Source organism: Scyliorhinus torazame, chromosome 1 (assembly GCF_047496885.1).
Source record: "Scyliorhinus torazame isolate Kashiwa2021f chromosome 1, sScyTor2.1, whole genome shotgun sequence".
NCBI classification, from domain to species: Eukaryota; Metazoa; Chordata; class Chondrichthyes; order Carcharhiniformes; family Scyliorhinidae; genus Scyliorhinus; species Scyliorhinus torazame.
Window position 1 is genome coordinate 273,446,434 of NC_092707.1, and position 942,890 is coordinate 274,389,323.

At 48.8% G+C, this 942,890-nt stretch overlaps 2 protein-coding genes and 1 pseudogene across 10 annotated transcripts; all 3 read left to right on the forward strand.

Moving 5' to 3' along the window:
* Nucleotides 1-77,026: 77,026 nt before the first annotated feature.
* Nucleotides 77,027-78,165, forward strand: LOC140421438 (ornithine decarboxylase antizyme 2 pseudogene; annotated as a pseudogene).
* A 149,450-nt stretch (nucleotides 78,166-227,615) lies between these two features.
* Nucleotides 227,616-905,199, forward strand: LOC140421442 (1-phosphatidylinositol 4,5-bisphosphate phosphodiesterase beta-4-like). Of its 9 annotated transcripts, XM_072506171.1 has the most exons (42): nucleotides 228,232-228,370; nucleotides 234,411-234,465; nucleotides 328,521-328,676; nucleotides 439,153-439,219; nucleotides 594,034-594,131; nucleotides 612,966-613,046; nucleotides 619,399-619,458; nucleotides 622,448-622,591; nucleotides 638,325-638,404; nucleotides 640,112-640,165; nucleotides 645,872-645,953; nucleotides 654,116-654,216; nucleotides 660,345-660,402; nucleotides 663,551-663,659; nucleotides 674,207-674,417; nucleotides 681,113-681,206; nucleotides 685,682-685,761; nucleotides 685,871-685,955; nucleotides 686,470-686,560; nucleotides 688,564-688,659; nucleotides 688,775-688,795; nucleotides 691,986-692,089; nucleotides 695,388-695,423; nucleotides 719,059-719,200; nucleotides 722,635-722,719; nucleotides 730,688-730,812; nucleotides 732,535-732,586; nucleotides 744,620-744,722; nucleotides 746,753-746,917; nucleotides 753,058-753,262; nucleotides 755,551-755,639; nucleotides 760,740-760,890; nucleotides 769,462-769,511; nucleotides 772,614-772,679; nucleotides 815,684-815,799; nucleotides 823,884-823,959; nucleotides 827,660-827,835; nucleotides 849,965-850,066; nucleotides 851,293-851,350; nucleotides 861,816-861,902; nucleotides 868,555-868,591; nucleotides 902,492-905,199. In XM_072506171.1, exons 5-42 carry the CDS (start codon nucleotides 594,048-594,050, stop codon nucleotides 902,578-902,580), a joined length of 3,645 nt encoding a protein of 1,214 aa, XP_072362272.1. In that variant the 5' UTR covers nucleotides 228,232-228,370; nucleotides 234,411-234,465; nucleotides 328,521-328,676; nucleotides 439,153-439,219; nucleotides 594,034-594,047; the 3' UTR covers nucleotides 902,581-905,199. The 9 variants fall into 9 exon arrangements, with proteins under 9 accessions (XP_072362271.1, XP_072362272.1, XP_072362265.1 ...); XM_072506170.1 differs by lacking the exons at nucleotides 228,232-228,370; nucleotides 328,521-328,676 and adding an exon at nucleotides 227,616-228,161; XM_072506164.1 differs by lacking the exon at nucleotides 328,521-328,676.
* Nucleotides 905,200-939,032: 33,833 nt separating this feature from the next.
* On the forward strand, nucleotides 939,033-942,100 carry LOC140421480 (uncharacterized). Its single transcript, XM_072506221.1, has one exon. The coding sequence runs from the start codon at nucleotides 939,082-939,084 to the stop codon at nucleotides 941,044-941,046; it is 1,965 nt and encodes a 654-aa protein (XP_072362322.1). The 5' UTR covers nucleotides 939,033-939,081; the 3' UTR covers nucleotides 941,047-942,100.
* Nucleotides 942,101-942,890: the final 790 nt, after the last annotated feature.

Consider the following 942,890-nt stretch of genomic DNA (forward strand, 5'->3'; position numbering starts at 1 on the left):
GCTGGAGGAGGAGGAGGAACGCCAGGCTTCGTCCGGCGAAGAGGATGCAGGAGAGGGTGAGAAGGAGCAGGACATGGGGGCCAGGCAGGCACGGGAGGCTGCACGACGTGAGCGCCATGGCTAATGCGCATGTGACGCTCTGATCGCCTCCAGGGTCACCAATTGGTGGGGGGGGAACCGGCCAGGAGTACGGATGCCGCATCCACCCCACGCCCTTTCCCTGCACCCCCCTCCTCCCTGCCCGCAACTCCCTCAGTGATACATACCTGTTACACTACGGGGTGTGGGCCCTGGGTTGGCAGTAACAGCGGGTCTGATCCATGGGATGCAGGGTGATGACAGCCCGCTCTCCGATGAGCTCTGGTGCTCGCTGTCATCTGACAAGGTCTGACTTTTGTCCACGGTAGCACTTTTCCCCCGTCCACCTGGGTGATCCCTGCATGCAAGCTGGCCATTCCATCGCACAGTGCCAATGAATCCCTGGGGTGGCGGTGGTGGGGGATAGTGGGAAGCCCAGACCACCCACAACATCTGCCCATTCCCCTCCCCCTCTCTGGCCAGTTCAGACCAGCCCACCCCCCCCCCCCACACACACATAAATGACAGAGTGCTGAGACAGGTTGAAACAGTGGGCAAAATTCTCCGTAATCGGCGCGATGTCCGCCGACCAGCGCCAAAAACGGCGCAAATCAATCCGGCATTGCGCCGCCCCTTAGGTGCGGAATCCTCCGCATCTTGAGAGGCTGAGCCCGAACCTTGAGTGTCTAGGCCCGCGCCAGACTGATTTCCGCCCCGCCAGCTGGCAGGAAATGCCTTTGGTGCCCCGCCAGCTGGCACGGAAATGACATTGCCGGGCGGCGCATGCGCGGGAGCGTCAGCGGCCGCTCACGGCATCCCCGTGCATGCGCAGTGGAGGGGGTCTCTTCCGCCTCCGCCATGGTGGAGACGGTGGGCCCTGATCGCGGACCAGGCCACCGTGGGAGCACCTCCCGGGGCCAGATCGCCCCGCGCCCCCCCCCCCCCCCCCCCCCAGGACCCCGGAGCCCGCCCGCGCCACCTTGTCCCGCCGGTAAGAGAGGTGGTTTAATCCACGCCGGCGGGACAGGCATTCCAGCAGCGGGACTTTGGCCCATCCAGGCTGGAGAGTCGCCGAGGGGGGCCCGCCAACCGGCGCGGCGCGATTCCCACCCCCGCCGAATCTCCGGTGCCGGAGAATTCGGCAACCGGCTGGGGCGTGATTCACGCCAGCCCCCGGCGATTCTCCGACCCGGCGGGGGGTCGGAGAATCCCGCCCAGTGTGTTTGATGTGAACAGATATTTACAGATTTGAGCCCTAGCCCCTATAACTAAACCTAAGTGCACAACTTAAGTAGTGTCGGGACTTCCGGGTGCGGCGATGACCAGCTGAGTCGCACGTTTCGGCAGCTCCCTGTGAAACGGACTTTTGGGCTCTTGATAGGAGCCCCAACGGCAATTTTGACGGCTAAAAACACTGTGCGGTAAACCAGAAGGGAATCCCCCCTGGATACGGATGGAAAAAGGAGGAGAGAGTGGCCAGATTGCAGTGGATCCTTTAGAACAGCGGCAAGGAAGGCAAGCAAAAACCAAGATGGCGTCGGAAGGTGGCAGTTTAACATGGGGCCCTGAACAACAAGAGTTCTTGAAATGCTGTGTGGAAGAGATCAAAAAGGAAATGAAGAAAGAGCTGTTGGCCCCGATACTACAGGCGATCGAAGGGCTAAAGGAGGAACAAAAGACCCAGGAGCGGGAGCTTCGGGTCGTGAAGGCAAAGGCAGCCGAGAATGAGGACGATATACAGGGCCTGGTGGTGAAGACGGAGACGCAGGAGGCACATCAGAAACGATGTGTGGAAAGGTTGGAGGCACTGGAAAACAACGCAAGGAGGAACAACCTGAGGATTCTTGGTCTTCCTGAAGGTGTGGAGGGAGCGGACGTCGGGGCATATGTGAGCAAGATGCTGCACTCGTTAATGGGAGCGGAGTCCCCGGCGGGTCCGTTGGAGGTGGAGGGAGCATACCTAGTGATGGCGCGAGGACCGAGAGCAGGAGAAATTCCCAGAGCCATAGTGGTGAGATTCCTCCGTTTTAAGCATAGAGAAATGGTCCTTAGATGGGCGAAGAAAACTCGGAGCAGTAAATGGGAGAACGCGGTGATCCGCGTTTATCAAGACTGGAGTGCGGAGGTGGCGAGAAGGAGGGCGAGCTTTAATCGGGCCAAGGCGGTGCTTCATAAAAAGAAGATAAAATTTGGAATGCTGCAACCGGCAAGACTGTGGGTCACATATCGAGGGAGGCACCACTACTTTGAGACGGCGGATGAAGCGTGGACTTTTATTGTGGAAGAAAAACTGGAATGAGCGGGTTATTAAAAAGAACGTTCGAACAAAGTGGTGGGGCGAATGTGGGGGGCAAAGAGGGGTTTTATGTACTAATCCTGCGATGTGGTAACTTTTCTCACTCCCACAGGTGGTGATGGGGGGAGGAGGGGAGGTGGAGGAGATGGGGCGTTAGCCATTGGGGGCGGGGCCAAGGGAGAAGCGCGGGCTTGGTTCCCGCGCTATGATAATCATGGCGGGAATAGAGAAGCAGGAAGGAGGGGGCGTCGCACGGTGCGAGCCGAGGTCACGGGGGGAAGCCGAGGTCAGCCAGAGTTTGCTGACTTCTGGGAGCAACATGGGGGGAGTAATTACGCTAGCGGGGGATCTAGCGGGGGGGTGGGAGGGGGAATTACTGGGTTGCTGCTGCTGGGGAGAGGGGGGAGCTGGTATGGGAGAGGATGGGCGGGGGGGCACCGCCTGGGGGAGATACAGCTGCGTGGGAACCGGGTGAGGAGCTGGAAAAAGGGGATGGCTAATCGACAGGGGGGGGGGGGGGTAGGAAGCCCCCCAACTCGGCTGATCACGTGAGAGGGCTGAACGGGCCGATAAAGGGGGCACGGGTACTCGCACACCTTAAGAAACTTAAGGCAGATGTGGTTATGTTACAGGAAACGCACCTGAAACTGATAGACCAGGTTAGGCTACGCAAAGGATGGGTGGGGCAGGTGTTCCATTCGGGGCTAGATGCGAAAAACAGGGGGGTGGCTATATTAGTGGGGAAGCGGATAATGTTCGAGGCAAAGACTATAGTGGCGGATAACGGGGGCAGATACGTGATGGTGAGTGGCAAACTACAGGGGGAGACGGTGGTTTTGGTAAACGTATATGCCCCGAACTGGGATGATGCCAATTTTATGAGGCGGATGCTAGGATGCATTCCGGACCTAGAGATGGGAAAGCTGATAATGGGGGGAGATTTTAATACGGTGTTGGAACCAGGGCTGGATAGGTCGAAGTCCAGGACTGGAAGGAGGCCGGCAGCAGCCAAGGTACTTAAAGATTTTATGGAGCAGATGGGAGGTGTAGACCCGTGGAGATTTAGCAGACCTAGGAGTAAGGAGTTCTCGTTTTTCTCCTATGTCCATAAAGTCTACTCGCGAATAGACTTTTTTGTGCTGGGTAGGGCATTGATCCCGAAGGTGAGGGGAACGGAGTATACGGCTATAGCCATTTCGGATCACGCTCCACACTGGGTGGACTTGGAGATAGGGGAGGAAACAGGAGGGCGCCCACCCTGGAGAATGGACATGGGACTAATGGCAGATGAGGGGGGGTGTCTAAGGGTGAGGGGGTGCATTGAAAAGTACTTGGAACTCAATGATAATGGGGAGGTCCAGGTGGGAGTGGTCTGGGAGGCGTTGAAGGCGGTGGTTAGAGGGGAGCTGATATCAATAAGGGCACATAAAGGGAAGCAGGAGAGTAAGGAACGGGAGCGGTTGCTGCAAGAACTTTTGAGGGTGGACAGACAATATGCGGAAGCACCGGAGGAGGGACTGTACAGGGAAAGGCAAAGGCTACATGTAGAATTTGACTTGCTGACTACAGGCACTGCAGAGGCACAATGGAGGAAGGCACAGGGTGTACAGTACGAATATGGGGAGAAGGCGAGCAGGTTGCTGGCACACCAACTGAGGAAAAGGGGAGCAGCGAGGGAAATAGGGGGAGTGAGGGATGAGGAAGGAGAGATGGAGTGGGGAGCGGAGAGAGTGAATGGAGTGTTCAAGACATTTTATAAAAAATTATATGAAGCTCAACCCCCGGATGGGAGGGAGAGAATGATGGGCTTCTTGGATCGGCTGGAATTTTCCAAGGTGGAAGAGCAGGAAAGGGTGGGACTGGGAGCACAGATCGAGGTAGAAGAAGTGGTGAAAGGAATTAGGAGCATGCAGGCGGGAAAGGCCCCGGGACCGGATGGATTCCCAGTCGAATTCTATAGAAAATATGTGGACTTGCTCGCCCCGGTACTGACGAGGACCTTTGATGAGGCAAAGGAAAGGGGACAACTGCCCCCGACTATGTCTGAAGCAACGATATCGCTTCTCTTAAAGAAGGAAAAGGACCCGCTACAATGCGGGTCCTATAGACCTATTTCCCTCCTAAATGTAGATGCCAAGGTCCTGGCCAAGGTAATGGCAATGAGAATAGAGGAATGTGTCCCGGGGGTGGTCCACGAGGACCAAACTGGGTTTGTGAAGGGGAGACAGCTGAACACGAATATACGGAGGTTGTTAGGGGTAATGATGATGGCCCCACCAGAGGGAGAAACGGAGATAGTAATGGCGATGGATGCCGAGAAAGCATTTGATAGAGTGGAGTGGGATTATTTGTGGGAGGTGTTGAGGAGATTTGGTTTTGGAGAGGGGTATGTTAGATGGGTGCAGCTGTTGTATAGGGCCCCAGTGGCGAGCGTGGTCACGAATGGACGGGGATCTGCATATTTTCGGCTCCATAGAGGGACAAGGCAGGGATGCCCTCTGTCCCCATTATTGTTTGCACTGGCGATTGAGCCCCTGGCGATAGCGTTGAGGGGTTCCAAGAAGTGGAGGGGAGTACTTAGGGGAGGAGAAGAGCACCGGGTATCTTTGTATGCGGACGATTTGCTACTATACGTGGCGGACCCGGCGGAGGGGATGCCAGAAATAATGCGGATACTTGGGGAGTTTGGGGATTTTTCAGGGTATAAATTGAACATGGGGAAAAGTGAGTTGTTTGTGGTGCATCCAGGGGAGAAGAGTAGAGAAATAGAGGACCTACCGTTGAGGAAGGTAACAAGGGACTTTCGTTACCTGGGGATCCAGATAGCTAAGAATTGGGGCACATTGCATAGGTTAAATTTAATGCGGTTGGTGGAACAGATGGAGGAGGATTTCAAGAGATGGGATATGGTATCCCTGTCAATGGCAGGGAGGGTGCAGGCGGTTAAGATGGTGGTCCTCCCGAGATTCCTCTTTGTGTTTCAGTGCCTCCCGGTGGTGATCACGAAGGCTTTTTTTAAAAGGATTGAAAAGAGCATCATGGGTTTTGTGTGGGCCGGGAAGACCCCGAGAGTGAGGAAGGGATTCTTACAGCGTAGCAGGGATAGGGGGGGGCTGGCACTACCGAGCCTAAGTGAGTATTATTGGGCCGCTAATATTTCAATGGTGAGTAAGTGGATGGGAGAGGAGGAGGGAGCGGCGTGGAAGAGATTAGAGAGGGCGTCCTGTAGGGGGACTAGCCTACAGGCTATGGTGACAGCCCCATTGCCGTTCTCACCGAGGAACTACACCACAAGCCCGGTGGTGGTGGCTACACTGAAGATTTGGGGACAGTGGAGACGGCATAGGGGAAAGACTGGAGCCTTGGGGGGGTCCCCGATAAGAAACAACCATAGGTTTGCCCCGGGGGGAATGGATGGGGGATATGGAATGTGGCAAAGAGCAGGAATAACGCAACTGAAAGATCTGTTTGTGGATGGGAAGTTCGCGAGTCTGGGAGCGCTGACCGAGAAATATGGGTTGCCCCAAGGGAATGCATTCAGGTATATGCAACTGAGGGCTTTTGCGAGGCAACAGGTGAGGGAATTCCCGCAGCTCCCGACACAAGAGGTGCAGGACAGAGTGATCTCAAAGACATGGGTGGGGGATGGTAAGGTGTCAGATATATATAGGGAAATGAGGGACGAAGGGGAGACTATGGTAGATGAACTAAAAGGGAAATGGGAAGAAGAGCTGGGGGAGGAGATCGAGGAGGGGCTGTGGGCAGATGCCCTAAGCAGGGTAAACTCATCGTCCTCGTGTGCCAGGCTAAGCCTGATTCAGTTTAAGGTATTACACAGGGCACATATGACTGGAGCACGGCTCAGTAAATTTTTTGGGGTGGAGGATAGGTGTGCGAGGTGCTCGAGAAGCCCAGCGAATCATACCCATATGTTTTGGTCATGCCCGGCACTACAGGGGTTTTGGATGGGGGTGGCAAAGGCGCTTTCAAAAGTAGTAGGAGTCCGGGTCGAACCAAGCTGGGGGTTGGCTATATTTGGGGTTGCACAAGAGCCGGGAGTGCAGGAGGCGAGAGAGGCCGATGTTTTGGCCTTTGCGTCCCTAGTAGCCCGGCGCAGGATATTGCTAATGTGGAAAGAAGCCAAGCCCCCGGGGGTGGAGACCTGGATAAATGACATGGCGGGGTTTATAAAGCTAGAGCGGATTAAGTTCGTCCTAAGGGGGTCGGCTCAAGGGTTCACCAGGCGGTGGCAACCGTTCGTCGAATACCTCGCAGAAAGATAGACGGAATGGGAAAAAGAAGGCAGCAGCAGCAGCCCAGGATCGGGGGGGGGGGGGGGGGGGTGGGGGGGGGGAGGAGGAACCAGAAGGACTCTCAGGGTTGTTAATATATACTGTATAGTATGTATAGGTCGTTGCTACAGATAATTATATATTGGACTGTTAAATTATATTTTTGGAGAGTATTACTTGTGACAAGGCAGTTGCCAATTAGGGCTAGTTTTCATTTTTGTTATTTATTATTTATTCATTTTTTGTTTATAAAATAGGTCATTGTTATTTGTGTTGTTATAATATTGTGTAAAGGATGCACAATGTACTGTGTTGGTTGACCAAAAATTTTCAATAAAATATTTAATTAAAAAAAAACTTAAGTAGTGTCTAACTTTCTGGCCTTACAGGCCCTAATGCTACATCGGGGTGTTCCCCAGATGGTACAGCAAGAGTGGAGGTGGCCTAATGTGATTCCTGCTCTGCGACCTGGGTCCCAATTGGCAGGCATCTTCTGGGACGACCATGCCTGGACACGCCCAGTTCCTATTCGGGTGTCCCAGGTGGCGTGGTGCTGCGCTGTTCAGCCCAATGCCCACCAGATGCACCAGGGAGAGGAGGGAGGTGGGATCCGAGGTGCTGCAGTGTTTCGGACCACCGATGTGGGAGTCACCGGCACGGGCCCATTCACCTCCTCCTCCCTCAGTGCGCCCAATGGCCCCTGGGCTACTCCATGGGATGGGCTTGCGAGCAAAGGTAACCCCTGAAGCTCACCCTGCCACCTGGCGCTGCCAGTCCTGGAGGCCGGCTCTGGTCTCGACCAGGGCCCGCACACTCGCGGCCATGGAGCACAGGGATTGGACCATCTCTGTCTGGGACTGCGCCACATCACCCATTGACTGTGCCACCACCTTCTGGGTTTGTGTCACAGTAGCCAGCGATTGCGTCATCACCTTCTGGGACTGGGCCACCTCCCTCTGTGTCTGCGCCACGTCAGCCAGTGCCTGGGCAATGCCGCCAAATTTCCCAGCCATGGCCTGCTGTGACTGGGCGACACTCAGGAGCGCTGTTGTGTGGCCCATGTGACCCTGTCCCATGGTTGCCTGTGAGTCGGCAACCCTTCCCTGGGCCTCGGTCAGCACATGGACAAAATGCCCCAGGCCTCGGATATGCTGCTCCATATCCGAAACTGTCGCCCCCAATGCCTCCACCGTGGATGCCACCCGTGAGGTGTTGGCCTGTGTGCCAAGCATTGTTGGCACCCCTCCTGCCCCTGCTTGCATTTGGACTCCTCCAACGGCACCTGCAGGTGCTGGATGCTTGTCGAGAACCTGCATGGGCTTCCTCCGGGTGCCGACATTCTGATTTCTCCCTCTGTGTACCCAAACAGTCGCCTGAATGTGGCGACGAGGGGCTTTTTACAGTAACTTCATTGCAGTGTTAATGTAAGCTTACTTGTGACACTAATAAAGATTATTATTATCATAGAATCACAGAATTTACAGTGCAGAAGGAGGCCATTCGGCCCATCGAGTCTGCACCGGCTCTTGGAAAGAGCACCCTACCCAAGGTCCACACCTCCACCCTATCCCCATAACCCAGTAACCCCACCCAACACTAAGGGCAATTTTGGACACTATGGGCAATTTAGCATGGCCAATCCACTTAACCCGCACATCTTTGGACTGTGGGAGGAAACCGGAGCACCCGGAGGAAACCCACGCACACAGGGGGAGGACGTGCAGACTCCGCACAGACAGTGACCCAAGCCGGATTCGAATCTGGGACCCTGGAGCTGTGAAGCATTTGTGCTATCCACAATGCTACCGTGCTGCCCTCAAGTAGTCCCTGGCTCTACGATGGCATTTCCACTATAGATGGGACTGTCCGTTCCGAAGTCCAAAACCCGCCTGGACAGCAGCTAGTCCCTGGGGCCATCCTACCCTCCAATCATCCGCGCCCTCGGGAGTTCCGACCTTCACCTGCTGTACCAGGTCAGCTGTGTGGAGAGCACCAGAGAGTGTCCCAGGAACCTCTTCACTAAAGTACCCAACTGAAGTGAATGTCTCTGGGATGGTGGAGGGTGTTGGAGACAGCTGTGACGGGAAATCCGTGTCATCCTCCGACTCGAGCTCTGGGGTCTCCTGAGCCTCGGGCGAAGGGCTGGTGTCCGAGCTGCTCTCCTCGCTGCTTGGCTCATGAGAAGGCTCCAGCTGTGGCACTGGCTGGGGGCGAGGCATGCCAGATGGACCAGCCCCATCTCCAGCAAGTCCTGCAAGGCATGAGACAAGATGCATGATTAGACCGCGTGCCAGGGGTGAGTGGGAGTGAACGTGGCTGGGGGTGATTTAGGGCGAGGGTGATGTGGGGGTGGTGTTGGGATGGTGTGGGGCTGCAGGTAGTGTGGGGGTGCAGGTCATGTGGGGGTGGTGTGAGGTGAGGGTGGTGTGGGGGCGAGGGTGGGGTTGAAGGTGGTTGATACACGCAGCATGGGGAAACGCAACTAAGCGGGGTCTCACTACCTCGTCTGCGGCCGAATTCCACCTCGGTGACCTCCCTTTCCTCTGGGGCTACTGGCCACATTCAGGGCCCTCTGCTCTGCCATAGTGAGGGACCGCAGGGGGACCGCAGGACCAGCGGTCCCCATACTGCCTCCTGCCGCTCCCGGCAGTTTTGCATGACCTTCGCCTGGTGGCCGGTATGAGTGCCGGCCTGTGGTACGGGGGTGGGGTTGGGGGGGGGGCTAGGGATAGGGTTACGGGTGTGTGGAACGGGGATTAGTGCCAGGGGCACAGTGCTGCCTACTCACCCTGGCCGCCCTGAGAAGGTCGTGTAGTTTTGTACGGCACTGGTACGGTTCCCCACGGCGCTGACAGCCTCTGCCACCTGCGCCCAGGCATGATAAACATTGGCGGCTGGCAACCTCCTTCCCGGGCCAGGGTACAGGGTCAACCGCCTCTCCATCACCACATTCAGGTCTCAAGCTTTGCGTCCGCGAAACGTGGGGCCGCAGGTCTTGCTGCCATCTTGTTGGCTGGGATGGTGTGTGTAGGGAATGAAGTGTGTCTATGTAGCTGTAACTTGTCAGCCTCCAGAGTGTCAATCGCGAAACCAGCGAATACGGCACCATTACTCATTAGAATCGATTGTGTTTCACGTGACGCCAGTGCCGCCCCCTTAACAGTAGCAGAATTGGTCCAGGTGTGGGCGCCAGTTTTGCTGTCATGAAAGTCCACAAATTCTGCGTTGGCATCAACACGCAGTCTCAGAATTGGAGAATCCTACCCAGGGTACTTGTGCTGTTCGTTACCAGACAACTTTCTGCGGCACGTTTGCCAGATAACCAATGCACAAATGCAGCAACTTCATCAAAATCTCTGGGAGGTTTTTTGTGAGGCTGGTGGCAGGGCATAAATAACTCAGCAATTTATGCATTAATAAAGGTGTGTATGATCCAGATGCTATTACTTTTCAGCAAAATTTCAGTCATTGTTGCCATGTTAGAAAATTTGGAAGGGTCGTTGAATAGGCAACATTATAATACATCAGAAATGCGCAGCAGGTCTCGCAACATAAGTGGAGACAGAAACAGAGTTAACATTTCAGGCCAATGACGTTTGGACAAAACTGAAAAAGTTCAAGATAGAACAGATTTTAAGCAAGTACAGAAGCCGCAGGGTCTCTGTCAAATGCTTAAAGTGTGAGCAAATTGCACAGGCATGTCACGCATTAGTTGTTCATCAGTGAGAAAGGAAATGGAAGTGTGGGCCATGTTAATCCATGTGTTAGTTAGCTATTTGATATATGCAGCAGTGCTAGCCCAGAATAAACCAGATACAAATAGGTTGAGGGTGGTGGTGACTGGGAGGAGCTTACTACCAATCATTCAGAATGGGACACCTTGTCCAGCAAACTGCATTGTGCTCTGAATCACCACATCTTAAAGGTGAGGCAGGCACGCAGCCGGGAAGGAAAGAAAAAGAAGATCATCTTGCACTCTGGATCTCATTCCATCATGGGACATCCCACCCAAAGTGCCCAAAGATCTGTGGGTCGATGCTTACTCGGGAATCTAGAACCAAGGGTCACTATGTAAAAATAAGGGGCCACTCATTTAAGGTGGAGAGGAAGAGAATTGTTTTCCCCTAGAGGGTTGTGAGTCTCTGGAACTCTCGTCCTCAAAAAGGCAGTGGAAGCAGAATCTTTGAATATTTTTAAGGCAGAGCTAGATAGATTCTTGATTAACAAGCGGGTGAAAGGGTATCAGGGGTGGGCAGGAATATGCAGTTGAGGGTACAATCAGGTCTTATTAAATGGCGGAGCAGGCTCGAAGGGCTGAGTGGCCTATGCCTGCTCCGAATGCGTATGTTCATATGTTCGAGAATCAGCCTGGCCAGTCACATGAAGAACCATGACAGAAACATGTGACCCTCAGTTGATGCCATCCTTGAATCAAGAGTTAGCCAGGGTCAGGGGTTAACGACACTGCGACAGGAAGTGGCTGCAGGTTGGCTGCAGGTAGCCTTACTGCAGATGGCAAGCTCTGCAATTAGCCTCTACCTGACCCAAAAGCTGTGGAGACAGTTGTTCTCAGCAATTGGGAAGTAGATATGGCAACAGTACGTTGATGGCATTAGGCTATGAATGGTCAAATGTAGCTCAGGTGTCTACTAATGCCTCTAATTATGTCTTATTTCATCATGAGCCACTTTAAGCATGGATTAATGTCTTTGGGAATTTTAACCCAGCCTTAACTTAATTGGAAACCACCAGCAAACTCTATTGTCTTCCTTTTGAATATCTTGTCACTTCTTTTCTTCAGCAAATATTTACGTTACAAGAATTTTTTCTCATGTCCTTTCTTCCCGCCCTGGAGAAATCTTTTAAATATTTGTCGTTCACTTCGTGGCAATTTTTCCAGACAATATTTTTGGTTCCAACCAACATACCCTCCACCTTTCCCCGTACCAAATTTAAAATAGAAAGCAGAGAGAAATATAGAAAAAAAAACCTGGCTGTGTAACTCAGAAAAAGTAATTAGATTTTTTTTTTAAATCTATCGCCCTTTGAGACTTTTGGGAAAGGAGCTTTCCGTCGCACCCACTCCTGATGACTGAGCAAATGCACAGCATGATCCCTTCAGAGAAGGAATTACGCTGGCCTATATTTGCACATTTGGAAGTCAGGTTCTTTTTGCGAGGGGACTCTTGTTCCTGTTGTATTTTCAGCTGCCTGAGAGATTAGCTGGGAGATTATATATGCACGAAACTCAATGCCTTCCAGCAAATCGGACATTTTGGCTGAATTCCTGGTACCCGTTCTCACGCCCTGCACTGGTGGGTGTAAATTTATACTTGTCAACAGTGCACGCAATAGTTTACGAATGAGCTGAACAATAGGTTCTTATTTTTTCTAGTTCGGATGACAGAGCACATCAACCTAACAACCTGAAAAATTAAATGACGCTGCCTAACCTGCTGAGCACTTCCAGCTATTGCTGTATTTATTTCAGATTTCCCGCAACCGCATTATTTTTCTTTGAGCCTATTACTGGGATCTGGAGCTTCTTTGTGTCACTAATGTAAGCTTAGAAATGATTGCTGGTGATTTAAGCAGAGAAACTCATAACAGACTCATAATGAAACTTCCTCATCCATTATGTCAGTCCAAGCATTAAGTGGGTTACTTGCACTAATGTCATGCATTGAACAGTCACTCAGTATAATCGCCAACAGTCATTTCCAATCTCTAATCATCTAAGAGCAATCTCAGCCTCATCATTGCAATGGTTCACTCGTAAAATATCACCTTCCATCCATCAGGAATTGTGGTCAGAATTATACCCTCCCCCACAGCAGGTTCTGAGGCATGGGGGAGTATGAAATTGAAAGGATGGGACTCCCTCCGGGCCCAATTAATGGCCACTTAAGGGTCATTTCCCACCCGCCCTCAATTCTCAGGCTGCAGGTGGATGCCAGCTGGGGGGGGGGGCCGGGAATTGAAGAAAGGTCAATATTGGGCAGGAAGTGAGGATGGGTTGGCACCTCCATCAGAAGCCCCTTTCTGATAGGGGGCACCCTCATCATAAGGTCCAATGACCTCCAGACCTCCCCTCCATACCATCCACACACCCCCTCCCGAACCCTCCACCCTCCCACTCCCGGACTATACCACAGACCCTGATTGCCCCTCTCAGGACCTCCCAGGCCTACCCTACCCTCCATGCCCTGGGACCCCTGACACTTACCTGGGCCTCAGGTTCCCTGAGGCTGAGGCAGCTCCATGCAGTACCTCTTCTGACCACTGCAGTGCTGCTGCTAGAGGGACTGGAGAGCAGCCAGCCAATCTCATTGACCAGCAGATCTTCAAAGCGTGATTGCCTCCCAGCCCAGGGGCAGGGTCCCCCTGCAGTTGGCAGCGATGTGTTCCTCAAAAATGTGAGTGCATTGTCTAATGACATGCTAACATTAAGATCCTGACCTTTTTATATTCAGTTGAGAAGGTCACTTCACTGTGAATAGATTTTCTGGAAAAAAGTATTCCTATGAATGGGACACATTGTTCTTAAGGCTATTTTAGAACATAGAACATAGAACATTACAGCGCAGTACAGGCCCTTCAGTCCTCGATGTTGCGCCGACCTGTGAAACCACTCTAAAGCCCATCTACACTAGTCCCTTATCGGCCATGTGTCTATCCAATGACCATTTGAATGCCCTTAGTGTTAGCGAGTCCACCACTGTTGCAGGCAGGGCATTCAACACCCTTACTACTCTCTGAGTAAAGAACCTACCTCTGACATCTGTCCATATCTATCTCCCCTCAATTTAAAGCTATGTCCCCTCGTGCTAGACATCACCATCCGAGGAAAAAGGCTCTCACTGTCCACCCTATCTAATCCTCTGATCATCTTGTATGCCTCAATTAAGTCACCTCTTAACCTTCTTCTCTCTAACGAAAACAGCCTCAAGTCCCTCAGCCTTCCCTCATAAGATCTTCCCTCCATACCAGATTCTGGTAAATCTCCTCTGCACCCTTTCCAATGCTTCCATATCCTTCCTATAATGCGGCGACCAGAATTGCACGCAATACGCCAAATGCAGCCGCACCAGAGTTTTGTACAGCTGCAACATTACCTCATGGCTCCGAAACTCAATCCCTCTACCAATAAAAGCTAACACACCGTACGCCTTCTTAACAACCCTCTCAACCTGGGTGGCAACTTTCAGGGATCTATGTACATGGACACCGAGATCTCTCTGCTCATCCACACTACCAAGAATCTTACCATTAGCCCAGTACTCTGTCTTCCTGTTATTCCTTCCAAAATGAATCACCTCACACTTTTCTGCATTAAACTCCATTTGCCACCTCTCAGCCCAGCACTGCAGCTTATCTATGTCCCTCTGTAACTTGTAACATCCTTCCACACTGTCCACAACTCCAGCGACTTTAGTGTCATCTGCAAATTTACTCACCCATCCTTCTACGCCCTCCTCCAGATCATTTATAAAAATGACAAACAGCAGTGGCCCCAAAACAGATCCTTCTGGTACACCACTAGTAACTGGACTCCAGTCTGAACATTTCCCATCAACCACCGCCCTTTGTCTTCTTCCAGCTAGCCAGCATCTGTGGAAAGAGAACCAAGAGTCAACGTTCCAGGTCAGTGGCCTTTCCTCAAAACTGCTATTCTAATGAAAAGGTCACTCATCTGAAGCATTCACTCTGTTTCTCTCTCTTTTGTAGATTTCCAGCATCAGTCATAGATTATAGTAATCTGTTAGCTTGTCGCTCACTGCGTTGAAAAGCTGTTGTCAGTGAAGGGATACAGAGGGCATGAAGAGTGTTTGAAAAGGAAGTCCACAAAGACAGTCAGGTTTAGGAAATGGAGTATCTGCAAATGCTGAAAGGAGAATCAGAAAAATGTTATATTGGGGTGTGGCGCACAAAGACTCCGTGAGACAAACAGAGTGAAGTCGATGAGGCTTTATTAAGCGTGTCTGTTCCCCAGCAGCCCGATAGTAAACTGGCATGCGGGGGAAGGCACCGGCTTCTTATACTTCGCCTTCAGGGCGGAGTATGAGGTCAACGGCCAACCAGGACCCGGGATCTGTCAGCCAATGACATTAGGGCTTCCAGTCCCACATGACCCCCAATACATACTACCACATTCACCCCTTGTCAAAAATGAACCCGGCGGGGTGATGCTTCGTATGGTGGTAAGGGTTTACAGTACTGGTCCTGGGAGGAGAGAACAGTTACATGGTAGGACCGTATTGGACAGTATCGTCCTGTTACAACTATTTACAGAGGATATAGGAAAACAAAATGTTCATTGGACAGTCCATCTTTGTTTTACATCGACGCCACGAGTCGGTCGGGCGGTCTGGTCGTCCGTGTCGATCGCCTCGGCCCCGGCGGTGGTGGTAGTGCTTGTACCAGCGTTGTCGCCTCCGGGAACCGCACGGTTTTAGCTGTCGGTGCAAAGGGGAGGGGGACTGATCCTCCAGGGAAGGGGCGGTCGCGGGGTGCGGCGGTGGCAGGAAGGGGGGCGGTTGGGTTGATGGTGCCGGGGGGGTGTGCGTGGTGCCGGCGGGCGCCAGATCCCGCAGGGAGACCGTGTCCTGTCGGCCGTCGGGGTACTCCACGTAGGCGTACTGGGGGTTTGCGTGGAGGAGGTGAACCATTTCGACCAACGGGTCCGCCTTATGTGCCCGCACGTGCTTTCGGAGCAGGATGGGTCCTGGGGCCGCCAGCCAGGTCGGCAGCGACGTTCCAGAGGAGGACCTCCTAGGGAAGACAAGGAGACGCTCGTGAGGCGTTTGATTAGTGCTTGTACATAATAACGACCGGATGGAATGGAGAGCGTCCGGGAGGACCTCCTGCCACCGTGAAACTGGGAGGTCCCTGGACCGTAGGGCCAGTAGGACGGCCTTCAAGAACGTGCCGTTCTCCCTTTCTACTTGCCCGTTCCCCCGGGGGTTGTAGCTGGTCGTCCTGCTTGAAGCTATACCCTTGCTGAGCAGGAACTGGCGCAGCTCGTCACTCATGAAAGAGGACCCCCTGTCGCTGTGGACGTATGCGGGGTAACCGAACAGTGTGAATATGCTGTTCAGGGCTTTAATGACTGTGGCCGCGGTCATGTCGGAGCAGGGAATGGCAAAAGGGAAGCGGGAGTATTCGTCCACTACATTAAGGAAATACGCGTTGCGGTCGGTGGAGGGGAGGGGCCCTTTGAAATCGAGACTGAGGCGTTCAAAGGGACGGGAAGCCTTAATCAGGTGCGCTCCATCTGGCCTGAAAAAATGCGGTTTGCATTCTGCGCAGATGTGGCAGTCTCTTGTGACTGTACGGACCTCCTCTAAGGAGTAGGGGAGATTGCGGGACTTGATGAAGTGGTAAAACCGAGTGACCCCCGGGTGGCAGAGGTCCTCGTGGAGGGCTTGGAGGCGGTCAATTTGTGCGTTGGCACATGTCCCGCGGGATAGGGCATCAGACGGCTCGTTCAGCTTTCCGGGCCGGTACAAGATCTCATAGTTGAAGGTGGAGAGTTCGATCCTCCACCGCAAGATCTTGTCGTTCTTGATCTTGCCCCGCTGTGCATTATCGAACATGAAGGCAACCGACCGTTGGTCAGTGAGGAGAGTGAATCTCCTGCCGGCCAGGTAATGCCTCCAATGTCGCACAGCCTCCACTATGGCTTGGGCTTCCTTTTCCACTGAGGAGTGGCGGATTTCTGAGGCGTGGAGGGTTCGGGAGAAAAAGGCCACGGGTCTGCCCGCTTGGTTAAGGGTAGCCGCGAGAGCTACGTCAGAGGCGTCGCTCTCGACCTGGAAGGGGAGGGACTCGTCGATGGCGCGCATCGTGGCCTTTGCGATGTCCGCTTTGATGCGGCTGAAAGCCTGGCAAGCCTCTGTCGACAGCGGGAAAGCCGTGGTCTGTATTAGGGGGCGGGCCTTGTCTGCGTACTGGGGGACCCACTGGGCGTAGTATGAAAAGAACCCCAGGCAGCGTTTCAGGGCTTTTGGGCAGTGCGGGAGGGGAAATTCCATGAGTGCGCGCATACGTTCGGGGTCGGGGCCTATTATCCCATTGCGCACTATGTAGCCCAGAATGGCTAGCCGATCGGTGCTAAAAACGCACTTGTCCTCATTGTACGTGAGGTTCAAGGCTTTGGCAGTCTGGAGGAATTTTTGGAGGTTGGCGTCGTGGTCCTGCTGATCGTGGCCGCAGATGGTTACATTGTCGAGGTACGGGAACGTGGCCCGTAACCCATGTTGATCAACCATTCGGTCCATTTCCCGTTGGAAGACTGAGACGCCGTTTGTGACGCCAAAAGGGACCCTTAGGAAGTGGTATAATCGCCCGTCTGCCTCGAAGGCTGTGTACTTGCGGTCACTTGGGCGGATGGGGAGCTGATGGTAGGCGGACTTGAGGTCCACGGTGGAGAAGACTTTATACTGGGCAATCCGATTGACCATGTCGGATATGCGGGGGAGAGGGTACGCGTCTAGTTGTGTGTACCTGTTGATGGTCTGGCTATAGTCAATGACCATCCTTTGTTTCTCCCCTGTCTTCACTACTACCACCTGCGCTCTCCAGGGACTATTGCTGGCCTGGATTATGCCCTCCTTTAGTAGCCGCTGGACTTCGGAGCGAATGAAGGTCCGGTCCTGGGCGCTGTACCGTCTGCTCCTAGTGGCGACGGGTTTGCAATCCGGGGTGAGGTTCGCAAACAAGGACGGGGGTTGCACCTTGAGGGTGGCGAGGCCGCAGATAGTGAGTGGGGGTATGGGGCCGCCGAATTTAAACGTAAGGCTCTGTAGGTTACATTGAAAATCTAAGCCCAGCAAGGTGGGGGCACAGAGTTGGGGAAGGACGTTAAGTTTGTAGTTTTTGAATTCCCTCCCCTGTACCGTTAGGGTAACTATGCAGAATCCCTGGATCTGTACGGAGTGGGATCCTGCGGCTAGGCAAATCTTTTGTGCGCTGGGGTAGGTAGTTAAGGAACAGCGTCTTACCGTGTCGGGATGTATAAAACTTTCCGTGCTCCCGGAGTCGACTAGGCATGGCGTCTCGTGGCCGTTAATTAGGACCGTTGTCGTCGTCGTCTGGAGAGTCCGGGGCCGAGCCTGATCGAGCGTAACCGAAGCGAGCCGTGGTTGTAGTAGTGGGGTGGGGTCCGTTGTTGCCGTCCAAGAGGACGTCGGGGATGGATAAAATGGCCGCCCCCATACCTCGCCCGTAGATGAGGGGTCACAAGATGGCGTCGGGGGTGGACAAAATGGCCGCCCCATGCGTCGTACAGGTCGGGGGCGGTCCAAGATGGCGGGGCCCCTCCTCCCCTCGTGGTGGTCGGGACCCAAAATGGCGGCGTCTGCGGGTCGCACATTGAGTGCTGGGGGGTCTGGGGGGCGCTAGGACCGCGCGGAGTTCCCGGGCCGCGGGCGCTAGGACCGCGCGGAGTTCCTTTGGTGCGAGCGCCAGGGCCGCGGGCGCTAGGACCGCGCGGAGCTCCCTCGCTGGGGACCGGCAGGTCAGTAGTGCGAGCGCTGGGACAGTGAGGAGGTCCCTCGCCGGGGACGGAGGTCGGGGTCCAGGTGAGTTGTATTGCCGGCGGGTCAGGCGTGGGGCGCGGGACGGGGGTGAGGGACCAGGTTGGCGGCGTTGGCGGGTCAGGCGTGGGGCGCGGGACGGGGGCGAGGGCCCAGGTCGGCGGCTCCGGCGGGTCAGGCGTGGGGCGCGGGACGGGGGCGAGGGCCCAGGTCGGCGGCTCCGGCGGGTCAGGCGTGGGGCGCGGGACGGGGGCGAGGGCCCAGGTCGGCGGGTCAGGCGTGGGGCGCGGGACGGGGGCGAGGGCCCAGGTCGGCGGCTCCGGCGGGTCAGGCGTGGGGCGCGGGACGGGGGCGAGGGCCCAGGTCGGCGGCGCTGGCGGGTCAGGCGTGGGGCGCGGGACGGGGGTGAGGGCCCAGGTCGGCGGCTCCGGCGGGTCAGTCGTGGGGCCGCGAGCGCTGGCACCGCGCGGAGCTCCCTCGCCGGGGACAGCGGTGGTCGGGGTCAAGGTAGGTGGCGCCGGCGGGTCAGGCGTGGGGCGCGGGACGGGGGTGAGGGTGGCGTTCGGGATACGGAAAACCCCTTCCTCTCCGTGGAGAGTGTTGGCTGGCACCCAAATCGGGAGCGCCGGCGGCGGGTCATACATGGGCTGCGGGGAGGGGGGTTGGGGGGCGTAGGCGGCGTGCAGGGCTCCCAGTTCTCCCGGGGCCGCGGTGGTCGGGACCCAAAATGGCGGCGCCTGGGGGTCGCACATGGCGTGCTGGGGGGGTTGGGAGGCATAGACTGCCTGTAGGGCTCCCTGTTCTCCCGGGACGGCGGCGACCACGCGGGACCGGCACACCACCGCATAGTGGCCCTTTTTCCCGCAGCTTTTGCAGATGGCTGCGCGGGCCGGACAGCGTTGTCGGGGGTGCTTCGCCTGGCCGCAGAAATAACAGCGGGCGCCCCCGGTGCGACTCGGCGTTTGGACTGCGCAAGCCTGTGGGGTGTCCGGGGGGGGGGTAGGGGGTTTGCCGCGGCGGGTACGTACGGGGCCCAATGGCCTGCCGCGCGGTCGGGGCCGTAGGCGCGGGTATTACGCGCGGCTACGTCCAGCGAGGCTGCCAGGGCCCGTGCCTCTGAGAGTCCTAGTGACTCTTTTTCTAGAAGTCTTTGGCGGATTTGGGAGGATTGTATACCTGCAACAAAAGCATCGCGCATTAACATGTCCGTGTGTTCGTTTGCATTCACCGACGGGCAGCTGCAGGCTCTTCCCAAAATCAGCAGCGCGGCGTAGAACTCGTCCATCGATTCTCCGGGAGCTTGCCGTCTCGTCGCGAGCTGGTAGCGAGCGTAGATTTGGTTAACTGGGCGAACGTAGAGACTTCTCAGTGCTGCGAACGCCGTCTGGAAATCGCGGGTGTCTTCAATGAGGGTGAAAATCTCCGTGCTCACCCTCGAGTGCAGGACCTGCAGTTTTTGTTCATCTGAGACTCGGCCTGTGGTCGATGTGATGTAGGCCTCAAAGCAAGTCTGCCAGTGTTTGAAGGCTGCTGCTGCATTCACTGCGTGGGGGCTGATCCTCAGGCATTCTGCAATGATCCTGAGCTCCATAGTCCTTTTTAGGCACGCTTAATAAATTGTGGCGCACAAAGACTCCGTGAGACAAACAGAGTGAAGTCGATGAGGCTTTATTAAGCGAGTCTGTTCCCCAGCAGCCCGATAGTAAACTGGCATGCGGGGGAAGGCACCGGCTTCTTATACTTCGCCTTCAGGGCGGAGTATGAGGTCAACGGCCAACCAGGACCCGGGATCTGTCAGCCAATGACATTAGGGCTTCCAGTCCCACATGACCCCCAATACATACTACCACATGGGGAAAAAAGCAAGAGACTGTGGGGGAGAAGCTGCGGAATATTGTTCTTGGCCAGAATGCAAATGAATTATTACATTTAAGTTAAATAAGGGACTCATGTACTGGTAGGGACTGGAATAAAAAGGATTAATGTGGGACTGAGTGCAGTACTACGCACAGGTGGTGTAAGAAGACACATGACCTGGAGACAGGGTCAGTCTGGAGATGGACACAGTTGGGTTAAGACCTAGATCGGGGTCAGACCCATACCTGTATCCTTTACTGTAAATGTGTACATAGTGTTATGGGGTTTACAGGACCCCAAATTGTTTCATGGAGGTCAACCAACCCACAACTTTTAATAGATTGTGGTGTGGGAAGCACACGACGTACTCTCCAGGTGTGATACAGCCGAAATGGACAAGTCGTCTTTAAAACAAAACAATGTTTATTCTATGAACTCAAGTTAACCTTTTTAAAACAAACATTGAATATCTTAACACCCATTACCTCAAAGATAACCCCAAAAGACTACAGCACTAAATACTCCTTCAAACTGTTCCTTTAAACATCAAAAATACTTCAAACCTTCAAAAATAGGAGCACATTAGGTTACATTCAATATATTTATAGTCTTTGGATTGCAGAAATCAACAGACCAGCTCTGTGTTTCTTCCTGCAGCTCACAGCAAAACACACAGACACTCCCAACTGTGTTCTCAAACTGAAACTCAAAAAGCAGAAATGAGCTCAGCTCCGCCCACCCTCTGACATCACTTCAGTAATATGATCAGCTCCATTTCTTAAAGGTACATTGCTTAAACACCCATTTCTTAAAGGTACTCTCACATGACAATAGTTATGAGTTAATAAAGACTTGCTGTTAATATACTCCAAACTGGGGGCCTACTTAGTGGCATCCCCCATCCTCACCAGACTGCTGAGAAACTAAAAGGACTCCATTAATGGATTCCGCACTGAGCCCTACTCCCAACTGGGAAAATTCACCAGAAGGAAAAAACTCCAGAGACACAGGAGCCTGGAAATAGAAGACTCCGTTCCATTCCCCGCGGAAGTTCAGCTTCAAGCAAGAAGCGCTTGCAGCCTGCAAGGAGGAGATAGTGTTTCACAGCAGCGCGCCATTTGCTGACGGTGGGATTCTCTACTCCTGCCGCTTGTCAATGGAATTTCCTATTGAAGCCTCCCCTCGTCAACGGGAAACCCATGGGCGGGGATGCACTGCCGGTAAGAAAGAAAAGCCCCAATGGTCGGAGACTTCCGGCCAATATTTTTAATTTCCAGGGGAGCCAGTCCTGAGAAACCTCTTCTAAGTCATTCAGTCAGAAGGGCTATTTGAAAGCAACTCGTTGCTAAACCTGATTCCAGACTCCCAGTCTCGACGTGTGGCTCCAGAGTCAGGCAAGAAAAAACAAATCATTGTTAGCAATTAATTTTGTCCGCTCAGGGTACTTTGTGGCTGTCTGGATTCGGAAACAGCAAACCTGCGGTTCTTTTCCAAGCGACCCGACGTGTAATATGATACTGCCAAATTAATTGAGTCATCAGGCAGCCGACCTCCTCCACCATTGTGGTCCCTCCTTCTTCAGGCAAAAACACGCCACCGGCCATTTGAAAAGCCCGCCGAAGGATGGCAAGTCTGGGGAGATCCTTCGTTCAGCAGCCATCAGCGATGCCATCTTGGAAGTCTTCCATTTCTTAAAGCTGTACGCACAATCTTCAAAAATAGTTTGCCGTCCCACACTTACAGCTCCAATCGGATTCACCCATGACTTAGGCACAGAATTGGAGTCTTTGAAGTAGGAGGTTTTTAAGATACCACATTGCTGCTGGTCTCAATAAAAATTCCGAGACAAGCTTCCGGTGACGACAAGTAGGTGGAGGTCGCACGAGGGTGGCGCCGACCAGTGTCCTAATTTTTCGGGTATTTTCACCCAGTTTTGGGGGGAACTTTTACGTGAACTGTCTTCAACAAAGTCGTGGATATTGCAGGATGTCAAAAACCTAACGAAAGAATACAGCACGAAAAGGAACGTCCGGCAGCGGGCTTGAGGATAGATAGTAGGAGCAAGCTAGCCAGGTGGGGCTGCACGCATTATGGTGGACACGCTGGCTGAGGTGATGGCGGTGGAGTTTGAACCCTGTTTGCTAAGCATTTTGAGCGGAAGATGGGAAGGGGATGATGGGAACGCTCAAACAGTCGGTGGAAGATAAAGGAGGCTCTTGGAAAGACGTTGGAGCGGTGCGAGTACACGGTGAGGTGTTGAAGGGGGTGGAGGAAGCATTGTCACGGCACATCAACCAGGTCGCCTCGATGGGAGAGGACCAGCTGAAGGTGGAGGAGAGTAATAAAGGGCTGAGAGCCAAAGTGGAGGACCTGGACAACAGGTCACGGCGGTAGAATCTTCGGGTTGTGGAGCTGCATGAGGGGCTGGAGGGCCCAAGGCCGACGGAGTACTTTTCGGGGATGTTTGGCAGATTGTTGGGCGAGCAGAAGAACACCTCTTTGAGCTGGATCGGGCTCATCAGTCGCTTCAACCGAAGCCAAAGGCAAATGATCCACCAAGAGCTGTGATAGTCTGTTTTCACAGGTATCGGATGGCGGAGAAGGTCTTGAGATGGGCCAAGCAGATCGGGAGGTGAGGTGGGAAGGCAGTGGTATTCATATAAACCAGGACGTCACGGTAGAGCTGGCAGAAAGGCAGGCGACCTTTAACAGGGCGAAGGGAGCGCTTTACAAGAGTGCTGTGTGGTTCGGGGTGGTCTACCGGTGAAGCTGAGAGGTTTGTACAACTCCAAGGACCATTTCTTTGAGATGGTGGAGGTGGCGGAGGTGTTCGTCAGGGCTGAAGGATTGGGACTGAACTGAGTTTGGAATTTTATTTCTCATGTTATGGTTGGGAAGGGTTGGTTTGGGGACAGTGGGGTAATGTGTTGGGGCTCTTTCACCGTTGTTTTGTGTTTAACATGTTTGATTGTTCAGAAAGGCTGGGTGTGGCAGGGGGCACGTTTCAGTTGTCTTTTGTACTAGGCATGTGGGGGGAAGGGCCTCTGTCAGGGGCCACCACACTAGCAAACATAAATTGGCTAGTGAACGGGAGCGAGGTGGAGTGGAGAGACTGTGGCCGGCCAAGCCAGTGTGGACAGGTTTCAACTGGCCTAGGAGGTGTGAATGGTGGGCGGATGGGGAGCTTGCAGAGAGCACGGTTTTGAGAGGAAGTCGTTGGGGGGTTTCTGGGATGGGGAGGGTTAAGGAGTAGTTGGTTGACAGTGACTAGGGGCAGGGCTTTATCCCATTCGTGGGGCAGGGCTGGGGTCATTTTGGGTGGACCGTGGGTCCAAGAGGTTGGTGGGGGGGGGGGGGGGGGGGGGGGGTAGATATTGCTGTTAGAAGGGGGGGTGAGAGATCCCAGTCCAAATGGTAACATGGAACAAGTGGGGGGTAGGATGGACCAGTAGAGCGGGCGATAGTCTTTTCGTATTTTTGTATTTGAAGAGCTTGAGAGCTGATGTGATGCTGCTGCAGGGTGAAGGACCAGGTTAGGCTTCGGAAGGGGTGGGTTAATCACGTGTTCCACTCGGGCTTTGATCCAGGGGATAGAGAGTATTCCTTTTTTCGCCAGCACATAATGTACACTTGAGGATTGATTTCTTTATTATGGGGAGGTCATTGTTGTCTGGGTGAGGAAAGCGGAATACTTGCCGTTTGTTACTTCAGATCACAGTCCGCACCTGGTGGATGTGGTTTTGCAGATGGGGCATAAAGGGCATATCCCCTATCGCCGTCCCAACCTCCTCAATCCTTACTGGCTCCTCCAAGCCTGCCTATCCTCCTCTTCCACTGTGGGACACTCCAGCCCCTCCAAAAACTCCCTCATACCCGACTCATCCCCCAGGGGCTTCGACCTACACAACCTCTTGTAAAACTCCTGCCGTGGAGGATGGATGTGGGGTTGGTTGTGTGAGGCTGCTTTTGTGTGAGGATTGCAAAGGTGATTGATGATTATGTGGGGTTCAGTAAAAATGGGGAGGTCTCGCTGTCAGTGGTATGGGAGGCGCTGAAGGTGGTGGTAAAGGGCGAGATCACCTCGTATAAGACACGGGTGGATAGAGAGACAGGAGAGGAGCGGCAGCGGCTGGTAGATGACATTTTGGAAGTTGATGGGTAGTATGTGGAAGACCCCACTCCGGAACTTTTGGCCTGTAGAAAGGAACTGCAGTCGCAGTTTGACCTTTTGTCTTCAGGGAAAGCGGTACGCCAGTTGAGGCGGACAAAGGGTGTGGTGTACGAGTACGGGGAGAAAGCCAGTCGCTTGCTGGCAGGACAGGTCTACCGGCAGGCAGCCTCCTGGGAGATTGTTAAGGTCCGGGACAGGGCGAAGGAGCTGTTGACTGCGCCGGGGCAGGTGAATAGGGCATTTGAGGAGTTTTACAAGAGGATGTATAGGTCGGAGCCCCCGGGGAATGAGTCGGGTATGAGGGAGTTTTGGGAGGGGCTGGAGGGTCCCACAATGGAAGAGGAGGATAGGACAGGGTTGGAGGAGCCAGTAGGGATTGAGGAGGTTGGGACAGCGATAGGGAAAATGCAAACGGGCAAAGCACTGAGGCTGGATGGGTTCCCGGTGGAATTTTATGAGATGTTTTTGGACAGGCTGCGCTGTTGTTGGTGGAGATGTGTGAGGACATGATAGCTAGTCGGGCGCTTACGGAGATGCCGGGCAGGCATCTATTTTGCTATTGTTAAAAGATAATAAGGATCCAGTGGAGTGTGGGTCGTATCAACCAATATCCCATAATATCCAATAATAATAATAATCTTTATTGTCACAAGTAGGCTTACATTGCAATGAAGTTACTGTGAAAAGTCCCTAGTCGCCACATTCCGGCACCTGTTCAGGTACACAGAGGGAGAATTCAGAATGTCCAAATTACCTAATAGAACGTCTTTCGGGACTAGTGGGAGCACCCGGAGGAAACTCACGCAGACACGGGAAGATGGTGCAGCATCCGCACAGACATTGACCCAGCCGGGAATCGAACCTGGGACCCTGGCTGTGAAGCCACAGTGCTAACCACTGTGCTACTGTGCTGCCCCATTTGGATGCCAAAACTCTTGCCAAAGTCTTGGCGCTTCAGTTGGAGGAGTGCCTCCCACAGGTGCCTGGAGAGGATCAGATAGGGTTTGTAAAGGGTAGGCAGTTGTCCTCAAATTTGAGGGACTTGCTAAATGTGGTGCCCTCCCCACCAGAAATGGGGTAGGGGAGCTGGAGGTGGAGGTGGCGCTGGATGTGGAGAATCCATTTGATCGAGTAGAGTTTGTGGTGTTGGAACGGTTTGGGATTGGGCCTAAGTTTGTGACGTGGGTCAAATTGTTAAGGAAGAACCAAAGGCAAGTACTTATTTACTGGACTGGATGCAGCTAGCAGAAAGCATAGTTCTATGACAAGTTATTGGTGAATCTTCTATACAAATGAGGTGAACTCAGGATATTTTCAGCTGCATAGGGAAACGAGACAGGGGTGTCCCACGTCCCCCCCTTTTGTTTGTGCTGACGATAGAGCCCTGGGCCATTGCTCTGAGACGCTCGACTAAGTGGAGGGGGATAGTGAGGCGGGGGTTGGTGGAGCATAGGGTGTACCTATATGCGGATGACCTTTTGTTCTTTATTTTCAACCAAACTTCAATGGTGGGGGATATAATGGGGTCGCTCAAATGATTTGGAAATTTTTCGGGATACAAAATAAGTTTGGAGAGCAGCGAGTGCTTTTTGGTCTCCCCACCAGGGACCGGAGTTGGCTTGGAGGGTTTGTCGTTTCATGTCGGACGGCTCAGTTCAGGTATCTGGGGATGCCGGTGGCTCGAGATTTGATCTGGCTCCTAAAATTGAATTTTCCTCACCTGAGAAAGGAGCTGTGCTCCGAAAGCCAGTGATTTGAAACAAACCTGTTGGACTTTAACCTGGTGTTGCAAGACTTCTTACTGTGCTCACCCTAGTCCAACGCCGGCATCTCCACATCATGAATTTTAGAAGCCTGATGGGCAGGTCAAGGTGGATCCGTTGAGGTGGGGCAGCCTGCGCCTATCATTGGCAGGCCGGGTACAGTCAGTGAAGATGAACGTTTTGCCACGGTTTTTATTTTTATTCCAGTGTTAACCAATCTTCTTGCCGAAAGCATTTCTATGGGGGTGAAAAGGTTGATTTTTGTCGTTTGTCTGGGCAGGTTAAGGTGGCGAGGATTCGGAAAATGGTACTTCAGAAAGGGCGACAGGGGGTTTGGCCCTGCCAAATCTGATGTATTATTATTGGGTGACAAGTGCCGAGGAGGTTTGGGGCTGGGGTAGTAACGTGAGTGAGAATGGAGGCAGACTCTTATAAGGAGTCGGGGTTGCGGGCACTGGCAACAGCGCCGCTCCCGTTTACCGGGACAATTTTGGCAGCATTTCAAGTCAGGGGCGCGAAGGTCGAAGGTGATGCCTATCCTTGAGAACCATTTGTTTGAGCCAGTGAGGCTGGATGCTAGGTTTCGGGGTTGGGAGGAGAGTGAGGTTGGAAGGTGGTTAGGGACAGGTATGGTTATTTTTTGAGTCACATATTTAGTGGTTGGTAGAGTGGAGGGGGGGGTTCTTCTATTATTCTTTTGCTTTGTGTGGTTTTGTTTTATGTATAAAATGTTAAAATGGTAAAAAGTGAATCAAAATATTTTCCAAAACAAAATCTGAGGCGGAGCAGGTGAGTACACTTCTTTACTGGTCTGGACAAATAGCAGACAGCATAATTGCATGACAAGTTATTGGTGAATCGTAGGTCAAATCTGAGGATATTTTTGAAATCTTTCAATGCCTATTTCAACTTGAGATCCAATAAAACACTGCAGAGAACTAAGGTCAATAAGAGAGTCCAGCTCCCTGGGGAACCTGTTGATTCCTTCATTCATGTTCTCCACAGAAAGGCAGAGGGATGTGAATATGATGATTTGAAGTTGGAGCTCATCTGTGACAGAATCGTGGTGGGTGTTGTAGACGATTCACTTTCTAACCTCCTGCAAGCTAAGGACGATATTACTCTCGACAAGGCTACCCAAATAGTGAGACTGTCTGGGCTATGCAAGTGACTCAGAACCATCCTAAATGAAGAGAATAAACCCAGGGCAGAAGCTAATGCTGAGCCCACCATATCAGGTCACAAAAACACAGGGACCACCCAAGTCAGGGAAAACCAACCCCTGAATTACCCAGCAGAGTGGCCTTGCCAGCGTCCTGTGAGCACTGCCCAATGCTTCCGCTGATACAGACTGTGATAAACTATGCAAGTCAAAACTCCAGCACCGCACAAACATCCCAAAGGTAATCCATGGGGTCAAAGACTCAGAAGATGAGCATCCAGCCTTCTCGGGGAAACATCAGAGAACGTCATTCTTCATTTTGGAATGCTAATTCCAAATCCCGGCCGTCTATGGCAAGGTCTGCAAGACATAACGGGCTACAAGATGAAGGCATGTAAAATCATCGGCTCCAACCCCTCCCTGATGAGCTCAACGCATTCTATGCCCACTTCGAGCAAGAGGTCAGCGAGAGCGGGCCCTCCACCCCAGAAGCCGCGGATGAACTTGTATCTGAGATCACCACTGCAGACGTCAGAGCAGCCTTCTCGAAGGTCAACCCACGGAAAGCCACTGGCCCGGATGGGGTACCCGAACGAGCACTCAGGTCTTGCGCGGATCAGCTGGCGGGGGTATTCGCAGACATCTTCAACCTCTCTTTACAACAATCTGAGGTCCCTATCTGCTTCAAGAAGACGACCATCATCCCTGTACCAAAAAAAAGTCAAGCAGCGTGCCTTAATGACTATCGTCTAGTGGCTCTGACATCCATCATCATGAAGTGCTTCAAAAGGTTAGTCATGGCACGAATCAACTCCAGCCTCCCGGATTGCCTTGATCCACTACAGTTCGCCTACCGCTGCAACAGGTCCACAGCAGACACCATCTCCATGGCCCTGCACTCTACCCTGGAACACCTAGATAACAAAGACACCTATGTCAGACTCCTATTTATCGACTACAGCTCAGCCTTCAACACCATCATTCCTACGAAACTCACCTCCAAACTGAACTTTCTAACCCACAGGTCACAATCAGTAAAGACAGGCAACAACACCTCCAGACGATCATCCTCAACACCGGTGCCCCACAAGGCTGTGTCCTCAGCCCACTACTATACTACTCATACACCTATGACTGTGTGGTCAAATTCCCCTCCAACTCGATTTTCAAATTTGCTGATGACACCACCGTAGTGAGTCGGATTTCGAACTATGACGAGACAGAGTACAGGAATGAGATAGAGAATCTGGTGAACTGGTGCGACGACAATAATCTCTCCCTCAATGTCAACAAAACGAAGGAGATTGTCATCGACTTCAGGAAGCGTAGTGGAGAACATGCCCCTGTCTACATCAATGGGAACAAAGTAGAAAGGGTCGAGAGCTTCAAGTTTTTAGGTGTACAACTTCTACAGATGCACCATAGAAAGCACTCTTTCTGGTTGTATCACAGCTTGGTATGGAGCCTGCTCTGCCCAAGACCGCAGTCAGTAGGCAAACAAAAGGTTGTGATGTAGCCCAGTCCATCACGCATACCAACCTCCCATCCATTGACTCTATCTATAATTCCCGCTGCCTCGGAAAGGCATCCAGCATAATTAAGGACCCCACGCACCCCGGACACACTCTCTTCCACCTTCTTCCTTCAGGAAAAAGATACCAAAGTTTGAGGTCACGTACCAACCGACTCAAGAACAGCTTCTTCCCTGCTGCCATCAGACTTTTGAATGGACCTACCGCGTATTAAGTTGATCTTTTCTCTACACCTTGCTATAACTGTAACATTATATTCTGCAGTCTCTCCTTCCTTCCCTATGTACGATATGCATTGTTTGTACAGCATGCAAGAAACAATACTTTTCAATGTATACTAATACATGTGACAATAATAAATCAAATCAAATCTAATATCCTGGTAAAAGGTTGCCTAACCAATTTTAAACTAGGTTCAGGTGCCAATGGAACAATCCTGTCAAAGGAGAAACCATGGCCTCAAGCCACTGGATCCCAATGACAGACATTCCACTGAATGGAGTCTGACTCCCATTCCTCGACATGATCCTTGGACCACTGAGACACGATGACAAACAATACTTTGAGCTGATGTATGCCATCACAATCAGCCCTTCTCTCTACTGAGCAGAGCTTCCTGCGTAGCCCACGATCTTATCCAGCTGGCAGAAGATGTCAAGACTATCATTGTTGTTAGCCGGCCAAAATAGCACAGTCATGAGTCCCCTAACACTAAAAAGTATTCAGAACTTGATTTAATCTGTGATCCATCTTCTCTTTTTGCGGACCATGTTTTTCCACCATCATTCCAGGTCCAATGGTCAGAACAACATACCGCACACAAGATTACCATTGCAACACCATTGGAAGTGGTACCAGAGACACATCAACCTCTACCTCCAACTATAGTGATATGACAGTCAGTAAGCAAACCAACCACTGTGTACATACGGCAACTTTTAGCCAGCGTGCAAAACCACAAGGAATGCTGGAACCTGGTAGCAGTTGAGCGCCATCCACAGCAAAAACCAGAAGTGAGCATGTTACTCAATCTGCTTCTTACCACCAGAATGCTCTTCCTCAGCTTCAGTCAGCTTCCAGGCAGCCAAAATGGAGAAGGAAAAAAAATAAAAGGCACTGCCAAGTGGATAAAATATAATTTTCATCCACCGCGCAAGAAATAGTTATAATAATAATAGCTTATTGTCACAAGTAGGCTTCAATGAAGTTACTGTGAAAAGCCCCTAGTCGTCACATTCCGGCACCTGTTCGGGGAGGCCGGTACGGGAATTGAACCCGCACTGCTGGCCTTGTTCTGCATTACATGCCAGCTGTTTAGTCCACTGTGCTAAACCAGCCCCTGTTGAGAGTAACAATAGCCATACACCACCAAACCAGCCAGATTAACCAGGTGTGGTTTGACATCAGGTATTGGAAGAAACGGATGAAACCATACCCAGACACCAGTCCAACCTCCAAGCCAAAAACAAGAACAAGAGCCTACCTCTCATCTGACAGGGTTTAAACCCTCCAGGCCTCCTGAACCTCTAACTTCAAGGACTTGGAGGGGGGTTAGTGAGAATGTTGTTTATGCTGTTAATACTGTAATAGCAATAATGGTAGAATAACATCAAGGTTGTACTGATAAGGTACAAATATGTACTACAAGACTAATAACAATGGAGGACTTGGGAGTAAACTAGTGTAACCCTATATCCACAGGATAAAGACTTGCGGGGAGGTGTAATAGGGTCTGGTACATACAGGTTTTTTTTTTTTGTAAATGTTTTTTATTGGGTTTTTGAACAAAGTATATTTACCGTTCTGTACACAGGGTACATACAGGGTTAATGTGCAGTACTGCGCACACAGTGATGTAAGAAGACACATTACTCAGCGCCAGGGTCAGTCTGGAGTTGGACAGTTGAGTTAAGACCTAGAATAGTATCAGCTCCATGTCTGGATCTGCTAAGCTAAATATGTACATATGAGTTATTAATAGAGACTTGCTGTTAACATATTCCCAACTGGAAGCCTACTTCATGTGTCGAGAGCAGGATTCTTCAACTCACTGATGCGGGGAAGCATAGTAGAATCATAGAATCCCTACAGTGCAGAAAGAGGCCATTCGGACCATTCAGTCTGCACCGACCCTCCGAAAGAGCACCCTATCTAGGCCCACGCCTCTACCCTATCCCAGACCCACCTAACCTTTTTTTGGTCACTAAGGGGCAATTTAGCGTGGCAAATCCACATAACCTGCATATCTTTGGATGGTGGGAAGAAACCAGAGCACCCGGAGGAAACCCACGCAGACACGGGGAGAATGTACAAATGCCACAGAGACAGTCACTCAAGGCTGGAATTGAACCCGGGTCCCTGGCTCTGTGAGGCAACAGTGCTAACCACTGTGGCATCGTGTATGCTAATTATTTTTCATTATTGCATGAAGATAAGTCATATTGATTGGAATAAATGATTAGATTATCACCTGACATGAAACAAAGCAGCTTTCCAATACCTATCAAGCCACACCACACCATACTGATGTTCAATTCACCATTGAGACATTAAAGAAAAGCATGTGTGAGAGGCACAAAGATATGGTTCAGGTCAGAAATGTGTAAAACTTACACCCTGCCCCCAACGCCAGTAATACTAACCCCCTGCCGCACCCCCCCCCCCTTTTTTTTGCTGGGCTGCATGCCCAGCAAGGTGGGTCACCTCCAATAAACCATGAACCAGGAAGTTGTGGAAGAAACTGTCCCTTCAGAATGTTGTCTTACAACACCAGGTTAAAGTCCAACAGGTTTGTTTCGATGTCACTAGCTTTCGGAGCGCTGCTCCTTCCTCACCTGAGGAAGGAGCAGCGCTCCGAAAGCTAGTGACATCGAAACAAACCTGTTGGACTTTAACCTGGTGTTGTAAGACTTTGTACTGTGCTCACCCCAGTCCAACGCCGGCATCTCCACTTCAGAATGTTGTAAGGGGAAGATGTATTGGGTGGGGACATTACACTGGGAGTGCTATAAATGGTGGGTGATGATCTGTTGGATACTGAGGTTGGTGGGGCTGAAGGGGTGGGCAAGGGGAATCCTATCATGGGTCTGGGTTGGAGGGGAAAAGATGAGATGAAAAGTGCAAGAGATGGGAGACAGCCACAGTCCGAGAATCATAGGATCTTTACAGCACAGAAGAAGGCCATTTGGTCCATTAGATCTTTGCTGGCTGGCCGAGAGAGCAATTAATTTACTGCTACTACCCCAACCTCACCCCACAGCCCTGCACATTCCAGATACTTAGAAAGTGTAGAAAAAGTTACAGCACAGAAACAGACCACCCATGTCTGTGCCTGCCAGAAAATGAGCCACGCAGCCTAATTCCATTTTCTAGCACTAGGTTCGTAGCCCTGCAGCTTATAGCTCTTGCTTGAGGTTCATATCCAGAGGGTTTTTGCATCTACTACCCTTTCAGGCAGTGAGTTACAGACTACCACAACCCTCTGGGTGACAAACATTTTCCTAATTTCCCCACTAATATTTCACTTTAAATCTAGTCGCTGACAGTTCTGCTAAAGGAAATAGGTCCTTCCAATTCACTCTATCCAGCTCCCTTACAACATTACACATTTCAAACAAATCTCCCCCTCAGCCTCCTCTGTTCCAAGGAGAACAACCTTCGTCGATCCAATCTTTCCTCATGATTGCAATCTTCCAATCCTGGGTGGCAGCATCCTTGTAAATCTCTTCTGTACCCTCTCCAGTGTAATTTCATCCTTTCTGTAATAGAACATAGAAAATACAGCACAGAACAGGCCCTTCGGCCCACGATGTTGTGCCGATCTTTTGTCCTGGATTAAGAACAAATTCATCTACACTCCGTCATTCTACCGTAATCCATGTACCTATCCAATAGCCGCTTGAAGGTCCCTAATGTTTCCGACTCAACTACTTCCACAGGCAGTGCATTCCATGCCCCCACTACTCTCTGGGTAAAGAACCTACCTCTGACATCCCCCCTATATCTTCCACCATTCACCTTAAATTTATGTCCCCTTGTAATGGTTTGTTCTACCCGGGGAAAAAACTCTGACTGTCTACTCTATCTATTCCCCTGATCATCTTTGAGGTGACCTGAGCTGCACATAGTAAACAAGATGAACCAAACTCGTTTTTATTACTCTAGGGGTTATATACACAAAGGTCCTCTATCGACCACGATGAGGAGAAATCCTCGGTTGAGGAAAAAGGAAGATATATGAAAAGTGTGGATATGGAAGATGCTGCATGATCTGTTGAGTATTTCCAGCATTTTCTATTGCTATTGCTGAAGGAGCCGATTGGCACTCAAAATAAAATCTGCATTGGACCCAAATGGGCTACAGCACTCAATAGGAATAAGCATTCTGTTAGTGAACAAACTTTTTTTTAAACAGGGCAGAGACATGATTTGCAAACCACAGACATCAAGCTGTTTAAAGTGTAGAACACAATCCTCTTTCATCTCAAAGCAACAAAGCAATTATAAGATGCAATAGTGTCTCAAGCTAAGCTCATTTCTTTAATTAAAGAAGAATACTTTGAAGGAAACTAATTGCAAAAGAACGCCCTCAGTAGCAGAGTAAAAGATATTGCTTTAATTATCTTCAACCTGGGAAACGATATTTCTGTTTTACATGTCAAACACAATGGAGTAATAGAGTCATTATGGCACAAAAAGAGGCAATTGAGTCCAGCGTCCATTCCATCTTCCTGTACAACAATCCAGTCCATCACATTCCCTCATTCTAAATCCATGGTCCTGCAAGTTTAATTCCTTCCAGCGTCCATCCGATTTCCTTTTGAAGTGATTGATTATCTGCTGTCACTCTCATAGGCAGCATGTTCCAGATACTGACACTATCCAAGTGTATTCTGAGCAGCCGCCTACATCTCAGATTGTAAACTCTGTCCCACCAGCCATTTTGATTTTGTTTGCATGTTTTGGGTTATTTTCTCATATTTTCACTTTCAGACAGTTGCACAACTCCTTCTGGCACATTTTTTTACTTGTTTTATTTTTTGCCCCATCACCATTCCCTTTGGCCCTGGAAGACATTCCGTCATTTCATCTCTCCTGTCTCTTTTTTTTAAATTTAAGTTGCCCAATCCATTTTTTTCCAATTAAGGGGCAATTTAGCGTGGCCAATCTACTTACCCTGCACATCTTTGGGTTTTGGGGGTGAAACCCCTGCAAACTCGGGGAGATTGTGCAAACTCCACTTACACAGTGACCCAGAGCTGGGATCGAACCTGGGACCTCAGCGCCATGAGGCAGCAATGCTAACCACTGCGCCACCATGCTGCCCTATCTCTCCTATCTTACACCTGTTCACGGATTTTCCATTTGTCCTTGTCATATTCGGCCTTTGTTGAAAACTTTCCCCAATTCTGATGAAAGGTCTTTGACCTTACTCTGTTTCTCTCTCCACAGATTCTGCCAAACCTGTTGAGTATTTCCAGCATTTTCTGTTTTGTCTTTCACTTGGATATTACTTTACTGAAACTGAAACTATATATGGACTGGTTCATGATTGAGGCAGACGTTGCACCGTGCCTTTCTTCTTAGGCAATCCCTCGGAGTGGAGGATGACTTGCTTCCACAATAAAAATGAGTTCTCAGGTGACTGAGGAGTTTAAGTGTGACCTACAGTCTCTGTCACAGGTGGGGCAGACGGTGGTTGGAGGAGCGGGTGGGTGGGGTGCTCAGGTTGCCATGCACTCCTTTCGCTGCTTGGCTTCAGCTTGCTCTCGGCGATGAAACTTGAGGTGTTCAGCTCCTTCACGATGCTTTTCCTCCACTTTAGTCAGTCTTGGGCCAGGGATTCCCAGGTGTTGATGGGGATGTTGCACTTTTACAAAGAGACTTTGAGGGTGTCCTTACTCTGCCCTCCTGGGGCTCATTTGCCATGTCGAAGCTCCGAGTAGAGCACTTGTTTCAGGAGTCTCATGTCAGGCACGGGGGTGAGGTGTCCACCCAACAGAACTGATCTCGTGTGGTCAATCTTCAACGCTAGGGATGTTGGATGAGTACACACATCCTGCCAATAAGTTTGGAGGATCTTGCGGAAGAATCTCTGGGTGGTACTTCGCCAGAGCTTCGAGGTGTCTGTTGTACATGGTCCACGTCTCTGATCCATTTTGGAGGATAGTTATCACTACTGCTCTATAGACCATGAGCTTGATGCCGGGACTGAGTTCTTTGTCTTCAAGCACTCCCTTCCTCAGGTGACTGAAGGCTGTGCTGGCACACTGAAGGTGGTGTTGAATCTTAAGGTCGATGTCTGCCCTTGTTAACAATAGGCACCCAAGGTATGGAAAGTGGTCCACATTGTCCATGGCCTCATTGTGGATTTTCATAATGGAGTCAGTGCTACATGGCAGGGGCAGATTTGTAAGAGGATCTTTGTCTTGTGAATATTTAGGGTAAGGCCCATGCTCCCGTATACCTCAGTAAAGATGTTGACCATGACTTGGATCTCAGGCTCCGAGTGCGCACAGACACAAGCACCTTCTCCACGTAGTTCAATGACAGAGGAAAAGACCACCTTAGATCTGGCCTGCAGGTGACGGAGGTTGAACAGATTCTCATTTGTTCTGTAATTTAGAACCATTCCAGCGGGGAGTTTGCGGAGGGTGAGATGGAGCATTGCAGAAAGGAAGGAAATCGAAAAGAGCAACGGTGTAATGACACAGCTTTGCTTGACCATAGTCCGAACGTGAATTGGGTCTGTAGTGGATCCATTGGTCAGGATTGCAGCTTGCATGTCATTGTGGAGAAGGCAAAGGACGGTGACAAGGTTTTGGGCAGCTGAAGCGGAAAACGACGCTCCATAATCCCTCACAGTTGACTGTGTTGAAGGCATTTGTGAGGTCAAACAATGTCTCCATTGTGCTCCTTAATGAGCAGAATGTGCATTGCGACGCTCGGAGGAGCTCTTCAGCCAGAGGGAGAAGGTGATGAAGGAGTACTCATGAGGACTTCCTGACAGCAGGGAAATTCATCCATAGAAGAGGGAAAACGTATTCTGCCATGGTGGTCCATCTACAATGGTATGGACAAGACTGGCTGGGTTAGCTGGCCTTTTCATACCTGTCAATTTGGACTGTTTGCATGTGCCACTTGTTTCTTGTTCCCTTACATGGCTAAATTTCATTTTATGGTAGCTCTTGACTCCTCACCAAACTCTGCCCTCCTTTGTGCCTTTTGTTAAATGCTGCACTTTTGGGGCCAAATAGGTGACTTTTGCTCTCAATGGTTAAACAGTACAAATTAGCAGGAAATGTGATCATATGCACTCCATTATTGTGCGACCACCCATATGTGTGGAAAGGGCTATTGCAATACTGAAAAACCAGCACCTGGAACCGGAGCAGAATAAAGCAGGAAGGAAGGAGAGTGATTCCCCTGAGGACAGTTTGCCCTATGCCAATCCTCAGCCTCCAGAGAAATAGGCGGGTTTATTTTAAGCTCATGAAAAGGCTAATTTCAAAAGACTTTCGGCGCGATTCTCCACTCCCACGCCGAAGTGGCCGTTCCGTCGTGAACGCCGTCGAGGTTCACGACGGCGTGAAATGGCCCCGGTCCCGACTGATTCAGGCCCTGACAATGGGCTAGGATCGGGACCGCGTCATCTACACGCGCCAGGCCTTGTCGCCCGCGTAAAAGCGGCGCCGCATAGATGACACGGCCGGCGCCGTATAACGGGCGTCATCCGCGCATGCATGGGTTGGCCGGCGCCAACCAGCGCATGCGTGGTTGCCGTCCTGTCTACGTCCGCCCCGCAAGAAGATGTCTGACGGATCTTGCGGGGCCGCGGAAGGAAGGAGGTCCTACTTCAGAGAGGACGGCCCGACGATCGGTGGTCACCGATCGCGGGCCACACCCCATTTGAGGTACCCTCGGTGCAGGATCCCCCCTCGCCCCCCCCCCGCAGGCCGCCCCCCCAGCGTTCACGCACCGCTCACGACGGCAACGACCAGGTGTGGACGGCGCCGGGGGGAACCCGCCGTTTTGGCCTGGCCGCTCAGCCCATCCGGGCCTGAGAATAGCGGGGGTGCCGGAGAATCGCCATCTTGGGTGTCTCCGGCGATTCTCCAGCCTGCGGCCCGCGAAACTCGACCGGGCCGTTCCCGCCGCTTGGGAGAATCGCGGGAGGGGCGTCGGACCGGCGTCCCGGGAAATTTTGGCGGCCCAGGCGATTCTCCCAACCGGCGTGGGAGTGGAGAATCGCGCCCTAGATATTTCACTCTCAAAACTATAAAGTTATTTGAAGTCAAGAGTACAATAGTTTGATGTATCTCATTTTCTGTTTCCTCGTTGTTTCGTGGTCGGTTTCCGACCCTGGCCTTTCATTTGATTTTGATTGTGACCTTTTCCTCCTTTCGTGCCTATTTGATGCATTTTCTTTCGCATCGCTGCCTCCTGCTGTTCATCTTCACAAAGTTGCCTGGTGAGGTCCAGTTTTTAAGACAGTCTTTAAGAAAGTAACACCTTCCAAAGGTCTTCTGGGCAAATACTCAGCACTTAGCATCGGAACATGCCATTGCCAACAAGGATTGCTGATTACAGATTAGGCTTTACATCAAACTGAGAGATTGTCTCACGCTGGCAACTAATCTGTCTCCAAAAACAAAGGAAGCAGAGGGAGCAGATGGACCCAAGACCCATCAACAAAATAGCAGGCACGTGCATCACTTGACCAGTGATTACATTTACCGCTGTTAGTTACCTTCATGAAGGACTATGGAGCTGTTGAAAAAATGATATTCTGAAGTTATAAATGATGTTTAATATAATTCTGGCATCAACACAAACATGTGTCAAGCAGGAAGGACTGTGTTTATCAACGGTTGCAATGACATTGTGAATTTTCAAAGGTCAGTTTTTCTCACCCCATCCAGAAAAACATTTTTTGATTTTGATTCTGACAACATTAATAAAGAAAGACCAAAACCTATTAATGGAGTCTCGTTACTTAAAATACTTGTCAGTGGATGTTAATTTTTTTGTGCAAAATCATGGAACAGGAATCTTAGGACAATTGGTGACTATCTATTTTGTCACAAACAATTCTTCTGCGTTGTTTGACAATCTGAAATAGCCTGTTCAATGGGGGCAAATTTTGAGACACTTGACTGGTGTGGTGGTATTGTCACTAGACTAGTAATCCCGAGACAGGGGTTAATGTTCTGCGGGACCAGAATTCGAGTCCTGCCTGGACAGATGGTGGAATTTGAATTCAATAAAAAATCTCGAATTAAAAGTCTTATTTTTACAAATTTAGAGTACCCAATTATTTTTTCCAATTAAGCAGCAATTTAGCATGGCCAATCCACCTACCCTGCACGTCTATTTGGGTTATGGGCGAGAGACCCACACAGACGGGTCTTTGCGGAAGGAAATCTGCCATCCTTGCCAGGTCTGGCCTACATGTGACTCCAGATCCACAGCAATGTGGTTGACTCTTAAAATGCTCTCAGCAATGGGCAATAAATGCTGGCTCAGCCAGCGACACACATCCCATAAACGATATAGTTGCTTATATATGACCACATGTTTCATTTCTCAAAATAACAAACTCTAAGTACAATCAACTGTTGGCAACTTGATTGACCACTGTTGGGAATCAATGACAGCAAATGCAGCAATGCAATATGCATTCAGCATGTTATTGTCTAGCACACTGGCTTTTTACAGGCCAGGCCGTGGATATTTTGGTGGGGGTGGGATTGCATGAGTTGGGTCCATTTTGTAGATTCTGAAACGCAAACCTGCCTCCGACCTCACATTGTGCCATAATTTTGTCTCTGAGAGATGTGGGTGGGGAGGGCTCGAGTTTTGTGAGCCACGGTGCACTGTGGGATGAATGGGGTGCCCGATGTAGGCTGGTTAGAAGGCATGCCTTGGTTCTCAGGGAGAGCAGCCCAGGTCCCAACATTGTTCTTATGCCCCTCTAAACCTCACCCCTCATTTTTACCCACCCCCACAAAGCCCAGTCCATATCCCCTCTAATTCTCCTGCCCCTTCTTTGCCCCCTCACATTTCCCATCTCCCCTCATACTTCCATGTCCCCTCTGCATCCCCTTACACTCTGCATGCTCCCTCCATGTCCTTTTCGCAGCCAAAAACGAATCACCGTTTCAGGTTTCCCACATGATCCCCGCCTCCACTGGTAATTGAAAATCCGGTCTGCGCTTTCAGGTATCACTCAGTGTGCAGCAGTTCTGCCTCTGAGATGGATGGTTGCAAGTCCCACTCCAGAGACCAAGAGCACAAAATCTAAACTGATTATCCAGTGCAGGAGGGTGGGAAGTATTCCACTGTCAAAGAGTCATCTTTCCAATCAGGCGATAAACAAAGGCCCCCCTCTACCATGTCAAGTTGGCATAAACTATTCCACTACAAAAGTTTGAAGACGAGCAGGGGGAGTCCAGGCTGACAGTCAACCATCATCACTACAACAGATTATCCGGTCATTATCACATTACTGTTTTGTGTTTCCTACGTTACAACAGTGACTACAATTCAAAAGCACTTAATTGGCAGTAAAGCACATTGGAACTTCCTGAGGTTATGAAAGACACTGTATAAATGCTAGTTCTTCTTCATTTATGGACTTGGATCATGGCTAAATGAATCTGGACCTAGCTCATCGTGTTCATAAGCCCATTATGACCCCTAAATGTTATTTTAATCAGAAAGACTGGCAGAATCAATGAAATGAAAATAGCTTATTGTCACAAGTAGGCTTCAAATTAAGTTACTGTGAAAAGCCCCTAGTCACCACATTCCGGCACCTGTTTGGGGAGGCTGTTACGGGAATCGAACCGTGCTGCTGGCCTGCCTCAGTCTGCTTTCAAAGCCAGTGATTTAGCCCTGTGCTAAACAGCAAGTAGCACTCTAAGATATTCAATAACTCACCTTCTGATATTGGGTCCAAGCCTGGTTACCGTGAAAGACTTGGGGGGTTTGTTCATTATTGAGTCCTTCAATCGGCGTAAGATGGTGGACATGAAGCAAATCAAAGCAAAGGGGGATTATAGTGTTTCATTTGGTACATCTTTGCTGATGGCTGAATAGACCCGTCCATAAGAGGCATGTTCTGCCGGGAGTGCCACATCTGAAGTAGTTATCAGGTGTCGATATCAGCTGTTGTTTTTGGTGTTGGCACCAGTTCCCTCTGGCCACTAATTGGCATGGCAACACCCACAGGTGATGCCACCATTTTCCTCTTCTGTCGGCTAATACCTCCGTGTGTAAGAATGAGTGTCTAGGGCCTTCATGCCAGGCTTGCAAGCACCTTTGTTTTAGGAACCCCACTGATGTTAATGTGAGGATATGCCAAAACCCAGAAAGATAACATGGAACACCGTTTCTTAGTGGTTATATATATTTAATTTGGTATACTGTGAGAAAAGATATGCAAACTAGGCAGGATCATTCCAGTCTTGTAATCAATGAATAAAGAATGTTTATTAACCTAAAAGAAACACACAAGAAAATGCACTACAACGGTACACTTAAGTATTGTGAGCAGTTTTGGGCCCCATATCTAAGGAAGGATGTGCTGGCCTTGGAAAGGGTCCAGAGGAGGCTCACAAGAATGATCCCTGGAATGAAGAACTTGTCGTATTAGGAACGTTTGAGGACTCTGGGTCTGTACTCGTTTGAGTTTAGAAGGATGAGAGGAGATCTTAGTGAAACTTACAGGATACTGCGAGGCCTGGATAGAGTGGATATGGAGAGGATGTTTCCACTTGTAGGAAAAACTCGAACCAGAGGACACAATCTCAGACTAAAGGGACGATCCTTTAAAACAGAGATGAGGAGGAATTTCTTCAGCTAAAGGGTGGTGAATCTGTGGAACTCTTTACCGCAGAAGGCTGTGGAGGCCAAATCACGGAGTGTCTTTAAGACAGAGATAGATAGGTTCAAGATTTAAAAGGGGATCAGTGGTTATGGGGAGAAGGCAGGAGAATGGGAATGAGAAAATGTCAGCCATGATTGAATGGCAGAGCAGACTCGATGGACCGAGTGGCCTAATTCTGCTCCAATGTCTTATGGTCTTAACCACAATAATGACGATACACACAGTTGTTACCTCTTGTTCCCAACTACCTATGTTTCCAGAACTCTAAGAAATACCCTTTTTCCCAAACAACATCCAATATTCTCTAACTCAATGAGCTAAATCCATCATATAGTTACAACAATAAATTATCTTGCAGGAAAGAGAAAACATTTCTTCAGTTCAGTGTAGTGATTCTTCTCATTTTGAGTTTTTAAAACAGCAGCTTTTAAAAACAACTTTTTTTCATAAGAGCCTGCTGTCTCCAGCTGGGTGTGGTGATGGTGGTAGCTTCCCCTTTCGCTCCTGCGTTTAGTTGTCCTGCTGTAGATGTCATAATATACACACAAGTATATGATGGTGCAGAGACAGACATTGACTGACACACTGAAAGACCAATCAACACACAGAACACAGCAGCCAATCACCAGACAGGACACGGCCACTATATAGCCAAAGGGCACTAGCTTTCCCGTTCATTCGGGATGCAGCCTCTGAGACTGCCAGAGCCCGTGATTAGTAACACAAACATCTACCATGTCCTTGCAGTATAGTCTGGTCAGGTTAGCCTCAGGTCTCCAGTCAACCTAACATCGTGTCAACCCACAGTGCAAGAATGTTTAACAGCTCATAGCTAAATAAAATAGAGTTGTACTTGTACAAGTGTTGGTAGCCGCTCTCTCTCTCTCTGCTCTGGTAAATGCAGTCCTCGCAGACACAGCATACCCAACACATCATGGTACCAGTACGTGATGTCAGGGTTTGATGGACCTATCCTGAAATAATCTGCCTTCGACCAGCGATCAGCCAACCGGTAATATGGACAGTGTCCGCCCTCCCCCGCTGCTCCCCATCACCGACAACCTCGGTGCGAACTGGAAGATTTTTAAACAAAAGTTTCAACTGAACCTTGAAGCTACCGACCTGGAAGCTGCCTCAGACGCCAGAAAGATTGCTGTCTTTCTCTCCACGGCCGGGCACCACGCCATCCATATTTTCAACTCCCTCACATTCGCTGAAGGTGAGGACAAGTCCAAGTTCAAGACAGTCCTGCTCAAATTCGACAGCCACTGTGACATTGAAGTCAACGAAAGTTTTGAACGCTTCGTCTTTCAACAGCGTCTGCAGGGTAAGGATGAACCTTTTCAATCTTTCTTCACCCATCTTCGCATCCTCGCGCAATCCTGCAATTACGGCTCCACCTCCGATTCAATGATCCGCGACCAGATCATTTTCAGTGTGCACTCGGACCCCCTACGCCAGCAGCTCCTCAAAGTTAAACAGCTCACCCTCGCTATAGCCATCGAAATCTGTGTTCTGCATGAGCAGGCCACTAACCGATACTCGCACATTCAAGCGGCAGAGGCAGCGCAGCAAGGCCCCCACGAAGCAGAGCAGGTGCAGGCTGTAAAACAGCTCCAGGGCCTAAGCCTGGATGAGGGCGGCCACTTTGCGCGCTTTTCCCGGGCTCCCGCGCATTGACCGAGGGGACGGCGAGGCCGAAGAACGAACTGCGCAGGAGCGCACTCCGTACGACCGCACCGTGCATGCGTGGTGGTGCACTGAGCATTCTGACGTCACAACGTGCGACAACTGTGGCTCCTCCCACTTAAAGCGGCAATGCCCCGCGAAATCTTGACGCTGTCTCCAGTGTGGCAAGCTTGGCCACTACGCAGCCCGGTGCAGATCTGCTCAAGCACCTGCCTCCCGTCGCTCCCACCAGCAGCGCAGGGACGTCCGAACCGTACAACAACTGGCCACCGATTCCGACTCCGACATGATTCCAGACTCTGACACCGAGGATCTCAAATCCCCATTCCGGGTGGGCATCATCACCAAGCACACGGTGCTTCAAAAGAAAAAGGCCAAGCCCTTCCCAGTGATGAGCATTGATCCGGACGATGAGTGGTGTGCCACCCTCACGGTCAACAAATCTCGCATCCGATTCAGGCTGGACACCGGCGCTTCAACCAACCTCATTGCGCGGTCTGACCTGGACAGCCTCCACGTTAAGCCGACCATCCTTCCATCAGCCTGCCAGCTTCTCGACTACAATGGCAATGCCATTGCTGCCAGCGGCTCATGCCAGCTTGTGGTGTTGCACCGTTCCTTAAAAGCCACCCTGCCCTTCGAGATTGGAGGGGCCACTAAAGCTTCCCTGCTCGGTGCTCAGGCGTGCAAGATCCTAAACCTCGTCCAAAGGGTTCACTCCATGTCACCCGCTGAGGCTTCAGCATCACCGGATGCCGACTTTCAAACACAACTGAAGAACATCATCACTCGATACCACAGCGTTTTCGAGGGCATGGGCACACTCCCATACACGTACAAAATTCTTTTAAAACCAAATGCCACGCCTGTGGTTCATGCACCTCGCCGGGTACTGATGCCCCTCAAGGACTGCCTCAAGCAGCAGCTGCAGGACCCCCAGGACCAGGGCGTCATATCTAAAGTAACAGAACCAACCGACTGGGTCAGCTCCATGGTGTGTGTTAAGAAACCATCCGGAGAACTACGCATCTGCATCGACCCCAAAGATCTGAACTGTAACATCATGAGGGAACACTACCCTATCCCAAAGCGCGAAGATCTCACCTGCGAGATGGCTCGCGCCAAATTTTTCACACAGCTGGACGTATCCAAGAGGTTCTGGCAGATACAACTCGATGCATCCAGTCGGAAGCTCTGCACCTTTAACACCCCATTTGGCCGGTTTTGTTACAATCGGATGCCGTTTGGCATCATCTCAGCCTCGGAGGTGTTCCACCGCATAATGGAGCAGATGGAGGGCATCGAAGGGGTGCGGGTATATGTAGACGACATCATCGTCTGGTCTACCACCCCGCAGGAACACATTGATCGCCTCCAATGCGTCTTCCGGAGAATCCACGAGCATGGCCTCTGCCTCAACAGAGCCAAATGCTCCTTTGGTCAAACAGAACTAAAATTCCTCAGCGACCACATATCACAGTTTGGTGTGCAGCCGGATGCAGACAAGGTGTCGGCAATCAATGCCATGAAGACACCGGAGGACAAGAAGGCGGTCCTCCGCTTCCTGGGCATGGTCAACTTGCTGGGGAAGTTCATCCCCAACCTCGCATCCCACACCACGGCTCTCCGCAATCTGGTAAAGAAGACAACCGAATTCCAATGGCTCCCCACTCACGAGCAAGAGTGGCGTGAACTCAGGACGAAACTTACCAAGGCCCCGTATTGGCAGTCTACGACCCTGCCAAGGAGACGAAGATCTCCACTGATGCAAGCCAGTCTGGCGTTGGAGCAGTGCTTCTCCAACGCGACAACGCCTCCTCATGGGCTCCAGTCGCATACGCATCGCGTGCAATGATGCCCACTGAGCAATGCTATGCGCAAATCGAAAAAGAGTGCCTGGGCCTCCTCCCGGGAATTGTCAAATTCCACGACTACGTCTATGGAATCCCCAAATTTACAGTCGAAACGGACCACAGGCCACTGGTCAACATTATACAGAAGGACCTTAACGATATGACGCCGTGCCTGCAATGTATCCTCCTTAAACTCAGGCGGTATGACTTCGAACTGGTCTACACCCCGGGTAAGATGCTCATCGTCGCCGGTGCACTCTCCCGTTCTGTCACTACGCCCTGCGAGCCGTCGGGCTTCGTGTGCCAAATTGATGCTGACGTTGAGTTCTGCGCATCTAACTTGCCCGCCACGGACGAACGACTCATCCAGATTTGTCGTGAAACAGCCAATGATCCTTTGCTCCAACGCGTCATGCGCCACCTGATAGATAGGTGGCTCAAGGGCCAATGCCCACAATTCTACAACATCAAAAATGACCTGGCAGTGGCAGATGGAATTCTGCTAAAGTTGGACAGGATCGTCATTCCGCACAGTATGTGGGAGCTCGTCCTTGAGCAGCTCCATGAGGTCACCTGGGGGTGGAGAAGTGCCGACGGCAGGCCCGTGAGGCAGTATACTGGCCTGGCATCAACCATGACATCGCCAACGCCGTTCTCAATTGCCCGACATGCCAACGGTTCCAGGAAGCTCAGCCAAAAGAAACCTTGCAGCCAAATGAACTGGTGTCGTCCCCCTGGACCAAGGTTAGCATTGATCTTTTCCATGCACTAGGCCGGGACTATGTCCTCATAGTGGACTACCTCTCTAACTACCCAGAGGTAGTTAGGCTGCATGACCTCACGTCGACAGCGGTCATCCATGCGTGCAAGGAGACTTTTGCTCGCCATGGCATCCCACTCACGGTCATGCCCGATAATGGCCCGTGTTTTGCTAGTCAGGAGTGGTCCAACTTTGCCCGGCGGTATAATTTCACACACGTCACCTCAAGTCCCCACTACCCCCAGTCGAATGGCAAAGCCGAGAAGGGGGTACACGTTGTCAAACGACTCCTGTGCAAAGCGGCCGATGCGGGATCCGACTTTTACCTCGCACTACTTGCCTATAGCTCAACTCCATTGTCCACTGGCCTGTCACCAGCTCAATTGTTAATGAACCGCACATTACGAACGACGGTGCCTGCAATACACGCCCCAGACTTGGACAACTTTCCGGTCCTGCGTCGAATGCAACTGTCTCGGGCCCAACACAAGTCGGCGTACGACACCCGCGCCACACATCTCCCTGCTCTCGTTCCTGATGACCAGGTTCGTGTACAACCTCCTGAAGGTGGCTGGTCTGCCGCTGCGGTGGTAATCAAGCAAGTGGTCCCCAGGTCGTTCCTGGTTCGTATGCAGGATGGCTCTCTTCCTCGCCGAAATAGGCGGGTACTGTGGCTCCTTCCACGCTCGCCGCCAGATCGTGATGCCCTGCCTCGCCCTCAGGGCAGGCCCGTCCAAGAGCTCGCAGATCTGCCTCTTCTGTTGCCACCCTCTGCAACTGACACAATCCCGCCCGTTCCAGAGCAGGCGGCCCCTGACCCACCCTTGCGGCGGTCAACCGGAATTCGTCGCCCACCACAGAGACTGAATTTATGAACTGCCTCAACTTATGAATTCTCTAAACTCATGGACTGATTGTTTCGTTACCCTAGTTATTTGTTGGCTAGTTTACGGGCAGTTATGGGCAGCACGGTAGCATTGTGGATGGCACAATTGCTTCACAGCTCCAGGGTCCCAGGTTCGATTCCGGCTTGGGCCACTGTCTGTGTGGAGTCTGCACATCCTCCCCGTGTGTGCGTGGGTTTCCTCCGGGTGCTCCGGTTTCCTCCCACAGTCCAAAGATGTGCAGGTTAGGTGGATTGGCCATGATAAATTGCCCTAAGTGTCCAAAATTGCCTTTTGTGTTGGGTGGGGTTACTGGGTATGGGGATAGGGTGGGGGTGTTGACCTTGGGTAGGGTGCTCTTTCCAAGAGCCGGATGCAGACACAATGGCCTCCTTCTGCACTGTAAATTCTATGATCTATGATAAACAAGTTTGTACATACTGTTATTCATATCCCGTGTTTTGTTACATACAGTCTATCTGCAATAGACACCTTCCCGTGTAAATATGTTAGAATTTTTGTATATAGTCCTGTAAATATGCTCACATATTCTCCACATTGTCAGAAACATTCACATACACACTACTTATTGCCACGTACACGTATTTTTTTTTCAAAAAGGGGTCGATGTCATAATATACACACAAGTATATGATGCTGCAGAGACAGACACTGACTGACACACTGAAAGACCAATCAACACACAGAACACAGCAGCCAATCACCAGACAGGACAGGGCCACTATATAGCCAGAGGGCACTAGTTTTCCCGCTCACTCGGGATGCAGCCTCTGAGACAGCCAGAGCCCATGATCAGTAACACAAACATCTACCATGTGCTAGCAGTATAGTCTGGTCAGGTTAGCCTCAGGTCTCCAGTCAACCTAACATAGTGTCAACCCACAGTGCAAGTATCTTTAACAGCTCATCGCTAAATAAAATAGAGTTGTGCTTCTACAAGTGTTGGTCGCCTGTCTCTCTCACTGCTCTGGTAAGCAGAGGCCTCGCAGACCCAGCATACCCAACACATCAGTAGATACATGGTTTTCCTGCTCTGATGGTACCCTATCTAGACAACCCTGTGGACCAGGCTTTTAGCATATAGGTGCAAATTATTCTTATCTCTCCACTCTGAACTCACCTCTTCTCCATTTCTAACAACTATTTCTCTGAACCATTGTTCAAGTTCTATTCACTTAGGTAATCATTTGTTTTTCCACTGAAAGGCTGATTCCCCTTCCGACAGCTAGACTTATCAGTTCCCCTTTTATGCAATTCTTTTCTTTATTTGATCCCAATTTTATTTTCAATCTTGATTTTACTCAATTCTTGAATCTTCCTATTACCCCAGTATCTTAACACGTGAAGCAGAGCTTTGTGTGTCTGACTGGTCACCTGGCCATACAGAGACATCCTTGAGTTTACGTCTGTGTTCCATCCTGCGAACATGGCCAAACCAGCGATGGTGCTGCCACTTGATGAGCGTCAACGTACTTGGACGATTTACCTTTGAGAGGACCGCCGCATTGGTAATTTTGTCCTTCCAGGGATTGTCCAGAATGTGGTGCAAGCCAGGAAAATGTATGCCATGCTTTATGGCACAGCATTGTATCTGATGCTGACTGGGAGTTTCCTCCAGGATTGCACCAAGGCAGCTATTGTTACTTTGGCAGGAGATCCGTGGGAATCTGAGATCAACCGCAAAAAAAACAAGCTTTCCCTCGGAAAGGCCACCAACATTGCGGTACATGAAGTTGAGAATGTCCGAGGAAGATCACAGCATTAGAGCCTAGAGTGTGAAATATTCCATTCCCAAGCTGCAACATCCTTACCTCACTGACCATAAAATTGACTATCGCCAGAACGTCCATGTTGATTATGAAGTCAGTGTGAACTTGTGATAATATTTTGAAGACCTGGACACAAGACACATTTGTTTAATTATAAATGTGTCCCGGTTGCCTAATTTTAAAAAAGAATGATTGATTTATTGAAAAAAATGTTGAACCAGTCACACAGCTTCATTGAATGGAACATTTCGCAGTCTTTTCACACATCTGTTATTTTTAAATCAAAGCACATGTTGAGGGCTGATAAGTTGTCTTTGTGGGATTTACTGGTCTTATAAATGTACTTTTACACAGATAAGTAGCAAATAATTGGATTAGATTGTGAGCTGAAAATAATTTTCATTTATTTGGGGGCAAATTTCAAAACCGCTGTTGTTTCTGTTTGGCAGCCGAAAATGTGCATTTTGAACTGGAAAGTATGTTTGTGTTTCTGCTGTCCAGTACTTATGTCACAGTTCATCTTTCTCACCAGGAAACTCAGCATACATTCAGTTGTTCATTCCAGTTTAGCCATGGCTGATAATCCATTCCTCAACACTGTTTTTGAAAAAGACCCCAAGTAAGGAATTGTTTAGCAAAAACAGAAAATAGTGGACAATCGCAGCAGGTCTGACAGCCTCTGTGGAGAGAGAAGGGAGATAATATTTTGAGTTTTGATGACTCTGTCAAAGGAATTGTTTAAACCGATCGGCAATTAACCGAAAGAAAAATTTAAATTCACGCAACCTCTTTTCTGATGCCAGGGTGTCTCATGGCACTTGATGAATAATGAAGAGCTTCTGGAAAGCAATCACAGCTGTAATGTAGGAAACAGGGCTGCTAATCTGCGCACAGCAAGCTCCCACAAACAGCATTGTGATGAGGGCCAAATAATATGGTTCAGCAATGTTGATTGAGGGATAGGTACTGTCCAGGACAGTGAGGAAAACTCCTCTGCCCTTCTCCGAAACGGTGTGAGGGGATCTTTTACATCAATTGGATAGGACCGATGGGGCCTGAGTTGAAAGTCTCGGCTGAAAAGCAACACTTCCGGCAGTGCTGTTCTCCCTCAGTACAGCACTGCAAGAATCAGCCTAGAATTCAGTTTTCAACAATTGTGAACCTTAAGACAGCTCTCAGTGCTCCAGTGAAAATGTGGCCCTTTCCATTTGGTGTCAGCTTCCAGCATCTGCAGTAATTTGCCTTTATCCATTTATACATCCTTGCAGGAGATAGTTTCTGCTAAACGCTTTGGGGCAACGTTTTAACCAGGCAAAGGGTCATTGGATAGGCATATGGATGATAAGGGAATAGTGTAGATGGGCTTTAGAGTGGTTTCACATGTCGGCGCAACATCGAGGGCCAAAGGGCCTGTACTGCGCTGTAATGTTCTATGTTCTATGTTCTAATGCGAGATGGCTGGGGGTGGTAACAGGGAAATTTGGCCAATTTTAACGGTCTTGCCTCATTGGAGGGTGCCCCCACTTTAAACACCTTGGAAGGGAACGGCATGATGCTGGGGAGTTCCGAGGAACAAAGGTGTGTTTGTTCATAGATCTCTGAAGCCAGGTTAATAAAGTGGTGTCAAAGGCATATGGGACACTTGCCTTTTTCAATCAAGGCATAAATTACAAAATCTATGGAGGTTATGTTGGCGATGTATAGACCTTTTGTGAGGCCACAGCTGGAGTGCTGGTCTCCACATTATAGGAAGGATGTGATTACACTGGAGGGCGTGCAGAGGAGAGTCACCAGGATGTTGCTTGGGATGGGACATTTAAGTTACATTTAAGAGGTTAGATAGGCTTGGGTTGTTTTTGTTGGAGCAGAGAAGACTGAGGGGGTGACCTAAGAGCCGCGGGGTTATGCTGCAACTATACATGACCCTGGTGAGACCACATTTGGAGTATTGTGTGCAGTTCTGGTCACCTCATTATAGGAAGGATGTGGAAGCATTGGAAAGGGTGCAAAGGAGATTTACCAGGATGCTGCCAGGTTTGCAGGATAGGCCTTATGAGGAAAGGTTGAGGGAGCTAGGGCTTTTCTCTTTGGAGCGGAGGAGGTTGAGAGGCGACTTAATAGAGGTTTATAAGATAATGAGGAGGATAGATAGAGTGGACATTCAGAGACTATTTCCTCGGGTGGATGTAGCTGTTACAAGGGGGCATAACTATAAGATTCAGGGTGGGAGATATAGGAGGGATGTCCGAGGTAGGTTCTTTACTCAGAGAGTGGTTAGGGTGTGGAATGGACTGCCTGCTGTGATAGTGGAGTCGGACACTTGAGGAACTTTCAAGCGATTATTGGATAGGCACATGGAGCACACCAGAATGACAGGGAGTGGGATAGCTCGATCTTGGTTTCGGACAATGCTCGGCACATCGAGGGCCGAAAGTCCTGTTCTGTGCTTTACTGTTCTATGTTCTATGATCGAGGTGTACAGGATTATGAGGAGCATGGACAGGGTGGATAAGGAACAGCTGTTCAATTAGTTGAAGGGTCAGTTACGAGAGGGCACAAGTTCAAGGTGAGGGGCAAGAGACATGGTGGGATTTGAGGAAAAGCCTTTTTACCCAGAGGATGGTGACGGTCTGCAATGCACTGCCTGGAGGTGGTAACAGGGAGGGTGGTAGAGGCAGGTTGACTCACATTCTTTCAAAATTACCTGGATAAGCACTTGGCACATCATAACATTCAAGACCATGCGCCAAGTGCTGGAGAATGGAATTAGGTAGATAGGTCAGATGTTTTTCATATGTCGGTGCAGACTTGATGGGCAGAAGGGCCTCTTCTGCACTGTGTATTTCTGTGATTTCTGTGAAGTGGGTGGGAGTGGACCATCAATATTAATTTCTTCCTGCATTCCAGGATAACTGGAATGGGAGAGCTCCCCTGGATCATGACTCTGTCTTGGAATGGGTGGGAGAAGTCTGTTCCATGTGGGACTCTGAGGACCTCACTCCTCTTTCCCCGCAACGATACGAAAAAAAAAAATTCCAAACTTGAACAAATGCTAAAATATTGTAGATGTCAGAAATTTGAGATAGAATCAAAAGAAATGCTGGAAATAGTCAGCCGGTCAGGCAGCATCCGTGGAGAGGAACTCAGTTAAACGGGCTTGGATTTCCACCATCATGTCGGGTAGCTGGAGTCAGGAAATTTCTCAGCTTGGAGCACTGGCCGCAGGGAAAAGTGCCCAGAATAGCACAATCTTCAATCTGTGGGGGCCAGTGCGGGATGGGGTCAGGCCTTTCACCCCCGGGTGCGGATCGGAGGCCAGCATAGGGGTTGCTGAGTGCCAAGGCGGGTTGTTTAAAAATCCAACCTCAGATCTCTGAGACTTCATCCCAGTCATTTTATTAAATATTAGGCCCTCTAGTCCTCACCCCTTTCACCCCCTCATCCAAGCTCCATCCATGCCAACTCATGCCTCGCACACACCCCTAATGCCCTCATGCCAATTCATAGCACATCTTTTTTTTTTCTTTTTTTTTTTAATTTAGAGTACCCAAGTCATTTTTCGCAATTAAGGGGCAATTTAGTGTGGCCAATCCATCTACCCTGCACATCTTTTGGGTTGTGGGGACGGAACCCACGCAAACATGGAGAGAATGTGCAAACTCCACACGGACAGTGACCCAGAGCCGAGATCGAACCTGAGACCTCGGCGCCATGAGGCAGCAGCACTAACCACTGCGCCACCGTGCTGCCCTAATTCATAGCACATCTAAGCACATTCACCCAATACACACTCTGTACAGAAGCAATGAAGCCCATAGTAACCATGGATTGTGTGGAAAAGCTAAAGAATTGCTGCCATTTCAATCCCGTAAAAGTGTCAGTCGAACTGACTTTAAAGTATTAATAGCAGAAGCTATAAACTCTTGCCACCTCTTTATCTTGTGTAAATAACCATTGAATCAATGACAAAATAGATCGCAGAAAAAAAAAGTTATCAATCAAGCAATGTTTTGCCTTCTGTGTACCTGTTTCAACAAATAAATCTGTGATGAATGTCGGAGATTGCTACATTCTGTATTTTATATTTGTTGCAGTAATGTTATTAAAAACCCTGGTGGAAGAAACATACACGCAGTACATCTGCTAAAACTGTGATTAAGGTGTCATAAAAGGGAGTTAATAATTGATTTTAACCATTTACTTGTTTATAGATAGATGAAACATTGTTTTGATTTTGGAGGATCCCGGAGGTGTATATAATTTATGAGAGATTGTGCTTAGTCCTGGATAAACAGGCCATGGGACATTTTAGTGGGAGGAGATCGAAGAATGCCTTAATTTCTGATTAAGGGGTGGAGCCAGGTTTGTCTGTAGTTTGCAATTTGCCATAGGATTTTAGTCGGACAAGACAGGGCTTCAGCTGACTCCTGAAAGATTCTCTCCAAGGTACTTGAACAGAGAAAATCAAGTGAACCTGATTGTTAACTTTATTTATAAATGGTCTTTGAGCTATATTGGTTTGCTTAATTGGAATATATATAGTTGCAGGTATAGGAAGTAAGTAAAGGTTTTTCCTTTTATTGAAGAACTGTTTTGACTGTTCTCTGTAAAGCTGTTACTTTGTTGCTGATGTGATTGATTCTGTGCATAAATTAAAGTTTGTGTTAACTTAAAAGATTCTTATTGGTCAGTGCTTTCACTCCTATGGCATAGTATCCTTTCCTTACAATTTTACAAATTGCAAATTGTAGGGTTCTCGTCAGGGAACCTAACAAATCTTTCATGAAATGTTGGGCCCTCAGCCCAGTCTCATTATGTGTGCATTATTTCAAATTATAAATAGACTTCTGCTGGGCATCTTCTGGCCAGTGTAGATCAAGCTTCAGGTTAAAAAGGCAGATGAGGCCCAGATTTCAATATCAAAGCCCCATTTCCAAATTGAAACAGTGTCACCCAATTGAGAGGAGTGTTTGCCTCAGAGCCAGAAATTTACATCTGGAGTTGACAAATTTGGTGGGGCAGGGAGCAGGAAAGATGTGGTATGTCTTCTGTTCCACATCAATAGTCCTCCACCTGCCTCATCATTGCCAAATTTTGGTGGGGGAGGGTTGCATGGAAGTCAAAACTGACCAGTGATTTCTGTTGCTGATATCTGGCACCTCAGCCAGCTAACTCAAACATCTTTATTTGAGCTAAATTCTTGGAAATTACATTCTAAATTACAATTGATACACTTTTGCTGTGGAGAACTGCAAAGCTAATTTGCTTTCAATTTCCAATTCAACTAAAGCATTAAAAGTAATTATGTACCTATGAATATTAATTGTATGTGACGCAACTAGATGTGTAGTTGTAAGCACGAGGTAATTTTATTTGAAAACTCGAATGTCTGTCCTATTTTGAAGGCTCTGGTAAACATGATTAGATGTGACCTGACATACGAATGCAGTATTACAAGTAAAATAAGAATTGTAAACTAGAATTATCATGCTGATTTTGCACGGTAGACCTTCCCTCAGGGCGAACAGGTCAGAACTCTACACAGACTTGCAGATTGCAGATTGACGCTGCAAAACATCATCATGCAATTATAAGTTGTGCATTTATATAGCACCTTTTGCAACTGTCAGACTTCTCAAAGTGCTGTACAGCCAATCAAGTACTTTGAAGTGGAGTCATTGTTGTAATGTCGGAAATGCGGTAGCCATTTTGTGCATCATCCAAATAGAAATGTGATAAAATCAGATGATCTGTATTTGTAACGTTGTTTGATGGGTAACTACTGGCCAGGACACCAGAGATAACTCCCCTGTTCTTCAAAATAACGTCATGGGATTCTTTACATTCAACCGGCATTGTGGTTTTCGGGGAGTCGAGGAGCAACAGCCAGCAGGGCGACTCGATCAGAGCCAGAGGCCAAGCAAGGCTGAGGGTGAGAAGGCTGGGCAGAAACCAACTTCTTCTTGTTTTTCCATCTTGAACTTTACTGCCTTTTTGGACTCAATAATCTCTCTCTGATCGATGCCGGTGTCTTTTTATATGAAACCCTTGACCATCAGCACCACAGCTTTCCCAAAAATTATTGCAGTTACTCTCGTAGGATTTTGGCAGTAAACTCTGGCTCATCCTCACAACAATTCTTTTTCACAATTTTCGAAGACTACCAACTCTCTCATCAGCTTTGTTTACTTTGTCGCTGCTTTTGAGCAGCTTCGACAGTCGACTGCTTTTGCTTATGGAGGCTTCACTCGACATTTTCTATGTTTCTGTAGTTCTATAATGCCAGAAACCCAGCTGCTTTGCAGCTTTACTCAATGAAAGTTCACAAACATCACACCAATTCAGGAGATCCGAGATTGAACTGCTCTAAGTCTCCACAACCTATCTCCGTCTGGCAAACTGTTTTCCTACTCTAAAGGGTAGTCCATCAATCAGAGCCCAAGAAATTCGTATGAGGCAATCAGCTAATTCAAAGCTATCCGGCTATGATTGGTGTTCCCATGGTGTTCCCACATAAGAGTCACCTCTCAATATGGGCCCCCCTATTGGCCGGGGTCCGCGCGGCAGCCTCTGCCCAGAGGAAAGTGCATGCGTAGGGCAGCGTGAGCTGCCACTTCTCTGTGGCATCAGTGCACAGTCAGTGGGCTAATGTTACAAATATCCCAAGAGACAGGCTAAAATGACCCCGTAACAAAGAAATGAGGAGCCACCATTACCCATTTTAGACTGTAACAGAAGGTCAAAATGTACCCCCGTCCATCTCAGAAATAGAAATGATCCTTCATTGGCAATAATCATCTTTATGCAGACAATACATTCATGTTGTTGTGGGCAAGAGGGCTTTATTTGTTGCAGCAACTGGTAATTGGATTTTAACTCCAGAAGCCAGATACTCTTATATGGATTCAACAATTAAAATGCATTCATGTTGATAAGTATGAATGCAAAAGTATAAACTACAGTAATTTCCAGTTTTTTTCAAATTTGTAATACAATGATGGAAATTTTCATTTCGTCATGTTGTTGAAATGTGGTGGAATGGATTACCAGCTCAATTATCATTCTATTCAATTCAGTAGACTAAAAAACAGATGAGTCTATAATGGGAAGAAAATCAAATTACAACCATATAGGTGTAGACTATGGTTGACTCCAATATGAGTGAGATGTGAGCGACACTGAGTAGTAGTGAACCGATGCTTTAGTAGACTAAAAGTGTGCCAACCTGTAGCTCCTCCCGCACTGCAAGACTGCCCCAGATCGACGGGCTTTATACCTCCACAGAGGGGCGAGCCACAGGCGGAGTCAAGTTTGACATTCAGTGGCATCTATGTTTTGAAACCAGAGAAATGATCCTAAGGATAAACCGACAGTCTTTAAAACAGCCCATGAGCTTGGACTTATAAATCCTGAAGTGTCCCAAAGCTGGATAGTTATAATCCTCGGGTCATGTTCAACCTTCTAAGAAAGTTAATCTATTATTTTCTGACATGTTCTGCCAATGCATAATGCTTTGGTGGAGGATTGTGGAGTAAACGTAATCAAATGGAGTTAAGGCACAAATCGGCCATGGTCTAAATAAATTGAGAGGCTGAATGGCCCATTCTTGTTGCTGGGCATCCACTTTCGTATGGTAACCACCTGTGGCTACAAGAATGATGCAAAGTATTAATTTCCAGCGCTATGATCGCAAGTAATGTGCTTATGCTATATTGCCATCCAGCTAGATACACTATTCATCGCCTTGAGATAAAGTACAGGTGTTGCTGATGGACATCAATTCAGTCGCGACGCTGAGTAGTAGATAACCGATGCTTTAGTAGACTAAAAGTGTGCCAACCTGTAGCTCCTCCGGCACTGCAAGACTGCCCCAGATCGTCGGGCTTTATACCTCCTCAGAGGGGCGAGCCACAGGCGGAGTCAACACAGCACCAATAACAACATTCCAACAGTACAACAGCAACAACCAATAATAGAATAGCAATAACAGTAAGTATATACAACAGTGGGGATAATGATAGTACTAGAACTGTAGAACAATAGTGAACATATATACAACAGCCTTACGTAGCCATACGTGGCTCACCACAGTTGCATATATTGCTTTCCAGGCATATCCATGCAGTTATTCCTCAGACAGAAGATAGATTGCTGCAGTTCAGGGCCAGGGGGTTCTCTGCTGCCTTCCAGCTTCCTGCTTTGTGCAGACGTTTATTACTGAAAGCAAGTAGTGCCGATGTGCTGGAGTATCAAATCCAAGCAACATGTCGTTACCTCACCACAGAGCTGCCCCACTCCCAGGGCGGAACAGTGGTACAGTGTTTAGCACTGCTGCCTGACAGCATCAGGGACCTGGGTTTGATTCCGGCCTTGAGTGACTGCCTGTGTGGAGTTTGCACGTTCTCCCCATGTCTGTGTGGGTTTCCTCCTGGTGCTCTGGTTTCCTCCCAGAATCCAAAGATGTGCAGGTTAGGTGCATTGGCTATGCATTGGCTATGCTACATTGCCCCTTAGTGTCCAAAGTTGTGCAGGTTAGGTGGGGTTATGGGGATACATGGATAGGGTGGGGGAGTTGGACTAGGTAGGGTGCTCTTTCAAAGGGTTGGTGCAGACTCTATGGGCCAAATGGCCTCTGTTTTGTTATGCTTTTGACGTAGTAAAAGCTGCTTCCTTGATGTGCACTCTGACAAAGAAAGGTTCAGACTTAGAGATAGCTTTAACACATTTATTACTGTTAACAATTGTCCTACTTGGATTCGTCTCTACTATTAATCCTTCTATAGCTACTCAGACTGATGAACCAGTCTGCTACAATTCACGTGGTGGGAGTGATGTGTTTCAATCAACCCTGTGTCTGTACTCACTGAGTGTCTCCACTGGAAAGAGACTGAGCATGTGTGATGTGTCCTTTTATATGGGTTGGTGTAATGCCCTCCTGTGTGTATCGTGACTGCCCATTGGTCCTATCTTACTGACCTATTGGTTGACTGCCTGTGTGTCAATGTCTCTGGTGTTCCCTCTAGTGTCTAGCTAGGTGTAGTGTATGCACATTAACCCTTTGTGTACTTACAGTGATATATATCACCACAGCCTCTTTCTGCATCATAGGGATTCTATGATTCTCTCTGGAGTAAAGTCAAGAACTGATCCTGATTAATCCAATTCTGGTTTTCTGATTCTGCCTTTTCATTTGTGTCTGCTTTTCACAATATTGTATTTCCCACACATTTACTTTTTAAAAAAATATTTTTATTAAGGCAATTGTATAAACAGTAAATACAAATACAAACAATCACAAGAGCAAGAACAAACAGGAATATCATAATAAATAAATGACAAACTCCTGCTATTTCCCTCCTCCTGTCCTGCCTTCCCCACTTTAGCCCCTTTATCCCCCCCCCCCACCCCACCCCCCCCTCCCCCACCCCCAGACCTGTAAGTATCTTAACCCAGCCCCACTGGGCAGCTCATATTCCTTCTCCAAGTCCTCTAAACTTGCAAAGCTGCCTCCCATGAACAGGTCCACAAACTGCTCGATTCCTGCCTGTCGCTACCCCTGAAACCTCGTGTCCAACCTCACTCCCCCTCCCCACCCTCCCTCCCCCCCGGTGCAAACCTGTGATTGTCGCAAATCAGTGCCCACACTGAGGCACCTTCCAAGCTCAGATTTCCCACACATTTACAATGTCCAGTGCTCAGCGGCAGCTAATTGTCAGTGCATTTGCAAATAAGTCCTACAGCAAAGACCGAATGCATGTGTCATTGTTCCTCGCAGCTTTACTACATTCAGAAAACTGAGATGCTTCCTGTCCTTCGAGTGGAGCTGACAGTGGTAGCATGCCCCATTAAGGTGCAAGTTCGCGGAGGGTCATGTGAATACTGCAGTTTAGTCCTCAGCCCTGGACTTTTAACGTGGTTACTTTGAGACTTAACACATATTTTGATTCATCTTAGACTTTTATGATGTGTCATAATATACACCAGTATATCATGGTTCAGACACACACACTGATGGACATGCAGTAGGACCAATCAGCATTCACAACACCGCAGCCAATCACCAGTGAGAGCACACGCACTATAAAGTCAGGGGACAGGAGAGTTCCGCTCATTCTAGTAGCAGCCAGCTCGGAGCACAGAGCTCACAGCCTGCAACAGACATTCACCATGTGCTGAGTGCATCACCTGGTTAGGACTAGGCAAGAGTCAACAGTTAAAGCTGGTATTGCATTTACCCACAGTTCAAGTATGTTAATAGAGTTAACCTTATAATAAAATAGAGTTGCACCACTTCCAGTGTTGGTGAGCTGTTTGTGATCCAGAACACCCAACACATCATGATGGTTAAGGCCAGTGTTAAACTGTGGAACTGAGGCATAAGATGGTGTCTTGCTTGCTGAGCTGCCGTTCCTCAAAAGCCTTAAGTGCAATTTGTCATTTATATTCAACGATGTGCTCAGATTTGACATTCAAGAGACAGCAGAACAAAACAGTTTCTGAAGCATTTGTGAAGCTGCAAAACATAAATTTGACTACAAGAGCATCATTTCATGGTTTTTTGCAAGATTAAGATAACCCAGGATATTTAGAGGCCCTGGAACAAGATCGTTTTTCAATTGCACTGCGTGCAAAGTAGCCCCATAATAGCCAACAGCTATTTTGAAATAAGATTCTCTGGCAACGACAGTAAGGTAAAATAATGCAACTAAACCTTTACCTATGCTGAACAGTACAGGACTTGACTCCCAAATTCAATTGCAGAAACATCTCACAAATCAAGTTGAGAAATGTTTTCCAATTCAAACAGGGTTTGCAAAAACCTCCCTCTGCCAATCTCTCCCTTTCAGTGCTGGCTAATGCTGGGATATGTTTCCTTGTGATGTTAGTAACTTTCTGACACTTTGTTCCATCTGACTATGTGAGACCCAGGTAGTGAGCATCAGCAGAAGAGTCAGTTAAAGATAACAGCACAGCCAAGGTATATTCTGCCCTGCCCCTGTTGGAAAGTGGTAGAAGTCACTGTAGGGTGGCATGGTGACACTGCTGCCTCACAGTGCGAGGGATCCAGGTTCAATTCCAGCCTTGGGTGACTGTCTGTGTGGAGTTTGCACGGTCTCCCCGTGTCTGCATGGGTTTGCTCCAGGTGCTCTTGTTTCGTCCCACAGTCCAAAGATGAGCATATTAGGAAGATTGGCCATGCTAAATTTCCCCTTAGTGTCCAGGGATGTGTAGGTTAGGTGGGGTTACTGGGATAGGGCGGGGAATGGGCTTAGGTAGAGTACTCTTTCGGAGGATTGGTGCAGACACAACAGCTGAATGGCCTCTTTCTACACTGTAGAGATTCAATGATTCTAGATCAGTCCGGTTATGTCTGCGACTGATCTTCATTTTACTCACTAGCCGATAAATCCATTAAATGAATATGACTGTGTTTTAAAAATAGCTCCAGTGGATAGTAGAAAGTGGCAGTGGCAATGGTAGTGTAATGGTGGCAATGTAACTGGACTAGCAATCCAAAGTCCCAAACTGATGCTCTAGGGACATGGGTTAAAATCCCACCATTGCAGCTGGCGGCATTTAAATTAAATTAATCTGGAATATAAAGTCAGTCAATCAGTGATTGTGATGAAGACAACAACCATTATGGATTGTTGTAAGTTTTTACTGGGGTTCGGAGAAAACCAGGGGGCAGTGCCAGTCTCGTCTCGGCGGCCTTATTGAAAGTCCAACTCAACCAGTTCAATGTTCCATACAGTATGGGATTAGAGGGAGTTAATTACATTGCGAATAACAAGTATGCTTTTATTCGGTACAAAATGAAATTAAGCACCAGAGCACAAATACCCCTGCATTGAGATGTTGACTTAATGGATGAACTGTGGTTGAACATATTACACTGCACATTTAATGACAGATGCAACCAAGAAATCCCACAGATTTCTCAGCAACACAACCAGATGTGTGTGACCACCCCGAGTCACAAAATTTCATTAGAACCCCATCTTGCTCACAAGAGATTTCAACTCTTTGCTTTTGAAGATCTATTGTCTCTGAATTCCCTCAAAAGCCACTCTAGTTTGAACTGCCTCAACAACTGCTCACCTCCCGTTGGTGCAAACTCTTCTCCTGAGACTGCATTCCACAGGATTCAAACAGCAGCACTCCTACCTCCAATTGCCGACACATTTCCAACTCTTTTTCAGACAGCTAGTTTCAGTAAGCTGACACTGCCCCTGGGTTATCCTTGAACCCCAGTGTTCCAGCTTCACTGAGTTATAAATGGCTCCCAAGGTTTCCTCTGAGCCCTAAACGTTTCCAGCATGGAGCCAGTGACCTTCAACCACCTTCTCAGCTCCCTCGGACTTATCTGAGCCTTAAATGTGGAGCCTGCTAACAGCTCCCAGGGCTCTTCTGTAAGCTGCAGACCACACCACCTGCAAACTGCAACCACCCCCTCTCTGAGCCAAACACAGATAAATTGAAACCAGGGCACCTTTTTTAAGCTCCACCATGACAACGTAACTGTTCAGGGTTCACTGAGTGCATATAAATTAAATGAACTCTAACTCCCAACATAAAACATTCCCCTGGACTTCATTTCTTTGTAAGCAGTGCAGACATCACATCTGCAGCTCTCCAGCCACAAAGCCTACCAGATATGTTATGATGTTAGCTTTCTAGCTGTAAGCCACTTAAGTAAATGCAGCCCTGACTTTTATAAGTGTAATAGACTGCAGGTTGCTTTAGTTGCATTTATCCAGACTTCCGATGGTGGCCATGGAGTTTGTGGTCACACATCTGGCAGCTTCCGCTGGTGGCTTTCTTGGACCTTTTCCCCACTTGTAGGGTGGATGTTTTGGTGAAAAAAGACGCCTTTAGAAAGCTAAACTCCACTGGTGTGGCTGGTGGATGGATCCACAGACCAGAAGTAGGGCGAAAAGAAGGGAACAATTGGAGCACACAAAAATAAAAGCAGCAATCAACCACGTGCAACAGAGGCTGGAGTCCCAGGGCCAGGCTATTTGTGAAGTGGAGGAGACGGTGGGGGAGCATGAGGAGCAGCTGGCCTTTTAGCACAGTGGGCTAAAAAGTTGGCTTGCAATGCAGAAAAAGGCCAGCAGCACAGGTTCAATTCCCTACCGGCCTCCCCGAACAGGCGCCGGAATGTGGCGACTAAGGGGTTTTCACAGTAACTTCATTGAAGCCTACTTGTGACAATAAGCGATTATTATTATTAAATAGTTGTGATGCGGGAGACTCAGAAGCAGTTAAAGGAGAAGGTGGAGGACCTGGAGAATCATTCCAGATGACACAATTTATGAATCGTGGGGATGCCTGATGGCATCGAGGAAGCAGACCCCAGCACATATGTGCTGGAGAGGTTGATGGGGGGAGGGGGCCTTTGACCAGCCCCTGGAGGATGACCGAGCACACAGAGCTGCAGGAGAACGAGCTGCCGAGAGCGATGGTGGTACATCTTTTACCAGTTCCTGCACAAGGAGAAGATATTGAGATGGGTGAGGCAGATGAGGAGATGCCCCTGGGAAAGGAACAAGCTTCAGGTGTACCAGACCTGGGCGCAGACCTGGCGAAGAGGAAAGCTGGGTTCAATCAGGTAAAGGCTGCCCTCTTTAAGAAGGGGATGAACTTTGGGATGTTGTATCCGGCCTGCCCCTTGGTGACTTTGAACAGCTGAGAACACTATTTCAGAACACAGAGGAGGCGGTGGAATTTTTAAGAGACAATGGACTGGCAGGAGAAGGAGGACACTGAACTTTGGAGGAGTTGTGAGGAGATGTTTGCTTTTTCTGTCTTTTCGGTGATGGTTGTTGGAATGGAGGGTGGTCAGGTGGTTAGCGTAGATGAGCGACATTGGGCTGTTGTTTCATTTGGGGACGGGTGGCAGAGGGGGAGGGGTTGCTGCTAACAAAGGTGTGGCTGCTGTGGCGCAGCGAGAAAAGGAATGTGACGGTGGCCATCCAAGGGTGGGCCTGGGGATCACGTGACACAGGCCAGTGGCTGGCCCAAAAAGGATATGGTTCATCGGCAGGAAAGGGGGGGGGTGCAGGGTGACCCTGACCAGACTGGTCACGTGGTATGTGTGAGGGCTGAATGGGCCAGTCAAACAGTTGTGTATGTTCGCGCACTTGAGGAGCTTGGAGGCGGTGGTGGCTTTTTTTACAACAAACACATCTGAAGATCGGGAATCAGACAAGGTTAAGGAAAGGGTGGGTAGAGCAGGTCTTTCACTCGGGCTTGGACATGAAGATGAGCGGGTAGCGGTGCTGGTAAAGAAGAAGGTGGTGTTCGAGGTTGGGAACATTGTGGGAGATCAGGGGGGGAGGTTTGTGATGGTGAGTGGGAAACTGGAGGGGATACCGGTGATTTTGGATAATGTTTATGCTCCAACTGGGTCGATGTGGAATTTATGAGGCGGGTGTTGGGGAAGTTCCTGGACTCGCACCGGTTGATCATGGGGGGTACTTTAACTCGGTCATTGAATCAGGTATGGACTGGTCGAGTCCGAGGTTGGGGAGCGTGTCGGCTGTGCCGAAGAAGCTGAAGGGGTTCATGGAGCACATGGGGGTGGTGGATCCTTAGAGCTTTGGGAGGCCTAGGGCAAAGCAGTTCTCGTACTGCTACCATGTGCACCGGGTGTATTCCCGGTTGATTTTTTTCGTGGAGGATAAGACGCTGCTGGTGGGGGTCATCGACTCGGGGTACTAGGCGTTCATGGTTTCTAACCGCGCACCACACTGGGTAGATTTGTGAATGAACCCGGTGGGGTGGGGGACGAGGGGGGCACAGCGCCCACAGTGGAGGTTGGATGTGGGGTTACTGGTGGATGAGGAGGTGTACGAGTGGGTGAGGGCAGCCACCCGGGGGTATGTGGAACTGAACGATACTGGGGAAGTCTCAGCCGCCACCTATGGGAGGTGCTGAAGGCAGTGGTTAGGGGGGAGTTAATTTTGATGTGGGCACAGAGGGAAAATGAGAATGATCAGAGTTGGCAAGGCTGATGGACGTGATTCTGCAGGAGAATAAGAGGTATTCGGAGGCGGGATTGTTGAAGGAGAGGTAGAAGTTCCAGATGGAGTTCGGGTTGGTGTCCACGGGGAAGGCAGTGGGGCAGTTGCGGAGGGGCAGAGGGGCAGCGGATGAGTACGGGGAGGATGCTGGCCCAAAAACTTAGGGAGCAGGAGGCAACGAGGGACTTAGAAGGATGAAGGATGGAAGGTGAAGAGTGGATCCGGTGGGGATGAATGGGGTATTTGAGGAATTTTATAGGATGCTTTATGAATTGGAGCCCCTGGTTGGGGAGGGTGTGTGGCGGTTCCTGGATGGGTTGAAGTTCGCCAAGGTAGAGGAGGACCTGGTGAAGGGGCTGAGGGCACCTACTGGACTGGTAGAGGTGATGGAGAGTATGGGGGCAATGCAGGCAGGGAGGGCCCCAGGCCTGGATGAGTTCCCTGTGGAATTTTATTAGAAGTTTGGTGGGGACCTGGGGCCTCTGTTGGTGAGGGCATATAATGAGGCTAGGGATAAGGGGGAGCCCCAGTGTAGCCCTCTGGGATGGCCACGATCCGATTGCAAAATGGACACTTGCAAAGCATGCAGGGAAAATTGGACAATACCAAAAAAGCAAGCAGGTGCAAGGTCTGTCTGTCGATTACAGCTGTGGCTCTCAGACAGGACCGGTACTGCAGAACCATCTACATACTAATGAGCCATCCCCGGAAACAAAAGGCAAAATTTAGGTAAACAATGCTAAGACAGACACCCCGGCGCCAGAGGAGACTAAAACAAAGCAAACCAACGGCCACCTAGGACACGCCCAGCAAACAGGGAACCCACCCCTCTATTGGAGGAAAATCGATAAGGACAATTGGGAAACGGCCCAAATAATTGGGGCCAAGTTCAAGGCCCGCCCAAAAGCGCACAAAGCCATTTTGGGGTATAAAAAGGACTCCCCAAGAGAGGATTTCTCTCTTGGCTTTGGCTCTCAGTGAGGAGAGACCCGCCAAAGCTGCTCCAGACCAAGTAAGTTCCAAGTCAACGCACGCTACAAGATAGACGCTCCTCGTTACTACCCTGTAAACATCTCAACCCAGCAGCCTCAGAACCGAGCAACGGCCATTGTTCCTCTGACTGAGTGGGCACCCGAAGCTAAGTATAGGCTTTTAGTAATAGTGATAGTTTAGGTTGTAGAGTTTTATGCGTGCGTAGATTTAACTGTGTGTAAATAAATGTGCATTGCTTTTGAACTTACTAACTGATGTGTCGAGTCTTTGATCAGTATTCTGTTTTGAACCTTGTGGCAGTGTCGAAAGATACCTGGCGACACTTGAGCAAACGTAATTAAACAGAGCCAAATTAAGAGACAACAGCAAGTTAGCAACATTTACTGGTGACTCCGCCAGGACTCGACTTAGAAGTGGCCTAACCACTTCGAGAGAACCCAAATTTGAATTAAGAATCCAATTGGAAACAGAAAAACCACAAGCGTAAGAACAGTACTGATCAAGCCTCCGAGATTCGGAAGTGTGTTAATGCATGCATACTAACAGGGATATAAGGTAAACCTGAGAGATTTTGTGTGTAAAACTGTCGGGAGTTTTGTAGGCCAGAAATTAGTGTAAGCCGTATCCGTGTTTACATCACCACTTTATCACCCTCTGTTCCAAATTCAGTAGAGAACCCAGATTGAGAAAATGGCAATGAAGGCAATGGAACGCCTTATGAACCCCCAGGAATTCGAGGTTGCAGCGACCAGTAGAGTAGGACAGTGTCCCGTTTGGGAAGATGAGATCAGGAAATATCTCAAAGGGAAAGGATGGCCCCTTTGGAATGAATACAGCGCCAATGATGAAACAGGTCCCAGGAGTATAGGACATACTTGGTGGGACAACCTGTCAGAGATACTCAAGAAGAGCTTGGGGAAAGCTCGAAAGCCGATGGCAATCATGTCCTGTTTGGTACAATTGTGAGGCACAGAGGAGGTCGTTAGGACGCTCCGCAGAGAAATAGAGGAGAGAGACAGAAGTAGTGAGGTAGACATGAGCGAAGTAGAGAAGGAGAATAGAGATTTAAAAGAGCAGTTAGCAGCAAGGGACAAAGAGGTGGATGATGCCAAGGGGGCACACCAGTCTTGTCTCGCGCATTTGAGTAGTTTCCAAACGCAATATGATAAGGCCTACCAGGACAAATACGGCAAAATTCGGGAACCTTGGATAACGAGAGATATTGTAGGCCTCGTCAAAAAGAAAAAGGAGGCATTTGTCAGGGCTAAAAGGCTGGGAACAGACGAAGCCTGCGTGGAATATAAGGAAAGTAGGAAGGAACTTAAACAAGGAGTCAGGAGGGCTAGAAGGGGTCACGAAAAGTCATTGGCGAATAGGGTTAAGGAAAATCCCAAGGCTTTTTACACGTACATAAAAAGCAAGAGGGTAGCCAGGGAAAGGGTTGGCCCACTGAAGGATAGGCAAGGGAATCTATGTGTGGAGCCAGAGGAAATGGGCGAGGTACTAAATGAATACTTTGCATCAGTATTCACCAAAGAGAAGAAATTGGTAGATGTTGAGTCTGGAGAAGGGTGTGTAGATAGCCTGGGTCACATTGAGATCCAAAAAGACGAGGTGTTGGGTGTCTTAAAAAATATTAAGGTAGATAAGTCCCCAGGGCCTGATGGGATCTACCCCAGAATACTGAAGGAGGCTGGAGAGGAAATTGCTGAGGCCTTGACAGAAATCTTTGGATCCTCACTGTCTTCAGGGGATGTCCCGGAGGACTGGAGAATAGCCAATGTTGTTCCTCTGTTTAAGAAGGGTAGCAAGGATAATCCAGGGAACTACAGGCCGGTGAGCCTTACTTCAGTGGTAGGGAAATTGCTGGAGAGAATTCTTCGAGACAGGATCTACTCACATTTGGAAGCAAATGGACATATTAGTGAGAGGCAGCAAGGTTTTGTGAAGGGGAGGTCGTGTCTCACTAACTTGATAGAGTTTTTTGAGGAGGTCACTAAGATGATTGATGCAGGTCGGGCAGTGGATGTTGTCTATATGGACTTCAGTAAGGCCTTTGACAAGGTCCCTCATGGTAGACTAGTACAAAAGGTGAAGTCACACGGGATCAGGGGTGAGCTGGCAAGGTGGATACAGAACTGGCTAGGTCATAGAAGGCAGAGAGTAGCAATGGAAGGATGCTTTTCTAATTGGAGGGCTGTGACCAGTGGTGTTCCACAGGGATCAGTGCTGGGACCTTTGCTCTTTGTAGTATATATAAATGATTTGGAGGAAACTGTAACTGGTCTGATTAGTAAGTTTGCAGACGACACAAAGGTTGGTGGAATTGCGGATAGCGATGAGGACTGTCAGAGGATACAGCAGGATTTAGATTGTTTGGAGACTTGGGCGGAGAGATGGCAGATGGAGTTTAATCCGGACAAATGTGAGGTAATGCATTTTGGAAGGTCTAATGCAGGTAGGGAATATACAGTGAATGGTAGAACCCTCAAGAGTATTGAAAGTCAAAGAGATCTAGGAGTACAGGTCCACAGGTCATTGAAAGGGGCAACACAGGTGGAGAAGGTAGTCAAGAAGGCATACGGCATGTTTGCCTTCATTGGCCGGGGCATTGAGTATAAGAATTGGCAAGTCATGTTGCAGCTGTATAGAACCTTAGTTAGGCCACACTTGGAGTATAGTGTTCAATTCTGGTCGCCAAACTACCAGAAGGATGTGGAGGCTTTAGAGAGGGTGCAGAAGAGATTTACCAGAATGCTGCCTGGTATGGAGGGCATTAGCTATGAGGAGCGGTTGAATAAACTTGGTTTGTTCTCACTGCAACGAAGGAGGTTGAGGGGAGACCTGATAGAGGTCTACAAAATTATGAGGGGCATAGACAGAGTGGATAGTCAGAGGCTTTTCCCCAGGGTAGAGGGGTCAATTACTAGGGGGGATAGGTTTAAGGTAAGAGGGGCAAGGTTTAGAGTAGATGTACGAGGCAAGTTTTTTACGCAGAGGGTAGTGGGTGCCTGGAACTCGCTACCGGAGGAGGTGGTGGAAGCAGGGGCGATAGTGACATTTAAGGGGCATCTTGACATATACATGAATAGGATGGGAATAGAGGGATACGGACCCAGGAAGTGTAGAAGATTGTAGTTTAGTCGGGCAGCATGGTCGGCACGGGCTTGGAGGGCCGAAGTGCCTGTTCCTGTGCTGTACATTTCTTTGTTCTTTGTTCTTTGACACGCAACGTGCGGTCTTGGTAAGACAAGAGACCAAGCAACAAGTTGAGAAATTGCAGAAACAGTGCAATGATGTGAAAGCAGCCCTACGAGCACTCCATACTTCCACGACGGAACAAAGGCAGAGCTTCGTAGACCACGCAAAGTGCCGAAAACAAATTGCAGAATTGCAATCTCTGCTTTCCGTTCAAAATGGGTTTCAAAACACATTCGGACCCCAGTTAGATCAGGAAAACGGCCCCGATTGGCAGGAATTGAATGAGACTGCCCATAGATACGTACATGGGACATGTACGCAGGAAAAAGCCCAGAAAAGGAAAGCGCCCCAACCCTCAACTGAACAGGCAGAACACACCCCCATGAACCCTGTAACCACACACCGCAGGGCCGCAGCAGAAGGAGAAGCTGCTTTCCGTTACACAACACCGTTAACCGTGAGCCAATTACGGGACGCGTGTGGAAAAATTACACCGTTCCTTCCCACATCAGACCCCCACCAGTTTTTCGCTAGAGTTAAACAGCAGGCTACCATGTACGGCCTGGACGAAAAGGAGCAAGTGAAGTTCACAGTTTTAAGCCTCGACCCTTCAGTTGTGGCAGCCCTTCCGACCCACAGAATGTAGGAGGAGGCACACTCCAAGAGATGCACACAGCGATCCTTGATGCGATCGGCTACAACAGAGACCCCGTAGAAGGCCTAAATAAGTGTAGGCAAAAGAAGACAGAGCACCCCACAGCGTTTGCTGGACACTTGTGGATACATTTCACAGCAGTTTTCGGCGAGTTAGCCCGCGTCCATTTGTCCCCAGATAATATGGCCAAATGGACTTGAATCCTAATCTCTCATGCGACAGATGCAGGACAGAAAGCTTGCGCAAATTATGACCCCTCAGATGAGGCCCACAATGAAGAGATTGTCCCGCGCTTGGGAGCAATCACTCCAAGGCAAAACCGCATTTATGAAACCCAATGAAGAGCAGGCAGATATGAATCCAGTTAAAGTGCACCAGAACCCCGCATGGGTAAATGAGGGCAGGATCAGCCCACCCCAGCCCAAAGCTCAAGAATGTTACAATTGTGGACAGTTAGGACACTTTGCACGAGAGTGCAACGCGCCCCAAAAGCACCAGAGAAACCAACAGACAGGCACCCTAAACAGGAATAAGGCAAAGCCGATCCATAGCGTTTGCGCCTGTTCAGAGAATGCAGACATGAATGGCACCGACTGACGGTGTTCAGGCTCCCCAACTTGGGTCTGCGACACCCTTTGGGACAAGTCCGGGAGACCGGTAGTAGCAGGCAAAGTTCGGGGACACCCCGTAGAATTTCTTTGGGACACAGCAGGGTCCCGCACCACACTCAATTCCTCCACAATTTTTCAGCGAGACACGTGGCCCACAACCAACAACTTTACAGGTCATTTACAACAAGGGCACATCACAGCCCCTGTAGCGATACAAATAGGGAACATCACAACCAAGCACCCCGTAGTTTTGGTTGATCTACCCCAGACAGCAGAACATGTCCTTGGGATCGATTTCATAAGCTCCCATAACCTTCCTTTTGATTAAGTTAACAAGTGTGTTTGGAAAATGGCAAAGGCAGCACGAGCCCACGCCATGCTCACAGTAGGAGAGTATGTAAACAGGATTAGCTCAGTCGGAGACTTCTGGTTCGACCCTCGAACCATTAGTGCAGACAAACAGGTTAGGGCAGTCCTGCAGGAACACAAAGCGGCATTTGCACAGCACAAGCACGACTGTGGCAAATTGTCTGGCTTTGTGAACATTACAGGTCCCGACCCTAAACCCCAAAAGCAGTACGGTTTTTCCCAGGAAGCAGAGGGAGAAATTTTCAAAGTAATAGAGTTTGTTGGATCAAGGCGTACTCAGATCAGTAGCCTCCACAAACAACACATCAATTTGGCCCGTCAGGAAACCGGATGGATCATGGCGACTGACCATTGATTACCGGGAACTGAACAAAGTAACCCCAGCAGCAGCCCCCACTGAAGCCACGAGTCCCGATACCATGCTCAAACAGGTACTCCAGTCAAATAAAATTTCGGTTTTGGACATTAGTAACGGCTTTTGGTCCATTCCATTGGCTAAAGCGTGCCATTACAAATTCGCCTACACATTCCAGGGGCAACAATATTCGTGGACGTGCCTTCCACAAGGCTTCCACAACTCCCCCTCCATTTTCCACCGACAGCTGGCAAATGGATTAGCAAAATGTTCCCGCCCAGATTGTCTGGTCCGGTATGTAGACGACTTGCTACTACAGACAGACACAAAGGGAGAGCACATTCCGCTTCTCGCCGAACTCCTAGGACTCCGAAAAGAAATTGGTTGTAAAGTCAACCCCAAGAAGGCCCAGATTTTGAAAGAGAAAGTGATTTACTTGGGAACAGTGATCACACATGGTAAACGCGAGATCGAGCAAAAGAGAATTGGCTCGATCGTCAAATTGCCCCTTCCCCACAATGTCTCAGGCCTCCGGTCATTTTTAGGACTGGTTGGTTACTGCCGAAACCATATTGACGGTTTCGCCACTAAAGCAACGCCTCTTTCCGAACTTCTCAAGAAGCAGGCACCTTGGGAATGGCTTCAACAGCATACAGATGCCGTGGACGCTTTAAAAGGAGCACTCAGCACAGCCCCCGCATTACAGGTCCCAGATCCACTTTCCCCGTACGCTATCGAAGTAGCAAGCACCGACCGAACCCTTTCGGCCGTGCTCCTCCAGGAACGCCATGACCAATTTTGCCCCGTAGCATACGCCACACGCGTGTTAGACCCCGTAGAGCAAGGATTTTCTGCCTGTGAAAGGCACCTGCTCGCAGTTTTTTGGGCAGTACAGTACTTCGCCTACATTGGAGGACTCAACCCCATCACCATCCTCACAGAACACACCCCAACACAGCTCTTGTCAGGTGGCCGACTTAAGGATGGCACAGTCAGCCAAATCCGGGCAGCCCGTTGGACCCTTCTTTTACAGGGACGGGACATTACGGTAAAGAGAACCAAGACCCACACCTTCCTTGCCGAGAATTTGCAGTATACAGGCACCCCTCATGAGTGTGAGATCATCATCACAAAACAGAACACAGACCCATTTATTCCGAAAACACCTCCCAGGAAAGCAGGTAATACACCCCAGAGACCCCAGCCCACAGACACGTGCGCATCGCTGAAGATTTATGTGGATGGTTCCTCCCCAGTATTAAATGGAAAGAGAATCACCGGTTGCGGTATTTACGTAGAGGACATGCAGGGACGCGCCCTGGATGAGATTTCACTAATGTTGCCAACAGTTAGGCTCGCAGGCAGCAGAATTGACAGCGATCACTTATATTGTAGACCACCCCGACTCGTTCCCGACCCCAGCAGACATCTATTCGGACAGCTTGTATGTCTGCAATAGTTTGACAGAATTCCTACCCCTGTGGGAAACGAGAAGATTGGTTTCCGCGGATGGTAAACCCCTACCCTCAGCCCCATTACTCCGCCATATCTTAGAGACAGCGAAGGATAGAAAATATGGAATAATTAAGGTTCGCAGTCATCACCGTTCTTCCCCTCCTGGTAACGTTAAAGCAGACGCCCTAGCGAAGGCAGGCTCCAGGCATGGTTATGTTTGGAACCTCCCCCCGAAAGCATCCCAGTACACGCAGTTCAGGTCTCACAGACCAATATTCAGTATCTAGTGAAGGCACAGAAAGAGGACGAGAAACACAGGGAAGTTTTAAAGGGTACCTTCCCAGCCCGTATGATAAATACAAGAATGCAATAACCACACATGACGGTGTGGTTTTAAAGGATGGCATTTATGTAGTTCCCAGCCAGGACAGGAACCAGATCATTTGTCAGTTCCATGACAATCATGGACACTAAGGTATTGAACCCATCCTAGCTCAGCTCAGACTGCTCTGCTGGTGACCTGATTTAAAAGCCGATGTGACGCACTACATAGAGAATTGCTTGATCTGTGCCCAGAACAATCCGGACAGATATGCGAAAAATGCTCAACTTAGTCACACCCGCCCCGTTAATGGACCCTGGACAAATCTCCAGATAGACTATATAGCAACCCGACCCCCTTGCAGAAGTGGTTATAAGTATGTGTTGGTGGTCATAGACACCTTCACAAAATGGGTGGAAGCTTTTCCATCATGAACTAATATGGCCAAGACAACGGCTAAAATATTACCACACCGCATCTTTACCAGATAGGGACTCCCCTGCAGTATAGAATCCAATCAAGGCTCCCATTTCACAGGACGTGTAATGAAATACGTCCTCACGATTTTCGGCATTCGGCAAAAGTTTTACATTGCACACCACCCCCAGTCAAGTGGTATTGTAGAGAGGATGAATAGGACATTAAAAGCCACCCTCAGAAAAATGGTTCAGCAGAATAACAGCACCTGGGATTCAGTTCTCCCATTTACTTTCATGTTCATAAGAAATACGGTATCCACGTCCACAGGATACACCCCCCACACCCTCATGACCGGACGCCCCATGAAAGGCACAGAGTATTTATTAGGACTGGATTTGGCCAGCCCCGCAGTCACATCCCTCATGCATGAAAATGCGGTTCAATAATTGATACAGAACATAAAGGCGGCCCAACTCGCAGCAGCTGTGAGACTTGGAACCAGGAAGAAACAGAGCAAGGCTTGTTTCGACAAAACAGTACACGCCACTGAGTTTGCAGTAGGGCAGCAAGTGATGCTTTCCCTATACAACCCCAGTTCATTCCTTTTCCCTAAATTCTCCGGACCGTACTCCATTTTGGACAAAGTCAGCCCCTCGGTATACAAAATTACATATCCCAATGGTAAGTCTGCGTGGTTTCACATAAACCAGCTCAAGGCTTACAGCTCGCAGCAAAGCCACACACACCACATCCTCCTCGCAGCAGACGAGCACGCACCGCCCACAGATGACGTTTTCCTACCCTCCCCCAACCAGTCCAGCCCATCCTCAGACACGACTTCAACTCCACCTCCAGAGGCACAACTCCGCCTCTCCCTTCCTTCAACCAGCAGTGACATATATCAAAGCCCCTGACCCAGACCCACCGCCCGACGGTTACGGATTGAAACCTAGTAGCTCCAACCTCAACACATGATTCTGGCACCGAGACAATTCGTTCAGGCTCATCCGGAATGATGAGATGGACCCCAATTCGCCCCAAGCAGCTTTAGCACGGTTACTACAGTCAAGAGTTTGGCAGCTGGGAGAAGATGATGACATAGAGTCTGACTCCCACCAAATGAATCCGCTATTGAGCAGTGAGGTGTCCAGATGATGGAGAAAAATAGAACCGATGGAGAGATACGGTGTCCTTTCTGATGGAACCTGCACCATGTTTGTTGTATGTTTGTTCATTAGTGTTAATGTTAAGTGTTGTTTGTAAACCTGAAAGTTTTTCACGGCCCCACGTCACCACTCCTTTAACGCCCCCTGGCGGTTAATGGAACAAGTTTGTCCCCAGACAACAGTTCAGAGGAACTAGTTTGTCGATAGAAACCAGTTTAGAGGTACAAGTTTGTCAGCAGACAACACGGCAACCCCCACGCTGACCACATTCTTACCCGTTCTTGCCGGTTGCTCAGGCAATGGAGAAACGGCACTGGTCCCCGCCCTGCCTGAGGACCCCCCTTGGGTCAGCTACGCTCGGGTAGAGCACATATGGCATTGATCACCGTCCTACCCGGGGAGTCCACCCATTTCTTACCCGCCGCGGCCCATACGCATCCCATTTTAGCACTTTCAGTTCGAAATTCTTTTGTTTGGTTTTGGCAACCCTTAGGTTGCTTCCGTATGCTATTTACATCCTCAAACACTGGGATGGTAGATCGCACAGGCTGCGAGACGGCTCACACTATGTCAGGATGTCTTGTCCCAAATAGTTGGTTTAAAAAAAAAATGAGGGAGTCACAGATGGTGACCAATTATAAAGGGAAATTGGCAACAAAGGACAGATAGACAGGCATACGAGATCTTAAGCAAGATAATAACAGCTATTATGCTTGTGTTCACAGAACTCCGGAACCTCAGGAACCTCAGAGGAAGACAAAGAAGACAGAAAGACGGAAAGGTGAAGACGACCTCCATCTTTTTCACCTGGATCTTAGCGGGATCCCTTCAGTTGCACGCAGACGCTACCCCCCTGACCCCTACCACACAAGCCATGAATGATTCCCACCCCTGCAATACACAGAACCCCGAGATAGCTAGCCCCGCGACAGCTAACAATACCCCGACCTGGTGTGATACGTTTATCACCTGGTACTCACTATCGTATGTAGTAGAAGCCCTCTTAGTAATGGCGATACTTTGCAGTGTCGTGCAGACACTTAGAATCAGAAAATGACAAAGGAGAGCCTACCGCTCTAGCGCCCCGGTATACAGGATTAGGTCCCCTATTTTCGGCTTCCACCAAACCCCCGAACCCCTTGACATGAATTAAAGTGCATCCGTTTTCTCTTTACGTGTATGCCGTTAAATAAAGAGATGTAAACCTCTGTGTCTGACTGCCAGGCCAGAGAAATTTGTGTGCTGCTATTTTGTACATTTAAAATGTTGTAGATTTTTGGGATTGTTTGAGTGAGGATAGTTTATTGAGGATAGTTAGAGGTTCCAGTTTTTTTATTTTTCTGTAATGCATGCATTAATGTCATAGCACCCCGTAGAGTTTTATAATAATGTATGTATTTCAAATTATTTAAGTAAAATTGTGTTTCATAGGATAGGGCAGAGTAGAGCTTGATTATGAGTGCCCAGTTTGGTCAGAGGACGAAGACGACGCAGTAATGTGATCCTTCATGCTTCGCGTTGAGGATCACAAGGAGGGCGCGTAGCCATCTGGGATGGCCACATCCCGATTACAAAATGGACACTTGCAAAGAATGCAGGGAAAATTGGACAATACTGAAAAAGCAAGCAGGTGCAAGGTCTGTCTGTTGATTAGAGCTGTGGCTCTCAGACAGGACCGGTACTGCAGAACCATCTACATATTAATGAGCCTTCCCCGGGAACAAAAGGCAACATTTAGGTAAACAATAAGCCAGACATCCCGGCGCCAGAGGAGACTAAAACAAAGCGGACCAACGGCCACCTAGGACACGCCCAGCAACCAGGGAACCCACCTCTCTATTGGCATTGCTTTTGAACTTACTAACTGGTGTATCGAGTCTTTGATCAGTATTCTGTTTTGAACCTTGTAGCGGTGTCGAAAGATACCTGGCAACTCTTGAGCAAATGTAATTGAACACAACCAAATTAAGAGACAACAGCAAGTTAGCAACACCTCCCCACATTATCGCAGGCGTCCATCTCCCTAATACTGAAGCAAGATAAAGATCCGGAGCAATGTGGGTCCTATCGCCCTAAATGTGGCGCTAAGTTGCTGCCGAAGATCTTGGCCTCGTGTATTGAGGACTGCATGCCAGGGGTGATAGGGGAAGACCAGGTGGAGTTTGTAAAGGAGAGGCAATTGTCTGTGAATGTTAGGAGATTACTAAATGTGGTAATGATGCCCCCAGAGGGACAGGACGTAGAAGTGGCAGTGGCAATCAACGTAGAGAAGGTTTTCGATCGGGTGGAGTGGGAATACCTGTGGGAAGTGTTAGGAGGATTTGGATTCGGGCAGGGATTTGTGGACTGGGTCCGGCCGCTGTAGAAGATGCCGGTAGCGAGTGTGCAGGCGAGTCAGATTAGCTCAGGGTATTTCAGGTTACATCGTGAGACAAGGCAGGGGTGCCCACTCACGCCATTGCTTTGGCCTTGGCAATGGAACGACTGGCAATGGGGCTCAGAGTGTCGAGGAGTTGGAGAGGGATGGTGCGGGGGGAGGGGGTGTTGAGCACAGGGTCTCACTGTATGCAGATCACCTGTTGCTTTATATCTCGGACCCATTGGGGGGCACTGGGGGAATCATGAGTATCCTGGAGGAGTTTGGCCGGTTTTCTGGCTACAAGCTGAATGTGGGGACGAGCGAGGTGTTCCTGATCGAGGCCAGATGGCAAGAGAGGAGGTTGGGAGAGCTGCTGTTCAAGGTGGTTGGGGCGAGCTTCAGATATTTGGGCACCCAGGTAGCGTGGGGATGGGCGCAGTTGTATAAGATGAACCTGGCTCGGCTGGTGGAACAGATGAAGGGGGATTGTAAGAGGTGGGATGTGTTGCCGCTGGTGGGGCGGGTGCAGACAGTGAAAATGACGGTGCTGCCAAGGCTCTTGTTTGTTTTTCAGAACCTCCCAATCATCATCCCAAAATAATTTTTGAAGAAGGTTAATGCTTTGATTTTGAGGTTTGTGCGGATGGAGAAATTCCCGCGGGTTTGGCAGCTCAGTGGCTCAGTGGGTTAGCCCTGCTGCTTCACGGCGCCGAGGTCCCGGGTTCGATCCCGGCTCTGGGTCACTGTCCATGTGGAGTTTGCACATTATCCCCGTGTTTGTGTGGGTTGCGCCCCACAACACAAAGATGTGCAGTCTACGTGGAGTGTCCACTGTAAATTGCCCCTTAATTGGGAAAAATGAATTGGGTACTCTTAATTTATTTTGTTTTTAAATCCCCGCGGGTTAAGAAGCTGTTGTTGGACGAGGGGAGGTGGGGTCTTACCAAACATGATGAATTGGTATTGGGGAGATAATACAGCTGTGGTTAGGGAGTGGGTCGTGGGGGAGAGTCGCGTGGGAGTGGATGGAGGTGGCCTCTTGTAGGGGAATGAGTTTAGGAGCATTGTTTTTTTTTTAAATATGTTTATTCAAAATTTTTCCAATACATTTTTACAAAACACTCCAGAAAAGAAAGAAAATATACAAAAGAGAAATAAAAAGGGCATTACGCCAACACACAAAGCAACTTAATCCTCTAACCATTAAACTATCTAACAAACTAAGAACAAAAATGGGGCAAACGCCCCTTACATAAACCAAAACAAGAAAAAGAACCTTACACATCCTCGCCCCTGTCATATGCGCCCTGTGCATCACTTTAAACTGGATTAGGCTGAGCCTGGCACAAGACGAGGAGGAATTAACCCTGCCCAGGGCGTCAACCCACAGGCCCTCATCCAGCTCCTCACCCAACTCCTCCTCCCACTTGCCCTTCAGCTCCTCCACCGAGGCTTCCTCCGCCTCCTGCAGCTCCTGGTAAATCGCCGAGACCTTGCCCTCTCCGACCCACAGGCCCGAAATCACCCTGTCCTGTATCCTCCGGGCAGGCAGCAGTGGAAATTCCCCTACCTGCCTCCTCACAAACACCCTGACCTGCATATACCTGAAGGCATTTCCTGGGGGTAACCCAAATTTCTCCTCCAGCGCCCTCAGACTGGCAAAGTCCCGTCAATGAATAGGTCCCCCATCCTTTTAATTTCCGCCCGACTGCGCTCCAAGAACAGTCTCTTACCCTCGGGGTCTTACTTGCCCATACAAACCCCATAATGCTCTTGCTCACTCGCTTGAAAAAGGCCTTAGGGATGAGAATAAGCAGGCACTGGAACACGAACAAGAACCTAGGGAAGACCGTCATCTTAACGGACTGCACCCTGCCCGCCAGGGAGAGTGGCAACACGTCCCATCTCCTAAAGTCCTCCTCCATCTGGTCTACCAACCGCGCCAAAACTCCTGGCCACCTGGATACCCAAATACCGGAAACTCCTCTCCACCCTCTTGAGCGTCAGCTCCTCCAGCCTCCTCTCCTGACCCCTCACATGCACCACAAAGAGCTTGTTCTTCCCAACATTGAGCTTGTATCCTGAGAAGTCTCCAAACTCCCTCAGGGTCTGCATGACCTCTGCCATCCCCTCCACTGGATCTGCAATATACAAAAGCAGGTCATCTGCATATAACAAGACCCGATGCTCCTCCCCTCCCTGGACTAACACCCTCCAGTTTCAAGACACCCTTAGTGCCATAGCCAGCGGCTCAATTGCCAGGTCAAACAGCAGGGGGGACAGGGGGCACCCCTGTCTCGTCCCACGGTACAGTCTGAAGTACTCTGACCTCAGCCAATTCGTCGGTACGCTCGCCACCGGGGCCTGGTATAACAATTTGACCCACCCTATCAACCCCTCCCCGAACCCAAACCTGCCAGCATTTCCCACAGGTACTCCCACTCCACCCGATCAAAGGCCTTCTCCGCGTCCATTGCCGCCACCACTTCCGCCTCCCCCCCCCCTCCGAGGGCATCATGATCACATTCAGGGAAGGTTCTGGAAGGCGGAGCGGCTGGAAGTGCAACTGGCAGCATAACCCACCCAGCAAGTGGGCTCCGTCTGCGTCCGGATGGTGAGAAGCTCCGTCGAACGGATACTCAACAGCCACTACTTCGGAAAAGAAAGAGACAAGAGCCCAGCTTCCGCCATGATAAATGCCCAGGAGAGTAGTATTCCTCCTTTGAGTGGTACATCTCAGCAACCGTACTGCAGGCACCTCAGTCCAGGGCCTCTGTGGTGCTCCTGATGCCCCTCACCCATCAGTGAAGATCCCAGGTGGGCGAGGGAATGGAAGGGATCACACTCTTACAGCTCTCTTACACACAGATGAGCAGCTAACTGTAACGCAAGAGCCACCGGCAAATGGAAAGCAACATATTGTCCATTTTCAATACAAGTTAACAGACTCCAAGGTCTCCAAATGAGATGCAGTTTTCTCCAATAAGAATCTCTTTGTGGAAATTCCTGATGGCGTTTTGGCAGAAGGAAGCAAAGAAGGGTTAACTGCGCTGTTAGAATTTGCTGAGGAGAAGATGCAGGTGGAATATGTATTTGTCTGCTTCTACAACAGAGAGGATCGAGCCTTGCTTCTGAGGACATTCAGCCTCATGGGCTTTGAGATTGTGAGACCAGGCCATCCCTCGGTTCCAGCTCAGCCTGATCTCCTGTTCATGGCGTACTCCATTGATCAGTCGTTGTCTGAGGAGGAGTAGTCAGCCGCATCAAGGAACATTTTACTGTTTCCAACTTTTTATCGTAGTGCTATTGGGAGAGGGTAGTACTTAATATAAATGCTGTGTAATGCCATAGCTATGGCCTGTAAAAGGTGCAGATTTTCGTTGTATTTTGCGTAAGCAAATTTTAATCATCTTGCCTAGATGTTCTTTCGGCAATCTGGGCTGAATTCAGCTTGGATTGATACTGAGCAGGAATAGTTTTGTCTCGAATTACAAAATTGTCAAGATTTTCTTTTGTCATTTGTTTTTTGAACTGTGTGACTATTTGTCATTGCCATTTACAGAAAATGTTTGAAAGCCTGTGAATTCCTTTCACATACTGTGGTTTTTATGTACCTTCTAGAAAGCTGTTTAAAAAATAAAATAAAATAAAAGTATTTCAAATTTAAAAAAATAAATGATCACACTCAGGAGCCTCCACACTGCCTGCCCTATCACTCCTGGGACACAATCCTCAATCCTAGTGGCCAGGACCTTCGCCAACAACTTGGTATCCACATTAAGGAACAAAATCAGCCTATACGAGCCACACTGCAGTGGGTCCATGTCCCGCTTGAGGATAAGCGAGATCAGCGCCCGAGACATCGTCGGGGGAAAAATCCCTTCCTCCTTCGCCTCATTGAAGGTTCTCACCAACAACGGACCCAACAGTTCCACAAACTTCCCATAGAATTCGACCGGGAACCCATCCGGCCCCGGGGCCTTGCCCGCCTGCATGCTCCCCAACCCCTTAACCAGCTCCTCCATCCCGATCGGGGCCCCCAAACCTTCAACCTGTCCCTCCTCCACCCTCGGGAACCTCAATTGGTCCAGGAACCGCCGCATCCCCTCCACCCCGTCCGGGGGTTCTGACTTGTACAGGTTCCCATAGAAATCTCTGAAGACCTCATTTATTTTGGCCGGACTCCGCACCGTGTTCCCCCCTCTATCCCTGATTCCTCCAATTTCCCTCGCTGCCTCCCTCCTATGTTGCTGATGCGCTAGCATCCGGCTCGCCTTCTCCCCATACTCGTACGCTGTCCCCTGCACCTTCCTCCACTGGGCTTCGGCTTTCGCCACAGTCAGCAAATCAAACTCCGTTTGGAGGCACCGGCGCTCCTTCAGCAGCCCCTCTTCAGGGGAATACGCATATCTCCTATCCACCCTCAGTATCTCCCCCACCAATCTCTCCCTCTCCATTCTCTCCCTCTTCTCCCTGTGAGCCCTGATTGAGATTAGCTCTCCCCTGACCACCGCCTTCAGCGCCACCCAAACCACACTACCCGGTACCTCCCCATTATCATTGGCCTCTATGTACCTTTGAATGCACCCCCGGACCTGCCCACAGGCCTCCTCATCCGCCAGCAGTCCCACATCCATGCGCCACAGCAGGCGCTAGCCCCTCTCCTCCCCCAACTCCAGCTCCACCCAGTGCGGGGCATGGTCCGAAATCGCTATGGCTGAGTACTCCGTCCCCTCCACTCTTGAGATCAACGCCCTACTCACCACGAAGAAGTCCATCTGCGAGTAGGCCTTGTGCACATGGGAAGAGAAGGAGAACTCTCTAGTCACTGGCCTGGCAAACCTCCACGGATCCACTCCCCCCATCTGATCCATAAACCCCCTCAGAACCTTGGCCGCAGCTGGCCTCTTGCCCGACCTCGACCTAGATCAATCCAGTGCCGGGTCCAGTACCGTATTGAAGTCTCCCCCCATTATCAGATTCCCCGCCTCTAGATCCGGGATCCGGCTCAGCATCGTCCCAGTTCGGGGCATATACATTCACCAGCACCACCTGGAACCGTGCAGTCTACCACTCACCATCACATATCGGCCCCCATTATCTGCCACAATACTCATCGCCTCGAACGTCACCTGCTTGCTCACCAGGATTGCAACCCCCTATTCTTCGCATCCAGCCCAGAGTGAAAGACCTGCCCCACTCATCCCTTCCTCAGCCTGACCTGATCCACCACCTTCAGGTGCATCTCCTGCAACATAGCGATGTCTGCCTTCAGTCCCTTTAAGTGCGCCAACACCCGGGCCCTCTTGACCGGCCCATTCAGGCCTCTCACGTTCCACGTGATCAGCCGGATCACCCCCCCCCCCCCCCCCCCCCCCCCCCCCCCCGCCGACCAGTCAGTACAGCAGCAACCCAGTTCCCCCCTCCCCCCAACCCCCCTCCTCCGGCCAGGTAGTTGCCTAGCCCCCTTGCTTCCCCCATTGCACTCCCGTAAGTCAGCTGACTCCTGCTGACCCCGGCCACTCCCGCCTCTGCCGACGATCCCCCGATTGAATTCCCCCTCGAAGTCCACCCCCCCCCCCCCCCCCCCCCCCCCCCCCCCCCTGTCGCTGTCCCCTATGAGCCAGTGCGGGCTCCCATCCGGTACCGCTCCCAACGACGGGCACCCCCCCCGCCCCCTTTTTGCGTGGGAAAAAGCCGGCGATTTCTGCCTGTGCCAGCCCCGCCCCCTGTGGCACAGCTCCTATCTTCTGCAGCCTCACCCCAATTCCCAACGGCCCAGGGCCTCCGACCCACCCCCTTCAAGCACAGGGAGCAGCCCCTCCAAACCGATACGCATGCCCAGAAAATACACACATCAAATCAAATCGCCCCTTCCCACTCCCCAGCATCCCCACAACCTGCAGCAAACCATTAATTCGACTCAGCTTTTCATTTTGGATGAAGGTCCTCGCCTCGTCCGGCGTATCAAAATAATGATGTCGGTCCTGAAAAGTGACCCACAGCCGCACCAACTGCAGCAGCCCAGATTTCACCCCCTTCCGATGGAGAACCGCCTTGGCCCGGTTGAATCCTGCCCTCTTCTTGGCCAGCTCTGCACTCCAGTCCTGGTAGATGCGGATTTCAGTGTTCTCCCACCTGCTGCTCCGCTCCTTCCTCGCCCACCTCAGGACACACTCTCTGTCAGTAAAACGGTGAAACCTCACCACCACAGCCCGCGACGGCTCATTCGCCCTCGGCCTCCTGGCCAGGACTCTGTGAGCCCCATCCAGCTCCAGGGGCCTCGGGAAGGCTCCCGCGCCCATTAGCGTGCCCAGCATTGTGGCTACAAACGCCCCGACATCTGACCCCTCCGCGCCTTCAGGGAGATCCAGAATCCGCAGATTCTTCCTCCCCGACCTGTTCTCCAGGTCCTCGAACTTCTGCTGCCACTTTTTGTGCAGCGCCTCGTGCACCTCCACTTTCACCACCAGGCCCAGGATCTCATCCTCATTATCAGAAGCTTTCTGCTGCACCTCTTTAATCACCGTTCCCTGCACCCTCTGGGTCTCCACCAGCCTCTCGATCGACGCCTTCATAGGGGCCAACATCTCCGCCTTCAACTCTGCAAAGCAGCTTTTCAAAAATTCCTGCTGCTCCCGAGACCACTTAGCCCACGCTGCCTGGTCTACACCCGCCGCCATCTTGCTTTTCCAAACTCGCTCTCCTCTCTTTTCCAGTGCCGCATTTTTGACAGCTCCGCTCCTGGTCCACTCCATACAGTGCTGGGGGAACCTCAGTGCTGTCTTCCCACACCGGGAATCGCCGTCCAAGTGCCGCTGGGGCTCCTTAAAAGGGCCCAAAAGTCCGTTCACGGCGGGAGCTGCCGAACGTGCGACCTACCCAGGCATAGCCGCAACCGGAAGTCTCAGTTTAGGGGCATTGTTGACGGCGCCTGTGCCATTCCTGCCGGCCAGATATTCCACGAGTCCAGTGGTGGTGGTGGCCCTGAGGGCATGCGGCAGCATATGAGTTTGAAGGGTGCTTCGGTGTGGAGGGGTTTGACGGGGAGGGTTGCTGGACGCAAGGTTTCAGGGATGGCGACAGGCAGGGATTGAGCAGTTTGGGAACCTGTTCGTGGGGGGCAGTTTTGCGGGTTTCGAGGACCTGGAGGAGGAAGATGAGTTGCCCAGTGGGAACAGGTTCAGATACTTATTTGTGAGGAATCAAATGCCGTCCTTTCCCGGTTTGCCGCCCTTGGGATTACAGGACAAGGTGCTATCGAAGGAGGGAGTGGGTGAGGGTAAGGTGCCTGAGATTTATAAGGATCTCATGGACTAGGAGGGAGCCGATAGGGGAAGTCAAACGGAAATGGGAGGAGGAACTGGGGGGAAATGGAAGTCGGGTTGTGGGAGGAGGCCCTGAGCAGAGTAAATGCGTCCTCGTCGTGTGCGAGTTTCAGCCTTATCCAGTTCAAGGTCATGCATAGGGCACACATGACTGTGACCAAGATAAGCAGGTTTTTTGAGGGAGTAGAGGACAGGTGTGGACGGTGTGGGAGGAGGCCCGCGAACCATGTTCACATGTTTTGGGCATGTCCAAAACTGAAATGGTTCTGGCAGGGGTTTGCGGATGTAATGTCTGAGGTTCTGGGGGTGAAGGTGGTCACGAGTCCAGAGGTAGCGATATTTGGAGTGTTGGAAGACCCGGGAGTCCAGGAGACGAGAGAGGCTGATGTCCTGGCCTTTGCCTCCCTGATAGCCCGGAGACGGATTTTGCTTGGGTGGAGGGACCCAGAGCCACCGAAATCAGGGGTGTGGGTGAGCGACCTGGCAGAGTTCCTGAGGTTGGACAAAATCAAATTCGTCTTCAGAGGGTCAGTCGATACGTTTACCCAGAGATGGAAGCCGTTCATCGACTTCTTCAAGGAGTATTGAGGTGTTAGCACGGGGAAGGGGGTAATAAAGGGGTTAAAATGGGGAAGGAAGGATGGGAGGAGGGGAGGAATAGGGGATTAGGGTGTTGATTAGCTAGTTATTTATTATGATGTTCCTGTTCGTTCTTGCTCTTGTTTATGTATTTACTGTTTATATAAAGGCCTTAATAAAAAAATGTTTTTAAATTAGTTGCATTAATCCCATTTTCTGCAGTTAAACTTGTATCTGTCCAGAAGTAAATATCGGCAGTAAAATATTAACATGAACATAGAGTGCAGAAGGAGGCCATTCAGCCCATCGAGTTTGCACCGACCCACTTAAGCTCTCACTTCCACCCTATCCCCATAACCCAATAACCCCTCCTAACCTTTTTGGTCACTAAGGGCAATTTATCATGGCCAATCCACCTAACCTGCACGTCTTTGGACTGTGGGAGGAAACCGGAGCACCCGGAGGAAAACCATGCAGACACGGGGAGGATGTGCAGACTCCGCACAGACAGTGACCCAGCGGGGAATCGAAACTGGGGCCCTGGCGCTGTGAAGCCACAGTGCTATCCACTTGTGCTACCGTGCTGCCCTTGAACTATAAATTGATGGCACAAAACTGTGAGTGAGAAGTTACTAGCTAGGTGGAGGAAACGGGTGGGGGGAGGTGGTGGGGGCAGATGGTGTTATCCTCTGACCAACGTGATTAAACGTTCAAACGATCCAGTTGGGGGCAGGGCCAGACACCTATCAGCCAACTCACCGGCAGCACTGGATAACTAATTAGTTTCAATTAAGGGGCCATTTGGGGGAGAACTGGGCTAGCACGAGGATTTAAATGGTCCCAACCCTCGTTTAAAAACCAAAGTGATAAAATTCCGCATTAGAGCTTCACCCTATGGTGCTTTTATAGCAACTTCACTTGTGACAAATGAATGTGATGTGTGCATTAAGTACATCCTGAATAAATTTGCCCATTTCCTATTAATTGGTGCTTAAATTAATTAGGCAGTAAGCAGTTAAAAACTTTCAATGCCAGATCATTGCGTTAATGTGTTTAGTCCCAGAGCAATTTAGAACTTGAGAAAAAGTTAGTGCTCATTCTGTTAATGCTGACAAATAAAGATATTACCATTAACAACAAACAAACTTCTAGTATAATCTGTTTAAGCAAATTAAATTGCGGAGGTTTATGGAATAAACTAACAACTTGCAATTGAAGCAACGTAATAGGAAATTTTTGATTTAACATGTACTGAAACATTTTAAGTTTGACACCAAAGCAGCTGAGAGATGGAAAAGTGATATGCAAATTCTGAAAAATGATCTTAAATGACTGATGCAGCAATCTTTTGTCACTCATGGATCCACACATTATTTTATTCTATATTTTGAATCATAAGCGAACATGTGTGCAGAGACTCACATTAACAAATCACAACACCTCAGTCCTGATGTGTTTTTAAATGTCTCGTTTATCGTCAAAACCTGTTTAACCATCAAATTGTCCTGAATTAGCCAGTTATTTACCATCCCATTCACTGTGAACAATCTTCCAGGGCTGACAGCTATTGCGGTTGCATTGTCAACTGAAAGTGCTGACTTTAAATGCTGCTTAAATAAATGCAGCGATCTGAATGTTGCAGACAGGAGGGGATTCATTTAAACATTCTCTCGGGCTTTGACCGGCTCTTGGAAAGAGCACCCTACCCAAGGTCAAAACCTCCACCCTATCCCCATAACCCAGTAACCCCACCCACCACTAAGGGCAATTTTTGGACACTAAGGGCAATTTATCATGGCCAATCCACCTAAACTGCACATCTTTGGACTGTGGGAGGAAACCGGAGCACCCGGAGGAAACCCACGCACACACGGGGAGGATGTGCAGACTCCGCACAGACAGTGACCCAAGCCGGAATCGAACCTGGGACCCTGGAGCTGTGAAGCAATTGTGCTATCCACAATGCTACCGCGCTGGCCCCGACCGTGGGCCAGGCCACCGTGCGGGCCCCCCCCCCCCGGGGCCAGATCGTCCTGCATACATTCAAATGGCATCAAGTTTCACATACACGATTCCCATAGGTCATCCTATACCCCTCCTGACCTGGCCATACATCCTAATTGGCTCACTTCTCATTCCTTAACCTGTTACCAATCATCTTTTTCCCCTCCTCTACCAGACACCCCTCCCCCCTTCCTTGCCATGTTTTCTGAAATCCTTTGTGCTTTGTCTTTTGTGAACTCACTAGAATTAAACTGGCCTACATTTACATTACTGTAACTAATATTTAAACTAACTATTTTATATCACATTCGTCATTTAGAGCATCAAGGAGTTGGCAGGGCATAGTGCGAATGATTTATTGCTTTACATGTTGAACCCATTGGAAGGTATTGGGGGGATCATGGATATTTTGGAGAAATTCAGCCAGTTCTCTGGGTATAAGTTAAACATGGGGACGAGTGAGGTCTTTCCGATCCAGGCAAGGGGGCAGGAGAGGAGGTTGGGCGAGCTTCCGGTTCAGGTAGTGGGGGCGAGTTTCAAGTATCTGGACATCCAGGCGGCGCGGGGATGGGAGCAGCTCCATAAATTGAATTTAACACGGCTGGTGGAGCAAATGAAGGAGGATTTTAAGAGGTGGGACGTGCACCCGCTGTCTTGAAGGTGACGGTTCTCCCCAGGTTTTTATTTGTGTTTCAGAACCCTCCGATTTCTATTCCAAAGGCTTTCTTTAGGAAGATTAATGCTTTGATCTCGGGGTTTGTGTGGGGTGGAAAGTTCCACGGGTGAAGAAGGTGCTGCTGGAGCGGGGGACGCGGGGAGGTGTTCGGGGGGGGTTGCTGCGGTTGGCCTAGCCAAATTTAATGAACTACCACAGGGCGGCAAATATACCCATGGTCAGGAAGTGGGTAGTGGGGGAGGGGTCAGTGTGGGAGTGGAAACTAACTTACAGGCACTGTTGATGGCGCCTCTCCGTTCTCGCCCACCAGGTACTCCACAGGTCCGGTGGTGGCGGCCCTGAGGGTGTGGGCACAGTGGCAACAGCACCTGAGACTGGAGGATGCCTCGGTTTGGGCACCGATTTGCGGGAATCACAAGTTTGCACCGGGGTGGGGGGCTGGATGCGAGGCTCCGGGGATAGCGGTGGGCGGGGATTGGGCGGTTTGGAGACCTATTCATGGGGGGACAGCTTTTCAAGCTTGGAGGGATGAAAGAGGAGTATGATCTGCCCAATGGGCATGGGTTCCAGTATTTACAGGTGCAGGACTATGTGAGGATTCAGGTGCCGTCCTTTCCCGACCTGCCGCCCCCAGGGCTGCAGGACAAGGAGTTGTCGAAACCAGGGGTTGGCAAGGGTAGGGTGTCGGAGATCTACAAGGAATTGTTGGACAGGGGAGGGTGCCCCGATAGGAGACGTTAAGCGGAAGTCGGAGGAAGAGCTGGGGAGGGAGTTGGAGGCTGGGCTGTGGGAGGAGGCTCTGTAGAGGGTGAATGCGTCCTCTTCATGTGCTAGGCTTAGCCTTATTTAATTCAAGGTAGCCCACAGGGCACATATGGCGGTGGCCAGGATGAGCAGGTTTTTTGAGCGGGTGGAGGAGGATAGGTTGTGGGCGGTGCACGGGGGGGGGGGGGGGGGGGGGGGGGGCCGCGAATCATGTCCACATGATTTGGGCCTGTCCAAAACTGGAGGGATTCTGGCCCCGCGGGGTTTGCTGACTTTATGCCTGAGGTGTTGAGGGTGAAGGTTGTCCTGAGTCCAGAAGTGGCGATTTTTGGAGCGTTGGAAGACCTGGGAGTCCAGGGGATGAGGGAGGCCAACGTTTGGAGTCGGATCCTGTTGGAATGGAGGAACCCGGAGCCGCCGAGCCTGGGGTGTGGGTGAGCAATCTCGCGGAATTCCTCAGGTTGGGAAATATCACATTCACCTTGTGAGGGATTGTGGAGGGGTTTGCTCGGAGATGGAAACCATTTTCAAGGATACCTTTCAAGTCTGGATGACTCTTTGACAAAAATAAACGGGGTCGGTTTGTTTCACACACACACACAACACGGGAAAAGGGTTTCACAACATCCACCCCTTTTTGCATTCGAACAATAAAAGAGGGCTGAGGGAAAGAAAAGGGTACAGGGCCAAACCACAATAATGATGTAAGTTATGATTTTACGTGAGTCTAAAATCCAACAAGGAGGGGTTTCTTCAGAGGGTGGATAGGTTGACTGTCTCAGGGTTATCTGTCTTTCCATAAGTGAGACTTCCACGAGGGGAGAAGGCATGTCGGCTTTAATTAGGCTTATTAATTCTTAATTTGTATTACGACCAAAACGTTGCCGCCGCCCCCGCACCGATGAAATGAAAATCGTTTATTGCCACAAGTAGGCTTCCAATGAAGTTACTGTGAAAAGCCCCTGATGCTCCGCCCAGTGGTGGGCAAGCAGCCGTGCCATGTAAAATAACTGGCTTTACCTGCAGATACGGACGGAGAATTGCTGGGTCTGTGCACGGCAGCGACCTGCAGCGGTTGCACGGTACAACATGGCGCCGGCCGCTCGTGGACCCAGCCTGTCAGATAGTGTCCCCCCTGTAACCTACCTCGCCATCCCCGGACCACCCCCCACCAGTCCCCCCAGCCCCCGCCAAAGCCACTCTGGCCAGTAGAGCAGCTCCCCACCCCCCACCCCCCCCAACTGTGGCGGCGCTGGACACAGACCACAGCCGCCACGCGAGGTTGACGAAACCTCAGACCACAAATGATCCACGCCGTCGGGAAGTCGGCCCATCGGGGGCGGAGCATCAGGGGAGGGCCTTCAGATGACGTCCTGAGGCAGTCCCAATGGCATGCGGTGCACTCACCGATGACGCTGTTTTGGAGGGGGCGGGGCATCCGGAGCACCGCCCCCTATTTCGGCGTCAAAAGGGATTCTCCGGCCAATTGACAAATGCGATTTTTGCGCTGGCAATGGCAGAGTCCCACGTTAAGTGTTGATGCCAACGCAGAATTCATGGACTTTCCCAACAGCAAAACTGGCGCCACACCTGATCAGATTCTGCTACTGTTAAGGGGCTAGCACCGGCGCCACATTGAACACAATTGATTCTAATGAGAAATGGTGCAGGATTCGCTGGTGGTTCCGCGATTGACACTCAGGAGGCTGACAAGCTGCAGCCACATATACACACTGCACTCCCCACACACACAGCCAACAAGACAGCAGCAAGGAGAACATCTCCACGCTTCACCTACGCTGAGCTGGAGACCCTCCTGGACACCGTGGAGGAGAGGCGATTGACTCTGTACTCTGGCCCTGGAAGGAGGCTGCCAGCCGCCGCTGTTCATCGTGCCTGGACGCAGGTGGCAAAGGCATTCAGCACTGTGGGCAACATAGCCCAGACCGACCAGCAGTGCGACAAAAAATTGGATGACATCCTCAGGGCGGCCAGGGTGATTAAGCAGCACTGTGCCTCTGACACCAACCTTCGTCCTACACACCCATAACCCTACAGCCCCCCCACCAGGAGAAGGCGGCCCACAACCGCTGGAAGGGGGAGAAGACAGGAGGGGTACCGCCGGACCTGTGGCCCCTCACCATGGTCGAGCTGAGGGCCTTGGGCATGGTCGGTGGCCCGGAGGAAAGGGAGTTCACTGAGGTGGAGCTCGACCGCTGACATGAGACCCCTCTTAGTTGCCGTTCCCCATGACACATGTGTCATCCTGCGCCCCCCAACACCATCCTCACCCAACATCACCCTCACCCCACATCACTCGCACCCCCACAACACTCTCACCCTCACACTACCCTCACACCCCCACCCATACGCCCACACTCACTCACCTCTGGCCCGCGATCTAATCTAGTGTCTTGTCTTGTGTCTTGCAGGACTTGCTGATGATGGAGCGAGTCCATCTGCTGCTCCCCACCCCCCGGCCGGTGCCCCAGCTGGAGTTCCCCCATGAGCCGAGCAGCAAAGAGAGGAGCGGCTCAGACATCAGCCCTCCGCCCGAGGCTCAGGAGATCCCAGAGCTCGGGTCAGAGGATGACACGGATTTTCCGTCACAACACCCTCCACCATCTCAGAGACACTCACCTCGGTTGGGCACTTTAGTGAAGAGGCTCCTTAGACACTATCTGGTGCTCACCACACAGTTGATCCGGTACAGTAGGTGGAGGTAGAAACACCAGAGGGGGCGGGCGATCGGAGGGCTGGCCAACCCCAGGACCTAGCTGCCATCCAGAGGGTTCTCGGGATTCTGGAACAGACAGTCCCATCAATCGTAGGGATGCAGTCACAGAGCCAGGGACTACACGAGGGGTTGTCGGCGAACATCAGCACTACAGGTGCAGTTGGAGGAGTCTAATCACGTGCAGCAGCAGGAGGTGGTGCCAACCATGCGTGCCACCCAGGCCACCACTGCACTGGTGGCGACCGAGGTGGACTCATTGGGGGCGAGGGCTTTTGCTATGGATCAGCATGTCCAAGGCCTGGGGCATTCTGTGCAGGCGCTGGCCAAGGCCCAGGTCAGAGCTGCCGTCTCACAGGCAGCTATGTTCCAGAGCCAGCTGGATATCTCAGCGGCACACCTGAGCATGGCCTAGTCACAGCACAGCAGGCCTGGCATTGCCCAGGCGCTTGCCGATGTGTCGCAGACACAGAAGGAGGTGGCCCAATCCCAGAGGGAGATGGCACAGTCACTGCCTGATGTGATACAGGCCCAGAAGCTGGAGGCACAGTCGCAGCGTGATGTGGCGCAGTCCCAGGCGAAGATGGGCCACTTCCTGTGCTCCATGGCTGCGAGCATGCGGACCCAGGTTTATACTAGAGCAGGCCTCCAAGACTGACAGCGCCAGGTCGGAGGGCAGAAATCACAAGAGGCCGCCTCCACTTCTGCTGTACCATCTGGAGAACCACCTAGGCATAGCATTAGGGCCTGTAAGGCCAGGAAGTTAGGCGCTAGTTAAGTTAGCAAGGGTGCTGGGCACAGTTTAGTTATAGGGGCTAGGGCACAAATCTTTATATATTCGTTCACATTAAACATCTGTTACCACTGTTATAACCTGCCTCAGTGCTCTGTCTGATGGGTGTGAGGGACATGCTTGTCTGGGCTGGCTGGGAGGAGGGTAATGGGCAGACGTTGGTGAGGGGGGGGGGGGGGGGAATGGGCAGACTGGGCCACTTCTTTCTGTGTCTGAGCTGACGGCTCCTCCCCCTCCAGCACATCGCCCTCTCTGCTGCGTAATGTTGTGGAGGCCACTCGGCTGTTTTACCCCCGTCCCTCCCCCAACCCCCCGGCATTGGCACTGGCACGGCCCCACCCCACCCCAGCTAGACTGGCCAGTGTCTGGCCCGGCAGCCCACAGTCGCTCCTCGCTCTCCCTCATCAGCCACAACGCCGGTTTCACGATTTTTAAAAGCACTAGTGAAGCGCGCCATCGAGAACTCGGCCCATCGGAGGGGAGAATCGTGGGGGCCCCGGAGAATACTGGGTCGGTCCCGATAATGATGTGCAAACAGTGTTTACTGTATGTGCGTTCTGGTACGCATTACGCCGCTGTCGAGGCGGCGGAGAATCGCGATTTGGTGTCAAATTGGCGGCCGCCATAATTTTGCTGTCTGAACCTATTCTCCACCCAATCGCATTTTGTGATTTCGGGGTCAGCATATGGAGAATCCCACCCACTATTACTCGGGAATATCCTCTTTAGAAATGCAAAGAAGCTTTGTGCAGCTTCAGGAAGAGGCATTAATGTATTTTTTTTAAACGATAACGAGATTCTGCTGGTGTGCCTGAAGGTTAGATATTCCTCTATGAGTCATGGCTAGTCAAAGTAAAGTCATGCCCTTTCTTAAAGATATAAATGAGAATTTTGCGGAATAAATATGTATTTATATCTGGCTTCGTGTCTCAACCAGGACATTGATCACAGGAAATGAAAAGCTATAAAGGAAAGGTTTACTGAAATCAGGGGCGAAATACTCCCAAAACGGCGCGATGTCTGCCGACTGGCGCCCAAAACGGCGCCGACCAGATGGGCATCGCGCCGCCCCAAAGGTGCGGAATGCTCCGCATCTTTGGGGGCTGAGCCCCAACATTGAGGGGCTAGGCCGACGCCGGAGGAATTTCCGCCCCGCCAGCTGGCGGAAACAGCCTTTGTTGCCCCGCCAGCTGGCGCGGAAATGACATCTCGGGGCGGCTCATGCGCGGGAGCGTCAGCGGCCGCTGACAGTTTCCCACGCATGCGCAGTGGAGGGAGTCTCTTCCGTCTCCGCCATGGTGGAGACCGTGGCGGAGGCAGAAGGGAAAGAGTGCCCCCACGGCACAGGCCCGCCCGCGGATCGGTGGGCCCCGATCGCGGGCCAGGCCACCGTGGGGGCACCCCCCGGGGCCAGATCGCCCCACGCCCCCCCCAGACCCCGGAGTCCACCCACGCCGCCTTGTCCCGCCGTTCAAAAGGTGGTTTAATCCACGCCGGCGGGACAGGCAATTTATCGGCGGGACTTCGGCCCATCCAGGCCGGAGAATCGAGTGGGGGGGGCCCGCCAACCGGCGCAGCGCGATTCCCGCCCCCGCCGAATCTCCGGTGCCGGAGACTTCAGCAACCAGCGGGAGCGGGATTCACGCCAGCCCCCGGCGATTCTCCGACCCAGCGGGGGGGTCGGAGAATGACGCCCCAGACTTCTAAGACAATGATAAGCAAATTCCTGTGGATGCTGGATTCTTCACCAAAAACAGAAAATACTGGATAATCTCAGCAGGTCTGACAGCATCTGTGGAGAGATAAGGGAGCTAATGTTTCAAGTCTGGGTGGCTTTTGTCAAAAAAATGGGCGGAATTCTCCCTAGCCTGACGCCGAATTCAGGATCGGCGATCTGGTGGAGAATGGCTTCCGACGTTGGATCCGGGCAGATGCCAGTTTGGCGCCGGTTCACGAAGCTCCGCCCCCTGCAAATCAGCATCATCGGGACGTGCGCCATGCGCAGTCGCAAGGCCGTTGGCGTGTCTTCAGCTGGCCCACCCGCGATGCTCCATTCCCAATAGGCCGAGTTCCTGATGGCGCAGTCCACATTATCATAGATTATCATAGAATTTACAGTGCACAAGGAGGCCATCGAGTCTGCAGACAGAGACAGCTCAGCATGGGCAGTTTACCTCAGCTTCACTGGTCATACCTCTTGACTGTATTATATCTAGTTAAGCTCTGGAAACAGAACGAACTCACTGAATAAAGTATTTGTGTTAACTGGAAGTCTACAATCTTTATTCAGACTTAGAGAGTAACATATGTGGCACCGCTGGGCACTGTCCGCAGACAGCACGGCGGGTTCCCGACCACTGGGACCACATGTACAGCACGGTAGCATTGAGGATAGCACAATTGCTTCACAGCTCCAGGGCCCCAGGTTCAATTCCGGCTTGGGTCACTGTCTGTGCGGAGTCTGCACATCCTCCCCGTGTGTGCGTGGGTTTCCTCCGGGTGCTCCGGTTTCCTCCCACAGTCCAAAGATGTGCAGGTTAGGTGGATTGGCCATGATAAATTGCCCTTAGTGTCCAAAATTGCCCTTAGTGTTGGGTGGGGTTACTGGGTTATGGGGATAGAGTGGAGGTGTTGACCTTGGGTAGGGTGCTCTTCCCAAGAGCCGGTGCAGACTCGATGGGCCGAATGGCCTCCTTCTGCACTGTAAATTCTATGATAATTATTTTGGACTTTGCTTATTTTGTTCATCGAGAGGATTTTGAAAGGAAATCTTGCGGGTACAATAGTTCTGTTCAGCACATTGTCTTTTGATATGTTTCATCCCAAAGCACACAACTCCGAATCTCTGTCCAAGTTTCTGGGGAATTGACCTTCAAGACCACAGAAAAGATGGAGAACAGAAAACAGCCATTTAAAAAGTTATATCAAGGACACGGTATCCTAAACAAAGTTCCTTTCATGAGGCAAAAGTCTCTGTTGTCGAAGAAAATTTAGCATGGGCACCATCTGTGGCAGTCCAGCGTTTTCCCTTTGTTGTGGAAAGCCACATGACTGAACATTTCCCAGTCTTGTTTAAGGATTCTAAAACTGCTGCAAGGGAGGAAAAAAAAAGAAAAGGCTTGATTGTAAGTGCCATTTGCAGATGCAAATGCAAAAATCCTCACTGGGAAAGAGGAAATTACAATACTTCATAATTGAAGCTCATGAAAGAAATGATCAGACCCACACAGCCAGTCAGACAGAATTGCGGACAGAATAAATTAAGTTGAAGCAAGGCAATAAGTGGGGTGGAATGGAACAAACATAAAAAGAGATGAAAAGGGGACCCAATCTGGATTATTTTGGGTGGAAAGCAGGCCAGCAGTTAGAAGTATTTGGACATGAAATGGGTTGAGTCCAGTCTCAGAATTTTCGAGGAAGGACCATAGAGTTTGCATCAGTTACCCAAGAACTTAAAAAATAGCACTGCTGCCTCACGGCGCCGAGGTCCCAGGTTTTATCCGAGCCCCGGGTCACTGTCTATGTGAAGTTTGCACATTCTCCCCATTACTTTGTAGGTCTCACCCCCACAATCCAAAAATGTGCAGGCTAGGTGGATTGGACATGCTAAATTGCCCCTTAATTGGAAAAAGTGAATTGGATACTCTAAATTTATTTTTAAAAATAAAAATAAATTGCCGCTTAATAGGAACAAAAAGAATTGGGTACTCTAAATTTATTTTTAAAAAGAGAAATAGAAACTGGAAGAGGGAGGCCCGAGGCCAGGGCACCATGTAGGGAGGGTGCTCCACGTCGGATGGCTCCCACCTAGGAGGAAGAAAGAAAGCTGAAGCCTGGTCCCAGAAGAGCTCTGGGTGAAAGAAAGAAGGTTTAAGGAAGTGTGGTAAAAGTTTTTTTTTCTCTCCCCCTTTTTTTTTCAAAAAAAGAATAAGTCAGATTGATGAAGGACAGGAGGGTGAAGGGGGAGAGAGGAGAAAAGAAAGAAGATAAAAAAGACAATAAGCCACTAAAGGATGCGAAGAGCAGCGTTGAAGAAAGGAGGAAACGCGGGTTCGCCGCTGAAGGCGAAGACGAGCAAAAGTGTTGACAGGATGGCGGAAGCTGAACTGCAAGGCGGGGCCGCACTACTTACAGTGGAGAAGATGACCGAGGTGATGGCGGTGGAGCTGGAAAAACAGTTTGTGAGGCACATGGAGGCGTTGAGGAAAGAGACGGGGGTCGTGTTGAGGTCATTGGTGGAGGAGGCAATCGGCCCGATGAGGGTGGAGGTGGCAAAGGCATCGGCCGAGGTGAGAGAGCAGGGTGAGAAGATGAACGAGGTGGAGGAGGCCATGACACGACACAGCGACCAGGTCACCTCGATGGGGGACGAGCTGCGGAGGGTGGTGGAGGTTAACAGAGGACTCCGAGCAAAGCTGGAAGACTTGGAAAACCGCTCAAGGTGGCACAATTTGAGAATTGTGGGCTTGCCCGAAGGGACAGAGGGCCCAAGGCCAACGCAATACTTCGCTGAGAAGTTAGCGGAGCTGATGGGGGAGGGTGAGAGCCCAACCCTGTACGGGTGACCGAGCTCGTCGGTCATTAAGGCCGAAGCCCAAAGTGAACGAGCCGCCAAGGGCAGTAATTATCTGCTTCCATAAGTTTTACATGAAGGAGAAGGTATTAAGCTGGGCGAAGCTGTGGGATGGTACTGCGGTTCGCATCTACCAGGACTTGACGGTGGAGTTGGCAAAAAGACGAGCAGCGTTTGGGCGAGTGAAGGCGGCTTTGTACAAGAAGGGGGTGCGATTTGGTGTGGTGTACCCGGCGAAGTTGAGAGTAACATATAACGCCAAAGACTTTTATTTTGAGACAGCGGAGGCGGCTGAGGCGTTCGTGAGGGCAGAAGGCTTGGGACAGACGTGAAGAGTGGAACTGGAAGAGAGACTGTGGACTGTGTTTGAGTGGCTGGAGAATGTATAAATGTTACAACTTTCTTTTCACTGATTTGTATTGAAATTTACTTCTCTTTGCATTGTTACAGAGTTCAAGTTAATGGCGTTCTGTGTTGCGACGGTTAAATGTTATGTTAGTGAATTATAGGGGTTGGATTGTTGGGTTTGTTTTGGTGTTTCTTTCTCTGGGACTGGGTGGAAGGGGGAGAGAGGTCTTGGCGGGGGGAGCCACCCGCGCTAGCTAACTAGAGTCAGTTAGGGAACGGGGGTGAGGTGAGAGGAGGACTGCGGACGTTGGAGCCTGGATAGCAGGCTTCAATGGGCCTACGAGGCGAGCAAGAGGGGGGGAAGGGATGGATGTTGGGGGATGTTTTTGTTGGGGGGGTTCTTGCGAGGGTGGGGAAGGGGTTCGATGTTAACAATGGACAGGGGCGGGTCAGGCTTATGGGGCAGGGCCCGGTGGTATGGTGATGGTGGATAAGAAAGGTGGGGGAGGGTGAGAGACCCCCAGTAAGGATAGTCACGTGGAACGTGAGAGGGCTAGGAGGTCCAGTCAAGAGATCAAGGGTGCTTGCACATCTTAAAAGTTTGAAAGCCGATGTAGTAATGCTGCAGGAGACTCACTTAAGGGTGAAGGACCAGGTGAGACTTAAAAAGGGCTGGGTTAGCCAAGTGTTTCACTCAGGATTTGATGGAAGGGCTCGAGGGGTAGTGATGTTGGTCAGCAAAAGGGTACGCTTCCAGATAGAAAAGGTGGTGGCAGATCAGAGGGGTAGATATGTGATTGTGGCAGGGGCGCTGGAGGGGAGATTAGTGGCGCTGTTAAGTGTATACGGTCCCAGTTGGGACGATGTGGGATTCGCGAGGAAGGTGTTTGGGGCTATTCCCGACTTGGACACGCATGAGCTGATTGTTGGGGGGGGGGGACTGGAACTTGGTGCAGGAGCCAAGGTTGGACAGATCACGGCCGCGCTCGCTGGTCCCATCAGGGGGGGCGAAGGCGCTGGCTGGGCTAATGGTGGAAATGGGAGGGGTGGAGCCTTGGAGGTTCCTGCACCCAAGGGAACGGGAGTACTCGTTTTTCTCAGCGGTCCATAAGGTATACTCGCGGATCGACTTTTTTGTGGTGGGGAAGACTTTGCTGGCTGGAGTCAAGGGGTCGGAATACTCTGCAATTGCAGTGTCAGATCACGCTCCACATTGGGTGGATATGGTGCTGGAGAAGGGGGTAGCGCAGAGACCGGGGTGGAAACTGGATGTGGGGCTTTTGGGGAACCAAGTGTTCTGTGAGAAAATTGAAAAGGTAATTAAGGAATATGTAGGTTTCAATTGTACGGGTGAGGTGTCGAAGGCAGTCGTCTGGGAGGCTCTAAAGGCGGTGGTGAGGGGTGAGGTAATTTTGTTTAAGGCCAGGGTGGACAAAGAGGAGAGGTTGGAGCGGCAGAGGGTAATAGATGAGATGTTGGAGGCAGATAGGAGGTATGCAGAGGATGGGGACCCGGCGAAGCTGGAAAAGAGGAACTACAGGTGAGCTTCGACCGACTGTCCACCAGGAAGGCGGTGCGCCAACTGAGACGAGCAAGGGGTGCAGTTTATGAACATGGAGATAAGGCGGGACGTATGTTAGCAGGTCAGCTCCGGAGGGGGGCAGCGGCAAGGGAAATTCTTCAGGTAAGGGATAGGGCAGGGAAGTTGGTGGTGGCTCCAATGCTAATTCACAAGGTTTTTGAGGAGTTTTATGAGAGGTTGTACAAGTCAGAGCCACCCGGGGGAGACCGTGAGATGCAGGAATTTCTAGATGGATTGGAGTACCCAAGGCTAGGGGAGGGGGACAGGGCTACATTAGAAGGAGCGATAGTGGAGCAGGAGATAAAGGATGCGATTGGGAGGATGCAGTCGGGGAAGGTGGCAGGGCCGGATGGGTTTCCGGTGGAATATTATAAACAATTCAAGGATAGGTTGACACCCCTGATGGTGGGGATGTTTGAGGAGGCGATAAGGAACGGGCTGTTGCTGCAAACCTTGGGGCAGGCATCGATTTCACTGTTGCTAAAAAAAGATAAGGATCCGACGGAGTGTGGGTCGTATCGGCCCATATCACTTCTGAATGTGGACGCAAAAGTGTTGCCGAAGGTACTGGAGGGTAGGCTGGAGGAGTGCCTCCCGAAGGTGATAGGTGAGGATCAGACGGGGTTTGTGAGAGGGAGGCAGCTGTTTTCGAACATTAGGAGGGTTTTGAACGTCGTTATGGCACCGGTGGAGGGGAAGGAAACAGAGGTGGTTGTGGCATTGGAGGCCGAGAAGGCGTTTGATCGGGTAGAATGGGGGTACCTGATGGCAGTGCTGGAGCGGTTTGGGATTGGACCAAGGTTTGTGAACTGGGTAAAGCTATTATATAAGGAGCCGAAGGCGAATGTCCGCACAAATAATATCAGTTCGAGATACCTTTCTCTCCACCGTGGGACGAGACAGGGATGTCCTATGTCCCCCCTGCTGTTTGCACTTGCGATTGAGCCGTTGGCCATCGCATTGAGAATTTCGGGAGCATCGAAAGGAATAGTGCGGGGAGGGGGCGATAGAGCATAGGGTGTCCTTATATGCCGATGACTTGCTGCTGTATGTGTCGGAACCAAGTGCGTTGATAGGAGGAATATTGGAGCTACTGCGGGTATTTGGGTCTTTCTCGGGGTACAAGCTGAACCTGGACAAGAGTGAGTATTTTGTGGTGTCTCGGACGGGGGTGGGGGCAGGGGTGGGGGGGGCTGCCATTCCGTAGGGCAGGGACTCATTTTAGGTATCTGGGGGTGCAGGTTGCCCGGGAGTGGGCGAGGCTTCGCAGGTACAACATCATTAGTTTGGTGGGGAGAGTGAAAGCCGATCTGGCAAGGTGGGATGGCCTTCCTCTGTCACTGGTAGGTCGGGTACAGGCGGTTAAAATGAATGTGTTGCCGCGAATCCTGGTTTATTTTTCAATGCCGACCGATTTTCCTGCCAAAGTCTTTTTTCTGGGAGATTGAGGGAAGGATTACCTCATTCATATGGGGAGGGAAGGTGGCCAGAGTGAGAAAGGTGCTGCTACAGAGGGGAAGGCAGGGGGTTTGGGTCTCCCGAACTTGTTGTACTACTACTGGGTGGCAAATGTGGAGAAAGTGCGGAGCTGGATCAGAGGGGTTGATTCTCAGTGGGTCAAAATGGAGGAGAGTTTGTGCAGGGAGTCGGGGCTGAAGGCACCAGCAACAGCGCCGCTCCCAATAGCTCCGGGGAAATATTCAGGGAGTCCGGTAATAATAGCTTCATTGAAAATCTGGAGGCAGTTTTGCCAACACTTCAGGTTGGGGGTAGGGTCAAGGGAAATGCCGATTCGGGGGAACCACAGATTTGAGCCAGGGAGGTGGGATGGAAGTTTTCGGAAATGGGAAGAGAGGGGGATTAAGACGCTAAAAGATTTGTTTCTTCGGGGTCGGTTTGCAGGATTGAGAGAGATGGAAGCGAAGTACGGGCTCGAGCAGGGAGAAGTGTTTAGGTACATGCAGGTTCGGGATTTTGCCAGGAAGGAGATACAGAGCTTCCCAGAGGAACCGGCCTCCACATTGCTGGAGGAGGTGTTGACGACAAGGGGACTGGTGAAGGGGGCAGTGTCAGCGGTGTACGGAGCTATTTTGGAAGAGGATAAGGAACCACTGGAAGGGATCAAAGCAAAGTGGAAGGAAGAGTTGGGAGAGGTTATAGAGGAGGGGGTCTGGTGTGAGGTGCTCCGGAGAGTGAATGCCTCCACCTCATGTGCGAGGTTGGGGCTGATACAGCTGAAGGTGGTATATAGAGCGCACCTCACAAGGGCGAGGATGAGCCGATGTTTTGAAGGAGTAGAGGCTGTGTGTGAGCGTTGGGGGGGGGGGGGGGGGGGGGGGGGGGGGGGGGGGGGGGGGGGGGGCTAATCACGTTCATATGTTTTGGTCCTGTCCAAAGCTAAAGGATTACTGGAAGGAGGTTTTTACGGTAATTTCCAAGGTGGTGCATGTGAAACTGGACCCGGGTCCCCAGGAGGCCATATTCGGGGTGTCGGACCAGCCAGGGTTGGAAACGGGAGCAGAGGCAGATGTCATAGCCTTTGCCCTGTTGATCGCCCGAAGGCGGATCCTGCTGGGATGGAGAGCAGCCTCTCCACCCAGTGCACTGGCATGGCGGGGGGGACCTGTTGGAATACTTGCCCCTTGAGAAGGTTAAGTTCGAACTGAGGGGAAGCTCGGAGGGGTTCTACAAGTCATGGGCACTATTTATTATGCACTTTCAAGAACTGGATAATATCGAACATTAGTTGGGGGTGGGGCTGTGTATATGAAGGGTGACTTTGGGTAATCCCTGATTCCTTTTTGTCATTTGTTTATGTAAACATGCGGGCTGATGTTTGGGGGTTGGTGGGCGGATGGGATCGTTGTTATTGTTATGGGGATTGACATATCTTGCTGATTATTGTTCATTGTTGATGGGTGTAAATGCAGGAGAAAATGTGAAAAAGGAGGAGAATAAAAATAGATTTTTTTTTAAAGAAACTGGAAGATGTTATTTGGCCCATTTAACAAGGTCATTATTGATCCTCTACTTCAACTATTCCTGTAACATTCTCATATCCCTTAATCCTCGAGTATCCAAAGTCTATCGTGCTCTGCCTTGAGTATACTCAATGGCTGAGCATCTACTGCTCTCCAGGGTAGACAGTTCCAAAGAGTCACAGCATTTTGAGTAAAGAAATTTGTCTCCATCTCAGTCCTGAATGACCAGCCCCTTATTCTAAGACAGAGAACCCCCCATGTTCTCGAAGCTCCCAAGGGAAATATTTTCACAGCAACTATCCTGGCAACCCTTGAAGAATTTTGGCCAGGATTCTCCGTATCAGAGACTAATTGATGCCGGGACTAAATTGGTAGTGTTCTATGACCACAGAAGCGGCACCGGTCCCGGGACAATTCAGGACCCGTTAATGGGCTAGCACCGGCACCACGTGGAATGAGAGCAATTTCAATGAAAGCCGGTGTCCGATTCGCCAGAGCCAGGATTGGCACTCGAGAGGCTGACAAGCTTCAGCCACATATAAACACTCCACTCCCCACACACAGTTATCCCAGCCAACAAGATGGCAACCCGGAGAACGGCACCCCAGTTTTGCAGATGCAAAGCTCGAGATCCTGCTGGACACTGTGAAGGAGAGGTGGGGCATCCTGTTCCCCGGGGTGGGAGGGAGCTTGCCACCTGCTGCCGTACACCAGGCCAGGGCCCCACCGGCAGGAGCAGTGCCGGTAAAAGCTGCACAACCTCCTCAGGTCGGCCAGGGTAAGTAGCCAGCCCCACGCCTCTGACACCAATCTCTATCGCACACGCCTGAACCCAAAGGCCCCCCACCCCACCTGGAGGTCATCCAAACCCCACACTCTGGCAGTCTGCTCACACCGCAACCTGCACCACATGCCAGCAACCATACCGTCCGCCATAGCCGGGTGCCCTGTTCACAAAGGCCACCAGCTGCCCACATCCTGTGCTGCCCGTGTCTGACTGCCTAACACTCGGCATTTACTGTCCCCATTCTGCCCCTCTGCCCCCCAGGAGAAAGAGGCGCCCAGCCACAGGGAGAGAAAGAAGACAAGAGGGGACCCGCCGGATCGGCATGCCCCTCACCATCCAGGAGCGGCGGACACCGGGCCTGGTCACTGGGCCCAGAGAGAGGGCAGTCACTGAGGTGCAGGTTGGCATCGGGGAACCAAGTGACCCCCGCTGAGTTGCGGTGCCCCTATGGCACTCGTGGCACAACCCCCACACCGCAACCCACACACCACCCACCCCACCAGCACACCACCGCCACACCACCCCCACACCACCGCCACACCACCCCCACCCCACTCCCACCCCACCACCACACCACCCCCACCCCACCCCCACCCCACTCTACCACACCACCCCCACCCCACCACCCCCACCCCACCCACCACCACCCCCACCCCACACCACCACACCACCACCATACCACCCCCACACCACCCCCACAATACCCCACCACCCCCACACCACCCCACCCCCACCAAACCACCCCACCATCTCCACAGCACTCCACCATCACCAACCCACCCCCACAGGCTACAACATGCATGTAAAAGTGTGTGTCACTACAGCAACTCAGACTCCCCAAGTGTACTGTAAGACAGCACCAGGTGACCCTAGGCACAGTCGCAATTGGCACTGTCAATGATATTTGTCCCCCATCATCCTGTTTTGTACCATTCAACAAGATTGGACATGACACCCTCATCCAAAGCCTCTCACGTGTTGTCCAGCTGTATGGAACTGCCTTTGCACTGTTCTATTCCTGCCCAATTGAGAATATCCAGCACGTTTCCAGGAATGGTTTCCTCCTTTGTAGTGTCCACCTTGGATTTCTCGATGGATAAATCCTCAGCCTGTCGCCTCCTTCATCTCTTCAAAGGGTGGTGAACGAGGTGAAATTATCCAATTATTTTAGTGCATTAGCCGTGTGCAAATGGTGCTGAAAATCTATTCAGGCAGGAAAGCTAAGCGAAAGCCATTTTCCTCCAATTTCTGTCATTAAAACCATGCATCACTTAATTCTGAGATTTATGCGGTGCAGCAGTTTTCAGCATCAGCTGATGTAGGCAGTTGGGAGTTTCTGAAACTCTGACAGTTTCTGACAGTTTGGACAGCGATTTTTACAACAGGAAAACTATTTTTATTCACCATTTTGTTGGCTCATTCCAAAGCAATCTTACATAAGGGGGCTGTGTAGATGGACCCCTAGATGAAGCTTTATTCATTACTTCAGTTGACAGGGAGACCATTTTATCGTAGGAACCTAATTTCTTTGTCAACGGGTGAGTGACGACAGTATTTATTTCTACTGCCCTATTAGAGGCAATTGCATTGTTAGTTGGAGAAATGTTTACTAGGTCAGGTATATTTGTGATTTCTATCTGATAGGAGGTCTCTAAACTCGTCAGGCAATCAGAGTTATGGATCTTACTACCTCTGACAAATGGCAACATTTGCAAATACCAGACACAAACTTCCATGAACCTGCTCCATCACAGAAACTAGGTGGTGGGGTGGGGAGCGGGGGGGTGGGGTGGGGTAGGGGGGTGGCAGGGTGGGAATGTGGGGGTAGTGGGGTGGGGAGGTGGGGTGGTGGAGTGGGAGTGGGGGTGGTGGGGTGGGAGTGGGGGTGGTGGGGTGGGAGTGGAGGTTGGTGGGGTGGGAGTGGGGGGCTGGCAGTGTGGGATTGGGGGGTGTTTTTGAAAATGCACCACTATTCTTAGGAGTCCCCCTATACCAAAAAGGGCCGACATTCTAAATGGTGATCAGGGATTCTCACTCCCTGACTCCGATGCAAGCTTCAGTGCGTGATATTCAGGTCAAACTATGTTTTCAAGTTATCCCCCGGTATAACCCATACCTTCACCAAAGATTTCATCTACTTACCACTTAGTAGCATCGATCCTGGGTCCCGCATTGCTAAGTAAGTAAAGTAGACTTTGGAATAACCATTATTTCAGGTTAAATTAAGTTATTTTATTATTATATTTTTTCTTTTAAAAGCTGCAATTACTTTCTTTACAGAAAGGAAAAAGATCTTGCTTCTGGATCCCTCTGGTTGGTTGAAGGGACCTTCAGGCCCACCTTGACAATCAATCTTTTTTTTAAAATCTGGGGCGAAATTCTCCCCCAACGGCGGGATGTCCGCCGACTGGCGCCAAAGCCGGCGCCAATCAGACGGGCATCGCGCCGGCCCAAAGGTGCGGAAGGCTCCCTCAATGTTGGGGCTAGGCCGACGCCGGAGGGATTTCCGCCCCGCCAGCTGGCGGAAATGGCGTTTGTTTCCCCGCCAGCTGGCGCGGAAATGCGGCGCATGCGCGGGAGCGTCAGCGGCCGCTGTCAGTTTCCCAGCGCATGCGCGGGAGCGTCAGCGGCCGCTGTCAGTTTCCCGCGCATGCGCAGTGGGGAGAGTCTCTTCCACCTCCGCCATGGTGGAGGCCGTAGCGGAGGCGGCAGGGAAAGAGTGCCCCCACAGCACAGGCCCGCCCGCGGATCGGTGGGCCCCGATCGCGGGCCAGGCCACCGTGGGGGCACCCCCCGGGGTCAGATCGCCCCGCGCCCCCCCCCCCCCCCAGGACCCCGGAGCCCGCCCACGCCGCCTGGTCCCGCCGGTAAATACCAGGTTTGATTTACGTCGGCGGGACAGGCAATTCCTGGGCGGGACTTCGGCCCATCCGGGCCGGAGAATCCAGCGGGGGGTCCCGCCAACCGGCGCGGCCGGATTCCCGCCCCCGCCCAATCTCCGGGAGTGGAGACTTCGGTGGGTCGCGGGGGCGGGATTCACGGCGGCCAACGGCCATTCTCCGACCCAGCGGGGGGTCGGAGAATGACGCCCCTGGTCTTCTTTAGGTGTATTCGCTGGTTAGCTCGGTTGCTGTGTCCTATCTTTTCCATGTACCAGCTGTGAGAGCTGGTTCTGCTGGCTGTCTCTGAGCTGACTCTGAGCTGACTCTGGCTCCTCTTTAAATTCTAGTCTTCCTTAGATGTATTAGCTGTTTTAGCTCAGCTGCTTCGCCCTGTCCCTTTCCCATGGCCGAGCTGACTGTAATCTGACTCTGAGTTGCTTGTTCCTTCTCTGCTTCTCCCCTCTCTCTCTCTCTGAGTTCTGGTTCCGGTAGTTCCTGCTCTGGTCTCTTGGTTTTTATTCTCTTTCTAACAGTTATTACGTTTTTAGGACTTTATTGTAAAGTAACTCTTGATTTTCTTTGATTGTAAAAAGTACCTTTGATCTAAACATTCTAATACAACATAAATCTGATTACATTGTGTCCTTTGTGATGTTCAAAAATGCTTTGGTTTCAATAGAGGTGTGAATTTTGGTTTGGTTCCTGTCATTTCTATTGTTTTATTTTCCAATTGTGGCCTCAGCTCATAATTTTGACTTTGATTTTGGCTTTGAATTATGTTTCTCATCGACTGATAGTCTCCAGTTTTCTTTAATTGACATGGTATTAGCAAAATTTCACACCTAGAATTGTCCCAAATTCAACTGAACCTTATCCTTTCCTTTCCAGCTGCCTACTAAGATAGTTAATTCCAATGAAGGTGTGAACCATTGTTTTTAGCTTCATTCAAAATCCTGTGTGTTTGCTAAGCCTGCTTGACCAAGGATATCTGCATTTTACAATCCTTTCCTGGCAGCTGCTGTTAACCCTTTGTGGGATCTTTCCCTGTATCCTCTCATGTTTCTCTCAGACCAGATATTGCCAGACTTCCATGTTTCAAATTACACATATTTCCATATTTTCAATAACAGGGGTGGCAGGGTGGGAGTGGGGGGGGGGGGTGGCAGGGTGTGAGTGGGGGGTGGAAGGGTGTGAGTGGGGGGGGTGGCAAGGTGGGGAATGGGGGGTGGTGGGCTAGGGAGTGGGGGGTGGTGGGGTGGGAGTGGGGGGTGATGGGTGGGAGTGGAGGGGTGGCGGGGTGGGAGTGGAGGTTGGTGGGGTGGGGGTGGTCGGGCGGGGAATGGGGAATGGTGTGGTGGGGAGGGGGGCTGGTGGGGTGGGAGTTGGGGGGTGGCGGAGTGGGGGATGGTGGGGTGGGGTGGGGGAGGTGGCAGGGTGGGGGGTGGTGTTGTGGGAGTGGGGGGGTGGGGAGGGGGCTGGCGGAGTGGGAGTGGGGGTGGTGGGGTGGGAGTGGAGGTTGGTGGGGTAAGAGTGGGGAGGGTGACAGGTGGGAGTGGGGGGGTGGCATGGTGGGAGTGGGGGGGTGGGGCGGGAGGGGGGGTGGTGTTGTGGGAGTGGGGGGGGTGGGGCGGGAGGGGTGGTGGTGTTGTGGGAGTGGGGGGGTGGCGGGGTGAGGGGTGGGGGGGGAGGGGAGTGGGGCTTCTACGCAGTTGGCTGCTATGCCTCAGACCCAACAGAATTCTTGACGTCAGGGAATTTGAACAAGGTCAACACAAACACCAGACACTTGGGGCCTCCCAATTTAGCTGAGGACATAATTGTGTTAGCCAGCCGTTGGATTCAATTATAGTGGCAGCAGCTCCGGTCAAAGACCTTTTCCGATTAAATCAATTTTCCAAAAAGCTGTTTTCCTGAAGAAAACCGATCACCTCACAACTCCTTGCTGTGAAATGATAGGCCTTCCTAAATTTGATGGGCTATATATCTGTCGCCTGGTGGCTCTGTGCACCTGCTCCATGCTTCAATGATCACATCATCCCACCCGCTGTGTCTTTGATAAACATGCTGCAACCCCAGGAAACACTTATTTGTTAAAAACAGAACAAGGAGCTGGCATTAATGGATCCTGCCCTGATTTCCAGTCCAAATAGGCATGGGCCTGAATTTGGACCAATTTTTAAACCGGGGGGGGGGGGGGGTGAGCATGAAATTGAAGGAACGGATTTCTCTTTGGTTACCTGCCCCCCCACCCCAACAACCCCCCACCAACCTCACAGGATTTTACGCTGGAGCATCCGCCTTTGCCTAGTGAAGACCTTTAGGCCACTTAAGGACATTTTCGCACCTTGCCTCAATTTGTAAGCTGGCAGAAGGATTTCCGAGACAATGATCAGGCTTGGACCTCGGGCAGGAAAGGCTGGGTCCACACGACTCCTTCAGGAACCATCTTCTAACTTTGGAATCCCTCCCCTTATGGTCCAGTGGCCGCTGGACCTCTGTCTCCCCGCCGTCCACCTCCTGCACCACCAATCCCTTCCGCAACACCCTAAACACCCACTTTCCACACCCTCCCCCTCTCATCTCTCCACATCAGGATTTCCCGACCCTACCCTTTCTGGGACCTTGACAATCTACCCTTCCGCCCAGTCTCGGGTCTTACACTCTGTCATCATCATAAACCACTAATTCTGTCCACTACAATTCCTGTTGCTATAGGGACAGGAGAGATCCTGGCCAATCTGATTGGCCGACAGCTCTCTAAGGCAGGATTCTCTCCCAAGTTGCTCTCTAACGCAGGACTCCCTCCTGAGCTGCTCGTTAAAGCACGACTCCCTCCCAAGATGCTCTCTAATCCAGGTCTCCCTTCCAAATTACTCTCCAAGGCAGGGCTTCCTCCTGAGTTGCTCTCTAAGGCAGGACTCCCTCTTAAGATGCTCTCTAAGGCAGGACTCCCTCCCAAGTTGCTCTCTAAGGCAGGACTCCCTCCCGAGCCTCTCTCTAAGGCAGGACTCGCTCCCAAGATGCTCTCTAAGGCAGAGCTCCCTCCCAAGTTGCTCTCTAAGGCAGGACACCCTCCCGAGCTGTTCTCTCAGGCAGGGCTCGATCCCAAGATGCTCTCTGAGGCAGGACTCCCTCCCAAGATACTCTCTAAGGCAGGGCTCCCTCCCAAGTTGCTCTCTAAGGCAGGACTCCCTCCCAAAATGCTCTCTAAGGCAGGACTCCCTCCCACGTTGCTCTCTAATGCGGGACTCCCTCCCGAGCTGCTCTCTAAGGCAGAGCTCCCTCCCGAGCTGTTATCTAAGACAGGACTCCCTCCTGAGGTGCTCTCCAAGGGGGGCTCCCGCCTGAGTTGCTCTCTGAGGCAAGACTCCCTCCTGAGCTGCTTTCTAAGCCAGGACTCCCTCCTGAGCTGCTCTCTAAGGCAGGGCTCCCTGTCAAGATGCCCTCTAAGGCAGGACTCCCTCCCAAGATGCTCTCTAAGGCAGGACTCCCTCCCAAGATGTTCTCTCAGGCAGGGCTCCCTCCCAAGTTGCTCTCGAAGCCAGGACTCCCTCACGAGCTGCTCTCTAAGGCAGGGCTCCCTCCCAAGATGCTCTCTAAGGCGGGACTCCCTCCCAAGATGTTCTCTGAGGCAGGGTTCCCTCCCAAGATGTTCTCTGAGGCAGGGTTCCCTCCCAAGATGTTCTCTAAGGCAGGGCTCCCTCCCGAGCTGCTCTCTAAGGCAGGACTCCCTCCCGAGCTGCTCTCTAAGGCAGGGCTCCCTCCCAAGATGCTCTCTAAGGCAGGGCTCCCTCCCAAGATGCTCTCCAAGGCAGGGTTTCCTCCTGAGTTGCTCTCTAAGGCAGGGCTCCCTCCTGAGGTCCTCTCTAAGACAAGACTCCCTCCCAAGATGCTCTCTAAGGCCGGACTCCCTCCTGACTTCCTCTCTAAGGCAGGACTCACTCCCAAGGTGCTCTCAAAGGCTGAACTCCCTCCTGAGCTGCTTTCTAAGGCAGGGCTTCCTCCTGAGCTGCTTTCTAAAGCAGGACTCCCTCCTGAGCTGTTCTCTAAGACAGGACTCCCTGCTGAGGTGCTTTCTAAGGCAGGGCTCTCTCCCGAGCTGCTTTCTAAGGCAGGACTCCCGCCCGAGCTGCTCTCTGAGGCTGAACTCCCTCCTGAGCTGCTCTCTAAGGCAGGGCTCCCATCAGAGCTGCTCTCTAAGGCAGGGCTCCCTCCCAAGTTGCTCTCCAAGGCAGGACTCCCTCCCAAGTTGCTCTCTAAGGCAGGGCTCCCTCCCAAGATGCTCTCCAAGGCACGGTTTCCTCTTGAGTTGCTCTCTAAGGCTAAACTCCCTCCTGAGCTGCTTTCTAAGGTAGGGCACCCTCCCGAGCTGCTATCTAAGACAGGACTCCCTCCTGAGTTGCTCTCTGAGGCAAGACTCCCTCCTGAGCTGCTTTCTAAGCCAGGACTCCCTCCTGAGCTGCTCTCTATGGCAGGACTCCCTCCCAAGTTGCTCTCCAAGGCAGGACTCCCTCCCAAGTTACTCTCCAAGGCAGAACTCCCTCCCAAGTTGCACTCCAAGGCAGGGCTCCCTCCTGAGCTGCTCTCTTAGGCAAAACTCCCTCCTGAGCTGCTTTCTAAGAAAGGATTCCCTCCTGAGGTGCTCTCAAAGGCGGGCTCCTTCCTGAGTTGCTCTCTAAGGCAAGGCTCCCTCATGAGCTGCTTTCTAAGGCAGGACTCCTCCCGAGCTGCTCTCTAAGGCGGGACTCCCTCCCACGTTGCTCTCTAATGCGGGACTCCCACGAGCTGCTCTCTAATGCGGGACTCCCTCCCGAGCTGCTCTCTAAGGCATAGCTCCCACCCGAGCTGTTATCTAACACAGGACTCCCTCCTGAGGTGCTCTCCAAGGGGGGCTCCCGCCTGAGTTGCTCTCTGAGGCAAGACTCCCTCCTGAGCTGCTTTCTAAGCCAGGACTCCCTCCTGAGCTGCTCTCTAAGGCAGGGATCCCATCAGAGCTGCTCTCTAAGGCAGGGCTCCCTCCCAAGTTGCTCTCTAAGGCAGGACTCCCTCCCAAGTTGCTCTCTAAGGCAGGGCTCCCTCCTAAGATGCTCTCTGAAGCAGGACTCCCTCCCAGGATGCTCTCTAAGGCAGAGCTCCCTCCCAAGATGCTCTCTAAGGCAGGGCTCTATCCCAACTTGCTCTCTAAAGCAGGACTCCCTCCCAAGATGCTCTCTAAGGCAGTACTCACACCCAAGTTGCTCTCCCAGCCAGGGCTTCCTCCTGAGATGCTCTCTAAGGCAGAACTCCCTCCCAAGTTGCTCTCTAAGGCAGGGCTCCCTCCCAAGATGCTCTCTGAAGCAGGACTCCCTCCCAGGATGCTCTCTAAGGCAGAACTCCCTCCCAAGATGCTCACTAAGGCAGGGCTCCCTCCCAACATGCTCTCTAAAGCAGGACTCCCTCCCAAGATGCTCTCTAAGGCAGGACTCCCTCCCAAGTTGCTCTCCCAGCCAGGGCTTCCTCCTGAGATGCTCTCTAAGACAAGATTCCCTCCCAAGATGCTCTCTAAGGCCGGACTCCCTCCTGACTTCTTCTCTAAGGCAGGACTCACTCCCAAGATGCTCTCAAAGGCTGAACTCCCTCCTGAGCTGCTCTCTAAGGCAGGGCTCCCATCAGAGCTGCTCTCTAAGGCAGGGCTCCCTCCCAAGTTGCTCTCTAAGGCAGGACTCCCTCCCAAGTTGCTCTCTAAGGCAGGGCTCCCTCCCAAGATGCTCTCTGAAGCAGGACTCCCTCCCAGGATGCTCTCTAAGGCAGAACTCCCTCCCAAGATGCTCTCTAAGGCAGGGCTCTATCCCAACTTGCTCTCTAAACCAGGACTCCCTCCCAAGATGCTCTCTAAGGCAGGACTCCCTCCCAAGTTGCTCTCCCAGCCAGGGCTTCCTCCTGAGATGCTCTCTAAGGCAGAACTCCCTCCCAAGATGCTCTCTAAGGCAGGGCTCCCTCCCAACTTGCTCTCTAAAGCAGGACTCCCTCCCAAGATGCTCTCTAAGGCAGGACTCCCTCCCAAGTTGCTCTCCCAGCCAGGGCTTCCTCCTGAGATGCTCTCTAAGGCAGGACTCCCTCCCAAGTTGCTCTCCATGCCAGGGCTTCCTCCTGAGATGCTCTCTAAGGCAGGGCTCCCTCCTGAGTTGCTCTCTTAAGCAAGACTCCCTCCTGAGCTGCTCTCTAAGGCAGGACTCCCTCCCAAGATGCTCTCCAAGGCACGGTTTCCTCTTGAGTTGCTCTCGAAGGCTGAACTCCCTCCTGAGCTGCTTTCTAAGGTAGGGCACCCTCCCGAGCTGCTATCTAAGACAGGACTCCCTCCTGAGGTGCTCTTCAAGGTGGCCTCCCTCCTGAGTTGCTCCCTGAGGCAAGACTCCCTCCTGAGCTGCTTTCTAAGCCAGGACTCCCTCCTGAGCTGCTCTCTATGGCAGGACTCCCTCCCAAGTTGCTCTCCAAGGCAAGACTCCCTCCCAAGTTGCTCTCCAAGGCAGGACTCCCTCCCAAGTTGCTCTCCAAGGCAGGGCTCCCTCCTGAGCTGCTCTCTTAGGCAAAACTCCCTCCTGAGCTGCTTTCTAAGAAAGGATTCCCTCCTGAGGTGCTCTCAAAGGCGGGCTCCTTCCTGTGTTGCTCTCTAAGGCAGGGCTCCCTCATGAGCTACTTTCTAAGGCAGGACTCCTCCCGAGCTGCTCTCTAAGGCAGGGCTCCCTCCCAAGTTGCTCTCTAAGGCGGGACTCACTCCCAAGATGCTCTCTAAGGCACGGCTTCCTCTTGAGTTGCTCTCTAAGGCAGGGCTCCCTCCTGAGTTGCTCTCTAATGCGTAACTCCCTCCTGAGCTGCTCTCTAAGGCAGGACTCCCTCCTGAGTTGCTCTCTAAGGCTGAACTCCATCCTGAGCTGCTTTCTAAGGCAGGGCTCCCGCCCGAGCAGCTTTCTAAAGCAGGACTTCCTCCTGATCTGCTCTCTAAGGCAGAACTCCCACCTGAGATGCTCTCTAAGGTAGGGTTCCCTCCCAAGATGCTCTCCAAGGCACGGCTTCCTCTTGAGTTGGTCTCCAATGCAGGGCTCCCTCCTGAGTTGCTCTCTAAGGCTGAACTCCTTCCTGAGTTGCTCTCTAAGGCTGAACTCCTTCCTGAGTTGCTCTCAAAGGCTGAACTCCCTCCTGAGCTGCTTTCTAAGGCAGGGCTCCCTCCTGAGCTGCTCTCTAAGGCAGGGCTCCCTCCTGAGCTGCTCTCTAAGGCAGGGCTCCCTCCTGAGCTGCTCTCTAAGGCAGGGCTCCCTCCTGAGCTGCTCTCTAAGGCAGGGCTCCCTCCCGAGCTGCTTTCTAAGGCAGGGCTCCCTCCTGAGCTGCTCTCTAAGGCAGGGCTCCCTCCTGAGCTGCTCTCTAAGGCAGGGCTCCCTCCTGAGCTGCTTTCTAAGGCAGGGCTCCCTCCCGAGCTGCTTTCTAAGGCAGGGCTCCCTCCTGAGCTGCTTTCTAAGGCAGGGCTCCCTCCCGAGCTGCTTTTTAAGGCAGTGCTCTCTCCTGAGCTGCTCTCTAAGGCAGGGCTCCCTCCCGAGCTGCTTTCTAAGGCAGGGCTCCCTCCTGAGCTGCTCTCTAAGGCAGGGCTCCCTCCTGAGCTGCTTTCTAAGGCAGGGCTCCCTCCTGAGCTGCTTTCTAAGGCAGGGCTCCCTCCTGAGCTGCTCTCTAAGGCAGGGCTCCCTCCTGAGCTGCTTTCTAAGGCAGGGCTCCCTCCTGAGCTGCTTTCTAAGGCAGGGTTCCCTCCCAAGATGCTCTCCAAGGCTCGGCTTCCTCTTGAGTTGGTCTCCAATGCAGGGCTCCCTCCTGAGTTGCTCTCTAAGGCTGAACTCCCTCCTGAGCTGCTTTCTAAGGCAGGGCTCCCTCCCGAGCTGCTATCTAAGACAGGACTCCCTCCCAAGCTGCTTTCTAAGGCAGGGCTTCCACCTGAGCTGCTCTCTAAGGCAGGGATCGCTACTGAGTTGCTCTCTAAGGCAGGGCTCCCTCCTAAGATGCTCGCTAAGGCAGGGCTCCCACCCGAGTGAGGGGTGGAAGGAAGCTCCGTCATCTGAAATATCCTGGACATACAACCTTGCCTCAAATAGGCTTTATTTACAACCAATAATATAAACAGAACTGTCCCTTCAAATTATTAATTCTTCTCCAGACAGGGCTACATATATTTGTCCCAAGAATCCTACAAAAACACCAGACAATAACTCTGCAGCATGTTGCCCACAGGTACCCAGTTTGCAGCAATTGCAACTTATAGATAATGAAAAAATAAAGGAGAGAAATTTAATAATAAAGTGCAAAATGGACCATATCTCTATCGAATAAGCTGGTGCTTGGTCTGGGAGCTGTTGACACCTTTAAAGCCAAAAAGAGTCTTTCTCCTTATGGGGGCTGCAATCCTGGTTTGGACAGGAATGCACACATAGGGTGCGTTCTTCCCAACAGCGAGTGCATTTTGCCCTGTGTTTCCTTGCTCCCACAGTGCTGCGAAATACATGGCTATTCGGCATGACTTGCGTTGAATAAGGGGCCTGAATGGGGAATGCACGGCTGAGGCCACACATAGCCCCGTTTTTTACATTGGAGAGCTCCTCTCGCCAGAACTCCCCATTGTAGTGAGAGATTGGGATGCCATTTTTAAATGGCGTCCCAGTCTCCGAGGCCCACGAAGGAATCCCTGACCTCACTGGAAGGGAACATTCCTACCTGGTGATTGTCGTGTGATGTCCGTTCATTTGTTGTCACAGCGTCTGCATGGTTTCGCCAATGTACCACGCTTCGGGACATCCTTTCCTGCAGCGTATGAGGTAGACAACGTTGGCCGAGTCGCACGAGTATGTACCGCGTACCTGGTGGGTGGTGTTCTCACGTGTAATAGTGGTATCCATGTCGATGATCTGGCACGTCTTGCAGAGATTGCCATGGCAGGGTTGTGTGGTGTCGTGGTCACTGTTCTGAAGGCTGGGTAGTTTGCTGCAAACAATGGTTTGTTTGAGGTTGTGCGGTTGTTTGAAGGCAAGTAGTGTGGGCGTGGGGATGACCTTGGCAAGATGTTCATCTTCATCATCATACGCTGCAGGAAAGGATGTCCCGAAGCGTGGTACATTGGCGAGACCATGCAGATGCTGCGACAACGAATGAACGGACATCGCGCGACAATCACCAGGTAGGAATGTTCCCTTCCAGTCGAGGAACACTTCAGCAGTCAAGGGCATTCAGCCTCTGATCTCCGGGTAAGCGTTCTCCAAGGCGGCCTTCAGGACGCGCGACACCGCAGAATCGCCGAGTAGAAGCTTATAGCCAAGATCTGCACACATGAGTGCGGCCTCAACCGGGACCTGGGATTCATGTCACATTACATTCATCCCCCACCATCTGGCCTGCGAAATCCTACCAACTGTCCTGGCTTGATACAATTCACACCTCTTTAACCTGGGGCTACCCCATCTCTGGATCTGTAAAGACTTAATTACCTGCTAATGCTCGCATTCTAAGCATTGTCTTGCATCTTTGAATCTGTCTATATATATGTTTCTGGAACATACCTCTTCATTCACCTGAGGAAGGAGCAGCGCTCCGAAAGCTAGTGTTTGAAACAAACCTGTTGGACTTTAACCTGGTGTTGTAAGACTTCTTACAGTAGAAAGGTTATAAGCTCTATATTAGCCTTGTGGACTCTGCCACAGTTAAGACATTGGGCTGGATTCTCCAAAAATGGGGCTATGTCCCCACGCCGGTGTAAAAACGCTGGCGTTTAACTCCAGACTTTCCAGAAAAAAAGTATAGGGCTGTTCACTTACCTTGAAGGGGCTGGCAGGGACCCAAAGTAATTCACGCAGCTTTGGCGGCAGATACAGGTCCCCGCACTTCCGGTTCTGAGTCTGGGCATGTGCATGGCAGCGGCCTCCAGCAGCCGCGCCAAGCGCCACGGTGGACTCGGACCGCGGACCAGGACGAAGAAACCAGGCCCTACCAATCTGCCCCACGCCGCTTCATCTGACCCGCCCGATCGCTACCCCGGCCACCCGTAAGGCTCCCCCCCCCCCCCCCCGCGGTGCTTGAGACCCCCGCCTCCCACCAGGGCGGTCGTGGACTAAGTCCGCAGTTGCTGCGCATGTGTCACGACCGGCCATATGTGGTTCGAACTATGCCGTCGGGAACTCAGCCTGCTGGGAGCGGAGTATCAGTGGGAGGGCCTCTGCCAATGGCCCCCCAGCCGCACGTTGTGATTCGCGGACGAGCGACCGAGATTGGCGGAAGCGACGGTGGGCCCGATTCGCGCATAAAAGTCAATTTTCCTCCCCGTGCCAAATGCAATTTCGGCGCGGGGCTGTGGAGAATCCAGCACATTGCTTTTTGGTCAGGAGCACGGTGGCCAATTGTTGGATTGACCAGTTGTATCTCTTTCCCATCTCTCTCACTATTCTCTCGCAACAGTTGCTCTTGTTGATCGGAAGGTCTTCACATAATTTTTGACAATGGATCGCCGTTTTGGTCACTTTTAGGCACCTCCTTCCCACGTGTTGATGCTAATAGGGCAAACATTCGCGGAGGCTTTGGAGATTGCCTTTGAAGCATTTTTTTGGCTCCTCTGCAAACAGGCTCCCTCGTCTGCAGCTAGCTTAATGTCCCAAGTAATGCATTTAGAGTTAAGTAGCTGCTGAGCCACATCAGAATTGTGAAAATGTCATTATCGAATGTAATTTCAAATTGGCCAGATTTCCAGCGTTAACAGTAATACCAAAGTGAGAAAAGATTGGCCCCTGCGGCAGAAATGTGTGAAGCTTCTTATGTTAATAAACCAGAAGAATTGGGACATTAACACTCAAGAACTAAAAGCAGAAAGCATCCAGAAGCAACTGTCTTCTTTTGCAATTTCCATAATGGTTTTTACATCACTGTTGAAATGTTTTTCAAGATTATGAACTGGAAAAAGGCTCCTCTTCTTGAAAACTCTTTATTGATGTAAATCTTCTTCGTGACCTTATATTGTTTATTAACGTAAACCTTCTTCATGATCTTATATTGTTTATTAACGTAAACCTTCTTTGTGACCTTATATTGTTGTAGAACCGAGAGGGATCAATTCTAGAAAGCATGTATTGGAGTAAAGTGTTAGTATTGTTCAGGACATCAAAACCTAGCAGAAAGTGCATTGTGCTTATCTGACCAAGAGGTTATATGATCCTCAAAGTCAGTGTGAATAAAGATATCAAAGAAACCATTGGACCACCTTACTACTGACCGAGTTCAGGTAACGGATGCATCAAGTCCAGTTTATATAAATTTAGCACTTCCATTAATTACATTTCTGCCCCTTGCAGTTTCCAATATTATATTCATGACAGTTTTGTTTGGATGCCACATTATTCATCCTTAACGAGCAGACTGTTTCACCCTACAGGTATTATTTGCCTCACAGTACAACTTCTGAGGAAATCTGTCATAACATATGGCATCCAGGTGATTACATCTATAAACAGTGGCATCTTTAGCAGCAACCCAAAGGACTGTTCCGTAAGTGGATTATTTTCTTAGGCAGTCGCAGGATTATTAAGTAAATTATTAATTGTTTATTACCACCAACAAAAAGTTTGTGTGTAAAGTACACTAGTACCGGGTTTTTGCGGGCAGAACAGGAAACTTTGTACCAGCTCTCCAAATGTTCCTGGCCCGCCTGCGACAGCGTCCCCCTGTGACGGGGCCAAAGAATCCTGCCCTAAGATTTCTGTTTCTTTAGTCATGACATGGTTAAAAAGAAAGAAAAACTTGCATTTATGTATCACCTATCATGGCCACCTCTCTCAAAGTACTTTGCAGCCAATAGGGTACTTCTGACATGGGAGCATTTCTAATGTATGGAATTCAGCAGCCAAATTGCATGGAGCAAATTCCCACAAACAACAACGTGATAATGACAGATAATCTGGGCACGATATGCCGGCCGCTTTGCGCCCAAAAGGCGGCATAGCGCGGCTGGTAGATGCCGGGTGATCCTTCTTCCGGGATCTATCCAATTCATCACGCTTCGCTAATGTCGCGAGACATCACGATCTGAATCCCGTTCATTGTGGATGGGATCAGTATTTTGCAAATCTGCATAACAGAGTGAGACAGCTAGTCTCACTCCAATATGTTCTCCCCCGACCTACCCGAGATGTTGGGATCTAACCCTTTCACCTTGGAGAGCTCAGGCGAACGCCCTTCAGTGCTGGTCTCCACAAACAGGGACCAGATACAACGGCACTCGTGGGGGTCTCCTGAGAGGGGAATTGGAGGTCCCCAGGTGCTTGCCCTCTGGGCAGGGTGCCAGGCTGGCACTGCCAAGGTGCTGAGCTGGCAGTTTTCCTACAATGGGGATTGGGCCCGCAGGTGCCCTCCGCGTGTTAGTCGGGGTGCGGGGGGGACCTGAGGACCCCCTTTATAGGTGTTGTTTGGGGATCATGTTGAGGGGTTGAGAGGTCGGGCACTATTTTAAAATGGCATAACGATCTCTTCCTGCACTGAGGTGTTCCACAGTGCAGGAAACAGGAATAAGTGCAGCCTCATCAGGGCATTCTCCGCTGAGGCCTGTTGTGCGTTTTCTCTTTACTATGCTCTGTACGCTGGCTCTGTTCCAATTAGGGCAATCACTGAATTTGCCTTCTTTCTATATTGTCTATGTCCGGATGCTTAGAATCGCCAGGTATCGAATGATACCACCACAAGTTTCAACCGGCTATTGATCAAAGAGCCAAACACCAGGGAGTTAGTTCAAGGTCAAGGGTAATTTATTTACATACAATCAATCATGCAACATAAACACCACTAGTTAACTACACCTATTACTAAGATAACCTGTACTTAACTTCGGGCACCCGGTTTAGGTCAGGAAACAGTGGCTGCTGTTCAGGATCTCTTGGGTTCGAAGTGGTAACTGCGGCCCAGCTGGCTCATCCTTCTGGTAGTGGGTGTTGAACTCGAACTTGCTTCTGATGTTGCTGCAGTTGGCAATGGCCCTGACTTGAGTACCAAGGCCAAAAGAGAGCGAGCATATGGCGAACATTTCCTTTATACTTGGGGGCTTTTGCGCTCTTTTGGGCAGTCCTTCGATTTGGGCCTTACTAATTGGGTGATCCCTGATCACTCCGTTCGATTCCTTAGCCAATAAGTGGGCGGGGATCTGGATGACTGGGCGTGTCTCAAGGGGTCATTGACCCTGTTGTTTGTGTTTCCCTTGGACAGGGAGTGGCGCCGAAATGTCTGGGACTGTCCCGGTAGCTGGAGTTCCAGTCCTTTGTGTTGGGGGAGATGGGCCATCACCTGCTAATCGGCCTGATTAACATGCTAATGGGACGGGGTTTCGATACCGTCTGGACTTTGCTGACGAATATGCATTTCAGGCTCAGAACCTGCCTGACTCTTGGCTTGTCCATTTTACCCATCAGTCTTTACGAGTTGCTCTGTGCTTAGTTGGAAGTGGCCTTGTCAGGTGGCTACAAGCCCCTTCCTGAACCAGAGTCCAGATAGATAGCGTGGTGTTTCCCGGCGCTGCGAGCACCGGGAAACACCCGGCTGAACGCCCTTATCAGGGGACTCTGTTCCAATTCGCTTAGATCATTCCCAGAGTTGGCTTTGTAATGTTGACAGGGAAGTAAATATTGCCCAAAACACTGAGGAGAACTACCCTGCTCTTCATCAAAGTAGGCTGCAAAATGTTTTAAGTCCATCAGATAGAGCAGACAAGGCTTCTGTCTAATATTTTGTCCAAAAACAGTACCTCTGACAGTGCAGTGTTCTCTCATGTAATAAACTCACCACAGCCAGTCTTCCAATACCGTAACTTTTTATTAAAGCAACGAAAAAGGCCACTGCCGCGGCTCACAACACATACGCCAAAGAACATAAGAACATAAGAACTAGGAGCAGGAGTAGGCCATCTGGCCCCTCGAGCCTGCTCCACCATTTAATGAGATCATGGCTGATCTTTGTGGACTCAGCTCCACTCTCCGGCCCGTACACCATATCCCCGAATCCCTTTATTCTTTAGAAAGGTGTCTATCTTTTTCTTAAAAACGTTTAAAGAAGGAGCCTCAACTGCTTCACTGGGCAAGGAATTCCAGAGATTCACAACCCTAACCCTAACCCTAAGCCACAATTCTAAAGCTTTGACAAAGTGTCATCTGGACTCGAAACATTAGCTCTTTTCTCTCCCTACAGATGCTGCCAGACCTGCTGAGATATTCCAGCATTCTCTCAGTGAAAACAATGATTTGATTTCAGAATTCCCAGTTGACAGTAATAGTGATGTAGCTGTCAGAATTACTCTTCCACTAAATTCGCACACCTTTATTCACAATCGGTTGTTCACATATGTTTTCACATGTATCAGTACAATTGTCAACATCTTCATTCAATAACTTCTCTGTCAATATGTGCCACTGGCACTCATATTTGCATTTCTGTATTTGTAATTTGTCTCTTCTATCGTTTTTTTGACTGTCCTTGTGGCTCCATCATATTGTTGGCGTCTGCTCTTTTGCTGCCTTGCCAATTTTTCATGTCACACATTGGTCTACATCATTGACTAGATTAGATACTAACTGAATATTTTAATTTCTATGAACATTGATGATCGGTTCTCTCGCCATCTACAAGTAAGACCTTCTCTGAATATTTTGCATTAGATCCATTCTTATCTCCTTTGTCACCATTTGTTATTAATCCAATATTCTGTCTCTGTTATTTGTAATCACCTGTACAGTTACAGGTTCAACGGGAGATGGTATCTTTGCTATATTAGTTCTTTCACAATCAGCGTTCATAAGGAAGTAATTGTTTACTTCACCGGACCATAAGACCATAGGATATAGGAGCAGAATTAGAATCGAGCCTGCTCTGCCATTCAATTATGGCTGATATGTTTCTCATCCCCATTCTCCTGCCTTCTCCCCATAACCTCTGATCCCCTTATTAATCAATAACCTTTCTATCTCTGTCGTAAAGTCACTCAGTGATTTGGCCTTCACAGCCTTCTACGGCAATGGGTTCCACAGATTCACCACCCTCTGACTGAAGAAATTCCTCCTCATCTCTGTTTTAAATGATCCCTTCAGTCTGAGGCTGTGCCCTCGGTTTCCAGTTTTTCCTATCAGTGGAAATATCCTCCCCCACATCCACTCTATCTAGGCCTCTCAGTATTCTGTAAGTTTCAATGAAATCCCCCTCATCCTTCTAAACTCCATCGAGTATAGAACCAGAGTCCTCAACCGATCCTCATATGACAATCCTTCATTCCAGGGATCATTCTTGTAAACCTCCTCTGGAACTTCTCCAAGGCCAGCACATCCTTTCTTAGATATAGGGTCCAAACCTGCTCACAATATTCCAAATAGGGTCTGACCAGAGCCTTACACAGCCTCAACAGTACAACCCTGCTCTTGTATTCTAGCCCTCTCGACATGAATGATAACATTGCATTTGCCTTCCTAACTGAACCTGCATGTTAACCTTAAGAGAATCCTGAACCAGAAATCCTAAGTCCTTTAGTGCTTCTGATTTCCAAAGTCTTTCCCCATTTAGCAAATAGTCTATGCCTCTATTCTTCCTGCCAAAGTGCATTACCTCACACTTTTCTACATTGTATTCCATTTGCCATTTCTTTGTTCACTCTCCTAGCCTGTCCAGATCCTTTTGCAGCCGCTCTGCTTCCTCAGCACAACCTGACAGTACATCCAATGCCTGATAAGGTACAGGTGAAGTACCTCAAATCCTGTTACTGCAAACGTTATCCGAAACCCAAACATTTTTATAATCTTCCACGGATCAATTTTAAGTGAGTGAATAGTGGCATAGATTACAAAAGCAAGGAAGTTATGTTGGAGTTATATAGAACATTGGTGAGGCCACAAGCTGGAGTACTGTGTGCAGTTCTGGTGCCACATTATAGGAAGGATGTAATTGCACTGGAGGGGGTGCAGAGGCATTTCACCAGGATGTTGCCTGGGATGGAACATTTAAGTTATGAGGAGAGGTTGGATAGGCTTGGATTGTTTTCGCTGGAGCAGAGAAGACTGAGGGGCGACCTGATCGAGGTGTACAAGATTATGAGGGGCATGGACAGGGTGGATAGGGAACAGCTATTCACCTTAGTTAAAGGGTAGGTTACGAGGGGACACAAGTTCAAGGTGAGGTGTGGGAGGTTCAGGGAGGATTTGAGGAAAAGCCTTTATACCCAGAGGGCGATGACAGACTGGAATGCTCTGCCTGGTAAGATGGTAGAGGTGGGTTGCCTCACATCCTTTAAAAAGTACCTGGATGAGCACTTGGCAGGTCTTAACATTCGAGGCTATGGGCCAATTGCTGGCAAATGGGATTAGGATTGGCAGATTAGGTGCCTTTCATGCGGCGGTGCAGATACAATGGGCCGAAGGGCCTTTTCTGCACTGTATTTTTCTGTGATTCTGTGACAGACAATGAGCTCCCTAACAAGGGAGAATCTAGCCATATGTGGCCTAACGGCCACCTAAAATTGCATCATGCAAAGGACGCTGGAAGAATTGGCCACGTTCAAGGACAAGCAGGCTGCAGTTTAAATAAAAACTGAGCAGCAAACTGCAGCCTTGACTTGACAATACACAGGAAAAAGGCCATCTCCAGAGCATCCCAGGAACAATAGAAATACACTGTCAATCACACTTGTTTACCAGACTGATGTGCCATCAATAACGACAGAGGACGAGTTGAGAGTGAAACTGTGGCTTTAATTAGCTTAAAGATACCTGCTGGCAGCTGGCCCCAGACTGAAGGCAGGGCCGGAGATTGGCCACCTTTATACCCGAGCCCAAGGGAAGGAGCCACAGGCGGAACCAGCAGGGGCAAGCCCAGGCATGTTAAATACAGCAGGTATAATACAATACAGTGGTTTACCACATTCACCCCCTGTTTTAAAAAAGGAGTCCGGCGGGGGTGAAGTGGACAGGTTGAATTATATATCGAGTCTGTCGGGGGCTTTGACTTTCCGCTGTGACCGCCGCAGATCCGGCTGTGGTGTGGATACCAGTGTCGGATGAAGTGTTGAGGCCTGCGTGTCTAGGGGCGTGTCATCTTCTGCGTCACCAAGTAGATGAGTGCCTGGCGATGGACCCTGAGGCTCTGGTGTGCCATGCACTGGGACTAGAGGAGTATGCCGTGGCCCTGGTGCACCATGGGTAGCAATGGAGGGAGAAGGTGTAAGGTCAGGGGTAGTGGTGATGGTCGCTGGGGAACCTGCGGGTGCCAAATCCCGAAGGGAGACTGTGTCCTCCCGCCCATCATGGTGTGCCACATAGGCATATTGGGGGTTAGCATGGAGGAGACGGACCGTTTCGACCAGGGGATCAGACTTATGACTCCTCGCATGCTTCTGGAGGAGGACGGGCCCTGGGACCATCAGCCAGGACGGGAGTGAGACCCCTGAGGTGGACATCCTGGGGAAGACAAACATTCTCTCATGAGGGGTCACATTGGTGGCAGTACACAGGAGCGACCGGATGGAGTGGAGCGCATCGCGAAGGACGTCCTGCCAGCGGGAGACAGGGAGACCTCTAGACCATAGAGCAAGAAGGACGGCCTTCCAGACCGTCGCGTTCTCCCTCTCCACCTGTCCATTCCCCGGGGGTTGTAGCTGGTAGTCCTGTTTGAGGCGATGCCCTTGGTAAGCAGGAACTGACGCAGCTCATCACACATGAAGGAGGAACCCCGATCACTATGGATGGAGTTGGGGAAACCGAATAAGGTGTAGAGGCCATGCAGGGCCTTGATGATGGTGGCTGAGGTCATATCATGGCATGGGATGGCGAAAGGGAAACGTGAGTACTCATCAATGATGTTGACGAAGTACACGTTACAGTCAGTGGAGGGGAGGGGCCCTTTGAAATCGATGCTGAGGCACTCAAAGGGGCAGGAGGCCTTTACCAGGTGTGCTCTGTCTGGCCGATAGAAGTGCGGTTTGCCCTCCGCGCAGACCTGGCAGTCCCTGGTCATGGTCCTGACCTCCTCGATGGCGTAAGGCAGGTTGCGGGCCTTGATAAAGTGGAAAAAACGCGTGACCCCCGGGTGACAGAGGTCATTGTGGAGGGCCCGAAGTTGGTCTACTTTTGCGCTGGCACAGGTTCCCGCGGGATAGGGCATCTGGGGGCTCATTGAGCTTCCCAGGTCGATACAAGATATCATAATTATAAGTGGAGAGTTCGATCCTCCATCTTAGGATCTTGTCATTCTTGATCTTGCCCCGCTGTGTGTTATTGAACATGAAGGCAACCGACCGTTGGTCAGTGAGGAGAGTGAATCGTCTGCTGGCCAGGTAATGCCTCCAATGTCGCACAGCTTTCACAGTGGCCTGGGCTTCCTTTTCGACAGAGGAGTGTCGAATTTTGGAGCTCTGGAGGGTACGGGAGAAGAAAGCCACGCGCCTGCCCGCCTGGTTGAGGTTAGCGGCCAGGGCAAAGTCGGACGCTTCGCTCTCCACCTGGAACGGGATGGACTCGTCTACTGCGTGCATTGCGGCCTTGGCAATATCTGCCTTGTTGTGGTTGAAGCCCAGGCGGGCCTCAGCCGTCAGGGGAAAAATGGTGGATTTAATGAGTGGGCGGGCCTTGTCCGCATAATTGGGGACCCACTGGGCATAGTAGGAAAAGAACCCCAGGCATCTCTTCAGGGCCTTCAGGTAGTGGAGAAGGGGAAGTTCCAGAAAGGGGCGGATGCGGCCGGGGTCAGGTCCTAGGATTGCGTTTTCCACAACGTAGTCAAGGATGGCTAGGCGGGTTGTGCGGAAGACTCATTTCTCCTTATTGTACGTGAGGTTAAGGAGCTTGGCGGTGTGGAGGAATTTTTGGAGGTTAGCGTCATATGGTCCTGCTGGTCATGGCCGCAGATGGTGACATTATCCAGATACGGGAACATGGCCCGCAGCTCGTTCTGGTCAACCATTCGGTCCATCTCCCGTTGGAAGACCGAGACTCCATTGGTGACGCCGAAGGGGACCCTGAGGAAGTGATAGAGGCGGCCATCTGCCTCGAAGGCAGTGTATTGGCAGTCCTCCGGGCGGATAGGGAACTGGTGGTTACCGGACTTCAGATCAATGGTGGAGAAGACTCGGTACTGCGCAATCTGATTGACCATGTCAGATATGCGGGGGAGAGGGTACGCATCGAGCTGCGTGTACCGGTTGATAGTCTGACTGTAGTCGATGACCAACCGGTGCTTCTCCCCAGTCTTGACAACCACCACTTGGGGCTAGTACTGGTCTCTAGGATCCCTTCCAGCAGGAGTCGCTGGACCTCCGACCTGATAAAGGCCTTGTCCCGAGCACTGTATCGTCTGCTCCTATTGGGCTAACAGTCCGGGGTGAGGTTAGCGAAGAGCGGGGGTGGGGTGACCTTAAGGGTCAATAGGCTACAGACGGTGAGGGGGGGCAGGGGTCCATTGAAGTCCAAGGTAACACTTTTGGGATGGCACTGGAAATCGAGCCCTAGTAGCATGGCAGCGCAGAGTTGTGGGAGGACGTAGAGTTTGAACTTTTTGTACTCAACGCCCTGCACTGTAAGGGTTCCAACACAGTACCCACGGACTTCCATGGTATGCGATTCGGAAGCCAGGGAGATTTTTTGGGTCGCGGGCCAGATTGGGAGGGAGCAGCGCCGTACCGTATCTGGATGATCGAAACTCTCTGTGCTCCCAGAGTCGAAAAGGCAGGTCGTCTCATGGCCGTTGATCCGGACGACCATCATGGAGTTGGTGAGCTGATGCGGTCGAGACTGGTCGAGGGTGAAAGAGGCAAGCTGTGGGAGGTGGGCGGGCTGACCGAGGGTAGCAGAGGCCAGCTTACGATCGGGTGAGCAGGGGTTCTGGGAGGCGGTGGGGTGATTCAAAGATGGCGGCCCCCAGGGGTCGCACGTGGCGAGTGGCGGTGAAGATGGCGGCCTCCAGGGGCTACACGCAGCACTGCTGGGTTTAAAAACAGGCCGGGCTTGGCAGACTTTCGCAAAATGGCCCTTCTTTCCGCACCCGTTGCAGGTCGCGCTCCTCGCTGGGCAGCGTTGTCTGGGGTTCTTACCCTGGCCACAGAAGTAGCACTTTGGGGCTCCGGAATTGTCGGGTTGCTGCGTGGCACAGGCTTGTGGCGCCCCCGGGTCGGGTGATGGTGGAGCCCACGACAACCACGAGGGTGCTGCGTGGTCGGAGGTGTAGGCATCCATGTTGTGGAAGGCCACTTCTAACGAGTCTGAAAGCTGTACTGTCTCTTGTAGGTCGAGTGTACCCCTTTCTAGTAGGCACTGGCGGGTGTAATTTGATGTTATGCCTACGACATAGGAGTCCCGGATCAACAACTCTGTGTGCTCGACAGCCGATACCGCCTTACAATTGCAGTTTTGGCCGAGTACCCGCAATGCTCGCAGAAATTCAGCTTGCGATTCTCTGGGGCGCTGTCACCTCGTGGCAAGGAGATGCCTAGCGTACACCGCGTTGACATTCCTGACATACTGTCCTTTCAACAGCGTTATCGCATCCGCGTACGAGGCAGCACCCCTGATAATAAGGTATACTTGCGGGCTCACCCGGGAGTTGAGAATTCGCAGCTTGTGGGTCTCGGCAACGGCGATGGCGGAGGATTCAATGTAGGATTCGAAGCAGCTTAGCCAGTGTTTGAACGTGGTAGTGGCATCGGCTGCTTGGGGGTCCAGCTCCAGGCGATCAGGTTTGAGTGATTGGTCCATGTTAAAACTTTAAGCTAATTAAATTGATGTACCATCAATAATGACAGAGGATGAGTTGAGAGTGAAACTGTGGCTTTAATTAGCTTAAAGATACCTGCTGGCAGCCGGCCCCAGACTGAAGGCAGGGCCAGAGGTTGGCCACCATTATACCCGAGCCTGAGGGGAGGAGCCACAGGCGGAGCCAGCAGGGGCAAGCCCAGGCATGTTACATACAGCAGGTATAATACAATACAGTGGTTTACCACACAGGCACAGCAGCATCTAAACTACATAGTTGGAAAGCCTACATGCCCCCAACACTTGCAGGCCTAGCCACTGAGTGCCCATCCCGAAATAGATGTGGCAGCCCCTGATTGGATTTGATCGATCAGGGTGTTCGAGCCCTGATCACTTGATTGGCAATGACCCAGAGACCGCCCAAAAGGGGCTTGAAATCTAAGCAGGGTAATAGGTGCTGCACCCCCTTAGAATCTCTCTCTGCGCATCAGCAGCGAACCTATGGTGATCTTCACCGACCACCACGAAGCGGACCATCTTGCCACCAAACAGAAGGAAGACCAGAGCCAAAGCATCAGACCAGACCAAGGACTGAACATCGAAGACCTGAGGAGTCAGCACACTGATAAAGGACAATACCTGTCTGGGTACTTTCTAGTCACTCTAAAGTTAAGTTAAGGTCCAGTATGAACTTTAATATTCTGCACAATAACTTGGGTTGGATGGTGTGATTGATTAACTGTAACATTGTGTGAGTGTGAATAAACGCCATTTGATTAAACAAAGCTGGATCGTAGTCATTTGTACACCGCGTATGGGTTAAAGACACACTGTGGTAGCAACACACATCCCCTTGACATTCAGTGGTATCACTATCATTGAATGCCCCACCAGAAATATTCTGGGATCAATGTTGACCAAATCGTAACTGGACTAGCCACTAAAGTATCAGGTCAGAGATTGGGAATTCTGCAGTGAATGACTCACTACCTGATCCCACAAAGGCTACCCATAAATCAGGAGTATACTCTACTTTCTTGCAAGAAAAGAGTTCCAACAACAGTCAAAATACTTTTCACCATCCAGGACAAAGCAGCCCACTTGACTGGCACCCTCTCCACCACTACTCCCTCCACCACCAGAGCACAGTACCTTTAGGTTGTACCATCTACAAGGTGCAGCACAGAAACTCACCAAGAATTCTTCGAAAGTACTTTCCAAACCCACGACTTCTGCCATCTAGAAGGACAAGGACAGTAGATTGATGGGGACTGCATCAGCTGTAATTTCCCCATCAAGTCACGCACACCAGCCTGACTTGAAAAAATATTGCAGTTCCTTCATTGATGCTGGGCCAAAATTCTGGGATGACCTAGACGAGGGCATATATTTGGTGGGGTGGGGGAAGGGGGAGGGGGCTCGCCACAGACTTTAGAGTTTCAAGAAGGTGGTTCACCATCACATTCTCAAGGGCATTCAGGGATGGGCAATAAATGGTGGCCTCGCCAGCGATATCCATACCCCGTGAATGAATAAAACAAGTCACTGGCACTGCTTCTTCTCAGAGATCTGTAACACAAACTATCAACAGAACAACCATCATTGAAGCAAAGACAGGCACAAATCGGCATTTTTAATTACACAGAAATGCTGCCATAAAACAATCAAACACAGAAAATGCAGTAGAGCGAGTCTAGAGCTCCTGTGAATCAGTTGGATTGAAATAGACATGTGGGTCATTTCAACAATTAAAATATAAATGACACATTTGGCAGAAACCAGATCTTAACTGCGTATTATTTGGCTTTGGTCTCCTAGGTTGAAACATGAGTTCCTGTAGAAACATCAGTATTAATCATATACATACTAAAGCTGAACTTAAATGTACCTTTTTGTCAAAGTAGCGAGGCCAGTGGTTTTACAAAAACCTGAGATTGCTGAATGAGTCATTGACCTTCTTGTACTCGTCTAGACTTCGGAAAGCAATAGAAGCACTTGCAGGCCATCTATAGTAATAATAATCTTTATTGTCACAAGTAGGTTTACATTAACACTGCAATGAATTTACTGTGAATAGTCCCTAGTCGCCACATTCCTGCACCTATTCAGGTACACAGAGGAAGAATTTAGAATGTCCAAATTACCTAACAGCAAGTCTTTCGGGACTTGTGGGAGGAAACCGGAGCACCCGGAGGGAACACACGCAGACTTGTGGAGAACGTTCAGACTCCGCACAGACAGTGACCCAAGCCGGGAATCGAACCTGAGACCCTGGCGCTGTGAAGCCATAGTGGTAACCACTATGCTACCGTGCTGCCCACATGTAATAATAATAATAGATAACCAAGACCAAGATATAACTTATCAGACTACAATAATTTAAAGAGTGTATCTACTTCTCTTCAAATACAGAAATGCAAAGTTATTTCAATCACACTGTCGTATTCCCATTGGACAGGCATGGTTGATATTTAGGTTCTAAGGCTTTTGCTGAAACTGTTATTAAATTGTTGAGGGTAAAGCAGTTTTATACAACTCAGGATTTGTAACAATTACCAATAGAAAAAACATTCCCTGTTACTCAGGCATCTCCATGGCATTTTTATTCACTTTAGAATATTAATCTTCATTCCAAGCTTTGATGCAATATGCTCCAACAGGAAACAAGGATTATGCATTAGTAATAGATACAATTTAGCTGAAGATTACAGATGAGTGGCTAGTTAATTTGCTTTGATATAATTGGATGAGTTACAACTGTTGGACAAGACACTGAGAAAGCCCCCTGCGCCCCTTTGAAATATGTCACAGGAGTGCTATGTCCAGCAGCAACCATTGTAATGGGCAGAAAGGTTCTTAGTTTACTTCTTCTCCAATGGGCAGCAGCACCTCTGCCAGTGCAACACCCCTTCAGCAAGTCATTCGAGTGTCAGCGTGAAGAGGAGATAATACTCTCAAAATGAGCCCTGAACGCAGAAAACGTTAACCCAGAGCTGACTCTGCTGCCACCTCACCCAAGCTGGAATACAGAAAATAAATGGGCCGGGATTCTCCGAAATCCCGGCCAAGTGTTGACACCGCCGTCAAAACCGGCACAAGCGACGCCGGCATCAACGGGCCTCCAGGCCCAGTAATTCTCCCCGTCCTCGGGAGCGAGAACGGCGCAGGAATGCTGTGCGCTGCTCCGGCGGCGAAAACCGACATGCCACAGCCGGCGCGGGTCCGCGCATGTGCGCCACGGCCATCTCAGCGCCGGCCGGTGAGCAACATGGCGGAGCCCTATAGGGGCCAGGCGAGGAGGAACATAGGCCCCTCCCTGGAATTAGCGCGCCCGCCGATCGGTTGTCCCCAATCGTGGGCCTGGCCACCGTGGAGGACCCCCCCGGAGTCGGCTCCCCCACGACCCCCCACCAGGACGGCCCCCGCAGCCAGAACGCCGAGGTTCCGCCGGGTAGGCCCATACGCAAACGAAGTAGGCGGGACTCGGCGGGCACTCGGGCCCATCGGGCTTGCAGAATCGCCGTGGGGGGCGCTGTCAACAGCCCCTGACTGGCGCCGCGGCAACTGCAGCGGTGCAATTGCCGCCGATTCTCCGATTGCCGGAGAATCAGCGGCCTGGCATCGGAGTGGCGTGTCGGGATTCGCGCGACCCCCACCCGGCGATTCTCCGACCCGGCGCGGGCTCAGAGAATCCCAGCCATGTTCTCCAAACCCGCGCCGGGTCGGGAGAATCGCTGGGGGGGGGGTCGCGCGAATCCTGCCACGCCGCTCCGATGTTGGGCCGCCGATTCTCTGCTCTGATCGTGCATAGGCGGTCGCCGCAGCGCCGGTCGGGAGTGGTTGTCAGCAGCCCCCCCCCCCCCCCCCCCCCCCCCGGCGATTCTGCGCACTTGACGGGCCAAGCGCCTGCCAAGTTCTGCTGAGTCCCGCTGGCATCGTTTGCATATGGTCCTACCCGTCCGGAGGGACCTCGTTGTTCTGGCTGCGGGTGCCGTCCTGGTGGGGGGTTGTGGCCAGGCCCGCGATCAGGGGCAACCGATTGGTGGCCGCACTAATTCCGGGGGGGGACATATGTTCTTCCGCGCCGGGCCCCTGTGGACTTCGCCATGTTGCCCGCAGGCCGGCGTGGAGACGGCCATGGTGCGCATGCGTGGCCTCTTGCCGGCCATGACAGGCCGGCTTTCGGTGCCGGAGTGCTGTGCGCTGCTCCGGCGCCATTCTAGCCCTCGAGGACGGGAAAATAACTGGGCCTGGAGGCCTGTTGACGCCACCGTTGCTCGCGCTGCTTTTGACGCTGGCATCAACACTTGGACGGGATTTTGGAGAATCCCGGCCATGATGTGTACGATAAGAATATTTGATGTGTGCTTGCTTGAACCATTGTAAATCCAAATAGTATCTATTCCCTTCCTCATTTTTAAGAATGCAGTCACAGCACTGACAACAATTCCTAGAGCTTATCTTGAGAACAAGACTAAGTAGCATTCTGCTAGGCTTCTTTTGAACAGCTTACAGAACTTCATAACCCCCCGTCATAGACATAGAACACACAGTGCAGAAGGAGGCCATTCGGCCCATCGAGTCTGCACCAACTTAAGCCCTCACCTCCACCCTATCCCCGTAACCCAATTACCCTTCCTAACCTTTTTGGTCACGAAGGGCAATTTATCATGGCCAATCCACCTAACCTGCACGTCTTTGGACTGTGGGAGAAAACCGGAGCACCCAGAGGAAACCCACGCAGACACGGGGGGAACGTGCCGACTCCGCATAGACAATGACCCAACGGGGAATCGAACCTGGGACCCTGGCGCTGTGAAGCCACAGTGCTATCCACTTATGCTACCGTGCTGTCATGTCAAGAGAACAAAATTGGATGCAATGTTCTCATGTACAAGGCAATTATACTTCACACCGATGAACCCAGAAGCGCATGAAATTGTGCAAGAAAGAGTCAGGCATACATCCTGACGTCATCGAACACTCGTGCAATATTTCAGTCAGCGGGTGGGTGCACGATAGAGTCCTGGATCCAGGGCGGGATGAACTGTCCGGGCTGAAATAAAATTAACAAATGTGCCTGGGAACTGAGGTCTGTATGATTGTGCTGCCTGAACACTTGTTAATATCGATATTCATTTTTCATGGGTCAGCAGCTCCCTGAGACCGTTCCACAGAGGCTGACCCCCTGAGGAAGCACATTCGAAACGCCAGCCCACACTCCCCGTGTTCTTGGCGCGTGTCGTCTTCCCACCCTCCCCGGCAGCACTCATCCGTATCAGCCTCCCCGAACAGGCGCCGGAATGTGGCGACTAGGGGCTTTTCACAGTAACTTCATTTGAAGCCTACTTGTGACAATAAGTGATTTTCATTTCATTTCCTTTCATAGAGCATGTTTCACATTGGATGGCCTTTAATTGGACAGCCAGGATGTAATTGCACTCCGGGCTGACAGTGGCTGGGAATGCGTATCATGTCTGGGTCTGGGTCCAACGAACGCGCGTATCCGATGGATGGAAAATTCAGGCCCTAGTTTTATTTTTGTCCTGAAATGCATCCAAGAGGCCTATTCAATTTCCCTGTAGCTTTACAACATTTGAAATGGACCTTCATGAATTGTCATTTCCAAATTCCTCCTATTGTATATGTGGGCCTGGAATAAGCACATGACATTTATCCGCCTTGTAGGATATCAGTCACACTGGGCTAATTTCCTCGGTGTTTCTAGATCAGCCTGTAATTTTATTCATTTAAGTTTACTATTTAACTTGCATGCAGGGATAGAAGATACTATAGCCAAATTTGCAAATGACACTAAAATAGGTCTGATAGTAAATTGCAATAAGGGAGCAAGAAATTTGCAGATGGATATACATAAGTTAGGCAAGTGGGCCAATATTTGACAAATGGAGCTAAACGTGGATAAGTGTGAGTTTATCTATTTTGGTCGGAAAAGTAGAAAGGCAACTTATTAACTAAATGGAGAGAAACTTCAGGGTGCTTCAGTGCAGAGGGATCTGGATGTCCTCATGCATGAATCACAGAAAACTAGCATGCAGGCACAGCAGGTAATAAGGAAGACAAATGGAATTTTGGTATTTATGGCTAAAGAAATAAGTATAAAAGTAGGGAAGTGTTGCTGCAACTGTACAAGGCATTGGTGAGGCTGCTACTGGAGTACAGTTTTGTACAGTTTGTACAGTTTTGGCCCCCTTACTTGAGGAGAGATGTAGTTGCATTGGAGGCAGTTCAGAGAAAGTTCACTGAATTGATTCCAGAGATGAGGGATTTGTCTTATGAAGAGAGATTGAGCAGTTTAGGTGTATACTCTTTCGCGTTTAGTCGAATGAGAGGAGATCTAATTGAGGTATATAAGATGCTAAAGGGGTTTGACAATGTAGACTTAGAGCGGATGTTTCCTCTTGTGGGGAAATCTAGAACAAGAGGCCATGGTTTTAGGATTAGGGATCGCAGATTTAAAACAGAGCTGAGGAAAGATTACTTTTCTCAAAGGGCCGTGAATCTGTGAATTCACGACCCCAGAGTATGGTGGATGCTGGGACATTGGATAAATTTAAGGAGGGGATAAGCAGATTTTTAAATTAGTAATGGGTGGAAGGTTTATGGAGAATGGGCAGGAAAATGGAGTTGAGGCCAAGATCGTATTGAATGGCAGAGCAGGTTCGAGGGCTGAATTGCCTATTCCTCCTCCTAGTTCTTGTGTTCTTATATTAAAGGCCGAACTCCCACACACAACTTTGTTTCATCATCAAATTTAAAATTGTTCCCTCAATGCCTTCAAGAATCATGATGTGGAGATGCCGGCGTGGGACTGGGGTGAGCACAGTAAGAAGTTTTATAACACCAGGTTAAAGTCCAACAGGTTTGTTTCGATGTCACTAGCTTTCGGAGCGCTGCTCCTTCCTCAGGTGAATGAAGAGGTCTGTTCCAGAAACATATATATATATATATATATAGACAGATTCAAAGATGCCAAACAATGCTAGGAATGCGAGCATTAGCAGGTGATACGGAGCGGAGAAACTACGACATCTTCTTCACGGCCTTCAACACGTCATCGATGAAGATGGACATCTTGCCAAAGTCATCCCCACACCCCCACTACTTGCCTTCAAACAACCGCGCAACCTCAAACAAACCATTGTTTGCAGCAAACTACCCAGCCTTCAGAACAGTGACCACGACACCACACAACCCTGCCATGGAAATCTCTGCAAGACGTGCCAGATCATCGACATGGATACCACCATTACACGTGAGAACACCACCCACCAGGTACGCGGTACATACTCGTGCGACTCGGCCAACGTTGTCTACCTCATACGCTGCAAGAAAGGATGTCCCGAAGCGTGGTACATTGGCGAGACCATGCAGACGCTGCGACAACGAATGAACGGACATCGCGCGACAATCACCAGGCAGGAATGTTCCCTTCCAGTCGGGGAACACTTCAGCAGTCAAGGGCATTCAGTCTCTGATCTCCAGGTAAGCGTTCTCCAAGGCAGCCTTCAGGACGCGCGACAACGCAGAATCGCCGAGCAGAAGCTTATAGCCAAGTTCCGCACACATGAGTGCGGCCTCAACCGGGACCTGGCATTCATGTCGCATTACATTCATCCCCCACCATCTGGCCTGCAAAATCCTACCAACTGTCCTGGCTTGACACAATTCACACCTCTTTAACCTGGGGTTACCCCATCTCTGGATCTGTAATGATTTAATCACCTGCTAATGCTCGCATTCCAAGCATTGTCTGGCATCTTTGAATCTCTCTATATATATGTTTCTGGAATATACCTCTTCATTCACCTGAGGAAGGAGCAGCGCTCCGAAAGCTAGTGACATCGAAACAAACCTGTTGGACTTTAACCTGGTGTTGTAAAACTTCTTACTGTGTTCAAGAATCATAGTGAAGAGCAACATTCCGAACCTGGATCCTTGCAGGATTTGACGAGTTACTGGACCCTATGCATGGTTTCAACTGTTCCTAATTACCCCCTGCCGAAGCAAATGCAACCAATTCAGTATTCATCTTAAAATTTGTCTGCCAAATCCATGGGAAGTGGCACTTCATTGGATGATTTTTCAAAAAGAAGCCACAGAATATCTTTTTGACTATCATCATCCTCCAACTTCCAATTTACTAATAACTCTGCTCTTTCAAAGTGATGGTGCAGCCTACTTCTAATAATTGCTTCCAGCAAGATACCGATAACTAAAGTCAAACTAACTAGCCTCTTATTCTCAGCTTCTGATTTACTATCTTTCTTAATTATTTCAACCATATGGGCCTCTCTCCAGTCTTTGGGAACAATCCCAGACCCCACTGAGCTAACAGCTTTCATATCACAGCCCCATTTTTCTGTACCCTGGGGTGAGCACCATCAGGGCGAACAGTACAAATCTGTGAAACGTGCCCAATATTCTCCACTTGCCTGGATGAGTGCAGCACCGACAATACTGAAGAAACTCAACATACATCATCCAAGACAAAGCAGCCCGCTTGATCGGCATCTCAACCACTACCTTGAACATTCACTCGCTCCTAGTTTAGCACACTGGGCTAAATAGCTGGCTTTGAAAGCAGACCAAGGCAAACCAGCAGCACGGTTCAATTCCCGTACCAGCCTCCCCAAACTGGCGCCGGAATGTGGCGACTAGGGGCTTTTCACAGTAACTTCATTTGAAGCCTACTTGTGACAATAAGCCATTTTCATCTGCACACATTGGCAGCAGTGTGTACCATCTTGGTGAATGCTTTGCAGCAACTCACCGAGGTTTCTTTTGGCAGCCCATCCAAATCCATCACTTTCACTACCTAGAACGACAGCAGAAGGGACATCACCACCTACAAGTTTGCCTCCAAGGGCCACTCCATCCCAACTTGAAACTATATTGCTGTTTCCTCAATGTCACTGGGGCAAAATCCTGGAACTCCCTGTGGGAGTAACTGCACCACATGACCTGCAGCTGTTCAAGAGGGCGGTTCAACACCACCTTCGCAAGGGCATCTAGAGTTGGGCAATAAATCCTGATCATGTCGGCAACACTCATATCCCAAGAGCGAGTGAGAAAAAAAGCCTGCTTACAACTATTTCTACAACAATGCACATGGGTCAATTTTATCATTATCTGTCATAACTAGCAACTTAGCACCATCGATAGTAGCAAGAATATATGGAAAGCATCCATTGGATTTCTCTTTTTTAGAAAATATTTTATTGAAGCATTTGTAATTTTCACAGTTTAACACATTAACATTTCTTAAACAACCGCGCGGGCCGACGCACGCAAAAAACCTAAAAAACACAATGTCCCCAACTGCCCGCGCCCTATTTCCTAACTACCCGTACACTGAGTTCCCTGTCCTTATCTAACACTGCCATGCCTCCTATTTTCTTTCCCCCCCCCCCTTCCCGCACCCCCCTTACTGCTGACGTTCAGTTTTTTTTGAAGAAGTCGATGAATGGCTGCCATCTCCAGGCGAACCCCTGAGTTGATCCTCTCAAGGAGAACTTGATTTTCTCTAGCCTAAGAAACCCTGCCATGTCGCTGACCCACACACCCGCCTTCGGGGGCACCGAGTCCCTCCATCCCAGCAAAATCCGTCTCCGGGCCACCAGGGAGGAGAAGGCCAGGACAACGGCCTACCTCCCCCCCCTTGCCCCCCGGATCCTCCGATACTCCAAATATTGCCAGTTCTGGACTCGGGGTTACCCTACCTTCCAGGACTTCTGACATAACTGTCATTTTTTTTTTAAAAAATTATTCTCCTCCTTTATCACATTTTCTCCCACATTTACATCCATCAACAATAAGCAATAATCAGCAAGATATGTCAGTCCCCATAATAACAACGATCCCATCTACCCACCAACCCCCACACCTCAACCCGCATGTTTACATAAACAAATGACAAAAAGGAATCAGGGATTACCCGTAGTCACCCTTAATCTTACACAGCTCCCGTATACACGTATACCAGCTCCAGCCCACTGCACCACCCGCCTCTGCTTGGCCCAGCTCAGGACCTTCTCCTTCACACTGTACCTATGGAAGCACAGAGTCACTGCCCTTGGCGGCTCACTCGCCTTTGGTACAGGCCTCCACGACCGATGAGCCCGATCCAGTTCATATCGGGAGGGATCCTCCCCCTCCCCCAATAGTTTTGCCAACATCGCGGCAAAATATTCAGTCGGCTTTGGTCCTTCAACTCCTTCGGGCAGCCCCACAATCCTCAAATTCTGTCGCCTGGATCTGTTTTCCAGGTCTTCCATTTTTCCTCGCAGATCCTTGTTAGTATCCATCACCTTCCGCATCTCTTTCCCCATCGAGGCAAGTTGATCACCGTGCTGCAATAACGTCTCCTCCACTTCCTTCAGCGCCTCCCCTTGCCCTCGCACCTCCGCCACTGCGCTCGCCACCTCCGTCCTCACCGGGGAAACCGCCTCCTCCACCAGCACACTCAAAACCTCCCTCATCTCCTTCCTCACCGTCTCCATGCATTTCGCAATCTGCGTCAACTGCTTTTCAAATTCCGCAGCCATCACCTTAGTTATTTCTTCAGCTGTAAGCAGTGCGGCCTTCCCTGCTGCTCCAGACTCCATTTTCCTTGGTGACCCCGCGGTGACCTTTCCACTCCCCAACGGACCTTCAGCTGTTTTTTTTCCGGCAATTTTCTTGCTCACCCTCGACATTTTTCTTTGTTTTTTTTTGTGTCTCCTCCGTGCCTTCTCCCTGCTTCTGCCACCTCCTTGGACCCTGGGACCGGGCTTAAAGCCCCGAAAATGCCGTTGCCGAACATTTACAGGATTGGCAAAAGCTGCTGCTGGAAAAGGTGGAGGACCTGGAGAATCGTTCCCGCAGGCAGAACGTTTGGATCGTCGGTCTCCCGGAGGGAAAGGAAGGATCAAATGCTAGTGCGTATGTTGTGAAGATGTTCGAGAAAATGATGGGGGCAGAGGCGTTCGACAGGCCGTTGGAGGTGGACCGGGCTTACAGGGCAATTATGCGCAAGCCCCAGGGTTGTGAGCCCCCGAGGGCGTTGGTGGTGAGGCTACACCGATTCCAGGACAAGGAACGCATCATGAGATGGGCTAGGGCAACAAAACGGTTCGTATGGGAAGAAGCCGAGATCCGGGTTCACCAAGACTTGGGAGCAGAGCTTGCTAAGAGGAGGGCAAGTTTTAATAAAGTTAAAGTGGCCCTATGTGCGAAGGGAATAAAATTTGGACTGCTCTACCCGGCCCGTCTTTGGGTAACCTACGACGAACGGGAACTATATTTTGGCTCGCCGGAAGAAGTGGCGGGCTTTATGAAAGACAACAACCTGGGGGACCCATAAGGACTTTAAAAAAGAGAAAACTGGTCGGTAGCGATTTAAATCAAAAAGTTCTGTGGTGCACTGTAACTTGAGTTGCGATGACCGGGAAGAGAAGGTTTTTTTTTGAGTTATCTAACGTTCACCTTTCAGTGTATGTACTGAGGTACAGTTTCTTCCTTTTTGTGTGTGTTTGTAAAAAAGGGGGAAAAAAGGGAAAATTAAAAAAAAGAATGGAGGGGGGTGAAGAATAGCGTTCAGATTAAGATGGTCCAGCAGGGAGATTTTACATGCATAATTTTTTCTGCCTCTCCATTTATCCTGTTTGTTTACACTTCCATTGTCTGGGGCTATGTTTGAAGGTGATGGGATTGATAAAATGTTGTAAGGGGGATGGGGTGGGCTGTTGAGCTTGGACCTTAAGTGGATGGTGTGATTGCTTTTTGCGCTTGGTGCTATTGTTTTGAAAACTTATGTTAAGAGCTGGGGTGTAAAGATCCAGCAGCCGGTCGACTTTTAGGCATCAGGGGTGGAGCTGCCGTCTTCTCCTTTCACTTTTATCCACTTACGTTAGAAAAAAATTTCTGCGAAAATCCAGCTTAAAATCCGTCAATAATTTCCACGAAAATCCAGCTTAAAAGCCGTCAAAAAACCACCAAGAGCAGAAGCTGCTAAATGTGCGACTGTTCGCAGCATGGTCGCCACCGGAAGTCTCCATTGGATTTCTCAGCCATGTCTGTGGACACCACCAAAATATGCCCTGCTCAAAGGCTTCAAGCAGCTCTTAATCACTAGCAAAGACATTGGGTGGCATATTCTGGTTGTTCACATGGGCGGGATCTTGGGTTACAGGAAGCAAAGACGGGATGGTCAAATAGGCAGAGAAGTGGCAGATAGAATTTAACCCTGGAAAGTGTGAGGTGGATGGCCTGACATTGGGAAGTTCCGAGGAACAAAGGGACCTTGGCGTGTTTGTCCATAGATCTCGGAAGGCAGAAGGGCAGGTTAATGGGGTGGTGAAAGAAGTATATGGGACACTTGCCTTTTCAATCAAAGCTTAGGTTACAAAATCTATGGAGGTAATGTTGCAGTTGTGTAGAACTTTAGTGAGGCCGCAGCTGGAGTACTGTGTGCAATTCTGGTTGCCACATTATAGCAAAGATGTGATTGCACTGGAGGAGGTGCAGAGGCATTTCACCAGGATGTTGCCTGGGATGGTAAATTTAAGTTATGAAGAGAGGTTGGATAGGCTTGGGTTATTTTCGCTGGAGCAGAGAAGACTGACGGGCGACCTGATCGAGGTGTACAAGATTATGAGGGGCATGGACAGGGTGGATAGGGTGCAGCTGTATCCCTTAGTTGAAGGATCAGTTACGAGAGGACAAGTTCAAGGTGAGGGGCAGGAGGTTTAGGGGGATTTGAGGAAAAACGTTTTTTATCCAGAGGGTTCTGATGGTCTGGAATGCACTGCCTGGGTAGAGACGGGATGCCTCACATCCTTAAAAAGTATTTTAGCATTTGGCACATCATAACATTCAAGGCTGTGGGTCAAGTGCTGACAAATGGGATTAGGTAGGCAGGCCAGGTGTCTTTCATCCATTGGTGCAGACTCGATAGGCCGAAGGGCCTCTTCTGCACTGTGTATTTTTGTGATTTCTGTGATTCTGTGATCCTTCGGTCTTGCTAATGGTGCATCCCCCCCGTGGGATTCCTGGCGACATGTGATTGATTCAAGGGAAAATCCCGTTGACAGCGGCGGGTCCAGAGGATCCCCCCAATGGCCAACGGAGGGCCGTCTCCTGCTGCCAAGAAACACACCTCGGCGTGGTCAGAGGGTCTCGCCCATGATTATCACTAACCCATTTAATAATAATAATCTTTATTATCACATGTAGTCTTACATTAACACATGTAGGCTTACATTAACACTGCAATTAAGTTACTGTCAAAATCTCCTAGTTGCCACATTCAGGTACACAGACGGAGAATTCAGAATGTCCAATTCACCTAACAGCACGTATTTTGGGACTTGTGGGAGGAAAAGGGAGCACCCAGTGGAAACCCACGCAGACACGGGGAGAACATGCAGACTCCGCACAGACTGTGACACAAGCCGGGAATCGAACCTGGGACCCTGGCAATGTGAAGCAACATTGCTAACCACAGTGCTACCATTACTCATTTGGCATTCTATTATATTTTCTCATAACCTCAACCAAATCTGATACCTTTCCCTATTCTCTTTAGAACTATTTTCCTTGCATCTGGTGGCTTATGTTTTGTGGGTTAACCTGTCTACAGATGTTGTCATTAAACCATTTGGGTTTCATTTTACCTCATAGCCAGCTTTTAATCCAGAGGAGATAGTTTTCATCTAATGTAAGCCTACTTGTGACAATAATAAAGATTATTATTATAGTACAGCTTTAAAAGCACTCCGCTTTTGATCTGCACTAACAGTCATCCCTTTCTAGTAACATCACCCTAGTTGGTAAGTCAGATGTGCTGGTAACGTTTTCTGTAACCTTTTGGTGTTTGCAAGCTATCTCTGTAATAAAACAGTACAGGACTGTATGTGTACCTGAGGTGAGTGGTATTTAATTATTTATTGTTGATTCAGGGATCATTTAATGTGCCCTTTCAGAATTATGTAAGTGTTTCTAAGAGTTACAAATTTTAATTCCTGGATTTAAGTATTGAAACTTCTGTAAAAAATGTAACTGCTGTTTAATTAAACTCTCCGTGGAAATATTCTAACTGGTAATGCCTTCACAGCTTTCCATGAAAGTAATTAAGCTCAAGCCCAGTCAGAATACGTTTTGTTCCTTAGCTCTGTGTTCCACCATTATGCACTCCGTACTAGCACATTTGTTAGAAAAGGTGGCATGCCATGCAATACACTTCCATTAATTACCTTGAAACAGAAGTTGAAAAAATTCTGTGAGCAGTAGACGAGTTTTGTCACCCTCAAGTTGATTATTCTGTCGGATTTAAATGTGAATCGGCACGCAAGTGCCCCTGTCTGAAGCCAGTGATCATTTAAAACATTCAATATGCCAATCAGTGCGTATCACATTGTAATGATGGAAGAGATCTTTTCTAGGCTGCCTGCTTCTTATGTTAATGTACAATCATAGGCTGCTTTGAGATAAATGCTGTGTGTGAACTACACAAAGTCCAAGTATGCTTTCCCTTCATAACATTCTTTGTGAACTCTACAGCATTACAAATTCTTAACTTGGATTTTGTGGAATGATGGAGTACTCTGGTATCTCCTGCAATTTGTAAGAATATCCCAATATAATAGGGGCAGTACGATGCAGTGGTTAGCATTGCTGTCTCACAGCACCAGGGACCCAGATTCAATTCCGTCACCGGGGTGACTGTGTGGAGTCTGCAAGTTCTTCCAGTGTTTGCGTGGGTGCTCCGGTTTCCTCCCAAGGTCCAACGATGTGCAGGTTAGGTCGACTGGCCACACTAAAGTGCCCCTTTGAGTCAAAACATGCGTAGGTTAGGTGGATTGGCCATGTTAAATTGCCCCCAATGTCCAGGGATGTGCAGGATAGGGTGAGGTGGATGGGGGAGAGGGTAGGGTGCTCTTTCAGACCAAATGGTCCCCTTCTGCACTGTAGCAATTCTAGGATTCTATGAATATGAAGCATAATTGGAAGCATCAATGGTGGAAACATTTGCATGGGGGTGAAAGAAATGTACTGAACATGTTCTTTACAACAAAATAGTTGAAAGAAGAGATTGCAGTGCAGAAATAATACATCTGAGGAAGATGAGTGGGAGAAGGTTCATGGGGATCATCAGTAGCATAAATCAGTAAAATCAAATGTCCTGGTTTTATGATGTAGACTCTACATAACTGTAGCACCGTCAATATGACGCGAGGCAGGTTGAGGTAATGTCAATTGAAGGCTTTATTAAGCAGAACTTTATCCCCAGCAGCGTGGTTACAGAATGCAACTGCTGAGGGAAATGGAGGGATAAACTGGGTTCTTATACCGGCATTTCTGGGTGGAGTCCAGTAGGTGGCAGATCCTATCAGGACCTGGCATCCCTCCACCAATAGCCTGTCGACACGTGGTGTACCGTATTACCCCTAATACATACTACCACATTCACCCCTTGTTGAAAAAAACCCGGCGGGATGGTGGTTCGCATGGTGGTAGGGGTTTACAGAGTCGGTACTGTGCCGTAACTTTGAACAAAACACAAAATTATCGCTTCAACTGGGCCAACGGGCCAAACAGGGTCGGCATGATGCCATAACTATAACAAGACACAATAACTGGAAACTGGGCCAACAGGCCAAACAGGGTCGGCATGATGCCATAACTATAACAAGACACAATAACTGAAAACGTTGAGAGTTAAAGTGATTCGATGAGCCAGATGGGCGCCCTGGTCGTCCTTTCCGATCGTCTCGGGCGTGGTGGTGATGGCGCTGGCTCGAGTCCCGTCGACTCTGGGAGCGTAGCGCTGTCCCCTGTGTCCTTACTCCTGGGCGGGTCTGGGAGGAGAACCGAACCCCCCGGGAAGGGGGTGGCTGCGGGATGAACCGGCGGGAGTGAGGAGGTGGTGGTTGGGGGTGTGGGGTAGCTCCGGTGGGCGCCAGATCTCGCAGGAAGACCGTGTCCTGTCGCCCATCGGGGTACTCCACATAGGCGTATTGCGGGTTGGCGTGAAGGAGATGCACCCGTTCCACCAACGGATCTGACTTGTGCGCCCATACATGTTTCCGGAGCAGAATGGGTCCCGGAGCTGCTAGCCAGGCCGGAAGTGGCGTTCCAGAGGCGGACTTCCTAGGAAAGAGCAGGAGGCGCTCGTGAGGCGTTTGATTCGTGGTGGTGCACAGCAGGGACCGGATAGAGTAAAGGGCATCCGGGAGGACTTCCTGCCAGCGGGAAATTGGGAGACTCCTAGACCGGAGGGCCAGCAGGACGGCCTTCCAGACCGTTCCATTCTCCCTTTCTACCTGCCCGTTCCCCCGGGGGTTGTAACTGGTCGTCCTGCTCGAGGCTATGCCCCTGCTGAGCAGGAATTGACGCAGTTCGTCACTCATAAAGGAGGACCCCCTGTCGCTATGGATATAGTCGGGGAAACCGAACAGTGTAAAAATGGTACCGAGGGCTTTAATGACCGTGGACGCTGTCATGTCGGGGCAGGGGATGGCGAAAGGGAAACGGGAGTATTCGTCAACGACGTTCAGGAAGTACGCGTTGCAATCGGTGGAGGGGAGGGGGCCTTTGAAATACAAACTGAGGCGTTCAAAGGGTCGAGAGGCCTTAACCAGGTGCGCTCTATCTGGCCTGAAAAAGTGCGGTTTGCACTCAGCGCAGATCTGGCAGTTTCTGGTGACTGTTCGGACGTCCTCGACGGAGTAAGGGAGGTTGCGGGCCTTAAGGAAGTGGTAGAAACGAGTGACCCCCAGGTGGCAGAGGTCCTCGTGGAGGGCTTGTAGACGGTCCACTTGTACATTGGCACATGTGACGCGAGATAGGGCATCGGATGGCTCGTTCAGCTTTCCGGGACGATACAAGATCTCATAATTGAAGGTGGAGAGTTCGATCCTCCACCGCAAGATCTTGTCGTTCTTGATCTTGCCCCGCTGTGCATTATCGAACATGAAGGCAACCGACCGTTGGTCAGTGAGGAGAGTGAATCTCCTACCGGCCAGGTAATGCCTCCAGTGTCGCACAGCTTCCACTATTGCTTGTGCCTCCTTTTCCACTGAGGAGTGGCGGATTCCTGAAGCGTGGAGGGTTCGGGAGAAGAAGGCCACGGGTCTGCCTGCTTGGTTGAGGGTGGCCGCCAGAGCTACATCCGATATGTCGCTCTCGACCTGGAAGGGGAGGGACTCGTCGATGGCGCGCATCGTGGCCTTTGCGATATCCGTTTTGATGCGGCTAAAGGCCTGGCATGCCTCTGTCGTCAGGGGGAAAAGTAGTGGACTGGATTAGTGCACGGGCCTTGTCTGCGTACTGGGGGACCCACTGGGCGTAATAAGAAAAGAAGCCCAGGCAACGTTTCAGGGCTTTGGCACAGTGGGGGAGAGGGAACTCCATGAGGGGGCGCATGCGTTCAGGGTCGGGGCCTATCACTCCATTATGCACTACGTAGCCCAGGATGGCTAGACGATCGGTGCGGAACACGCATTTTTCTTTGTTGTAAGTGAGGTTCAGTACGAGAGCGGTCTGGAGGAATTTTTGGAAGTTGGTGTCGTGGTCCTGCTGGTCGTGGCCGCAGATGGTGACGTTGTCGAGATACGGGAACGTGGCCCGTAAACCGTGCTGGTCAACCATTCGGTCCATCTCTCATTGGAAGACCGAGACTCCGTTCGTGACGCCGAATGGAACCCTTAAAAAGTGGTATAACCGCCCGTCTGCTTCGAAGGCAGTATAGTTGCGGTCACCGGGACGGATGGGGAGCTGGTGGTAGGCGGACTGGAGGTCCACGGTGGAAAAGACCGTGTACTGTGCAATCCGATTGACCATGTCGGAGAGCGGGGAGAGGGTACGCATCTAGCTGAGTGTACCTGTTGATGGTCTGACTATAGTCGATGACCATCCTCTGTTTCTCCCCGGTCTTAACAACTACCACCTGGGCTCTCCAGGGACTGTTGCTAGCCTGGATGATGCCTTCGTTCAGCAGCCCCTGGACTTCGGACCGGATAAATGCTCGGTCCTGGGCACTGTACCGTCTGCTCCTTGTGGCGACGGGTTTGCAATCCGGGATGAGGTTCGCAAACAAGGAAGGCGGTTCAACCTTGAGGTTCGCGAGGCCGCAGACAGTCAGTAGGGGTATAGGGCTGCCAAATTTAAATGTTAAACTCTGGAGGTTGCATTGGAAGTCCAACCCTAGGAGTGTGGGCGCACAGAGATGGGGGAGGACATACAGCCGGTAATTTCGGAACTCCCTCCCCTGCACCGTTAGGTTAGCGATGCAGAACCCCGTGATCTGAACGGAGTGGGATCCCGCCGCCAGGAATATTTTCTGGGTGCTTGGCCGAATTACGAGGGAACAGCGCCTTACCGTGTCTGGATGAATGAAGCTCTCCGTGCTCCCAGAGTCGACAAGACACGGCGTCTCGTAGCCATTCACTAGGACTGTAGTGGTTGCAATCTGGAGCGTCCGGGGTCGCGACTGGTCGAGGGTCGTCGAAGCCAGACGTGGTTGTTGAAGTTGAGCATCGTAATCAGGCAGTCTGTGGCCGTCTGTGTCGGGGTCCTTCAGCCAAGATGGCGGCGTCCACGGATCGAGCGCGGTCGGGGGTGGACAAAATGGCGGCGTCCGTTGGTCACACGTGGATCGCTGGGGGGGGCTGGGTCTGTGGTCCCGTTTCTTCCCCAGAGATAGCGGTGACCCCGCGGGACTTGCACACCGTCGCATAGTGGCCTTTCTTCCCGCAGCTTTTGCAGGAATCCGCGTGGGCCGGGCATCGCTGCCGAGGGTGTTTCGGCTGGCCGCAAAAATAGCAGCGGGGCCCCCCCGGTTGGTCTGGTGTTTTGGCCGCGCAGGTTTGCGGGGGTGGGAGGAGTGTCGGAGAGTCGACCGCAGCGGGGGTCCACGGGGCCCAAGGGGCTGTAGTGCGGTCGGGGGCATAGGCGCGGGCGTTACGCGAGGCCACATCGAGGGATGCCGCCAGGGCCCGAGCTTCTGTAAGCCCCAGAGATTCTTTCTCCAGAAGCCTCTGGCGGATCTGGGAAGAGGCCAAACCTGCCACATACGCATCGCGGACCAGGAGCTCTGTGTGTTCGCTGTTACCGCCGGGCAGTTGCAGTTTCGACCCAGGATCTGCAGGGCGTTATAAAACTCGTCCAGCGATTCCCCCGGAAATTGCCGTCGTGTGGCGAGCTGGTAGCGAGCAAAAACCTGGTTGGCGGGCCGGATGTAGATATCCTTCAGCGCAGCGATGGCACCGGTGAAACCGTCCTCGTCCTCGATAAGGGAGTAGACGTCAGGACTCACCCTGGAATAGAGGACCTGCATCTTTTGTTCGTCAGTCGGTGTGCCGGGGGCCGTTCGGAGGTAGCCCTCAAAGCATGCCAGCCAGTGCTTGAAGATAGAGGCCGAGTTAGCTGCTTGGGGTGCGATGCGCAGGCACTCTGGGGTGATTCGGAGCTCCATGTTCCCACGTCGTTTTCTTCATTTTAAATTCTGCTTAATAAATTGTAGCACCGTCAATATGAGGCGCGGCAGGTTGAGGTAATGCCAATTGAAGGCTTTATTAAGCAGAACTTTATCCCCAGCAGCGTGGTTACAGAATGCAACTGCTGAGGGAAATGGAGGGAAAAACTGGGTTCTTATACCGGCATTTCTGGGTGGAGTCCAGTAGGTGGCAGATCCTATCAGGACCTGGCATCCCTCCACCAATAGCCTGTCGACACGTGGTGTACCGTATTACCCCTAATACATACCACCACATTAACGCTATGTAATTTCATAACAAACTCATTTACAAGGCAGTAGTTAGATGGTCCAACATCCCAAAGGATATGAATTCTATGTTTTGCCTCATTATGAGTCACACAGTGAAATATCACAGAGAGTCTCTTGACTATTTTCCTCCCTGGGTAAGTTTTATGGTACATAAATTTTAATATAAAAAGATGTAAGTAAGCAACAGATTGCTGGGTTTATCTCTGTAATTATACACCCAATGAAGAAATTGGGGGAATGCAGAGGTAATTTTTAACCTAATTTACCCAGTGGGTGACCAGATCAGTTTTCCACCCAGCGACTTCGCTTAAAATGACCCCACATGATTTCTGAGTTTTGTCAGGGGGTGATTAATGGAGTTGAAACACAGACATTTTCCACGAAAACAGCAATTTAATTCCCCGCTTACTAACATCTTCCATAAGCAATGACAATATACAGAATGTAGTTTCCCACTGTTCCTTTAATGTTGTTTTTAACACACAGCCTTGGACTCGAACACAACCCTCAAAATTATTGAAGCTGCTGCAATGCAGCTCCCTCTATTGGGTAATGGCAGCACCAGTGTACTATTAAGTCAAGAAGATGACAATGCCTCCACAGTCACCGCCTGACTATTGTATTTTGAATCGTCTTTAGTCATGGAACCATTGAAGGGAGAGAGGGTTAAAATACCATTCAAGTTCGTGATCAGTCGAAATGTTTGTGGTCTGTATAAAAACAGGCTACAGTGAAACGTTATTTAAAAAAATATTGATAGGAGTAGCAAAGAATCAAATCCCTTCAGTTCAGAAGCAGGTCACTCAGCCCATCGAGGCTGCACCAACCCTCTGAAATAGCATCCAACCCAGGCCCACTCCCCTGCCCTATCCCGTAACTCCACCTAACCTGCACATCTTTGGACACTGAGGGGCAGTTTTAGCATGGCCATTTGACCTAACCTGCATATAGAACATAGAACATAGAAAATACAGCACAGAGCAGGCCCTTCGGCCCACAATGTTGTGCCGAACCTTTGTCCTAGATTAATCATAGATTATCATAGAATTTACAGTGCAGGAAGCCATTCGGCCCATCGTGTCTGCACCGGCTCTTGGAAAGAGCACCCTACCCAAGGTTAACACCACCCTATCCCCATAACCCAGTAGCCCCACCCAACACTAAGGGCAATTTTGGACACTAAGGGCAATTTATCATGGCCAATCCACCTAACCTGCACATCTTTGGACTGTGGGAGGAAACCGGAGCACCCGGAGGAAACCCACGCACACACGGGGAGGATGTGCAGACTCCGCACAGACAGTGACCCAAGCCGGAATCGAACCTGGGACCCTGGAGCTGTGAAGCAATTGTGCTATCCACAATGCTACCGTGCTGCCCATCTTTAGACTGTGGCAGGAAACCTGAGCATCCGGAGGAAATCCACACAGACATGGGGAGAAAGTGCAAACTCCACACACAGACAGTCACCCAGGGCCAGAATGGAAACAGAGGGCGGGATTCTCCAACCCCCCGCCGGGCCGGAGAATTGCCGCGTGAATCCCGCCCCCGCCGGCTGCCAAATTCTCCGGCGCCAGGGTTTTGGCGGGGGCGGGAATCGCGCCACACCGGTTGGCGGCCGCTAGCAGCGGTCCCCCCGGCGATTCTCCGGCCCGCGATGGGCCGAGCAGCCGCCCGTTTTAGGCTGGTCCCGCCGGCGTAAATTAGACCTGGTACTTACCGGCGGGACCTGGCTCTGCGGGAGGCCTCCGTGGTCCTCGGGGGGGGGGGATCTGGCCCCAGGGGGTGCCCCCATGGTGGCCTGGCCCATGATCGGGGCCCACCGATCCGCGGGCGGGCATGTGCCGTTGGGGCACTCTTTCACTCCGCACTGGCTGCTGTGGATCTCCGCCATGGCCGGTGCGGAGACGAACCCCCCCTGCGCATGCGCTGGGATGACGGCAGCACACACTGGCGCTCCCGCACATGTACCAACTCGCTCCGGCCGGCGGAGGCCCTTCGGCACAGGTTGGCGTGGCGCCGAGCCCCTTCCGCGCCGGTTGGCGCGGCAACAACCCCACTGGCGCCGGCCTAGCCCCTGAAGGTGAGGAGGATTCTGCACCTTCCGGGCGGCCCAACGCCGGAGTGGTTCACGCCACTCCTCAGCGCCGGGACCGTCCGCCCCGCCGGGTAGGGGAGAATCTCGCCCAGAGTCCTTGATGCTGTGACTAACAGTGCTAACCACAGTGTCACCGTGCCGTCCAATATGACAGAAAAAAACAGTGTAAGCCAATTATAAAAAGAGCTTGCATATATTTATTATCCTTCCTTCCTTCGGCAGTCCCTTCGGATCAACGTGACAGGCTACCATCTTGGTTTGATGGGTTCTGGGATGCCTAATAACTTAATTGTGTCTTTTGAACTAATTAACCCACCCAAACTACTGAAAAGATCTTTGGACCCCATCACGCGTGTTGGAGAGGGCCTATACCTCACAGTATCCTGTGTAGATTTTAGAAGACAGCATTCAATTGAGGAGTTGTTTTTGATGAGGCTAAAATGGTGAAAACACAGGAACCATACCAAAGAGTGAGAGGTATCTTGAACAACCTCATACCACAAATGTTTCAACAGTGAGTGAAAAAGTTCAGAGGCTGACAATAAATACCAGGCTTGTATCTCCTTGAGTAGAGAAGATTAAGAGGCAATCAAATTAAGGTGGTTAACTAATTCTTTAAAAAAAATTTTTTAGAGTATCCAATTATTTTATCCCCAATTAAGGGGCAATTTAGCATGGTCAATCCACCTAACTTGCACATCTTTCTGAGTTGTGGGGGTGAGACCCACGCAGACAAGGGTAGAATGTACAAACTCCACACGGACAGCGACCCAGGGCCGGGATCGAACCTGGAACCTCGGCGCAGTGAGGCAGCAGTGCTAACCACTGTGCCACCGTGAATCCCCATGTTTAACTAATTCAATGATTTGATAGGGAAGATAGAGAGAAAGTATTTCCTCTAGTGCAACAGTCCAGAACAATTGGGCGGCATGGTGGCACAGTCGTTAGCACTGCTGTCTCACAGCTCCAGGGACCCGGGTTCAATTCCAGCCTCGCATGACTGAGTGGAGTTTGCACGTTCTCCCAGTGTCTGCGTGGGTTTCCTCCGGGTGCTCCGGTTTCCTCCCACAGTCCAAAGATGTGCAAGTTAGGTGGATGGGCCATGCTAAGTTGCCCCTTAATGTCAAAAAAGTTAGGTGGGGTTACTGGGTTGCGGGGATAGGGTGGAGGTGTGGGCTTAAGTAGAATGCTCTTTCCAAGAGCTGGTGCAGACTTGATGGACCGAATAGCCTCCTTCTGCAGTGTAGGGATTCTATAACCTTGAAATCAGAACTCGGCTGTTTGGGGAGCATCTCTTCACACAGAGTAGTGGAAATCTGGAACTCTGTCCCCTCCAAAGAAACTGTTGAGGCTGGAGTTTAAGTTCAAAGGTATTCAGCATTATGGAGCTAAGGCAAATGATGAAGCGAAGATATAGATCAGACATAATCTGGTAAAATGGCAGAACAAGCTCGAGGGACTGAATGGCCTCCTCCTGTTCCAATGTTCCTAAATTTCCATTGCACAACCGAATGCTGAGAAATTCCCCACGAGTGGTTTGAGTTGTAATTCCTGCCAATTCGTCCATCAAAGACACCTTGAAGATAAATGTCTGTCAATAGGGAAAATCAGAAGTACCCCCAGACAGAATAAAACGCCACTTTGAAAAAAATTATTCATTCATGAGATGCCAACATCACTGGCTAGACCAGCATTTATTGCCCATCCCTAATTGCCCTTGAGAAAATGGTGGTGAGTTGCCTTCTAGAACCGCAGCAGTCCATGTGGTGTAGGTACACCTATAGTGCAGTTAGGGAGGGAGTTCCAAAATCTTGACCCAGCGACAGTGAAGGAACAGTGATATCGTTCCAAGTCAAGACAGTGTGTGACTTGGAGGGTAACTTGAAGGTGGTGGTGCTCCCATTATTCTGTTTCCCTTGTCCTTCTTGGTGGTCCATGTCCTGGGTTTGGAAGGTGATGTTGAAGGAGCTGTCATGGGTTTTGTACTGCAAATTGTGCACACAGCTGCTATTCTGTGTTGGTGGTGGAGGGAATGAATGTTGACGTAGTGGATGTGGTGCCAATCAAGAAGGCTGTTTTCTTCTGGAAATATTAGAAATCTGAAATGAGAAACACAACCCTGAGAATGTAGGACAGGTGTATCAGGACATTGGGGCGTACCTGGCCAAAAGAAGGGCTGAGTTCAACAAGGTGAAATCAGCACTGCACAAAAGCAAGGTGAAATTTGGGATGTTATTCCCGGCCAAACTCTGGGTAACATTTCAGGGGAAAGAGCTGTATCTTAACACCCCAGCGGCGGCTGATGAGTTTGTCAGAGCAAACAAACTGGGGGAGGAGCAGACGCAACTGCGATGAAAGACATGGGGACGGAAAAGGAAGGGATGTGTTAAGTGAGTTGGTTCAACGTTGACTGCAACTGGATGCAGTGAAACTAGAAACAGGCTTCCGACACAGGAGATGGTCCAACACTGTTTTATTGAACATGCTGATTGCTGTACATTGTCTGCTGTGGGTTGACACTCTATTAATCTAACTGATAACCTACCACTGGCTTGACCAGACTAGCTCTCTACCTCATGGAGATGGTGCTCACTGGCTTGTGCACTCTAACTATCTCAGTAGCTGTGTCCTGAGAGAGAGAGAGAGAGTCTTAATGCCCTGTGGGCTTTATAGTGGTGGTGTCCTGTCTGGTGATTGGTTGTTCTGTGTCGTGTGTGTTCATTGGTTATCCTATGTGTCAATCACTGCCTGTCTGCATCTCATTATATACATGAGTGGATATTATGACAAACCGGAACAAAGAGCGGAGGACAGACCGCAAACAAGAACGATGGGATTATGAACTGTGCACATGTGTTTTATGTCTTGCGCGGGACTGTGCTGCCTCGTTTCAGGGCCTGTCTCCTTTCTCAGTGCAATGGGTGGAAGTGGAGCGAAGGAAATGAGGCTGAGAAAAGCAGACAGGACAGCGAGACAAGGGCCAGTAGGAGGAAGGCTAAACAGGGCCAGAATGGGGCGAATACTGGGAGGAGGGCCACCGTACTAGCGAGGAGGGCCAGCACAGGAGGGCAGGAAGGAAGAAGGGCCGCGGCGCACCTCTCAGGGGAGAGGGAGCACCTGGCACAAGGAAGGGAGAGAGGGTAGAAGGGGGGGGAGAACACCGGGGGGAGGGGACAGAGAGACGGGGGCTAGAGGGGTAGAGGAGTCGAGAGGAGAGCGCAGAACAAAGGGAAGCAAAGAGAAAGGTGAGATAGCAAAGCAGTACAGACATAGGCCTCGGCAGGCATGGAGCAAGGCGAGGAACCAAGAGGGCGCCGCAAACAGCCATCAGGGCGAAGAGAGACCCCGGAGTGCAGGAGCGCACCCACGTGGCGTACACAGAGCTGGCAGCCACTTTGGGTTCCCCTTGGACAAAGGGAAACCCCGGAGCACTGGGGTCTGACCTCATGGTGAGAGCGGCGGCCCTGGCTATTCTGGACAGCCCCCTAGCAAAGAGAAACCCCGCAGTGCAGGGTCACGTCCACCAGGTAAGTATGGGAGACACCGCAGGACCAGGGGGTCAGAAACCCCCCACCAGGATTGTTACCTGGAATGTAAGGGGACTCAACGGCCCGGTGAAAAGATCCAGAGTGTTCGCCCACCTAAGAAACCTAAAAGCCGACATAACCTACCTACAAGAGACGCACCTGAGAGAGAAGGACCAACTGCTGGTGAGGAAGGGCTGGGTGGGACAGATGTACCATTCATGCTACGGGAAGAGGGCTAGGGGGGTCGCAATATTAATTAAGCAAAAGGACAAGATTTACGGAAACCAAGACAGTTACGGACCCAGGGGGACGGTACGTCATGGTCAGCGGTGTCCTGGAAGGGGCACCGGTCGTGCTGGTAAATGTGTACGCTCCCAACTGGGACAACACAGAATTCATAAAGAAGACCATGACGGAAATCCCCGGCCTTGACACACACTGACTGATCATGGGGGGCGACTTCAACTGCGTGCTGGACCCACTGACCGACCGATCAAACCCCAGAACAGGGAAAAAGTCTGGCATGGCTCGGGAACTAGGAGCCTTCATGGAACAGATGGGGGCGGTGGACCCATGGAGGTTCCTGCACCCGGGAGAAAAGGAGTTCTCGTTCTTCTCGCAGGTGCACAAGGTAGACACCCGTATCGACTTCTTTGCAGTGGGGAAATTGGTGCTTCCAGGGCCCACGGGAACGGACTACACCGCAATCGTTATCTCCGACCACGCTCCCCACTACATGGATGTGAGGTTGGGGACAGGCCGGGCCCAGCGCCCTACGTGGAGGCTGGACACGGACCTCCTGGCCGACAAGGCCTTCTGCCAAAAATATTGCGGGCCAGAGGCGACTACATTAGTAACAACCAAAATGGGGAGGTCTCTCCCTCCATGTTTTGGGATGCACTGAAGGCCGTGATCAGAGAAGAGATCATAGCTTAAAAGGCAAGCAGAGATAGGGAAGAGAGGGTGGCCAGGCAACAACTGGTGGACTCCATCCTGGAAGTCAACAGAAAATACTCCGAGGCCCCGACCGAAGAGCTGCTGGCGGAGAGGAAAAGCTGCAATGGACTTTAACCTGCTATCCACCAGGAAGGCAGTGTACCAACGCCGCCAGACATGGGGGATCTTCTACGAACACGGAGACAAGGCTGGCCGCCTATTGGCTCACCAGCTGAGAAGGCAGGCAGCCACGAGGGAAATAGCTCCGGTTAAGGATAGCAGAGGCAGACAGGTAACAGCCAAAGGAGGTCAATCGGGAATTTGAGACCTTCTATTGGGGACTGTACACCTCCGAGCCCCCCAACGGGGACGCGGGAATGAAACAGTTCCTAGACAGACTGGAACTACCAGTGGTGGGGAGGACAGAAGGGGGGAGACGGAAGCACCAATAGACCTGGGAGAAATCATGGAGGGCACCAGCTCCATGCAGGCAGGGAAGGCACCGGGACCCGACGGGTTCCCAGCGGACTTCTACAAAGCATTTGCACCAGTCCTGGCCCCACACCTAAGGGACATGTTCGCGGACTCACTGGTAGAGGACACCCTACTGTGGTGAACCACTGTATTAGGGGATGTAAGGTAGAATCTGCACTACAGGTTCGCCGGTAGCCCCTGCCGGCTGGCTCCGCCCAGGGAGAACTGTGTAAATATGCATGACCTCCAGTGCCCTGCCATTTTGCCAGCTGCAGCAGGAGGCCACGCATCTGACTGCAATAAAGCCACAGTTGTATCCAATCTGCATCTTTGTGCAATTGATTGCGCATCACCTACCACGCCCCCCCCCCCCCGCCCATACTAGCGCAGGCCACAATCTCATTGATACCCAAAAAAGATAAAGACCTGACGGAATGCGGATCATACAGACCCATTTCACTGCTGAACGTGGACGTGAAAATACTCGCTAAGGTCCTGGCCAAAAGGCTGGAAGGCTGCATACCAGAGGTGGCCACGGAGGACCAAACGGGCTTTGTCATGGGTAGGCAGCTCACAGCGAACCTCAGGCAGCTGCTGAACGTGATAATGACCCCCCCGGGGAGAGAACACCAGAGGTGAATGTCTCCCTCAACGCAGAAAAGTCCTTTGACAGAGTCGAATGGAACTACCTCCACGAGGTACTGGAACGGTTTGGGCTAGAAGCAGGATTCACCGCCTGGGTGAGGCTCCTGTACAACGCTCCCAAGTGTCTGAACTAACCACCAGCTCTGAATACTTCCAGCTACAGAGAGGGACAAGACAGGGCTGCCCCTTGTCCCCACTCTTATTCGCGCCAGCGATCGAACCCCTGACGATAGCCCTGCGGGACGCAAAAAGCTGGAAGGGAATCCGGAGAGGAGACAGAGAGTACAGATTCTCACTCTATGCAGATGACCTGCTCCTCTTATCTCAAAGCCACAGGAGGGACTGAAGGCAATATTGCAACTACTGAAAGAATGTGGAACCTTCTCGGGCTACAAACTTAACCCGGGCAAAAGCGAGACATTCCCACTGAACCCAAAAGGGGGAGGGACAGAGCTGGAGGGGCTCCCGTTCAAAACAGCCCAGAGCAGATTCCGTTACCTGGGGATCCAAATAGGCAGAGACTGGACACAGATCCACAAGTGGAATCTGCCCAGCCTGGAGGAGGAAGTAAGAAAAGACCTTCAACGGTGGGGCTCACTCCCACTCTCCCTGGCGGGGAGAGTGTAGACGATCAAGATGAGCATACTGCCAAGGTTCTTCTTCCTGTTTAGATCCGTAATGATCTTCATCCCCAAAGCATTTTTCCAAAACATAGACAGTCTAATCATGGCATGTGTGCGTGTGGGGGGTGGGGGGTGGGATCATGGCATGTGTGTGTGTGTGGGGGGGGGGGGGGGGGGGGGGGAGAACCCGAGAATTCCCAAACCGACACTGCAAAGAGGAAAGGTCAAAGGGGGCTTGGCCTTACCAAGCCTACAATACTACCACTGGGCAGCAACGGCAGAAAGAGTGAAGGGATGGGTACAAGAACCCGAACCAGATTGGGTACAAATGGAGGAGGCATCCTGTAAAGGAACAACCCTCCGGGCCCTGGCTACAGCAGCACTCCCATCCCCCTCAACAAGGTACACAACGAGCCCAGTGGTAGTGGCCATGCTGAGAACGTGGGCCCAGTTGAGACAGCACTTTGGGCTAAAATGTCTCCCATGGCCCCCACCTGCGGCAATCACAGATTCCCCCCAGCCATGCTAGATACCACCTTCAGAAGGTGGATACGGGACGGGTGCACATTGACGGTCGGGGACTTCTACGCAGGGCACAGACGGGCGACACTGGACGAACTGACAAGGAAGTGGAAACTAGCAGAAGGACAGGAACTGAGACACCTCCAAATAAAACACTTCCTGCGCAAAGAAACAGTAGGGTACCCCGGGGCCCAGAAAACACAGTACTAGAGGACCTGATAGGCACAAGCAGCAAGACGGGGGGGCTATGTGGGAAAATATACGGACAGCTACTGGACAGAGTTCGAACACCACTGGACGAGACCAGACAAAAATGGGAGGACGAACTGGGGACAGAGATGGGATGGGGACTCTGGAGCGAAGCACTGAGCAGGGCGAACTCCACCTCCTCCTGCACAAGCCTAAGCCTAATGCAGCTCAAAGTGATGCACAGAGTGTACCTGACCAGAACCCGAATGAGCAGGTTCTTCCTGGAGGTTGAGGATAAATGTGAGCGGTGCCAGAGGGGCCCGGCCAACCACACCCACATGTTTTGGGCTTGTCCCAAACTTGCTGGGTTCTGGACAGCCTTCTCCGTGGCAATGTCCAAGGTTGTGGGGGTGAGGGTGAAGCCATGCCCAATAGTGGCAATCTTCGGGGTATCGGAGCAGCCAGAGCTACACATGGGGAAGGGGCCAACGCCCTTGCTTTCGCTTCCCTAATCGCACGCCGGAGAATCCTGCTCGGCTGGCGATCGGCAGCACCACCCACAGCTGCAGACTGGCTCGCTGACCTCTCGGAATTTCTCCACCTGGAGAAGATGAAGTACGCCATCCGAGAGTCAGAGGGAGGCTTCCTGGATACTTGGGGGACAGTTTGTCGGTCTGTTCCAAAACCTGTTCGAGGCCAGCAACGAGGAGTAAGCTAAGGGGGAAAAAAAGAGAGTTGGGGAACCAAAGGACTGCGCAACCCTGGGGGGTGGTGGGAGGGAGGAAGGTGGGAAACCACAAGAGAAGAGGAAGGGTTGGATTGGATTGGATTGGATTTGTTTATTGGCACGTGTACCAAGGTACAGTGAAAAGTATTTTTCTGCGAGCAGCTCAACAGATCATTAAGTACATGGGAAGAAAAGAGAATAAAAGAAAATACATAATAGGGCCACACAAGGTGCACAATGTAACTACGTAAGCACTGGCAACGGATGAAGCATACAGGGTGTAGAGTTAATGAGGTCAGTCCATAAAAGGGTCATTTAGGAGTCTGGTAACAGCGGGGAAGAAGCTGTTTTTGAGTCTGTTTGTGCGTGTTCTCAGACTTCTGTATCTCCTACCCGATGGAACAAATTGGAAGAGTGAGTAAGCCGGGTGGGAGGGGTCTTTGATTATGCTGCCCGCTTTCCCAAGGCAGCGGGAGGTGTAGATGGAGTCAATGGATGGGAGGAAGGTTCATGTGATGGGCGGTGTTCAGGACTCTCTGAAGTTTCTTGCGGTCCTGGGCCGAGCAGTTGCCATAACAGGCTGTGATGCAGCCCGATAGGATGCTTTCTAATGTGCATCTGTAAAAGTTGGTAAGAGTCAATGTGGACATGCCGAATTTCCTTAGTTTCCTGAGGAAGTATAGGCGCTGTTGTGCTTTCTTGATGGCAGCATCGACGTGGGTGGACCAGGACAGATTTTTGGAGATGTGCACTGTGTAGAGGTATTATGGTACCTGGTATGCTGGACCACCATTGGTAGGTAATGTATGTTTCCCATTGGTTAAGCTGTATGGTAGCTCCGCCCTGCAAGGCGGGGTATAAAAGCCCGTGCAGCCCCAGCAGCTTTCATTCTGTACCTGAGCTGCTGGGGTAACATCTAGCTTATTAAAGCCTTCAGTTGGACTACAACCTCGCTTTAGTGGTCATTGATCGTGCATCAATTTAATAAGATAGATTTAAAAGGATGGAGCTCCGAATCAAGCCGGAGTGTCTGCAACTCAGCCCCTACGCGGCGAACTCAGCGGCGACTTTCAAGCACTGGCTGGCGTGTTTTAAAGGATATCTCGGAACGGCCAAAAACACACCCACGGGAGAACAGAAAATGCAAGTCCTGCACTCAAGGTTGAGCCTGGAAATTTACACCCTCATCGAGGATGCGGAAGACATCGATGCAGCAATAGAGCTGCTAAAAGGACATTATATTCCCCCGGTAAATCAGGTCTACGCCCGACATCTGCTAGCAACGAGGCGACAAATCCCTGGGGAATCGCTGGAAGAATTCTACCGTGCGCTCCTGGTGTTGGGGAGAAACTGCAGCTGCCCGCAAGTTTCAGCAAGCGACCACACAGAACTCTTGACCCGGGACGCTTTCGTGGCAGGTATGCTGTCCTCCCAAATCCGCCAGTGATTGCTGGAAAAAGACACCCTAGGCATCAAGGAGGCACGGGCCCTTGCAGGCTCCCTGGATGTGGCCTCCAGAAACGCTCGCGTTTACGTTCCCGACCGCGCGGCAGCCCCCTGGGCAGCGTGGAACCCCTCCGCAGCCGACACTGAGACATCCCCCATCCCCCCACAAGCTTGTGCTGAAAGGCGGCCTCGCAACCCCGGGGGGCCCCGCTGCTACTTTTGCGGGCAGGCCAAGCACCCCTGGCAGCGCTGCCGGCCCGCGCATCCACCTGCAAGGGATGTGGTAAAAAGGGCCACTTCGTGGTGGTATGCCAGGCCCATGCAGCCGCCGCGGCAAATGTGGACCGCCACCACAAACCTCTCCACGGTCCCCGTGCGGCCAGCGGGCGCCGCCACCTTCCTACTCCAGGGCCACGTGCGGCCCCCGGGCGCCGCCATCTTGTCCCGCGGACGCCACGTTCGAAGGATGGGCGCCGCCATTTTGTGCACCCCCAGCCGTGTGCGACCAATGGGAGCGGCCATCTTGGATGGACTCCCAGGACCCCAGCTCGTCTGACCGCACACCGCCCAAAGAGAACACTCAACTGCTGAGATTAGCCTCGGTGACGCTGGATCAGTCCCGGCCTGGAACACGGTCAACTGCTACAACAACAGTACTAATCAACGGGCACGAGATGTCCTGCTTAATCGACTCTGGGAGCACGGAGAGCTTCATACACCCCGACACGGTAAGGCGCTGTTCTCTCCTCGTCCACCCCGTTAATCAAAAAATCCGGTTCCAACTCAGTAGAGATAAAGGGGTTTTGTGTAGCAAACCTCACAGTCCAGGGAAGGGAGTTTAAAAATTACCGGCTCTACGTCCTTCCCCATCTCTGCACGGCCACACTCCTAGGTTTAGATTTTCAGTGTAATCTCCAAAGTCTAACTTTCAAATTTGGCGGCCCTATACCCCCCCTCACTGTCTGCGGCCTCGTGACCCTCAAGGTCAATCCGCCTTCCCTGTTTGCGAACCTCACCCCGGACTGCAAACCTGTCGCCACCAGGAGCAGACGGTACAGTGCCCAGGACCGGATCTTTATTAGGTCAGAGGTCCAAAGGCTACTGAGGGAAGGAGTCATTGAAGCGAGCAACAGTCCCTGGAGAGCTCAAGTAGTGGTGGTAAAGACCGGGGAGAAGCATTGGATGGTCATCGACTACAGTCAGACCATCAACAGGTTTACGCAGCTGGACGCGTACCCTCTCCCCCGCATATCCGACCTCGGAAACAGGATCGCGCATTACAAGGTCTTCTCCACGGTGGATCTTAAGTCCGCCTACCACCAGCTCCCCATCCGCACTAGTGACCACATATACACTGCCTTTGAGGCTGATGGGCAGCTCTATCACTCCTTAAGGGTTCCCTTCGGTGTCACCAACGGGGTCTCGAACTTCCACCGTGAGATGGGCCGAATGGCTGACCAGTATGGTTTACGGGCAACATTCCCGTATCTCGATAATGTCACCATCTGCGGCCACGACCAGCAGGACCACGACACCAACCTCCGAAAATTCCTCCAGACCGCAAAGATCCTTAACCTTACATATAACAAGGATAAATGCGAGTTTCGCACCGACCGCCTAGCCTTCCTCGGCTACGTAGTGCGAAATGGAGTTATAGGCCCCGACCCTGAACGCATGCGCCCCCTTATGGAGTTCCCCCTCCCTCACTGCTCCAAGGCTCTGAAGCGCTGCCCAGGGTTTTTCTCTAACTATGCCCAGTGGGTCCCCAACTATGCAGACAAGGTCCGTCCCCTGATCCAATCCACAGCTTTTCCCCTGTCGATAGAGGCCCGCCAGGCCTTCAGCCGCATCAAAGCAGACATTGCAAAGGCCACGATGCATGCCATCGACGAGTCCCTCCCCTTCCAGGTCGAGAGCGACGCGTCTGACGTAGCTCTGGTGGCCACCCTCAACCAAACGGGCAGACCCGTGGCCTTCTTCTCACGTACCCTCCATGCTTCCGAAATCCGCCATTCCTCAGTCGAAAAGGAGGCCATAGTAGAAGCTGTGCGACATTGGAGGCATTACGTGGCCGGCAGGAGATTCACTCTCCTCACTGACCAACGGTCGGTTGCTTTCATGTTCGATAATGCATAGTGGGGCAAGATAAAAAACGATATGATCTTGCGATGGAGGATCGAACTCTCCACCTACAACTACGAGATCTTGTATCGTCCTGGGAAGCTAAACGAGCCTCCTGATGCCCTGTCCCGCGGCACATGTGCCAACGCACAAGTGGACCGCCTCCGAGCCCTCCACGAGGACCTCTACCACCCGCGGGTCACTCGCTTTTTCCACTTTATCAAGACCCGCAACCTGCCCTACTCCATCGAGGAGTTCAGGACAGCCACCAGGGACTGCCAGATCTGCGCAGAGTGCAAACTGCACTTCTACCGGCCAGAGAAAGCGCACCTGATAAAGGCTTCCCATCCCTTTGAACGCCTCAGCATGGACTTCAAAGACCCCCCTCCGCTCCACCGACCTCAACACGTACTTCCTGAACGTGATTGACGAGTACTCCCGGTTCCCATTCGCTGTCCCCTGCCCCGACATGACCGCAACCACCGTCATCAAGGTCCTCCATAGCATCTTTACACTGTTCGGGTTCCACGCTTACATACATAGTGATAGGGGGTCCTCCTTTATGAGCGACGAACTGCGTCAATTCCTGCTCAGCAAGGGCATCGCCTCGTGCAGGACGACCAGTTACAACCCCCGGGGTAACGGACAGGTAGAGAGGGAGAACGGACTGGCCCTACGGTCCAGGAATCTCCCAGTCTCCCACTGGCAGGAAGTCCTCCCGGATGCCCTGCACTCCATCCGGTCACTGCTTTGTACCACAACCTACCAAACACCTCACAAACGTCTCCTTGTCTTCCCCAGGGAGTCCTCCTCTGGGACCTCGCTCCCAGCCTGGCTGGCATCTCCCGGATCCAACCTGCTCCGAAAACACGTGCGGGCGCACAAGTCGGACCCGTTGGTCGAGAGGGTCCATCTTCTCCACGCTAACCCCTAGAACGCCTATGTGGCGTACCCCAACGGCCAACAAGATACGGTCTCCCGACGAGACCTGGCGCCCGCCGGAGCTCGCCGCACACCCCAGCCACCAGTCCTACCCTCCCTCCCACCAGTGCACCTTACAGGAGGATCGGTCCTACCGCCGGCCCCGTCTGGGCCCCCCAACCCACCGACGCACCCCGCAGACGCTCCCTTCCCAGGTCAACCGTTTTCCCCACCAGCGCCGTCTAGGGGTGCCGAAGCTGCCACAGAGATCGAGGCCACGCCCCCGGAGCCACAGACGCCCGAGCCTCCACCGGAGTCACCACCGAAGCTTCGACGATCACAGAGGACGACCAGGGCCCCCAATCGACTGATTGCTTCATTTTAAAGTGTATAGTTAATTATGAATCAAAAATTGTAAATAGTAAATAGAATTGTAAATAGTTACAAAACGCTGTACGGAGGTATTACGGTACCTCCATAACTATAATTTCTACCACGTTACCATGTTGTAATATCAGGCCACCACCCCCGCCGAACTCTTTTTTAACAGGGGGTGAATGTGGTAGTCTGTGTAGAAGTATTACGGTACCTGGTAATGCTGGAACACCATTGGTAGATATTGTATGTTTCCTATTGGTCAAGCTGTATGGTAGCTCTGCCCTGCAAGGCGGGGTATAAGAGGCCGTGCCGCCCCAGCAGCCTTCATTCTGTACCTGAGCTGCTGGGTGAAACATCCAGCTTATTAAAGCCTTCAGTTGAACTACAACCTCGCTTTAGTGGTCATTGATTGTGCATCATGCACCCCTCGGAATTTGAAACTGCTAAACATCTCCACCTCAGCCCCATTGATGCTGACAGGGGTGTGTACAGTACATTGCTTCCTGAAGTCAATGACCAGCTCTTTAGTTTTGCTGGCATTGAGGGAGAGATTGTTGTCGCTGCACCACTCCACTAGGTTCTCTATCTGCCTCCTGTATTCTGACTCGTCGTTATTCGAGATCCGGCCCATTATGGTCGTATCGTCAGCAAACCTATAGATGGAGTTGGAACCACATTTTGCCACGCAGTCATGGGAGTAGAGTAGGGGCTAAGTGCGCAGCCTTGCGGGTCCTGGTATTGAGGACTATTGTGGAGGAGGAGGTGTTGTTGGTCATTCTTACTGATTGTGGTCTGTTGGTCAGAAAATCGACGATCCAGTTACAGAGTGGGGGGTTTTTGGAGCTTTGATATGAGCTTGGCTGTGATTATGGTGTTGAAGGCGGAGCTGTAGTCAATAAATAGGAGTCTGATGTAAGAGTCCTTGTCGAGATGCTCTGTGGATGAGTGTAGTGCCAGGGAAATGGCGTCCGCTGTGGACCGGTTGCGACGGTATGCAAATTGCAGTGGATCAAGGTGTTCTGGGAGTATGGAGGTGATGCACTTCATGATCAACCTCTCGAAGCACTTCATTATGACTGAAGTCAGGGCCACCGGACGGTAGTCATTGAGACACGTTGCCTGGTTCTTCTTTGGCACCGGTATAATGGTGGTCTTCTTAATCATAGAATTTACAGTGCAGAAGAAGGCCATTCAGCCCTTCGAGTCTGCACTGGCTTTTGGAAAGACCACCTTACCCAAGCACACACCTCCACCCTATTCCCATAACCCAATTACCCCACCCAACACTAAGGGAAATTTTGGACACTAAGGGCAATTTAGCATGGCCAATTCACCTAACCTGCACATCTTTGGACTGTGGGAGGAAACCCACACACACACACGGGGAGAACGTGCAGACTCCGCACAGACAGTGAACCAAGCCAGGAATCGAACCTGGGACCCTGGAGCTGTGAAGCAATTGTGCTAACCACCATGCTACCATGCTGCTCAGGTGGGGACCTCAGGGTCCTCGGAGTGGAGTAGGGACAGGTTAAAGATGTCCGCGAATACCTCTGCCAGCTGGTCCGCGCAGGCTCTGAGTGCACGACCAGGATCCCGTCCGAGCCCGTCGCCTTCCAAGGGTTCACTTTCAGGAAGGCCAATCTGACTTCGGAAGCTGTGATGGTGGGTATGGGTGAGTTTTGGGCTGCTGGGGCACTTGACAGCGGATTGTTGGTTACCTGCTCGAACCGAGCATAGAATGCATTGAGTTCATCGGGGAGGGGTGCGCAGCTGCCGGAGATACTGCTCGGCTTCGCTTTGTAGCACGTTATGTTGTTTAGGCCTTGCCACAATCGCCGAGAGTCTGTCTGTGACTCTAACTTGGTTTGATATTCTTACTTGGCATCTCGGATGGCTTTGCAGATGTCGTACCTGGATTTCTTGTATAGGTCAGGGTCGTCTGACTTGAACGCCTCAGATCTGTCCTTCAGTAGGGAGTCAATCACGTGATTGAGCCATGGTTTCCGGTTGGGGAACGTACGTACTGCTTTCTTTGGTACGCAGTTTGCTGATGAAGTCTGTGACGGTGGTGGCATACTCATTTAAGTTGGTCACTGAGTTCTTAAATATGGACCAGTCCACTGTCACTTTTTTTAAAAAGTATTTTTATTAAGGTTTTGCAGAATCTTTCATAATAAAACAGTCGTAACAATAATAACAAAACAAACTAGAGTGAACATTAACATAGTGCAAAAAGAGAATATACAATAACAATTGAATAGACATTACCCCACGCGACTCAGTCTTCCCACCCCATCCCAATGAATCACTCACCCCCCCCCCCACCCCCCCCCCCCCCCCCCCACCCCCCCGCACCCGCCACGGATTGCTGCTGCTGACATTTTAATTTTCCCCGAGAAAGTCGACGAACGGCTGCCACCTCCGAGAGAACCCCAGCGTAGACCCTCTTTTTAAAAAAATATTTTTCTTAAGAATTTTTCAATAACAATAGAACTCGCGTGGCAAGACATGAACATGGCAAGTCAATAAAATACAGAACTTTGTACATTGGATTCTTCCCGTACATGTCAGTTTCCGGATCATTCATGTGCTTTCTTGCTCACATGCCCCCCCAAAGGAACCCCCCTTCCCCCCCCCCCCTCCCTCCCCTCCCCCCCTCCCCCCCACCCCCCCGGGTTGCTGCTGCTGCTGACCGACCTTCATCTAACGCTCCGCGAGATGGTCTAGGAACGGTTGCCACCGCCTGTAGAACCCCTGCAGACCCTCTCAAGGCAAGCTTTATCCTTTCCAACTTGATAAACCCTGCCATATCATTTATCCAGGCCTCCACGCTTGGGGGCTTCGCCTCCTTCCACATTAGCAAGATCCTTGGGACGCAAAGGCCAGAATGCCAGCCTCTTTCGCCTCCTGCACTCCCGGCTCGTCCACTACTCCAAATAGTGCTAGCCCCCAGCTTGGCTTCACCCGAACTTTCACCACCTTAGATACTGTTCCCGCCACTCCTCTCCAGAACCCCTCCAGTGCCGGGCATGACGAAAACATATGGACATGGTTCGCCAGACTTCCTGAGCACCTCCCACATCTGTCCTCCACCCCAAAGAACCTACTCAGCCTCGCCCCCGTCATATGCGCTCTATGAACCACCTTAAATTGTAGCAGGCTAAACCTAGCACACGAGGAAGAGGAATTAACCCTACTTAGGGAGTCAGCCCATAGCCCCTCCTCAATCTCCTCCCCCAACTCCTCCTCCCATTTACCCTTCAGCTCCTCTACCAAAGCCTCCCCCTCTTCTTTCATCTCCTGGTATATCGCCGACACCTTGCCCTCCCACACCCATACGCCCAAAATCACCCTGTCTTGAATCCCCTGTGCCGGGAGTCGCGGAGATTCCCTCACCTGCCGCCTCACAAATGCCCTCACTTGCATGTACCTGAAAGCGTTTCCCGGGGGTAGCCCAAACTTCTCCTCCAGCGCCCCTAAGCTCGCAAACGTCCCGTCAATGAACAGGTCCCCCATTCTTCTAATCCCTACCCGATGCCAGCTCTGAATTCCCCCGTCCATCCTTGCTGGGACAAACCGATGGTTGTCTCTGATCAGGGACCACACCGAGGCTCCCGTCGCACCCCTGTGCCGTCTCCACTGCCCCCAGATCTTTAGCGTTGCCGCCAACACCGGGCCCGTGGTATACCTTGTCAGCGAGAGCGGCAGCGGTGCCGTCACCAGCGCCCCCAGGCTCGTTCCTTTGCAGGACGCCATCTCCAACCTCTTCCACGCCGCCCCCTCTCCCTCCATCACCCACTTACGGATCATTGCCACATTGGCTGCTCAATAATAACCACCCAGATTTGGCAATGCCAACCCTCCTCTATCTCTGCTACGCTCCAAGAACCCCCTCCTTACCCGCGGGGTTTTGCTCGCCCACACAAATCCCGTAATGCTCCTGCTTACCCTCTTAAAAATGGCCTTAGTGATCACAATTGGGAGGCATTGGAATACAAAAAGAAATCTAGGGAGGACCACCATTTTAACCGACTGTACCCTACCCGCCAGCGAGAGTGGCAACATGTCCCATCTTTTAAAATCCTCCTCCATCTGTTTCACCAATCGCGTCAAATTGAGTTTATGCAGTGCCCCCCAACTCCTAGCTACCTGAATCCCCAAATATCGAAAGCTCCTTTCCGCCCTCCTCCACGGTAGGCCGTCTATCCCTCTTCCCTGGTCCCCCGGATGGATCACAAAGAGCTCACTCTTTCCCACATTGAGCTTATAGCCCGAAAAGTCTCCAAACTCCCGTAGGATCTGCATTACCTCAACCATCCCCTCCACTGGATCCGTCACATACAGCAACAGGTCGTCTGCATACAGCGACACTCGATGTTCCTCTCCCCCTCGAACCACCCCCTTCCATTTCCCCGACTCCCGTAACGCCATGGCCAAAGGTTCAATTGCTAATGCAAACAGCAGAGGGGACAGGGGGCACCCCTGCCTCGTCCCTCGATACAGCCGGAAATACTCCGACCTCTGCCGGTTCATGACCACACTCTCCACCGGGGCTTTATACAGGAGCTTAACCCAACTAATAAACCCTCCCCCGAACCCAAACCTCCTCAACACTTCCCAGAGATACTCCCACTCTACCCGATCAAAGGCTTTCTCCGCGTCCATGGCTGTCACTATCTCCGCTTCTCCCTCCACCGATGGCATCACTATCACATTTAAGAGCCTTTGCACATTAGTGTTTAACTGTCTACCCTTTATGAATCCCGTCTGGTCCTCGTGAATCACCCCCGGAACACAGTCCTCAATCCTCATGGCCAACATTTTTGCCAGCAACTTAGCATCTACATTAAGGAGCGAGATCGGTCTATATGACCCACATTGCAGTGGGTCCTTATCCCGCTTTAAGATCAAAGAGATCGGCGCCTCCGACATTGTCATGGGCAGGGTCCCCCCCTCCCTTGATTCATTGAAGGTCCTTACCAGCAACGGGGCTAACAGGTCTACATACTTCTTGTAGAACTCCACCGGGAAGCCATCCGGCCCCGGGGCCTTCCCTGCCTGCATGCTCCCCAGTCCTTTAACCAGCTCCTCCACCCCAATTGGCGCCCCCAGACCCGCCACCTCCTGCACCTCCACCCTTGGAAACCTCAACTGATCTAAGAATTGCCGCATCCCCTCTTTTCCCCCTAGGGGCTGGGACCTATACAGTTCCTCGTAAAAGGCCTTAAAAGCCAGCACTCCGCACCGTAGTCCCCCTGCCTTCATTGACTCCACCTATTTCCCTCGCTGCCATCCTCTTATGGAGTTGGTGTGCCAGCATCCGGCTCGCCTTCTCCCCATATTCATATATCGCCCCCTGTGCCTTCCTCCACTGTGCCTCTGCTTTCCCTGTGGTCAACAGGTCGAACTCCGTCTGGAGACTTTGTCTCTTCCTGAGTAGTCCCTCATCCGGAGCCTCTGCATAGCTCCTGTCCACCCTTAAAATCTCCCCCACTAACCTCTCCCTTTCCCTGCCCTCTCTCTTCACCCTGTGAGCCCTGATGGAGATTAACTCTCCCCTGACCACCGCCTTCAGTGCCTCCCATACTACTCCCACCTGCACCTCCCTGTTGTCGTTAGCCTCCAGATATCTTTCAATACACCCCCGCACCCTCCCACACTTCCTCGTCTGCCAGCAGTCCCACATCCAACCTCCACAACGGGCGTTGGTCCCTCTCCTCCCCCAACTCCAGCTCCACCCAGTGCGGGGCATGGTCTTAAATGGCTATGGCCGAATACTCCGTTCCCTCCACTTTCGGGATCAGTGCCCTGCCCAACACAGAAAAATCTATCCGGGAGTAGGCCTTATGTACGTGGGAGAAAAAAGAAAATTCTCTGGCCAAAGGTCTGGCAAATCTCCACGGATCTACTCCCCCCATCTGATCCATAAACCCTCAAAGCACCTTGGCCGCAGCCGGCCTCCTCCCCATCCTAGATCTGGAACGATCTAATGCTGGGTCCAGCACCGTGTTAAAATCCCCACCCATTATCAAACTCCCTACCTCCAGGTCCGGAATACGCCCCAACATCCGTTTCATGAATCCAGCATCGTCCCAGTTCGGGGCGTATACATTTACTAATACCACCTCCGTCCCCTGCAACCTACCACTCACCATCACGTATCGGCCTCCCTTGTCCGCTACTATGTTCATGGGCTCAAACGACACCCGCTTTCCCACCAGTATTGCCACCCCTCTATTCTTTGCATCCAGCCCTGAATGGAACACCGATCCCATCCATCCCTCCCTTAACCTGACCTGATCTGCCACCTTCAGATGTGTCTCCTGAAGCATGGCCACGTCAGCCTTCAGTCCCTTTAGGTGCGCGAACACTCGGGCCCTCTTAACCGGCCCATTTAGGCCTCTCAAATTCCACGTGATCAGCCGGATTGGGGGGTTACCCCCCCCCGGCCGACTAGCCATCTCCTATCTTAGGCCAGTCCCGTGCTCGCGCCTCCCACACCCTCCAGTCCCCCAGGTGGGGAACCCCCACCCCGACCACCTCTTCCATTTTCAGTTCCCCCTCGGACAGTGCAGCAGCAACCCTAGAATCCCCCCCACCCCCCCCGATAGATCCACATCTAGCACTTTTGTTCTCCCATATTACTTCCGTGAGTCAGCTGACCTCTGTTGACCCCGGCTTCCCCCGCCTTCCCGTTGATCTCCCCGTGTGGGAGTCTTTCCTCCTCCTTACCTTCCTCCATCCCCCCCCACCCCCACCCCCGCCTTTTGGCGCGGGAAAAAAGCCCGCGCTTTCCTAAACCAGCCCCGCCCCCTGTGGCGCAGCTCCTGTTGCGGCCATCATCCCAGTTCCCTCATCCCCGAGTCTCACCTCCCTCCAGGACCGACGCTCCCCACATTCCCCATCATCATCATTTTGTCTACAGAAAGGAAAAAAAGGACATTTTAGGAATTTTAACCAGAACTCTACCCACATCCGCATCCATCATCCCACCCACAAAATAGTCTTTACCCATATTTACAACCCCATATACAACCACATCCCCTCAGTTCGAGTCCAGTTTTTCCATCTGTATAAAGGTCCAAGCCTCTTCTGACATTTCAAAATAATGGTGTCGGTCCTGATAAGTGGCCCACAGTCGCGCAGGCTGCAGCATGCCGAACCTGACTCTTTTTTTATGCAGCACCGCCTTGGCCCGGTTGAAGCCAGCTCTCCTCTTTGCCACCTCCGCGCTCCAATCCTGGTATACTCGGATCACCGCGTTCTCCCATCAGCTGCTCCGCACCTTCTTGCCCCATCTCAGCACACTTTCTTTGTCCGCGAAGCGGTGAAACCTTGCCACTATCGCCCTTGGCGGCTCATCTGCCTTGGGTCTCCTCGCCAGGACCCGGTGAGCCCCTTCCAGCTCCAGGGGGGTCGGAGAGACCTCCGCACCCATCAGCGAATGGAGCATCGTGCTCACGTACGCCCCAGCATCAGCTCCCTCCACTCCTTCAGGAAGACCCAGAATCCGGAGGTTCTTCCTCCTCGACCTGTTCTCCAGGACCTCAATTCTCTCGGCCCACCTCATGTGCACCGCCTCGTGCGCCTCCATTTTTACCACCAGGCCCTGGATATCGTCCTCGTTGGTGTTCACCTTATCGGTCACCTCACGAAGCTCCACCACCTGGGTCGTCTGGGTCTCCTTCAGCCCCTCGATCGCCAACAGCATCGGCGCCAGCACCTCCTTTTTCAGCACCTCCACACATCTCATGAAGAACTCCTGCTGGTCTGGCCCCCACGCTGCTTGCACACCGCCCTCCGCCATCTTGCCTTCTTCCCCTCGTTTTGTTCTCTGCTCCATGGCCTCTTTCCTTGTTGCTCCACCGCTGCTCCCTGCCAAATATTGTGGGGGGGGACCTCACTGCTCCTTCCCACACGGGATCAATCAAAAAAAAGCTCCGTTGGGGCTCCTTTCGAGAGTCCGAAAGTCCGTTTTTGCGGGAGCTGCCGAAACACGCGGCTTAGCTCCGCATCGCCGCAACCGGAAGTCCTCTAGCATAGACCCTCTTAAGACAAACTTTATTTTCTTGAGGCTGAGAAACCCAAACATGTCGTTAACCCAAGTCTCTACACTCGGGGGCTTCGAGTCCCTCCACATTAATAAAATCCTTCTCCGGGCTACTAGGGAGGCAAAGGAGAAGACTTTGGCGGCCTCTTTCGTCCCCTGATCACCCGGGTCTTCTGACACTCCAAAGATCGCTATCTCTGGACTCGGCACCACCCGTGTGTTAAGCACCTTGGACATTGCCCTCGCGAACCCTTGCCAGAACTCTCTAAGCTCCGGGCATACCCAAAACATGTGGATATGGTTTGCAGGGCTGCCCTTGCACCTCATACAACTGTCTTCTACCCCCAAAAACTTGCTCATTCTCACTGCCGTCATGTGTGCCCGGTGGACCACCTTAAATTGAATTAGACTGAGCCTGGCACATGATGAGGAGGAATTAACCCAGCCCAGGACTCTTCCCACAGACCCGCTTCCAACTCCTCACCTAGCTCCTCCTCCCACTTGCCCTTGAGCTCCTCCACCGGGGATTCCTCTGCCTCCTGTAGTTTCTGGTAGATATCCAACACCTTCCCCTCCCCCACCCAGGTGCCGGGGACCACCCTGTCCTGTATCTTCAGTGGCGGCAGCGTTGGAAAGGCCACTACCTGTTTTTTCAGGAAGGCTTGTACTTGCAGATATTTAAAGGCGTTTCCTGGCAGCAGATTAAATTTGTCCTCTAGCGCCTTCAAACTGGGAAAGCTTCCGTCTATGAAGAGATCTGCCATCCTTCTGATGCCTGCCCTCTGCCAACTCTGGAACCCACCATCCATCCTACCCGGGACAAACCTGTGGTTGTTACATATCGGGGTCCAGACCTTCGCTCCCTTCACCTTTTTGTACCTCCTCCACTGTCCCCAGATCCGCAGTGTCGCCACCACCACCGGACTTGTGGAGTAACGGGTCGGCGAGAACGGCAAAGGATCCGTTATCAAAGCTCCCAGACTAGTACCTTTACATGATGCCGCCTCCAGCTGTTCCCACGTCACCCCCCCCCCCCCCCCCAAATTCCTAATCATAGCTATATTGGCCGCCCAGTAGTAGTTGCGAAAGTTTGGCAGAGACAACCCACCCCACCCCCTCCCCGACTGCGCTCCAACAGCGATCTCCTTACTTGCGGGGTCAGTCCACTGTCTCTAAGCAGCCACGTAAGAGCTCTTCTGTTTCCTCAGACCAGCACTGCACAACCTTCTTAGCTGGATTGTCCGGCTTGAGTTTCTGCTTGTATGCCGGGAGAAGGAGCACCGTCTTGTGGTCTGATTTCCAAAAGTGCGGTCGGGGGATGGAATGGTAGGCGCCCTTAATTTTTGAGTAGCAGTGGTCAAGAGTGTTGTCGCCCCTGGTGGACAGGAGATGTGCTGGTGGAATTTTGGCAGTACACTTTTGAGGTTGGCCTTGTTGAAGTCTCTGGGTGCTGAAGCCAATGGGGGTGGGGGGAGGGGAGAAAGGGGGGGAATCATAGACCGATCCAGAGGGCAACAAAATGTACACAGAGTTAATTAAATGAAGGACAAAACAAACCTCTGTAAAATGAAGTAAATTAGCACGGGCAAGAAAAATGTAATGTATATACACAGCAACTGTTTATAAATATGAGAAAAGCCAATTAAAAGAGTTTAAAACAAAAGAGAATGTGGGACAAATCAGGCAATATTTTCAAAGATATAAACCAAGTTGCATTTCATGTGGTGCCATTTTAGTCTCTGAGGTAAGACTGCACCTAAACTGTTAATTGACAGAAACTGTCTATTGTGCTGTGTATATTCAGAAAGTATTTTCTTCCTATCAGAATCACAGGTGCCCCCAGAACTGTGTTGCTCCACAAAACAGTGAACTAGACCAACATACAGCATTATCACTGCAACAAGAGCCCTTTGACCACTTACAGTGAATATGCTTTTAGCATAATTTAGGTGGATTATCAGGGGAACATTATCAAAAGATATTAAAATATAATAAGGTGGGGGGACAAGGTCATGACTGGTACCAATCCTTAAGGTTCTAGTGATACAAGTGAAATTTCTACTGCTGTAACTAGACCGTGCATAAGTGCAGTAAATGAGTGCTTCATCGTCTTTGCTGCCATTTTAGGAATCTGAAACAAAATAAAATGAGATAGCACTGGGAATATAGGAGAGATCAGTCAGTGTTAGTAAAAACAGGTTAACATTTTGCAGGCATCACCATCTCAGACTAATCGCAGATTCCATTCACAAGGTAAACTTCTTTTGTTTTCTGTTTACATTGGTTAATGCACTGTGATCTATGAGTAAAGAGTAGACATTGGGACACAATGGAACACCTGGCCCACTATGTGACTGAGGAAGAACCTGATTATTCACAAACGCATTATGCATGTTTATCGCAGGAGTTTTAAAGTTGGCAGTGCGCAAGCGCAGAGAGGTGAAATGTCATTAGGTGCACACATGTTGCTATTTTCTAGGCCCACTGCACAATTCGCACATTTGGGTTAGTTTCACGAATACTTACACATTCGGAAGGGGGCTCCGCCCACCTGGGAGTCGTATATAAGGGGCTGCCTTCCGGGCAGCACCCAGTTAGCACCCGTCTCGGCACCAGGCTAGTTCTTAGCTTATTAAAGCCTTCTTTACCGTTTACTCTCGAAGCGTCGTTATTGAGGGTACAACAACCTCATTCTATGGTTGCTCATAGTTTCACAAAAGTGTGCCCAAGTGACCACAATCCTGTAGCTGCCCTGGAGCAGCAGCTTTAACCCAGCTGGTCACCTACGTGCTTGACTCTCTGGAGTTCATAGGGTCAAGTCATCGGCATAAAAGGGATGTGCCCACATTGCCACATCTTGGATGCCTATTCGTTGAGGTAAGGCACACCTATGGATGTTGGCAGGATTTTGGAGGGGTAACAAAATGTCGCAGTTGACAGATATGTTTTGTAAAAATAAGAGGAGCAACATGAAAATGGCACTGCAGCCGCTTTGAACGAAATGTCTTCTTCGGAGTCTTTTAAGGAGGATGGAATACAAAGGGGTGCATGTTGTGTTACAGTTACACAAAGCTTTGGTTCAACTCCTTTTAGAATACAGCATTCCGGTTCAATTCCCGTACCAGCCTCCCCAAACTTGCGCGCTGGAATGTGGCGACTAGGGGCTTTCAACCTCATTTGAAGCCTACTTGTGACAATAAGCGATTTTCATTTCATTTCATTTCAGTTCTGAGCACCACATCTCGTGAAGGATATATTGGCCATGGAGGAGATGCAATGCAATTTCAACAGAATGATGCCAGGGCAAAATGGGGTAAATTAAGAGGACAGGTTGCATTGGCCCTGTTTGTATTCCTTTTAATATGGAAAATTAAGGGGGCATCTAACTGAGCTGTTTAATATATAGTTAAATGGCAGCTAAAATACGCATTGGCAATATGAAAAAGAAGGATTACACCTACACACAAAATAACATCGAAAGCCGAAAGTAATAAAACAAGTCGAATCATTTTCTGGGTAGTCTGATAACTTCTGATGGGAAAAGTGACCAAGGCATCAGGAGAAACATAACACTTGCAAAACAAACCTTCACAGAAATGTCAGACCTCTTTAGAAATTGGAACCTCTCTTGGAAGGCAGTATGAGGTATCTAAATTGCAGGTCTGGCCAATATTACTATGTGGATGAGGAAGTTTGAATATATTGTCAGGGAACTACAGTTAGTTTAAAGTAATTTATATTTGTCTGTGGGTGTTGGGAATAAACTATATATTTGAGTTTAATTTATTTTTTTATATATGTTTTAAGAAAGGTGAAAGCTGGGTTTTGACATCAGTTTAGAGTTTCCATGAGATTGAGGTGGGAAGTATCCAGGCCCTGTTTATATATCTGCATTTTACAGCTCTTGATTTGATTTGATTTATTATTGTCACATGTATTAGTATACATTGAAAAGTATTGTTCCTTGCATGCTGTACAAACAATGCATACCGTACATAGGGAAGGAAGGAGACACTGCAGAATATAATGTTACAGTTATAGCAAGGTGTAGAGAAAAGATCAATTTAATACGCGGTAGGTCCATTCAAAAGTCTGATGGCAGTAGGGAAGAAGCTGTTCTTGAGTCGGTTGGTACGTGACCTCAAACTTTGGTATCTTTTTCCTGATGGAAGAAGGTGGAAGAGTATGACTGGGGTGCGTGGGGTCCTTAATTATGCTGGCTGCCTTTCTGAGGCAGCGGGAATTGTAGATAGAGTCAATGGATGGGAGGCTGGTTTACGTGATGGACTGGGCTACATTCACAACCTATTGTAGTTTCCTGCGGTCTTGGGCAGAGTAGGCTCCATACCAAGCTGTGATACAACCAGAAAGAATGCTTTCTATGGTGCATCTGTAGAAGTTGGTGAGGGTCGTAGCTGACATGCCAAATTGCAGGACGATCTGGGCTGGGATTCTCCCCTACCCGGCAGGAAGGGGGAATCCGGAGTAATGGAGTGGCGGGAACCACTCCGGCGTCGGGCCGCCCCAATGGTGTGGAAGTCTCCGCACATTTAGGGGCCAAGCCCTCACCTTGAGGGGCTAGGCCCGCGCCGGAGTGATTTCCGCCCCACCGGCCGGCGGGAAAGGCCTGTGGCGCCACGCCAGCCGGCGCCGAAAGAACTTTGCCGGGCGACGCTTGCGCAGGTGCGTCAGTGGATGCTCACGGCATCCCTGCGCATGCGCAGTGTAGGGGGTCTCCTCCACCTCTGCCATAGTGGAGACCGTGGCGAAGGCAGAAGAAAAAGAGTGCCCCCACGGCACAGGCCCGCCCGCCGATCGGTGGGCCCCGATCGTGGGCCAGGCCACCGTGGGGGCGCCCCCCCCCCCCCCAGGACCCTGGAGCCTGCCCGCACCGCCTTGTCCTGCCGGTAAGGTAGGTGGTTTAATCCTGGCGAGGGTTGACAGCAGCGGGACGTCGGCCCATCGCGGGCCGGAGAATCGCCGGGGGTGGGCACGCCGACCGGCGCGATTCCCGCCGACCGGCACGCGCGATTCCCGCCCCCGCTGAATCTCTGGTGGCGGAGAATTCGGGACACGGCGGGTGCGGGATTCACGCCAGCCCCCGGCGATTCTCCGACCCGGTGGGGGGTCGGAGAATCGCGTCCCTGGTTTATCAGGGGTGGGGTAGCTTTGAGAAGTTAACAAAAATATGCTAAGTAGAAGACGGTGCTGTTGCTTAGCAACTGGGGCTCAGAGAGAGACCCACAGAGATATCAGGCGTCCCAGAAGAAAATGCCATTCTGCAGGAAGTGCCAGAAGAGGCATGAAGGGAGCAGATTTCCCAAAACAAAGAAGAAAATCCTTAAAACCAGGAAGTAGAATAGAAGAAGATCCGAGGAAGCCAGTTCAGTCATGAAACGAGAACAGGAAGCGGAAACAGGTCCTGTTCAGTGGAATTGAAAGCAAGGGGCAGATGGAAAGGTAATTGGAAGATTAAAGACAATTGGAAGATAAATGACAGGTGATTAGAGATGGAGGGCTGAGCTTTACAGGGCCTGAGCTGGGGGTAGCATATTGCTGGCACCCACCCAACCCCCCAGGAAGAAAAGTAAGTCGCACACCAACAAACTTTTTAAAAAGCAGGCCCAAAGCGATATTACAGTATGGGTAGCCTTAACAAGCTGAGGGTTGGACTTTTCCACCCCTCAATAGAAGAAAGTCCAGCCTTCCAGAGGCCCTGGCCAATTGGATTGCCTGGCCAGATCTTGCAGTATCTGCAGCACAAAAGAGTAGTGAGGATTGCTGGGACTGCAACCAGTCACTAGAAAGAAGACAAGATGGATTCTAGAAACATCATGGGCGGGATTCTCCGATGGCTGATGCTAAAATCGCGAAACGTGATAAGGCAGAGAATAGGTTCCGACGGCGAAAACATAGCCGACGCCGATTTGACGCTAAATTGCAATTCTCTATCATCTTGACAGCGGTGTCAATGCATACATGCACGTATAGTAAACACTGTTTGCGAATCATTAGCGGGCCCAACCCAATATTCTCCGGGGCCTCCATGATTCTCCCCTCCGATGGGCCGAGTTCCCAATGGCGAGGTTCACTTGTGCTTTTAAAAATCGTGAAACCGGCATTGTGGCTGATGAAGGAGAGAGAGGAGGTAAGACACAGAGAGGAGCCAGACACTGGCCGGGCTGGGGTGGGGTGGGGGAGGCCCTGTCAGGGCAGGCGGGTGGTGGGGGGCATGACGGGGGAATGGGCTCAGTGGCTGGGGTGACCCCCCCACGGGACTGGGGCGGTGTCCAGGCACGGACCGCCATTGCCGCAGCCTGCAAGGCAGCCATCTTGCTCCGCACACCATTGACCACCCACCTTGGCTCCTGTTTCTGCAGAGGGACTGCAGCCGTACGGGCGCCCCCACCCCATCACCCCCGGAACTTCACCCTCCGCCAGACCCAGCAGGAGTGGAGGCAGCCTGCCGTGATTCCCGCCCTGCGACCTGGATCCCTGTTGGCGGGCGTCTTCTGGGGCGTCCGGGCCTGGATGGGCCCGGCTGCTGTTCAGGTGACCCCAGTGACATTGTGCTGCCCCGTTCTACCCGCTGACAACCAGATGCACCAGGGATAGGAAGAGTGGGGGGGGGGAGTCTGAAGTGCTGCAGTGTTCTGGCTCCTCTCCTACGGGAGTCACCGGGAGGGGCCCCATTACCTCCTCCTCATTCAGGGTGCCCGATAGCCCCCGGGTTACTCCATGGGATGGGGGTATGCATGGAGCTATCCCCTGAGGCTCTCCCACCACCTGGCACTGTCAGTCCTGGAGGCCCGCTCTGGTCTCTGCCATGGCCCACATGCTCATGGCCATGGAGCACAGGGAGTGAACCATCTCCTTCTGGGACTGCACCACGTCCCTCATTGACTGTGCCATCACTTTCTGGGTTTGTGTCACATCAGTGAGTGACTGCGCCATCTCCTGCTGGGACTGGGCCACCTCCCTCTGTGTCTGCGCCAGGTCAGCCAGCGCCTGGGCAATACCGCCGATGTTCCCAGCCATGGCCCCCTGTGACTGAGCCACGCTCAGATGCGCCGCTGCGATGTCCAGGTAGCTCTGGCACATGGTTGCCTGCGAGAGAGCAACCCGGTCCTGGGCCTTGGTCAGCGCCCGCACAGAATGCCCCATGCCTTGGACATGCTGATCCATAGCCAAAACCGACATCCCAAAGGCCTCCACCGCAGTGTGCGGTGTTGGCCTGGGTGGCACGCATGGTCAGCACCACCTCCTGCTGCTGCACGCGGTTTGACTCCTCCAACTGCACCTGCAGGTCCTGGATGCTCACCGATGCTCTGGGCGATCCTCATGTAGTCCCTGGCTCTGCGACTGTATTTCCACGTTTGATGGGCTGTCGGTGTGTAGGACAGGGTTTGGTGCCAGTGGCACAGTGCTGCCTACTCACCATGGCCGTCCTGAGTAGGTTGTGCAGTTTCTTAAGGCACTGCTGGCCAGTCCAGGCAACGTTGTCCACGGCCTCTGCCACATATGCCCAGGCATGGCGAATGGCGGCGGCTGGCAGCCTCCTTTCTGGGCCGGGGTACAGGGTCATCTTCCTCTTCCCCACAGCGTCCAGGAGGGTCACAAGCTCTGCGTCTGTGAAACGTGGGGCTGCCCGTCTTACTGTCACCCAGTTGGCTGGGCTGATGTGTGTGGGAGTGAAGTGTGTATATGCGACTGCAGCTTGTCAGCCTCCTAAGTCTCAATCGTGAATTCGGCGAATCCGGCACGGTTTCTCATTGGAATCGATTGTGTTCCACGTGGTACCGGTGCTAGCCCCTTAACAGTCACTGAATTGGTCCAGGTGCAGCGACAATTTTGCTGTTGTGAAAGTCCATGAATTCTGCATTGGCGTCCACACTTAGTCTCAGAAACAGAGGGCGGGATTCTCCACTCCTGCGCCGAAGTGCCCACGCCGTCGTGAACGCCATCGAGGTTCACGACGGCGTGAAACGGCCCCTATCCCGACCGATTCAGGGCCCGATAATGGGCTAAGAGCGGGGCCACGTCATCTACACGCGCCAGGCCTTGTCGCCGCATAAAGGCGGCGCCGCATACATGACGCGGCCGGCGCGCATAACTGCCGTCACCCGCGCATGCGCGGGTTGGCCGGCGCCAACCCGCACATGCGTGGTTGCCGTCCTCTCCGAGTCCGCCCCGCAAGAAGATGGCGGACGGATCTTGCGGGGCTGCGGAACGAAGGAGGTCCTCCTTCAGAGAGGACGGCCCGACGATCGGTGGGCACTGATCGCGGGCCACCCCACATTTGAGGTACCCCCCAGTGCAGGATCCCCCCCCCCCCCCCCCGCAGGCCGCCCCCCCCCCCCCCCCCCCCCCCCCCCCCCCAGCGTTCCCGTGCTGTTCCCGACGGCAGTGACCAGGTGTGGACGGTGCCGGGGGGAACCCGCCATTTTGAGATGGCCGCTCGGCCCATCCGGGCCTGAGAATAGCGGGGGTGCCGGAGAATCGCCATTTTGGGTGTCTTGGGTGATTCTCCAGCCTGCGGCCCGCGGAACTCGACGGGGCCGTTCCCGCCGCTTCGGAGAATCGAGGGAGGGCGTCGCGGGAAATTTTGGCGGCCCAGGCGATTCTCCCAACCGGCGCGGGAGTGGAGAATCGCGCCCAGAGAATCCCTTGGCTAGAGAGTGATCAGGCACCCTTGGTAGGTTGGAGAGAGGGGAGAGGGACTGGTTTTGAAGGCTTGGTGGGAAGGTACAAAGGTTTGGTATGATCTTAGGGGAGTGCTCCCCCAATGGGCATCAACATTGGTGAAAGTGCAGGAAGGTTACCTCCTTTTGGAGATGCCCCCAATGGGCACAGGAAAGCCCCCAAAGGGGGTATCGCCCCATCCCCCCTGACCATTCACTAACTTGAGTGTAGAAACAGGATGGCCACTCTCATCCACCTTCCACCGTCCAGCATAATATACCGAAGGATCTGGAATTAAGCCCTTCATTGGGCAGTTAAGGGCCTCAATAGGCCTAAGGGTGGGTGCGCTAGCTTCTCCGCTCACCATATTATGGGGGATAACTCGGGGGTGGGTAGGAAGGCGGTGGGCTTGCCACTCTTACTATTTTACATGTTCCCCCCACCTCAAACATGCCCGCCAGAGCCGAGGGCGGGTGTACAATTCCCGCTATGGTTTCTGAGACTATGATGAGGATTAGTTTGACTACATAACGAATGAGGGCATTTTGAGGAAAGCAGCTTCAAAGACCTTTTACAAAAGATCTCCAAGATACAACTGCAATTCTTTGGTTCATACTTAGGAGGGGGAAACTAGAACATCTGACACAATTCAGGGTAACACAGCAAGAGAGAGACAAAAGAGGAAAGACATTGACAGTTTAAGATGCACAACAGGTATAAGGTTTGAGAACAACACTAAGATGTTGGCCATCACCAAAGACTGTGAAGGTTGGAGAGCTGTACCGATGGTGGAAAACATGTACCTGAAGAAGAAAAAAAAGAAATAGATTAATGGAGTTACAAAGAACAAAGAAATGTACAGCACAGGAACAGGCCCTTTGGCTCTCCAAGCCCGTGCCGACCATGCTGCCCGACTAAACTACAATCTTCTACACTTCCTGGGTCCGTATCCCTCTATTCCCATCCTATTCATGTATTTGTCAAGATGCCCCTTAAATGTCACTATCGTCCCTGCTTCCACCACCTCCTCCGGCAGCGAGTTCCAGGCACCCACTACCCTCTGTGTAAAAAACTTGCCTCTTACATCTACTCTAAACCTTGCACCTTAAACCTATGTAGAGGGGTCAATTACTAGGGGGCATAGGTTTAAGGTGAGAGGGGCAAGGTTTAGAGTAGATGTACGAGGCAAGTTTTTTACGCAGAGGGTAGTGGGTGCCTGGAACTCGCTACCGGAGGAGGTAGTGGAAGCAGGGACGATAGGGACATTTAAGGGGCATCTTGACAAATATATGAATAGGATGGGAATAGAAGGATACGGACCCAGGAAGTGTAGAAGATTGTAGTTTAGTCGGGCAGTATGGTCGGCGCGGGCTTGGAGGGCCGAAGGGCCTGTTCCTGTGCTGTACATTTCTTTGTTCTTTGTTCTTTGTTCTATGCCCCCTAGTAATTGACCCCTCTACCCTAGGGAAAAGTCTCTGACTATCCACTCTGTCTATGCCCCTCATAATTTTGTAGACCTCTATCAGGTCGCCCCTCAACCTCCGTCGTTCCAGTGAGAACAAACCGAGTTTATTCAACCGCTCCTCATAGCTAATGCCCTCCATACCAGGCAACATTCCGGTAAATCTCTTCTGCACCCTCTCTAAAGCCTCCACATCCTTCTGGTAGTGTGGCGACCAGAATTGAACACTACACTCCAAGTGTGGCCTAACTAAGGTTCTATACAGCTGCAACATGACTTGCCAATTCTTATACTCAATGCCCTGGCCAATGAAGGCAAGCATTCCGTATGCCTTCTTGACTACCTTCTCCACCTGTGTTGTCCCTTTCAGTGACCTGTGGACCTGTACATCTAGATCTCTCTGACTTTCAATACTCTTGAGGGTTCTACCATTCACTGTATATTCCCTACCTGCATTAGACCTTCCAAAATGCATTACCTCACATTTGTCCGGATTAAACTCCATCTGCCATCTCTCCGCCCAAGTCTCCAAACAATCTAAATCCTCCTGTATGCTCTGACAGTCCTCATCGCTATCTGCAATTCCACCAACCTTTGTGTCGTCTGCAAACTTACTTATGAGACCAGTTACATTTTCCTCCAAATCATTTATATATACTACAAACAGCAAAGGTCCCAGCACTGATCCCTGCGGAACACCACTAGTCACAGCCCTCCAATTAGAAAAGCATCCTTCCATTGCTACTCTCTGCCTTCTATGACTTAGCCTGTTCTGTATCCACCTTGCCAGCACACCCCTGATCCCGTGTGACTTCACCTTCTGTACTAGTCTACCATGAGGGGCCTTGTCAAAGGCCTTACTGAAGTCCATATAGACAACATCCACTGCCCTACCTGCATCAATCATCTTTGTGACCTCTTCGTAAAACTCTTATCAAGTTAGTGAGACACGACCTCCCCTTCACAAAACCATGCAGCCTCTCACTAATACTTCCATTTGCTTCCAAATGGGAGTAGATCCTGTCTCGAAGAATTCTCTCCAGTAATTTCCCTACCACTGACGTAAGGCTCACCGGCCTGTAGTTCCCTGGATTATCCTTGCTACCCTTCTTAAACATGGGAACAACATTGGCTATTCTCCAGTCCTCCGGGACATCACCTGAAGACAGTGAAGATCCAAAGATTTCTGTCAAGGCCTCAGCAATTTCCTCTCTAGCCTCCTTCAGTATTCTGTGGTAGATCCCATCAGGCCATGGGGGCTTATCTACCTTAATATTTTTCAAGACGCCCAACACCTGGGGCGTCATTCTCCGACCCCCCGCCGGGTCGGAGAATGGCCGTTGGCCGCCGTGAATCCCGCCCCCGCCAAAGTCTCCGGTACCGGAGATTGGGCGGGGGCAGGAATCGGGCCGCGCCGGTTGGCGGGACCCCCCGTTCAATTCTCCGGCCCGGATGGGCCGAAGTCCCGTCCAGAAATTGCCTGTCCCGCCGGCGTAAATCAAACCTGGTATTTACCGGCGGGACCAGGCGGCGTGGGCGGGCTCCGGGGTCCTGGAGGGGGGCGCGGGGCGATCTAACCCCGGGGGGTGCCCCCACGGTGGCCTGGCCCGCGATCGGGGCCCACCGATCCGCGGGCGGGCCTGTGCCGTGGGGGCACTCTTTCCCTTCCGCCTCCGCTACGGCCTCCACCATGGCGGAGGCGGAAGAGACTCTCCCCATTGCGCATGCGCGGGAAACTTTCAGTGGCCGCTGACGCTCCCGCGCATGCGCCGAGAAACTGTCAGCGGCCGCTGACGCTCCTGCGCATGCGCCGCATTTCCGCGCCAGCTGGCGGGGAAACAAACGCCATTTCCGCCAGCTGGCGGGGCGGAAATCCCTCCGGCGTCGGCCTAGCCCCTCAATGTTGGGGCTAGGCCGCCAAAGATACGGAGCATTCCGCACCTTTGGGCCGGCGCGATGCCCATCTGATTGGCGCCGTCTTTGGCGCCAGTCGGTGGACATCGCGCCGTTGGGGGAGAATTTCGCCCCTCATCTTTTTGGATCTCAATGTGACCTAGGCTATCTACACACCCTTCTCCAGGCTCAACATCTACCAATTCCTTCTCTTTGGTGAATACTGATGCAAAGTATTCATTTAGTACCTCGCCCATTTCCTCTGGCTCCACACATAGATTCCCTTGCCTATCCTTCAGTGGGCCATCCCTTTCCCTGGCTACCCTCTTGCTCTTTATGTACGTGTAAAAAACCTTGGGATTTTCATTAACGCTATTTGCCAATGACATTTTGTGACCCCTTCTAGCCCTCCTGACTCCTTGCTTAAGTTCCTTCCTACTTTCCTTATATTCCACGCAGGCTTCGTCTGTTCCCAGCCTTTTAGCCCTGACAAATGCCTCCTTTTTCTTTTTGACGAGGCCTACAATATCTCTCGTTATCCAAGGTTCCTGAAAATTGCCGTATTTATCCTTCTTCCTCACAGGAACATGCCGGTCCTGAATTCCTTTCAACTGACACTTGAAAGCCTCCCACATGTCAGATGTTGATTTACCCTGAAACATCCACCCCCAATCAAGGTTCTTCAGTTCCAGCCTAATATTGTTATAATTAGCCTTCCCCCAATTTAGCACATTCACCCTAGGACCACTCTTATCCTTGTCCACCAGCACTTTAAAACTTACTGAATTGTGGTCACTGTTCCCGAAATGCTCCCCTACTTAAACTTCTACCACCTGGCCGGGCTCATTCCCCAATACCAGGTCCAGTACAGCCCCTTCCCTAGTTGGACTGTCTACATATTGTTTTAAGAAGCCCTCCTGGATGCTCCTTACAAACTCTGCCCCGTTTAAGCCCCTGGCACTAAGTGAGTCCCAGTCAATATTGGGGAAGTTGAAGTCTCCCATCACCACAACCCTGTTGTTACTCTTTTCCAAAATCTGTCTACCTATCTGCTCCTCTATCTCCGGCTGGCTGTTGGGAGGCCTGTAGTAAACCCCAAACATTGTGACTGCACCCTTCTTATTCCTGATCTCTACCCATATAGCCTCACTGCCCTCTGAGGTGTCCTCCCGTAGTACAGCTGTGATATTCTCCCTAACCAGTAGCGCAACTCCGCCACCCCTTTTACATCCCCCTCTATCCCGCCAATCCTGCCCTTCCCTCAACCAGGTCTCTGTAATGGCAACAACATCATAGTTCCAAGTACTAATCCAAGCTCTAAGTTCATCTGCCTTACCCGTAATACTTCTTGCATTAAAACATATGCACTTCAGGCCACCAGACCCACTGTGTTCAGCAACTTCTCCCTGTCTGCTCTGCCTCAGAGCCATACTGGCCCTATTCCCTAGTTCTCCCTCAATGCTCTCACTTTCTGACCTATCGCTCCCGTGCCCACCCCCCTGCCATACTAGTTTAAACCCTCCCGTGTGACACTAGCAAACCTCACGGCCAGGATATTTATGCCTCTCCAGTTTAGGTGCAACCCGTCCTTTTTATATAGGTCACACCTGCCCCGGAAGAGCTCCCAGTGGTCCAGATAACGGAAACCCTCCCTCCTACACCAGCTGTTTAGCCACGTGTTTAGCTGCTCTATCATCCTATTTCTAGCCTCACTGGCACGTGGCACAGGGAGTAATCCCGAGATTACAACCCTAGAGGTCCTGTCTTTTAACTTTCTGCCTAGCTCCCTGAACTCCTGCTGCAGGACCTCATGCCCCTTCCTGTCTATGTCGTTAGTACCAATATGTACAACGACCTCTGCCTGTTTGCCCTCCCCCTTCAGGATGCCCTCTACCCTTTCGGAGACATCCTGGACCCTGGCACCAGGGAAGCAACATACTATCCTTGAGTCTCTTTCACATCCACAGATGCGCCTATCTGTGCCCCTGACTATAGAGTCCCCTGTGACTATTGCTCTTCTGCGCTTTGACCCTCCCTTCTGAACATCAGAGCCAGCCATGGTGCCACTGCTCTGGCTCTAACACAATAATATAAGAAAAAGGAGCAACAGTAAGGCCCTTGAGCTTTTTCCACCATTTAATAAAATCTTCGACTTCATTCAACCACCTGATCCCACACCTCTAGATTGACAGAGTCGATAGAAACTATATCTCCAGCTGGAGAGTCCAACGTAAGGAAGCAGAAGCTTCAAATTTGAGTAGGCCATTCAGGGACTAAGGTCGGGAATCATTCCTTCACACAAAAGGGTGTGGAATCTGGAACCCTCTCTCCCAAAACACAGGGAGTAGGTCGCTTCACAATTTTGAAATTGAGATTGACAGACTTTTGTTAGGCAAGAGTATAAAGGGTTATGTAACCAAGGCGGGTAACTCAAGTTTGGATGCAGGTCAACCATGGTCCAATGGCAGAACAGGCTCATGGGGCTACAACTGATCCTCTGTTCCCAAATAATATAGTTCCTCAGAAAGTTTTGGATGTTTCCCCAATCCTTGTGTGGCAAACCAACTGCCTCCCAGGATGTTCATTCTGTGTGTGAATTCCTTAGGAGAGTCAGTGAAAGAAGCTAAGAAATCTGAGAGTGTTAATAACAACCCTGAGAAGTTATCATCAACTGCACCTGATATTACTCCCAGTTTACCCATTGTAAAGTTACTCAAAGGTTTCCACAAGAATCAAGGAAACCTCATAATTGTTTGGACTTGTCATTATTTATGGGTGTTGCGGTTTCTATTTCTTTTTTGTATTCATTCTTGGGATGTGGGCATTGCTGGCAACGTCAACATTTATTGTCCAACATTAATTGCCTTTGAGGAGGTGGTGGTGAGCTGCCTTCTTGAGCCACTGCAGTTCATCAGGTGGTGGTGGTGTCCTTCTGGATTGTTAGAAGTTACAGGTTTGGAAAGTGCCTTGCCCCGTGTCTGCGTGGGTTTCGCCCCCACAACCCAAAGATGTGCAGATTAGGTGGATTGGCCATGCTAAATAGCCCCTTAATTGGAAAGAAATAATTGGGTACTCTAAATTTTTAAAAAACGTTTGGAAAGTGCTGTCGATGGAGCCTTGGTGAGTTTCTGTAATGCCTCTTGTAGATGGTACACACTGCTGCCATGTTGAGTTGGCAGTACAGCAGTGCTCTATAGTTGTGCAGTTCTGTATTGGAGGTTTATTTTTAGAAATATTGTTCGCCAATCTGTGTTGATAGGTATACTATCATCTGTATATAATATGAGTAGATTATCATCATCTGTATGTGTATTATAAGTTAGATGTTTGCCATGCAGCCTCACGGCGCCGAGGCCCCAGGTTCGATCCCGGCTCTGGGTCACTGTCCGTGTGGAGTGTGCACGTTCTCCTCGTGTTTGCGTGGGTTTCGCCCCCACAACACAAAGATGGGCAGGCTAGGTGGATTGGCCATGCTAAATTGCCCCTTAATTGGGAAAAAAAAAATGAATTGGGTACTCTAAATTTTTAAAAAAAGAAAGAGGGAAAAAAAAAAGTTAGATGTTTTACTGTTGTAGTTCTAGCATCCGACCAGCAGGTGGGGCGAATATGCAGGCACGGGACCCGGACGCATCATTTGTTCCAGGACAAGGGGCGGGATTCTCCCCTACCCGGCGGGGCGGGGGTCCTGGCGCTGAGGAGTGGCGTGAACCACTCCGGCGTCGGGCCGCCCTAAAGATGCGGAATCCTCCGCACCTTCGGGGATTAGACCAGTCCCGGAATGGTTTGCGCCCCGCCGGCCGGCGGGGAAGGGGCTTGGCGCCACGCCAACTGGTGCCGAAGGGACTCCGCCGGCCAGCGCGAGTTGGCGCATGCGCGGGAGCGCCAGCGTGTGCTGGTGTCATCCCGGCGCATGCGCAGAGTGCTTTGTCTCCGCATCGGCCATGGCGGATGACCACAGTGGCCGATGCGGAGGAATAGAGTGCCCCCACGGCACAGGCCCGCCCGCGGATCGGTGGGCCCCGATCGCGGGCCAGGCCACCGTGGGGGCACCTCCTGGGGCCAGATCCCCCTGAGAACCCCGGAGGCTGCACGCGCCGCCAGGTCCCGCCAGTAAGGACCTACTCTAATTTACGCTGGCAGGACTGGCAAAAAATGGGCGGCCACTCGGCGCATCGTGGGCCGGAACATCGTCGGGGGGGCCGCTGCTAGCGGCCACCAACTGGCCCGGCGCGATTCCTGCCCCCGCCAAAACTCCGCCGTCAGAGAATTCGGCAGCTGGCAGGGGCGGGATTCACTCCGCCCTCCGGCGATTCTCCGACCCGGCGGGGGGTTGGAAAATCCCGCCCAAGGTCTTAGTAAGGAGTTGATAGCGGTTCATATTAGAGTAGTTCTGTAGTACGTTAGTGTGAGACCATTATTTCCAACTGTATTAATCTTAAACATTATAGTAATCGTTTAGAGTAGTGTGAGTAATAAATCGTTTTGTTGTAAAACAAAGTCTCATGTTCTTTGTTAACACTGCTACATCAAGATTCAACATCAGCATAATCAAAGAACATTACACATTCTGCTTTTGTACATCAAGTAGGGCTGGTTATCCATCACTTGAGGTGATCTACTTCATTTAGTTTGCAGTCCTGGTTGCTTATGTTCCTAGTGAACTGAAAAGTTGTTTTTCCCCCGTCAATCCTCCAGAAGATTCTGCCCAACAATAACAAAGTGATACATGAGAGACCTTGGAATGTAATTGCTACAATGTGCTTGCTCCTATCAGAAGCTATCTAATCTTCAGTTAGCTTTATGCACCATACATATCACATCCCGCCCCCACCCACTTGCACACTTCAGCCATGCCCCTCAGAATTACAAAGTGAAAATGATCATAGGTTAACAGCTGAAAAAAAAGAAATTCAGCAACTACATCAGGCAGAAAAGCGATTTTAAAAATAACCATTGCTCTCACCTGATACCATGCAGGAAAGATGGGTTATGTATCACTAATACCAGGAATGATATTCAACGTCATTACCATTGCCGAATCTCCCCCCATTAAAATATTGCAGGTTACCAGTCATCAAAAACTTGACTGAACAAGTCATATAAACAATTTGACGACAAGTCAAAGGCTCGGAATTATGCAGGAAGTAACTCACCTCCTGACTTTCCAAAGCCTGTTAGGTACATGTCAGGAGTGTGATGGAATGCTTGCCACTTGCCTGGATGAGTGCAGCTCCAACACCACTCAATAAACTCAACACCATCCAGTACAAAGCAGTTTGCTTGATTGGCACCCCATTTAATATTCATTCCCTCCACCACCTCAAAGTTCCCCCCCAAGGCCCACGCTATCCTGACTAGGAACTATATCAGGCAGTAATTGATGAAGGTCGGGCAGTGGATGTGGTGTATATGAATTTCAGTAAGGCACTTGATAAGGTTCCCCATGGTAGGCTCATTCAGAAAGTTAGGGGGCATGGGATACAGGGAAATTTGGCTGTCTGGATACAGAATTGGCTGGCCGAAAGAAGACAGCGCGTGGTAGTGGATGGAAAGTATTCCGCCTGGAAGTCGGTGACCAGTGGTGTCCTGCAAAGATCTGTTCTGGGACCTCTGCTTTTGTGTTTTTTATAAATTGGATGAGGAAGTGGAAGGGTGGGTTAGTAAGTTTACTGATGACACAAAGGTTGGTGGAGTTGTAGTTAGTGTTGAGGGCTGTTGCAAGTTTACAACAGGACATTGACAGGATGCGGAGATTGGCTGAGAAGTGGCAGATGGAGTTCAACCTAGATAAATGTGACGTGATTCATTTTGAAAGGTCGAATTTGAATGCCGATTACAGGATTAAAGGCAGGATTCTTGGAAGTGTGGAGTAACAGAGGGATCTTCGAGTCCACGTACATAGATCCCTCAAAGTCGACACCCAGGTTAATAGGGTTGGTAAGAAGGCGTGTGGTTTGTTGGCTTTCATTAAACGGGGGGACTGAGTTTAAGAGCCGCGAGGTTTTGCTGCAGCTTTATCAAACTCTGGTTGGACCACACTTGGAATATTGTGTCCAGTTCTGGTCGCCTCATTAAAGGAAGGATGTGGATGCTTTAGAGAGGGTGCAGAGGAGATTTACCAGGATGCTGCCTGGACTGGAGGGCATGTCTTATGAAGAAAGGTTGAGGGAGCTCAGGCTTTTCTCACTGGAGCGAAGAAGGAAGAGAGGTGGCATGATAGAGGTGTACAAGGTGATGAGGGACATGGATAGAGTGGGTAGCCAGAGACTTTTCCCCAGGGTGGAAATGGCTGTCACGAAGGGACATAATTTTAAGGTGATTGGAGAAAGGTATAGGGGAGATGTCAGAGGAAGGTTCTTTACACAGAGAGTGGTGGGTGCATGGAATGCACTGCCAGCGAATGTGGTGGAGTCAGAGTCATTAGGAATATTTAAGTGACTCTTGAACATGCACATGGGCAGCAGTAAATTGAATAGGTTAGGTTGATCTTAGATTAGGATAAATGGTCGGCACAACATCGTGGGCCGAAGGGCCTGTACTGTGCTGGACTGTTCTATGTTCTATATTGTTGCTTCTTCACAGTCACTGGATCAAAATCCTGGAACCCCTTTCCTAACAGCACTGTGGGCGTACCTACATTCGTGGACTGCAGTGGTTCAAAAAGGCAGCTCAGCCCTACCTTCTCAGTAACTTGCCTTGCCAGCGATGTCCACATCCCAGGAATTAATTAATTATTTTTTTTAAAATAAATTTAGAGTGCCCAATTCATTTTTTTCCAATTAAGGGGCAATTTTTAGCATGGTCAGTCCACTTAGCCTGCACATCTTTTGGGTTGTGGGGGCGAAACCCACGCAAACACGGGGAGAATGTGCAAACTCCACACGGACAGTGACCCAGAGCCAGGATCGAACCTGGGACCTCGGCGCCGTGAGGCAGCAATGTCCAGGAACTAATTTTTAAAGACAATGTTGTGTTCTTCAGTTTATTGCAAGCATACTAATCAGAAAATGAGGGCTGGTACCCCCCCCCCCCCTTCCGGGTTGCTGCTGACCACCTCCTAACGTTCCGCTAGAAAGTCTAGGAACGGTTGCCACCGCCCGAAGAACCCTTGCACAGATCCTCGCAAGGCAAACTTTATCCTCTCCAATTTAATGAACCCTGCCATGTCACTGATCCAGACTTCTATGCTTGGGGGCTTCGCATCCTTCCACTGTAGCAGAATCCTCCGCCGGGCTACCAGGGACGCAAAGGCCAGAATACCGGCCTCTTTCGCCTCCTGCACTCGCGGCTCGTCCGATACCCCAAATAATGCTACACCCCAGCTCAGCTTGACCCAGGTGTTCACCACCTTAGACACAGTCCTCGCAAAGCCCCTCCAAAACCCATCCAGTGCCTGACACGCCCAGAACATATGGGCGTTGTTTGCTGGGTCCCCCGAGCACCTCACACACCTGTCCTCTACCCCCAAAAACCTACTCAACCTCACCCCTGTCATATGCGCTCTGTGAAGAACCTTAAATTGTATCAGGCTAAGCCTGGCGCAAGAGGAGGAAGAATTAACCCTACCCAGGGCATCAGCCCACAGACCCTCATCTATCTCCTCCCCAAGCTCCTCCTCCCATTTACCCTTTAGCTCCTCCACCGAGGTCTCCTCTGCTTCCTGCATCTCCTGATAGACCGCCGAGACCTTGCCTTCTCCAACCCACCCCCCGAGAGCACCCTACCTTTGATCTTACGTGCTGGAAGCAGCAAAAATTCCCTCACTTGCCGTCTCACGAACGCCGTCACCTGCATGTACCTGAAGGCGTTTCCGGGGGGCAGCCCAAATTTCTCCTCCAGCACCCCAAGGCTCGCATACGTCCTATCTATAAGCAGGTTCCCCATTCTTTTAATTCCTGCCCGATGCCAGCTCAGAAACCCCACTATCCATTCTCCCCGGGATGAACTGATGGTTCTAACGGATCGGGGGCTAAACCGAGGCCTCTACCTCACCCCTGTGGCACCTCCACTGCCCCCAAATTTTCAGAGTCACCGCCACCACTGGACTCGTGGTGAACCTTGTCAGCGGGAGCGGCAGCTGTGCTGTCACCAGCGCTCTCAGACTCGTGCCCACACAGGACGCCATCTCCAGCCTCTTCCACGCTGCCCCCTCCCCCTCCATTACGCACTTACGGATCATCGCCACATTGGCAGCCCAGTCGTACCCACATAGATTGGGCAACGCTAGCCCTCCTCTCTCCCTGCTACGCTCCAGAAACACCCTTTTTACCCTCGGGGTCTTATTCGCCCACACAAATTCCATGATGCTCCTGCTGACCCGTTTGAAAAAGGCCTTAGGGATCAGGATGGGAAGGCACTGGAACACAAAGAGGAACCTCGGAAGGACCGTCATTTTCACCGATTGCACCCTACCCGCCAACGACAGTGCAACATATCCCACCTTTTAAACTCCTCCTCCATCTGTTCCACCAGCCGCGTCAAATTGAGCTAGCTTGTGCAGAGCCCCCCAACTCCTAGCCACCTGGATCCCCAGGTACCGAAAGCTCCTTTCCACCTTCTTCAGCGGAAGCTCGGCTATCTCCCTTCCCTGGTCTCCTGGGTGTATCGCAAAGAGCTCACTGTTCCCTACGTTAAGCTTATATCCAGAAAAGTCCCCGAACTTCCTGAGGATCTGCGTAACCTCCGGCATCCCCTCCACTGGGTCCGCCACATACAATAACAGGTCATCGGCGTACAGCGACACCCGGTGTTCCTCTTCCCCCCGAACCAGTCCCCTCCAGTTCCTGGACTCCCTCAGTGCCATGGCCAAAGGCTCAATTGCCAATGCGAACAACAAGGGGGATGCCGGTACAGCCAAAAGTGTTCTGACCTCCGCCGGTTCGTGGCCACACTCGCCACAGGGGCTTCATAAAGTAGCCTAACCCAACTGATGAACCCCTCCCCAAACCCAAACCTCCTCAGCACTTCCCAAAGATACTCCCACTCCACCCTATCGAAGGCCTTCTCCGCGTGCATAGCCGCCACTACCTCCGCTTCCCCCTCCACTGCAGGCATCATAATTACGTTGAGGAGCCTCCGCACATTGGTGTTCAACTGCCTACCCTTCACAAATCCAGTCTGGTCATGAATCACCCCCGGGACACAGTCCTCAATTCTGATAGCCAGGACCATCGCCAACAACTTTGCGTCGACGTTGAGGAGCGAGATCGACCTGTACGTCCCACACTGAAATGGGTCCTTGTCCCGCTTCAGGATCAACGAGATCAATGCCCTGGACATTGTCGAGGGCAGGCCCCCCCCCCACCTCCCTCGCCTCATTGAAAGTCCTCACTAGTAGTGGGCCCAACAGCTCCATGTACTTCCGGTAGAATTCCACCGAGAACCCAGCCGGCCCCGGGGCCTTCCCTGCCTTCATGCTCCGCAACCCTTTAACCAGCTCCTCCAGCCCAATCGGTGCCACTAGCCCAGCCACCTGCTCCTCCTCCACCCTCGGGAACCTCAGCTGATCCAAAAATCGGCGTATCCCCCCTCCCCCTCGGGGGCTCAGACCTATACAGCTCCTCATAAAGGTCCCTGAATACCCCATTTATTCCCACCGCACTCCGCACAGTGTTCCCCCCTCTATCCCTAACTCCCCCAATCTCCCTCGCTGCCTCCCGCTTACGGAGCTGATGTGCCAACATCCGGCTCGCCTTCTCCCCATATTCATACACCGCCCCTTGCGCTTTCCTCCACTGCACCTCTGCCTTCCTGGTAGTCAACAGGTCGAATTCGGCCTGGAGGCTTCGTCGCTCCTCGAGTAGTCCCTCCTCGGGGACCTCTGCCTACCTCCTATCCACCCTTAAAATCTCCCCCACCAATCTCTCCCTCTCTCTCCTCTCCTTCCTCTCCTTATGGGCCCTAGTGGAGATTAGCTCTCCCCTGACCACCGTCTTCAGTGCCTCCCAGACCACCCCCACCTGCACCTCCCCATTGACGTTAGCCTCTAAATATCTTTCAATGCACCCCCGGATCCGCCTGTTCACCTCCTCATCCGCCAACAGTCCCACATCGAGGCATCACAGCGGGCGCTGGTCCCTCTCCTCCCCCAACTCCAGCTCCACCCAATGCGGGCATGGTCTGAGATAGCTATGGCCGAATACTCCGTGTCCTCCACCCTCGGGATTATTGCCCTACTCAAAATGAAGAAATCTATCCAGGAGTAGGCTTTATGGACGTGGGAAAAAAAGGAAAATTCCCTGGCCCCCGGCCTGGCAAACCTACATGGGTCCACTCCCCCCATCTGGTCCATAAACCCCCTAAGCACCTTGGCCGCTGCCGGCCTCTTACCTGTCCTGGACCTGGAGCGGTCCAATGCTGAGTCCAACACCGTGTTGAAGTATTCCCCCATTATCAAACTCACTTTCTCCAGGTCCTTTTTAGCCCATCTCAGGACACACTCCCTGTCCACAAAGCAGTGGAACCATACCATTACCACCCGTGGCGGCTCGTTGGCCTTGGGCCTCCTCGCAAGGACTCGGTGAGCCCCATCCAGCTCCAGGGGCCTCAGGAAAGCTCCCGCACCCATCGGCATGTTGAACATTGTGACCATGTATGCTCCAGCATCCAACCCCTCCACTCCGTCCGGGAGACCCAGAATCCGAAGGTGTTCAATGTCCAGCAAGGAATCTATGATATGATAGTACATGGAGCAATATATTTACAGGTCTCTGATGTGTACTGGCAGTCGACTGTTACATCCAGACTTGGTCACCATGACCTTGGTTTGAGATTTCCCTATATCTTCAGAACGTTAGCATGTGGGTTGCATCCTAGACTGTGTTTGTTCTATGAGCAATTGGGCTACCAGATGTTTCTGGTTGTGGTATTGTTCTCATTTGGCATCTGTTTTGTTGCACCGTCCTGCCATTTGGTATTTGTATTTGATAGTGTTTTGCTTGGTGTTCAATGTCCAGCAAGGAATCTACCAAACAACTTAACTTGTCCAAACCAGGATCTTTATTGAATTATACGTGGTAAGATAGCGATCTGTTACAGAGCAAGTTATCATGGAGTTTCTTTGTACTCCTCTGGAACTACACCGAGCACTACTGTGGGGTTTGTGTGCGGGGGATTGTTATTGTATTTGTTTTTGTTTGTTTTCTGTTTGGTTGTTTATTGATGAAAATGTTGAAAATGAGGAGAATTTTTAAAAAAATTTAAAACAAAAGAAGATCTGGGGAGTTAAGCCTGTTGTCCTGGCCAATGTTTATCGCTCAATCAACATCACCAGAAATAGATTATCTGGGGCGAAATTCTCCGTTATCGGCGCAAAGTCCGCCGATCGGCACCAAAAACGGCGCAAATCCGACCTTCATCACGCCGCCCCAAACGTCACAAAGTCTCCGGCCCGGAATGGGCTAGCAGCGACGTGACGGGATCCGCGCCTGCTCACGTGCTTCACGCTGTGCGGCGTCATACACGCCGCACGGCGTGACGGGACATCAGGACGCGCTGCTCCCCCCCACCCGACCGGAACACCTGACCGGAACACCCGACATGAACACCCGACCGGAACACCCGACCGGATGGCCGCCCGCCGCTCAGCCCCGAGGTTCCAGTCACGGATGTGGAGGCGCTCCTGGACGCAGTGGAGCAGAGGAGGGAGGCCCTGTATCCCGGACACGGCCGCAGAGTTGCCCACGCCACAGCCGGCGTCTGGGGAGGGAGGTGGCAGAGGCCGTCACCGCTGTGGCCCTGACACCATGGACAGGCACCCAGTGCCACAAGAAGGTGAACGACCACGTCAGAGCAGCCAGGGTGAGCCTCCCCCTGCCCGATATCCATATCCCCCATATCCCCCCTCCCCCATATCCCCCATATCCCCCCCTCCCCCTGATCCCCATATCCCCCCTCCCCATATCCCCCATATCCCCCCTCCCCCATATCCCTCATATCCCCCCTCCCCATATCCCCCCTCCCCCATATCCCCCCTCCTCCATATCCCCCCTCCCCCATATCCCCCATATCCCCCTCCCCCATATCCCCCCTCCCCCATATCCCCCCTCCCCATATCCCCCCTCCCCCATATCCCCCCCCCTATTCCCCCTCCCCCATATCCCCCATACCCCATACCCCCCTCCCCCATAATCCCCCCTCCCCCATATCCTCCCTCCCCCACCGCCCGCATGATGCCCCTCAGAGGCCACGGGAGACGGAGAGACCCGGACCCTCCAGCATGCGACGCCCGCATGATGCCCCTCGGAGGCCACGGGAGACGGAGAGACCCGGACCCTCCAGCATGCGACGCCCGGAGGATGCCCCTCGCACACCACGGGAGACGGAGAGACCCGGACCCTCCGGCATGCAATGCCCGCAGGATGTCCCTTGGAGACCACTGGAGACGGCGAGACCTGGAGCAACAGGGAGACGACGCCCCCGTCTCGTGCGGGTGCGACGACGCAGACGTGTGCCACCCAGCGACGAGAGGGGCAGCCACAGGCCCCCGTCACAGCCGAGCCAGGACACCACTCCCCAGGACACCACTACCCAGGACACCACTACCCAGGACACCACTACCCAGGACACCACTACGCAGGACACCCCTACCCAGGACACCCCTACCCGGGACAGCACTACCCAGGAAAACGAAATACCGGACAGTGACACAGAGTGGATGGGTGGAGACGAACCCCCACCCCAAAGTGCCATGGACTCAGAGTGGGACGAAGAGCACGACACAATTCCACTGCTGTCACCAACACCCTCCACCATCGCAGAAACACTCACCTCGGTTGGGCACTTTAGTGATGAGGCGTCTGGTACACTCACTGGTGCGCACAACACAGCCGTCCCGGTACAGCAGGTGGAGGTAGGAGCAGCAGAGGGGCCGGGCGGTCGGAGGGCAACCCAGCCCAAGCGAACATCTGCCGCCCAGATGGATCCCGGGTTCCTGCAGTTACCACACCCACCCATAGGTCCGATGCAACCACCGACCCGGAGACGAGCAAAGAGGGTGACGGGCGGCTTGTGGCGGCTGCGGTCGCAGGTGGAGGAGTCCACCCGCGTCCAGGAGCTGGGAGTGGTGCCGGTCATGCGTGCCACCCAGGCCGACACCGCACGGGTGGCGTCCGCGGTGGAGGCAATGGGTGCGACGGTGTCAGACATGGGGAACGGTTTGCGAGGCCTGGGGCTTTCCGTGCAGGCGGCGTCTGTGGCCCAGGACATGGCTGCCCTCTCACAGGAGGCCATGAGCCAGTGCCAGCGCCAGATGGCAGAGGCGCTCAACGCCATGGCCCAGTCTCAGCAGTCCATAGCCCAGTCTCAGCAGTCCATATCCCAGTCTCTGCAGGCCATGGCCCAGTCTGGGGCATCGGCGCCATTGGCCATGTGCGAGCCGGCGTCGCACAGTCACAGACAGGGTTTGCCAATCCCCTGAGCTCCATGGCTGCAAACCTGCAGACCCCTGTCGATACCAGCACGGGCCTCCAGGACTGGCAGCGCCAGATGTCGGGGGGGCATCGGATGGCCAGTCCGTTCGCATCCCCCACCCATGTAGAGTCCTGGGGGCCAACGGGCACCCCGAGGGAGGAGGAGGTGCTGTGGTCCGTCCCGGGTCCCCCTGTAGGGGAGGTCCCGGAACACCGCGACACCTCGGACTCCCCCCCCCCCCCCCCTTCCGTCCCAGGTGCATCGGGTGGGCAACGGGCAGGACAGGCTGGCAGCTCGCCATCCCAGTCGCCCGGGCCGCAGCCTGGCCCATCTAGGCCAGGACGCCCCAGGAAACGGCCGCCAAAGGGATCCCGTGTCAGAGGGCAGGAATCACAGGAGTCCACCTCCAGTTCTGCTGTGCCGTCTGGGGAACCACGTAGACGTAGTCAAAGGGCCCGTCAGGCCAAACAATTAGACACTGAGTAAGTTGGCACGGGTGCAGGGCACAGATGAGTTTTAGGGGCTAGGGCACGTGCATGAACTCCTTTGGTTATTAAAGTCACTGTTACACCTACAGAAGCTGCCTTTGTGCTCTGTCCAAAGCGTGCGGGGGTGTCATGTACGTTGAGCGTAAGTGTGTGTGTGAGGGGTGGTCTTACCTCAGCCCCAGGTGAGTCTGCCCCCTTCCCCCTGGTCCGCCATCAACATCCCCCCGGGCAGAGGACGGGACCGTGCGCTGCAGTGTCACAGCCGCATGCAGGGATGGTCCGGGTGGATGGTGGTACTGTGGCCATGGGTCAGACATAGTCCAACGATGTGGGGCCCGGAGCTCATCGCAGGGTAGGCTGTCATCATCCTCCATGGCCTGCAATAGACACGCGTCCACCGGCAACTGTGTGAGCCCGGCCGTTGTACCGCAGGTGGATCGGCAATGGGGGGGTGGTGTGCATGCGGGTGGGGTGGGTGGATGGGTGGGGGGTGTGGGTGGTCGGCTGTTGCCATGGTGTGCGGTCTGTGGCCATACTACCCGATTCCCATGCCCATCTAGTCAGTGAAGCGGGCAGCTATCAGCCTGTCCCGTGCCCGCTGGCCCAGCCGGTAACGGTGGACAGCCACCTGCTCGTGTCTAGCCCGTCTGCCCTGACCATTGCCCCCATCCCCCTCATCTGGGGAGGACTGCGCCTCTTCCTGCTGCTCCTCCACTCCACCCTCCTCTGCCTGCGGCACATCGCCCCTCTGCTGGGCTATATTGTGCAGGACGCAGCACACCACAATGATGCGGCCGACCCTATCTGACCGATACTGGAGGGCGCCCCCAGAGAGGTCCAGGAACCTGAAACGCATCTTCAGCACGCCAAAGCACCTCTCTATCACTCCCCTTGTCGCTACATGGGCAACAGTGTAGCGGTTCTCCGCCTCATTGCGTGGCCTCCGTATAGGCGTCATCAGCCACGATCGCAATGGGTAGCCCCTGTCGCCCAGCAACCAGCCCCTCAGCCGGGGATGGCGTCCCTCGTACATGCCGGTGATGTATGACCGTGACAACACATATGAGTCATGTGCACTGCCCGGGTAACGGGCGCAGACGTGCAGGATCATCATGCGGTGGTCGCAGACCACCTGTATGTTCATCGAATAGGTCCCCTTCCTATTGGTGAACATGGCCCTGTTATCTGCAGGTGGCCGCACGGCGACGTGCATCCCACCAATCGCGCCCTGGACCATGGGGAACCCGGCCACGGCAGAGAAGCCCACGGCCCGGGCATCTTGGCTGGCCCGGTCCACAGGGAAGCGGATGTAGCGGTGCGCCATGGCATATAGGGCGTCTGTCACTGCCCGGATGCACCGGTGCACCGATGTCTGCGATATGCCGGACAGGTCCTCACTCGGTGCCTGGAATGACCCCGTTGCATAAAAGTTCAGGGCCACCGTAACCTTGATGGACACGGGCAGAGGGTGTCCCCCGCCAGTGCCACGCGGTAACAGGTGTGCCAGCATGTGGCAGATGTGTGCCACGGTTTCCCGCCTCATCCGGAGTTTCCTCCTACATTCCCGGTCCGTGAGGTCCTGGTATGACTGCCGGGGCCGGTACACACGGGGCGCCCGCGGGTGCCTCCGTTGCCGTGGGGCCGCGACGTCCTCCTCCCTCTCCTCGTCCTGTTGGTCAGGTGTCCCTCCAGCCTGGGCGGCTGCCGCCTGCCCCTCTGCGGCAGCCTGCGCCGCCTCTCTGGCACGCTCCTCCTCCTCATCCAGGGCAACATAGACATTAGCGGCTGCCGCCACGGCGACCAACATCGCTGGCCGATCGGAAAACATGACGGCCTGGTGGGGGGGAACGATGACATGTCATCATTGCCCATACGCCCTCCTCCCCCCAGCCAGGTGGCATGGACCGCATGGGTCCAACTGTTGGAGGCTGGCACCTGGCCAGGTGGACCAACTCACTTGCCCTCGCACCCCGCCTCCCCGGCACGGACCACCCCATCCTCCTCCCCGGCACGGACCCCATCCTCCTCCTCCTCGGCACGGATCCCCCCCTCCCCGGCACGGACCCCCCCCCATCCTCCTCCCCGGCACGGACCCCCCCATCCCCCCTCCCCGGCACGGACCCCCCCATCCTCCTCCCCAGCACGGACACCATCCTCCTCCTCCCCTGCATGGACATCCCCATCCTCCTCCCCGGCACGGACCCCAACCTCCTCCTCCCCGGCACGGACCCCATCCTCCTCCCCGGCACGGACCCCCCCATCCTCCTCCCCGGCACGGACCCCATCCTCCTCCTCCCCGGCACGGACCCCATCCTCCTCCCCGGCACGGACCCCAACCTCCTCCTCCCCGGCACGGACCCCCCCCATCCTCCTCCCCGGCACGGACCCCCCCATCCTCCTCCCCGGCACGGACCCCATCCTCCTCCTCCCCGGCACGGACCCCCCCATCCCCCCTCCCCGGCACGGACCCCATCCTCCTCCTCCCCGGCATGGACCCCCCATCCTCCTCCCCAGCACGGACCCCCCCATCCCCCCTCCCCGGCACGGACCCCCCCATCCCCCCTCCCCGGCACGGACCCCATCCTCCTCCTCCCCGGCATGGACCCCCCCATCCCCCTTCCCCGGCATGGACTCCCCCATCCTCCTCCCCGGCACGGACCCCCTATCCCCCCTCCCCGGCACGGACCCCCACATCCTCCTCCCCGGCACGGACCCCATCCTCCTCCACCCCGGCACAGACCCCCCCATCCTCCTCCCCGGCACGGCCCCCATCCTCCTCCTCCCCGGCACGGACCCCCCTATCCTCCTGCCCGGCACGGACCCCATCCTCCTCCCCGGCACGGACCCCCCCATCCTCCTCCCCGGCACGGACCCCATCCTCCTCCTCCCCGGCACGGACCCCCCCATCCTCCTCCCCGGCACGGACCCCCCCATCCTCCTCCCCGGCACGGACCCTCCCATCCTCCTCCCCGGCACGGACCCCATCCTCCTCCTCCCCGGCACGGACCCCCCCATCCTCCTCCCCGGCACGGACCCCATCCTCCTCCTCCCTGGCACGGACCCCCCCATCCTCCTCCCGGCACGGACCCCCCCATCCTCCTCCCCGGCACGGACCCCCCAATCCCCCCTCCCCGGCACGGACCCCCCATCCCCCCTCCCCGGCCCGGACCCCATCCTCCTCCCCAGCACGGACCCCCCATCCTCCTCCCCGGCACGGACCCCATCCTCCTCCCCGGCACGACCCCATCCTCCTCCCCGGCACAGACCCCCCCCACCCCCCCTCCCCGGCACGGACCCCCCCATCCCTCCTCCCCGGCACGGACCACATCCTCCTCCCCGGCACGGACCCCCCCATCCTCCTCCCCGGCACGGACCCCCCCATCCCCCCTCCCAGCACTCCCCCGGAGCCCAGCCCAGTCTAACCACCCCCCGCCGCACACACACACACAAAACTCTACACACAGCTCTCCCCCACACATTCAGACTGTGGCCACGCCATCGTCTGTCCAGCGGCCAACCCCCCAGGCCGTCACCCACCTCCACGCTGGTCGGCGTAAACCTTGAGCACAGGTTGACGCCGATTAAAAGGAGGTTTGATTTACGCCGACGTGACCCGTCATCACGTCGACGGGACTTCGGCCCATCCGGACGGGAGAATATCGGCAGGCCCAAAATCGATTGCCTTGCGCCCACCCGTGCCATTCTCCAAGGTCTGCGGCGCCATTGATACCCCGCCAACATTTCTTCCTTCGGAGACTTCGGCGGGGGCGGAATTCACGGCGGCCAAGGGCCGTTCTCCGACCCACTGGGGGGTCGGAGAATGACGCCCCTGGTCATTATCACATTGCTGGCTGAGTGAGTTTGCTGTGTTAAATTGGCTGCTGCATTTCCGACATTACAGCCATGACTACACTTCAAAGGGGCAGCACGGTAGCATAGTGGTTAGCACAATCGCTTCACAGCTCCAGGGTCCCAGGTTCGATTCCCGGCTTGGGTCACTGTCTGTGTGGAGTCTGCACATCCTCCCCGTGTGTGCGTGGGTTTCCTCCGGGTGCTCCGGTTTCCTCCCACAGTCCAAAGATGTGCAGGTTAGGTGAATTGGCCACGATAAATTGCCCTTAGTGCCCAAAATTGCCCTGAGTGCTGGGTGGGGTTACTGGGTTATGGGGATAGGGTGGAGGTGTGGACATTGGGTAGGGTGCTCTTTCCAAAGAGCCGGTGCAGACTCGATGGGCCGAATGGCCTCCTTCTGCACTGTAAATTCTATAATTCTATGAAATGTACATCATTGGTTGTAAAGCACTTTGAGATGAGCGGTGGTTGTGAAAGGAGTTTTATAAATGTAAGTCGTTCTTTCTATCCTTACAATTTCTTTGATTGGTTTTGCCAATCGGAGAGCAGTTATTTTGCCTGGGGTTATACCTGCGAAGAAATGAATCAAAACTGCCAAGTCTAATTTGCACAGGACTCTTTTATCTTGTCAATCCGAAGCAGATCCCAATTCAGGTTTCACATGGTGGCACAGTGGCCCAGTGGTTAGCACTGCTGCCTCACAGCGCCAGGGACCCGGATTCGATTCTGGCCTGGGGTGTTTGTCTGTGTGGAGTCTGCACTTTCTCCCCGCGTCTGCGTGTGTTTCCTCCCACAGCCCAAAGATGCACAGGTTAGGTGGATTGGCCATGATCATTGTAACCAACTTTGGACATATAAGTACACATCAGAGACTTATAAAAACATTCCCCAGTGTAATACTGGGCGCGATCAAACAGCCACGCTGCACCCGAAAAGCAATGTGGCCGATGGAAGCCGGGAGACCCTGCTCCAGGGATCTACCTGCCTTGCAACACCTCACAAGATCTCACTTTATGACAAATCTGCATATTAGAGTGAGACAGTTAGTCTCACTGTAATATGCTGTTTCCCGAGGCACCCAAAACAGTAGGATCTATCCCATTTGTCTCAGAGACCTTGGGTGAATGCTGTTCAGCACTGGTGTCCACAAATGGGGACCAGATGGAACGGTGTTTGTAGGGGTTTCCCAGAGGATTGGAGGCTCCCAGGTGCATGCACTTTGGGCAGAGTGGTACCCTGGCACAGCTGGTGCCACTTGAGCACCTTGGCAGTGTCAGCCTAGAGCCCTGGCAATGCCACCTGTGTGCCAGCCTGGCATTTCCTTGGTGCTCAGGTGATCCTGGCAGGGGCACTGCCAGGGTACCATGCCATTTTTCATGCAGCATGATTGGGCTGTGTGTGCCCTGGGTGGGTGTTGAGGGATGGGGACCAACTCATTGTGAGTTGGGGCTTGTGGGGCGTTTGGGTTGTGTCTGGGGCTCCAGAAATCAGGACACCATTTTTTAATGGCATCCCACTCTCTCGCTACACTGAGGAGTTCTGGCGAGCATTCCCCGTTGTGGTCCTATCTAATCTGAGTAATGTTTATTAACAGTTTCTCGGCTCTCCCACTTGGTTAAATCACGGCCAGTGTATTGATGTTATGCGGCTAGGACGGGGGAGTGGGCTTCGGTAGAGTGTTCTTCCACAGAGATGGGCTGAAGGCCTCCTTCTGCATTGTAGGGATTCTATAGGAGAATGCAATGGGAATGGGAATCATCTCTTTCCTGTTATTTATTTTATTTTCTCTATTTCCTGCTGCTTTTGTTTCACACCCTGTTTTACCTGGAACTTGCCTTGTGTCTCTGCTTTGTGACCTCATCTGTTTCTGCAAATCGTTAAAACCTGTGTACATCCCACGTGGTGCACTGAATGTGTGATGTGATCTATGTGGGACCCATTAATCTGCAAAACAGGTTAGTCTTCTTCACAAGATATGTTTCCTGTGTATATGGAAACAGTTCAGGGGGACTGAAGGCAGACGTGGTCATGCTTCAGGAGACACATTTGAAGGTGGCAGACCAGGTCAGGTTAAGAAAGGGATGGGTAGGACAGGTATTCCATTCGGGGCTGGATGCGAAGGATAGAGGGATGGTAATACTGGTGGGGAAGCGGGTGTCGTTTGAGGCAAAGAATATAGTAGTGGACAATGGAGGTCGATACGTGGTGGTGAGCGGTAGGCTGCAGGGGGCGTGGGTGGTATTGGTAAACGTATACGCCCCGAACTGGGACGATGCTGGATTTATGAAGCGTATGTTGGGGCGCATTCCGGACTTGGAGGTAGGAAGCTTGATAATGGGGGGGATTTTAACACGGTGTTGGACCCAGGATTAGATCGTTCCAGATCTAGGACGGGGAAGAGACCGGCTGCGGCCAAGATGCTTAGGACGTTTATGGACCAGATGGGGGGAGTGGATCCATGGAGATTTGCCAGGCCCCTGGCCAGGGAATTTTCTTTTTTCTCCCACGTACACAAAGCCTACTCCCGGATAGATTTTTTTGTTCTGAGCAGGGCGCTGATCCCGAAAGTGGAGGGAACGGAGTATTCGGCCATAGTCATCTCAGATCACGCCCCGCACTGGGTGGAACTGGAGTTGGGAGAGGAGAGGGACCAACGCCCGCTGTGGCGTTTGGATGTGGGATTACTGGCAGATGAGGAGGTGTGCGGGAGGGTACGGGGGTGCATTGAAAGGTATTTGGAGGCCAACGACAACGGGGAGGTGCAGGTGGGGGTAGTATGGGAGGCGCTGAAGGCAGTGGTCAGGGGAGAGTTCATCTCCATCAGGGCTCACAGAGAGAAGAGAGAGGGCAGGGAAAGGGAGAGGCTAGTGGGGGAGATTTTACGGGTGGACAGGAGATATGCAGAGGCCCCTGAAGAGGGACTACTTAGGGAGAGGCGAAGTCTCCAGACGGAATTCGACCTGTTGACCACAGGGAAGGCAGAGGCACAGTGGAGGAAAGCACAGGGGGCGACGTATGAGTATGGGGAGAAGGCGAGCCAGATGCTGGCACATCAGCTCCGTAAGAGGATGGCAGCGAGGGAGATAGGTGGAGTCAAGGATGGCAGGGGAACTACGGTGTGGAGTGCGGTGAAAGTAAATGAGGCATTTAAGGCCTTCTATGAGGAGCTGTACAGATCTCAGCCCCCAACGGGGGAAGAGGGGATGCGACGATTTCTGGACCAACTGAGGTTGCCGAAGGTGGAGGAGCAGGAGGTGGCTGGTTTGGGGGCGCCAATTGGGTTGGAGGAGCTGATTAAAGGACTGGGGAGCATGCAGGCGGGGAAGGGCCCGGGACCAGATGGGTTCCCGGTTGAGTTTTACAGGAAGTACGCGGACCTGTTAGCCCCATTGCTGGTGAGGACTTTCAATGAGGCAAGGGAGGGGGGGACCCTGCCCCCGATAATGTCCGGGGCGATGATCTCTTTGATCCTGAAGCGGGATAAGGACCCACTGCAATGTGGGTCGTATAGGCCGATTTCGCTCCTTAATGTGGATGCTAAGTTGCTGGCAAAAGTGCTGGCTACGAGGATTGAGGACTGTGTCCCGGGGGTGATTCACGAGGACCAGACGGGATTTGTAGAGGGCACGCAGCTAAACACCAATGTGCGGAGCCTCCTAAACGTGATTATGATGCCATCGGTGGAGGGAGAGGCGGAGATAGTGGCAGCTTTGGACGCGGAGAAGACCTTCGACCGAGTAGAGTGGGAGTATCTCTGGGAAGTGTTGCGGAGGTTTGGGTTTGGGGAGGGGTTTATCAGTTGGGTTAAGCTCCTATATAGAGCCCCGGTGGCGAGTGTGGTTATGAATCGGCGAAGGTCGGAGTATTTTTGGCTGTATCGAGGGACGAGGCAGGGGTGCCCTCTGTCCCCCCTGTTGTTTGCATTAGCAATTGAACCTTTGGCCATGGCATTAAGGGAGCCCAGGAAATGGAGGGGGGTGGCCCGAGGGGGAGAGGAGCATCGAGTGTCGCTGTATGCAGACGACCTGTTGCTGAATGTGGCGGATCCAGTGGAGGGGATGGTGGAGGCTATGCAGATCCTAAGGGAGTTTGGGGACTTCTCGGGCTATAAGCTCAATGTAGGGAAAAGTGAGCTCTTCGTGGTGCATCCAGGGGACCAGGGAAGAGGGATAGACGACCTACCGTTGAGGAGGGCGGAAAGGAGCTTTTGGTACTTGGGGATCCAAGTAGCTAGGAGTTGGGGGGCCCTGCATAAACTTAACTTGACGTTGCTGGTGGAGCAGATGGAGGAGGACTTCAAACGATGGGATGTGTTGCCACTCTCGCTAGCGGGCAGGGTACAGTCGATTAAAATAATGGTCCTCCCGAGGTTTCTTTTTGTGTTCCAGTGCCTTCCTATTATGATCACCAAGGCCTTTTTTAAGAGGGTAGGCAGGAGCATCATGGGTTTTGTGTGGGCAAACAAGACCCCGAGTGTAAGGAGGGGGTTTCTGGAGCGTAGTAGGGACAGGGGCTGGCGTTGCCAAATCTGGGTGGCTACTATTGGGCAGCCAACGTGGCGATGATCCGTAAGTGGGTGATGGAGGGAGAGGGGGCGGCATGGAAGAGGTTGGAGATGGCGTCCTGCAAAGGAACGAGCCTGGGGGCGCTGGTGACGGCACCGCTGCCGCTCTCGCCGACAAGGTACACCACGAGTCCGGTGGTGGCGGCAACGCTAAAGTTTTGGGGGCAGTGGAGATGACACAGGGGTGCGATGGGAGCCTCGGTATGGTCCCCGATCAGAGATAACCATCGGTTTGTCCCAGGAAGGATGGACGGGGGGTTTCAGAGCTGGCATCGGGCAGGGATTAGAAGAATGGGGGACCTGTTCATCAATGGGATGTTTGCAAGCCTAGGGGCGCTGGAGGAGAAGTTTGCGCTACCCCCCGGGAAACGCTTTCAGGTACATGCAAGTGAGGGCGTTTGTGAGGCGACAGGTGAGGGAATTCCCGTTGCTCCCGGCACAGGGGATTCAGGACAGGGTGATTTCGGGTGTATGGGTCGGAGAGGGCAAGGTGTCGGCGATATATCAGGAGATGAAAGAAGAGGAGGAGGCTTTGGTAGAGGAGCTGAAGGGCAAATGGGAGGAGGAGTTGGGGGTGGAGATTGAAGAGGGTCTGTGGGCTGATGCCCTAAGTAGGGTTAATTCCTCTTCCTCGTGTGCCAGGCTTAGCCTGATACAGTTTAAGGTTATTCACAGAGCGCATATGACAGGGGCGAGGCTGAGTAGGTTCTTTGGGGTGGAGGACAGATGTCGGAGGTGCTCAGGAAGCCCGGCGAATCACGCCCATATGTTCTGGTCGTGCCCGGCACTGGATGGGTTCTGGAGGGGTGTTGCGAGGACTATGCCTAAGGTGGTGAAAGTCCAGGTCAAGCCATGTTGGGGGCTAGCACTATTTGGAGTGACGGACGAGCCGAGAGTGCAGGGGGCGAAAGAGGCCGGTATCCTGGCCTTTGCGTCCCTGGTAGCCCGGTGGAGGACCTTGCTATTGTGGAAAGACGCGAAGCCCCACAGTGTGGAAGCCTGGATAAATGACATGGCAGGGTTCATCAAGCTGGAGAGGATAAAGTTTGCCTTGAGAGGGTCTGCGCAGGGGTTCTTCAGGCGGTGGCAACCGTTCCTAGACTATCTCGCGGAGCGTTAGATAGAGGTCGGTCAGCAGCAGCAACCCAGGGAGGGGGGGGGGGTTTCTTTCGGGGGGGGGGGGGGTATGAGGGTGGGCGGGGAAAGGGTTTTTTCCTAGGGGTACTTGAGAAAGGAAAAACATAAACATATGGGAAAGTCAGTATGTGCGGGAGGAACCCATTGTACAAGTTCTGTATTATGTTGGATTGATATGCTTATGTCTTGTTCTGTTACTTTTCTTTTCTTTTTTGTTACGGGGGCGGGTGGGGGGTTTGAATGGTTGAAAATTTTTGATGAAAAATTCTGAATAAACATATTTTTTTTAAAAAGAAACAGTTCAAGAACACATTACTAAAGTAAATGAACAGAATACTGGATTGGGTGGAATGTTGCACATTTTCACAACTTAAAAGACCAAACCAAACACAATACATTGAAATTTCATAACTAGTTAGATACCATTGTGCTATCACTATTTGCTTTATCCTGAAATTGCGGATACACAATATGCATATGTGTATATGTATAAATGGCAAATAAAAACTTGCATTCAGTTAGTATCTTTATTGCAATGGTGCTTCTCTAGTTATTATTTCAACAAGGACTTTAGCAAAATCAAAATATCTCCCTCTGGATAAAGCTACATAAGACTGTCCAGATGTAAAAACAGGCCTAGGAATTTAAATACCTATTTTGTCAAGATTGTGCTGACTTGCTTCGGGTCATATATTATGAGAGTCTAGTTGGGAACTGTTTTCTTTTTCGATGAAAAGGTAGCTTTACATCTGATGGGCTGAATGTTATTCGAGGAACTAGTGCCTTGAAATCTGCCTGTTATAATTTCAGCATCTATCATCGACAATTACCAATTTCGCCCCATGACAAAGTCCTTGTTTAGGATCCAAGTTTCATAGCAACAGTATAACTAATCCTTCCTTAACTTGTTTGTATGGTGGCATGCCCCATTGGAGTTAGACTGCAGAAACTCTGGAAGGTATTGATTGTTATTTTCTTCTTTATCTATAGAATCAATGCTGATGTACTCTTTTAATTGTCCTAGTTAGTATTTAACCTTCAATCAACATTACTAAAATGACAGATTGTCTGGTTGTTATATTGCTGTTTGTGGGAGCTTGCTGTGCGCAACTTGGCTGCTATGCTTCCTACATTGCAACAGTGATTACACTACAAGTTATTTATAATTATCTTTATTGTCACAAGTAGGCTTACATTAACACTGCAATGAAGTTACTGTGAAAAGCCCCTGGTCGCCACATTCCGGCGCCTGTTCGGGTATACTGAGGGAGAATTCAAAATGTCCAAATTACCTAACACTACGTCTTTCAGGACTTGTGGGAGGAAACCAGAGGAAACCCATGCAGACATGAGGAGAGCGTAAAGACTCCGCACAGATAATGATCCAACCGGGAATCGAGCCTGGGACCCTGGCGGTATGAAGCAATGGTGCTACCCACTGTTCTACCGTGCAGCCCCTGCTGAAAAGCGCTTTGAGCTGGCAATTAGCTGTGAACAGTGCTACATAAATACAAGGCCTTCTTTCTATTTTTTCTTTCTTTAATTCATCTCACAGATTTAGCACAAATAATATATTTCAAATAATAGTTGTATCAGATAATTGTCCCTGCCATTTTGCCATTAACTAAATCCTTGAACTCTTCCAGCCCTCCCAAATAATCCCCTCCCTCCCATGCCATCCCCATCCCTCTTTTGCCATTTCCACCCCTCAGGAAAACAATTTCTCCAAACATCGCAGCTTCGCAGTTGGACTCCATTTACCTTCTGCTGTTTTTGTTGCCTCCACAACTGTCCCCCCACCAGTCTCATTGCACCGACCTATCCATCGGCAGCTGCACAACCTTCACACAGTCCCACATGCCTCCGCATGCTCCAAATTGACCAATCAAAGCAGTCCGGTGGACGAAAGCTGAGTGTTATTATTATAGATTGACGTAAATATGTTATGACCTTTATGCTCAGGACATTGTGTAAATACACTTCAAAATTGTGTAACTGTTTATGAAGTGAATGTTAGCTGTAATGGACTAAAACAATAAAGTTATACAAAAGCAGACTACTGCGAAACGCTGGTCGACTTAACATAAAATGCCAAAAATACTCAGCAGCTCAGGCAGCATCTGTGGATGGAGAAACCTGGTTGTGACCGTTGTAAGAGTGCTTCCTATTTATTTCCTTTCTTCTCATTTCTTTAATGTTATTATCTTTGGTCTGTGGGCCCATAATTGGAATGTACCTTTAAGCAAAAGAGTGCTTGCCAGGACAGTGTGTTCCTAGGTTTTGTGTTTTTGGAGAGGGGAAACCAGACTCATTGCGTGAATCTTTGGAACTGGTTTTGGACGCAATGGGTTCAATTGGTTGGCTGGTTGTATTTAAGAACCTCCTGATTTTGTTCCCAAGTCCTTTATTAGGAAGGTGAATGGATTGATTTTATGATTTGTGTGGGCATGGAAGGCTCAGTTGGCGAGGAGGATGTTCTTGGAGAGCGATCAATGGGGGGAGGGGGGGCTTTGGCATTGCCGAGCTTGCTGAATTATTACTGGGCAGCAAACATTGCAATGGCTAGGAAATGGGTGGTGGAGGGGTGGTTGGTTTGGGGGCGGATGGAAGCAGCCTCGTGTAGGGGGACAATTGAGGACACTGTTGTTGGTGCCCCGTCTAATCTCTCTGGTTCGTTATTCCATGAGTCAGGTGGTGGTATCAGCACTGAATGTTAGGACCCAATGTAGACAGCACTTTGGATCGGAAAGCATGTCAATTTGCAACAATCATAGGTTTACGCTGGCGGGGTTGGATGCACGCTTCCGGGTGTAGAAGCAGGTGAGGATTGAGTACTTCAGGGATTATGTCGTGACTGAAAATTTGCAGGCCTGGAAGAGCTTGAGGAGATGAACCAGTTACCAAAGGGAATAGGTTCAAGGTATCTGCAGGTTAGGGACTTTGTTAGGAAGAGGTGCTGTCCTTTCTGGTGCTGTAGGATAAGCTTTTGTCTGACATTGGGGAGGGCAGGATTGGGGACATGTATGGAGAGCTGATGAAAAGGGAGTGTGTTCCCATGGAGGAGTTTAGGAGCAATTGGGAGGAGGAGTTGGGGGGTGGCATTAGGTCTGGAGTGTGGAGGGAAGCTTTGTGAAGGGTAAATGCATCCTTGTCATGTGCTAGCTTCAGTATAATCCAATTTAAGGTGGTGCACAGAGACCACATGACGGTGTTGAGAATGAGCCGGTTCTTTTCGTGGGTGGAGGATAGGTGTGGGTGGTATACTGGCGTGCTGGCGAACCATGTGAATATGCTTTGGGCATGTCCGAGGTTGGCGGAGTTTGGGAAGGGATTTTTGGATGTAATGTCAAAGAATTTGGGAGTAGAGGTAGCTCCAAGTCTGGAGGTGGCGATATTTGGAGTGTCAGGGGGTCCTGGAGTTCAGGTGGGGAGAGAGGCCGACATCTTGGCCTTTACCCCCTGACAGACCGGAGACGGTTTTGGTGTGTTGGTGAGACTCAGAGCCATCAAATGCGGGTGTATGGGTGAGTGATTTGGCAGAGTTATTACATTTGGAAAAAAATAAGTTTGCCATTTGAAGGGTGGAGGAGGGGTTCACCTTGAGGTGGAAGCTGTTTAGCGACTTTTTTAAGGAGTCCCAATTTAACTCAAAGAAATCCACAGGTATTAATATAAAATCTAATTTCACCTGTGTTGCAAGTCCGGGTGCGATATAAGTCTTTTTCTCAATAGAAGCAACATTCAGTCATGTCACTAGCATTAGAAATCATGAAAGACCTGTTTTAGAAATATTCGGGAATATTCAGCCCATACACCAAAATACTGTAAATATCAATTATCATCATTTTACCTTGAAAGTGCCCATTTCTTGAGTAGTGTTCACTGCCTGAGAACAATGTGGCATTTGAAACCATAGGCATGTACTACATTGGTACATGGCGAATCTCATGGAAGTCAACATAGCAAACAATCTGCATGCAACAAGGTTCCTGCGGCCGTGGGTATTGTTTTGTTTTGCTTTGTTTGAATGGTGGACAACCTGCGGCCCAGGTTACATGCATCCCATCTTGGTTCTGAGTGCAGCCCATGAGTTACTTTGTCGACCATTGCCCACACACAGAGCTGCCACATTTTTCTGATTTCTGTTTGCGTCGTTTTTTTTCCAACTGGTATGACTGAAGTGATCTGCACGTCAATCAAGGGTAAGTGAAGTGAGGTGTGTGCGGATTGCTCACAACGTTGACTGTGAGAACCGTGCATATATATATTTATTTATTTTGTTTTTATCATTTGAATTTAATGAAAGTTCCAGTAATGTATACACGATTAAGCATTTTCTCTAAGTCATTGTGAAATATTTAGCATGCATGAAATGTATTTCATCTTATTCATGGGGTCATGCTTAGTGAACACGCCTGATTTTACCCTTGTGGCCCACTGAGATGGATAGCCACTCATGTGACCCACTCACGAGCCTAGGTTTTCTTTTGGAATTGGCTGTCTCTTTAAACCCAGGCAGGGTACATAAGCAGTTTAAGAACCAACCATAATTCACATTCCTGTTACAGTATCGCAACTGTCAATGCATAGTTGCAGGCTGGAATAAGAATTCTTCAAACGTGAAGAACACTGCGTGATTGTTTCCATCTGTACATGACTTGCAATTCTTTTTTGATTCTGATCAAAAACTATAAATTTCCAGAAACTCCCTACTGGTGTATAAAAGAACCACCTGCCCTGGTTCAACTAAAAAGTCCGTTTTTAAAAACTGCTCAATTTGAACGGCAGAAAGAGAAGGAAGATTCTAAGACACATTTTGGATTATGGTAATTAATGACAATAAATTCTCGGTAAACAATCCCCATCATTTAAAAGTTATTTTCAACAAATTAATTTAATTCTCAGGGATACATTGAAAGCGGGTGGTCTTTCATAAAAAGACAGAAAAAAGAAACATGCATTTAAATAGCAATTTTCAGGGCCACTGGATGTCTGAACATAGCACAGTGGTTAGCACTATTGCTTCACAGCTCCAGGGATCCGGGTTCGATTCCCGGCTTGGGTCACTGTCTGTGCGGAGTCTGTGCGTTCTCCCCGTGTCTGCGTGGGTTTCCTCCAGGTGCTCCGGTTTCCTCCCACAAGACCCGAAAGACGTGCTGTTAGGTGAATTGGACATTCGGAATTCTCCCTCTGTGAACCCAAACAGGCGCCAGAGTGTGGCGACGAGGGAATTTTCACAGTCACTTCATTGCAGTGTTCATGTAAACCTACTTGTGACAATAATAAAGATTATTATACAGTCAAAGAAATACCTTTTGTAGTGTTGGGAAGCATGGCGGCTAATTTATGCCCAGAAAGCTTCCACAAACAGCATGTGATAATGATGAGATAACCTGTTTTTTGTGATGTTGACTGAGGGATAAATATTGGCCAGGACACGAGGGATAACTCCCCAGCTCTTCTTTGAAATAGAGGTGTCGTGTTGGGTGTTCTGGTGTACAAATGATCCAACACGGCTGGAGATGGTGTAACTCAATTTTATTTACTACTTGACTATAACAGCACACTGCTAACTTGGGTACGTGCATTAGCAGCTAATCTGTGGACCCTGTCCTATTACTATCTGGGTGAGGCACTCAGCACATGGTGAATGTCTGAGTGGCAGGCTCTGAGCTCGGTGCTCTGAGCTGGCTGCTGCTGGGATCAGCAGGAACTGTACTGTCCCCTGTTTTTATAGTGTGTGTGCTCTCACTGGTGATTTGTTGTATGTGTGTTGGTTGGTCCTACTGCATGTCCATCAGTGTGTGTTTGATTGCACCATGATATGCTGATCTAAATATCATGACATCCCTCCTTTTCGCAAAGAATATGTGCCTACATGATAATAAATAAAGAAGTGTGGTGAGTGCATCTAATCATGTGTGTGCAATATTTACAACAATATGTACATGTGGCTATACTATATACACAGGAAGGTGCCAGGTGCAGAAAGTAACTATGTTACACCAAGAACGAAACCAATGTCATAAACAAACAATAACAAAATCTTAAACAGTATGGCAAAAAGTCAAAAACAGTATGTCAGAACAAGTCAGTGAGTCCAATATGAAAAGGTTCATGAATTAAGTCTCTCAGGTGGGCGACGAATTCGGGTTGACCGCCTCAAGGGTGGGTCAGGATCCACCGGCTGAAGAACGGGCCGGGCGACGGTCGAGTGAGGAGGATGCAGGGTGTCCGGAAGGTCAACAAAGTCCATGTCAGGGACAACAGGAGGGCACCGGTGCAGGATCATGTAGTGAGCGCGGAACCAGATGAAGGGCCCGCCGATTGCGGCGGCGAATAGAGCCGTCAGACAGACGAACCAGGAACGAGCGGGGAGCTATCTGTCGGAGAGCCTCAGCGGTTGTCAACCAGCCGCACTCTGGAAGGTGTATGCGGACATTATCTCCAGGTGCCAGGGCAGGAAGATCAGTCGCCCGAGCATCATGTGTCGCCTTTTGTTGCTCACGCTGTGCTGCATCCGCCGAAGTACCAGAGCATGATCAAGGTCTGGGACGTGAATGGATGGCACAGTGGTCCTGAGGGTGCGACCCATAAGCAGCTGGGCCGGCGATAGGCCCGTGGCCAGCGGGGTCGAACGATAGGCCAGCAAGGCAAGGCAGACGTCAGATCCTGCATCAGCAGTCTTGCAGAGGAGCCTTTTAACGATATGGACGCCCTTTTCTGCTTTGCCATTCGACTGAGAATGCAGAGGACTGGACGTCACGTGTGTGAAGTTGTATGAGCTGGCGAAGGAAGACCATTCCTGACTCGCAAAGCAGGGGCCATTGTCTGACATCACGGTGAGCGGAATGCCGTGGCGAGCAAAGGTCTCTTTGCAGGCCCGGATGACAGCCGATGACGTGGTGCCGTGCAGGTGTATGACCTCTGGATAGCTGGAAAAGTAGTCGATGATGATGACGTAGTCCCTGCCGAGCGCATGGAACAGGTCCACGCCCACCTTCGACCAGGGGGACGTGACCAACTCATGGGGCCGAAGGGTCTCACGGGGTTGTGCCGGCTGGAACCGCTGACAGGTGGGACAATTGAGCACAGTGTTAGCAATGTCCTCACTTATTCCCGGCCAGTACACAGCCTCTCGGGCCCTCCGCCGGCACTTCTCAACGCCGAGATGGCCTTCGTCCAGTTGTTCTAAAACAAGCCGGTGCATGCTGTGTGGGATCACGATGTGGTCCAGCTTCAGGAGGACACCATCAACGACTGCCAAGTCGTCCCGAACGTTGTAAAACTGGGGGCATTGTGCCTTGAGCTACCCGTCCGTCATGTGGCGCATCACACGTTGCAGAAGGGGGTCGGCTGCAGTCTCGCATCGAATGTGGGCCAGGCGTGCATCAGTGGCCGGCAGATTGGCAGAAGTGAAGGCTACATGTGCGTCGACTTGGCAAACGAACCCCTCAGGGTCGGACAGTGTGTTGACTGCCCTGGACAGAGCGTCTGCTATGATGAGGTCCTTACTTGGGGTGTAGACAAGTTGAAAGTCGTACCTCCGGAGTTTGAGCAGAATGCGCTGGTCATATCGTTGAGGTACTTTTGAATGATGCCAACCAGCGGGCGATGTCAGTCTCCACGGTGAACTGGGGAAGGCCATACACATAGTCGTGGAACTTGTCAACGCCAGTCAACAGGCCTAGGCACTCCTTTTCAATCTGCGCACAGCGCTGCTCTGTGGGGGTCATGGCCCGTGACGCATAGGCGACTGGGGCCCATGATGAGGTGTCATCCCGTTGCAGGAGGACCGCCCCAATGCCGGACTGGCTGGCGTCAGTCGTGATGTTCGTCTCCCTTGCAGGATCGAAAAACGCCAGTACCGGGGCGGTGGTGACTTGACCATGAGCTACTCCCATTCACGCCGGTGTGTGGGAAGCCACTGGAATTCAGTTGTCGTCCTGACAAGCTGCCGGAGAGCTGTAGTGTGGGAAGCAAGGTTGGGAATGAACTTCCCTAGGAAGTTGACCATTCCTAGAAAGCGTAGCACCGCCTTCTAGTCTGTGGGCTTCTGCATGGCCGTGATGGCTGCCACCTTGTCGGCATCCGGCCGCACCCCCAACTGGGAGATGTGGTCCCCCAGGAACTTCAGCTCGGTTTGTCCAAAAGAGCATTTGGCTCGGTTAAGACGCAGGCCTCTGGTCCCGTATCCATTTAAAGACGCGCTGGAGGCGACTGATGAGCTCCTGCGGTGTGGTGGACCAAATAATGACGTTGTCTACATAGGCACGCACCCCTTCGAAGCCCTCCATCATCTGTTCCATGATGCGATGGAACACTTCAGAGGCCGATATGATGCCAAATGGCATCCTATTGTAGCAGTATCTGCCAAATGGAGTGTTGAAAGTGCACAGCTTCCTGCTGGACCGATCCAATTGAATCTGCCAGAAGCCCTTTGAGGCATCAAGCTTGGTGAATATTTTTGCCCGAGCCATCTCGCATGTGATCTCCTCACCTTTGGGTATGGGTTAGTGTTCCCTCATTATGTTGCGATTTAAGTCTTTCGGGTCTATACAGATCCGGAGCTCGCCAGAAGGCTTCTTGACGCACACCATGGAGCTGACCCATGGAGTCGGCTCCGTTACCCGGGAAAGCACTACTTGGTCCTGAAGGTCCTGCAGCTGCTGCTTGAGGTGGTCCTTGAGGAGTGCTGGGACCCTGCGAGGTGCGTGAACTACCGGGGTGGCATCCTGTTTAAGCTGGATTTTGTACGTGTAGGGCAGTGTACCCATGCCCTCAAACATCCTGGTTGTGCGCGAGGATTGAGTTGAGCTGCGCCCTGAAGTCTGCATCTGGGAAATCGGACATTACTTCTGGAGAGAGAGAGTGTATACGCCGAACGAGGTGGAGGATTTTGCACGCCTGTGCGCCTAGCAGAGAGTCCCTTGAGGAGCCTACGATTTTGAATGGTAGTGTGGCTTTACGTGATTTGTGTGTCACTTTGAGCTGGCACGACCCCGTGGCGGGGATGACGTTGCCATTATAGTCAACGAGTTGACAGTTGGATGGCAGAATAAGTGGTTTAACCTTCAGGGTCTGGAATGCTGACGATGTGAGGAGATTGGCGGAGGCACCAGTGTCCAGGCGGAATCTGATCTGGGATCTGACAGCGGCTGGTGCATTCGACTCGGGACAGCTTGTTCTTGTTGATGACAGCAAAGCGGAAGGGCTCCCTGTCCTCAGTGTCATTCATCTGTGTGACGTCAGGATCGGACTCGGTGAACGTGGGTTGAATTGCCCGAACGCTTCTGCAAGGCTGGTTAAACGGGTATGAGTTGGCAGGGTGAGCTGCTCGACAGCAGGCAGCACAGTGGCCCAACCTGCCACAGCGTAGGCATTGTCGCGATTTGGCAGGACATTGCCGCTTTAAATGGGCGGAGCCACAGTTGCCGCACGTCGTGACGTCAGTGCGTTCGTTGCGCCACTGCGCATGCGCGATGCGGTCTTGCGTAGTGCGCGCCTGCGCATCGCGTTCCTCTGCGTCAGCGTCCCCTCTTTTGGCACGTACAAGCGCAGGAGTCCTCGGAAAGCGGGCGAAATGGCCGGCCTCCTCCAGGCCGCGGCCCTGGAGGTACTCGATCGCCTGGACCCGTTCCGCCTCATGGGTCCCGTGCCACGCCGTTTCAGCCGCCTGGATGTGTGAGTACCGGCTGGTGGCGTTCTCATGGAGGACGCAGGCCTTGATGGCAGTTGCCAGGGTGAATTGCTTGACCCGAAGGAGCTGCTGGCGCAGGGTGTCCGACATGACTCCGAAAACTATCTGGTCACATATCATGGAGTCAGAGGTGGTCCCATAGATGCAGGACTGCGCGAGGATGCGGAGGTGTGTTAAATAAGACTGGAAAGGTTCATCCTTACCTTGCAGGCGCTGCTGGAACAGGTACCTCTCGAAGATCTCGTTCACTTCAACGCTGAAGTGTTCGTCGAACTTCAGGAGCACCGTCTTGTATTTGGTTTTGTCCTCGCCGTCCGTAAATGTAAGGGAGTTAAAGATGTGGATGGCGTGTTGCCCCGCCGTGGAGAGAAGAAGGGCAATCTTCCTGGTGTCCGAAGCATTCTCCCTGTCTGTGGCCTCGAGGAAGAGTTAGAAGTGCTGTTTAAACAGTTTCCAATTGACCCCGCGATTGTCAGCGATTCGGAGCGGCGGCGGCGGGTTGATGTTCTCCATGGTGCAGGATGGCGGATTGCTGATACGTTGCAGGTAGGTCTCACAGGCACTGGCTTGTGTCCACTTCTGGTATCATGTCGTGTTGGGTGTTCTGGTGTACAAACGATCCAACACGGCTGGAGATGGTGTAACTCAATTTTATTTACTACTTGACTATAACAGCACACTGCTAACTTGGGTAAGTGCATTACCAGCTAATCTGTGGACCCTGTCCTATTACTATCTGGGTGAGGCACTCAGCACATGGTGAATGTCTGAGTGGCAGGCTCTGAGCTCGGTGCTCTGAGCTGGCTGCTGCTGGAATCCATGGGAACTGTAGTGTCCCCTGTTTTTATAGTGCGTGTGCTCTCACTGGTGATTGGCTGCGATGTGTGTGTGTTGGTTAGTCCTACTGCATGTCCATCAGTGTGTGTTTGATTGCACCATGATATGCTGATCTAAATATCATGACACGAGGCATGGGATCTTTTCCATCAACCTGGACAGAGAGCTGGAGCTTCAGTTTAATGTCTCATTCTCAGACAGTACAGTGCTCCCTCAGTACTGCACAGCAGTGTTAGTCTTGATTTTTACTTTCACACGCTGGACATCAGCCAAAGTGCCTATTGTACAACAGTTATGCGTTTGTTTGCCTTTTGTTTAATAAATTCATTTGATGCTTTCAAATTCAAACACGTGCATGGTGTTAAACGGCATTAAAAGGCTAAAGTGAGCCCTCATGGAGGCATTAGACAAGTCTGTCAAAACGATTACACCTCATTTCCCACATACAGGTAACCGGAATTGTATTGTACAGAACATTACAGTCTTCCAGGTCAGTTAGCTCAGTTGGCTGGACGGCTGGTTCATGATGCAGAGCGATGCTAACAGCGTGGATTCAATTCTGTACCAGCGGAGATTATCCAAGAAGGCCCCACCTTCTCAACCTCATCTCTCAACTGAGGTGTGGTGATCCTCAGATTAAATCACAACCAGTCAGCGTAGGATACATGGCAGAGAAACAGGCCATTTGGCCCAACCAGGTCATGCCTGTGTTCAAGCCCCACTCGAACATCCTCTTTATCTTCCTTATCTAAGTCTACCATTGTGACCAGTCAGATTCCAGATTCCAGATTCTCTTTAAATGCATCTGCACTATTCACTTCAGCCCCTCTCTGTTGCAGTGAGTTCCACATTCTCTCCACTCTTTGGGAAGAGAGGTTTCTTCATTGGTTCAGTCCAGTGACATCAATGGGAAAGTCTGCAGATGTGAATGTGGAGGGAGGATAGAACTAAGCTCTGCTGTAGTGCATAGCATTTGTGGATGGTTCAACCCTTGGACCACGTAGTGGACAAAAGTGGACCAGGATATCTCACACTGAAGGGATAAGGTTCTCCAGAATGCCACCATTATGCTCTGTCTTAAACTGGGATTATGAGGAATTGGTGCCTTTATTCTGTGTCCTATCATGCGTGGCCCAACATGTTGAAGCAACAACTAATTGCATCACCGGAGAAGTTCAGGAATGACATCGCTCTTTCAAAATTCTAGGAAAACTCGAACACCGGCACTGTTTGTCTGGAGCTGCATTCCTGTCTCCATTGCACTAAAAGTGCACAGTGGCACTGCTGCTTCACAGCGCCAGGAGCCAGGGTTCAGTTCTGACTTTGGGTGACTCTCTGTGTGGCATTTGCACATTCTCCCTGTGTCTGTGTGGGTTTCCTCCGGGTGCTCCAGTTTCTTCCCAAATTCCAAATGAAGTGTTGGGTACTCTGAGACACAGACGAACCAACATGGTTGCGATTGGTACAACGCAGTTTTATTTCATTTAACTATTGACATAGCAAACTCTGGTACTCAGCACATGGTGACTGTCTGAGTCTCTGGTATGGAGGTCCTTGCCCTGAGCCGTCTCCTGCTGGACTGCCCAGGAAGTGTTGTGTTCCTTGTTTTGTACTGTGTATGCTCTTGTCTGTGATTGGCTGTCGTGTTGTGTGTGCTAATTGGTCCGTTGATCTGTCCATCATTATGTATGTGTGTATGTGCTGTGATGTTCACATGAAGGGCAGCATGGTAGCATTGTGGATAGCACAATTGCACTGTAGGGATTCTATGATTCTATGAAAAGAAACTTAGGAACAAGTCTTGGGCACTTATGCAGGTGATCAAAGGGGCTGCCAACCCAGGAATCAAAGATCAACCTTCAGGGCATTGGTGTGTGCAGCCGTGGAGCAAAATCATTGGGACAATAAAAATGTCATAAAAAATATTATTTGCTGATTTCTTTTTTCCTCGATATAAAAATGTTGAAACTAGCAGGGAAAAAATTGTCTGGCTGACAATCAAGCATTATCCAATTGAGTAATGAATCTTCTTGCTTTCCAATTGGTGTAGAAAGACTGTACATCACACGGATGGATGTGTTGGGCAACCAATGGCTTAAGCGTGTGGGGACAAGTGATGTGATGATAGCTCCAGGGATATATTTAATCACAGTTGGCACAGGCGATCAAGTCAATTACAATTATTTGCCTCATGCTTAGGGGGAACTAGAATATCTGGTATTGGCTGGTAAAATTGAGGGTAGCAGGGCTAGAGGGAGAGAAAGAACAAAGAACAAAGAACAAAGAACAAAGAACAAAGAAATGTACAGCACAGGAACAGGCCCTTCGGCCCTCCAAGCCCGTGCCGACCATGCTGCCCGACTAAACTACAATCTTCTACACTTCCTGGGTCCGTATCCCTCTATTCCCATCCTATTCATGTATTTGTCAAGATGCCCCTTAAATGTCACTATCGTCCCTGCGTCCACCACCTCCTCTGGTAGCGAGTTCCAGGCACCCACTACCCTCTGCGTAAAAAACTTGCCTCGTACATCTACTCTAAACCTTGCCCCTCTCACCTTAAATCTATGCCCCCTAGTAATTGACCCCTCTACCCTGGGGAAAAGCCTCTGACTATCCACTCTGTCTATAATTTTGTATAGCTCTATCAGGTCTCCCCTCAACCTCCTTCGTTCCAGTGAGAACAAACCGAGTTTATTCAACCGCTCCTCATAGCTAATGCCCTCCATACCAGGCAACATTCTGGTAAATCTCTTCTGCACCCTCTCTAAAGCCTCCACATCCTTCTGGTAGTGTGGCGAAAGAAGGAAATACATCAAAGTTTAAGGAGCAGGGCAGTTATAAGATTTGAGAACAACACCAAGATGTTGGCTGCTGTCAAAGACCGTGAAAAATGGAGGGTCATGGGGCGGGATTCTCCGTTTCTGAGACTAAGTGTTGAGGCAAATGGAGAATCCGTGGGTTTTCACGACAAAATAATTGGCACCACATCTGCACCGATTTCGTTACTATTAAGGGACTAGCACAGGTGCCGCGTGGAACACAATTGATTCCAATGAAAATCGGTGCGGGTTTCGCCGGGTCCGTGATTGATAGGCAGGAGGATGTCAAGCTGCAGCCGGATATAAACAATTCTCCCCGCACACACATCATCCCAGCCAACAATATGGCAGAAAGGAGAGGGGCACAAGGTTCACGGACGCAGAGCTGAAGATCCTCTTGGATGCTGTGTAGGAAAGGTGATTGACTCTGTACCCTGGCCCGGGAAGGAGGCTGCCAGCCGCCGCTGTTCGCCGCGCCTGGGCGCAGGTGGCAGAGGTGGTCAGCGCCATCGGCAACGCCACCCGGACCGGCCAGCAGTACCGGAAAAAACTGCACGACCTCCTCAGGGCGGCCAGGGTGAGTCGGCACCACTGTGCGTCTGGAACTAGCCCCGCCCTCCTCCCACACACCCGTAACCCACTCTCTCCACCCCAGAGGACAGCCGAACCCCCACCCTGCCCCACGTGCCGGCACCCATACCAGCTGCCATGGCTGGGTGCACTGGCCACTGAGGCCACCAGGGCTGCATGCATCGGATTGTTTAACACTGTTGTATTCTGTGTCGTCCCCCCCCACCACCACCACCAGGCGAAGACCACCCACAACCGCCGGGAGCGGAAGAAGACAAGAGGGGGACCACCAGACCTGCGGCCTGTCACCATTATAGAGCAGAGGGTCCTGGACGTGGTCAGCAGCGCGGAGGAACGGGAGGTCGTCAAGGTGGATTTCAGCCATGGGCGAGGAAGTGAGACCCCACTGAGTTGCAGTTCTTCATGACACGTGTGTCAACAATCACCCCAGTGCCACCCCACACCACCCTCACCCCCACGCCACCCTCACACCCACATTATCCTCACCACCACCCACACCCTACACCACCCCACATCATCACCCCCCCACACCCACCCCCACCATGCCCCGGCCCATGGTCTAACCATGTGTCTTGTCTTGTGTCTTGCAGGACTTGCTGGAGATGGGGCCAGTGCCACAGCTGGTGCCCCCCCCCTTGAGCCAACTAGTGATGGGAGCAGCTTGGACACTAGCCCTCCGTCCAAGACTCAGGGGATATCGGAGCTCGGGTCGGAGGATGATCCTGACTTTCCGTCACTGTGTCTCCAACACCCTCCACCATCCCAGAGACACTCACCTCGGTTGGCCATATTAGTGGAGAGGCTCCTGGGACACTATTTGTTGTGCCCCACACAGTTGACCCGGTACAGCAGGTGGACGTAGAAACACCCAAGGGAGTGGATGGGCAGAGGGGGGCCGACCCCAGGGACTAGCTGTCGTCCAAATGGGTTTCCTGGCTTCTAGAACAGGCAGTCCCATCTATGGTGGAGATGCAGTCGCAGAGCCAGGGACTACATGAGGGGTTGTCGACGAGGATCCAGCACCTATAGGTGCAGTTGGAGGAGTCCAACTGTGTGCAGCAGCAGGAGGTGGTGGCGGCCATGCATGCCACCCAGGCCAACACCGCACGTGTGGCGTCCGGGGTGGAAGCATTGGGGTATGACGATTTTGGTCATGGATCAGCAAGTCCAAGGCATTCTGTGCGGGCGCTGGCCAAGTCCCAGGACAGGGTTGCCGTCTCACAGGCATCCGTGGAGCTACAGCCACATGGAATTTGCGGCGGCGCTCCAGAGCGTGGCCCAGTCACAGCAGGCCATGGCTGAGAACGGCGGCGGCATTGTCCTGGCGCTGGCCAACTTGGCGTAGACACAGAGGGAGGTGGCCCAGTCCCAGAGGGAGATGGTGCAGTCACTGGCTGATATGTCACAAACACTGAAGGTGGTGGCACAGTCAATGGGTGATATGGTGCAGTCCTAGGCGGAGATGGTCCACTCTCTGTGCTCGATGGCTGCCAGCATGCAGACCCGGGTCGAGGTCAGAGCGGGCCTCCAGGACTGGCAGTGCTAGGTAGCGGGCGAGCCTTAGGGGACAGCTCCCCTCGCACCCCCGTCCCATGGAGTAACCCGGGGGCCATCGGGCACCCCGAGGGAGGGAGGATGCGGCCCAAGCAGGTGGCTTCCGCAGGGGAGGTGCCGGAACACCGCAGCACTTCGGACACTCTCCCTCCTATCCCTGGCACATCCTATGGGCAGCAGGGAGAACAGGGCAGCAACACGCCACCCGGGACATCTGAGCAGCAGCAGGGCTCATCCAGGCCCGGTCGCCTCAGAAGACGCCCTCCAACGGGGAGGAATCACAGCAGGGCAGGAATCACAGCAGGCCGCCTCCACTCCTGCTGTACCATCTAGGGAACCACCTAGACGCAGCATTAGAGTCCGTAAGGCCAGAAAATTAGACACCAGTTAAGTTGGGACAGGTGCAGGGCACAGTTTATAGGGGCCAGGGCACAAACCTTACTACATTTGTTCACAATAAACACCTGTTGCCACTGCTACAACCTCGGTGCTCTGTCTGATACGTGTGAGGGGTGGGCTCGTCTGGGCTGGCCGGCGCGGGGGAATGGGCAGATGTTGGGGGAATGGTGCGGACTCTGTTAGTGGCCCCTGCTCCCTCCTCACCCCCCCCCCCCACCCCCCAACTGTTCCCACCACCTCCACCCCAGGGATCCGATGGGACCGTGTGATGGAATGACCAGCTTGCATGCAGGGATCACCCAGGTGGATGGTGGAAAGTGCTACCGTGGGCAGGAGTCAGATGTTGTCAAATGATGTGGAACAGCAGAGCTCAATGCAGAGCAGGTTGTCATCATCCTCCATCCCGTGGACCAGACCCGCTGTTACTGCCAACCCAGGGCCCACACCCCGTAGTGTGACAGATATGTATCACGGAGGGAGGTGCAGGTGGGGGGGTGGGGGTGCCAGGGTGTTACGTGAGGGGTGTGGGGTTGGAATGCAGTGTCTATGCCCCTAGTCGGTGAACCTGGAGGCAATCAGAGCGGCAATTACCTGTTGGCCCTGGCACATATGTCTTGTGGCCTCCTGTGCCTGCCTGGGCTCCATGCTCTGCCCACCATCCACCTCCCCTGCATCCTCCTCGTCGGACGAGGCCTGATGTTCTGCCTCCTCTGCAGCACATCGCCCCTCTGCTGCACGATGTTGTGGAGAACACAACAGGCCTCCATGATGCGGGCAATCCTCTCAGCATCATACTGGAGGGCCCCTCCAGAGTGGTCCAGGCACCTGAACCGCATCTTCAGGATGCTGAAGCACCGCTCAATAACACCCCTGGTCATGGTATGGGTGTCATTGTAGCTTCAGTGTGTGGCCTCCGGATAGGTGGCATCTACCATGACTGCAGTGGATAACTCCTGTCGCCTAGGAACAAACGCCTCAGCCCGGGGGGCATCTCGAACATGTCAGGGATCGTCGAATGTGCCAGGATGAAGGCGTCAAGCACACTGCCCGGGTATCGGGCACAGACGTGTATGATGCGCAGCTGATGGTCACACATCAGCTGCACATTCATCGAGTGGAACTCCTTTTGGTTTGTGTAGAGCGGCCTGTTATCTGCAGGTGCTCGTAGGGGGACATGCATCCCGTCAACCACCCCCTGGACCTGTAATATCCTGGCCATGATGGCGAACCCTGCTGCCCGGGCATCCTGGTGGGCTCAGTCCACATCAAAGTAGATATACTGATCCGCCTGGGCATATAGGACCTCCATGCTTGCATGCACCTGTACACTGAGCTCTGTGAGATCCCGGACAGGTCCCCACCCGGCACCTGGACAGACCCCGTGGCATAAATATTCAGGACGACAGTCACCTTGACATCCACCGGGAGCGGGTGTCCTCCCCCATACCCCTGCAGTGCCAGGTGTGCCATCGTCTAGCAGATATGTCGCACTGTCTCTCAGCTCATCCGAAGTCTTCGACTGCATGTCCGGTCCAGCACGTCCTCGAACGACAGGCGGTGTCGGTACAGATGAGGCCTCATGCGCGCCTCCTTGGTACCTCCTCCTCCTTGGCCTGTTGGGAAGCCGGCTCTCCAAACTGGGCAGCTGCTACCTGCCTCTCTGCTGCCACCTCCGCTGCTGCCACCTCCGCTGCTGCAGCTTCCTCCTCCTCGAGCAGCTCCCAGGGCTGCGGCGACCAGCAGGAAGGCCACCATTGCTGGTTGAATTCCAATATCCATTGCCTGCAGGGGGCAAAAGGTCGACACGTTAGCATGGTATGTACCCGCTGACAGTGGCCCTGACTGGCACTGCGCGATTCGCATCCGCATCTCCCTCCCCACCATCCCCTCATCCCGTTGGTGCCCGGCACTGAGGGGGGCCTCTAGCCCAGGTGCCCATCCCTGATGCCAGGGGTACCATTGGCTGGCACAGTTTTTGTAAAGGGATACTGTGGGTGTTGCCCTGGGTGGGCCACTGGAGGGTGATGGCTGGGTGGGGGGGGGGTTTGGGGCAGGGGGGTGGTGTGGTGGGGTTACGTGGGTGGGGGAATCCATACGACCGATGTCACTGTGCAGAACCAGGAGCCAAGTTGGGTGGTCAGTGGGTACTGTCATGAGAGTACCTTTAAGAAATTGGTGTTTATAAATGGGTGTGTATATAAATACCTGTAGTGAGAGTACCTTTAAGAAATGGGTGTTTATTACTGCAGTGAGGTAAGAGAGGGGGTGGAGCTGGCTGTCTGTCAGCTTTTTACTTTCGTTTTAGACTGTTTGCTGCAGTGTATGTTTTAGTTTCGTTTTCAGAGCTGGATAGCTGCAGTCACAGCCGAAGGTGTATTAGAGTCTTGCTCTGTAATCTAAAGACTGTAAATCGATCCTGGTGATTTAAAACTAATAACAGTAGTGACTTTAACCTGATGTGCTTCTGTTAAAGGTTATGTTTTTTTGTAAGTCTTCTGGATGTTAAAAGGACAGCATAAGCATTACTTAGCGTTGTACTCTTTGGGGGTTGTATTTGAATTAATGGTTGCAAAGATGTTCACTGTTTGTTTTTAAAATGTTAACTTGAGTTCATAGAATAAACATTGTTTTGCTTTAAAAAATACTTTTCCATTTCTGCTGTACCACACCTGTAGAGTGGGCCGTGTGCTCCCCATACCACAATCTATTAAACGTTGTGGGTCAGGTGAACTCCATGATACACCTTTGGGTTCTCTGAACCCTGGCCCATAACAGTATGCAGCGAGATGGCCACCCTAATGGCGGTCGTGCCTGGGCACCGCCCCAGTACCGGGGTGGGTCCCCCGGCAACTTGGCCTGTTCCCCCCGTCCCCCCTCCCCTGGCAGGGCCATCCCCACTGATGTACCATCAATGACGACAGGCGAGAGTCGGAAGAGTAAACTGTGGCTTTAATCAGCTAAAAGATACCTGCTGGCAGCCGGTCCCAGAATGAGGGCAGGGCTGGAGGTTAGCTACCTTTATACTTGAGCCCGAGGGGCGGAGCCAGTAGGGACAAACCCAGACATGTAACAAACAGTAAGTACAATAAGTAAGAACAGTATGTATAATATAATACAGTGGTTCACCACATTCACCCCCTGTTTAAAAAAAGAGTCCGGCGGGGGTGAAGTGGACGGGTTGAATTAGAGATCGAGTCTGTCGGGAGCTTTGACCTTCCGCTGTGATCGCCTCAGTCCCGGCTGTGGTGAGGACACTGGTGTCGGATGAAGTGTTGAGGCTTGCGTATCCAGGAGTGTGTCATCTTCCGGATAAGCAGCAACGGAGGGAGACGGTATAGAGTCATGAGTAGCAACGGAGGGAGACAGTGTAGAGTCGGGGGTAGTGGTGATGGTCGCTGGGGAACCTGCGGGTGCCAAGTCCCGAAGGGAGACTGTGTCCTCCCGCCCGTCATGGTGAGCCACGTAGGCATATTGGGGGTTAGCATGGAGGAGAAGGACCCGTTCAACCAGGGGATCCGACTTGTCACTCCTCGCATGCTTCCGGAGGAGGACGGGCCATGTATCCGTCAGCCAGGACGGGAGCGAGACCCCTGAGGTGGACTTCCTGGGGAAGACAAACATTCTCTCGTGAGGTGTCGCATTGGTGGCGGTGAACAGGAGCAACCGGATGGAGTGGAGTGCATCGGGAAGGACCTCCTGCCAGCAGGAGATAGGGAGACTTCTAGACCGTAGGGCAAGAAGGACGGCCTTCCACACCGTCGCGTTCTCCCTCTCCACCTGTCCGTTTCCCTGGGGGTTGTAGCTGGTAGTCCTGCTTGAGGCGATGCCCTTGCTAAGCAGGAACTGATGCAGCTCATCACTCATGAAGGAGGAACCCCGATCGCTATGGATGTAAGTGGGGAAACCGAACAAGGTGAAGAGGCCGTGCAGGGCCTTGATGAATGTGGCAGAGGTCATGTCAGGGCACGGGATGGATGGCAAAAGGGAAACGTGAGTATTCATCAATGATGTTGAGAAAGTACACATTACGGTCAGTGGAGGGGAGGGGCCGTTTGAAATCAATGCTGAGGCGCTTAAAGGGGCGGGAGGCCTTTACCAGGTGTGCTCTATCCGGCCGATAGAAGTGCGGTTTGCACTCCATGCAGACCTGGCAGTCCCTGGTCATGGTCCTGACCTCCTCGATGGAGTAAGGCAGGTTGCGGGCCTTGATAAAATGAAAGAAACGGGTGACCCCCCAGGTGACAGAGGTCATTGTGGAGGGCCCGAAGTCGTTATACTTGTGCGCTGGCACATGTACCGCGGGATCGGGCATCTGGGGGCTCATTGAGCTTCCCTGGTCGATACAAGATATCATAATTATAGGTGGAGAGTTTGATCCTCCACCTTAGGATCTTGTCATTCTTGATCTTGCCCCGCTGCGTATTGTTAAACATGAAGGCAACTGACCGTTGGTCAGTGAGGAGAGTGAATCGCCTGCCAGCCAGGTAATGCCTCCAATGTCGCACAGCTTCCACAATGGCCTGGGCTTCCTTTTCGACGGAGGAGTGTCGTATTTCGGAGCCCTGGCGGGTACGGGAGAAGAAAGCCATGGACCTGCCCGCCTGGTTGAGGGCAGCGGCCAGAGCAAAGTCGGACGCATCGCTCTCCACCTGGAACGGGATGGACTCGTCTTCTGCGTGCATCGTGGCTTTGGCAATATCTGTTTTGATGTGGGTGAAGGCCTGGCGGGCCTCAGCCGTCAGGGGAAAAATGGTGGATTTAATGAGTGGGCGGGCCTTGTCCGCATAATTGGGGACCCACTGGGCATAATAGGAAAAGAACCCCAGGTATCTCTTCAGGGCCTTGGGGCAGTGGGGGAGTGGAAGTTCCAGTGGAAGTGGGCCCTAGGACTCCATTTTCCACAACGTAGCTAAGGATGGCTAGGCGGGTTGTGCGGAAAACGCATTTCTCCTTATTGTCTGTCAGGTTAAGAAGCTTGGCAGTGTGGAGGAAATGTTGGAGGTTAGCGTCATGGTCCTGCTGGTCATTGCCGCAGATGGTGACATTATCCAGATGCGGGAACATGGCCCGCAGCCCGTACTGGTTAACCATTGGAAGACCGAGACCCCATTGATGACGCCGAAGGGGACCCTGAGGAAGTGGTAGAGGCGGCTATCTGCCTCGAAGGCAGTGTATTAGCAGTCCTCCGGGCGGATAGGGAGCTGGTGGTACGCGGACTTCAAGTCAATAGTGGAGAAGACTCGGTTCTGCGCAATCTGATTGACCATGTCAGATATGCGGGGGAGGGGGTACGCATCGAGCTACGTGTACCGGTTGATGGTCTGACTGTCGTCGATGACCATCCGGTGCTTCTTCTCAGTTTTGACGACCAACACTTGGGCTCTCCAGGGGCTAGTACTGGCTTCTATGATCTCTTCCCGCAGGATTCGCTGGACCTCCGACCTGATAAAGGCCTTGTCCCGAGCACTGTATCGTCTGCTCCTAGTGGCGACGGGCTTACAGTCCGGGGTGAGGTTAGCAAAGAGCGGGGGTGGGGCGACCTTAAGGGTCGAGAGGCTACAAACGGTGAGAGGGGGCAGGGGTCCATCGAACTCCAAGGTAACTCTTTTGAGGTGGCATTGGAAATCTAGACCTAGTAGTAGGGCAGCGCAGAGTTGGGGGAGGACGTAGAGCTTGAAATTTTTGTACTCGACGCCCCATACTGTAAGAGTTGCGACACAGTACCCACGGACTCCACGGAATGTGATTCGGAAGCCAGGGAGATTTTCTGGGTCGCGGGTAAAATTGGGAGGGAGCAGCACCGTACTGTACCTGGGTGAATGAAACTCTCCGTCCGTGCTCCCGGAGTCGAAGAGGCAGGTTGTCTCGTGGCCGTTAATCCGGACGGCCATCATGGATTTAGTGAGGTGATGAGGTCGAGATTGGTCGAGGGTGATGGAGGCGAGCTTCGGAATGTGGGTGGGCTGATCAAGGGTTGTGGAGGCCAGTGTACGATCTGGTGAGCAGGGGTTCCGGGAGGTGGAGGGGTGATTCAAAGATGGCGGCCCCCACGTGGCGGATGGCGTCGAAGATGGCGGCCCCCACGTGGCGGGTGGCGTCGAAGATGGCAGCCCCCACTGGGAAGATGGGGGCGGTCCCCGCGGGCTACACGCAGCGCTGCTGGGTTTAGAAACAGGTTGGGCCTGGCAGACTTTAGAGAAGTGGCCCTTCTTTCCGCACCCATTGCAGATCGCGCTCCTCGCTGGGCAGCGTTGTCTGGGGTGCTTACCCTGGCCACAGAGGTAACATTTCGGGCCTCCGGAGAATGCAGGTTGCTGCGCGGCACGGGCTTGCGGCGCCCCTAGGTCGGGTGATGGCGGCGCCCACGACATCCACGAGGGTGCCCCGTGGTCGGAGATGTAGGCATCCATGTTATGGAAGGCCACTTCCAACGAGTCCGAGAGTTGTACTGTGTCTTGGAAGTCGAGTGTACCCCGGTCTAGTAGGCGCTGGCGGATATAATTAGATTTTATGCCTGCGACATAGGCGTCCCGGATCAGCAATTCGGTGTGCTTGACAGCCGCTACCGCCTTACAGCTGCAGTTCCGGCCGAGTACCCGCAAGGCGCGCAGAAATTCAGCTTGCGATTCTCCGGGGAGCTATCGCCTCGTGGCAAGGAGATGCCTAGCGTACACCTTAGTGACTTCCTTAACATACTACCCCTTCAACAGCTTTATCGCATCCTCGAACGAGGTAGCATCTCTGATAAGAAAGAAAACTTGCGGGTTCACCCGGGAGTTGAGGACTCGCAGCTTGTGGGTCTCAGCGACTGCGGCGGCAGAGGAATCAATGTAAGATTCGAAGCAGCTTAGCCAGTGTTCAAACGTGGCAGTGGCGTCGGCTGCTTGGGGGTCCAGCTCCAGGCGATCAGGCTTGAGCGATGGATCCATCTTAAAATTTTAGTTGATTAAATTGATGTACCATCAATGACGACAGATGAGAGTCGGAAGAGTAAACTGTGGCTTTAATCAGCTAAAAGATACCTGCTGGCAGCCGGTCCCAGAATGAGGGCAGGGCTGGAGGTTAGCTACCTTTATACTTGAGACCGAGGGGTGGAGCCAGCAGGGACAAACCCAGACGTGTAACAAACAGTAAGAACAGTCAGTACAATAAGTAAGAACAGTATGTACAATATAATACAATGGTTCACCACACCCACCCCAGCCAGTGTCCTAACCGACAGCCTAGTCGCTCCTCTCCGTGCCCTACCTCCCCTCATTCTCGCTCAGCAGCCACCATGCCGGTTTCACGATTTTTAAAAGCACAAGTGAACCGCGCCATCAGGAACTTAGCCCATCGGAGGCGGAAAATCGCGGGGACCCTGGAAAATAATGGGTCGGGCGCGCCAATAAAATGGAAACGGTGTCTACTGTACGTGTGGAGTGACACGCTTTGACGCTATTTTCGAGGTGACGGAGAATCGCAATTTGGCACCAAGTCGGCGCCTGCCGCGATTTTGGTGTTGGAGCTATTCTACCCCCAATTGCATTTCCCGATTTCGGCGTCGGCTAACAGAGAAGCCCTCCCATGAGCTCCAGTGGTGAAGAACACAGCACATGAAGAACCAGTGCTTAAAAGACAAGATCCAAAAAATCAATCCTGCAAATCAATTTCTCTTTCTAAATCTATTGAAGTAAAACAACACATTTTTGTTTCCTTTATTCCCCTGTGACATTAGCAATGAATATTGAGCACGTGGGCACCTTAATGCTTCAAACCCGCAGACTGCCACAGACGCGGCCGGTGGGCCACCGTATCCCGGTGCACTTGCAGGAAAACGCCTTGTTTTTCATGATAACATTAGCTTTAGCACAGAGAAAAGAACTGAATTGCAGAGTGCAATCCCTCAGGTACCACTAACAACTCCGGAATCTCAGTTAATGAAAATAGAATCTTGGTTATTGAGTAACCACAATGGAAAGGTCCTGTTCTCAATCTTGTTACATCAGTGATGTGGAGATGCCGGCGTTGGACTGGGGTGAGCACAGTACGAAGTCTTACAACACCAGGTTAAAGTCCAACAGGTTTGTTTCAATGTCACTAGCTTTCGGAGCGCTGCACCTTCCTCAGGTGAATGAAGAGGTCTGTTCCAGAAACACATATATAGACAAATTCAAAGATGCCAAACAATGCTAGGAATGCGAGCATTAGCAGGTGATTAAATCTTTACAGATCCAGAGATGGGGTAACCCCAGGTTAAAGAGGTGTGAATTGTATCAAGCCAGGACAGTTGGTAGGATTTCGCAGGCCAGATGGTGGGGGATGAATGTAATGTGACATGAATCCCAGGTCCCGGTTGAGGCCGCACTCATGTGTGCGGAACTTGGCTATAAGTTTCTGCTCGGCGATTCTGTGTTGCCCCGGGTCCTGAAGGCCGCCTTGGAGAACGCTTACCCGGAGATCAGAGGCTGAATGCCCTTGACTGCTGAAGTGTTCCCCGACTGGAAGGGAACATTCCTGCCTGGTGATTGTTGCGCGATGTCCGTTCATTCGTTGTCGCAGCGTCTGCATGGTCTCGCCAATGTACCACGCTTCGGGACATCCTTTCCTGCAGCGTATGAGGTAGACAACGTTGGCCGAGTCGCACGAGTACGTACCACGTACCTGGTGGGTGGTGTTCTCACGTGTAACCTCATGATGCTCCACTTCTCCAGCTTCCACCCTAAACACATTAAAGAAGCCATCCCCTATGGACAAGCACTCCGTATACACAGGATCTGCTCAGACGAGGAGGAGCGTAACAGACATCTACAGACGTTGAAAGATGCCCTTCGTCGTCCAGTGCTTCCCCGGAGCGGAGAAACTACGTCATCTTCTTCACAGCCTTCAACACGTCATTGATGACGATGAACATCTTGCCAAGGTCATCCCCACACCCCCACTACTTGCCTTCAAACAACTGCGCAACCTCAAACGAACCATTGTTTGCAGCAAACTACCCAGTCTTCAGAACAGTGACCACGACACCACACAACCCTGTCATGGCAATCTCTGCAAGACGTGCCAGATCATCGACATGGATACCACTATTACACGTGAGAACACCACCCACCAGGTACGTGGTACGTACTCGTGCGACTCGGCCAACGTTGTCTACCTCATACGCTGCAGGAAAGGATGTCCCGAAGCGTGGTACATTGGCGAGACCATGCAGACGCTGCAACAACGAATGAACGGACATCGCGCAACAATCACCAGGCAGGAATGTTCCCTTCCAGTCGGGGAACACTTCAGCAGTCAAGGGCATTCAGCCTCTGATCTCCGGGTAAGCGTTCTCCAAGGCGGCCTTCAGGACCCGCGACAACGCAGAATCGCCGAGCAGAAACTTATAGCCAAGTTCCGCACACATGAGTGCGGCCTCAACCGGGACCTGGGATTCATGTCACATTACATTCATCCCCCACCATCTGGCCTGCAAAATCCTACCAACTGTCCTGGCTTGATACAATTCACACCTCTTTAACCTGAGGTTACCCCATCTCTGGATCTGTAAAGATTTAATCACCTGCTAATGCTTGCATTCCTAGCATTGTTTGGCATCTTTGAATTTGTCTATATATGTGTTTCTGGAACAGACCTCTTCATTCACCTGAGGAAGGAGCAGTGCTCCGAAAGCTAGTGACATCGAAACAAGCCTGTTGGACTTTAACCTGGTGTTGTAAGACTTCGTACGTTGTTACATCAGGGGTGGTTTTAACTTGTTGGTTCCTTTCTGAGGTTGCAGCCTTCCCTCATTGCACCCCCCCCCCCCCCCCCAGCAAGCTGGTCAGTTTTGTTTTGCAACCTCAGGAACACATTCTGCACAAATATTAAACATCTAAATGGCCACTCTCTGCGAACTCAGACCGAGTGTAATGAAGTTTTGTTTTGTTTTACCACATGATGTCAAGCGCATTTTTGGCAAACGGCAAATCGCTGTAAACATCCGAGGCTCCCCCCCGCCCCGCCCCGGCTGCCATCCTACAGTGCTCACCGCAAGCAAGCACAGAAAGATGTGTCCTCGCACAAGCGAAATCTCCGAGCCCTTTTTTGCCACTGCTTTGATTTTCGAAATCGGGGACAAATGATCCTGCCCTTGTCCCTCTAGCATTAATGGTAAAGTTTAGCAAAAAAAAAACCCGCCTACAAAATGCATGTTCTATTCTGCCATCAATTACAGATTAGGAAGAGCAGTTGTAAATCAGAAGGAACAAGACGGTCATTGCAACAGAAAAGGCAGCAGAATGCATACACCGCACACGGCGGTCCTAGATTCACAACACGGTACTGAATTCTTGATTTAATGTGTGCATATATATATATTTATATATACAAGACAATGACGTATGTATTTCCCCAGTAATAGTGGTCACATGTTATTTGAGAGGGACGGTCCAATTGGCTTCCCTTTGCTGACTGCAGAGTTCCCACCGACTGGAGGATTTACAGTGAGAATTTCATTAACCTTGGCCGTGCACGCGCAGGCTGTACAGAGCTATTCAGTTCCATCTTAATGCATGTTCCCCCGCACCGCTCTTTTCCTGGTCCTGTGAAGGGAAACATGCACTGCTCTCCCACCGAGATAGTGCTGTAGAACGTTAGCCCGGGAGTATAGAATCGGAGCCCAGAATTATAGAACGTTGGCCCGGGGCTGTAGAATCTGAGCCTGGGATTACAGAACGTTCGCCCGGGAGTTTAGAATTTTAGCCCGGGAATGGAACGTGGCGGAGCGTAGTGAAGCGAAGCGCTTGCTCCGGATTGACAGCGGGCGCTTTTCTCTGTCGCAAGTCTTGACATTTTATTTGACGCCGGGGGGAGTGCAAGTTTTTTCTTCATCCCCCAGCCCTCTCTCCCGTGTGAGGTTTTATTTTTTGCGGGGAATAGTCCAGACTCGAATATGGGAAAAATGAGGGGAGATTGAGGACACACAAGTCAGTGCAACTGGACAAAAAAAAAACACCCTTATCGCCACAGCAACCGGCGTTGCTGACGTACCGCCCACATCTTCTCTTCCTGTCTGTTTGATGTAAGAAATTTCCTTTTTTTGCTCTCTCTCTCTAACGCACGCATATGTTTATGTATTACTTCCTATCGCCTTCCTGACGCGGTGTCATTTGAAGCTGGTTTAATGAAAGGCGCTGACTGGATTGCAGGGCGGGCGCGTGCAGCGCCTGCTGGGTTCTTCAGTGAATTCTGCCCAGTTGAATGCAAACAGCGACAGTGCTGCGCTGACAGGTAGGAAGACAGCTCGCTCCCCCCTTCCACACTTCCCCGACTAACTTCACCGAGCAGGGCAGGGAGCCGATGAGAGCAACTCGCCCAGTCCGTTTGCCTCCCATACTCATTGTGCCTTGCTGCCCTTCCAGAGGACAGTTTTTAAAAGTGCACTGTGCACACCAGACGGTTGTATTGATTTTGCTTGTGCGCTGCAAGACACACATTCTCCTCTTGAGCCTGGTGGTTGCGTTGAAATGTTCGCAACAGTTGCAGCGGACAGAGAAAAAATATATACCCACCAAAAGTATCAGGGGCTCCTTTTTAAGATGAGAGATAATGGAGCGAGCTTGTAGCAAAATGGTCGGTTTCACTGTCGACTGCATGGCAAAGATTTAAAAGGGAGCCGCTTTGCAACGAGTCTTGGACGTTTAAGTTTGCGGTGCACCCAATATTTTGCTTCCTGCCCCCGAATTGTGGCAAGCCCACCACACTTGATACTTTGTATTGAAGGATACTGATTTGATGTTTTTTAAACCACAGCAGTGGTTTCACACCAACTTCGCAGTTTGCTTAAAATGCATGCCGTCGCCAATATTTCAACCTGAGCGCATGTTTGGGATGTGTTTCTTGTTTCTGAGAATTTCACGTGCTCGAAAACGAGACAGTAAAAATTGCGACAAGTTTACCTATTTGAATTTTACTCTTGTGTTGCCTGTAGCATCACCAGTTGAAGTCGCTTGCAATTGTTTGTGAAAGGCTGCCATTTGTCCGCACTGCTTCTTTTGGTATGGCAGTGCGTTTAAATTCCGAAGTTATTGGAAAGCCGTTTGCTGTTTTTCTTTTACCGGGGCTTCGAAATGTGTGCTGTTCGTTTTTGAGCGTAAATAATTGTGTAATTGTGTGTATGCCCAAGCCCCCCTTCCATTAACTTGGTGGTGCAATGGTTGTCTTGTTTAGGAACTAGTGAACAGGGGGAGTCCATTCAGCTAGATCATGGTTGATCACCTGCCTACCTCTACACCACTTTCCCCATATCCCTAGGTGTCATTAGTATCTGGAAATCTATGGAAATGTGGTAACTGAACGTGGTTACTGAGCCGCCACAGCCCTCTGCGGTAGAGAATTCCAAAGATTTCCCACCCTCTAAATTCCTCCTCAACTTTATCTGGAGTAATATTGTAGGCCGGATAGTGGTGTAGAAATATCCCTTTATTTCTCTAACTCACCCATGGTATTGTAGCAATTTTCCAGTTCAGAATAGGAGTTGCATAGTTGACAGGAAAAAAATATTCTTCGTGACACAACTTGAGGGAACCTTGAAACATGAAACGATGGGCCGAATGGCCTCTTCCTGCACCGTATTTTTTCTATGGTTGTACAAATGCATGTTTTGAGTTGCTGTTTTTGTTAAGCGGAAGACCCTCATAATGATTGAAACTGTCGCAAATATAGCAAAATGGTCAAAGATGCGCAGGTTAAGTGGGGTTACGGGGATGGGGCAGGGGAGTGATCCTAGGTAAAGTGCTCTTTCAGAGGATTCGTGCAGACTTGATGGGCCGAATGGCCTCCTTCTGCACTGTAGGGATTCAATGGAAGTTATCGAAATGTAGTTTTCCCAAAGCACCCTTCATTTTTCGATGGTCACATTCCACACACTTGGCAAAATTGAGTTTCTAAAAGACGAGTCTAGCACTGTAATCTGGATATATTTATCACTGGGACAATGCTTTGTGATGTCAAGAGTTTGTTTTAAATGGCTCCTGGATGTGATTTCTGAGTGCGATTTCTGAGTGCAAATTTAAATGGATGACAATTCTAACATTTCAGTTGAGGTTCTGAAATTTTCATTTAAGTTACAATTCTAGAACCAAATTGAAGTTATCAAGAACAAAATAAATGAGTGCAGTAATATAAATATTACTGCTCACTTGAGAGTCAGTAGTAGGAGGAAGATGAACCTGTTGGGTTTGAGTTTCGGGGAAAGAATCTCGCTAAAGTTTGCAGAAACTAGTTAACAGACTGTTCTACGTTTGTGCACTAACTGAACTTGGTCATTTAAAAGTTATGGTTATTTGGAAAACACTGGAGTTAAATTTAAATCAAAGTCAAACAGAAAAAAGTGATTCAGCTTTCGAGAACAGACGTTTTCCTGCCTCAGTAAATACTGCTGTGAGACGGCAATAATGCTGTAAAACACACTCTGATTTTAATATTTTGTATCATCCTCTGGAGTAGGTGCCCGATTATAGTAGCATTTCTGTTTTGTTACTGGTTGTAATGAACGGAGTTCATTCTAAATTGAGTACATCCCATTATCTCTCAATCTCTGCGCTTTCTATCTTCCCCCATATTATCTCTCACTTCTCCCCTTTCAGTCTCTCTCTCTCTCTCTCTCTCTCTCTCTCTCTCTCTTTCTCTCTCTCTCATTCTCTCTCATTCCCCCCCCCCCCTCCCCCATCTTTCTCTTGTGGTCTCCCTATCCCCTTCACTCGCCCACTCTCCCTATCCACATCTCCCTCACTCTCCTCATTTCCCCCGTGCTCGCCCACTCTCCCTATCCCCCTCACTCACCTGCTCTCTTTATCCCCCCCCTCGCTCGCCCACTCTCTCCATCCCCCTTGCACCCTTGCCCCTCACTCGCCCTCATGCCCTTTTCCCCCATCTCTTCCCCCCTCCTTACTGTGTTTTAAACCCCCTCCTTGCTGTGGTTTAAATGTACAAGTACAATGTGTATATTTGTTTCAAAATCTGTTCAACGTTGTGTCGACTATATTCATAATTGCTGAGCTTGAACTGGAAATGCTTAGAATTCAAACCGACTGTCCAGTTTTGATGATCCTCTCAATAGGATATTGTTTCCCTGTGTAATGAATCGCCTGACTAGTGAAATGTGACTTTGCAGCAGTAATTGCTGTAAATTGTTTGAAAGGATGAGTGTGAGTGCATTTTCTGAACCAAATTTGCCCAGTCTGGGATGATGCCATTATTGTTTGAATAATCATCGTCAATCTCGAACCCCGATCCTTGTTCTTTAGGTATGATCATGACGTATAAAATAGGAACATCACTCACTGTGTCAAAAACTGTGGTGTTATTGTTGACCATCACTATCTTCAATAACTGCTTTGCTTATGATCAATCAAATTAGTTGAACAAAGTATTTATATAAATTGGCTTAAAGGAAACTGTGTCCATTTAACAGAGAAACATCAAAGGGAAGATTGCTTATTTATAAACCACGATATGCATCAATATTTGCTTTAAGCAGACCACTTGCAGGCTTTTTCAGCTAATAGCTGTCATGATAATACATGCATAAAAATGACTTGTATCATTTACCTTGTAATTTCAAATGCAGAAGGTATTTTTGGCTGAAACTGTTTTCTCGGCTTTTTAATGACATTAGAAAGCGCTATTTTAAAATTTTGCAATCACTGAATGTAAAATTATCCTGATTGATACTGGTGCTATTAGTGCTGTCAAAATATGTTTAACTTTTTTCGGGGTTTGTTTAAAATAGCACAGAAGGGCTGTGGTGTGAACTCTGCACCTACATTGTATGTGTTCATAGCCCAAAGGTCCCAGTGGTTTATGTCTTTCTGTCTGCATTCTGATTTGATGAAAAAACCCTATTGCATAATCTACGTGTGTCCAGCTTTAAATTGATTTGATTTATTGTTACGTGTACCGAAGTACAGTGAAAAGTATTTTTCTGCGGCCAAGGGAACGTTCACAGTACGTACATAGACAAAAAATAATAATCGATAGAGAACATTGACAAATGGTACATCGACAAACAATGATTGGTTACAGTGTGGAACAAGGGGCCAAACAAAGCAAATACATGAGCAAGAGCAGCATAGGATGTTGTGAATAGTGTTCTTACAGCGAACAGATCAGTCCGAGGGAGAGTCGTTGAGGAGTCTGGTAGCTGTGGGGAAGAGGCTGTTCCTATGTCTGGATGTGCGGGTCTTGAGACTTCTGTATCTTCTACCTGCTGAAAGCGCCTGGAAGAAGGCAAAGCTTGGGTGGGATGGGTCTCTGATAATGCTGTCTGCCTTCCTGAGGTGTAGACAGAATCAGTGTGCGGGTGGCAAGTTTGTGTGATGCCCCAGATAATAAAAATGGAAAGAGTGGGTCCGGCAGTACCTGTGGACAGAGTCTTCGAAGAGTCATATTGGCCAGCAGTGGGATCTTCCAGTCCTGCCGAAAGTAATGGCATTTTCCATGGTTCGCCAGCCGATGGCAACGGAAAACCTGCCGGGCGGGTGGGAGAGAGGGGGATTTTAATGCCCTCGTTTCCCTGAGCTGCAGCTACACATCCAACTAGTCCACTTCAGTTTGGAAATTACAAGAACCCAAGTATCCAAAAGAACAATTAGTTTGGTCTAGATCTATTTTGTTTATAGCTTAGCTGAGTGAAGACCCAGGTTATTGACTGCACCTCAAACACTATCCACTTTAGGCCTCCTTGTTTAAGGAAGGAAGTAAATGCGGTGGAGATGGTTCAGAGGAGGTTGCGTACCTGGAATGAGTGGGTTGTCTCATGAGGAAAGGTTAGTCAGGCTGGGCTTGTTTCCACTCGAGTTTAGAGGAGTGAGGGGTAATTGGATTGAAGTATGCAAGATCCTGAATGATCTCGACAAGGTGGGACGTGGAAAGGATGTTCCTCTGGTGGGTGGGTCAAGAACAGGGGGCACTGTTTTAAAATTAGGGGTCCCCCTTGTCGGACTGAGATGAGAATTTTTTTTCTCAGTGTTGTGTGACTTTGGAATTCTGCCTCAGAAGGAGGTGAGGGGAGGCAGTCATTGAATATTTTTAAGGCGGAGGTAGGGAACCTGTTAGGCAAGGAAATCAAAGGTTATCGGGGGTATATGGGAATTTGAAAATTGAAACACAAATAGATCAGCCATGGTCTTATTGGTTGATGGAGGAGACTTGAAGGGCCGACTTTCTGCTCATATTTTCTATGTTTGTATAAAGAATCCCTTCGGTAAGACAGAACCTGAATATTGCTGAAAAGACAGACATTATGCTGAGGCTTTTCAGCTCTCACTCAGGACAAATGCAAAAATGCCAAATTTCAAACGATTGCGACAATTTGTGGAAGAAGGTGGCATACTCATAATGTCACCAGAGGCCCAAGTTAATGCTCAGGTTTGAATCCCACCAAGGCAGCTGGTGGAATTAAAATTCAATTAATATATCTGGAATAAGGGCAGCACGGTGGTGCAGTGGGTAGCACTGCTGCCTCACGACGCTGAGGAACCAGGTTCGATCCCGGCTCTGGGTCACTGTCCGTGTGGAGTTTGCACATTCTCTCTGTGTTTGCATGGATTTTTCCCCCACAACCCAAAGATGTGCAAGGTAGGTGGATTGGCCATGCTAAATTGCCCCTTGATTGGAAAAAAAATTAGGTACTCTAAATTTATTTTAAAAATATATATCTGGAATATAAAGTTAGTCTCCGTAATAATGACCATGGAATTCATCGATTGTCTTAAACACCTCTGTTTCACTAATTCCCTTTTGGGAAGGAAATCTGCTGTCCTTATCCTGTCTGGCCTACACGTGACTCCAGACCCCACAGCAATGTGACTCTTAACTACTCTCTGAAATTGCTGAACAAGCCACTCAGCTCAGGGCACTTCGGGATGGGCAACAAATGTCCTTGCCAGCGACACCCACATCCCATTAAAGATTTTTTTTAAAAAACTAGATAAGTTTTGGCTACCTAACACTCTTGAGCAATCTTCCTGCTGAGGTAATTTAGTTTTGGTTTTAGTTGGGAGAGAACCTTTATTGGAACTTAAGGCCTGTATTTTGGTTGGCAGCCGTTTTTATCGGGAGATAAGAGTGCTACGTTGTCTTAACTTCTCAGTATAATATCGCAGCAAGGTTTGTTTTGTCAAAGCTGATGTATTTTTTTTATCAGATCTATTGCAAGCAGTTGAGTCATTTTCCTTATTTAAAAACATTTTTACTTCTATTAGGAAAAGAAAAAACAGCTTTGCAATGAGAATTGAAAAATGATTTGATTTTTTTTGATTTTTATTAGGGAAAGAAGACATTTCTTTACAATGCGAATCGAAAAATAATTAGATGTGGAACTGGTAAGCATTTGGCCATTTTGCATTCGTTCTGTGTCTGTGAATGTGTTCTACCTTGGAGCATGACTTCAGTTCTATAACCTCCTACATTTGTTGCATAAAATACTTAGTTCTGATATCATCAAATATCCTTTTCTCTTGAGCTGGAAAGTCCCAAGGAAGCTGTGATTTCTTTTATCAGCGAAACAGCGCCTGAGACTCCTGTCGATTTAGATCCTGTTTATCATCAGGCTTCTTGCCCCATGTTGAACTGCAGCCAGGTCTTTAAGGAAAGTGGCTCATTACGATTTTGTGTAATAATGCCTTTTGAATTAATAGTAGCAATTGTAGCCACTGTTCCCCAAGCATTTGAATTGCTTCTGTTCAGATTAGATAATGCTTCAGAATAGTTGATTGTGCTGTATTACTTACTGAGTTATTTGCTTTAGGAGACAGTTTAACATTTGGACCTGTATTTATGTAAATTCTACCTCTGTTCCTACTAGATCTGTGTGGGTTTTTTTTCCATCTGCGACCCTGATTGTCTTCCTCTCCTTCCAAAGACTCATGCATACCGTGGGATTCTCACCCAGTTATTTTCCTTGAAATCCTGAAGGGGCGGCCTGAGTTTCACTTAGCACCACATGGTGATGTTATGACCGGAATATAATGAGATTGTTGTGTGGGAACCTCCTATTATTGTTTAATAATTGTCTGGCTCTGCACTACACTATATGTATACTACACTACCAGACATGCAAGGTTAGATTTTCTGATTTGCTGACTGGATGCTCAGGCACGTGGAAATCGGGAAAGTTAGGCTTTGGGCCTAATTTCTTGCCAAATTCTTAACTCTGCAGTCTCTTTCCAAACAGAAAATGTTTTCATCCGCATATTTTGTGCGAGAGTATCATTTGAAAGGAGCGACATGACCATAAAAATAGTAAACCAATACATGGGATCGCTTCCAGAGGGATGGAATTGAAAAGCAGAGAAATATTATTTGTAAATGAAAAAATGAAAATCGCTTATTGCCGCAAGTAGGCTTCAAATGAAGTTACTGTGAAAAGCCCCTAGTCACCACATTCCGGCGCCTGTTCGGGAAGGCTGGTACAGGAATTGAACCGTGCTGCTGGCCTGCCTTGGTCTGCTTTCAAAGCCAGAGATTTAGCCCTGTGCTAAACCAGCCCCATTGTGGATCTAACCTTGGCTAGACCACACTTAAAAGTACAGTGTGCATTTTGTTGCTCCGTGACATAAATGGTACATGCTTAGGGGGGGGGGGGATGTGGACGTAGTGATAATGTGACTGAGCTCCAGAGGTCCAGGTTAAGGGACACTGGTTCAAATCCCACCACAATAGCTGGTGGAATTTAAATTTAGTTGGTTGATAGCTTGGAATACAAAATTAGTTTCAGTAAAGGTGATCATGAAACTGTCATAAAAACCCATCTGGTTCACTAATGTCCTTTCAGGGAAGGAAATCTGCCCTCCTTACCTGGTCTGGCCTACATGTGACTCTAAACCCACAGCAATGTGGTTGAGTCTTAACTGCCCCCCTGAGCTGGCCTTGGAAGGCATTTTTAATGCCATATTTCTTGCTATATTTTACTGTTAATTTATAGTATCATTAAAAAAATTTGGGATGATTTTCATTTACCAATGGTAAAGATTTCTCGGGACGTCTCAGGAAATGTTGCCCATTGTTAAGTCACCGAAGTGCTGACTATAAGTGAAGCATTTACAGGATCGCCAAAAAAGAATAGGCGAGAAAAGAGAAGGTCTTTCAATACCAACATTGGCAAAGAGTTTACGGTGATCGTGAAATACAGGTGGCATGTACCGTAGAGGTTAGAAAATCAAGTGAACTGGAGGATTGCGGCCGATTTTAAAGCAATGCAAAGTCGGTATTTCTTGGTTGAGGAAGGGAACAAGTGAAGGAGCCAGTTCAGCAGGAATCAGAGCCACACCACTTGCACCCTCTATTTGGGCACCAACTATGTTTAGTAGGCTTGAGCACACTTATTCCTTCCCCTTCAGGAACTATGTCCTGAGAGAACGTTGGTGACCATGGACTTCCATTGTTTTGGTCCATGATTATACATGGCAAAGTACCGCATTGGTTTGCTGTTGCCTTCTGGTCAAGAAACTCTCCTGCTCTTGCTACCTGACGGAGGGATTTACAGGCTGATAGTCAACCTGTTTGGCCATGTTGCAAACACCTGTCAAATCCTGAAATGGGATTTGCAGCTGGAGCTATTGAGCCAGAGGTTGGGACGCTGTCACTGTGCCTCGAGACCTCCTTCACATACTCACCTATCAGAAATCGAGCTACTTTTCCATTTGTTACAGTAATACTGCAGCATAGAGCCAGCATTGCCACTGACAGGCAGGTTTTACATGCCAGTCTCGAATGTTATGCCTACGACTTATTCCAAACGAGCTGCAGTTTCTATTGCTGTGCGACCCTCGCGTGTGAAGCAGGTGGTTAATGTTTTGTTCAATGTGGCCAGGAGGATCAACTCCTTTTCTGCTGATCAGCAGCAGGCCACCAACAGAGCTGCTGCCCAGTTTTATAAGGACTGCTTGGTGGCTGCACTTGCTGCTCGTTACCGTGTGCGGTCTGACTGACCACGTCTTGCCGAATTGTTGGGATTACGCACTGTTATGCTTGTGACTGCAAACTTTGGTGAACAACAGGAAAAGAAAGATGTTGTGCCTTATATTATGACTATAGGATGTTCCAAATGGCCAATGAAGTGTAATGTAGGAGGGCACAGGGTTCTATGTGCTACAATCATCTTCTGGGCAATGATAGTACTGGGAGCTTTCTCTCCCAGACCTGCAATGACCAAAAATGAAAAAATATTAGAAAACTGGTTTCTAGATACATTGAAACAGAACTTGCATCGCAATTTAATGTGTGTGTGCTCTTTCTGTTTTCCAATAGGTGTAATGACTGATAAATAGGCTGAGACTTAAGAACAGAATGTCCTAAACTGGAAAGCAAGGTCTAGCTGTGGCTTCATATTTTCCAATGATCCCTCATGCTTTTAATTGCGAGGGTGTGGTCCTGCAGGAAGTTTAGGGTTCACGATTGTCTACCTGTCTCCAGGTCTGTTCCCGTCATGCGACTTCTTATTTGGCATAATAGCAAGTAGATGTTAGAAGTTGAAGTCTCACTTACTCGGTAACAAAATGTCTACGTGACCTGCAGCCGGTTGTTTTTTTAAGTAGTTTTAATGTGTGGATCTTAATGTGCCAAGGTTTTCAATTGTAAGTTGCAGTCTGAATGTGTGCCATGTTGAAACATCAGATGAAATGAAAGATCTACACAGTTGTCCATGAAGCCTAGACCCAGCAAAGAGTGAGTAGAACTGTTTGACAGGCCAGACTCAACTCTATGGTACGTGCGATTGTTTTACTTTGTCGGTTTCCTTGACGTGCGCTGCCTTCTCCTGCACCCATTCCCAGATCTTTCAAATAGTACGCAGAGTCGATCCTGGCCACCGTTTCCTGCCTGGAATGTGCCCTCTGTGGAATCTGTCTGGAGTGCCAAACGGCACAATTGTCTCGTGCAAAGGGGTTTTCACTTCATTCACCATGTCAGAGGCCGAGTACCCCAATCAGCTTTCTTAAACTCTCTCTCCCTGCCTTCCTTTCACAACTAGGCATTTTTGTTAGCTGAATCTCACAAAGAGATTCACACTTTTAAATGTAGAAGAATGTTTGAAATGGGAAAACTTTGATCAATCTTGATTAGAGATTTTTTTTTTTTTCAAAAGGGGTGCCTGTGCTTGTTTAAGATGGACCGTGTCGGAAAGTGATTTGTCTCATTCACTGCTCGGCCGGTTCCTCTTCTCTGCCCGTTTAATATTTAAGGATTTGTTGTCTGCTGCATGATTGGGGATAAATGAGAGATGGTTCACCTGGGGGAGCAGACTGAAATGTGACCATGATTCCACAGTGATGGGGACCACATTATATGACTTATCTCCCTTACTGTACAGTATATCTCCCTCCCGCCCTGATCTGCACATATTTAAACTGTTGTTGAGGTCGTGGAGCTATTTACTGCGATGCATCACTAATTCAGGCTTCAATTGATAGCAGGGAATAGGGACATTTGAAAATGTTTATATTTGGAGGTCTATTTTTTATTTCATAAATATATGGCTTTATATGACAGAAAATAAATTAACACCCATATTCTCCAAAACAAAAAAAAACGTTCTGCAAGTTCTACTCTTTATATAAAGTCATCAAGGGCAGCATGGTTAGTACAGTTGCCACAGCTCCAAGGTCCCAGGTTCGATTCCCAGCTTGGGTCACTGTCTGCGGTGTCTGCACGTTCTCCCCGTGTCTGCATAAGCTTCTGGGTGCTCCGGTTTCCTCCCACAGTCCAAAGATGTGCAGATTAGGTGGATTGGGCATGCAATTTTGCCCTTTGTGTCCAAAATAGGTGGGGTTTCTGGGTTATGGGGATAGGATGGAGACATGGGCCGAAGTAGGGTGCTCTTTCCAAGGGCTGGTGCAGACTCGATGAGCCGAATGGCCTCCTTCACTGTAAATTCGATGATTCTAAATAGATCAAAATAGAATGGACTGCTGGGTTATCCCAGAATGGCTAAGATTTGTGCAAATCTGTACACAGACCGAGTAAACTGACCACGCCTAATTTTGCTGGGGCACCTTATTTTTCTAAGCCCCAGCTCCACTTGGGGTTTGGCCTAATTCATAGAATTTACAGTGCAGAAGGAGGCCATTCGGCCCATCGAGTCCGCACCGGCTCTTGGAAAGAGCACCCTACCCAAGGTCAACACCTCTACCCTATCCCCATAACCCAGCAACCCCACCCAACACTAAGGGCAATTTTGGACACTAAGGGCAATTTATCATGGCCAATCCACCTAACCTGCACATCTTTGGACTGTGGGAGGAAACCGGAGCACCCGGAGGAAATCCACGCACACACGGGGAGGATGTGCAGACTCCGCACAGACAGTGACCCAAGCCGGAATCGAACCTGGGACCCTGGAGCTGTGAAGCAATTGTGCTGTCCACAATGCTACCGTGCTGCCCCGCATTGGGAAGGAATGTGGAAAATCACAACGTGCAGGAAGCTTAAAGGATTGCTGCTTAAAGGTTAACAGCAGGGAGGGTGTAAATTTTCATAGCCTTTAGAAGTGTTCACAATCTATCTTCATGTATTGGTGACACTTCTGAGAATAAAAATTTGGAAGGATGAAAGTGTAAAAAAGGTGAGAGGAGTGTGGAGAGCTGATGCAGATTCTGTGGTCGAATGACAAGAGTGGTTCAACACTTCTTCCTGTGTGTGCTGGCTGGCAGACTGGGTGTTGCGCACTGTGCAAGGTGAGTGCAAGAGCAGTTACTTCAGCACTTAGGACTCCCACTCTGAAAGGTCACAGCGCAGCATCTCTGCAAAATGCTCCCTCCTGACCCAGAGCCTCTGCAGACAACGCTGCTCCGTCATTACCACATTAGCAACTGTGGTCGGTGGCATAAAGACAGGTGCACCTAGTGTGGTGCTGGCACCTGATGTCCTCTATGGCATTTTGTCTGACTTTGATCACAGCGTGCTAGTTTTGGACATCATTCAAAACGAGCCTCAGCTTGGAATTTTGCTTCACTTTCTGCCTGCTGTGCAACTTGGCACCTGAATGCTTGAGGAGTCCTTGAAACTAATTAAAAATCAATAGTGGAACAACTTTTTAAACTTACTGTTGCACCACTGAAGTTCTGTCAGTGATTCATTTAAAGTCTATGTGGTTACTTAGCAGCCACTAATGATATTTGGTGGAAATGTCAATGCAGACACGGCATAATAATTCCACATTCATTCATAAATTCAAAAATATTATGAAAAACACAGTACATTGCAAAATTCCAAAGTCTTTTTCACTTTAAGAGCTGAATTGTACATGAAACTTCCTTTTGTACCCATTCAAAATAAGTGCATAGAGTTTATAAACACAGAAAATGGCAATTATACCCAATTGCTTATCTCTCACTTTGATTATCAAGTTCTTAGATTACATAAGTGACTGTACTCCAATAGTAGTTAATCGGTTGTAAAGTGCTTAATAATGCTCAGGCATTGTGAAAAGTGCAATATAAATGTTAATTATGCACCTGTGCGTATGTACCTGCACCACCTGGATTGCAGCGGTTCAACACACCGACTCACCACTATCTTCTTGAGTTCATTGCTGGCCTAGCCAACAACTCTCTCATCCTGTGAGCAAATTTTAAATAAACTCCTCATCCGTATCCTTCAACTGCTATTCTGATTTATCTTCCTCAACCCTCCAGGTGAATGTCCCCTTTCAATGACATGAAGTTGTTTGCAATTGCAAATATGACATGAGGCATCTTCAGACCATTTGTGTGCTGTTGATAGTTGGCCGCACATGTTCGCAGTAACCTGGAAAGTTTTCTGAGGCAAAAAAAGAGGGGTGGGCACCTTCACTGCACTGACAAACATCCTGCAGGTCCTACTGCAGCCAGTCACATAAACCACATCCATGGTGAATTTAGTGTAGCCGAGAGCACAAACGAGTAGGTTTTATCTTTATTTTACTTGCATGTATTCTGGGGTCTTGAGGTTAAGCCACAGTGTCTCCGGACACTTTCCCGTCCAAAATGCAAAGCATGTTGAAGGCTCGTGTCCCAACCTTTACCATCCCATTGCACCTGTATAACTAATGCAGATGATATGAAAATCTGTAGTGATTAGGTTAACTTAATATATATGGGCATGTACTTGAAATCATTATTCATATATTACTGTGGATCAACTCCCAACAAGAAACGACAAGTATTTCTGCTTTGACCCAAAAATGATCACCAAATAGCTGTACTCCATAAAAGATGATTTAGGTTGATTGGTTTAGGGAGTGTTATAATATCCCAGATGTGATAAATATAGGGTGAGATTTTCCAGCTCACCCACCGTGTGTATTCCGATGGTGGAGGTGGCTCAGATGGTGATGGTTGCATCTTCCGGTTCCGCCGATGTCTAGAGTGTTTTGCATGGCATGTTTGTCCTGCTGCCAGTGGAACCTGCGGGCGGGTGGGGGGGGGGGGGGGGGGGGGGGGGGGGGGGCTTCCCCTTCCCCTTCCCCTTCCCCTTCCCCTTCCCCTTCCCCTTCCCCTTCCCCTTCCCCTTCCCCTTCCCCTTCCCCTTCCCCTTCTGCTGACGATTAATTTTCCGCAAAGAAGTCGATGAACGGTTGCCACCTCCGGGCGAACCCTAACATTGACCCTCTCAAGGCGAACTTGATTTTCTTCAAACAGAGAAAGCTAGCCATGTCCGATAGCCAGGTCTCCGACTTCGGGGGCTTTGAGTCCCTCCAAGCTAATAATATCCATCTCTGGGCTACCAAGGAAGCAAAGGCCAGAACGTCTGCCTCGTTCTTCTCCTGGATACCCAGATCTTCCGACACCTCAAAAATTGCCACCTCCGGACTCGGTGCCACCCTTGTTTTTAACATCGTGGACATGACATCTGCAAACCCCTACCAGAATCCTTTGAGCTTTGGGCATGTCCAAAATGGACATGGTTCGCTGGCCCCCCCCCCCCGCACACCTTGCGCGCCTATCTACTACCCCAAAGAACCTGCTCATCCGGGCCACTCTCATGTGAGCCCGGTGAACGACCTTGAACTGTGTCAGGCTGAGCCTGGCACATGTTGTGGACGCATTGACTCTACTCAACGCATCCGCCCAGAGACTATCCTCTATCTCTCCTCCTAACCCCTCTTCCCACTTGCGCTTCAGCTCCTCAGTCTGCATATCCCCTGACCCCATGAGTTCCTTGTAGATGTCAGAGACTTTCTCTTCTCCCACCCACACTCTGGAAACTACCCTGTCCTGTATCCCCCTTGGTGGTAGGAGCGGGAAGGTTGAGACCTGCCTGTGTAGGAAGTCCCGCACCTGCAGGTACCTGAATTAGTTTCCCCTCGCCAATCCAAATTTCTCCTCTCGCTCCCTCAAGCTAGGAAAGCTCCCCTCTAACCCGTCTGGGTTATATCCCCCATCCTCTCAATCCCTGCCCTCTGCCATCTCTGAAACCTCCCGTCCATCCTTCCCGGGGCAAACAGGTGATTATTACAGATTGGAGACCAGACCGATGTTCCCTCCGCTCCCACAGGCTTCCTCCATTGCCTCCAGACTCTCAGGGCCACCACCACAGGGCTGGTGGATTCCTGTGCTGGTGGGAACGGCAGAGGCGTCGTTATCAATGCCCCCAAGCTGGTGCCCTTGCATGAAGCCGCCTCCATATGTTCCCATGCCGACCCTCCCCCATCACCCACTCCCTGATCATGGCTATATTCGCCACCCAATAGTAGTTACTGAAGTTTGGCAGCGCCAGCCCGCCCTCTCCCCTACTCTGCTCAAGCATCCCCATTTTTACTCATGGGGTCTTGCCCGCCCATACAAAGCCAGTGATCACTTTGTTAACCCGTTTAAAAAAGGACCGCGGAATAAAGATGGGGAGACACTGGAACACAAACAGGAATCTCGGAAGGACCGTTATCTTCACCGTCTGGACCCTCCCAGCTAATGTCAACGGGAGCGCATCCCACCTTCGGAAACCGTCCTTCATTTGTTCTACTAGTCGGGCTGGATTAAGTTTGTGCAACCATTCCCATTCCCACACCACTTGGATGCCTAGATACCTAAAGCTTCCCCCTTCCACTCTAAACGGCAGTTCCCCCAGTCGCCTCTCCTGTCCCTTGCCTGTATCGCAAACATCTCACTTTTCCCCATATTTAGTTTGTACCCCGAAAACTGGCCCAAATTCTCCCAGAATACTCATGATTTCTTTCATTTCCTCTGCTGGGTACGATACATACAGGAGCAGGTCGTCTGCGTAAAGCGAGACTCTTTCCACGATGCAGCCTAAACTATTCCGATGTTGTCCTATTCGTCTGGACGCTCGCCACAGGAGCCTGATACAGCAACCTGACCCAGTCAATAAAGCCCTGCCCAAATCCGAACCGTCCCAGTACCTCACACAGATATTCCCATTCTACTCGATCAAAAGCCTTCTCTGTGTCCATTGCGACCACTACCTCCACTTCCCTACCTTCTGGGGGCATCATGATCACATTTAACAACCTTCTTACATTGGCCACCAACTGCCTTCCCTTAAACCCCGTCTGGTCCTCCCCAATCACGTCCAGAACACAGTCTTCAATCCTAGAGGACAAAACTTTGGCCAGCTGTTTGGTGTCCACATAGAATAGGGATATCGGCCTGTAGGACCCACACCACTCCGGATCCTTGTCCCGCTTCAGGATCAGTGAGATCGTGGCCTGTGACATCGTCGGGGGAAGCACCCCTCCCTTGCCTCATGGAATGTCCTCATCAACATCGACCCCAATATCCCAGAGAACTTTTTATAGAACTCTGGGTACCCATCCAGCCCCGGTGCTTTACCTGACTGCATGGCCTTCAGCCTCTCCGATATCTCTTCGATCCCAATCGGGGCCCCCAGCCCTTCTATCAGCTCTCCGTCCACCTTCGGGAAATTCAGCCCCCTCAGGAAGTGCCTCATCCCCTCCGGCCCAGGTGGGGTTCCGACACGTACAGCCTACTATAAAACTCCTTAAATGTCTTATTCACCCCTGCTGAGTCTCCCACCAGGTTCCTGTCTCCATCCTTTACTTTCCCTCTCTCCCGGGCTCCTCCCTCTTTCTAAGCTGCTCTGCAAGCATTCTGCTGGCCTTCTCTCCATGCTCATAAATCGCCCCCCTCGCCTTTCTCAGCTGCTGTACCGCCCTTCCTGTGGTTAACAATTGTTGCCCATTTCTAACTGCCCTTGAACTATGTGGCTTTCTAGACCATTTCAGTGGTCAACCACATTACTGTGGGCCTGAAGTCACCTTTCGGCCAGACTGGGTAAGGATGGCTGACTTCTCTAAAGAACATTAGTGAACTGGGAGGGTTTTCGCAACAGCTGATAGTTTCATGGTCACTACTAAGGTGAGCTTTCAATAGTAGATTTAATAAAATAATAATTTAATTTAAGTTTCAGCAGCTGCCATGGTGGGATTTGGGCCTCTGTCCCCAGTGTCTCTGTATTTCTAGTTCAGTGACATTATGAATACACCACGATCTTCCCTGAAATGGATACAAAATGAAGTTTATGGTTCTTGAAAGTCAAAATCCTAGGATTCCCTATCTGGCACTATCTTTACAAGGATTGCAGTGGTTTAGGGCGAATGCTCATCACCATCTATTCAAGCCAGCTGAAGATGGCAAAAAATGTGCCCTTGACTCTGCACACATGCCAAGAGCAAAAGTGATTGGTGATTGAAAGCATAAAAGAAGATTTGAGTCGATGCATTTTGTAATTGTAGAATTGCTACAATGCTGAATGATAATTCATAGTCCAGCTGGGAAAATCAATGTTAGCCTCCCACAGATCAAAATGTCCATGCAGATCAAAGGTCAGCCTTAAGCTGTACTGGTTTTGCACATGTGGAAAGCTTTGTAAAGAAACTTTTAAATTGGGGCTTGTTTGAAATAAGAGCTTTCAGAAGGGAAATCTGAGAGTAGCAGAAACGGAATGAAAGTACCATGAATTTATGAAAGATTACACGAGAAAAGATTCGTTTTCGTCCTACATTCTCTGCTTGTATATCGCTATGTTTGTTACGGTTGAGAAAAAAGGGTATGAGCTATATTGATGTGGATGCAGGATTGGGTAAGGGGCAGCGAGTAATGAGTAGGCATAAATGGGAGTGGCATGCCATAGGGACCATTGCCAATGTCACAGCTTTTTAAGAGTCGATATTAAGGACTTCGACAAAGAGACCGAGAGTAATGTATCTAGGTTTGCTGACAATACAAAGCTAGGTGGAAAGATAAGTTGTGAGGAGGGCACAGAGAGGCTGCAAATGGGATAGGTTAACGGAATGAGCAACAAGGTGGCAGGTGGATTATAATGTGGAGAAGTGTGAGGTTATTCGTTCGCTTTGGTCATAAGAATAGAAAATAGTTTTTTTTTTAAAGGACTAGATTGTTCTAAATATTTTCGGAGAAACTGAGGTACATTCGTACAAGAAAACAAACATTAGCATGCAAGTGCAGCAAGAATTATGAAGGCAAATGGCATGTTGGCCATAATCGAATGGGGATTGAGTACAGTGATTGGAGTACACGAAAGGGCAAGTCTTGTTACAATTGTACAGGACTCTGGTGAGACTGCAGTGGGAATACTCTGTGTGCAGCCTTGGGCATGTCCTTTGGGCACGATCTAACCACTCATGGTGCTGAGGAACACCATGTTATCTACCGGGACTCTGGCTCTATTTCGCGCCTCAACGGGGAATGCCCTGCTGAGGCCGCACTTAGTCCCATTCTCCTCCTCTTGAGGAGCTCTGCTCGCCGGACCTTCTATGTGCAAGAGGAGATCCACCCCCCCACCCCCCCCTCCCCAAAGCCCTATCTCTCCTATAAAGTGGTCTTCCAGGGTGGGGAGGGGGCACCGCACCTGTTCAGAGCACCCCTGGGTCCGATCCCCCTTGTGGGAAAAATGCCAGTGTGACACCTTGGTTCTGCTAGCCTGGCACCCTGACAGTGCCCCTGCCAGCTGGCAGCACCACCTGGGGCACCTAGAGACAGTGCCAGGCTGGCACACAGGTGGCAGTGTCACTCTGGCAGTTTCAAGGTGCCCAGGTGGCACCAACAGTGCCAGGGTGTCACTCTGCCTGGGGAGCAAGCACCTGGGGCCACCGATCTCCGAGAAGACTCCCACGAGTGCCATTCCATCTGGTCACTGAGGTAAAGGGGTTAGATCCAAACGCCTCGGGTAGATTATGGGAGTGCATAATAGAGGTGAGACAGCTAGTCTCACGAGATTGATTTGTTTTTTTAAAAATGCATTTTATTACAAACATGTATCAAAACAGGTTGCAGTGAATAAACACTCCGAGAAACATACTTCCCAACAATCAACTATACAGTCTGTGCAGATTTTTCTCCTTACCCTCCCTGTGACAAACAGCCCCTTAAACACAGTCACAAACATCCCTATCTTTCTTCAAACTCCCCTGAAGATCCCCTTAACCAATCATTTTATCTTCTCTAATCGCAGGAAGTCACTGGATTGATTTGTCAGATCCTGGAAGAGGGATCTACCGACTGCTCCGCTCTGCCTTTCAGGCGTCCTTTGTCTCCACAACGAAAGGAAAATATAGCTGCCTTGGAGGCAGTACAGGAAAGGTTCACTAGATTGCTCCCTGGGATGAGGGAGTTGTCCTATGATGAGAATCTGGATAAATTGGGCTTCCGTTCTCTGGAGTTTAGAAGAATGAGAGACAATCTCATTGAAAGACACAAAATTCTGAAGGGACCTGATGTAGCGGACACTGAGAAGTTGCTTCCCCCTGGCTGAGAGGCCTAGACGGGAAGGCAGTCTCAGGATCAGGGGCCGATCATTTAGGATTGAAATGAGGAATATCTTCATTCTGAAGAGTAGTGATCCTTTGTAAATCTCTACCCTGAGGATTGTAGATGTCCCCATCATGGATTATATATAATGCTGAGATAGGCAGATTTTGTGACCTCTCTGGGTATCAAGGATGTGAGGAGTGGACGAGAAAGTAGAGATGAGGCACGAGATCATTCATGGTTGTATTAAATGGTGGATTGGAGTCGAGGAATCGAGTTCACAATCTCAGATTGTATGCAGTCCTGAAGTGGAAATGAATTAAAGGCAGAGTAAGGTGCCCATGCAGTGTGTTTACAGTATTGAGGCAAATACTAAATTATGTGAAGTAAGAATGATCCTTGTTGCAAACATATGCAAAATCCTTTAAATGCTCTTCTATATGTGATAAAATGGGAGTCACCTAATGCAGTAAATAGGATGTGGCTTGGACCTTGGTTTCATATTTGGTCCCAATTGGTGGGATAAAACTTCCCATCTCCATTGTCTGATGAGTTTCTATTTGGATTGAATTTGGGAAGTGTCAGACTGGTGATTGAGGGACACAGATCATCATGATACAGTAACTAACATACTGAATTCATAACCCATGAGCTGAAATGTGTCAGATGGCTTTCCTCACTTTTAATTACCTACTGACACACAAATGACTGCAGTGAGAAGTGGAAATCTTGCAGTTCAGTATTAGTGCCCTTAAGGTTGAGATTGAGCAGTTTGAGAGGCTACGAGGCTCTGTCTCTAATGCTAATTCATTTGTATTTGAGCGTTGCGTTCAGGTTGCTCCAATTTAAGTTTGGCTCTAAAATTAACAGAGGCTATGTTTGAACTTGTATAGAAACCTGGTGGGGTGACACTTGGGGTACAGTGCTGTGAACAAGTTCTGATCTCCATTTTAAGAAAAGGATATAAAAATAAAGATGATGGAACAAAAGGTTTACTCGAATGATACTGGAATGGAGAGATTATACTAATCAGGAAAGAATGAGCAAGTTGGCGCCCTTTTCTTTCGAAAAGGAACGACTCTGGGATGGCCTGATAAAGGCCGTAAGACATTGCAAGGGTTTGAGGGGGTAGATGGGGAGAAGATATTATCCACTTGCAGGCAAGACCAGAAGTAAGGATCGCAAATCTAAGATGGTCATTGTTGAATCCGCAATAAGTAGAACGTGCAGAAATCACGAACCAGGTTTATTTCGATACAATTCTCATACTCCGCCACTCCCCTCAGGGTTTCCTTCCCCGACCTGCACCGAAGCCAAGGTTTTTATACAGCTGGGGCTCTCCTTGCAGAGGGAGGTCCCGACTCCTCCCCCTTTTAATGGGGAAGTTCCTATAATTGTATTGTCCTGATCCCGGGACCACCATTGGGGTTCCAACACTCCCCACCCATGGGCAAGTCGACTGTTTCGCCTGTGGATGGTGTTCAGGCACAGACCTTGTGGTGTCAGGAGGTGTATATCAGACTGAGGAATGGCGTTTACGTAACGAGTGTCTGGGTGGCGGCGGCATTGCTGGTGCAGTCACAAGAGCCAGCACGGGTGCCTCTGGCAGAGGCAGAATGTCCATCTCTGATTCCGAGTTGGAGCTAGGCAGTTCTTCGTCCGGCATCTCGGTTTCCTCAAATGGCATCTGGATCCTCGGGAACTGGCGGAGCAGGGGGCGGTGGCGATAACAGGGTCTGCAGGGGCGGTGGTGAAGACGGCGGAACTGGCATGTCCAAATAATGGCCAGTACGGCTGGTGAATCTGGCATGCAGCTTTGGAGATGGTCCACGTGGTGATTTGGATCCATTTTCTCCAACACTCGCCTGGGATCCAAACGGCCCCATTGCCAAAGTTTCGGAATATCTCCTGGGGTGACCTTGCATAGTGGCCTGCGGTTTGGTCCTGAATGCAACAGATTTTCCTGCCAATATCCGGAATGATGAGACTCGAACAAGTCCAGAGATGGCGACCCATCAATATCACGGCTGGCGTGATGCCCGTCGTGGCATGTGGGGTTGTCCGGTAGCAGAATAAGAACCTTGCCAAGCGGGTCTCCCAGGATCCTGATGATTGCTTTTTTCATTCTGAGCTTAAAGGTTTGCACTGCCTGCTCAGCCAACCCATTCGGAGCTGAATGGTACGGGGCAGTCCCATACAGATCCCGTTGGTGGACATGAATGCCGCAAATTCCGGACTCTAAAATACAGTACTGGGCGAAACCCATGCAAACACTGGGAGAATGTGCAAACTCCACACTGACAGTGACCCAGAGTCGGGATCGAACCTGGACCTCGGCGCCATAAGGCAGCAATGCTAACCACTGCACCACCGTGCTGTCCAAAATGCCGTACTGATACCAAAACCTTGGGTATGCCATGCGTGTTGAAAATGTGCTGGAGTTTCTCATATGGTGGTCGTCGCCTGCAAGTTGAGGGCCTCCATCCACTTGGCATGGGCATCGCCGAGGACGAGGAACATTGCCCTTTGAAAGGGGCCCGCAAAGTCTTTATGGAGGCGAGACTACAGGCAACCTGGCCATTCCCACTGGTGCAACGGGCCTGCAGGAAGTAACTTCTGGTGCCTGACACTGGACGAGCGCTGGGCCACCCGCTCGATGTCCGCATCGATGCCAGGCCACTAAACGTAGCTTCAAGCTAACATTTTAATTTTGGACACTCCAGGGTATCCATTGTGCAGGTCTGTCAGGAACGGAGGACCACCACGCAGGTCCCCCAGAGGAACACGCCATCCTCTATCCTTTTTTTAAAAAAAAAACATTTTTTATTACAAACTTGTATCAAATCAGGTTACAGCAAGTAAACACCCTGGGAAACATACTTCCCAACAATCAACTATACAGTCTGTACAGATTTCCCCCCTTTTTCACCCCCCCCCCCCTTAACGAATAGCTCCTCAAACACAGTCACAAACAACCCCCGCCTTTTCCCAAGCTCCCCTGCTGAGCCCCTTAACTCATACTTTATCTTCTCTAACCGCAGGAAGTCGTACAGGTCACCCAACCATGCTGCTCCCCCTGGTGGCGATGCCGACCGCCACTCCAAAATTCGTTGCTGTGCGATCAGAGAGGCGAAGACCATGACATTGGCCTTCCTCCTCTCCATGAGCTCCGGCTTCTCTGAAACCCCCAAATATCGCCACCAAAGGGTCCGGGTCCACCTCCTCCTCCACTATCCTGGTGAAGACCGTGAGCACTCCCACCCAGAATCTTCCGAATTTTTTGCAACCCCAAAACATGTGCTCGTGATTCGCTGGCCCACGCCCACACCTCTCACGCTCATCTGCTACCCCCTGAAAGAACCCACTCATTCTCGCCCGAGTCATATGCACCCTGCGCACCACCTTAAACTGTATCAGGTTCATCCTTGCACAAGAGGAGGTCCCGTTTACCCTTCGCAGTGTCACACTCCATACTCCCCAATTGATCTCCATTCCCAACTCCGCTTCCCATTTCTCCTAGATCTTCACCACCCACTCACCTCCCTGTTCTCCCGCCACTTATATATATCCCCAATTTGTCCCTCCCCTTCCACATCCGGGAGCAGCAGTTGCTTCAGCAGGGTGTATCCCGGCAACCGAGGGAACCCCCTCCAGACCTTTCGTGCAAAGTCCCTAACCTGCAGATACCTGAACTCATTATCCCATGGCAGCTCTACCCTCTCGCTTAGCTCCTCCAGACTGGCGAACCCTTCCTTCAAATACAGATCCCTCACCTTAACCCACTTCCCTCCACCTCCTATATACACTCTCCATCTCCCCCCCCCCGGCTCAAACCCATGATTCTCGCACAGCGGCATTAGCACCGACATCCCTTCCATCGTAAAATGCCTCCTCAGCTGATTCCATATCTTCACTGTGGACTGCACACTGGACTCCCTGAATACCTACTCAAAGCCATTGGTAATGCTGCCATCACCATAGCCCTCAAACTAGACCCCTTCTAAGATTCCTCCTCCATCCTAACCCACTCTACCCCTTCTCCTTTCCACCCCCGCCGCACCTTGTCCACATTCGCCGCCCAATAATAATGAATTAAGTTTGGCAATGCCAACTCCCCCCTGCTGCCTCTGCCTCTGTAGCAGGGTCCTCCCCACCCGTGGAACCTTCTCTGCCCATACAGAGTCCGAAATGATCATGTCCACTTACCGAAAAAAGGCCTTTGGTATAAAGATTGGGAGAGCCTGAAAGATAAACAAGAACCTCGGCAGAATATTCATTTTCACTGCTTGGACCCTCCCCGCCAACGTTAAGTGGAGTGTATCCCACCTCCTAAGATCCTCCCTGGCCCCCATCCTCTATCCTAAGCTCTGGCATCTTTGTGGTGTAGGCCTTCAGGTCCTGCGGTAAGGCCCTCTGCTGAGCCCCATTCTGCATCATTTGGAGGACGTGGGGTAGCTGAGGGTTAATCTGGGTCCACCTGTGGATGCAGGATGCTGTGACCTCTAACAAGTCCATAAAATGGAGGCAGTGGTTCGCAGGGGCATACTGCTTAACTCGCAAGTGTGGGGGATCTTGGTTTCGGAGCAGTACTCCAAAACATAGTCATATGCTGCGAGCAGCAATGCCCATCGTTGGATGTGGGTGAAAACAATGGGGGGGAAATCGTTCGACATTCCTTGGGGAGGGGCTTGTCGTTCGTGAGAATGGTGAAATGATGCCTGTCGACATATTGATGAAATTTCTTGACCCTGAACATGACAGCTAATCGACCTGAGCATATCGCTTCTCTGCGTGGCCAATGTTCTTGAAGCAAAGGCGATGGGAAGTTCGGACCTGTCGTCCATGGTGTGGGCCATACTGGCCCCGACGCCCTACAGAGAAGCATCAAGATGGGTCGAAGTGGGTTAGCAATCTTGATGATGAGAGTTGTTGTTTCACCTTGACAAAAGCCGCCTGCTGCTGTTTGGTCCACTCCCAATGTTGCCTCTTTAACAGATGGTGGAGGGGGGCTGAAGTTGTGGTCAGGTTTGGGAGGAACTTAACGGGCGCAGCAATGATTGGTGTTCCATTGTGCAAAACGATATGGGAGCCTGCCGAATTGCCTGTACCGTTTCTTTCACCGGGTACGAGCCATGGAGGTCTACACGGTAGCCGAGGCATGTTGCTTCGGCCACTTTGAAAACATATTTCTCCTGCCGGAGGCGGACGGTGGCTTCCGGGGACGTGGGGTAGCTGAGGGTTAATCTGGGTCCACCTGTGGATGCAGGATGCTGTGACCTCTAACAAGTCCATAAAATGGAGGCAGTGGTTCGCAGGGGCATACTGCTTAACTCGCAAGTGTGGGGGATCTTGGTTTCGGAGCAGTACTCCAAAACATAGTCATATGCTGCGAGCAGCAATGCCCATCGTTGGATGTGGGTGAAAACAATGGGGGGGAAATCGTTCGACATTCCTTGGGGAGGGGCTTGTCGTTCGTGAGAATGGTGAAATGATGCCTGTCGACATATTGATGAAATTTCTTGACCCTGAACATGACAGCTAATCGACCTGAGCATATCGCTTCTCTGCGTGGCCAATGTTCTTGAAGCAAAGGCGATGGGAAGTTCGGACCTGTCGTCCATGGTGTGGGCCATACTGGCCCCGACGCCCTACAGAGAAGCATCAAGATGGGTCGAAGTGGGTTAGCAATCTTGATGATGAGAGTTGTTGTTTCACCTTGACAAAAGCCGCCTGCTGCTGTTTGGTCCACTCCCAATGTTGCCTCTTTAACAGATGGTGGAGGGGGGCTGAAGTTGTGGTCAGGTTTGGGAGGAACTTAACGGGCGCAGCAATGATTGGTGTTCCATTGTGCAAAACGATATGGGAGCCTGCCGAATTGCCTGTACCGTTTCTTTCACCGGGTACGAGCCATGGAGGTCTACACGGTAGCCGAGGCATGTTGCTTCGGCCACTTTGAAAACATATTTCTCCTGCCGGAGGCGGACGGTGGCTTCCTCAAAACTCCTCAGCACCTCAGCCAGGTTTGTAGGAGCTCTGGTCGGACTGGCCCGTGATCAGGACGTCATCTAGATAGACTCCCGCGCAGGGTAGGCCTTGCAGGATATTCCCCATTATGCAATAGAATAGCACACATGCGGAGGAAACCCCAAAGGGCAGGTGGGTGTACACAAACATACTGATCCATCCAGTTTCATCATACGCCCAGTCAGAGAACTGCACCTGGTGTATGATGCCCAAATTCTCCATCCGGCCCAATTCAGCAGCCACCTGGGTCATAAGGTGTACGGGACAGGCCAAGCGCAGAAATACGCGGTTGAGCCATTAGTTCCAAGCCATCCTGGAATACTGATGGAAAACTTATCAGAACCCCTTCAGGGCCATGTGAGTGCATGCGGCACACCTGCTGCCAATCTAAACACAAACATAGCCATAGCAGCTTGTTGACCATACGCGACTGGAACAGTTGAAGTGCCTGCTATTGCCAGTGGTTCCCCGTAGAAGTGGCCAGCTTCGTGTTAGTGTCCGACAGGTCAGTGAGAGAAAGGCAGATTTGATGTAGTTGAACGTATGGCGATGAACTACCGACGCTGCTGCCCCAGTGTCGAGTTCCCTGCAGATCGGATGTCCATTCATTTGCAAGGAGATCCAGAAGGAGGCCACGCTTGATGCAGCTACGTAGTGTAACTGCTGGGAGGTGCTATAGTTGCCTTCCACATAGTAAGCCCTGCTGTGTGGGGAGCAGTCACGCCTAGTGGGGGGGGGGGGTGCAGTCGGCACCGTGTGGGTCAGGTCCAGGTGGGCCTCAGCTAGCAGTTCCCGTTGCATGGACACATTGCAGAGTCCACACTCCAAGCGGTCTCGAAGTGTTTCATTCAATGTTTCTCCGAATTCGCAAGTCTCAGCCAGTCTCCAGAGGCGGGCCAGAAAGTCACCGACTCAGCCTTGCCCTGAGCAGCCATGTGGAACTGGAAATATGCACTACGAGCTGTGGTTTTGGGTGGACATGCTCCCCCCACTAGTGCCACCAGGGTGGCCAACGACTGGGTATCTGGGGGGGTCAGGATGAGTCAGGCTCTTTATCACACAGTAAGTGAGCCCTCAGCAAGCCGTTAATAATAATCACAGTTTGTCGTCACCCGTAATCGCATTTGTTTGAAAAAAAAAAGATCATGCCTTCTACAAATTGCCCCAATTGTCTGTACCTGCGGTAAAAGGTTCCAGCTTTCCTATGTATGGCATTTTGGCGGTTAGTAGTGGGGCCCCTCGAAGCCGAGATGAGGTGGACTGGGCAGGTAGCAAGCAGTGTCGACGGCAGCTCCACTGAATCCTCTTCGCCAGTGTTGAATCTGCAGTAAATAGAACATATAAACGACAGTAGAAATTATGAACAAGGTTTATTTCAATAAAATTCTAATACTACTTCACCCCTAGGGGTCTCCTTCCCCGAGCTGCACGTATGCCGGGGTTTTTATACAGCTAGGGCTCTCCTTAAGGCGAAGCCCCACCCCCTTAAAAGGGAAGTCCCCCACCCTCTCCTCCTTTTAAAGGGGAAGTTCATATTCTGGGGAGGCATGGGGAATCATATTGTCCCGATCCCGGCACTACCATTGGGGTTACAACAGTCATTAATAAATCCAATAGGTAATTCAGGAGAAACTTTATCCTAAGAGTGATTAGAATATAGAAATTGCTACCAGGGGGGCAATGGTTAGCACTGCTGCCTACGGCGCTGTGGACGCGGGTTCAATCCCGGCCCTAGGTCACTGTCCAAGTGGAATTTGCATATTCTCCCTGTTTCACCCCCACTACCCAAAGATGTGCAGGTTAGGTGGATTGCCAATGCTAAATTGCCCCTTAATTGGAAAATAAATAAGTGAGTACCCTAAATGTTATTTCAAAAATATTTCAAAAAAAGAAATTGCTACCACGAGGAGCATTTGAGGTGAAGAGTATGGATACAGTTAAGGGAAATCTTGCTAAATACAAGAGGGAGAAAATAATAGCAGGATATGTCGATGGGCATTTATAGATAGTGGGTTGGGAAAAGGTCCATGTGGACCATAAACACCAGCACAGACCTTTTGGGCTGAATTGTTTATTTCTGTGCTGCAAATACTTTTGACCAGTAACACTATGTTCATGCCAAAATCAACATGGCTCTACTATGCCAGCCAAATCACAATGGTGCCCCCTCCCACCCTAAGTTGATTTCCATCAAAGGATAAACTGTTCTGATGCTCTTCACAATATGCCTTGATATGGTAGTTTACTCACCAGCACCAACATCTCTGATTTCCCGAGTTACATCTGATGGTGTACAAGTAAGGTACACATTGTTTGTGTGGATCCAGTAACTCTGGATATTCCTGCTTCCTGCTAAATCTTGCAGAGCTAACTGCATACATTGAGGGTGAAATTGGTTTTTAAAGACATGTAAAATGGGCTGCCAGGTTTCAATCACCGATGGCCAATTTCCCCTCATATTGGGCGAGATTCTCCACTCCCGCGCCGGTTGGGAGAATCGCCTGGGCCGCCAAAATTTCCCGGGACGCCGGTCCGACGACCTTCCGCGATTCTCCCAAGCGGCGGGAACGGTCCGGACGAGTTCCGCAGGCTGGAGAATCGCCGGAGACACCCAAAATGGCGATTCTCCGGCACCCCGGCTATTCTCAGGCCCGGATGGGCCGAGTGGCCAGGCCAAAACGGCGGGTTCCCCCCGGTGCCGTCCACACCTGGTCGCTGCCGTTGTGAACGATGCGCGAACGCTGGGGGGGCGGCCTGCGGGGCAGGGGGGATCCTGCACTGGGGGGTACCTTAAATGTGGCATGGCCCGCGATCGGTGCCCAGCGATCATCGGGCCGTCCTCTCTGAAGGAGGACCTTCTTCCGCGGCCCCGCAAGATCCGTCCGCCATCTTCTTGCGGGGTAGACTTAGAGAGGACGGCAATCGCGCATGCGCGGATTATACCAGTTATGCGGCACCGGCCGCGCCATCTATGCGGCGCCGCCTTTACGTGGGCGACAAGGCCTGGCGCGTGTAGATGACGCGTCCCCGATCCTAGCCCATTGTCGGGGCCTGAATCGGTCGGGATCGGGGCCGTTTCGCGCCGTCGTGAACCTCGACGGCGTTCACGACAGCGCGGCCACTTCGGCGCGGGAGTGGAGAATCCTGCCCATTGACTTTATAAACATGAATATGATTATATCGTCACGTGCAAGTGATGATGGTGGTACTGACGCTTGGAAATGGGAGAATTAATGTTTAATAATGCATGCAGACAGTACTTGAGTGACCCTGAATAATACAAGGCATAATTTTACAAAAGGAGAACCAAGTCATAAGTGGTCTAAGTGTAACTGGTAGTAGAAGGATCCATCTAAAGGGTTAATGAGATTGAGTACAGTAATGCCCACACAGTGAAGTAAGACAATAACCTGGGGTAGGGTCAGTCTAGAAATGAGTGGCCATGTGTAAGGACCTGATAGGTGTCCTGCCCATACCTACTGTAAATATGTACATTGTTTGATATTGTTAATGATGACTTGTACAAAACTTTATATTCACTGATGATTGGACAGAAGTAAAAGTTCTGAACATAACTCTTTTGAGTTGTGATTTTTTTTTTTTACTCATTTGTGTGCATTCCTGTGCAAACATCAATGTACCATGTTACAAACGGTAGGATCCAGCATAACTAATATTGTGTGGGGAAGCAAATGAGGACAATAGTTTTTATGCTCCAAATTTGAAATCTATCAACAAGGAGTGTGATGAGTGGAGGAATTATAAGTATTTGATAAAGTAAGGATTAAAAGCCTGGGTTAGTGTGTTTGACTGCTGCAAGCATGTTTTGAAAGATTCTTGGATTGAAAGATGACAAAGCTTTGGGAGTCAGAGGTGCAATTAACCATCATAAAAAGCTTGGGCTAATGCAATTTTGTTTTGATTAAGGTGATTCCCTGGGGAGTTAATTAGTTTTCAGCTTGGTGAGATGATGTTGTTGCTGGGTGGAGCTAAGTCTTTTTGAGAAAGCACTTTGAGTTCAGTTCTGCTCTGGATGAAGCTGAAACCGCACATCAGGGGCGTCATTCTCCGACCCCCCGCCGGGTCGGAGAATCGCCGGGGGCTGGCGTGAATCCCGCCCCCGCTGGTTGCTGAAGTCTCCGGCACCGGATATTCGGCGGGGCAGGAATCGGGCCGCGCCGGTTGGCAGGCCCCCCCCGCTGGATTCTCCGGCCCGGGTGGGCCGAAGTCCTGCCGCTAAATTGCCTGTCCCGCCGGCGTGGATTAAACCACCTTTTGAACGGCGGGACAAGGCGGCGTGGGCGGGCTCCGGGGTCCTGGGGGGGGGGGTGCACGGGGCGATCTGGCCCCGGGGGGGTGCCCCCACGGCGGCCTGGCCCGCGATCGGGGCCCACCGATCTGCGGGCGGGCCTGTGCCGTGGGGGCACTCTTTCCCTTCCGCCTCCGCCACGGTCTCCACCATGGCGGAGGCGGAAGAGACTCCCTCCACTGCGCATGCGTGGGAAACTGTCAGCGGCCGCTGACGCTCCCGCGCATGCGCCGCCCGGAGATGTCATTTCCGCGCCAGCTGGCGGGGCAACAAAGGCCGTTTCCGCCAGCTGGCGGGGTGGAAATTCCTCCGGCGCCGGCCTAGCCCCTCAATGTTGGGCTCGGCCCCCAAAGATGCGGAGCATTCCGCACCTTTGGGGCGGCACGATGCCCGTCTGATTGGCGCCGTTTTGGGCGCCAGTCGGCGGACATCGCGCCGTTTCGGGAGAATTTTGCCCCAGGTTTTGCTCTCTGCAGTTTAGTTAAAAAGAGATTAACAGTCTTTAACGTGGCAGAGACTTGTCTGAGGACAAGGGGGAGCTGAAACAAGCCAGCTGAAAATAGCTTTTGAAGACATATACCAGAGTTTCTGCTTGGGTCTGACTGGAGTTGGATCTTTTCTGTAAAGCAGTGCCAAGAGATCTTAAAGTATAATTCTGTAAAGCAAGTATTCCTTTGTGCCATTGGTATTGAAGGTGGATTGAGAGCTGAGATGGTTGTTTTCTTGTTTAAGTGGAAATAGAGATAGCAGTTAAGGGCAGGTATTAATTGTCTTCAGTAGTATTGTTTAAGGGATAATCATAAGTTATTTTCTGGTGTGTTAAAGATTTTAATGCTGTGTAAGTAATAAAGTTCGCTTTAATATACCATATCCCTATTTCTTTGTGAAATTGTTCCTGGAGTGAGGTATTCTTTCTTCAATCTTACAAAATTAAAAAACATTGGGGTTTTGGTCCAATATCCTAGCCACTGTTGGGGTTTGGTCTGGGATCCTAATAGAAGTAAAGAAAGACAGTGAGGCAAGTAATAAATTATGACCGATTTATTTATATTGTGATTCTAATTGTAAAGCGTTCAATTTTTGTATATGAGAGAGAAGGTTTGCATAAATGCTTCCCCTATAGTTCTCCTCTTCAGAGTAGGAATGCTTGAGGTCGTATACTTGAGCAGATCATTGCTCTTCTGTTAATAGAGGAAATTGTCGATCATGTACACTTTAATTGATCGTACAGACTGTGGCTAAGATTGCAACGTAACCGGGAGGTTTTGATGAATTTTATTTGCAACTGACAGGCTTTTCAGAACGACAAGGCAGAAATGGAAAAGAAAGAATTGCATTTTTATAGCCCCTTTCATGGCAGCACGGTAGCACGGTGGTTAGCACTGTTGCTTCACAGTGCCAGGGACCCGGGTTCGATTCCCAGCTTGGGTCACTGTCTGTGTGGGGTCTGCATGCTCTCCCCCTGTCTGCGTGGGGTTTCCTCCTGGCGCTCTGGTTTCTTCCCACAAGTCCTGAAAGACATGCTGTTCGGTAATTTGAACATTCTGAATTCTCCCTCTGTGTACCCGAACAGATGCCGGAATGTGGCGACTTGGGGATTTTCACTAACTTCGTTGCAGTGTTAATGTAAGCCTATTTGTGACACTATAATAAAGATTATTATTATGACTATACCACATGTCAAAAATGCTTTGGTGCCTTTGCAGTGTTGACATTGTTTGAAGTGTAGTCACAGTTGGAATGCAGGAAAGGTGGCAGCCAATTTGTTGCACAGCAACACATAGCAGTCTGATCATGATGTTGATTACATAAATACATAGAAGATAGGAGCAGGAGGAGGCCTTGTGGCCCTTCGAGCCTGCTTCGCCATTTATCACGATCACGGCTGATCATTCAATTCAATAGCCTAACCCTGATTTCTCCCCATAACCTTTGATCCCATTCGCCCCAAGTGCTATAACTGGCTGCCTTTTGAATATAATCGAGATTGATGGATGTATATTGGTCAGGGCAGTGGAGATCATGCCCCGGTTTATTATTTCATTTGTGCAGCACCTGCTCAGCATTGCGCTGGAAAGTCCACCTTATTTTTTGTTCTCAAGACATTTTGAGTGGAATTTGAGCACAAAATCTTTTCACTCGGTGGTGAGAGCGCTATACACTGAGCTATTGCTCACATTGCTTAACTCATTGTTAAATCCATAACATTTAATATTTTGCCTAACATACCAACATTATTAATTTCTCTTTTTGAGAAATGTTCATGTTCCGTTTGTGTTATGTTTACCTCCTGCCATTCAGCTGGTTGGCTTCATCAACTGCCCTGCAAAAATCAAACTTGCAATGATTCGGAAAGCTTTGCAGAAGATTGACAGAAGTCATTGTGTTGTATGTCGGAAACAAAATATATCTGTTTATAAATAATTTTGACACAGGCTGGATTAAAGTTATATTGAACTGCAGCTGATGTTTGTATGTGGATATCATTACAAATTGATAAGTTGTGCTGGTGGTTTATGCAGAAAATGAGGGAAGGCTTATTGTTTATTATTTAATTCTCAGAAGCCTCATTTGCACAACGTTAAATCATTTTGCAGCAGCCATTTTTCCTGAGGTAATCTTGTGTATTTTGTTGACTACAGCAACTGACATTTCCAGAGCACTCATTAATCACAGAGAAACTAGATCCAGGCTGGTTGTTAAATGACAAAGGGGTCAGCAGAGAAATTGGCAAATTCCTTTCAAATAGACATGTCACCATGACTAAGTGGCATAAGTGCTCTTCCATTGAGCTAGTTAGCAAGTTTTATTTTTGTTCAGTTTAAATTGCAAAATTGATTTGGGGATTTCCCCTCATCCCTTTTAATATATTCGTTCTTTGTCAGGGAGCTTTTGCTTTCACTTCGGAATGCATATGTTGGGCTCCATAGGTCTGTACATTTGCCCAAAAGCACTGAATGCCACTTTAATTAATAATACTTCATCTGAACTGCACGTATCTTTTTGTAAATGACTTCCTCTCATTAGACTTTGGATTCCTGTTCAGAGGGGAACAGTTCGCTTTCTGTCCACTGATTCATTAATACTAACTTAATTACTAATTGGACAGAAGTACGAGTTCTGAACGTAATATCTCTTCGAGTTGTGATTTTCGTTTTACTCCTTTGTGTCCATTCCCATGCAAACATCAATGCTGGGTGTGGTTCCATAATCTGGGGTGAACGTAAATGGTGAGTTTCTAAACTAAAAGCAATAGGCCTGATCAAACTGGCCTTGGCGGGGTGTTCCCCATAGAGGCCTCCCAAAATCCAACTGGCCTTATCGGAGATTTCCCCACAGAGGCCGGCTAAAATAAACTAGAGTCCCGTTTGATAGCAGGTTCGTTCTTGTAGAGGGAGAACAACCCCCCTCTATTCGCGCCCAAAACGGGACACTTTTTTGTTAAATCGCACCCTAAATCATTAGTTCCTTGTTCAATCGACTTTCCTCCTTTAGAATGAACGTAAAAATTGACATAAATTCAAAAGATAGAGGAACAGAACTCCGCCATTCGATCAGCCTGACCTTAACTCCACCATCCTGCCCATTCTCCACAACCCTTCAACCCATTACCAATTTAAAAATCTGTCTAACTCCTCCTTATAATGAATGGTTCTTTTCAGTTGACATTGCTGATTGAAAATTGATTATTATTAGTGATCAGTTATTAAAATAACAAAATAAATTACTAAATAACCAAAACACTAGAGTGTGGGACATTTGTTTTATTAGTTAATTGATTTCATTAAGTCTGCCATTTTCTTTTTAGGAGCCAAATTGTAAGGCATGAAATTAAAAGCAATAGCTTGCAAATGTACATGAACTCACAAGAGTTGTGAGATTTGTAACTGATTAGATTTTGTAAATGTTTTTTATGAAGACTTAAATCACAGTTAAATATATCTTGTGGACTCTGCCATTACTAGTGCTTTGCAAATATTTGAATTATGGGTGTGGTACATCCAAAATATTTCTGTGTCCGGCTTCGGGTAAGTTTAGGGGGTGTTTCTCGGTGGCTGCAGTACCGAGAAATATCTCTATTCAACTGCAGTTTGCCAGTCCTTTTTGGCCTCGGGGAGTTTCTGTGCCGAGGCCTCACACGAGGGATTTCCTGATGGTAAACTGAAGCTCGCTGACAGGAAAGGCTCCTCACAACGATCTTAACCCCCCTGCCCCTACACTCAAATCTGGGGAGGCCTCCTGAGCCTGGCACCTGGCACTGCCAGCCTAGCACCCTGCCAGCTTGGCAGTGCCACCTGGGCATCCTGGAATTGCCAGCATGGCATGGCCAGAAAGCCAGACTGGCAGTGCCAAGGTACCCAGGTACCAGGGAAAATGCCAGGCTGTCACCCTGCCCTATCCCCGCCCACTCGGGGGTCTCCAATGGCCTTGGAGATGCCCCAGGTGCTGTCATGCCTGGTCCATGTTTGTGTGGACCAGTGTTAAATGGGAGCCTGGTGAGATCACGCTTGCATGGTCGTTGAGTGCCGGGCGGCGGGAGAATCCAGTGAACATACATTTAAATGAGCCATTCTGGCTCAGTGAGGGCGAGATCCCGATGTTACTCGAGGTTTTGTTGAATCTCACGAGACATTTTGAGCTTTGTAAATCTTGCAAGAAGTCTCTGGCGAGATTCAGCGGCTTCATCCTGGCACCAAGTCGATGCGATGAGGTGCCTGAATCATGTCATTCAAAGGCTTGCTTTTTATTTCAAAATTTGATTCTGAAGAAAATTGGTTAGTTTAAAAATAGCTTTGCTGATGTTACAGGCCTGACATTTTTGAAATTAATATAATTCCCACAACCAACGGATCAGATCTAAGCTCTGCTGTCCTGCCACATCCAGCCATGAATGGTGGTGGACAACTAACTCACTGGGTGGGTGGGTGGGAGGGGGAGGTGGGATCCACAAATATCCCCATCTTCAATGATGGAGGATCCCAGCACGTCAGTGCAAAGGACAAGGATGAAGGATTCACAATCTTCAGACGCAAGTGCTGAGTGGACGATCCCATCTCTATCTCTGCCGGAGGTCCCCAGCATCGCCAGTCTTCAGACAATCCAACTTGTCCTATGTGATATCAAGAAACAGCTGAAGGCACTGGATACTGCAGAGGCCCTGACAATATATCAGCAATGGTGCTGAAGACTTGTGCTCCAGAACTTGCCCTGCCCATAGCCAAGCTGTTTGAGTAAAACTAAGATGAGGAGGAACAATTTCTCCCAGAGGGTGGTGAACTTATGGAACTCGCTGCCCCATACTGCGGTGGAATCTGAATCATTAAATGGTTTCAGGGAGAATACAGATATATTTCTGATTTTTTAAAAAATGGGTGAAAGTGATATGGCGAACCGGTAGGGAGGTGGATTTGAGTCCAAGACGAGATTAGCCATGCTCTGATTGAATGTTGGAGCAGGCTCAAAGCCATGAATTGCCTCCACCTGCTCCTAATATTTGTGTTCCTATGTATAACACTGGCATCTGCCTGGCGATGTGTGAAATTATCCATGGATGTCCGGCACACAAGCAGGAGAAATCCAACCCGGCCAATTACTGCCCGATCAGTCTACTCCCCATCATAAGCAAAGTGATGGAAGGAGTCATCATCAGTGCCATCACGCGGCACTTACTCAGCAATAACCCGCTCAAGGACGCTCAGTTAGGGTTCTGCCAGGGTCACTCAACTCCTGTCCTCATCACAGCTTTGGGTCAAACATGGACAAAAGAGCTGATATTCTTCACTGTGCCTCGGTACACGTTGCAATAAACAAATCCAAATCCAAACTCCAGAGGCTATGCAAGAGTGACTGTCCTTGACATCAAGGCAGGATTTGATTGAGTGTGGCATCAAGAGGCCCGAGCAAAACTCGAGTCAATGGAAATTAGGAAAAACTTTCCACTTGTTGGAGTCATACCTAGCACAAAGGAAGATGGTTGTGGTTGTTGGATGTCGGTCATCTCAGTCCCGGAACATCACTGCAGGAGTTCATCAGGGTAGTGTCCATGCCCAACCATCTTCAGCTGCTTCATCAATGACCTTCCTTCCAATACAAGGTCAGATGTGGGAATGTTTGCTGATCCATTCGTGACTCCTCAAGAGACTGAAGCATCCCCTGACCAAATGCAAGAAGAGCTGGACAATATCCAGGCTTGGGTTGAGCGGCAAGTAATATTTGCGCCACATAAGTGCCTGGCAGTAACCATCTCCAAACAGAGAGAAAATCAAACAATCGCCCATGACATTCAATGGCTGTACCATCATTGGATCCCCACTATCAACATCCTGGGGGTTACCATTGACCAGAATCTGAACTGGACCAGCCATATAAATACCTGTGGCTATATGAGCAGATCAGAGGCGAGGACTTTGGTGGTGAGTAGCTCCCCTCTTGACTCCCCAAAGCCTCTCCACCACCTAAAAGGCCCAGTCCAGATGGAATACTCTCCACTTGCCTGGATGAGTGCAGCTTCAACAACAGTCAGGAAGCTCGACACCATCCAGAACAAAGCAGCCTGCCTAATCAGCCCTCCTTCCACAAACATTCCCTCCCTCCACCACTGACGAACAGTGGCAGCCATGTATACCATCTACAAGACGCACTGCAGGAACTCACCAAAGCTTGGGCAGCAATTTCCAAACACATGACCGCTACCATCTAGAAAGACTGGGGCAGCAGATACCTGGGGACATCATCTGGGAGTTCCCTGAAGTCCTCAGCAGAAATGTTACATTCAATGACAAAGCAAGTTAGATTAAGGACCAGGCAGGCTCACCTGTCGCATTAAAGGTAAGCAAAAATGGTGTTTCGCGAAGGTCGAGCACTGTTGGTTGCGAAGGTTGGCTGCCATGGGACCTGAAGGTCGGTTGGTTGGTAAAAGTGGATCCCGGGCAAAAAGAAAGCAATAACCATAGTGCATCACTGGGTGCAGCAAGGGAGCTGAAAGTAATGGAACGGAACAGAAGCAGGATAATTTATATGTAATATTGTTCTGTCTCTCGCCAACCATTATGGTAGGGGGCCAATGTCGTTGAAAGGGGTTGGAGTGGTTCACAAGTTAATAAACCACAAAACCAGCACCATTTGTGTACATTGTTGGAAGTGGAAATGATGAACGGTTATCAACCTAAAACATGAACCATTTTTCTCTGCAAATGCTGCCCCACCAGCAGTGAATATTTCCAACAGTTTCTGTTTATATTTCAGATTTGCAGCATCTGCAGCGACTTGCTTTTTTGTCGCGCCAGCTGCTCTTAGAAGCATTTCAATATAATTTAGCACATTATGCCCGTTGACTTTAAGTCCACTCCTTGTACAGTGACAATGGAAAAAACAGAAGTAAATCTGCCATAGTTTCCCCTGTGGAATTGTTGCAAACAATTTTTGAGAACTTTAGTATAAATTAATAGTGACTATTCTCTAAGAACAGCAGTGAGACCTGTATTTTTTTAAATTTCAGATGTTTAATTTCTCCCTTATAATGCTGTTCATGTGGTATTTTTTTCATTTTTAAAATGTAACGATAGGATGATGTTTGGAAAATTGGATTATAAATGTAATGGGCAATTTAAGGGTTAAACGCCTGGGATTAGAATGTGTTTAAAAATAATTCCGTTCTGCACGGCCTGGGGTTTTTTAATAGCCAGCAGGTGAAGTTGAGAAAGGAATGTGTCTTTCAGTCTTTGCTAATACACTGTGCTTTGCCTGAGGAAGTCCCATGGGAGTTGTGCTTTGCAGCCTGCAGAGATAAGGGGCTGGGGTCTCTGCTGTAGGAGTTCTCTATCACGCCGGCAGCCTGGGGGTTTCCTGATGGCAAGGGGCAGCCCACAATGGGAAACCCCTTTGGCCGACAGGCGAGACGGAGAATTGCGGGGGCATGCCGCATCAGAAATCTGGTGTGGAGGGACAGAGGATCCCGCCCAAGTTGTTTTTCAGCTTGGGGAGGTGGGGTCATCGCTGGGTGGAGCCAAGGAAGGCAAAGAAACGTTTTGAAAGCTTTGGAGAGAGGAGTTGAATTCTGATTTGCCTGATGCTGAGTCTACAATTCTCCCACAGTGAGATAGATTGAGATTGATAGGTTTCTTGTTGTTTAATGGGAAATTGAGTAGTAATGTTTAAGGGGTAAATTTTGAGCTCTTCCTTTTGGGTGTGAAGTTAAAAAGTTTAATATTGTAATATAATAAAGTTATGTTTTAAAAATAGTTGAGCCCTATTTCTTCATGCAAGCACTCCTGGAGCGGATCATTCTTTCTGCACAGTCTTTCAAATAAACTAAAATATTGCGGGTTTCGTCCAGTATTGTAGTCACTGTTTCGGTCTAGTCTGGCATCGTAATAAATAATTGTCGAAATTTGAATACATAGTCACTTGACTTGTTCTATATGCTGGCCGTAAAGTTTTTTTTAAAGAGCATAAATGACCGTGTGCATGGACCCAAATAAGGTGAAAAGAAAAAAATTATTTTACTTAATATCTTCTATGCAGCGCAACTGCTCTTTCAATTGTAAACCATTTCAAGAATTGTTTCATTGGCACATATCACAAACTTATTGCAGCTGAATTCCGTTGCACAGTCTAAAAAGTGACAGAAGTGATGTACATTGTAATTTGAAGGGAAAGTGCAGTGTCCCGTTGTAATTTTAAGGGAAAGTGCAGTGTCCCGGTGCACTAACGTGAGACTGGTTAAAATATAATTTAAAAAAAATAAAGTCATGGATCTGATTTTTTTTTTTTTAAACCTAGAGTGGGAATCGTGAGAGTGTGGAACTTTCCCCTCACCGTGGCAGTCTGCAAGGTCCTGCAAATTTTAACTTCCTGGGTCTTAAGTCAACTTCCAGTGCCTTGGTCAACTGCTGGGACAGGAGCAGAATTGAGGCTCAAGGAGGTCACTGGCTGGCACCATACAGGTGAATGCAGGCAACTAGGGATGTTGTCGGGAATTGAGAGGATTTTATAATCTTTATTAGTGTCACGTAGGCTTACATTAACACTCCAATGAAATTACTGTGAAAATGTGTGTGCGCAGTGGGCGGGGAGAAAGGGTGAAGGGGGTTTGAGGCCTACAGGGCTCAAATTTCGTGCCATCCTTCACCTGGCAAGAAAGCCGCGCATTGAGCTCTCTGCTCAGGCTGCCAGTTAAAATTGCACTTGGGAGTTGATGGCACAAATGTAAAGAGATCCTGTAGCACCAAATGGTCTATTCGGAAGAGAGGGTTAAAATGCTGGACAATGGCACCAGTGTTGAATTTTAGTGGGTAAATTATCAGACTGATTTTTTGCCTTCCGCGCGGGGGGTAGGAAGATTACATCAGATCAGATCTTATCCTGGCGGAGCAGGCTCGAGGGGCCGAATGGTCTACACCTATTTCTGGAACACCCAGAGGAAACCCATGCAGACACGGCAAGAACATACAAACTCCACACAGACAGTCACCCAAGGCCGGAATTGAACCCGTGACACTGGCGCTGTGTCACTACGCCACCATGTCGTTCCCTCCCAAGGTCCAAAGATGTGCAGGTTAGGTGGCTTTTCCATGCTAAATTGCCCCTACGTTTCCAAGGATATGTAGGTTAGGTCGGGTTATGGAGATAGGCCCAGCCTATGTAGGGTGCTTTTTCAGAAGGTCGGTGCAGACTGGATGGTCTCAATGGCATTCTTTTGTGCTGTAGAAATGATATGATTCTATGATTTGTGACATACCTGACAGACTACGATAGGGTGGAACGGCGGTGCAGTGGTTAGCACTGCTGCCTCACAGCGGCGAGCAACCATGTTCGATCCCGGCCCCAAGTCACTGCCCCTGTGGAGTTTACACATTCTCCCAGTGTCTGTGTGGGTCTCACCCCCACAACCCCAAGATGTGCAGGGTAGGTGGATTGGCCACGCTAAATTACCCCTTAATTGGAAATATTGTTTTTAAAAGAGATTGTATGATGAATTTCCCAGGTGATATTGTAAGTATTCAGGGTAAAAACAATATTCATCGTAAGTATTAGTGAAGGAACATTGTATTGCTCCTTAGCTATCAGTATTGACAACAACAGGCTATATTATTCAAATGGAACCAGGAGGAATATTCCTTTTCATAGAATTATCATAGAATTTACAGTGCAGAACGAGGCCATTCGGCCCATCGAGTCTGCACCGGCTCTTGGAAAGAGCACCCTACCCAAGGACAACACTTCCACCCTATCCCCATACCCCAGTAACCCTGCCCAACACGAAGGGCAATTTTGGACACTACGGGCAATTTATCATGGCCAATCCACCTAACCTGCACATCTTTGGACTGTGGGAGGAAATCGGAGCACCCGGAGGAAACCCACGCACACACTGGGAGGATGTGCAGACTCCGCACAGACAGTGACCCAAGCCGGAATCGAACCTGGGACCCTGGAGCTGTGAAGCAATTGTGCTAGCCACAATGCTACCGTGCTGCCCTTTTTGAATTGTCCCTGCCAACATAAACTAAAATGTACCTGTTGAACTGCACCTTGACTGATCTGGCATTTGTGTGGAGCCTGATGCACTCCCTTCTCCCAGTGCAGGTTGAGTATCTGTTATCCAAAATCCTGGTTGCTGATTACATTTTGGGACTTTGGATCATTTTGATTTTTGGTTACCGCTCATGTTACTAGGCCTACTTGTGTTACAATAGGCTTAGCCTAGGCTAGTTATAGTCTTAAAGTAAGTAAAATGGTTCGGAAAGCAAGATGTATCACTGAATAATAAATACAATGTACCTGTACTAAGTCGTCACCCATGGTGCCATCTGCAATTTTGTTTTTATGAGAAGCTATAGTGTGTTGATGTACAGAGAAACAACTGGACTTTGTATGCTAAAGGTCGGGTGCAGTTGGCAAGGTTCATCTTGGCTTGGGTTTTGCTGGCTCGGGTGCTAAACGTGGATAAGGTTCAACAAAAGTGTGAATTTTGGATGTGTCCGGTTTTCGGATTTACGGTTCAAGGATACTCAACCTGCGCTGTCCTCAAGGAGAGGCAGTACCCAGTGGTATTATCACTGGACTAGTAATCCATGGCAAATGATGTAATTCGAGTTCAACAAAAATCTGGAATGAAAAGTCTAATGAGACCTAAAACCATTGCTGATTGTTGTAAAAATCCATCTGGTTCACTAATATCCTTTAAGGAAGGAAATCTGCTATCCTTACCTGGTCTGGCCTAATTATGACTCCACGTCCATGGCAATGCAGTTGACTGGTAAATGCCCTCTGAAATGGAGAGCAGTTAGGTATGGGCAATAAATGTTGGCCCAGCCATTGTCTCTCACGTCCCGTATAATGTATTGTTTTTAAGTGGCAGCTGCTGTCTGGTGTCTTTGACCACCCTCTGCATTAAAAGGACCTAATATCAGTTGCAGCCACTGCTTCAGGTTGCCCAGAGATTTGTGATGTTGAGGGGGAAGTGGGGGAATTGTCGCATGGGCAATGGGGCGGCCAGTCAAAATGGAGAATGGAACGCATGTCTTGCCTTCAGTACGTGTGCGAGTTGAACTCATTGCCTTGTTTGGAATGTGCAGCACTTTTTAAAAAATAAATTATTTACCTGAGCCCTATTTTGAAATTCCATTTTGTATATTTGTACAAATTGTTTCCCATGGCTGCAAAAAAATGTGTGCACCGTACATGGGCATAAAACGTCAAGGTCCTTCCGCACAAGGATATATCTGCAGTTATAACAATGTGGTTTACTGGACACTATTAATATTTATTCATATATTTTTAGTATGTCAAACAGAAGTATCAGAACTTGAAACTATGTTGAATGCGTTTTAGCGAACACCATTGGATAGGACATAGTTAAGGATGGCATTCAGCTTTTCCGTTCACTTTTTCAAGCACAGCATTCCTACTGGTTGGACTTTTTGGTTTGTTTGATTGTTTCAAAGGTTTATGAGCAATTCTGAAATATATTGTCCCTCAAACATGGCCATATTTGCTTCAGTGAATATGTTATTGCATCAAAACGCTACTGGGGTAATGACGCAGAAATAGAAGAGTTTGGCATCCATAGTGGTTCTGTTCAACTTGTTTTCCATTCATTCAAAGTTCAGCATGGCTGCTCAGTGCACTGTTTCCAACGTTTAGAGCAGTGTTTTTCATACTTTTTTGCCCAGGACCCATTTGTACCAACTGGCCATCTTTCGGGACCCACGCCAGCCGATCTTCGTGATCCACGCCACCTGAATTTCGCTACCTTTTCACTTGCCTTTAATGCGACAGGTGAGTCTGCTTGGCCCTCACGATCTCACTTGCTTTGCCATTCAATGTTACATTTCTGCTAAGGACTTCAGCTAATGATTTAAGTTCTCACTGCATCCTTTTTTAAAAAAAAAGTTTTAAAAAATTTAAGAGGTCTGTCCTCGAACTTGCCGTGCCTAGTCTTCAAATGCCTTTGAAATTTTGAGGTTTTTAATCTTTCATTTGCATTGGTACAATTAATAAAGCCATACCTCAAGAAATCATCACAGGCTTTGTTCCCGATTTCAGCTTCTTAATGGGTTGTTCATCAGACTCCCTGGAGCGCAAACGAGCACTGCGTTGTCCTGCCGTGGAGTCTTCCTGAGAAGGTCTCTCCAGCAGATTCAGTTGTGAGATTCTGGCCTGTTTGTGTCCCTGGCCCTCTTCCTTATTACAAACTGATCCATCTTCAGTTCTTCACACACTCTTGTTGCTTGCTTTCTGGCAGTACAAAATGGAGGAATCTCTCCTCTATGCTTTTGTGGCCAAAGCACGGATCGTGTGATGTCAGTGTGCATGCTGGCCGCGTACCTCTCTGCCGTCATGTCTGGTGGGAAGACTTTGTCGTTTTAAGAAAGATATTTGGCCCTGGGACAGTGCGTTGACGTCAGGAGGAGATGGTATGGGACAGTGTGCTGATGTCAGGAAGAGAAGTACGCCGACGTCAACAGGTAGCAGTCTGCCCTGCTGGGCTTGTGCACTGCCAGATCCGCCTGAGGGGGCATGCATGTGGATTTCATTCTCTTTTTTTAAACAGCACCTGGCATGAGTTTTATTTGTGAATACTGATGACCATTATAGTGACACAATTTCAGAGGTTTCAAACATTCACACAAGTTTCACATGCTGCTCCTTAAATTCCACTTGCCCGTCCTCTGAAGAGAACCAAAATGTCATTTATTTTCAGTGATTGCTTCTTGGATCTCAGTTTGAAGAGCAAACAAATTGCTGCTATGTAGCTATCACATAATTCCTCCTCCGTGTGATGGTGTAGGCATTGAAGTACTTGTGGAAGCCAGTGAACTGGTGCTGACTGCCAGCATCGTGACCCGCCATTCTCACCCCTCACACAAACTTCACTCGGCCGCTCACCGTGTTCTTCACAGGCCCCGAGCTCCAACAGTCCCACCACCGGAAGTACTGCCCCCGCCTTCTCCTATTGGGCAGCGGAGCAATGACATGCTGGATGTGACGTTGGAAAGCTAATCACCCATTGGATAATCTGGGTGCCAATCGGATGGAGCAAGGTTAAAAAGTCAGTCGCGGCCGTTGGGCGTTTCTCCCTGGTTTAGAGGCTGAAACGTGATAGGTGCACAGAATCAAAATTCTTTTCGCTAAAATGTATTTCCTCCTCCCTCCACCCTCAGTTGCGGATATATAGATTAACTAATACAGAGGGACTTTGGGTTGCCATGCCAATTCAAAGCCTGAGCTTTCCATTTTTTCAGTCTGTCGGTCACATACAACTGCACTATCATGCTGTCGGCTATGAAGCTTTTGGATTTCTGTTTGTTGTAATATTTCTACAGTTGTCAATGTGCTCAGCGTCTCTTCTGCCATTGCCGTTGATGTCTATTTTCTCGAAAAACCTTTTACTCTCAACTCATCTTGTAGCTCTATCTTCACTTCAGTAAGTCCAATGGATGCCGAATTGACCTAACTCCGTCTACAGGAAGAATGTGATTGCACCAGAGAGGCTGCAGAGGAGATTCACCAGGATGTTGCCTGGGCTGGAGCGATTCAGCTATAAAGTGAGGCTGGCAAGGCTGGGACTCTAGCAGAGAAGACTGAGGGGGCACCTGATTTGAGATGTACAAAATTATGAGGCACATAGATAGGATCGATAGGGAGAAACTTTAGTTGAGGGGGTCAATAACCAGGAGCCATAGATTTAAGGTAAGGATCAGGAGATTTGAGGAAAAGCCTTTTCACCCAGAGGATGTTGGGAATCTCGAACTCACTGCCCGAAAAAGTGGTAGAGCCGAGACAACATAGAGCCGAGACAACATTTAAGAAGAATTAGATGAGCACTTGAAACACCATAGCATACAAGGCTACAGACCAAGTGCTCGAAAATGGGATTAGAATAGATGATGCTTGATGGCTGGCACAGGCACGATGGGCCGAAGGGCTTCTTTCTGTACTGTAAAATTCTGACTTTATGACTCTATCTGACACCGTTCCGCATACTTGCTGTCCCCATAGTTTTTTCTCTTGGACTTCATGCTAGTTGACATTGTAAATGGTTGCCTTTCCTTGGGCAGTCCCCCTCTCCCTTTCAATGTTGTCATAATTGTTCCTTTCCTCAATAGAATCATAGAACATAGAACAATACAGCGCAGTACAGGCCCTTCGGCCCACGATGTTGCACCGAAACAAAAGCCATCTAACCTACACTATGCCATTATCATCCATATGTTTATCCAATAAACTTTTAAATGCCCTCAATGTTGGCGAGTTCACTACTGTAGCAGGTAGGGCATTCCACGGCCTCACTACTCTTTGCGTAAAGAACCTACCTCTGACCTCTGTCCTATATCTATTACCCCTCAGTTTAAAGCTATGTCCCCTCGTGCCAGCCATATCCATCCGCGGGAGAAGGCTCTCACTGTCCACCCTATCCAACCCGCTGATCATTTTGTATGCCTCTATTAAGTCTCCTCTTAACCTTCTTCTCTCCAACGAAAACAACCTCAAGTCCATCAGCCTTTCCTCATAAGATTTTCCCTCCATACCAGGCAACATCCTGGTAAATCTCCTCTGCACCCGCTCCAAAGCCTCCACGTCCTTCCTATAATGCGGTGACCAGAACTGTACGCAATACTCCAAATGCAGCCGTACCAGAGTTCTGTACAGCTGCAACATGACCTCCCGACTCCGGAACTCAATCCCTCTACCAATAAAGGCCAACACTCCATAGGCCTTCTTCACAACCCTATCAACCTGGGTGGCAACTTTCAGGGATCTATGCACATGGACACCTAGATCCCTCTGCTCATCCACACTTTTTCAAGAACTTTACCATTAGCCAAATATTCCGCATTCCTGTTATTCCTTCCAAAGTGAATCACCTCACACTTCTCTACATTAAACTCCATTTGCCACCTCTCCGCCCAGCTCTGCAGCTTATCTATATCCCTCTGTAACCTGCTACATCCTTCCACACTATCGACAACACCACCGACTTTAGTATCGTCTGCAAATTTACTCACCCACCCTTCTGCGCCTTCCTCTAGGTCATTGATAAAAATGACAAACAGCAACGGCCCCAGAACAGATCCTTGTGGTACTCCACTTGTGACTGTACTCCATTCTGAACATTTCCCATCAACCACCACCCTCTGTCTTCTTTCAGCTAGCCAATTTCTGATCCACATCTCTAAATCACCCTCAATCCCCAGCCTCCGTATTTTTTGCAATAGCCTACCGTGGGGAACCTTATCAAACGCTTTGCTGAAATCCATATACACCACATCAACTGCTCTACCCTCATCTACCTGTTCAGTCACCTTCTCAAAGAACTCAATAAGGTTTGTGAGGCATGACCTACCCTTCACAAAGCCATGCTGACTATCCCTGATCATATTATTCCTATCTAGATGATTATAAATCTTGTCTCTTATAATCCCCTCCAAGACTTTACCCACTACAGACGTGAGGCTCACCGGTCTATAGTTGCCGGGGTTGTCTCTGCTCCCCTTTTTGAACAAAGGGACCACATTTGCTGTCCTCCAGTCCTCTGGCACTATTCCTGTAGCCAATGATGACATAAAAATCAAAGCCAAAGGTCCAGCAATCTCTTCCCTGGCCTCCCAGAGAATCCTAGGTTAAATCCCATCAGGTCCCGGGGACTTATCTATTTTCAGCCTGTCCAGAATTGCCAACACCTCTTCCCTACGTACCTCAATGCCATCTATTCTATTAGCCTGGGGCTCAGCATTCTCCTCCACAACATTATCTTTTTCCTGAGTGAATACTGACGAAAAATATTCATTTAGTATCTCGCCTATCTCTTCAGACTCCACACACAATTTCCCATCCCTGTCCTTGACTGGTCCTACTCTTACCCTAGTCATTCGCTTATTCCTGACATACCTATAGAAAGCTTTTGGGTTTTCCTCGATCCTTCCTGCCAAATACTTCTCATGTCCCCTCCTTGCTCGTCTTAGCTCTCTCTTTAGACCCTTCCTCGCTACCTTGTAACTATCCATCGCCCCAACCGAAACTTCACACTTCATCTTCACATAGGCCTCCTTCTTCCTCTTAACAAGAGATTCCACTTCCTTGGTAAACCACGGTTCCCTCGCTCGACGCCTTCCTCCCTGTCTGACCGGTACATACTTATCAAGAACACGCAGTAGCTGATCCTTGAACAAGCCCCACTTATCCAGTGTGCCCAACACTTGCAGCCTACTTCTCCACCTTATCCCCCCCAAGTCACGTCTAATGGCATCATAATTGCCCTTCCCCCAGCTATAACTCTTGCCCTGCGGTGTATACTTATCCCTTTCCATCATTAACGTAAACGTCACCGAATTGTGGTCACTGTCCCCAAAGTGCTCTCCTACCTCCAAATCCAACACCTGGCCTGGTTCATTACCCGAAACCAAATCCAACGTGGCCTCGCCTCTTGTTGGCCTGTCAACATATTGTTTCAGGAAACCCTCCTGCACACACTGTACAAAAAACGACCCATCTATTGTACTCGAACTATATCTTTTCCAGTCAATATTTGGAAAGTTAAAGTCTCCCATAATAACTACCCTGTTACTTTCGCTCATATCCAGAATCATCTTCGCCATCCTTTCCTCTACATCCCTAGAACTATTAGGAGGCCTATAAAAAAACTCCCAACAGGGTGACCTCTCCTTTCCTGTTTCTAACTTCAGCCCATACTACCTCGGGAGAAGAGTCCCCATCTAGCATCCTCTCTGCCACCGTAATACTGCTCTTGACTAGCAGCGCCACACCTCCCCCTCTTTTGCCTCCTTCTCTGAGCTTACTAAAACACCTAAACCCCGGAACCTGCAACATCCATTCCTGTCCCTGCTCTATCCATGTCTCCGAAATGGCCACAACATCGAAGTGCCAGGTACCAACCCATGCTGCCAGTTCCCCTACCTTGTTTCGTATACTCCTGGCATTGAAGTAGACACACTTCAAACCACCTACCTGAACACTGGCCCCCTCCTGCGACGTCACATCTGTGCTCCTGACCTCTATACTCTCATTCTCCCTTACCCTAAAACTACAATCCAGGTTCCCATGCCCCTGCTGCATTAGTTTAAACCCCCCCAAAGAGCACTAACAAATCTCCCCCCCAGGATATTTGTGCCCCTCAGGTTCAGATGTAGACCATCCTGTCTGTAGAGGTCCCACCTTCCCCAGAAAGAGCCCCAGTTATCCAGAAATCTGAATCCCTCCCGCCTGCACCATCCCTGTAGCCACGTGTTTAAATGCTCTCTCTCCCTATTCCTCATCTCACTATCACGTGGCACGGGCAACAACCCAGAGATAACAACTCTGTTTGTTCTAGTTCTGAGCTTCCATCCTAGCTCCCTGAAAGCCTGCCTGACATGCTTGTCCCCTTTCCTACCTATGTCGTTAGTGCCAATGTGGACCACGACTTGGGGCTGCTCCCCCTCCCCCTAAGGACCCGGAAAACACGATCCGAGACATCACGTACCCTTGCACCTGGGAGGCAACATACCAAACATGAGTCTCTCACGCTCCCACAAAATCCCCTATCTGTGCCCCTGACTATAGAGTCCCCAATTACTAATGCTCTGCTCCTCTCCCCCCTTCCCTTCTGAGCAACAGGGACAGACTCCGTGCCAGAGGCCCGTACCCCATGGCTTACCCCTGGTAAGTCGTCCCCCCCACAAGTATCCAAAGCGGTATACTTGTTTCTCAGGGGAACGACCGCAGGGGATCCCTGCACTGACTGCTTTTTCCCAGTCCCTCTTACAGTTACCCACCTATCTCCAATCTTTGGTGTAACTAATTCCCTGAAGCTGCTATCTATGACCCCTTCTGCCTCCCGAATGATCCGAAGTTCTTCCAACTCCAGCTCCAGTTCCCTAACTCGGTCTTGGAGGAGCTGGAGATGGCAGCACTTCCTGCAGGTAAAATCAGCAGGGACACTAACTGCATCCCTCACCTCAAACATCCTGCAGGAGGAACATTGCACTCCCTTCCCTGCCATTCCTCTTACTTTCTACCAAGATCTGGCTAACAACTAAATTAAATTTTTATAAAAAATAATAATAATATAATAAAATATGGTACTTACCTCAGACCAATGGGTTTTATTATTAGGTTAGAGGAGGAGGGCGGGTGGGAGACACTACACGCACCAGCTGTTCTCCCGCCGAAATCGACTGGCCTGCCCCTGCAAAGACAAGTGCTTTTAAAGGTTGACTTACCTCCCAGCAGCCACTTCCGCAATGCTCCCGCTGAAACTGACTCACCAGCTGATTCTCCCGCCGAAATCGACTGGCCTGCCCCTGCAAAGACAAGTGCTTTTAAAGGACAGACTTACCTCCCAGCAGCCACTTCCGCAATGCTCCCGCTGAAACTGACTCACCAGCTGTTCTTCCGCCGAAATCGACTGGCCTGCCCCTGCAAAGACAAGTGCTTTTAAAGGTTGACTTACCTCCCAGCAGCCACTTCCGCAATGCTCCCGCTGAAACTGACTCACCAGCTGATTCTCCCGCCGAAATCGACTGGCCTGCCCCTGCAAAGACAAGTGCTTTTAAAGGTTGACTTACCTCCCAGCAGCCACTTCCGCAATGCTCCCGCTGAAACTGACTCACCAGCTGTTCTCACGCCGAAATCGAAATCCATCATTCTGTCACTGAAAAAGGCTGCCCTATCCCCAATCCCACTTTCCTCTTCCAAATCCTTGGACCTGTTGCTTTTCATTCTCCCTGCAATGTCATGTTGGAATCTCTCCAATCAGCTTCCTATACTTGGTGTAGCATGAGAATGCTCCTAATTAAAGCTGCAAATGACACATTTGTGACTTCCGTGACCTCCTTGTCTTCCTCAACCCCCAAACAACGTTTGACACAGCCAAACACACCCGCTTAGTTGGTGTGCTCTCACCTGGTTCTGTCTTTGGATCAATTCTTGGCCATTTTGCTCATTTACATACTGCCCTTTGGCGACATCACTTGAAAACCCAGGGTCAACCTGTCACGGTTGGAATTGGCTGGAATTTTCCAGTCCACACTCGCAGCAGGGCCACCGAGCCACTGAAATCTCCATTCACATCGGTGGGACTGGAAGAACCTGCCAGAAAGGGCTGGAAAATTCTGGCTATACATTATAACAACCATCCAAGTCAACGCAAATGTACTTGTCAGAATTATTGTAATATTGCTTTCGTAATTTTCTGCACATACGTCAGTGGTAACATGCCTATGGTTGGCTGTAATGCATGTCTATGCGTGTTCTAACAAGACACTTGGAGAATTATTTCAGTAAAATTCCACATGTGTCCTATCCAAAAGCAGGTTCTTGACTCATTGTCTGCTGCGCCTTTCCTTGGTAATTTTGTTTTTGTTTTTTAGTTTTATTTTGCCACTGGTGGTTTGACATGTCCTGTCCCTGGAGGCAAGTCCTAGGTCTACCTCAGTCAGGATGGGAATCAAACAGTGCTGTTGGCATTACTCTGACCTACATACTAGCCATCCAGTTGACTAACCGGCCTCCATTTATGGAATACATACTTGGAAAATGTAAGAAAATGACTTTGCAATGCAATTCCGTTAACCGTATTGTCCTTCATGTTATTCCTGATGCTTCATGTCGACGATGACATCGCCCCAGCTGAAGGCTTAGCTGAAGACTAAATGGCCGTTAACATTTCTGTGATTACATTCTGATCGGCAGGACATCCTTTTTATCCAGAACATTTGTTTTAAGGGCTATAAACATAAAAGGAAACAAGGCAAGTTATTACATCAGTTGTATTGGGGCCAAACCACAAAGGAATCTTTATCAGATTAATGTTTCATGTATTTTATGAACAAAATCGGTTCTGGAGATCAGGGAGATAATGATTTCCATTTTAAAGCACCAACAATGCACTTGCAAATTTGTTACCTTGGATTTACTGGTAGAGATTTTCAGTAAAGGCTGCGTCACAAAAGGCTAGAATTGAATGCAAAGCTCAGCTGAAGTGTGTGATATGCGGTTTTCCAACGGCTGCTGAATTATCGTAATTTTATTAGTCGCGTTTTGGCCTTGTAGGGTTCTGGTTTTAATGAGGGAACTGTGTAACAGAATAGCGGGGAAGCTCAAAAGGCGTTTAACCCCATTGCTGATGTGAAAGAGGGGAATCGACCATTGGCCAGAACTGAAGGGAGGACTTCTGCTGGCAGCATGTAGGAGAAGGTCGCATACCAAATAGCTCCCATCTGGATACTTGTTTTTTTGAGCCTTTTGCCCAATTCCCAGGGAGTTTTGGTGAACACACTCGGCCTATCTAAGGGTTTAGTGAACCCGTTGACAAAATAATGTCTCAAATTTCAAAAGGGCTGGTGGAAAGAATGTTACGAGTGGAAACACTTTGACGAGTTCAGGGAGTCTGCGTGGCTCAGCAGGAGGGAAGGTGGTGGAGTCAAACTTCGGAGGGTGCAGCCACTCCTATTATTGCAGATAGGCTGGCGCAGGTTCTGGCCGCGGGAGTTTGAGAAGCAGTTTGGTAAACCTTGCGAAAAACAAGGGCAGAGGATGATAGGCACCCTCAAAACGATTGAAGAGGCTCTTGGTCCAATTTGGGAGAAGATGGAGAAAATCTCGGAGGCTGTGAAAAGAAAGGCGAAGTGCTGAAGGAAGAGGAGGAAACCGTGTTGAGGCATGGAGATCAAATCACCTCGCTGAAGGCGGAGATCTCATTGGTGGGGGAGAGAAACAAGATCCTAAATGAGAAAGTGGATGACCTGGAGAATAGATCAAGGAGACAGAACCTCAGAATTGTAGGGTTGCCGGAGGGGATGGAGGGCCCGAATCCCACTAAGTATCTTTCTCTTCCACAGCTTCTGAGAGGAGAGGGTCCGGAAATGGGCCAAAGAAGATTGACACATGAGGTGGGTGGGGAGCACCATAGACGGAGCTGGTGAAGTGATGGGTGGCCTTGGCAAAGGCAGTGTAATACCAGAGCGGAGCGAGGTTTTGGGTTACAAACTATGAAATGAAAATGAAAATTGTTACATGTAGCCTTCAATGAAGTTACTGTGAAAAGCCCCTAGTCGCCACATTCCGCCGCCTGTTCGGGGAGGCTGGTACGGGAATTGAACCGTGCTGCTGGCCTGCCTAGTCTGCTTTCAAAGCCAGCGATTTAGCCCAGTGTGCTAAACCAGCCCCTAAAATAGGCGAAAGACCACTATTTTGACATGTTGGAGGAGATGAACGCCTTTGTTAAAGACCAAGTGTTATAGATTAATGGGGATGGGTTTGTTTGGGATTTTTTTTGAACACTATATATATTTCTATTTTATTTTATAAATTTTAGAGTACCCAATTCATTTTTTTTCCCCAATTAAGGGGCAATTTTAGCGTGGCCAATTCACCTACCCTGCACATCTTTGGGTTGTGGGGGTGAAACCCACGCAATCACTGGGAGAATGTGCAAACTCCACATGGACAGTGACCCAGAGCCGGGATTGAACTTGGGACCGTGGCGCCGTGAGGCAGCAGTGCTAACCACTGTGCCACCATGCTGTCCTTCCACTGTATATATTTGTCATTATTCTGGAACTGTGTATGTTACATGAGGAGAGCAATGTGGTTAGGGGGCAATGGTTGAAGTAATAACAATGGAAATCCCTGGAATTGGAGCCTTGCAGGGGTATTGGATTTTGTTTTCTTATGTATGTAACAGGGAGGCAGCACAGTGGTGCGATGGTTAGCACTGCTGCCTCACGGCGCCGAGGTCCCAAGCTCGATCCCGGCTCTGGGTCACTGTCCGTGTGGAGTTTGCACATTCTTCCCGTGTTTGCGTGGGTTTCACCCCTACAACCCAAAGATGGGCAAGGGTAGGTGGATTGGCCACGCTAAATTGCCCCTTAATTGGAAAAAAATGAAATGGGTACTCTAACTTTATAAAAAAAAAGTGTGAGCGCTGTTCCGGGGGTCCGGCCAAACCCACGCACATGTTCTGGTCCTATCCCAAACTTGTGAGCTTTTGGATCTCCTTCTTTAGCACCATGTCGCCAATGCTGAATGCAGACCAGAGCCCTGCCCTTTGGTCGCATATTTGGGATGTCGGACTCGCCGGGGCTGCAGTCGGGGGTGGAGGCAGATATCCTTGCCTTTGCCTCATTGATCGTCCGGAGGTAGTGGGGTGGTGGTCTCCAGACCCGACAAGTGCCCCGGCATGGTTAGGGGATTTAATGGAGTTTTTAATACCCAGAGGAGGTTAAGTACAACACGAGGGGATTGGTTAAAGGTTTCTAACGGAGGTGACGGCCTTTCGGCCTTTTATTACTTTGTTCAAGGAACTAATCACCGTCAATTGCTGGGGTCGGGGCGGGGGCGGGGGGGGGCGGGGATCATAGTGTTCTCTTTTGTATTTTTTTCCTGTTTGTTTCTAGGGTTTTATAAAATGTATATGTTTTGTTTTGTAAAATTGAAACTTTTAATAACATTTTTTTTTAAAAAAGGACTGAAGGGAAATCCGAAATGAAGCCATGACACCCCCTTCACTCGGGCAAGTATTAGAGTAGCAGATAAACTGATGATGGTGATGTTGCACGGCATTGCATCACAGAAAGGATGGGGGGGGGGGGGGGGGAGTACAGAATTACCAGGTTAATGTATGAGGGCAGATTGCCTAGACATGGCTTGCATGGAGAAGATTAAGCAATGTTCCAATTTAAATGTTTAAGATGATAAAAGGATTTGATAGGATAACGAGATAGAGAGAGAAAAAATATTTCCTCTGGTGAGAGAGTCCAGAAGATGGGCATATAACTTAAAATGAGAACTAGGCCTTTCGGTGGTGATGTTAGGTTACCTGCCCTAAAAATGGTTCAGGCCTGGGGGCCAGTTGAAAATTTTGATACTGAGACTGACAGGTTGTTAATCAAGGGCTGCAGAACTAAAGTCGTAGATGGAGATAAGGTACAGACAAGCATGATCTAATTGCATAGTGGAACAAGCTCCAGGGGCTCAATGGCCTACTCCTGTTCCTATGTTAAAGCAAGGTTGAGCAGTTTTTTTTTCTAAAGATGTTTGCCTGCAGCTTATTTATGCTGGGCACGATCTATCCGAATGGGAATAGAGTCCCGTAGCGAGCATGTTAAGCCCATTCGGCTAGATTTGGGGCCTTCGAGAGGAACGTCCTGATGAGGTCACACGTAGTCCCGTTTTCTGCACCGAAGAGCTCCGCTCACTGGAAACCTCAGCGCAGAAGGAGATCAGATTTTAAAATGGCATCCCGATCTCTCAACTCCCAAACCTGCCCCCCCCCCCCCCCCCCCCCCCAAGCCCAAACTCACCTATAAGGGGGTCTTCAGGCCTGCCTGCACCTGTGTAGGGCACCCCCCCAGGCCCGATCCACAGCACAGGGAAATGCCAGCTTGGCACCCCGCTGTGTCCCTGCTAACTGGCAGCACCACCTTGGCACGTTGGCAGTACCCAGGTGGCACCAGCAGTGCCAGGGTGCCACCCTGCCAAGAGGGCAAGCACCTGGGGCCTCCAAACCAATGGGTGATCCCCATGAATGCCATTCCGCCTGGTCCCTGTTTGTGGAGACCAGCACTGAACACGCTCACCCGAGATCTCTTGAGGCGAGGGGGTTAGATCCCACACCTTGGATAGATAGTGTGAGTGCATGTTTGAGTGAGACTGGCAGTCGGCAGATCATGCCCACTGTCTTTATTCTTGAATAGTGCTGTTGTTAATAACTGTGCTCCAACATTTGCATCATTCACGAGATTTGTGTGCAGAAACCCCATTTACTTCATTTACTGAACTCTGTACCTCCTCCTTCTCCTCCCTTACATAGAATTGTGGAACATGTGTGTTCCTGTCTTTTAATCTGTTCTAAAAGGGAGCAAATGTACACCTAATATTTGGAGGCAGAAGGGCTTGAGCTCTACTGTTTTGCAGTGATTTTTATAGCATATTTTTGCTCATGGAGACCTGCATTTTATCCACCTTGAATACTTTCTTGTAACATTTACAAAGTAAAAAAGCTGATAAAATGCATAAGTATGTTGGTCTGCGGAGTTAGTTCCATGTTTTTACCTAGAAATGTGTATAATCTGGGTTCTAAAAATTATTTGTGTAATTACAGTTACTATAGCCTCGTTCTTTTGCAACCTTTCGTCAAACCATCCATCAAAATGAATCCCTGCTCAACAAAATTGCCACCCTCCCAACTCTCAAAGGCAAGTCTTGGCCAGTTGCATTCTGTTCGGGGGCTCACTTCACCTTGCGGACAGATTCTTGCGCCCTGCAACGGCAAAGAATTTTGGTCTTGGGTTTTATAGCAACCTTGAGGGCATTTAAAAAAATAATAATTCTTGCTGAGACTTGTGCTGTATTTTCTGTTTGTTTTAATGGATTTCCGTGGCATATGTGGAAGTTGCGTTAAAAAATGAAAAGCTATTGAGGATAGGTGTGCGAGGTGCGTGGGAAGCCCAGCAAATCATGTCCACATGTTTAGGGCACGCCCGAAGCTTAGAGGGTTTTGGCAGGGTTTTGCTAAGGCAATGTCCACGGTACTAAAAACACAGGTGGTGCCGAGTCCGGAGGTAGCGATCTTTGGAGTGTCGGAAGACCCGGGAGTTCGGGGGGGAACGAGGCCGCGTCTTGGCCTTTACCTCCCTGGTAGCCCGGAGACGGATCCTGTTATTGTGGAGGGACTCGAAGCCCCCGTGTGTAGAGACCTGGGTTAGTGACATGGCTGGGTTTCTCAGTCTTGAGAAAATAAAGTTCGCCTTAAGCTGGTCAATGGTTGGGTTCACCCGGAGGTGGCAGCCGTTTGTCGACTTTGTCAGGGAAAATTAAAATGTCACCAGATGCAGTATTCCAAAGGGGGGCGGGGGGCGGGGGGGGGGGGGGGGGGGGGCGGATTGTTGTTGTATGGTTGAGGTGCATGAAGATTGGGCTGGGGGGGGGGGGATGTTTATTTTACCATGTTGATGTCATTGTTTATGTTAAACTGTTATAAAAAATTTCAAATACCTTAAAATATTTTTTTAAAATGAAAAGCTGTGTGCAAGCAGCTTCTTAAATTTGCTGTGCCTGCTTTGCATAAATGGTAGTTAGGGGAGTTGAAGCTTAAATTTTCTAACTTAACGTCTTGGCCTTTGCCTACCTGGTAGCCCAAAGACAGATCTTGTTAATGTGGAGGGAGTCGAAGCCCCCGAGTGTAGAGACCTGAGTTTTTTCCTTGGGTCCCGATTATTGATACTAATTTCAAGCCATCTATACCCATTTTAATTTTGAATGTATTGTAATGAAATTGGAACACAACCCGACAGTGGTAAAATAAGCAATTTGTTTTTGGGTTGCTTATGCTTAATGCGCATAAATGGTTACAGTGGGGCAGCACGGTAGCATTGTGGATAGCACAATTGCTTCACAGCTCCAGGGTCCCAAGTTCGATTCCGGCTTGGGTCACTGTCTGTGCGGAGTCTGCATATCCTCCCCGTGTGTGCGTGGGTTTCCTCCGGGTGCTCCGGTTTCCCCTCTCAGTCCAAAGATGTGCAGGTTAGGTGGATTAGCCATGATAAATTGCCCTTCGTGTCCAAAATTGCCCTTAGTGTTGGTTGGGGTTATGGGGAAAGGGTAGAGGTGTTGACCTTGGATTGGGTGCTCTTTCCAAGAGCTGGTGCAGTCTCGATGGGCCGAATGGCCTCCTTCTGCACTGTAAATTCTATGTTATTACATTTCACAATGTCTGTGGTGAAAAAGGAATTAGACATTCGGTAATATTTTACCCACATTTTCCTGGGCCCTGATTATTTACGCTAATTTTCACTTGTTTTACATTGGATTTTATGTTTGTGCAGCTACTGATTATTCTCCAGAAAGTTCAGCTTAAGTTGCCGATCTGACAAACTGCATACATTTGAGTGCAATTTTGCCACAAGTCAGATTGAGGAGATTCTACCTCATTAAGTCAATATAGAGCTAGGTCAGTATGTTTTGTAAGGGCCCCGAAGAATCCAGCACGAGTTTTAAGGATACAAAATAATAAAGTTTATTTACTATAACAATATATACATAGTAGTAGCAGTAACTTCCCTTGCTACCTTCTCCTTCCTCCTGGTTCCTGGACTGGCCAGCTTATTTATAGTAGGAGTTTCTCCGCCCCCCTCATTGGGGAAGTTCATACTCCCATAGGATTGTGGGATAATCATTAGTCCCCAGCCAATCGTCAGTAGGCAGGTTATAACATCCCTCCCCCCCAAAGTCCAAGGAATCCACCGTAGGCCCTGGCGAAGGGAGGCGTCGAACTCGTTTGGCCGCAGGCCGGACGCCATTTGCACGCGCCGCTGGATCAGGCGGTGTATAACGAGACGGAGACCGGCGCTTCCGTGATGAACGGCGCGGTTGTACATCCACAGCCTGTGGACCCGAGGATTCCCCCTCTGATTCATCCTGTGTCTCCATCTCGGAGTCAGAGTCTGCTGCCTCCGTCATGTCAGCGTCTCTGTCCCCATTCGGTCCCGTCATGACCTGCGCAGGCTTTGAGTGAGGCACCAGTGGAAGATTTGGAGGACTACCTTCCCTTGTCTCTGGTCTTTGCCGCTGTTGAACTGAGCTCCGGGGGCGGGGAATCTTTTGCGGGGATGATCTTCTGGACCGGACGTGGTCTACATGTTTTCGCTGGAGACGACCCTGGGCTTGCACTTGGTACGATATAGGGCCCGTTTGGCGAAAGAGTACCCCAGGAACCCATTGGGCACCACCAGCAAAATTCCGCACGAATACTGGGTCACCGGGCGCAAACTGCTGAATCGGACGATGCTGAGACAATCCCGGTCCCTGCCGTTCTTGTGTGCGGCGTACTTTTGCGCCAATGTCCGGGAAGACCATACTAAGGCGGGTGCGAAGTCTCCGGCCCATTAGGAGTTCTGCGGGAGCTACCCCAGTCACTGTATGGGGGGTGGTCCTGTACGTAAACAAAAACCGAGCCAGCCTCGTGTCCATTGATCCGGAAGACTGCTTCTTTAGGCCTCTTTTTTTGAATGTTTGCACTGCACGCTCTGCCAACCCATTTGAAGCCGGGTGGTAAGGGGCAGTGCGGATATGGCGGATGCCGTTCATCTTTGTAAACCTAGCAAACTCCTCACTCGTGAATGGAGTGCCATTATCCGTGACCAGCACCTCGGGGAGGCCATGCGTGCTAAATGATAAACGCATTTTTTCAATTGTTGCGCAGGACGCTGTCCCCTGCATCTTATGCACCTCCAGCCATTTGGACTGGGCGTCAATTAGTAAAAAGGAACATGGATCCCTGAAAAGGGCCTGCGAAATCTGCATGTAAGCGTGCCCAAGGCCGCCCTGGCCATTTCCAGTGATGTAGGGGCGCGGCCGGCGGAAGCTTCTGATGCTCCTGGCAAATGGAGCAGTTTTGGGCCACCTTCTCAATGTCGGTGTCGAGGCCTGGCCACCAGACATAACTCCGGGCCAACATTTTCATCTTGGTCACGCCCGGATGCCCATTGTGCAAGTCTGATAATATCAGCTCCTGGCCTTTTTCCGGGACAACCACACGCGTCCCCCACAAGAGGATGCCGTCTTCCACGCTGAACTCTGACAGCTTGGAGGAAAATGCCCGTAACTCGCCTGGGAGCTGTCTATGCTGCCCACCATACAGGACTATGTGCCGAACCTTTGACAGGACTGGCTCCGTCTGGGTCCACTCACGGATCTGTGATGCCGTGACAGGCAAGGTGTCCATAAAATTTAGGGTTGCGACCACCTCACCGGTCGTGGGGGTCGACATGGGGCCGGTCGATAAAGGCAATCGGCTCAGTGCGTCGGCATTTGCTATCTGCGTACCTGGTTTGTGCTCCAGAGAATACTCATATGCAGCAAGCAACAAAGCCCAGCGCTGGTTCCGTGCAGAAGCAATGGGCGGTATCGGCTTATCCTCTCTGAAGAGTCCCAGCAGGGGCTTATGATCAGTCACGATAGTGAAATGGCGGCCGTACACATACTGGTGGAAGCGTTTCACCGCGAAAACCACTGCCAGGCCCTTCTTCTCGATCTGCGCGTACTTCTTCTCCGCTGCAGTCAATGTGCGGGAGGCGAAAGCTATCGGTCGCTCGGCCCCGTTCTCCATCTTGTGGGACAGGACAGCCCCAATACCATACGGGGATGCATCACATGTGACGAGCGAAGGCTTTCCCGGATCATAGTGGGTTAGTAACCCAGACGACGACAATTGTTGCTTTACCCGCCGGAAAGCGGTTTCTTGCGGCTGACCCCAAACCCAGGTGTGATTTTTCTTTAGCAGCAGGTGTAAGGGGGCCAGCGTAGTTGCCAGATTGGGGAGGAACTTCCCGTAATAGTTTACGAGACCGAGAAAAGAACGAAGATGCGAAGTGTCAGTCGGGGTGGGGGCATGTTGAATTGCACGCACCTTCTCTGCGACGGGGTGCAGACCCTCGCGGTCCACCCGATAACCTAGGTAGACTACTACTTTTGCCTGAAATACGCACTTTGTGTGACGTAAACGGACTCCAGCCTCCGAAAGGCGTTTAAGGACAGCCACCAGATTTTCCAAATGCTCTTTCTCCGACGTCCCTGTAATCAACACGTCATCTAGGTAGACAGCCACACGTGGTAAACCTCTCAAAATGCCCTCCATAACACGTTGAAAAATTGCGCAGGCAGAGGATACTCCAAAGGGCAATTGTGTATATTCATACAGGCCCCGGTGTGTGTTAATTGTTACATATGGTCGGGAGGCAGGGTCCAGCTCCAACTGCAGGTAGGCGTGACTCATATCTAATTTTGTGAATGAGAGTCCGCCTGCAAGTTTCGCGTAGAGATCCTCTATGCGAGGCATTGGGTATCGGTCGAGTCGGGAAACTGTATTCACTGTAAGTTTATCGTCGCCACACAAGCGAACTGTGGCATCTGGCTTCATTACTGGCACAATTGGTGCTGCCCAGTCAGCAAAACGGACAGGCCTGATAATACCCAAACTCTCCAAACGAGTGAGCTCCCCTTCTACCTTCTCGAGCAAAGCGTAAGGCACTGGGCGCGCCCGGAAATAGCGCGGTGTGGCTCCTGGTTCAACTTGGATACAGGCTACGGCCCCTTTTATTTTCCCCAGACCAGGCTGGAATACCTCTGGGTATCGTCCTAGCACCTCAGTCAACCCTCCAGAAACTGTTTGGAGGATGTGCTGCCATTGCAACCACAAATGGCGCAACCAGTCCCGACCCAACAGGCTGGGCCCATGGCCACGCACTACGATAAGTGGGAAACGCCCCTCCTGGCGTCCATAGACAACAGGGGTCATTGTAGTTCCTGCAATGTCCAGTGGTTCCCCCGTGTAGGTGGCCAACCTGGCCTGTGAGTCAGTTAGTGTAAGGGTCTGTATACCCTGCTTGATGCGGTCGAATGTCCTCTGGGCGATCACGGAGACCGCTGCGCCAGTATCCAACTCCATCTCCAGCGGGTGGCCATTGACCCGTACTGTCACCTTAATGGGGGCCACACGGGGAGCTGCCACACAATGCAGCTGCAGGCAGTCGTCCTCCGTCTCCACGTCCTCAGGAGTGGTCGCCGCAGGTTCATCCACATGGAAGGTACGGCCTCTGGGCTGGTCCCAGTTACGGCCCCTGGGCTGGTCCCAGTTTCGGTCGGAACGACGGCGCCTCTGGCGTCCCCAGGACCGCCGTCCGCGACGGGGTCGGCGCCTACAAGTCTGACACGGACATGGCTCCTCATCCATTGGCTCTGGAGAAGGCTCCCTTCGGGGAGGAATGTCCGATGGCCACTGGCGTCGGTCTGGTCGTTGCCTCGCCCAAGGTACCGCAGGAGTGCGGGGGGACGTTTTTGGGCGGAAAGGGTTTCGCCCCAAGGCATGCACTTCCATTCCCTGTAGCTCCTGTACACCTCGCTCTGCGCTCTCTCGGGACAAGACTATTTGTATTGCCTGTTGAAAAGTCAATGTTGGCTCCGCTAACAACTTTCTCTGGGTGGCCGCATTGTTAATACCGCAAACCAAACGGTCGCGTAACATTTCTGACAAGGTCTCACCATAGTCACAGTATTCCGCAATCCCGCGTAGCCTGGATAAAAAATCGGCAAGGGATTCTCCAGGGGTCCTCTCAGCGGTATTAAACTGGTAACGCTGGACTATCGTGGACGGGGTTGGGTTAAAGTGTTGCCCCACTATATTCACAAGTTCGTCAAACGTTTTGGTGTCCGGCGCAGCTGGGTACGTAAGGCTCCTAATCACCCCAAACGTATGCGGTCCGCAGGCGGTGAGCAATATGACCACCTGGCGCTCGTTTTCAGTGATATTGTTTGCCCGGAAATAGTAACGCATCCGTTGCGTGTACTGGTTCCAGCTTTCCAGCGCAGCATCAAAAACATCCAAACGTCCGTACAGAGGCATGGTATAATAGAAAACAACTTCCAACCTGTATCCAACAAAAATCCAGGGAGGTGGCTTCAGCAGTGTAGACAGCTATTCACTTTTACCTTCGTCGCCAGTTTTGTAAGGGCCCCGAAGAATCCAGCACGAGTTTTAAGGATACAAAATAATAAAGTTTATTTACTATAACAATATATACATAGCAGTAGCAATAACTTCCCTTGCTACCTTCTCCTTCCTCCTGGTTCCTGGACTGGCCAGCTTATTTATAGTAGGAGTTTCTCTGCCCCCCTCATTGGGGAAGTTCATACTCCCATAGGATTGTGGGATAATCATTAGTCCCCAGCCAATCGTCAGTAGGCAGGTTATAACAGTATGTCAATACCAACATTTGCTAATGAGATTAAGTAACTGACAAAATTCAACATACATTCACTACTGCTGATGTTTACAGTCAAGGCGAACCGCTCTTGTCATCTAACTATTATGTTTGGGGTCCACAATTATGGTTGCTGCCTTATTCAGAACAAAATAGATAATAGAACAAGACTTGAGGGTGGGACTTTACAGCCTCTCACGCTGGTGGAGTTATCCAGTCCTGCCAAAGGCAACGGGAATTTGAATAGATCGCTGCATCCGCCACCAGAAAACCAACTGCAAGGCATTTGGAAAGTCCTGGTGTTAGAAATCCAACCATGCTTAACGGACATTCAATGACATCATCAATATCCTTCCATCTACGTGAAATGAAGGACATACAGCAAATTTAATTTATTGGGATGGAGGAGCTAATGCAGAAGTTCATGTCCAAATGCAGAAAGACCTGGACAATATTCAGATTTGGACTGACAAGTGGCAAGTAACATTCATGCCACACAAGTGCCAGGCAATGACCATCTTCAACAAGAATCATAGATATCCTGCAATGCAGAAGAGGCCATTGGGCAAATCAAGTCTGCATTGACCCTGACCCTTTGAACGACCACACTACCTCGGCTCAATCCCTGTCCTAATCCTGCAACCTCGCCCTAAGGGGCAATTTAGCATGGCCAATCCACCTAAACTGCACACCTTTGGACTGTGTGAGGAAACCGGAGCACCCGGAGGAAACCACGGAGACATAGGGAGAATGTGCAAACTCCACACAGACAATTACCCGAGGTCGGAATCGAACCATTGTGTCACCGTAAGAATCTAACCATCTGCCCATACCATTCAATTGCATTACCATCACTAAAATCCCCCCACTATTATGGAAGCTACTATTGACCAGAAACTAAACTGGGCTATCAATATAAATACTGTGGCTACCAGAGCAGGTCAGAGGCTGGGAATCCTAAGGCACAAACCAGAAGCCTAACTGAATACTCCCAGTTGCCTAGATGTGTGCACCTCCAACAACACTCAAGAAGTTTGATACCATCCAGGACAAAGCAGCCTGCTTGAGTGCTTACCCTTTCCCCAAACATTCACTCCCTCCACCACTGATGAACAGTGGCAGCCGTGTGTACCATCTACAAGGTGTTCACCAAGGTTCCTTAGGCAGCATCTTACAAACCCACAACCACTCCCATCTCTAAGGACAAGCACAGAAGAAACATTGGAACGCCACCACCTGAAGGTTCCCCTCCCAGTTACTCCCTATCCTGACTTGGAAATACATTACTGTTCCTTCATTGTTGCTGGGTCAAAATCCTGGAATTCCCTCCCTGATAGTTCTGTGGATGTACCTACAACTCGAGGACTGGAGCCGTTCAAGAAGGCAGCTCAATACCAACTTCTGTAGGGCAGCTGGGGATGGACAATAAATGCTGGCCTAGCCAGTGATGCCCAAATCACGTACATGAATCACAATAAATGTGATGCACTTTTGTTGATGACCAAAGAGGTCAATCTATCTGAGAAGCAGTTTTATTTTGCGACAAGTGACACATATGAAGTGGCTGAGAGTTGTTTTTGGTGTTGGCACCTATTGCCAAGCTGCTACCGATCGTCATGGTGATGTACATTGGACCATCGGTGATGTCACTCTTTTCCTTTGTCATTGGCTAGTGTCTCCCAGATGCCAAAATTGATATTTAGGGCTTTGATATTACACCCCTTAGCTTCCTTGATGTATGGATTTTGGACGTCCTTCTGGCTCTGTCAACCTGCAGATACAGAAAACCCTCGGGTATGTTTCCGTGTTCCACATGCCCGAGCCAGCAAAGTCGCCTTCATTAATAATTGCCAATCTACTAAGATTTGTCTTGGAAGAGACTACCGCATTTGTGAATTTGCCAAAATTTTGTAATTGAACCATTTAACGCCAAAGCCTCAACACATGCAGTTGTGGCGGGTCTTCCTAGGGTTCGTCAATGCTGATGTGATACCATCGATTGGACTTATCAGCCATCTCGGAACCCATTGAACCAGAGTATAAGCAAGTAATTCTTGATCCTGGGGGACTGCCTCAAAAGCAGGAGGGTGCCACCACTAACCAGCCCTAGGAGTCTTTGATACCTGGTGCTGAGAGTTCAATGATGCTGACCACAAATATGAAAATGCTGGCAGTGAAAGAACATTGACAACAAGATGGAATTTGCACTAACAGATGCTGGACTCCCAATAAGAGGAAAAGTGTGGAAGCACAATCGGAAAACACTGATAATAGTGTAACCTTGATTGTACTGGTGCAGAAGAAAAGGTGAAATTGTGCCTTCAAACCAAGAATTTGAAAGGTCACCAAAACCATCCAGTAGCTAATCTGAATACTCAGAACTGGCAACCCAGAATTGGAATATTCAATTGGATTTGAGAACACATTGTGTATTGTTCCCAGGTTACAGAAAGACGCCCAGGGGGAAAGAGATTAAAAGTTAATTCCACTTACTCCACAGATGTTTGGACATCTCCCAATCGGCTTCCAATTGATCGCATTGTGCAAGACTGCCACATGGAGAGTTTCCCAGACGATTGCTAAACACTGCTGCCTGCATTTGCCAATGGGTTGTTATGGGTCCCTCTGTATCTTGTATGTCTTTGTTATGCTTTTGTTGGGATGGAAATAGTGGAATAATGGGGGGGAAAAATGATGACCTACCTTTTTAAGGTTATGGCTCCACCGTAGGAACTGTGTACGGTATCATGCATCATAAAACCAACCTGCTGTCTAGACGACAGCCAAAATGGTTTACAGGTGCATAAACTTTGTTCACTCGCGTTGCCAGCAGTAATTTTTAAGTGTATGGACTTTGAGTCCAACTACGTTTCACCTGTGTTGCTAGAATCTAATTGACCCACATAATTTCTAGCAAAGCCTAATTAAATATTTAAATGCGTTGGCCATAGTTTATGCACTGTGCACATGATGTTAAGGGTCTGTTGAAAGCCAGTTGTTATTGAGCTGTAATTTTGGATTGAATTCATCAAAGCTAAAAGATGTAAAGTTGCCTTAATTTTATCAACTGGCTTTTTCCCTCCGGGAACCTGAACTGATTATTCCTTCAGTCATCTTCAACCTATAGTTTCATAATTGTCTTTTATTGCTCACAGCTGAAAACTATAAAAAGTTGGCTGTAGTAACATAAGGTAATGTTTCCAATTACCCTACTGATCCTAACCTTCAATGCCTCCCCTCAAGGATTTGTTGCAAAAATTCTTTCTGATGTGCTATAGGACCATTGCAAAAATGTTACTATTAATATGTACAAATTTTATATAAATTGTCAAACCCTTGAGGGAGAGATTTTAAAATAAATTGCACATTGGGTAAACCAGAGATTGGGTGTAAAGGTTTTATACATGTGATATAAAACACAAGGAACTAATTAAAACATAACATTGGCCTTATTTATCTGAATGTGTTGAATCTATCTAGTCAATTGATTCATATATTATAAATTCTTTGTAATATTCAATCTGACTTTAAAATAATCTACTTTGCTGTATAGAAATTTTTAAAGATCTTTGTTTAGGAATTACTTTTTTTTTTAAACACAGTATTACTTCAAGCATTAATTTCATCATTCTAGTATATTGTATTCGCTGCTCATAATATGGTTTTACATTTGGGAGGTCAAATGAAGATTGGGTGACCGCTTTACAGAACATGTCTTTTCAGCCCTGCAAGGATGATCCCGAGCTTCCAGTGGTCTGTCATTTTCATTCTTGGCCTTGCTCGATCTCCCGCTGACGTTTCTGTCCTCTGTCTGCTGCACTCTGCCACTGAAGCCCAACATAAACTTGAGCGACAGCATCTTGTCTTTCTATTAGACATTTACAGCCTTCCAAACTTGATGTTGAGTTCAACAATTTCAGACCATTATTTGTTCTCCATTTTGTTTCCTTTCCTTCATATCTTTCGGTATTTCTCTTTTTGCACCTCCTCTACACACATCTCTTAATTGTTTCTTGCCCCATTACCTTTGACCCTGGAAGACTTCATTCTTCTATCATGCAGTCGTCCACCCTGTCAGGTACCTACTTTTTGACCTGATCACAGCTCCCCCTGACCACAGCTCCCCCTCACTCAAAACTTTATACACCTCTAACCTTTCCTCACTTCTGATGAAGAGTCACAGGCCTGAAACATTAACTCTTGTTTATCACGGCCTGACCTGCTGAGTATTTCCAGCATTCACAGCATACTGTTTTTATATTTTCACTTTCATTGCTCTGTTATTTTGCTAGATATATTAGCCGGCTGTTTTAGTTTGGTTAACAACACCTCTTTTAAAATAACAGAGGACTTTGTGATGAATGTGTTAAGTATTTGTCACTCACAGCAGTTAGTTTCTTGTCATACTAATGCACCCCATCTTAAGTAAGTTCTGCTTTTGGTATAGGGGTCAGTTAGCTCACTTGGCTGGATGGCTGGTTTTGACGCCAATAGCGCAAGTTCAATTCCTGTACCGGCTGAGTGCTTCACCGCCTTCTCAACCTTGCCCTCGCCTGAAGTGTGGTGACCCTCACGTTAAATTACTCCCCAATCAGCTCTCTCTCAAAGGGGAGAGCAGCCTATGGTCCTCTGGGACTGTGGCAACATTTATATTTATAACCAACAATCTTATAACTGCAAGGACATTTCGTATGTAGCACAATATTTGGATTTTATGTCCTGCCTTCAGGGCTACTAGACAACAAATTCTGCGCTACTGCACCATGCTTGATAGTTTTTCTGGACACTGGTCACTCAAGAATGCTATGACTTTTTTTCACACCATCTGGGCCATTTTAAGAATGCTAGCTCTTGTGGGATCCCTTACGCATGGTGCCATGGTAGCAGTCAATATTACACTTATCAACTCTGATTTAACACCAATTGGATTTTCCCAATTATTTATTGAATTGATTGTGCCTTCCCATTGAAATATCTTTCCTGTCATTTCACACCTTTATTGTTCTTTCTTACTCCAAGCTGTCCATTTTCCTTGCTGTGAGCTGATGGTTTATGCCGAAAACCATTTACTGATTGGCCTGGAGTAGTTCTTTCCGAGACACTCTACCTCTCAAAATCCATTTTTGGTTTGAGGGTGTCACTGGCAAAATCCACCCTTGGGGAGATGAGGATAATTAGGGATGGGCAGACAGTGAGTTAAGGGGACAGTGGTGAAGTGATAATAGCACTGGACTAAAACAGAGGCCCACGCTAATGCTCAGGGGACACATCAAATGACAGCAGCAGGTGGAATTTTAAAATTTGATTAATTAATAAAAATCTGGAATTTAAAGCTAGCCTCACTACTGGTGCCCATGAAAATTATCAGTTGTCATAAAATCCCACCTAGTTCATGGGAGGGAAACCAGCTGTCCTTACCTGGTCTGGCCTACAGGTGACTCCTAATCCACAGCAATGTGGTTGACTCTTAACAGCCCTCTGAAATAGCCTGGCAAGCCAGTAAGTTCAAGGGCATTTGGGGATGGGCAGGAAATGTTGGCCTGGCCAGCGACGCCAACATCCCATGGAAGAATTAAAATAAAAATGATGGTGGAACCACCACTGGAATATGTGGGGTGAAGGTGCCCCCACAGTGCTTTTGGGTAGGTACTTCCAGGAATTTGTCGTAACAGTGATGAAAGAATGGTGATTGTATTCTCAAGTCGAGCTGATGTTTGACTCCGAGGGATCTTTGTTAGTGATGGTGTTCCCATGCGTTTGTTGCTTTTGTACCTCTAGTGAGTTTGCTAGTTACTGCAGAAGGAGCCTTGGCATGTTTCTGCAGTGCATTCTTTAGGTAGTACACACTTCATCCCCTCAGCACCAATGTTTTCCCTGACATATATGCTTACATTATTGACTTGTTAGTTGTTCACCTGCGGCCTAAAAATGACAGATCAGAGTATTTTCGAAATGGTGAAAAGGCAGAAGCAGTCGAGGCCCAAAGAGCCCTGCGGGTCCAGATACAGAGATTATAGAATCATAAATAATAGATCATAGAATCATTTCAGTGCAGAAGGAGGCCATTCGGCCCATTGAGTCTGCACCGACATTCCGAAAGAACACTTTACCTTGGCCCACTCCAGCCACCCTATTCCTGTAACCCTACCTAACATTTTGGACACGAAGGGGCAATATATCATGGCCATTCTACCTAACCTAAACAGTTTTGGACTTTGGGAGGAAACCGGAGCATCTGAAGGAATCTCACGCAGAAATGGAGAGAATGTGCAAACTCCACACAGTCGCCCAACGTCGGAATTGAACCGAGGTCACTGGCGCTGTGAGGCAGCAGTGCTAGTCACCGTGCCGCCCACTCATTAACATGGTGTGGACATGTGCAGACAAAACAAAATCAAAAAGACCAATGGAATTCTTTCCTTTGGGCACGATTAAACTAATTAGGAACAAAATCCCATAACGAGCGTGTTTAGCCCCACATAGCTGAGGCTGCACATAGCCCCATTTTCTGCACTGAGGAACTCCGCTTGCCGGAACTCTGCAGTGCAGCAAGAGATTGGATGCCATTTTTAAATGCCCCCCCCCCCGATCTCCGTGACCCTCAAAGTGACCCCCACACCAATCCCCCTCCCAATGCCGGGAACCCTGGCCTGATCATGCACGCATAACAAATGCAAGCTTGGCAGCTTGAAAATGTCATCCTGGCAGTGCCCGTGCCATTTGGCAGTGCCTTCTGGGCACCTTGGCAATGCCAGGCTGACACCCAGGAGGTACTGCCAAGGTGCCAGGTTGGCACTGCCCAGGTGACACCACCCTGCCCTAAGGGCATGCAGCTGTGAACCGCCGATTCCCTGAGAGACCCCCACATGTGCCTTTCCGTTTGGTCCTCGTTTGTGGAGACCAAACGCAGCTTGCCTGAGGTCTATGAGGAGATAGATTCCACGCCTCGGGTACCTCTGGAATCTGAACATTAAAGTGCGATTAGCTGTCTTGTTCTAATATGCAGATTTGCCAAAAAGTGATGCCCAGAATCAGTGGGATTTACATCGCAACGTCTTGGGGGATTGCGTTGGATTTTGTCAGGCGTTGCATGCGGGGTAGATCCCGGGAGCGGGGTCTCCTGGCTTTTATCGGCCACCCTGTGCTGCGGTGAGCTGACTTCCAGGCACAGCGTGGCCATTGGGTTGCCGCCAGCGAATGGCACGCTGCTGAGAAACATGCAGCTGGGGGATTGGAGAATCCCACTTGCTTAATTTAACTTCAAAATGCGTGAATTGTGGTAAAAGGTAACAGAATTGGGGATAGGCAATAAATTCTGATCTAGCCAGTGATGCCTACATCCTATAAATGAATTTGAATAATTGATGTAATTCAGTGGAATTATCTCACTCAATAAAACATTAATTTGAATTGCCGGTTTAGTTTTTCACATTTCATAATGACGACCACCTGCACCAATGGCGGGCGATTCACTTTATTAATGCTTGGCCTGTAAGTCAGCCCTTGTTTTTGGAAAGGTTTTCAAAGGCTTCACGATCAATGGTAATTGGATTATGCTGTTTGTATAAAAAGCTGGCTTTCCACGGATTGCCAAATATTAAAAAAAAATTAATGTCACTCTTACATTTGTTCACTTTTTGTATCTTATTCTGCCCTCGCTCCAAAATGAATTTCTGAAGTCAAATTGGTGCAGTTGAATTAAATAAAAAGCAAGAAATTTTTTAAAGAATGCAGTTTAATTATGTGGCGTATTATAATGTGTGCAGAATTTGAATTATTTTTCAGCAGATCCACAACACTCCATATTTTGTTTTACTTCTCTTGGCACCAGACAGCGATACTACTTAGTCGCAGCTGTTCAGGATAGCATATTACGTGGTCATAGTCAGATCATTGAGGGACTTGGGTGGTTACCTGCAAGGCTCCAGTGCTGTCATGCACAGCCCCCGCTAGTCCAGTGCCTCATGGCAAGAATCCAGGGCTCTGTTGCAGGTAGACTTGGAGCTGACATATGTTCCAGTACAGAGCCTAAACCTGCATCCTCACATATATAATATAATGTGTATATCTCACATCGAAACCATATAGTCTCACTCTCATTGAAAACCATATTGTTTGTACTTCTACAGAAGCACCATGCTCTGAAAGCATAGTAGAGATTTGCTTCTTTTCCTGTTGGGGAGGGTCGGAGTAGGGTCGGTCTTGATCAGTAAACAGACGTTCAATGAATATTTGCATGGTTTGGTTTGGAGACTGTACGTAACTTACCAAAATGAGATGCAGCAGAAGGAACCCCAGCGCCTTGTAATTATTGACTTTCAGTAGTTAAGAGTTCCCCTCTGTTATAGAGTAATATTTTGCTGGGTATGCTGCAGTCCCTATCCAATTTAATTCACTTGGCTAAACCTAGTTCTCCAGTGGCCAGTTCCTCGTGTCTCATGACCAATTCAAAACTAAGGTCTACAGAAGTGTCGACCAATATACTTAGGCAGCCCAATAGTTCTTGCTGTAACTGGCAGAAGCCTGCAAACTCTGGACTCCATGATATATGCTGCAAGGTGGATGGACTATCGATGATGGCATTTTGCCAAATCTGAAACCCTTGTATTTCTCGAGCAGACAGGAGCACACAAACAGAAGTACAGTGAACTAATGAGAACGTTTGTTATTGCTCTCTGTAACTGCTTTTGATTTCTCTGTCTTTTCATGACCAACTAAATTCATACAAACTGCTGATGGTCAACGTGATTTACTTTTAAAATCAGGCTTAAAATGTAGGTTAGTTTAATGCTGAACAGAGTTTAATGTGTAAAGGTAGCATGAGCGAGGGGAAGAAATCAACAGGAAAGGAGGAAAGCTAAAGATATAAATTTAATGAGGAGGAGCGAACGAGAGGAAAGGAATGAAAAATGGGGGGTGGGGGAGAAGGAAGAGAGAGGAGGAACAAAGGTGTTGTACAAGGGTCTGGCACAGAAAGGGTTAATGTGGGACCGAGTACAGTACAGCCCACAGATGTAAAGAAACCCATGACCTGAGTCTAGGGACCTGTTTTGTATTGGACAAAGATGTATGTAGAGGTAAGCATGGGGACAGCTCCTAGATTAGACCTTGTATTGTACAAAAGTGCATGGTTATGAGTAATTAATACTGTGTTAAACAGCACAAGATGCAGACAATCAGACCTACTGAACTACACAGAGCATCTTGCAACAAAAAGGACAAGGTTTTTCTTTCAGAGAAATGTTTTAATATTGAGCGGAGTTTGCGATGCCAATGGCTTCTGTCAACTTCTTGCCCAGCCATTTTCACGGGACCTCCTTGATGCTGCATGGATCATGCATACACACCCCTCCCCCATCTCTGTTGAACCGTGTCTCCACTGGTACGATACTCTTGCTGCTGATCTGATCTGACACTTTCTTCAGGGAATTGGGCACCTCCTTCTCGTGTTGTAGGAGAAGAAGATTCCTCCTGTCCTTGGACAATAACCCATCCAGAGAGGCATCAGACAATCGTGGTGGGATGGGGAGAGGAGGGGCCATAACCGTTCCTCCTTTTCCAGTCATCTCAAAGGTACAACAGAACCAAAATTAGAACTTAACTCAACATCTCTTCGTGTTTAATTTACCCTTTCAATATGTTCGTTTGGACTTCTGCCAAAAATTATGCAAGGCAGGTGGTTTGACATTTGCTCCTCGTGTAGTCGATAAGCCACCTCCATCATCATAGGTCCTAATTAAAATTGTAATTTGACTTGCTGTTAAATTTGGTCAGGCTGCTCGATTGGAGGGGCGGTGCCGGAGGGGTGTCCGTATCGACCTGAAGGGGGAGGGGGGGACGTTGACGGGGAATCGTTGGCAGAGGCGGGAGTGGCTGGGGTCAGCAGGAGTCAGCTGACTTATGGGAGTGCAATGGGGGGAGCAAGGGGGCTAGACAGTTCTCTAGCCGTTTTGGGGGGGGGGGGGACTGGGTTGCTGCTGCATTGACCGAAGCGGAGGGAGCTGGAGGTAAGAGGGAGAGTTGGGGCGGGGGTCCTCCGCCCTGGGGGGCTGGAGAGTGTGGGAGGCGTGGGCACGTGGCTGGCCTAAGAAAGGAGATGGCTAGTCGGCAGGGGGGTGGGTGGGTGCAGGGGCAGTCTCCCGATCCGGCTGATCACATGGAACGTGAGGGGCCTGAACGGGCCGGTCAAGAGGGTCCGGGTGTTCACGCACTTAAAGGGACTGAAGGCAGACGTTGCTATGTTGCAGGAGACGCACTTGAAAGTGGTGGATCAGATCAGGCTGAGAAAGGGATGGATGGGGCAGGTCTTTCATTCGGGACTGGGTGCGAAGAGTAGAGGGGTTGCAATCCTGGTGAGTAAACGGGTGTTGTTCGAGGCGCTGAACATTGTGGCTGATAATGGGGGTCGATATGTGATGGTGAGTGGTAGGCTGCAGGGGACCCGTGTGGTGCTGGTGAATGTGTATGCCCCAAATTGAGATGATGCAGGGTTCATGAAGCACATGCTGAGTCGGATCCCGGATCTGGAAGCGGGGAGCCTGATAATGGGGGGGGGGCGGGGTACTTTAATACGGTACTGGACCGATCTCGATCGAGGTCGGGCAAGAGGCCAGCTGCGGTCGAGGTTCTCGGGGTTTATGGATCAGATAGGGGGAGTGGATCCGTGGAGGTTTGCTAGGCCGGCAGCCAGGGAGGTCTCTTGTTTTTCTCCCACGTGCATAAGGCCTATTCACGGATAGACTTCTTTGTGGTGAGCAGGGCACTGATTCCAAGAGTGGAGGGAACGGAATATTCGGCCATAGCGATTTTGGTGTGTGTGTGGTCACACCCAAGGTGCAGGCAGAGAAATGGGTGACCACCAGAAAGGGCAGGCAGTCAGTGCAGGAATCCCCTGTGGTTGTCCCCCTCTCGAACAGATATACCCCTTTGGATACTGTCGGGGGGGATAGCCTATCAGGGGAAAACAGCAGCAGCCAGAGCAGTGGCACCACGGCTGGCTCTGATGTTCAGAAGGGAGGGTCAAAGCGCAGAAGAGTAATAGTTATAGGGGACTCTATAGTCAGGGGCACAGATAGGCGCTTCTGTGGACGTGAAAGAGACTCCAGGATGGTATGTTGCCTCCCTGGTGCCAGGGTCCAGGATGTCTCCGAACGGGTAGAGGGAATCCTGAAGGGGGAGGGCAAACAGGCAGAGGTCGTTGTACATATTGGTACTAACGACATAGGCAGGAAGGGGCATGAGGTCCTGCAGCAGGAGTTCAGGGAGCTAGGCAGAAAGTTAAAAGACAGGACCTCGAGGGTTGTAATCTCGGGATTACTCCCTGTGCCACGTGCCAGTGAGGCTAGAAATAGGAAGATAGAGCAGACAAACACGTGGCTAAACAGCTGGTGTAGGAGGGAGGGTTTCTGTTATCTGGACCACTGGGAGCTCTTCCGGGGCAGGTGTGACCTGTATAAGATGGACGGGTTGCATCTAAACCGGAGAGGCATAAATATCCTGGCCGCGAGGTTTGCTAGTGTCACACGGGAGGGTTTAAACTAGTATGGCAGGGGGGTGGGCACGGGAGCAATAGGTCAGAAGGTGAGAGCATTGAGGGAGAACTAGGGAATAGGGACAGTGTGGCTCTGAGGCAGCGCAGACGGGGAGAAGTTGCTGAACACAGCGGGTCTGGTGGCCTGAAGTGCATATGTTTTAATGCAAGGAGCATTACGGGTAAGGCAGATGAACTTAGAGCTTGGATTACTACTTGGAACTATGATGTTGTTGCCATTACAGAGACCTGGTTGAGGGAAGGGCAGGATTGGCAGCTAAACGTTCCAGGATTTAGATGTTTCAGGCGGGATAGAGGGGGATGTAAAAGGGGAGGCGGAGTTGCGCTACTTGTTCAGGAGAGTATCACAGCTATACAGCGAGAGGACACCTCAGAGGGCAGTGAGGCTATATGGGTAGAGATCAGGAATAAGAAGGGTGCAGTCACAATGTTGGGGGTATACTACAGGCCTCCCAACAGCCAGCGGGAGATAGAGGAGCAGATAGGTAGACAGATTTTGGAAAAGAGTAAAAACAACAGGGTTGTGGTGATGGGAGACTTCAACTTCCCCAATATTGACTGGGACTCACTTAGTGCCAGGGGCTTAGACGGGGCAGAGTTTGTAAGGAGCATCCAGGAGGGCTTCTTAAAACAATATGTAAACAGTCCAACTAGGGAAGGGGCGGTACTGGACCTGGTATTAGGGAATGAGCCCGGCCAGGTGGTAGATGTTTCAGTAGGGGAGCATTTCGGTAACAGTGACCACAATTCAGTAAGTTTTAAAGTACTGGTGGACAAGGATAAGAGTGGTCCGAGGATGAATGTGCTAAATTGGGGGAAGGCTAATTATAACAATATTAGGCGGGAACTGAAGAACATAGATTGGGGGCGGATGTTTGAGGGCAAATCAACATCTGACATGTGGGAGGCTTTCAAGTGTCAGTTGAAAGGAATACAGGACAGGCATGTTCCTGTGAGGAAGAAAGATAAATACGGCAATTTTCGGGAACCTTGGATGACGAGTGATATTGTAGGCCTCGTCAAAAAGAAAAAGGAGGCATTTGTCAGGGCTAAAAGGCTGGGAACAGACGAAGCCTGTGTGGCATATAAGGAAAGTAGGAAGGAACTTAAGCAAGGAGTCAGGAGGGCTAGAAGGGGTCATGAAAAGGCATTGGCAAATAGGGTTAAGGAAAATCCCAAGGCTTTTTACACTTACATAAAAAGTAAGAGGGTAGCCAGGGAAAGGGTTGGCCCACTGAAGGATAGGCAAGGGAATCTATGTGTGGAGCCAGAGGAAATGGGCGAGGTACTAAATGAATACTTTGCATCAGTATTCACCAAAGAGAAGGAATTGGTAGATGTTGAGTCTGGAGAAGGGGGTGTAGATAGCCTGGGTCACATTGTGATCCAAAAAGACGAGGTGTTGGGTGTCTTAAAAAATATTAAGGTAGATAAGTCCCCAGGGCCGGATGGGATCTACCCCAGAATACTGAAGGAGGCTGGAGAGGAAATTGCTGAGGCCTTGACAGAAATCTTTGGATCCTCGCTGTCTTCAGGGGATGTCCCGGAGGACTGGAGAATAGCCAATGTTGTTCCTCTGTTTAAGAAGGGTGGCAGGGATAATCCCGGGAACTACAGGCCGGTGAGCCTTACTTCAGTGGTAGGGAAATTACTGGAGAGAATTCTTCGAGACAGGATCTACTCCCATTTGGAAGCAAATGGACGTATTAGTGAGAGGCAGCACGGTTTTGTGAAGGGGAGGTCGTGTCTCACTAACTTGATAGAGTTTTTCGAGGAGGTCACTAAGATGATTGATGCAGGTAGGGCAGTAGATGTTGTCTATATGGACTTCAGTAAGGCCTTTGACAAGGTCCCTCATGGTAGACGAGTACAAAAGGTGAAGTCTCACGGGATCAGGGGTGAACTGGCAAGGTGGATACAGAACTGGCTAGGCCATAGAAGGCAGAGGGTAGCAATGGAGGGATGCTTTTCTAATTGGAGGGCTGTGACCAGTGGTGTTCCACAGGGATCAGTGCTGGGACCTTTGCTCTTTGTAGTATATATAAATGATTTGGAGGAAAATGTAACTGGTCTGATTAGTAAGTTTGCAGACGACACAAAGGTTGGTGGAATTGCGGATAGCGATGAGGACTGTCTGAGGATACAGCAGGATTTAGATTGTCTGGAGACTTGGGCGGAGAGATGGCAGATGGAGTTTAACCTGGACAAATGTGAGGTAATGCATTTTGGAAGGGCTAATGCAGGTAGGGAATATACAGTGAATGGTAGAACCCTCAAGAGTATTGAAAGTCAAAGAGATCTAGGAGTACAGGTCCACAGATCACTGAAAGGGGCTACACAGGTGGAGAAGGTAGTCAAGAAGGCATACGGCATGCTTGCCTTCATTGGCCGGGGCATTGAGTATAAGAATTGGCAAGTCATGTTGCAGCTGTATAGAACTTTAGTTAGGCCACACTTGGAGTATAGTGTTCAATTCTGGTCGCCACACTACCAGAAGGATGTGGAGGCTTTAGAGAGGGTGCAGAAGAGATTTACCAGAATGTTGCCTGGTATGGAGGGCATAAGCTATGAGGAGCGATTGAATAAACTCGGTTTGTTCTCACTGGAACGAAGGAGGTTGAGGGGCGACCTGATAGAGGTATACAAAATTATGAGGGGCATAGACAGAGTGGATAGTCAGAGGCTTTTCCCCAGGGTAGAGGGGTCAATTACTAGGGGGCATAGGTTTAAGGTGAGAGGGGCAAAGTTTAGAGTAGATGTACGAGGCAAGTTTTTTACGCAGAGGGTAGTGGGTGCCTGGAACTCACTACCGGAGGAGGTAGTGGAGGCAGGGACGATAGGGACATTTAAGGGGCATCTTGACAAATATATGAATAGGATGGGAATAGAAGGATACGGACCCAGGAAGTGTAGAAGATTGTAGTTTAGTCGGGCAGTATGGTCGGCACGGGCTTGGAGGGCCGAAGGGCCTGTTCCTGTGCTGTACATTTCTTTGTTCTTTGTTCTTGTTGGACCACGCCCCACACTGGGTGGAGTTGGAGTTGGGGGAGGAAAGGGACCGACGCCCGCTGTGGCGCTTGGATGTGGGACTGTTGGCAGATGAGGCTTGTGGGCGGATCCCGGGGTGCATTCAGAGATACATAGATGCCAATGATACTGGGGAAGTACCGGTTGGTGTGGTTTCGGAGGCTCTGAAAGCGGTGGTTAGGGGAGAGTTAATCTCAATTAGGGCTCACAGGGAGAAGAGAGAGAGGAGGGAGAGGTTGGTGGGGGAGATATTAAGGGTGGATAGGAGGTATGCGGATTCCCCTGAAGAAGAGCTGCTGAAGGAGCGACGGAGCCTCCAAACGGAATTTGATTGTTGACCACAGGGAAATCTGAGACCCAGTGGAGGAAGGTGCAGGGGGCAGTATACGAATATATCAGCTACGCAAGAGGGAGGCGGCGAGGGAAACTGGAGGAATCAGGGACAGAGGGGGGAACACGATGCGGAGTTCGGCTAAAATAAATGAGGTATTCAAGGATTTCTATGGGAACCTGTATAAGTCCGAACCCCCGGAGGGGGGAGGGGATGCAGCGGTTCCTGGACTAATTGAGGTTCCCGAGAGTGGAGGAGGGGCAGGTGGAAGGCCTGGGGGCCCCGATTGGGATAGAGGAGCTGGTTACGGGGTTGGGGAGCATGCAGACGGGCAAGGCCCCGGGGCCTGATGGGTTCCCGGTCGAATTTTACAGGAGGTTTGTGGATTTGCTGGGTCCGCTGCTGGTGAGAACCTACAACGAGGCGAGGGATTCTCCCCCCGACAATGTCTTGGGCGCTGATCTCGCTGATCCTTAAGCGGGACAAGGACCCGCTGCAGTGTGGCTCGTATAGGCCGATCTCGCTCCTTAATGTAGATGCCAAGTTGCTGGCAAAGGTCCTAGCCACAAGGATTAAGGATTGTGTCCTGGGAGTGATACACGAGGACCAGACGGGGTTCGTGAAGGGCAGGCAGTTAAATGCAAATGTGCGGAGGCTCCTGAATGTGATTATGATGCCCTCTGAGGGTGGGGAGGTAAAAGTGGTGGCGGCAATGGATGCGGAGAAGGCTTTTGATCGGGTGGAGTGGGAGTACCTATGGGAAGTGCTTGGCAGGTTTGGGTTCGGGAAAGGATTCATGGGGTGAGTCAAATTGTTATACCAGGCCGGTGGCGAGCGTATTTACGAACCGGCGGAGATCAGAATATTTTAGGTTGTACCGTGGGACGAGACAGGGGTGCCCCTGTCCCCTCTGTTGTTTGCTTTGGCAATTGAGCCGCTGGCCATGGCGTTGACGGAATCTAGAAACTGGAGGGGGTTGGTCCAGGGAGGGGAGGAACATCGGGTCTCGTTGGATGCTGATGACCTGCTTTTGTACATCGCAGATCCAGTGGAAGGGATGGTGGAGGTCATGCGGATCCTTAGGGAGTTTGGGGACTTCTCAGGCTATAAGCTTCGCTTGGGGAAGAGTGAGCTCTTTGTGGTGCATGCGAGGGGCCAGGAAAGGGGGCTGGAGGAGTTGCCGCTTAAGAGGGCGGAGAGGAGTTTCCGATATTTGGGTATCCAGGTGGTCAGGAGCTGGGGGGCCCTGCATAAGCTTAATTTGGCGCGGTTGGTAGACCAGGTGGAGGAAGACTTTAGAAGATGGGATGTGTTGCCACTCTCTCTGGCGGGCAGGGTGCAGTCCATTAAGATGACAGTCCTCCCTAGGTTCCTGTTTGTGTTCCAGTGCCTGCCCATCCTCATCCCCAAGGCTTTTTTTAAGCGAGTAAGCAGGAGCATTATGGGATTTGTATGGGCAAGTAAGACCCCGAGGGTCAAGAGGCTGTTTCTGGAGCGTAGTCGGGACAGGGGTGGGCTGGCGCTACCGAACCTGTGTAGTTATTACTGGGCAGCCAATGTGACAATGATTCGGAAATGGGTAATGGAGGGAGAGGGGGTGGCGTGGAAAAGATTAGAGGCAGGTCATGCGTGGGCACTAGCTTGGGAGCGCTGGTGACGGCACCTTTGCCGCTACCGCCAACGCGGTACACCACGAGCCCGGTGGTGGCGGTGGCACTGAGGATCTGGGGGCAGTGGAAACGGCACAGGGGTAAGTTGGGTCCTCTATTTGGTTCCCAATATGGAATAATCATAGGTTTGCACCGGGCAGGATAGATGGCTGATTCCTAAACTGGCATCGGGCGGGAATTAAAAGGATGGGGGACCTATTTATCGACTGGGCTTTTGCTAGCCTGGGGGCGCTGGAGGAGAAATTTGGGTTTCCCCCCGGAAACACTTTTAGGTACATGCAGGTGAGGGCCTTTGTGAGAAGGCAGGTAAGGGAATTTTCGCTGCTTCCTGCACGGAGGATTCAGGACAGGGTGACCTCGGGTGTATGGGTGGGAGAGGGCAAGGTCTCGGCGATCTATCGGGAGTTGCAGGAGGCGGAGGAAGCCTCGGTGGAGGAACTGAAGGGCAAGTGGGAGGAGGAGCTGGGCGAGGAACTGGATGAGGGCTTGCGGGCGGAGGCCCTGGGCAAGGTTAACTCCTCCTCGTCTTGCGCCAGACTTAGCCTGATTCAGTTCAAAGTGGTTCACAGGGCACATATGACAGGGGCGAGGGTGTGCAAGTTTTTTGGGGTGGAGGACAGATGCGTAAGGTGCTTGGGGAGCCCAGCAAATCATGTCCATATGTTCTGGGCGTGCCCAGCGCTAGAGGGGTTCTGGAGGGACTTCGCAAAGGCTATGTCCAAAGTCTTGGACGCTCGGGTAAAACCGAGCTGGGGGATAGCAATATTCGGGGTATCAGATGAGCCAGGAGTACAGGAGCCGAAAGAGGCTGGAGTTCTGGCCTTTGCATCCTTGGTAGCCCGGAGGAGTATCCTACTAATGTGGAGGGATGTGAAACCCCCAAGCGTGGAAGCTTGGATTAATGACATGGCAGGGTTCATCAAGCTGGAGAGGATAAAATTTGCCTTGCGAGAGTCTTTGCAGGGGTTCTCCCGGCGGTGGCAACCGTTCCTAGACTTTCTCGCGGAACGTTAGGTGGAGGTCAAGAGCATCAGCAACCCGGGGGGTGGGGGGGGGGGGGGGGTTGGCTTGTTTTTATTACTGTAAATGGCGCTTGCCCCATTTTTGTTCTTAGTTTGTTAGTTAGTTTAATGTTTAGTGGTTTAAGTTGTTGGAGGGGATGGCGTAAGGCCCCCCTTTTTATTTTTCTTATGTATATTTTCTTTCCTTTTTGGAGTATTTTGTAAAAATTTATTGAAAACCTTGAATAAACATATTAAAAATTTTTTAAAAATTTGGTCAGGCCTCACGATGATGGTGCTCTTGTCCTTTGTGCCCTTCCTGTATCTGGTTCGTGGTAAGAGTGACCTTTTTATATTGTCTCCCTTTTCTTCTTTGATCCTTGAACAATGCCTAACAGAATGCCTAAACATTATATTTCTTAAAAATACATTTGTGTTTTCATCTGGGCTCGAATTCCTGTCGCCATGTTTCTGGCTATTGGAGTTTATGAATGGAAGAATTGGATTGTGGGGGCGAAACCCACACAAACACGGGGAGAATGTGCAAACTGCACATGGACAGTGACCCAGAGCCGGGATCGAACCAGGGACCTCGGCACCGTGAGGCAGCAGTGCTATCCACTGTGCCACCGTGCTGCCCTAGATGTTGATCTCTGTGAGATGAGAGTGTAATTTGCTGGAAGGATGGCACCACTTGATTCCATCGCTTGGCTGCTTTATCTAACAGACTACACCACAAGCTATTGAGTGTCTTGCCTTGCCCAGTAAAGGCATGTCCTACTCATAACATTAAACACGGACTCTATTTGTATAGATCTTTCTGGTGCTGTCTTTTTCAGGAACAACAAACATTAAAAAGTGGCTACGATGGCTGCTGGAAGGTCAGGTAACGTTTGCAATTCGTGCCTTGGAGGTCTTCGGAAAGATCCTGATCGAATAACCATGGGCGGGGCCTCCCCCTTGACTGGATGTACCCAGACAGAACCCATCTGTGGAATTTGCACCCATAGTTTGTATTTTACCAGAAACTCAAGTCTTTCGACTCCTTGCCCCACCATTACTGAGCTCAATAAAGAAAGCTGCAGAAACCAGTAATCACAAGTGGGTGTGAATGGTGTGATCTATCTCCCATTGAGTAGCACTGACTTCAGACAGCTAAACCATTGTTGGTGGATGATAGCAGTTGAACCTATGCAGGGGTCAGCGCATACTCGATGGGCCGAATAGCCTCTTGCACTACTGTTGGGATTCTATCGAGGGGGGTGATTATTCATAAACAATCCACTTCATTTAAACCCACAAAAACTTGCTAATAATTATTTAAAAATCGGATTGAGAAACATACCCATCTACTTTTCCAGACTTGTACAGATTACGGAAAGTAAGTGAAAGGTGATAGGGTTTTTTGTTTTCTACTGACCCTGCCGATGACACAGGGTTATGACTGGCTGCCAGTACTGTAGCATGCACCAGCGCAGAGAGGAAAATAATTGCCTCGCCTTTCCACCTCTACAATTTAATAATTTGCTTAACCAAAGCATTCAGTGACCATTTAGCATGTCAGTTCATTGGGTGTGGTTTAGCGTCCAAAGTCAGACCAGGTGCGTCCTAGACCCGAGGAAGATACAGAAACACACATACTTGGCTTCAAACAGAGGTTCCCTGGGCAATATTATAGGCACCACACCTAACTGATACTTAAGAGCCTATTCTCCTTAATTCAGCAGAACCATCCATGCTTGATAGTCAGAGTGGCAAATTATTGTTATATTGAGAAGAGATGACTGGGCATGAGAAGTGGGAACAGCACCTCCACTGAGCTCCAGCAGTTAACTTCAGTGGTGCTGATACTACTGGCACTTCTTTAACATAGAAACTAGGAGCAGGAGTAGGCCATTCAGCCCATCAAGCCTGCTCCGCCATTCAATATGATCATGGCTGATCCTCTTATCTCAATGCCACATTCGCACTTTCGCTTCATTTCCCTTGATGTCATTAAAATCTAAAAGATTATCTCTTTCTTGACTATATTACTGACTTGGCCGCCACAGTCATCTGTGGTAGAGAATGCCACAGGTTCACTCCCCTTTTAGATAAAGACATTTTTCCTCATCTTGGTCATAAATGGTTCAACCCGTATCCTGCGACTCTGTCCCCCTGGTTCTAGATTCCCCAACCTGGAAAATCATCCTCCCTGCATCTCGTCTGTCCGGCCCTGTTCGAATTTTATACGTTTCAATCAGATCTCTTCACATCCTTCTGAACTCTAGTGAATACAGGCCCAGTTGAATCAATCCCTCGTGAGCCTCTGCTGCGCTCCCTCCATGACAGGTGTATCCTTTCTTAGGCAGGGAGACCAAAACTGCACCCAATACTTCAGGTGTGGTCTCGCCTGTTTATTAATGGGTTAAGAGTTAAGTAATGCATTAAGAGACATTGCAATTAGTTGTCTCATTTATGTTAAGTATCCAATGATTGACACTGATATATAAAAGGGGCTTCAGGTGGCCCTTGTGGCAGGTGGTGTGTTGTTAGAGTTTTGTGCAGAGGCCGTGGAAGTGAAATAAATGGTGTTTGGTGAAAAGGAACAGGACTTTTGACTCTTCATACAACAGTAACTAAAACGTATAACAAGTATAACATCACCAGGCCCTCTATAATTGCAGTAAGACATCCCTACTTCTTAACTCAAATCCTCTTGCAATGAAGGCAAACATATAATTTGCTTTCCTAATTGCTTGAAGCACCTGCCTCTTCCACTTTCATTTACTGGTCTATCAGGACACCCAGATCCTTTTGTACATCGACACTTCCCAATGTATCACCATTTAGCTAATACTCTTGTTTTCTGTTTTTCACACCAAAGTGTATAACTTCACATTTCCCTGTGTCTGCCATGTGTTTGCCCAATCACTCAACTTGTCTAAATCACCTTGAAGCCTCCTTGCATCCTCCTCACAACTCCTTCCAGTTTTGTGTCAGAAACAAATTGAAAACTTTTACTTTATCACCTGTATGTTCAACTTGTAGCAGTGCGAAGTATGCCTGCAGATCACTGGTATCAATTCTGATCGTCATCCTTCTGTTTTCTCAATCAATAGGCTAAGACCTTTTATTGAAATCTATGCAACTCTTTGAGGGAAGGGAACTACCGAATATCAGCCCTGCCTCTGGGTCCAAAGATTGTAGCTTCAACCCTCACTCCAGGGACTTGAGCACATAATCTAGGTTGGCGCTCTACTGTAGTACTGAAGGAGTGCTGCACTGTCAGAGGTGTCATCTTTTGCATGAGACATTCGTCTTCACCACCTGAGATGGGAATAAAGGATCCTGTGGCACTGTTTGGAGAAGAACACGGTGGTTATTTTCTGGTAGCCGGGCCAATATTTATACTTTCACCAACATCTCTGAAGTAGATCAGATCGTTATAATGTTGCTGCTTGTGTGCACTTTGGCTGTTGTGCTTCCAACATTTACAACAGTGACTACACTTCAAAAGTACTTCATTAACTTTCGGATATCCTGGAGGGCTGAAAGTTGGAGTCAAAATTTCAAGTTCTTTTAGTGTAAGGGAATCCAATAGAAGAATAGATCCCTTCCACTGTCGGTGGGTGGGTCCAAGTAGTTTTCATTTGGTGACGCTAACAAAATTACCTTTTCACTATTTTACTTTCCTTTTAACAGCAATGTGGGGATACTTTTTTTTTTCAGAATTTTATTTTTATTAAATTTAGAGTGCCAAATTCATTTTTTCCAATTAAGGGGCAATTTAGCGTGGCCAATCCATCTAGCCTGCACATCTTTGGGTTGTGGGGGCGAAACCCACGCAAACACGGGGACAATGTGCAAACTCCACACGGACGGTGACCCAGAGCCGGGATCGAACTTGGGATCTCGGTGCCGTGAGACAGCAGTGCTAACCACTGCGCCACCGTGCTGCCCCTCAACGTGGTGATACTTGATGTGAAGTGGCATCCGGTGGTCAAGAGTTATGCAGCAGAATGCAACACATGAGCTAATTTTCACTTTGGGTATTGGGTGGTAACTGGCAGTTTATGAATCACCCACATGTTATCGGTCCCAGCTCCGCTTTCCTTTCCAGGGATTTCAATGGAGCTGAAGGGGATAGGAGTGAGATGCCCGATGATCAGACTGCCATATGCGCCAAGGGTGGAAATTGACCCTATAATTTCCATGTAAAATAGCATTGACGTGGTGGCAGTTAATGTGTTACTAACCTCAACTGCCAATTAAACATTGGAAACCTCCGTACACTGTTATCAACAAGACATACTGGTATTACATGTAGATTTCAATGGAAACTGCCGGGGGGGGGGGGGGGGGGGGGGGAATTTACAGTGTATTTTAAAAAGAAATGTTGTTAACCGGGTTCTATTTTGGTAATTCAATAGGCAGTCAATACCTGTAGGCTCTTTGCCTTTCCTGGCAATCCATCAATTACTTCACAATTTCAATATCATGGGATTTAGTTAGAATTTAAAAAAAAAAAAATGTTTAGATTGGGTTTTGTACATGATATAATTGCAAATATACCTACAGAAAAACAAAAAACGAAGGAAGTAAAAACACGTAACAGGAAAGGGGGTCTTGCCCCCCCTTCTTTTTTTTACAAAACAGGGTGGAAGGGGCACCTGGTGCCCCTGATGCTGTTTACACTTAGTCAGTTTTTAATCTCGGTACAGTTGCACCAGCATTAGTCGTTCCTTCTTCCTGTTCTTTCTTTCGCCTTGCTGTGCCGTTGTGGCCATTATCTTCTCCAGCACTCTTCCCACCCCCCCCCCCCCCCCCCCCCACACCAGTTTGTGTTCCCTCCACTTTTCTCCCTTCTAGCTCCCCTATATTGTTCTCACCCCCTCCCCTTCTCTGTTGCCCCCCTTTCGGTTAGGTCGAATATCTGCCGTAGTTGGTTCCAGGTATGGAGAGTGGCTGCCGTCACTGGGCTGCTGTAGTGTTTTTGTGTGGGTATGGGAGTGCTGCCGTGGCGAGGGCCCAGAGCGAAGTCCCCTTAAAGGAGGCCTCCTCAGCGCGTACCCACTCTGCTACTTGCTCCTTTTATCCTTCCTATTACTCTTTCCGCTGTCGCTGCCCAGTGGTAGTATTGTAAGTTTGGGAAGGCTAGGCCCCCCATCACCCTGGATTTATGTTTTCTGTGGGACCTTCTTTGGGATCCTAGCATTCTTTCACCCCCATACAAACGGCATGATTAATTTGTCCAGTGAGTTAAAAAAGGCCTTGAGGGATATAGATCGGGTGAATCGAAGTAGGAAAAAATACCTGAGCAGTACCTTAATTTTGATCGCCTGCGCACTCCCCGCCAGGGAGAGTGGGAGTGTGTTCCATCTCTGCAGGTCCTTTTTTGTCAGGCTGGTCAGGTTCCATTTGTGGATCCCTGTCTTGTCATGAGCGATTTGAATCCCCAGGTAGCGGAATTTGTGTTGGGCTTGTTTAAACGGCAGTCCCACCAGCGTTGCCCCTCCCCCTTGCGGGTCCACCAGGAAGATCTCACTTTTTCTCATGTTGAGTTTGTAGGCTGAGAAGGCACCAAACTCTTTCAGGAGCACGATGATTCTTTCCATGCTGCTTTGCGGGTCCGAGATGTAAAGGAGCAGATCGTCCGCATAGAGCGAGACTCTGTGCTCTCTGCTTCCTCTTTGGATTCCCCCCTCCAGTTCTTTTATGTTCTGGGTGCGATCGCTAGGGCAAACAGCAGCGGGGGACAACAGGCACCCCTGCCTGGTGCCGCTATGCAGCTGGAAGTACTGGGAGTTGGTGGTGTTAGTCTGAACGCTCACCATGGGAGCGTTGTATAGGAACTTTACCCAGGAGCTGAATCCTGTTCCAAGTCCAAACCGCTCCAATACCTCCTATGAGGTATTTCCACTCGACTCTGTCAAAGGCCTTTTCTGCGTCCAGGGAGATGATCACCTCAGGTATTCTCCCTCCAGATGGAGTCATGGTCATGTTCAGCAGGCGCCTGATAGTAGCTGTCTGCCTTTGACAAAGCCCGTTTGATCCTCTGACCACCTCTGGTACGCAGTTCTCTGGCCTTTTGGCTAGGATATTGGCCAATGTTTTGTCATCTACGTTTAGCAGTGAGATGGGTCTGTACGAAGCGCACTCCATCGGGTCTTTGTCTTTCTTGGGTATTAGTGAGATTGAGGCTTGTATCAGTGTAGGCAGCAGTGTGCCCCTCACCAGCGAGTCTGCGAACATCTAACGCCGGTGCGGGGCTGGTGCTGTCGCAAATTCTTTGCAGACGTCTGTCGGGAACCCGTCTGGCCCCGGCGCCAACCCCGCCTGCATGGAGATAATAGTCTCCATGACCTCTCCCAGTTCTGGCGGTGCTTCCAGGCGCCATTTCCTGTCCTCTCCCACGACTGGCATGTCCAGTCCATCGAGGAACTGTTTCATCCCTGTGCCTCTGTCTCTAATTTGTGTGATCTCTCTAATGGCTGCCTGCTTTCTCAGCTGGTGCGCCAGCAGACGGCTGGCTTTGACTCCGTATTCGTATAGGATCCCGTGCCTGGCGGAGTTGGTGCACTGCTTTCCTCGTGGGGAGGAGAGCAAAGCCCATTTGTAGCTTTTGGGATTTCCGCCATGTCTTTTTTATGCATTTTGTGTCATCCCAGTTGGGAGCATACACGTTACCGAGGACTACCGGTGACCCGTCTAAGGCGCCATTGACCATGATGTACTTTTCCCCGTGTCCGTAACCGTCTTTGTCGCCTTAAACATCGTCCTCTTATTGATTAGTATTGCCATGCCCTTGGCCCTCGTCCCGTAGCAGGAATGGTAGGTCTATCCTTCCTTACCCGCCGATGGCTCTGCTCTCTCAGGTGTGTCTCTTGGAGGAAGACTATGTCGGTTTTCATGTTTCTTAGGTGGATGAAGACTCTGGATCTTTTCACTGGGCCGTTAAGTCCCCTGAAATTCCAGGGGACTAACCTGATGGGGGGGCTTTTGTACCCCCGCTCCTGTGCGATTAACCATACTTATTCGGTGGACACGCCCCTGCCCTTCGGGGTTTCCCTTTGTCCAGGTGACGACGATGTGCTGAGCAGTCGCACGTCAGGTGACTCTGCTCTCGCGGACCAGCAAAATAAACACTTTTTAGCAAAAATTCGCCAAAAAACCCGGCAATTCGTTCTCCAAACCTTAGTAGGACGGTAAAGGAAGAAAGAAAGAAAGATAGAGGATCGCCCTGAGCGGAGCAGAAAAGAAACTGGAGGCCCAAGAAGCAACCACCAAAGACTTGGAGAAAGCTGCAACCGACCAGAGCGATCGGATCGTGGCACTGGAGAAAGAGATGGCGAGGTTGATCGCGACACCGGGCAACCTGAGGGGAAAGATTGAGAACCAGGAGAACCGGTCAAGGAGGCAAAACTTGCAGATTATGGGCCTACCAAAGGGAATCGAGGGGCAGGGACACCACAAACTATGTGGCCCAGATGCTGGGCAACCTGATGGGAAGGGAGACCTTCCCTAACCCACCAGAAATAGACAGAGCTCACCAGTCGCTGCGACCGAAACCCAAAGCCGGGGAACAATCGAGGGCAGTAATAGCCAAACTGCACCGCTACCAGGACCGGGAAAGAATCTTGCCCTGGGCCAGGAAGTCCAAGAACTGCAGTTGGGACGGACACAGAATCAGAATATACCAGGACATTGGGGCTGACCTGGCCAGGCGCAGGATGGAATTTAACAAGGCGAAAGTCGCGCTGTGCAAGGGCGGCGTACACTTTGGTATGCTGTACCCAGGCAAGCTTTGGGTCACATTGGCCATAATAAATTGCCCTTAGTGCCCAAAATTGCCCTTTGTGTTGGGTGGGGTTACTGGGTTATGGGGATAGGGTGGAGGTGTTGACCTTGGGTAGGGTGCTCTTTCCAAGAGCCGGTGCAGACTTGATGGGCTGAATGGCCTCCTTCTGCACTGTAAATTCTATGTTAAATCAGGGCAAAGAACACTTTTTCACAGCCCCTGCTGAAGCAGACAGGTTCCTCGCAGAGGGCGGCCTGGAGCACGACAACCGGGGAAATGATAAAGAGCTCATGGCAAGGAACGACAGCGCAGCAGCAAACCGACAGGGGGGGAAAAGACAACCTCTTTTCCTTCTCCCCCACCCAAACTGATCCTGACCGACAAGCAGCAAGGCGCCACCCACCACCTGAGAGACTGCTTCACGCGGGAGAACGTGACCCCATTTGTGTAAACGAGGGTAGTGGCAGAGGGCAGGTGGAGTGGCAATTGGGGCAAGTGCAGGGTAAGACCGGGAAAGAATGGGCAGGAATCACAGAGTGGGCGGGAGAAAAACGGGACAGTAACTCCCGGGAGGGGGGTCACCACACTAGTGGGAAAGCTAGCGCCGGGAGCATGCAGATAGAGGCCGCACCCCCAATAGGGGAGACAGCGCCTGGCGGGGAGGGGTGGAACTAGCAGCAGGGAAGGGGAAGCAATGGGGACATAGGGAGAGAGAGAAAGGCATGAACGGAGCAAAATCAACAATATGGCTACACAGGGCCACAACCAGGGACCCGGAGCAAAGAAGCATTGCAAGGAGCCACTTAGTACGGTCTCTGGGCGAAGGGAGATCCCAGAGTACAGGGGCCGACCCATTTGGCGGAAGCTCTGTTAGTGCCCATTTTGGGTCCCCTGGACAAAGGAAACCCCAGAGTGCAGGGGCATAAGTGAAGTCTCAAGTGTGAATTTTTAATTTGTGGTGTGTTGATCTAGTGGCACCATTAAGCATGTTAGGTGGCTGCAATTTTTACATTTGATGCCACTATTGGTAATAGAAACAAAAGCACCAAAAATTAAATCCTCATATCCCACCATTCTTACAATGTACTGGGTAGCAGACATGGGACTAGGATTGAAGCAGGAGGAATATGAAGAGTAATAGAGCTAGAAGATCGTGCGATGCCGACAATTAAGTTGAGGGCTAAGTGTGGCTGCATGTGTGTCCTCCCAGTGCACCCGTTTCTTCCCACAGTCCAAAGATTTGCAGATTAGGTGGATTGGCCATGCTAAATTGCCCCTTCGAGTGTGAAGCTTTGGTGAGGTTCCAGGGATAGTGCGGAGAAGTGGGCCAAGATTAGGGTGCTCTTTCAGAGGGTTGGCGCAGTCTCGATGGGCAGAATGGCCTTCAGCACTGTATAGGGATTCTATGATTCATGGGCAATTAAGGGCATTAAAAATGGAGAGTTGATCAGATATCAGGGGCGAAATTCTCCGGAAACGGAGCGATGTCCGCCGACTGGTGCCCAAAACGGCGCAAATCAGTCGGGCATCGCGCCGCCACAAAGGTGCGGAATGCTCCGCATCTTTGGGGGCTGAGCCCCAACCTTAAGGGTCTAGGCCCGTGCCGGACGCCCCGCCAGCTGGCGGAAAAGGCCTTTGGTGCCCCGCCAGCTGGCACGGAAATGACATCTCCGGGCGGGGCATGCGCGGGAGCGTCAGCGGCCGCTGACGGCATTCCCGCGCATGCGCAGTGGAGGGAGTCTCTTCCGCCTCTGCCATGGAGGAGACTGTGGCGAAGGCGGAAGGGAAAGAGTGCCCCCATGGCACAGGCCCGCCCGCGGATCGGTGGGCCCCGATCGCGGGCCAGGCCACCATGGGGGCACCCCCCGGGGCCCCCCCCCCCACGACCCCGGAGCCCGCCCGCGCCGCCTTGTCCCGCCGGTAAGGTAGGTGGTTTAATCTACGCCGGCGGGACAGGCACTTTAGCGGCGGGACTTCGGCCCATCCGGGCTGGAGAATCGCGGGGGGGGGGGGCGCCAACAGGCGCGGCGCGATTCCCGCCCCCGCCGAATATCCGGTGGTGGAGACGCCAGCCCCCGGCGATTCTCCAACCCGGCGGGGGGTCGGAGAATCTCGCCCATGATACTGAATGAGAAGTGCGATAAATGAACTTTTACTTTGTGTGCAGTACTTCCTTCTTTTGAACTTTATTGTATAATTCAATGTTGCCGGAGTGACTGACTGTACTTCAGTAAGTTTATTCATATTGTCAAACCCCTTGCCCTGCCTCCGTCGAGTGCGAGTGTGTGAGCTTGCTAGCGCATAAATTAACCTGCCAATCCCAGTCAACAGCAATACATTTTATCTCTATGATTGAAAGTGCCTTTTAGGCTGTGTACTATTCTGTGGCTTATTGTAAAATTTTCTAATGCTCCCAAGTGGGAGCCGCAATCAAAATTATAGGCAAATAATTGGGCTGCGTTCTGCTTTCAAGCCAGCTCCATAACTCCTCTGCTATTACTGTACTAGGGTGTTTGCAAACCACCTATTTGCAATGTCTTTATGCAGCTGGATATTCGCTTCACTTATTTTACAAAAGTAATTTTAAATATTCTGTCCATTATATTTGGCATACTGCAATCTTTTATTGATGGGCGTGTTAGTTTTTATTTATTTGACCTATTTAAAGTCTCTTTGGTATATTTTTCTGAATGAAAATAGCTGTTTAACAGCGGTGTTTTTATAACTGCTTAATAAAAGAAGACACGTATATCTTTTATGTAATGTAACACTGGCACTGATAACATAATCAGCCACAGAATGCTGTTGCATTTTACAGATATGCTGCAATAGAAAATAATACTTCGATTTTTACTGCTCATGCTGGATATGACTGTATTCCCATAATATTTCAGTGGATTGAGCTATCTTCATTGGGTTTTGTTGCATTTACTGTAAATCTTGAAGGTCAGCACATTTTTGGGTGGTGTGTTTACAGAATTAAGTTTGTTCCTACTTAAGTAAAATGTAAAACATATTCTGGTGGATGGGGATAGATATGTCCTCCGAGAACCTGATAGAATAGGTATTCTCTGCCTGTTTGTGAGATCGTTTACAGCTTCTGTATTTATATTCTAAAAGAATCAACACGTGGTCAATTTTAAGAATTGCTGTTTTTATTTTTTTGCATTGTTTCCTGATTTTGTGCCACCTGCTTTGAGCGCGGTACCCATCATCTATGTGCCCTGCTGGTTAAACTGACCAGTAATCTGCTTCTCCCTCACTGTTTCTCCCAGGTTCAGAGTGAACCTGTTAAAAATTTGCCTGCCTCCTTAGCAAAGACGTTCCCAAAATCCCTGCAGTCATTTCTCACCTCCTGGCCATCCCTTACACAGCATGCGCAAGAATATGCTGATAATTTGTTCATCTGCTTCTTGACCATAATATCCAGGATTAGGATTCTCCACGCTCGTGGGCACATGCCCACCCCCTCTCTTTCTCTTCCCCTCCCCCCACTTTTTGTCTCGCCTCTTTTTCTTCTCTCACTCTCGCGGTCTCATTCTCTCGCTTTACCCTCCCTCTTCTCTCCCTCTCTCCCCCTCCCCCCACTTCTCTCTGACCTTTTTGTGTTTCCTTTCTCGCTCACGGTCCTCTCTCTGGCTTTCTTGCATTCTTCCCAGGTGATAGTGCAAGTAGAGGAGTAGCAAAACAGAGGAGGTAACGAAGAGAGATTGAGAATAAATTCGTAGGAGGGTGGGATAATGTGAAGGTGGAGCAAAATGAAGAGTCGTGATCTTTGTTCAGTGTGAGCACTCGGGTCGCAAGATGGTGAGTTCAAGTCCCCTTCCAGCCTGGATGTTTCCCTGTCAGAAGTGCTGCCTTTTTGATGAAATATTAAATTGAACTCCTGCTCTCTTGGCTGATTTATAAATTATCCCATGGCACCAGTTGCAGAAGAGCAGATAGACCTCCATGTTCTCGCTAAGATTTCTCCCTCGTGCAATATTACCCGAATAGAAAAGGCAGGTTATTTGCTATATTCTTCTTGTGCTCTTTGCACCAGTATGCAAATCTGTTCTTTCCTTCACAATTTAAAATTTTTAAAAATAAATTTAGAATACCCAATTCATTTTTTCCAATCAAGGGACAATTTAGCGTGGCCAATCCACCTATCCTGCACATCTTTGGGTGGTGGGGGCGAAACCCACGCAAACACGGGGAGAATGTGCAAACTCCACATGGACAGTGACCCAGAGCCGGGATCGAACCTGGGACCCCGGCGCCGTGAAGCAGCAATGCTAACTACTGTGCCACCGTGCTGCCCCCTTCACAAATTGAAGGGAAGGAGATGTAGGAAGGCAATATGTTCTGTAGTGTGTTTCTGAAAAATTCTTGAATTTATTTCCACATGACAGTGCTGGAGGGAATTGGGGGAATGGTAAGAGGAGGTGAGGGAGAAGCAGAGGAGATCTTATTCAGGGGAAAAGGGAGAGAATGAGTTTGCACACAGTATTATTAATTTGTCGAGAGGACGACAATATTTTATCTTTTTGGGTTTGTGCATGTTCGTCTTCTTAGGCAGCTCCTCAGGATTGGAGGATCATTTGTGGTTCGATGCATCCTGAGATGGCTGATGAATCCAAACGTGCAATGTGTCATATGTGGGGTAAGTGGTGCTTGAAGGGTTGGTAGATGAGTTGTTTGGAGTTTTGTCTGCCTCCTCCAAAGCCTCGATTTGGCCTCTGCAAGTTCCCAACGAAGTCCGTGGATGTGCTTGGTGCCTTCCTGAATGAGCCATCTCCATTTTGGTTGGTCACAAGCCAGGTACTCCCGTGAGTTAGCAGGAGTGTTTGGCCTCTTTAGGGAGACTTATACCTCAAGGGTTTCCTCATCCTCCGATAGTCTTGTGCTGTAACCGAACAAGGTAGTCCATCGGAGATCATCTGACAGCGACACCTCTCTGACATCGATTGTATTGCATTAATATCAATCTCTGATCTCATTCATAACTAACCTTTATTCCCTAGGAACAAGACTTCTCACCCAAATATTTTTGGGATATGGTGGAAATTTTTCCTTGTTGCAAGTCTTCTAAACTAACATGATCAGGAAGCTGTAAAATTCAACAGTAAGGGGAAACCTCTTGAGATTCTTGACCTTAATTCAGTTGACTGACTTGCAGCAAAGTGGTTTATAATGAAAGCAATGTGGAAGAAGCAGAAAGTTTTAGTATTGTGCTGGTCTATTCATTTTTACCTGAGGAAAACATAAACTGGAAATTAACCTTCTTGTGAACTATTCGGAAATCTCTTATGAAGCTTCTGTACCTTTTGTCATCGTTGCCTAATTTGTTTAAACATAACTTAATTCAGTTTTAGCCTGTACCAACCAGGTGCTGAGTGGAATCTGCTTTGTCTTTAGGACTGACAAAGAAGGCGAAAAGAGAATATTATGTGAATTCCTGTTAGTATTGTTGTTGTTAAATAGGGTAATTGTGGGCCCTAGGCTATGTAATCTCAGGTGTAAACTTGGTTCAAGAAGGACAAAAGCTCACTTGAGAACTGGAATGTTCTATACAAACATTGGCTGAAAAATGGGTGGCCTGCATGGTAATTGGAGAGAGAGAGAGAGAGAGAGGGCGAGAGAATTATCTTATTTGGGACATGAGGAGGAAGAGAGAGAGAGAAAGTCTTGAGAAAAGGGAAAAAAATTTTGGCAGAGGGAAGAAGCACTTGTCAGAAGCAAGGAAGGAATCCAGTTAAGATGGTAAGAGAGACGGACATTTGGTTGTGCACTGTGGGAGGCTTGTGATAGAAACAAGTTGAGAGAAAAAGTCTGTGGGGAAGGATGCCTGACCATGCAGGGAGCAGGAACAAAAGTATTTCTGACCTTGCTGGACCCATGTTATAAATCACACTGGGTGCGATTAAACAGAAAATCTATGCCTGGTTTTGTGTGCATCTGTGGAGATTCACCCCGCTATTCATCGGCACAAATCGGGGATAAAGCGCCGCTAAATCGAACCCTATATCCCAGTGGTGAACAACAGGACATGCAATTATGCCAACTTTTAAAAAATAAATTTAGAGTACACAATTATTTTTTCTCCAACTAAGGGGCAATTTAGCATAGCCAATCCACCTAACCTGCACACCTTTGGGTTGTGGGGATGAAACCCACGCAGACATGGGGAGAATGTGCAAACGCCACACGGACAGTGACCCAGGGCCGGGATTCGAACACGGGTCCTCAGCGTCGCAGTCCCAGTGCTAACCACTGCGCCACATGCCACCCCAATTATGTCAATTTAAGGGCTAGTTCTGTCACTTCTTCCAAACTTGGCTTATTTGATTTTACATTTATTTTAAATTGAATAAAATTACAAAGGTGTTGGTCAGGAAAAAACTCCACTATATCTAAAAGTAAACAGGAACAACTTTATATCCTTTTAATGTAAAGAAAGGTCCAAAGATGCTTAAAGCAAAAGTATTAATATTTTGGCACAAATGCTACATGTGGATTATGTTTAAAGCAGATAATTGCTTTGGTCGACAAGATCTATTGCCAAATTTAGTGCCAAATTTAGCTCCTGAGAATTTGAAGCTTCTCTTCAGAGCGTGAAATTTGGAAGGCACTCTCCTCGATACGAATAAAAGCATCATAGGACCATCTAGTAAATTGCTTTTCACCAGAAATGGAATATAGAGGGGAGCACAAGAATGAATGTAGAGGAAAATGTCCAGTCCATTCTCCAACTTGCAATAAACAAATGCAATTATGGCTATGGCAGTTCCATCAAACTAAACTTTTTTTAAAAAGCGATATCTTTTGTTACTTTCATATAAAAGAAGTTTATGAATAATTCGTGACAATGAAGTATGAATTATTTGCTTTGTATTTTGTCACATTGTTGTGACCAACTTTGTGTGGAATTAATGCAGTGAGTCACCTACATAAATTACTCTGAACGTTTGTCCAAGGCACTATCAGCAGTTGGCTCTGCAGTACTAGGTGGACCGTTTCCAGTTTAAAACAATAGATAAATGAGAAAGTGAATGTAAATGCTGCAAACTCATAGAAAATGGGATCGTCAACAGAACCATTTAATTCCAAGTGAAAGGAATTGTTAAGTTAATGTTAGTGATCTTTACAACCTGATAGGTCCAAACAGGATGATCAATGGTCTTGGGGCATGTACGTATTGCACTGTGGCCTCGGAGTAATAAGCGTTAAATGCTAAACATGCACTCTCAGATTTTGTGTTTTATATTTTAAGAGATTTTCTGTTTCCTCAAAGGGTTTTGGGGAACACATTTTGGCCTCTTGTGGTAAGTGCTGTGTGTCAAGATGCACCCCCCTCCCCCAACTGTAGAGTATTTTCTGTAATTAGAAATTTAGAAAGATCATGACAAAAGGTGGCCTTAAAATCATACGGTGGTCAGGCTTGGGTCCCACATTTGAACAGATCACTAAATTTTCCCGATGACAGTTTAGTAATATGATACGCTTGCAGGTAAAGCCTAACGAAGGAAGGTCAACAAATGAATTCTCCAAAACCAGATTTCCCTCGACCCTGGCCAGGTTTTGATTGACAAATCATCGTATATAATCCTTGTGATAGGTGAATTAATAGTATCACTGCATTGCAATTTCCTTAAATGATGTAATTCTGCAACAAATCGGAGTAGCAGCTTCCTGAGATATGTTGCAGCCTACTTGTTATTCAGCTGGATGTTTACCTTGATGAGAGTTGGGTCCAGGTGGTCCTTCTTTTACGTAGTTTTTGGACTTCTATACTTCCGGCAGCTGCAGCAAAGTACTGCCAGCTATTGAGAGCCATTTGCCTATTCCCATGTTGCTCGTCAAATACTGTACAGATGGCTGACTCTTGATGTCAACCACTGTGCTTTCCGAGTGCACAGCATTGTACCGCCGTGAGGTCTCTGAATCCCCCACCTGTTATTTTCTAGAATCTATTCAAGCTGGCTGTTGTCACTTCATGAAAGGTGGACGTCAGTGTGCATTATCAGTGGAAGGACTTATACAGTGATGCCTGCGTCACGGAGGGTTTGTCTGCTGATACTGCTGACAATATTCAAATTTCTTTATCCGTCAGTCTGGCCTCAATAAAAGTCGAGATGGATTTGCAGTACAGCATTAGTTATTTTATTTGGCTTGCAAGCCTGATTCATTTCACAGAAGCATAGGACACATCCAGTCTCCTACACCCCAGAAAGCGAATGAACAAAGAGACAAAGGGATTTCTGCAAATAAATTCAAATGGTATCAAGTTTCACATACACGATTCCCATAGGTCATCCTATACCCCTCCTGACCTGGTCATACATTCTGATTGGCTCACTTCTCATCCCTTCCTCTGGCCCCCTTATTACCCAGCATCCTTTTCTCCTCCTTTGGTGGACACACCTCCTCCTTGCTTTGCCATGCGGTCTGAAATCCTTTGTCTGTGAACTCACCAGAATGAGACTGGCCTATCTCTACATTACAGTAACTAATATCTCTAAAGTAACTATTTTATATCACATTCGTCACTGCTCAATGACTACCTTAAGAAGCCACTTTGCAGAAATGTCTGCCAGAAGATGGAAAGTCTGGTGTATACATTTGATGCATGTTGGAATCCTGAATTAATTCAACAGGATCCAACAGAATGCTCATTAATCACCACCAATCAGCCTTCGGTCTCTGTCTCGCCTGCTTATATACCGTACATGTGTCATACTCTCCAGAGTCCCTTTGTGGGCTGAGGACTATTGAAGTGATGACACTGAATGCTGTGATGAGGTTTGTTGCTGGAACGCTTGTTCCTTCTGGTGGCCTTGTGGCAGATCTGCAATGAAGATGTAAAAGACACATATAAGCCAATGTGCATATTTAGGCATGCTGTCACTCGGCAGATGGAAATTGTAATGGTTTGATTAATTGATTTCCTGAATTTCCCACTGTTGCCAGAGGTGATTTCCATTTAGGGTGGCACAGTAGTTAGCACTGCTGCCTCATGGCACCAGGGACCTGGGTTCAATTCCAGCCTCGGGTGACTATGTGGAGTGGACTTTCTCCTTCTGTCTGCGTGGGTTTGCTCTGTTTTCATCCCACACTCCAACGATGTCCAGGTTAGGTGGATTGGCCATGCAAAATTGCTCCTTAGAGTCAAAAAGATTAGGTGGGGTTACGGAGATGGGGTGAGGATGTGGGTTTGGGTGGGTGCTCTTTTGAAGGATCGGTGCAGACTCGATGGGCCAAATGGCCTCCTTCTGCTCTGTAGGGATTCTACGATATAAAAGCGTTTGTGAGTGTGTTTGATAGCTCACTAAGCACATTATAATCACGTCGACAGCACACAATTACAGTGTCAATCTTTCTCCGCTTCTGCTTTTGAGGATCTTTTTTGGTTCCTGCTGATGTTGATTTTCAACTATGTCAGCAAATTCACTTTTTTGCAACTCCAGAAGGTTACTGGATTAGTTAGACATATGCAGATTATGCAAACTCCATTGCATTTCATACTGTGGCAACTTTCATCACGCCTGTAATGTCTCCTGGTGTTGTTAAATATGAATTTTATTTCACTTTCTCTGTAATCGCTTTCCACACCTACTCCATCCACTGACGTTTATGTCATGAATCCGGCTTTGCAACTGCCTCATACTATCTGCTTGATGGGGAATTAACTGAATCAGGGACTTAACGGACCAGTCATATAAATATCAACAACAGCAGGTCAGAAGTTAGGAATTCTGGGGGGAGTAATTCCCCTCCAGACTTAAGTCTGTCCACCACCTACAAAGCAAAAATCAGGAGTGTGATGGAATACTCTCCACTTGTCTGGATGAGTGCAGCTCTATCAAAATTTCAGAAGCTCGACACCATCCAGGACAAAGTAGCCCCACTTTATGAGCACCTCATCAACACCGGAAATATTTGCTCACTCTACCACTGATGCATAGTGACTGATGTGTACCATCTACTATAGTCACTGCAGCAACTCACTGAGGCTTCTTTGTGACTTCTACCACCTACAGGGACGAGAGAAACAGATGTAGGGAACACCACTACTTGAAACTTCCTGACTTGAAATGTTAGCATTCATGTCGAGAAGGCTAGAATACAAGAGCAGAGATGCACTGTTCAGGCTGTATACTGCTCTGCTCAGACCCCATTTGGAATATTGTGAGCAGCTTTGGGCCTTGTATCTAAGGAAGGATATGCTGGCCTTGGGAGAGGGTCCAGAGGAGGTTCACAAGAATGACGCCTGGAATGAAGGACTTATTATATAAGGAGCGGTTGAGTACTCTGGGTCTGTACTAAGTGGAGTTTAGAAGGGTGAGGGGGGAACTTATTGAAACTTACAGAATACTGAGAGGTCTAGATAGGGTGAACATGGAGAGGATGTTTCCACTAGTAGGATAAACTATAATCCGAGGCCACAGCCTCAGACTGAAGGGATGATCCTTTAAAACTGAGATGAGGAGGAGTTTCTTCAACCAGATGGTGGTGAATCTGTGGAACTCATTGCAGCAGAAGGCTGTGGAGGCCAAATCACCAAATATCTTTAAGACTGAGATAGATAAGTTCTTGATGGATGAGAAAGGAGGAGAATAGGAATGAGAAAAATATCAGCCATGATATTCGATGGGCCAAATGGCTTATTTTTGTTCCTATGTTTTATGGTTTCTATCACTGTTCCTTCACTTAAAAAAATATATTTACCCTCTATGTTAGACCTCTATGTTAGACCTATCAAAATGCATTGCCCACATTTGTCTGTACTAAACTCTATTTACCATTTCTCTGCCCAAGTCTCCAACCTATCTACGTCTTGCTGTATCCTCTGACGATCCTCAACACTACGTGCCACTCCACCAACCTTGGTGTCACCCGTGAAATTACTAATCAGACCAGCGACATTTTCCTCCAAATCGTTTATGTGTACTACAAACAACAGAGGCCCCAGCACAGATCCCTGTGGAACATCACTAGTCAGAACCTCCCATTCAGAAAAAACACCCTTCTACTGCTACCCTCTGCCTTCTGTGACCGAGCCAGTTCAGTATCCATTTTACCACCTCACCGCTGATCCTGTGTGACTTCACCTTTTGTACCAGTCTGCCATGAGGCACCTTGTCCAAAGGCTTTACTGATGTCCATGTAAACAACATCCACCACCCTCCCCACATCAATCATCTTTGTGACCTCCTCGAAAAACTCTATCAAGTTAGTGAGACACGACCTCCCCTTCACAAAACCATACTATCGCTAATGAGTGCATTTGTTTCCAAATGGGTATAAATCTTGTCCCTGAGAATTCTCTCCAAAAGGATCTTTATCTTTTTTATAAATCAGGGAGATGGAAGGCTGTGACAATGTTGCGGGGGGGGGGGGGGGGGGGGGGATTGTCTGTGCGGAGTCTGCACGTTCACCCCTTATCTGTGGGTTTCCTCCGGGTGCTCTGGTTTCCTCCCACAGTCCAAGGACTTGCAGGTTAGGTGGATTGGCCATGATAAATAGCCCTTACTGACCAGAAAGGTTAGGAGGGGTTATTGGGTTACGGGGATAGGGTGGAAGTGAGGGCTTAAGTGGGTCGGTGCAGACTTGATGGGCTGAATAGCCTCCTTCTGCACTGTATATTCTATATCAAGAAGGGGAGGGAGTTCCCCCTCCCTTCCTCGCTTCATTATATGCACTCGGAGGCAGTGGCCCCAGGTCTGCCCCAAATATTTTATAAAACTCTACCGGGGACTTATCTGGGCCCGGGGCCTTGCCTGCTTGCATCGTCCCCATACCATCCATCACCTCCCTCAGCCCAATTGGGACCCCCAGGCCCTGAACCAGCCCCTCCTCCACTTTGGGAATCTCCAACCCATACAAGAACTGCCGCATCACATTCTCCTTGGTCGGTGGCTCTGACTTGTACAGCCTTGTATAAAACGCCTCAAACATCCCGTTCACTCCCTTCGGGTCCATATCCACCTTGCCCTCATCATCTATAACTCTACCAATCTCCCTCACCGTCGCCTGCTTCTTCATCTTATGGGCCAACATCCTGCTCGCCTATTCCCCATACTCCTACACTGCCGCTCTGGCCCTCCACAACTGTCCCACCGCCTTACCTGTATAGACTAGCCCAAACTCCATCTGGAGCCTCTCTCTGTCTCTCCTTCAACAACCTTGCCTCTGGCGCCCCTGAATACCTCCTGTCCACACTTAAAATGTCATCCACCAGTCTTGCCCTTTCCTCCCGCTCCGCCTTCTCCCTGTGCGCTTGAAACAAAATAAACTCCCATCTGACTACAGCCTTAAGTGCTGGTGGGTGTGACCTCCCCGGTATCGTTCAACTGCACCTAGCCCCGAATGGCAGCCTGTACCCTCTCGCACACCACCCCATACGCCAACAGCCCCTCATCTAATCTCCACTGCGGTCGTTGGGCCTCCCCCTGAGCCACCCGCAAATCCACCCAATGTGGTGCGTGGTCGGAAACCACAATCGCCGAATATCCCGACTTGGTCGTCCCGCCAGCAGCGCCTTTTCCATCACAAAACTGTCAATCCGGGAGTACGCCAATGCACGTGGGAGAAGTATGAAAACTCCTTCACCCTCGGCCTTCCAAACCTCCAAGGGTCCATCCCACCCCCCCATACGCTCCATGAACACCCTCCGCACCCTCGCCACAGCCAACAACCTCGACGACTTAGGACGCGACCTGTCCAAGCTTGGATCCATGTCCGTGTTAAAATCACCCCCCATAATCAACTGATGTGAGTCCCAAGTCTGAAATCGTCCCCAACACCCACCTCATAAAATCCACGTCATCCCAATTCGGGGCATAAACGTTTACCAGAACCACCGGCAACCCCTCCAGCATCCTACTAACTATCACATACCTCTCCCCGGATTGGTCACAATGTTCCGACCGCGAACACCACCGACCTTGACGTCATATCCATCTCCGAGTGGAACATCTGCCTCACCCATCCCTTCCTTCGCCTCGTCTGATGCCCCATGTGCAACTCTTGCAATAATGTTGCGACCGCCATCAGACTCCTCAGATGCGTGAACACGCGTGATCGTTTAACTGGCCTATACACCCCCCTTGCATTCCACATGACCCTCCAGGCCCACTCTCTGGTGTCCACCATCGATCCCTTCCCAGCTGCGCCACACCCTTGTCAATAACCCCCCACACCGCATACCTTCCTGGAAATACTCCACTCCACTCCCGTTAACTAGCCCGTCCAGCTAGCATGGTGGCCCCGCCCAAGGCCTCCAACTTCTCCTCTTTCCTTCTGTTGCTCCCCAAGGCACACTCACCATCACTGCCCCTCCCCCGCCAAGACCTGCCCAGAAATACCCGCCCCCAGACATTTTAAAAAGCACACAACACTCCTCCAAAGTTCAATGTCCTCACACTTCTCCCAGTCCAATGTCCCTCATAAAGTCCATTGCCTCCTCTGTCCTGTCAAAGTAAAGGTCCTGTTTCTGGAAAGTCACCCACCGGGAACTTTCTGAATCGCTCGGCCCTGGGAGTCCAGCCTCTGCTCGACTTGCTCAATCCTAGATCTCAGAGGCTCCACCACCTTAGCCAGGCCTTCCAGGGCCTCCTCCCTCTTCTGCTGGAACTTGCTGTTCAAGACCTCCACCAGCTGCTCTGTCGACCACTGGGCGGGCAGCGCACCCCCCTTCTCCTCTCTCTTCTCCCCCCCCCCCCCCCCCGGCAGTTTTCCTTGTGACGCTCGACGAAAACTGTCCTACTCCAACTGCTCTTTCTTTCTCGTGGCACTCCTCGTCCGCTGATCCATGCACCAGCCACACCAGAGGAGTATTACGTTCCCTGGGTACACCTGCACCGTTCCCCCTCAAATACTACACCCTTTGGATGGGGAACAACCAGAAAAATCCACCTTGAGCGGGAGTCCCCAAATGTGTGACCACTCAGTCCATGGCTGCCACCGGAAGTCCCCACTGTTCCTTCACTATCGCTGATTCAGAATCCTGAAACTCCCTCCTGAACAGCACTATGGATTTACCTACTCCACATGGACTGCAACAGTTCAAGAAGGCAGCTCACCTCCACCGTCTCAAGGATAACTAGGAATGGGCAATTAACTCTCTCGCCTTCAACGGTTCGATAACTCGCAGATTTTAAAAAAAAAAAGATTTTCAATCTTTTTCTAGTTTACACCTGTGCTTCCTTTTTCAAAAAATTGTACATTCAAAAGGTGAAGTGTTCCATAATGTGCTAGTTATAATGATTATCTAAGTGTTTAGTTGGTTAACTAGCATTCCGGGATGTGTTTTCAAATTGTACACTCGGTCGTTGGTTTATTTGTTGAAAGGCCCAATGGCTGGTGTGTCCTTGGTTACATCTCATCCATGAAGATCTGCAGATCTGTGTTGCTCAAGTTCTGGGCCCCAGGGGTCGTTCAGTAACCCAGCCAACCTGCATTGCTCCAGCTTTATGAGGAGATTGTTCTACAAATTGTGGAGGTGGAGGCCTGAGAGATTATGGGTAAGGAAAGATCTTGCTAGGTTCATCAGGTAAGTGCTCTCTTACAATCTGTGTGAAATTTGCATAATGTGCTACAAATTCAGTAGTAGAGTGCCACTATATTAACCTTGTTACTGTGCACGCAATGTGTACTTGCTCTATTCCCTTCCTTCCCTACACTCTCTGCCAACACATCTCTTTTCCCTTTGTGCCAGGGCCTCCTGCAATGAACAAACAGTTACCACCTTCTGTGAATGGCTGCTGAGCACCTTAGACCCCAAAGCACCATCTCGCATACATCCACTGTAAAGCAGGTCAGGAGGTTTCGACGGATGAGGTACCCAAAACGTGCCACAAGGATTAAGTGTTAGGTAATGTGTGCACAGAGTTGCAGTAATTAATCAGCATGAGTGTATCATATGTTCCTCTTGAGAACCTTCACTGCTTATATAGAACGGCAGGGAATGTGAACCAGCACAGCTGTGATGTCTATACAGAACTGTGAGAGGGAAATTTGCTGTTTGCCTTGAAATGACTGACACCCCATGGTCACTTAAAGGGGAACCTGAGGATGGGAGGACACGAACACCGATGCAGTTGCTGTTTTTGGTAACCCGGGTCCGTTTGCTGGAGATCTAATTCTTGACCTGAAGATACTAAGGGGATTGACTCGAGAGGACCTTGATGGTAAACGTGACCACTCCTGAGTGTTGGCCAATGGTCTGTCCCCTCACAGGCTCCTGGTATATCTGCATTGGGCACCTAGCAGCAGGAAGAGACCAGGATGATGAAGCAGTTATCTCTTGAGGTGATTACCTAACCCAGCCATTTCCATCAGAGAATGGTAGAAAGGCAGTCGGAACCAGCCAGTGCAGAGAATAATGTGCCATCTGTACTTGACCTCGTACTTAAAGGTGCAAAACGTCACATCAGTGGCATGCACCTCCCATTAAAGGGGCGCACTGAAGATGCATAAGACAAGACTTGTGTACTTTCCACTACACTCACAAAGGGAAGCAAAATTGAAGGAGAGATAATTTGAGTAGTGTAATAAACTGACACATTCACGGTGCAGGTGATGGTTATAAAAGCAGAGCTGATTTTATACAAAATTTATTGTCAAGGGATCCCTTTAAAGTCTGCTGGTTAGACCACTTCTGACTTCTACCAACAGGTCGAGCCTTCCAGGTAGGGGGATCCTGAGTTTAGGAGTTGAGGAGCCTCAGCCCTTGACCTTGTCCAACATGTATGAGGTACTTGCTCCCTGTGTGGATGAGGAAGAGGGCTGTAGGGAGGATGCGTTGACTGACCACTGCACCGTGGTACAGGAAGCCATTCAAGAGGGGGGAGCAAAAAGACAAGTGGTAGTTGTAGGGGATTCTATAATTAGGGGGATTGATGGCATCCTTTGGAAGCCAGATCGAGAGTCCCGCATGGTATGTTGCCTGCCCGGTGCCAGGGTGAGGGACATCTCTGATCGGCTTGAAAGGATTTTGGAGAGGGAGGGGGAGGATCCAGTTGTTGTGGTCCACGTCGGGACTAACAACATAGGTAAGACTAGGAAAGAGGACCTGTTTGGGGATTATCAAACACTAGGGACTAAATTAAAGAACAGGTCCTCCAGGGTTATAATCTCTGGATTACTACCCGAGCCACGTGCCAATTGGCATAGGGTTGAGAAAATTAGGGAAGTTAACACGTGGCTAAAGGAGTGGTGCGGGAAAGAGGGATTCCATTTCATGGGGCATTGGCATCAGTACTGGGGCAGGAGGGACCTGTACCGTTGGGACGGTCTTTACCTGAACCATTCTGGGACCAGTGTTCTAGCGAATAGGATAAATAGGTTGTTCACAAGGACTTTAAACTAGCAAGTTAGGGGGAAGGGAAGTGTAAAGCTATGGACAGTATAATGGTCAATGGAGATCAAGGCAGCAGGTTACGTGACAGGTTATTATGTAGAGATATGGGGTCAAAGACGAGGAAAATTAGGAGAAAGGGTAAGAGGAAAAATTAATTGCGAAAAGTTACTGATCAAGGTGTTAGGATTCATAACAAAGACATAAAAAACAGCATAAGTGTACTTTACCTGAATGCTCGTAGTATACAAAATAAGGTAAATGAGTTGATGGCGCAAATCATCGTGAATGACTATGATTTAGTGGCCATTACTGAAACATGGTTAAAAGATGGTCACGACTGGGAGTTAAATATCCAAGGGTATCAGACTATACGAAAGGATAGAATGGACGGTAAGGGCGGTGGTGTAGCTTTGTTGTTTAAGAATGGCATCCGGGCAATAGTAAGGGATGACATCGGTGCTGTGGAGGATAAGGTTGAATCAATTTGGGTGGAAACCAGGAATAGTAAGGCGAAAAGGTCACTGACAGGTGTAGTCTATAGGCCACCATATAGTAACAGGATGGTAGGGCAGGCAATAAGCAAATAAATAACGGATGCATGTAGAAATGGTACAGCGGTTATCATGGGAGATTTTAATCTGCATATCGATTGATTTAACCAGGTTGGTAAAGGCGGCCTTGAGGAGGAGTTTATAGAATGTGCCCGGGATAATTTCCTGGAACAGTATGTAATGGAACCTACAAGGGAACAAGCGGTCCTAGATCTGGTCCTGTGTAATGAGGCAGGATTGATTAATGATCTCATAGTTCGGGATCCTCTTGGAAGGAGCGATCACAATATGGTGGAATTTAACATACAGATGGAGGATGAGAAGGTAAATCAAACACTAGTGTTTTGTGCTTAAACAAAGGCGATTACAATGGGATGAGAGAAGAACTAGCTAAGGTAGACTGGGAGCAAAGACTTCATGGTGAAGCAGTTGAGGAACAGTGGAGAACCTTCCGAGCAATCTTTCACAGTGTTCAGAAAAGGTTCATACCGACAAAAAAGAAAGACGGTAGAAAGGGGAAAAATCGACCGTGGATATCTAAGGAGGTGAGGGAGAGTATCAAATTGAAGGAAAAAACATACAAAGTGGCAAAAATTAGTGGGAGACTAGAGGACTGGGAAGTCTTTAGGGGACAACAGAAAGCTACTAAAAAAGCCATAAAGAAGAGTAAGGTAGACTATGAAAGTAAACTGGCTCAGAACATAAAAGCAGATAGTAAAAGCTTCTACAAATATATAAGACAAAAAAGAGTGGCTAAGGTAAATATTGGTCCTTTGGAAGATGAGAAGGGAGATTTAATAATAGGAGACGGGGAAATAGCTGAGGAGCTGAACAGGTTTTTTGGGTCAGTCTTCACAGTGGAGGACACAAATGACATGCCAGTGACTGATGGAAATAAAGATATGATAGGTGAGGACCTTGAGATGATTGTAATCACTAAGGAGGCAGTATTGGGCAAGCTAATGGGGCTAAAGGTAGACAAGTCTCCTGGCCCTGATGGGATGCATCCCAGAGTGTTAAAAGAGATGGTTAGGGAAATTGTAAACGTACTAGTGATAATTTATGAAAATTCTCTAGACTCTGGGGTGGTCCCAGAGGATTGGAAAGTAGCAAACGTGACACCACCGTTTAAAAAAGGAAGTCGGCAGAAAGCGGGTAATTATAGGCCGGTAAGCTTAACTTCGGTTGTAGGGAAAATGCTGGAATCTATCATTAAGGAGGAGATAGCGGGGCACCTGGAGGGAAATTGTCCCATTGGGCAGACGCAGCATGGGTTCACAAAGGGTAGGTCGTGTCTGACTAATTTGGTAGAATTTTTTGAGGACGTTACCAGTGCAGTGCATAACGGGGAGCCAATGGATGTGGTATATCTGGATTTCCAGAAAGCTTTTGACAAGGTGGCACACAAAAGGTTGCTGCATAAACTAAAAATGCATGGCATTGAGGGTAAAGTGGTAGCATGGGTAGAGGATTGGTTAACTAACCGAAAGCAGAGAGTGGGGATAAATGGGTGTTTCTCTGGTTGGCAACCTGTAACTAGTGGGGTCCCTCAAGGATCAGTGTTGGGCCCGCAGTTGTTCACAATTTACATAGACGATTTGGAGTTGGGGACCAAGTGCAATGTGTCAAAGTTTGCAGACGACACTAAGATGAGTGGTAAAGCAAAAAGTGCAGAGGATACTGGAAGTCTGCAGAAGGATTTGGATAGGTTAGGTGAATGAGCTAGGGTCTGGCAGATGGAATTCAATGTTGCCAAGTGTGAGGCTATCCATTTTGAGAGGAATAACAGCAGAATGGATTATTATTTAAACGGTAAGATGTTAAAACATGCTGCTGTGCAGAGGGACCTGGGTGTGCTGGTGCACGAGTCGCAAAAGGTTGGTGTGCAGGTGCAACAGGTGATTAAGAAGGCTAATCGAGTTTTGTCTTTCATTGCTAGAGGGATGGAGTTCAAGACTAGGGAGGTTATGCTGCAATTGTATAGGGTGTTGGTGAGGCCGCATCTGGAGTATTGTGTTCAGTTTTGGTCTCCTTACATGAGAAAGGACATATTGGCACTGGAGGGAGTGCAGAGGAGATTCACTAGGTTGATCCCAGAGTTGAGGGGATTAGATTATGATGAGAGATTGAGTAGACTGGGAACTGTACTCATTGGAGTTTAGAAGGATGCGGGGGGATCTTATTGAAACATATAAAATTATGAAGGGAATAGATAGGATAGATGCGGGCAGGTTGTTTCCACTGGTCGGGGAAAGCAGAACTAGGGGGCATAGCCTCAAAATAAGGGAAAGTAGATTTAGGACGGCGTGTAGGAGGAACTTTTTCACCCAAAGGGTTGTGAATCTCTGGAATTCCTTGCCCAGTGAAGCAGTTGAGGCTCCTTCTTTAAACGTTTTTAAGAAAAAGATAGATGCCTTTCTAAAGAATAAAGGGATTCGGGGATATGGTGTACGGGCCGGAGAGTGGAGCTGAGTCCACAAAGATCAGCCATGATCTCATTAAATGGCGGAGCAGGCTCGATGGGCCAGATGTCCTACTCCTGTTCATAGTTCTTATGTTCTCATGTTCTTCCACCCATTGGTACCTGGAAATTATGATTATCACAGGACAACCAGGTGCTCAGCAGAAACAGGCCACTGTTCTGGATGCCCTTCACAAAGCCCCCGATTAAATGGTGATTGGTGGCCCAGGAGTGGGAATGGATGCGAAATTCAATGTGATGATTTTTAAAATGTTAACTTTTCGGTATTGTCAGCACTCTTACTTCTGACTTCGAAGCCTGTAGGTCTCACTGTTGACTGAGTGCATAATGATAAGTTGTTGTTGCACTGAAGGACAGTTGTCTTGTTGGCTTTCAAATCAAGTGTTTATTTGTCTGGCGAAGGAGTGATAAATAGTCTTACAGCTTTATTTGAAGATGAGCAGGACGTTCTGTGGTGCTCCAATAAACTAATATCAGTGATATCTCTGGAACACTGTGCACAAATTGGCTGTTGTATTTATTATAATAATCTTTATAAGTGTCACAAGTAAGCTCACATTAACACAGCAATGACATTACTTGCATAATGACATGGGCTGAATTTTGAAGTGCAGCCATTGGCTCTAAAACACTTGGGCGAGATGCTTTGAGGACCTAGTAGACTGAAGAGAGGGACACCCAATGTCCTCATTATCTGGAAGCCAGAGTTACGCCCAGAGTTTTAACCATCAATTAGTTCACGCAAACGTGTAAGATTTCTGAGCCTGAGAGTCCCCTCTGCTGAAATTGAATGTTCCTCCCTCACTGTTGCGCTTCAACGAAGTGTCGTGGTTTGTCACTGTGATGCCTGACAGCAAGATATTCCTAATTTTACATACTCCCAAGTGCAGTGGAATAATGAACCGTGCACTCAACTAATCCATTGGGTGCGCGGTCTTGGTCGGGTAGCTCCTTAACCAGTCACAGCTAAGCAATTAAGCAATGCTAAAGCAGATGAGCATTAGTGCCTGGCAGTGTACCAAAATCTGAGATCCAGTGCACAAAATAGAATGATCGAATTCTTTCCACAAGTTTCTTCAGATATGCTTAATCTGTGTGCTCATTATGTTAACTTCAAATGCGACTGCACTCTTTAAGAGGATCAGTGAAGTGACTTCTTAGCAAAATGGCAAGAACTTTTCGTATGTAGCCAAGATAACGGTTGCATAGCGATTGCCCATCAATGCTTGTGGTTTGTGTAGCTACCTCTGACCAATTGGTTTCAATTTCAGTCATTGAATTTCTCCCCGACATTTGTGAGGCGCTTTCTGTCAAGACCTTTGAGAAAAGTCCGGAAGTCGTAAAGAATTGTCATGAAAATGGTTTTCTCCACTTTTTAATTGCTGTTGGCTTCAGACTATCATTATTTTATACGGTGATGGGGTAACTTGGAAATAATGCGAGGAGCTGAGTCAGCGGTAAGTGGAAATATGATGTAGAATTTCTTTGCGGCTTCTCCTGGTCAGCTGTTGTAACTTCAGAATGTGGGTGGAGAGCACATTTATTTGGGACTTCTGCCAAGGTTGTGATCTTGAATCAAGAATGCCTGGGGCCAATTCTCAACAATTCTCAATAATTCAGATGTCAGGGCAGCACGGTGGCACAGTGGTTAGCATTGCTGCCTCACGGCGCTGAGGTCCCAGGTTCGATCCCGGCTCTGGGTCACTGTCCGTGTGGAGTTTGCACATTCTCCCCGTGTTTGCGTGGGTTTCGCCCCCACAATTCAAAAAAGATGTGCAGGCTAGGTGGATTGGTCATGCTAATTTGCCCGTTAATTGGAAAAAATTAATTGGGTACTCTAAATTAATGTCTAAAAAAATAAAATAATTCAGATGTCTGTCAGATTCGACCAAAGATTCTGATTCAGTTCTTGGCTCTTCAGCTCATCTGTGTTTGCTGCTTTTTTTCAAATTTTCAAAAGGCAAGCAGCAGTGCCAAAGAAAGCTGGGGCGTCATTCTCCGACCCCCCCAGAGGGTCGGAGAATGGCCGTTGGCCGCCGTGAATACCGCCCCCGCCGGTTGCCAAAGTCTCCGAAGGGAGAAAAGTAGGCGGGGCGTTAATGTCGCCGCTGCCGTCGGAGAATGTCACGGGTCTGCGCAAGGCAGCCGATTTTCGGCCTGCCGATATTCTCCCTTCCGGATGGGCCGAAGTCCCGTCGACGTGATGACCATTCACGTTGACGTGAATCAAACCTCCTTTTCATTGGCGTGACCCTGTGCTCCAGGTTCACGCCGACCAGCGTGGAGGTGAGTGACGGCCTGGGGGGTTGGCTCTGGGCAGGCGATGGCGTGGCCGCAGTCTGAATGCGTGAGGAGAGGTGTGTCTCGGGTTGTGTGTGTGCGCGGGGGTGGGGGGTGGTTAGAATAGGCTGGGCTCCGGGGGAGTGACGGGAGGGGGTCCGTGCCGGGGAGGGGGATGGGGGGGGGGGGGGTCCGTGCCGGGGAGGGGGATGGGGGGGTCCATGCCGGGGTGGAGGTTGGGGGGGGGTCCGGGGAGGGGGATGGGGGGGGTCCGTGCCGGGGTGGAGGTTGGGGGGTGGGGTCCGTACCGGGGAGGGGGATGGGGGGTCCGTGCCGGGGGGGGGGGTCCGTGCCGAGGTGGAGGTTGGGGGGGGGGGTCCGTGCCGGGGTGGAGGTTGGGGGGGGGGGGGTTCGTGCCGGGGAGGGGGATGGGGCGGCCGTGCCGGGGAGGGGGGTCCGTGCCGGGGAGGGGGATGGGTGGTCCGTGCCGGGATGGAGGTTGGGGGGGGGGGGGTCCGTGCCGGGGTGGAGGTTGAGGGGGATGGGGGGGGGGGGGGTCCGTGCTGGGGTGGAGGTTGGGGGGTGGGGTCCGTGCCGGGGACGGGGATGGGGGGTCCGTGCTGGGGTGGAGGTTGGGGGGGGGGTCCGTGCCGGGGTGGAGGTTGGGGGGGGGGTCCGTGCCGGGGAGGGGGATGGGGGGGGGGTCCGTGGAGGTTGGGGCGGGGGGGGGTCCGTGCCGGGGTGGAGGTTGGGGGGGGGGCGGGTCCGTGCCGGGGAGGGGGATGGGGGGGGCGTGCCGGGGAGGGGGGTCCGTGCCGGGGAGGGGGATGGGGGGGCCGTGCCGGGGAGGGGGGTCCGTGCCGGGGAGGGGGATGGGGGTCCGTGCCGGGGAGGGGGATGGGGGGTCCGTGCCGGGGAGGGGGATGGGGGGTCCGTGCCGGGGTGGAGGTTGGGGGGGGGGCCTGTGCCGGGGTGGAGGTTGGGGGGGGGTCCGTGCCGGGGAGGGGGATGGGGGGTCCGTGCCGGGGAGGGGGATGGAGGGTGCGTGCCGGGGAGGGGGATGGGGGGGCCGTGCCGGGGAGGGGGGTCCGTGCCGGGGAGGGGGATGGGGGGTCCGTGCCGGGGTGGAGGTTGGGGGGGGGGGTCCGTGCCGGGGAGGGGGATGGGGGGTCCGTGCCGGGGAGGGGGATGGGGGGTCCGTGCCGGGGTGGAGGTTGGGGGGGGGGGGCCTGTGCCGGGGTGGAGGTTGGGGGGGGGTCCGTGCCGGGGAGGGAGATGGGGGGTCCGTGCCGGGGAGGGGGATGGGGGGTGCGTGTCGGGGAGGGGGATGGGGGGTCCGTGCCGGGGAGGGGGATGGGGGGTCTGTGCCGGGGTGGAGGTTGGGGGGGGTCCGTGCCTGGGTGGAGGTTGGGGGGGGGTCCGTGCCGGGTTGGACGTTGGGGGGGGGGGGGGTCCGTGCCGGGGAGGGGAATGGGGGCGTCCGTGCCGTTGGAGGGGGATGGGGGGTCCGTGCCGGGGAGGGGGATGGGGGGTCCGTGCCGGGGTGGAGGTTGGGGGGGGGGGCCCATGCCGGGGTGGAGGTTGGGGGGGGGTCCGTGCCGGGGAGGGGGATGGGGGGTCCGTGCCGGGGAGGCGGATGGGTGGTCCGTGCCGGGGATGGGGATGCGAGGGCAAGTGAGTTAGTCCACCTGGCCAGGTGCCAGACTCCAACAGTTGGACCCATGCGGTCCATGCCACCTGGCTGGAGGGACACATGACCGACGGGACGAGGAGGGGGAGGAGGACGTCGCAGCCCCACGGCAACGGAGGCACCCGAGGGCACCCCGTGTGCACCGGCCCCGGCAGTCATACCAGGACCTCACGGACCGGGAATGCAGGAGGTGACTCCGGATGAGGCGGGAAACCGTGGCACACATCTGCCACCTGCTGGCACACCTGTCACCGCGTGGCACTGGCGGGGGACACCCTCTCCCCGTGTCCGTCAAGGTTACGGTGGCCCTGAACTTTTATGCAATGGGGTCATTCCAGGCACCGAGTGGGGACCTGACCTGTCCGGCATATCACAGACATCGGTGCATCGGTGCATCTGGGCAGTGACAGATGCCCTATATGCCATGGCGCACCGCTACATCCGCTTCCCCGTGGACCGGGCCAGCCAAGATGCCCGGGCCGTGGGCTTCTCTGCCGTGGCCGGATTCCCCATGGTCCAGGGCGCGATCGATGGGATGCACGTCGCCGTGCGGCCACCTGCAGATAACAGGGCCGTGTTCACCAATAGGAAGGGGACCTATTCGATGAACATACAGGTGGTCTGCGACCACCGCATGATGATCCTGCACGTCTGCGCCCGTTACCCAGGCAGTGTACACGACTCATACGTGTTGTCGCGGTCATCCATCCCCGGCATGCACGAGGGACGCCATCCCCGGCTGAGGGGCTGGTTGCTGGGCGACAGGGGCTACCCATTGCGATCGTGGCTGATGACGCCTGTACGGAGGCCACGCAATGAGGCGGAGAACCGCTACAATGATGCCTATGTAGCGACAAGGGGAGTGATAGAGAGGTGCTTTGGCATGCTGAAGATGCGTTTCAGGTGCCTGGACCTCTCTGGGGGCGCCCTCCAGTATCGGTCAGATAGGGTCAGCCGCATCATTGTGGTGTGCTGCGTCCTGCACAACATAGCCCAGCAGAGGGGCGATGTGCCGCAGGCAGAGGAGGGCGGAGTGGAGGAGCAGCAGGAAGAGGCGCAGTCCTCCCCAGATGAGGGCGATGGGGGTAATGGACAGGGCAGACGGGGTAGACACAGGCGGGTGGCTGTCCACAGTTACCGGCTGGCCCAGCGGGCACGGGACAGACTGATAGACGCCCGCTTCACTGACTAGATGGGCGTGGGAATCGGGTAGTATGGCCACAGACCGCACACCATTGCAACAGCCGACCACCCACACCCCCCACCCATCCACCCACCCAGCACCCTCACCCCCCTCCCCAACCCCACCCACCCCACCCGCATGCACACCACCCCCCCCCCATTGCCGATCCACCTGCGGCACAGCGGGCCGGGCTCACACAGTTGCGGGTGGACGCGTGTCTATTGCAGGCCATGGAGGATGATGACAACCCGCCCTGCGGTGAGCTCCTGGCTTTACATCGTTGGACTATGTCTGACCCATGGCCATAGTACCACCATCCACCCGGACCATCCCTGTATGCGGCTGTGACACTGCAGTGCACGGTCCCGTCCTCTGCCCGGGGGATGTTGATGGCGGCCCAGGGGGAAGGGCGCAGACTCACCTGGGGCTGAGGTAAGACCACCCCTCACACACACACATGCGCTCAACGTACATGACACCCCCGCACGCTTTGGACAGAGCAAAAGGCAGCTTCTGTAGGTGTAACATTGACTTTAATAACCAAAGGAGTTCATGCACGTGCCCTAGCCCCTAAAACTCATCTGTGCCCTGCACCCGTGCCAACTTACTCAGTGTCTAATTGTTTGGCCTTACGGGCCCTTTGACTACGTCTATGTGGTTCCCCAGACGGTACAGCAGAACTGGAGGTGGACTCCTGTGATTCCTGCCCTCTGACACTGGATCCCTTTGGCGGCCGTTTCCTGGGGCGTCCTGGCCTAAATGGGCCAGGCTGCGGCCCGGGCGACTGGGATGGCGAGCTGCCAGCCTGTCCTGCCCGTTGCCCACCCGATGCACCTGGGACGGAAGGGAGGGGGGGGGGGGGGAGTCCGAGGTGTCGCGGTGTACCGGGACCTCCCCTACAGGGGGAGCCGGGACGGACCACACCACCTCCTCCTCCCTCGGGGTGCCCGATGGCCCCCAGGCCTCTACATGGGTGGGGGGATGCGAACGGACTGGCCATCCGACGCCCCCCCGACATCTGGCGCTGCCAGTCCTGGAGGCCCGTGCTGGTATTGACAGGGGTCTGCAGGTTTGCAGCCATGGAGCCCAGGGGGTTGGCAAACCCTGTCTGTGACAGTGCGACGCCGGCTCGCACATGGCCACTGGCGCCGATGCCCTCAGCGATGGCCTGCAGAGACTGGGCCATGGCCTGCTGAGACTGGGCCATGGCCTGCAGAGACTGGGCTATGGCGTTGAGCGCCTCTGCCATCTGGCGCTGGCACTGGCTCATGGCCTCCTGTGAGAGGGCAGCCATTTCCTGGGCCACAGACGCCGCCTGCACGGAAAGCCCCAGGCCTCGCAAACCGTTCCCCATGTCTGACACCGTCGCACCCATTGCCTCCACCGCGGACGCCACCCGTGCGGTGTCAGCCTGGGTGGCATGCATGACTGGCACCACTCCCAGCTCCTGGACGCGGGTGGACTCCTCCACCTGCGACTGCAGCCGCCGCAAGTCGCCCGTCACCCTCTTTGCTCGTCTCCGGGTCGGTGGTTGCATCGGATCTATGTCTGGGTGTGGTAACTCCAGGAACCCGGGATCCATCTGGGCGGCAGATGTTCGCTTGGGCTGGGCTGCCCTCCGACCGCCCCGCCCCTCTGCTGCTCCTACCTCCACCTGCTGTACCGGGACGGCTGTGTTGTGCGCACCAGTGAGTGTACCAGACGCCTCATCACTAAAGTGCCCAACCGAGGTGAGTGTTTCTGCGATGGTGGAGGGTGTTGGTGACAGCAGTGGCGTTGTGTCGTGCTCTTCGTCCCACTCGGAGTCCATGGCACTTTGGGGTGGGGGTTCGTCTCCACCCATCCACTCTGAGTCACTGTCCGGTATTTTGTCTTCCTGGGCAGTGCTGTCCCGGGCGGTGGTCTCCCGGGGTGGTGGTGTCCCGGGGTGGTGGTGTCCCGGGGTGGTGGTGTCCCGGGGTGGTGGTGTCCCGGGGTGGTGGTGTCCCGGGGTGGTGGTGTCCCGGGGTGGTGGTGTCCCGGGGTGGTGGTGTCCCGGGGTGGTGGTGTCCCGGGGTGGTGGTGTCCCGGGGTGGTGGTGTCCCGGGGTGGTGGTGTCCTGGCTCGGATGTGACGGGTGCCTGTGGCTGCCCCCCTCGTCGCTGGGTGGTCGCTCCCGCACGTGACGGGGGTGTCGTCACCCTGTTGCTCCAGGTCTCTCCGTCTCCCGTGGTGTGCGAGGGGCATCCTGCGGGTGTCGCATGCTGGAGGGTGCGGGTCTCTCCGTCTCCCGTGGTATGCGAGGGGCACCCTGCGGGCGTCGCATGCTGGAGGGTGCGGGTCTCTCCGTCTCCCGTGGCCTCCGAGGGGCATCCTGCGGGCGTCGCATGCTGGAGGGTGCGGGTCTCACCGTCTCCCGTGGCCTCCGAGGGGCATCCTGCGGGTGTCGCATGCTGGAGGGTGCGGGTCTCTCCTTCTCCCGTGGTGTGCGAGGGGCACCCTGCGGGCGTCGCATGCTGGAGGGTGCGGGTCTCTCCGTCTCCCGTGGCCTCCGAGGGGCATCCTGCGGGCGGTCTGCACCTGCGGGGATGGGTGCCTGGACGTTTGGTCCTGCGATACACAATGAAGCATGCATGGTTAGACATCAAGCAGTGATCAGGTGATATGGGGGAGGGGGATATAGGGGAGGGGGGGATATGGGGACGGGCTGTCGGTGGCTCACTTGCTACTATGCCCCCGACCTCTGCATCAGCAACCTCGCGGCCGTCATGTCCGCCAGCCAGTTCTGGGGCCCTTTCCTCGTGTTCGGTCAGTGGCCTCTCATCAGCGGGGTCTCCTCCAGTCCTCACATGCTCCCTATTGTTGTGTGCGCGCTTATCCTGTGGGGGGGGGGGGGTGGCAGGGGTAAGAGGCAACACTGTTAGGCAGGTATATGAATGCACGCCATCGGTTGCGCGTGCATTGCAGAGGTTAAGGTTAGGGCTGGATTCACTTGGGGATATGGGGGAGGGGGATATGGGGAGGGGGGATATGGGGGAGGGGGATATGGGGGAGGGGGGATATGGGGAGGGGGGATATGGGGGAGGGGGGATATGGGGGATATGGGGGAGGGGGGATATGGGGGATATGGGGGATATGGGGGAGGGGGGGATATGGGGGAGGGGGGATATGGGGGAAATGGGGGAGGGGGGAAATGGGGGATAGGGGGGGGTGGGGGGAAATGGGGGAGGGGGGAAATGGGGGATAGGGGGGGGTGGGGGGAGATGGGGGAGGGGGGAGATGGGGGAGATAGAGGGGAGATGGGGGAGATAGAGGGGAGATGGGGGGAGGGGGGAGATGGGGGGGATGGGATATGGGGGAAGGGGGGAGATGGCGGATATGGGGAGGGGGATATGGGGGAAATGGGGGAGGGGGGATATGGGGAGGGGGATATGGGGGAAATGGGGGAGGGGGATATGGGGGAAGGGGGGATATGGGGGATATGGGGGAGGGGGGATATGGGGGAGGGGGATATGGGGGGGATATGGGGGAGGGGGAAATGGGGAATATGGGGGAGGGGGGGATATGGGGGAGGGGGGATATGGGGGAGGCTCACCCTGCCTGCTCTGACGAGGTCGTTCACCTTGTGGCACTGGGTGCCTGTCCGTGGTGTCAGGGCCGCAGCGGTGACGGCCTCTGCCAATTCCCTTCACAGACGCCGGCTGTGGCGTGGGGCAACTCTGCGGCCGTGCCCGGGATACAGGGCGTCCATCCTCTGCTCCACCGCGTCCAGGAGCGCCTCCACATCCCGTGACTCGAACCTCGGGGCTGAGCGGCGGCCAGCCATCCAGTCGGGTGTTGCGGTCGGGTGTTCCGGTCGGGTGGGGGGAGCAGCGTGGCCTTATGAGCCGTCACGCCATGCGGCGCGTATGACGCTGCACGGCGTGAACCACTGCGCAAGCGCGGATCCCGTTACGTCGCTGCTAGCCCATTTCGGGCCGGAGACTTTCGACCCATTTTTCCGACGTGATGCAAGTCGGATTTGCGCCGATCGGCGGACTTTCCGCCGATAACGGAGAATTTTGCCCCTGATGAGTTAATTATGATACTGTCCGTGTGGAGTTTGCACATTCTCCCTGTGTCTGCGGGGGGTATCACCCCCACAACCCAAAGATGTGCAGGTTAGGTGGATTGGCCATGTTACATAATTGGGGAAAAAAATAATTGGGTACTCTAGACATTTTTTTTTTAAGCGTTAATTATGATTGTTAAATATATCACTATTCTTTACCACAGATTGCATATTGATATTTCTCTCCTTCATTGATATTTCTTGCTGTCCCACCCTCATTTTAATTCCTTTCCCTCCTTGCGGTTGACTATTTTTCTTTTGGTTGCAAGGCATCCAGCACTGTACCTTCCTGTCCTTATCTTCCTTCTGCTTGGTGACATGAGTCTGTCTATTTCTTCCACTGCTTCGCACTCTGGATCATGCTCTGGTTTTTTTTGTAGCGAAGGGCATGTCCTAGCAGTGGACGGGTCATTAGCTTGTCCGGAATCAGCTTGATGTGACAGAATTTGCCGTCCCATTGGACATGGGTATTGCTGTGTGTGGTACTCACCACTAGTAGTATATTACATGTAAGACGGCACTGCCCATATAGTAGAGGTACATGGGTAAATCCCTGCCTGCTGGCTTCGCCCAGTAGGCGGCGTATAAATGTGTGAGCGCACCAGTGCTGCAGCCATTCTGGTTCCAGCTGCAGGAGGCACAACATCTTTGCTCAATAAAGCCTCGATTATTCCACTACACTCGTCTTTGTGGTAATTTATAGTGCAACAATTTATTGAGCAAAGATTTTTTTTAAACGATGGAGCTCCGCATCGAGCCTGATCGCCTGCAGCTGACCCCTCAAGCAGCCAACGCTACATACGCCTTTGACCACTAGCTAACCTGCTTCGAAAGCTACCTCCGAACATCCGCTGAGGAACCCTCGGACTCGCAGAAGCTCCATGTCCTCTATTCACGGGTGAGCCCTGACGTTTTTCCTCTCATCCGGGATGCGCCCACTTACTCCGAAGCGATGGAGCTCCTGAAGGGACATTACGTTCGACCAGTCAATCAAGTATACGGCAGGCACCTCCTGGCCACGAGATAGCAACTCCCCGGGGAATATCTGGTCGATTTCTGGTGTGCCCTGCACATCCTAGGTAGGAACTGTGACTGCCAGGCAGTTTCGGCAGTCCAGCACATCGAACTTTTAATTTGAGACGCTTACGTTACGGGCATTAAGTCTGCGTACGTCCGCCAGCGGCTACTGGAAGGGGCCACGCTTGAACTTGCGGGAACTAGACAGCTCGCCAATTCGTTAGATGTGGCCTCCCGTAACATCCAGTCCGATGCCCCTGACCGCGCGGCACCCTCGTGGGCCCCACCAGCCGATTCCAGCTCACCGCAAGCCTGTGCCATGCGGCAGGCAGCCAACTCTGGGGGGCTCAAGTGCTATATTTGCGGGCAAAACAAACACCCCAGGCAGCGTTGCCCGGCGCGGAGCGCGACCTGCAACGGCTGTGGGAAAAAGGGACACTTTGTTTCTGTTTGCCAGGGCCCGGTCAGTCGCTGCTGTTTCCAGGCCCTGCGTTCCTAAACTCCCCACAGGCGCCGTAATTTTCCCCTTCGCAAGCCACGTGCGGCCCGTGGGTGCCGCCATCTTCTTCACCGCAAGCCACATGTGGCCCGTGGGCACCGCCATCTTTGATGTTGCCCGCCATGTGCGCCCCGTTGGCTCCACCACCTTCGGCGCCATTTTGAACGGCATCTCAGGACCCCTGCTCGTCTGGCCGTTCATCGCCTGCCGCTACCTCCACCACCGCTGACCAGCCGGGACTTCCCAACATCTGCCGCAGCTTACCTCTAACACCCTGGATCAGTCCCGGTCCCGCAACCTCGCGACCGCGGCAGACCCCTACACCCCCTCACCGTCTGCGGGCTCACGACTATTAAGGTCGATCCACCTTCCCTGTTTGCAAACCCGTTGCCACTAGGAGCAGACGGTACAGTGCCCAGGACAGGGCCGTCATCAGGTCGGAGGTCCAACGGCTTCTGTGGGAAGGGGTCATTGAGGCCAGCAACAGCACCTGGAGAGCTCAAGTGGTAGTAGTAAAGACTGGGGAGAAGCACAGGATGGTCATTGACTACAGTCAGACCATCAATCGATACACGCAGCTCGACGCATACCCCCTCCCACACATATCTGACAAGGTCAATCAGATTGCGCAGTATCGAGTATTTTCCACAGTGGACCTGAAGTCCGCCTACCACTAGCTCCCCATCCGCCCGGAGGACCACCAATACACTGCGTTCGAAGCAGATGGCCGCCTCTATCACTTCCTTAGGGTTCCCTTCGGCATCACTAATGGGGTCTCGGTCTTCTAGCGAGAGATGGACCGAATGGTTGACTGGTGCGGACTGCGGGCCACCTTCCTGTACCAAGATAACTTCACCATCTGCGGCCACGATCAGCAGGACCATGATGGTAACCTCTAAAAATTCCTCCAGACCGCCAAACACCTTAATCTCACATACAATAAGGAGAAGTGCGTGTTCTGCACCAACCGCTTAGCCATCCTTGGCTATGTCGTGGAAAATGGAGTCCAAAGGGCCCGACCCCGACCGCATGCGTCCCCTCGTGGAACTCCCACTCCCCCACTGCCCCAAGCCCTGAAACGATGAATGTGGTTTTTCTTCTACTATGCCCAGTGGGTCCCTAACTATGTGGACAAGGCCATCCCACTCATTCAGTCCACAGTTTTTCCCCTGACGGCTGAGGCCAGCCAGGCCTTCAACCGTGTCAAAGCAGACATCACCAAGGCCACGATGCACGCCGTCGACGAGTCCCTCCCCTTCCAGGTGGAGAGCGATGCATCGGACGTAGCTCTGGCCGCCGCCCTCAACCAGGCGGGCAGGCCCATGGCCTTCTTTTCCCGCACCCTCCATGCCTCCGAAATTCGGCACTCCTCTGTCGAAAAGGAGGCCCAAGCCATAGTGGAAGCTGTGAGGCATTGGAGGCATTACCTGGCCGGCAGGAGATTCACTCTCCTCACTGACCAACGGTCGGTCGCCTTTATGTTTAATAACACACAGCGGGGCAAGATCAAAAATGACAAGATCTTGAGGTGGAGGATCGAGCTCTCCACCTATAATTATGAGATCTTGTATCGCCCGGGGAAGCTCAATTAGCCCACTGATGCCCTATTCCGCAGTACATGTGCCAGCGCACAAGTGGACCGACTCCGGACACTCCACTATGACCTCTGCCACCCGGGGGTCACCCGGTTCTTCCATTTCATCAAGGCCTGCAACCTGCCCTACTCCATTGAGGAGGTCAGAACCGTCACCAGAGACAGCCAGGTCTGCGCAGAGTGCAAGCCGCACTTCTACCGGCCAGATCGAGTGCACCTGGTGAAGGCCTCCTCCCCCGCCCCCCCTTTGAGCACCTCAGCATGGACTTCAAAGGGCCCCTCCCCTCCACTGACCGCAACACGTACTTTCTGAACGTGATTGATGAGTACTCCCGGTTCCCTTTCGCCATCCCATGCCCCGATATGACTTCTGCCACGGTAATTAAAGCCCTCCACCTACATCCACAGCGATCGGGGACCCTCTTTTATGAGCGATGAGCTGCGTCAGTTCCTGCTCAGCAAGGGCATTGCCTCGAGCAGGACAACCAGCTACAACCCCCGGGGAAACGGGCAGGTGGAGTGGGAGAACCGGACGGTCTGGAAGGCCATCCTGCTGGTCCTGCGGTCTAAAAACCCCCCGCTCTCCTGCTGGCAGGAGGTCCTCTCCGACGCGCTCCACTCCATCCGATCTCTCCTCTGCACCGCGACTAACAAGACCCCTCACAAACGTCTTGTTTGTCTTCCCCAGGAAGTCCACCTCCGGGGTCTCGCTCCCAACATGGCTGACAGTTCCTAGACCCGTCCTCCACCGGAAGCATGTGCGGACCCATAAGTCGGTCCCCTTGGTAGAAAAAGTCCACCTCCTACATGCGAACCCGCAGTACGCCTACGTGGCACATCCTGACTGGCGCCAGGACACCGTCTCCCTCCGGGACCTGGCACCCGCCGGATCCCCCCCCCCCCCCGACCTGACACTGCCCCCCCCCCCCCCCCCCCCCGGTTGCCTCATTCACCCCTGTGCCACTCACCCTCCCTCCAGCGAACCTCAAACCTCACCGCAGCCCCCGTCCGAGTAGGATCCGTCCTCCCACTGGTTCCACTCGGGGGTGACGAAGACGAGGACAACACGCTCCCGGAGTCACAGGTGACCAAGTCAGCGCCCACATCACCACCAGGACTGAGGCGATCGCAGAGGAGGGTCAAGGCCCCCGACAGACATAACTTGTAATGTTTTCCACCACCCCCACCCCTGCAGGACTCCTTTTTTTAACGGGGTTAATGTGGTCGTCACCACTAGTAGTGTATTACGGCACTGCCCGTACAATAGAGATACATGGGTAAATCACTGCTTGCTGGCTCCGCCCAGTAGGCGGCGTATAAATGTGCGTGCTCGCCGGTGCTGCAGCCATTCTGGTTCCAGCTACAGGACGCACAACATCTTTGCTCAATAAAGCCTCGATTATTCCACTACTCTCGTCTTTGTGGTAATTGATAGTGCATAACTGTGTGAATTCTTTCTTGCTGCAAGTAATATGTTTTCAGTTCGTGTCAGATGCTGGGACAGAATTAGCATCCCATTCATGTATTCTTGCCTGTGTGAATGGGCACCATTTAAACGCTTGAATGTTCATGGGCATTAGGATGTGCTTTGATTTAGTGTGCAAGGTGGGGCATTGATTGAAATACAAATAATGAAGTTGAACTGCGACTTGTATGCACTTTGATTGCGAAAGATCAAACAATAGTGACAGGTTTAGAGTCAGAATTTCTGGCTCCACGATCTGTGTCAGAGAACATTTTTCAGGTTGCATGTCTCCAATCTACTTGCAAAGGCATTTCCATGGCCCTTGAGTGAAGTGATGAAAGCAATTGTTTCAATTGCATAGACACATTTTATTTGTGCATCTTAGAAGTCTAGATGGACAAAGGCATGAGATGCATGACAGTACTATCACTTGCCAAGCTCTTCTTCATCCCTCATCAACTTGAGCGGTGCATATATCATTCATTGTTGGGTTAAAATCCTTACACGATATAACAGCATATTTGGGAGTTTTTAATAATTTCTCAGGATGTGGGTGTCGCTGACAAGGCCAGTATTTATTGCCTATTCCTAATTGCCCATGAGGAAGTGATGGTGGTGAACCTCCTCCTTCCAACTTCTGCAGTTCAATATTGTGTAGGTACACTCAGTGCTGTTAGGGAGGGAGCTCTATGATTTTCACCTTGCGCCAATGAAGGAATGGTTATTCCCAAGTCAGGATGGTGTGTGGGGCTTTGTAAACCAGCAAATGGTGGCGTTCCCATGCACCTGCTGTCCCTGTCCTAGGGGGGTAGAGACTGTGGGTTTGAAAGGTGCTGTAGAAGGCACACTGTTGAGTTGCTGCAGTGCATCCTCTGGATGGTACATACTGCTGCCATTGTCAAAGGGAGTGAATGTTGAAGATGGTGGAATGGAGTGCCAATCAAGCGGGCTGCTTTGTCCTGGATGGTGTCAGACCTCTTGAGTGTTGTGGGAACTGCACTCTTTGACGTTGTGGTGAAAGGAAAATCATGTGCCATCTCCACGTGAGCTGCAGCAGTTCACCTGAGGATTGACAATGTCAATGCCGTCCACATCCTGAGGAATTATTATTTACCAGACTCTTGATCGACCAGAAGAGGATAAGCATTGTGAATGCAACACAGCTTCTCTAAAAAGATACTGTAGCGGAATGACCTAATAATATAAATATATGGTGTTCATGCATTTCGAATGCAACTCGGAGTTTTGCGAATCCACAGCACAAAGGAAAATGTGTGGAAATGTCCTGATATCCTCCGATCTTAATCTAAATTTGGACTTTGCAGCCATTATGATGAGAAAGTCCCAAGTACTGTTTGCGCTCTCTCAGAACGGTGCTGAAGAATGATTCACTAATAACCCCAGATACTGATATAAATTGACAATTGTGAGAAATAGTCCAGATCTGTTCTACTTGTTGCAACGTTTAATGCTTGGGGGCGGGGGGGGGGGGGGGGGGGGGGGGGTCCGTAGCCCTACTGTGCATTGTTGGAGATGGAAAGTGGACCACAGCAGATCTGAAATATGATATTGACTGTGGGGTGAGGGTGGTGGTTGGTTTGACACCACAATTCTTCAAGGATACATCACAGACAGGCACTTGGAGGCTATTTGTTACAATGCTATCTAAACCATTTTGATGAAGACATTGAGGAGGATGATGATGACCTCGCCTCATTCCTTTTTGACTGACATCGATTAATTTGGAGATCTCATTTATACTTTCATGGAGTATAGAATTGGACTAGACATCTTGGATGAACGACAACATTTTTCCACACATTGACTTAATTACGAGCTCTTCAAGAATATCACATGGGACTCGAGGGCTTAGTGATGCCAAAGCCAATGAAACGGTGCAGTGAGTCTTTGTGACTGGAACTTGTGCCATCACATTAAGCCATCAGTTATTTACTCCTGTTTCATGTGGAACCTTCCACCCGGAATCTCCGTGGCACCAGTGGGAAAGCACGCCGACCTGGAACAACGTGGGCGTGCAGATGTCAGGACTCAGCTGAACAATGCCTGGGACTGCCGCTAGAGTTCGGAGGAAAGCCAGGCAGACACGGGAAGAACATGCAGTCACTGCACAGACAGTGCCCCAAGCCGGGAATCAAACCTGTGTCCCTGGTGCTGTGAAGCAACAGTGCTAACCACTGTGCTACCGTACTGTCAGTTGACCTCTATCTTGGATGAGAAAGCAATGTTATTCAGTGCTCAGCTAGAGCTGGCACACATGATTTGCACCTCTGGTGAAGTATATTGGCACATTTACCTTTGCTCATAGGTTATAAGTACACAAGACATGGCAGCAGGAGTAGACCCCTCGAGGCTGCTGCACCATTTGATAAGATCACAGCTGACCTGATTGTGGGGTCAGTTCCACTTTCCTGTCTCTTCTCCTCCCTCCGTCCCCTCCCTTCTCCAATAATCCTTGACTCCCTTGCTGATCTGTCTAATACTCCCTTGAATATATTCAATGACCCAGCCTTCACTGCTCTCCTGAGGAAAAGAATTCCGCAGAATAAAGATCCTCAGAGAGAAAAATTCACCTTCATCTCAGTCTGTTAAAATCTTCTCCCCTCGTGTCCTATCAACATCCACTCTGTCAATCTCCTCAGAATCTTATGTTCTAATAACACCACATCTCATTCTTCTGAACTCCAATGATTACAGGCCCAACCTTCTCAACAGTACCTTGTAGGATAACTCTTTCCCTCCCCATCCCACCACACAATCCCAGGAATCAGTTGAGTGAACCTTCTGCGAACTGCTTATAGCACTGTTCTGTTTTTTTGTCAAATAAGGAGACCGAAACTATACACTGTACTGCTGATGCAAGGTTACTTCATCTTGCGCAAAAATGGTTATTTGGAAGAGGAATTTGAGCTCTTTCAGCGTCCCTACAGTTTTAAATGAATGCTCATTTGCTGAGAGGTAGTGGGAGCTGGGAATCAGTTGAATTTTTATATCATTTTAAAACACTGGGGCTGGCACAGCTGGCATTTGAAGACCAAAATGTCTGAAAATGGAGGATAAGGTTGTTTATTTGCCCTTTTTGAGCGATTTAGTGCAACATGTTATCATTTTATGTGAACGGACATTCCTCCTGGGTTTTGCCCTGCCTTCCCAGCCGAATGGTTTCACCTGCCTTTGGCTTTGTAGATCCCAAAGCTTTGTTCCGTGCGCAAATTGTTTTGAGCCATATTGGAGCGTGCTCTCTTTGCGCTCCATGGTGTCAGATGGAAACTTGCCACCAGGCCTAAAAACATCATTGGGGCAAATTATTAACATTTAATGCTGTATCCCTGCGAAAGAGAAATGTGAAAAGAAATCCGAGACTCGTGTGAAATGGATACTCTACATGTTTCTGAAGATACTGATCAGGAATATGAGTGCTGCGGGTTTTGAAGATGACTTTGAGGTTGTGAACTTGTTTATTTTTGATGTTATTTTAGCTCCTAAATTACTGTTTGTAAATTGTTGTTTGATCACAAACTAAACAGCAGATTGTGATGTACAGTGATAAGAGGTCATATTTTCTTTTAATAAGTGTTTCGGAGCTAGCAGTTGATTTGCATGTTTTGTAAGATCCAAACTGTGCATTTGGGTTGCTGGTGGTGGGAACTTTCAAGTTAATGATGTTTTCCTTTCTGTGATGCCACGCAGTTATTTTTGTTGAATGTGTAACATGAGAGAAATTTTATGATCAATTTATAAATTGTGTTTGTTAAATAAGGGCTCTGTAAATGTTAGTTCAGGAGGATTAAAAAAGAGTCTGAAAAAGTGTATTTTATTCTTTCATGGATGTGAACGTCCAGCATGGTTTTTAAAAAATTAATTTTTAAGCAATGTAGGCTTTGCTGCTTAGGTCAGCATTTGTTGCCTATCCCTAATTGCCCCTGAGAAGTCACTCCTCATCCACAGTCGGAAATTTAAAAAAAATAAAAAATTTAGAGCACCCAATTATTTTTTCTTTTCCAATTAAGCGGCAATTTAGCGTGGCCAAGCCACCTAACCAGCACATCTTTGGGTTGTGGGGGTGATACCCAAGCAGACACGGGAGAATGTACAAACTCCGCACGGAGAGTAACCCGGGCCCGGGATTGAACCCGGGTCCTTCGTGCCGTGAGGGGCTGGTTTAGCACAGTGGGCTAAACAGCTGGCTTGTAATGCAGAACAATGCCAGGGTTCAATTCCCGTATCGACCTCCCCGAACAGGCACCAGAATGTGGCGACTAGGGGCTTTTCACAGTAACTTCATTGAAGCCTACTTGTGACCAGCGATTATTATTGTTAAATGAGTGGGTGTGATTTTGGCTGTTGCTCTGGTGGGGCGGGGTCTCTGGCAATGCCAACCTGAGCTGTACTGCCTCATGCGTTGCCAAACCTGTTTTAAACACAATGTATGTATATTTAGTGAGGGGGGGGGGGGCTAATATAGCATTTAAATGTATTAAAGTTATGGCCGTGATTCCCGTGACGTCGCCAGTGAGGGGTGGGGGAAATCTCCAAGAATTGCATTTCCTGGTTTTCGTGAGATTTTCCGCTTGTGTCGCCGATCCCGCGGAGAGAGAGTGCAGGCTCAAGATCACACCCAGTGAGTTTTTGCAACAATCAATGGCAGTTTCTTCGTCAGCGTCACCAATGGAAGATTTATGTCAAATTTAAATTTGATTTAATTTCCACTAGCTGCCATAGTGAGATTTGAACCCATGTTCCCAGGACATTCTCCTGGGCTTGGAAGACTAACAATTTATGCCAGTCTCCCCATAACCGGATGCACTTGGAGCTGTTACTTGGCCCCTTTGAAGAAATACTGTAGCTGTGTTGTGAACATTTTCTGGGCACCAAAATATTTTGGAGGGATAACTTATAGGGGCAAAACCTTTCAGCCTTCTGCCTAAACCAACTTTGTGTGTGAAATTAAAATGTATCCTTTCATATATAAGTTTAATGCAGCAGTTAGTTTTAAATCCGTGTCTGTCCATGAACTACCAAACCATGGGCAGCACTTTACCACAAGTGGATAGCACTGTGGATTCACAGTGCCAGGGTCCCAGGTTCGATTCCCCGCTGGGTCACTGTCTGTGCGGAGTCTGCACGTTCTCCCGTGTCTGCGTGGGTTTCCTCCGGGTGCTCCGGTTTCCTCCCACAGTCCAAAGACGTGCAGGTTAGGTGGATTGGCCATGATAAATTGCCCTTCGTGACCAAAAAGGTTAAGAAGGGTTATTGGATTACGGGGTTAGGGTGGAAGTGAGGGCTTAAGTGGGTCGGTGCAGACTCGATGGGCCGAATGGCCTCCTTCTGCACTCTGTTTGTTCTGTGTTCATGGAAAACCCAAAAGGTGGATAAATTGGTTTCATCTTATCTGATGGCGTTGAAATATTTTACAGTAGGAGACTACAATATATACTGATTTCTTTTTTGGAACAGAAATTACTGAAGTACATAAAGTCGGTAAGATTGGAGAAGTTGGGACTGCTCTCCTTGTTAAAGACGAGAGTAAGAGGAGATTTGATTGAGATCTTCGCAATCATGAGACGTCTGGATAGAGTAGCTGAGGAGAAACTGAAGGAACAGATTTAAGCTAATGGCGAAAGAAGCAATGAGGAGAACCTATTTCACGCAGCGAGAGGTTAGGATCTGGAATGCGCTCCTTGAGGATGTGGTGGAAGCAGGTTCAATCAAGGCTTTCAATAGGATATTGGACTGTACTATTATCTGAAAAATGTGCAGGGCCTTGGGGCATGAAGAGAATTGCTCCTCTAGAGAGCCGGAGTAGACACGAAAGGCCAAATGGCCTCCTGTGATGCAATGTTTCTGAGGAGCCAGGGTAAAGATACAAATTCTGAACCCTGATTTCAAAGCACGCACTTCCAATTTGGATGGTGGTGGGTAGGCTATCAAATCTTTCAAGTGGGCAGGTAAGGTCTGTAAAATCTTTGTAAGGAGAATGTGTGCCCCACTTTAGCTGTATTTCTTATTTCTTAACCTTTTGGAGGTTGAGTTTTCCAGGACATGGGAATCCTAATGGGTAGAAGGAGGTGAGAAGAGCTGGATCCATGAGCTAGGTGCTTTTACAGCACAGCTATTGGTCAAGAGGAACAGAGATATTTGCCCTGGCCCCACCAAGCTCTGTCCCTTCACAGACCCTCCATTCTCTGTTCCCCGAACACTGCATGCACTCTCGGTTCCCCTCTACCACCTGGTCATCTCTGACTGATTTTAAACAAACCCCCACCCAAGCTACCAGGCCAACTCTGAGTTCCCTCACCCACCCCTGATCTCCAACCTCTTCCACCCTCTCCAGTCTCCCAACTCCTCATCTCTATCCATGATCTGTTTTTTAAAAAAACCTTTAGAGTACCTAATTCTTTTCCAATTAAGGAGCAATTTAGCGTGGCCCATCCACCTACCTACGCACATTTTGGTTATGTGGGGGTTGGACCCAAGCAGGCGCAAGGAGAATGTGCAAATTCTACATGGGGCCAGGATCGAACCTGGGTCCTTGGCGCCGTGAGGCAACAGTGCTACCACTGCGCCACAGTGCTGCCCCTTCCATCCATGATCTGTGACTGTTCATCCTGTGATCTCTCCTTACACACCACATGACCTCCGACTGTTCACCTTGCCCCCTACCTCACATCGACCTAACTGGCTGTCGGGTGGGAAACCGACTGAGCATGGTTTCCCATCTCAAAATCCATCCTCCACACCTCTTAAGTAAATATTGGGTACTCGTGTGCAATTATCCATAGAATCCCTATTGTGCAGGAGGAACCCATTCAGCCCATCGGGGCTACACTGACCGTCTGACAGAGCACCCTACCTATGCCCTATCCCTGTGACCCCATCTAACCTGCACATCTTTGGACTGTGGGAAGAAACTGGAGCACCCGGAGGAATCCCATGCAGACACTGGGAGAACGTGCAAACTCCACATGAGTCGCCCAAGTTAGGAATTTAACCCGGGTGCCTGGAGCGGTGACGCAGCAGTGCTAACTACTATGCCACCCTTAATACAGCGTGTTTTAATGTGTCTCGGAATGAAAAATTCGCTGCAGCAGTTAAATATTAAATCTGACAGTAGACGTGAGATAAAGGTGATATTCTGAAGCAAGTTATAACTAAGGGCATTTTAGCATGCTGGAACATGAGTTTATATTTATACATCTACATATCATTTTCAGTCACGGGCACATGGACAAGAAGAGCACTTGAAAGCATGTATGATGCATTTTCACAGTGCAAAGAATAAAATCAGCCATCCCTGGCAAGTAACTTTCCTCTGTCTCGTTGTAATCATGGAATGGTTACAGTACAAAAGGGGCCATTTGGCCCATCAAACCTCTGCTGGTTCTCTCCGAGAGTAATCGAGCAGCCAGTCTCACTCCCCTATCTTTCCTTGAATCTGTCCTCGCATCTCTTCGAGGCAGCGTATAGTGCTTTTTTTAAACTAGAAGTGACTTTCCTCGCGCCAGCTATGGATCCTTTTGGGTGGCACGGTGGCGCAGTAGTTAGCATTGCTGTCTCACGCCGTCGAGGACCAGGTTTGATTCCAGACCCGGGTCACTGTCCGTGTGGAGTTTGCACATTCTCCCTGTGTGTGTGTGGGTTTCACCCCACAACCCAAAAAGATGTGCAGGGTAGGTGAATTGACCATGCCAAATTGCCCCTTAATTGGCAAAAAAAGGAATTGGGTACTTTTGGGAACAGTTTGCCCTCATACCACCTCTGTGAGCTATGATACATGGGCAAATCTGAAGGTGAATAATTATTTTAAAAAGGCTGGGCCAACAGTCCCTTAGTTCGACGTTAAACTGATCTCCCTTTGTAATGGTAATGGTATGACTTTGAAGAGTCTAAAGTTATGAAATATTTCTCACCAGACTTTTTTCCCAAATTGTAAGTGCCAAGATATGTATTCTGTATGCCAAGAACATATGCTTGAATGAATGCGAATACTTAATCTTTATTTTTTTTTAAGCAACTTTCCAGATAATTGCAGCACTCCTGTAAAAGGGAAGGGATGCACGAACAAGATATTCGCCAAGGAAATAATTGTACAGAATATCTGCTTCGCATCACTCGTGTCAGCATGCTGGCTGTGGTTCCAAATTGAACAAAAGCTACTTTATTTTCACCGGCTTTCTTGTGTTATTCCCCCCCACCCCCAAAAAAAAACCCCAGTCCATGGTGAATTTGCCGGTTAGCTGACCAGAGGTGTCTGCAGCAAAGCAAAAAAAAGAAAAACGGTGAAACCCTTCATTTTACATTTGTAATCAATATCCTCCTCCGCATTTAAATTTTAGACGTGAAAGACATGGACGTTGCACCATAACCTGAACACTGCTGGAAAGTGAGAGTGGATGGATTTACAATGTTCAAGTGCACAAGAAACAAAATAAAAATAGTATACTGCAGTTTTGTTGGTACTTAATTCATATATTCTGATGCACAGCCAGCCAACCGATCATGATTACTGCATTAGCATTTGGATTTCCCACAGACTAATATAATTTTGGTTAATTTTCAACATAGTAATTCAACTCATACTTGAACCAAATTTACACAAACAGTGACCCAGGCCCGGGTCGAACCTGGGACCTCTGCGCCGTGAGGCAGCAGTGCTAACCACTGCACCACCGTGCTACCTTCAGATGGGAAACATGCCCCATTTGAGCCCCTTAAGTGGCCAATTAATAGCTATTTATGGGCCGTTTCCCACCCGGCGTCAATTTTTAGGCTGGCGGGACAGTGAATCTCCATGGGCGGCAGGGGCGAGGGGTGGGGAGGGAGGAGATGAGGCTGGAAAGATCGAAGTTAGATCTTGGGCAGGAAATGATTGAGGAGCAGGTTGGGGGTACCTCCATGAGAAACCCCCTTCTGACTGGGGATATCGTTTCCTTAAGGTCTGGTGATCGCCCCCGCGGTGACCCCCTTCAGGCCTTTCTTAGCCTCAGACTGGCGGGCAGCTCTCTTAGGCGGAACTTTCTCTTGAGTGAGGGGCGCAGGTCTCGCCTGCAGCAAACCAATCCTTGGAAGGTAAATTGGCGGCATGGCAGTGGGCAGTGGGCTGGGATGTGTTCCCTGCCGACTCTTCGCATGGCTGGGTTCTGGGTGATTCAGGCCCATGTCTGTTACCTCGTGCAGGAAATGACGAATGTGAATCAAGGAACATGCTAAACCAGAATAATTGAGCATAGTTCCACATTATAATCCAACATGTAGGAGATTTCGCAAATTGCACTGCTCACAGAGAGCTGTAAACATTTATTTTGCAAATTTTTCCAAATTCTTGCTTTTAGAGTCATTGCATGCACTTTCTTTGGAGGAAATCCTCATGTAATTGATCTTATATTAGTTCTAGCTGCATTGGATAGGAAAGATTTTATGAGTAAATATTAAAATGTTTAAATACCGATCCAGTTCCGTAATAGAATTATAACAGGTGGTTGTATGAAGCCAGGTGGTATCTAGTACTCAAACCTGGTTTTCTGAAAATAAAAGTCACAATTGGGTTTCACCCTCAGCAACACCCTTTTCTGCTGTGGTATAAATTATTGTGGGTGTTTGAAATTTGGCATTCTTGCCAATGTCCTGATGAGTGCAAGATGAAAACTTCAACACATCTCTCTTCCTTCAGCAATTTTCATGCTCTGTACTATCAGGTTTCCTGAATCCATTGCATATATCAAGGGATAATGTAGCTTAATTTATAAGCACACGTGTTAAGAAATCAACAGTGTGCCTGTTGGGCAGCACGGTAGCATTGTGGATAGCACAATTGCTTCACAGCTCCAGGGTCCCAGGTTCAATTCCCGGCTTGGGTCACTGTCTGTGCGGAGTCTGGACGTTCTCCCCGTGTGTGCGTGGGTTTCCTCCGGGTGCTCCGGTTTCCTCCCACAGTCCAAAGATGTGCAGGTTAGGTGGATTATCCATGATAAATTGCCCTTAGTGTCCAAAATTGCCCTTAGTATTGGATGGGGTTACTGGGTTATGGGGATACGGTGGAGGTGTTGACCTTGGGTAGGGTGCTCTTTCCAAGAGCCGGTGCAGACTCGATGGGCCGAATGGCCTCCTTCTGCACTGTAAATTCTATGAAATTCTACCATAACGTTGTTGAGCTGACTAACATTGATGCATTTAGGGGAAAGCTGGATAAACACATGAGGGATTTGTTTATTGTCACGTGCACCGAGGTACAGTGAAAAGTATTTTTCTGCGAGCAGCTCAAACAGATAATTGAGTACATGAAAAGAAAATACATAATAGGGCACCACAAGATACGCAATGTAAATTCACAGGCATCGGATGAAGCATACAGGAATGTAGTATTAATCAGGTCAGCCCATAAGAGAGTCATTTAGGAGTCTGGTGACAGTGAGGAAGAAGCTGTTTTTGAGTCTGTTCGTACGTGTTCTCAGACTTCTGTATCTCCTGCCGATGGAAGAAGTTGGAAGAGTGAGTAAGCAGGGTGGGAGGGGTCTTTGATTATGCTGCCTGCTTTCCCAAGGCAGCGGGAGGTGTAGATGGAGTCAGTGGATGGGAGGCAGGTTCGGGTGATGGACTGGGCGGTGTTCACGACTCTCTGAAGTTTCTTGCGGTCTTAGGCCGAGCAGTTGCCATACCAGGCTGTGATGCCTGGAATAGAAGGATATATTGATGGGGGTGAGATGAAGTGGAAGATCATATGATCTATATGAGGTGGAAAGCAGATTATAATGATCTATATGCACCAGATTGGATCTGTTGGGCTGACTTTTTTTCCTGTGCTGTAAATGCCATGTCAAGCCATTAAATCCACTGGCATTCATTTGGATTTGAGTTTCCCACCCACCTTTCATTTTCAAAGTGAGTTCTGAGAAGGAATGCCTGAATACAGTAATATAGGAATTGGATAAATGGAAGAAGACCAATGTCTGTCCACTATCCTGGTAGTAACTTGATGCAGTGATAAATGAGTCGTTGTTGAACATAAGCTATGATGCATAGAAATTGCCCCTTCTCAGGAATTGGTTTCTGCTACTGATATTTCGAGATAGCTTTTGGTTTAAACTCTTTCAATTGCAGAATAGAAACCAATTGGAAATATTGGATGGTATTTATGCAGGCAACAGAAGTCTTGCCTACCAGTCAGAGAGCCAGGGAGACCCCTGCATCGCCTCCTTAGGGCAAGGCCCAGAAAGCCAGTCAGTCACTTAAGTGGACAGTGACAAGCCTTCTCCTGGACCAAGGACCCAGGGGCACCCCACCACCTCCACCAGTGCTCCTGGCTAATCAGATGCCGACAGCTGTGCATTGCAGTGGGAGTATGACAGTTGCCACAGTGCATCCATCAGAAGCTCAAGATTGTTGAGGGAAACCAGACCAAATGTAACTGAGGGGAAGGTGGAGGTCGCAGAGTGAGGGTGGTTAGCAGCAAGGGAAGAGGGGTGGTTCTTGGCTTCTCTGTGCCAGGTCTCTTGAGTTCCTGAAAACCAGGGGCAGCCCCCACACTCTTTAGCCAGTTTCCTTTTCAGGCCTCCCCACCTGCTGAAGGTTCAGTGGCAGCAGGGTGAGCGCCTTAAGTGGGCATTAATTGCCTCCATGTGCCTTCACTCCCAGCACTTAATCGGGTCAGAGGTGGGAAGGTGACATGATCCCCATCCCACTGCCCACCCTCACTCGCTCCAAACTAGCCTCCGGGAAAAGCATTAAATTCCACCCATTGCACCTGTATAGTTAAATTCCGTGAGACATCCCCAATATGACAGGCACAGATGATGGAAATGTTTGTGTTCAAGAATAAAAGACATGTTATTATTTCAGGCAGAAACACTTGATTACAACCGAAATGGTACTGACTGGGCATTGCTGGTTGTGAATCAATTGCTGGATCCCAATGAGTGGGATCGGTGGCTGGGGTCCCATTGAGTGGGACCTATGGCTGGTGTCCCATTGAGTGGAACCTATGGCTGGTGTCCCATTGAGTGGTATCGAATGGCTGGAGTCCCATTGAGGGGTATCGGTGGCTGGGGTCCCATTGAGTGGTACTGAATGGCTGGGGTCCCATTGAGTGGGACCGGTGGCTGGGGTCCCATTGAGTGGGATCGAATGGCTGGGGTCCCATTGAGTGGTATCGAATGGCTGGTGTCCCATTGAGTGGTATCGAATGGCTGGGGTCACATTGAGTGGGATCAATGGCTGGGGTCCCATTGAGGGGGATCAATGGCTGGGGTCCCATTGAGTGGGATCAATGGCTGGCGTCCCATTGAGTGGGATCAATGGCTGGGGTCCCATTGAGGGGGATCAATGGCTGGGGTCCCATTGAGTGAGATCAATGGCTGGGGTCCCATTGAGTGGGATCAATGGTTGGGGTCCCATTGACTGGGATCAATGGTTGGGGTCCCATTGAATGGGATCAATGGCTGGGGTTCCATTGAATGGGATCAATGGTTGGGGTCCCATTGAGTGGGATCAATGGTTCGGGTCCCATTGTGTGGGATCAATGGCTGGGGTCCCATTGTGACAAATATAAATTTCTTTACCCGTCAAGTCTGGTCTCAATAAAAGTCGAGATGGATTTGTAGGTACAGCATTAGTTGTTTTATTTGACTTGCAAGCCTGATTCATTTCACAGAGGCACAGGACTTGTCTCCTACACCCCGGGAAACGAATGAACAAGGAGACAAAGGGATTTCTGCAAATACATTCAAATGGTATCAAGTTTCACATACACGATTCCCATAGGTCACCCTATACCCCTCCTGACCTGGCCATGCATCCTGATTGGCTCACTTCTCATCCCTTCCTCTGGCCCCCTTATTACCCAGCATCCTTTTCTCCTCCTTTTCTGGACACACCTCCTTCTTGCTTTGCCATGCGGTCTGAAATTCTTTGTCTGTGAACTCATCAGAATGAGACTGGCCTATCTCTACATTACAGTAACTAATATCTCTCAAGTAACTATTTTATATCACATTCGTCAATTGAATGGGATCAATGGCGGGGGTCCCATTGTGTGGGATCAATAGTTGTGGTCCCATTAAGTGGGATCGATAGGTGGGGTCCCATTGATCCACGAGGGTTGTGTAAATGCTCATAGTGACTCATTAGTCATTTTTCTCCTCTTTGATAATTATCCTCCTCTTTGACTGCAACTGAAGGCCAGACTAATTAAATTTGAATTCTATTCTTGCATAATTAATGGAACAAAAGAACAAATAAACATTTTTTTAAAGATCAAGTCAGAAGAGAGTTGTTGCCAAAATGACCATAATCCTATTGGGCAAGATGTTTTGGCTTTACAAGTAACTTTATCTGTGAGATTAAGAGCAAAATAGAATTTTCTCCAGTGGTTGGTGGGGAAACTGGAGGAAAGAATCTACAGTATGTTGGCTTGCCATGATGTAGCCTGTTAAAGCTCAAGGGAGCTGAACCATCGCAAAAATAAAAGTAAAGTCATCGTAGTCCCAGATTACCATAAGGTGCTTTCCCATTTAAGGGAAAGAGCTGACTAGTGATGATTTAACCTGAGGGTCACCACACCTTAGGGGCAAGGTGGGGTCTTCATGAATAACCTCAGCCGGAATTGAACCCATGCTGTTGGCCTCACTCTGCATCACAAACCTGGGGCTGGATTCCCCGAGCCTCTGCACCGAAATCGCGTTCGGCACGGGGGCGGAGAATGGCCGTTTACCTGGAAATCAGGACTGCCGCTGCTCCCGCGATTCTCTAGTCCCCGGAGAATGACCCGGGAGTCTCTCGCGATTCTCCACACAAAACTGGCCGAGTTCCCGACGGCGTGGTTCGAACTATCTATCAGACGTCAGGTGACCGCGGCCGCCCTGGTGGCGGGCGGTGGGATCGATCACCAGAGGGGGGGTCCTCATGGATGGCCAGGGGAACGATTGGGCATCACGGACCTGCGGGTTCGCGCGATCTGGGGGGGGGGAAGAAACATTAGTGGACTCCCGACCAGAAGAGATGCGAGGAGCACTCGGGGGGGGGGGGGGGGCAACTGAGCTCCAATAGCACAGACCATTCAACCACAAAAAGCCTAGAATCATTCTTCAAGTTAACTGTTCTCAGGTTTATTACAATATTAGCTGTAAAGTGCTTTAAGATATCCAGAGGTTGTGAAAGGTGCAATATAAATGCAAGTAAACACCGAAAATGCTGGAAATACTTAACGGGCGGAATCCTCCCAACCTCTGCCGGCAGGTTCAATGGGGAGTCGGGAGAAGGAAGGGGAGAGAAGTCGGCGGGAGGCCCAGAAATCGGTTTTATGCGCACACACAAGCTTGATTCTCTGCGATGCTGCCAGGAAATCACACGAGTGCAAAGCCAGTCTGGAACAACGTGGTGTGCAGATGTTGTGACGCAACTGAACAATGCCTACAGCTGCCTCCGGAATTCAGGATGGAGGCTGCAGGCAACCCTAGGGCCTGGAACACCACATTAGTGGATGGGGGAACCACCTACAGGTGCACTTTCAAGACTTGGTGTCCTAGTAAAGATCCATCTTCAAGCCTCCATATGTTCCGGCATGTCCCACCTGCTTTCATGGGAGATTTATCTTCATTCTTAGGAAGTCCGTTTTCTTTCATTAATGATGTTGGGTGCCTTTCCAATATGACGCCTGGATAGGATGGCGGCCTGTATGCCATCAGTCCTGCCCCGCCACAGAATATAGCATAAAGCACCCGGTTGCATAACTAATGAGATTGGGGCTAATTCGGTGTATTTTGCCGCTGGCCCCCACAGCGGGAAGCACTCCATGCCCCCTGTTGCTCTTATTAGCCTTAGTTTTATTAGCTCTAATTCTGTCACCTTTGCTCACGAGTCGCCAGGTATCTTTCTGATACCGCCACGTGGTTCAAGCTCGAGTAATGATTAATAATGCAGCACACCGCTTAGTAAATGTTAAATCAACGATCATTTATTATATACAGCAATAAATACTTCTACAATAATACTGCCTCTAGACTATTACCTACCACTAAAGGCCAATACTTAACTTTGGTGATGGCCCACCAGGTCAGGGAAACAAATGGCTTATCGAATTGGGTCTGGCCTGCGGGATTCAAAAAGGCTGGTACGGGTCGATAGTCTGGAACACCTATCTGGTAGCGATCGCTGGAGTAAGACATACCTGCTCTTTCGTCGAAGGGTCTCGAAGGTTGTGAGTAGGAGAAGAAGGGTCGATCTGAACTTGGCCCCTATCTTTATAGTTCCCAGGGGCTTCCCGCCTCTCGGGGCGGACCTTGACCCTGGTCCCAAGTGATTGGACTTGGTCCCAATCACTGGATTCGATATGCTCCAATAATGGGGCGATTCCTTGATCGGGTGGGTGGTCGTTCACCTTTCTTTGTCGCAGCCACTGCTGGCGCCGAGAGGTCTGGATCGGCTTTCAATTGCTAATTTGTAGCAATTGTTCCCGGGGATCACCGATTAAACTGCAGATGGCTGGGTTGATGTGCTGCTAATGGTTGTAGGTATCGGTCTGGGCCGACTTCCCCAGAGCTGAATACACTGTTCTGTCTGCAGCTGTCCGTTTGTGTCCTGTTGGCTGATTTTCCCATCAGCCTTTTCAGTTCGCCATTTTACACCGGGGTTTGGCCAAATTAATCGGGAATCAGCCATTTTAGGTGGCTACATTCCCTCCTTGTGATCCTAACGCGAAGCGTGAAGGATCACATAAATTTGTTCTTTCCGTTCCCTGACCGGGGGGGGGACACCTCCTACATTGGCCACTGCTCTGACCCTAGCTATGCACAATTTTTTTTACCTAAACAATTCTAAGGGCACTATGTCAGGCAGGGACATGCATTTACAAAATAAAAAACTGGTAACCTCTAATTTTACCTAAATACACTATACTCACTAAACATTGCATTATCCTATCTTCCTAAAACATACAACAACAATCACAACATTTAACATACTCTTTCCTGGCTTGGCAGTCAAGCTCAGGATCATACATTTTTTTTGTTCATGAGAAGTTTTGTACATCTTTTATTTACAGTAAAAACGCAAGTGCATGTTCTTTATTATTGTGTTATTGGTCGCGGGGGTCGGGGGTCTGGTCATAACCGAATATAGGGGATCGGATCCGATATACCGGGGTTCGAGCGCGGTACGCTCTCCTTCTCCATTTGCGGAGGCGCATAGTCTGCACTACACAGCAGAGTATCGCCAATGCTAACAGTGCTTCAATTACGTAGGACAGGGAGTACCAGGTTATGAATCTGGCACACCAGGAAGATGCAGTGTCGCTGGTGACTGGGCTTTGGGTACTGCGGGGCAGTGAAACATTAACGGCAGGGAGGTTTGGAGTAATGGGGTCCGCGTTCCCACGCAACCAAATGTTCATAAAAAAGATGTTGAGCACGATGAAAGAAGTCCTCATGGCTGTCCTCTTTCCTTTTCCTTCTGGTGTTCTTTTGATTTCTCCGGTCCTGGAGCCTCTGGAGTTCTGTGAAAACAAGCATAGTATCTGTAACTACCTTGGTTTAATATCTGGTGTGTTAGTGTGTCTGTCCTTTTTGGGGCCAATTATACCCTTATAATTGGTCACTATGTGTGACTCCCTCATTTTTTTTTTTTCAAAAACAAATTTTAGGACATGGCACACTTCCCAATGACGGACCATTGCTGATTTACCATCCAAATGTTCCTGGATGTAAATAGCATATGGCAGCAACCTAAAGGTCGCCTGAACAAAACAAAAACTTTTTGAAATGAAAATGTCAAATGAGGTGCGTATGGGCCGCGACGGGTAAGATTTGGATGGAGTCCCTGGGTAGGACGGCTACCAATGCCGTATCTCCCCTACCCAAGCGCGTTTGACCAACGGGGGGGTCCCCAGGCAGGGCGGGTCTCACGCCGTTTCTCCACTGCCTGAGCAACCGACAAGAACGGGCAAAAATGTAGTCATCGTGGTGTGGCTGCTATATGGGCGCCTGGTGAGCAGGTATCTGCTGAAGTGTCTGCAGACAAGCTAGTTCCACTGAACAAGCGTCTAGTCTGTTGACCAGGTATCTGTAGACAAGTTGGTACCGCTGAACAAGCGTCTGGCCGCGGTGGGCAAGTGCTCAGAAGTTTCAGGTGAATGGGTGTGTGGCAGTGAGAAAAATTCTCCTGTCGGACGAACAACACAAAACAGACGAACGAACATCATAAAACATCCTGCAGGTTCCATCAGGAAGGACAACACTTCTCCCAAGCGTTTCCTTTAAACATCATGTGGACACCTCAGTTCTCTGTTGCGAACAGGGTCGCAAAGGGGTTGGCGGTTTGGGAGTCCGACTCGAGGTCGTCCCCTTCTCCCGGCTGCCAAACTCTGGAGTGAATTAGGGCTGAAAGGGCTGCGTGGTGTGAGTTGGGGTTGCTTTCGTTATTGCGGACGAGTCTGTAGGAGTTGTCGCGGTGCCAATGAGTTGTGTGGGGACAAAGTCGGGGTCGTCCGTGTGGTTCGGTGGTGGGATTTGTTTAGAAAAGTGATCATGAAGGGATCACTGGAGTCGAAATCGGAGTCGCTGGGTGTGGGTCCGGTTGCATGGCGATAGTAGGGAGGCGTGCTGTGGCTATCGTCAGAGTCACAGTCGCTGTCTCTGCTGCTGCAGTCTGTGGGCGTTCCGGGGCGGAGTGTAGATTTTGGGGGTGGAGTCGAGGGCGAGTCCGTGCCTGGGCTGGACTTGGTGGGGGTTGGTCTGGTTACGTTGGCTGTGGGTGGGGTGTGGTCTGCTGCGTCAAGCATGATGTGGTGGGCGTGGTTTGACTGTGCTCCATAAGCCTTTAACTGGTTGATATGAAACCACGCAGTCTTACCATTTGGGTATTTTATTTTATATACCGATGGGCTTACTTTATCCGTAATGGAGTACGGACCCGAGTATTTTGGAGACAGCAATGTGCTGGGGTTATATACAGACAACATCACTTGTTGTCCTATATCATACTCTGTTGCATGCACTGCCTTATCAAAACAGGCCTTGCTCTGTTTCTTTTTGGTGCCCAATTTAACTGCGGCTGCTAACTGAGCCGTTTTTACATTCACAACTAATTGCTCCACGGCTTTCTTGTGGGTGAGGGCCGTAACTTCAGGGCTGGTCAGGTCTAAACCTAACAAGTATTCTGTCCCTTTCATGGGGTGTCCGGTCATGAGAGTGTGTGGGGTGTAACCTGTGGAGGTGGAAACAGTGTTACGCAAAAACCTCAGCGCAAACGGGAGGACTGAGTCCCAAGTGGTGTTGTTCTGCTGGACCATTTTTCGGAGGGTGGTTTTTAGGGTCCGATTCATGCGCTCCACTATACCACTCGACTGTGGGTGGTACGCAATGTGGAATTTTTGGGTTATGCCAAATATCGTGAGGACATTCTGCAAGACCCGCCCCATAAAGTGAGAACCTTGGTCCGATTCAATACTGCGGGGGAGTCCCCATCTTGTAAAGATGTGGTGGGTTAGGATCTTGGCTGTGGTTTTCGCGGTGTTGGTGCGGGCTGGAAATGCTTCCACCCACTTTGTAAAAGTGTCTATGAGCACCAGAACATATTTATAGCCATTCCTGCAAGGGGGCAATGGATCTATAAAATCAATCTGGAGGTTAGTCCAGGTGCCGTTAACGGGTCGGGTGTGTCTGAGTTGGGCCTTTTTTGCATATCTATCGGGGTTGTTCTGCGCACAGATAAGGCAATTCTCAATGTAATGGCTTACATCCTCCTTGAGATTTGGCCATCAACAAAGCTGTTTGAGGTGGGCTGTGGTGGGATCGATTCCCTGGTGTCCATGACCATCATGGAATAAACAGATTAATTGGTTCCTATCCTGCTCAGGAACTGCATAAAGGGTGTCCTTTAACACCACACCGTCATGTGTGGTCAGTGTATTTCTGAACCTCTCGTAGGAGGCTGGAAACTTCCCTTTCATGATCTCAGTGAGAGCGCTATCCTGCTTGTGGGCCTCTACTAGATCTTCGATCCTAGTCTGCGTGACCTGAACTGCACTCACTGACTCACTCACTGGCGTGCTTTCGGGGGGTTTCCAAAAGTACCCATGCCTGGATCCTGCCTTAGCCAGTGCGTTGGCTTTTACAGTTCATGGGGAGGAGGAACGATGGTGGCTGTGGACTTTTATAATGCCAAAAGTCCTGTTCTGGGCTTTTTGTAGAATATGGCGGAGTAATGGGGCTGAGGGGAGGGTTTTCCCATCCGCAGAAACAAATCCTCTTGTTTCCCACAGGGGCAGAAATTCTGTGAGGCTGTTGCAGACATATAGGCTGTCTGAATATATATCTGCTGGGCTGGGGAAGGAATCTGGGTGCTCTACAATGTACGCTATGGCCGCAGGCTCTGCTGCCTGTGCGCCTAAGTGTCCGGGGAGTTTTAATGCTATCTCCTCGAGGGCGCGTCCCTGCGCGTCCTCAACATAAATCCCGCAACCTGTTATGCGTTGCCCATCTAAAACTGTGGAAGATCCATCCACATAAATCTTAATGGGGACACGCGTGTCCGGGTGAGGGGGGCTCTGAGATGGATTGGCTAATTTTCTGGGGGGTGTGTTGTGGTGTGGGGAGATGATTTCACATTCATGGGGGGTTCCGGGGTACTGTAAATTGTCCGCTAAGTATGTGTGAGTCTTTGTCCGTTTGACTGTGATGTCCCGTCCTTGCAAGAGAAGGGTCCACCTAGTTGCGCGTATTTGGCTGACGGTACCGTCCTTGAGTCGTCCGTCCAGTAAAAGTTGGGTGGAGGTGTGCTCGGTCAGAATGGTGATGGGGTTCAGTCCGGTAATATAGGAAAAGTACTGGACTGCCCAGAAAACTGCGAGCAGGTGCCTCTCACAGGCTGAAAATCCCTGCTCCACAGCATCTAAAATTCGGGAGGCATAAGCCACGGGTCTTAGCTGGTCGTGCCGTTCCTGTAGGAGCACGGCCTGTGGTCGCTACCTCGATGGCGTAAGGGGAAAGCGGGTCTGGAACTTGTAGTGCGGGGGCTGCTATGAGTGCCTGTTTTAATGATTCCACAGCATCCGTATGCTACGGAAGCCATTCCCAGGGGGCTCCTTTCTTTAGGAGGTCTGAGAGGGGCGCTGCCTTGCTGGCGAAACCGTCGATGTGGTTTCGGCAGTAGCCAACCAGTCCTAAAAACGACCGGCGGGCCGAAGCGTTCTGGGGAAGGGGCAATTTAGCCATCGAGCCAATTCTTTTGTGCTCGATCTCGCGTTTGCCGTGTGTGATAATTGTACCCAAATATATCACCTTATCTTCCAAAATCTGGGCCTTTTTGGGGTTTACTTTACAGCCAATGGAATGTAACAATTCCAGGATTTCGGACAGAAGCTCAATGTGCTCTTCCTTAGTGTCTGTCTGCAGTAGTAGATCATCTACATACTGTACCAGACATTCGGGGCGAGAAAATTTTGCTAGTCCATTTGCCAGCTGTCGGTGGAAAATGGAGGGGGAGTTGTGGAAGCCTTGTGGCAGGCATGTCCACGTGTACTGCTGCGCTCTGAAAGTGAAGGCAATTTTATACTGGCACGCCTTTGCCAATGGAATGGACCAGAATCCATTACTGACGTCCAAAACCGTGAAATATCGGGAATTGAGTCCCTGTTTGAGCATGGTCTCGGGACTTGTTGCTACGGTGGGGGCTGCTGCCGGGGTGACTTTATTGAGTTCCCGATAATCAATGGTCAAACGCCATGATCCATCGGACTTTCTCACTGGCAAAATCGGGGCATTATTAGTAGAGGCTACCGGTCTTAGTACGCCCTGCTCTAATAAGCTCTCTCTAACTTTTAGGATTTCTCCCTCTGCTTCGAGGGGGAATCCGTACTGTTTTGGGGGTCTAGGGTCCGGTCCTGTTATTTGTACGGAGCCAGTCATCCGTCCACAGTCGTGCTTGTGGGTTGCGAATGCTGCCCTGTTCTTTTGCAGGACTGCCCTAACCTGCCGGTCCATGCTGAGTGTGGTGGGGTTGAACCAAAACTCGCCTACTGCGCTAATTTTGTTCATATAGTCCCCAATGTTGAGCGTTGCGGGGGCTCTAGCGGATTTCGCCATCTTCCAGACACATTGGTTGACTGGTTCGAAGGATAGGTGGTGGGAATTCATAAAGTCGATTCCCAAAATGTGTTCTGCTGTACGGGGCAGGTCGACTAAAACTACGGGGTGTTTTGTGGCAATGCTTCCTATTTGAATGGGTACAGGGGCTGTGATATGTCCCTGCTGTGAGTGGCCTGTAAAGCCGCTGAGGGTGATAGTGGCTGTAGTGGGCCACGTGTCCTGACAAAGGGTGGAGGAATTTATGGTAGTGCGGGACCCTCCTGTGTCCCAAAGAAACTCGATAGGCTGTCCCCGAATTTTCGCTGCGACTACGGGTCGCCCTGACCTATCCCAAAGGGTATCGCAGACCCAACTGGGGGAGCCTGTACACCGTCAGTCCGTTCCGGTCAACTCCGTCTGATCCAAACGGGCGCTAATGCTATGGATGGGCTCTGCCTTTTTCTTAATCAGAGTGCCTGTCTGTTGGGCTCTCTGTGGCTTTTTGGGGCCATTGCGCTCTTTTGCAAAATGTCCCAAATGTCCGCAATTGTAACATTCTTGCGGTTTTGTTGGGGGGCTGTTCTTTCCCTCATTTACCCAGGCGGGGTTGTGAGGTGTGGCTTTTACTGCCTGCATGTCTGCGGCGGCTTGCTTTTCCTCTGTGGTTTTAGCGGCGTGTCGATTGTGAACAGACTGCTCCCAAACGCGGGACAATCTTTTAACCACCCACTTCTCGTTATGAGCCTCCTCCGAGGGATCATAACTACTACAGGCATTCTGTCCTGCCTCGGTGGCATGGGAGATAAGGGTGTGGGTCCATTTGGCCATATTGTCTGGGGACAAATGGGCATGGTCTACGTCTCCGAAAACGGCTTAGAAGTGAATCCACAAGCGTCCTGCAAACGCTGTGGGGTGCTCAGACTTCTTCTGCCTACACTTATTTAGGCCATCTACGGGGTCACCCCGGTTATACCCGATCGCATCCAGGATCGCGGTATGCATTTCTGCAAGGGTGCCTCCTCCTACGTTCTGTGGGTCGGGAAGGGCTGCTGCTACCGATGGATCTAGACTTAGAACCATGAGCTTTACATCCTCTCTCTCATCCAGGCCGTACATGGTCGCCTGATGTTTGACGGTGGCAAAGAAATGGTGTGGGTCTGAAGCGGGGAGGAACGGTGTGATTTTTGCACACGCGTCCCGTAATTGGGTCACTGTGAGGGGGGTGGAATATAGGAATTCCGCCTCGTCTGATGTGGCTGTGCGGTGGGTTGTTACAGGGTTCATCGGAGCCTGAACTACCTGCTGTGTGGGGGGTGGGGGTGCTTTTCTCCTTTGGGGCTTTCCCTGCGCACATGTTCCCTGAACATATCTCTGCGCTGTTTCCTGTAATTCTTCCCAATCAGGGCCGTCTTCCTAGTCTAAACTTTCCCCAAAGGTTTCTTGGAATCCCTTTTGGACAGAAATCAGTGATTGCAGGTCTGCAATTTGCTTCCGGCACTTCGCATGGCCTATGGTGCTCTGCTTTTGTTCCGTGGTTGCAGCGTGGAGCGCTCTCAAGGCTGCCTTGAGATCACTACATTTCTTCTGTAGCGTCTCCACCTGCTTCTCTGTCTCTTTCTTTACCAGGACTGCACGCTGCGTGTCCTGATGAGCCTTTTCGTACTGGGACTGGAAACTACTCAAATGCGCCAGGCAAGACTGGTGACCCCGTTTGGCGTCAGCCACCTCTTCGTCCTTTGCTGCTAATTTCTGCCTTAATTCCAGATTCTCTTTCTCCGCCTCGCATACATCGACTTTACTCATACGATGTATGCCCTCTACTTCTTTGCGGAACGTCCTGACAACCTCCTCTGTGCCTCGCAATTGTGCCAAACAGGACACAATTGCCATCGGCTTGCGAGCTTTTGTTAAATTCTTTTTATGGATTTCACTCTTTCTCCCACCAAGTATGCCCTATATTTCCGGGACCTGAGTCGTCATTATTACAGAAATCATTTCACATGGGCCATCCTTTGCCCTTGAGGTATTTCCGAATTTCCTCTTCCCAAGTGGGGCACTGTCCCACTCTACTGCTGCTGGTCGCTGCGACCGCAAATTCCTCGGGGTTCATGAGGAGTTGCATTACCTGCATGGCCATCTCTCCTATCTGCTTGCTTCGGTTAAATTTGGAACAGGGGGCTAAGGTGGTGTCGTAGATGCGGGTACGGCTTGCGCTAATAATTCTTAGTTTTATTAGCTCTAATTCTGTCATCTTTGCTCACGAGTCGCCAGGTATCTTTCTGATAACGCCACGTGGTTCAAGCTCGAGTAATGATTAATAATGCAGCACACCGCTTAGTAAATGTTAAATCAACGATCATTTATTATATACAGCAATAAATACTTGTACAATAATCCTACTTCTAGACTATTACCTACCACTAAAGGCCAATACTTAACTTTGGTGATGGCCCACCAGGTCAGGGAAACAAATGGCTTATCGAATTGGGTCTGGCCTGCAGGATTCAAAAAGGCTGGTACAGGTCGATAGTCTGGAACACCTATCTGGTAGCGATCGCTGGAGTAAGACATACCTGCTCTTTCGTCGAAGGGTCTCGAAAGTTGTGAGTAGGAGAAGAAGGGTCGATCTGAACTTGGCCCCTATCTTTATAGTTCCCAGGGGCTTCCCGCCTCTCGGGGCGGACCTTGACCCTGGTCCCAAGTGATTGGACTTGGTCCCAATCACTGGATTCGATATGCTCCAATAATGGGGCGATTCCTTGATCGGGGGGGTGGTCGTTCACCTTTCTTTGTCTCAGCCACTGCTGGCGCCGAGAGGTCTGGATCGGCTTTCAATTGCTAATTTGTAGCAATTGTTCCCGGGGATAGCCGATTAAACTGCAGATGGCTGGGTTGATGTGCTGCTAATGGTTGCAGGTATCGGTCTGGGCCGACTTCCCCAGAGCCGAATACACTGTTCTGTCTGCAGCTGTCCGTTTGTGTCCTGTTGGCTGATTTTCCCATCAGCCTTTTCAGTTCGCCATTTTACACCGGGGTTTGGCCAAATTAATCGGGAATTAGCCATTTTAGGTGGCTACACCCCCTCCCCCACACCCCCCTCACTACCACCACGCCACATAGTGCCAGGACGGGAGAATTCTCTGTTCAGAATCTCTTCTCTCCGAGTTGTGCTTCTCATTTCCAGCAGTTTCTCTTTTTGTTATTTTTATCCAGCATCCACAGTATTTTGCTTATCTACGAATGCAAATATTTTCTCCTGGTCTCGTCGGTATCTAACTTAAATAGGAATGTACCACTTGCATGATGATAGCGCATAAAGCGATTTGAGTGAAGAGAATTCAGCAGTCGAGTCACACTAAATATTTTACACCCCCCCAAATAATTGAGTTTTCAAGCTTCTTGTTACCCGCAGTCGAGAGTTTAATTGTTTCTGATTATTTGTTTTATAATTTTGTTTCATTTAATTATGCTTATGGCAAAGCAAGAGTTTGGTTATTAAATGTTGGTACAGTGAGCCTGTTGAACCTGCCTTGTCGCAATTCTGCTTTCATTCTGCAGTGCAGTCCTGAAGGTCACAAGTACAAATCAATCCATTACCAGCTCCCTCCCATGTCACTTTCTGAGAGAAATTGTAGCACAGTTGTCAGGAGAAAGTTCTTTTGATATCTGGCTTGCTGTGTTATCTAACACACTGATCTGTAGCCACAGGGATAAAAACAGACAACTTCCTAGCACCCCCGCTGGATGCAGGACTACTGATGGAAGCTTCTCAAAGTCTATGGCACAATTATTGTGACGCACTAGTTACTAGGCAGCCGCTGTACAGCTGTATTTGGAACCAGTGACTCTTTGGTGACAACAGAAACTTCAACAGCAGAGTAATGATTTCTTAAGCTATGTGCTTCACTTCTCATTTCACACCACTAACAACTTATAGCACCTTTTAATGGGATCAAAATGTCCCAGGGAATATAGAATGTTTCAAACAAGTTTGACACCACGCTGCATTGGGTGACCTTAGGGCAGGTGACCAAACTCTTGGTCAAAGAGGTAGATTTTAAGGAGCGTTTTGAAAGAGGAACGAGAGAGATGGTGTCGGAGAGGTCTGAGGAGGGAATTCCAGATGCCCAGGGTTTAGGCAGCTGAAGGCACGGCCGCCAGTAGTAGAGCAATTTATACCAGGGATGTTCAAGAGGTCGGATTTGGAGGAGCACAGATATCTCGGCGGGTTGTGTGGCTGGAGGAGATTACAAAGATGGGGGGGGGTGGTAGGGAGTGTTGAGGCCATGGAAGGATTTGAAAACCAGGATGTACATTTTTAAAAAGTGAGGCGTTGCTTAATCAGGAGCCAATGTAGGTCGATGATTATAGAGACGATGATGAGCGAATGGGATTTGGTGCAAAGTAGGACGCAGGCAGCAGAGTTTTGGATGAGCTCAAGTTAATGCAGAGATGAAAGCGGTGACCGGTCCGGAGTGTGTTAAATAGTCAAGTTTCGAGATATCGCCATAGCTGAGGGCTTCGGTCAGCAGAGCTGAGGCAGGAGTTGAATTGGCTGATGCTACGAAGGTGGAAATAAGATGGCACATTAGTCATTTTAAGAACTATGCACCTTTAACATCGTGAAATGTCCCAGGGAATTTCAGAGGAACCTTGTGTTTCTCATGCTGCTAGTCTTGTGTTACTCAACAAGTTCCAGGATTATTTTTCTGAACAGATAGATGCATTGATTGTTAAATTGTTCTCAATAATGCCAACTCTGGTCAAAATAACACTGAACTATTTCTGAATAAAAGGTATATTAAACAAATGAAGAGGGGAAAATGACCAATTTCTATTACAATGTAAATAATATTTCCCTCTCCTAGGTGGTGACAATTTCTTATTGGTGAGGACAATGTTTTTCCAAAGCATAAGAAAGGCTTCACTTGTAGCTTATCGAATGTTTTTTGTCACTATGCAATAGCACAATGATCCACAGCTTGGCTTTTCCTCTATTCTTGCATATTATTCTCCATGATTGATCTCCTAAGCCTGGATATTTGACAACACTTGATTACATAGATGAAATGAGTAAAACATTGGATGTGAAATATGCGTGTTAGACAAAAGCGCACTGGTTCCTTTTTGTTCAAGTTATTACAGTTATTTAGACATGCATTATCTGTGTCTATAGGTTGGGAAGAGGGGAAAATATCTCCAGAATTATTATGTTATATAGCTAAACGATTTTATACATGGGACAGGGTGTATTTTGACCTCTTCAAAATAAGATTTGTTAAAAATTCAAGGGATGTGTCGATGCTGGCTTGCCAGCATTTCTTCCCCATCCCTAATCATCTTTGAACTGAGTTGCATGCGGGGCCATTTCGGAGGGCAGTTAAGAATCAACTACATTGCTGTTGGTCTGGAGTCACATGTAGGCCAGAGCAGGTAAGGATGGCAGATTTCCTTCCCTAAAGGGCATTAATGATCCTGATGTGTTTTTACAACAATCAATATTAGTTTAATGGTCAATGTTTATTCCAGATTTTTATTGAATTCAAATGTCACCATCTGCTGTAGTGGGATTCGAACCCAGGTCCCCAAAGCATTAATCTGGGCCTTATAATTCCTAATCCAGTGACAACATCCCACCTTCAATGCCGCTGAGTAGGTTAATAAAAACAAAGAATGTTATATTTGGTGCCGTACAGAAGAGTCAAGTGGAGAATAGGTGTTCTCACAGGAGGAAATGTTCACTCAAGCAACTCTTACATATCTTTCGCTATCTGGCAAGAGTGCCTAATCAGACATCTTGCAGCAATTCTGCAGTTCATTCTCTAGGAAGGTGTACACAACGGAGAATTAACTACCCCAAGAAAGAAATCATTTGAAATAAGTTAGAAACAGATGCTGTATTCAGTTTCAAATTCTACATTTTGTACATGTTGTTTAATCAACTTGAATGAATTAATTTGATTTGCAAAGATTTTATTGTTCCGACATCTTTGGGAAAAGATGTCGACTATCTACCTTGTCTATGCTCCTCATTATTTTATAGCCCTCTATAAGATCACCTCTAAGCCTTCTACGCTCCAGGGAAAAAAGTTCCAGCTTCTCCTTATAACTTAGACCATCAAGTCCTGGTAGCATTCTCGTAAATCTCTTCTGCGCTCTTTCTAGTTTAACAATATCCTTCCTATAATAAGGTGATCAGAACTGAACAAAGTATTCCATGGGTGGTCTTACCAATGTCTTGTACAACTTAAACAAGACCTCCCAACTCCTGTCTTCAATGGCTGCTTGTGCTTGTATTGCTGTTTGCAAACAGGTTAAGCTCTGTGACTCTTCTTCCAGATGTTCGTCCTTTATGATCCCTTGTTGAATATATAGATCTCCTTCTGAAGGCAATGAGGTCAAATCTGACTCGACCAATGACCGAAAGAAAGCTAAACTAACATGCCTTTGAGACCGATCATAGTATTTGATCAACCTTCACGCTGACAGGAAACATTTTTTGTTAGCCATTTTCTCTGACTTGCAATACCAAAAACATGCTGAAGTGTTGGGTACTCTGATACACAGATGAACCAACACGGTTGCGAATGGTACAACGCAGTTTTATTTCAATCAACTATTAACATAGTAAACTCTGGTACTCAGCACATGGTGAATGTCTGAGTGGCTGGCAATGAGGTCTGTGCCCTGAGCCGCCTCCTGCTCGAGTGCCCAGGAAGTGCCGTGTTCCCTGTTTTGTACTGTGTATGCTCTTGTCTGTGATTGGCTGTCGTGTTGTGTGTTGATTGGTTCGTTGATCTGTCCATCATATGTATGTATGTATGTGCTATGATGTTCACCTGAATATCATGACACATGCTAACTAATCATTTGATAATTTCTCGTCATGGAATCTATCTTGTGCAGCATCAGCCACGGCTCAGTCAGAGGCTCCCTGACCTCTAAATCAGAAGGTTGTGGGCTTAAGTCCCACTTAAGGGGCGGGATTCTCTGACCCCCCCCCCCCCCGCCCCCCCCCGGCCGGGTCGGAGAATCGCCGAGGGCTCGTGTGAATCCCGCCGGTTGCTGAATTCTCCGGTGCTGGATATTCGGCGGGGGCGGGAATCGTGCCAGTCGGCGGGCCCCTCCCAGAGATTCTCCGGCCCACGATGGGCCGAAGTCCCACTGCTCGAATGCCTGTCCCGCTGGCGAGAATCAAACCACCTCTCTTCCTGGCGGGACTAGGCGGCGCGGGCAGGCTCCGGGGTCCTGGGGGGCGCGGGGGGAGATCTGGCCCCGGGGGGGTGCCCCCACGGTGGCCTGGCCCGCGATCGGGGCACACCGATCCACGGGCGGGCCTGTGCCGTGGGGGCACTCTTTTTCTCTCCGCCTCGGGCACGGTCTTCACCATGGCCGACGCTTAAGAGACACCCCCCCCCCCCCCCCGCACATGCGTGGGGATGACGTCAGCAGCCGCTGACGCTCCTGCGCATGCGCGGACCTCCGTCGACCGGCGGAGTCCTTTCGGCCCCGGCTGACATGGCGCCAAAGGCCTTTCCCGCCGGTCGACGGCGCGCCAACCACTTCGGCGCGGGGATAGCCCCTCAAGGTGAGGGCTTGGCACCTAAAGGTGTGGTCTCCGCACCTTTGCGGCGGCCCAACGCCAGAGTGGTTCACATAACTCAATCCCGCCGGGACCCCCACCCCGCCGGGTAGGGGAGAATCCCGGCCAAGGACTGGAGCACAGAAATCAAGGCTGATACCCCAATCATAACAAATCGAGCATGCTGGGAATAGAGGAAAGCAGAGTTACTTATCGACACTCAATATTGGGGAGGGCTATGCTGTCCAGGGAGCCTTCCTACCGATGCGATGTTAAACCAGGGTTCCCTCTGCCCCCTCAGGTGCTCATAAAATATCCCAAGCCACTCTATTGTTCTGGCCAGTATTTATCTCTCACTCAACACTGCAAAAAGAGGTCATTGTGGGATCTTGCCATGTGCAAATTGACTGCATTGTTTAGTACATTACAACAGTGGCTACACTTCAAAAAAGTACTTCTCTGGCTGTAAAGTGCTTTGGAATGTCCCAACTACTTGAAAGACACGATAGAAATGCAAGTATTTCATTTTTTTGTGCAACCGGGGTTACTGCATTTGTTTACTCAACAACTGTGACTCGAAAGATCAATTAATTGAATTAAAGCGCATGATAAGGTGCAATATAAATGGAAGACTGTTTGTTCTATAAAAAAAATGCTTTCTGTTTGTCACCTAACCACACATTTTTCTGTTATCAATCATGGTTATTGTATTACCGAAAAGGCGTTGCTCTACCACGTACAAACACAATGAGAAGCATGGCACCTAGAAGAGACTGTGTGACTTATCTTTCTTAAATGTTTTGATGTAATTTCATGCAAAAGGGTTCCTGTAAACCAACCTCCAAGGATGAGATATTGCATTGGAAGCGATTCCAGACCCTTTTGGGCCTTTAGCTTGTCCCACTGAGCTCTTTTCAAAAGATTGTGCCACAAGGACATTTGCTATTTTCAATTTTGTGCAGCCGCTGCAAATGGCGGAGCTGGCATTATCGGGCTTTGGGTAGATACAAAATCTTCCAAATTATGGGTTGTTCCCTGCTTTTCCCTCCACCAAGCTGCGAGCTTCACTTCGCCCATGTTCTCGAGATGTTTCCCCAGTCAATTGTCTTTCTACAATTTGAAATCCAGTACATAATAGTGAGCTGTTCCAAGTCACAAATCATCCACTGGGACTGTAAAATTGCCCCATGATATTTATTTTGCAGGCAGCTGGCAGAGAGGTTATCTTCAGGCTAAACTTACAATTTATATCAAAAATGAAATTTTATTGAGCGCTTGAAATGAAGGAACTTTGAAGGGGTGGGGGGGAAAAGGAAAAGGGTAGGATCTGCTCTTCCCAGCAGTTGAATGGTTTTGTTTGACAGTCTTGGACCCAGTGTACCTCTGAGTTGATCTAGTGAATCCCATAGCCAGCAGCTGTGTGTCAACTGTAATCAAAGTGAACCACTGTCCTCCTGCATCATTGATGCTATTCAGATGCAAACAGATGATGTCTGTTGCACTCTCGTCTAAATATATCTGTGTCTCAAACTGCGATATCAGGTTAGAGAGGGGAAGAAGAGAGAAACTGGATACATCAGGCGAGATCTATCTGCTGCGTTGCACCCGAAAGGCAGCGTGGCTGGGAAATCCTGGAATCTATCCGCCTCACCATGCCTCGCGAGATGTAATGTGATCTTGTGAGATGTCCCATTCTGGGTGGGATAACTTGTTTTATCAGCAAATCTGCATATTAGTGTGAGACAGCTAGTTTTACTCTAATGTGCACTCACATGATACCCCAGGCAATGGGATCTATCCCCTTTGTCCTGGAGATCTTGGGCGAAAGCCGTTCAGTGCTGGTCTCCACAAACGGGGACCAGCGGAACTGTACATGTGGGAGTCCCCCAGGGGATCGGATGCCCAAGGATACCCTGTGGGTGCGGGATGTTGCGGATAGGCCCGAGGACTGCCTTATAGGTGGGCTGGGGTTTTGGGAGGGGGGTGCGTGCAGGGGTTTGCGCGCGGGGGATGGGGGGGGTCCCGATGGCTTCCCAATGGCTTTCCAATCTCATCTGAATGAAGCAGTTCCGGCATGGGAGCTCCTCAGTGCAGAAAATGCGACTAAGTGTGGCCTTGGCCGCGCGTTTCCTGTTGATGCTCCCAAATCTACCCAAATGGTCGTTCGATAGCGTGGTGTTTCTCTGCGCTCTGAGCACCAGGCAACACCCGGCTAATCGCGTGTTACAGGACTCTGTTCCCATTCAGGTAGATCGCACTTAGCAACTTTGTTGTGATAGTAGGGGAAAGCCAAATGTGTAAGATAAGAATATCTTCAGAGTTGAGACAATTATTGTACTGTATGTTTTCACCTCGTATTGCATGAATGTGTAATGCTGTTTATTCCTGATGCGGCTTTACCTCCAATGTGTGCAGGATTGGGGGTGATTTAACTGCACCTTATCTGGTGGGTACAAGTTGTTGCCTTCCTACTTCGAGATTTGTGAAATCGTGACACAAGAGAAAATGCTGGAAATAAACTCGATAGGTTAGGCAGCATCTGTGGAGAAACGGAAAGATTATTGGCCTAAAGGTTAGCTGGAATTGTGTGCAGTGGATGCAAAATTTGACGGGCCAGCCAAAGGTCCGTGGACTTTTGGGCAGCAATTTCCAATCCCATGGTGGGCGGGATCGGGAAAATCCTGGCCATTAGCTCGGTTTCCCATTTTCTGTTTTGATTTCCGGTTTCCACCACCAACAGCACCATGCTTCTGTATTGGTGAAGCTCTCCCTTGGTGAGTCCTTCTCATTTTAATGTCAAGTGTGGTCCATCCCGAACCTTTGCACATCCATCATTACTGGCCACCTTATACTTTAGACAGGATGTAACAACTGTAATTTGTCACCCAACTTCCTTACAGCATTAGTTCTGTAGCCTTTTTGAATGCTTCGCCTTTGGGCAGGATTTTTCCAGCCCTTCCCACCGGCTGGATCTTCCAGTCCTGCCAAAGGTGACGCCCCCCCCCCCCCCCCCCCCCCCCCCCCCACTGCAGCAGGATTACTGCCGGTGGGACAGGCAAACCATTCAAAATACCATAGTCCTTGACGGGACTGGAAGATCTCGCTGGCAGTCAATGGCGAGCCAGTTTTGCCGCAGGAAAATGTGCTGTGCAGGGGAATGGGGGGAGGAAAGAGGGATCTTAGCCTTTGAAAATTTAATCAATGGACAAACTGGTTTCTTTATCCTTCATACTGAATAGTACCATGAAGAAAATTTGTCAGGCACATGTGAGCCTCTAGTCTACTATTTAAAATGAGGATCATTTGCAAGGTTTATTTGCAGAAGATTCAAACTTTAGGAAATATTGCAATTAGAAATAATCCTGGAAACCAGCTCATTGTCCCTAATGATGATGGGCGGTAGTTGAAGAAACAACATTGCAGAGGATGTGATTTTCTTTTGAGAGACGTATTAAAGAGCAGAAAGTAGTCACAAACACTTCGACAACGAGACCCACAATGGGTTTTGGTAGATTTAAGTTAGGAGAAATGGAGTCCAGGAGTGCAGACAAGTAATCAGAGGACCAAGATTGAGGTGATTGGCGAGATGGAACGGAATATTTTTACCAGTGAGTTGATGTGACCTGAAGTGCACTGACTGAAAAGGTGGTGGAAGCAGATTCATTGATCTCTATCAGAAAGAAAAGGGATAGATATTTTAAAGTGGGGAAACAAAGATGCAGTATTATGGAGTAAGGGCAGATTATGGCACTAATTGGATAGTTCTGTTAAAGAACCAGTACAGACATGATGGGCAGAATGGCTACCTTCCAATTCTGTGATCTAATGGCAGCAATAATGCATGTTAGCTAACTGCAGCAATCAACTTTATATTGTCAGGCAGTCTGCAAGAGATACCGTAAATCAGGGTGTATAAATAAATCAACCTGGCATATGAAAGCACCCGATTTTTCCAGTGCCAGAATTCACCCGTTTGTACATACTTGGCCCGCTTTGAGTTGATCCGCCTTTTCAGTCTTGACATGCTTTTACTAGCATTAGTAGTTTGCCTCCGTTTTCTCCCCATAAATAGGTGTTTTACTCTCAGTTACCTCACAGCTGGGCATTAAAGTATCGCGCAGGCTGTGTTGCAAAGGTGCGCCCGTTCTTTACCTTGCAATCTGATGACATTTCAAAATGGCAACCACTGACACTTTTATAGTCTGTGGAGAGGTTGACCTCCATTTTTAATGGGCTTTATTGAGGCTTCGGAGGCCGACATCTGCAGTAAAACCACACATGCGTATGTAGGGACGTACAGAACCTGGTGAGGAGTTACCCTGTAAATAGTGGGAAGATTGAAGCAAGAGGGCCTATCATCTCTGGAATTGATTCTGGTGTGTCCGATCGCTAGTTCAGCAACAACAGTGATAGAGGCTTGGAAGGCGTAACGTGTCTCATTAATGTGTGACCTAGGGAGACCAGAAAAATAAGATTTACTTTCACCCACAATGATCATTGAAATTGCAGTTGTGCAGAGTGAATTTAAAATGGATAGTAAACATTGATTTGACTGCAATAGATTGCAGCATTGTATCTGTAATGCTAGTCTGTAATGACTGTCTGCCGATGAAATGTACTGTAAATGTACTTTTGTGACAGATGTTATTAAAATGCCTTGGAAATTATGTTAGTGAGCCAGCAGCTTGCCTTCCATGCTGCAGCGCTGATAATCTGTGACTTGCATCTTGCTGCTGTATGAAGAAAATGTGGTATTCACATCATAACTCGGCTATTCATTTTTAACTGTCGATATACATATGATATTTGAGAATGTATCTCTTGATTAGTCCTGCAACTTTGAGTGCAAGTTAAAATAATTCCTTCTGTCTCCTTCGTATTCCAGTATTGATTTTTAAATCATCAAACATGACATGTTGTAGCATTCCACCTCAAATTTTATTCATACATTTTTTAAGGAATCTTTGTATCGAGCAGTGTGGTTTGGTTACAGCACAAAGCGTTAGGAGCATGGCAACGGGAGTAGGTTACTTGGCTCTTCGAGCCTTTTCTGTCATTCCATAAGATCATGGCTGATGTGGGTTGTGGTCTAAGCTCCACTTTCCTGTCTGTGCCCACCTCCCCCCTCATCCCCATCCTTATCTCTGAAAAGGGAGACCTCTTATTTTTAAACTGTGTCCCCTCGTCTTAATCTTCTCCCACGGTAGATGCTTGGAGGATGATTCCACTTATCAGCTCCCCTCAGGATCTTATAATTTCAATAAGATTGCCTGTCAATCTCCTTAATTCCAAGGATTATAGGCCTAACCTACTCAACCTTTATTTTATTATATGTATTTAGCACGGGAACAAAGGACAGGAACAGGAGGAGCCCATTCAGTCGCTCGAGCCTGTCCCGCCATTCAATGAGATCATGGCCAATCTGTGACCTAACACCACATACCTGCCTTTGGCCCACATCCCTCAATATCCTTGCTAAACAAAAATCTATCGATCTCAGATTTAAAATTAACAACTGTTCTAGCTTCAATTGCTGTTTGTGGGGGAGAATTCCAAACCTCTACCGCCCTTTGTGTGTGTGTGTGTGTGTGTGTGTGTGTGTGTGTGTGTGCGCGCGCGCGCATGTACATATAGCCCAGAACCCTACTTTATTTTAAAAAAAATCATAAATAGTATGTAAATGAGTGAGGGTTGTGCAAACTCAATTTGATAACAACATAAGATTCATGAACTTCAATACAAAACTCCGAGCCTACATTTCATTTTAAATAGAAACACACAGAAAATAGAAGCAGAGGAGGCCATTCCGCCTTCGAGCCTGCTCCGCCATTCATTATGATCATGGCTGATCATCAAATTCAATATCCTGGTCCTGCCTTCTCCTCCTCCTCCCTCCCTCCCTGCATCTTGTGGTCAGTGGACTGTACCTAAGTTATAATTAAAAATACTGAACTTGTAGAGCTGCAGTGACCCACATGGGAATGAGAATGGGTAATCTTTTTCATATAAAATAATTGAAAATTAATATTGGATAACTTAATTCAAGCAGTGAGTCTTAATAGCATGGGACTAGGCAATCTACAGAGCTGCACTGAAAACATGGGTAATGTTAGCAACAGGACATTGTCATTTGCGCCTAACATCAGCCATTTTAGTGGAGCCCAGCACTGTCGAAGCAGGCTAAAAATGAGTCCAGACGTTTAAATTGGTAGTTCACTGAAGCTACTAATATTACCATAAATCGTAGCATTCAAGTCAGCCCTGCATATAAAAAACATGTTTTGCACATACTTGAAGTAATCATAGAATCATGGAATTTACAGTGCAGAAGGTGGCCATTCAGCCCGTCGAGTCTGCACCGGCCCTTGGAAAAAGCACCCCACTTAAGCCCACACCCGTAACCCAGTAACCCCACCCAGCCTTTTTTTTGGACAATGGCAATTTAGCATGGCATATCCACCTAACCTGCACATCTTTGGACTGTCAGAGGAAACCGGAGCACCCGGAGGAAATCCACGCAGACACGGGTAGACCGTGCAGACTCCGTACAGACACCCAAGCCGGGAATCAAACCTGGGACCCTGAAGCTGTGAAGCAGCTGTGCTACCGTGCTGCCCTCTATTAGTTGACCCTGCTTCACTTTTCACCTACTACATTAATGGTCAATCTCAATTTTTCACCTCAGATGCATCTTCTAACTGGGCGTAAGGATCAAACAAGCGATATGGGCTGTTGTGAAGATGAGCTTTAAGACACACCAACTTTTGCATTGGATGTCAATGACGTTTCAAAGTGTTGACCACCCACAGCCATGTTGGGCATTTCATTTTTATACTTGACTTATAAGTCAACTCTTGTATTTGGAGGGACTATTTGAAGCATCAATGGTCGACTTTTTAACATGTATATAGTAATTCAAGGGGCTGGTTTAGCACACTGGGCTAAATCGCTGGCTTTTAAAGCAGGCCAGCAGCACGGTTCAATTCCCGTACAGCCTCCCCGAACAGGCGCCGGAATGTGGCGACTAGGGGCTTTTCACAGTAACTTCATTGAAGCCTACTTGTGACAATAAGCGATTTTCATTTTCAATATGTGGCTTTATATAGCACTATGTACCTCATTTGATCTATCCCCATTTAACCTAGCCGCTGTTTTTTTTGGGACGAACCAATGGTCAAGTTCAAAATATTAACCCGTGTCTGGGAAGAAGCCTACTTGTGACAATAAGCGATTTTCATTTCATTTCATATAATTTTTACAATCAAATTTTTCATGCCTGAAAATCTGCTTACCAAGGAATTGAAGGTCTCATTGGTCTGCCTGTCCTAAATATATCCCACTCACAATTAAACAATGATGTTTAGTTTTCTGTCTCACTTTCTGCCATTCAGAGATTCAGGAGCAGGATATGCATATCATACACTGGGGCCATTTCTAGACAAAAATGTTGTATTGAGAAATACGAACAGGACCATAAAATATAAATATATCTATCATCAGTCGAATTGAAGGATAGCAAAATAAATTTTTGCTGAGTCTTCCATTTCTTTCACAAAGTTGCAAGTCGAGGTCTACCAGTCCACTCAACTCCTGCGGGAGTAGAAATTGGAGATTAGTGATGGAAAGTAGATGGATTTGCCGACTTGCCTGAGATCAGTCCATTTTGGAATTGCAGGGAATCGGAACAATATCAGCAGGGGCTTCCACCTCAGATAGTTGGACATTTCATTTGAGTAGTAAATTGACATTATGGCTGTTCTGGTTGCCATTTTCTGTAGGCCTGATTGACAACATGGCAGGGGGAGAATGCGCACTCTGACGGAGCTAAACAAAGTTACATATCCACCCATGTCCCAACACATACTTATATCACTGAGCAAACATATGGAGAGATCGGAGGAGTTGTGGATATGACAGATGGACAGCACTTAAAATGTAACTGAGCAAAAAAAAAGTAGAGTATGACAAAATATCTCAATATTTACGGAAGAAAATTAATATTATTTATAATGTAGCTCTGGCACTTTCTCATGAGACCCCATTCGAAAGCAAGAAGACCATCATGATGACTTGAAGGCATTGCTTGTATTTCTATTCCATTGCCCAGGTGTGGTAGCTGATGCCTTTGCTGTTCCCTGTGAAAAGATCCAGTCAGGCTGGGCTCCTTGCGCTAGTCATATCGCTCCCAGAATAAGAACTCAAAAGAGCACGCTCATTAATGTTTGCAAGCAAGGAGCTTGGGATGCCAGCCAAGTTAATGTTCCCAAAATGCTCGATTCCCAATCAAACCAACAATCCATATTTCAAATTATCCAGAGGTGGCAGCTCATTTAATGGTGGCTTTATTGAATCTTTGCATAATTTGCTCCAACTGATGTTCATTTCACTTAACACCCTATACACACACACACACACACACACACACACAGGACCCTCCCACCTCCTACCCCACAGCAGCCCCCCCCCCCCCCTTCCGTCTCAGCCCATTACTGCTTTAACCCTCATTCATGTCTTTGGTCCTCTCGCCTCTCTGTATTCCAATGCAGTCCCTGGCTGTTTTCCCACATTCTACCCTCCGTAAACATTAAGTCACCCAAAGCTCAGCTGCCTATGCCTTAACTCGAATTAAATCCCGTTCCGCTATCACCTCTGCTCGCTGACCTACATTGGCTCCTGATCAAGCAACGTTTTGATTTTAAAATTCTTACCCTTCTTTTCAAATCCTACGACTCCCTATCTCTGTGAGCTCCTCCAGCCCACAACCCTCTGCGATAACTGCACAGTTCATATTTTGCATCTTGTACATATCTTGTTTTAATTACTCCACCATTAATGATTCGTGCCTTCAGTTGCTTAGGCCCCAAACTCTGGAATACCTCCTGTTAGAACCCTTACGAGACCCACGGGGAAGGCCCGATTGATCTCCCCGTTGGGCTCGTGGAATACGAGCTCCCCCGCTGATGGGCGATGGCCCAACCGCAGAGCTTGTTAATTCCCCGAGATAAAAGCATCTCAGGATGGTTCCGGGTGGGACTTGGGTATTTTGCTTTGTTTCTGTATTTCCTAACTGTGAATGGAAATAAACTACTTTGAACTTAATTTTTCAGGGCTCCTCATTGATTGCAATACCTCCCTACACCTCTTTGTCTCTCTATCTTTCCTCCTTTGAGACACCCCTTAAGACGTTAACCAAACTTTTGGTCACCTACCCCACTGTCATCTTTTGTGACTCAGTGTCGTATGTCCTTTCATCTTGATCATCCTTGGAGGTGAAGGTGACCGTATTCACCATCTGGTGTTTGGTCGGGTTCTGCTAGGCATGTAGCGAGATCTGACTGCGCCCGTAAGGTTCTGCTGCAAATAAGACTGGATACGATTGAGTTTTGGGGAAGTAGATTGCTCGGGATTGGGTCTTCTCTCCGTCTCGAACATGTGCTTGCTTTTAAAGGAGGTGGGGGGCAATGTTATTTGTTTTATTATGCTCTTGTTGTCTCCTTTGGGATGTTTCATTGAGTTGAAGATGTGATATAAATATAAGTTGTTGTTGTTGACATCAATGCCTGACATTTGTAGTTCTTCATAACCAGTTTGCAATCTGCATGCAGGAGCAATTATATTAAAGCTGGAAAAATAAACGTCAATTTCCGCTTTTAAATAAAGATGAAAGATGATGATGAAAATCGCTTATTGTCACAAGTAGGCTTCAAATGAAGTTACTGTGAAAAGCCCCTAGTCGCCACATTCCGGCGCCTGTTCAGGGAGGCTGTTACGGGAATCGAACCGTGCTGCTGGCCTGCCTTGGTCTGCTTTCAAAGCCAGCGATTTAGCCCTGTGCTAAACAGCCCCAGAACAGAACGTGTTTTATCATTCACTTATGATTTTACAGAAAGCTAAGTAAGGATTGGCGCAAATACACGGGATTAAAATAGAAGCTGCAATGTCATAAATGCTTTAAAAATAATTTTTAATACTTTTGAAACATACAGAATTTTTCTTTAAGGAGAAATTTGACATTCCACACATTTAGTTTTGCAGGGATATGGAGGTTGTTCAGCATTAATTATGACTTGAGACGCCATTTTAAAAATAACTCAGTTACAGCTCATTCAAGATGGTGGAACTTTTAAAGGGACTCTGACACTGAGAGTAATATCGTAAAATTGGAAGTTCACATCAATTCAGTGATTTCTAATTGGTATCCACTTGAGAGCTTAACAGCGCCCCCTTTGGAGGGGTAACAATGGTGAGCGGTGGCAGTTTTGATGTCACTACAATGTCATTAATAACTTGGATCTATTAATCTGCAATGTTGAATTCTGCAATCGTGGGAGCAGAAAAGGCATCCAATATTGCAAAGCCAAAAATGTACACTGAGGAAAATACTGTTTGCACGGGAGGAGATTACAAAATAGACATGGTAGCAGCAATTTCACTTGTACAGAGATCTAACTACAAATTATTTCAGTTCCCATATCTAACGAAGGCTCACAGATATGTTTCTCCACCGCTGCTGCCAAACCTACTGAGTATTCCCAACACTTTTGGTTTTTATTTCAAACTTTGTTTTCCCCTGTTTCTCCAGCAAGCTTACACACCTTGAATTTTGCACATTGGCACTTTCTGCTCCTATCCAATATATTTTTTTAATAGAATCCCTACAGTGCAGACGGAGGCCATTCGCCCCATCAAGTCTGCACCGACCGTCCGAACGAGCAAGCTACCTGGGTCCACTCCCCCGCCCTATCCCCGTCATTGATCATGGCCAATCTACCTAACCTGGTCATCTTTGGTCTTTGGGAGGAACCCGAAGCACCCGGAGGAAAACCACGCAGGCACTGGGAGAATGTGCAAACTCTACACAGATAGTGACCCAAGGCTGGAATCGAACCTGGGTCGCTGGCACTGTGAGGCAGCAGCATTAACCATTGTGCCGTTGTGCAGTCCTGGGTGGCCCCCTTCGCAGAACCTCACCACCTTTAAAGTGCAGAAGGAGGCCCATCGAGTCTGCACTGGCTCTCTGAAAGAGCATTACAACCGAGTCCCACTCCACTGCCTTATTCCTGTTACCTTGTACATTCTCTCTTTTCAGGAAGCAATCCAATTCCCTTCTGAATACCTTGATGCTCTGTTAATCACTATTTACCCTGTCCATATTCCTCTTGAATACCTGTAATAAGTTTCCCCTCAACCTTTTCCCAGGAAAAGTGTCCCAACCTCTCCAATCTATCCTCACAGCTACAGTTCTTTATCCCTGGAATCATTCTTGTGAATTGCCTCTGTATCCTCGCCAATGTTCTTTGTTAAATGCATTTTTGATTAGATGTTATAATTCAATTATCTAATAGAACTGGGTGCAGTATGAGGAGAGGAAAAAGACTGATAGTTTACTGTAATGTGTAATTAAAATGTGGCAGCCTGTGCAAGGTTCTGTGATGCTAGATTGTGATAATGGGTGAACACTCGTCAGCTGGACGAGCATGTCATATAATTTGGTTTGGCACAGGAGCTAGGCAGATTTTCTGGAACTGTCTGTCGGTTCCGCTCCTTTGTGGGGAAAAGATGTCATTCGGTACTGCTGTTGCCTTCCTTCCTCCTCCCAGCACCAGCTGTGAGCTGAACCTACAGGTGCATCTGTGCAGACCCCTTAATTATGTGGAAAGTGTATCTTTGCCTGATTAGTAGGCTCAATCCCCACTCCCCCCGCTGGCGAGCTGAGTTTAAGCTGCACTGGCTGCTTCCGGGAGCCACAATTTGCAATTTCAACCCACAAACGTCCAGCATTGGAAGAACTTGCAAGTAAAACCCATCCTCTGGATGGGGGTTTTGGGGGTTTTCAAAAGTAATTGTGGATGGAAAAATGATTCCCTTCAGATTTTGATGTGGCCTCTGCAGGGCAACTCGCATCTTCAGTCAGTGGTAATTTTTTTATTGGCTGTTTTGCGTAAATTGAGAAAGTTAGTTCCTTATTCCTGGTTGGGAAATGTTTTTCAGTGGTTGTTGTGACGGAATGAGATTTCCCAGCAGGTTGGTCAGAGCAGCAGCTGCTTCTTGGCATTTCACAGACCTGGGTATGCTCTAACTTGTGGTAAAAGACAAAATATCTTTGTCTCCATGGGTGAACTAATGTGTCTACGATGTTGGATTTCCATATTTACCGTTGCATTTCTTTTGTCTTTTTAAGAAGAAACATGGAGGCAAAAAACAAATGGCGGTTTGTCATTGTATATAAATTTTACAGATTGAAGACACCAGCAGGAAAATAGGATTGATTTTTCATTGAGTTTTAGTCCCGAGTCACCAAAGCCGGTCCACCATCTTTTTTTATTCATTCATTGAGTGGGGGCATCGCTGGCTAGGCCAGCATTTATTGCCCAGACCTGATTGCCCTTGAGAAGGTGGCCTTATGGAACTGTGGTTTGTGGAGCTGCCTTCTTGAACCGTTGCAGCCCCTGTGGTGTAGGTGTACCCACAGTACTATTGGGAAGGATGTTCCAGAATTTTGACCCAGTTACAGTGAAGGAACGGCAATATATTTCCAAGTCACCATGGTGTGCGGCTTGGAGAGGAATTTCCAGCTAATGGTGTTACCATGCGTCTGCTGCCCTTGTCCTTCTAGATGGAAGATGCTGCCTAAGAAGCCTTGGTGAATTCCTGCAGTGCATCTTGTAGACGGTACACACTGCTGCCACTATGTGTCGGTGGTGGAGGGAGTGAATATTTGTCGGAGGGGTGCCAATCAAGTTGGCTGCTTTGGTTGGGTGATGTCAAGCATTTTAAAAATAAATTTAGAGTACCCAATTATTTCCTTCCAATTAAGGGGCAATTTAGTGTGGCCAATCCACCTATCCTACACATCTTTGCGTTGTGGCAGTGAGAGACACACTGACACAGGGAGAATGTGCAAACTCCACATGGACAATGACCCGGGCCGGGATCGAACCCCGGTCCTCGGCGCCATGAGGCAGCAGTGCTAGCCACTGCACCACCATGCTGCCCAGGTGTCAAGTTGTAGCTGCCCTCATCCAGGCAAGTGGCGAATATTCGATTACACTTGTGCCTTGTAGGAAAATATTTGGGGATCAGGAGGTGAGTTACTCACTGCAGGGTTCCTAGACTCTGATAGCCACAATATGGCGAGTCCAATTCAGTTTCTGATCAATGGTCACCCCCCCCCAAAGAATGTTGATATTGGGTGATGGAGAAATGGTAATGCCACTGAATATCATGGGGTGGTGGTTAGATTCTCTCTTGGTGGAGATGGTCATTGTCTGGCACTTGTGTGGCACGAATGTTAGTTGCCACTTTTCAGCCCAAGCCTGGATATTGTCCAGGTCTTGCTGCATTTGGACATGGACTGCTACGGGGCACAAGTCAGGAGTGTGCTTGGATGAGTGCAGCCCCAACAGCACTTAAGAGGCTCAACACCATCCAAGACTAAGCAGTCCATTTAGCTGACACCCCATCAACCATCTTCAACATGGACTCCCTCCACCAGTGGCAACAGTGTGTACCATCTGCACCTCACCAAGGCTCCTTCGACAGCATCCTCCAAACCCATGACATGTGCCACCTAGAAGGACAAGGGCAGCAGATATATGGAAGAGTATCACCCATCAGTTCCCCTTCCAAGTCACACGCCATCTTTACTTAGAAAGAAACCGCTGTTCCTTCCTCGTCACTTGGTCAAATCTTGAAACTAACAGCTCTGGGGATGTTTTTACACCACATGGGCTGCAATGGTTCAAGAAGGTGGCTCACCACCACCTTCTCAAGGATCCCGAATGGTGGCTTTGTCAGCTACATCCAATCCCACAAATGAAAACTAAAAATTGAAGAAAAACTCTTCTGTTGCCGAGCAAACTAATCAGGACTGCAGCAAATCGATAGTCATCACTGAAAAAAGGCCATGTCTGTGATATAGACAAAGGCAGAGCTTGTATCCATAGTTAATTTAGTTGGGAGCACTATCAGATGTTTCTATGTTTGACTATAGTTTTCACACATTGAGTGAAAACACGGCAAATCTTGACAAAGTTAAAAAGAAAAATAAGTACGTCATTGGTAAATGTCTTGGGGCATTTTTCTGTATTAAGTTGTGCTATAAATGCAAATTGTCAGAGTGAGCCAGTCCATATTAACCTCGCAATCTGATGTGGAAAGTTTCAAAAGTGCTTTTTGTAGTCCATTGGTTACACATTAGTATATGAATTTGCTATTAATGGCAAACAATGGGAATTTTTCTCGCAGTACATCTGAAATCAACAAAAACAAATTGATTCTCCCCCCATTTTTAGTTTGCCTGAGAATAAAATATTGGGAGTGCATCAGAATTGAGAGCAAGCTTGTACATGACCATTTCCAAGTTGTAGCCAATATGAATTGGAGCCAGATCTCTCCGCCCAACCCAGGGCGGGGAGTGTAGTCTGCAGGGTTGCCGGGGGGATAGGAAAGGGTGTTGGAAGGGTTGTTGGAGTGGGGTTGTCAGAGGGTGTGTGGGAGGGGTGATTGGGGGTCGGGAATGTAGTTGAGGGGTGTGGGGAGTGTGATCGGAGCAGGGCGATAGTGAGGGTATTCGGCTGGGGGATAGTGAGGGTATTCGGCTAGGGGATAGTGAGGGTATTCGGCTGGGGGATTGCAGGGGAATAGTGAGAGTATTCGGCTGGAGGATAGTGAGGGTATTCGGCAGGGGGATAGTGAGGGTATTCGGCAGGGGGATAGTGACGGTATTCGGCTGGGGGATAGTGAGGGTATTCGGCTAGGGGATAGTGAGGGTATTCGGCTGGGGGATTGCAGGGGAATAGTGAGAGTATTCAGCTGGGGGATAGTGAGAGTATTTGGCTGAGGGATTGCACGGGCATAGTGAGGGTATTCGGCTGGGGGATAGTGAGGGTATTCGGCAGGGGGATAGTGAGGGTATTCGGCAGGGGGATAGTGAGGGTATTCGGCAGGGGGATAGTGATGGTATTCGGCTGGGGGATTGCACGGGCATAGTGAGGGTATTCGGCTGGGGGATAGTGAGGGTATTCGGCTGGGGGATTGCACGGGAATAGTGAGGGTATTCGGCTGGGGGATAGTGAGGGTATTCGGCTGGGGGATTGCAGTGGAATAGTGAGAGTATTCGGCTGGGGGATAGTGAGGGTATTCGGCAGGGGGATAGTGACGGTATTCGGCTGGGGGATTGCACGGGCATAGTGAGGGTATTCGGCTGGGGGATAGTGAGATTATTCGGCTGGGGGATTGCACGGGAATAGTGAGGGTATTCGGCTGGGGGATAGTGAGGGTATTCGGCTGGGGGATAGTGAGGGTATTCGGCAATGGGATTGTGAGAGTATTCGGCTGGGGGATAGTGAGGGTATTCGGCTGGAGGATATTGAGTGTATTCGGCAGGGGGATAGTGAGAGTATTTGGCTGGAGGAATAGTGAGGGTATTCGGCTGGAGGAATAGTGAGGGTATTCGGCTGGGGGATAGTGAGCGCATTCAGCAGGAGGATAGTGAGGGTATTCAGCAGGGGTATAGTGAGGATATTTAACTGGGGGATTGCAGGGAGATAGTCAAGGTATTTGGCAGCGGGATAGTGAGTGTATTCGGCTGGGGGATAGTGAGGGTATTCGGCTGGGGAATGCAGGGAGATAGTGAGGGTATTTGGCAGTGGGATAGTGAGTGTATTCAGCTGAAGGATAGTGAGGGTATTCGGCTGGGGGTATACTATACTATAGTACTGACCATGCCCCTGAAACCACCACGCGACAACAGCCCCCTGCAATCCCCCAGCTAAATACCCTCACTAAGGATATTTAGCTGGGGGATTGCAGGGGGCTGTTGTCACGTGGTGGTTTCAGGGGCATGGTCAGTACTATAGTTACCCAGGAGTTAGAAGTGGTTTTAATTCTTCTAACTTTTCCTGGGCCACAATTCTGGTTAGGCAGTTGGAACCAACGGAACTATCAAATTCTCTTTACTTAAATCAGAATATTAGATGGTTCCCAGTACATCAGAAGTCTGACCTTCCTGACAATTCCCATGCAATCCTTATGTGGGGACTTTGGGGGACGTCCCAGCACACCCCCTGGGGTATCTCCTCGATACGATGCCAAACTAACCCCCATCCCTGCCCGGAGTTGGGAAGTTATGGGTCAATATTTTCTGTGAAACTCCCTTTGTAATACAGCACTTTGTGAGTCCAGTCGACAGTACTTTTTTATTTCCTGCATTGTAACCAAGAATAAAAAGTTCTGTCTGCGCCAAAGGATCAAGGTGTATTTTCAAGTTCGGTAAACTAAAACTTTCTGAACTTCACACAGCTAAAAGGAGGATAACAGACTAAAGAAATGTCAGATCTAAAGTCCATTTTTGAAGTTATAAACTTACACTATCCCTTCTAAAGCTATTTGAAAAAAGGTTTGAAGTTATAGTCTGTGCAATGAATATATGGTTCTAGGCTAGATTCTTCTGGACTTGAGTTTTCCGAAACTTTCTTTCTTAACAGTGGATAAGTTTTTAAACAGTTCTTAACTGCTGCCTCACAGCGCCAGAGACCTGGGTTCGATTCCAGCCTTGGGTGACTGTGGTCTTATATTCTCAAGTCACCGATTTTATGCTTTCAAATCTCGAACACTCAGATTTACAAAACTTGATGCAGCTTTACAGATTGATTTCCAACATGCTAAAGATTGTGTGGTGTTAAATGTTTGTGCAAATATTCAGTTTGTGTGTTAAAGTAAATAAATGACCAGTCCTTGAGCCAGTGTTATTGGCCATGCTAAATTGCCCCTTAGTGTCCAAAAATATGAACGTTAGGTGGAGTCACAGGGATAGCGCAGGGGAGTGGACCTGGGTAGGGTGTTCTTTCAGAGGGTCGGTGCAGACTCAATGGGCCGAATGGCCTCCTTTGGCATTGTAGGGATTCTATGGCAGTCCTGGCGAATGCACCAAATCAAAATTCACTATTAACTGGCTCATTCGTAGAAACATAGGAAATAGGAGCAGGAGTAGGCCATTCGGCCTTGAGCCTGCTCCGTCATTCAAAATGATCATTCTCGATTTTCTACCTCCGCGCTGTACTCCTGTACTTACCCCCGTGTCCTTGACTCCTTTGGAGTCTAGGGGCGCGATTCAACAAAAAAATGTCCTTGTCATTTTGTGCGAGTTTGGTGGTGTGTTACTCAACGGCCGCATTGGCTAGATTGCGGCACGTCTACAACGGCACCAAAAATGAACCCCCTCATTAGCCTCGCCATTACGGGCTGTCTCACCATCTGATATGCCAAAGGGGCACCTCAGCATCTTGCCGTTAGCAAGGGGGAGCTGCTTTTAAATGCTCCCTCACCACTCACTCCCAGTCAACACACCAGAATGACAGTGGACAGACCTGCTCCCCGCTTTGGTGATGCCGACCTGGTCGATGCAGTGACAGGATGCGAGACAGGACATCTCTGTTCCCCCGAGTGGGTCAGAGGCCCAGCAGCAGGGTCAGCAATGCTATCTGGAAAGCAGTGGAAGCTGCTGTCAGTTCGGGCAGCATAACCAGGAGGACCGCTGTCCAATGTCACAAGAAGATCAATGAACTCAACCGAGCTTCAAGGATAAGTTACCACCTCTCTCCTGGCATCCGCCCTGCCTGCCACACCTCAAATTCCCCAATCCCCACCCTCACAGATCACTGGCTGACGCCTCGTACCCTCCCCACATGAGATCTTCGTGCTTGTTCCTCAGCACCTCCTGGCACACACCAGCCCAACCCCTTCATGTCCAGGTGTGGTGCCCACACATGCCACCTGCTATAGACCGTCCAGATCCATCAAGTGTGTGGTTCACACTGCTCTCGCTTTGTCCCCAAGGGAGAAGATGGCACATAATAAACGGGAAAGGGCTAAGACTGGAGCCGGAGTACCAGAGATTCGGTGGGCACTTGCAGGATTGGCAGAGAACAGTCACTGACAGCGAGGTTGGCCTGTGCCACAGAGGTGAGGATTTACTGCCACTTCACCCAGGTGACCTGTCTCAAGTGAGTTTTTCATGTCAGACAAACTGATCCATCCCTCTCACTGACCATAATAGAGGAGCAGAACACCGGCGAAGCATCACCGCTATCATCCCTACCTTCCATCGGCACAGTGACACACACCTCGCTGGGTGACATTAATGGCCAAGCTTGTAGGGCACAATCTGGTGAGCACCACGCAGTTGCTGATGCACATCAGGTGGAGGCAGGAACATCCAAGGGAGTCAGCAGTCGGATCTCTGCTGGATCACAAGACTCTGCTGAGGCCCTGTCAGATGCCGAGCCTCTGGATGAGGTTTGCCCAGAGCTGATGCAGCTGTGACTTCAGGAGGTGATGTCAGGTACATTCCAGTGACTGCATCGCCAACTGGGAGAGTCCCTAAAGCTTTGGTCGCAGGAGATGGTGCCGACCATGCGTAGCACTGAGGTCAACACGGCTAGGGTGGCAACTGCAGTGGAAAATCTGGAGTACGACTACTGTGTCTTGAGTGATGGTGTCCAAGGCACGGCTCAGTCTGTGACGACTCTGGCTGAGGGCCTCGACATCAGGTCCCAGTCGCTGAGGGACCTCGGTCCCAGACACAGTCGACATTGCCGAGGCATTGCAGAGCCATGGTCCAGCTTCTGAGGGACGTTCCCGTACCAGCCTCCCTGAACAGGCGCCGGAATGTGGCGACTAGGGGCTTTTCACAGTAACTTCATTGAAGCCTACTTGTGACAATAAGCAATTTTCATTTCATTTTCAGGTGAACAGTGCAGAGGCACTCCAGAGTGTGGCCCAGTCACAGGAGCACCGTTGAGGGTGTCAGCACCATGGGGCAGACGATGGAGAGTCGCCAAGGCTGCCAAAGTCAGATGACTCAGAAGCCTCCAAGATCAAATGCCCCTGATGCAGACCTCGTGGGGTAATGTTACACAAACCTTGGAGGGTGGAACAGGGTGGTCGGGGAGTGGGTGGTGTGAATGGGAGGGGGGGGGGGGGGGGAGAATTGTGGGGAGGGGGAAGGAAATGACGGGGGGTGGAAGGAGGGATTTGGGGGGGAAATGGGGGGGAAGGAAGGAATTGTGGGAGATGGAAGGAAGGAAAGCAGGGGAGATATGAGCTGACAGATAATCCCATCCTATAAATCTGGTCTGGCTGAGGGCCTCCCTGGTCCTCCTGGCCTGCCGGACTCTTGCCGTCTGTCCTCCATCCTGCGGCTCCTCCAAGGCTCATCCTCCAGCCCCTCTTGGTCTGGCACCTCCTCCTCAGATGAGACCACATATCCCTCCTCTGCCTCCTCCAACATGTCGCCCCACTGCTCTGCCAGGTTGTGGAGGACACAGCAGACCAGCACAAAGCGGGAGACCCTCCGGGGATTGTACAGCAGGGCACCACCAGAGCGGTCCAGGCATTGGAACTGCATTTTGAGCAGTCCGATGCACCACTCAATGAGAGCACGGCTGGCAACATGGACCTCATTATATTGGGTCTGTGCCTCGGTCTTAAACCTCCGCATCGGCATCATCAGCTATGACCACAGCGGGTGCCCCTTGTCCCCAAAGCCAACCCGTCATATGCGGTGTTCCTCGAAAATGCCGGGGATCTCAAAAATCCCAGGATGTAGGTGTCATGCACACTGCCCAGCTAGTGGGCACACACGTGCATGATCCAGAGCTGATGATCACGTACAATATGAATATTCAGGGAGTGGAAACCCTTCCTCTTAATGAAGGGCACTTTCTGTGCACAGTGCAACATAGGTGCCTTCTATTGCCCTCTGGACCTGGGGCATCCTGGCAATGGAGTGAGATTCCTGCTGCCCAGGCATCTTGGTGGGTCTGGTCTAACTTAAGGATGATGTCGTTGGATGACCGGGCATACAGGGCATCCATGACTCCAGTCACTTCCAGGGCACATTCCTCTGAGGTAGAGCGGATTTGTTTGTGTGGCACACCACAAGATGTCTGGGCCCTCTCCTGGCGATTGTGGGAGAGCTTCTCTTGCGGAGACATAGGGCGTCGTTAGCCACATGCTGGAGACCCCCCCCGGGTACCAGTGGGGACCAGTACTGGAGCGCGCTCAGCTGGGGACTTCTCGGCAAGGCCGGTAGTTGTGTGGTGGCCATTACATCCAGCGCGAGCACAGCTAAGGGGGTTCTTAAACTCGTTTAGCCAAACGAGACTGGGTCCTGCCTGTTGTGGGCGGGACCCAGTTCACACCATCTTTTGAAATCTGGTTAGCTCTTGCAAGGCGTAATGGCTGCCAGGAATCCAGGGGAGGCCTTTCCCGGGTCTACCGGCCGCGTCGCTCCCATTCCAGTAGGCCGCGGCCGGTAGATCGCACCCTTGATTTACATTCAGCAGATACCCCACTGGTTTCCCAGGGCTTGGGATACGTTGGCAGTAAAAGGGAGGTGGCTCTTTTTTATATATGTATAATACCCAATACCCTGTAACCTTCCTCCTTTCAATATCATTATAACCATTTTTGTTTTGAAGATGAGTTGGATCTGTATCCACCACTCTGAGGCAAAGCATTCACATCCTAACAACTCATGTTTAAAATGTTGTTCCGCATGCTATCTTTGCTTTTTCTTTTTTTGAGTGAAGGGTCACAGAAAGCCTTCTCATGGGCTTCAAATGCTTCCATTTGAAGTAATGAATTCAGGCTGGAGAGCAGGAACGAATCCGATCATAATAGCCATTCTACCAGGAGACCCAAGTACTCCATCTCTAGCGTGGGCAGCAGGATTGTACTTGCAAGGGTTTGTGACTAGTCAGTAATCATGGTTGATGGAAAAAGCTGCTGGAAAGGATTAGCCTGGGGTATTCTATGTGCTGTTCCTTGGCAGTGTTCCATCGCAGCGCAACCTCTTTTTAAAATAAATTTAGAGTACCCAATTATTTTTTTTTCCAATTAAGGGACAATTTAGCGTGGCCAATCCACCTACCCTGCACATCTTTTGGGTTGTGGGGGTGAAACCCATGCAGACACGGGGAGAATATGCAAACCTCACACGGACAGTGACCCAGGGTCGGGATTCGAACCCGGGTCCTCAGTGCCGCAGTCCCAGTGCTACCCACTGCGCAACCGTGAATCGCAGCGCAACCTCAAGCAAGACAAGATTCTCCAAAATGAAGTGCTGGCCCCAGCAGTAAAATCTGTGCATTAATCGGGTGCTATTCAATGGCATGTGGAAAGTTTTTTGGGGAGGGGTGAGTTTTGCACTGGCCTTGAGGGGCAGGACCTAAAGTCGCTGACCGGATTCGTCCCTCAGAGATCGGGATCTCAGAATAACACTGAATCTCCCCCCCCACCCAGGTCAATGGCAAGCCGGCACCCTGGAAATTCATGTAGATTAACTGTAATCCAGTTCTCTCCCAGAGCGGGTGAGAACAAGATCTGGCCAGGCGTAGTTGTCTGGGAGACTCGCAACGGGTTTGACGAGAATCCTGATTTGGCCTTCTTGTCTGATTCGACAAGCCATCACGAATCCTGGCTGGAGCTCGCGGCCCCAGAGAATCGCCCCCATAATATTTAACGAGGTAGATACTTACGCTTCCAAGTAGGAGAACATAACTTCAAGCCAAGAAAGGAAATCGATGTTCTGTGATACACAGAAAATAATTGGGTATCCGTGAGGGCTTGAATATTCAAAGTTTTGTGACCCATTATTTTGTTTCTGTACTGATCATAACTTTTTATGTTGAAGGTGGATGGGAAGCGATCGTGTTTTCTTTTCACATGTTAATCACTTTGGCTAATAAAGGCTGACCTCTTCTCTGCACATTTTCTGCTTCTTCTTTAATTGTGTTCCAAGTATTTGGAAATTACTTTTGTACAGTACAATTCTTTTTTTTTCAAAAACAAAGCCAGCAATGATTTGAGGTGGGGGTGAGAGGAAACTAACTTTGCACATTTGCTTACTGACCTACTTGTACAGATGCCCTGTTTCTCGCATCATGATCCATTGTAATTGGTCTGCGAATGGATCAAAGCAATGGGTGACTTGAAAATTCATTCTCTTGGAATGAAAGACTTGTATTACTACAGTGACTTTTATGGGGCATTCCTAACTTATTACAGCTAATGATGTATTCTTGAAGTGTTGTGACTGTTGTACTGTAGGAAATGCAACATCTAGGGCGGTATTCTCACCTGCGGGGCGGGGGGGTCCCGGCGGGATGGAGTGGCGTGAACCACTCTGGTGTCGGGCCGCACCTTTAGGGGCCAAGCCCTCACCTTGAGGGGCTAGCCCCGCGCCAGAGTGGTTGGCGCGCCGCCAGCCGGCGGGAAAGGCCTTTGGTGCCATGCCAGCCAGGGCCGAAAGGAATTCGCCGGGCGGCGGAAGTCCGCACATGCGTGGGAGCATCAGCGGCTGCTGATGTCATCCCCGCGCATGCGCAGGGGGGGCTGTCTCTTCCGCGTCAGCCATGATGAAGACTGTGGCCGAGGCGGAGGGAAAAGAGTGCCCCCACGGCACAGGCCCGCCTGCGGATCGGTGGGCCCCGATCGCGGGCCAGGCCACCGGGTGGGCACCCCCCGGGGCCAGATCGCCCCGCGCCACCCCCAGGACCCTGGATCCTGCCCACGCTGCCTCGTCCCGCTGGGAAGAGAGGTGGTTTGATCCTCGCCGGCGGGACAGGCATTCCAGCAGCAGGACTTAGGCCCATCGTGGGCCGGAGAATCGCCGGGGGGTGGGCTCGCTGAACGGCGCAGCGCGATTCCCGCCCCCGCTGAATATCCGGTGCCAGAGAATTCGGCAACCGGCGGGGGCGGGATTCACGCCAGCCCCCGGCGATTCTCCGACCCAGCGGGGGGTCGGAGTATCCCACCCCTAGTTTGTAGACCCTAAAATCCCACCAACAGCAATGTGATAATGACCAGGTGATCCTTGTTTTGTAATGTTGATTGAGCGATTTAAAAATTGCCCCAGAAACTGGGGATAACTCTGCCACTCTTCTGTGCAGTGGTGCCATGGCATCTTTAATGCCCGCTTGAGAGGGCAGACCCACGTGTCTGTTCAGATCTCATCCCAAAGAGGACACCTCTGACAAAGTATTGCTGTCCTGGGTGCCAGGGTAGATATCGGTGCTGCCAACTGAGTCAGAGCTGACACACCCTTCAGTGTGCTCTGAGAATGCCTCTGCCCCTTTGTGCGGCTGGGACCGATGATGTTTTTTCCCCACAGGGAAAGATTACAACAGGCAACCTCTGAGCTCCAAAATTAATGGATGGAGATGGACAGTATGTGCATGCAGGTGCCCCAGGAAAAGCTATTTGCAAGTAATAGATTCAACAATCATTGTCTTCTGTTTTGCTGACTCAATGGCACCGGTACCAGATGAACAACATGGCCCAGTGCAAAATCCCTCAATATTTTCTGAGGTAAGAGTAAACCAATGCATATTTGCAATATAGTATTTCACTGAACATTCCTGTGCATTTTCATTGACAAAGTATGCATGATGTGCTAAGCAACAATTTCCTTTTATGTTCACACTGTTGAGAATACTGCAGGAGGTAACCAGTCTGGTTGGTTGTCAACCAGAACTTGCCCTCTTCTGACAATTTTTAAAATGTTGTTTCCTGTGCCTTGGTCCAGATGCATTTTGCAACACTCCTTGTGGACCAGGAGGATCAGATGTGTTCCTTCATGATGCCCATAAATGATCTCCAGAGTACAATAATAGCCACATCGCTCTTTAAAAGTTTTACGAACATCCACTGTGGTGATATACATCACTGTAAGTACACAAAGGATTAATGTACATACACTACACCGAGCTAGACACTAGAGGAAACACCAGAGACATAACACAGACAGTCAACCAATAGGTCAGTAAGATAGGACACGACCAATGGGAATTCACGATACACACAGGGGGGCATTACACCAACCCATATAAAAGGTCACATCACACATCTCTTTCCAGTGGAGACTCTCAGTGAGTACAGACACAGGGTTGATTGAGCATCACTCCCACCATGTGGATTGTAGCAGACTGGTTCATCAGTCTGAGTAGCTATAGAAGGATTAACAGTAGCGTTGAATCCAAGTAGGAGAATTGTTAATAGTTTAATAAACGTGTTAAAGCTATCTCCAAGTCTGAACCTTCCTTTGTCAGAGTGCACATCAAGGAAACAGCTTATGCTACGACAAGAGCATTACAAAACATGGTTCGAGAAGTGGACTGTTAAATCCATATAGTTTCAACTCAACGAACATTGACAACCAGCAACAAAAGCCAGGCAAGATGATGTTCGGGATTCCGATTCCACAGCAGCTCCAGTACCAAGGCAATCTCAGTGAAAACTGGCGTTGGTTCCGGCAGAGATTCGGGATCTACCTGGTAGCGTCTGACCTAGATGGCGTGGCGGATGCAGAGAAAATAAAGCTTCTACTTACCATTGCGGATCCAGAAGCAGCTGAATCTTCCAGATCTTCAAATACTCAAAGGGGCAAAACAAGAGCGACTTCCAGGCAGTCCTGGACAAATTCCAAGAATTCTGCAAGGAACATACAAGAAGAAAAGGTAAAAGAGGCGCCAAAACTCACCGCGAGGTAGGCTTGCAGCAACGAACGGCAGTTTTGAATTGCAGCCATCTTGGAAAAGATGCTGCACATGCACAGTTGCGCAAAGAGCGCAGAGAACGGGAAGGTCCATTTGCGCATGCGCGAGAAGCCGCACAGCGCAATTGCGAAAAAGGCCCCAAGTAAAGGAACAGCGATCTGCGCATGCGCAATCACTTCCTACGCACTACGTCACACGCGTTGTGATGTCAGAGTCCCTGGACCACGACCACTTAAAGGGGAAATGTCCCAAAACATGAAAAAAAAATTTAAAGCCTCAAAACCAGCTTCTTTCACCTGGAACGACAACGCAATGCCTGAAATTCGACCAGTAACTGAAAGTAACTTCCGCAGAACCCTGCAACAAGCGGTTAGCAACGCCCAAAGAGATGATACAGTCCTTGACATATGGACAATAAGGGAATAGTGTAGATGGGCTTTAGAGTAGTTTCACAGGTCGGCGCAACATCGAGGGCCGAAGGGCCTGTACTGCGCTGTGATGTTCTATGTTCTATGTTTGAAGACTATGACTCAGACCTTGAATTTTTCTTTGGACATCGCGAGCCCAATGCCAGCTCCGACACAAAATGTGATGATATGGTCTTGGAAGACAACGACTCAGACGAAGCTTTCACCTTGGGAGGCTACCCCAGTACCAAATCCGAACCGCAACTAGACGTGTTGCACATTGACGACCCCGACGACGAGTTCTTCGGATTTGAGGATCTTGAGCCCAGCAGATATGACATTCCGACTCGTGAGTGCAGGATTCTGCTGCGGCCTGACACCAAGAGACAGAGAGCGGTACAAGCCCACAGAGAGCGGCCTGCTGCCACACAGAGAGTGGTCCGCATACCACAAAGGGCCCCAGCCTCCACACACAAAGCAATGAACGATTCCACAGCGAGCTCGTGGACAGACTCCACGATCGAAGCAACGTAAGACTCCACAGCGCGGTCCTTGCATGAAGAAGAAGCGACCCGAGGGACACAAGCCTCCACAGCGAGCTCGTGGACAGCCTCCACGATAGAAGCAACGCAAGACTCCAAAGCGCAGTCCTTGCATGAACAAGACCATGAGGGTCTAGCAACCTCCTCTGAGCAGAAGAAGACTATGACAGTCTGCCATGCTCAAGTGTACAGCAAGCAGACTATGACAGTCTACCACGCTCCAGTGAACAACAAGAACACACTGAGGCTCTACCCACTATGTGCAACAAGTGACGACGGCATCCCACTTCCCATACCAGATGTGCAACATGATAGACCTCAGCTAGTGTGTACAGAGGCACTCGACAATCACAGTGAGGCTACTGGTGACTCCGGTGACACCATGTTACTTCAAACCTCATTCGCTCGAGCCTCTCCACAAGCAAATGCATTCCTGACTGTTTTGACCCTGGACGGGGAGCATCACGAAACTTCAGACGATTCAAGTGAACCTAAAATGACTCCGGACGTGGAGCATCAAGAAGCCAAAACTGACTCAGGTGAAACAGACCAGACTCCAGACGGGGAGCATCGACAAGCCAAAACTGACTTAGCTGAAACAGCCCAGACTCCAGACAGGGAGCATCAACAAGCCAAAGCTGATTCAAGTAAGCCGGACATGACTCCAGACAGGGAGCGCAGCAAACTCAGTGATGGCATGCTCAAGGAGACAGCAGATGCCACAAAGCACGCTGACACGAGTAACTGTGTGAACGACTTGTATTATCCACAGAGTGTGGTCCTTGAGCGCAGCAAACACGACAACAAAAACACCACCAACATCAGAAACAATGGCAAGAAGTGTACCAAAGGCAACAACGTCGACAACAAGCACCACAAAAACAACACCGATGGGACTACAACTGGTACGACATGGTACAACTCTGCAAATGAGGGACACAGTTACTGCTCAGCTCAGTACAATGACATACCAAGGCAGGACAATGCATCTTACCAATTCACGTTTGCTACACTACCAACAGGCAACCTGGCTTTCAGGACAGATGCCATCAAGAATTACCACCACAAGCATCGAAAGAAAAAAAGAGTCCAAATCAGACAACAAAGTGAGTTGACCACTTCTTGGTTCCTTCAGCACAGGGACACTGATGGCATTTACAATGCAATGCCATCACCAACATCACCAACTCACCAACCAAACAAGAAAGCCACTCGACCATAATAATTAATGAACTTTGGACTCATGCAAATGATTTGGACTTATTGTTTAATGATCACTGTTATCATTACTTGTACAGAGTATCACTCATCTACCTAGTTTGTTCAATTTTCTTTAACACTGCACAGAAAATAGGTGACACTACCACAGGAGGGCATTACACCAACCCATATAAAAGGACACATCACACATGCTCAGTCTCTTTCCAGTGGAGACTCTCAGTGAGTACAGACACAGGGTTGATTGAAACACATCACTCCCACCACGTGGATTGTAGCAGACTGGTTCATCAGTCTGAGTAGCTATAGAAGGATTAACAGTGGAGTCGAATCCAAGTAGGAGAATCGTTAACAGTTTAATAAACGTGTTAAAGCTGTCTCCAAGTCTGAACCTTCCTTTGTCAGAGTGCACATCAAGGAAGCAGCTCAATCTACGACAAGAGCATAACAAAACATCCACCACACTTCTGATACATTTTACGAGTCACACTTCAGATTGCCAAAAATACCTTTTAAAAAGTAATCATTTCAGACTTTAAAAAAAAATTATGACCTACAACCATAAATATACAAGTATCTTCTAATCTGAAAACCACCCTCATATAGAGTGATATTTAACTTTAGCCTCAAGTTGAGTATATTCAAGACTGACATTGCAGACACAAAGGGAATCGTGGGGTATGGGGATCTGGCAGGAAAGTAGAATTAAGGTGGAGGATCAGCCCCTATCTTATTGAATGTTAGATTGTGTATAACCTACTCCTGTCCCTGTATGTTATGTTCTTAATCAGCTTTTACTTAAAGGGTGGTCGCATGACCTTAAAATAACAAGCAATCTAAAACCCAGGTCCGCGTGGTGGAATATTACATTTGTGTTACACAATATAACTATCATGATATTATAAAACGGGTCTGGGCAGCGCGGTGGATCAGTGGTTAGCACTGCTGCCTCACGGCGCCGAGGACCCAGGTTCGATTACGGCCCTGGGCAACTGGCCGTGTGGAGTTTGCACATTCTCCCCATGTCTGCATGGGTCTCACCCCCACAACCCTGCACATCTTTTGGTGAAACCCACGCAGACATGGGGAGAATGTGCAAACCTGACACGGACAGTGACCTGTAGCCACCTGGGTTGGCCACTTCCCGACTTAAAATGGAGAACGCAAAGGCTGAAGGGAAATTCAGCCAACACAGGCAAAGACTAGCAAGTGCAGAAATCATGTATATTGAAACCTGCAAAACAACCAGACAGCACTGAAACCAGCAGCCATCTGCATAGTAATGCAGCAGCCACCTGCATAGTATTGAGCGATTGCAAGGCACAATGGCAACAGTTAAGGTGAATAAAGCCAAGCCAGACTCCTCGGCGCCAGCAGGAGCCAAGACAAAGGAAGGCCAACGGACATTTAGGGACCGCCCAACGATCAGGGAACAACTCCAGTATTGGAGAAATCGATCCAAGTGATCGGAATGCAGTCCAATCACTTGGAACCAGGTACGGGGTCCGCCCCGAAGGGCGGGATGCCCCTGGGGACTATAAAGTAAAGCCCCCAAGTTCAAATCGTTCTTATTTGGCAGGGTCACTCAGCAGCTCAAACCAACCCTTGAAATGAAAATGAAATGAAAATCGCTTATTGTCACAAGTAGGCTTCAAATGAAGTTACTGTGAAAAGTCCCTAGTCGCCACATTCCGGCACCTGTTCGGGGAGGCTGGTACGAGAATTGAACCTTGCTGCTGGCCTGCCTTGGTCTGCTTTCAAAGCCAGCGATTTAGCCCTGTGCTAAACAGCCCCTTACAGTTACCTGACAGTGACCTGCCTCGCTGCCGCCAACCAAGCAAGTCTTAAGTCAACGCTCGCTACGAGATAGGCGTAGGCGCTCCTAGATACCAGTCCATACCAGCTTTGAATCCTGCAGACTCAGGACCTGAACGAAAGGCCATTTGTTCCCCTAACCTGGTGGGCCAGTCCGAAGCTAACTATAGGCCTTTTAGTGATAGGAATATTCTAGAAAGTAGAGTTTATGCATGAGTAGTGATTTACTGTGTATAATAAATGTGTTTTGATTTGAATCTTACAAATTGGTGTGTTGAGTTATTGATCATTACTCAACCAAAAGTTAGCAACAGACCCAGGGTCAGGATTTGAACCCGGGTCCTCAGCGCCGCAGTCCCAATGCTACCCACAGTGTGGACCGCTCCAGTGCCGTGCTGGTCCCCTGTAGGGGCCAGAATTGCTGATACTGAGGCCGTGTTGACGCCGTCGGGAAACGCAACGGCATTTCCGATGGCGTCAACACTTAGCCTCAGGATCACAGAATCCCGCCCATCTTGTTGGACTTGTCCTCAACTGCCTCCACCCCTAGATTTGACAGATTTTTGTTAATTAATGGTATCAAGTCATCTCAATCTAATGTGGGTAAATGTAGTTCAGTTACAGATAAATCGAGAACTAACTGAATGGCAAAACAGTCTAGAGGGGCTGAATGACCTACAGCTGTTCCATATGAAGGTAAGGACTGAATTTGGGCAACACGGTAGCACAGTGGTTAGCACAGTTTCTTCACTGATCCAGGGTCCCGGCTTTGGTCACTGTCTGTGCGGAGTCTGCACGTTCTCCCCGTGTCTGCGTGGGTTTCTTCCGGGTGCTCCGGTTTCCTCCCACAGTACAGAGATGTGCAGGTAAGGTGGATTGGTCATGCTAAATTGCCCTTAGTGTCCAAAATCGGTAAGATGGGGATACTAGGTTCCGGGGATAGGTTGGAAGTGTGTGCTTAAATGGGGTGCTCTTCCCAAGGGCCAGTGCAGACTCGATGGGCTGAATGTCCTCCACTGTAAATTCTATGATTCTATGATTTTCTGGTCTACAGGCTGCATGTTTTCTTTCCTATTCCTTGTGCAAGGGCAGAAAAATATGCATGTGGTTGTTACTTTACCCCAGATTATAAAGTACTTCTCTTCCATGCCTCCCATTTTGTAAAGGGTTTAATCTGTGTCGAGGTACAAATTCACCAACTCACTTACACTATTGCATAACTAGATCGTGAACAGGCAGCCTGCCCGAAGGCTCTGCCACTAGTTAATGGACCATTGAAAGGTGGGTCGGGTTGGTTTGACTTGCCTAGCTTAAAAGGTAGATAAAGAGGCAAAGAAAATGCATATGCTCCAATTGTGGTGAGGAAGGCAAGTTTGGGTTTACCTGGAATTGTTTTCAGATTTGCAGCCCTGGATTGAATAGAATTATTACAGTGCAGAAGGAGGCCACTTGGCCCATTGAGTCAGCACTGAACCTCTGAAAGAGCACTCTACCTAGGCTCACTCCCCCAACCTATCCCTGTAACCCCACCTAGCCTGCACACCTGTGCATTGTGGGAGGAAATCAGGGCACCCGGAGGAAACCCCCGTAGTCACTGGGAGAAATTGCAAACTCCACACAAACAGTCACCCAAAGCCGGAATTGAACCCGGGCTCTTGGCACAATGAGGTGGCAGTGCTAACCACTGTGCCACAGTGCTGCCAAATATTGGCGTAGGGAGTGTGGTATTACAGGTTTAGAGTCTAAAAACATCTGCAGTGCAAACATGGAAAAAAAAAATCATGTCGCCCAGCAAAAAGTGCCAATAACATTTTAACTCCAGGGCACCAAACTGGGGAGCGGGCCTGTTGACCATCTGTATGGGCGAACGTATGAGGAACCTTTACTGCACCAGTTGGGAAGACCCAACAAAGTTTTTTCATTGAGATTATGCAACTTGAAAGTGAGCCAGTGATGTGTTTTCGACCATTCCGTGCAGCGCTTTGCAATATCCAACACCGTTTTACAGCCAATTATGTTCTTTTGAAGTGTAGTGAAACATGACGCTTATTTGTGCGTGGCAAGATTCCAGGAGCATCAATTAGATCATAACCAGATCATATTTCTTTCAGTGATGTCAGTCAAGGGATAAACATTGGCAATGCGACCAAGAGAAACCTCCCTGCCCATCTTGGGAAAGTGTCGTGATTATATTTTGTGCCCACCTGAAAAATCAAACTGGGTCTTGATGTAATATCTCACTCGAATGACGCGACTCCCGACAGTGCAGCACTCCTTGGGTACTGAGCTGAGATACAAGTCTTGTTTATGTGCATGAGTGATACTTGAATCCACAGTCTTCTGATTCAGACGTTTGTACCACTGATGTCCAGACTGCCTCCTTATATGATCACTTACACAAGAGCGCACGATATAGGAGCAAGAGTAGACTATATGGCCCTGACGAGCCAGCTCCATCATTCAGTACAGTCATGGCTGATCTTCTGCCTCAACTCGCGTTCCTGCCCACTCCCCATGTTCCTTCAGAGACAAAAAATCTGTCTATCCCAGTCCTAAATGTGCTCAACGATGGAGCATGCACACACCTCTGGGGTAGAGAATGCTAAAAATTCACAACCCTTTGTGTGGTACTGAGCAAACTGTGGCCTGACAAATTCCTGGGTCTTGATGGACTTCTTCCTGGAATCTTAAAAGAAGTGTCTAGTCAGATAGTTGATGCGTTGGTTTTAATTTTCCAAAATTTATTGGATTCGGGGGAGATGCCATTGGATTGGAAAATAACAAATGTAACTGCTTTATAAGGGAGGGAGACGGAAAGCAGGAAACATTAGGCCGGTTACCCTACATTATGTTGCAGGGAAAATATTAGAAGCTATTATTAAAGATGTTATAGCAGGGCACTTGGAAAAATTCAAGGCAATCAGAGTCAACATGATTTTGTGAAGGGGAAATCATATTCATTGGAGTTCTTTGAAGGAGTTACCTGCTATGGATAAAGGGGTCCGGTGGATGTACTTTACTTCGATTTCCCGAAGGCATTTGATAAGTTGCACATCACAGGTTATTGCTCAGAATAAAAGCTCATAGTATGGGGGGTAAAAAGTAGGCATGGATGGAAGATAGGCTGGCCAACAGGAAACAGAGTAGATATAAATGGGTCTTTTTCTGCATCGCAGGATGTAACTAGTGATATTTCACAGGATCAGTGCTGCGTCCCCAACCATTACAATTTATATGAATGACTTGGATAAAGGAACTGAAGTCATTGTTGCTAACTTTGCTAATGACACAAAGATAGGTAAGGAAAGTAAGCTAGGACATTAGATTACAAAGGGATATAGATAGGTTAAGTGGATAAGATCTGGCAAATGGAGTATAACATGGGTGGCATGGCGGCTCAGTGGTTAGCACTGCTGCCTCACAGCACCAAGGACCCAGGTTCCATCCCGACCCCGGGTTACTATCCGTGTGGAGTTTGTACATTCTCCCTGTGTGTGTGGGTCTCAATCCCACAACCCCCAGATGTGCAGGGTAGGTGGATTGGCCACGCTAAAATTGCCCCTTAGAAAAAAATAATAACATGGCCAAATCTGAAATTGTCTATTTTGGTAGACATAATAAAAAAGAAGCATATTATCTAAATGGTGAGAGATTACAGAGCTCTGAGCTTCAAAGGGATGTGGGTGTCTTAGTGCATGAATCACAAAATGCTAGTATACAGGTACGACAAGTAATTAGGAAAGTTAATGGAATGTTATCATTTGTTGCGAGGAGAATTGAATGCAAAAGTAGGGAGGTTACTCTTCAGTTGTGTAGGCTATTGGTGAGACCACATCTGGAGTACTGTGTCCAGTATGGGTATCTTTATTTATGGAAAGATGTAAATGCATTAGAAGTAGTTCAGAAGATTTATTAAACTAATACCAGGATTGGGTGAGTTGTGTTATGAGGAAAGATTGTTCTTGTTTCTGCTGGAGTTTAGATGAGTAAGAGATAACTTGAAAGTAACATACATGATCCTGAAGGGTATTGACAGGGTGGATGTGGAGAGGATGTTTCCTCTTGAGGCAGAATCTAGAACAAGAGGCCACTGTTTAAAAATAAGGGGTCATTTGTTTAAGATGAGATTAGAAAAAGTTTTTTTCTCTGCAGGCCATGAGTCTTCAGCTTTAAAATTTGGCTAATAGCTAAGGAGGATTTTTAAACATCAAGTTATTTGAATGCCATCCCTTGGCTAGGTTTATTTTTGTAAGACTGTAAATCTTGGCATTTGAAGCCTTGGATTGGAAAGCTGTTCCAGGCATTTGAGCTGCACACAATATGGCTGATCTGGTTTCAACCGTTGGTTCTTGAGGAAATCATTTATCGGGGAGTCTGCAATGGTGATGTTACCATGACTGGTGGGGAGTATGAAGCAGATTTTATTGAGGTTGGCAGCTCTTCTCCATGGAAGTGGGTGTGTCATACAATAGATAGTGAAGCATAGTGTGACAGTTGCATACAGCTGTTGTTCACCACTGATGTTGAAGTTGTTTTTGTGACCAAGTTCTGCATGGTAATTACCTTTTGGAATTCTGTGATGTGCTTTATGTTATTTGTTCTTATTTTTCCTGGTTTTTCATATTTCAACCTGTGCACTTGAGGTCAGATAATGTTACCATAACACTGCTGCTCCGCTTTGTAAAGCTAATGTTTTCCAAAATATAGACCTGGATTTTAACGTCTCCTTAATGGTCAGTGGGGACTGGGGGTTTAATATATCTAAAGCAGGTGCATATTCCTAATTCTCTGTGTATACACTCGTTACTGTTTTTACAGTGTCGGGTAGAATTCTGTGCAACGGCAAAATGCTTCATAAACGGGTTTAAATTGGACTCCCACACTGGGAGCCTCTGAACGGTTTGCCAGTTTCCCGCTTGGTTTGCAATGGTTGGGGAAACCTGGCAGTGAATCGAGGCAGCAATTTGTTAGCTCCAGTGGGTAACTGGTCTTTATAGCAGCCCTTGTGGGCCGGGAGGAATGGGCAGGAGTTCTCCCTCCGGCTTCCCCTTTTACAATCATGGCTTCTGCTCCCAAGAATGTTTTCTTCTTCTCCCTCCAGGCCATTGACCAAGTCCTGATCTGAAGCTCCCTCCCCTCTCCAAAGTCTTTGGAATCTCCCACATTGGTTCCTGGCTGTGAGCATCAGCCACTGGTTTTCCCAGCTGGTAGGCAGCTTGCCAATATAGCTACTTTCCAGATGGAGAGAAAAGACAACGAACTGTAATAAGGCCTTGCTGTTACATTAGGCAAGTGATCCAATCTTGTGGGATTTCCTGAGTCCTCTCGATAAATATCGGGTCTGTAGACATATATAAAAGTAGCGTTATAAATTTCCATTTCTCCTCTTATTTTTATTTTTCACTATTAGCTCAACCTTTCCAGTTTTATGCGTTTCTGATCATTTGACTTGGCATTTATTCTGATTCCCATTTTAAAACTTCCAACCATTTTTCTTGACCTTTAAGTGACAAACTTAGCTTTTCTCCTCTGACTCTACAAAATCGGCTTTGGGTGCATTTTCCAAATCAGCAAGCTTAACACTTGCGAATGCCACGCTTGGCTAGCCAGACTTTCCAAGGTCAACCATAACTACTCATGATGGTTGAAAATTGCAAATATGGACAGCCTTCAAAGCGTTGCAGCCAAAATTTACGCTATTGCAAATATTTTAAATGTATTTTCAGCTCTCCCTAAAGGCTACCTCACACTAAAGAAATGGCTGGCAAAACCCCTTGAAGACGGAAACAGGGTGACGCAAAATCATGAAGTAGCACAGCACATGACCGACCTGTTCGCTGACCGGGATAGTAATGTTGTTGCTGTGAGGAAAATTGCCTTAATTGACACTCCAGGGCACTTTTCCCTGAGTGTAGCATGCCTGGTCAAAGGTGGTGACCTGCATCAGCATTGTGTACAACAACTGCACAACCAGGGCTCAGATTTGGATGGTGGTGGTGAACTTTAAGAATGCAACTATGATTAGGCTATCATTTATGAGGCAGATGGCCCAAAGGTACATGCCTTCCAGTCTGTTCCAGAATGACTGCTTGCTCCTAAACCCTACAAGACTCTAAAACTCCGATTGCTTGTTTTGCCACATTTCCCTGCACAGAGAGGGCACACGTTCGAGGTGTAATATGCAACTGATATCCTTGAATTTTCAAAGGGGTTCCGAGATGAAGCCCAATCTACCTTGGAAAACGCGCTTACTATGATACAAAATATCAAAATATACGAGTCAGAATACAGGAGGGAGATGGAGAACCTAGTGGAGTGGTGTAGTGACATCAACCTCTCCCTCAATGCCAGCAAAACTAAAGAGCTGGTCATTGACTTCAGTAAAGTACTGTACACGCCCCTGTCAGCATCAACGGGGCCGAGGTGGAGATGGTTAGCAGTTTCAAATTCCTATGGGGTGCACATCTCCAAAAATCATCTCCTGGTCCACCCACGTCGATGCTACCGCCAAGAGACAACAGCGCCTCTACTTCCTCAGGAAACTAAGGAAATTCGGCATTTCCACATTAACTCTTACCAACTTTTACAGATGCACCATAGAAAGCATCCTATCGTGCTGCATCACAGCTTGGTACGGCAACTGCTCAGCCCAGGGCCGCAAGAAACTTCAGAGCGTCGTGAACACCGCCCAGTCCATCACACGAAACTGCCTCCCATCCATTGACTCCATCTACATCTCCCGCTGTTTGGGGAAAGCGAGCAGCATAATCAAAGATTCCTCCCACCCGGCTTACTCATTCTTCCAAAGTCTTCCATCAGGCAGGAGATACAGAAGTCTGAGAACACGCACGAACAGACTCAAAAACAGCTTCTTCCCCACTGTCACCAGACTCCTAAATGACCCTCTTATGGACTGACCTCATTAACACTACACCCTGTATGCTTCATCCGATGCCAGTGCTTATGTAGTTACATTGTATATGTTGTGTTGCCTGATTATGTATTTTCTTTTCTTCCCTTTTCTTCCCATGGACTTAATGATCTGTTGAGCTGCTCGCAGAAAAATACTTTTCACTATACCTCGGTACACGTGACTATAAACAAATCCAATCCAATCCAAAATCAGCTTAATAAAACACTGAATAGCCATTGTTGTTCAGTGTGTGGGCAGCACATAAGCTGGTATTATCTTCAATCTCCATGCTAGCCAGTAAAAATGTTACGTGAGGCGGTCACCGTAACTGGCCGTTAGTAGTGCTGTCCCAGGTGCAGGTTGGTTGACAACGATTTGGCAATTTGTGGCGCAGATCCTGAACTAGTTCCATATTAGTCAAGAACTACAGTCCATAGGGCAGCACGATGGTGCAGTGGTCAGCACTGCTGCCTCACAGCACCGAGGTCCCAGGTTCGATCACGGCTCTGAGTCACTGTCCGTGTGGAGTTTGCACATTCTTCCCGTGTGTGCGTGGGTTTCGCCCCCACAATGCAAAAGATGTGCAGGGTAAGTGGATTGGCCACGCTAAATTGCCCCTTAATTGAAAAAATGAATTGGGTACTCAATTTTAAAAAAAAGAACTGCAGTCCATAGATCAAAACACCATTAGATATAGGAGCAGAATTAGGCTCATCGTGTCTGTTCCGCCATTCGATCATTGCTGATATGTTCCTTATCCCCATTCCCCTGCCTTTTCCCTTTAAAATAAAAAAAAAGAGAGTTTTCAGCGTGCCCTCGGGCCCACGCCCTGCGGTTTTGTCCCTTTGTCTCTCTCGCCTACTTTGCGTGACCCCCCCCCCCCCCCAATCTCATTTGTCCTGTGGCTTGTTTGTGACTCTTCCTCTCTTTCCTGCCCCCCGTTGCTCATTGCTGGCTACGAGCAGATCTTGGAACAAGTTGGTAAACAGCTTCCATGTCCTGTGGAAGCCCTCTTCTGACTCTCGGGTGGCAAATTTTATTTTCTCCGGCCTGAGAAATTCCTCCAGGTCGGACAGTCAGTCTGCAGCTTTTGGTGGTGCTGCCGATCACCAGCTGAGCAGGATTTTCCCACGAGTGATTGGGGAGACAATGACTAGGGCGTCGGCCCCCTCCCCGTAAAGAGTTCTGACTGCTCTGATATCCCAAAGACTGCCACTTGAGGGCATGGCTCCATCCTCATCCCCACAACCTTGGACATCGCCTCAAAGAAGGTCATCCAGAATCCAACAAGTCTGGGGCAAGCCCAGAACATATGGGTGTGGTTGGCTGGGCCTCCCTGGCACCGTTCGCATTTGTCCTCCACCTCAGGAACGAACCTGCTCATTCAGATTCAGGTTCGGTACGCGCTGAGCACCACTTTTAGCTGCGTTAGGCTCAGCCTTGTGCATGTGAGGGTGAAGTTCGTCTTGTGTCGTGCTTCGATCCAGAGCCCTCCCCCTACTACTCTTGTCTAGTTCTGCCTCCCATTTTTCACTCTTCTCCTCCACGAGGAGCGTACCTCCTCCTATACAGGTCTCCACAGTTCCCCCTCCATAGATTGCCTGCATGTCCAGCAGTTCCTCAACTAGCGAATGTCCTGGTATCTGGGGGGTATGTCATTGTTTCCTGAGGGAGGAAGTTTTTGACCTGTATGTGTCTGATTTTGTTTCTTTTTGGTAGTTGGAACCTCTCCGCGAGTTCCTCCAGGATCGCTACTCTATCGTCCGTGTACATGTCCCTAACCGTCTGTCCCCTCGTCCTGTCTCCACTGTTTGAAGGTGGCATCCATTATTGCGGGAGTAAACCTGTGGTTGCTGCAGATGGGGGCATAGTGAACATTTTGGTTAGGCCGAAGTGATGTCTCATCTGAAAACTAGGTTTTGGATTTTGTTTATTGTCACGTGTACCGAGGTACAGTGAAAAGTATTTTTCTGCGAGCAGCTCAACAGATCATTAAGTACATGAAAAGAAAACAAAACATAATAGGTCAGCACAAGGTACACAATGTAACTACATAAACATTGGCATCAGGTGAAGCAAACAGGGGTGTAGTGTTAATGAGGTCAGTCCATAAGAGAGACGTTTAGGAGTCTGGTGACAGTGGGGAAGAAGCTGTTTTTGAGTCTGTTCGTGCGTGTTCTCAGACTCTTGTATCTCCTGCCCGATGGAAGAAGTTGGAAGAGTGAGTAAGCCGGGTGGGAGGGGTCTTTGATTATGCGGTCCACTTTCCCCAGGCAGCGGGAGGTGTAGATGGAGTCAATGGATGGGAAGCAGGTTTGTCTGATGGACTGGGCTGTGTTCACGACTCTCTGAAGTTTTTTGCGGTCTTGGGCCGAGCAGTTGCCATACCAGGCTGCGATGCAGCCAGACAGGATGCTTTCTATGGTGCATCTGTAAAAGTTGGTAAGGGTTAATGTGGACATGCCGAATTTCCTTAGTTTCCTGAGGAAGTATAGACGCTGTGGTGCTCTCTTGGTGGTAGCGTCGACGTGGGTGGACCAGGACAGGTTTTTGGAGATGTGTACCCCAAGGAATTTGAAGCTGCTATCCATCTCCACCTCGGCCGCGTTGATGCTGACAGGGGTGTGTACAGCACTTTGCTTCCTGAAGTCAATGACCAGCTCTTCAGTTTTGCTGGCATTGAGGGACAGATTGTTGTTGTTGCACCACTCCACTAGGTTCTCTATCTCCCTCCTGGATTCTGACTCGTCATTATTCGAGATCCGGCCCACTCTGGCCGTATCGTCAGCAAACTTGGAGATGGAGTTGGAACCAAATTTTGCCACGCAGTCGTGTGTGTACAGGGAGTAGAGTAGGGAGCATTCGGAGCGTGGCTATCACCAATGGGCTTTTTGAGTGCTTGGTCGTGTTGGATGGGAGTGTGGTTGTGACTAGGGCTCGGAAGGAGTTCCCTATGCAGGAACCCACCTCCATCTTAACCTATTTTATTCCGGGTTTCTTCATCTGTCCACTCACTCTTATTGTTGTGGCCGCACAGTGGTAGAACTGTCGTTTTTTCTGGATCCTCCGGTTCTTCCCTACCTCCCCCACTCACCCACACGCGCACGCAAATGCTATAATCAGTGTGGAAAGAGGCCTTGTGGTTGTAGTTCGGGAGGATTTTGAACAGGAAGAGGAACCTGGGCAGCACGTTCATTTTGACCATCTGCACGCTCCCTGCCAGCGAGAGTGGGAGTGGGCCCCACCTCTGCAGGTCCCTTTTGACTTCCGCCACCAGACATGTCAGGTTCAATTTGTGCATCCGGGTCCAGTCGTGGGTTATTTGGATCCCCAGGTAGCGGAATTTGATCTGTGCTTCTTTGAATGGCAGTCCCTCCCACCTCGGGAAGATGTCACTTTTGCTCCGGTTGAGTTTGGAACCCGAGAAGGCTTCGAACTTCTTTAGGAGCTTCATTATCCCTTCCATGCTGGCCAGCGGGTTGGAGATGTAGCGGAGCAGATCATCCGCTTAGAGTGAAACTCAATGCTCTCTGGTCCCCATCTGAATACCTCTCCACCCTTTCGCCATTCTGAGGGCGATTGCCAGTGGCTCGATTGCCAAGGCGAACAGCAGTGGGGACAGCGGACATTGCTGCCTCTGTGCATCTGGAAGTATTTAGAGCTGGTGTTGTTAGTCTGTACGCTCGCCATGGGAGCGCTGTACAGGAGTTTTGCCCAGGAGGTTATCCCTGGTCCGAACCCGAACCTTTCCAGTACCTCTATGAGGTATTTCTACTCTACTCTGTCGAAGGCCTTTCCCGTGTCTAGGGAGGTCACTTCTAGTGATCTGTCCCCGGATGGGGTCATTATCATGTTCAGCAGGCACCTGATGTTCAATGTTAGCTGCCTGTCTTGACAAAGCCCATCTGGTCATCCAGGACTATCTCTGGCACGCAAATCTCCAGCTGCTTTGCCAGGATTTTTGGCTTTACATTGAGTAGCGAGATGAGCCTGTAGGACCTGCACACAGTCGGGTCTTTGTATATCAGTGATACTGAGGTTTGTGCTAGTGTTGGCAGCAGGGAGCCCCTTACCAGCGGTCTGCGAACATCTCCAGCAAGTATGGAGCCAGTGCTGTCGTACATTTTGTTACCATATTTACCCTGCGGGTTTCCTTTTGTTTGTGGGCCATCCAAAATGGCCATGGCCACCGTACTCACCGTGAGGCCGTGCCCCGGCCACCGGAGTTTCACTTTCTCCAGGGGCCACCCAAGATGGCCAACATCTATGTGTACGCCATGTGGGTGTGCCTCTGCACTCCTGGGTTTCCCTTGGTTTAGAGGCCCTTAAAGTAGCTGTTTGCGGTGCCTTTGTGTTCCTTGTTGCCATGTGCGATCTGTCGTAGCCAGCTTAACGCCCTTCTCTTCGCTTCCCCCATGGGGCTGTCTCCCTCTGTTTACCCCCGCCCGTAGTGTTCTCTTGCCTCTTCTCGCCAGACACCTCCCCAATGGAAGATGTGCCATGCACCCCCCATCGCTCGTACTTCCTAGCGCTAGCTCACCCGCTAGTGTGGTAGCCGCCTGCCTCCCACCCTGGGGCCGAGCTATACCTTCCTCCGACCAATGCATGTCTGTAACCTTTCCTCCTCTGCAACCTCTCTTGCGACCAGCTGTTCTCCTCCCCTTCCTTTCTGAGACACAACATCAGAATTTAAAACCAGCCAATTCAGTCCCGTGCAAATAGACTCTTCATGTTTCGTAGTTCGATACATTGAGATATCTGGCTCACTGCTGGTTACATTGCCTCCTCAGCCCATGTCCGCTGGTAGGGTGAAAGAGTACTCTCTATCCTGGAACGTCACTCAGTGTAGCCGGGTGCAGCATTCGGAACCGCACATTGTTTTTATAAAGGGCCAAATTCTGACCAGTGCTTGTCCAAGTCTGCCCAATGTCTTGGCACCCAGATCGAGTGACCCTGCCAGTTGAAGGACCTTGACAGGACCTTGTATGTCTTGCCCAGTTTAAGATCCTTTCCCAGTCTTGGTAACAGTGCAGCTTCGCAACGATGGCCTGTGGCTGTTCCCCATTCTTGGGCTTTGGCTGGAGTGACTTTTGGGCTCTGACCACTTCTGAGGGTTTGGGGGCGCTTCCCCTTCCGACCAGTTTGCCCAGCATCTGGGCCACGTACTCCATAGGTTCCTGCCCTTGTTTCCCTTCAGTAGGCCAACGATGCAGCAGAGGTTTTGGCGGCATGACCAATTTTCTTGGTCTTTGACTTGCCTCTTAGTGTCCCTTGTGTCGCCACCAACCTTGTCTTTTCCGTGTCCAGCGAGGTGATCTGGTCGTTCGCGGCCTTCTCCAGCTCCCTGATCGTCGCTTCCTGCGTCTCTAGCCGCCTTTCCGTCTTTTCCAACGCCACTTGCAGGATGACCAGTGCCTCCGCTAACGTCACTTTCACTGTCGCCATCATTTCCAGTTTGATGGTAGCCTTGAGCTCTTGGAGTTCCTGCATTAGTTGCTCCCTCCATTTGTTCATCGGGGGGGAAGCTCTGCGTTTGATCCCGCTCAGGTGTGGCCGGGACCTCGTTGCGCTGAGTGTTTGCCGTCGCCTCGCTCTTCCTCTCTAGGCTTTAACTGCCTTTGCTGTCTCTTCGGCCCCCAGGGTTGCTGCTACTTGGCATGTCTTGGTGGCGTTGGAGGAGGGTGAGGGGTGTTTCTCTCGGATGTAGTGGGCTATTTTGGGTTGAAAGTGCCTCAATTCAATTTTCCAGGAGGAGAGTCACCTTTTGTGCGTCCGCTCAGCACATCCCCACCACCGGAAGTCTGCTCGGCCATTTCAGAGGGCAGTTAAGTGTCAGCCACATTACTATGGTTCTGGAGTCACATGTAAGCTAGACCAGTAAATCTGGCAGAATTCCTTTCCTGAACCAGGAAAGATCCTAACCACAGACAATTGTTTCATTGCCATCATCGCTAATACTAGCTTTATCTTCCAGTTATTTTTTCCAGCCCAGGTAAACCAAATGGTTCATGGTCATTATTACACTTTCAATTCCAAATTTATTGTTAAAAAGAATTCAAATATCACCATCTGTCGTGGTGGGATTCGAACTTTGGTCCCTGTGAGCATTACCCTGTGTCTCTTGATTGCTAATTCAATGACAATACCACAATGCCACCAACTGGACTTCTGACAGATCGACTGCGTTTTCTGTGTGAATGTTCCTCCATTGTCAGCCTGGGCTCTGGACTGGTTGGAAGAAGGTGGGTTCATGACCACAAAATTGGGTGAGACATTAAACTGAGGGCCCGGTTTGTGTTCTGGTTGGTTAAAAGATCCCATGGCGCATTTTGAAGATGAGCGGTGAGGAGTTATCCCCAGTGTCCTGACTAAAATCTATCCACCTGTTAACATAATTAAAAACAGGTTATTATCACATTGCTGTTTGTGAGAGCTTCTGTGTATATGTCCTACATTACAGCAGTGACTACACTTCAAAAGTAATTAATTTGCTGTAAAGTCCTCTCAGAAAACCTGATGTTGTAAAAAGCAATAAATAAATCTAAGGGTCCCATCGACCACAGGGAATAATGCGGCCAGGATGAAAAATTTGACCGACCAGCAAAAGGTCTGTTGACTTGGGCAGGAATTTCAGGACCACAAAATCCCGTCCCAAGTCTTTCCCTTTTCTTGTTTGGAAAAAGAAAAAAAAAAATGGGAGAAAAATATCCCAGAAATGGTGACAGACAGCTAAATGCGGGGAAAAAAAGGAAACAATCTTTAACTCACGGAACTTTGGAGACTTCCGGTGGCGGCCTGTCGGAGAACGTCGCACATTGGAGGGCTCCTGCTTGAGGCTTGATTTTTTTAAAGAATTTAATGCCGGGTCCCGGGGGCAATTTGTGGTTAAATAAGTGCAGGAAGACATAAGGAAGAAAGATATCCAAAACCCAAAGCAAAGCGGCCGTGAAGAAGGGGGCTAATGAAGGTTTGCCGTCGAGTGGAAGGGTCGGCTCAGGAACCGGAAGGAAGGCGGAGGCTGGGTCACCGGGTGAGGCCGCACTGTTCACGGCAGAAAAGATGACCGAGGTGATGGTCGTGGAACTTGGAAAAACAGTTCACAAATCACGTGCCCCGGTGAGGGAGGCGGTATCGAGAGCATCGGCCGAGGTGCGGGAGCAGGGCGAGACACTGAAGGAAGTGGAAGAGGCATTGTCGCAACACAGTGATCGGCATAACTTCCCCCCTCCCCTCCAACGGGTCTGAAATATACAAGAGCAGGTCATCTGCGTAAAGCGAGACCCGGTCTCCACCCCCCCCCCTGCCCCCCCCCAACCACCACCAGCCCTTTCCAGTTCCTAGAGACTCTTAACGCCATGGCCAATGGCTCTATGGCCAGAGCAAACAGTAGCGGGGAGAGAGGGCAGCCTTGCCTTGTCCCTCGGTGTAGTTTAAAATACCCCAACCTCAGCCGGTTCGTATGCACACTCGCTACTGGTGCCTGATAGAGCAACCGCATCCAGTCAATGAAGCCCTCACCAAACCCAAACCTTCCCAGTGCCTCCCACAGGTAATCCTACTCTACCCGATCAAAAGCCTTCTCCGCATCCATCGCTACCACCACCTCCATTTCCCCTCCTTCTGAGGGCATCATAATAACATTTAAAAGCCTTCAAACATTGGCCTTGAGTTGCCATGCCCTTTACAAATCCCATCTGGTCTTCCCCTATCCCCCCCGGGACACAATCCTCTATTCTTGTGGCCAGTATTTTAGCCAGCAGTTTGGCGTCCACATTCAGCAGCTAAATTGGCCTGTATGACCCGCTTTGCTCCGGATACTTCTCCCATTTCAGGATCAATCAAATCGAGGCCTGCGACATTGTTGGGGGAGGACTCCCTTCTCTCTTGCTTCATTAAATGTCCTCATTAGCAGTGGGCTCAATATCTCTGAAAACTTCTTGTAGAATTCCACTGGGTAGCCGTCCGGCCTCGGGGCCTTGCCCGACTGCATGCCCTCCAGCCCCTCAATTATTTCCTCAATTTCAATTGGGGCTCCCAGCCCTTCCACCAGGTCTTCATCCACCCTCGGGAACTTCAACTGACCCTAAAACTGTCTCATCCCCTCCACCCCAGCCGGGAGTTCCGACCTATCTCCCTGGCCGCCTCCCCTTCTCTGAGCTGATGCGCTAACATTCTGCAGCCTTTTCCCCATACTCCTAAATCGCCCCCCTTGTCTTCCTCAGCGGTTCCACTGCTTTCCCTGTAGTCAACAGCCCAAACTCCGCCTGTAACCTCCGCCGCTCCCTCAGCGTCCGGGGCCTGCGAGTATCCCCTGTGCACCGGAGTTTCTCCTCCACTAATCTATCCCTCTCAGCCCGTTCCACCTTTTTCTCTGTGGAGCCGTATCGAGATTAATTCCCCTCCGACCACTGCCGTCAAAGTTTCCCAAACCGTTGCTGCAGAGACCTCCCCCGTATCATTTCTTTCCAGGTAGTTCTGGATGGACTTGTTCACCCGCCCACAGACCACCACGTCCGCTAATAGTCCCACATCCAACCTCCATAGCGGGCATTATCCGCTCTCCAAACTAACCCGTAGATGCACCCAATGTGGGGCATGATCCGACACTGCGATTGCCGAGTACTCAGTATCCACCACCCCCGGTATTAGAGCCCTGCTCAGAACAAAAAAGTCGATCCGCGAGTGTACCTTGTGGACATGGGAGAAAAAAGAAAACTCCTTCGTCCTTGGCCTTGCAAACCTCCATGGGTCTACTCCCCCCATCTGTTCCATAAACCCATTCAATTCCTGTGTCGCTGCTGGCACCCTCCCTGTCCTGGATTTTGCCGGTCCAATTCCGGATCAATGACTCTATTAAAATCTCCCCCCATGATCAAGTTATGTGACTCTTGAGTCTGGGATCTTACCTAACACCCGCCTCATAAATTCCACATCGTCCCAATTCGGAACATATACGTTCACGAGTACCAACCGCACCCCCTCCAGTTTCCCACTCATCATCATGTACCTACCCCCCCCCCCCCCCCCCTGTCTGACACTATTCTCCCTGCCTTGAATGTCATTTGTTTATTGGTCAAGATCGCTGCCCCCCTGGTCTTTGAGTCCTGGCCTGAGTGGAATATTTGGACAACCCACCCCTTTCTCAATCCAGTCTGGTCTATAGCCTTTAGGTGTGTCTCTTGTAACTTTTTTTTTCTTCTTAAATTTAGAGTACCTAATTCATTTTGTTTCCCAATTAATGGACAATTTAGTGTGGCCAATTCACCTAGCTTGCACATCTTTTTGAGCTGTGGGGGCGCAAACATGGGGAGAATGTGCAAAGTCTCTTGTAACATTGCCACATCTGCCTTCAGCCCCCTCAAATGCGCAAACACGCGAGCCCTCTTGACCGGCCCATTCAACCCTCTAACGTTCCATGTAATTGGCCTGGTCAGGGGAGCGTTCCGCCCCCCCCCCCCCGCCCCTTTCTCCACACCGCAAAACATGTTCCTTGTCCAGGAATCGGTGCAAATGTACCACCATGACCCTTGGTGGCTCGTTCGCTCAGGGTTTCTTCGCGAGGGCTCTGTGCACTCTATCCACTTCCAGGCGCCGAGGGAACGCCTCAGCCCCCATTAACTTCTCCAGCATGTTCATCACATAAGCCCTCGCATCCGACCCCTCACTGCTTTCAGGGAGGCCGACGATTCTCAGATTCTGCCTCCTGGACCTGTTCTCCAGGTCGTCCAGCTTCTCCTGCATTCTTTTCTGGCAGTCATTCTTCATCTCCACATTGGTCTCCAGTATGGTTAGGCATTCCTCGTGCTCGGACACCTTTTTTTCCACCTCCTGGATCGCACGTCCATGGGTTTCTTGATTCTGCACCACCTGATCAATCGAAGCCTTGATCGGGTCCAGCTTGTCCTCCTCAAGTTTGGCGAAGCAATCTTCAAAAAACTTCACCAGCTGCTCTGTCGACCACTGTGCCGTCTCTCCGCGGCCTTGCTTCTCCGCCATGCTTTCCCGTGTTGCCAGCTATGCTCATGTCTTCCTTGTAGAACTTTGCCTTCTCACACGGCCACTTCTGGTCCAATTCTCCATACACTGGAGGGGGATTTCTCCTCACTGTCTCACTCCTTCACCGATTTATCCAATAAAATCCGGAAAAAACCAGGAGAAAAAGGTCCAAAAGTCGGTTACAGCCGGGAGCTATCAAATGTGCGACCTACTCCTCCATGGCCGCCACCGGAATTATTTTGAGATGGTGGAAGTGGCGGATGTGTTTGTGAAGGTGGAAGCGGCGGATGTGTTTGTGAAGGCAGAAGGACGGGGGCAGAATTAAGAAATGGGGCTGAGGATTGGTCTTGTACTGACGGTATGGGGTTTGTAGGAGTGCATGTAGCTTTATGTTTTCACTGCATGTTGGTATATGTACTAAATGAGTCAACATTGTCTATTTGGCAAGGTAAGAGTTGGGATGTTCCTTTGTAATGATGGTTCTTTGGGGTTTGTGTGCTAAACACTGGGGTTGTGTGTTGAACGTTATTTCTTTGTTTACCTGGGACCGGGCAGGGGGGAAGTGATTGGAGGGGAGTGAGGCCTGGACAGGAGACTCCACACTGGTTAGTTTAAACTGGCCAGCGAACGGGTGTGTGGTGGGGGGAGGGGCTGCGGCCATCAGAACCTGGTAGAACAAGTTTCGATGAGCCCAGGAGGGGTGAAAAGTTGGGGGAGGGGACCAATACTGGGTGAGGTGTTTTCGAGAGAAAGTGGAGGGGACGAGTCTGTGAGGGAGGTGGGGGGTTCTGCAATTCATGGTGTCATTCGTTGTACACTTTTGGGGATTGGATGGGCTTGAATACTAGTGGGTGCGGGGGGTGGGGGCGGTGGACTATATCAGGGGATTGACAGTGTATTCGTTACTGTTTGTTGGTGGGTGTAAGTTTTGAAGAAAATGTGAAAAAGGAGAAGATATTTAAAAAAAAAAATAACTCTCAGAACTTCAGTTTTGATTAGCTTCTCTTTGGGCTAAGCCATTTATTCATTCACATGCATTATTATATTTAAATTAATTTTTGGCTCATATCTGGAAAATACCAGTCAAAAGGTCTGCTGCATGACCTTGGCTGGTGCAAAAGTGAATTCTCTCCTTAGCATTGCGTCAATGGCATTGGAAGCACACATTCATATTTTGCCAAATTCATTAATGCGATGTGGGCATCAGTGGCTCGGCCTGCATTTGTTGCCCATCCCTGATTGCCATTGAGAAGGTGGTGGTGATCCGCCTTCTTGAACCGCTGCAGTCCACATGGTGTAGGTACACCACAAGCTGTTAGGGAGGGAGTTCCAGTATTTTGACCCAGCGACAGTGAAGAAATGGCCGATATATTTCCAAGTCAGGATGTTGAGTGGCTTGGAGGGGAACTTGCTGGTGGCGCTGTTCCCTTCGAGATGGGCAGGTTCATGGGTTTGGAAAGCGTTGCACTATATCTTTGCCAATGATGCCACAGAAACCCCATTTTTCTGTACTTGTGTAGGTAAACAGGAATGGGGGGTTGAAATAATGATCTTATTGAATGGCGAAGCAGACCCGAGGGGCCAAGTGGCCGGATGTTATATGCTAAGTTTACAGTCGTAGAAAGGGAGCAGCTTATCATCATGCAGCTGATTGTTAAAATTTACTCCAGCTAATTGGTTTCGTTATTTTCATGGAATTTGAGAATTTAAGCCTATTATTTTCATTGCACTTGTGTTAAACCACTGTTGCACCTATATTAGGTGATGTACGGTAGGACCTGTACTACATGTATGGCGGTAGTCCCTGCCTGCTGGCTCCGCCCAGTAAGCGGAGTATAAATGTGTGTTCTCTGTGCAGCAGCCATTTTGCCAGCTGCTGTGGGAGGCCACACATCTTAGAGCAATGAAGCCTCAGTTGTATTCAACTCTCGTCTTTGTCCAATTGATCGTGCATCAATTTATTGCTCTAGGATTTTCAGAAGATGGACCTCCGCATCAAGCCGGATCGCCTGTAGCTGGATCCGCAATCAAGCGACGCCAAAAAGAACTTTCAGCACTGGCTAGCTTGTTTCGAGGCGTACATCAGGTCTGCACCAGACCCTGTTCTGGAGGCTCAGAAAATACAGATACTGTACTCGAGCTTGAGCTCCAACATCTTTCCGCTGATCCAGGACGCGCCGAACTACGATGAAGCCATGGCGCTACTTAAGGAAAATTATGCCCAGCAGACGATCACGCTCTTCGCCAGACATGTACTCGCCACTCGCTCTCAGCTCCCTGGTGAGTCCATAGAAGACCTCTGGCGGGCCCTAATCCCACTAGTCCGGGACTGTGACTGTCAGGCCGTTACGGCCACTGAATATTCTAACCTCCTTATGCGGGACGCTTTTGTTATGGGGATTGGGTCGGACCTCATACACCAGCGGCTTTTAGAAGGGGCCACGCTCGATCTCGCAGAGAAAAAGAAGCTAGCGCTCTCTATGACGGTCACCTTGTGCAATATTTAGGCCTATGCACCCAGCCGCACGGCCCACCCCTCCTACGCATCGTGGACCCCACAGACGGCCGCCCCAGCGGGAGCCTTACCCAGCCAATACACCTGAGTCACGTGCCAGCCAGCTAACCCCGGGGGTCCGCGATGTTACTTTTGCGGCCAGCAAAAACAAACCCGCCAACGATGCCTGGCCCGCGCTGCCATTTGTAAGGCTTGCGGTAAGAAGGGGCACTTCGCCGCGGTGTGCCAGGCCCGCGCAGTCGCCGCTATCGCCCCCACCCCCCTCGTTTACGCATGATGGGCGCCGCCATCTTCACCCCCCCGGACTATGTGCGGCCAGTGGGCGTCGCTATATTTTCCCCCTCAGACCACGGGAGGCCAGTGGACGCCGCCATCTTGTTCAATCCCTACCACGTGCGGCCCATGGGCACCCCCCTCAAGATCTTCAGGCACTGCCATCTTGTCTCACCCATGGCACATGGGCACCACCAGCGTTCCAGGATCCATGCCCCCGGGCACCCCATCATCCGACACCAGCGACGACCAACCACGACTCGCTTCAGTGATCATCGACCAGTCTCGTCTGCACAATCTGGCCACCGCATCTACCAGCGTTAAAATAGAAGGAGACGTGACCTCTTGCCTGCTGGACTCTGGGAGCACCGAAAGCTTCATCCACCCGGATATGGTAAGGCGCTGCTCCCTCGCAGTACACCCCGCCAATCAAAGAATCTCCCTGGCCTCCGGATCCCATTCCGTGGCGATCCGGGGGTACTGTACGGTCACACTCATGGTCCAGGGCGTAGAATTCAGCGGTTTCCGCCTCTACGTCCTTCCTAACCTCTGCGCTGCCCTACTGCTCGGCCTGGACTTCCAGTGTACCCTCCAGAGCCTAACCCTGAAATTCGGCGGGCCCATACCACCCCTTACTGTGTGCGGCCTTGCGACCCTAAAGGTCGATCCACCTTGCCTCTTCGCAAATCTAACCCCGGATTGCAAACCCGTCGCCACCAGGAACAGAGGGTACAGCACCCAGGACAGGACCTTTATCAGGTCCAAGGTCCAGCGGCTGCTTCGGGAGGGTGTCATCGAGGCCAGCAACAGCCCCTGGAGAGCCCAAGTGGTAGTAGTTAAAACTGGGGAGAAACACAGAATGATCGTGGACTACAGCCAGACCATCAATCGGTACACACAGCTCGACGCGTACCCCCTCCCACGCATATCTGATATGGTCAATCAGATTGCACAGTACCGGGTCTTCTCAACGGTAGACCTCAAATCCGCCTACCACCAGCTCCCCATCCGTAAGATGGACCGTCCATACACTGCCTCGAGGCAGACGGTCGCCTCTATCACTTCCTCAGGGTTCCCTTCGGCGTCACCAACGGGGTCTCGGTCTTCCAAAGGAAGATGGACCGAATGGCCGACCGGTACGGTTTGCGGGCCACCTTCCCGTACCTAGACAACGTCACCATCTGCAGCCACGATCAGCAGGACCACGATGACAACCGTGCCAAATTTCTCCACACGGTCACTCTCCTGAACCTCAGCTGCAACAAGGAGAAGTGCGTGTTCAGCACGAACTGCTTTGCCATCCTCAGCTATGTGGTTCAGAACGGAGTTCTGGGGCCCCAATCCCGACCGCATGCGCCCCCTCATGGACCTCCTCCTGCCCCAAGGCCCTCAAACGCTGCCTGCGGTTATTTTCCTACTACGCCCAGTGGGTCCCAAACTATGCGGACAAGGTCCACCCACTCATACAGTCCCCTGACGGCCGAGGCTCAACAGGCCTTCGCCCATATCAGAGCCGATATCGGCAAGGCCGCGATGCACGCAGTGGACGAGACACTGCCCTTTCAAGTGGAGAGCGACGCATAAGACGTCGCCCTAGCCGCCACCCTCAATCAGGCAGGCAGGCCCGTGGCATTCTTTTCCCGCATCCTTCATGCCTCAGACATTCGGCACTCGTGCGTCGAAAAGAGGCCCAAGCTATCGTTGAAGCTGTGTGGCATTGGAAGCATTCCCTGGCCGGCAGGAGATTCGCGTTCCTCACTGACCAACGGTGGGTAGCCTTCATGTTCAATAACACACAGCGGGGCAAGATCAAAAATGATAAGATCTTGAGGTGGAGGATTGAGCTTTCCACCTACGATCACGAGATTTTGTATCGCCCCAGCAAGCTCAACGAGCCCCCAGACGCTCTATCCCGAGGTACATGTGCAAGCGCACAAGTAGACCGATTCTGGGCCCTGCACGACAGCCTTTGTCACCCGGGGTTCACACGGTTGTACCATTTCATAAAGTCCCGCAATCTGCCCTACTCTGTCGAGGAAGTACGGACAATCACCAGGGACTGCCAGGTCTGTGCGGAGTGCAAACCGCACTTCTACCAGCCAGACCGTGCGCGCCTGGTGAAGGCCTCCCGCCCCTTTGAATGCCTCCCCTTCACCAAACGTAACACGTATTTTATCAGTGTGGTCAATGAGTACTCCAGATTCCCCTTCGCCATCCCATGCCCCGACATGACGTCTGCCACCATCATCAAATCCCTCAACACAATCTTCGCTCTGTTCGGTTTCCCCGCCTACATCCACAGTGACAGGGGATCCTCCTTCATGATTGATGAGCTGCGTCAGTCCCTGCGCAGCAAGGCTATCGCCTCCAGCAGGACGACCAGCTATAACCCCCGGGAAAATGGACAGGTAGAGAGGGAGAACGGGATGGTCTGGAGGGCCGTCCAACTGGCCCTACGGTCCAGGAACCTCCCGGCCTCCCGCTGGCAGGAGGTCCTCCCTGGTGCAGTACACTCCATTCGGTCACTACTGTGCACCGCCACTAACAACACACCCCATGAACGTCTCTTTGCCTTCCCCAGGAAGTCCACATCCGGGGTGTCGCTCCCGACTTGGCTCGCAGCTCCAGGACCCGTCCTTCTCCGTAGGCACGTCCGAGTCCACAAGGCGGACCCGTTGGTGCAGAGGATGCAATTGCTCCATGCGAACCCCCAGTATGCCTACGTGGCGTACCCCGATGGCAGCCAGGATACTGTCTCCCTCAGGGACCTGGCACCAGCAGGTTTCCCCCCCCCCCCAGGACCATCCGTCCTCCCCCTGCCCACGCCCGAGGATGAAGAGGATTTTGGCATGCTCCCGGAGTCACCGAAGACCAGACCAGCATCGGCATCGCCGCCACCACTGCGTCGCTCCCAGCAGCACATCAAGGCCCCGGACCGGTTAAACCTCTAGCTGGTTCACTGAGCTTCAAAAGAATTTTTTTTTTCCCACAAATATTGTATATGTAAATTCAATTGCTGTATATAGTTCTCCACCACCCCTGCCGGACTCAATTTTAACAGGGGGTGAATGTGGTAAACCACTGTTGCACTTATTTTAGGTGATGTACAGTCGGACTTACTGCAGGTACGGCGGTAGACTCTGCCTGCTGGCTCCGCCCAGTAGGCGGAGTATAAATATGTGTGTTCTCCGTGCAGCAGCCATTTCGCCAGCTGCTGTGGGAGGCCACACATCTTAGAGCAATAAAGCCTCAGTTGTATTCAACTCTCGTCTTTGTCCAATTGATCATGCACCAGCACTGCTAGCTTCAGAATGTGGCTGAGTGCGCTAGTTCCATTATCCTGCTCATTCCCTGAACCCTTTACTTTTTTTTCCAATCTAACTCCCACTTAAGTAACAGCAGTGAAGTGTTCCATATTTTGATTGTGCCTCTAATTTCTTCCTGCATTTATCTTGAGCTTGCAGCTACTTGCTTATCACTTTACTGACCAGTGGAAATGATTCAATACTGTTTGTCCTCTGCGCCCATTTTGTCATGAGCACTGCAATCAGGTCTTCACTCGACCTTCTTGCAGTTTTTCAAGTGTCTCATTCTGCCCAGGCATCAACCTAACTAATCTTGTTAGATTTTTCCGTGACTCCGATATATATCCTTTCCCTTGTTGAGGTGTCCCCAAAAAAGAAGCAAACAAGACTGTGATAATGCCCCACCCTGGGGCAGCACAGTAGTTCGCACTGCTGGGTTTGATCCTGGCCTCGGGTCACAGTCCGCGTGGAGTTTGCATATGCACCCCGTGTCTGCGTGGGTTTCACCCCCACAACCCAAAGATGTGCAGGTTAGATGAATTGGCCACATTAAATTGCCCCTTCATTGGGAAAAAAAAATTTGTACTCTGAATTTATTGAGAAAATAATGCTCCACTCAATGTCTTATACAGAATGATTATCAATGCTTGCTGATTGTATCTCATACCATATATAATCACTCTGATATGTTTGTGACAGCTTGCCAATTTAGAAAATAATAGCAATGCAACATTGAGCTCATGAATCATTCTCCACTTCATCTTATTATACAGGGAAAATGGAGGGGGCATCTGGTTAATATTTTGGGCTGGTGAATAAATATGCATCTTGGCCTGGATCCTGTTATAAAGGATTGATGCAGAATTCACCAACACATTTGGTAGGCTTGACAGAGAGAGAGTTGCACTAAGAGATTATCCTGGTGCCTGCATTTACTTTCTACGTAGAAGTTTGATTCATCTGGGAGTTTGGTTCTCTGTTGATATTTTTGGTTTAATGCCGACTGCCTTATTTGCTAAGCGCAATAGAAAGCAGTTAAAATTGAGGTGAAAATGGCAACAGAAATTGGATGCCTCCATTGGCCCGAAACTGACATTTAAAATTAGCAGTGAATGCTTTTTTTATTGCCTATAACAAGCGTTTTAAGACCAGTTAAGCTTGTTTTTTTAACTACTGGTTCCACTGAGTCCTGTGCTGCATCCCACTGAAATGTTTTAGTTGCTATCTGACCTCGTACTGTCCAATTTTACATGCGTGATGTCAACAGAGACGGTGCTAAACCACACAGCTGTTGTATGCACTTTGCCATTAAGCTGCGGGAGCAGAGATCCAGGCGACAAAACCTCCTTGAAGTTTCCCCCGTGTTCAGGACATCATCAGTTGCAAGGTGATGAGTTGGGTGTTCTGGATCACATACAGGTCACCAACACTTGAAATAGTGCAACACTATTTTATTGAATCATTAACTGTTTAAACATACTTAGACTGTGGGTTAATACGATACTAGCTTTCACTGAAGACCTCTGCCTTGTCATAACCAGTCGATGCACTCAGCACATGGTGAATGTCTGTGTTGCAGGCTGTAAGCTCTGTCCTCCTAGCTGGCTGCAACTCGAATGAGCGGGAACTCTGATGCTCCCTGTCTTTATAGTGTGTGTGCTCTCACTGGTGATTGGCTGCAGTGTTGTGTATGTTGATTGGTCCCACTGTGTGTCCATCAGTGTGTGTCTGCACCATGGTATGCTGGTGTATATTATGACATAAGGATTTGCCTGTTCAGGCTCCAGTAAAGTAATCTTAAAACGGAGATGGTGGCATTGTGATAATGTTCACTGGACTAGTAATCTAGAGGCCCAGGTTAATGCTGTGGGACATGTGTTTAAAATTCAATTGATCTCAATAACGGTGTATTGCATGTTTATGAGAAAAATGTAATGAAGAATATAAGTGTGAATTTAAAAGAAAAATTATTCATACTTTTAAAAAAACACCTGGTTCACTGATATTCTTTAGGGAAGGAAATCTGTCATCATTACCCAGCCTGGCCCATGTGTGAATCCAGACCCACTGCAATGTGGCTGATTCTCTTCCCCCTCCCCTCTGAGATTGTCATTGCCACTCAATGCAAGGACAATTGGGATGTGTGAACCCTGATGTTGTGAGGCAGCAGTGCTAACCACTGCCACCGTGCCACCCAAATTGAGTGAGACCTGTTCCAAAAGCAAAGTGCATTGTGAGCAGTGTTGAGAAACCGCGATTGGTGACTCTGCAACAGGCAAAACCATGTACCAGAACTTTTACTTTGCATTCCGACACACCCATCAAAATAAGAACCGAATTGCATTTGTAGAACACCCTACTTACCCTCAGTATATCCCTAATCATGTCACAGCCAATGACATAATTTTGAAATCTAGTCACAGTTGTCATACAAACAAACATGGCAACCAGTTTCTGTACAAAATAGTCTCACAGAGAAGGAGATAAATAACCAGATAATCTGTTCAGTGATGTTGGTTGAGGGATAAATGTTGGCCAATGCACCAAAAGACACTCTAGCTTTTCTGGAAAGGGTGCTACAAGATTATTTAGTGTCTGGACTGTACTTCTTAGAAGCTACTAACTTTTCACCCATAACATCCTCTATTCTAAGGAAGCCAGACAGAAGGCCCTAACCCTGTTAGCCCTAACAAAACATGGGCAGCATAATGCCACAGAAATCATGCCAAATATTGGGAGACTGCTTTAAATCCATCCCTAAACCTGTGTGCTCTGACTTAGTACAATTCTGGTTGCCGCACTACCAGAAGGATGTGGAGGCTTTGGAGAGGGTGCAGAGGAGGTTTACCAGGACATTGACTGACCTGGAGGGTATTGACTATGAGGGGAGTTTGGATAAACTTTTTCACTGGAATGACGGAGGTTGAGGGGCGACCTAATAGATGTCTACAAAATTATGAATAGCATGGACAGAGTGGATTGTCAGAAGCTTTTTCCCAGGGCGGAAAAGTCAATTACTAAGAGACATAGGTTTAAAGTGTGAGGGACAAAGTTTAGAGAAGATGGGAGTTTTTTTTACACAGCGACTGATGAGTGCCTGGAACTCGCTGCCAGGGGAGTTGGTGGAAGCTGGTACAATAGTGACATTTAAGGGGCGTCTTGTCAAATACATGAAAAGGATGGGAATAGAGGGATACGGACCTCGGAAGTGCAAAAGGTTTTAGTTTAGACAGGCATCATGATCGGCGCAGGCTTGGAAGGCCGAAGGGCCTGTCCCTGTGCTGTACTGTTCTTTGTTCTTTATAAGCTGTTTATAAAATGCTCAAGCAGTGCCTTTGAACTGCATTCATGTTTTTGTTTCAGGAGAGACAGTTTAATGGGCTGTATCTTTGACAGCTGGTTTCTTCAAACTATATTGTTGGGAGACCAGATTATGCTGTAGGTTGCAGAGTATAGTTTCAATTGGAGTCTCTTAACGTGGTGTACGTATTAATGGGTTTGCACTGCTCTTACCTTATTTTTCTCTTCAGTTCTTTTAAAAAAACATTTAAGAGTACCCAAACAATTAAGGGGCAATTTAGCGTGGCCAATCCACCTAACCTGCACATTTTTGGATTGTGGGAGCGAAACCCACGCAAACTTGGGGAGAATGTGCAAACTCCACACGGATAGTGACCCAGAGCTGGGATCGAACCTGGAACCTCGGCGCCGTGAGACAGCAGGGCTAACCCACTGCGCCACCGTGCTGCCATACTCTTCAGTTCTGACACTGTGTTGACACACCAGAGTTAATGGGCTGCAGCAGGCACCTTCTAGGGAGCAGATTCCTGGATGCTCCCCTGACAAACGAGGAGCAATGCATTGAGAATGCCAGGTAGGTATGCCAACAAGGTGACCTTGCCGTGCAGTGTGAGCTCTGCTCGTTTGCACACAGCTGCATGGATTGTTTGTAAGATTATCAGCCCCACTGTGACATCTCAGGCAATGAATAAAGTCGCGGTCGTCATTATTGTTTTTCCATCTGACTGAAAATCTTGTGCCAGTGAGTCAGCACTTCATTCACATGCACAGGGAGAGAGTGATGAGCGTTTTAGTGCTATTCTCTCTGAATTCTCCACTTTACACAGCAGTTTCAGTGGCCTTACCCTGCTGATTGATTTCTTTCTTTCAGGCCATCAGAGAGCTCGGCCGGCATTAGGATCATGCTGGCAAAGGATAATTATTTGCGCAATTAACAGCATTACTGGCAGATTCTCCAGAAGTGGGGGAATTTGTACCAAATGACAAAGAGTGTATTAAAAATTAGTTCTACATCTTTAGAGTCAGCATAACGTTAGGTTGACAGTACTTGGGGGATGATATGCCGGGGAAGGAGATGAGACGAATAAGCAGATAAATAAAGCAATAGCATAATAAGCAAATAGTGCAAAACCACTTGTCAGGTGAAAATTGCTTTTATAATATTCTAAGAGTCCTTCCTATTTATTTCCTTTGTTCCCGTTTCTTTTATGTGATTTTATTATTTTCATCCATGGACCCTTGATCAGAATGCGCCTTTAAGCAGAAGACTCGAGGTTAAAGCAGCCTGCTTGTTAGGTTCCCAGGTTTTGCTTTTGGAAAGGAGGTGTGCGATCACCGGCCTCGTTACCCTCTCGCTCAACCGAAACGAGGTTGGTGAGTAGCTGGAGAAGTCAAAAAGTGAACCACGCCAGTCGCCAGTTTGAGATGCAAACGGCCTGCTCCCCGTAGGCAAAATCATGATCATCCCGTAGTGTGGCAAGAAACCAATTATCACCACTTAAGCCCCATTTACATACAATTAACGGGAGGCACCTCATATCCAACAGCCTCCCGTCATTCAGCGGCCTCCCAAGCAAGTGCTCACACTGCTGCCGATTAGTGCTCCTTTTGAAAAATGTGAACCTGGGTGAAAGGCTTCTGTGGGGAGCTGAGGAAGGGCGTAGCCATCTTTGCTCACAGGCAAAGTGTTCTGGGGCGCTGGGCTTGCTGCCCCTCTGCTCTGTGGAGGGGTGGGGGACCCACAACTGGGGATGGGGCTGCCATAGGAGGGTGGGGGTGCAATTGGTTGGGGGGGGGGATGGGGGGCAACCACTCGCAGCACCACCATGCCAACCCCTGGATTGTTTACCCGTTCCGGGGGCAACCCTTGTGCCTGACCGTCTGCCCAATGACCAACCAGAACCACCACTGACTGTCGAGGTTGCTCAAGGCTATCGCTAATAGGGAATTGGTAATCGTGGTTACGTATGCACTTCACACAACCCAAGTGGATTCCTGTGGGTGGGCGGGCCATGTAGCACATGGGAGTCATTGCCTAGCATCCCAATCACACCTTGATGCCTGGACTCTGTGCTGGAACACTGCGGGAGACAACACCACACACTAAACATCCGAACACCCAAGGGATGGGATTCAGCTCCAGGGACAGGTCCACGGCCGGAGGGTGGGTGGGTGCCATGGGGAGGGGAGAGACAGGCCAAGGGTTTGAAGGACAGCCCGTGTTGTGGAAGAAGGTGGCAGAGGCAGCATCCTACTTGTGCACCCCCCAGAAGCACCGATCAGGTATATGCCTCCTGGGCCAGCCCCTTCAATGCTGGAATGTCGACACCAGACAAAATGGACAAAGGGTCCCACAGATCGGCCAGAAGACATGGACAGTTATGACCACCTGGGAAGTAGGGGAGTGTGCACCATCGGTTCCCATTAACTCATAATGAGTATCAACTCCCGCGGTAATTGGGGTTGGAGCTTCCCCCTTAACAGGGAAAGCTCCACAGTATAAAAACCTCGGTCTGGGTGCAGGTCAGAGACGGTGAGTCTTCGAGGCGTGGGAGTTTAGTAGTAAACCATAAATCTCTTTCTTTGTATCCCACCATGCGCTCGTCGGATTCTACAGCTGGAATGGCTAATGTGATGGATACTAAAAGATACAGGCCATGTTGTATTTTATTACAAACATGTATCAAAACAGGTTATAGTGAACAAACATCCCGGGAACCATGCTTCCCTCCAATCAACTATACAGTCTGTACAGAGTTTTCCTCTTTTTCACCCCCTCCCCTGCGACGACCAGCCCCTCAAACACAGTCACAAACATCCCCCGCCTTTCCTCAAACCCCCCTGAAGAACCCCTTAACTCATACTTTATCTTCTCTAATCGCAGGAAATCGTTCAGGTCACCCAACCAAGGTGGCGATGCTGACCGCCACTGCAGCAAAATTCACCGGCGTGCAATCAGAGAGGCGAAGGCCAAGACATCGGCCGTCATCCTCTCCATGAGCTCCAGCTTCTCTGAAATCCCAAATATCGCCACCAAAGGGTCTGGATCCACCTCCTCCTCCACTATCCTGGCTAAGACTGCGATCACTCCCGCCCAGAATCTTCCCAATTTTTTACAACCCCAAAACATGTGCGTGTGATTCGCTGGCCCCCACCCACGCCTCTCACACTCATCTGCTACCCCCTGACAGAACCCACTCATTACAGGCCAAGTAGTTATTATGCTGTGTTCACCTGCTATTTTTTTTAAATTGCTTAGAATCACAAGGGAGATAGGCTTAAAGCTCATATTTCAAAGTTTTGGATATTCTTAACTTCATGGAGGGTAGAATGTAGGAGACCAGCAAATAGTGTGTTGGAATAGTTGAGTATAGAGGTGGTGAAGGCATGAATGAGAGTAATATATTAAGTGCTATGGAATTTTGATCGTAATGGAAACATTATGAGGGACATGTTGATTGGTGGTGTCTGAGGGATGTGTAAACACCTTATAACAGGTCATTATTACAAGGGAGGAAGTGTTAGGTGTGTTAAAAAGCAATAAGGTAGACAAATCCCCAGGGCCAGATGGCATCTATCCCAAATTAATGAGGGAGACGAGATGAAATCGCTGGGCCTCTGACAGAAACCTTTGTGTACTTGTTGGCCACAGGTGAGATCCCAAAGGATTGGAGGATAGCCAAAGTTGTACCGTTATTTACGAAGGGTTGCAAGGATAATCGGGGTAATTATAGGCCAGCAAGCTTGGCGTCAATAATAGTGAAATGTTGAAAAGAATTCTCAGAGATGGGATCTATGCACACTTGGAAGTGAATTGGCGACAAACAGCCTGGTTTTGTACAAGGGAGGTCATGACTCACTAATTTAATTGATTTTTTGAGGAGGTGACAAAAATGTTTGACGAGGGAAGGGCTGTAGATGTTGTCTGCATGGACTTTAGTAAAGCATTTCATCAGGTCCCTCATGGTAGGCTGTACAGAAGATTAAATCACATGGGGTTAGTTAGGGGTGAACTAGCTGGATGGATTCAGAACTGACTTGGATATAGATGACAGAGGGTAGCAGTGGAAGTGTCTTTTTCCCGAATGGAAGTCTGTAAATAGTGGTGTTAGGGATCAGTACTCGGGGACTTCTGCTCTTTGCAATATATATAAATGACTTGGAAGAAAACGTAGCAGGTCTGAGTGGCAAAATTTGCGGATGATACTAAGATTGCAGGAGTTGCGGATAGTGATGAAGATTGTCAGAGAATACAACGGGATATAGATAGGTTGCAAAATTGGGCAGCAAAATTGGGCAGAGAGATGGCAGATGGAATTTAACCATGGCACAGCATGGTGGCACAGTGGGTAGCACTGTTGCATCACAGCTCCAGGGTCCCAGATTTGATTCCGGGCTTGGGTCACTGTCTATGTGGAGTCTGCACGTTTTCCCCTTGTCTGGGTAATTCTCCCTCTGTGTACCCGAACAGATGCCAGAATGTGGCGACTAGGGGCTTTTCACAGTAACTTCATTGCAGTATTAATGTGAGCCTACTTGTGACAATAAAGATTATTATTAATAAAGATTATTATATTATTATTAACCCGGACAAGTTTGCGGATGATACTAAGATTGCAGGAGTTGTGGATAGTGCTGAAGATTGTCAGAGAACACAACAGGATACAAATAGGCTGCAAAATTGGGCAGAGAAATGGTAGATGGAATTTAACCCGGACAAATGCGAGGTGATGCATTTTCGGAGATCCAATTCGGTTGGGATCTATAAAATAAATGACAGACCGTCAGGAGCATAGAGACACAGAGAGATCTAGGTGTGCAGGTCCACAGACCCTTAAAAGTGGTACGGAAATGGTGGAGAAGAAAGCATATAGCATAGAAGATACAGTGCAGAAGGAGGCATTCGACCCATCGACTCTGCACCGACCCACTTAAGCCCTCATCGTCCACCCTATTCCCGTAACCCAATAACCCCATCTAACCTTTTTGGTCACTAAGGGCAATTTATCATGGCCAATTCCACCTAACCTGCACGTCTTTGGACTGTGGGAGGAAACCGGAGCACCCGGAGGAAACCCAGGCAGACACTGGGAGAACGTGCAGACTCCGCACAGACAATGACCCAACGGGGAATCGAACCTGGGACCCTGGCACTGTGAATCCACAGTGCTATCCACTTGTGGTACCGTGCTGCCCATGGTTTGGTAGTTCATGGACAGACACGGATTTAAAACTAACTGCTGCATTAAACTTATATATGAAAGGATACATTTTAATTTCGCACACAAAGTTGGTTTTGACAGAAGACTGAAAGGTTTTGCCCCTATAAGTTATCCCTCCAAAATATTTTGGTGCCCAGAAAATGTTCACAACACAGCTACAGTATTTCTTAAAAGGAGCCAAAGGGGCCAAGTAACAGCTCCTAGTGCATCCTGTTATGGGGAGACTGTGGCATAAATTGTTAGTCATCCAAGCCCAGGAGAATGTCCTGGCATGCTTGCCATCATAGGGCGAGGTATCAACGTATTAAAAGCTCGAAAATTATGTTACGCTTGTATAGAACGTTGGTTAGGCCACATTTGGAATACTGTGTCCAGTTCTGGTCACCGCACTACCAGAAGGACGTGGAGGCTTTGGAAAGAGTACAGAAAAGGTTTACCAGGATGTTGCCTGGTATGGAGGGTATTAGATATGAGGAGAGATTGAATAAACTGGGATTGTTCTCCCCAGAGAGAAGGAGGCTGAGGGACGACCTGATAGAAGTTTATAAAATTATTAGGGCTATAGATAGGGTGAACAGTTGGAGGCTTTTTCCCAGGGCAGAAATGACAATTACAAGGAGGCATAAGTTCAAGGTGAGTGGGGAAAGGTTCAGTGGAGACGTGTGGTGGAAGTTTTGTTTTTAATTTCGAGTACCCAATTAATTTATTTTCCAATTAAGGGGCAATTTAGCATGGTCAATCCACCTAGCCTGCACATCTTTTGGGTTGTGGGGGCGAAACCCACACAAACACGAGGAGAATGTGCAAACTCCACACTGACAGTGACCTGGGACCTCGGCACCCTGAGGCAGCAGGGCTAACCCTTTTTAAAAAATAAATTTAGAGTACCCAATTATTTTTTCCAATTAAGGGGCAATTTAGCGTGGCAAATCCACCTATCCTGCACATCTTTTTTTTGGGGTTGTGGGGGTGAATCCCACGCAGGCACGGGGAGAATGTGCAAACTCCACATGGACAGTGACCCAGGGCCGGGATTCGAATCCGGGTCCTCAGCGCCGTAGGCAACAATGCTAGCCACTGTGCCACTGTGCTGCCCCTGCCCGGAAGTTTTTTTTACACAGCGGGTGTGGTGGCCTGGAATGCACTGCCAAGTGAGGTGGTTGAGGCAGATACGTTAACGACCTCTAAGACTTAATCTGGATAGGCACATGAACAGACGGGATATAGAAGGATACAGGCAGTTGGTTTAGATAGGATACGTGATCGGCGCAGGCTTGGAGGGCCGAAGGGTCTGTTCCTGTGCTGTTTTGTTCTTTGTTCAATTTGACTTGACATATATAAAATCAAGTTTTCAAGTGCGGAGAGGTTGTTCAAAAGTAGCTATGACGTAGCATGATATTTTAATACCTGGTTACACCTCAGTAACGAGGTGTAATTTTTTGGGAGTGTGCAGGAAGAGCTTAACAGTGATGTTAGAGCAGGAAAGGGCCAGTTTTGCATGGCTTTGGAAATTATTTTCACTCTGAGCTGGGTAGTTTCTTGATTGGCAAGGGAGTCAAGGATTCGGAGGGCGTGGGGGTGGGAAGGGACAGGGGGAGAGAGAGGGACGTGGCTAGACAAAGTGGAGTGCGGCTACAGCCAGATCAGCCATGACTGTATTGAATGGTGGAGCAGGCTCGAAGGGCCGAATGGCATATTTCTGCTCCCAATACCTGTGTTGCTATGGTTTCTGTTTGCAGGGACTTTAGCAGTGCACATTGTGGAGAATCATAGAACTACTGAGAGAAACTCCAGATTCTGGAATTCTATATTTTACTGTGCATGGGTGGACTTCATAAGGCACTGCCAGTTTCAGAGCGGTAACGATGCACACATAGGCAGCTTCTTCATCATGACATGACAAAATCTGGGCCGGTGATATTCTGCAATAGAGAGTTCTGGACCTGATTACTAAATATCATTAGATCTTGCAGGGGGCTGATTAGCTCCCTTGGCGAGATGGCTAGCGTGTGGTTCAGAATAATGAGGTAAATTTCAGAGGTAGGCTTGGGACCTGTTTCTTCGCCTCTGCCAGAGAGCGGAAGGCAATTGAAGCTACCACCGACAAAAAAACGGCAGAGGAAAATAACTCCGGATGAAGCATCAGCAGACAATGGCTTACCTTCAGGCAGAGTGCAGATGAATGCAATTAGGTTCGACCTGCCTTTATAGCTGTTATTACTGATATTATCATGTTTATTTGCATTTATTAATGCTGCAAACCACCTGATTAATGATTGATACAATTGGGATGAGCATGTGACCTGGGGGTGCATCCGCCTTTTCCTGAGACTGCATAGAACGTCAGGAGGGCTACAGTGTGGAAAACAAGCAAGTGTCGCCTCTGTAATAAAGAGAATCAGGAATGTTTGTGTTATTAAGAACCCAATACCAAACAATCTTCATTCAAATGATTATGCAGGGGCTTTCAAGAAGAAACGTAGGAAAGCAGAATTCACATTCGCAGGTGCAACAGTGCCCACGAGTCGATTTTACTTAATTGCAGACTCACTTTATTTCAATGAAGACTTCAAAAATGAAATCCCGATGTGCAAACTCCCCAGTTGAATTGGTTTGATTTTTTTTAATTACGCCTAGAAATCATCACACTTTTCCAAGCATAAGATTGCAGCTTTCTAATTATCCCAGGCTGCAATCAAAGTAAAATATGTTCATAGTGAGGGGGACGGAGCAAAAAAAGCCCTCCCATGTACTGCTGGCCCACTCCATCCCACCAATAGCCAGGGTCGTCAGGCTTTTGCAAGCTTTTTGAAGTTGGATTGACTTCTTTGAGAATCTTCCAATGTGATTTCATTTTCAGATGTATATACTGCATTAAGTGACTCAAAAAGCTGACAAATTAATGCAAAACATTTGAGAGATTTAAATAATTGGTTTTAGAACTCTAATTTGTGTATTCAACTTATTGTGTGATTTGATTGTAAAATTTTCAGCTTCAATATCGGTAACAAATTAATCGTTTTTTCTATCCACCTAGTTTTAAAAAAGAGTTGCTTTAATCTGGTCCAGGTGTAATTGATGCTGTTTGAGCAGGCATTTGTGGTTGATCAAGGCAATTGGAGCAAATCACCATTGTAAAGAAAGCAATAAAGAGTTTGGGTTCATATAGCATCTTTCACATTTTCTGGACATTCCACAATGTTTCAGACTCTGAAATTATTTATGGTAACTGTTGTACTAAAATAAATTTAACTTATTTCTTGAATATCATATGACAAGTTGCAGATGTGAGGCTGTTGAGAGGTTTTTGATGCAATGCTTGGCTGCGAGATGCAAGATTTGTAATGACACACGATTTTATAAATCTCCTACATGAGAGATTGTCAACAATTTAAAATTTTTAAAAATTCTTTTACAGAAGAAAGCAACCGATGACACATTTGACAAACTAGAACACATTCTTCCAGTCAAACAGTCATTGTATGGTAAGCAATTGTTTTTTTCAAATAGATTATCATAAGAGAAAGCAGTTGCTAAGTGTCACTCAAATGCAGAATTCCTTTTTAATGATTATGATGCATTCTCCCGTCGCTTCAACGGATGAGCGCTCAGCAAATAAGTGAAGACCGGGTTTGCAGGCTTGGTTGATGTCATCTTCTGTGACATTAAGCCAAGTCGCAATTTGCATAACCACTTGCAAATACAGCAAATACAGCAAATGAAGTCAATGTTGGTGGGATGGTTGGAAGCATTGGCTTTGTGCCTCCCGGGCATGTCCTGAAGGCACTTAACTCTGTTCTCCTCGTTTGATGAAAGACTTCTCCATTTGGGTCCCGAGCACAAGTTATTTTTGCTCTTGAGATTAGCTTTCATATGGTCTTTGTATCTGAGTTTGGGGTGTCCTGTGGTGCGGGTTCCTGTGCCCGGCTGGCTGTGGCATATAGTCTTTGGTAAAGGGAATCCTCCGCGTGAACCACATGACCCAGCCAGCAAAGCTGAGCTCTGATGCACACACTCTCAGTGCCAGGTATGCAGCACTTTGCAAGAACTTCAGTGTTGGGGAATTTGACCTGCCACCTGAGGTTACAAATAGATCTCCGACGACAGGGGTGGAATGCTTCTTGTTGCTTTGTGCAATGCTAGTACGTTGTCCGAGTCTCGCAATCATAATTAAATGATGTCAGAGGCACTGCCTGGGCTTTGAATTTTGTTGTGAGACAAACTCGACGGTCTTTCCAAACACTGTGAATGTACCTGCCAAACTCTGACCTTTCTTTTGCCAAGTGATGGTTGACTTTGTCATCCAGCGCGTTCTCATGGGAGAGGATATTCCCAAGGTGACAAATCTTCAGTGTGAACGGTGGGATCTGTTGTTTTTTGTTACTCTGGGATCTTGTGGTACGGGGACGGGTTGATATGGGGCCGGGTTGATACAAGATATCTGGCTTCCATTGTCAGGCCGAAGTGTAGTGATTGCTGTCCATCCTGAATTGAATTTTTACTCTTGTGTCAAAATCAGCTCCCCGTAACACCGCTCTCACTGTGCACCGTTCCTTATAACACCGCTCTCACTGTGCACTGCTCCCTGTAAAACAGTTCTCATTGTGAACTGCTCTCCTAGTATTGCTTCCTGTAACATTATTACAAAATGTCCTATTACACTTCAGGGGCTTGTGTGGACTGAAGAGTTTGTGTGAGTCTTGTGGGCAGCAATGCAGTGTCTGGAAAACTTCCACCATGAGCAGGAAGCTACACAGCACCCCCAACAGTGCTGTAGCTACACAGGATGCTGTTCCTGTGCCCCTAGGTGTGGCCATGCATACTCTGCAGTTTCATCTGGCAGTTGAGCTAAAGAACAGCCAAGAAGTTGAGTTATTTGTTTGCCTTGTTGGGGACTGGGGAATGAACCACTTGTGCCGATTCTGCTGTGGAGCTGCCTGGAGCGATGATTGCTCCTGAAGCGGCCCGAGTGTTGGACAAAGGAGAGCCAGGACATCTCCGCTGCGTTCCGTGGGTACGGGCGGTGGTCCAAGCTACAGGATCTTCAGCCCAGCAGGCTTGCTTTATGTGGGCATTCGGCTGTTAACCAAAGCAGACATGGTGCTATACTCGGTCTCTTCTGGGCTGCCGTGACTTGTGTCCTACGCAGAACCTCGAACCGCCTTACTGCGTGTTAGCTCTGAATCTAGGCTGTGCAGTGGTTCTGTCCAGCGCTCATTTGCCTTGCTGTGTTGTGAGTTGAACGCTTAGAAAGCATTTGGCTTTCGTGGAGGTTGATTTAGACCAGTGTGAATTTGAACACCACTTGACTGAGGAATTCTGGATGATTGAAATTGCGTTTTCATGCTCTGCTCTTTGAAGGTTGTTTGCGAATGATGGTGAATTATGATCATTTTCGCACTTTTAATGTGCCAGTCAAGAAGATAATTAAAAGCGATGATGAAACTCTTCAATTCAGCAATTTTAAAATTAAATGAATGTACTCGACTCATTAATATTCTGCGATAGGGTCTGCTCTCATAGGTGGCAGCAAACATCCTTTATTGCCTCTGCTACAAAGTCAGACATTAAAATGCCAGGAAATATCAATAATGACAGCTTCACTGAAATGGGCTTGAAACGAGAAGCTCTCTTAATAATAATACTGAAATAAAAGAAACATGGCAACAGTATACAGCAGCAATCAGACATGGGATTGTGGAAACTTCTTTCCTTTAAAAATGGAAATATGAGGGGAGCAATAACGGAAAACGGAAATCCTAGACTGTTGAGTTATAGAATTATCGAACCCCTACAGTGCAGAAGGAGGCCATTCAGCCCATCAAATCTGCACCGGCCCTTTGAAAGAGTACCGTACCTAGGCCCACGCCTCCACCCTATCCCTCTAGTAACCCACCTAACCTTTTGGGCACTGAGGGGCAATTTAGTATGGCCAATCAACCTAACCTGCACATCTTTGGACTTTGGGAGGAAACCGGAGCACCCGGAAGAAACCCATGGAGACACAGGGAGAAAGTGCAAACTCTACAAGTCACCCGAGGTCAGATTTGAACCCGGGTCCCTGGCGCTGTGAGGCAGCAGTGCTAACCACTGAGACACCATAAAATAATGTTTTGTGTTTGAACAGCGTGGCTACCCATAACGGCAAAACTTTTGTTTTTACCCATTTTAACAGCTTTATTATAGTCAGAATGTCTCAAAAGTATAACACCGTTTAAACTTGCCTTTACCATGTTGTCAAACACAGCATCATTTAATATCTCAAAAGTGTGGGAGAGCCATTGGTCGAACTGGAGAACAGAGAGCCGATTCAGTGGGAGATTTAGGCAGGCAATAAGAAGAGTAAAACAAACATTCAGACAAATAGACAGCTAAATATCAGAGTGAATTAAGTACTTTGTGAAGGACTCTCTGTTTCTCGTTCTCTTTTTCCTCTATCTTTCCCCATCTCTATGCTCTCCCCGTCTTTCACTCGCCCCCCCCCGTCTTTCACTCGCCCCCCCCCGTCTTTCACTCGCCCCCCCCGTCTTTCACTCGCCCCCGCCCCCGTCTTTCACTCGCCCCCCCCCCCGTCTTTCACTCGCCCCCCCCCCCGTCTTTCACTCGCCCCCCCCCCCCGTCTTTCACTCGCCCCCCCCCCCCCGTCTTTCACTCGCCCCCCCCCCCGTCTTTCACTCGCCCCGCCGTCTTTCCCTCGGGGGCCCCCCATCTTTCCCTCGTGCCCCCCATCTTTCTCTCGTGCCCCCCATCTTTCCCTCGTGCCCCCCATCTTTCCCTCGTGCCCCCCATCTTTCCCTCGTGCCCCCCATCTTTCCCTTGCGCCCCCCCCATCTTTCCCTCGCGGCCCCCGTCTTTCCCTCGCGCCCCCCGTCTTTCCCTCGCGCCCCCGTCTTTCCCTCACGCCCCCCGTCTTTCCCTTGCGCCCCCCCCGTCTTTTTCTTTCTCTCTTTCCCGCTCGCCCTCTCTCTCCCTCTCGCGTTCTCTCTCCCACCTCTCATTCATATTTCTCTTGTCTGCTTGCCCATGATTGGCAATGCTTGTTCTTCATATGCACTTTTGTTTCTTTTCTTGCTATTTTCCTTGATGTATCTATTTTACTAATAATAAATTATATTGCTAGGGGGACCGTTCCCGCAGTGCAATACAGAACAGCCTGGTTAAATATGGTTCATGCCACTCCAGGGTGCCTTGCTCCACTTGGAATGTAAGTTACATTTGAATACATCAAACATTTCTTGATGTGGGCTTCACTGGTGAGGCCAACATTTATTGCCCTTCCCTAATTGCCCTTGGGAAGGTGGTGGTGAGCTGCCTTCTTGAGCCGCTGCAGTCCATGTGGTGTGCTGGGCGGCACAGTAGCACAGTGGTTAGCACTGTTGCTTCACAGCGCCAGGGTCCCAGGTTCGATTCTCGCTTGGGTCACTGTCTGTGCTGAGTCTGCACGTGTCTGCGTGGGTTTCCTCCGGGTGCTCCGGTTTCCCAAAAGACGGACTGTTAGGTGATTTGATCATTCTGAATTCTCCCTCAGTGTACCCGAACAGGTGCTGGAGTGTGGCGACTAGGGGCTTTTCAGGGTAACTTCATTGCAGTGTTCATGTAAGCCTACTTGTGACAATAATAAAGATTATTATTATCATAGTAATATTCGGGAGGGAATTCCAGGATTTTGACCCAGCGACAATGAAGAAACGGCAATACATTTCCAAGTCAGGATGGTGAGTGACTTGGAGGAGAAAGAACGTCCAGATACTGGTGTTCCTGGTATCAGCCACCTTTATCCTTCTAGATGGTTGTGGTTGTGGGTTTAAAAGCTGCTGTCGAAGGAACATTGGTGAGTTTCTGCAGTGCTTCGGTGGTGGAGGGAGTGAATGTTTGTGGCAGGGCTTTTCACAACCTCTCGATGTCCCAATGAATTAATTCTGAAATACACGCACCATTTTAATATGGCCAACTCTACAACCAACTTGCGCACAGCAAGCTCCCACTAAAAGCAATGGAAGAATGACCAGATAATCTGTTTTGGTGATTTAGTTGAGGGGTACACCTTGATCAGAATATACCAGGGGTAACACCTCTGTTGTGTTTTCGAATAGTATTATGTTTTCTTTTGAATTCACATGAGAGAGCAGATGGGGTCAAGGTTTAACATCTCATCCGGAAGACGGCAGCTCCGACAGTGCAGCACTTGCTCAGTGCTGCCTTGGCATACCAGCCTCAATTTTTACTGAAGCCTCTGGTCAAGGCTTCAGGACCCGAAAGTGTTCACAGGGACGTGACTGGATTTTTAAAATTTTTTTATTCTCCTCCATTTTCACATTTTCTCCCACATTTACATCCATCAACAATAAACAATAATCAGCAAGATATGTCAGTCCCCATAATAACAACAACGATCCCATCTACCCACCAACCCCCAAATCTCAACCCGCATGTTTACATAAACAAATGACAAAAAGGAATCGGGGATTACCCGTAGTCACCCTTAATCTTACACAGCTGCTCCCCCCCCCCCCCCCCCGGACTCCAGCTCCTCCTGTCCACTGCCTCTTGTAAAAATTCCTCCCCCCACCCTTGGTTCCTTCCCCCCCAACTTTCCACCCCGGCTAGACCACTCGGACCCTGTTCTGCCAGGCTCCGATGGCCACAGCCCCTCCCCCCACCTCACTCCCGTTCACTGGCCGGCACACACCGGCCAGCGTGGAGGCCCCCGCCCGGGTCCCTTTCCCACTTGCCCGGCCCCAGGAAAGCCCAAAGATCCCCTTTTAGCACACAAACCCCGCCTATCCACCTACACCCCAAAGAACTCTCATTTCGAGTGAAAGTCCCGTCCCTTCCCTTGTCCAAATATATACCACCTTGGCTCCTTTAATCTCTACACCCACGCGCAGTGATACAAAAAAGAAGAAAATACAGTCATGAGATTACATCGGCACATGGCCATTCCTCAATTTGTCAGTTCTGCCACAGTCCTTCTGCTTTCGCAAACTCCTCCGCTGCTTCCGCCGTTCCAAAATAAAAGTCCCTGAGCTTGTAAGTCACCCTCAGCTTCGCTGGATATACAATGCCGCACCGCACCTTGCTAACCGCCCTCTTCACCCAGTTGAAGGCAGCCCGCCTCCTTGCCAGCTCCACCGTAAAGTCGTGGTATACACTTATACCAGCTCCAGCCCACTGCACCACCCTCTCCTGCTTGGCCCAGCTCAGGACCTTCTCCTTCACCCTGTACCTACGGAAGCACAGAGTCACTGCCCTTGGCGGCTCACTCGCCTTTGGTACAGGCCTCCACGACCGATGAGCCCGATCCAGTTCATATCGGGAGGGGTCCTCCCCCTCCCCCAATAGTTTTGCCAGCATCGTGGCAAAATACTCAGTCGACTTCGGTCCTTCAACTCCTTTGGGCAGCCCCACAATCCTCAAGTTCTGTCGCCTGGATCTATTTTCCAGGTCTTCCATTTTTCTCGCCGATCCTTGTTAGTATCCATCACCTTCCGCATCTCTTTCCCCATCGAGGCAAGTTGATCACCGTGCTGCAATAACGTCTCCTTCACTTTCTTCAGCGCCTCCCCTTGCTCTCGCAGCTCCGCCACTGCGCTCGCCACCTCCGACCTCACCGGGGAAACCGCCTCCTCCACCAGCACACTCAAAACCTCCCTCATCTCCTTCCTCACCGTCTCCATGCATTTCGCAATCTGCGCCAACTGCTTTTCAAATTCCGCAGCCATCACCTTGGTTATTTCTTCAGCCGTAAGCAGTGCGGCCTTCCCTGGTGCTCCAGCCTCCATTTATCCTGGTGACCCCACGGTGACCTTTCCACTCCCCGACGGACCTCCAGCTGGTTTTTTTCCGGCCTTTTTTTTGCTCACCCTCGACATTTTTCTTTGGGTTTTTTTCCCTCCTGTGTCTTCACAGTGCCTCCTCCGTGCCTTCTCCCTGCTTCTGCCACCTCCGTGGACCCTGGGACCGGGGTTAAAGCCCCAAAAATGCCGTTCCCGAGCGGCAGCTCTCCATTGTGCGGCCGCCTCCCGCCCGCCGTCACCGGAACTCACGTGACTGGATTTTAACCAGCAAAATTGCTCAGGCTATGAGCTTCCCAGGAGCAACATTGGGATATTGGCTCGCACAGTTATCTGCCTGTCATCCCCAGGCCAGCTGAACAATTACATGGAGTTCCGGCTTGTGTATTGGATCACCCAGTTTGCTGCAGTTTGGATTCCATTGCCAGGCTGTTATTATGAAGTCTCTACAACAAATAAACCCTGCTTGTTCCCTCCCTTCTCTCTCTTTCCCCAAGAGCATTGATCCTTAGGTGGCCATTGATCACGAACACCCTTAAGGATTTGAGCCCTGAATACAGAGGCAATAGACACCTAGTGCTCTTGGTGTGTGATAGTTCTGACAGTTGAAGGTGCGGGAGCTCTTAAAGCATTTCCTTGGGCTCTCTGCAACCCAGTCGCAGTAGACTTCAAACTCTGGTTAGAGGAATCTTGTCCTTCAGTTCATGTCCTCCAGCAGAGCTGCTCTTTCCAAACCTGAGTTTTCTCTTCGGCCTGGATTTGCCTTCAGGTTGCGACCACAATGCTCCAGCCATGCCACTGCTGTGCTTCATGACATGTTTACTCATTGCCAACAGCAAGTCCTTACGAGGAGATTTTGGTGAAAACATGTGTCTGCTCTCAGGATACCCAGAGACTGCATTGGCCCGACACATCAAGCAGAGCTTCCCATTGATCATTTCAATCCTGTTGCAGGGCGGCACGGTGGCACAGTAGTTAGCATTGCTGCCTATGGTGCTGAGGACCTGGGTTCGATCCCGGCCCTGGGTCACTGTCCGTATGGAGTTTGCACATTCTCCCTGTGTCTACATGGGTCTCACCCCCACAACCCAAAGATGCACAGGCTAGGTGGACTGGCCACGCTAAATTGCTGCTTAATTGGAAAAAAATAATTGGGTACTCTAAATAAAAAATAAAAAAAGTTTCAATCCTGTTGCTTCGCGCACCCACCTCATAACCTGATCCTGGATCTTGGCGGAAGCTCACAGAAGCTTTTAATTTGTCCATCTGGGAAATGTGAACCTGTGAAACAGAACAAATGTAACAAACTGAACAACTGCATCTTTGCAATAGGAATCTTGATTCTCTTAACTTTGGCCGGTTATTTCCCCCACCCCCGCCTCAGCCATTTCCTTAATATTCTTCAGTCCGTTCATCGTCCATTTTCCATTTCGGTCAAAAGGTCTACGCCTAGTGTTTTAACTTGCCTTTCATTTTCTTTTCCATTCCCTTTGGTTATGCTGCCATGCATTTTCCAGAATTTCATTTTTATTTTCCGGATGAATATTACATCTGTTCTCTGGTCTTGAGAATTTTCAAGAAAATGTTTTTTTTCTGCACAAAAGTAAATATTTATTGCTTTCACCCTGTGATCCCTTTGACAGTACGACAGAATTCCGTGGCCAACGATAGTGCAGTTAAGAGGCAGTCTTCTGTTTGAAATGGGTGATTGGGGGAATTACCACTTGAGGCAATGAGGAGGATTTGAGAGGTTTCATCACTAGGGTCTTCCCCTCCGTTTCTCGGTGTGTGATTGGACTGGCTGCATATCATAGTCAAAGCGGGTTGCCATGGCAGACAATGATGTCAGACAAGTGCTGCAATATCTGCGAGCTGTTTGTCTATAAGAAGGGCCAGGCACTTTTTCAGCTGAGACAGAAAAGCATTGCTGTGTCAAAATTTGAATTGGGAGCACAGTTGCGTTGTGCGTTGGGATGAGTTCATTAATATTGTTTAGTTTGCCCAATGAATTTAGACTTCCGCCAGTTGTGCTTTTGCTCGCGGGTCACAACTAATGTGAACTGTAATAGTGGAAAAAAACTCTCATAATCGTGAGTAGCCAGTGATTCAGATATGTTTGCACCAACTGTGTATTGATTTTTGACAGTGATCAGACTCCCAGCGTATAGACTGAGCAGTTAACAGATGATCTTGGGTTTACTGTTTGCACAGATATTGAGATGGCAGACTGCCAAATGAAAGCTTGGATTGTCTCTATGCTATTGCTGTTATTACATATTAGTTCAAGAGCTCATCATTTCCAGCTGGGTGTTTATTTAGAGCTGGGGGGGGGCAAGGTCAGTTATCTTGAATTTACCTTCTTGTTCACCATCTGGAGGGACCGAGTGGACTCGGCTTTATAAATCCTAGCAGGGTTTAGAAATTGAGTCAAACCAAAGGGCTGCGAATGGCGACCCCTGTGGCAATGGCCCTGTTTTTTGTGGGGTCACTTTAGCCTCCAGTATTGTTTTTTAAAATAAATTTAGAGTACCCAATTCTTTTTTCCAATTAAGGGGCAATTTAGCATGGCCAAGCCACCTATCTGCACATCTTTGAGTTGTGGGGACAAAACCCACGCAAACACTGGGAGAATGTGCAAACTCCGCACGGACAGTGACCCCGGGCCGGGATCGGACCTGGGACCTCGGCGCCGTGAGGCAGCAATGCTAACCACTGCGCCACTGTGCTGTCCTTACCTTCAGTATTGTTGACAATAGGAAAGGTGTGAGTGTATTGGAGAATGCAGAAGAGGTGTACAAGACTGGTTCCAGGGATGAGCAACTTCAGTTGTAAGGATAGGTTGGAGAAGCTGGGACTATTCTCCTTGGAGCGAAGCAGGCTAAGGGGTGATTTGATAGAGAGGTTCAAAATCACGAGGCAGCTGGATAGTCAGAGACTGTTCCCGCTTGTAAAAGGATGGAGAACGAGAGGACACAGATTCAAAGTGATTTGCAAAAGAAGCAAATGTGATGTGAGAAAAATAAAATGAGTGGTTCGGGTCAGGAGTGAGCGGTCTGAAAGTGTGGTGAAGGCAGGTTCAATTGAGGGGATTAGATGATTACTTCAATAGAAACAATGTGCAAGGATAGGGAGAAAAGGCAAGGGAATGGCACTAAGTCATGATACCCATTTGAAGAGCCGGTACAGGTACGATGGGCTGAATGGCCTCTCCTGCGCTGTAACGATTCTGTGCCTCTATAACTGTTATCTCCCTCCAACATCTCTCTTCCATTGGCCAACTCAGTGAAACGGCACTTAATTGATTACACTCTTATCAATTTAATTGTACTCCGAGTGTCTCGAGCAATAATTTCTCCGCCCACCTGAATGCTGTAATCTCTGGAGACCCCAAGGATCTCCTTCCGTCCTTCCTCCCCACCCTTCCTCTTCCTCATCTACCCCTTGGCATCTACAGACATGAGGTCATGTACGTTGAGGACACCACCTCTACTTTCTCTGCCACTTTCCTTAACCTCTCTGCTGTATTGTCAGACTGCGTGTCCCACATGCTGTCTTGTTTGAGCCTCTTCCTCCTTCCTTGTTGACGATTGGGAAGACTGAAGCCATAAACTTTATTATCCTGCCAACGTGATCAATAACCAGTGACCCTGGGAGAGAAAAGAAACACAAGCCTGAGTTCTCACTCCTGATTACTTACCCAGAAACCCCTGCGGGAAGCTGTCAGTGAATGATGGATGAGGAGAGGGTCAGGGTTAACTTGTCACATTGTACAAATCCTTCTGCACAAAAAGAGGATGCTGCACATTCAGTTAATAAATATGGTGTTTTTTGGGGGGGGAGTTCGCAAGTGGGGGATGGAAGCCATCCAGCTGGAGCTTGTTAAAAGCTACACATTAAAGCAGGCCCAGGAAGGGCCTGGTGTGGTTAGTTCTCTCAGCCAGGACTGGATTGGGAGAGCGTTCCTGCTGTGGGCAGAATATTTTATATAGTTCAATAAATCTTTGTTCCACCAATGCTGGCTTCCTCAAGTTATTAAAGGAACAGAATAAAGGGAAGCACAAGTCCGTCGGGGAGCGGCGGCAAAAATTATTACGGCACCTTCAGTCAATCTTTTTGGTCACTTGTGTCAGCTGTAGCTCAGCTGGTAGTGCTCTTGCCTTGTCCCAACGCAGGACTGGAGCACAAAATGAAAGCTGATGCTTCAGCATAGTGCTGAGGGAGTGCTGCACGGTCGGAGGTGCCATCTTTCGAATGAGATAATTAACCAGTCCCCATCTACCTTCGCTGATAGCTGTAAAAGATCCCACGATACTACTTGGAAGAATAGCAGGGGATGTTATGCCCAGTGCACTGACCCTCAATCAACATCACAAAAACAGATGACCTTGGTCATTGTCATATGGCTGTGGGAGCTTGCTTTGCACAGAAGTGGCTGTCGTGCTTCCTGCATTACAGCATTGACTGCACTTACTTTATGGGCTGTAAGAGCACTTTGAGATATCCAGTGATTGAGAAAAATGCCACATCCATAAAAGCAAGTCTTCTAATTATCAATCTTACTGTAGTAACCTCAAAGTTAACAAACTTCCACTGAGTTCATGATGCAAATTGTAGATGATCGGTTGGAAGATAGAGATTTAATGGACTAATTGGCTTTCTCAGCTTCAGTCAAATCTTTTTAAAAAGGCGAGTGACAAAAAAACTTGAAAAATATGTAATCGATATCAGAAATTATAGGGTGAAAAAGATTAATAACGCTGAGGAAAAATGTAAACTAAAAAAGCAAAAGGCCCATTTAGGTCATGTTGTTTAATGTGAAACTCCAAGAAAGAATATTATACGAAATTAAGACTTTTAAAAGTCTGCATACGATGCAGATAAATATCCCGCTGACTTTTCTGTGTGTGTATTCAGGTGAGTTTAAATGTACTTATCAGAATCAAATGGGAGCGTAGTGCTCCATTCTAGTGCTTTTGTAAGCCTCCCAGTTTATATCAAAAAGAGAACAGAAAATGCTGGAAATACTTGAGAGTCGCCAAAGCATCCGTGGACAGAAAAATAGAGTTAATAGGCGAAATCTTGTTGGTGTTGGGGGTCTTGCCTGCCGCTGCAGAGCTGGCGAGAAACACACGCTGTCTCCTTTTGGGAAGATCAGCCAAACTGCAAGCCAATCAGGCAGTGGCAAGGCTACCGACAGACCTTCAACTGGAAGCAAGACCCGTGGGCAGAAGTCTAGCCAACTGAGAGCTGCTGCAGGAAAAATATCTACCTGAGTCTCAGGCTCGCGGATTGATCCATGCCACATGAAAGAAATAGGGGGGGGGGGTGACATTCATGAGGCGAGGGTCGGCAGCAAGAACCGGGGTGTGGGGGGAGGGGTGCTCTCAGTGGGCCTCTGCTTCCCGATGTCTAATTTCTTGATCAAAGGGTCTGAATGCCTTAGATCGGGGGGCACCCCACACAGGAGGTAACAAGCTGACCACACCGTTTTACCTGTCTCGCACAATGCATGATAACAGGCCCGCCTACCACTGGGTTAGTCCCAGCAGTGACTGAATGAGAGGGTGGCACGCCGACGCAGTGGTTAGCTCTGCTGCTTCACCGTGCCGAGGACCTAGCTTCAATCCTGGCGCCGGGTCACTGCCGGTGTGGAGTTTGCACATTCTCCCCTTGTCTGCGTGGGTCTCACAACCACAACACAGAAATGTGCCTGGTAGGTGAATTAGCCATTCTAAATTTGCCCATAATTGAAATTAAAAGTAATAGGGTACTCTAAATATAAAAAGAAGACCGAATGAGGCCTTGAAGTGGTCATTAATTGGTCACTTGAAGACCTCAATAAGTGGAGGGGCGGGAAGGTCCCCCAGGGGCCTTCCTGGTCAGAACTTACCTCTGGCACCCAGATTTAATCCCGGCCCTGGGTCACTGTCCGTGTGGAGTTTGCACATTCTCCCTGTGTCTGCGTGGGTCTCACCCCCACAACCCAAAGATGTGCTGGTTAGGTGGATTGGCCACGCTAAATTGCCCCTTAATTAGAACAAAATAATTGGCTACTCTAAATTAAAAAAAACTTACCTCTGGCAGGGCGGGGAGGGGGGGTGGGAGCGACAGGTTCTGTCTGGTAAGCCAGTATCCCACCTAAGTACTGATGCACGATCAATTACACAAAGACGAGAGTAGGATGTAATCGAGGCTTTATTACACTGAGATGTGTGGCCTCCTGCAGCAGCTGACGAAATGGCTGCTGTACTGGGAGCACACATATTTATACTCCACCTACTGGGCGGAACCAGCAGGCAGGTATCTACAATACATACATCAGTGGTGACTACCACATTCACACCCTGTTTTTTAAAAAAAATGAGTCCGGCGGGGGTGGTGGAGAACTATACGGAAAGTTGTGTTTTAAAAGTGCAGATAATATTACAAATTCAGGCGGTCCGGTGCCTTGATCTGTTGAGAGCGCCGCAGTGCTGGTGGCGACTCCCGCACCAGCCTGGTCTTCGGTGACTCCGGGAGCGTGTCGAAATCCTCTTCATCCCCGGGTGTGAGCAAGGGGAGGACGGATTGTCCCGGAGCAGGGACTGCGGTTGGGTGCGCCGGGGGAGGGGAGGGTGGCGCCGGGAATGGAGGGGGGTGTGTGTGTGGAACCAGCTGGTGCCAGGTCCCTGAGGGTGACTGTGTCTTGGCGGCTGTCGGGGTACGCTACGTAGGCGCACTGTGGGTTGGCATGAAGTAGTTATACCCTCTCAACCAACGGGTCCGCCTTGTGGAGTCGAACGTGTCTATGGAAGAGAACGGGTTCTGTGGCTGCCAGCCATGTCGGGAGCGAAACCCCGGCGGTGGACTTCCTAGGGAAGGCAAAGAGACGTTCATGGGGGGTTTCATTAGTCGCGGTGCACAGGAGCGACCGAATGGAGTGAAGTGCGTCGGGGAGGACCTCCTGCCAGAGGGAGGCAGGGAGATCTCTGGACCGTAAGGCCAGCTGTACGTCCCATTCTCCCTCTCCACCTGCCTGTTTCCCCTGGGGTTGTAGCTGGTTGTCCTGCTCAAGGCAATGCCCCTGTTCAGCAGGTACTGGCGCAGCTCATTGCTCATGAATGAGGATCCCCTCAGGCGATCGAGGTCCGGCCCCAGAACTCCGCTCTGGACCACATAGTCGAGGATGGCTAAGCAGTTTGTGCTGAACACCCACTTCTCCTTGTTATACGTGTTGAGGAGAGTGGCGGGCCACACGTGTCGTGGGGGAAGCAAGATGGCGGCGCCCGTTGGTCCTGGGAGGAACAAGATGGCGGCACCCACGGGTCGCACGTGTTGTGAGTCGGGCAAGATGGCGGCATCCACTGGCCGCACGTGGTCCTAGGAGAGGAAGATGGCGGCGCCCACTGGCTGCACGTGGGGGGTGCTGGGACAATAGCGGCGATTGAGCGGGCCTGGCACACTGCAGCAAAATGTCCCTTCTTGCCACAGGGCTTGCAGAGGGCGCTCCGCGCCGGACAGCGCTGTCGGGGATGTTTTGACTGCCCACAGAAGTAGCATTTGGGCCCCCCGGGGTTGGTTGGCTGCCGCGCGGCACAGGCGTGGGATTGGCTGAGGGCAGTTGCTGATGGGGTCCACGATGGGGCGGCCGTCTGCCGAGTCCACGATGCACAGGGGGGATGGGCCGCATAGTGAGGGGCATAGGTCTGAATGTTGCGTGAGGCGACCGTAAGTGAAAGCGCTAGTTTTATGGTCGCCGTGAGGTCGAGCGTGGCTCCCTCTAAGAGGCGCTGGCGGATGTAGTCAGACCCTATGCCCGTAACAAATGCGTCTCTCATTAACAAATTCGAGTGTTCTGTATCTGAAACGGCCTGACAGTCACAGTCTCTAACTAGGGGGAGCAGAGCGCGCCAGAAATCTTCCACCGACTCACCGGGAAGTTGACGCCGTGTGGAGAGGAGGTGCCTGGTGTAGAGTGTGTTAGTCCGCTGAGCGTAGTTTTCCTTCAGTAGCGCCATGGCCCCTGCGTAGGTCGGCGCGTCCTGGACAAGTGGAAAGATGGTGGAGCTCAGCCACGTGTAAAGGATCTGGAGCTTCTGTGCTTCTGGAATTTTGTCTGCCACAGACCCGATGTACGCTTCAAAACAGTCCAATCTTCAAAGTCCTTTTTGGCTGCTTGTGGATGCAGCTGCAAGCGATCCGGCTTGATGCGGATGTCCATCTTCTGAAAACTGTGTAATAAATTGATGCACGATCAATGACACAAAGACAAGAGTAGGATGTAATCGAGGCTTTATTACACTGAGATGTGTGGCCTCCTACAGTAGCTGACGAAATGGCTGCTGTACTGGGTGCACACATTTATACTCCACCTACTGGGCGGAACCAGCAGGCAGGGATCTACCCCGTACCTGTAGTACAGGGGCCTTACCGTAAAGCACCTATATCAACATCCAATATATACAATATATACATCAGTGGTGACTACCACAAGTACATGCCCTTCCTCCTCCCAAGCTCGCCGTCAGTGGGAGCAGAAGATTCCACCCAGCATTTCATATCAGCGAAGATCCTGAAACATTAACTCTGTTTCTCGCTCCACAGATACTGCTGGGCCTGCTGAATATTTGCAACACTTTGTTTTTATTTTGGGTTCTGGCATCTGCAGCATTTTGCTTTTGTCCATCAAAAAGGGTTTGGGAGTCACGTCTGCCCACTGTGTGACAACTCCCTGTGTAACGTGCTGTTCCAACTCCATCTAAGTTAAATGTTCCCAGATATAAAAAGGGGAAGGTTTCCAGCTGCTGCTTTGATTCCAATGTTGGCGATGTCGAGCATTTAATCTATCTGAAATCCATCCAATAAGGTGAAGCAAATATTTTCCGTCCATTTTTTTTCCCGTTACTTTGTTTGCCAGCCAGGGGTGTTCGAAGCTGGTGATTGCTTTTTATGGCTTTGTTTATGAACTTCCAAAGACTACAGCTTTCTTAAAATGCATAGGCAAGGAGTGAGAGACCTTCTCATCGGGAGTTGGTGTACTGATAGAAAGTCAGAACCCGAGGACCTTTAATGAGGCAAAGGAAAGGGGACAACTGCCCCCGACTATGTCTGAAGCAACGATATCGCTTCTCTTAAAGAAGGAAAAGGACCCGCTACAATGCGGGTCCTATAGACCTATTTCCCTCCTAAATGTAGATGCCAAGATCCTGGCCAAGGTAATGGCAATGAGAATAGAGGAATGTGTCCCGGGGGTGGTCCACGAGGACCAAACTGGGTTTGTGAAGGGGAGACAGCTGAACACGAATATACGGAGGCTGCTAGGGGTAATGATGATGCCCCCACCAGAGGGGGAAACGGAGATAGTGGTGGCGATGGATGCCGAGAAAGCATTTGATAGAGTGGAGTGGGATTATTTGTGGGAGGTGTTGAGGAGATTTGGTTTTGGAGAGGGGTATGTTAGATGGGTGCAGCTGTTGTATAGGGCCCCGATGGCGAGCGTGGTCACGAATGGACGGGGATCTGCATATTTTCGGCTCCATAGAGGGACAAGGCAGGGATGCCCTCTGTCCCCATTATTGTTTGCACTGGCGATTGAGCCCCTGGCGATAGCGTTGAGGGGTTCCAAGAAGTGGAGGGGAGTACTTAGAGGAGGAGAAGAACACCGGGTATCTTTGTATGCGGACGATTTGTTACTATATGTGGCAGACCCGGCGGAGGGGATGCCAGAAATAATGCGGATACTTGGGGAGTTTGGGGATTTTTCAGGGTATAAATTGAACATGGGGAAAAGTGAGTTGTTTGTGGTGCATCCAGGGGAGCAGAGTAGAGAAATAGAGGACCTACCGTTGAGGAAGGTAACAAGGGACTTTCGTTACCTGGGGATCCAGATAGCCAAGAATTGGGGCACATTGCATAGGTTAAATTTAACGCGGTTGGTGGAACAAATGGAGGAGGATTTCAAGACATGGGATATGGTATCCCTGTCACTGGCAGGGAGGGTGCAGGCGGTTAAGATGGTGGTCCTCCCGAGATTCCTCTTTGTGTTTCAGTGCCTCCCAGTGGTGATCACGAAGGCTTTTTTTAAAAGGATTGAAAAGAGCATCATGGGTTTTGTGTGGGCCGGGAAGACCCCGAGAGTGAGGAAGGGATTCTTACAGCGTAGCAGGGATAGGGGGGGGCTGGCACTACCGAGCCTAAGTGAGCATTATTGGGCCGCTAATATTTCAATGGTGAGTAAGTGGATGGGAGAGGAGGAGGGAGCGGCGTGGAAGAGATTAGAGAGGGCGTCCTGTAGGGGGACTAGCCTACAGGCTATGGTGACAGCCCCATTGCCGTTCTCACTGAGGAACTACACCACAAGCCCGGTGGTGGTGGCTACACTGAAGATTTGGGGACAGTGGAGACGGCATAGGGGAAAGACTGGAGCCTTGGGGGGGTCCCCGATAACAACCATAGGTTTGCCCCGGGGGGAATGGATGGGGGATATGGAATGTGGCAAAGAGCAGGAATAACGCAACTCAAAGATCTGTTTGTGGATGGGAAGTTCGCGAGTCTGGGAGCGCTGACCGAGAAATATGGGTTGCCCCAAGGGAATGCATTCAGGTATATGCAACTGAGGGCTTTTGCGAGGCAACAGGTGAGGGAATTCCCGCAGCTCCCGACACAAAAGGTGCAGGACAGAGTGATCTCAAAGACATGGGTGGGGGATGGTAAGGTGTCAGATATATATAGGGAAATGAGGGACGAAGGGGAGACTATGGTAGATGAACTAAAAGGGAAATGGGAAGAAGAGCTGGGGGAGGAGATCGAGGAGGGGCTGTGGGCAGATGCCCTAAGCAGGGTAAACTCGTCGTCCTCGTGTGCCAGGCTAAGCCTGATTCAGTTTAAGGTATTACACAGGGCGCATATGACTGGAGCACGGCTCAGTCAATTTTTTGGGGTGGAGGATAGGTGTGCGAGGTGCTCGAGAAGCCCAGCGAATCATACCCATATGTTTTGGTCATGCCCGGCACTACAGGGGTTTTGGATGGGGGTGACAAAGGTGCTTTCAAAAGTAGTGGGGGTCCGGGTCGAACCAAGCTGGGGGTTGGCTATATTTGGGGTTGCACAAGAGCCGGGAGTGCAGGAGGCGAGAGAGGCCGATGTTTTGGCCTTTGCGTCCCTAGTATCCCGGCGCAGGATATTGCTAATGTGGAAAGAAGCCAAGCCCCCGGGGGTGGAGACCTGGATAAATGACATGGCAGGGTTTATAAAGCTAGAGCGGATTAAGTTCGTTCTAAGGGGGTCGGCTCAAGGGTTCACCAGGCGGTGGCAACCGTTCGTCGAATACCTCGCAGAAAGATAGATGGAATGGAAAAAAGAAGGCAGCAGCAGCAGCCCAGGATGGGGGTGGGGAGGGATGGGGGGGGGGGGGGGAGGAGGAACCAGAAGGACCCTCAGGGTTGTTAATATATACTGTATAATATGTATAGGTCGTTGCTACAGATAATTATATATTGGACTGTTAAATTATATTTTTGGAGAGTGTTACTTGGGATAAGGCAGTTGCCAATTAGGATTAGTTTTCATTTTTGTTATTTATTATTTATTCATTTTCTGTTTATAAAATAGGTCATTGTTATTTGTGTTGTTATAATATTGTGTGAAGGATGCACAATGTACTGTGTTGGTTGACCAAAAATTTTCAATAAAATATTTTATTTAAAAAAAAGAAAGTCAGAACCCATTGGCAGCTTGTCGTGGTTCTTTGCTGGAGTTGTTAACGTTGGCGTATTCTGCGTTGCTGTTGGTGGGAGAAGGCATGTCGCCTTGGCCGGAGGCAAAACACTCAGTCCACCCACTTTTCCAGCAGACTATTGAAACTGCACTATAGTCATTCGCATTTGAATGAACTGAGTGAGGTGTGGCTCGAGGCTTTTTGAACCGATGAGCATTACCTTGTTGAGAAGCATCATGATGCTCCTCTGCTGCCCATTTTATATTTTGTGTCGGGAAACTGAAAATCTGAAGGCATCAATGTCGAGATCACTCTTTGCAAATTGAAGAGAAGGATAGAACAAGCTTTCAAAAAAAGGGCAACTTCAGTCGATCGTGCACACAATTTTAAAACTTGGATTACGGTGTACATGTTTCTGAATGCAGAATTTGAGATCACAGGCATGAAATAAGATGCTTTATGTTCTACAAACTAACGGCATGCTTTACTGGCCACGTTGCGCTTAAGTGAGAACGTGACAAGGCTGTTAAATCGCGGTAGAGGCCAAAATCGTGAACAGTGCTAGGCGCCAATTTGTTTGCAATCTACGTGGTCCACTCCCATTGGTGAGATCAGGGCCTTGCCGTAGCGTGGCAAGAAGCTGATAATCACACATAAGCTGGCAGAAGGGTTGCTGCAGGGACCTGAGGAATTGAGTAGCCATGTTCGCTCACAGGCAAAGGACCCAGGGGCACTGGAGTTGCTGCCCCAGTGCTTTAAGTGGTTGAGGAAGCCAGAGGTTGAGCCACCATCGATTGGATGGTGGGGAATGGGTGTCTCAGCGCCCACTGGTCCGCCATGCCACACCCTGGACCATGTGGTCCATTTCCAGGGGCAACCCCAGCCCGCCTGCCCACCGACAACTCATAACTCCCACTCACCGCGGAGGCCTCTGGATGTGCATGCACTTGCAGATTTGGCACCACGTGGAAGAAGAGGATAGCTGCTCCCGGTGTCTGTCAAGGTCACCGCAATCCTGAACTTTTACGCCTCAGAATTATTCCAGGGCTCGAGTGGGAACTTGTGCGGCATCTCACAAGCTACAAGCCACAAGTGCATCTGTAAAGTCACAGATGCCGTGTTTGTCTGGGCAACGAACTATATAAACTTTGACATAGACCAAGTGCAATAAGAGGCCCAGGAAGTCCGGATTCTCCACCATCGCCAGGGTGCCCCAGGTCCGGGGAGTGTAATAGAATTTTTGAAAAATTTAAAGTACCCAATTCTTTCTTTCCCAATTAAGGGGCAATTTTAATGTGGCCAATCCACCTACCCTGCACATTTTTGGGTTGTATGGGGGTGAGACTCACACAGACACAGGGAGAATGTGCAAATTCCACATGGACAGTGACCCGGGGCTGGTATCGAACTCGGGTCCTCGGCGCCTAAGGCTGCAGTGCTAACCACTGTGCTGCTCCAGGGTGTAATAGATGGTATGCATGTTGCCTTGCGCACACCGGGCCATCTAGGAGTACCCCATATCAACAGGAAGGGGTTCCACTGCCTGAACATCGAGCTTGTGTGCGGCCAACACATGAAGATCATATTCATGTGTGCACGGTTCCCAGGGAATCTGCATGACAGCTACGTCCTAGGGCAGTCGGACATTCCCGGCCTCTTCGAGGACTACCCCAGGATGGTTCACCTCATGATGGAGGGGCAGCTGGATTGAGCCCCGCCTGTCCCTGCATCATCTGACTCTGTCAGCCCTGGCTGCGCCCCAATGTCTGCAGCAGTGTTGACGCCCTCGGCATGCTCCTCAGTCACTGGGACATGCTCCGGAGCGGCCCGGCAATGCTCACATTCAACTGGGATACATCCCCCAGCGACTGGGACATGCCCTGCAGCATCTCGACTATGCCCACTTGAGACTGGGACATGTCCCGCAGCACCTCGGATATGCTGACTTTGAACTGGGCGACCTCCCCTAACGACCAAGACATGCTCTGGAGGGCCTCGGCAAAGCCCACCCGAGACTGGGACATGCCCCACAGCGCCTCATCAAAGGTGTGCCTGCTACTACTTCACGTCCTCCAGCAACTGGGACACTCTGTCGAGGCGCTCAGCCATGGCAGTCACTGAGTCAGCCATGCCTTGGGCAACCTCCACTCATTTTTCTTTTCATGAATTTAGAATACCCAATTTATTTTTTCCAATAAAGGGGCAATTTAGCTTGGCCAATCCACCTACCCTGGGTCATGGGGACAAAACCCACGCAAACACTGGGAGAATGTGCATACTCCACATGGACAGTGACCCAGAGCCGGGATCGAACCTGGGACCTCGGCGCCATGAGGCAGCAATGCTAACCACTGCACCATCGTGCTGCCCGGATGCCTCCACTCATGCTGCCAATGCCGTGCTCTCCACTCAAAGTCGTCACCCTAGCAATGTTGGCCTCCTGTGCCAGTAGCCTCTGGGGCTCCTCCAATTGGCTGTGGACCTGCTGGAGTGTAGCTGACATCCCCCTCTGAACTTCACGGCTGCAACCTAGCGTCTGTATCAGCTCCGGGTAAACTTGGTCCAGAGGCCCAGCGTCCGGCTGGGACCCAGTTGGGTCCTGGGATCCCGCAGGCTGCCAACTGCTGTCTTGCCTGCAGGTTCCTGCCTCCACCTGATATGCATCAGCAACTGTGTGGTGCTCACCAGATTGTACCCCTGAAACCTGATCACTAACATTGCCAACTGAGGTATGTGTCTCTGCATTGGTGGAGGGTGGGGATGACAGCTGTGATGCATCGACGGTGGCATCCTCGGAGCTCTCCTCTGAGGTGTTCTCATGGGTAGTGGGAGGAAGGACGGGACCACCCTGGGTGGGCCTGCACTGTTGGATGAGGATCCTGTGGGAGAATGGACATGTCGTCAGTGGGAGGGATGGGTCGTTCTGTATGGCATTAACATCTCGTGTGACAGTTCATCTGGGTGGGGGCAGGTGGACCCTCACTTATACACCGTATGCTGACCTCTTTGTCAGTGACATATCTGTTCTTGGCCACCCCGGACCTACAGGGCCCGTTCCTCGTAGGGGGTGAGAACTGGGTGGGGGTGGTGCCAGGCACATTCTTTTGGGGGGGGGGGGGGTTGATCATCTTACGGCACTGGGTGCAAGTCCTCCTGGTCATGTTTCCCAAGCTGCCGGCCACTGCCACTTTCTCCTAAGCGACACTGGCTGCCCTGTGCCCGAAACCCTCAGGGGAACTGGACATCCTATCTGGCCTCGACTGCATCCAATAATCTGCCCAGGTCGGCATTCCTGAATTGTTGGGTTGGTCTTCTCTGAGGCATAGCTGAGAGCTGTGTGGGGCTGGCTGTGCAGGAGCTGTTTAAATGCTGCTCTCCCTTGTTAGCATCACAGAGATGTGGCTGCAAGGGGATCAGGGATGGGATTGGGGCAGCATGGTAGCATTGTGGATAGCACAATTGCTTCACAGGGTCCCAGGTTCGATTCCGGCTTGGGTCACTGTCTGTGTGGAGTCTGCACATCCTCCCCATGTGTGCGTGGGTTTCCTCCGGGTGCTCCGGTTTCCTCCCACAGCCCAAAGATGTGCAGGTTAGGTGGATTGGCCGTGCTAAATTGCCCTTAGTAACCACAATTGCCCTTAATGTTGGGTGGGGTTACTGGGTTATGGGGATAGGGTGGAGGTGTTGACCTTGGGTAGGGTGCTCTTTCCAAGAGCCAGTGCAGACTCAATGGGCCGAATGGCCTCCTTCTGCACTGTAATTTCTATGATAATCTAAATATCTAAGAATATGTGTCCTATCGAAAGGACAGGCAAATGGGCAGAAGGGGCGAGGTAGCATTGTTCTTAAGGAATTAAGTTAAATCGACAGCAAGAAGCGATATAGGATCAGAAGGCATAGAATCTCTGCGGGTAGTGTTGACGAATCGTGAAGGCAAAAGATCCTTTTTTAAAAAATCTTTTCATTGGCGTTTATCATTTTTATAAATGTGTATATATACATCACATTTTTCTTAACCGTGTTAAATTACTTTATTGTACAGAATTACTTTATTGTCCTTCCTTTAATTAACCCTATATACATTGCGCCACCCTCTGGCTTGGCCTATGGTCCCTTCTGCCCCCCCCCCCCATGCATCATCTGTGTTTTGCTTTTTGTTCAGGGAGCGGGGGGTACTAACTTCCCCTCCCCCCGGTTACGCAGTCCTTTGGTTCCTCGTCTACCTTAGTTTTTTCCCCCCTGTCTTCCCTCTTTTTCTTCCTCCCTTTCCCGTATTCTTAACTTTATTCCTCATTGCTGGCCTCGAATAGGTTTTGGAACAGGCCGACGAACTGCCCCCATGTATCTAGGAAGCCTTCTTCCGACCCTCAGATGGCATATTTAATCTTCTCCAAGTGGAGAAATTCCGAAAGGTCAGTGAGCCAGTCTGCATCCCTGGGTGATGCTGCTGATCGCCAGCCGAGCAGGATTCTCTGGCATGCGATTAGGGAAGTGAAAGCAAGGGCATTCGCCTCCTTCCCCATGTGTAGCTCTGGCTGCTTTGATACCCCGAAGATTGCCACAGTTGGTCATGGCTTCACCCTCACCCCCACAACCTTGGACAATGCCTCCGAGAAGGCTGACCAGAACCCAGTAAGTTTAGGGCATGCCCAGAACATGTGGGTGTGGTTCGCCAGGCACTCTGGCACTGTTCACATTTGTAGGTAAAAAGATCCTGATGAAAGTCAAGTACAGACCCCCTCGCAGTAGTCAGGATGTGGGGGAGAAAATAAATCAGGAGATATAAAAGGCACATAAAAAAGGCAATATTACAATAATCATGGGGGACTTCATTATGCAGGTGGACTGGTAATATCAGGTTGGTAGTGGATCCCAAGAAAAGGATTTTGTGGAATGTCTAAGAGATGTTTTTTTGGAGCAGCTTGTGACCGAGCCGACTTGGGAACAGGCAATTCTGGATTTGGTGATGTGTAATGAAGCAGACTTGATTAGGGAACTTTTAAGGTGAAGGAACCATTAGGGAGCAGTGGCCACAATATGATGGAATTTACCCTGCAGTTTGAGAGGGAGAAGCTGGAATCAGATGTTACGGTATTACAATTAAATAATGGTAATGACACAGACATGAGGGAGTAGATGGCCAGAGGTGATTGGAAAGGGAGCCAAGCAGGAAGACCATGGACTAGCAAAGGCACGGGTTTTGGGGGTTATTCGGGAGGCACAACAGAAATTCATCCCAAGGAGGAAGAAACATGCTAAGGGGAGGACGAGGCATCCATGGCTGACGAGGGAAGTCAAAAACAGCATAAAAGAAAAAGAAAAAGCATACAAAGTGGTGAGATTTAGTGGGAAGCCAGAGGATTGAGAAGCCTTTAAAGGCGAGCAGCGGACAACTAAAAAAAACAATAAGGGGGGAGGAGGTGAAATATGGGTGCAAGCTAGCTAGTAATATAAAAGAAGATAGCGACTTCCTGGTGCGGCGATGACCAGCTAAGTCGCACGTTTCGGCAGCTCCCGGTGGACGGACTTTTGGGCTCTTGATAGGAGCCCCAACGGAAATTTTAACGGCTAAAAACACTGCGGTAAACCAGAAGGGAATCCCCCCTGGACACGGATGGAAAAAGGAGAGGAAAGTGGCCGGATTGCGGTGGATCCTCTAGAGCAGTGGCCAGGAAGGCAAGCACAAAGCAAGATGGCTTCGGAAGGTGGCAGTTTAATATGGGGCCCTGACCAACAAGAGTTCCTGCGGCACTGCGTGGAAGAACTTAAAAAAGAAAAGAAGAAGGAGCTGTTGGCCCCGATATTACAGGCGATTGAAGGGCTAAAGGAGGAGCAAAAGACCCAGGAGCAGGAGCTTTGGGTCGTGAAGGCAAAGGCTGCTGAGAATGAGGACGAAATACAGGGCCTGGTGGTGAAGACAGATGCACGAGGCACAACACAAAAGGTGTGTGGAAAGGCTGGAGGTGCTGGAGAATAATGCGAGGAGGAAGAATTTAAGGATTCTTGGTCTTCCCGAAGGTGCAGAAGGGGCGGACGTCGGGGCATATGTGAGCACGATGCTTCACTCGTTAATGGGATCGGAGGCCCCGACGGGCCCCTTGGAGGTGGAGGGAGCTTATTGAGTTATGGCGCGAAGACCAAGGGCTGGAGAAATTCCTCGAGCCATAGTGGTGAGATTTCTCCGATATAAGGACAGAGAGATGGTCCTCAGATGGGCAAAGAAAACCCGGAGCAGTAGGTGGGAGAGCGCGGTGATCCGCGTATATCAAGATTGGAGTGCGGAGGTGGCGAGAAGGAGGGCAAGCTTTAATCGGGCCAAGGCGGTGCTGCACAAAAGGAAGGTTAAATTTGGAATGCTGCAGCCGGCAAGACTGTGGGTCACACATCAAGGGAAACACCACTACTTTGAAACGGCAGAAGAGGCGTGGACATATATTGTCGAGGAGAATCTGGAATAAGCGGGCTAGAAAAAGAACGTTTGGGACAAAGTGGTGGGGTGAAGGGGGGGGGGAAATGGGGGAAGAGATGATTTCCCAAGTTGTTAATCCTGCGACCCTGTTACTTTTCTCTCTTCCCCATGTTGTGCGGGAGGGGGGGAGGGAGGATGAGGAGCTGGGGGCGCCGGCCATTGAGGGCGGGGCCAAATGGGAAGCGCGGGCTTTGTTCCCGCGCTATGGTAATCATGGCGGGAACAGGGAAGCAGGAAGGAGGGGGCCTCGCACAGTGGGGGCCGAGGTCACGGGGGGAAGCCGAGGTCGGCCAGAGTTTGCTGACTTCTGGGACCAACATGGGGGGTGCAATTACGCTAGAAAGGGATCTGGGGGGGGGGGTTAACTGGGTTGCTGCTGCTGGGGAGAAGGGGGAGCTGGTATGGGGTGGGGTGGTCGGGGCGGGAGGGCGCCGTTGGGGGGAGATACGGCTACGTGGGAACCGGGTGAGGAGCTGGATTGAAAAAGGAGATGGCTAGTCGACAAGGGTGGGGGGGGTAAAGAGCCCCCCAACCCGGCTGATCACGTGGAATGTGAGAGGGCTGAACGGGCCGATTAAGAGGGCACGGGTACTCGCACACCTAAAAAAACTTAAGGCAGATGTGGCTATGCTACAGGAGACGCATCTGAAATTGATAGACCAGGTCAGACTTCGCAAAGGATGGGTGGTGCAGGTGTTTCATTCGGGGCTAGACGCAAAAAAAGGGGGTGGCTATATTAGTGGGGAAGCGGGTAATGTTTGAGGCAAAGACCATAGTGGCGGGTAGTGGGGGCAGATACGTGATGGTGAGCGGCAGATTGCAAGGGGAGACGGTGGTTTTAGTGAACGTATATGCCCCGAACTGGGATGATGCCAATTTTATGAGGCTTATGTTGGGACGCATCCCGGACCTAGAGGCGGGAAAGTTGGCAATGGGTGGAGATTTTAATACGGTGCTGAACCCAGGGCTGGACAGATAGAGGTCCAGGACCGGAAGGAGGCCGACTGCAGCTAGGGTGCTCAAGGACTTTATGGAGCAGATGAGAGGAGTAGACCCCTGGAGATTTAGTAGACCTAGGAGTAATGAGTTTTCGTTCTTCTCCTATGTCCACAAAGTCTATTCATGGATAGACTTTTTTGTTTTGGGAAGGGCACTGATCCCGAAGGTGACGGGGACGGAGTACACGGTTATAGCTATTTCGGACCATGCTCCACATTCGGTGGACCTGGAGATAGGGGAGGAAAAAGAACAGCACCCACCCTGGAGAATGGACATGGGATTATTGGCAGATGCGGGGGTGTGTTTAAGGGTGAGGGGGTGTATTAAAAGGTACTTGGAACTCAATGACAATGGTGAGGTTCAGGTGGGAGTGGTCTGGGAGGCGTTGAAGGCTGTGGTTAGAGGGGAGCTGATATCTATCAGGGCACATAAAGGAAAGCAGGAGGGTAGGGAAAGGGAGCGGTTGTTGAAAGAACTTTTGAGGGTGGACAGACATTATGCGGAGGCACCGGAGGAGGGACTGTACAGGGAAAGGCAAAGGCTACATGTAGAATTTGACTTGTTGACTACGGGTAATGCAGAGGCACAATGGAGGAAGGCACAGAGTGTACAGTACGAATATGGGGAGAAGGTGAGCAGGTTGCTGGCCCACCAACTGAGGAAAAGGGGAGCAGCGAGGGAGATAGGGGGGGTGAGAGATGAGGAGGGAGAGATGGAGCGGGGAGCGGAGAGAGTGAATGGAGTGTTCAAGGCATTTTATGAAAGATTATATGAAGCTCAGCCTCCGGAAGGGAAGGAGAGAATGATGTGCTTTCTGGATCAGCTGGAATTTCCTAAGGTGGAGGAGCAGGAGAGGGCGGGACTGGGAGCACAGATTGAGACGGAGGAAGTAGTGAAAGGGATTGGAAGTATGCAGGCGGGGAAGGCCCCGGGACCAGACGGATTCCCAGTGGAATTTTATAGGAAATATATGGACTTGCTGGCCCCGCTACTGATGAGAACCTTTAATGAGGCTAGGGAAAGGGGGCAGCTGCCCCCGACTATGTCAGAGGCATCGATATCGCTCCTCCTAAAGAAGGAAAAAGACCCGCTGCAATGCGGGTCCTATAGGCCCATTTCCCTCCTGAATGTGGATGCTAAGATTCTGGCCAAGGTAATGGCAACGAGGATAGAGGATTGTGTCCCGGGGGTGGTTCATGAGGACCAAACTGGGTTTGTGAAGGGGAGACAGCTGAACACAAATATACGGAGGCTGCTAGGGGTAATGATGATGCCCCCACCAGAGGGGGAAGCGGAGATAGTGGTGGCGATGGATGCAGAGAAAGCATTTGATAGAGTGGAGTGGGATTATTTGTGGGAGGTGCTGAGGAGATTTGGCTTTGGAGATGGGTATATCGGATGGGTACAGTTGCTGTATAGGGCCCCGATGGCGAGCGTGGTCACGAATGGACGGGGGTCTGATTATTTTCGGCTCCATAGAGGGACGAGGCAGGGATGTCCTCTGTCCCCGTTATTGTTTGCACTGGCGATTGAGCCCCTGGCCATAGCATTGAGGGGCTCCAGGAAGTGGAGGGGTGTACTCAGGGGAGGAGAAGAACACCGGATATCTCTGTATGCGGATGGTTTGTTGTTGTATGTGGCGGATCCGGCGGAGGGGATCCCAGAGATAATGCGGATACTTGGGGAGTTTGGGGATTTTTCAGGGTATAAATTGAACATGGGGAAAAGTGAGTTGTTCGTGGTGCATCCAGGGGAGCAGAGCAGGGAAATAGAGGATTTACCGTTGAGGAAGGTAACAAGGGACTTCCGGTACTTGGGGATCCAGATAGCCAAGAATTGGGGTACATTACACAGGCTTAATTTAACGCGGTTGGTGGAACAGATGGAGGAGGACTTTAAGAGATGGGACATGGTGTCCCTGTCACTGGCAGGTAGGGTGCAGGCGGTTAAAATGGTGGTCCTCCCGTGATTCCTTTTTGTGTTTCAGTGCCTCCCGGTGGTGGTCACGAAGGCTTTTTTCAAGAGAATCGAGAAGAGTATAATGAGTTTTGTGTGGGCCGGGAAGACCCCGAGAGTGAGGAGGGGATTTTTGCAGCGTAGCAGGGACGGGGGGGGGGGGGGGGGGTGGGGGGGGGGGGGGGGGGGGGGGGTTGGCACTACCGAGCCTAAACGACTATTACTGGGCCGCCAATGTTTCAATGGTGTGTAAGTGGATGGGAGAAGGGGAGGGAGCGGCGTGGAAGAGATTAGAGAGGGCGTCCTGCAGGGGGACTAGCCTACAAGCAATGGTGACGGCACCATTGCCGCTCTCACCGAAGAAATACACCACAAGCCCGGTGGTGGTGGCTACATTGAAAATTTGGGGGCAGTGGAGATGGCATAGGGGAAAGACGGGAGCCTCGGTGCGGTCCCCGATAAGAAATAACCATAGGTTTGTTCCGGGGAGAATGGATGGGGGATTTGGAGCATGGCAAAGAGCTGGGGTCGTACAATTGAGAGATCTGTTCGTGGATGGGACGTTTGCGAGTCTGGGTGCGCTGACGGAAAAGTATGGGTTGCCCCAAGGGAATGCATTTCGGTATATGCAACTGAGGGCTTTCGCGAGGCAACAGGTGAGGGAATCTCCGCAGCTCCCGACGCAGGAGGTGCAGGATAGAGTGATCTTAGAGACATGGGTGGGGGATGGTAAGGTGTCGTACATATATAGGGAAATGAGGGACGAGGGGGAGATCATGGTAGATGAGCTGAAAGGGAAATGGGAAGAAGAGCTGGGGGAGAAGATTGAGGCGGGGCTGTGGGCTGACTCCCTACGTAGGGTAAACTCATCGTCCTCATGTGCCAGGCTAAGCCTGATACAATTCAAGGTTCCACACGGGGCACATTTGACTGGAGCACGGCTCAGTAGATTTTTTGGGGTAGAGGATAGGTGTGGGAGATGTTCGAGAAGCCCAGCGAATCACACCCACATGTTCTGGTCATGCCCGGCACTACAGGGGTTCTGGGTGGGGGTGGCAAAGGTGCTTTCGAAGGTGGTGGGGGTCCGGGTCGAGCCAGGCTGGGGGTTGGCTATATTCGGGGTTGCAGAAGAGCCGGGAGTGCAGGAGGCGAGAGAGGCTGATGTTTTGGCCTTTGCGTCTCTAGTAGCCCGGCGCAGGATATTGTTAATGTGGAAGGAAGCCAAACCCCCGGGTGTGGAGACCTGGATAAACGACATGGCAGGGTTTATAAAGCTAGAACGGATCAAGTTCGTATTAAGAGGTTCGGCTCAAGGGTTCACCAGGCGGTGGCAACCGTTCGTCGACTACCTCACAGAAAGATAGAGGGAATGGAAAAGCAGAAGACAACAGCAGCAATCCAGGGGGAGGGGTGGGGGGGCGGGGGGGGGAGGTGGCGGAGAGGAACCGGACGGACTCTCAGGGATGTCATTGTATATGTATAGACACTTGTTATAGGTAATGTATATTGGATTGTTGGATTGTATCTTTGGAGAGTAACTATTTTGGACAAGGCAGTTGCCACTTGGTTTTGTTTTTGTTTATATATTATTTATTTATTTGTTTAAAATTGGCCACGGTTATTTATATTGCTTTGTTGTTGTTCAAAAGAAAAACCATGTACTGTTATGTTTGGCCACAAAATTTTGAATAAAATATATTTTAAAAAAATAAAAGAAGATAGCAAGAATTTTTTTCAACATATAAAAGGTAAAAGAGAGGCATAAATAGACATTGGACCATTGGAAAATGAGGCTGGAGACGTAATAATAGGAAACAAATAAATGGCAGAGCAACTGAATAGTTATTTTGCTGCATCAGTCTTCACGGTGGAAGACACCAGTGGGATGCCAGAGCTCCAGAGAATCAGGGGATACAGGTGAGTGCAATGGCCATCACTAAGGAGAAGGTTCTGGGGAAACTGAAAAGTCTGAAGGTGGATAAGTCACCTGGACCGGATGGACTACACCCCAGGGTTCTTAAATAGATAGCTGAGGAGATTGTGGAGACATTGGGGGTGATCTTTCAGGAATCACTGGAGGCAGGGAGGGTCCCAGAGGACTGGAAAGTGATTAATGTAACACCGCTGTTTAAGAAGGGAGGGAGGCAGAAGACAGACATTTTAGGCCGGTTAGCCTGACTTCGGTCACTGGTAAGATTTTAGAGTCCTTATTAAAGATGAGATCGCGGAGTACTTGGGAGTGCATGGTAAAATAGGACTGAGTCAGCACGGCTTTGTCAAGGGGAGGTCATGTCTGACAAATCTGTTAGAGTTCTTTGAGGAGGTAACAAAGAAGTTAGACAAAGGAGAACCAGTGAATGTGATTTATTTAGATTTTCAGAAGGCCTTTGACAAGGTGCCGCCTCGGAGACTGTTAAATAAGTTAAGAGCCCATGGGGTTAAGGGTAAGATCCTGGCATGGATAGAGGATTGGTTGACTGGCAGAAGGCAGATAATGGGGATAAAGGGGTCTTTTTCAGGATGGCAGCCGGTGACTAGTGGTGTGCCTCAGGGGTCTGTGCTGGGACCACAACCTTTCACAATATACATTAATGATCTGGAAGAAGGAACTGAAAGCACTGTTGCTAAGTTTGCAGATGATACAAAGATCTGTAGAGGGATAGGTAGTATTGAGGAAGCAGGGGAGCTGCAGAAGGACATGGACAGGCTAGGAAACAAGTGGCAGATGGAATACAATGTGAAAAAGTGTGAGGAAATGCACTTTGGAAGGAAGAATGGAGGCATAGACTATTTTCTCAATGGGGAAATGCTTAGGAAATCAGAGACACAAAGGGACTTGGGAGTCCTTGTTCAAGATTCTCTTAAAGGCAACGTGTAGGTTTGTCGGCAGTTAAGAAGGCAAATGCAATGTCAGCATTCATGTCGAGAGGGCTAGAATACAAGAGCAGGGATGTACTTCTGAGGCTGTATAAGGCTCTGGTTAGACCCCATTTGGAGTATTGTGAGCAGTTTTGGGCCCCATACCTAAGGAAGGATGTGCTGGCCTTGGAAAGGGTCCAGAGGAGCTTATAAGAATGATCCCTGGAATGAAGAGCTTGTCGTATGAGGAACGGCTGAGGACTCTGTCTGTACTCGTTGGAGTTCAGAAAGATGAGGGGGGATCTTATTGAAACTTACAGGATACTGCGAGGCCTGGATAGAATGGGCGTGGAGAGGATGTTTCCAGTTGTTGGAAAAACTAGAACCAGAGGACACGATCTCAGACTGAAGGGACGATCCTTTAAACTGAGATGAGGAGGAATTTCTTCAGCCAGAGGGTGGTGAATCTGTGGAACTGTTTGCCGCAGGAGGCTGTGGAGGCCAAATCACTGAGTGTCTTTTAAGACAGAGATAGATAGGTTCTTGATTAATTAGGGGACCAGGGGCTACAGGGAGAAGGCAGGAGAATGGGGATTAGAAACATATCTGCGATGATTGAAATGCGGAGCAGAATTGATGGGCTGAGTAGCCTAATTCTGCTCCTATGTCTTATGTTCTTATCAGGGACTGGCGAGTGTGGTGCCGGTGTCATCATAATTTACAGCGTGAAGCCCACGGGGCCTCGTTAAGTGGACCAATTAATGTTTTATACCAGTGACGTCCTCGCTGGGCTGAGCGTCGGAAGCCACCACTCGCTACCACACTGGATACCTTTTGGTTAAATTGCGCCCTATAAATCTTTCAAAGTCCCATAATGGCTGTTAATGAATTAAAATGTACATGTTCACTACGCTGCTATATTTACCAGTTTTTCCACCGTCTCAAGCAAAATAACAGTCCTTTTTTCTTTATCTGACTGTTAAGTTAGCTCAGAGGGACAAAGTGAACCTGACTGCAGTCCTCATTGGGCAAAATTTCATGGAACGGGATTAATAATGGTCCAAAAGTGTCAAGCGCCATTATTTTAACTTTTATTAAGCCAAAAGTGTCGCCTGTTGGGTTTCATCCCTGCTGATGTAATTAAGCCTGTTGATGTAAATTACCGAAGGATAGTGATCTAAAGTTTTATTCACTTCCACCCAGTTTACATCAGTTTTGCCAGTGGCATTGTCAGCTGTTGCTGTCAAACAGCATGTGATGCTGCACATTAGCCAGGCAGCTTGAAATGTGAACATTGGGACCAGGCACAGAGCCGTCCCTTCAGGATACCATCAGAAATTATGATGGCCCATTGATTGTAACCATGGAAATATGCGCAGAGTGAACTATTCAGCTCTTCTGACCAACGCGCACAGACACGGGAAACTAATTTATCGGAGACAGGGAAAAGAAACATGAAGAAATGAGTACAAATTATAGATCAAAAGATTTTGAACTCTATACGATGCCTTTGTATCTTTTATCTTGATCATGCTTAGACCGTGCATGGGCACACTCAGGATGACAGTCACGCACACCATTGGCACTTCCTGATTTCCAATTTGGCGGCGGCTGGAAGAAGTGCTTCAGCGTTGACGAGTTTTTTTTTTGCACACAATCTGTTGAAGATTTAAAGATAGCTAGGGTAGTTAGTCTTCCTCGATATCTGGTGCCACCTAATTTCAGGCTGCCGGACAGACATTTTTGTAAATCAGACACAGCAATTAAGGTCCCAGTGGCTGGGTGGGGTCTTGCTTCCAAATGATGTGTATAGAAGATAAAAGTGTCCCCCCCCCTCCCCCCCAGGCTTGCGTTCAGAACAACCTTTGCAGCACGTTGTGTGATTCTAGTGTTAGTAGCACTCAAGTACAGCAGCAAGTAGTAGTTGTCCCTCGCAAAGCAGAATCCTGTCGATGCTGAAAATCTGACCTAAAAAACCGTAAATGCTGGCAATAGTCTGCAGGGCTGCAGCATCTGTGGAGAGAGAAGCAGGGTGGACGTTTCGGGTTGATGACCTTTCATCACAAGTGTCCCTTGCTCATTATTGGTGATGGAGAGGATTTTGTTGTGCGTTTCAGAGGGAGTCTTACATTTGATGCTGACCATGGTTCCATTAATATTTCACGATTCTCTCTTTCCCCCCCCCCCCCCCACCCCCATGCTGCATAGATCTCAAGTCGTTAGTGACAAGATTGTTCCCCAGCATATAGAATAGAATAGTTCTACATTGCTATTTACATGTCCTGCCGCCTCATTTGAATCCTCAAATGGTGTAATTGCAATCTTTGAAGAGTTGGCATGTTGCAGTTTCTTCTTTTATTTCTCATTAGCAAGTGGGAGAATTGCTCTTAATTGCTACATTCTTACATGGTATTCCAATATGATCACGTTAGCAACTGTAAAAACATTTTAAAAATGCATCCCGAGTGCATGTAAGCGAAAATAGAATGCTCGACTGGGAAGGATATAATTATGCATTGTATCGCTAAACAAAGTATATTTTCAGAGCTATAATGCCACAGTGGTCTATTAGTATCATAAAGAGCACTGATGCAAACAGTGTAAATAAATTAATGCCCAAAATATATTATAAAGTAGCAAGCAGTTTGTAACAAGTTAGCCGTTTGCGGATAGCTGTGCGGATTTGCAGTATTATCAGGTTCTGAGAAGCAGCACTTGGTGACGGTCATTTTTACATGGTGGGCTATCATGGCTGAGCAATTTGGATTAATGTTTGACTGAGATCTTTTATTTTCTTTAAAAAAATTTTTAGAGTACCCAATTCATTTTTCCCAATTAAGTGGCAATTTAGCATGGCCAATCCACCTACCCTGCACATCTTTTTGGGTTGTGGGGGTGAGACCCACGCAGACACTGGGAGAATGTGCAAACTCCAGTGACCCAGGGTGCCGTGAGGCAGCAGTGCTAACCACTGTGCCACCGAGCCGCCCCGACTGAACTCCTTTTTAACCGACGACAGTGACAAACCTCCACAAGCTCAGTTTTTTCTCTCTCTCACAGCCAGCTGCTTTATGTGTCGAGGCAGACAGTGATTGTGAGAAAAATGTAGGGCACCACTCTTCATGTTCTCCCAGCTAAAGGCACAAAAGGCGGCCACTACTGCAGAAAACTGCGACTGTTGCATCACCGAGATTTATTTGATTTTGCCCAATGCCCATTTACGTTTCCAGAGTGAAAATCCTGATTCTGGAATCGCTCGAAAATTAGACGCCTAAAACTTTTTGCTTTAATTATGTGCTACACGTAAAGCTAGTTTTTCCAAATATATTTGCAAGAAATCTTGTAGACCACCACCACTTGACCCTGTAGCAAGTCTTCAGAATGCAAACGAACGACCGAGTAAGAATATTCTCGGGATGGAACAGAGAACTATAGTATTTATCTGATTCATGCAACACAACATGCTGGTTTTGCTCAATAAATTTAGTTCTCTGCGAGCAGCCAGTGAAGCCTTTATTTTTTCCAGATGCAGTAGCACATTGCATAAACCACTTGGCTATCAAAAGAATCAGAAATTATGTTGCATCAATTACGCAGTAAATGTAATGATGTAAAACATGTTTGGGGCAAGGTCAATCTGGTGCATGCAAAACCCCACATCCTGCCAGAACGATGATTTGATTATGCACTCTCTCTCTCTCTCTCTCTCTCGCTCGCTCGCTCGCGCTCTCTCGCTCTTACTTCCTCGCCCCCAATTCGCCTTCTCCGTAGCAAGAATCATAGCAAAGATTTGGGCTAATTATAGAATCATATAAACTTGCAACACAGAAGGAAGCCATTCGGCCCATCGTGCATTTGCTGGTTCTTTGAAAGAACAGTCATGCATAGACCCACTATACCCTCTTTTTGGCTGTAACGTTTGGTTAATTTCCTTCTTATCCAGGAACTTTCACGGGGAACCTATTATTCCTCGTCGCTTTCTCCATGGCAGAATGCCTCAGCCAATCAGTGGGCTTGCCAACCAATCAGCACCTTCTGTAGTATAAATTGTTGTGATCTTTTGAAATTTGGTATTCTTGCATTTGTCCTGATGAAGTTCCATTTTAACTTTTAAGAAGAGCTGAGACAAGTCGACTTAAAAACTGTTCACGGGGCTCTTTAGTTCTTGAAAAGTCTATATTTGAATGGGTTTCCTCTTCATATCTTAATCCTTGTTCCCAAAACAGTACATATTTCTCTCCAACAACAATGCAATATGGTCATGGAAGAACAAGAGATTGTGGCGTCTCGGCAAATGTTGATCTCAGCAAAGTAACCACCGCCCTTTCTAAACTGATCAGAATCAGAAATAATTTACATACAAATGCATTTGGGGTTCATTAACTTTCTCCTTCATGGAACTTGGAGGGTGTACTTATTCGGCTGTTATAAATAATATTATAATAAAGCATTGCAATTAGACCTGAGCTACGTGCTCAATTGCATTAATTACAGAGCAGACTTTCCTTAACGGTTCAAAAGTATTTTTATCACAACCGCCTTCAGTCTATATTTCAACACTCATCCTCTGCACTTCCGATTCTTGCCTCCTGTGAATTCCCAGCTTTTTCTACCCCACTTTAAGTTTCAGAACATTCAATTGTTTTTGGTCCAGTGTTGGTTCAGATAGTTATAGCTGGACACAAAAACACAGGAAGTAGGAGTAGACCATTCGACATTTTGAGCCGCGTGTTTCTCGGTGGCGTGCCATTCGTTGGTGGATTTTCCGCCATTCTGCACGATCATAGAATCATAGGATAGAATCATAGAATTTACAGTGCAGAAGGAGGCCATTTGGCCCTTCGATTCTGCACTGGGCCTTGGAAAGAGCACCCGACTTAAGCCCACACCTCCACCCTATCCCCGTTAAGGGGCAATTTAGCATGGCCAATCCACTTAACCTGCACATCGTTGGACTGTGGGAGAAAACCGGAGCACCCGGAGGAAACCAATGCAGATGTGGGGAGAAAGTGCAAACTCCACACAACCAAGTCACCCAAGTCCGGAATTGAACCCTGGAACTGTGAGGCAGCAGTGCTAACCACTGTGCCACCCCTTGTTTGATCTCACGAGTTTACTTCTATCTATTGCACAGCTCAGTCGCTTGTTTTGCCAAAATCAAAAAGCAGCTCCATTGTGAATTCAATAATTCTTCTCTATTTTCTCCACCCATCTATCACTATTTGTGTAAGAGGTAAATTGGCCTTCTCCCGGGTCAGGGCTGCAAAATCAGAACAATTCCCGCCTCCCCAAAACCAGCCGGGACAAAAGTGCCGCAGAGCTCTGGAGTTTCATTATTGGAGGGTGCCGGGGTTTAGATGAGTGGCGGCTGCTGATCCCAGAAAGAATGTGGAGACTGCTGGGTGCAGAGGGGCTCTGGGCGAAAGGCCTGCCTCAGTACACTAATGCTTTATCGAAACAATGAATAAAAACTGTAAAACAAAAAACAGCCCTCCAACCCTCACCCTTCTCACCCCCCACACACCCAACCATGCCCTACGCATGCCTCCCTCCTACCCCCCATGGCCCTTCATATAATCCATGCCGACCTATGCCTGCTGACCCACCCCCATGATCCTTCATACCCTCCATGTGAAGCTATGCCTACCCCTGTTTTATTTTATAAACTCCTATGTCCCTGATGGATCATGGCTGATCTTGGGCTTCAATTCCATTTTACTGCCTGCTCCCCAAATGCCTGGATTCCCTGAGACACCAAAAATCTATCTGTCCCACAGGCTTGAATATATTCACTGATGGAGCAACCCTCTGGCGTAGAAAATTCCAAAGATTTACAATCCTTTGAGTGAAGTCATTCCTCCTCACCCCAATTCTAAGTGATCGCCCCTATATGGAGAATGCACCCCCCGTATTTTAGATTCTCCGACTAGCGGAAACAATCTCTTAGCGGCTACCCTATTGAGCCCCTTCAGAAACCTGTATGTTACAGTGAGATCACCTCTCGTTCTTCTAAACCCCAGGGAGGATTGGCCCAATTTATTCAACCTCTCATAATAGAATAACGCCCTCTTTCCTGGGACCAATTTATCGTAGTTAATTTGCCGGTATGCAGTCTTAATTAAGACATTTCAATGATGGATGCACCTTCTGAGAGCCGATTGGTTGCCACAAACCCGCAACTGTTAATAAAAGCAAAACACCACGGGTGCTGGAATCCAAAGCCTAAGCAGAGAAAAACCTCCGCGGATCTGGCTTGTAGTGAGAGAAAATAGAGGGCGAGATCCACCGTTACCCCAGCTGCGTGTTTCTCGGTGGCGTGGCATGCCATTCGTTGGTGGATTTTCCATTGAAGCGGCCCCACACCACAGGGAAACCCGCAGGCGTGGGTGCACTGCCAGCAGGAACAGAGAGTCCCAACAGCCAGAGAATCTAAGATAGAGTTAATGCTTCAAGTCTGTTGACTCTTCATCAGAAACACCACTGCTAAATTGAGTTGGAGACCGGTTTGCCATTTTTAAAACATGAACATCTCCGACCGACCTCCCTTAAAATGAACAATAATGGGGTGGAACGGTGGCGCAGTCCTGAATACTGCTGCCTCACGGCGGCGAGGACACGGATTCAATTCCGACCCCGGGCCACTGTCCATGTGGAGTTTGCACATTCTCCCTGTGTCTGTGTGGGTCTCACCCCCACAACCCAAAGATGTGCTGGGTAGGTGAATTGGCCATGCTAAATTGCCCCTTGATTGGGAAAAAAAGAATTGGGTACTTTAAATTTTAAAAAATACAAACATTGAATTAATAAAAAATGAACAGTACTCATTGTCTAATTTCTGAAAGATTACTATTCTTTACAATGACTTGAAATGCTTGAAATACTTTGGGAGCACAGCATGCCATGCGCATGTTTTACCCCACTGTCAGATGCAGCCCGCCTATTGGTGTACCATGCGATCAGAACTATCTACACACATTTTTGTTGCTTGACGCACCCATCCTTAATTAGTCTTGAATTGAGCTGGTTTGCTAGGCCATTTTAGAGGTTATCTGGAGTCCCATATAGACCAGACCAGGTAAGGATGGCACTCTTCTTTCCTTAAACATTAATGATGGGTTTTTCCGACAATGGTTTCAGAGTCATTTGTCGACTTTCAGTTCCATACTTTTATGAGTCCACATTTCATCTGTTGTGGTGGGGTTTTGAACCCGGGTCCCAGCACGTTATCCGGGGTCTCTGGATTACTAGTCCTGGGTCAGTACCACTAATGTCCATGGCCTCACATGCCAGCCAATGAGTTGGAAGTGGGACAGGAACTAGAACAGGACTCGCAGCACACAATCTATTGTACATCAACATCTATTTACTCAGTAAACAGCAAGGTGAGCAAAGACTATTTACACAGTCTATTTACTGAGTCAGCAAACAGAACTCGCGCTTTACAGCAACTTCTCCCAATAAAAGCGGGGTGCCCGTTTCTGTAAAATGCAGCAAGTAGAGGATAGATAGAGAATACAAATCTGGTGTATAAAATCAAACCCAATCAATTTCAGCAATATGGTTCCCTATGATGTGTTGGGTGTTCTGGATCCGTGGAACACATACAGGTCACCAACACTTGAAATAGTGCAACACTATTTTATTGAATCATTAACTGTTTAACATACTCTGACTGTGGGTTAACACGATACTAGCTTTAACTAAAGACCTTTGCCGTGTCCTAACCAGTCGATGCACTCAGCACATGGTGAATGTCTGTGCTGCAGGCTGTGAGCTCTGTCCTCCTAGCAAGCTGCAGCTCGAATGAGCAGGAACTCTGATGCCCCCTGTCTTTATAGTGCGTGCGCTCTAACTGGTGATTGGCTGCGGTGTTGTGTGTGTTGATTGGTCCCACTGTGTGTCCATCAGTGTGTGTCTGCACCATGATATACTGGTGTATATTATGACACCCTAGTGTGATTAATTGGAGAATTAATCTGTTATTGGGGTATCGAGGTGTGACTGCTGTCTTGCATTCTTGCCTCTGAGTCACAAGGTTCCATGTTAAAGTCCTAGACTGGGGCTTGGGCACAAAACTCGAGGCTGGCCGTCCAATGCAGTACTGCAAAAGTCACCATAGTCACAGATGACCATAAGCTGCTTTCCCCTTTTACGGGGGAGAGTTGACTGGTGGTGATTTAACCTGAGGGTCACCACACCTCAGGAGAGGGGCAAGGTTGAGAAAACGGGGCCTTCATGAATAACCTCAGCTGGTGGCCTCGCTCTGCATCACAAACCAGCTGTCCAGCCAAATGAGATATCCTGGTCCCCGACTGCAGGAGTACTGCACTGATGGAGGTGCCATATTTTGAACAAAACAGTAAACCAAGGCCCCAGCTGTCTGCTCGGATAATGCTTTACTGCCTGCCATTTTGGAAGATCTTGTGGGAGCAGGGGAGTTATCCTGGGTGTCCTGGCCAATGATTATCCCTCAATTAGTATCACAAAAACAGATTATCTGAATATTGTCACATTGTGTGCATGGGAGCTCCATGTGTACAAATTGGCTACCATGTTTCCTACATTACAACTTCGCTGTAAAGCACATTACAACATCCACTGATTGTGAAAAGAGCTATGCAAATGATATTTTCCAAGGCTTTTGAAGTTTGCTTTGTCAGGTTGCCCTGCATCTATTTCTAATTACCTTACTCCCCATGCCATTTCAGATATTCAGTGTCTCACAAATGTACTTAATTCTTCCCATTATGGCTGTCTGTTGTCTAATAAGAATATAAAACATGGGAGAAAAACTGGACCATTCTGCCCATCGAGCCTGCTCCGCCATTCAATCATGGCTGATAGGTTTCTCGTTCCCATTCTCCTGCCTTCTCCCCATAACCTCTGATCCCCTTGTTAATCAAGAACCTATTTATCTATCTTAAGGACGCTCATGATAATGATAATCACCTAAGCATTTAACCATTTTCTATGTTCCATTGAAATACTTTACAAATGACTCTGCTTCTTTGTGGCGCGCGCTCTCTTTTCCCTTTGTTCATTTTAAAAACGTGCTTCACTTCTAATTTCTTCCATGGGCTGCTCCTTTTTGTGTGTTAACTCATGCTCACTGCATCTCTCCCTGGTAATCCCTCAAAGTGAGAAGGGTGTTTGCCATGGAATACAGTCTGTGGCAAGGACCTGTGCGTGGAGTCTTTTAACGTGGGGAAGCAGTTGTCTTGCAGCTATCTAGTGGTCTCCCAGTGAGATCTCCCAGTGAGCCAGAGAAGACACAGCCAGAGTGAGACAGCAAAGAGTGAGTTTGGGAATTTGAATCTAGGTGGGAATTCGAAGCTGGGTGGGGAGGAGGTGCTTTTTATCCCTGGTAAGTGACTGGTAAGTAGTTTTTCTTTTCATTGTCTAATTTATTTATTTTTCCTTTCGTTTTTTGGAACTATAGTTGTATAAGTTTACCTAAGGTTTAAGACATGGCAGAAGATCCCAGACCCGTATCATGTTTCTTGTGTGCGATGTGGGAGCTCAGGGACACATCCACTGTCCCTGGCTCCTTCACGTGCAAGAAGTGTGTCCAGTTGCAGCTCCTGTTAGACCGCTTGACGGCTCTGGAGCTGCAGATGGACTCACTTTGGAGCATCCGCGATGCTGAGGATGTTGTGGATAGCACGTTTAGCGAGTTGGTCACACCGCAGGTGAAAGGTACTGAGGGAGATAGAAAATGGGTGACCAAAAGACAGAGCAAGAGTAGGAAGGCAGTGCAGGTGTCCCCTGAGGTCATCTCCCTGCAAAACAGATATACCGCTTTGGATACTGTTGAGGGAGATGGCTCTCCAAGGGAAGGCAGCAGCAGCCAGGTTCATGGCACCGTGGCTGGCTCTGCTGCACAGCTGGGCAGGAAGAAGAATGGCAGGGCTATAGTGATAGGGGACTCAGTCGTAAGGGGAGTAGACGGGCGGTTCTGCGGAAGCAATCTAGACTCCAGGATGGTATGTTGCCTCCCTGGTGCAAGGGTCAAGGATGTCTCGGAGCGGCTGCAGGACATTCTGGGAGGGGAGGGTGAACAGCCAGCTGTCGTGGTACATATAGACACCAACGATATAGATAAAAAAATGGGATGAGGTCCTACAAGCTGAATTCAGGGAGTTAGGAGTTAAACTAAAAAGTAGGACCTCAAAGGTAGTAATCTCAGGACTGCTATCACTGCCACGAGCTAGTCAGAGTAGGAATGTCAGGATAGATGGGATGAATGCGTGGCTCGAGAGATGGTGCAAGAGGGAGGGATTCAAATTCCTGGGGCATTGGAACTGGTTCTGGGGTAGGTGGGACCAGTACAAACCGGACGGTCTGCACCTGGGCAGGACTGGAACCGATGTCCTGCGGGGTGTTTGCTAGAGCTGTTGGGGAGAGTTTAAACGAATGTGGCAGGGGGGTGGGAACCGATGCAGGAAGTTGGAAGGTAGTAAAACAGGGGCAGAAACAAAAGGCAGTAAGGGGGAAAGTGTAAGGCAGAGAAGCCATAGTCAAAAATCAAAAAGGGCAACAGTACAAGGTACAGTGACTGAGGGGAGCTCCGTGAATAGGACCAGTAATACTAAAAGGAATAAAACGGGAAGTAAAAACATTAATGGTAAGCGACGCAGCAGGTTGTTACATGAAGATATGGGTTCAACGACAAGGAAAATTAGGAAAAAAGTTAAGAGGAAATGTAACTTAGGAGAGGTTACTGATCGAGGTGTTAAGATTCAAAACAAAGTTAAAAAAGCCAACATAAGTGTACTTTACCTGAATGCTCGTAGTATTCAGAATAAGGTAAATGAGTTGATGACGCAAATCATCATGAATGACTATGATTTAGTGGCCATTACTGAAACATGGTTAAAGGATGGTCACGATTGGAAGTTAAATATCCAAGGGTATCAAACTATTCAGAAGGACAGAGCGGATGGTAAGGGAAGTGGTGTAGCTCTGTTATTTAAGGATGACATCCGGGCAATAGTAAGGGATGACATCGGTGCTGTGGAGGATAAGGTTGAATCCATTTGGGTGGAAATCAGGAATAGTAAGGTGAAAAAGTCACTGATAGGAGTAGTCTATAGGCCACCAAATAGTAACATTATGTCAGGGCAGGCAGTAAACGAAGAAATAACGGATGCATGTAGAAATGGTACAGCAGTTATCATGGTTTTTTTTAATCTACATGTCGATTGGTTTAACCAGGTCGGTCAAGGCAGCCTTGAGGAGGAGTTTATAGAATGTATCCGCGATAGTTTCCCAGAACAGTATGTAATGGAACCTACGAGGGAAGAAGCGGTCCTAGATTTGGTCCTGTGTAATGAGACAGGATTGATTCATGATCTCATAGTTAGGGATCTTCTCGGAAGGAGCGATCACAATATGGTGGAATTTAACATACAGATGGCGGATGAGAAGGTAAATCAAACACTAGTGTTTTGTGCTTAAACAAAGGAGATTACAATGGGATGAGAGAAGAACTAGCTAAGGTAGACTGTGAGCAAAGACTTTATGGTGAAACAATTGAGAAACAGTAGAGAACCTTCCAAGCGACTTTTCACAGGAGCAAAGGTTTATACCAACAAAAAGGAAGGAGGGTAGAAAGAGGGAAAATCGACCGTGGATATCTAAGGAAATAAGGGAGTGTATCAAATTGAAGGAAAAAGCATACAAAGTGGCAAAGATATTAGTGGGAGACTAGAGGACTGGGAAATCTTTAGGGGGCAACAGAAAGCTACTAAAAAAGCTATAAAGAAGAGTAAGATAGATTATGAGAGTAAACTTGCTCAGAATATAAAAACAGATAGTAAAAATTTCGACAAATATATAAAACAAAAAAGAGTGGCTAAGGTAAATATTGGTCCTTTCGAGGATGAGAAGGGAGATTTAATAATGGGAGATGAGGAAATGGCTGAGGAACTGAACAGGTTTTTGGGGTCGGTCTTCACAGTGGAAGACACAAATAACATGCCAGTGACTGATAGAAATAAGGCTATGACAGGTGAGGACCTTGAGAGGATTGTTCTCACTAAGGAGGTAGTGATGGGCAAGCTAATGGGGCTAAAGGTAGACAAGTCTCCTGGCCCTGATGGAATGCATCCCAGAGTGCTAAAAGAGTTGGTTAGGGAAATTGCAAATGCACTAGTGATAATTTACCAAAATTCACTAGACTCTGGGGTGGTCCTGGCGGATTGGAAATTAGCAAACGTGACACCACTGTTTAAAAAAGGAGGTAGGCAGAAAGCAGGTAATTATAGGCCAGTGAGCTTAACTTCGGTAGTAGGGAAGATGCTGGAATCTATCATCAAGGAAGAAATAGCGAGGCATCTGGATGGAAATTGTCCCATTGGGCAGATGCAGCATGGGTTCATAAAGGGCAGGTCGTGCCTAACCAATTTGTTGGAATATTCTGAGGACATTACCAGTGCGGTAGATAACGGGGAGCCAATGGATGTGGTATATCTGGATTTCCAGAAAGCCTTTGACAAGGTGTCACACAAAAGGTTGCTGCATAAGATAAAGATGCATGGCATTAAGGGTAAAGTAGTAGCATGGATAGAGGATTGGTTAATTAATAGAAAGCAAAGAGTGGGGATTAATGGGTGTTTCTCTGGTTGGCAATCAGTAGCTAGTGGTGTCCCTCAGGGATCAGTGTTGGGCCCACAATTGTTCACAATTTACATAGATGATTTGGAGTTGGGGGACCAAGGGCAATGTGTCCAAGTTTGCAGACGACACTAAAATGAGTGGTAAAGCAAAAAGTGCAGAGGATACTGGAAGTCTGCAGAGGGGTTTGGATAGGCTAAGTGAATGGTCTAGGGTCTGGCAGATGGAAAACAATGTTGACAAATGTGAGGTTATCCATTTTGGTAGGAATAACAGCAAAAGGGATTATTATTTAAAGATAAAATATTAAAACATGCTGCTGTGGAGAGAGACCTGGGTGTGCTAGTGCATGAGTCGCAAAAAGTTGGTTTATAGGTGCAACAGGTGATTAAGAAGGCAAATGGAATTTGCTAGAGGGATGGAGTTTAAGACTAGGGAGGTTATGCTGCATTTGTATACGGTGTTAGTGAGGCCACACCTGGAGTATTGTGTTCAGTTTTGGTCTCCTTACTTGAGAAAGGACGTACTGGCAGTGGAGGGTGTGCAGAGGAGATTCACTAGGTTAATCCCAGAGCTTAAGGGGTTGGATTACGAGGAGAGGTTGAGTAGACTGGGACTGTACTCGAAGGATGCGGGGGGGGGATCTTATAGAAACATAAAATTATGAAGGGAATAGATAGGATAGATGCGGGCAGGTTGTTTCCACTGGCGGGTGAAAGCAGAACTATGGGGCATAGCCTCAAAATAAGGGGAAGTAGATTTAGGACTGAGTTTAGAAGGAACTTCTTCACCCAAAGAGTTGTGAATCTATGGAATTCCTTGCCCAGTGAAGCAGTAGAGGCTCCTTCATTAAATATTTTAAAGATAAAGATAGATAGTTTTTTGAAGAATAAAGGGATTAAGGGTTATGCTGTTCGGGCCGGAAAGTGGAGCTGAGTCCACAAAAGATCAGCCATGATCTCATTGAATGGCGGAGCAGGCTCGAGGGGCCAGGTGGCCTACTCCTGCTCCTAGTTCTTATTTTCTTATGTTCAAAGTGGGACTCGAATCCACCGCCTCTGGATTAGAGGTAGGGACACTACTCACTGTGCCAAAGACCTAATTTCCTCACTCTGTAGACACTAACCGACGTGCTGATATTTTCCAGTGTTTTCTAATCTTTGTTTCTTCAATTTTCTTAGCAGCTGTGCATTGGTATAACCCCATATTTGTAGCTAAATGCACAATGGGATCTGTATGAAAGTGTATACTTGATCTAAAAACTGTACACTTGATCTGAAAACAATCAAACTGCTTCTCAAATTAAACACTGATATGGTATTTCTACTGTTGGGGATTGCCAAACAAACCACCACTGAGCTGTTCTTAAAAACATAATTGTTAATATGGTGCAAAGAAACATGATGTAAATTAAACTAATATTCAGTGAACCAATCTTGCTGCGCGTAATGACAATCTTGTGATCGGGAAAAGAAAACAAACATTCGATCTGGCAAAGAGCAGTGTCTGTGCTGAATTAGTCATTGAATCCTGTATAGGCTGCCTTTCAAGTGCTCGTTGCTTCCAGCCTGAATGCAAAATGTGTCAAAGTTATTCAGAAAGGAATTTGAATTGTAAATATCGATGGAGGTTTTCTAGTCAGAGAAACACATTTGTTGTGGGAGACATTAAAAGTACCTAAGAAAGATAGCCAGAAAGTACAAAGGGACCACATGATAGATTGGGTGCAAAATTGTGATAATTTTAACCCATTTTCTTGGTGCTGTGAGTGCCCTTAGCGCTCCAAAATGGTTTCCACACTGGGTGCACTTTCACCGATCTTGACCACTCGCATGAGGTCATTGAACTTCTTACGGCACTGTATCTGGCTCCTCAGGGCTTGACTCCTGACAGTGCCCTCCATGATAACCTGCGCCCACTGCAGTGTGCGCATGCCTGTTCCTGCAGGGCCTCTCGACCCCCATGCCAGTTTAGGATATTTCTCTCCTTTCTTCCATCAGGGCCTCCAAGTACAGCATCTGAAAAACAGACAGCTTACTTTCTCCCATGCAGTGCCATTTTTCAAGCCCCCTCCCTCACAAGGTCACAATCACTCCTGCCCAACTGCGAGCATCCACTCTAACCAAGTGCAGCTCCCCTTGAAGAGATGTAGGCCAGCTTTATATGGTGGGAGCCACGAATTACATTGTCCCCCTGCCGATGAGTCCAGGCAGTCAATTGTGCAGTTAGTGCTGTCTGGATGCTGAAATCATTGAATTGCACAGATAACGCAAAATGCAGACGCAGGTAAATTGTGCATGTTTTCAGGAGCGTCTGAATTTTACTACAAACAACAAAAGTGGGGCGAAGAAACATTGACCACTGCTCAACAATCATACTTAAGGGAGTAATACTAAAGGGACAGGGACACTTGCTTCAGAAGAATCATGGCTAATTTGAAATTGTCTCCAGATTTGTACTCTGCAACTCGTTATTCCTCCTGTTGGGGGGAAGAAAGCTCAGTTCTTCAGTAATGTCCTTTAATGTGTGAATAATTGAATAGCTGGTGTGTTGAAATTTGGGCATTAATTCCAGTTTTCACGGATTTCTTTCTCTAATAGACTAACATAGCTGATGATTTTAACAGTTGAACAGTTGGAAATAGAAAATTGCATGCTTGGTGCCAGGACAGTTTATCACCCAAATTGGATTACTTTGGATGAATATGTAATAGTTTGACTGTTGGGGAAAGCATGGCGTGGCAAAAAGGCATTGGGCGGAATTCTCTCCTCCCCCCCCCCCCCCCCCCCCCCCCCCCCCCGGAGCGGCGAGAATCACGGCTGGCCGCTCGGAGACTCGCCGTTTGCAACGGGCGAGCGGCGATTCTCCGGCCCGAATGGGCCGAGCAGCCTGCCCAAACACGACAGGTTCCCGCCGCCGCCCAAACACGACAGGTTCCCGCCGCCGCCCAAACACGACAGGTTCCCGCCGCCGCCCAAACACGACAGGTTCCCGCCGCCGCCCAAACACGACAGGTTCCCGCCGCCGCCCAAACACGACAGGTTCCCGCCTCCACCGTCCACACCTGGTTTATGCTGGCGGGAACAGCGTGGGAATGCTGGGGGGGGGGGGGGGTGGCCTGAGGGGGGGGGAGGGGGGTTCCTGTACCGGGGGGGGGGGGGGGGGTTCCTGTACCGGGGGGGGGGGGGGAGGGGGGTTCCTGTACCAGGGGGGGGGGGCCCTCAAATGTGGTCTGGCCTGCGATCGGTGCCCAACGGTCGGCGGGCCGGCCCCTCTGAAGGAGGTCCTCCTTTCCTCCGCCGCCCCCGCAAGATCCATCCGACATCATCTTGCGGGGCGGCCTCGGGGAGGACGGCAATCCGCATGCGCGGGTGACGTCATTTACCGCGCCGCCGCTTCTACGCGGTGGCCCGGTGCGCGTAAATGACGCGATGCAGCTCCTAGCCCCCTGGGAGCGGCCTCTGATGCCGGAGTGAAACACTCCGGTTTTCACTCCGGCGTCGGCACTTAGACTCCCGATGGGAGAATTGCGCCCATTATGTCTGTATGGAACTGAAAAGTATTGTCGATTCTCCTTTTGCCTCCTGAGCGAATCATGCAGTGTTACGTATAACTGTGGACGTTTGTCATTCAGATTGTCCCATTAATCTGAAAGTATGGATGGAGGCACAGTGGGGAAAATGCATGGAAGATGATCAGAAATAAAAACTGGAAATGCTGGAAATACTCAGCAGGCCTGGCAGCATCTGTGGAGAGAAAGAGAGAGTTATTGTTTCAGGTCGATGGCTTTTCCTCAGAACTGAGATTAGAGACTTAATATTGTTGTAACAACAAGGGGAGTCCAGAGTGTTCACAGGGAGACGTTTATTCAGCTTTACAGGGCCCAGTTACACATTTACCAGATCCTTACTCCTTTCTGTCGGCTACTACAGAGACCCACCTATTATAGAAATACTGGTTAATTCCCGGTCCAATCAGGATAAAAGAACAATCATCCCCAGCTGGATAAACCTCATGCCTGTCACATGCAGGTCATCACAAATAGGTTTTGAGCAAGTGAAGGATGGGGGGCAAGAACAAAAGGAAAGGTTTGTGATGGAGTGGAGGACAAGAGAGATTGAATGTCAGAGTTAGTCTTCAAGGGCCAAAGAGAATGGTAATGATGCAAGAAAGGTACCTCGAGCCAGTGTACTGCTGACTGAAAACCTAAACATGAAAAGGAAACAAAAAGGGGAGGGGACAGCGTTTGCAATCTGAAATTGTTGAAATGTCATTTCCAAAAGGCTGTAAAGTGCCCAGTCGAAAGACGAGATGCTGCTCCTGAAAACCAATTTGAGCTTTTCTGGAGCAGTGCTTATAGTGAATCTGACTGGATTAGTGCAGCAGGCCAAGGACAGAGATGTCAGCATGAGGGCAATGTGGAGAATTAAAATGACAGGTCACTGGCAGCTTGGGGTCATGTTTACAGACTAAATAGAGGTGTTGCACAAAGTGGCCATCCAGTCAGTGTTTGGTTTTCCCACTGTAGAGGCGACCATGTTGTGAGCAGCGAATACAGTAGACTAAACTGAAAAGTGCAAGCGATACACACCCTGGCCTCACCGTTGTACCGAACTTCGACCCCAGCGCCATGCGGTCTCCTTCACGACCCCTCAGGTACCGGACATAGCACAGGAGGCATCTAGGTTTGGTGTAACAGTGACTTTAATCGTGGCATTCACATACAAGTGCCCCAGCCCCTATAACTAAGCTGTGCCCTGCACCCGTGCCAACTTACTACGTGTCTAACTTCTTTGCCTTACGGGCCCTACCACTACGCCTTGGTCTTTCCGCAGACAGTACAGCAGGAGTGGAGGCGGACTGCTGAGACTCCTGCCCTGCGACGTGGCTCCCCGTCGGCTTGTGTTTCCTGGGGCGGCCCGGCTTGGATGGGCCAGGCTGCTCGGTGGGCGTGCTCGATGGCGTGGTGCCACCCTGCTCTGCCCGCTGTCCACCAGATGCACCAGGAACGGAACGGGGGGGAGTCCGAGTGTTCCGGGACCTCCCTTGCTGGAGTCACCGGGACGGGCCCCAGAACCACCACCTCCGTTGGGGAGCACGGTGGCCCCCGGGCCTCATTAAGGGAGGGTGGTACAAGCGGAGGCAAGCGCCGTGGCACCACCAACACCTGGCACTGCCAGTCCTGGAGGCCCGCTGTGGCATCGACCAGGTTCTGAACGTTCGCAGCAATGGAGCTCAGGGAGTGCTCCATCCCTGTCAGGGAATGTGCAACCTCCCGCTGGGCTTGTGCGATGCCATCCAGCATATGCGCAAGGCCGCCGATGCCCTCAGCGATGGCCTGCTGAGACTGGGCCAGACCCCGGAGCGTGGCGGCAATGTCCAGCTGGCTCTGGGACTTGGCTGCCTGTGAGAGGGCAGCCCTGTCCTGGGCCACGGATGACGCATGCACATGAAGCCCCACGCCTTGCAGAACCTGACTCATGGTCAAAACCTTTGCCCCCATTGCCTCCACAGCAGACGCCACCCGTGCGGTGTCGGCCTGGGTGGCAGCCATGACCGGCACCACTCCCTGCTCCTGGACGCGGATGGACTCCTCCAACTGTGTCTGCAGATGCTGGAAGGCGGCCGTCATCCCATTGTACACTCCCTGGGTTTACAAACACATCGTGTCTGTGGGTGGGTCTGGTATGTCCAGGAATCCGGGAACCGTCTGGGCAGCAGCTGGGTGCTGGGGCTGGCCTGCCTTCCGACCGTCCAGCCCCTCGGATGCTCCTACCTCCATCTGCTGTACTGATTCGGCTGTGTGGTGCGCACCAGTCAATGTCCCAGAAGCCTCATCACTAATGTGCCCAACCAAGGTGAGTGTATCTACGATGGTGGAGGGTGTGGGTGACAGCAGTGACGCAAAGTCCATGTCCTCATCAGACCCCAGGTGTGGGGTCCCCTGGGTCGAGCCATGGACCGATGGACGTTGTCCCCGTGTGAGGTGCTGTGTCTGGCCTGTCCATCATCTGTCTGGCCGTTCTCTGTGCATCACTGTCCGAGTCCCTGTCCTCTCTCCATCACTGTCCTGGCTCTCTGTCCGTCCTGTGTTCGTCAGTGTCGTTTCTGTCGGTCCTCCGTGCGCCCACTTCCTGTGCCCCGTCCTCGGAAGAGGGCCCTCCTGTCCTTCTTCCGTCCCCTCCCTGGCATGCGTCCCTATGGGCGGAGGAACTTGGACCTGGACGACGGGGACTTCTCCGAGACGTTCCGGGACGATCGGCTGCTGGCCTTGGAATACACAATAGAGCATGTATCGTTAGACACGCGGAGTCGGGTGTGAGGGGGTGGAGAGTGAGGGGGGTTGGAGGGGGCAGTGTGAGGGGTTAGGGGGTGGAAGGGGCAGTGTGAGGGGGGGCGGGGGGGAGGTGAGGGGCTGAGGGAGTGTAGCCAGGCAGGGGAGCCTCACTTGGTACTGTGCCTCCAACCTGGCATGGCGCTACCTCCCGGGTGGCAGCTCCCCCAGCGAGGTCCAGAGCCCTCTGCTCATGGACAGTGAGGGGGTGCAGCACAGGTGATCTCCCTCCGGCTCTTGTACGCTTACGATGGTTGTGGGCTGTCTTGTCCTGCGGGGGGGGGGGGGGGGGGGGGGGGAAAGCATCAAAGTTAGGCGGTCAGCAGCAAAACGCGCAGATGTTGGCAACATTATGACTGGGGGGGGGGGGCACTGGGCACCACGTCATGGCAGCCCGCAAGGGGGGTGTGGTGCCCATGCGGGCCGGGTGCAACGTGGTGCCCCCCACCCCATCCTGCGTCGGCGGGGGAACTCTCGGGGGGTACTTACCCTGGCAGCTCTCGTGAGGTCGTGGAGCTTCTTGCAGCACTGGTCTCCAGAGCGGGGGGTGTGCCTCACAGCGCTGATGGTGATGCCCACTTCACGCTGACTGAGCTGGCCGGGTACCGGTGGCCACGTCTTGGGCACAGGATAGCCCTGGGCTCTTCAACTGCGTCCAGCACTGCCTCCAGGTCATTGTCCCGGAACCTGGGAGCAGCACGGCGGGACTCGCCCATCTCTCTCTGTCGGGGCCTGTGCGTGGATCACGCACATTAAATGATGCGGTGCGGCGTCATCCGGGCATCGCGCGATGACGGCGCTGCTTTGGCGCCACGCCCACCGCGTTTCTCGCGACCCCGCTGCTGGCCCTTTTACGGGGCCTGAATTAATGCTGCCGGCGGCCCGTTCGCGCCGTTGTGAAATGCAATGGCATTCACGACAGCGCGGACACTCTGACTCACCATTGGAGAACCCTATCTATGCACATTTGGAAGTGAATCGTCTTGTTAGCGAGAGTCAGCCCAGTTTTGTACGAAGGAGGCCATGTCTCACTAATTTAATTGAATTTTTTGAGGAGGTGACAAAAATGATTGACGAGCTATTCAATTTTTGCCACTTTTAAGGATCTGTGGACCTGCATGCCCAGATTCTCTCCATATCTCTGTGCTCGTGATGGTTCTGCCATTTATTTTATAGCTCCCACCTGAATTGGATCTACCAAAATGCATCACCTCGCATTTGCCTGGGTTAATAATAATATAATCTTTAATAATAATCTTTATTGTCACAAGTAGGCTTACATTAACACTGCAATAAAGTTACTGTGAAAATCCCCTCGTCGCCACATTCCTGCGCCTGTTTGGGTACACAGAGGGAGAATTCAGAATGTCCAAATTCTCTAACAGCACATCTTTCGGGACTTGGGAGGAAACCGGAGCACCTGGAGGAGATCCATGCAGACACTGGGAGAACGTGCAGACTCCGCACAGGCAGTGACCCAAGCCGGACTGGTTTTCTCTTTCCAGGAATTGACAGGTGCTGCTTCCTCTGTTTGAGCCTGCAGGTGTATTACACAAGTGAGTGTTAAAGCACTGATTGTTCTCATTGCCTCTGTCTGGACTTCTCTCGAACTTCCAGACAGGGGTCTCGCTTCTGGGAGGCTTCTTCACGGGTCCATTTTCTGCGCGCTCTGATGGGGGAGTCTCCATATCCTGGGGGGTCTGTGGGGGAGTTTTTATATTTAGGGGGTCTCTGAGGGAGATGTCTCTTTATTTAGGGATGTCTGTGGGGGGGTCTCTTTGTTTAAGGGATCTTTGTGGGGGCTTATTTAGGGGGTCTCTGGGGGAGGCTCTCTTATTTAGGGGGTCTCTGTGGGGTTAGTGCAGAAATTCTAGGGGTGTTGGGCTGAATGGTGATGTGGGGGAGGGATGTGGCCAGCCATGGGACGTCACTATTAGGCCGCCCGCTCAAAATGGCGGCCCAATATCCTCACCATGTAAAGGATTGGGAATTGCTTCCTGAAGCCCAAAGCAGATGCAATTCAGCTCTGGTGGGAGAGTTTCAATGTGAGTGTATTGCCATTATTGTAGTGTAGTGTATGGTAGTCTTTCTTGTGTGTTTCTTTTAAGTTAACAAATATTCTTTATAAGTTGATTACAATAAGACTGCATATCTTGCTTCACATTATACCAAATTGAAAATGTACACCACTAAAACCGGTGTTCCAAGTTAACCTTTGGGTTTTGGTATACTCTTGCAATTAACATCAAAATAAACAGAAAATATCCATCAGTGTTAGAGAATGGACTGGATACTCTACATTGCTAATAAGGAATTAAGTATTTTATCATCTTTGGTGATCACTCGCTAACGAGAATGATTGTCCCCCCCCCAAGAAACTCCATCTTACTGGTCATGGGTTCTGTGGGTTCTTCCATGGCTGGTGCGCCCAATCCTAGAGTCACATCTTTACCGTACACTTGGCAGGTGTTTCCGGTAACTCTGCGCGAAGGGTCGGGGAGCGGCCTGTGGGGTGGGGGGAGGGGGAAGTGGGGAGGGGGAGGGGGACCTCCGATGGGGTCTGGCTCGCGATCAGGGCCCACCAATCGGCAGGCCCACCTCTTCTCTTCCCCCCCCCCCCCCCCGCCTACTTGTTGCGCGCCCGGCTCCAGAACCCCCGCGCCATATTGCATCAGGAGCGGCGCGTTCCGTAAAGCCACCGCGCATGCGCAGGTTGGCCCCTTCCCCCCCCTTTCCTTTGGGGGCCAGAATCGCTAGTGCACGCGCCCGTTTCGCGCCGTCGTGAAATCGCACCCAAGATCACTGCTATTCCTTTGTCAAGCTCCGTTTCCAGGCCTCATGTTGCCGTTGGGTGTCCTCGAAGAGTTGTGTCCCTTCAATCAGGTGGTTCACCCAAGTAGGTCTCTTCTGAGCAAAGATTTCCCAGGCGTTGATGTCTAATGCTAGTTTCCTCTAGGTGGATGCCTTGTGCAGGACATCTTTTAATGTGGTATGCCATTGCACATTAGCATCTGCATGTTCCTTGACCGAGGGTAGGTCCAGTTCCAGTGGTGAGGGAACCTCGACAATTGGGAATCTCCCTACTGCTGCAGCTTTCATCCACCATCACAGCAGTTGATACCATAAGAGTATATTCTGCCTGATCCGTCGTTGAGGACTTATTTTAGATTGCGCTTTGAGTGGTTCCTCCCCATCCCTTATACTTACGGGTGACTTAAGACTCCCGATGGCATTTCTCTCGGGATCAGTGGAACGTTTATGCCACTTCCCCATGACAAGGTGGCAATCCAAGGAAAGGTAAGTATTGTATAATGTAGTCAAGACTGGAAAGCTTAATTCTATGCACTTCAGGATGAACAGAAAAACTGTGATTTAATTTCTAAAAAACTATCATTCTCCATTTAATCTCCATCATTTGAGTGAAGGATCGGTGTTCTGTGTGACCATTTAGTAGTGATACCTTGCATTCGGTGATTGTCACAGTAAAATGTAATTTTTTTAAAAAAAGAAATATTTTTATTCAAATCTTTACATATTTTCAACAACCCCCCCTCACAGAAAAAAGAAAAACAAAGAACACATAAATACACATCTTACAACTACCTCACGAATTCCCCCAATATACAAACCCCCCATTAAGCAATAATAAACACAGTAGAAAACACAAAGTACACCCCCTCCCCGCCCTCTGGGTTGCTGCTGCTGCTGACCACCTCCTAACGCTCCGCTAGAAAGTCTAGAAATGGTTGCCACCGCCTGAAGAACCCTTGCACAGACCCTCTCAAGGCAAATTTTACCCTCTCCAATTTAATGAACCCTGCCATGTCGCTGATCCAGGATTCCACGCTCGGGGGCCTCGCATCTTTCCACTGTAGCAGAATCCTCCGCCGGGCTACCAGGGACGCAAAGGCCAGAATACTGGCCTCTTTCGCCTCCTGCACTCCCGGCTCGTCCAATACCCCAAATAGTGCTAACCCCCAGCTCGGCTTAACCCGAGTGTTCACCACCTTAGACACCGTCCTCTCAATACCCCTCCAGAACCCATCCAGCGCCGGGCATACCCAGATGTGGGTGTGATTTACTGGGCTCCCTGTGCACCTCCCACACCTGTCTTCCACCCCAAAGAACCTGCTTAGCCTCGCCCCTGTCATATACGCTCTGTAAAGAACCTTAAATTGTATCAGGCTAAGCCTGGCGCAAGAGGAGGAAGAATAAACCCTGCCGACGCACCCTCGTCTATCTCCTCCCCAAGCTCTTCCTCACATTTACCCTTTAGCTCTTCCACCGAGGTCTCCTCCTCCTCCTGCATCTCCTGGTAGATCGCCGAGACCCTGCCCTCTCCAACCCACACCCCCGAGAGCACCCTATCCTGGATCCTGAGTGCTGGAAGCAGTGGGAACTCCCTCACCTGCCGTCTTACAAACGCCCTTACCTGCATGTACCTGAAGGCATTTCCGGGGGGAAGCCCAAATTCTTCCTCCAGCGCCCCAAGGCTCGCAAACGTCCCATCTAAAAACAGGTCCACCATCCTTCTAATTCCTGCCCTATGCCAGCTCAGGAACCCTCCATCCATTCTCCCCGGGACGAACCGATGGTTCTCCCAGATCGGGGTCCAAACCGAAGCCTCTACCTCACCCCTGTGGTGTCTCCACTGCCCCCAAATTTTCAACGTTGCCGCCACCACCGGACTCGTGGTGTACCTAGTCGGCGGGAGCGGCAGCGGTGCTGTCACCAGCGCTCCCAGACACATGCCCACACAGGACGCCATCTCCAGCCTCTTCCACGCCGCCCCCTCCCCCTCCACTACCCTCTTGCGTATCATCGCCACATTGGCAGCCCAGTAATACCCACACAGATTAGGTAACGTTAACCCTCCTCTGTCCCTACTCCGCTCCAGAAACACCCTTCTCACCCTCGGGGTCTTTTTCGCCCACACGAATCCCATGATGCTCCTACTGACCCGGTAAAAAAGGCCTTAGGGATCAGGATGGGGAGGCACTGGAATATAAAAAGGAACCTCGGGAGCACCGTCATCTTCACCGTCTGTACCCTACCAGCCAGGGAGAGTGGCAGCATATCCCCCCTTTTAAACTCCTCCTCCATCTGCTCCACCAGCCTCGTCAAGTTGAGCTTGTGTAGGGCCCCCAGCTCCTGGCCACCTAGATCCCTAGGTACCAAAAACTCCTCTCCGTCCTTTTCAGTGGCAGCTCATCTATCCCCCTTCCCTGGTCTCCTGGGTGTACCACGAAGAGCTCACTCTTCCCCACGTTGAGCTTATTCCCGGAAAAGTCCCCAAACTCCCGAGGATCCACATCACCTCCGGCATCCCCCCCACTGGGTCCGCCACATACAGTAACAGGTCATCGGCATACAACGATACCTGGTGTTCCTCTTCACCCCCCCCCCCCCCCTCCCCCCCCCTGACCAGCCCCCTACAGTTCCTGGACTCCCTTAGAGCCATAGCCAAAGACTAAATTTCCAATGCAAATAGCAAGGGGGATAGGGGGCACCCCTGCCTCGTCCCCCGGTACAGCCCAAAGTATTCCGACCTCCTCCGACTCGTGGCCACACTCGCCACCGGGGCTCCGTAAAGTAGCCTAACCCAACTAATGAACCCCTCCCCGAACCCAAACGTCCTCAACACTTCCCAAAGGCACCCCCACTCCACCCTATCGAAGGCCTTCTCCGCGTCCATCCCTGCACTATCTCTGCTTCCCCCTCCACTGCAGGCATCATGATTACGTTAAGGAGCCTCCGCACATTGGTATTCAGCTGCCTTCCCTTAACAAAACCCGTCTGGTCCTCGTGAATCACACCCGGGACACAGTCCTCAATTCTGGTAGCCAACACCTTCGCTAACAGCTTCGCGTCCACGTTGAGGAGAGAGATTGGCCTATACGACCCACACTGTAATGGGTCCTTGGCCCGCTTCAATATCAGCGAGATCAGCGCCCTGGACATTGTCGGGGGCTGGGCCACCCCCTCCCTCCACTCATTGAAAGTCCTCACTAATAGAGGGCCCAGCAGATCCATGTACTTCCGGTAAAATTCCACCGGGAACCCATCTGGCCCCGGTGCCTTCCCCGCCTGCATACTCCCCAGCCCCTTAGTCAGCTCCTCCAGCCCTACCGGTGCCCCAAGCCCCGCCACCTGCTCCTCCTCCACCCTCGGGAACCTCAACCGGTCCAGAAATCGACACATCCCCCCCCTCCTCCGTCGGGGGCTCAGACCTATGCAGCCCCTCATAAAAGTCTCTAAATACCCCATTTATTCCCACTGCACTCCGCACCGTGTTCCCCCCCCTTTGTCCCTAACTCCCCCAATCTCCCTCGTTGCCTCCCGCTTCCGAAGCTGGTGTGCCAACATCCGGCGAGCCTTCTCCCCGTACTCATACACCGCCCCTTGCGCTTTCCTCCACTGCACCTCTGCCTTCTTGGTGGTCAACAGGTCGAACTTGGCCTGGAGACTTCGTTGCTCCTTGAGTAGTCCCTCCTCGGGGACCTCTGCATACTTCCTATCCACCCTTAAAATCCCCCCCACCAATCTCCACTCTCTGGATTAGTGCCCTGCTCATAACGAAGAAGTCTATCCGGGAGTAGGCTTTATGGATGTGGGGAAAAAAAAGAAGATTCCCTGGCCTCTGGCCTGACAAACCTCCATTGGTCCACTCCTCCCATCTGGTCCATAAACCCCCTCAGCACCTTGGCCGCCGCCGGCCTCTTACCCGTCCTGGACCTGGAGCGGTCCAATACTGGATCCAGTACCGTGTTGAATTCTCTCTCTCTCTCTCTCTCTCTCTCTCTCTCTCTCTCTCTCTCTCTCTCTCCCCCCCCCCTTCCCTCTCAGCTGACTCCCGCTGACCCCGGCCACTCCCGACACTCCATCGACCCCCCCCAGTGTGGTAGTCTTCCCCCCTCCCCCTCCTGTCCATCAGCGGGTGCTCCTCTCCCCCTCCTGGCCCCACCCCATTCCCTCAGCGCGGGAAAAAGCCCGCGCTTTCCATCAAACCTGGCCCGCCCTCTCTGGCGCAGCTCCCTTTTGCGGCCTAATCCCAGCTCCCCCACCTCGGGCCTCCCATCTCCCCTCCACCCAACGGGGCACCGTTCTTCCAAGCATCGACGCCCACATTCTCACTCAACCCCCAGTTCGAACCATTTCGCCCTACCCCACCCAGCGCCCAAGGAAACAATACAGAACAGAACATCCCCCAAAGCACAGTAACCACAGTAGCCCCCCACGACCTCCCCTCACAACCGACCCTCAGTCCGTGTCCAACTTTTCGGCCTGAATAAAGGTCCACACCTCCTCCGGCGTCTCAAAGTAATGGTGCCGGTCCTTAAACGTGACCCACAGTCACGCCGGCTACAGCATCCCGAATTTCACCCCCTTCCAATGCAGAACCGCCTTAGCCTGATTGTACCCAGCCCTCTTCTTGGCCACCCCGCGCTCCAGTCCTCGTATATACGGACCTCTGCATTCTCCCACCTGCTGCTCCGCTCCTTTTTTGCCCATCTTAGCACACACTCCCTGTCCACCAAGCAGTGGAACCGCACCAATACCGCCCGCGGCGGCTCGTTAGACTTGGGCATCCTCGCCAGGACTCGGTGGACCCCGTCCAGGGGCCTCGGGAAGGCACCCGCGCCCATCAACGTGTTCAACATCGTGACCACATATGCTCCAGCATCCGACCCCTCCACTCCCTCCGGGAGACCCAGAATCCACAGGTTCTTCCTCCTCGACCGATTCTCCATGTCCTCGAACTTCTCCTGCCATTTCTTATGCAGCGCCTCCACCTTCACTGCCAGGCCCAATATCTCGTCCTCATTCTCCGAGGCCTTTTGCCGCACCTCCTGGATTGCCGCCCCTTGGGCCTTCTACGTCTCAACCAGCTTGTCGATCGAAGCCTTCATCGGCTCCAGCAGCTCTGCTTTCAATTCCGTGAAGCAGCGCTTGAGAAAGTCGTGCTGCTCTTGCGACCACTGCGCCCACGCTGCCTGGTCTCCACCCGCCGCCATCGTGGCTTTCCTCCCTCGCACTTTTCGCTGCACCAGAATTACTTTTTTCACCGCTCCACTCCTGGTCCTATCCATACAGTGCCGGGGAAATTGTTCTGTCACCTTCCCACACCGGGAACCGTCGATAAAATGCCGCTGGGGCCCCTGAGAAGAGCCCAAAAGTCTGTTTCTGGCGGGAGCTGCCGAACGTGCGACTTAGCTCAGCATAGCCGCAACCGGAAGTCAGTAAAATATAATTATTAGTTACCTAAAGGAACTATCTATAAGAGTAAAATGTGACTAGGGTTATTTCGGAATGGTCCGAAATGGTCAGAATGGTCCTGGGTACGAGACATCTATGAGTGTAGCACATGATGATTAGTCACATTCTTGCACCTACTTGGGCAGCACGGTGGCGCAGTGGGTTAGCCCTGCTGCATCACGGCGTCGAGGTCCCAGGTTCGATCCCAGCTCTGGGTCACTGTCTGTGTGGAGTTTGCACATCCTCCCCGTGTTTGCGTGGGTTTGGCCCCCATAACCCAAAGATGTGCAGGGTAGGTGGATTGGCCACGCTAAATTGCCCCTTAATTGGAAAATAATTAATTGGGTACTCTAAATTTATTTATTTTTAAAGAATTCTTGCACCTACCACCCTCCCACATCCTTTTTCAGGTCTAATCTCCCTGATCAAATATAACAATCGTCACACCACAAATAACTCAAAACAACACAGAATTAAACTGAGTACACATCCACCTCACAAGACACCTCTTCTCACAGTCCAACCATTATTGACAAAGGCACGGGATTGCATTATTATTCACAGAATCACAGAAGTGTTACTTGATGAAAAGAAAAATTAAATGTATAAAGTAAAAATTCTGAAAATATTACACAAACAGGTTATGTTTATGGACTTACTTTGGCACTCATTGGTTTTATGATCAGCTTCATTAGAATGGACGGCACGGTGGCACAGTAATTGTCACTGCTGCCTCACGGTGCCGAAGACCCGGGTATGATCCTGGCCCAGATCAGTGTCCATGTGGAGTTTGCACGTTCTCCCCGTGTCTGCATGGGTCTCACTCCCATAACCCAAAAGATGTGCAGGGTAGGTGGATTGGCAACTGGAAATTGCCCCTTAATTTAAAAAGAAATTAGTGTGATAGATATTGTGGAACTTAATATATTCCCATAGCTCTTTGGGGTGAATGTACCTGGTTCCATATTGGGCAGAGGTTTCAGGAAGTTTCAGTTGTAATCATGCCATGCTGGGTCAACTGGTCACAGCAGGGCCAAAGTAAGGTCACTACAAATTACCCTCAGGATCTAATGTAGGAAGGAGGTCCCAGTCGTTATCCTGGCTGGAAAATGAGCATGGCAGGATATCAGGTGAGGAAAAGAATCACCTTTTATAGGAGCAGAAGTATAGGTCATTCAACTGCACAAGCCCTTCAGTAATATCATGGCTGGTCTATATCTGTATTTATATCTTACATAGTGCCTTTAACGTGATGAAACAGCCCAAGGTGCTTAACTGCAGCATTTATAGAACAAATTACACCATCAAATCACGGAAATAAATATTAGGTCAAGGAGAGGTAGGTTTAAAGAAGTGTCTTAAAGGAGGAAAGTGAAGCGGAAAGATGTAGGGAGAGACTCCCAGAGCTTCATGTCCAGGCAACTGAAGGCACGGCCACCAATGGTGGAGCGATTAAAATTGGAGCTGGACTAGAGGGTTATGAATCTGGAGGAGATTAGAGAGAGCGCCATCTACATTTCCCTATATTCCTTGATACCTTTGGCTAGCAAATATCTATCAGTCTCGGATAAAAATTAATTATTTGAGCTAGTATCGACTGCTCAAATGGGTGGGAGTCCCACACTTGGATTCATAGATGTTTAGAGCACAGAAGGAGGCCATTTGGCCCATCGTATCCACACTGGTCAACAAAAATCTGACTACACGTATCCCATTTTCCAGCGCTTGGCCCATAGCCCCTGGAGGTTGCGGCAGCACAAGTGAATATTCAAAAACTTCTTAAATGTCATGAGAGCTTCTGACACGGCCACCCCTTCAGACCATGAGTCCCATATTCCCACCACCCTCTGGGTGAAAGAGTTTCTCCTCAACTCCCTTCTTAGCCTACTACCTCTTAACCTTAAACGATGCCCCCTGGTTACTGCTCTCTCTACTAATGGTAAAAGTGCCTTCCTATCCACCCTGATATGCCCCTTGTAATCTTGTACACCTCTATCAAGTCCCGTCTCAACCTTTGTTGCTCCAGGAAAAACAGCCTCAGCCTATCCATTCTTTCCTCATAGCTCAGACTCTCGAGCCCAAGCAGCATCCTGGTAAATCTCCTCTGCACCCTCTCCAGTGCAATCACATCCCTCCTATAATGTGATGACCAGAACTGCACGCAGTGCTCCAGTTGTGGCTTAACCAGCATTCTATACAGTTCCAGCTTGACCTCCGTGCACTTGTATTCGATGCCTCGACTAATGAAGCAGGTATCCCAAATCTACGTGTTCTGCCACCTTCAGTGATCTGTGGGTAAGCACTCCAACCTTTGTGTGAATAAGCGTTTCCTAATTTTCTTTCCTGAATTCGTCATGATGTAACCCCTGCAAGAATAGCTTGCTGAGGGAAAAAAAGACATGCATTTGCACAGGGTATTTCACCGTGTGAGGACATCTCGAAGCATGTCGCACCCAATGAAGTACTAGCTTGAAGTGTAGTCCTTGTTGTAATGTAGGAAATAATTGTTAACATTGCTGTCCCTCTCTTCAATACTGCAAAAGTCAACTGTGAAATATTATCTCATAAAAATGCGACTTGCGGCAGCATGGTGGCACAGTGGGTAAGTCCTGCTGCCTCACGGCGCTGAGGTCCCAGGTTCGATCCTGGCTCTGGGTCACTGTCCATGTGGAGTTTGCACATTCTCCCCGTTTTTGCGTGGGTTTCGCCCCCACAACCCAAAGATGTGCAGGCTAGGTGGAATGGCCACGCTAAATTGCCCCTTAATTGGAGAAAAATGAATTGGGTACTCTAAATTTATTTTTAAAAAGTAAAAATACGACTTGACCGATTCAGTCGCAGTAAATTAGTGGACCTCAGAATGAATTCTGCATTATATAGTGTAGCAGTCCCATTGCTGTGAAATAGCATGTTTTCCAACCCAATGAACAACACCAGAGATTTGTTGCTATCTTGTAATACAAGGATCAGAGGTTTTAGAGATAAATAACAACTGTCTTGCATCTCACACAAGTTTTGTTAAGTGGTAGATAGACAGTATTACATGAATTAATTGGAAAATTAGGGCGGCACGGTGGTACAGTGGTTAGCACTGCTGCCTCATGGCACCGAGGACCCGGGTTCGATCACGGCCCCAGGTCACTGACCATGTGGCGTTTGCACATCCGCCACATGTCTGTGTGGGTCTCACGCCCACAACCCAAAGATGTGCAGGTAGGTAGATTGGCCACAATAAGTTGACCCTTAATTGGAAAAAAGAAGAATTGGGTACTCTAAATTTATTTTTAAAAAAATATTAATTGTGAAATCGATGGACACATCGTGATGCACATCTCGTGTGCTGAGAGAAAAGAAACATGCAGCACCTTTCCTGACTTTTGATGTCCCACAGGGCTTTACGGCCAATGCAGTACTTTTTGAAGTGTAACCAATGTTACAATGTAGAAATAAATCACAAAACAATTTACCACGTTGAGTGAAACAAAAGCCGCAAAACTGTTGGGTGGATATGAGGTACTCGCCAACAATGACCTCCAAGCCCCCTGGTGCGGTCTTCACGTCTGGTCTCCATTTGTGGAAACCAGTAGTGATTTTCACCAATGCCGTGTCACACTGATGGGTGGGAGCACAGCACATTCCTGGAAGATCTGTCGTCAAGCCAACTTTGCATATTAGATCCATTTGAATGCATGGCAATCAGGTTGAAATGAAATGAAGTGAAAATCGCTTATTGTCACAAATAGGCTTCAAATGAAGTTACTGTTAAAAGCCCCTAGTCGCCACATTCCGGCGCCTGTTCGGGTAGGCCAGTACGGGAATTGTACCATGCTGCTGGCTGCTTTCAAAGCCAGCAATTTAGCTCTGTGCTAAACCAGCCCCTCCCTCGCTGGACATAGCGGGATTTGTGCTGGACGCAGCACATATTTATTTTGCCAGAGTTATAACTTGTGGGCTGTGAAAAGGTCATCAGTAGTGATGGAATGTAATACTGCAGAACATTTCCATTATTCTTCTGTTACTGCTCATGCACCAAGCATGCATTAGGCTGCTGCGTAGGATTTTATATAAGCCTTACTCCCGTCAGCCCAACATTTTGGTGTATTTGATACAAAACAAACCAGGGTCACAGCCATTTTCCTTTCTGTCAAGGCTAGGTCTGGAGTTGCTGAGGTCATATATAATGGAAAACAACAAACAAGTTTGTGATGGGTTGTGCTGCTCTCTGACCTTGAATGACTATTGGGGAGAGGGGGGAGGAGGAGTGTCAAGATGTGTTATTTTTATTGAGCCTGTGTGCAAAATGCACCTGTGCTCTGCAAAGGTCAGAAAATGTGCAAAATGTTGGGGTATGTTTACTATCGCAAGTATCATTGAGATTAAATTGGGAAATAACGTTCAGGAAGAATCATGCATATAACCAGGTCTGGTTTCACCTCAGTTTGTTTGATTTTAAAACTGGCACCGAATCAACACACAACACATGCAAAGCAGGAAGATCAACACCAGAATAGGATAACTTTATTGCAGTCACAGTACAACTCCTTTGACAAACAGAGCAACTTAGATAAATATTGAGGGAATTGTATGCAATTGAGAGGGAGAGAAATTGCAGAAGAAATCCTGCCACAATTTATGGTTTCCTTGGACAGGGATCAATACTGCAGCAGAAGCAAAGGCATTGATGTGTAGCATGTGTTTTGTTTTCGTATTTTATTTGCCTCACTTAACTGGTTTAGTGCTATTTCATGTCAGCTACATAGATTGGAAGTTCTCGATGCAACTGGTTTAGCTCAGGAAATTCTGAGACATTTAAAATGGAGATTTGTTTTATGGAACAGAATGGTTGCAGCGTTGAAGGAGGAGCTCCCCTGAAGAGCACTTTAGTTGACCCCACCTCCCACTCTTTCCCTACTTGGCCCTGTAAATATTCCTTCCAGGTGAGTTTCCAGTTCCCATTTGAAAACCACGACGGGATCTGCTTCTACCTCCCATTCAGGCAGTGCATTCCAGATCATAACCACTTTTCTGCATTAACAATGTGAGGTACCCTCAATAATGACGCTTCGAGTGAGAACAGTAAAGAAGGCTTTAATAGACTAAGAACTATGCTGGAGCTGAGACATGTGCTGACTGCTGCACAGCCCACAAGGCAGCCCCTTATATATGGCTCACAGATGGGCGGAGGCGGAGTCCCCAGGGTTCCAAGCCCGGTCTTAAAGGGGACATCACCTTACATGATGACAAGGCAGTAACCGTTCATCACACAATGAAACAGTTCTTCTTATACCATCTTTGGTTTTTTGCCAGTCATTTTTAATTGGTGTCCCTCTGTCTCTCGACCCTACCATCACTGGGAACAATTTCCCTCCATCTACTCTGTCGCAACCCCTCATGGTTTCGGACAACTCTTACCATGGGCGGGTTTTTCCAGCTAACATTGTCAGGATTGGCAGATTCTGCCGATAGGCAACGATGAGATTCCTCTGCTATTAGAAAACATGCTAGGGGGGGAAGGAAAATCCAGACCCACGCCTCCTCAACCTTTCCTTTCCCTAAGAAGAACAGCCCCGGTTTCTCCAATCCAGCCACATAGCTGAAGTCCCCCCTTTTCATAGTTTTTCTTCATTATTTATCTGTAAGAGCACGCCACTTCAGAAGCCAGGTGCCAGGTGCCTGGTGCTGTGAGACGGCACTGCTGGCTACTGTGCCAGTGCCACTCTCTCAGAATAGATTTTTGATGATTGACAATCTTGCTATATTTGTTGGCAATGACCAAGTAACCAATACATTCTCAGGCGTTTGTTAGGAGCTGGTTACTTCATCCAATTCTCAGCAGCAATGCCTAGACGGAGAAAAGATTCTGGTCCGAGATAGGAAGATGAAAAGCTTCACATCTAGGACCTGATTGAATCTTTTGTACTGCTCTAGGCATTGCAGCCGAGAACCGCGTTAAGTAAACAGTTGTTAACAGACTGCTCCGAATATTTCAGATTCAGCTTCTTGGCACAGGTATTTTCTGTTTTTTTGCAAGACATATCTCTCTGCTGAGCTGTTCTCTCATTCACCCTGAATTTCTGCTATTTTGCACTAAAATTGTAGCAAATTGAGGACAGATTTGTACGTGTTTATTTTATGCAGCAAATTGTTACGATCTGGAATGCATTGCCTGAAAGGGCAGGGAAAACCAATTCATTAGTAACTTTTGAAAAGGAAATTGGATAAGTATTTGATGTGGGACAGTTTGCAGGACTATGGGATAAGAACCAGAACCTTCTGGATAGTTCTCCCAAAGAGCTGGCATGAGGCACGGATGTCTCTTTTTGTGTGCCATTCTATAATTTTATGCTATGCTGGATATGGTTTCAGATGGTATTGGCCATCTTGTTTAAGCGGCTGCTCTGCAGCTGTGAGGAAAGATTGGATAAGGCAAGGATTGTTTTACTTAGAACAGAGGAGGCTGAGGAATTACCTAATTGAGGTGAACAAAATTATGGGGGGGTCTAGGTAGGGTAGACGGGAAAGATCTGCTTTCCCCCCTTGCTGAGGGGCCAATTAGCTAGGGGCACAGATTTGAGGTGATTGATAGAAGTATTAGAGGGGAAGGAGGAAAAATGTCTTCATCCAGAGGGCAATGGGTGTCTGGAGTTCGCTATCTGGTTTGGTGTTGGAGGCAGAAACCGTCATGGGGAGAATGGTCGAACTATACACGGGCAGTGACCTGGGATCGAACCTGGGTCCTCGGCGCCGTGAGGCAGCAGTGCTAACCACTGAGCCACCGTGCCGCCCCATTAGCACAGTTGCTTCAAAGCTCCAGGGTCCCAGGTTCGATTCCCGACTTGGATCACTGTCCGTGCGGTGTTTGCACTTTCTCCCCATGGCTGCGTGGGTTTCCTCTCATAGTCCAAATGTGTGCAGGTTAGGTGGATTGGCCATGCTAAATTGCCCTTCGTGTCCAAAAAGGTTCCGTGGGGTTGCTGGGTTACGGGGATGGGGTGGAGGTGTGGGCGTAGGTAGGGTGCTCTTTCAGGACCGGTGCAGACTCGATGGGCTGAATGGCCTCCTTCTGCACTGTAAATTCTATGACAGATTTTTTTTTTTTGTAAAGTGGCTACATGCATATAAATTGTCGAAATTCTTCCAATTTGGATGTAAGGTCACCCACCTGAACGGTTAACTCTGTTACACTCCCCATAGATGCTGCCAGACCCACTGAGTACTTCTAGCATTTTCTGTTTTTATTTCTGATATCCAGCCTCAGCTTTTTCTTTTGCTGATCAGAAGGTTAAAGATTTAAAAGATAGTGGGCGCGATTCTCCGCTTCCGTGCTGGTTTGGAGAATTGGCTGGCGCGCCATTTTTCCCCGCGCCGCCGGTCCGATGCACCCAAGTGGCGAGAACGGCCCCGTCAAGTTCTGCGCGGTGCAGGCCGGAGAATCGCCCGGGACACCCAAAATGGGGGCTGAGCGGCCTGCCCAAAACAACGGCTTCCCGCTGGCGCCATCCACACCTGGTCGCTGCCGGCGGGAACAGAGCGGGAACGCTGGGGGGGGGCGAGGGGGGTTCTTTCACTGGGGTTGCACTCAAAAGGGGTCTGGCCCGCGATCGGTGCCCACCGATCAGCGGGCTGGCCTCTCTGAAGGAGGACCTCCTTTCCTCTGCGCCCCGCAAGATCCATCCGACATCTTCTTGTGGGGCGGCCTCGGGGAGGATGGCAATTACGCATGCGCGGGTGACGCCAGTTAGGCGGCGGATGATGTGCCGCCGCTTTTATGCGGCGCCAATGCCTGGCGCGCGCTGACGACGCTGCTTTAGCAACACGCCCCCCCGAGTTTCTCGCGGCCCTGATCCTAGCCCATTTTCGGGCCCTGAATCGATCGAGATCGGGGCCGTTTCGCGCCGTCGTGAACCTCGACGGCGTTCACGACGGCGTGGGCACTTAGTCGCGGGAGTGGAGAATCGCGCCCAGTATATTTTTTTTTAATTTAGAGTACCCAATTCTTATTTTTTCCAGTTAAGGTGCGATTTAACGTGACCAATCCATCAACCCTGCACATTTTTGGGTGGTGGGGATGAGACCCACGCAGACACTGGGAGAATGTGCAAACTCCACACGGACAGGGGGCCGGGACGGAACTCGGGGCCTCGGCACCATTGAAAAGATAGTAATGTAAAAATAGAGATGAAGACCAACACATCCATTATCACGGTTACATGGGGGAAGGATAGACTCAGTTAATTATATCTTCATGTTAAACTGATGTCAGTTGCATGAAACTGAGTTGCATTGGCTTTAAAGTCTTATGTTAAGCAGACTCATTTATGACATAAAACTGAATAGGTCACCCAGAAACAAATTTATTGTTTGGAAATTCAATGATTATAAGCAGACTTTGTATGAAACAGTAAAGCAGATCATCTTAACCAAATAGGAATTGATGCATGCTACCTCCAGGAGACTTTTGAAAACGTTTTAATATGCCAGGGACACAATATAAAAATAATCAAAATTGTATATTACTTCCTTTGGAAAAATGGGACAATTTCTCAGTGTAGCAGCAACAGAACACAAAGTAAGGAAAAACACGTTAGATGTAATTTGGTTTGTTTGGTTCTAACTTGAATAGGATGGAACACTGTTGAAGGAAATATTGTCTGGGATAAAATAGCCAAGTTGTTTATAAATAGCACATTTTGTTACCCTTAAGGGTTACACGGTGGCGCAGTGGTTAGAACTGCTGTCTCACGGTGCGAAGGACCCGGGTTCAATCCCGTGCACGGGTTACTCTCAGTGTGGAGTTTGCACACTCTCCCCGTGTCTGCGTGGGTATCACCCCCACAACCCAAAGATGTGCAGGGTAGGTGAATTGGCCACACTAAATTGCCCCCTAACTGGGGAAAAAAAAATGAATTGGCACTTATTTTAAAATAACTAACGCATCTTAATTCTGTAGTGTAAATTGTGATATCACGGCAAATCCAATCTCCTTATAAGCGTTTTGAATAGATTTCATTATAATCATTTGGTTGGTCTGAACTTGAGTATTGCTGAAGAATGAAATGAAATGAAAATCGCTTATTGTCACAAGGTGGCTTCAAATGAAGTTACTGTGAAAAGCCCCTAGTCGCCACATTCCGGCGCCTGTTCGGGGTGGCTGGTACGGGAATTGAACCGTGCTGCTGGCCTGCCTTGATCTGCTTTCAAAGACAGCGATTTAGCCCAATGAGACATGTAAGCCATTGGTTTGCACTCATCAGAACTCTTCTCTGCCAAAATAAAAGCAAAATGCTGCAAGATACCGGAAATTTGAAATAAAAAATAAAAATGCTGAATAAACTCAGCAGGTCGGGCAGCATCTGCGGGGAGAGAGAAAACAGTAATCCTTCAGAGCGAAAGGAAGATAGGAAGGTGATCAATTTGGCACAGAATGACAGAAAATGAACAGCTTTGTCTGAAAGTAAAAACAAGATTGAGACAGTGGCTGAAATTCTCCGACTGTTGGGATTCTCTGTTCCCGCGGCAGCGTACCGCTGCCCGCAGGTTTCCCAGCAGCATGGGTGGTTACAATGGGAAATCCTATTGACAGTCGACGGGAACAGAGAATCCCATCACCAGCGAATGACGGGCCACCGAAAAACACTCAGGCGAGGGGTCCGGAGAATTCAGCCCAGAGTTTATGGTCTGAAATTGTTGAACTATGTGTCCAGAATACTGGAAAGTGTCTAATCGAAAGATGAGATGCTGTTTCTTGATCTTGCATTGAGCTTTATTGGAACACTACAGCAGGCCAAGGACATGGACATCAGAGTGAGAGCCAGATGGAGGATTAAAAAGTCATTCCACTGGAAGTTTGGGGTACAATTCTTGTGCACTGAACAGAGGTGTTCTGCAAGGCAATCACCCAATCTGTGTTTGGTCTCCCCAGTGTAGAGGAGACGGCATAGTGAGGAGTGAATACAGCAGGTTAAATTGAAGGAAGTACATGTAAACTGCGGCCTCAACTGGAACCAGTGTTTGGGGCATTGGGCGGTGAGGCGAGAGGACAGGTGTAACTACTCCTGCGTTTGGGATAGGGACAAAGTGTTTGAGGTGATTGAGGAATGGACCAAGGTGCCACAGAGGGAATGGAACTTTTGGAATGCTGACCGGGGAGTGAAAGGGAAGATGTGTTTGGCGGTGGTAGTAATTGCTACTGCAGCCAGTACTCTAAACTGTACCCCCACTCCACTTAGCAGGAATTAAGTGCACAAGATATTAACTGGGCACTGTTCACTTTCTGAACTTTATTGCAAAGCTGCCAGAATGTGCATGGTGTAAACTGACTCCAGTTAGAAATGTTTACAAATGCTGTACAAGGAGAATGCATTTAATGAGGTGCAAATGACTGAATAAACACCTGTTTCTGCCCAAAGTCTGCAGAATGTTGAATGTGTTGTGGACAACGATTTTGTAATTGATGATGATGGTATGCTTAGCATTTAATTACCTGTTAAACATGGACTGTTTAAATGCTGAGGACTGTGTGAAAGGCTTCAGAGTCTTGTTTCTACCCAAAGACCGCAGCAGTATGCACGCACAGCTTTGTCCTTTCTCACTCCTCGAACAAGTTAACAATTGTTATTTTGCTGAAGAAAGTTCTTTCATTTATGTAGCATCTTTCACAAACTTTGTGTTTCATAATCAGTGAAGCATTTTGAAACTTTGTAACGGGGGAGGAATAAGGTTGAGCCAATTTATGTGTGAGGTGTGACCGTCAATAGTGAGATCAATGACCAAATAATTGCCCGAGGACACTAAGCCCATCGGACCTTGGTGTGGCATTTATTACAACCAAGGCCCTGCTTTCAACCCTTCTGGTCAACTGATTGCTTTCTTCCCGCCTGATTAGCAATTAGTTTAATTACACCCTCAGCACAAGGAAGACCAAACACCAAAATTGTAAACACTAATCTCTACATTCAACAAGGCACACATGAAGATATACTCGTGGTCAATGGGTGCGATCTACCGGCTTCGTTGCGCTCTCGCTCAAGCGAGGGGTTTTATTGCAAATTGTATAAGTCGGAACCCCCAATCGTGGAAGAAGGGATGAGGATGTTTCTGGGAGGGCTGGTGTTCCCGAAGGTTGACGAGGAGCAGGTGGAGGGCTTGAGGGTCCCAATTGGGCTTGTCGAAGTGGTAGAGGGGATGGAGGCGATGGAAGCGGGTAATGCCCCGGGGGCGGACGGGCACCCGATGGAATTCCGTAAAAAGTTCTTGGGGGGTTCTGGGACCACTGCTGGTAAGGCCTTCAATGAAGCAAAGGAGTTTGGAGAGCTCCCCCTGATGTTGTCACAGGCTTCGATCCTCATGTTAAAATGGGAAAAGGATCCGAGAAACTGTGGGTCGTATAGGCTGATCTCCCTGTTAAATGTGGATGCCAAATTATTGGCGAAGAACCTACCACAAGGATCGATGACTGCGTCCCAGGGGTAATAGGAGAGCATCAGACGGGGTTTGTTAAGGGGCGGCACTTGGCGACCGGCATTAGGCGGTTCCTTAATGTTATTATGATGCCTCCAGAGGGGCGTGAGGTTGAGGTGGCGGTGGCCATGGATGCAGTGAAGGCCTTTGATCGGGTGGAGTGTGATATTTATGGGAGGTCTTGGGTGATTTGGGTTTGGGCAGAGATTTGTGGATTGGGTTCAGTTGCTATACCAGGCACCGGTGGCGAGCTTGCGGACAAATCGAGTGAGATCGGACTACTTCAGGTTGTACCGGGGGATGAGGCAGGGATGTCCACTTTCCCCACTGTTGTTTGCCTTGGCATTGGCATTGAGGGCGTCAAGGGTCTGGCAGGGGGTGGTGCGGGTTGGGGGGGGGGGGGTTGGAACACAGGGTCTCGTTCTATGCGGACGATCTGCTTTCGTACATATCAGACCCGCTTGTGGGGGGGGGGTATTGGAGGGATCATGGGGATATTAGAGAAATTCAGCCGGTTTTTGGGATACAAATTAATAATGGGTAAGAGTGAGGTCTTTGCGATCCAGGCGAGGGGACAGGAGAGGAGATTGGGAGAGCTGCCGTCCAAGGTGGTGGGGGGGGGAGCTTTCGGTATTTAGGTATCCGGGTGGCGCGGGAGTGGGAGCAGCTGTATATACTAAATTTGGGTCAGTTGGTAGATCAGGGGCGAAATTCTCCCCCAACGGCGGGATGTTCGCCGACTGGCGCCAAAGCCGGCGCCAATCAGACGGGCATCGCGCCGGCCCAAAGGTGCGGAAGGCTCCGCATCTTTGGCGGCCTAGCCCCAACATTGAAGGGCTAGGCCGACGCCGGAGGGATTTCCACCCCGCCAGCTGGCGGAAATGGCGTTTGTTTCCCCGCCAGCTGGCGCGGAAATGCGGCGCATGCGCGGGAGCGTCAGCGGCCGCTGTCAGTTTACCGCGCATGCGCAGTGGGGAGAGTCTCTTCCGCCTCCGCCATGGTGGAGGCCGTAGCGGAGGCGGAAGGGAAAGAGTGCCCCCACGGCACAGGCCCGCCCGCGGATCGGTGGGCCCCGATCGCGGGCCAGGCCACCGTGGGGGCACCCCCCGGGGTCAGATCGCCCCGCGCCCCCCCCCCCCCCCCAGGACCCCGGAGCCCGCCCATGCCGCCTGGTCCCGCCGGTAAATACCAGGTTTGATTTACGTCAGCGGGACAGGCAATTCCTGGGCGGGACTTCGGCCCATCCGGGCCGGAGAATCCAGCGGGGGGTCCCGCCAACCGGCGCGGCCCGATTCCCGCCCCCGCCCAATCTCCGGGAGCGGAGACTTCGGCGGGGGCGGGGGCGGGATTCACGGCGGCCAACGGCCATTCTCCGACCCGGCGGGGGGTCGGAGAATGACGCCCCAGATGAGGGGGGGACGTTCGGAGATGGGATGTGCTCCCGTTTTCATTGACAGGGCAGGTTCAGACGTTCCTCCCGAGGTTTCTGGTTGTTTTCCAGAGCCTCCCAATTTTTATTCCCACGGCGTTCTTCAAAAAGGTGAATGCAAAGATCTCGGGATTTGTTTGGGCGGGTAAAACCCCGCGGGTGAAAAAGGAGCTGGTGGGGGGTGGGGTTGGGGGAGGGGGGGAAGGAGGCTGGCTCTCCTGAATTTTATTAACTGCTACTGGCCGGCGAATATTGCGATGGTCAGGAAGTGGGTAGTGGGGGTGGGGTCGGTATGGGAGCAGGTGGAGGCGGCCTCATGTAAGGACATGAGTTTGGAGGCATTGTTAATGGCACCTCTGCCGGCTCGGTACGCCACAAACCCAGTAGTGCTGTCAGCCTTGAGGGCTTAGGGACAGTGGCGGCAGCACATGGGGTTGGGGGGGGGGGGGGGGGGGGGGGGGTTCAATGTGGGTACCGATATGTGATAACCATGTGAGAGAGATGAGTAAGAGCAGGTGAACCAACGGAGGGGTGGCTGGGGAAGGTGGCACTGTCTGTATAAGTAATGTTGGCTGGGGTTTTGTGCTCGGTGGGGGGGGGGGGGGGGGGGGTGTTGTCGGTTATATTGTTGTGTTTGCTTTTTTTGTTGAAAATTTGATGTGTAAAATTGTTAAAATTATAAATGCCTCTAAAATATTTTCTAAAAAACAAAGGAAGTATATTCCCGATCCAAAGATATGCGAGAAGGTGAGGCTAGCCTTGCACTGCTAGGATCATAAGTGGAATTGTTGATGAGTTCAAGGAGCCATGCGATCAGAGCACTGTCAGTAATCATCATCACAGTTTCACTGGAAATCCCTCATCTGAAGTACAGCAGCTGTAAACCCCCTGCATGTTGGCAGTTTTCTCAAAGCAAACTATTCAGTCAGTTCCTAGAATGGGATTGAATCACGTCTTCTAAGACCGTGATTGGAGTGCTGCCAGCTATACCCAGCTGACATTGGAATGTGCTGCATATGAGTGAATGTTGCATCAAAGACTGGTTGTTCTTGCATTCATTTGGCCAAGCCAGCAACAAACGGATTTTTTGCATTCTGCCCAGCACATATCACATAAACAAAATGTTGACAAACATCACTTGTCTTTGAAACTAAATTTGCATATACGAATTAGGAGTACCTGTCAGGATCTGTCATGCAGATTAATCATATATGTGAGGGCAGTGCAGTGGCACAATTGATAGCACTGCTGCCTCACGGCGCCAAGGTCCCAGGTTCGATCCTGGTTCTGGGTCACTGTCCGTGTGGAGATTGCACATTCTCCCCGTGTTTGTGTGGGTTTCGCCCCCACAACCCAAAGTTGTGCAGGGTAGGTGGATTGGCCACACTAAATTGCCCCTTAATTGGAAAAAATGAATTGGGTATCCTGATATATTTTTAAAAATCATATATGTGCAGATTACAATGACATAACCTTCAGTCCTGTTACTGTGAAGTTACTGAGTGGTGTTCTGGGCAGGTTTAACAAATGAGGTTTTGAAAAAAAATGGCGTCTGATCACTCTTCTCCCTAATGGCACTGTGAGTACATGTATGATCGAGAAGTTCGCGGAACGCACGAAAATTGTTAGAGTGGTGAATAATGAGGGGGATAGCCTTGGACTGCAGGAGGATATCAGTGGACTGGTCAGGTGGGCAGAGCAGTGGCAAATGGAAATTAACCTGGAAAAGTGTGAAGTAATGCACTTGGGAAGGGCTAACAAGGCAAAGGATTATGAATGGTAGGACCCTGGAAAGTAAGGAAGATCAGTGGGACCTTGGAATGCATATCCACAGATCCCTGAAGGTGGCAGGGATCTGTGGATAAGGTGGTTAAGAAGACATATAAGTTATTTGCCTTTATTAACCGAGGAATAGAATACAAGACGAAGGTGACATAGACTCAAGACAAAGGGAGTGTTAATGGTAGTATTAAGAACTAAAGAAGTTCTAATATACTACAATTAATTGGCTCTTCCAGTGCATCGTTGTGTTCGCAGATGGATTCCAGTTAGTTGATCCATATTAATGGAAAATTAACTATCCACCGCATAGAATTAGCACAGGGCTAAATCGCTGGCTTTTAAAGCAGACCAAAGCAGGCCAGCAGCACGGTTCAATTCCCGTACCAGCCTCCCCGAACAGGCGCCGGAATGTGGCGACTAGGGGCTTTTCACAGTAACTTCATTTGAAGCCTACTTGTGACAATAAACGTTTTTCATTCATTTCAGAATTAGAATTATCTTTAATCTTCAGTGAGCATTACTGCTGTTGTACTTCCTGGTTTTCCATTTCTTTGGATCTTCAATAACTCTGGAGTAGATGGATCCCTCTCCCCAAGCACACACAGACATTTTCACAGGTTTGAGAATTGTCCTGAGAATCTTTTATTGTTATTAAAGTCATCTTAGCAGACTGTGTGATGCAGCTGCCAGACATTTTAAATGACTGTGTTATTGTGCAAAAGGTCATCCAGCAGCCTTATTTGTACATTTAAATTTTGGCACTGCTGTGTCGCTTCCAGAGGGAAATACTGGTTTGGGATAGAAGGCTCTATTTTGTTTTACTGGTACACGATGTGTTCACTGCCTTGGGGAAGATTGCACCTGTTTTCTGCATGTCATGCTACATTCTAGGCTCCTCCTCTCTCCCGCCCGCGGTCCCTCTTCTCCTGCCCGCGCTCCCTCTTCTCCCGCCCGTGCTCCCTCGTCTCTCGTGCGCTCTGTTGCTCTCTCCTCCCCCCCCCCCCCCCACTCTCTCTCTCACAGTTTTCTAATCTTCTATGCACCTTCCTGCATCATTTTCTACCTGTTTTAGATATTCCGTTTATTCTAGATTCTGATTCCCTTTCTCCCTGCTTCCCTTTGTTTTCAAAATCCCATCAGATCAAGATATAGAAGTTCACAATATGATCACAGAGTTCTGGCAATGGATGGTCAGGTACACTCAAAATGTGTATCCTTGGACTTGGCTTCAAGATGGTCTACTGTGGAAATGAGAGACGATTACATTTTTGCTGGGATCATTAATGGTTGATACAACGACTAGGGGCCACAGATTTAATGTTTTGGACAAGAGACACAAGGGGCTGCGAACGTTCTTATGCAGTGCGTGGTAAAGACCGGCAACAGTGACAGTAGAAATGGAGATGGTGAATGATTTTTAAAAAACAACACCAGGTTAAGGTCCAACAGGTTTGTTTCGAATCACTAGCTTTCGGAGCACAGCTCCTTCCTCAGGTGAATGAAGAGGTGGGTTCCAGAAACATACATATGGACAACGACTTTAACCTGGTGTTGTAAAACTTCTTACTGTGCTTCCCACCAGCATCTCCACATCATGGATTTTAAAAAAAGAAATTGGATGAGCGCTTGAGAGAAATAGATTTCGAGGGCAATATGGGAGGTGGGGGGGGGGGGCAATATGGGAGGGGGGGCAGGAATGCAACTGCCTGGATTGCTCAACAGCGAGTCGGCATGGGCTGAATGGCCTCCTCCTGTGCTGCATTGACCGCCAGATTCTGTCTAAACATACCTGCAGTCTCTTTCTCCCATCTAACATCCTTGCAGCTGCTCATGTGCTTGTATCATCCATGAAACTGCCAACAGTTTCACAACACTTTCACCCAGATCATTGAAAATGATAATGAGGGCAGCACAGTGGCGCAGTGGTTAGCACTGCAGTGTCATGGTGCCGCGGGTCCCAGGTTCGATCCCGGCTCTGGGTCACTGTCCGTGTGGAATTTGCACATTCTCCCTGTGTTTGCATGGGTTTCGCCCCCACAACCCAAAGATGTGCAGGGTAGGTGGATTAAACACGCTAAATTGCCGCTTTAATTGGAAAAAATTAATTGGGTACTCTAAATTCATAACAAAAAAAAGAAAGAAAATGATAATGAAAAGCAATGGTGCTAACACTGGTCGCTAACAGATTCCCTTTTTTGATTGACCTTCATGCAAAACCATGACCATTCGTAATTGCAGTAAATGTAAACGCCGCCACAGTCCGGAGGATCATAGGCTGCTCTCTCCTTTGTGACTGGTGGTGATTTAAACGCGCCACACTTCAGGCAAGGGCTAAGGTTGAGAAAGCAGGGGTGTCAGCTGGTTTGGGAATTGAACCCATGCTGCTGGCATCACTCTGCATCACGAACTAGCTGTCCAGCCAACTAAGCTAATCCACCCCCTAAAGTATTTGGACTTTTGGCGTCTGCCCAACTGTTAAAACGCCTTTAAAATCATGTGAAGGATTTGCAAGGACAAACGATGGCAAATATGCATCAAATTAGTAGGCCATGTTTTCCATGGGCGCACCTGAGCCAACTACCTGGAGAATGGAACTGCTGGACAGATGTACCTTGGCAGCTTCCTTGTAAACAAATGCAGCTCCAGCTGGTATTGTATTCAGAATGTATTCCCAGGTTTTGCAAGTACAGTGTTGATCCTCTTGTCCGCACGTTTTACTCCAAGGGTGGTGGCCGAGCATACCAAAAAGAGCGCACCTCATGCAGCAATACTCCACATTGCCTTCCATCAACTGAGGGGCTTAATTCCTGTGGTGCCCCATTACCTGCCCCAAGATTCCATTTGCTGCTTCCAAGTTTTCACTTCATTGTTGCCTTTGCTTTCAATTTGGCAGTCTGTAGTGTTGCCCTCACTTTAGTGACCTTGGCCTTCAGCTTGGGTGCCTGCTATCATTTAAGTAGCTGCAGCAGTGCTGAATACTTTTTCCCGCTCTGCATGTTGACCAATCCACCTACCCTGCACATCTTAGGGTTGTGGGGGCAAAACCCACACAAACACGGGGAGAATGTGCAAACTCCACACGGACAGTGACCCAGAGCCGGGATCGAACCTGGGACTTCGGTGCTGTGAGGCAGCAGTGTTAGCCACTGCGCCACCATGCTGCCATGGGCCAGCATTCATTGCTCTGAGAGCATTCAAGGGTTTCGATCTGGAGTCACATGTAGGTAAGGATGACAGATTTCCTTTCGTAAAGGACAAATCAGATAGGTTTTTATGACAATTGACAATGGTTTCATGGTTACCGTTAGACTTCTAACTCCAGATTTTTATTGAATTGAAATTTCACCATCTGCCATGGTGGGATTTGAACCCGGTCGCAGAATTACTAGTCCACGGACAATACCACTACACCACTGCCTCTCCAAATGGGGACGTAGGATGCCTCCTACATCTTATGGTTTCTATTGTTTCATGCATAGAGACTGAGCAATCCTTTTTTGATATATTCAAACAACAATAATTCATTTAACAGAACTAGAAAATGATCAAAGTATTCAGCCAGTCAGGCAGCATCTGTGCTAATGTCTCATCAGAAATTCTTTCAAGTCTGCTTAACTTGCCAAGGCAAGAGCCCAGATGCAGATTTACAATGGAGCACACCGCGCCTAGGCACAGGGCCCTGACCAATAAGGGGCACCGGGCCAGCTGGTCTCTGTGAACACCAATCAGAGGTTGCTGTTGCTCAGCATTGTCTGCTGATAGGCTCATTGTTCAGACTCTTGATTGGTCGAGACCCCCTTAGAGCAGGAAAACAGACTGGTCCAAACGTTGAGGCGCACACGAGTGAAGACCAAGAGGTGACCAGGCGAGGAGGGAGAGAGGCAGAAGATCCTGGGTGGGCCTCTCCGTCCTGCCGGCCGGCCAATGGGGCTTCCCATTGTGGGCAGCCTCACGCTGTCGGGAAATCCCCGGGCGTGGGTGCGCTGCCGGCGCAATGGGGAATCCTGACTTCGGAGAATCCAGCCCCCAATATTTAACTTTTATGAAAGAAAATGCAGCCAACAGGTTCCTGGAACCAGGGCTGAGCGCAGGCCAGCCAGCAACAGCGAGACGCAAGGCATTGGGTGAAAGCCGTGAGCCAGGTGGTCAGCAGCCTTCGAACAGTGAAGGGAGCAGATGAGGGGCGACTCGACCAGAGCTGAGGAGGGCAGGCAAGCCAGCAGCAGCGAGGCGAGGTGCCAGGACAAGGTGAAAGCCAGGAGGTAGTGAGTCAGCTGGTTGGGGTCAGCAGCTATCGAGTAGCAAGGAGAGCAGGCGAGGTGTCGACCCACCTAGGGCTGAGGAGGGCAGGCTAGCCAGCAACAGCGAGGCGAGACACCGGGCAAAAGCCATGAGCCAAGTCAGCAAGCGTCGAGCAGCGAGGGGAGCAAGCGAGGGGCGTCTCGATCCAGTCAGTAACAGCGAGGCACGAGGTATCGAATCAAGCCGTACCAATATAAGGAGATGATGAGTGAGACAGGTGGCTGTCTTGAAGACGCCAGGCGAGGGAGGTTAGTGAGAGTGGGAGAGTGGGAGACTGTGAGGGGTGGGCAGGGGAGACTGTGAGGCGACTTTGAATTCAGCAATTCTTCATGCAGGCATGTTTTTACAAGTTTAAAAAGCACTAGAGCAGTGATCAAATTGTTTTTGTGGCTTGTGCCTTTGAGATCTGTGGTGCGATGTTGGACGAGGTCAGAATGGGCATGATATCATAGGGGGTGGCATAACCAGAAATGAAGGTGAGCGTGGGGCTCCACCTCTGTAGGAGCTTAATTTAAATAGTTTTGAAGTCCTGTTTTTTATGTTGCCCCAAAGTGGCATGTATTATTTCAACAAAAATATTAATTATGTTCCCTAAAAAAGAGAACTGCATTCAACCAAGATCAAAGCGTAAGGATATTTCTGATTGGAGCTAATAATGCTCTTTTGACATGGTCAGAAAATCCTGATGGCAATCAGTATCATCTTTATTTATTTGTGCGTTTTCTGTAATGTGTAGCTTTTTGTATTCATTTTGTATTATTTTACTTGAATTGTTTATCCAATATATGACCAATGAAGGTTAATAGGTGGTGGGGCAAGCAAAAACTTGCAACACGAAACATTGAGTATTGTCAATATTGGTGTCCATTTTTGCAAGAGGTTTTTTAAAATAAATGTGGAGTGATTTATTTACCCTATCTCAAATTTTTTTTGAGGAAAGTATAAAGTTGTTATAACCTTCAGTTGCATTTAGGACTAGTTTTAGTGGCTTTGCCATAATCATGAAATCATTCAATTCTCATTTAAAAGTTCTAACTTAATACTTGTGTAATAGCATAAGCGGTAGGAGCAGGAATAGTTCAATTGGCCCTTCGAGCCCACCCTGTCATTTAGAAAGGTGATGACTCATGATCCACCTCCGCTGCACCTTCCTGTGTAATCCTGCTTCCCTTCAAATCAAAAATTCTTTAAATTTCACTCTTGTATGTACTCGATGACTGAGCACTCTCTGGGTTAGAGAATTCCAACGATTCACAAGCCTTTGAGTGAAGAAATCACTCCTCATCTCAGTCCCACATGACCAAACCCTTATTCTGAGACTGCGACCCTGCGTTCATGACTCCCCAGTTGCTTTGTGTGGGTGAATAAGACCCCGCGAGTAAGGAGATCGCTGTTGGAGCGCAGTCGGGAGGGGGGGGGGGGGGGCGGGGGGCGGGCGCTGCCGAACTTTCGCAACTACTACTGGGCGGCCAATATAGCTATGATTAGGAAGTGGGCGATTTGGGGGGGGGGGGGGGGGGGGGCGTGGGAGCAGCTGCAGGCAGAGTCATGTAAAGGTACTAGTCTGGGAGCTTTGATAATGGCTCCTTTGCCATCCTCGCCGACCCGTTACTCCACAAGTCCGGTGGTGGTGGCATAACACTGCGGATCTGGGGACAGTGGAGGAGCATCGGTCTGGATTGTTTGGATTTTAATTCCCTCTTGTAATGTAACAGTGAAATTTGTGGGCCTCCCACTGATTGGGCTGACTGTAACTTATTCTCAACTCTCATATTCTGAGACTTATCATTGTGGAATAAACCCATCAACTTCAAAAGCAGCTTGTCTTTAGAATAAATGGATGGAATCCTCCCCCTCTTTCCGCCCTGCCCCATGGTTGGAGAACCAGAGAGTGGCATGTGGCGCACTGATTAGCACTGGGACTATGGCGCTGAGGACCCGGATTCGAATCCCGGCCCTGGGTCACTGTTCGTGTGGAGTTTGCACGTTCTTCCCATGTCTGCGTGGGTTTCACCCCCACAACCCAAGGTGTGCAAGTTAGGTGGATTGGCCATGTTAAATTGCCCCTTAATTGGAAAAAATTAATAAATATTGGGCACTCTAAATTTATATTTTAAAAATGTTTGGTGAACCAATGGGAGCCCAGTGTTGCTTCTGTACTGGAAGCCTAACGTGTTTTTTGTAATCAATTTAGTGTACCCAATTTTTTTTTTCCCAATTAAGGGGCAACTTAGCGTGGCCAATCCACCTAATCTGCACATCTTTGGGTTGTGGGGGTGAAACCCACGCAGACACGGGAAGAATGTACAAACTCCACACGGACAGTGACCCAGGGCTGGGATTCGAACCCGGGTCCTCAGTGCCGCAGTCCAAGTGCTAACTACTGGCACTGAGTCTGGCTCTGGGGCTCAGAAGGGAAGGGAGGAGAATAGAAAAGCAATAGTTGTAGGAGATTCAATGGTTAGGGGAATAGATAGGAGATTCTGTGGTCGCGAGCGAGGCTCCCGGAAGGTATGTTGCCTCCCGGGTGCCAGGGCCAGGGATGTCTCGGATCGTGTCTTCAGGATCCTTAAGGGGAGGGTGAGCAGCCAGAAGTCGTGGTGCACATTGGTACCAACGACATAGGTAGGAAAAGGGGTGTGGAGGCAATAAACAAGTTTAGGGAGTTAGGCTGGAAGTTAAAAGCCAGGACAGACAGAGTCGTCATCTCTGGTTTGTTGCTGGTGCCACGTGATAGCGAGGCGAGGAATAGGGAGAGAGCGCAGTTGAACACGTGGCTGCAGGAATGGTTAGGAGGGAGGGCTTCAGGTATTTGGATAATTGGAGCGCATTCTGGGGAAGGTGGGACCTGTACAAGCAGGACGGGTTGCATCTGAACCAGAGGGGCACCAATATCCTGGGAGGGAGGTTTTCTAGTACTCTTCGGGAGGGTTTAAACTAATTTGGCAGGGGAATGGGAACCGGGTTTGTAGTCCAGCAACTAAGGTAGCCGATATTCAGGACGCCAAAGCGTGTAATGAGGCAGTGGGGAAGGGAACACTGACAAAGGAGAGTACTTGCAGGCACGGAGATGGGTTGAAGTGTGTATACTTCAACGCAAGAAGCATCAGGAATAAGGTGGGTGAACTTAAGGCATAGATCGGTACTTGGGACTATGATGTGGTGGCCATCACGGAAACTTGGATAGAAGAGGGGCAGAAATGGTTGTTGGAGGTCCCTGGTTATAGATGTTTCAATAAGATTAGGGAGGGTGGTAAAAGAGGTGGGGGGGGGGTGGCATTGTTAATTAGAGATAGTATAACAGCTGCAGAAAGGCATTTCGAGGAGTATCACCCGAATGAGGTAGTATGGGTTGAAGTCAGAAATAGGAAAGGAGCGGTCACCTTGTTAGGAGTTTTCTATAGGCCCCCCAATAGTAGCAGAGATGTGGAGGAACAGATTGGGAAACAGATTTTGGAAAGGTGCAGAAGTCACAGGGTAGTAATCATGGGTGACTTTAACTTCCCAAATATTGAGTGGAAACTCTTTAGATCAAATAGTTTGGATGGGGTGGTGTTTGTGCAGTGTGTCCAGGAAGCTTTTCTAACACAGTATGTAGATTGTCCGACCAGAGGAGGGGCAATATTGGATTTAGTACTTGGTAATGAACCAGGGCAAGTGATAGACTTGTTAGTGGGGGAGCATTTTGGAGATAGTGACCACAATTCTGTGACTTTCACTTTAGTAATGGAGAGGGATAGGTGCGTGCAACAGGGCAAGATTTACAATTGGGGGAAGGGTAAATACGATGTTGTCAGACAAGAATTGAAGTGCATAAGTTGGGAACATAGGCTGTTAGGGAAGGACACAAGTGAAATGTGGAACTTGTTCAAGGAACATGTACTACGTGTCCTTGATATGTATGTCCCTGTCAGGCAGGGAAGAGATGGTCGAGTGAGGGAACCATGGTTGACAAGAGAGGTTGAATGCCTTGTTAAGAGGAAAAAGGAGACTTATGTAAGGCTGAGGAAACAAGGTTCAGACAGGGCATTGGAGGGATACAAGATAGCAAGGAGGGAACTGAAGAAAGGGATTAGGAGAGCTAAGAGAGGGCATGAACAATCTTTGGCGGGTAGGATCAAGGAAAACCCCAAGGCCTTTTACACATATGTGAGAAATATGAGAATGACTAGAGCGAGCGTCGGTCCGATCAAGGACAGTAGCGGGAGATTGTGTATTGAGTCTGAAGAGATAGGAGAGGTCTTGAACGAGTACTTTTCTTCTGTATTTACAAATGAGAGGGACGATATTGTTGGAGAGGACAGTGTGAAACAGATTGGTAAGCTCGAGGAAATACTTGTTAGGAAGGAAGATGTGTTAGGCATTTTGAAAAACTTGAGGATAGACAAGTCCCCCGGGCCTGACGGGATATATCCAAGGATTCTATGGGAAGCAAGAGATGAAATTGCAGAGCCGTTGGCAATGATCTTTTCGTCCTCACTGTCAACAGGGGTGGTACCAGGGGATTGGAGAGTGGCGAATGTCGTGCCCCTGTTCAAAAAAGGGACTAGGGATAACCCTGGGAATTACAGGCCAGTTAGTCTTACTTCGGTGGTAGGCAAAGTAATGGAAAGGGTACTGAAGGATAGGGTTTCTGAGCATCTGGAAAGACACTGCTTGATTAGGGATAGTCAGCACGGATTTGTGAGGGTTAGGTCTTGCCTTACAAGTCTTATTGAATTCTTTGAGGAGGTGACCAAGCATGTGGATGAAGGTAAAGCAGTGGATGTAGTGTACATGGATTTTAGTAAGGCATTTGATAAGGTTCCCCATGATAGGCTTCTGCAGAAAGTAAGGAGGCATGGGATAGTGGGAAATTTGGCCAGTTGGATAATGAACTGGCTAACCGATAGAAGTCAGAGAGTGGTGGTGGATGGCAAATATTCAGCCTGGATCCCAGTTACCAGTGGCGTACCGCAGGGATCAGTTCTGGGTCCTCTGCTGTTTGTGATTTTCATTAATGACTTGAATGAGGGAGTTGAAGGGTGGGTCAGTAGATTTGCAGACGATACGAAGATTGGTGGAGTTGTGGATAGTAAGGAGGGCTGTTGTCGGCTGCAAAGAGACATAGATAGGATGTAGAGCTGGGCTGAGAAGTGGCAGATGGAGTTTAACCCTGAAAAGTGTGAGGTTGTCCATTTTGGAAGGACAAATATGAATGCGGAATACAGGGTTAACAGTAGAGTTCTTGGCAATGTGGAGGAGCAGAGAGATCTTGGGGTCTATGTTCATACATCTTTGAAAGTTGCCACTCAAGTCGATAGAGCTGTGAAGAAGGCCTATGGTGTGCTCGCGTTCATTAACAGAGGGATTGAATTTAAGAGCCGTGAGGTGATGATGCAGCTGTACAAAACCTTGGTAAGGCCACATTTGGAGTACTGTGTACAGTTCTGGTTGCCTCATTTTAGGAAGGATGTGGAAGCTTTGGAAAAGGTGCAAAGAAGATTTACCAGGATGTTGCCTGGAATGGAGAGTAGGTCTTACGAGGAAAGGTTGAGGGTGCTAGGCCTTTTCTCATTAGAACGGAGAAGGATGAGGGGTGACTTGATGGAGGTTTATAAGATGATATGGGGAATAGATAGAGTAGACAGCCAGAGACTTTTTCCTCGGGTGGAACAAACCATTGCAAGGGGACATAAATTTAAGGTGAAAGGTGGAAGATATAGGAGGGATATCAGAGGTAAGTTCTTTACCCAGAGAGTAGTGGGGGCATGGAATGCACTGCCTGTGGAAGTAGTTGAGTCGGAAACATTAGGGACCTTCAAGCAGCTATTGGATAGGTACATGGATTACGGTAAAATGATATAGTGTAGATTTATTTGTTCTTAAGGGCAGCACGGTAGCATTGTGGATAGCACAATTGCTTCACAGCTCCAGGGTCCCAGGTTCGATTCCGCCTTGGGTCACTGTCTGTGCGGAGTCTGCACGTCCTCCCCGTGTCTGCGTGGGTTTCCTCCGGGTGCTCCGGTTTCCTCCCACAGTCCAAAGATGTGCAGGTTAGGTGGATTGGCCATGCTAAATTGCCCTTAATGTCCAAAATTGCCCTTGGTGTTGGGTGGAGGTGTTGAGTTTGGGTAGGGTGCTCTTTCCAAGAGCCGGTGCAGACTCAAAGGGCTGAATGGCCGCCTTCTGCACTGTAAATTCAATGATAATCTATGATTAATCTAGGACAAAGGTTCGGCTCAACATTGTGGGCCGAAGGGCCTGTTCTGTGCTGTATTTTCTATGTTCTATGTACTGCGCCACATGCCGACCCTCATGTGCTTTAATACACTCAGGCACTTGATTGGTCAGTGTCAGGCCTCCCATGAGACCAAGCACCCCAGAGAGCACCAAGCACACCCCCCCCCCCTTCCCTTTCCCTATGCCGGGTGTTTTGATCAGGCACTGAACTGGGGACCTCACACCAACACGTGACTGTGTTTGCTGCATGGCCTTCAGGTGCCACAGGGCACGTCTGCAAATCCAATAAATTCCTGAGCAACCATTAAATCTCTGTGGGCACATGGAGAATTGTCTTCATGGATGAACCCAGTTGACATCCCTTCACCAATGGGTGGGATTCCCATGTCAAGCCCCTGAATAAGTGGGGAACAGTTTTCCCAATGTTGGGAATCCGACACACGTACCCCTTCCCATTCCCCACCAACCTGGCTGGTCCGGAAAGCTCCACTAAATTCATCCTACCCGAGTTACAGTTTATTCATTGTGTGATTGGGATGATGGAATTAAATTGCATGTTAGTTCGCAGACCACTTGTAACAATGGATGGAAGGGACATATTTAAGCCATTGACGCAAATGTTGACTGTCCCATTGAAAGACATCCTTTATGATGGAGCCATGTTATACTGCAATGGCAGTTGAAATGTACATAAGAAATATGATTGTTTTCTTGAAGAGCAAAGGTGTTTATTGTTCTTGTTCTGTGTTGGGTGTTCTGACAGAACCTTGTGCTTGATACCCTGGAGTTGAACCAGTTTAGGATTAGGGAATTCTGGTAACTTAAAAGCATTCAAGTGAGAAATTAAGGGTCGGATTCTCGGCCGGTAACAGAGTCCCTTATGCGGCGGCCAATCCAGCGTCAAGAGGAATATTGCTAGCGGGACAGTGCAAATGGGCCAGATAGACCCATTTGCATCCTGTTAACGGGCTGGGCACCAGATCCTCCATTCCTTTTTGAAACCATGGCCCGCTGGGCTGGGATTCATGTGGTTGTGGAATGGTGCAAGTATTTCCCAGCGTGACTCTAGCATGCTGGACCTTACGATAGGCCAAGGGGGTAATTTTTCACGATGGGTGCCCCCAAAGTCCATTGGAGGCCTCCCTCCCCCCACACAATGCAAATCCTGTCCACCCCTTCCCATAAGAGACCCTGCATAAGAGAGTGGCACAGTGGTTAGCACTACCGCCTCACTGCGTCAGGGACTCTGGTTCAATGCTGGCCTTGGGTCACTGACTATGTGAGGTTTACACTTTCTCCCCATGCCTGCGTGGGTTTCCTCTGGTGTTCTGGTTTCCTCCCACGGTCCAAAGAAGTCCACGTCAAGTGGATTGGCCATGATAAATTGCCCCTTATTGTCCAAAGATGTGCAGGTTAGGTGGGGTTATAGGGATAGGAACATGGGAATTAGGAGCAAAAGTAGGCAATTCAGCCCTTCGAGTCTGCTCTGCCATTCAATTAGATCATGACTGATCTGTTCCTGGTCTCAAATCCACCTCCCCACCTGTTCCCCATATCCATTTAACCCATGAGATAGGGCAGGAAAGGAGGCCTAGGTAGGGTCAGAGGGCTGGTGCATACCCGATAGGCCAAATTGGCTACTTCTGCACTGTAGGGATTGTATTGGCGCGATTCGACTAATTGGGAACAAAGTCCCATAGCGAGCGCGTTTAGCTGTGTGTTACCCGAGAAACACATTGCTATTGAGCATGCCACATGTTGTATAAGGGGCCTCCGCGGGGAACGCAGCTGAGGCTACACATAGCCCCGTTTTGCATTTCTGGCGTCCTGATCTCCGAGACCATACGATGCGACCCGCTGCGCCGTGGTGAGCTGCTTTTCAGGCCGTTGGATCCTGCCCTACGATTCTAACTCTCCCACCCCCCATCCCACCCCCAAACACACACCCCACCCCTCCAGAAGAGAGCCTCCCACAACACCCATTTCTACAGCTCCAGTGTCTTCCCCTTTGAACTCGAGGACACAAAATGGGATGTAGCAGATTGAATTCCCTTTGCACTTCCTGTCTCATTTTCCTTTATGATATGTATGACATATTTGTACAGGGAATTGTATCTGAAGGTATTTTTTCTGCAAGATTATTTTGGATAAGCAACTGCACCACGATTTAATGTTAAAGCATGCAATGTGTCATCATATGGTAAATACTGTAAATCATTAACATCTTCAGCTTTCAAAACTTTTTATCTGATGGTACCTAAATCTTCAGAATGTACTGTGTTTGTTCCTCTAGTAGAATCTTTCATTGTGCTACCTTGTTCAGTATATCACGTCCAGCTATAAATTCCCCAACCCAAATAATTCAGCTAGGGAGAGTATTATAGACTGCCTTCAAATTCTAACCAGGTTGCTTTCTCACATAATGATAATGATTTGTGATTTAAGATTGTGCTTCAGTCCAATGGTTAGCCACTATCTGTGGCTCTCATTTTGTTCGTCATGCGCAAATTAAGAGAGGTATTTAGCCTCCGGCAGGGATTGCAGTCTGTTGTACAGTTTGTACATTGCTAGTGTACCCACTGAGCTGCTCATGCCAGATATTCTGGTCGCCAGTTTTCTTGTTTTGTGGACTGTCCCTTCTTCTGGTTTTTGACCTGAGGTATTGTATTGTAAGTATAATTAAATCTGCATTTATTCCCTTAACATGAGCAAATTCCTGGGAAACTGAGCAAATTTAAGGTAAATCTTTGCTCTCGTGTGTGATCTCAGCCGAGCCCAGTAAACTCTTGTTACGTGCATGCATCCTAATAAGAAACATCTTGACATAAATCTATTGTATGCTTTACCTGCTCTTCAACCCTCACCTGATCTTAGTGTTACGTAGACTTTGAGAAGTTGCTTCATGCAAAGTAAAATAAATTGTGAGGGCATGTTGCAACTGGCTGGTTTTGCATAACGCTGATTAAATGTTTTGTTTGTCTAATTACCCATTGCAATTTAGTTTACTCTGGCTTTAAGCTTCTTTTGTTTGACTGTTAGATAATCATTGTTTGACCATCTTAAATAGGCTGTTATCCAGTGCCTGGAGTGCATTTTCACAAGTGTGCTTTTCAACTGTTGCTGGTATTTTTGTTGTTATCTAATCTGTAGTCTTGGAGTTTTGTAAAGGAGTCTTTGAAACAGCACGTCGAGTATTTTGGATTGTTCTCTGGTGTTTCAATATTAAAATCATTAAGATTTTTAAGGCAGAAGCAAGGGTAATCTCATTAATTGTTTCTTGTCTGTTGAAAGACCCACTGAATCTGACAGAGATAGGGTAGATCGGACAACACATTTCCCCTTCGTAACCATGGGCATAGATTTATGGTAAGAGGCAGGAGATTTAGAGGGGATTTGAGGCAAAGCTTTTTCACCTAGTGGGTGGTGGAAATCTGGAACTCAATGCCTGAAAGGGTGGTAGAGGTGGGAACCCTAATAACATTTAAGAAGCATTAGATGAGCACTTGAAATGCCATAGCGTACACGGCTACGGACCAAGTGCTGGAAAACGGGATTAAAATAGATGGGAGCTTCATGGCCGGCACAGACATGATGGGCTGTGTTTGTGCTGTAAAATTCCATAACGTATTTCTTTAGATTTTTACAGATAAAGGCTTCTCCATTGCGTCAATCGTAGTTCCATCATTATGAGAACTAAATTGTATTTCTCTCAAATTTTTTATAGATATTCTGCGTGTTGTGTGTACTGTTATGTAACTTGTATATGTTCGGCCTTGCTCTATGCTGCGACTGCACATGCGTGGTCAAAAGTTTTGAGACGGCATAATTGGAAGTTTGCGTGATTTTAAAAACATTCCAATGTTTGCACTCCTGGCAAGGGTCCTCGTCTGTCACCTTGCATGTCAGGGGATTGTGCGCAGTGTGTCAGCCATTTCTCAAGAAGTTGACCGTGGATAGCTGCCATTGTTTGTTTATGAGCCAATATAGGTCTGCATTATCATCACACATCGGGAGGAGTTTGCATTCTCTTTATAGGTGCAATATTGTGCATGGGACTACCTGTGATGTCTGCCCATCCTTTCAAAAAGAAATATCATTTGTGAACTCCACATACCCAAACACGAGTTAATTTGCTGACATAACTCAATTCAGACACTTCTGTTTGTGTGCAGCCTCTTTCTCGTGGACTGGATCCACCCAAATGCAGAAAGACAGGATATTCCTCAGCATGTATAATGCTATCATTTTACATATCCTGCTTTCTATTCAGGTGGTGTTTGCTGTGTGGCTGCTGTCTCCTGCTGCAGCGCAGTAACAAAATTAGATACAGGCTATAACATTTCTTCTCTACCCCGTTGCACTGTTGTTGATGCTGTAGCTGGACTGGGAAGTTACAACAGCTGAAGGAGTTGCTGGGGGTAAGTTAATTTAAATATTCTTGGTGTTATTCTGGTGGAACTTGAATGAAAGCCGTGGTAAGCTGTTGAAGATATGTTACAGATTTGTGCGCTGCAGGATCATGCCAGGACATAACCCAAGATCTGATCACTGATGATCTGGATCGGTTGTACGGAAACTCAATATATGCCAGCGACTGCTCAGTTGGTGTCTTATGTGCTGCATTAATGCCATTCATGTATCTTACAAAATTGAGGAATCAAGCCATGGATGTAGATGTCCCTGGCACTGTTGTTTTGAGGTAGTGCCCACAAGTAAGTGGGCATTTGTTACCTGCACAGTGCATGCCCAGGCAGCCTCTGTCGTACAGATGGCGTATAAAATGAACCCTAAAAATTGAGGGCCATTGTCACTTCAAGGCCAGAGCCTTTGTGGGAGTGCAACCCATCTGCCAATCTCGATGATGAAGTTGCCAGAGATTTCCAGGGCAGCTTTGGAGAGGTGAGTCATCAGGCACCCAGCCTCTTGGAGAGGTCCTCATAAAGTTGAAATTGTTTGCGGGAAATTGTTTGCGCACATGTTGAGGAACGCGGTACCCAATGGCATGCTGTCCTCCGCTGAACTGTCTGATTTCTCTGGTCGGGTTACACTGCCGCAGGAGCACTTCCTCTGGTTTTGATGACACAGAGGTGTTATAACCAGTGGGAAGGGCATCGCTTGTCTGGTCGAACGGGTGGCAGAGGTTTAGTATGACAAAACTCTTTATTTTCTCTTGAGAATAGAGGGGAAAACTGTGCGAAAGATCGTGGAAACTTCCCAAAGATAGGATCATTGAGGTGCTGGACAAATTTGGCATTGTCCTCAGGTACATACCAGAGAGGGTAGAGAGGAGACGCATCTTCGTTGACATCTATTCCACTGCCGTAGGTCCTGACCTTGACATGCAGTGGATGGGAGGGGGGGGGGGGGGGGGGGGGGGGCGTTTGCAGTGGGGAGAGGACATCAGTGGGAGTAGAAGACCCGAGGGACATGACACGTCCACAGAGAGCCCCACTTAGGGCACAGCGGTCTGATGAGCATAACTATGACACAGGTTCTTAACCAATGAGAACCTCCAAAGACCTCAAACCAGAAGAAGGGGCAAATTCTGCTCCCTTCCACATCAAGAGAATAGCCACATTCTGGATTTGTTTTCTCTTCATTCCTGACACTGTTGGCAAAACCATATCTGGAGACAGAACGCAGGACTGTGTTAAAATGGCATTGGGATCTTACTTGCATCATTAGACCTGCGGCGTTACACTATAATGAGACCCCATCTGTCTCCCGTGTCCCAAAATGTGGGAATCCAATGTTTGCTTGTTTTATTTGCAAATTACTGACAAGATGAACAGGAAAAAGCTATTTTCCCCAAGGTAATGATTCAGTAACAAGAGGACACAAATCTAACAGAAGCAAAACACTGCGGATGTTGGCAACCTGCAATAAAAGCAAGGCTGGAAACATTCAGGCAGACCATAACTGCGGAGAGAGAAGTAAAAGTTTCAATTTGATGATCTTTTGACATAAAATTAAAGTCATCACATGTGTGACAAGCAATGAGGCTAACATTTGTGTGCGTGGATAAATGGTTGGGAAAGAAACATTTAAAAAGCAAATGGGGAAATTACAGAGGCATAGTGCGAAGTGGACAGTTAGTTCTTTTAAAGAGGAGACATGGCATTTCTGTCGGAACATCTGTACGTTTCACTTGCTGAATCTTTAGTTGCGTCACATTGGTAGAAATTTGGATGGATCACTGAAAGGTTAATTAGAGGATTGTATTGAACACTAACTGTTTTCGCTTGGCATCAGGTTGTATGGTGAGCAGAGAGTTTTTTGTGTCCAGTGACTGACGACCACATTCACAGGAAAATATAACATTGGTACCAAGAGAAAAAATTGCTCGTGTTGGTCATTTTAGCTTCAGTGGTTAACAATGTGTCGCACAGTATTCCCGATTTCACACTCTTGAGTGAACTTTTTAGATAAGTTGCCATTGAGAGGAATTTCTCCACTTATTGCTGCAGATTGATTATATTTTATGCAATGCTCCTCCTGCCTGGAGAGTTGTAAAGTGATTATGAGAACTTCCAACGGCAGACAAAAGCCAAAAATGTAAACAATTTGAGCAAAACGCCAAACCGTGCAAATGTAAGCAGGTCAAAATGATGCCAAATAAATAAATTGCACCGTGGACTCTCTTCTGCCGTACATTTTAACCATCTGAATTATGTTTGTATTTCAAACACAGTTCAGTTACTGGCATGAAGGGAGAATTGTACTTTGAAAACAGCCAGAGAGTGGGCTCCCCTTAATCTAATCAATGTGTGCGTCTGTGCATACTGCAGATCCAATTACAGTGATTAATTCTTGAAACCTAAAAGCAGCTTGCAGAGGGCGATAAGCATCTAATTAATTTCAGAAATTTATAATTGGAAATTCTTTTCCAACTATAAATAATATGTACTCTTGTACAGATCACAAATGCAGAGGATGATACACAGCAAGCCAGCCGTGGCACCCGCCTATTGTGTGAAGCTCACTGTCGGAATTGTCGCACTTTGTGGTGTTCACTGTCTCTAATTTCACATGTTTTACTGGTCCAACTCACATTTATTTATGCATGAAAATGCCATAGGAGGGATTATCTAACAAACACACGGTAGAATCACCAGCTAATGGTGCATTAACTCAAATCTTGTGATGTCAGAGCAAATACTGTTGCTCCAACCACCAGCAAATTCTTTTATTTTTATTCATTCACATGATGTGGGTATTGCTGCTAAGACGAAGGGCCATTGCTGATCCCTAATTGCCGTCGAGAGTTGGTGGTGTGTCATCTCGAATACAACTGAATGGCTTACTGAGTCATTTAAGAACTAACCACATTGTTTCTGAAGTTACACATGGGCCGGACTGGGTAAAGTGGCAGATTTCCTTCTCTAAAGATTGGGGAATCAGATGAGATTTTACAGCGATACAATAGTTTCCTAGTCACGGTAATGTAAGGGGCTGGTATAATTCAAGGTTTAAAAAAAATAAATTTAGTGTACCCAATTCATTTTTTTCCAATTTAGCGGCAATTTAGCTTGTTCAATCCGCCTAGTCTGCACATCTTTGGGTTGTGGGGGCGAAACCCACGCAAACACGGGGAGAATGTGCAAACTCCACACGAACAGTGACCCAGAGCCGGGATCGAACCTGGGGCCTCGGCGCCGTGCGGCAGCAGGGCTAACCCACTGCGCCACCGTGCTGCGTATAATTCAAGGTTGACGTGGAACTCAGTAAGGTACTGCCCTCACAAAAAGACACATAACCCAGACCTAGGGTAGGTATGTTGAGTTAAAGACATGTGAAGATATAGATATGGAGAGAGCCTCTTACCTGTACCCTTTATTGTTCATATGTATCTAGTTACAAATAGATAATAAAGACTTGCTTTCAACAAACAGAAGACAGCAAAGATTTTGTTACGGGCACGTTCAGTAATTCACACACGACAACAGTCGCCATTATTGATGCTAGCTTTTTATTGCCAATTTTATTGAATTGTTTGAATTTACATTTCCCAGCTGGCCTGGCAGGATTTGAACTCATGTCTCCAGATCATTAGTCTGGGACTCTGGTTAATCAGTCCGTCGAACCCCCTTTGGAAGCCATTTGTCTCTTGCTGTGCTGGCTCACTGAAAGAGCTACACAATTAATTCCGCTGCCTCGTTCTTTCCCCATAACCCTGCACATTTATTTCCTCAGTCCAAAGATGTGCAGGTTAGGTGGATTGGCCATGATAAATTGCCCTGAGTGTCCAAAATTGCCCTTAGTGTTGGGTGGAGGTGTTGATCTTTCCAAGAGCCGGTGCAGACTCAGTGGGTCGAATGGCCTCCTTCTGCACTGTAAATTCAATGGTAATCTATGATTAATCTCGGACAAAGGTTCGGCACAACATCGTGGGCCGAAGGGCCTGTTCTGTGCTGTATTTTTCTATGTTCTATGTTTTTATCCGTTGGACCTGACTGAGCAACATTGATGTAAAAATGTTTTTTTAACTTGTGACGAGCTTTTGACATTCAGTGTGGAATCTTCTGAGCCCACCAGCAGCAGCAGATTTACTGGGATTGTTTAAAAAATCAGTTTCCCGACATCGGGATGAACTTTAACAATTAAGTTCTCGGGACTGTTAATGGTTTTAAAGCGGGGGGGGGGGGGGTCGAGCTATCCAACAAACCATGTTTGCGTTCATGAGCAAGTCATGCATGCTTATTAAAAGACCACCTTGCCGGACTTCTGGTGGCGGCTCTGAAGGTGTAAGTCGCACATTTGGTGGCTCCCGCTCTGGTCGGACTTTTGGACCTTTCCCCCCCCCCCGATTTTCTACCGGACGTGAACTGTAAAACTGAAGACTGAGGCAATTGTGTACTGAATTCCCACATCGGTGCATGGAGAGAAGGACTAGAAGTGTTCATAAGGGCAGAAACAAAAAGACAGAGAAGGCTTCGGCTGTAGCTGCAACAGAAGACAGCATGGCGGAGGTTCGGACCTCGGGCTTGTCGACCCAGCAGTCTGTGGAGCAGCTGGTGCAAGTCATTCAGGAAGGCTTTGCTGCGCGGAAACGGGACTGCTTGGACCCGATAAAAGAGTCGATTGAGCGGTTGGAGCATAGATTGGACGCCCAAGATCGGGCGATCCAGAAGATGGAGAAGGCGCTGGCTGAGCAGGAGGAACATCAGTCTGCGGTGGAGCTGGAGGTGGGGATGCTGAGGGACCTGCAGAAGAAGCTTCTGGAGAAGGTGGGGGACCTTGAAAATAGGTCCCGCTGGCAGAACCTAAGAATCATCGGGCTCCCGGAGGGGTCCGAGGGAACGGATGCTGGGGCATACATTGCAGACATGTTTGTGAAGCTGCTGGGGGATGGGACATTCTCCCGGCCCTTGGAAGTGGATAGGGCTCACAGGGCACTCGCGAGGAAGCCGTGAATGGGAGACCTCCCGAGGGCAATGGTGGTGAGATTCCACAGGTTCTCGGACAAGGAGCGCATTCTACAGTGGGACAAGCAGACACAGAGCTTTAAGTGGGACAATAGCATCCTGCGGGTTTACCAGGACCTGAGTGTAGAGCTGGCCAGGAGGAGAGCAGACTTCAAACAGATTAGGTTGATCCTTTTTAAGAAAAAGGTGAAGTTTGGACTGTTATACCAGCCCGTCTCTGGGTCACGCATGAGGATCAGCACTTCTACTTCGAGTCGCCTGAGGACACGTTGGACTTTGCGAAAAAAGAAGGGCTGGTGAAGGACTGAGAACTTTTGAACTTAGCTGCAACGTTCATGTTTTTTGTATTTTTCTTTTTGTTTCTCTGTGTTTGTAAAAGGTTTCTCGTTTTGCGTTTTATGGAAGATGTTTGTGATGCTGCATTGATTTGGAACCAGCGGTAGAGCTGAGTGAGTTAAGGTTTTCATTTGCACTGTTGGGAGGGATGGAGGTGTGCTTGATTTTGATCTTGGTGTTTTTTCTGTTGGGCAATTGTGTGGGGATTGTTTGATGCAGGAGTTTGTTTGTATGAGCGGGGGGGGGGAGGGTATGAGCGGGGCTGAGGGGGGAGGGAACAATAGGTGGGAGACTGTCTGGTGCCGGGGATGGGGACCACCAAGCTAGCTGGGCGAGCTAGCTCATGGAAGTGCAGTGGGGGAGGGGGGTGCATATATTTGGTTTACTAAAGGGGTTGGGTTACAGGGTATTGTTACTAGGTGAGGGGGAGGAGGTTGGGGGCGGGGACTGCCTGGGGATGGACCGGTGGAGGCACGGAGCACAGGCTGGAGGCGGGTCTAAAAAAAGGGATGGCTGATCGGCGGAGGGAGGGGGCAATGAGCCCCCCAACTTGGCTGATCACCTGGAATGTTCGAGGGTTAAATGGGCCGGTCAAAAGGGCATGTGTGTTCGCGCATCTTAGGGCATTGAAGGCTAATGGTAATGTTGTAGGAGACGCACCTTAGAGTAACGGACCAGGTTAGACTGAGGAAAGGCTGGGTCAGTCAGGTCTTTCACTCGGGATTAGATTCAGAGACTAGAGGGGTCGCGAACCTGATCAATAAGCGGGTGGTGTTTGAGGCGGGTAGAATAATCTTGGATGTGGGAGGTCAGTGCATTATGGTCAGTGGGAAGCTAGAGGGGAAGCAGGTGGTATTAGTAAATGTATATGCGCCAAATTGGGATGATGTGGAGTTTATAAAGAGGATGCTGGGGAAGATACCGGACCTGGACTCGCACAGGCTGGTTATGGGAGGGGACTTCAACACTGTTATGGACCCTGGCTTGGACCGGTCAAGCTCGAAAACGGGCAGGGTGCGAGCAATGGCAAAGGAACTAAGAGGATTCATGGAGCAGGTGGGGGGGATCCATGGGGGTTTGGGCAACCGAGGGTGAAGGAATTCTCCTTCTACTCACATGTGCATTAAGTGTACTCCCGGATTGATTTCTTTATTTTGAGCAGGGCCTTGCTGACTGGGGTGGTGGACACTGGGTATTCGGCGATTACAATCTCAGACCATGCTCCGCACTGGGTTGACCTGCAGGTTAGTAAAGACCATAATCAGTGCCCGCACTGGAGGTTGGATGTGGGACTTTTCGCGGATGAAGGGGTGTGCGAGCGGCTGAGGATATGTATTCAGAGCTACCTGCAGGTCAATGACACGGGGGAAATTTCAGCAGAGATGGTGTGGGAAGCACTGAAGGCAGTGGTCAGGGGGAAGCTGATTTTGATCGGGGCCCATAGGGAGAAGGTGGACAGGGCGGAGCGGACTGACTGGTAAAGGAGATGCTACAGATTGATAGGAGGTATGCGGATTCCCCAGAGGCAGGGCTTTTACGGGAACGGTGGAGGTTACAGGCGGAGTTTAGCTTGCTGACCACGGGGAGGGCGGTGGAGCAGCTGAGAAAGGCGAGGGGGGCGAATTATGAACATGGGGAAAATGGCAGATGGAGTTTAACCCTGATAAGTGCGAGGTGATTCATTTTGGTAGGACAAATTTGAATGCGGATTACAGGGTCAACGGCAGAGTTCTGAGGAATGTGGAGGAACAAAGAGATCTTGGGGTTCATGTCCACAGATCTCTGAAGGTTGGCATTCAAGTGGGTAGAGCCGTGAATAAGGCCTATAGTGTGTTAGCGTTTATTAACAGGGGGCTTGAGTTTAAGAGCTGCGGGGTTATGCTGCAACTGTACAGGACCCTGGTGAGACCACATGTAGAGTATTGTGTGCAGTTCTGGTCACCTCATTGTAGGAAGGATGTCGAAGCATTGGAAAGGGTGCAAAGGAGATTTACCAGGATGCTGCCTGGATTGGAGGGTAGGTCTTATGAGGAAAGGCTGAGGGAGCTAGGGCTTTTCTCATTGGAGCGAAGGAGGATGAGAGGCGACTTAATAGAGGTTTATAAGATGAAGAGGGGGATAGATAGAGTGGACGTTCAGAGACCATTTCCTCGGGTGGATGTTACAAGGGGGCATAACTATAAGGTTCGGGGTAGGAGATATAGGAGGGATGTCCGAGGTAGATTCTTTACTCAGAGAGTGGTTAGCGTGTGGAATGGACTGCCTGCTGTGATAGTGGAGTCGGACACTTTTGGAACTTTCAAGCAGTTATTGGATAGGCACATGGAGCACACCAGAATGTCAGGGAGTGGGATAGCTTGATCTTGGTTTCCGACAATGCTCGGCACAACATTGAGGGCCGAAGGGCCTGTTCTGTGCTGTACTGTTCTATGTTCTAAGGTCAGCAGAATGCTTGCACAGCAGCTTAGGAAGAGGGAGGCAGCTTGGGAAATGGGGGAAGTAAAGGACGGAGATGGGAACCTGGTTGGTGATTCAGTAGGGGTGAATAAGGCGTTTAGGAATTTCTATAGCAGGCTGTACAGGTCGGCCTGCGGGGCCGGAGGGGATGAGGCACTTCTTGGAGAGGCTGAATTTCCCAAAGGTGGACGGGGAGCGGGTAGAAGGGCTGGGGGCCCCGATCGGGTTGGAGGAGATAGTGGAGGGTCTGAAAGCCATGCAGGCGGGTAGAGCCCCGGGGCCGGACGGGTACCCAGAGGAGTTTTATAAAAAGTTCTCTGGGATATTGGGGCCGGTGTTGATGAGGATGTTCAATGAGGCAAGGGGAAGAGGGGTGCTGCCCCTGACAATGTCACAGGCAATGATTTGGCTGATTCTTAAGCGGAACAAGAACCTGGAGCTGTGTGGGTCCTACAGGCCGATCTCCCTGTTAAAAGTGGATGCCAAGCTGCTGGTCAAAATCTTGTCCTCCAGGATTGAGGATTGTATTCCGGACGTTATTGGGGAGGACCAGGCGAAGGGTAGGCAGTTGGTGGCCAATGTAAGAAGGCTGTTAAATGTGATCATGATGCCCTCTGAAGGTAGGGAGGGTGGAGGTGGTGATCGCAATGGATGCAGAAAAGTCTTTTGATCGAGTAGAATGGGACTATCTGTGGGAGGAACTGGGACAGTTCGGATTCGGGCGGGGCATTACTGACTGGGTTAGGTTGCTGTATCAGGCTCCTGTAGCAAGTGTACGGACGAATAGGACTACATCGGACTATTTTAGACTGCACCGGGGGACGAGACAGGGATGCCCCCTCTCCCCACTGTTGTTTGCGCTGGTTATAGAGCCGTTGGCAATTGCTCTGAGAGCCTCGAGGGGCTGGAGAGGACTGGTCCGGGGGGGGGGGGGGCCGGCCGGGGGGGGTCGGTGGTGGAGCAGCACAGGGTTTCGCTCTATGCGGATGACCTGCTTCTGTGCGTTTCGGACCCAATAGAGGGGAAGGAAGAAATCATGAGGGCTTTAGGGGAATTTGGCTGGTTTTCGGGGTATAAGCTTAATATGGGAAAGAGTGAGGTGTTTGTGGTCCAGGCGAGGGGACAGGAGAAGCGACTGGGAGAGCTGCTGTTTAGGTTAGTAAAGGGAAGCTTTAGGTACCTAGGTATCCAGGTAGCGCAGGAATGGGACCGGCTGCATAAATTGAATCTGGTCCACCTGGTGGACCAAATGAAGGATGATTTTAGGAGATGGGTCGCACGTCCGTTGTCTCTGGCTGGGAGGGTGCAAACGGTGAAGGTGACGGTCCTCCCGAGATTCCTATTTGTATTTCAGTGTCTACCTATTTTTATTCTGCGGTCCTTTTTTAAGCGGGTCAACAGAGTGATCATGGGCTTTGTCTGGCTGGGCAAGACCCCGCGGGTAAGGAAGGTAATGCTTGAGCGGAGTCAGGGAGAGGGTGGGCTGGCGCTGCCAAATTTTAGCAACTATTACCGGGCGGTTAATATAGCCATGATCAGGAAGTGGATGGTGGGAGAGGGGTCGGCATGGGTGCGCATGGAGGTGGCTTCTTGTAAGGGCACCAGTTTGGGGCATTGGTAACTGCGCCTCTGCCGTTCCCGCCGGCATGGTACTCCACCAGTCCAGTGGTGGTGACGGCCCTGAGAGTTTGGGGCCAGTGGAGGCGGCATGTGGGAGCAGAGGGAGCATCTGTTTGGGCCCCAATCTGTGATGATAATCGGTTTGCCCCGGGGAGTATGGACGGGGGGGTGCCGGTTATGGCAGAGAGCGAGGATTGAGAGGATGGGGGATATGTTTATAGAGGGGAGCTTTCCGAGTATGAGGGCGCTGGAGGAGAAGTTTGGGTTGGCGAGGGGAAACAAATTCAGGTATCTGCAGGTGCGGGACTTCCTACGTAAACCGGTGTCAACCTTCCCGCTCATACCGCTAAGGGGGATTCAGGACAGGGTAGTTTCCAGAGGGTGGGTAGGAGAAGGGAGCGTCTTCGACATTTACAAGGAACTGATGGGGTCGGAGGAGACGCAGACCGAGGAGCTGAAGCGCAAGTGGGAGTTGGAGCTGGGAGGTGAGATAGAGGGTGGTCTATGAGCAGACGCATTGAGTAGAGTCAACGCGTCCGCAACATGTGCCAGGCTCAGCCTGATACAATTTAAGGTTGTTCACCGGGCTCACATGACAGTGGCCCGGATGAGCAGATTCTTTGGGGTTGAGGACAGGCACGCAAAATGTGCGGGAGGACCAGCGAACCATGTCCACATGTTTTGGACATGTCCAAAGCTTAGGGGATTTTGGCAGGGGGTTACGGACGTCATGTCCAAGGTGTTAAAGACAAGGGTGGCGCTGAGTCCAGAGGTGGCGATTTTCGGGGTGTCGGAGGACCCGGGAATCCAGGAGGAGAAAGAGGCAGACGTTCTGGCCTTTGCTTCCCTCGTAGCCCGGAGACGGATACTATTAGCTTGGAGGGACTCAAAGCCCCCGAAGTCGGAGACCTGGCTATCGGACATGGCTAGCTTTCTCTGTTTGATGAAAATCAAGTTCGCCTTGAGAGGGTCACAGTTAGGGTTCACCTGAAAGTGGCAACCGTTCGTCGTCGATGTTGCGGAAAATTAATCGTCAGCAGCCCGGTGGGGGGGGGGGGATAGTTTAGATTAGAGTAGGAGGTCAATGAGGGTGGGACCTGTACAAGAGGTTTTGCACGATGTTTTTGGTTTCATGTATATTGTTTATTTTGTTGTTACTGTACCGAAAATACCTCAATAAAATGTTTATTTTTTTAAAAAAAGACCACCTTGCCAAAATTAAGTTCCCTGCCAGTCAGAAGTTACCCCTTTCGTATTCACGGCTTCATGTGAGTGCCGTTCACCTGGAGAGGTATACTTCTATGATTTAATGTTGAGTTGCTGCTGCATTGTCCACTTGGGGGAGCATCTGTACTTGCCGGCCTGTACATGAGACTGGGTGGTGATAGAGGGATTGTGTGGAGGATGATCAAGGAAGGGTGAGTGGGGCAGTGGCTGGGCAAAGGAGGGAGGCACCGTGCAGCCTTTAACCCACAAGGGTAACAGCGAGGACGGCTCCCACCGTGAGAACTGGCAATCTCCTCGCAGATGCATTTCTGTTAAGCTGAACAGAACCAGATTTCACGTGATCATTCGCAATGCCTCACCACATCACATGGCCAGATGCCGCAACCCACCACATCACATGGTCAGACATCATGCCCCACCACATCACGTGGCCAGATATCACGTTCCACTATATCACGTGGCCAGCCCCACCATATCACATGGTCAGATGTCCTGCCCCACCATGTTGCATGGTCCGATGTCCCGCCCTACCACATCATGTGGTCAGGCATCACGCTCCACCACGTCATGTGGCCAGGCGTCACGCCCTATCACATCACACGGTCGGACGTCACGCGCCACCACGTCACACGGTCGGATGTCACGCCTCACCATGTCACACAGTCAGATGTCACGCTTCACCACGTCACACTGTCAGACGTAACACCCCACCACGTCACACGGTCAGACCACGTCACTCCCCACCATGTCACACGGTCAGACCACGTCACACAGTCAGATGCCACACCCTCAACACGTCGCATGGTCAGATGTCACGCACCCACAATGTCAGGTGGTCGGACATCACGCCCCACAACAGGAATCAGTCCCGCTTCTGTGCCGTACCACTGAACTGCAGAATGTAGGATTCCAGCCTCAGTTTCTCTTCATCGGCAGGTGGTGAGGGAATGTGGAGTTTTATCCTGCAGCGAAACACTTACAACTATAATTGGAACATTGCAAAGGCAAAACCTTTGGGATCGGGGTGAGAGATGCAAAAGCCAGCTTAGCACTGGAGGACTGCTTGTCCTGATCCATGGGTAGATTTTTCCTTTACGTGACCATTGCACCTGCCTGTGGGGGGCCTGGATTATAGATACCCATATGTGTTAGTTGATGTCTGGATTGTAGCAGCCATTTTTATGTCAGTTACACTGTTACGGTTACCTCCTGAACTTGCCACAGATACCAGTCAGTATGTGTTGGAAAGTGTTTAATGCTATTTACTAGAACATTCTCTTGCTGTCATCTAAAATGTTGCAGCATTTTGAGACATTTGTTTGTGGTTTCTAGTGGATTTGGCAACTTAAGTGATTGTACTCGCTTTACAAACATCTGAAATTATAAGGGGTGTCTGACAATGCACTTTATTCTACAACGGGATTGCTGTGGCACTCTCATTCCATCTAGAGGATGAAGGGCAGCAGCAACAGGAGTGAGGGCAGAAAATACATATTGTCTCAGCAGGTTCTTTAATCCTGGGATAGCGTACCCTGTACTTAACTGAGTAGAAACTTATAATGAGGCTGTACTTCACCAGGGAGAGTGTCACACAGATTTATATCATCTCTTGCATTGCATGTTGAATACAAAACTAGTGCTGCCCGGAGCTGCATTGCCCCGGCCTCCTGCAGGCTGTCCAACAGGATATCAGGAATATCAGTCAGCACACAGTTTATGCTTACGTTAAGAAGATGACTGATACCCTCTGTTTCCTTACTTTTCCCAAGGACCGACCTCAAGTGCCGGGTTACGTACAGACTTTTGATATTCTCTGCAAGCTATGATGTTATACCCTGCACACAACCTTTCTCCCGGGCTTTCTGGCTTTATGAATCACAGGAGTTCCCATTTCCATTAATGGACAACTGGTATATGATCACCATGGTGCATCCTGCAGCCCTGTGCTCCCTTGCCTGGCGGCTGCTGGACAGATTCATGTTGTGGATGTTTTCCATCTCCCCCTTCCTCCGCACCCCCCCCCCCCCAAATCCCTGCCACCCAATTTTGGCCTCGGACTTGCAATTGAGTAGCTTGAGCATAAGGGGGCGTAACGGGTCTCAACCTGTACCCTTTGCTCAGAACAACGTCTTTGAAAGCCAACCAGAGCTGCAAGCATATCTGCCGCAGCAGACAATTAGAGCCCTCAAACTATGTCCCCGCTGTTTTGACAGGTCTGGTCATTCCTTCCAATACAGCCCAGAAACAGTGTCATGTGTGGCACTGGTCTGCCACTAGATAAAAACTTTTTTCGCCCCCGCCCTAAAGGGAAGTTAAAACTTAACCAAGTTTCTAATTGTCATGATATTCAAACATACATCATAAGGCGGAGAAGGGCGTTCACATTGCCAAGCGGCTCCTCTGCAAGGCTGCTGCTGCCGGGTCGGACTTCTGTCTCGCCCTGCTGGCCTATCGCTCAGCCCCACTAGCCACTGGTCTCTCACCAGCACAGCTGCTGATGGGTCACGCCCTCAGAACCACTGTGCCTTCCATCCTGGCACCAACAATAGACCATGCCATGGTACTGCATAGGATGCAACTGCAGCGCGGTCGCCAGAAGAGATCGTACGACACACGGGCAACTGATCTTCCCTCCCTGGCCCCTGGAGACAACGTCCGCATCCACCTACCAGACGGTGGCTGGTCAGCACCTGCCGAAGTTCTCCGACGCATGGCTCCCTCCTCGTTCCTGGTACGAATGCCTGATGGATCCGTGCGTAGGCGCAATCACCGAGCTCTTCGCTTACTTCCACGCTCGCAATTATGAGCGCCCAATTAATTTTTTCCAATTAAGGGCAATTTAGCATGGCCAATCTACCTACCCTGCACATCTTTGGGTTGTGGGGGCGAAACCCACGCAAAGACAGGAGAATATGCAAACTTCACATGGACAGTGACCCAGAGCCGGGATCGAACCTGGGACCTCGGCGCCGTGAAATAGCAGTGCTAACCACTGCGCCACCTTGCTGCCCTTCTATGTTACAGGGTTGCTAGATCCTATGAACCATTATGAGCAAGCCATGGGAGGTGTGCAGTGGTAGGTTTTGACAGTGCCAGAGTTAAAACCTTATTGGGGCAGGGCCTGAAGACACCTTATGAAAGAATTACCTTTAAAGGGCATTAATGCTCCTTTAAAAAGTTACACCATCAACAGCCAATTACTTCACTGACACACAGACCTTGTCCATCCTGCATTAACAATGGACATCCATAAGAAAAACTCATCACTTGTACGCTCTCTAGGTGAAATGTACCAATGATCCAGCTCACAACACGATCTGAGTTCTATTAGCATTCAGTGTGATGACAAAGGAAAAGAAATAACTATAATTAGTAATCCAATATCATAATTCAATCTGTGCCTGCACAGAACATTATTAATGAAATGTCAAAGTGATTTTGCCCGTTTCCTAACGAAGGCTGACTTGTGAGAAAGGTGCATTGACCGTATTCACAGTTTTACCTTGAATCATGCTTGGCGAAAAAACAAGCCAAGTATTTGTTGAAATTACGTTAGCAACATTTGTTACTTGACCCAACAATGGTATTATTGATGAAATGCATAGCAGCGAGGAAGGTGCTGATATCTTATTCGATGATGATGTGAATAACAACACTCGTGCAAGGTAATTAGTGGAAATAGCTTTTCACGTTAATTGCTTTAGCATGGCGGAGAAGGTCTTGAAGCCAGACTGCAATCATTCTGATTTTTTGTAAAAATCTGACAAAGTTAACCAGATGAGCAATCCAAATGATTTTCATAAAATCCCTACAGTGCAAAAAGAGGCCGTTCGGCCCATCGAATCGGCACCGTCCTTCCAAAAGAGCATCAATATCTAGGCCCATGCCCCACCCCCATAACCGCACCTAACCTTTAAAGGACAGCAGCAACAGCCTTGCAAGATGTAAAGGTATAGGGAGCACAGAGTAGATCGACACCGAAACTGATGTTGGAACCGCATCTACTATTAGTTTGTCAGTGGCTTATCATAGAATCATAGAATTTACAGTGCAGAAGGAGGCCATTCGGCCCATCGAGTCTGCACCGGCCCTTGGAATGAGCACCCCACTTAAGCCCACACCTCTCTGTAACCCCACCTAACCTTTTGGACACTAAGGGGCAATTGTGCATGGCTCATCCACCTAACCTGCACATCTTGGACCTGTGGGAGGAAGCCTGAGCTCCTGGAGGAAACCCACACAGGCATGGGGAGAAAGTGCAAACTTCACACAGACAGTCACCTGAGGCTGGAATTGAACCCGGGACCCTGGAACTGTGAGGCAGCAGTGTGCCATTCACGTTTATGTTTCGAAACTCCATAGAACTTGGTAAAACGAGGAAGAGATGAGTCCTCGGTGAGTTCAGCCAAATATGTTAAGTGAGCAGAAAATGAGATTAAATTTAATGCCGACTGGTGTGAAGCACTCGCACGAAAATTGGACAACATCCATAATCCAGCAATGATGTCAAAAGAGTGAAGTTAAAACATCAAGGAGACTCAACATCACGAGTCAACATTATGTTTAACATATCCTATTAATGCAGTAGAGCAAATCAACAGAGTTAATGGAATACTCGACCATACAGGCAGAAGAGAGATGGCCGTGCCCACACTCTGTAGTTCCTGATTAAATTACACCTTAGTGGTAGTTATTGTGGTGCAGGCTCGATGGGCCAAAAGGCCTTTTCTGCGCTTTGTCAAAGCTTTGACGAAAGAGTCATCCAGACTCTAAATGTTAGCTCCCTTCGCTCTCCACAGGTGCTGTCAGACCTGCTGAGATTGTCCAGTATTTTCTGTTTTTGTTGCCCATGAAGATTTACACTGTTCTTGTGAATTTAGTTGATTTGATGTTGTAATGGTTGCAATGAGTTGAGATTTGTTTACCAAGCTTATGCTGATTATTCTGCTGTTGTAGCCCATGTTGAAAACCTTGGGCGGAACTTGAGTCTGCAGTTCCCAATCCCAGTGTCGGGAGGCAATGCAGGTCGGGAACCCATGCATGGCAGTATTGGGACCTAGTGGGAGATTTTTGAGGAATTGGCCAATTCAGGATTGGACGCCTCCAGGATATCCATCCAATTAAGGATGGCGGGTGGGCTTGAGGGCCAATAAGAGGCTGTATAGGTCTGATGCATCGGCAACCCACTCAGGAGGTGGGAAGCTGCTAATGTAGGTAGGTGAGAGAGAGGGTGCCTCCATTTTGCGGTGCCTTCTGAAGACCTTTTAAAAAAAATTTAGAGTACCCAATTCATTTTTTCCAATTAAGGGGCAAATAAGCGTGGCCAATCCACCTAACCTGCACATCTTTGGGTTGTGGGGGCGAAACCCACTCAAGCAAGAGGAGAATGTGCAAACTCCACACGGAGCAAAATCAACTTTGTGGACTCGATGTCAGCTGCATCAATGTATAAATGTACATGTGAATCACATGTTCATTAACATTCACATGGGGATTGAGTAGATCGACAACAAATTAAGTCAAAAATACATTAATGCCCAATTAACAACAGTTGAAAAGTGACTGACATGATGCAACATTGTGAAATTTGATGGTTTGCCTGGGTGCATTAAAACTGTCCAGGGCACCTCGGACCATGATGTAAGTTTCCCTGAGGTTGACGTGTGCAACTTCATGTTGTGGTTATTCCTTTTAAAATGGTTTTCCATATCAAATTAGGCATGCATGCGATTACATGGCATCTCCTTGTCACTTTGTTCAAACAAAACAAATTAGGCCACTGTTTACAAATGAAGGCTGTGTTTAACCAAATTGAAGTGGTTAATGTTCACTAACCAGATGCACTTTGCAAAGGCACTGGCGCCAAGATGCAGAGGGCAGGCCATATGGGAAATCGCTTTGAATCTCTTCCCAGCATGACGTCGTGTGAGGTTCCCATTTCTCTGAAGGTGTGCCACGATAGGAGGACTGAAATTGGAAGCTCCTGGGATGTGATCATTTTATGTCCGATAATTAAGTCAACTGCTCATTTCTGTGATCTTTGTTTTGATTACTTTTTGCACGCTATTGTGTATTACACAGGGACAGGTCATTAGGGGAGACATGTAAACATGTATTTAGCATTGTAACCCAAATGTTATAGGCTTGCATGTCTCTATTTTATCTCTCTTCCTTTTATTATAATTTACGTGCTGTCACCCTATCTTTGCATGTCCCTGTATTTTCCAGATTACGTGTTTTCAGACTGCCGCATCCGCACACTTACTGGGACCTTATCTATACTTCTGGTACTTTGCCAGAAAATATTTAGAGTTTCAATGTTGTCATGCTGGGGCAATGTTCTTCTTTGCGGTACTGTTAATGTCCCGGGGGACAGCCATTTGACTGAAATTTGACTTTCTGCCTAGTATGGTTGAGACTCTGAGGATGTTTCCTTTTGATCCCATGGAATTATTGGAAAGGAGTGTAAAAGTACACAAATGCTCTTCTATATTTCAAAGGAACAGAGTGAGCAATTTATGCACCGTTGAGATTAATGGGCTTTGTGTTTGAGAATTGAACAAATTAATTTCAATTTTCATTACCATTTGTCGAAAAGCCTTTTTTTAAAAAAAAAACTCCAACCGTGGTTTTATTTGCAAATCAGGAGAGTTTGGAACTATAAACTGCCAGTAGGAACAACTTGATATTTGGTCTCTGTTTAACATCGATGTATCAATTAAAAAATGTCATTGACTGAAGCTTTGTGCCATCCATTCACATGGTTTAGCCATGGTGAAGAAACAATTGCAGAACAAGCATTCTAGATTTTAATACTCATCTCTGGAGCATCTGGGCTACAACTTTTATCCAGGTACAGATTCCAGGTACGGCAGCACGGTAGCATAGTGGTTAGCACAATTGCTTCACAGCTCCAGGGTCCCAGGTTCGATTCCCGGCTGGGTCACTGTCTGTGCGGAGTCTGCACATCCTCCCCGTGTGTGCGTGGGTTTCCTCCGGGTGCTCCGGTTTCCTCCCACAGTCCAAAGATGTGCAGGTTAGGTGGATTGGCCATGCTAAATTGCCCTTAGTTTCCAAAAATTGCCCTTAGTGTTGGTTGAGTGGGGTTACTAGGTTATGGGGATAGGGTGGAGGTGAGGGCTTGGATAGGATGCTCTTTCCAAGGGCCGGTGCAGACTCGATGGGCCGAATGGCCTCCTTCTGCACTGTCAATTCTATGATTCTGAATGTTCCATTGGTGCCAATTTGTTTAAAAACCCATTAATCTCAACGGTGCATAAATTGCTCCTCTGCAGTTGAAGGATAGAAGAGCATTTAATGTGTACATTTACTCTCCTTTCCAATAATCCCTTGTCAACACTCTGCTCCTCCCACATTGAGCACCAATGCCCTCTCCTCACAATTGACTGACTTCTGGAGGAAAACCATATTTTCCTGGTGACATGGTGCATCCCCCACCCTGTACATCTAAAGTCAATAACTCCTGCCCCTGCTCTTTCACAGCCTGCCATTACCATCACTATGCTGGTATATCTTCTATACTTTGCCCTCTTGGGGGAGACCCCTTCAGTGCTTCTGGACTCCAGCTCCTCGCTCTGTCCCACTGGAACCTCTATCCTCCATCCCACAAACTCTCACGATGCTTTAACACTTGCACCAAGGATCCTGAACTTTAAGACAACTTTGCTAACACAACCCCCAATCTGACATTCCCCATTCCTACAGTTTACCCCTTATATGTTATGTTACTCTTTTTAGCCTTAGTCTATTGGCTCTGATTACGTCACCTTTGCTCACGAGTCGCCAGGTATCTTTATGATACCGCCACGTGGTTCAAGTGCAGGTTATGATTAATAATACAGCACACCGCTTAGTAAGGATTGAAACAACGGTCATTTATTATATACAACGAGCAATATTAATACACTAATACTACTATCTATATAATAAACCTATCACTACTGGCCAATACTTAACTTAGGAAGAGCCCACCAGGTCAGGGAAACGAATGGCTTGTCCAATCAGATCTGGCCCGCGGGATTCAAAAGGCTGCTACTGGTCGGTGGCTAGGTGTCTTTGCCGGATAGCGATCGCTGGATTCAAACTTACTGTTGCCGGTTGCTGTTCTTGCGAAGGTCTCGAGCATGCGAAGAGGAGAGAGAGAGAGATCTGAACTTGGCCCCTCACTTTTATAGGGCCCAGGGGCTTCCCGCCTCCCGGGGCGGCCCTTGACCCTGAGTCCCAAGTGATTAGATTTGTCCCCAATCCCTGGGGTCGATGTGTCCAATGGTGAGGCGATTCCTCGATCGGGGGGTGGTCGTTCACCTGTCTTTGTTTCGGCCACTGCAGGCGCCAACAGGTCTGGCCCGGTATTCAATTGCTAATATGTTGCAATTGTTCCCGGGGATAGCCGATTTTACTGCAGATGCCTGGATAGATGGGCTGCAAACAGTCCTGAATGTAAATGCAAATACCTGGGTTGATGGGCTCTTGATAGCCCTGAGTATCGACCTGGGCTAACTTCCCCAGAGCCGAATATGCAATACTGTCTGCAGCTGCCTGCATGTGTCTTGTTAGCTGCTTTTCCCAGCAGTCTTTCGGGTTAGCCATTTCAAACTGCGTTTTGGCCAGATTAATCATTTTACGTGGCTACACCCTTATATGCAAGCAGCATACAGCAGACTGCTTAATATTTTCTTCTAAACCCTGGGCTTTCTAAAAGATGAGACATGTGTGAACTTACATTGATAAAATAATGGTAACCAAGGCCTCAGATTTGCAATTCCACACAATTATGCATTCGCTCACAAAACTCGTGCTTCAGGATATCACTAACAACCCTACAAGGCTTTGCAATAAAAATATGATTTGGACTTAGTTAAACAGTAGGCCTGTGTAATATATTGAAAATTTTAAATTGCATAATTTGAATCCTTCTATTGGAGATGTGTGAGGACCATGGTGGAAGTTGGTTACCGGCCAATAGGTATAACTGATTCGCCAAAAGATCTTGTGAGCTTCAAACACAGTCACGCTGCATTGAAGTACAGGGATGTGAAAAAAAAAACATGAATGGGCAACACATTAAAGAGGGCGATTGTCAGTATTCAAAGGGGAGTACTCAAGCAAAGCAATTTAGATATTGCGGATAAGTAACTGTTAAGAAATTGGCGTGCCTACATTAAGAGGATGTGAAGAATAAAGGCTACAAAATGAATGTTGAGATCTTGCACATGTAAAACATGCTTCAATACATTCTACACATGGTTATTTGACCGGGAGTCAGTTAGCTCAGTTGGCTGGACAGCTAGTTCATGATGCAGAGTGACACCTACGCGCGGGTTCAATTCCCATACCAGCTGAGGTTATTCATGAAACCCCCGCCTTCTCAACCATGCCCCTCGCCTAAGGTATGGTGACCCTCGGGTTAAATCACCACCAGTCAGCTCTCAAAAGAGAAGAGACTTTGGTCCTCGGTGACTGGCATTTCGCTAAACCGTATTGAAGTATTAAATTACTGACTGAATAATTAGACTGGTTACTAGCTAAGTAAATTGTTCTGTTATTAATTGAAATTATTTACCTGAATCTAGTAATTCAGTTACTGACTCAATTCTAGGAATGATTTATTGACTAATTTCTATAGTGAGTGCCTTTTCTATATCTGAGTTGGTCACCATAAGAAATAATGAAACTAATGCCTCAATATAGCTAATTATATCCCGGGCTGTGTTGCTATTATCTGAAAATTGTGTCTGTATATCAGCAGTTCAGTGGGCAATCATTACTGTAGATTGTTATAGCCGAGGCTGGTTGCTAGACACAATAATGTTTTGTTTAGTGTGGTTTCTTCTTGAGTTCTCGGCCCGAAGGCAGGTGTAGCCCACAGTGCCACAGCTTCCAGCATGGATAGGGCAAGGAGGCCCACATCTGCCCCAGCCAGAACGAGAATTGAACCTTGTGCTGTTCATGCCAATCTGATCCACACTTGACATTCAGCCAACCGCGTTACTGTTCTTTTATTACGCTCCTGTATTATCTTTTATTACACTTCTCTGTGTGTTTTGATATACTACGGAGTGTAATATGTGTTACTCAAACCTTGGTTACTTATGAGGTCTTCTGAATTTCAATGAAGAAGACTCGAATGCGTCCAGTAGTAACAAAAGGTTTATTGAGTAACTATAACAACAATTGTGAGAGTTCTTTACTTTAACATTGATACTAGTGATAAAGTCAACAAGACCTAACTACAGTAAATATGCGTAACTACATTAACCATCTGAACTAATCTGATACTCCTGTCCTGGTCACAGTCCATCCAAAGGAGAGGGAGAGAGACCCAATGTGGTTTCTTTTATACCCCTGTTGGTCCAGCCCTCTAGTGATCATGTGGTGCTACTGATTACACATTAAACCCTTATGTACATGCACATAGAGATCACTACACCCCCCTTTTTGTCTTGTGTTACATATTTTCTGTATGTTGTAAAGAAAATTGAACAAGCATAATGGATGCAGTTTGCAAATGCATTACATAAAATCAATGAGTTAATCAGTCAAATGTTAATGCATTTAGTCTCTTAGGTTTTTTTTCCGTTTGTGTGTGGTTCAGTCCCAACAAGTCATCATGAGGTGTTTGAATGGTCGAATCACTTTGTTCTCTGACTTTGACTTTTTTTTTCTATGCTTGTGGTAGCAATTCTGTGTTCCATCTTTGTTGTCTGACCTGGACTTTTTCCTGTGTTTGCGGTATTGATTCTGTATGTCATCTTTGTTGTCTCACCTGGACTTTTTCCTGTGCTTGCGGTATTGATTCTGTATGTCATCTTTCTTGTCTGACCAGGACTTTTTCCTGTATTTGCGGTATTGATTCTGTATGTCATCTGCCTTGAAAACTGGTTTGTTTGTTTGCTGTAGAGCAAATGTGAATTCATGAGATTCGTTGTCATGCCATGGTATGTTTGTATTCTTATCATTGTTTTGGAGTGTGCTGTTGCATTGTCCTTCATGTGCAGAGTTGTATCATTGTTGTTGTTTCTGTCTTTGTTGTTTTCGTTGTTCTTGTTGTTTTTGTCGTGCTTGTTTCTGTTTTTGTTGTTTTCGTTGTTGTTCTTGTAGTTTTTGTCATACTTGTTGTTGCTCTTGTTGTCTTTGTTATGCTTCTTGTTGTTTTTGTTGTTCTTGTAGTTTTTGTTGTTGTGCTTGTAGTTTTTGTTGTTGTGCTTGTAGTTTTTGCAGTTCTTGTTGTGGTTCTTGTTGTTTTTGTTGTTGCTTTGTTGTTCTTGTTTCTGTTGTGCTTCTTGTGGTTTTTGTTGTTCTTGTTGCACTTAATGACTGTTCCGTGTGGATAATTCGAGTCATTCTCAAAGTTATTGGTGTCAATGTCCTTTGTGGTATCTGATGTTTCATTGAGCATTTCTTCTTGAGGATTGTGAGAATGATCTGATGTTGCATTGATCGTCATTTGTGGGTGATGTGATTCCTCTTTGATTCCTTGGTACTCCTCTTCTGGAGTCAGTTCTGGTTCACTTGAATCATCATTAATTTCTTGGTGCTCCTCTTTTGGAGTCATTTCTGGCTCATTTGAATCATCTTTGGTTTCTTGGTGTTCCTCTTCTGGAGTCAAAATCTTCAAGATTTCATTTTCTTGTGGGTAGTTTAGAGCGGATTAGGTTTTAATTGACGTGGTCTCACTGGACTTGAGAGTAGTTTCACTTTGATTGTTGAGTGCTTCTGTACATACGAGCTGAGATCTGTCAGTCCCGCTGTGATCTTGCACATCTTGTATGTCGATTGTGATCACTGTCACTATTCTCACATTCAGTGGGTAGACATTCATTGTCTTTCTGGTGTTCAAATGAGCTGGGTAGACTTTCATTGTCTGCTTCTGGTTGCTCAAATAAGGTGGATAGACCTTCATAGTCTTCATGCATGGTTGTTGCTCTGGAGTCTTTAATTGCTTCCATTCTGGAGTCTGTCAACGAGCTCTCTGTGGAGCCTTTCATCGCTCTCTGTGTGGAGTCGTGCAGTGTTCTCTCTTTGGAGTTGATCTGTGCTCTCTCAATGGAGTCGGTCAGTACACTCTGTGTGGCGTCGTTTTCTACGATCTGCCATTGCATCATGGTATTGGATTAATCTACCATGAGTAGAGTCGCGTTGAGCTTTTCAACCGTGTTGCTGATACTACGATCATCATATCTGAAGAACTCAGCCATGTCTGAGCAGTATTCTTCAATATACAAATCATCTCTTTTTGTTTCGGATTCGTTATTGTGCTCTTCATGTTCAATGAACACCATCATCTTCTTTGGTTTCGGATTTGTGATTGTGCCCTTCATGTTCAATGAACACCATCATCTTCTTTGGTTTCGGATTTGTGATTGTGCCCTTCATGTTCAATGAACAAATCATCTTCTTTGGTTTTGGATTTGTGATTGTGCTCTTCACTTTGGGTGGTGCAAACTGCTTGTTCCAGGGTGCTGCGGAGGTTATTTTCAACTGATGGTAGAAGTCAGGTGTTGTTCTGTCTTTCGAGGTAAAGAAAATTGAGTTCTGTAGCTTTAAAACTCACCTTTTTCAATTTTCGGGCATTTCCCCTTTAAGTGGGCATGGTGCGGGTCTTCTGACGTCATGACGCTCGCGACGTCATGCGTAGGAAGCGATTGCGCATGCGCAATTCGGGTTTCCTTTACTGTGCGCTCTTATCGCAACTGCGCATGCGCGGCTTCTCGCGCATACACACGGCTTCTCGCGCATACACAAAACACTGTTTTGCCGGTTTGCGTCTTTTAGGGAAGTGCGCATGTGCGGACTGGTCAGACTGCACACTCGCAAGCTGGCTGCCGCTCAGAACATTCGTCTTCTTCTGTTTCAACACTGCCTCTGCCTCGTGGTGAGTACTCGCGCCATTTTTACGGATTTCGTTTTCTAGATACTGATTCTTTGTTTGTAAAGACTCAAACTATTGATTCTGTTTTTGTTCATAAGCAAGGCATTTTTGTATAGCGATTTCTAGTGTTAGATACACATTTTGTGAAAGTTCTTCCCATAAATTTTTATCAGATGGTCCAGAAATTAATTGATCCATTATCATTGAGTCTCTGAAATCAGCATAATTACAGCCTTGTGCTATTAACTTGAGGTCTGTAATAAAATTAGTGATGGGATCTCCGTTTCTCTGGCAACTATGACAAAAGTTAAATCTTTCCAGCATCACACCAGACTGACTTTTACAGTGTTCTTCAAATTTTTTGAGTATTCTAATTTGCTGTTGTCTTCACCTTATAAGTAATTAAAGCAATTATAGATTTCTCCAGCTTCATGCCCTGCTGTTGAGAGTAGCAGTGCTATTTTCGTTGCGTCAGAGGCCGTGCTCAAATCATTAGCTACGATAAATATTTGGAACATCTGTTCAAACATCTTCCAGTTATAACTTAAATTACCGGTTGTTTCCAGCTACCATAGAGCTCCAACGAGTTCCATCGAATCAGTTAGTCGTCGAGGATCCATATGCTGCGAAGTCTTCCACAGTTGAATATCTGGTTTGAATTTTGTTCTCTTTTTGTCTTTTATTACGCTCCTGTATCATCTTTTAATACACTTCTCTGTGTGTTTTGATATACTACGGAGTGTAATATGTGTTACTCAAACCTTGGTTACTGTTGAGGTCTTCTGAATCTCGATGAAGAAGTCTCGAACCCATCCAGTAGTAACAAAAGGTTTATTGAATAACTATAGCAATAATTCTGTGAGTTCTTTACTTTAACATTGATACTAGTGATAAAGTCAACAAGATCTAACTAAAGTAACTATGCGTAACTACACTAACCATCTGAGCTTATCTGATACTCCAGTCCTGGTCACAGACCATCCAAAAGAGAGGGAGAGAGACCCAATGTGGTTTCTTTTATACCCCTGTTCGTCCGGCCCTGTAGTGATCATGTGGTGCTACTGATTACACATTAACCCCTTATATACATGCACATACAGAGATCACTACAACTGTGGCAACATGCATGTTGCAGTAGAGGCTCTAATTTCCTTCTATCAAATGGCTGACCAGGAATCTCTCCCACTTGCATAGGCTTGTATTGGAAGGGTTTACACATTGATACTAAACCTGTTTGGCTCCGTTACAAATGCGCCTTCTTTAGTCATCAAATCATTGGGTGGGCCTTGAACCTGGAGCTTTTAGTTCAGAGGCAGGGGTGTTACTCACTGCATCACTGTGTTTCTCAGACATAAATAAGCAAGGTGTTGAGGAAGCCAACAGGTTGTTGTATTCAGTGCCCACTCTTTGTTTCGAGAGGAAAATCTCAAACACTGGCACTGGCAAAGAATATTAGTGTGTTTTCTCCCACCTCCAGTCTGCGCCCACCTGAAAGTGGGCACTTAAAAAAAAAACTACGGACTTTTATTTTTATAGCAACCTTCAGTCCTCGGCACATTCTAGGTGAATTTGATGAAATATTGTCATGGCTATAATGCAGGAAAGTATAGATAGCAATGAGATGAACAGTTTTGTTGGTTGAATGAGGAACAGGACACTGGAAATCCTGATGAAAGGTTGTCAACCGGAAATATTAACTTTTTTTTTCCCTCCACAGTGCTGCCTGACTTGAGTATTTCCAGCATTTCTATTTTTATTTAAGGTTTACAACACCTGTAGTATTTTGCTCTTGTGCTGGAAGAAACCCCCTTCTCTTCATATTTGGAGAGGGGGTGGGGCGTGGCATATCGGTGTCCCAGCTTGATGTCTCATTGGAAATGCAGAAACCGTGTAACACTTGCTCAATCCCACAGGGGAGTGCTAGCCTAGACTATAAATTTGAGTTGTTGGAGTCAGGATTGAAGCCTTGACCTTCTGACCCAACAGCGACCCCTGACCCCCAGGCTGACAAGTTTCAGAGGAGGACTACCTCACCTTGAATTTTCAATTGAAAATGTTGAGCTAAATTCCATGGCATAAAATTGTGGGCACGTGAAATGAGGGATAGAGACAAAAAGTGTGTGCCATATACATGCCCATTAATACATGTCTGCTAACAGTTAGTAAGATGATGAGTTCCCATTAGCCAAGCAGAGCCTGTAATCGATATGCTGATGTATGTTTGCCATCAAGATATTTCTCCAAAAGACAAATTTGTCGAACTTTCATTTGCTTATGGCATTTTACTTCAGATTGTGGGTGTGTAAAGTGTATTTGTGAATAAGTATGTCACAATATTAAGATTTTTCAGGAAAGCGTTTTATCATGCCAACTGCAATTTTGCCTTTCTAAAGTGAGCATGATAAATGAACACCCAAAGAACCTTTTGTACTAGGGCATTTATTTTATCTTTTTGCAACTTCACTGAAGATCCATTATCACTTAACAACTGTCCTTCACGGGAATATTAGTGTAGTGGGTGTATGATAAGGCTTGTGGTTGTCAGCAAAAGAACACGAGTTATTCTTGGCTGTGGTACAGCTGTCTGATGATCATTTGTTTTTTTTCAAAATCTATTTTCATTTGAGCTTTTCCATTTTTACACAACGCAACAAACCCTCAGAATAAGTGCCTCAGCATACATGAATACAGAGAAAGACAGGAGCACAATAAAGCAGTTGGTTCAGCTTAATCATTAAACTTGGTGCCTCTGTATATACCAACAAATAAGCTGGAGAATGAGGCAGAAGAGAATAAAGCCATGAAAACATGGTAACATGGCACACACCTTCACATATAGTGAATGCTCGTACAGTCAACGAAAATGCAGGGTAAAATTTTTGTGCCGTGCTTGGGGGCAGACTGCGCTCCCCCAACTCCAATCATACCAGAGGCATCAGTAACACATATTTGATTTGATTTATTGTCACGTTTACTGAGTTTCAGTGAAAAGTATTATTCTGCATACAGTCCAGACAGATCATTCCATAATGAAAAAACATATGACATGCACAAATGCACAGTGTCAATGCATAGGCACAGGCATTGGGTAAGCATATGGCGTGCAGTGAAGAGATGACTTTAGTCCATAAGAGGATCATTCAGGAGTCTGGTAACAGCAGGGAAGAAGCTGTTTTTGAACCTGTTAGTGCGTGTTCTCAGACTTTTGTATCTTCTGCCCGATGGAAGAGGTTGGAAGAGAGAATAACCCAGGTGGGAGCAGTCTTTGGTTATGCTGCCCGCTTTCCCAAGGCAGCAGGAGGTGTAGACAGAGTCAGTGGATAGGAGGCAGGTTTGTCTGATGGACGGGGCTGTGTTCACATCTCTATGTAGTTTTGTACGGTCTTGGAGTTTGCACATTCTCCCCGTATTTGCATGGTTTTCGCCCCCACACCCCAAAGATATGCAGGCTAGGTGGATTGGCCACGCTAAATGCCCCTTAATTGGAAAAAATGAATTGGGTACTCTAAATTTATTTTTAAAAAAGGATTAGCCAAAGATCACCAGACCAGTTCTAGTGCTGTACAACTTCGCAGAAAAGCCACCATGGACTGAACCGCATAACCTCTCAAAAATACAGGACACTGCCTCCCCAGAGGAGGGAGCTCCGTCCTCAAGAAGGCGGACAGTCTGGAAGTCCCCTATATAAGACCACCTGGAGGAGGCACCTAACTCCCCCACCCAGCCTAGCCTCCAAACGAAGAAAGATTCCCAACAACACTGATCCACGCCACTCTGACTCAGACCCTGCAGCCACCAGGGTACTACCTCCTCAGTGGAACCCTATCTCAAGAAGGAGAGCAGACCAGCAGCCCCCAAAAAGGGACATCTCGGGGGAAGGGTATGCTATCTCACCACCCAACATACCCTCCAACCGACCCAGGTAAACACAGTTTAATAATAATCTGTATTGTCACAAGTAGGCTTCCAGGGGCTGGTTTAACATCGTGGGCTAAACAGCTGGCTTGCTGAACAAAGCCAGCAGCGCGGGTTCAATTCCCGTACCAGCCTCCCCGAACAGGTGCCGGAATGTGGCGACTAGGGGCTTTTCACAGTAACTTCATTGAAGTCTACTTGTGACAATAAGCAATTATTATTATTACTATTATTATTATTACATTAACAATGCAACAAAGTTACTGTGAAAATCCCCTCGTCGTGTCACTACAGTGCCTGATCGGGTTCACAGAGGGAGAATTGAGAATGTCTAATTCACCTACCAGCATGTCTTTTGGGACTTGTGGGAGGAAACCGGAGCAGCCGGAGGAAACCCACTGCCCTAACCTACTTAATCAACTGATCACTGCCATTGCCCACGCAACCAAGTAAATATTAAAGACCACCCCAAGGAAGACTAGCTAATTAAGGATTTGCCAACCACACCGGGGTGTGCACATTACATATTTCCCCCTCCTGAACAACACCAGTGACGCCAACCACAAAAAAGTATCATAAAAACCCAGCCCTCTCTAGGATACATGATCTGCTGGACTTTCATAGCCAAGGATTCCATCATCCCAAAATAACAAAAATACAAAAGGAAAAACATGACGTTGATCATTCTAACTGGGGGCTTTCTTCACCCATAAGGAGAACTTACATAGCCTATCAACCACCTCTACACCAAACCTGTCACCAGGAATCTACCAGGATGTTCGACATAGCATGCAACAAGAATTCCAAGGACTGAAGATGAGCTCCCACCGAGGAGACTACCCTATCGATCAACAGGATTCTCTTCCCTGTTTCATCCATTCTTTAAAGGATATTTCTCCGTTCATCAATGTGAACACCAATAATCTGTACCATGGAGCCGATACCATCGAATACAGCCTCACTAACAATGGGAGCCATTATCTCGACGGCAGCAGCGTCACCAAAGCAGAGGCCCACACACCAGCAAAACCGCCGTTGCGAACTGGGCCCCACACCAGCCGCCTCCGACCACCTCAATAAAACAAGGATTTTTTGACGTACCTCGGCTTCCTATTGCCAAATTCTAGCCAGGATCTTCCAGCAACATAGCACAGGCCATACATACCAGATCAAATAATCATGGATTGTACATCAATGTTTAAAAAAAGGATCAAAAGATGAGTGGCCCCAGAGCTTGCAAAGAGGCAGCCAATCCCGCGCTCACAACATATTACCCCTGATTGTTTATTTTTGATAAACTACTGAGTTTCAGCCACCGACATTAATGTGCATTTGTTTAGTGTCTTTATCTTTAAAACTCCTTTTGATGTTTCTCTGAGATCTAGCCGCCAAAAAATGGATGATAAACCCAAGAAACACGAGTGTCTAAAATCTTGGTCTCAGCGATGGGCTTTAAAGAGGGTCTTAATGGAGGAGTGGCTCGCGGAGACGTGGAGCACTAGGAGGCAATTTCTGAGGCCAAAATGACTGAAGGTCGTGGCGTTGAGCATGGGCATTAATAGAAATCAGAATGAGAGGAATGGAAAATTCTACGAGATTTTGGAGAGGAAGAGGCAATAAAGATGGGAAGGGTCAAATTCAAGTGTTCAAATAGAAGGATTATTATTTTCTCACACTGCTTTTTTTCCCCTGCCCCTTCTCTGCTATTCTCAGCCTATTTGCACTTTCTTCCTCGCTCTCCGCCCTCTCCCTTTCTGTGTCTCTCCAAATTTCTCCTTCTGCCTCTTCCTCTCTGTCACTTTCTCTCTTTGCTTCCGTCTTTGCCTCACTCTCTGCCACCCATTCTGCTTATTACTCTCCCTGTTCTGCTCTCTCTCCCTCTCTTTTGCTTTTGCTCTGTATTTCTTTCTCTGCCTACCTCTCTCTCTCTCCCCATCCATTCCTATCTTTCTCTCTTCCCCCCCCCCCCCCCCCCCCCCCAAGATAGGATAGGCTGAGTGATTCTGAGGCTTGGTGATGGAGTGAGGCAGGAGGTGCCTGAGAGTGACATTGTGGGAAGTGGGGTGGATGCTGTTGTTAGTTGAAGCAAATTGGAATGTAGGGGACTTGGCCTGTACTAGGCACAGGCCCTGAATGTCTTTTTCTGCCTTTACCAATATAGCTGGTGGCCGATAATGTACACTTGTCCGCCATTTTAGATACTTGGATACCCAATTTGTGCCTGAAAAAAATGTGTGGTGTCATTGGATTTCTTTGGTCAATGGTTGTGGAAGTTTACACAGTGCTGTGGACTGTGGTGGCTATTAATTTGTAAAATGTCCATTGCTGTTGATGTGATCAGGATTTTTGTTGGATGGGATCTGGAGCAAAATGGCATATGCTTTAAAAGTAGATTATATTTTCTAGGAATCAGATCAAATATTTGAAGTCAATTAAAGTCTTTGAGCTATTTTCTATGTCGACCTCCCAGATGCTAATATTATACCAGATATATATGATGAATTGTAATTTTCATGTATCTTTTTATTGTTCATTCATGAGCTATGAGTGTCGCTGGCAAGGCCTGCAGTCTGTAAGGTGTGCAGTGCCTGCAGTGTTGGTATAACCACACTGCTAATATTTCCAAAGCATACAGAACAAACGGGAACATGTTCAACCTCTGCCGCTTGCAGCCCAGATCCAAGGTCATCCCATCCTCCTGTCATTGAACTACAGCATATTGTCAACAAGAGCAGACATTGATGGTGAGATACAACACAGCCTTCAGTGTGCCAACGTAATCTTCAGTTGCCTAATGAAGAGAGTGTTTGAAGACCAGAACCTTAGACACAGCACTAAGCTCATGATCAATGGACCAGTAGTGACATGCACCTTCCTACATGGTTCAGAAATGTGGACAATGTATAGCAGACACCTCAAAACAACCAACGTGTCTCCGCAAGATCCTGCAAATCCGCTGGCAGGGCATCAGTGTTCTCTCTGGGGCCAACATCGAAGCTTGACCATGCTTAATCAGCTCCGGTGGGTAGGCCACAACATCTGCATGCCTGACTCAAAACCTCCAAAATAAGGGCTCTACTCTGAGCTTCAACACGGCAAGTGAGCCCCAGGAGGGCAGAAGAATGGCTTCAAGGACACCCTCAAAGCCTCCTTGAAAAATTGCAGCATCTCCACCCTGGCCCAAGACCACGTGTAGTGGAGGAAAAGCATCCAGGAAGGAGCTATATATCTCGAGTTTCATCACCCATGAGCAAGCTGAAGTCAGGAGTTGACAGCAAAAAGAGTGTGTGGCAACTCACCCACCCGCTCGTCTAACCACTGTCAGGCCACCTGTGACATTGGCTGTAGGTCGCACATTGGACGACTCAGTCACCAGAGAACTCATTTTTAGTGTGGAAGCAATTTATCCTCCACCCCGAGGGACTGCATAAGAGATTTGCATGTCAGGAAGTAGTGTGGTCTGTAGACAAACTTGCAGATGATGTTCCCAGGCATCTTCTTGCCCATGTCTTTGGACTCTTCTAGGTGGTAGAGGCCATGGGTTTTAAAGGTGCTGTCGAGGGAGACTTAGTGAGGTCACGGTAGCACATCTTGTAGGTCATGCACTCTGCTATCTCTGTGTATCGATGGGCACAAATGGTTAAGGCTTTGAATGGGATGCTGATCAAGTGAGCTGCTTCATCATCGATGGCATTGATCTTCTGGAGTGTTAGTGGAGTTGCACACATCCAGACAAGTGGAAAGTATTTCATCATACTCCTCACTTGTGCTTGTAGCGGAAGGAGGTGAGTTACTTGCTGCAGAATTCGCTCGCCTTTGACCTGCTATTATAGCCACAGTATTTATGTGGCTGTTCCCGTTCCATTCCTGGACAATAGTAACCCCCAGGATGGTGATGATGGGGGATTAAATGATAGCTATGTCAAAGAGCTGCATAGGGAGATGGTGAGATTATGTCTTGTTCGAGATGTTCATTGCCTGCCATTGATGTGGCATGAATGTTACTTGCCACTTCTCAGCCCAAGCCTGAATGTTATCCAGGTCTTGCCTCATATGGACAAACACTGCTTCAGGAATTGTGGAGTTGCTGGAACATCCTCATTTCTGAGGTTGGTTTGGCACACTGGGCTAAACAGCTGGCTTTTAAAGCAGACCAAGGCAGGCCAGCAGCATGGTTCAATTCCCGTACCACCCTCCCCGAACAGGTGCCGGAATGTGGCGACTAGGGGCTTTTCACAGTAACTTCATTTGAAGCCTACTTGTGACAATAAGCGATTTTCATTTTTCACTTTATTTCTGATGAAAAGAAAGCCATTGATGAAGCAGCTGAAAATGGTTGGGCCCAAGACAGTACTCTGAGGAACACCTGCAGCGATGTCCTGGGGCTAAGATGATTGATCTCCCAAATCCACATCCAAATTTGTTTGCGTTAGGTATGACTCCAGCCAATGATTGTCACCCTAATTTCCAGTGACACCAGTTTTGATAGGACTCCTTGATGCCATACTTGGTCAAATGCTGCTTTGATATCAAAGGAAGACGGATGCTCTCACCTCGCCTCTTGAATTTAGCTCTATTGTCTAAATTGGTCTGAAGCCAAGTGGTCCTGGCAAAATCCAATCTGAGTATCAGTGAGCAGGTTATTGTTGAGTAAGTGCAACTTGATGGCACTGCTTATGACACGTTGCATTATTTTGTTGAGAATAGCCTGATGGGAAGGTAGTCGGCTGGACATATCTGAACAATTTGTCACATTGATAGCTAGATGCCAGTGTTGTAGCTGTACTGGAACAGCCAGGGTGCAGCTAGTTCTGGAGTACAGATCACCATGGGATATTGTCAGGTCCCATAACCGTTGCTGGATCTGGTGTCTTCAATTCTTTTGTGCTGTTTTACATTACAGCCCTTAAGGCTGCATCAATTTTCATTGTAAGTGACCACATGCTTCAAGACTTGAGCGTCAGGGGTGGTTTTTGTACATGAAATGGTTCTATTTTGTATTGCAAATTGCCTTGAAATATATCTGTGTGAATTGCATGCTAGAACTTTCGCAGATTTTGGGATGTGCTATATACAGTATATGAGCATCATATATTTTATATGAGCGTTATGGGCCAGGGTGTAGAGAACCCCAAAGTGTATCATGGAGTTCACCTGACCCACAACTTTTAATAGATTGTGGTATGGGGAGCACACGGCCCACTCTACAGGCCTGGTACAGCAGAAATGGAAAAGTATTTTTTAAAGCAAAACAATGTTTATTCTATGAACTCAAGTTAACCTTTTTAAAACATACAGTGAACATCTTAGCAACCATTCATTCAAATACAACCCCCAAAGACTACAACACTAAGTAATCCTTTAAGCTTTCCTTTTAACATCCATAAGACTTAAAAACAAAACTTTTAACAGAAGCACATCAGGTTAAAGTCACGACTGAGAGCAGTTATTAGTTTTAAATCGCCAAAGGATCGATTTACAGTTTTTAGGTTACAGAGAGCGAGACTAATACCCCTTCTGGCTGTGACTGCAGCTATCCAGCTCTGAAAACAAAACTCAAACACACCCTGCAGCAAACAGGCTAAAACGAAAGTAAAAAGCTGACGACAGCCCAGCTCCACCCACTCTCTGACATCACTGCAGTAATAAACACCCATTTCCTAAAGGTACTCTCACATGACATGAGAGTGTGTGAGAGCAAATTGTATAGTGTTTATTTGTGAGCACATTACAGTGTGCATTACATGAGGCAGCATGGTGTATACAATGCTTATGAAATGTGAGGGTGAATTATGTTTTAAGTACTTTGCAGCATACATTGCATGTATGCAACATGTACGCTATATGTACGCAATGTTGATTGAGGTGTATGAGAGAGGGATAGTTGCATTGATATAGCATCATTCACAACCTCAGATTGCCCTAAAGCACTTTACAGCCAATGAAATTCTTTCATGGGATGTGTGCGTCGCTATCAAGACCAGAATTTCTTGCCCGTCCCTAATTGTCGTTGAACTGAATGGCTCACAATTAGCCATTTCAGAGGGCAGTTAATAGGTTAGAGTTTCATGTAGGTCAGACCAGGTAAGGATGACAGATTTCCCTCCATGAATGATACGAGTGACAGATGGGTTTTTCTGACAAATGTCATGTGCTTTATTACTGAGATTAGCTTTATATTCCGGATTTTATTAATGGAATTTAAATTCCGGCTGCTGCCATTGTGGGGTTCGAACCCAGGCCCCAGAGCATTAGCCTGGGTCTCTGGATTACTAGTCCAGTGACATCACCGCCATGTCATCGTTTCCCCATGATGTTGACTGAGGAAGACATTTTGTCCAGAACACTAGGCACAACTTTCCTGTTCTTCAAAACTGTGCCATGGGATCCTTTACATTCTCACTGGGGAGGGGGTGCAGACACAGACAGTGCCTCAATTTAACGCCAGAGTGAAAAATATGTGAAAGCATTTATTTAGTCTGCATCATAAGTGACTGTGTGTTGAGTGCAGTTGCACCTTAAATGAAATTAGATTTTTGGACCAAAATTTGTGATCTCCTTTACAAAATTACGATCCTAGACGCCCAACAAACTTTCCCCCTTGGATTGTGGTGCAGGCAATTCAGTATCCCACACACAATGGGCGCAATTCTCCTAAAATACTTCCAAGTTAATTTGTGGTGGGTTTTTCAGGGAGTTTCCTGCTGGCTCTGCCTGCGAGTTCCCCACCGCCATTCCATGACACTTAAGTCACTTTTTTGAGCCCTGGGGCATTTCTCACTGGTTTAGCCCGTACTTAGAATTTTTTTCAGCACTGGAGAGCTGAACTCCGTGTTCAGGCCGCCATTTTGAAAGGGTGCCCTGAACTCTCAAGTGAGCTTGTGGGTCCCCCACGACCCCCATCCATGGGAAATGTCACCCCCACACACATGAACACTACCCCACACTCTGCAAGGGAGGACACCCTGCTATGGGGTTCCTGTTCAGGCAACCCCGAGCCCCCTTACAGTACTCTCTCCCTTCAAGGACCCCCACCCATCACCCCGCCAAACTCCCAGAGGCCCCCAATTACCTTCCCTACACTGCGCCACCCTTAACCCTCCCCACCCTCTCTCCCTGGCCCTTGCCAGTGCCACTCTGGCACCTTTGCACTGGCACCCAGGCAGCGTTCCTGCTGGCTTGGCAGTGCCAAGGTGCCAGATGTGTATTGCCAAGATGCCCATGTTCCAGGTGGAGGGCCAGGGAGCCACCCTGCACTTATCCTGACCACCCAAGCGTTTCCGATGGCTTGGGAGACCCCTCCGCCCCTGCCGGGTACCGTTCCGCCTTGTCCACGTTTGTGTCTGATCGGCGCCCGGCTGCAGCTTCCCTGGGGAGGCCTGTAAATCGATGGAGTCTGGTGGATCCCGGGCATGTAGTTCGTAAGTAGGTTGACGACCTACTTCCGCGAGCGTCATCTGGTCCTGTCCATTTGGGGCGGAGTTCCGATTCCACCATCTCGCAGGACTTCGGAGAATCTAGCGAGGTGCGGAGCATGTCGGGAGGCTCGCTGCAGGCCTCTCCGGGGATTCTGCGGGCGCATTGTACTCTCGCTTGAGCGCAACGCGGCCGGAGATGAGCGCCCAATAAGAGCAAACTGTATGTATAATATGTAGTATATGTGAGAGTATGTTATGTTACATATATGTAAAAAATGTTCATGTTGTGCATGTTATGTGGAGCACATGATCCATGCAGAAATTATTATGTAGGAAATCTAAGGGGTTTTATCCACAGCTTCAGCGGGTAATTTCCAAGAGTTGCTATAACCACATTTGTTAAGAAACTCCGAAAATTTCCTTTTATTTAGTATATGAAGTGAACCTGTCAATATATATTTTTTGATGTTGTTTGAATCCTTCTCAGCTTTCCCCAGAGATACAAATCAGAAGAAATCTATTGCATTGTTTGTAATGGTGAAATCAAATATTCGACTGATTTCATTCTGTTTTAGGTACTGTTATTTTAAGCATGTTAATCATATTTTTTGTAAATCCTATTTTTAAAATTTTTTGCTGTGTTGACAAAATTTCCCAACACGGCATTGGTAGCCATACAAGTTACCGCCTTGGAACATTTCTTCGTTCTAAAAAAAGTCATTAAGATATTTTTATTTACAGCTTTCAAGCTATTCATTCTATAAATAGAACATGCCCAAGAACTATTGAACAGTCAACTTAACATCAGAAGAGGAAGAATAATGTAATTGCTATCCTGAGTATTGCTGAAATGGTATGGGGCGGGATTCTATGTTTCTGAGATTATATGTTGACGCCAATGCAGAATTTGTGGACTTTCACAACAAAAAAACTGGCGCCACATCTGGACCGATTCCGCTGCTGTTGAGGAACTAGCACCGGTGCCGCGTGGAACGCAACAATTCCAATAAAAAATAGTGCGGGAATTGGGGGGTCTGTGATTGACACTCTGGAGGCTGACAAGCTGCAGCCGCATATACACATTACAATCTCCACACACGCTCATCCCAACCAACAAGGTGGCACTGGTTGTGCTGGAGCGAGCCCATACAGCTGATGGGTCAGATGGGGCCAGATGGAACCTGGAGGGCACCTATACGACCGGTGGCACTAAGTTCGAAGTGGACTGTTAGCGGCATATGCAGCTGCATGACTGCCTTGCCGGCTGCGGCAATGGTGTTCCGTGTCCGTCCACCCCACCCCACAGCCCACCACTTGGCCACCCCTGCTACTCCCCCCGGCCAGTGGCACAACTGTCAACACACTATGGCAATTGCGGACACTTTATGTACTTCCTCTCTCTGCCTCAGCAGCTGGCATGCCGGTTTCATGATTTTTAAAAGCACAGGTGAACCACACCGTTGGGAACTTGACCCATTGGAGGCGGAGGATACTGGGTCGGGCCCACTAATGATATGCAAATGGTGTCTACTGTACGTGCGTTCCAGAACGCCTTGATGCCACTGTCGAGGTGCTGGAGCATTGTGATTTGGCGTCAAATCGGCGCCTGCCGCGATTTTGGCGTCAGAACCGAATCTCCGCCCAATCGCCTTTCCCGGTTTCAGCATTGGCTAACGGAGAATCCCGCCCACGATGTCAAAACTTTTCATCTTACACTTACCAGGACAGTGCAAGGATGCCAAATTTCAAAGGGTATCACAATATAGTTTGAGAAAAGGGTGCTGATTAGTTGGCATATCTGCTCTGATTTACCAAAGCTTTGCCAGAAGAAAGGGGGCAGTGGTTCCCTGTTGGATACTCCATGGCAACACCTTGACCAATCGGAGTTGAATTGTCAACCAATCAGCACCATTTTCTCATGTTCCCTTTGAAATTTGGTATTCCTACATCTGTCTTGATGTGTGCAAGGCAAGTTTCAACAGCATGTCTCTTTTTTTTCAGCGATAATACCATTGATTAAAGGAGAAAATAGAAAAACATCTAGAAACCAAAAATATAATGATGAACAGTAAATAATCTAGGTGGGGAAGAGGTGCATAGGGATCTGGGAATGCAAAGTGACAGTCACATAGTTTTGATGTCAGTCACTGAGGCCATAAAAAAGCAAACTCAGAACTGGAGTTTATTTCTGGAGGGATGGAATTAAAAAGTAGAGAAGTTATGCTAAACTTGTATTAAACCTTAGCCAGCCCAGGCTTGGTATACAGTGTGCAGTTTTGATTGCAACATCATCAGAAGGATATAGAGGCACTGGAGGGAGTGCAGAGAAGATTTCCAAGCTTGATACCTGAACTGAGGTTATAGATATGAGGAAATAGTCGCTTGGTTGTGTCAAATATGAATGTCACTGAAAAGATGGACATACCGCCAAAGCTTTTCATCTTGCACTCATCAGGACAAATACAAGAATCATAGAATTTACAGTGCAGAAGGAGGCCATTCGGCCCATCGAGTCTGCACCGGCTCTTAGAAAGAGCACCCCACCCAAGGTCCACACCTCCACCCTATCCCCATAACCCAGTAACACCACCCAACACTAAGGGCAATTTTGGACACTATGGAAATTTAGCATGGCCAATCCACCTAACCTGCACGTCTTTGGACTGTGGGAGGAAACCGGAGCACCCGGAGGCAACCCAGGCAGACACTGGGAGAACGTGCAGACTTCGCACAGACAGTGACCCAGCGGGGAATCGAACCTGGGACCCTGGCGCTGTGAAGCCACAGTGCTAGCCAGTTGTGCTACTGTGCTGCCCTGCACGGTTTATACTACAGGAGTAAAGGGTGCTGATTTTATTATTAAGTCTGCACTGATTAGTCGAGGCATTCCATGGAGATGGGAACTAATAGAACCCAAAGCGCCCGATAATTAAGAAAAAGCAAAGATTAAGAGGTAATTTGCATGAGGAAATGGTGAGGCCTGTCCTAATAGGTAGGTGAGGTAGGTACGTGAGCACTTTGGGGACAGTGACCACAATTCGGTGACGTTTACGTTGGTGATGGAAAGGGATAAATATACCCCGCAGGGCAAGGGTTATAGCTGGGGGAAGGGCAATTATGATGCCATTAGACATGACTTGGGGGGGATAGGTTGGAGAAGTAGGCTGCAAGTGTTGGGCACACTGGATATGTGGAGCTTGTTCAAGGAACAGCTATTGCGTGTTCTTGATAAGTACGTACCGGTCAGGCAGGGAGGAAGGCGTCGAGCGAGGGAACCGTGGTTTACCAAAGAAGTGGAATCGCTTGTTAAGAGGAAGAAGGAGGCCTATGTGAAGATGAGGTGTGAAGTTTCAGTTGGGGCGCTTGATAGTTACAAGGTAGCGAGGAAGGATCTAAAGAGAGAGCTAAGACGAGCAAGGAGGGGACATGAGAAGTATTTGGCAGGTAGGATCAAGGAAAACCCAAAAGCTTTCTATAGGTATGTCAGGAATAAAAGAATGACGAGGGTAAGAGTAGGGCCAGTCAAGGACAGGGATGGGAAGTTGTGTGTGGAGTCTGAAGAGATAAGCGAGATACTAAATGAATATTTTTCGTCAGTATTCACTCAGGAAAACGAGAATGTTGTGGAGGAGAATGCTGAGACCCAGGCTATTAGAATAGATGGCATTGAGGTACGTAGGGAAGAGGTGTTGGCAATTCTGGACAGGCTGAAAATAGATAAGTCCCCGGGGCCTGATGGGATTTATCCTAGGATTCTTTGGGAAGCCAGGGAAGAGATTGCTGAGCCTTTGGCCTTGATTTTTATGTCATCATTGGCTACAGGAATAGTGCCAGAGGACTGGAGGATAGCAAATGTGGTCCCTTTGTTCAAGAAGGGGAGTAGAGACAACCCTGGCAACTATAGACCGGTGAGCCTCACATCTGTGGTGGGTAAAGTCTTGGAGAGGATTATAAGAGACAAGATTTATAATCATCTAGATAGGAATAATATGATTAGGGATAGTCAGCATGGCTTTGTGAAGGGTAGGTCATGCCTCACAAACCTTATCGAGTTCTTTGAGAAGGTGACTGAACAGGTAGACGAGGGTAGAGCAGTTGATGTGGTGTATATGGATTTCAGTAAAGCGTTTGATAAGGTTCCCCACGGTAGGCTATTGCAGAAAATACGGAGGCTGGGGATTGAGGGTGATTTAGAGATGTGGATCAGAAATTGGCTAGCTGAAAGAAGACAGAGGGTGGTGGTTGATGGGAAATGTTCAGAATGGAGTTCAGTTACAAGTGGCGTACCACAAGGATCTGTTCTGGGGCCGTTGCTGTTTGTCATTTTTATAAATGACCTAGAGGAGGGCGCAGAAGGGTGGGTGAGTAAATTTGCAGACGACACTAAAGTTGGTGGTGTTGTCGACAGTGCGGATGGATGTTGCAGGTTACAGAGGGACATAGATAAGCTGCAGAGCTGGGCTGAGAGGTGGCAAATGGAGTTTAATGTAGAGAAGTGTGAGGTGATTCACTTTGGAAGGAAAAACAGGAATGCGGAATATTTGGCTAATGGTAAAGTTCTTGGAAGTGTGGATGAGCAGAGGGATCTCGGAGTCCATGTACATAGATCCCTGAAAGTTGCCACCCAGGTTGATAGGGTTGTGAAGAAGGCCTATGGAGTGTTGGCCTTTATTGGTAGAGGGATTGAGTTCCGGAGTCAGGAGGTCATGTTGCAGCTGTACAAAACTCTGGTACGGCCGCATTTGGAGTATTGCGTACAGTTCTGGTCACCTCAACATAGGAAGGACGTGGAAGCTTTGGAGCGGGTGCAGAGGAGATTTACCAGGATGTTGCCTGGTATGGAGAGAAAATCTTATGAGGAAAGGCTGAAGGACTTGAGGTTGTTTTCGTTAGAGAGAAGAAGGTTAAGAGGAGACTTATTGGAGGCATACAAAATGATCAGGGGGTTAGATAGGGTGGACAGTGAGAGCCTTCTCCCGCGGATGGAAATGGCTAGCACGAGGGGACATAGCCTTAAACTGAGGGGTAATAGATATAGGACAGAGGTCAGAGGTAGGCTCTTTACGCAAAGAGTGGTGAGGCCGTGGAATGCCCTAACTTCAACAGTAGTGAACTCGCCAACATTGAGGGCATTTAAAAGTTTATTGGATAAGCATATGGATGCTAATGGCATAGTGTAGGTTAGATGGCTTTTGTTTTTTTGACTTCCCATGTCGGTGCAACATCGTGGGTCGAAGGGCCTGTACTGCGCTGTATCGTTCTCTGTTCTAATAGAATTTTTCAAAATTATGAATACGATGGGAGGTTGTATGATTGGAGGAATATGGGACCGGTTGGGCTAAATGGCCTGTTTTTGTGATGTGTATTTTAAAAAATAAATTTAGAGTACACAATCATTTTTTTTTCCAATTCTGGTGCAATTTAGCGTGACCAATCCACCTAACCTGCACATCTTTGGGTTGTGGGGTGAAACCCATGCAGACATGGGGAGAATGTGCAAACTCCACATGGGCAGTGACCCAGGACCGGGATATGCGATGTGTATTTCATGCAATCCTTTGGCAACATTCTTTTCAGTCAGCCAGACGTCTGTTGGTAGCAGTCTTTCATATGAGTCTAGCATGGGTTCAGTTTTACTGCAGGGACTTCAGTACTAAATCTAGACTGAATATTCGGTGCAGTACTGAGGGAGTGCTGCACCATTGGAGATTCTGTCATTTAGGTGAACAATCTGTCCTCCGATGGGTGTACATGTTTGCGTGGCACTATATGAAGAACAGGGGAGTCCTCTCCAATTATTTATTATTCCTCATTATTTCTTCCTCAACCAATATCAGTAAAACAAATTATCTGGTCATGATCACTTTGTTGTTTGTGGGATTTTGCTGTGTGCAAATTGTCTGCCATGTTTCTTGCAACCGCGACTACATTTGGAAACATAAGTCCATTTGATGTACTTAATCACGCAATGTGCTGAATAAATTCAAGTTCATTCTTTGTTCTCTCGCTCTCTCTCTCTCTTAGAAACACATTTTTAGAAGCTACTTCATCAAATCATAGTTCCCTACAGTGCCAAAGGAGGCCATTTGGCCCATCAATTCTGCACTCGAATGAGCACTCTACCCATTCCCACTCACCACTATCCCTGTAACCCCATAACCTAACCTGCACATTCCTGGACAATAAGGGGCAATTTAGTATGGCCAATCCACCCAATCTGCATATCTTTGGACGAGGGGAGGAAACCGGAGCAGCCACAGGAAACCCACGCAGACATGGGGAGAAGGTGAAAACTCCACAAAGTCAGAATCAAACCTGGGTCCTGGTGTTGTGAGGCAGTAGTGCTAACCACTGTGCCACCTCACTTGTTAAAACAAACTCTCCCAGTCTTTACTTCCAGCATATGTGGCTTTTTTTTGTTGTTTCTTGCACACATCAGAATGCACCGCCAGTTATCTTGGAAGCAAGTGGAAGTGTGAGGTCAATGTGTTTATCTATAGCCTGGCAACTAACAGCAATCAACATTAATATTAATCAGATTAATCTTCAACTGACATCCCAGGAGTACACATTGATTAGACGGAGAGCAACCCAATGCTGCCATTTTGTAGTGGCCACAAAATCAATTTCAATCAACTCTTTCTGCAGACCCATGTTGTCGAACATTTGGAAATCAGATTTTGGCATTCTGTTTACACCTGTGGTCACACCTGGATACAATATTTCTGATGCTTCCACTGTATGCATTGCCAGTAATTTGTCAGTATTACATAAATGCAGAAATGTATTGCTCTAGGGCTGGGTTTAATTAAAATATCAATTAGGTTCCAAGTGGCTTGGGGCACGAGACAGCTACAGAGACCTTGTCAGTTGTTGGAAGCAAGAGAGGTTGTTAGTCATTTTAGGATACTTCAGCAATGTTTACAGATATCATCTGTAGTTTTGTACACTTGTCTAATTACATTTTCTATGTCACAAAATTAAGAAAGTGAAGTTAAAAAGGAAGCTTTAGTTTGCTAAATTTCTCAATTATTCACACCTCTTTGCTCACTCCTTATGACCTCTAATTTAATGATTAAGGTCACAAATATTGGGGGGGCAATAACTGTCCAGGCTGTTTTCCCCTTGGGCGCAGAGATGTCTGTTATATAGCCATAGACTATAGCTGTATGTAAATGTAAAGTTTATGAAGATGTTCTCCCAATGCAGAGTTTCACACACTGCAGTGCACATTGGAAAATCACAGACTCTCTATTATGTCCTCGTTGGTGAGAAAGTCCACATCATGTATATTTGGCTGTTCATGTTTTCATGAAGCAAGTGATGTAGGAGTTAATATTTCTATTAGGTTGTTGGGACCCTTAAGAGTACGTGTTCGGTGACAGCAAATAGCACTTTTTTTTCTCCCCTCAAGAAGGTGCTCCAAAGTACCAAATGGGGAAACACCTTTTTAATCCCATCTCCTGCTGCAGCATTCCTACTTTGCCAGCCATCTAACAAGATGCCTTGTTCTATCACTTCACCGACAACAATGTATGTTGTGCCTTTAATAATGAAAGACCTCCAGGCATTTCACAGGAGCATTATGAAACAAAGACAGACACCGAGCCAAATCAGGTCGAAGAGGCTAAGTTTCAAGGTGGAAAACAAGGCAGAGGGGAATAGGGATGGAATTCCAGAGCTTGGGGCTTGGACGACTGAAAGCACGACCACCGGTGGTAGAGTGACTGTGGTGAACCACTGTTATTGTAGTTCCACTGTTACTTACAGCGCTGTATATATTCTCTCTTACTGTTTGTTCCATTGTTACTCACTGTGTTATATATTGTTGTTCTTCCGTGGCTCCGCCCCACAACCCAAAGATGTGCAGGGTAGGTGGATTGGCCACACTAAATTGTCCCTTAATTGGAAAAAATGAATTAAACTATTACTCAAAGTCACCAGAGCCTGGGAGAAATATCTGGCAGTCACCATTGTATATAGTTGACTGATCTGTAGCCCTGTCTCCAGTCTGGGTTCAGCAGCAGACAGGCTACATCTCAGAGTATTAAAACCATGACTTTGTTTTCTACAACTTGCCTCGTGTGTAATTGATGGTGCATCAGTGACTACAACTGGGAATGAAGAATTAGAAGAGCGCAAATGCCACAGAGGATTGCCGGGTTGGAGGTGATAGGCGGGGGGTGAGGGGGATTCAAAACCAAGATGAGAATTTTTTAAATTAAGACATTGCTGAACCGGGAGCCAGTGTAAGAATGGGTGGCAGAGTTTTGGATGACCCAAGTTCACAGAGAGTAGAGTGTGGGAGATCAACCAGGAGTGCATTTGAAATAGTCAAGAGGCAATGAAGGCTTGGCCCCGTGTTCGATTGGGTGCCATATTCTTTCACTCCTGCACCACCTCCTTTCATATTATTATCTTTTTTTCGCATTTTTCCCCCCTCTCTTTTGCCCAACTTGGTGACAAACTGACCAAGATTTCAAATTAATTTTGAAACTTTGAAAAGGCTGAAGTTAGAGATGTTCTGATTTAGGAATCACCTACCAACGCTGCAGAGCGACTGTTTCCCAAAGTTTGGGATGAAACCCGCAGCAAAGTTGTGTAAGTGCAGGTTGAATCGCTTCCCTTAGCATTTGAATTTGCATTGCCAGAGTTTTTAGTTCGGTGAGCTTGTAGACCATAGTTTGGATGCTGAATCACTTTTGCTTTATAACTACCATCTGTTGCGTTTTAACACTGAAAGGTGGCACTGAATGCTTAAAACCTCTTCTGCTGCCTTTGGCCTTTATTGTTCAGTGGAATTCTGCAGAGCAGAGTCACTGTGCTGATATTATCAACTGGGTGGTACAATCCATTATTTACTCATTGAATTCTAGCCAGTGTCCTCTTATTTGCTGAAACAAGTTTTGTGCAACTTCTCTTGCTTCTGCACTAAGCTTTGTTTTATGGATGGTTTCATGGAGACAGAATCATTTAGCAGCCCAGTACAGCTTCTGGCTCTGTTTAACCTGGCCCATGACCAATGTCTGAGGGGCGGCACGGTAGCACAGTGGTTAACACTTTTGCTTCACAGCGCCAGGGAACCGGGGTTGATTCTTGGCTTGCGTCTATATATTTGACCATTTTCTACATTTTGTGGACGGTTTTGCTCTCTAATTGGGCGACTGCAGTGGCAATTGAACTTGGTGACTGCCAGATATTTCTCCCAGGCTCTGGTGACTTTGAGTAATAGTTTAATTCATTTTTTCCAATTAAGGGACAATTTAGTGTGGCCAATCCACCTACCCTGCACATCTTTGGGTTGTGGGGCTGAGACTCACGCAGACACGGGGAGAATGTGCAAACGCGACACGGATAGTGACCTGGATCCTCGGCACCGTGAGGCAACAAGTGCTAACCATTGCCATCTGCCGCCTGCGTAATAGTTTAATGACGTATGCTGAGCAAGGCACCACGGAGCTGCCTGCTTTTGTCTTGTCCCACTTCAACCATTAAATATTTAAATTGTAAAAGGTCGGTTTAGCTCAGTTGACTGGACAGCTGGTTTGTGATGCGGGGCGATGCCAACAGTGTGGGTTCAATTCCTGTACCAGCTGAGGTTACAATGAAAACCCTGCCCTCTCAGCCTTGTTCCTCGCCGGAGGTGTGGTGCCCCTCAGGTTAAATTATCACCAGTCAGCTCGCTTGCTCTCAAAGGGGAGAACAGCCCCTGGGACTATGGCAACTTTCATTAAAATTGTGACCATTTGGGCATGGTTTGGGCTAGGAGCAGTGTTGACCGCCTGGGTGAGGCTTCTGTACAATGCTCCCTAAGTGAGCTTCTGAACTAACACCTCCAGCTCTGAATACTTCCAGCTACAGAGAGGAAGAAGACAGGGCTGCCCCCTGTCCCCACTCTTTTTTGTGCTAGCGATCAAACCTCTGACGATAGTCCTGTGGGATGCAAAAAGCTGGAAGGACATCCAGAGAGGATACAGAGAGCACAGTTTCACTATATGCAGATGACCTGCTCCTCTATGTCTCGAAGCCACAGGAGGGACTGACGCCAATACTGCAGATCTCGAAGGAGTTTGGAACCTTTTCGGGCTACAATCTTAACCTGGGCAAGAGTGAGACATTCCCAGTGAACCCAAATGGGGGAGGGGCAGAGCTGAGGGGTCCAGAACAGATTCCGTCACCTGGGGATCCAGATAGCCAGAGGCTGGACACAGTTCCACAAGTGGAACCTGACCAGTCTGGTGGAGGATGTAAAAAAGGACCTACAAAGGTGGAGCTCACTCCCACTCTCCCTGGCGGGGAGAGTGCAGACGATCAAGATGAATGCACTGCAGAGGTTCCTCTTCCTGTTTAGATCCGTACTGATCTTCATGCCCAAGGCCTTCGTCCAAAATGTAGACTGTCTAATCATGGCATTTGTGTGGGGGGGGGGGTAAGAATCCGAGAATTCCCAAACTAACACTGCAAAGAAGGAAAATCAAAGGAGCTTGGCTTTACCGAACTTATAATACTACCACTGGGCAGCAACGGCAGAAAGAGTGAGGGGGATGGGTACACGAACCCAGCACAGAGTGGGTACAAATGGAGGAGGCCTCCTGTGAAGGAACAACCCTCCGGGCCCTGGCTATAGCAGCACTCCCATCCCCCTCAACAAGATACACAACAAGCCCAGTGGTAGCGGCCACGCTGAGAACGTGGGCCCAGCTGAGACAGCAATTTGGGCTAACTAAAATGTCCCGCATGGCCCCCATCTGCGGCAATCACAGATTCACCCCCAGCCATGCTAGATACCACCTTCAAAATATGGAGGTGGGACGGGGGCACATTGACGGTCGGGGACTTCTACGTAGGGTGCAGACTTGCGACACTGGACGAACTGGCGAGGAAGTGGAAACAGCAAAAGGGCAGGAACTGAGACACCTCCAAATAAAACGCTTCCTCCGCAAAGAGACAGTAGGCTACCCGGGGCCCCAGAAACCACACTACTGGAGGACCTGATAGGCACAGGCAGCAAGGAGGGGGGAGGGGGCTATGTGGGAAAATATACGGACAGCTACTGGACAGAGCTCGAACACCACTGGACGAGACCAGACAAAAATGGGAGGACGAACTGGGGATAGAGGTAGGGTGGGGACTCTGGAGCGAAGCACTGAGCAGGGTGAACTTCATCTTCTCCTGCACAAGGCTCAGCCTAATGCAGCTCAAAGTGGTGCACAGAGCGCACCTGACCAGAACCCGAATGAGCAGGTTCTTCCCGGAGGTGAAGGATAAATGTGAACAGTGCTAGAGGGGCCCGGCCAACCACACCCACATGTTCTGGGCTTGTCCCAAACTTGCTGGGTTCTGGACAGCCTTCTCCGTGGCAATGTCCAAGGTTGTGGGGGTGAGGGTGAAGCCATGCCCAATAGTGGCAATCTTAGGGGTATCGGAGCAACCAGAACTACACATGGGGAAGGGGGCCAACGCCCTTGCTTTCGCTTCCCTAATCGGCTGCCGATCAGCAGCACTACTCACAGCTGCAGACTGGCTCGCTGAACTCTCGGAATGTCTCCACCTGGAGAAGATTAAGTATGCCATCCGAAGGTCGGAGAAAGGCTTCCTGGATACATGGGGGCAATTTGTCGGACTGTTCCAAAACCTGTTCGAGTCCAACAACGAGGAGTGAGCCAAGAATAAAAAAAACAAGATAAATGAGGAATCAAAGGACTGTGCAACCCAAGGTGGAGGGGGGGGGGGGGGGTGGTTAGGAGTTGGGAGGAGGAAACAAAAGGAAGGTGGAGAAACCACAAAAAGAAGAGAAGGGGGGGGGGCGAGGGATAACGCCCCCCCCCCGAAAATAAAAGCAAAGTATAGCTGAAGCCAACAAGGGGGGGGGAGGGGGAAAGGGAAGGGACAGGGGAAATACTGCAAGGGAGGGGGGGGGGGGGAGATCATAGACTGACCCTGAGGGCGGCAAAATGTATACCAATTAAAAGAAAGACAAAATAAATCTTTCTGTACAATACAGTAAATTAACGTGGGTAAGAAAATACATGTGACATGTATATGTACAATTGTTTATAAATATGAGAAATGCCAATAAAAAAATTTAGAAAAAAAAGAAATTGTGACCATTTGAAACATCCATCGTCTTTGCCATTGCACCTTGGAGGTGAAGTTGAAGTTTACATTTCACAAAATACCACTTCATTAGATGCCCGTTCCTTTAAAGATTTTCATGCTTTATTGACTTGTTTAAAAAAAGAAATTATATGTTGTCTGCGTTGCAATGGTGTTGGGCACTGCTTTGTTTGAATGTGTGCAGATGTTTCATAAATATTCATATCAACAACAAAAAAAAGCTAAAATACAAAAAACACATTTAAGGGAAAATAATAATATTAAATAAGCCAGTGTCTCTTCAGATAACTTCCTTTCTCACACCTTTAATATCTTTTTTACCCAATTCATTTTTTCCAATTAAGGGGCAAGTTAGCGTGACCAATCCACCTACCCTGCACATCTTTGGGTTGTGGGGGCGAAACCCACGCAAGCACGGGGAGAATGTGCAAACTCCACAGGGACAGTGACCCAGAGCCGCGATCGAACCTGGGACCTCGGCGCCGTGAGACTGCAGTGCTAACCCACTGCGCCACCGTGCTGCCCACACCTTTAATACCTTACTTGAATGGCATAGATTTAAGGCCGGGTGGACCCACTCCTGGAGATGCAGGACATCGTTTGTGGTTCTCCAGCCCAGCGCACTCCAACTGAGCATTGTGCCGAATCACAAAGTCTGATTTCAGTGCTGTTACAGTGGGGGCTGAGTCCGATTACCGGGCATCTGATTTTTCCAGTTCCTCGACGTCTGAATTGTGCGAGTTCCCAAGGAAATCACTGAGTGTCTTTAAGACAGAGATAGATAGGTTCTTGATTAATAAGGGGATCAGGGGTTACGGGGAGAAGGCAGGAGAATGGGGTGGAGAAAGTATCAGCCATGATTGAATGGCGGAGCAGACTCGATGGGCCGAGTGGCCTAATTCTGCTCCAATGTCTTATGGTCTGACATACTTGGCACAGTGGTGAGCACTGCTGCCTCACAACGCAAGGGTCCCGGGTTCAATTCCGACCTCTGGTGAATTTGTGTGGAGTTATCACATTCTCCCCATGTCTGCATGGGTTTCCTCCGGGTGTTTCAGTTTCCTCCCACAGTCTAAAGATGTGCAGGTTAAATGGGAAGAGAGGGGGATTAAGACACTAAAAGATTTGTTTCTTCGGGGTTGGTTTGCAGGATTGTGGGAGCTGGAAGCGAAGTATGGGCTGGAGCAGGGGGAAATGTTTAGATACATGCAGGTTTGGGATTTTGCCAGGAAGGAGATACAGAGCTTCCCAGAGGAACCGGCCTCCACATTGCTGGAGGAGGTGCTGACGACAAGGGGACTGGAGAAGGGGGTAGTGTCAGCTCTGTACGGAGCTATTTTGGACGAGGATAAGGCACCACTGGAAGGGATCAAACAAAGCAAAGTGGGAGGAAGAGCTGGGAGAGGTTATAGAGGAGGGGGTCTGGTGTGAGGTGCTCCAGAGAGTGAATGCCTCCACCTCATGTGCGAGGTTGGGGTTGATACAGCTGAAGGTGGTAGATAGAGCGCACCTCACGAGGGCTTTGGTCCTGTCCAAAGCTAGGGGAGTACTGGAAGGAGGTGTTTACGGTAGTTTCCAATGTGGTGCGTGTGAAACTGGACGCGGGTCCCCGGGAGGCCATATTCGGGGTGTCGGAAACGGTTGCGGAGGCAGATATCATAGCCTTCGCCTCGTTGATCGCCCGAAGGCGGATCCTGCTGGGATGGAGAGCAGCCTCTCCACCCTGTGCCCTGGGGTGGCAGGGGGACCTGTTGGAATATTTGACCCTTGGGAAGGTTAAGTTTGAACAGAGGGGAAGCTCGGAGGGGTTCTACAAGTCATGGGCACTATTTATTATGCACTTTCAAGAACTGGATAATATCGAACATTAGTTGGGGGGGGTTGGTTGGGGGGGGGGGGGGGGGGGCTGTGTGTATGAAGGGTGACTTTGGGTAATCCCTGATTCCTTTTTGTCATTTGTTTATGTAAACATGCGGGCTGATGTTTGGGGGTTGGTGGGAGGATGGGAATCGTTGTTATTGTTATGGGGATTGACATATCTTGCTGATTATTGTTTATTGATGATGGGTGTAAATGCAGGAGAAAATGTGAAAGAGGAGAATAGAAATATATTTTTTAAATAAAGAAATGGGTCTCTCTATTCAGAAAATTGGTTTCTCTATTTTAAGTCGACTAGAATATCATTTGTTAGGATACATATTTATCTCACTTATGTTTGGAAAGTTTTGGTGGAGCATAGTGTTATTGTATCTCTGGTTTACCACGAATTATGCTCGTGCAATAATACCTGTGTAGGCTGCTCTCTCAAGAGATGTATGTAAATGAGAGCCTTGATCAAATTCAAAATATTTCTATCTGTGGGCACCGAGCAACCTTTGGAAGGGTCGGTAACCAGAGAGTATAGACATATTGACAAAAGAACCAGGGGCGACATGTGGAAGTGTTTTTGTACTGCAGCAGTAAACTGTTGTGATCGGGACTTCACTACCTGAAAGGGTGATAGAAGCAGATTAAATAGTGCCTTTTTTTTAAATAAAAAAGAATAAATACTGAAAGGGAAACAAAAAAAAAACCCAACAGGACTCTGTGGAAAGAACAGGGGACTGGAATTAATAATTAGGCCTCACCAAAGGGCTGGCACAGGCACAGTGGACTGAATGGCCTCCTGGAGCGCTGCATCATTGTGATTGTCAATGACCTCAACCACAAGTTGCATCAGTTTGTGGTTTCCTAACACGGTTGGGTTTAAAATGAAAATTTGACAGTTTGCAGACTACAGCAGCAAAGTTGCTGAGCAAACTCGAAGAAGTAATTTGCATTCTTAAGCTTATGGACCCCATGTTTGCCTCTGATGATCAGAATTTGTTTAATATTTGCTGAAATCCCAATGCTACACTGACCTACTTGAAGTAAGAACAGCTTCAAATTCTTATCCAGGTATGTTCAAGGGAAAAGCAATTAGATTGCATTTTAAACCAAGTGGAAGAAAAATGTTGGCAATGAGACATTGTGGCTAGTGTCAAATAGAAAAATAAGGTTGGAAATACAGTTCTGTCTTTCGCATGTGTGAACTCTCTCGTTTGCAAACTCTGCATGATAGGTTCTTCGTTGCTTCAACAGATGAGTGTTTGGCAAGGAAACCAGGGGCGGGATTCTCTGAATTGGAGGCAGAGTGTTCGCGCTGTCGTGAACGCCGTCGAGGTTCACGACGGCGCGCAACGGCCCCTATCCCGACCAATTCAGGGCCCGATAATGGGCTAGGAGCGGCGCCGCGTCATTTACGCGCGCCAGGCCATGGCGCCGCGTAAAGGCGGCGCCGCATACATGACGCGGCCGGCGCCGCATACCTGCCATCACCCACGCATGCGTGGTTGCCGTCCTGTCCGATTCCGCCCCGCAAGAAGATGTCAGACGGATCTTGCGGGGCTGCAGAAGAAAGGAGGTCCTCCTTCAGAGAGGACGGCCCGACGATCGGTGGGCACCGATCGCAGGCCACACCCCATTTGAGCCCCCCCCCCCAGCGTTCCCGCCGGCAGCAACCAGGTGTGGACGGCGCCGGGGGGAACCCGCCGTTTTGGGCTGGCCACTCGGCCCATCCGGGCCTGAGAATAGCAGAGGTGCTGGAGAATCGCCATTTTGGGTGTCTCGGTCGATTCTCCGGCCTGCGCCGCGCGAAACTCGACGGAGCCGTTCTTGCCGGTTGGGAGAATCGCGGGAGGGCGTCGGACCGGCGTCGCGGGAAAATTTGGCGACCCAGGCGATTCTCCCAACCGGCGCGGGAGCGGAGAATCGCGCCCCAGTTGTTTGGCTTCTATGTTTGTGTCATCTCGTGCACGGGTGAACCAAGTCTTGATTTGTAGATGCTATGTATGAAGTCACAGTTGTTTGGGTGGGTGAAGGCACTGCACGTGCCACCTTTACCTGTCGGCACCAGATTGTGCTCCAGGAATATTGCGAGTGATGATAGAAGGTGGGATTCTTCACCCCTCCCCAGCGTCTTGTTTTGAGGGTGAATGCAGCCCGCCACTCGCCCGCAGGGTGGTTTTCCAGTCCCACTGCTGTCAACACAGTTTCCTGTTGTTCGCACCCTCTGCCGCCAGGAAGCCCGCATGGTGTGGGGCTCCCCAGGGAATTTTCGGAATTTGTATCTGCCCAGAGTTGCTTTTTTCTCGATGTAGCGGGGTCCAACTTACAGGCTCTTGTGATTGGCTTTTCAGAATGTCTTTATATCTGGCAGTTTTTAAAATCATTTTTTCATGAATGTGGACGCCACAGGCAAGGCAGGCATTCATTGACAGTACCAGTATCCCCCCGAAGGAAAAAACAGTTCAGACCAGTATTCTCATTTCCCCATTTTCCTGTTTTTTTTTTAACCTTCTGGCGTGCCATCATTTCTCCATAATTTTTACCACAGACTTTGGTGACCAGTAATCTTAATCCCTGAAGAGGTTAGAATGTTGACCTGACTAGTTAGTTTTTCAGGCCATGTGAAAACCCAGTCAGGTTGTGTGATATATGGGGCGTGAAAGTCAGCTTGCCGCGACGCAATGTGGCTGATAAAAGCCGGGAGACCCCGCTCCAGGGACCTACATGGCAATGCCTCGCGAGATCCAACGCGATCTCATGAAACGTAGCAATGTAAGTCACTTTTTGGCAAATCTGCACATTAGAGCGGGATAGTTTTACTTAAGTGTGCAGGTTCCAGAGGTACCTGAGGTTTTGGGATTCATCCCCTCCGCCTCGGAGACCTCGGGCCAACGTTGTTCAACAATTGTCCCCACAAACGGGGACCAGACAAAACAGCACCCGCGGGGGTCTCCCATGGGGATCAGAGGCTCCCAGCTGCATGCTCTTTGAACAGGGTGGTGCCCTGGCACTGCCAATTCCATCTGTGCTCCATGGCAGTGCCACCTTAGTGCCAGCCTGGCACTGCTAAGGTGCCAAGGGGGCATTGCCAGCTGCCATGGGCACTGCCATGATGCCAGGTTGTCACTGGCAAGATACCACGCTGGCATTTTTTGCGTGCACGTGATCTGGCCGTGGTGCCCTGTGCGGAGGTGGGGTGTGAGAACACGCATGCTTGTTGAGATGGTGTCATAACATTACAGCTTATTGTAACTGTACCAGCATCGAGCAAGGGGACTTCATCCTGTCCCCACAAACGAAGTTGCTGATTTCCACTGTGTTTTCGGAAGTGGATGGAGAGCGGAAGCAAATCACTCGGAGGATCTCCCTCAATCATTATCACACTTGCCATTGGCCCACTATGCATGAAGATTGGCAGAGGCCAGAAAAGATGCTTAACGTGGTCAGACTAATGAGGGAAAAGGGAACAATAAACCACAAAAACACAATCTGTTGCAAATTCTGTATTTCTTTTCACTTGGGCAAGGTTAAAGACTCATGGGAGTTCCACAGCTGCTCGAGTAGTTTCATCTGATTGCACAGAGGATCTTTACTGCCTAATAAGACAGGCGCAGTGCTGCTCGTGGCATTAGAGAGGAAGGCCTCGGGGCTGTAAAGGATAGGAGATCCCAGTCATGGACGGTACAGACCGAGACACTGGAGGCAATTTTGCCCTAACTTGTTGGTGGAACACTCATGTGGTCTGGTGGAATGCTGATTTTCTTTTTTACACTGCACCCATGGGAGAAATTGTAACTGGTTCTGCCACCCAGGGAAATGATCTGATTAGGACAATGTTGATTTTGCACCCCAGCTTTCACTCTCCATTGAAGTTGATGAGTCGTATTGCACAGGGTGTTGTTCCCGTGCCTGATCCCGTGCGTTTTCCACCCCAGCAGATTTGGTTAAAATATCCTCCGTGGTGTCCACGACGACAGAATCAGCTACCTGAATGGGGTAGAGGGGTGCCGCAGATGAAGGGCCAGGCTCACCTGGGCGGACGATGCCTGAAAAATGCCACCTGTGCAATGATTGTGGTTGGAACACTCAACCCTCAAAAGGGTCCTTTGTTTCTATGTGTCAGAATATCTCCACTTTTCTTTGTGCACATGTACACCAACACTACAGTTGATCACTTTCTCGCTGCTGGTGCAGCAACAAGTAGCTTAAGAGTTTAAGCAGTGCAGTGGTGAGATGTGAAAGTAGTTGGCCAATTTCAGCTGAGATGCCAACGGGGCTGGAATTGGCCTCAGTGGCCGGAATCTTCTGGTTCTGCCAAAGCCAGTAGACATGTGTCTTGGAGCAAGAGAAGAGCTTTCTGACCCTATACAGCAAGGGCAGGGGGTGATGCGTGAATGAAATGTGGTGCGAGTTGCGCCACGGGTAGCAGAACATTGGATGACCACAAGTTCACGGAAGGTAGGATTCAGGAGGCTGCCGGGAGCACATCAGGACACCCAAGTCTGGAGGTAACATAAGCATGGACGTGGATTTCAGCAGCAGAACAGCTGAGACTGGGTGCAGTTGAGCCATGTTATGGAGGCGAAACTAGGTAGGCTTGCTGATGGAGTGGATGTGTGGCCAGGAGCCAAATATGACAGTGAGGTTGCAAACTGTTTGGTTTTGTCTCAAAATGGTTGATAGACGGAGGGATGGAGTTGGTTATGAGGAAACGGAGTTTGTGGCAGGGATTCAAGGCAGTGGCTTCAACATTGCCAGCACTGGGGGAAATTTCTGCGCATCCAGTGATGGACGTCAGTCTAGCAGTCTGATCTTTTAGTGGCAGTGGACGGGCTGAGAGAGGTGGCGACGAGGTAGAGTCGAGTGTTTTCAGCATCCATGTGAAAACTGACGCTGTGCTTCGCACAATGTCATCGGGAACAGAGTGCGATGAGAGACCGGAGGGGGCCCAGGATCGATCCATGGGGCACACCAGAGCTGAGAACCGCAACTAATGTTTATATTGTGCCTTTAATGCAATGAACCGTCACAAGATACACCACATGAGCATTATAAAACAAGGTCAAACCATGTGCCGCATAAAGAAATATTAGGTCAGATGACCAAAAGCTTGGGTCAAAGAGGTAGGTCTGAAGAAGTATTTTAGGAGGAAAGTGAGGTCACGAGGCAGAAAGGAGTAAGAAAGGAATCCCGTAGGTTGGGGCCTTTCAACTGAAGGCATGACCGCTGATGGTGGAGCAGTTATAATTGGGAATGGACAAGAAGCCAAAATCATAGGAGTGGCGATACCTTGCAGGGTGAGGGGCTGGAAGGAGATTACAGAGATGGGCAGTGGTGAGACCATGAAGTGGGGCTGGGAACGGGGAGAGAAATAATGGACAGCAATTTTCTGGCTACAATTAGGTTGATAAGAATGAACCAGGCCAGTGCAGTTCCACACAGCTGGATGTCTCTGGAGAGACATTGGAGAAGGGTGGTGCAAGTGGGTCAAAGGTTATAGACTAGTCGAAAAGAACAGGGATGGCTCATCTGCCTTTGTCACAATCACAAGGCAGGCTACAGAGCAGCCTGGCTGCATTCACAGATTAGGGAAGTCGCACATTGCATGCATAAGAAACATACTGAGAAAGTGCACGCTGACAAGAGCAGCAAAACGTATGCTGCTTTCAGCTGTTTACAAGTCCAAGGATTAAAATATAATCACATGATTTCTTGCAACTTATCTCTAATGGAGTAATGAACTGTTTATTATATAATTGTAGCTAAGATAATCAGGGTGGTGAGACAGTAGACTGTGTCACTGGGTTGAAGAGAACTGGGACTTTTTCCCACAGTTGTGTAATTGTCCAAGATCCCAGGGTTACGCCCTACTGCTAACAATTTGATCCTTATCACGCATCAGGATAGTCATTTTAGATACTGGTATAAAGAAGGGGTCATGCTGATCTGTGTACCGGGAGTGATCACGTTTGTATCCGTTACATTGATGGAGAAGCGACATCAATTTTTGACCCCGAGGATGAGGCCAAAATTCAAGATGGCGACTCTCTGCGAGCCCTCCCTTGGCCGCAGAAAAATACTTTTCACTGTACTTCGGTACATGTGACAATAAATATCAATCAATCCAATCAATCAATCACCAGTTTCAAGAATTGAACAGCAAAGAAGTGAAAATTATATGTTGTTCTGAAATGCACAGCAAGTGAAAAAATGTCCATAATGCAGCTTTATGCACCTTTATTTGCCTTACTTGTTCAGATTCTGAACATTGTATGTCTTCAGTTCCGAAGAAGAGTCATATTGCCTCAAAACATTAACTCTGTTCCTCTCTCCACAGCTGCTGAGTAATTCCCCAAATTTTAGATTTGCAGCATTTTGCGTTTATTTCAAGTCTTCTTTCTATTCTTATACAAATTTTCTGCCATTTCTCAACCTCTTCAGTGCATGTTTCTCATGCTAGGCTATGTGGTTTCACAGGCAGTAATGCGCATGTGACCTCTTGCACAGCAGGGTCTGCACCTTCGAAACAGTAGAGTTGGCAAATTATTTGTTGACAATCATCATTAAGCCTGTCATTTAGCCATGCCCACACCCGCCAATTCAGGCATTCAGTTCTGGCTAGTTATCAAATGAAGCAACATAAAGGAGCTTTTGTTTCAGAAAAAATCATGCCAAACAGCAGCAACCAGTTTATTCACAGCAAGATCTTGCTGAGAAAAATCGGATAAATTACCAGATGATTTATTTTAGTGATGTTAACTGAGGGATATGAAATGAAAATAATATATATTGACCTATATAGCACCTCCCATACATTTCTCTGAATGCTGCAATGAGGTCTTTCACAGAGAACAGGGCCTGAATTTAATACCTTGTCTGAAAGATGGTATCTTCCTGGGTACTGCACAAGAGTAAAAACAGAAAATGCTGGAAAATATCAGCCAGTCTGGCAGCATCTATGGAGAGAGAAACAAAGGGCTGGATTCTCCCTTCCTCCAGCCCCATGTTTCTCAGTGGCACAGCAGTTAGCACTGCTTGCACACAGCACCAGGGACCCGGGTTCAATTCTTTCTGGCCTTGGGCGACTGTCTGTGTGGAGTTTGCACATTCTCCCCATGTCTCTGTGGGTTTCTTCCGGGTGCTCCAGTTTCTTCCCACAGTCCAAAGATGTGTAAGTTAGGTGGATTGGCCATGCTAAATTGCCCTTAGTGTCCTAAAACGTGCAGGTTAACTGAGGTTGTGAGGATAGGGTGGGGGAGTGTTCCTAGGTCGAGTGTTCTTTCAGAGAGTTGGTGCAGACCTGAAGGGCCGAATGGCCACCTTCTGCGTGGTAGGGGTTTTATGGCACGCCGTTCGACGGTGGCAGGATTCCCTGTACCCGCCGCTTGTCAATGGGATTTCCCATGAAGACACCCCATGCCACTGGGAAACCCGCAGCGGGTGTGCGCTGCCTGTGGGAACAGAGAATCCCAGCAGCCGGAGAATTCCGGCTAAAGTTAACATTTCGAATTTGTATCTTTGTCAGCTTTGAAGAAGAGTCTTACAGATTCAAAATGTTAACTCTATTATCTCCCTTCACAGATGCTGTCGGATCTGTTGACTTTTTCCAACATTTTCTGTTTTTATTTCAGATTTCCAGCATACGCAGTACCTTGCTTTAAATCCTAAGGGGTGTTGACAGGGTGGATGTGGAGAGGACGTTTCCTCTTGTCAGACAATCTAGAACTAGGGGTCACTGATATGGGGCCATGCATTTAAGATAGAGATGAGGAGAATTGTTTCCTCTGTGTGTGGTGAGTCTCTGGAACTCTCTTCCTCAAAAATGGAAGCAGAATCTTTAAATATTTTTAAGGCAGATCTTGGTTAACGAGGGGTTGAGAGGTTATCAGGAGTGGTTAGGAATGCAAAGTTAAGGTCACAATCAGATTAGCGCTGATCTTATTGAATGGTCGAGCCGGGCCGAGTGGCCTCCTCAACTTCTTAATTTGTATGTTCATATGTACTGCTCTAAAATGTCCATGCATATTGAGGGCTCAAGCCTTCATAGAACTTCATAGAATTTACAGTTCAGAAGGAGACCATTCAGCCCATCAAGTCTGCACCGGCCCCTGGAAAGAGCACCACAACTAAGCCCCACGCCTCCACCCCTCCCCTTTATCCCCGTAACCCCACCTAACCTTTTTGGACACTGAGGGGCAATTTAGAATGGCCAATCCACCTAACCTGCGCATCTTTTAACTGCGAGAGGAAACTGGAGCACCCGGAGGAAATCCACGCACACACGGGGAGAACGTGCAGAGTCCACACGGACAGTGACCCAAGCCGGGAAGCTTCTGATATGAGACATGAACCGGTGACTTTCTGACTTAGAGGAAAGAATGCTCCCATTAAGCCGTATTTGGCACCTAAAACTGGAATATAAAAAGACAGTAACATTTTTGTTACCCAGCATACTTGAGGAATGGGCAGTGCTGGTTAAACAAAAATGCTGGTTAACAGGGAGTTAACATTATTCCAGACTCGACAAAGTGCGGTATACCTTTACTCGGGCACAATAACCAAAACTGACCCAATAATTTAATTTCACTGTAAAGCCTGAGAACAACTTCTGAAGATTTATAATTTTTTGTCATTATTATGTTTTGTATGTAAAAGAACGTATTGTCTGAACACTGAAAGCGAAGGGCTTTTTAAAATAAAAAAATTGAGCTGTCAGAAATTCCGTTTATGGAGAGCGCTGGTTGGTAGGATGCCGGATAGCACAATGTTTACTGTACTTTGAGAAAGGAGTAAAAAAAAAAACATTCATTTATGACAAAGCAGAGAGGACACCGTATAGAATCTTTACAGTGCAGAAGGAGACCATTTGGCCCATCGAGTCTGCACTCGCTCTCTGAAAGAGCATTCAACCAAGTCCCATTCCCCTGTCTTACCCCTGTAACCTTGCACATTCTTTTCAGATAGCAATCCAAGTCCCTTCTGAATACCTCGATCGAACCTGCCTCCACCACCCGCTCAGAAAGTTTGTTCCAGACTGGGGCGCTTATTGTTACAATTTTCATCTATCAGAAAGACCTTGTATTAAACGAACCTTAAACTCCTTCACGATGAAATTGTGCTTGCCATCACAAAATGTCACATTAGAAAATTCGCAGTATTTTGAATTAATTATCAAGTATGACACAGTGACGATTTGAAATTCAGTAGGTGGCTAGTTAAGATTTACGGTATAAATAGGCAGTCAGTTCAGACTGAAGTATCTGATTTGTCACCAGAAGAATATGTATTTTGCAGCTGAGAGCGAAGCATTGCTGTCAGGGGTAAGAAATAGATTTGAAGGACTGCATTCAACATATTCAGGAAATTGCTGGTGTGGAAATGGGAGCAGAGATTAGTGCAGTTATTAGCTGTTCAGGTGAGCACCAATCAGCTGAATGGCTGAAAAGCATTACAGGTGGAGAATAAAGAATTTGAATGGTTTGGGAGATTCTTCCCAAGACGTGCCGGTCTTCCATGTGACATTGGCTGGTGCACACAGGCTTGGGACAGCCAGCTCACTGCTGAGCGGAGATAGCTGAAAAGGGCTGTGTTCGAGAACTGGAGGGAAGGGAGGACGAGAAAGAAATTGCTGCCTGGAGATGCTGGGATTGTGAGATGCACGGGATACTTGCTTGTTCTTTTCACCTGTGGTCTTGATACGAAAGGATGATTGTCACCATTGATACTTGATTGCCAATTGTGATTAGCAACGAGTGATGGCATGATATCATTTGCTTTCCAACAGAGTTTTATTTCGAGGCATCACTGCAATGTGAAAATGATGTGTGGCTATTTAGCTGGCTTGTAATGCAGAACAAAGCAGCAGCGCAGGTTCAATTCCCGTACCAGCCTCCCCGAACAGGCGCCGGAATGTGGCGACTCGGGGCTTTTCACAGTAACTTAATTGAAGCCTACTTGTGATAATAAGTGATTATTATATTATTATAAATTCATACGTGGGGCAGGGGAGGGTAGAGATTATTGTGATTGTCAGAACATTATAATGGAAAGCAGTAAGCCAGTTGTTTGAGGACTGGTGAGTGCAGCAGGCGACAACATATTTTCTTTATGGCCCCCCTCAGACGCCCTGTACTCAGGAACACTTGCGTTTAATGCCTTTTGCCAGGAGCGCTCTATACCGTTGCTTTTCAGACCACAATCTTGAGATAATAGCTTTCTCGATTTTAATCATTTATCAAACAGATTCCTGTTGTGCTAACCTTTGTGTTTACTTCCTAATGTCATTAGTGATTATTAAAATAGATCTGAAATGCAGATGCTGACAGTGTAACAGCTGTTATTGAATCCCTAGGTGTGACACTGCTGCCATCCATCTATCCTTCATTTTTTCTTTTCACAGCAGGAAGGGGCATTTATCAAGAGTTTGTTCCTGAGATAAGTTCACGACAAACTTTTTTTGCTCTTTATTTATGAATGCAATGCCTGATTTGGACAGTTCATCAGGGTGGCACGGTAACACAATGGTTAACACTTGCTTCACAATGCCAGGGACCCGGGTTCGAATCCTAGCCTGGGTTACTGTCTGTGCGGAGTCTGCACGCTCTCCCCATGTCTACGCGGGTTTCCTCCGGGTGCTCCGGTTTCCTCCCACTAGTCCCGAAAGATGTGTTGTCAGGCGAATTGGGCATTCTGAATTCCCCCTCTGTGTACCCGAACAGGCGCCTGAGTGTGACGACTAGGGGCTTTTCACAGTAACTTCATTGCAGTGTTAATGTAAGCCTACTTGTGACACTAATAACAATAATAATCTTTATTTTTGTCACAAGTAGGCTTACATTTAATTAAGATTATTATTATGTTATAATCCGACCGGAGGCCACGGGATCTGTACCATTAAATTCCCTGTGGCCTCATCTGAGTATGATCTTCCCTGATGAGGGAGTGGGGCTACACACTGAACCAAGGGTGCCCTGGGACACAGATACCCCGGCCCGAGTATGGGCCGGGTGTGGGAGACCCTTCGGGGAGTCGAGTGTGTAGTGAGTAAGTCTAATAAAATCTTTTTGTTCCGATCCATCATCGCTTCCTCGTGGCCAATGCCTGGATCTTACAATATTATAACCAAATCTCCAGCAAATTGGCTTTATTGTACTGTATTTGAATATATAGTGCTGAGGTGCAAGTATCCTCCATTTAATTTCAAACTTAATATATAAATGCAAATCCATTTAATATTTTAATACTGCGAAAAAAAATAAAAATCACTTGTAATTGCACTGTAACATTTCATATCCCAATTCACGTTCGCTGAACTACTCTAATAAAAATGGAAGGTGCTGGAAAAACACCGCAGGATTGCCAGCAGCTGTAGAGAGAGAAACCGGGTTAATGTTTTGAGTCTGTGTGACTCTTCTACTGAACACCAAAGAGTAGTCATATTTTATTCAGGACGTTAACTCTGTTTCTCTCTCCACAGATGCTGCCAGACCAGTTGAGATTATCCAGCATTTTCTGTTTTGATTTCAGAATTCCAGCATCGCAGTATTTTGCTTTATATTTTATTTTATCTTTTAGAGTATCCAATTCTTTTTTTTCAATTAAGGGGCAATTTAGTGTGGCCAATTAACCTACCCTCCGCATCTTTTTTCGGTTATGAGGGTGAGACCCACGCAGAAACTGGGAGAATGTGCAAACTCCACACGGACAGTGACCCGGGGCCGGGATCAAACCCAGGTCCTCAGCGGCGTGATGCAGCAGTGCTAATCACTGTGCCACCGTGTCGCCCTATTGCTTTTTATTTTAGTACACTACCGCTGTAGCAGCTTCATAAAAGGTTTTGCCCACAACGTCCAGTTTCTGGATCATCAGAGACCGGGCATAGCTACCCAAGATGCATGTCGGTATCCTGCGAAGACCCGATGCACTGGTTCTGTTGGGATTGCCTGGGAAGTTTGAACTTCCGAGGGGCAATTCCTCTGCTCATTGGGACCCTCCTCAAATGTCTCTAACACTTTGAGTTGGAGACATTGGAGAGTTTTGCCTTACTCACCTGGTTTGTTATCTGGGAGATCCTAGTCTAACTCTTGGGTTACCAGAGGAATGACCTTCCCAATCGCAGTATCTCCTATATGAACACTTACACTAACTACCAACACCCCACCCCCACAAATCCTTCCCTGTGATGATCAAATCCCCAACACCCTCCGACCTTCTAGCTGACACCCCCCCCCTGTCCACCACTCCCACCCCTGTCCATCTCACTCCCATGGACTCTGACCCCCTGAACTTCAATTCCTCCTCCTGACCCCCGAACTCAACCCCAACCAGTCCTGACTAATCCCCTCCTCTACAACGTGACCTGACTAACTCCCATCAGTGTACCTCCCTGACCCATCCCCCAACTCTGACTCTCACTCCCCCCTCCGCTGCCATAGCTGCCCAACTGCCAACCAGCCTCTTACCTCACCCATCCTATCTACACACCGATTTGCTCAATCGATCACATATCCCAATGCTATTCAGTGTGTTAGTGAAGATTTGCCATAATACAACAGCTGCAAAGAAGGGTGGCTTGTCTCCCTCCAGAAGACCCAGTGCTACAAGGATGCAGTTTGATGGCAGACCGCTCCATATTGCTGAATAAACTGGGCTTGTAAGGCATGGCCAGAAATGTGGAGCGAGGGCGTGGCATAGAAAAATAGGAGTAGAGCGGGAATCCAATGGTGATTACTACACCTGGGAAAATTCGGGCCATGATCTTCCTGCTCAGCTCCTAACAGTAACTTAGTTGACCTCTCAAGAGTGGTCCAGAGTCTGAAGCGTGGTTAAAACTTTTAACCGCAAAAGTGGAATTGTGATTAATTGTTTCTGCCCCATTAAGACAGCTGTGGAGGAATTACTTTGTGATTTGGCATGCCCGCAGGATATCCCAAAGCACTTCACACTTCAAAAGTGAATACTGGCTGTATAATGCATGGATATGTAGGAAAATGCAGTAGCCAGTTTCACCACACCAAAGCTGGTTTAATATCTCATTCGAAAGATGCCGTTTCTGGGAACGGTTCAGCGCTGACGTGTCAGCATAGATTTTATGCTGAAGTTGGTCAAGACCTATGGGCCTTCAGACTCCGACTACTGCCAGGCTGGCGCTTAACTGATCTAAATGAGAGCATTCAGAACTTAATGAAAACTAATTGTTGGGTGACACTTTGTTGGACTGGCAGCTCTTTTGAAATCCCAGTTCATGCCCTTGAGCAAAGGCCAGATTATCAGATCAGAAAAAGCAGCAACTCTCATTCCCTTTCCTTGTATATCACATTTTGAACTGTATTGGACAAATATCAGATGTAACAAATGTTATGCAGTATCTTACTGGCATCTAAAATGGGAGAAGTTGCAAATTATTTGTTCGTCTATTATTGGTCAATTTTTTATATGCTGTCCTGTTTCTTCCTTGAACGGGCACGATTAATACTGGTCCATACAAACGTGAACCAGTCAGAATAGCACCTGGGAGGTCTCCCAGACGATTGGAGACTCCCTAAAGGGCGGGCATTGGACAGAATTGCACCCTGACACTCCCTCTGGCATCTGGGCACATTGGCACTGCCAGCTTGGCACCTTGTCACTGCCTCCTGCTTACCCAGGTAGTGCCACCCTGGCACTGCCAGGTGGGAGGGGCCATAGCCAGTGTACCAGGCTGGCAGTGCCAAAGTACCCAGTTGCCACATTGGCACTGGCAAGCATTGGGGCCTGAGGGAGGCAATACCCCTGAAAGGGGGGGGGGGGTGAGGAGGGGTATGAAGATTGGGGTGGTGAAGGGGGATATGAAGGGGCCTCATAAAGATTGAGGGGATGTAAAGTGGAGGTCCTGAAATGAGGTGGGCAAAAAAGAGGGATGTCCTCAGTGGCTCCATAGTGGGCTGTTCCCACTTGGGAGTCGTAATGTCCATGTCTGCGGGAGGTGGCATTGCCCATGGGTGGGGCAGGGGGGTTGTGCGGTGGGATTCTCAAGTGCATTTAGAGGTGGGGGCACCCTTTCAAAATGGCACCCCGATCTCTGAGCAGCATGCCTTGCCAGTGAGTTCAGCTCCCCACACTTTTTAAGTGTGGGCTAGACTTGTGAAGAAATGCCCAAAACAATGTCAGGGCCCGAAAAGCAGCTTGTCGCGGCGCAGTGTCCCTGCTCCTGGGACCTGCGCAGCTCGCCTCGCGAAAATCTAATGCAATCTCGTGAGACATTGTAATGTAAATTCCAACTATTGATGGTCGGATCACTTTTTGGCAAATCTACATATTAGAGCGAAACAGTCAGTCTCACTTTAATGATCAGATTCTCAAGGTACCCGAGGCTTTGGGATTCATCCCCTCCAAACAGGGACCAGACGGAATGACACTCGTGGGGGTCTCCAGGAGATCGGTAGCCCCCTGGTGCATGCCTTTGGGCAGGGTGGTTCCTTGGCAATGCTGGTGCCAGTCTGGCACCTTTGCAGTGGCAGCCTGGAACCCTGGCAGTGCCAGCTGGGTTCCAGCCTGGCACTGACAAGGTGGCATTTTTTGTATGCGATCGGGCAGGGGGTGCCTTGCGTGGGTGTGTCGGGGGGCGGTTGGGGGTCGCCTCAGAGATCGGGGTGCCATCTCGCTACACTGAGGAGATCCAGCGAGCGCAGCTCCCCAGTGTACAAAACTGACCTTGTGCAGCCTTGCCACGTGTTCGCCGCTGAGGCCCCCTTATCATAGAATTTACAGTGCAGAAGGAGGCCATTCAGCCCATCGAGTCTGCACCGGCTCTTGGAAAGAGCACCCTACCCAAGGTCAACACCTCCACCCTATCCCCATAACCCAGTAACCCCGCTCAACACTAAGGGCAATTTTGGACACTAAGGGCAATTTATCACGGCCAATCCACCTAACCTGCACATCTTTGGACTGTGGGAGGAAACCGGAGCACCCGGAGGAAACCCACGCACCCACGGGGAGGATGTGCAGACTCCGCACAGACAGTGACCCAAGCCGGAATCGAACCTGGGACCCTGGAGCTGTGAAGCAATTGTGCTATCCACAATGCTACCGTGCTGCCGTTATACAACGCTAGTCGCGTTTTATAGCCATGTGTTTCCCGGTGCTGCGAGGGCTGAGAAACATGCGGCTAAACAAGTTCCCAATTAGTTTACTCTCGCTCTTCGAAGTTTTGTGGTTGAATAGTGCCCAATGTCTCCACAACTTCAAACACTCTCTCTTCTCTAAATACTCAGTAATGCTTATCTCCTTGACCATGTTTCTTGAACCCTGCAGAATGTTTTGTGGCAATCCGTGATTTGTGAATTAATTACTCGTCTGCTATTCAATATTGCTCAGAAATTGACGTCAAAGGAAGCTATCCTCAGTGAGCTATCCATCGGCAAGCACTAAGACTCGAAGCTGCGGTCACGATAGTCATCCTGCAGAAGCATAACCTGTATTTTTTTTTTTTTTTTTAACTGTTTTTAAAGTACAAATATATCATTACAAAATAGAACCAAAAGATTATCTTTTGGTGGTGGCCTGTAACTGCTGGACCCTATTAGCATAATTCTCTCTCTCCTGTGCAATTGCAGTTTCCATCTGATGTCTGGGAAACTTTGAGAGCCAAACATCTATGATCGCGGCATTCATATATAGCACCTTTTAACTGGTAAAATGTACCAAAGCGTTTCACAGGGGCTGTTATCCGAGAAGATTTGACATCCTACCACGTAATATTATATCCGGTGACCATAAGCTTTGTAAAAGAGGTAAGTTTTAAGGAGTATCTGAAAGAAAGAGGGAGAGATTTGGGGCCCAGGACACAAGGAAATCAAGAATGTGCCAAGAGGCCAGTATTGGAGAGGTGCAGATTCATAGGGCTAGAGGATATTAGATAATTGGATAAGGGTGGGGGGGGGGGGGGGGCGGTGTCAATGGAAGGATTACCAACACAGCACATGAACTCAGGCAATCTCTTTGTTTCTTTCTTTCATCAGTTCTCTCCCTCGTCAATATTAAAGGGAGGCAGTGACGTAGTAGTATTGTCATTGGACGAGTTATCCAGAGACCCAGGGTAATGCTCTTGGGACCTGGGTTCAAATCCTACTCAGGCAGATGGTGGAATTTGAATTCAATGAAAATCTGGAATTATAAGTTTAAAGATGACCATGAAACCATTGTTGATTGTCGTTAAAAACCCACCTGGTGCACTAGTGTCCTTTAGGGAAGGGAATCTGTCGTCCTTGCCCGGTTTGGCTACATGTGACTCCAGACCCCACAGCAATGTGGTGACTCTTAAATGCCCTCAGGGATGGGCAATAACTGCTGGCCCGGCCAGCGACGCCCACATTCCATGAACGAATAAACAAAATTGTTTCCGTCATGCATCTGCTTCCCAAATGTGGATTATTCACCTGCAAGTCTTGAAAATGAGAGTTGGCCAATTTTTGACTGGCAACACGAGCATTGTTAAGCCTGATTTCGATCCTGCTCAACACTTCCAGCCAGGCCTATTGTGGTCGCAAGTGAGAGCACTGCCAATATGCCTCTCCCAGTGGCACCTCAACTAATTGTAATATCCTGAGAGCAACCTCACACATATCATCTAATTCCGAATAATTTGTTACAGACATGTTACTTCATGATTCATTCATTTGGGGATTTGAATTTTTAAATGCAAGATAATGAAAACCGGTTTGAGAAGCTGGTCAACAAACCTCAAATAATTGCAACTCAAAAGGGTGGCCTATGTTTGTTTAATAAGGTCAGAGGTGGAAATGGGAAACCCAAACAATAGATGACCCCTTGGGAGGTGGGTTTTGAGTGAAGACTAGAAATCTACAGGTGCCTCAGTAAGAGGTTTAAATTATTCCTACGATTTCCCAGAACATCGGGAAGTTTGAAAATTTTGGGGTAATTGATTAAAATCTCTATCTGGGTCATCCAGGTGTGATACGTTGCTGTGGGGCTTTTTTATTTATTTGGTTTTGTGTTTTAATCTGTGATTTCCCACCAAAACAAGCAGTTGAAATCTGGGTCAGTAGACCAGTAGCCAAGGGCTATATGAACATAGGGGTGTTTTCTGATCTGAAGTCACTAAGCAAGAATGCCATGAAGCCCATGCTTGAGCTGAGGAATCCACAGCAGTGAGGTGTTTGAAGGCAAGCCAGAGGATCACCTAGCTGGATCCTTGTGGAAGGACCCCAATAAATCTTGTACTATAGAGAATAGCAGGAACACGGAGGAGAATCAAAATGAATTCCTTAGAGCTATGGGACTCTTTGGTTTCCTCTCAGAAGTGACAAACCCTCAATATCCTGTAGAATATAGGGGAACTCTTCAGTGGAAATAAAAGTAGAACCCAGCAAGTTTTCAGTTGCGAATTTTGGGTGAAAGAATAAGGGGTTGCTAGTACAGTAAAAGGCTTTGGTTAAAACATGGTGCAATTCTTTCAGTTAATAACTGGAAGTCCAAATTTATTTTTGAAAGTTACTGATATCTTCTCAGATCATAACAAATTGAACCTGGGACATTTTCACACTCTGCGAGCCAACCTACTTAGTGGATTGATACAGTCAGCAATTGAGGGAAACATTCTTGCAGCTGAGCCATCTCAAACTACATAGGCTCCAACTGCAGTTATAGTCACAGACATGGAGGTTAATGTGCAGAGACTAAGAATGGGAATTTGCATTCTACCTGTCCATGGTGTAGGCCAGTGCTATTAGGGCACTGCTCTATTGCAAAAGCTATTTACTTCCAAATAAATGGAGGCCAGAATTCTCCAGCAGTTCACCGGCGGAGGGATTCTCTGGTCCCGACGGCAGTGTACCCCCCCCCACCCCCGAGGAACACGCGGTCGGGAGGCCAGAGAAACCTGCCCTGAGACGTTGATAAAATAATTCATAGTACAACTTATTATAACCACATAAAGATGTTAATCAAGCAAGTCACTCCACTTCAGTTGTCAAAATGGAACCACTGTGGAGCTAATGCATTTGTCAGCGCTGACTCTCATAATGAGCACAGATGGAGGAGAACTGTTTCAGTATTGTTAGACATCTGGGTTCACCAGCTGTGCTGTAAAAATAAAGGCCTACAAGCCTGCCTTCTCAAAATTGGCCTTGAATGTAAATCTTTGCGCTGAAAGTATAGGGGAACAAAGTTTGTGAATTATGATGTGGTTTCCCTGCCATTATTTTGTTTGTATTTGGTGAAAGAAAAACTTACATGGCTGAATTCATGTTCAGGTATTGAAGGCACAAGATTTGTTTTCTAGAAAGAGTGCACGGTAACATTTGGTGCATTTTCTGTTTTGTAATCTTCAATGGAAAAGCACATTGCACTTTCCTTATCTGAACAGGGAGAATCTTTGCTTGATTTTATTGAAAATTACTCTTTTTTTTCCACTTGGGAACAAATTCTTCTTTCTATTTTTCTTTCTCCCAGTAGCAGTAGATAATCTATTAGTAGGAGAAAAAGGATTTAATTAATTTTCCTTTTAGAGAGAAAGAAAATTACCTACAAGAGAATGAGGGATTTGAACTTGCTCTTGTCGGCTGCAGGATCATTGCAGTCAGAGAGGCAGGCAGTGACTTAGAATTGTACCTGGTCTTTCCAAATTATTAATGATTTATGTCGGGTATTACTGCAGTTTTCAGGTTGCAACTTGCTTTCTGCCAAGAGGATGTTAGAACATCTGTAACTGGCAAGGTCAATGTTCTTTGAATGTGCTCGGGCTAATAGTTGCAAAATTGGGGAGTGCGTTGCTTTAATAGTATTTCAGATGAAGGTTAGAGCTGATTTGATGAATGTTTTTCAGAATTAATTAGTCCTATGTGTTTTTTTAGGTTTCTGAACAACAATGGCTAAAGCATATGAGTTTTTGTGGCAGAAGGCTGTTCCAGCTTTTATGCAAGAAGGAGCTGTTTTTGACAGATATGAAGAGGTAAGTGACATCTTAAAAACAAGTGTCCTTTTCCAACATAATTAGCGTAATTAGATTCCATTTTAAACTCCCATCTTTCAGTGACAACCGTTTGCAGGCAGCTTAATTTCCTTATGTTGGATTTGCCTTTGTGACAAAATGAAATGGGCTGCATACCCTCTGCACTGTTATGGCAACACGTTGAGATTACCCGTGTAGATGCAAAAGAGAAGTGTCAATGCTGAGGCTCTATTTTTGTGTTCTGAATTGAGCTTTGTTCGTCTCTGAAGTTTCATTGTACTGATGGCCCAGTTAGCTGACAAAACCAAACTCCACATAATGGTATTGTAACGTGTCAATTCTGTGTGTCCGACAAATAAACAGAATGGGAAGATTAGTGTGGCAGATCATAAACTAGCCCTTTATAAACAGACAGAAAGTACCTGGAGCTGTATTCTCTGATTCTGGGGCTATGTCCCCACGCCGGTGTGGGAATGGTGATGTTTTATGCCAGATAAAATGGCCACCGATTCCCTGTTTTGATGGGGGCTAGCAGGAAGGCAGCGTAGAGCACCCGGCTGTATATGCCGATACACCCCCGGAGAATTGCCGGGTCCATGGCAGCGCATGCGCACGGCGGCGGCCTGCAGCGGCCGCGCCATGCTACATGGACCCAGCCCGCGAAATGGTCCGCCCTTTGACTGGCTTGCGCACACCAGACCCCCCCCCCCCAAACCCGCGGATCGGACCCACCCGACTGTGGCAACGCTGGACTGAGTCCGCAGCCGCCACGCCACGCCAAGCTCCCGACGGGTGAGACCACACGTGTCCTGCGCTGTCGGGAACTCGGCCGGTCAGAGTCAGAGCATCGGGAGGGCGGCCCTCAGGCTATGTCCTGAGGCCATCGATACATGGTGCGGCGTACTCTGCAAGTACCTTTGGAGGGGGCGGAGCATCGCGAAAGCGGCACCACCCCAGATTTGATCGGGAACTCTGATTCTCCGGCCGATCGCCAAACGTGATTTCAGTGTCGCCAACCGGAAAATCCAGCCCCTGGTATACAAGGGAAATGTGCCCTGCAGCTTGGTTTAGGGAAAGGCGTGGGAGGGCGACAGTAAGGTAAAGTAATGTTAAATCAGACTGTATTCTTGGGAGATTTATTTTTAGAGTAAACCCTGCTAGTGCAGCCAGACAGAAGTCAAAATTGAAATTTATTACCAGCTAATTGGTCTGATGTTCATTGAATTTGTGATTCGGTCGTGCTGGGAAAACTGACGTGCACCTTGAAAACCTCTGGGACAACGTCCATGCCGTCAGTTGCTGGTGTGCTGAAATTGCACTGATGTGGGTAAATGGGGAAACCAGTTCTTTCGAGGAATTGGAAAGTGCAGAGGGGCCGATTTCCACAGCCTTCCGTCCTATTAACCGGGCGAGTAGGGCCTCCGAATGAACTTGAAAGCCTCATTGACGCCAGCGATGTGGCTGGCCAAAACACTGACCAACTGCAATTAGCCCCCTTATGTGGAAATCAGGAAGTTATTGTCAGTGTCTTATTAATTACATTGTTACAGCTTCACGGCAATTAATTTGGTATGCTTTAATGGCAGTTACATTCTTAACCAGATGTTGTGTATTTGTACACCTATAGCTGGGACACTGGTGTGTTGGAGTAACGTTAACTGTAGACTAAGTCAATAAACTGCTTTTGAGTAAAGAACACTGTCGTAATATCCACTCATGTATATAATGAGATGCAGACAGGCAGTGATTGACACACAGGATAACCAATGAACACACACGACACATAACAACCAATCACCAGACAGGACACCACCACTATAAAGCACACAGGGCGTTAAGACTCTCCCTCTCTCTACAGGACACAGCTACTGAGATAGTAAGAGTGCACAAGCCAGTGAGCACTATCACCATCAGGTAGAGAGTTAGTCTGGTGAAGCCAGTAGGAGGTTATCAGTTAGATTGATAGACTGTCAACTCACAGCAGACTATGTACAGCAATCAGCAAGTTCAATAAAACAGTGTTGTACCATCTCCTGTGTCAGAAGCCTGTTTCTAGTTTCACTGCATCCAGTTGCAGTCAACGTTGAACCAACTTACTTAACACATCAAACACTGCTGTGTCTTAGTTTTAATTTCACCAAACGGCGTGGATCCAGTTAACAGCTATGACGTAAATAGGATGCCAGTCGCCTCTTTAAACTGGAACTGGCCTGAGCCTGCGGCCAGTATACGGTGGTGAATTATTTTTGTTGGATACAGAGAAAGCTGGAATGTTCAGAAATCTCTCTCTCTGTCTTTCTCTCGCTCTGTCTCTCGCTCTGTCTCTCGCTCTGTCTCTCGTTCTGTCTCTCGTTCTGTCTCTCGTTCTGTCTCTCGTTCTGTCTCTCGCTCTGTCTCTCGCTCTGTCTCTCGCTCTGTCTCTCGCTCTGTCTCTCGCTCTGTCTCTCGCTCTGTCTCTTGTTCTGTCTCTCGTTCTGTCTCTCCCTCTCTGTCTCTCCCTCTCTGTCTCAACCCTCTCTGTCTCCCCCTCTCTCTGTCTCCCCCTCTCTCTGTCTCCCCCTCTCTCTGTCTCCCCCTCTCTCTCTCTCTCTGTCTCTCTCTCTCTGCCTCTCTCTGTCTGTGTCTCTGTCTCTCTCTCTCTGTCTCTCTCTCTCCCTCTCTCTCTGTCTCTCCCTCTCTGTCTCTTCCTCTCTGTCTCTCTCTCTCTGTCTCTCTCTCTCTGTCTCTCTCTCTGTCTGTCTCTCTCTGTCACTCTCTCTCTGTCACTTGCTCTCTCTCTGTCCCTGGCTCTGGCTCTCTTTCTCTGTCTCTCTCTCTCTCTCTCTCTGTCTCTGTCCCTCTGTCTGTCCCTCTCTGTCTGTCTGTATTTCTCTCTCTCCCTCACTCTCTCCCCCCCCAATTACACAGAAACCTTTTGCTGTGTAAGTCATGCTTTAATCTTTTTTTTAATAAATATTTTATTGAAAATTTTTGGTCAACCAACACAGTACATTGTGCATCCTGTACACAATATTATAACAACACAAATAACAATGACCTATTTTATAAACAGAAAATGAATAAATAACAAAAATGAAAACTAACCCTAATTGGCAACTGCCTTATCACAAGTAACACTCTCCAAAAATATAATTTAACAGTCCAATACATAATTATCTGTCGCAACGACCTATACATATTATACGGTATATATTAACAACCCTGAGAGTCCTTCTGGTTCCTCCTCCTCCTCCCCCCCCCCCCCCCCCCCCCCCCCCCCCCCCCCCCGATCCTGGGCTGCTGCTGCTGCATTCTTTTTTCCATTCCATCTATCTTTCTGCGAGGTATTCGACGAACGGTTGCCACCGCCTGGTGAACCCTTGAGCCGACCCCCTTAGGACAAACTTAATCCGCTCTAGCTTTATAAACCCTGCCATGTCATTTATCCAGGTCTCCACCCCCGGGGGCTTGGCTTCTTTCCACATTAGCAATATCCTACGCCGGGCTACTAGGGACGCAAAGGCCAAAACATCGGCCTCTCTCGCCTCCTGCACTCCCGGCTCTTGTGCAACCCCAAATATAGCCAACCCCCAGCTTGGTTCGACCCGGACCCCTACTACTTTGAAAGCACCTTTGTCACCCCCATCCAAAACCCCTGTAGTGCCGGGCATGACCAAAACATATGGGTATGATTCGCTGGGCTTCTCGAGCACCTCGCACACCTATCCTCCACCCCAAAAAATTTACTGAGCCGTGCTCCAGTCATATGCGCCCTGTGTAATACCTTAAACTGAATCAGGCTTAGCCTGGCACACGAGGACGACGAGTTTACCCTGCTTAGGGCATCTGCCCACAGCCCCTCCTCGATCTCCTCCCCCAGCTCTTCTTCCCATTTCCCTTTTAGTTCATCTACCATAGTCTCCCCTTCGTCCCTCATTTCCCTATATATATATCTGACACCTTACCATCCCCCACCCATGTCTTTGAGATCACTCTGTCCTGCACCTCTTGTGTCGGGAGCTGCGGGAATTCCCTCACCTGTTGCCTCGCAAAAGCCCTCAGTTGCATATACCTGAATGCATTCCCTTCATGCTTTAATCTTGACAGTGATGCACCATGGATTTTACAGATCAGATTTTGTTAGATTTACACATTGACCTATGTCATAGGTTCAGATAGTCAGTGATTAATATTCTGCCGCTATCCATACCAAAATTGAGTGGGAAAGAGGGACAAATTGACCTAAGATTTCTTTGCCTGCAAGTCTGCTGCTGGATGTTGTTCTCTGTCTGTCACATTCAAATGCTGACTGCGAGATCTGTATTTTTGTTGTTGGCCCCAGCATGGAGTTGAGTTTAGCTGTAAGTGCCGTGATCACTTTGACTTCGATTTATGATCACAGCCAATATTTTTGGGATTCGTAGACATAAAAACACAAAGAATAGGAGCAGGAATAGATCATGTAGCCTGTCGAGCCTGCTCTGCCATTCAATACGATCACGGCTGATCTTGTGCTTCACAAATCCACTTTCCCGATACTCCGAGAGAACAGCATGTTTATAAAGTCACCTTCTGAATAGTCTAACTGTGGGATTCTCCATCGGCGAGATCCTCCACTTCACCGGCAGCACACCCACACCCACGGGTTTCCTGACGGCGTGGGATGGCCACAATGGGAAACCCCATTGGCCGGCTGCCGGAATGGAGGATTCCCCCTGCTGGCGGGGCATGCCGCGCCGGAATGTGGGGCTGGCGGGACGGAGGATCCTGCCCTAGAAGTTCGGATCACCAGTGGGCAGACCGCCAACTACAAGGCAATCCTGTACATGACCTTTAATTGCACCTCACCCAGTTGCATGCAAAAGAACTGTCTCTTGCTCTCCCACTTCAGCCCATAATGCTAAAGTTGGTTCTCCATACCACCAGAAAGCCAAAGCCTAGCAAAGCTGTGAGCTCAACTTACCTTAAAAAGAAATAATGAGGTGAAAATGTCTACAGATTTAGTCACTTCATACAACCTGTTCTCTAAATCACTATCTGTGAGAAAAAATTGGCTTTGCAAAGGAGTAAAAGATTGAGCTTGGTCTTCCTTTCGTAGAAAGGAGAAGCATGAATAGGCCATTTCATAAAATTGTGTGGGATATACAGCACAGAAACAGGTTATTTTGCCGAGTCGGTCCATACTGCCGTTTATACTCCTCTGAAGCCTCGTCCATCCTTCCTCATCTAACTCAGCATTCCCTTCTCCATCATGTCTAGCTTTCCCTTAAATAGATCTATTTGACTGACCTCAACTGCTCTGTGGTAGTGAGTGCCTCATTCTCACCACTCTTCGTGTAAAGATGCTTTTTCCGTGTGGGATTTCTTGGTGACCGCCTTATTTTAATGACCTTATGTTTTGCTCTTTCCCACAAGTGATGATATGTATTCTGTGTCTACTCCATCATTTTAAAGAGCTCTATTGTGTGGCCAAGAGAAAAAACGATCTAGCAGGTTCATTATTTCCTCTTTATCATTCTCTGATACAAGAATACACAAGAAGTAGAAGCAGGTGTAAACCATACGGCCAGTCAGGCTTGCTCCATCGTTCCAAACCATCATGGCTGATCTTGGGCTTCAGCCCCACTTTCCTACCTGCTCCCCATATCTCCAAATTCCCTGAGAGACCAAAAACCTGTTTGAAATATACTCAACAATAGAGCATTCGCAACGAGAATTTCAAATATTCGTAACTCTTGAGTGAAGAAATTTCCCCTCATCTCAACCCTAAACTATCTGCTCCTTCTCCTGAAACTGCCCCTGTGTTCTAGATTCCCCAGCCTTTTGGTATCTATCTTCAGAATCTTGTACATTTCAGTAAAATCGCCTCTCTTTCTTCTAAACTCCAGAGATAGATCCAATTTTTTCAGCGTCTCATCACAGGACAACTCCTTCATTCCAGGGACCAATTTAGTGAACCTTCGCTGTACCGCCTCCATTGCAAGTATATATTTTCTTAAATGTAGAGACCAAAACTGCGCACACTCTTCCAGATGAAGTCTCACCAAATCCCTGTACAACTGTAGCAAAACATCTTTACTCCTGTGCTCCAACCCACTTAGAATAATGGCCAACATGCCTTTGTCTTCCTGACTGTTTGCTGCACCTGCATGCTAACTTTCCGCATTCCTTGTACAAGCACGTCCAATGCTCTTTGAATATTAACACTTTAAAGTTTCCCACTTTATAAATTTTTAAAATAAATTTTGAGTACCCAATTATTTTTTTGTTTCCAATTAAGGGGCAATTTAGCGTGGCCAATCCACCTAACCGGCACATCTTTGGGTTGTTGGGGTGAAACCCTCACAGACAAGGGGAGAATGTGCAAACTCCACACGGACAGTGACCCAGGGCTGGGATTCAAACCCGGGTCCTCAGTGCCGCAGTCCCACTGCGCCACATGCCGCCCTGAAGTTTCCCACCTTTTAAAAAATATTCAGCTTTTCTATTCTTTCGAAACAAAGGTAATAACTTCATACTTCCCTACATTATAATCCATCTGCCATTTTGTTGCCCAGTCACTTAACCTGACTAGATCTCTTCGCCCGCCTTGCTGTGTCCTCCCCGCAGCTTACCTTCTTCCCACCTAGTTTTGCAGCTTCAGCAAACTTAGATACATTACTCTCTGCCTATTCATCTAGGTTAATAATATAGATTATAAATAGCTGAGGCCCAGCACTGACCCTTGTGGTACTTCACTATTCACTACCTGCTCACTTGAAAATGTTCCCTTTATGCCCATTGTCTGCTTCCTGTCTGGTAGCTAACCCTCTATCTATTCTAATATATTACCTCGTACTTCATGCATCCTTTTCTTGCTTGTTAACATTATCGAATGCCTTTTGGAAATGCAGATATACTACTTCTATTGGTTCCATTGGTTCCATTCCATTGGTTCCATGAGCTGCTCGCAGAAAAACACTTCTCACTGCACCTCGGTACACGTGACAATAAACAAATCCAATCCAATCCTCATTATCTACCTTACTAGTTACACCCTCAAAAAAACTCCAATACATTTGTTAAACAGGACTTTTCTTCAGTTAAACTATGTTGACTTGTTCTAATTGTACTATACCTTTCTAAGTACTATACCTTTCTCAGGGGCAGCACGGTAGCATTGTGGATAGCACAATTGCTTCACAGCTCCAGGGTCCCAGGTTCGATTCCGGCTTGGGTCACTGTGCGGAGTCTGCACATCCTCCCCGTGTGTGTGTGGGTTTCCTCCGGGTGCTCCGGTTTCCTCCCACAATCCAAAGATGTGCAGGTTAGGTGGATTGGCCATGATAAATTGCCCATAAGTGTCCAAAATTGCCCTTAGTGTTGGGTGGGGTTACTGGGTTATGGGGATAGGGTGAAGGTGTTGACCTTGGGTAGGGTGCTCTTTCCAAGAGCCGGTGCAGACTCGATGGGCTGAAGGGCCTCCTTCTGCACTGTAAATTCTATGAGAAGTTAACACTTCCATAATAATAGATTTCAGCATTTTCCCAACAACAGATGTTAGGCGAACTGACCTGTACTTCATATATATTTGTCTCTCCCTCCTTTCTTGAACAGCAGAGTGACATTTGCCAACTTTCAATCTGGCGGGACCATTCCCAATCCAAGGAATTCTGGAAAATCACAACCAGCACATGCACGATCCCTGCCATTGTCTCCTTTGGAAAGCCCTCGTGTGTAGGTCATCATCCTCAGGGATTTGTCCTATTTGGAAGTTGCGAAGAAGAGTCATGTTGAATTCAGAACGTTCTCTCTGTTTCTGTCTCCACAGATGCGGCCAGACCTGCTAAGTTTTTCCTGCATTTTCTGCTTTTATTTCTGATTTCAGCATCCGCTATATTTTGCTTCTACTAATGCAGCTCTCTGTTTTACTCGCCCAGTATACATAAACACCATGCTACCTTTACTGATCATGACTGTCACAAAAGTTATGAATTCAAAAACTAAAATAGACATTTCTAAATGTCCGCCAGACACTTTGGATCCCCAAGAAAGGTAGACGTAAAAGCCCATTTGCTAGGTTACCTTGAAAGTTGAATGACGCACAGCGACATCAAAGGGTTGGTCACAATGTGGAAACTATATCGACCCAATTAAGCAGCAAGTGATAAGGAATAAACAAATCATCAATCCTGGATGAAAGTGAGGGCGGTAAGCAGAAAATGCAAATTTTGAGGTTGTTGTATCGCATCTGCACACTGCACTCACAAAGGCATAACCAAAGCTGTTAAATACCTGACGTGATGCAAAACAGCAGTCATCGGCAAAGAGGCTGAATCATTGCCCGAAAACTTGTCTAATCTCGGTTTAATGTCTCAATTTTTAAAAAAATCCATTCATTATTGCATTTGGGTTAAAAAAACACGTGAAGCCAGAGGAGCAAGTTTAAGATGAGAAGCAACGGATTGGTTTCAGGGCCTTAAATGGTAGAGGGGTTAAAAGGCAGATTGAACAGACTGGCAGACACTCAAATATAACAATCTTGCATAGCCACCAGGGTATGGTGAACCATAAAAGGGAACTTTTAATGTATAAAGCTGATGATGACACACACACACATCTTAACCTTGTGCATGGGATGAGAGATAGAAATAACTGGTTCACCCACCCATGACAGATATTCTCACGTTGCCACTGGTCAGTGCGAGGTTCCTGCAGGAAGACTGCAGCGATAGCAATTTAGCTTGTTTGACAGGGGAACTGTGGCCTCTATTTTAAGGGTAGCTAAATATAGCTGAAATTACCATGAGTCATTAAAAAAAAAAACGAAAAAATATAATCCGTAATACCCAATCCCTTGAAGGTAACGTGAAAAAAAAGGTAGCTTCCAACAGTTAAGGATGTGACGAAGCCAAAGAGGCATGTTCCCAGAGCACAACAGAAAGCACCAGAATAGCACCTCACAAATGTATTGGAAAAACCCAATCCTACGATACAGCAAAAATCAATGCCTTAATGAGGTACAGATTCATTATGGTGAATCCAGTGCTCAGAGCTTTCTGTATGATCTTGAATTCCCAATATAACCTCCCAGAGCAGCAAGCACTCTGCCGGAAGCACTAATGTTGGAAATTTATCCTGATATTAATGCTGCATAGTACCAATTAGCAGATGATAATGTGCGACCTTTTTTCACTTGAATAGTATTACACGGGGCCAAATTGGCTATCCCCCTATCATCATGATTGGCACTTAAATATACCGCTTCCTTCTGATACAAAAAGCAGTCAAGCTTTGTTTTGCCTGCGTAGTGCGATGTTTGCAGCGTGCAGCCAGCGCTAAATGCACAGTCGAGTGGCCATGCGCCTCAGTAGGGTGCCCAGGTTTGTGCGAGGCTAGCACGACTTGGGCCCGCATGCCATAAATGGTAGTCACTGTTCTAATATGGGCAACCCAGCAGCCAATTTGGACTCTGCAAACTCCCCAAACAGCAGTGTGATATTGACCTGATAATCATATCTTGTGATGTTGATTGAGGGAAGAACATTGGCCAGGGCAGCAGGCGGAACTCCACTGTCCTCTTTCAGAATGGTGGCATGGCATCTCTGTGTCCACCGGAGGTCAGACGAGGCCTCAGCTTTGTATCTCACCTGGAAAACAGTACCTGCAGCAGTGTTTCACTCCATGAGTCCTGCACGGAACTGTTAAATTTGATGTTTGCACTCATTTCCTGGAGTGGAGCATGAATCCACAACCTTGCACAATCAGCGGAGCCACAACTAACTTGAAAGTCGTCGATTCTTTTAAGTAGCCCGGTGGGTGGAGGTGGGAAATGAGCGTGGCGAGGGGTGGGTGGGTGGGGGGAGTAGCATCACTTCAGCATTAAAAGCTAGGTCCTGGTTTAGCTCAGTTGGCTGGACGGCTGGTTTGTGATGCAGAGCGAAGCCAACAGCGGGGGTTCGATTCCCGTACCGGCTGCCGTTATTCATGCATGAAGGCCACTTGCCTCTCAACCTTGCCCCTTGCCTGAGGCTAAACCACCACCAGTCAGCTCTCTCTCTCCCCCCCCTTTTTGGCTAGTGTTAACAGAGTGCGCACTGTGCAATTCAATTTAGTGCAGTGTGAAAATACATTACCTGAGTCAGGGATTTGACCGACCCACAGAAAGGAAAAATAAAGTGTGTTTATTGCTCCAGTGTGAGTGTTTTGCTGAGAAATGGTGGCATCAGTCAAAATATCTTAATACTGAATAAATGTAAAATTAGGCAAACTTAAATAAGTTACGGTAGAGCAGGACAGGAGCCAAATAGCCTGCAGGCATTCTGGAGACACCTGTAACCATACCGCGAGATATTCTTTCTTTGTCCCTGTAGCTCTCGGACTTCTGGTTCATCCATTCATTCATTCTCTCTTTTCCATCTCTTGACTACGTGTTTTTTTCTGGACTGCAGGTTTTAATATCATAAACAACAACACCAAATGTGTCCGCATCCTTGGTCATTTCCTCTGAGACTGCTCTGCCTCGCGTCACCTGATGAGGCGGAGAGTCCCGCAATATAATAGATATAGGACAGAGGTCAGAGGTAGGTTCTTTACGCAAAGAGTGGTGAGGCCGTGGAATGCCCTACCTGCAACAGTAGTGAACTCGCCAACATTGAGGGCATTTCAAAGTTTATTGGATAAGCATATGGATGATAATGGCATAGTGTAGGTTAGATGGCTTTTGTTTCGGTGCAACATCGTGGGCCGAAGGGCCTGTACTGCGCTGTATCGTTCTATGTTCTAATAGTGAAGGAAATGGGATCGACGCCAGGTGCTGATCCGATTCCGATGCACCACGCCCCCCCCCCAACCCACGCTGGCAGGATCGAGGTTCGCACTCTATGTCAGCGGGCCATAAAATGACCAATTTGCATCCACTTAACTGGCCAGGCACCATATTCTCCGGGCCCAGGGCAGTGGAAACTCACGCGGTCGAGAATTGCTACTGGTCCTGACAACACGGCCCTGACACGGTGGACCTCGCGGAGAGCAAAGGGGTTAGCTCTTTCAGGGAGTTGTCCCCAAAGTCCACCCGAGGGCCACCCCACAAGGCAGAGAATATACGCCGGGCTTCTCCGTCCTGCCGCACCTGTTTCCTGGTGCGGCGCGCCCCCACTTGCAGTGGGATCCTCCCTCCCGGCGGCTGGCCAATGGGGTTTCCCATTGGGAAACCTGCGGGCGTGAGTACACTGCCGGCGAAAGGCAGGATTCCGCCGACGGAGAATCCAGCCCATTGTCTCCCAAACGGAGAATTTCACCCATTGAATGTTACATTTAAAAATTGTTTGTACTCTGCCATGAGGTCCCACGGTTGTGTGATATCTGACTTACTGTTAACAGTTGAATATACAAGTCCAGGTCTCACTCCAGAGATTCCCGTGGATTTTAACTGAAAAGTGCTCTGCGGGTAATTTTCTCTGTTGCTTCATATAACATCAGATCAGGGCGATCAGGACATTTATATTCCTAGTCTTTCTGTGGTGATTATATACACTGATGCAAGTGGTAGTTCATCCTCAGTTTTCTCTCAAAAGCTTAGTCTAATCATTAATGTCTTAAGAATGTAAGAAACGGGATTGTGAATAAAATCATTCGGCCCCATGGCCCCTGCTCTCCCATTCATTATGATCATGGCTGAGGTACCTCGATTAAAATTTCCTGCCCGATCCACATATTCCTGCATTGATTAGGTGGGAATTCTCCGGCTGTTTGCTGGCAGAGGGATTCCTGGTCCCACTGCCAAAGCACCCCAGCTTTGGGGCGTGAGGTGACCTCAAAGGGAATTCCCATTGACAGCGGCAGGAGCAGAGAATCCCGCCGTCTCCCGCTGCCGAGAAACGTGGCTGTGAGGCTGGAGAATCCCGCCCTTAGTCTGCAAACATCTTCCAGTCTCTGAATTTAATATAATTCATCGGCTGACCATCTACAGCTCTCTGGGCTGGAAATTTACAAAGATTCACAACACTCGGAGTAAAGAGATTTCACCTCATCTCACTCCTGAATGGCCAGCCCCTTAATCCTGAGACTGTCTCCCTAGTTCTAGACTCTCCCAGCCAAAGGAAACAGCCTCTCTGCATTTGCCTTACTCAGCCCTCTTAGAATTTTACATTTTCAATGAGATTGCTGCTCCTTCTTTTGAACTGCAGCAAGTATGGGCCTTGTCGAGTCAATAAGACATAGTGAACCTTTGTTGCACCATCTCTGAAGTAAGTATTTCCTTCCTTCGGTACACAGACAGAAACTGTGCAAAATATTTTAAGTGCATCAGTAACTCTAACCCCTTAATTGCCAGTTAATTTTATTTCATATGGCACTAAGATGGGGCAACCTTGGTGGCATGGTAATACAGTGGTTAGCACAGTTGCTTCACAGCTCCAGGGTCCCAGGTTCGATTCCCGGCTTGGGTCACTGTCTGTGTGGAGTCTGCACGCTCTCCATGTGTCTGCGTGGGTTTCCTCCAGGTGCTCTGCTTTTCTCCCACAGTCCAAAGACGTGTAGGTTAGGTGGATTGACCACGCTAAATTACCCTTGGTATCCAATAAAAAAGGGTTAGGTGGGGTTACGGGGACAGGGTGGAGGTGTGGGCTTAGGCAGGGTGCTCTTTCCAAGGGCTGGCGCAGATTCGATGAGACGAATTACCTCCGTCTACACTGTAAATTCTATGGTATGAACCTTTCAAAACCGGATGAACATATCAGCCCAGTACAGATGCTGATTGGCCTGGTGTGTATTTCTAATATTTTCTGTTTATTGTCATTGCATCAATATTGATAAATGACAAGACTAGGGTGGACAATTGTATTAATGTTTCAAAGTGATTGAATTACTGTGCTGCAGTTTCGAATACTTTAGTTAGTAACATTCATTCATTTTCACTGGACTTGTAGTTGTGTATTGACTTTATGTCTGTGATTTAAGAAAAGGTTTGCTACATTAATTTACTGGTTATATGAATAGCTGCCAAATGGTATGATTTTATGAAAGAAAATTGATCACAATCCTCCACAGTCACATGCTCCTACACACTCGCCAATTTGAAATAGATTTGGGTTTCATCAGAGAGACGATCAGTACTGCACACAGTGCAACAGAACATTAGCAAGCACTGCAGTGTTTTGCAGCAAGAGGATCCAGCATTTAACAGAAATGTTTCAACTTCGTGTAGGAAGAGCATTTACTATAATATTATGTATTTATCTATGTTTGATCAAATATGTTACAAAATAATCAGCAATAAGCATACACACCAGAAGGCGACTGTCAGTGTAAATACAGGAACAGAATCACTGAATTATTTTAAGGGATGTAGATTTTACGACGCTCTTTAAAGTGATTGTGACCTCAAGAATTCACCTTCAGTGAAGTTTTAACAAAGACAGACCAGCTAGTTGTCAAATTTTAAACCATCATCTTTACCGCCTCTGAGGTTTGTTGTGAAAGAATGATGCTTTACTGACCAACATTGGCTTTCAATCCTTCTTGCTGGTTAATGCTTTCCTTGGAATATTTATTGTGGTGGCAAAGCTACCTTTCATTGTTTTTTAATATTCAGCATTTGTGTTAATGTATTATTAGCAGATAAATAGGAGCTGATTGACTCTTGGTGGTGGTTAATGCATGGAAAATCACTACATTGCTTAGCAAAAGCAGTGATACCAATTAGAGGTTATTGTGTGTGCCACAGCATTGCAATAATTAATTTTGATACTTATTGATCACTGCAATGAATATCCCAAAATTTCAAAACTGCTTATAGATCTTCAGGCTGATTGAAGATTAGGCTGAGTAGCCGTTTCAGGAACAGTGGGTTGAATTCTTATCGATTTGTGCCTTGGGACATTTTTCTTTGTCAAAGTAACCATATAACTGCAAGTTGCTGGTCGCTTGGGCATGATGTTAACATGATGGAAGCTTCAGGCTCTTTTCCCTCTCCAAAGGGAAAAAAAGTGATAGTCAAATAGCTCTTTGTGAAGATCGTACTCTCAAAATGTAATGATCTTTTGTGGGATTGCCATGGTTATCCTTTCCCACACAATATTTGACACTGACATCTGTGATTTTTACTGTGAAGGTCCTGCGGACCTCCTTGACCCCATTACAGTTTGATTTACTGTTATTTTACATTGGAGACGGGGGGGCAGCCAAAATTATTTGCAAGCTCCTGCCAAAGTTCTCTCTAATGCCCCTTCTCTGTGCACCATTCACTTGTTGCACTGCATGGCCCCTTTAAGATCAGTGCACCGTTCATGTCGGGGCCCGAGGCTGCGGGCATAGGTGATGGTCGACTTGTGCGAACCACATGTTTGAGCCGGCAAAATTAGATGCTAGGTTTAGAGACTGTGAGGAAAAAGGGGTGGAAGGAATGAAGGATTTGTTTCTGGAGGGGCGGTTCATGAGTTTAGAGGAACTGCCAGAGAGGTTTGAGCTCTAACAGTCAGAAAATGTTAGGTATCTGTAGGTTCATGACTTTGCGAGGAAAGACTTCTGTCTTTTCCGATAGTGCCACCGTTGTTGCTGTTGGCTGTCACTCGTGGGGAGGGAGGAGGGAAGTACTTAGGGAATTTATGGGACGATCCTGGCGGAGGATACTGCATCCCTGGAGGGGATTAAGGTCAAGTGGGAGGAGGAGTTGGGGGCGAAGCCCTGAGAAGGGTGAATGCCACCTCTTCTTACATGAGACTTGGGCATATACTGCTAAAGGTGGTACACCCGGCACGTTTAAAAATGCCTATAATGAGTCAGCTGGTTGAGGGAGTGGCTGATTTGTGCGAACGCTGTGGGGGGGAACCCGGCCAACCATGTTCTGGTCATGTCCTGAGCTGATGAGGTATTTGGTCCCCTTCTTCGCATGTCAGCGATTCTACAAATTGAATTGGAGCCCAGTCCCTTATTTGGGGTGTCAGACCTGCCCGAACTGCAGACGTGTGCCGGGGCGGATGTTTTGGCCTTTGCCTCGCTTATCGCCCACAGGTGGGTTCTATTGGGAGTGGAGATCAGTTTCTCCACCCAATGCCTCAGTATGGCTGGGGATCTTATGGAGTTTTTTTACCTTGAGAAAATGAAGTACACCATGAGGAGTGCAATTGAGGGGTTCTACAAAAGATGGCAGCCATTCATTTTATACTTTATAGAGCTCATCGCCATCACCTGTTAAAGGGGGATAGGGTTTCTGAGGGGCGTGGGTGTTATTGGTTTTGGTTTGTTTTCCTTTTTTATTATTTTGTACTTGCCAGAAAATATATTTTTCAAACGATTGGTGCATCGTCACATGTTTGTGCATCTTAAAGGGACTACTCCATCCACTTGGCATGTTTGTCCCCTGCACAATACATTCCTGATTGCTGCCTGACGGCATAGCTTTGAGAAAACTATGCTCCTATCCTTGCAAGCCATTTGTCTTTCAGTTCATTGCATCTTTTGCAACCTTTTTTTATAGCAACCCTTCTGGTAGCAAACTCAACATAAAATATAATATTTTATAAACATCATATACATATTTATGCTTCACATCACACAATAATAGTCCATAATAATAGTCCTCCTCCATACTAGTCCTCTATACTGGGGCCCCGCAAGGCTGCGTACTTAGCCCCCTACTATACTCCCTGTACACTTACGACATATGGGCGGCACGGTAGCCCAAGTGGATACCACTGTGGCTTCACGCGCCTGGGTCCCAGGTTCGATTCCCTGCTGGGTCATTGTCTGTGCGGAGTCTGCACATTCTCCCCGTGTCTGCGTGGGTTTCCTCCGGGTGCTCCGGTTTCCTCCCACAGTCCAAAGACGTGCAGGTTAGGTGGATAAGCCATGATAATTTGTCCTTAGTGACCAAAAAGGTTAGGAGGGGCTATTGGGTTACGGGGATAGGGTGGAAGTGAGGGCTTAAGTGGGTCGGTGCTGACTCGATGGGCCGAATGATCTCCTTCTGCATTGCATGTTCTATAACTGCGTGGCAAAATTTGGTTCCAACTCCATGCAGAAGTTTGCTGATGATACGACCATAGGATCTGAAACGACGAGTCAGAATACAGGAGGGAGATAGGGAACCTAGTGGAGTGGTGCAGCGACAACAATCTCTCCCTCAATGCCAACAAAACTAAGAGCTGGGCATTGACTTCAGGAAGCCAAGTACTGTACACACCCCTGTCAACATCAACGGGGCCGAGGTGGAGATGGTTAGCAGCTTCAAAATCCTAGGGGTACACATCTCCAACAATCTGTCCTGGTCCACCCACGTCGACGTTACCACCAAGAAAGCACAACAGCGCCTATACTTCCTCATGAAACTAAGGAAATTTGGCATGTTCACATTAACTCTTACTAACTTTTACAGATGCACCATAGAAAGCATCCTATCGGGCTGCATCACAGCCTGGTATGGCAACTGCTTGGCCCAGGACCGCAAGAAACTTCAGAGAGTCGTGAACACCGCCCAGTCCATCACACGAACCTACCTCCCATCTATTGACTCCATCTACACCTCCCGCTGCCTGGGGAAAGCGGGCAGCATAATCAAAGACCCCTCCCACCCAGCTAACCCACTCTTCCCACTTCTTCCATCGGGCAGGAGATACAAAAGTTTGAGAACACGCACAAACAGACTCAAAAACAGCTTCTTCCCTGCTGTTACCAGACTCCTGAACGACCCTCTTATGGACTGGCCTCATTAACACTTCACTCCTGTGTGCGTCACCTGATGCCAGTGTTTATGTAGTTACATTGTGTACCTTGTGTTGCCCTATTATGTACTTTTATTTTATTTTTGTTTCATGTACTTAATAATCTGTTGAGCTGCTCGCAGAAAAATACTTTTTACTGTACCTCGGTACACGTGACAATAACCAAATCCAATCCAATAATGTGGGCACATGCAGGAATACGTAGAGGGAATGAAATGGTGCTTTATTTTAAATATTGTGATAGTGGTACCAGAGGAGGCGGTGACAATAGATGGAAGAAAGACGGGGGCACGATTTAATGAAATAGGAACAAAGTCCCACAGCGAGCACATTTGGCCACGTGTTTCTTGGCACTCGCAACACAGAGAAACACAATGCTATCATACATCACTTGGGTTAGATGGGCTGCCTCAGGGGGAATACTCCGCTCACCGGAACTCCTCAGTGTAGCGAGACATCGGGGCACCTTTTGGCATCGCAACTCTGGAGCATCCAACGCGGCCCCCCCCCCCCCACCACCACCACAACACCCGTGCATGGCCGGATCACCATCATGCGAAAAATGCCAGCTTGTCAGTGCCAACCTGATACCCTGGCAGTGGCCCTGCTAGCTGGCAGTGCTACCTGGGCACCTTGGCAATGCCAGGCTGGCACCTACATGGTGCCTGGGTGGCATCAGCAGGGCCAGGTACCACCTTGTTCAAAGGGCGTGCGCCTGGGGGCCTCTAATCCACTGGGAGACCCTCACAAGTGCTGTTCCGACTGGTCCTCGCTTGTGAAAATGAGTACTGAACACTACTCATCCGAGGTGTCCGAGGCAAAGGGCATAATAATCTTTATTAGTGGCACAAGTAGGCTTACATTAACACTGCAATTAAGTTACTGTGAAAATCCCTAGTCGCCCCATTCCAAAGTCTGTAGGGTACCCTGCGGAGAATTCAGAATGTCCAAATCACCTAACAGCACGTCTTTCGGGACTTTCAGGGAGAAAACCGGAATGCCTCCGGTGCTTCAGGAAACTGTATATTAAAGTGAGACTAGCTGTCTCGCTCTAATATGCAGAGTTGCCAATGACCGGGATTCACATTGCAATATCTCGGAAGATCCCGTTAGATCTCGCGAGGTGAAGGGTGGCATGTGGCGCAGTGGATAGCACTGGGACTGCGGTGCTGAGGACCCGGGTTCGAATCCTGGCCCTGGGTCACTGTCCGTGTGGAGTTTGCACATTCTCCCCATGTCTGCGTGGGTTTCACCTCCACAACCCAAAGATGTGCAGGTTAGGTGGATTGGTCACGGTAAATTGCCCCTTAATTGGAAAGAAAAGTAATAATAATTGGGTACTCTAAATTTATTTTTTTTAAAAGATCTCGCAAGGTGTTGCGAACCAGGTAGGTCCCGGGAAGGTGCCTCCTGGCTTCTATCAGCCACATTGCGCCGTGGTGTGCTGCAGTTTGGGGGCAGTGTGGCCGTTCAATTGTGCCCTGGAGGTTAGCAGGCATATGGCGGGGGAAGGCAGTTTTGAGGACAAAAGTTTCCTGTTTGTTTTAATGAGCTTAATCCTGAGCTGGATCTCTGATCATATGGCACTGGCTCCTGATTTTTTTATAGTACAGAATAAGTCTGGATTTCTGCATAAACGTAAATGCTGTTTCTTGTACGTACACATCTTGACTCTCGTCAACAGAAAATTGTGATTATGGCCAACTTATACAGTATTCAATTCATTAAGGACTGTGTCCACTTGTCACTTCATCTGATTCATATATTTAAAATGTTATCGTGATTCACTAATATGTGATCCTTATTAACATGAAAATTCAATGGAACAACGTTACATTTCCTGAGAAATTGAGGAACTTTATTTTGTCATTGCCAACACTTTCTCGTCTGCACTTCAGTCTGTATTGCAGAGTAAAAAAGTGTTAAACCGTCAGTACCTGACTCTTACCTTCACTAACTTGGGTTTATGGTGACAGGCTTTCCTGAAGCCTTTTCCACTTTCAGGCTTGTCACCTGGAGATTCACAGCTGAGAGAACTCCCTTGATTTTCACCATCTCCAGTCTTGGCTCTGTTTGAGGCCTGTTCTGAAAAGCATTGACCTTTTTGAGGATGGTCACTGACTGACTTATAATTCAAGATTGTTTCTTCCAACAGGAGTCGTCTGTATTGGAACCTAGCTGTATCTTTAAGGTGGATGAATTTGGATTCTATCTCACCTGGAAAAGTGAAGGAAAGGTACTTATGCTCACACGTGAACGCCGTGATCTCAAAATAAACCTTTTCCCTTGTCCGATCAATATGTCTTACATGATGAGGTGCTGTTGTAGAGTTCCATTACTAAAAATGCGTTAAGTAACAGTAACATTGGGAGTAAAATGACTTCAAAGATCCAGTGTCAAAACTATATTTCCTGCAACTTTTTCCTCAGTTTTGGAAAGAATGGGGAGGGCATAAATTCTGTGTGCCTACGGTATACTGTAAAATGTTTCTAACTCTGTATGCCTAAAGTATACTGTAGAATCGGCGGAATTCTCCGTTCCTGAAACTAAGTGTTGACGGCGGCACAGGATTCGCGGACTTCCACGACAACAAAACTGGCGATGCACATGGACTGATTCAGCAACTGTTAAGGGGCTAGCACCAGAGCCACATAGACACAATCGATTCCAATGAGAAATGGTGCAGGATTCGTAGGTTTCGCGACTGACACTCAAGAGGCTGACAGCTGCACCTATGCACTTCACTCCCCACACACACCATCCCAGCCAACAAGATGGCAGCAAAGAGAGTGGCCCCAAGATTCATCGACGCTGAGCTGAAGACCCTCCTGGACCCGGTGGAGGAGAGGAGGATGACCCTGTACCCCGGCCTGGGAAGGAGGCTGCCAGCCGCCGCCATTCGCCATGCCTTTTTGCAGGTGGCAGAGGCAGTCAGTGCCACAAACAATACCATCCGGACTGGCCAGCAGTAGGGGAAAACTGGAGGGTGAACCACCAGACATGTGGCCTCTCATCATGGCAGAGCACAGGGCCCTAGACTTGGTCACCGGCTCGGAGGAAAGGGAGGTCACTGGTGTGGAGGTCGAGGAAGTGAGGCGCTGCTGATTTGCGGTTCCCCGTGACATGTGTCAACCCTCCCCCTCACCACCCTCTCCCCACACCACCCTCCCCACCTATGAGCCGAGCAGTGACGAGGAGAGCAGCCTGGAGGCAGTCCCGGAGCTCGATTCCGGGGATGATACTGACTTCCTGTCACAGCTGTCTCCAACACCTTCCATCATCCCAGCGACACTCACTTCAGTCGGGCATTTAGTGAAGAGGCTCTTGGGACACTATCTGGTGCGCACCGCACAAATGCTCCGGTATATCAGGTGGAGGCAGGAACCCCCGAGGTGGCGGACGGTCGGAGGGTAGGCCAGCCACAAGAACTAGCTGCCATCCAGACTGGTTTGGGGCTTCTGGAACGGACAGTCCCATTGATTGTGATGCAGTTGCAGAGCCAGGGACTACATGAGGGGTTGTCGGCGCGCATCCAGCACCTGCAGGTACACTTGGAGGAGTCCAACCGGGTGCAGGTGCAGGAGGGGTTGCTGACCGTGCGTGCCACACAGGCCAACACCGCTTGTGTGGCGTCGCGGTGGAGGCCTTGGGAGTGAGGGCTGCGGCTATGAATCAGCATGTCCAAGGCCTGGAGCATTGTGTGCAGGCGCTGGCCGAGGCTCAGGACAGGGTTGCCACCTCACAGGCAGCCATGTGCCAGAGCCACCTGGAAATTACAGCGGCGCTCCTTAGCGTGGCCCAGTCACAGCAGGTCATAGCTAAGAGGATCGGCGGCATTGCCCAGGTCCTGGCCGCCATGGTGCAGACATAGAGGGAGGTGGCCCAGTTCCAGAGGGAGATGGTGCAGGCTGATGTGGCACAGACCCAGAAGGTGGTGGCACAGTCAGTGGGTGAGGTGGCACTTGACGGCGATGGTTTACTCCCTGTGCTCCATGGCCGCCAGCATGCAGACCCTGGTCGAGGCCAGAGCGGGCCTCCAGGACTGGCAGCGCCAGGTGGTGGGGGTCCTCGGGGGGTGGCTTTACTCGCACCCCCATCCCTTGGATTAGCCCGGAGCCAGTGGGTAACCCGAGGGAGGAAGAGGAGGAGGTAATGGGCGGACATTGTGGGTGGCCTAGGCTCCCACCCTCCTCCCCCACCGTCCTTGTCATCTCACAGATTCAATGGGACCATGTGATGGAATAGCCAGCTCGCATGCAGGGATCACCCAGGTGGACCGTGGAAAGTGCTACCATGGAGTCGGATGTTGTCATATGATGAAGAGCACCAGAGCTCATATCGCAGAATAGGTTGTCACTATCCTCCATCCTATGGACCAGACCCAGTGTTCCTGTCAAACCCAGGGCTCGCACCCTGTTGTGCGGCAGGTGTCGGGGGATGGAGACTGGGTGGTGGTAGGATGCAGTGACCCTGCTCCTGGCCAGTCGGTGAACCTGGAGGTGATCAGAGCGGCCCATTTGCGTTTTACCCTGGCGCACACGTATGGCCTCGCATGCCTGCCTGGGCTCCATGTCCTGTCCATCCTCGCTCTCCCCTGCATCCTCCTCCTCTGAGGAGGGTTGGGCTTCATCCTCCACCAGCACATCACCCCTCTACTGTGCGATGTTGTGGAGGATGCAGCAGGCCGCCATGATGCAAGCGCCCCACTCCAAAGACGTGCAGGTTAGGTGGATTGGCCATGATAAATTGCCCTTCGTGTCCAAAATTGCCCTTGGTGTTGGGTGGAGGTGTTGAGTTTGGGTGGGGTGCTCTTTCCAAGAGCCGGTGCAGACTCAGGGGGCCGAATGGCTTCCTTCTGCACTGTAAATTCAATGATAATCTATGATTAATCTAGGACAAAGGTTCGGCACAACATCGTGGGCCGAAGGGCCTGTTCTGTGCTTTCTATGTTCTATGTTCAGCATCACACTGGCGGGTCCCTCCAAAGCGGCCCAGGCACCTGAACCGCATCTTCAGGAAGCCGAAGCACCACTTGATCACACCCACAGTCGTTGCATGGGCATCATTGTAGGGGTCTCCAAATAGTCAGCAGCCACCACCACAGCGGATAATCTGTGTCGCTCAGGAGGCATGCCAGGTCTGGCAGGTCCTTGAATGACTGACGCTGCCGGGACACGCAAGGCTCTCCATTCTGGGCAGCTGCCTCCTGTTCGCTGCTGCACGCTCCGCTGCTGCAGCTTCCTCCTCCTCGAGCAGTGCCAGCACGTACAGCTACAGTGCTGCAGCGACTAACAGGAAGGCCACCGTTGCTGGTTGAATTCCAATATCCATTGTCTGAAGGGGGTGAAAGACTGGCATGTTAGCATGGTGCATGACTCCGTGCCCAACCAGGTCCACCGGGCTACATGGTAGCCCCGGTTGGTACTGCGGGCTCTGACCCCGCATGCGCCCGCCATCTCCGTAGCCCTGGCCCCGTCGGTGCCCGGCACCATAGAGCCCTCTAGCCCTGGCACCCATCCCTGATGCCAGGGGTACCATTGGCTGGCACTGCCCTTGGCAGCGGTAGGCTGTGTGGCCCCGCCCATTACCACCCTGGGGACTACAGTGGGGCGTTCCCTGGGGGAGCCACCTGATGCCCCGCCAGATTGGGGGAATATGGCGCAGGGTGGGGTGGTGGTAGGGGTACCCATACACCCGTCACTCTGCGGAACCAGGGGCCAAGGTGCATGGTCAGTGGGGTGTGCAGCAAGATGGCTGTGGCAATGGCGGTCTGTGCCTGGGCCCTTCCCCAGTCCTGTGGTGGGTCACCCGGGCCACTCAGCCCGTTCCTCCGTCATATCCCCCCCCCTGGCCCTGGCACGGCCCACTCCAGCCAGAGCAATTGCGCCTCTCTGTGTCCTACCTCTTCTCTCTCCTTCATCAGCCAAGACTCCAGTCTCACGATTTTGAAAAGCACGAGTGACCCGCGCAATCCGGAACTCGACCCATCAGAGACGGAGAATCGCCAATGCCCCAGAGAATACTGAGTCAGACCCGCTAATAGGTGTTTACTGTACATGCATTCAGACTGCATAGACGCCGCTTTTGAGGCGACATAATTACAATATGCTGTCAAATTGGCACCCACCGCGATTTTCCGGCATCAGACACGATTCTCCGCCCAATCGCATTTCCCGATTCCGCCATCAGCCAACGGAGAATCCTGCCCAGTGTTTCTAACTTTGTTCTCACGATATCTAAACCAGGTTTTGCTGCAGAGGAGAAAGTTATAAGTCCAATTGCTTGTTTGGGAGAATAATCCAAATTGTATCCCATTTCATGGCATGCTGCCCATTGTCTTGTCCCATCCTCTGCTTCGAATATTTGGCCACGTTTCCTTCAGAAGGACCAGTAGTAGGTGCCACAACCATTCCTTGTGGCAAAGCATTTTATTTTCCAGCAACCGTTGTGTGAAGTGATTTCCTAACTCTCTCTTATGTAAATCCCTGACCTTTCACCACTGACTCTCCAAAAAAGAGAAGTACCTTTTCTCCTTCCAATCTCTCCCAAATCTTCATAGTGTTTAACATATCGATTAATTCGCCTCTCCGTTTTCCCTGCTCCAGTGGAGTACCTCAATTCGCTTGCCATAACTATGGTTTCTAATCATTGTCATCATAGTGGTGAACTCTCTGGCTTTAATATTCCTTTAATAACTGAGAACCCAAAGCGTTGCACACTGATTTATCTCTGGCCTGACCAGTATTTTGTGTAGATTGGTCATAATGCTTTAATTGTTCTACCCTATACCTCGATATCTAAAACACAAAATGCTTGTTGACCTTTTAAAATCTTATTTAACCTGCCTCAAAATCTGCCAATTTTCTGTTATGCTGTTCTCTGTTTTCACGTGTGTACCATTCAATAGTGTTGTCTGTAAAATTCAGACACTTGCGGCCAGTTTATTATTCAATCATTTTACCCAGGTGCCCGCATTTGCGAGATGAACACAGGACCGACACCAGTTCGCTACTCAGCCCAAGTTTATTTTCAAATGCAATCAGACAGTTTATCTCCCAAATTATCCCAACCATAAATATACCTAAAATTCAAATACTACCCATGCCGATGAACTGGATTGAGCTGCGGGTCAGTCCTCTGAGTCTCGGTCGTGTCAGGGCCTTCGTTTGCAAAGGTGGGTCTCGCACACTGTTGTCCTCTGGTCTCCTGTCCTCTGGTCTGCTATTGAGCCTTCTCCATTGCCTCTGAGTCGAGTCATCCCTGGGGAGGGTCCCTTGATGCCTCTTTTTTTTTATACCCCTCTTCACCCCCTTCCAGAAGTTTCCAATGGAATTGCCGATTGCAACTCTTCAGGATACCAGGAATTCCCCCCCAGGGGTCCATCCTCAGGTGTATTGTGCGCATGTGGCCTTATCCCATATAAGCTCCACGGGGGATAGCGCAGTGGTTATCACAGTTGCTTCACTGCTCCGAATCCCGGTCCGATTCCCGGCTTGCGTCACTGTCTGTGCGGAGTCTGCATGTTCTCCCCGTGTCTGCGTGGGATTCCTCCGGGTGCTCCGGTTTCCTCCCACAGTCTAAAGATGTGCAGGTTAGGTGGATTGGCCATGATAAATTACCCGTATTGTCCAAAAACGTTGGGTGGGGTTACTGGGTTATGGAGTTACGCAGATAGGGTGGAGGCGTGGGCTTAAGTGGGGTGCTCTTGCCAAGGGCCTGTGCAGACTCGATGGGCCGAATGGCCACCTTCTGCACTGTAAATTCTATGAAATATTCTGTGAAATAAGCTGATCTCGGTCCCAGAAAGTCTGGCTTCATCTGGGCAATCCACAACAATCGATCCATTTGAATGGGACTTCTGAAGTTTTCTGAAGCCCTGATAATAGGGCAGGTCCAGCTGTCTATCTCTGTCCAGTGTATTTCAGTTTGCATGTTTGACCTTCCATCAGGCCTGTTTTTGGTTCTGACTGTGGCTTCAATTTAAAGTGTCCAATTCTGTATTGGGCTTAAGATTCAAGCCGTGTCCATTTTACCACAATTGTGACTTCCAAATAACTGTTTATAAAAAATTTTTTTGATGTCCCGTGCACAGTTCATAGGCCTCAATTTGAGTGTCACCAACAGGATGACTCCACCAAACCCACCAGAGCTAAGTGGGAAGGCACTCCCACTCATGAGTACAGGGTGGGTGGGTGCTGACACCGTTCCAAGTTATCTCTAGCATCTCCGCTGTTCCAGTGAAAAGCAAAGCCTTCTGCTGACCTCATGCACATTTCCCCGTTCTTCCTCCTGCAGCACTGCACCAGTAAACCTCAAAAAGAGTGCGGAACGCAAGTTTCTCTTTGACACTAGCTTCTCATTGAGCAGTTGTTCAAGATATTCATTCTGCTCGGATTGTTATTATGCAACAGCGACGATACGTATTGAAGATCATCAGTGTTTCTCCTTAGCAAACGGCAGGAAGTAAATGTTATTGAAACCACAGATGTTTTAAACCCATTTTGCAGTAAAGTAATATTAGCATATGCTGAATATGTGTTTGTGTCCTGCAAACTTCGCTTGGTGAATGTTTTTCCTGTATTTTTAAGGAAGGACAGGTATTGGAATGTTCGATGGTCAACAGTATTCGATACGGGACAATCCCCAAGGTAAGAATCTGTTTTGTGTGCCTCATCTTTAGGAGATCAAGTGGACTAGAAGAAAGAAATTAAAGAAATGTGAGACAGTGGTGGGAATACATTGATGCAGTAAAATTATTTGGAAATTATTCTGAAGAAATTACTTACTGATGAAGATCAGATAAGAATATTGCCAAGATTCTTGAGATCATTTGTATTGCATCACCAGTTCTCAAGATTAGGTTTTGGTGTGTTTCCCTGGGCCCCCCCTGCAGGAGTGTGTAGACACTGATACTTGCTTTCGCTCTGATTCTGAGAAATTTATTGACTATGCTTCCAAATTCCACTCCTCCCTCTTATTTCCTTGGTGACCCCCCCCCCCCACCTCTCTCTCACACACACACACACACACACACACACACTGCTCCCCTTCTGGATCCTGCTTTTTGTCTGAACGTACTGATCACCTCTTCATTTACAATATGACAACTAACTGAAGTGACCTTCTCGCCTGAAGACCTACATAAACTCCATCCTATTCTCCCAGTTTCTATATCCTCATCATATTTGCTCCTCCTGCTTCTGAAATATCCTTTATAACTCACTGATGAGCTCACAGAGCAATTTACCAGGCCTATCTGTCCCATTTCCCTTGCTTTTCGGGCCTGGTCCCTTCCCCCGTCTCATACCACTCTGCAGGCTTCTCGCTGCACCAACCTGCATTTTTCACACCGTCAAAGAGTCACCGAACAGAGTCATTGAATTGTTACAGCACCTATGGAGGTAATTCAGTCTATCTGCAAGGGAAGGAGAAGAGAGCCTCCCTGATTCTTCCTTGGTGGGGTTGGGTTCAATTTTTGTGTTGCCCAGGGCTCTTTAAAGATGGCACCTGTCATAATATCCACTCATGTATATAATGAAGTGCAGACAGGCAGTGATTGACACACAGGATGACCAGTAAGCATACAACACAGCACAGCCAATCACCAGACAGGACACCACCACTATAAAGCCAGAGGGTACTCGGTTTCCCACTCTCTCGGGACCCAGCCACTGAGACAGTCAGAGTTCACGAGCTAGCCAGTGCAAACACCACGCGATAGCTAGTACGTCTGGTCAGGCTACTACAAGGTCACTAGTCAGATCAGTATAGTGTCGATCCACAGCTGAATACGTACAGCAGTTCATCTAGTTAGACGTCTGTTTCTAACTTCCCTGCATTGAGTGCTGTCCACATCGAACCAACCTGCCTAACACATCAGCACCCAGATCTCTTTCCAGCCGCTCTTGCCAGCTTGACCAGGCCCGCCCCGTCAGAGTGAGGACGCAACCCCCCCCCCAACCCAATGTTATTTCCTGTCAAAGGGTGTCAGAAGAGCTGGTCAGAAAGCCTGGCTGTTTTATGGAGAGAAAAACACTGATTTTCAGTCAGAACCTGACACTTTGCCATTTTGTTTTTGAAAATTCCACCCATGATTCATGTGCTTTCATGTCTATAAGGGCAAACGATTGGTCGCTGTTTTGAGCCATACAAGCCACCAATTGCCAAAAAGGCCTGGCGGCAAAGTTGATGTTGGCAATTACCTGCCGAGAAAGCTTCAAGTTCCACTCCTGCAAATAAATGTTTACCTTCCAGTGCCCAAGCAAAGTCAAGGATGCCATTATCAGCGGTGCTGTAAAGTAAATAGCATGTTAGTGGATGTGATAGAGGACATCAGCCTGCAGCAAATTCTACTTGGTGACAATTTCTTTCTCTCCCTTGGGACATTTTTTCCTATTTTAAACGTGCTAAACAAATGCAGATTATTTCGGTTGTGTGAACGAAAACTGTTTCTGGCTTGTGACATGACAGCTGTAAAAAATATATAGATATATTTTTGCGCTTAGACAGTATCTTCACGCTTTAGTCACATTCCAGAATGTAGTGGCTTGTTATGTAGGTTACCACAGGAAGGTTAGCATGCAGCGAGGTAAAAGATAAATCCACTTTTTTTTTTGGTGACAGTGTGCGGGATGGCGAAGTGGGAGAAACAGAGGAAAGGATTGCAGTGGCGCTAAAACTATCGTAACGAACTAGGGAAGCGAGGGAGGTTGGGTGGCAAAAGAAGTAGTTAAGGGAAGGATTGCTTATCAAGCTTTGAAGCTTGCTTTAAACCAGCGCTCCCCAAACCTTTTCATGGTGCAACCCCATTTTAATGCCTCAGTCTACGTGTGATGCCAGAGTGAAGATGAACAGGGGTACGGGAGCTGTTGAGAGGGGTGTCAGTTGTTGAGCAGTGGGAAGGCTTCAGTGGATGAACAGGGTAGAAGCTTTAGTTATAGGGAAGCTTCAGCTATTAGGTGGGGGGATGGCTTATGAAAAGGCAGGATTTCTCAAAATAAAAAAAAGACAAACACTTCCCAATTCACAAGCTTCTTTTTGTAGCAGCAATCGGGCCTCCGAGATCCATGAGACCATGTCTATGAGACCATGCCCACTAGGAGTAAAAAAAGAACACGATATAAAGAGACCTCGCCACTGTCATACATCAGCCTGAGGTCCACGGCAGCCATTTCTTTTTTTTTAATTTAGAGTGCCCAATTCATTTTTTCCAATTGGGCCAATCCATCTACCCTGCACATCTTTGGGTTGTGGGGGTGAAACCCATGCAAACACGGGGAGAATGTGCAAACTCCACACGGACAGTGAAACAGAGCCGGGATCGAACCTGGGTCCTTGGTGCTATGAGGCAGCAGGGCTAACCCACTGCGCCACCGTGCCGCCCACGGCAGCCATTTCTGCCTCAAAGCCCCTGACCCTAAAGCCTCAATTTCCTGGTCATGGCCCACGGTTTGGGAAGCCCTGCTCTAAATATTTCAGAATGTTTTAGTCCACTAACTTGAACCTTCACCAGCTGTAGCAATGTTCAGGTAAATGTAACCGTAATTATGTTCTGAATGTCAATTCATTACCTTCAATTATATCCAAATGTTTATTATTTTTTGTCCCCCCTCCCTCCCTTTTTTACTTCTGTCCAAGGACCCCAAGATATTGTCTGCACTTGAGGTGGTTGGAAAATCCGAACACGAGCTGGATGGGAGAATTTTTTGTGTTTGCTGTGATGCTGACCTGGTAAACATCAGCTTTACGTATCTGGTGGCTGACAGTGTGGAAACAGCTAAGGTACACCTAATTAGCGCCTCCTTTAAATAACACGGATGTGGTAAGAACTAATATTCTCACAGTGAACATGTTGCTATTTTCTGACCAAATGCTACTAATACCCAATATCACATGGGAGATTTGGTACTTATCTTTTTGAAACAGATGTCGGAACTAAATGTGATCCTCTATTTCTTCTGACTCCTGCCAGCTTTCGGTAAATTCTCAATGTTAGACTCAGACGTGATTATTACTTGTTGGCCTAAGTTGCCGCTCTCTTGTAGCGTACGGTCTCTTCTGGTCAACTGAACTTGCATTCGCTGTTTTCCTTCTTGCAGTTTGTGCTGTCCGATTGTCTCGTATTGTCTCATTGTTGGGACATCGCTATAGGGGATGGGAATGATCGTTTCCTCTCGCAACTTAACTTCCGGTTGCATTGCACGTTGCTACCCAGAAGTGTGCCAACTCCAGAGTCTCATTTCCAGACCCCGCTGGGCATCACGACCCACGGTTTGGCAAGCCCTGCTTTAAAATATGGCAGAATGTTTCAGTCCACTGACTTGAACCTTCAATTAGCTGTGGTGTCAGTGCTTTGGAACATCCAAATCCTGACTGTGGGAGCCACAGACTTCAGTTCTCTCGCCACTAAATGATAAATAAATGTGAGGGCTGTGAACAGCTCGCAGCTGAGATTGTGACAGCTAGGTACAGAAGGATTGCCCATCTGCATTTTTTCCACAGGATGAGCATGCGATTGGGTACACCGCGAGAGAAAATTATATAATTTTTAATAGAAACAGTGGTGCAGTCGAGAGCAGGCCACGGTCGAGGCATTTATCCTAAAATGGGGTGTAAATCAGAGAGTTTATTGTGAGTAACTCACCTCTTGACACCCTCCACCCCCCCCTGCCGCCGCCCAAAAGCCTGCTCACTATCTTCAAGGCACAAGTCAGGAGGTCTGATGGAATGCTCTCCACTTGTCTGCATGAGTGCAGCCCCAACAACACTCAAGAGGCTCAACACCATCCAGGACAAAGCAGCCCGACCAACACCTGAATCGTTCAATTCCTCCACCACTGACACACAGTAGCAGCACTGTGTATCATCTGCAAGATGCACTGCAGCAACTCATCAAATCTCCTTCAATAGCACCTTCAAACTTGCAGCCTTTACCACCTCGAATCGAACAAGGGCAGTGGGTGCATGTGGACATCACCACGTGCAAGTCCCCCTCTGGATCTCACAATATTCCTGCCCTGCAAATATTGATGCCACCAATCTCAAACCTCCACCGGGAGGCTTTGGAAATGGAATGGTGACAATGGCAAAGCTGGCATATATGTAAAGAAAAAACGGGCTGAATCTTTCCGATCCCAAGGAACTCACCTTGAAGGAGGGACTGAAAGAATGTTGGAGTTAAGTGGTGGGTCAGTGGACCAATAGGCTCTTGCCTCTGGGTGATTTTCCTGAAGACGAGGCACCACCAGCAAAGGCTACATGATCAGCAGTGACAACCAACCAATCTCTACAATTAAGTGGCCATTTGTGGGCTGATTATGGTGGATGGGTGTCATTGGAGTGGGCAGATGGCAGCGGATGGGTCTCCTCACTGAAGGCCTGAGGGTGGTTGATCGGTGGTATAGCCCATTATTGCCGATGAGGCTGCCATCCCGCCAAGTCCCCTGATTGGGCCTGCCGCATTAGCAATCCTCTTCATTGGCTGGCTCTGGGAAAATCTCGCAGACAGGCACCTAAAGGGACAAATCGGGCCAGGATCTCAAAATGGTCGTGACTCCTGTTTGTACAGCACTGTGTCCTGATTCTGCTAAACAGCACGCTGGATTTTGGATTTAGCACTTAGAAAAGCCAGTACTCACCCAATAGTTGCTATTCATGTATGATTCAATACCATAAAACCATATGGTCTTTTTGACATATTCTGCACTGTAATAGTTTTGGTCATCATTTCCCAGTTTAAATCCTATATTTGAATGATTTTCATCCTTCACGTTCAGCCAGACCAGTGGATCTGGAATTTCTACAGCACTTCTCTACAACAATATAGGACATATTCAGAGGTCAGTCAGTCCATGCTTTTGCTAATGTTAGGATACCAGACCAGACCCCAACTTTTGTTAGGATACCATACAAGAACCCCAAACAATTCTTCTGTTTACAAAACTGGGAGAAAAGTAGACTTAATCCCAGGAATTTTTTATTTTTTTTAAATGAATTTAGAGTCCCCAATTCTTTTTGTTTTCAATTAAGGGACAATTTAGCATGGCCAATCCACCTACCCTGCACATCTTTGGCTTGTGGGGTCAAAACCCATGCAAACATGGGAGAATGTGCAAACTCCACCTAGGGCCTGGATCGAACCTGGGTCCTCGGTGCTGTGAGGCAGCCATGCTAACTACTGCGCCACCGTGCTGCCCCTCCCAGGAATGTTGTCTCTAACCGATTGGTATCTTTTATGTGAAAATAAACTTTAAGCCAAACACAGAATTAACCATATTAGCATCAAAGACAAAGCATTACAATTATCAGTTAAACCATTCTTAAGTAAAAGGAAAAACGTGAGCTTACTACCTACACCTACCACTCATTCCAATTAAGCAACCCAGTACAGTTCAAATGCAACATATAAATAAAGTTAACACAACTGGTTTACTTGCAGTCTTCATGTGTCGATACTTTTACAGAGGGACCCTTTCAAGAGCAGATCCAATACACTTTTGTCCTGTCAGACTCCAATCCTGTGGCAAACTGCTAAACTACAGACATACCTGGCTGCTCCCATTAATTACATCATCTGTATCCCACAAAGTTCCATGATCTGTTTAGCTAGGACTAAATGCAATCCCTCATAAATTATCTACTTTCCAGGGAATCTCCAGCAATCATAACAATATGCCATTAGCCCTTTATCTATAACCAAGTAAGTGGTTGGAATGAACGGATAACCTTATCTTTTTCGACTCTTAATTACAGCTTTACTAGACACACGACCTTTTATGTATTTTAAACCAAGATTTTTAGATTTATTGCAACAGAATAGGAAATAGAATCATAGAATTTACAGTGCAGAAGGAGGCCATTTGGCCCACCAATCTGCACCGGCTCTTGGAAAGAGCACCCTATTAAGCCCCACGCCTCCAACCTGTCTCCGTAACCCAGTAACACCACCTAACCTTTTTGGACACTAAGGGCAATGTATCACGGCCAATCCACCTAACCTGCACATCTTTGGACTGTGGGAGGAAACCGGAGCACCCAGAGGAAACCCACGCTGACACGAGGAGAACATGCAGACTCCGCGCAGACAGTGACCCAAGCCTGAAATCGAACCTGGGATCCTGGAGCTGTGAAGTAACTTTGCTAACCACTGTGCTACCATGCTATAATATATAACAATTTCTACATTCATCACACAACCCTCCAGTGAATGGTTTATTTTTAACAGTTGCCCTTTCCCTGCAGTCAGTGTGTCCTAATCCTTACTGTATGCTTCTTAAAGAGCCTTTACGCAAAAAGCCAATGCAATGAAATATACGACTGTCAGACGAATGCTCTGGGAGCATGCGTTCAAATCCCACCATGGCAAATGGTGGAATTAAAGACCTTGGCCAATAGAAACTTCACTCTTGTAGACTATAGGATGGCCACATTATCAATGCTGGTCTTCAGAGTGGTCAGCATCTCGTACAGCATTGCACAGACGGCGGGTTTGCAGATGGTAAATTCCTCAAACTGTACAGGTTGCTTAGCACTCTGTTATGGGCGAGGCGTTTTCAGAACCCCTAAACGTATCATGGAGTTCAACCAACCACTCCCTTTAATGTATTGTTGCTTTTCCTAGCACACGGCTTGTTCCCTAGGTGTGAGATTACAATTATGGGCACGTGGGTTTTTAAACACAAAACAATGTTTATTCCATGAACTCAATTTAACATCTTAAATAAACATTGGATCTCTTAACACCCCTTACTTCAAAGATAACTCCAAAAGTATTGCAACAGTAAATAATTCCTCAAAATGTTCCTTCAAACTTCCAAGAGACTTAACACCTTTAAACAGAATCACATCAGGTTAGAGGCTTTACTATTATGAGTTTAAATCACCCAAATTATCCAGACATAGTCTTTCATGGCAGACATCACAGCAAATCCAGCTCACTGCAAAACACAGACACTCCCCAAGCTCTTTTCCTCCAAACGGCAGCTCTCTGGAAACACACAGACACACACAAACTGCTTTTTCAAAGCCCAGCTCCACCCACTCTCTGACATCACTGTTTTCTTAAAGGTACATTGCTTAAACATCCATGTCTTAAAGGTACTCTCGCATGACACCTCCCCCCAAGAAATAAAAATAAACCATCAACTTCAAGATGGTTTCATTTTTCACTTTTGCACCATCCACTAAGAAATGCACACAGTAAATATACATTTTCATTTAAAGAAAACAGCACACTCAACCAGGTGTAATAACATAGTCTATTTGTCTTTGTTCTGCTTCCTCCAACCAAAATCCTTCTTGATTGACAGTCTCTATGAACAAGAAAGTCTGCACGATTTATCCATTCCTCTACTCCTTGGCATTTCTCTTCAGAATCAGATAATTTAGTTCAATCTGACCACAGAGCCCCTTGCAATTCTCCAATACAGGAACATTGGTTACCACAGCTTTCAGGCAGTCAAATGCCTGTTGAAAGTCCGCTGTCCGTTGAAATCTTTGACGTTTCTTTCGCAAGTCCATCAGTGGAGTAATCACGCCACAAAACCTTTGCACAAATGTTCGATCAAATCCACTCATGCTAAGAAATCGCATTATTTCCCTTCGTCTTGAGGGTATCGGAAACTCTGCAAGGAAAGTGATTTGGGCTTCTCCAAATTCACTTTGGGCAAGGTGCATCACCAAATCCGCCACCTGAAGTCAATCGAAGAACTCCATACAATGTTTTAAATGTTCTTTCCATGTCTGGAAGTTGGAAATAAAAGCAGGTTGTCCCAATGTCTCAATGCAATCCTTCAAACGTGGGATAGGATAAGAGTCCGTTCTTGTAACTGCATTCACCTTTCGATAGTCCACACACAACCGTTGGGTACTGTCTGGTTTAGGTACCATCACTATGGGTGAGCTCCATTGCAACCCACTTCAATTATGTCATTCTTCAGCATACTCTCAATCTCTCTGTTAACCTGTGCTAATTTTAAAGGATTAAGTCTGTCTGGATGTTGTTTGATAGGAACAGCATTTCCTACATCTACATCATGTGTAGCCATTTTAGTACTTCCCAATTTATCTCTACAAACTTGCCCATGTGCTATCAATAACTCTTTCAGGACAGTTTGTTTTTCCTCTGGAAGGTAACTTAGCAATTCATCTCAATTTTTAAGAACATCCTCATTTTCCAATTTAATTTGAGGTATGTCAAATTCACAGTCATTTGGATTTGGTTCGTCACTTTGAGTTAGAATCATTGAAACCTCCTTTTTCTCTCCTTCCCTTTCAAAGTACCTTTTAGGCATATTCACATGACACACTTGGTGAGTCTTCCCTCTATCTGGTGTTTTTACCACATAATTCACCTCACTTAACACCTTAACATCATATTCACCTCAACTTAACATCTTAAATAAACATTGGATCTCTTAACACCCCTTACTTCAAAGATAACTCCAAAAGTATTGCAACAGTAAATAATTCCTCAAAATGTTCCTTCAAACTTCCAAGAGACTTAACACCTTTAAACAGAATCACATCAGGTTAAAGGCTTTACTATTATGAGTTTAAATCACCCAAATTATCCAGAGATAGTCTTTCATGGCAGACATCACAGCAAATCCAGCTCACTGCAAAACACAGACACTCCCCAAGCTCTTTTCCTCCAAACTACAGCTCTCTGGAAACACACAGACACACACAAGCTGCTTTTTCAAATCTGCAAAGCTAAACTGCAAAATGGCTGACCTAAAGCCCAGCTCCACCCACTCTCTGACATCACTGTTTTCTTCAAGGTACATTGCTTAAACATCCATGTCTTAAAGGTACTCTCACATGACAACTCTCTCCGAAAACTCCATGAATTAACTAACAACATTTATGCCATTACTGGGAATGGAAGTGTGGGTGGACAAATTATTTATGTTGTACAGTCATTGTTTTGTTTTAGACATTGCTTCCTCCCAATGGATGCAATATTGAAAAAGAGAACAGTCCGTATTGTGTTTTCCCCTCCAACATCCACTCATATCATGAGGCTCTTAATATTGTTGCAATATTATTTTGTTTTCTGTTGGCTGATCATCTCATTGAGTTTGTTTGCTGGATATCCCTGCATCCATGTATGCTCAGATGCTGGTGAGCCCAGATATTCATTGGGTGGGTTGTGAAGTAATGTGGTTACCTCTTGCTCGACCCATATTCCTGGAGCTAAAGGAACTCTCTGACCAATGGACAGGGTCTCCCACAATTCTACCTGCTCTTTCTTCTGCTTTTTGTTTCACCATGTGCTCCTCCCTGTACCACACTTATTAACTGATACGTGGTGTCGGAATGGGTGATGGTGGCTAGTGTAGGATGCTAAGTTGAGACCACACATTGGTCGCCTCTTCTTGGTCCCTTAGAGGTTACAAATTTTCCCAAAACTTTCAATATGTTAACACTAACATGATGAAAATGGTGCTGATTGGTTAGCCCCTTTCATATGCAGTATAAATTGTTCCCTCTGAAATTTGGTATTCTTGCATCTGCCCTGATGAGTGAGCGAGGAAAAGCTTTGACAGCTTGTCTCTTTTTTTTTTCAGCTGTACCTATGTTTTGTACAATCAAACAACTATAAATAAGACTGCATTTATGCATTTGGTTAAATCTATCCATTCTGCTCTGGCTGTACTTTTTCCTGAGGGTTGTTTGTTTTCGGGAAAGGGGGGGAGGGGTGGAAGAGGGGTGTGACAGAGTGAGGATCATCCTTCACTGCAGGACCTCCAACACCTCATTGCTAAATGGGGCCACCAGACACGGGCAGATTTTAGAACAATTGATCGGTACGTAGTCCTTGAAGAGCAAATGGCACCGTCAATGTCAGCTGACCAGACTCATGTGGAAATGCAATTAATTTAAAATTTTAAAAAAAATTTAGAGTACCCAATTCATTTTATCCAATTAAAGGGCCAATTTAGCGTGGCCAATTCACCTACTCTGCACATCTTTTGGGTTGTGGGGGCGAAACTCATGCAAACACGGGGAGAATGTGCAAACTCCACCCGGACAGTGACCCAGAGCCGGGATTGAACCTGGGACCTCGGCGCCGTGAGGCAGCAGCACTAACCACTGTGTCACCGTGCTGCCCTTGGAAATGTAATTAAAATAACCTTGCATTATTGGGCACAGCCAGCTTGCTTCACGACAAGTTACCTTGGTGCCAGATGTGGTACACATCTGGCACCACGTGGGATCACACTGGTGCATACGAGTGAATCTAAAGAACATGGAAGAGCTGCAGCTGCAATCATGATCAGTTCATACCACACTATGCTCTCAATTATGTATATTTTGGAGTTTTGTAAATCAGCGTATTCACGAAGAAAGAGTGACATACCTATAGATGGTAATATTTCAGGTGGCACAGCATTATCTTTACACAATTTAAGAACTGTACTGCCCTCTAATGGCACAAACATCCTGCTATGCTCGGAGAGCAATCTGTGTTGGATGCAGAGGCAAACAAATATAGGATCGAATGACATGGAATTGAATTATTAGCTTGCATATATGATCATGGGGGAGGGGTGCCTATGAACTTCTTGTATTTAACCCACTCAGAACAACATTCTAAGGACAGGTTAAGACTGTTTTTTGTTAGTCAAAAGTGACCAAAGTTTTTACGATTGTTACTGAGGGCAGTCACAAAATATTATCAGTTATCATATTGCATAATTTGTGCATTAACGAAAGGTAAACAAATGTCATTGCGTGTAACTGCTTAAAGGAGAAAGTTATACCGGTGGAGTTCTTCCTCTGTCTCTGGCTATTTCTTTAAACATTGTTTTTAAATGAGTTTTCTTTTCAGCGCTCCTCTATTAAACTCCGAAGTTCTCTGAAGAGAAGTCACTTTGCACGAGCTTGTGAAGCAACCACATTGGACACTGATGAGGAGACATGGGGAGGGCATTTAGCACAGCCACTACCAAACTTGTTAGCTGTGTTTTTTTCTCTTGAACAAATATTTCCAAGAAAATTAGGTAGTAATTGGAAGAAACTTAAAAAAAAAAAAGAAACTCTGGAACAGATCACAGTCCAGTGAAGTGAATATGCCAAAGGGGGCTCCCACTGTCAGACATTACCTGGTGCAGCTGCCACAGAAGCTACTGAAGGAAATGGATGTTAATGGGACACCACTGATAACCCCCGCAAACAAAGATTATTGGAAACCAACAGTTAAAAAATATAACCAGCGTACAAATACTTTAACACTTCCTCATGCTGAGTTAACAGAGGAGGCTGTAAGGTTGTGAAGGTGCAACATACAGTGGTCCTCTACTCAATGGCAACGTTCAATGTATCAACATAGAATCCCAACAGTGCAGAAGGAGGCCATTCGGCCCATCGTGTCTGCATCAACCCTCTGAAAGGATACCCTACCTCGGCCCACTCCCCCTACAATCTCCATAACCCTGCATGTTAATCATGGCCAATCCACCTAACCTGTAGATCTTTGGACTCTGGGAGGAAACTAGAGCACCCGGAGGAAACCCACATAGAAGCGGGGAGAACATGCAAACTGTACACACACATCCGAGGCCTGAATCAAATCTGAGTCCTTGGTGCTGTGAGGCAGCAGTGCTAGCTACTGTGTCATTGACAGATAGTCATAGATGTTTACAGCATGGAAACAGGCCTTTCGCCCTAGCTTGCCCATGCCACCCAGTTTCTATCACTAAGCTAGTCCCACTTGCCCGCATTTGGCCCATATCCCTCCATACCCTCCCTGCCCATCTAACTGTCTAACTGTTTTTTAAAGGAAAAAATTGTACCTGCCTCTATCACTGCCTCTGGCAGCTCGTTCCAGATGCTCACCACCCTCTGTGTGAAAAACATTCCCCACTGATTTCTTTTGTATCTCTCCCCTCTCATCTTAAACCTTAAACGTATGTCCCCTAGTTCTAGACTCCTCTACCTTTGGGAAAAGATGTTGACTATCTACCTTATCTATGCCCCTCATTATTTTCTAGACCTCTATAAGATCACCCCTAAGCCTCCTACGCTCCAGGGAAAAAAGTCTCAGCCTCTCCTTATAATTCAGACCATCAAGTCCTGGTAGCATCTTTGTAAATCTCTTCTGCACTCTTCCTAGTTTAACAATGTCCTTCCTATAATAGGGTGACCAGAACTGAACACAGTATTCCATGTGTGGTCTTACTAATGTCTTGTGCAACTTCAACAAGACGTCCCAACTCCTGTATTCAATATTCTGACCAATAAAACCTAACATGCTGAATGCCTTCTTCACCACCCTGTCCACCTGCGACTCCACCTTCAAAGAGCTATGAACCTGTACCCCTAGATCTCTTTGTTCTGTAACTCTCCCCAACTCTCCACCATTAACTGAATAGGTCCTGCCCTGATTTGATCTACCAAAATGCATCACCTCACATTTATCCAAATTAAACTCCATCTGCCATTCATCGGCCCACGAGTCCAATTGGTCAAGATCCTGTTGCAATCTTACATAACCTTCTTCACTATCCACTATGCCACCATCTTGGTGTCAACTGCAAACTTACTTTAAAAAAAAAATATATATATATATTAAAGTTTTTTAACACAATTTTTCTCCCTCACAAACAATAGCCCCCACCCCCCATAACAAAAAAAACAAACAAGAAATCGCGCAGAGCAAGATATATACATGGCAAAATGATATATTTACACAGCTTTGTACACTGGCCCTCACCCGTACGTGCCAGTTTCCCCAACCCTTCATGTTATCTCTTGCTCATCCACCCTCCCAGGCAGTCCCCCCTCCCCCCCCCCCCCCCCTCCCAGGACGTGTCGTCCCCCCCCAAGGTTGCTGCTGCTACTGACCGACCTTCCTCTAACGCTCCGCGAGATAGTCTAGGAACGGTTGCCACCACCTGTAGAACCCCTGCCAGACCCTCTCAAGGCGAACTTAATCCTATCCAACTTTATGAACTCAGCCATATCATTTATCCAGGCTGGGGGACTTCGCCTCCTTCCACATTAGCAAGATCCTTCGCCGGGCTACTAGGGACGCAAAGGCCAGAATGCCGGCCTCTTTCGCCTCCTGCACTCCTATCAGGCTGAGCCTGGCACACGAGGAGGAGGAATTAACCCTACCTAGGGCATCAGCCCACAGACCGTCCTCGATCTCCTCCCATTTACCCTTCAACTCTTCTACCAGCGCTTCCCCCTCTTCTTTCAACTCCTGGTGTATTTCCGACACCTTGCCCTCCCCGACCCATTCACCTGAGATCAACCTATCTTGAACTTCTTGTGCCGGGAGCAACGGGAATTCCCTCACCTGTCGCCTCACAAAAGCCCTCATGTGCATATATCTAAAGGCATTTCCCGGGGGTAACTCAAACTTCTCCTCCAGTGCCCCGAGGCTCACAAACGTCCCGTCGATGAACAGGTCCCCATTCTTCCAATCCCCGCCCGATGCCAGCTCTGGAACCTCCCCGTCCATCTTCCCCGGGACAAACCGTTGGTTACCCCTGATCGGGGACCACACCGATGCTCCCATTGCACCCCGGTGCCACCTCCACTGGCCCCAGATCCTTAGCGTTGCCGCCACTACCGGGCTCGTCATATGCTTTGTCGGCGAGAGCGGCAGCGGTGCCGTCACCAACGCCCCCAGGCTCGTTCCTTTACAGGACGCCGTCTCCATCCTCTTCCATGCCACCCCCTCTCCCTCCATAACCCACTTGCGGATCATCGCCACATTTGCTGCCCAGTAATAGCTCCCCAGGTTTGGCAGCGCCAATCCTCCTCGGTCCCTACTGCGTTCCAGGAACCCTCTCCTTACTCTCGGGGTCTTATTCGCCCACACAAACCCCATAATACTCCTGCCTACTCTCTTAAAAAAGGCCTTAGTGATCACGATGGGAAGGCACTGAAACACAAACAGAAACCTCGGAAGGACCAGCATTTTGACCGACTGCACTCTACCCACCAGCGAGAGCGGTAACATGTCTCATCTTTTGAAATCCTCCTCCATTTGCTCCACCAACCTCGTCAGATTCAGTTTATGTCAGGTCCCCCAACTCCTGGCTATCTGGATCCCCAGATACCGAAAGCTCGCCTCCGCCCTCCTCAGCGGTAGGTCCCCTATCCCTCTTTCTTGGTCCCCCGCCTGTAATACAAAGAGCTCACTATTCCCTACATTGAGCTTATAGCCCGAAAACTCCCCAAACTCCCTTAGAGTCTGTATGACCTCCACCATCCCCTCCATTGGATCCGCCACGTACAGCAACAGGTCATCCGCATATAGCGACACCCGATGCTCTTCTCCCCCTCGGACCACCCCCTTCAATTTATTAGACTCCCTCAATGACATGGCCAATGGTTCGATCGCCAATGCGAACAACAGGGGGCATCCCTGCCTCGTCCCTCGGTACAGTCGGAAGTACTCCGACCTCTGCCGGTTCGTCACTACACTCGCCATCGGGGCTCTGTAAAGGAGCTTAACCCAATTGATAAACCCTACCCTGAACCCAAACCTACGCAGCACCTCCCAGAGGTACTCCCACTCTACTCGGACAAAGGCCTTCTCCGCGTCCATAGCTGCCACCATCTCCGCCTCTCCCTCCTCCGATGGCATCATTATCACGTTTAAGAGCCGCCGCACATTGGTGTTTAGTTGCCTGCCCTTTACAAATCCCGTCTTGTCCTCGTGGATTACCCCTGGGACACAGTCCTCGATCCTCGTGGCCAGCACTTTTGCCAACAGCTTAGCATCCACATTGAGGAGCGAGATCGGCCTGTACGATCCACATTGTAGTGGGTCCTTGTCCTGCTTTAGGATCAAAGAAATTGTCGCTTCCGACATTGTCGGGGGCAGGGTCCCCTCCCTCTTGCCTCATTAAAGGTCCTCACCAGTAGCGGGGCCAACAGGTCTGCGTACTTCCTGTAGAACTCCACCGGGAATCCGTCCGGTCCCGGGGCCTTCCCAGCCTGCATGCTCCCCAAACCCTTGCTCAGCTCCTCCAACCCAATTGGTGCCCCCAAACCAGCCACCTCTTGCTCCTCCACCCTCGGGAATCTCAGCTGATCTAGGAATCGTCACATCCCCTCTTCCCCCGCTGGGGGCTGGGATCTGTACAGCTCTTCATAAAAGGCCTTAAATACCTCGTTTATTTTCGTCGCACTCCGAGCCGTTGCTCCCCTTCCATCTTTGACTGCCCCTATTTCCCTCGCTGCCATCCTCTTACGGAGCTGGTGTGCCAGCATCCGATGAGCCTTTTCCCCATTCTCGTAGGTCGCCCCCTGCGCTTTCCTCCACTGTGCCTCCGCCTTCCCTGTGGTCAACAGGTCAAACTCCTTCTGGAGCTGTCGTCTTTCCCCAAGTAATCTTTCCTCCGGGGCCTCTGCGTATCTCCTGTCCACTCTCAAAATCTCCCCCACTAATCTCTCCCTTTCCATACCCTCTGAGCCCTAATGGAGATTAGCTCTCCCCTGATCACCGCCTTCAACGCCTCCCATACCACCCCCACCCGCACCTCCCCGTTGTCGTTGGCCTCCAAGTACCTTTCGATACACCCCCTCATCTTCCCACACACCACCTCGTCCGCCAGCAGTCCCACATCCAGCCGCCACAACGGGCGTTGGTCCCTCTCCTCTCCTAGCTCCAGTTCCACCCAGTGCGGGGCATGGTCCGAAACAGCTATGGCCGAATACTCCGTCCCGTCCCCTCCACCCTCGGGATGAGCGCCCTACCCAGAACAAAGAAATCTATCCGGGAATAGGCTTTGTGCACATGGGAGAAGAAAGAAAATTCCCTGGCCTGCGGCCTTGCAAACCGCCATGGGTCCACTCCCCCCATCTGATCCATAAACCCCCTAAGTACCTTGGCCGCCGCCGGCCTCTTTCCAGTCCTTGATTTGGAGTGGTCCAGTGCTGGATCCAACACTGTATTGAAGTCCTCTCCCATTATCAGGCCTCCTATCTCCAGGTCTGGAATGCGCCCCAACATGCGCTTCATGCCCCCCCCCTGCCGACTAGCCATCTCCTTTTCTGGGCCAGTCCCGTGTCCACGCCACCCTCACCCTCCAGTCCCCCAGAGGGGGGACCCCCGTCCCGACCACCTCTTCTGTGTCCCATTCCCTTTCGGCCAGTGCAGCAGCAACCCTTTTTCACCCCCCTTTCCCCCCCCCCCCTCCCCTCCCCCTGCTGGACCCCTGTCTAGCTTTTTTGCTCCCCCCATGTCACTCCCGTAAGTCAGCTGACGCCTGCTGACCCTGGCTTCCCGCACCGTCCCATTGACCTCCCCGTGTGGGAGCCTCCCAATCCATATGCATTCCTTCGTTCCCCTTCCCGCCTTTCTTCCCGCGCGCGGGAAAACACCCCGCGCCTTCCAAAGCCCACTCCGCCCCCTCTGGCGCAGCTCCTGTCGCGGCCTTGTCTCTCTCCCCCAGCCCATGTAACATTTCCTGCACGTGATTGACCCCCTATAAACAACAACCATTACACATCAAACCCCAAACATCCCCCCCCACCCTCACAAACCCTCAGTTAGAGTCCAACTTTTTGGCTTGTACAAAGGTCCACGCCTCTTCAGGCGTTTCGAAGTAATAGTAATAGTGCCCTTGTATGTGACCCACAGTCGTGCTGGCTGCAGCATTTCGAATTTCACTTCTTTCCGGTACAACGCCACTTTGGCCCGGTTGAAACCCGCTCTCCGCTTTGCAACCTCCGTGCTCCAGTCCGGGTATATTCGGATCTCTGCATTGTCCCACTTACTACTCCGCTCCTTCTTGGCCCATCTCAGGACCCACTCTCTGTCCGTGAACCGGTGGAACCTCACCACCATCGCCCTTGGCGGCTCATTTGCCTGGGCTTCTTCGCCAACACCCGATGTGCCCCGTCCAACTCCAGCGGCCTCGAAGGGGCCTTTGTGCCCATCATCGCCTCAAGCATCGTGCTCGCGTATGCCCCGGCATCAGCCCCCTCCACTCCCTCAGGGAGACCCAGGATTCGCAGATTCTTTCTCCTCGACCTGTTCTCCAGGTCGTCGAGTCTTCCCACCCACCTCTTGTGTAGCGCCCTGTTCTGCTCCACTTTCACCGCCAGGCCCACGAGCTCGTCCTTGTTCTGACTGACTCTTTTCTGTACCTCCTGGATCTTAGCTTCGTGGGCCTTCTGGGTGATCCCGAGTCCTTCAATTGCCGAAAGCATAGGCGCCAACATCTCCTTGCGCATCTCCGCGCGCTGCTCCTCGAAGCAGCGCTTGATGAACTCCTGCAGCTCCCCTTTGTCCCTGGCCGCCGCCATTTTGTTTTCTTTCCCTTGCTTCTCCCGTTGCTCCAGTGCCGTTCCTTTGGCCGTTACACCTCTGGTCCGTTTCATAGAAGTAGGAGGGGGACCTCTCTCTTCCCTTCCCCACGGGTTGCGTCAAAAAAAAAAAAAGTTCTGTTGGGGCTCCTCGAACGAGCCCGAAAGTCCGTGGTAGCGGGAGCTGCCGAATCGTGCGGCTTAGCTCCGCATAGCCGCAACCGGAAGTCGAGAGGGAATCCTTTTGGCTGTGTTCGCTTCACCAGTCTGCCCCAAAAAGTCTTTGGAAACTCCTGAAAAGGTCTGAGAGTCGGTTTCAGACGGGAGCTGCCGAATGCGCGACCTACTCCTCCATGGCCACCACCGGAAGCCTCGTCCCCGCTTCTTCAATGGCCTTGGTAGATCTTTTCACAGTTGTTCCCTCTGCTACTAGAATTCACCTTTGATAGAGGCCCTCAAGTCAGATTGCAGCTTTAAGCTTGCCCTTCCCCCGCCTGCATGCTGGAAGAGGCTTTTGTCTATTCCTGCAGCTCAAGCCAAATCTTTTACTGTTTCTGCCGGGTCTGGTAACCAAAAGACATAACATTCCTGGGGGACACTGTCAGGGGAATGCTGCAGTCTTCTTCCCACACTGGGAAATGTCAAACAAATGCCGTGGGGGCCCTGTAAAAGAGCCCAAAAGTCCGTTCCAAGCGGGAGCTACCGAATATGCGACCTAGCTCTGCATAGCCGCACCTGGAAGTCAACTGCAAACTTACTAACCATGCCTCCTACATTCTCATCCAAATCATTAACATATATAACAAATAACAGTGGACCCAGCACCGATCCCTGAGGCACACCACTGGTCATAGGCATCCAGTTTGAAAAATAACCCTCCACAACCACTCTTTGGCTTCGGTCGCCAAGCCAATTTTGTATCCAATTGGCTATCTCACCCTGGATTCCATGAGATTTAACATTTTGCAACAACTTACCATGCGGTACCTTGTCAAAGGCCTTGCTAAAGTCCATGTAGACGATGTCGACTGCACTGCCCTCATCTACCTTCTTGGTTACCCCTTGAAAAAACTCAATCAAATTTGTGTCCCCGTACTGAGGATTTTCTGCTCGGGGAGGTGAGTTGCCTGTGGATAGGAGGAATTGAAATCAACTAGAATTGGACAGAACTGGATGGCAGGTTTGTCAAATGTTATTTGAGTGGATTTCCTGAAAGTAATTCGTCTTTCTGATCTTTCAGCATTGGGTAGAAGGATTAAGAGCCATTATTCACAACTTCAAAGCTGACAATGTCTGCCCTATGACCTGTCTCAAGAAACAGTTAAGTTACACCTATATCATTCGCTTATTTAAATTGTATTGTCAAATTATGTAATTGTCTTCCATTGAATTTTCTTTATTGTTCATGCTTGTAAATATATTATTTAATGATACCTCAGGTGTTAAATCATAATGTACAGTAAAACAGGATTATCTAAAGAACTAACATTTTGTTTTAAATTTCGAGTACCTGATTCATTTTTTCCAATTAAGGGGCAATTTAGCGTGGCCAATCCACCTACCCTGCACATTTTTGGTTTGTGGGAGCGAAACCCACGCAAACACGGGGGGAATGTGCAAACTCCACACGGACAGTGACCTAGGGCCGGGATCAAACCTGGGACCTCGGTGCTGTGAGGCAGCAGTGCTAACTACTGTACCACCGTGCTGTCCATCTAAAGAACTAACATGATAGCTCAAAAACTGGAGGACAAAGCAACTGAGGGCGTAGCTTGAGGCTGGTCACTCGAAGATGTAGTTTTTAATGTTAAATCTATATTCATATAAAATAACTTTAATGGCTGCATTAAAATAGCAGACCATGCAAAGCATTTTGTATTTTTGCAGCATTATTTGAAGAGCGTGATTTCAAAGCCTGAAGGTTTTGTGGGCACTCTGGTCTAGTTTTACGAAGACTGTGTTGCAACTGGAGGTCATTTTCTGAAATGAATGAGAACTGGGGATCTGCTGCCAGCCCCTACTCAGAACATGCCAAGTCCTCCTTTTAGATTCTTTCGGGAATATTAAACACCCAGGGAACATGATGAGCGAGTAGGAATAGGGAGTGAATGATGTCAAGAAGCTCTTAATGGGGCTGAGGGTTTGGGTTGAGTCTGCCATGTATCTTGACTAGGAGGCCTTTGATAATGGAGAAGGCGAAGCACTTGAAATCAACATTGAGATTTCATTGTCCACCTTTTGGATAAGTGTTTACTGCTCCTCTTGAGTGTTCACTGACCTCAACGTCTGTGCTCACAGTTTTTCCCATCCTCCCAATCAATGGTTCTCACATCTGCCTTGTTCAAATGCACCCCCCCTACTTCACTTTTTCCGTCTACCCCCATTTTCTCAAACTCGAGACCTTATCATTCCCAAGACCTCTGAACCCATCTTCCAAATGGTCGTTGAGTTCTTCCGCCAGGTATCCTTGGGGAGAGCTCTGTCGAGCACTGAAGCCTTGAATGAAGGGCAGGAGTGCAGAATACAGCAGGACCCTGGTGAAGGGTGTAGGGACCAGACAGACACAGACGGATGGTACAGTTGGCTGGAAATAGATGTCGAGATTAGAATGTTGGTGTGACTGGAACTGAAGAACCAGCAGCAGGGCAAGTGAAGCAGCTGGACTGGGATTTGGGGAAAATTTCAGATATTTGAAAATCCTTTTTAATTAAAGTCCTTTCATGCTCATTTAATTTTAATTATATTGATGCCAAGTCTTTTTCTTGCACCAGTCCAAATCTTCCCCTAAAGTTTATGTCTGCCGAATTTCTGTTGGTCTTGTCAATTATAAGTAGCAGCGATTTTGAAGTTTTTGGCAGTGAATGGCCACAGTCCTCTATATGGATTTGCTCTTAAACTCACCACACTGCTCAACCTATTTGGAGTTACGATCATAGCCACTCACCTGGCTTCAAGTTAAACATTTCTGTTTCTTTCTGCCCTCTTGCTCACACGTGATAAATAATAATATTGTTTTTTTTCTTTCAGCTGGATGAGGTTATCATTTCTGACAAATGTAAATGGCAAAATCCCAGTAAGGAGGTGAGAAATGATGTTTTTAGATTATAAAAAAAACAAGGCACATTCATTGTTGGTCTTTTTTGGGAATCGTTTTTTGGGGGGATTCACCTGAGGAATGAGCAGTGCTCCGAAAGCTAGTGATTTGAAACAAACCTGTTGGACTTTAACCTGGTGTTGTAAGACTTCTTACTGTGCTCACCCCAGTCCAACGCCGGCATCTCCACATCATGGCTTTTTTGGGAATGATAGTCGGTGCCTTTTGTTTTGAAGTAAAAGCTGTGGAAGTAAGTGGTTCTCCAAGTATACGAAGAAGACAGAATGGCATAAAAACTGAACGCTCATGTTAAATCAATATGCTGGGCCATGCCGCCTTTGCAAGTGTAATTTGTTTTCAATAAAGGAAACTTACTACTTTACTGTTAACACTAATTCTCAATTGACTTTGACTGTTCATAGATCAGGTAGATCTCAGAATGCACCTGGGATATATTTACATAGCAGGGATGTTTACTAATTTTCTACTTCAATTTTTGTGGAAGAGCCATACATACATAGAAAATAGAAGCCGGAGGAGGCCATTCGGCCCTTGGAGCCTGCTCCACCATTCATTATGATCATAGCTGATAGTCAAGTTCAAAACCTGGATCCTGTCTTCCCCTCATATCCCTTGATCCCTTTAGCTCCAAGAGCCATATCTAATTCCTCCTTGAAATTACACCAGATTTTGGCCTGAGCTACTTTTTGCGGTAGTGAATTCCACAGATTCACCACTCTCTGGGTGAAGAAAGTTGTCCTTACCTAAGTCCTAAAAAGGTTTACTTACTCCTTATCCTCAAACTATGTTCCCTAATTCTGGACTCCATTATTGGGAACATTCTTGCTGAATCTGCCCTGCCTAATCCTGTTAGAATTTTATAAATTTCTGTGAGATCCCCTCCCACTCTTCTCAACGCCAATGAATATAATCCTAACCTACTTAGTTTCTTCTCATATGACAGTCCCGCCATAGGAACATAGGAATTAGGAGCAGAAATAAGCAATTCAGCCCTTCGAGCCTGCTCCGCCATTCAATCAGATCATGGCTGATCTCTTCCTGGTCTGAAAGCCGCCTCCCTGCCTGTTTCCCATATCCCTTTAAACTGTTTTTTTTATCAGAAATATATCTATCTCTCTGGTAAACCTTTGCTGCACTCCCTCCATAGCAAGAACAACCTTCCTCAGATAAGGACACCAAAACTGCACACAATACTCCAGGTGAGGCCTCACCAATGCCCGATACAATTGCAGTAAAACATCCCTATTCCTACACTCAAATCCTCTTGCTATGAATGCCAACATACCATTTGCTTTCTTTCCTGCCTACTGTTCCTGCGCGTTTACTTTCAGCGACTGATGCACAAGAACACCAAGGTCTCGCTGCATATCCACCCTTTCAATTTACACCCATTCAAATAAAAAGCTGCCTTCCCATTTTTTACACCGAAGCGGATAACCTCACATTTGTCCACATTATACTGCATCTTCCATGCATATGCCCACTCACTTAGCCTGTCCAAATCCCACGGAAGCATCTCTGCATCCTCCTCAGTTCACCCTCCCTCCCAATTTTATCATCTGCAAACTTGGAGATACTACATTTGGTTCCATCGTCCAAATCATTAATATTTAATGTGAATAGGGTCCTAGCACAGATCCCTGCCGTACCCCACTAGTCACTGCCTGCCAATTGGAAAAAGACCCATTTATTCCAACTTTTTGCTTCCTGTCTGCTAACCCACTTTCTATCCATCTTAAGATACTACCTGCAATCCCATGCGCTTTAACTTTGCATAGTAATATTCTATGTGAGACCTTGTCGAAAACCTTCTGAAAGTCCAAATAAACCTTATCCACCAGTTCTCCCTGGTCAACTCCGCTAGTTGCATTTTCAAAGTATTCCAGTAGATTTGTCAAGCACGATTTCCCTTTCGTAAATCCATGCTGATTTTGTCTGATTATACCACTGCTTTCCAAATGCTGTGCTTGAAATCCTTGATAATGGACTCCAGCAACTTCCCGACTATAGACGTTAGGCTCAATAGTCTATAGTCTTCGAGGCTACTTGTCTTGATCACTGTGGCTTCAGGAACTTGCATGAGTTGGGAAATACCTGTAGATATTTGCCTTGTAATCTCTGGCCCTGTATTGCATGTTGCTCAAAAATGCAGTTCCATGATAGGACAGCAATGTTCACACCAGATTGAGCTGAGTCTCAGTCTCAAATCCCTCCAAAATTGACCAATTTAGCCATCTTTGGCTGACTTGAAAGGCGACGGGTTCAACTACTGATATGTTTTTCCACTGGATGTGTTTATCACTTTTGTTATCCGTTCTGGCATAAGCCTGGCTCATCAATCCACTCCTGTCTTAATATCAAGCAGTGCAAAATCAATCCTATCTTTCACTGAAAGTCAGCAAGGCCAAAAGAATTGACAGCAGATTTTGGGTTACAGAATGGGTTACAGAAGGGATAGATATTGTAGGAGATAAAACAGTTTATATCAATTTCAGTGTTTATTAACAAAATAATTAATTTACAATTGTTACGCAAAAGATCACATTGGCGAAGTGGAAAGATTACTTGCAGTCATTATCTAAACATTATCCGGTGATATCCTTATTGAGCTTATAGAGTCACAATGTTAACTCTGAAATAGTTTGTATCGGACTGGTGAACACTTTGTAGAACATGCTGTGAGCAGGTGTTTACTTGTAAATTGGTGGATAAACTTTGGACTCGATTTAATGGAAATGAAACAGTGCCCCGTGTGGGGCACGTTTAGCCGGGTGTTTCCAGCGGCGAGAATGGCCCTGCTAATAATGAGGATCCTGCTTCATTTTCGAGCCTCGGCGAGGAAGACCCCTTTGGGGCCTCAATTAACCCCGTTTCCTGCACTAAAGAGATTGGGGTGCCATTTCGAAATGGCACCCCAATCTCTAGAACCCCATCCCCATCGTTGCCTCCAGACCACCCCAATTTACCATTGAGGGGTTCCTTGAGTACCCCGCACCCCACCTTATAAGGGTAGGGTCCCTCCGACCCAATCCTCAGTGCGGGCATGATGCCACCTGGATTCCATGGCAGTGCTAGTTGGCAGTGCCCCTCCCAGCATGGCAATGCCAGCTGGGCACCCAGCGTGACAGGCTGGCAGTGCCATGGTGCCTGCATGGCATTGGAGGTGCCAGGATACCACCCTGCCCAGAGCCCGACCACCCATGGGGCCCCAGTCGCCTGGGAAAACCCCCCCACACACCCTCAATGCTGGTACACCTGGTCCAAGTTTGTGGAAACCAGTGTCAATCGGCGCCTGCTTCAGCTCTCCAAGGCGAGGCCATTAGGTTCCGGGCGCTGGGTAGATCCAGCGCAGACATATTCAAGTGAAATAACTGCTCACTTGAATATGCAAACCTGGGCCCCGACCTCAATGGGCATGATCCAGATCGAGACACTTCACGAGATATCGTCAGATCTCGCGAGGCGTGACGAGGCCGGTAAATCTCACGAGATTTACAGGCTTGTTGCATCCCGAGTCAGGGACGGTCAATAGATCCCTTTGGATCTACTTCCCTAACGACTGCAAGCTTAGGGGTGGTTGTGAGGCTTAGTTATACCATCCAGCAGACATCGAAGTAAGTTGTAGGGTACAAAGCCACATTGCCAGTCCTATTATGAACAGAATCAACATAGAATGCACAAAGGCACACTGTGAAGTTAAATATGTGTGAGAGGGAAAGTGTGGGCGTGTATCTGTGTTTGTGAGAGAGAGACCTTTGCAGGTGAGAAACAATAGAGGTGAGTCTCGAGTCCTTGTATAATGATTTTCACGGCAGAATTTTCCCATTGAGGACAGGAAATAGAGGTCAGTTTCTGGGTGTCAAACCCACCTGCGGGAAGAAATATTTACTCATCCTAGATCATCATAGAATTCACAGTGCAGAAGGAGACCATTTTGCCCATCCAAGTCTGCGATGGCCCCTGGAAAGAGCACCCTACCTAAGCCCAAACCTCCACCCTATCCATGTAACCCAGTAACCCCACCTAAGGGCAATTTATCATTGCCAATCCACCTAACCTGCACATTTTTGGACTGTGGGTGGAAACCCACGCAGATATGGGGAGAACATGCAGACTCCGCATAGACGGTGACCCCAGCTGAAAATCGAACCTGGGACCCTGGAATTGTGAAGCAACTGTGCCACCCATATTTACTCATTATGCTTTTAACCGGGTCCCTTGTTAATTAGCCTGGAGCCTGGTTTACCATCTTTAGTCATGCTCTTCAAACTGGGAGGCCAATGAGAATCCTTCCAGTTTGGAAGGAGCAGCAGTCTGCAATGAAAGGTAAGTAAGAGAGCTTGAAGGTGGTGGTATGCTCTCTCCAATATTTTTCTACCGAAAGTGAAAATTGATTTCTGCAGCCAATTCAACACTGTATATCCAGTAGGAATCTGCAAAACCCCAGTTAGCTTCCTTCAATGTACTCAGCCGGCTCTTAATGAACCTGATTGGCTCTCCGAAGGTTTGGCCACTGGTGAACCTACTTCTGCAAATATTGCCCAGAGGTGGCATACACGCAGGGAACCGTTGTTCCAGCAGCCGGCAATTTTTAGCTTCCTCCAATCTGCATTAATTTGCTATTATTAGTAATATAACGCGGCACCCTTGTTTGAAAAGAAAACATGTAGCTCTCCTACACATTCCTTATCCTTTCCGAGCAGATTTCAGTTACCAGCGTATGGAACTGTCGAGATTATTAATTGTTTGTGTCATAGCATAGGCCCTGCCGAAGCCCACAGTGTCGGAAATCTGGTCTTTTCAGAATCCCTAGGGGAATGCACGCTCCCCCGTTAAAGGGTCGGAGCTACCCAAGGTTTCCAGTATAAAACTAGCTGGCCTAGAACCGGCCGGGGCTCACTCAGTCTGGTAGCACTTGCCTGGACTCTCTGCTGTACTAAGAAATAAATCTCCCGTTTAACCTTGCAACTCGGTCTGGTCTCCTTCCTTTTGGCAGACATCATTGTTTGTTTGCTTGAAACAACTATATAACTTGGGCTGGATTCTCCGCAGCCCCGCGCCAAAATCACGTTTGGTGTGGGGGCAGAGAATTGAATTTCCCGACCGAATCGGGCCCGGCAATGCTCGGCGATTCTCCTGGCCCCAGAGAATCACGTGCCCGCGAATTTTGCCGCGCGGCTGTGGGGTTTGCCAGAGGCCCTCCCAGCGATACTCCGCTCCCGACCGACTGAGTTCCCAACGGTGTGGAACTAACATGGTATGACCAGTCGGGACTCTCGCGGAGTCCGTGCCACCCTGGTGGGGGGTTCGAGCACCGGCGCGGGAGGGGGTGCCTTATTGGTGGCCGGGGCAGCGATCGGGCCATGCGCATGCGTGGACTCTGAACTGGAAGTGCGGGGACCCGTATACGCAGCTAAAGCTGCATGAATCACTCCTGGTCCCTGCTAGCCCCCAGAAGGTAAGTGAATCGCCTTTTATTTTTTGTAGGAAACTTGGGAGTGCCCCATTTTGGGAGAATCCAGCCCCATATTTTCAAAAATTACATTTTCAACCAATGTAAAGAATACAATATAGACAATTATAGAATAGCAAAATAACTTTTTTTTGTGAGCAAATCATTCCTGAGATCCCTAAATTGTTTCTAAAAGCTTTTATTGTTTCATTATTTTCAGCATTACCAGAACCTTTGCCTCAGGCAAGACAGAGAAGGTGATATTTCAGGTACTGAAGGAACTAGGTCTTCCCAGTGGCAAGGTAAGGCTCAAAATTCTTCATTTGTGTCTTCTGATCAATTTAATCCAACTAGCTTTCTTTGAATAATTTCCCTAAAATGGCCAGTAGCAGGGTTTTCGCCCCTTAACTCACCTCAGCAAGAGAACATTTTCCCCAAATGTTTTCATTCCATGTGCTCAAATCTTCAGGAATTGAAAGCAAATCTGCTTGTGGAAGTTAAAATGTCAATGCCTGCCCTGATTGCACAAATAAACGACTCCGAAGAGCTGTGGTATTGTCTCTTTCAGACACTTGAGGCGATCACTTCTGGCTCTCATGGCCATTAAGTGAGGGGACACCCTGATACAAGGGCGGTCCAAATGTTAAAGAAAATGAGGGAAAAAAATGATTTGTGACAATTTCAGGGTCATCAGCAAACAAACTGCTCCCTCATTATTTTGAAAAGCCCTTATGATTCCTGCCTGCGAAGTGGGCCTGTTGAGAAGCGAAGCGCTAGCACCAAAAAGGCAGCGTTTGCAAAGAGGCTGAGCTGCTCATGGTGGTAGGCAGCAAGATTCTGTGACTGGAAGGAGGGTGGAGAGGAGGGAAAGACACGGTTCTTCCCTGGGCTGTGGAATAGGATGTAGAGGTGTTCATCTCTTTCCTTGAGACGAGACAGCTCACTGACACTGACACTGACTTCTGTTGTTTTATGTGATCATGCAGTTTATCAGTTTGAACCAAGTAAATGTGATCATAGCTATTGCTCTGTACGTTCACCTTACTGTGGAATAATGCACCTAAACGATTGAAGCCAAGTCATGCCTCATCCTGGATTGGCTTTTCTCTTCTTTAGTCTCATAAATTTCTGCCATAGCCAACAGTCTCTTCTAAAGGACTGATGTCTAGAAATACGTATAAATAATATCCATAGACGTTCCCTGTCCTGTATTTTAAACACCTCTTCAAAAGATTCAGTCAAGTTCGTCAGGCGTGACTTACCTGTTACAAATCCATGCCGCCTCTGCTTGATTAGCTGCAAATTTTCAAGATGTTCAGTCACTCTATATCTAGTTTAGTAATTTTCTGACAACTGATGTTAGGCTAACTAATCTATAATTCCCTGGTTTCTCTATTTCAGCTTACTTAAATAATGGATGACATGAGCAATGTACTAATGTAAAGGAACGATTCCTGAATCAGGAGCTATAGTTAGGGCATCTGCAATGATCTCACCTACTTCCTTTAAGTCCCTGACAAGGATACTATCTGGTTCTGGGGGTTTTTCACTATTTGCTGCTATTACTTTTGTCATTAGTGTAATTTTGCTTATGTTATTTTGGCCAGTCCCCATATCCAATTCAGTATTTGTTTCCATGAGTGTCTGACATGCGATCCTCTTCCTCTGCTGTAACTACTGACCCAAAATAATTGTTTAATGTGCAACCATTTCCTCACTTTAGTTGGAAATGTCACCATTATCAATTTCCAACCATAATCAATTCCCATAATGCACCTGACAACCTTTTCTTATTATTCTTGCCAAGGTGTTGTTTGTTCATTTTGATAGCTCGCTCTTTCACACTCCCTTTTGCACATTTGTCACCTTCTTTTGTTTTTTGTGTCTTTCCACTCTCCAGGATCTGTCTTAGTTTTTGAATATTTGTTTGCTTTGTCTTTTCGTTGTATGTTGTCCCTTACCTTGAAAATGAATGAAATGAAAATTGCTTATTGTCACAAGTAGGCTTCAAATGAAGTTACTGTGAAAAGCCCCTAGTCGCCACATTCCGGCGCCTGTTCGGGGAGGCTGGTACGGGAACTGAACCGTGCTGCTGACCTGCATTGGTCTGCTTTCAAAGCCAGCGAGTTAGCCCTGTGAGCTACCTTTTTTAGTTGCTCATGGCTGTTTTTTTCTGTAGCAAATAGAGCACTTGCCTATTAGGAATATAAATTGGTTCTGCAGCACATAATGGACACGATTTAACTAAAGCAAAATGAATCCATTCTGGGCAGGAATCGATGGGCTATTTCTGGCACCTGCCGGGAATGACCACGCTGTCTAATGGCACTCCCCTTTTCAGCCTCCAGCGGGGAATGTTCCGCCGAGCCTGCACTTAGCCACATATCCTGCATTGAGGAACTCTGACGAGCGGAGCTCCTCAGTGCAGAAAAAGATTGGGATGCCCCTTTTAAATGGTGCCCCATTCTCTCAACACCCCGCTGCGACCCACAGACACCCAACCCACTTGGAGGGTCCTCGAGCCACCCCGCACCCCACCACGCACCAGCAGGGCATTACCGGGCCTGATCCCTGGCGCGGGCAGAATGTCAGTGCCTCCTGGGCATACTGGCAGTGCCAGGGGGTGGGGTCACCATTGGTGGGGGGACCGGAAGATACCACCAGCGGCAAGGGCCGGAAAGTTTCAGCCAATCGCTTTGTTAAGGGATTTCATCAGATCTTGCTATTTCCCTTACTCCTTCATTCAACATGCTGTGGGAATTTGAGAGCAGCGACCCTCACTGATACCATCTGAAGTCTACGTGGTGTATACATTTTATACTTTACAAATCTATAATTCCCTGGATGTTAACATTGAGGTTACTTGTGTGTTCATCATTTGCTCTTCGATGCATGGACCGGCAGTAAATGAGAACATAAAGTGCCTCTGAGGTCTTTTTATTTGATATTCATTGAAGTTCATAACGCATTCTAACATTTATTTTGGATTAGTCCCATTTAAGGTTTACTTTGTGCTTCCAGAGCTTCGGGTACTTAAGGACTATTATGGTGCGTTCCCGTGGTTACAGCTGGTGAAAGCGAGTGCACATCTGTCTGGTTTATTTTTAAAACCACTGGTAGTTTGCAGAAATGTTATTTTAGTCAGCTTATGATGTAGCCGTTACAAAACTCTTTATTCCGGATACACGAGATGACAACTAACTATCACATATTGGACATCGAGAGAAAAGCTGTGCTAAACTGAAGGAAAAAGAGAGAATGCTGACAGTATGCAGCACATCAAAAATCAGCATCTGAAAGAAGATAGATAGGTTACTATTTTGGGTGGGAACATTCGGCAGGAATCAAACGTTATTCCAAGCCGTATTCATTTTATGAAGTCAGCTTTTTGCCCCTTCAGCTCTATGACTAATTCACTTGTTTTTATAAGCTGCGCTTCCCTAGTATTGTTTGCACAATAAAATGACACTTTTGTACTGATTCATGCACCAAAACATGTCATGAACAAACTTTTAAGACTTCCGGTGGCGTTCACGAGTGGGTTGGCAACATCGAGAGGAGCTCCCGCCGGTGTCCGCTGGTTACGGCGCTTTCGGAGGTTCCCCCCGTTTTTTCGCTCTCCCCGACCCCCCCCCCCCCCCCCCCCCCCGCAATTTTCGTTGGCCTTTGAGGCCGTCCCGGGCGTCAAGCCAGGCCGGTTTGAGAACTGGCGAGGAACCCCACGCGAGTGTTGGGCGGCCGGAGCTGAGGCATCCGGCCTGGGGCACGCGGCATTTGGAGCAGTGGCGGCGGATCCAAACTGAGGACGAGACAGCAAGCCCGCAGCCAGGGTGCAATGTAGTGGAAATGTTCCACATCGGGTGGCTCCGGCTGAGAATGTGTTTTTAAGAAGTCTGAAGTCCGGTCCCAGGGGAATTAAAAATTTTTTTTTTTTTTAATTTTAAGATTGAAGAAAGAAAAATAATAAATCGTTAAAGGTTGCAAAAAGCAGTTGTGAAGAAGGGAGGAAACGTGGGTTCACTGTTAAATGAGAGGACCAGCAGAAGCACTGACAAGATGGCGGATGCCGGACCGCATGGTGGGTCCGCACTGCTTACGGTGGAAAAGATGACCGAGGTGATGGCTGTGGAGGTGGAAAAGCAGTTTGCGAGGTATATGGAGGCCTTGAGGAAGGAGATGGGGCGGTCGCACTGAAGTCATTGGTGGAGGAGGCAATCATCCCACTGATGGTGGCTGTGGCAAAGACATCGGCCGAGGTGAGAGAGCAGGGCGCGAAGATGAAGGAAGTGGAAGAGGCCGTGTCGCAGCACAGCGACCAGCTCACCTTGATGGGGGGACGAGCTGCGGAGGGGTGGTGGAGGTCAACAGAGGACTCTGAGCAAAGCTCGAGGACTTGGAGAACCACTCGAGGCGGCACAATCTGAGAATTGTGGGCTTGCCCGAAGGGACAGAGAGCTTGCGGCCAACAGAGTAACTCGCAAAGATGCTGGCGGAGTTGATGGGGGCGGGTGAAGACCCTTCCCGGTATGAGCTGGACCGAGCTCATCAGTCATTAAGGCCAAAGCCCAAACTAAATGAACCGCCAAGGGCAATAATTATCTGCTTCCATAAATACCACATGAAGGAGAAAGTGTTAAGCTGGGCGAAGCAGAAGCGCGAGGTGCAGTGGGATGGTTCTAGAGTTCGGATTTACCAGGACTTGACGGTGGAGTTGGCAAAGAGACGAGCAGCGTTCGACTGAGTGAAGGCGGCACTGTACAACAAGGAGGTGCGATTTGGTAGCGAGGAGTTGAGGGTGTGATGTATAATGCCAAAGATTTTTATTTTGAAACAGTGGAGGCGGCGGAGGCGTTCGTGAAGGCAGAAGTCTTGGGACAGACATGAGGAGGGGATTGGGGAGCTGGAAAATGTATAAATGCTAGAACTTTCTTTTCATTGACGTGTATTGTAATTTACTTCACTGCACATTGTTATAGAGTTAAGGTTTTGTTTGGGTTGATTGGCATTCTTTATTGCGACGGTTATATGTTATTTTAGTGAATTATATGGGTTGGATTGTTGTTTTTTTTTCTTCTGGGACTGGGGGAGGGGACGGTATGCCTTGGGTGGGGGAGGGGGCACCGCGCTAGCTAACTAAGGCCGGCTAGTGAACGGCGGAGAGGTGAGAGGAGGGGCTGCGGACATTGGAGCCTGGTTAGCAGGTTTTGACGGGCCTACGAGGCGAGCAAGGGGGGGGGGGGAAAGGGATCGATCCTGGAGAACGTTTTTTCGAGAGGAAGTGCAGGGGGTTTCTGGGAGGGGGGGAAGGGGTTCAATGTTAATAATAGATAGGGGGGGTCAGGTTCATGGGGCAGGGCCCGGTGGGTATGATGATGGTGGATACGAAGTGGGGGGGGGTGAGGAGACCCCAGTTAGGATAGTCACGTGGAGCTCAAGGGGGTCAGGAGGGCCGGTCAAGAGTGCTTACACATCTTAAAAGTTTGAAAGCCGATTGTAACAATGCTGCAGGAGACTCACTTGAGAGTGAAGGACCAGGTGAGACTTAAAAAGGGCTGGGTTAGTCAGGTGTTTCACTCTGGATTTGACGGAAGGGCTCGAGGGGGAGAGGTTATAGGCAGCAAAAGAGTACCGTTCCAGATGGGAGAATGTGGTTGCAGATCAGGGGGGTAGATATTTGATTGCGACAGGGGAGCTGGAGGGGAGGTTAGTGGTGCTGGTAAGTGTATACGGTCCCAATTGGGACGATGTGGGATTCACAAAGGTTTTTGCGGTCCATCCCCGACTTGGACACACACAAACTGATAGGGAGGGGGGAGGGGGGAATTGGAACTTGGTGCAGGAGCCAAGGTTGGGCAGGCCACGGCCGTGCTCGCTGGTCCCATCGGGGGGGGGGGGGGGGGGGGGGGGGTGCTGGCGGGGCTAAAGGTGGAAATGGAAGGGGTGGACCCTTGGTGATTCTGTACCCGAGGGAGTTTGGGTCTTTCTCGGGGTACAAATTTAATCTAGACACGAGTGAGTATTTTGTGGTGTCTCGGCCGGGGGTGGAGACGGGTGGGGGGGGGCTGCCATTCCGTAGGGCAGGGGACTCACTTCAGATACCTGGGGATGCAGGTTGCCCTGGAGTTGGGGGGGGGGGGGGGGGGGGGGGGGGGGGGGGGGGGCTCCGTAGGGTACAACAATTTCTAGTTTTGGTGGGGGAGAGTGAAAGCTGATCTGGCACGGTGGGATGGTTCCCTCTGTCACTGGCGGGTCGGGTACAGCGGTTAAAATGAACGTGTGTGCCGCGATTTCTGTTTTATTTTCCAATGCCTGCCGATTTTCCTGCCAAAGGCATTTTTTTAGAGGAGATTGAAGGAATGATTACCTCGTTCATATGGGGAGGGAAAGTGGCCAGAGTTAGAAAGGTGCTGCTACAGAGGGGAAGGCAGGCAGGGGGTTTGGGTTTTCTGAATCTGATGTATTATTACTGCGTGGAGAAGGTGCGGAGCTGGGTCAGAGGGGTGGATTCTCAGTGGGTCAGAATGGAGGAGAGTTTGTGTAGGGGGTCGGGATTGAAGGCACTAGCAACAGCGCCGCTCCCGATGGCCCCGGGAAAATACTCAGGGAGTCCGGTAATAATAGCTTCATTGAGAATTTGAGGCAGTTTCGCCAACACTAAGGTTTGGGGGCAGGGTCAAGGGAATGCCGATTCGGGGGAACCAACAGATTTGAGCCAGGGAAGTGGGATGGATATTTTTGGAAATGGGAGGAGGAAGGGGATTAAGACACTAAAAGATTTGTTTCTTGGGGGTCGGTTTGCAGGATTGAAGAGCTGGAAGCGAAGTATGGGCTGGAGCAGGGGGAAATGTTTAGAACATGCAGGTTTGAGATTTTGCCAGGAGGAGATACAGAGCTTCCTGGTGGAACCGGCCTCCACATTGCTGGGGGGAGATGCTGACGACAGGGGGACTGGAGAAGGGGGTAGTGTCAGCGGTTTACGGGCTATTTTGGAAGAGGAGAAGGCACCATTGGAAGGTATCAAAACAGAGTGGGGGGGAAGAGTTGGGAGAGGGTATGGAGGAGGGGTTCTGGTGTGAGGTGCTCCGGAGAATGAAAGCCTCCACTTCGTGCGCGAGGTTGGGGCTGATACAGCTGAAGGTGGCATATAGAGCGCACCACACAAGGGCGAGGAGAGCCGGCTCTTTGAGGGGGTAGAAGATGTGTGTGAACATTGCGGGGGGGGAGGCTGCAAATCACCAAGAAAAGCATCCTATCTGGTTACATCACAGCCTGGTATGGCAACTGCTCGGCCCAAGACCGCAAGAAACTTCAGAGAGCCGTGAACACAGCCCAGTCCATCACACAAACCTGCCTCCCATCCATTGACTCCATCTACACCTCCCGCTGTCTGGGGAAAGCAGGCAGCATAATCAAAGACACCTCCCACCTGGCTTACTCAGTCTTCCAACTTCTTCCATCGGGCAAGAGATACAGAAGTCTGAGAACAAGCACGAACAGACTCAAAAACAGCTTCTTTCCCACAATCACCAGACTCCTAAATGACCCTCTTATGGACTGACCTCATTAACACTACACCCTGTATGCTTTACCCGATGCCGGTGTTATCTAGTTACATGGTGTATCATGTGTTGCACTATTATGTATTTTCTTTTACTTCCTTTTCTTTTCATGTACTTAATGATCTGTTGAGCTGCTCACAGAAAAATACTTTTCACTGTACCTCGGTACACGTGACAATAAACAAATCCAATCCAATCCAAATTCACGTTCACGCATGTTTTGGTCCTGTCCAAAGTTGGAGGATTACTGGAACGAGGTTTGTAGGGTAATCTCTAAAGTGGTGCACGTGAAAACTGGACCCAGGCCCTCGGGAGGCCATATTCGGGGTGTCGGACCGTCCGGGGTTGGAAACAGGTGCGGAGGCAGATGTTGTAGCCTTCGCCTCGTTGATTCCCCGAAGGCAGATCCTGTTGGGATGGAGAGCGAACTCTCCACCCTGTGCCCTGGCGTGGCGGGGGACCTGTTGAAATTCTTGACTCTTGAGAAGGTTAAGTTTGCATTGAGGGAAGGATGAAAGGGATTCTACAATTCATGGGCGTTATTCATTATGCACTTTCAAGAATTGGAATAACGTCGAACATGAGTGGGGGCAAACGTGGGGCGGGGTTGGGGGGGAGGGGGACTGTATGTGTTAATGAGTGACTATGGGTGATTCCTGATTCTTTTTTGTTATTTGTTTATGTTAACATGCAGGCAGTTGTTTGGGGGTTGATGGGAGGATGGGATTGTTGTTGTTGATATGGGGATTGACACTGCATTTGTTACTGATTATTGTTTATTGTTGGTGGGTGTAAATTTAGGAGAAAATGTGAAAATGAGGAGAATAAAAATATATATTTTAAAAATGAACAAACTTTTAAATCCTTCAGTTAAATTTAAATGGCATTCTCTTGTTTCTTAACAGAATGATGATATCGAGCCAGCAATCTTCACCTTTGATAAGTTTTATGCGCTGACGCAAAGAATTTGTCCTCGCACTGACATTGAGGAGTTGTTCAAGAAACTGTAAGTTTTGAATAATTTGGATTTGTTCGTGTAACTATCTGTGAACTGGGGCCGAGGGCAGATCACTGATACAAATGAATTAGAGCGTGCCCATACAGAAGGCATCGTTCTTGATAACACAAAGTAATTTCTAATTTTCATGTCATCTACGCTATATCTGAAACCGGTTTGAACTAAATAAGAAATGGTGCACTGCACTGTTTGCCCATTTATTTTCTTCACTGTAACCAATTTAGTTTCAACAAAGTGGTAGTTTAATTGAAAGATTTTCAAAAGTTGTCTGAATATTCATTGTAACCACTGTAGCGTAGAGAACACCTGGAATCATTTTGCATTTGCTGGACTAACAACCTTTGAAGTCTAACCTGCTGGTTTAAATGAAGCATTAACTTATTATGATTTGTGAACATTTGAAAAATCTTGAGTGTATTTTGCTCCGAGTCCTGAAAAATTAAATGTGATTGAGCTGACTGAAAATGGTAATGAAATTTCCTATTGTCATTGGTCTCAATTTGACTTACAGAATTGAAATGGGAGTAAAGGGAATGACCAGATGCTTTTTTTTTTGTCATTCGGAAGATCTTATTAAAGGCCTGTTTTAAGAAAAATGTAGTGCTCTATTGATAGCAAAAATTAGAGAAAAAAACACATCCTAAATACTTTATCAAAGTGTGGGTTAATCATATGGAAGAAGATCAGCTGGGCCAGCTCACACGGCACTACTTTAAGGGGCAATTTAGCGTAGCCAATCCACCTAGCCTGCACATCTTTGTGTTGTGGAGGTGATACCCACGCAGACACTGGGAGAATGTGCAAACTGCACACGGACAGTGACCCAGAGCCGGGATCGAACCTGGGACCTTGGCGCCGTGAGACAGCAGTGCTAACCACTGTGCTACCATGCCATCCTAGGGCCAGTTTTCAGAAACCACCATCACCTAAATTCAAGGTGATGCAGAGAATTTCTTCTTCACTAAACTTCCAATGTCAGTCCTCTGCACCAAGCACTGCTTCCAGTGTCAGCCCTCTGTACTGGTCACTGCTTCCAGTGTCAGCCCTCTGTACTGGTCACTGCTTCCAGTGTCAGCCCTCTGTACTGGTCACTGCTTCCAGTGTCAGCCCTCTGTACTGGTCACTGCTTCCAGTGTCAGCCCTCTGTACTGGTCACTGCTTCCAGTGTCAGCCCGCTGTACTGGTTACTGGTTCCAGTGGCAGCCCTCTGAACCGGACACTGCTTCCAGTGTCAGCCCTCTGAACCGGATGCTGCTTCCAGTGTCAGCCCGCTGTACTGGTCACTGCTTCCAGTGACAGCCCGCTGTACTTGTCACTGCTTCCAGTGTCAGCCCTCTGTACTGGTCACTGCTTCCAGTGTCAGCCCGCTGTACTTGTCACTGCTTCCAGTGTCAGCCCTCTGTATTGGTCACTGCTTCCAGTGTCAGCCCTCTGTACTTGTCACTGCTTCCAGTGTCAGCCCTCTGTACTTGTCACTGCTTCCAGTGTCAGCCCTCTGAACCGGATGCTGCTTCCAGTGTCAGCCCGCTGTACTGGTCACTGCTTCCAGTGACAGCCCGCTGTACTTGTCACTGCTTCCAGTGTCAGCCCTCTGTACTGGTCACTGCTTCCAGTGTCAGCCCGCTGTACTTGTCACTGCTTCCAGTGTCAGCCCTCTGTACTGGTCACTGCTTCCAGTGTCAGCCCTCTGTACTTGTCACTGCTTCCAGTGTCAGCCCTCTGTACTGGTCACTGCTTCCAGTGTCAGCCCGCTGTACTGGTTACTGGTTCCAGTGGCAGCCCTCTGAACTGGACACTTTCCAGTGTCAGCCCTCTGAACCGGACACTGCTTCCAGTGTCAGCCCGCTGTACTGGTTACTGGTTCCAGTGCCAGCCTTCTGAACCGGATGCTGCTTCCAGTGTCAGCCCTCTGAACCGGACGCTGCTTCCAGTGTCAGCCTGCTGTACTGGTCACTGCTTCCAGTGTCAGCCCTCTGCACTGGGCACTGCTTCCAGTGTCAGCCCTCTGCACTGGGCACTGCTTTCAGTGTCAGCCCCCTGCACCGGACATTGCTTCCAGTGTCAGCCCCCTGCACCGGACACTGCTTCCAGTGTCAGCCCCCTGCACCGGACACTGCTTCCAGTGTCAGCCCCCTGCACCGGACACTGCTTCCAGTGTCAGCCCCCTGCACCGGACATTGCTTCCAGTGTCAGCCCCCTGCACTGGACACTGCTTCCAGTGTCAGGCCCCTGCACCGGACACTGCTTCCAGTGTCAGGCCCCTGCACCGGACATTGCTTCCAGTGTCAGCCCCCTGCACCGGACATTGCTTCCAGTGTCAGCCCCCTGCACCGGACACTGCTTCCAGTGTCAGCCCTCTGCACTGGGCACTGCTTTCAGTGTCAGCCCCCTGCACCGGACATTGCTTCCAGTGTCAGCCCCCTGCACCGGACACTGCTTCCAGTGTCAGCCCCCTGCACCGGACACTGCTTCCAGTGTCAGCCCCCTGCACTGGACACTGCTTTCAGTGTCAGCCCTCTGTACTGGTCACTGGTTCCAGTGGCAGCCTTCTGAACCGGACGCTGCTTCCAGTGTCAGCCCGCTGTACTGGTCACTGCTTCCAGTGGCAGCCCTCTGAACCGGATGCTGCTTCCACTGTCAGCCTCTGAACCGGACGCTGCTTCCTGTGTCAGCCCCCTGCACCGGACATTGCTTCCAGTGTCAGACCCCTGCACTGGACATTGCTTTCAGTGTCAGCCCCCTGCACCGGACATTGCTTCCAGTGTCAGCCCTCTGCACTGGTCACTGCTTTCAGTGTCAGCCCTCTGCACTGGTCACTGTTTACAGTGTCAGCCCTCTGCACCGGACACTGCTTCCAGTGTCAGGCCCCTGCACCGGACATTGCTTCCAGTGTCAGCCCCCTGCACCGGACATTGCTTCCAGTGTCAGCCCTCTGCACTGGTCACTGCTTACAGTGTCAGCCCTCTGCACCGGACACTGCTTCCAGTGTCAGGCACCTGCACCGGACACTGCTTCCAGTGTCAGGCACCTGCACCGGACATTGCTTTCAGTGTCAGCCCCCTGCACCGGACATTGCTTCCAGTGTCAGCCCTCTGCACTGGTCACTGCTTACAGTGTCAGCCCTCTGCACCGGACATTGCTTCCAGTGTCAGCCCCCTGCACCGGACATTGCTTACAGTGTCAGCCCCCTGCACCGGACATTGCTTACAGTGTCAGCCCCCTGCACCGGACATTGCTTCCAGTGTCAGCCCCCTGCACCGGACATTGCTTCCAGTGTCAGCCCCCTGCACCGGACATTGCCTCCATCTACACTGGGCTGGTTTCTAATATTAAACTTCATAGCCGAACCTGAGGTCTGATGGCAGCTTTAAACCAAAAATATTGAACTCACACCTAATAAATCCATCACTTTTCATGTGGACGTATGTGGGAGTTTTAAGTGATGAGCATCAACATTAATGAACACAATTTTCAAACATGTAATCAATGAACTTTTATGTCCTTCCATGGAGTATATGAGTTTAATTTTACTTCCTTTATATTTGAAAATTGCTGATGCTGCTAACTTCATCCACCATAAATTGTAAGCTAGCCGGAAGAGCTGCACCTTAATTATTGCACCTCAATATTTTTTTTTTTAATTTTGAGTAGCTAATTATTTTTTTTCCTATTAAGGGGCAATTTAGTGTGGCCAATCCACCTAACCTGCACATCTTTGGGTTATGGGGGTGAAACCCACACAGACATGGGGAGAATGTGCAAACTCCACAAGGACAGTGACCCAGGGCCGGGATTCAAACCGGAGTCCTCAGCGCTGCAGTCCCAGTGCTAACCACTGTGCCACGTGCCGCCCTTGCACCTCAATAATTGATTATTTCATTTTACCCTGGCTAGAGAATCTGAAACTGGGGAGCATATCCTCGGGTGAAGACCAACTAGGGCTGTGTGGAGACAAAGTCTTCACTTGACACATTAATCTGTGGCATTCACGAAGGTTCTAGGTGCTGAGTTGGAGTATATTTGAGGCTGAGATTACGTCAATATGTGGACTCTAAATAATTCAAGGAATAAGCAGAAAAGAGCAAAGTGGCATTTAGAGAGACGTTGAACAATGATCGTATTGATTGGCTGATCAGACTCGAGAGGTTGTATGGCCAACTATTTCTTACCTCTCTGTACTTTTTCTGGAGGAATAAAATTCTTAATGGCCCTTTGTCACCCATGTCTTCAATTCCATGTGTTTAGTATTTCCGTATCCCATGGATTAGCTTCCAGTTTACATCAACTACCAGTGATTCTTTCCATTCTGGAAGTTCATGCATCTTTGCTCAGCTGTGAGCTGCCAGTAAAAGTTGATTCTGACAAGGAAGCTCTGAGGTGGGCCAAGTGCAAAGGGCTACAATTCGGTTGGCTGTGGAGTTTCAAGGTCTTTGCTGGGTGATTTCACACTCCACAACTGATTTAAAACACATCTTTGTCGCTCTCCTGGTCCATTGCCATATTTTTGCTTGTTGAGAACATTAGTTCAGGTGAGTCACAATAGGCTGGCTTGTTGGCATCATCAATGAAAAGAAAAAGAATTGCCTTTATATAGCACCGTTCAAGACCGCTTCATAGCCAATGGCCTTTATTCATCATTGCGACCGCAGGTTGTCCCACGGCTAGGTCCCACATGCAGCAATGAAATAATTGCCAGATAATCTATCTTGATTAGACATTGACTAGGACTTCCCTGCTGTTAGAACAAAGAAAAATACAGCACAGGATCAGGTCCTTCGGTCCTCCAAGCCTGTGTCAATTATGCTGCCCGTCTAACCTAAAACCTTTTATACTTTTGGGGCCCGTATCTCTCTATTCACTTGCTATTCATGTATTTGTCAAGAAACCCCTTAAACGTCACTATCGTTCCTGCTTCCGACAGCGAGTTCCAGACACCCACTACCCTCTGTGGGGAAAAAAAACTTCTCTCACACCTTAAACCTATGTCCCCATGTAATTGACTCTTCCGCCCTGGGAAAAGACTTCTGACTATCCACTCTGTCCGTGCCACTCATAATTTTGTAGACTTCTATCAGGTCGTCCCTTAACCTCCGTCGTTCCAGTGAGAACAAACTGAGTTTATCCAACCTCTCCTCATAGCTAATGTCCTCCATACCAGGCAACATCCTGGTAAAACTCTTCTGTACCCTCTCCAAAGCTTCCACATCCTTCTGGTAGTATACCGCCCACAATTGAACACTATATTCCAAGTGTGGCCTAACTTAAGTGTGGTCTAACTCTATACAGCTGCAGTTTGACTTGCCAATTTTTATACTCAATGCCAATGAAGGCAAGCATGCCGTATGCCTTCTTGACTACTTACTCCACCTGCAATGCCACTTTCAAAATAGCATCAAAGGACCTTTTACAATCACCTGTGGGTGGCCAGATTAAAGTCTCACTTGAAAGGTGGCACCTCAGATGCTGCAGCCCCCTGTCTGGAGCGTCAGCCTTGAATTTTTGTGCTGTAAGTCCTGGAGCAGGACTTGATCTTGGAATCTTTTGACCCAGAAGGGAGAGTGGTACCCGCTGATCCATGGCTGATACTGTGGGATCTTTGTTTCCTGGAATTGAAACAAATTGACTGTCAACAGCCATTTCAATAAGAAACAGTAAAATATTGGAATAATTACTGGAATAATTCCAATAAAATATTGGAAGAAAACTTCCTTTACAAAAGAGGAAAATATATCCCTTTATTCTGAGCTGAAATCATTTGCTTATGATAAGAGATCTCCAAACTTTGGAGTGCATAAAATGAATGGATTGCTGTTTATTGTTTTAATCTCGGAAAGTAAGAGTAACATGTTGAATGTTTGCAGTTTGTGCATTTAACTGTTTGAGGATTACAGTAACCACCAGGACTAACTGAGTGAAGAAAATATTTGCAAGTGATTTTCAGAGTATACTGCAATTCGAGAAACATTAAGTGATTCTGTCCATCCCTCTAACATTGGGGGTTTCAAGGCAAACATTTTGCAACTGCAAAGAGATTTCAGTCAGGGGTTATGTTTTGAAAATCATTAATTATGCAGAAATATGCAAACAACTTACATTTTTACTGAATTCCTTTTCAGCAATGGCGACAAATCTGATTACTTAACTGTAGACCAATTAGTCAGCTTTCTGAATGAAGTAAGCTTCTTTCATTCATTAACTGCGTGATGTATCTGTTTTGTAGCCGCTTGCTTTATTCCTGCCGTCCCACTGCATGCAACGCATGGTTTGCGCCACTGCTTTTGTCCTGCTCTTAATTTGTGTAAGCAACGACAGCATCCGGGTGCACACAATGAAACCCGACTTCTTCCAAGATTAAATTTGCTTTTGCTGTGGAGGTGCTGCATGGCTGCTTTCGTACAATGTACAGTGGATGTTGAGTGGGTTGGACCGTTACTGTATCGGTTAGAAATGTAAGAATTTCTTTGTAAGCTGATAACCTTTTGGTGATTCTTTCTCAAATTGCCATTGTGTTTTTATAAGCAAGACTATCTCTTCTTTAGAATACATATTTTGTGATCATTGATTCTACAGCCCTGATGCTATGGTGTGGGGTACACACACACAGATGTTGAATGCATTTGTATACCCATTTTTAGCGACTACTCTTCATGGGACATTGCATCTTTATTGTATTTATTTACTGTACATATTTATTCATTTATCACCCCGTCTAAAGGGGGATAATATTTCTGTGTGTCAAATGTTTGCATATCACTATCCCACTTATAACTTCAGGGGCTATAGAACTTGGTCATCATGGGAAGTTATAAGCCAATATAGTCTTTCTGCCTGCATGTGTATTTTAATTGTGACTATAAAATCTACCTACTGCCGTAGTGTGTACTATACTTTGGCCACGTGTGCAGAATAATGGTCATTCATATTTTGCATTATTTGTGTGATGTCTTTGAGCAGGACCGGTTAATATGTTTTGTATATTTTATGGAAAATTAGTGTAACCTCCCTTCAGCTTGTGTGGCTAAACATCAGGGGCAACATCTAGAACATTGGTTTCATAGATAAAATGAATCAGTTAGTGATTTTGATTACCATGGGCCTCCCAATCTGACTTTTATTTCTTTCAGGTTCTGACTATATGTCATATGTGCTTCATTTAAGTGCCTAATACCTGTAGGAATTAGTTCAGGGGATGGGGGCAGTTTCCCACAAAATTATGGGTTTGCTCTGTTCCCATTTATATTGCTCTTTGTAAATGTTTTTAAAAGTTATTTGGCTATTTGTGCTTTCCATTTCCCGATTGTCTGTCTGTGGGAATTCTTTAGTGTGATTTGCCACTTGGACAGCTTAATGACTGCAGCTCTCAGCAAAGCTTTCTTCAAGGTCGTCAGTCAGCGCCTTTGCTTCTCAGCCAACCTCAAAATCCAGGGTTCAAAAAGTACAATAACAAAAAAAAAATTAGACATCCATATCACCTAAACTCTCACCAGCAATTTTAACTTCCTGGTTCCCCAGTGTCGCATTTAGGGGGTACCACAATCATGCATTGGAGAATCTCTCTAGGAAGTACGCATGTAAGGGTTTACCTGACAATTGCCCAGAAGTGCTAACTTCCTCTGGCAATTGCTCTGGGTTGGGAACCATTCAACAGAAGCTATTTAAATTATGAACTTCAGGCGGTTCTGTCAGTTTTACCCTGGTAATTACTCTGAAAGAATTAGAGGAGAACCCCCCCCCCCCCCCCCCCGAGCAACCTCACACAGCCTGAATCTACCTACAGTACGATCCACTAGTGCCGTAAAGAGGAGGTGTTGCTTATATCTCTGCCTCAGTTACTACACGCCGATGCAGCCGGGGATGCACTTCGCAGCTCCTGTGTCACCCAGCCTGAGTGAGGAAGGTTTGGCAAGACATGGGGCTTAAGAATCCCAGTGTGGTTCAGTCTGTGGAGAGTGGCAATCTGTCGGCGATTGTCGCTCTGAGAAAATCACGGGCAAATATAACTGCAACCCCTATTTTCTGAAAAAGACAATAATATATTTGAAATATGCCAACAGCATAAATACATTTGATATGGGAAATAGTTAAAGATAAACCAAGGGTATGGCCCAAGAAATTTTTTGACATCCTTCCTTTTAATTTGTTAAACCTTGTGACAAGTTGATGTGACCCCATTTGAAATACATTTTAGCGTCACTAATGAAAATGCTATTTTTTTCATTGCTCAGCTTTATCTCCAAAATAAAATGGGGTTTTCCGGCAAACTTTTCAAGTGAGCCTCTTTTAAATGTGACTCCTGAAAATACCCTTTGCTTCATTATAAGCCCACTATTCAACAAGCAAATGTGTCACATTTGACCGACATGTATGCCAAATGTGTGTACACAGGCAAGTTGCAGCGCACTTAATGATGTCCCAGGTTACAGTAGCAAATGCAGCACAGCCAGGAGATATAACTGGTCTGCGTGGTTCAGTATTACTTTCTGCAGCAAATTTACTGCCTCCACTATCAGGAACATGAATACATATATTCAAACATCTGCTCAGGGATATTCTTGTGGAAATAAGGATCAGGGTTTTTCTTCTCAAAATAGCACTACAAAGCAACCTCAATTTTTAAAAAATACATTTAGTGTACCCAATTCATTTTTTTTTTTCCAATTAAGGGGCAATTTAGCCTGGCCAATTCACCTAGCCTGCACATCTTTGGGTTGTGGGGGCCAACCCTACGCAAACATGAGGATAATGTGCAAACACCACAAGGACAGTGACCCAGAGCCGGGATCGAACCTGGGACCTCGGTGCCTTGAGGCTGCAGGGCTAGCCCACTGCACCACCATGCTGCCCTTCAAAGCAACCTCAATTGAGTATTAATTGTTCATTTGAAAACTACTGCAGTGTAGCTGACTATGTCTTAACCCAAGCACTTGAGGTTGTCACAAGTACCCTCATCTGATCACAAAACTCCAGAATAACAATCTTTTTGTAGAAATATTAATGTAATTTCATGGCTAGCCAGACATACATACTTATACAGAAACTTTATTATTTCCGAAAAACACTCAAACACTTTGGATAACATTCCAGTGTTGATAGATATTTAACTTAATTTTAGGTAAAGGAACTAACTCAAACAAAAGGGGTTATGTTCAGAAAGAATGTTGTAACATGATATACTTGATCATTAAACACAGTGACTTGGAAAAGGGGCAAGTGCAAGTATTTTATCTTCAGTCAGCTCCCTTGCACAATCATTGACATTGTTTTAGGTTGTAAGTCACTGTGAGGAAACACTTTAATTCAGGCTTCTCCTTACTGACTGCAGAATCAACGCGATCCTCGTTTGAATGAAATTTTGTTCCCCTTCTATGAGTCAAAAAGAGCAATGCAGATACTTGAGAATTATGAGCCAGATGAAGAGCTGAGAAAACAAGGTAAGCACTCTCTCCTGTCTCACCTTACTACAATGGAAAAGAATTCAGGTGACTGTGGGATTCATCTTCAGCAGTGATTCTTCCTGCTGTTTTAAACCGTTTACACATTTTACAAGAAATGCTTTTGTTAATCTTCTTCTTAATTCCCTATTAGAACTTGATGTATGCACCTAGGTTAGCTGTCAACTACCCAAATATGTCAGTGGAACTCCCCACACACAATATAAACCTCCATGTGCCAATATAAGTTATGATTAATAATATAAAACTTTGCTGTACTTCTCTTTGGAGAGCTCATATTTCTAGTCTGTCTGTGACCTGCAAAGTCAATGGGACAGAATTTTTTGACAAAATAACTGCAAGCTTCATGGCGCTTGCTGCTATTTATACCCAAATGGTTCAGCCACTTCTGGCAAGGGGAAGATGCAAGGTCATACATGGAAGTCTAGAAGCTGCACCACTCCGCTGTTGGCATCTCGCTGCCTGACTCCCCATTGAAATGCATTGGTCAAATGAAAAGTTGCTGGTAGATATAAACTAAACTAAAGCCGCAGAAAGTTAAATCATGTCTATTTTGGCCGAAGAGGCATTTTGACCAAGTAAGTCATTTAAAAGTTAGATGTGGAAAGGCAAATCATGCTCATGGCAAATGCCATTACATGCCCTGCTTCATACAGCAAATGATGGCCCCATATTTCTGAATGCAGAAAATGCATTGGAAGGCAAACATTGGAACAGTGTTATAAATATATGAAAAGTAAACACTTTTATAAAAATTTAAAATAAAGTAAACTGAGTAGGATCTGTGAAATTGACCGATTTGATGGCAGTCTTTGTTTATGAAATCTCATCCCAGTTGCTTTGTAAAAAACTGTCAGAATTGACAATCTGCCAGAGGACCACAATGACTGGTGTGGGCACCTTACTGATGTTATCTTTCCTGTACATCTACCAATGCCATACCTGACCTGTGGGTACATGACGTTGGTGCTTGAAATGGGACAATTTTCCATTTTCAAGTGCATACAACCCTCCTGTTGATGGACATAAATTGCCTAAATTGTTCAGCTCAGAGCTTAAGCTAGAAAATATGTTTCTGCTGAATTTCAGGAGTGTTTCACCTTCACCACAACGGATCCCTTTAGAGTAAATCATGCAGTGAGTGAGGCTATTTCTAAGTAATCTGATTCGTACAAAGCATTATTTCAGGAGCTATGAGAATTCTCTGGTTGTTTACTAGAAGTAACATTTCCTCCTCACTTAGTTTGTTTTCCAATTAAGGGGCAATTCAGCGTGACCAATCCACCTACCCAGCACATCTTTGGGTTGTGGGGCTGAGACCCACGCAGATACGGGGAGGATGTGCAAACTCTATACAGAGAGTGACCGGGGGGTTGGGATAAACCCGGGTCCTCGGCGGTATGAGGCAGCAGTGCTAACCACTGCACGACTGTGCCGCCCCTCTCCTCACTTAGTTAATAAATATATCGTGCATTGAATCAATAAATTCCTGACAACAGTTTCACAGTCTAGTGGGCTTTTTGTTTGAAAATGTATTTATTATTTAGAGGAGCAACAGAATGTAAATCCCGGCTCCCTCACCAGAGACCCCCCCCCCCCCCACACACACATCAGAGACCCCCCCCCCCCACATCAGAGACCCACCCCTCCACATCAGAGACCCCTCCCTCTCAGTTACCTCTGTCTGGAAGCTAAATAACAGTCCAGGCAGAAACATTGAAAAGTCGCCGCATTTTTAATTACCACCACTTTCGCCTGCTGCCTCAGACAGAGATATAGAAAGCAGCAGCTATTACTTCATAGAAAACCAAAACACAACACAATGTTTTAACCCCCTTGGATCCTTTGATCTGCAAGTCTTCAATTCATTTCAAAGAGCAATAACTTTTAGTAGGCTGTAATTGACAGGATAATAGCTTCCAGACAGCCAGGTTTCTGGATTGTTTATTTCCATTTCCCTTCACACTTGAATCCATCCCAATACCTGCTTTGAACCTAACCGCATGTTATAAACATCTAGGAGTTAAGTGCATTTACTTCCACTTTTGCTCTCAGCAGAAAGCACTTAACTGCTTTTGATGTGGTCAGGAGCTATCAATCATAGCCTAATGATTAGGAATATTGTGGTTAGGTTCAAAACAGGTTACGTGAGATGCATTCAAGTGTGAAGGGAAAATAAAATAAAAATCCAAACAACTGGCTGCCTGGGAGATATTACCCTGTCAACTATAGCCGCTTAAATGCAGTTTCTCTTTGAGAATAGAAAACCTCGCAGATCAAAAGATCTGAGAGGGTCTAAAGCCTTGTGATGTTTTCTACATCGAAAATGCAGGTGAACTAATCATAGAATCATAGAATTTACAGTGCAGAAGGAGGACATTCGGCCCATCGAGTCTGCACCGGTTCTTGGAAAGAGCACCCCCCAATCCCCACAACCCAGTAACCCCACCGAACACTAGAGGCAATTTTAGCATGGCCAATCCACCTAACCTGCACATCTTTGGACTGTGGGAGGAAACCGGAGCACCCGGAGGAAACCCACGCACACACTGGGAGAACGTGCAGACTCTGCACAGACAGTGACCCAAGCCGGGAATCAAACCTGGGACCCTGGAGCTGTGAAGCAATTGTGCTAACCACTATGCTACCGTGAAGTTAGGGGCTGGCAAGTGGGGAAAAGCCGTGATTTTTCATTATTTATGCCTGGACTGTTCGTTAGCTTCCAGCTAACCATTCCAGCTTCCAGACTGCTGAGTAAAATAAGGGCCCATGGTATTCGAGGCAACATACTAACATGGATTGACGATTGGCTGTCAGGCAGAAGGCAGAGAGTTGGGATAAAAGGTTCTTTTTCGGAATGGCAACCGGTGACGAGTGGTGTCCCGCAGGGTTCAGTGTTGGGGCCACAGCTGTTCTCTTTATATATTAACGATCTAGATGACGGGACTGGGGGCATTCTGGCTAAGTTTGCCGATGATACAAAGATAGGTGGAGGGGCAGGTTGTATGGAGGAGGTGGGGAGGCTGCAGAAAGATTTAGACAGTTTAGGAGAGTGGTCCAAGAAATGGCTGATGAAATTCAACGTGGGCAAGTGCGAGGTCTTGCACTTTGGAAAAAAGAATAGAGGCATGGACTATTTTCTAAACGGTGACAAAATTCATAATGCTGAAGTGCAAAGGGACTTGGGAGTCCTAGTCCAGGATTCTCTAAAGGTAAACTTGCAGGTTGAGTCCGTAATTAAGAAAGCAAATGCAATGTTGTCATTCATCTCAAGAGGCTTGGAATATAAAAGCAGGGATGTACTTCTGAAGCTTTATAAAGCATTAGTTAGGCCCCATTTAGAATACTGTGAGCAATTTTGGGCCCCACACCTCAGGAAGGACATACTGGCACTGGAGCGGGTCCAGCGGAGATTCACACGGATGATCCCAGGAATGGTAGGCCTAACATACGATGAACGTCTGAGGATCCTGGGATTATATTCATTGGAGTTTAGGAGGTTGAGGGGAGATCTAATAGAAACTTACAAGATAATGAATGGCTTAGATAGGGTGGATGTAGGGAAGTTGTTTCCATTAGCAGGGGAGACTAGGACCCGGGGGCACAGCCTTAGAATAAAAGGGAGTCACTTTAGAACCGAGATGAGGAGAAATTTCTTCAGCCAGAGAGTGGTGGGTCTGTGGCATTCATTGCCACAGAGGGCGGTGGAGGCCGGGACGTTGAGTGTCTTTAAGACAGAAGTTGATAAATTCTTGATTTCTCGAGGAATTAAGGGCTATGGAGAGAGAGCGGGTAAATGGAGTTGAAATCAGCCATGATTGAATGGCGGAGTGGACTCGATGGGCCGAATGGCCTTACTTCCGCTCCTATGTCTTATGGTCTTATGGAGTCTGGTCGCCACACTACCAGAAGGATGTGGAGGCTTTGGAGAGGGTGCAGAGGAGGTTTACCAGGATGTTGCCTGGCCTGGAGGGTGTTGACTATGTGGAGAGACTGAATAGACTTGGACTGTTTTCATTAGAAAGACGGTGTTGGGGGGGGGTGACTTGATAGAGGTCTACAAGATTATGAAGGGCATGGATAGAATGGATGGGCAGGCACTCTTTCCCAGGGTGGAGGGGTCAGTCACCAGGGGTCATCAGTTTAAAATCCATAGGGCAATGTTTAAAGGAGATGTGCGAGGCATGTTTTCTACGCAGAGGGTGGTGAGTGCCTGGAACGTGTTGCCAGGAGAGGTTGTGGAAGCAGATATATTAACGGCGTTCAAAAGGCATCTTGATAAACACATGGGTAGGATGGGTATAGAGGGATACGGCACAAGGTAGTGCTGAGTGTTTTGGCCAAGGTTGGTATCGTGACCGGTACAGGGTTGGAGTGCCGAAGGGCCTGTTCCTCTGCTGTATTGTTATTTGTTCTTGAAAGGGTGACTGACTGGGGTGGGGGTGGGGGGACGGTGCAGGGAGCCATCTGATATGGGGGGGTCTCTGATTGAGGGGGGTTGGATCACCCTCAGATGCATTCTTTGGGATGAGGTGACCAGCAATTCCTGTGTGTGTGTGTGGGACGGGGGGGCGGGCTAGTGGCATGATGAAAGATGCCCCTACTTGTCAGCGGGGGTGGGTGGGGGCAGGGTTTTAATTGGGCCGGGGAGGGGGATCCGGCTGCTGCACCTTAGTATCTCAGCTCAAAAGGCAGCCCGCTAGCAGGATTTGGAATGTATTCCCTTAAACTCCCCACCATGCATAAATTAGCATGGCAAGGGAGATTGTATCACTTCTGGGCGCAACTCCTAGCGTCAGCGCAGACCAGGAGTGATTCTATTTTGGCAGACGGGCATAGTCCCCCAAACGAAGAATCCTGCCCAAAGTCTTCGAAGGAGCAATGTAATAAAACAAATTCCTTTTTATCTTCTCTCTACATTAAACAATATTCATTGGCGCATTTAAGAGTGGTTAATTGATGCAGTTTGATCAATGCAGCTGAAATGGGATTATCACCAAAGTGAATGAGATGATTTTTAATACTTAAATGATTTCTGAAATCGTGCCAATGCCACCCCTACCCGCACGGCCCACACCCTCTCCTCCATCTGTGAAAGCTCACCAAAGCTCATTGTATTGATCAGAGGATGAGGTCAGTTTTGTGGTTGGGACTGTCTTCCAATGCAGTTTTTTTTAAAAACAGGGTTAGAAGTCACAGAAATCCGATTTATGCTTGGCAGAACTTGCGTCTAAAATTCCACAATCTTTTGTGCTGGTCTAGCTGATCTCAGCCAGACCACAACATGTCCCCAATGATTTCTGATGCACTAAACTGGGCAGAAAAAGAACATCGCGACTCCTTCCCCAGCTCATTTTCAAAATTCTCCAGCGAAGCCCACCCAGCCCCATGCACTTCTTCCCTACTCGAGAGCCAAGGATCAGCCCCCTACACTCTCCCTGGAGTGTCACTTCTTCAGCTGCACCTTGGCTCACGTAGCTTCCTGCCTTTTCACGTGTGGCCACTGAACACAGAGGTCCTATTCCAAACCTGGTGACATGTCTGGACGGCAATTTCACAGCGTGCTGGTGGAAGGGCAGCCTGCTCCAAGCCACAGAAATCATGGGACAGCAGGGTGGCGCAGTGGTTAGCACTGCTGCCTCACGGCGCCATGGCCCGTGTTCGATCCCTGCCCCGGGTCACTGTCCGTGTGGAGCTTGCACATTCTCCCCGTGTCAGCGTGGGTCTCACCCCCTCAACCCAAAGATGTGCAGGGTAGATGGATTGGCCATGCCAAATTGCCCCTTAATTGGAAAAGAAAAAGAATTGGGTACTCTAAATTTATATATTTTTTTAAATAAATAAAAGTCACAGAAATTATGAAAAGACAAAATAAAAGTGAGAAAGTTAATTCTTTCCGCACTGGCATTACTGTAGCTAACAGTATTCAACAGCTGAGCTGATAGAAAACTACATGAAGAGCCAAATTGGTAAAATTAACAGAGCTCTATCGACCTGCAGTGACCTGCCCAAAATAGTCACCACTTAATATATTATTATGTTTGTAATTGACTCCATTTACCCAATTTAGATAGCTTTCCATAATAAGCTTGGAGTCAGTGGTGGGGACTATATTAGGCAAAATGCACAAATAATATCTCTTTACAATAATATTGTCATATGGTGGAATCTTGAGGCTAGCTGCCACCTGGTGGGCACCACGTTAAACTGTTTGCATAAACCATAACCGTTGTAGCATTTTCTTCTACAATCTAATCTCTTCTGCTTGTCGGATGCCATATCTGCACTATTTTAAAGAGTGCCTACTTCCACCTCCGGAACATGGCCCACTTCTGCCCCGACCTCAGCCAGCTCCCTGTGCTACTCTCACCAATGCACTTGCCACTGCCAGACTCGACTCTTTTGCTGTTTTCTTGACTTGCTTCAAATGCTCCATCATCCATGAACTTCAGTTCAGCAGAAATTCCCCTGACTGTATCTAAGCCGAAGTCAAAGTCTTGCTCCCAAGTCCCAATTCACACACATTGGACCCCCATCCCCCAAGGCAACAAGTTTAAATTTTTATCATTATTTTTTTAAGTCCCTTTATGGTTTTGTTCCTTCAGATCTCTTTAGGTTCCTCCAACCCCACGATCCCTGCGCACTGATTCTCATTTTCTTCTATGCCTTGTGTTTTAAATGCCCTCTCCAACCCTCACCGTACTTCAGTCGCTCTGACTTTGAACAGCTTGATAGCCACAATCTGGAATTCCCTCCTTTAAACTACTGATTAAAGCCTCAAGATTTCCCCACGTGACAAATCACCATCGAAATGCAAGTTAAGCCATTGAACTGCCCTCTTCCCCTTTTAAACATCACTGTACAACTCTTCTTGTGACAAAGCTCTCCGTCACATTTCCTATCCATCGAAAACCTTCTTTGACTCGGTATCCATTTATCTAATTAGGTCTCAGTCAATTATTTTGCGATGCTTTTTCAATGTTTTTAAAATAAATTTCGAATACCCAATTCACTCAATTAAGGGGCAATTTAGCATGGTCAGTCCACCTAACCTGCACATCTTGGGTTGTGAGGGTAAAACCCACGCAAACACTGGGAGAATGTGCAAACTCCACTTTTCAATGTTAAAAGATGCCATACGAATGGAAATTGTGTTTCATCATTTTTCGTCCTGATAGGACGATAATTCTTTTTGAAGGACATGGGTCAAATTTTGCAGGTGGTGGGAGGGGCGGCTATGGGATGATTAGCAACCCCCCCCCCCCCCCCCCCCCCGACCAAAGCGTCAATTGGCACCGCACCAACCACAAAGCCAGCTGCCCCCACAGTGATAATCTAGAGGCAACCTTAATTGAATCAGGGTGGGATGTTCACTCCCTTCTGGGAGGAATTCCCATCCTTCAGAGCTGCTAGGCAATGTGGGATGGGAGCCCACCCCATTTTATGCGCCTCCAACATAAAATTCAACCCCGAGACTTGAAGGGTAAGGAAGTTGTGTTCATACCACTGCCAAACGGGTTGTAAATCCTTCCAACGTGTGCCAATGACAGGTGGTAAGAGAGGGAGAGATTGCGAGTCAGCCATGTGATGGTAAGATATTGGTGCCTCCACCATCACTGTCAATAGCTCCAGACTACAACATGCAAAAGTGTATGTTGCCACAGCAATTTGGATTGCTCAGGATGCAGTTGAATGGATGGCTGGTATGGATCAGATTGATGCCAAAGGCCAGGATTTCAATTTCGCCATTCCGACTAGAGTGGACTCGGGATCTGTCTCCTTCCATTACCTGTGGTGGAGGTGCAACTCCGTTGGCTGAGTCCTGCGAGATGAATGGATGATGGTCACATCCCCAAAGGCATGCTCTGTGACGAGTTTGCTGTTGGCATGAGATCAGCAGGCAGAGGACACGGCCACATTGTCTCACTGAAGGCTTTGCAGCAGAGGGGGACGTACACTTTTGAGGGCACACACAGCCACCTCTCAGTGTCGGGGCCCCCTCGATTGACCCCCAGTATTGACCTCGGCCCCATGTTGCAGCGCTGTGTGTTTCATTGTAAGTTTCATTGTAAGGTTGCCTCTGCCAACAGGCATGTCTTGAGACAAGGGACGCCTGAATTGGCAACTTGGATGGGGGTTGATGCATGGGAAGTTCTTGCTGACTGGGGTACTTGGAGACAGCCTGGAAGGGTCTGGAAAGTGTTTGGACACAAGAAATGGCCAGATGGCAGGAAGGAGAGCCCGGCTAAAGGAAAAAAGCATCAGGCGATCTACTGTGAGCCTTAAGCGGCTGTGTGGAGTTAGTACGTTCTCCCCGTTCGTTGTCTGCATGGATTTTCTCCAGGTGCTTCGGTTTCCTCCTACAGTCCAAAGATGTGTAGGTTAGGTAGATTGACCATGCTAAATTGCCCCTTTGTGTCCAAAAGGTTAGGTGGGATTAATGGGTTACAGGGAAAGGGTGGGGGTGTGGGCCTAGGTAGGGTGCTCTTTCGGAGGCTCAGTGCAGATTCGATGGGCTGAATGGCCTCCATCTTCACTGTAGTGATTCTATCATTCTAAGTGCGGAGGTTCACGAAGGAAGTCAAAAGAATAGAACTGAGGTGACTAAAAGTTCTATTAGTGGTGGATATTGGAGTTGACAGAAGGACAGGGTCAGAGGAATGAAGTATATGGGACTAAGTGCAAGATTGAAGGGGCTTTCAGAGATGGAGCAGGGTGAGGCACAGAAGAGATTTATGAACTTGGGCAAGCATTTTAAATATAATGCTCTGGTGGAGCAGGAGCCCAATTAAGTCAACAAGGAGAAGGATTATGTGTGAGCAGGGAGTAATTCAACACAAGGTACACTCGATAACAATTTGGACATCTGGTGCTACTCCGAGTCGGTCCAGATGTAGGGCTGGCTGAGGTTGTTGTGATGGGTGGTTTTTGAGTTTTGAGCACGGGGTGGATGGCTGTATGAGGTGCTGGGTGGGGGGCGAACCTATTTGACATAATCAGTTTGAAACACAGCCTATTAAAACTACCGGGATCATTTCTGTCATGCTGTAGCCAGCTGCCTGCTAAAGCAGGCAGAAAGAGGCAGCTGATGGCTTCAGCGAGGTCCAAATTGTGTATTCTAAAAGCTGCCATTCGACACAAAAGCAAGTCACTGGAAGAAGGGCAGACTGTCACCGTTGGGAATGGATAAACCCCAAGCTGCAGAGACCCATAATTTACTTGTGGGAGACATTCCAGCTCCTCCTAGTCCCAGGAAGGGAGGGTTTGTTTTGATTTAACTTATGTAACGACCCCCATAGAGAGCCTTTTAAAAAGAGATTTGAACTTCCAGTTTATGGATGTGAGAAGGTTACTCATTTTAAAAGTTTAAGTGTAACAAATGATCAAAAGCACTATTGACTACTGAAACAGTGGCCTGAATTTTACACTCTTCCCCCCCCCCCCCAAAAAAAAAACCTCATCCAGCAGGTTTTGAGGCTGGATGGAGGGAGCATGAAATCGACTGGACGGAATCCCTCAGTGTCAGACCGGAAGTAATTTAACGGTGGAACAGACAGGGCCTCGGAGAGCAAGCCTGCCCTCTCCTCTATTAAGGCCTTTAAGGAGCCACTTAAGGACCTTTATCCACGAGCCTCAATTTTCAGGCTGGCGGGCACCCGATGAACGAGGTGGGAAATAGAGAAAGTTCTTAACATCCATCTCTGGCAGGACAGGAGACCTCCAGATCCCCCTGTCCAACCCCTGACACTGAGATTGCCCCCCTTGCGAACCCCACGGTATTCCCTCCCCTCCCCGGAATAGGGCTGGGGGGAGATAGGGAGGGAGGGGTTGGTGTGGCCATGTTCCCTCGAAGTCGTGCAAAGGTTCCCACGCAGGTTGAGCGCAAGTTGACCGGCTTCCATCACCATGCATGCGCAACTGTGCGAGAACATTTAAAGGAATCGTGCACTTAAATGAATTGGCCGCACACAACAAAAGACTGATCGAGAGAATAGTGCATGCTTTCCCAACTGTCTTTTAAAATACAGCAGTAAGTGGGTAAGAGTCCTAGTGCCCGTGTGTGTTGCCTTTTTGTAGTGATGTTTTAGAGAAAAGCAAATAGTGAACTTGAGTGGATTCAAATGTGTGTTTAGGGTGGAGGGAGGTAACCCTGACCCATATTACTTGTAGCTCTCCTTTCTTAGCTGTTATTGAAAGCACCAGACTGTGACAGTGTTGTAAATCTTAATGCTTCATTACCAACAGAGTGTGTATTTTGCATCGTGCTGCATGAGATTCCCATTGTGCCAGTGCGATACTGAATGCAGAATTATGCTTTTTTTATGTGTGACATGATTACCGTTGGTTATTTTTGTTAAGGTGAGAATACGATTTTCAGTAGAGAGTCCAAGCGTTGCACATTAATCAGTTCTGGTTGGCTTCACAGACCTAATTAGAGATGCTGTATTAGCGTACAGCATGGCATTGACATAGATTTTTGAATCAGTGCTCTAATTTGAATTAAACCGATCAATTTTGTTTTGCAGCGACTATGTCGTGCGATGGCTTCTGCAGCTATCTGATGTCAGATGAGAATGCCCCGGTCTTCCTTGATCGTTTGGAGTTGTACCAGGAAATGGAGCACCCTCTGTCCCACTACTTTATCAGTTCCTCTCACAACACATATCTCACGGGCAGGCAGTTTGGAGGCAAATCCTCTGTCGAGATGTACAGACAAGTCCTCTTATCAGGCTGCAGGTTTGTCCTAATGTGCAGAACATATTAAAAGGTTAACATATGAATCAGGAGCAGGAGTAGGCCACTCAGCCCCTCGAGCCAGCTCTGCCATTCAAATAAAATCATGGCTGATCTGATTGTGGCCTCAACTCCACAGTCCCGCCTAATTCCCAATAATCTTTCACTCCCTGTTAGTGAAGAATCTATCTGCCTCTGTCTTCACAATATTCAACGGCCCTGCCTCCACCTGCCCTGCGGGGAAGAGAGTTCAAAAGACACTCATCCCTCTGAGAGAAACCTTTTCTCCTCATCCCTATCTGAAATGGGGTCCACTTATTGTTAAATTGTGTCCTCTAGTTCTAGACGCTCCCAAAACCGCACAGTCACTGATGTAATTGAGGAAAGCTGGCAGCCAATGTGCACACAGCCATCTCCCACAAACTGAAATTTGACACCAGCCAGATAACCTGTTTTGGTGATGTTGATTGAGGGGATGAATACTGGCCAGGGCAGCAGACATCTTCTATGAAGTAGTATAGCAGGAAATTTTATGTCAACCTGAGAGGGCAGACAGGGCCTCAAATCAACATCTCATCCCCGACACTGCAGCACTGCCTCAGCACTGTGTCAGCCTGGAGTTTTGCACAGGAGTCAGACTGCAGAACCAGAACCTTGTGAATCAGAGGCGACAATGCTACACATGTGTGAAGGTAGCTCTGTATTGGAACTTAAGAGACAAGTAAAGGAAGACATAATGCAGTCCCCATCTTTACTCCTTCTATCCACCCATCCTTCCCTTACTCTGTCACACTGCACTGTTGACCAAAGTGTCTTCGTGACAGCTGCTTTGTTTGTACACGTCCCTGACACCTCTGCTGGGAAATGAGGCCAGTAACTGAGTTTACCCTCCTATCTCATTTAAAAAAAAAAAAAAAATTTTATAAATGTTTTTACTTGGATTTTTGAATAGAGTATATTTGCCGTTGTGTACACAGGATATAATAAATATATATATATATAAGTAGGCAGCTGTTTGTGCCGGACAGACCATTCCGGAGGGCAATCCTCGAATGGGTCTGATGCCGGTGTTGCCTCTTGCTTCTCCCGGATGGATTTTGCTGCCGTTGTCTTCTCGTGCTCACTACCACTTCAGCCGGCCCTCCCGTCCCCCGCCTGTATTCTCCTTTTTCTCTGTTCCTGTGGATGTCAAGTTGGTTAAGGTTTCCCTGCCCTCTCTCTCTCTCTCTCTCTCTCTCCCCCCCCCCCCCCTCCCCCCCCCCCCCCCCCCCCCCCCCCCCCCCCCGGTCTGTCTCTCCCTCTCATGCTTTGACTGCTTTCCCCTGGTTCTTGGCTGCCTGGCTATTCTTCTGCTTGTTTGTTGACCACAAACAAATCCCGGAACAATCGGGTGAATGGCTCCCACGTTCTGTGGAAGCCGTCGTCTGACCCTCGGATGGCGAATTTGATTTTCTCCATTTGGAGAGATTTCGAGAGGTCGGACAGCCAGTCTGCAGCTTTAGGTGGTGCTGCTGACCGCCAACCGAACAGGATTCTAAGGCGGGCGATCAGGGAGGCAAAGGCAAGGGCGTCCGTCCTCCTCCCCAGGAATAGATCTGGCTGGTCTGATACCCTGAAGACCGCCACTTTCGGGCATGGCTCCACCCTCACCCCCCACCACTTTGGACATTGCCTCGAAGAAGGCTGTCCAGTACTCCACAAGTCTGGGGCAAGACCAGAACATGTGGGCGTGGTTGGCCGGGCCTCCTTGGCACCGTTCACGTCTATCCTCCACCTCCGGGAAGAACCTACTCATACGGGTTCTTGTTAAGTGGGCTCTATGTACCACTTTTAGTTGCGTCAGGCTGAGCCTTGCGCAGGTGGAGGTGGAGTTGACCCTATGCAGTGCTTATCTCCAGAGTCCCCACCCTATTTCCATCCCCAGGTCCTCCTCCCATTTCATTCTTGTTGCATCCAGTATGGTGTCGGCCCTTTCTACAGTCGGTTGTACATGTTGCTACAGTTTCCTTTCTCTAATATACTTGCGTCCAATAACTCTTCCAGTAATGTCTGTCGTGGCAGTTGTGAGTAAGTCCTTGTCTCCTTTCGTAGGAAGTTTTTGAGTTGCAGGTACCTTAGCTCGTTCCCCCTGGCTAGCTGGAATTTCTCTGTCAGTTCGTCCAGTGTTGCGACCCTGCCGTCGGTGTATAGGTCCCTGACTGTCAGTGTCCCCCCCGTTTTGTCTCCACCTTTTGAAGGTGGCGTCAGTCAGTGCTGGTGTGAACCTATGGTTGTTGCAGATGGGAGCTTTGTCCAATATTTTGGTCAGGCCAAATTGCTGCCGTAGTTGGTTCCAGGACTGGAGGGTGGCTATCACCACCGGGCTGCTGGAGTGTTTTTTGGGTGGGGATGGGAGTGCTGCCTTGGCGAGGGCCCGGAGGGAGGTCCCCTTACAGGAGGCCTCTTCCGCGCGCACCCACTCAGCTTCTGGCTCCTTGATCCATCCCCTTATTCGCTCGGCCGTCGCCGCCCAGTGGTAGAATTGTAGGTTTGGGAGGGCTAGCCCTCCCCTTCATTTTGTTTTTTGTAAGACCTTCCTTGTGATCCTAGCATCCCCCCCCCCCCCCCCCACACATACGAACGCCATGATTAGTTTGTCTAATGCTTTGAAAAAGGCCTTGGGGATATAGATCGGGATGCATCTGAATAGGAAGATGTACCTGGGCAGCACGTTCATTTTGATCGCCTGGACTCTCCCCGCGAGGGAGAGTGGGAGTGTGTTCTATCTTTGAAGGTCCTTTTTTACTTCCTCTGTCAGACTGGTGAGGTTCCATTTGTGGATCCCTTTCCTGTCATGGGCTATTTGTATCCCCAGGTAGCGGAATTTGTGTTGGGCTTGTTTAAACGGCAGTCCCGTTAGTGCTGCCCCACCTACTTGTGGGCATATCGGGAAGATTTCGCTTTTGCTCATGTTGAGTTTGTAGCCCGAGAAGGCGCCAAACTCTTTCAGGAGCGCGATGATTCCGTCCATGCTGCTCTGTGGGTCCGAAATGTAGAGGAGCAGGTCATCTGCATAGAGAGAGACTCTGTGCTCTCTGCCGCCCCTTCGGATCCCCCTCCAGCTTTTAGCCGCTCTGAGCGCAATTGCTAGTGGCTCGATCGCTAGGGCGAACAGCAACGGGGACGGTGGACGTCCTATCTCATTAAATTGATCCCGTCTAGCTTGCCTGCCTCTGTTTCCCCCTTGCCCCTCGGGCCATCCTTCCCCAGAAAGCCCTGCAAACCCTGGGGCAGTGTTAAAAAGCCACTCCGTTCCCAGAAGACAGTGGCCAGGAAAGTCAGCCCGAGTAGCTCTATCTGGCCTACAGTGTGGTTGTGCCAGAGGCTGCATGTGCTCCTCGCCCCAATTTGAAGGGTCCGCCGCTTCTTTCCCGAATACCTCCCTTGGTAGGCAATTTTCCAAAAATTGAACACTCTTTGCAATGTTTCCCCAACTCCCCACCCCCCTCTGCTCAGCTTACACTTGTATTTCCTGATCCTGCTCTTTCATATGAACTCAATTAGTTCAAACTGATCCTTTGCACACAAAGCTGTATCCACTTAAAAGCTTCATTCATACCCACCTCGGTCTTCTCGTCTCCGACAAGAACAATCTCAGTGACTGCTCAGAACCATTTCCCTTGGGATTCATGCTCTTGCCCCTTTATTATTTTGACACATTTAGCTCAACCAAACAATTGAAAAGTCCAGTGCTGAAGCTAATCATAATTTTGCACTCCCATCAACTTATATTCAAAAAGACCAAATAACTTTTGTAAATTAGATCAACTTTCTTTCAATTTGATGAAGACCGAAATTCTTCAAAGGTTATTAATTTTGCTTGACTTTAGTCTTGCCACATCACACTGTGCTATTTTCATTTCATACCCTTCAGTATTTACTGTATCTGAAAGCTTTTTCAACAATTTTTTAGTTAGCCTTTTATAATTTCTATAATGTTCATGCTACCATATCGTGAAATTTCACTAAATTGGTCCCTGGGATAAGGGGGTTGTCCTATGATAGGTTGAGTAAATTGAGTAAATCTTCTGGCATTTAGAAGGATGAGAGGTGATCTCATTGAAACCTACACAATTCTGAAGGGGCCTGATAGGACGGACGCCGAGAGATTGTTTTTGCAGGTCAGGGAATCTAAAACACGGAGACTCGGGATAAGGGACCGATCACTTAGGAAATTAGAAGAAATTTCTTCACTCAAAGGTGTGTGAATCTTTGGAATTCTCTACCCCAGAGAATTGTGGATGTTCCATCATTGAATATATGAAAGGCCTGGACAGGCAGATTTTTGGTGTCTCAGAGAAATAAGGGATATGGGAAGGAAAGTGGAATTCAAGCCCAAGATCAGCCCCATGATCAGATTGCATGTCAGAGCAGGCTTGATGGGCGGTGTGGTCTACTGCTCATATTGCTACTGTTCTTCTGGAAATCGCCACATATCCTCATAATGCAATTACACTGCTTTATTCCAATGTCAGAGTTGACTGGGATGGCGTCACACATGTTCTGGAGGTGTGTCACAAAATGTGGGTAATCTGAGTCTGCAACCTAACCATTTGGCCGAGGTTACCTGCCCCATTGCCAAACTATTGCTGCTACACCTTCGGCACAGTGTAGTTCTGTTGACCCTCTGAGGGATTTTGTTTCCGCAGAGACTGGGCCAGGGAATTAAGGCACTCCTGTTAATTGCCTTCAACAGATGCTGAAAAGCTGCAAAATCACCTTGCGCATCAGCCTTAACAGCTGAATGGATGACAGCCTGAAAAATATTGCCCTTGAAAGAACAACAGCTGTCGTGCATTGCAAATTAGGCATTCACAAAGCACCTGGGGAAATGTAGCACAGCTAAAGGACAAAGACTTTTGATGCATTTGGCAAGGAATGTGCATCAGCGAGAGATTCGTGGATCAAATCTATAATATGAAGGATAAGGATTATGATTACTTTAATAGCTTTGGTTCACTGGTTGGTGTCAGTCAGATCAAATACGTGTACATATGTATAATTATAGTGTGTTTTAGGATATAGCCATTAATGTTTGTGTTCATTGTGAATACAAATGCAAACTTAGTACACTTTCTGAGGAGCTCGCTAAATTAGAAAAATCAATTTTGCCTCCCAGCGAAGATGGCAATTTGTCTTGAATGTTCAATGTATTTTTTTAACCCCCCCAAAATTCTAATAAACCCAAATCAATTGCAGTTTTTGATGACATTCTCTATTTATACAATGCCTCAGCTGGGATATTGTAGAGTTGAAATTGTCCTCAACAATACATGTAACGGGCTATTCTCTCAAATTCTATCCTGATCCATCGCAACCCCTCCGTTAGACCATTTTAAACTGAGGATGTTCAAGTTGAAGAATCCGGATTCTAACGGAGTAGTTGTGCTCAGGACAGTGATTGCTGTGGTAAACTTGAGTCCGGAAGATAATTGAGTGAAAACCTGAGTCACCAAGTGTATATCTGGATTTATTAATTAGTCACTTTTCAGTTCATTAATCATATTTTTGCATTTGGATGTAAGCTGTACATTTATAATGAGCCCTTTTTAAAACCACATTCCGCAAATACTATGACCTATAATTTTGGTCTATACATATTGTCAACAATCTAGTTGGGGACTAATAACTTCATGTTTAAAGTAAACAAAGTTTGAAATTCCAGTCACCCGCTAAGAGAATAAAGCCACAAGATTCCATGTTTTTAACCAAACAAAATAAACTTTACAATACAAGTTCAGCAAAATAAAACAATTTAGAATATCTATCTTGTACTCTTAACATTCAGAATTAACTGAAAAACTCACCACACTGCACATTAAATTGCAGATGCAACTAACATAGATCCCCCGGATTTCTCAGCAACCCACCCAGACATCAATCACAATTGAGAATCAGAAAACATTGCTAAATCTCTCTCACGTGAGGGATTTCAACTCTTCACTTTTGAAGATTTATTCTCTGAATTCCCTTACTCAGATTGCCTCAATGGCTTGTCACCTCCAGATGGTTAAATCTCTTCTCCTGAGACTGAATTCCATGGGACTCACAAAACTACACTGCCGCCTCTGATTAGCAGCACAATTCCAATTCTTTTGCAGATTGGTAAGCTGGCACTACCTGGGTTTCTCAAAACACCAGTCTTCCGGCTGCACCGAGCTATGTATGACTCCCAGGGCTTCTCTGTGCCTCAACTGCCTGGCACAGAACAATGATCTTCCACCACCACCTCTGCTCCCCAGGGCTTCTCTGAACCCAAATTGCTGGAGCCTGCTCACAACTGCCAGGGCTTATCCATGAGCTGCAAACCACATGAGGTCAAAACTGAAACTAATAGCTGCACCAAAGAAACCGATAAGTTGAAACCAGGGAAGTTTTGTAAAGTTCCACAAATCGCCATGAAGACGTGGCCTTTCAGGGTTCATAATGCTTTTCAATTAATTTAGATCTAACTCTAAATTAAGAACATCGCACTGGATTTGTCACAGTATGCTGAAGATAAGTTAAGACCCAAATTCACAATCAGTTCTACAGTGCTTCATGTAGCATTCTGTTCAGAATAGATATGCATTTTATTGTGAATGAACGTCACGTATGTCATATTTTAGCAGCTAAATATTGCACTTACAATACTGCACCCCTTTATTTTGTTTTATCAGATGTATTGAATTAGATTGTTGGGATGGAAAAGGAGAAGACCAGGAGCCAATAATAACACATGGAAAGGCAATGTGCACAGATATTCTTTTTAAGGTAAATGTTGTTGCTTGGAATAATCTTTATTGGACAATAATTCTGTAATTTTGATGTAAAGTGGAGCAAGGTCTGCAACCTTGTTCTAATGGGTAACTTTCCAACTTTAGGAGGGGGGGTGTATAGTGGTGATGTTAGGCCCAGGCTAACGCTTCTTAAATCCCACCATGGCAGCTGGTGAAATTTCAATTCAGCTAACAAAATCTGGAATTGAAAAGCTAATCTCAGAAATGGTAACCATGAAACTGTCATTGGGTGTTGCAAAAACCTATCACTAATGTCATTTAGGGAAGGAAATCTCCCATCCTCACCATGTCTGACTTACTTTCGATTGCAGATCCACAGTGATGTGGTTAACTCTTAACCTACCTTTGAAATGGGCAACAATTGCTGGCTTTGTCAGTGATGTCCAGATCCCATGAAAAGAATAATAAACATTGCACACTTAGTAACGAGCCTTGCACACTGGGATCCCAATGTCAAAAAATGAACCCCCTCCTGTTTCTGTACATTCATTCAAAAACGTAACTAACAGCTCGATATTACAAGATGTGGGTATTTAGAGTTTTGAGCATATATTCTAGGATGCCACTCAAATATCATTCTGGGAATTTGCTGCACCGCTTTTAGGACAACACAAGACCGTATTTGCCCTCGCAGGTGGATGCAGACGATGCCTTGGTACTCTTTGAAGAGGAGAAAGTGCATTCTCCCAGTGTTTACCACCCAACCACAGATCTGATCATTTATCCCATGTTTGTGAGGCCTTGCTCAAGAAAATTAGCTTCCATGTTTATTTTAATGTTACAGCAGTGATTATACTTCAAAAATACTTAATTGTTGCCAATCACGTTCATGATGTCCCGAGATCATACATCAAACCTTTCCTCAATCAAGTTCCCTCAATCAAGTTATCACAGATCACAAACTTAACGTTAAAAATTAACATGAAAAATAAACTACCTGCATGGGACAAAATGCACTAGTTTTGGTGAAATATAACATTTTGATAATTAATGTTTGACTGAACAAAATATAGGACTTCCTCACTGGTATGTTTTATATTGTGTTTCACATTTAAACATTGAACCAAAGTGTCTCAGCAACTGTTAAAAATAATTACATGGTATTATGGTTTCCCCATCTGTCATAGTGTAATTTCTCAAATTAATAATGCATAAATTCAGTTGCTTAAATGTGTGTTTACAGAAAACATCTTGACTTTTATCATATGGTATTGTATTCCAACTATGCAGATTACTAGATGTTAATTGAATAAAGGACAACACATAGTATCATTGATGTCAACAAAAAACAACGGGGCGAATTTGAACTCGCCGAACCGTGTGTGGGATTGGTGACATGGATACCTTGTTTCTTGATTAATAAGGGGATCGGGTTATGGGGAGAAGGCAGGAGAATGGGAATGAGAAAAATATCAGCCATGATTGAATGGCGGAGCAGACTCGATGGGCTGAGTGGCCTAATTCTGCTTCCATGTCTTATGGGTTGAAAGCCCGGAGAGAATCGGGAAACGGGATTCTCCGTGGAAAGATCATGTTTCCCGATTTTCCCCGGTATGTGCCGGCAACATCGCTAGATTCACCCCCACAAAGGGCCAGGACCTCATTTAAATAGATTTTAATGCACTAAACTATCAATAACAAGCCCACCCACCATATGTTCCCCCCTCACTAAATATTTACGTCGGCAAGGTTTACAACAGGCTTGGCCAAACGAGAATCAGTCGACGAGATCCCTCCGGGGGTCAGAGGTAAGTTTAGCACCCAGGGGGGAGAGATGGCCAAGGGTTGCCAGGGCCTGTGCCATGGGAAGGCCATCGTCGGAGATCCCTGGAGGGTGGGCACTGAGCATGAGGGAGGATGATTTTCAGTGTGGGGGGGGGGGAGGAATGTCGGTGATAATTATTGGGGTGCGGGGGAGAGCCCCCGATAATGGGGTGAAGGCTGGGGCTGTTAGGTTTTGGTGCTGATCGGTGTCCCGGTCTCTGTGGAGCTGGTTGCCGGCTCTGTCAGGCCCTGTCCTGCCAGAGTGATGGTGTAAGCCACACCCACACATTTGTTTCTTTACAGAAGCTCAAGATTTGGCCTGTGCAACTGGAGAGCTACACACCAGTTTTCAGTATGAGCCTGACAGGTTGAAAAAGCCTTGTAAGATTCCTCCTTGGTCATTTAGCGCAGTCAATTTTTCTATTCATATTTGGGATGTGTTTGGCTTTGGCCAGGCCAGCATTTATTGCCCATCTGTAATTATGCATGAGGAGATGATGGTGAGCTGCTGCTTTAAACTACTACAGTCCATCTGGTGTAGGTTGTGTACTGGTTATGTCACTGGGCTAGTAAGCCAGACACCCAGGCTAATGCTGTGGGGACATGGGTTCAAATCCCACCACAGCAGCTGGTGGAATTTAAATTCAATTCATAAATCTGGAATATAAAACCTCGTCTCCAGTGTTGCTTGTTGTAAATACCCATCTGGTTCATTAATGCCCTTTAGGGACGGAAATCTGCCATCCTTACCTGGTCTGATGTACATGTGACTCCAGATCCGCAGCACTGTGGTTGATTCTTAAATGCCACTCTGAAATGGCCTAGCAAGTCATTCAATTGTATCAAACCTTTACAAAGTCTAAAAGGAATGAAAGCGATGGATCACCTGACATTGACCATTGCACCTGAAACTCCAAAGGCAAACCCAACTCGGTTGACCTTATAAAGTTCACCGTACTCCTGAGCGGCTTGTGCTAAATCTGGGAGAGCTGTCCCATCGACTAGTCAAGCCTTACAGACACCCCAGACGCCATGTTCACCGTTCCAGAATATGTCCTGTGCTACCAGCAGGACAAGCACATCAGATGTGCTATACGGCATGGTTCTGTACTGCTGGGTGGGAGTCCTAAACAGTGGACTCTGTATGTGGACCCCATCAGATCAAACATGGACAAGACAAATTGGTAGGAGTGACCATCACATAGTCTTTATGGAGACAAAGTCCCGTCTTCATATTTAGGAAATCTTCCATCGTGTTTGGCACTACCATTGTGCAAGATTGGATAGACTTCAAACGGATGCAGCAACGCATTGGGCATCCATGTGGCACTATGGGCCATCAGCAACAGCAAAATTGTATTCAACCACGACCTGCAATCTCATGGTCCAGCATAAACCCCACTCCACCTTTCACACCAAGCCAGGGAATCAACCTTGGTTCAATGAAGAGTGCAGGAGGGCATGCCAGGATCTGCACCAGGCATATCTAAAAAGGAGAGGTCAACCTGCTGAAGCTGCAACACAGGACTACCTGTGTGCCAAACAGCGGAAGCAGCAAGTAATAGACAGCTAAGCGATCAGACTTAAGCTCTGCAGTCCTGCCATATCCAGTTGTGAATGGTGGTGAGGGTCCTGGCCCTGGGTCACTGTCCGTGTGGAGTTTGCACATTCTCCCCATGTCTACGTGTGTTTCACCCCCACAACCCAAAGATATGCAGGCTAGGTGGACTGGCCACACTAAATTGCTCCGTAATTGAAAAATAAATAAATGTGAATGGTGGTGGGCAATTAAACAGCTAACTGGAGGAGGAAGCTCCACAACTATCTACATCCTCAATGACCGGGAGCCTAGTACATCCGTGCAAAAGATGAGGCTGAAGCATTTGCAAAAGTCTTCAGCCGGAAATGCTGGTGCATGATCCAGCTTGGTCTCCTCTGCAGGTCCCCAGCATCACTGATGTCAGTCTTCAGCCAATTTGATTCACCCCACGTGATGCCAAGAAATGGCTGAAGACACAAAGTCTGAGTCCTGACAACATTTCTGAGCTTAGTACTGAAGACCTGCGCTCCAGAGCAAGCCATGCCCCGAGCCAGGATGTTTTGAAAAGGCTACAACACTGGTATCTACACGGATGTGGAACATTGCCTACTTATGTCCTGTCCACAAAAAAAGGGACTAAATCCAACCCAGCCAATTGCCACCCTATGCACCACACAGAATGGTGTGCGATCTGGTGGGGAGCTTGCACCTAGCGGTGCTCCCATGTGTCTGCTGCACTCCATTTCTAGGTGCCAGTGGCTCGTGGGTTTGGAAGATGATGTCGAAGCCCGATGTTATTCAGGCCCCTGCCTCTTATTTTTCGTTTTCATGGCTATGGCAATGGTGGGGTGAGTTAGTTCATCCTGAGATTCCTGTTAAGATTTGATGGCAGTCGGTATGCTGATGGATTTGTGTAACCTGTGCAGTTCTTGTTTGCTGACATCCACACAAATGTATTGATGGTTGCAATGTAATTATTACAGGACAATTGGCAATTGATGACTAGGAAATAAGCGCAGTTGAATCTATTTATTCTTTTTTGTACTCAAAGAAAACCTCGAAGCTTTAGTCGTTGTAGCTTTTGAGAAGTCAGTGATTATATCAGCCTTATTTAAATCCTCTTGTTGCTGCCATTTTCTTGACAGGATGTAGTTCAAGCTATCAGAGAAACAGCGTTTGTGACATCTGATTATCCTGTTATCCTTTCATTTGAAAATCACTGCAGGTAAGGTCTTACATAAAGTTCAATGAATAGTTTTCTGCAATTATATTAAATGCTGCAAAGTTCTATGGACTAGGAGATACAACTATGCCAAATTATTCTTGTTTTACAGTAAACCCCAGCAGTACAAGATGGCCAAATACTGTGAAGAAATGTTTGGTGAACTTTTACTGAAGCAACCCTTGGAGCTCCATGTAGTATGATTGCTATTTTTATGTACATATATTTTTTTAAAGCAATTCAAATTGAAACCTATTACAAAGTATTGAAGTGGACGTACACAGGCCTATTCAGCGTTGTGTTCTGGCCCAGCGGGTAATGCTCTCGCCTCTGATTCAGGGGATTCTGGCTCTCAAGTCCCACTCCAGGACTTGAGCACGAAAATCAAGGCTGACACTCCGATGCTACATTGAGGGAGTGCTGCAGTGTCAGAGGTGCTATCGTTCAGAAGAGATGTGAAACCGAGGCCCTGTGCGCATTCCAGGATTTTGAATATCAGCGAGGGAGTCTCTCCCCAGTATCCTGGCAAATACTTGTCCCTCAATCAACATTACAAAATAAACATTGATTATTATTAAATTGCTGTTTTTAGGAGCTTGCTGCCTGCAAATTGGCTGCTGCATTTCCTGCAATACACCAGTGACTGCACTTGTGATGCCCTGTGGCCATGAAAGGCACTATATAATTGCAAGTCCTTTTATTACTTTACAGCTGGAAGCTAGCCGACCTCTGCCATCCCCGAATGACCTAAAAAGGAAAATACTCATCAAAAATAAACGGTTAAAACCTGAAGTAGAGTCAAGTAAGTTTGGAAATCTGTAAGATCTGTAAAATCTGTAAGGGGCAGCACGGTAGCCTTGTGGATAGCACAATTGCTTCACAGCTCCACGGTCCCAGGTTCGATTCCCGGCTTGGGCCACTGTCTGTGCGGAGTCTGCACATCCTCCCCGTGGGTGCGTGGGTTTCCTCCGGGTGCTCTGGTTTCCTCCCACAGTCCAAAGATGTGCAGGTTAGGTGGATTGGCCATGGTAAATTGCCCTTAGTGTCCAAAATTGCCCTTAGTGTTGGGTGGGGTTACTGGGTTATGGGGATAGGGTGGAGGTGTTGACCTTGGGTAGGGTGCTCTTTCCAAGAGCCGGTGCAGACTCGATGGGCCGAATGGCCTCCTTCTGCGCTGTAAATTCTATGATCATCTATGATCTGAAATGGTGATTGAGTAAGAATAGCATAGAATAAATGTTTGTTTTGAGAAGATTTCAGTTCTCTGAAACAGAATAACTTCCAACTTGCTGGAGAAAACGGAATAATGATGAACAAATCTGAAGTGTTGAATCTCTTTCAATTAATTAGTATCTTATGGAGCTACCACCATCAGAACTTGCTAACCTGCAGAATTTGTGTAGTTTTGTTAAAGATGCTGAGAAACTGCATAACAATCACGGGTTCCTGTGTGAGTATCAACATGTCTGGAAGGAACATCAAGAATGGAATTCATTCTAAAACCATATTTTGGTTTAAAATTTTTTTTTAAATGACAAACTTTTAACCCACACCAACCATGTCATTAAAATTACTGATTGGCAGACTTTCACCCCAAGAGTGTTGAGAATTTTTTTTTGTTAAGTATTTCAGCCTCTAATTGTTATGCTCCAGATACCACTAAAATAAATAATGTCTTTATCATAGATTATCATAGAATATACAGTGCAGAAGGAGGCCATTCGGCCCATCGAGTCTGCACTGGCTCTTGGAAAGAGCACCCTACCCAAGGTCAACACCTCCACCCTATCCCCATAACCCAGTAACCCCACCCAACACTAAGGACAATTTTGGACACTAAGGGCAATTTATCATGGCCAATCCAACTAACTTTAGTGTTGCAAGGGTTTGTTTGGTTTCACTAAGAGGCCTGGAGGCGTGTGTGGCTGAGCATTAAGTATTTATTAACAACTCATAAGTGTGTATATATATCTCTCCACGGTACAGCCCTGACTCCATGCTGGCTTCTGCTGGACTGCATTCTAACTGTGGGCGGTACGGGTTCCCCAGTCCCACATTAACCCCTGCTGTGCCAAACACCCACATACTAAATTTTAAATGTCAGCCAGTTTAAAAAGATCATTAACTTGTATTCTCAAATGTTTCTCTTTGTGGAGAGGGTGCTGGTGGACTGTCAGCCTAGAGGCATAATAAATCTGTTGTTGCAGCATCTTGCCTCACTGCATTTGGGCAGTAATACAATCTGAGAACTGATTATCTGCAGAATGGGAAAGGGCAAAGTTATAGGCGTCACACACACATACAAACAGGCAAATGTATCTTGCAATGCACTATTTAAACTGCCTGGAAGGTCAAACTCTGAAATTGTGAACTGATTTAACATTTATTTGGCATTTTAATGTCACGTCATCTTAAAAATGCTTTTTTCTATTTTTATATCTGATTTATTTCTCTCTGCTTTTAATCTGCTCCACTTTAATTGACTGATGTAGCTGAAACACATACAAAGGCGGGGAGACGTTTTAACAGGGTTTGAAGAGTCGACCAGCCAATCCTTTTATAGATAGAAAAGCCCAAACAGCAGTACACTTGACCTTAATAAACCTTAAAAACAAAGCAAGTTCATTGAAAGATGTTGCAAAGTGAAACCCACACCAGGATAAGTCATCTAAGGCACGGCCGCCAATGTTAATATGACAGTGCAGGAGGCCACTGGAATGTGAACTTCAAAAAAAGGTTCAGTGAGGGATGAATCCTATTAGTTAGCCGTTCATCTAATGCCTTTTAAATCAATCTTGATTTCAGAACAACTTGAAACGTTTAGAAGGCTGATGGAAGGTGGGGAAACATCCAGCCCAGCTAATATGTTAGAAGATGAAAATGAAGAAGAAACAGAAAATGGTAACTGTGCTTCAGAAAGTTGGCATTGATTACTTCTTTTTAAAAAAAAATTATTATTGTCCATGAGAACAGTTTGTTTGAATGGTTGTAATTTGTTCTTGTCCTATATTTCTAGCTGACCTATCTCCGAATTCCGGTAAGAAAAGTAGCTGCGGGTAAATAATTGGGCCTGGTAAAAAAAAAACTATTTTATTCCTATCTTCTTATAATGTTGAAAGTACCTTAACAATCTTTTGGAAAGTGGCGCATTATGCAGTACTTAACCTTCTCGGGTTTAGCAGGTCTGAAATCCAAGCAACTTCTTCTAGTCACTGCGGAGAAAGCACGTTACCAATCTTTGCCGAGAGAACAAAATCTTCACAGAAGCATGTCGCACATAATCAAGAAATGTTCAGAACTTAAATTTAATGTTGAGAACTTAACTAAAACTGGACCTCATTTCGATATCAATTTGACATCTTAGCATGGGTTTAATTGTTTTTGAACCCCCAAACCCCCTCACTGACCTGCTTTCTCCACAAACACTGACCTAGTCTAATTGATTAATCTAACTGTACCATTTTACTCTTGTATGAGTTCCCACACTTGTGGTGGATCTGAATGAGGATTGTGGCTGACTTTACTACATGCAGGCACCCAAAACTCTAATATGTATGTGAGGAGCTACAATTATCCAATTGTTCTGAAACCACCTTATTTAAAGATGTTGGTGGGTCCAAACTACAGCATGTGCGCAAAACGTGACCAATATCATTGGGCCCACAAGTCAAATTTAGAAACTTAACTATTTGTAATTGTTCTTCGGCTGCAAATTAAATAGAAAGCCCTATTTTCATAATGTCGTTACCACTGCGATTAATGAAGGTTTCGAAAAAAGTGAATCACTGCCAACACCTTTAAAAACTCAAGTACCTTTCAATGATACTGCACTAAATAAACCACAGTGTGTCAGCCTTGAACTACTGTACCTGTATGGTTGCTGATGAGTTTAGTCCTCTGCATGTTAGAGGGTGCTGGAATAAGGAATGATCACGCACTCAACATTTTACACGAATGCATTCTTTTCAAAAAATTCTGTTATCCAAGTTTTTGAGCAGATGAATAAAAATTGCATGCTTGTTCAAACCGCTGTATTTTACTGAACTTATTGCCTGTGCCAGTGTAATGATTTTTGAAGGAGTAGCCGCAATGAATCTTTTTTCCTGAGTGCTTTTAAGTCACAAAACATGCTATTCGGTAACTATTTTATAGCACACCCTCAAATCAGCTATCTATTGTTGTAAATCTATATTGACAAGTAAAGAATGTGCTGAAGAAAGTATTTCAAAGCCCTTTACTGCCTCAACAACCTCAAAGTTGAGCAAATTGTTCAGCATCAAGACTAGTCTCTCAACAGTGAGCTGCAGTCTGTCTGATTTTGCGGACACCATTATTATGCTGCCGTTCATTCCTTCACATCATTCGTTCCACTGGAAAGGCTGATCAAGTTTATCAATATTTTTTTTTAAAAGATAGATGAGGCACTGTCAGTGAAGAATAAATTATCCCGTGCAATACGGCCCTTTGACAACTTTTGTAACTATGCAGAAAGGAACAGAAGCAAAAGATTTAAACAAACAGGGAGGGCCAACTAACTTAGATGAAAGCAAAATACTGCAGATTCTGGAATCTGAAACAAAAACAGAAAATGCTGGAAAAATCCAGCAGTCTGGGAGCAACTGTGGTGAGAGAAAATAGAGTTCATGTTTCGAGTCCGTATGATTGAGCTCGAAAGGTTAACTCTATTTTCTCTCCACAGATGCTGCCAGTTCTAACTAACTGTTGTTAGTGCTGCTTTGAGGGTTTGAGCTGCCGCTACTTTAGAGTAATCCTTATGTCTTGCTTATATGGGCTTTTTTTTAATGGAATAAAGTAGTTCCCTCCAGGTCTACTGCCAGCTCTCTCAAGTTATTGAATGTGACAAAATGCTGTGTTAGTTGCCTCCTTTTTAGAATTGACTATCCTCTGCTCACTAAAATATTGCTGGCAGTTCCCCATTCTGCCAAAGAACAGTCCCTTTTTGACCTGAAGGTTGACCTTTTTCCCCTTTTCGGTCTATAATTCTATCCAAATTTGGTGCGCTGTGCATCTGGAAATTAAGTTTCATGTTCTGAGGGCATATTAGCTCCCATGCAAGCATTAAACTATCATCATTACCAGCTTGTTGAATAGCCAGAATTTGCTTTGGTCCCACCAGCAAAGTTCCATTCTCTGAATTCTATACTTCATAGACAGTTGTTTCTGGGGCTTTGTTACTCGTTGAAGATTCTGAAGAGAAAGGGGTTTTCTCGTATTTTTGGAAAACTGAGGAAAATATAGTCCCTAGTCTCTTCGTTCCAATTAGCACCTTTGCACCATTCCTGATTTTACCTATGATTCCCCTGTCAAAAGATTTGAAGGTGAGATCGTGTCAACTGCAGTGCCTGGCTCCATGCCCAACCTGTCTCTTATCTTGTTCGGGCGGGCGGGGGAGGGGGGGGGGATGCTTTGGGCAGCCTGCCTGCCCTTGGCCCTTTGGCCACATAAGTGCCTCATTTTGCTCCCGCCGTTATTTTATCCACATCGGGAGGGGCGGACATCAGTTAGTCCAGGTGAATTGGGGGGGGGATGGTGGGACCTCTTTTGTGGGGAGGGTCCCCTGTTCCCATCGGAGACTCATCACTGCCCAGTCTCTCTAACTAGGTACCCGTCACCCATCCCACTCCCCTCACTCACACCTCAGACTTGCCCTCAGTCCAGCCTCCATGACCACTCCATCCTTGTGGACTGGCTGCCAGTCCCAGCATTGGTCACTGCTCCAACCTTGCACTGCTGTAACTACAGAGCTGATGGCCAATCGGATTAGTCAGTATCTCCCTGAGGTGGAAGTTCCTCCTCAGTTGGAGATGGAAGTCTCCCCGGACGTTAAATGGCTGGGGGCAGCCAGTATCCCCACCTTCCCTTCTGGGGTGGCACGGGAAACCCCACCATTCAAAAATCCTCACACAAGATGAAGGCCGTTGGCCGATAACGAGGTGACAAGAAGCAGGCATAGTGGTCAGCAGTCATTTATTTCTGAAGAATTTGAAGTGCTAAAGTCAAGGCCACTTTTCAAAAAACAGTGGGGATAGATGAATCATGTGTATCCTACAAGTATAATTGTAATTTGCCATGTGGTGTACAATCCTTGGGTTTTTTATTTTGGATGTGGTGTGTTATTAATTAAAAATACTTTCAACTCTACTGGTCTTCCAGTCGCATCATACTTGGTTTGATATGAGCAATGATGGTATTTGTTCCATGTGTAGTTGACCTAAATGAGGAGGCTCATCCTGAGCTGAAATTCAATAGTGAACTTTCTGCAGATGACATTAGTCAAGAGAAAGAGGTGCTTATCAATAGCGTGAAAAAGGTTGGTGTCTTATTTCTAAAAGCAAAAGTTTAATATTGTCTACTTTGCCATGCATTCTAATATTTTACCGCTATTAAACATGCAGGTTTAATTTGCTCTTGCAAAAATTATGTTTGCAAAAAAAAAAGTCATCTTACAATATCTGAATGCAGTTGTTAACTCTCCTAACAATTACAATGACATTATGCTCAAGGTAATGTTATGCAGACTGTTGCAAGAGAAAATTAGTTCTTTGCTATTCTGATATTTAAGTGAGCATGTCGGATTTCAATGCTGCATCTGTCAGTCATTTTGGACACTTACTCTAAAAATTAATATTTTATTTCCGTTCCAGTCCGGTGATGTTTAACATCACTGCACAACAGTGTTACGTTAATTTGGTGGAAAGCAATACCTAAAACAGATTAACTGGTTGTTTATTTAATTGCTCTTTGCAAGAGCTTGCTGTGGGCAGATGGCTTCTGCATTTCACAGAGTTGTTACGGGGTAGAAGGAGGCCATTTGGCCCATTGTGTCTGCAATGGGTTCCTGCAACACAACAGTGGTTGCACTTCAAAAATGTACTTAATGGCCGGAAAGTGCTCTGAAGTCATGAAGGACATTATATAAATGCCAGTCTTTTATTCTTGGAATCCATAACCTCTGACAGTAAGTGGCTTCTAGAGGCCTTCAGAGGTAAATCCAACACAATCCAGGTACAAGGCGAGGATGGAAAGATTTTGGGAGTTGTTCTAAAATTGGCCATCGATCACTTTTGAATATCTCTTCAGTTCCAAACTCTTTTATCCATATCAGCTGATACCTAACGGCTGGGGAGCCAGCAAGAGACACAGATTATCTTCTTTGGGGAAGGCCTGCTGAACAATAGGGCAATCAGGCAATTAATGGGCCATCTCAGTGGGCCTTCGATGGGTTCAGCTGTCAGGGAGTGGGAAGTCCCACCTGATGTGTGCTGCTGGCCAGTCAGAGGCTGGTGGAGAGCTGAACTCTTGCTCAGCAATGCCACCAAAGAGGTAGTGTCAGCTGTGGGAAATGCACTCTCCAGAGGCATAGGATTGCAAAACGACCCAAGACAGAGATAGCTGATGGTTTGGGCGGGGAGGGGGGGGGGGGCTGGAAATATGTCGGCATTGGGAAGGGCTGGAAAATTCAGCCCCATAATGCAGCATGTTTAATTTGATCAAGATTTAAATTTTGACTGGGCGGCTAACATAGCCATGATAAGGAAGTGGGTGGTGTGGGGGGGGAGGGGTGGGGGGTGTTGGCTTGGGAGCGGGTTGAGGCAGCCTCATGTAAGGGTACCAGTCTGGGGCGTTGGTGACGGCGCCTCTGCTGTTCCCGCCGGCGCGCTTCTCCACCAGCCCTGTAGTGGTGGCGGCCCTTCGGATGTGGGGACAGTGGAGGAGGCACGTGGGGGCAACGGGAGCATCGGTCTGGTCCTCTATGTGACAACCATCGGGTTGCCCCGGGGAGGTTGGATGGGGGGTTTCGGGTATGGCGAAGGGCGGGGATTGGGCGGATGGAAGAATTGTTTTTGGAAGGGAGCTTCCCTAGCTTGAGGGCGCTGGAGGCCAAGTTTGGGTTGACGAGGGGGAACGAATTCCGGTATATTCAGGTGCGGGAATTTTTGCGTAGGCAGGTGCCATCTTTTCCACTCTTGCCACTAAGGGGGATCGAAGATAGGGTAGTGTCTAGAGGATGGGTGGGGGAGGAAAGTGTCTTGGATATTTACAAGGAGCTCATGGGGGCGGAGGAGACGCAGACCGAGGAGCTGAGGCATAAATGGGAGGAGGAGATGGGAGGGGAGTGGGGCGGGCTACGGCAATTGCACTATATACTTTGTTTACTGTACAGTCCTTTTGTTTTCTCGTTCTGTAATTCTACTGTTTATAATGCCAAAAAATACCTCATTAAAATTGCTTATTAAGTAAAAAGATTTAAATTTTGGACATGCAGCCAGTGTTAGTGATGAACTTCACTCTCAATGTAAATGATAGTTATAATTAAAATTGTAATCTATTTATAGACGGGAGTTTCCCTAGCTTGAAGGATTTGGAGGAGAAATTTAAACTGCCAGCAGGGAATGGGTTTAGATATCTGCAGGTACAGGATTTTCTGAGAAGGCAGGTTCCAACCTTTCTGCTCCTGCCACCACGGGGGATACAGGACAGGGTAGTTTCCAGAACATGGGGTGGGAGAGGGGGCAGTTTCCAGAACATGGGGTGGGAGAGGGGAAGGTATCAGATATCTACAAAGAACTTATGGAGTCAGAGGAAACGGAGATAGAGGAATTAAAGGGCAAGTGGGAAGAGGAACTAGGGGGAAAGATAGAGGTGGGTCTGAGGGCAGATGCCTGAATTCCGGTTACCACATCCTCATCATGTGCCAGGCTTAGCCTGATACAATTTAAGGTAGTCCACCGGGCACACATGACAGTAGTCCGGATGAGCAAGTTCTTTGGGGTAGCGGATTTGTGTGCGAGGTGCGCGGGAGGTCCAGCAAATCATGTCCACGTGTTTTGGACATGCCCAAAGCTGAGAGGGTCTTGACAGGGTTTTGCTGAGGCTATGTCGCGATACTTAAAGCACGGGTGATGCCAAGTCCAGAGGTGTCGATCTATGGAGTGTCGGAAGAGCCGGGGGTCCAGGGGGCGAGTGGGGCTGACGTTTTGGCCTTTGCCTCCTGGTGGCCTGGAGACGGATACTGTTAATGTAGAAAGATTCGAAGCCCCCGAAATTAGAGACCTGGGTTAGTGACATGACTGGGTTTCTCAGTCGCGAGAAAATAAAGTTCGTCCCAAGAGGGTCAACACTAGGATTCGTCCGGAGGGGGCAGCCGTTCGTCGACTTTCTCGGAGAAAATTAAAATGTCAGCAGAGGCAGAAATCTAGGGGGGGGGGTTTAATCTGTTGGTTCATTGATTGGGGGTGCGCAGAACATGATAGGGGTGGAAATGTTTTATGTACCATGTTTATGTTGCTGTTGTCGTTATTACTATTGTAAAACTACAAATACACGAATAAAATGTTTTTTAACAAAAATAATTAAAATTGTATTGGAACAAGGACTTTTGAACTTTCTCTTCCTCTCAGAGTAATATTTTCTTTAGCTGAGATTTTTACCTCACAATCTGTATAACATACAAACTGCTCACCAGTACAATTTCTCTGCACAAATCTGCAGAGCTGCAAGCAAGAGTTGATAATGAATGAAACATACTCCAAATCTATTTTGAATGCTTCTGTATTCATTGGTAGGGGATTAAATGGAAAAAACTATCACTGTTTCTTTTCCTGTAGGTAATCGAAGATACTGAGCAGGAAAATAACAAAAAGGTGAGCTCTCCTTGTTTGCTGGTAATATAACGGTTAGCATTTTCTCAAAAAGACACACTCTCTGTAAAAATGTATTTTTACTATATGTTGAAAGTCGACATATTGCTGGTTCATCGTTTATACTCTTTCAATTCTGTCTTGTCTGTCCTCACCCACATGTTTGGCATGGCCAACAGAGCTTCTGCTTCCCTCCAGAAATTCAATGTTTTGTGGATGTTATGATCTATTTACATCATATTCGCTTAGCTTGATTATCAAGAAGTTTAATCGGTCAACATCGGTTTGCCTTTGCAAACTGGCAACCAGGCTTCGTTGAATTTTTGGTTGTTGGAGCCTGAAGATTGTTCTGGCTATTTGCAGATACAGATAGAAGGATATTTTTTATTTTTAAAATTAAAAAAAATTTTTTTCTAGAGTACCCAATTCATTTTTTCCAATCAAGGATCAATTTAGCGTGTTCAATCCACCTATTTTGCACATCTTTGGGTTGTGGGGGCGAAACCCAAGCAAACATGGAGAATGTGAAAACTCCACACGGACAGTGACCCAGAGCCGTGATCGAACCTGGGACCTCGGCGCCATGAGACTGCAGTGCTAACCACTGTGCCTCCGTGTTGCCCCTAGATCGAAGGATTTAAAAAAAATATATTTTTTATTCTCCTTTTTCACATTTTCTCCCAAATTTACACCCACCAACAATAAACAATAATCAGTAACAAATATGGCAATCCCCATATCAATAACAACGATCCCATCCTCCCACTAAACCCCAAACATTAGCCCGCATATTTACATAAACAAATGACAAAAAGGAATCAGGAATCACCCATAGTCAAAATACACACAGACCCAATCCCCCCCAACTAATGTTCGATGTTATCCAGTTCTCGAAAGTGCATAATGAGTAATGCCCATGAATTGTAGAACCCCTCCATCCTTCCCCTCAGTTCAAACTTAACCTTCTCAAGAGTCAAGAATTCCAACAGGTCCCCCTGCCATGCCAGGGCACAGGGTGGAGAGGCTGCTCTCCATCCCAACAGGATCCGCCTTCGGGCGATTAACGAGGCGAAGGCTACGATATCTGCCTCCGCACCCGTTTCCAACCCTGGCTGGTCCGACACGCCAAATATGGCCTCCCGGATACCCGGGTCCACTTTCACGTGCACCACCTTGGAAATTACCCTTAAAACCTCTTTCCAGTAATCTTTGGACAGGACCAAAACATATGAATGTGATTAGCGTGTGTGTCCCCTGCAACGCTCACACACATCTTCTACTCCTTCAAAGAATCGGATCATCCTCGCCCTCGTGAGGCGTGCTCTGTATACCACCTTCGGCTGTATCAGCCCCAACCTCACGCACGAGGTGGAGGCATTCACTCTCCGGAGCACCTCACACCAGAACCCCTCCTCCATAACCTCTCCCAACTCTTCCTCCCACTTTGCTTTGATCCCTTCCAGTGGTGCCTTCTCCTCTTCCAAAATAGCTCCGTAAACCGCTGACACTACTCCCTTCTCCAGTCCCCCTGTCGTCAGCACCTCCTCCAGCAATGTGGAGGTCGGTTACACCGGGAAGCTCTGTATCTCCTTTCTGGCAAAATCTCAAACCTGCATGTATCTGAACCATTTCCCCTGCTCCAGCCCATACTTCGCTTCCAGCTCCTTCAGTCCTGCAAACCGACCCCTAAGAAACAAATCTTTTAGAGTCTTAATCCCCTTCTCCTCCCATTTCCGAAAATTTCCATCCCACCTCCCTGGCTCAAATCTGTAGTTCCCCCGAATCGGCATTTCCCTTGACCCTGCCCCCAACCCGAAGTGTTGGCGAAACTGCCTCCAAATTCTCAATGAAGCTATTATTACCGGACCCCCTGAGTATTTCCCCGGGGCTACCGGGAGCAGCGCTGTTGCTAGTGCTTTCAGCCCCGACCCCCTGCACAAACTCTCCTCCATTCTGACCCACTGGGAATCAACCCCTCTGACCCAGCTCCGCACCTTCTCCACATTCGCCGTCCAGTAGTAGTACATCAGGTTCGGAAGACCCAAACACCCTGCCTGCCTTCCCCTCTGTAGCAACACCTTTCTCACTCTGGCCACCTTTCCTCCCCATATGAACAAGTAAATCTTTCCCTCAATCTCTCCGAAAAAAGCCTTTGACAGGAAAATCGGTAGGCACTGAAAAATAAACAGAAATCGCAGCAACACATTAATTTTAACCACCTGTACCCGACCCGCCAGTGACAGAGGGAGACCATCCCACCTTGCCAGATCGGCTTTCACTCTCCCCACCAAATTAGAGATGTTGTACCTGTGAATCCCCCCCACTCCCGGGCAGCCTGCATCCCCAGGTGCCTAAAGTGAGTCCCTGCCCTACAGAATGGCAGCCCCCCCACCCCCCGGCCAAGACACCACAAAATACTCACGCTTGTCTAGATTCAGCTTGTACCCCGAGAAAGACCCAAATACTCGAAGCAGCTCCAATATTCCCCCTATCGACGCACTCGGTTCCGACACGTATAATAGCAAGCCGTCGGCATATAACCGACACCCTATGCTCTATCTCCCCCTGCACTATTCCTTTCCATGCTCCCGAACTTCTTAATGCGATGGCCAACGGCTCAATCGCAAGTGCAAACAGCAGGGGGGACATAGGACATCCCTGCCTCGTCCCACGGTGGAGAGAAAAGTATCTCGAGCTGATGTTGTTTGTGTGGACACTCGCCCTCGGCTCCTTATATAGTAGCTTTACCCAGTTCACAAATCTTGGTTCAATCCCAAACCACTCCAGAACTGCCATAAAGTACCCTCCATTCTACCCGGTCAAATGCCTTCTTAGCGTCCAATGCCACAACACCTCTGTTTCCTTCCCCTCTGCCGGTGCCATAACGATGTTCAATACCCTCCTAATGTTCGAAAAGAGCTGCCCCCCTCTCTCCAACCCCGTCTGATCCTCCCCTATTACCTTCGGGCGGCACTCCTCCAGTCTACCCGCCAGTACCTTCGCCAATACTTTTGCGTCCACATTCAGAAGTGATATGAGCCGATACGACCCACACTCCATCGGATCCTTATCTTTTTTTAGCAACAGTGAAATCGATACCTGCCCCAAAGTTTGTGGCAACACCCCCTTCCCTATCGCCTCCTCAAACGTCTCCACCATCAGGGGCGCCAGCTTATCCTTGAATTTTTGATAATATAGATAGAAGGATTTTTAAATGAATATATTGATAGTTATTTTCAAAGATGCATCCTCGTTTCAAATGATCATCCTTTGAGTATATTGAGGATTTTTTGTGTGTGCGTATATGTATTTTTTTATTCATTCGTGGGATGTGGTCATCGCTGGCTAGGCTAGCATTTATTGCCTATTCCTAATTGCCCTTGAGAAGGTGGTGATGAGCTGCCTTCTTGAAGCACTGCAGTCCATGTGGTGTAGGTACACCAACCATGCTGTTAGGGAGGGAGATCCAGGAATTTGACCTAAGATGGTGATTGGCTTGGAGGCGAACATCCAAGTGATATTTTCATGTGTCTGCTGCCCTTGTCCTTCTAGTTAGTGGTGGTCATGGGTTTGGAAGGTGCTGTCACAGGAACCTCGTGAGTGCATCTTGTGGATAGCATCAACTGCTACCACTATGCGTTGGTGATGAAAAGTGTGAATGTTTATGGATGGGTTGCTTTGTCCTGAATGTTATCAAGCTTCTTGAGTGTTGTTGGAGCTGCACTCATCCAGGCAAGTATTCCATTACACTCATAACTTGTGCATTGTAGATGGTGGACAGACTTTGGGGAACGGTCTGGAGGTGAGCTACACACCTCGGGATTCCTAGTTTCTGACCTCCTCTTCATGGTGTTTATATGGCTGGTCCAGTTCAGTTACCTGTGAATGGTGACTCCCCAGTATTTTGATAGTGAGGGATTTAGCGATGATTTTGCCATTGAATGTAAAGGTTCAATGGTTAGATTCTGTCTTGTTGGAGATGGTCATTGCTTGGCACTTGTATGGCACGAATGTTGCTTGCCATATTTTAGTCCAAGCCTGGATATTGTCCAGGTCTTGGATGTGGACTGCTTCAGTACCTGAAGAATTGTGAATGGTGCTGAACATTCTGCCACCATCAGCGAACATCCCCACTTCTGACCCTGATGATGGAAGGCAGGTCATTGATGAAGCATCTGAAGATGGTTGAGCCAAGGACACTACTCTGAGGAACTCCTGCAGTGATATCTTGGAAGTGAGATGATTGACTTCAAACAACCACACCATCTTGCTTTGTGCCAGGTATCACTCCAGCCCTCCGAGAGTTTTCCTTCTGATTCCCAGTTTTGCGTGGGCTCCTTCATGCCACACATGGGAAAGGAAACCTCCTGCCGATTATTTATATATAAATATATATATGTGTGTAATAATATATATGTATGCTAGCACCTGGATTGTTTTGTGTCCCACCTCAGCTATTACAAATTCTTGTTACACCAGAATTGTTATAATTTAAATAAGCCAAAACCGAGCTCCTTAAAACATACCATGAATCATGACATCTGAGGCACACATGGTTCTCTTTTCATCTAACCCACATGCCATGTGCTACGTCCTTGAACTGACCACTTAAGTCTGCCGTTTGATGCATGCATGCATCTAGCTAATCCTCCTTTCTGTTCTGTATTTTTGTTGTTATTTGAGTGACAGCCCATGCACATGCCAAGAGGGTAACGGCTCTCTCTAGCATTGCGCCAATGTAATTAAATCACAAACCCTTGGGTGAAAGACATGAGGACCTTGGCTGATTATTCTAACTTTCTATCTTTGCATCCCCACCCCACCATGGAGATGTGATTATTGTTGTACTCACTGCCTCTCTGTCACAATAAAGCTAAGATTAGTAACCTCCTAACCTGCTATGTGGGAGAGTTTCCTCTCTCCCATATTTGTAGGGAAACAGTGAGCACATTCTTTAAAGAGGCATGCCAGCAGGTTTGACTGCAAATAAATATACTCGTTTGTACAGAGCAGTGAATAAGAGGATTAAATGAACCCAGTCCTGCAATGATCATTTGCAAGTGTTTCTTCACACCCATCCCTGCCCCATTTCACAGGAAGGGCAGAACTAAAACACTTAGGAACTGAGGGTTTGTCGAACTAAGATGGCCAAAGAAGAAAAGAAAGACATTGAACGTACAAATTAGGAGCAGGAGGAGGCCACTTGGCCCCTCGAGCCTGCTCCACCTTTCAGTAAGATCATGCCTGATCTGATTGCAACCTCAATCCCACATTCCTGCCTAACCCCCCAGAATTTTCACCCTCTTGTTAATCAAGAATCTACCTAGCTCAGCCTTAAAAAATATTCAGCGACTCTGCGTCCATTGCCTTTTGAGGAAGAGATTTCCAAAGGCTCAACACCCTCTAAGGGAAAAGAATTCTCCTCACCTCTGTCTTAAATGAGCGACCCCTTATTTTTAAGTGACCTCGGGTAAATGGCTCCCATGTTTTGTAGAAGTCCTCTTCCGACCCACGGATGCTGAATTTGATTTTCTCCATTTGGAGAAATTCCGATAGGTCGGACAGCCAGTCTGCAGCTTTGGGTGGTGCTGCTGATCGCCAACCGAACAGGATTCTACGGCGGGTGGTCAGGGAGGCAAAGACAAGAGCGTCCGCCCTCCTCCCCAGGAAGAGATCTAGCTGGTCTGATACCCTGAAGACCGCCACGTTCGGGCATGGCTCCACCCTCACCCCCACCACTTTGGACATTGCCTCGAAGAATGCTGTCCAGTTCCCAGCCAGTCTGGGGCAAGACCAGAACATGTGGGCGCAGTTGGCCAGGCATCCTCCATCTCCAGGAAGAATCTGCTCCTTTGGGTTCTGGTCAAGTGGGCTCTATGTACCACTTTTAACTGTGTTAGGTTGAGCCTCGCGCATGTGGAGGTAGAGTTGACCCTGTGCAGTGCTTCGCTCCAGGATCTGCACCCTATTTCGAATCCCAAGTTTTCCTCCCATTTCCTCCTTGTCTTGCCGAGTTCGGTGTCGGCCCTCTCTAGCAGTCGTTCGTACATGTCACTACAGTTCCCTCTGCCTAGGATGTCTGCGTCCAGTAGCTCTTCTAATAGTGTCTACCGTGGTGGTCGCGGGTATGTCCTTGTTTCATTCTGTAGGAAGTTTTCAAGCTGCAGGTACCTGAGTTCATTGCATTTAGCTAGTTGGAATCTCTGCGTCAGTTCTTCCAGTGTTGTGACTCTACGGTCAGTGCATAGGTCCCTGTCAATGTCTCCCCATCCTGTCACCACCTTTTGAAGATGGCGTCAGTGAGTGCTGGTGTGAACCTGTGGTTATTGCAGATGGGGGTTTGTCGGACAGTTTGGTCAGTCAAAATTGCTGCCGTAGTTGGCTCCACGTCTGGAGGGTGGCTACCACCAAAAAATCCATTGGGGATATAGATCGGGATGGATCTTAGTAGTGTAGCGCGCAACGACTTACGAGAGAGACGAATAGAGATGAAGTCGATGAGGCTTTATTAAGCGTGACTTGTTCCCCGCAGTTCAGCAACAGACTGGAGCGGCGGGGAGAAACCCGGGTTCTTATACTCCGCCTTCAGGGCGGAGCTAGGGGGTCAACAGCCAACCAGGACCCGGGATCTGTCAGCCAATAGCATCACGGCTTCACAGTCCCACATGACCCCTAATACATACTACCACAAGTAGGAAGAGGCACCTGGGCAGTACATTCATTTTGATAATCTGTACTCTTCCCGCCAGGCAGAGTGGGAGTGTGTTCCATCTCTGCAGCTCCTTTTTGACTTCCTCTGTCAGACTGGTCAGGTTCCATTTGTGGATCCCCGTCCAGTCATGAGCGATTTGGATCACCAAGTAGCGGAATTTGTGTCGGGCTTGTTTAAATGGCAGTCCCACTAGTGCTGCCCCTCCTCCTTGCGGATTCACCAGGAAAATCTCACTTTTTTTTTTTTAATAAATGTTTTATTGAAAATTTTTTCCCAAACAACAATTTTTCCCCTCTTACAAAGCAAACGCAACAATAACAATACAGAAATTTTAAACAATACACAAGTAACAAAACCCCTTTATCTTTGACCTAAACTAACCCCCCCCCCCTCCCCCCCCCCCCCCCGGGTTGCTGCTGCTGGTCATCTGTCTTCCCTCTAACGTTCCCCTAGGTAGTCGAGAAATGGCTGCCACCGCCTGGTGAACCCTTGAGCCGATCCTCTCAGGGCAAACTTTATCTGCTCCAGTTTAATGAACCCCGCCATATCATTTACCCAGGCCTCCAGTCCGGGGGGTTTCGCCTCCTTCCACATGAGTAGGATCCTGCGCCGGGCTACTAGGGACGCAAAGGCCACAACGTCGGCCTCTTTCGCCTCCTGCACTCCCGGCTCTTCTGCAACTCCAAATAGAGCTAACCCCCAGCCTGGTTTGACCCGGGCCTTCACCACCCGCGAAATCACTCCCGTCACTCCCTTCCAATACCCTTCCAGTGCCGGGCATGCCCAAAACATATGTGCGTGGTTTGCCGGGCTCCCACCACACCTCCCACATTTGTCCTCCACTCCAAAGAACCTGCTCAATCTTGCTCCCGTTATGTGTGCTCTATGTAGCACCTTAAATTGAATCAGGCTAAGCCTGGCGCATGAGGAAGAGGAATTTACCCTGCTTAGGGCATCAGCCCACATACCCTCCTCTATCTCCTACCCGAGTTCTTCTTCCCACTTTCCTTTTAGTTCGCCCACCGACTCCTCCCCCTCTTCCCTCATCTCTCGGTAAATCTCTGACACCTTGCCCTCTCCGACCCACACCCCTGAAAGCACCCTGTCCTGTATCCCCTGTGTCGGGAGCAACGGAAATTCCCTCACCTGTTGTCTAGTAAATGCCCTCACCTGCATATATCGCAAGAAATTTCCCCGGGGCAACTTATACTTTTCCTCCAATGCTCCCAAGCTCGCAAAAGTCCCATCTATAAATAAATCTCCCACCCTCCTAATTCCCAACTGGAACCAGCTCTGAAATCCTCCATCCATTCTTCCTGGGGCGAACCTATGGTTGTTCCTGATTGGGGACCCCACCAGGGCTCCCCGCACCCCTCTCTGTCGCCTCCACTGTCCCCAGATATTCAATGTTGCCGCCACCACCGGGTTTGTGGTAAACTTTTTAGGTGAGATCGGTAGCGGCGCCGTCACCAGCGCCTCTAAACTCGTCCCTTTACAGGACTTTCTCTCCAGTCTTTCCCACGCCGCTCCCTCACCCTCCATCATCCATTTACGTATCATTGCCACATTGGCGGCCCAATAGTAATCGCCCAAGTTCGGTAGTGCCAATCCTCCTCTGTCCCTACTACGCTGAAGGAACCCCCTCCTTACTCTCGGAACTTTCCCCGCCCACACGAAGCTCGTGATGCTCCTGTCTATTTTATTAAAAAAGGTCTTAGTGATTAGTATAGGGAGACATTGAAATACAAATAAGAACCTCGGGAGGACCATCATCTTAATTGCTTGCACCCTGCCCGCCAGCGATAGAGGCTGCATGTCCCACCTCTTGAAGTCCTCCTCCATTTGTTCTACCAACCGTGTCAGATTAAGTCTGTGCAAGGTTCCCCAACTCCTAGCGATCTGAATCTCCAGGTATCGGAAGTTTCTTTCCACTTTCCTTAGAGGCAAGCCTTCTATCTCTCTATTCTGGTCCCCTGGATGTATCACAAATAATTCACTCTTCCCCATGTTTAGCCTATACCCCGAGAAATCCCCGAACCCCCTCAAAATTCGCATAACCTCTATCATTCCCCCCGCTGGGTCCGACACGTATAACAATAGGTCATCCGCATATAACGAGACTCGGTGTTCTTCTCCCCCTCTAATCACCCCTCTCCATTTCCTGGAGTCTCTCAACGCCATGGCCAGAGGTTCAATTGCCAACGCGAACAACAATGGAGACAGCGGGCATCCCTGTCTTGTTCCCCTATATAGTCGGAAATACTCCGATCTATGTCGACCTGTAACTACGCTTGCCGTTGGAGCCCCATAAAGAAGTCTAACCCAGCTAATAAACCCGTTCCCAAACCCAAACCTCTTTAACACTTCCCATAAATACTCCCACTCCACCCTATCAAATGCCTTCTCTGCGTCCATTGCCGCCACTATCTCTGCCTCCCCCTCCACTGGGGGCATCATTATCACCCCTAATAGTCGTCGCACGTTAACATTCAGTTGTCTCCCTTTTACGAACCCTGTCTGATCTTCGTGCACCACCCCCGGGACACAGTCCTCTATCCTCGATGCCAGTACCTTTGCCAACAATTTGGCGTCCACGTTCAACAATGAAATGGGTCTATAGGACCCGCACTGCAACGGATCTTTATCCCTCTTCAAAATTAACGATATCGTCGCCTCCGACATCGTCGGGGGTAGAGTCCCCCCTTTCCTGGCCTCATTGAACGTCCTCACCATCAACGGGGCCAACAAGTCCACATATTTTCTGTAATACTCCACCGGGAACCCGTCTGGTCCTGGGGCCTTCCCTGCTTGCATGCTTCCCAGTCCCTTAATAACCTCATCCACCCCAATTGGTGCCCCCAGGCCTACCACCCCCCGCTCCTCCACTTTCGGGAACCTCAATTGGTCCAGGAACTGCCGCATCCCCTCCTCTCCCTCTGGGGGTTGAGACCTATACAGTTCCTCATAGAAGGTCTTGAACACCTCATTTATCTTTCCTGCCCTTCGCACCGTGTCTCCCCTTTCGTCTCTAATTCCTCCTATCTCCCTCGCTGCTGCCCTCTTTCGCAATTGATGAGCCAACAGGCGACTCGCCTTTTCCCCATATTCATACCTCCTCCCCTGTGCCTTCCTCCACAGTACCTCCGCCTTTCTGGTGGTCAGAAGGTCAAATTCCGTCTGGAGTCGTCTCCTCTCCCTGTACAATTCCTCCTCCGGGGTCTCTGCAAATTCCCTATCCACCCTTAAAATCTCCCCCAGTAATCTTTCCCTTTCCTTGGCCTCTGTTTTCCTTTTGTGGGCCCCAATGGAGATCAGCTCTCCTCTGACCACCGCTTTTAGTGCTTCCCATACCACTCCCACAGGGACCTCGCCGTCGTCATTGACCTCCAGATATCTCTCAATACACCCCCGCACTCTTGCACACACTCCCTCATCCGCCATCAGTCCCACATCTAATCGCCAGAGTGTTCTCTGCTCCCTTTCCTCTCCTAATTCCAGGTCCACCCAATGTGGGGCATGATCCGAAACCGCTATGGCTGAGTACTCAGCTTCTTCCACCCTAGAGATCAACGACCTTCCCAAAACAAAAAAATCTATCCGGGAGTACACTTTATGGACATGGGAGAAGAAGGAAAACTCCCTAGCCCTAGGTCTAAGAAATCGCCATGGATCCACTCCCCCCATTTGGTCCATAAACCCCTTAAGTACCTTGGCCGCTGCCGGCCTTCTTCCGGTCCTTGAGCTGGATCTATCTAGCCCCGGGTCCAGCACCGTATTAAAGTCCCCTCCTAAAATCAAGTTTCCTACCTCCAGGTCCGGTATACGCCCCAGCATCCGTCTCATAAATCCCGCATCGTCCCAGTTTGGGGCATACACGTTAACCAACACGACCTCCATTCCCTCCAGCCTGCCACTCACCATTACATATCTACCTCCGCTATCTGCTACGATGTTCTTTGCTTCAAATGCGACCTGTTTCCCCACCAAAAGGGCCACCCCTCTATTCTTTGCGTCCAGTCCTGAGTGGAACACCTGTCCCACCCATCCTTTCCTTAGCCTAACTTGGTCCGCCACCTTTAGGTGCGTCTCTTGGAGCATAACCACGTCTGCCCTTAGTCCTTTCAAATGCGCGAGCACTCTGGCCCTTTTTATCGGTCCGTTCAGGCCTCTCACGTTCCACGTGATCAGCCTCACTGGGGGGCTACCTGCCCCCCTCCCGTGTCGACTAGCCATTACCTTCTCTAGGCCAGTCCCATATCCCGCCTCCGCGCTCCCGCTCGCTCCCCCAGCGTCGCACACCATCCCCGCCCACCCATTCTTTAGCCATTTCCTTTTGGATTTCCGCAGCAGCAACCCAGTTGTCCCCCTCCCTCCCCCCCTCCCCGCTAGATCTCTTTCTAGCATGATTGCTCCCCCCATATTACTTCCGTAAGTCAGCTGACTTCAACTGACCCCGGCTACTCCTGCTCACTCCTCGACCCCCCCCCATGTGGGGAACTCCCATCCGCCTTGCGCCTGTCTTCCCGCCTTATTCTTTCTGGTGCGGGAACATCCCTTTACCTGACCCGCCTCTTATGGCGCAGCTCCCTTTCCCCTCCCCCTCCCCTTCCCCATTCTCCAACTATGTCCCGTCTTTCCTCCCTTACCGGCGCCCACATTTCCCTGTTTACTTCTCAATTAACTTCCACCGTAACATTAACAATAACATTTCCTGCAGCATCAGTCCCTCAGTTCCGATCCAATTTCTCTTCTTTGATGAAGGTCCATGCTTCCTCCGCCGTCTCGAAATAATGGTGTCTCTCCTGATACGTGACCCATAGTCTTGCCGGCTGCAGCATCCCGAACTTCACCTTCCTTTTATGCAACACCTCTTTGGCTCGGTTGAAGCTCGCCCTCCTTCTCGCCACCTCCGCACTCCAATCCTGGTATACCCGTACCACTGCATTCTCCCATCTGCTACTCCGCACCTTTTTAGCCCATCTCAGGACCTCTTCTCTATCCTTAAGGCGGTAAAATTGCACGATTATCGCCCTGGGTGGTTCTCCCGCTTTTGGTCTTCTCGCCGGAATCCGATTTGCCCACTCCACCTCCAAGGGGCCCGTAGGGGCCTCAGCACCCATCAGTGAGCTCAGCATCGTACTTGCGTACGCTCCACAGTCCACTCCTTCCACACCCTCAGGGAGACCCAGTATCCGAAGGTTCTTCCTTCGCGCTCCATTTTCTAGGGCTTCGATCCTTTCAGTACACTTTTTATGAAGTGCCTCGTGCGTCTGTGTCTTAACCGCCAGGCCCAGGATCTCGTCCTCAATATCTGTCACCTTCTGCTCCACCACGCGGAGCTCTGTCTCCTGGGTCTTTAATGTCTCCTTGAGCCCCTCAATTGCCTGTAGCAACGGGGTCAGCACCTCCCTCTTCAGCAGCTCCACGCACCGTCTCACAATTTCATGCTCAGGCCCCCATGTCGCCTGCGCTTTCTCCGCCGCCATCTTGTACTTCTCTCTTTCTGACCCTTTGGTCGACGATTCCTCGCGCTGCAGCCGCCGCCGCCGGTTTTTTCCTCCTTCGTTTGGGGGGGACTCCCTTCTCACACGCCCCACACCGGGTTGCGTCGTCGAAAAATTCCCCGTTGGGGCTCTTAAAAGAGCCCGAAGGTCCGTCGGAGCTGCAGCCGCCGAAGCGTGCGGCTAGCTAGGCATCACCGCAACCGGAAGTCCCTTCAGTGGCCTTGATGAGGTCTTTTCACAGTTGTTCCCTCTGCTGCTAGAATTCACTTTTGATACAGGCCCTCAGGTCAGCTTGCAGCTTTAAGCTTGCCCTTCCCCCGCCTGCATGCTGGAAGAGGCCCTGTTTATCCTGCAGTTGCAGCCAAATCTTTTACTGTTTCTGCGTGTGTCTGGCAACCAAGAGACATACCCTTCCTGGGGGACACTGTCGGGGGAATATTGCAGCCTTCTTTCCACACCGGGAAATGTCAAACAAATGCCGTGGGGGCCCTGTAAAAGAGCCCAAAAGTCCGTTCCAAGCAGGAGCTGCCGAATATGCGACCTAGCTCTGCATAGCCGCACCCGGAAGTGGAAAATCTCACTTTTGCTCATGTTGAGTTTGTAGCCCGAGAAGGCACCAAACTCTTTTTCAGGAGCGTGATGATTCCGTTCATGCTGCTGTGTGGGTCCGTGATGTAGAGGAGCAGGTCATCCGTGTAGTGTGAGACACTATGCTCTCTGCCTCCTCTTTGGATCCCCATTCAATTCTTTGCTGTTCTGAGCGCGATCGCTAATGATTCGATTGCTAGAGCGAACAGCAGCGGCGACAGCGGGCATCCCTGCCTGGTGCAGCTGGAAGTACTGGGAGCTGGTTTTATTTGTCTGTACACTTGCCATGGGAGCATTTTACAGGAGTTTCACCCATGCGGTGAATCCTTTTCCAAGCCCGAACCGCTCCAGCACCTCTATAAGGTACTTCCACTTGACTCTGTTGAAGGCCTTTTCTGCGTCCAAGGCGATGAACACCTCGGGTGTTCTGTCCCCAGATGGGGTCATGATCATGTTCAGCTGGCGCCTGATGTTCGATGTTAGCTGATTACCTTTCACAAAGCCCGTTTGATCCTCTTCAACCACTTTTGGTACGTAGTCTTCTAGCCTTTTGGCTAGGATCTTGGCCAATATTTTGGTGTCTACATTTGGTAGCGAGATGGATCGGTATGAATCGCATTCAGTCGGGTCTTTGTCTTTCTTAGATATTCGCGAGATTGAGGCTTGTGCCAAAATAGGTGGCAGTGTGCCCCTTGCCAGCGGGTTTGTGAACATCCCCGCAGGTGCAGGGCCAGTGCTGTCGCAAATGTTTTGTAGAAGTCCGCTGGAAACCCGTCTGGTCCCAGAGCCTTCCCCGCCTGCATGGAGCTTATACACTCCGTAATCTCTCCCAGTTCTAGCGGTGCTCCCAGGCCCCGTTTTGTGTCCTCCCCCATGACTGGCATGTCCAGTCCATCGAGGAACTGTTTCATCTCCGAATCCCCTGTAGGGTACTCCGAGGTGTACAGTCCCAGGTAAAAGTCCTCGAAAGTCTTGTTAACCTTGTCTGGGACCGTTTCTAGCATACCTTTGTTGTCCCTTATTTGCGCGATCTCTCTGGTGGCTGCCTGCTTTCTCAGCTGGTTTGACTGGCTTTGTCCGTGTTCGGCCGGGTTGGTGCACTTCTTTCCTCGTGGAGAGCAGGTCAAAGTTCATTTGTAGCTTTTCTGTCTCCGCCAAGAGCTCTACGGTCGGGGCCTCAAGAGTATTTACGGTCTACCTCCAGTGTGGAGTTGACCAGATGCTGCCGAGCCGCTCTCTCCTCTCTATTCCTTTGCGCTTTAAAGGCGATAATTTCCCCTCTAATCACAGCCGTTGGCGCCTCCCAGAATGTGGAGGGTGGGACCTCCCCGTTTTATTTGTTTTTTAATAATTGTTACATGACAACTGGGATATTTATTCTCACTGGGGTTCACTTGACTCCTCACATCAAAATGAAACAAAACTATACACCCCCATGAACCGGTGTTCCAAATTTGGATTCCCTCGCAGATGACATCAGGGTGCTTCCCAACACTACTCATTCTCTCAAAATGCCAAGGTGCAGCATGCTAGTATTACAGAATCAACTGGGTACAGATCAAAGCTTAAAACATGGGCAACCAGTTGGAGACACCATGCCTTGGAAATTCCATGGGCGCGATTCTCCATCCCCACGCCGAAGTGGCCGCGCCGTCGTGAACGCCGTCGAGGTTCACAACGGCGCGGAACGGCCCCGGTCCCGACCGATTCAGGCCCTGACAATGGGCCAGTATCGGGGCCGCGTCATCTACCCGCGCCAGACCTTGTCGCCCGCGTAAAAGCGGCGCCGAACAGATGACCCGGCCGGCGCCGCATAACGGACGTCATCCGCGCATGCGCGGGTTGCCGTCCTGTCCAAATCCGCCCCGCACGAAGATGGGGGACGGATCTTGCGGGGCCGCGGAAAGAAGGAGGTCCTCCTTCAGCGTTCACGCACCGCCCACGACTGTAGCGACCAGGTGTGGACGACGCTGGGGGGAACCCGCCGTTTTGGCCTGGCCGCTCGGCCCATCCGGGCCTCAGAATCGTGGGGGTGCCGGAGAATCGGCATTTTGGGTATCTCCGGCGACTCTCCGGCCTGCGGCCCGCGAAACCCGACCGGCCTGTTCCCGCCGCTTGGGAGAATCACGGGAGGGCGTCAGACCGGCGTCCCCGGAAATTTCGGCGGCCCAGGCGATTCTCCCAACCGGCGTGGGAGTGGAGAATCGCGCCCCATGTATCCTTTACATAATGTTAATTTTAAATGTGAATTACCCTACCAATTATTTTCTTTTCTTTTTTATTATTACTTTTTTTTTGGTATGCTTGTGTGTGCCCTTCTCTTCAATATATATAGAAATGTCTTATTCTGTGTACATAATGGTAAATATACTTTGTTCAAAAACCCAATAAAAAAAAATTTATCAAAATTTTTTTTTAATGTGAATTACATAGTGACACACATTGGGGCATTAAATGTGAAACCTGTTCACACGTCAAGTCCATTAGAAAAAGAGGGGATCGTTTTAGAAAATACTCAATCAATGTAATGCTGCTTTAAACATGCCTATTCAATGGCTGGGGCATATTAAAAGCATATTTGAACTGCAGAACATGAGAACCATGGGGCCTAGCCCTCCCAAACCTGCAATAATATCACTGGGCAGCAACCACGGAGAGTGTAAAAGGGTGGATAAAGGAGCCAGAAGCCAAGTGGATGCTTATGGAGGAGAGTTCCTGCCGACGGACCTCCCTCCAGGCCCGAGCAATGGTGGCACTCCCTTCCCCATCTAATACTGGGTGGCATGGTAACACAGTGGTCAGCACTGTTGCTTCACAGAGCCAGGGTCCCAGGTTCGATTCCCGCTTGGGCCACTGTCTGTGCGAAGTCTCCACGTTCTCCCCATGTCTGCATGGGTTTCCTCCGGGTGCTCCGGTTTCCTCCCGAAAGAAGTGCTGAAAGGTGAATTGGGCATTCTGAATTCTCCCTCAGTATACCCAAATAGGAGCCGGAATGTGGCGACTAAGGGCTGTTCATAGTAACTTCATTGCAGTGTTAATGTAAGCCCACTTGTGAAAATAAAGATAATTTTTTTAAAAATCAATTAAATATTCAATGAGCCCAGTGGTGGTAGCAACACTCATCGGTCGTGGAACCAACTGCGACAGTGTTTCGGGCTAACCAAAATGTCCGACAAGGCCCCCATCTGCAACAACCACAGATTCACACCTGTGGCAAAAGGTGGAGACAGGATGGGGGAACGCTGACAGTACGGACTTTTACACTAACATCAGGCTAACAACGCTCAACTCCACCTCCACATGTACAAGGCTAAGCCTAATGCAGCTATAAGTGATACACCGAGCCTCTTTAACCAGAACCCGAATGAGCAGGTTCTTCCCGGAGGTGGAGGACAAATGTGAATGGTGCCAAGGAGGCCCGGCCAACCCACATCCACATGTTCTGGTCTTCACCCAGACTTGTTGGATGTCCAAAGTGGTGAGGATGAGGGGTCCACTGTGCCGCTGTGCCACCCCTTCGGCTCCTAAATTATGAAGAGGGAACCACAGAGCTAAATTTACATTTATTGGAGAAAGAAAGATTGAGTGGGGACCTGAGGCAAGTCTTCAAAATAAGAAAGAGGCACAAAGTAGATATACCCGTATATTTAACTTGGGCTTTTTAAAAATGGTTATTCATGGAGGATGTGGGCATTGCTGGCACGAACGTATTTATTGACTAATTTACCCTTGAGTTATGATTGCTGATCTGGTGGGCATATAGACAAGTGAACAGTCCTCAAGTGAAACAGAATGGAACAGATTCCCACTAAATGTCATAGCAAATAATATAATATTTTTGACAATTTATAAAATAATGAGGAGCATAGATAAGGTAGCTAGTCAACATCTTTTCCCAAAGGTAGAGGAGTCTAGAACTAGAGGGCATAGGTTTAAGGTGAGAGGGTATAGAGAGATACAAAAGAGACCAGAGGGGAACTTTCTTCACACAGCAGGTGATGAGCATCTGGAACAAGCTGGTAGAGGCTTGGTTAACAGTTAGACAGTTAACATGGGCAGGGTGGGTATAGAGGGATATGGGCCAAATGCGAGCAAGTGGAACTAGCTTAGTGATAGAAACTGGGCGGCATGGACAAGCTGGGCCGATGGGCCTTTTCCATGCTGTAAACATCTGTGACTGACAGAATTTTGCCGTTGGAGATTTTAGTTGTAGTTAATCACTTCCCCTGAAATTTGAATAGGTTAGGTAACATTAATGCTGGATAAAAGAACACTCATTGTTCCAGTCAAGATTTAAAATGTAACATATTCCTGCTGACCGTCAACAACTTGTTTTTATCTCACCCCTTTAATGTGATAAAGCATTGTGTAACAAAACATGCCATCGAGGCACATAAAAGAGATATGAGGCAGGTGTCCAAATTCTTGTTCAAAGAGTGTATGTTGTAAGGATTGGCTTAAAGGAAAAGATATTGAGAAGTGGAGGAGGTTCAGCAGAAAATTCATAATCTAAGGCCTGGGAAGGGTGGCATGGTGGTGCAGTGGTTAACACTGCTGCCTCGCGGTGCTGAGGTCCCAGTCCCTGGGTCACTGTCCGTGTGGAGTTTGCACATTCTCTCCGTGTCTGCGTGGGTCTCACCCCCACAACCCAAAGATGAGCAGGTTAGGTGGATTGGCCATGCTAAATTGCCCCTTAATTGGAAAAAAAATAATTGGATACTCTAAGTTTAAGGCCTGGGCAGCCAACAGCACAGCTGCCAACGTTGGAGCACAAGAGATGAGGGTTGGAGTAGCAAAGGGATCTCTGAGGGCTGTGGGGCTGGAGGAGGTCACAGAGATAAGGAGGAGAGAGATCATGAAGGGGTTTGAAAGCAAGGATGTGAATTCTGAAATTAATTAAAACTTCAAGTGTGTTAATGCATGTTAAATACCTCTGTGTAAAAATTAGCAACAGGTAATAAACTTGCTGGGGCGGAGAGTTGGGCACTATGGGTGATCCAGCTGTAAATTGCAACTCAGATTGCATTAACTTTGTAAGCTGTGTATTTTTCCCTCATTTATACGCAAAAGGATATTTGCATATCTCTACATGTAAAATCTCACGAATCTGCGTAGTCAGGCATTGGTTTGCCACATTAAAAAAAAATATTTTGCTTTAAAAAAAAATCCCTTTCATATTTAAGAGCGCTAACTTGTAGTTGGATTAATGCAGTTGAAAATTAGTTTGTCACAACCAAAGGCATTTTTGATTCAGAGCAGCAAACTGAAAATAAGCTTAAGAAAAATACTCAACTGGACTATTTGCTAGTTATATTGGCGTAGAGTCAGCTTCAAAGTAAATTGAACAAAAAATATACCCAAAATCTTTTATAAATGTGCCGAACAGCGTCCTTGCATCCCAACAGAACAAATTAATTTTAACAGCCTCCTTGAAGTCATAGATTTCATAGAATTTACAGAGCAGAAGGAGGCCATTCGGCCCATCGAGTCTGCACCGGCTCTTGGAAAGAGCACCCTACCTAAGCCCACACCCCCACAACCCAGTAACCCCACCTAATCCCCATAACCCCACCCAACACCAAGGGCAATTCTTGGACACTATGGGCAATTTAGCATGGCCAATCCACCTAACCCGCACATCTTTGGACTGTGGGAGGAAACCGGAGCACCCGGAGGAAACCCACGCACACACGGGGAGGACGTGCAGACTCCGCACAGACAGTGACCCAGGCCGGAATCGAACCTGGGACCCTGGAGCTGTGAAGCAATTGTGCTATCCACAATGCTACTGTGCTGCCCTAAAGTCCTGCAGCAGGCATGTTTTAAAAAAAATATATATATTTTTAAGAATGTTAACACAATTTTTCACCCTTACAAACAAACCCCCCCCCCCCGGTAAAAAAAGAAAGAAAGCGCACATAGCAAGACATGAACATGGTAAAACGATATGTTACGGAGTTTTGTACATTGGATTCCTCCCGTACATGTCAGTTTTCCTGATCCTTCATGTATTTTCTTGCTCAAATACCCCCCCAGACAGCCCCCCCCCCCCGGGGGCGGGGGGGTTGCTGCTGCTGCTGACCGACCTTCATCTAAAGCTCCGCGAGATAGTCTAGGAACGGTTGCCACCGCCTGTAGAACCCCTGCGCAGACCCTCTCAAGGCAAACTTAATCCTCTCCAACTTGATAAACCCTGCCATATCATTTATCCAGACCTCCACGCTGGGGGGCTTGGCCTCCTTCCACATTAGCAAGATCCTTCGCCGGGCTACTATTGACGCAAAGGCCAGAATGCCGGCCTCTTTAGCCTCCTGCACTCCCGGCTCGTCCACTACTCCAAATAGTGCTAGCCCCCAGCTTGGCTTGACCCGGACTTTCACCGCCTTAGATACTGTTCCAGCCACTCCCCTCCAGTACCGGGCATGACCAAAACATATGGACATGGTTTGCCGGACTTCCTGAGCACCTCCCACATCTTTCCTCTACCCCAAAGTACCTACTCAGCCTCGCCCTCGTCATGTGCGCTCTATGAACCACCTTAAATTGTATCAGGCTAAGCCTGGCACACGAAGAAGAGGAATTAACCCTACTTAGGGCATCAGCCCATAGCCCCTCCTCAATCTCCTCCCCCAACTCCTCCTCCCATTTACCCTTCAGCTCCTCTACCAACGCCTCCCCCTCTTCTTTCATCTCTTGGTATATCGCCGACACCTTGCCCTCTCCGACCCATATACCCGAGTTCACCCTGTCTTGAATCTCCTGTGCCGGGAGCAACGGGAATTCGCTCACCTGTCGCCTCACAAACGCCCTCACCTGCATGTATCTGAAAGCATTTTCCGGGGGTAGCCCAAACTTCTCCTCCAGTGCCCCTAGGCTAGCAAACGTCCCATCAATGAACAGGTCCCCCATTCTTCTAATCCCTACTCGATGCCAGCTCTGAAACCCCCCGTCCATCCTCCCTGGGACAAACCGATGGTTACCCCTGATCAGGGACCACACCGAGGCTCCCGTCGCACCCCTGTGCCGTCTCCACTGGCCCCAGATCTTTAGCGTTGCCGCCACCACCGGACTCGTGGTGTACGTTGTCGGCGAGAGCGGCAGCGGTGCCGTCACCAGCGCCCCCGGGCTCGTTTCCTTGCAGGACGCCATCTCCAACCTCTTCCATGCCGCCCCTTCTCCCTCCATCACCCACTTTCGGATCATCGCCACATTTGCTGCCCAGTAGTAGCCACCCAGATTCGGCAGCGCCAACCCTCCTCGGTCCCTACTGCGCTCCAGAAACCCTCTCCTTACCCTCGGGGTCTTATTCGTCCACACAAACCCCATAATACTCCTGCCTACCCTCTTAAAAAAGCTGCCCTCCTCAGCGGTAGATCGTCTATCCCCCTTGGCCTCCGGACTGTACTACAAAAAGCTCACTCTTCCCTACATTAAGCTTATAGCCCGAAAAATCCCCAAACTCCCTTAGAGTCTGCATGACCTCCACCATCCCCTCCACTGGATCCGCCACAAACAGCAACAGGTCGTCTGCATAAAGCGACATTCGATGCTCCTCTCCCCCTCGGACAACCCCCTCCATTTCCTAGACTCCCTTGATGACATGGCCAAGGGTTCAATTGCTAATGCAAACAACAGGGGGGACAGGGGGCACCCCTGCCTCGTCCCACGATACAGCCGAAAATGCTCCGACCTTTGCCGATTCGTGACCACACTCGCCACCGGGGCTCTGTATAGGAGCTTAACCCAACTAATAAACCCTCCCCCGAACCCAAACCTACGCAGCACTTCCCAGAGGTACTCCCACTCTACTCGGTCAAAGGCCTTCCCCGCGTCCATAGCCGCCACTATCTCCGCCTCTCCCTCCACCGATGGCATCATTATCACGTTTAGGAGCCACCGCACATTGGTGTTTAGCTGCCTACCCTTTACAAATCCCGCCTGGTCCTCGTGAATCACTCCCGGGACACAGACCTCGATCCTCGTAGCCAGCACTTTTGCCAGCAACTTAGCATCCACGTTGAGGAGCGAGATCGGCCTATACGAACCACATTGCAGTGGGTCCTTGTCCCGCTTCAGGATCAAAGAGATCGTCGCCTCCGACATTGTCGGGGGCAGGGTCCCTCCCTCCCTTGCCTCATTAAAAGTCCTCACGAGCAACGGGGCTAACAGGTCTACGTACTTCCTGTAGAACTCAACCGGGAACCCGTCCGGTCCCGGGGCCTTCCCTGCCTGCATACTCCCCAGACCTTTGATCAGCTCCTCCAACCCAATTGGTGCCCCCAAAGCAGCCACCTCCTGCTCCTCCACCCTCGGGAATCTCAGTTGGTCCAAGAATCGTCGCATCCCCTCTTCCCCCGCTGGGGGCTGGGATCTGTACAGCTCCTCATAGAAGGCCTTGAATGCCTCATTTACTTTCATCACACTCCGCACCGTAGCTCCCCTTCCATCCTTGACTCCACCTATTTCCCTCGCTGCCATCCTCTTACGGAGCTGATGTGCCAGCATCCGGCTCGCCTTCTCCCCATACTCATACATCGCCCCCTGCGTTTTCCTCCACTGTGCCTCTGCCTTCCCTGTGGTCAACAGGTCAAACTCCGTCTGGAGACGTCGCCTTTCCCTAAGTAGTCCCTCTTCAGGGGCCTCTGCGTATCTCCTGTCCACTTTTAAAATCTCCCCCACTAACCTCTCCCTTTCCCTGCCCTCTATCTTCTCCCTATGAGCCCTGATGGAGATTAGCTCTCCCCTGATCACCGCCTTCAGCGCCTCCCATACCACCCCCACCTGCACTTCCCCGTTGTCGTTGGCCTCCAAGTACCTTTCAATTCACCCCCTCACCCTCCCACACACTGCCTCATCTGCCAGCAGTCCCACATCCAACCGCCACAACGGGCATTGGTCCCTCTCCTCTCCCAACTTCTCCCAACTCCTCCCCCCCGTCCCCCCGCCGACTAGCCATCTCCTTTTCTAGGCCAGTCCCGTGCCCGCGCCGCCCTCACCCTCCAGTCCCCCAGACGGGGGACCCCCGACCACCTCTTCTGTGTCCAATTCCCCTTCGGCCAGTGCAGCAGCAACCCTATTTCGCCCCCCCCCCCCCCTCCGCTAGACCCGTGTCTAGCTCTTTTGCTCCCCCCATAGCACTCCCGTAAGTCAGCTGACTCCTGCTGTCCCCGGCTTCCCCCGCCGTCCCATTGACCCCCCCGTGTGGGAATCTCCCAATTAGTACGAGCTCCTCCCTTCGCCCGCCCCCCCCCCCCATCATTCCCTAGCGCAGGAAAAAGCCCGCGCTTTCCTAAGCCTGCCCCGCCCCCTCTGGCGCAGATCCTGTCGCGGCCTTGTCTCATTTCCCCCATCCCCGAGCCTCCTCTCCCTCCAGCACCAGCGCCCGCCGTCTCGTACGGTCTTCTCACCCGGTCCCTTTTTCCATCCCCATCATCCCCTCCACCCTCACAAACCCTCAGTTTGAGTCCAACTTTTCAGTTTGAATAAAGGTCCAAACCTCCTCAGGCGTTTCAAAATAGTGATGTTGATCCTTGAATGTGACCCACAATCGCGCTGGCTGCAGCATTCCGAATCTCACTCCTTTCCGATGCAGCACCGCCTTGACCCGGTTGAAACTCGCTCTCCTCTTTGCTACCTACGTGCTCCAGTCTGGGTATATTCGGATCTCCGCATTCTCCCAGCTGCTGCTCCCCTCTTTCTTGGCCCATTTCAAGACCCTCTCTCTGTCCGTGAAACGGTGAAACCTCACCACAATCACCCTTGGCGGCTCATTAGCCTTGGGCCTCCTCGCCAGCACCCGGTGTGCCCCATCCAGCTCCAACGGCCTCGGAGGGGCCTCCGCACCGATCATCGACTCGAGCATCGTGCTCGCATATGCCCCGGCATCGGCCCCCTCCACTCCTTCAGGGAGACCCAGGATCCGAAGATTCTTTCTCCTCGACCTGTTCTCCAGGTCTTCGAATCTTCCCGCCCACCTCTTGTGCAGCGCCTCGTGCGCCTCCACCCTCACCGCCAGGCCCAAGATCTCATCCTCGTTCTCATTGACATTTTTCTGCACCTCCCGGATCTTTACCTCATGGGCCTTCTGGGTCATCCCTAATCCTTCAATCGCCGACAGCATAGGCGCCAGCATCTCTTTCCGCAGCTCCTCAAAACAGTGCTTAATGAACTCCGGCCCGCCTTCCACTTTATCTCCGGTCGCCGCCATCTTGTTTTTCTTCCCTCGCTTCTCCCGCTACTCCAACGCTGCTTTTTTGGCCGTTTCACTTCTTGTCCGATCCATAAACAGTGAAGGGGGACCTCACTCTCCCCTTCCCACACGGAACGTCTTCAAAAAATTCCCGTTGGGGCTCTTCTAGAGAGCCCGAACGTCCGTGATCGCAGGAGCATCTGAATCGTGCGGCTTAGCTCCGCATCGCCGCAACCGGAAGTCTGCAGCAGGCATGTTTAGTGGAAACTCCCAGCGGTGATTATTTCATCCTGGGGCCTAGCCAGGTTTGTGGACTGTGACTTGGTAACACAATGTTTTCCAGACTATGCAAAATGTCACATAACTACAGTTTGCGCTGCATATCAGTCGCGCTTGCGATTCCACAACCCTTTGCGCTGGTGTGGCCAATTGCATGCAAGTTGCATTGTCATGCATAGCATCACCCAAGTAAGTTTTTTAAAATAGTTTTGTACTTTGTGCAATATGTATATATGGAAATGTAAGTCGTCAGTAAATATTTGTGATCATTTGCTCATTGAAGGGAAGTATAAATTTCTTTGATCACTAATGCATAATACAGATTTTACTCAATCAATGCTCAAAATCTTCTCTTTCTTTTTACAGGGGACAATAACGATAGAAGATGAGCAGGCTTGGGTATCATCCTATACGTATGTTGGTGCTACCACCAATATACATCCGTACCTATCTGCCATGGTTAATTATGCCCAACCTGTGAAGTTTCAAGGCTTTCAGGTAGCAGAAGGTATACAACCTTTGTTAAAGTTCTGATATGTTTTGCCTGCAGAAATTACAGAGCTATCAGAATGGTACATTTTAGTTCTGAAGGTTGGTGTGATTTCACACCTGTGATGAGAATGTCATATAGAACGTTCAGTCTCAACATTCAATCATGAGTTCCCCCCCCCCTGCCCCTCCCCGAGAGCCAGGTCCAACCAGATAAAGGCTACCCTCTTCAAGGAGGGAGTGAAGTTTGGAGTTTTGTACCCGACCCGCTTATGGGTGACACATCAGAAGCAAGAGTCTTATTTTGACTCGCTGGAGGAGGCGATGGACTTTATAACAATAGTAATATTTATTATTGTCACAAGTAGACTCAGACTAACACTGCAATGAAGTGACTGTGAAAATCCCCTAGTTGCCACATTCCGGCACCTGTTCGGGTACACAGGGAGAATTCAGAATGTCCAATTCATCGAACAAGCAAGTCTTTCAGGACTTGTGGGAGGAAACCGGAGCACCCGGAAGAAACCCACGCAGAACACGGGGACCCGTGGAGATTTGGGAGGCCAAGGTTGAAGGAGTTTTCATACTTCTCCCATGTGCACCGGGTGTATTTTTTGTAATGGACAAGGCGCTGCTGGCGGGGTGGCCGTCTTGGGGTATTACCGATTGTGGTCTCTGATCACGCGCGCATTGGGTGGATTTGCGTGTGGTTCAGGGGGAGGCCCAACGGCCGCAGTGGCGGTTAGATGTGGGGCTGTTGGCGGATGAGGGGATGTGCGAGCAGGTGAGGGACTTGTTTATAGGGGGAAAATTTGTGGGGCTGGAGGAGTTAGAACAATTGTTTCAGTTGCCTAAGGGGAATTCGTTTAGGTACCTGCAGGTTCGAGATTTGGTGGGGAGAGAGGTGCCGTCTTTCCCGGAGTTGCCACCTATGTCAGAGGACAAAATAGTGGAAGGAAAGGTTTCAGATAGCAAATGGAGTGAGAGGGTGAGGAATGGAGGCTGTTAAGCGCAAGTGGGAGGAGGAGTTGGGAGAGGAGCTGGGGGCTGGGACATAGGCTAAGGCTTTGCGGAAGGTTCAGGCGTCTTCGTTAAGTGCAAGGTTTAGCCTAATCCAGTTTAAAGTGGTGCACAGGTGAGAATGTGCAAACTCCACATGGCCAGTGACCCAGAGCCGGGATTGAACCTGGGACCTCGGCGCCGTGAGGCAGCAGAGCTAACTACTGCGCCACCATGCTGCCCTCCGAAGAAGACTCGAGGGAAAAGTAAATGTATTTTTTGAAGAGGCAACTTTTGGGGAGAAGGAAATGCATGTCTTTCTCTCTCTCTTCTCCCAATTTGCCTTCTGTCATCTCTATGAAGTTCACACCAGAAGGGAGGAGCAGAGGCCTGACCCAGCACCGCCAGAGCTTGGCACTGGGTTTCTAGCAGCACGCTGCATCAAAGAACCACTAAGTCACTAGAAGTTAGCTTCTCAGTCACTGATCCCATTCAGGAACTATGTGAGGTGAGAGAATTCACTTCCCCACTCCGATTGGCTGCTCTTGATTTGGATTGAGGGTGATTTTAAAAAGAAAATAAGACGTAAATAAAAAGTTGCGGTGGTGAGGGGGAGGGTTTGCCTCCCAGGCGGAAAGTGACAATATATCACTCAGTTTCTCGGCGTGATTTACCGGCTCTGCCCCGCCGGAATCTGGACAAGATGCAGTAAGTAGATCCCGCGGGATTCCGGATTCCCAGTGGTCGTTCCCCGCGATCTCACGAGACGTCGTAATCTGGATCTTGCCCACAATAGACGGGGTCCAGACTTGCATAGTTAAGTGAGTTAGTTTAGTTAACGGCTCACTTAACTATGCCTACTCCAGATCTAACCAACCCCCGAGAACTACCGGCCTCGCCGAGGAGACGCCTGCTGAGTGCCTGCACTCGTCCCCACAAACAGGGACCAGACAAAAAGGCGTGGTGGGGGGGGGTCTCCAAGGAGATCAGAAGCCCCTGGTGGTCAGTCTAAGGGCAGCTAGCACCCTGGTACTGCTAATGTCACATGGGTACTGTGGCACTGCCAGCCTGGTACCTTGGCAGTGCCACACAGGCACCCTGGCAGTGCCACCTGGGTGACTGCTTGGCACTTCTAGAGTGCCCAGGTGGTGCTGCTAGGCTAGCAGGGGTAATGCCAGGCTGGCAGTGGCAAGGTGCCCTGATGGTATTTTGCCCATGCCAGGGATCAGGCCCGGGAGTGCCCTACCTGTATGAGATGGGATGAGGGAGGGCTCAAGGACCACCCCCCAACTGGAGTTGGGCATGGTGGGGGGGGGGGGGGTGGCATCCGGGGATCGTATCGGGGGATCAAGAGATCAGGCACCATTTTTAAATGTGTGCAGCCTCGATGGGGCGTAACCTGCCGTGGCCCGAAAAAATAACGAGTAGCCGGAATGACTCCACTAATCCCGCCTAGACCGGGACTCTGTCTTAGATCACGAGTAGCCGGAATGACTCCACTAATCCCGCCTAGACCGGGACTCTGTCTTAGATCATGCCCTCTGGCTTCTAGGCCAGATGGATATCCATCAGCTTATATTTTAGAAATCAAGGTAGTCCAGCTGTTGAGTTTGCTCACCACTTGATGGCAACAAAAGCAGCAGTTTGCTTCCTCCGTGTTGCATTCTACACACATCTCCGTTTTAGTCTTTCCATTTATTTCAGCATTTTTAACTCTTGCTTCTCTGGTGTGTGCCTCTCCTTCACCACTCAGGGCACAGAATGAAAAGGGATGAAGTCGGAAAAAAATGTAATCGTGTTTTTTAAGTAATCTCCAAACATCCATATGATAAATAAATCCAGAGGCTGGATATCGTGCAGTGTGAAAAATACATCTGTTGTCCCTTCTTGTCCCGATGTTTTCCTCTTAATCTTTTCACGGTCCAAGCACTGCAGCATTTTGCTGCATAACAGACTGCGGTTGATATGCACTTCATTGTATAAATAAATGATCATTACGTTTGCAACCATGCAGTCCTTCACTTCATTGTTCATGGCAACATAGATCAGATGTGAATTTCTTTCAAATTTGCATCGTGGCAGGAATATTTATCACCTGTAATATATATCACCTGCAGTGGGCAAATGTGGCCCCCCTCCAAAATGCCGGTGACGAATTGATTTTGGTCTTTTTTTTTTTGTTTCTGCAAAATAATGTTCACAATATTGAAGACAGGACTGGAATACTAGTGCTCAACATTGAGCAAGCATTGTGATAGTGCTGCTGTAGTCACCAGGGAATTCAGATTCTGTGGTCCACTGCAGGTATTGAGTGTTTGAATGCAAGATGGGAAATGCAGAAAGTATGTTAGCGTGAACAGACCACGGCCAGAAGAAGTAATGCCTGTATTTGCTAGTTATTGCCTTGGGTGTATCTGCTTCCTAACCCAGCTTTATATATTTGTATTTCCACAGAACGAAATATTCACTACAACATGTCTTCATTTAACGAGTCGGTTGGACTAGGCTATCTGAAAACCCACGCAATAGAGTTTGTCAAGTATCCTTTATGATTTTAAGGAGGCAGTGCATTAGGAATAATTACTGACAAAAACTACTTGAGTGGATGAGAGATAAGTACTGAAGATTCAGCTCATGTTTTGTTTTCTCCTGCCTGCCTTTCAGTGACTGCAGTCAACACCGAAGCTGTTTAATGGTGTCAAAGGGATGAGAATACACTCTCTATCAACATCCCAACATAAAGCATGCCGCAGGTGAAAATATGATGCGGTGAAGCATTGCAGTAACTCCACACTAATATGCAGTGTCACTGAGAGATAGACTGTGGCGCTACTCTTACTGTTATACATCATGGGGATAAAGGGAAAAGTATTTACGTCGTTCTCGGCCTTTTGGCTAAGATGAGTGTGAGGTCAGGTGTAATGCCTGGATCTGGTATGTCTCTTGTGGGGTCCATGAATTGGATTCAATTTGAATTGGTTTTTGGAGCAGGCTGGGAGCTGGATTTGGAGTTTGCCCCTGTCCACACTCTCTTTGTAACTGATAAAGGAATAAAAGAAAAAGGAAAAGTATTTACATACTAGATGGTGTAAGTGCTGCAATGGGAGAGGTCTTGAAACAAGTTTTGTTCTAAGCTTCCTGGTCTGAGAACTTGAATGGCATTGGGATGAAGGGATTCTTCGAGGTAAGTGCAAGTTACCTCCGTGTGCAAACCAAATATTCATTTAACCAAACTAAAGTTTTGCCGCATGGACTTCCTGTTCAGAAATCAACCATGAAACAGAAGACTTTTTTTAAAAAAAGTCTTTTTATTGGCATTTCTCATATTTATAAACAGTTGTATATATACACATCACATTTTTCTCACCCGCGCTAATTTCCTTTATTATACAGAGGTTTAGTTTGTCCTTCGTTTAACTGACCCTACGTGCCTTTCATTGCCCTCTGGAGCGGTCTATGGTCCCGTCCCCCCCCCCCCGCCTTCTTTTATTTTCCGGACAGAATGGAATCATCTCTCATGGTTTCCCCGCCTTCCTTCCACCTGGTTGCGCAGTCTTTTCGTAACTCATCTACCTTGGTGTGTTTAAAAAAAATTCTTATTAGGTTACTCCTCATTGTTGGCCTCGAACAGGTTTTGGAACAGACCGACAAACTGCCCCCAAGTATCCAGGAAGCCTTCCTCTGACCCTCGGGTGGCGTACTTAATCTTCTCCAGGTGGAGAAATTCCGAGAGGTCAGCGAGTCAGTCTGCAGCTGTGGGTGGTGCTGCCGATCGCCAGCCGAGCAGGATTCTCTGGCGTGTGATTAGGGAAGCGAAAGCAAGGGCGTTGGCCCCTTTCCCCATGTGTAGCTCTGGCTGCTCCGATACCCCGACGATTGCCACTACTGGGCATGGCTTCACCCTCACCCCCACAACCTTGGACATTGCCTTGGAGAAGGCTGTCCAGAACCCAGCAAGCTTGGGGCAAACCCAAAACATGTGGGTGTGGTTGGCCGGGCCCCTCTGACACCGCTCACATTTGTCCTCCACCTCCGGGAAGAACCTGCTCATTCGTGTTCTGGTCAGGTGCGCTCTGTGCACCACTTTGAGCTGCATTAGGCCTTGCGCAGGAGGAGGTGAAGTTCACCCTGCTCAGTGCTTCGCTCCAGAGTCCCCATCCTACCTCTATCCCCAGTTCGTCCTCCCATTTTTGTCTGATCTCGTCCAGTGGAGTCCGGGCTCTGTCCAGTAGCTGTCCGTATATTTTCCCACATAATCCCCCCTTCTCGTTGCTTGTGCCTATCAGGTCCTCTAGTAGTGTGGTTTCTGGGGCCCCAGGATACCCCACTGTCTCTTTGCGGAGGAAGTGTTTTATTTGGAGGTGTCTCATTTCCTGTCCTTTTGCTAACCTCCACTTCCTCGTCAGTTCGTCTAGTGTCGCCAGTCTGCGCCCTACGTAGAAGTCCCCGTCCCTCCAATGTGTCCCTGTCCTGCCTCCATCTTTTGAAGGTGGTATCTGGCATGGCTGGGTGGAATCTGTGATGGCTGCAGATGGAGGCCATGGGAGACATTTTAGTTATCCCGAAGTGTTGTCTGAGCTGGGTCCATGTTCTCAGCGTGGCCGCTACCACGGGACTTGTGTATCTTGTTGAGGGGGATGGGAGTGCTGCTGTAGCCAGGGCCCGGAGGGCCGTTCCTTTACAGGATGCCTCCTCCATTTATACCCAGTCTGTGTCGGGTTCTTGTACCCATCCCCTCACTCTTTCTGCTGTTGCTGCCCAGTGGTAGTATTGTAGGTTTGGTACGGCCAAGGTTTTCCTTATTTGCAGTGTCTGTTTTGGGATTCTCGGGTTCTTACCCCTCCCCACACAAATGCCACGGTTAGACTGTCTACGTTTTGGAAAAAGGCCTTGGGGATGTAGATCGGAATGGATTTAACCAGGAAGAGGAACCTTGGCAGTACGTTCATCTTGATCGTCTGCACTCTCCCCACCAGGGAGAGTGGGAGTGAGCCCCACCTTTGAAGGTCTCTTCCTACTTCCTCCACCAGGCTGGTCAGGTTCCACTTGGATCCCCAGGTAGCGGAATCAGTTCTGGGCTGTTTTGAACGGGAGCCCCTCCAGCTCTCTCCCTCCCCCATTTGGGTTCAGTGGGAATGCCTCGCTTTTGCCCAGGTTAAGTTTGTAGCCCGAGAAGGTTCCAAACTCTTTCAGTATTTGCAGTATTGCCTTCAGTCCCTCCTGTGGCTTCAAGACATAGAGGAGCAGGTCATCTGCATAGAGTGAGACTCTGTGCTCTCTGTCTCCTCTCCGGTTTCCCTTCCAGTTTTTCACGTCCCACAGGGCTATCGCCAGGGGTTCGATGGCTAGCACGAACAAGAGTGGGGACAGGGGGCAGCCCTGTCTTCCTCTCTGCAGCTGGAAGTATTTAGAGCTGGTGGTGTTATTCGGACGCTCGCTTTGGGAGCGTTGTACAGGAGCCTCACCCAGGCAGTGAACCCCGCTCCTAGCCCAAACCGTTGCAGTAGCTCGAGGAGGTATTTCCATTCGACTCTGTTGAAGACCTTTTCTGCGTCCAGGGAGACGATCACCTCTGATGTTCTCTCCCCAGAGAGGGTCATTATTACGCTCAGCAGCCGCCTGATGTTCGCTGTGAGCTGCCTAACCTTGACAAAGACCATTTGGTCCTCTGCGACCACCTCTGGTACACAGCCCTCCAGCCTTTTGGCCAGGACCTTTGCGAGTATTTTCACATCCACGTTCAGCAGTGAAATGGGTCTGTATGATCCGCATTCCGTCAGGTCTTTATCTTTTTTGGGTATCAGTGAAATTGTGGCCTGCGCTAGCGTTGGGGGCAGGGTGCCCCTTGCCAGTGAGTCCGCGAACATGTCCCTTAAGTGTGGGACCAGGGCTGGTGCAAATGTTTTGTAGAAGTCCGCCGGGAACCCATCAGGTCCTGGTGCATTCCCTGCCTGCATGGAGCTGATGCTCTCCATGATTTCTCCCAAGTCTATTGGTGCTTCCAGCTCCGCCTCTGTCTTCCCCCACAACTGGTAGTTCCAGTCCGTCTAGGAATTGTTTCATCCCCACATCCCCGTGGGGGGCTCGGAAGTGTACAGTCCCTGGTAGAAGGTCTCAAATGCTCGATTGGCCTCCTTTGGTTCTGTTACCAGTCAGCCTCTGCTATCCTTTACCTGTGCTATTTCCCTCGTGGCTGCCTGCTTTCTCAGCTGGTGAGCCAATAGGCGGCCAGCTTTGTCTCCGTGTTCGTAGAAGGTCCCCCGTGTCTGGCGGAGTTGGTACACTGCTTTCCTAGTGGATAGCAGGTTAAAGTCCATTTGCAGCTTTTTTCTCTCCGCCAGCAGCTCTACGGTCGGGGCCTCAGAGTATTTTCTGTCGACTTCCAGGGTGGAGTCCACCAGTTGTTGCCTGGCCACCCTCTCTTCTCTTTAACTGCTTGTCTGGTAGGCTATGATCTCTCCTCTAATCACAGCCATCAGTGCCTCCCAGAACGTGAAGCGTGAGACCTCCCCGTTTTGGTTGTTACTCACGTAGTCGCCTATGGCCCACGATGTTTTCTGACAGAAGGCCTTGTCGGCCAGGAAGGCCGTGTCCAGCCTCCATGTGGGGCGCTGGGCACGGCCTGTTTCCAACCTCACATCCATATAGTGTGGAGCGTGGTCAGAGATAACGATCACGGAGTTCTCTGTTCCCGTGATCCCTGGAAGCACAGATTTCCTCACTGCAAAGAAATCGATACGGGTGTATACCTTGTGTACTTGTGAGAAGTATGAAAATTCCTTCTCTCCCGGGTGCAGGAACCTCCATGGGTCCACCGCCCCCGTCTGCTCCATAAATGCTCCAAGTTCCCTAGCCATGCCAGTCTTTCTCCCTGCTCTGGGGTTTGATCGGTCGGTCAGTGGGTCCTGTACACAGTTGAAGTCGCCCCCCACGGTCAGTCGGTGTGTGTCAGGGTCGGGGATTTCTGCCATGGTCTTCTTTATGAATTCTGTGTTGTCTCAGTTGGGAGCGTACACATTTACCAATACGACCGGTGCCCCTTCCAGGACACCGCTGACCATGACGTACCGTCCCCCTGGGTCCATAACTGTCTTGGTTTCCGTAAACCTCGTCCTCTTATTAATTAATATTGCTACCCCCCTAGCCCTCTTCCCGTAGCATGAGTGGTATGTCTGTCCCACCCAGCCCTTTCTTACTCGCAGTCGGTCCTTCTCCCTCCGGTGCGTCTCTTGTAGGTAGATTATGTCTGCTTTTAGGCTTCTTAGGTGGGTGAAGACTCTGGATCTTTGCACCGGGCCGTTGAGTCCCCTTACGCTCCAGGTAACAATCCTGGTGGGGGGCTTTTGACCCCCCGGGTCACCCATACTTACCTGGTGGACGCGCCCCTGCCCTCCGGGGTTTCCCTTCGTTAGGGGGCCGTACAAAATGCCCATGGTCGCCGCTCTCACCATGAGGTCGGGCTCCGGGGTTTCCTTTTGCCCAGGGGGCACCCACCATGGCCGCCAGCTGTGTGAACAGAAGACTTTTATTATGCCTATGCCATGGCCTGAATTTTCATCGTAAAGGTGGCAGGAATCGGGGAAAACTCCCGGTTCCATTTACCCGCCTTGGAGGAGGAGGGGTGGGGGGGGGGGGGGGGGGGAGCGTTGCCCTTTAAATACATTTTCAAAAATCAGGCAGCCTGGGAATCAGGTCAGGAAACCTAGAATCAGGTCTCGGCTGCCATTTTCAAAGGGTTCCCGGGTCACCCTGACTCGAAGGAAATTCAGCCCATATCTCCGATGCTTTGCGTTTAATTTTTTTAATTCTTCATGTAACCCTTTACGTTCTTCCTTTTCAAATAATAATCAGATTGCCTCTGGGGCAGCATGGTGGTGCAGTGGTTAGCAGTGCTGAGGTTGCCTGCACCTCCTTTCGAATTACACCCTCTTAGATCGTGACTCTCTGTGTTCATCCTACCAAGATGATAGGCAACGAGGCTGAATGATAGGCAGGAGGATTATCAGAAGCTGAGCAAATTTTGCGGGTGGAATTTAACCGCCTTGTTGCAAAAGCTGTAGGGCTGTAAAATGTGGCAAACCATTCAAATGCTCATTGACCGTAAAATCCCGCGGCATAGAGTTCTGCCCTCTGTGTGGCAATATCATACCCCTGAGCCCTACCAACCTCAGGACCGATCAGAAGTTGCAAGTCAAAGCATCGACCTGACCTACCTGAGCCTACAGTGAATTGATTTCCTTTGCTAATGCTGCACTTGACATCCCTTGAAACTTGAGACCATCTCGGGCAAAGCAGCCCACTTGATTGCTCCCCCTTCCACAAACATTCAATACCTCCGCCACCGATGCACAGTAACAGCCGTGTGTACCATCTACAAGATGCACTGCAGGAATTCGCCAAGGCTCCTTTGACAGCACCTTCCAAACCCACAACTGCTACCATCTAGAAGGACAAGGGCAGCAGATACCTAGGGAACACCACCACCTAGAGGTTGCCCTCCAAGACACTCACCATCCTGACTTGGAAATATATCACCGCTCCTTTACTGTCACTGGGCCAAAATTCTGGATCTCCATCCCTAACAGCACTGTGCGTGTGCCTTCGTAATAGGGACTGCAGCGGTTCAAGAGGGCAGTTTACCACCACCTTCTCGGGGGCCGGTGCCGGAGAATTCGGCAGCCGGCGGGGGCGGGATTCACGCCGCCCCCCGCCGATTCTCCGACCCGGCAGGGGGTCGGAGAATCGCACCCCACGTGTTGGAGTCATGTTGACTGTGAACTAAGACATGAACTCTCCAGCAAAGAAAGCAGCCGTGTCTTAATTTTAACTTGACCCACCGGTGTAGATCCGATTAACATCAAGAACCTATATTGGTTTATGGTGACTAATCGATTAGCCTGAGCAATGTATTATAGTGACTGAGAAAGTGTGGTTGGAGCAATATTGTAAATACCAACCACTGCAGAATATGGGATGCGGCAAGACGAAAGGAAACACGTGCTTATTGGCAGCAACAAAGACCTAATACATCTAAAAATAATCACAGCCTCTTTACTTTTGTAGGCTGATTGATTTCCGCCCTCTTAACTTTGGTTTTAGTTGATAAGGAAAAGTTATCTAATGTGTAAAATGTAGCAATGCACAATCCACAAATTAATACAAAGATCTATAATCATCTGTTTATAAATGGCATTCTAGTCCTGCCAAATACTTTAGCTTTCAAAATGGGGTATTGCATTAAACCTGAAATTTTATCGGCCTTCTTCACAGTAAGCAGTGAGCAAGTAGCAACAGCCATTACTTAAATCTTGCACTTGCCCATAGATGATACCTGTAGTTTTGCCCAGCCATTAACTGTGTTTCTCCTTTACCAATCAAACTGATGATTTGTTGCTGAACTGCATACAGTTTGAACCTGTTTGAATTGCGCATTCAATGTCAAATCAGGTGTAGAAAGGAAAGCAAAAGGAGGGAAAGAAAGGTAGGAATAAGGGAGAGAGATAAAAGAGACAGAAAGGAAAAAGTAAAATAAAAAATGAAGGGACGAGACACTATGGGCTGAATTCTCCGTTTCAGCGCCGAAGTTCCAGCACGAACGGAGAATCTGCAGGAGGTTTACAATGGAAAATTTGGTGTCGACCCCTCACCGATTCCAGGACCGGTGAGGGGCTAGCAGCGGCACCGGGTGAAACTCCCCGCTCACGTGCCGTACAACATGGCGCCGGCCGTGCCCGGATCCGACCCGCCAACCCCACTGGCCACCACCCACCAGTCCCCTCAGCCCTCGGGGAAGCCCCCCTGACCAGCAGCATGGATCCCGGCTGAGTGCAGCGGCACTGGACTCAGTCCGCAGCCGTCACACCGGGTTCCCGACCGTTGAGGCCACACGTGTCCCGCACTGTCGGGAACTCAGCCCATTGGGGGCAGAGCATCACAGGAGGGTCGACCAAAGGCGCACCAAAGCCACTGCAATGGCGCACGGCGTGTTGACGCCTTTTCCGAAGGACTGGAGCATGGCTGACCGGCGTCAAACCAGCGCCGGCCCCGATTTGGGCTTCAGAGTCGATTCGCCGCCCGATTGCTGATTACGATATCGGCATCGGGCAACGGGGAATCCCGCCCTACATGTTTTCAAGTTAAAGTTTTGGGCAAGAGAGGTTATTGGAATCTGCTCCAGCTGCAGTTGATGGGGGCTGATGTCAAGGACGGTTGCCAAGGTCTGAAGAGTCGGTCCAGAGTCAGCGCTGCCAGAGAACCCGCTGTGGGGGTGGGGGGTCTCCTTTGGCGGGCCTGGAAGATCCCACCAGCGGGAAGGGCTGGAAAAGTCCTGCCTTACCGTAAGTAAGATCAAATCAATACAATTGGAAAAAATAAGGACCAAAATGATTATTGAAGTGGGTTACATAATGAGAGGACTAAATAATAATGACAACATTCAAGTGTTAAGCGTGTAGATACATGCAGCTGCAGCTGTTTTTCGGTTCATTTTCCTTGATTAGCTTCATAGTTACAACAAACGACAAATGAGTCGGATTTACCCCAAGGGAGGCCGAGTGGATTCCAGTAATTACATGCCTCAGATATTCTGGAACGCTGGCTGCCAGATGGTCTCGCTGAACTTCCAGACCCCAGGTAGGGCGTGTTGTCCAGTCAGCCAGACTCACCATGCACGAATTAAGAAGCTGCTCTCAAACAGATGCCCTGGATGAATCTCAGTCATTTTTGCCAGTGGCATTTCTGTTGGCAGGCATATGGCGCAGTGTGTAACCAGGAAGCCATGAAAAATGCACAGTGAAGCACTGTGTTGTGCAAATTGGAAAGTGCAGAATTTATTTCAAATGGTTTATCCTTAGCCTACAGAATTTGGATTAAAAGCTTTGTGCAGACAAGCTTCATTCATGGTTCCCAACATTTCTTCACAGAATTTACAGTGCAGAAGGAGGCCATTTGGCCCATCAAGTCTGCACCGGCTCTTGGAAAGAGCACCCTACCCAAGCCCACACCCCCACCCCCACCCTATCCCCATAACCCAGTAACCCCACCCAACACTAAGGGCAATTTTGGATACTGAGGGGCAATTTATCATGGCCAATCCACCTAACCTGCACATCTTTGGACTGTGTGAGGAAACCGGAGCACCCGGAGGAAACCCACGCACACACGGGGAGAACGTGCAGACTCCGCACAGACAGTGACCCAAGCCGGGAATCGAACCTGGGACCCTGGAGCTGTGAAGCAATTGTGCTAACCACTATGCTACCGTGCTGCCCATGGCAAACAATGGAACTCAATCACAATAATAAAAGAGCATCAGCTACATCATTCCAGTGCACTGTTATCATTGTGCACAGGACATTTTGGCGATTTCTACCTTAGAATCTTTTGACCAAGCCATTTTCAACTTTTTAAAGGAGAAAAATAACTAATTTAAACTATGGCAAGGGATAGCATTGGATTGACTTTGTTTGTTTAATGGACTTGCTGCTATGCCATGTTATGGATGAAGCTTATTTTACAACGTTGTAACTGACAAGCCATGGGCTGGTTCCATGCATGCTGTGAGTGCACTGCAGAAACAATGATGAGCAGGCAGCCCTGTGACTATCCACTCGTAAAGAATTAATGAACAGGAAATCGCAGGCTGTGTGCCTATAATTTCCTGCAGCATACTCCCCAGCGACACGGATATTTATTCTTTTGTTCGCAAATGCCTTGGCCAAGATTATCCAGTTTTGGTGACAGTCAGTCCAGAATGACTTCAAACGTGTACATGACAAACCGAAAAGTGTAGCGAGTGAACTGACCTTGGACAGCACTGCAGCACCGCCAATAGCAAATTGGCAGTCTGTTTTTGCACCATGCCCAACTTTCCTTTTCCATCCACTTCAATGGCAGCGTAGCTTGTTCGGAGTGTAAAGCGCACTATCAGTTTGCTGTTGTCCACTATGCGCTCTACCCCCAGGGGCAGTGTCACCCCAGCAGTTTGCCAATTGCATGCAATTTCATTGCTAATATAGTTACTTATTTCATCTGGAGCCCTCACAGCATCTAAATGAGCGAGTCTTCACCATTTTAGTTGACTTTGAACATTACTCCCAGGTTTGAAAGAAGCAGTGTATTGACCCAGTACACATTCACAACACCTTTAAAACAAACTGATTAGTACTTTCATTAAGTTAGCAGTATATAAAGTTACATATATTTTTCTTTGTCAATGTTAATATTGAAGTATGAATTACAAAATCGATGTGAGTTTTTCTTTCAAATGGTCACTAATTATCCTTGGATATCTGAATTTTGACACCTGTCCTATGAACCTGATCTAATTCTGCAATGTTTTATATTGTATAACAGATTTGGCCATGCAATTAAATCAGGGAAAATTTGAGTACAATGGATCATGTGGGTAAGTAATGTACCTCTCCTATTAAAATGATAATGCAACATTTCAGTTTAATTGAAGTAGGTCTAAATATCAACATTAACCATGTTTTCCGCATCATTTATGCTTGTACTTAAAAATTTCTTAAGTGTGGGTAAGTGACTCCAACTCCCTTGAAGTGAGTGACTCTTTGGGGCTCCAAGTTCAGTCCGTTAGGTGTTAATGTTGTCCAATTAAGTAAGAAAAATGATTTTGTCATTCGTGTCCTCAATATGCACTGTAATTACTGTTTCAATAATTGCATATTCTAAAAAAATAATTATTCTTTAATTTGAGCTACACTATGCAGGTAACCTTTGAAATGCTTCACTAAGCAGGCCAGGCCAGATTTACTGGCTTCATGTTGCTGAGGTTAGAAATGAATGCTTCAAGGTTCAAGCTCCAAGCTGAGTTAAAAGGGGAGATAATGATTTGTCCCTCGTATCCAGGCTCTAGGTGGCAGCACTGTGCCCAGTTTTTTTTGCCTTGGACTGCCAGCATGTACGAGAGATCATGGGCGTCATTCTCCGACCCCCCCAGAGGGTCGGAGAATGGCCGTTGGCCACCGTGAATCCCGCCCCCGCCGAAGTCTCCGAAGGGAGAAAAGTCGGCGGGGCGTTAATGGCGCCGCTGCCGCGGAGGATGTCACGGGTCTGCGCAAGGCAGCCGATTTTCGGCCTGCCGATATTCTCCCTTCCGGATGGGCCGAAGCCCCGTCGACGTGATGTCCGTTCACGTCGACGTGAATCAAACCTCCTTTTCATCGGCGTGACCCGGTGCTCCAGGCTCACGCCGACCAGTGAGGAGGTGAGTGACGGCCTGGGGGGTTGGCTCTGGGCAGGAAATAGCGTGGCCGCAGACTGATTGCGTGAGGAGAGGTGTGTCTCGGCTTGTGTGTGTGTGTGTGCGGCGGGGCGGGGGGGGGTGGTTAGAGTAGGCTGGGCTCCGGGGGAGTGCCGGGAGAGGGTCCGTGCTGGGGTGGAGGTTGGGGGTTGGGGGGGGTCCGTGCTGGGGTGGAGGTTGGGGAGGGGGTCCGTGCCGGGGTGGAGGTTGGGGGTTGGAGGGTGTCCGTGCCGGGGTGGAGGTTGGGGGTTGGGGGGGTCCGTGCCGGGGTGGAGGTTGGGGGGGGGTCCGTGCTGGGGTGGAGGTTGGGGGTTGGGGGGGGGGGTCCGTGCTGGGGTGGAGGTTGGGGAGGGGGTCCGTGCCGGGGTGGAGGTTGGGGGTTGGAGGGGGTCCGTGCTGGGGTGGAGGTTGGGGAGGGGGTCCGTGCTGGGGTGGAGGTTGGGGGTTGGGGGGGGTCCGTGCCGGGGTGGAGGTTGGGGGGGGGGGGTCCGGTCCGTGCTGGGGTGGAGGTTGGGGGGGGGGGTCCGTGCTGGGGTGGAGGTTGGGGAGGGGGTCGGTGCCGAGGAGGGTGATGGGAGGGCAAATGAGTTGGTCCACCTGGCCAGGTGCCAGCCTCCAACAGTTGGACCCATGCGGTCCATGCCACCTGGCTGGGGGGAGGAGGGGATATGGGCAATGATGACATGTCGTAGTTCCCCTTCCCCCCACCAGGCCGTCATGTTTTCAGATCATCCAGCGATGTTGGCCGCCGTGGTGGCAGCCGCTCATGTCTATGTTGCCCTGGATGAGGAGGAGGAGGAGGAGCGTGCCAGAGAGGCGGCGCAGGCTGCCGCAGAGGGGCAGGCGGCAGCCGCCCAGGCTGGAGGGACACCTGACCGACAGGACGAGGAGGGGGAGGAGGACGTCGCGGCCCCACGGCAACGGAGGCACCTGAGGGCGCCCCGTGTGTACCGGCCCCGGCAGTCATACCAGGACCTCACGGACCGGGAATGCAGGAGGAGACTCTGGATGAGCCTGGAAACCGTGGCACACATCTGCCACCTGCTGGCACACCTGTCACCGCGTGGCACTGGGGGGGGACACCCTCTCCCCGTGTCCGTCAAGGTTACGGTGGCCCTGAACTTTTATGCAACGGGGTCATTCCAGGCACCGAGTGGGGACCTGTCCGGCATATCGCAGACATCGGTGCACCGGTGCATCCGGGCAGTGACAGATGCCCTTTATGCCATGGCGCACCGTTACATCCGCTTCCCCGTGGACCGGGCCAGCCAAGATGCCCGGGCCGTGGGCTTCTCTGCCGTGGCCGGGTTCCCCATGGTCCAGGGCGCGATCGGTGGGATGCACATCGCCGTGCGGCCACCTGCAGATAACAGGGCCGTGTTCACTAATAGGAAGGGGACCTACTCGATGAACGTACAGGTGGTCTGCGACCACCGCATGATGATCCTGCACGTCTGCGCCCGTCACCCAGGCAGTGTACACGACTCATTCGTGTTGTCGCGGTCATCCATCCCCGGCATGTACGAGGGACGCCATCCCCGGCTGAGGGGCTGGTTGCTGGGCGACAGGGGCTAGCCATTGTGATCGTGGCTGATGACGCCTATACGGAGGCCACGCAATGAGGCGGAGAACCGCTACAATGATGCCCATGTAGCGACAAGGGGAGTGATCGAGAGGTGCTTTGGCGTGCTGAAGATGCATTTCAGGTGCCTGGACCTCTCTGGGGGCGCCCTCCAGTATCGGTCAGATAGGGTCGGCCGCATCATTGTGGTGTGCTGCGTCCTGCACAACATAGCCCAGCAGAGGGGCGATGTGCCGCAGGCAGAGGAGGGCAGAGTGGAGGAGCAGCAGGAAGAGGCCCAGTCCTCCCCAGATGAGGGGGATGGGGGCAATGGTCAGGGCAGACGGGGTAGACACAGGCGGGTGGCTGTCCACCGTTACCGGCTGGATGATGACAACCCGCCCTGCGATGAGCTCCCGGCTCTACATCGTTGGACTATGTCTGACTCATGGCCACAGTACCACCATCCACCCGGACCATCCCTGCATGCGGCTGTGACACTGCAGCGCACGGTCCCGTCCTCTGCCCGGGGGATGTTGATGGCGGCCCAGGGGGAAGGGGGCAGACTCACCTGGGGCTGAGGTAAGACCACCCCTCACACACACACACTTGCGCTCAACGTACATGACACGCCCGCACACTTTGGACAGAGCACAAAGGCAGCTTTGGTAGGTGTAACATTGACTTTAATAACCAAAGGAGTTCATGCACGTGCTCTAGCCCCTAAAACTCATCTGTGCCCTGCACCCATGCCAACTTACTCAGTGTCTAATTGTTTGGCCTTACGGGCCCTTTGACTACGTCTACGTGGTTCCCCAGATGGTACAGCAGAACTGGAGGTGGACTCCTGTGATTCCTGCCCTCTGACACTGGATCCCTTTGGCGGCCGTTTCCTGGGGCGTCCTGGCCTAGATGGGCCAGGCTGCGGCCCGGGCGACTGGGATGGCGAGCTGCCAGCCTGTCCTGCCCGTTGCCCACCCGATGCACCTGGGACGGAAGGGGGGTATCTGAGGTGTCGCGGTGTACCAGGACCTCCCCTACAGAGGGAGCCGGGACGGACCACACCACCTCCTCCTCCCTCGGGGTGCCCGATGGCCCCCAGGCCTCTACATGGGTGGGGGATGCGAACGGACTGGCCATCCGACGCCCCCCCGACATCTGGCACTGCCAGTCCTGGAGGCCCGTGCTGGTATCGACAGGGGTCTGCAGGTTTGCAGCCATGGAGCCCAGGGTGTTGGCAAACCCTGTCTGTGACAGTGCGACGCCGGCTCGCACATGGCCACTGGCGTCGATGCCCTCAGCGATGGCCTGCAGAGACTGGGCCATGGCCTGCAGAGACTGGGCCATGGCCAGCAGAGACTTGGCTATGGCCTGCTGAGACTGGGCCATGGCCTGCTGAGACTGGGCTATGGCGTTGAGCGCCTCTGCCATCTGGCGCTGGCACTGGCTCATGGCCTCCTGTGAGAGGGCAGCTATTTCCTGGGCCACAGACGCCGCCTGCACGGAAGGCCCCAGGCCTCGCAAACCGTTCCCCATGTCTGACACCGTCGCAACCATTGCCTCCACCGCGGACGCCACCCGTGCGGTGTCAGCCTGGGTGGCACGCATGACCGGGACCACTCCCAGCTCCTGGACGCGGGTGGACTCCTCCACCTGCGACCGCAGCCGCCGCAAGCCGCCCGTCACCCTCTTCGCTCGTCTCCGGGTCGGTGGTTGCATCGGATCTATGTGTGGGTGTGGTAACTGCAGGAACCCGGGATCCATCTGGGCGGCAGATGTTCGCTTGGGCTGGGCTGCCCTCCGACTGCCCGGTCCCTCTGCTGCTCCTACCTCCACCTGCTGTACCGGGACGGCTGTGTTGTGCGCACCAGTGAGTGTACCAGACGCCTCATCACTAAAGTGCCCAACCGTGGTGAGTGTTTCTGCGATGGTGGAGGGTGTTGGTGACAGCAGTGGCGTTGTGTCGTGCTCTTCGTCCCACTCTGACTCCATGGCACTTTTGGGTGGGGGTTCGTCTCCACCCATCCACTCTGAGTCACTGTCCGGTATTTCGTCTTCCCGGGTAGTGCTGTCCCAGGTAGTGCTGTCCCGGGTAGTGCTGTCCCGGGTAGTGCTGTCCTGGGTAGGGGTGTCCCGGGTAGGGGTGTCCCGGGTAGTGGTGTCCTGGGTAGTGGTGTCCTGGGTAGTGGTGTCCTGGCTCGGATGTGACGGGGGCCTGTGGCTGCCCCCCTCATCGCTGGGTGGTCGCTCCCGCACGTGACGGGGGTGTTGTCTCCCTGTTGCTCCAGGTCTCTCCGTCTCCCGTGGTGTGCGAGGGGCATCCTGCAGGCGTTGCATGCTGGAGGGTCCGGGTCTCTCCGTCTCCCGTGGTGTGCGAGGGGCATCCTGCGGGCGTCGCATGCTGGAGGGTCCGGGTCTCTCCGTCTCCCGTGGTCTCCGAGGGGCATCCTGCGGGCGTCGCATGCTGGAGGGTCCGGGTCTCTCCGTCTCCCGTGGTCTCCGAGGGGCATCCTGTGGGCGTCGCATGCTGGAGGGTCCGGGTCTCTCCGTCTCCCGTGGTCTCCGAGGGGCATCCTGCAGGCGTCGCATGCTGGAGGGTGCGGGTCTCTCCGTCTCCCGTGGTCTCCGAGGGGCATCCTGCGGGCGGTGTGCATCTGCGGGGCTGGGTGCCTGGACGTTTGGTCCTGCGATACACAATGAAGCATGCATGGTTAGACATCAGGCAGTGATCAGGTGATACGGGGGAGGGGGATATAGGGGAGGGGGGATATGGGGACGGGCTGTCGGTGGCTCACTTGCTGGTGGGCCCCCGACCTCTGCATCAGCAACCTCCCGGTCCTCAGGTCCGCCAGCCAGTTCCAGGGCCCTTTCCTCTTGTACGGTCAGTGGCCTCTCATCAGCGGGCCCTCCTCCAGTCCTCACATGCTCCCTATTGTTGTGTGCGCGCTTCTCCTGTGGGGGGGGGGGGGGGGGGGGGGGGGGTTGGGGGGGGGGGGTGGTGGCAGGGGTAAAAGGCAACAGTGTTAGGCAGGTATATGAATGCATGCCATCGGTTGCGCGTGCATTGCAGAGGTTAAGGTTAGGGCTGGATTCACTTGGGGATATGGGGGAGGGGGGATATGGGGGAGGGGGGATATGGGGGAGGGGGGATATGGGGGAGGGGGGATATGGGGAGGGGGGATATGGGGGGATATGGGGAGGGGGGATATGGGGAGGGGGGATATGGGGGGATATGAGGGAGGGGGGTATATGGGGGAGGGGGTATATGGGGGAGGGGGGGATATGGGGGGGGATATGGGGGAGGGGGGGATATGTGGGAGGGGAGATATGGGGGAGGCTCACCCTGCCTGCTCTGACGAGGTCGTTCACCTTCTTGTGGCACTGGGTGCCTGTCCCTGGTGTCAGGGCCACAGCGGTGACGGCCTCTGCCACTTCCCTCCACAGACGCCGGCTGTTGCGTGGGGCAACTCTGCGGCCGTGCCCGGGATACAGGGCGTCCCTCCTCTGCTCCACCGCGTCCAGGAGCGCCTCCACATCGCGTGACTCGAACCTCGGGGCTGAGCGACGGCCAGCCATCCAGTCGGGTGTTGCGGTCGGGTGTTCCGGTCGGTTGGGGGGGAGCTGCGCGACCTTATGAGCCGTCACGCCGTGCAGCGCGTATGACGCTGCACGGCGTGAACCACTGCGCAAGCGCGGATCCCGTTACGTCGCTGCTAGCCCATTTCGGGCCGGAGACTATCGTCCCATTTTTATGACGTGACGCAAGTGGGATTTGCGCCGTTTTTTGCGCCGATCGGCGGACTTTCCGCCGATAACGGAGAATTTCGCCCCATGTTAGTAGTGAGGTGGGCGGGGTTGTCAAGTTACTCCCCCTAATGCTGCTGCTCTTTATCTGCTCCAGGCCTTTATTCTACCGATCGACTTAAAAAGACCAGTCGTCCAGTGTGTTTCCTAGAGCACTCTTGGATCTGAGCACTCCTTAATCTAGCCTAGAATTGTAATATGGGTGAAACATTCAGCATTTTCCACAGGGCACCCTGGGAAACATATTTTATGTTTGTGGAATGTCTGGATTTTTAAAAATCCAGAATTCTGTAGTATAAAAATTAATCTTTTTAGATTGCTTAGATTATTTCCGCTTCTACATTATCCTTGTAATGTATGCCCCAACCTGTAAAATTTATAGAAAATGAATGATAATTGTTCAGAACCCTGCTGATGCTAAATGCGAGGGTATCCGAAAACTCAGAAGGGTAACTTGGAACATCGATTCTTTGTGGTGTATATTTTCAATTCGGTACTCTGTGAGAAAAGATATGCAAACCAGGGAGGAATAGTCGAGTTGTTTTTTGATCACTTAATAAAGAATATTTATTAACTTAAAAGAAAAGCACACAACAAGAAGGACTATAATACACTACAACAGTACACTTAACTATACTGATGGTTAAAAAACACACACTATTACAGGAAGTTATCCATTTGTTCTCATCTACCTACGTTGCCTGAACTCTGAGATGCCCCTTGTACCCTAACAACATCCAATATTAAATAACTCTGTGAGCTAAATTCAGCAAATAATTACCACATGCAGATTATTTGTCCACGTTTGGGAAAACTGTCTTCAATTTCAGCGAAGGCATAATCTTTGCGGTTTGAGTTTTGGACTGTTTTCAGGGGGAGACTGTTCTCTGCAGCTGGGTGTGGCTGTGATGGTAGCTGCCTTTACTGTGTCCCTTTGGCATATAAGAGCCAATCCCCTTATCTCTCCACTTTGAAGTAACCTCTTCCATTGTTTTCCCCGAGTCACATAGGTAAACAGTTGCTTTCCTCACTGGTACGTTAATTTGTATATCAAAACCCCCTTCAGACAGCTGCCCTTATCAATCCCCCCTTTTATATTTTATCCTAATTTCATTTTTTAATCATAATTGTCCCCAATTTTTAACATAAACCATATGCCTGGTTTCTGTCAGTGAAATTTTGTCAATGTGATAGTCTGTGGAGCCCCTCGGCTTGGCGTCAGAATCAAGTTGAAGGTGAGAAAGTTGAAATCCACGCCACAGACATCACTTTTTTAAAAAACATTTTTTAAGAGTACCCAATTATTAGTTCCAAATTAAGGGGAAATTTAGTGAGGCCAATCCACCTAACCTGCACATTATATTGGGTTTTGGGGGTGAAACCCACGCAAACACGGCAAGAACGTGTAAACTCCACGGACAGTGACCCAGGGCCGGGATTCGAACCTGGGTCCTCAGCACCATAGGCAGCAATGTGCCACGTGCCGCCCTCCACAGACATCACTTGCACTTCGTGGGTAGCTTTCGTCACTGCCTCACTGTTAACTGCAAAATTCAGGTCCCTGTGAAAGATGGGAGTGCGTCCCCTCACCTCCACAGCCAAGGAATGCTCAGTCTGCACTCCTTACAAATGTTGACTTCAATATTCCATTCAAGAGAATCCTGGAAATGTCAGGATTTCCGACTCTTGGCAATACGGGTGCACCTTGGTATAGTATATGATAAAAATGCAAGTGCTAAATGAAAACAAGCAAGCCATCAAGGGATTAAACCAAAAGGTCAACAGGACTGGCAATATCTAAATGAAATTTCAGCTGGACGATATGAACTAACTTGCTGGAAACAATCATAGCTCAGTGTTTCAGTGGTCATTCACACGCTTGAACTCAGCAAGGATCTTTGCCAAGTTGGATTGGTGGATTCAACTCTCGGGAGTAGTCAGTTTAATTGAAAGCTGACGTGGGAGCCAGTTTTTAAAAAGAAATAGAGTGAGCTGTGGCAGCTGGGAACAGTGTAATAGCCAAGGGCAGCGAGATGGATTGAGCACAGCAGAGACCAGGCAGAAATTATCTTCAAGACAAACATTTTGAAAATTTAAATGCATGCAAAGACAAGTAATTATTGATGTAAATATGTAGAAACCATAAAAAGGTTACGGTGCAGAAAGAGACCATTCGGCCCGTTGTGTCAGCACTGGCTAAAGAAAAAAGAGATAAAGAAACCAGTGGTTCATTTTAATCCCACCGTCCAGCCCCTGGTCCATAGCCTTGCAGGTCTCAGCACTTCAGATACAGATACAGGTGCCTTTTAAATGAGTTGAGTGTTTCAGCCTCAACCACCAACTTAGGCAGTGAATTCCAGACGCCCACCACGCTCTGGGTGAAAATGTTTTTCCTCATGTTCCCACTAATCCTTCCACCAATCACCCTCAATCAATGCCCCGTGGTAATTGACCCCTCAGATGGGAGAAACAGGTCTACTCTGTCTGGGCCCCTGATAATTTTGTTCACTCAATTAGGTCACCTTTTAACCTGCTCTGTTCTCAGGAAAATAACCTTAGTCTATCCAATGCCTCCTCAGAGCCGACTGCTTGTGCTATAAGCTCATCTGATGGAAAGTAAGATGGCTCAATGAATCATAGCAAGTCTCATCTCACCAAGCATTCACTCAGTCCTCCTTTGCTTCAATTGAACATATGCTCATGTAAAAACATAGGTTTCTGGTCCAGGTTATAAGAAATGTTATTATAACATCCCTGAGTTATGTTATCAAATGAATATATATATAAATCATTGTGAAGCTGATGGCATCCATGTTCACCTCATCACCACCTTTCTCGACCCCTCCACTGTTGCCAACTAATTGGACTGCTTATCCGACATCCAGTGCTGGCTGAGCAGTAATTTCCTCCAGTTAAATGTCGGGAAGACTGAAGCCATGGATTTCGATCCCCACTCCCAGCTCCATTCCCTAGATACCATCTCCATTCCCCTCCCTGGCAACAGTCTCCGACTAAACCAGCCTTTTCTCAATAAGATTTTGTATTTAACCGCAAGATGAACTTCTGACCTCATAATCACACCACTACTAAGACCACGTATTATCACCTCTAACATCGTCCTGCTTTGCCGCTGCCCCAGCTTATCTGCTGAAACCCTAATTCTCAATTTGCCTTTTCCAATTGGCTCTTGGCTCGTCTCCCACATTCCACCAAATTGCGGCCATCCAAAACTCTGCTGGCCGTGTCTGAACTTGTACTTGGGTCATGTTCACCTGTCACCCTTGTGCTTTCTGACTTAGAACATACAGTGCAGAAGGAGGCCCTTCGGCCCATCGAGTCTGCACCGACCCACTTAAGCCCTCACTTCCACCCAACCCAATAACCCCTCCTAACCTTTTTCTTTGGCCACTAAGGGCAATTTATCATGGCCAATCCACCTAACCTGCACATCTTTGGACTGTGGGAGCAAACCGGAGCACCTGGAGGAAACCCACGCAGACACTGGGAAAATGTGCAGACTCCGCACAGACGGGTCCAGTGGGGAATCGAACCGGGGACCCTGGCGCTGTGAAGCCACAGTGCTAGCCACTTGTGCTACCGTGCTTACGTTGGCTCCAAGTCAAACAACACCTTGATTTTAAAATTCTCATCTCTGCTTACAATGTCCTTCCCTATCTCTGTAATCTCCCCCTAAGGTACTTGCCTTCATCTATCTAACTCTATCTTGAACTATTCCAGTTTTAATCGCTCCCCCATTAGTGCCCATGCCTTCAACTGCCAAAGGCCTTAAGCTCTGGAATACACTCCTTACACCTCTCTGTTTGTGTTTCTCCTTTTTGATGCACCTCTTTGTCCAATCTATTGATCATCTGACCTAATATCACATTAGGTGGCTCAGTGCTATATTTTGCTTTATAATGCCTCTGTGAAACGCCTTGGGATGTTTTATTATGTGAAAGGCACGACAGCATATAAACTTAAGTTGTTGTTGAATCAACTCCTCTAATAATTTGCTCAGACTGTTTGAGGGCACAACTGACACCATTTAACCTGAGGCAGTATCACAAATTCAGAACATTTGTGCCTGGATTTCATGGAGAACTGGGTACACTCTCAAATGTGCACCAAAAGTTGGTGATTCAGAGGATTGGGAATTCAGACGAGGGACTTGCCCTTTGTTTGGATTTGTGACATCATACCTAGGTCAGAAACATGGAGTGGGGGGGGGGGATTCTCAAGTCTTGTTAGTTCAAGTTGTGAATCGTGATGGCTCGTTCAATCGGGTATGAGGACAAAAATGGGATTCCCACCAGCCATCAATCCCATAGCGAGTCTCCCAACCCACCATACCAGCCTCGACGAGGTTCACACCAGAACAGACAGGAACATGCAAACTCCTAACTTAATTTCAATATCATTATCGGGCAGGAAGCCCAATTCATTGGCCCCCATTGGTGCAAGTCATAGAATCATAGAATTTACAGTGCAGAAGGAGGCCATTCAGCCCATTGAGTCTGCACCGGCTCTTGGAAAGAGCACCCTACCCAAAGTCAACACCGCCACCCCATCCCCACAACCCAGTAACCCCACCCAACACTAAGGGCAATTTTGGATACTAATGGCAATTTATCATGGCCAATCCACCTAACCCGCACATCTTTGGACTGTGGGAGGAAACCGGAGCACCCGGAGGAAACCCACGCACACACGGGGAGGATGTGCAGACTCCGCACAGACAGTGACCCAAGCCAGAATCGAACCTGGGACCCTGGAGCTGTGAAGCAATTGTGCTATCCACAAGGCTACCGTGCTGCCCCTGACAAGTCCTGACAAGTGGGGAACTGGTTCCTTGCACTCTTGGTGATGGTGGGTGGAGGTGGGGAGCAGTGGGGGGGGACCAAGGTGGTCAATACCCTCTCTGCGTATGCCTGCAGGATACGGAGAAGTTTCTTCAGGTGGGGATCGGGGGGTGGTGCTTTGGCTGGCGGGAGAGGCTCGGGTCGGGGGTCTTCCTTGGGATGGGGGTCATGTGGCAGGTCATCCCTCTGTAGCTTTGAACATCATTAAATAGCATGTCAAGTTTTAGTTTAAAGTCTTCCCTCTGATGTGTTGGATCCCTTTAATGTCTCTCCAAGCATGTCAAGTTTAAAGATCTGTCAGCAGAAGATAAACATCTTCCCTTTAATGTGTTGGAAAACTTTGAAATGCTTTTTTCACAGTCAGTTTCATTCCCCTTCATTTTTTCCAATCTTTTGTGCATGTTAAGAAGCCTAAAAGCTTTGAAATGCATTGCATTGCATTCAATTTCATGGTCCATTGCCTTTTACAACTCTCTTGATTGACAGGTCCAGGCTATTTCAAAGGAAGGCTAACCATTGTTTGTTTTTATAGCCCTTCAGGGATTCATTAACTCTGCAGTGCTTCCTGGTTTCAGCAGATGTTCTTTCTAATTGCAGTTTTATTTTAAAAAGAGGCTGTTTCTTTGTTCTGAGGAGCTTCCCAGAAAGACCAGGTGCTCTGGAGTGCTGCCTTCGCACCTGGACTTTCTAAGACAGCTGAGGCAGGCTCTAATATGATTAGTGAGCTATGAAGATCAGACATTTACTGGCAAAGATGCACTTATGACATGCTTCCTACATTGTGTTGACCTTCAGGAGTTACACTCAACTCTTACAGGTTATTTTTGACAAAATTTGTGCATAGATTCGGCGGAAATTTAATTTTTAGATCGTCCATTCTTTGTGTTAGAAATTTGTATAACTCTTGTGCTGTAATGTGACTTTGTTTGGAATTCTTTTTATCCCGATTAGTTTTCTGCTTAAACCTGACTTCATGCGCCGCCCTGATCGGACCTTTGACCCATTCTCCGAGACCCCAGTAGACGGTGTAATTGCAGCAACCTGTTCCGTCCAGGTAGGAAGAGAAAGAGTGAACTTGCCTTTATTTAGCATCTAATCGCTATATCCAAAAGCAGTTCACAGTCAGTGAATCAGTTTCTGAAGTCTTGTCACATTCATTATGTTGGGAAACGGTACACTGGGTAATGTCCACCAAAGCCACGCAAAATAACCAACAGGATTAAAGACCAGTTAATTTTTATTTTGATACAATTTCTCTCTCAGCGCCTAATAAAGCTTGGTTTATTTGTTTATCTCAATTAATTGAAGAAAATGAAAAAAAAAGCACCCTATGTGGCATTCACTGTAACGTTATCGGAATGATGATTAACACTGATCCTCCCATTCATTAAGACTCAAAAGATCCACCAAGAAAGTACTTAAATTAATTCTAGGAAATAGCTGGCAACATTCATACAGCTGGTATCAACTCACTGTCCAGATGAATGGCATTGTGGGCAGCATGAAGCGTAATGAAGCAGCACGTCATCGCTGACCGGACAGCTGATGTCCATGGCTTCAATCTCGCTCGAGGGCAGTGGATAACGTTCAAGCGAATCTGCATAGGACATGGTGGGTGCTGTCTCCTGCTCCAGCCATGGAAGATGAAGGGTGACCCGAAGTACGATTTTGTACGGTTTGTGACTTTGATTGAGTCCCAGACTATGGAATACGTCACTTGAACTGTCCCCTAAGATCTGTTGCAGGAGGCACTTCATTTCTCCATTCAGCCTTCAAATGGAAAGCCAAACTAGTGAACAAGTTTCTCAAGTTTTATTTCTGAAAGATGTATTTTCTGTCTGCAAGATTCAGAATGCCAAGTCTTACTTCCATCCTAAATCCTGATAAATTTCAAGACAAACATATACATGCCATTCTATTAATGGTTCGGATTGCTAAAACACCATTCAAATAAATGAAATACATGATGTGACTTAATTCTATCTGTTGCCTTTTAGAAAAAGATGACTGCATAAGATGCGTATTCAATAACAAAATTGACTGCCAAAGCAGTGGCAGAGCAGTGCAGTCAAATTCCCAATCTCCATCTTTGTTTGTACTCTTAGACAGGACATGGGCATGGCCGGCTGGGACAGCATGGTGGGATTTGAACCCAGTTCCCCAGAGCATTACTCTGCGTCTCTGGATCACTGGTCCAGTGACAATACCACTTTGCCATCACCTCCCTCCAAAGTAGTGTAGGAAACAATCCACAATATGCTCCCGTTCTTTGGCTCTAAAGCTAGCAGTATTAAAAGCTTTAGTTAGAACTAAAACTTATTGACCATTGTGCAAAAGCAAAACATTCCTCAAACTAAGGGTTTATTGAATGTTGACAGTAATCGAGGTGAGCTTTATCTTCATGCAGCATTTTATGAATTGAATGGAAGTGTATTGGGGGATGGTAGCCCAGAAGGTTTGTGACCCAGTGGCCCAGATTTATAATTCAAAACGTGAACTCAAATCCAATAGTGACAAGTTGGGGAATTTAAAATCAGTTAATTAAATAAATCTGGAATTATAAAGCTAGTTTCAGTAAAATGGTGATCATGAATGGTCTCTAAAAATGTTAGGTGGGGTTGCTGGGTTACGGGGATAAAGGGGATCGGGTGGAGGCATTGGGCTTAAGTAGGGCGCTCTTTCCAAGGGCAGGTGCAAACTCGATGGGCCAAATGGCCTGCTTCTGCACTGTAAATTCTATGATTCTATGAAACCAGTGATTGTTGTAAAAACTCATCTGGCCCTTAAGGGAAGGAAATCTGCCATCCTTACTCAGTATGGTTTTTGTGTCACTCCAGACCCACAGTGCGCTGGGACTCTTCTTAATCGCCCTCTAAAATGGGCCAGCAAATCAATCCGTTATGTCAAATAACCACTACAAACTGCAATGCACATGGAGAATGTAATGGTTCTAGAATGCAATCAGCATCGGCTTCTTAAGGGCAATAACAGCTCCCACATCAAAGAATAAAAAGCTGCAGTCGCCTTATAAAGATTTTGAATGTGTTGGACAATAATGACAATAGCTTTCCTTCTCTTTTCTAGGTAATATCCGGCCAGTTTCTTTCAGATAAGAAAATCGGTACGTATGTCGAAGTAGATATGTACGGCCTGCCCACTGACACAATTCGAAAGGAGTTCCGGACCCGAATGGTGATGAACAATGGCTTGAACCCAGTGTATAATGAGGAACCCTTTGTGTTTCGAAAGGTAAGTTAGAAATCCAGTATTTAAATTATTTTCAATATCCGTGCTGAGTTTAAGATATAGGAACACGAGCAGAATGTTGGCCCACCAGCTGGTCAACCTAGAATCAAACAGAAGGAGGCCATTCAACCCATCACAGCTGTACTGGCTCTCTGAAAGAGCTATCCAATTAACCCTAATCCCCTGCTTGTTTTCCCCTGAAAATGTTCCTTTTTGACTACATTTCCAATTTCCTTTTCGGAAGTTGCTATTAAATATGCTTCCACCTCCCCTTCAGACAGAGCATTCCTCATCCTCATGACTCACTGAATTTTAAAACTCCCCCTGACTTTTGCCAATTTGTAAACGTGTGTCCTCTGGCTACCAATCTTCCTGTCAGTGGAGTCAGTTTCTCCCTATCTACTCTCCTCTCAATCTTTTGGTTACCATTTTAAATCTTCTCTTAAACATTCTGTCTCCTAAGGAGAGCAGTCCTGGCTCCTTTTACTATCTGTGGCTATTTGAGACTCTTCAATCCCGGGTACTAGTCCAGAGTATCTTTGCTACCCCCTCTCCAAGATGTCCTTCTGAAATATTATTTTTCTGCTTTGTTGTCATTTTTTTGCTAACTGTGCAATAATATTTTAAAATAAGAGGTTTCAAGTTTTTCTGCTGACTAAAAATCCACCCAGTCTGCAAATGTTGTCCACCGTTTTTGTGTTTGAGAATGTACGTGAATAATCACATCAAGCCTTTCCTGTGGATTTCTCCAGCTCATGTTTTATACGTAATCAGGATGCTTTTTGAAAGTAGTTTTAAACAAAAACGTAGGGTGGAATTCAGCCATTTTGAGACAGAGACCAGTTGAGGGGGCAGGAACCCGGAGACCGGGGTTCTCCAATCCGGGATCCCCCCGCTGCCAGTGAGAACAGAGAGTTTGGCACTCAGCCAAAACTCCATTCACTGCAGCAGGTCCGGAGAATCCCGCTGGACTGAACGGACGCAGATTGCCGGCCGAGGCGTTGCCTGCTGCAATGGCTGGCAGGAAAACACGCTAAATCTTCTGGCCCTGACCTCATTAGTTATGCATCTGGATGCTTTACACCATATTCCATGGCGGGGAAGGTCTGATGGTGCGCAGTCCACCATTGTGGCCGGGTGCCGTATTGAAAAGGTGCCCAACAGCACAAACCCACAAGTGAAAAAAGGTGGACTTCCTCAAAGCGAAGATGGATTTCCAGTAACATTCTAAAGCTGGAAGATGAACCCCCCCCTCCAGGACATCTAATCTGGATGGCCCACCTGCAAATGGTCACGCAACCCACTGCTGTGGTGTGTCCGGGATGCTGGGTTGCTGGCGGTTGCCATCCTGCATTCAGGAGGCATCCCCAGGTATTGTCCCAATGAGTCCCGACATCTGCACGCCACATTGTTCCAGACTTGGAGGATCTGGAGTGGGGGGTTGGGCCTTCATCTGCATCCCGTTAACAGGATGCAAGAGAGGTTCATACCAGCCTCTGATGGGTTTTCTGACTCACCATAGATTCCCCACAGTGCAGAAGGAGTCTTTACTGACATTCCGAAAGAGCACCCTACCTAGGCTCATTCCTCCATCCTATCCCCATTACCCCACCTGCCCTGCACAACTTTGTACTGTGGGAGGAACCCCGCCTTCCTGGAGGAAACCCACGAAGACATTGTGAGACCGTGCAAACTCCACACACACTGTCACCCAAGGCCGGAATTGAACCTGGGTCCCTGGTGCTGTGAGGCAGCAGTACTAACCACTGTGCCATCCAATATATCAGCGGAAGATCCCACTGGAAATTCATGCCAGTGTGAAACCGATTTCAGGGCATTCTGCCATATTCTCCTCCCATGCCCAGTGTCGAAACACTGCCGGGTACTTGGGATAATTCCGCCCGTAGGCTGGAAGATGCATACAGTTAGTTCACTATGGGTCCATGATATTGATCATTTAAAACAGCGTTGTGACAGTCAAGTCATACATTTGTCAGATTTATCAATAATACAATTAATATTGAGCTGTAAAGGCAGAGACTACAAAATATAGGTCAAAGAGAATAAGACCAAATGCGTACCATTGCAAGAGTAGAGTTAAGTTAAGTGTGTTTCTGTCTCAAAGCAAGAGAAGAAAACTTAATTCCAAGCTTAGTAGATAGTAATTTAAAGAGTAATAAAGTTTGAAGTGATGGAACAGGTTAAAGGGCTGAATGGCTTCTTCTTGTTCAATGTGACTAATAGGCCATCACTTTGTGGCCCGAATACTGGTTTATATTTTAGTTTTATTCATAGTCATTATATTTTATTCGTTCTCAGCTTGGCAGGCTGTAACTACTGGGGTACTTCAAGAATCAGTGCTTGGGCCCCAGTTTTTCACAATCTATTTCAATGATTTGGATGTGGAGACCAAATGTGACACATTTCCAAGTTTGCTGATGGTGCAAAACTAGGCGTGAATGTGAAGAGGATGCAAAGAGGCTTCAAGGAGATGTTGATAGGCAAAGGGAGTGGGCAAGAACAGGGCAGAACGAATGTAATGTGGGAAAATGTGACATTATTCTCTAATGTAGGAAAAACAGAAAGGCAGAGTATTTTTTTGAATGGTGAGATATTGAGAAGTACTGATGTCCAGAGGGACCTGGGTGTCCTTGTTCATGAGTCACTGAAAGCCAACATGCAGATGCAGGAAGCAATTAGGAAGGCAAATGATATGTTGCCCTCTATTACCAGTGGATCTCAGTACAGGGGTAAATATGTCTTGCTGCAATTTCATAGAGCCTTTGTGAGACTGCACCTGGGGTATTGTGTGCACATTTAGGACGCATTTCTCCGGGAAAAATTTTGATTGTAGCGAGTAGGAATTGCCGCAAGCTTCCCGGCACTCGGCCCAGTGAGGCCGGCAATGCAATTCAACGTTAATTGGTCCACTTAACGAGGCCTCACGGGCTTCCCGCCGCAAAGGCTCGCCAGCTAATTCGCCGGACCGTGCTCGCCAGCCCTCCGCTAACAAGGTCAAGCAGCACTTGCTTAGCCAAGACCAGACACCTTGCAACAATGGTGCCGAGGAGACAAGCCCCAAGATTCGCTCACCTGGGGAGGCTCTTGGATGTGGTGGAGATTAGGAGGGATAAACTGTCCCCCCCCCCCCCCCCCCCCCCCCCCCCCCCCCCCTCCCCGAGACCCTTACGCCCCGAGGTAGGCAGCTGGCAGCCTCCACCTCAGATGTGCATTCTGGGGAAACACCTAAGCATAGTAGTAAAGCTAGGAGGGCCAAGCACATTGAGGATCACTGAGGGCGGGGGGGAGGGGTTGGTTGGGGGCTGGGGGATGATGGGGTGGCACCATGGGGAGTGGGGTATTGTACAGCACATTAAACTCCATTTTGCACCATTATGATATCTCTGTCACTTTATTCCACAATGTGGACCGACCTCCGGACCCTTTGACAATCTCTCCAGGCATCCCCCCCCCCAACTCCCTGTGGCGCTCACCCACCCTCTGGCCATGGACATGACCCCGGAGCTATGTCCCATACCCTGGGTGTTCAGATATGCGTGTGTGATGTTGCATCCCACATTGATCAAGCACAGTGTCTAGGCATTAAGGTGTGATTGGGATGCTAGGTAATGACTCCTACATGCTACATGGCCTGCCCACCCACAGGAATCCACTTGGCATGTGTGAAGTGGTCACTTAACCATGATTGCCTACTCCCTATTAGAAATATCCTTCAGCCGCGCAGCCAGAGGCCCCAGAGTCGGTGGGAGTATGGGTGATCAGTGGGGGCAGTCGGGCAGGAACAAGAGTTGCCCCCAGAACAGGTACACACGATCCAGGGGTTGACATGGTGGTTCTGTGAGCTGTTGGATATGGGGTCACTCTCGTTGATTGTATGGAAATTGTGTTTAAATGGTGATGATTGGTTTCTCGCCACATTACAGCAAGATCCCAATATTGCCTATGGGAGTGGGCCGGTTGCATCACAAACTGTTTGGCGCGCAGCGTGGCTCTCGTTTTTGGCCTCTCCCGCTATTCACCGGCCTCGTTACACTTGAGCAAGAGCGCAACGAGGCCGGAGAATCACACCCTTAGTCTCCTTAAGGAAGGATATACAGCCACAAAGGGAGTGCAACGAATGTTCACCAGACTGATCCCTCAGATGGCAAGATTGCCGTATGAGGAGAGATTAAGGAGACTGGGCATGTATTCTCTAGAGTTTGGAAGAATGAGGTGTGATCTCATTGAAGCGAACAAAATTCTACAATGCTTGATAGGGTAGATAAAGGAAAGTTGTTTCCCCTGGCTGGTGGGGGCGGGGCGGGTCTACAACCGAAGGGTGCATTCTCAAAATAAGGGATGGGTAATTTCAGACTGAGGTAAGGAGACATTCCTCAGAGGGTGGTAATTCTTTGGAATTCTCTACCACAAAGTATATTCAAGACAGAGACTAATAGATTTCTAGATATTAAAGATATCAAGGGACAGCACGGTGCCACACTGGGTAGCACTGTTACTGTTAGCACCAGAGACCCGGGTTTGAATCCAACCTTGGGTGTCTGTCTGTGTGGAGTTTGCATGTTCTTCCCTGCATGGATTTTCTCCATGCACCCGTTCCCTCCCAGGTTGTGCAGGTTAGGTGGATTGGCCATGCTTTATTGCCCCTTAGTGTCCGGTGATGTGTAGGTTGTTGGATGGCGATTGGGGGGGGGGTGGGTGCTGTATGGGGATAGGGAAGGGGAGCAGACATGGGTAGGGTGCTCTTTCGGAGAGTCAGTGCAGACTCGATGAGCCAAATGGCTTCCTTCTGCACTGCAGGGATTCTATGATTTGAAATAGGGGTAGTGTGGGAAAATGGTGTCAAGGTAGAAGATTAGCCATGGGCTAGTCAAATGGAAGGGTAGCCTCGAGGACCTACCCCTAATTCCTATGTTCCAATGTAGAGTTTTAGAAACAAGACATTTATTATTTTAACTTGTTGGGCGGGTGGGTACAAGAGATGTTGTATTAATGACAGTGTAGGAGAGTGGGACTTGTACAGTTCCTGTGAACGAATGACAGATTGGCTGGATGTCTGGAGGTAGATTTTGAGGCCTCCTGTGGAGAAATGTGGTAGCACCACAAAAATGTTGGGCAAAGACTGAGCAGCCTATCCCCAGTGTTGCTATAGTAATGCCCATTTTCCCCAAGGCTGAAGAGACCCTCCGAATCAGGCGGTCAGTCCATTTTAAAATAAGTCAGGGTGGGTCCTATGATTTACAAAAACCCCAATTGTTATTTTAGAAGAGTGCTGGACAGAGTGTAGGCTGCATATACTTCAACCAGTATTCAGCCAATGCGAGTCATAGAATCCCTGCAAAGAGGAAGAGGCCATTCAGCCCATCGAATTTGCATCAACCCTCCGAAAGAGCATTCTACCCACGTCCACCCACCTTCCCTATCCACTAACTCCACCTAACCTGCACATTCCTGGACACTAAGGAGCAACATAGCATGGCTAACCCACCTAATCTGCACATCTTTGGACTGTGGGAGGAAATCGGAGCACCCGGAGGAAACCCACGCAGACACAGAGAGAAAGTGCAAACTCCATACAGTGACCCGAGGCTGGAATTGAACCCGGGCCCCTGGTGCTGTGAGGCATCAGTGCTAACCAATGTTCCACCGTGCTGCCCCGTCCTACTGTTAAGTGAAGTTAGAAGGAATAGGCACGTTTGAGTAGAGAATGGGAAAATACTGCAGGTCACTGCTAACCTGGGCTTGACCCTGAAGTTGCTGGTCAAAATTAGGACAAATCCACTTATCATTGGCCCTGTGAAATAAGTTTAGAAAAGAAAGCATGCTATTTCAAATGGGAATCCAACATAGAAAGTGGAATTAAATAACTTTGTGTTGGCATTGCTGCTGGAGATGTCGTGATCCTGTTGTTGCAAGGACACGATAAATACTTGTTTAATTCAAGAAAATCAAAATTCTGGCACCAAACCTGTTTTGCTCAGGAGGAAAAGTAATGATTTAAGGCCATGGCTCCCAATTGCACATTTCTCAGTAGCAACTGCTTGCATAACTTTTTTAAAGTTATGAAAACGATTTTTGTTTTGGCAGTAAAAGCAAAATGTAATTTTTTTTTCTCATTTTCTCAGGTAATTCTGCCTGACCTTGCCGTGTTGAGGATAGCAGTTTATGATGACAACAACAAGCTAATTGGTCAGAGGATTCTGCCTTTGGATGGACTCCAAGCTGGCTATAGACACATATCTCTCAGAAATGAAGGCAATAAGCCTTTATCATTACCTACTGTCTTTTGTAACATTGTACTCAAAACGTATGTCCCTGATGGGTTTGGAGGTGAGTTTATCAGGTTCTTAACTTTCAATAGGTATCATTGTACAGGGCTAACTAACTTCAAGATTGCCCACTAAGCAAGTAGTGATCATGTAAATATATAGTAATCCACACACTGTCCATAACAGCTCTGATAATGGTAGAATTAAATCAGCTCAGTGGTCCTCTTACATCTTGCCTCCGTGTCCATCATTAGATTTTAACAGTGACTTTCAGCGTGCTGTTTGTCCAGTGTGTATCGCAAAGCAGCTCTCCAATGGGGTAAACACAGATTTGTTTTCCAGTGTGAGCCCGGAGCACTGATGCCAACTGTGGGATCCCATAAGACCATAAGACACCATCGAGTCTGCTCCGTCATTCAATCATGGCTGATATTTTTCTCATCCCCATTCTCCTGCCTTCTCCCCATGACCCCTGGTCCCCTTATTAATCAAAAACCTATCTAACTGTCTTTTTTAAAATAAATTTAAAATACCCAATGGATGTGGATAGGATGTTTCCACTTGTAGGAAAAACTAGAACCAGAGGACACTATCTCAGACTGAAGGGGTGATCCTTTAAAACAGAGATGAGGGGTAATTTCTTCAGCCAGAAGCTGAAGGGGCTGGTTTAGCTCACTGGGCTAAATCGTTGGCTTTTAAAGCAGACCAAGGCAGGCCAGCAGCACGGTTCAATTCCCGTACCAGCCTCCCCAAACAGGCGCCGGAATGTGGCGACTAGGGGCTTTTCACAGTAACTTCGTTGAAGCCTACTCGTGACAATAAGCGATTTTCATTTTCAATTCATTTTGTCTAATTAAGGGGCAATTTAGTGTGGCCAATCCACCTACCCTGCACATCTTTGGATTGTGGAGGCAAAATCCACGCAAACACAGGGAGAATGTGCAAACTCCACACGGACAGTGACCCAGAGCCGGGAATGAACCTGGGACCTCGGCGCCGTGAGGCAGCCGTGCTAACCACTGCACCACCGTGCTGCCCCTATTTATCTCTATCTTAAAGACACTCAGTGATTTGGCGTCCACAGCCTTCTGTGGCAAAGAGTTCCACAGATTCCAAGCTTCTGGCTGAAGAAATTCCCCCTCATCTCTGTTTTAAAGGATCGCCCCTTTAGTCTGAGATAGTGTCCTCTGGTTCTAGTTTTCCCTACAAGTGGAAACATCCTATCCACATCCATTCTATCCAGGCCTCGCAGTATCCTGTGAGTTTCAATCAGATCCCCCCTCATCCTTCGACTCAGACTCCGCAACCGTTTCTCATACGACAAGCTCTTTATTCCAGGGATCATTCTTGAGGTTCACAAGACTAGCAAGTCTTTCCTTGGATACCTGTCATCACTCTGGCTACAATCAGTTACCTCAGCAGAGATGGGGAAATTCAATCCAAGACCTGTACTCTGCAGGCATCAAATACACGTCATCTTTACCATTGAGCCATAGACATTTGTGTTTTGTCTTTCAGTTATGTCCTTTGATTTTAATTGTTTTAGTTTGAATTGTATTTGGGTTTTTCGTAACGTGTAGCAATCTGGAAAACTTCTCGGGCTGATTTTCCATTTCCTGCATGTCTCTTCTAAATGTTTTAATTCATTCATCCCAAAGATAGCCTGCTTCGACCTTTGTAAACATTGTGAACTTCTGCCTCCTTCTCAGCTCGTTTGCTGCTGAAACCCTCGTCCATGCCTTGGTTGCCTCCAGGCTCAGTTGCTCCAGTGTTCACCAGGCCATAGTCTCCAGTCCTTTCCCTTCTGTAAACTTCAGCACCTCAAATCTCTGCTGCCCATGTTCTATCCTGCAGCAAGCCTACGCTGTGCTAACTGACGTAAAACAGCTCCCTGTTCCCCACAGTTAAATTTCAAATCTTCATCTGTGGCCTTGCCATAGCTCTGACTTTGGTCAACACTGCAATCTCTCTTTCCACCAACCACCCCCACATTGCCTCCCCAAAGTCTGTTCAATTCTCTCTAACTGGCTTCTTGTGAGGCTATCCTCCTTTTACACCGCCATTAGCAGTATCACACTCTGAAATTCCTTAATTTCTGAACCCTTACACCTCTTTGGCGTCTTGTTCTCCTTCAAGACCTGTCTGAATAACTAACTTAAATTATATTGAATTTAATATTTTCATCTGCTCTAAAAAGTGCAAGTCAGAATACTGTCATGAGGTGGCTAATCTAGGCCTCTGAGCCATAGCTGACCTCATGCTTATCATTGCATGCTGTGGTGATGAAAATCAGAACGGTAATTGTTATTTCTTTTAAATTGTCTGAAAACACTTTTCTGTCTCCACCAGATATTGTTGATGCTCTATCAGATCCAAAGAAGTTTTTATCAGTAATGGAAAAGAGGGCTGACCAAATGAGGGCGATGGGAATTGAAACTGTACGTAAAAATACTTCTGCTATTTATTGCACACTGAACAGTAGATCACTGAGTAAACTTTCTGCCAAAGTTCAAGAAAATTGTTTTTAAATTGTTGCTATAAACCAATAAGTAATGACCAAAAGTTTTTTTTATCTTGGACAATAGTAAATATACCCAATATAGTGGACTGAAATCGGCCGTAGTTTCTGGTCTTAGTCTGAATAATACTGAAAAACTACTAAGGTTGGATAAGTCCTCCTTTCTGACTGTTCCTTTGATATCTGGTGTGCCTTTGTGATGCATTGTATTTGGACAGACGTGGTATTCTTTATTATATTAAAGGTGCTAGAGAATGCAAGTTGTTGGTGTTGCCATTCAAGAATTATATGAATCAGGCATTTGCAATTTGCTGTTGACAGATTAAGATTTCTGGTCGTTCCCATTGGCTGATTTCCAAAACTGAAAGTAGGTAAGAAGTAATGAGATCAAAAATGTTTAAAAAAACCTTTGGCTCCTGTTTAAATGCTTCACAAGGATCTCACACAACAGTAGTTGCCAGGTCATCGGTGTGGAGGGGGAACTCTTCCACGGGATGATCTACGGCCACAGCTCTGCTCCTTTGCCTCCCATACATAGCTCTGGGATTAAAGAAGAATTTACCAATCCCACAGCGTTTTCCCAGTAGGCCATCTCTCGGCAACGACTGGGCTTTAACCTCAGTGGGGAGGCGGGCCTATCAGCCATTGGGAAGATCCCAGTGTTGTTGCAAAGTTGACCCTAAGTTGAGACTGATTAGCTGCCCGCTCTACCAGTCAGACCCCCACCCTCCTCATCACCACCTCAGGATCATGCTGGGGGAGCTGCCCGATGGAAGATTCTCTCGTTTTGCTCCCGGTTCCCATTTCAAACCAATCTCCAGGGTGATGGGGTGAAAAGTCAGCCTTAGCCAATGGGATGCTGGATGAAGATTGGTTTAGATTAAAATGTGATGATAACCATAATCAGATAGTTGATTAACATTCATATGACAAAAATGGTATCTTGGATAAGATACAGCAGGGATTATCACGGGGATAAAAATGTGCATGATTCACTCTTTTCAGAGGATGGCAGGCCGGAAACGAAAAAAACATGTTTGTGCAAACAAACAAATTTGTTTAGGGCTTAAGTTTAACTTATGCAGTTAAAACCAGCAGTTTTCATTTACCGTCCATTTACTGGCACAATGTACTCCCCTTTAATCACATCTCGTTGAGCCAGATTTTAAATGCGTGTCTGCAGGAATTAATAAGTGGCCATCAGTGGCTGAGCTGTAATTAATTAGCAGAACAATTATGGTGAAGTCCATTAATTCTAATCATATTACAACTGTTGCATGATTATCCAACTAAAATATCAAACATACAGATGCAGTCAAGTTGCAAGAACACGAGCACCTTCTCTCAAGAAGAAAGACGCAAGAGACTTGGGTGAAAGCGATTGTAGAAAAATAAATTATGCATAAAGCGACTGCACAGCCGGGCTAAGTGTTTGTATTCCATCCGTGTGCACTTTCCATAAAGCATGAGCAACTTATGATTTGAAGCACCTTTAGTGCCCCAGAGTCCCATCAAGTTGGATCATACATGAAAAAAAAAAATCAGTCACCAAGCCGTGATGTAACAATCATGAGGGGTGTTGAAAGCTTGGGCAAAAACAGGCAGTATTAAAATAATGGCTGGAATTCTTTGGCCGTTCACACTGGCGGGATTCTCTGGTCCTGCTGGCTGTGCGCACCCCCCCCCCCCCCCCCCGCACCCTTGAGTTTCCCGGTGGCATGGGGTGGCTTCAGTGGGAATTCACATTGAAAGTGGCGGGAACAGAGAATTTTGCCGCCAGTCCACAGTATGCCACCGCCAAGAAACACGTGGCTGGGAGGCCAGAGAATCCCGCCCAATGACCTGTATAGCGTCTTCGGTGTAATAAAATGTCGCAACATGCTTTGTTGGAGCATTATAAAAGAAAATATGTTAACAAGTACATATTCGGCCAGCTCCCCAAATGTTTGATCAAAGAGGTAGGTTTTAAGGAATGTGGAAGAAGAAAGAGAGTGGTGGAGAGATTAAGGGAAGGTATTCCAGAGTTTAAGGCAGAGGCAGCTGAAGCACAGTCATCAATGTTAGATGCCCAACAGGGCAGAGTATGGGTATCTTGGAGGGTCGTGGGCTAGAGGAGGTTACAGAGAGGGGAAAGGATGAGAGGATTTGGAAACATGGATGTGAATTTTAAATTCAAGACATGCTTTTGGCCAGGAACCAATGTAGGTCATCAAACACAGGGGTGATAGGTGAACTACACTTGGTGCAAGGTATGATGAGGGCAGCAGAGGTTTGGACAACCTCAGGCTTACAGAGGCTAGAATAGGGCGACCAGCTAAGAGCACATTAGAAATGGTCAAATCTGCAGTTTATAAAGGAATGAACGAGGGTTTCAGCAGCAGTTGAGCTGAGATGGGCGAAGCCGGTGATGTCATGGAAGTGGAAACAGGCGGATTTAGTGATGGCACGATTATATGATTGGAAGCTCAACTCGATCAAATACCATTGCCAGAGAGAGGGGTGGTGTTGGTAAATAGGAAACAGAGTTTGGTAAGGGGTGGGTTGAAACAAAAGCTTTCAGCCTACCCAATATTTAATTGGAGGGAATCTCTGCTCTGCTGGATATCGGATAAACAGCAAGTAATAGTGGTGAGGTCAGCGTACATGAGAAAACTAACCTTGTACTTTTGGATGGTGTTGCCAAGAGGCAGAAGGTAGACGGACAATGGGAAGATGCCAAGAGTAGATTCTTGGGTGACACCAGAGGTAACCGTGCAGAAGTGTATGAAATAAAGCCTGATCATGAGGAAAAGGTTTATGTTAAGAGGCGAGAGGAAAGCAGGAAGGTTGCAGTGTTTGGCGAAGGAGTCCCAAGAATGGGACTCTAAACCCTTCGACACCAGGGGGCTGGATTATTCGGCTCCCCACCCGCAAACTTACCCAGCAGCAGGAGGCGGCGTGCAGTTCTCTGTTCCTGCCGCTGTCAGAGGGATTTCCAGCGGGAGTGCGCTGCTGTCAGGACCAGAGAATCCCGCCATCAGCAAACAGTCCACAGAACTCCTACCAGAGCAGACAGTTTTGAAGGCACCTCTTTCAAAATGGAATGTTGCTGTTGATTGCAAGAGGAATGGAATATAAAGTAGGAAAGTTTTGCTGCAGCTTTACCGGGCACTGGTGAGACCACAGTTGGACTCGTTATTTGAAAAAGGGCATAATTTGTGTTAGAAACAGTTCTTGGATGTTCACATGACTCATTCCTGGGATGAGGGACTTATCCCATGGAGAAATGTTAAACAGATTGGGCCTATACACATTGGAGTTCAGAAGAATGAGGGATGATCTTATTGAAACATATAGGATCCTCAGGGGATATGATCGGGCGAATACCCGGAGGGTATGTTTCCACTTCTCGGGGAGACTAGACATCGGAGGTCACGGTTTAAGAATAAGAGGTCTCCCTTTTAGGACAGCAATGAGGAGAACTTATTTCTCTCTTGAGTGTTATTAATATATGTAATTCTCTAGTCCAGAAAGCAGAGGAGGCTGGGTTAGATAGACTTTTGATAAACGGGAGTCAAGAGTATTGAGGACGGACAGGGGGATGGAGTTGAGACCACAACCAGATCGGCCATGATCTTATCGAATGGTAGCCATGATGTGGAGATGCCGGCATTGGACTGGGGTGGGCATAGTAAGAAGTCTTCTAACACCATCACTCACCTGATGAAGGAGCTGTGCTCCGAAAGATAGTGATTTGAAACAAACCTGTTGGATTTTAACCTGGTGTTGCAAGACTTCTCACTTATCGAATGGTGGATCTGGCTCAAAGGCTGAATGGCCTACTCCTGCTCCTATGTCCTATGTTCCTATAATTCCATTGGAGGACAGAGAACTAACTTATGTCAATGAGGGTAGAATGATTAGCCAGAATGTTTACAGTGGCACATGTTACAGGTAACAGAACAAGGATAATCTGAAGAGATTGAAGTGTGGTGGTCAGTAAACCAGAGTGTTGAGGTAATGAAGGATAGATGGCAGGCACCTTAGATATACGGTAGCATTGTGGATAGCACAATTGCTTCACAGCTCCAGGGTCCCAAGTTCGATTCCGGCTTGGGTCACTGTCTGTGCGGAGTCTGCACATCCTCCCCGTGTGTGCGTGGGTTTCCTCCGGGTGCTCCGGTTTCCTCCCACAGTCCAAAGACGTGCAGGTTAGGTGGATTGGCCATGATAAATTGCCCTTAGTGTCCAAAATTGCCCTTAGTGTTGGGTGGGGTTACTGGGTTATGGGGATAGGGTGGAGGTGTTGACCTTGGGTAGGGTGCTCTTTCCAAGAGCCGGTGCAGACTCGATGGGCCGAATGGCCTCCTTCTGCACTGTAAATTCTATGATAATCTATGATATATGGACTTCATAATGCAATCATTACTGATAATGCACATGCGCAATCCTCTTTGCCCTGCACAAAAGGGCTGGTGTAGCTGAGTGGGCTAGACAGCTGGTTTGTGATGCAGGACAAAGCCAGCAGCGTAGGTTCAATTCCCATACCAGCTTACCTGAACAAACGGCGAATGTGGCGACCATGGACTTTTCACAGTAACTTCATACTTGTGACAATAAAAGGTCATTATTATTATCCAGATTTTTTAAAACAAGGTCTTAAAAGATATCTGGCAGGATTCTACGGTCCGCCAGCTGCGTTTTCCAGTGCGGCAAGACCCCGCCGGCAGCAGGATTTTCCCATTGTGGCCACTCCATGCCGCCAGGAAACTCGCGGACATGGGTGCGCTGCCAGCGGACCGGAGGATCCCGCTAACGGAGAATTCCGCTGATTAGTTTTATATATACACAGCAACAGAACAACTTTGAAGTCTTAACAGCTGCTCTACTTGGCATCTGTTTGTTTCCTGCAGAATTACAATTTGTGTAGAACTGTCCCCGTTTCTAAGGTGACCAGTTTGGACACGATTTCTTCCTGTCTGACTGTCTGTTGGTGGATTGTTTTCTCATACATTGTATGTTGTTTGCTTTGAATTTTAAGAGCGATATAGCAGATGTGCCAAATGACAACTCCAAAAATGATAAAAAAGGGAAAACTAACCCAATTAAAGCAAGTGTAACGCCACAGAGCAGCTCAGAACTAAGGCAGAACTCAACTTCTGGCCAAGGAATTGGAAATGATGCGAAGAAAAGTAAGAATAAAGAAGTTGGTTCATTTTTAAACCGTGTCTGTCGTCTTAAATTGTCTTAAGAAAGCTATTGAATTGGAACGTTTGAATCATACTGAGTTTGTATCTATTGGGCTGTGTTTTGGCCAACACTCCAGAATCTTGACACCATCTAGGACAAAGCAACCCGCATAATTGGCACCCTCTCCACTACATTAAATATTCAATCCATTCACCACCTACAGTAGCAGGCATGTGTATCGTCTGCATGATGCATGGCAAGAACTCACCAAGGCTCCTTTGACAGCACCTTCCAAACCTGCAACCTCTGCCACCTAGAAAGACGAGGGTAGCAGATGCACAAGAACACCACCACCTGGAAGTTCCCCTCCAAGTCACACGCCATCCTGATTTGGAAATCTAATGCTGCTCCTTCGCTATCGCTGGGTGGAAAATCCTGAACTCTCTCTCTAAAAGCACAGTGGGTGTACCTACACCATGGTCTGCAGTGGTTCAAGAACGCAATCTCACTGCCACCTTCTCAAGGGCAGTTAGGGATGGGCAATAAATGCTGGCCTAGCCATCGACACCCGTGAAAGAATTTTAAAAAATTTTAACAAACGATTTTATTGAGGTATTTTTTGGCATTGTAAACAGTTACAGATAACTGAAATGTGCAAACATCAATATAAAACCAATACTTCAATCAAACCATACTGCACATGCCCGCTCCTCTCCCCTCGACACTACCCGCCTATTTATCCCTCCTACTCTACTCTAATCTGTTCACACTCCCGCGAAGAAGTCGATGAATGGTTGCCACCTTCGGGCGAACCCCAGTACAGATACCCTCAAGGCGAACTTAACTTTTTCTATACCCAGAAAATGTGACCTATCCGAAAGCCATAGATCGGTCTTCGGGGGTTTTGAGTCCCTCCATGCCAGCAGTATTCGCCGTCGGGCTATCAGGGAAGCAAAGGCCAGAACATCTGCCTCTTTCTCCCCCTGGACTCCCGGGTCTTCTGAAACCCCGAATATTGCCACCCCTGAAAACCCCTTGTTTTCAGCACCCAGGACATGACCCCCGCAAATCCCTCCCAGTACCCCCTAAGCTTAGGACATGCCCAAAACATGTGAATGTGGTTCGCTGGTCCTCATGCGCATCTAGCGCACTTGTCCTCTACCCCAAAGAATTTGCTCATCCGAGCTACCGTCACGTGGGCCCGGTGAACGACCTTGAATTGAATCAGGCCGAGCCTGGCACATGCTGCGGCTGAGTTTGCCCTACTCAGAGCTTCCGCCCACAGCCCGTCCTCCATCTCCCCGCCAAGCTCCTCCTCCCATTTGAGTTTCAGTTCCTCCGTCTGGGACTCTTCCCCCTTCATGAGCACCTTGTAGATATCCGAGACTCTACCCTCTCCTCCTTCTCCTCTAGAGGTTATTCTGTCCTGGATCCCTATTGGCGGGAGGCGTGGGAAGGATAGGACCTGGCTGCGTACAAAGTCCCGCATCTGTAAGTACCTAAAGTCATTTCCCCTTACCAGCCCAAATTTTTCCTCCAAGCCCCTCAAACTCGCAAAGCTCCCCTCCAGGAACATATCGCCCACCCTCCCCACCCCCGCCTGCCGCCATGTTCGAAACCCTCCATCCATGTTCCCGGGGGCGAATCGATTGTTATCACATATTGGAGCCCAGACAGACCCACCCCCCCTACATGCCTCCTCCACTGGCCCCATATCCGCAGGGCCGCCCCCACTACCGGGCTGGTGGAGTACCTGGCCAGCTACAGCGGTAGGGGAGCCGTGACCAGGGCTGCCAAACTGGTGCCCCTGCACGAAGCCGCCTCCACCCGCTCCCAGATAGACCCCGTACCCACCATCCACTTCCTTATCATGGCTATGTTAGCCGCCCAATAGTAGTTGATCAGACTCGGCAATGCCAGTCCCCCCTCGCTGCGGCTCCTTTCAAGCATCGCCTTCTTCACCCGTGGGAATTTTCCCGCCCAGACAAAGCTCATGATGATTTTGCCAGTCCTTTTGAAGAAGGACCATTGGATAAAGATCGGGAGGCACTGGAAGATGAACAGAAATCTAGGGAGGATTGTCATCTTTACAGTCTGCACCCTCCCTGCCAGTGACAGCGGGAGTGCATCCCATCTCCGAAACTCTCTCTTCATTTGTTCCACCACCCTAGTCAAATTTAACTTATGCAACCTGCCCCAGTCTCGTGCCACCTGTATCCCCAAGTACCGGAAACTTTCCTGCACCAGCCTAAATGGCAGCTCCTTCAGTCTATTCTCCTGGCCCCTTGCCTGCACCACAAACATCTCACTCTTAATTTGTACCCTGAAAACCGGCCGAACTTCCTCAATGTTTCCAGTATATTTTCCATCCCGGCCAGTGGGTCCGACACGTACAGGAGCAGGTCGTCTGCATAGAGAGAGATCCTATGTTCCACCCCCCCCCCCCCCCCCCCCAGACATTCCCTTTCACCCCTTCGCAGCTCTCACCGCCATCGCCAACAGTTCTATGGCCAGCGCGAACAGCAACGGGGAGAGTGGGCACCCCTGTCTGGTCCCGCGATGTAGTCTGAAATAATCTGACATTATCCTGTTCATCCTAACGCTAGCTTTTGGGGCCTGGTACACTAGTCTGACCCAATTAACCGGTCCCTCCCCGAACCCAAACCGTCCAAGCGCCTCCCACAAATAGCCCCACTCCACCCGGTCGAAGGCCTTCTCAGCGTCCATTGCCACCACTACCTCGACCTTCTTTCCCGTCGGTGGCATCATGATCACATTAAGCAATCTTCTCAAGTTAGCTGTCAGCTGCCTGCCTTTCACAAACCCTGTCTGATCGTCCCCAATCACCTCCGGTATGCAGTCCTCAATTCTAATCGCCAGGAGCTTGGCATCCACATTGATCAGGGAGATTGGCCTGTATGCCCCGCAGGATTCCGGGTCCTTGTCCCGCTTCAATATCAGCAAGATGGTGGCCTGCGACATCGGCGGTGGCAAGGTCCCTCTGTCCCTTGCCTCATTAAAAACCCTTGTCAGGACCGGTCCCACTATCTCCGAGAACTTCTTGTAAAACTCTACTGGGTATCCATCCGGTCCCGGGGCTTTCCCCGACTGCATGGCCTTAAGCCCCCCCAGTACCTCCTCCGCTCTAATCGGGGCCCCCAACCCGTCCACTAGTCCCCTGCCTACTTTTGGGAAGGTTAGTCCATCCAGGAACCTTTTCATCTCCTCCGGCTCTTCCGGGGGTTCTGAAGTGTACAGCTTACTGTCGGAGTCCCGAAATACCTTATTCAGTCCTGCCGGGTCCTCCACTCTGCTCCCCTCCCCATCAACCACTCTACTTATTTCCCTGGCCGCCTCCCTCTTCCTGAGTTGCTGCGCTAGCAATCTGCTGGCCTTCTCCCCATGCTCATACACCACTCCCCTCGCCTTCCTAAGTTGTTCCATCTACTCGTGGATAGCACCCCAGTTCCGCCTGCAATCTCCGTCTCTCCCTGAGTAGGTCCTCCCCCGGGGACCTCGCCTGCTCCTCGTCTATCCGGTGAATTTCCCTAACCAATCTGTCCATTTCTGCTCTGTCCGCCCTGACACTGTGAGCCCGAATTGAGATCAGCTCCCCCCTCACTACTGCCTTCAGCGCCTCCCACAGGGTCGCTGCTGAAACCTCCCCCGTATCGTTCACCTGCAAGTAATTCTGCATACACGTCCGCAGTCTCTCACATATCCCCTCCTCCGACAGCAATCCTACGTCTTATCTCCATTGCGGGCGTTGGTAATTCCCCCCCCCCCCCGACCTGCAGGTCCACCCAGTGCGGGGCATGGTCCGAGATAGTGATTGCCGAGTATTCCGTATTCTTTACCACCCCCACACAGTCCCTGCTCAAGATAGAAAATCAATCCTAGAATATATTTTATGAACATGCGAATAAAACGAGTAGCCCCTTCCTGTCGGCTGTCTGGCTCTCCATGGGTCCACAGCCCCAATTTGCTCCATTAACCCTTTCAGCTCCCTTGCCATTGCTGGGAGCCTACCCGTTCTGGGACATGACCAGTCCAGCCCCGGGTCAAGGACCGTATTAAAGCCCCCCCCCCCCTCGTTATCAACTTGCATGAGTCTAGATCCGGGATCTTCCCCAGCACTCTTTTGATAAAGCCAATGTTGTCCCAGTTTGGCGCATATATGTTCACCAGCACCACTCTTCTCCCCTCCAGCTTGCCCCTTACCATAAGGAATCTGCCCCCGTCGTCTGCGACTACACCCTCCGCCTCAAATTGAACCCGCTTATTGATCATAATTGCTACCCCCCGGGATTTAGAATCCAAGTCCGAGTCCTGATCCAACCCTTCCTTAGCCTAGTCTGGTCAGACACTTTCAGATGTGTCTCCTGCAACATAATTACATCCGCCTTCAGAGCCTGCAAATCCGCGAACACACGTGGACTTTTAACTGGCCCATTTAGTCCCCTGACATTCCAGGTGATCAGCCTGGTTGGGCGGCACAACAGGTCTGCCACGAACGCTGTGAAATCAGCTCCCTCCGTCCCATCCGGGAGGCCGATGATCCTCAGATTTTGTCTACGGGCTCTATTTTCCAGCTCCTCTACTCTGTCCAGCAGTCTTCTCTGTCTCTCCTTCAACCCGTCGACTTCTAGCGCAGCAATCATCTGCGCGTCCGCCTGCTCCTCCACCGCTTCCCCCAGCTCCTTAACTTTTTCGTCCTGGGTATCCAGTCTCTGGTTCAGCTGATCCACTGCCTTCTGAAGTGAGTCCAAGTTATCCCGCTTCAACGACTCAAAATTGCCATTTATCACCTGCAGCATGTTTTCCAGCGCCTGCTGGATCGCCTGGTCCGCAGGTCTGCCATCTTTGCTCCCCGGTCAGCTTCCCCTGCACCTTGCCTTTGTCCCTTCCTCTCCCGTTTGCGCTGCTTTCTGCTCTCCCGCAGTTCCATGCAGCTCTGCTCACTCCTTAGCCCCCTGTGGCCGTCCTTTCAGCGCTCCACAGCCCCGCAAAACCGGGGAACCAGGTCCTCAAATCCCGCCGGAGTGAGAGCCCCCGAATGTGAGGCTCACTCACTCATTGCCGCCACCAGAAGTCCTCTGAAAGAATAAATTTAAATAAAACAATTCGCTTTGGCATCTTGGTCTGGGAACAGCTCCACATTGAGTTTTTATTGACTGCCAATAATTAGGGAGAAAACAATTAACTGCAGTAATAACCATTTGCCAAATTTTAAATATTCTGATTTTCCATTCATTATCTAACGAGCTAAGATCTGAACTGTATTTTAAAAAAACATTTTGTTCCAGGAGGTTGCATATTTAGGGGCTTCTATTGAATCTACCATAATTTATGGGGTATCTGGGGGGCGAGTCTCCCCGGGTGAAGGAGCGCTTTTCCCCACCCTACAGGCCGCTCCACGACTGTTTGCACAGTTTTCCCCCCGGCAGCGACCAGGGGTGAATGGCACCGGCGGGACTCTGTCATATCCACGCGGCCGCTCGGCCCATCCGGGCTGGAGAAACGGCGGCCCCGCCGATTCCAGCGGCCAGCTCCGTGCCAAACGCGCCGGCGCAAATGGCGCCGATTCTCCGCACCTCGGAGAATCGGGCGTCGGGGCAGGTGGCGCGGTCGAGGCGATTCTCTGGCCCGGCGAGGAGCTTGGAGAATCGCGCCCCTGATAAATGGAAACCTGTGTTACTCGTGCTTAGACAAAGTCACCGTGCAAGCTGTCCGAATTGTTTTCTCATCGTCGAAAGATCTCAAAATTCCTTAAATACAATAATGATGAGTACGAGATCATACAGTAATATTTGATCACAGTGGAAAGTTAACAATGGAAATTGTTACAAATGTATTATATTTATGAACTTATATGCACATTTAGGCAACACTATTGTTTCCCGTTCATATATTGATGATTATAAATTTAACTGGCTGACTGTAATCTCTATTTATGATGATCACAGTGTGGTGCAAGGAGGCCAGCATGGAACTTCAAACTGCTTATTCATGGTTCCCTGGAAGCAATTAACTGTGACATACCCAACATTTATAATTATAGTAGATTATAATTTTAAAAACAACAAAGACCCAATGCAACAGTGTCCATTATTGCGATTCACGGGCCCCATGAGGGTGTCCACAATTCCATTGCGGTCAACAGAAAGCATATGTCACCAATATTTAGGTCCTGTCAAATAATGATTGTACTGGACGGCATTACTTGGTGCAACAGCAGAGACTGTGGCACAGTGGTAATGTCACCAGACTAGTAATCTAGAAACCCAGGCTAATGCCCTGAGGCCCGGGTTCAAATCCCACCAATTTAAATTCAATTACTTAAATCTGGAATTGAAAGCAAGTCTCAGTGAGGATAACCATGAAACTATGATCAGTTCTCGTAAAAACTCAGTGAGTTCACTGTGTCCTTTCGGAAGGACACCTGCTGTCTTTCCCTGGTTTGACCTAAATGAGACTCTCGATTGACAACAACATGGTTGACCGTTAACTGCCCTCTGAAACAAGCTAACAAGTCACTCAGTGGGCAAATAGGGATGGGCATATGCTCACATCCCACAAAAGATAAAAAGCACATACACATATCGCTCTATGCTTACCCTTATTGTATAATGTACAAGTGAATGAGCAATTTGACCTATCAAAGATGTTCCTTCCACAAACCATACAAAGTTGGCAGTGCTAGTGAACAACTCGGGGTTTGTGTGGTAAACTAGCAGATTCGGTGTTGTTAACATTTTTGATTTTGTACCCCTGCTTACCAAGAGTACATATGGGGAACTTGGGCCCAGAACTTTCCTTCCATTAGTATCTATTAAATGGACACTTCAGTTTTCGATACACATTCCTGGATGTCAAAGCTCTGCCTCAGGAAGTCTATTTTATAGAATTCCTGCAGTGCAGAAGGAGGCAATTCGTCCCATCGAGTCTGCACCGACCCTCTGAAAGAGCATCCGACCCAGGCCCACTAAATAACCTGCTAAACCTTCATTACTTGCGTTTCTCTGCATATTAAGGGCTTTTAAAAAGAAATTTTGACTACCCAATTTTTTTTTCCAATGAAGGGGCAATTTAGCGTGGCCAATCCACTTGCCCTGCACATCTTTGAGTTGCGGGCGTGAGACTCACGCAGACACTGGGAGAATGTCCAAACTCCACACAGGACAGTGACCAAGGGGCCGGGATCGAACCCGGCTCTTTGGCGCCGTGAGGCAGCAGTGCTAACCACTGCGCCATCGTGCTGCCTGTTTTAAGGACTTAATCTTTGTTCCCATCATGTTCTTTCCTTGTCGTGCTTTATCATAACAAAATAAATTCAAACAAATTTTAGCTGCTGCATATTTTCACCTTTTGCCCTCTGGCCCTGCAGATCTGTCTTCAATTGGCCTTTGTTCAACTCCCGAAACTCTCAACTTTATATTTGCTTACACAACTTTTTAAAAATCTTAACCTTTATGTTCTTTTTGATCTGCTTCTTCAGCCATTTTGGCTGTGCCTTTAGATTGTGCAGACATGATGGGCAAAATCGCCTCCTTCTGAGCCACAACAATTCTGTAATTATAATTCTTAAATCTTATTAAAATGTTTGTTTTCCATATTCCTGATAAACACATTTATTTCCTTTATTTGGTCTGTGGGAAGTGGGTATCGCTGGTAAGGCCTGCAATTATTGCCCATCCCTAAGGCCCTTGCAATGAGAGGTTTGCTGGGCCGTTTTAGAGGGCAAGAGTCCACCACATTTCAGTGGGTCTGAAGTCACATGTAGGCCAGACCAGATAAGGATGGCAGATTTCCTTCCCTCAAGGACATTAGTGAACCAGGTGGTTTTTAAATTAAAATCTGTTGGTTTTGTGATTGTTATTAACAAGACTAACATTTTATTGCACAGATATCAAAACACTAAATTCAAATTGCCCAAGCTGCGGTGGGGGGATTTGAATCATTTCTCCATTGGTCTGGGCCTCTGGTTCAATGCTCCAGTAACATTAGCACTGTGGTATCATTGCTTTGTGGTTCCACAGCCACGATCCACATTTACAAAACTCAAATGCATTTTATTAAGTCCTCAAATTCTTTGTTACTTTATCCTTCATCGTATTCAATGTAATTATACAACTTCATACTTTCCTACATTTCCACAATTAATTAATTTGCTATAAAAGGCTTTGGGACATCCTGTTCTTGTGAAAGGCACTATATAAATGCAAGTCTTTCTCTTTAGTGATGACGAAAACTCAAATGTTCCCCACATCCAGATTCATAATAAGTTGTGATGAGTTGTTGAATTTTAAACCTATAATTTGGCTTTAAAAAAATATCAGGTCGTTATTTCGTTACTGTTTTTGGGATCCGGCTGCTCGCAAATTGGTTGCCATGATTCCCAACTTAATCTGTTAAGAGTTGTTTCCTTTTTCATCATGAATGTCATAGAATCACATGTGTCTTGTCTATCCTTATGGTATCATTTGGTTGAACTGTTGATGTATTTAAAATAATTAGATAGAGTTTCAATTGCGCTGAATAATCATTGCTGAAACTTTGGTTTTTTTTTACAGATTCAACGCTAGTACCTCAAGTGAATATTGAGGACTTGAAGCAAATGAAGGTAATTTTGAAATTACATTTTGGAAAATGCAATCATTGTTCATTCTTGAGATCTGGATGTTGCTGGCAAGATTGACATGGTTACCCATTCCTAATGAGCTGCCTTCTTTTTTTTAGAAATTGTAGAGTACCCAATTCATTTTTTCAATTAAGGGGCAATTTAGCGTGGCCAATCCACCTACCCTGCACATCTTTTGGGTTGTGGGGGCGAAACCCACGTAAACACGGGGAGAACGTGCAAACTCCACACGGACAGTGACCCAGAGCCGGGATCGAACCTGTGACCTTGGCGCCGTGAGGCAACAGGGCTAACCCACTGTGCCACCGTGCAGCCCATGAGCTGCCTTCTTGAAACCACTGCAATCTGTGTGGTATAGGAACGCTCATGGTTCTGTTTGGAAGGCACTTTGACCCAGTCGCAACGAAAGAACAGCAGCGATATATTTCCAAGTCAGCATGGCATATGCAACTTGGAGGGGCATATTCGCCGGCAGTAGAGTTTGGGGCCTCGGACGGTACTGTTGAAGAAATTGCTGCAGTGCATCTTGTAGATGTGTACACGCTGCTGCCACTGTGCACTGGTGGAGGAGGGGGTGAATGCTTAAGCTGGGGAATCAGGTGCAAGTCATGCAGAATGCTTTGTCCTGAATAATGTCGCGTTTCTTGAGTGTTGTTCGGGATCTTCACTCTTCCAAACAAATGGAGTGTATTTCATCACAAGCTGTCTTGTGCGTGGTAGATGGTGAAGAGATTTTGGGGATTCAGAAGAAGAGCTACTGCAAAATCCCCATCCTTATGTGGCTGATCCAGTTCAGTTTCCGATGAATGGTGACCCATATATAATATATCAAATTATTCTGCAGACCTCTGTACCTTCAGGTCACCTTTCTGTTTGATTCAGTCTGTTTGCGTCCTCTTTGCTTTGCTGAGTAATCATTGCATTGGCAGAAGGTATCCATTAACTTGATCAAGTGGCCATTACTCATGTGTGAGTCTTGAAAGTGGGTTCTGGTTGACTCTGGCCACCATGGACAACGCTTCGTCTTGCTCTCCATATCATCAAGTGGGCACTTCAGCAATGGTTGTCAGGTAGTATGAATCACACTCTGAACCCACGCTAAATTGCCCCTTAATTGGAAAGAAAAAAATGGGTACCTTTAAATATAAAAAAGAAAATACCCTCCTGACACCAATGGGTAGTCAATTAACTGATTGGCAGGTTGAGGACACCGTCAGGGTCTTCCCAGTGTCAGATGGTCCCATACTGAGTCAGGCCGGTGGCCTCTTGGCGGTAAGCTGGAGGCTGCCCATACCACTGACATCATGAAGGGCTGACAAAAATGTGAGGGCTGCAACCTTGGCCATAACCTCTTCCTGTGGATGGGTTTCGCCTCCAAAATAATGACCCTTCGAGCTGCGAGCCTTCCATATTTTTATAGAGAAATCAGACTTCGCGGCCCTCCCACTCCCCAACAGCCTCAGCACGCTCCACCTCTGCCAGTGGGGCTGCTGCCTACAACTGCTGTAATAGGCCCCTCCCATTGGCACTCACACTTCAGGCACCCGCTTATCCTCTTTAATTGCATGCAAACACGGAGGCAGCCTGTTAATTAGCCACTTTCCAGTACTGGACTCCGAAACGGCCCTGACGTGTCGGGAAATTTCCGCTCTATAGGTCGCAGTCATTTGCTGAACGAACTAGCGGAACCATCGAGGGTCTTTGGTCCCTTTTTATCATCACTTGCTGACTCCCAATTTCTAAAATTATCAGAAAAGCTCTACATCAAAGTGTGTTATTAACTGTCGCTATCCAGAAGCCGTTTTAAGGTATCATGCATACCATTAAGTGAAGTTGTAGCAGGGTTACTGCACATAAGCTGTTTAAAGAAGCTGCTTGGAAAATGTCAACATTTGAGGTGAGAACAAATGGGTTAACGTTTTGGGGCGAGAGCCATTTGCCAAAGATCTGTGGCCTTTTGTTTGTGGTGGAAATTTCTATATCCTCTGATGGGAACCATAAATCCTGCTGAAATATCCAGAGTCTGGAGAGATCCCCTATTATAAAGAAACAGCTTGCATAAACTCAGGGTGCTTTATATCCAGTTTTGAAGTGCAGTCATTGTTGTATATTAGGAGCATTTGCATGTCTGAATTTGTCCAGAACCTAAATCTATCTCCTCTTCTCATATCTTGACCAAGTCCTATTAATATGTATGTTTGTAATTCACTTACTGATCTCCACTATCCTTTATCTCATACTCGTGTAACACTTCTCAGCAGTTGTCAAATCGCATTTTATTCAATGGTGTCTTTCGTTAAGTTGATTCAAAATAATGCCACCTTAACCCGTCTCAGGAATGATGTTATAAGGATCTGGAAGAAAATTGTTTGCCTGTTCCGTGAACTAGAAAATCATCCATTACCAATTCAGCCCCTCAGGCCTGACCCGGTACAATTAGATCAAGGCCGATCTTCTACCTCAACATCATTTCCACCCACCCCCCCACCAAGAGAAATCCCACAACGTCAGTAATTCTGCACTATGCTAAATCCAGAAGTTGCGATTAGCTTTAGAGGGCCAATGATTGCAGAAGCTGATAGTTCGCCATCGGAAATCCCTGCAAGATCTGGGACATGTGAAAACGTACTGTTGTGTGTTTAATTTAGTAGTTTTGGGTCAGTATTACAGTAACGAAGTTGTTCCTGACATTTAATCCGTTATATTCCTGTAACAATATTATTGTAATGTGGCAATGTGCATTAAAAGCAAATCAAAGCTATCAGCCAAGGGGGGTCAGAAAGTTCACCCATCAACACTGTAGAGGGTTAATAAAATCAAAAATCTTACAAGCATTTTCTGATACAAGTATGCATGCAAAGTACATTGCACTTGCCATTTTTTTGTTGATAATGAGCAAAATGGAAATAATGACTGTCATATATAAAGGGAAAGGTACAAAAGCAGGCCGTGCTACAACAAAGCAATGGGATAATTGATATAACCTCTTCAAAGGAAAGCAGTGCATATCCTGAACTCCCATTGCAATTATAGTATGTTCTGAGTTGCAAACAATCAAAATCATTTTGTTATCTGATATTCTAGGCCTACCTGAAATTGTTGAAGAAGCAGCAAAAAGATCTGATTGCGCTGAAGAAGAAACATGCCAAGGTATGTGTGTACTCTCAACATCTTTCTGAACTGGAGGAGGCCACTTCGCCTCTCAGAGATGCTCCACCATACAGTTATATCATGGTCCATCTGCGACCCAACTCTATATTTGCTGCATAGCCTTTTATACCTTTGTTCAGCAGGAATCTACCAATCTCAGATCGAAAATGAACAATTGAGGTAGAGCGTTTCCAACTGCTAACTCCCTTTGTGAGAGTTTCACTACTGAACGGTCTAGCCCTTATTTTTATTGTCCCCACAGTCCTGTAATCACCAACCAGTGGAAGTAGTTTCCTCTCTGTCTACCCTATCTGCTTCCCTTAATGTCTTGGAACTTAAACAAGGTCATTCTTTGAATTCTAGGGAATACTATCCTGTTGGTGTAATTTATCTTTGTAATTTAACCCTTGGCCTTAATAGGATCCAAGCTGGTTGTCAAAGGTGAAACCAAGACACACTGTTTATCTTTATTGGCCCTCGGCTCTCCCGCGCACCCCCTCTCTGCCCCCCCCCCCCCCCCCGCAACACAGCCCAACATCCCAGCTGTCCCCTATGTATATGCACTTTGAAGAACAAATATAAATCATCAGTAAAATAAATAAAGGGTGGAGTGGAGTTGGGGTGGGGTGATGGCCTCGAGTGGGGCGCTGTACCTCAAATAAAGCGTCAAAAAAAACTTATGAAATCAAATCAAAATGGTGTCCCCTTCTGATTAAAACAAATGGTCAGTAAAATAAATGAATTAAAGACTGGTGACAGCCCTGGTGAGGGACTGTAACTTTATTTTTAAAAGGGCTGGATTCACCCAATGCACCTTTAGCAGGGTGTTTCCCGGCAGCTGCAGAGCCGAGATTGACACCGCTATTCAACGGCACTGAGCTGGGGGGTTTTAGGCCTCGGAGTTTCTCGTCGTCGAGGGAACACTTACGAGGTTTTCCTGTACTGTGAAGCAGCAGGAACATTTTGAAAGGCACCCCCGATCTCGACACTCCACCCTTTCAGGACCCCCTCTCACCCCTCCAACATATCCTCAGCCCCATCTAACCCCTTCATTCCCCCCCCCCTTTCATGGACATGCCCCCCCCAGGCCCTGACTCTTGGCAGTACCAACTTGGCACCCAGGCACCTTGGTATCACCAGCCTGGCACCCTGGCAATGCCAAGGTACTGCTCTGCCCTGCCCTGTCTATGACCACCCAGGGGCTCTAATGGCATGTGAGATCCTCCGAGGGCCATCACGCCTGGTCGTCCTGTCGAGGTCTCTCAGGCGCAGCCATTGACTCCCAGGCACTGGGTGAATACAGTATCCAGATAATTAAATTAGCCCAATGGCTCATTTAAGTATCATTATCTGGATCATGCCCTCACCGGGTGCCACGAGTCGGTCAGCCCGGTGCTGAGCCCGATTGGGACTCAATAATAATTTTTATTGTCACAAGCAGGCTCACATTAACACTGCAATGAAGTTACTGTGAAAAGCCCCCAGTCGCCACATTCCGGCAGCTGTTCGGGTACACAGAGGGAGAATTCAGTGTCTAAATTACCTAACAGCACGTCTTTCGGGACTTGTGGGAGGAACCCGGAGCACCCGGAGGAAGCCCACGCAGACACAGGGAGAACGTGGAAATTCCACACATACAGTGACCCAAGTGGGGAAATCGAACCCGGGTCTCTGCCGCTGTGAAGCAAAAGTGCTAACCACTGGCGCTCTCGCGATTCAGCCGTCAGGCGCGATGCAGTGGGACAATTCCGCCCAAAATGTCAAAAGGAACCTTAACAAACTGATCCAAAATGTAATTGCCAGGGGTGATGATGCACCCCTACCCCCCATGGTGCCCATCGGTCATTTGAGGCCTGAAGCATGCCGGTGGGCATTGCATGCTCCCTCTCCAAGGCCAGCCAACCGCAGGCCGTCAGCTTGAACAACCCCTCGACCACCTGCTGTCTGGTCCTATTAATGACATACTTTGCCGGGCGCAGGAGCACATATTTATATGTGCTGAAAGACAATTAATGCACATTGACTGTTCCCCTTAACCCTAACAACATAATCAACATTAACTGACCTTAACAATGTAATTGACAACACATGAATATTTGGAGTTCAGGTTATCATTCTACCTTATATTATCATTTATATGAAAGCTCAGGATGCCCGAGAAGGTACATCTTAAACAAGTTTAATTTGACAACAAAAGTAAAAGCCGCAACATGGCTTATAGTGCCAAGGACTACCGTTCCTACCTGACTCGGTTCGGGCGGCTTTTATGAGGCAATTTCTACAAGCCCCAGCTGATGGGCCTCCACCTTCTAGTGCGGAAGCTCCTATTCCACGAGTCCAACAGGGAGATTCATTGGGATGGTTATTACATCCCTACCCACAAAGTCCAAAGGTCCCAGTAGCCGGTTGTAGAGCAGACCGTTTTGCCCACGGCTGTGCTTCTTGTAAATGCTGGGCCGTGACGGGGTGAGTATCGTGTCGGGGAGCGCCTTTTTCACGACGAACGTCAAGGGGCCCTGCCATAGGTCCATATCGGCCCGTAATGTCCTCTGAAAGTACTGGGCATTCCATGTCCATGTCAGGCGCTGAGTTGTCTGCATCCTGCTGGTCTGGGCACAGGTCTCCAGTGGGGTGTGCACCTTGATTCAAGGTGGCAGTGGGGGGGGGGTTCATCCAACATGGTTTGCTCTGGGCAGGCTCCCTGCCTCTGAGGTGGTACACATGCATGCACATGGTTCGACCTCCAGCCTTGACTGTGTAAGAGATTGGCCCTGTTTTGTTCACTAATGTCCCTGGGATCCTCTGGGAGCTGTCCCCGAAATTTCGAATGATGGCACGTTCCCAGATTTAAATCCTCTGACATACGTTCAATGATTGTGGTACTTCTTCTAGAGGGCCTGCTTCTTTTCCACCTTCCCACCAAGGTTCAGGAACGTCAAACTTAGGCGGATCCGGAGGCATCAGCCCATCAGTAACTCTGCCGACGCTACCCTGGTTGTAGCATGTGGCGTAATCCGTTGAGTAAACAGGAACTGTGCCAGCTTTGTATCAACTGACCCTGTGGACTGATTCTTCATTCCCCGTTTAAATGTCTGGACTGCCCGTTCTGCCACACCGTTGGAAGATGGGTGATATGGGGCAGTTAGGAAGTGTTTCACCCAATAAACATGCATAAATCCTTGAAGTTCCTCACTGGTAAAGGGGGCCTCATTGTCAGTGACAATCACCTCTGGAATTCCATGGGTGCTAAAGGACTGGCACACCATCTCTACGGTGGCTCACGAATTGGTGGAAGACATTTGGTGCATGTCCATCCACTTTGAGTGAGTGTCGATCAGTAGGAGAAACATTGACCGCAAGAGGAGCCCAGAAAAGTCGGCGTGCAAACGGGACCAGGGGCATCCCAGCCACTTCCACGTGTGGAGTGAGGCTGATGGAGGGAACTCCGTTGCTCCTGGCAAGCCACATTTTGCCGCACCAGTCGCTCAATGTCGGCAGGGAGCTCTGGTCACCACACGTAATTCCTGGCGAGCATCTTCATTTTAGAAACCCCCGGATGTCTGCCATGCAAATGCTGCAAGATGGTTCGCTAACCTGGCCATGGGACAATCATGCAGGCTCTCCACGGATGATGCCTCCCTCCACGCTGAACTCCTGCTTTATTGGATGACATAGCACAGTTTTGCCAATGTAATGTCCTTTTGAGTCCATGCAAGGATTTAAGCGACTGCGACAGGTAATGTGCCCATAAAGTTTAATGCTAACACAACTTAATCTGCGACTGACGGGGCTTAAAGGCAGTGGGAGTCAGCTAAGGGCATCCACATCCGCAAAAACCTGTGCCTGGACGATTTTTGTATGCCGCCAACAGCAAAGCCCACAGTTGAATCCTGGGCCAAAGCTATCAGCGGTATCAATTTATCCCCCTTGAATAGGCCGAGTAGGGGTTTGTGGTCCATGATAAATAAGATGACGCCTTTAGATATATTGTTGGAATTTCTTAACTGCAAAAGTCCTTGCTTTTCAATCTGGACATAACGGTACTCCACATTGGCCAGAATCCTGGACAGGTAGGCCTTTTCATCCCACCAATGGGACAACAGCGCCCCAACACCATGTGGAGAGGCTTCACACGTAAGGACGAGTGGCTTTGATGGGTCGTAATGCATGAACGGTTTTGAAGATAACAGCTGTTGCTTCACCCTGGTGAATGCTTCCACTTGTGACGCTTTCCATGCCCATTTCTGCTTCTTTGTTCAGGGCACATGAAGAGGCGGCAACAAGGTAGCCAAGTTCGGGTTAAACTTCCCGTAATAGTTGATAAGTCCCTGGAAGGACCTCAGCTCTGTCACGTTCTCAGGTGTTGGGGCTCCTTTGATGGCCGGGACCTTTCCTCCACACGGTGCAACCCATCCTTATTGACATGATATTCCAAACATGTGACTCCTTTCGCCTGGAAGACGCACTTTTCCCTTTTCAGGTGAACACCCACGTCGGAAAACTGTGGAAGGACCTCTTCGTAGTTGCCCAGGTGTTCCTTCTTTAATAGGTACATCGTCCAGGTAGACAGCCATCTTGGGGAGTTCTTGGGAAACTGCACACGCCGGTGACACCCCGAATGGAAGCCGGGTCTACTCATACAGCTCTCTGTGGGTGTTGATGGTAACTTATTTTCCAGACACCGCATCTAGCTCCAACTCCAGGTACACATGGCTGGTGTCCAGTTTTGTGAAGGAGTGGCGTCCAGCTAACTTCGCATACACGTCCTCTGAGCGTGGCATGGCGTACCTGTCCAGGCGGGAGGCCATGGTGATGGTCATTTTATAGTCGCCGCACTGGTGAACGGACTTGTCTAGTTTCAGCAGCTGGACCACTGCCGCTGCCCATTCTGAGAACTGGACTATGCGCATGATGCCCAGGTTTTTCAGGCACGGAGGCTCAACATCAGTGCATATAGGACCAGACGGGCCTTCTGGGTCAATGTAGATTTTAGCTGTAACACCCTTTATCTTTCCCAGACTGTCCTGGAAAACAGCCGGATACTTTCTGAGGACTTCGCACAAACTGCCATTACCGATCTGGAAGATATGTTGGCAGTCCAGCTGGAGTTTTTGTAACCAGTTACAGCCAAGGAGGCTAGGCCTGTGTTCCTGCACCACAACCAGTGGTAACCGGACTGACTGCTGTCCATGGGTGACCAGGGGTACCGTGGTCCCAATGATGATCAATGGTTCTCTAGTGTCTGTTGCCAGCTGGACCTTGGTATCCTTCAAGTCCAGGTGCTGGACGCCTAGATGTAGCTTATGGAACGTTTATTGTCCAATAATTGAAACCGCAAAAGCAATATCAAATTTCATATCATTGGGGTGACCATTAACCTGGGGCGTTATTCTTATTGGTGCTAGTTTGGGGGCCCTGATATAGTTTAACTGCATGAAGTCATCTTCCTCGGGCAGGGGAATGTGCAGAGCCCTGGCTTTGGGTGCTTATGTCACCTGGCCAGGACGACAGGGTCGCTGGCAATTCTGGTGGCCTCGACCACTACCGTTCCTGTGACCGCAGGTGCAGCATTGATGTAGGTATTCCTCACCATCTTCTGGGAAGATGTCCTGTCGACCTGGCAGCCCTTGGCCAATGGGTTTGACCACGGCACTATTTTTGAGGGGATAGGGTCATATAAGTCCTATCCTTGAGTGGCGTCACTCATCAGAATGGGGGCCGGCTAACACTGTGCACATTATAGTCCCCAGAACCCTGGATTTCCTGAAGCCCCATTTCTACGTTCCTGCGGGAGAGCAACACTATGGCCCATTTTAGATCCAAAGCTAGTCCTGCTAACAGCTTCCTTTGGGTCGACATATTATTTATGCCACGCACCAACTGCTCTCTCAACATCTCTGGGAAGGATGGGCCAAATTTACAATTCTTGGCTAACCTGCGAAGGGGTGTCAAAAACTCTGTAACCAATACCCCAAGGGCTCGCCCGGCCATGTTAAAGCAGTATCTCTGCATGATTACCAACTGCTTGGGGTCGTAAGGATTGCAATATGTTCTGCATGTTCACTAAAGGTTTTTTGAGTCCGGAGCCGCCAGGTAGGTGAGATTCTTAACACGCTGAAAGTTGGTCAAGAGTATTACCTTTTGCCGGTCATCTCCAACAATACCAGCAGGATTCTGTGATCCTGAGGCTAAGTGTTGATGCCATCGGAAATGCCGTGGCGTTTCCCGACGGCATCAACACGGCCTCAGGATCAGCAATTCTGGACCCTACAGGGGGGCCAGCACGGCACTGGAGCGGTTCACGCCGCTCCAGCTGCTGATCCCGGCCGAACTGGGCGCCGCGGGATCCGCACATGCGCAGTGGCACCGGCGCCAAAGCGCGCATGCGCAGTGGCTTCCTTCAACGCGCCGGCCCCGATGCAACGTGGCGCAGGGCTACAGGGACCGGCACGGAAGAAAGGAGTCCGCCAGCCAGAGAGGCCGGCGCCCCGTTCGTGGGCCAGGCCACATCGGAGTCCCCTTCCTGGGGTTGGAACCCCCCTCCGACCCTTCCACGCCAAGTTCCGGCCGGCTGAGAGCAGGTGTGGGCGGCGTCGGCAGGACTCTGCGTTTTTACGACGACCGCTCGGCCCATCCTGGGCTGAGAATCAGCGGGCCAGCCGTGTAGAGCAGCCCCCACTCCGCTCTGCGGAAAATTGCGTGCCGGTGGCGTGGCGCGATTCGCGCCGGTCACGGGGATTCTCCAGCCTGGTCCTGGGCTGAGAGAATCCCACCCCATTTGCCTGCAAAAAATGCCGCATCCATTCGGTATATTGGGCCCAGATTTCCAAGCCTGCATCAAAGGCCTCTAGCCTTCCGAAAAACAGCAATTTTAAGGTCTCACAGTCAAGACAGCCAGGATTGCAGCCGTTGTTTTCCTCAGGAGGTCCCAGAAGGTAAATCCAAAAGACGTTGAATTCGACAACGAAAGTAAAGTCCGCAATGCGGCTTACAGTCCCAAGGTTCCAAACAGGACTACCATTCTATCCGGTCCCAGTCCAGGTTGGCTTTTATGAAGCAATTTCTACAAGCCACAGCTAATAGGCCTCTGCCCCCTTGTGGGGGAGCTCGTATTCCATGAGTCCCACGGGGAGATCAATTGGAGTAGCCCCCGTGGGTCTCGTGACGGTTAATACAAGTTATATAATGTGAATGCCACTCTTATCATTATTAAGAATCCACTTGAAGCAACAAATAATTTACACCTGTTCCAAAAGAACAATTTTGAGAGTAAAACCGCTATTTAATTGCCTAAAAATAACAACCACAGTTGCAAGATGCACATGGCACGTTTTTCTGAATTAAATTGATTTGCATCTTTGTAGAGTAACGGGATTCAAAAATTAATCATGTTGTAGAAGCTATTAATACCTATGAAAGTAGCCTCAAGGTAGGAACGATAATCTAACGATTTAACATTAATGTTATGGCTTATAATCTTACCTGCAACGTACTTATCTCTGCTCAGTAATCACTGAGTGAAAGGGTACCGTTCCGACCTGCAACAATACCAGATTATAGAAACATAAATAGGAGCTGGCCCTTTGAGCTTAATCCACCATTCAACAGTTAACATCTGATCCCCCACTACAGTTCCATCTTCTTGCATTATCCTCGATTTCCTTAATTCCTTCTGTACCCAAAAATCCATCAACCTGTCTCAAATATACTCAATGACTGAGAATCCAAACACTCCAGGGTGGAAAATTCCAAAGGTTTTACCCCCCCCCCCCCCCTTCCTGCCAGAAAATTCCTCCTCCGCTCCCTCAGAAAATGATCAACACCTTGTTCTGAGACTGTGACCCGATGTTCTATATTCACCAGCCAGCGGGAAACAACCTCTCGGCCAAGCCCCATAAGAATTTTATTTATTTCGATGAGATCACCTGCCATCTTCTAAACTCCGGGGAACGTAGGCCTAGTTTACTCAATCTCTCCTCATAGGACAATCCCTCAAACCAGTTAAATTGTTCTCGGTTACATGACAATATAGTAGCAGGTATTAGTTATTCAACTGGTAAATGCCCTATTTTATGATGCGCAAGATGAGATTTTCCTAAATCTAATTTAAGTGGAAGAAAAATTAGTTGGGTTTCTTTCTAGACATGCAGTGCAACTCACCTAGTATCTGCTGTACCCGGGTTATCCAGCATTTCGGGATGGCAAACTTGGGAAATCTCCACAGCCTGCAAGTGAATTATTGCTGGCAGGTTATGGTTTAATATCTAGTCATGAATAATGTCTTGAGCAATTTGATATTTGGATCAGCACTTCAATTTGATGGAACTGGTTTAGCATTTTGCAAGATTATGCCTGGATCTTAATCTTGCAGAAATTTATTTCGTGTGAATAATAATATATGAATGTATGCCCGTGGGCACATATTTTAGTGAATAAAATACTGAAACCACTAACTTCACTGATAACTATGAAGGTATGAATATATTTGCAATTTTAGCCATCCCCTCCTCACCTAACATTTTAATGTCAGCCGTGGCTCAGTGGGTAGCATTCTCACCTGTGAATCAGAAGGTTGTGGTTTCAGGTCCCATTCCAGAAACTTGAGCACACAATTAGTTTAGTGCAGCATTGAAGGAGCGCTGCACTGTCAGAGGTGCCGTCTTTCAGATTAAACCAAGCCCACCTCCCCTGCACTATCAAGTGGATGTGAAAGATCCCGTAACACTATTTGAAAGAAGAGTAGGGGTGTTCTTTTGGTGACCTGGCCAACACCTAAAGCAGATTATCTGATCATTATCGCAGTGCTGTTTGTGGGAGCTAGCTGAGTACTAATTGGTTCTCATGTTTCCTGTATTACAACAACGACTAAGCTTCAAAAATACCTCATTGGCTATAATGCATTTTGGGATGTCCTGAAGTTGTGAGAGGTACTAATTTCCACTGGTGCTGGCCACACGATCATATGAAATAAGAGCAAAAATTCAACCCCTCGAGCCTCCTTTGCCATTCAATAATATCATAGCTCATCTGCTTGTGTTGGGTTTCACATTCCCCATCTATCCCCCGATAACCTTTGATTCTCTTGCTCAACAAGAATCCATCCACTTCCGCCTTAAAAATATTTAAAATGCCTCTATCGCCTTCTGAGGCAGAGTTCCAAAGTCGCACAAACCTCTGAGAGAAAAAGATTCTCCTAATCTCTGTCGAAAAAGGGCGCCCCCTAATTTTAAAAGCATAGCTCTTGACCCACCACGAGAGGAAGCATTCTTTCCAACATCCACCTCTTCAAGACGGTTCAGGATCTTATGTACTTCAGTGAAGTAACCACTCACTCTTCTACACCCTAGTGGAAGCAAGCCCAGCCTTGCCAACTGCTGCCACTTAACTCCCCTAAGTAGTTGCTTCGGCATAGGGATTATAACATTAAGAGTAGAAGCATGGATCGGCATAAGGCCCTCTCAAGCTTGTTGCGGCATGAGATAAGATCAGAGCTAACCTCAATCTCAATTGCCCTTTTCCTTTTGTTGCCCCCACATCCATTTGAAATCAAGCAATCTCAGCCTTGGAGTGTGCTCAACAACTGAGCACCCAGACCTCCATGGGGAAGAGAATTCCAGAGATTCACAATCCTCTGAGTAAAGAAATTTATTCTAATCTCAGCCCTAAATGGCCGTCTCCTTATCGTGAGAATGTTTTAGAAACTCTCGACCTAGGGGTGTGTACCTAGCCGAGCCCTTTCAGAATCATGTAGGTTTTAATGAGTTCCGGTCTCATTCTTCACAAGTCCAGAAAGAAACTCCAGAAGCACACAATATTCAAACCTAATCCTCTCCTCTCACCTCGAGTTGATCCACGGCATGTTACAGCAGGATTAGTGGACCTGGCTGATTTCTCTTTTTGCAGGTGAGCTTTTTGATGCTCTGCTGCTGCCTTTATTGAGATCAAATGAGAGTACAACTGAGCTATTCACGGAAGAAATGTGCTGATCTTTAGGGCAATTTGACATGTGCATTATTTACATAGATCTGAAATTCTGAAGGGGTAGCCTGCAGCAAGCAATTGGGAAGGCGAATGGAATGTTCGCCTTTATCCCAAGTGGATTTGAGTATAGGAGTAGTGGAATGTTGCTTTAATTGTATGGAACCTTGGTTAGACCACACCTTTTTCAAATTTAGTGTACCCAATTCATTTTTTCCAATTAAGGGGCAATTTACCATGGCCAATCCACCTAGCCTGCACATCTTTGGGTTGTGGGGGTGAAACCCACGCAAACACGGGGAGAATGTGCAAACTCCACACGGACAGTGACCCAGAGCCTGGATCGAACCTGGGACCTCGATGCCGTGAAGCGGCAGGGCTAATCCACTGTGCCACCGTGCTGCCCTGGCTAGACCACACCTGGAGTAGAATCATAAAATCCCTACAATGCAGAAGGAGTCCATTCGGCCCATCGGGTCTGCACTGGCCCTTCACCCTATCCCCGTAACCCAGTAACCCCACCTAACCTTTTGGACACTAAGGGGCAATTTAGCATGGCCAATCCACCTAACATGCATATCTTTGGACTGTGGGAGGAAACTGGAGCACCCAGAGGAAACCCACGCAGACATGGGAGAAAGTGCAAATTCCACACAGACAGTCACCCGAGGCTGGAATTGAACCCAGGTCCCTGGCGTTGTGATGCAGCAGTGCTAACCACTGTGCCACCGTGCTGCCCTGTACTTTTCTTTTTAGGAAACATTTTATTGAGGCATTTATAATTTTAACATTTTAATGTATTAACATTCTAAATAGGAGAACGTTCCGACACGCGCATAAGCCCAACAGTAACATACCCAGTTCCCCCCCCTGCCCTAACTTCTAGCTACCCTTATATTAGATTCCCTGCCCTTATTCTCCACTTCCATGCCTCACCTTTTCTCTTCTCTCACCCCCCCCCCCCCCCCCCAGTCCCCCGGCCCCCTTCTGCTGACGGTCAGTTTCCCCTTCCGCCCCAGGCCCTCGGATCATTCGCCACTCCAAAAATTGCCACCTCTGGACTCGGAGGTCACCCTCCCTTCCAGGACCTCAGACATGACATCTGCAAATCCCTGCCAAAATCCCCTCAGCTTCAGACACTGCCAAAACATATGTACATGATTCGCCGGACTTCCCCCGCACCTCCCACACCTGTCCTCCACCTCCTCAAAAAACCTACTCATCCGGGCCACAGTCATATGGGCCCTGTAGACCACCTTGAACTGGATTAGACTAAGCCTGGCATACGACGAGGATGAATTGATTCTTTTCAGAGCCTTCTCCCATAGCCCAACTTCCAACTCCCGTACCTGTTGGTACCGAAACCCGTTCCCACCCAGTAACTCAAACTCCTCCAGGCTCGGGAAACACTCCTCCATGAAGAGGTCCCCAAATCTCTCAATCCCTGCCCGCTGCCACCTCCTAAAGGGAGTGAACCACAGATCGGTGACCACGCAGACAGCCCCTCCAGTCTGATGTGTTGCCTCCATTGCTTCCACACTCTCAGGGCTGCCACTACCACTGGGCGTGTGGAGTACCGAGCCGGCGAGAACAGCAGAGGAGCTGTTAACAGAGCCTCCAGACACATCCCCTAACACGATGCCGCCTCTACCCGCTCCCACACCGACCCCTCTCCTACTACCCACTCACTCGAAATATTAGCTGCCCAGTAGTAATTAATAAAGTTCGGAAAGGCCAAGCCTCCCTCCACGCGCCCCCGCTCAAGAAGGACCTTCTTCACCCTCGGGGCTTTCCCAGCCCATATAAAATCCAAGATCGCCGCGTTCATTTTCCTAAAAAATGCTTTGGGGATAAAGTTTGGGAGACACTGAAACACAAACAGCAATCTCAGGAGGACTGTCATTTTCACAGTCTGTACCCTCCCCACCAGTGACAGCGGGGACCTGTGGAAGTCCCCTTTCATTTGCTCAATCACCCTGCCCAAATTTAGTTTATGAGGCTGACCCCAGTCCCTTGCCACCTGAATCCCCAGATGCCTAAAACTTCCTACCACATTCAACGGCATCTCCCTCAGTCTCCTCTCCTGCCCCCTTGCCTGGATCGTGAAGACCTCGCTCTTGCTCATGTTCAGTTTGTAGCCTGAGAACCAGCCAAATTCCTCCAGTATTCTCATAATTCCTGCGATTCCCCCCCAACGGGTCTGTTATATACAGGAGTAAATCGTCCGCATAGAGTGAGACCCTATGCTCCACCTCCCTCTCACTATGCCCCGCCAAATGTTCGATACCCTCAGCGCCATAGCCAAAGGGTCTATGGTCAGGGCAAACAGTAGTGGGGAGAGTGGACACCCTTGCCTTGTCCCCCTGCACAGACTAAAATACTGCGACCGAACCCGGTTAGTCTTTACATTCGCCACCGGAACCTGATAAAGCAACCGGACCCAATCCACGAATCCCTGCCCAAATCCAAACCTTCCCAGGACATCCCACAGGTACCTCCACTCCACCTGATCAAAGGCCTTCTCTGCATCCATGGCCACCACCACCTCACCTCGCCCCCCCTCAAATTTAGGAGCCGTCTAATATTGGATGTCAGGTCCCTTCACAAATCCCGTCTGGTCCTGCCCTATTACCTCCGGGACACAATCTCTATGCGCATGGCCAAGATCTCTGCCAGCAATTTAGCATCCACATTCAACAGGGAGATCGGTCTATACGACCCACAACACTCCAGATCCTTATCCCTCTTCAAAATAAGGGAGATCGATGCCTGTGATAACGTTGGGGGGAGCACTCCCAGCTCCTTGGACTCATTAAAAGCCTTTACCAGGATCGGCCCTAGCAACCCGGAGACTTTTTATAAAACTCAACTGGGTATCCATCAGGTCCTGGGGCCTTACCCGATTGCATCGCCCCCAAACCGTCCTTAACCTCCCCAAGCCCAATTGGGGCTCCCTAACCCTCCACCAAGTCCTCATCTATCCTTGGGAACTCCAGCCACCCCAGGAATCGCTTTGTACCCTCCTCCCTGGCTGGGGGTTCCGATTAATACAATCTACTGTAGAACTCCCGAAACTCATCATTCACCCCCGCCGAATCCAAAAGCCAACTTGCCCCCTGTATCTTTTACTTTCCCAATCTTTCTCGCTGCCTCCTGTTTCCTCAGCTGGTGCGTCAGCATCCTGCTGCCTTTTTCCCCATATTCATACACCGTTCCCTTTACCCTCCTTAACTGTCCCTCCTCCTTATCTGTGGATAGGAGCCCAAATTCTAGCTGCAGTCTCTGATGCACCTTCAGAAGCCCGTCAAACAGAGACTCCGCATACCTCCTGTCCACCTGCAAAATTTCACCGACCAGCCTGTCCAACTCCGCCCGCTCAGTCTTCTCCTTATGTGCCCCAATTGAGATGAGATCCCCCCCCTAATAACCACTTTCAGTGTCTCCCACAGCACCCCAGCTGAAACTTCACCTGTGTCATTGATCTTTATGTACCCCCGAATGGCCTCCCTCACCTCCTCCTCTGCTAACAGCCCCACATCCAACCTCCATTGCGTTCGCTGGGCCTTTCCTTTGTTGACTTGCAGGTCTACCCAACGCGGGGCACAGTCTGGCACCACAATTGCTGAATATTCAGCATCCACCACCTTTTGTCCAACACAAAGAAGTCTATCCGGGAATATACCTTGTGTACGTTGGAGTAGAATGAAAATGCCTTACTCCTTGGCCTCCCAAATCTCCGAGGAACCCCCCCGCCCCCCCATGCGCTCCATAAACCCCCTACCTCTTTGCCAGAGCTGATACCTTCCTACACCTGGAACTCGACCGATCCAGCCTCGGTTCCAGGCCGTGTTGAAATCTCCCCCCAGAATCAGTCGATATGAATCCAGGTCCGGGATATTCCCTCGCATCTGTCTGACAAACCCAACGTCATCCCAGTTTGGGACATATATATTTACCAATACCACGGCCATTCCCTCCAACTTCCCACTAACCTCCATAACATATCTAGCCCCTGGATCTGCCTCCATCTTCCCTACCTTGAACAGCACCTGTTTATTGACCAGGATTGCCACCCCTCTCGTTTTAGAGTCTAATCCCGAATGGAACAGCTGCCCAACCCATCCCTTCCTCAACCTAATCTGGTCCCCCACCTTCAGATGTGTCTCTTGCAACATGGCCACGTCCGCCTTTAGTTGCCTCAAGTGCGCGAACACACGGGCCCTTTGGCCCATTCAGTCCCCGAGCATTCCACGTGACCAACCTGGTCAGTGGGGCACCCCGCCTCCCCTCCCCTGACGATCAGCCATAACCTCTCCTAGGCCTGACTTCGGCCCATGTCCCACACCTCCCCTGGCCCGCCCTCGGGCAACACCGTCATCAACCCTCCTTCTCTTCCACTTTGAAAGTTCCCTCCCCATCAGCAGTCTAGTCCCCCCCACATCGATCTTCAGCTCGCCCCCCACTTTGCTTCTGTGAACTAGCCCTCCCAGCTAGCCTGGCAGACCCCGTCCATGGCACCTAGCATCTTGCCTCCCACTGGTTCCCCCCTTCCTGCTTTTAGTGCAAATTTAGAACTTAGAACTTAGAAAATACAGCACAGAACAGGCCCTTTGGCCCACGATGTTGTGCCGAACCTTTGTCCTAGATTAGTCATAGATTATCATTGAATTTACAGTGCAGAAGGAGGCCATTCGGCCCTTTGAGTCTGCACCGGCTCTTGGCAAGAGCACCCTACCCAAACTCAACACCTCCACCCAACACCAAGGGCAATTTGGACATTAAGGGCAATTTATCATTGGCCAATTCACCTAACCCGCACATCTTTGGACTGTGGGAGGAAACCGGAGCACCCGGAGGAAACCCACGCAGACACGGGGAGGACGTGCAGACTCCGCACAGACAGTGACCCAAGCCGGAATCGAACCTGGGACCCTGGAGCTGTGAAGCAATTGTGCTATCCACAATGCTACCGTGCAAACAGTCGAAACAAAGGCAAGAAGCAAAAACAAACAATCAATCCCTCCCAAGGGCCAAGCACAAAGGCCCACCCCTCCTCCTGTTACAAATTACTATACACCAGCCTAACCCCAAACCGAACCGAAAAAATCCAGCAAGAAACAGGCAAAACCCCTGAAATAAGTCCAAACAGCACAGATCCAGTTTACAAAACATAGTTCAGTTCTCGTCAGTCAAAGTTCAAGTTCCTCCTTCTCCTGTCAGTCTATTCTCCTTCATGATGTCCACTGCCCCCTCCGACGAGCCAAAGTACCACTCCCGGCCACCGTAGGTCAGTCACCCATAGGCGGGCCGGGTACAGTAGTCCAAACTTTATGCCCTTTTTGTACAGGGCCGACTTGACCTTATTAAAGCTCACCCTCCTCTTCACGAGTTCTGCCCCCAGGTCTTGATATACCCGGATCTCGACATCCTCCCAGAACAATTTTCCAGGTCCTCCACTTTCTCCAGCAGCTTCTTCTGCTGGTCACGCAGCATCTCAATCTCTGCTGCCATCGAGGTGGTCTGGTCCTCATGCTCCCCGCCAGCTCCTCCAACCTTTGGATCGCCTGACCCTGGGCCGCCAGTTTCGTCTCCACGCGGTCAACCACCGCCTTGATCGAGTCCATTGTTCGGGTCAGGTCCTCCGCACTCTCCTTCCGTTGTTGGGTGAACTTCTCATTTAAGAAGCTCACCAACTGGTCCATCTACCACTGAGCTGACTGGGTCCGACCCCGTTAGTCCACCATCCCCACTCGCGGTGTCCGGTCCTCACTTGCCACCACCGCCTGGTTCATTCTTTTCCGATGGCTTCTGGGCCGCAGCTCCATGAACTGGGGGTCCCTTTCATCTGTTCTTGCTTCTACACCCTGGGTGGGATTCTCCCAGCCCTGCACCGGGCCGGAGAATCCCCGCGAACGTGCCACGCCGCCCCGACGGCATCACGCGATTCTCTGCAGTGTGGAGAATCGGCGCCATTGGCGCCGACGTGGGTGGCGCGGCTCTGGTCGTGGCCCACTCCGATTCTTCGGCCCGGATGGGCCAAGCGGCCTTGGGAAAAGAGCCGAGTCCCGCCGGCGCCGTTCTAACCTGCTCTGGTCCGGCGGAACCTCGGCGTGTAAGGGTCGGGTGGCGGCCTGTGGGGAGAGAGGGGGGGATCCGACGCCGGGGGGGCCTCCGATGTGGCCTGGCCCGCGATCAGGACCCACCCATCGGCGAGCCGGCCTCTGTGGCTGGGGGCCTCCTTTCCTACGCGCTGGCCCCTGTAGCCCTGCGCCATGTTGCGTCGGGGCCGGCGCTTTGAAGGAGACCACTGCGCAAGCGCGCGTTGGCCCCGGCGCCACTGCGCATGTCCTTGTTGCCGCCGGCGCATTCGTGGATCCCGCAGCGCACAGTTCGCACCGGGATCTGCAGCTAGAGCGGCACAAACAGCTCCAGCGCCATGCTGGCCCCCTGCAGGGGGCTGTTTGTGCCGCTCTAGCTGCAGAATCTCTACAAATTTCCTGCAACAATCCGGCTTAAAAGCCACACAAAGACCACCATGAGCGGGAGCTGTCAAATGTGCGACCGCCCACTCCATGGTCGCCTCTGGAAGTCCGTGTTGCCCTGTACTGTGTGCAGTTTTGGTCTCCATACCTTCGGAAGGATATTGCTGCCATAGAGGGAGTAGAACGAAGGTTCAACAGACTTGTTCCTGGGGATAGTGGGACTATTTTACAGAGAGTGGCTGGGGAAACTGGGCCTGTTTTCTCTGAAAATTTGAAGATTAAGCGATTAGCTCATTGAAACCTACAAAATACTTAACTTGATAGACAGAATAGATCAGGCAAGATGTTTGCCTTTGGTTGGAGGGTCGAGAACCAGGAGACACCATTTCATAGTAAGGAGAAGCCACTTAGGACCGAGATGAGGAGAAAGATTTTCCGTCAGGGTTGTGAAACTTTGGAATTCTCTACCCCAGAGGGCTTTGGAAGCTCTGTCATTGAATGTGTTCAAAATAGAAATTGACAGATTTCCAAATGCTAGGTCATGTAAAGGGATATGGGGATAGTATGGGGAAAAGGCATTGGAATGGATGATCAGCCATGGCACGGTGGCACAGTGGTTAGCACTGCTGCCTCACAGCGCCAGGGACCTGGTTCAATCCCGGCCTTGCATGACTGTGCAGAGTTTGCATTTTCTCCCCGTGTCTGTATGGGTTTCCTCCGGGTATTCCAGTTTCCTCCCACAGTCCAAAAATGTGCACATTAGGTGGATTGGCCATGCTAAATTGCCCCTTGTGCAGGTTTGTTGGGGTTATGGGGATGGGCCTGGGTGGGGTGTTCCTTCGGAGGCTTAGTGCAGACTTAATGGCCTCCTTCTGCACTGCAGAGATTCTATGACCGTATTGAAGGATAGAGCAGGCTTGATGGGCTGAATGGCCTACCATACTCTAATGTTCCTATGAGATTATACACTAGAAATAAATGCTGGTGGGGAGAGAAATAGGTTAATGCCTCTGTTAAAGTAGCGGACAGGGGACTGTCATGTGAAACTGTTATCCAGATTTTCTACCAAAGGTACTACAGATCATGAATCATGCCTGCCCAGCATTATGAGCAGAGTCCCTGTTTATAATTTCACAGGTCAGCATACATATTAATATTTCAGGTGAGTTATCTGGCATCAGGGTGACCTCTAAATGGTAGTTTGTCCTTGGAGATTGAGTAACCGTGAATTTGCTGCAGGTTTTAACACCAGGTTCCAATACCACAGCAGTGGCTTCCAGGGAATAGAAGTGCTTTGTCTTTCAAGGGATGTTGTGTCAGCTCAGCAGGAAAGCCGAGAGCGCCCACATTATTGGATGCAGTAGCGGAGACACTGCTGGAGGAAGCCAGGCAAAGGAGTGAGTGAAGCTTTGTTTGACACACAACTACTCAGGCTTCTGATGAAGCAGGGCAACAGAAGGAGATGGTCAGGACAGTACGTGTAAATTCAAAAACTGCACCACATATTTACACCCAGTATTGGAAAATAATGTTACTTGGTCAGGCATGTTAAGATTTACAATATGCAGTAACATTGACATTGGTCTCTCCCTCAGGCTCTGTTTAACTATTTCAATTGTATGCCATTACTGACGTGGAGATGGTGGTGCAGAGGTAATGTCATTGGACTAGTAATCCAGAGCCCAGGCTAATGATCTGGGGACATGGGTTCAAATCCCACCTCAGCAGCTGATGGAATTTAAATTCAGTTAATAAATCTGGAATATAAAGCTAGTCTCAGGAATGGTGACTATGAAGCTATCATTGATTGTTGCCATCTAGTTCACTAATGCCCCCTTGAGTATTGCTGATAAAAGGAGACGTGCTCTCAAAGCTCTCAGGAAAGCTCGCAAGATAAACCGGCAGTAAAGGAATCAACAGTTTATACTGCATGGGAAGAAAATGCTGATTGGTTGGCAAACGTACTCTGATTGCTAGAGATGGTGCCACGGAGAATGCAGACTGTTTCAAATTCAAATCCGGCAGGTAGACTCTGGTTAAGGCAATGCCATGGGGAATGAACCAGGGAATGGCCGTTCCTAAAGCCGAAAAAGGCGCAATGCTGCTTCTCTGTGCAAAGAGTAGGGCTTTCTGTATGAATATACGTAGCTTCTAGCTTGTGTAGGTGAGCTACATTGAGTCTGACTGATAACGTTAAATAACAGTCTAATTCTGAGCACAATCTGGATTAATTAGCAAATGTTGTCCAATCGCAAAATTGTACCTAATATTGAACACTAGGGGCATGATTCCTGCCCTCCCACTCCCCGGTGGTGTGTTTTGCAAAGGCAGCCCGCCATTGGCCAGTGGTGGGATTGTCCAGTCCTGCCACTGTCAACAGGATTTCCCATTGCTCACACCCTTCGCCACCGGGAAACCCGCAGCAGTGTTCGCCATCAGTGGGGCTTGAAGATCCCGCCAACAGGAACTGCCAGAAGGTTTTGGCCTATGTTTTGACTTTAGCAAACACGTGCTGCTTAGGTACAATCAGTACTTTCCCTGTTGTGGACAGCCAAAGCGACAGCTGTTTGATATGATCCAGCAGTCATTGGGACGTTCGGCCTACATGCCTGACATCACACCATCATTGAAATTCATATGGCACATTACTCATTTGTGTGAGGAGCAGAGAATATATTTCTGGCTTGATGGTAGCATCCCTGATAGTGGAGAAAACCACTTGTGTTGCTATTGAACAGAAGCAATGTAAAACGGCTAGCTTCACCTGTTGCTTCAATATTTGTGAGCCGTTACCCTTTCAGGTAGTCTGGGCACTTCTCAGGGTGGAAACCTGCGGCCTTAGGCCCCTCATGGCCATACTCGCCAGAACAGCGCTTCAGCGGTTGGCAGGCACCCAATCCCCCACTCAGCCCCGACATGGAGGAAATGTTAAATTCTGGTGAGGAAGGTCACAGAGGGTATTGGAGATGGAGGCGTATGTGGGCCTGTGACAGCTGTAAGTCCATGCTGATGACCTGCTTCACCACCAGCTCATGCTGGTGTACCCCAGCCTGCCGTGTGTGAAATCAACATTTGAGCTCTGTTCTTCATCCGGCCTGGCTATCCCTACATTCTCCAGATGTGCCTGAGGGAAGGACAGTAAGACCTTCCCCACTTCCCAAATGACACTGCCAGAATCTCACAGCACACATTACCACTCATCCCATTTACCCCACTCTTTGGTAGCAGCTCAATATTCACTCCAAGGGTGTTAGAGGGGAATCAGAGGGGGAATGCGCTGAGCATTGCCCACAATGAATGAATAATAAGAATTTAAGAACTAGGAGTAGGAGTAGGCCAGCTGGCCCCTCGAGCCTGCTCCGCCATTCATTAAGATCATGGCTGATCTTTTTGTGCACTCAGCTCCACTTACCCACCTGCTCACCATAACCCTTTATTCCTTTACTGTTCAAAAATCTATCTATCTTTGCCTTAAAAATATTGAGGTAGCCTCAACTGCTTCACTGGGCAGGGAATCCCACAGATTCATAACCCTTTGGGTGAAGAAGTTCCTCCTCAACTCAGTCCTAAATCTGCTCCCCCTTATTTTGAGGCCATGCCCCCTAGTTCACCCACCAGTGGAAACAACCTCTCTACTTCTATCTTAACTATTCCCTTCATAATTATATATATTTCTGTAAGATTCCCCATCATTCTTCGAAATTCCAAAGAGTATAGTCCCAGTATACTCAATCTCTCCTCATAAACCAATCCTCGGAACTCCAGAATCAACCTAGTGAATCTCCTCTGTACCCCCTCCAGTGCCAGTACATCCTTTCTCAAGTAAGGAGACCAAAACTGCACACAGTACTCCAGGTGTGGCCCAGCTAGCTCCTATACAGCTGCAACATAACCACCCTGCTTTTAAACTCCATCCCTCTAGCATGAAGGACAAAATTCCATTTGCCTTCTTAATTACTTGCTGCACCTGCAAATCAACCTTTTGCGATCCATGCACAAGGACACCCAGGTCCCTCTGCATAGCAGCATGCTGCAATTTCTTAGCATTTAAATAATTGTCCATTTCGCTGTTTTGCCTTCCAAAATGGATGACCTCACATTTACCAACATTGTACTCCATCTGTCAGACCCTTGCCCACTCAGAAACTACCTATATCCCTCTGCAGACTTTCAGTGTCCTCTGCAGTTTGCTCTACCACTCATCTTAGTGTCATCTGCGAACTTTGACACATTACATTGGTCCCCAACTCCAAATCAACTATGTAAATTGTGAACAATTGCGGTCCCAAAACTGATCCCTGAGGCACACCACTAGCCACTGATCGCCAACCAGAAAAACACCCATTTATCCCGATTCTTTAGCCTGTTAGTCAACCAATCCCCTATCCATGCTAATACATTTCCCGCAACGCCGTACACCCTTATCTTATGCAACAGCCTTTTGCGCGCCACCTTATCGAGCGCCTTCTAAAAATCCAGAGAAACCACATCCACCGGTTCCCCGTTGTCCGCTGCACTCATACTGTCCTCAAAGAATTCCAATAAGTTAGTTAAACATGACCTGCCTTTCATGGACCAATGCTGCGTCTGCCTAATGTGACCATTTCTATCCAGATGTCTCATTAATTCTTCCTTGATGATAGATTCAAGCATTTTGCCCACTACAGAAGTTAAGCTAACCGGCCTATAGTTACCCATAGGAACAAATGAAGAGGAAAACATGACCAGCCCAGAAGATCAGAACTTATTGTCTCTTATTTGATGACCCAAGGTGCACAGAACCTCATATATCTTGCTTTTAAAGGAGTGGTTCATGCAGAATGTCATATCATCGGTGAAGGTACCCGGGACTGTCTTTGATCGGGTGCTGCATAGGATAGGTCGGGAGGAAGCGATCATTTGTAGAGTGGATTTCACAACATTGCAAAGCGCAATGATAATTCCAGTGTCATGTGCAACAGTAGCCCCCAGGACTGAAGCACTAAGGGCAAGTCTGTGTTTCTTATCATGGACACTATTGACAGCTGGGGTTGGAGATGAACACTCTTCAACTCAAAAGCCTTGCTGATTCCCACAGCCCTGTGCCACTGGCAGCCGTGCCTTCACCTTCCAATCAATTCCCTAAGCTCTGGAATTCCCTACCTCAACCTCTCTTTTCCCCCATCAATATCTACCACTTTGACCAGAGTTTTGGCCTCCCCCTCTATGGCTCGGTCTTAAATTCTGTTTGATAGAACTCCGATGAAGCGCTTTGGGACATTTTATGATAAGTATTCTAAATAAACACACACAGTTGATATTTTTCAGAAAGATACCGCCCCTTTGGGGCGGTACTGGACCTGGTATTGGGGAATGAGCCCGGCCAGGTGGTAGATGTTTCAGTAGGGGAGCATTTCGGTAACAGTGACCACAATTCAGTAAGTTTTAACGTACTGGTGGACAAGGATAAGAGTGGTCCGAGGATGAATGTGCTAAATTGGGGGAAGGCTAATTATAACAATATTAGGCGGGAACTGAAGAACATAGATTGGGGGCGGATGTTTGAGGGCAAATCAACATCTGACATGTGGGAGGCTTTCAAGTGGCAGTTGAAAGGAATACAGGACCGGCATGTTCCTGTGAGGAAGAAAGATAAATACGGCAATTTTCGGGAACCTTGGATGACGAGTGATATTGTAGGCCTCGTCAAAAAGAAAAAGGAGGCATTTGTCAGGGCTAAAAGGCTGGGAACAGACGAAGCCTGCGTGGAATATAAGGAAAGTAGGAAGGAACTTAAGCAAGGAGTCAGGAGGGCTAGAAGGGGTCACAAAAAGTCATTGGCAAATAGGGTTAAGGAAAATCCCAAGGCTTTTTACACGTACATAAAAAGCAAGAGGGTAGCCAGGGAAAGGGTTGGACCACTGAAGGATAGGCAAGGGAATCTATGTGTGGAGCCAGAGGAAATGGGCGAGGTACTAAATGAATACTTTGCATCAGTATTCACCAAAGAGAAGGAATTGGTAGATGTTGAGTCTGGAGAAGGGGGTGTAGATAGCCTGGGTCACATTGTGATCCAAAAAGACGAGGTGTTGGGTGTCTTAAAAAATATTAAGGTAGATAAGTCCCCAGGGCCTGATGGGATCTACCCCAGAATACTGAAGGAGGCTGGAGAGGAAATTGCTGAGGCCTTGACAGAAATCTTTGGATCCTTGCTGTCTTCAGGGGATGTCCCGGAGGACTGGAGAATAGCCAATGTTGTTCCTCTGTTTAAGAAGGGTAGCAAGGATAATCCCGGGAACTACAGGCCGGTGAGCCTTACTTCAGTGGTAGGGAAATTACTGGAGAGAATTCTTCGAGACAGGATCTACTCCCATTTGGAAGCAAATGGACGTATTAGTGAGAGGCAGCACGGTTTTGTGAAGGGGAGGTTGTGTCTCACTAACTTGATAGAGTTTTTCGAGGAGGTCACTAAGATGATTGATGCAGGTAGGGCAGTAGATGTTGTCTATATGGACTTCAGTAAGGCCTTTGACAAGGTCCCTCATGGTAGACTAGTACAAAAGGTGAAGTCACACGGGATCAGGGGTGAGCTGGCAAGGTGGATACAGAACTGGCTAGGCCATAGAAGGCAGAGAGTAGCAATGGAGGGATGCTTTTCTAATTGGAGGGCTGTGACCAGTGGTGTTCCACAGGGATCAGTGCTGGGACCTTTGCTCTTTGTAGTATATATAAATGATTTGGAGGAAAATGTAACTGGTCTGATTAGTAAGTTTGCAGACGACACAAAGGTTGGTGGAATTGCGGATAGCGATGAGGACTGTCGGAGGATACAGCAGGATTTAAATTGTCTGGAGACTTGGGCGGAGAGATGGCAGATGGAGTTTAATCCGGACAAATGTGAGGTAATGCATTTTGGAAGGTCTAATGCAGGTAGGGAATATACAGTGAATGGTAGAACCCTCAAGAGTATTGAAAGTCAAAGAGATCTAGGAGTACAGGTCCACAGGTCATTGAAAGGGGCAACACAGGTGGAGAAGGTAGTCAAGAAGGCATACGGCATGCTTGCCTTCATTGGCCGGGGCATTGAGTATAAGAATTGGCAAGTCATGTTGCAGCTGTATAGAACCTTAGTTAGGCCACACTTGGAGTATAGTGTTCAATTCTGGTTGCCACACTACCAGAAGGATGTGGAGGCTTTAGAGAGGGTGAAGAAGAGATTTACCAGAATGTTGCCTGGTATGGAGGGCATTAGCTATGAGGAGCGATTGAATAAACTCGGTTTGTTCTCACTGGAACGAAGGAGGTTGAGGGGAGACCTGATAGAGGTATACAAAATTATGAGGGGCATAGACAGAGTGGATAGTCAGAGGCTTTTCCCCAGGGTAGAGGGGTCAATTACTAGGGGGCATAGGTTTAAGGCGAGAGGGGCAAGGTTTAGAGTAGATGTACGAGGCAAGTTTTTTACGCAGAGGGTAGTGGGTGCCTGGAACTCGCTACCGGAGGAGGTAGTGGAAGCAGGGACGATAGGGACATTTAAGGGGCATCTTGACAAATATATGAATAGGATGGGAATAGAAGGATACGGACCCAGGAAGTGTAGAAGATTGTAGTTTAGTTGGGCAGCATGGTCGGCACGGGCTTGGAGGGCCGAAGGGCCTGTTCCTGTGCTGTACATTTCTTTGTTCTTTGTTTGTTGAGTCTATTCATCTAACCCTCCTAATTGAGAGAATGCACAGAAACAGTAGTTCCAATCATAATAAAAGAGGAACCCAGTAAAATTATCTGAATGTAATCCAGACTAAACCTCCACAAATAAAGAACTCCGATGCTAGTCATTGTTGTTTGGAGGGTAAGTCGTACAGCTGTTAGTTGGTGAATATAATTTCTGGTGTATAATTGAATCTTTGATTCATTGGGATTCAAGCAGCCAAATCAAGCTTTTTCATAGATTCCTAATTATTTTCAGCTGTTATCTCCAGTCTTGTGCGTAAATGAACTTTTCCATTGTGTGATCTGGCAGTTCACTGACGAATGCAGCACAACCTGTGGTCATGTAAGGGGCCTGAACTTCAATACTTCTTCTCAGTTACAATATTTGGGGTAAAAGCAGTTATTTCCCAATAACTTCACTGTTCTTTTCAATCTTAACAACCATGGTTGGTTCAGTGGTTAGCACTGCTGCCTCATGGCGCCGAGGTCCCAGGTTCGAACCCGACTCTGGGTCACTGTCCGTGTGGAGTTTGCACATTCTCCCCGTGTTTGCGTGGGTTTCGCCCCCACAACCCAAAGATGTGCAGTCTAGGTGATTGGCCACGCTAAATTGCCCCCTAATTGGAAAAAACTAATTGGCTACTCTAAATTTTAAAAATACAACCGTGCTTAAGCACCTATTGCCGCTTTTGGATTTAATTTTGCATTATCTTCTAAAAAGTTCTTGCTTTCTATTTGGGCACTGCATTTTAAGAAGGATGTGAAGACTTCAGAAAGGGTGCAGAAAAGATTTTTTGAGACTAGTTCCAAGGTTGAAGGCCTCGTGGATGAATTGGAGAAGCTTGGGGTTGCTCTCTTTGGAGGAGAGAATGTTGAGAGGAAATTTGAAGGAGATGTTCAAAATCATGAAGGTAAATTGGGATAAACTGTTGCCTTTGCTGGAATGGTCAAGAATCAGCAGACTCATTGGTAACACACATGGAAAAAGAACTAAAGGTGATATGGGGGGGGGAAACTTTTAACACAGCGGGGAATTACCATCTGGAATGCACTGTCTGAAAGGGTGGTGGAGACTGATTCAACCATGGACAGTTGAATTAGTACCTGAAGGAAATTTTTTAAATTCAAAGCTATGGGGAAATAATGGAGGAATGGGACCAGATAAATTGGCCTTGCAGAAAACCCACACAAGATTGATGGGCCAAATTTTCTCCTTCTGTGCTGTAACCAATCCACGATTCTGTCATTCTTTCGGAACTATAATGGTTAACACATTGACTTCACAGCATATCTCTTTGACCAAGGGACTCTACTCCACCTGTTCAGTGCTCATCAGTTGGGAACGCTGCAAATAGAGAAATCCCAGCCAGTCTTTTAGGTGCCAGCCTGGCATTAGAAAAGTGAGAAATGAAGAATACTACAGATGCTGGAAATCTGAAATAAAAGCAGCGAATGCTGGAGAGGCTCAGCAGATCTGCAACATCTGTGGAACGAGAAACAAGACTTAACGGGCGCAGTCATCCGGCCACGCTGCATAGGAAAAGCATCTCGCCATGGCGCAGCGTGGCCGGTCGAAAAGCCAGGAGACCTGCCCCTGGGATCCACCTGGCTCGTAACGCCTCCCGAGATTCTACGCAGCTCGCAAGATGTTGCAAGGGGAATCCTGCCCACACTGGGCGGGATCACTTTTTGGCAAATCTGCATATTAGAACGAGGCAGTAAGCCTTACTTTAATGTGGAGATTCCCAAGGCACCGGAGGTTTTGGGATTCAATCCCTTCACCTTGGCCGAGCACAGTTTGGTACCGGTGCCCACAAACGGGGACCAGACAGAACGGCACTTGTGGGGGTCTCCAAGGGGATCGGAGGCCACCAGTCGCATGCCCTTTGGGCAGGGTGGTGCCACCTAGGTGCACTGGCTGTGCCACCTGGGCACCTTGTCAGTACCAGCCTGACACTGCCAAGGTACCCAGGTGGCACTGGCAGGGGCATTTTCTTTTACCAGCACGTGATTGGGCTGGGTTGCCCACCGTGGGGGGTGTGGGGGATTCTCCCATGTTGTGTTCGGACTGGGGGATTTTGTTCGTGGGCCTCCGAGATCGCGGCGTCCCGACCTCTCGCTGCAACGGGGAGCTTTGCTCCGTTGTAAAAAAACAGGGCTATGTGCGGCCTTGCTGCGCGTTCCCCGTTTAGGCCCCATATTCAACACAAGTAGTGTTAAATAGCCACGTGTTTCTCCTTTTGGGAAGATCACACCCAAAGTTTCAGCTCTGCGACTTTCATCAGAACTGGGAAACGTTAGGAATCTATATGGTTAGTAAGGTTATTCAGAGATGGGAGATTGACCCTGTGATTCAAAATGCTTAGTTTTGTGATAAATTGACTCTCAGTTGTTTTGGTTAAACATCACACGTTACTGGTCTTGCATATTTAACGGAACGTTTGCAAAACAAAAAAAATGAGTAAAATATTACATTTCAATTACTGTTTATGATTGGTGTTAAACAAACGCGCCGGAGGAAAAAGTCCAGGAAGAAAAATACTATTCAAAATGGCGGCAAGTTTGCTACTAAATTTCCAATTGCATCCAAAGCAAAAACTCTTTTCCAAACCCTTGTGATGTACTTATCCCCTGCACAGGTTGGATCTGAGTTCAGTTATTAGCTTCTCTGCTTGCCAACGGCATGTAGGCTGATTCATTGCTTACATACCTCAGGCTGTTCATTTGCTGTCATCAATTGTGCGTCATTCTTCTAACCAACATTAAAATTCCGATGAGTAGTGGCATCTGTTCCCTGCCGACACTGACGTCTTTCTTGCCATCTAGGTGAAAAGCTTTTCCTTTGATCTTTAGCGTAAGAAAGAATTTATGAACTATTCGTTCTTTGGTTTGAAGTGCACTTTTTTAAAAAAAGAATGTGTTTTTAAAAAAATTAGGTTTATTGCATCAGCCATTGACAAAAATTATAATCTCAGATTATGTTAATAGCTAACGGTGAAATGAGGTCCTTATTGAGCTAACTAATGATCATACTTGTGTGAAGGCAAAGCCCATTTTTACATCGATTTTGTTGGTTGTCTTTTATTGCCATTAGTCTTGATTTGTTCCATTTTATAGAAATGAGTCTAAAACCTAGGAACAATCTTAACTTCCAGTTCAGCAAGGATACCTCCGAAATGGTAGTGTTCTAAAATGGTATCTTGAATGGCGTTATCAGCTCCTTCACTTTCCCTTCAAATCTGTTGTCACCGTGATCTTCCATCCTTACCAATGAATCCAGAGTGGATACTTGGAGACCACAAGCACGATTTTCGCCCTGCATTGTACCCGGCACCCTTCCGGGAACGCTGGGAGCATCGTGGAGAGGCCCAAATCGGGCTTCACATTTCTCTCAGAAAGGAATAAGGGATGATCTTACTGAAACATGTAGGGTGCTGAGGAGGCTGGACCGGGTAGATTATGAGAGAAATGCAAGTATGCCCCTCTTTAAATAAGACGACCAAAACTATGCACAATTCTGCAGATGTGAGACCCGATTCTCCCCCCAAAATGACCCAAGGGTAGGATTTACCGGCTATTCACGGCAGTGGGATATTCCGGTCCCATAGGTTTTCCGGTGACGAGAGATTCCGCGAGCGAAGCCGTTGAGCGTTTTAATCCTGTCAGGGTCACCCATGTTGATAAGGTCAGAGGGGAGGACCCGACAAAGCCAATCCAAAACAAGTCCTCAATGGAGCAGGAGGAAGATACAGGCATGGTATCAACTGCTGCGATGGCAAAAGAAGGCTGCAGGATGAAGTAGGGAGTTTCCCAGTCCTCTGGGTTCACTTGCCACTGGATCTGGACCTTCCATCTGTCAAGTATCACTGGAAGCAGTTTGGGGACGGTTCACTAGTCTGTTTCCTGGTACAAGAAAAGGTTGAGCAGATTGGGCCTTGGCGTTTAAAGGAATAAGAGGTGATCTTACTGAAACATGTAAGGTACCGAGGAGGCTGGGCCGGGTAGATTCTGAGGGATCTAGAACTGGGAAACGGGCCGGACTTCTCCGGTCATCGGGATTCTCTGGGCGGGACTCTCCGCCAACCGGCGGGACGGGCCGTACCGGCGCCCAGGAGTGGCGTGAACCACTCTGGCGTCGGGCTGCCCGGGACTTGCGGAATCCTCCCCACCTTCAGGGGCTCAGCCAATGCCGGCGGGATTTACGCCACGCCAGCAGGCGCCCAAGGGCCTCCGCCGGCCGGCACAAGGTGGCGCATGCGCGGGAGCGCCAGCGTGTGCTGGCGTCATCCCAGCGCATGTGCAGGGGGGTTCTTCTCTGCGCCGGCCATGGCGGACCGTTACACCGGCCGGCGCGGAGGGAAAGAGTGCCCCCACGGCACATGGCCCGCCCGCGAATCGGTGGGCCCCGATCGCAGGCCAGGCCACCGTGCCCCCCCCCCCCCCTCCAGGGCCAGATCCCCCCCAGGCCCCCCACTCTCCCCCCCCGAGGACTCCACAGGCCACCCGCAGAGCCAGGTCCCGCCGGTACGGACCTGGTGTAACATACGCCAGCGGGACCCGCCGGAAACGGGCGGCCACCCGGCCCATCGCGGGCCCGAGAATAGCCGGGGCGGGGGGAGGGAGGGGGGGGGCGCTGCCAACGGCCCCTGACAGGCGCGATTCCCGCCCCCGCCGAAAACCCGGGGCCGGAGAATCCGGCAGCCGTTGTCCGGGCGGGATTCACGCCGCCGATTCTCCGGCCCGGCCGGGGGGGGGGGGGGGGGGGGGTCGGAGAAACCCGCCCTCTGTTCCTGCCACATGAGTTTCTCGCTGGCAGGTGGCTTCAGTGGGAGATCCCGTCAACAAGCGTTGGGAAGAGAGAATCCCGTTCCAGGGAACTGTGCGCCACTGAGAAAGTCATGGCTGGGGGACTGGAAAATCCCACCCAGTATAAAAATGAGGGATCTCCCGTTGAAGACCAAGATGAGGAGGAATAGTCGAGAAACTTGAGTTCAAATCCCACCATGACAGCTGGGGAATTTAAATTCAGTCAATAAATAAGCCTAGAATAAAAAGCTATCATAAATAACGGTAACCGCGTGACAATTGGTTTGTCATAAAAACTCATGTGGCGACACCAAGTCTTTCAGGGAAGGAAACCTGCCTCTCTTACCCGGTCTGGCCTTGTGTAATCCAGGATGGGCAGCAATGCTGGCAATGTCCATATCCCATGAATGAATTAAGACAAAAACATTGACTACATCCCCAAATACACCCTGCCCAGCTTCTCCGAAAGCCTCACACTTAGTTTACACCTTGTGGTGAATGTATAGTACTAGTAATTCACCAGTGTATTAGTATCATGCTCTGCCATTGTGTTACAGCTATGTTATGTTGTTGACCTTGTGGGCTCCACCTATGGGCCATTGTGTCGCTTCACCCACGGGGGGATATGTTGGGGCTTGTATGGGCTCCGCCCATGGCTCCTCCCCTTGAAAGGAAGTATAAAGAGCAGCGGACCTGTAGGCGGTTCACAGTATTTTTTTTAAAAATATACTTATTAAAGATTTTTAACACAATTTTTCTCCCTTACAAACAATAACCCCCCCAGCGTAACAAAATAACAAGAAATTGCACAGAGCAAGATATATACATGGTGAAATGATATGTTTACATATGTTTAAATACTGGCTCTCTCCCGCACGTGCCAGTTTCCCCAACCCTTCATGTTATCTCTTGCTCATCCACCCTCCCAAGCAATCCCCCATTTCTCCCCCTACCCCCCCTCCCAGGACATCCCGCCCCCCCCCCCCCCCCCCCAGGTTGCTGCTGCTGCTGACCGACCTTCCTCTAACGCTCCGCGAGATAGTCAAGGAACGGTTGCCACCGCCTGTAAAACCCCTGTGCAGACCCTCTCAAGACAAACTTAATCCTCTCCAGCTTTATGAACCCAGCCATGTCGTTTATCCAGGCCTCCACGCTGGGGGGCTTAGCCTCCTTCCACATTAGCAAGATCCTTCGTCGGGCTACTAGGGACTCAAAGGCCAGAATGCCGGCCTCTTTCGCCTCCTGCCCTCCCGGCTCGTCCACTACTCCAAATATTGCTAGCCCCCAGCTTGGTTTGACCCGGACTTTCACCACCTGAGATATTGCTCCCGCCACTCCTCTCCAGAAACCCTCCAGTGCCGGGCATGACCAAAACATATGGACATGGTTCGCCGGACTTCCTGAGCACCTTCCACATCTGCCCTCCACTCCAAAGAACCTACTCAACCTCGCCCCCGTCAAGTGCGCTCTGTGAACCATCTTAAATTGTATCAGGCTGAGCCTGGCACATGAGGAGGAGGAATTAACCCTACCTAGGGCATCAGCCCACAGACCTTCCTCAATCTCATCCCCCAGCTCCTCCTCCCATTTACCCTTCAGCTCCTCTACCAGCGCTGCCCCTTCTTCTTTCATCTCCTGGTGTATTGCCGACACCTTGCCCTCCCTGACCCATACACCCGAGATCACCCTGTCTTGAACTTCTTGTGCCGGGAGCAACGGGAATTCCCTCACCTGTCGCCTCATAAACGCCCTCACCTGCATATATCTAAAGGCATTTCCCGGGGGTATCTCGAACTTCTCCTCCAGTGCCCCTAGGCTCGCAAACGTCCCATCAATGAACAGGTCCCCCATTCTTCTAATCCCCGCCCGATGCCAGCTCTGAAACCCCCCGTCTATCTTCCCCGGGACAAACCGGTGGTTACCCCTGATCGGGGACCACACCGAGGCTCCCACTGCACCCCTGTGCCGTCTCCACTGCCCCCAGATCCTTAGCGTTGCCGCCACCACCGGGCTTGTGGTGTACCTTGTCGGCGAGAGCAGCAGCGGTGCTGTCACCAACGCCCCCAGGCCCGTTCCATTACAGGACGCCACCTCCATCCTCTTCCATGCCGCCCCCTCTCCTTCCATCACCCACTTGCGGATCATCGCATTTGCTGCCCAGTAGTAGCTCCCTAGGTTTGGCAGCGCCAACCCTCCTCGGTCCCTCCTGCATTCCAGGAACCCTCTCCTTACCCTCGGGGTCCTATTCGCCCACACAAACCCCATTATGCTCCTACCTACTCTCTTGAAAAAGGCCTTGGTGATCACGATGGGAAGGCACTGAAACACAAACAGAAACCTCGGAAGGACCAACATTTTGACCGACTGCACTCTACCCACTAGCGAGAGCGGTAACATGTCCCATCTTTTGAAGTCCTCCACCATTTGCTTCACCAACCTCGTCAGATTCAGTTCATGTAGGGCCCCCCAACTCCTGGCTATCTGGATCCCCAGATACCGAAAGCTCCCCTCCGCCCTCCTCAGCGGTAGGTCCCCTATCCCTCTTTCTTGGTCCCCTGCCTGTAATACAAAGAGCTCACTCTTCCCTACATTGAACTTATAGCCCGAAAACTCCCCAAACTCCCTTAGAGTCTGCATGACCTCCACCATCCCCTCCATTGGATCCGCCACGTACAGCAACAGGTCATCCGCATATAGCGACACCCGATGCTCTTCTCCCCCTCGAACCACCCCCCTCCATTTATTAGACTCCCTCAGTGACATGGCCAAGGGTTCGATCGCCAATGCAAACAACAGGGGGGACAGGGGGCACCCCTGCCTCGTCCCTCGGTACAGCCGAAAGTACTCCGACCTCCGCCGGTTCGTCACTACACTGGCCACCGGGGCTCTGTAAAGGAGCTTAACCCAACTGATAAACCCTCCCCCGGACCCAAACCTACGCAGCACTTCCCAGAGGTACTCCCACTCTACTCGGTCAAAGGCCTTCTCCGTGTCCATAGCTGTCACTATCTCCGCCTCTCCCTCCTCTGATGGCATCATTATCACGTTTAAGAGCCGCCGCACATTAGTGTTTAATTGCCTGCCCTTTACGAATCCCGTCTGGTCCTCGTGGATCACCCCCGGGACAGTCCTCGATCCTCGTGGCCAGCACCTTTGCCAGCAACTTGGCATCCACATTGAGGAGCGAGATCGGCCTGTACGATCCACATTGCAGTGGGTCCTTGTCTCGCTTTAGGATCAAAGAAATTGTCGTTTCCGACATTGTCGGGGGCAGGGTCCCCTCCTCTCTTGCCTCATTAAAGGTCCTCACTAGTAGCGGGGCCAACAGGTCTACGTACTTCCTGTAGAACTCCACCGGGAACCCGTCCGGTCCCGGGGCCTTCCCTGCCTGCATACTCCCCAAGCCCTTGCTCAGCTCCTCCAATCCAATTGGTGCCCCCAAACCAGCCACCTCTTGCTCCTCCATCCTCGGGAATCTCAGTTGGTCTAGGAATCGTCTCATCCCCTCTTCCCCCGCTGGGGGCTGGGATCTGTACAGCTCTTCATAGAAGGCCTTAAATACCTCGTTTATTTTCTTCGCACTCCGAACCGTGGCTCCCCTTCCATCTTTGACTCCCCCTATTTCCCTCGCTGCCGTCCTCTTACGGAGCTGGTGTGCCAGCATCCGACGAGCCTTTTCCCCATACTCGTAGGTCGCCCCCTGCGCCTTCCTCCACTGTGCCTCCGCCTTCCCTGTGGTCAACAGGTCAAACTCCGTCTGGAGCCGTCGTCTTTCCCCAAGTAATCTCTCCTCCGGGGCCTCTGCGTATCTCCTGTCCACTCTCAAAATCTCCCCCACTAACCTCTCCCTTTCCATGCCCTCTGTCTTCTCCCTATGAGCCCTGATGGAGATTAACTCTCCCCTGATCACCGCCTTCAGCGCCTCCCATACTACCCCCACCCGCACCTCCCCGTTGTCGTTGGCCTCCAAGTACCTTTCGATACACCCCCTCACCTTCCCACACACCACCTCATCTGCCAGCAGTCCCGCATCCAGCCGCCACAGCGGGCTTTGGTCCCTCTCCTCTCCCAGCTCCAGTTCCACCCAGTGCGGGGCGTGATCCGAAACGGCTATGGCCGAATATTCCGCCCCCTCCACCCTCTGGATGAGCGCCCTGCCCAGAACAACAAAATCTATCCGGGAGTAGGCTTTGTGCACATGGGAGAAAAAAGAAAATTCCCTGGCCTGCGGCCTTGCAAACCTCCATGGGTCCACTCCCCCCCCATCTGATCCATAAACCCCCTAAGCACCTTGGCCGCCACCGGCCTCTTTCCAGTCCTTGATCTGGAGCGGTCCAGTGCTGGGTCCAACACTGTATTGAAGTCCCCTCCCGTTATCAGGCCTCCTACCTCCAGGTCCGGGATGCTCCCCAACATGCGCTTCATGAATCCAGCATCATCCCAGTTCGGGGCGTATACATTTACCAACACCACTCATGTCCCTTGCAACTTACCGCTCACCATTACATATCGCCCTCCATTATCTACTCCAATACTCTTGGCATCAAATGACACCCGCTTCCCCACCAATATTGCCATCCCTCTATTCTTCGCGTCCAGTCCCGAGTGGAGTACCTGTCCTACCCATCCCTTTCTTAACCTGACCTGATCCGCCACCTACAGATGTGTCTCTTGGAGCATGACCACGTCTGCCTTCAGTCCCTTTAAGTGCGCGAACACTCGGGCCCTCTTCACCAGCCCGTTCAGGCCCCTCACGTTCCACGTTATCAGCCGGATTGGAGGAGCTCCTCCTCTCTCTCTCTCTCCCCCCCCCCCTCCGCGCCTCCCTCACCCTCCAGTCCCCCAGCCGGGGGACCCCCTTCCCGACCACCTCTTCTATGTCCCATTCCCTTTCGGCCAGTGCAGCAGCAACCCTTTTCCCCCCTTTCCCCCCCCCCCCCTCCCCTACCCCCCGCCAGACCCCTGTCTAGCTTTGTTACTCCCCCCATATCACTCCCGTAAGTCAGCTGACTCCTGCTGACCCCGGCTTCCCCCGCCATCCCATTGACCTCCCCGTGTGGGAGTGTCCCAATTAGTATGCGTTCCTTCGTTTCCCTTCCCGCCTTTCTTCCCGCGCGCGGGGAAAACCCCGCGCTTTCCAAAGCCTGCCCCGCCCCCTCTGGCGCAGCTCGTCGCGGCCTTGTCTCTCTCCCCCAGCCCATGTAACATTTCCTGCGTGTGATTGACCCCCTATATACAACAACCATCACACATCAAACCTCAAACATCCCCCCCCACCCTCACAAACCCTTAGTTAGAGTCCAACTTTTCGGTTTGTATGAAGGTCCACGCCTCTTCAGGCGTTTCGAAATAATAGTGTTGGTCCTTGTATGTGATCCACAGACGCGCTGGCTGCAGCATTCCGAATTTCACTCCTTTCCGGTGCAAAACTGCTTTGGCCCGGTTGAAACCCGCTCTCCGCTTTGCAACCTCCGTACTCCAGTCCGGGTATATTTGGATCTCTGCGTTGTCCCACTTACTGCTCCGCTCCTTCTTGGCCCATTTCAGGACCTTCTCTCTGTCCGTGAACAGGTGAAATCTCACCACCATCGCCCTTGGCAGCTCATTTGCCTTGGGCCTCCTCGCCAGCACCCGGCGTGCCCCATCCAGCTCCAGCGACCTCGAAGAGGCCTCCGCGCCCATCATCGCCCCGAGCATCGTGCTCGCATATGCCCCGGCATCGGCCCCCTCCGCTCCTTCAGGGAGACCCAGGATCCGCAGATTCTTTCTTCTCGACCTGTTCTCCAGGTCTTTGAGTCTTCCCGCCCACCACTTGTGTAGCGCCTTGTGCTGCTCCACTCTCACCGCCAGGCCCAAGAGCTCGTCCTCATTCTCACTGACTCTTTTCTGTACCTCCTGGATCTTTACCTCGTGGGCCTTCTGGGTCATCCCTAGTCCTTCAATTGCCGACAGCATAGGCGCCAGCATCTCCTTCTGCAGCTCCTCGAAGCAGCGCTTGATGAACTCCGGCCCGCACTCCGCTTTGTCCCCGGCCACCGCCATTTTGTTTTTTTCCCCCTCGCTTCTCCCGCTGCTCCAATGCCGCTTTTCTGGCCGTTTCACTTCTGGTCCGGTCCATAAAAGTTGGAGGGGGACCTCTCTCTTCCCTTCCCCACGGGTTGTCTTCGAAAAAAATTGCGTTGGGGCTCCTCTAACGAGCCCGAAAGTCCGTAATAGCGGGAGCTGCCGAATCGTGCGGCTTAGCTCTGCATAGCCGCAACCGGAAGTCCGCGGTTCACAGTATTGTACCAGTCGCAGGCAGGCACTGTTCTAAGCTGATTAAAACCATGGTTTACTTCTACTCGTGTCTTTGAGTGAATTGATGGTCGCATCACACCTCTTTCCATCTTTTTTGGCTGCTTGCTCATACTCCATCTTTTGATATGTGGCCTACATTTGTTCTTTGACCCTGAGTGGAAGTGGCATGTCCCTCTGACCCTCCACCAAAATCCCATCCTCATCCTTGGGAAATTTGCATTGCTGATTCAAGTTTCGCACACTGGTTTTATACGGGTTTTTTTTAAAATTAAAGGCAGTCCAATAAAATAAAGACTTAAAGATTATTGTTTGCCAACAGTATTATTATATTCAGAATATTTACATTATATTGATTAATTATTGCACTCAAAAAGGACTGACTAAACTGAAATGGATCATTAATTTCTGAAACACAGCAAAACCTTCTTGTGCTCCACTTCAATTAATAAAACAGGGGGTGGAATTCTCCCCAAAAAATGACCTCTGGTGTGCCATCGTTGGGACCAGAGAATCCAGCCGGCATGAATGGCCGGAGAATACAGGCATATGTGTCATTTTGGGTGGGAAAGCCGAGGTGAATCCCGCCAGTTTATTCCCATCGCAATATATCCAACACTTGGTCACTTTTTGCAGCCCAGGTTGGAAGGTGATGTGCGGGACCAGAAGGTGCTGGCAGGTCTGGCCTCGTAGAGAATGGAGGAGTGCGCCGCCATCTGAAAGTGCCTTCTCCCCAAGGATCGCTGGCATCGAGGCCCTCCCAAAGGGTCTCCTTCCTAGCAAATGTAACCACTCCCCCCCCCCCCCCCCCCCACCTGCCCCCCAGTGTGACACACTCCATTCTGGGGTCATCTCATGTCCCCCTCTTTCATGCCCCCACCTCAATTCTCTCCCCCCCCCTTTCATGGCCCTTGCCCCTTTTTACCCCCTGTCCCTTGGCTGTGCCCCGTGGCATCCTGGTAATGCCAATATGACAGTGCCAGGTTGGCACTGCCAGAGTTCCAGGGAGCAGTTCCCTGACCTGTCCCCAGTCGCCATAGGGTGCTAAATGGCCTCTGGGTCTCCATTGATAAAAAACAGTTGTGATTCCCACTGGCCTCTCACTATGCCGGCAGGGTGGAGAATCGCAGGAGCCGGGAGACTCTGACTTGAAACAGGCGATGTATATTGAAATGCTTATTCAAATATGCACAGGGCTTGAACCAGATCATGTCCGGTGCCGCGGTATAGGAACATCAAGCTCTGTCCAGGGCACAGTGCGAATCCCTATTAGGGGCTCGCGATAGTGGGATGTGTGCTGGGTGCAATGCGGGCCGAGAATCGCCCTTACGCTTTTTTGTAGCACTTTTCATGACATTTGGATATCCCTCAAAGCGATTTACAGCCAGTGAAGTACTTTGCAAAGTGTAGCCACTGTTATAATGTAGGAAACATAGGGCAGGATTCTCCATTTGGGTAACTATATTCTCCCGCCAGAGGAGAATTGCAACCGAGTTACATTGCCACAGGGAGCGCAAATCACACAGGAATTCAGTATCTCTTGCCATGCAAATCCCAAGGGAATCTCACTGTCAGGCCTCCATTTTGAGCAGGCGGCCCGATAGCGAAGTGCTGCAGCTGGCCACCCCCCACGGCATCTTAAATCAACACCCCCGCATTACAAAGCAGTCCCGCACTCCCAGATTATCTGGGTGCCCTCCCCTTCCCCCAAGTACAAGGGTGACCCGCCCGGCCCCCACCCCCCCCCCTCCCCACCCCAGGACCACCTAAATAGGAAGACCCCCAGGAACCTCCTAACTAAAGGGACCACCCATGACCCTAACTGAAGTGTCACCCTCATGGGACCCCCTAACTAAAAGGACCACCGCCTCCCTCCACCCCAGAAAATAGACGTTTGTCTGGAAGCTAGAGAGCAGACCCATCAGGGTCAGTGGAAACAATTACAGTTGTAACATTCACCTGGAACACCACCTATCCATTCCTGAAAAGAGAACAGCTGTGACCTGTGCTTAAACCCCTCGGATCCTTTAGCTGCAAACCATTCATTAATTTCTCGTTGTGGGCTGTGATCAACAACTTCCACAAATCGACTGTTAGCCTTGCTTCATTCATCATCTTCACTTTAGTGTTGTAACGATAATATTTACAAACATCAGCCACATCAAAGAGAGTTAAGTGCATTCCAATTACGTCCCTTCACACTTGGGTGATTTTGAATTGCTGAGCTGGAAATTGACAGCACTTAACTCCCTTTGATGTGAGGGGAGGGTGGCCCTCGGATGGGCTTCAGGGATGATTCCTTTAAGGAGTTACTTCCTTGGTCCACAGCAAAGTCTGCCATGTCAGCTTCACGCTTGGTGATACCTGTGGTGAATCCCATCCACTTGATTCCATGACAGGAGAATCGTGAAGGCACGGAGACTCTGGTGCCGGGTACGCTAAGTGGCTACAAATGGGTCATAGGATCCATTAACATCCTCCCGCTGGTGCCAGGTACGAACCCCGATCCCGCCACCGCAGGTGGGCCGGAGTACAGCGGTAAATCCGACGCTCAGCGCAAACCTTGATTTCAGCTTACACCCGATTTTCCACACGATCCTAATCTGTGTTGCCGGCAGTGAATCCAGCCCATAGCACAACTCCCACAAAGAACAACACAATAAAGACCAGACAACCAAATTTTGTGATGTTGATTGAGGGGTAAATATTGGCCAGGACACTAGGGACAACTCTCCTGCTCCTCTCCAAATTAGGGCAATGGGTTCTTTCACATCCAGATAGGTGGGGGCTCATTTTAAAGTCTCACCCAAAACGTGGTACCCCCAGCAGTGCAGCGCTCCATCAGTACTGCACGGAATGTCAGCTTTATGTGTTCAAGGCCTGGAGTGGAACTTTGCACCCAGAACCTTGTGATTCCAAAGTGAGGGTGCTACCCCCTGAGCTACAGGTGACACTTAAATTATATCAACCAAAATGCTTTTTATAAAGTGACTTATTTGATCAAATAAATGAGTAGCGTAGACAGGCAAACAACTTGTGTAAGGGATTCTTTGTGTGCATTTCGTTATGATCGTGAATAGCTTAGTTTATGTTTAAATTGAAAGGTTTGCAGTGTTGGAGGCCTCAGTTGTCAAGAGTTATACGTGAGATACAAAAAAGTTGTTCCTGACAGATTGAAAGGCAGTAACTTTTTCACTAACAAGTGGCCATTTCCTGCCATATAGCTGAGCGCACTCAATTGCCAGTCACATCAGGTATTCAAGAACAAAATTGTAAACAAATAAAATGGGGAAAAGCTAGTTAATTATGACTTTTATGCCATGCTTAGCTAGAATCTGTGTTTGATTGCAAATTGGTGTGGTTCTTTTCTGGGAGCAAAAGTTAATTATTTACTTGAACAGTTACTTTGCCCAACACTACTGGATATGCTCCTAGGCATGCATCTGGATTCCATGTTTCCAATTGGCGTCATATGGTAACTAACTTCAGGGAAGGTCATTGAGGGGAAAGTCATATTGTAGAGTTTAATTTTCTATTTACCATGTTCGGTTCACTGTCAGTTTTGACATTTTTCTGTTAACTAACATAGCTCTAACAAGGGAGGCAGTGACATTGTGGTATTATCACTGACACCGAGTTCAGAAGACCCAGGGTAATGTTCTGGGGACCCGGGTTCGAATCCCACCATGGCAGACGGTTAAATTGAATTCAATAGAAATCTGGAATTAAATGTCTAATGATGACCACAAAGCCATTTTTTGTAAAAACCCATCTGGTTCACTAATCTTATTGAGGGAAGGAAATCTGTCATCCTTACCTGGTCTGGCCTATATGTCACTCCAGACCCTCAGCAATGTGATTGACCCTTAACTGTGCTCGGGAATGGACAATAAATGCTAACCCAGCCAGCAGCACCCACATCCATGAATGAATAAGGAAAAAAAATATACATCCATTATTGTGCCCATTATAAGACCTGATTATATCTAGATACTGTGTTCTGAACTCCAAAAGTATTACAGTTTTCACTACCTACACCATCTGTACTTAGCATGAATGCTAACCCTAGGTCTCAGGTACATTTCTGTCCAAGCCATATTGAAGATTCCCTTACATAAATCATCTTCACATTCAGTTTTTTCTGCTGTGTTCTTGGCTTTTGTCATTGATGTGATCTGAAAATCATACAAAAAGAGGCCAGAACTTTATTAATTTAAGGAACTGTGTGAAGTCTGCAGCTGTCGACCATCGCAGTGAGATCTGGCGGGGTGCATCTCGCATTAGTCTTAACTCGCAGCTGGTTAAAGCTACCAGTGTTTTCTGACTGTCTCCCATGGTTAGCAGGGCAAACAACTGATGGAGACTACAGGCGGTCCCTATCGATTGTCCGCACTGCTATGGCAGGAGGCCTTCGAAAATTGGAAGCTTCAGATGGGTTGAGCAGTTGGCGGCTGTCCTTTCAATTGCCAAGGCTCTGAAATTCCCTTCTTAACCACCATCACCACCAGCATGCCTGCTCCTCCCCTGTGCCCGTCTCCCTCTCTGAGAACGCCCTCTTTGACCAATCTGTCCTAATACCGCCTGATGTGGCTCGGTGTCCAATTTTGTTTAATAACACTCCTGTGAAGCACATTGGGATGCTTTACTCTGTTAAAGGCGCTATATAAATGCACATTGTGTTGATACATGGAGACAATGTTAATCTCACTGTAAAACAGCAAATTGTTAGGACAAACACACCCATTTACCCATTGAAAATTGTATTGCAATGATTTCCAGCTGTGTGCTTGTTTATGAGTAGTTATTCAATGGACCAAATAGCAGTAATTTGCTGAAGTGTTCATATGTGAACATTTATTGTTTCAATTTACAGCAGATTTTTTTAATCAAGTCAACATTTTAATGAATGATGGGAGATGTTTGGTTAGAAATTTAGAATTTGCACGTTTCCATAGTTCAGGCTGTGGGAGTGTATGTTACTGGATCCTCAAACCTAATATTAATTCCAAGGCTGATATATATTTTTTTTACTGAAACCAATTATCTCATTGTCAGTTCACATCCAGAGCATTTTAGAATTAAATTTAAATCATGCAAATTAATGTTGAAATTATTTCATTAAAATCTTGTTGTGGCTATGGTTCAATTGAGGCAGTCATGAACTGAATTTCTGCCCTAATCATTTCAATGAGAACGATTTAAAATCAGTTTATACACCGAGATGGAAATTCATAATGTTAATACCGGAATATTAACTTGCCAAGTCGTTAATAGATTTGAGGGTGATAATTCATTTATGGCCAGTTTTCAGATCTGAGGTGGACACTGCATATGGAACAGCTGCGTCAATTGACCTCCGAGCTGGCCAATATTATTTGGGTGAGAGTTTAGCCCTCCTCACACCCAAGCACCGAATGCAGTTTTGGTCTCCGAGGAAGAATGTACTTGTATTGGAGGCGATACAGCAAAGGTTTACTAAGTTAGACCCTGAAATGTGGAAGTTGTCCGATTATGAGAAGCTGAGTGAATGCGGCCTATATTCTGAGGAGTTTAGAATAATGAGAAATGGTCTTACTGAAGGGAGGTTGATAGGTCCTCAGGATAAGGGGCTGGTCAGTTAGGATTGAAATATAAGGAGAAAGTGTAAATCTTTGGAATTCTCTGCCTCAAGGAGGGTGTGAATACTTCATCGGTGAATGCGTGAAAGATTTGGATAGACAGATTTTTGGGGAATCAAGGGATATGGGCGGAAAGATGGGCTTGAAGCCCAGGTCACCCATGATCGTATTGAATGGTGGAAAAAAATCAATGGGCCCTATAGTCTATTGCTGCTCCTGTTTCTTGAGCCCTTGTGCATGTAGCTCTGCCATGTTTACAAAATTAATACCTGAACACTTGTCCAGCTGAAGTCAGTTCAAAGGTAATTCCCAGAAGGGGAATGGAGTTGCACTGGAGAGTGGTAGGCGATTGGCAGAACTGTGGATTTGGGGGAGTCTGGCTCCACAAAAATAGTTAAATATCTGTAATTTTCTAAACTTAACGCTATAGATTTCAGATTTTTGTGCCTGGTTCCTGCTCTGCTCTTCTCTAACCAATTTTGGCAAAGTTGGTCTCAAAAATGTATTGGGCCCAGGTTTAATTACATAACGTGGAGTTGCCAACACTCCTCTCTGAGTTGAAGATTAGACACCAGGATACTCCAAAGCTGGTGATACGAATGTAAAGGGCCCAATGTCTGTTTTAGGCAATTGGCAGCAATACCTGAAAGGTGACCAATATCAGATTGAACATCTTTCTGGGATACTTTGTTTCATCCATTCCGGTCAAATTTATACACCATTTTGTGCATGGATTTTTGAAGAATGCTTATGTTTATTTAGTTCACATGCAATCTGTTCATTTGCAATTATTATATCCCATAACGTTTTTTTCGTTCAGTGGATGTGGGCTTTGCGAACTGGGCCTGCAGTTATTGCCCATTCCTAATTGCCCCTATGGTTTGCCATGTCATTTTAGAGGAGGGTATTTAAGAGTCAACCACATTTCTGTGACTAATACAGGACGGAAAGCGCTATGGTATTCTACTCCCTATGGGCGGAATCTTGTTGAGGCGTTGGGGTCCCGCCTGCAGGGTGGAGAGCCAGCAAGTAACCCGCAAAGCCCACCAAACCACAATGCCAGTCAGGCAGTAGCAAGGCTAGTGGAGAGCTTTCCACTAGAATCAAGACAGAAGTCCAACCTAACGAGAGTTCTTGGCCAATTGGAGGTCGGCTGCTCTTGAGCTCAGCAGCGTCAGAGGGGAGGCCATGGCTGCTACTGGTAGGACAGACACCAAAGTCGCAGGATCGCGGAGCAAGCCAAGCTTTAAGTAAGTGTGGGGGGGATTTGGTTTCACAGTGTGGGAGTCAGCAGCAAGAGCAGGGGTGACTGTCTGCAGGAGCCCCCTTCCTGATGTCTAGTCATTAAATCAGGCACCAGGTTTCTTTGATTGATGGACCACCCCACACACCCCCCAGAGGTGAAAAGCTAGCTGTACAGATATACCTGTCATGCATGGCATGTGGTGACAGGCTCTCTACTGAGTTAATCCCAGCAGTGGCATGATGAGGCCCTTTAGTGGGCATCACAGTGGCACTGCTTCCTCACAGTGCAAGGGACCCGGGTTCGATTCCGACCTTGGATCACTGTCTGTGTGGTGTTTGCACATTCTCCCCGTGTCTGTGTGGGTTTCCACCGGGTGCTCCAATTTCCTCCCACAGTCCAAAGATGTGCAGGTTAGGTGGATTTGCTACGCTAAAATTGGGCCTTTGTGAACAAAGGTATGCAGGTTGGGTGGGGTTACGGGCGGGGGAATGGGCCTAGTTAGGGTGTTCTTGCAGAGAGTTGGTGCAAACCCGATGGGCTGAATGGACTCCTCCTGCACTGTATGAATTCTATGGATTCATTTGCCCACTTAAGGGCCTGAATTGGCGCTGGGGCAGTTTGGTTGACCATGGGCCTTCCTGTCCAGAATGTAATTCGGGTGGTGCCAGGAAGATGGCAGGGTTTTGGTGTATTACCATCCTGCCCAGGAAAATGTCCTTCCTACCTTCAGGCTCACCAGCAGCGAGAGCAGAAGATCCCACACCATCGGTGAGAAAGTCAGCCAATCCAGCAAGACCACACATTCTGTGGGGCCGGGGGAGGTTTTGTATTAGTGTGCACCAATCTAAAATTGTACCAAACATTGCTGCTGATGACTAATTCTTGTTCCAGGAACACAGTGTCACTCAGAAATCACACTGTATGCAAGTGGACAAAATGGTGGTGCAACACGACAAGGAAAAGCTAACTCAAGAGAAGATTTTAGAAAAGGCAATCAAGAAAAAGGGGTAGGTCCCTGCTTGGTTCTCAGTAACTGCATCATATGGCCCGAAACCAGGAGGAGGTACTCTATTACGTTGAGGGAGTCCGATAAAGTGATGAACTGTAAGAACACAGCACACACAGTCTACTAGTTTTAAGCTGTAGACTGAGATGTAGGTTAGGCTCATCATTCAGATGGTAGAGCGACTGACGGGAAAGAGAGGCCCCTGCCATATCCTAACGAGTATGCTTTTACACAATTATCTATTCAATCTCTCATTATGCTCTCCAATCTTTAGCCACTAGTGTCAAACAATCCTGCATACCTATATCTGTCACTGTCCGGAAGCAGGGAATCAGTGAGATCTTAGAAAAACACAAACATTGTGTTAGTGTCGATAGCAAGCTAGATTAGCACGCCAGACACAAGCAGTGGAAGGTTAATGCTGATGGGGTTAGAACAAGAACGGATCGGGATTGCATGGAGTATAACTGCCAGTTGGGCCAAATGGCCTGTTTTGTTTCCAGACCTGAACTACTCGCCTCAATGTGTACGAGCCCATCATCAGTTTCACCGCATTCTGCGGTTGAGATGGGAGTGGTCTCCTTGTCTTTGGCCTTACTTTAGCAGAATGAGACCCATCACATTGGCAGTAGTAAAAACAGGCTTCAATAATGAGGCTGAAAACTTGAGAGAAGGTCTATTTGGGAATTTAAAATAGGATTGGGGGGCGGGTACAAGGAGTTGACATCGCAACCATTATTCGAGCGGTCTCCTGAACTAGAATCCTTAACATTTAAGTTGACAATTGTAATGTACAAGTTGCATAATGTATCTCGACGTGAGGTCCGTGCATGGACTTCTGGTGACACCATTCGTGCTGATTTCTGTAGGCAAATGTCGGATGCAAAAAATATATATACTTGGAAAAACAGTCAGGTTAACAATGATTTTCCAAGTGCAGCCCAGGTACAGTTAGTGGCCTTTTCAGTGGTTCCTTCTTTCATCAAAATTACTACACTTCATACATTGTCCTCGTCTGTAGGCCAAGGCTCCAGTCTACCGTCATGTGTGAGGTGAGGAAGGATAATCATATTTTTGGCCAAGCCACCACTCCCCTGCTCTTATTTGAAATCATGCCAGGGGATCTAACGTCCATGTCCACCTGAGAGAGCAAACCGGGCCCCAGTTTGATGTCTCATCCAAAAGACAGCACCACCAGCACTGTCGCACTCTAAATACTGCGCTGGAGTCCTCGATCTTAGATTTTTCTGCTCACGTCTCTGGGACGATACTGTCAACCCACAATCTTCTAAATTACAGCTGGGAGTGTTAGCCAGTACAGGCCATGGCAGAAGCCCTGAAGCTGCTTCTCAGGCCAGATTGGCCCAACCTTTGCCAGACATTTTCTCAGAGTAGATTGCTTGTGTTAATCATCAATTTTGTCACTGGAGTATCAACTGAGATTTTTCTGCAGAAGTCTCTGGAGTGGGATTTAAACCACTGCCTTCTGAGTCAGAGGTGAGAGCGCCTTGCCTTGGATCATTTTTCTACCTTAACTGTGCCTTGCAAAGGCAAGCTATTCTTGCTGAATGCCAGCCTGATCTCCAATGGTCGGTACTATCCGTCAGGTAGGATCCCTGGTTTTACTTAGCAGATAGACATTGTGAAACAAGCCCAAGAAGAATGTTTCAAACTCTGCACTTACTCTTGGCGTGTGCGCAGGCATTCTAAAACCTAATGGAGCAAAGTACTCTTTCCACACATTGATGTGCAATGCAGTCAAAATGTATGCAAACTGTTTATCACAGGCGTAATCTTGAAGATTAAATATTAAATGAACACTTTTAAAGCTACACTAATGTGCACATATGGGGTTAAACTCTTCTACCCTCATTCATTAGCATTTCCTTAGACACACACATAATAGTGACCTATTGAAAATTAATTACGTCACATTGCTTTCAATTTATATCGTTTTCAAAAGCCTCAGCAGAACCAGGATGTGTGTTTGATATATATTCAGGTGCATACGGTGGTTGGAGATGGGGGTGGAAGAAATGGGGTGCTTAATATGTTCTCAGTAAAATTTCAATGGCCTACTCATTATAAATGTCGTATTATTATTTTTGGAACAAAAAGGTGTAGACGATTTCTGGTAGTAGTTGATTGGAATTAATAAATATTTTATAAATTAACCAGTATCCACATTCACTCCATGGCAGCTCTCTTCCCTCCGACTCGTAATATTGTGGGTTCAAGACTGATTTCAGAACCTGGAATCTGTAATCTGGGGCTGCAACCTTTAGTACAGTCCTGAGGAAGTGCAGATGATCAGAGGTTTTGTTTTTTGGGTGAGGTGTTAAGTCGAGTGGTGTAAAAGACCCCAATGCCACTATTTGAAGAAAAGAGAATGGTAGAAATTGGTACGTATTGTTGCCCATTTTCCCCACATGAAACCGGAGCAAAGCATACCAATTTTTCAACATGGATGGCATGTGGCCAACTTCACATCTAAATGTGGGACCCCCACACATTGTTGGTGGGACCGCAAGATCCCACCAGTGGGAATAGTGGGAAAATTCCGCCCATCGTGTGCTGAGCATCCCTGAGCCTAACATCTGTTGAAAAACCTCTTTGCAACTTAAGGCACACAATCAATTTTATTAGAAACATGCATCAAAACAGGTTACAGCAAATAAACACCCTGGAAACATACGTCCCAACAATCAACTATATAGTCTGTACAGATTTTTCCCCTTTTTCAACCTCCCCCCACTCCCCATCACCCTGCGACAAATAGCTCCTCAAACACGGTCACAAACCCCCCACCTTTCCTCAAAGCCCCTTAACTGAGCCCCTTAACTCATACTTTATCTTCTCTAACCGCAGGAAGTCGCACAGGTCACACAACCAAGCCGCTACCCACCCCCCCGGTGGCAACGTAAGTCACTGATAAGTGACTTCATTAACCATGTAACACTTTGGGATGTCCTGAATAAAGTGCCTCCAAATTCTAAGCACGTGTGCAGTATTTGTTAGAATCCAGAAGCGGGGTTTTATGCAGGATTGTTTTTTGGATGATTATATCATCAGTAATAAAAATAACTTGATGGAGATGGCAGCATTAATTCTATCGATTAAATATGCAATGAAAACCAAGATTAATAGGGATTAATTTTCCCAATCACTTGGCAACCCGAGAATATAGGTAGTAATCTTAAATCCATTTGTGACATCTCAGCTGTAATAGGAGTATGAGTTTCGCTTTTGAACCACGCCAGTTGAGTTTCTGGATTCTGTTCTTTAAATAGTTTGATGGTTTTAAATGTTAAATGATTACAAATGTAGATTTGAGAGCACAAGTCCCATTTTTGTCAGTGTCCATTTGATCAGACTGATTGCTGCCTCAGATCTCCCTATTCGTCTCACACACTCAGACATATCAAGTTCCTACCATTACAGTGGTAATGTATAGTTAGGTTTGGAAATAAGGTTTACTATGTCTATGAGGATGTAAGGATATCCGTGAGGATAAGTGTCTGCCATCTTTGAAGTTCATCCATATTTTTTGGATAGTCTGAGATGAAGGGTCAAATTTCGCCCAGGCTTTGGGAAGGGTGGGGTTGAAATCTGACCTACGCACTTTTATGGCTCACAAAACGAACAGCCAACCTATGTATGGCTTTACGAGGGATTTCATCTTTTCACATGGGTGTGGGGTTCGCAGTGCATTTTGCAAGGCACAATGCAGTACATGAAGACTATGGGTGCAAAGGTGGGTTGATTCGAAGGTCCACTTAGGTACTGTAATGCAGCATCCCAGTTCCCAACATCACTTGGAGGCTCACTAATCGTCAACCTCCTCACCCCCTTCATGCTAGTTCATAATCCCCGGTGTTACCCATGCTCCCTCATAGTCATTGATACTGGACCAAATAATCCAAGGAAAAAATGTTGCAAGCGTGACAGCAGAAGATTTTCTTTTATATTTCTTTTTTTTTTAAATAATTTTTATTAAAGGTTTTCAGACAATATCAAGAACAAAATGAGAAAGAAAAAAGAACCCAACAGGGTTAAGTACAAAACACAATCTAAAAAAGCAACCCCCCCCCGTACATAAATAATAAATTAACATTAACACCCCAACTTAACACAACAGGTGTATACACCCCCTCAGACCCTCCAGTGTAAATAACATATACAAAAATAAAGTAAACCCCCCCCCCCAGCCCCCGAGCTGCTGCTGCCATTGACCAATGTCTACCGTTCTGCCAGAAAGGCTAAGAACGGTTGCCACCGCCTAAAGAACCCTTGTACCGACCCTCTCGAGGCGAATTTCACCCTCTCCAATTTAATGAACCCTGCCATATCGCTGATCCAGGATTCCACGCTTGGGGGCCTCGCATATTTCCACTGAAGGAGAATCCTTTGCCGGGCTACCAGGGACGCAAAGGCCAGAATTCCGGCCTCTTTCGCCTCCTGCACTCCCGGCTCCTCTGCCACCCCAAATATTGCGAGCCCTCAGCCCGGTTTGACCCTGAATCCTACCACCCTAGACACCGTCCTCGCTACGCCCTTCCAAAATTCCTCCAGCTCTGGGCATGCCCAGAACATATGGGTGTGATTTGCTGGGCTCCCTGAGCACCTAACACACCTGTCCTCACCCCCAAAAAACGGCTCATCCATGTCCCGGTCATGTGTGCCCTGTGCAGCACCTTAAACTGTATGAGGCTGAGCCTCGCGCACGAAGACGAAGATTTCACCCTCCCTAGGGCATCTGCCCACGTCCCCTCTTCGATCTCCTCTCCCAACTCCTCCTCCCACTTACCTTTCACCTCCATCACCGAGGCCATCTCCTCCTCCTCCTGCATCACCTGGTAAGTTTCAGAGATCTTCCCCACTCCCACCCACCCCCACGAGAGCACCCTGTCCTGTACTGTGTGTGGCAGTAGCCGCGGGAATTCCACCACCTGCCGTCTGGCAAACGCCCTTACCTGTAAGTACCTGAAGGTGTTCCCGGGGGGAGCCCGTACTTCTCCTCCAGCTCACCCAAGCTCGCGAACTTCCTGTCCACAAACAGGTCCCCCAACTTTCGTATCCCTGCCCTGTGCCACCCCGAAAACCCTCCACCTGTTCTTCTTGGGGCGAAATGGTGGTTCCCCCATAATGGGGTCCACGCCGAGGCCCCAACTTCCCCCCTATGCCGCCTCCACTGCCCCCAGATTTTGAGGGCCGCCACCACCGGACTCGTGCTATACCTCCTTGGAGGGAGCGGCAGCGGTGCCGTTCCCAGCGCCCCCAGACTCGTACCCACTCAGGACGCCGTCTCCAGCCTCTTCCATGCAGCATCCTCCCCCTCCATCACCCACTTGCGCACCATCGTCGCATTGGCGGCCCAGTAGTACCCACAGAGGTTGGGCAGTGCCAGTCCCCCCCTATCTCTACTCCGCTCCAGGAACACCCTTCTCACCCTCGGAGTCCCTCGCGCCCACACAAACCCCATTATACTCCTGTTAACCCGCCTGAAAAAAGCCTTTGGGATAAACACGGGGAGGCACTGGAACAGGAACAAAAACCTTGGGAGCACCGTCATTTTGATTGACTGCACCCTACCCGCCAGGGACAGCGGCAACGCGTCCCACCTCTTGAACTCCTCCTCCATTTGCTCCACCAGCCTTGTGAAGTTAAGCCTATGCAGGGCCCCCCAGCTCCTGGCCACCTGGACCCCCAAATATCTGAAGCTCCTCTCCTCTTAGTGGGAGCTCGCCAATCCCCCTCTCCTGGTCCCCTAACTGAACTACGAACAGCTCGATCTTCCCCATATTGAGGTTGTACCCCGAAAAGTCCCCGAATTCCCTAAGGATCCTCATTACCTCTGGCATTCCTCCCACCGGGTCTGCCACATACAGCAGCAGGTCGTCCGCATAAAGCGACACCCTATGCTCCTCCCCACCCCGTACCAACCCCCTCCAGTTCCTCGACTCTCTCAGTGCCATAGCCAGGGGTTCAATTGCCAGTGCGAAGAGCAGGGGGGACGGGACACCCCTGTCTCGTCCCTCGGTGCAACCGAAAGTACTCGGACCTCCTCCTATTTGTGGCCACACTCGCCATCGGGACCTCATACAACAGCCTAACCCACCTGACAAACCCCTCCCCAAACCCAAACCTCTTCAGCTCCTCCCACAGATACCCCCACTCTAACCTATCGAAGGCTTTCTCAGCGTCCATCGCCACCACTATCTCCGCCTCCCCCTCCCTCGCCGGCATCATGATAACGTTCAAAAGCCTCCGCACATTCGCGTTCAACTGTCTCCCCTTCACAAACCCCGTCTGGTCTTCATGGATGATCTGCGGCACACAATCCTCAATCCTCGTGGCTAAGACCTTCGCCAGCACCTTGGCATCTATATTTAGCAAGGAAATTGGTCTGTAAGACCCACATTGCAAGGGATCCTTGTCCCACTTCAGGATCAAGGAGATCAGTGCCCGGGATATCGTCGGGGGTAAAGCCCCCCCCTCCATTGCCTCATTAAAGGCCCTAACTAACAGCGGGCCCAACAGGTCTATATATTTTTTATAGAACTCGACCGGGAAACCGTCTAGCCCCGGTACCTTCCCCGCCTGCATGCTTCCTATCCCTTTGATCAGCTCCTCCAGCCCAATCGGGGCCCCCAATCCCGCCACCAGTCCCTCTTCCACTTTTGGAAACCTCAATTGGTCCAGGAAACGGCCCATCCCTCCCTCCTCCCATGGGGGCACGGATCGGTACAATTCCTCGTAGAAGTCCTTGAAGACCCCATTGATGCCAACCCCACTCCGCACCACGCCCCCTCCCCTGTCCTTAACTCCCCCGATCTCCCGAGCTGCGTCTTCTTTTATATTTCTAATGCATTGTGGTCCCTTTTCCATTGGGAAAAATACCACAACGCATGTGAACAGTTACACATTGCTGGCCAATGTATGAGTCAACTTACCTTGCCGAACAGATCCCTGTGATGAAGCACTGCATTAAAAATATGTCTACAATACAGCACCTAATAGTGATATTGAAGATGTGAAAACATTTTAAATTTACCTTTCAAAATGTTCATTTCTTCACAAAATCTGAAACCTGGCATGCTTTCCAGGCTTTTTAGAAGGCTTCCAAACACCTTACCACCAAATGAAAATGGTGCGCTTGGGGGGGGGGGGAAATCTGATTTCCATCCCCCATTTAAAATGGGGAACCTGACCTCAGTAGTGGGCCCTCATTCCTGACCTCCAAAAAGACCAGAGGAAAACGGCACAGGGTCTGGGATGCGTAAGAAAATCAAATTTTCCATTTATAAAAAAAAATCAAAATGTGGCCAACTGTGCAATCACCATGTCCAGATACAAGTTCAGCCCGATGTCTTCAATCTTGATGAGACAGTAGTTGATTCTATAACGTATGGACTGATCATGTGGGAGTGCCCATATGAAACAAGCACACAGGCCTTAAATTAGTTGGTTACGCAATGCCCGTGTCAGTTTTAAGGATGTAAACAGCGTTTTGATGACTGCTCTCACCCAATATCTTGTCTAATAATAATAATAACTTATTGTCACGAGTAGGCTTCAATGAAGTTACTGTGAAAAGCCCCTAGTTGCCACATTCCAGCACCCGCTCGGGGAGGCTGGAACAGGAATTGAACCCGCGCTGCTAGTCTTGTTCGGCATTACAAGCCAACTGTCTTAGCCCACTGTGCGAAACCAGCCCCTCTATTGGTCTCAACACACTTCCAGGTGATCTAAAATGTTAGATTCACAATAATATTCAAATGTACTGTAGGGTCATTAATAATGTGTTGAACTGTCACGAGTGCACTGCCCTGAGGGTGCAGAATAGTCCCAGAACTCTTAAATATCTTATCCCAACTGTTTGCCACCAAGGAAATGATCCAGGGATTCAGGCTGCAAAATTGTTAAGGCCAAGAAGCTCCCTTTATGTGAGCGCAATAAATGATTACATCTCTTAACAGGCTTTACGTTCACTCACCTAAGATGAGCCTACGCATTGATTACTCGTAACCAGGCGCAATACGATAGAAAATTATTAACATTCACTCAATCTTCTTTATTTTTCAGAGAAAATAATTGTACTGATTTGAAGAAAGAAACAGAAGTCAAAATAGAAGCACTTTCTTCAGACCACAAGACAAAGGTATTGCAAAGATGCAATTTAAACTACTCTATACAAAATTTCTGTACTATATGATGTATTAGAATGACCAGCAATGTGGATTAGGGCTGAACTTGCATAAGATAAGAATGCCAATGTTAAGACAGGAAATAATTTGGTGTTTTGCTGAAAAAAAACACACACTGTCGAAGCTTTTCGTCTTGCGTATGCCAGGACAGATGCAAAAACGCCAAATTTCAATGGGAACAGTAGTTTCTACTGCAAAAGATAAGGGTGCTGATTGGTTGACAAGTCGACTTTGGTTGAGGTACTGCCATGGAGAGTGCACCAGAGAAATTTCTGAAGCAGTATAGCTTGTTGCTCCCTTGGAAAGTTGGCATTCTTGCATCCATCCTAATGGGTGCAAGATGAGAAGCTTTGACAGTATGTCTCTTTTCTCATCAATACTCTGCACTACCACATGAAAATTTGTGCTTAGGAAGGACTTGACTCTGGAAATTATTGGTGTGTAATCTATATGTTGAAAGTTTCACGTACGATTTTCATTAATGCCCAATTAAGCAAAGTTAATATGCTCCAAACACTGCCTTCTCTGCAAGTTGACGATTAGATTTACATGCAAAGGTTTTGTGCAATATTTAAAATAAACTGAATCACTTGGAAAGAAAATTAGTGGCAATCTTAAATTTTATTCACCAGAAAGTTAGTTCAGATGATCTCAAAATCGGTAAGCATACCAGTAAATTCACAAGGCAGAGGAGGTGCAATTATAATTCTTTTGGCCATTGATAACTGAGAATGTCTTTCTCATTTTGTCATTGTTTCTTACCTTGAAGGTGAAATCACCAATATTTTTTACAGAACTTTGTAGCTTAGGGCACTTCTATGACTTACTTTTGTCCGTTAATCTGAGTGTTGCTTGTCTACTTTAGGAAACAGCTGTGTTGAATTACCAGACAAAGGAGTTTCATACTAAGATGTTAATGTCATACGTTACAACAGGGGTGAGAGAAGTGTGCAGTTTATCTCACCCCAATAAACAAGCTCAACACTTAAAGCTAATCTCTGCCATGTGATTTCCAGTAAATCACTAACTTTTGCCTTTAAACCAGTTTTATTTCATCGATGAAAATAATTGCAGTGCAAACAAGCAAACAGTTCTCCCCAATCAAGTGCCATGCTGGTCAGGTGATTCCTTGGAAAAGGCATGCTTCCTCCCAGTCCAAAGGTAAACTTATGGGGCTGGATTCTCCGCTGTCACTATTCTCTGTTGCGCCGGCAGCGCACCTATGCCTGGGGATTTCCCAACGGCGTGGGGCTGTCCAAAGGGGGAAACCCCATTGGCGAGTTGGTGGGACGGAGAATCCCACTGCCTGTGGGGGCACGGCGCATCAGAAAAATGGTGCAGTGAGGCGGCAAATCCCGTCCATGACCTTTTTATTCAAAAAAATCCAAGTCTCCAAATAATGTAACAACCCTCCAAATTTTAAAAAGACAAATACAGCTCATGAGGATATAGTTTTCTGAACACGTGACACAGCTTTTTGCAGACACTAGAGTCTACTTGACATCTCTACAGGGGACAATTGAGATTGGTAATCTAGCACGGAGTGTGTTTCATAGACATCGGAGCACTGACGTTCAGAACTGTTGTGAGGGGAATATATTTTAAACGCACAGACTGATCTTCGACACCACATTTCAAAGAGTGGAAATTTTCACATTGATAATCCTGCTGAGAGTTTTCTGAAACTCCCGAGGCTTGAATAAATTCCAGCTATTCTCATCATTAGATGGCTCTGATTCAAAAAAGGATTGGGAAATCACAAACCGTAAAGTATATTTTCATCGTGGAGTGATGTGGAATGATTTTCAAATCACATGCTATTGCTATTTGTATCTTGCTCATTCTGTCTCACAAATTTTAGGAATATTCATGCTGTTTCTCCACAACTTGTGGGACAATCTAAAACTAGGAAGTTACTATTTAAATCTAAGAGGTCACTCATTTAAGAGGTCCAAAGATGTGGAGATTAGGTGGTTTGGCCATGCTAAATTGCCCCTTAGTGTCCAAAGATTAGTTAGATGAGACTACGGGGATACGGCGAGGGAGTGGGCCTGTGTGAGGTGCTCTTTCAGAGGGTCAGTGCAGACTTAATGGGCCAAATGGCCTCTTTCTGCACTGTATGGATTCTATGATTTAAGAAGAAGGTGAGGAGACATTTTTTCTCTGAGGGTCATGAGTCTCCGAACACTCCTTTTCAAAAGGCAGTCAAGGAGAGTCTTTGAATATTTTAAGGCAGAACTAGACACATTCTTGATGAACAAGGGGGTGAAAGAGTAAGCAGGAATTTATCAGTGATCAAAAGAAGGAGACATTGGGTTTGGTCATAGAGAAAGGTTCTAAGGAGGCTCTTAAAGGAAGAGAGGGAGTGGTGGAGATACCAAGAAATTTAAGGAGGAGATTTTGGAGCTTAGGGCCCAGATTGCAGAAGGAACAGTTGCTAATGTTGAGATTAAATAAATTTGGGATGCATATGAAAATCGTGTGAATCTTGGAATAGCCTGGATGCTGGGAATTTCTTCCTTTTCCAGAAAATAGTGAGCCTCTGGAATGTATTGGCAATTGATGTGGCCGCTGTCAAATTCTTGATGTCAAGAGGGAGGGAAATGAAATGAAAATCGCTTATTGTCACAAGTAGGCTTCAAATGAAGTTACTGTGAAAAGCCCCTAGTCGCCACATTCCGGCGCCTGTTCGGGGAGGCTGGTACGGGAATTGAACCATGCTGCTGGCCTGCCTTGGTCTGCTTTCAAAGTCAGCGATTTAGCCCTGTGCTAAACCAGCATATGTGGAGGAATGCAGAGTTGTCAGTGGGTGGTAAGGCTGGAGGAGGTCACGGTGTGTGAGGCAATCCAGCTGTTTTTTTTAAATCTAAGTACCCCATGAATTGATTGCTGCCCCTGCTCTTATTGATTGGTTCTTTTGTATTTCAAACTGTAGATGTACCTCATAAACTGTTCCTATTAATTCAGTAAAAACCACATTCCTGCGGATGCTGAAATCTGAAACAAAAACAGAAAATACTGGGGACACTCAGCAGGTCTGACAGCATCTGTGGAGAGAGAATGGAGCTGACGTTTCAAATTGGATGACACTTTGTCAAAAGCTTTTGACAAAGCGTCATCCAGACTCGAAACGTTACCACCCATTACATTCGATTAGTATTTTCCATTGGGTGCGCAGGACTGTATTTTCCATTTTTAACTGTGGGAGAGTGTGTAGAGTACAGGTTTGAATCTTAACACGGGAGTGAGAGCATCTTGCAGGCGCCACATGTTGTCTTGAAATGGGAAGACTCACAAGCTGGTGTCCGATTTGTCACATTTCTGATTTCCAATCTGTTAAACACAGTAGCCTTGACATTCTGTGGGAATTTTCCCATTTTTCGGGAGACGAGAAGCACAATAGAAACAGTGTAAATGGCGTTCCAGAGGTTTTCCAGAACATTGTGATGCTGCAATAACATTCTGTATTAACACCATACTTTGTATTGTACTCTGTGACATTCTTCCTTCGACAAGTATAAGAGATTGTTGCTCAGCAGACGAAGGAATGGTCGGAAATGATAAATGTACATTGATGGCACAACCTAAAATTCCAATTGCGCCAGTATTCGCATTCCGATGGTATGTAATCTGTGACATTCTTCCCTCCGACAGGTAAAAGAGATTGTTACTCAGCAGACCAAGGAATGGTCGGAAATGATAAATGTACATTGTGCCGAAGAACAGGAGCTAAGGGATCTTCACCTGAGCCAGCAGTGTGATTTGTTGAAGAAACTGCTCATCAGTATGCATGAGCAGCAAAGTCAGCATCTTAAACTTATCCACGACAGGTACGTACCAAGGTTACGCAGCTTTGTTCCAGTATTGGAGTGAGTGGGGTGGAAAAGCGCCCGTGGGCATCTGTCAACACCATCGCCCGCTTGGTTGCCGCTGCTTCTCAAAATTTTAGCCAGGAGTAACAGTGGCAGCTGCTGCAGATGTGCCTCGCCAAATGAACTTCAGTGAATCCTGTAATAGGCATAGAATTCTTACAGTGCAGAAGAATTCCATTCGGTCCATCGAGTCTGCACCAACCGTCTGGAAGAGCACCCTACCTCGGCCCACTCCCCCGCCTTACCCCCAAAGCACCACCTAACCTGCACATCTTTAGACACTGAGACACGGAGCACCCGGAGGAAACCCACGCAGACACGGGGAGAACGTGCGGACTCCGCACAGATAGTGACCCAGCGGGCAATCGAACCTGGGACCCTAGCGCTGTGAAGCCACAGTGCTAGCCACTTGTGCTACCGTGCTGCCCTATCCACTTGTGCTACCATGACTGCACCTTCTCTCCATGTCTGCATGGGTTTCCTTCGGGTGCTCCGGTTTTCTCCCTCAGTCCAAAGATGTGCAGTTTAGGTGGATTGGCCACGCTAAATTGCCAATAATGACCAAAAAGCTTAGGCGGGGTTATTGGGTTACAGGGGTGGGGTGGAAGTGAGGGCTTAAGTGGGTCGGTGCAGACTCGGTGGGTCGAATGGCCTCCTTCTGCACTGTATGTTCTATATTCTATGTTTTAACCTCAAGGTCAGAATTGAACCCTGGTCTGTGAGGCAGCAGCGCTAACCACTGTGCCACCATACTGCCCTGTAATAATGAGCAACGGCAACCATTGCGTTGTTGATCATTGTTATGGCAACACTGGATGCTTAGAATTGCCTGTGTACAATGGATGTTGATACACTTGGTAGGATTGACTTTTAAAATATTAAACCAACAACACACTGCACCCCCCCCACCCCCGCTCCTCCACCCCTCTCTTAACTAATGGTGGAGGTGGCAGGGGGAAGGGGTAGGATGCCACTTTTGCAGGGAATTCAGTCATTTTCATGATCCTGAAGTCCATATGTACTTTGCAGGCATTGGGGTAGTTTTTGAAGTGTAGTCATTGTTGTAATATAGGCAGTTTGGCTGCTTAGTGTAAGCGAGGAGACCACCAGGAATCTGCCTCCACCTCTCTCACCAACAACCCCCAAACAAAGCTCCTGAGGTTGACCTCAGGAAATTTCATGGAATCAGCACCAGACTGAATTGATGGATAGACATTCTTATCTGCCATATGTCCAGTGATGTTCCTGGCACTCAGTCAAATCTAACACCGATGACACATGTAGAATTTAGCATATATCTCCACATCAATTAATAAAGTAAATCTTGCTATTTCAATCCTGTAATATCCCACACGGAACCTACGGGGTGGGAATGCTTATCTTACCCATGCTCTTTGTGGAGTATGAGCTCGCCCGGTTGGGGATGTATATAAGGTCAGCCGGTAAGTCACCAACCAGAGAGGAGCCCAGTTGGGGTTGACCAGGTAGTGTATATACCATTTGTGTGAATAAAAGCGTGTTCTTACTTTACTCAATGTGGCCTTCCAGAGTCCTTTACCTCCTCGTCTGAGCCACCTCCTTGATTTTCTGGACCCAGGTTTGGATTTGTTTGATGTGCCATGCCTCTGTTTGGGTGGTTAAGCAGTCTTTAAACCAGCTCATGGCACTTGTGGAGCAACGCTTTAACCAGTAATGTTGATAACCGCTCAACGGTATCGGTTTAATACGGCAAAGAGGTCCACTGGCGAGTCTATCATCAAGTTCTGACCTCGGTTACGGAAATTAGCTGAGTTTCGTGATTATGGAACTGTTTTGTCTGATATGCCCCGTAATCGCTTGGTCTGCGGTACCAATAATATGGAGACTCAGAAAAAGCTCTTGGGCAAAGTCTCCCTAACTTTTCAGCAGGCGCTGCAGATCTCCCTGTCCCAAGAAAGTGCAGAACGCGGCGTACAAAAGTACGAGAGATGGAGGTGAATATTTTGGGTGTCACTGAATGCCTCTGCGATTCTGGCTTCTGGGTGAAGAGCTGGCCGTCGAGATGTGTGACAACCCCAGACTCGGCTAAGGAGATTCTTGCCCGTATGCGACGCCGGTCTGAGCATACCAGCAGGCGGGGAGCGCTCCTGGTGCCCCGGTGGAAGTAGGCACAGCCCCGGGGCCGGGCCTTGCATCTCGATGACCCAGAAGAGGCAGAGGATGAGACTAAGATGGCAGCGCCCTGTGTGGCCCTTTTTCGTGTTCCGATACAAGTGAATGGTCATATGCTCCAAATGGAGCTGGTTATGGGAGAGGCCGTTTCTGTGGTGGTGGAGAGCATGTTTGATCTTATCAAACAGGGAGTGCGTACTTTGTCTTTGGCTGACACGGCGGCTCGTTTGGCCACTTTTACAGGAATGTGACTAAATATTGTGGGGTCCACCCTCACTCTGGTGGTTTATGGGCTACAATCGCTGTGCCTCCCCCTCATTGTTGTGTAAGGAAATGGCCCGAGCCTGTTGGGCCGCGATTGGCTGCATGCACCAGCTGCAGTTGGATTGGCAACACATCCTTCAAGTGGGGTCTGGTGTTTGTGACCGGAACTGAGGGAATTCCTGGAGGTTTTCCAGCCTGATTTGGGTACGATGAAAGGAGCCGTGGCCAAAGTTCAGGTGAACCCAGAAGCTCAGCCCTGATATTTACGTGCCCGCCCAGTTCCCTAAGCTGTAGTGGAGAAGATTAACACCGAACTTCAGTGTTTAGACAGTTTGGCCATTATTTGGCCTGGGCGTTTCGCTGATTGGGCAGCGCTGGTGGTCCCCGTAATGAAGCCGGAAATAGAACATAGAACAGTACAGCACAGTACAGGCCCTTCGCCCACGATGTTGTACCAACCATTTATCCTCATCGAAGATCAACCTAACCTACACCCCTTCAATTTACTGCTGTCCATGTGCCTATCCAAGAGTCGCTTAAATGTCCCTAATGACTCTGACTCCACCACCTCCACTGGCAGTACATTCCACGCACCCACCACTCTCTGTGTAAAGAACCTACCTCTCACATCTCCCCTATACCTTCTTCCAATCACCTCAAAATTATATCCCTTTGTGACAACCATTTCAGCCCTGGGGAAAAGTCTCTGGCTACCCACTCTATCCATGCCTCTCATCACCTTGTACACCACTTTCCAGTCACCTCTCTTCCTCCTTCGCTCCAGTGAGAGAAGCCCTAGCTCCTTCAACCTTTCTTCATAAGGCATGCCCGTCAGTCCATGCAGCATCCTGGTAAATCTCCTCTGCACCCTCTCCAAAGCATCCACATCCTTCCTATAATGAGGCGACTAGAACTGAACACAATATTCCAAGTGTGGTCCAACCAGAGTTTTATAAAGCTGCAGCAAAACCTCGCGGCTCTTAAACTCAGTCCCCCTGTTAATGAAAGCCAACAAACCACACGCCTTCTTACCAACCCTATTAACCTGGGTGGCAACTTTGAGGGATCTATGTACTTGGACCCCAAGATCCCTGTGTTCCTCCACACTTCCAAGAATCCTGCCGTTAACCCTGCATTCAGCATTCAATTTTGACCTTCCAAAATGAATCACTTCACATTTATCTAGGTTGAACGCCATCTGCCACTTCTCAGCCCAGCGTTGCATCCTGTCAAAGTCCTGTTGTAAACTGCAACAGCCCTCAACACTATCTACAACTCCACCAACCTTTGTGTCATTAGCAAACTTACTAACCCATCCTTCCACTTCCTTATCCAAGTCATTTATAAAGACCACAATGAGCAGAGGTCCAAGAACTGATCCCTACGGGACACCACTGGTCACCGACCTCCAGGCGGAATACTTTCCATCCACTACCACTCGCTGTCTTCTTTCGGCCAGCCAATTCTGTATCCAGACAGCCAAATTTCCCTGTATCCCATGCTCCCTGACTTTCTGAATGAGCCTACCATGGGGAACCTTATCAAATGCCTTATTGAAACACATATACACCACATCCACTGCCCGACCTTCATCAATGTGTCTTATCACATCCTCAAAGAATTCAATGAGGCTTGTGAGACATGACCTGTCCCTCATAAAGCCATGCTGACTATCTTTAATCAAACTATATTTTTCTAAATAATCATAAATCCCATCTCTCAGAATCCTTTCCAGTATTTTGCTCACCACAGACATAAAACTGACTTTTCTGTAATTCCCAGGGATTTCCCTATTCCCTTTCTTGAACAGGGGAACAATATTCGCCTCCCTCCAATCATCCGGTACTACTCCAGTGGAGAGTGAGGATGCAAAGATCATCGCCAATGGCGCAGCAATCTCTTCCCTCGCTTCCTGTAGTAACCTTGAGTATTTCCTGTCTGGTCCAGGGGACCTATCTATCCTGATGCTTTTCAAAGTTTCCAGCACATCCTCCTTCTTAATATCAACCTGTTCGAGCCTATTAACCTGGTTCACACTGTTCTCACGAGCAACAAGGTCCCTCTCTCTAGTGAATATTGAAGCAAAATATTCATTTAGGGCATCCTCCACTGCCTCAGACTCCAGGCACAAGCTCCCTCCACTAGCCCTGATCGGCCCTACTCTCACTCTGATCATCTTATTTCTCATGTAAGTGTAGAATGCCTTGGGGTTTTCCCTAATCCTTCCCGCCAGGGCTTTTTCATGCCCCCTTCTGGCTCTCCTAAGTCCATTTTTGAGTTCCTTCCTGGCTACAGTCTGCAGCCTGTGACAGTCCACCTCTGTGATGACTATAAATTCACGGTGAACACGGCTTTGAGATTAGACCATTATCCTTTACCGCGCTTCAAGGATTTGTGTGCACTATTCGCCAGTGGCTGTACATTTATGAAACTGGACATGAGCAACGCTTATCTACAGCTGGAGCTCAATGAATCCTCACGGAAGATACATCACAAATATTACACACAAGGGACTCTGAGTACATGCGGCTCCCGTTCGAAGTATCATCAGCGTGTGCAGTCTTCCAGCGTGTCAGGGAGAACATCCTGCATGGTTTGCCACACGTTGCAGTTTACTCAGATGACGTGTTAGTCACAGGGGCCACTGAACAAGAACATTTGCAGAACCTCGAGGTGGTGCGTGTTTCATGCAAAAGAAGTGGTATATTTGGGATATCAGGTGGACCGAGATGGCCCACACCCAATTACCGAGAAGGTACGGGCAATCAAAATGACGCCCGCACCGCAAGATGCTACGGAAATTTGCTCTTTTCTTGGACTAGTAAATTTCTATGGGTGATTTATTCCAAATTTGGCTGCTGTCACTTGCTCTTGAAGAAGCGCCAGCCTTGGACTTGGCTGTGTTTGTGACTGAATGCAAATCAACCCTGTACTTGTCAAAGTGCAACATCTGGTACTATACAGTTGGCGACAGCTACCAGGGGAGTTGAAGGCATTCTCCTGAAAATTGTCAGAGCTGACCATGGAAGATGTGTCCTCCTGGGTTGTTGTCCTGGCGAAGGGACAGACTATCGTGTTGAGGGACCTTTACAACGAATACCCTGCAGTGTCCAAAATTAAGATGCTGACGAGAAGCTACGTCTGGTGGACAGCAATATCGAGACGTTGGTCCAGCCGCGCTCCATCTGTCAAGAGAATCCGAAGCTCCCTGCAGAGGCACCCCTACACCCTTGGGAGTGGTCGTGGTGCTCATGGGCCCATGTGCACGCCAATTTCATGGTCTCTTGGGCTCGATGTTTCTCATTCTGTTGGACACCCACTCAAAGTAGCTGAAGGTCTTCAAGGTGGCGTTGATCACTTCCCGGGCAACCTTTGAGTGATTGCACGTTTATTTTTCCACCCACCGGACCCCTGAAGTACTCATGGCCAATAACAGGGCCTCTTTCACAAGTGAAGTGTTTGCCGCTTTTGTGACAAGCAACGGGATTTTCCGTGTTCGCACTGCCCAATACCATCCGGCTTCGAATGGTTTGGTAGAGAAGGCTGTGCAGACTGTTAACCGAGGGTTCAAGAAACAGACGTCTGGCTCGATGGGACACAAGATTGTCAAGATTTTTATTCCCATACAGAACCACACCCCACAGAGTAACTAGGGTAGCTCCCGCTGAGATGTTAATGGGTCGTAGGCTTCATACATGACCGAGTTTGATTCTACCAGACATCGGCGCAAAGGCATGCTGGAACCAAGATTTGCTAGGGCATTGCCCAATTTGACATTGTCCTCTTCCACACTTCACACCTGACGATGCAGTGTTTCATAACGTCAACGATGGTGCTCGTGGCTATCTGGATTGTGGTCAGTCAAACGGGATTCTGACCAAGTTCGGGTCTGGGAGCAACTAATGATACAATGACTGGATTACATTTGCTCACGGAGGTTGCTCCCTCGTGAAGTGCCTGGAAAGAAGCCTGTCCTGGATCCTCCGACTCCACTGTTGAACCAGCTTGCTGTGACGCCTCCAATCTCTCTTGATGCCGGTATACCCGACGTTGCGTCTTCCGATTCCGAAATTGAGACACAGACCTCTGAGGTCTTGGATATCGACTCGGTAGTTCAGCCGCCTCCTGATGATCGACCGCCAAGATGTTCCTGCTGCAGACGCCGTACACCAGAGAGGTATACGCTGACTATGGTGCATCAGCTCCATGGTGACTTGCCGGGACCGAAGGACGGCGACATCCTCCGCCTGCTCCTTCTCCCCCTCATCGTTCGTCAAAGGAGTTTTCAGACTTTGGGGGAGAGGATTGTAATATCCCGCACAGGACCTACAGGGAATGTTTGTCATCCTTCTGCTCCTTGCAGAGTACAGGCTCCCTGCTAGGGGAGGGGTATCTCAATTAACCAATGTGTATACGGTTGGCCAGTAAGGCCCCGGCAAAGAGGAACCTGGCCGGGATCTACCAGTTAGCGTATATCTCGTGTGTGTAAATAAAACTTTGTTCTTTCTTGGTGTGGACTCCCTGTGTCCTTATTAAAATTCCCACTTTCCAGAACCTGGTCCGTTGGGGTAGCACGGTAGCAGCATGGTTAGCACTGTGGCTTCACAGCGCCAGGGTCCCTGGTTCGATTCCCCGCTGGGTCACTGAGCGGAGTCTGAACGTTCTCCCCATGTCTGCATGTGTCTCCGGGTGCTCCGGTTTCCCCCCACAGTCCAAAGACGTGCAGGTTAGGTGGATTGGACATGCTAAATTGTTAAATTAGTGTCCAGAAAGGAGAGGTTATTGGGTTACGGGGATAGGGTGGAAGTGAAGGCTTAAAATAGGTTGGTGCAGACTCGATGAGCCGAATGGCCTCCTTCTGCACTGTATGTTCTATGTAACCTTGTTTCAGCATTTCAGGTACAGATCCAGGTACCTTTTCAATGAGTTGGGCCCTTCAGGTTCAACCACCAACTTAGGCAGTGAATTCCAGACACTCATCACCATCTGGGTGAAAAAGTCTCTCCTCATGTTTCTCTCTAACCCTTCTACCAATCACCTAAAATCAATGCCTTAGTAATTGACCCCTCAGCTTGGGGAAACCAATCTTTCCTGTCTACTCTGACTGGGCCCCCTCAGAATTTTGTTCACCTCAATTAGGTCACCTTGTTCTAAGGAACAAAGGCCTAGCCTATCCAATCTCTCCTCATAGCTGCAATTTTCAAGCCTTGGCAACACTTTTGTAAATCTCCTTGGCGCTCTCTCCAGAGCAATTATATCTTTCTGTAAGACCAGACTGGTACGCACAACTCCAGCTATGCCCGAACTAACATTTTATAAAGTTCCATCATTACATTCCTGCTTTTGTATTCAAAGGCTCTAATTCAAGGGCAGCATTCCATATGCTTTCATGACCACCTTGTCCACCTGTCCTGCCACCTTCATGGATCTGTGGACATTCACTCCAGGGTCTCTCACTTCCTCAATCCCTCTCATATCTTGTTTATTGAGTATTCCCTTGCATTGCTTTTCCCTACCCCCAAATGCATCACCTCTCACTTTTCCTGAATGAATTGCATTTGCCACTTCTCGGCCCACTAAACCAAACCACTGATACAGTTCTGGAGTTGACAGCTATCCTCTTCACTATCAATCACTATCAACTACACGGCCAATTTTTTGTCATCTGTAAATTTTCCAATCATGCCATCCATTTTTGAAATGTACAAATGGGGGGCCGCCAGAAGTTAAAATTCTGGTAGGCACGTGTATTATCGCCTTTAAAAGTAAAAAACTGCAATTCTTCTATGCTCCTGTGTATATATATTTTTTAAAACAGCAAACCTGAAATGTATTCCAGGGTGGCTAATTTATAGAAGGGCTGTGGTTATGTTAATGAACCACCTGAGATTATTTCTGCTGTTAGACGTTATCTCAATCGCACTGTGAAGTGCTTTATAGCATGCTCCAGACACACTATCCTGTGTTCGTGCTATGTTCAACAATGGTGACAATACACACAGGAGACAGATTAAGTCCCCTGAAACAACAAATGTTAATCTATCAATGTGGCGGAACATCAAAGTAATTACTCTTTGGAACTGAGGTGAACCAATCACATCACATTATGTGAAAATCTACCCTGTCTAGTCTCATGTGCAAAGGTAAAAGAGCACACTTCAGACAGAAGTAGTTTTGAACCCCAATTTCTGTGGTTTTGACTTCATCTATTTGAGGATTGGAAGGGGGGGTGGGAGGGGGGGGAGGGGGCAGAGATGAGCCTTCCTGCTGTTTCCAAATGAACAGGATTGTCCTGACTCAATGGGGTAGATTCCCATTAGCGCTGTGTGGCCAATGATCCAGTGGAACATGTTGCATGTCCTACTTGCAACCCACCTGACTGCCTTTAATACATCACGCAGCACTCACTGCTTTGCAAGTTAAACGCATTGTGAATTAAATTAGACTTAATGGGAACATTTTAAAATGACTCATGCCAAGGTTGGTGAAATCGGGAAAAATCCCAAAATGTAACAAATCATAGAACATGAATTTTTCTCTCGAGACACAGTGGCCCTTAACTTCCTCACCCGGGCACCATGGAAGTGCTACCTGGGCACCCTGGCACTACCACCTGGATGTCACCCCAGCAGTGGCAGGGTGCCAGGCTGGTTGTTCCAAGGAGCCCGAGGGGTATCATGCCTGTGCCAGGGATCAGGCCCGGGGGAGCTCTGCCCTGATGAGGTGCGGTGCGGGAGACTCGTTGACCATATTGATGAGTTGGGGCATTGGAGGGGATCTGGAGGGTGCAGTGTGGGGTCCAGAGATTGGGGCGCCATTTAAAAATGGCGAGCGGAGCTCGTTAGTGCAGGTAATGGGACTCAGTCTGGCCTCGGCGGGGCATTCCTCGCCATCGCCCAGAAATGAAGCAGAGTCCCATTTAATAATGTGGTCGTTCTCGGCACTGCCAGCGCCAGGAAACACCAGCGAAACGCGCTCAACACGGGACTCTGTTTCATTTCCATTAAATCGCACCCTATATTTCCAAGTCAGCAAGGCATTGGTTTTGGAGGGGAACTTGCAGTAGAATGAGGATGTAATACAACAAATAAAGTTTATGACATATGTCCATTAAAAGTCAGTAATTCATGATATATTTCAAACTCACCCACACGATTGATCTTAATCGCTTAGAATGACTGGACCTCGATATGGATTTCTGAGCCCTGGGGCTTGAATCTTGTACCATTTCCCTGAACTTGATTTCTCCTCTTGGTCTACTCCATGTATATTGGACTTCTGCAAATTTGAGACAAGCAAAGTTGTACCACTAATGTTTGTGCGTGTTCTAAAGCGTCTTCAATGCTGGGAGCATCCGCATTTCTATCCAGTGTGTCGGAGAGATCACAAAAGAAGCTAGCTTAAAATAATTTGCTTCGGAGTGTTCAAACCTTGAAAGTTCTGAGTAAAAGTCCTGCATTTAAGTCTATTTCTCTAATCAGAATCTGGTCAACCTCTGTTTCAGACAATTGAATTATTTTTTTGCCTTCAAACTGCGTATTCAGTGGAGATTGTTAAATCATTTGCGTGTGGAATATAATTCTCAAAATTGTATTTGCTACTGATTGCAAGTTGTTGCTGAAGCACAAATTGTAAGGTGGAGTCTTTCCAAGTTTCCATATGTTCTGGCAGAGGTGGGGGCTTGATTCTGCTGCCTGATTGCAAACCTTCATTCAAACTCTATATATATATATATATATATACACACACACACGCACACATAGGAGCTTTTCTTTTCAGTTTCCTTCCTTCCCCTGTACAAGCGGAAATCACGTGTCAAAACATTGGTGGCTTCTAATTCCGAGCTATGATATCCACACCTGGCCTCGGGACATCTGCCCTGTTACAGCATGTACTCCTCATCTCAGATCCACTATTCCCCAGTTTCAGCTTCGCACTCGTCAGCCTCACAGGGACCATCCATCAGAATCTCCCCAACTGCGTAACAAGCCAAGGCCGTTCATTCTTGGCAGTCAGGCATCATGGGATACACATGGTCCTTTTCTTCCCAGGAGCACCGCAACATAAAGCAAGTAATCATTATACTACCTTTTGCATCGTCAGATCACTCCACAGTCAATGAATTACTTAAGTATAGTCGCCAATTTGCAAGCAGCAACATTGCACAACAGGGATGTGATGAATGACCAGTTAATCCATCTTGTTGGTGAGGATAGAGGGGTAAATGTTGACCATGGCACCAATACAGCACCCATCCTCTTTATGTTTCATGGAATCTTTTACACCTATTAAACAGGCAGACAGGGCTTCATTTAATATCTCATTCGAAAGGTGGCATTTTTAAGAGTGTAGCTCTACCTCAGTGCTACACTGAAGTGTTAGGATGGATTATGTGCTCGTCGGACATGAACCCCTGGTATTACGGCTGGAACTGACATTTAAATAACCAAACGTCATCAGGGAAATGAGAAAGGAGATTGTCCGTACCTGGCATTGGGAGGGAAAGCCTGATCCCCACACACAAACCGTCCAAGGTTCAAATTGGAGTTCAGGATGTGGCTTTTAAGAGGAGCCAGGATGGAGCGCAGAAGTTTGCCATCAGCTTGTAGAAAGAGGTGGGCCTTTTGAGATTAGCTGTTGGAGAAAGAAGGAAAGGGTGAAGATGGGGATGTTATGGCTGTGGGGTTAGAGATTTACGGCCATGGAGATTGCTTGTACCGGCAGCCATCAAGTAAACATATTCAGTTGCAAGCTTATTCAAGTGACACTACATTAAAATAAGTTACTTTTAATCTCAATGCCTTTGCCATAATAAGAATAATGAATAATAATAAGTGGTTGAAAGGCCATAATCTAATCCAAGCATTTAAATTGCATCTCCAATTATAGTATGAAGCACGTGTGTTTTATATCTGGGAGATCAATTGGTTTATAACTTTGAAAACCCTCCATTCTGTTTGTTGGCATTTATATATACACTTATGAGTATAACTCCAGGAATTGTTGGCCATGGAAGGAAAGTTCATTATACAGTTCAATAGGCTGAGCTCAGGAATTCTGCTACCATTTCCCCCAGTACCCCACCAAAAGGGAGTAATAGTGTGGGTGTGAAGATACGCTACTGATTGCTCATCCCTGACTGCTCTGATGGAAATACGTTTTTTTAAATTATAAATAAATGTACAGTATCCAATTCTTTTTTTTTCCAATCAAGGGGCAATTTAGCGTGGCCAATTCACCCACCCTGCACATCTTTTTGGGTTGTGTATGCGAGACCCACGCAGACACGGGGAGTATGTGCAAACTCCACACGAATAGAGACCTGGGCCGGGATCGAACCTCGGTCCTCGGCGCTGTGAGGCAGCAGTGCTAACCACTGCGCCACCATGCACCTAATGGGAATAAGAGTTAACCACAGCCAGAGTATCTTTAGCATTTTTATTTTCAAAACTTGCGGATGATACAGAACTTTCCAAACATTGTGAACTGTGATGAGGATTGTGTAGAACTACGAAAGGACATAGTCGGGTTGGTGGAATGGTGAACAAGTGACAGATGAAATTTAATGCCGAGAAGTGTGAAGTCATTGATTTTGGCAGAAAGGATACAGGGAGCTAATATAAAACAAAAGGGTACAGGTCAAAAGGGAGTGCAGGAAAGGAGAGACCTGAGTACGTAAGTCATTGAAGCTGGCAGAGCAGGTGGAAAGCACAGTTTATTTTTTTTATAAATGTTTTTTATTGGATTTTAGAACAAAGTATATTTGCCGTTATGTACACAGGATATAATAAATATATATATATAGGTAGGCATCTGTTTGTGCCGGACAGACCATTCCGGAGGGCAATCCTCGAATGGGTCTGGTGCCGATGTTGCCTCTCGCTTCTCCCAGATGGATTTTGCTGCCGTTGTCTTCTCGTGCTCACTACCACTTCAGCCGGCCCTCCCGTCCCCCGCCTGTATTCTCCTTTTTCTCTGTTCCTGTGGATGTCAAGTTGGTTAAGGTTTCCCTGCCCCCTCTCTCTCTCCACCCTGCCCCCTCTCTCTTCCCCCCCCCCCCCCCACCCCCCTGTGGTTCGCCTTTCCTTCCTCTTAGATTGAACTGTCGTGCCCCCCCCCCCCCCCCCCCCGGTCTGTCTCTCCCTCTCATGCTTTGACTGCTTTCCCCTGGTTCTTGGCTGCCTGGCTATTCTTCTGCTTGTTTGTTGACCACAAACAAATCCCGGAACGATTGGGTGAATGGCTCCCACGTTCTGTGGAAGCCATTGTCTGACCCTCGGACGGCGAAGAGATTTCGAGAGGTCGGACAGCCAGTCTGCAGCTTTGGGTGGTGCTGCTGACCGCCAGCCGAACAGGATTCTACGGCGGGCGATCAGGGAGGCAAAGGCAAGGGCGTCCGTCCTCCTCCCCAGGAATAGATCTGGCTGGTCTGATACCCCGAAGACCGCCACTTTCGGGCATGGCTCCACCCTCACCCCCACCACTTTGGACATTGCCTCGAAGAAGGCTGTCCAGTACTCCACAAGTCTGGGGCAAGACCAGAACATGTGGGCGTGGTTAGTTTGTCTAATGCTTTGAAAAAGGTCTTGGGGATGTAGATCGGGATGGATCTGAATAGGAAGAGGTACCTGGGCAGCACGTTCATTTTGACCGTCTGGACTTTCCCTCGTGGGGAGAGTCCAAACAGCACAGTTCATAATGTCTACAGTATCCAAGACTACTTCAGCAGGAGCATAGAGTCTAAAGGCAAGGAAGATATGTTAAAATTGTATAGAACATAGTTTGATCTCAATTCGGAGCATTGTGTCGAATTCTTGGCGCCATATTTCAAGAGGTATGTGAAGGTGTTAGAGAGTGCAGAGAAAATTCCCATGAATGGTTCCAGGGATGAGGAGCTTAAGTTATGTGGATATATTGGAGATGGTGGGACTATTTTCCTTGGAGAAGACAAGGTTGAGAGGAGATTTGATCGAGGTGTTCAAAATCATGAGGGGTCTGGACAAAGTGGATTGGGAGAAACTGTTCCCATTAGTGGAAGGACTGAAAAACAGCTGGCTCTGATTTTAAGGTGATTGGCAAACAAAAATGGAGACAAGTGGAGAGATATCTTTGCTCAGTGAACGTTTAGGATCCAAAATAACCACCCGAGTGAGTGATGGAGGCAAGTTCAATTGAGGTATTCAAGAGGGAATTGGATTGTTATCTGAAAAGGAAAACTTTGCAGGGTTACAGGGAGAAGGTGAGGGAGCAGCATTGGATGAGTTACTGCTACTGAGAGCCGGTACAGATATAATGGTCCAAATGTCCTCTTTCTGTACTTCCGCAGTTCTGCGATTGTGTGAAAACTCTCTCTCGGATCAGCGGGAGGGGGCCATTGGAACGTTTCCCAGTCGTCCTCTTCCCCCCCCCCCACCCCCCCACCCCTGCACTAATTGACTGAGCGGTAGACAGGTGAAATTCAAATGGGGCCTGACAATTAAATTCTGCCTGACTCCCGTACAGAATGGCCATCCATTCCTGCCAGTGATTAGAATTGGCCCGTGGTGTGGGACCTGGCTCACATGTATGCCAGACCAAGTAAGGGTGGCAGATCCCTCATCTGAAATACATTAATCAGCCTGCTGGGTAACCCAGAAGCTTCCAGGGAGGCTTTTTTCTGCTGCTGGCCCATAAAATACAAGATTCCCTTTCAAAAATCGGCATAATATTGGGAGTGAAATAGCAACGGCATGAAACTCCAAGCAAAATGAATATTAGCAACAAAACAAATGTTGGAGAATGTAGCTTTGATCGTCATGAGAATATAAAATGACTGCAGTTGCGAATTCAGTAAAATTAAAGGTTTTGCAATTAATGACCACTGACAAGAAACCCAACAGATAAGCAAGTTGTTTTGGAGAATAAATTTGTTTTGGAGAATAACTTTTCTTCAAATCATTGAAAGGGTTACCTTTGAAACTTGGCTAGAAGTGATTGTTGTAGGCACTTCCTTGGTTCTAGAATTTGTGTTCAGTGAGCTTTCGACCATTTTCATACTAGTGCCGCAGGGTTGCAGCCAGCCATTTGTACCCACATTGTAAAAAGATGTTTCTCGGTCAATTCATCACACTGCACATTGTAATTGTAATTTTCACTAAAGAAGAAAAGGTAATCTGCCTGATTAGACAAAAGTGTCTTTGATCTAAAGGTACGATCTTATTTCAATCAGCGATGGTGAACCTGGGATTTACATGAGGGAGTAGCCAGGTCGCATTTATTTGTGAAGGAGCACTTACTATTCCGAATATTGATGCCTTTGTTGTTCAATGTGGTTTATTTTGGTGCTGCTAGGATACCAGATCTCATAAATAACAAGCACCTCTTTATAATAGACCAAACAACACAGAAAAGGAGTATGTTACAGTGCCTCAACCCATCTTCACAAGAAAGCATGAGCCCAATATTATGCAAAATAACCATTCAACAGATATAACCAAATGTGCCGTCAGATCTTAGCAATATAAAATTTAACATTAGATAGCTAGGATGGAGGTTTGTGCTTACCTACGGCTGCAGGGTTCTGTACTAAGCTTATTAAAGCACAGTTCCAATCACGGGAGGCTGAAATGTAGTCATATACTAAAATTAGCTGGTACTTTGGCTTTTAAAATATATTCTGTGTAATCTTCCACATATTTTAACATTAATTAAGTGACTTTTTTCTTCAAAAAAGGCAGAATCTGTATCATTTTCTACGCCAGGGATCCGGGTTTGATTCTGTCCTCCGGATCGCCGGTGTGGAGTTTGCATGTTCTCCTCGTGTCTGCGTGGGTTTCCTCCCACAGTCCAAAGATGTGCAGGTTAGGTGGATTGGCCATGCTAAATTTTCCCTTGGTGCCCATGGATGTGCAGGTTAGATGGGGCCATGGGGACTGGGGGGTGGGGGGTGTGGGGGGGGGGGGGGGGGGGGGGGGGCCTGGGTAGGGTGCTCCTTCAGAAGGTCAGGGCTGACTCAATGGCCCAAATGGATTCCTTCTGCAGTGTAGGGATTCTTTGCATTCTGTGGGGCCTTTGTTTTTCTGAGTATTTTATCCAGGAGAATAATAGAGCGAAAGAAAGATGAGACTGAGACCGAAGCCGGGAGGATAAAAGAACGCGAGAAAGAACCAGACGAAGAATGGAGCTGGAGATAAAAGAGGGCAGGAAAGAGCAAAGCTGTGGACGGAGCCAGAGAGATAAAACTGTGAGAAAGAGCGAGACAGAGCAAAGCGGGAGATTAAAGAGCACAGGAAAGAGCGAGACTGAGAGAGGCGCCAGGAGGACAAAAGAGTGCAGGATAAGAGAAAGACTGTGGGCAAAGCCAGAGAGATAAAACAGTGAGAAAGAGCAAGACTGAGAGAGGAGCAGGAAATAAAAGAGCGCAGGAAAGAATGATACTAAGAACAGAGCCAGGAGGATAAAAGAGCCTGAGAAAAAGTGAGACTTAGAGAAGAGCAGGGAGGATAAAAGAGCACGCTTAAGTGCGAGACTTGAGAATGGAGCCGGGGAGATAAAAGAGCCTGAGAAACAGCGAGACTGAGAGTGGATGAGCAGGCTGGCCATGGCACTATGGTGCAGGAAGCTGTTCGTGGGAGAAACAAACAGGACTCTGGCTCTTTGCTCTAGAAAACAATGTCAATCCCCCTCACAAATTGTCCTCTTCACTATATTGTACCATTGCTGTTTGCTCTCCCCACTTAAATAGCTTCCTGTACCATGGTGCCATGGCCAACCTCTGCTGATGCTGCTTTCAGTCTCGCTATGTGGATCAGGATTATTGATCTGGACGCTGAAATCACCCATCTGCAGAGAACGCAGTTGTCTATTATCCCCCACTAATTAACTGTGCTAGGACTGGGATGTGTGTTCTCACAAGCTGCATATCAAGGGAGGTCAAGAGGGCTTTCAAGTAGGCCGGGGGTGGGGGGGGGGGGGGGGGGGGGATTCAATGCAGGAGAACCGAATTGTAATAACGGTAACGAGGGTCATAAACTAGCAGGAAATGATAAGGAAATACCCAAGAATACACCAACAGTCAAGACTTGATGTTACAAGGATAGCAAAAGGACAAAACAGTGGGCGCGATTCTCTGCTCCCGCACCAGTTGGGAGAATCGCCTGTCGCGCCATTTTTCCACGTGACGCCAGTCTGACGCCCTCCTGGGATTCACCCAAGCGGCAAGAACGGCCCCGTCGGGTTCTGCGCGGCGCAGGCCGGAGAATTGCCCAAGACACCCAAAATGGCGATTCTCCGCTATCCCCGCTATTCTCCAGCCCGGGTGGGCTGAGCGGCCTGCCCAATACGACGGGTTCCCACCGGCGCCGTCCACACCAGGTCGCTGCCAGCGGGAACAGCGCGGGAACGCTGGGGGGACGGCCTGTGGGGTGGGGAGGGAGTTTCCTGCACCGGGGGGGGGGGCCTCAAATGGGGTCCGGTCCGCGATCGGTGCCCATCGATCGACGGGCTGGCATCTCTGAAGGAGGACCTCCTTTCCTCCGCGCCACGCAAGATCCATCCGATATCTTCTTGTGGGGCGGCCTCAGGGAGGACGGCAACCACGCATGCGCGGGTGACGCCAGTTACGCAGCGCTGGCCGCGTCATTTACGCGGCGCTGGCCTCGTCATTTACGCAGCGCCAATGCCCGGCGCGCGCTGACGACGCTGCTTTCGCGACACGCCCCCCGAGTGCAGAACTGGGCTGAGAAGTGGCAGATGGAGTTTAACCCTGAAAAGTGTGAGGTTGTCCATTTTGGAAGGACAAATATGAATGCGGAATACAGGGTTAACGGTAGAGTTCTTGGCAATGTGGAGGAGCAGAGAGATCTTGGGGTCTATGTTCATACATCTTTGAAAGTTGCCACTCAAGTGGATAGAGCTGTGAAGAAGGCCTATGGTGTGCTCGCGTTCATTAACAGAGGGATTGAATTTAAGAGCCGTGAGGTGATGATGCAGCTGTACAAAACTTTGGTAAGGCCACATTTGGAGTACTGTGTACAGTTCTGGTCACCTCATTTTAGGAAGGATGTGGAAGCTTTGGAAAAGGTGCAAAGAAGATTTACCAGGATGTTACCTGGAATGGAGAGTAGGTCTTCCGAGGAAAGGTTGAGGGTGCTAGGCCTTTTCTCATTAGAACGGAGAAGGATGAGGGGCGACTTGATAGAGGTTTATAAGATGATCAGGGGAATAGATAGAGTAGACCGTCAGAGACTTTTTCCCCGGGTGGAACAAACCATTACAAGGGGACATAAATTTAAGGTGAATGGTGGAAGATATAGGAGGGATATCAGAGGTAGGTTCTTTACCCAGAGAGTAGTGGGGGCATGGAATGCACTGCCTGTGGAAGTAGTTGAGTCGGAAACATTAGGGACCTTCAAGCAGCTATTGGATAGGTACATGGGTTACGGTAAAATGATATAGTGTAGATTTATTTGTTCTTGAGGGCAGCACGGTAGCATTGTGGATAGCTCAATTGCTTCACAGCTCCAGGGTCCCAGGTTCGATTCCAGCTTGGGTCACTGTCTGTGCGGAGTCTGCACGTCCTCCCCGTGTCTGCGTGGGTTTCCTCCGGGTGCTCTGGTTTCCTCCCACAGTCCAAAGATGTGCAGGGTAGGTGGATTGGCCATGATAAATTGCCCTTAGTGTCCAAAATTGCCCTTGGTGTTGGGTGGAGGTGTTGAGTTTGGGTGGGGTGCTCTTTCCAAGAGCCGGTGCAGACTCAGGGGGCCGAATGGCCTTCTTCTGCACTGTAAATTCAATGATAATCTATGATTAATCTAGGACAAAGGTTCGGCACAACATCGTGGGCCGAAGGGCCTGTTCTGTGCTGTATTTTCTATGTTCTATGTTCCTCGCGGCCCCGCTCCTAGCCCATTTTCGGGCCTTGAATCGATCGCGATCGGGGCCGTTTTGCGCCGTCGTGAAACTCAACGCCGTTCACGACGGCGTGGGCACTTAGTCGCGGGAGCGGAGAATCGCGCCCTATAGGTTCTGTATCTGAATGTGTGTGGCATTCATGACAAAGTAAAAGAATTGATAGTGCGTATTGAAGTAAATAACAATGATCTGAATGCCATTCCAAAGACATGGCTGCAGGATGACAAGGAGTGGGACCTGAATATTGAGGAGTATACCACATTCAAGAAGAGTAGGAAGCCTGGTAAAGCTTTCGGGGGGGAGGGGGTTTGCACTGTTAAGGATTGCATTGGTGCAGTATTTAGTGATGACCTTGTTTCAGAAGATCAGATATAGAATCGGTTTGGGTGGAGATGAAGAATAGTTGGGGGAAGTAAGTCACTTGTGGGAGTGGTCTGGAAGCATAACGTTAGTATGCAAGTAATTAAGAAGGCTAATTGAATGCTATCCTTTATTACCAGAGAGACATTAAATCTAAAAGTATGGATTTTATACTTCAGTTTTACACGGCATTGGTGAGACCACATCTCAAATACCAAAAATAAGCAGTTTTGGTTTCCTTATTTAAGGAAAGGTGTAAATGCATTGGAGGTGGTTCGGAGGAAGTTTACTGGATTGATACCTGGAATGAGTGGGTTTTCTTATGAGGATAGATTGGAAAGGCTGGGCTTGTTTCCACTGGATTCTAGAGGAGTGAGGGGTGACTTGATTGAAGTATATAGGATCCTGAACGATCTCGACGAGGTGGATGTTTCCTCTTGTGAGTGGGTCCAGAACTAGGGGGCACTATTGTAAAATTAGGGGTCACCCATTTAGGACAGAAATGAGAATGTATTTCTCTCGGACTGTTGTGTGACTTTGGAACTCTCAGCCTCAGAAGGTGGTGGAGGCGAGGCCAATGAATATTTTTACGGCAAAGGTAGATAGAGTCTTGTTAGGCAAGGATCAAAGGTGGAATTCAAAACAGAAACAGCAAAGATCTTATTGAAAGGCAGAGCAGGCTCGAGGCCTACTTCTGTTCCTATTTTGTATGTAACTCCCTTTCCACACTTGTGGATCCAGCCATGGCATAGCGTATAATGGTCGCCATCACAGTTTCCACAGCAGCACAAAGAACAGCCAGAGAATGCCTGAGTGTTATGGTGGAAGCTCAGACTGTTGCCTGCTGCATGGCTGCAGATTACAGCATGTAAAGGGGCTTGCCCGGTGTCGCAATCTTCCCGCCGGCATATCACTAGAATTGGTGGGGAGCGGCGGTTGTTCCATGGAGCACAGACCTGCTGTCCTCTCTCCTGATGACAGTATTCTTCCTCCCTCCTCAGCCACTCCACTGGTGCACTTGCTGTTGCTGTCACTTAGGCAACCCTGATTGCTGCCGCCGTCACTGAGATGGTGCCATCCAAAGTTATACATTTTAAGCTGAGAGCTGGTCGAGGGCATCCTCCAAACCATCTGAAGATTCCTCCACTGAAAATCAGCAGCCTTCTACCAGCCATGCTGCACCATTGAGATAGCACTCTGTAGGTGTGCTGGGACAGATATAAGCACATTGGAGGCAGGCACTATGGGAATGCACAAATATGATTAGTTTACATTTGGCTGCAGTATGACATGATTTATTTTATAAATTTGGCTTAGAATGTTTATTTTGTGGTGGCTTTTATTTCCGCCTTGTGCCCAAGTGAATGCTGTGATAATCAATGCCAGAGGTAAGGTTCAGTCTGGGACTGTTGGTAAATAGGGAATTGGGGCTGTTAGTGACTGGCACCACACTCAGATTTACTCTACGTTGCCAACCCAGCAGTGAGAAAGGGGCTGCTGCTCGCCATATAACTGGCAGCAAGAGCTGTCCCCTCAATGGTGAGGCTGTGCAGCATGGGGCAGACCATCACAAACCTTGACACCTGTGCCGAGTATCACAATGCTTCTTCAGAGTGGATCAGGCAGCACAAACATTGTTTCAGCTCATCAGTGATCCGGGTGTACTGTATTTCATGTGGAAACATGGCTTTCATTGTATCCATGCCTTGGGTTGCGAACCAAAGTTATCAACCATATGGTCAGCAGTTAGCCCTTGTCACCCAATACCAGTAGACATTCTTTAGTCTACCGTGGTCACTAAAATGCAGACGGAATAGTCCGCTACTGCAGAATGAGAAGCAATTGTGTGATTCGATGCCTACTGTCATACGGCAGGTTAACATTGAGGGGAGTGGTCTCCTTTCTTTTCCAGTATAGCGGCCACAAGGCGAAGTATGGGGGAACCTGCAATCCCCAAAAAACTGCATGCCCACTCCACCTGCTTTTTTCTGGCAGAGCCTAAAAAGTAGTTCGCTCCAAAAGAAGGAAGAGCCTCAGTCACCTCATTCACACAACAGTGGATGACGAACCATGAGACGATGCAAATATTTCCAGCTCCACCCAGTAGGATCCAGACACATAAGAGTTCATCACCATGGTCACCTTCGCAGCCACTGGCAGTGCTGGCCTTGCCTTGCTATGAGGCTGCAGTTCTGGCTGCAGCAGGTGATGAATTGCAGTAAAGTGCAGTCAGCTTATCGCGCACGCAGTTCCTCACTATGTTTCGGGGAGGAAAATGTTGCCCTGAACACCCTAGATATGACGTCCTGCTGAAAAGACTCCTTTCTTTTCGTCCTCCCTCCACCAGGGGTTTGTCTTACTCTGCGTGGCCTCTCTTCAATCTCCCAGTCAGGCTGTCAAGAATCCTTGAAGTCGGAAGGAAATCCTGCCGCACCTTCCACACCACCCTCTGTAATTGTTGCAGCTTGAAAGAGCTATAGTAACCGTTAAACATTTGTGCAGTCGCATCACAGCCAGAAGAAATGAGCCCACCTAGTTCACCAATAACCTTTAGGGAAGGGCGTCTGGCTTGTATGTGACTCCAGGCCCACCTGTGGATTGACTCTTAACTGCCCTCTGAAATGGTGAGGAAAGACACTCGGTTGCATTCAAAAAGATGCTCAGCACCACCTTCTCGAGGGCAGTTGGAGATGGGCAACAGATGTTGGCTTTGGCACCATAGTCACGTCCTGTGAATGAATAAATAAAAATAATAAAAAGGAAGATTTGTGAGAGGTGAAAGGCCAGAGCGATTTAATTTGTACAAGTAATAGTGGAAGACAAGTGGTACAAGTAAAGAAACAAAAGACCGGTGTAGACGAGGTGTAAATGGCAAGGGAAGAAGCATTACCGGCCCCGGTTTACCGAAGGGAAAATTGGAAACACAGGTTGTGATGTAAAATTATTCAACTCAACAAGGTTTTGAGTCCGGGAAGCTGTAAATTGTCTAATGAAAAGATACGGTACTTCCTGCCGGTGGGATATTTCAGCTGGGCCAATGGTGACCTCCAACAGCATTCTCCCTGGCGGCAGAGGATATGGGGCACACAATACCTCTTAGGCATCAGAGGGACCGATCCTGATGCCAGCCAATGGCGGCCTCCTCCGCCGTCAGAAAATAGTGGGGGGGGTGGAGGCTGAAAAATCCCACCCATGGTGTTGTTCATTGAGATTCCACTGAGCTTCATTAGAAAAGTACGGGAGAGTTTGAATGGGATGGAAAATGAAAATGGCAAGCGAGTGAAAGCTGAGTGTCACGTTTGTGGACTGAACTGAGATGTTCAGAGCAATCACGCAATCTGCATTTAAAGTCCCCAGTGTAGAGGAGAATGCACCATGAGCAGTAAATGTCATTGACCTGTCTTCTCTGCTTGCATCCTAGACTCAGCAAGGAAATGCGTGCCAACCAGGCGAAGAGTTCCATGGAAAACAGTAAAGCCATAAGCCAAGATAAAAGCATCAAAAACAAAGCTGAAAGGGAAAGGCAAGTTGACCTTCAAACTCAGAAAAACAGATTGATTTTATCTTTAGGAGGTCAGGTGTTTGCAAACAACTTTTGAGACCATCATTCTTCTTGTGTAGCCTGTCTTACATGGTCATCCCTGAAATCGAGCTTTCTATTATCTGGCCTCCCTTTTGTACTTACAAGGGCATAATGCTGCTTTCTTAAATTTAGTTTTTAATGCTCTGATATGTAATGAAGTTTTAAAACTATGGTGTTTCATCTAGTAAAGTCTTTGAATTCAAATTTTCTTGCTCTACAATATTTTCTCAGAACGGGGCTGATTCTCTGGCCACGATGCGCTGGCACAAATTCCGCTATGTAGAAGGAATTGCAGGAGAGTCCCAAATGGGATAAGCAGTTTTCAATTCCCTCGGCCCGCTCCAGCTGTCGCGATCAGGATCTCTCCCAGAAAGGGCAAGAAACTGATCACAGCAAATTTGCATTCATTTTATTCTCATTTGCGAGGTTAAAGTCGAATGCAGCGGCCTCCCGGTATTCCCCTCTCGCCCCCTTACAGTGGGAAGTCACCGGGGCAATAGGGGAGGGGAGCCTGAAGGGAAGACCCATTGGGACTACCCCACTGCCAGCAATTGATGCCAGTGAGGATGGTGGTGAGGGAGGGGCACTGAAGCCCTGATGCTGGCGATGTGGGGGGAGGGGGATCTTTGCCGGTGAGAAGGAGGGGTTCTGTAGGGTTATTCTGAAGTTGTGGCGCCGGCTGATCTCAAAGGAATCCAGCCTTGCTGTAATCTTCGGGTCCCACACATCTAATTTTGGGTATGAATCACCACTGGCTCCATAAACATGGCTGAGTAGGAGGATCACGATGGGAATTGCACCGGAACAGCCTGTATGATTTGCACCGATTTTCATGCCCAAAGTGACACTTCAGTCATTTCTTGGGAGGATTCTGCCCAAGATCTATAAAATATTTACACTTTTGTCTTTGTTAATTTATTTCCTTGGATTGTTTTCGAACTCACGTCTTTCCTTTAGGAATTCTGCAGTCTGAGAGAAGGGAAGCAACCAGATTCTAAGTATGAACAAAATGCAATTTCAGTGCATTTCATTTGGTCCATTATACAGTTGGACAGTAGCGGTCGGGGCCTGAATGTATTTGAATGGCATGTTGCAGAGACAGGCAGTTGTGGTTAAAAAATTGTGGCACAAACCCATCTAAAGGTTTTGATGTTTTCCATTTTCAGGCGAGTCCGGGAACTGAACAGCAGCAACACTAAAAAATTCTTAGAGGAACGGAAACGGGTATGTCATTGTACATTCCTGCAAATTTTATTTCAATTGATTATATGTTGGAACTGTAATTCAAGGATAACTTACATTTTGTCTATTGAAGGAAGAGGGCTGAATTAGCCAGACCCTCACCACAGAATCACGGTTTTCTCACGGACGCACAGTTTGGGTTCCGCCAGGGTCACTCAGCTCCTGACCTCATTACAAGCTTGGTTCAAATATGGACAAAAGAGCTGAATCTCAGAGCTGAGGTGAGAGTGACTGCCCTTGACCTCAAGCCAGCATTTGATTGAGTATGCCATCAAGGAGCCCCAGCTAAACTGGAGTCAATGAGAATTGCGGGGGGTGGGGGGGATCTCAGCTTCAGGACGTCAGTGCAGTAGTTCCTCAGGGTAGTGTCCGAGGCCCAACCATCTTCAGCTATTTCATCAATGACCTCCCATCCACCATAAGGTCAGATGTGAGAGTGTTCGCTGATGATTGGGCAAGTAACATTTGTGCCACACAAGTGCCCGGTAATGATCATCTCCTACAAGAGAGGATCTAACCATCGACCCTTGACATTCAGTGGTATTACCATCGCTGAATCCCCACAATCAACATCCTGGGGGTTACCATTGATCAGAAACTGAACTGGACTAACCATATTAATACTGTGGCTACCAAGGTAGGTCAAAGGCTGGGAATCCTATCATGAGTAACTCACCTCCTAACCCCCCAAAGCCTGTCCACCATCCACAAGGCACAAGTCAGGAGTGTAATGGAAGATTATACATTTACCTGGATGAGTGCAGTTCCAACAACACTCAAGAAGCTTGACACCATTCAGGACACAGCAGCCCACTTGATTGCTACCCCTTCCTCAAGCACTAAATCCCTCCACTACTGGCCAAGATTTGCAGCCATGTGTACCATCTACAGGCTACATTGCAGGAACTCACCAAGGTTCCTCAGATAGCACCTTCCAAACCCAAGAGCAACAGATACCTGGGAACACCACCACCTGGAGATAGCCGTCCAAGTCACTTATCACCTCGACTTGGAAATATATCGGCATCCTTCATTGACAATGGGTCAAAATCCTGGAACTCCCTCCCTAACAGCACAGTGGGTGTACCTACATCACATGGACTGCAGTGGTTCAAGAAGGCAACATCACCACCACCTTCTGAAGGGTAACTAAGGATGGGCAACAAATGCTGGTCTGACCAGCAATGCCACATGCCTTAAATAATTTTTTTTAAATCACAGAATTGTTACGGCACAGAGAGGGCCATTTTGTCCACCTTAGCTTCTTCATATTGGATTCCCAGTGTACTATACAACGGATGAAGGAAAATGATTTGGAACGCTATGGAAATATTGGACACAATTGAATCCAGGTGATTGCTGGCAGGAGGCCTGCCGAGAGCCTGCGTTGCCTCCTTTGCGAAAGGCCAGCTGTTTTTTTTTTGTTTTTTTTGGTTTTTTTAAAAATATTTTATTGAAAATTTTTGGTCAACCATCACAGTACATTGTGTATCCTTTACACAATAATATAACAGTATAAATAACAATGACCTGTTTTATAAACAAAGAATAAATAATATATAACAAAAACGAAAACTAAAACTAAATGGCAACTGCCTTGTCTCAGATAAACACTCTCCAAAAATATGATTTAACAGTCCAATATACAATTATTTATAGCAACATGTATACATATTATACATGTATATTAACAACCCTGAGAGTCCTTCTGGTTCCTCCTCCCCCCCCCCCCCTTGGGCTGCTGCTGCTACCTTCTTCTTTTCCATTCCTTCTATCTTTCTGTGAGGTATTCGACGAACGGTTGCCACCGCCTGGTGAACCCTTGAGCCGATCCCCTTAGGACGAACTTAATCCGTTCCAGCTTTATAAACCCTGCCATGTCATTTATCCAGGTCTCCACCCCCGGGGGCTTGGCTTCCTTCCACATCAACAGTATCCTGCGTCGGGCTACTAGGGACGCAAAGGCCAAAACATCGGTCTCTCTCGCCTCCTGTACTCCCGGCCCTTGTGCAACCCCAAATATAGCCAACCCCCAGCTTGGTTCGACCTGGACCCCCACTACTTTCGAAAGCACCTTTGTCACCCCCACCCAGAACCCCTGTAGTGCCGGACATGACCAGAACATGTGGGTGTGATTCGCTGGGCTTCTCGAGCATCTCGCACACCTATCCTCTACCCCCAAAAATTTACTGAGCCGTGCTCCAGTCATATGCGCCCTGTGTAACACCTTAAATTGAATCAGGCTTAGCCTGGCACACGAGGACGATGAGTTTACCCTACTTAGGGCATCCGCCCACAGCCCCTCCTCAATCTCCTCCCCCAGCTCTTCTTCCCATTTCCCTTTCAGCTCATCTACCATAATCTCCCCCTCGTCCCTCATTTCCCTATATATATCTGACACCTTACCGTCCCCCACCCATGTCTTTGAGATCACTCTGTCCTGCACCTCATGCGTCGGGAGCTGCGGGAATTCCTTCACCTGTTGCCTCGCAAAAGCCCACAGTTGCATCTACCGGAATGCATTCCCTTGGGGCAACCCATATTTCTCGGTCAGCGCTCCCAGACTTGCGAACTTCCCATCCACAAACAGATCTTTCAGTTGCGTTACTCCTGCTCTTTGCCATATTCCAAATCCCCCATCCATTCTCCCCGGGGCAAACCTATGGTTATTTCTTATCGGGGATCCCACTAAGGCTCCCGTCTTTCCCCTATGCCGTCTCCACTGTCCCCAAATTTTCAAAGTCGCCACCACCACCGGGCTTGTGGTGTATTTCTTCGGTGAGAACGGCAATGGGGCCGTCACCATAGCTTGTAGGCTTGTCCCCCTACAGGACGCCCTCTCCAATCTCTTCCACGCTGCTCCCTCCTCTTCTCCCATCCACTTACTCACCATTGAAATATTGGCGGCCCAGTAGTACTCACTTAGGCTCGGTAGTGCCAGCCCCCCCCTATCCCTACTACGCTGTAAGAATCCCTTCCTCACTCTCGGGGTCTTCCCGGCCCACACAAAACTCATGATACTCTTTTCGATCCTTTTGAAAAAAGCCTTCATGATCACCACCGGGAGGCACTGAAACACAAAGAGAAATCTCGGGAGGACTACCATTTTAACCGCCTGCACCCTCCCTGCCAGTGACAGGGATACCATGTCCCATCTCTTGAAGTCCTCCTCCATTTGTTCCACCAATCGCGTTAAATTTAACCTATGCAATGTACCCCAATTCTTGGCTATCTGGATCCCCAAGTAACGAAAGTCCCTTGATACCTTCCTCAGCGGAAAGTCCTCTATTTCTCTGCTCTGCTCCCCTGGATGCACCACAAACAACTCACTTTTCCCCATGTTCAGTTTATATCCTGAGAATTCTCCAAACTCCCGAAGTGTCCGCATTATCTCTGGCATCCCCTCCGCCGGGTCCGCTACATATAACAACAAATCTTCCGCATACAGAGATACCCGGTGTTCTTCTCCTCCTCTAAGTACTCCCCTCCACTTCTTGGAACCCCTCAATGCTATTGCCAGGGGCTCAATGGCCAGTGCAAACAATAATGGGGACAGAGGGCATCCCTGCCTTGTCCCTCTATGGAGCCGAAAGTATGCAGATCCCCGTCCATTCGTGACCACGCTCACCATCGGGGCCCTATACAACAGCTGCACCCATCCAACATATTCATCTCCAAAACCAAATCTCCTCAGCACCTCCCACAGATAATCCCACTCCACTCTATCAAATGCTTTCTCGGCATCCATCGCCACCACTTTCTCCGCTTCCCCCTCTGGTGGGGGCATCATCATTACCCCTAGCAGCCTCCGTATATTCGTATTCAGCTGTCTCCCCTTCACAAACCCAGTTTGGTCCTCATGGACCACCCTCGGGACACAATCCTCGATCCTCATTGCCATTACCTTGGCCAGAATCTTAGCGTTTACATTTAGGAGGGAAATAGGTCTATAGGACCCGCATTGCAGCGGGTCCTTTTCCTTCTTTAGGAGAAGCGATATCGTTGCCTCAGACATAGTCGGGGGCAGCTGTCCCCTTTCCTTTGCCTCATTAAAGGTCCTCATCAGTAGCGGGGCGAGCAAGTCCACATATTTCCTGTAAAATTCAACTGGGAATCCATCCGGTCCCGGAGCCTTCCCCGCCTGCATGCTCCTAATTCCTTTCACTACTTCCTCTATTTCAATCTGTGCTCCCAGTCCCACCCTTTCCTGCTCCTCCACCTTGGGAAATTCCAGCCGGTCCAGAAAGCCCATCGTTCTCTCCCTCCCATCCGGGGGTTGAGCTTCGTATAATTTTTTATAAAATGCCTTGAACACTCCATTCACTCTCTCCGCTCCCCTCTCCATCTCTCCTTCCTCATCCCTCACTCCCCCTATTTCCCTCGCTGCTCCCCTTTTCCTCAATTGGTGGGCCAGCAACCTGCTCGCCTTCTCCCCATATTCGTACTGTACACCCTGTGCCTTCCTCCACTGTGCCTCTGCAGTACCCGTTGTCAGCAAGTCAAATTCTACGTGTAGCCTTTGCCTTTCCCTGTACAGTCACTCCTCCGGTGCCTCCGCATATTGCCTGTCCACCCTCAGAAGTTCTTGCAGCAACCGCTCCCGTTCCCTACTCTCCTGCTTTCCTTTATGTGCCCTTATTGATATCAGCTCCCCTCTAACCACTGCCTTCAGCGCCTCCCAGACCACTCCCACCTGGACCTCCCCATTATCATTGAGTTCCAAGTACTTTTCAATGCACCCCCTCACCCTTAGACACACACCCTCATCTGCCATTAGTCCCATGTCCATTCTCCAGGGTGGGCGCCCTTCTGTTTCCTCCCCTATATCCAAGTCCACCCAATGTGGAGCGTGATCCGAAATGGCTATAGCCGTATACTCCGTTCCCCTCACCTTCGGAATCAACGCCCTTCCCAAAACAAAAAAGTCTATTCGCGAATAGGCTTTGTGGACATAGGAGAAAAACGAAAACTCCTTACTCCTAGGTCTGCTAAATCTCCACGGGTCTACTCCTCCCATCTGCTCCATAAAATCTTTAAGCACCTTGGCTGCTGCCGGCCTCCTTCCAGTCCTGGACCTCGACCTGTCCAGCCCTGGTTCCAACACCGTATTGAAATCTCCCCCCATTACCAACTTTCCCACCTCTAGGTCCGGGATGCGTCCTAGCATACGCCTCATAAAATTGGCATCATCCCAGTTCGGGGCATATACGTTTACCAAAACCACCGTCTCCCCCTGTAGTTTGCCACTCACCATCACGTATCTGCCCTCGCTATCCGCCACTATAGTCTTTGCCTCAAACATTACCCGCTTCCCCACTAATATAGCCACCCCCCTGTTTTTCGCATCTAGCCCCGAATGGAACACCTGCCCCACCCAACCTTTGCGTAGTCTCACCTGGTCTATCAGTTTCAAGTGCGTTTCCTGTAACATAACCACGTCTGCCTTAAGTTTCTTAAGGTGTGCGAGTACCCGTGCCCTCTTTATCGGCCCGTTCAGCCCTCTCACGTTCCACGTGATCAGCCGGGTTGGGGGGCTTTTTACCCCCCCCCCCCTTGTCGATTAGCCATCCCCTTTTTCCAGCTCCTCACCCGGTTCCCACGCAGCTGTGTCCCCCCCAGGCGGTGCCCCCCCGCCCATCCCACCCCATACCAGCTCCCCCCTCTCCCCAGCAGCAGCAGCCCAATAATTCCCCCCCCCCCCCACGCTAGATCCCCCACTAGCGTAGTTACACCCCCCATGTTGCTCCCAGAAGTCAGCAAACTCTGGCCGACCTCGGCTTCCCCCCCCGTGACCTCGGCTCGCACCGTGCGACGCCCCCTCCTTCCTGCTTCCCTATTCCCGCCATGATTATCATAGCGCGGGAACCGAGTCCGCGCTTCCCCCTTGGCCCCGCCCCCAATGGCTAACGCCCCATCTCCTCCACCTCCTTTCCTCCCCCCACCACCTCCTGTGGAAGAGAGAAAAGTTACCACATCGCAGGATTAATAACATAAAACTCCTCTTTCCCCCCTTTTTACCCCCCTCTTCGCCCCCCATACTCGCCCCACCACTTTGTTTCAAACGTTCTTTTTTTTTTAATAGCCCGCTCATTCCAATTTTTCTTCCACGATAAAAGTCCACGCCTCATCCGCCGTCTCAAAGTAGTGGTGCCTCCCTTGATATGTGACCCACAGTCTTGCCGGTTGCAGCATTCCGAATTTTATCTTCTTTTTGTGAAGCACCGCCTTGGCCCGATTAAAGCTCGCCCTCCTTCTCGCCGCCTCCGCACTCCAGTCTTGGTATACGCGGATCACCGCGTTCTCCCACTTACTGCTCCGAGTTTTCTTTGCCCATCTAAGGACCATCTCTCTATCCTTAGAACGGAGGAATCTCACCACTATGGCTCTAGGAATTTCTCCTGCTCTCGGTCCTCGTGCCGATCACTCGGTATGCTCCCTCCACCTCCAGCGGACCCGCCAGGGCCTCCGCTCCCATTAACGAGTGCAGCATCGTGCTCACATATGCCCCGACGTCCGCTCCCTCCGCACCTTCAGGAAGACCAAGAATCCTTAGGTTGTTCCTCCTCGCGTTGTTCTCCAGCGCCTCCAGCCTTTCACACATCGTTTATGGTGTGCCTCGTGCATCTCCGTCTTCACCACCAGGCCCTGTATGTCGTCCTCATTCTCGGCAGCCTTTGCCTTCACGACCCGAAGCTCCCGCTCCTGGGTCTTTTGCTCCTCCTTTAGCCCTTCGATCGCCTGTAATATCGGGGCCAACAGCTCCTTCTTCATTTCCTTTTTGAGTTCTTCCACGCAGCGTTTCAAAAACTCGTGTTGTTCAGGGCCCCATATTAAACTGCCACCTTCCGACGCCATCTTGGTTTTTGCTTGCCTTCCTTGCCGCTGCTCTAAAGGATCCACCGCAATCCGGCCACCTTCCTCTCCTTTTTTCATCCGTATCCGGGGGGATTCCCTTCTGGTTCACCGCACAGCACTTTTAGCCGTTAAAATTGCCGTTGGGGCTCTTATTAAGAGCCCAAAAGTCCGTTCCACCGGGAGCTGCCGAAATGTGCGACTCAGCTGGTCATCGCCGCACCCGGAAGTCCAGGCCAGCTGGTTTTAAGTGACAGTAAGGCACTTAAGGGGCCAGCAGCGGGCCTTCCCTGGGATCAAGGACCTCGGGCAGGATCTACTCTTCCACCCTCTTCCCAGAGTTGCCGGGCAGTCAGAGGTTGGCAGCTCCCCACTGCCGTAAGTGTTACAAGGGGAGCAGGACTAGAAGTCGATAATGTGCCCACCAGAGGTGCACGGGGTGAAGGGGGAGGGGGGGATTCTTGCAGTCGACTCCCCCTTCGCGATGCCGGGACCCTCATTCAGGCAACAAATGCTTTTGTATGAGGGGCACTCCACCCCGAAAGCCCGTTCAGGCGCTTCAGGTGGCAACTCCCTTGCCCCACCAATGGTTAAATACCAGCAGCGGTGGAATAAGGTTCTTAAGTGGGGATTAATAGCCCACATAAGAGCCTCAATTACATCCGGGCGGGAAGCCTTCCCATCCAGAATTAATTGTGCGGAAGCAGGAAGATCGCCGGGTGCCCAACCCTCTCCTCCAGTCCACCAAATGCTCCCACCTTCAAGCTCTGGAGGGCAGACCATCCCACTAACTATGTATAGACAAGAAAACCAGGTCCCAAGCATGAGAACACAACCTTTCCCGTTCCTGGGAACACTCATGCCCCATCCCACATTGCCAGTGCCTGTTGGTTTAAGCAAAATAGTAGCTATGGTTAAGGCTTGATGTTAAGGCTAGAGAACTGCCTAGTGGCAGTGCCTATCTGCTTCTGAAATCCCCATGCATGAATTTTGATTTCCAGCGTTCATTATTTCAGTGCTCTCCTGACCAGTCCCCCACCTTCCATCCTCCATAAATGTCAGTTGCCAAGACCATAAGAACCAGGAGCAGGAGTAGACCATATCACACAAAGCTCTGCTGCCCACATTCTCACTCGCACCAAGTCCCATTCACCCATCATCCTGTGTCAGCTGACCTACTCTGTCTCCCACTCCAGCAATGCCTCAGATTCAAAGTTCTCATCCCTGTGTTCAAACCCATTCATGGCTTCACCCCTTCCTATTTCTCTGACCTCCACCAATCCTACAACCATCTGAGAACCATTGACAAGACTCTTAGCTGGACCATTCACCTAACTATTGTGGCTACGAGAGCAGTTTTGAGGCTGGTTATCCTTGACCCACCTACTGATACCCCAAATCAATTCTACAAGGGAAAAGTCCGGTGTTAGTGGAATACTTGACAGGATCAGTGCAGCTCCAACAATACTCGGGAAGTTTGATGCCATGCAGGACAAAGCAGCCTGCTTGATCAGGATCTCCCTCATCCTGTTACATTTTCACTCCCTCGGGCTCCACCGCTGACTGCAGTGTGAAGCATCTTCACACTGCATTGCAGCAACTCCCTCAGAGTCCTTTGACAAACCTCCCAAATGCGCAACTTCTACCACCTGGGAGAACGAGGGCAGCAGGTGCATGGGAACACCAGCACCTGCAAGTTCCCCTCCAAAATGCCCTGCATTCTGACTTGGAACCATATTGGCTGTTCCTTTCTCGTCTGTGGGTGCGAATCCTGGAACTGACCAATAGTACCTTCACCACATGGTCTGTAGGAGTTCATGAAAATGAACCGTTACCACCACCACAAGGGCAATTAAGGACGGGCAATATATTGCTGACCTTTCCAGCAATTCCCACACCCCATGAATGAATAAATTCCGTGAAATGCTCTGCACTGCTGCATTTCTGGAACCTTGCACTTCCACAATTTCCTTTGCCCAACCATTGGCAGCCATCCCTTCAGCTGTTCAGACTCTAAAAATTGCCGATGTAAACGTCTCTATATTTGTCCCTCCTTAAGACTTATCTTGTTGATCAAGCCTTTGTCACCTGCCCTAATATCTTATGGGCTCTTGCGAAGCACCTTGGGACCTATCACTAGATTTAAAGCATAAATATAAGTTGTTGTTGAACAGAGATGTCCCTGAAATGAAAACATGAAATGAAAATCGCTTTTTGTCACAAGTAGGCTTCAAATGAAGTTACTGTGAAAAGCCCCTCAAGCTTGCATTGAGTTTTATTAAAACAATGGAGAAGCTCAGAGAGAGAAGGGTTAGAATGGGAGCTGGAAACTCAGGGTTGAACTTTTGGCCAGAACAGTGGTATCTAGAAAGGTGACGACATAATCCATGGTTGATCTTCCAGATTGCATCATGAGCAGTGCAGACAGCATATAGGATTGGAGTAAGTGTAAGTAAATTCGTAAATCAGGGGAACAGATGGGTGGAGACTATTTCTGCTGATTGGGGAGTCTAGGACCAGGAGCATAGACAAAAACATTAGATGCTTCACACTACAGTCAGTGGTGGAGCTGAGGGAGAGAAATGTAACAGGATGGGGGAGATCCTCATCAAGCAGGCTGCTTTGTCCTGGATGGCATTGAGCTCCCTGAGTATTGTTGGAGCTGCACTGATCCAGACAAGTATTCCACTAACACCTGACTTGTCCCTTGTAGAATCGATTTGGGGAATCAGTAGCTGGGGACAAGGATAGCCAGCTTCGGAGCTGCTCTTGTAGCCACAGTAGTGAAGTGAATGGTCCAGCTGAGAGTCAATGCTTCTCGGAGGGTTAGAGGAGGTCATAAAAATAGGGAGGGGGTGAAGACATGAGGGCCCAACCAATTCTTTCTTTTGAAACTGAGACCAATGTATTTTTATTTGTCGACGCTAACAAGGGGTAAAGTGCAATGGCAGGTGTATGGAACAGGGCCAGGAATCAGCCATGATCTCAAGGGGCTAAAATGGTCACCTCCTGATCTTATGTCCTTGGTGTCAAAATGGGAAGGAATACTTGCCACCCTAGTTATTTTGCGCCTTAGTATGGAAGACGGCACTGTCAGAGAATTTTCTCCTTTTAGGTCAGCACTGTCATGCCTGATTGATGCCCAGTGGGTGGTTCGAAAAGAAAACTGCCCCTCGTATTTTGATCCGTTGCCCTGAGAATTATAGGGCTAGATGTTTTAACCAAGTGGGAACTTGTTCACCTACCTCAAGGTTAAGAGGTCTTTCATTTTATTCCAATGACCCAAGGTTAACTTCATTCCTGTTTAATTTTAACATGATAATGACTGTCAGATATTTTTACAAATTTCCACCTGGCGAGCATATTTGTTTCTGTTCGCTAATGCGATTGGATTTTCACCGTGAATGTGAGGCACTTCCTCAGCTTTGTATTGACGTAAGATATGTCCGGAGTGTTGTTCCAAATGCCAAAACCAATTCTGGCACTCTGATTGCAGGAGGTGTGTCCAATAAACGCAAGAAAATGGTTAAGCATTTATATACACCGCAAAATAAAATCTCCAGCACAATATAACTGCAACATTTCTTCCTTGTAGCTTGCAATGAAGCAGTCCAAGGAAATGGACCAATTAAAAAAAGCTCAACTTGAACAATTGGAAGGCTTGGAGAGACAGAATGACCAGGTAGAGGTTTTAGACATTCAGTGTACATAACATTAGATTACATCACATAATGAGGAGGAAAACAAAAGTATTATTTACTCTCTTAACTAACCCCCAAGGTTTCCTTTCTGTGGGCTTATGCAGTCAGGGAGTTTGTGAGCTTGAAAGGCATGTTTTCATAGTTACTGAATCTCAGTGAGTCCATGGCAATGAGTTCTCCACAGATGAAAATACCACACCAGCCAGGCTATTAGGCAGCGAATCGGGATAAGGGAATTGTTACACAAAGAATTATTTATTCCACGAGTCTTTTTTTTCCCTTGTTCATCTGTCAAAAGCACAAAAGCTGAACAAACACAAAAAGTAGGAATCTGATTTAATTACTAGTTAATTGTGGAACCCGTGTACCGAGCCATTTGTGTCCTTTGTCCTCTGATGCACGAAACAAAAGGATTCACCAAAAAAGCACAGCATGAATTCCGAAGCGTGATGTTGTCCTCTAGCATCATACAGAGGATCGGTGCAAATTATCAGTTAAGGTTGACATGACATTAAATTCTAAATAGCTACTGCCTTTAAAAAAAAATGTCTTGAGTACAGAACAGTTTGGGCAACCATCGTGATAATTTCAAACAATTCTATTAATCTTTATACTTAGCGTTTGAGCTGTTTTATCTACACTTTGAAAGCCACACGTCAAGCTTTGGTCACAAAGACTGGCATTAAACAAAATGAATATATTGCTGGTCGGAGCAGTGCAGAATAACAAGTACATTTACTGCCATTCTTAAACTAGATACCATGGGCAAAAGTCACTAAAACTTTAGTCTTAAATTGGATTTCAATTTTGCATTTTTCTAAAACATCAAAATTTAAATATTTGAATACTAACTTGTGTAGGTTAGTCATTTTCAAATAGATCACCTTACATTTCATAGGCTGTGCCTTTAAAAAATGTTGGTGACATTAATAGTTATTTTTTAAAAGAATCTTTAGCTAATTAATTTTATGGGTCTAGGAAGCCATTGCTTCAGTAATTATCCAATAACATTCATTGTTACAGCTGAATTGAAAATGTTTTCTGCAAGCAGAATGCAACTGAGTACCCTGCTGAGGAGTCTTTTATGGTTCTGTCAAATCACTTGTCTCAAATAGAAATATATTTTCATTTTCACCGTTTCGGCAATAACCTGTCCGCCTGTTGTCGAGCCCATTGATTTCAATGGGACAAAATTCTTGACACGGTCTGCAATGGGCAGGCAATCTCTCCCAGAGTGAAGCCCAGCTGGTGCAGAAAACAAAATCTCCAGGTTTGCAGCTTATCCTGCAAGCTTTATTTGTTGAACTTCCTCTCAGTCTTACATATGAGACGTTAGTATTTAATGAACCAAGCATCAGGCGTTGCATTAAAATGCATAATTATTCAAATTGCCATTGGCACACGGTTAATTTGCTGGATTGGTTCATTAGGACGACACAACGTGTTGAGTGGTGGAGTGTTACTGTTCATTCCAGGAGTCCGAGTTGCTGTGGCAATGTGTACTTTTACATGCATGTTGTAGTCTGGAGCTATGGACAGTGATGGTAGAGGCTCCAACATTCTTTCCATCACATTGCTGACCAGCAATCTCTCCCACTCTTACCGCCTCCTATTGGTGTGTGTTGGAAGGATGTCCAAGTTGATAATCCACCTGTCTGGCCACGTTATGAACACACCTTCCTTGACGATCAAGTCCTGGGTGGGGTTTGGACGGACCTGGAGCTTCTTTTTTTAAAAAATAAATTGAGAGTAGCCAATTATTTTTCCTTTCTAATTAAGGGGCAATTTAGTGTGGCCAATCCACCTAACCTGCACATCTTTGGTTTGTGGGGGTGAAACTCACGCAGACATGGGGAGAATGTGCAAACTCCACACGGACAGTGACCCAGGGCCGGTATTCGAACCTGGGTCCTCAGCGCCGCAGTCCCAGTGCTAACCACTGCGCCACATGCTGCCCCGGACCTGGAGCTTCTGGCCCTAAGACAGGGATGCTCCCACTGTGCCAAAAGACCTCCCCATTGAGTTGTGTTTCTAGTTTAAGCTGAGCTAGTTGATCTGAGTGTTGTGCTGAAATCTTCCTCAATCTTCCTACACTGGGGAAGCGGAGGTTGTGAGGGGGAAATGTTAGCCAGCGATTTGGCCCCTCATTGTTATGCAGCTGGGCATGTATGGATGTCAGGTCAACTATAACAAGCCCAATTAGTTAACCTACTATCATTGCTATAAAGCCTTGCACCTGAAGAATGGATAGATTTGCAAGCAAATGGAGAGCACCTGCTGTTTACTGAACCTCACACTCGCATAGGAGAGGATATTTGCTGCCGAGTGGACGTTGTTCAAGTTGGGAGTTGTCCCGGCTTGGAGCATCCACCTCGAGGTAAAAGCTGTGATGCATAGGATGACGTGGGGGCGGGTGGGAGGGTGTGTGTGGAGGCAGGACGGAGTTAGTCCCGCCACCCCAGATGCAGGTCGGAGACCGTGACAATATCTGCCAAGTGCCGAGGTGGGCTGTTTAAAACCCCTAGCTGTTTTGCTAAATACCTAGCCCTTACCCCATCATCCCACCCACCCACTACCCTCCTCTTTTGCCTCTTATAACCTCCATGCTAATGCACGCGTCCCCTTACAACTACAGCTTCTAATTCAAGTCATACCACCCCCTACCCATCCCACCATGGCGCCTACAGCCTGCATAACAGCTTAATGCCCACATGCCTTCATCCACTCCCATGGACATTATAAGCCCTAATGCCAAAGAAAAGCCCCCTCCTACCCACCAACAACTTTTGAACTTACTATCCCCATGCCAACTAACCCAATAACCACTTTGGGCCGACATCTGGAGCCAGGTTGAGATTAAATAAAATGAAAATCTAAATACCTGGACAGCTTTCACTATAATTTTAAAAACTCACCTATTCATGACAGCCCATTCTAAATGTTAAAAGCCCCTGCAGAACTTAATCCCGTAAAAGAACAAACAGATTTGTATCCATAATGTTACATGAAAAACGGCTAATCCTTTAATAACCTCTGAACTTTCAATCAAATTGTGAATTTACAACCATCCTGCCAGAATAACAGTAGTTTGTGGTAAGCAGCCAAGTGTTAATGTTGATATAATGACATGCCTTTGGGTAATAGAACATAGAAAAAAATACAGCACAGAACAGGCCCTTCGGCCCACGATGTTGTGCCGAACCTTTGTCCTAGATTAATCATAGATTATCATTGAATCCACAGTGCAGAAGGAGGCCACTCGGTAATGTCGACAAAAAGCTATTGTAACTGCTTGGACAGCTTTTTAAAAAATTTGCTGAGCCAGTCAGGCTGGATAATTTTTTTTAAAGTGCTGGGGATTTGCATAACTTCACAGGTTGAATATTTTTAGACTCTCACTGATACAGGCAAACTGGCCTTTTAATTTTTAAAGGGCTAGGGATTTAACTTGGCAGCTCTATAGACTTTATCTGCCCTTCATGACCATTTACTTCTCCATCAATTCGTAACTCCCACTCTGCAGAATAAAGCCCTTGCTCCAGCAAAAATAGGGTCTGTTAAAATTCAGCACTAAAATCCAAAGGACCCGGCTCATGTTTGAGTCAGGCCCCTTTCCCATACCAGCAAAAATGGGATCTGTCGGAAATGGGGGTGGAACACCCAGATCTGGGTACCGTCCACTAAGGTCCACAGAGTCATCCCAACTCTGCGAAAACCTGACACATTGTCTTCAGCAGATGAGAGAATGGAGAAAATTAGTGATTTTGTCCGTAGGTGCAGATGTTAATGTTTGTGTCACCAGGCTTAAGGATTGTCTTCCTTTTAAACAAAAAACCTATAATGAGAACCACAGGAAAAAAAACAGATATACCCATGTCGAGAACTAAAGACAATCCTAATCAACAAGAGTTTCCTGGATTGACTGAGCTTACACTGAGAATTTGCACCCAAATTTCTTGTGGAGCTCACTTGCCTATTCTGTCGTGTAAAAATGGCGTCAAACAGGCATAAGTGCAAAATGGCCAATGAGGCAAATTTAACAGAATCCTGTCTTCAAACACAGGGGGCGCGATTCTCCACCCCCACTCCGAAGTGGCCGCGCCGTCGTGAACGCCGTCGAGGTTCACGACGGCGTGGAATGGCCCCGGTCCCGACCGATTCAGGCCCTGACAATGGGCCAGTATCGGGGCCGCGTCATCTACCCACGCCAGGCCTTGTCGCCCGCGTAAAAGCGGCGCCGAATAGATGACGTGGCCGGCGCCGCATAACGGACGTCATTCGCGCATGCGCGGTTGCCGTCCTGTCCAAATCCGCCCCGCAAGAAGATGGGGGACGGATCTTGCGGGGCCGCGGAAGGAAGGAGGTCCTCCTTCAGAGAGGACGGCCCGACGATCGGTGGGCACCGATCGAGGGCCACCCCACATTCAAGGTACCCCCCGGTGCAGGATCCCCCCTCGCCCCCCCACAGGCCGCCCCCCCCAGCGTTCACGCACCGCCCACGACTGTAGCGACCAGGTGTGGACGGCGCCGGGGGGAACCCGCCGTTTTGGCCTGGCCGCTTGGCCCATCCAGGCCTCAGAATCGTGGGGGTGCCGGAGAATCGCCATTTTGGGTATCTCCGGCGATTCTGCGGCCCGCGAAACTCGACCGGCCTGTTCCCGCCGCTTGGGAGAATCGCGGGAGGGCGTCGGACCGGCGTCCCCGGAAATTTTGGCGGCACAGGCGATTCTCCCAACCGGCGTGGGAGTGGAGAATCGCGCCCATTGTCTTTTCTCCTTGTTGGTCCTTTTCCTCTTCCATCATTATGCTGTATGAGGGTTTACTCATTGTGCAGGCTATTTCACCTATTCTGATCATGTTCTGGGGTGGGGTGAGTGGGGATTAGGTGCAGGAAGGGATCCTTGAGAAAAAAAATCTCAAATGCATGGGGCCTGCCAGAACTTTAAGTCTCAGAAATGTTTTTGGTTGTTGAATTATGAAGAAAACTATAATCAGACTGCAGCAATTTCAGTTGAACACATATCATGTGATGTTGGGCGCTGCTGTGCCTATATTTTTCAGGTGTGAATCTATGGCAGCACATTGTATACATAAATCCAATAAATTTGCTTTTATTCTAAGGGGGAAGCAGAGGCATCTAAATCAGCAGCAGATGTATCTCAAGCAGCTCATAAGGACAAGGAATTGCACGCCTATTAATGATTTGACATAAAACCTGCAGTTTTCTGAGAAATACTGAGCCATTTAGCCTTTATTTCAAAATCCGTTTCCCCATGCATAAGATGTTATTGGGATTGGTAGGGAGTTGATGTATGGAAGCAGATGGTGAAATCACAGCTTTATGTTTCCAACATCAAACAAGTTGATTAAATTCTGAGACTTAGCAGTAAAAAAAACAACTGGCTGCCTCGCAGGGAGATAGCAGCGTATTGGTACTTTCACTGGACTCGTACTCCAGAGACCCAGGCGAACGCTTTGAGGAGATGGGTTCAAATCCCACAAGGGCAGCCGGTGGAATTTCAATTCAGTAAATAAACCTGAAAGCAATGGCGAGCATGAAACTATCATCGATTGTCATAAAAACTAATTTTGCTCACTAATATCCTTTAGGGAAGGAGATCTGCCATCCTTATCTGGTCTGTCCTATATTTGACTCCAGAACCATAGCAATGTGGTTGACTCTTAAGTGCCCTCTGAAATAGCCACTCAGTTCAAGGGCGATTCGGGATGGGCAACAAATGCTGGCCTTGCCAGTGATGCCCACATCCCATGAAAGAATAATTTTGTTTTTAAATGGGCAGCCCAGTGATAACAGTTCTGCCTTCATCACCAAGTATCTGTGATGCCTAAAGCCTAGCCTTATCTGCCCCAGTTTGACTTCATCACACACATGGATTCTCTCGTCTGAAATGTCTCCCCAAATCAATCATGGATACATTTCTTTGAAGAGGCCACTGATGGGAGGGGGGGAAATGAGAAAAACATTGAAGGTTAAGGAGTGTTCCGAAGTTTCCGATTCCATATTTTACATTAATGAAAAATTTTGATATACAAAATTCTCCTTCAGCACTGCTCCTTGTATGATGCGAACCTTCGCAAATCTATTTTGAGTACCTTCATCAAAACCTCAAGAGTATTTTCTGCTGAAGATGTTTTGAAGGCACAATCTTTTATTTCTACAGTCAGTCTGGTGGTGGGCTCTGTATGTCTTCCAACTGCAGTCTTAATTGTTAAGTAGAGGTATGTTGCTTAATAATCATCGGCACAATTCATCTGCGAGCTGCAGTTGATCTTGGCAACATCCAGTTATTTTTAGCACCCTTTTGTTGCCTCCATCTCTGTAATTTTTTTGCCTGCATTCTTTCCATTCATTGTCCTACAACCTCCTATTCACAGTGCCTTCTGGAAAATGAGCACAAATTAACCGACATTTTACATGTTTTTTGTTGCTACGCTAGTGATCGTCTAATGAGAAAATGCAGTATTCCAAAAGATCATGTTGAATTTATTGTTTTTTTCCCCATTAGAATTCAAATGTAAACGGCATTTTAATAATGTTTTATTGAACACTGGCATTTCATCTTATTTACATTTTTGGTTTGTAATCACTGACTATTATTTTTGTACAAACAGCTGCTGAAATCATGTCATGCAGGGTCTGGCATTCAAGGTAGGACTGTTCTTAATTACCAAGCAACAATGAAATCTGTTGTTCTATTTTGACAGTATTTCATATCCAGATATATAATGAGCGTACAGTGACTGAAATTAGTTGTTGCATTCTTTCGTGTGAAAATTGGAACTTTTTAGTGCATCAAGCAAGGTATCATCAGCCATGGAGCTTTGCCAGCCGAGGATTGAGGTGCTATCGCTAACTCCAGGCTCTTCTGAGCAGAATCCAAAAGTAGTAGGGCATTAAAGATAAACACAATCAGAGTTCACAGTCCTGCTGGTTCATGTTGGAAGGGTTAGACTGCAGATCTGAGGAAATATCCTCAGCTGAAATGAAAGACGGCTTTCTGAACATACAAAAATGCGTACAAGCAAAAGAATTTGGAGCAAAGGTGTAGGCCACTCGGTCCCTCAAGCCTGCTTCACCATTCAATAGGATCATGGCTGACCTGATTGTAACCTCAACCCCACATTCCTGCCTAACCCAATAAATATTCAGTCGCTGCTTCCACTGCCTTTTGAGGAAGACTTGGGATCCTCTGCGAGAAGTTTCTTTCCTCACCTCTGACTTAAATAAACCACCCCTTATTTGTAAACAGTGACCCCCTCGTTCTAGATTCTCCCACAAGAGGAGACATCCTCGTCACATCCATCCTGTCAAAACCCTTCAGGATCTTAAAGGTTTTGATCAAGTCGCCTCTTAACTCTTCTGAATTCCAGAGAATACAAACCTACCCTGTCCAACTTTTCCCCATAAGACAACCCCTATTCTTGGGATTATAACGTAAATGGTTATGGGGTAGTGTGGGTAAAAGGCATTGAAGTGTCTGATCAGCCATGATCGTATTGATTGGTAGAGCAGGCTCAACAAACTGAATGGCCTGCTCCTATTCCTATGTTCCTCTTAGTCTCGTAAATCTCTGAACTGCTTCTAACTTACTTACATCTTTCCTTAAATAAGGAGACCAGTACTGTACACAATACTCCAGTTGTGGCCTCACCAATGCCCTGTACAAAGATGGACAGGTGGACTTCAGGAATTATTTGGTGTAGCGGGGTTGGCGGGTGGGGTATGTGGCTGTGGTTACTACTTGTGGAGTTTCCATAATAATAGATGGCCTTCAGTTTTACAAATAAAGTGCATTAATACTGTCCAAAGTAATCACATCATTATCAAAGGTACGTCAACTAGCTCTTTCAATGTGTCGGGGCAGACACAATGGATCAAATGCCTTTCTTACGTACTTGGTGATTCTATGACTGGGGTCACTTTTAGCTTTGCTGCCCAGGTAATAACTTAGTGAAGCGAGTTGCCCACTCTTTATCAACCCGCTCCTGTGGAACACAAGTTGGTGAGGGCCTCTACAATGAGCAGTTGATGCCCTACCAGCCAGCAAAGTTGCGAATTATCTCCATTGCTTCAACCAGATTTGAAGATCACCTTCACAAATAAAAAGGCATTCATGCAAACGAGGGCTGGATTTTACATCCCCATCCCACCAACGAGTTTGTAGGCAGGGTTAGGGGGCTTGTAAGATCAATTGGATTCATTTTACACATTTGGTACTAGACCAGTTTTGCCTGCCCTGGTGTCAGCTGATTGACAATACTTGACTTTTGCACACAAGATAATGTTCGCTGCCTCAGACGCTTAGCAGTCACTACTCACCTAAATGACTCACCTGGTAAGATGGAAGATCAGATGAAACAGCTAGTTAATACTACAATTACAATTCTAAAAGGCACACGTGGGATTTGTTCAAGTGGGAATTGTTTAAAATGCACCTTTTTTCCAAACAAAAGCTGAATTTTACATGTTTTATGCTGTATTATAATGATTTATTAAATTGATATATCCCTAAACCGTGGAGAGACTAGGCACAATATTAATGTTCACAAAACAGGATTTTTCTGAGCTTATGAAAGACATTGACCTTGGTGTGGCACAGAATTCTAAGACAGTGGATATGTTATGCCAGGAGAACATTATTGTTTTATTTCATTTACTCAATGTCTCTTGGGCAACATAAATCAAATATACATATTTAGTAACGATGGGATATGCAATCGTCTTCAAACCTGTGCCCCCGGGAGATGAGAAGCAAAACATTCAGTGCCTACCTATTCATTGTACAAGGTATTCTGCAGGGATACACTGGGTGCCCTTGGAAATCCGAATGCTTCTTGCTGTAATTTTCTGATAGGTCTGTTAATAGCTGAACGCCACTCCTGTCTGAATCAGTAGATGCAAAATGGCAACCTATTTGCAATTTCTCAAGCTAAATGGAGAGAGTTTTGTACAAAGACATGAACAACCTAACCAACAGGAATGCTATCCCTTGAACCATACAAGTATTGGAGCCCAATGCCAGTGAACAAGCAGTGCCCCAATCCCCTCACCCCTCAGACATATCTTTTACCCACTCCTCACCTTTGGTACCTATGTTCAACTCATACATGAAGTTTGCACATTCTCCCTGACTGCCTGAGTCTCACCCCAACAACCCAAACATGTTCAGGGTAGGTGGATTGGCCACACTAACTTGCCCTTAATTGGGAAAGAAAAGTCATACATGGAGTTGCTGGAATTTTGCCCACTACTGTCCACAAGCTCTCCCTGAGTTCTGGAAAGCTCACCCGAATGTATTCTAATGAGGCCTGCATGAAGGAATCGTTTGGGCCTCCTGCTGAAGAGTTCAGGCATACTTGGCGGGCACACTGCTGGTGTTGCACCCCATTTGGGGATAGGTATGAAATCATCCTCAAGAAGCCCATTGGAATGTTACATTCATTTCAGAAATTTCCCCAGGATCTCCAATTTCCTTCTGTAACCTGTTCTCATCTTTTCCTTTCAGAGAGCGGTGACCTTTTTTCTGCCATTAATACATTCTTCTGTATGACCGAAATGCCAACCAATTTTTTACACTATCATTGCCACTCTCTTTAACTTGTGCCCGTGACATCTTTTGTCACGTCATCTCTCCTCAGCTCCTACCTATCTCTGAACTATTTTCCTCTGCCTGCTTCACCCCACTCCCCTCTTTAAAAGCATAAAACCTGTGACATTTCTATCTCTCTTCAGCTCTGAAGAGGAGTCACATGGACTCAAACCGTCAACTGTTTCTCTCCCTCCAGATGCTGACGGACCTGCTGAGTGTTTCCAGCATTCCGGTTTTGATTTCACAATTAAAGGTCACTTCCCCGCCCCATTGCACAGTCCTTGAGGTCCTGCACAATAGTGTGAAATGAACTTGAATGAAGTATTAACCCCCCACAGATTTGCTCTTGTCACTATAGAATTGTGCAGAACAATTTCGCATTGGTTTGCAGTTAAGAATTCAGCTCTCTGGAAATATTAGTTGTGCATACTAGTCACTGTTGAGAAATAACACCTTCAATATTCTGATATTCTTTGATATTTTGGTTTGTTCGCTTCTCTTCAGTGATGCTGGAGGAAAATAAATAAATATCACAAAAAACTCGAAAAAGAAAGTTTGTTCAGAAACTTGGAAAAAAAAAACCATTATATTTCTAAATCTTACTTACCCCAGTACCTGGTAGCTATTTTTAGAGAAAGATTTAAGATGCTGCAGCACTTCATTATATTGTTTTATCTAATAAAAACAAGCTGATCTCCTCAGGACGCTCTTCACTGCAACATCGATGGAGCCTCCTATCACTTTGAAGCTCAAAGTCATGGGTTCCTCCTGGCTCCAAGGTGGCTCCTGCATGTGTTTTGGTTAACCGCCTTAAGAGGTCACCCAGTGAGAGGTGCTTCACTCCTCCTCTCCCACCGCCAGCAATAATGGTAGGGGGCAGCTTCCAGAAGCAATACAGCATGTGACTGGACACAAAAGATGTGTTTGAGAATTCGACGGAGGCACTCAGCCTGCGCGCTCCCAAAGAAAATTCTGTTTGTTCAGATCAGAGCATGGTACCGGAAAACATGCTTTTGATAGAAGTAGATATTTTCGGCATCTGTACATCTCGGAGGAGATTTGAGATGGGGTAAAATTGGTTCACCTATTTACATAGATACATAGAACATACAGTGCAGAAGGAGGCCATTCGGCCCATCGAGTCTGCACCAACCCACTTAAGCCCTCACTTCCACCCTAACCCAATAACCCCTCCTAACCTTTTGTGGACACTAAGGGCAATTTAGCATGGCCAATCCACCTAACCTGCACGTCTTTGGACTGTGGGAGGAAACCGGAGCACCCGGAGGAAACCCATGCAGACACTGGAAGAACGTGCAGACTCCGCATAGACAGTGACCCAGCGGGGAATTTAGTGGGTAGAAATTTATGAGGGTTTAGATTCACCTCCAGTCAAAGTATTCACACTAATCAGTAGTTTAAGCTATTCATTGAGCAAACTGGTTGATCTGGAAGATAAATACTTCAATAACTGACAAGCTAAGAAGGTTTGGAGCCAGTGAACGACATTCACTCGTCAAGCCCCCTCTGAGTGGTGCTAGAACTGAATGGGCACTAAGGGGGTTGGCAAATTTGACAGAACTCATTGTCATTAGATTTCTACCTACTGCCCCGCCTCTCGAGGTCCGGCTGAGGAATGTTCAGCACAAATAATTTCATTTTGATGTTGAAATGTATTTTAATGATGTCATCGTTCCTCATGGTTCTCACCATGAATCAGTTGGGTTTGCCCTTCTAAAAGGAGGCAGGTGTGCCCTAGACTCACAACATGGTAGAATTCAAAGGACATTTGCTTTGCTTTGAGAATAATTATTGGAACATGCTTGCCATCATTAGCTTTGTGCATGCTCTTGAACTCTTCATTTTATCAACTTCTTAAAGATTTGTGCCCAAGATTCGGCCTATAAGCTTTTTCGTTGCTGCAGCTATAATTTTGATCATGTGCATTCCATTGGGAATTCTCGATCTTTGTGTTACGTGCTTTGCTATGAAGAGAATGAAAGGAAGCGGGAATGTCAGTCGCATGCCAGATTTATCATGGCTCTGAAATGTTCTTCATCTAACTCATTCTAAGCTGCTGAAGGTTGATTACCTGCCTCCAATTGGCAACCGTCATTGTGTCAAAAAGCAAAATACTGTGAATACTGGAAATCTGAAATGAAAACAGACGATGCTGGGAACACTCAGCAGGTCAGGCTGTGGAGAGAGAGTGAAACCGCTACCTCGTTGTGCCCGACTTGGTGTCAGGACGAGGCTGTTGAATCTCATGAGATTCATAAAGCTTGAAACGTCTTGTGACATTCGACAGAATCTCGTGGCTCATCGCGTTCTAGATCTCACTCTCTCTGGACGAGGTGCAGGCATGCATATTTAAATTATCCAAATGAAGCATTTAAATATGCACTCTCCCAATTCAGCCAGGGCCCGGGAGTCATTGGCCTTGCCAGCAAGGCTTCAACCTGGCGCCGTTTGGTACTGGTTCACAGAGTCATGAACCAGCCGTGATGGCACCTTGCGGTTCTCGCTGGGGTGCTGAATAATAATCATTATTATTGTCACAAGTAGGCTTACATTAACACTGCAATGACGTTACTGTGAAAATCCTCTAGTCGCCACACTCCGGCGCCTGTTTGGGTACACTGAGCAGGCCCCCAGATGGTCAGGCACTGGGCAGGGTGGTACAGTGGCACTACCCTTGGCACTTGTGCACCTTGGCACTGCCACTGTGCATCCAGGCAGTGCCACCCTGGCAGTGCCAGGTGGCACAGCCAGTATGACAGGCTGGCTGTGTCATGGTGCCCAGATGCCAGGTTGCTTGTGCCAGGCTTCATGCCTGGGAGGGCCTTACCCATTAGAGGTGGAGAGGGGGTGCTCGAGGATCTTGGAAGAGGTAGGTTTGGTGAAGTGAGGAAGGGTCAAAAGATCGGGACTGCCTTTGAAAATGGCAGCCTAATTCGCGAGTAGTCTTGAAATGACTTAAAGAGTGGCCTCGACGGGGAGTTCCTCACGGAGTACAAAAATACCAGCAAAGTGCCATTGAAAAATAGTCTTTCTCAATGCAGTAGGCACTGAGAAACACTCTGCTAAACATGCCGTTCAGCGGACTTTAACTCCAGTCAGCTGATTCATGTCCAGCTTTTCAGGTCTGTGATCTTTCAGCTGACCTGGGAAAAGTTAGAGATGTAATAGGTTTCGAGCGAGGGGCGGGCGGGTCAAGGGTGACAGAAAGGCCTGTGATGGGGTAAAAGATGGGAGAGATTGAATGACAGAAGTCTTAAACGGCCAAAGGGAATGGAGAGGGGGTAAGAAAAGAAACAAAAGATGCACCTGGAGCAGGTGAGCAGCTGACTGAGAGCAGAAATTGAGGGAAAAAAAAGGAAGCAAAATAGAACAGAGATTGTGGCCTGTAATTGTTGAATTCAATGCCGAGTCTAGAAGGCTGTAAAGTGCCTCATTGAAAGATACGTTGCTGTTCCTCAAGTTTACATTGAGCCTCACTGGAATGGTGCAGCAGGCCAAGGACAGAGATATCAGCGGGAGAGTAAAGTGGAGAATTAAAGTGTCAGGCCACCGGAAGCTCGGGGTCATGTTTGTGGAGTGATTAGCAATGTTCTGCAATCTATCCAAAAGTAGAGGAGACTGGCTTAAAGATGAGGCATGAAGGTTCAGTTAGGGCGCTCGAGAGTTAAAAGTTAGCTAGGAAGGACCTAAAGAGCGAGCTAAGAAGAGCAAGGAGGGGACATGAGAAGTCGTTGGCAGGTAGGATCAAGGATAACCCTAAAGCTTTCTATAGATATGTCAGGAATAAAAGAATGACTAGGGTAAGAGTAGGGCCAGTCAAGGACAGTTGTGGGAAGTTGTGCTTGGAGTCCGAGGAGATAGGAGAGGTGCTAAATGAATATTTTTCGTCAGTGTTCACACAGGAAAAAGACAATGTTGTCAAGGAGAATACTGAGATTCAGGCTACTAGACTAGAAGGGCTTGAGGTTCATAAGGAGGAGGTGTTAACAATTCTGGAAAGTGTGAAAATAGATAAGTTCCCTGGGCCGGATGGGATTTATCCTAGGATTCTCTGGGAAGCTAGGGAGGAGATTGCTGAGCCTTTGGCTTTGATCTTTAAGTCATCTTTGTCTACAGGAATAGTGCCAGAAGACTGGAGGATAGCAAATGTTGTCCCCCTTGTTCAAGAAGGGGAGTAGAGACAACCCCGGTAACTATAGACCAGTGAGCCTTACTTCTGTTGTGGGCAAAATCTTGGAAAGGTTTATAAGAGATAGGGTGTATAATCATCTGGAAAGGAATAATTTGATCAGACATAGTCAACACGGTTTTGTGAAGGGTAGGTCGTGCCTCACAAACCTTGTTGAGTTCTTTGAGAAGGTGACCAAACAGGTGGATGAGGGTAAAGCAGTTGATGTGGTGAATATGGATTTCAGTAAAGCGTTTGATAAGGTTCCCCACGGTAGGCTACTGCAGAAAATACGGAAGCATGGGATTCAGGGAGATTTAGCAGTTTGGATCAGAAATTGGCTAGCTGGAAGAAGACAAAGGGTGGTGATTGATGGGAAGTGTTCCGACTGGAGTCCAGTTACTAGTGGTGTACCACAAGGATCTGTTTTGGGGCCACTGCTGTTTGTCATTTTTATAAATGACCTGGAGGAGGGCGTAGAAGGATGGGTGAGTAAGTTTGCAGATGACACTAAAGTCGGTGGAGTTGTGGACAGTGCGGAAGGATGTTACAAGTTACAGAGGGACATAGATAAGCTGCAGCGCTGGGCTGAGAGGTGGCAAAAGGAGTTTAATGCAGAAAAGTGTGAGATGATTCATTTTGGAAGGAATAACAGGAAGACAGAGTACTGGGTTCATGGTAAGATTCTTGGCAGTGTGGATGAGCAGAGAGATCTCGGTGTCCATGTACATAGATCTCTGAAAGTTGCCACTCAGGTTGAGAGGGTTGTTCAGAAGGCGTACGGTGTGTTAGCTTTTATTGGTAGAGGGATTAAGTTTCGGAGTCATGAGGTCATGTTGCAGCTGTACAAAACTCTGGTGCGGCCGCATTTGGAGTATTGCGTGCAATTCTGGTCGCCGCATTATCGGAAGGACGTGGAAGCATTGGAAAGGGTGCAGAGGAGATTTACCAGAATGTTGCCTGGTATGGAGGGAAGATCTTATGAGGAAAGGCTGAGGGACTGTTTTCGTTAGAGAGGCTGTTTTCGTTAGAGAGAAGAAGGTTAAGAGGTGACTTAATTGAGGCATACAAGATGATCAGAGGATTGGATAGGGTGGACAGTGAGAGTCTTTTTCCTTGGATGGTGATGTCTAGCATGAGGGGACATAGCTTTAAATTGAGGGGAGATCGATATAAGACAGATGTCAGAGGTAGGTTCTTTACTCAAAGAGTAGTAAGGGCGTGGAATGCCCTGCCTGCAACAGTAGTGTACTCGCCAACACTAAGGGCATTCAAATGGTCATTGGATAGACATATGGATGATAAGGGAATAGTGTAGATGGGATTTAGAGTGGTTTCACAGGTCGGCGCAACATCGAGGGCCGAAGGGCCTGTACTGCGCTGTAATGTTCTATGTTCTATGTAACCCATTGTGTCAAGATTATTCAACAAGGGTCGCTCTAAGGACAGCCCTTAAAAGACTTGCCCTATCCTCTTTGGCCCTGGCTTCTGACATCTCTGACACAGCCATGAACACTCAGCATAGGCACAGCTTAGTCTTTGCAAGCATCATTTTATTAACTGAGGCTGGATTTGATGCAAAGTGGAGAATTCTGTACCTATGTTGCATTGGCTGATTGGGCTACTTTTGTGAAGGTTTCCCTCCTATTGCAGCGGGAAATATGGCTCCTGGGCTCACTTATTTGCGGGAGAGGCTGCACATGTCAATCTCCTGGCTGCGGAAAAATATCCCGCGATTAAGTTGGGGGGGCGGAACAGCCACATGAGGGAAACTCACCCACTTGTGGTGGGATGCCAGTTCAACTCATTATTGAGCTAGCTGACAACAATTATTCCTGAGCCCACCAGAACTTAGTTGGTCGCTCAGCTGGGGATTGCATGCTTGTGGCATGGTCTTCCTGATCCTCAAAGTCCACAGGCAAACCCAAAAGGCACTTAGTGCCAGATTGAGGGACAAGGCACTGGGAAGGGGCATGGCCACTGGAAGCCAGTCTCACCCTTGCCTCCAATTCCTCTGCCCCCGCCTCCTGCAACTCTGCCCTCACTCACTTGTGGGATGGTGTCCTCGGTGACACGAGGCCTTTCCCTGGGTACTTTACTGGCAGCAGCTGCTGCTACCGGTGATGCTGCCTGTAATGGAGAGCTGCGGGTCTCCGATTGGTAGCTCTGAGTAGGTGGGACTTTTGTACCTGAGGTCCTAAATTACAGGGAAGTTCTGAACTGTCCAGTTATTGGCAGGCATTTAATCCAGTTGGGCCTCTTCCTCAGAGGTTATATGTTTGTTCCAATGGTTCTCTGACTGGTGGCCTTTTACATTCGGTTCCGTTCTAGGTGTCTTGAAGCAACATTTCAGGTGCTGGACTTATCACATGGCATTTTGGTATACAACACTCAAGGGTTTGATCGCTATACCAACCAGAGAGCCAGAAAGCTGAAATAAGGAGATGTCCACTTTCATCCAAGGATGGATGAAATTGAGAGCCCAGAAGACATTCTCTGCTTAGCCAACTTGGCTGGCAGTAAGAGACGTAACAACATCCTCTCTCATTAACGAAACCTTTGCAAAAGTATCCCAACCACCCAATGCATAGATGGTCTTCTCCACATGTACACAACGCAGTTACTGAGTATACGCTCATCAAAATTGGCCTTCTTGATAGTTTAATTAGCACGGGTCCAATTCCTTTGAAACTGCTATTAGCCTTGCTCATAAAATTGTTGAATATTAATCGCTCAGAACTGGGCTAGTATGAACCATCCCAAGAAAATTCTTGATGCAGTTCAGTAGAAGCGAAACCAAATCTCATGCCATATTGGTGAATTTGTGAGTATTTGTTGCTTCTACGCTGTTCTTTCTTCTTGGTGACAACTGGATTTTGTTCGACAATAGTCCCTGGAATACTGTGGAAAGAAACCCAGCAGAAAATCCCATTATGCCTCATCTCTGATCCTACTTGCAGCTACCTGGATTCACTTTCCTCTCCTGCCAGAGGGTGGTAAACCGCCCCAAGTCCAGCCCTGGCCCACCATGCATGAAGGTCAGCAAAGAGGCAAGACCCAGGTACCTATCTGGCCTGCTGACAATGACGTGGACCCTGGAACAGTGACTGGTAGGCCCTCTCTGGAGGATATTGGACTGCGGGCATTCAGTAGTCACCTACTCTCTCTTCCTCATAGTCCTGATATACCTACTTATTGAGACCTTCGACTCACTGCGAGATTTTTCTCCTGTTATTTTGAAAGTAATTATTTGGGTTCTGCTGCCTCTTTTAATGGTGCTTTCTCCACACCGAGTGCTGTGATATGGCCAACATTGTTTCCTAGCAGTAAAAACCTCCACTTTTCGTGCTGACAAAGATCTTGTTGACACCCACCCTATACAGATAAAGGGCCGGTTTAGCTCAGTTGGCTGGACAGCTGGTTTGTGATGCAGAGTGAGCGCGGGATCAAATCCTGTACCGACTTTTGTTATTCATGAAGGCCCCGCCTTAACATAGAACATACAGTGCAGAAGGAGGCCATTCGGCCCATCAAATCTGCACCGACCCACTTAAGCCCTCACTTCCACCCTATCCCCGTAACCCAATAACCCCTCCTAACCTTTTTGGACACTAAGGGCAATTTAGCATGGCCAATCCACCTAACCGGCACATCTTTGGACTGTGGGAGGAAACCGGAGCACCCGGAAGAAACGCACGCAGACACTGGGAGAACGTGCAGACTCCGCAGTGACCCAAGCGGGGAATCGAACCTGGGACCCTGGCGCTGTGAAGCCACAGTGCTAATCACTTGTGCTGCCCGGTGCTGCCTTCTCTTTTTAAAAATATTTTTATGAGGCCATTTGTATATGCAGTAAATACAAACCAATACAAGAGGAAGAACAAACAGGAACATCATAATAAAAAACATTTTAATTTAAAAATATTTTATTGAGGTATTTGAAAAAAAATTTATAACAGTGACTTAAACAATGACATCAACATGGTAAAATGAAAATTCCCCCCCCCCCCCCCCCCCCCAGCCCAATCTTCACGCACATCAACCATACAACAACAATCCCACCCCACTCCCCTTGGAATGCTGCATCTGCTGACATTTTAATTTTCCCCAAGAAAGTCGACGAACGGCTGCCACCTCCGGGTGAACCCGACCATTGACCCTCTTAAGGCGAACTTTATTTTCTCGAGACTGGGAAACCCAGTCATGTCACTAACCCAGGTCTCTACACTCGGGGGCTTCGAGTCCCTCCACATTAATAAGATCTGACTCCGGGCTACCAGGGAGGCAAAGGCCAAGACATCAGCCTCTTTCGCCTCCTGAACTCCCGGCTCTTCCGACACTCCAAAGATCGCTACCGCCAGACTCGGCACCACCCGTGTTTTTAGCGCCGTGGTCATTGCCTTAGCAAAATCTTGCCAAAGCCATCTAAGCTTCGGGCTTGCCCAAATCATGTGGACATGATTTGCTGGGCTTCCCGCGCACCTCTCACACCTGTCCTCTACCCCGAAAAACCTGCTCATCCTAGCCGCTGTCATGTGTGCCCGGTGGACTACCTTAAATTGTATATATCTCCCCCCCCCCCCCTCCCCCACTGACACCACAATTCTCCTTGAAGAAATCGATGAATGGCTTCCATCTCCGGGCAAACCCATCAACCGACCCTCTTAAGTCAAACTTGATTTTCTCCAGCCTTGGGAACTCCGCCAGGTCATTCACACACACACTCCTGGTTTCAGTAGCTGCGAGTCCCTCCACTCTAGCAAAATCCGTCTCCAGGCCTCCAGAGAGGCAAAGGCCAGGACATCGGCCTCTCTTGCCCTCAGGACTCCCCTGTCTTCTGACACGCCAAATGCTGCCATTCCTGGGCTCGGGGCCACCTTCACCTTCAACATCGCGGACATTACGTCCATGAACCCCTGCCAGAACCCCTTTAATTTCGGACATGCCCAAAACATGTGAACATAGTTCGCAGGCCTCCCCGCGCACAGCCCACACCTGTCCTCCTGCCCCCTCAAAAAACCTGCTCATCCTAGCCACTGTCTTGTGTGTCCTATGTATTACCTTAAACTGGATAAGCCTGAGCCTTGCACACAACGAGATGCATTCACCCTCCCCAGAGTCTCCTCCTACAATTCAGCCTCCATTCCTCCTCCCATTTCCACTTGACTTTGTCTACTTGGGCTCCCTCCCAGTCCATTAGCTTCTTGTAGATCTCAGTTACCTCCCCCACTCCATCCCTCGATAGCATCTTATCCTGCAATCCCAAAGGTGGCGAACCGGGAACGGAAGACATCTGCTTCCTCACAAAGTCCCGGACCTGAAGGTATCTGAACCCATTCCCACTGGGCAGCTCATATGTCCTCGAAACCTGTGATTGTAGCAAATTGGTGTTCACACCAAGGCACCTTACAACCTCAGATGCTGCTGCCACTGCCCCCATATGATCAATTGGTGCTAGTCCAAGTCCAGGATCTTCCGCAACACCCGCTTCATAAACTCCACCTCATCCCAGTTTGGGGCATAAACAATTACTCAAAACCACAGTCATCCCCTCCAGTTTCCGACTCACCATAACAAACCTCCCCCCCCGATTCTGCCACAGTGTTCCCCCCCTCAGACGCCACCTGTTTGTTTACCAACACCGCCACCTCCCGGGTCTTCAAATCTAATCCTGAATGAAAGACTTGCCCTACCCACCCTTTCCTTAGCCTAGTCTGATCCCCGATCTTAAAGGGTGTTTCTTGCAAAAAGGCCATGTCAGCCTTCAAGCTCCTCAAGTGCGCAAACATACGCAACCATTTGAGTGGCCCATTCAGCCCTCCCACGTTCCATGTCACGCAACCCTCCAGACGCACCCTCGGATGCCCACCATCACCACTCCTTTTCTTGCTGTGCCACAGCAACCACACCGTTGTCAACAGCCCCCTCTTCCCTCCCCCCCCCCCCCCCCCCCCCCCCCCCCCCCACTGAGCAAAACAACAATCCCACCCCGTCTACTACGCTAACCATCTGGCCACCCCCCTCCCGTTAACTAGCCCGCCCAACTAGCCTGCAGCCCGCGCCCAAGGCGCCTGAGCCTCTGGTGTCCCAAAATAATGTCCTCGGCTATTAAAAGTCACACAAACTTTACCCTCTTCTTAAAGTGGACAACCTTCACCCGATTGAATCCGGCTCTCTTCACCAGGTCTGCGCCCAGGTCCTGGTACACCCGAACCTCGTTGCCTTCCCAGCTGCACCTCAGCTGTCTGCCCACTTCAATATCTTCTCCTTATCAAGGAATCGGTGGAGACGCACTACCATCCCCCTTGGTGGCTCGTTCGCCTGCGGCTTCCTCATTGCCCGGTCGACCTCCACGGACTGGTTGAAGGCTTCCTCCCCCATCCACTTCTCCAGCATCTTGGCTACATATGAGCCAGGGTCCGCCATCTCGATGCCTTCAGGCACCCCCACGATTCTTAGATTTTGTCTCCAGGAGCAATTCTCCAGGTCCTCCACCTACTTTAGACGCTTCCTGGTCTCCACAATGTCAGCCCCAACGAGCTAAGCTGCTCGTCATGCTCCCCCACTGCTCCTCGACTTTCCGAATAGCCTTTCTCTGGGACTCCAGCATCTGTTCCGCACGATCAATTCCCGCTTTTAATGGTTCCACCGCCTTGGTTAGGTCCTCCTGGGCTTCCCTCCTCTGCCGGCTGAACTTCTCATTTAAGAAGTCTACCAGCAGCTCCATTGACCACAGGCTTGCAGGGCTGACCATTTATCCTCCACTATCTTCACCTGTGGTGCATAAAGATTCTCTTGCTCCAGCAGCTCCCTTCTTCTCGACCCCCACGTCTGGTCCATGGATCCATCCACCAGCACCACCAGTGGAGTTTTCCTCCGTCACCTCCACACCTTTTTTCAGCAAAACCATCCGCCCAGCAAACGGGGGCCAGGTCCAAAATAACTGCCTCGACATGGAGCTGCCAAATGTGCGACCACTCAGTCCATGGCCGCCACCGGAAGCCGAAGGCCCCAATTCTCAACCTTGCTCCTCGCCTGAGGTGCAGTGACCCTCAGGTTAAATCACCACCAGTCAGCTCTCCCCTTCAAAGGGGAAAGCAGCCTATGGTCATCTGGGACTACGGCGTCTTCCCTTACTTTTCAGATGAACAGCTCCAACCCGGCACAGTAGGTGGAGGCCAAGGAGCCACCCAAACCCTTCTCTGGCAGCGCAACCATCTGCCCTATTCGGCTTTCTGCTACATCTGTTATTTGAGGAATGGGCTGGCGAAACCAGATGTGACGTTGCTCTTGAAGGGACCAGCTTCTTCTACACGTTCACCAACCAGGCACAATCGCTGAGCGCATTCATTTAGCTGAGAGGTGGCAGACCTTTCAACCGCAGCAACTTCGATGGCATAAACGGTACAGAAACAGGCCATTCAGCCCGACCAATCCATGCAGGTATTTATGCTCCACTCGAGCCTCCTTCCTCTTCTCATTGACATCTGCTGTCGTAACCATGTGTTCCCTTCCACGTCAAATGTTTATCTAGTGTCCACTTAAATGTATCTGTGTGCGCGGTTCTACCAACGCTGAAACCTCGCACGAGTCACCTGACTCACAGCGCCCGGCGTGACTTGGATCGCGCCCCCGCTGGACTTGGTCCGGGTAATCATTTAACTTTGCATGTCCACCTTGACCCACAGGCGCCATGGAGGTACCAGCCACACCGGCAATGCCTCAGTCAGACGCCAATTAGTACTGGTCTCCACAAGCAGAGATCAGGCATGACGGCCACTCGGGGGTCTCGGATACCATTGGAGCCCCCAGGGTAGTCAGGGCAGGGCAATATCCTTAGCACGAACAGAGTGCCGGGGCACTATCCAGGTGCCAGGGTGGCCAGGTGCGAGATTGGTACTGCTAAGTGTCAGGGCATAAGGGGGCATGCCCATCAAAGGGGGGATGAGGGGGAGGGGTAGGAAGAGTGGGGGATGTAGGGGAGGTATGAAGGGGTCTCATTAAGGTTGGGGGGGGGGGTGAAGTGATGGGCTCCTAGAAAAGGGAGGTGCAAAAAGGTGGTAGAGGTGCCTGCAAAGCGGGAGGCCATTTACGACCCCTTAGTGGGGCGAGCTCACTTGGGGGCCGGTAATGTCTGCGGTGGGTGGCATTCCCTGCGAGTGGGGATTGTGAGGGACCCTCAAGCTCACTTAGAGATTGGGGCACCCTTTCAAAATGGCGCCACGATCGCAAAGGAGACGGTCTCTCTGCTGAACAAAATTTCAAGTGTGGGCTAGATTGGGCAGAAACTCCCCAAGGCCCCCAAAAAACTAGGAACACGATCTACCAGCCATGTTGCGCCTGAAAGTGAGCGCGCCGCACTGCAGTGTGCCCAGTAGATGTCGGGCAACCTCACTTTCAGGATCTACCCGGCTTGCTGCACCTTGCGAGATCTAACACGATCTCGCAAGTTGTTGCGATGTGAGTCCCACCCATTGTGGGCAGTATCACTTTATGGCAAATCTGCATATTAGAGTGAGACAGATAGTCTCACTCTAATATGCACTTCCATGAGGTAACCGAGGCTTTGGGATTCATCCCCTTCGCCTCAGAGACCTCGGCTAGAGCCGTTCAGCACTGGTCCCCACAAATGGGGACCAGACAGAATGACATTTGTGGTGGTCTTCCAGGGGTTGGAAGCCCCAGGTGCATGCCCTCTGGGCAGGGTGGTACCCTGCCACTACTGATGCCTCTTGGGCACACTGGCAGTGCCACCTGAGCACCAGCCTGGCACTGCCAAACTGCCCTGATGGCACTTTCCAGCTGGCAGCGGCATTGGCAGGCTGGCATTTTTTAAAAACTTGAAGGGAATCGGTTCCGGGGTGCCATGTGCAAATGAGTTGAGGTGCGGGAGGGCCCGAGGACCCCCTTATCGTGAGTTAGGGCTTTGGGGGTTCCGTCGGGGGCTCGGGAGATCAGGACGCCATTTAAAAATGGGATCCCGATCTCTCCCTGAGCTGAGGAGTTCCAGCGAATGGGGCTCCTCAGTGCAGGAAACAGGACTATGTGCAGCCTCGGCTGGGAGTTCCCTGCTGAGGCCCCATATCTAACTGGCGTCATGTTAGATAACGTTGTGTTTCTCAGCAATGCAAGCACCAGGAAACACGCGGCTAAACACGCTCGCTATGGGGTTCTGATCCCATTTGCTTATATTGGGCCCTCGGTGTGGGTGATTACCGGTCTGGATCTCACCCAAAAAGCCGGCGGGAAACACCCCGCCAAACCCCCCCCAAAAAATTACACGGTGAGAAAATATTTAGCTGAATCACCCCCTTTATCTATATTGCTTGTATTTATATCGCACCTTTCATGTAATAAAACATTTAAGTTAAAGTGCTTTACAGGAACATTATAAAACAAAAGTATGAGACTGAGTCACAAAAAGAGGTATTGGGTCAGATGACCGAAAGCTGGTCAAATAAGTAGGAGTCTTAAAGGAGGAAAGAGATGTGGAGAGGAAATTCTAGAGCTTGAGGCGTCGGTAACCGAAAACACAGCCACCAATTGCAGAGCAAATAAAACCAGGGATGAGCAAGTAACCAAAATTGGATGGGTGCAGGTATCTCAGAGGGTTGTGGGGCTGGAGGGGATGACCAGTAAAGAGGGGCAAGAACATGGCTGAACTTGAAAACAAGGATGTGAGAATTTTGAAATCGGGACCGAAAATCTCCTGCCGTTGGGACTCTCTGTTCTCACCGGCAGCGGACCCCCACCGGCTGGTTACCTGGCGGCGCGGGGTGGCTTCAATGGGAAATCCCATTGACATGCGGCGGGAAGAGAGAATGCCACCAGCAGCAAACAGCACACGGCTGGGGGACCGGAGAGTCCAGCCCCAGATGTCTCTTAGCTGGAAGCCAATGTAGGTCAATGAGCATGTAGGTGATAGAGGAATGGAACTCAGTGTGAGTTTAGACATGGGCAGCACGGTTTTGAATAACATCAACCTTATTGTGATAATGCTAGCAGGGAAGCCCTGTATAATAATTCTCTACATTGGAGCTCCGCACAGGTTGATCTCAGGCACTCTCTGTTAGGTATCTTCTGATTCACAAAATGGACCCAGACAAGTTTCTACCCAAGCCTTTGTCTCCGTTCCCGAGCATTCATTTGAGGTCTGAACAACGGAAACGCAACTTAAATGTTATTAGTATGAAAGGCCACCTTGTGGTGCAGTGGGCAGCAACCCTGCCTCTGAGCCAGAAGCTCTGGGTTCGAGCCCGACCCCAGGACTTGATGGCCAAGAAAGATACGTTCATAACGCGGCCAAACAGGTTGAGTATTAACCTGCAAAATCCTTCCAAATACGCCAATGGCAGTGCTAAGAGGCTGGAGAGACTCCTAGTCAGCCCCTCTTGATGTGGAGTGGGGCCCTTCAAGCTTCAGGTCCCTGGCGACAGACTAGGGACCTGTTCCAGTAGCTATGGAAACAGACGAAAGCCCGCCTCAGTGCACCACAAGGGGTGGGAAGACAATTTGAATTGGATGGATTCATATAAAGCATTTCAGTTCCTCTCCTAATCTAATCTGAAAACTCTGCTAATTTCAGGGCAAGTTAACTCTGACACAAAGTTCACTTTAAATTTTAACTGTTAGAAATTCAGACAAAGGTGGCACGGTAGCACAGTGGTTAGCACTGTTGTTTCACAACACCAGGAACCCGGTTTGATTCCCGGCGTGGGTCACTGCAGAATCTGCACCTTCTCCCCGTGTCTGTGGGTTTCCTCCGGATGCTCTGGTTTCCTCCCACAAGTTCCGAAAGACGTGCTCATTAGATAATTTGGACATTCTGAATTCTCCCTCTGTGTTCCCGAACAGGCGCCGGAATGTGGCGATTTGGGGATTTTCACAGTAACTTCATTGCAGTGTTAATGTAAGCCTACTTGTGACACTAATAAAGATTATTATTATATTTCTGTGGCAATTTTTAAAGTGGATTTGGATCATTTATGATGCAGGCCGATGGAAAACAGGATTGTATTTCTCATTTATTTTGAGCCATATCATTGGATGTTGGTTGCCATGGTGCCATAATTACCTTGAGCATTTTCATCGTAGTCATTTGGAGTTCACCATTGTTTCAGTTTCGTGATTTTTGATTGTAGTTTCTAAATTTGCTGCATAGTTTTGCGCAGACTAACTTGTTTTTATGTCCCTTTCTTCCAACTGATTTTCACGTCAGAACCTTTCTTGTTTTCTTGGCAATGGACTTCCAAACCTTGCCTTTCATTCAAAAGAAGGTAAATTTCAGTAATTTATTCACAGAAGTGAGGGAAAGAAATGACAAATCTCTGTCAAATCACCATTCAAATGTTGTTTTTCCCAGGCTGAAAAACCTAAAACCCTCCAACCTTCGGACTCCTGACACTAGAAATCTGCCTCATGGCTCCTCTCTGCACTCACTTCAAAGGTGGATGCATTAGGATTATGAAATTCAAAACCCTTCAGTAATATCATTCCGACCCCAGCTTATTTTAAACAGATCTTCATATACAGAGCAGGATAATCTCTGAAAATGTCACTGGTATGTGTGAACCAAATATCAAAGGCATTTTAAATTCCAAAAAAGCATAAAATGGAGATATTGGGCGTTGACCTAACATCGAAGTGTAAGCCTGCGAAGCCTTCAGCGAGGCGGGGAGAAGGTGCTGGGCAAAGGCACTTGAGGGGAGCAGCGGGATGACCATTGACCTCCAGGCCAGGGCAACTAACTAAAAAGAACAGAGGCCACCAGGCCATGTAGCCAGAAGCCAGGCCGCCAATCAGAAGCACATGCACTCATCGAAGTTGGAGGCCCGGCAACCCGAGCGAGAGTGAGCAGAGCAACAGTCGGGAAGTGCGAAGAAGGCCAGACAAGCACCGGCATGGTTTGGAGGGGAATCGGGGAGCAATGGCAGTGGCCAGATGGCGAAGGCGAGAGAGAGCAGAGGCCGGGTCAGATAGCCCGAAGCTCACACCGTCATCGAGGCTCGAGGCCCTCGCCACTCAGTTGGGAGCCAAGAGGTGACCAGAGACGTCAATGGGGGCGGGCATGATGTGGGGCTCTTACAAAGAACTGTGCCCCAAAAGTGCAAGTCCGTCTCTGTTCATAAGTCTAAGGCCCCTCTTGCTTCACCGGATTCACCTGCAGTTCTGGCCCCTTCTCAACCTTGCCTGAGGTGTGGTGACCCTCGGTTTAAATCATCACCACTCCGCTCTCCCCCTCAAAGGGAAAAGAAGCATATGGTCATCTGGGACTATGGCAACTTTACTGAATGTTAAATACGAGAAGAGTCAGTGCAACATTCCTCATGGCAATAAGAAGCACCACTACAGAAACATCGGGACAAGAATGGTCCATTTAGATCCATGGACCTGTTCGGCCATTGATTGAGATGATGGTGGTCCATGATGGAATTTAAGTTTAATTAGTACGTCTGGAATATTAAGCAGATCTCAGTAATTGTGAACATGACATCGATTGTCATAATACCCCATCTGGTTCGCGAATGTCCGTTTGGGAAGGAAATCTGCCATCCTTACCCGGTCTGGCCTACATGTGACTTAAGACCCACAGCAATCTAGTTGACTCTTGACTGCCCTAGCAAGCCACTGGACAACAAAAGCTGGCATATCCAGCAACACCTACATCCTATGAAAGAGTAGAATAAAAGGTACTGCTTGCCTTATGAAATGGGTGAATGATTGGGTGGATCGTCAAACCTTTAGGAAAAGACATTGTAAAAAAATGCAGCAGCTAATTTGCACTCAGCTAACCCTCACAAACTGCAATGTATTAATGACAAGATCATCTGCTTTTTGAGGGATAACTATTGCTAAGGATGCCAGGGAGGGCGACTCCATGGAGGGATTTTCAAACTGGGGTGAGATTTTTAAAACCAATTCCGCCTTCATTGACACTGACCAGTAACTCCCCTGACCCTAAGTCCAGCACCAGTAAACTGGAAGGAATTGCTGCGGATAGTGCGGTTTCTACAGAGAGTTGAGTTGGGCCTCATTCTGTAGAACATCCTCCAGTACCAGTATATGGGAGAGTTTCAGACTTAGCTGGGACACCCTTTGTCACTGTAAGAGAAACATTGGGCGGGATTCTGCGACCTCCCAGCCGCTTGTTTCTCGACAGTGGGAGGAGGCGCGCCATTCGCTGTCAATGGGAATCCTCATTGAAGCCACCTCAAGCTGCTGGGAAAACCGCAAGAGGGTGCACAGCCGGTGGGACCAGAGAATACCGCCGAGGTGGGCGGCCGGAGAATTCTGGCCATTGTTTCCTTTGTGAGATGAGGGACCGAGTTCTCCCACGCCTTCCTCAGCGGAGGATGGGTGTCAGACACCCGAAAATTTGTTTTACACCAGTGTGCATTCACAGCGAGATTTTCCATTGGTGCTTGCCATGGCGGATTGGCAGTCTTGCTGGAGGCCGGCATGAACTTCATTTGAATCCCGCTAATGTGGTGCAGGTGGAGGCCCGAACCACCCTTGCCTAATTCGCCGCGGCACCAGCAGGAAAACACACATTGGTGTGAAACATATTTTGAACAACATGGCGTGCAGATATTGGGTCTCGCCTAAATAATGCCTGGGGCTGCCATTGGAATTCAGGCTGGAGGCCGACAGCAACCCTAGACGATAGAATACCACAGTAGTAGGTGGGCATGGTGGGGGGGGAGCTTCTACAGGTGGACCTTCCAGATTCAGTGTCCTGGAGGGGGTATCCAGAGTGCATCCCTAGAGTCCCGTCTTCTTTCTCAGGAAGTTCATCTTCGGGTCTCAAAGTGCTCCCGAAGACCCAACTTCATTTTCAGACAGGTTCACCTTCTTTCTCTAACAATGGGTCAGTGGCGTTGGCCGCCTTTTTAATATGGCGCTCAGATAGGATGGCGAATGAATCGCCACCAGGCCTACCCTGCCATGGAATGTGGCACGAAACACTTAGTTGCATAATTAACGAAGGCAGGCCGGATGATCTGGCATGTTTTCCCAACGGCCTCCGCAGCAGGAAACATTCCACGTTCCCGTCCCTGCCAGGGGACCCAGCCGTCAGATGAGAAAATGCCATCCTCGATCTTTAGGCACCTTTACTACGCAAATGCTGTTATGGAAACACATCGGTTAAGTTCATTTCTGGGAACCTTGCAACATTTGAGAGTTGGATAATATCAGGGCACCTTTCGACTTCAGCTTTATGAAGGAAATTAGCAGGTCTTTGACAGCGAGGGACTTTAGGGTTGAACTGGCAAGGTAACTAGGGGTTGGTTGGACACTCAAGGGGCCTTTGGGCAATCCAGAGGTGGAGGTTGGGCCGGGTTGGTTTTGGGAGCAGTCCCAATTGGGGGAGGGGGGTGCGCGGAGAGATATCAAGTTGAATCTAAAAGATCCCTGGCTAAAATTTTTGCTTTTTTTATATAGTGCCTTTATCACATCTTTCAAAAATATACCAAAATGCATCACATGCAATTAATCACTTAGAAGTGCAGTTATCGTTGTTATGTAAGAAAAATATAAGGTAAGGCCACTGTTAACAATCCAGAGGAGGTGGAGATAGCTTTCCATTTAAAAGCTGAAAATTAGACCTTGCAATTACACATTTTGACGCAACCACCCACTCCCTCTCCTCCATACAGTCATCTGCACATTAAATCACCCTGTGTTATTCACCCACATAATATCTGAAATCACGAACAATCAGTCAAATGCCAGTTTATACATTTTGATAATACATCGTATATCATCTGACTCATACACAACAATAACAAAAAAATCTTAACAATCATGTTAAAATCAGAAGCTGCCACCTCCTAAAATACAAATCACAGCATTGTCTCACTGTCCTTGTAATCTATTTGATGTAAGGTTACTTATATCGCAAAGTCAGAAACAGATTAGCATTGATTAAACACATTAGGAATGTTTTTTAATGCACTACACGCCAATACAATTTATCACTGCTCTCAGTTTGTTACCTTGGTGACGTTTAAGCAGCAGCTATTCAACATAGCTTGATTCAGTTTCCTCTTCCCAGTTTACTCTTGTTTAAACAAGGAACCATTGTTCTGTGCCGTTGAGTAAAAATGTTTAAACTACCCTTGACACACAAGGTCCATGTGCGGAAAAATAGCGGCGTACAGTTTCTCTCAATCTGCCAACGTAATTTTGGCAACAGGTTAGCAGAACCCCTGGAGAAGTGACCATGGATGTATTTCAGCTGGGCTCCCACCCAAGTTGTGGCAGAAGAACGAGATTGCCCCTGCAAAAATTTCACCTTAAACTGCCTCAGCAGTTGTCCTCACTGCTGCCCATGCCCATTGTGTTGGAGTTATTTAGGAGCTTAACTGCGTTGCTATTTTTGCTTTTTTTTTTCTATCCTGGCACACTTTTAAATCAGTTTGTAGAAAATCGACATTTTCATAGTGATGTTTGTGGACACTTGCATGGGGAAATATGTGGAAAACCGGCTGGTTAGCCCTTTTAACCTGCAACGTAACAAATACAATGCAGGCAGTTCTCTCAATTCCTTCTATTATGAAGATGATTGATTGCTCTCTTCCACTGAAATGGATTATTAAATTAGAAACTTTCCCCATTCTCTCCCCTTGTTACCTTAACCTGCGAGAACATTTCATCTGCTTGGCCTTAACCCTTCCCTACTGGGTCTGACCACTCTTCACATTTCCCCCGGATTCTTGGGCAAGATCAGATACGCAATAGCACAAAGAATTCAACCTTGCATTCCTTAACTCAGTGGCACCGCACATTGGTTCTCAACCTTTGTGTTAAGGACAAGAAAGCACTACAGTCTCGGTTTGCAAGCTACATCAAAGAACATCGCATGACTAGATAAAATGAAGGAATTTCTATAATTGAAAATAAACTGTGCTTTAAGTTATAAACCAAAGAAGAATGTAAAGGTTTTCCTACACATTGAAATCCTAACAGACAGCACCAACAATATTAGCACAAATTAAGCTATTTTCACATTTAAAAGACATACCTTAAAACATAGTCGCTGTTGTCTGATACCTCGTTCTCAGAATAATTCAACTATGTCATGGTAACAGGAATATTTTCAAATTATTCTCAGGAAGGGAATGGGTAAAATGAATCATAGCTTCATAAAAATAGGAATAATTTGAGTGCCCAATAGATCTAATCCACATCATTATCTTTTATATAATTTGTTCAAATGCCTTATTATATAATTTACTTGCGTATTGGTTCGACATGCCATTACGTTTTTTTAAAATCTAGATATGAATTTTGTCATTTGATGGAAATGACTGTAATTATTGCTACTTAAGTGGCCTGCTGATGTTTTTTATGCTAAAATCTGTCGTGGATAAAACAATCCGATATTATAGGCAGGCTCCCAAAGAGCAATGGTGTAGGACAGGGTGGAAGTGATGGGGTCGGCACACCTATAGGATCCTCGGTGAGACAAGTTACAACTTACACGGGGGAAGTGGTTTTCTTTGCTGAGGACTGTGCAAAAAGATTTCTCTCTTATATGAATTTCTCATGTGCTTTTTCTGTCCCCTCATCTTTGCATCTCAAACCAGGATCTAGCATTACAGTGCTCTTTGTACCTTTCCACTCCAATTGCTCTAGTTTGGTCCTCTGTATGAAATTGGCTGCAAGATTAATACCTGAACTTAGACTAAGCCAGGAACTGAACTCTGAAGAGCGATTATGGATTCTGAGACGTTCTTCCCTTGAACAGAGACGACTTAAAGCAGGTCTTATACAGGGTTTTGGAAAAGTTCTTGTCAATTGACAACTTAAGATTGTTTGCCATCTAAGGAATTCCAGTGCAGAGGGGCTTAGATGCAAGGAGAGGTAAAATTAAACGGGTAATTGACAGAATTTGCTTTTTCTTTAATTTTTTTTAGATTTTCCAATTAAGGGACGATTAAGCATGGCCAATCCACCAACCCTGCACATCTTTGAGTTATGGGGGTGAAACGCACACAGACACGGTGTCACAGTAGTTATCACTACTGCCAGAGACCCAGGTTCGATTCCGACTCTGGTGACTGTCTGTGAAGTTTGCACATTCTTCCTGTGTGTGCGTGGGTTTCCTCCGGGTGCTCTGGTTTCCTCCCACAGTCCAAAGATGTTCAGGTTAGGTGGATTGACAATGCTAAATTGTCCCTAGGTGGGGTTACGGAGCTAGGTTGGGAATTGTGTCTAGGTACGGTGCTCTTTCAGAGGGTCGGTATAGATTTGTTGGGCCAAATGGCCCCCTCCTGCACTGTAGGGATTCTATGAAGGTGAAAACTCCACATGGACAGTGACCCGGGGCCAAGATTGAACCTGGGTCCTCGGCACCGTGATGCAGCAGTGCTAACCACAGCATCACCGTGCTGTCCCTTCAGACAGAATTTGCTGCACAAAAAGGTTGATTGAATAGAATAAGCTGCCAGCACTGCTGGTCAAATGGAGAATTTTGAAACGGTTTCAAAAGGGAAGTAGGTAACCAAAGGTATCGCAGGTTATTAAATTTATAAGTGATATATAGAAGTGGGTGTTTTCAAACTACAGCCTGAACCATGGCAATCCAATCCATTAGGTTCAGAAAACCCCATTCTGGATCAGTATGTAACCACAGTTAGAGATGCATTCAAATTAATGAGATTCTTCTTTAAATGTTTATACGTGCTCCTGGGGGTCCCTGAAATGTCATTCTATGGCCCAAAAGCAAAAAGAGCTTAGTCACTCAAGCTAGAGAAAAATCCCACAGCCACAAAGGGGGATATATAGTGGAACAGGCTGAATAGGCAGTCCACTTCTCTTTCCTGAAATGCGGTGCAATTTATTTTTATCATGTGTAGAGATATAGCAGTTAGTTACATTCTGTAATAGAGCTGAAAAATAAATCTCTTCAAGATATCACTGTGAACCAAACAATGCGTTTAATGAAAATTAAAAATTGGGTGGTTTCCGCAATGGAGAGGTAATCTGCACCACCAGTTTTATACCGGATTGCCAAATTGGAAGATTACCTCAGTATGTTGCAAATAATTCTTTGTTTGATCCAGTTTATGTGTGATTATAGTTGCAATGTAAGGGAAACGTAAGGTGAAGTCGCCATAGTCCCAGATGACCATAGGCTGCTTTCTCCTTTGAGGGGGAGAGCTGACTGGTGGTAATTTAACCTGAGGATCTCAGGTGAGGGGAAAGGTTGAGAAGGCTACATGATCAGTGGATCTGTTGTTTTGGGTGTGAATCTCTCCCTTTTCCATTTTCCTTTATTTATTTTAGAAAATATTTTATTATGGCATTTATAATATTAACACTTTTAAACTAAAAAAAATCCCAACAAAAACAAAAAAAAAACCCATGACATAACACCCCCCCCCCGCCCCCCCAAACACAGACCCCCAACCAACATGTCCATAAAAACGCTCTGTCTCACGGCCCTCCCTTCATTGGTTTTCCTACCCTTATTCGTCACTTCCATGCTCGTGCTCCCCCCCCCCCCCCCAGCTGACAGACTAATTTTCCTTAAAGAAGTCGATGAACGACTACCACCTCCAAGTGAACCCCTGTAACGAACCCCTCAAGGCGAAATTGATTTTTTTTCCAACATGAGAACCCCCCGCCATGTCGCTTAACCATACCCCCGACTTCAGCTCCTTATATATTTCCGAGACCTTCCCCCTCCCCAACTCCTGTTTTTGACATCACCTTGTCCGATAGCCCCCATTTGTGGGAGGCGTGGAAAGCCCGGGACCTGCCTCCGAACAAACTCCCGTACTTGCAGTTACCGGAACCCGTTCGCACCCGGCAACTCAAACTCCTCCTCTAGCTCCTCCAAACTCGGGAAGCCCTTCTCAGTAAAAGGATCTCCAAATCTCTCGATCACTGCCCGCTGCCACCTCCTAAAGCTCCCGTCCAGCCCCCCCGGAGCGAACCGATGGTTGTCACAGATCGGTGCCCACACCGACGCCCCCTCCAACCCCATGTGCTGCCTCCACTATCCCCACACCCTCGGGGCTGTCACTACCACCAAGCCGGCGAGAACAGCAGAGGTGCCATCAACAAAGCCCTCAGGCTCGTGCCCTTACAAGATGCCATCTCCACCCACTCCCACACCGACCCCTCCCTCATTACCCACTTCCTGACCATCGATATATTAGCCGCCCAGTAGTAATTGATAAAAGTTCAGAAGAGCCAGCCCCCCATCCCCACGCCCCCGCCCCAGCAGAACCTTCCTCACCCACGGGGTATTTCTGGCCCAAATAAAACCCGAGATCACCGCATTCATCTTCCTGAAAAACGCCTTAGGGATAAAAATTGGCAGACATTGAAATACAAACGGCAATCTCGGGTGGACTGTCATTTTCACAGTCGGTACCCTCCCCACCAGTGACAGTGGGAGCATGTCCCACCTTCGGAAGTCCCCTTTCATCTGTTCTATTAGTCTACCCAAGTTCAATTTGTGAAGCTGACTCCAGTCCCGTGCCACTTGAATACCCAGGTACCTAAAGCTCTCTCCCACTCTCCCACCACCTTGAACGGCAACTCCCCCAATCTCCTCTCCTGCCCCTTGCCTGGATCATAAAAACCTCGCTTTTGCCTATATTCAATTTATAACCTGAGAATCAACCAAATTCCTCCAGTATCCCCATAATCTCTCCAATCCCCCCCCCCCCCCCCCCCCCCCCCCCCCCCCCTCCAGCGGGTCTGCTATTTTTGGAGCAAATCGGCCGCATAGGGGGAGACCCTATGTTCTACACCCCAACCCCCCGCCATCCCCCGCCAAATGTTCAGCTCTCGCAGCGCCATTGCCAAAGGCTCTATGGTCAGGGCAAACAGTAGTGGGGAGAGTGGACACCCCTGTCTCGTCCCCGATACAAGCTAAAATATTCCAACTGCACCCGATTCGTCCTTACATTTGCCACCGGTGCCTGATAGAGCAACCGGACCCAATCCACAAATCACTGCCCGAACCCAAACCGTTCCAGGACCTCCCACACATATTTCCAATCCACCCAGTCAAAGGCCTTCTCTGCATCCAAGGCCACCACCACTTGCTAACTTTTGGTTGGTTCTTAATTTGGCTCTATTTAATCACATTTGCTCAAGAGTCGCCAGGTATCTTTCGACACCGTCACGAGGTTCGGAACCGAATACTGATCAATGACTCGATACACCGGTTAGTAAGTTCAAAAGCAATGCTCACTTATTTACACACAGTCAAATCTACTCATGCATATAATTCTACATATGAGAGTGAGGTGCCATTCATGTCTGTACTCTCTGAACGGGCGCTAACGCTATGGATCGGCTTTGCCCTATTCTTGTTTAGGGTGCCTGTCGGTTGGTTTCTCTGCTGCTTCTGGGGCGCGTTGCACTCTCGTGCAAAGTGTCCTAGCTGTCCACAATTATAACATTCCTGTGCTTTGGGCTGGGGTTGGCTGTTCCTGCCTTCATTTACCCATGCGGGGTTTTGGTGTGCCTCAACTGGGTTCATTTCTACCTGCTCTTCATCGGGTGTTTTAAATGCGGTTTTGAAATTGGAGAGAATTAAGTTTGCTTTGAGAGGGTCTGCACAGGGGTTTTACAGGCGGTGGCAACCGTTCCTAGAATATCTCGCGGTGCATTAGAAGAAGGTCGATCAGCAGCAGCAGCAACCCTGGGGGCGGGGGGGGGGGGAAACGAGAGACTGTCTGAGGGGATGGACGAGCGGGAGATAGCATGGAGGGTGGGGGGAAACGGTACGCGCGGCCAAGAGCCAGTGTTTAAAGCTATGTAAATATACCATCTTGCCTTGTATATATCTTGCTCAGGGAGAATTTGCATTATTTTGTTACGGGTGGGGGGGGTTATTGTTTGTAAGGGGAAAAAATTGTGTTGTTAAAAAACATTAATAAAAATATTTTTTAAAAAATAAATAAATGCGGTTTTGCCTGCAATTGATTGCTCCCAAGCACGGGATAATCTCTTCAGAACCCATTTTTCATTGTGGGCCTCATCTGAGGGGTCATAATTTGCGCAAGCTTTTCGTCCTGCTTCTGTGGCCTGGGAGACTAGAATTCGGGTCCATTTGGCCATATTATCTGGGGACAAATGGGCACGGGCTAACTCTCCAAAAACTGCGGTAAAGTGAATCCACAAACGTCCAGCAAACGCTGTGGGGTGCTCTGTCTTCTTTTGCCGACACTTATTTAGGCCTTCTACAGGGTCTCCTGTTAAAGCCGATCGCATCAAGGATCGCTGTGTGCATCTCTTGGAGTGTGCCTCCTCCCACATTCTGTGGGTCGGGAAGGGCTGCTACGACTGAAGGGTCGAGGCTTAAAACTGTGAGCTTCACTTGCTCCTTTTCGTCCAGGCCGTACATGGTAGCCTGGTGTCTGACTTCCGCGAAAAATTGGTGGGGGTCGGATGTGGGAAGGGACGGTGTAATTTCTCCACACGCGTCCCGTAATTGGGTCACGGTTAGCAGGGTTGTGTAAAGGAAGTCTGCTTCTCCTTCTCCTGCGGCCCTGCGGTATGTGGTCTCAGGATTCGTGGGAGTGTGTTCTGCCTGTTCGGTTGGAGGTTGGGGCGCTTTCCTTTTCTGGGGTTTTCCTGCGTACATGTCCCATGTACGTATCTATGGGCAGTCTCGTTCAATTCCTGCCAATCGGGGCCATTGTCTTGATCTAATTGGGGTCCGAATGTACTCTGAAATCCATTTTGTACGGACAGCAGAGATTGCAATTCTGCAATTTGCTTCCTGCACTTTGCATGGTCTACGGAGCTCTGCCTTTGTTCCATCATGGAAGTATGGAGTGCTCGTAGGGCTGCTTTTAGATCATTGCACTGCTTCTGCAATTTCTCAACTTGCTGTTCTGTTTCTTGTCTTACCAAGAACGCACGTTGCGTGTCCTGGTAGGCCTTATCGTATGTGTCTGAAAGCTGTTCAAATGCGTGAGACAAGACTGATGTGCCCACTTGGCATCATCCACCTCTCTGTCCCATGCTGCTAACTGCTCTTTCAGATGTCAATTTTCTTTCTCTACCTCACTCACGCCTACCTCACTGGTTCTGTCTCTCTCCTCTATCTCTCTACGGAGCGTCCTAACGATCTCCTCTGTGCCTCGCAATTGTGCCAAACAGGACACGATTGCCATCGGCCTGCGAGCTTTTCACAAGCTCTTCTTGTGGATCTCTGACAGGTTCTACCACCAAGTATGTCCTATACTCCTGGGTCCTGTTTCCTCATTAATCACATAATTCACTCCAAAGGGGCCATCCTTTCCCTTTGAGATATTTCCTGATCTCTTCTTCCCAAACGGGACACTGTCCTACTCTACTGGTTGCTGCGACCTCGAATTCCTGGGGGGTCATAAGACGTTCCATTGCCTTCATTGCCATTCTCTCTACTGGGATCTCTACCGAATTTGGAACAGGGGGTGATAAAGCGGTGATGTAAACACGGGTACGGCTTACGCTAATTTCCGGCCTACAAAACTCCCGACAGTTTTTCGCAACAAAATCTCTCCGGTTTACCTTATATCCCTGTTAGTACGCATGCATTAACACACTTCCGAATCTCAGAGGCTTGATCAGTACTGTTTTGATGCTTGTGGTTTTTCTTTCTGTTCCCAATTGGATTCTCAATTCAAATTTTGGGTTCTCTCGGAGTGGTTAGGCCACTTCTAAATCGAGTCCCGTCAGATGTTGCCAGTAAATGTTGCTAACTTTTGGTTGGTTCTTAATTTGGCTCTATTGAATCACGTTTGCTCAAGAGTCGCCAGGTATCTTTCGACACCGCCACAAGGTTCAGAACCGAATACTGATCAATGACTCGATACACCAGTTAGTAAGTTCAAAAGCAATGCTCATTTATTTACACACAGTCAAATCTACTCATGCATAAACTCTACAAACTAAACTACCACTATTACTAAAGCCTATACTTAGCTTTGAGCGCCCACTCAGTCAGAGGAACAATGGCCGTTGCTCGGTTCTGAGGCTGCTGGGTTGAGCTGTTTACAGGGTAGCAACTAGGAGCGTCTATCTCGTAGCGCGCGTTGACTTGGAACTTACTTGGTCTGCTGCAGCTGCTAGGCTGGTCTCTCTCTTCAGTGAGAGCCAAAGCCAAAGGAGAGCGTTCTCCCTTGGGGGACACCTTTTGTACCCAAAAGGGCATTGCGCTCTTTTGGGCGGGCCTTGAACTTGGCCTCAACTAATTGGGTCTTTCCCAATCATCGGTATCGATTTTCCTCCAATAGAGGGGTGGTTCCCTGATCGCTGGGCGTGTCCTGGTGACTGTCAGTCAGCTTTGTCTTAGCTTCTTCTGGCGCCAGCGGGAGTCTGTGCATCTAAACATTGTGCATCTAAATGTTTCCCTTTTGTCCCCAGAGATGGCTCATTAGTATGTTAATCGTTTAGTTGTTTCTGTCCTCTCTGAGCTTTTAAGGTTCTAATCAACAGACCGAGCTTGCACCTGCTTGTTTCTTAGCATTGTCCAATTTTCCCTGTAGCCTTTGCAAGTGTCCATTTTGTAATCGGGACGTGGCCATCCCAGATGGCTACACCACCTCGACCTCGTGCCCCTCCGTAAGCATCACTATTACATTTAAGAGCCGCCTAATATTGGTTGCCAGGTGTTCGCCCCTTACCAAACTCTGTCTGATCCTCCCCTTTTACCCCTGGGACACAGTCCTTGATCCGGGTGGACAGGATCTTTGCCAACAGTTTAACATCCACATTTAATAAGGAGATTAGTCTATATGACCCACAGTTTTCCGGACCGTTGTCCCATTTCAAGATGAGAGAGAGCGATGCCTGCGATAACGTCAGTGGGGGGGGGGGGAGCACTCCCAAATCCTTTGACTCAGTAAATGCCTTTACCAAAGGCAGCCCCAGCATCCCGGAAAACTTTTTATAAAATTCTACCGGGTATCCGTCTGGTCCCGGGGCTTTACCCGATTGCATCGCCTCCTGCCCCTCTATTACCTCCCCAAACCCGTCCATTAATTCCTCATCCACCTTCGGGAACTCCAGCCCCCCCCAGAAATCACCTCACCCCCTCCTCCCTAGCTGGGGGTTCCGATTTATACAGCTTACTATAAAAATCTCGAAACACACCAGCCACCCACACCGGGTCCAAAACTACCTTCCCACTGCGTCCCTCACATTCCAAATCTCTCTTGCCGCCTCCTTCTTCCTCAACTGATGCGCCAGCATCCTGCTGGCTTTCTCCCCGTATTCCTAGACTGTTCCCTTACCCTCCTCAGCTGCCCCACCACCATACCTGTGGAAAGGAGCCCAAATTCCAGCTGCAGTCTCTGGCGTTCTTTCAAAAGCCCATCCTTCGTGGTCTACGCATACCTCCTGTCCACCTGTAAGATTTCTCCCACCAACCTTTCTAACTCCACCCACTCCGCCTTCTCTTTGTGCGCCCAAATAGAAATAAATTCCCCTCTAATAATTGCCTTCAGCGGCTCCCAGACCACCCCTGCCGACACCTCACTCGTATCATTGATCTTTATATATCCTCAGATGGCCTCCCTCACATGCTCACACACTTCCTCCTCCGCTAATAGCCCCACATCCAACCTCCATTGCGGGCGCTGGACCTTTCTTTACTCACAGCGTGGTCTGACACCACTAATGCTGAATATTCAGCATCTCCCACCTCTGCCAGCAGTGTTTTGTCTATCACAAAAAAGTCTATCCAGGAATACACCTTATGTACATGTGAGTAGAACAAAAATTCCTTCCCCCTAGGCCTCCCGAATTGCCACGGATCGACCCCCCCCATGTGCTCCATAAGCCCCCGGAGCTCCTTCGACTTAGCTGATACCTTCCTCGACCTAGAACCTGACCGGTCCAACCTCGGATTAAGAACCGTGTTGAAATCTCTCCCCATAATCAGTCGATAAGAATCTAGGTCCGGAATCTTCCCCAGCATTGTCTCATAAATTCCACGTCATCCCAGTTCGGGGATATATATTCACAATCACCACCGACATTCCCTCCAGTTTCCCACTAACCATAACATTGGCTTCACCTATGTGGAACGCCTGCCCCTGGGCTGCCAGTCTTGTCTCAACGCGGTCAACCACTGCCTTGATCGACTCCACCGCCCGGGCCAGGTCCTCCAATCTTTCCTTCCGTTGCTGGGTGAACATCTCGTTCAAGAAGCTCACCAGCTGCTCCGTTCACCACTGAGCTGGCAGGGCCGACCCTGCACCTCCGCCATCTCCGCGTGCGTTACCAGTACCACACCCGCTCCAACCAACTGATTTCCTCTTTTTCGGGCACTTCTGGTCCGCTGAGTTTTCCCAGCATTTCCTGTTTTTAATTCCGATTTCCAGCATCCTGCAGCAGTTTGCTTTTATACTAAGTGAGTAAGACATTTGGAACGCAGGTGCAATTGAATATCCTGGGCTTCATGGATTGAATTACCAGAGCTCACCAGATACAGGAGGTCAGAAATCTGTCATTTGTTCGCCTTGGGAGGGTCTGCGCAGGGGTTCTACAGGCGGTGGCAACCGTTCCTAGACTATCTCGCGGAGCGTTAGAGGAAGGTCGGTCAGCAGCAGCAGCAACCTTGGGGGGGGGGGGAGGGGACGTCCTGGGAGGGGGAGTGGGGACTGCCTGGGAGGGTGGATGAGCAAGAGATAACATGAAGGGTTGGGGAAACTGGCACGTACGGGTGAGAGCCAGTGTACAAAGCTGTGTAAATATATCATTTTGCCATGTATATATCTTGCTCTGCGCGATTTCTCATTTTATTTTGTTACGGGGGGGGGGGGGGGGTTATTGTTTGTAAGGGAGAAAAATTGTGTTAAAAAACTTTAATAAATATATTTTTTTTAAAAAGAAGAAATCTGTCATTTGGACAGACTTGCAAAGGTCTCCACTGATTTTAGGATCTCTCGCATGTTAAAAGGAAAGGTATATCCAGAGCAGGTTCATGAGGAATAGGCCCCCCAAAAAAGAGCTCTTTGTTACTGTGTGCTGGGAAAGCAGCTGTCTGTGGGTATCATGAACCATGTTTTATTATTTTTGTAAATGCTGTCCTTAAACCACTGCAAATTATATATAATGAAAAATGTGGACAATAAGATTATTAAATGTCACATGCCATTTAGTGACTCCAATTTTTTACTTAAAGTTTGATTTATACTGTAATGACCTTTACAACAGTTTCAAGTATGAAGTTGGCACTCCAATCAAAGCCAGTCGAAGGTTGGGTGGCTTGGCCATGCCACATTGCCCGTTAGTGTCCAAAGGTTGGGTGGGGTTGCGGGGATAGGATGGATAATTGGGCCTAGGGAGGGCGGGTGATATTTCAAAGGGTCAGTGCAGACTCGATGGGCCGAATGGCGACCTCCTGCACCGGAAGGATTCTATGATTCTGTTCTCATATACACTGAATATCCGCAAATTTCATTATCGTTGATTATGAAACATAATTGGCTGGGGGGGAGACTTATTTTTAAAGTTTCAATGCATTAATCAAACTTACCTTTGGAGCTAACGATACAACAAACCTCATTTGTTGGTTCAAATGCACCATCGAAAAACATTAGCACCCAACTGACTGAAAATAATATTATAAATCCTAATTTTGGAAAAGGGGAGAAAACAATATCCTTGGGGTGGACAGAGATCACATTATGGTCATGTTACCATGTCCAGTTTGACGGGTTTATCACTATCGAACGAACTATGTATGTTCATTATTTGCCTACCATCTTAAAACTGTGAAGTAGAGTAATGCTGTTTTCTTCCCCAGGCAAAAGAGATGTGGCAGATGGTGAAGCTGGAGGCAGAGATGGCTCGCAGACCAGCAACAGTGGTCTGACGTCCCCTGAAACAGACTGAGGCCAGTATCAGTAGGCATACGACGAATAGTAACGTCCAAAATACCAATACTAGCAACTTTGCCATCTCCTCTTACCTCACAAGTCTTTTGTAGCCGGCAACTTTCAATATCAAAGAATCTCCATACACCGAAATGAATGGCTTTGATGTCATGAGCACTTTAAAGATTGCCGATTCTACTTGATATGTGTCCAAATAATTTTATTTGAATTACCGTCTCTTGTAAAGGAAGGCAGCAAAGGCGGTTCTTTGACTTCATTTTGTTTAATTAACATCCACAGGATGGAAATGGCTACTGCAGCAAATTGGAAAGGGAGTAACAAAAACCATAAATGATATATATAGTAAGAACAGCATTAAACCAGTTAGGACATTTCAAACCATATTCTGTAATTTACCAAGAAATCTTCACATCCTGCGTACCCATTATTTAAGTCTGCATACATTGCCAATAAATATTCAAAATCCTAGGTCATTGCAGATCTGCCTACCAGAGAGACCCTGTTGTGCTCAGAACTACTGATATGAGATTGCAAAATACAATCTTACTCACAATGTGGAGCTTTCAGGGACTAATTACAGACACACATATTGGATCCTGCTTGTCAAAAATGGAAAACCTAACCCAAACGTTATGATCCTTCTGACATGATGCATACTGTTGACCAGAATCGATCATGATAAAGGTGAACATCAGGTAAATAGTGGCTTTACTCACTAGAGTTATTTCAAATCAGAAAATTAATACATCCATTAATTCAAATGTTCCTCTCTTTGCATGGTCTTGCACAAGTAACTGGCTTGTAGTTTACAATGGATTACTGCATGTTTATACTCTTCTGGAGATGTTGTTGTGCTGCCCATCAATATTAGAGTGCCTGAAATATTGGTAGTTTTGTCAGCAAAAGTATGAAGCAAACATGTATATTGGTAGCTTTCCCAACATCAAAACCAATGAATCAACCTGAAATCAATTTGATATTTCCAGCTCCTGGAACTGCCCAGGATTCATTCATAGATCTTTATCAGGAATTGTTGTGAAGGGGAAATCCTTGTTAAAAATGTTGATACACATGTCATTTTTTTTTCAATATATAAAACATGTACACTGCCATTACATTTCTTTGCAATATAAAATAATGTGAATGGGATACGGCAAAATGGATCCACACTGAAGTTAATGTATCTTATTGTCAAAACAAGGAAATAATTAAGATTAGAAATGTTGAATCAGGGAGTTTATTTACTATTCGAAGCACATAATGTGAACAAAAATATTATATCTTTTACTACACTGGTGCAGGAATGTAGAACATCTTTTTCTAATCAAATACACATAACAAAGTATTCAACAAAGTTTGCTGAGGCTTGGAGCAACTGTAGCAAAGAGTCTTGTAGTGCAGCCAGTTTGTGTAAAACTACACGTCACTCCAGACCAGACATTCACCGAATCGATTTACTTCAGGCATATGGCGCTTAATGGAATAAAATTTGAAGATGTTGGGCATTCAAAATATTGTCCAAGTCGACGTGAAGTCCTAAGCAAATCCAGATCTTATACAGCAATGTGTCTTCAGCTGCGAACTAAAAGAACATCTTTAGTGACGCTGCAGAAAGCAAACTAAAAGTTCTAGGCAGTTCAAGATCACTAGTAGTGCACCATTTTATTTCATTGTACAATGCCTTGGGGAGGTGTCAAATATATGTGGAAAAAACATTTAAAATCTTCTTGCCAAATGATAGCATGGGTCAACGTGACCCAAACAAATGTCCCAGTAACATCCATAACATTACACAAGAGAAGGTAAATGAACACATGTTTAGAGCAGAAATGTTGAAATATATCACCATGAAATACCATATGTAAATATGTATTTAATACTATAACATCATTTAAGACCAAAATGTGTTTCAAGGCATATCAATTATCTTAAGGGCTGTGTGGTCATGTAATACATGCGGACTTGCTAAGAATATATTATTTGTTTCCAAGATTGCAATTTCATGTTATCAGCCATTTTGAGGGATTCTTCTCCAGCAAGCCATTTTTACCCTCTTAAAACAAATAGCTTTTACGACATATCAATTATGGTATTGTATATGTAAGGTGGTATTACTAAAATGTATTGTGTACTACTGTAACAGTCCTCTTAATGTGTCATTGGTATACCTAACTGACGCAGGTGGGTTACTAGAATTGCTGCTTTCACAAGAAGATGGAGTACAATGTCAAAAGAAAATTGACATCTAAATTTTGCACCTCGGGTATATATTAAAAATAAAACATTCAGTTCCATTTGCTGGTAGATACTGTCTTTAAATGGCTGTTCTGTTTTATATTGGGTAACTGTCCTACTGCTTATATACTTAGCTCTGTAGGTTTGCTAAAAAAAAGCAGGTTGTTTTACAGGTATCACTGACATGTATTGGTTTTGTTTAAATATATATAAATATATATATATAGAAAGAGAGATTTGGTGAAGGTGTTTTATATTTATATTATCTGTCAAATTACAAGGTAGAACATCATGAACTCTTAATTAATGTTCTCTTGATCCTTTAATACAATTTTATAGTTTCTGTACCCCATTATAAATAAACGACAAATGTGAGAAGCGACTATTGGCTGGAGTGGTTATTGAAAATACACATGTTTCGTACAATTGCTATGGCAATGTTTACAAAAGAAAAATTTCAGCCAAAATGTCATAGTTCAAAATCAATAATAGCTGTATTTTGTATCCGAGCAACGTAATCACTGCAAGAAATCCTCTAATTTCCTTGGGGTTATTTTGTTAAGCCGTCCAGTGTCAGCTGGAGCAATGGTGAACCAGAGTATTGTTGAAAGAAGAGATCATGTTATCAACGATTTTCATCTTTGATTCATCAAGCTGGACAAACCGTAATGGGAGCAACAGTTTACACATAATGAGGAGAAAGTGCTGATTGGTTGGCACGTGGACTCTGATTGAGGCATTACCATGGGGAGTATAGCAGAGAACACTGCGCTGTTAACTGCTACGTTTTTTATCAAATTGCAAACTGACAGGTCGACGCTGATTAGTCAAGGCATCGCCATGAGGAATGAACCAGGGAATGGTTGCCTCCCATGTTTTTGTTTAGTTGGGAAAGACTCAATGCGTGGACATGCTCCTTCTGTCTGGAGAGATGAGGGCCCATTGTGTTAATATATGTCGTTTCTAGCACACAGAAGTAAAGCATCGCTGTGAGTCTGACTGATCACCTTAAATTGGTTTTCAGTGTTGTTCTTCGCCTAACCAGGATTGTTTAGCAATTGTGGTCCAATCACGGAATCACATCTAATGGGTGGAATTTTGAGCCCATATTAGCTGTCAATGAGAATGGCGACACGGTGAAGAGAAAGTGGGAAGAAGGGCTGGGTGGGGAGTTAGAGGCTGAATTATGGGAGGAGGCCCTGAGGCGAGTTGATGCATCCTCGTCGTGTGCCAGGCTCAGCCTGATACAATTCACGATGGTCCACAGGGCGCACAGATGAGTAGGTTCTTTGAGGAGGTGGAGGATAGGTGAGAGAGATGTACGGGGGATTCTGCGAAACATGTCCATATGTTTTGGGCATGTCCGAGGCTGAGTGGTTTCTGCCAGGGGTTTGCTGACGTCATGACAAAAGTATTAAACTTGAGGGTGGTTTCAAGTTCAGAGGTGGCGATCCTTGGCGTGCCAGAAGACCCGGGAGCCAGGGGGTAAGAGAGGCTGATGTCCTGGCCTTTGCCTCCCTGGGTGGCCCGGAGACGGATCCTACTAGAATGGAGAAACTCGGAGCCCTCGAAGTCGGGGGGTATGGGTTAGCGACGTGGCGGAGTTTCTAAGACTCGAGAAAATGAAATTTGCCTTGGGATCGCTGCAGGGGTTTGATGGGTGGCAGCCGTTCATCGACTTCTTCAAGATTTGTTACTGGGGTGTGTGTTGATTATATTTTGTTATTGTTGATATCTGATGGTTAAAACTTAAAATTATAAATGCCTCAATGAAATATTTTCTAAAAAAGAATGGCGACACGGGCAGAAAATTCAACAAGAATCAGAACACGCAATTTTTGCCAGTAAGATTGCATTTTCTGATTTTCCAGGCCCCTCGCTGGTGGCAAATCGAGAATCCTGACACGGAAGGCCGGGAACCTCATGTTAAATACATAATATCATTGGTGAGCCCTTCTGCTGGGACCTCCGCCCTCACTATTGCCGGCGGAGCAACATTCTAGCATGATTTACAACACATGTATAAAAACGACCTGTCCTCCAAAGGGAATATCAGAGGTGAGCACTCCGGTCACCATCACTTTCCAGGGTGCCAGTCACAGAGGGGACATTGGAGAGAATGCGGGGGAACCAGCTAAGTTCAACTCGGGGCCGGAGGGGTTCAGTATTGGCATCTCAAAGAGTGGGGTCACTCGCAGGCCTTAGCGTTCCTTCAGTGCTGTGAGCCTCTAGGTGTAAAGGGCTGATTTGCAGACAGCACATCCTGTGTTCTCTTTGCTAGGCTTTTGGGGATATAACGACTGAGGGATTGCCGTTCCGGAGTGGCAGCTGGAAAATGAGTGGGAGCAGGGGAATCCATAGGGTCCGCATTGAGGAGGACTCTGAGGTTCTTGGGTGGGTTAGCAGGATGAATGGGCAGTGGGACTCTGACAAGGAGTCTAGTCCAGCCTCTTGAGGCCTGAAGACCCTAGAGGTTGAGGGTGGGGGGGGAGGGGGACGGTTGACGGTGGTTACTGGGATGGGGTCACGACTAGTGTGGATGGTCATGAGGCCTGTTGCCTGTACTGTTTTAAAGTTCTGGTAGGGGTGTGTTAATCTGATTTCTGTGGCTTGGGGGTATGGTGCGGATATAGCTGTGGGCCACAAGGGATGGGAGAGTGGGGTGTCACAATCCCTCCTGGTATTCCCGGCTCTGACTTTGCACCTCAAGCAGCTGAGGGACAAACATGTCCAGAGGCACGGCACCTGGCTGGGGGACAACTGTGTGCTGGAATCCAACAGACCTCTGGCTGTCCAATTCCGAGGATGTTCCTGACTCCAACAGATGTGATTCCTAAGCTGTGTTGTGCTTATCAGATAATGACCCAGAAGCTTCTCCGTTATGTTTGCCCACCAATGTGTGTGCCTCTGCAATAGTGGATCATGCGACTGAAGACTGTGACACCTCTGTCGTGTCCTCCTCCAAGATGATCTTCGAGGTGGTGTCAAGGGTGCGCAGTGGGACACTCCTGGTGGACTGCTCAGGCTCTTTTGATGTTCCTGCAAGGTGAGGAACATGGTTTTGTATGTGGCCTGGTCAAGGGTTTGGACTACACAGAACTCACTTCAGATTTGTCATCTGGGTGAAGGTTCAGTGGCTCCTCACTTTTCTGTCACAGGCCCACCTCGCTCTCGGCTCCTGTTCCTATCCTTTGAGCTCCATGGCTCCCTCCTCATACAGAGTCAGGATCCTCAGTTTGGGAATTCATGGCCCATCTTCTCTTGCTCGCGATGGTTGTGGGAAAGCTTCTCCTGCAGGAACACAAATGGGGATAATTTAAGCTGGATGCCTGGCGGGTCAAATATGTGAACACTGCGCTTAAGTAGGGAGGGATTCTAATGAGGAGTGTCTGTGAGGGGGGGGGGGGGGGGCGGGGGGGGGGGTTTGAGAATACAGGTGGGAGTTTGCTGCAAGGCGGCTTGTGGGATCCAGGTGACATTCCGGGATCCAGGTGACATAGAAAATAGAAGCAGGAGAAGGCTAATCGGCCCTTCGAGCCTGCTCCACCATTCATTATGATCATGGCTGATCATCCAACTCAATATCCTAATCCCGCCTTCCCCACATATCCTTTGATCCCCTTCGCCCCAAGTGCTACATCTAAGGATGGAGTGCAGAGAGGAGACCGGGAGCATTTACCCTGACTGATCAGAGCAGGTCATTCATTTTTTTCCTACATTGAACCCCCATCCTCTTGGTCAGACCGCTGGCATTGACCAGTGCTCGAACCGTCTCCCAGGTGGGATTTACGACCTTGCTGAAGAGTCTACTACCCATGGGTAAATTGTGTTACGCCACTCCTCCACTACATCCAACAATCAAGCGAGGGCTCCCTCCGAAAATCTAGGAACTGATCTTCGAGCTGCCATCCTCCAGGCTTGAAGGAGATCGAGTGCTGTGGAGCCGTTTAAATGCAGCGTCCTCTTGATTGAAGACCCCCGGTGTGGGCAAATTAGATACTTCACGCCCAGGTGCAGCGTTTCTCATGCGATGGGGAAAAAAACTCAAATGCTTAAAGATTGCGATCCAGATCATGTCATTGGGGCCAGTGGGATTTCCACCAATCTTCATGCCAGAAATTACACGTTGTCAATTTTTGGCAAACTTCCATCCACTGTTTTAGGTTTTGAAAGCACACGCTGGTTGGGTATGGCCGCAACAGGCAAACTACTGGTGGTCTTTTCCAACTAAACAAATGTTTGGGGGACAGCCATTTCCTATTTCATTCCCCATGACAATGCCTTGACTAATCGGAATCATCCTGCCTGGTTTGAATTTGAAACAAAATGTTTGGCAGTTCACTGTTCTCTGCTGCATTCTCCAAGACAACATGTCAACTAATCAGAGACCACTTGCTAACAAATCAACACTCTTTTCGTGCAGTATAAATTGTTGTTTCCTTTACTGTTGGGTTATCTTGCGCAACTGTCCAGATGAGTGCAGGATGAAAATCTTTGACAGCATTTCTCTTTTTTTTCTGCCACACTCCAATTCTGTACTATAAATAACTATAAACAGTGAACTGGTCAAAGGTGCTGCACCCACATTTCATTCATACTTCTTAAGTGGTTAAAAAGCCAACTTCACTGATCTAAGTGCCAAAATGTTTGGAACTCTAGTAGGTAAGTTCTCAACTTCTGCCTGCACAAAATGCAGAAAATGCACTAGGATCAGCTTGTAAACTCCAATTTTGGAAGTGTATCTTTGAATCAATGCTAGGCTAAATATTTAAGATGCTTTTATCATTTGCAGGCGCTGGCAAAAGCTGAGATTGTGCACCCTTTTAAATTTTGGTAGAAAATGTAGTTGAAACTGCAACACAAGAACAACTTGATAATGTTGGAAAGCACAGAAAGGAAATTGCCATCAAATACTATCAGAGCAGAGATCAATAGAGCTGGAGGAATGGAAAAGTGTCAAGTTATCAGTATGCATATCGAAGCTGACCTACCTGTCTTAGACTTGCAGTAAAACCTTTATTCTTTCCCATTCTAGTTCTTCACCTGGTTTCGCCCCTATCATTACTCCCCAGAAAAACGGCAACTAGTATTTATATAACAGCTTAGCGTTAAAAAGCAAATCTTGATACTGAGCCACATAAAGAGATATTAGGGCAGATAGCCAAGAGCTTGGTGAAATATGTAGGTTTTAAGGAGCATCTTAAAGGAAGAAACAGGAATAGAGAGAAGGTAACACGTTGGAAGGGAATTCAAGTGTGGCATGGTGGTGCAGTGGTTAGCACTGCTCCGGCACAGCACCAGGAACCGGGGTTCAATTGCGACCTTGAGTGACTGTGTAGAGTTTGCACTTTCTCCCCGTGTCTGCATGGGTTTCCTCCAGATGCCCTGGTTTCCTCCCACAGTCCAAACATGTGTAGGTTAGGTGAATTGGCCATGCTAAATTGCCCCATAGGATCCAAAGATGTGCAGGTTAGGGGGATTGGCTGTGATCAATGCGTGGGGTTACAGGGATAGGGCGGGGGAGTGGGCCTGGGTAGGGTGATCCTTTGGAGGATCAGTGCAGACTCAATGAGCCAAGTGGCCTCCTTCTGCACTGTAGGGATTCTATGATGGAGCTTTGGACCCGGGGAAAGAACAGCCGCCAGTGGTGAGACTATTAAAATCAGGGTTTGGGAGCTGGAAGACGTTACAGAGTTGGGGAGAGGCGAATTTGAAAACAAGGATAAGAATCATTAAAACAAGACATTGCTTGGGTGACAATAACAGAGGGTCAAATAGGGGAGCAGAGCAAGGAATGCATTGGAATAGCCAAGTCTAGAGGTAACAAAAGCAGGAATGACGGATGTCAACACAGCCAGACTGGGAAACAATGTCGCAAATGAACATCGAGTGATGGATGAACGGGATTTGGTGTTGGTCCAGATCCTAATGTGTTTTGCATGAGTCTGAGAATTTGATGGAGGGTGGTAGATGAATGTTGAGTAGAACACCGAGAGAGATTCTACACCTTGTTGTCTTTTTTTACCTACTGTAAATATGGCAGTCGGTGAGGTTGTCCTCCTTCCTTTGGATATCAATATTCTAATGCTCAGAGTCGCCAGGTATCAAATGATACCACCACAAAGTTCAACCGGCTATCAATCAAAGAGCCAAACACCAGTTAGTTAGTTCAAGGTCAAGGGTACTTTATTTACACACACAATTAATCATGCAACATAAACACTACACCTATCGGCTATGACAACCGTACTTAACTTCAGGCACCTGGTTTAGGTCAGAAGAACAGTGGCCGTTGTTCGATTCTGGATCTATTGGGTCTGGAGAAGTAACTGCTGCTCAGCTAGGCTCATCCGTCTGGTAGCGGGCGTTGAACTTGAACTTGCTTCTGGTGGTTCTGCAATTGGAGATGGACGTTGCCGGAGCGCCAGGTCCAAGAGAGGCCGAACACACGGTGGACTCTCTTCTTATGCTTGGGGGTTTTTGCACTCTTTTGGGTGGTCCTTCAGTTTGGACCCCACTAATTGGGTGATCCCTGATCACTATGTTCGATTCGAACCAATAAAGGGGTGGGTACCTTGATGGCTGGGCGTGTACTAAGAGGTCATTGACCCTGTTGTTGACTTTTCCCGAGTACAAGGAGTGGCGCCGAAATGTCTGGGACTGTACCGGTCGCTCAAGTATCAGTCCTTTGTCTGGCGGAGATGGGCCATCAAATGCTAATCAGTTGGGGGTTTCGATACCATCTGAATTCCTCACTCGCAAATATACATTCAGGCTCTGAGCCTGCCTGAATCTCGCATTGTCCATTTTTCCCACTATGCTTTGCGACTTTCTCTGTTCCTGGTTGTAAGTGGCCATCCCAGATGGCTACACTCCGTCCTCTTGATCCTCAAAGCGAAGAGTGAAGGATCACACTACTGAATCTTCTCCTGTTCGCTGACATTCCGGGTGCCCTCAATCAAGGACAGGTTCTACCTTACTCTGTCCTATAGGTCAAAATATTTACCTAAGTTTCCCTAATACAACACATATCTCTAAAAGAAAACCCTATTTAACATTCAAACATACATTTCAGTCTCTTTACACAAAAAGGGGAACCTCTAACTGTCTCTAACTAGACCACACTCATGCTGCTATCTAATAACCAAAGAATTTATCTTACAATACAAAAATTATATAACCAATTGCAGCAGCACATTCCTACTAATCATGAATGTCCATGTACAAAGAAAGTAACTTTATTAAAAAAACAACAACCTCGGAATTTATTAGGAAGGAAGAGTTCAGAAAGAGTGTGGAGTTTGCTGGAGTCCGAGGAAAGGGGCTCTAAGTGTGTATACTGGAGGGCGGGAGGCTCTCCTCCTCCATTTCCGAAGTCTGATAATCTGGATGACACTGCAAAGTATATTTATCACCAATAGGGCTTCTACTGTGTACGAAAGGGAGTACCATTTTATGATATTCTCACACCATGTGGGGGTATCAGTGGCTGTGTCTATGTGTGGTGAAGTCTCCGGGCTAGGGGTGTCGTGTTGGGTAGTAATGTTTCGGGCCTGTGCGGTGAGGGATGTAGGGGTGGGTAACGAGCGCAACTGTGTTGATCCAACGATGATCATGATGCAGATCATCAGGTTTGTCTTCATCTCGTCTGTATTTTTCTCTGTCTTCAGGTATCTCCGTATCTTCCTGGGGGTACAAGCATAATATCTTATTATCTTGTTGCTTAATATCTCGTTTGTCTGTCTGTTTCTCCTTATCATCAATTTCCCATTTAGAATCGTCACCATATGTGACTCCCTCATTTTTCTTTTAAACAACCATTTGGGAGACGAGACATCCGGAAAAGAAAATTCTGTCACAGTGCGAACATGCTCGGAGCCTATGTTTGACGGGCTGAGTGGGCGGACAATTTCTCCGTCCTCTGCAGACTCGTTCCAACCAAGTGATTTGAACATGTAACTAGCAGGTGGGGGGATAGCAACCAAAGGGTCCCCGGGAAAGGGACAAAAGTTGTGGCAAAAGTGCATTCTTTAAACCACAGTTGTAAAAAGAACAGCAAAAGAGTTTCGAAAATAATTCTCCGAATGGGGTGCGTATGATCCACGGCAGGGCAAGAATGGGTGGAATCCCCGGGTAGGGCGGTGATCAGTGCCGTTGCTCCACAACCCGAGCTTGGCTGACCAAATGTATAGGGGGTCCTCAGGCAGGGCGGGGATCAATGCCGTTACTCCACTGCCTGAGTGTCCTTCCAAGAGCGATAAGAATTTGAGGATATATGGACTGCAGCAAACTTGTACCTTTAACTGCCATGTGGCGTCAGAAGAGTAGTCATTATTGTAACAAGAAATTTTTCGTGAGGCCGACACACAAAATCGTACAAGAGAGAGAACATACAACATTAGAAAAAACAAGCTAAAGAAGAAAGCGGGCAGGTTCCATCAGAGAATAGGACACCGTAAATCTCAATCGGTTCCTTTCTCTCTTCACCTGGACACCTCAAGGTTCCATTCCACAAAGGGTCTCAAAGCGGTTAGCATGGTGGGAGTCAGACTCGGAGTCATCACCATCTCCCAGGTGCCAAACTCGTACCTGGAGTTTCCATGCCAATGCGGCGTGTGCCGATGTGGGGTCCATCTCTTCATTCCATGTCAGATGACAGGAATTGTCACGGTGCCAATGTTTTGAATTCGGTAGGGGCAAGGGGGGTGTCGCTATCGTCAGGTGGTGGGTCAGGTTCCGGTAACGGAAAATAAATTGTCTCTAAGGGGCTGAACATATCGTGGTCAGTGTCACTGGGGTCGTAGTGACTGGGGCCTGGTCTGTGTTTCCATTGTTCGGGTCTATTAAGGGCGTCAGTTGTGCTGTCGCTAGCAGCTGAATCAAGCGTGAGGGTGAAATGTGACTCGGGGGGGGGGGCGGGGTCAAGGTCATGTCTGTGGACATGCTGCCGCTGCTGGGGGAGGGCCAGCAATTCTCAATGTAATGAGTTGGGTTGTCAGTGGGCAGGTCTCCATTATCTGCCATCGCCAATGAGAGGTGGTGCGAGTGACCGCACTGCGTTCCATAAACCTTAAGCTGGTTTACATGGAATCTTCCTGATTTTCCATTAGGATATTTGATTTTATAAACTGAGGGGCTTACTTTGTCAGAGATTGAATAGGGTCCTGCAAATTTAGGGGAGAGGAATGAACTAGGATTGTACAGGGAGATCATGACTTGCTGTCCGACTGTATACTCTGTCGGGTGTACTGTCTTATCAAAGCAGGCCTTACTCTGCTTGCGCCTAGTCAAACAGCTGCAGCGAGCTGTGCTGCTTTAATATTCTCCAACATGTTTTGGACCACTTTCTCATGGGTCAGGGCGGTGACTGCGGGGCTGGCCAAATCAAGTCGAAATAAATACTCGGTACCCTTCATGAGCCGTCCGGTCATGAGGGTATGGGGGGTGTAACCTGTCGAAGTCGACACAGTGTTTCTAATAAACATCAGTCGGAATGGGAGCACCGTGTCCCATGTCGTATAATGCTGCTGTACCATCTTTCTAAGTGTGGCCTTTAATGTCCGATTCATGCGTTCCGCAATGCCGCTGGACTGCAGGTGAAAGGCAATGTGAAACTTCTGTTTTATGCCAAAAATCGTCATGACATTTTTCATGACCCTGCCTGTGAAGTGTGAACCTTGGTCCGACTCAATACTACGGGGGAGTCCCCATCTGGTGAAAATTTGCTCAGTTACAATTTCTGCCGTGGCTTTGGCCGTATTTGTTCGTGAAGGGAAAGCTTCTCCCCATTTCGTGAATGTGTCGATGACAACCAACACTTATTTGTATCCATTTCTGCAGGGGGGGGGAGGGGTCCAATCTAGTCTAACTGCAAGTTTGTCCACGGGCCATTAACAGGGCGGGTGTGTCTTAGCTGGGCTTTCTTCGCATATCTGTCCGGGTTGTTTGGTGTGCAAATCCAGCAATTCTCAATGTAATGAGATACATCGGTTTTCAAATCAGGCCACCAGCAGAGAGGTCTGAGGTGGGCAAGGGTGGATTCTATCCCTTGGTATCCATGTCCGTCAGGGAATTTGCAAATGATCTCATTCCTGTCCTGGGTGGGGACTACATAAATACCATCTTTTAAAACGACTCCCTCATGGATCGTTAACGAATTTTTAAACTTTTCATAGGGAGCTGGGAAGTTTCCTTTTAAAATTTCCTTTAGTGTCTCGTCTTCCTTCTGTGCTTGGGCTAAGTCTTGAACGTTTGTCTGTGAGACCTGAACCCCGTATACTGGGGCACTCTCGGGGGGTTGCCAAAAGTGGCCATGTCGTGAGTCTGCCGTCGCTAGGGTGTCTGCTTTCACATTACCGGGTGGGGAGGAACGATGGTGACTTCTAACTTTAACTATTCCATATTTTCTACCTTTCGCTGTCTGGAGGATGTGTTTGAGTAATGGGGCTGAGGGTAGGGGTTTTCCGTCGGCAGATATAAATCCTCTAGATTCCCACAGGGGTAGGAATTCTGTCAAGCTGTTGCAGACATACAAACTGTGAATATATGTCTGCTGGGGTCGGGAACGAATCGGGGTGCTGGACAATGTAAGCAATGGCTGCCAACTCGGCTGCCTGCGAACCTAAGTGTCCAGGCAACTTTAAAGCTATCTCTTCTAAAGCGTGTCCCTGCGCGTCCTCTACATAAATACCACATCCTGTGATTCTTTTTCCATCAAGAACAGTGGAGGAGCCATCTACATAAATTTTCAAAGCTTTGTCTGTGGGCTGGGTCGTCTGTGGTCGGATGCCTGTCTTTTTCGGTACCGACTTGGGAACAAAGGGGCCTGTGCTGTGCTTAGATGCTATGATCTCGCACTCGTGGGGTTCCTGCATAGTGTAAATTGTCGTTCAGAAACGTGTGCGTTTTTGTTCATTTTACGGTAATGTCGCGTCCTTGTAGGAGTAGAGTCCATCACGCTGCTCGAATTTGGCTTACTGTGCCGTCTTTTAGTCTGCCGTCCAATAAAAGCTGTGTCGGGGTGTGCTCGGTCAAAATGGTCACGGGGTTGATTCCGGTTATGTACGAGAAGTACTGTACCGCCCAGAACATTGCTAGCAGGTGCCTTTCGCAGGCTGAAAATCCCTGCTCTACTGGATCTAAAACTCGTGAGGCATAGGCTACGGGTCCTAAACAATCGTGCCTTTCCTGTTGGAGTACGGCCGAAAGGGTTCAGTCGGTGGTCGCTATCTCTATCGCGTATGGGGAGTGTGGGTCTGGGGCTTACAAAGCGGGGGTTGTGCTTAGGGCACGTTTCAACGCACCTACGGCATCCGTGTGCTGTGGGAGCCATTTCCATGGGACCTGTTTCTCAAGGAGCTCGGAAAGTGGGGCTGCTTTTGTGGCGAAACTGTCTATGTGGTTCCTGCAGTAACTGACCAGTCCTAAGAATGACCGGAGTGCCATAACATTTTGGGGCAAGGGCAATTTTACAATCGAATCTATCCAAAACGACCTAGTGTTTCTTTTTAATGTTACCGATCTGTACATCCACAGGGGCTGTGATGTATCACTGCTGGAGGTGACCTGTAAAGCCACTAAGGGTAATGGTGTCTGTAGTGGGCCATATATCTCGCTGGTACATCGTGGAGGAGCTTAACATGGTTCGGGACCCTCCTGTGTCCTAAAGGAATTCTACTGGGTGTCCCCGGACTATGCCTGCAACTACCGGTCTTCCAAACATATCCCAAAGGGTATCGCAGACCCAGGTTTGGGAGCCCGAACACCGTCAAGCGGTGCCGTTTATGGCCAAATTATCTGCTCGAGCACTAACACAGTGGATGGGTCTGGCATTGTTTCTAGGGGGGCCATTTGTGTGCTGATTCCGTTGCTGTTTCGGGGGGCCATTGCATTCTCATGCGTAATGTCCCTCGTGTCCGCAATTGTAACATTCCTGCGCTTTAGGGTGCTGTGCGTTACTTCTGCCTTCATTTACCCATGCGGGGTCTTGGTGTGTCCTTACTGCATTCATTGTAGCATCTACTCTTTCCTGCTCTGTCTTTCTCTGTAGGGACTGTTCCCAAGCTCTCGATAATCGCTTCAGTACCCACACTTCATTGTGTGCCGGGTCTGAGGGGTCATAGTTGGCACATGCCTTTTGTCCTGCCTCTGTGGCATGGGATACTAGAGTACGGGTTCATTTGGCCGTATCGTCTGCCGATAAATGGGAGCGGGCTAACTCACCGAATACTGAGGTAAAGTGGATCCAGAGGCGTCCAGCAAATGCTGTTGGATGCTCTCCCTTTTTCTGTCTGCACCGGTTAATTCCTTCTACCAGATCTCCTCTATTGTAGCCAATGGCTTCTAAAATGGCTGTTTTCATTTCTTGGCGGCTACCTCCTCCTACATTTTGTGGGTCGGGAAGGGCTGAACTAACCAACGGGTCTAGGCACATCACGATGAGCTTTACCTCTTCCTGCGCGTCCAAACCGTACATGAATGTCTGTTGCTTAACTAGTTCAAAAAAGTGGTGTGGGTCTGATGTGGGGTGGAAAGTCTCAATTTTATCGCGGGCATCTCTTAACTGGGGGATGGTTAATGGGGTGGTGTACACAAAATCGGGTTGGTCTTCCGTGGTGACCCTGCGCTGCGTGGTGATGGGGTTCATTGGTTGGGTGCTGCCTGTGCAGTCGGTGGTGCGGGTGCTTTTCTTTTCGGGGCCTGGGGGCTCTATTCTGATTTTCTGTCCCATTCACATATCATTGGGACGTTTCACCGAGTTCCTGCCAATCGGGGCCATCTTCCTGATCTACCTGTGGGCCAAAGGTGTCTCTGAACCCATTCTGAACGGATAGCAGTGATTGCAATCTTGCAATTTGCTGCCTGCACTTGGCATGGTCCACCGAACTCTGCCTCTGTTCCGTGGTGGAACTGTGGAGTGCTCGGAGGGCTGCCTTCAAATCCTCACATTGTTTCCTCAACTGTTCTACCTGGTTCTCTGTTTCCTCTCTTACCGCACATTGCGTGTCCTTATTGTATTGAATCTGAAAGCTGCTGAGGTGGGTGAGACAAGATTGGTGTGCCCTCTTGACATCATCCATCTCCTTGTCCTTCGCCGCTAGCTGCTCCCGGAGTTGCTCATTTAATCTCTCACATTCACTAATGTTTCCCTCTCTACTTCTCTCCTTCTCCTCAAGCTGGCTATGGAGCGTACTCATGCCTCCTCTGTGCCTCGCAATTGTGCTTTGTGCGTTCTCTCGGACTGACACAGTCACTTCTGGGTCGAGTCCCACCAGAGTCGCCAATACCTGTTGCCTGTTTTTACCTACTGTAAATATGGCAATCAGTGAAGTTGCCCTCCTTCCTTTGGATATCAATATTCTAATGCGCTGAGTCGCCAGGTATCAAATGATACCACCACAAGGTTCAACCGGCTATCGATCAAAGAGCCAAACACCAGTTAGTTAGTTCAAGGTCAAGGGTACTTTATTTACACACACAATTAATCATGCAAATAAACACTACTAGTTAAACTACACCTATCAACTATGACAACCGTACTTGACTTCAGGCACCCGGTTTAGGTCAGAGGAACAGTGGCCGTTGTTCGATTCTGGCTCTATCGGGTCTGTAGAAGTAACTGCTGCTCAGCTAGGCTCATCCGTCTGGTAGCGGGCGTTGAACTTGAACTTGCTTCTGGTGATGCTGCGATTGGAGATGGACGTTGCCGGAGCGCCAGGTCCAAAAGAGCCCGAACACATGGTGGACTCTCTTCTTATGCTTGGAGATTTTCGCACTCTTTTGGGTGGTCCTTCAGTTTGGACCCCACTAATTGGGTGATCACTGATCACTATGTTCGATTCGAACCAATAAAGGGGCGGGTGCCTTGATGGCTGGGCGTGTCCTAAGCGGTCACTGACCCTGTTGTTTACATTTCCCGAGTACAGGGAGTGGCGCTGAAATGCCTGGGACTGTACCAGTCGCTCAAGTATCAGTCCTTTGTCTGGCGGAGATGGGCCAACAAATGCTAATAGGTTGGGATTTCGATACTGTCTGGATTCCTCACTCGCAAATATACATTCAGGCTCTGAGCCTGCCTGAATCGCGCATTGTCCATTTTTCCCACTATGCTTTGCGACCTTCTCTGTTGCTGGTTGTAAGTGGCCATCCCAGATGGCGACAACTTGAAATGGTGCTATGTTATGGGAACTTGTACTTTTGTTTGAAATGGCAGGTGGGTCCATGGTTTAATCTCTTATATGAAAGACAATAGCATTAACAACGCAGCCTGCCCAAACCTGCAGTCTAGAGCATGTCTAGAGTATGTGCCCAAGTTCTGGAGTTGAAAATGTGACTTGCCGCAGTAGTAGCATTCTGGCCTCCAGATCATTAATATACTCTTTTCTGAATGGTTATGGGGAGAAGGTAGGAGAATGGCCATTAGTACGTTGTTCATTCATAGAGCTGAGACACGATGGGCTGAATGGTGGCATTCTGCCCTGTAACAATTCTGTGAGAAAATACTGCCTGCCATTCCGTTTGTGAATATCAGGCAAATACCGAAGGGTCTCCATTCCATTTGCCATTCACATAAAGGACCCAGTGAGCAGAGGGAGAGTAAATAAAGTTTTTTATACAAGTGCATTTTTTGGTGGGAAAAATAACACCAGTATTTATCCCAGTTTTCCCTCTTCCTGCCCAAGAGGACAATCTGGAGGCCTAATTTCACAGGGTTGAGTCTCAGCTATGAGCTCCGAGTAGCTGCATATTCGTCTAACCACTATCTCATAGGTAGATGAGCAGGCTATCTTATCCCTCAGCTGTTGCCCTTTTTGCACCGGAGGGGCCAATAATGATGATATTGCTTTTCAGAGTTGCCAGGTATCAAATGATACTACCACAAGGTTGAACCGGATATTGATCAAGACCCAACAACCAGTCAGTTAGTTCAAGTTCCATAATAGTTTATTTACACACAGGATTAACTCACACATGCAACATAAAAACACTACAAGCTAAATTATACCTAACATTACAACAACCTGTACTTAACTTCAGGCACCCGGCTTTGGTAGAGGAACAAGGCCTTTGTTCGGATCTGGGCTGGGTCTGGAGAAGTAACTTCGGATCTGCTGGGCTCATCCGTCTGGTAGCGATCGTTGATCTTGAACTTGCTCCTGGTCGTGGTGCTGCAGTTGGCTTCAGGTATAGGCCGGGCCGAAGAGTGCCGGTGTGCCAGGGCCAAAAGAGATTGAACACTTGGCAGTGTCTCTCTTTATCCTTTGGGGTTTTGCGCTCTTTTGGGCGGTCCTTAGCTTTGGACCCAATAATTCGTCAGGCTTCGATTACTGCCTTCGATTTGAGCCAATAAAGGGCGGGTGCCTTGAACGCTGGGCATGTCCTGAGCGGTCATTGGCCTTGGCTGTTTGTGCTTCCTGGGTGAAGGGAGTGACGCTGATGTGTCTGGAATTGTATCTGATACCTGAGTACCAGTCCTTTGTCCTGGGGAAATGGGCCATTAGAATGCAAATCGGCTAGGGGTTTCGATACTGTCTTTTTCTCTGTTAGCAAATATACATTTAGGCTCTGAGTTTGCCTGAATCCTGTATTGTCCATATTTCCCTTGAATCTTTGCGAGTATCCATGTTTCCTTTGTAAGTGGCCATCTCAGATGGTTACACAGCCGCTTCCGGCACTATGGGATGGGGTTTAGCTTCCCCGCTGGCAGGTTTGAAGATGGGAGGCTCATGCACATTGCCTATCCGTTCACCACTCTCCCCCCCTCCCCTAAACACTCTCATTTTACAGAGGGAAGCGCTGGAGGTATCGGGTATCCTGCCTGTCCTTGGATCTGTCAAGGCTCTTCAGTGACCAACTAATTGCCTCATCCCACCTGCCATTATTTTGCTGTGGCAGAGGCACGCCAATGCCAAGGGGGTAGTCCGGAATCTTTAGCTGCACAGATGAGTGCAAGGGGGAACCTCCTTTGCTGGTCCCCTGGGCACATTGGAGGCACCCCTCCCCAAGGTCTCACTTCAGCCTTATGCTGCCCAGTCTCTGAAGCCTTCCAGTATTACCCCGGACTCACCTTTCAGTCCAGCCTCCATAGGCTCCTCATCTTTGGTGACTGGCTGTGGGCCCAGAAGTGGCCAAACTCTTACTTGGCGCTGCTGGAACTACTGAACTGTCACCATCTGATTGCCAGAACTTTCTAACGTAGGACTTCCTCCCAAGGTAGGGGCAGAAGTATCACTCTAAACACTGCTCCTCGCATTAAACTGCTGAGCGGCAGCATTAGGAGAGTGGAGGGGGCAGGGAATACAACACCATAAAACCCAACGTTAGATCATTCCTGATCTGAATCTCGACTCTATTTTTCCGCCTTTGACTTTTATCCTTTTTTGTCCTCACTTCGCAACAATCCATTGATCACAATCTTAAGACTTCCAATTGATCTAGCTTTAACAACCTTTTGGGATGTCAATTCCAGACCAATCACAATGAAAAAGTGCTTCTTGATTTCAAAACGTCTGTAAATGGAACATACTTGCCAATTTCCATCGAAAATTCCCTGCAGTGCAGAAGGGGGCCACTTGGCCCATCGAGTCTGTACTGACCCTCCGAAAGGGCACCCTACTTAGGCCCACTCCCCCGCCCTATCCCCGCAACCCCGTGCATTGATCATGGCCAATCCACCTAACCTGCATATGTTTGGACTGTGGAAGGAAACCGGAGCACCCGGAGGAAACCCACACAGAAACAGGGAGAATGAGCAAGCTCCACACAGTGACCCAAGCCCAGAATCGAACCTGTAAGGCAGCAGTGCTAACCACTGTGCCATCTTGCCACCCAGTGACAGCACTTTGCATGTGTAAAAATAATGTATGGTGGGGTACAAATGTGAATATAATACTATTACACTGCTAGCGTCTCAGCTGTAAGTATTCAGAGTCAGTGGTAGAGTATTCTATTATTGAAATCAAGCTTTATGATTTTTTTCCAATGACAGCGAAAAATTGTTGGGAAATGGGTTTTGGTAACTGTAAAATGTTGGTGTGATACTAGAGGCACACATCATTGTCATGGCTGGAGAAGACCAGTTTAAATGTTGGTGTGATACTAGAGGCACACATCATTGTCATGGCTGGAGAAGACCAGTTTGGTACCATAGTGCCACAGGGCAGAGATAGGCCAATCAGCCTGTTAGGTTTGTGTTTCTGTCCACATGAGCAATGTAATCTAATCTCACTTTTCTACTTTCTCCATGCAAGCAACTAATTCCCAGCACATCTTTTTCCATATTTTAAATACTAAATGCTACCACCTGTTTTTGACACCCGTAAAGATATGAAGGAAATAAATTGAGTGCATGAATTGAAATTTGTTAATCCTTCCGATGACGCCTTTGATCAGCTTGAATGTCACCACAAAGTTAGAATTAGCTTGTTGATTTATGTATCTTGCTGAAGGCCTGAACCAGCACTCAAGCTGCTTCCCTACTTCCTTCAGTAACTGGGTAAGAACTATCCATATGCTGATATTTTATGCCACATAAGCAATGGTAATTTATAAATAATGGAAGAACATAACATAAGAACATAAGAACTAGGAGCAGGAGTAGGCCATCTGGCCCCTCGAGCCTGCTCCACCATTCAATGAGATCATGGCTGATCTTTTGTGGACTCAGCTCCACTTTCCGGCCCGAACACCATAACCCTTAATCCCTTTATTCTTCAAAAAACTATCTATCTTTATCTTAAAACAACGAAGGTTAAATATGTTTCTGCTCAGCTTTGTATATTATCAGTAATGGATTTTTAGGAGTTTTCAACTAAAATTGAAGAACATCTTATCACGGTAGCATGGTGGCACAGTGGTTAGCACTGCTGCTCTACAGCACCAGGAATCTTGGTTCAATTCCAGCCCTGGGTGACTGTGTGGAGTTTGCACTGCACACTGTGTGCCTGTGTGGGTTTCCTCCAAGTGCTCCAGTTTCCTCCCACAGTCCAAAGATGAGCAAGTTAAGTGGATTGGCCATGCTAAGTTGCCCCTTAGTGTCCAAAAAGGTTAGGCGGGGTTACTGGGTTACGGGGATAGGTTGGGGGCCTCACCCTAGATGGAGTGCTCTTTCAGAGGGTCGGTATTGACCTGATGCGCCGAATGGTCTCCTTCTGCACTGTAGAGATTCTATGATCAGCAATGAAGAAAACTTTAGGGGAATTATCCAATCGGGTATTATAATTTTACCTTTAATGGTGTACGTAGCATCATTTCTGAATCCCTGGAGTTCTTATTCTCTCATCTTCCAACTTGTTTAAGATGCAACATTAATCTAGCTTTTTCAATTCCTTTATGGGATGTAGGCACCACTGTCTGGGCCAGCATTGATTACCCAGCCGTAATATTTTTTTAAAATATTTTTATTCTCCTTTTTCAGATTTTCATCCAGATTTACACCCACCAACAAATAATCAACCCCCTGGCCAACAATTCCCAATGACCAACAATTCCTCCCTTACCCAGCCCTAATTACGCTTAATTGAGTGGCTTGCTAGACCATTTCAGATAGTAGTTAAGAGTCAGCCACATTTCTGTGAGTCTGGAGTCATATGTAGACCAGACCAGGTAAGGACAGCAGATTTACTTCCCTAAAGCAGTGTCTTTCAAACTTTTTGCCCGGGGCCCATTTTTACCAACCGGCCTTCCTTCGGGACCCACACCGGCTGACATTCGTGACCCACGCTGGTCGACCTTTGCCTACCCACACCAGCGAACTTTCGCGACCCACGTGGCCCGAATTTCGCGACCAACCATTTTCACTTACCTTTAATATGACAGATGAGCCTGTTTGGTCCTCATGATCTCACTTGCTTTGTCATTCAATGTTACATTTCTGATAATGACTTCAGCTGACGATTTAAGTTCTCGCTGTATCCATTGAAAAAAATCAAGCGGTTTATCCTCGAACTCGCCATGCTTAATCTTATAATGCCTTTGAAGTTTTGAGAATTTTAATCTTTCATTTGCCAGTGCTTCCCTTCATATGATACACATGAACTTTGAATCCTGATTTGCAATGGCACAATTAATAAACCCACACCTCAAGTAATCATCTTTCTGCTGCTTTGTATCTGTTTCCAGCAGCTTCTTAATGGGTTGTTCACCAGAGGCCCTGAAGTTCTCACCAGCACTTCTGGCAGCTACAAAATGGAGTAATATCGCTCGCGTCCAGAACACGTGACATCAGCATGACCTCTCTGCCACCGCTCCAGGCAGGAAGACTCGTGGGCCTGCGCATGCGCAGAGCGCCCGGCATTTTAAAAAGATGCCGCTGGGCACTACTTTCCACAATCGGGGACGCTACAGTGCATTGCTCCATGATCGGAAAAGCCCCGGCACATGGCTCTGAGACCCTGCTGACACCCGCCCGTGACCCACCCATGGGTCGTGACCCTGCTGACACCCGCCCGTGACCCACCCATGGGTCGTGACCCTGCTGACACCCGCCCGTGACCCACCCATGGGTCGTGACCCTGCTGACACCCGCCCGTGACCCACCCATGGGTCGTGACCCTGCTGACACCCGCCCGTGACCCACCCATGGGTCGTGACCCTGCTGACACCCGCCCGTGACCCACCCATGGGTCGTGACCCTGCTGACACCCGCCCGTGACCCACCCATGGGTCGTGACCCTGGGTTTGAAAATGACGTTAGTGAACCAGCTGGGTTTTTACAACAATCGACAACGGCATCATCGTCATCATTAATTCCAGATCTGCTATGGTGAGATTTGAACATAGGGCCAAAACATTTTCTGGGGTCACTACATCACCACAACCCCCTCAGCTACAGTGAATGAACAGTGACATGGCTCCAAGGGTGTTGTGCGGGACTTGGAGGGGAATTTGCAGGAGGTGAGGTTCCCATGCATCTGCTACCCTTGCCCTTCTAGGTGGTAGATGTAATGGGTTTGGAAGGTTCTGTTGAAGGAGCCTTGGTGAGTTGCTGCAGTGCATCTTTGTGGATGCTACACAGTGCTGCTACTGTGTGCTGGTGGTGGAGGGAGTAAATGATTTATGGTAGTGCGTAAGGTGCCAAAGAAACAGGCTGGATGGATGATGATGAGCTTCTTGAGTGCTGTTGGAGCTGCATTCATCCAGGCGAGTGGAAAGTGTTCCATCACCCCTTGACTTGTGCCTTGCAGATGGTGGAGAGGATGTGGGGAGTCAGGAGGTAAGTTACTCGCCGTAGGATTCTCAGTCTCTGACCTGTTCTTGTAGCCACAGTATTTATGTAGCTGGTCCGGGTAAACCTTTGATCATTTGCAAGCTTCCCCCAGGGTGTTGGTGATTTATTAACAGCTATTTACATCCATTTCACTGTCATACTTTCAGAACTTTTAACCAATTACTCTGTTAATGGCACTGTTCCAACATCTGAGGGGAATTTGCAGGAGGTGAGGTTCCCATCTGAGAGATGGCCAAAGCTTTCATCTTACATTGCTAATTAATGCCCACACTCATATTAAAATGCTGTCTTTGTTAACCCCAACCACTGCCTGAAGACCTTATTAATGCATTAAAATTTCATACACTTTAATGCATTTGTGCAGAATTTCAAAAGAATTGCAGATTCGTATTAAAGCAGAGCACAGCAAATACTGAAGACCTCAACGAGTCTACCCACGACAAAAATCAAAGGGTTGATTTTGCAAAGCAACAACGTTCACTGCTGACCTTGAGGAAATCTGCCCATAAAGATATAGCCACCTCTGCGGCACAAGTCCTGTCTTCACATTGAGAATACCTTCCAACATGTTGATTGGCACAACCACCATGCTGAATGGGTGAGATTCAGAACAGATCTATCAACTCAGAATTGGGCATCCATGAGGCAACAGGAGAATTGAATCCTCATGGCCCGGCATATCCCCATCTCTACCATTATCATTGAGTCAGGGAATCAACACTGGGTCAATGAAGAGTGCGGGAGGGCACGCCAGGAGTAGCACCAGGCATAACTGGAAATGAGGTGTCAATTTGGGTGTCAGACAGTAGAAGCTGCAAGTGATGGACAGAGCTAGGCGATCTCACAACCAATAGAGCAGGTCTAAACTCTGCAGTCCTGCCACACCCAGTCATGACTCATGGTGATCAGTTAAACAACTCACTGGAGGAGGAGGCTCAATGATGGGGGAGTCCAGCACATCAGTGCAAAAGATGAGGCTGAAGCATTTGAAACAATCTTCAGCCAGAGATGTCAGGTGGACCATCCATCTTGGCCTCATTCTGAGTTACCCAACAACACAGCTCCCAGTCTTTGGCCAATTCAATTCGCTCCTCATGTTATCAAGAAACGGCTGAAGGCACTGAATACTGCAAAGACTATGGGCCCTGACAATATTCCAGAAATAGAACTGAAGACTTGTGCTCTGGTACTTGTTGATGATGGGGATGTTCAATGATGATTGCACAAAGTTCAGCACCATTCGCAACACCGCATATACTGAAGCAGTCTATAGCTAAATGCAGCAAGACCTGAACAATATCTAGGCTTGAGTCGATAAATGGCAAGTAACATTTGCACCACAGAAGTGCCAGGCAATCAGCATCTCCAAGAAGAGAATATCTAATCTTCTCCCCTTGACATTCAATGAATCGCTGAATCCCCAACTACCATCATCATGGGGGTTACCACTGACCAAAAATTGAACTGCACAGGGGCAGCACGTAGCGCAGTCGGTTAGTCCTGTTGCCTCACGGCGCCGAGGTCCCAGGTTCGATCCCGGCTCTGGATCACTGTCCGTGTGGAGTTTGCACATTCTCCCCGTGTTTGCGTGGGTTTCGCCCCCACAACCCAAAAGATGTGCAGGCTAGGTGGATTGGCCACGCTAAATTGTTCCTTAATCGGAAAAAAAAATGATCTAAATTTTTTTTTAAATAAAAAAAAAACTGAACTACACTAGCCACATAAATACTGTGGCTACAAGCGCAGGTCAAAGGTTGGAAATTCTGAGATGAATAACTCACCTCCTGACTCCCCAAAGCCCGTCCATCACAAGTCACGATTGTGATGAATACTCTCCACTTGCCTGGGTGAATGCACAAGGAGAGTTTCCTATTCTGTCACCATTTTTAGCAGTGACTTTGGTCATAGGCCTTTGTTCATGGTTGTTATTAGGTTTGCGTGGTCAGCAGTGTTGGGACTGCCTCAACCATTCTGAGTGTTGCAGGTTGAGGCGTATGAACTTGAACAAGATCTTTGGACACAGCAAGGGTATTGGGGACAGTTTGAGATGCTACATTGCACAAAACAATGTTGCAGATTCACAATGAGATTCTTATGAGAGGTGAAAGATTCTGGTTGCAAAAAGAGATTTTTCATGAGCTCTGAGAAAATTGAGGGATGATCTAGTCGAGGCCAATACAAAGGATTATCACAAGATAAATAGAGGCATCTTCTGTCTACTAGTTGAAAGGCAGTACTCAGAGACAATAAATTTAGATAATCACAAAATAACTAAATGTGAGGTTGAAAATATCTCCTACGCAATAGGATAGGCAGCACAGGAAAATCTCTGCTACAAATATTGTTGAACGAGAGTCCATGAAATATTTTAGAAGGGAATTAAACAAAGAAAATAGAAGCAGGAGGAGGCCATTCGGCCCTTCAAGCCTGCTCCACCATTCATTATGATCATGGCCGATCATCAGGTTCAATACCCTGATCCCGGCGTACCTCCATATCCCTTGATCCCATTAGGCCCAAGAGCTTTATATACTTCCTTCTTGAAATTACAGAACATTTTGACTTCAACTAATTTCTGTGGTAACGAATTCCACAGATTCACCACTCTCTGGGTAAAGAAACCTCTCCTCCCCTCAGTCCTTATCCTCAAACTATGACCCCTAGTTCTGGACTTCCCCACTATTGAGAACATTCTTTCTGAATCTACCCTGTCTAATCCTCTTAGAATTTTCTACGTTTTTATGAGGTCCCCTCTCAATCTTCTAAACTCTAATGAATATAATCTTAGTCTCTCCTCATATGACGGTCCCGCCATCCCAGGAAGCAGCCTGGTAAACCTTCGCTGCACTCCCTCCATAGCAAGAACATCCTTCTTCAGATAAGGACACCAAAACTGCACACAACATTCCAGGTGTGGCCTCACCAACAACCTGTACAATTGCAGTAAAACATGTCTATTCCTTAACTCAAATCCCCTTGCTATGAAGGCAAACATGCCATTTGCTTTCTTTACAGCCTGCTTTCAGCGACTGATGCACGAGGGCACCAAGGTCTCGCTGAGAATCCACTTCTCTCAATTTACACCATTCAAATAATAATAGAACATACAGTGCAGAAGGAGGCCATTCGGCCCACCGAGTCTGCACCGACCCACTTAAGCCCTCATTTCCACCCTATTCCCGTAACCCAATAACCCCTCGTAACCTTTTTGGTCACTCAGGGAAATTTATCATGGCCAATCCACCTAACCTGCATGTCTTTGGACTGTGGGAGGAAACGGAGCACCCGGAGGATACCCACGCAGACACGGGGAGAACGTGCAGACTCCGCACAGACAGTGACCCAGTGGGGAATCGAACCTGGGAACCTGGCACTGTGAAGCCACAGTGCGAGCCACTCGTGCTACTGTGCTGCCCACTATAATCTGCCTTCCTATTTTTGCTACCAAAGCGGATAACCTCACATTTATCCACATTATACCGCATCTGCCTTGCATGTGCCCACTCAGCCTGTCGAAATCCCGCTGAAGCACCTCTGCATCCTCCTCATATGTGATCATGGCTGATCCTTTATCTCAACAACATACTCCTGCACTCTCCCTGTACCATTTGATACCTTTAGTGTCCAGAAATCTATCTGTTTCTTTCTTAAATAATTAGATGGTTGCTTGGAGAATGCAGGAGAGTGAGATTAGATACATAGCTCAGGTGGAGAATTTAGAAACTGGAGCAGGTAATTAGTCCTTTGAGCCTGAACCGACATTCAATGAAATTCTGGCTGATCTATGATCTAACTCTATAGAACTGTTTCCCCTTAGCTCTTAAAACATTTGGAAATCAAAATTCAAATTTGTGTTGCTTTTTGTATCCCTGCACGTTTCTTTCCACACTCACCTTTTGTAATTCTTCCTAACTGTTTTATCACCCTTTGCTGTTTTTTGTCCCTTTCCCATTGCCACTTGCTAGGATTGGTGATATTTTAAAACATTTTTGTACACTTTTTCTTTTGGCTTTGTGCTGTCTCATATCTTTTTTGTTGTAAGAGCTGATTTTTTTTGGTGGCGGCAAATAGAGCTCTTGTCCCTTTGGGCTGTGAACTCATTCTGTATCATATGAAATTCTTTCCTGAACGCCTCCCACTGATCTTTTTCTGTTTAACCCCATTAACCGACTTGCACATTTTACTGTGAATGGTCTCTGTCTCATCGCACTGAAGTCAGCTTTACCTAAATCTAGAATCTTCAGAGCTGTTTTGTATTTATCCCTTTTAATCATCGCTTTAAACTTGAGCATTTTCTGATCGTTATTAGAGAGAAACACTGACTCGGACTGAATGATCTGCCTCTCTGCTATAATAGTCTATGACAATATAGCACCAAATTGGTTTTCTCCAGTCATGCCAATAATATGAACTGATAAAATCTAGTGTCAGACTCTGCAACAACTTTATTTTAGATTTCTTGAATCGCAAAGTAAACCACAGTAATGTGCATAAAGTAAATTGTGAAGTGAGACTGAAGTTAAAGATAGTACGGTGAAATTGGAGCAAGCGGTGACCTCATGTCTTAGTACAATAGATGAAGAAGCTAAAAGTTATTTTGGCTGGTCTTTACATACTCTGGTGCGTCTAGGGAAAATACAATTAAGCAGAACATGCACAATAGCCACTGACATGAAAAGAAGAAAGATTAACCTAGGATTCAGCATCAGAATGGCCCCAACTGAACTATGCATTCTGTCAGATGCTTATAAGCTTGATGTTGTTTTCCAACATGTTTTTCCCCCAGTTCAATCAGGGATGCTGGGAGCACGAGCTTGAACTCTATTTTTGTAACATTATAAAAGCATGCGAAAATTAATGTTGTTTCTAATTATCAACATAGTCTTGCCACCATGTAGCTTATGCAACACCAGGACTTTGCTAACTAAGCTAATATCCATTATGATGAGTAAGGCGAATTTCAACCCAATCTCTGAAATCTATGCTAACCTCAACATAATTGAACAGTATTGATATTTGGTGCTACAGTTCTGTGTTTATGAATATTAACCAATTAGTAATGCTAAATGTTTCACTGAAGGTCACAAAGGGGTCATTTTGACATCCAAAAATGCGTTGGTTGGGACTGCGTCAGAGGTTAAAACTTGACCACAACATGCCAACACCAGGATTTATTGGAGATGGGACAAAGGGACAGGTTGTTAACTTTGATATCTTAATGAGGTTGGCAGCCTCTCATTTAACCTGCTTTTCAAGTTTAGAGTGCCCAATTATTTTTTTTTCCAATTAAGGGCAATTTAGCGTGGCTAATTCACCTAACCAGCACATCTTTGGGTTGTGGGGGTGAAACCCACGCAGACACGGGGAGAATGTACAAACTCCACACGGACAGTGATCCAGGGCCGGGATTCGAACCCGGGTCCTCAGCGCCGCAGTCCTAGTGCGAACCACTGCGTCGCATGCCGCCTCTCTTTGCAAGTTTAGCAGTGGCTGGCTGGATTTCCTCGGCCTCAGGAAACTCGACAATTTACAGGAAGAATTAACAACTTAGGTAGAAAGTACATGCCTTTTCAGCACTGCATGTGGGCCAGGGGGAACAGTAGGGCTCTAGTACCACCCACCACCCCCCATGCAATTCCTGTGGTAAACCACTGTTGCACCTATATTAGGTGATGTAAGGTAGGATCTGTACTACAGGTTCGCCGGTAGTCCCTGCTTGCTGGCTCTGCCCCGTAGGCGGAGTATAAATATGCGTGTCCTCCATTCAGCAGCCATTTCGCCAGCTGCTGTGGGAGGCCACTCATCTTAGAGCAATAAAGGATCAGTTGTATCCAACTCTAGTCTTTGTTCAATTGACCGTGCATCAATTTATTGCTCTAAGATTTTCTAAAATATGGACCTCCGTATCAAGCCAGATCGCCTGCAGCTGGATCCGCAATCAAGCGACTCCGAAAAGGACTTTAATCACTGGCTAGCTTGCTTCGAGGCGTACATCAACTCAGCGACCACCCCTGTTCCGGAGGCTCAGAAGTTACAGATCCTGTACTCAAGGTTGAGCCCCAACGTGTTTCCGCTGATCCAGGACGCCCCGAACTACGCCGATGCCATGGCGCTTCTCAAAGAAAACTACGCACAGAAGACGAACATGCTCTTCGCCAGGCACATACTCGCCACTCGCTCTCAACTCCCTGGTGAATCCATAGAAGACTTCTGGCGGGCCCTAATCCCACTTGTCCTGGACTGTGACTGTCAGGCCATTACGGCCACTGAACATTTGAACCTCCTTATGCGGGACGCGTTCGTTACGGGGATTGGGTCGGACCTCATACGCCAAAGACTGTTAGAAGGGGCCACGCTCGATCTAGCTGAGACAAAGAAACTAGCGCTCTCTAATACGGCCACCTCGCGCAACAGTCAGGCCTACCGCCCCCAGCCGCGCGGCCTACCCCTCCTACGCATCGTGGATCCCACAGACGGCCGCCCCAGTGGGGGCCTTACCCAGCCAGTACGTTTGCACCACGTGCCAGCCCGTGCACCCCGGGGGTCCCCGATGTTACTTCTGTGGCCATCAGAAACACCCTCGCCAATGCTGACCGGCCCGCGCGGCCCTTTTGAAAGGCTTGGTGCAAAAAGGGGCACTTTGCCAAGGTGTGCCAGGCCCGCGCCATCGCCGCTATTGCCCCCACCCCCCTAGTCTACACACAATGGGCGCCGCCATCTTCATCTCCCCGGACCATGGGCGGCCAGTGGGCGCCGCTATCTTCCCCCCTCAGTCCATGTGCGGCCCATGGGCACCACCATCTTGTCCAACCCCCGCAACGTGCGGTCCATGGGCACCGCCATTTTGTCCCCCGCAGGATCTTCAGGTGCCGCCATCTTGTCTCCCCCACGGGGCATGGACACCGACAGCATTCCAGGACCTGGGCCCCCCAGGCTCCCCATCATTCGACGCCAGCGACGACCGACCACGACTCGCCTCAGTGACGATCGACCAGTCATGTCTGCACAACTTGGCCACTGCATCGACCAGCGTGAAACTCAAGGGCCACTGACCTCTTGCCTGCTGGACTCCGGGAGTACCAAAAGCTTCATACACCCGGATATGGTAAGGCGCTGTTCCCTCACGGTACACCCCGCCAACCAAAGAATCTCCCTGGCCTCCGGATCCCATTCCGTGGCGATCCGGGGGTACTGTACGGTCACACTCACAGTCCAGGGCGTAGAATTCAGCGGCTTCCGCCTCTACGTCCTCTGCGCTGCTTTACTACTTGGCCTGGACTTCCAGTGCAATCTCCAGAGCCTAACCCGCAAATTCGGCAGGCCCCTACCACCCTTCACTGTGTGCAACCTAAAGGTCAATCCGCCTTCTCTCTTCGCAAACCTCACCCCGGATTGCAAACCCGTTGTCACCAGGAACAGACGGTACAGCACCCAGGACAGGACCTTCATCAGGTCCGATGTCCAGCGGCTGCTTCGGGAGGGCATCATCAAGGCCAGCAACAGCCCCTGGAGAGCCCAAGTGGTAGTGGTCAAAACTGGGGAGAAAAACAGGATGGTCGTTGACTACAGTCAGACCATCAATCGGTACACGCAGCTCTACGTGTACCCCCTCCCACGCATATCTGATATGGTCAATCAGATTGCAAAGTACCGGGTCTTCTCAACGGTAGACCTCAACTCCGCCTACCACTTGCTCCCCATTTGTAAATCGGACCGTCCATACACTGCTTTCGTGGCGAACGGTCGTCTCTATCACTTCCTCAGGGTTCCCTTCGGCGTCACGAAAGGGGTCTCGGTCTTCCAAAGGGAGATGGACCGAATGGTCGACTGGTACGGTTTGCGGGCCACTTTCCCGTACCTGGATAACGTCACCATCTGCGGCCATGATCAGCAGGACCACGATGCCAACCTTGCCAAATTTCTCCACACCGCCACTCTCCTCAACCTCACCTACAAAAAGGAGAAGTGCGTGTTTAGCATGACCCGCTTAGCCATACTTGGCTATGTGGTCAAGAACGGAGTTCTGGGGCCCGATCCCGACCGCATGCGCCCCCTCATGGAGCTCCCCCTTCCCCACTGCCCCAAGGCCCTCAAACGCTGCCTGGGGTTCTTCTCATACTACGCCCAGTGGGTCCCAAACTATGCGGACAAGGCCCGCCCACTCATACAGTCCACACACTTTCCCCTGGCGGCTGAGGCACAACAGGCCTTCACCCGTATCAGAGCCGATATCGCCAAGGCCGGGATGCACGCAGTAGACGAGACACTGCCTTTCCAAGTAGAGAGCGACGCATCGGACGTCGCCCTAGCTGCCACCCTCAATCAGGCAGGCAGACCCGTGGCATTCTTCTCCCGCACACTTCATGCCTCAGAGATTCGGCACTCTTCCGTCGAAAAGGAGGCCCAGGCTATCGTTGAGGCTGTGCGGCATTGGAGGCATTACCTGGCCGGCAGGAGATTCACTCTCCTCACTGACCAACAGTCAGTAGCCTTCATGTTCAATAACACACAGCGGGGCAAGATCAAAAACGATAAAATCTTGAGGTGGAGGATCGAGCTCTCCACCTATAATTACGAGATTATGTATCGCCCCAGAAAACTCAACGAGCCCCCAGACACCTTATCCCGAGGTACATGTGCCAGCGCACAAGTGGACAAACTCCGGACCCTGCACGACAGCCTTTGTCACCCGGGGTTCACACGGTTGTACCATTTTGTCAAGGCTCGCAATCTGCCCTACTCCGTCGAGGAAGTACGGACAATCACCAGGGACTGCCAGGTCTGTGCGGAGTGCAAACCGCACGTCTACTGGCCAGACTGTGCACGCCTGGTGAAGGCCTCCCGCCCCTTTGAACGTCTCAGCGTGGATTTCAAAGGGCCCCTCCCCTCCACCGACCGAAACACGGATATTCTCAGTGTGGTCGATGAGTACTCCAGATTCCCCTTCGCCATCCCATGCCCCAATATGACGTCTGCCACCATCATCAAATCCCTCAGCACCATCTTCGCTCTGTTCGGCTTCCCCGCCTACATCCACAGTGACAGGGGATCCTCATTCGTGAGCGATGAGCTGCGTCAGTTCCTGCTCAGCAGGGGTATCGCCTCCAGCAGGACGACCAGCTATAACCCCCGGGGAAACAGGCAGGTAGAGAGGGAGAATGGGACGGTTTGGAGGGCCGTCCGACTGGCCCTACGATCCAGGAACCTCCCAGCCTCTCGCTGGCAGGAGGTGCTCCCTGATGCACTGCACTCCATTCGGTCACTGCTGTGCACCGCCACTAACAACACATTCCATGAACGTCTTTTTGCCTTCCCCAGGAAGTCCACATCCGGGGTGTCGCTCCCGACTTGGCTCGCGGCTCCAGGACCAGTCCTGCTCCGTAGGCACGTCCGACTCCACAAGGCGGACCCGTTGGTGGAGAGGGTGCAAACCCTCAGTATGCCTATGTGGCTTACCCTGACGGCCGCCAGGATACTGCGTCCCTCAGGGACCTGGCACCAGCAGGTTCCACACACACACATCCCTCCGGCCTGGTGCCACCCTCCCCTCCCCCGGCGCTCCCAGCATTAACCCCACCAGGACCATCCGTCCTTCCCCTGCCCACGCCCGAGGATGAAGAGGACTTTGGCACGCTCCCGAAGTCACCGAACATCAGGCCAGCATCGACATCGCCGCCACCACCTACGTTGTTCCCAGCGGAACATCAAGGCACTGGACCAGTTAAACCTCTAACTGGTCCACCGGACTTCAAAAGACATTTTTTTCTGCTCACATACTGTAAATATAGATTTATTGCTGTATATAGTTCTCCACCACCCACGTTGGACTCAATTATAACAGGGGGTGAATGTGGTAAACCACTGTTGCACCTATATTAGGTGATGTAAGGTAGGACCTGTACTACAGGTTCGCCGGTAGTCCCTGCCTGCTGGCTCCGCCCAGTAGGCGGAGTATAAATGTGCGTGTCCTCCATTCAGCAGCCATTTCGCCAGCTGCTGTGGGAGGCCACTCATCTTAGAGCAATAAAGCCTCAGTTGTATCCAACTCTAGTCTGTGTTCAATTGATCATGCCTCAATTCCCCACCCCATCAACCGCTCCCACAGGGCTAAATCGCTGGCTTTGAAAGCAGACCAAGGCAGGCCAGCAGCGCGGGTTCAATTCCCGTACCAGCCTCCCTGAACAGGCGCCGGAATGTGGCGACCAGGGGCTTTTCACAGTAACTTCATTTGAAGCCAACTTGTGACAATAAGCGATTTTCATTTCATTTCATTTCTTTCAAAGACATCTGGGTTCAGGGATCAGACTTTCCCCACCCCTCCTAGATTAGAGATTATCCTTCCCCACCTGGGGTTTGGAGCCAACCGTCGCCTCCCCACCCCCTCCCACTGTGACCATGGATCAGATGCCTCTACGTATTCCTGCAGCCTGTTTCCCAGGTCCTCACCACTCGAATGGAAACCTGTCAGTCTGGGCAGGAAACCTGTGAACGACATTAAGGCAAAGTTAAAATCTCCACGACATGTGGGCAATCCTGGACTTCAATCTAAAGCTCCTCCCCAACAAGTGCTGTGACCAATCAGTGAGCACATTGCAATATAGAAACTGATAAAGTGGATACATATTGTGAAAAAAACTCTTTAGTGAAGTCGCAGATTTATGTGGTAAAAAATAAATAAAATGCAATGAAGATCTACACTTGTTAAGTTCACAGAGATGTGGATTCAGGTAACTCCTTTATTTAACTTGAAGCTTGGAAATCCAGGGGATGGGTGGGACATAGTTGTACAACATCCCAACATTAATGCTTTTGAACACTAATGTCAAGAGTGGGGGGGGGAGGTAAGTAATGTCAGGGCGGGGATGGGGTGGGGGGTGTAACGCAAGCATTGCACCTTCAGCTTTTCGGCTTCCCAATGGCGAATTTTGTTTAAATTGCCCCCAAACTAAGACAAGGGTATTAGAGCTTTGCTGTTCTTTTTAAAGACTGAGTAGATTTCATCCAACCCCTAGGAGTAAATTCATATCGAGGACTGGCCTGTACTTATTTTAAAAATGCATTTACAATGCACATTTCACAACCCAGGACATCCTAAAGAGCTTTCCAGCCAGTTAAGTACCTTTGAAATGTAGGTGCTGTTGCAATGTAGGAAATGTAGCAGGCAGTTTGTGCACAGCAAGCTCACACATTCAGCAATGTAATAATGACCCAGATAATCTGTTTTTTGTGATGTGTATTGGAGGATAAATATTGGTCAGAACACTGGAGAGAACCCCCCTGCTCTTGTTTGAAATAGCGCAGTGGGATCCTTTCCACCAATCTGAGCAGGCTGATTGGACTTTTGTATAATGTCCGGTCAAAAAACCACACCTCCAACCATGCGGCACCCTCTCAGCACTGCACTGAGATTTGTACACTGAGCCCTGCAGCGGGACCTGAACATACCACCTCCTCACTCAGCAGTAAGCATGCTACCCACAGAACTGGGGAGGTGGTGGCGTAGTGGTATTGCCACCCAGGGCAATGCTCCAGGGTTCAAATCCCACCATGGCAGATGGTAACATTTTAATTCAATAAAAATCTGGATTTGAAAGTCTAATGATGACCATGAAATCATTGTCGATTGTTGTAAAAGCCCATCTAATGCCCTCGAGGGAAGGAAATCTGCCGTCCTCACCTGGTCTGACCAACATGTGACTCCAGACCCACAGCAATGTGGTTGACTCTTAAATGGCCTCGCAAGCCACTCAGTTCAAGGGCAATTAGGAATGGGCATCAAATGCTAGCCCCACCAACGACACCCACACCCACATCCCATGAACAATTTTAAAACCCTGAACAGTGAAGTAGCCAGAGACAAGAGGACTGGGGTGGGGGCACTGCAGTGGGATTATGGGACAGTTCAAAGAGCCAACAGAAGTGCAATGGACTAAATGTTCCATAATGATATGACTGTGTGTGTGTGTGTGTGTGTGTGAGTGTGTGTGTGAATCTTTCTGTCTGTTTGTGTCTGTGGGTGTATGTGTTTGTATGTGTCTGGATTTTTGTGTTTGTGTCTGTGTGTGTGTCTGTCGGTGTGCATATCTGTGTGTGTGTGTATAATGTGTGTGTAAGTCTGTGTCTGTATGAGGTGTGTGTCTGTCTGTGTGTGCCAGTGTGCATGTGTGCTGATGGGCGTCGTTGTGTCTATGATTGTCTCTGTGTGTGTTTGTTAGTGTATGCGTGTCCATGTGTGTGAGTGTGTGTCGATGTATGTGTATATCGATGTGTGTCTGTATGTTTGTGTGAGAGTGTGTGTCTGTATGTGAGTGTGTGAATGTGTGTCTTTGTGTGTATGTCTGTGTCAGTGTGGATGTGTGTGAGTGTATCCGTGTGTGACTGTGACTGTGTCTGTTTCTGTCTGCATTGTGTCTATGTGTCTGCGTGTGTGTTTCTGTCTATGTGTATGTTGATGTGGGTGTGGGTGGATGTGTGTTGGTTTGGGTGTGTGTGTTGAATTGTGTGTGTGTGTTGATGTGTTTGTGTGTGCCAGTGTGTGTGGGTCAATGATTGTATTGGTGTGTGTGTGTTTCAGTGTGTGTAGATCTGTGTGTCTGTCAGTGTGTGTCTATGTGTGTGCTGGTGTATGAGTGTGTTGGTGTGTGGATGTGTGTGTCAATGGGTGTAATGGTGTGCGTGTCAATGTGTGTGTGTGTGTCAATGTGTGTGTGTGTCAATGGGTGTGTGTGTCAATGTGTGTGTGTGTGTCAATGTGTGTGTTTGTGTGTGTCAATGTGTGTGTTGGTATGTGTGTCTGTGTCTGTTTCAGTGTGTGTATGTATCAGTGTGTGTGTCTATGTGTGTTGATCTGTCTGTGTATGTGTCGGTGTGTGTGTTGGTCAATGTGTGCCTGTGTGTGTGTCGGTGTGTGTCTGTGTTGGTGTGTGTATGTTGGTGTGTGTGCGCTTTGGTCTGTGTGTTTCGGTGTATGCGTCAGTGTGTGCGTCTGTGTGTTGATCTGTCTGTGTGTGTGACTGTGTGTGTGTTGATCTATGTGTGTCAGTGTGTGTGGATCTGTGTGTGTGTGTGTTGATCTGTGTGTGTCAGTGTGTGTGTCTGTGTATGTTGATCTATGTGTGTCTGTGTGTGTACATCGGTGTGCGTATTGATCTGTGTGTGTCGGTGTGTGTGTGGATGTCGGTGTGTGTGTGTGTTGATGTGTTTGTGTGTCCGTGTGTGTTGATCTATGTGTGTTGGGGTGTGCGTGTGTCAATGTGTGTGTGTGTGTTGATCTGTAGGTGTCTCAGTGTGTATGTGTTGATCTGTGTGTGTGTGTGTCAGTGTGTGTGTATCGGTGTGTGTGTCGTGTGTGCGGCGGTGTGGGATCGCTGTGTGTGCGTGTTGGTGTGTGTGTGTCATTGTGTGTGTGTCGGTGTGTGTCTGTGCGTGTGTGTGTCTGTCTATATGTGTGTGTCTATGTGAGAGTGTGTGTCTATCTATGTGTGTGTCGATGTGTATCTGTCTGTGTGTGCCTGTGTGTGTGTGTCTATGTGTATGTGTGTGTTTATGTGTGTGTGTGTGTGTGTGTCTATGTGTGTGTGTCTATGTGTGTGTCTGTGAGCCTATGTGTGTGTCTATGTGTGTGTGTGTGTGTGTGTGTGTCTCTGTGTGGGTGGGTGTCTCTGTGTGGGTGGGTGTCACTGTGTGGGTGGGTGTCTCTGTGTGTGTGGGTGTGTGCCTGTGTGTCTGAGTGTAGATGGCACTTGTTAGCCATGGACTGGACGGGAGTTTTAAGGAAACAGCACTGATCAGAGAGTGGGTTGTGGTGATGTACTTTTGTCCAGTATCCGCAGTTTGGAGATGGCAGGGAGCTGTCTGAGCCAGCAGCCTGTTTCAAACTCCAATGACTCTCAGGAATGGCTATGCAAATTGGCCCTGGCCATGCTGCCAGCGAGTGTTGCCCCGGTGATTGTGTTGCAGAGAGGGACTGGCTGTATAAATAAGCGGAATCTGCCCGGGTCCGGAGCAGGGGGACAGCAGCAGAAGGAACGGCCACACATGGAGCCAGCAGCCAGCCGGAGCCCAGGAGAGGAGAGTGGCAGCCGGGCGCTGCTGGATGCCATCTCCAAGGAGCAGATGCACTTGGCTCGCTTCCTGCTGGACGCTGTGGAGGACCGGATTGTGGAGTGGCGGGGCGAGGGCGCCCGCACCCCGCTCATGTGCTCCGTGCTGCTGCCGCTGCCGGCAGCCCGGGGCCGCTTCATGCGCCTCCTGCTGGAGAGGGGAGCCCAGGTCAACAGCCGCGACGGGGCAGGGCGCACCCCGCTCAGCCTGGCCTGCGAGCGCGGCTTCCTGGACGCCGTGCGGCTGCTGGTGCAGCACAACGCCGACCCCGAACTGGCCGACCTGTGGGGCAACACCCCGCTCCTGTACGGTGCCGCGTCCGGCCACGGGGAGGTGCTCGCCTTCCTGGTCAGAACCTTCAAGCGCCTGGGGCTGGACATTGAGCGACCCAACCTGGTGGGAAACTCTGCCAGGCGGGTGGCCAGCTTCCTGGGGCACCGCCACTGTGTACTAGCTCTGGGCTCTGCGCCCCGCAAGAGGGCAGAGACGGTCCAGCTGCCCCCCTGCCAGGATACAGGGCAAGGCAGGGGCCAGGACGGGGACTTGGACAGGGACAAGGATTGGGTCAGAGACAGGGATAAGGACAAGGATTTGGTCAAGGATTGGGCCGACTTCAGGGACATGGACAAGGACAGGAATAAGGACAGGCTCAGGGATAAGGATTGGGTCAGGGACTGGGGCAGGAATAAGGACAGGGTCACGGATAAGGACAGGGACAGTGTTAGGGAGAGGGACAGGGATAAGGATAGTGACAGTGTTAGGGATAAGGACAGGGACAGTGTCAGGGAGAGGGACAGGGATAAGGATAGTGACAGTGTCAGGGACAGTGTCAGGGATAAGGACAGGGACCGGGTCAAGGACAGGGACAGTGTCAGGGAGAGGGACAGGGATAAGGATAGTGACAGTGTTAGGGATAAGGATAGGGACAGAGACAGTGTTAGGGACAGGGACAGTGTCAGGGATAAGGACAGGGACCGGGTCAAGGACAGGGACAGTGTCAGGGAGAGGGGCAGGGATAAGGATAGTGACAGTGTTAGGGATAAGGACAGGGACAGTGTCAGGGATAAGGACAGGGATAAGGATAGTGACAGTGTTAGGGATAAGGATAGGGACAGGGACAGTGTCAGGGACAGGGATAAGGATAGTGACAGTGTCAGGGAGAGGAACAGGGACAGTGTCAGGGGTAAGGACAGGGACCGGGCCAAGGACAGGATTAGAGCAGCAGCTCTCCGGACGCGCAAGGAGACAATGGGCTCCATTGACGAGGAGGAACGGGATCAGGACCCACTCACTTCGCTCTCCCAGAGCCCCCAGTCTCCCAAATCGCGGCTCCGCTCCCGCAGTGTGCAGTATGCCGGCCTCCTGCCGCCTCTCACCCACTTCTCGGAGGTGTGCACGGTGAGGAGCGCAGCCCCTTACTCCCCGCGGCCTGCCCGGGGTGCAGCCAGCCCGTGGCGCCAGCCTGCAGCAGGCAGCAGCGCCCTGGGCATCCTGCTCACCCCCATCGGGGGGGCTGCAGCAGCCCCTGCCCCGCAGTGCAGGGCCAGCCCGGGGCTGCCCGGCTTCGAGCAGAGTTTTCAGCAGAAGAGGTGCAGCCTGCCCTCCAGCGCCCTGTTCCCCTGGGCCCCGGACAAGCTGCTGCCGCCCTGCCAGCCCGGAGCTGCTGCCCGGAGCGGGCTGCCCACCGCCATCGCCAACCTGGGCAACAAGCTGCTCCGGCGCTTCACTTTGCCCGACTTTCGGAAAGGCGGCAGGGATCAGGAGGAGGGGGGCAGTGCTGCCGTCCGCGGGCTGTCCCGTTCAGAGACATTCCCAGTGAGCAGGACTCACCCACAGCTCTCCAACAACAGCAGCATCGACAGCATGAGCGCCGTGCAGTGTGAATTCACCGAGCAGTAACTCCTGCACAAGGACACGCCGCGCCCGGGGAGAGGCTGCTCTCTGGGCTACATTGGTCAGCTCGCTGCTTCAAGGTCAGCCCGCTTCTCAGGCTCTCTCTCTCCCGGAGAGGGGGTGCACACAGTGGGGGGAGAACAGAGGCATCTGTCCCAGTGACGCTGCTGCAACCCACCCCAGTCTGCAATTTGGAATTAATTCTTGAACACAACATTCTGCTGCAAGGGAGGATGTGGTTCCTGACTGGGCTGCTCAGTGGTCACCTCAACCGTACACGCAGCACAGGAAGAGGCCATTAACCCATCGTGCCTGTACTAGCCCCTTGCTGGAACTCTCCAATTAACCTCACCTCCCAAAGACTCCGGAATTTTCTTTTGAGAAAAATGGAAGTACTTATCAGATTCCTCCTTTTAACAAACGGCCTCAATATTTCGAAGCTGGTTACTCCTGGTTACTTTCCATCACTTCCACAGATTCGTGCTGGCATCGAAAATATGAACTTGTCGAGCAGCATTTTCCTCGCCCCGTGCCTCTGTGTCCAACACAGTGAAGCGGCAGATTAATAACCGGGTATGAGAGCTGCCCAGTACTAATGTGAACTGTGCCTTTGGTGTGAGCTGGGTTCACCTCTCTACAATGTCATCTCGACCAGCTTTCTGTATCAATGAACTGCCGAATTTCAAATAGATTTTCTGCCAAATGTTCTCGTGTTAACATTAAACTGGGATTCAGTCCAGATCTGCCGCTGGCTTTATCTCAACACCACTTGTAACGTGAAATAGGTGAGGATTTCTCAGCGAAGTTCTATTCTAGCAATATATTGCAGAAGTTTGAAATGCTTAATGCAACATGAAAAAAATAAACCCTCTGATAGATTTGCTGTTAGCGAGAATTTCAATGCTTTCTATTGAATAAAAGCGGATTTTTGCGACCCGAAGTGTTCTAAATGAGAAATATATATCATGTGTTATCGCGAGATACTTGTGAAATGTAAATGGTTTCATAGAAGTCACATGAAAATCGTGTTTAAACCCAATAAACATTCCTGTAATCTTAACCTGAGTCATCATAATTCCTCTAGTGAAGAAGGTTCCTGCACACGGTTCTCTGCACATCTCCAGTATGATGTGGAGATGCCGGCGTTGGACTGGGGTGAGCACAGTACGAAGTCTTACAACACCAGGTTAAATTCCAACAGGTTTGTTTCGATGTCACTAGCTTTCCGAGCGCTGCTCCTTCCTCAGGTGAATAACCCATCTCCAGTATGTATCAGGATGTTTTACCTGCTTGGAACCACAAAATAAACCATCCCGAATGGCGCATTTCCAGAGACTTATTCTCAGAGTTTGGACGAAGCCGTGAAATTTGGAAATAAACCTGTCCCCAGTGGATGTATTTCCGGTAGTCGTGACATACGGAGGTGTTGGCTGCGATTGTGTGGGCTCGTTGGGAGCCAATGCGATGCGTTGGTGCAATAGCATTAAACACACTTCTCAGCTCCACCACAGAGCCCTGAGCACAGCTCCGCCACAGAGCACTTAGCACAAGCTCCACCACAGAGCCCTTTGCATAGCTCCACCACAGAGCCATTAGCAAAGCTCCACCACAGAGCCCTCAGCATAGCTCCAGCACAGAACCCTAAGCACAGCTCCACGACAGAGCCCTTAGAACAGCTCTACCATAGAGCCCTCAGCATAGCTCCACCACAGAGTCCTTAGCACAGCTCCACGACAGAGCCCTTAGAACAGCTCCACCACAGAACCCTCAGCATAGCTCCACCACAGTGCTCTGAACAGAGTTCTGACCACAGAACTCAGCTCCGCCACAGAGTCATGAGCACAGCGCCT

Excerpts from the sequence above, each read along its gene's own strand:
- LOC140421442 (XM_072506170.1), top strand. The coding sequence starts at position 594,048 with ATGGCTAAAGCATATGAGTTTTTGTGGCAGAAGGCTGTTCCAGCTTTT. Across the intron at positions 730,813-732,534 it reads GCTGAACTTCCAGACCCCAG|ATTTGGCCATGCAATTAAAT; the intron begins GTAGGGCGTGTT and ends ATTGTATAACAG. Across the intron at positions 827,836-849,964 it reads CTTAAACTTATCCACGACAG|ACTCAGCAAGGAAATGCGTG; the intron begins GTACGTACCAAG and ends CTTGCATCCTAG.
- LOC140421480 (XM_072506221.1), top strand. The coding sequence starts at position 939,082 with ATGGAGCCAGCAGCCAGCCGGAGCCCAGGAGAGGAGAGTGGCAGCCGG.